This window comes from Triturus cristatus, chromosome 11 (genome assembly GCF_964204655.1).
Source record: "Triturus cristatus chromosome 11, aTriCri1.1, whole genome shotgun sequence".
NCBI classification, from domain to species: Eukaryota; Metazoa; Chordata; class Amphibia; order Caudata; family Salamandridae; genus Triturus; species Triturus cristatus.
In genome coordinates, this window is record NC_140594.1 from 409,599,722 (window position 1) to 410,653,664 (window position 1,053,943).

The 1,053,943-nt window shown below is 47.4% G+C and overlaps 1 protein-coding gene across 2 annotated transcripts; it reads left to right on the forward strand.

The window, feature by feature from the left end:
* Positions 1-67,212: 67,212 nt before the first annotated feature.
* LOC146784326 (poly(ADP-ribose) glycohydrolase-like) lies at positions 67,213-935,723 on the forward strand. 2 transcript variants are annotated; one of them, XM_085636068.1, is made up of 16 exons: positions 67,213-67,317; positions 413,446-414,130; positions 491,502-491,621; positions 500,096-500,179; positions 541,124-541,198; positions 587,156-587,245; positions 603,379-603,539; positions 620,951-621,030; positions 656,977-657,040; positions 694,078-694,153; positions 704,019-704,166; positions 763,040-763,118; positions 763,483-763,591; positions 812,698-812,803; positions 888,989-889,114; positions 932,075-935,723. In XM_085636068.1, exons 2-16 carry the CDS (start codon positions 413,450-413,452, stop codon positions 932,179-932,181), a joined length of 2,106 nt encoding a protein of 701 aa, XP_085492194.1. In that variant the 5' UTR covers positions 67,213-67,317; positions 413,446-413,449; the 3' UTR covers positions 932,182-935,723. The 2 variants fall into 2 exon arrangements, with proteins under 2 accessions (XP_085492194.1, XP_085492193.1); XM_085636067.1 differs by lacking the exon at positions 67,213-67,317 and adding an exon at positions 336,389-336,533.
* Positions 935,724-1,053,943: the final 118,220 nt, after the last annotated feature.

Below are 1,053,943 nucleotides of genomic sequence, written 5' to 3' on the forward strand. Positions count from 1 at the left end.
CTAAGGCACTGCAGCCAATAGTCCTATAGGCTTCTGCAATTATTTTAGCGAACTCCTTAGGTCTGTCGAGTTCGTCCACGCGCTCCAGCTTATTAGCCACTTGGAACTGCATGGCATCGCCTTTGAGGGAGCCCTTTACCATGGAAGCAACCACATCGAACACCCCGACAAGCCGCATTCCTAATTCAACAGCAGCCTCCGCACTGTGATTTTCTTGAACACGATGAATAATGGAGGGAAGTACAGACATAGACGGAGTGCCGAAGCACTTCGAGTAGGTCGCGGCAAAGACCTTGCCCCAGTTGTCGCAATCGGCCATATCTGGGACTAAGTCTTTTGGTAAACTAATGGTGAGAATCCTGTGTTTCTCCACAGGAGTAGTATGTCGAAAAACCGCCTCCAGTTGGTCAAATTTCTCAGCAAGCCAATAAGGTAAATCATCCTTATTTTGGGGCGCTTGCCCATCACCGAATTAACCATAACAGGACTAATAACCACCGCGTGGTGGTCCGCTGGTTGTCCCGCAACAGCAGGTGCCCCCACCTGCACGTTGCGTGACACGTACTGCACTAAAGCCCTATGCACTGTAATCAGGGCTCTGTGTAGTACCCGCAACTCGGCCACCGTGAGACAGCGGGGATGAGGCGTAAATCCGGCCAGCACCGGCCATGTGGCCCCTGCAATTTACAACGGGCCCATTCTAGCCGGTGTAACCGCATGGGGAAGGGCGCCATTAAACCAAATGGTATGCTGCCAGGCAGAAATAGGAATTTCTTGTGTCCACGGCGTATAGATTGCAGGTAGCTGCGTGGGAGTATAGGAATGAAATGTATCATCGTCAGCATTCACCGCCGGAAAAGTCACCCAAGAGTAAAACAACTCATAAGGGAAAGACGCGTCAGCGCTAACCACAAAAATAACAGCCATCCCATCTTCAGGTACCCCATACGTCGTCAAATGATGGAGCAGAGGTGCACGGCTATGTGCAGCAATGTCAACTGCCATAAGGACACGCAAAAGATCAACAACGAGTTGAACAGTAGCACTAGGGTTCAGAAGAAACCTTTTTAATGATCAAGCTTGAAAGAACCTGTTAGTCGAGAAACAGGTAGGATAAATCCGTCACTCCCGTTATCCGGAAACAAGAGTGAGGGAGTCGTGGACTAATATAAGCACTACTAAGGCGTTTCAAATCAATCGACCAAACGTTAGGTGCGCCATGTTGCAGGGATTCTGCTTATGCACAGAACTATGCACAGGAAACCAGGACCTCAGTGAATTGTGGTGTACCAAAAACTCACCTCAGAACCCAGAACCCCTTATCCGACCAGCATCAGTGTCCCATTCGTTATCCGATTTTATCTCGGCGGTCCCAATGTATAGACAACCCAGAACAAGCGACTTAGTGTGTTCTCAGGAATGGTGGGAATCAGAAATACCTGTTCGTAATTATTCTCACATCAGTCCACAACAAGAGTAAACAGAGACACGGTAAAGTTTAAAGAGTTTATTTTATAAACCTCGTGTCCTAAGATGCAGTACTTTGGCTAACATAAGCAGACAAATGATTAAGATCAACACCATCAGCATAGTTACAATACCATAGAAAATGAAAGGAGAAATCATAATAAAATGACAGTGGAGTACAGCCACCTTCCTTTCGCTAGTAAACGAATATTATTATTATTAGACTAATAGAAGGTCTCTAGGCTTGAATGGGGAACCCCATACCGTAAAGATCAGCTTAGTGGAATCACATCACAGGATCAGGTATACTCTGCTCCTGGGAAAGCTCTTCTTCCGAATGTGTATAAAGCATGCAGCCTGTAATATTAAAAGCACTTGACTTTCAGGTATTTGCAGCTGCGTGCTTGTTATGTCTAAATAGTGGGCCGATCAACCTGAACCCAACAACATGCACTGTCTAGCGACCCAGACTGTTTCTTTACACAATGTTCAGACCAAGGTCGCAGCTCACTGTTAGGAATGTGAACAACAGACAGTTCTCATGTGAAGCAAATGCGATCAAGCATTTCTCAAATAATAACATGTAACTGCAGTGTCGTGTGCAAAAGCAGCAAAAGTGGCAAAATGGCTTTCTAACATCTAACGCGGTTGTGCTAACTTAGCAATGTACGTATATAAATAGCAGTCCTCACTACAGTTCTAATTTAAAGAACACTCCGAGTCCGCCTTCCTCAGATTCAAGGAGTGCCTGAAGGACATTTCTAGATGGATGAACAGCAACTGCCTAAAATTGAATGCAGCTAAGACGGGGGTCCTGTTCTTCAGTCAGACTCCTCCCCCCCCTGCAGGTCTGTGGTGGCCAGTGGTGGCCTGTAGAACTGGCTCACGGCCGGCCCCGGGCGAAGACAGAAAGAAATCTAGGAATCAAATGAGGAACGGATTTATCTTTTATAGCTCAAGTACGCCATATCTCTTCAGCTTGCTTTGGGAAGCTAAGCATCATAAAGAAATTCCTTGACTTACTGCCGGAGGATAGCCGCAGGATTATAGTCCATGCGATGGTGACTCCTCATTTGAATTACGCCAATAGCCTATATCTGGGACTGCCAGCCTACCCGATTTATAGACTATAGATGGTCAGAATGCCGCGTCAAGAATAATTCGGCGGGTTCCTTTCCATCTTCATATCTCTCCACAATTGAGGCAGCTACACTGGCTCCCGGTAGCTAAGAGAATAGAATTCAAAATTTTGACCTTGACCTTCCGAGCCATCCGTAACTTGGGCCCATGTTACCTGAAGCTTAGGCTCAGCCCATATCTTCAAGAACGGACATGAGATCAAACTACCTATGTCTGCTCTGTGTCCCTTGTTATGTGAAGTCTAGATTTGGGGGAAGATTCTTCGCGGTCAGGACCACCAGACTTTGGAACTCGCTGCCACCTCATTTGTGCCAGATAAGAGTCAGAACTAGATTTCAGGAAGACCTTAAAAACCTGGCTCTTTAGTCAAGGGTAGCTACAGGTGGTTGGCTAGGCCTCTGCTGCAATCTCTGTGTAGCGCTGGGGACACCTCTATTTGAGGTAGCTGTGCGCTCTACAAATATATATTGATTGACTGAAGGAGAAAGGGATAAAATCAAGGTATAAAATCATAAGCAGGGCTTCACACATCAAAGTCAGGATTCAGAGATCAAGAGGAGGCAGTACTCAACAAGCGGTGGGACAATTAATGACCCCATGGTTCATGGAAAGGTGAACGGGAACTCGAGGATGCACCAAATAGGCTTTGGCACAACTCATACTCTGCTGGGACACGGGGGCTGGACAAGATCTCAGTTCAAGGTTACAATTACAAGAAACTCAGACATAAGTAAGATATAGAGTAAAGAAATCACTGCCAACTCAGTGAAGACTTTGCCAGAAACCAAGAGATGCTAATCAGAATTACAGGATTAAGTCTATAAAAGAAAAACAGGAAACTAGGCAAAAACAGGGTGAGACTGTGAGCTAAGGAGCTCTCAAATGAAATAGAATGCTGTGCAAGGCAAGGCAGACACAGCAAACAAGCTGTCGTGTCCTGAGCCCCACAAACACTCGGGAGGCAGGTAAGGATCTTTATGCCTTATTCTTATGTATTACTCTGTGCTGTGCCCACGCACGTCTGCCCACGCATCCTCTCGTCCTGCAATGCCCCCTCCCACACCCTTGACCGGATGTGGTGTCCGGTTCCCTCAGTGTCCACCTAGTCTCTTGCAGGGTCCTAGTGCCCTGCCCCCAGGTCACTACATCTCCCCTCTTTGTCACAAAGAAATGACGAGAAAAGTGAAACACAGAGATGTGTAGATAGAGATAGATGCAAGTCTGCCCTGGCACAGGTCGGTGTGCCTTCCATAATCACATTTCTTCTATTAGTCTTTTTGGACGTCTGCATGCTCTTCTCGGGCCGGCCTCCGTCTGGTGCTCTTCTGCCAGTCCCTCATCATTGTCTCCTTCCTTCTTGTTATGCTCCTGCTCTTCTTGTTCTGCTATTTCCTTATCCTGGTCTTCCCTTTTCTTCTCTTTTAGTTCTTTGAAATGTGAACTGTTCCGTGTTATCTTCTGATGTTCTGACTCTGCCGTGACCATTGGTCCCTTCACTTTGGTAACTATTAGCGGATCTTTGGAGAACATGCTGTCAGATTTCCTTTGTTGTCGTTGACGCACTATCACCGTGTCTCCTTTCTTTAGATCTGACGAGCTGGCGTGCTGCTTGGCATCTGCATATCTTTTCATTTTTTCTTTCTCCTCTCTGTCTTTTGCTGCAATGCTGCTGTGATCTGGCGCCATTGTTGGAAGCCTCGTTCTGCTTCTTCTTCCCAGTACTAACTCTGCTGGGCACCTTCCAGTGGAGTTGTGGGGGGTGTTTCTGTAGTCATGTAGTACTTGGTACAGAGCTTGGCTGAGTGATATCTGTGCTAGCTTCGCCCTTTGAACTGCCTTTTTGATGTTCCCCATTAACCTCTCCACCATTCCATTCGCTTGAGGCCACGGCGGAGTTATCTTATTGTGGTTTATCCCTAGATAAACCATGAATCTGCGGAATTCCTCTCCTGAGAATGGAGGACCATTGTCTGTTTTTAGTGTTTCTGGTGAACTCCAGGCTGCAAATATGTCATCTAGTATTGGTAATGTCGCTGTTGCCGATGTCGACGGGACCTGTCGTACTATTGGAAATCGTAAATATTCATCTATGACCACCAGCAGGTAGTTGCTAGGGTCAAAATAGGCAAGATGTTCCAAAGTCACCACTGCTTGTCTTATTTCCTCGAATGCCTTGTTGCATTCCTGAGACCAGATGAACTTCTGTCCTTGTTTGGTCAGTTCTCGTAGTGGTGTGCTCACTGTGGCAAAATCCTGTATGTACCGCGCACAGTAGCTGGCTAGTCCCAGAAATGATCTTACTTCTGCAACATCCGTTGGGGGATTTGCGTTCTTGAGTGTTTCAACTTTGCTGGGCTCTGGCCTCAACCTTTGTTTGGAGAAGATGTGTCCAAAGAACACTAGTTCCCTTCTCCTCAGCTCAGTGTCCACCTAGTCTCTTGCAGGGTCATAGTGCACTGCCCCCAGGTCACTACACAAGATTGACGTAAAGACTGTGAGGCAAGGGAGCTCACAGCTAAAGCAGAATTCTGCAAAAGAGAGCGACAGGAACCAAGACAGTGACAATGTGCAAGCAGTTAACAGGAATCAGGATTCTCCAGAATCCCAGGGAGTAGTTCAGTGCGCAGGCAGCAAGAGTTCAATGCAGGAACGCCTTGATAGAGCAAAGACTGTAGAAAGATGTAACTTTGCATATATTTACGTCCAGCCCAGGCCCACACAGACTGGTTGCAACAAAGAAAAGGGGTGAGGCAGCTGAAGCACAGGGCATGTTAGAGGACTTAAAGTCCATCTTCCAGCTCTCGGCTTGAAGGAGGCTGGCATATAGAATCCAGGAATCAACAAGTGTGCCAGACTAAACACCGGAATGGAAATAAAATGATTTGTGTTTCTGTCATTGGTAAGAATGCTTGCAGTAAACACAGAAGCATGCCAGATGATCTAATATAGGGTTCTAAGTATAATCTGAATATTTTAGAAGCTCCTCCTTTTCAGTACCAGAGTTGGCATACAAGTACAAGAATGCAACTGTAGATGGGAACTAAACGCCAGAAGAATCTGGAGTGGGTCTGGTTTCTAATAGGTCCCGGAACGTTTCTGAATCAATGAAGAAGTCTGTCACAGGACCCCAGCACACAGTATAAGAGACTTCCTAAAATTGCAGTTTCTCTAAATGCCGCCTTCATTCTCAGTTGACGTAAACATTTGTATGTACTTTGTTATCTTGATCCCTACCCCAAAACTCTAGTTGCTTGGTATGTTACTGGGCAACACATCTGCATTCCTGACAAATCAGTTTCCTTCACTGTATCCGGAACCCTCCTTCCCCGTTTCGCATTGCACTGGGTGCAGCCTTCTAACGAGGGAAATTTGGCTGAGGACAGGTCTCATTCCCCTTTATAAGTTAGACCCCGACACCCCTATAGCAGCCCAGAGTGCATGTAATAGACATGGAAAAGCCAGGAAACACACTCCTTTGTACCGGCTTACTAGACAAGCGTTTCCTTTTCAAATGAAGTGTACACTTTGGTTGTTTCTGGTTTCCCTCCAGTGCCCCTAAAGTAGGATGATTAAGGGCCCCACTACTCAGAATATTACAATTGTCTTGACTATGAGAAAACGCTCTGCCTTCAGAAACAGAGAGAGTCACATGATTGAGACTGGCAAAAGTGCTAGACTCTGGAATGAGCATGTTACTCTGCCCTGTCTTGGAAAAGGTGAAAGATGAACTACAGAGAAGTTAACAGGAAGACTTAGCAAGACCCAGCTGAATGACCTATATGTGGAGGAAGTCAGTGTGCTGAGTTAACTCAAAATCCCGGAGCCCCCCAAAATGAAATCACACAAATGACCACAAAGGAATATGACTAATACCTCCTGATATTGCTGGACACCTCAGCTGCCTTCAACGGTTGACCATCCCACCCTCGTATGCACCCTGGAGTCTTGAAGGGAATTAAGTGGCACTATCCCTCACTTTTTCTCCTCCTAACTTTCCAGCCATTCCCAGTTTGTTCACATGCCCACCTCCACACCTGCTGAGTGCCCCAGGGGTCCACACTGTCCCCTGCCATCTTCAACCTCTAAGCAGAGCATCTTAGTGTTCAACTCATAAACATCAGTACCTGGGTACCCCTCGGGGTGATTAGCATGCTCTACAAATCTTGATTGCTGGCTACCTCCACAATACCCAGACCTGGATTTCCAGCGTCTACTTGAAGCTCAACTCAACCAAGACAGAATTTTTTTAATTTGTCAAGAACGACAAACAAAAAACAATGCAATCTTTATTCAGTAACATGAACATTGACAGCTATGAACCCCATCTTTCACTAAATGCCAAGTCACTTGGACTCACCCTGGACACCAAACGCTCTCTCAAGGAAACAATGCATAACAATATTCAAAAATTGTCTCATACTAGAGCCCTTTTCTAAAGAAAATGAAACTGTTTCTACATGAAAGCGCCTTCATAACTATTGTTCAAGCCATAATATTCTTGCATCTGGATGGCGGTAACACCATTCTCCAGGCCTCCCGGACTCCACAATGGCTACCTGTGAGAGGTTGGGCCCTGAGATAACATCCAACCACACGGGTCGACTACCAAGGGAGGAACATATCAGGGACATACGCCTACAAAACGCGGCCCGAGGAAAAGACACACCCACCTCTCATGTCTTTTCACAGCAGCGGGGAGGAGTTGACTCCGGAAGCTGTAGTGCGGTCTCCTTGAAAGCGTGGACCGCCCAGGAAGAGTCGTCGTCGTCCAGCGGAAGCGGAACCTGGAGTGAGGAGTTGAATGCAGAAGTGCGAGGCGACCAGGAGAGAAGGGAACGTGAAGACGGCAACCGGAAAGAAGACAAGGAAGACGGCGAGAAGAGAGAAGAAGAGGAAGAAGAAGCAGACGACCACTGGTCTGAAGAGTGATGGTGTCCACTGGAGGAGGCTGAGGAGCGGCCGCAGGCGGGACCGGTGAATGGCGCTAGTTCAGGAGAAATCGGGGAAGGTTTAGGCGAGGGTGGTGGGAGGAGGGAGGCTATCGGGTGAAGGAAAGGGGAGGGCGGGAGCGGTCTCATCCTGGGGTACAGAAGCAAGTAAACCCTGAAAATCCGAGAGTAAACCCTGAAAACCCGCTTACAACACTACATTGTGTTTGTTTTGCACCGCGTTCGACCCCCCCCCTTCACTTAAACCCTTCCATATAATTGTTGTCTCCCTATCATTTCACAAATCCCCTTGAGTACACTGTGAAAGGATCCTAAAGAGCACCGGGTGTTGGTGACTGTAGTAACAAAAGTACAAGCTCGGGCAGAATTCACTGACGGCCACCATTGTTTTTCCTCTTTTACGAGCCTCCGGTTCAAGATACCACCACGGACGAAGCAGAGCACCAGTCTCTGGCCACCGGCCCAACCCGTGAAGCCACCGAGGCGACAACCCCATCATCCCATTCCGAGAACTCTGACTTGGAGGAAGACCTATTACCTACTCCCCTACAGCCCCAAACTGTATCACTTAAAAATAAAAGACCTGCTGTTAGACAGTATATCAAGCCTCCGCGTCTGTATCTCCGACCTGTCCTCCCACACTCCCCTTAAGGATATTCAACAAAACTGCAGCAAGTTTTATCCACAACCAGAAGAAATATGATCAAATCACCCCAGTCCTGTTGAAACTACATTGGCTTCCCTTACCAGCCCGCTCCATCTTTAAAGCCAGCTGCATCACTTTACAAAGCTATCATGACAAACACCCTCACTTATCTTGCCGATATTGGACTAACTGGTGTCCTAACTTATTCCTTCCTTTCTGTGATTGTGCTAAGTGAATACAGCACTTAAGTACAGAATCCCTGGTACTAACTGGAACAGGTTGGGCTAGATTTAGCGGACAGCAGTAAACAGTAAAAAAAGAGTAGCTCAGCACACAACTCAAGTACATATATTGTAGACAAAAAGTATATGTCAAGATCAGTGAACATACAAGTATGTAATATATCCCAAAAGATTCACGATAAACTTCAGTATCTTGATGATGAATTTTTCTTTATTTTGTCGTTCAACTGTTTCTGATTTAAAAGTACAGCATACAATTCATAGCCGACGCGACGCGTTTCGTCCCAACGGGACTTCTTCAAGGCTATAAAAATATATATACAAAACATGCATTTATTATGTACAAATAAAAATACATTAAAAAGACAATTTGTCATTATGGAATCAAAAGTAAATTTTGTAATGTTCCTTATTTGAAATATACATCCAAAACGTGAATCTATACAAGCTTAGGGATATATTCATAATATGTGTTTCGTGCAGAATGAAACTAGGGTTTTTATTAACGATAAGAATAATTGAACTCGAGAACCACCCTTAAATAATTGCTGAACTCTCTGTGTAGTTTTTTCTAGTTCCTATAAATCCATTTATCCTTTGAACGGTGCTGATTGGTGTATACATTTGAAGTCCCAATGATGCATCATGATTTGTATGATAAGTACTTTGCGAGAGAGAACTATAGCTTTTGTTTTAGATATTTTCACATTCGGTTTGATTTGATTCTTTGTGGCCAGATGGTAATTTTCAACTCTTTTTTTTTTTTTAAGTGTCCATATCCCTAGATTTAATTAGATATGGCCTTATACACTGTAGGGCCTTCCCAATTGCCTTATGTCTCTAACCTAACATCTTGTCCATCTTTGAATAACTAGTTTTCATTATCATATATAGAATTTAAATTTATTCTATGTTTATGTTTTTCTGTAGGGCCGAGGCTATCGTACCTTGATTCTTCTACCCCTATATTATACTAATATAGAGGTTGCTTCTTTGTAAATATGGAGGTATGGTTTATGTAGCTAATTCGATTAAGCCATTTTTTGCTTAAACGCTGTTTTAACTCATAAAATTATATGTTTACTATATCTTTAATTCAATTCGTTACAATGATCCAACAATACTGAAAGAATGAGACTTATTGGTATCTTGTTCTGGCACGTGCATTGACACGCATCGCTTTGTGACGATATAAAAATACTCTGTAATTTTCGAAATGTTTGATTCCCATCACAATAATATACTCATATCAATCCATATTCTCCACTATAGATTTCTGAACTCTGAATATTCAATCATAGAAAAGAGAGGAAAGAAAAAAAGAGAGAAAAAATCTATTTTTACATTGAATTGTACACGCACTATTTGTGAGGTATGTGTAACCCCAAGCGATTACTAGATTCTAATACATGCTTGATACTACTTTGCTGAATCATTGCAGATAAACAGTTAAGAACCTTTTTCCTAACAATTGTAAAAAACCTGAATATACATATATAACAATTGTGATAAATATATATATACATAATAATAATTTTTCAAAAAAATTTCAGAAATGACTAAGCAAAATCTTTGTTATATCCTCCTCTATTGTAATGTTGACACTTCTCATTGGTTGCATGAATATATCCCTAAGCTTGTATAGATTCACGTTTTGGATGTATATTTCAAATAAGGAACATTACAAAAGTTACTTTTGATTCCATAATGACAAATTGTCTTTTTAATGTATTTTTATTTGTACATAATAAATGCATGTTATATATATTTTTATAGCCTTGAAGAAGTCCCGTTGGGACGAAACGCGTCGCGTCGGCTATGAATTGTATGCTGTACTTTTAAATCAGAAACACTTGAAAAACAAAATAAAGAAAAATTCATCATCAAGATACTGAAGTTTATCGTGAATCTTTTGGGATATATTACATACTTGTATGTTCATGTCAGGTACTGGGTCAGTAACCTGAATGATATCACAGTCACTAACCTTCGTCGCGGGACTCAGCAGGAACGATGGTAGTCGTGTGATCCCCACCTCCCAAAAGCGCCCCCCCTCACAGTGAGAAAACACCTGACTGCGTGAGGAGGCCCCCAGGGGAAAAGGTGAAAACAGGGGAAAAACAACAAGGGTAGTTTTGGCAGGTGAGGTGTCCCCCTGGGCTGTTCGTGAGGACCGGAGTTCCCGTGTGTGGGTTGCTCTGGAGTGGGAACAAAACAACAAGGATTAAGAGTTCTCCTAACTGTTCGCTCGCTAATGGCTCCAGTGCTTCTTTACCTAGATTGCCCGTCCCACTCACCAGGATCCCCCTGCAACCAGGACACTAGTCCTTGCATCTCGTGTCAAGTGCCTAGGAGGCAGAGGGTCCGCTTTCACCTGTAAGTGTCACGTAAACGAAATAATGATGTCTGCAGTAACCAAGGGTCTATAGTCGCCTGCAGAAAGTCTCGTTACTCAACAAAAAGAAGGCTTCCTAATAAACGGGTAATGGTCCCTTTAAGTATTGCAGCGCAGCGGAAGGAACCACGCTCCGGGAATCTATGAAGTGGTTACTGTCACCGCTTCTTCGTTTCCTTTGAATTGGCCCCGGTAACCGCAAGGGCACAGGAAGGCGTTTGAATTGGCCCCGGTAACCGCAAGGGTACAGGAAGGCGTTTGAATTGGCCCCGGGAACCGCAAGGGTACAGGAAGGCGTATGACGGCATAAAGCGGGTCAAAAGTACTGGACTCGGCGTGAGAACGCTCCTCGTTGCGTTCCGAGTCACGGTTACTACCGAATCCCCAGGGATGCTTGAGACGGCAGGCACGGCTATCGTGGAATTCCCTTCGAGAATGAACCTGAAGGGAGATAGAGAAAAGCAGCGCGCTTTCAGCCCTTCCCGCGAATACCTAAGTCTTCCGCTCCGCTAGGGCTGCTCCGCTGTTCCTCCGACTCGGCTGGGCTTCGACGACTGGAAAGACGCAGTAAATGTTTCTCGCTGGAATCCGGCGGGGAGCACCCTCCGCCATATCCTCTCGGTCATGGATTGTCAAGCACCTTCCTCTGGAGGAGGAGGTGCTTATATACAGGGTGTTCCCAACTTCCTTTGGAGGCGGCCCATGGCATGCTGGGACATGTAGTATCCCGGGCCTTTTTTCCACCGGCTTCCTGGAGGAGGGTTTTGTTGGTATCTACCTAGTGCCTTCCTAGCGGTGGCCCCTCGGGTGATCGCTACAGTACCCCCTCTCAAGGACCGCCGACTCGGCGGGCGTCCTGGTTTACCAGGATGAGCAGCATGAAACTGTTCCAGCAATTCGGGACAATGGAGGTTGTTTACGGGTTCCCATGTTCTGTCCTCCACCCCGAACCCCATCCAATCTACCAAGTATTGCACCCGCCCTCTGACCAATCTGGAGTCCAGGAGCTCTCTCACTTCGTATTCATCCTGCCCATCTATCTCTACAGGGAGTGGCTTATCGGGGAGTCTCATTGTTAGAGGGCATGGTCGAAGCAGGGACACATGAAATACAGGGTGAATGTGCCATGATGTAGGTAAAGACAGTCTCATTGCAACAGGATTGATGATTTCTTCAATGGAATACGGCCCCACGTACTTGGGTTTCAACCTGGTTATTCCTTTCAGATGCAAGTTTTTTGTGGATAACCACACTTTATCCCCCACTTGATACTTGGGTTCAGGCGTTCGTCTTTTGTCTGCGTTACGTTTTTGAGCGGCTTGAGACGCTTTAAGTTGTACTTTGGCCTCAATCAACACCGCCCGCAGATGGGCATGATGTTCCTGAATACTGGGCCGTCTCGAGGTGGTGGGCCATTCAAAAGGGAGCATGTTCGGATGGTAGCCATAACTACAGAAGAAAGGAGAACACCCCAGTGTTGTATGCGTAGCGTTGTTCTAGGCAAATTCGGCCATCCATAACAAGGTGGACCAGTTCAGGGTGTTCTGTAAGGTAAAACAGCGCAGATACTGCTCCAGGGTCTGATTTAGGCGCTCCGTCTTCCCATCCGTCTGAGGGTGGTAACTGGAGGAAAGCCGTGCCTCGATGGTCAACGTTTTGCATAGGGCCTTCTAAAAACGGGACGTGAATTGCGTTCCTCTGTCTGTGATTAATGCGTTGGGAATTCCGTGAGCCCTCACTACATGTTGGAGGAATACTCTGGCTAACTCGGCTGATGTAGGTAGATGAGCCAGTGCTATAAAATGCCCCATCTTCGTCAGGTGATCTACGATGACTAGCACTACGGTGTTCCCCTCACAGGGGGGCATGTCCACTATGAAATCCATTGAGATGGTATGCCAGGGTCGTGGAGGGATAGGGAGGTTTTGTAGCAGACCTGGAGGTTTGGTGTGACTTGCCTTTCCCTGTGCACACGTTGCACATGTACCTACATAGGTTTTAACGTCTTTTCTCAGTGAAGGCCACCAAAAGGATCGTTCCACGCAGGCTATGGTCTTATAGATTCCTGCATGTCCTCCCAGCGTGGAGTCATGCCCCCAGGCTAGTACTCGTTGTTGTAGGTCCGGGAGTACAAGGCATGGTAATGGTACACCAAATCTCCGACGAACCTTAAATGGACAAATGACTGGGAGGACCGTATCTCCCTCTACGCGGATGACGTGCTACTCTATCTCTCCTCCCCGAGACGCTCCATCCTTGTCCTACTCAACATTTGTGATATTTTCGGGAGAGCGTCCGGTTATACTATCAACTGGTCGAAATCGGTGCTCTATGTGCTGCGCGGCCCCACTCCCCGGCTCCCCGTGGACTGCCCGTTGCAGACGGTGACGGAGTCGTTTAAGTATCTGGGTATCCATATCACGGCCAACCCCACGAACTTCTTCCAACTAAATCTGCACCCCCCATTGGACCGCCTCCGGCGTGATGTGCGCCACTGGGGTACGCTACCGCTTGCGTTGCTGGGGAAGGCGGCCCTCTTTAAAATGATGGCCCTTCCCCGGTTCGTCTACGTGCTGGAAAACACACCATATCGCGTCCCGCCAGACTACTTCCGCGCGATAGCAGCGCAGGTGACTACCCTTCTGTGGGGTGGCAGACCGCCGCGCATAGCGCAGTCAAAATTGACTCGCGGCTGGTACGACGGGGGGATAGCGCTTCCCGACATTCAGCTCTATTATTGGGCAGCGCAGCTCAAAGTCATAAACCAGTGGCTTCATGTCCCGCATACGGACCCGGCATTTAGAGCAGATAGGGACATAATGGGGGAACGAGGTGTGTTGGCAACCCTGTATGGTGGTGGGCTGACTCCGGCTTTCATCGGCCCTCTCAGACAAACGGTGGCCATATGGCATGCAGCACAGGCCAGATTAGGGTGGCGCGGGGTGCTGACCAAGCTCACGCCGCTGTGGGACTCCAGGCAGCTTGGGAGGCTCCGGCACAGCAGGGGATTTGATAAGTGGGACGCTATAGGTATCTCTACGATTGGCGACATGTGGCATGGGAATGACGTTATCACATTCGACCGTCTCCAACAGCAATATGAACTGGCGCCCTCCGAATGGTTCCGCTACACGCAAATTAAACACGCCTTGCTGGCACGGCTAACACCGGGTGTGGCGGTACCAGAGGCATCGCCCCTGGAGGACCGGTTATTAACGGATTATATGCCGAAAAGGGCCACACCGTTTACATACCGTAAGCTGATTAACAACCTGCCGGACCCAATGGGCCCTCTCCGCGAGAAATGGTCCCGTGATCTGGGGGAATTCGACGAACCGGAGTGGCGAGAGGCGCTGGCCTCGCCACGAGAGGCGGGTATACCATCGGGGCTCAGGCTGGTGCAGCTTCGCATCTTCCACCGCTCCTATTACACCAGGCACACACTGCACAAGATCGGCAGCGCGACACATCCTTTCTGCCTGCGTGGTTGCGGGGAGGTGGGAGGTTTCTTCCATACCATATGGGAATGCCCCGTGCTTCAGGAGTACTGGCGGGGGGTGATGAACATGCTGTCACAGTCGGGGGGAGTCACGCTGGTGCCGGAGCCCAGACGCTGCCTGCTGAATGTCTGGGAGCCTCACGACCTCTTGCGCCTGGCGCAGGGCTGGGCCACATTAGGATTCATGATAGCTAAACGCAACATAGCTAAAAAATGGGGGACAGGGGAACTGCCGCGCCTCACTGCTTGGGGCACAGACATGGACGAGGCCATGTTTGCAGAGAAGTCGGCCTTTATCAGACGGGGCTGTCCTGGCAAATGGAGTAAAGTATGGGGAGCGTGGAACTCCTATAGGGGTGACATCTGTGACCCGCCCTCAGATCCTGAAGACGATGCCTCAGACACAGACTAGGATGGGGGATCCCGGGGGTGGGGGAGCGAAATGGTGGATGTTGGAGAAATGTACCGCTGTTGAACTGTTTTCTGCCAACTTGTCGCATCCAGGGACTACTGCATTGCTCTACATTGTGGAAAATTATGTATCTGATTACTGTATTGTGCTGCTGCTAATGAATACAATAAAAACAAGTTTAAAAAAAAAAATCTCCGACGAACGATCGGTGTTCGGGTTCCTCATTCACCCAGGCCTGGACGTCCTCCTCGGCTACTGACATGCGCAAATCTTCAAGAAAATCCTGAGAGGTTATGAGTGCAATGGTTTGTTCCGGGAATACTGCTTCCGACAAGATGAAGGGCGGCTCAGCCTCTTCTTCTGTTTGTTGGTTCTCTGGTTCTTCTCTGCGGGACAAGGCATCGGCCTTTCCATTTTGTGGTCCTGGTCTGTATTTTATAACGAAATCATAATCTGAGAAGAACAATGTCCAACGTAGTTGCCGGGGTGTCAGGGCCTTGGCCGTCTTTAGAAACAACAAATTCCGATGGTCGGTGTAAATTTCCACTCTATGAAGCGCACCCAATAGGTAATGTCGCCACTCTTCGCATGCTCTCTTTATGGCTAACAATTCCTTGTCGGTTATTGTGTAGTTGACTTCACAGGGAGTGAGTTTCTTTGAATAGTAGGCGATCGGGTGTACTTGCCCTGTCTCTGGGTGTCGTTGAGACAACACTCCTCCCACGGCATAAGATGACGCGTCTGCTTCCAAGATATATGGGAGCTGTGGGTCTGGATGACGCAGTATCGGAGCCTGAGTGAATTTGTTTTTCAAAAGCTGGAAGGCTTGGGATGCCTCTGGACCCCATAAAAAAGGGGTCTTTTTTCGGAGTAGGCTGGAAATGGGATGAATGATCTTCGAGAAGGAGGGAATGAACCGCCGGTAGTAATTGGCGAAGCCAAGTACGCTCTGTACTGATTTCACATTTTGCGGGGTTTCCCAATTGGTAATCGCTTCGACTTTACTGGCGTCCATTTGAAACCCCTGGGCGTTGATGACATATTCCAGAAAGGTCACTTCTTGAGCATGAAAGAGACATTTCTCCAGCTTGGCGTACAACAAATGATTTTTCAGTCGGTCTAAGACTGCCTTCACATGCTGTTCTGCTTGGGTTTTCGGATCAGATAGAACCCGCTCAGCAGAGCCTTTCTAACCCAGCCAGAACGTTACCCCCTCCCTAGGGCCTATTCACACTAGTAACCACATATATATATACCACCTAAGGACAGGGAATTCCTAATATATATATATATATATATATATATATATATATATATATATATACACAAGTGGCGGCCTCGCGATCCCAAACGGACCCAGGACTTCCTACCCAGACGGCAGCCTCAGCCTCGCGATCCCAGACGGACCCAGGACTTCCTACCCAGACGGCAGCCTCAGCCTCGCGATCCCAAACGGACCCAGGACTTCCTACCCAGACGGCAGCCTCAGCCTCGCGATCCCAGACGGACCCAGGACTTCCTACCCAGACGGCAGCCTCAGCCTCGCGATCCCAGACGGACCCAGGACTTCCTACCCAGACGGCAGCCTCAGCCTCGCGATCCCAGACGGACCCAGGACTTCCTACCCAGACGGCAGCCTCAGCCTCGCGATCCCAGACGGACCCAGGACTTCCTACCCAGACGGCAGCCTCAGCCTCGCGATCCCAGACGGACCCAGGACTTCCTACCCAGACGGCAGCCTCAGCACAAGTTCATCCTATGATTACCATAACATACAACTATTTATCAGATCACACAAGAACCGCCAGTTTGAGCACAACCTGTTCTCTGGTTCGAGGGGCTCCTCTCTCCCTTATTCAGTTACCACTTACCTGATCAGGGTTAACATCTGTTCATGTCAAGTCACAGCTGACTAGAAGAATAGGCTACCCTCTTATACAAGAACACGCAGCACATGTTGATTCACTACAAACTTGGCACTTTATTACTCATTACATACGCAATCACATAACATTACTATGTAACACATAACCTGCAAAGAAAAGTGAAAGATTAGGTTGTACACTCTAATAAGAAAGGGGTCGACATCACCTTAGTCGTGTGTAGCCTGCACTCAATGGTCATCTAGGTTCCCTTCTCGTCTGTGCCTCGGCTCGCCTGGAAGTCACACCTCCGCAGTCACGGATCTGTTCCCTTCTCCCTTCTCCGAGTCACTGGGACCTCTTCCTCATCGGCTACTCTCTCCTCTCTGGCTATTCTGCTAGAAGAGTATCTGTCTCTCGGTTTTTCTCCGCCTTCAAGTTTGTCATCTGTCTTCCCTGGAATAAGTAGTAGCTTTACTGCTAACGGCTAGATGCCGCCTACGGACTGAAGTAAGTGCCAGTATCTGCCTCAGACTTTCACTAATATAGAGGTGCATTTCCTCATGGAAAATTCCGGCCCGTAACCTGCCGCCCACCAAATTCTTGTACCTCCCCGTACCAAGGACACTTTCCCAGCCGGCCGGCCTGATGTAGTGTCTTCGGCATGAAGAAAAATACAATCCTTCGATAAGGGCTGGTCTGAACCGGTTCTCTCCAAGCGAATAACACCTCATAACTAAAACATCCCCCTTAACCTAGAAGCATCTCAAGCTGCCGGAGCAGAAAGAAAGATGGAGTCTCTCCCGTTTGAGGCCTACCAGGCCTGAATTCAGCACGGCTCCATGAAATACCCTCACTACAGGACAGGTTATCCCTAATACTAACGAATCTATCCCCTAGGATATGTGTGCAAGCCCTGATCTATGGGGAAGAACACAGGATCATGTCGAAGTGCCTAGTAAAATAGGCTCCATTCACTACTCTAACCCTTAGGCTTGAATGGTAAGAGACTGAAGTCACCCTAATCACCCGTCAACACAATAGGGCCGGGAAAATGGAGCAGTACACATGCTCCACATGTTCCTGGAACGTTGGTGAATATATTAAAATATCGTCAATGTAGACAATACAAAAGCGGTCCAGGTAGCCCCGCAACACCTCATCCATAAAATATTGGAAGGCAGCAGGGGCGTTGCATAGTCCAAAGGGCATCACCCTGTACTCAAAAAGACCGAACTTTGTCCGGAACGCGGTCTTCCACTCGTCTCCCTTTTTTACTCGCACCAGGTGGTAAGCTCCTCTGAGATCGAGTTTGGTGAAGTACCGAGCCCCTTTCAACTGGTCCAGGAGCACCGGAATGAGTGGCAACGGATATCGATTTTTCACGGTGATTCTGTTCAGAGCACGGTAGTCGATGCATGTACGTAAATCGTCACAGTCTTTCTTCGGAATGATGAAAAGAGGAGACGAGGCAGGGGACGATGAGTGTGTAATGAACCCTGAAGCAAGGTTCTCTTTGAGGTAGTTCTTTAGATAACGTGTTTCTGGCTCCGTCAATGCATATGCCCTACTACAGGGTACGTTGGCTCCTGGTACCAGTTCAATGCAGCAATCATACACCCGATGGGGTGGTAACTGGGTTGCTTTCTGCCTATTAAACAAGGCACGATATTCATTATAAAGCTCCGGTAAGGCGGTGGCCACGCCTTGCAGAGGTTGGATGCAAGCTGACGCCAGGTGTACAGCAGCCGTTTGTTCTTCGTTCTTCCGCGGACTCTCCTTCTGAGTACAATACGACCTGCAATAAGGCGAACTCAAGGCGACTGTGCGTGCTGCCCAACAAACCACCGGATCATGTAGTGTCAGCCACGGCATGCCTAAAATGAGCCGGAGTTGGGGTGCGTCGATGATATCGAATTGAATATACTCATGGTGATCCTGACCGCACGTCATCAAGAGAGGTATGGTGCGGTACTGCACAGGGCCTGAAGACAGGGCGGTGCCATCAACCGCCATCACGTGTTCGGGTGTAGCTTTCTTTTCCCTGTCCACTCCTATCTGGAAAGCAAATTTCTGGTCGATGTAGTTGCCGGTTGCCCCGGAGTCTAGTAAGGCGTCTACTTCCACTGCGTCTCTGGTGGAAACCATGAGGGACACCCTTACATTCATGTGAGCCACAGCCGTTTGTAGGGTGTCAGCCAGTACTGGTGAGATCGCTAGTTTCTGTTTGCCCAACCCACGGATCTCTTTCTGATTCGGGCAAGTTAGTTTTCCGTCGCTTCTTCCTGCTGCAGGAGGGAATGTACTTGCGGGACGGGGTTTCGTCCTGCGAGCGGCGTCCGGGCTCTGCATTCCCGAATAAAATGCCCTCCCTTGCCACAGTATAAGCAGAGCTTCATTCTCCTTCTTTTCTCCTTTTCTTCCACGGTAAGGGGCCCCCGTAGTCCCCCTATCTGCATAGGTTCAGGTTCGTTGGTAGTCTTGGGCCGCTCCTCGGGCGTGCTCCGTGGACAAATGGTGACGAACCGGGAGTCCCCTTTGCTCCTATCCCCTCTGCGTTTCTGGAGGCGGTGGTCAAGCTGGACCGTTAAATCGATCAGTTCCTCTTCTCTGGTGGCCACTCCGTCTCTACTACCAGTCGGTTGAAGGCCGTGATGTAGGACAACAAATCAAGGGATCCTTGTCGCAGCGTGAGCAGCTCTCGGTCTAAGGACATCATGTGTGACTTTCGGTCGAAGAGCTTCCTCATCTCCGTGCAGAAGTCCACGAACCAATGTAAAACGGGATCATTTTGTTCCATGAGTGGGATGGTCCAGCTGGCTGCGTTGCCACCCATATAGGACATCATGAAGGCCGTTTTGGCCGTGTCCTCGTGAAACACAGCTGGTTTACAAAGAAAATGGAGCCAGCACTGGTTCAGGAAGGTTTCGAATTTCTTTGGTTCCCCATAAAATCGTTCTGGGGGTGCCAGGGGAATGCCGCTGTTCTGTATTACATGGACTGTAGGGATGGCGTCCGTTGGTTGTGAAGGGGGTGTGGTAGTGGCAAAGAACCCTCCCCCTTGAGTGCCAAGAGACGGGGAAGGAATGGTACGAACCGGAGGAGGCAGGGTCGCTTCTCTGATATACCCCCCCGGTCCCCTACGGGTGAGGCCTGCAACCTCTCTGCGCAGTGTGCCCATTTCCTTTTGCAGATTCTGGTTCTCTAAGCGAGATGTGTAAACCTCCTGCTGCAGAGCGGTAATGCTCTCCAACAGCGAGGTCAACACCACAATAGTGTCCATCGCCCGGGCTGAGCGACCAACTTGGGCTTGACAATCTGTCAGGTACTGGGTCAGTAACCTGAATGATATCACAGTCACTAACCTTCGTCGCGGGACTCAGCAGGAACGATGGTAGTCGTGTTAACCCCACCTCCCAAAAGCGCCCCCCCTCACAGTGAGAAAACCCTCGACTGCGTGAGGAGGCCCCCAGGGGAAAAGGGGAAAACAGGGGAAAAACAACAAGGGTAGTTTTGGCAGGTGAGGTGTCCCCCTGGGCTGTTCGTGAGGACCGGACTTCCCGTGTGTGGGTTGCTCTGGAGTGGGAATAAAACAACAAGGATTAAGAGTTCTCCTAACTGTTCGCTCGCTAATGGCTCCTGTGCTTCTTTACCTAGATTGCCCGTCCCACTCACCAGGATCCCCCTGCAACCAGGACACTAGTCCTTGCATCTCGTGTCAAGTGCCTAGGAGGCAGAGGGTCTGCTTTCACCTGTAAGTGTCACGTAAACGAAATAATGATGTCTGCAGTAACCAAGGGTCTGTAGACGCCTGCAGAAAGTCTCGTTACTCAACAAAAAGAAGGCTTCCTAATAAACGGTTAATGGTCCCTTTAAGTATTGCAGCGCAGAGGAAGGAACCACGCTCCGGGAATCTATGAAGTGGTTACTGTTACCGCTTCTTCGTTTCCTTTGAATTGGCCCCGGTAACCGCAAGGGCACAGGAAGGCGTTTGAATTGGCCCCGGTAACCGCAACGGTACAGGAAGGCGTTTGAATTGGCCCCGGGAACCGCAAGGGTACAGGAATGCGTATGATGGCATAAAGCGGGTGTTATGGCTGTCTTTTTGCCAGCTCTCTGGAGAAGGAGAATGATGGAGAGTGACTCCAGCCTATCACCCCCATAGCATAGGGATTAGGCCGATAAACAGGGACCTTGTCTTACAGATATAAGGGCATTTTCGTGCCATTTCTCTTAGAGTAAGGCTTATGAATTTAAGTGAGGGGTTAGATATATAAGTATTAGTCATGATTTACTCATTTGCTAACATGCCGATCTGTTTCTCATGGAGCTATGCATATTATGGGCTCCGTAGGCCTTAAGCGAGACAGACTCCATTTTGCTTTCTGCCTGGTAGCTCGAGAAGGCTTTCTAGGTTAAAAGTGATGTTTTAGTTTTAAGCTGTTGTTCGCTTGGAGAGAACCGGTTCAGGCTGACCCTTATCGAAGGAATGTATTTTTCTCCACTCCGAAGACACAACTTCAGGCTGGCCAGCTGGGAAAGTGTCCTTGGTACGGGGAGGTACAAGAATTTGGTGGGCGGCAGGTTACTGGCCGTGAATTTCCATGAAGGAACGGGCTTTTGATATTAGCAAAGGTGTTAGTCTTTCAGTCAGTCAGTCCGTAGGCGGCATCTAGCCGTTAGCATCTCTGCCATTATTCATTTTCATGGTGGACAAGTCGCCATCTTTGAAGTCGGAGAAAGATTTAAGACCGAAACTCTCTGAAGATAGACTGAACGAGAAGTGGCGCGGAGCGCACTAACCCAGAGAGAGAGAGAGACGGTAGCTAATTAACAGCAAGGTTCCGAGGTCCTGAGGGAGAGCAGACGAGTTTGAGCCTATCAGTGCAGACGTGTACTTGTGACGGCTGAGGGTGACTGCAAGGCGAGCCAGGACCCAGAGACGAGACAGGAGCCTAGATGACTGCCGAGTCCCGATTTCCCATTAACCAGGTGAAGTCCGACCGATTCTTATAGTGCGTGCACCCTAATCTTTCTCTTTTATTTCTTGTGCAAATGTAATGCTGCATAGTAATGTGATTTATGTTTATGGTTAATAAATGCCCTAATTCATATAGAATTATCGTGTACCTGGTTCTTGTGTCCAATCTTGGTAAATGATGCTCCTAGTTGAGTACTGTTTAGACGAACGGATGAGAAATCCCGATCAGACGAATAGTTATCAAATAAAGAGGGAGTGAGTGGACCTTTGATGTCGTAAGCACGGAGTACACTATATAATCTGAATCCATATCCAAAGTTATTATTTTAGTTTTATCCTAAGTAGATTGCTAAGATATCATCCTAATAATGTTTCATAGGAATGTGGTCGTCGTTGATATGCGGCGTTAATGAGAGCGCTGGGGAGGATTACCAGCGTGTAGGGCTGCCGGATTGCAGCCCGTGTGTAAATGAGAGCGGCGGGAGGGATACCGCCGTGTAAGTTTCGCAGGATCGCGAACGATTTGGAAAAGGGAGCATTGGGTTCTGCAGGCCCGTGTGTAGACACGCCGGATTGCGTGTCAGATCTGCCCTAGGGTAGAACGGTCTGGGTCAGGGCGACCGCGAGGCCAACTGATGTGAATAAGATATTGTAGAAAATCCATATATGTATATTGTCATTCCCCATTCTTAGGTGCGACCTGTATATTCATCTTTATATCTACCCATTGTAAATACGATCTAAGAAGGGAAGGTGAGTACGTTTTGGCTGGGTCAAAGGGGCCCCTGGGGGCTGATCCCATCTAAACAGAAAATCCAGCCATTACAGCGGGTCAAAAGTACTGGACTCGGCGTGAGAACGCTGCTCGTTGCGTTCCGAGTCACGGTTACTACCGAATCCCCAGGGATGCTTGAGACGGCAGGCACGGCTATCGTGGAATTCCCTTCGAGAACGAACCTGAAGGGAGATAGAGAAAAGCAGCGCGCTTTCAGCCCTTCCCGCGAATACCTAAGTCTTCCGCTCCGCTAGGGCTGCTCCGCTGTTCCTCCAACTCGGCTGGGCTTCAACGACTGGAAAGACGCAGTAAATGCTTCTCGCTGGAATCCGGCGGGGAGCACCATCCGCCATATCCTCTCGGTCATGGATTGTCAAGCACCTTCCTCTGGAGGAGGAGGTGCTTATATATAGGGTGTTCCCAACTACCTTTGGAGGCGGCCCATGGCATGCTGGGACATGTAGTATCCCGGGCCTTTTTTCCACCGGCTTCCTGGAGGAGGGTTTTGTTGGTATCTACCTAGTGCCTTCCTAGCGGTGGCCCCTCGGGTGATCGCTACAGTTCACTGATCTTGACATATACTTTTTGTCTACAATATATGTACTTGAGTTGTGTGCTGAGCTACTCTTTTTCTTTGTATCTTTTGGGTTACACCAAATATTAGGGACGCATGAAGGTCACGTCCCTGGCTCTTTGCACCACATTTTTTTGCTATTTCATATCACAATACTAGTTTGACTGGTGCAGGCTTCTTAGTGCCCTGATCTTCTCTTTGCTTTTTTATAGCAGTAAACAGTAGTTAGCAAGCCCGCCCGCCCTCCTTGGCATTCTGTCATACTACTATGAGTGGCCGGCAGGCAGCCTCCTCAGGGGTCAAGCATGCAGAGGTTCAGCCATTGTCACTGGGTGGCTGCCTAGTATAATTTTGGGTGTTTAGAACCAAGATGTCCTTGAGGGTGTTTTGGAGGACTTTGGTAGTGAAACCAAATAAAATGAGAATATGACATGGTTACTCAGATAATGCTGACCCTGATTTTTCTGGACAAAAAACGCTTTTTGATACCGAATTCAAATGAAGTTTCTGAGACTAATCCATCAATCAACAAGCACTTTCAAGTTCTTTTGTATTTTTTCGGAAGCATGAGGCACCAAAATAGAAAAAAACATTCCATTGCCGAAACAGGAAATATGCTTGAAATAAAACAATCAGATGAAAAAACAATACGCATCTTATATAATTTTACTAACAGGCAGGTTTACGTAGAACAGGCATATGAACTGTTTCAGCTTTAATGCGCATCACATGAAAATATGATACTTAATAGCACAAAGAAACTTTACTATTGATTTTGGATCAATGAGACAAGAAAGCATAGTTCTACTATAAAAGGACTACTAAAAATTTAGAAAAGGAAAGAAAAGAAAAAAGCACTGGCAAAGTAAATTCCTGGTCCATCTGCCCTAGAACTGAAGTGGCTTTGGGTGAGTGCAAATATGATCGGCTAAAATACTATCATTCACAATGCAAGACAACAAATAGCTGAAGAGGGCTGAGCCATTGTCCCATGCTGTAAGCTGTGGTGGGTGGAAGAAAAATGTATGGAGAGATAGACAGACCAATGTGTGAAGAGGGCTGACCCCAAATCTCTCTATGTATGTATATAGCCATGTTTTTAAAAATGATTTTTGATTACACGAGGCTGCAGAGATAGCTACAGCAGTCTGTGGGCCAGACCTAAAAATTAACCATGGAATATTTAGTACACTGTTGGTCAATCATTAAGGGCCTTATTTTGTGTTTGATGTTCCGGATACTCCATCAAAATGTGAGGAATATACCGCCGATTGTTTTAGAATTGTTGTTGGCTAAAATGCACTTATAGTACGAGGATGGGACATTCACCAAGTTTGTGTCGGAGTATCCCATCCGCCAAAATCCAAATATGACCCTTTGTGCTTTAACTAATCACCAGGAAATGTTACCTTCCATGACACGGTGCAATCTATTTTTGGTGTTTCTAAACTGACACTAGCTGCACTATAAGCAGCACCCGTCGTAATGTAAAATATGCATGTTGTGCATTGGCATGAACAACGTGGAAGGCACCGCGCGGTTACCATAGGTTCCCACCAAGTGCAGCACCCCACCCCCCCTGGGGGCGCATAACGGGGCCCCCAAAGCAATTTCCGCCAGCCTTTCTGCCGCCATGGAAAGGCCTTTAAAATTGCACATCCTAAAATGGATGGCAGTGCTTGCATGGCACCGCCACCATATTGAGGGCCTATTCAGCCCGGCCGGGAATCCGACCTGCGGAAAAGCAGCGGACGGTCTTTCTGTCTGCGGCGGTGCCCCTTTGCCATACTAATATGGCGGGGGTGAAACGGGAGCATCTGGCGGGCGGATTGCCACCAGCAGTGGCCACTGCCGTCCTGGCGGTGAGGATCCGCCCAATATGCTAATAGGCCCCTTACATGGGTGGGATGTTTTAAGTGGCTTGTTTATGCTCATCTGTATAGACTTTGCTCCCGTTTGGGGCTGAAGACTACAGAGATAATGAAATAATCTTCCTCTTGCATACCTCTCAATCTTATGCTGAAGCTGCACTGGACTTTGTAAGCTTAGCCAAAAGCAAATCAACTTTCCCCCAAACCAGCTAAATATCATGATGTGGTAGTACTAGAAACACTGAAAGCACAATTCACGGGGGAATCATAGAATGTGCACCATAGAAACACTCCAGCACATGGGTACAGATTTAGGAATTTTACCAGTTCATAAACCTTCCACTGGGAGTCCATCTGTAAAGCTATTCCAGTCACAGCGTTTCAGGGTTGGTCTGGGACCCTTGTATGACTGTTTCAGACATTGCTTTTACCCCAATGTGAACTGTGTGCAGGGTACAGTTCTGCATTGAGGCAAGGCAGCCTCCTGTACATTTTTTCTTTCTGAACAGTAAAAACAATATTTTCTAATGAAAACCCTCTTATAGACACCCACTATATGAAATTTGTCTTTTCTGCGTGGTCACCCCAGATTTTTCACCTTTCGCCAGCTATAGAACTCTGTGCACTTTACCCCTACTGCCCAGTAGTAAAGTGCCTGGGCTCTGACTTTAAAGAGCGTCAAACTAATACATTAACTTGCCTTTCAGTGCCTAGTATATGGTACAAAATGTACACAACGGACTGGAAGTTAAATGCCACTAGTGGTCTGCAGCACCAATTCTGCTATCTACTATAGTGGCAGTGCAAATATGGCTTCAGGCCGGCCACTGTAACAGTGCAAAACATGCAGGCCGAACTGTAAAAACTAAAATAAGCATGGAAAAACCTCTCTTTCAAATATTAATATGTTACAGCTATTTAAGCTTTGTAGCCCACAAGGTAGGCTGCATCTACAAAGTTAATGTTACCATATCCTGATAGTGAGTGACAAGACCAGAAAAGTATTTTCACTGTGGGAGGCTTAACTGCCCTATATAGAAAACCAGAAAACAGATTAAAATACAAATACTATATCTCGGGAATGGGACCAGCTAGAAAAATAATTAAATTACTATTTCTAATAGTTATTAAAATCACAATTCAATTGAGAAGTTGGGTTCTCAATAAATATTACGGAAAAGTAACTTTTAGAAATTAATCCTGACCTGCCTGAACTGTCAGATGGCTAATTAGCATAAGTCTCTGCCAGCTCTCAGCCTGTGCTCACCTATGAATAGGAGTGAAAAAGGTGTGAAATGCCTTCCTGGAGCAACTAATTAGATGACCTGAATGGGTAGAGATTACTCCTCTGAACTCCACAGAATATGCAGGGTGGGGGCTGTGGGCATGTTTTTGACACTGTGGTGTTGAATTGCCCTTGACAGGTCTCATGAGCCACGTGTAACACTTGGGACACCCTTGAATGTGAGAGAACAGAAAGCCAGGGCAATTCTTGTGTATCCACGTTGTATTTGTAGAAGGACCCAGTTTGGTTTTACCACACACCTGTCTCTGGGTTTGTTGTGAGCACAGTGCCTGCCTCCAACTGGATTATAGTGTTAGATGTGGTTGGAAACTAGGATTACTCTAGTAAGCCCCACACACACAAACAAAGCCTTCAGAACCAAAGTTTAGTGTGGCTGAAGAATTTCGCAGTCTTGAAAATGCAGAAGTGGGTAGGGTTATGCATAGGAACTTCTTCCACATTGGTTAGGGCGTGCCCATGAGTAATTCCCACCTACTAGCTAGGGCCAGGCATAAATGTGGCAGCTGCAGGCAACCCCCTCAGAACTTTTTCTTTTTTTTTTATAACCAATTTTTATTGAGAAAATAAAAGAAAGGTACAATGGCATTGTAAGAACAATCTTTGGGTCCACAATAACGATTTATCAAATGCGACACATAGAGTGTGCTGTGCGCACAGCCCACTTCCCCACACCCTCTACGAAATACAAGGTTCGTCACAGTCATGAAGCATCGTACATTTAGGGATAGTGGTATACAGAGTACAGGTCCACCCCACTCGGCCACGTGCACTAGACCAGGCATGTCTGTCCGTTTAGGTCGGGAGAGTGACATCAAAACCAGAGACATCCAATATTTGGCATCTATCACGCTGTAGTTCAACGGTAGGGGATACACAGATGTCACCTCTATATCTATTCCAACTTCCCCACTTGTGGTCCCATCTCTTGGGGCACCCTCTGTGCTTAAACACACCCTTCTCAGCAAGCATTGCCCTGTCCATGTCAATCACCCAGTCGCTCAAGCACGGGCCGTTCCCATTCCCCACCTCTGTGCGATATTCCGTTTTGCAATAGACCACCCCATTGAGGCCCATGTCTGTTCAGCCTGCGTGAGGTCCGTGGCCTCCCACATGTTGAGGAGACACAGCTGGGGAGAGGCTTTTAGAGATTACCACACGTTCTCTCCATCTGCTTCGTAATCTTTTCCATGTATTGTCGCACTTTGGGGCACTCCCACAGTACATGAAAGAAGGAGCCTGGCAGGTTACAGCGCCGAAGGCACAGAGGGTCATGTCTTCTTCCCATTTTAAACAAGGTCCAGGCATTGAAGTAGACACGGTGCAGGATTTTCAGTTGGACCAAGCGCAGTTTCATTGGGATGGCGACCTCTCTGGGAGAAGACAGCGCATCGCGCCAGTCCTCATCCTCCATGGCCCCCAGGTCCGCCTCCCAGGTCTGTCGCAAACGGAGCATGGGGTCAGGACGGTTGTTCAGCAGTTTTTCATAGGTGAGGGATATGGCCCTTGTGGGCATAGGGTCGAGTACCAGCCTATCCTCCAACGGGGTGGATGCAGGCAAAGACCGGCCCTTCGGTAAAGCAGTGGTAATTGTGTAGCTGATCTGCAGGTACCTAAAGGCCTCGGACTGCGCTAGTTGATATTTGGTCTGCATATCGGCAAACGTTGCCAATGCACCCCAAAACCACATATCCCCCACTGTCGAAATCCCTCTCATGTCCCACCTGTCAAATCCAGGGCATTTGCTGAGTTGACCCAGCATGTCGGGCTCCCAGAGTGGCGTGGCCTTAGTTAGTGTGTTGTTCCAGCCCCATTTTTGTTTACTCCATGCCAAGTTTCCACTGTGCGTGCCGTGAGCCCAGAGAGGTAAAGTTTGCGGGGATTTGTGTAAGGTGCCCTATTGTATCCACCCCGTCCCAAGAGCTAGCGGTCTGTGCGAAAGTTCAGGTCATCATGCTCCATGTGCGCCCATTTATTAATTGCAATCAACTGAGAAGCTTGATAATACAGCTTTATATCTGGTAATGCTATACCTCCATCGTACCACCCCATCGTTAGCTTCTTAAATGCTATGAGAGGGGCACGTACCTCCCATAATAGCTCTCGCACTGTGGCCTCTATACTTGCGAAACAGGTGTCACGGATCACTTTGGGGGAGTTCTGCTGTACATAGAGGAAACGCGGCAACGCCAGCATTTAAAAAGTGCAGCCCGTCTCAGAAGAGTGAGAGGAAGAGACTGCTAGTGCTTGGCGTCAGATCGAAGACGTGTTAAGGGCATGAGAAAATTGGACTCATGGAATAAGATCGGGTCCGGGGTGCTGAAGATACCGAGGTATTTGAAGCCCTGTGAAGCCACTGGTATATTGTATCCCCATGGGTTACGCGGCGGGTCCCCCCATAGGACATAAAGCTGGGACTTAGTCCAGTTAATGGTATAGCCTGAGTCGGCCCCAAATATGCGGAAAATATGGAGAACTTGATTGAGGGACTGCGTAGGCGAGGCTAGATAAAGAAGGATGTCGTCCGCATATAAGGAGATGCGGTCCTCATGATCCTCTGTCCATTTCAGGCCTCTGATCACCGGATACCCCTAATCCAGACCGCCAAGGGCTCCAATGCCAGCACGAAGAGAAGGGGACATAGGGGGCACCCCTGCCTGGTGCCTCGCCGCAGTGGGAATGATCCAGATACATGGTTATTAACAATCTCCCATGCGGCGGGCAGTGAGTAAAGTAGCCGGATCCACTTAACGAACTTAGGACCTAACCCCATCCTAACCAAAACTGCAAAAAGAAAGTCCCACTCAATGGTGTGAAATGCCATTGAGGCATCCAGAGACAAGAGGATCGCATCTTCCCTAATAGTGTCTATTCTGCCCAGAACCCTATTCAGACGCCGTAAATTCAAGGCTGTGTTCCTACCTGGCATGAACCCGGATTGGTCCGGATGTACAAGCTCGGTGAGGTAGGGGATAAGCTTATTGGCCAATAGCTTTGCTAGGATTCTTGCTTCAACCATGAGGAGGGAAATAGGACGATATGACTTACAGTCCTCCGCTGGTTTTTCCGGGTTCATGTATCACCACAATTGATGCCATCCTGACTTCAAGTGGTAGAACCCCCGCATCAAAACTCTCAGTATACATTTGCAGTAGATAGGGAGAGAGCTTGGATGCCATGTGCTTAAAAAGTTCGATAGGGAGCCCGTTGGGTCCCATGGCTTTACCGGAGCGCACATCTTGAATAGCTTTCTGAATTTCAGTTTCCACAATGTCGCCTTCTAGGGTGTCCCTGTCGTGTTCAGACAAACACGCGACTTTGATATTCGAAAGAAGTTCCGCAGCCATGGCGGACTGGGATATCTCGGCCAGCGTGTACACCAACGAAAACTAAGAGGCGAACGCATCGGTAATCTTCTGGGGGTCAGTGAGCAATTCCCCATCATCCACGCGGATCGAATGCACCCACCTAGATGCTTTTTCCTTTCTCTTCAACCAGGCCAAAAGGCTGCCCGTCCACTCGCCATGCTCGTATATCTTATGCTGGGTGGCAGTGTATCTAGCCTTTGCTGCTTCAGTCAGAAGCTGGTGATAATCTAAGCGCACCATGTCTATTGAGTGCTGCGCCTCCAAGCCAGGGGCAGTCGCCAGGGCTTGTTCTTTAGCCAAGATTTCCTCCTCTAGCTCAACCACACGCTTTGTGAGTTCTCTCCTATACCCCACCATTAGCGACAGGTCTGTGCCCTTCATAACGGCGCCGAATGCCCCCCACAACACACCTTCTGAAGTGACCGACCCCACATTTTTGGTGAAATAGTGATCGGCGTCCTTGAGCAGTGCCTCTCTAATGTGGGGTACCTTAAGTGCCCAAGGGTGTATTGTGAGAGTAGAGCAGTGCTTAGGTTGCCCAAGGGTGAGTGTCGTAAGAACCGAGAATGATCTGAAATTCCATGCGCAAGATATCTGGAAGCAGAGAAGAAATGAATATCCTGCACGAGTGTGAACATATGGTCAATACGTGATTGGCTATTGTGGGCCCCAGAATAAAAAGTAAATTGTGAGGTATTAGGGTTAAGCCAACGTGTTATATCCACTAAGCCCAGAGCAGATGAGAACGCAGACAGCTGGTATCCCCCTTGAGGGTACCCCGAGGAGGAAGTCGATCTCTGGAGCCGTCCATTGCCAGGTTAAAGTCACCCCCCAACACCAATAAGCCCACTGGAAGGTCGAGTAGGAGCGCTCCGATATCTCGCAACACTGGATGTTGTAGTCCAGGGGGGGCATAAACAGACACCACAGGGATTACCTGCCCCTCCCAAGTGTCCGAGAGCGCGAGATACCTACCCTGGTCATCCAACCAAGTCTTGTTCACAATATACGGACACCCCCTACGTATGAGCACACCAGCTCCACGTGAACCCGTGGTGAACCCTGAGTGACCGACCAGACGACAACCCCATCTATTCAATGCCCCGCATGAGTTACCAATTAGGTGAGTCTCCTGCATTAGGACTATGTCCGGCGCCTGGCGCTTCAGGTACTGCAGAACTACCCCCCGTTTGATCTTGTCACCCAGGCCGTTAACGTTCCATGTGAGGAGTTTTAGCTCTAAGTGTGATCCCATATGGGCAGTGAAAACAGACAGTTTCGTAACCAAGGTCAGGCAACGGGTTCAGGAGAGGGTTGTGGCGGCCGCGGAGCCTGGTGGGCATACAGTGTGGGAAAAGGCTTGCACACCCTTTGCTAGGGGCCACCCGCTAACAAGCGAACCCCATCTTAAAAACCGCATGTGTATCCCATGACGATGTGGACAGAGTCAAACCATGGAGTTGTCGGACCATTGTGAAGGTGTGAGGTTGCGTAAATCTAGTGGACCCAGCAACGTAAAAGAGAACAAGAAGCAATATCGCACAAGTACCAGGAACAAAATACAACAAACCCCCCCATCCCCAACACCCCCCCCCACCCTGCCTCCCTGCATAGCAGGTTCAAAACCACCCGCCACCCCCAACTTGCAGAGTGCCTGTCGCCCACCCTCAACAGTTTAGGGAACATGGTACAACCCCACTCCCTGGGGCATCTATGCGTGAAGATGCAAACAACCCCGGCCATCAGACCCCTTAACGTATAAGTCCAACATCTTAAGAGACCCTGCTGCATTAACATGATAGCAAAGGCAACACCCTCACAGCAAGCCAGTAATCGATAGAAAGCATGCATATACAGAGTACAACATGTCGGGACGTTACAAGGGATAATGCATTCCAAGACAGTCTGTATCTACGTACTGCATGCTCAGGGAGCCCACCAACTCCATAGGTAGTCACTTATACTTGCTGTTTCGTGGGCTTTTTCCCTCGGGGCTCCGAGCCGCCGAGTCGCCACTGGGCGGAGGCCCCAGCCGCCGTCCTTGTCTGCCGGTAGCCCGAGGACCACCCGTGGGTTTGTGGGGACGCTTGCCAACAGTTCTCCAGCCTTCAAGCCAGTCCCATGCGTCCTCCGGCCTAGTAAAGAACCACAGTTTACCATCCGACTCGACCCGCAGCTTGTCCGGAAACAGCATGGCGTACTTGATTACTTGATCTATCAGCGCGTGCTTCACTTCCAGGAAGGTACGCCGCTATTTCTGAACACGCAGAGGGAAATCGGGAAAGAAGGTGACTTTGCTGTTATCAATCACTATTGGTGGGGCCGCCCATGCCGTTTGGAGAATGGCATCTCTATCGCGGAAATTAAACACCCTTGCCAGGAGAGGCTGTGGGGGCGCCCCAGGCATAGGTCTGCCCCCAGGCACACGATGCGCACGTTCAATTGAGAAGCACTTAGAGAGGCTGCTTGGCTTGAAGCTGCTGGAGAATCAATTCCTCAACGAAGAGGTCAGCCGCCTGACACTCCGCCCGTACCGGCACACCTAAGATTTGGACGTTGTTGCGTCTCATGCGGCCTTCATAGTCATCAAGTTGCAGGGACAGTGTCTCCTGTGCAGTTTGAAGGTCAGACATTTGAAGCTTGAGGAGGTGTGTATCGGTTTTCAGTTCTGTTGTGGCGTCCTCGACTGCCCGACGCGGTCCGACATCTTCCTCATATCCGCTCGTATCAAAGATACCTCTGTGGCGACTGTGTCGATATGGGCTTCAAGTGAGGTACGCACTGTCGTAATAGCCGATAGAATGTCCTGCAGCGTATGTTCCAACTGCTCCCCCGTTGGCTTGGGGTTCGATTGCTCCCCCTTATGGCCCTTCTGCCACGCGAATTTCTCCAGCTTAGCCTGGACAACATTACGACCACTGCGGCCGGTCGCCATCCCGCCAACGGTGGGCCCAAGTCACAGCGGATGGGGGGAGGATTTCAATCCCAGCTAGCTTCTCACCGCCACCTGCAGTGGGTGGTAGCCCACACCAGCCTGTCGGTTTCCGCTGGCTGGGTTCTCCCCGCACGATCAAAGGGGTACTAATCAGCACTGCGCATCAGTAGCCTGTGGCCGCCACTCGACAGAGGAATGCACCACCGTCGGGTGAGGATGAAGTTGTGTCCCCGTCCCCTCCACTGGAGACAAGGTGCAAATAAAGCTCCCAAGGTCTTGCCACCGCCCCTAGGCTTCAGGGGGAATACTGGCTCAAGTCGAAGAGTCGAAGTTATGGCGCGAGTCCCACCATGTGCAGAAGGCCCAGTCATTAATAGTCACCGTTTCTTAGGACCAGGCAGGGCTTTTCTGGTCACTGGACTCACCGGCGATGTCGGGTGCTGCTACTGTCCCCGGAGGCGCCTCTTGATAGATGGGCTGGGTGCAGCGCGCCAGAGTGCTGGCTGTGAGGCTCCACAGGCCGTGCCGAAAGTACGTGCCTGCCGCCAGAGCACAGCTCTCACGGGGTGTGGGGGAATTCAGACCGCAAGGTGAGAGGTGCGAGCGGGGACGGCTTCCTCTCCGCCAGAACCGCCAAGCTTGAAACTGCAGTGCGGCCCCCTCCGGCACAACCACAGGCCCGCACACCACGCTGCAGCCGCGATGTCGATTTTCGTGCATGCCCAGGAGGGAACAGGGCGCTCACAGGGCCGTAGGACCCTTCGCTACGCACTGGCAGGCGTCTCCCCGCCTAGTCACCTCCAATGGAGGCCAAACTTAAACCAGCCGTGGGGCGAGATGTCGGAAGCAGCCAGGCTCCACTACAGGCAATTATGTCCGGGGCACGATGAGTTAAGATGGATTATTCGGGAGTGGCGTGACGGAGCTCGGCTACCGTGCGGCCATTTCCTCGGCAGTTGGCCACGCCCCCACAGAACTCTTTCTTGACCTGTGGAAGATCAGAAGAGGACGGGACCTGTTGTCTATGACATGAGAGGAGCACTAAAGGACTGGACCTACTCCCTCTTGTACCCAGAACAAAGAATTGGACTACAGGGGTCAGTGCCGCTACACAGTGACAAGCTGTAAGAGGCCTTTTCCTGGAAGTACACAACTGTGTTCACTAAAGTGGACCTAAATGACATTGTAGCTTATTTGTCGTTCCCTTCTACCCGAGTAACGACCTCCTAGGAACCTCTTGGTCTTTTATAAGTTGCTTTTTCAGTTCTGCCCACAGAGTGTTCTGTGTTGTTTGCTTTTTTGTTCTTAGGAAATATTTTTGAGGCATTAAGAATATTCAGATATTTCACTTTATTCCATCTAATACTTTTTCTATAATCTTGGGTTAAGATCTCAGGGCTACACTCTTCTTCATACTCGTGCCAAGAGTTAATTCGATTGATAACAGTAGTCTTGATTCTTACTAAGAGGGGATCATGGTAACTCTCCACCCTCTAACGACCATATTAACTACATTTCCCCAAAGTTCTAAATTAACCTGCATTTAGTCAAATATGTCCTTTTACCATTACTATAGGTCATCTTTGCTGGGCTATCAGGAGTGGGTCCACACAAAAAATGCAGTCGATGATTTATAAGAAAAGTTGAAAAGTGCTCCCCTTTCTCATATACTTTCCCAAACTGAATAACTGGTTTAGGGACACCTAGCCAATATTACACAGCCAGTACCTCTTTAGTAAGGATCATCAGTTGGCTGAGTGTTAAAATCCCCGCAAATCAGCACCAAACGGGTGCCCGTCTTAGCTCTCCCTATATCCCTTATCCATTCAACTTATTCAACAAACTTCCCCCAAATTGCCTGTACTTTGGGTGACCATCCTGGGGAAAGATACACATTCAAAATATTGACAGTACTAACTTCTTAAGTGGCCATTATGTGCCTCACATTCAATACATTAGGGGTGAGGGATTTCCTACCCAAATACTCTACCTCACAATTTATCCTACATGATACTCAAGTTGCGAGTCCCTTTTTTTGTCTTTTTGTCATTTTGCTGGTACCATGCTCTCCAGGAACCCACTTACACCATTTTCAGACAGAGAGCAAGTTTCCCGAAAACAACATACAGTATAATTGCTGATGAAATTGAGCTACTCTCCATCCTCCAATTTAATAGCCAAGCCTGCCAAATTCCAAGATAGAATATCCAGATAATTATCCCTCGGGCATCGTTGTTCTACCCCCCTGAGTCTTCAGGAAAATGTCCTTTGCACTGTTAGGTATAACACAGTTGCATTTTAAACAATCCGACCGATGATCAATGGTATCGGGTATCATAGCTCTTTACATGAGCACCAGTTTAGTTACGGACGACACATTCATTTTTGTTAGGCACGGGGAGATTAAGTGATTTGCCAAGAATCACAGGATGTTGAATGTCATTGCAGAGACTCAAACCCAGTTCCCCAGACTTGAGGTCAACCGCCCTAGCCGCTAGGCTACATCCTCTCCCCTGCTTTGTTTAGCCTCTGGTGGTTACTTACTCTTGGATTGTTTGGTGGACCACGGTCACTTGGAGGGAGTAAGTTGATAGCTTTCTTCAAAGGTGGATTAAATAACTGTGAGCTGTTCCCTTTCATCATTGGTTGGTGGAGTGGGGTGACATCTGTCTCCATAATATGAAAATCATCTTGATGGTTTAGAACAAGCCTGCTTACACTCAGTGTTGCAAACTCCATTTGAGTAGTTTGGCAGATCCTTGCGCCGCAGGTTTCTGCTTGATTCACTAAAATTACTCTCTTTATGTCCTGGGATGTTACTACCCTCAATTCCAGGACTGGGTAAAGGAGTGCCAGACGCCTGCACCTGTTTCGGGGGACTGCTGGACTAACATCAGAGAATAGATCAGTGAACTCACAATAGCAGGTTGAAACACCCAGTACCCAACTGACTAGTGCTAACTGTACCTGGATTGGACCCTGATGTTGGCCTTTACCTGACACCCACCCTGTGAGTCTCTAAGTACCTTCCCTGGGGTCCGAAGGGGGGGGGTAAAGTGTCTTCCTGGGGAGGACTGGGCTTAAAAAACTGAATCAAAAGGTAAATTCTTTGACCAGAGGAGGAACCAAGTTGGTGTACCAAACCTGTGCTCCATCATGGTCAGTATCAAATTGCACCTAGGTCCTGGTCTCCCATGACCGAAGACTTTCATAGGTGCTTTAAGTTGAACTAGCACCAAGAAACACAGTTTCTTGGTGCTATTTCAACTTAAAACTTTAACAATTCATATATCCCGTTTCCCATATTTGTTTCTTGTCATTTTTAGTGCCATTTTGTTTATTCAATGCAACTCCTTTGTTACATTTGGTTTGGGATTTTATTGTGTTACATTCTGACGTTATTACGGTCCTGGTACTAAATAAATACTTTACACAATCCCAAAGTTAAGCCTGCCTACTCTGTGCCACAACTACCGGGGGTTGAGCTCAGGTTAATTTAGTGACTTTGAGTGTTCACTCTGACAAGGGTTGAGATTATTCCTTGAAGTGAGTAGACACCCGCCCCAAATAATAATCACATTTCTTACACCCACAGATTTTGAGGGGGGATCCTTCCCCAGCTCACCTGGTAATTTACCCTGGGTCTTTCTAGGAGCAAATCTATGACCAATTCTGGGTGGGTGTGAAAGGTCTGATGGTAGTTTGAGACTGTTTAAAAACTGACATGTTTGTGGGCATTCACAAACTCACAATGTAAACCACACACTGTAGTAGCCACTTTACACTCCTTTTGCTGTACTAACATCTGATATATTTTACAGAGCGCTAACGCAGGGCAAGTAACATTGATGAAGGCCTAAAATCAACTAGGTGTTCATACAGGCATGCAGCGGGAGTATTACAAGCATCTAAGCACAAGACACAATGTGACCACAAGAGTGCAGGAGAGGCGGAGCTCGGTACAGGAGTCATAGGATAAGAATGCAGCAGGATGCAGATGGTAGATGTTGTTGGAAAGACTAAAACATTTGTGGACAGGATAGGGTGACCCTGGATCATTTAAAATGTATCTAAAACGTATTTCTTTAGGCTCTATTTAAATAAGGTGACGGAGGGAGCTGTAGGGCCTTATAAATGCTATATTTCATTCTATGTATTCCTAGGGGGTGAAAATCCCAACATTTTCGTAAACTTAGGTTTACCGCCAAAATGGCTTAATGAGTCGAGTCCTGACTGTGTTTTCTCTTGTACCGTAGTGAACCGAATGTTGCTAACTTGAGAGGAGCACTCAAATAATCTTGTGCCCCATTGAAAAAATAGAAAAATGTTACAAAGGACCACTTTCCTACTTTAGTGACGGTACATAAGATCAGATATACGCTATGTTAGCCCTTGCTCTTGCCAGGTGAAATTGTAATTCTTGACAGTATTGTTCTTTGTGTCTACTAGAAACAAATATCAAACTGTTATCTACCTACCATGGCTTTTTCTAAGGACTATCTGACCTTCATGTTTGATATCGATATGAGCTATTATCAGGTCTTTATGGGTTTGCAAAATTATTTGCATCTTGTAAAACCAAAAGACAAAAAGTTATAGAAAAAGTCAGGCTATAATTCTAACAGTGTGGTTTAATCACATTTAGCTATAACTCATTACGAGAGATATATTTCAAATAGATCCATGTAGGCAGAAACCAGGTCGGTGGCGGGACAATTATTAGGGCTATTTCAGTCTCGTGGTCAGAATTTACTCTAATTGTTTCATAACTGATGAGGTGTAATGATATATATTTTTATAAATGTACTTTTATGACTCTTGAGGATACTTTGTATCATAGATTCATTGCATCTTCTATTAGTAAATGAACTTTCCATGAAGATTAAATCCACTTGATTTCCTGTGGGAATTAAATACTGAGCATCATTTGCCAACAATTGATTGCCTTGAGCTTGAATGTACTACAAGTGTCTCCTGAGGGTGGTAATGTAATATTAGAATAAGTATAACTGATTTTTTCTCTTGGAATGTTTACTTTTTGTATTTAGTGACCCTGAGTGTAACATAACAACCCCAGTGTTGACCTAATGAAGGTAATGTTGACACATGTGGGCAGGCCACAAAAATAAATAAAGGAATTTGTCATAACAGAAAGCTAAGCTCAATTAATCTCCTTCGTTGTCAAACAGTGTGTTTTTTTATGTCTTTACGGTATAATGTAACCCTTGTGATATTTTTAATTTGTATTGTATCCACACCTTCTCAATTGCATTGGTACACAATTGTTGTATTACTGTGGACAGCTATAATTACCAAACATATTTATCCCTTAATAAGCCCAGGCATGTAGGTTTTCCCAACAATATTTTTGGAGAAAGCAGTTAAAAAATCAGAACATTGTGTAGGAATAGTGAAATAATGTCTGTAGTTATTTACTGAGTTTACGAAAATCTGCTAACAGATTAACTGAGAAAGAGTTGCAAAATCATTAGTCTTGAAACAACATTCTAGCAGCTTACAGTCTAATTGCCTAGATTCCCGGGGAATACAAGACTGGCCTATAAGTCATGATTGCCATTGGGAACTCCGCACGTAAGGTTTTCTTTGTGTGACTAAAATAGTAGTATTTTTACATAGCTGGATTTTTTTTTCAAATGATTCGCTAGCAGTGCTCTCAGTTAAAGCACCATTTCCCTTAGAGTCTTGTTATCTACAAATTCAGTCTATAATTCCTGAGGCACACAAATAGTTTGTAAACTAATCACTTTCTCAGATAATTCTCTTTTTATAGAATATCCTAGCACAGAGTTTTATTATATCTTTGAATAATTTAAATCCAATGTGTTTTAGACAACAATCCAATGTATTTATGGCCAACAATTCAGTCAATATTTAGCCAAAGTGTGTTTCGTGGTTTGTGTAGTTTCCTCAGCACTTTGTAACTGCAATAAATTCAGTTTAAGCAAGACTATTCATTCTTATTTGATGGTGGTTTCCCACACTCAGTTACACTGACGTCCATGATAGGTTCTTTCTCAGTGTCTTGATCATCTATCCTGTTCAGCTGCTGAGATCTTCCAGGACACTGCTTCATAAAGTCAACTGGTTTAAAAGACAAAGTTATGTTGGTTGATATTTCTCTGACTTGGCCAACCCCGCTGAATTTTTTCGCTTATGATAGATGTGCCACGTCTAATGACAGAAAACTACTGACAATGTTTCTATTTTCCTCATGCTGAATATTAGTTATTTCTCGATCAGATGTCCACTTCCTGGTGCCATGAAACCCTCTAGGCTAAATATGAGCTTTACAAAAAGCTCCCAAAGCATAATAAGCACTGACGACATCATATAACTAGACCATACCGAGGTTTGCTGAGATCACTTAAAACAGACTGAGTTTTGTAGGATATTTGAGGTAGACATGACTGCACACCTCAGTCATTGAATTTATAAAATGTTGATACTTCCACAATGCAATCTTAAGTGGCCACCAAGTCAATGTGATGCAATTACGAGACACAAACTGTTTGTCATATAATCTTTCACTGCCTAGTTAGAGGAAGCGTGTAACAGGATATTAAAGCCTCTTTGGCTATCTAGGTAGCCATTATGTGAAGAGGCAGTTTTTGAATTATTAATGAAAGTGAAATAGAATGAAATTTGCAGAAAGTTAAATGACCTCATAGATAGCCTTGGTAGTTTGATTTTCAATGCGTTGACTCTTGTATGAGATGTAAAACTGTGATACATCGCCTCTATATTACTGTTATTTGTAAATGTTTCCATGCAACATTCTTTTTCATCAAACCAATTTTGCAAACAAACAATTTCCCATTCCCCACACACACAAAGCTCTTCAGAGTTGGACCGTGATTTTAGTCTAAGGTCTACATCAACCAAGCATCATTATCACTATTCTGTTGACCCGTTTTGGTGCTTTTGTATTTGCACAGATGGAGACACCAGCAAAAATCAAGCCCACAGATCATCTACTCCAGGAGGATATCAAAGCATGGAAGAAAGCCCCAAGGTAAGCTTCCTAAGATTTCACTTTGCTCTTCTCTTTGTTCCTGACTGAACATGTAATGGAATTTCCCCTTGCCAATCCCCTTGTACCTGACCGACACATAAGTTGCATTTCCACATATCATACAACCATATCTGACAAAGAAGGAAGAAATATCTGTTTGGATCGTGAATGGTATATTTTGTTTTCTCACAAACCAGGATTTCCCTTGTTTTGCTTAAAGAAGAGTGTTGATCTGAAATATATGGGGCCTCCAGAGGGAGGCATCTGCTTTCCTGGTGGCAAGTAAGGGAGGGGGCACAAAGCACTGAGTATGAGCCACAGTACCATGTGCAATAATCACAAGGAGAAGCACAACTTATAGGTGAGACAGCAAAGAATTACCACTCTTAACAGTCATCTGTCTGTTCAAGGTTCACCTCACAATGCCTGTTCAACGTAGGGCAATCCCAATAAATGCACAAAACGAGCCCACTTCCCTGCATCGCCACCAGCAAAGCCTTCTTTTCTCACTCACAAATTTACAATGCCTTTCCAATACTAACGTCCACCTGAACAGCATGTTAAGGGATTGCTCTTTATTCTTTATCTATATCTCAATGTTATGTGTGTTTCTTAAGCAAGAGTCCACTTCTCTACAGATGGACTGCAACAGACTTTTTGTGCTATGGTCAGCCAATCTGGGCAGGGCGCACCGAGCACTGAAAACAAGCCGTTGCCCAAAGCGCAGTGTGAAAACTCCCTGTGGTTATATTTACAAACTAAAAAAAGAAGGAAAGAAAGAAAAATACACGTGGGGCTGGGGGGGGGGGTGCACTGAGGCGCCATGACCAACCGACGCCCACATCTGGATCCGGTTGGACCCAGGATGCCTCAAGGGGGGATGCCTCAAGGGGAGGTAAGGGGGGCGGAGGGTGGGTGGGGGGATCTTCGGGGGAGAAAAGGGGGGGGAAAAAATCATCATCAGAGGAAGAAAGGAAACAGAAATGGGGGGAGAAAAGAAAAATGATGCGCATAGTCACAATTAATGTATGTGGTTTAAATGATGCAAGAAAAAGAAGGGATTTGAAAGAATATTTCAGAACACTGCAAGCTGATTTAATCTGTGTTCAGGAGACACATATAGAGATTTCGCAGAAATATCTATTGGAACAACTGGGGTATAAAGTTTTGACTTGTACGACTCAGGGCACTAGAACACGCGGGGTTGCAATATTAGCACGTGGAAAAAAGATTATATTAAAAAAACAACAGGCAGATAGACATGGTCGGTGGGTCTTAGCGGAGTGCCAAATTCAAAATTTTAATTTTACTTTATGCTCTATTTATGCACCAACAGTTGATGACCCGGAAACTTTTAACCATATAAATTCTCAATTACCCAATTGGCCTCTCCCTATAATACTATGTGGTGATTTGAATATAAATGGTCTTAACGGGTTGTGGAAAGATGATCCTGCAAGATTTATTGGTAAAAAGAAGAAAACTCATAGAGCGCTGATACAGCTGATGCAGGACAATGGGTTGATCGATATTTGGGAACTGTAACGCCCTGAACGTCTCAGGATCGTTTAACAGACACGACAATGAGGACGCAACCACTTGTGAAGGGTTAGTTCTTTTAATGAAGGCAAATAAAATACAAAGAACAAACAAAAGTTATAGTCACTGGAATCCTCCAGGCTAAGTACGTTACCAGCCCACAGCACAGATGGTCCTAACCGTCCTCTGCATATACGCCGATCCCGGCGTATGCCAACAGAGGGCAGAAATGAAATGGCCGACAATGCCAATCGGTAGGCTGTGAGGGGCACGAAGAGTGTTGGGGAGAATCGAGGAGTCAGGGAAACACCCAGCCGGGGTCTCTACCTGAAGGGAGCAGCCGCTCAACCTCTTCCTCAGACTGCACCGGGACGCGGAGTCACCTCCTGGTGATGCGTCACCGATACCCCACTCAAAATCAAGAAGACTGAACCGAGAGCAGCCGCTCGATCGATCCTGTGGACTTCCGAGTCTGTAACGCGGCAAACACCTCCTGGTGTGCGTTACAGCTGGCAGTCCCTGTGTCTCTGGTCGGGCTGGGAGTTACGACTCCAACCAGCAAAAGCGCCACTGCGCTTGGACTCAGCCGAGTCAAAAAGCGAAGCTCAATGGTTGACCGGTAGAGCTTCCGGGTCCTTCACAGGTGACGATGGGGCAAGACACGGCCCAGGGAGTAACGACTCGACCTACCTCCGTTCTTGCCTTACTGGAGCACCACTCCGGAACACTGCTCTTCACGAAGCAGGTACGTCGGTGTAAACACAATATCCGACAGCCTTGTACCTCCCGGTTCCTCCCTTTATAGGGCGTGTTTTCCTTGAGTTATGTAACAGCTCTCCTGTTTACATAAGGGCGTGTTTCCCTTGAGTTATGTAACAGCTCTCCTGTTTACATAAGGGCGTGTTTCCCTTGAGTTATGTAACAGCTCTCCTGTTTACATAAGGGCGTGTTTCCCTTGAGTTATGTAACAGCTCTCCTGTTTACATAACCTCTCAACCGCTAAGCATCCTGGGAGATGTAGTCCGTTTTCGCTGGTTACCGTTTTCCTCCCCTCGTATGACAGGAATTCTTGACAGGAACATATAAACGGAGGGGGAGGCTGCACATACTACTCTGCCCCCCATAAAACTCTAGCCCGGCTAGATTATTTTTTGATTTCCCCCTCGATGATACCGATGGTGAAAGTTAAAAAAATGCCTAGATTGATGTCAGATCACAACCCGCTCACCATGGAGATCTCTATACTACATTCACAGAATAGTATAAAAAGCTGGACCTTTGAGAGAGCTTTGCTACAGGATGTAAATTATATTAGGCACATGGATATTTGGTTAAAAGAATTTCTGGAAAACAATAGGGGCACAGCGTCACCACAAATAGTGTGGGATGCTATGAAGGCAGGTATTAGGGGGGAAACCTTAAGCTATTCTCTTAGACGGAGTAAGCGGGAAAAAGAAGCTACAGAGAAGAAAATAAATCTAGTAGTAAAGCTAGAGGAAGAACTGGTAAGAAGTATAAGAGAGAAAGAGGATGTGATAAAAGTAATGCAAAAACTAGCTCTGGCTAAAGCAGCAGTGGGTGAAGTATATGCTGAAAAGGCAGCTGGTAAATACTTGGCTAGGAGGGAAGAGCAGCATGAATATAGCCAACAGGTAGGACGAATCCTAGCAATTAGAACCCGGCAGGCGGCCACTCAGGGGCAGATAACAGAAATGACTACGGAGGCAGGGGCAAAAGCAAAAACACCAAAGGAAATTTGTGCTGTATTTCAGAATTTTTATAAGAAATTATACAGCCAGAATAATGAGGATCCAGATGTAGCGGAAATTGAGGAATATCTAGATTCTGCCTCCCTAGATAAGCTTACAGAGGAAGATAAGAACTCCCTTGAGATTAACTTTACCGCAGAAGAAGTACAAAGAGCCTTTAAGGATCTCCCGTCAGGGAAAGCAGTGGGACCCGATTTAATACCGTTAGAATTTTATAAGAAGTTTTTTCTAACCTTAGAAGCAGACATTAATCGACTTATGGGTATAATACAGAACGGTGCTGCCCCTCCGGAGTCTTGGGGAGAAGCTTCAATGGTGGTGTTTCTAAAAAAGAATAAAAGCTCTACGGATCCTGGGTCATATAGACCAATCAGTTTAATGAATAGCGATACTAAGGCCTATTCTAAAATCTTGGCAAACAGACTGAGCTTGGTTATTGGGAAGATAGTTTCACCCTGGCAGCACGGGTTTATACCAAGGAGGGGCACCGCCGATCATATCAGAAGGGTATTCGCGCTGCTGGATGGTACTACTGCCTCACGAGACCCTATGGCCTTAATATTACTGGACGCTGAAAAAGCTTTCGATAGGGTCTCGTGGGGTTTTCTTTGGGCAACAATGTATAAATATAATTTTGGGAAAATAAGCATAGGAGCATTAAAAGCCCTTTATAGAAACCCGACTATTAGACTGAGAGTGGGGGGGGAGTCGAGTGAGATAATAAAAATTGAGCGTGGGACCAGGCAAGGATGCCCCTGCTCCCCTCTACTATTCGCTTGCTATATAGACTCATTTATTAGACACATAGAAAAAAATAAAAACATCTGTCCAATAGTGCTGAATGGATATGAGATCAAAATATTGGGATATGCAGATGACTTAGCAATTACATCATCAATACCAAAATTAGCGATAGGGGAAATCGAGAATGAGGCTAAAAAATATGGATTTCTGTCAGGGTATAAATTAAATCAAGGAAAAACACAAATAGTTATAAATCAATTTACTGCGATTAACGATGAGAAAGTTGTAGAGTCCGCGGTTTATTTGGGAGTTACTATAACATCTGACCTATCTAAGGTAGTGGAGGAAAATCTGACCCCAGTAATCAAAAAGGCAAAATTAGACTTGGATAGGATGGACAATTTACGCTTAACAATCATAGGCCGCTGCAATGTTATAAAGATGTTGTTTTTGCCCAAAATTTTATATTTATTCCGTACAATTCCTTTAGCATTCTCCAATAATTGGTTTAAGGAAATAGAGGGGATTGGTAATCGCTTTATATGGGCTAAGGGCAGAACTCGCAGAGCCATAAAAATGATGGCACTTTCTAAAGACCGGGGGGGCCTTGCAGTACCTGACTTTAAAGCATATTATTTTGCGTCAGTCCTTCAGTATTGTAAAGGACTCCTCGGCGGGAATACGAAAGACATTTGGAGGGGTAGTGCTGGCATTCCGGATATATATGATCTTCTGGTCTTGGACTCTAATAAGGAACTCCTCACATTCAAGGAGTTAAACTACTACAAAAGAACAAAGTTTAAGTTGTTGGGGGCGGCCATCTCAGTTTGGTCAAGAATCCGGAAGAAAATACAATTAGGGAGAATGAATTTCTATACCCCTTTATATATGAATGAACTCCTCCCAGAAGTATTCCATGATCAAGTGATGAGGCGGTGGGATAATCTCGGGGTTGGTACAATTGGAGACATCATGGATCAGTCACGGTTAATATCATTTGAAAGGGCGCAACAGCTATATAATTTGGATCGGAGAGATTTTTTTAAATACTTACAGATAAGATCAGTTTTACAGAGGAAACAGGCAGGTAATTGCAAGTATACTACGGTTGATCTGATGGAAGTTATTCGAGATGATGAGGGATGTTCAATTTCTCAACTTTATAGTGCACTGTGCGTGTATAATGAGGATGATAGAGGAAAGGTATTTGATAAATGGAGAACTAAATTAGATTTAGTTGGGAATGAGGGTGAAAAATCACTTCGGCTTGGAAATTCTATTTTGAAGGTTGCAAACCTGCAAGCACAATACTATAAGACCTTTCATGAACTATATTATACACCACATAGAATAGCTCGCTGGGGTGGTACGATTGGGATCTCCTGCCCAAGATGTCAGAGTTTGGAGGCAGATACGACACATATGTTTGCAGCTTGCCCTAATTTAGATCCCTTTAAACTAGCAATGGAAATTTTTTTTAAAGATGAATTGGAGATTTCAATTAAGTTAACTAATGAGATTATGGTTCTTGGGGTGGTAAAGGAGGGACAGGAGGTACCCCATCAAGAATTTTTGTTTATTGCAATGACGCTGAGCCGGCTTTGTATCGCAACGGTATGGAAAGATTCTAACCCCCCTTCGTTTCAACAATGGCTCTCAAAATTATTAGCTATCTACACCCTAGAGAAATCTCTATATGAAAAAAAGGGAGTGAATGCAAGCCAACTTGGGAAACGGGTATGGGCCCCAGTTGAAAAATGGAAACTTAAATTAGATGGTTAATCTAAAAAGGGATAGGTATATGCTCACTCTGTCAGGACTAAAGTCGGCGGTGCTGAAATTGCTTGACTTTTACTTTTATGTTACTTTACTTTTAATTTATTTATTTAAAAAAAAAAAAAAACAATTCCGTCCCTCCTCTTTCAGATTTTTCAGATCTCTCAATGTTCCCTTTTTTCTGGAATTATAATAATTATATTATGTATTGTATCATGCTGTTTATTTTAAGAGACTAAACTTTATATTTACAAACTACACCCATCTGCTGGGGATCCCTTTGAAAATAAGATTACATCCAACGGCAGTGGAAGACAGCGGTGGCTTTAAACTGCAGCTCCTTCACAGTGAAGGCACCACAGGTGTAAACGTTCGGCTTCTTCCCTGATAAGATGCACCGCTGTGCACCACTGAAGGGGGTGGTGGTGCAGGGATGAAAAATGCTACTGTTCTGCCATATGGCCCTATGACTTGGAAATCGAGAGCTTACCATGGAGACTTAGATTGGACCTTGTTCCAGTCTGGGTAGTAGATTTTTCATTTTTATAGTTGTGGGTGTGTTTATGGGAAACTCAGCCACATGGGCTAAAACCCTCCGAGTCCCCACACCTTGGACTCTGGATTATCAAGAAGCTGGGCAGAACTGTCTGAATTAGAGTTAGGTGGACGATTTATTCCTTTCAAAAACATGAAAGATATCCCATCCACCTTATTGCAAGAGCATTATATCATGTGGCACTTGCAATAAGATAGATAGGATATCTGTCACATTTGTGACAGAGTAACCCGTCCCCCAAAACTCTAAATCAGGACTTTTGTTTTTTATGTCTGGAACTTCTTCCTCCTTGATTGGCTGTAAACAAACAGTAGACAACTCAAGGACTTTAATGGGAGACAAGAACATAATTATTTTCCTTGTCGGGTAAGGCTACACTGGCTGTAGGACCATGTTATAAAAATATAGCACCTAAGTCATAAACGCTTTCAAAGTGTTTGGAATCATATCTCCGCAGCAGAAGATAATATCGGGTTTGCAGGTAGCAACCCCAGTTGCTGTTTTTTGACAGCTAGGAGGTTGGAGATTTCCCCAGTGGAACGGTGACGAACGTATTTGGGTTTATGTTTGTGTTAAAATCTAGGTTTTGGGTGGGGATCTTCTGGATGGATGAGCTTGGTCTTTGGCGGTTTTCTTAAAAGGGATTCTGAAAAAAGGAGATTAACAAACAAGATAAGGGAACCTATATTTAACAGTATGCTTTATGCATACCCTAGTAATGCAGGGTAAGCAGTAGTGTTTTCTTTGTATCGTACCTTGGAATAGAATGTTAACGGTCTAAACTTATTTTCAAGGCTCAGGGAAATATGATAAATTAATCAATTTAAGGCAGAAATCATATGTCTGTAAAAGACTCATAGAGCACACAAGGACTGATGTTTACTGTCCAATTGGACTATCAATAGTAACTACCTCTAAACAGAGCGCGTTAATAGGAGGAGTAACTAAAAAACCTGGCCCTGCTCAAAAATTTAATCTGATAACAGCAGCCACTGTGTTATTGCCCCACTTCACAAATCTGGGTTTAATGTTGGGGTTTGTATGGTATATGGGTCCGATAAAATCGATTCCTACCTTTTTAAAAAAGTTTTGCTGTAGCTCCTAGCATTGAATGCCCCCCAAATATGTGAGATGATATTAATGTTCAGTTGTATCAACATGCCGATTGTTCAAGAAACTCAAATCACACAGGAATGATGAAACTTTGCAAAGTTTTGTTTCAAATTATGGCAACATAGACACTTGGATTACTCTAAAGGGGATCTGGCCTAGATACACTGATCTCACGGTACGCCTTACATTACTCATTAGTCAGGCTAGGGTCACCGTACACTCCAAAGTGCTACTAGATCGTAATCCGGTTTCTAGTGATATATTACAAGAGTGTAGGTACAACTTTGAATTAAGATGTTTAATTCTGGTCATTTGATTTCATGTATAATCTAATTACCTCTTTTTTCAATTAAAGTAACAATTCAAAACTACATTCAAGAAATTAAAGGGATAAGCACATTATCAAATGCTTGGGGCACATTTAAAGCTGTAATTAAAGGGGCTACCATTAGCTACACTATTCACAGCGAGCAGGCCTCTCACTCTGGGATGCATGTTAAACTATTCAACTAGAGATCAAGCATAGCTTTGTGATGGGTGTTCATGCAGTGAAGCTCAGGAAAAGCTCAAGGCAGATGTTGACTACACACCAACATATTCTTGCACATTTTAGGATTGAAGTAATTAGGGATAGTCACAAACATAAGCTCAAGGGTTCTGAGCAGAGCAAATCTACTGGTAAGATTCTTTTTGTTGAGACTCAAAGAGCAAGCGGCTGCAAAATCACTTGATTTGACCTAGAATAACACTGAGATTTTACATCAAGAACCTAGCCCACTTGGAGCTTTATATCAAGAACCTAAGAGTCTAGCCCAATTGGAACCTTTTATATTGAACTATACATGGCCAACCCTACCTCTACAGATTCACAGTATAAAAAATACTGGGAACATGAATTGATCAAAATACGAATAGAGGATGAAACGTCTCACCTGGAACAGGCATCACCATTGAAGAAGCATTGCAAAGTATTAAGAGCTTATCCAAAGAAAAGTTCACTAGTTGAGACCATAGCACTCAACATAAAAATGTACAAAACTGATTCTTCCTCTATTTCTTGTACCAATAAATGGATTCCTAAAGGGTAGTACACCACCACAATCCTGAGTGGACATCAATAGAGTTGTCTTTGCTAAAAAGAATAAATAATTCTACAATTTATGCCAAAACATTGGCAAATTGGGTCTCACCGATAATACTCAATGTAATCTTTCCTTTTCAGCATGGGTTCATATCTGACAAAGACACTGTTGCTCACATTAATATAGCCATATCTCCTTTTGATTGATTTGTAGGAAAGTGCCCTTTTCGTATGGACACCCTCACGCTTTTTTTCTCCAATGCTGATGGTTTTTACTCTGAAAGCACTCTGGAGCCTGCTAACCAGGCCCCAGTGCCAGTGTTCTCCCTAAAGTATGATGCATGTGAAAAGGTAAGCCCAATTGGCAAGGACTTTAACCCCCTTATAAGTCCTTGGTAAGTGGTACCTTTGGTAACAAAAGGTATGGGAGTTAAAGGGACTGCCAGAGCCTAAAGCACTGATTGTGACACTCTAAGAGACCCAAGTAAAAAGCTGACAGCAGTCCTGCCATTGCAGACTATATGAGCTGTACAAACTGCTCCAAGCAGACTTTGCCCTCACCATGAGTCGCAAGTTCACAGCACTATTTTTAATATATGCCAGTCACCCCTAAGGTAGGCCTCCTGAGTCCAGGAGGCAGAGTGTATTATATTTAAGGTTTGGACATATAAGTGCAAGTTTATATGTGCCTAGTAGACTACTTCCATAAGGGGATACTTTAAGTACTCAGGCTGCCATAGATTAACATGGGCTGGCACCTGCGCACTCTCAGGTTTCCGGCTCCATTATAGTCCCAGTGAAAAGTGTCATGTTTGGCATCAAACAACTTGTCCCATCAAACCCAGCCTTTTTGCAAAGTCGGATTTGATGTGGCATGTGCCTAGGTAGATACCTTGTAGGCTGCCCACCTGGTTGCCCCAGCCTTTCCTGTGCCCTGGCTGACAGCCTGCAGCTGCTGCTGCCAAGACAGCAATCCGACCCATACCAGGAGATGTGAACACTACCAGGAGTCACAACCAAAGGTCTGACTGGGAGGAAGATGTCACCACCATCCCCAACAGGATGGCTAGTAAAGTGACATATCAGAGCGGTGAGCTTCAAAGCTCTTATTGCCTCTGATATGCAAGTTGGCTTCCTCCTAATGGAGGAAAAGCTAACATCCTGCCCTAGGCACATTTGCAACCCAGATACGGGGGAAAATGAGGTAGTGTGAAGATGTACAGCACCAGAAGGTTAGCCACACCCCTTGGGTGAGTGACCCGGACTGTACAGCAAATAAAGGTTTCTGCCATTTTTAAAAGTGGCAAAAAAGAGGCTTCTGGGTACAAAAAGTGTGGCGCTCCCCTGGATGTGGTCACCTCAGGGACAGATTAGTCACTAGAGCTGGTAGCCCATTGGCTACTAGCTCCAACACCCATGACACCCCTAAATCTAGGTTTTAAGGGGCTCCCCTGGTACCAGAACCTCACATCTGATCGACTTGCAACAAAAGGACAAAGAAGAGACAGAGTCTGCGACTTCAGGACCTGCACAAAACAAGGCACTAACGGCACCTGTGGCAACCACCTTGCAACTGCACGACTGAGACTCATCCTGGACCAGAGGCCAGTGCCAAAGGAAAGAGGGACCCATCTGCAAGCCAAAGGCAACTCCAGAACACCCTTGTACTAGTCCCCTGTAGTCTACAGGCTCGAACTGCACCCGGATCCAAAGAATCACTGGACATTGGGCCCGCAGAGGGAATCCCAAAAGTAAATAGTCTAGTGTATTTCGTGAAACGTAGTCCTGACATCCAGCAAGTTTTAGACAGCTACTGTTTTCTCCCAGACTTCAGGACGTCGAAGTGACCGAGGGCTGAGCTTGCCACTATCAAGGCTTGTTGGTGGCTGATTAAGCTACCACCACCTTTGTTTGACACTGTGCCTAGAGGGACCCCGCACCATCTTCAACCCGATTCCTCCTTTTTTCTCATTGTTGACAGTTTGCATCCCCTTCCTCACCAGCACTGTTTAAGTGGTGAAAGTAGCAACCGCGGCTCCCCTTCTTCATGGCCAGGGAAAGCCAGGGTAACTTTGCACCGTGCCTTACGAGGCAGGTAAAAACCAACTGACTGCCGAGGCTGGTCCTGGGACCTGCCTCACCTTCACTCCCAGTGGGTTCCACTGAATTCGACCTGCAAGTGACCGACTGTCAATAGTTTATTTCCTCATTGACCGCAACGTTAAAGTTTCACAGGAGTGAAATGCACTGATTAATTTTTCCTTTAAAAATCTATAACTCAGGCTAGACTTATGTGATTTTGTGGTCTAAAATTATATAGAAACCTGATTTATTTTTATAAATTGGTGTTGGGTTTCTTTCGAGTCATGTCAATTACTAACTGCTATTCTGAAATGCTTAACACACATTTATCTAGTAAAGCATGATTGCTCTGTGCCACACAACCAGGACTGAGCTGGGATTTATTAGTGTTAATCCAAGAACCTATTTGGGGTAAAGTGGGGTTTTGTCCAAGTATTTTGGAAAATATTCAATGTATGTATCAAGGAAAATTGTGGTATATGGTGATGACATATCAATTTTTAAATAACTGTCCCTGGAATCTATTCAGCAAATAGAACTAGAAGCTGAACACTTTGGGCATAGCTCTATGTCATTCCTCATTTTAAAGGACAATGGCAGGGATGTCCACTTTCACCTCTTCTTTTTGCCCTATATCTTTCACCATTTCTATATCAGCTCCAGGACAATAAAGTAATAATTCCATTAGGTTTTCATAACGGTGAACAAAAAATTGCAGCATATGCCAATGACATCTCAATTTTTATATAACACCCTCTGAAATGTGTTCAGCATATAGATGAAGAAGCTGAACGGTTTTTGATTTGTATCTGGCTACTTTTTAAATTTTGATAAAACAGTGATAATCTATACTCTGCCTCCTGAAACTAACAATAATAGATTGGGTCACTATGCCTCAGATCTCTGGGTAAATATTACTGCCAAAGTAGATGCTAAATTATGAGGGTTTTCCTTGAGATCCTGTTAAGATGCTGCATGATTGGGTTGGACTCCCTACCATTAATGGGAGGCTGTAATATTATTAAAATGCTAATCTTATAGATATATATATATATATATATATATATATATATATATAAATTCACTGAAAAATCCATAGGTTTCAGGGGTGTTATAGTTAGCTGGACATTTCCCTCGTACAAAACCCTAGAAATTCCCCCGTTATAATTAGCTCAGCTAACTATAACTCGCGCCCCCGCAATGCACTGCTGATGACGTCACATATTACATCACTCATGACATGGTCAGTGACATCACTGATGACATCTCAAATGACATCACTCATGACATCACTGATGACATCATCCAGTGTCTGTGTGTTTCTATAAACTTTAAATATGTTTATTATATATAGGGAAAGGCATATTGAAGAATTAGTGAGTGTATAAGTGTGAGAAAGTGGCTCTGTATATACTGTTCCCAAATAGGTGCAGGGTGTACAGAGTCCACAGTCCCCAGAGGTTTGGCAGAGGCTAAAGTTAGATATAACCTTACTCTCTAAAGTGGTAGCTTGGTCGAGCAGTAAGGCAGTATCAGAGGACAGTATAAAGCATTTGTTGCACAAACTCAGTCAGCAAATGGACTCACACACTCAATAACTGAACTCTAGGCCAATGGTTTATATATACAAAAATATATGCTTGTTTTATTTTCGAACCAACAATAGGTATTAAAATATACTTTCTTTGAATGCGATGCTTTATATAAATACTTTTGCAATATGCAATTGGCTTTTGTAGAAAGTTACAAGTGGTTGCAATAGGCAACACAATTCTAAACACAATAATACATTGAGTTCAATGGAAGTTTCAAGTTATTTGCAATAGATTACTTTTAGGATTACTTTTGTGATTCCAGGACTGGATCCTAGATTCAGTCCTGGGACAGTACTTAGAAACAAGTGATAAAAGTCGACTTAGTTACTGTTATGATTTTTAGACAATATTTTGCTATTTTAGAAGTTGACACTTAGAAAATATTTCATAGAAAACAGTCAATGATTCCCTATGGAAGAAAATTCAAGTTGCAGGTATAGTATGTTCTCATTACTTTTGTAATCCAGTACTGGGTGCCTAGACTCAGTACTGGGACCTTTATTCAAAACAGGTAAGTAATTAAGTTTTCACAATTTAGACGATTTTTAAAGAATATTTAAAGTTTGCAGAAATCGACAATTAGAAGAAATTTCACAGAAAAACAGTCAATGGTTTCCTACGGAAGAAAATTGGGTTACTGGTAAGTACGGTTGTGAATATTTTTCAGAGTTAGTGCTGGGCCCCAAGATCCAGCACTGGGAGCTCACCTAATAGCAGGTGAGTATTTTCATTTTCGTTACTCGGCTGATTTTTGGTGAATATTTTAAGTTTTGAAAAGTCCACACTTAGAAGAAATTTCAGGAAAAACCAGTCAATGTTACCCTATGGAGAAAATTGAGTTATCGGCTTTAAGGTAAGTACTCGACTGGCAGAGTTAAGGTTCTGGGCATAGACTCAGGGGTCTCCCAGGGTCAGGTAGGTACAGTTGTTAAACCCTCAGCGGCACAGGGGCAGCCGGGTGCAGAGAGAGTTAGGCCCAATGTTATCCTATGGGAGGCAGGGGGGCCTTGGTTGGTGGCTGCTGACTAGCAGGCCACGCGGCTGTGGGAGCTGGGCTCCTGGTCACTTGCTCAGGGCAAATGGGGAAGTAGATAGGTGTAGAGGTTACCCTGCCAGGGCCACTCGGGCGGCTGGGTGCAGGGTGCTTTTGAGCCTTCGGGCGCTCAATTGATTTCAATGGGAAAGCTCCGGTTTAGAAAAAGACTGCAAGCTCGGGGACGAAGATTCTTCTGGTGCCACCACCACTTCGAGAGGTAAGTTGGGTAGTTGGAGGATAGGTTGGTACCCCGGAGTTGGGCACAGGGGGCCGCGGGGCGCCGGGTGCAGGGGTGCCTTTTGGTGTCAGGAAATCTTACCCTCTGTTGATCGCGGTTGGGGAAGCAACTGGTTCTGAGGCTGCAGGCGTCGTCAGGAGCGTCAAGGGAAGTCTTTGGGTGCTGGACTCGGGGTCACAGTCGCCGTGGGGTCGTCCTCGTGGTCTTTGTTCACTCCGGCACAGGCCAGCCTTGGCGGGTGCAGAGTGTGAAGGGTTCGTGGTTCCAGGCTGATGCCAGGCATTAGAAACAGATTTTGAGTAGAGCTTCTACTCATGGGAGTCCCAGGTGCTTTTGAGCCAAAAGGTAGCCAGGTCCTCCGGGGTTTGTGAGGTTGCTGGCCACAAGAGATGCCTGGTTTGGAGCAGGAGCAGGTTCGAGGGTCGACAGGCCGGTAGGGCTGGGGTCAAAGCAGTTGGTGTCTTCCTCTTCTTAGCAGCTGCAGGGCAGGTCTTCTTTCTTTTTGCTCTTCTTTGTATTTCGGAATCTGGAATCTGGGGAAGGAAGGTTCAAGGTGCCCCTAAATACTAGATTTAGGGGTGTTACAGGTAGGTGAAGGGCAGGGACCAATGGGTCCCTGTCCTGGGGTGGGTACACCCCCTATCCTGCCTCTCTCCTGTGGGAGGGGGGCAGTAGCCTAGTCCTGATTGGGCAGGGCTTCCCATCTTCAAGATGGCGAGCGCCCGGAGATGTACTTCACCTCGCCTCCCCCACCTGAGGGGTGGGCTTGGCAGGCTGGCACATCCCCTGTCCTTATTTGGGGTTTCCGGCCAGGCTTCCCGCCAGAGTGGGGGCTGCCAGTGGCCTGGGGAAGCTCACAGAGGTGGCATGCCTTTGAAGCTTCCCCCTGCCCATCCTGGGGGAGGAGATTTAGCACCTCGCCCAGGATGCGCATTGTTGCAGGCCCAGGGGCTCTCCTACCCAGGGGTCCAGCAACATGTCTGCTGTGTGGCAGCCTAGGCAGCCTCTCAGACCAGACGTGGATTGTAGGTTAGGTTTCAGGGGGCATCTCTAAGATGCCCTCTGGGGTGCTTGGTACATTAAATCCCACACTGGCATCAGTGCGTGTTTAATTGGCTGAGAAGTTTGATACCAAACTTCTCAGTCTTCAGTGTTGCCATTGTGGTGCTGGGGAGTTCATGTTTGACGAGCTCTCAGCACCATATACTCATAAATGGCAGCACTGCACTTACAGTGCCCATGAATGGACCTGGGTACTGTAGGGACACAGGGCTCATGCTCCTATGCCCACACCACTGGCATAGGGCACCCAGCTAGAGGGGTGGCTGATGTATGCCAGGGCAGTGTAGGTGGTGGGCATGGCACACAGGGATGTGTGCCATGTCGACTCTTTGTTTTGTCTTGTACCCAGACACTCAGTCTGCAAGAGCAGTGTGTGTGAGTACAGGGCCTCTAAGGGTGGCACAATGAGTGCTGCAAACCTTAGAGGCCTTCCCTGGTCACAAGACCCTGGGCACCTAGGGTACCATTTACCAGGGGCTGACATGTGGCCAGGGTTTGCCAATTTGGGTTTTGGCTGTTAGGCAGTTTTTAGGGAAGGGACACAGGCCCTGGGCACCTGATTGGCAGAAGCCCAGGGCACAACAAGGAAAAGTGCATCAGCTATCAGGCAAAAAAAGGGGGGGGGGTTACTGCAACAGAAACCCACTTTCTTACAATAAGTGTGTGAATGGATGATTTTGTAGGTGCGTGACTGATTCTATAAGTGAGTCATTAAATGTATCTTACTGAATGCATGAGTTAATGACTAAACTGTGTGAATGACTGTATGCGTCTGTCTGTTGGTGTGTAAGCGGATGCATGGTTTTGTGAATAGGTACATGAATGTCTATATAAGTTATTGATTGGTTGTCTGAGTGTCTGAGCATCTGTATGGGTACCTGAGTGTTTGTGTGGGTGGGATGTGTGTGACTATGTGCATAGATGTGTCAGTGGGTGGTTCACTGGGTGCATGGTTTCATCACTAGGTCTGTAATGGACTGTATGAGTGGGTGAAGATCTGTGTCAGGAATCCCCTCCCGCACATGGATTCCCTCCCACGATGCCACTTCCGTGAACCTGGTGCGCTTGGAGGAGAGCGGACTACAACTCCCAGAATTCCTTCCGGCAACAATTGCCTTTTGCCACTCAAGAGTTCTGGTTACATAACACCAAGGGAAACGCCTAGTTTTCATGTTATGCAACTCAAGAGTTCTGGTTGCATAACACCAAGGGGAACGCCTAGTTTTCATGTTATGTAACTCAAGAGTTCTGGTTACATAACACCAAGGGTAACGCCTAGTTTTCCTGTTATGCAACTCAAAAGTCATGGTTATACAACGCCGAGAGTACTACTTAAGGAGAAGATCACTGGGACTCGGCGTCGGATATTCTGATCTTTGCCGGAGTACCTGGTTGAGGTACACGGACCCGTTGGTGAGTTGAGCGGCGGAAGGAACATTCTAAGGAGCGGAGGAGAGGTGCTGGCGTGTGCTTCCTGCCCGTGTCCTGTCCCGTTCTGAGAGCCGTATTCAACGTCATTGGGCACAAGTCCCGTTGGTAGAGCCGAAGCTCCCAACAGCCTGACAAATTGGAGAAAACGAGGTTGGTGCGAGCCGAAGCTCCCAACCCTCGTTCCTTGGGTAAACACACGCTTAGAGCTAAGACGCTATCCAGGAGGTGTTTCCGCGTCTTAGCCATCGACACTCGTAGGAGAACTGGGATAGGTAGAGCGGCTGCTCCCATCCATTCTCTGCGCCACCTTGGGTATCATCACTTAAACCCGGATACAAGAGACGCACACCAGGAGGTGTTCCCAGCGTCTTTGTGTTGTGGCAGCACTCTGGGGGATACTGGTAGAGCGGCTGTTCCCAGGTGGTAGAGAGCCCGGCCGGGTGACTCCCACGTGCCCCCCGTAGATTCCACAACCTTGGAACTACCCTTCACAGCGGTCGAGTGGCATTGTCGGCCACTGCTTAGCACTGTGCCCTCCGTTGGAGCATACCGGGTCCGGCGTGCATGCGGAGGACGGTTAGACGAGCTGTGAATGGGTATCGTACTTTAACTGGTGATTCCAGTACCGGTATTCTTTGTTGTCTGTAGTTGTTTATCTGTTTATTAAATCATCCTTAAACCTCCATTTCTCTGGTCCGTCGTCTGTTTGTCCCAACCCCGAGAAAGCCAGGACGTTACATAATATCCGACCTCTTCCATAACTATCTCCTGGTTGGGCGAACGACATGGCCACGATTGAGGATGTGTTGGCCGTCTTAGCCGCGATGCAAATCGAGCTCACCGCTTCCAGACAGGAAACAGCAGACGTTAAGGCTAGAATGGACGCTCGGCAGAACGATCCGCTACAGGCAGGTGCCTCTCACACGGCCACGGCTCCTGCGGTTGTGGTAGAGATGCCCGTAGCCATTCCTTTGGCGACACCAGAGAGGTATAGCGGAGACCCCAACACAGTGCAGGTATTCCTCACTCAAGTAGCACTGCATCTGTCCTGCAAACCAAAGGCCTTTCCTACCAGCCAAGCCAGAGTGGCCTTTCTGATCTCGTATCTTGCTGGGAACGCGGCGCAATGGGCAGTCCCACTGGTGAGCAGGGACGACCCTATCCTATGTGATTGGGGAGCCTTCCGCGAGGAATTCTTGAAGGTGTTTGATCGAAGGGCGGACTCGTATACTGCCGATCGAGAGATGTTGGAGCTGAGGCAAGGCAACAATGATCTGGTGCAGTACCTTAATGCTTTTCGAAGGTTAGTGGCCGAAACCAAGTGGCCCATAGCCAAACAAACCGCGCTGTTTCACCAGGGCTTGTGCGAAGAGCTCAAAGATGTGGTAGCACAAATCGACCCCCAACCCAAGACATGTGAAGGCTTGATCAACGTGGTGCTACGGCTGGACCATAGATTGAACGAAAGAAAGGGCGATCACAAGAGGAAAGGGAAAGCGCTGCCATCGTATGTTTCGATGGGTGGCCCTGAGACCAACTCCTCCACCAGGACGGAACCCATGGACATAGGAGCTATAAGGGCGAGCCTTACAGCCACTGAAAAAGAATCACGCCGCAAGCAAGGCCTTTGCCTTTACTGCGGGAAAAAGGGGCACTATGTACGCGAGTGTCCAGCCAAGCCAAAAACCTCACGATACCGAGCGAACAAAACGGTGACAGCAGTGGTGGAAGCACCGGCGGAAAACTGAGGGACTCCGGGTCTAGGGAAGGGGCATCTTGGAGTCACACCCACATCCCTTCCATGTTGAGCCCGAATCAAAAAGGGCGAAGACATTTGTTTATTACCTTACACGTAGGAGTGCAGGACCAGTGGATACCTGTGGTAGCCATGATTGATTCAGGAGCCACGGGCATGTTCATGGACTACAATGAAGCACGGAGACTGGGTCTCACTCTCCTTCCCAAACAGATACCAGAGGAGGTGTATGCAGTGGATGGGAGAAGTCTGGTGACCGGACCTATCGGACAGCACACAGGAGAAATACCGGTGAGGTTCGGAAAACTGCATAACGAACGTATCGATTTTAGCATAATCAGAGCCCCGCAGTACGGGGTCATATTGGGTCTACCCTGGCTCCAAAAACATAACCCAACGGTGGATTGGCCTACGCATCACATTGAGATGACTTCCCCGTTTTGTGAACAATGGTGCGGCATGCGGCAGGACCCCCACGAAGGTGAGGTAGGCGAAGGTCACACGGTCGCCACGGCAGCAGAAAAGGACGTAAAGCTGCCCAGAGTGTATCACAGTTTCGGGGACGTCTTCGATGAAATCCGAGCGGAGGTGCTCCCTCCACATAGACCGTTCGACTGCCAAATCGACCTGGTTCCGGGGGCTAGCGTTCCCAGCGGCAGACTGTATGCGCTCACAGAACCCGAAAACGTACATCTACGGGGATATTTGGATAAGTTACTAGGGCTGGGGTTCATCAGGCCGTCGAAATCCCCTGCCGCATCGCCTCTCTTTTTCATTCCGAAAGCGAATGGCGAATTGAGGGCCTGCGTGGACTTTAGGGCCTTGAACGCGATAACCATAAAAAACCGGTACACCCTGCCTCTCATAAGCGTTCTCCTGGAACAGGTAAAAAAGGCCCAAATATACACAAAGCTTGATCTCAAGGGGGCATACCATCTTGTGCGCATGAGGGACGGCGACGAATAGAAAACCGCCTTTAAGACCAGGTTCGGGCTCTTTGAGTACCTCGTCATGCCGTTCGGACTATGCAATGCCCCTGCCGCCTTCCAATACTTCCTCAATGAGGTGTTCCGGGAGGTATTGGATATCTACGTGGTCGTTTACATAGACGACATACTCATCTACTCCAACTCAGAGGAAGAACACGTACAGCACGTATCCGCAGTTCTCAAAAAACTGAGGGAAAACATGCTATACTGCAAACTCAGCAAATGTGACTTCCACGTCACATCAGTGGAATTCCTTGGGGTGATGCTGACCCCAACGGACAGGAGATGGCGGAACGCAAGATCAGAGCGGTGGAGGAGTGGCTGGTGCCCCGAGGAGTAAAGGAAGTCCAGAGCTTCATAGGCTTCGCCAACTTTTATAGGCGTTTTATTGAGGGGTTTTCAGGCTTGGTTGCCCCGATCACGCAACTACTAAGGAAGTCTCAGGAGTTCGTGTGGGGACCGGAAGCACAAAAAGCATTTGTGGCCCTCAAGAAGGCCTTCAGCACCGCCCCGGTGCTAGCTCACTCGAATCCGGAATTACCCTATGTGGTAGAAGCGGACGCCTCTGATGTGGCGCTGGGTGCCATTCTATCTCAGAGGAATGAGATGTCGGGTTTGCTCCATCCTGTGGCGTACATGTCTCGTAAATTGAACGACGCGGAACGCAATTACCGTATTGCGGAGAAGGAACTACTCGCAATAAAGGACGCATTTGCTGAGTGGAGGCATTTGTTAATGGGGGCCAGACACGTGGTTACAGTGTATACGGACCACAGAAACCTCCAGTTTCTGACGGCGGCGCGGCATTTGTCTCCTCGTCAAATGAGGTGGATGATCTTTTTCTCCGGTTTCAATTTCCACATCACATACCGACCCGGTACAGAGAACAGGAAAGTGGACGCGCTTTCGAGGCAATCGAATGGCAGGGATCCGCAGCCGGTTGCCGAACATTCCATCATCCCTCCAGGAGTTGTGATAGGGGTGATTCAACCACAGACGTTCCTCAGGGGGGTCCAGAAGGGGACCCATACCTTCATGTGGCGGAGGTGGCTTCGCAGTCACAAGGAGTGGCAGATGAAGGACGGGATTCCGGTGAAAGGACGATGTATGTTGTTACCCACACCTAGGCTTCGAAAACAGGCCTTCACCTGGTGCCACGTGTCTCCCTGTGCCGGCCATCTGGGTGTCGAAAAGACGGTAGCGAGCCTAGGACGGCAGTTCTGGTGGCCTGCCATGAGAACAGACGTCCGGAATTGGTGTTCATCATGTACCGTTTGCGCATCCATGAAATCGGACCACAGAAGATCGCAAGGACTCCTCCAACCCCTTCCTACACCGACCAAACCCTGGGAAAACATATCCTTAGACTTCATTGTCGGGCTACCAAAGGATCAAGGAAAGACGGCCATACTGGTGGTGGTGGACTATCTCACGAAGATGGGGCACTTCCTCGCTTGCAAACAGGTACCTTCGGCAGGAGAGCTGGCGTCGTTGTTATTGAAGAATGTAGTGAGACTACATGGCCTACCCAACGTGATCGTGTCGGACAGGGGGTCTCAGTTCACGTCGCACTTCTGGAAAACTTGGTGTTCGGCGTTACACGTCAAGTCTGCCATGTCCACGAGTTATCACCCGCAGACGGACGGCCAGACGGAGCGCCTGAACCAGTCGCTCAAACAATATCTACGTTGTTTTGTAGAGCAAGGGAAGGATGAGTGGGTGGACCTACTTTGGATCGCGGAAATCGCGTACAACAACGCCACACATTGTTCCACCAAGGCTTCCCCTTTTTATAGTAACTACGGCCATCATCCCCGGTTCTTGCCGTTTCTGCACCCGGTCAGGGAAGACAGATTGCCGACAACAGCCAAGAGGGTGGCCCGCATCAAGGAGGCCTTGATGAGTTCTCGAGTTGCCCTGGAGGGGGCTAAGGCCACATATAAAGCCTTTACTGATAGGAGGAGAAGGCCTGGACCGGTCTACAAACCTGGAGATTACGTCTGGGTCTCTACACGGCACATGAGATTCAAGAAAAGTAGCGTGTTCCATCCCCGCTTCATGGGCCCATATAGGATCCTTCGATGCATCAGCCCGGTGAATGTGAAAGTGTGCCTGCCCCAGTCCCTGCGGATCCATCCCGTGTTCCACGTTTCCCTCTTGAAACCCGCGAACGCGGTGAGGCCTCGTACGCCGGTGTCGGTGACTGTGGATTCGGAGGTGGAGTACGAGGTGGCTGGTATCTTGGATTCCAAGTGGCGCAGGGGCAAACTATGGTATCTGGTGGCATGGAAGGGGTACGGACCCGAGGAGCAGTCATGGGAACCTGCGGCGGGGGTTCACGCTCCTCGTCTGGTATCGTCGTTCCATCGTCGATATCCTTCCTGTGCTGGTCCTGATGGGGGGCGCTGATGGGAGGGGGATGTACTGTCAGAAATCCCCTCCCGCATATGGATTCCCTCCCACGATGCCACTTCTGTGAACCTGGTGCGCTTGGAGGAGAGCGGACTACAACTCCCAGAATTCCCTCCGGCAACAATTGCCTTTTGCCACTCAAGAGTTCTGGTTACATAACACCAAGGGAAACGCCTAGTTTTCATGTTATGCAACTCAAGAGTTCTGGTTGCATAACACCAAGGGGAACGCCTAGTTTTCATGTTATCTAACTCAAGAGTTCTGGTTACATAACACCAAGGGTAACGCCTAGTTTTCCTGTTATGCAACTCAAAAGTCATGGTTATACAACGCCGAGAGTACTACTTAAGGAGAAGATCACTGGGACTCGGCGTCGGATATTCTGATCTTTGCCGGAGTACCTGGTTGAGGTACACGGACCCGTTGGTGAGTTGAGCGGCGGAAGGAACATTCTAAGGAGCGGAGGAGAGGTGCTGGCGTGTGCTTCCTGCCCGTGTCCTGTCCCGTTCTGAGAGCCGTATTCAACGTCATTGGGCACAAGTCCCGTTGGTAGAGCCGAAGCTCCCAACAGCCTGACAAATTGGAGAAAACGAGGTTGGTGCGAGCCGAAGCTCCCAACCCTCGTTCCTTGGGTAAACACACGCTTAGAGCTAAGACGCTATCCAGGAGGTGTTTCCGCGTCTTAGCCATCGACACTCGTAGGAGAACTGGGATAGGTAGAGCGGCTGCTCCCATCCATTCTCTGCGCCACCTTGGGTATCATCACTTAAACCTGGATACAAGAGACGCACACCAGGAGGTGTTCCCAGCGTCTTTGTGTTGTGGCAGCACTCTGGGGGATACTGGTAGAGCGGCTGTTCCCAGGTGGTAGAGAGCCCGGCCGGGTGACTCCCACGTGCCCCCCGTAGATTCCACAACCTTGGAACTACCCTTCACAGCGGTCGAGTGGCATTGTCGGCCACTGCTTAGCACTGTGCCCTCCGTTGGAGCATACCGGGTCCGGCGTGCATGCGGAGGACGGTTAGACGAGCTGTGAATGGGTATCGTACTTTAACTGGTGATTCCAGTACCGGTATTCTTTGTTGTCTGTAGTTGTTTATCTGTTTATTAAATCATCCTTAAACCTCCATTTCTCTGGTCCGTCGTCTGTTTGTCCCAACCCCGAGAAAGCCAGGACGTTACAATCTGTATGGTTGTGTTAGTGTGTGAATATATATTTCATTAGTACATGTGTAATTTACTACATATGGTAACGGCAGTATATATGTATGTTGGAGTACAGAAATGACTATAACTGAGAGTGTGTGATAGTGTGAGTGGCTGTATGGATGAGTGTGTTTTTGTATCATTGATTGTATAAAACCATAAGAATGTGCTAGTATTTGTATGAGTAATTGAGCTTGTGTGTGTATAACTGTATAGGTGAGTAAATGGCAGTGTGATTAATTACTTGCATGACTGAGTATGTGTGTGAGTAACTCTATGGATGAGTAGCGGTGTGGGAGTGTCTATATAGGTGTATGAGTGCATATGATAGTCCTGTACTGAGTGACCATAAGTATGAGTGACTGTACGGGTGAGTGAGCGGATGGGTGTTTAGACTTAAGACTCTGTGATGGGGTATGTACTTATTGGTGTTGGAGTGTCTATGGTTTTGAGAGTGGCAGTATGTAATTTAGAGTGGGTGTATCAAATGTTATATTAGGGTGTGACAAGAAGCATCAAATGATCACATGAATGACGTCATCAGTGATGTCATCAGTGATGTCATTTGAGATGTCATCAGTGATGTCACTAACCATGTCATGAGTGATGTAATATGTGACGTCAACAGCAGTGCATTGAGGGGGCGCGAGTTATAGTTAGCTGAACTAATTATAACGGGGGAATTTCTAGGGTTTTGTACGAGGGAAATGTCCAGCTAACTAGAACGCCCCTAAAACCTATGGTTTTTTCAGTGAATTTCTAAGGTTTTTTAAATGCTAATTCCTAACTATAAGGTGCCTGAAACCTATGTTTTTTTCAGTGAATTTCAAAGGTTTTTTAAATGCTAATTCCTATCTATAACTTATCTTAAAACCTATGATTTTTAATGATGTTCATAGGATTTCTAAATCTTTATTTTTCAATGTATCAATTACTTTTATTTTTATTTTGTATATTGTTTTTCATATTGTATATACCATGTATGATCCTTACAAAGTTTTTTTTCCAACATATTGATTCAGCCAATAATAGCTTTAATTTGGGGCTATAAAAGACAAGGTGCACCCTCTGGCATATTAAACGTCCTTTCAATTGGGGTGAAAAGTTGCTTTAAAGCTTTGAATATGATTACTGGCCTTGCCTTTGGGTCAGGATTTCCTGTATGATAAGTGTGACCAGCCTCCCTGGGAACTTTTCCTTATTAGAACTATAAACAGGTGTTCTCTACTTTTCTCAGAGCTGGCACCACAAGTATGTCAGACATTAACCATTAATAATATATAGCAATGCCTGGCAATTGTCTGACAAAATATTGTGAGCAAAAATATTGAGACACAAATATCATGTCAAAAATAGATTTTATTAAAATAATGTGTTCCCATACTTATAATGGGAATATCAAAAATACTGTGGCAAAAATATTGAGAAAGGGATTATCGCCATAAAAAGTTAAGAAAATTATTTTTGTCAGGAAGCCAAATCAGTGAATGCCTGTTCAAAAACAAATGCCCTACTATGGACATCTTTTATTTGTATAAACCCCTAACATTCACCGAACCTACCTTGACATGAGCTGAAAAGTAGGTACTGTAAACACTTTTTTTTGTCTATGGAGAGAGTTTGCTCCGTATCACACTGTTTGCAGACAGTGAAACTCTCGGAGAAATGCGCAACAGAGTATTAAATACACCTACTAAGAATAGCGTACACTCTATGCAACAGTTGTAAAAAGAAAAAAACTATTTGCTAAAAATAACCACTATCGGAAAGTGCTAAAGAACATATTAGCTGCAGCCTTCACACTGTGGTGAAAACTTTACAGATAGCTCATCTATTCTAGCAAAACTAGCACACATGTATATATTAGTTCTTGGTACAGACAGTTTTCTATGTTAAATATAAATTATCATACTGCCAAGATTCTCTCTAATAACTCAAGGCAACTTACAAAAGTTAGTATCTACTATGTAGAATAGTTCTCCTGTAAGAAACTTTTTCTATGGAAACCAAAAACTTGTCTGCAGCATAATTAATACAAGTCAACTGTCACCTGCACACAGAGTTTGTGTTGAATAAAAACATTCATAATGTGTTCAATACCTCTACATAGCTATGGCGCATTAGGAGCACATATATTTTGTAAACACTTACACGCAATAGCTAAATCCAAGCCATACAAAATTAGGTATAAAAGTAATATGATAGCTACCCGTCATTATGTGAACTTTAACACGAACTAGCACAATCATTGGATGATGTCATCAGTGATGTAATCACGTATGTCATTTGAGATGTCATCAGTGATGTCATCAGTGATGTCATAAACTGTGTCAAAGAATGTCATGAGTGATGTCATATGCAAGGTCATACGCAGTGCAATGTGGGGGCGCAAGTTATAGTTAAAGCTGCTAACTATCACTGATGAATTTCTGTGGTGTTCTTAGTTCAAAATGTTAATGTTCACACTGAGAAAATCTCCTACCTATACCGATACTTTAACCTTTGGTTTCTTAATTGAATATTTATATATATATATTTATATATATTCACACATACAGATACATACATACATACATACACACACACAGGGGTGTGGAATGTAATAAAATATCTACTTGCCCGTGGGGCAGGTTGCTTCATAAATCTACTTGTCCCGTAACAAAATCCACTTTTCCCTTTTGTGCCATGTGATGCGGCTACAAATTATGGCATCAATCTCATTATACAGGAGCTCTGAAATAGCCTCTCTGATTATGCCAGGTCTCCTTCCATAGTAGGGTTTTAATATTAGCAATGACCTTACGTGGTCATGTTTCTGCAGATCTACATACTGGGGCTGAACGTAATGCTAAGCAACATCTCCAGGGTTGAAATGCCCTTTTGAGTTTGTGCGAACCTACTAACTTGCACAAAAGCTGTATACCTGCACTTAATGCAAGGTCATGGGTGCATGTTTGAGATTGTATTTAATAATTGGGCCCCTAATTAGGTCTAGAGTTAACCATGACCTTTTATGTTTATTAAAATTCTGTCTCTCTCTCTCAATCGGCCAGCTTCACTGTGAGTGGCAGCATTCTGTTCTTTCACAAGGAGCATATCGACACACAGTAGTTTTGTTCAGTGCCCAGAACTACTGTGGCAATGTGAGCTTTTTGAGCCCAAAAACCTTTTGCTTTTGCCAATGTTTGTTATAATGGTGAGGACCTGGCAGCTCCCACACCAATAAGGTTTTACAAAAACTATGCCAAAACAAGTCACACATTGATAAAACAAAAAGGCTGACCAACAATTTCAGACCTACTGGCTTTACCAACGCCTGTTTATTTTTATGTTTCCCATAATCCTATTAAAACTGGTTACACTGACTTTCCATATTATATTTTGGGGAAATACTATCATACATCAACACAATGAGCTAAATGATGCTGCAAAGAAATGGTACCAAAAATGTTACAGTAGTTTAGCTAAATGTTTTTGCATTTTTTTGTGAACATTTTATTTTGAAAGCAAACAATCATCAATCTTGCTTTTAAGCTTCTGCAAATAGTTGCATCTAATCAGAGAGCATACTGGGAGCATTATACATAGCCTCATATTGTTAAACATTGAAAACGTGTGTACCCATTTTTATACTGGAACCACTGTCAGTAGTGCAGCCTGAGCTTACAAGATTTACTTAGAGCGCTCATCCTAATAATAAAGTCTTTGTATTAATGAACCACAAATACAAGTATGAACAGCATTAACGCATGGACACAAATATTACCTTAACTGCAGGCAGTGTCTTTCCCTGATCCATAATGTGGTACTGTAAAGTGGCAGCCAAAGTGGTTGGGCCTAATTGTCCCAAAGACAAAATACACATGAAAACGTATTGTCCTTTACCCCAAATAGTATGTCCCGGGCATTGGGCTATAGGAACTCTACATCCCTGCACACACACACACACACACACACACACACACACACACACACACATATATATATATATATATATTTTTTTTTTTCCCCCATAAACACTTTGGCTCCCATTGCATTGTCCTGTGCCCACCACTGGAGGAGACAAGGGGTGAATTTTAATGTCCCAAAAACCAAAGAAAAAAGACGCTTGCTTTGTCAAGCAAAGGTTCAGCACAAAAAAGGATTTATTTTTGTGGATAATCGCTTAAACAAACGAAAAAACGTGTTTCTCCCATAGTAACCTTGACGTGACAGTCCTCAGTAAACAGTAATGTGAAACAGAGTACAACCATAGAAAAATAACTTATATGTATAGGCACATTTCAGCACAAAAAAACCTGAAAATCAACATAATACAAATGTAAAAACATAAAGCATTAATGGTATTTTGAATACTGCATATCATAAAAAGTAATATAAACCCCTACCTGACCCACAATAATCAAATGACATGTACAGTGCTATTAATAATACTATGAAAAGTGTGAAGATAAAAAAAGGTGTAAAAATAGACAAGAGGCTCTTGTACTTGTAGATCGAGGGGGTGCCTTCTTGGAATGAAAATGTAATCACAAGATGTCAGCACTCAAACAAACTGTGTAGTGTGTAGCGCCTACAAGTACCAGAATGCTTAGCCAGGGCCATGGTTGTGTGCTGTCCCATGCTGCAGTGGGAGGTCAGGTGATTGGGAGGTTCTTAAGGGATCCACGAACCTTCACGCACTGCTTGGCTTCTTCGTCGGAACCTGCCCGTTTCAGCTGCTGTGCTTTCCCTTGTCATTTTGATCACCGGAAAGAATTCTCTTTTGCCTTGGAAACGGAACTTCGTTTGGAACTTCCACGGTCCTTGCCCCCGTCATTTTCCGCTACTACGTACTCCCGGAGTGTGGAGGTTCGTATCATCACACCTGTTTTCATTTAGACCGTCAGTGAACGCTCTGCTGTTACACGCCCACAATTATTCCAGCTCAGTGGCGTTATCTCTGTGTGAATCAATGTCTGCCTGACAGCGTTCTACGAATCTTCCACGCCCCGAGTGCCTCCCATGTCGGCTCCTTTTTGTTTGTTTCTCCTGACCCCCCTCTGTGAAACTTTATCAATAGAATCTCGCCCGGAACAGAGAATCGCTCCTGTTTGGTGTGAGGATTACGTCGTACCCTGACAAAGAAGTACCCTGACAAAGAAGGTTTTCCCTGCTACGGAAACTGCTCTTGGAACGTTTATTTCCAGTTCATAGACTTTTGAACCTCCGGAGATAAGTAAGCTTTCCTCCAACCTCCTTTTCAAAACAATGCGACTCAGTATTCTCAACTTCTTCGTTTGTTTTACATTTATTTTGGAACAACACTTCTAAGCACCAGTGTGCAGTCATTCAGGAAGAAACCATTCCACATTTGTGGGTTTTTTTGGCTTTTTGTCTGCGCTGTGGTTCATCAGACATTCATCATTTGACTTTTCATTTGTGAAGAGACCTGTATTTACGCCTGGCTATTCTGACGAAATCCGTGCTGGGTGCCTAAGGTAAGGTATGGGATGGTACACAACCTAGTGTTCAAGTATTACCGCTACTCAGTTATTTCTTGCATCTCAGACCTCCTTATGTGCATAAAGTCCTGTCTTTTCTTTTATCTCTTTATCTAGATATCATCCATTGGAGGGCACTAAGACGACTCGTTTGAGACACAGGATACTATACATCGTGTCCTGCGGGGTCTCTTCACTTTTTGGCGATAGTAGTCTTCCTCTAGTGTAATGTAATATAACATTGAGGAGATTGTATCCTTAAGGAGGGGAGAGGCAAATTATTCACTCCCGGGGAACTGGAGTTTGAGATTGGGCACATCAGTTGCAAGCTCGACACAAGATGACTACAAAATAAATGATGTATGAATAAAACATAATGCAACAATAGTTTTTCACACAGTACATAGCATAGATATTAGCACACCCAATTGCCTGACCTGCATAAGTTAAAGACCTGTGCAGTGTGAAACCATTCTGTTAAATGTTTAAGAGACCAAACGTGGGAATCCATTGGTCCACAAACACAATTTTAAAGGGCCAAGAACCTGGAACACTCCACAGAAATACTCTGTTTCCCCAGGGTATTAATCTATAATAGGATACAGATGGACATTTGACTGAGAGTTCAAGAGAACAGATTGTTCATAATTCATACTGCCGAATTTAACACATAATTATTCAAAATAGAAAGGAAACAGACTGTGAAATCAAAATCACTGATAAACATCAAGCCCAGTAGGCGTATAATACACACACAATGTTGATGACCCTGCAGTGCAGGGTATGTACACAACATACAAACTCTACAGAGATAAGGCCCTAGGGGCGATCAATGGAGCCCAAATGTGTTAACCCCACTGATATAAGAACATATAAATAAAAGATCTTACCTATGGTGCACTGTCAGACACCCAGATGACATTAAGAAAAAGGCAGGGGATCAGCCATCGCCAACAACTCTTCATCCAAGCAAGACCCCTTTCTTTTCTCCTTGAAATGAAACAATTGTACATGTTAATTTTGTTTTTCAAAACAAGGCAACAAAACAATGTGTGGCAGTAAAACAAAGTACATAATCAGTTTTCTTCTAAATTTACCCTAGATTCCTCTTTTCTAGTCCACCCCAAACTGCTTTAGAGTTTCCAAGTCAATAATATATCTGGATTCTTTCTTCAGGAGGACCTGAGTTCTGTTACCCCCACGCACATGTTTGGGAATCTGCTCTAGAATATAATATTAGAGTAAATTCTATGTCAGGACCGGAGGCGAGGATTATGCGATCCTTTCTTCACTTTATTGAACAGCAGCCATTTTAAAGTCAGATAAAAAAACAACATTCCCATGAACCATAGGAAAGAAACAAATATGACAATAGAGTGTCCACAGATAGTGTCCCTTCATCTGCACCAATCAGGGATCCCCATGGTGCTGATAGTCCTCTGGCTCTGTCCATGCTTCCTCTTTCTTCGCTGCTTGCAGCCGAGATAAGTAATGCTTTTCGGTTTTTCCTGTAATATGCTCTGCTTATTGTAGTATTTGCTCTTGTTGTGTATTTGAGCCTCAACGCTTATTTCTACGGTTTAATGTAGTGTTGACACACTTGCTAATCTGTCTTTTGCCTGGTGTCTGTTCAGCCGTTTCCCTCACGGCGCATTGGTAAAGGGCACGCGCGCCATCATTTGTTGAGTGACGCGCGTGGCCCTGAATTGTTTTGGGACCCGTTTACGGGTCTGTAACTGCCTTTTGCCTACAGGTTGCTTTTCAGCTTGCGAGCCACCGCTACTCCGCGACTCGCAACCGGCCATGGGAGCGGCTGAGCTCCCTAACGGCCGTATTCTTGGTGCCGGCTTGCGGTGACTGCGAATCACCGCCAGAGGGCGCCCGTCTGTGCGTTTGACGCGGCGAGCGCGCCTGGGATTCTGCACATTCCAAAGCGCATTGGAACCCAAGCAACATTTCTGTGGAAGCCTGGTCTGTGCGCCTACCCTTACGCCCCTGACCCGGGTCGGTACAGTGCCATTAGGCATTATATCTCTTGATTCTTTAAACACCCCCTGTTTGAACGCCCGTTAACGGGTCTGTAACTGTCATTAGGCAGTGGAAAACAGTTGTTTAAGACTGAGGGGGTCTGTGCATAATTAGGCCAATAACGCTCTGCCTTAACGCAGGGTCAAAAGGGCAGACAGTGTCTGCAGGGACCCGTGTGGGCAGGCTGCCCTACAATTTCTTTGGCACCAGGGCTGTTGGGGGTCCCGGGCTCTGACCTGATCCTCGCGAGCACTGCCCGCCCACATCTTCGGCTGACACCCAGCCCTCTTTAATTTGAGGCACATCACCTCGTGGCTACACTTACCAGTCATCTTACCTGCCTCCTACTTACCTCAGCCATGGAGGCTTATCAAGATAACATCTATCAGGACGATCAATGGGTAGAAGACCCTCTTGCGGCCCTCCCATGGGACGACGACTTTTATGACGCAGTGGATGCGTCTATCCACAAGGCAGTGGAGTAGGCCATGACTCCATTAGAGGAAAGGCTGGTCCGAAAAATTTACCAGGCCGGCAATAAGTTGGTCAGGGCCTCCCAAGCTTCGGCGAATGTCTCTTCTCCCGCCGATCCTGCCGCGGACCAACAACTTCCAGAGACGCGGGGGTGTACCCTGATGCTTTCAGTCCCCTTAAACAGGCTTTCCTTGCTTGTACCACTCCTCCAGTGCTTCCCTCTACCTCCGGCGATGGGGACCAAGGGGGCGCGGACCTAGGGTACGCGGGCAACTCTACCGAACCGTCCCGTACTTGGTGTCCTTCTCATATCTCTGACAAGCAAAACCTTTTTGTTTGATTTTCAAACATGGTTAGGCAATATTGCTACCACGCATGGCAGCTAATGTAGAAAAGCTATCAACATATAAACAACATGGGGTTGATCAACACCCGGGGACAAAAGCAGTATATATCAGATCTCAGTCTTTGTTGTACACCTGGACAGCTGAACGCTCCCATGGAGAAACAGTACCAGTATAGCATTAACTTACGATTGATTAGCACCGGGGGACACAAGCAATACATATCTTATCAGGGGCACTATTATACATCAGAACCGGCAGAATATTCCTGTGTAATACCTAATCTGCTTCAGTGTGTAAGTCAGCTACGGCCTGTTGTTGCAAAACTTGGCGCAGGGACTCCCAAATGTCTCTTGGCTTAGATGAAGTCGGGAGTTCTTCTGCATATAGTTCCATATTTTCTTTACAGTATATCAGATCTTTAAGCCAATGATCAATTCTTGGTGCCTGTACTCCTCCCCATTTAATAGCTACGCGACGTTTGGCCATTAAAAACGCAATACGTATGAATTTCCCCATTACCCCTTTCACATGAGGAACGTAACACAATAGACATACCAGTGGTGTACATTGCAAGTCCGACCAAGACATGTCCCGTATTCGTTGTACCACTTGCCTCCAAAATTGTGCCACCATATCACATTCCTAGGCGAGATGAATAAAGTCAGCCGCTGATTGTCCACATCGCTGACAGTTACCTGACGAGCAAAACCTTTGTGCAGACATGTAGGACCCGGACAATATCCTCCACCCGTGGTCCTCCGACTGGGCCCCTCGGACAAGGTCGCCCAATACATTGGCCAGTCGGATCCGCCGCCCGCTGGAACCTGCGACCCGTAATTGCCTTAGGGCAGAGTGCCCTCGCCCTTCCTTGGAGGGGAAGGTAGCCGCCACTCTATTGACCGTAGAATGGCTACCTTTCTCCAAAAATTTGCTAAAGATCCCAAGAAGGGCATTGATAGGTCCTGGAGGGCCTGTCAAGATAAGATGCTGGACGCCTTGGGCCCCATTACTAAAATCTTAGATGTGGCAGCAGAAGCCAAAGCCACGGGGTCCCGAATATCTCTTCCTGGGCCCAATGTGTAGTGGTGTTTCTTGGAAACGCCAACTGTGGGATCTCCACTGAACGCCGCAGGTCTCTCCTCATTAAGGTTGACCCCAAACTTTGGGACCTGGTGGACTCCGAAGCGTGCCCAGTTGTGCAGGGTGGCCTCTTTAGAAAACCCTTTAACAAAGAACTCGGGAGGTTCGTCAACACCTTCACCTCCCTCGGCAGGGCGCAATCTTCTATCAGGAAGGTGTTTCGCCCTCAGGTTTTCCAAGGGGCCGGACGAGGTAGGGGCCGCTCGTTCGGCTGTCCCTGTCAGAACAGAGGACAAGGCTCCAATCAAGGACAGTATCAGGACCAGGCCCGCTTTGCAAACTTTTACCCCACCCGTGGACGGCGAGGCAAGAACAGAGGTGGCAGAGGAGGAGGAGGCAACTCCAATTCTTCCGGTGAGTGTTCTCCCTTCTTCCCTTCTAAGAGTGGGGGGCCGTCTGGAGCATTTTTTCCAAATGTGGACTTCCATCACGGGGGATGCTTGGGTCCTACAGACTGTAAGGGGTTTTCACATAGAGTTTCTCGGGTCACCTTATCTGATCGCGCCCCACGTCCCCTCTGTCTTTCCGAAGCAGAAGCCGTTTTGATGGATCAGGAGGTCCAATCCCTCCTAGATAAGGGAGCAATTGCAGAAACCCTGCCACATCCCAGAGGCTTCGTCAGCAACCTCTTTCTTGTAGACAAGGCGGACGGGGGTCAGCGACCAGTCATCAACTTACGCAAATTCAAAGAGTGGCTGTTGTACCGCCACTTCAAGATGGAGGGTATCTATCTACTTCGCTACATTCTTCGGCCTGGCGACTGGATGGCTCGCCTTGACCTCAAGGACGCCTATCTGTTGATCCCCATCTTTCCTCCCCACCGTCGGTTTCTTCAGTTTCTTTGGCGGAACAGGACGTACAAATTCCCCACCCTTCTGTTTGGCCTGTCCTCCGCCCCTTGGTGTTTCACCAAGGTTGTTCGTCCAGCGATAGAACGCTTACGGGCATCCGGCATTAGACTTATAGTCTATCTAGATGACATCCTGCTGATGGCGCAAGATCCCAGGACTCTGTCTTGTCACCTGCAGACCACGGTAGATCTCCTTCAGAATCTCGGTTTCGTCATAAACGAAACCAAGTCTACCCTGAATCCATCTCGAAGAGTAGTTTTTCTGGGGTTTTTGATAGACTCAGTGGAGTACATCCTCAGCCTTCCCTCTCGCAAGATGACAAAAATTTGACACGAGATTTGGAGGGCTCTTGCTCAGACTCAGATTTCCCTCCGTCAAGCAGCTCGCATTGTGGGCCTTCTTTCGGCCTCCATTTAGGCTATTTTTCCTGGCCCGCTCCATTACAGAGCAATGCAGCGCCTCAAAGCAGCACGCCTGCGCAGGGGTCGCCCTTATTCTCACAAGGTGTGCCTGTCACCAGAAACCAGGGAAGAGCTACAGTGGGTGCTCTCCAACATGGAGGCATGGAATGGTCGAGCCATCTCGGGATCCGCGCCAGATATCATTATCGAGTCCGATACGAGCAGATCAGGCTGGGGCGCGAGATGTGGCGACTTTACCACAGGGGGTGTGTGGTCTCCTTCGGGGCAACAATTACACATCAACTGTCTGGAGCTTTTAGCAGGATCGTTCGCGATCAAATGCGGGACCAAAGATTCCATCCAATCATGCGTCCTCCTCAAGATGGACAATATATCTGCAGTCCGCTATATCAACCATCTGGGAGGCACACACTCGAGAGCACTATCGGACCTTGCGGCAAACTTTTGGCAATACTGCCTGGACCATCAGATCTCCGTCACAGCGGAGTACCTGCCCGGACAGGACAAGCAGGTGACGGACTGCCACACGCGTCACTTTCACGATCAAAGCCTCTGGCAGTTGCATCCGGGAGTGTTTGCGGACCTCCAGCGCCGCTTGGGTCCTTTTTCAGTGGACCTCTTCGCCTCTCGCCTGGATCACCAGCTTCCCAGATTTTTCAGCTGGAGACCGGATCCCTTGGCGGAACAGACGGACGCATTCCTGCAGAACTGGCAGGGGGAAGCGGGCTATGCCTTTCCCCCGTTCGCAATGATATCTCTGGTCTCGGCCCAGGTTCGGCGCCAGAGAGCGCAGGTAGTGGCCATTTCGCCAATCTGGAGGTCTCAAGTATGGTTTCCGCTACTGGAACATTCTTGGGATTCTCCACTCCCCCCTTTTCCGACTCTTCTCCTCGGTCCGGACGGGTGTCCCCACCCATTGATAGAGCAGGGTTTCCGGATGCTCATGGCATGGCGGATTACAGGGGACGGCGGGCAGTCCCAGGCCTTTCGGGAGTGGCTGAGAAATTCATGTCTAAGGCCTGGGCAGGCAGCACCATCAAACGTTACCGATCCACCTGGAGACGGTGGTGTCGTTGGTGTCTGCGACGGAATATCAATCCTGTGGCAGCGGATGTGACCTCCATCTTAAATTTTTTTGCCTCCCTGGCGGAAGACGGTTTGGCTTATAGAACCATCCATACTTTCCGGTCCGCCAGCTCGGCGGGGCATGCTATGGTCGATGGTTCCCCTGTCAGAGAGCACCCACTAGTTTGTCGCCTCCGTCGGGGTATCCGTCTTTCGCTACCCCCAGAGCCGCGCTACTCCCAGCTATGGGATGTCAATCAGGTTTTGAATTTACTCCTATCGTGGCAACCAAATAGATTCCTCACTAGGAAGGAATTGTCTGCGAAGCTAGCCATGCTGCTTTGTCTAGTATCTCCACAGGAGATGCTCCACATAAGATTTTCAGGGTGGCTGCTAAAGGAATGCAGTAAACTATTCCCTTTTCTAAAAATACTAGTTTTCAATTTGCCATCCCTGGTTTCTACAATCACAACAAAAAAGGGATTCCTCTCCCTGCCTGTGGTGCATGGGAAATCCAGATCGACGATATTGTTCCTCAATTTGCCAACAAATGCTAGGGTTAACTCTTCTGTACCATTCCAAATGATAAGCAGGTCATCAATAAATCTGTGCTATAACACTGCTTGTTCCACTTCTGCAGCAGTGTCAAAAGCAATGGACACCTGTTCCTCCCACCCGCCCAAGAAGAGATTTGCGTAACTGGGGGCTAAATAGGTGTTTATCGCAGTCCCTTAAAGTTGATGGTAGAAAGTGTCATCAAATAAGAAAATATTGTTAGCTTGGCGTTATTTAAGCATATCATTATGTGCAAAATAGTGCATTGGTCTGGTCCTCCAGAAAGTGCTTACATGCTTCAATGCCCTCCTGATGACCTATTGTTGTATATTAACTCGTTCTAGGTCTCTATCCACATAAAGTGATGTTGTGGAGAGATTCCATTTGGAATGTTGGTGAGCGACTCGGTGATCATTGCAGAGCTGGCTGGCAGTTCCCTCCTGGAGTTACCATTGTACTTTATGAAAAATAAAGAACAGAAACTCGCCTATCTCTTTGTTTCACTTCTATTGGTGTATATGAACATAGATCATGAGTCATAATAAAACCATCCTCTCATTCAATGTTCTTTATTTTAGTCAAGAAATATTTTATGTCCTTCATGTATGATGGAAGGATGTACTACACACAATCCCTGAGAAAATGGTCTACATATTTTGAGGTGTGTGCGAAAGTACTCTCTTTGGATGAGACTACTGGTGTACCTGGAGGATCATTCAGATCTTATGTACTTAGGGCAGTAAATTTAAGATAGGCAGTAAAGGATAATTTATTCTTAAATACTCATACTCTTCTGGTTCAAGTAACCTCTGTCTCTCCAGTTTTCCAACATGTCCCAAATCTCACAATAGTCCGATTATATTTCTCTCTGGTGATGTCTATGTACCTATCAGTATCACTTAATTTGCTTTGGCCCTCTCTAACATACATTTCTCTGTCTAGAATCATAACGTTCCCACTCTTATCAGCAGGGCGGATCACAATGTGTTCATCATGAGCATGTGATTCAATAGCTTTCTTTTGTGGTCATGTGAGATTATAAAGCTGATTGTGATCTTTCTGTCTCAATTTCTTCAACTTACAATTAGTCACCTAATGAAATGTGTCATGGGGAATTTGGGGAAGGAATATGGATTTAGGTTTGAACATACACGGTGGAGACTTATCATAAATTATGCCCATATTTTTCAGAATATATTCTATATTAGTATTATTTATATCATTAGATCCCTCATTCTCCAGTTCGTGTCTACGTCTAAAGTTTGAAGACTGGTATTGTCTGCAGGAATTTTGAGTTTGTTAACAGCAACTCTAAATATAAAACACAAAGCATCAATGGTATTTTGCATTGTGCATATCGTGAGGAGTAATAATAACCCCTGCCGGACCCATAAAAATCAGATGACATGTACAGTACAAATAACCATGCAAAAGGTGCAAACATAGACAAGAATCTCTTATGCTTGTAGATCGAGGGCGTGCCATCTTCGAATGAAAACGTCATCATAAGATAACTACAAAATAAATGCTCTACAAATAAAATATAATGTTAGATTTACTGTTTCCACTTCAGTGCAATCAACAGTAGGGAAGGTGTTGAACTGTAGAATAGTTACATTTACTAATCACACTTCAGTCTAGGCCACAGTATGGGAAGGGTTAGACTGCGGAAGGATTAACTTTACTATTCACATTCCAATCTACATAACAGTAGGAAAACTGTCAGCCTCCGGAGGGATTAGATTTACTATTCCCACTCCAGTCTAACCAACTGTATGGAAAGTGTTGAATTGCAGAGGGGTTAGATTTACTACTTCCACGCCAATACAAGCAACAGTAGAGAAAGTGTTGGACTTTGGAGGGGTTAGATTTATTACTCCAACTTCACTCTAAATAACAATGAGGAAAGTGTTTGACTTTGAAGAGGATAAATTTACCATTTCCACGCCAGTCTAAGAAACAGTAGGGAAAGTTCGGAGAGATTGCATATAACATTTCAACTCCAACAAACCATTTAAAAACATATTAAAAGCAGCCTGAGATACTGCACCTGCTTAACTACCGAGAGACACTATCCTTTGTGAAGCCCACGCCCAACCGGAGCTCCAGCATTTGAACTCTGGAGTCCTCATTTTCCCGGACTACACCAAGGCAGTGCAGCAGTGTCACTGTTCCTTTGAGGAGATGAAGCAGAAGCTTTGCGCCCTTAACCTCCACTATATTTTTCTTATCCCAGCGCATCTGAAGCAGATATTTCAGTCTACCACCCTTTTTTTGATACTCCAGAGCAGATCTGTGAGTGGGCTACAGAACAGCGACTATTACAGTGACCTGCACCTGATGTAAACCAAAGCGGAGAACTGGGCGGACGCTCTCGAATATTTCCTTGGAGACGGAGCGGAGGGGGGTAGTTTCTGCTCCAGAAAGTCGAGGGCCAAGCAGTAGGAGGTTGCCACCTCGCCGGGCCCAGCGCCAGCTGAAAACAGGGCCCCTGTGTCACCGGCACAGGACGAAACTGATACCCCATTGATTTTTCGGTCCTTCGGCGATGTTTTGAGCTCCCTCTCACGTCCTTGATCAAAGACACTGGGATCCTTTTGGCATAAAGACCAACCACAGTGCGGTCATCTGCAGTCACACCGAGGGCTCCTGTATGGCTTGATCTTGACCAAGGCTGGCGGCTGGGGTGGACAAATGTCCAGTACTCTATCTTCGGAGCTGTTCTTTGCTGTTTTCTACCTGGGTCTGATATAATTCACGCTGATTTGGCCCAGACATTCATTGCTTTCCCCTTTTTCTTCTGCATGCTGTCAGGAACAATCTCCTGTTTACTAGGCACCTACTTACCACAAATTTCCTCCCCTGTTTTTTACGCTATTGGTATATTTTGTTTAAGGGCGACATGTTTCATGGGAAGAAGTGTAGGGTGGAGGGAGTTGGGGGGGACAAATGTTTTACGGGAAGTGGTGTGGAGGGAGTTGGGGGGGACTTATGTTGGCCCCTAGGGGCTGAGTTTGTAGTTTTAACCATGTCATTACTTTTCAGGGCTTTCTACAGCAAGTGCTTCTAAGCTCCTTAGTGAACTCTTTTGATTATGCTTACCTCATTTTATATAGATGTTTTTGGTCCTTGGCAGGTCCTGCAAACACCTTTCCTATCCCACCATGGTTGACCCTAACCTTACGGTATTCTCTTGGAACACCAATGGCCTACTAGGACGGATCGATTAGTTCGCAGTGCTGCGCTGTCGCACTGGGCAGGAAACACGTGACAATATGGTATGCGGTAAACTCTTAGTTTATTTAGTCTTCGGGGAATGGCTCGCAAAATTACACAAAATAATACGTTGGCCGGTGACGTCGTCTTCAGGGGGATCGGTTCCTTTCCCTCCTTGGCGGCCTTATGGATCTGGTTCCCTCAGGGACTCGGATCAGATACGGGGAAAAGAAGAGAAAGAAATGCACTTCTGTTAGTGCCAGACATTTGCGCAAAATTGGGGGAAGGGAGTGGGGGGGGGGGGGTATTCACCCGGCTATCTGGGATTGGTGCAGGGGGGAGAAAACCGTCACCGAAGGCAAGCAGGTGGGGGCGCACCGGAGGCTCCTTAGGTTGCAGCTTCAGTATGCCGTGGGTCTCGAAAGCCTCCCCAGCCCTTTCTGATGGCGTCTCCACCCTTTTCCCTGTTCCCAAGAAGCGCACTCGTACCTGCTCAAGCCACGTTCCTACGGGAACGTGGAGGGGCGCGGCGTGGGGTCGTTGGCCTCCTGGCTTCTCCACCTACGGTTCGTCCGGGCCGCTCCAGCTTCTCCTTCCCTCTTTCTTCATTCGGTTCCTCAGCTCTGTCTCTGTGGTCTCCCTCTCATCTTCTTCCTCCTTCCGGGTATCACCACACTCTTGATAGGTCCCGGCGGTCTTATCCGGGACTGACGTTGCGTGATCCCACCCCCAAGGGGCCGGGCCAGAGTCTTCCTGCAGTTGGGTGTTAAAGGGCCAGTCCTGCGTCTCATGATACTCATCCTGATCTTTCCAGTTGTAGTCCATGATCGGGGGCTGGAAGGGAAAGAGAGGAGTGGTCCGGTAAGGCGAGGCTAGACACAACTGCTTGGGGAGGAGGGAAGCTGGATCCCGACATGCGCTATATTAAGTGGTACAAGCGGGCAGTCGTCCTTTTACAGGAAACTCATCCCAAGGAGCAGCTATACTGATACACAAATCTCTCTTCTTGATGGTCAAAAAGGTCCACCGGGATCCCCATGGAAGGTAAGTGGGTGTTGGCGGTCGCATGGCAGCCAAGCACTATAACTTTATTTCCAGCTAAGTTTCCCCACCGTTGCTGCAACCCACTCTACGGATGTTGCAATCCTCTATCCTGACCCTCCCTTCGGGGACTACTGTGATAGGCGGGAGCTTCAATGTGATCTCTAACCCCCACCCTCAACCGCCTCATATCCCAGCTGTTAGAACTGGGGGTCTCTGGTTGGCTGAGGTAGGTACCTTAGTGCAAATAGAGACCCTTGCTTCTAAGTCAGGGAAAGGAAGGACACCTTCTCAGCCCCTGCTCACCCCCTCTGTAGCTTGGCACGAGCAGCCAGGCTTATCTCCAAGGCAAATGTGTAAAGTATTTGCAACCACGCTCTCAGTAACCCAATGATGACACCACAAATGAACTCCACACGAGTTTCATAAAAAACAATTATATGTTTATATAAAAAGATATACGATGGGACCACACAATAAAGATCCAACATATGCGTATTTTCACCTTGCCAGTTATTAGGCCAGCCAGCCCTTGTAGGTTCTTGCAGTATTAATGAGCAATTCAAGATGATGCAGTCCTTGTGCAATGCTATGCAGTTCGTAATACAAGAATCAGGCAGTTTGTAATGTAAAAATAATGCAGTTCGTTATGCAACAATCCGGCAGTTCGTAATGCCAAAATAATGCAATTCGTAATGCAACAATCAGACAGTTCATTATGCAAAAATAATGCAATGCGTAATGCAACAATCCGGCAGTTCGTAATGCAAAAATAATGCAATGCGTCATGCAACAATCAGGAAGTTGGTAATGCCAACAGTAATGTACTCCGGCACCGATCACGGTGCTCTGGACGGTCTCTATGCCACTCTTACTGACCCACAGTCAGCTACTGCCAAAATTTGCCCCCCAACACGGGCATGGTGGAAAACAAAGTGCAGCTCCACACTCCGGCCCCAGTACTGCCACTCCTCGGCAAGTACGGGCCGCGATACGAGCTTGAGCGGAGGCTCGCGCGGCGAGGATGGGAAAGGCCGAGAGCGTTTCTCTGGGAGCCTGCACCACGCCCCAGGCGGCAACACACGCACACTCGCTGAGCGTTACCTGGGGGGTGCGACGTCACTCTCCTCGCCTCGCGACTTGGGCCTCTGATGCAACTTTGTTGATTTTGGGCAGTGGAACTCGGGCCCGCCGACAGGGATGGTTCAAGATCCCTCCTTGGCAACGGCAGGCTCGGGCCGGCGGCACAGCTCCTCTGAGGATGCCAGTCTGGGCCGATGGCAATGACGAATGTCTCAGGCTGCAACAGAGCACATGCACACAGCGTCGCTGAGACTCACTTGAGCTCCGGGGGTGCACGGTCACAGGGCAATTCTTACGAGGGTCTCAGGCTGCAAAAAGCATACGCACACAGCGTCTCTAAGACCCACCTGGAAACTTTTGTGTTCCTGAGTTTCCACAACAGGGAGCCAGCACTCCTCTGGCCCTTGGGGATAAGTTACTTCAGGACACAGCACACATCAAAGTCCTTTTAAGCAGGGGGACATCGCACACAGCTAAGTCCCTTTAGCCTCTCCTTGGTTAAATCAGCAAACTGCAGGCCAGCCCCAGAACACACAGCAAGGGTCAGTCCTTTCCTTCAGTCACTTCAGCTGTTTCTTCCTTGGCAGAGGTTCCTCTTGACCACGTAGTAGTTTCAATCCTTTATAGTCCTGAACCGTTCCATTCCGTTCCAATGTTCAGGGGTTTCAGCTCTCATAGTTATACCCCTAAATGTCTTTGAAGTCTTTGTGTTCAGGGGGGCACTGACCCCTGTCCAAACCAGTTCTGGGTGTCTCCCTGCCAGTGACACCTTCTTCCTTTGATAGTGGAGGTCTGGATCCTCAATCACTCAGCAGGAGATAGAACCATTGTTTTATGCAGCAGCCCAGTCCTCTTCACCTCCAGGGGCTACTTCTACCCCTTACACTCCAGATGCAGGTCAGCCTGTTGCTGTCTCAACTCGGCCCCTGGGTCAAGACATTCCCTAGAGCCTATCACATTCAAATCCAGACAGTCAATCCACAACCAGGCATTGACACACAGAAATGTTAGAGAACAAAAACCCAGCCACTTCTAAAAGAGTGGTTTCTAAACACAATGCAAAGACCACCTTCACAAAAAGATGTGTTATTAAATTGTGAGTTCAGGCACACTAAACTTCATCTCTCCATCTTAACCCTATGGGAAGATAGGATGGAAACATATTACACAGCCTCCACATTCTGTCCTATGGGCAAGATAGCCTTGCAACAGTGAAAAACGAAATGGAGAGTATTTCACTGTCATGACATGGTACACACCTCAGTACATGTCCTACCTTTCATATACACTGCACCCTTCCCAGGGAGGTACCTTGGACCTACCATAGGGGTGTCTGATGTGCATAAAAAGGGGCGGGTAAGGCCTGGCAAGTGGGCGCACTTGTCAGGACAACATGGCAGTTCAACAAACTGCATGCAGGCACTGCAGTGTCAAGCCTTAGTTATCTCTTTAGGGCTACTTGTGTGGGTAGCACAATTAGTGCTACAGGCCCACTAGTAGCATTTGCATTACTATCCCTGGCACAGATAGTGCGCTTTACTAGGGACTTTACTAGTAAGGCAAATCATGGACAACCAATTACCATTACACTTTACACAGGGAGCACTTGCACTTTGACACTGATCAGCAGTGGCAAAGTGCCCAAAGCATCCAAGGTGGCAACACTATGTCAGAAAAAACATCTAGGGGGAAGGCAAAACGTTTAGGGAACTTTAGCCAAAAAGGGCAAAGTCCAACACCAGCCGATGCATCAGCTTTACATGTTTGTCCTCCTGGGATGTCTAAATCGGTTTGTGCGTTGAATGGCACTCATGGCATCCTGCAGAGTGGGCCTATACACATCAGTCTGTGGCTCACAGCACAAAGTCGCAGATTGACTTACTGTGGTTGCCAGCTGCAGACCTTCTTTCTATCCAGTGTATTTGAATCCTTCCAAGCGGCATTTTTAATCACACACCTCTATTGATAAAATGGGGCACTCGGCCCCGCTTGGAGATTTAGTGCCTGGTACATTAGGGCTCCTGAATGCATCACATTTGTATAGAAGGAACCGCAGACCTTCTTCCAACTCAATGTGGGCTCTGTGTCATCAGCAATTACACTATGGACATCCATTTGGTTTCAAACCACAAATTTTAGCAACATTTTTCAAAAGATGTGTCAAAAGAACATAGCTTTCTAAATGAACTCCAATTGAGTTTCGAGTCCAGATGCAGGACTGAAACTGTGATGCTTCAATGTTCCGTAACAAAGGCAAATCTTCCTTCTATAAGCTCCTTGATCTATCAGCAGCATCTGTCACCAGGAACCATTTTTTCTTGCTGAAAATAATGTAAGAAAATGGGGATTAATGACACAGTTCTTGGTTGGTTCAACCCTATTTTGATCACTGCAAACAAGGTAAACTCGCATAATCTACAGCCCTCTCCCTCTTCAACCAGGAGTTCCTCAAGGCTCCATCTTCCTTCCGACTCTCTTCAGTTTATAGATGGGATTTTTGTTCCACCTCCTGTAACAGCCAATATGTGTTTCATCATTATACAGACGACACTCTGCTATAATTTAAAATAACCTCAACAGAGGACATAGCATTTTTCTAAGCCGTTCAAAGATCTTCATGCTTGGAAGCAGTTGACTAATCACCTGAAACCGAGCCACCAAAAAAACAGAAATCCTGCTGCTCTCGCTATCACAATACAACACTCATTTTCAAGTGTGGATGAATGAAATTAATCTACTGGCCTGCAAGCCATCTAACATCGAGAGTGAAATATTTGTGAGCTTCGTCCTGGACAAACATCTAAACCTGCATACTTGCAATAATGTCCTACAACTAAGTGTTCATTTTCAAATTCAACTCCTTCATAGTGTCCCTTCACCCAAAATAATGTTCAGTCTCGGATCCTCTTGAGGCCCAGTTGTGGCGACCTCTTACTGTAGGAAAGTGCCCTTTTTGTATGGTCATCCACCCCTAACACACCTTTTGCCCCAGGGCTGATGGTTCTAACTCTAAAAATGCATTGGAGCCTGCTGCCCAGTGTAAATACTCTCTCCCTAAACTGTTATATGTGAACTGGTAACCCCAATTGGCAAGGACTTATAAGTCCCTATTAAATGGTACCAGCGGAGTTAAAGGGGTCACCAAGGACTGAAGCACTGTTTGTGCCACCCTGAGTGACCCAAGTAAACACATAGCAGCAGTCCTGCCATTGCAGACTGCAGGAGCAGTGCAAACTGCTTAAACTCGACTTTGCCCTCACCATGTGTGGCAAGGCCAAAGCACTAATTTTAATATATCCCAGTCACCCCTAGGGTAGACCTCCTGAGCCCAGGAGTCAGGGTGTATTATATTAAAGGTGAGGATATGTAAGTGCAAGCTTATGTCACTATAGTAGCCTTCTCCATTAAAGACTATTATAAGTGATAAGCGGTCCATAGGATAACATGGGCTGGCACCAAGGCACCCCTTAGGTTGCTAGCTCCATTAAGTTACTGCCTAAATATATTGTGTTTGGTATCAAACAACCTGTCTCATTACCCCTGACATGATTCTCATACCATGGTTGACGTGGCATGCACCTAGGTTGCTATCTTACGGGTTGACCACCTGGTGCCCCAGCCTTTCCTGGGCTCTGGCTGGCAGCCTACGGCTGCTACCGCAAAGACATGGATCTGACTCCCTGCTAGGAGGTGAGAACATTCCAATGAGTCAAAAACAAAGGGCTTGACGGGAAGGCCCTTGCTGCGCCACTGCCCTATTGATGTGCATTGGCAGAGCTGTGAATGCGTCCCGGTGCTCGGGGTTCCACGCGCGGCAGCGGCACCACACTCCTGCAAGCAGGGGCAGTGGGCGTCTTCTTCCCCCGACAACCGCAATGGTGATGGAGTGAGTCGCAGGATTCCCGTCTCTCCGTGCCCGCCGAAAGATTTTTACCCCGCCAGCCATCCATCAGCCGCCTCACGGGGTACTAATCGGCAGCGGAGGCTCCCCTGAGGGTCCGGGGCCCTTCATGAGAGTGTGGGCGCAATTGAACCCCCAGAACTCGACAGAGAAGAAAGCGTGTTGAGCGGAGTCGCGCTTGGGGCTCAGCAAGCAGAGGGCTCTGGCGGGCGGGGCCTGGTCTGGCTGGATCCCAACGGATCGAGCGAGGTGCGCACTCCCCCAGTGACTCGGAGCCCTGAGACAGCGGACAGGGGAGATGCCTGGTCGGGGCTGAGCCGAAGCGCCTGGAGCTACTGATGTTCAGCAGCACGCGCAGACTTTGTTGGTTTAAACTTCCACGCCCTGGGCTGCGACAAACTGCCCGTTCGTACAAGTAAATGTGGCGGATTTACTCTAGAGGTGGTCTCCGTTTCTGGAGGGAAATGTTACTGTGAAACTAGACACACGTTCGCAGCTCCTGAGCGGGACACCCACAGCTCGTTTTTGCAGCCCGAAGACCGCCGACGGTGTCTTTAGGGAAGATTCCTGGCAGCGCGGGGAAGGCAGCAAGATGGCGACCGCCACAGAGAAGCAGATCGGAGGATAGAGGTGGGGCTCGCAGTCGGACTGAAGGAGTGAATCAAGTGAGCCCGCGGCTCTCGCTCCAGGAGGCTTCCGCGACCCGTTCCGAGAAGAGCGGAGAGGATGTTTTATGACCGCAACCCGAAGTTGACTCGATAAAGAATCTAAGAAGTAATACAGTTAGGCCCTAGGGGCCACGCAAACCATATACTAAATAAGTGGTATAAGAACCACTGTCACGGAAATAGAGTAGGCCTAGGCCTAGGGAATCGCTGGGGCTACACTACACTAGTGTTAGTTAGGAAGTGGGAGGCCCACGGGATTCGTGTGCAGAGTGGAAACACTCACGCGTAATGCGTAAAAGTCAATAGCAATAGTGCAGTTTAGAAAACGGTAGATTTAGGACACTTCCGGAGTAGCTAGGAAGTTGAGACTTGAAAACTAGACACTAGGGTAGTCACTATCCTGATGAGCACCGGAGTACCCAAGTTACCTAGCCCACAGGCTGCGGGTGCATAGGGGTGAAGATGCGTCGTTTTCGTCGTCGACTCCTATGGATGCCTGAAGAAAGATGCTGACAGGCAGTCAGTGAAGAGTGTCCGGTGGATCCCAAGGCTGGGATCAAGAAGAGAAGAAACCTGCAAGCAGAAGGGACAGAGTCAAGGTCACTAGCCAGTGACCACGTGGAACCAGGAAGGAACCAGGCGATGTCGTGAAGACTTGCAGGTGAAGGTGAAGCTTGTCGCTGCAGCCAGGAGGACCAGGAAGCGTCGAGGACGACCAGGACCAGGAGGCGAGCTGTCCCACGAAGGCTCTTGCTGTCGGCGGCGTCGAAGTTGGACTAGGACTCACCAAGCCTTGGCAAGCGGAACCCACGAAGAACGAAGGACTTGCTTCTGGTGCAGACCAGGAAGGTCTGGGGTGCTTCTTCTTTGCAGAGAAGCGGGAGCCAGTCTGGAGGAGCCAAACCAGCGCAGAAGATTTCAGGGTGCGTCGTCACAAAGGCCACTAGCCAGCGGGCAAGCAACCGGACAGACGCGGCAAGCAGGAAAATGCTGAAGGGCCCCACGCAGGACTCGTGGAGTGTGGGGGGCTGATCTTCGGTGCAGATGGTGCTTGGGGTTGGGGCTTCTCAATCCCCGGTGCACAACTTCGAGGGTACCTCAGAAGCTGCGCTGTAAGTTACTAGCCACTTTTTCCAGGTAGCCGGTCGCTCGTCGCCTCCACGGATCTCAGCTCTGCTGCAGATGTGGATGAGGGTCGGAGAAGTCTGGAAGTCAAGGCTCTGATCGGGCTCTGCAGTCGGTTCCTCGTAGAACGGTCGCAAAGCAAAGGGTAGTCTCTTGATGGTGCCTGTTTGCACAGGGTAGCCACTCCTTGGCTACAAGGGAGATTCTTCAGTCTTCTTCTTTCGTCGAATGTCGAAGGTCCAGAGTTTCTGTTCAGTTTTGCAGGTTCAGGATAATCTAAAGTCTTGAGGCCCAACTCCCACTCTTATACCAATCTGGGGGGCTGGGATACCTGCTAGGTCACGCCTTATGGGTGGGACCTGGGAGGGGGTGGTTACACCCACTTCCCTTTGTCCAGTTTCGCGCCAGAGCTGGGGCTGGAGTGCTCCAGCGCCGGTTTGAACTGGACTATGCAAGGAACACCTTGTGTGCCCCAGGCATGTCTCATTCCTTTCAGCCCACCCTGCCCCAATACACTAAAGGCTGTCTGGGGAGGTGCTAGCACCTCCCCAAGCAGGAAACCTATTGTCCAGGCCTCCCTGGCTGGGATCACTCCCAGCTGCAGGAGGTCAGACTTGTGTCGTGGCAGCAGCATCCATTTTGTGATGCTGAGGCTTTGGTTAGAGTTAAACAGCAAAGTAGGATTTTAACATGTCTCTCCCTCTAGAAGGGAGGAATAATATCCTCATCACCAGAAATGGTATGGGGGTATTATTCCAAAGTGTTAGACACCTTACACGACATGTTTTGATAAAGCCAAACCATAGTTACCATAACCGTTTAAGATTATAAGGCACTTTAAGAGTATATGGTAGGCTATATCATAGAACAGCTATAAGGACATGGTTCCGAAAGCTGCAGACAGGCTCAGCTCATGCTAGAGCACCATCTCACATGTTACCAAGCACTCTGCCTCCAGGATTGTTAAGGCCTGCCATAGGAGTGACTGATAGGTACACATGTGTCTATATATAAGGGTAGATATAGGCATACTATATCTAAGCAAGGGGTGATTACACGACCTTGCCCCAGCTGAGTGATCAGCCAGTTGTGTCTGATTGGAAGGCCAGACCAGGGGTGGCATAATACATGCTGCAGCCCCTGGGAGGCCTAGGGTACACCTATGCCCTGGGTACCTAGGGTACACTGTACAGGGTCCAATAAGGTGATCCTTACCAATTGGTTATGTACCTAGGGTACATGGAGTCCATTTTAAAGAGAGAGCAGACAGCCTGAGACCCTGAATGGCAGGATCTCAGGCCAACTAAGTCGAAAAACCAGCTAGACACTAGGCAAAAAGTTGGGGGTAACCATAGTCAGATATCCACCTTCCTACAGGGGGCATAGGGGACAACAGGACCGGGGCTTCCCAGCGGCACTTGAATGAGTAAGAAAGCCCCCAAGCAGCCTGCCTGACTTCAAAATGGCGGCCGCGGGGACAAATACAAGTATCAATACCTCTGTGAATGCCAGAGATGGCGCGCAAGGTAAATAATGTGCAGTAGGGAAGGAGCAACCACAAGACTGTGGCCCAGAAGGGACAATAAGGGCAGATCAATCCTCTCCCAACGGGTGAACTGACAAAAGTTGTCCTCCTTTAGACTCTTAGGGTGACTGGGGACAGTTCTGTTTGAGTTAAGAGTGAGATGCACTCCTTTGCCCCACTCCTTCCCAGCTGCGCAGTACTTAGTGCCAGCTGCAACGTTTAGGTTTGCGCAAGTACGCACCCAGGACTTTCGCTGTATTCGCAGCAGCCCCGACATTCTGGACACAGGGCATTTGAGCCCCTTTGAGATGGCCAGGGGGACTGGGAGGTTTGTAGGGCGCCAGGCCCTAATGTGTTTATGTGGTGCTAGGAAATGTATTTCATGTAGTATGATTTACGGATCCTGTTCTGGCTACCACTAAATGTGTTTTTTTATGATTATGAGGTTGTCTTGCATACTATGGTTTATGCTAGTGAGATTATGTTCCACCCTGTGCTTTATTCCCCTAATGTTGGTGATACTTAGGAGGTTAGGGTCTAATATTAGACTGTTGAGATTATGGGCGTACAATGCGTTTGGCGCCTAATGTGATGCTGTGAATAATGTGGTTTATGTTACAGGCTGATGCTAAGTACAGTGATTACTAGTGATTACTGGTTGTACGTTTATGTTCTGTTTTACTTTTACTAAGTTCGCTTTGTGATGGCTCTGACAGTGGTCCAGTTGGCCCTGTCATGTGTAAATAATTCCCTTGTAAATATGATCTAGTGCCAGGTGGCACCATGTATATTATGTGATTACCTAGGTGAAGGGCCCATCAAATACCAGCGGAATCATAGAGTCTCCCAAGCAGTAAAGCCTTCTCGATTACTGGAATCTGTGCCCCCATTTTCCTCTTACACCGCTCTATCTTAAGTCCTATCTTGTTGAATCAGTCCTGTTCTGAAGTAACAACCTGTTCCTAATCGCCTCACTTCCCTGACTGCACATTAGTTCAGATCTCTTCACCCAACGTCTGGAATATGTGCCCCCTTCTTGTCCTTATACTTCTCCCCACCACTGTTGTAATAGTAACACCCTTCTCATATCCCCACCACCCTCCTCCTCCTCAGTTTCCCAACATGGCCACCACTTGCGTTAAGTCTGGAATAAATTGCTACAAAATCATTTACCCTTCTCACCAGACTGAAGCTTCAGCAAAACGATTTAAGCATAACACCATTGAATGTTTCCCTGATTCCCTTTTTGTTGATCAATTTTACAATGGTCGTTATGAGAGGCTCAAAAACAATTTCATTTTTTTCACTCACGACATCCCCTCTTGGTCCACCAGCTTTTACAATTCCCTTAACGTCACCTCCTCCTCCTCTATCCCTCATGGGAAACAGCTAAAAATGTCCCCCTCTGCGCGTTTCAACAGTTCCCTCACTATTTCACTCTATAACAATGGCACTGTCATGATCCAAGCCAAAGACCCCTGTCTCTCTCTTTTTTTTTTTTTTTTTCTTTTTTTTTTGAAACCGTTTATTACAATCTCAAATGGTTACAAGTATGGGCCTACAACCGTCTGGCCGGCCGCTAGAGTGGCAGAAGCATATGACATATATACAGAAAAATCTCTTGGCGGTGCAAAAAGGTAAATCAGGAGATATCAATAGTGCAGGCACATAACTCCAAACCCACAATACGGTTTCCTTTTGTCGAAACACAACAACACAAAAAAAAAAAAAAAAAACCACACCCGCAAGGCAACCCGCAATCCCAAGTGACAGCACTCGCTCCTTAAGTGGGGGACCCCAACCAATCGCCAAACTCTGAAGAGGGGAATGAGAACAGATCAGGGACTGGGGAACCACGTGCCCGTGGCTGGGGGAGGGGGTCGGCTAGGGGGACGGAGCTGGTGAGGCAGCCGGCAGCAGTGGCGGCTCGCAAATACCCCCGCGATAGGCGTTCCAGGGGCCCCAGATTTTCACCCACGTCCCAGGCTTACCCCTCGCAACATACACCGCCTTTTCATGAAACATACACCAATCCATGTGTTCTTTCCAGGCCGACACCGCCGGGGGCCTCTGGGATCCCCACAATTGAGCAATGTCACGCTTAGCTATCATGTATCCCAGAGTCACCCACCGCGTCTGCGGAACCGAGTAGTCAGTTGGTTTCCACACATTCAGCAAGCATCTCCTCGCTTCAGGCAACAGCGCGACACGCGTAACCACTCGCAGGACCTCGTGCACACCACGCCAGAATCGCTCCACCTTTGGGCATTCCCACAGAATATGCAAGAAAGTTGCCAAAGCACCACAGCCACGCTTACACAGTCCATCCTCAGCAAAGCCCATACGTAGAAGCCTTGGCCCCGTCATGTAAACCCGGTGGAGGATCTTAAGCTGGACGAAGCGAAGGCGAGCCGGGATGGCCACCTCCTTCGGAGAGGCCACCGTGGAAATCCAGTCCTCGTCGTCCAATTCCAGCCCATCGGCAACCCAGGCCTCACGGAGGCCAGTCAGCAGGCCCGATCGGTCGTTGATCAGTTTTTTATATATAAGGGAGATCGTGCTGTCTGGGACATGGCCATCCAGCACTCTGTCCTCCAGGGGGGAAGACTCCGGAATGGACGCGACATCCGGGAAGACGGAGCCCAGCGCGTGGCGGACTTGTAAGTACCGAAAGTACTCCCTGCCTTGCAACTGAAACTCCGTCTGCAGCGTCTCGAAAGTTTTGAATCCCCCCCTCGTCCAGAGATCTCCCACTGTGCTGATGCCGATCGTGTCCCACTTCTCGAAGCCCTTCGAGGTCCACAGGGAGCCCAACCTCGCAGACGCATATAGCGGTGACGCCCGGGTCAAACGGTCCTTCCACCCCATAGCTGCGTTAGCCGCGTGCCATACCCGCACCATGACACGCGTCGGTCCCGTCAGGCGGGGGTCAGGCGCGCCAGAGTAGAGCGCTCGATTGTAGTCGCCACCGGGCAGGAGCATCTTGTCCATTTCAAATGCCGGGTTCAGGGCGGGCCCGTAAAGGCCATGATTAATCGCAGCTAGCTGGGAGGCCCAGTAATACCGTTTAATATCCGGGAGGGCAACCCCCCCATCGTACCACGGGAGCGTCAGTTTAGCCAAGGCAATACGTGGCCTCCCGTCCCAGAACAGGCGACGCTGCAAACTCTCCACCTCACGGAAGTAGCGCGCCGGGACCAAGTCCATAGTGTTCTGGAGAGCGTACAGAAAGCGCGGCAACGACATCATCTTAAACAAGGCCGCTCGGCCGAGCGGCGAAAGCGGCAGACGCCGCCAACGCACAACGTCCTCCTTCAAGCGCTGGAGGGGGGGGTAGCAAATTCCGCTCGTGGCGGGCCTCCGGGTCCAGAGTAATATATATACCCAGGTACCGAAACCCCTGGGAGGCAATCTGGATCGGACAGTCCCGTGGTAGGACCGGAGCCTCCCCGGCGAGCACATATACACAGGATTTCGCCCAGTTGATGACGAGGCCTGAGTTGCGACCGAATGAGCGCAAAACATCAACTAGGACGATCAGTGATTTACGCGGGGAGGCGAGATATAGAAGGATATCATCAGCGTAGAGGGACACGCGGTCCTCATGCTCGGGGGGTCCAGCGGAGACCACGGATGGAAGGGTGCCACCGCAGCCACTCCGCCAGGGGTTCCAAGGCCAGTGCAAACAGGAGAGGCGACAGGGGGCAACCCTGTCGCGTGCCCCGTCCCAGTGCGAATGGGGCCGAAACTCGTCCATTCACCACCACCTGCGCCAATGGGCCGGAATACAACAACTTGACCCAGCTGATGAAGCCCGGTCCGAAGCCAAACTTCGCCAGCATCGCCCAAATGTATGGCCACTCGAGCGTATCAAACGCCATGGTGGCGTCCAAGGACGCCAAGATGGCCGGTTCCCGCACGAACGGGACACGCGCGAGCACCCCGTGCAAGCGTCGCAGATTAAGGGCCGTGTTGCGATGGGGTATGAAGCCGGACTGGTCTTGGTGGACCAAATCGCCCACCACGCCGACCAGCCGGTTGGCCAGCACCTTGGCGAGGATTTTGGGCTCCGCGTTCAAGAGCGAGATAGGCCTATAGGATGTGACCCGCTCACGGGGTCTCCCCTCCTTGTGGATCACCACGATCGTGGCCAGACGCTGGTCCGGCGGAAGGGAACCCCGCGAGCGGGCCGCCAGGAACATCGCGCGCAGGTGGGGCGCCAGTACATCCGGTCGCAGCTTATACAGCTCGATAGGGATGCCATTGGGGCCCATGGCCTTGCCAGATGCGACCGAGCGGATAGCAAGGGCAATTTCGTCCGAGGTGGGAGGAGCGTCCAGCGAATCCCTGTCCTCCACCGAAAGGGAGGGCAGCGCGATGTCCCGAAGCAGGGCATGGGAATCCTCCGAGCAGGGAGAAACCGGGGAATACACCTCGCGGAAATAATCCGCGAAGCAGGAGACAATGGCGTCCGGCTCGGTGACACACACACCATCCATCCTCTCGATCAACGGAACCACACGACTCGCTCTCTCCTTTTTGTCCAACCACGCAATCAATTTACCAGCCTTATCACCCACATCATACAGTCGCCCCTGTTGCTCTCTACTGAGGCCCCTGGCCGCCTCCGTGACGAGGGCCCTATAGGCCGCCTGCTTGAGGTGTAGAACATGCAATGTGGCATCCGTCACCCCGCTCCCCCAGGTCACCCTCTAGTTCAGTAATTTCGGCCTCCACCCGGGTTACCTGCTCGCGCCTCCGGGCATGGGAGATAAAGGAGAGGGCCTCCCCTCTGAGAACTACCTTAAAAGCCTCCCACAGGGAGATAGCCGAAGGGACAGACCCCACATTCTCCTCAAAATACCGCTGCAAGGATTTGATCAATTCGGCTCGAATAGTGGGGTCGCGCAGGTACCAGGCATTGATTGGGGCTACCCTGCCCTCCCCCCTCGGGAAGACATCAAAGTGCAACAGTAGTGGGGAGTGATCTGAAATACCCCGCGCCAGATGGCGCACCTCTCCCACTCTCCCAGCATAGGCCGCAGGGACAAGGACATAATCAAGCCGCGAGAGGCTACCATGGGCACCCGAGTGGAAGGTGTATTGCAGCTGCGCGGGATGCTTTAGTCGCCAGCAATCCACCAATCCTAGTGTATCTAAAAGGCCGGACAGCCACGCCTGTGCCCGGGGGAGGTCCCTAGGGGGATGACGATCCATAGACCCAGAAGCCACCGCATTGAAGTCCCCCCCCCCCAACTACCAGAAGCCCACCCGGGAGGTCAAGGAGGAGGCGCCCCAGGTCCGCAAACGTGGTAGATTGCAACCCCGGCGGAACGTACACTGATACAAAAACGACCACTCTGCCCTCCATTCTACCCACCAAGACAGTGTAACGTCCCCTCTCATCATGGCGCACCTCATCAATCTCCAATGGGAGCGAGTTCTTAATCATGATGCCCACCCCCCGCGAGCCCGAGGTGAAGCCCGAATGGGCCACCAAGCGATAGCCTCGCCGATTCATGGCATGAAAGGAATTACCTATAAGGTGTGTCTCCTGCAGGAAGACCACATCTGGTGAAATTCGTTTCAGATACTGCAGGACCACACCACGCTTAATCCTATCCCCCAGTCCGTTAACGTTCCATGATAACACAGTCAAATCCCTACCCCCCATCATACATGGAAGCCATCAGTCGTCCCCCAAAGAGCATCTCGAAAACAACAATACAGTAAAGGGTTCGCCTTGCGGTGCAAACAAACAATACTCCACCCCCGCCCACCCATCCCAACAGAACTCCCCCCTCCCTGCACCCCTGCATGAGCCCAGACAGCCCCCCCAAAGTGCAGTGTGCCTGTCGCCCCATAGATGAAAAACTAACTAGTCCCCCAGAGGAGGAGGGAAAGCCCCCAATGGACCCCGTACGACCTCCATAGGAGGGGAACATACACGATCAGTGAATGGTAACAGGAATGTTGTCCAGAGCAAGGCCTACTATTCACCCCTCAGTTCTGATCCGGCGAGCCCTCCCCGCCAACCGCACCCCCCCCACCCCCCCGGCCCCGATCCCCAGGCAGAGTATCCAACCAGTCCCCAGCCGCCTCGGGACGGTCAAAAAAGTGCGTGCGACCATCCACCTCCACCCTCAGCTTAGCTGGAAAAAGCATTGAGTACTTAAGGTTCAGGTCCCGTAGGCGACGTTTAACTCCGAGAAAACTCAGTCTCTGCTTTTGGACCGCCGGAGTAAAGTCAGGGTAGAAATTCACGTCCATATTATCGAGCTTGACCGGTCCCTGTAGCCTAGAAGTCTGCAGGATAGCGTCTCTGTCCCGAAAGTTAAAAATCCGGGCAATGAGAGGCCGCGGCGGGGCTCCGGCCTTAGGTCTTCCTCCGGGGACCCTGTGAGCACGTTCCACCGCAAAGAGTTTACTCAGCCCCCGGGGCTGGAGACGGGTGAGGATCAGGTCTTCCACAAACAAATCTGCCGCCTCCTCCTCTCGTCCCTCCGGCACCCCGACAATGCGAACGTTGTTCCTCCGGGCCCGACCCTCGGAGTCCTCCAATCGACGGTCCATCAGGGCGCTCGCCTGGCCAAGCCGGTGCACCTCCTTTTGGAGGGCCGCCACGTCTGTAGTGAGACTCGAGGTAGTGTGGGCCAGGGAATCGACCCGGTCATTTGTTTTAGACAAGTCGGCTCTCACCAGGCCCACATCCACCAGGGCCGAGTCTATCTTCTGCGCCAGAGTATCAAAGCGCTGGTCCACCGAGGCCTTCATCTCGGCAATGGCGCCCATGACGTCCCGGAGGGTCAGATCCGCGGGCTGAGCAGACGCCTCAGTCGGGCCCGCGGGGGATGTACGCGGTGCCTCTGGAGATCCCTTCTGGAGGGTGTAGCGGTCCATGCTGTTAGACTGATGTGCCGGGCCACGGCGGGTCGATTTCACCTTCGCCCGGTCGCCATCTTGCTTTGTGGACATGTCGCACTCCCAAAGTCGTGCCAATCTCCTCGAAAGGGCCGATAAACCAGTTCACGGGTTCCGGGGGGGGGTTGACCACTGGACCGCAGGACGACTCACAGCCGGCGGGTCAGCCGGGCACCGGGACAAGGCCACACCACCGCACCCCGCTCCGCAACCCTACCTCGCTTGAGGGCAAGGAGGGCGCAAAAGCGAAAGTGAAAGCGCGGGGTACGCGAGTCGCCCAGCCCTGCCCGCCGCTGTTGTTCACTTTGTCCCCGGATCGCCCCACAACTCCAATCCGGGGGGCCGGCGACGAGAAGGCCGCAATCTTCGATCGGTGCTCCCACCGGTGTCCGGGGTCCGATTCGAAAACGGAAAACGGGTGCCGCCTCAGCTCGGGTACACAGACACAGTCCCCTCATCAAAGACAGGATATAATCAGGATTAATTCAGGAGGTCGCGGAGGTCCTCGGGAGCTTCGCACCTACGCGGCCATCTTGGTTGCGCGCTAGGCTCCTCCTCTCTCTTTGACCACCTCTTCCCTTCCCTACTCCCCTCCCCTGCGACCGGGTTATCCCTTGACTCTTCATCTAGCTCCACCAATTACTCCCTTTCTCCTCCCCTGAGCACCCTACTCTCCAATAGGCTGCACCCTCTGGAGGCACAGGTCGACCCTCTTCTCTCCCCCTCCCCTGTGCCCTCCCCTCCCATTCTTCCCCCCCTCCCATTCTTCCCCCCCCCCCTTCATCACTTCAGCCTTACCTCTAGCTAACACGCTTCTCATCCAATCTGCACCGTCCCGGTACTCCAATCTCATCTCCTCCCCCCATCCCTACCTGCCACCCCCTTTTTAGTCCACCTCTCCTCCAACCTTCTCCCCTCGTTAACTTTCCTTTACGTTCCCCTTATTCCCTCCTCTTTTCTACCCCCTCCTCCCCAAGCTATGTACCCAGATTTCTTCACAAACCCATTGCATCTCTCTCCTTCCCCCCCCCCACTCCTCCAGTAATGCTGTGCTACCCCCTTTCCCCCCTTGGTAACCCTTTCCCTCCCTCGGGCCTAGCAGAACCACTTCCTTTCTTAAACTTCCCTATCTCCCAACCTCCCTCACTCTGCCAGATGCCCGTTCCTTCACAGCCACCTCACCTAGCTGACAGGACCTCTCCAACCCCTCCCCTCTTTTCCTCCCAAACCTCCTTCATCCCTATGACTCCACACATTCCTCCCCTCTCCTTCCGCCCCACCGCCTCGCTCCTCTCCTATCTCCCCCTAATTATGTACTTAATTCCTATCCTTCTTGCAACGCCAACAAAGACAACTCTCCTTTCACCTCTGGTGCACCAACGCTTGCTCTCAACCACCACCTTTCCCCACCTCTGAGCCCTGTGCCCCAACTCCCCTCCCGTTCCCCCACCTCTCCCTGCCTTCCACTGCCAAGTGCACCCCCTCCTGTTTCCATCGAGCCACCCAACATGCTGTGCTCTGCCCTACTCTCTCTGGAAAATAAGCTAGGCTCTCTTATCACCTCCATCTCCCAACTTGAAGCTACCATTTCACTTTTAAGCTCCAAAATTTCCACTTTTCCATACACCCTTAATTCCTTTGGCAAACACTCACCTTCCCACGAGATGCACCTCGCCCCCACACTCCATAATAGCCAAGCATAACCTGTCGTCTGCAAACATTTCAAACTCACACAAGCCCTCGAACACCGCCCTTCTTCCACTTTCATCTCCAAGTAACCCTACTATCTACACTATTCCGACCATCTCCTCTGTCAGAACCACTCATCCACCTAAACCCTCCTGAGCACCCTCGTATAAGTATAATATCCCCCATCACCCCTCATAGCCCAAGTGCCCTCGTCACCAAAACAGTCTCGACAGAGCTGCGCTGTCTGCTCCACAACTGCAGATCTGCAATAAAACACAAACTTGAAATCTCCGATACCATCATCCTTCACAATATTGACATGCTTTTCCTCAAAGAGACCTGGTTCAACGATACCTCTCACTCTGATTGATCTCCTATTACCCACAGGCTATTCTATATTTAGAAATGACAGAATTGACAAAGTTGGGGGAGGTGTTGCAGTCATCTTTAGAAATTCCCTTCAACTTAAGGCTTTTCATAACAGCTCCTTCAGCACTTTTGAATGCCTATCTCTTGAGCTTCAATTGCACCACCTCTCACCCCTCAGATTCCATGCCATTTACCGCCCGCCTGGGTTTATGGAGGAACTCACTGACTTCATCAGCGACCAATACTCGCAAAGTGACAATCAGATCTTCGTGGGTGACTTCAATGTCCACTGGGGCTCGCCTCAAGACTCTTCTGCAAATTTGTTGGCCACCTTCCTCTCTGCAAACGATCTTATCCAACACAGCACAGAAACAACACACTCTATGGGCTCAATCCTGGACCTTGTTATTTCTAAAGCAGGCTTGCTGACTATCGCTACCCCTATTCATGTAGACTGGTCTGACCACCTCCTCATCCCAATCTCTTTTCACATATCACACTCTATAACTCTCGGACAACCTAAGAGGGCTACTTCCTGGTTCCGTGACACTAAAAATATTGACCTCGGTACCCTCTGTTATTCAGCTTTGCTATCACTTCCAAGGTTAGACTCGAACCTAGATGTTAACGAACTCACCTCCCAATGCCTCACAGTCCTTGCAGTCGAAATCAATAATGTCGCTCCTCTCCAAAGCAAAAAGAAGAGGCCTACTCTCTCAGCACCTTGGTTCAACAAATCCCTCTATGAAGAAAGGAATTACCTAAGAGTCCTTGAGAAACCATGGAGACAAGCGCCCTCCACCGATAATTTGGCCACGCTTCGTTCAACAAGATCCAAGTACCACAAGCACATCTTCGTTGGAAAAGCGTCGCACTTCAGATCCCTCCTCGACTTCGATCTCATCAAGAACCCAAACTGCTCTCCCCCAACCTCCAAGTTGGAGGATTCTACAGAGAAAGCAGCAGAATTCGCTATATTCTTTGACGAAAAAGTGAAATCACTTGTGGATCAGGTCATTCATCCTACCCCTACAGAGTAGCGCAAATCCTTAACCATTTGGCAGAACTTCGACCCCATCTCTGAAGATGCCCTCCTCAAATGCATCCTCGAAACAAAGCCCTCCAACCATTCTCTTGACCCCATCCCTAGTGTCATTGCCATTGACTTCTATACCCATTCTGTTTCCTATTGGACCACTCTGGTCAACCTCTCCCTCTATCAAGGCTCCCTTCCTGTTTCCTTCAAAACTGGGCAGGTCACCCCTCTGCTTAAAAAACTCACCGCTGATGTGAACGACCTCAACAACTTCCGCCCCATCACTAACCTACCTTTTCTTGCAAAAATCACAGAAAGATGTGTAGCGAAACAACTCTCTCGTCATATCAAGGACAATGATCTTCTTGACAATTTCCAGTCCGGCTTCATTCAAAACTGCAGCACTAAAACAGCTCTGCTGCAAGTGATTGATGACGCGCTGCGGATATTCGATTTGGGGGAGTCTTGTCTTCTAATTCTCCTTGACCTTTCTGCAACCTTTGACACTGTCAATCACAACACTCTCCTTAACACTCTTCAACAGAGAATGGGCATGGAGGGCACTGTGCTTAAATGGTTTGCCTCCTTCCTCTCTGATAGATCCCAAATGATCAAAATAGCAAACAGTCTTTCATCTCCTTTGGCGGTCGGTCAAGGTGTTCCTCAAGGCTCTATACTTGCACCCACATTGTTCAATCTCTATTTAGAACCATTGGAAAATCTCCTCAGTAAATACGGGATCCACTATCATCTCTATGCGGACGACACTCAAATCTACCTTAAGGTGGCCTCCACTCATGATCTCTCCATCCTAAGCTCTACTCTCGACTCCATTCACAACTGGATGTTAACTCATCAACTGATTCTGAATCCCTCCAAAACTGAATTCCTCCTCCTCTCCTCCTCACTTTCTCCTCCCCCGGTTCAATCATGGATGGATCAGATGAATCTACTTAACAATAAACCCATCATTGTCGACAGCGCAAAATCCCTTGGTGTCATACTCGACATAAAACTCAATCTACTCTCCCACATCAATTCCATTGCAAAGTCCGCTCGATACCAACTACGTCTTCTTTGGGGGATTCGTCGCTTCTTCCCGGAGCAAGACCTTAAAACCCAGGTCCAATCGCTGGTTCTCTCCAGATTGGACTACTGCAATTCTCTTCTTACTGGCCTCCCCAAATCCCACCTGTCCCCCCTTAAGTCTGTTCTCCATTCAGCAGCTCGTTTCATATATTGGGCCAAAAGAAGCAACCACATCACACCCATTTTATCCACCCTCCGTTGGCTTCCCATCGAGACAAGACCTATCTACCAGACTGCCTGTATCACCCACAAAGCCTTGCGCTCCTCCTCCCTTCGCTACCTGACAAATAAACTGAAACTCTCTGGAGGCTCTAGACCATCACGTAATGCAGAAAATGTATTGCTTGAACCTCCCACTTTCAAGAAGGAAAGATCGATGGCCCAATCCTTTTCAGGCAACAGGGTGAGAATTTGGAAGTCACTTCCGCCTCCGCTCCGGACCACCACCTCTTCCCAGGCCTTCAAAACTGACCTCAAAGTTCTCCTCCTTCAAAGACACTTCCAAATTTAATTCACGCCCTCTCTATTATCTGAAGGAAGTCCCTCCATTATAGGAAATTCTGTTCTCCGTGCCTATAGAAGTGCCTTCCCAGTGTGTTCTTGTGTTTTGAGTGTCTGCCATTTAGTGTAGTATTATACCTCTACTTGTACCTTGTACTCTTTTGTAACATGCACACATGTCACCTTTCCTGTTGTACAGTATTGTTTACTACCTCTTGTATTTTGTTTGCTTTTGATACATGCACAACTGCCACCATTGCCTCATGTAACGTAACGTTTGTTTTTGTGTTTTGAGTGTCTGCCATTTATTGCAGTATTATACCTCTACTTGTACTTTGTATGCTTTTGTAACATGCACACAGGTCACTTTTTCCTTTTGTAACGTATCGTTTGCTACCTCTTGTATTTTGTTTGCTCTTGATACTTGCACAATTGTCACTATTGCCTCATGTTCGCTTTTGTAACATGCTCACTTGTAATTTTCTCCTCATGTATCAGTACTGTTCCTATTGTGAAGCGCTCTGACACCTTCGTGTAAAGTCCACGCTATATAAAAACGCATTAAATAAATAAATAAAGGAGGAGACACCAACCTCCCTGACAGGATGGCTAGTGAAGTGGCACATCAAAGCAGCGAGTTTCAAAGCAATCCCTGCCTCTGATATGCATACAGGCTGCCTCCCAAAGGAGTGAACAGCCCTCCTCCTGCCCCTAGGCACATTTGCACCCGGGTAGGTAAGAAAATTATGTAGTCGAGAGGTGTACACCCCCAGAAAGCCAGCCATACCTCTAGGGTGTACAAAAAACAATGGTTCTGTCGGACATGAGCACTATTTCTTTTAGAAAGATTAATTCTTTATCTGCTATTTCTTCTATAACCTTCATTAATGTTATCCACAGAATTTAGAAACAATGGAACACATAGCAAAAACACTGATGCAAGTTGATGAGTATACTGATTTTTATATAAATTAAGGCATTTATATATACTTGCAAGTTGTGGACAAGGCTGTCAAGACAAAGTGAAGTCTAAAAGTGATGTGTACTAAGGTGACATTTGTGCTCAGTGGTAGAATACAGTGCCTAAATTAATATACAAATCTGCTTTATTTTTATAAATTGGTGTCGAGTTTCTATTGAGTTGTGTAAATTAGTTATCGTCCATGTTGGTGCTCTGAAATGCTTAAAACATGTTCCTCTAGGAAAGCCTGACTGCTCTTTACCTCTCTACCAGGACTGAGCTAAGGATTTATTACTGTAAAATCAAGGACTATCTATGCGGTATTGTAAGAGCATTACATAGTGAAGCCTACCCAGCATCACTGCATAATACTCCGCTTTCCTACACTTACTGCCTGGCATAACTCCCAAAAGTTAAAATCAGTCTTCAACTTTGCGGTTAGGCTTGTTACAGTTGCAGAAAGATCACACCACATCATCCAAACCCAGTTAATCTAAAATGGCTACCAATTGAAGCCAGGACCTTATTTATAATGGCATGCATAGTGCAGAGAATTTTGCACAGGAAATTACCTGCCTCAGAAACTAACCAATTCAGAAGAGCTCACAGAATCTCCTCCGTGCTAAATCTCTTCAGCTGGAAACATCCTTTTTTAAAAATATAGTTTTTTAAATAAAGAACAATAAAGCAAGGTTTCTCGGGGTACGCTCTCAAGGTTTGGAATTTGTTCCATACAACCATAAGGGCAAAACCCTCTTATGAAAACTTTAAGAAGGAACTTAAAGATCTCCTTTTTCAATAGCACTTTCCATAATCAATGGTGTCAATTGTTGTCTTCAGAATGACAGTCAAAAATTCTGAGACCCTAGAGAGCTTTTCTTTGGATCATATTTGTAAACCACCTGATGTTTTCTACTGTTTACTAAATAAATAAAATAACTAAATTGATGAGAGCTGATGGGGGCCATGATTCAAAGGAGACAAAGGATCATATGTTATTCAACAAACGTAGGGACAGAGGGGTAAGTTTAATGCGGTCCAACGTACATACCCCATCAAGGTTGTGTACAAGAAAGGTACAAAGTTCCTCTAGAGAAAATAAGAAAAAGTACTAGCATGTGTAGGAGGTACCAAGTGGGCCTTGCTATAGAGTAAGCAAGTCGGAAAAAGGGAGGATTCCCTTGTTGGAACTAGGGCTCTCACACACCCAGCAAGCTAGGTGTCATGCTTCATCATTTGAGCCTGCCCCTCATCAGGTCGGTGCTGCAATACCTGACGGGCACCCAAAGAATTGGGGCTCCATAGCGGGGATCTTTTATTCCTGCCGATGGGTACAGTGGGGGTGAGGGCCCTAGTATGTGTAGATGTGAATGTGGGTGAAGTGATATTCAAATAGGTCAGTTCGTCCACGAATATACTTTATTATGGTGGTAAACGGCCTAGTTAAAAAAGTTGGTTGAGGTGGGTATTGAAGCTAGAAATGATGAGTCTAGTTATGTATACCCTACTCTCAATGGGATCTACATGTTTCGTGCCATAGTAGCCATAGCGGTCAGGGCACTTCCTCAGCATCAGTGTTGGAACTATCTACACTAGGTGGATATGTGGAAAAACTACATACCACTACATACCACACAGGCTCTGAACCTGAAACCAGAAATGTGAAGGAGACATCAGAAAGTACGTGTAGGTGCACTCACACGGTACAAATATCATCTTAATTAAATCGGGGAAATATTGCCCAAGAGAGAGATATAATTATAAAAAGTGGTCATCATATACTCCTGATTGTCAGTGAGCGTATTGATACTAAAGTTATCTAATAATAATAAAAGGGGGGGGGGATTGCGGAAATTGATGAAGCCGGGAAATAAAGGACTCACCTGCACTGCTAGCAAGGGGATCTTGCAACAGTTGCCGGCGGGTAAAAAGGACTCCAATTAGGGTCCTAGAGGAGTAAAAACGAAAATGTGGGAGAGTCAAAAGGACGGTTAAAAGGCAGCAAGGCATGGTGAGATGGATGGCTACCACGGGACCGTTCAGGCGAGCAATGGAGAAAGGTCACAGACGTGGTTGTAAAACCGACAAGGGCCTCATTGTGCAGCCACGACCACTTAGTGCACAGGAGCGGGCGGCCAGCAGCACAGCGCAACGGAGGAGTCAGAAAATTCACCAAACCCCCTCCGCGGCGTCGAGTATACAAGCCGGCCGCTGTGGGAAACAGGAGTGATCATAGAATGGAACACCAAGTCAAGCCGGCTCAAACCAGAGAGTCCGGACGATTTCAAAATAAAGTCTCACATCAGAAGCGGTCAGCGTCCCGGGCATGTGGAGAGACCTTATACTCACCAGCGTGTAGTAATGCTGCAGCTCGTAGACCTACCCAGCCGCCAGAACCGGGATGGTAACAGGCACCCGGCGGCTGGTGTGAAGTAGATTGAAAGGGTCATGACGCTAGCGTGATCACGTGACCGCCTATGTGGTGGTGATTGGGTGATAGCAATAGTATGGGAGGCCGGTGAAAGTGGCGGCCATCTTGTAACGGAGCGGAAAACGCCAGAACTATAGGGTCAGGGTGGGAAATAGAGTTAAAAACAAAGCGTATCGATCGTATTGGGATGTCGTGTACAACAAAGGTGAAGTTGCCGTACAATGCAGTGTGCTAAGAGCGGGGAGCATGTAAATTGCTAAAAGATGACGCATAAGGCGCAGAGTGGGAGCAGATCACTGGGCTGTCAGTTCAGGATGGTGAAGTACCATCCCAATCGTGTACATACGCCACAAGGGTGACAACACATGACACGTGTCAAGTAATCAAGGGAACGGAGTTGAGGACCTTGGTACAGCATTAAAATATAGAATACAGGGTACCGTCGTAAATTTGAGGTGGTGGCTGGGTGGCCATATAAGGTGTGATGGCGAATGTAGACCACAGACGGAGGGGACCAAGAAATGAATGATTAAGGAGTGTCCTTATACAGGGATACCTAAGTATTGTGCTGTATGTGATCCAACCAAGATCAGCAAACATGGGTAAGCAGTCAGATTTTGTTTAGACAAAGATTGGAAAGTCCATTTATGTGAGTGCACCCCACGGAATGTCATCATTAAGGCCAGTCAGATGTGTGGACAGTCTGAGGACCCATCTCTGTTCAAGCCTGAACAGCGCGTTTTTTGATATCCGGGGGTGGGCCTCTAAAATCAACCAGCGCAAGGAGTCTGCAGGGTGTTGTGTCTCTCTAAAGTGTGGGTAAAGTTTAGTGGTAACTCTCTGGCAGCGTATATTACTCCTGTGTTCAGTTATCCTGGTCTTAACAGCGCGCATGGTCATCCCTACATAATGCAAGCCGCAAGGGAAAGTGATCATGTAGATGCATTTACTGGTATTGCAGTTCGTGTGGCTGGTCAAAACCCATTTGAAATTTGTCTTGAAAGTTTTTCCGACTTGCTTACTCTATAGCAAGGCCCACTTGGTACCTCCTACACATGCTAGTACATTTTCTTATTTTCTCTAGAGGAACTTTGTACCTTTCTTGTACACAAAGGATCATATGTGTCATGATGCCCCTTCGTTTCCCAACAGCAGTAATAAATAGCATATTACACTGCGCATCTTCATATACGGTTTATACCATGGTGTTTTTTTTTTATACATACTTACTGTAAAAAAAGGTATTTAACCAAAGCCAGAATACAAAGTTTTAATTTGCTGCAGTGCAGAAAAATCACTTTGAAGAGGCCTGGTGGCTATTAGTAGCTGGAGTTTCTTGTGAAAAGTCATTGCACCATGCAATCTGTGAGGCAGTAATTTTAAGGTACTGTAGTTAAAACAAGGAATGTGATCTCTTCATATAGTAATAAATGTGGGAATGTATGTTTACTTGTACAGGTGCTCTAAACAGCATGCTCTAGATGGCATGCTGGTGAGCCACTTTTATTGTTTCCTGGCTGTGTTCTTATTGCTAGTGTAGCTATTAACACATGTCCTCATTGAGACTTTACGATTGGGCGATTTAGACTAAGTGGAGGAACTTAGTAGTACGAACAAGGGGCTACCACCAGTAACTCAGAAGGAGGAATGGGGAGGTAGGGGTAAATTGGTAACTCTTGACCATTTGGCGATACCTTTAGGAGGAGGAGTTTAATAGATTAGCTTTAAGTGTTTCCTCAGGCTCCCCAATGGACCCTCTACCACACAGGATCTGGAAATAACTAGGTGCAGAACTCTTCCCGCTGCTCCGTCAGATTTGTGGACAATCACTGAGCAGCGGGCTAGTATCGGCCTGCTGGAAACAAGATATAATAACACCACTTCTGAAAAAAGCTACTCTTGACCCTGTGTGTCCCAAAAATTACAGACCTATCTCCCTTCTACCCTATCCCGTGAAGATCATAGACCGTTGGTTCAGCAAAACACTTTCGCAGTTTCTGGAAAATAACAACAAGTTAGAGGATGTACAATTTGGATTCCGGCCGAGACGTGGAACTCAGACTGCCTTGGTGGCAGTCCTGGATGAATTGCGAACACGAGCAGACAAGGGGCAATCAGTCATACTGATTCTATTAGACCTATCTACCACATTTGATACGGTAAACCACAATTCTTTTGACAAGGCTTAATGAGGTTGGAGTAAAGGGCACAACCTTAAAATTGTTTCAATCTTACATGTCAAATAGATAACAGGCAGTAGCACTCACCCCATATCAATCAGATTTTACCAACATTCAGCATGGGGTACCTCAGGGATCAGCAATCAGTCAAATACGGTTTAATATCTACATGAGTCCTCTGATCTCTGTCATTAAGTCCCACAATGTCAGCCTGGTAAACTATGCAGATGATACTCAGGTCATCTTGTCACTGGAAGGGGACCAATCACTGTCACTGGAATATTTCCATGCATGTATGCAGGATACTGCATGTTGGCTTAAAAATAACTCTTTGCAATTTAACGGTGATAAGACAGAGATCTTATGTTGTGCAGCCCAGCAAATCCCACGTCCGCTCCAGGCAAATTTCTAGCCAATTCCAGTGGATAAGCCATTGACACCATCTGAGGCTGTACGTAATCTGGGAGTAATAATCGATAATAGGTTGAGTGTAGAAACTCAGGTAAATAAAACGGTAGGGACTCGTTTTTCCCTAATAAGAGTGCTAAGGAAGATCCTCCCAATGTTGCCAATTTCAACTAGGGCACAGATAGTGAGGAGCGTGGTTTTGAGCCAGCTGGATTATTGCAATGCTCATCTGCTGGAGGCTCTAAAAGACCTGATCGAGAGACTTCAGAGAACTCAGAAAATTGCGGCCAAACTAGCCCTTATGAAATCACGGCGATCATTAGCCTCCCTGGCTCTCAGGGAACTTCACTGGCTCCCCGTGCTACAGAGGATCCAGTTTAAATCTCTCTGTATTGTTTTTAAAGCCTTACACGGTCTAGGGCCCAAACCTTTGCAGAGTAAGTTTAAATGGTATGTTCCTACAAGAAGCTTGCGATCATCCTCAGATAAACTAGTAAAAGTACCTACGTTTAAAAGAATAAAACTGGGAGGAAGAGCTTTTATAACATTGATAATTACCTTCATTTTTTTGTTTTGTTAGCGCCACTTTTTATGTTTATATTCATTGTGCCAGTTAATGCATCTCTTTACTTGTACCCTCATTGTGTCCATTTGTGCTGCTATCTATATGGGCCCTTACCCCCCACCACCAATGTTAGGACTGACATCCCTGCGATTTGATTCCTTAAATTAAGCCTGTTATTACTGCAGCTAAATGTATGTACCCCAGTTAGATCAATTATTTAGCGCTGGCTTCAGTCCCTGTGTTTAGTGCAGCTATGAATACCTATTGCCCTCTGTGGTTAGTGCTACTATATGTACCGCCACTATGTCCATTTATGGTGTTATCTTTTATGTATCTACACAATTGGAGAGACAGAGGCACCGGACCTGGTCATGTCCTCCACATCTAAACATAAACATACTGCGAATGGCCAGGGCACTAGAAAATAAAAAGTGTATGGGGATTACACTACCTAAATCAAAAAGAGATTTTTGAGAAATCGCCTAGCCCACAACTTTTCGAGCTGTCAGGAATTCCTGTCATGCGAGGGGAAGAAAACGGTAACCAGCGAAAACGGACTACATCTCCCAGGATGCTTAGCGGTTGAGAGGTTATGTAAACAGGAGAGCTGTTACATAACTCCAGGAAAACACGCCCTTGTGTAAACAGGAGAGCTGTTACATAACTCCAGGAAAACACGCCCTTATGTAAACAGGAGAGCTGTTACATAACTCAAGGAAAACACGCCCTTATGTAAACAGGAGAGCTGTTACATAACTCAAGGAAAGCACGCCCTTATGTAAACAGGAGAGCTGTTACATATCTCAAGGAAAACACGCCCTATAAAGGGAGGAACCGGGAGGTACAACGCTGTCGGATATTGTGTTTACACCGACGTACCTGCTTCGTGAAGAGCAGTGTTCCGGAGTGGTGCTCCAGTAAGGCAAGAACGGAGGTAGGTCGAGTCGTTACTCCCTGGGCCGTGTCTTGCCCCATCGTCACCTGTGAAGGACCCGGAAGCTCTACCGGTCAACCATTGAGCTTCGCTTTTTGACTCGGCTGAGTCAAAGCGCAGTGGCGCTTTTGCTGGTTGGAGTCGTAACTCCCAGCCAGACCAGAGATACAGGGGCTGCCAGCTGTAACGCACACCAGGAGGTGCTTGCCGCGTTACAGACTCGGAAGTCCACAGGATCGATCGAGCGGCTGCTCTCGGTTCAGTCTTCTTGCTATTTGATTGGGGTATTGGTGACGCATCACCAGGAGGTGACTCCGCGTCCCGGTGCAGTCTGAGGAAGAGGTTGAGCGGCTGCTCCCTTCAGGTAGAGACCCTGGCTGGGTGTTTCCCTGACTCCTCGATTCTCCCCAACACTCTTTGTGCCCCTCACAGCCTACCGATTGGCATTGTCGGCCATTTCATTCTGCCCTCTGTTGGCATACGCCGGGATCGGCGTATATGCAGAGGACGGTTAGGACCATCCGTGCGGTGGGCTGGTAACGTACTTAGCCTGGAGGATTCCAGTGACTATAACTTTTGTTTATCTTTGTATTATTTTTGCCTTCATTAAAATAACTAACCCTTCACAAGTGGTTGCGTCCTCATTATCGTGTCTGTTAAACGATCCTGAGGCGTTCAGGGCGTTACACGAGCAATGCTTCATCATAGGCAATTTTCCATGCCATGGTAGGTAAATTCCACCGTGGCGGACTCAGCCATTGCATTGCTGGAGTTCTTAGTTAAATAAGTGATTATTGGGAGATATATATATATATTACCTACTGGCGGTCGCCAGTAGGTAGTTATAGTTAGGACCTATTTTCCATAGGAAATCCGCAACATTCTATTCCAAATAAGTCTGGCGCTGGTTGACGAATCTTCGCGAAATTTTCCAAACTTTTGGCCAGCTCCGGTCCGCTCCTATCCAGAAAGTTTTGTGGTGATTCGTCAAGCGGGGGGTGAGAAAAAAGGGGGGTTCCAAAACGTGTTTCCCCATGCAATTTCCCATAGAACCTGTTGACGCAGCTACAGCCCGAACTGCTGAACGGAATTACACCAAATTTGGCAAAGAGGTAGTCCTAAGTTCAGACTTCTGCCTTTTGCATAAATGGTGTAAATCCATTCAGTAGTTCCTGAGAAAATTAGAGTTAAAAGTATAGATATATCTATGGCCTCGGAGGATCTGCGCACCCTATGCGCACCCTGAGCGCACCCTCTGAGAACCGTGCGCGCACCCTTCCGATCACGCGCTGAATGCTAATTGGCTGTCAAGTGTATGTCTACATTCGAAACCAGGAACTGCTGGCAGCCATTTTGTGCCTCGGTAGAAGCAAGGCTGATTAAGTAAGGGAAATAAGTGTGTGAAAGATGTAAAGGGGGCAGGGAAGAAATACTCTGACCCTCTAGTGTTGCTTAGGGGGTCCCAGAAGGACCCCCCGGGGGCCCCCCCCTTTTTTTTTTAAACTGCAAAATGCGCGCAGGGTGCGCGGATCCGGCCGGAAAAAAAAAAAAAACCCGAAGCGCGGGCTTCCGTACTTCCTTAATAATTAGCCCCTGGGGGGCCAAATCCCGGGGGCAAAATCTGTAAAAATTTAAAATATTTCGTGGGAATCGCGCACCCATCGTGTCAAACACGCACATGGCATTTCACGGAAGCATGCGAGCGTCGCGTAACGTACTTTGTACGTGTCGCGTATGGGCTTGGAGTCGCGTACCGGTCGCATAGCAATCGTGCATGAAAATACGTACCCATCGCATACTGTACACGGATCCTACACTACAATCATAAAATGGCGACTATATACCGCGCAGGGATCGAGAAAGGTGCGCATAGGGTGCACAAACCCCCAAAAAATTGTAAAAAAAAAAAAATAACAAAGTATTAAAAATATAGTTTGAAAAATATAAAAAATTTCACACAAAAAATTCATTACATTTTTTTTTCATTTTTAAAAGAATTAATTGAAAAAAAAACTTTAAAAAATGGTGAAAAACTATTTTAAAAAAACAAAATTAAAGGAATTGACACACCGAAATATATAGATTTAGAAATCCTATGAAAATCATTAAACATCATAGCTTTAGAGATAAGTTATAGATAGGAATTTGCATTTAAAAAACCTTTAAAATTCACTTAAAAAACCATAGGTTTCATGCACGTTATAGTTAGGAATTAGCATTTAAAAAACCTTAGAATTTCACTGAAAAAACCATAGGTTTCAGGGGCGTTATAGTTAGCTGGACATTTCCCTCGTACAAAACCCTAGAAATTCCCCCGTTATAGTTAGTTCAGCTAACTATAACTCGCGCCCCCGCAATGCACGGCTGATGACGTCACATATTACATCACTCATGACATGGTCAGTGACATCACTGATGACATCTCAAATGACATCACTGATGACATCATCCATGTGATAAATTAGTGCATCTTCTCACACCCTAATATAACCTTTGATACACACACTCTAAATTTCAGGCGGCAATTCTCAAAACCATAGCTACTCCAATACCAATAACTACATACCCACTCATTGACTCTTAGGTCTACACACACATCCACTCACTCACCTGTACAGTCACTCATACTTACAGTCACTCAGTACAGGACTATCATATGCATTTATACACCGATATAGACACTCACACACCGCCAATCATCCATAGAGCTACTCACACACCTAGTCAGTCATGCAAATAATTAATCACACTCCCATTTACTCACCTATACAGTTATATACACACAAGTTCACTTACTCATAAAAATACTACCACTTTCTTACGCTCTTATACAATTACTGATACAAGCACACACTCATCCATACAGCCACTCTCGCAATCACACACTCTCACATATAGCCAGTTATATATACTCTTACCCACATATATACTGCCTTTCACATATGTAGTTACTCACACATGTACCACTGAGATATACATTCAATCACTAACACACCCATACATACACTCACCCAACCATACAGTCCATCACAGATGCACTCTTAAAACCATGCACCCATAGAATCACCCACTCACACATCTATGCACAGTCACACACACCCCACCCACTAAACACTCAGGCACCCATGTGTAGACCTAAGAGTCAATGAGTGGGTATGTAGTTATTGGTATTGGAGTATCTATGGTTTTGAGAATGCCCACCTGAAATTTTGAGTGTGTGTGTATCAAAGGTTATATTAGGGTGTGAGAAGATGCACTAATTTATCACATGGATGATGTCATCAGTGATGTCATTTGAGATGTCATCAGTGATGTCACTGACCATGTCATGAGTGATGTAATATGTGACATTTCTAGGGTTTTGTACGAGGGAAATGTCCAGAGAACTATAACGCCCCTGAAACCTATGGTTTTTTCAGTGAAAATATATATATATATATATATATTCACTTAAAAAACCATAGGTTTCACACATGTTATAGTTAGGTGGATATTTCACTCGTAAAAAAAAATGAAATTCCCCCGTTATAGTTAGTTCAGCTAACTATAACTCGCGCGCCCGAAATCCACTGCACATGACGTCACATATTACATCACTCATGACATGGTCAGTGGCATCACTCATGACATCACTGATGACATCATCCTTGTGATAGAGTGGCGGTCGCGCGAGTTATAGTTATCTGAACTAACTATAACGGGGAAATTTCATTGTTTTTTTACGAGTGAAATATCCACCTAACTATAACCTGTGTGAAACCTATGGTTTTTTCAGTGAATTTGTACGGTTTTTTAAATGCTAATTTATTTATGTATTTTTTTTATATATATATTTTACAATAAACTATGTATTAAAAATACATTTTTTTTTTGTTGGTTTTCACCCTGCGATTTTAAAAAAATAAAATATTTTTTTTTTGCCTTCGGGGTCCTTCAGGGACCCCCTGACAAAGGCTAGGGGGTCAGGAACTCTCTACCCTGCCCCCTTTTCACGTTCGCCACCTTCCTTTTTCCCTCTCGCACTGAAAACAAACAAAATGGCGGCCGACACTTCCTGATTTCGACCGATTCGAACGTTGACTAACATGTAACCACCAATCAGAATTACGCTCGCGCACGTTAGGGTGCTCGCACGGTGCTCGCACCCTGCGCGCGTATAGATATATATATGCTTTTAAATGCTATTTTCTCCGGAAATACTGAACAGATTTACACCAGACCTGCAAAAGGCACTTCCTTGACCTTATGGCTACCTCTCTGCCAACTTCCAAGTAATTCTGTTCAGCCGTTCGGGCTGTAGCTGCGACTAAAGGTCCTATGGAAAAATGCATGGGGGAAAACGTGTTTTGGGACCCCCCTTTTTTCTCGGCCCCCGCTTGACGAATCACCCCGAGACTTTCAGGGTAGGAGCTGAACGGAGCGCCCCATTAGTTTTGAAAATTTCGCGAGGATTCGTCAACCGGCGCCAAAGTTATTCAAAATAGAATTTTGAGATTTCCTATGGAAACACGGACCTAACTATAACTATCTACTGGCGACCGCCAGTAGATTATATATATATATATATATATATATATATATACACGACCAGTCCTGTCTTCAACAAAATGACAGACGTAGACTCCGTGAGTAATAAAGCAGGAAATAATTTATTTACAAGGGAACAGCCACGACGCGTTTAGACGGCAAGCCGCCTTTATACATATATACATACATATACACACATATATATAGACACACACATATATATATATATATATATATATATATATATATATATATATATATACAAACATAAGCACATTTTTGAATGCCTAGTTCCAACCGCCGCGGCTCCTGAACGAAGGGCGCGTCATCCGTACGGATAAACCAGGCAAAATCCGTAAATATCTCAAAAGTTCAATTCATCCAAGTGAAAAGATGACGACGCCGTGTCTTGCTGAATAACACAAATTTAATTGTCAGCTGCTGGACGCGTTTCGCCTGACCTGCAGGCTTGTTCACCAACAGTCTACAATAAAGTTCATCACCATTTTGAACACAGAAGGGTCCTGTCACATGATTGAAACTACCACAATAGTGTATTAGAAAACAGACTCGTAGTTTTCACAAATTCAATGCTTAAATGCATCAATATAACCGTTTTCAAAAATACAAAATAATTAACAAATGCATTTTACAGGTTATACGTGTTATTGTCCTCGTTTATATTAAGTAATATAATTTTATAATCATGTGGATGTCACAAGTAAAACGAGAAAATAATTTTGTAAATTGTCAATGACTTCACCCAGTCACAAATGATTAAAGTTATAAACTTTGTTTAGCAAATCGGTAAGTGATGTGTGGTGTAAAGCCCAAGTGGGCTTAATCGTAAAGGTAGTTAATTAAACAATTTATATGACCCTTCTAGTGTGTTCCACCCTGTGTAAAAAAACAATCTGTTTTAAATTAACATAATATTCATGTCATGCTATCGCACACATAACAAAACAAAATGGATAAAAACCGTAAAGGGAAAGACGCTCTCATACTCTTACATAATCTACAAATGTGTGTGGAGATCCTCCTCCATATTTAAACCCGATGGTACTTTGCAGTTTAATTTAATTATATATGAGGATTCCAATTTTCTCAATGTTTTCTCCCAATTACCTCCTCTAATGCTGCATTTCACAGAATCAATTACAAAATACGACAGACCAGTTATATTTTTCTGATGGAATTGCTCGAAGTGTCGAGCTACTGGGTAGGCTTTGTCGCCATTTTTAATGGCTCTCAGATGTTGAAGTATCCGTTTGTGAACAGGTAAGATCGTGCTGCCCACATATCTTAGTCCACAAGGACATTGTAACACATATACAGCATGATCAGTCTTGCATGTATAGTGTCCTCTGATCTTAAACGCCTTGTCAGACAAGCCGGTTGTGTATTTGGCAGTATTGGTGCCATGTACACAAGCTTTACATTTCATGCATTTAACAAAACCTTCTCTTTTTGATAGCCACATGGTAGCTGCCGTTTTAGTAGGGGGAGTTTTTAAAACATTGCTAACAAGCATTTGTTTGAAACTCGTGGCTCGTCTAAAAGTCAGCTGTGGTCTTTTTTGGACAATTTTGCTCAGAACTGGGTCACTACGTACTAGATGCCAATGTTTAGACATGATGCTTCTCACTTTTCTATGTTGGGCATTGTAGGTGGTTATCATTCTGCACTCACTGCTGTTAGAAATTTATTTTTTCTTTTTGGTGTTGCTTTTGTTAAAAAGGATTTCCTCCCTCGATCTCTTTTTTGCTTTCAACATTGCTGCTTTAATGCAATGTTCTGAGTATCCTCTTGCCTTAAAACGAGTCTGTAGTCTTAGAAGTTCTTCATCACAACTTTTTTGGTTACTGCAGTTGCGAATTGTCCTCAGACTCTCACCATAGGGGATACTTCTTATTAAGTTCTCAGGATGAAAGCTTTTGGCATGCAACAACGTGTTTCCTGCTGTTGGTTTGCGGTATAGGGCTGTTTCAAGTTTACCATCTTTGATAAAAATGGTCAAATCTAGAAAGTTAATTGTGGAGTTGCTGATTGTGCTAGTGAATTTTAAATTGAGATTGTTGTTTTGTAATCTCATGATAAATTCATTTAGAGACTCCTCCAAGCCTTTCCATACCACAAATAAATCATCAATGAATCTACTCCATTGCATTACGTTGTTTTGCCATTCATTGGGGTACAGCTTCTGGACCACCTGCTCCTCCCACCAGCCCATATGCAGATTCGCAAAGCTGGGGGCGAAGCAGGTTCCCATCTCTGTACCGCATATTTGGTGAAATAATTCACCATTAAAAAGGAAGTAGTTGTTATTGAGGCAGAAGGATGTCATGTCAATCAACATTTGAGTATGAGCCCAAAACTTGACAGGTCTATTGCCCAAGAAGTGTCTTATTGCATTCAGCCCATCTGAATGTTTGATGCTGGTGTAAAGAGTTGTTACATCAATAGAAGCCATCACAAAATCCTCTTCCCATGGTAGATCATACACCTGTTTCAAAAAATCTCCCGTATCTTGTATATAAGATGGAAGACATTTAGCTAAAGGACACAAGAAGGAGTCAACAAATTTAGATGTATTGGCTAAAGCACTATTAATAGCCGAAATTATTGGTCTCCCTGGAGGATTAACTTGGTCCTTATGAATTTTTGGAATTAGATATAATACAGGAGTGACCGGATTACTGATTTTCAAAAATGCCAATTCCTCATCTTTCAACAGACCTTGCAGATGCCATTCCGCTAGTTTGATATTAAATAATTCATGACTGTGCAGCAATACAGACTCAGATATTTTTACATAGTTCAACCGATTATTCAATTGCTTATAAGCCTCTTGGAGGTATTGCTGTTTACCCCATGAAACTACATTGCCTCCCTTGTCAGCATTACAGACAATACAATCTGAGTTTTTAGACAGTTTACTGACCAAAGCAAAATAATCCCGTTGATTTTGTGGAATTTTTGTATGTGATGATAGTGTGTTCGTACATAACTGCTTAAGGTCATTAATCACTAAATCGTTGTAAATGTCTATATTTTGTATTTTTGAAAACGGTTATATTGATGCATTTAAGCATTGAATTTGTGAAAACTACGAGTCTGTTTTCTAATACACTATTGTGGTAGTTTCAATCATGTGACAGGACCCTTCTGTGTTCAAAATGGTGATGAACTTTATTGTAGACTGTTGGTGAACAAGCCTGCAGGTCAGGCGAAACGCGTCCAGCAGCTGACAATTAAATTTGTGTTATTCAGCAAGACACGGCGTCGTCATCTTTTCACTTGGATGAATTGAACTTTTGAGATATTAACGGATTTTGCCTGGTTTATCCGTACGGACGACGCGCCCTTCGTTCAGGAGCCGCGGCGGTTGGAACTAGGCATTCAAAAATGTGCTTGTGTCGGATAACTGCCGCCCCCCTCAGGGCATGAAAGCGGAAACCTTACAGTGCCGAGAATTTAACGCCCGGAGTCAAGCCTGCAGTGAAGAGTGAGTTACCGGTGTGTCGGAGGACCCGCGGTTTTCTTCTGAAGCTCAGGTGAGCGAGGGCCAGCATTTGCGCTAAGGAGAAGGGAAAGTCATTGTATATTTCGAACCACGCTGTTTATTTTCAACAGAGGCAATGACGGTTCTTGCATGAGTGTGTTTGTCGCACTCATAAGTACATTTCATTTAATTCTAACATATCGGCTGACGAGGTCAAACAAAGGGAAGAAGCAGCACTCTCAATCTTTGATGATAAAGTGACTCGTTCAAAGAGTAGTCATGCTACACCTAATGATCCAGTCCAAACAGATACAATTACCCGCCTGAAAAGACTAGAAAAACTGAAACGAACTGAGTTATCAAAGTGGTGGGAAGCTAAATCCTTGAAAAGATATCTTGAAGTAAAGCGTATTCCGAGAGGACTGAGAATCCTAGTGGCTCCAACATATGAGGACCCTAACCCAAATATGCTACGAGAATGGGCTGAAAATAATCAGGAATCCTCTGAGAGGATGTTGGTGATTCTGGTAAAATATGCAGAAATCGACAGATGCAAAATTATCGAGGAAATTGAACAAATCTCAGCACTCCTTGACAAAGAGACTGACCAGGAATCTATAAGCAAATTCAAACATGATATGCAGAGCAGACTCCACAAATTGGAGGAATCTATCAAGTTGAGAAAAGCACAAAAATTTGTGCGAGATAAGCTGGATTACGAAAGAGGCCAAATTTATACTTTCGCCAAAAAATTCGATACATTGCGGCGGCAAAAAATGAACAAGGAAGGAAGAGATCAAAGCCAGAGCCATTCAGAATTGAGCAGTGTTCCGAGCTCAGAACTCGATACTGACGGTGACGAAAGTCCCAGTGTACGAATTGGCCCTGCACCTACGATACTTGAGGAATTTGGTTTTTTAGAGCAAGAGAGGAGATTCAATCTCCGACCCAGACCACCAACTCAACACGCAAAACAACCAAGAGGAAAAGGCAGAGGCAGAAGAGGAGGAAAAACGCCAAACAACACAGAGGGCGGATCGCTTCCCAAGAACGGGCCGAAATGAATTCAGCAGATAAAACCTCCATCATCAATTTGACAAATATCGTTCTAACCGAGAAAGAACAAAATATTTTGAGACTTGGTCTATCCTTTTGTCCCATAGAGGAGTTTGATTACGTTAAAACGAGAGTTGATACTTTCAAGTTCATCAGATCTTTGAAATTAAAGAAACATTTTGCTAACAAAGAGAACTGCAAACCACCTACCAAGCCAGCCTTAAGATTTGTAGAAAACAATGAGCTAGTGGTAGATGATATGAACCTGATGCTGGACATGTTCCATCTGCAAGAACATTCTGAATCCATCGAATTGGAAATTTCGCAGGAGAACACTAACCAAGCAACTCTCATTGCAGAAGAAGAAGGCATTAACATCATGAGTAATGATCCCACTCCATTCAGGCCCACCTCCAGATTCACACCGATGTCAGGAAAAGATGCTATAGACATTTACAACGATTTAGTGATTAATGACCTTAAGCAGTTATGTCATAACACACTATCATCACATTAAAAAAAAATCCACAAAATCAACGGGATTATTTTGCTTTGGTCAGTAAACTGTCTAAAAACTCAGATTGTATTGTCTGTAATGCTGACAAGGGAGGCAATGTAGTTTTATGGGGTAAACAGCAATACCTCCAAGAGGCTTATAAGCAATTGAATAATCGGTTGAACTATGTAAAAATATCTGAGTCTGTATTGCTGCACAGTCATGAATTATTTAATATCAAACTAGCGGAATGGCATCTGCAAGGTCTGTTGAAAGATGAGGAATTGGCATTTTTGAAAATCAGTAATCCGGTCACTCCTGTATTATATCTAATTCCAAAAATTCATAAGGACCAAGTTAATCCTCCAGGGAGACCAATAATTTCGGCTATTAATAGTGCTTTAGCCAATACATCTAAATTTGTTGACTCCTTCTTGTGTCCTTTCGCTAAATGTCTTCCATCTTATATACAAGATACAGGAGATTTTTTGAAACAGGTGTATGATCTACCATGGGAAGAGGATTTTGTGATGGCTTCTATTGATGTAACAACTCTTTACACCAGCATCAAACATTCAGATGGGCTGAATGCAATAAGACACTTCTTGGGCAATAGACCTGTCAAGTTTTGGGCTCATACTCAAATGTTGATTGACATGACATCCTTCTGCCTCAAGAACAACTACTTCCTTTTTAATGGTGAATTATTTCACCAAATATGCGGTACAGAGATGGGAACCTGCTTCGCCCCCAGCTTTGCGATTCTGCATATGGGCTGGTGGTAGGAGCAGGTGGTCCAGAAGCTGTACCCCAATGAATGGCAAAACAACGTAATGCAATGGAGTAGATTCATTGATGATTTATTTGTGGTATGGAAAGGCTCGGAGGAGTCTCTAAATGAATTTATCATGAGATTACAAAACAACAATCTCAATTTAAAATTCACTAGCACAATCAGCAACTCCACAATTAACTTTCTAGATTTGACCATTTTTATCAAAGATGGTAAACTTGAAACAGCCCTATACCGCAAACCAACAGCAGGAAACACGTTGTTGCATGCCAAAAGCTTTCACCCTGAGAACTTAATAAGAAGTATCCCCTATGGTGAGAGTCTGAGGACAATTCGCAACTGCAGTAACCAAAAAAGTTGTGATGAAGAACTTCTAAGACTACAGACTCGTTTTAAGGCAAGAGGATACTCAGAACATTGCATTAAAGCAGCAATGTTGAAAGCAAAAAAGAGATCGAGGGAGGAAATCCTTTTTAACAAAAGCAACACCAAAAAGAAAAAATAAATTTCTAACAGCAGTGAGTGCAGAATGATAACCACCTACAATGCCCAACATAAAAAAGTGAGAAGCATCATGTCTAAACATTGGCATCTAGTACGTAGTGACCCAGTTCTGAGCAAAATTGTCCAAAAAAGACCACAGCTGACTTTTAGACGAGCCACGAGTTTCAAACAAATGCTTGTTAGCAATGTTTTAAAAACTCCCCCTACTAAAACGGCAGCTACCATGTGGCTATCAAAAAGAGAAGGTTTTGTTAAATGCATGAAATGTAAAGCTTGTGTACATGGCACCAATACTGCCAAATACACAACCGGCTTGTCTGACAAGGCGTTTAAGATCAGAGGACACTATACATGCAAGACTGATCATGCTGTATATGTGTTACAATGTCCTTGTGGACTAAGATATGTGGGCAGCACGATCTTACCTGTTCACAAACGGATACTTCAACATCTGAGAGCCATTAAAAATGGCGACAAAGCCTACCCAGTAGCTCGACACTTCGAGCAATTCCATCAGAAAAATATAACTGGTCTGTCGTATTTTGTAATTGATTCTGTGAAATGCAGCATTAGAGGAGGTAATCTGGAGAAAACATTGAGAAAATTGGAATCCTCATATATAATTAAATTAAACTGCAAAGTACCATCGGGTTTAAATATGGAGGAGGATCTCCACACACATTTGTAGATTATGTAAGAGTATGAGAGCGTCTTTCCCTTTACGGTTTTTATCCATTTTGTTTTGTTATGTGTGCGATAGCATGACATGAATATTATGTTAATTTAAAACAGATTGTTTTTTTACACAGGGTGGAACACACTAGAAGGGTCATATAAATTGTTTAATTAACTACCTTTACGATTAAGCCCACTTGGGCTTTACACCACACATCACTTACCGATTTGCTAAACAAAGTTTATAACTTTAATCATTTGTGACTGGGTGAAGTCATTGACAATTTACAAAATTATTTTCTCGTTTTACTTGTGACATCCACATGATTATAAAATTATATTACTTAATATAAACGAGGACAATAACACGTATAACCTGTAAAATGCATTTGTTAATTATTTTGTATTTTTGAAAACGGTTATATTGATGCATTTAAGCATTGAATTTGTGAAAACTACGAGTCTGTTTTCTAATACACTATTGTGGTAGTTTCAATCATGTGACAGGACCCTTCTGTGTTCAAAATGGTGATGAACTTTATTGTAGACTGTTGGTGAACAAGCCTGCAGGTCAGGCGAAACGCGTCCAGCAGCTGACAATTAAATTTGTGTTATTCAGCAAGACACGGCGTCGTCATCTTTTCACTTGGATGAATTGAACTTTTGAGATATATACAAACATATATATATATTCACTGAAAAAACTATAGGTTTCACACAAGTTATAGTTAGCTGTACATTTCACTCGTAAAAAACCAATGAAATTCCACGTTATAGTTAGTGCAGGCAACTATAACTCAAGCGACCGCAATCCTCTGCTGATGCTAATACTGTATTTAGACACTTATTTGCCCATGTCTTCTTCCATTAAATTTTAGCTATACATATATTACAAATATTTTTTTTTCATAAAGACACATATGTCATTAGCAGAGGATTGCGGTCGCGTGAGTTATAGTTGCCTGCACTAACTATAACGTGGAATTTCATTGGTTTTTTACGAGTGAAATGTACAGCTAACTATAACTTGTGTGAAACCTATGGTTTTTTCTGTGAATTTGCAAGGTTTTTTAAATGCTAATTCCTAACTATAACGTGTGTGAAACCTATGGTTTTTTTCAGTGAATTTGTACGTTTTTTTAAATGCTAAGTTACTTTACGCCATTCGTGCCGTGCGCGCCCACTTCACGCAGTTCGTTCCGTGGACGCACGGTGGGCACGCGGTGCGCTACGCGCACCGCGTGCCCACGTTAGGCTGGATGGGCCATGTACGCACGATGCCCTTCGCGCACCGTCCGCACACGGAGGACATATTATGCGCTTCGTTCTGAAAGGTTTTCTATTACATGTTCACAGATATGTTATATGCCAGGCACAAAAGGTGCCCTGCAGGCACCGTTTGCACATGGGGGGGGGGGGAAATATGGATTTTTTTTTAAATTAATTTTTTACCGTACGCGTACGGTAAGCGTATTTGGCGTTTTTTCAAAAAAATTTTTTTTTATTTTTGGGGCTTGGGTGGCCTTCTGGCACACCATAACCAAGGCTAGGTGGTTAGGAGCTGTCTAGCCTGCCCCCTTTTTATGATATCCAACTTTGTTTTTCCTCCACCCCTCCGAGTGCGAGAGAGAAAATGGCGGCCGACACTTCCTGGTTTCGACCGATTCGAATGTTTACTAAGATCTAACAGCCAATCAGAATCGCGCGCACGGCACCGTACGCGTACGGTAAGCTTACGGTGCGCGCTCGGAGCGCGCTTACAGATATATATATTGATTTAAATGCTATTTTCTTAGGAACTACTGAACAGATTTACACCAGACCTACAAAAGGCACTTCCTTGACCTGAGGACTACCTCTCTGCCAAATTACAAGTAATTCTGTTCAGCCGTTCGGGCTGTAGCTGTGTCTAAAGGTCCTATGGAAAAATGCATGGGGAAAACGCGTTTTGGGACCCCCCTTTTTTTTTCAGCCCCCGCTTGACGAATCCCCCCGAGACTTTCAGGGTAGGAGCGGAGCGTAGCGCCCCATTAGTTTTGAAAATTTCGCGAGGATTCGTCGACCGGCGCCAAAGTTATTCCAAATAGAATGTTGCGGATTACCTATGGAAACAGGGTCCTAACTATAACTACCTACTGGCGACCGCCAGTAGGTAATATATACACACATATACATATATATAGAATGAAGTTTGTGAGAAAATAAACCGAGCACTTTATTTTCCACCAGCATACTTGTGTCCGTGTCTTTTAGTAGCACCGGCTGGTGCTACGGAAGGAGGATTTGACATATACATATATATATACACATATATATATATACACATATACATATACATATATATATATATATATATATATATATATATATATATATATATATATACACACACACACACATATTACCTACTGGCGGTCGCCAGTAGGTAGTTATAGTTAGGACCACGTTTCCATAGGAAATCTGCAACATTCTATTTTGAATAACTTTTGCGCCGGTCGACGAATCCTTGCGAATTTTTTCAAAATAGGTGGGGTGCTACGCTCCGCTCCTACCCTGAAAGACTCGGGGGGGGGGGGGGGGGGGGGATTCGTCAAGCGGGGGCTGAGATAAAAGGGGGGTCCCAAAACGCATTTTTCCCATGCATTTTTCCATAGGACCTTTAGACACAGCTACAGCCCGAACGGCTGAACAGAATTACTTGGCAGAGAGGTAGTCCTCAGGTCAAGGAAGTGCCTTTTGTAGGTTTGGTGTAAATCTGTTCAGTAGATTCTGAGAAAATAGCCTTTAAATCAATATATATATCTGAGCCAGCTTACGGTGCGCTTACGGTGCGCTTACCGTACGCGTACGGTGGCGTGCGCGAGCGCGATTCTGATTGGCCCTTAGATCTTAGTAAACATTCGAATCGGTCGAAACCAGGAAGCGGCGGCCGCCATTTTCTCTCTCGCACTCTGAGGGGGGAGCTGATAAACAAATGCCAAAAACATATAAAGGGGCTGTTTAGACAGCGCCCATGCACATAACCATGTTAGTTGAGTCTTCAAAGATCCCCCAAGGCAAAAAACGGTAACTTTTTATTTTTCGAAAATTTCGCCGATTACGCTTACCGTACGCTTACCGTACGCGTACGGTAAATCATTATTAAAAAAAAAAAAAACCACTCTCTCCACCCCGTGTGCAAATGGTGGCCGAAGGCCACCATTTGTGCATGGCATATAGGAGCACAGCATTTCCCCAAAAAATTTCAACAGATTACCTATCACAAGGAAGCGCATAATATGTCCTCCATGTGCGCACGGTGCGCGAAGCGCATCGTGCGTACATGGCCCATCTAGCGTAACGTGGGCACGCGGTGCGCGTTGCGCACTGCGTGCCCACCGTGCGTGCACGGCACTAACTGCGTAAAGTGGGCGCGCGGTGCGCAAAGCGCACCGCGTTCTCACTGTGCGCGCACGGTGCGCGCACGGAACGAACTGCGTTAAGTGGGCGCGCACGCCACGAATGGCGTAAAGTAACTTAGCATTTAAAAAACCGTACAAATTCACTGAAAAAACCATAGGTTTCACACACGTTATAGTTAGGAATTAGCATTTAAAAAACCTTGCAAATTCACTGAAAAAACCATAGGTTTCACACATGTTATAGTTAGCGGAAATTTTACTGATAAAAAACCAATGAAATTCCCCCGTTATAGTTAGTGCAGGAAACTATAACTCACGCGACCGCAATCTTCTGCTGATGACATATGTGTCTTTATGAAAAAAAAATATTTGTAATATATGTATAGCTAAAAATTTATGGAAGAAGACCTGGGCAAATAAGTGTCTAAATACAGTATTAGCATCAGCAGAGGATTGCGGTCGCGTGAGTTATAGTTTCCTGCACTAACTATAACGGGGGAATTTCATTGGTTTTTTATCAGTAAAATTTCCGTTAACTATAACATGTCTGAAACCTATGGTTTTTTCAGTGAATATACATATATATACCCATATATACATATCTTTAATTTGCTTATTTTGCACACCAATGCTTATTTTGTACAGGTAGGAGAGGATTTGAATTCAAATGTCTTTTTCAATTCTCCTGCTTTTAGCTTATACTTTTAATTTGAAGTAACTACACTTATGCCGTGTTTTTATATTCTTAAAAGGATTTTAAGCTATTTATGATGTGTTGAATTTATGTCCCATTGACCACTAATCTGTGACCATTAACAAACATGTATTTTTACTATGTCCATTACTCTCTTGTCAGGCAACCAATCGTGTGACATTTCTCATTGCACTAAGCACTTTAAATGCGGCATTGTAACTCCCATAGCGTCATGTGATCAAGGCCTCTGGAAGGCTGAAACACGTCATGCAGGCATGCTGAGATTTAAATAAATTACTCACTTGCACTTTCTTCTGGGTCAGTTATCGTCTGTTCCTGTGTTTTTCAGGAAGATAGGTGGATTGCAGGAGCTCTCCAGGCGAATTCCCCGTCATATATACATACATATATATACATACATATATACACATATGTATACATACATATATACATATATATATATATATATATATATTACAACTCGCTGCTTGTTTTTCGCAGCCACAACTCCAGAGCAGAGGGCGCGTCGTCAGAAATGGACCAACCAAGCAAGGTCTGGTTAAAATTGACAAAAACCTCGGACACGAAGGGATGACGACGCCGTGTTCTGACACAAATGAATGGGTTATTTGTCGGCTGCGTCATTCCTTGGTGTCCGAGGTTTTTGTCTAAATAAATAAATATATATATATCTATATATATATATATACGGGAGAGGCACCTGCACCGCTGCACAAGCCGGAGCACGAGAACCCCTAACGGGCAGACATCTGTGGACTCTGAGGGGTAAGAGGACGTCGGCTTCTATATACCGGGTGCAGTGGAACGAGTTAGAAGGCAAACTGTTAACATTGATAAATGTTTAGTGAGGTGGCAACGGACATTTTCAAAAACCGAGCTGGACCAGGGGCTCGCAGCGAAGGGGCAACAGCCAGCACGAGCCAACTTAGCCTGAAGAACAAATACCTGCAATTGGAGAGATTGCACGAGAGGGAAATAAGGAAATGGTGGGAAGCCACAAGCTTGCAAAACTACATTGAGGTGAACAGAGTACCCAGGGGCCTGAGGATTTACTTGGTCCCTGCGTACAAGAACCCAGACCCGGAGTTGCTTAATGAATGGGCAGAATATACCGTGGGTTCCTCACAGGGGATGCTGAAAATATTAGTGAAATTTGAGTGGAGTGACCGCACCAAAGCATTGGATGAAATAGAAAAACTTGAGCAAGGCATCTTAGAGACCGCGGATAGCGCTAGACATGCTGAGGAGAAAGAACTGATAAAGAAACGGCTGACCACTTACGAGAGGAACATCCAGGAAAGAAAGCAACAAAAGTTTGAAAGAGATACCAGGGATTACGAACTTGGAAGGATATTAACCTTCGCCAGGAAATACGAAGCCCCGAGACGTGACCTGAGAGCAAAGAAACTACATGTGGTAGAACACCGAAACACCTCGGAATCAGAGGTAACGAGTGCGGAACAGTCTGAGGAGGAAGGAGGTTCAAATCAGAACACCTCACGACAAAGCCTTTTTCAGGAGGAGTTCAGCCTAATCAGACAGACGTGCCTGAGGGGAGGCAAAGGACGACCACCGGAATCGAAACCCACAGAGTCACAAGGAGAGGCGTCAGGAAACACCAGCACAAATACAACCAATACCAGGAAAAGGAGGGGCAGAAATACCAAGAAATGAGAGACAATCTAACAATTGTCAACCTGACAACGAGAACCTTATTACCGACGGAGAAATCCGTGTTGACATTAGGACTGACATTCTGCCCTACAGAGGAATTTGAATATACACAGACTAGGATAGATCTGTTTAGGTATATTCGGAAACTGTATAAGTTCTTTAAACTAAAAAACCCAGAGCAGGAAAGAACAATGAATACTAACCCGTCGGAAGAAACGGATACCTTAACTGTTAATGATCTCAAAACCATGGCAATCATGGAAGAATTAAGACTTGGAAGTGGCAAGGATAGTACGACAGTGGAGAGCGTCTCTGATGGACCTGAAGCTTTCAGAATCGTCCAGATGGGAGCCCCAAGTTCATTCAGATCCATATCCAGATTTTATCCACAGACATCAGTTGATGCTATCAACATTTTCTCTGACAACGTGAACAAGGATTCATTGGGACTGAGGTTCAGAGAGAGATCGCCGAGCAAATGGAATCTGTCATACAATCAAAGAGAATCGATAAAGGTTTTAAAAAATGAGTGAACGATTATAGTGAAACCATCGGACAAAGGGGGCAATATAGTTTTGCAGACTAGAGAGGACTACTGCAAATAGGCCCTTAAACAACTACAAGACAAGAACAACTATGTCACTGTGACTGAAAATGACTACATATTGAGCATACAATCTTTCGAACACATGATTGACAAGTGGCTTTGCAAGTGCATTTTATCACTGGAGGAATATAGTTTTCTGCAGAATAAATACCCTTGAATCCCCACATTCTACCACCCACCAAAAATCCACAAAAATGCCACTAGCCCACCAGGACGTCCAATAGTCTCCTCTATAGGAGGCTTAATGGAGAATTTATCAAGATACGTAGACCATTTCTTGTTCCCATTTGTACTGCAATTGTCTTCGTATACACGAGACACAAAGGATTTCCTTATGCAAATACAAGGGATTGAATGGGAACCAGATTTTGTGATGGTAACTCTCGATGTGTCAAATCTGTATATCAGTATAAGACACACCGATGAGCTGAAGGCAGTAAGATTCTTTCTAAGGGGACGGCCTTTAAGGTTCATGGAGCACAATATCATGTTGGAGGAATTCATTGCCTTTTGTTGGAATAACAACATTTTTATATTCCAGGACCAAAGATACAGGCAGATTCAGGGCACGGCGATGGCTACCTGTTATGCGAACTTGTTTGTCGGCTGGTGGGAGAAGCAGGTGGCCTGGGCCGATACCATTGATGAGTGGGTGGACAGGATTGTGTGTTGGAGGAGGTACATTGACGACCTCTTCATAATATGGAGAGGGTCAATGGAGTCCGCAAAGCAGTTTATCTCTTGTCTAAACAAAAACAATCTTAATCTGAAGTTTACAGGGGAGCTTAGTACCACACACGTGAATTTTTTAAGATCTGACTGTCTTTGTAAGCTAGAGCAAATTGCACACAGTCTTCTATAGAAAAAAAACAGCAGGCAACTCTGTTTTACATGGGACTAGCAGCCATCCACAGAATCTGATCCAGAGTATCGCCTAAGGGGGAACTCTTTAGGATCAAGAGGAATAGCTCGAGACATGAAAATTACTTCAGAGCAGCTAAGCACTTTAAAGTAAGGGGCTACCCTTACAAGACATTGGAAGCGGCAAAACATAAAGCAGAGAGGAAGAACAGAATTGATCTTATTCAAAGTGTGGGGGAAAAAGAAAGGAAGCACTGATAACTTCGGATTGATCACACCCTTTTCTAACGCAGCCAGTGAAGTTAGAGCTATCATGCGAAAAAATTGTCTGATTGTAAAATCAGATGCAGTCATTGGGAGGGATTTGCCAGAACAACCAGGCATAACCTTTAGAAGATCTAGATCTATAAAAGACCATCTATTTGAGAGCCACCTGACAGCAGTGAAATCGCAACAGGGTTTGTCAGACTTACATGGCTGATTTCCCTGCGGCAAAAGCAGGGCTTGTGCGACGAGCAAGAAGATAACCACATAAATGAGATCCCGGGGTTAAAGACAGCGAGGAGAATAACTAATATGCTAATTTGCCCCCGGGGGCATCATTTAAAAAAAAATTTTTTTTTACACAGCCCCCCTTCTAAAAAAAAAGAAGAAAAAAAACGGGAACTGGCCGGAGGCCACGCCCCCTCCTTACACCACTCTGCAAACGCGCCCCCTGGCGCGTTTGCAGAGGGGGAACTAATTCCCCTTGAATACTGGGGGTCCCTGGGGGCCAACTAGCCCACCAGGAACCTCCAGTGTGCGCCAGGGGGCTGCGTTGTAGAGAGGTGTAACGAGGCCACGCCCCTTTTTACACCTCTCTGCAACGCAGCTCCGTGGCGCTTACTGGAGGTACCTGGTGGCCTAGTTGGCTGCCAGGTGACCTCAGAATTCAAGTGGACTTAATCCCCCAACTTAAAACGCACCACGGTGCGCGTTTGCACAGTGGTGAAGGTAGGGGGCGGGGCTTGAGGTGATACTGTGCAAACACGCCCTGTGGCGCATTTTAAGTTGGGGGAATTCATCCCTCTTCAATCCAGAGGTACCCTAGGGGCCAACTAGCCCACCAGGTACCTCCGGTAAGCGCCACGGAGCTGCGTTGCAGAATGTTGTAAAAAGGGGCGTGGCCTCTGAACACATCTCTGCAACGCAGCTCCCTGACGCATACTGGAGGTACCTGGTGGGCTAGTTGGCCGCCAGGGGACCTCAGGATTCAAGGGGACTCAATCCCCCAACTTAAAACACGCCACGGGGCGCGTTTGCACAGTGGTGAAGGTAGGGGGCGGGGCCTGAGGTGATATGTGCGCAAAAACGCCCTGTGGCGCATTTTAAGTTGGGGAATTAATTCCTCTTCAATCCAGAGGTCCCCTAGGGGCCAACTAGCCCATCAGGTACCTCAAGTAAGTGCCACGGAGCTGCGTTGCAGAGTGTTGTAAAAAGGGGCGTGGCCTCTGAACACCTCTCTGCAACGCAGCTCCCTGGCACACACTGGAGGTACCTGGTGGGCTAATTGGCCCCCAGGGAGCCGCAGGATTGAAGAGGAATTAATTCCCCAACTTAAAACGCGCCACAGGGCGTGTTTGCACACGTCACCTCAGGCCCCGCCCCCTCCCTTCACCATTGTACAAATATTCCTCTCAAATCAGCCGAACTATGAATTCCGATTTACTCACCTCTTATCAGGAGAGAACCCAGTGCTGCATCTTTTAGACCAGCACTGACTCTGAAAAGTAATTCTAAGCGTACTTACCAGTAACTTGTATTTCTTTCCATAGGAATCCATTGTGTGGTTTTCACCAGAAAAGTTTCAAAGTGTCCAATTTTGAAACGTACAAATATTCCTCTAAAATCAGCCGAACTACGAATTCCGATTTACTCACCTGTTATCAGGAGAGAACCCAGTGCTGCATCTTTTAGCCCAGCACTGACCCGGAAAAGTAATTCTAAGCGTACTTACCAGTAACTTGTATTTCCTTCCATAAGAATCCATTGTGTGGTTGGGAGCAGAAAAGTTTTTTTAAGTGTCTATTTTCACAAACTAAAAATATTCCTAAAAAATCGTCTGTATGACTTAAACACATTCTTTCAACTGTTTACAGAAGATTGGCCAGTGCTGGATCCAGGATCCACCACTTAGTAAGAAAAAGTAACGATAACACTACTTACCTGTTAAGTGAATTTTCTGCCATAGGATAACATTGGTGATTCTATGTGAACATTTTGAAAAGTGTCAACTTTTAAAATACAATAATAATCTTTAAAAATCACTACTGTAACCAAAACGCTTTTACTCAACTATTTACAGGAGATGTCCAAGGACTAAATCTAGGATCCAGTCCTGTGGTTAGAAAAGTAATCCATAAAGTAACTAATTGCATTTGACTAGAAATTCACATTGAGCTCAATGTTGCTTTGTGTTTGAAATTGTGTTGCCCATTGCAACAACTGTAACTACTGTACTTAAAAGTATATTGCCTATTTGCAAAGTATTTAAACTAAAGTAATTCATTCTGAGAAAGTATATTTTGTATTGTAATGTATAATGTAATTAAAAAAATAAAATATCTAAAAATAAACAGTTTAAACAATGTAGTAAATCAGTATAAAAAAAAATCAGTATAACCATTAATACATTAAAAATTGTCATTTACAAAACCTTTGAAATTCATTGAAAAAACCATAGGTTTCAGGCCTGATATAGTTAGGAATTAGCATTTAAAAAACCTTTGAAATTCACTGAAAAAACCATAGGTTTCAGGCCTGATATAGTTAGGAATTAGCATTTAAAAAACCTTTGAAATGCAATGAAAAAAACATAGGTTTCTAGCCTGATATAGTTAGGAATTAGCATTTAAAAAACCTTAGAAATTCACTGAAAAAGCAATAGGTTTTAGGGGTGTTATAGGTAGCTGGACATTTCACTCGAACAAAACCATTGAAATTCCTCCGATATAGTTAGTTGTACTAACTACATCTTGCGCGCCCGCAATCCACTGCTGATGATGTCACATATTACATCATTCATGACATGGTCAGTGACATCACTGATGACATCTCAAATGACATCACTGATGACTTCATCCACATGACAATCAGATACACCTCATCATACACTAGTATAACCTTTCATCACTCACTGTAAAATACAGAGTGCCAGATTTAAAACCATTGACACACCAATACAAGTTTCTAAACACCCACTCAGTGATTCCTAGATCTATACACACATCTAATCACTTACCTATAGATTCACTCATACATGCTGTCAATGATCAATAGAACACTATCAAATATACTTATACACCTATAACGACATTACACACCAGCACACATCCTAATCACTTATGAAGTCATCCTACTCACTTATGCAAACAATGGATCATACTTACTTTTACTTAGCTATACACTTATAAAAACACCACTTCATCTATTCATATAGATAATAGCTCATACTTAGTGTGTTATAAAATCACTATTACAACTATACAGTTATCCATACAGTCACTCATACAATCACAGAGTCTTATTTATACTTATTTATATACAACTGACACATACACAGGCTTTTATTTTTCTAGTTTGTTGGACATGTACCATTGAGACATATATTTGCTCATCGCCACGCCCATAAAGATATTCACTCACCCAAACAACTGTTATAACATGTAGTTTTAACTTCACATACCTACTGAATCAACTATTCACACATCTTTGGGCAGTCACACCCCCCCCCCCACCGAACCACACACACATTCACTCTCCCATACAAATACTCAGTTAACTAATCAATAAATAATATAGACTTTCACGTAGCTAGTAACCAACTAGTGCAGCAGTTTACACAACAACTGACAAAGTGATACAGATATTCACACAGTTTAGTCACTATCCAATATATTTAGTGAGACACTATAAATAAGTCAAGTAAACAGTCAATCACACTGCTACTAAATGCTCCATCCAGATATTTATATTTATATATCCACTCATTCTTCAATGCAAATTGATATATATAATACATATTTAAATAACAAACCAAACCACATTCACTGGATGATGTCATCAGTGAAGTCATCAGTGATGTCATTTGAGATGACATCAGTAATGTCACTGACCATGTCATGAATGATGTAATATGTGACATCATCAGCAGTGGAAATCTGGTGCGCGCGAGATGTAGTTAGTACAACTAACTATATCGGAGGAATTTCAATGGTTTTGTTCGAGTGAAATGTCCAGCTAACTATAACACCCCTAAAACCTATTGCTTTTTCAGTGAATTTCTAAGGTTTTTTAAATGCTAATTCCTAAGTATATCAGGCCTGAAACCTATGGTTTTTTCAGTGAATATATATATATATATATATATATACATACACACACACAGATATATATATATATATACATGCACACACATAAATATATACATGCACACACACACACACACACACACATATATATATATATATCCAATTCCATTTGAAAATACCTTGAGGTATCCCCGGGAGTATTTTTTTTTATTGTGGGTATCACAGATATGATTAAAAGCACTTCAGTTTCAGGTATGGGATGAGATATAATGTCTCATCTTCTCTCTGGATTATGCCAAGTAACAAGCCCATTCAGGTCTCCGATTTTCATCACAGCTCTCCTGATCTCTGCCTAACTACTCGGTCATTCCATGCAATCAAATGCTGCCTAATGCGCTCATCTTTCTGGATTTCTTCAACGAGAGATAAACTTGTAAAAAAAGTTTATTGCAACACAGGGAGGCAAAAAATGATAAGATTCTTTTTTCGTAGGGCTAGAAACTCACCCAAGTTGAGTAGATACAGCAATACATTCTGCTTGTTTCATCCAAAATTAGCAGCTGAAAACCCCATTCCAATCTCTATAGCACTAATCTTGGTGAAAAAATGCATCAAATGTATCAACTTTTGAAACGCACACCACTCATGAGCATGGTAAGGAATATACACTCAAACGTACGTGTGCAACATTCACTTATCCTTGCCTAAAGGTGATTCAAGCTATTCTAGGTCAGATCAGGGAGATACTACCCTGTAGTCAAGACACTGCTAAAAGCATGCAAATATAGGAGCGGACAGGGGAAGCAATGAAATAATCTCTTCTGAGATTACAGGTATCATAGCATAAATAGTGCTGGTGACAGTCCTAATAGCTTTTATAATAAAATGACTAATTACTCACTGTGAACAGGTTTTAAAGTTTATTTTGTATTCATGTATGCCGGCCCAACCCCCCAAAACTCTTTTTCATCTTCATAACCGGACTCACAATCAATTAGGGCAAAACTACACCAGAGTACCACAACACACATGACGGTACCTAGGAATCATGTCTGTTATTCCAGTCTTCTATTGGTTGAAAAAAAATGTATTGCCATGTGAGGAGAGTTCAAGCTTTCCCCAAGGGCCTACTTACTTCGTGAAGGAGCTGTGCTTGGGTGTCTACCTATAGCTCTTCATGTCTTCCGGCCGCCAAATGCTAACAGCATTCAAGCTCCTACACCGTGGGACATAAACATCATCATGTGACATTACACAACCACGTAAGAGGCGGTATGTGATCGAATTTGTTTGGAAGTGTCATTCTCAGTTCATATCTATGCCACCTTTTGCCATTACGTGACAACATAAGTGGGCTTATGCGATGGAGGTCATTAGGAAATGTAATTCCCAGTTCTATTATCAGTCGCAAGTGTGTCAGCGTCACGGCCTTCTGTGACATATTTTTTAATAAAAACAAGAGAAAAGGGGGCGTGGCCAAGGTGGCGGCTGAGTAGGACGTGCCTGCTCGTTGCTTCGGTCCACCATCTGGGTCTCACTATTATAGCGGCGGACAGCGGACCCGGGAGATAAGCTGAGATAGCCCATTTTCCCCCCAAAAGAAGACTTCCCGTCCATTGAAGCCCAAGACAGCCCAGAAGCACCGTGTGAAACACGTACAGTAGCGTTTGCTCTCCGGGGGCTGGCCAGGCATCCTGAGACAGTGGCCTATGAGGTGCCTCAAAGCGGAGCAAGGGCTAGTCTGGGCCCGAGGCGGATGGGGGAATGCGACGGAGGCGATAGCAGACGTGAGCCAGAGCTCAGACCTGGAAAGAGAGGTCATGGAGTGCTGGACAGTGCAGTGCAGGGAGGCTGAGACCGAGTAGCTGGAGAGAGACGGGCCTCCTGCAGCGGCGGCCTAACCAGTGCGCGAGGCCGAGGCGGTGGCAGAAGCAGGTCGGATTCCCGCCCTGGGGGAGAGAGGTCTTGGGGAGCTGGATAGGGCAGTGCAGCGGTGCTGTAACCAGGCGCACAGAGAGACACGGGCCCGTCCGGCCTAGCACATAGTGCACAATAGTGCACGAACAGAGACGCTGGGAAACTGGGCCGCTTGCCCGAGTGAAATGTGCAGGCTTTGATGTAAGCACAAAGAATAAATCCAAGGATACAAAAACCAGTAGAATGATTCTTGAAGTTTTATTCCAGTAAACAGATCAACACCACGGGAGTGCGTCCTTCCTCTCTGAAGTATGAACGGTCACTGGCCACAGGACCGAACATAGTTCAGGGAGGAGGTTGAACGCACGAGAATGCCATTACAAGAAATGCACCTTTCAAAGATACACACATTGCATGCGCGTGTGACATCCACACGCGCATGCGACTAAACGAATACACAGAAAGCACGAGCCCAGTGAGGCACCACGAGCTCGTGCACACGTCATGCCGGAAGCTGTCACCTTTAACACCATGTAAACCACAATCAGTATACTACATCACCCTCCTCCTTTCATAAACAACAAAACAAAAGAAATTAAGAAAAATAAAAATCCTTGTATCTTGAGGGAAATGTACAATTGCGAGTAGGTCTACTGCAAACAGGATCTGGAATAACAATATTCTGATGTACATTATGTGAAACAGGGCTTGATGCACACTCAGTAAGGTCTTGTACCGTGAAGTCATTTCTGGAAGAAACCACAGAATTATCAGTGGATAACCCATTGGAGAAGTGCGAAAAATGTAAGTCATCTTGAAAAGCATTTTTCTTTTTAAGCAAGATTTCACTGGCTTGATCTGGAGTTAATTTGATCAACATTCTTTTACTCCACCAACCTTTATGCCCCAAAAACAAGGAACCTTTAGACACTTTAAGGATTTGTACAGGAAGTGAGAATTTCGACAAGCCCTTCTGGACTTTTTTTGGAGATTTAATTAAAACCCAGTCCCCAATATTAAACTCATGAGAATAATTGCAAGCTTTGGTATCAAAATTCTTCTTCTGTACTGACTGTTGAAGTGTCACATTTTTAAGCATGTTTTGCTTATCCTTACAAACCAAGCATGAACCATCATTCCTCCTTAACATTTTAATCCAGGATGGACACAGTGTTCCATTTGGATCTCTCTTCTTGAGGAGTCTAAAGGGTGAAACCCCAGTTGACGAATGAGGAGTAGTGAGATAAGACCAGAGTTTCTTTTTTAAGAAATCATCAACAGGTACATTAATAGCTAAGGCTGATTGAACACCTTCTTTTATGAACCTATTCATCCTTTCTACTAAGCCGTTAGCCGAAGGAGAGTATAAAGCAACCCTTAAATGTTTAATGGCATGAGCAGACAAAAAATTCTCCATTAAACTTGATGTAAAATGAGAACCGTTGTCCGTAACCAACTCCCTTGGAAATCCTTCTGAGAGAAAAATTCTGGAAAGAAAATTGATTACTGATGACGTGTTGGGAGAACAACAAAATTCAAATTCAACCCACTTTGAGTAATAATCCACTAACACTATTATGTACTTTTTATCCGTTGAAAGAATATCAAATGGTCCTGCAAAATCCAGAGCTAATTTTATCCAAGCCTCTTCTGGAATTGGAACATTGTGCAAAGGCGTCTTTATGGTTTTCCAGTGTTTATCAGAAACAAGACATGTATCGCATGAATTTACCCACTTGAAGATATCCAGAACGATGGGTAGAAGACACAATTCTTTGTAGTGTTGTCGAAATAGATAAAAATCGTCGCCAAATGAAATGTGCAGGCTTTGATGTAAGCACAAAGAATAAATCCAAGGATACAAAAACCAGTAGAATGATTCTTGAAGTTTTATTCCAGTAAACAGATCAACACCACGGGAGTGCGTCCTTCCTCTCTGAAGTATGAACGGTCACTGGCCACAGGACCGAACATAGTTCAGGGAGGAGGTTGAACGCACGAGAATGCCATTACAAGAAATGCACCTTTCAAAGATACACACATTGCATGCGCGTGTGACATCCACACGCGCATGCGACTAAACGAATACACAGAAAGCACGAGCCCAGTGAGGCACCACGAGCTCGTGCACACGTCATGCCGGAAGCTGTCACCTTTAACACCATGTAAACCACAATCAGTATACTACACCGAGCTCCGGGAGTCCTCTGAGGACTGCCGCGCGAGAGATGGGAGATCTGAAAGCGCGGTGAGAGGACGCACCGGGCAACACGAGAGGTGAGCAGGCCCCGTATTTCCTCTACTCCCCCCGTGGTGGACTAAAGAGAGTGGTGCTCCAGGAGGCTTGTGTGGGCTGGGGGCCTAACCTAACACTACCAGAGAAGCAGAACACTGGGCCTGCTTGGCGCTGCGGTTGTGCAGGGGGAACAGTCCATCCACTTGTCACTGCATGAACAAGAGGAAGTCTGCTGACATTTCGGCGAGGGGGCTGACACAGTACAGAGCGTAGAGCCCCCTCTCTGCGCACTTCCCCCCCTCCCAGGAGAACAGATGTTGGGGAAGCAGGGTGAAGAGGGCTGCACCTAGGTGGAACCCGCAACAGCAGTTGGAGCCGCGATGCCTAACCCTCCTATTCTTTTTGGGCCACTATGAGCGCCACAGGGCCCGGCACTCATCACCAGTGCAGGAAGACGGTGTAGGATGCGCCTGCTCCCCGTTCTCCAGCAGGGTATCGGAGGCCCAGAACGTGAAGTAGCCCTCTCCCCACAAAGGGGCCAGTAAAGGGGAGGCCGAGGGAACATATCAGTAACTAGAGTCAGCGCCACGGACTGGGCAAGCCGCTGACAAACGTGGACCAGAGACTCCCGAATTGGAGGTCACGGAGTTAAGGAGGACTCCTCAACAAAGCAGAACTCTCACAGAAACTGTAAAAGGGGGTTCACCCGGAAATGGCATCCAACAAAGCAAAGAAAGAACGATCAGTAAAACACCTTCTCCTCAAAACTAGCACCGGTGGTGCCAAGGCGGCCCCGTCCTCGGGTGGGGGACATGCAGAGTCTGAACAGGTGGACACGGAGGGTCCTGTGAAGCGTACGTTCCTCGAAACGCTCTTATCCTCGCTGAAAGGAAAATTCCTCTCCAAGAAGAAAGAGATTACCATGGAACTCTGAGACATGAGAAGAGATATAGATACGGTGGGCAAAAGGGTCGATGCATTAGAGACGCAGACTGCAACGAAAGACAAGGAGATTGTGCAGCTCCAACAGGAGGTACTCCGCCTTCAAGACCAGCAACTGGACCTTCAAGTCCATGCAGAGGACCTCGAAAACCGCTCTCGGCGGAATTATATAAGAATCCGAGCAGTCCCTCAGGTGGCAAAAGGGCAGGACATCGAGGCATATGTGGAAGAGCTCTTCCGCTTTATACTGGGAGCTCCATCGGACTAACGAATCAAACTTGATAGGACCCATCGCGTTGGACCTAAGAGGCCGTCGACAGACCCCCCCCCCCCCCCCACCGGACATTCTTACTTGTGTCCATGATTTTCAATTCAAAGAGCGGATCCTCCGGAAGGCTGGGACAAACAAGCCATAGACTTCCGCTCTGCCAGGCCTCTCCTGTACCAAGACTTAGCAGCATCTACCTTGCAAAAAAGGAGGGAATTCATACCAATAACAACCCACCTGAGTTCCAAAGAAATTCTTTACTCCTGGAGTCACTTCTTCCGGATAATCTTCCAGTGGGAAGGTAAGCTGCTGCAAACCCGCTCCCTGCAGGAAGCTAAAAAGTTGCTTAGCTTGCCCAGGGATGAGGTGGGGAACTCAGCACAAGACGACTCTAAGGGATGACCCTCCGAGACAGAGAGATGGCAAAGAATGGGGAAGTACCCACTGCGCCTTCGACCGGATCCTGAGACTATAGCCAAGGAGAGACAAGTGGTCATTGCGTCGTTGGAAGGAGACTCAGCTGCTGCAGATTGACTCTTGAATAACAAAGCCGTAATGCCGGGGGCAGAGGGGACGCCTTCCGGTTCTTGAAACCTGGGGTCCGGGTGGGGCGGGGGTGGCGTAATGGGTCCTGCTGACATCTCACATCTGTGGTAAATAATTTAATTACCGGGACTTAATTTGATACAGAAACATAATAAAATAGCTCAGTAAATAAGAGGCAGAATCCGTGGTATTAGAGGTTCGGAATGGGCTTTATTCCAGTGGTCGATTATAATCGGTTGCTCCAAGTTCCATCACCACGAAGGTTCAGGAAGTGAAGTACATACATTATTGATAATTATTCACTTTTATACAATAGGCATTACAGTGAGGCCAATGCAAGAGGCGTAACAATTGATAGCAAAGATAACATTTCACATGCGTAGCTGAAGGAGGCGTAATTGGGTGTAACAAGGAAAACGTCATTGGTTATGATGTCACATATGGGTGGACCTATGAAATAATTTCGCAATGTCAGCAGAAATACTTGGCAGAGATGCGCGCGCAGCAGCATGACGTGTGATTGACGTGTAACTAGGGGGTGAAGGGGACTTGACATTTAGCTCTACATGTGGCGACAGAAGTCTGGAGGGTCAAGTCAACCTAATCCCAAATCATATCTAACATCCTATGTTTAAAGAACTATGTTATCCAAAAGAGAGGTCTCTTAGAGCAGAATCTTATTCTATACTGACTATACTGACTGTTAGTGCGTGTACAAGCGTCTAAGTGTCTACACTAGATGCGAGGGCGGAAAACTTCCATAGCAATAGGGCTATGAATTACTTGCATAAAGACAGAGAAGCCGGGCCTTTGCTCGGTAGCTGGAAGAATGTTTACTTAAACTACTAGACAGGAATGCATCGGGCAGGGAACGGAGCAGATAATTTCGAAGGTGAAATACAGTTTTTGGCAGGCAGCAGGCTGATAGACTTCGTGAGCCGCGCAGAGAATGAGACAAAGTTCATGGTCGCAGATGCAGGCTCAGACTGGAGCTTTCAGAGGCAGAAGGCAAGAAGAGTTTGATGACAGAATCAGGGCCTACTTGCCTGGACTGTAAAATGGCATAAGTGAACCATATAAAGCCGGTGGCCTTTCATACTTAGGAATGGAATATCCGGCCTATTCATGGCGGATCTGACAGAGGACATGTTGACGGTGGACGCACATGTGTTTGCGTCTTTATAACTGGAACTGGAGGGAACATACATGTACTTGTGATTCATACATGAAACCGTTGGGGTCCAAGATAGGGGACATAACTGATCAGAAAAATCCATATTTCCACATTCCCTCCTTGTCCCCTACTTGCCCGTTAAGAGATATCAATCTTCATCAATCCATTGATCTGTTCATATAGCATCATTTGTTCTTCTTTCTTCTTCTGTGACGAATGAAATCCTGGCGGTGGAATACACGATGTGGCACACAGACCACAGATCGCTGGTCCACATTGTAGACATAGACAGCAACTGAATAGTATGAGAAGGCCAATACCTAGGAAAGATAGGACCTTCCATCCAAAGGTAGATAATACACTCCAAAACCAACCGGACCAAGTCCAGGTGCCTGGATTCTGGTGTATCTGGCTTACAATCTTATGAAGGCGAGTTATGGCTTTATATACAGATGGCGAATTTTCTGGTATGAAAATGCAACAGCTTGATCCGATGACCCTACAAGCTCCGCCCCTATCGGCCAGGATGACGTCAAGGACAAGACGATTTTGAAGCACAACAATCCGCATAGCAGACTGCTCTTCTGTTAAATTGCCTAAGGCGGAAATAGTTTCGTTCACTACTGCTTCAAGGGTTCTAGTTAATCTACGTATCAGCTTACTATTAGTAACGGTACCTATATAGGGAAAGAGACCTTTATTGAAATCTGTGTATTTTTCCCATGCTGTTTCAGTGTAATCGACTATCGGGAGATCTCTCCTTACTCTATTATATACTAAATGAGTATTTCTGTGATAATCAGGAGGAGCTAGAAAAACAGGTGGCAAAAGGAATCCAATGTAGCAAGTACCATCCCAATCTAGAGGCAAACGTACATATGCCGTCTGACCACAGATGAAATAAGAATGGCGGGAAGCTCTAAATGTAGACTTGCCTTGATCCCTAAATTCTACTACAGTGGGGCATTTACTATGGCCCATGTGTATGGAGCCATTCTTTCTTATACATAATTCCCCTTTTACTGGGAATACGGACATGGCGGGCAAGATTGGTGTAGCTTCAGATTCAACGTTCAGGATCATGAGGTTAAGTGTAAAATTACCTAATCCATATACTTCATTTTCTAGATCAGTTCCTGTTCTCTGGGGAAGTCCCTCCTTGTTAGGGTGGCAGACCTTAAGCAAAACTAAGTTCAAATTTCCCCATACCCAGTTATCTTGATAAACTGCAGAATTCGAATCTAGAGAATTAATTAAACTAAACCATGCTCCACAGGAGCCGTTGTGTGTGAACGGGTATGGAAAGAGAGGTAGAATTCCTTTATAATTCTGATAGGGAGGGAGTCGGCCACATATCCAACAATTTGTAGCATTGCTAACCTGATGGGAATGATGTAACATACTAATAAACGTGTTATTGCGCAGCGCAAATCTATAAGACAACTCAAGCGGAGGTAATTCACTAAAAGAATGTTCAGCAGTAACATTGTAAACATGTCTAGAAATAGGATAATATATGTGCAACAATATACTTGCAGTAATTATTAAAAGACTTAAGAAAAACAAAATTATTAATGTCACTATGCAATGACTACGCAGTGATTTACAGTACGCCTGTCGTTTCAACATTTTTCGGGTGTTTTCTCTATTCAGGTCCAAGGGATACATGTCAGAGACAATTCAACCGCTTCACCTTGGAGAGGACTTAAACAATCAAATTGCTTGACTGATTGGGCCTGAGCTTTAATTTATAATGTTCGGAATTACTTTTTTCCACAAGAGGAAGTTTTGAGTCAATGGGTGAAGACACACGAGGTGTGGTATTCACATCTGCTTGTAGTCCATGAAATTTCTTGATATGACTTGAGTGAATCCAACCTTTTCTGCCCTCGATCTTCACGGCTGTCCTTGTGGTGAGCAACACCAGCTGAGGCAACTTCCACCTAGGTTCCAGCTGAGTCTTTCGATCAAAGTTCCTCACGAGGACCAATTCTCCCGGAACTACGTCATGGGGTTTCACCTCAGTGTTGTCAGGAAAGGCTGCAGCTACCTGTGAACGACAAGATTGTAGTGCAGACATCAAGGAAGCCAAGTAATCTGTCAGCATGTTAGTCAATATCAGTTATTTTGCGTGGTATAGGCGTCCCCCACATATTTGGTGGTCTGCCGAAGATCACTTCATACGGGGATAGCCCTGTTCGAGAGTGTGCTACCATTCTTGTGTAAAAGAGTGCAACTGGTAATGCTACTACCCAGTCGACACCTTTCTCTCTGCATATTTTGGACAATCTAATTTTCAGAGTCTGATTATGTCTTTCTACGAGACCTGCTGCTTCGGGGTGTCGGACACAGTGGAATTTCCACTGATAGCCTAACAAAAGTGAAACGTGTTTCATTAATTCGGATGAGAACGGCTGGCCATTATCTGAGTGCACAACACGTGGTAAACCGTATCGTGGGAAGAATTCTCGAACCAACTGTTTGGCAGTAGTCGGGGCAGTGTAATCTGAAACCGGGTATGCCTCCGTCCAACGGGAAAGAGCACACACAACTACGAGAACATATTTGAATCCTCTACATCGTTCCATCTGGATATAATCCATCTGGAGGACTTCAAAAGGATGATCAGGAGGATGAAATCCACCCTGTTCTACGGGAACGCTTTTTCCTGGGTTGAACTGGCAACAGATCATACAGGTACGAACTTTTTGTTTGGCTGCTGCTCGTAAATGTTTATTGAACCAAATGTGTTGAATGCTATCTAGCATAGCTTTTTCTCCTAAATGTGCTGGACTATGTACAGTGTTAATTATAACTTGAACCATTGAATCAGGAAGGAACCACACAGACTTTTCCTTCATCATCCATCCTTGATCCGTTTGGATCCCTCCTAATTCAGTCCATTTCTTTATTTCGTCTGGTGTAGCATGTGTCTGTATGTCAATTACGTCAAGAGTAGGATCTTTAACCGTCATACAATGTGTTGGCGTCGGGACTATTGTCTTTGTCATGTCGGATGTTTGAGTTTGAGCAGTCTGTTTAGCTTTTCTGTCGGCTAGATCATTACCTTGAGAAATGATATCAGTAACTTTCGTATGAGCTTTACATTTCATAATTGATATTGCAGTGGGTAGATGTATCGCATCTAATAAGGCATGAATGAGGGGTCCGTGCTGAATGTGGGTACCGTGAGAAGTTAAATAACCTCTCTCTCGCCACAGCACGCCGAAGTCATGTACAACTCCGAATGCATAACGTGAATCAGTGTATATGTTGACTTTTTTATTTGTGGCTTGAATACAGGCTTGTGTCAGAGCGATGAGCTCTGCGGCTTGAGCTGACAAGGTATTTATGCAATTTGTTTCAATGATTTCAGTATCTGTTGTGACTGCGTAAGCGGCCACTAACTCTCCTGTACTTGTTCTCATACATGAACCATCTACATACAACGTCAGGTCTGGGTCTGACAACGGGACATCGGTTAAGTCTTGTCTGGGTTTCGTCGTTATTGTAATAACTTCAATACAGTCATGGGCTAGTGGGTCTGTTCCGATTACAGGTAAAAGTGTGGCAGGATTCAATGTGTTGCAGCGTCTTATTTCTATATGTGGCTGAAACAAGGTTAACTCGTACCCTGTAAGTCTTGCTATAGTCAAGTGTTGTGTTTGCGTTCTATTCACAAGAACCTCTACTGCATGTGGTACTTGAACTGTCAATGGATGTCCTAACACTATGGCATCGCTTTGTCTGATTGCTAAAGCTGTCGCTGCCACTGATTTCAGACACGCAGGCAAAGCCTGAGCTACGGGATCTAATGTACTAGAAAAATAAGCACATGGTTTGTGTGCTCCTGCTTGTTCCTGAGTGAGTACTGACAAAGCAGTACCTTCGCGTTCTGTAACAAAAAGTGTAAACTGCTTATGGTAACATGGCGTTGCTAAAACAGGTGCTTGACATAAAGCTTTCTTTAGGCTTTCAAAAGCTTGTGTATGTTCCTGAGTCCAAGGGAGAACAGTCGATGTGGCTGCCTCCTGTGTTGTCAACTGAATGAGTGGTTTTGCTAGAAATGCATACTGAGGGATCCACTGCCTACAATATGAAGTGAGGCCTATGAAAGCCCGTACCTCCTTTTGTGTCTTGGGTATTGGCATGTTAGCTATTAACTGAATGCGGTCGGGTGTAAGCTGCCTTCCCTCCTTGGACAGCGAGTGTCCAAGATAAACAACTCGCTGGACACAGAATTGCAGCTTAGAAGGGGACACCTTGTGCCCCTTTTCGGCTAGAAATTGTAAAACTGTCAGTGATGCTTTCTCACATTCGGGTTCGCTTCTAGCGGTGATCAGCAGATCATCGACATATTGAAGCAGAGCAGTGTTAACTGGCATGCGGATACTGTCGAGTTCTCGTTTTAGTGCTTGGCTATAGATGCTGGGGCTTTCTGTTAATCCTTGAGGTGCGCGGGAGAATTTAAAGCTACGTCCATTTAAACTAAATCCGAACAAATATTGGCTTTCCGGATCTATTGGGACGCTGAAAAAAGCATTCTTGAGATCAATTACAGTAAAGAATGTTGCTTCGGAATCAATAGCTGTCAGTAATGATGAGATATCGGGAACCACAGGGAATTGTGGCACAATGCACTTGTTTAATTCGCGCAGATCAATAACCAATCGATATACTGGCGGGGCCTTCGGATCTGTTCGTTTAAGAATCGGAATTATCGGGGAATTGCATACATTGGAGTCTGTTTCCACAACCACTCCTTGGGCAATGAGTTCGTCAATGATTTGCAGTAAAGCCACTACAGCATCTGGTGGTAACTTGTATTGTCGCATTCGTGGTAGTACCACTCCTGCCTTTAGTGTGACTCGATATGGTGTAATATTCATGCAACCAACATCAGTAGGGCCTTGTGCCCATAGATGTGTAGGTAAAGTCTGCAATCGGGGATCCATGTCTCTAGACACATAATGACCTTTAAAATCACGTAAAAACAATCTTACTCCTTCCGGAGAACAACATATTATAGCTCCTAGAGCTTTCAGTGTTTTTATTCCTAACAGGTTTTCTGGACATGATTTAGTAAGCAATAAATCTGTAGTTCGGGTCAAAGGTCCTATCGTAAGTGGAAGAGGTTGTGACACTTCATTAACAATAGGTTTTCCTGAAAAACCAAGGGAAATATTCTGTGAGCCTGAGAGGGGTGCCCCTGGAACTTCACTACGTTTTATAGTTGTTCGACTTGCCCCTGTATCGAGTAAAAATTTTCTGTCTTGGCCTAATAATTCACTATGTACATAAGGTCCTTCTTGGTCTACAGGGATCTCGATAAGAGGTAAGTCAACTTCCCTCTCTAGGCTTGTTCATGCGTATCGTTGATAATCAGGATAGTCATACTGTGCGGTCTGGTACAGTTGTCTTGTCGTCGTTTGTGTGGCAGCAACAGGCAGCGCTGGTGCAGCAGGCACAAACTGTATAGACTGTGGTGGAGTTGGCATGGACTGCACATGCTGTGGGGCTCCTTGTTCATTCTGATCCTGTCTAGGTGGCCGTGGTCTTTCTTTTGTATTACCTATGGCGATATTATGTTTCAAAACTGGACAATCGTGTACGTAATGACCTGGCTTTTTACAATAGTTGCATATCCCTTTTATAGGTCCTGTTGGATCACCGGAATGTGTCGTACCCTTTTTATGTCCTTCAGCTGGAACTGTCTGGGAGACTAGCATTTTCATTTTCGTGTCTTTCATGCGTCTTTGTTCGTGTTCTTGTTCCTCTCTAATTCTATTGTGATGGTACTGTAACATTTGTAACATTTGTGATGGGGTGTTACCTTGCCAGGTACTCTCGAATTTTAATACTCTGTTCTTTACTTGAGGCAAGGCATTTTCTACTAATTTTGTCACAAACAGATGTGGGTATGATTCGCTACTTGCTTTTATGCCACTATTTATACCAAAACATTTTTCAAATCTGGCATAAAAATCACTAGTGTCTTCATCTTGCTTCTGTTTACAGGCTGAAATTGTACCCCAATCTTCCTTTTTCGTAGTCAATAAACATGGCAGTACCTGTACTAGTAAACCTGGTAGTGCTTTAGTTTTGTCCCCAAGCCCCAAACCTGGACCTCGGGCCTTTTCTTCATTTTCTAATGCTGTCCAATCTATCTTTTGGTCTCCCACCTCCCACTCTTTTTCCTTGAGTTTTTCATAAATGCCAGCAGGCATTAATACCTTTAATATTGTCATAATGTCGGGATAGGTATATTCTCCCATGAGTAACATGTCTTTAATTTCTCGGTGGAAACCCGCTGGGTCTTTGTCATGACTGGGTACCACTTTCTTCATTTCTAACAATTCTATTTTCGATATGGGTGTATATACAAATACGCGTTTAAACTCATTGTCCTCGCCTTTTATTGGGTGCACTTCTCGTAAGGGATTCTGTCTGTCCATGTAATACGTGGTTCTTTCCTTAATGGGCAGTGAGACATGGTCTGGGCATATAAAAAGAATGTACTGTTTTCTTGATTCTAGTATTTCTTTAATTAATTTAGTACCTGAACCTCTCCATCTATTCATGAGTAATTCAGTCAATATGTCAGGTAAGGGACCAGGATCCGAATGCTGACTCTGATATAGTATAAGGAGTTGTTGAATCATATAAATCCCAGCTAAACGCTGTTCATCTGGGGTGAGATTCAAAAATGTGCGTGCTACTGTATCATCACTATACTTCCCAGGACTGTCAACCCAATGGACAGCTGACCTGGCTAATTCTTGTTCATCCATAGAATCGAGAAAATGATAACCCCTTCGTTCTCGGAGTAATTTGTCAGCTGCTTGGAATGAATGCTCGTTAGACCTTATATTTATTATTGGTGTTTGGAAATTCCTGTTATTATCTGGACATATCGGACGTATCGGGTCAATAAGACATCTAGTACTATTACAAGATCTTCCTCTACCTACATAGGCTATAGTTTCTGACTGTCCTGTGGGCAGTCCTAATCCTTCTTCCTCGCTTTGTTCGAACTGGTCTACCGCTAATCTTTCTTCGTGTAGGCGTTCTATTTCTTTACGGATCTTTCGGCACATGGCTATTATACAATTTTGCTTATCATGTCTCCCTTCTGATATATTCTGGCTCCATCTGGTAAGAATTTGCATTGCTTCCGGGTCTACCCCCGGTCGGTCTTGATTTCGGATCACACAATTTATAAGGAAACGTAACAGTTCCCCCTGTATCTCCACTTTCTGGTATTCCATAGCTCTGTTAATACATTCAGAATCTCGCCCTGTTTGGACAAAATGGTATATATTATCTAGATGCGCAGTCATTCCTGGTAACTTCCCTAAATACACCGCGGCTCGTCTGATACGTAATGATGCCATGATCATTTCGTCCTCTTTGCCGGGCACAGGGTCATATCTACAATCTATAAGAAGTTCCTTAAGCGTACGGGCATTTATGAGTTTGGGGGTACGTGAATGTGCTGACTCTTGAAAAGTAAGTTTATTTATTCTAGGTGGCGTAGAAAAGATATTGGTAGCACCTCCGGTAGCCCCGTCTGGGGTATCGGGTGTGAAAGGATTCGTTGAACGTGATACAGCAACTATAGGTGTGGATACAGCTATAGAAGTAGCTGTAGGAACAGATGCAGAAACAGATGTGCTTGCCGGAACTTGTGTCAGAACTTGTTGCTGTAGGGATACGGGTACTGGATCTTGGCGTTGAACCTCCCTGGCAGGCGGTCTATGTGGGGCGGGATTAGCATACTCGGGAGCTGCGTCATCTAAATATGAGGAAAGAAAAACGTCTTCTGCGGTTCTAGGATGCCCCTTAGGATGTACCTTTATTGGAAATAATGGGGTTGGCAAGTCTTTTGGTCTCTCTGGAGTAGCCTTAGGTAATCCTTCGGCCAGAAGGGGATACATACCATTCATAAGGGCATTTCTTTGTCTGTCTACTTGTTCTGATTTCACTCGTGTACCTTCTTCAATTAATAGATTTTCTCGGACTTCATTTGAATTCTCTTTACTCTTCTCTTCCTGTTTACGTGCTTTTTCTGTACGTCTATACGATTCTTTACGCCATAACTCAATGGCGTCCTTCTGTGACTGTCTGACTTTCCTTTTCCATAACTCTTCCTCTACTTTCATGATGCACTCTGCATCCCAGGTTCCCGCTGCGGGCCACCTCTGACTTTCTGGTAATTCCTTGGTGTAGTCTACCCATAAATCAAAAAATAATATAGCGTCTAAGCCATGTTTATGATACATGAAGTACCCTGGAGTGTCCCTAGGAGGAATAGGAACGGCTTCTTCGAGTACCCCTTTTCTTGTTGTGATCTGTCTTAATTTCGAAAAGAGCGGCATATTGAAAACTGATCTGATACTTGATTTTGAACAAACTTAATACATTAAACACAATAATGAACAGTCATTCACACCACAATATGCAGAACGTTATTAAAACATTTAACATTTAACATTTAACTGAGCAACGATGAAAATGACGATCTAAGGAAAACTTAATCACTAAAACATAATACTCGACTTTAACTGGATTATTCTGAATTTATATACTTGATATACTAGATATACTGCTAAACAGTACAGATACACTGCTGAAACAGTGCAGACCGGATTTGTGTACCCAAACCCGTCTTGACCGGCACAACCTATGTGCACGTCAGAACGCCTCCCCAGTAATGGTACTCACCGGGTAGCTCGGAAACGGAAGGCCTCGGAAACTGAACTGAACTTGGACTGGACTCGACTCGAACACTTCGGACACTGGACTCGACTTGGGACTTCGGAAACTGGTGGGCCTCTGTATACCTCGGATCTTGCTCTCTCAGCTAGGCTCTGGTCGGGATACTTCGCACTTCTCACCGCCTCGTCTGGGTGTTGATCGCAGCCTCAGTCGCCCCCGCTTGACCGGAGGGAGATACAGGAAATCCTGCTGGTACGCGTTATTGTCCGTCCAGCTGTGGCAGGAGACCGGGCCTGCAACGCACCGCCGACGCGTGAGATGAGAAAGTGTCCCTGTTCGGGCGCCATTCATGTGGTAAATAATTTAATTACCGGGACTTAATTTGATACAGAAACATAATAAAATAGCTCAGTAAATAAGAGGCAGAATCCGTGGTATTAGAGGTTCGGAATGGGCTTTATTCCAGTGGTCGATTATAATCGGTTGCTCCAAGTTCCATCACCACGAAGGTTCAGGAAGTGAAGTACATACATTATTGATAATTATTCACTTTTATACAATAGGCATTACAGTGAGGCCAATGCAAGAGGCGTAACAATTGATAGCAAAGATAACATTTCACATGCGTAGCTGAAGGAGGCGTAATTGGGTGTAACAAGGAAAACGTCATTGGTTATGATGTCACATATGGGTGGACCTATGAAATAATTTCGCAATGTCAGCAGAAATACTTGGCAGAGATGCGCGCGCAGCAGCATGACGTGTGATTGACGTGTAACTAGGGGGTGAAGGGGACTTGACATTTAGCTCTACATGTGGCGACAGAAGTCTGGAGGGTCAAGTCAACCTAATCCCAAATCAGAAGCAGAATCTTATTCTATACTGACTATACTGACTGTTAGTGCGTGTACAAGCGTCTAAGTGTCTACACTAGATGCGAGGGCGGAAAACTTCCATAGCAATAGGGCTATGAATTACTTGCATAAAGACAGAGAAGCCGGGCCTTTGCTCGGTAGCTGGAAGAATGTTTACTTAAACTACTAGACAGGAATGCATCGGGCAGGGAACGGAGCAGATAATTTCGAAGGTGAAATACAGTTTTTGGCAGGCAGCAGGCTGATGTCAGACTTCGTGAGCCGCGCAGAGAATGAGACAAAGTTCATGGTCGCAGATGCAGGCTCAGACTGGAGCTTTCAGAGGCAGAAGGCAAGAAGAGTTTGATGACAGAATCAGGGCCTACTTGCCTGGACTGTAAAATGGCATAAGTGAACCATATAAAGCCGGTGGCCTTTCATACTTAGGAATGGAATATCCGGCCTATTCATGGCGGATCTGACAGAGGACATGTTGACGGTGGACGCACATGTGTTTGCGTCTTTATAACTGGAACTGGAGGGAACATACATGTACTTGTGATTCATACATGAAACCGTTGGGGTCCAAGATAGGGGACATAACTGATCAGAAAAATCCATATTTCCACACATCTCACCATGGGGGTTTCAACCCAGGACTATCATGTGACTCGTACGTTTTTGTTCAGCATCAGGGAAAACCCAGAAGTGGGGGAACGCTAGATACTCAGGGCCAGTATGTACATGAATGCTGCAGGGTCCAGCTGGGATTCTGCCTTGCAAGAGCTTTTGGAACACTTGGTAATCTCATTATATGGCTGAGCCTCTTAAAATAATCTCACTCAATGTAAAAGGCCTTAATAGCCCAAATAAGAGACGCGCATTCCTGTCGTTCCTAGACAATACCGATGCTCACATATGCCTCCTCCAAGAAACGCACTTATTCAGTAAAGAGACCTACAGACTGCGAGCCAGGGCATTTCCCCATCAATTGTTTTCCTCCCAGTCCTCCAAAACATCAGGGGTGGCCATTCTGGTCTTTGCTAAGTTCCCAGGCAAAATAGGGCTCAAGCAGGCCGAGATTAAAGGAAGACTTTTAGCACACACATTTACATTAGGACAGTACTCCTTCACCATAGCTGCGGTTTACGCCCTGAACTACGGGCAGGAGGGATTTCTTTGCGAGGTGATTCAGGGACTATCGGGGGCTCAGGCGAGGTCACTTCTGGTAGGGGGGATCTCAACCTGGCCTACGACAACGACTTAGATAGATCCAGTCAGCGGCACGGGCAGACCGGGGCACTCACTAAGAAAGGTAGACAGCTACTGACCAAGGCAGGTTTGACAGACATCTGGAGGTCTCACCACTCGACCTCCAGAGAGTACACTTTCTACTCGAACTCCCATAAAACATATGCTAGGATAGATTACATATTGACAAGGACACACTGACTCAGCAGACGCAATCGGTGGAGATACTCCCATGCCCCCTGTCAGATCACTCAGCAGTATGCATATCTTTGTCTCTCTCCTACCAAGGTTCACTGTGCCAGATATGGCGCCTCAGGGAAACGATGTTGTAACGCCCTAGAGTGACACTGCGTATCCATAGAACCATAACTGACTATCTGGCCATCAATGATATACCCGAAACCCCTGTGGCTATCTTGTGGAATGCCCTAAAGGCAGTGGTACGGGGGCAATTCTTAGCAATGTCGGCCTTTGACAAAAAGGTCCGAAGAGAGAAAAGGGAGCAACTCTCGAATGCAGTAACAGAGCTAGATCGCATCCACCAGAGAACTGGGGCACCTAGGGTCTGGAAGCAACTCAAAGCAGCGAGAGCTCAACTGGCTGGCCTAGATACTGATAGGGCTGAGCACACTGATCTCAGGCTCCGGCACGCCTTCCTTGCGGGAGGGGATAAAAGTGTGAAACTCTTGGCTAACAGGCTAAGGACACAGAGGCAGTTTTCCAATATCTCGATGGTTACCAATCAACAAGGGAGGGAGCAAACCACCGATCAGGGCATGGCTTTTATGCGTCTCTGTATGAGGCACAGAAACTACCAGAGGATGCCCCTGCCCAGTAATTTTAAGGCGCGAGAACTGCTCAATTGGTCCCTAGCCAAGCCGAAGACCTCGAATCCCCATTAAGATTGGAGGAAGTCATCTCCGCTATCTCCAAACTAAAACCGCTAAAATCCTCAGGACCGGACGGATTTCCCTCCCTCTTTTATAAAACCTTTTGTACTATGCCAGCTCCACTGCTGGTGAGGGTATACAATTTGATTGGTTCATCTGCTCCCATACCACCCATGATGTTAGAAGCAATATTAACGGTAATACCCAAGCCAGGGAAGGACAAAAGCCAATGTGCATCATCCCGTCCCATATCCCTCCTTAACGTTGACCTCAAAATCTTCACCAGTATCTTAGCTCAGAGGCTCTAGTCCCACCTACCAGGGCTGATAGATCCTGATTAGTCGGGTTTTGTCCCGGGCGGTCAGTGCTCTGACAATACCAAGCGCCTCCTACACCTAATAGACAAGTCCAAACGCTTTAAGGATGAACGCATGATAGACTTGGTAGATGCTGAGAAGGTATTCAATAAGGTGCACTGACCCTATCTCAAGGCAACCCTGAGCCACTTTGGACTGCCACAGCATTTTATTGATTGGGTGCTGGGCAGTTACACTAGCCCCTCCGCCTCAGTACGGGTGAACGGTCTAGTCTCGCAAATATTCTCCATCCAACAGGGAACCAGACAGGGATGTCCACTCTCACCGCTCTTGTTCGCCCTGTACATGGAGCCTATGGCCCAACGAGTGTGCGACGATCCCTCAATATGAGGGGTTACGTTCGGGGGCAACAAACATAAAATAAGCCTTTATGCCGATGACGTCGTTGCCACCCTGGAGAAACCGGGGGAGTCACTGCCGGCCTTTCTGGCAGAGTTGGAACGCCTTGCCCAAGCTTCAGGCTTCAAAGTCAATATACACAAGTCACAGGCCCTCAATTTATCCCTTGGTACCGAACCTTAGAGTCGCTCCAACAGACACACCATCTCCATTGGGCACAAGACACAATCCCATACATCAGTCTACAGCTCACAGCTAATATACAGACAACCAACTCGAAGAACTACACGGTACTTCTGCGACACATCTGCGACTGCCTTCGTAAGTGGAGGCCTTACTCACTGACGTGGTTGGGCCGCATAGCAGCAATAAAGATGACAATACTACCTAAGATTATATACATATTCCAGACCCTTCCGTTGCTCCCCCCAAAGGGGGTATTGCACTCATTACAGCGGGACCTGGAGCGCTTCATATGGCGCGATCAGAGGCCTAGAATACACTGGGAGTTAAGCTATAGAGACCTGGCTGATGGGGGGTTGGGGATCCCTAACCTGCAGGACTACAACTGGGCAGTGCAGCTACGGCCACTGGTGGAGTGGTCACGGCTGGAGTCTGAGAAACATTGGTTGTTCGTGGATAGGACTCTAGATAGACAACCACTCTGGGGTGTTCCCTTTCTCGATAAAGCAGCTAGGCCCCGGAACTTATGGTAACGCATCCCACACTGCTGGCTTAGGACAAGGTGGCCACCTTCCGCGGGCTTACGACTCTTCCTTCTCCAATAACACCAACTGTAAATAATCCAGATTTCACTCCAGGGCTGGACGCGTCAGAGTTTACACAATGTACAAAAGAAGGCTGTCGTTCTATAGAACACCTTTATGACGTGGAAGGTCCGATAGCCTGCACAGATCATCGCAAGACGCACAACCTCCCAGAGACAGAACGCTACCGATATCTGCAGGTTAGACACTGGGCAATGCACCCAGATATACGGGAAAATGCAGAGACCCCTCACTTCATTCAAAAAGTGGCTACTCATGAGACATACAGATGGACGTCTGACAACAGATCTATACAAACTCCTCAAATGTGACCACGGGCCAGGGAAATCCCCCGCACAATTGAGAAGGGAAGGGGAACTGGGCAGACACTTTCGGAAAAGGAATGGATGGATATTTACCATAGATCCTGCCACACAGCGCGCAATGTAGCAAGCATTGAGACGGCTACGAAAATCCCCACATATTGCTACTTCACCCCCCCCCCCCCCCATGACTCCAGAGGTAACCCGACACGTAGTCCCCAATGCTGGAGGCCATGCGGCTCATTGGGAACTCTGACCACCTGCTGTGGGAATGCCCCATCTGACAAACTATTGGGAAAAGATTCTGGACGACATCGACTTTCATTTCAACACCCAAATACCCCGCTTTCCTGCTTTCACTCTCCTTGGCTTCCCTAATCCCCTCACAATTCCACTTAGAACACGGAGAGGTAGGCAAATGGCACTAGCACTGGGAGCGGCCCTGCAAAACATTCTCACCCACTGGGGTACTGCGACTACACCTACTCACTTGGGGTGGCTTCACAGACTGTGGTGGATACTAGGGATGGAGAAAATGTCTCTATCGCTCACTAATCCGGGAGCTTCCTTCCAAGACCTCTGGGAACCCTTCCTGAAAGTGTTGACTTCGGAGTTTACAGAACTTACCTGTCCGAAGTACCTGAGACTACTGCGATTAGCTGACTCACCACAACCTGTAACATCAGATGATAAGTCACAACACAATGCATAAATCCTTCTGGATCAGCCAAATACAAGAAGAGTCTGAAAGAAAGCACTGTACATGATCAAGGCTTGGAGGGGTTCAGAGGGGGGTAATGTTAAAATGTTCCTTGAATCATTGTTCTCTAACCTAACCGATCCACCTGCTGTATCATTAGAGATAAGCACAGAACGTGACTTACTTGTATGTTGTATCCTTGAACTGAAAACTAATAAAATAGATTTAAACATAAAACCAAGAGAATAATGACAATGTGATTATACCCCTAGTGAAAGGTCTTGGGAATTTAATTGCGCTGTCATCAGTTTCTTTTTGTTGCAACAACCATGTTGAACCTGTGGAGCATCGTCATTACAAGGTATGCCAAGTGAATATGCCAGTCTATTTTTATGTAAGGCAAGACAAACAGTGTCATCAATTACCACACCAAAGGAGGGAAAGCCTTCTTTTTAATACCAGATGAGTATATCTACATCTGGATGGAGACTATGCTTATTTTCAAGGATTACGCTTTCTAGTTTTATGGTCTTTTTAGGGTTGTAGCTATGGTGCAGTTGAGTTTACAAGCTCCAGGTGTGTTTACAGTAACTAATACAGAGGTAGCTCCAGACCCAGACCCACCCCCCTTTTTTATTTTCAGAAACACTTCACCCATGCCAGTAAACATCCTTTATCTGTGGCAACATAGTCGTCACTGAAGATGAAGCTTTCCCTTAGCATCATCCAGATCAAATTTCAGAGGACATGTATGTGATATGACAACATGTGCTTACTCCATCTTCATCCATATGATAGCAGTAACCAATGATTAAATCATAGACCAAAATGTCAAAAACTTTTAAATTAAACAAGGAACTATAAGATATTCACAAACGATCCTACGAGTGACAGTATCGAAGAAATATAGGTCTTGATCAAAAGGGCAGCAGAAAACAACTGGATAACTGAGCAAGAAGCAGAATTTATACAGGAAAATAATACAAGGATTCTGTACTTTTACATTCTACCTAAAGTAAACAAAGGAGACCATACCCAACCAGGAAGACCTACATTATCAGGTATTGGATCAATGCTAGAACCTCTGTCACAGTTTACTGACCATTTCTTGAGGCCCCTAGTGTCTAGGGGCATATGTATCAACATCACCATTTGCGATTCTCAAATAGCGATTTTTAAAGAATCGCTATTTGAGAATTGCAAAACGGGATGTATTAAAAAAATTGCAAACTTTTTGCGATTTCTTAAAATTCCTTAATTGCGATTAGCAAATTGCGAAATCGCAATTAAGGAATACCTGCCCATTCATTGCTATGGGCCAGGAGACCCATAGGAATGAATGGGAAGTAATTCTCAAATTGCGAATCGCAATTTGCTAATCGCAATTTGAGAATAATTTCAAAGGTGCAAGGGTGTCATGATGACACCCTGATGCACCCCTGAAATGACCATGTGTGTGCATATGGCGCACATGCATGCCCTAAGGGCATGTATGAGCGCCACGTGGCACTTTGTAAAATTAAAAAAAGTGCTTTTTGAAAGGCAATCGCAAATTACCACCAACTGGAAGTTGGTGGTAATTTGCGATTTCTTAAGGATAATTCGCACAACTTGGGTGCTTTTTACATATCATTTAAGAAATTGCAATTTGCGATTTCTTAAATGCTTACGCAAAATTAAGAAATCGCTAAATTAGCAATTCCTTAATTTTGCCATGGGATTTGGCTCATACATCCCGATTACTGATTTTGTAATCGCAAACACTGTTATTTTGCGAATCGCAGCGTTTGCGATTAAAAAATCGTTTGATACATATGCCCCAAAGATGCCTTCATATGTCAATGACACGCAAGACATACTGAATCGCTCAGAAAGCTTTGCATTTGACCCAACATCAGAATTTTTTGTGACAATGGACATTGCAGCTCTTTATACAAGTATTACTGAAAAAGTATCCCTCATGGTACTAGAAGCCCTATTGAAAGACACCGAGAGGGATTCAATTACCACAGTGGAGTTTGTGTTGAATTGTGCACACACGGCCCAGGCATGGAAACATTTTAAGGTCGGAGACCAGTTCTATCTGCAAATCCATGGCACTTCGATGGGCAGCACATTCACACCAAGTATGGCGTGTTTGTATGTACACAATTTCGAAATTATGCATATTCTGAACAACACAAACCCATATTCTGCTTACATTAGGATTTGGAAACGGAGTGAGTCTGAAGTAGTAGATTTATGTAACTGGATTAACACCATGGATGAATTCCTCAGGTTTACCACAACCATTAGCTAGACGGACATTTTCTTACTAGATCTACGCATACAACAATTTCGAAATGATGCATATTTTGAACAACAGAACTCCATATTCTGCTTACATTAGGATTTGGAAACGTTACAGCAACAACATTTTCATCATTTGGAAAGGGAATGAGTTGGAGGTATTAGATTTCATTAACTGGATTAACACCAAGGGTGAATTCCTGAGGTTCACCACAACCATTAGCAAGACAGACATTTCCTTACTAGATCTATGCATACAGCCATGGAATAATAGCCTGAAATGAGAAGTGCATTACAAACCAACGAACCGTATAATTTACTACGGTATGACAGCTTTTACCCAGAAGCACTGCGCGATAATCTACCTGTAAGACAATTCCTCAGGAAAAGAAGAAATTCATCTTACAAGAATGATTATAAGCTGTATGCGGACTTGCTAACAAAGAAGCTTAAAGAAAAAGAATACTCTAGTAAACTAATAAACAAAGCCATAAAAAGAGCCCATAACCATCCCCGTGAACAATTGCTTCAATCCTTTGAAAAACCTGAAACGGATTGTCTTATTTGTGTCACTAAATACAGTACACACTCCAATCAAACGAAATAGGATAGTGAACAAGCACTGGAAGATCTTTACATCAGGTTCATTCTCTTTTCTAAGACCAATGTTCTCTTTTAGATGGGCTTGTTCATTGAAGGATGTGTTGGTCCACACTAGACCAAGACAATGTCCCAGAAAAATAAATTGAGAACAGCCTGGAATCTTCCCCTAATGGTTGGACACTTCCTATGCAGTCAAGGTACTATTTGTCCCTTCACAAAAAAACTAAGGAGCTTGACCTAGGCTTGAAAACCCCTTGGAGGATGAAACCTCACACTAACTGTGATTCATTAAATGTCATCTACAGGATAGTTAGCCCATACAATCTGAAGTATGTAGGACTGACGACCCGAAAAATCTGAACAAGGATAATTGAGCACCAAAGTACCAAAAGGAGTAAAAGAAACAGTCACTAAACTAATGAGGAATTTTGTTAAAGAGAGAAGTTGGGCGGTGAATAGTTTGAAAGTGGTTTTTACTTATGGTGCTAACCATCACCTGCAACGTGAGAAAAGAAACTGTTTCTCCTGGCTTAATGGTTGGTGAAAGGAAAAGGGGAAAAAGTGATCGAAACAAAAAACGAAAAAACCTTCAAGAAAATTAGGTATATAGAATGAGGGTTAGCCTTTAAGTCATTCCTTAATAAATTCGTTCAGCAAAAGTAGGCGTTCTATTGGAACCTCTGTTGTTTTACCAAAGTAATCTTTCCTTTCTGTTGTCACAACACTTTCCCTGATGCACTTGTATACTCTTGAGGGTAGTTCAGCCTTCCTCCCCCTCCCTAGATTACGGGCTTTGGTGCACACTCCCACCCCAGGATACCGCTGGTTCTACTCAGCAGTCCCTGAGCTCTTCCCCGACCTCGTGCCGTTCACTTACCGCCAAAGCCGCAACTCTCCTGAGCTGCGGCAGCAAGCAGGCGTCTCCCGGGGGCGTCCACCAGTCTTCATTCCAGACCTCCGGGACGTCTTCTTCGGCCGTGATCTCCTCGGATCCCTCACTCGGTTTCCAGCCGTCCTCCGGGTTGTCACACCGCTGCGGTTTCTTTTTGCTTTCTCCTCCCGCGTCTTCCATTATCCTCTTACTTCCGGCTTCTTCCCTGTGACGACTCTCTCTCTGCTCTCACAAGCTCTCCTTTTTCCCGGTCTCCAGGGCTGTTGATTGGTTCCTCTCGGTCTGTGTAGGAGAGGAGACGGAGAAAGGTTTAACCCCTTGGTTACTTTTCTCCCACCTATGTCTAGAGAATACGGGGTCCTGTAGATTGTGTCGGAACTCCTGTTTCGCCTCCTCCTGACATCCCTCTTCCCTAACTTTCTTGCTTGCAAGACAAAAGTCCAAAGAGTATCGGGAGAGGAAGTCAGCATTGGTCTGGTCTTTTCCTTTTTGATGCAGGGTATAGAACCGAAAGGGTTGAAGGGCTAAGAACCACCTCAGGATGTGATCATTGTGTCCCTTATTTCTAGACAGCCATTCCAAAGGGGCATGATCCGTATACAGGAGGAACACCCTTCCCTCAAGATAGTATCTTAATGATTCAACCGCCCACTTAATGGCCAGTGCCTCTTTCTCAATCACCGCGTACTTGCTCTCTCTTGGGTATAACTTGAAACTAATATAGATAATGGGTCTTTCCTGTCCTTGTGTATCTATCTGAGATAACACGGTGCCTAGGCCCTTGTTGGAGGCATCAATTTGCAAAATGAAGGGCCTAGAGTAATCTGGGCTGAGGAGGACTGGTGTGGTGGTAAGGACCTGTTTCAGTCGTGTGAAGGCTTGTGTGACATCCAGGGTTGGTTGTCTGAGATCTTTTTCTGTTTTCTTGTCTTTTTCAGTAGATTAGTTAGGGGGGGTTGCTATGTCTGAAAAAGAGGGGATGAATCGTCCGTAATTGCCCAGGATACCCCAAAATGCTCAGAGGTCTCTTCAAGTCTGTGGGAATGGTGTGTTGTTATGGCTGCTACCTTTTCCTCTTGTGGTTTGATGTAACCCTCGCCCAGGAGGTACCCGAGGTATTTCACAGACCTGGCAGCCAAATGGCTTTTGTTTGGATTTATGGTGAGACCTCCTTCTTTTAGTGCTCTAATGACCTTTTCAAGGTGGGTCATATTTTGGTCCCATGTATCGCTATAGATGACTATGTCATCTATATAGGCAGTGGGAAAGGTTTGATAGGGTCTGAGGATCAGATTAATGAGTCTTTGGAAGGTGTCCGGGGCTCCGTGAAGGCCAAAAGTGAGTACCTCAAAGTGATATAAACCCCCAGGGGTGCAGAAGGCAGTCTTCTCCCTATCTTGTTCCCGTAGAGGCACTTGCCAGTAACCTTTACAGAGATCCTGCGTGCTGATATATTGGGCCTTTCCTAGTTGCTCAATCATCTCGTCCACCCGTGGTAGGGGATAAGCATCCAACTGGGATATCTTATTGACCTCCCTAAAGTCGATACAGAACCGGATGGACCCATCCGGTTTGGGTATGATCACTATAAGGGGAACTCCACTGACTTTTGGACGGTTCTATAATTCCTGTTCTTAACATTTGCCGCACTTCCTTCTCAATAGCTTTCCGTCGAGATTTTGGTATTCTATAGGGCCGTAGTCTTACAATTTTATTGGGTTCTGTATGGATGACGTGTTGGATTAAAGACATTTTCCCGGGGTTTGTGGAAAACTAGTCTTGTAAGGAGGATAAGCAGGTGTTTAGCTCACTGTTGCAGCGATAGGTCAGGGTCTATACTCTGGTTAAATAGGGGATTCGGGTCTCCTTTTATCCCTATCAGGGCTGGTCTCGCACCCTCCCATATTTTCAAGAGATTGAGGAGATATGTTTGGGTAAGACTTGCCTACAGTCAGCTTGCTGTTGGGCAGTGAGGGTGTCTGAATAGACAACTCCATCCACTGACCTATCTTTGGGGCTGCAAGAGAGGACGCCAGGTAGAGGTAGAGGTTCACTCTCTGTCTCCTGATCCTTTTTAGTAACCATCAGCATGGTTAGGTCAGCCCTGTCATGGAAAAGTTTCAGGCTGTTCACATGGATCACCCTTTTGGGTGCCCTGCTTGTGCCCAGGTCAACCAGATAGGTGACCTCACTTTTCTTTTCTAAGATGGGGAAAGGACCACTCCATTTGTCCTGAACGGCCCTTGGTGGCACATGCTCCAAAACCACACCTTTTGCCCTGGTTGGAATTCCACCAGTACAGCTTTTTTGTCATACCACTGCTTCTGGACCTCCTGGCTGTCATCAAGATTTTTGGAAGCTTTTTCCATGTACTATGCCATTCTAGACCTTAGGCCTAGCACATAGTCCACAATATCTTGTTTTGGTTCTTGGAGAGCTTTCTCCCAACCTTCTTTAACAAGACAGTGGTCCCCTAACCGGATGGTCAAACAGACGTTCAAAGGGGGAAAACCCTACGCTCTTCTGACGCACATCTCTGTAGGCAAAAAGCAAGCATGGCAAACGGACATAACATCTCCTTTTGAGTTTTTCAGGGAGTCTCGTGATCATGCCTTTTAATGTCTTGTTGAACCTTTCAACAAGACCATTGGTTTATGGATGATAGGGTGTAGTACACTTGTACTGCACTTCACACTCATTCCACATGTGTTTCAGGTATGCAGACATGAAGTCTTACACCACCTCCTTAGGAACCCCTATCCTGGTGAAAACACCAATGAGGGCCTTGGCTACTGCACGAGCTGTACTAGTCCTAAGGGGAATTGCTTCATGATATCTGGTGGCATGATCCACTATCACCAGTATAAACGTATTCTCTGAGGCTGTGGGAGGTTCAAGTGGACCCACTATGTCCACACCTACCCTTTCAAAGGGAACCACAACCACTGGTACTGGAATTAAGGAGGCCTTTGGGTGTCCACCTGTTTTGCCACCGGCTTTGCAGGTGACACAGGAGCTGACAAACTTATTTACTTTCTGGGACACCTGGGTGAAGTAGAAATGGCTGACAAACTGGTCCCTAGTTTTGGTCTAGCCAAGATGCCCACAAAACTCTCTGTATATCTGAGGCACTACCACTCGACTAGTGACTCCAGGGTTGCGGGTCTCTGGCCTCCGTGTACAGTAGTCTCTTCTCCCAATAGGCCCTGTGGGTTCCACTAACATCTCCCTTTTCCTGTGCAGCAGCTTGCTGTCTCAGGCCATCAAGAGTTGGACAGGTCTGCTGTCCAAGACACAGCTGTTCCCTAGTGGGTCTCCTTGGGCCTAGGAGCTCAACCTGGTAAGGGTCAAGTTGCATGGGCCCAGTTCCTTCTGGAACTGACAAGTCCTCTCCCTGAGGAGAGGGGTCCTGAATTTTTAGCTGTCCAGAAGATGGTTGCTTAGTCTTCTTGCCTTTTCTCTTGGAAGGTTGGGCCATTCTTCCAGGCTCCGACACTTTCACATTGTGCTCGGCTCTGTGCTCTAGTCTTGATACACACAATCTCAGGGATGTCCAGCATTGCTGCATGGGTTTTCAATTCTACCTCAGCCCATGCTGAGGTCTCCAGGTTGTTCCCAAGTAGACAGGCAGCTGGAATTCTTGAAGAGGCCACTACCTGTTTCAGACCAGTAACCCCCCGTCTAATGTTACCATAGCCATGGCATGGTATGTAGTTACACTGTCAGCGTTGGTGACTGGATATTTCTTTCCAATCAGGTGTTGCTTCAGGGAAACCAGTTTGTCTCTCACCATGGTGACACTGGCACCTGTATCCCTCAGGGCTTCTATTCCTGTCCCATTGATCCAGGGGTACTGCAAATACTTTTTCAAGTTAGGAAGCCACACAGCTAAAGAGGCAAACTCAACTTCCTCATCTGTGACTAAAACAGCTTCAGTGTGAATCCTGATTTGCTCTGGGCACACTGTTGATCCCATCTGGAGATTGGCTACACCAATACTAACTGCAGGAGGACTAGGGGGCTTCCTGTTAGGACAAGTAGCATCTCCAGTTAAGTGTCCCAACTTTTTACAGTTAAAACATCAGGCCTTCTGGGGATCGAAGTTCTTCCCTTTGTACCTACCAGTGGTCTGGAAAGAGTAAAGGGACCTACCCCCCAGAACAGGTTTTTGGGGCCTTATAGAAGACTCTTGTTTTTTGTCTTTTGGGTTCTCACCCACTTTCCCCTGGGGAGGTTTGGTAACCCCTTTCATTTGGTCACCACAGTGGCTGTCTTTGTTACCCTAGTCTTGACCTCTGGTCTGCCTTCTTTCCCAATTCTTGGGGAGAAATTAGACCTAGGTCTACCAGATGTTGATGCAACTTTTCATAAGCGCAATTACTCAAAATGTGTTCTTTCATAAAAAGATTGTAAAGAGCATTGAAATCATGCACATTATTTCCAGTTAACCATCCATCTAGTGTCTTAACTGAGCAGTCTACGAAGTCAACCCAGGACTGGCTCTGGGTTTTGTGAGCCCCCCGAATCTTATCCTATATTCCTCAGTTGTGAGCCCAAAGCCCTCAATCAGAATGTTCTTCATGAGGTCATAAGACCCAGCATCTGCCTCAGTAAGGGTCAGGAGTCTGTCCCTTCAGTTAACAATGAACAGTTTCCAAAGGAGAGCCCACCAGTGCAACTTCTTCACTTTTCTCATTTCACAGGCCCTATCAAAGTCTGTGAACCATTTGGTGATGTTATCACCTTACTCACATTTGGAGACAATCCCTTTGGGGATTTTGAGACCATAAGAGTCCTCTCTGTCCCTATTTATTACGTTGCTGCCACCACTGATGGGACCTAGGTCCATCTCTGCTCTTTCTTTTTCTAGAGCCAGGAGTCTGGTCTCTAGGTCTAATCTTTTGGCCGACCTTACTAAAAGGTTGGTCTCTTCACTGAGGCTGTCCTCAATGGTCTCAGAAGTACCTGACCCACCTGTGTGGGATCTAGGTACTGTGAGTAGTATTCTTGGAGTCAGGGGCACATGGGCCCTCTCCTCCCCAGGAAGTGAGGTGGGTTGGAAGTTATCCTCATCCCCCCACTTCCTTCCCCATCTGAAAGGTCCTCACCTTGCTCAGATGGGTAATCCTTAGCATACCCTGCCAAGAGCTCCTGGAGATTTTGCTTACAATGTTTTTCAGTTTGCATAGAGACCTTAACTCTCTCATCTCTAGATGTAGGTAAGGGGTCAGGTCGACTTCCTCAAACACATTCTCTATGTCAATTTGCATTTTTTCACTAATAGTTGGAGGGCCAGATGTACGACCCTATCAATTTGCGAGTTACAAATTGCGTAGTTTTGCGACTCGTAATTTGCGACTCGCAAACAGGAATTTACAACAGTGTCTCAGACACTGTTTGCAATTCCTAATGGGGTCGCAAATTGACAGCCTCAATAATATTCATGATGGAGGTGCAATTTGCTACCCCATTAGGAATGGCTAGTAATCCCAGGGATGGTGGCCTGCTGGGGTCAGCAGACCACCATGTCTGTAACTACTTTTTGAATAAAGCTGTTTTTTGTTTTTTTATGCAGCCTGTTTTCCTTTAAGGAAAACGGGATGCATTTAAAAAAGAAAAATGAAATGTTTCTGTTTCATTTTTTAAGAGTAGGTCCATGGGACCACTGCCTTGTCTTGAAAAATATTATTGTACACACTTACAAAAGGAAAGGGGTCCACTGGGGATGGACCCCTTCCCATTTGCGAGTGGCTTACCACCTACTTGAAGTAGGTGGTAAACTCCGAGTGTTTTGTGACCACAATTGTGGTCGCAAAACAATCATACATTTAAGTGAGACTCGCTGTTAGGAAGAGACGCCCTTGGCACGCCCCTTCCTAATAGCGAGTCACAAACTCTATTTTGCGAGTCGATAATAGGTTACTGACTCGCAAAATAGGGTTGGTACATGGGGCAGACCAATTTTGTGGTCGCAAACGGGACGATTTCCCGTTTTCGACTGCAAAATATGATTGTATATCTGCCTAGGAATCTTTTTAAGAGACCTAAGAAAAATGTCTAAACCCTCTTACCCCTAACTATGATGAGTTTTTATTTTCTAAAAAATACTAAAGCAACTTAACCAAGACGCTAACCAGACTTTTAGACATTTTGAAAAATTGTAAATTAAAAAAATTCCGAAATCTAAAGACAATTTAGGAGTTCTGTCGTGTGAGCAGGTGTTGACCAAGTCAGTCCAACAAATGCAAAGTTGTAGACCCCACCGCTCATCCACCAATGTAGGAAGCTACCTCTGTATATAGTATGCCAAAGTAAGGTATAGTGTGAAGAGTCCAGTGGATCCTCAAAGGCTTACAGAGGTAAACGTAGATAATACCTTACCCTCCATTTGTGGTAGTGTGGGGAAGCAGTAAGGCTTTATCAGAGGGTAGTGCTAAGCATTTATGGTACACACTCAGGTAAGAAATGATGTCACACACTGAACTCAGGCCAATTGAAAATGTCTTTTTGACAGGTTTGTAAAATATTTAAAGACAATAGATATTTGTAATTACTTTGTGATTACTTTTTAGATTACTCTTTAGATTACTTTTTCTACTCAGTGTGGTATGCCTAGGTATCACACTGGGACATTTCCTAGACAAAGGTAAGTAAAACAGTTTTGCATTAAAACACAGTTGCTTAGGTTTCCATACAAACACAACCTTTCTCAGAGGAAAACAGTCAATACAATCCTATGGAGAAAAATAAGGTTATCAGTTTGCAGGTAAGCAATCGGTCTTTGGGGTTGAGTTTCTGGGGTTAGAACAAGGGTTCTTCCAGGGTCAAGGATGCACTCAATCAGCACCCTGAGCGGCCGTAGGGTGGCCCTGTGCAGAGTGCTGAGGCCCAATGTTAGCCTATGAGGCTAGGGGCCGTCGGTTGGTGGCTGCTCTCGGGCACGCCACAGGGTTGAGGGAGCAAAGCTCCTAGGGTTAAGGTTAGGGCAAAGGGGGATCCGAGTTAGCACACAAGGTGCATCCATAGCGGCACAAGGGTGGCCGGGTGCAGGGTGCTGATTTGGCGTTGGGTGCCCTGTTAGTTTCAATGGGAGATCTCGGGTCAGAACAAACACTGCAGATTCGGACAGGGAGGCTTCCTAGAGGCGACCACTGGTTGGAGAGGTAAGTTGGGATGCAGGAGGTTGCCTCAACACCATCGGTTGGGCCACCTAAATCTGTGGGGCATCGGATGCAGGGGTGTCTTTAGGCGTCCGGTTTCCTTGCCAGCTCCGGTCGGGGTCTTCCTCCACATAGAGGCTGCAGGCATCGTTGGGTGGCTTGAGTTAGGTCAGGGATCACCAGATCCCAAGTCAAGTTTGCTGGGGGGACCTCCTTGTGGTGTTGGGCAACTCGGGCCATGGGCGTCGGGTGCAGAGTGGTGCAGACTTGCGGATTTGGCCGGAGGCAGAGTCTGGTTCTTGAGTCCGGTGCTCACTGGAGAAAAAGTCTTTGTAGGGAAGGCAGGGCAGGTCCTACTGGGTTCTGCAGGACACACCGGGAGTCCGCTGGAGCAGGTCGAGGTTGGGACAGGCCTGTAGGGCTGGGGCCAAGGCAGTTGGTGTCCTCCTTTTCTTACTTCAGCACGGCTCTTCGGTCCTTCTTCTTCTAGCTTGTCTGAGGAGGCAAGGTTCGGGTTGCCCCATAATACTAAATTTAGGGGCGTTGCAGGTAGGTACAGGTTGGAACCAATGGGTCCCTTCCTTGGGGTGGGTACACCCGTGTTATGCCACCCTCAAGTGGGTGGGGGGCATAAGTCGCTGTCTGACTGGCTGGGTCCACCATCTTCAAGATGGCGGGGACTGCGAGTTGTGCTTCGCCTAGCCTTGCCTACTCCACCTAAGGAGTGGAGTTGGCAAAGGTGGGCACACCTCTCCTCCTATCTTGGTTTACCTGCCGATTCTGCCTCTCAAAGTGGAGGTTAGAACCAGTGGGGGCCAGTTGCTGGGAGCAGCAAATGGCTGGGTCAGCTCACAAAGGTGCCGAGCCTTTGAAGCTTCACCTTCGTGGACCCTGCCCATCCTGGGAGAGGAGGCTTGGTACCTCTGCCCAGGATGTGCTTTATTTGAGGACCCCGAGAACGGGAGGCTCTCGACCCAGGGGTCCAGAAACATGTCTGGGGATGGCAGCTGGCAAGCAGCTACGACACTAGAGTTAGGTTGTTTTTCAGGGGGCATCTTTAAGATGCCCTCTGAGTGCATTTGGCATTAAATCTCACACTGGTATCGGTGTGGGTTTAATGGGCTGAGAAGTTTGATACCAAACGTCCCACAATTCAGTAAAGCCATTATGGTGATGTGGAGTTTGTAATGACAAACTCCCAGACCATATACTCCTTATGCCTTTTACTGCACTTACTAAGAATGGACTTAGACACTGTAGGGGTACAGGGCTCATGCACCTGTACCATCACCAGTGATATAGTGCACACAGCTAGCGGGTGTCTTACCTATACCACAGGCAGTGGGCTGTAGGCATGGCACAGAGGTATTTGTGAAATCAAACTGTTGGTATAGCCTGCACATCTATACTTTCTGCTGTATATCCAATACTTAAACAACTAAAACTTTTTTTCTATTGTGTGCTACCCTGCCATGTTGACTCTTCACTTTTCTCTGCCCCAAAACACGCAGCCTGAAAGGGCAGTGTGTCCGTTTTAAGGTACAGGGCCTTTAAGGGTGGCACAATATGTGCTTCAGTCTTTAGAGGCCGTCCCTGGTCACAGTGCCCTTGGTACCCATGGTACTTTTCAAAAGGGACTTATATGTGGCCAGAGAGGTGCCTATTGGGGGTGCAAAGGTACAGTTTCAGGGAAAGAACACCGGCCTGGATACCTGGTTAGCAGGAACCCAGGGCACATTAGTCAAAGTGCATCAACAGGCAAAAGGTGGGAGGCAACCATGCAAAAAGGAGCACTTTCCTCCAGCTACTTCCAAGAGCACTCTTTCCGTACTGAAGTGTGGCCTCAAGACTGATTGACTAGGATGTAAAAGCTTATTCTCCTCGAGGATTTGTGACAGTTGTCCATTAACCGATTATTCCAATATTTTGGAAAAGGCAGGAAATAGGGAGATTGGTCTGTAGCTTGCCAGTTGTTTCAGATCAGCCGTAGATTTTGTTTAGCAGAGGTAGCACTTTTGCCCTATTCCAGTGTGCTGGAACATTGCCCGATGATAGCGAGGTGTTTAATATACTGTTAACAGTAGGATTGATGACCTGAACTACCTTACTCAGCATATCAGTAGGACATGGGTCAGAAGGAGAACCCACCTTCAGGCTCTTAATGGCTGAGAAGGACTCCTCCAGGGATATAGGGCAGAAACTGGCCAAGGTGGAGCCTCTCGTAATAGAGGTAGGAACTTCAGTTAGATCAGGAAGGGTAGAGTCAGGTTGCACGTTTTTAAGGTCTGCCTCAATGGTAGTGATTTTTTTATGAAAGAATGATTCCAGCTCCTCGCACCATTCTGCCGACGCTTGGCCATCTCTAGAAATGACATCCGGTCTAAGATTTTAAAGATCTCCTTAGATTTATTACCGTCTTCATCGATCTTCCTCCCAAAGGAAGCCTTTTTGACCAGATGCACCTTTGCGTGATAGTTCTTTCATTCTAATTTATAGGTCGATTTATCCTCTAGATTGTAATTACACCTCCATTTTCTTTCAAAGTGTTTCCATGTTTTTTTTGCTCATTCTGAAGTCTTCATTAAAGCATGGAGCTGTTGGTTTAGTCCAGGGAGAATGGCGGGCTGAGAAAGGGGCCAGTTCATTAATAGTCTCTTGAATACACTATCTAGGTATGCAGAATCCTCTTCAAGAGATCCAGACAGGACTGAGGTGTTTGCTACCAGTGTTTGAGTTAGGTCACTTTGCTGGATTTTGTGAAAGGCCCGAGAAAAGGCCTGTGTATTTTTCTGAAGGGAGGGCTCCTTGGATGCTCGCGGCCACGTGAATGAGTTGAGGTGATGATCAGACCATACCAGGGGGTCGAATACGATACCTCCAGCCTTACGTTGGAGAATATCTGGTCTAGTGTAGAGCATACCTGAGGGCCTGCGATGGTAGGGCGCTGCCTAATGATTTCATACACAAATGATCCTGACCGTTAATGTAGTATTGCTATTTAATGATTAAACAGACTGAAACCATTGTCTAATTCGATTGGTCATGAAGTAGTTTATTTACTTTTTCTGTATGCCATTTTGTAACTCATTCAGGCATTATTGAAACGTTTTTCAAAAAGACAAACCACGTAAACAAAAAACATATATACATATTGTGTTCAACAAAAAATTAGACATACATTATATGCAAAGTACAAAACAAAATTGCTCATCAACCAGTCAATTTTTTAACTCAACAGCCAATAGAGTAACAATTTGTAAACAATTCATCACTAATACTGCAGAGGCAGGGGCGTGGCTTGGTGAGCCAAGATGGTGGACGCACCCTAAGTGTGCTCCCGGGCCCCTCCGCCATCCGCCCATGATCCGTCCGTCCAGTGAGCCATCCGCCCCTTAAACTAGTGGCTGGGTCACTGTCTCACCTCTGGCTGCACCTCTGGCTGCGAGATCCACATCTGTGTGATGCCTTGCGCCGGACTCTGCCTCCCGCCGGGGACCTGCAGTCAAGATGGCGGCTCCACCGCGCTGATCGGCGCGTCCTGTGGCCGTTGGACCTTGCTGGCCGCCCCTCGGTTTGGATCCTCTGCACAATAGGAGGGGCCTCCTCCCCCGTGATCCGGTGGTGAGATGTGAGCTACGGAGCGCGGCCTGCACCTTTCTCCAGTGCTGAAGTGATCGGCGGTGGGGGCCCGGCCTGGCCCGCCGCTCCTGTATCTGCCGCGATTGGCGCGGGGCTGCCCCTTCGGCCCCGGCCCGCTGGAGACTCCCGCGGGCACCCCCTGGTGCTCCCGTGGCACGGCTGGCACATCGACCGCCGTTTCGGGCGGGGGAGACTACAATCGCCTGGCTGCTTGTCGGATGGCCAGGGGATCCGTGCCCGCCCGTGGTGGCCTGCTGCATCCGCCGCTGCACGGCCCTGTGTCCACCCGTACTGCGGAGCCTGGAGGCCCGACTGGGATGCTGTGGTGCTGCCTGTCATCTCTGATCGTCTGGGGCGGTGAGCTGTCGATTAGCGGTGTCGGCCGCTGAAGGGGAGGTCTGCAGGCAGGGAGGCCTGACGCCGCATTCCCTTGGCAGCTGGCGGCGCCTGAGAGGGCAGGAGCAACCCTTTTTCCTCCACAGACCCCTTGGAGAGACACGGGTTGCTGAGGCATGTTGGGGGTCTCCCATTACCTGGCAAGAAACACTTCTCCGTGAGACCCTCAACCACTGATTGGCTTTTGGTGGTGCCATCCGGGGCACTTGCGGCGCTGGTTTCGCTTCGCTCTCCCAGTGTCTTGAATGTAAAGAAAGGCCTGCGCTGGGACGTCGGAGTGCCTGAGGGACATTGCTGGTGACACCGGGCGGTCTGCTGAGGACGGCCCCCCCCTCGCCCCCTGGGCCCGGGCGGCTTCTCAGGGATTGGAGAATCTGTGGAGTCCACGTGGTGAGGCCTGTGCGATTCCTGTTTGCCCTTGCTGAGCCTGAGGTTGGTGCCGCTGCTGAGGGCGCCGCTGGCGGTCGGTGGGAGCTCTGTGGCGGGTGACGTATTCCTGCGCCCTGGACTAGAGGTAAGGAGTGGGGGCGCTGACGCTTCTGAGTTTGGGTGGAGGATTCGGCCGTCGGTCGGGCGGCAGGCAGGGACGTGGGGCCCTGGTTAACACGGCTTCCTTCCCCACACCCGGTCTCCTCCCCCTCTCCCTCACTCCAGGTGCACCTACTGCGTCCTGCAGCTATGGTGAGGGGACCCTGCTGATCCTCTCCGTTCCGGGTCTCGCACGGCCCATTACTGTGCTCCCGTGGTCTCCTGCCACATCAGTCCTGGACCCGCTACTATCTCTGCGGACATTGTATGAAACTGCTCTATGGAACATTCTGTGGCCCTCACGGAGGGATCCCTGTTTAGCCCTGGAGCGGTGCCCCTTCTCCCTTCCTCCTCCTTTACTACGGCTGCGCATTTCGGGCGGTGGCAACCTGGCCCACACCGTAACCTTGCGCTAGCTGCTTGTACCGGCTGACCCACTGCTCACCCGCTCTGGCTTGTTGACTTCTCACTGTGGGGTCTGCTTGTGGGGACGTGAAGAATCCTTCCCTCCCGGGAGCCGTCATGGGCCGTACAGAGAGGTCAGCGAAAACTCGGGCCACCCAGACTAAGATGGATCACTTCACCACCTCGGAGGCGGGGGCTGCCGGGTGTGGGCCTGGACAGGAGGCCCCTCCATCTGCGGATTTGGCCACCATCCTCCAGGCCATCCACGCATCCCAGACCTCGGTGGAAGGCAAAATCGCAGAAGTGCGAGTCGACATGACCCTCATTCGGCAGGATCTCCGTAACGCCACGGCCCGTATTATAGAGACCGAAACCCGCATCTCCATTGTCGAAGGTGATGTTCAGCAACTTAAGGGGCAGGTGGCCCGTCTTCAATCGCACACTCAAGAGTTGCATCGCCGGGCAGAGGATGCTGAAAATAGATCACGGCGCAATAACCTCCGCCTGGTGGGCTTTCCGGAGGGGGTGGAGAGGGGCCGTGCGGCTGACTTCCTGGAGGAGTGGCTGCGGTCGTGGGTCCCCGAGGGCTCTCTCTCCCCATGGTTTGCGATTGAGCGGGCCCACCGATCTTTGGCCCCGAGGCCGGTGCCGGGTGCGCCCCCCCGCCCATTCATCATGCGGATTCTCAACTTCAAGGACCGTGACACTGTGTTGGCTGAGGCCCGCAAACAACAGAGGCTGCGCTATGAAAATTGTGCTATTATGATCTTCCCGGATTACACACGCGAGGTCCAGGGCCAGCGCCGCTCCTTTGGAGGAGGTCAAGCAGAAGCTGAGGGCACTCAACATTCAATACCGGCTCCTCTTCCCGGCTCGCCTGCGTGTGGTGTTCGCAAACAAAACACTGTTCTTTGATGACCCGACGGCGGCCTGGACCTGGGCGACGGAGGAGCGCCCCCTGCGGGCCGGGGTTCGGGTGGAGGGAGGTCCCGACCGCCCGGCTCCTTTTGCTCCTCAACCTCAGCATAATCGCTCCCGCAGGCGCCGTGGGCAGAAAGAGGCCCGTTCGGCCTCCCCGCTGGGACATTCACGGCGGCCGGTGTCTCTCCCCAGGGGGACCTCGACTGGGGGGCGCTCCGGCTCTTCTGGCTGCCTGGATGGGGGGGGGTGCCTCGCCCGGGCCCCCGGTGGTCGACCTTCCGGACTCGGACCTCTCCCGTAGCCCAATGCTCCTGCACGATCCTGCTTGAACTGGTCTCTGCCCGCCGGGCCTAGCTCCGCGGCCGGAGACGGTGCTCCAACCCAGATCATTCTTCCTTTCCCGATGGACTTGTATACACATATCCGGACATGGGGAGGGGTCCTCCACGCTATCCCATTTCCAAGCATTTTAGTTTGGTTGTTACTCATTGGTTGATTGTTAGGGCGACAGATGCTTCCGTTACTGAAGTGTAGGGTGGGGGGGGGAGGGGGTTGAGGGGGTGGGACCGTTGTCCCGGGTTTCAATTGTATTTTTGGTTCTTTTTCTTTCCTTTCCTTCCGCTGCACCAGCTTTCCCACAGCACCTGAATTTGCGCCCCATGAGACATGCAGATCTCCCTTTGGAGGCCCCAATTGACCGGTTCTTATGTTTTGGTTGTTATGGTTTTGCCGCACTAGTATCCACAAAGTTCCTTGACGTACGCCCGATAGGGCAACCGGAATGGGCCTCCCCTTTCAGACCTGTAATCCCACTAACAACCCAAGCGCTATGTCTGACACACCATTGATAAACGCCCCCCTGCGCATTATGTCATGGAATGTTAATTAGCTCTTGGATCGCTTCAAGCGCATTGCAGTCCTCAGGTACGCGCAGCGCTTAGGGGCGGACATCTTACTCCTACAAGAAACCCACCTGCTGGGTAATCGCTGTCCCTTCTTAACGTGGTATGGCTACGACAGAGTGTGGCACTCAGGCTTTACAAGGGGTTCCCGAGGGGTGCGATCCTGGTGAAACGCTCCCTTCCTCTGGTGACTGTCCAGATGACTCTTGACGCCCAGGGCACTTTCGTGGCCCTCAGTGGCACGCTCAACGGCAACCTGCTCAATCTGGTGTCCCTTTAATCTCCCCCCTCGATGCTGACGAAGGTTCTAGCTCAGTCTGTTGACCTCCTGGCATCCCTGCCCGCTGGTCCCATATTTCTCGGGGTGACTTTAATGCGGTCTCATCACCTGACCTTGACACAACGGGCCCTCCATCCCCTGGAAGAATTGCACAGGCCAAACAGCTGAGGTCTTGGTCCGCGTCGCTAGGTCTATGCGATGCCTGGCGTTTATTGCACCCCCACTCTAAACAGTTCACGCACACCTCAGCGGCACCCTGATGGCCTTCCCCAGGAATACTATTCCCAATTCCGAGATGTTCTCATCCCCCACCTGGACGCGTTATTTCGCGAGGCGGTGGAGAGAGGCTCCTTCCCCCAGGAAACGGACATAGCCACCATTGTAGTCCTCCCGAAATCCCAACCCCCTTCACCACAATGCGCAGACTACCGCCCCATTTCCCTCATCAACACTGAGGTCAAACTGTTCGCCACCCTCCTCGCCCAGCGCCTCAAACCTCATCTGTCTAGGTTGGTCCACCCTGACCAATGCGGGTTTATGCCCTCTCGTGACACCCGGCACTGTCTTCGCAGACTGCACTCCGCCTTGGCCCACCGACACCTCCTCACCCCATACCTAGCGCTTCTCCTGGTAGACTTTGAGAAGGCCTTCGACTCGGTGGACTGGGGCTTTCTCCACGATGTTCTTGATATGATGGGACTCGGTCCCCGCTTTCGGGTTCATGGTCAAGGTCCTCTACGCTCTCCCGAGGGCTCGTGTTCTAGTAAACAGAGTCCTGGCGGAGCCCTTCTCGGTCTGTAGAGGGACGAGGCAGGGCTGTCCCCTCTCTCCCCTGCTTTTTGCCTTAGTGATGAACCCCTTGGCGGCCTTGATGCGGTCTTGCGATCAGGTGCTGGGCTGGGAGTGGCCCAACACTGAACCGGATAAAATCGCCCTCTACGCGGACGACGCCCTTATCTACCTAGCGGATCCCGCCCGGTCCGGTCCCCACTGTTTACGTATCTTACAGTCCTTTGCACAGGCCTCAGGCCTCCGATTGAATCCCAATAAATCGGTCCTAGTTCCCCTTCACCTCTCACGAGAATGCTTTGACTGGCAGCTCGAAATACCTCTACGCCGTCAATCATTCAAACACCTCGGGATCTGGGTGGCCTTGCTGCCTGAGCTCAGCTGGGCCCTTAATGTCACTCCGCTGGTGAAGAGGGTCAGGGCAGATCTCCAGTGGTGGCAGTCGCTATCCCTCAACCCCATGGGGAGGGTGGCCCTTTTTAAAATGATGGTGCTTCCCCGCTTTCTTTATATGCTTCAGAACACCCCCACGTGCTTTCCCAGAGCCTGGTTCCGTGAACTTGACGGCTTAGCCAGCAAGTTCTTGTGGGGAAGGGGTAGGTCCAGACTAGCGCTCAGTACTTGCTGGATCCCCTCGTTCGACGGAGGGTTGGGGATGACTCACCTTTACCTATACTACTTACCCACACGACTTCTCTCCATACATGACTGGTTCAATGGGGGTGGTCTGACCCGGCCTATAGGCTTGAACTGGGGGAGATGGGCCTCGCTAGAATCCAATCCTTTCTACATGGGACCCCGATTCCAGCCCGTCTTCCGGAGGTGACGCGCTTGGTGTTACTGGCCTGGCGGGCGGCTCTGCGACACACCAACTGGACACATACACTGACCCAATGTACACCTTTGTGGCACAGGACCTGGCTCAGGGAGGTGGCTGGGCTTCGGGGATTCGAAGCTTGGGACCTCATCGGCATCACGCAGCTTGGGGATGTGTGGGTGGGTGACCATATGCGTTCCTTTGAAGATCTCCGAACCAGGTACTCACTGCATTCCTCACAATTTTTTCGCTACCTCCAGCTGCGACATGCCCTACGCTCACATCTCACAACAGGCACGAGGTTGCCAGATCATAGCCCGCCTGAAGCCCAGATTATGTTTGGGGACTTGGGGAGAGGTGGCATTTCCCGCATTTACCGTACACTTATTAACAATACCCCGACTTCCCTGGACCGACTGCGGACACAATGGGTGGACTGGGTGGGTCCCTTGGAGGAAGAAGACTGACGGGACGCCCTCATGGCCCCCAGAACGGTCACTGCCTCCGCTAGGCTGCGCTTGGTACAGTTCTACTATCTACATGCTGCATATCTTACCCCTGCACGCCTTCATCGCGCAGGGCTTAGTCTGTCTTCAGCCAGTACCAGGTGTGGACATGAGCCTGCTGACTTCCTCCACATGGTTTGGGCTTGTCCCCTCTTGGCGGGATTTTGGCGGTGCATCGAGGATGAACTCTCTGAAGTCTTGGGGTGGGAAGTTCCACACAACCCTAAACACATGCTCCTGGGCATCACTGATGGGTTGGACGGGTCGCGCAACGAAAAACTGTTCTTTACTACAGCTATGGTGGTATCTAAAAGAGACATTGCGGCCTCTTGGAAATGCCCCGAGCCCCCAGGGGTGGGGCGCTGGCGGAATGGAGTGGACTGGTGCGCCACACAGGAGAAAGTCAGGTATGCAGCACGTGGTTGTCTCAAGAAATATCGCAGAATTTTGGGGAAATGGTTGGGAGGGGGGTCTAACTGTGAGGGGTTTGACTGTCTACATCTTATTTCTGCTCTATTAATGTCTGCATGTTGGGGGTTGAGAACTCGTGCTTGTAATCCTCGATCATTGCAATACGGCGCGGATTGGTTGGTGCTTTTCTTTTGTAAAATGAATAAAAAGTTGTTTATCAAAAAAAAATACTGCAGAGGCTGCTACCAACTGGGTACTCAATTAAAACGTATAACGGGCACAAATCAAACATATGTTTCTTGATTTCTTTAATTCCAGAGTTTATCCAGTCACAAGCGCTGAAGAGAACCCCGACAACTGGTTAGGGGCTCGAAACGCGTTGGCGTTTACTCCCACTAGGTTAACATAGTATATAAATAATAATGGTCTGCGTTGAGCACTATGTTTGAAATGATTTGTGCCTGTTAGACGTTTTAATAGAGTACCCAGTTGGTACATATTTCTATAATGCCAGGAGTGATTGCAGTGGCTAAAGTTGGGTTGGCTGACTCTGAGAGCCAGGTTTCGGTAAGGAACAGGGCATCCAGCTTCCATCTTTTAGAAGGTCGAAGACCTGTAATTCATGTTTTCTAAAGTGACCTTACATTTGGTAAAGCTGCCAAAAACTGTGCTAATGGTCCATTAAGCTTGCGGGCAATGGAGGAAACTTTATTGTTAATTTGTTTGTTAGGAGTCCATTGTTTGTTAGGAGTCCATGCGCAGTCAGAGCAGGTAAAGCCTTTTAATATCTTACAGGGGGAGTAATGAGGTGCACCTCTCAGTTTAGGGGCTAGACTGTACAGGACTGCACTATCATAAGAGATAGAGGACCTCCCTCTGATGAAAAATCCACATAGTGGCTGGCGCTGGACGCTTCCAGGACGCTGACCGGCGCAAACGGGCTTGTCTTTGGCATTCCAGCGGTGAGCCCGCTGCAAGCGTCCACTGTGCGTCTACGCCGCGGTTCTATTTAATGGCATGTGGGCTGGAAGGCTAGAGTGCGCACAAACCAAAAATGGCACCTCTAGAACGTCCCAACCCGGAAGAGAGTCTCTGTCAGCCAGCAAGTTATCAACTCCCCCTCCTGTGTACTCGTCACTTGAAGATTCCCCAATTCAGTAAAATTGCTTTTAAAGTGCAGAACAGTTTAGATATAAAAGATTCTCTGCGATTTATAAAATATTTTTTAAATGCAAAGCAGTATCACAGTCAAATCACATAAAATCCAAGCATAGAGTGTTAAGAGGTGCCGAAGTTTCACCACGGCTCTATTTAATGGCATGTGGGCTGGATTACTATAGTGTGCACAAATCAAAATGGTGCCTCTAGAACGTCCCAACCCGGAAGAGAGTCTCGGTCAGCCAGCAAGTTATCAACTCCCCCTCCTGTGTACTGGTCACCTGAAGATTCCCCAATTCAGGAAAATCGCTTTGAAAAGTGCAGTGTCATAGAGAAGAAGATGCAGTTAGCACCTGTTGCCTTATGACGTATATGTCCTCTGAAATTTGATCTGGGTGATGCTAAGGGAAAGTTCCACTTGTAGTGGCAACTATGTTGGCACGTATAAAGGATGTTTAGTAACTTGAGTGAAGTGTTTCTAAAAATAAAAAAGAGAAGAGTCTTGGACCAGCTCTACCTGGGTATTAAACATAGTAAACTCACCTGGAGCTTGTACCCTCCACCGCACCAGATATACAACCCAAAAAAAGACCATAAAACAAGAAGAAGATAAACATAGTCTCTGCCCAGATGCAAGCATAGTCTCTGCCCAGATGCAAGTATACTCATCTGGTATTAAAAAGAAGGCTTTCCCTCTTCTAATGTGGTAATTGACAGCACTGTTTGTCTTGTCTTACATAGAAATAGACTGGCGTACCCACTTGGCATACCTTGCAATGATATGCTCCACGGTTTCAACATGGTTGTTGTAACAAAAAAAGCTGATGACAGCACAATTAAATTCCCAAGATCTGTCACTATGAGTATAATCACACTATTATTAATTTAAAATAAATAATTCTTCTAATAAATATGCTACAGCAGGCCATGACACTGACACCTGTGTTCAAGTACCCCACTCATGACTGATAAAGGAACATTTTCCAACTAACTCCGTCGCATATGGGCGTTTATGTGCTCGCGTAACGTCACGTGATGACGTAGATATGAACTGGGAACTATATTTCCCAACAACTTTGATCACATAAGACCAATTACGTGGTTGCGTAATGTCACGTGATGATGTAATTATGAACTGAGAACTACATTTCCAACAACTTCGATCGCAAACAACTTTGATCGCATACAGTCACTTACGTGGTCGTGTAATGTCATGTGGTGATGTAGATATTCCGCGATGTAGGATCACGATGGGACTTAAGTATCAGTCACTCGAATGCTATATTAATTCGGTGGCCAGCAAACAAGAAAGAACTATAGGTGGAAATGAAGGTACAATCCCTTGGTGAAGTAAGCAGGCTCTGGGGTGGAGGCTTGAACTCTGATTGCTTGACAATAGATATTTTTTTATCCATTCGAGGACTGGGATAACAAATATGATTTCTGGGTACCCTACACCTGCATACATGCTGTTCTCACATGTGCTGTGTGTACTGCTGGTGTATATTTGCCCTAGATGATTGAGAGTCTGGTTAAGTAGATGAAAAATTTTAAAATAACGATGGTCGGGCATAACACAAAAATGAGCTTTAAAGCGTATTCACAGTAAGTGAGAAGACAGTTCGTTATAGACTTTCACTGGCACTATTTATGCCATGATACCTGCTAAATCAGTAGAGATTATTTCATTAATTCTCCTGCCCCGCTCCTATACTGGTGTGTTTTTATCAGTGTGTGACTACAGGGGATGGTCTCGCTGATCTGACCAGGGATAGTGTATTTGTAGTGATCTTGCACTTGATGCACTTTCTCATCAAGATTGGCGCTACAGAGATTGGAATGCGGTTTTAAGCTGTCAATTTTTGAAGAAACCAGAAGAATGTATTGCAGTATCTACACACTTGGGGCGGGTGATCTAGCCGTACAAAAAAAGTCTGTAATGATTTTTTGTCTCTGTGTGTTGCAATTATCTCTTTCACAGGTTCAACTTTTACTAAAGAGATCCAGAAAGGTGAGTGTATTAGGCCTCATGTCACTGCATGGAATGACTGTGTAGTTAGACTGGGGTCAGAGTAGCCCCGACAAAGGCCCGAGACCAGAATGGGCTTGTCACATTGCCAAAACATGTTGGTGTAATTTAAAGGGAAGATGAGACATTATATCTCATCCCATACCAGAAACTGAAGTGCTTTTAATAATATCTGTGGTATCCACAATAAAGGATAGATACACCGGCGTGTGCCGCAAGATATTTTTTACTGGAATTGGATCTCTGCATGTTGGACTTGGCCCTTTTCCCTGAAATTTTTCGCTTTTAAGGGAAATCGCATGTTAAATAAATGCGAAGATTGAAGCTGTGTGATGGTGTACGCAGTCTGAGTTTCCCCATTTTAAACATGTAACTTAAAATGGATGCCATACCTGTGTTGTTGCGCCGTCTGACTGAGCTGGGTTCACAGTCTAGTGGTTATTTCCCAGCAACCCCAGCTTTTGGAGGGAAGCCTGGCACCCAGGGTGCTCTACCCCTCCCCCTAGGCCAGTTAGACCCAGTTTCCCCAGACGCTTCTAGAAGCTTCTGGCACTGTCTGGAAGGTGGGGTGAGGGGCGTATAAAGGGCGGAGCTGGGCTGCCATGTGCTCAGTCAGAGGGTGGACCTGAGAGAGTGGGGACTTGCTGCCAGGGGTTACCGCCACATGGGCCTGTGTGCTGGGCCCTGAGCCTACCTACCCCCCTCTACTGTCCACAGGGCGAGGGAAAGCTATAGTTGGGGCAACGCAGACCTGGAGAAACCTACGCAGGAGTTTTAGGCGGTAGGGCTTAGTCAGGGACCTATGCCGCTGGAAGTGACAGGGCTTAGGTGCTGCCTTTTAAGCTGAGTGAGGGATCCTGAACTAACCCACTGATCTGGCCCGGTGGGAGGAGAACCCAGGGACGACCTGCAGAGACTAATTAGTCCGTCTTCAGCCACCAACTCAACCCCCCCTTAAGACACCCTCAACCAAGGGCGCAGGAACCAGCAAGCGCCTCGTGGGACCCTGACTGCAGTCCCTGCGGAGAGAGAGCGCTATATACAAGCTGCCTGTGGAAGGAGAGCGCTATATCCGGTGGCCGCTACCCTGGAATGGACTGTGCTCTGCTGGTGAGTGTGGTAATCCCAGCTGCCTGCTACCTAGCGCCTGGGAAGCGCTAAATCCACGGCCCCCATAGCGCTGGGAGGAGAGGAGGACTGGTTTATTTGAAAACCCCACGTTATCGCGGTCCTTTTGCTGAATTGAAACAGCGGGAGCCCACCAAGTGTTTTGCCGCCTGGGTACTGTGTCTTGACAGCGGGTGCCTACCCCGCGTAATGGCGGCGCTCTGCATACTCATTTAACTATGCGGGAGCCCACCCCGTGTATTGCCGCCCTTTTGGCCGTTTGAAACCGGCGGGAGCCTACCCCGCGGTTCTTATGGCCACAGCGGGTGCCTTCCCCGCACTTTGTCACCAGCCGGGAGTTAGCGCCGCGCGGGCTTCCCCGTGACGTAGGGGGGAGCTGCACTGGGATTGGCGCTGGAAGGAGTGTCCCGGGGGGGAAGTACCGCCCCGCCGGAGGCAGCCGACCGGAAGAGGAATCCAGGCGGGAGCCTACCCCGCGCTGGACATCGGCCGGAGGACGTCGGCCCTCCCGCAGGGCTCCCATGCCGTGAGGGGAGCCCCGCGTATCCGCCCAGAGAAGTCCCGGGTCCCAGGAGGGGGCCCGGGTGAAGCCCCGCAAGCGCAGCTGCCCAGGAGTGTGGTGAGAGGGGGGGGCCCGAGGCGCACTGTCGGCGCCTGCCCCCTCCGCCTGGGAATTCCGCTGCGTCACGGGAGGAGCCGATGCCCCAGGAGCAGCCCGGGCAGAGCTCCGACCAGCCGGTGAGTGGGGCCGCATGTGGAGACCGACAGGGGCCGCTCGAGGTACGGGGTCGGTACCTGAGGCCCCCGAAGCCGAGCGAGGGCCTGCACCAGCCCCTGCCCTCACAGCTACACCGCGGAAGCGGGCGGCTACAACAAAGGGGCCCTTTTGTTTTTAGAGTCCCGGAAGAGGGGCTCCAACAGGCCAGTATTCGGTTGGGGCAGTGGTGACTGTTGCGGCCCCGGAGTGGGGGGGGCCCCCACCTACGCCCCTTGATGCCAGGGTCCTCTGGCTCAACCCAGTTGCACCGCGAGAGCACGGGCAGCTGCACCGAGGGGGTAACACTGCTTCTGAGTCCCGGAGAGGGGCTCATACCCCGCCAGTAGCCTGTGAGCCTCATTTTTGGCACGCCCACAACGTTGGGGACTGTTATAAGGTGACTCCCGCTTATGTGGCTGTGGCCACTGCCAGTGTGGCTTCTGCCTGGTCTGATTTAGGCAAATGTGACTTATACAAATGTCCGTCCGCATAAGGGGCCTGTGGTTCATGATAAGGTTTCTCCCCTAATGCTCTTATGCCTAGTGAGATGCATATTGTTGTGATGCCACGATGTCTCCCCAATGCTAGTGGTTTGCTATGTGCAGCGCTATGTTTATATGCCATGTTCTGTGCGCTATTGATGGGCTATGTGTAGCCCTAGGCTGTAATGTAATGTTTTCAAGCGCTATTGAATTGCTATGTGCAGCGCTATGTTGAAATGCTCTATTTGAAGCGCTATTGATGTGCTATGTGTAGCCCTAGGCTGTAATGTAATGTTTTCAAGCGCTATTGAATTGCTATGTGCAGCGCTATGTTTATATGCCATATTTAACCCCTTCGATGCGGCGCCGATTCCCGCTCAGCGCTGACCGTTTCTTGCGCGGGCGTGGTCATGACGGAACGGTTCCGTCATGAGCACAGCTCAACCGACGCTCATGACGGAACCGTTCCGTCATGAGCACCGAAGGGGTTAAAGCGCTATTGAATTGCTATGTGCAGCGCTATGTTAAATGCCATGTTTTAACGCGCTATTGAATTGCTATGTGCAGCGCTATGTTAAACTGCCATATTTAAAGCCCTATTGAAGTGCTATGTGCAGCGCTATGTTCAATGCCATGTTTTAAAGCGCTATTGAATTGCTATGTGCAGCGCTATGTTAAACTGCCATATTTGAAGCGCTATGGATTTGCTATGTGCTGCGCTTTGATTCCATGCCCGGTTTCGATGTGTTAATGACCTGCCAAATTTATTTCTAATGCACTGCTTTTGATCCTAAGGTTGATCTAGATAAAACTGTTTTATTCAACCTACTGGTGTGGTGTCAATTATTGCGTGCGTTTCCTGACTCAGTGCATGTGTGTGCTGTATGGTCACTTTACACGTAAGCCTTTGGTTGCCTACCTGCTCGAGTCACGCTACCCCCATAGGGCCTGGTGACCCCCGGTCCTACACTGCATATATCCAATAATCACTTAGTTAAGGCCTCCTAGCAATGGTTGAGTCCCCAATGGTGGTATTTACCTAGCATGGTGTGGAAAATCGCCTATCATGAAGCATGCCACGAGAGGTTGTGGGTGAGGCGGTTTCGCCAAAATCTCTTTTTGATTTTGGTAGTGCACTCCCCATAATCTTTTTACTATATAGTGTCCTGGCAATTTGTAGTGTGTTTATGTTATCTTTTATGTACATTGTTTCCCATTCGTTTAGTGCCTCTAAATATATGATTACATATTATCTATGTAATTTGTGTAACTACCTAGAGGTACCCTCACTGTGCCCATTAATGCTGCTTTCTATATGTACGCTCTTATATTCTTAGTTAGTGTTGCTACCTGGATGTACTCTTATTGTTTCCCCTTTTGTGCTAACTATATGTACCCTCAATGTGTTATGTTATGTTATCTACATTTCTTACGAGCGCAGCTACTCCGAGGAGTGTCCCGTCGCGGCCCAAGGGGAAGACAGACTGTCACTAGAACTTAAGAAAAGAGATGTGTCTTTAGCAGTTTCTTGAAAGTGCCAAGATCATCAACAGTGCGAAGCGACAGGGGGAGCGCATTCCATGTGCGTCCAGCGAACACAATCAAGGAGGCGCCCCCTAGCCTGTGTCGCTGAAATCCAGGAATCTTCATCAGCCTGAGAGATGAGGAGCGTAGGAATCTCCCCGGCACATAAAACAAGAAGCGCTTCTGTAAGTAGCCGGGGCCTTGTCCATGTAAGGCGCGATGGGCTATAGTGAGAGCTTTAAATGTCACACGTGCCTTTACTGGTAACCAATGGAGGAAGCGGCGATAATCGTGCACGCTCTGCCAGGGAGCCAGGCCACCCAACAAGCGGGCCGCCGCATTCTGGATCACCTGAAGCTTATTAAGAGCATAAGCTGGGATCCCAGCATAAAGAGCATTGGCATAGTCAAGTCGAGATAGAATCAATGCCCGAACAACCGATTCCCTAGCCGCTTGAGGAAGAAGCGGCTAGGGAATGTGACAGTATTAACATGTATACATTCAGGTAATTCACACTTTGATACCGGCTCATGGGTGATTATAGCTGCTTCATGTAGCCTCTATTAACATCTACTACTTTGATAACTGTTGTCAAAACCACAAGGGTAACCCAAGTACTTTGGCGAACAATGGTCCCTAGTCAATAAATGTGCATAAGATATTTAAAGAAACATGTTAACTCCCATTATTTATTCCACGGCATTTGCGCAGTTGGTGCAAGTAACTCAATCCTCACTGCCATGTTGGCCTCCCCTTTTCCTGAGGGAGACATCACAAGGTGTTGATAATCTCATTAAGTCATTTCATAGGCAAACAATATGTTGTCATGATGATGATCCCACACTATTAAGGGATCAAAACGTCGTCGACCCACACTTTGACTCTTTTTGACTCTGTATAAACTTTTTGTTCGGGTGCAGAAGTGTTTATCCGTTGAAATAAGTGACCCTGATTTTTTTGTATTTGTACTGGTCAAATTTTTGTTTTCTTGCCTGTATGTTTATTGTTGTGTCTGTTTAAAACTTGTTTTGGTACTACCCCGGCGAGGGTCCACTCCCTACATTGTGTTTTTTTTAATTCTAATTAAAATGTTCTTGTTTATTGTCATTGGAATAAATATTGGGAACTAACATGTTTCTTTAAACATCTTATGCTCATTTATCGACCAGATACTTTTATAACTGGAAACCAGAAAAGGTTCAACCTGGCTTTTATTAAAATTAGCATGCTTTTGACTTCTACCAATCAACATTTTTGTCATTTATGCGCACATTTTTAGCAGTTTCTATTAATAAAATCAATAAAAAGATTTTTTTAACAGTACGTTCTGTGTTTCCCTGGCATCTTTGCATACCCAATTGAGTTTCTGTTATTTCGGCAACTCTTTACTTGCCCATCCTCCTCTCTCTAAGATTAGGGCTGCTATTTATTGGTATTTTATTACCTTTAACATTCTGGAACTCTAGCATTTTCATCCAGGTCCAATGATTTCTAGATGCTAATTACCTTCTTGGTGGATATCTAGTCGGCTTTTAGCTCACTCGAGGTACTGAATCAGTTCTGGTGGTATTCTTCAAAGACTTGTGGGTGCTCTTAGACTGGGGTGATGTCTTGCATTGTCTCTTCTTTATCTGCAGCTGCATTTAACACAGTCTCTTACTTAATCTGCTTACCTGGCTGTAAACTGTTGGTTTACCTGATGTGCTTTGAACTGGTTCAGATCCTTTTTCGTCTTAACGCTCTCAAGCTATTTCTATTTTTTCTTTCTCCTCTTAATCACGTGGGACTTGCTTGTTGGGTTGCCCTGCGTTGTCACGGGCTTTTTTCAATATCTTGAACCTCTTCCTATTCTCATCTAACACCTTGGCTTCCACTTCCATATCTTCTCTGATGAGGGCAATTAAGTCCTCCTTCTGCTGGATGAAGACCAGGGAAACAAATTCCACAATTTTCTGGTGAAAAACTGTAACTGGATGAGCAACAAGTCTCAAACTAAATTCACATGAAACAAAGATATTAATGTTTTTGTTAATGGCCTTTTTATAACTCACAATTATTGATTAGTATACATTTTCAGTACTTTTTGTAATCTGGGGATGATTTACCTGGAAGTTTTGAGGTTACCATCCGAGACCAAATTATGATTAAGTTTGTGAACATGTGCTCTCTTTACGGTAAAGAACTGTTTCTCAGCCGGTTGAAAGCACCGGACTTAGTAACAATACAGACATATGGGCTCTTCATACAGGCCAAAGGAGCTGGGATTTTTCTCCTTCCCAAGTCCTAGTCATGCTGGATTCTGACCTCTCCAAAGGCTCCTACATCTCTGTAGGGAATTTCCCATTGTTTTCCTTGCTGAAGCTGCTACGGAGGATACTTCTGTGTCTTACTTCATCTGGTTGGCTATCTATGATCACTGCTCTTATGGAATCCATGTTAGATTTCTGTGAATCCTCTAAGCTTGGTATCGCCCAGTAGCTTCACTATCTGCACTGATCCAGAATAGAGCTCCACTAAGATTCTGGGATCAGAAGGTTGGTTTCTGTGTCTCCCCTTCGGTTACACTCTTCTCATTGAGTACCAGTTGCATTTCACGCCAGAATCAGGTCTTCTTGTTGTGAATGTGACACGCTTTGGTGCCCCTCACTCATTCCTCCGGGATAACATCCAAGTTCATCTCCCGTTCTGTACTGTTAGGCTTGCTTGTTATCTAACTGTCTGCCTCCCTCTAATTCAAGTAACTACTCTGAGTGATGTTCCTTTTCTATGTTGGCTCCCTGTTGCCGCCATGCCCAATTCCATAAGCTTCTTAGAATATGGCTACTCTCTGCATTGTTTTCAACCTGAACCTAAACAGTGCCCACAATTACTGCTATATTAGTTATCGCCAAGAAACTCTTCTAGGCAGTGGCGGCTTTAGGACAGTGGGACCAGTGCCGACGTACCAGTTACCAAGCTCGGGGGCGTTGCATTTTAAAATATCTTAAAGAGTTAAAGGCACCTGCTACAGAGATCTTTGTGTGCCCACCATTGTTCAGGGGATAATAATAATAGTGTCATGATAACACTGGAGAGTAATGTTCTTGCTGGAGATTTCTGTGTTTGTCTAGTCACAGTTTTGACTCACTATAAAGTAGTGCATTGGATTAATGGGTCTGCGGCAAAACACAGGTAACATGCAGAACTTAGATTTGTATTTTATGTAGATAGGCCAGTGAGCTACTGGTTTTGTCACAAAGACTCTTTTGTTACTTGCAGTTCATAAGTTAAAAGTTATAATCCTTCTAATATAGCACAGGGAGCTATGAACTGACATCAAAAAGCTGCATCCAAACAGCAAGGTACAGATTTAGAACCTTTTTTTTTTTCTAAATCTTTCTAAAGTTGCGAGATTGTTTATTTGGATAGTAATACATGTGTATTAGCATAGACAACCCTTACCACTGTGTTCTGTTGTAAATCCAGAGTTTGTGTTTCTCCAAACAATGCACTCTTAACGTATAATGCCTACCAATATGGCTCCATGTGGCTCCTTAACCTTGTAGTCCTTATTGCCTTATGTAATATTTCCTATACATTGATTTACATACTAGTATGATTCATTGCCTCTGTATACTGGGTGAGATGTGAAGAGCTCTGACAGCCAACACTGAAATGTGTACCACTGTAAAAGAAATTAAATGCAAGCAGGGCTATGGCGAGATGAGGAGCACCTTAGGAGGATGGTTCTGAAGGGGTACATGGAAAAGGAATTCAGTTTCAGTTTCAGTTTATTGTATAAATTGTTAAAATTATTACAAAACCCACATGTATAAATAAATTATATAAAAGATGACTATCGTTAAACATCTAGTCATTGTCTCCAAAGCCCATAAAACTTATTTGATACAGTTATAACATTTGATTCAAGCATGGGACAATTTGTCTCTATAAAATCTAAGTTGTCTATTTCCACAGTTTATTTTCTTTATTGCTTTTTCTTGAGGGTTCCGATGTTACAATCTTCCTGCTCTTGCTGCTTCAAGCGAGTCCTTACTGCCCCCATAAATTTGATTCCCCTGCATGCCAGGATTATGGAGGATCCTCCCAGCCAACTTGTTACTGCTTGTCTGCAAGTGCGAATTTTTAGAACATTAAAAATTTGTTTTAAATACCGTCGTCTCAAATCTAATACAGCTGGGCATACACAAAAGATATGAGCTAGGGATTCGGATTTGTAGCCGCATAAACGGCATTTTTCTGTTTGGTAGCTCTGTTTCCAGGAGGGGAGTAGGTCTTTTGACAGGTGATCACCCATCCGATAGTCCATGTAAAATTTCTTTAGGAACCCGCTGAAATGAGAAGATAGGTATGTTTGTGGTTTTAATGATTTGTAAGAAGCAATAACTGTCCACCCATGCCTACGTTTGGCCAATGAATTTTGATCTTCCAGTAAGGATTTCATTTTTGCTGCCTTGTTGGTTAAGCTACTTATCCCGGCTTTATCCATCCTTAATTCCCATGATGATTCTATGTCGAGTTCTATCAAGCAATTTTGCAAATGCTTTCCCCAGGCACTCAAGATGATGCTTTATTTCTTCCCAGCATAGATGGTCCAAGGATTGCTGATTTGCGGAACGAAATTTATTACAAAGCTTCACAAAGCCGCTCATGCTCCGGAAGATTTGATTTTGCAGGCCAAATTCTAACCGTATCTGTGATGGAGAGGAGGATTTTGGCAGATTAAAAACGGCTTTATAAATCTTGGTCTGCATTGCGTTTAATAAATCAGCCTCCTTGCCTAGCCAAGTGACCAGGCCGTAGGATAAGGTGGGCAAAATTTGCGCGGCCATGACCTTCAATAAATGATTGTGGTTGGGACAGTCCAGTTTGGATTTCAGTAGCCGATATGCAAAGATTAATGACTGAGCTTTTGCTTTTATTACTACTTTTTGCTCTTTATGTTTCAGTCCTTGCTCTATTAAAGTACCCAAATATTTATATGAAGGTTATTTCATCATTTGCCATCCATTTAAAGTTGAGTTTACTTGATTCCACTAGTCGGACAACCTTTGTTTTTCCTTTGTTCAGTTCCAGCTTTTCCTGTTTTAAATATTCCGCTAATTTGTTGATTGCTCTTGTAGACCGATTGGTGATTTGCTCAGTACTACAATGTCATCCGCGTATTGTAAAAAGTTGATTGGATTGTTGGCCAGTCTCGGCGGAGGACATTCTGCTGTGACCAAAACTTTACTAATATCCGAAAGAAAAAGGTTAAAGAGGCTTGGGGCCAACACGCAGCCTTGCTTTAATCCTTGAAACGTCGGAATCTTTGAGGAAATACTGCCACCATTGCCTAGCTTAACCCTTACCCATGTATTATTATACAAGGTGGCTATTGCAGTTAACATGGAATTCGGGAATCCCCAGGTTATCAACTTTGCCCATAGGCGCTCTCTGCATACCCGGTCGAATGCTGACCTTATATCAATGAAGCAGGCATATAGTCTCGAACCCTCAGTTAGTGATTTTTCCATTAAAAGTGACAGACAGGCCAGGTTTGTGATGGTACCCATACCTTGCCTAAACCCTGTTTGAAACTTGGGGATAATATTGGTATCTTCGATCCAGTCTTGTAACTGAGTTAGGATGCAGGAGGCATAGAGCTTGGCTTCCACGTCTATTAGGGATATCAGCCTGTAGTTGGCGGGGTTGCGACGGTCTCCCTGTTTAAAAATGGGGTGAATGATGTTTCCATGCCAAGATGCGGGGACTTTGTTTTGAGAATATATATAGTTGAATAGGGGAGTTAAGGACTCTGACCAGAAATCCGGATCGGTTTTAAAGAGTATATTTGGCAGCCCATTTGGACCTGCAGCTCCTTCTGTCTTCAATCTTTTTATTATTGTGCTCAATTGTTTTTTAGATGTTAAGGGAGTTTCCGCGATCACGTTTGCTTCTTCCTGGTCCTCGTGGTCTTTATTCGATTGAGACTCTTTTTTCCTGTTTTTCCCACTTCCCAACTCACTCCCCCGTTGCGTTTTGGTGCTGCTTGACACTGTATTTCCATACAGTGATTGTACGTGATGGGACCAGCATTCCTCTCCTACCCCTGCTTCCTGATGAAGGCTTGCTCCTTTGTTTAGGTCGTTGATGATTCCCCAAAAATCCCTGCTATTTGGCCGTTTTCCTGCACTCAATAATTTGTTCCAAATGGTTTCCTGGTACGTTCTCTTTCTTGCTTCTTTTAGTTTGCGATTGTTTATACTGGTTCCCATTTTTTTTTCCATTGGCGACTGCTCGGACCTCCCGTGCCACGCTTCTCTTTTTTTCTCTTAGGTCCTGGTTGAACCAAGGCTCCTTCCTTGCCTTAATGCAACCCAAGTTCGCTGATGGTGCTGGGAATTTGTGCAAGAGGACCTGAATTAGTTGCTCCCAGTTCTCTATGCGATCTTCGTCGTGCTGGGAGCTTGAATTGGACATATGTTGTTTTACTGTGACCAATATACTTTCCAGGCCACCCCCACGCCATTTTAACTTCTTTAGGTTGAACTTCTCGGCATGTTGTAGTAAGGACGGCAGAATGTACAAAGCAGTGAGTGGGATATTCATTTTAGTTATTTGAGGGAAGTGGTCACTTTCCAAACGCTTGACTATTTGGAATGATTCTATACTCGAAGATAGAACCTTACTTATTATTGTGTAATCAATTATTGAGTGGACTTTACCGCTCAAGTAAGTAATGCCTGCCGGAATGTCGCCCCTTGTTTTTCCGTTCAGTATTGATAAACCTAAATCTTCCAGGTCGCGTTGCATTTTTTTGATTTTCGCTACCTGATTTTTCCCTAAGAGATTGCTGTTGAAATCTCCAGAAATAAACATCGGGCATTGCGCATGGGATCTCTGTAATACTTTTATCAAGGTTGATAAATTTGCGTATTTCTCCTTCTGGGTTTTCCTCTCCGGGTGGATATAGATGTTACACACCAATAGGTGCCATTTCTTATTTCCGGTAGGTGAATGAACGGTAATTTTGATCACTTGTACCCAAGAGAGACCCACATCCAGCTCCTCTGTTACCCAGTTATATTTTAGTGTTACGTATATAGACAGTCCGCCGCGTGGATGCCCGAAGGATGATAATCTTTCTGCCAAAATATGGTGTTCTTTGAACCCTACGATTGACGAGGGAGAGAGTTTCCATGATTCCTGGATCAGGATTACGTCTTGTTGCTGGAAAAAGGCGAGAGTATCATTTTCAAAGGCCATTTCGTGAAAACCATGAACGTTCCAGGAACAGAATGAAATACTTTGCGGCGTTAATTTCTTTAGAATTTGTTTCTGCCTTGGCAAACGGATTGAGTTATTATGCACGATGTTAGGAATTTTGATTATTCAGGATCCTAGGCAACCATGACCAGTCCAACTGAACTGCTGATTGTTGGCTGATATTTTGATTGCCTTCTAGTGATGTAACATTACGACCTGTTATAATAGTTGTTGGAGTTTGCCCTCTGGCTCCACGTAAGCAAGTAAATTGTCTTTCCTTCTCACATATTCCTTTTTTTGGGTTGTAAGGTTTTTCTAGTAGGGGGTAGGGGTATCTTGGACGCTTGTGCTGCAACAGGATTATACCCCATACACCAAACTGGGTTCTTGCAGAATAAATCTTGTCGGCCAGGTCCTTTGTAGCCCAAGTTGTTACGGTTTCCTCGATGTCCATGTTGTTGGCATTCGGTTGGAATTCCACGGATATTAGATCATGGGTAGTGATCTGTTTGAGATCTACTATTTCCTTGAACAGTTTTAGGAGGTTGCCTCGATTAAGGGTGTCTTGGATCCCCTTTGTTGGAAAATCAGGCACAAATGTCACCTTGGATTCAAACGCCTCTGAGTGGTCAGAAGAGTCATTAGGATGAGGATGTTTTAAAGTGGCAGGTCTTTGGGAGAGGGCGTCATAAGTTGCCAGATTACCACTCCTTGGAGCTGATTGTTGCTCTTGTTCGTCTGTCCTCTCCACAGAATTACCGTTGGTTGTTTGTGTTGATCCTTTCTTTAGTACTCTATTTGGAACGCGGGTGGAAATCCTATGAGATAGTGTGCATTGTCGTTTGTTTCCCCTGATGGTAACACTCAAGGGATTTGGCCCGATGTTGCTTCGTGGGGTTTTATCCTCCTCCTGTATTACGGTTATTTTATTCTCCGGTTGTTTTGGGGCTTGCTGCACAGTACTCGCTTCCTCTCCCTGTCGTGGCTTCTCGCAAATTGCGCTGGCTTTTCCCGTGTTGCCTACCAAATGCGATGAAGGTGTTGATTGGGAGGGACCTGCATGACCAGGCTCCATTTTGTGGTCATGTTTGACTTGTTGTTTACCATGACACTTTTTCTTGGGAGCCGAGGGTGATGAACTCTGTTGGTTTCCATATATAGGGGAAGATTTGGATGTTATGCGTTCTTGTGAGGGCGTGCATACGATTTCTCCAGAACCCTGCCAACCTTCCCTTAATGAGTTTTCTAAAATTCCCTTGGTTGGTGGTGCCTGGGCTTCCTTTGTTTCGTCTGGAAATCTTCGACGTTTTTCCACCTTTGGGGTGACTAGTTTGAATATGGGAAAAAGGATTCCGTCATCTGTTTGTTGTTGCTTTTTGTTCTTTAATCTGGCCTTCCTTGCCTTTTTCCTTTCCTTCTTGGTTGGTTTTCCCGCAATGGGGCTTTTGTTTAAGAGCTGAATTATATCCCTCTCCTTATCTTCGCTTCCTGAAAGTATACCAATTTTTTTAGCCCTGGGGCTTCTGAAAGGTTGCTTTTGGGGTCCCCTAACGTGTCGTTGGTGTCTGGGGTTAACATAACTTGCTTGGCGTAGCTTTCATTACCTGGTTTGCTTGATCGAGTTAGTTTAACCCCCTCTAAGATGTCTTTTAGTGTGTCCGGGAGACTTGCTAGTTTTTCAATGATGCTCCCACAACCGCAACTGACTTGGAGTTTTTCGTTCACAACACGGGACTGTGGTTTCTCCGATTTCTCCCTGTTAATCAAATGGGAAGACAGTGTATCCAATTTCGAATTTATTCCAGAAATGTGGCCTGCTATTAGATTGATGAGGTCTATCTGAACCTCCAATTTGTCCGATTGATAGTTCAGCACCTTTATAGCTTGATCAAGGGTGCCAAGGAGGGTTTGGGCCCATAAACTCGAGGGATTCAACGGCTGATCTTTATACCAATTTTGCATCTCGTCCAGCTCTAGGACTGGGTCCAACGTGCATACTGACGAGATTGTAATTGGAGCTGTTTGGCTGAGATGATTTTGAAGATTTTGTTCTCTTGGCATAATACCACTGTCATCCAGGGATAGCCTTTTTTGCTTTTTGTTGCAGGGAGTCGAGATCACTATTCCTGGGCTTATCTGATTGTCATTATTGCCTGGATCTGAATTTGAAACTGGCTCTTGGCAATCAATATTTTTTGGTAGTATTTCCATCAATTCCTCTAGTTGGCAATCGGAAGTCAAAGCAAGAGAGTTATGCCAGGAGTCGGGCTTTTTGGAAGACAAGGTTTGTAATTTACTGGGCTTTGGACTATCCTCCTTTGAGCTTTTGGATTCCCTTACAGGCGTCATTTCATTACTTTTCACTGCCAGTGATGGTAGTCTGCTCCGGTTTTCTTGATTTGTATTTACTGACAGATCTTCTATACATTCCTTTAATCCTGTGCTCTCTTTTGGTTCCGTCACTTTTGAGGGAGATTTGTTATGATGCACTTGAACTGTCGCTATGGCCTGGTTTGGGTGGTTTGTAAAAGTTAGCTGAGGCTGAGGCTGCAAGTTTTGGGGCCCCGTTGCACCAAATTTGTTGTTAATCCCACTCTTGGTACTGGGCGGTGACACCTTGTGTGGAATAATGGGGGTTGGTAATTTGCTAGCCTCAACTATAGGTGTCGACGAATAAATTGCTGACAGCGGGTCCTTTAGATAGAAAAATTTATAAAGACCGGCCTTCTTCTTTGAGATTGAAAATTGATCTGGGGTTGGTACTGAGACTAGTCTCTTTCTGGGGCACTCATTGGTGCATGGTAAGTCATTCTGCGACAGAGAGTTAGGCTCCATCAGATCCTTTCTGCAGTTTAGCTTTCTTTTTGTTTTTTTATTTTCCGTCATTTGCCGTACTGTTCCTGATCTCATTCCCGGGTTAGGCGGGAGAATCCCCTAGTTGCCTCTGCTGCACCCCGCGACTAGAGTGTAGGATACGGGCTGCCTAATCAGGCCGCAGGTGCTGCCCACGTGGCTCCTGGTGACTCCGAATGTCCTTGAGTACCTGAGAGGGACTATACACAGCTGCCCAAACGCTGTTATCCAACCAGCCCGCTCTGTTTACACTCCCTCCTGACCCCCTGCCAGTTTCCACCTGTGCCACCTGAACTGCCCTGACGTCACCTTGACAGAGTGACAGCACAAGGCACGAAGTACTAGACAAGGTAAGGTAAGGCACTAGGCAGGAGGGATGGGAGTTTCTTTTTAGCGGCGAGCCGGTGGGGAGGTGCGTGAGCCTTTTTGACTCAGGCTCCTCGGTGTTTTTGTTTTTTGTTTAACCCCCTTGCTCAGTACCATAGAACGCCGTAGAACACCAAAGAACGCGAAATCAGCGGCCTTCCTGCGACCGTGACCCCCCCCGCGGCAGCAAAGGCAATGGTGACAAGGAATTCATGCAAGGCATCAACAAAGATTGCTGTATCGGGTTCTACCAACACTAAAGTCGACCTTGCATCAGGGTATATGTAGAACTACACAAACAATGCACCTAACTTACTTAACTTGCAGATTTGTTGTGCTGCTATGCCTACCCTTTTTTGCTTAACTGTGGTTATTGCAACTATGCATATGTATTCTCACATCCCCTTTGTTAGTGCAACAGTGTATTTGCCCTCCCTGCCTCTGCCAGGTTGTATCCTATAATGAGTCACTGGTTAGTGTTGCTATCATATTGATTATGAGGGTGGTGGAATGGAGTGAGGTATTCATTACCTATGGTAAATACTGATTCCACAGGGGGAAGTATTTACTGGGTGCAGTAAATACCGCCTATTCTTAATTTTGGTCCTAAAAAAAGGAATAAAATGAGGATTATGTAATTTTAGCAGCAAGTTTTTACCGGACCTCCTCCCTATTCTCATTAATTTCTAAAAGTTTTATCAAACGAAATCTGGCAAGGGAAACAGCACTATATATAGCAAAAAACTGTAAATTATGAACCCTGAGCAATCTCCAGTTTGGGCGGGCTCTCAATTTAACCCTAGTCATATGTGTACATAGTCATCTGTGCACTTCTATATGCGGCTATATGTGTACCAAGCGTGCTAGTCACTGCTGCTCTGTACATCCACCCTCATGGTCTCTGTTATTAGTGTGTAGCATCCTCACTGCGTTCCTCTTGCTTAGGGTGACCTGATTTTGCAAACCAAAAACCAGGACAGTCCACAAACATAGAAGTAGGACTGCATCAACTATTAGGCACAGAAGGACTTAATTGACAGTGCAGACCAACATAGGCAAGACAGACAATAGGCATTAAAGGGAATTAAATGGAACGTTTGCACACAGTATTATCTGTGCTAACTAGATTGCTGTCTGATAAGGGCTACTAATTATTTCTGCATCAAAACACATAAACTTGCCTCCTTTTGTATTGTCTACCCTCTACAAAAACCAAGACGTGTCTTGAAACTTACAGAGACATTTCGCAATAAAACATGAATGCCGCAGCAAATTCAGGACACCAGGTAACTCTAATGTCTCCACTTTTCTTTTTTTGGCAGTTTTATATAGCGCAAACTCAACCCGAAGGTATTGGAGACCTTTACATTAGCAACAGTTATGTCACACAAGGACACATTCATTTTTGGTGGGCACGGGGAGATAAAGTGATTTGCTCAGAATCACAGGATGTTGAACCGACGCCGAGCCAAAAACCTGGTTCCCCAGCTCCAAAGTCGACAGCTCTAGCCGTCACAACACATAGAAGTACTACACTGGCACATCCCAAAAAGCAGATTTTTCAGTTTTAATGGGTAGAAAATCATGATTTTATTAAAGGCACAGAGGCTAATATTGTGCATATCCCCTCCTTTTTGCTCCCCAAACACAGCAGCAACAAACATTAGAATTTAGAACACACAATGCTCTAGAACGCAGAACATGCATATATTGTCAGAACAGGCTGCCATTTTCCTCTTTAGGTGCTGCTAAAAAAATAACCAATTCCAGAAACATCAAATGTCCATCTTCTTAACTTGAATCTCATATCCTTTGAACGCATCCAAATTTGATCCAGACGATCAAATCTTCTTTAACCTGCGTAACAAAGAGATAATTAATAAACTGGGAGGGAACAGAGGAGGGATAATATTACCCTCCGTGCCTTTAAGAAAATCATGATTTTCTACCCATTAAAACTGTGGAAAATCTGCATTTTATGGCAAGGCCCGGAGGCCAATATTATTCATGTTTAAAGTTCATCAATAATTCTAACCAACACATTTTCCACAGGTTTAAAATAAAATGATGTAAAAGTTGAATCATTAGACCAATCAGCAGCTTTCATAATTCCACTCAAACTAAAACCCCTCATAAAAGCCTTGCTAGCCATTGCTCCTCTATCAGAATGTGCTCCAAAAACACTCACATCCATACCTGTCTTAGACATAACCTCTTTAACCCACCTTGCCAAAGTAGGTGAAGAAACTGCTTTAAAGGGTTTCTTATAAGAAATCAAAAGTTGAGAACAATTACCCTGTTTCAAACCAACGATTCTTCTCTCAAACTCCCTTAGACATTGTACCACACACAAACGATCATACTCCTCCAAATGAGGGTAAAAAGTTGTCCTAGACATAGTCTTGGTCCTTTTCCTTAACTCAAAACACACACCTTCCTGTTGATAAAACCTAGACTCTACTTCAAGTGCCCTAATAACCGAAACCCTTCTAAATAAAACTAAACAGAGAAGCATCGCCAGCTTCCAAGACAATAACTTAAGATCCAAGGAGGTGTTAGAACCCCAACTGTCCTCTTCCTTCAGAACTACAGAGACATCCCAAAGAACTTCATACCTAGCACAAGGAGGCAAGCCCACTCTTACACTTGTAACCAATCTTCTAACCAAGGCATGTTGACCCACTGGCAAACCATCCACCAACACATGCCGAGCTGAAATAGCTGACCTGATCTCTTTGATATCTGGCAGCAATACTGGATCTTCGCACAAAAGACTCATCACATCTGTGTTCTCCAAAAAGGTGTTATCAATACTAACTCTGCTTTCTCCTTTCTGACTTTCGTTAATACTCTTTGGATCATTGAGAATGGAGGAAAAGCATAATTCCTCCCCATTCTCCAATCCTGAAGAAAGGCATCTATACCCTTTGCTTCCGGGTCTGGTCTCCAGCTGTAAAAATCCCATAGCTGACAATTCAGCCTGTCTGCAAACAAATCCACCTTATTGGACCCCACCTCTGCTGTAATCTCTCGAAACTTTCCCTGTCCAAGCTCCAATTGCTCACATCCTTGGGATATCTCGTATTCCAATCCGCTTCTACGTTGCTCAACCCTAGAAAATACTGTGCCTGAACCATAATATCCTTCTCTAAACAGAACCTCCAAAAATCCTTCGCCAAATCTGCTAAGCCCTTCGATCTCGGACCTCCCAGCTTGTTCACATACCTCACTGCTGACAAGTTGTCCATCTTCAAGAGGACACAGCATTTTACCTGATCCTTCATGAAACTCTTTATTGCAAACGACCCTGCCAGGAGCTCCAATTTATGTGCATCGCTCTTTCCTCCTCTGACCACTGTCCCCCTGTCGACACCATGCCACATCGTGCTCCCCATCCGTGTAAACTTGCATCCGATTCTATTTCTATCTCTGGAACCTCTCCAAAAATTGCCTTCCCATTCCAAGCTTCCAAACTCATCAACCACCAATTCAGTTCTTTTACTGTCTCCTGATTCAACCTCACCTTCTGATAGTACTTCGCTCCTTTCTTCAAATAATAAGCTTTCAATCTCTGCAATGCCCTTTAATGAAGGGGAGCTGGAAAAAATCGCCTGAATTGACGCAGATAACAGACCCAGCAACCGATCTAACTGTCTCAATGTAATCCAATCTGCCTTCTTCACTCTTTTCACCTCCTTCCTGATTTTCCTCACCTTTTCAATAGGTAACCTCAACACACATTCCAACGTCTGTATTTGAAAACCTAAAAATTGTATCACTTGCAACGTTTCCACATACGATTTCTCCTTGTTCACCACAAATCCTAGATCCTCCAGAACCCTCACAGCCAACTCCGTTTGCTCCATCGCTAAACTCCTTTCCTCTGCCATTATCAATATATCGTCCGGATAAACTATCAAACGAATTCCCCTGGACCTCAACCAAGCCGCTACTGGTCTCATTACCTTCGTAAAGCACCACGGGGCTGATGTCAATCCAAATGGGAGACTTTTCAATCGCCAGAGCTTTCCTTTCCACCTGAACTGCAAGAAATCCCTTTGCTCTTTGCACATTGGAATCGTCAGGTAAGCATCTTTCAAATCCAACCTGGTCAACCAATCCCCTTTCCTTAACAGATCCCTCAACATGTGAATGAATACCTTCCATCTTGAAGTGATTGTAACACACCCAATCGTTTAACTCCCTTAGATTTATTACTGGCCTCATTCCTTTTTCTTTCTTCTCCACTAAAAACAAATTGCTTAGGAAACAACCCTGTACCATCTGCGCAGCTTCTATCGCCCCTTTCGCCTCCAAAGCCTCTACTTTCTTCGTCAGCATTTCCTCCATTTCTTTTGAAAACCTCAAAATATTTGGAGGCCTCACCTGCACCGGAGTTTGTAAAAAAATCTATTCTGTAACCTGACACAGTTTCCAAAACCCATGGATCTTGTATTATTTCTCTCCATCTCGTAACAAACTGGGCTAGTCTGCCGCCCAATTTTAACTGGATAGTAATAGGGTCTAGAGAACATCTTACCTGAGGCACCCCTTGAACGCCTCTCAGATCGCATGCATCTCGATATGCCCCTCTGTCTTTGTGGGAAAAAACTTCCCTGCTCTGACCTTGTATAGTTATAGCTTGATCCAAAACTGGTTCCATAGGGTCTAAAACCTCTTCTGAAGTTTCTTCTGGACACACCTTGTCCTCGGCCGGGAAACCGACCCCGCATTTGCCCGGCCACACCAAGAACTCTGCAAATATCTTTTTGTGCCTTTTGAAGTGAATTGAACGTACCCACATATTTAGCCATATCTTTGACAAAATCATCACCAAATAATAATCCATCAATAAGTTCACCAAGCTCTTTATTAGCTAGATCTGCCAACTTCGGATCTATCTTGAATAGAATACTTTTTCTTCTCTCTATACAAAGCGCAGAATTTGCATTAACTAGAAGGCAAATTGCCCTCTGAATCCACTACAGCATTTCTGCCACATCTAGGCCTATATTATTAGAATGTGCCTCCTCGCACATATCAAATATTTTAGTAAGTGGTCCCAGCACATTTAAAAGCCTGTCCTGGCAACCTTTTAGACCTTTGTCAAGACCCCTTCTAGGATCCTTGCCAGTCTTGTTGATGAAAGCCATCATCTTCTGATCCAACTCCGGAGTATAAGCTACTTTACTGCCCAGAGTTGGTCTTGGACATTCAGACCTCAGTCTGGTTCTTACATCCTTCGTAATCTCTCTCCGAATCTAGTACCTTATGTACTTCGCCACATGTTCCACAGGAGACCACTGTGGTGAAAGGGGATGTTGTATCAGAAGAGGATCGAACATCTCTTCTCCCTGGGGATCAACAAAATCAACAATTTCTAATTTAATCTCTTTCTCCAGCCCCTTTTTTTTCTTTAGAGGAACCTCCTCTACATCTGAATCATCGATACTTGAACTACAAGTTAACTCAACATCCCCACTCGAAGAACTAGAATCACAAGCCGCCACTGCGTGCTTTCCTTTATGCGCCTTTATTGCGCAGCCTTTCGCCTTTATAGTGCCTTCCTTTTGAACCTTACGTTCATTTCCCTTCTTCATCATTTCCAAATGTTTTCTTTTCTGGGCTTTTTTCTTTCCCTGACCAGACACTCCTGCAAACATCTCTACCTCTTCCGTGGTCCAGAAGTTTTCTTCTTCTGCTGACCTTTGCCTCAAATCCTTTCTTAAAATAGACTTTTCCTCTTGCCCTCGCCTGGCCGGTTTCTGGAGGGAGATTGAAACTGACTTAACTGACGTTCTGGGATGGGAGGTCCCCCATGACCCTCGATTAGCGCTGCTGGGCATAACGGATGGCCTGGATGGCTCCCGTAACGAGCACTATTTCCTAACCACGGCCCTGGTGGTGGCCAAGAGAGATATAGCGGCCGCCTGGAAACAGGTTGACCCACCCAGGGGAGGCAAATGGCGAAGAGGGGTGGATTGGTGCGCTGCACAGGAACGGACACTGTACGCTGCGAGGGGTTGCCCCAAAAAGTTCCGTAAAGTATGGGGGAAATGGCTTGGGGGCCTGGTTTAGGGGGTGGTATGCGTGGGGCGGGAACGGAGGGAGAGGGGTGGGGGAGATTGCTTGGGCTGCTGTTTTTTCATTACTATGTGACGGGTCTGACTACTACCAAATTGCTCAATTTGCTGTATGTCCTTTTTGATCTTGATGCCTATTTGAAAATAAAAATTTGTTTATCAAAAAAAATAGACTTTTCCACACAACTATCAATTTTCTTATTTAAAGAGGCTGTCATCTCTCCAAACATCTTTTCCATGTAACTCTTCTTTCTTTCCTCGAAACCAACTTCTGAACTCTCCATTTTTTCAAATTTAATTAAAATGACTCTCCACTACTCTCTAAACTACCTCACAACACCAACAATATTTTAATCTCCCTAAACAAAATGCTCGATTAAAGAATCACAATCTTAAAATGCCAAATGTATGCTTTATAATACACCTCAAAACAAATAATCTCCTTCCAGCTCCTAAAACGACCTCTCCACGAACTATTGACCAAAGTCTGTCAGAAACTGACTTTCATTCTGACTTCGACTTCGTTTATTCCCAAAACATGTCTGCCATAAATCAATTACAAGACATTCACTTTTGCCCAAACTCATAAAATGGCCGCCGCACGTCACGTAAGTACGGGGCCCTATAAATGCCCAAAAATCAATTCAGATGAAACTGACGCGCTCAAGCGCTGCGTCTCATGCATAATGCTCCTACCCTCTATATGCGTCCTGATGCCTCGCGCTCAAGACTCACACACGCTTAAAATCCACCCGCGGTTTCAAACCAAAGCACCAACGATAAAAACCTTTCTCAATCTATTTTACTACCTTCTCCTCCCATCTTAATATGCGCTACGTCCCCAGAACGAACTAACATTTCGCCAAATTCCATTCTCATAATAATTTTTACTCATAATTTTTTTTTAATTGGCACAAATTAAAATTTCATTTGTCATAACTCCATATCATCAAAAAAAGTATGATATTGATATATTATATGTTAAGTTTAACACTCTCTATTAAAATATCTTACATTTCACTTAAAAATATCTCATTCAAAATCAAAGAATTAAGAATGTACTTATCCTGTGTCTGAGCAGCAACAAAGGAGGAAAATGGCTGCCTGTTCTGACAATATATGCATGTTCTGTGTTCTAGAGCATTGTGTGTCCTAAATTCTAATGTTTGTTGCTGCTGTGTTTCGGGAAAAATAAAGGTGATATGCATAATATTGGCCTCCGGGCCTTGCCATAAAATAGTGCAAACTGTTTGTTGTGTTGCACTTCAATAGATGTTGCCGTTAGCTTGTCCCTCTTAGGCCCCCGTTCCCCTCCTCGCGCGTCCCCTGCCCTCGCACTCACCTTGCTATGACATCAGCTGGCATTCTAGAATGCCAGCTGATATTCTCCCCCTGACAGTTTACATGTGACAGTTGGTGGCTTTCTCACCTTACCGGCTGCAACGCTTACATATAAGGTGAGGAACAGAGAATGGAGTGTGAATGAAGGGAAAACAAGCTTCGCAGAGTGAGGCAGTGAATAGCCACAGAAAGTAATTAAATGAAAAGAAGGTCGGAATTGCGGTGAACATTAAATGAAGTGTGTCAGGGTCGGCAGAGGTGAAATGTGAGGAGATCTTCACTAGAGACTGTGGAGCATTTTACTAGCGTGTTGCGCTGACGTAAGCGCACTGCATGGAAGCCATATTGGGAGAAGTTCAAGTCAAAGGTACAGTCCTCGACGTGATGTGTGCACGTTTACGTGCATCCATTTTGGAATACATTGAAAGCGAGGAAAGCGGCATGTCAATTTCTCTAAAGAGGAAATAAGGAAGGAAGGGCTCAGGTGTTCCAAGGCGAATCTGCCGGACAGTCCCAGAGCACTCCTTGTTATAGGGCGACCCCTCTTTGATGTCCGGAGCCTGTGCAGGCAGGGGTCTTGTCACCTGGGGGTCGCTTGTTGGGGGTTTCCTGCCATTGTCTTTTGATCCGTTCAGGGCCGGGTCGGGAGGAGTCCCAGACACCCAGCAGGCGTGGAGCCAGCCCTCGGGGAGGCCGGCAGGTCGATCGAAACCCACCGTCCCAGGGAAGCGCAGAGGTGTGATAGAAACTGCTCCTCCCTCTCTCATCCCAAGGGGAGCGTGATGTCCTCCAGCCGGAGTGGCGCCTCTAGGCCAGGGTCGCGCTGTGGCCGGGCGGCCATCTTGTTGCATGAAGTGGGCACGCGGGCCCGGTGTGGCCGAAGGGCAGAAGGCCACGGACGGGGAAGTCCGGGTTGGGTGCGTGCGAGTTCTGGTGGGAAGGATCGGCTAGGCCGTGGGTTTGGGGGCTGGTGTGAGGTGCAGGGGTCAGGTCTAGCTATATCACGAGGGCCGGGTCTAACATCTCTCCAACCAGAATCAAATAGAATCTATAGGGGAAAACAGAGATTTCAGCAGCAGTGATTCTGTTGATTCCCCCAGTGCTGAGGGTACCGGACAGTCTGAGGAAGAACAGGATCCCGAGAAAGGTCCAGTGATAGAAGGAAACACTACCAGTAGATGTGGACGCACAGTTGTTATGCCTAGCAAGTTCAAAGACTTTGTATGCGATTAATTAGGCTGTTTGTTTCAACATACTTTATATGCTCTCTACCCACTATTCCTGCTCCTCTTCTTTCCTATAGGGAAGGAGATGTGTTGTGTTGCACTTCAATAGATGTTGCCCTTAGCTTGCCCCTCTTAGGCTCCCGTTCCCCTCCTCGCGCGTCCCCTGCCCTCACGCTCACCTTGCTATGGCATTCTAGAATGCCAGCTGATATTCTCCCCCTGACAGTTTACATGTGACAGTTGGTGGCTTTCTCACCTTACCAGCTGCAACGCTTACATATAAGGTGAGGAACAGAGAATGGAGTGTGAATGAAGGGAAAACAAGCTTCGCAGAGTGAGGCAGTGAATAGCCACAGAAAGTAATTAAATGAAAAGAAGGTCGGAATTGCGGTGAACATTAAATGAAGTGTGTCAGGGTCGGCAGAGGTGAAATGTGAGGAGATCTTCACTAGAGACTGTGGAGCATTTTACTAGCGTGTTGCGCTGACGTAAGCGCACTGCATGGAAGCCATATTGGGAGAAGTTCAGGTCAAAGGTACAGTCTTCGACGTGATGTGTGCACGTTTACGTGCATCCATTTTGGAATACATTGACAGCGAGGAAAGCGGCATGTCAATTTCTCTAAAGTGGAAATAAGGAAGTACGATACCGGGGCATGTGAGAGCGCATTGTTCGGAGGATTCTACTGGCAAGATATTAAAAAGTGAGGAATACAAGTGAGATTTGTGGGGTAAAGGAAAAAATATATACCGTGTGCAAAAGAAAACTTACTGAGAGCTGTTTAATAAGCAAATTTAGGGATTGCGGACAACACCTGAGATACTTAACTGTGCAGTGCAATCTCAATAAATAATGGCTAGTAGTAACAAATACAACTTGTCACCCCCACAAGCGGTTTAGGCAGTTTTCTGGTGAGCTGCTATTGAAATGGGAAGAATGGCGGGAGTATTTCAACAACTACATTTCTACATGAGATGATGAGGATGAACCACTTAAGCCAGAAGAAAAAAAGAAAATATTACTACATTGTTTGGGGGCTGGTGGACTTAAGGTGTACAATAAAATTAATAAGAAGGTGCGGGAAGGCGAACAGGGTGATATGTTTACAAATGCATTGGAAATTTTAGACAGTTATTACAAGTCTACCGTCTGTGTTGCAGTGAACCGATATAAATTTTACCACCGCAAACAAGGGAAAGATGAAAGTATAGAAGACTATGTTTCAATACTTAAACATTTGGCGCTTACATGCCAATTTGGGGAACTGCATGATGACTTAATTAGAGACCAGATCATAATGTGTGCAGCTAACCCATATATTCAGGATGTGCTAAGGGCTAAAGGAGAAAAACCACTTAATGATGTAATAGAAATTGTTAAGCGATCAGAATTGACAGGAAGGTGTGCCAAGGCAGTAATTAATGAAAGTAAAACTAAAGAAGAGGAACCTAAAGTAGTGGCTAAAATAAGTGGTAGCAGGATAAGGCTAAAAGACAAAAGCAGGAGCAAAAGTAGAGAAAGTGCGGTGTATGATCAGAAAGGGGAAGGAAAAGATGGGCCGCAAAGAAAATGTTACCGATGCGGAAGCCACAGACATCTGGCTAATGAATGGAAATGTCCTGCACGTAATGTAAAATGTAGTAAATGCGGCATAGTGAGGCATTTTCAGAAAGTGTGTCACAGAAAAGTGAGTGCAAAAGTCAGATTGGTTGAGGGAAAAGCAGAATATGATGGGGATTCCTCTGACGAGTCAGATTATAATTTGTGCGTATTTAATGTGAATAAGGAATCTGAGAATCAAGAAAAAGAGAAAGATAAGAAGAGGAAACCTATGTGTAAGGTTGCAATTGGTGGAGTGAGCATTGAAATTGTAGCGGATTCAGGCTCACCCTGTAATTTCAGAACGCACTAGGACAAAGAATGGAATCTCCTGATATCACACTTAAAACATTTACAGGAGAACCTATAGAGCTAGTAGGTTATAGAGAATTCAAATTTGAATTCAAGGACAGAGAAACCACCAGTAAATTATACGTGTCAGCTAAGGGATCATAGGTGTTAGGGTGGAAAGACCAAGGAAAATTGGGTATAACACTAAATCCGAACAGTGCGGAACCTGTGTTATTGATGCAGCAGGATAAAATACTTGGTTCAGCTACAGCTAACAAATCCCCAAAAGTCTTCAATGGCACTATTGGTAAGTTGAATGGGTTTCAACACAAAATAAAACTAAAAGAAGATGCTGTGCCAAGCATACATAAGGTGCGACACATACCATTCACTTTAAGAGAGGAGGTCAAGATGCAGCTAGGTGTGCTACTTGAGGCGGGCATCATTGAACCAACGAAATCGTCTGAATGGGTTGCACCCTTGGTGGTAGCCCGCAAGCCCAATGGCAAGTTGAGACTATGCATAGACTTACGCGATCTAAACAAAAGTATTCTAATAGACCAGTACGCTCGACCTAAAATAAATGAAATGCTGTCACCAGGTCCCTTTACATGCAGACAGCAGGTGCCTCACCACTTTCATATCGCCATTCAGGTGTTATAGGTTTAGGAGAGTACCTTTTGGGCTGGCATCAGCGGCAGCATTATTTCAAAGAACCATGCATGAAATTTTTAAAGGTGTCAAAAATGTGCTCATCTTCCAAGATGACATCTTAGTGATGGGAAAAAATCAAATTGACCATGAACAGAAGTTAACACAAGTACTAAATATCCTACAAAGGTGTGGTTTGACCTCAGAGTATGCGAAGTGCAGGTTCGCAGAGAAGAAAGTAACATACCTGGGACACGAAATCACACAAGAGGGCATAAAACCTAAGAAGGAATTAGTTAACGCCATTAAGGATGCACCAGTGCCACAAACAAAAGAGGAACTAAGAGCCTTATTAGGGCTGGTAGAATTCTATTCAAAGTTTGTGAGGAATTTTTCAACAACGACATATGACATTAGACAATTACTGAAATCTAAAAACAAGTTTGAATGGTCATCGTGCTGCAACAAAGCATTCGAGGGTCTTAAACGTGAAATTTGTGAAGCACCACCCCTACAAGGTTTTGACCCAAGCCTCAATAGCGTGGTCACGACGGATTCAAGTGGTAGGTGGTTAGGAGCTGTGCTCATGCAGATCAGTATAACAGGTGAGGAAGTAACAATTGCCTTTGCATCACGGTCACTCACCCTCACCGAGGAAAGATATTCGGTGATTGAGCGCGAGGAATTGGCGTGTGTGTTTGGTTTGGAGTATTTCCGCCAATATATTTGGTGTAAAAGAGTAACATTACGGTGCGACCACAAACCACTCACAAAGGTACTTACAGTTAAGGGGTTGTATAATGCATCTCCGAGGTTGGCACGTTTGTCTGTCAGGCTGTTAGACTACAATTACGATGTGCAGTATCTGCCTGGAGCCAGGAATGTAGTAGCAGACTTTTTCAGCCGTTTACCCCTACCTGGAAGTAGTGATGGGGAATGCAAAGAGGATGAATTTTGTGTGGCAAACATCAGTGAAGAGTTCCCCAGCATACACAGAGATGTATGGTTGAGGGAATATGAACTGGATGAGGTACTACAGGAAGTAAACAAACAAATTGTAAAAGGTTGGCCCAGCAAGAAGCATGTCGAGAAAGAGTTGAGACCATACTGGGAACTCAGAAATGAATTATCATTGGAGGGGGGACTCATTTTGAGACAAGGGAAGGTAATACTCCCAGAAACACTAAGAGGCAGAACCCTGGAAATTTACCATGAGGGGCATATGGGCATCAACAAGACTAAACAAAAAATAACATGTTGGTACTGGTGGCCAGGTTGTGACTTAGAAATTGAGAGAAAGGTCAGGGACTGTCCAATGTGAAAATTCTGACAAATCTCAAGTTACACTGAAACCACCCTTGCAGCCTTTGCCTTGCCCTGATATGCCGTGGGAGAGAGTGGGCATAGACGTAATGGGTCCCTTACGGTACAAGGGGGAAAATGTGTATATTGTGGTTCTGGTGGACCATTTTTCAAAATGGCCGGAGGTCAAAGTATTGCACAAAGTTGAAGCAAATGACATCATCACGTTTCTCGACAGTGTTTTCACAAGAGAAGAGATACCCAAAACGATAGTAAGTGACAAAGGTAGACAATTCACATCTGCAAACTTCAAAAGATTCATAGATAGGAATGGGATAACTCACAAAACCACTTCCGTATATCATCCAGCAGGAAACGGAGCAGTGGAAAGATTTAACAGAGTAATCAAAGGCACTATACAACTAGCCAACAACAATGGGTTATGTTGGAAAATGGAAGTAAAGAAAATGACTTGCGCATACAGGATAACATCCGTGGAGAGCACAAGCCTAAGCCCTTTCGAACTGATGAGAGGTAGGACACCATTATCCAAAGATACCGTGGGTTGGCTTAAGACAACTACAAAAGCTGAGTGGTCTGCGGTCGGTCAGGACAAAAGTACAGAAGGCACAAAATTAATGCAAAAGACGGTTTGACATAAAACATAAATGTAAACCACTTGCTATCAAAGAAGGAGATACAGTAAAGGTAAAAAGAAGTGGACTCACTGAGAAAGGGCAGAACAGATATACACAGCCATTAGTTGTTGAGAAAGTATTTTGTAATTCTGCCTTGAGAGGAAGGACATTAGGGAGAGAGAAAGAGGCGAAGACTTTGGGACAGACACACCAGACAAAGAGGAGGCATGTGTGGTTACGATAAGCAGATGAACTTTGACTGGTTATTTGAAGAAGGGACTGAGAAAGAGGGAGAAGAGAATAGTAGACATGAACTAACCCTAACCGCAGCAGCCAATGTTCTCTTGTTAGAAGGCGACCTCAGAGGGGCCCGGAGGGGGCCCTGACTGCCCTGAGACCCACCCTCGAGGTATCGTAGCCGGGTACTGGCGGGAGACTCCTCAGGGGAGGAACCTCGTATCTAGGATCGCACACTCAGCACCACACGACAGAGAGACACCACACGAGGAGTTCTTACGAGCAAATCTTTATCAGATTGGAGTAGTAGGATCTTTATGATCAGCACAGCAAATATATACAAGCAGAGCGTGGGCTCTCAAAGTCTTGGAGGGGAGTAGGAGGTAGCGGGACAGTCTTTGGGGATGTGGATCAAATGCAGGAGCGTACCCGTCGCACAGCTCACAATCCTCGAGCTGGGGGATACGGTTGTCGTCGTGGGGTCCGGCGGGACCAAGAGAGTCTGTGGGGGCCGCGAGTCACTCAGCAGGGCTCGGTTACAAGTTCGGTGGTCTTACGATCTTCGAGGAGCCGCGAGTCACTCAGCCGGGCTCAAGCACAAGTTCGGAGGTCTTACGATCTTCAGGGAGACGCGAGTCACTCAGCAGGGCTCAAGCACAAGTTCGGAGGTCTTACGATCTTCAGGGAGCCGCGAGTCACTCAGCAGGGCTCAGGTACAAGTTCGGAGGTCTTACGATCTTCAGGGAGCCGCGAGTCACTCAGCAGGGCTCAGGTGTTCCAAGGCGAATCTGCCGGACAGTCCCAGAGCACTCCTTGTTATAGGGCGACCCCTCTTTGATGTCCGGAGCCTGTGCAGGCAGGGGTCTTGTCACCTGGGGGTCGCTTGTTGGGGGTTTCCTGCCATTGTCTTTTGATCCGTTCAGGGCCGGGTCGGGAGGAGTCCCAGACACCCAGCAGGCGTGGAGCCAGCCCTCGGGGAGGCCGGCAGGTCGATCGAAACCCACCGTCCCAGGGAAGCGCAGAGGTGTGATAGAAACTGCTCCTCCCTCTCTCATCCCAAGGGGAGCGTGATGTCCTCCAGCCGGAGTGGCGCCTCTAGGCCAGGGTCGCGCTGGGGCCGGGCGGCCATCTTGTTGCATGAAGTGGGCACGCGGGCCCGGTGTGGCCGAAGGGCAGAAGGCCACGGACGGGGAAGTCCGGGTTGGGTGCGTGCGAGTTCTGGTGGGAAGGATCGGCTAGGCCGTGGGTTTGGGGGCTGGTGTGAGGTGCAGGGGTCAGGTCTAGCTATGTCACGAGGGCCGGGTCTAACATCTCTCCAACCAGAATCAAATAGAATCTATAGGGGAAAACAGAGATTTCAGCAGCAGTGATTCTGTTGATTCCCCCAGTGCTGAGGGTACCGGACAGTCTGAGGAAGAACAGGATCCCGAGAAAGGTCCAGTGATAGAAGGAAACACTACCAGTAGATGTGGACGCACAGTTGTTATGCCTAGCAAGTTCAAAGACTTTGTATGCGATTAATTAGGCTGTTTGTTTCAACATACTTTATATGCTCTCTACCCACTATTCCTGCTCCTCTTCTTTCCTATAGGGAAGGAGATGTGTTGTGTTGCACTTCAATAGATGTTGCCCTTAGCTTGCCCCTCTTAGGCTCCCCTTCCCCCTCCTCGCGCGTCCCCTGCCCTCACGCTCACCTTGCTATGGCATTCTAGAATGCCAGCTGATATTCTCCCCCTGACAGTTTACATGTGACAGTTGGTGGCTTTCTCACCTTACCGGCTTCGACCCTTACGCCCTGCTCCAGCCGGTGTGTTGTATCTTAATTTAAGAATAATCTTCGAAAGTCTTACCTTGCCTGAGAATACTTCGTAACACTGTTATCGTTAAATAACCTCTCTCCATCATTCTCATGTGTTGTGAAGAACCTAACATGAAAGCTCAGGAGCTTGTCAACTGAGGTCTTCTTAGAACCTGCTGTGCTGCTTGAACGAGACTGCAGCACAGCTAAAGAGTCTTAAAAGCGTATGTAAAACAGTTTACATATAATGTGCATGCCTACCCGCCCCTGTCTATTTTAATTAAAACTGTCGGGACGCCGGGACAGTCCACACAAAAAACACGTGTCTGTCTGGGGTAATCAGGGAAGCCTGGTTAGCCTCCTCATTCTACACGTATGTATTTGTAGCTCCGTAATACCTTGGTTAAAACGGGTGTCAGTCTTGTTGCCTGACGTGCTGGAATACACACAGGGTTCCCACCCAGATGGTGTCATGCGTGGTTATAAATAACCTCTCCCGCTCATTCTGCTGAAAAACACTGTTTTTGCGTCATAACGATTTAACCAATCAGAGTGCGCCTCCCTTCAGCCGTAAATGTAAATTATACCCAGACAGTCACCTGCAGTGCGCACCTGCCACACCCGCTGTCATGGAGATGCCCCGCGCGCCCCTGTCATTACTGGTTTCTCCCATGCAGTAATCAACTACAGCTGTAGTCAGCATGGCGCGCCCTCGGCCCTCCGCGTGAGGGCACCGAGAGTAGAGGAGGAAGGCTGAAGAACAGGGCGTAGCGGTTTCTTACCATTCATTGTGCTGCGGCTCCACCTGCCGCCAACAATGAGATACTGCAGCTTGAAATAACAAAGCATACCACCAGATTTACAAGGCCAATTATGTTCATGTCTGGCCACACTTCACGAAGGGCTTGAATGGTCTCCTAGCATTGGCCTTGTAGCCTATTTACTACCCCTGAATGACATGAATACCCTGACAGAGATTCTATAACGTAGCCTCCCTTTAGGTCACTACCGACACTGTCTGCATTCCAGAGCCTTTCACCTACAAATCATAGATTCCTGGTCTTTCAGTCTCAGAACGTTTATTGGCAGGTTCACTGTTATCGTCTGCACCGCTTCTGTTCCAACAGTAGCCGTCAAACTTTTTTTATCCGCCGAGTTCCTCAGGGCTACAATGCTAACATTTTCAGTCATCAACCACGAACATCAAACCTATGGAAATTTAAGTCTGTGATGAATGTCAGTATCCTTTGGTATTATCATTAAGTCAAGGTGTAACAAAACTTAATTTGAATAACGGTGTGACCCAGCTTAAACTGGGTTTAGACTACTAAAAACATCTGGAATACTCACCTATATATATTCACTTAGATTGCCCAGTGCAACCTTCAGATTGTCTGTGAAAGCAATGAAGTGCACCAATAGAGTCATACGCAGCCTCCGATATTGTTTCCCAGGTTCATCAAGTGGTCATTTCCTTTTTATCTGGACTGGAAAGAAAGTTCCTCAAATCGTGTAGTTTGTCAGAATAGTGAATGGTGTCTTTTTTTGTACGTGATTCTCATCCTTGATGGACCAGAGACACCATGTCAGATGTCCACTTGCTCTTCCGCAGCAGGATATTCTTCCCAGAATGTGTTTTTGAGAGCTGGGCACATTACTCCGAATGTGACTTTCGGAATTAAACAGAGTGGGTTGAAATGAGAAGGCATTTTGAGTACAGGAAAGGGTAATACAGCAGTACTTTTAAGTATTCTTACATGCTTTTGTAAATTGTCCTTCCTATTACTGTATGTGGAGCTAACCTCTAAATTGTTATCCTTGTCAATAACTCCTGTCCAGATTTCCCACCCAATACCCTCACTAGTTGTATCACTTCTTTAATGGCATTGTTCAATTTCTCAACCAACCCATTGGTCTCATGGCCATATAACCCACATTGTTGATGCCGTATGCCTCAAATATTCAGAAACATTTACATTTCTCTAGACGTTAATTGAACACCTTTGCCAGGCAATATGGTTTTGAGAAATCCCTCACTGCTGAAAAATTAATTTAGAAACCTGATGACTATTTTAGTTACAACGTTTTTGACAATGGGCACTTCTGGCCCAATCAAGTATATATCTATCAATGTTAACAAGTACTGACAATTCTTTACCCCATGTAATGGTCCTAATATGTCTTCCCATGGTTTGTTCAGCAAACTTCTTTCTTTCAGGTGTTTCTCTTTTGGTTTGTATATTGTGCTATTTAAACTACATTCTATGCACACACCTCCTAATTGTTGGACTTGTTCATGTCACCCAGGCCACCAGAAATCCTGACATAACCTTGCGTTTGCCTCACTGATCCTGTTGTGACCTTTATGTGCTAGTAGTATTCATTTTTCTCTTGGGAGTCCTTGGAGAATTTACTCTTGTGCCTCTGAATACTAACCCCTTCCCCCTCATAGACAGTTCTTCTTTCACCTCGTTGGACCTGGCCCTTTTTGGCGTAAGTTCCCTAAACTTTTTGCCTTCCGCCCTAGACCTTTTTTTGACATGGAGTTGCCAACTTAGATGCTTTGGGCACTTTGCCACTGCTGATCAGTGTCACACTGCAAGAGCTCCCTGTATAAAGTGTTATGGTAATTGGTTGTCCATAATTGGTATGTTTGCCTTACTAATAAAGTCCCTAGTAAAGTGCACTGTGTGTGCCAGGGCTGGTAATGCAAATGCTACTAGTGGGCCTGAAGCACTAATTGTGCCACCCACACAAGTAGCCCTAAAGAGAGAACTCAGACCTGTCACTGCAGTGCCTGCGTGCAGTTTGTTAAACTGCCATGTTGTCTTGACAAGTGCACCCACCTGCCAGGCCATACCCTTCCCTTTCCATCCACATCAGACACCCCTATGGTAGGCCCAAGGTACCCCCCTAGGCAGGGTGCAGTGTCTGTGAAAGGTAGGACATGTACTAAGGTGTGTATCATGTCCTGACAGTGAAATACTCTCCATTTCGTATTCACTGTTGCAAGGCCATCTTGCCCATGGGACAGAAGGGGAAAGTCTGTGTAATATGTTTCCAGCTTATCTTCCCAGAGGCTCAATATGGAGAGGTGAAGTTTAGTGTGCCTGAATTCACAATTTAATAACACATCATTTTTGTGAAGGTGGTTTTTGCATTGTGTGTTTAGAAACCCCACTTTTAGAAGTGGCTGGTTTTCTTGTTCTAACAATTCTGTGTGTCTCTGCCTGGTTGTGGATTGACTGTCTGGATTTGAAAGTGATAGGATCTGGGAAATGTATTGACCCAGGGGAGGAGGTGAGACAGCAACAGGCTGACCTGCATCTGGAGTGTAGGGGGCAAGAGTAGCCCCTGGAGGTGAAGAGGCCTGGGCTGCTGCCATAAAACAATGGCTCCATCTCCTGCTGAGTGATTGAGGATCCAGACCCCCACTATCAAAGGAAGAAGGTCTCACTGGCAGGGAGACACCCAGAACTGGTTTTGACAGGGTTCAGTGCCCCCTGAACACAAAGACTTCAAAGACATTTAGGGCTATAACTATGAGAGATGAAACCCCTGGACTTTCGACTGATCAAGACTGAAAAGTATTGAAACTAATTTGTGGTCAAGAGGAACCTCTGCCAAGGAAGAAACAGCTGAAGAGACTGAAGGAAAGGACTGACCCTTGCTGTGTGTTCTGGGGCTGGCCTGCAGTTTGCTGATTTAACCAAGGAGAGGCTAAGGGACTTTGCTGTGTGCTGTGTCCCCCTGCTTGAAAGGACTTTGCTGTGTGCTGTGTCCTGAAGTGACTTGTCCCCAAGGGCCTGAGGAGAGCTGGCTCCCTGTTGTGGAAACTCAGGAACATAAAAGTTTCCAAGTGTGTCTCAGCGATGCTGTGTGCGTGTGCTTTTTGCAGCCTGAGACCTTCGTAAGAACTGCCCCGTGATCGTGTGCACCCGGAGTCCAAGTGAGTCTCAGCGACGCTGTGTGCGCGTGCTTTTTGCAACCTGAGACCTTTGTGAGGATTGCCCTGTGATCGTGTTCACCCAGAGCTCAAGTGGGTCTCAGTGACGCTGTGTGCGTGTGTTTCGTGCAGCCTGAGACCTTCGTGAGGATTGTCCTGTGATCGTGTGCACCCGGAGTCCAAGTGAGTCTCAGCGACGCTGTGTGCGTGTGCTTCGTGCAGCCTGAGACCTTTGTGAGAAATTGCCCCGTGACTGTGTGTCCCGGAGCAGTCTTGTTCTCTGCTTCGATCGACAGCTTGACCAGAAGTGCTGCGATCGTCATTGCCATCGGCCCGGACTGGCATCCCCAGAGAAGCTGTGAGTTCACTGCCGCCGGCCCGAGCCTGCCTTTGCCAAGGAGAGACCTCGAACCATCACAGTCGGGGGGTCCAAGTTCCACTGCCCAAGATTCACGAAGTCGCATCGGAGGCCCAAGTTGTGAGGAGAGGAGAGTGAGATCGTACCCCCCAGGTAACGCTAAGTGAGCGTGCGTGTGTCGCCTCCTGGGGTGCGGTCTACGAGAAAAACGCTCTCGGCCTTTCTCATCTTTGCAGCTCGAGCCTCTGCTCAAGTCTGTATTCCGGCCCGTACTAGCCGAGGAGTGGCAGTACCGGGGCCGGAGTGTGGAGCGGCACTTTGTTTTCCATCGTGACAGTGTTGGGGCTTTATTTTGCCAGTAGCTGACCACGAGTCAGTAAGAGTGGCATAGAGACCGTCCAGAGCACCGCGATCAGTGCCGGAGTACCTTATTGTTGCATTACCAATTGCATTATTTTTGCATTACGAACTGCCTGATTGTTGCATTACGAATTGCATTATTTCTGCATTACGAACTGCCTGATTGTTGCATTACGAACGGCATTATTTTTACATCACGAAGTGCCTGATTCTTGCATTACGAACTGTATAGCATTGCATTAGGACTGCATGGGATCATCGAGAATTTGTCATTAATACTGCAAGAACCTACAAGGGCTGGCAGGCCTAATAACCGGCAAGGTGAAATATTACAAATACACATATGTTGGATTTTTATTGTGTGGTCTCATCGTATATCTTTTTTATAAACCTATAGATGTTTTTTATGAAACTCATGTGTAGTCCATTTGTGGAATTATCACTGGGTTACTTGGAGTGTGGATGCAAATACTATACACATTTGCGTTGGAGATAAGCCTGGCTGCTCGTGCCAAGCTACCGAGGGGGTGAGCAGAGGCTATCTGATAAGGTGTCCTTCCTTTCTCTGACTTAGAGGCAATGGTCCCTATTTGGACTAAGGTACCTACCTCGGTCAGCTGGAGACCCTCGGTTCTAACACACCCACCAATATTTCTTGCACTCTTTGCTGCATATTTCTTCCAATATTCTTTTATATTCATGCAGTCTTCCTGCTAACAACACATACCATCACTTCTTTCTACTCCTCGCCCTCATCTGCTATTTCTTCCTCTTGATTTTGTTCATCTAGTAATCCAGGCAATCAGCTATTCTGTTTTTCACTCCTGAAATGTAGTCAATCTCAAAATCACACTCTTGTTGAGCTCCCGTCTATTTCCAAAAGCTATTTAATATCAAATCGATCTCTTTCATTGTAAACACTTCTTTTATTGATTTCTGATCTGACAATCGTTTTCAATCCAAAATCTGTTTCCCTACAGGGAATCCTTCAATCACTTTGTAAGCTAATATATTGCTCATTCTTCCCTTTTAACAATGGAATAGTTTACTACTGCTTCTTTTTAAACCTCTAAATCGAAGTGGGATTGCGTAGCCATCTTTCTCTTCCCATTGTAGTATTACAACATTTAAACCTCCAGTATTGGTATCTGTCACTTTCACTCATCAAGTTTTAGGGCTTTGTAAATAATGCAGAATATTTTAAATTTAATCCGGGCCTCAACAGGCAACCAATTAGGCTCTTTCAGAGTGAGACAGATGTTGGATCTCCTCTTGGTGGAGATGAGCAGAACTGGGACATAATTGGGGTGAGATAGAACTGAAGGACACCAGCCACTACAACATTGTCTCTATACAGTTGTGAGATAATGAGTGAATGGGCAGCTATCTTCAGTTGGTCACATGATAGAATATCCTTGATCTTAAGAGAATGGAAAAAATTGTTGTCAGATATTGCAGTCCTTTTAATGAGGAGTGCTAGGCGTAAGATGTTGCTAGCAGTAAAACCCAAAGATTTTACTGTTGAGGTGAGGTAAAAGTCCTCCAAGCTGAGTCGAGCTAGAAGGCAGGGATCACATTAATTTTTGAATTTAGGTGTGGTAAGGGGGGTTTCAGTTTTTTGGAGTAACATGTAAACTATCTACTATATTTCTTTACAAACAAATGTGTAGTAGTGCTGTGTGTCGCACTAGATACAGCATTGGTATTCAGTAATACTTGTATGTGTTTGTGATGTCACTTGGTTCCTAGATGGAATGCAGGAAGAGATTTGACTGAAGAAACAGCAGTTAGAGTTTAGCTGTTGTTGACTCCAGTTACTCCTCCTGTGCAGTCTCTATTACAAGAATAAATCTGTGTTCTTTCAACTTATGTACGACGTAATTAATTCAATTATATTGGCAATGATCAGTGAAAGTCTGCGGCACCCAAGAGCCGTCTAGAGTGACCACTACACTTACTGTGTACACCGCCAGCTGTGAAGTTGGACTTTATCACCCTACCACCAGCTGTGAAGCTGGACATTATCACCCTGAGGCGTTTTCTAGTGGGGAACTCGTCTTCACGAGAACTAGCATACACCTGTATTTGGCTACAAAATGTGAACAGAAACTGGTATGATCAGTGCGCATTCTCAACGCTTTGTTTGTGTTATGTTAAAAAATATTTATAGAGCACACACACACCATACGGTTTCTTGGCGCTTGTGGTAAGACTCTTTTTGTTGAGGTAATACAACACAATGTTGGATGAGAGGTCTGACGTACTGTGACAAGTGGGCTGTATAAGTGAGTTCATGCAAAGTGTGTGGTCTCGTACACACTGCATGGCTGGATTTGTACGTGCCGCTATCGTAAGTGCGTGCGGCCATCTTAGATCTCACTGGATTATATGGTTATCGATATAGAATCTGATGTTAGAAACCTACGTACGTAGAACCATCTTAGATTCTCTTGAACTAAATAGTTATTGGTCTAGAATCTGACATATTTGTCAACGTGCCACCATCATGGGGGCATTATTTTCTTATCGGAACAAGCTCAGATATAAGTGTGCAGCATCGAACAGCTGATATTATGGTGATGCGCACACCATGCTTGATGTATGACATTGTGATGCGCACACTACAACACAATGTTTAAGGTGCTTGTTTATTTAAGTTTTGTAAGAAGCAAACATCACGGTGATGTGCACACCTCTTCATAACTAATTAACGGTTAGTGTGCACTTGAATTTATGATGCAATGGGTTGCTCACAGGGCAGTACATTACATTTCAAGGGCAGTGTATTGGAATGTAATTTCAGTACCTGCACATCAGTGATATGCATACCTTAAAGACACATGTATTATGGTGAATCCATTTTAATGTTGTGATGCAGTGTTGAGGAGGAGTATGGAATGTTGCATGTCAAGGTGCTGAGTTCAGTTTATGACAGATATGTGGCACAGAAAAAAAACTTTTAAGTGCTGGGTGAAGTACCGTTAGGTTCAATTGTAGTATGCAATCTGTTGCGCCTCCACTGCCATTTCTTTTGGTACCTGGAAATCTCCCTATTGCGTGGAAAATCTAGTACGATGCCTTTATCACATATCTGGGGGCAATTGGAGCGTCATATTATAGACCAGAAAGTGAGAAACAAAATATTGCTTTATTCATTGGGATTTGAAGGGAGATCTGTGTTTAAGCATCAGCCACCTTTTGTCGCTAATAATGTAGAAGAAGAGCATGATGAATAGATGGAAGCTGTAAAAGAAATTAAGTTATGTTTTGACATTCAACCTAGTCTTTTACTCATTAGGCACAAATGCATCAAGCAAGAACAAAGGTCAGACAAAGATGTTAATGCTTTTATTTAAGCCCTCAGGAAATTAAGGGCAGATAGTCAATTTGAGGGATTTACTGAACAGATAGATTGTCAAGGATCAGTACATCTGAAAATGCTCTGGTAAGACCATGCAACAGAAGCTTCTTTCTATGCAAAATCCATCGCTCGAGGAAACCATCTGCACGGCGAAGAGTATAGAATTGTCCAAGACATCTGTTAAAGAACTTGAAGAGAATCCACAGAAGCTGTAGGTGCAGTTAAGGTCAAGGAGGTGAAATCTAGCACAATGACACAGGGGGTCTATAGACAATTTTTCAAGCAGACCAACACATGTTTTAGGTGTGGCAATGCTACCCATGCTAGGGGGAACAAAGTGTGTCACATGCAGGATATGTGGTAAGGTTGAAGAACCAGAACCTTATGGGCCTGGCAGCGCAGGGTACGCCTTAATCTCCTGGGTTCTCCTGCTTCAGCTAACAGAGACACAGGGACACTCTGTCGGCGTAAAAGATCAGATTTTATTAGCTGCAGCTAGTACAGTTGTCCTAGAAGTACACACGGTATGTTCTCAGGAGACTGCCACTTCACTCCGTGGCGCACAATCTTTTATAGTACATAGGTGACATATACATTAACGAAGGGCACACCTAAAACATACATGAAGAACCAATAAGAATAGTCTGAAGATAAGTCAGAGCTGTTAGACCTGTCTGCTTCTGAGAGTCCCCTCACACCATGATTTATTTTGTTCCCCCGTGCCTCCTAAAATTTGTCGCTTTTTATTTGTCTACCAGGACCTTTTTGTGTGTTGTCCCATGAGGTTAGATGCTCCTTGACGCTCAGTTGCTCACCAAGTTCCTGGCACCTATGTACAAGGCGCCGGACGGAACCGGTGGCATTACACACTGAGGTTGTCAACCCTAAAATGGTGGACACCATTGTCCCCTATGAGAGTGACTCCCATTGGAGTCCTTCTGACCTCTGACCCTTTGGAGGTTTTGGCGCACTTTGTGTAACCTGCAAACCTGACAGGAATCCCCTCAGAAGTTACAAGTACACAAAATGGCTGCCTTAGGAAGCCCAGTATGGTGGCTCCTAATGACCAAAAAGACACCTTGGAAGGGCCATGTCATTGACACAGCCAGGGAAGGTTCTGGCACGTGCTGGCACCCCAGGGCACTGGCTATAAAAGGCCCAGTCCCTGGCGGCCATGATGAGAAAAAGTGGAGAAGAGAAGAAACATAGAAGAGGACTTGACACCAGATTGACACCTGCCCTGTTCCCCCCCCCCCCCGAGGCAGCTGATAGCGCAGGCAGAAGTACAGCCGAGGTTGTTGGCGTGGACCCTGACTGGCGTTCCAGTCAGAAGCGCGAGCAGTGACCTCTCACCTTCAGCGCCTGGCCAGCGAGTGCCCAATTGCCCCTCAGAGACTTTGGCCATAGTTAGAGCCTCCCCGCCTCCCCCAGTGGTGAGATCGCGACTGCGACCCTTGACAGGGCCCCTTCAACTTAAGTGCCTCCTGGCGGGCGTTCGGATCTCTCCGAACCCACAGCCGTCGAAGCGCTGATCGTGGACAGAAGGTGAGGTGCTGCGCTGGGGCGGGGAAAGGCTGGCCTTCATTTGGGCGAGAGTACCGTCTCTGCCCTGCCCGAGTGACTTGGGGACTGTTGTTGTGGGCGGGAGCCCCCCCCCGTGAGTGAGATCGGAGGGAGGATCGCGGAGCCCCTGGAACCCCCCTTCGCCCTTGGGAGAAGGGCCATACCGACTGGAGCGCTTACCGGCGCAGCTAAAGTGAGGTGGGACCGTCTCTTCCCCTGAAGTTGCCGCATTGTTCCGGGACTGAGGTGCGGCTCCAATTTTGAACTGTGCGCGCAGGTAGTTTGACCCCTCCGGCAGCCCGTTCAACGGTCTGAGGACTCGTGAACTGAAGCCGCCTTCGGAGACCCCGCCTGCGTTGACAGAAGCGCACAGACTCCTCCGGCCGCAGTAGTATTAAACCGGCTGGCCGCGGAGTGTAATTGCCGTAGTCATTGTATGTCTTTATCTTCCAGATACACGCGCAATATGCTTAAGTGCAACTAAAGGATTATCACGAGTATCTTGTGCCCAGAGAGCCCGAACCCGTGAACACTTCAAAAACTGTAAGAGCGCGCATTCCGCATTAAATGGCAATCTAAATGTGTTTACCCTGAAAGTGATTAATTGGTGGCAGCGATACCAGTATGACCCTGAGATATTTATGTGAAACGATCGGTATCTAACTTGCTATGCAACTGTGATGTTTTGCTGATATTTATTCCAGTCATTGCTGATATTTATTCCAAATGTATTGAATCCTGATATTTATCCAGTATATTTATTTATTAGAGTCCAACCATTTATTCCTACGCAACCAGTACACAGCTAATCAAACCCATGTAAGAAAGGTGAATGTGATTAACTAATTGAACTTCTTCCAACCCAGAGAACTTTTACATAAACGAAACATATTTATCTATAACAGTGGTGTGGTGTCCTTCTTTTTATGTGGTGTGCAAGGAGTTATTATTTGGTCATAGCCGGCTTAACACAACAGCCTTCTACCGCCTTGTCACTCGAGCCAAGCTACCCCCCTTTGAGCTGGGCTTGCCCATCCCAGGTCCAACATAAAATTGGTGGCAGCGGTTGGGATTACGAGCCGTGCTGTTGTGAACCTCATAATAATTCAGTGTGCATCACAGGTACACACCCGGAGTATTCTCCCAGCGGCCTTCTAATTCTGTGATTTTGTTTTTTTAAAATTCTTTCCTGGAGGTGGGTGGAGGTGATCCTCAGAGAAAGTTCCTATCTTCATAACCTACTTCGGGGTGGTGGTCCACACTTTCAACTGACAAAAATGGAATTCAAAATGTCAGAGCTGGAGACCTATACTGTGGCACAGCTCAGGGAGTTCTGTCAGGAAAGGGGAGTGTTCGTTAGGCGAGGAGCCAAGAGAGAGGAGCTCCGTACTAGTCTGCGAGCCTGGGTGGAAGCACACACGGAGGGAACGGTAGAGGAGGAGGAATGAGACAGGGAAACTGTCATGGAGATGATTACAGAATGTCCCCTGCGGGTGGGTGCGATGTCTATCAGCCCCAAGGTAGCCTCACGGGAGGGCAGTAGTGTGTCATCAAGAGGGTTATCAGAAACCGAGTTAGCCGACAGGAGAGAGGAAAGACAGTTAAGGTGGGAGTTGGCCAAGCTGGAGATGGAAGGGAGGAGGATGGAACATGAGTTCAAGTTACGAGAACTCGACCTCAAGACCATTAACAATACTCCGGGGGGTGTCGAGTCCAAGGAAATTGCCAGGGAGCCCAGGCCCCATTTACCAAAGGATGTAGTCGCCAGTTATTCCGCTGGGGACGACATAGCCAAGTGGCTGGCAGCCTATGAGGTCTCCTTAAGAGCCCATGGGATCCATGAGAAGCACTGGGGTGGTGGATTATACCGGTACATGCCTCCGACAGGAAGGGATGCCCTATTGGCCCTAGACCGGGAGGAACAGGTAGACTACCCCGCCATGAAGGTGGCGCTCATTAGGAAGTTTGGGTTGACCCCGGAGAAATACCGGCAAAGGTTTAGGGGTAGCCACAAGCTGAGCTCACAAAATTGGGTTGACTTCCTGGATTTTGCCAAGAAAGCCCTGGAAGGGTGGGTCCAAGGTAGTGAGGTGGAGGACTATCAAGGGTTGTATGACTTAATCCTCAAGGAGCATCTACTCGAGAAAAGCTTTCCCGAGCTGAGGCAACACCTGGTAGACAGCAAACGTACTTGCCCCCGTAAGCTTGCTGAGGAGGCGGACATTTGGGCAAGTACCCGAGTGTCCACGAAGGGGACTGGAGGAGATTCTCAGAAGTCCGGACAGGGCGCTCCCCTAAGGAAAGAGGGGGGAGATAACAAGAAACAGGAGTTCTCCAAAGGCCCCCAAAATAACTTTAAGGGGAAAAACACCTTTTCCAACTCTAAGGCTAACCCGCAGAAGAACCCTAACCCTGGCCAGAGTCAGCAGCCAAGGGTTGTCCATTGCTTTGAGTGCGGTGGTATTGGACATTACAAAGGAGACCCGAAATGCCCAAAGAGACCACCCCCTCCCGCTGGAGGAAAGGCCCCGGGAGTCGCTAGTGTAGCGCTCGGGGAGGAGATGCCCTTAAGTGAGGGAAGGGAGTGGGCGGGAGTCACCTTAGTGTCCCTGGGTGATCGGGAGATGGTTCCAAAGATCCAGGTGCCCTCGAATACTACCAAGTATGGGCAGTGGGTCACCATCAATGGCCATAGAGGGGAAGCTCTGAGAGATACAGGAGCCAGTATGATTATGGTAAGGAGTCATCTGGTGTCCTCGGAGCAGGTGGTTCCGGGCGTTCTTCATCCAGCCGCACTGGCTGACGGCAGAATGGGCCACTATCCTGTGGCCGAGGTTCCCTTTGAGTGGGGAGGGGTTGCAGGTCCACTTCGAGTCGCCGTAAGCCCCGCCGTGCCAGTCGATTGTTTGCTGGACAATGATATGGAGCACAATGCTTGGAAGGAGGTGGAATACCGGACTCATTCGGAGATGCTGGGTACACCTGATTGGGCCTGTGTGAGTACCAGGTCGGCGACTGCTCGGGAGGAGAAGTCGCAGGGGTCGGAGTCTGGAACAATGGCCCACCCCGTAGCTGCTGATGAGGGAGCATGCCGAGGACAGGAGGAGCCTGCCTCGACGTCCGTGCCCCGTGAGACGGATAGGCCACCTACGGAGGTGGACCCGGAGTCCACGGAGGAGGACATGGTTCCGTTGGAGAACTTACCTATCCCCGCTGATTGGCGAGTGGAGGGAGGTCCGTCCAGGGAGGAACTGAGCAGGAGACAAAGGGAATGTCCCACCCTCAAGGGTCTGAGGCAACAGGCTGAAGCCCAAGCAGTGGGTAACGAGTCTGGGAACTATTGTATTTACTGGGAGGATGGCCTCCTCTACAGTGAACCCAGGGCGCCAGTGCATGGATTGTCACGGGCCCTGGTAGTCCCACAGTGTTACCGAGCCTTCCTGTTAGAGTTGGCTCATGAGATTCCCTTGGCAGGACACTTGGGTCAGGACAAGACCTTTGCCAGGCTTGTCCCCCACTTTTATTGGCCTCGAATGAGGGTGGCGTCCGACGCATATTGTCGGTCGTGTGTGTCATGCCAAGCCAGTGGGAAAACAGGGACGAAGCTGAAGGCTCCCCTGGAACCACTTCCCGTCGTTGGCACCCCCTTTGAAAGGGTGGGCATCGACATTGCTGGGCCCTTAGATGCACCGACAACATCCGGTCACAGGTTTATCCTGGTACTGGTGGATCATGCCACAAGGTATCCAGAGGCAATTCCTCTGAGAACCATCACTGCACCGGTGGTGGCAAAGGCCCTGATGGGGATCTTTACCCGAGTGGGTTTCCCCAAGGAAGTTGTGTCTGATAGGGGGTCCAACTTCATGTCAGCATACATGCGGGCAATGTGGAAGGAGTGTGGAGTGACCTACCGGTTCACCACTCCTTATCACCCACAGGCCAATGGCCTTGTGGAAAGGTTCAACAAGACATTGAAGGGTATGATCAGAAGTCTACCCGAAAGCCTGCGGAGGAAATGGGACGTCCTCCTACCCTGCTTACTTTTTTCCTACAGGGAAGTGCCACAGAAGGGAGTGGGCTTTAGCCCCTTCGAGCTTCTGTATGGGCACCCTGTACGTGGACCTCTCAGCCTGGTGAAGGACTCATGGAAAAAGTCTCCCCGGAAAGTTCCCCAGGACGTGGTGAGCTATATGCTGGCCTTCCGGAGCCAAATGGCTAAGTTGTGGAAGCAAGCTTCTGACAACTTGGAAGCCAGCCAGGCAGTGATGAAAGCGTGGTATGACCACAACGCTCACCCAGTGGAGCTGGAGCCTGGACAGAAGGTGTGGGTGATGGAACCGGGAGAGCTAAGCGCTCTTCAGGACCGTTGGACAGGCCCATATGAGGTATTGGAAAAGATGGGCAAGTCTACCTACCTGGTGGACGTCAAGACCCCACGGCATCCACGTCGGGTGCTGCATGCCAATCGCCTCAAGCCCCACTATGAGAGGCCCGAAGTCATGTTGATCCTGGTGACTGATGGATCGGAGGAAGAGGACACTGAGCCTCTCCCTGACCTGTTGGCGTCTCAAGAAAAGGATGGGTCATTGGAGGGAGTGAAACTCTCACCATCCCTAACTCCGGAGCAGCAGGAGGAATGCCGCCAGGTCCTGGGGTCATTCTCTCCTCTGTTCTCCCTTGTCCCGGGTAAGACCCATCTGTGTGTTCATGACGTGGACACCGGCGACAGCCCACCTGTGAAGTCTAAGTCTTACCGGCTGTCGGACAAGGTGAAGGCCAGCATCCGAAGTGAAGTAGCTAAGATGCTGGAGCTCGGAGTTATTGAACCTTCAAATAGCCCTTGGTCTAGCCCGGTGGTTTTAGTTCCTGAAGCTGCACCACCTGGCACCACGCCAGAATTGCGATTCTGCGTGGACTATCGAGGACTTAATTCGGTCACGAAGACCGATGCTCATCCGATCCCTCGGGTGGATGAACTAATTGACCGGTTGGGAGCTGCCCAATATCTGAGTACCATTGACCTCACAGCAGGGTACTGGCAGATTCCTATGACTGGTGGAGCGAGGGAAAGGTCAGCCTTCTCCACACCTGATGGACACTACCAGTTCTGTGTGATGCCCTTTGGGCTCAAGAACGCTCCTGCAACCTTCCAGCGGCTGGTGAACATGATCCTCACTGGGAAGGAATCCTTCTCTGCTGCTTACCTTGACGACATTGCTGTCTTCAGTAGCAGTTGGGAGGATCACTTGCAGCACCTGCAAAACGTTCTCCAGGCCCTGGAACAAGCTGGTCTGACGATCAAGGCCAACAAGTGTCAGATTGGGCAGGGGTCGGTGGTGTACTTAGGTCACTTGGTGGGCCGGGGAACGGTGCAACCCCTTCAGGCAAAGATTGAGGCAATCGTGGCCTGGGAACCCCCCAAGACCCAGACTGAGGTCCGAGCCTTCCTGGGCCTCACAGGTTACTACAGACGGTTCGTGAAGGGGTATGGCACTATCGTGGCTCCCCTTACTGAACTCACGGCCAAGAAGCAACCCAGGAGAGTCATCTGGACCGAGGCTTGCCAACGAGCCTTCGACACTCTGAAACAGGCATTGTGCAACGCTCCAGTTTTGAAGTCTCCAGACTTCTCGAAGGAATTCATTGTCCAGACAGACGCATCCGACATTGGCATTGGGGCGGTGCTATCGCAACTCAATGAAGAGGGTCTGGATCAGCCCGTGATCTTCCTGTCACGGAGACTACTTCCCCGGGAACAGAGATGGAGTACAATTGAGCGGGAAGCCTTTGCGGTGGTCTGGGCACTGAAGAAGCTGCGACCATACCTGTTTGGTTCGCACTTCCTGGTTCAGACAGACCACCGACCCCTTCGTTGGCTCATGCAGATGAAGGGGGAAAACCCAAAACTGTTGAGGTGGTCTATCTCCCTACAGGGAATGGACTTTCGGGTGGAACATCGTCCCGGAGCTGACCACGCCAATGCAGATGGTCTCTCCAGGTATTTCCGCCTTAGTGTTGAGGACTCCCAAGGGGTTGGGTAGCTCTCCCCACTTTCAGCTGGGGCGGACGCGTGTTAGACCTGTCTGCTTCTGAGAGTCCCCTCACACCATGATTTATTTTGTTCCCCCGTGCCTCCTAAAATTTGTCGCTTTTTATTTGTCTACCAGGACCTTTTTGTGTGTTGTCCCATGGGGTTAGATGCTCCTTGACGCTCAGTTGCTCACCAAGTTCCTGGCACCTATGTACAAGGCGCCTGACGGAACCGGTGGCATTACACACTGAGGTTGTCAACCCTAAAATGGTGGACACCATTGTCCCCTATGAGAGTGACTCCCATTGGAGTCCTTCTGACCTCTGACCCTTTGGAGGTTTTGGCGCACTTTGTGTAACCTGCAAACCTGACAGGAATCCCCTCAGAAGTTACAAGTACACAAAATGGCTGCCTTAGGAAGCCCAGTATGGTGGCTCCTAATGACCAAAAAGACACCTTGGAAGGGCCATGTCATTGACACAGCCAGGGAAGGTTCTAGAACCTTCTGGCTCGTGCTGGCACCCCAGGGCACTGGCTATAAAAGGCCCAGTCCCTGGCGACCATGATGAGAAAAAGTGGAGAAGAGAAGAAACATAGAAGAGGACTTGACACCAGATTGACACCTGCCCTGTTCCCCCCCCTGAGGCAGCTGATAGCGCAGGCAGAAGTACAGCTGAGGTTGTTGGCGTGGACCCTGACTGGCGTTCCAGTCAGAAGCGCGAGCAGTGACCTCTCGCCTTCAGCGCCTGGCCAGCGAGTGCCCAATTGCCCCTCAGAGACTTTGGCCATAGTTAGAGCCTCCCCGCCTCCCCCAGTGGTGAGATCGCGACTGCGACCCTTGACAGGGCCCCTTCAACTTAAGTGCCCCCTGGCGGGCGGTCGGACGTCTCCGAACCCACCGCCGTCGAAGCGCTGATCGTGGACAGAAGGTGAGGTGCTGCGCTGGGGCGGGGAAAGGCTGGCCTTCATTTGGGCGAGAGTACCGTCTCTGCCCTGCCCGAGTGACTTGGGGACTGTTGTTGTGGGCGGGAGCCCCCCCCCCCCCGTGAGTGAGATCGGAGGGAGGATCGCGGAGCCCCTGGAACCCCCCTTCGCCCTTGGGAGAAGGGCCATACCGACTGGAGCGCTTATCGGCGCAGCTAAAGTGAGGTGGGACCGTCTCTTCCCCTGAAGTTGCCGCATTGTTCCGGGACTGAGGTGCGGCTCCAATTTTGAACTGTGCGCGCAGGTAGTTTGACCCCTCCGGCAGCCCGTTCAACGGTCTGAGGACTCGTGAACTGAAGCCGCCTTCGGAGACCCCGCCTGCGTTGACAGAAGCGCACAGACTCCTCCGGCCGCAGTAGTATTAAACTGGCTGGCCGCGGAGTGTAATTGCCGTAGTCATTGTATGTCTTTATCTTCCAGATACACGCGCAATATGCTTAAGTGCAACTAAAGGATTATCACGAGTATCTTGTGCCCAGAGAGCCCGAACCCGTGAACACTTCAAAAACTGTAAGAGCGCGCATTCCGCATTAAATGGCAATCTAAATGTGTTTACCCTGAAAGTGATTAATTGGTGGCAGCGATACCAGTATGACCCTGAGATATTTATGTGAAACGATCGGTATCTAACTTGCTATGCAACTGTGATGTTTTGCTGATATTTATTCCAGTCATTGCTGATATTTATTCCAAATGTATTGAATCCTGATATTTATCCAGTATATTTATTTATTAGTGTCCAACCATTTATTCCTACGCAACCAGTACACAGCTAATCAAACCCATGTAAGAAAGGTGAATGTGATTAACTAATTGAACTTCTTCCAACCCAGAGAACTTTTACATAAACGAAACGTATATATCTATAACAGTGGTGTGGTGTCCTTCTTTTTATGTGGTGTGCAGGGAGTTATTGTTTGGTCATAGCCGGCTTAACACAACAGCCTTCTACCGCCTTGTCACTCGAGCCAAGCTACCCCCCTTTGTGCTGGGCTTGCCCATCGCAGGTCCAACAAGAGCCAATAGAAAAAGTTGGAAAACAGAGTAACGAGTAACTCGAAGAAGCCTCTCCTCCAACTGTGTTTGCCACCCCTCCCCACAGGTTAAGGTATTAACGTGTCTGTAACTGACTTGCAGGTGGCGAGATACGTTTGTGTGTTTTGGAGGACAGTTGTCAAACGAGAGAATACGAGCAGAGGACAGCGAAGGCCAGAAGATAAGATAAAGTCAGAAGAGAATAGTGTGAACCAACAGATAGTTGAGACAGGGATTAGAAAAACCAGACAGGGATTAGTGTACTCGGTCAGTCTCTAACACCAGCTTTGTAAACAGAGGCAGAAGGCTATTTTGACACGATATTGCAGGAAAAGCAGAAAAGACTTTGTTCGTCGTGCTGCCTGAGTGAGGGCAACACAAGATGGCGGCGGAGCACAAAATGGAGGCTCAATACGATCGTGATCGAAAATCGAATTTCCTCAGACCCTCCTTTTGCCAGAACTCAGGCAAGATACACAGACTCACGTTAATCTGAGTCGATGTCGATGGCCATGAGGTCATCGAGCTGTTGCTGTAACATCATTTTAATATTCTCTGTTCTTTGTGTCTTAGGTTTTGGGATGCACACAGTGGCACAAAGGTCGCAGATGGCGGGACCACAGTGCATACAAAGACAACAAGAGAAAACGATGGCTAAAACCATACCAAGGAATGTTAGCACTTTCCAACCCCATTTGGACAGTAGTCCCCAAAACCATCCCAATAACGACCAATCTCCTTCGTCCTGATGAATCGACTCGGAGATTATATGTAATTTAGAGATGGCCTGGTATACTGTCGGAGCATCATCAGGTATATAAATACAGCAACTTGATTTGATCAATTTACAGACTCCACCACGATCTGCAAGAATAACATCTAAGGCAACTCGGTTCTGTAATGTCATAAGACAATCCGCCTGTAGTTCCGCTGTAATATTACTCAAAGCTCCTACAGTGATGTCTATGGTAGTCTCTACAACACGAACCAGTTGTCTCATATTCCTGCTGTTTGCCATAGGACCCCAAAAAGGAAGAAATCCTTTTAGGAAGTCTCCTCCCTCTTGTCCTGCTGTGTCTTTGGAATCAATAATTCCTCTGCCATATCTGTTTTTATGAAAATTTGAAGAAGCAGTGTATGTAGGGGGAAGAAGAAAAGCTATATAGCAAGTTCCAGAAAAATCAGTCGGCAACCACGTATAGGCTCTATCGTGACAGATAATACGTACCCTGAGATGGCACTAACGGCAGCGAATTCTGAGATGAGTGGATGTACGTATGGGAACAAAAGCTTTTTCTCTGTTCGGTGTCAGTAGTCTGGCCATTTATTTGCAAACAGAAATTGCCTTGATGAGGTACAGTCCAAATTGGTGGAGATTTTCCCTGTTTAACCTTATCACTAAGGCTAGTGATATAATGAGTGACGTTCCAATTAGTATATGCTTTTCTCTCATCAACAGAAATTTTACTATTTTCCATGATTTTAGCCATAGCTCCCATTCCCTTTATCAATGAACTATGACTGAAATCTGGTCCACCAATATAAGAACTGACAGGTCGTTTAAATCGGCTTTGATAGGCGTTAGAGAAAATTACAAAATAAGCCCAAGCAGAACCTTCATAAGAGAACGGAAGGACTAAATATGGCATCCCTTTTTCTGTGGTATTAAGCATTAGTCCGCACACCCAACAATCGGTTGTATTAATTACTAATTGGTGTTGGTGTAATAAGTGGATAAATGAATTATTGTAATATTCGGTTCTTCTAACGAGTTCATGTTGAGGAAGTGTATGAAATAGATGCGGAGAGACAGTAGAATAAGAAGGCACAGTAATAGAAGAAGGGACAACTTTTTGCTGCATAGCATAAACAATCCAACCTATACACGCCAATAAAATACATAGCAATATAAAAACACATAAAGTTATACCACAACGACTATACATTATTTTACAATGATTGTCTTTCATTTTGTTCTTTCTCTCTCTTTCGCCTAATGTAGTCTCCATCTTCTAAATGGATGCTCACGGCAATCTTCCTTAATCACTTGGTCACGATTGTCTGCCGTCCTATGACACTGCAAGTCCTGCAGGCCTATTGCCACTACTCAGGTCACAACCAAGACTCCTACCGTGACCCTGCAACCGGGATAGAAACTACATAGAAGAGAGAATCTCAAGTTTTCTTCTTCAGTCTAGGTCTTAAATCGTAGTGAGCCTTATCAGGTACAGTCTGATCCTGAAACAATGTTCGTGGATTCGTGGTATTCAGACGAAAATGTGGTGGAACAGCTTCTTGGAGAATGTCGTCGTTTTCTTTCTCTGACAGTGTTCCATTCAAGCGTGCATCACTAAAAGGTATAAATCGGGGAACCTTCTCGCTTTCAGAGTCACTTATACCCTTGCGGACCCACCGATCAAAGGGCAAAGGCAAAGGAACCTTCTTACAGTGCACGCCGTGAATCCAGTTTTTCTTTCCTTCAATCTTCACTGCTGTACTGTAACAAGGCGTACTGGACTGACCAGGAAACCAGCCTACGTGCTGACGATATGCACTGTCCCTTTTACCCTCTTTATCTTCAGCAGCCAGAACTGTCACTCCGGAAATCGGACATCGGGACGGAGACAGGCAAGGAAGAGTCCTGTTACTTTAATTGGGACGAATTCAGCACAAGGCACACCCCCGGTGATGACGACGAGGAATGACGGCCTTCTAAATACGGAAGTAGCAGAAGCCAGGTGTGCGCGAACACAGTCGGAGAGGAGAGAGAGACGCGAGCACTCGGAGAGGAGAGAACGGATGACAAGGGACCGGACGAGAGAGCAGCAGCCAGGACGAGGACGGAGGCGGCAGAGCCAGGAGGCCAACGGTTAGGTGACTCGCCCCACCACGTTTCTGGAGAAGCGTGGCACCAGCAGGTACGGGCTCGTATCCTGGGCTGGGCGGGGCGGCATAACGTACAGAAACCCTAGGGAGACTCCTATCCCGGTACCCGTACCCTCACTTCCCTGACACTTATAGTAGGAAACAGGCACGGTGTATCTCCTCACTCCCCCTCCCCTCACTATAGTCTGATAAGCGAACCATATACTGACCCCATCTCCCTTCTCTCTTCCACGCATCACGGGGACGGATTTCTACCGCCGGCAGCCCTAACCCGACATCCTGGACCGGAGAAGCGGCGGAAGGAAACTCCACTACCAACGTGCCGATCCTGAGCCATCTGACGACATCCCCCTTCCCTTCTACAGGCCATATTTGCACAAGAAAAGACTGTACAAAACAATAAAACCCCCTTCAACCGATACCCCAGTCTCTGAGCCTTCTTCCATCCCGCAACATGTACGAGTGGTCAAGAGAACCTGATGGGGTTCTCTCCAGCGAGGCTTCAAATACTTCGTCCTTTGAAAATTCTTCACACAAACCCAGTCACCTGGTTGGATGGAATGACCTGAGTCTGTGGAGGCCTCTGGCAAAGCGCTCTGAACCTGTTGATGGAGAACACGCAATTTAGTTGTGAGGTCGTGCAAATAATCAATCAACATTGGGTATGGCAAGTCTGAATACTTTTTAGGGCGAGGGACTCCCCATATATTAGCTGGGCGTCTGAAAACTATCTCATAAGGGTGAAGTCCCAAACGAGAATGCACAGCCGTTCTGGTGGATAGACGAGCCAAAGGTAGGGCATCGGGCCAACTAAGGCCTGTACTAGCCTGCGCTTTCGCAAGCTTGTTTTAAAGTACCATTGTAACATTCCACTAGACCCGCTGACTGTGGATCGTTTGCCGCATGGAACTTCTGTTTTATACCAAGACCTGCACAAACTTTTTGCATGACTTGGCCCACAAATTCACTCCCATTGTCACTCCAGACAATGCGCGGCAAACCAAACCTAGGGAAAAACTCTTTCAGAAGTACTTTGGCTGTAGACAAAGCAGTATTGTCTTTCAGGGGGTAAGCTTCTATCCATCTGGAAAAGGCACATACCACCACTAGAACATATTTGAGATTGTTGCATCGTTCCATGTGAATGTAATCGATTTGCAACACCTCAAATGGATAGGTCGGAGGAGCAAAATGACCTTCTGGAGTTGGGGTTCCCTTTCCTGGATTGTACATTAAGCAAATAATGCAATGTTTCACTACATTGTCTGCACACTTTGGGATTCCTTCATTTTGCCACACTGGAGCCAGAAGTTTGCATATTCCCTTCGCACTTAGGTGGGCTGGACCATGCGCCATAGTAACTACAGGTAGTACATAAGCATCTGGTAACAGCCAACGTTGGTGCTCGGACAATTCCACCCAACATCCTATCTCATCTAACATTCCTGTACTTTCTTTCCACCAACTCAATTCTTTCTCTGTAGCCTCTTCTTGAATTGATTTCACACTTTCTACTGTGTCCTCATACATTCCTCTTTCTCTGACCCAATTTGCAGGGCCCACAACATACATGCGACTTGTAGAATTTCTGGCTGTCTTTTTCGCTACCTCATCCGCAAATGCATTCCCGCGACCAACATCGTCAGTAATCTTCTTATGCGCACTACACTTCACAATTGCTATCTGGGTAGGCAAAGCAAGTGACTCAAGAAGGTCAGTCACCAACTGACCATGTTGTATCTTAGTGCCGTGGGAAGTAAGGAATCCCCTTTCTTTCCACAAACGTCCAAAATTGAACGCCACACCAAAAGCGTACTGGCTATCGGTATACACGTTTACTCTTTTTCCTTTGGATAACACACACGCTCTGGTTAAGGCTATCAGTTCAGCTGCCTGAGCTGAATTATGTCTGATGCGTGCTGTTTCCACGACTGTATGCAAGGTAGTAACAGCATAGGCTTAAGTTGTCTCTCCATTAGGAAGCTTAAAACAAGAACCATCTACCCATAGCGTTCCGTCCGGATTCACTAATGGCGTATCTGTTAAGTCAATTCTACCTTTTGTCTCTTCCTCAGTACGGAAGAAACAATCATGTTGTTCTTGAACACCTTTCTCTTCTGAAAGAGGCAACAAAGTAGCTGGATTTAAAGTATTACATCGTTTGATATGCACGTGACTAGCCAAGAGCGTCAGCTCATATCCAGACAAACGAGCACTCGTAAGATGCTGTGTTTTTGTTCTGTTTAGCAAAGTATCCACTGCATGTGGTACCATAACAATGAGAGTTATATCTAGCACCACTCCAGCAGATTGTCGAATAGAAATTGCTGCTGTCGCTTTAAGACAACTAGGCAATGCTTTAGCTACTGGGTCTAACGTAGCCGAAAAATAGGCACATGGTCGCTGTTTATCTCCAAATCGCTGTGTTAAGACTGACAACGCACAACCTTCTCTTTCGTGAACATAGAGCGTAAAAGGCTTACTGTAATCAGGAGTACCTAGTACAGGAGCGGAACACAGAGCAGCACGTAAGTCAGTAAAACTCCTCTGACATTCGTCAGTCCATGGAAGGGGCTGAGGCGTATCCTTCAAAGTGAGTGCCAACAAAGGTTTGGCCAACAGAGAGAAGTTAGGGATCCACTGCCTACAATAGGAAGTAATACCCAGAAAGGCACGTACCTCTCTTTTTGTGGCTGGCACAGACATTTGCGCAATTGCTTGGATGCGTTCTGGGGTTTATCGTCTTCCCTCCTTTGATAAGAGATGACCCAAGTAGGTAACCTCTCAGCGAACATTTTGTAGCTTAGAAGGTGAAACCTTATGATTAAGATCGGATAAGTGTCGCAACAATGCAACCGTCACATTCTTACATATATACTCTGAATTAGCAGCGATTAACAAGTCGTCCATGTACTGAATGAGAGCAGCACCAGGCGGCAAAGAAAAAGCATCAAGATAACATTTCAGAGCTTGACTATAAATAGAGGGACTTTCACAATAGCCTTGAGGTGCGCACTTGAACCGGAAGCTTCGGCCTCCAAGAGAGAAGCCAAAAATATCCCTACTCTCTTCGGCAATGGGAATACTAAAGAAAGCATTTTTCAGATCGATAACAGAAAACCAAACCGCTGTAGAGGGTATCATTGTCAACAGCGCAGTGATATCTGGGACAACAGGAAACTGTGGTACAACAATTTTGTTTACCTCCCGAAGATCAATTACAAAGCGATAAACAGGAGGCTGAGAAGGATCAGTGCGTTTAAGAACAGGAAAAATAGGGCTATTACATATGTTACCTCTCGTTTCCTCAACCACATCCTTCTGAATCAAATCATGAATGATTTCCAAAAGCGCTCTTTCACTTTCAGTGGAAATTCTATATTGAGGAACGCGTGGCAATTCAGCATTGGGCTTGAGAGTAACAACATAAGGTGGAATTTCAAGACAACCAACATCATTTGGATTCGTAGCCCAAAGCGTTGTAGGAAGAGAGAGCAATTCAGGTGGGAATTGATCTTTAGACAAATACATTGGAGAAGTCAGTTTCTGTCCTAAAGTAAGATATACACCAGAAGGAGAACAAGATATTGTGGCATATATTCTTTTCAATATATCCAAGCCCAATAGATTCTCGCTGCAACCATTCGTTAAGAGAAGCGGAACTTCTAAATCATAAGGGCCAATTGACATAGGCAAAGGCCAAGAAACCGGATTACGAACTGGGGTGCCAGAAAAACCTACAGATACATTTGTTAAGCCAGACAAAGGTGCCCCAGTGAGTTTTGAATGAATGATAGAACTTCTCATCGCACCAGTATCTAAAAGAAATGGCTCTGAAACACCCATTGTAGTGACATTAACATAGGTCCATTCTGATCTACTGGAATCGACACAACTCCCTTACTTTGTCCATGGCTGTCCTAGTTAGCATGAAGACTTTCATTCTCGCCTTCAACATAACAATCCTCATTGTAATACTGTGTAGACCGAGCGTTTTGCTGATCAAAGTAGTTCACGGAATTAGAAGGGGGAAGGGAACGCTGTTCTTGGGTCAACATACCTCAACCTCTACCTCTGTTTGCTGACTGGAGGCCACCACGACCTCGTGGAGCAAATAGTGTTCCATTGCGCTGCAATAAAACCGGACAACTATTCCTTAAATGGCCTTCCTCTCTACAATAGGCACATTGATTAGGACCTAACAAAGGTCGCGGAATATATGGCTCAGGCTCTTGATACACCCTCTGAAACTGTGGAGGCTGTTGAAACTGGGGCTGAGCATAACGAGGTGGATAAGCCTGTTGCAAGAGAACCTTAGTTTTCAATTCTTTAGTCTTTTTCTCTTGCTTATCTTTTTCTTCTTTATCTCTATTTTCATAATATTGAGCAGTAGCCAATATCTGGGCTGAAGAAGAAACAGCCCATGAACTCTCGGAGTCTTTCAACTTATGCGACAGCTCGGGAAGCAAATTAAATACGAACTTATCTACAAATAATCGCTGACCACCCTCCGTAGTCATGTCCTGACCACTGTGATCAATGAATGTCTCCTCGAAACGAGTGAAGAAATCGGAGATACTCTCATCTTTCTTCTGTTTACACGCGGCTAGTTTATCCCAGTTAACTCTCAAGGCAGGCATCATCGTTTTCATTAATGTAATAATCCTACCAGGTAGTTCAGAAATCAAAGCATCAGGCTTCGCACCACCCACTTGAGCTCTATCTGCGGCAATTATAGCATCCCAGTCTCCACCTAATTCTTGGGCATGATTCTCTTTACGAATCCTAGCCCATAACGTTTGTGGGACTACATTCCCCATCAACATATCAATATCTGCTAAATTCATGATGCAGGCATCAACAGTCTGTGACAATTCCTTATAATAACCTGCAGGGTTCTTACGAGGATCCGGTAGAGACTGTTTAAGAGCCAAAACTTCAGATCTTTTCCAGGGGACGTGTACCCATATTCGCTGGAAGTGAGCAGGAATAGCTTGATTAGGTCCTACTGCTGCAACCTCTTCTCTCCATACTGGAGGAACCTGTCTCATTGGGTAATTTTTCAGTGTCAACCTAACTGAGGGATCGGTGTCAAGAAAAGTCTGTGAGGTAAATAAGGTTCTAAAGGTAACAAGTGTCTTTACAGCGTCCTCAACCTTAGAACCCACAATGAGTCCCTTATCAAAATTAGCCTGAATATCTAACAGACCCTGCGGAACCGAACCCAAGTCCATATCCTCCCATCCTTTAACGAGAGTATCACACATAACATTAAAAACATATCTCAGCGTAGGATCATTCCACTGTGAGAAGGTAGGCATAATGTCAAGTACACTATACTGAGGACCCTTCTCAATCCATTTGCGAGCGAGAGAGTCTAACCTTTCTCGTTCTTCGGAAGCTGGGAACTGACTACGAGACTGTCTTCGAGAAAAAGCCGGAGACACATTTAAAGCCTCAAAGAAAGGAGATAAAAGACCAGAGACCGTATCTGTGAGTCGTTTACGCATAGACGGAGAATTAGACATAAGGATAGGGGACAAGGTATTAGGCGAACTAACTGAAGAGGAATCAGTAATTACTGGGGGAGCAGAGGGCAAAGAAGATGAAGGTAAAGGAGTCGAAGGCAAAGCTGGCAGAGGCGGCAATACTTGAGGGGGCAAATGTGGAAGAGCCGGAGCAAGCGGAGGTGCAACTGGCGGCTGAACAGGCTGTAACAACAGGGGTGCATTAGCACCTTGTACATAGGGCGGAGGCAATCTCAATAAGTGAGACATCAAGGGATCCTCCTCTAAATCCTTTCTTTTATCAGAAGGGGAAGCTGGCAACATCGGATAGCATTTATCTATCGCCATACGATGCTGTCTCTCTGAAATTTCCATCGCATTATCAACTTCATTATCTTTAAGCTGCTGAGCAGCCTGTATAATTGTCATACCCTGTGCTTTCCTATCTCGTTTTTCTTGCTTAATTTTTCTCTGTTTGGCTTCCTTACGCCAAAGGCGGAAAGAGTCAAAAATTGCCGGCCGGGCTTTTCTTTTGAATAAAATAATTTCCAAATTATCTAGTATGTCAGGCTCAAAACTACCATTTTCTGGCCATTTTAAAACACCATCATTCTTCGTGTATCGGATCCATGTCTCGTTAAAGGCAATGGGGCCAACACCATGTTTAGAATAGAGCTCATAAGTGGGAGTTCCAACCGAAGGAATCGGACAAGAGTCCTCCAGCCGGGAATCCCTATTACAACCAAAGCAACAAAGTTTCCTAAACTTAGTCAGACCAGGCATCGTTATTTCACTGGACTGTTCACAAACATCAAGGGGGTTAAATCAATTAACACAGCACAAATGTACTTACCCCTCGGATTCGGTTATTGCAATACCCAAATCAAAAGACCCAAAGAACTAAGAACCAAAGAACCAAATGTGGGAGCGACCCACCAATACTTAACTAAGATGTCTTCTTACACCAACAGAGGCCCGTCTATCGTCTCGCTTTACCATACATCACCAGAAAGAGGGCCAAGGCAGGGCGGCAGTCAGGGCAGCAGTCATCAGTAGCCGTCAGGAAGGAGTAACCACGCTGCAAAAGACCTTCGGACCACTTTCGACATACAGGGGTCGCTTGACGTGGTTCGCGATTCCTCCAGAATTTTCTTGCGGGGTTCCTCACGACCTTCAGGCAGAACCACTACCTCTGAAACCGCCCCACGTTGGGCGCCAGTTGAAGTACCAGAACCTTATGGGCCTGGCAGCGCAGGGTACGCCTTAATCTCCTGGGTTCTCCTGCTTCAGCTAACAGAGACACGGGCGCACTCTGTCGGCGTAAAAGATCAGATTTTATTAGCTGCAGCTAGTACAGTTGTCCTAGAAGTACACACGGTATGTTCTCAGGAGACTGCCACTTCACTCCGTGGCGCACAATCTTTTATAGTACATAGGTGACATATACATTAACGAAGGGCACACCTAAAACATACATGTAGAACCAATAAGAATAGTCTGAAGATAAGTCAGAGCCAATACAAAAAGTTGGAAAACAGAGTATCGAGTAACTCGAAGAAGCCTCTCCTCCAACTGTGTTTGCCACCCCTCCCCACAGGTTAAGGTATTAAAGTGTCTGTAACTGACTTGCAGGTGGCGAGATACGTTTGTGTGTTTTGGAGGACAGTTGTGAAACGAGAGAATACGAGCAGAGGACAGCGAAGGCCAGAAGATAAGATAAAGTCAGAAGAGAATAGTGTGAACCAACAGATAGTTGAGACAGGGATTAGAAAAACCAGACAAGGATTAGTGTACTCGGCCAGTCTCTAACACCAGCTTTGTAAACAGAGGCAGGAGGCTATTTTGACACGATATTGCAGGAAAAGCAGAAAAGACTTCGTTCGTCGTGCTGCCTGAGTGAGGGTAACACAAGATGGCGGCGGAGCACAAAATGGAGGCTCAATACGATCGTGATCGAAAATCGAATTTCCTCAAGGTAGGTCACTTTGCCAAAGTGTGTCAAAGTGGCAAACGATCCTGGGGTAGCCAATGTCTCTGGCGTAGATTATGATGAGTTGCAAAAGATACAAGATGACCTTAGAGATATGGCGATGGTTGTTGCTGATGACTCGGTGGTAATGGGTGATGCCTCTACATGTGTTGATCCCTATGTTGAACCTGGCGTAGGAGATAAAAAAATTAATCTTCGCGTAGATTCTAGTGCCAGAATAACCATGATTAAGCAAGAACTGTTTAAAGAAATATGGATGAATAGACTTTTGGAATGACCTGACAGGCCCCCTGTGTCCTATGTAGGACACAATATTGAGCTTGCAGGGTATCTTGAAGATATTTTATAATTTAGAGGAAGGAAAATTCTAGGTAAAGTTTATGTTGCAATTAAAGGATTATTGATTCTAGGGTGTTTCCACCAAGGGCTATTCCAAATGGTTTTGATGCCAGGCACCAAGGATCAAGTTTCAGTGGTTGAAAACAATGATTTCACAGAAGGAATCATAAGGCATTTTGCATCTGTTATTAATGCCCAGTTAGGCATGATTAAGGGGCTCACTCGCCAAATCAAGTTTAAAGATGGAGCTATACTAGTCAAACACAGATTGAGGAGTGTACCTTTTAGTGTCAGAGAGAGACTGGAACAAGAATTGAGTGAGTTGTGTGAAAAAGGTATAATCAAACCTATCGAATCCTCGTTATGGTTGTCACCTTTGGTCGAAGCAAGAAGAAAATGGAGATTTGCGAATTTGTGTGGATTTGCACAGCCTGAATAAACATATTTGGCTTGATTCACTTCCACTGCCTACAATTTCTGAGCTATTAACCATGGTCAATGGGTCAAAGTGGTTTTCAAAGCTGGATTTAGCAACAGCATACCACCATGTTGTTGTAGAACGCTCTTCTAGACACCTGGATGTTTGTTTCTCCTTTATGGACATATCAGTTTTGCAGGATGCCATTTGGTGTGACATTGGCTGCTCCTGTCTTTCAAAGGATTATGGATCAGATGCTCAAACGGTGATAAAGGTGTAGACGTCTTCCAGGATAATGTATTGATCTATGGGGCAACAAGCGATGAACATGATAACACTTTGACAAAGCTTTTGAGTATTATGCAGGGAAAAGGTGTGGCTTTGAAAATTGAAAAAAGTCAGTTCTTGAAGGACAGAGTTGAGTACTTAGGACATGAAATATCTGAAAAGTGGGTTCAGCCGAGACTTGGCCTTGTTAAGGCTATTATTCATGTGTCTCCACCAGTTGATAAGACTGGTCTCAAGTCCTTCATCAGTCTATGTGAATTCTACGAAAGGGTCATATCTAATTATGCATCTCTGGTCAAGTCATTGTCTAATATGTTGAATAAAAATGTTCCATTTGTGTGGGACAGTGTCAAGAAGTTTTTGAGGGGATTAAATACAAGCTGACAGGATCGAAAATTCGGAAATCTTTTGATCCTGATGAAAAGTGTAACATAACAGTTGATGCCAGTAGTTTTGAACTTGGGGCTGTTCTCACTCAAGCTAAGGAGGTTGTGGAGAACACACCAGGATACGCTTCAAGGGTTTTGAGGGGAGCAGAAATGAATTTCTCGGTAACAGAGAAGGAACTTCTGGCCTGTTGATGGGCGATCTCAAAATTTCATCCGTATATTTGGGAAAATCATTTTGTATTGAGAACAGATCAAAGTCTGTCGGAAGGTGGAATCTGACTACATGGTTGCCCCCACTTTTTTCCTGGTGTTTTGAAGGTTTTTGACTTAGTGTGGCTGGGAACCTGCTATTCAGGCCCCCAGCCTATCTGCTTTCTCTTATAAATTGGTTCCATGTACCTTAGGTACACCAGAGATTGTATTCTTGGGTGCCCTTATAAGTCCCTAGTATATGGTATACTATGTACCAAGGGCATAGGTACCCCCAGAGGCCTACAAGGGGCTGCAGCATATATTATGCCACCCCTGGGAAGCCCTCCAAAATGACACCACAGACTTGCTACTGCAGCCTGAGTGAGGTGGTGCATGCACCCCTTACAGAGATATAGGTTCATTATATCTCACCCTATCACTGCACATAAAAACCTATCAGTCACCCCTATGGCAGGCCTTATCAATCCTGAAGGCAGGGTGCTGGGTTTTGTGTGAGAGGGTGCTCGTGCATGAGCAGAGCCCATCTGTAGCCTTCGGAAACTCTTCTCCGGGGTTGTCTGTGATGCAGCCTGACCATATACTCTTAAGTGCATTATAACCAAACGGTAAATGCTAACTTTGGACTGGCTGCACGGAAACATGTCGTGTTTGGTGTCAAACACCTTGGAATCATACCCCCACACCAGTAACCGGTGTGGGAGTATGATCCCACCCTTCTAGAGGGAGAGACATGACAGCACCTGTATACCCGGTACCAGCTAATAGAGCCCTGGCATCACAAAATGGATGCTGCCAGCCACAGACACGGGTCTGGCCTCCTGCTGCTGACCAAAATTCCGGCAGGGGAGGCCTGGACAATAGGTTTCCTGTCGCAGGGAGGTGTTACCACCTCCCAAACAGCCCTTTAGTGGATTAGGGCTGGGTGGGAGCACTCCAGGAATGCTTTGAAGTCTGCACTGGGGCACATTTGGTGTCCCTGTGCATAGTCCAGCTCCAACCAGTTGCAGGTGCTACCAGCCCCTGCTCTGGCGTGAAACTGGACAAAGGAAATGGGTGTAGCCACCCCTCTTTCCTGACCCTCCCATAGGTGGGTCCCAGAGTATGTCCAACCCCTTCCTTGGGTATAAGAAAGGAACCCCTGGCAACAGGACGGTAGATCACACCTGGACGAAACCCTGCTACAGAAATCCCAGAACTTCGACGATCTACACGACTAGATGACTGAAGAATCTCCCTTAGAGTAAAGGAGTTACTCCCCTGCTTGGCATGTACCTAAGACGCACCTGTCCGGTCTGCATCTCCGAGGCTCCCGCCGGACGCCGAAGACTTTGCAACACAGGAGGGGGGTTTCCAGACTTCCCAGAGGCTGACCCCAGTACCCAGCAGAGCTGAGTCCCGTAGCCCTCGTGGGTACCGGGGAACCGGAACCGCTGGACACCGTGCACATTTGCAAGTGCATCAGCCTCTCGGCGTCCTTTGAGGCTGTGCATTGGGTTTCTTGTAGCCCAGACCCCGAGCACCTTTTGCACTGAAGATTGCTAGCCTACACTCCACGAGTGTTCCGTGAGCCCACCCTTTGTGTCTTCGCTTGAGGTACCTTTGCGATCCCTGGTCCGTTGACTGGTGGGTCCCTGTGAAGGAAACTTTAACTTTAATTGGGCTTCCCTGGTTGCGCCAGATGTGCCCTGACTCTCCATCGCTTGGGGAGTCCCCAGGACCTTGCTGGTCCGCACCGAAGCATTTCTCCTCTTCCTGCGTGGGTTGCTGTTGCCAAAGCTTGTTGTGTCCAATCCGGGAACCGACGCTGCAGCACTCAACATCCTTCGTGGGACAGCTCGAATCCAGCTCCTGGTCATCCTCGACACCTCCTGTTCCTCGTGGCTGAAGAGTCAAGCTTCCCCTCTTTGCACCTGAAGCACCCGACATCAGTGAGCATTCGTCTATCGTGCCCCTGGTCACTGGCAAGTGACCCAGACTCTGTCCCCTCTGCTTTCAGGTTCTTCACATCTTCGATCCAGGCTTGATTCTCTTCGGACACTTCTCCTCCTCACGGCATCAGCACTTTTCAGTCTCCTGCCATTGAAAACAATGACGCAACCCAACACCATTTGACACCTATGCACCCGGCTTCCCTGGGTGAGGTAACACAAGTACTCCGGTGCTCCCATGGGTGTTGGCCCTAGTGTCACTACCGTGGGTGGTTCCTTGGGATTTGTTCCTTGTCCACTCCTAAACTTTAAAACTCTAACCGCAACTTTCCCCATAGAAGGTAACGGGAGCTCGCAGCTGTGTTCTCACACTGCACACATCCCCCGTGGGTCCCCTGTGTCATTACCTTGGGTGGTTCCTTGGGGTCCCAGCGATTCTACAGGCTCTAGGCCTTGTGTCTGGTCAAGTCGCGTTTCTTATACCACTTTCTTAGTATATGGTTTGGTCTGTCCCTAGGCCCTAACGTGTATTGTGCTAATTTACTGTAATATTTGAAGTGTAACTTATGTGCTTTTGCCTTTAGCCTCATAAAGAGACTAGAGGGGTGTGTTTAGTAATAAATACATATATTTTATATATATACCTTGTGTGGTCTCCTTTCATTTAGACACTCAAGAGATTATAGACTGGTAATACAAGCTGCTTTACATTCCTTCAAGACTTAGCCTGAAGGCTGCTCTCCATAGCTACCACTAGGATAGCTTTCAATAAAGGTTGTCTTTAACCCATCATCAATAAGGGGTTGTTTGGACTGGTGCAAGGTGCCCACTATAACTAGTGTACAGCATATACCAAGCCAACTTCTCACACAGTCCTCTTGTCTCCATATTGCCAGGGGATACGTTTAAGGATCATACTCCATGAATTGCTAGGTTGTCCATGAAACTGCTGCAATACGATTTTGAGGACTCATATTTGATTGGCAATAGGAATGGTAGAGGGGACTATTTGTCTAGGTTCCCAGTAAATGAGTGTGAGATGGATATAGTTAAGAAAGAAGAACAGAATTGGTTCATTGCATCAATTGATATTGAAAACAAGTGTGCCATTAGTGAAATAGAATGGAAAAAAGAGTTGGGTATAGATGAATCGCTGTTGCAAGTGATGAAGTTTGTGAAGGACGGATGGCCCAAGGAAAAAAAATGCTCCACATTAGTTTCTAACTTTTGTGAAAATTTCCGATGAGCTTTCTACGGTGGATGGTATACTCATACATGGAGAGAGGTTTATAACTCTTGAAAATGTAAGGAAAAGAATAATGTGTGGTGTGCATGAAAGCCATTTGGGCAAAACTTAACAAAGCGCAAGGTACGTGAGAGTTTCTGATGGTCCGCTATGGATAAGGTCATTAATGAGTATAGGGGTGAATGTGTAATGTGCAGCAATGCTGAGAAAGGGTTTAAAGTAATTAGTCCCCTCATGCAACCGACTGAATTTCCATCTAGGCCTTTGGAAAAAGTTGGTATTGACCTTATAGGTCAATTTAACTCTTTACCATCTGCATCTAGGTTTGCTGTTCTTATTGATTATTATTCAAAATGGCCTGAAGTCCGGTTCATAGATGAGCCTACGTCCAAAAATGTAATTTTCACTTTTTGAAGGATGTTTTTATAAGAGAAGGTTTTCCGTCCTTTATTGTGTCTGACAAGAGGGTGCAATTTGTCAGTCAAGAATTTCAAAATGTTCTCCTACTAGGGGAAATAAAGCATCTTAAAAGCTCTTTATATCACCCCCAAACAAATGGGCTTGTTAAACACACAAAGAAAGTCCTGGGTGACTGTGTTCAGTGGGCTTTGCAAGCAAATGTATAATTCAGAATGCGGTAGATTCCATGTTATGGTTTTACCATACCACTCATCATACTCCTATAAATGTATCCCTATTTGAGTTATTGAGGAATAGGAAACCACCTTTCAAAATTTGTACAGGGTGGATGTCAAAGTGGGTAAAACCCGGATTAATTGGAAAACATAGATAATGTGGCCAGACAAAATGTACATGTAGCCCAGGAAAGTCAAAAGGAATATTTTGATTACAGAAAAATGTGGTTACTCATCATTTAAAAGTTGGTGACGTGATAAAAGTTCCTGTGCATAGGAAAAAAGGAATCATGAAATATACAGAACCAATAGTTGTTGACAAGATATTTGGAAATGCTGTCATGGTAAATAAGAAAAATTGCTGGACTGCAGGGAAGGTAATTAAGATTAAGAACAGTATAGAGTCTAAGAGTGATGTCAGCATGAAAAACAATTCGGATGAAAATTCAATCGTGGTTCATAGGAGTAGTTGTCAGCGAATGGTGACTGTTAGATATTGTTGAAATGCTCCTAGTGACATGATGCTATAGTAGGATATTTCTGTTGCGTATATGATTGAGGGGGCTCAGTTGGTTTTATGCAGGTGTTTAGATTGGTAATTATTATGGGAGACAAAGAGAGACAGACTCTTTTTCTTTCTTTAAATACTTTATTTTGATCGATGACGTTAAAAGCAGCATAAAATAAGAATCACATTGTATTAGCAAACAAATAAATACACTTAATGCTGTTAATTCTAAGGGATAGTGCCACAGTATTAAGTTCTTTTAAAGAATAAATAAAATTTGTATAAAAAAAAACGTTCTCACTTTAAGACGCAATTTTGGAGGCGAAGCTATATAAAATCAGTACTTTACTACAAGTGGGTGCTTTCTTGGCAGGCTATGTTTGGTAGTTCGCCAAGCAGTAGTGTGCAGCTGTAGCTGAGGTGTCATAATTACAGTCGACTTATATGCTCAATGTTTAAGTTCTGGCATCTGCTTGTGTATCCTAATATGGTTAAGCCAGACTGATTCCAAGAATTTGGTTATTTAGAAAGCCACACAAGACCCCGTGTCTGACCTGAAAATATGCAAAGCTTATTTATGGAGCCTTATTCCAAGGTATCTGCACAAGGGAACAATCCAGCATCTTCGCTGTCTGCTGTATGCTGGACAAAAAAAGAGTAGGTGGACATCTGTCTCCTGTGCTGTTCCCCATGCCGAGCAGGCAGAACTACCCTTTGAGTGGGATCTCCATTTGCTTGTGAAGGATGCAAGTGGCAAGGTACCCAACCTAAATTTAATATACAGAGATTTAATAATTGGCGCGTCAATTTATTTCAATAATGTTTCGAACCTTTGCTCTATTTTTGGATAGAGTAAAAAATCAGCACGACTGCCACTGCTGGTGGTTTCCAATACTTTCCTCCATTCATTTGGCCAGAAGGCTTCTTTGATCACCTTTACAGAGGAAACAGAGATGCCCCCTGGGCATTGCCAAAGATCTGGGGCCCCCAGTGCAGTGAATGATTGCTTGATAAAGCTTAGCCACAGCAAAGTATTGACACATGTTGGGATTAAAAGGATATCCTTCAATCCATTTATAAAACATTCCAGCTCAGGAACCAACCATAATCCCAGCCAGTATACGACTGGTTTTAGTCTCACTATGGCATCGATTGGGCGAACATTTAGGTCCCCTCTGCAAAAACCCGGGGTGTGCCCTGTTGGAGTCTAATGATGTTCTCAAAAACTTGTTTTCGGCAATACCCAACAGATCAATATTGCTTTAGCCCCATAGTTCAGAGCCATACGTAGCCGCAGCAACGGCTTGGGCTCTCTACATTTCTAGTAGTGGATACATTGGATGAAAAGATGTGTTCTTATCAAAATTCAGCATGGCAGCTGCCCTATGGTTAAGAAGTAATCCACTCTTGACAACCTGGCTGTTCCATGAGCTGGTGCTGGAAAGACGTATGACCAGATAATCAAAATCTGAGACTCTCTCTAGATCAACTCCCCCTAGTCTAACGATTCCTCAGAATTGTTTATGTGGATGGATAGCCATAAATTTTGTTTTATCAGCATTTATTGCTAGCCCATTGGTGATGCAGAACAAATTGAATCTTTTTAACAATAGTTCCAAACCTTTAGGGTTTTTTGACACCAGAAGGGGTCATCACCGAATAATGCCAGGATCTTAACACCACCCAAGCCCGGGGAGTCATTTATACACCCTATTAGGAATTTGGCACACCTATTGATAAAAAGTAGAAAGAGAATTGGAGCAAGGACACATCCTTGCTGTACACTCTTCTCTACTGAAATACGATCAGATAATTCACCCTCTCGGCCCCATTTCACTTGGACATAATTTCCAGTGTGTGGTCTCACAATAATTTTCAGTAGTGTGGGGGGATTCCCATGTCCCTCAAGGCAGCCCAAAGTTTGCCTCTGGGAACCATGGCAAACACAGCCTTGAGATCCACAAACGCAACGTAAGGGCTTCCTCCATTAAGATGTACCATTTCCCACCTTTGCATCAAGAAGCCAAAAACCTGATCTCTGGAACTTATTTTGGGACGGAAACCTGCCTGGAACGAGGATAGACTATTATTGTCCTCCAGCCATGTGTTGAGGTGGCTCAGGACTTCTTTACAAAAGATCTTCTGGCTATGTCTATAAGGCTTATTGGCCGGGAATTAGCAGGGGCCGATCTCATGCCTTTCTTGTATATGGGGACTATTATGTCTTCTTCCAGGAATCTGGGATGGGTGCACCTGCCGCGATGGAGTTACAAATGCGGTTTAAGTATGGTGCCCATATTTAAGGTACAGATTTGAACAGATCCCCGGGAATTTTATCTGGCCCAGGAGCCTTTCCAGCTTTTAATTCAAGGATAGCCTGTTGCATTTCTCTCAGGGTAAATAACAGAGTAACGTTTGCGAATCCTAGTCAAGGTCCAGATAGGTCTCGGCCCGTTCTATGTTGGTCTTTGGGCAAAGGCTCTTGGGCAGACAAGTCCCGCTCAGTGTATATTGGTTAAGTCTTGCTATAGAGGGATTAAAAGTGGGCCACCCAGTCTAAAGAGAGACAGACTCAAACAATATGGAGAACCAAATTAAGACCAGAGAAATTTACATAATTAGTATGATTAGCAGTGCAACGATGTTGGAAATATATCACATTACAACATATAATGAAGCACAATGGTTATTTTGACATCAACTGTGACATTTTAGAAGAGCAGCTCCATAGGTGACAAAGTCTTTGATGGTTGAAATCTTTAAATAACTGCTTCTTGTTTGCGTATTGGTGGAAGGTGGCACTCTAATCCATTAGAGCTGAGCTGAAAGGTTTGAGCGCTAGACTGAAAGCCACAGGCATCAGAATTGTTCCTTGGTGGAGACCGCACGACATTGGTTAGGAGTTCCAGATATTGTGTACGATCTTCACCAAGTGACGATGATGCAAGAGAAAAGATGAGAATGGTTTTTACTTGATTTCAATGCCAATTCTTTGCTCAGGTATGCTGATTAGTCTGCCGGGGTTGACACTGTTGATACTACTGTGAGTTTAATCAATACTAGTAAATATGGGTTATTCTCAAAAAGTAGATAGTCATCACTGATGTATTTGGTTAATTGTTTGGAGACACGGAGCTCAATGCATTTTTATTACCAGGATAAACTGGATACTATGTGAAATTAGCTAGCACTTTGGAGTTAAGGTTTGGATTTTTCAAATTTGCGTTATATGCCCTCTTTTTAGTCAGCAGGGAAAGACACACTGGGAATGTGAAGGGCTTATTATCAGACACCAGACACTTACAAAGAGGTGAAAATGTTTCTTGGTGATGTTGGCAAGTAGTGAATTTCTAGATGCGAGGGCCGTACCTTCTTCTCTCATGGAAGTTGCCAGAAGGGCGACTTCTTCCTATAGCCACTAAATTGCTTAACACTTCTGAATACCATACTATATTATACTGGAGCACACCACCATAAACAAATCCACCACAAGTAATTACATATGATTAGCCAAAAGTTTAGGAAATATCAAGATTTATTCCATAAATTTGATGCATAGAGAATTTTATCCTCATAAAAAAGTTTGAAAAACAATTATACCATTTAATGACATTGAACAAAATAAGAGAGTTCTATGAACAGGTAAGAATACATGCCCATTTCTCGCGAAGTGCCAAATTACAAAGTGCTGGGCAACATGAGACAATTCAAACAAGAAAATACATAGTAGGCAATAGTATTTCTTATATGACATACGATGGGTAATGCAGCTAACACATGTTTCGTCTAGAAAAGACTTCCTCAGGGCTTCTAATCATAATTTTTATACAACTTAGTAGAACTGGCTGAGTAATAACCAAGGTGCAGTAAAGTTGCACACAATAATATAAGTGTAAGTATAACTTCAGATTATTCAAACACCTTCATCAAAAGAGATAAATAATGAGCCCTTTGTACCTAAAGGCTACTGCATCATCAGCCAGAGGCGCAGTTTGTAGAAGTCGCCAATGCTGTAATCCGCAAACGTTCTTACTGCAATTCGACAGGTAAATACCAGCTGGATGCAAAAGGTGTCTCTAAGTTTCATAACTGGTGGAAAAAGCAAGCAGCATAATGAACTTCACGGCAGACAAAGTAGAGAGCTGTAGAATAGCATAGCACTCAAACTAAGAACAGGAGTAGGTGAGCACTGGATCCAACAGGAGCATAATTCCAGGAGATGGAGCAGAAGAAGAGATCCCTAATCTAGGAAAAATGTCTGGAAAATAAGTCAGGGACAAAAATTTGTACGAAGGGACAAGAATCCCTAGCCAGAAAGTTACTACAGAGTTTGTTACTCATAGTACTGATGGCTCCAGCTCCTTATACAGGGAGAAAAACAAGTGACTAAGAGAAAGAAGAAGTAAGTGCTACATAAGAATTTATGTTGCAAGGATGGACTGGGCTAATAGCACATGTGATACACGGATCGTGGAAGCAATGTTGATTAGGGCAGAACAAATAGGTCACTTACTATTTTGGAAGAAGGAGAAACAAGAGACTGGAAAGGATGCCATCTTGTGCTGGGCCTATTGACACCTAGAGTGAGGAATGGTGTCTGAGTGTGTGGTTTTCCCACTGACCACACAGCACAGCACAACACTGTCAGGCTTCGGGTGTGTTATTATTTGTTTTTATTATTTTGAAAAGGTCTTCTGTGGTTATATTGGTATATACTTTGGGAGCCAGGACCCGTTACTCAGAGCACGGTTGTAACAATTCATTTGGGTCTAGCATGTCCGAGTTGGACTCTTGGGGTTCGTTTCCTTTGTTTTCCTTCCATACAGGCAGGGGATCCCCAGATGGATGCCAGGGTCTACCAGAAACCTCATCCATGTCCAAAGTCTGAGGGGAGTCATCTAGGTCCCCTGGGTTCGGAAAATCAAATGCAAATGGTTCTCCCGAGGTACCTGGATCTTGGAGCCCTGAAGGGGTTGGCTGGGAATCCATAAATGCCTTTTTCAGGCAACCAAAAGCATCTACAGCATCCCCTTTCTCATCTGCGTGCTTGAACTTGGTATCTGGGACTGAGGTGGAAGGCAGCCCTGGAGTTATTGGGGACTGTAGCCCGTTAAGGTCTCCCCTCGCTTCTAGGGGTCCGTGACACTGAGCCTGAGGTTGCTGGATACACTTCTCCAAGGGCAAGTCCTCAATGTATATTGATACCCAAGGAGGAGTGATACAGAGGGCCGCAGAGGGCCTGGGACCAGTACTCTCTTTTAATTATATAGGGAACAGACTACTGCCTGCGCATGTCCCAATATTCAGCATTAAACCAGTCTTACCCATCGAACGGGTGTTCAGCTCCAGGCAGGGACTCTCTTTAAATACACAGAATCAGCACGTTGCTGATTAAATACAAACTGGTCAGCCCCCAATAGCGATCATGGCCGTATGCGCTTCACCAAGCCTGAGGTCAGTGTTAAGAGCTGGGGGTAACACCGTTACGGAGTGTAACTATGGAGGGCCTACACTTGGTTAGGGGGCACATACAATAAAGGAGGTCTGCTCTCAGTCACGGTTCGTGTCGCCAGCCACGAGCGCTGACGTCACCATTTATTCATACCTCCTGGTCCGAGCCCGGCCCAGGAGGGTGAATGCGATACAAACTATTGTAGGGGCCGGGTAGGTCACTACAGTCAAGTGAAGCTGACGTGGCCTCCTTATGTGGGGTAGAGACACGCAGAGCTTCACTAGCGCGGTCCCCATAGCGGATGGATGACCATACCGCACAAAGGGTCGGAGAGAATGTAAGCGGCCACGAAGGAGCAAGAGATGTTCCCGCGGCTGGCCTGAAAGAAAAAACGTTAATCACATATCAAGAACTCAATGCAGTAAGCCGTGCGATTGTGCCACGAGTAATTAAGAACCAGCAAAGCAAACATTTAGTAAACACTCACTCAATATTACAGAGAAGAGAGAGCACTTATCTAAGACTGCTGTGAGCAGTGAAGACAGCGGAGGATAGAACGTCCCCAAGGAATATAAAGAGGATGGGCCATACTTTGATTGGATGAACGGTTTGTTTTGTTCTATTTCCCAAAGACTCATGGGAAATGTAGATTATGTTAAATATAGGCTTTTAATGGCTGCTGTGAATAAACTGAAGGAAGTTATAGCCTAATCCTTGCCTCCGATCCGTACATACAATTTAAAGCCATACAATAAAACCTGTATAACTTAGAAGCATGCCTGACCCCAGTCCTGTCTTTATGATGTCACACTCTTCCAGAGCCGTTATCTCAAACCCTGCTGAACACATTCACATTTCTCATGCTCAGGCTACCCACTGAGCCATGGGGAGCACAGCAAGCCTGTAAAAATAACATCATGAAGTAAGACTTCAAATGGAAATAAGTCTGTGGCTGCTGAATTGTTTTGTATATGATTTGCATTAGACCCCACTGGCAACCCTACTGAACACTTCGAAAGCAGAGAGCAGTACCAAACAGGTTCAATGTCCAGTTTGGGGCAACTAGAGGCACATACTGATAGTAGAGGATCAGGGGCCCACCACAATGTTTTGTAGACCTGATCCACCCACTGGGCATCGCATCCTGGATGTAGAGATTGCCTCTGCACAGCTTCTAAACACAGACGACCCTTGGGCTGGTATCCCTTCTGTCTTCTGTACAGCTTTTCGCCCAGCAGGGATACCTTCTGGCACACCATTCATTATAGCTGGCTTCCTCCCTGAAGTACAGATTTAAGCAACACTTGTAGAAGAGTTCTGGATCCTCAAGAATGGTCCTCATTTGGCCAGAAGGCTCGCAGGCAGACACTTCAGTTCAGATGCTCCAAAGATAACTTAGGTACATTGTGTTGGGCCTATGTTCTAAGTAAAGAGTATCCTGGCACAAACACTTGGGGTTTGTATAGAGTATTAACCCCTGGATAGCTATGCAAATGTGAATTTTAGCACCCTCTGTGTTTTGTGTTGGGTCTGCTTTTTGGGGTTAACAAAACATGCAAATGTGGTGGCTGGGAATATTGGCGCACACAACCCCAGTAAACCACAAATAAGCAAGGTTAGTCAGTCTTGTTCATATATTGTCCACAAGTTTTAAGGTGCTCAGGAGGAGGAAGAGCCACCTAGTTTTCTTCTACTGGAAAGTATTCCAAATTACATTGAAGGGGTTCTCCAAGCACTCAAAAAATACTAGCGTTGAGGTTATGCTATCAACAGTTCTTTATTCGATTTCAATTATTCCAATTTTGCCCTTGTCTTTGAACTTGACAACACATGTTTCTTCTGTTGCTGACAGTCTAAGAGCTGAACTCATCAGGGCTATGAACATATACATGTTTTAAGGAGGAGCACTTGGGATAGTTAAAATCCCGCCACCAGAGTCAATGACCCAAAAGGCACCAGATGTATTTACAGTTGAGTTTGTCTGACGTTGCCATGTTCTTGTAAAATTAAAGTTTCTTAATAGTGATGAAAATATAATGGAGCTGTGTGAGAAAAAGCCTTGAGGTGCAAAGTTAGTAATCATAGTGGGAATGGGGTAGTCTCTAATTCCTGTCTATATGTTAGTAAAGTCATCTATTTTCATGCACATTAGAGTGTCTCTAGGTCTAAAATGATCTATTAATGTCATGCTGGATGTCTAGAAGGTACGGCTCACCTCATTCTATGTATATACGGCGGATCTGTTTTGAGAATTGAATCGAATAAACCAACGATACCAATTCACAGTATTTGGCTGAAACATAATTAGATTGGCCTCTGTAAGTCTGAAACCATATTATTGTGTCTCAAAATGTAACCCAATTGAAGGCGTTAGAGTCTTACTTTACATTTCCCCATTGACTTGTGTGGAGTCTTGGGCCAGTATATGGTAGGGTGTCATAGAATCTGTGGATAAACATATATAAGCACTGTATTAGGTGCATTTCGTATGTATCCATACCACCATCTAAATATATTGCGGTTCGCCTACCTGATCCATGCATAATTAGAGAATAGAGAATTGCCTTTTAAGTATTAGGGCAACAGAAAAGTAGAAGCAGAGTACCAGCATTCTGAGCGTTAGAGCAATGGGAGCCGTAAAGCGGTGTAACCGCTTTAAAAGTCCAATGCGCTATAATCAGGTATGTATCCGTTCTCTCAGTGTCCTAATAAAGTCGTTCCCAGTGCATCGCCAATCTTGTACACTCCATATATCCCTTATCAAATATCCCACTTTTATATCTCCTGACTCTGATCTATACAGGTTATTGACAATACTGATACAGGCATTATGAGTATCAGAGTTCTAACTCGTATCGACTGTGTTCCTTGTCGGATACTGACTATGTGTCGGGTCTGTTAGTACCTATCTGTGTATATAACAAATAACCCCTAGTAAACATATTGAACTTATGTATTAAGCATATCTGTAGGAGAGCGGTCCCTTGGAGTGTCGGGTGTCTTTCTTGGCGTTCAGCATCAGCGCCATTTTGGATGTTGTATTTGAACGCAGGAGAAACTGCAAACAGACTGTTAACTGATCTCCACTTACTAGTGGAGAGACCAGGGCAGCCATATTAGTGTGTTGTGTAGTCTCCGTACTGTATAGTGTGCGTGGTGATAATATTCTTATCCAGGCTGTTACAATATTAGTTAGCCAATGCATCTTATAAATTGAAATGCCTGCGGAAAATTGAATGGTCATGTGCCGGCACCACGATGCTGACATTAGTGTCAGGTCCCCAGAAGGAAGAATTGTAGTTGTGTCAGGTCCTAGTATTCCATCGTTAGCTGACCAATTTCGGTTGTAGAACCTAGAGAGAGCACATTACCAATGCATACTAACTCTAACTATAGTAACGTGGGTATCTGTTTCCAAAAGGAGGTGGGTATGTTGAAAAGGTGGTCACAATATTTCCCAATCGGTATACCGCATTCCCCAAGATCGTGGTTATATATATACTCTAGTGTCATGTGTGTTTGAGATCTCCCAGAACACCAATTCAAATCAAAATTAGAGGTTTCAAGTGACATCCAAGGTAAAAATGAAGTCATGTACAATCAGGATCGACTAAATATGTCAATGAATACTTGTTCTGCATAGGTGGATAAGCTTGTCCCATAATCTGACCTCATGTCTATAATGACTAAGATTGCTATGTCCATGCATCAGTATGTCCAAAACCAAGTACGTGTGTGATACTTCAGGATTGTCTCGATGTGATACATTTTTATTAAATGTGAATCGTAATTTAGAGAAAAAATATATGAAAGCTCACTAACCATCATGGTTTTTGGGGTGTTGGTAACTTTTAGATAGGCTGCCCCAGCCATATTCTTTTGATCTGCGGAATTGGCAAGAAGAGGGATGTGAAACAAAGAGGCAAAAAAGGAACAACATTCCCACCAAGCCACTATTCAAATCTGCACTCACAGTTTTGGCGAAGCGAAAGCAGGAAGATGTTAGCAGTTGCCTTCATTACGGTATTTTATGCAGATTTGTAGAGCACACAATGACCCAGGAGGGTATCCTGGCGCTGAGTCTAAGTCTAGGCACACCTAGGGCCAAGTGGGACTACTCAAAAAGCCAGGTCTTCAGCTTCTTGTGGAATTCAAGAAGTGAGGAGGAGGCTCTTTTGTGCAGTGGCAAGTCTTCCATGCTTTAGGAGCGATGTAGGAGAAGGCTCGAGCACCAGATCTGGCTTTCTGAATGTTGTGCAAGTAGGAGTCCGGACGAGAGGCAGTGTCTGAAAAGTTTGTGAGAGGAGATGCGATTGTTGAGGTATACTGATCCAGTGTTATCTAGTGCCTTGAAAGTGTGAGTGAGGAGTTAGAACTGTGCTAGTTTGTGAATGGGAGGCCAGTGGAGCTTCTTCAGGTGTAGTGTGATGTGAGTGTGGTGTGGGAGGTTGAGAATTATTCTGGGCACCGAGTTCTGAATGGTCTGCAGCCTTCTGGCGAGTTTTTATAGATCCCGGCATAGAGGGTATTCCCATAGTCCAGCTCTCTTGTGACCAGGGCGTGTGTGTCGGTCTTCCTGGTGCTGATTGGGAGCCATTTGAAAATCTTCCTCAGCAACCTCAGGGTATGGAAGCATGAGGCGGTGACGGCATTGACTTGGACGATCATGTTGAGTTTGCTGTTGATGATGATGCAGAGGTTCTTCGCATGGGTGGTGGGTGTGAGTGTCGGTCCTAGCTTTGTTGGTCACCAGGTGGAGTCCCACAATGGTGTGCTCTTCCGAAGATGATTTTAGTTTTGTCTGTGTTCAGCTTTAGACAATTGCTCTTCATCCAGTAGGCAATTTCAGTCATGCAGGCATTGAACTTGATCGGGGTGTCTTGTTAATGAGGGAGAGAATGAGTTGCATGTCATCGACATATGACAGGACATTGATATAGCGAGAGTGAATGATGCTGGATAGAGGGATTGTGAGGAGGAGCCCATCGAGCGGTACGCGCCAGTCAGGCAAGGGTTAATTAACCCGAACTCGTCTTCCCCACAGGAACGCCCACTGAGGGAAGCGATCCAATGGGAAGAGTCCTGGGGACTTAGAAGGGCGGACCCGGCAGCGAAAGGGAAGTCTCCGGAAGACGCCGAGGAGGAGGAAGACGGCGAGCGGAGGACCGACGCGGAAAGACGGGAGAATCAGTGGGCGAGGACATCGGGACCGGGACCAGCCAAGGACCGCGACGACATCGGCCCCATCCTGGTCGACGAAGACGAAGCGTCAGCAGAACCGGAGCACTGGTCGGAGGACTGGTGGACGCCCCCGGAGGACACCTGCATGCCGCCGTAACTCCGGAGAGTTACGGCTTCCGCGGTACGTGTAAAGGGGACTGTGATGATAATAGCGGCTGGGAGGGAGTTGCGGCCCTTCTTTTGTTTGTTGTAATTGTTAGGGGAAGCAGGGGGGGAGTATAGAGAGGGGCACTAATAGACGGAGTCAACCAGCCATTCCCCGGTCCTAAGGCACTCAGGACCGGGGAAATAGCTCACTAAACGGTTCGGACCAGAGAATACTCGCCACCTGAAGCAAGGGGCGAGCTTGTGCTTCTAGATACGTTTCTTTTCTTTTCCCGATACATACTTATACGGCCTAACCTTTCAACCGGGCATATCACAACATCCTTAGCCTGAGCACTGGGTTTGTCAAACCCCTTTTTATTTTATTTTTACCCTTGGTGACGGTAGTTGTTCCCCCCCCTCGACAGTCATACTTACCGCCTGTTGTCTCTTCTCTTTCCATGGTACCCGGGGAACGTCAACACCAATAACCTGGAGAGGACCCCATTGGCAGACGAGACTCAAGCATCACTCACGAATCGCCTACCACGAAGCCCACCTGTGTTTACCCTTTTATTTTCCATCCTGTGTCTCTAATAAATACGCCATCATAGATCCACGCATAAGACCTTCTCGATTCTTTTTCCGCCATCCCTCTCACATCTGGTGTCAGAAGTGGGATCCGGGAAAATGGAGGCTGCCTTTCAGAAAATGGCGGAGGGACAAGAGAAGCTAGGGCGTATAATGGAGAAATTCCTGGCTGTGGCAGAGGAGGATAGGGAGAAACTGCATCAAACACTATCATCACAAAGCCAAGCCCAGGAAAGTGTGATAGGAAAATTGGCGGATACTCTTAGTCAACCGCGAGGACATACCGGACTTCCATCAGTTGTCCTGCAGAAATATGTCGAGGGAGAGGACCCCGAGTTTTTCTTTTCCGATTTCGAGCGAATGGCCAGAGCGGCAGGATGGTCCTTAGAGAAATGGGGACAATACCTGGGTCCTCTCCTCTCAGGCGAATTACAAGCGGCGTATCAGGCCGTTAACCCTCAAGGACTTACCCCATATGAGGAAGTGAAGAGGAATATACCGGAAAGACTGGGGATAGATGACGATACCTATCGTCTAAGATTAAGACAGATCAAGGAGGGGCCGCAAGAAACCCCCAGGGCTTTGGCCTACCGTATCAGGGACATGACAGATAGATGGTTAAAACCTCAGACGGCAACCAAAGAAGAGATTATGGAAAAAATCTATCTAGAGCAGTATTTGGCTTCTTTGTACCCCCATGTACAAAAATGGGTACGCCAGCACTGACTCTGGAATGGGCTATTGATATAGCCAGTGCCTTCAATAGTGCACAAGAACTACAGAAAGGGCGAGACGATCATCATTGGAAACGGACGGGACATACCATGTCCGACCGTCCCGACAGTCCACTGCTAAAACAGAAACAGTCACCCTTTTGCCTAGCCCCCTCCCGGTACCCGTTAAGGCTGCTCCTCAACTGGGACCCCAGTGTTATAACTGTGGGGCCTTCGGCCATATAGCTAGGGTATGCCCCCAGAAAGAAGAACCCATGGAGGTTGGCCTAGCGCGTACCTACTACTGTAGTCCTTCTGGCTCCAGCCCTCCCAATCATAGAGAGGTTCTTATTAATGGCAAAAAAAGACAGGCTTTGATTGATACTGGGTGTCTACAAAGTGTCATACGACCCCAAGCCATACCCGGAGGGGTTACCCACACCACAGGCCACGTCAATATACAATGTGTACACGGGGACACCCAACAGTATCCCGCCACCGAAGTTCGGTTACAACACGAGCCGTCCATAGAGGCCCAATCCCTACGGGTAGGTGTGGTGCCCAGACTACCTGAAACCCTAGTATTAGGAAACGACTACCCTTATATGTCAAAACTAGTAAGAGAGACCTGGACAGAAGGGGAGGAGTGGAGGAGTACAGCCCCCTTTGCACGAGTACCAGAACAGGGTTTTCCTACAGGTAAACCAAAGAAAAGCGGAAAACAGAAAAAGCGAGAAAAGAGGGACTGGACAAGGGTAGCACTAACCCATAAGACCGAAACACCTATTTGGCAATATGATCGTGGTTTTTTTTCTGCCCAAAGAGAAGATCCCACCCTACGAGAGGCCTGGAACAAAGCCCTGGAAGAAGAAGACCTAAACCAAGTAGGTCCCCAATTCTTATTTAAGAAGGGATTACTTTATAGGGTAGGGGGAAGAAATATGCCCCATCAACTGTTGGTTCCCCGCCAATATAGAGAAAAGGTGCTGTTCCTGGCACATAGCCATCTCTTGGGGGGACATTTCGGAGAGGAAAAAACAGAAAAAACCATCTTAGAGAAATTCTATTGGCCAGGTATTTATCAAGAAGTACGTCGATATTGTAAGGAATGTCCCATATGTCAAAAGAATAGTAGGACTCTGCCCACAAAAGTCCCTTTACATCCCTTGCCACTCATCCAAGAACCCTTCTCAAGAGTGGGGATGGACCATATAGGTCCCTTACTTCCCTCCCACAGTGGTTGTAGATTCGTTTTGGTATTGGTGGATTATGCCACCCGCTTCCCCGAGGCTATGGCTTTACGCCAACCAAATGCAGTCCAAATCGCCAAAGCAATGATAAACATATTTTCCAGGGTGGGATTCCCAGGAGAAATCATCACTGACCAAGGGACTCCATTCATTTCACGTCTTATGAGACAGGTGTGTCTATTGTTAAACATGAAACAAATAAGAACAGCAGCCTATCACTCCCAAACAGATGGGCTAGTAGAAAGATATAATGCTACATTGAAAACTACCTTAAAAAAACTCTTGGAACTTGAAACCCGCCGATGGGAGGACATGCTTCCGCTGGCTCTCTTTGCTATTCGGTGCAAACCCCAGAGAAGCACAGGTTACTCCCCTTTTGAATTGTTGTATGGGCGCCAACCTCGCACCCGGTTGGGCATGTTAAAAGAAGTATGGGAAGAAGAGCCAGAGGGAGTGAAACCTCTACCGGAGTATGTCCTCAACCTAAAAACCCATTTGGGACAAATCCGTAGTATTGTCTCTGCCCATATGGAACAAGCCCAAGCTGCACAAACGGCCCAATACGATAAAAAAGCTAAAGACCGTAGTTTGGAGATAAACGATTTTGCTTTGTTAATGATCCCCTCGTCCGACCACAAGTTGTTAGGACAATGGCAGGGTCCATATTGAGTTGTAGAAAGAATCACTCCAGTCACCTACCGACTGGAATTGGATCCTAAAAGAAAAGCTCACACTCAGATATACCACATAAATTTACTGAAAAAATGGGAAGGAGCCATTCCTGTCTTAATAGGGTCGCCTAATAACCCTCCCTATTTGTTTCACCAAAGCATCGACCATGACCTACCAGAAAAACAAAGACAAGAACTTGAGGCCCAACTAATACCCTTAAGTGAAGTGTTTTCCCTAGAACCCGGGAAAACAACCCTAATCGAACATGCCATTACCACCCCCTCCAACAAGAAAGTAAAACTAAGACCATACCGTCTCCCTGAATCACGACGACAGGCCATAGAACAGGAAGTCCAAAACATGCTACGAATGGGTATAATTGAACCCTCTAATAGCGAGTGGAACTCGCCAGTAGTATTGATGCCCAAGCCAGATGGGTCCATCAGGTTCTGCATCGACTTTCGGGAGGTCAATAAGATTTCCCAATTTGATTCTTACCCTCTCCCAAGAGTCGATGAGATGGTAGAACGACTGGGTACGGCTCGCTATATCAGCACCCTGGATCTATGTAAGGGGTATTGGCAGGTGCCACTGAAACCACGGGACCGGGAAAAAACTGCTTTTTCCACCCCTAGTGGGTTATACCAATTCACAGTATTGCCTTTCGGTCTACACTGGGCCCCTGCCACCTTTCAGAGGTTGATGAATCAGGTATTAAGACCATATGCTACTTTTGCAGCAGCTTACCTTGATGACATAGTCATTCATAGTTCCTCCTGGGAAGAACATCTGTCCCACCTCAGTATCGTGATACAAGCCTTGAGAAACAGTGGTCTAACCATAAATCCAGCCAAAAGTAAATTAGCAGCCAGCTTGGTGAAATATTTGGGGTATCTCTTGGGAGAAGGGTATATAAAACCACAGGAAGAAAAGATAGCCGCCATCACGTCAATTCCCTTTCCCCGGACAAAGAAAGAGGTAAGAGCATTCCTTGGAGTACTAGGGTACTACAGACGGTTCATACCCAAATTTTCACAACTGGCTTCACCCCTAACCGATCTCCTAAAAAAGGAGACAAAAACCGAACAAGATTTGAAACAGCCCTCACCTACCCTTACAAAGGCTTTTATGCAGTTGAAACACACCCTCACACCGCGGCCAGTCCTACTCCGCCCTGACTATTCCCGGCCTTTTATTTTACAAACAGACGCTTCGGATACGGGATTAGGTGCTGTGTTATCCCAATTAGACCCCCAGGGGCATGAAAGACCTGTCCTATATATAAGCCGAAAACTGTTTCCACGAGAAAAAAGATATGCTGTTATCGAAAAAGAAGCCCTCGCCATTAAATGGGCTGTGGACTCCCTCAGGCAATATTTGGAGGGTCGTGAATTTACCCTTTTTACAGACCACGCCCCCTTAGAATGGTTGTCCAGGAACAAAGGACACAATGACAGAATATTGAGATGGTTCCTTGCACTCCAACCATACCGTTTTCTGACCCAGCACCGGACAGGAAAAGAGCAAGCAAATGCTGATTATCTATCCCGATATCCACTTGATCCTTTTCTTGCTGGCAAGAAAGTTAGGGAAGGGGGATGTGAGGAGGAGCCCATCGAGCGGTATGCGCCAGTCAGGCAAGGGTTAATTAACCCGAACTCGTATTCCCCGCAGGAACGCCCACTGAGGGAAGCGATCCAATGGGAAGAGTCCTGGGGACTCAGAAGGGCGGACCCGGCAGCGAAAGGGGAGTCTCCGGAAGACGCCGAGGAGGAGGAAGACGGCGAGCGGAGGACCGACGCGGAAAGACGGGAGAATCAGTGGGCGAGGACATCGGGACCTGGACCAGCCAAGGACCGCGACGATATCGGCCCCATCCTGGTCGATGAAGACGAAGCGTCAGCAGAACCGGAGCACTGGTCGGAGGACTGGTGGACGCCCCCGGAGGATACCTGCATGCCGCCGTAACTCCGGAGAGTTACGGCTTCCGCGGTACGTGTAAAGGGGACTGTGATGATAATAGGGGCTGGGAGGGAGTTGCGGCCCTTCTTTTGTTTGTTGTAATTGTTAGGAGAAGCTGGGGGGGGAGTATAGAGAGGGGCACTAATAGACGGAGTCAACCAGCCATTCCTTGTCTCCACCCTCTAAGGCACTCGGGACAGGGGAAATAGCTCACTAAACGGTTCGGACCAGAGAATACTCGCCACCTGAAGCAAGGGGCGAGCTTGTGCTTCTAGATAGGTTTCTTTTCTTTTCCCGATACATACTTATACGGCCTAACCTTTCAACCGGGCATATCGCAACATCCTTAGCCTGAGCACTGGGTGTGTCAAACCCCTTTTTATTTTATTTTTACCCTTGGTGACGGTAATTGTTCCCCCCCCCCCCCCTCGACAGTCATACTTACCGCCTGTTGTCTCTTCTCTTTCCATGGTACCCGGGGAACGTCAACACCAATAACCTGGAGAGGACCCCATTGGCAGACGAGACTCAAGCATTACTCATGAATCGCCTACCACGAAGCCCACCTGTGTTTACCCTTTTATTTTCCATCCAGTGTCTCTAATAAATACGCCATCATAGATCCACGCATAAGACCTCCTTGATTCTTTTTCCGCCCACTCCTCTCACAGGGATCAAGTATGCTTTCAAGAGGGTCGGGCTCAGGGTGATCCTCGCGAAACCCCGCAAATGAGACTGCGGGCGTCCAAGAGGTATAGTGCCAGGCTGACTGACTGGGTCCTGCCAGACAAGAAAGAGCAGATCCATCGGCATGCTTGTCCTTGGATTCCGATGCTGGTAGGCGTTGGATGTAGATGGGGTGGGAAACTGTGTCAAATGGTGTGGACAGGTTCAGGAGCATAAGAGCAGCCGCGTCTCCTCTGTCCAGAGTCATACGGATATCATCTGTGGCGGCTACGAGGGCAGTTTCCGTGTTGTGGTTGGGTCTGAAACCAGACTAAGTGGTGTTCAGTAGTTGGTGGTCATTGATGTATTCAGTGAGGTGTCTGTTGATGACTTTCTTTAAGACATTGGCCAGGAATGGTAGCAGGAAGATTGGTCTGTAGTTGGTGAGATTTGAAGGGTCCACAGAGAGTTTCTTCAGCCATGAGACAACAGTTGCGTGTTTCCAAGCATCTGGGAAGGTTATGGAAGAGGTGGAGGCATTCAGAATGGGTTTGAGCATGATGCTGATATGTTGCTGTCCTCTAGGCGTGGTGGGGGCAGATTTTAAATGGGGCCCCTGAGTTGATGGACTTCATGGTGGCAGGGGATTCTTGTGAAGGGCTGATGAGCCATGTGGTTAGCATTGGTTCTTTGATAAGATCGGGAGACATTTGCGTGGGCTGCCTGGTCCAGATGTGGGCTGAAGTGGCACAAAATGGCAGCGATTTTGTTGCTGCAGAATTGAGAGGTATTTTTGTAGAGTACCTGCGAGGGAGTGACTGAATTGGAGGCAGCCGATAGTGAGGGGAATCTTTCACAATGGCGAAGATTAGTTTGCTTCTGTTGGTGCTGGAATTGATGTGGTCTGCCTGATGGGCCTATTATGGATACTTCCATTTTGTTGGTGTTTAGTTGTAGGCAGCTGTTTTTCATCTATTTGGCGACGGCTTCCATGCCTTCTCGAAAGTTGTGTATGGCGGTGTTGGGTTCGTTGGAGAGGATGAGTAGGGTGTCGTCTGCGTATGACACAATGTTGAGTCCGTAGGTTCTGACGATGGTGGCGAGCGGAGCCATGTTGAAGAGCGTAGGGCTGAAGGAGGAACCCTGGGGGACTCCGCAGGTGGTAAGTGTAGGGTCCGAGAGGAAAGGGGGAGTCTGACCCGCTGCGTTCTGCCGGAGAGGAAGGAGCGGATCCAGTCGAGGGCCTTGTCTTGTATCCCTGCGTCGTGGAGTCTGCATATTTATTTATTTATTTATTTTATTTTTTGCTATTTTTAAAGCGCGCAAATACCCATACAGGTGTCTCGGCGCTAGTGATCACAGAACTTCCTACACTTTGACGAGGTGGTTAGGCAGAGGAGAAAAGCCATGTCTTGAGGTTTTTTCGGAATTTAAGGAGCGTGGGGGCGGTTTTGATGTGCAGTGGGAGGCTGTTCCACAAAATAGCAGTGGCTGTAGTGAAGCACCTGTCTCCCCAAGTGGCCTTTTTTGTCCGAGGGACAGACAGCATGAAAGCTGGGGAGGATCGAAGGGTTCTGCGATGCTCCAATGGGCGTAGAGCTTCTTTTAGGAACTTAGGCCCTGGGTGGTTAAGGGTCTTATAGGCTATGCAAAGGGCCTTAAATTTTATTCGGCTCCTGATTGGGAGCCAGTGGAGCTCTTTGATGTGATGGGAGACAGATGTGAATTTGGAAATAGAGAGTAAGGTTCTGGCAGCCGCGTTTTGCACGGTCTGGAGTTTGTTGAGGACTCCTTCCTGAGCATTAAGAAGCAGAGAGTTGCAGTAATCCGTTTTAGAAAACACTAAAGTACTGATAAGTGTTTTGCCGGCTGACTGTGGTAGATAAGGAAGGAGTTTCTTGATTTTTTTGAGGGTGTAGAATGCAGATGATACAACAGCATTGGTGTGATGGTGGAAAGTCAGTTTGTTGTCAAAGGTGACTCCCAGGTTGCGGACCTTAACCTTAATATTAGGGTTTGGTGAGAGACTGTGTCGAACGCTGCTGAGAGGTCGAGGAGGATGAGGGCTGCTGTTTCTCCTTTGTCCAGTAAGGCGCGGATGTCGTCTGTTGCGGCGAGGAGGGCGGTTTCTGTACTGTGGTTTTTTCTGAAGCCGGATTGGGGTGAGTCAAGGATGTTGTGCTCTTCGATGTATGTGGCGACTTGGCTGTTGATGGCTTTCTCGATGACTTTAGCTGGGAACGGGATCAGGGAGATGGGTCTGTAGTTTTTGAGGTAGGTGGGGTCCGCCGAGGGTTTCTTCAGGAGGGGGTTGATCTCAGCGTGTTTCCAGTCGTCGGGGAACGAGGCAGTTGCCAGGGAGCGGTTGATGGTGTGGCAGAGCATGGGTGCGATGGTGTCGGCTGCTCTGTTGAAAATGTGGTGGGGGCAGGGGTCCGTGGGGGCCCCGGAGTGGAATGACTTCATCGTCTTCAGTGTGTCTTCGGTGGTGAGGGCTGTCCAGTTGTCGATCGCTGGCTTCAGGGTGTCGGAGTTGTTGGTGAGGGTTCAGTGTGTTGGTTGTCTTCGTCAAAGTTGTCGTAGATGCTCTTGATTTTGTGGTGGAAAAAGGTGCTGAGTTTGTCGCAGAGGTCTTGTGAGGGAGATTTGTCGGTGGACTCGCTGGTGGGTTGGGCAAACTCCTTAATGATGTTGAAGAGTTCTTTGCTGTTGTGTGCAAGAGTGGAGATTCTGTCTTCAATCGCTTTTTTCCTCATTTTTCTGATGAGTTGGTGGTGGGCATTGGTGACAGCTCTGAAGTTGTTGTGGGCTTCTATGGATTTGGTGTTACTCCACGCCTTTTCGAGGCGGTGGCAAGTGCGTCTTGTCTCTCGAAGTTCGGTGGTAAACCATCTAGCTTTCTTGCCGTGGGTGTTGTTGTTTTTCTTGACGGGGGCTATGGTGTTGGCGCTGTCGGAGATCCATCTATGCAGGGTTCGGGCTTCGGTGTTGGGGTCGTTGTTTTCCATGATGGTTGGGGTGGAGTTGCTGAGTGATGAGGTTAGCTGGTCGTCAGTGATTCTGGTCCAGTTTCTTCGTGGGAGCAGGTGCTGGCGGCTGTGGATGGTGGGTGTTCTGAAGGTGAAGTGGATGCATCGATGGTCAGTCCATGGGAGTTCGGTGGTGTGGCTGAAGGTGATGGAGTTTCCTGTTGTGAAGAGGGAGTCAAGGGTGTTTCCTGCTGAGTGCGTGGGTTCGGTCACGATCTGGCGGAGTCCAATGTTGTGGGGGTTGTCCAGGTGGGATGTGGTGCTGGGGTCCAGTTGGTTGTCGAGATGGAAGTTGAAGTCCCCCAGTAGGGTGTAGTTGGTAGACACAAAGGCATGCGGGGAGATGATGTCCGTGATGGAGTTGGCGAAAAGTCCGCGGGGTCCAGGGGGTCGGTAGATGAGGGTTTCTCGGAGGGTGGAGGTAGGGCTGGCCAGTATCTTCAAGTGAAGGTGTTCCATCTGGTCTGTGGGCTCGTCGGGGAGTGTGCTCAGGTGGAGGGTGGATTTGTGGACGATGGTGATTCCTCCTCCCGGGCGGGTGAGGCGGTCCTTCCTGGAGATCTTGTATCATTGGGGAATGGCGATGGCGATGTCCGGTCCCGAGGTTGTGTTGGTCCAGGTTTCGGTAAAGAATGCTACGTCCGGGGTGGTGCTGTCGAGGAGGTCCCAGATTTCGGTAGCGTGTTTGTGGAGGGATCAGACGTTGAGGAGGATGCATTTCAGGGTCTTCGGTTCGGTTGTGTTCTTGCGGGCGGGTTGTGCTAGGTCCGTAGTCTTGACGGTGCTGCAGGTGTGCCGGCAGCGGTGACAGCTGAAGGGTCCGTAGGTATCGGCTGGTGATGGTAACTTGCAGTTGTTTTTGCGGCCTGGGTTGAGAGCGTGGAATGCCGCTGGGTCGTAGTGTTGGCAGTGCAGAGATCCAGGGTTCCTGGCGCTAGTCACAATCGGGTCGCGGACGGGCGCAGACGGGCTTGCCTTTGGTGCGCCGGCGGCAGTGGCCGCCATTAAGTAGGGGTCGGGGAGGGCTGGACAGCTGGGAGGAAGGAGTGGAGCTGCATTGGGCAGGTCGCACTGGTCGAGCTGGGGGGCGGGGAAAAACTTGCTGAAAAAGGCAAAAGGAAAAAGGCAAAAAGAGAGAGAAAAGTGCAAATAAGGCAGCAAAAGTGCAAGAAAGAGTGGAGGAAAGACACAGAGGACACAGAAGGAGAGTGAAAGGGGGAGATTGAGAAGAGGGTAAAAATCGAGTGAAAAACAGAGGAAAGACACAGGAGGAGAGTGAAGGGTGGAGCTTGAAATGAGGGGAAAACAGAAAATGGATGTAGCGATCACCCACCTGAGGACAATCAAACAGGCTGTTCACCGCAACACGCATAAGCTAGCTCCCGGGCTTAGATTACGAAAAGGCCCCATGGACTACAGTTCCCTGCAGGCAGTGGGGCGAGTTAAAGGGCAGGCCGTATATAAGCACCTCCTCCGTAGGTGGAAGGTGCTTGACAATCGTTGTGGATGTTAACCATGATGGCGGATGGTGTTCCCCGCCGGATTCCAGCGTGAAGCCTTTTCAGCGTCGTTCCAGCGTCTTCCTGAGGACCGTTTATGCTCCCGTTCACCGTATCCGTGCCTTGGAGTGCCATGTATTGCCCTGGAACCGGTCATTCGGCGGTACCGGTATTACGGGAAGAAAAGCCGGTGCACTTCCTTCCTGTACCGATTCCTCTTGCACTTCAGTTGTTCGGAGTCACGAAAGAAAACACCGGGACGTTTTTCTTTGCTACCCCGACTCTTGTTATAATTTATGTTTCTTTGCCCAGCATTGTCGGAAAACGCCGGAGCGCGTTTCTCTAGCACCGCGACATTTTGACTGTTCTTGGTCGCTGGTGCCACTGTCTACCCTTGGTTTCTGGGTTTGTGGGAACAAGGGCAGGACAAGATTCCTGCACGCATTATCAACTGGAATGCTGTGTGATTTCATGTCGTTTGGCTTTTATTTTTAAGACTGACATCACCACTTTGTTGCACAAGAGTGCAGTGTTTAGCTAAGAATGGTTACTAACACTCATTGCTTTCCTGACTTCCTCCTGTAATGCCGATATAGAATTACAGGAGAAAACACCGTGGACCTACTAGGGATCACGGAGTAGTATCTCTAGACGGTGTGCCTTGTTGGAATTATTTAGGTAGTTTGTATCACCACATTCGTAGTCCACCCCATTGTTTTTGAGGAACACGTTATCTTGCTCCAGGTTCCTATACAGTGGTGATTTAGTGGAGTATCCTAGCTGCTGCACTTCTGGTGGGAAGGTGTAAAGATTAGTAATTATACCTTCGAAAATTAGTGTGAGCTCCCATACATCTGTTGTGCTTTTTTCTTTCTCCTGTCCTGCAGGGTCACATCCATACGGGTATTATACAGTCTCCCAGACCAGACCCTGAAGAAACCAGAGGGCCTGCATCGAATTTGTTATTTTATCCCCTTCCCTTTTTCCCCTGGGCACGATCTCACGCAGCAGGGTTTCCTTCCTCTGCTGGGGGTTACGTTCAAGGGAATTGGGGGAATGATCAACTACCATCGTCTCTGCTGGTCTCAAGTGTAAGGTTAGTGGCGTTGTATATATTCTTGTGCTACTGAGAGCCTGACAGACTGTCAAGCCCAAGTTTTAACGCCCAGCCCGGACGATGGATACCAACGCGGTATTGACCTCGCTGTTGGGGAGCCTGGCTGCTCTACAACAGGAGGTTCAAACCTCTCGCCTAGAAAACCAGAATATACAGAGGGAGATGGGCACATTGCATAGAGAGGTCGCGGGCCTCTCCCGCGAGGGTCATGGGGAGGGTTCTTACATCAGACCAGCTACCTTACCCCCTCCTGTACCTACTACACCCCCCCCTTCCCCTGTCACCCAAGGGATTGGCTTTTTCGCTGCTGCTCCTATTCCCCCCACGACAACAGACACTGTTCCCACAGTTCATGTGCTACAGAACACAGGCATTCCCTTAGCACCCCTGAACGTTTTTATGGGGACCCAAAAAAGTTTGAGACCTTCCTGAATCAATGCCGGCTTCATTTTTTATGCAAACCAGCAGTATTCCAGGATGAAGCAACAAAAACGGCTTTTATGATGTCTTATATGGGGGTTAATGCAGCCAGTTGGACTATCCCACTGATGGAAAGGAACGATCCCGTCCTGCATCATTTTTCGGATTTCTGCTTAGAACTGAGGAAATTATTTGATAGAAAATCACACATGATGACTTTGGACCGAGAACTACTCACCTTACGACAAGGGTCCCAAGATCTGCTGACATACATTACGACGTTTAATCGACTAGTGGTTGAAACGGACTGGCCCTCTGAGAAAAGAATTACCCTGTTTTACCAAGGGATACGAGGAGAACTCAAGGATGTCTTTTCCCAGGTCGTTCAGTTACCACAGACATGCGAAGAGCTAATAGATTTAACTGTCCAATTCGACCATAGACTCCAGGAACGAAAAGAGGATAAGACCAGAGGAGAAGCCTGATTTTCATATACAAGACCAAAAAGTTCAGTGGAAGAACACTCCAAATCCATAGAAGGACCCGAACCGATGCAATTAGGAGGGATTAGAGGTCCCCTTACCCCTGAGGAGAGGGACAAACGTAGGAAGATGAAACTGTGTCTGTACTGTGGCAAAGGAGGTCACTTCATTAGAGAGTGCTGTGCTCGGAATCCTGTCATTGGGAGAACCTCCGTTCCACCTGTACAAGCAACCATGAGACAAGGAGAACCGGCGGAAAACTGAAGAGCCCGAGTCAGGATGAGGTCTCTGATTTGGGTAAACCTCGCACAACGATCTCGTCGGTACTTGCAAACACCCAGCAACCTGCCGTTGCGCACTTGAACGTTGGTGTATCCCTGTGGCTCACATCCAAGGATTTATTGGAGGTGGATGCCCTGTTAGATTCTGGAGCAACAGGAAATTACATCGACCAGGAATTTGCCCTGAAACTAGGGATTCCTTGCGAAAAGAAAGAAACCCCAGAACTCGTGAAAGCAGTGGATGGGACTGCCCTATCTTCAGGTCCTGTGACGTACCGCACCCTTTCCCTTCGGATGAAGTTTGGTCTTGATCACTATGAGTATATCCAATTTGATCTTATCGATGCTCCACAGTTCCGTCTCATCCTAGGAATGCCTTGGTTGACGCTACATGATCCTGTGGTTAGTTGGGCGGCCCGCACAGTTACCTTGGCTTCTGTCTACTGCAAAGAACATTGCAAAAAAGTGGAAAAACATAATATGGACCACGAGGAAACACCTTCTACGTATTTTGCTGAGGCAGTACCAAGGGGGTTGGGAAGTTTTTGGTGAAAGGATCATTTTAGTCAGATTTTATTGCCGAATTCCGCTGAACATGGACCTCAATGATTCGATATAAATGATACCAGGAATATTAAAGCCTTGAAAAAGCCCAAGTCGGATAGACACTGAAGGGCGAAACACGTGTCGGCTGTTCGGTTTCGGGAAAAGAATAAATTGTCAATGTGGATCGTTCCTTTTTCTGCCTATGCAAAAATAAAGGCTCATGTTGAAAAATACTTCTAAGCATTCTGCAATTATTAAGCAAGAACACTACAAAACTTGGAGGAGGAGCATGTCTCACACCTAAGCAACGTATCTTGCAACGGCCTGTGCCCAAGACCGTTATTGCTGTTCCACCATTCTGCCTGACACCTACAGCGAATACCAGCCCCTTTTTGATAAACAAAAGGTGACTCGGTTACCACCCCATCGGGTGTATGATTGTCGTATCGAGTTGATGCCAGGAGCTAACATACCGTGCAGCCAAGTGTATGCCTTGACGGAATCAGAGACGCAATACTTGAAGACATACCTTGAAGAAAATCTTGCATCCGGTTTTACTAGACACTCCTCTTCACCAGCGTCCTCTTCTCTTTTCTTCATTCCGAAGAAAGATTGTGAAGAATTGAGAACATGCATTGACTATCGAGCCATAAACCGAGTGACCATAAAAAAACGATACCCTCTGCCATTAATACCAGTGCTTTTGGACCAATTAAAGGGTGCTAGATATTTCACAAAGCTCGACCTCAGAGGAGCCTATCACTTAGTACGAGTTCAGAAAGGCGATGAGTGGAAAACTGCTTTCAGAACCAGGTTCGGTCTTTTTGAGTATAGGGTGATGCCTTTTGGGCTCTGCAACGCCCCCGCGGCCTTTCAGTTTTTTATGGACGAGGTACTGCAAGGTTACTTGGAAACTTTCTGTGTGATCTATATTGATGACATTTTAATCTATTCACCTACACTCCGGGAACATGTGGCCCATGTAAAGGCAGTTTTGGATAAGCTCCAACAGCATTCGTTATATGCCAAACTCGAGAAATGCCTTTTTCATGTCCAAGAAGTTGCCTTTTTAGGTTACATCATTAATGCCCAGGGGTTTCAGATGCATTTGAGCAAGGTCGAGGCAATCACCCAATGGCAGAACATTAAATCGGTGCAAAGCTTCCTCGGCTTTGCCAATTACTACCGGCGCTTCATCAAGGATTTCTCGAAAGTAATACATCCCATCTCCAGTCTACTATGAAAAAATGTCTCTTTCGTATGGGGAGAAGAGGCAGCTCGGTCTTTTCAGCTGTTGAAAGACAAGTTCACTCAGGCTCCTATCCTGCGCCATCCTGATCCGCAACTCCCTTTTATCCTCGAAACAGACGCCTCGCAACATGCAGTGGGAGGAGTGTTGTCCCAACGACATCCCAAAAACGGACAGCTACACCCTGTAGCATATTACTCTAAGAAACTCACTCCCAGCGAAGTCAATTACACTATCTCGGACAAGAAGTTACTGGCTATAAAAAGGGCTTGTGAAGAATGGCGACACTATCTTTTGGGAGCACTGCATACTGTGGAGATCTACACGGACCATAGAAACCTGCTGTTCCTAAAAACCGCAAAAGCCCTGACACCCCGTCAGTTACGTTGGGCTCTGTACTTTTCCGATTATGACTTTCTAATAAAGTACTGACCAGGACCACAAAATGGGAAAGCAGATGCCCGTTCCCGTATGGTAGAATCAGAAAACGCGGTCTCGATAAACCAGCCAGAACCACCATTTATTCTAACTGAAGCAGACCCTCCCAAGCAAACCATAGCTCTACTCACCTCCCAGGACTTTCTTGAGGATGTACAAGTGTCCCTGGCGAACCTGGATGTACAAGCCTGGATTAAATAAGAACCGGAACACTGCTCAGAAATAGAAGAGTTAGCCTACCATCACCATGCGTTGTATATTCCTCACAAGACACTGCAACAACAAGTACTGACATGGGTTCCTTACTCAGTATTGGGAGGACACATGGGAATATACAAGACTATTGCCTGTGTGGAACGCTCCTTTTGGTGGCCCGGGTTACGAAAAGACGTCCAAGAATACATCAAAAACTGTGCAGTATGCGTACAGGGGAAAGCCTGTCATGCTAAACCTACAGGCCTACTCCAATCCTTGCCTACTCCCCCACGACCTTGGCACACCATATCGATGGACTTCATTGTGGAAATGCCCCCCCTGTGAAGGAAAGACCGTAGTACTGGTGATAGTTGATCATCTAACGAAGATGGGACATTTTATTCCGTTAGTGGGCCTACCCACGTCCTCGGAGCTCGCCTTGGTTTTTCTCCAGCACGTAGTCAGAGCCCATGGGATCCCTTGCGTTCTGATCACTGATAGGGGTCTCAATTCACTTCTCGCTTCTGGAAAGCCCTCTGCAAAACACTGAACATTGAGGCTCGACTCTCCTCTAGCTGCCATCCGCAAACGGATGGTAAAACGGAACGTCTGAATCAGACATTGGAGCAGTACCTCCGTTGTTTCACCATACAAAACACCCTAAACTGGTCTACATTGTTATGGATGGCAGAGTTTGCCTATAACAATGCTACACATACCACATTAGGCTGTTCTCCTTTTTTCTGTGTCTATGGTCATCATCCCAATATGCTCCCGTTTGATTGGCCGGTCCAATCCCCATTGCCCAGCATACACAAACACCATGCTCATCTCAGGGCTGTATTGATTGAGGCCAAACTGAGTCTTGCCACTGCTCAATCCGCACAGAAATACTTTGCAGATAAGAAGAGAACAAAAGAACCCAAGTACCAGGTGGGGGATAAGGTATGGCTATCTACAAAAAACCTGCATCTGAGGGGTATAAATAAACTAAAACCAAAATACGTAGGCCCCTACAGTATCGAGGAGGTTATCAACCCTGTGGCCATGAGGTTATCATTACCTCATTCATGGCAGATCCATCCTGTTTTCCATGTGTCCCTACTCCAACCTTGTCCTTTTAGCATGAGACTACCAGAGAAGCCTCTCCCCATGGACATAGATGGTCAGGAAGAGTATAAGGTACAAGAGATCCTTGATTCCCGGCTGGTACGGGGTCGGATTCAATACCTAGTAGATTGGAAACGATTTGGGGTGGAAGACAGGACATGGGAACCTGAGGATAATCTCCATTGCCCTGAGTTAGTAGAACGATTCCATGCAGTACATCCTGGTAAACCTGGCCGACCGCCGAGTCGTCGGTCCTTGAGAGGGGGTGTGAGTGTCGGTCCTAGCTTTGTTGGTCAACAGGTGGAGTCCCACAGTGGTGTGCTCTTCCGAAGATGATTTCAATTTTGTCTGTGTTCAGCTTTAGATAATTGCTCTTCATCAGTAGGCAATTTCAGTCATGCAGGCATTGAACTTGATCGGGGTGTCTTGTCAATGAGGGAGAGAAAGAGGTGCATGTCATCGTCAAATGAGAGGACATTGATACAGCGAGAGTGAACGATGCTTGATAAAGGGATCAAGTATGCTTTAAAGAGGGTTGCGCTCAGGGTGAACCTCGCGGAACCCCGCAAATGAGATTGCGGGCGTCCAAGGGGTACGGTGTCAGGCTGACTGACTGGGTCCTTCCAGACAAGAAAGAGCAGATCCATCGGCATGCATGTCCTTGGATTCCGATGCTGGTAAGCATTGGATGTAGATGGGGCGGGAGACTGTGTCAAATGGTGTGGAGAAGTTCAGGAGCATAAGAGCAGCCATGTCTCCTCTGTTCAGAGTCAGACGGATATCATCTGTGGCGGCTATGAGGGCAATTTCCGTGTTGTGGTTCGGTCTGAAACCAGAATAAGTGGTGTTCAGTAGTTGAAGGTCATAGATGTATTTGGTGAGGTGTCTGTTGATGATTTTCTCTAAGACCTTGGCCAGGAATGGTAGCAGGAAGATTGGTCTGTAGTTGGTAAGATTTGAAGGGTCCGCAGAGAGTTTCTTCAGCAATGAGACAACAGTAGCGTATTTCCAATCATGTGGGAAGGTTATGGAAGAGGTGGAGGCATTCAGAATGGGTTTGAGCATGATGCCGATATGTTGCCGTCCTCTAGGCGTGGCGGGGGCAGATTTCAAATGGGGCACCTGAGTTGATGGACTTCATGGTGGCAGGGGATTCTTGTGAGGTGCTGATGAGCTATGTGGTTAGCATTAGTTCTTTGATAAGATCGGGAGACATTTGCGGGGGCTGCCTGGTCCAGATGTGGGCTGAAGTGGCACAAAATGGCAGCGATTTTGTTGCTGAAGAATTGTGAGGTATTTTTTCAGAGTACCTGCGAGGGGGTGATTGAATTGGAGGCAGCCGATAGTGAGGTGAAATCTTTCACAATGGCGAAGATTAGTTTGCTTCTGTTGGTGCTGGAATTGATGTGGTCTGCCTGAGCGGTGCGTATGGTGGTCCGGTTTATTTGGTGTAATCATCTGAGGGCAGATATGAGCGCATTGTCCTGGCTCATTTTCTATTTGCTCTTCAGATGTTTGCAGTGGCATGTCATCAGTCTGAGTTCCTCCATTTACCAACTGGCCTGGGATCTAGATCTTTTTGTACTATGTTTTTGAGGAGGGCCAAGGAGTTGGCGCATTAGGGATATCATTGTTGAAATTCTTGATGGCTTTGAGGAGGCTGTTGCTTTGTTCGGGTCCATGGGTAATGAGAGTAGTGTTCCAGTCCTAGTCTGCGATGCTGTTTCTGTTTTGGAGGGTTTGTCTCGCGGTGGTGTGTCCCCGCTGGACCAGGACGGAGATGCTAAATTTGATAAAGGAGTGGTCTGTCCAGGGGACTGGTGTGGGCTTGTCGACTCAGGTGTGGTTAAGGTCAGTGAAAATATGTTCAGGAGGTGCCTGGTGATGTGAGTAGGTTACTTTACTCGTTGGGTATGTAATTACTAGCTTTGAGGGCAAGTGGTGCGACAAAGACAAAGTCAGTGTCAGAGAAGTTGGTGCGTGGTCCTGGTTGTCTATTTATGATTCTGCAGCTTGGGGTGAAGTTGGCTGTGACATGGAGCTTGAACGACAGGTGGTCCATGTTGGAAGATGGTGTGTTTGTGGATGTGGTGCAAGTGATGCTATTCTTGTGGATGAAGGTGATTTCGCCTTCGGACTTGTGAAGTCTATCTTGCTTGGCAATCTTTGCAATTCATAGGAAGGTCGCCCCACTCTCCAGATACTGGGACTGGTCACTTCAAGGGGAAGGCTGTGGAATGTTCCACAGCTTCCCTTCAACCTCCAGTTTCCATTTTGTCAGCCATACAAACATGGGTTCTAAGACAGATTTGAGTCCACATATTGTGAAGGATAAAACACACACTCCATGGTCACTAAACCATATACTTGCAGAGTAAACACCCACTCTTCTGCCATGGCATAAAGGTGGAATGTTGGACCCAACAGAGGGAGACTAAGCAGACATTTTACCAGGTCAGTAGGGTATCTCGTCCTTTTAAGGCGGGGGAAGAATGGCCCTATCCCTTCCATTATCATTAAATGATGCCATCTATGGTGGGCCCTCTCAGTCCAGTGAAAGAACTGTACCTACTCTCGCAAAGTGAAGGTAAATTTGGGTGACCCTCCTAACTTGAAAGCCATGCTCTGGCATATTAAGCAATCATACAAATACAAATATATGAAAGCTCACTAACCATCATGGTTTTTAGGGTGTTGGTAACTTTTAGATAGGCTGCCCCAGCCATATTCTTTTGATCTGCGGAATTGGCAAGAAGAAGGATGTGAAACAAAGAGGCAAAAAAGGAACAACATTCCCACCAAGCCACTACTCAAATCAGCGCTGACACTTTTGGCGAAGAGGAAGCAGGAAGATGTTAGCAGTTGCCTTTGTTATGGTATTTTATGCACATTTGTAGAGCACACAATCACCCAGGAGGGTATCCTGGCACTGAGCAAGTGTAAGTCTAGGCACACCTAGGGCCAAGTGGGACTACTCAAAAAGCCAGGTCTTCAGCTTCTTGTGGAATTCAGGAAGTGAGGAGCAGGCTCTTTTGTGCAGTGGCAAGTCTTCCATGCTTTAGGAGCGATGTAGGAGAAGGCTCGACCACCAGATCTGGCATTCTGAATGTTGTGCAAGTAAGAGTCTGGACGAGTGGCAGTGTCTGAAAGGTTTGTTAGAGGAGATGCGATTGTTGAGTGTGGCGGTGACGGCGTGAACAATGACCTACCGGGTTACGGCGACCAACCCAACAAGGCCACCGCGCTGAACCAACCCGGAACAAAGGAGGAGGCCCAGATGACGCGGTGCATCGGGAGGACGTGCCAGATGAAGAAGAGTGGTGGAGGGCGAGTCGGTCGAGGGAACTGGACAAACGGAGCGGAGGTGAAGCAGAATAATGACGAGACAAGCAGGAGGAGCGGGGGTGAGCGATTACAATCAGGAGGACGGCGTCGGAACTGGGGAACAGGAGAAGACGCCAGACATCGGCAGCTGCGGAGGAGAAGGTGGAGAGCGGAACAGCTCAAGGAGCACTGCCCAGAGACATGGAGGCTGGGTCTTCCCTCACCACGGCCCCGGAGGGTCGTGGAGCCTGGCAAGTGCCTAATACATATTCTCTCTCAGTGAAAGGGCTGTGGGCACGACTAAAGGGGCACAAAGAACTGACCACACATGTCCCCACACTAGCCAGTCACACATGTTAGGGCACTGGTGGCGGAACACTTTCCCCTTCCCCTTACTGCCTATTATCTTAGCAGTAGCCTGAGCCTTTTCTGTTGTCTTTATTTTTTCTGGGTCATTGTGAGAAAGTGGCTCTGTATATACTGTTCCCAAATAGGTACAGTGTGTACAGAGTCCACAGTCCCCAGAGGTTTAGCAGAGGCTAAAGTTAGATATAACCTTACTCTCTAAAGTGGTAGCTTGGTCGAGCAGTAAGGCAGTATCAGAGGATAGTGTAAAGCATTTGTTGTACACACTCAGTCAGCAAATGGTCTCAAACACTCAAGAACTGAACTCTAGGCCAATGGTTTATATAAAAAATATATGTTTGTTTTATCTTAAAACCAACAATAGGTATTAAAATATACTTTCTCAAGATGAGAGGCTTTAGTTGAATACTTTTGCAATATGCAATTGGCTTTTGTAGATAGTTACAGGTTGTTGCAATAGGCAACACAATTTCAAACACAATAATACATTGAGCTCAATGGAAGTTTAAAGTTATTTGCAATAGATTACTTTCAGGATTACTTTTCTAACTCCAGGACTGGATCCTAGATTCAGTCCTGGGATAGTTCTTGGAAACAAGTGAGTAAAGTCCACATAGATACTGTTGTGATTTTTAGGCAATATTTTGCTATTTTAAAAGTTGACACGTAGAAGAAATTTCATAGAGAAACAGTAATGATTCCCTATGGGAGAAAATTCAAGTTACAGGTATGGTATGTTCTCGTTACTTTTGTAATCCAGTACTGGGCTCCTAGTCTCAGTACTGGAACCTCAATCTGAAACAGGTAAGCAATTACGTTTTCAGAGTTGGTACGATTTTTAAAGAATATTTGTAGTTTGCAAAAATCGACACATAAGAAATTTCACAGAAAAACAGTCAATGATTTCCTATGGAAGAAAATTGGGTTAATGGTAAGTACGTTTGTGAGTACTTTCCAGGGTCAGTGCTCAGCACCAAGATCCAGCACTGGGATCTCTCCTAATAGCAGGTGAGTATTTTCGTTTTCGTTACTCGGTTGATTTTAGGTGAATATTTTAAGTTTTAGAAACTCCTCACTTAGAAACAATTTCAGAACAAACCAGTCAATTTTACCCTATGGAGGAAAGCTGGGTTATCGGCTTTTGGGTAAGTACTCGACTGGCAGAGTTAAGGTTCTGGGCACAGACTCAGGGGTCTCCCAGGGTCAGGTAAGTACAGTTGTTACACCCTCAGCGGCACAGGGGCAGCCGGGTGCAGAGTGAGTTAGGCCCAATGTTATCCTATGGGAGGAAGGGGGGCCTTGGTTGGTGGCTGCTGACTAGCAGGCCACGTGGCTGTGGGTGCTGGGCTCCTGGTTACTTGCTCAGGGCAAATGGGGAAGTAGATAGGAGTAGAGGTTACACTGCCAGGGCCACTCGGGCGGCTGGGTGCAGGGTGCTTTTGAGCCTTCGGGTGCTCAATGGATTTCAATGGGAAAGCTCCTGGATGAACAAAGGCTGCAAGCTCGGGGACGAAGATTCTTCAGGTGCCACACCACTTCGAGAGGTAAGTTGGGTAGTTGGAGGATAGGTAGGTACCCAAGAGTTGGGCACAGGGGGCCGCAGGGCGCCGGGTGCAGGGGTGCCTTTTGGTGTCGGGAAATCTTACCCTCTGTTGATCGCGGTTGGGGGGGGTACCTGGTTCTGAGGCTGCAGGCGTCGTCAGGAGCGTCGAGGTGAGTCATTGAGTGCCGGATTCGGGGTCACAGTCGCCGGGGGGGATGTACTCGGGGTCTTTGTTCACTCCGGCACAGGCCAGACTTGGCGGGTGCAGAGTGTGCAGGGTTCGCGTTTCCGGGCTGATGCCAGGCGTTAGAAGCTGGTTTTGAGCAGAGCCACTGCTCATGGGAGTCCCAGGTGCTCAGAGTCAAAAGGTAGCCAGGTCCTCCGGGGTTTGTGAGGTTGCTGGCCACAAGAGGTGCCGGGATGTAGCAGGAGCAGGTTTGCGGGTCGACGGGCCGGTAGGGCTGGGGCTAAAGCAGTTGGTGTCTTCCTCTTCTTAGCAGCTGCACGGCAGGTCTTCTTTCTTCTTTCTCTTCTTTGTTTTTCGGAATCTGGAATCTAAGGAAGGAAGGTTCAGGGTGCCCCTAAATACTAGATTTAGGGGTGTTACAGGTAGGTAAAGGGCAGGGACTAATGGGTCCCTGCCCTGGGGTGGGTACACCCCCTATCCTGCCACTCTCCTGTGGGAGGGGGGCAGTAGCCTAGTCCTGATTGGGCAGGGCCTCCCATCTTCAAGATGGCGAGTGCCCAGAGATGTGCTTCACCTCGCCTCCCCCACCTGAGGAGTGGGGTTGGCAGGCTGGCACATCCCCTGTCCTTATTTGGGGTTTCCGGCCAGTCTTCCTGCCAGAGTGGGGGTTAGAACCAGTGGGGGCCAGTTTGCTGGGTACAGCAAGTGGCCTGGGGAAGCTCACAGAGGCGGCATGCCTTTGAAGCTTCCCCCTGTCCATCCTGGGGGAGGAGACCTAGCACCTCGCCCAGGATGTGCATTGTTGCAGGCCCAGGAGAGCGGGGGCTCTCCTATCCAGGGGTCCAGCAACATGTCTGCTGTGTGGCAGCCTAGGCAGCCTCCCAGACCAGACATGGATTGTAGGTTAGGTTTCAGGGGGCATCTCTAAGATGCCCTCTGTGGTGCTTTGTACATTAAATCCCACACTGGCATCAGTGCGGGTTTAATGTGCTGAGAAGTTTGATACCAAACTTCTCAGTCTTCAGTGTTGCCATTATGGTGCTGTGGAGTTCGTGTTTGACGAGCTCTCAGCACAATGTACTCCTAAATGGCAGCACTGCACTTACAGTGCCCAGGAATGGACCTGGGTACTGTAGGGGCACACGGCTCATGCTCCTGTGCCCACACCACTGTATAGGCACCCAGCTAGAGGGGTGGCTGATGTATGCCAGGGCAGTGTAGGTGGTGGGCATGGCACACAGGGATGTGTGAAAGTAGTGGCCAACAAGAGTGGGTCACTGACAGGTTGCACAGCTGTATGCACTTCGGTACCTTTAAAATAGTACACATCCACCAAAGTAATCAATTCTTTATCCATTTTATTTTCAAGTTTTTTCAACATATTCCTTTGTTTTTCATCACGTCAAAAGATGTAAAATTCATTTATTTGCTTTTAGCGTCTTTATGTTCTAAGTATTGCCCATCCAGGCCTATAAGTGAACACGTTACGAATTAGCCAATCCTCCACTCAGTTCGATATACATCTACTCAATGCATTTCGGTTTAAAATAAACCTTCATCAGGAGTATCTATAAATTAAAAACATGTATATCAGTCACATTATATTAGCTACTTCCGTGATTACAAAAATGTTATTAACTTTGCTACCCAAATTTTTAATATCTCTTCCGGTTTCAACTGAAAATACCTAAAAAACCAAATTCCATTTCCCTTATCTTTCCATGTTAAACTGCAAGCTTAAAAAAACATAACGTGTAAACCTCCATCAAACCCTGAAGATAAACATTACTTCCTGGTTTAAAAAAAACTTTATCCAATGGCTCATAGACTTTGAATTATCCAACCCCCTAACCTTCTAAACTCTTAACCCTATGAGCATCTAGTCCACCCATTCCTACTTGCCTCCCCCCAAGGGTATTCAACCATTATCCGTCACAAGTTTCAACACCATGCCCATTCCCCGTGCGTACCTGATGTAAAATGTCCAGCGCTCTATCTTCCTCACGCGCACTCGTGGTATTTAAATTAACCACAATGTTGACCCTCCAAAACTTTAAGTAGTTGTTGCTCTACCCACCTCTGCGGTCATTGGTGTAAAACATCACGTGTTTTCTCCCCAGTTGATCCTCCCAAAATTTGTAATCGGTTTAGGCGTTAACTACATTCCCCACAATCCATCGCGAATGAGACCTCGCCTCTAAATGCACCCCCTATAGTGTAAATGCAAATATACTAAACTAGGAACATGTATTTGTATATCAAATAAACATAATTGAAAATAAACAGTCCTTGTTACTGACTTTTCATAAACCGAGTAAAGTGAGACCTCAACTCTAAAAGGCACCCGCTATAATATAAATACAAATGTGCTAAAAAAGAAACAAATCTTTACATATCAAATAAACATAATTGAAAGTAAACAGTCCTTGTTAATAACTTTTCGTAAGCCAAGTGAAGTGAATTTCTTTTGACGTGAGATGTGCCATTTGCTGAATGATTCACAGATGATGTCGTGTGAGTCCTTATTCGTGGGGTGCTATCAAGCAATGAAACGGCTTATTATGATGACTAGACAGCAGTATCCTGACGCACACCCTGGTTCTTCTTATGTAATTCATGTTTCTGTTCATTATTATTCCCATTTCGCGTGCAGCACCTGTATAAGTGCGCCGTTTCTCTGCACCTGGGAATTGTACGTGTGAAAGTAGTGGCCAACAAGAGTGGGTCACTGACAGGCTGCACAGCTGTATGCACTTCGGTACCTTTAAAATAGTACACATATGTGAGAAAGTGGCTCTGTATATACTGTTCCTTAATAGGTACAGGGTGTACAGAGTCCACAGTCCCCCAGGGTTTGACCGAGGTTAAAGTTAGGTATAACCTTACTCTCTGAAGTGGTAGCTTGGTCGAGCAGTAAGGCAGTACCAGAGGACAGTGTAAAGCATTTGTTGTACACACTCAGTCAGCAAATGGTTTCACACACTCAATAACTGAACTCTAGGCCAATGGTTTATATATAAAAAATATATGCTTGTTTTATTTTAGAACCAACACTTGGAGTTAAAATATACTTTCTCAACAGTAGATGTTTCATATAAATACTTTTGCAATATGCAATAGATTTTAGTAAACAGTTACAAGAGGTTGCAGTAGGCAACTCTATTTTTAAACACAACAATACATTGAGCTCAATGGTAAATTCAAGTTATTTGCAACAGATTACTTTTTAGATTACTTTTGGAATTCCAGGACTGGATCCTAGATTCAGTCCTGGGTCAGTTCTCAAAATCAAGTGGTGAAAGTCGACTTAAGTACTGTAATGATTTTTAACTAATATTTAGCTATTTTAAAAGTTGACACTTAGAAAATATTTCAGAGAAAACAATCAATGATTCCCTATGGAAGAAAATGCAGGTTACAGGTACAGTATGTTCTCGTTACTTTTGTAATCCAGTACTGGGTGCCTAGACTCAGTACTGGGACCTTTATCCAAAACAGGTAAGCAATTACGTTTTCAGATATTATACGATTTTTGAAGAATATTTAAAGATTGCAGAAATCAACACTTAGAAGAAATTTCACAGAAAAACAGTCAATGGTTTCCTATGGAAGAAAATTGAGTTAAGGGTAAGTACAGTTGTAGAGATTTTTCAGAGTCAGTGCTGGGCATCAAGATGCAGCACTGGGAGTTCACCTAGGAACGGGTGAGTAAATTCGTTTTTGTCACTCGGCTGATTTTTGGTGAATATTTGAAGATTTGAAAAGTCCACACTTAGAAGAAATTTCAGGAAAAAGCCAGCCAATGTTACCCTATGAGGAAAATAGAGTTTGCGGTTTAAGGGTAAGTACTCAACTGCTAGAGTTGAGGTTCTGGGCACAGACTCAGGGGTCTCCCAGGGTCAGGTAGGTACACTTGGTTCACCATCAGCGGCTCTAGGGCGGCCGGGTGCAGAGAGAGTTAGGCCCAATGTTATCCTATGAGGGATGGGGGGGCCTTGTTTGGTGGCTGCTGACTGGCAAGCCACGCGGCTGTGGGAGCTGGGCTCCTGGTCACTTACTCAGGGCAAGTGGGGAAGTAGGAAGGAGTAGAGTTTTAACTGCCAGGGCCACTTGGGCGGCTGGGTGCAGAGTGCTTTTGAGCCTTCAGGCGCTCAATGGATGTCAATGGGAAATCTCCGGTTAGGAAAAAGACTGCAAGCTCGGGGACGAGGACTCTTCAGGTGCCACCACCACTTCGAGAGGTAAGTTGGGTAGTTGGAGGATAGGTAGGTACCCCGGGGTTGGACACAGGGGGCCGTGGGGCGCCGCGTGCAGGGGTGCCTTTAGGTGTCGGGAAATCTTACCCTCAGTTGATCGCGGTTGGGGGGGAACCTGGTTCTGAGGCTGCAGGCTTCTTCAGGAATGTCGAGGGAGGTCCTCGGGTGCCGGACTCGGGGTCACAGTCGCCGTGGGGTCGTCCTCAGGGTCTTTGTTCACTCCGGCACTGGCCAGGCTCAGCTGGCGCAGTGTGCTGGGTTCGCGGTTCCGGGCTGCTGCCAGGGGTTAGAGGTAGGTTTCGAGTAGAGCCTCTACTCATGGGAGTCCCAGGGGCTTAGAGCCAAAAGGTAGCCAGGTCCTCCGGGGTTGGTGAGGTTGCTGGCCATGAGAGATGCCGCGCTGGAGCAGGAGCAGGTTCGAGGGTCGACAGGCCGGTAGGGCTGGGGCCAAAGCAGTTGGTGTCTTCCTCTTTTTAGCAGCTGCAGGGCAGGGCAGGTCTTTGTTCTTCTTGCTCTTCTTGTAGTTTTGAATCTGGAATCTAAGGAAGGAAGGTTCAGGGTGCCCCTAAATACTAGATTTAGGGGCGTTACAGGTAGGTGAAGGGCAGGGACCAATGGGTCCCCGTCCTGGGGTCGGTACACCCCCTATCCTGCCTCTCTCCTGTGGGAGGGGGGCAGTAGCCTAGTCCTGATAGGGTAGGGCTCCCCATCTTCAAGATGGCGAGAGCCCGGAGATGTGCTTCACCTCGCCTCCCCCACCTGAGGGGTGGGGTTGGCAGGCTGGCACATCCCCTGTCCTTATTTGGGGTTTCCGGCCAAAGCTTCCCGCCAGAGTGGGGGGTTGCAGGGGCCTGGGGAAACTCACAGAGGTGGAATGCCTTTGAAGCTTCCCCCTGCCCATCCTGGGGGAGGAGATTTAGCACCTCGCCCAGGATGTGCATTGTTGCAGGACCAGGAGAGATGGGGCTCTCCTACCCAGGGGTCCAGCAACATGCCTGCTGAGTGGCAGCCTAGGCAGCCTCAGAGCAGACGTGGATTTGTAGGTTAGGTTCGAGGGGGCACCTCTAAGATGCCCTCTGGGGTGCTGGGTACATTAAATCCCACACTGGCATCAGTGTGGGTTTAATGTGCTGAGAAGTTTGATACCAAACTTCCCAGTCTTTAGTCTTGCCATTATGGTGCTGTGGAGCTCGTGTTTGACGAGCTCCCATCACCATGTACTCTTTAAATGGCAGCACTGCACTTACAGGGCTCAGGGATGGACCTGGGCACTGTAGGGGCACATGGCTCTTGCTCCTGTGCCCACACCATTGGCATAAGGCACCCAGCTAGAGGGGTGACTGATGTATGCCATGGCAGTGTATGTGATGGGCATGGCACACAGGGATGTGTGCCATGTCGACTTTGTTTTTGTCTTGCACCCAAACACTCAGCCTGCAAAGGCAGTGTGTGTGTGTAAGGGTACAGGGCCTCTAGAGTGGCACAAGGAGTGCTGCAGCTCTTAGAGGCCTTCCTGGGTCACAAAGCCCTGGGTACTTAGGGTACCATTTACCAGGGGCTGACATGTGGCCAAGGTTTGCCAATTTGGGTTTGGTTGGTTTTAGGGAAGGAACATAGGCCCTGGGCACCTGATTGGCAGGAGTCCAGGGCACACTCAGTCAAAGTACATTCAGCAATTCAGCAAACAGTGGGGGCATACCAGGCAAGAAAGATGGCACTTTCTCACAACATCCACCAAAGTAATCAATTCTTTATCCATTTTATTTTCAAGTTTTTTCAACATATTCCTTTGTTTTTCATCACGTCAAAAGATGTAAAATTCATTTATTTGCTTTTAGCGTCTTTATGTTCTAAGTATTGCCCATCCAGGCCTATACGTGAACACGTTACGAATTTGCCAATCCTCCACTCAGTTCGATATACATCTACTCAATGCATTTCGGTTTAAAATAAACCTTCACCAGGAGTATCTATAAATTAAAAACATGTATATCAGTCACATTATATTAGCTACTTCCGTGATTACAAAAATGTTATTAACTTTGCTACCCACATTTTTAATATCTCTTCCGGTTTCAACTGAAAATACCTAAAAAACCAAATTCCATTTCCCTTATCTTTCCATGTTAAACTGCAAGCTTAAAAAAACATAACGTGTAAACCTCCATCAAACCCTGAAGATAAACATTACTTCCTGGTTTAAAAAAAACTTTATCCAATGGCTCATATACTTTGAATTATCCAACCCCCTAACCTTCTAAACTCCTAACCCTATGAGCATCTAGTCCACCCATTCCTACTTGCCTCCCCCCAAGGGTATTCAACCATTATTCGTCACAAGTTTCAACACCATGCCCATTCCCCGTGCGTACCTGATGTAAAATGTCGTGGTATTTAAATTAACCACAATGTTGACCCTCCATAACTTTAAGTAGTTGTTGCTCTTCCCACCCCTGCGGTCATTGGTGTAAAACATCACGTGTTTTCTCCCCAGTTGATCCTTCCAAAATTTGTAATCCGTTTAGGCGTTAACTACATTCCCCACAATCCATCGCGAATGAGACCTCGCCTCTAAATGCACCCCCTATAGTGTAAATGCAAATATACTAAACTAGGAACATGTATTTGTATATCAAATAAACATAATTGAAAATAAACAGTCCTTGTTACTGACTTTTCATAAACTGAGTAAAGTGAGACCTCAACTCTAAAGGCAACCGCTATAATATACATACAAATGTGCTAAAAAACAAACAAATCTTTACATATTAAATAAACATAATTGAAAGTAAACAGTCCTTGTTAATAACTTTTCGTAAGCCAAGTGAAGTGAATTTCTTTTGACGTGAGATGTGCCATTTGCTGAATCATTCACAGATGACGTTGTGTGAGTCTATATTCGTGGGGTGCTATCAGGCAATGAAACGGCTTATTATGACGACTAGACAGCAGTATACTGAAGCACACCCTGGTTCTTCTTATGTAATTCATGTTTCTGTTCATTATTATTCTCATTTTGCGTGCAGCACCTGTATAAGTGCGCCGTTTCTCCGCACCTGGGCATTGTACGTGTGAAAGTAGTGGCCAACAAGAGTGGGTCACTGACAGGTTGCACAGCTGTATGCACTTCGGTACCTTTAAAATAGTACACATCCACCAAAGTAATCAATTCTTTATCCATTTTAATTGTCACGTTTTTTCAACATATTCCTTTGTTTTTCATCACGTCAAAAGATGTAAAATTCATTTATTTGCTTTTAGTCTCTTTATGTTCTAAGTATTGCCCATCCAGACCTATACGTGAACACGTTACGAATTTGCCAATCCTCCACTCAGTTCGATATACATCTACTCAATGCATTTCGGTTTAAAATAAACCTTCATCAGGAGTATCTATAAATTAAAAACATGTATATCAGTCACATTATATTAGCTACTTCCGTGATTACAAAAATGTTATTAACTTCGCTACCCAAATTTTTAATATCTCTTCCGGTTTCAACTGAAAATACCTAAAAAAACAAATTCCATTTCCCTTATCTTTCCATGTTAAACTGCAAGCTTAAAAAAACATAACGTGTAAACCTCCATCAAACCCTGAAGATAAACATTACTTCCTGGTTTAAAAAAAACTTTATCCAATGGCTCATAGACTTTGAATTATCCAACCCCCTAACCTTCTAAACTCTTAACCCTATGAGCATCTAGTCCACCCATTCCTACTTGCCTCCCCCCAAGGGTATTCAACCATTATCCGTCACAAGTTTCAACACCATGCCCATTCCCCGTGCGTACCTGATGTAAAATGTCCAGCGCTCTATCTTCCTCACGCGCACTCGTGGTATTTAAATTAACCACAATGTTGACCCTCCAAAACTTTAAGTAGTTGTTGCTCTACCCACCTCTGCGGTCATTGGTGTAAAACATCACGTGTTTTCTCCCCAGTTGATCCTCCCAAAATTTGTAATCGGTTTAGGCGTTAACTACATTCCCCACAATCCATCGCGAATGAGACCTCGCCTCTAAATGCACCCCCTATAGTGTAAATGCAAATATACTAAACTAGGAACATGTATTTGTATATCAAATAAACATAATTGAAAATAAACAGTCCTTGTTACTGACTTTTCATAAACCGAGTAAAGTGAGACCTCAACTCTAAAGGCAACCGCTATAATATACATACAAATGTGCTAAAAAACAAACAAATCTTTACATATCAAATAAACATAATTGAAAGTAAACAGTCCTTGTTAATAACTTTTCGTAAGCCAAGTGAAGTGAATTTCTTTTGACGTGAGATGTGCCATTTGCTGAATCATTCACAGATGATGTTGTGTGAGTCTATATTCGTGGGGTGCTATTAGGCAATGAAACGGCTTATTATGACGACTAGACAGCAGTATACTGAAGCACACCCTGGTTCTTCTTATGTAATTCATGTTTCTGTTCATTATTATTCTCATTTCGCGTGCAGCACCTGTATAAGTGCGCCGTTTCTCCGCACCTGGGCATTGTATGTGTGAAAGTAGGGGCCAACAAGAGTGGGTCACTGACAGGTTGCACAGCTGTATGCACTTCGGTACCTTTAAAATAGTACACATCCACCAAAGTAATCAATTCTTTATCCATTTTAATTGTCACGTTTTTTCAACATATTCCTTTGTTTTTCATCACGTCAAAAGATGTAAAATTCATTTATTTGCTTTTAGTCTCTTTATGTTCTAAGTATTGCCCATCCAGGCCTATACGTGAACATGTTACGAATTTGCCAATCCTCCACTCAGTTCGATATACATCTACTCAATGCATTTCGGTTTAAAATAAACCTTCATCAGGAGTATCTATAAATTAAAAACATGTATATCAGTCACATTATATTAGCTACTTCTGTGATTACAAAAATGTTATTAACTTCGCTACCCAAATTTTTAATATCTCTTCCGGTTTCAACTGAAAATACCTAAAAAAACAAATTCCATTTCCCTTATCTTTCCATGTTAAACTGCAAGCTTAAAAAAACATAACGTGTAAACCTCCATCAAACCCTGAAGATAAACATTACTTCCTGGTTTAAAAAAAACTTTATCCAATGGCTCATAGACTTTGAATTATCCAACCCCCTAACCTTCTAAACTCTTAACCCTATGAGCATCTAGTCCACCCATTCCTACTTGCCTCCCCCCAAGGGTATTCAACCATTATCCGTCACAAGTTTCAACACCATGCCCATTCCCCGTGCGTACCTGATGTAAAATGTCCAGCGCTCTATCTTCCTCACGCGCACTCGTGGTATTTAAATTAACCACAATGTTGACCCTCCAAAACTTTAAGTAGTTGTTGCTCTACCCACCTCTGCGGTCATTGGTGTAAAACATCACGTGTTTTCTCCCCAGTTGATCCTCCCAAAATTTGTAATCGGTTTAGGCGTTAACTACATTCCCCACAATCCATCGCGAATGAGACCTCGCCTCTAAATGCACCCCCTGTAGTGTAAATGCAAATATACTAAACTAGGAACATGTATTTGTATATCAAATAAACATAATTGAAAATAAACAGTCCTTGTTACTGACTTTTCATAAACCGAGTAAAGTGAGACCAACTCTAAAGGCAACCGCTATAATATACATACAAATGTGCTAAAAAACAAACAAATCTTTACATATCAAATAAACATAATTGAAAGTAAACAGTCCTTGTTAATAACTTTTCGTAAGCCAAGTGAAGTGAATTTCTTTTGACGTGAGATGTGCCATTTGCTGAATCATTCACAGATGATGTCGTGTGAGTCTATATTCGTGGGGTGCTATCAGGCAATGAAACGGCTTATTATGACGACTAGACAGCAGTATACTGAAGCACACCCTGGTTCTTCTTATGTAATTCATGTTTCTGCTCATTATTATTCTCATTTCGCGTGCAGCACCTGTATAAGTGCGCCGTTTCTCCGCACCTGGGCATTGTACGTGTGAAAGTAGTGGCCAACAAGAGTGGGTCACTGACAGGTTGCACAGCTGTATGCACTTCGGTACCTTTAAAATAGTATACATCCACCAAAGTAATCAATTCTTTATCCATTTTAATTGTCACGTTTTTTCAACATATTCCTTTGTTTTTCATCACGTCAAAAGATGTAAAATTCATTTATTTGCTTTTAGTCTCTTTATGTTCTAAGTATTGCCCATCCAGGCCTATACGTGAACACGTTATGAATTTGCCAATCCTCCACTCAGTTCGATATACATCTACTCAATGCATTTCGGTTTAAAATAAACCTTCATCAGGAGTATCTATAAATTAAAAACATGTATATCAGTCACATTATATTAGCTACTTCTGTGATTACAAAAATGTTATTAACTTCGCTACCCAAATTTTTAATATCCCTTCCGGTTTCAACTGAAAATACCTAAAAAAACAAATTCCATTTCCCTTATCTTTCCATGTTAAACTGCAAGCTTAAAAAAACATAACGTGTAAACCTCCATCAAACCCTGAAGATAAACATTACTTCCTGGTTTAAAAAAAACTTTATCCAATGGCTCATAGACTTTGAATTATCCAACCCCCTAACCTTCTAAACTCTTAACCCTATGAGCATCTAGTCCACCCATTCCTACTTGCCTCCCCCCAAGGGTATTCAACCATTATCCGTCACAAGTTTCAACACCATGCCCATTCCCCGTGCGTACCTGATGTAAAATGTCCAGCGCTCTATCTTCCTCACGCGCACTCGTGGTATTTAAATTAACCACAATGTTGACCCTCCAAAACTTTAAGTAGTTGTTGCTCTACCCACCTCTGCGGTCATTGGTGTAAAACATCACGTGTTTTCTCCCCAGTTGATCCTCCCAAAATTTGTAATCGGTTTAGGCGTTAACTACATTCCCCACAATCCATCGCGAATGAGACCTCGCCTCTAAATGCACCCCCTGTAGTGTAAATGCAAATATACTAAACTAGGAACATGTATTTGTATATCAAATAAACATAATTGAAAATAAACAGTCCTTGTTACTGACTTTTCATAAACCGAGTAAAGTGAGACCAACTCTAAAGGCAACCGCTATAATATACATACAAATGTGCTAAAAAACAAACAAATCTTTACATATCAAATAAACATAATTGAAAGTAAACAGTCCTTGTTAATAACTTTTCGTAAGCCAAGTGAAGTGAATTTCTTTTGACGTGAGATGTGCCATTTGCTGAATCATTCACAGATGATGTCGTGTGAGTCTATATTCGTGGGGTGCTATCAGGCAATGAAACGGCTTATTATGACGACTAGACAGCAGTATACTGAAGCACACCCTGGTTCTTCTTATGTAATTCATGTTTCTGCTCATTATTATTCTCATTTCGCGTGCAGCACCTGTATAAGTGCGCCGTTTCTCCGCACCTGGGCATTGTACGTGTGAAAGTAGTGGCCAACAAGAGTGGGTCACTGACAGGTTGCACAGCTGTATGCACTTCGGTACCTTTAAAATAGTATACATCCACCAAAGTAATCAATTCTTTATCCATTTTAATTGTCACGTTTTTTCAACATATTCCTTTGTTTTTCATCACGTCAAAAGATGTAAAATTCATTTATTTGCTTTTAGTCTCTTTATGTTCTAAGTATTGCCCATCCAGGCCTATACGTGAACACGTTATGAATTTGCCAATCCTCCACTCAGTTCGATATACATCTACTCAATGCATTTCGGTTTAAAATAAACCTTCATCAGGAGTATCTATAAATTAAAAACATGTATATCAGTCACATTATATTAGCTACTTCCGTGATTACAAAAATGTTATTAACTTTGCTACCCAAATTTTTAATATCTCTTCCGGTTTCAACTGAAAATACCTAAAAAACCAAATTCCATTTCCCTTATCTTTCCATGTTAAACTGCAAGCTTAAAAAAACATAACGTGTAAACCTCCATCAAACCCTGAAGATAAACATTACTTCCTGGTTTTAAAAAAACTTTATCCAATGGCTCATAGACCTTGAATTATCCAACCCCCTAACTTTCTAAACTCTTAACCCTATGAGCATCTAGTCCACCCATTCCTACTTGCCTCCCCCCAAGGGTATTCAACCATTGTGACGGCTAATGGTTGAATACCCTTGGGGGGAGGCAAGTAGGAATGGGTGGACTAGATGCTCATAGGGTTAAGAGTTTAGAAAGTTAGGGGGTTGGATAATTCAAGGTCTATGAGCCATTGGATAAAGTTTTTTTAAAACCAGGAAGTAATGTTTATCTTCAGGGTTTGATGGAGGTTTACACATTATGTTTTTTTAAGCTTGCAGTTTAACATGGAAAGATAAGGGAAATGGAATTTGGTTTTTTAGGTATTTTCAGTTGAAACCGGAAGAGATATTAAAAATTTGGGTAGCAAAGTTAATAAAATTTTTGTAATCACGGAAGTAGCTAATATAATGTGACTGATATACATGTTTTTAATTTATAGATACTCCTGATGAAGGTTTATTTTAAAACGAAATGCATTGAGTAGATGTATATCGAACTGAGTGGAGGATTGGCAAATTCATAACGTGTTCACGTATAGGCCTGGATGGGCAATACTTAGAACATAAAGAGACTAAAAGCAAATAAATGAATTTTACATCTTTTGACGTGATGAAAAACAAAGGAATATGTTGAAAAAACGTGACAATTAAAATGGATAAAGAATTGATTACTTTGGTGGATGTGTACTATTTTAAAGGTACCGAAGTGCATACAGCTGTGCAACCTGTCAGTGACCCACTCTTGTTGGCCACTACTTTCACACGTACAATGCCCAGGTGCGGAGAAACGGCGCACTTATACAGGTGCTGCACGCGAAATGGGAATAATAATGAACAGAAACATGAATTACATAAGAAGAACCAGAGTGTGCTTCAGGATACTGCTGTCTAGTCGTCATAACACAGGGATGTGTGCCATGTCGACTCTTTGTTTTGTCTTGTACCCAGACACTCAGCCTGCAAGGGCAGTGTGTGTGTGTGTGTATGTGTTTTAGGGTACAGGGCCTCTAGCGGTGGCACAATGAGTGCTGCAGCCCTTAAGAGGCCTTCCCTGGTCACAAGGCCCTGGGTACCTAGGGTACCATTTACCAGGGGCTGCCATGTGGCCAGGGTTTGCCAATTTTGGGTTTGAGGTTTTTAGGGAAGGAACATAGGCCCTGGGCACCTGATTGGCAGGAGTCCAGGGCTCACTCAGTCAAAGTACATTCAGCAAATCAGCAAAAAGTGGGGGCATACCATGCAAAAAAGATGGCACTTTCTCACACAACCCCTCCCCCCCCCCCCCACACGAAAGGTGATGAGACTAACCTTGCCCTATGGAGTCTTCATTATCTAAGTGGAAGAACCTGGAAAGTCCATCTGCATTGGCATGGGCAGTCCCTGGTCTGTGTTCCACTTCAAAGTCCATTCCCTGTAGGGAGATGGACCACCTTAGTAGTTTTGGATTTACCCCTTTCATCTGCATTAGCCATCTGAGAGGTCTGTGGTCAGTTTGAACCAGGAAGTGAGTACCAAACAAGTATGGCCTCAACTTCTTCAGGGACCAAACCACAGCAAAGGCCTCCCTCTCAATGGCACTCCAACACTGCTCTCTGGGGAGTAGCCTCCTGCTTATAAAAGCAACAGGTTAGTATTGGCCTTCATCATTGGTCTGGGATAGGACCGTGGCATAATCTGGAGCTTTTAGAATTAGTGCTGAGCACATTGCTTCTTTGAGGGTGTCAAAAGCCTTTTGGCAACTAACTGTCCAGTTAACCTTCTTGGACATCTTCTTGGAGGTGAGTTCTGTGAGGGGAGTCACAATGGACCCATATCCCTTCACAAACCTCCTGTAGTACCCAGTCAAGCCAAGGAATGCCCTGACTTGGGTCTGGGTTGTTGCAGCTACCCAGTCCAGGATGGCCTGGATCTTGGGTTGTAAGGGTTGTACGTGGCCTCCAACTACAAGTTGGCCCAAGTACACCACAGTGCCCTGCCCTATCTGACATTTGGATGCCTTGATAGTGAGACCTGCATTTTGCAGAGCCTCTAAAGCCTTCCCAAGATGGATCAGGTGATCCTGCCAGGTGTAGCTAAATACAGCAATATCATCAAGATAAGCTGCACTAAAGGACTCCAGCCCAGCCAGGACATGGTTCACCAACCTCTGGAAGGTGACAGGGACATTTTTTAACCCAAAAGGCATCACCGTAAAGTGGTAATGCCCATCAGGTGTGGAGAATGCTGTCTTTTCTTTTGCTCCTGGGGCCATGCCAATCTGCCAGTACCCTGCAGTTAAGTCAAAGTCACTGAGGAATTGAGCTGCCCCTAATTTATCTATCAGCTCATCTGCTCTTGAAATAGGGTGAGTATCTGTCTTGGCGACAGAGTTGAGCCCTCTATAGTCCACACAGAACCTCATCTCTCTCTTTCCACCCTGTTGATGAGGTTTGGGGACCAGAACCACTGGGCTAGCCCAGGGGCTCTCAGAGGGTTCAATGACCCCTAACTCCAGCATGTTGCTGACCTCAGCTTTAATGCTTTCCTTGACTTGGTCTGACTAGTGATAGACCTTGTTCTTGACAGGTGCTCTGTCACCAGTGTCCACATCATGGGTACACCAGTTTGTCAGACCAGGGGTCAGGGAAAAGAGGCTAGCATACTGTTGCAAGACTTGCTTGCAGTCAGTCTGCTGTTGGGCAGAGAGGGTGTCTGAAAAGACCACACCATCTACTGACCCATCTTGTGGGCTGTAGGAGAGGAGGTCAGGGAGAGGTTCACTCTCTGCTTCCTGTTCCTCATCACTCACCATCAGCATGGTGATGTCAGCCCTGTCATTGTAGAGCTTAAGGCGGTTTACATGGATAACCGTTTTGGGTGTCCTGCTAGTGCCCAGGTCAACTAAATAGGTGACCTCACTCTTTCGCTCTAGGATAGGGTAAGGGCCACTACATCTATCTTGGAGTGCCCTTGGTGCCACTGGCTCCAAAACCCACACCTGTTGCCCAGGTTGAAATTCAACCAGTGCAGCTTTTTGGTCATTCCAGTGCTTCTGAAGCTCCTGGCTGGCCTCAAGGTTCTTGGATGCTTTTTCCATGTACTCAGCCGTTCTGGACCTTAGGCCAAGCACATAGTCCGCTATGTCTTGTTTGGGCTCTTGAAGAGGCCTCTCCCAGCCCTCTTTTACAAGACAAAGTGGTCCCCTCACAGGATGACCAAACAGAAGTTCAAAGGGTGAGAAACCTACTCCCTTCTGTGGTACTTCTCTGTAAGCGAAAAGAAGGCATGGTAACAGGACATCCCATCTCCTTTTGAGTTTCTCAGGGAGACCCATGATCATGCCTTTCAATGTCTTGTTGAATCTCTCAACAAGGCCATTGGTTTGTGGATGGTAGGGTGTAGTAAACTTGTACTGCACTCCACACTCCTTCCACATGTGTGTCAGGTAAGCAGATATGAAGTTGGAACCTCTGTCTCTAACCACTTCCTTAGGAAACCCTACCCTGGTGAAGACACCCAGGAGGGCCTTGGCTTCTGCAGGGGCTGTAGTAGTCCTAAGTGGAATTGCTTCAGGGTACCTAGTCGCATGATCCACTACTACTAGAATAAATTTGTTCCCTGAGGCTGTGGGAGGTTCAAGTGGACCCACAATGTCCACTCCTACCCTTTCAAAGGGCACCCCGACCACTGGTAGTGGGATTAGGGGGGGCCTTTGGGTAGCCACCTGTCTTGCCACTGGCTTGACAGGTAACACAGGAGCTGACAAAGTCCTTCACCTTTTGGTGCATCTGGGGCCAGTAAAAGTGACTAACTAGCCTTTCCCAAGTTTTGGATTGCCCCAGATGCCCAGCTAGGGGGATGTCATGAGCCAAAGTTAGGAGGAACTTCCTGTACCTCTGTGGCACTACCACCCTCCTGGTGGTTCCAGGAGTGGGGTTTCATGCCTCAGCATACAGTAATCCCTCTTCCCAATAAGCTCTGTGGGTACCACTGACATCTCCCTTTGCTTCTGAAACAGCTTGCTGCCTCAGGCTTTCAAGAGTGGGACAGTCTTTCTGACCCTGGCACAGCTCTTCCCTAGAGGGTCCCCCTGGGCCCAAGAGTTCAACCTGGTAAGGGTCAAGCTCCATGAGCTCAGTTCCCTCAGGGGTATCCAAATTCTCTCCCTGTGGAGAGGGGTCCTGAATGTTTTGCTGTACAGAAGCTGGTTCCCCAGTCTTGTTACCTTTTCTCTTGGTTGGTTGGGCCATTATTTCAGGCTCCAGACCTACTTTTTCACCCTTCCTCTTGCTCTGTGCTCTGGTTTGCACACACACAAATTCAGGGATGCCCATCATGGATGCATGGGCCTTTAGCTCAACCTCAGCTCAGGCTGAGGTTTCCAGATCATTTCCCAGCTGACATGCAGCTGGCAACTTTGGAGAGACCACTACCTGATACAGGCCAGTAACCCCCCCCCCCCCCAGCCTAATGTCACCATGGCCATGGGATGACTAGTGGTGACACTGTCAGCATTGGTGACTGGGTAAGACTTCCCAATCAAATATTGCTCAGGGGAAACCAGTGTGTCTTTCACCATAGTGACACTGGCACCTGTATCCCTCAGAGCTTCTACCCTAGTTCCATTCGCCCAGGGGTACTGCAAATATTTCTTTAAGTTGGGTGGCCACACAGCTACAGTGGCAAACTCCACTTCCCCCAGTGAGACTAGACTTGCCTCGGTGTGTTCCCAGATTTGTTCAGGGTACACTTCTGATCCAATCTGTATACTTGCTGCCCCAGGTGTAGCTGTACTGGGTGCCTTAGGGGCTTTGTTGTGGGGGCAAGATGTATCTACAGTTAGGTGTCCTGACCTCTTACAGTTATTACACCAGGCCTTTCAGGGATCAAAGTTCTTCCCCCTATAGGGTTGAGGCACATAGGGAGTAGTTTGGGTTCCACCCCCTTGAACAGGTTTTTGGGGTCCTTTGGAAGACTCAGACTTTTTATCTTGGGGATTCTCACCACCTTTCCCCTGGGGAGGTTTTGTGACCACCTTCTTCTGGTCACCCCCAGGAGCTGTCCTTGTCACCCTAGTCTTGACCCAGTGGTCTGCCTCCTTTCCCAATACTTGGGGAGAAATTAGACCTAGGGCTACCAAATGCTGATGCAACTTTTCATTTGTGCAATTACTTAATATATGTTCCTTCATGAACAAATTGTACAATCCAGTAAAATCCTGCACCCCATGTCCAGCTAACTAACCATCCAGTGTCTTTACTGAGAAGTCTACAAAGTCAATCCAGGACTGGGCCTGGGTTTTGTGAGCCCCCCTGAATCTCGTTCTATACTCCTCAGTAGTGAATCCAAATCCCTCAATCAGAGTCTTCCTCTTGAGGTCATAGGATTCTGCCTTCTGGCCCAGAGAGGGTCAGAAGCCTGTCTCTGCTGTTACCAGAGAACAGTTCCCACAGGAGTGCCCCCCAGAGAGGTATCTTTACTCTTCTTATTTCACAAGCCCTCTCAAAGGCTGTGAACCATTTGGTGATGTCATCACCTTCCTCAAATTTAGGGACAATGCCTTTGGGGATTTTAGGATCAGAAGTTTCCTCCCTATCCTTGTTTTTATTATTGCTGCCCCCATTGATGGGTGCTAAACCCATCTCTCTCCTTTCTTTTTCAAGAGCCAGGAGCCTGGACTCCAGCTCCAATCTTTTGGCCAGCCTTGCTAAAAGGCTGTCCTCTTCACTGGTGGGTCCCCCAGTGATCTCTCTGGTACCAGGTTCACCTGTGTGAACTCTAGGTTCCCAGATGCAAATTCTTGGATTCAAGGGTATGGGGGCCCTCTCCTCCCTAGGGAATAGTGTGTGTGTGGGGGGGGGGGGGGGGGGGGGGGGGGTTATTATCCTCCTCCTCTTTTTCCCTTTCCTCATCTGACTGGCCATCACCATGTTCAGATGGGTGGTCCTTAGCATACTCAGCCAAGAGCTCCTGGAGCCCTAGTTTGGTTGGATACAGGCCCATTGGTACATTTTTAAGTTTGCATAGGGATCTCAATTCCTTGAAAGACAAGTGCAAGTAAGTTGTGAGGTCGAGCTCCTCCACCAGGTCCATGTTATAATTTTCACTAATAGCTGGGTTTGTTTGAGTCATTCTAACCTGACAGTTCTAATCCTCTACCCTGACTATAGTGACTTTTATTTTTCTAAAATTCGAACGGGACTTAAGCAAGGCCCTGACCAAACTTTTAGTATTTTGGAAAAGAGCAATCAGAATTCTAAAGGCAATTTTAAGAGTTCTGTCGTGTGATCAGATGGTAACCAAGTAGTCCAACAAATGCAAGTTTGCACCCCACCGCTGATCCACCAATGTGAGAAAGTGGCTCTGTATATACTGTTCCCAAATAGGTACAGTGTGTACAGAGTCCACAGTCCCCAGAGGTTTTGCAGACGCTAAAGTTAGATATAACCTTACTCTCTAAAGTGGTATTTTGGTCGAGCAGTAAGGCAGTATCAGAGGACAGTGTAAAGCATTTGTTGTATACACTCAGTCAGCAAATGGTCTCACACACTCAAGAACTGAACTCTAGGCCAATGGTTTAATTAAAAAAATATATGTTTGTTTTATCTTAGAACCAACAATAGGTATTAAAATATACTTTCTCAAGATGAGAGGCTTTAGTTGAATACTTTTGCAATATGCAATTGGCTTTTGTAGATAGTTACAGGTTGTTGCAATAGGCAACACAATTTCAAACACAATAATACATTGAGCTCAATCGAAGTTTAAAGTTCTTTGCAATAGATTACTTTCAGGATTACTTTTCTAACTCCAGGACTTTATCCTAGATTCAGTCCTGGGACATTTCTTGGAAACAAGTGAGTATAGTCGACTTAGTTACTGTTGTGATTTTTAGGCAATATTTTGCTATTTTAAAAGTTGACACTTAGAAAAACAGTCAATGATTCCCTATGGGAGAAAATTCAAGTTACAGGTATGGTATGTTCTCGTTACTTTTGTAATCCAGGACTGGGCTCCTAGGCTCAGTACTGGGACCTCAATCTAAAACAGGTAAGCAATTACGTTTTCAGAGTTGGTACGATTTTTAAAGAATATTTGTACTTTGCAAAAATCGACACTTAGAAGAAATTTCACAGAAAAACAGTCAATGATTTCCTATGGAAGAAAATTGGGTTAATGGTAAGTACGGTTGTGAGTACTTTTTAGGGTCAGTGCTGGGCACCAAGATGCAGCACTGGGATCTCTCCTAATAGCAGGTGAGAATTTTCGTTTTCGTTACTTGGTTGATTTTAGGTGAATATTTTAAGTTTTAGAAACTCCACACTTACTCCACACTTAAAAGAAATTTCAGAAGAAACCAGTCAATGTTACCCTATGGAGGAAAATTGGTTTACCGGCTTTTGGGTAAGTACTCAACTGGCAGAGTTAAGGTTCTGGGCACAGACTCAGGGGTCTCCCAGGGTCAGGTAAGTACAGTCGTTACACCCTCAGCGGCACAGGGGCAGCCGGGTGCAGAGTGAGTTAGGCCCAATGTTATCCTATGGGAGGCAGGGGGGCCTTGGTTGGTGGCTGCTGACTAGCAGGCCACGCGGCTGTGGGAGCTGGGCTCCTGGTCACTTGCTCAGGGCAAATGGGGAAGTAGATAGGAGTAGAGGTTACACTGCCAGGGCCACTTTGGCGGCCGGGTGCAGGGTGCTTTTGAGCCTTCGGGCGCTCAATGGATTTCAATGGGAAAGCTCCTGGATGAACAAAGGCTGTAAGCTCGGGGACGAAGATTCTTCAGGTGCCCCACCACTTCAAGAGGTAAGTTGGGTAGTTGGAGGATAGGTAGGTACCCAGGAGTTGGGCACAGGGGGCCGCAGGGCGCCGGGTGCAGGGGTGCCTTTTGATGTCGGGAAATCTTACCTTCTGTTGATCGCGGTTGGGGGGGTACCTGGTTCTGAGGCTGCAGGCATCGTCAGGAGCGTCGAGGTGAGTCCTTGGGTGCCGGATTCGGGGTCACAGTCGCCGGGGGGATGTACTCTGGGTCTTTGTTCACTCCGGCACAGGCCAGGCTTGGCGGGTGCAGAGTGTGCAGGTGTCAGGGCTCACCGAGTACGCACGCACTGACTACGGCAGCGGAAGCGAAGGAGACCGGAAAACTACATCTCCCATCGTCCTCCGGTGCCGTCACACGTGCACGATGACGCAGCACGCAATAGACGTGCCGCCAGCTGGACGCTATAACAAAAGATGGCGCCTTCCTGAAGACGCTGATTATTCAGCGGACGCCCGGAGAGTTTGAATTGCGGTCCGGGTAAGGGTGCGACATCGCACCAACTCTTGTGCTATTTTTGTCCTTTGCTCGCTTCCTCCCGTTGGCGAGATCCGCATTTTCCAAGCGGTCTTATGCGGGAGGCCTTGTTGCCTTGCTTGTGTGTAAGAATTAACGCTGTGCCTTGCATGACAATCTTCTAACGTTCCTTCCGTTGGCGAGACACGCACTTTCCAGCGGTCTCATGCGGGAGGCCCTGGTTGCCTTGTTGGTGATTGGGAGTCAGCGCTGTATGTTGGAAGGCGCGTAGTGGTCTCGCTTTGAAGTAAAAGCGAAAATGCACGAGCTCCTTAAAAACTTTTACACTAAGTGCGAGGTTTGGAAAACCACAAAGTACACCATAACTTCGCTGCATACAAATACTCACTTCAAACCTTTGGCTTCTTGTTTTGTGTTCCCATCTTTTAGGGGAGATCAGTTGAGGGGAGGTCCGGTAAAAGCCAGCACGATTCATATGCAAAGGTAGGGATCACAGGGGCTGAATGTGATTGCTATTGCAGAGGGTGTCTTTTTACATGCTGCAGGTGACATGTTACTAACCAGGCTCCTTTCCTCATTAGAATACGAGTGTGCAGTTACTTCGTACTTACCCTCACATCTCGCCCAGCAGTAATTCAGCAGTATTTTTCTTTTACAGGTAGAGAGAGTTCCCATCAGCATACCACTCTTCTGTTACTCACTGGTTGAAACATTGAATTATGTTGTGATCTTGTTCTCTCTCTCTTTGTCTTTTCTTAGGTCTCCCTCACCGCTGTTCCTACCCTTTCCTTCCCTCGCTCGACCATCCCACTAGTCCGAGGGGATTAATTCTATCCGGACTTGGGGCTGTCGAGAGGTGGACCCTTGTTGACTTCAATCCAATCCTGAGGATATCTGGGGACCGTGACAGCAGGGTTTGCAGTTCCGGGCTGATGCCAGGGGTTAGAAGCTGGTTTTGAGCAGAGCCACTGCTCTTGGGAGTCCCAGGTGCTCGGAGTCAAAAGGTAGCCAGGTCCTCCGGGGTTTGTGAGGTTGCTGGCCACAAGAGGTGCCGGGATGTAGCAGGAGCAGGTTTGCGGGTCGACGGGCCGGTAGGGCTGGGGCTAAAGCAGTTGGTGTCTTCCTCTTCTTAGCAGCTGCACGGCAGGTCTTCTTTCTTCTTTCTCTTCTTTGTTTTTCGGAATCTGGAATCTAAGGAAGGAAGGTTCAGGGTGCACCTAAATACTAGATTTAGGGGCGTTACAGGTAGGTAAAGGGCAGGGACCAATGGGTCCCTGCCCTGGGGTGGGTACACCCCCTATCCTGCCACTTTCCTGTGGGAGGGGGGGAGTAGCCTAGCCCTGATTGGGCAGAGCCTCCCATCTTCAAGATGGCGAGTGCCCGGAGATGTGCTTCACCTCGCCTCCCCCACCTGAGGGGTGGGGTTGGTAGGCTGGCACATCCCCTGTCCTTATTTGGGGTTTCCGCCCAGTCGTCCTGCCAGAGTGGGGGTTAGAACTGGTGGGGGCCAGTTTGCTGGGTACAGCAAGTGGCCTGGGGAAGCTCACAGAGGTGGCATGTCTTTGAAGCTTTCCCCTGTCCATCCTGGGGGAGGAGACCTAGCACCTCGCCCAGGATGTGCATTGTTGCAGGCCCAGGAGAGCGGGGGCTCTCCTACCCAGGGGTCCAGCAACATGTCTGCTGTGTGGCAGCCTAGGCAGCCTCCCAGACCAGACGTGGATTGTAGGTTAGGTTTCAGGGGGCATCTCTAATATGCCCTCTGTGGTGCTTTGTACATTAAATCCCACACTGGCATCAGTGCGGGTTTAATGTGCTGAGAAGTTTGATACTAAACTTCTCAGTCTTCAGTGTTGCCATTATGGTGCTGTTGAGTTCGTGTTTGACGAGCTCTCAGCACCATGTACTACTAAATGGCAGCTCTGCACTTACAGTGCCCAGGAATGGACCTGGGTACTGTAGGGGTACAGGGCTCATGCTCCTGTGCCCACACCACTGGCATAGAGCACCCAGCTAGAGGGGTGGCTGATGTATGCCAGGGTAGTGTAGGTGGTGGGCATGGCACACAGGGATGTTTTGTCTTGTACCCAGACACTCAGCCTGCAAGGGCAGTGTTATGTTATGTTATGTTAAAAATGACTTGTATAGCGCTCGTTCACCGGTTGGTTTCTTGGCGCTGATGAGGTAGAGTATCGCAGTCCGGGCAGACTAATTATAGGCGCATGAGAAAAGCCATGTCTTGAGAGACTTTCTGAATTTGATCAGGTTTGTGCTTAATCTGATTTCCAGTGGGATGGAGTTCCATAGTCGAGGAGCAAGGGTCGCGAACCTGCAGCCCCCTTGCCGCTTCAGTTTGAAGGTGGGTACTGCGAGAAGGTGAAGATGGGCTGAGCGGAGATTACGAGAGGGTGTATATCGGGAAATGCGGTCCGCAATAAATTTGAGGCTGTGATTATTTAGGGATTTATACACCATGCAGCCAGTGTAGTTTTTTTAGGAGAGGGGAGGCATGTTGCCATCTGGGTTGTTTGTAGATTAGCCTTGCCACTTGGTTTTGAATTAGTTGTAGTCTTTTTGTAAGTCCAATTGGAAGACCCAGGAAGGTAGCGTTTGCGTAGTCAGCCGGGATAACACCAAGGCTATCACGACCTGGATTAGTGCGGTTTGGGATAAGAGTCTGCTTATTTTCCTTATTTTGCGTAGTTGCAGGAAGCAGGTGGAGATCACGGTGCTTATGTGTGCTTTGAGGGACAGATCGTTGCTTATGGTGACCCCAAGACTCTTTACTGAGTTTGCGGGAGAGGGTGGGGGGCCAAAGTTGTTAGGCCAGTAGTGAGGGCCCCAGTTCTTTTGTGTGGCACCTATCAGTATTAGTTTGGTTTTGCTCGGGTTTAGTTTTAGCTGATTGTGATCCATCCATTGACGAATGAAGGTCATGGTGTCTGAAATCCAGAATAGACTGGGGATAGTTGTCGATGTGGAACAGGAGTTGGAGGTCGTCGGCATAGTTAAAGATGGTGACTTGTCTCTCCTTGAGAGCGCGTATTAGAGGGCGGAGGTAGATATTGAACAGGTGGGGGGATAGGAACGAGCCCTGTGGGACCCCACATGTTGTTGTCAGCTTGGGGGCGGTAAACGAGCCGCAGTGGACTGACTGGGAGTGGTTGCTTGAAAAGCAGAGAGCTGGGCCCCTGATACCTGCCTCTAAAACCCTATCGGCTAAGATTACGTGATCCAGAAAATTAGAAAAACAACTGGCCACATGAGCCTCCAATAGCTTGGCTATATAAGGGAGCAGAGAGATGGGGCGGTAGTTGGCTGGTGAGAGTGGGTCTGCACCTGTTTTTTTGGGGAGGGGAACTACAATGGCTTCCTTAAAGGCATTGGGTAGGCAGCCTTGGACCAGAGAGGGGTTGAGAAGGGCCAGAGCCGGGTCTAGAAGAGCTGTGAATGCTGTTCGCAGTACATGAGGGGGCAGTGGTCCGAGGGGATCCAGATCTAACCTTGGCCAATAGTTGGTAAAGAGTTTCTGTGTCAATGGGGGTGAATGAGTCGGTTGTGTGCGGGTTCCTGAAGGTGGCAGTGTTGTGTGGTGGCGTGGGGGGGATGCTTGCTTTGATGGCGTTAATTTTGTCAGTGGAGTAGGAGTTCAGGGAGTTGCAGAAGGCTTGAGAGGGTTTAGGTTTATTTAATACTCTTTCTGGGTTCGACAGCTCGTCTACAATAGAAAACATTTCTTTAGCCTGATTATTAAAGTTAAGGATACGTGAGGAAAAGTAGGTAGCCTTTGCAGTGGTAATTGCTTTTTTATATTCCTTCATGGCTCTGACGTAATTGTCTTTCCCTTCTGATGAGTAGCTCTGTCTCCATTTTCTCTCGGATTGGCGCAGGGCGCATTTATGAAATTTCAGTTCAGGTGAGAACCATCTTTGAGCATCATGCCGACGGGTGGTTCTGATTTGTTTGGGTGGGGCGTGCGTGTTACTGGCTGCTAAGAGCCAGTTTGAGAAAGATTCCTCGTGGTGATTGATTTCTTGTTTAGGGTGGGGTGCGGGTATGCTTAGTGTGTTAATGAACTCATCACTATTGATGGTGTTCCATTTTCTTGCAATGCTGTTTTTTGGGGGGGTGTTTCCGAAGTTAGGGAGTTTTATGATAAATTGTATTAGATGATGGTCAGACCAAATGCAAGGGTGTACGGACAGGGCTGAGACTGACAGATTGGACACCCATAGTTGGTCAAGAGTGTGACCTTTGATGTGTGTGGGGGAAGAGATCTGTTGGGTGAAGTTCAGGAATCCGAGTGATTCGGTCAATGCACGTGTGTGTGCACCTCCTTGGGGGTCACCAGCCCAATAGTTGAGATCTCCTGAGAGCAGGATTCTCGTGTGTTCGGTCACTAGGGGTGCTAATTGTTCTCTTATGGCTTGGGGGAACAGGGGCATGTGTTGGGGGGGTCTGTAAATAAGTATACAGATAAATGAGGCAGACTTTGATTCAAATTTGAGTACCGTGTTGTCAGTGGCTGGTAGGTTGAGTGGGGTGAGAGCAGAGAAGATCAGTTTTTTATTAATGATGGCTGCGACTCCGCCGCCTGGTTTTCCCGTGGTGCGGTTAGTTTGTATGATGTAGTATTCGCTAGGCAGTGCTGCTATGATGTCGGGTGAGGATTCTGTGGTTAGCCAGGTTTCCGTGAGCAGAAGAATATCTGGTCTGTCGGAATCAAGTAGGTTAAAGATTTCTATTTGGTGTTTTGCTAGTGAGCGAGTATTTAGATAGCAAATTGAAAGTTCCTTGTGTTCCGAATTTACATGTTTCTGTTGCTGATTTACCATGGCATCGGGTGGTCTGACTTCAGGGTATTTGACTAGTTTATGGCAGATCTCGTGTTGTTGCAGGATAGCTAGCGTGGTAGCTATAGGTACGAGTGAGGTAGAGTGCAAAGTTCTCAGTTCCGGAGAGGAGTATTTAAGTAAGTTGGCATAGTGCTTGGGCCCTGGGCCCGGCTGTGCGCGGACGGGCGCAGACGGGCTTGCCTTTGGCGCACCTTTGGCGCGCCCGCTGCGCTCCCGCGCTGCAGCAGGCTAATATGTCTGCCGGTAGCCTAGGCCCCTCCTCGTGGTCACGTGATCTGGACCCGGGAGATGGGCAGAAGTATCTGGGGCGCTCTAGCAGTCAGAGCGAGTCTCAGCTGAAGTGCGCTAAGCGGCGGTGATTTTAAAAATGCAAGGTAATGGTGACAGTTTTTAAAAACAATTTCTTAAGTTTCAACACAGATTAGATCAATTCTGCGCGCGATGTAATTCAGTGGACGGGGCGGCCTCTAGTCTCGATAGTGTGTGTGTTTAAAGGTACCGAAGTGCATACAGCTGTGCAACCTGTCAGTGACCCACTCTTGTTGGCCACTACTTTCACACGTACAATGCCCAGGTGCGGAGAAACGGCGCACTTATACAGGTGCTGCACGTGAAATGGGAATAATAATGAACAGAAACATGAATTACATAAGAAGAACCAGAGTGTGCTTCAGGATACTGCTGTCTAGTCGTCATAACACAGGGATGTGTGCCATGTCGACTCTTTGTTTTGTCTTGTACCCAGACACTCAGCCTGCAAGGGCAGTGTGTGTGTGTGTGTGTGTGTGTGTGTTAGGGTACAGGGCCTCTAAGGATTGCACAATGAGTGCTGCAGCCCTTAGAGGCCTTCCCTGGTCACAAGGCCCTGGGTACCTAGGGTACCATTTACCAGGGGCTGACATGTGGCCAGGGTTTGCCAATTTTGGGTTTGAGGATTTTAGGGAAGGAACATAGGCCCTGGGCACCTGATTGGTAGGAGTCCAGGGCACACTCAGTCAAAGTACATTCAGCAAAAAGTGGGGCATACCATGCAAGAAAGATGGCACTTTCTCACAGTCATCGCTCGCCTGACACTCCGTGGGAGGAAGATCAGGAGCAGAGACTGAGATAAAAGGACCCACTCACCAAACCTACCTCAGAGACATAATTCACTATCCTCGGGAGTATGTGCTGCTAACATACCGTCCCACAATAAAAGAGAGAAAAGAGAGAGAAGAATCCTTGTGGCTATCTTGTGTACGAAGAAGAGTGGGTGGTCCGGGACGGGGTCTCACGGCCACAGTGGTGTCAGAAGTGGGATCGTTGTCTGGATAAGGACAAAACCCCTACCATGGAAGCAATTATCAACCAGCTGGCAGAAGGAAAATCTGCAGCTTGTCTTTGAGGAGCAGACTAAACAAGCACAGAAAGAAAGAGAAACCCTATAGACCGCCCTAAGAGACCAAGAGGCTATCCTAACCGCAAACCAGAAGGTCCAAGACACCGCGATTTTGCGCCTTACAGACGCTAGATCAAGCGCCCGCGTTCATCCCAATGTGACGGGTTTGGTCCTACAGAAATTCCAACCGGGGGATGACCGGACTACATTTTCATGAATTTCGAAAGAGTGGCATCCACAGCCACCTGGCCACCAGAGAGGTGGGGGACAATATATAACCCCGTTACTATCAGGGAAGTTACAGGCTGCCTACCAAGCCGCTACCCGACTGGAGACACCAGTTATGCAGACATAAAAAAGGCTATCCTGGAACGCCTGGGTTGTGACCAGGAGTACTACCGCACCCCTTTACGGAAAGAGAAATGGACTGTGGGGGACAATCCCAGGGCGCTGTACAATAGGATACGGGACGTAGGAAACCGTTGGTTACAACCCACTTCCTCATCTATCGATGAGCTCACTGAAAAGGTGTACTTGGAGCAGTATTTGGAGGCACTGCCCTTTAATACGAAGGCATGGGTTAAACAACACCCCAATCTGACGGTTACGACAGCGGTGGACCTGGCCTGTGCCTACCATCGGTCCCCCGAGTTCAAAGCCCCTTCCCATAGAACCCCAATAGGTCCCCCAAAAACCCTAGGTAAACCACTCACTAACCTCCCAGAACACAATGGTCTGGTCTGCCCACGACCCCCACTCAAACCGCTTACCCCTAGCCCCTCCCCACAGGGTCCTCAGTGTTTCCACTGTGCGGAGTGGGGACATATAACCCACCACTGTCCTTCCCGTCTTCCCTCACAAGAACCCATGGAGGTCGGGTACACCCGCGGGCGAGCAATGGTGACAGGAACACCCCCAGAAAGATATAAGAAAAGAATGTATGCAAGTGGGAAACCGGTGTTGGCGTTTCTAGACACGGGTTGTCATCACACTGTCATAGATAGGACCCTGGTACGCGAGTCCCAGATATTAGAGGGTGAATGCATCCAGGTAACGTGTGTCCATTGGGAGAAGAAGTTGTATCCCCTAGCAGAGGTGCTGCTGGACATTAATGGGGAATCGCTACTGAGAAACGTGGGGGTGGTTCCATCCCTATCCTGAGTCTGTGATGTTAGGGACAGACCTTCCCAGGTTCCATGAATATTTGCAAACACACAACACCTCTTCCCCTTCAGTAGCATGGCTAGATAGCGCCCCTTTTTTGGCGAAGAAATAGAGGAGACAGTACCCAAAACCCCTAAAACACGCAGAGAGAAAAGGAAGGAGTGGGCCATGTATCAGCAGGCGGAGCCCGCCTTATCTACTCGTGTTTTTGCCTCCTCAGAGATGCCACAAACACCAGGCCAGAGTTTCCAAGCAGCCCAAAGAGACGATGCCACCCTACAACACACCTGGGAGTAAGCACAGGAAAACCAACCGTAAAAGGTAGGCCCCTTCTTTTGTGTAAAGAATGGTCTCCTGTATAGGGTAACCCAATAAGGGGGCAATAGGACGGAACAACTGTTGGTTCCCCAAGTCTTCAAGGAACATGTCCTATGTCTATCCCACAAAGAGACAGGGGAGGGCATTACGGCAAAGAGCACACCCTGAAATACCTCCTAAACAAACTCTAATGGCCAGGAGTGTACCAAGAAACAGCCAGGTTTTGTGCCTCCTGCTCCCGGTGTCAGTTAGTGAACACCCCAACCCTACCCAAGGCACCCCTACAACCCCTACCCATCATAGACGTGCCATTTAAAAAAGAGTGGAGATGGACATAGTGGGACCTTTAATTCCCTCTGCCTGAGGACACCAGTACATACTAGTTCTCGTAGACTATGCAACACGGTATCCAGAAGCCATACCCTTATCCTCTACAACCACCACAGCGGTGGCACATGCAATGGTCACCTTCTTTTCCCGTGTTGGATTTCCTCATGAGCTGTTAACAGATCAGGGCACCCCGTTTATGTCAAAACTAATGAGGCAGATATGTGACCTTCTCAAGATCAAACAAATACGTACCTCGGTCTACCATTCCCAAACGGATGGATTAGTTGAGCGGTACAACCTCACAATAAAAACTATCCTCAGGAAAAGTATAGATAAAGCAGGGAGGGACTGGGATAGACAACTACCCCTCGTCCTGTTTGCAATCAGGAAACACGAACAGGCATCTACAGGTTTTTCACCTTTCGAGCTACTATTCGGAAGGAGGCCCCGTACACTCTTAGACATGGCGGTAGAACAGTGGACAGAGGAAGAAGACGAAGGAAAAACCCTTTTGCAATATGTTGTTTCATTGAAAAACGCCTTATCCACTCTGTGGGAAGAAGTACACGCTAACATGGAGAGGGCACAACAGTGAAAATATGTTCCAGGAGGTGTTCGGTGATGTGAGTAGATTCCTTTACTCGTTGGGTGAGGCCCAGGCTTCCAAGGTCTTCACTAAATGCTCATGACTTGGGGTTGGCGTGGTTTGACAGTTGGAAGTTCTGGTTTCTGACTAGGCTGTAATTACTAGCATTGAGGGCAAGTGGTGCGACAAAGTCAGTGATGGTGTCCGAGAAGTTGGTGCGTGGTCCTGGTGGTCTATATATGACATTGCAGTTTGGGGTGAAGTTGGCTGTGACATGGAGCTTGAACTACAGGTGGTCCATGTTGGAAGATGGTGTGTCTGTGGATGTGGTGCAGGTGATGCTATTCTTGTGGATGAAGGTGATTTCGCCTTCGGACTTGTGAAGTCTATCTTGCTTGGCAATCTTTGCAATTCATTGGAAGGTCGCCCCACTCTCCAGGTACTGGGACTGGTCACTTCAAGGGGAAGGCTGTGGAATGTTCCACAGCTTCCCTTAAACCTCCAGTTTCCATTTTGTCAGACATACAAACATGGGTTCTAAAACAGATTTGAGCCCACATATTGTGAAGGATAAAAACACACACTCCATGGTCACTAAACCATATACTTGCAGAGTAAACACCCACTCTTCTTCTTCACAAAGAGGGAATGTTGGACCCAACAGAGGGAGACTAAGAAGCCATTTTACCAGGTCAGTAGGGTATCTCGTCCTTTTAAGGCAGGGAAAAAATTGCCCTATCCCTTCCATTATCATTAAATGCTACCGTCAATGGTGGGCCTTCTCAGCCCAGTGAAAGAACTGTACCTACTCTCGCAAAGTGAAGGTAAATTTGGGTGACACTCCTAACTTGATAGCCATGCTCTGGCATATTAAGCAATCATACAAGGGGGCCATGGTGAACATATATGAATGCTGTGTTCACAAAGTTGAAATAAAAAATCTGCTGAGACGTACTATAACTTTTCTAGCTGTCTAACAGAGCAGGGGCGTACATTCTTCATAGCCATTGAGGGGACATTTCCTTCACAGCACTAACAGGGACTATGGCACTGCTACTACCTCTGTCATATACAATCAGTCAACTAGTAGCACTACTATTTTAGTGTTGTACTGATTTTCTGTGACCATGTTTTCCGTTTGCACACTGTTCATTTCTCATGTGTTTAGTGCCAGTTTTGGCTTTTACTGCTACATGTATAGTTTCAGACCCTTGGGCCAGTTATTGGTATTTGGGTTACTCGCAAATAGTAGCATGGTCAATGGTCCCTTCTAAAAGGTTTTCTATGTAGATACAGGAAATTTGCGCTCAGATTTGCAAAAGAACTTCCAGGAGGATATGTTCGAGTCTTTGTGCTTTTCAAATTTGTATGTGCTCTAGTATCAGCAGGTTCTATCAGCCCTTTGTACTGTATTTATCGTCCTTCGGGATGAGTGCCTGTGCGTACTTCTAGCAGCAGAATGCTTGGTTTAAGCTTATTCTGGTACACTTACATGTTTGCCTCTGACATCATTACCTTTGTTTTAGCTAGTGTGCTGCAGAAACTAGCTTGTCTGTGTTCAAATTTTGCTGTTGGTTGATTTTTGTACGTTTAGTGGAATGTGACAAGGCCCAGAAGGCATTGGTATATTGCACAGTTCAAGCATCCTTACCATTGGGCTTGGTGCCAGGAATGTGCCCTGACTGTTAGTCTTATGTTTTTTTTGTGAGTGACATGATGACGATTTAGTTATGTATGTCTTTTTACAACTTTGATACCTGTTTTGACTATTCAGTAGAATTTCCACAATTTCTGAAATTGCTTATATGAAAGGGAAAGGTTTGTCCTCTAGATGTTCCTGTAGGGTTCAGTTTCCTTGCAGCAGTTAGAGACAGGAGCCTCCTTCCTATATGTTGCAGGATCACTATGCAGTCGAGTATGATCCTGCATTTAACACAGTCAGAAGTATCAAATGTTTTTATCCTGGCTCAGTTTTGGCATTTGCAGTTATTCTGTGGCTTATTTTTCTTCTGCTTTGTCAGCGTTGCAAAGATGTGTTACTTTATGTGACAATTTTCTTACTTTTGTTGTGAATTGGCCTCAGACATTGCCGAATGTCTGATACTGGCAGGCTCTTGACCAGGTAAAATACTGATAGGATGTTGTTTATTGAGGAGTCTTCCCTTCTCATTTGCCAACAGAGTTAAAGCATTGCCATTCCAGGAAGTTGGAAGTCTATATACCTGGTCATCCATCTCTGCAAGTTTGTTTGCGTCTTCTTGTCTTTTTCTGAATCCTAACCTGTTGGTAAGACTCAATCATGCAGGTTGACTATTTTAACATCTTGAAGTATGGGTAACAAAGACATACCCATGATGAACACACACAAGTGAGGGTGGTGGTCCCACGTAATGAAAAAACACATTTTTACTCTGATATATACAGGGATGGGGAATAAAAGGAATACAGCACTGAGGGGAGGGTCAAGAAAACAATTATAGAAAACTGAAAAACTTTAGAAAACATAGTTACATTAAATTTAGGAGCTATTATAGAAAGATGCTGCAAAAAGAGTTGTTGAAAGCTAATTGTCGAGGGGAGGAGCCTAGCGCGCAACCAAGATGGTAGGTGCGAGGCTCCCGAGGACCTCTGCGACCTCCTGCATAAATCCTGACCATATCCTGTCCTAGACGAGGGGACTGTGTTCGTGAGACCGAGCTGAGGTGCCACCCGTTTTCCGTTTCCAAATCGGACCTCGGACACCGGCGGGAGCACCGATTGAGGTTTGCGGCCTTCTCCACGCCGGCCCACCGGATTGGAGTTGTGGGGCGATCCGGAGACAAAGTGAACAACAGCGGCGGGCGAGGCTGGGCGACTCGCGTACCCCGCACTTTCACTTTCGCGCCCTCCTTGCTGCCAAGCGAGGTAGGGTCGCGGGGCGGCGTGCGGTGGTGTGGCTTCGTCGGGGTACCCTGCCGGCCCGCCAGCTGTGATCCGCCCTTCGGAGCTGTGGTCGCCCCCCCCGGAGCACGTGAACTGGTTGGTCAGCCCCTTTCAAGGAGATTGGCACGATTTGGGGACTGGAGCCATGTCCACGAAGCAAGATGGCGACCGGGCAAAGGTGAAATCGACCCGCCGTGGCGCAGCCCATCAATCCAACAGCATGGACCGCTACACCCTCCAGAAGGGATCTCCAGAGGCGCCGCGTAGGTCCCCTGTGGGCCCGACTGATGCTCCTGCTCTGCCCGCGGATCTGACCCTCCGAGACGTCATGGGCGCCATCGCCGAGATGAAGGCCTCGGTGGACCAGCGCTTTGACACTCTGGCGCAGAAGATTGACTCGGTCCTCGTGGATGTGGGCCTGGTGAGGGCCGATCTGTCCAAGACGAATGACCGGGTCGACTCTTTGGCCCACACCACCTCGGGCCTCACAACGGACGTGGCGGCCCTCCAAAAGGAGGTGCGCCGACTTGGCCAGGCGAGCGCCCTGATGGATCGTCGACTGGAGGATTCCGAGGGTCGGGCCCGGAGGAACAATGTCCGCATTGTCGGGGTGCCGGAGGGACGTGAGGAGGAGGCGGCGGATCTGTTTGTGGAGGACCTGATCCTCACCCGTCTCCAGCCCCGGGGGCTGAGTAAACTCTTTGCGGTGGAACGTGCCCACAGGGTCCCCGGAGGAAGGCCTAAGGTCGGAGCCCCTCCGAGGCCTCTCATCGCCCGGATCTTCAACTTTCGGGACAGAGACGCTATCCTGCAGACTTCTAGGCAACAAGGACCGGTCAGACTCGACAATATGGACGTAAACTTTTATCCTGATTTTACTCCGGCGGTCCAGAAGCAGAGACTGAGTTTTCTCGGAGTCAAACGTCGCCTACGGGACATGAACCTCAAGTATGCGATGCTTTTTCCAGCGAAGTTGAGGGTAGAGGTGGATGGCCGCACGCACTTTTTTGATCGTCCCGAGGCGGCCGGGGACTGGTTGGACACTTTGCCCGGGGATCGGGGCCGGGGGGGTGGGGGGGGCGCGGTTGGTGGGGAGGGCTTGCCGGATCAGGACTGAGGGACTAATAGTAGGCCTTGCTCTGGACAACATTATTGTCATCATTGACTGATTGTGTAAGTTCCCCTCCCGTGGAGGTCGTACGGGGTCTCTTGGGGGCTTTCCCTCCTCCTCTGGGGGACTAGTTAGTTTTTTCATCTATGGGGCGACAGGCACACTGCACTTTGGGGGGGCTGTTTGGGCTCATGCAGGGGTGCAGGGAGGGGGGAGTTCTGTTGGGATGGGTGGGTTGGGGTGGGGTGTTGTTTGTTTTTACCGCAAGGCAAACCCTTTACTGTATTGGTGTTTTTGAGGTGCTCTCGGGGGGACGAATGATGGCTTCTGTATGTGATGGGGGGTAGGGACTTGACTTTGTTGTCTTGGAACGTTAATGGACTGGGGGATAGGATTAAGCGAGGTGTGGTCCTGCAGTATCTGAAACGAATTTCGCCAGATGTGGTCTTTCTGCAGGAGACACACCTTATTGGTAATTCCTTTTGTGCCATGAATCGGCGTGGCTATCGTTTGGTGGCCCACTCGGGCTTCACGTCTGGCTCGCGGGGGGTGGGCATCATGGTTAAGAACTCGCTCCCGCTGGAAATAGACGAGGTGCGCCATGATGAGAGGGGACGCTACACTGCCTTGGTGGGGAGAATGGAGAGCAAAGTGGTTGTCTTTGTTTCAGTGTACGTCCCACCGGGGCTACAGTCTACCACTTTTGCGGACCTGGGGCGCCTCCTCCTTGACCTTCCGGGGGGGCTTCTGGTGGTTGGGGGGGATTTCAATGCGGTGGTTTCTGGGACTATGGATCGTCACCCCCCTAGGGACCTCCCCCGGGCGCAGGCGTGGCTGTCGGCCTCTTAGATACATTGGGATTGGTGGACTGCTGGCGCTTAAAACATCCCACGCAGCTGCAATACACCTTCCATTCGGGTGCCCATGGTAGCCTCTCGCGGCTTGATCATATCTTTGTCCCTGCGGCCTATGCTGGGAGGGTGGGAGAGGTGCGCCATCTGGCGCGGGGTATTTCAGACCACTCCCCGCTCCTGTTGCACTTTGGTGTCCTCCCGAGGGGGGAGGGCAGGGTAGCCCCAATCAATGCCTGGTACCTGCGCGACCCCACCATTCGTGCTGACTTGATTAAATCCTTGCAGCGGTATTTTGAGGAGAATGTGGGGTCTGTCCCTTCGGCTATCTCCCTTTGGGAGGCCTTCAAGACAGTTATTAGGGGGGAGGCCCTCTCCTTCATATCCCATGCCCGGAGGCGCGAGCAGGAGGAGGTGTCCCGGGTGGAGGCCGAAATTACTGAATTAGAGGGTGATCTGGGGAGTGGGGTGACGGATGCTGCACTGCATGTTCTACACCTTAAGCAAGCGGCCTATAGGGCCCTCGTCACGGAGGCAGCCAGGGGCCTCAGTAGAGAGCAACAGGGGCGACTGTATGATGTGGGTGATAAGGCTGGTAAATTGATTGCGTGGTTGGATAAAAAGGAGAGAGCGAGTCGTGTGGTCCCGCTGATTGAGAGGATGGATGGTGTACGTGTCACCGAGCCAGAAGACATTGTCTCTTGCTTCGCGGATTATTTCCGCGAGGTGTATTCCCCGGTCTCTCCCTGCTCGGAGGCGGATTCCCATGCCCTGCTTCGAGATATCGCGCTGCCCTCCCTTTCGGTGGAGGACAGGGAGTCGTTGGATGCTGCTCCTACCTCGGACGAAATTGCCCTCGCCATACGCTCGGTCGCATCTGGCAAGGCCATGGGCCCGAACGGCATCCCTATCGAGTTGTATAAGCTGCGACCGGACGTACTGGCACCCCACCTCCGCGCGATGTTCCTGGCGGCCCACTCGCGGGGCTCCCTCCCGCCGGACCAACGTCTAGCTACAATCGTGGTGATCCACAAGGAGGGGAGACCCCGAGACCGGGTTACCTCCTATCGGCCTATCTCGCTCTTGAATGCGGAGCCCAAAATCCTTGCCAAGGTGCTCGCCAACCGGCTGGTCGGCGTGGTAGGCGATTTGGTCCACCAAGACCAGTCTGGCTTTATTCCCCATCGCAACACGGCCCTCAATCTGCGGCGCTTGCACGGGGTGCTCGCGCGTGTTCCGTTTGTGCGGGAGCCGGCCATCTTGGCGTCCTTAGACGCCACCATGGCGTTTGACACGCTCGAATGGCCATACATTTGGGCGATGCTGGCGAAATTTGGATTTGGACCGGGATTCATCAGCTGGGTCAAATTGTTGTACTCGGGCCCATTAGCGCAGGTGGTAGTGAATGGACGAGTCTCGGCCCCATTCGCGCTGGGACGGGGCACGCGACAGGGTTGCCCCTTGTCGCCGCTCCTGTTTGCATTGGCCTTGGAACCCCTGGCGGAGTGGCTGCGGTGGCACCCTTCCATCCGTGGTCTCCGTTGGACCCCCGAGTATGAGGACCGCGTGTCCCTCTACGCTGACGATATCCTTTTGTACCTAGCATCCCCGCGCAAATCACTGATTGTCCTGGTTGATGTCCTGCGCTCCTTTGGCCGTAACTCAGGCCTCGTCATCAACTGGGCTAAATCATGTGTCTATGTGCTTTCCGGGGAGGCTCCTGTCCTCCCGCGGGGCTGTCCGATCCAGATTGCCTCGCAGGGGTTTCGGTACCTGGGTGTCTATATCACGCTGGACCCGGAGGCCCGCTACGAGCGAAATTTGCTTCCCCCCCTCCAGCGCTTGAAGGAGGACGTCGCGCGCTGGCGGCGCCTGCCGCTTTCGCCGCTCGGCCGGGCGGCATTGTTTAAGATGATGTCGTTGCCGCGCTTCCTGTACGCTCTCCAGAACACTATGGACCTAGTCCCGGCGCGCTACTTCCGTGAGGTGGAGAGTCTACAGCGCTGCCTGTTCTGGGACGGGAGGCCGCGTATAGCCCTGGCGAAGTTGACGCTCCCGTGGTATGACGGGGGGATTGCCCTCCCGGACATTAAGCGGTATTACTGGGCCTCCCAGCTAGCTGCAATTAATCACGGCCTCTATGGGCCCGCCTTGAACCCGGCATTTGAAATGGACAAGATGCTCCTGCCCGGTGGCGACTACAATCGAGCGCTCTACTCTGGCGCGCCGGATCCCCGCTTGACGGGGCCCACGCGTGTCATGGTGCGGGTGTGGCACGCGGCCAATGCAGCTATGGGGTGGAAGGACCGTTTGACCCGGGCGTCGCCGTTGTATGCGCCTCAGCGGTTGGGCTCCCTGTGGACCTCGAAGGGCTTCGAGAAGTGGGACACGATTGGCATCAGTAAAGTGGGGGACCTCTGGACGAGAGGGGGATTTAAAACATTCGAGACGCTGCAGACGGAGTTTCAGCTGCAGGGCAGCGAATACTTTCGGTACTTGCAGGTCCGTCACGCGCTGGGCTCCGTCTTCCCAGACGTCGCCTCCATCCCGGAGTCTTCCCCCCTGGAGGATAGAGTGCTGGATGGCCATGTTCCGGACAGCACGATCTCCCTTATTTACAAAAAATTGATTAATGACCGCTCGGGCCTGCTGACCGGCCTCCGTGAGGCTTGGGTTGCCGACGGGCTGGAGTTGGACGACAAAGACTGGATTTCCGCGGTGGCCTCTCCGAAGGAGGTGGCCATACCGGCTCGCCTTCGCTTCGTCCAGCTTAAGATACTCCACCGGGTTTACATGACGGGGCCAAGGCTTCTGCGTATGGGTTATGCTGAGGATGGGTTATGTAAGCGTGGGTGTGGTGCTTTGGCGACTTTTTTGCATATTTTGTGGGAATGCCCGAAGGTGGAGCGATTCTGGCGTGGTGTGCATGAGGTCCTGCGACTGGTTACGCATGTTGCGCTGTTGCCTGAAGCGAGGAGATGCTTGCTGAATGTGTGGGAACCAACTGATTACTCGGTTCCGCAGACGCGATGGGTGACTCTGGGATATATGATAGCTAAGCGTGACATCGCTCAACTGTGGGGATCCCAGCGGCCCCCGGCGGTGTCGGCCTGGAAAGAACACATGGATTGGTGCATGTTCCGAGAAAAGGTGGTGTATGTGGCGAGGGGTAAGCCTGGGGCGTGGGTGAAAGTATGGGGCCCCTGGAACGCCTACCGCGGGGGTATCTGCGAGCCACCACTGCTGCCTGCTGCCTCACCGGCTCCGTCCCCCTAGTTGACCCCCTCCCCCAGGCACAGAGTTCCCCCAGTCCTGGATTTGTTTCCCTTCCCCCTCTTTAGATTCCTGTGGATGGTCGGGGTCCCTCATTTGAGGAGCACGTGCGGTTACTTTCGATTGCGGGTTGCCTTGCGGGTGTGGTTTTTCTGTGTTGTTGTGTTTGTATAAAATGAAACCGTATTGTGGGCTTAGAGTCATGTGGCCCACGTCGTTGATACCTCCTGATTTACTTCTCTGCAACGCCAAGTGCCTTTTTGTACGTTTGTCAGGTGCTCCTGTCACTCTAGCGGCCGGCCGGAAGGTTGTAGGCCCATACTTGTATATACTTGAGATTGCAATAAACGGTTTAAAAAAAAAAAAAAAAAAAAAAAAGCTAATTGTCTAATATTAATAAACACTGAAAAACATTAGTTTTCAAGTATTTAGAGAACAAGAAGTTTCCATGTCTTCTTCTCTGCTTCAGTCCAAAAAAGTTTTTAACTTAGCAGGATCATCATATGTAGTAGCCTTGTTCTTATATTTCACTGAAAAAAAACAGGGATAAAAAGGCTGAATCTTGCATTAAGACAAATAAGAGCAGGTCAGAGGTCCAGGAATTTCTTTGGAAGTTCAGAAATGGCTTTACACTACATCTTAGAAAAATAATAATTTGTTGCATTACCATGACGTTTGTTTTTGGTTCTTGGCTGCTATGATCGATGTATTCTAAAAACAGAAGAATAACACCTCTAGGGTTGGAAGATGATGATGTAGATCTTGATCTGTGAGCTCTACACATGTTTAAAGTTGGGTTAGCCACGTTTAGCACTTTGGGAATGAAAGATTGAAAAAATAGATTTTGGTCATTTACTTCTATATCTTCCAGCAACAATACATTTTAAGGTTATTTCTCCTATTACAAGTTTCAAGATGGTCTACCTGTTGTTTAAGAAGGGAAATTTCTGCTTGCATGGATTCTATTTTTCTTGTGGCATCTTGAAGATCACGTATGCTTTCCTCTGTTACAGCAATCTTTTATCCATTTCAGGCTATATTCCATCAAGCATATTAAGCCTTTTATGTGTTTCTTCAACATATGGTCTAGAAGCTCTAATGTCCTCCAAGAGTAAGTCTATTGAGACTGAGGAACATGTCTTCTCAGGTGAAGGTGGATCTTTTTTCAGTCTCTTAGTAGTAGGATTATCAAAGCTCACAGAAACTTTAACAGGCAATGATGTTTTAGGCAAGACAGAAGATGATGAGGTATTCACGTTTCCATTTTTTCTTGGTCTGGTTCTGAAGCAGAATGAGATGTAATAGAAACTTTGGAAAACTCTAAGATTCACAGTTTTCCCATATATGTGTTAACAGTGGTATAGAATTAAAACGTTTGTAGTGAAATAAGCAAATCTGGTGTATCCTGACCAAGAAAAATATCTAAGTAAAAAATGTTTCATGTTGAAAACAATGGAGGCAGAGAGAAGTACAGATTAAGTAGGAAGTAAATGATAATTAATATTTAAACAAAGTTTGGTGAAAAGGATTTCCACTGAGGTCTCAATCTTTTTAAACAATCAAGGTAGAACTTCAGCCTACGTAGAATATTTTCAAAAAAGTAAAGAAAAACATTTCATGAGGTGAATTAGTATGAAACATCTCACATCAGGCATAAAGTAGTGAACACAGTGAGGAAATGTAGATGTAGTGTTTAAAAGTATGTGTATCAGCGATAGCTAAAATGGTGGGTGTGCTTTGTGGGATATGAGGAAGGATATCATATTGAAAAAAACATCCTCCATTTTAAACGTGTACATGAAGAATGTCAGTTACATGGATTAAGTAGGGAAAGGTGACACCTTCCCTCCCATAAACCACCTTCTTGTACAAGGCCCAGTCGTTGATAAAGAAATGCTAACAAGTGCCACAGAGTTTTAACAGAAGATGTCCATCTTCTAAGGTGCCAAAGCATTCCCCCACAACTCGAAACACCAATTCTCGCCTAGAATATAATCATAATCGGATGCATACAAAAAGCCCATGTGAGGCTTACTGTAGACTTCCAAGATATTTCAGTCTCCGACAGAAAGGAAAGTGTAACATGCCCACCATGTGACTCGTATGTCAGTGATATTTAATAGATGCTGCATGAGGTTCACTCTGTCACTTCTCACATACTCTTTCTTCTTTTTTTTTTTTTAAACATATTTTATTGGATTATCAAGGTACATAATGAGCCAGTACTCGCAATGAACATTTGGAACATCGGATACAGCCAAAGTACCTGCATTGGTGAAAACACTAGAACTCCTGCATAACCTGCAGGCAATACAACATAAACATGACACAGATCATTTTAAACCCCACAAAATTTAGTTAAATAGGGCATGTTTGACCACCAGAACATTTGTATATTTTCTTAGCTGTTCAGGGACTTGCATATCATAAGGGAGCCATTCTATACAGGGTCTATGCTTGGCAGAGGCGGTAACTCTATTCCTCGATAATTGCCCATCTGGACCATATTTTTCTGTGTTTTTGGGGGCACCCCGAGCCTGAAAAAACACTATCGCTGCCCCCATGCAAGAACCTACGGCTTTCTTCCAGCCACCAATTGACGGGGGGACGCAGCCTTCCACTGCTGTGCGAAGTCCCTCTTAGCCAGGGTGAGGGACAGGAAAAGCAGGTGCTGTTTATATTTGTTCCCACCAATACCATCCGTACTATGCAATTAGAATAGTCTCGGGTCAAATAGGAGGTTCCAAGATAGGACATGATCCAGGCAGGACGTCAGCCTACGCAAGAATGGCTGCAGTGCGCTACAACTCCATACTGTGTTCTTACTCACAGCGGAGACACATTGGGGACTGAATAGCCGCCATCCGCCACAGTCGGGATCGAGTGTAGTACATGCGATGTACATATTTGAACTGGATGAGGCGGTAACGCGAGAACACCACCGCGCCACGGGGGCTGGCCAGAGCCTCTGTCCAATCGTCATCTGTCATGTCTGGTAAATCCCTGAGCCATGCCGCCCATGTCTTATGTATAGTGGTTTGGGCGTGAGTAGTCAGCGTCTGGTATATCTTGCCTCTTTTGAGTGCCCCAATGTCCCCTGTGAGCAGTCTCCCTTCGAGCGGGCGAAATTCAGGCACAGTCTCCAACGAGTGTAGTTGGGGGTTAGGTGCATGTCGCAATTGGAGATATTTATAAAACTGTGTCTTGTGTAGTTGAAACTCTGTCTGCAGCTGGGTGAAAGATTTGAGTGTAGTTCCCCGCATGACATCACCCAGAGTAGATATTCCCAGCAGATCCCACTTTCTGAACCCCCCCAGCACCGCAACAGGGCGTAAGTTTGTACCATACCATAGCGGCGTCATACCGGTCAGGCGACGTTGCCAACCCATCCGTCGGACTGCATATCGCCATATCCGAAACACCACTCTACCGGCAGGCGGCATGAAATCCACGTTTGTGTGGCAGTATAGAAGTTCGAGGGGGGTTTATGATCCATAGCTCTATGTTCCAGCTGGTATGCTGGATCTGAGGGTGAATTATGCCAACACTCGTTAATAACAAATACATGGGATGCTGCATAGTAAGAAAACACGTCAGCAGCCGCAATGCCTCTGCAGTATGTGGACTGCGTGCAGGTGCTCAATGCCACCCTGATCGCCCCGCCATCCCATAGGAATTTATTGTGAATGGCGTTTATTTGTGAGAACCATATGTGTGGTATGTCATAAGTAAAGTTCTGTGCTGTGTATAAAATACGTGGGAGGGAGACCATTTTAAAAAATCGCTGACCGTCCATACAGTGACAGCGGAAGGTGAGACTAATTCGCCATCTCGTCCTGCAGACCAGCCATGAGTGGGGTTATATTGTGGGCCCACGAGATTTTCGGGCAGGGTGGGTGAGACATAGATGCCCAGGTATTTGAAGCCTGTAGTCGTATGTGACAGTTGCACCGCCCAGGTGGTACAGCCTTGGTCCCCGCACACCAGAAAAATAACGACTTGGCGGGGTTGGTATGGAGACTGGACGTTTCACCGAATACTCAAAGTAATTGCAGGATACGGGGCCCGAACACCAAGGGTCTGTCATAAAGAACAGCAAATCATCGGCATATAGTGCTATGCGATCCGAGCAGGACTTCCACCATTCAAAGCCCCTGATCACTAGGTCGCTTAGAACCTACACCGCTAGGGGCTCGACAGTTAGGGCAAAAAGTAGCGGTGACAGGGGGCAGCCCTGTCTCTTGCCACGGCTGATCGTAAAGGGGGTCGAGCTATGTTCCGTCAACCGGACGGAGGCAAGTCGTACGTATGTCCAAAAACGTGGGCCAAAGTTAACAGCTTCCAGGAGTTGGAATAAATACGTCCAGCTTAGTGAATCAAATGCTTTTTCAATATCGGCTAGTAAAGTCGCCACGGGGCGACCCAACTCCGGTGCCTTAGCCAAAGCGTTATGGACCTGCCGTATATTATGTCTGGTGGAGCGATGTGGCATGAAGTTGGACTGGTCAGGATGGATCAAGTCCAGGATGCATATACGAAGGCGGTCGGCCAGGACCTTACCCAGAAGTTTGGGCTCGAAATGTATGAGAAAGATGGAGTGGTACGACGATGGGTCTTCGGGTGGACGTCCAGGTTTTAAAAAGAGGACAATTTCAGCATGCCGCCAGTCCAAGGGCAGCACTTGGCCGTCACATGATCCATCTAATGCTGCCAGGAGCTGTGGGCCCAAAACACCCATTTGTGATTTAAGGAATTCAGCGGAGAACCCAATGGGTCTTGGGGCTCGGCCCGAACGAATATTACCAAGAGCTGTGGTAAGTTAATCAACCGCGATGGAGGCATCCAGTTGCTCTCTCATGTGATCTGTAAGTGTGCGAGGGAGAATATCACGAAGGAATTCAGCAATTTGCGCTTCCGATATTTGCTCAGTACTTCTATAAAGCGCAGAGAAATAACGATCAAATTCTTCAGCAACCAATGCGGGGGAGGAGTATATAGTCCCATCCGACCAACGCAGCTTTGGAACGTACAAACGGTAGTTAGTAGCCTGGCACAGTCTGTGTAGCATTTTACTAGATTTATCCCCCCAATGGTATATCCGGTGTTGTGTGACTGACCAGATTTCACTGCACTGTTGCGTAAAGAGTAAATTTCGTTGGTGATGTGGGTTAAAGTCGGATATGAGTTGAGCTTCTAAGCTCCTTTGGCGGTTTTCAAGGTCATCTAGCTCTGCCCGTTCACGTTTTTTCAACGCGCTAAAGCTTATGTCTACGCCCCGAATGGTGGGTTTGCGTTCTGCCCATAAAATAACTTTGGATAGGGCTGAGGTCACATTCAGTGCCAGGTAATCTGACACTGTACTCAATATGGTCTCCCGGTACTCTGGATCTCGGAGGTGCCATTGAGACATGCGCCATCTGAAGGGTTTTTTTTGGGCCCTAGTGCTGAGCTTACATAAGACCGGGGAGTGATCCGAGAGTCCCCACGATACGTGGGAGATGTGAGAGACCCGGTGGACGCATCGACGCGGAGTAAAGATGTGGTTCAGTCTGGACAGGGACCCATGAACTGAAGACATGTAAGTGCATCCTTGTACTTCCGGGTGATAGTCTCGCCAGACGTCTGCCCATCCCAATGTAGTGGCAAGGACGTGTAGTTTGGATCCCCCCCCCCAGGCACCCTCCCCGGGTCTCGTCGCCTGACAATTGGGGTCATCACGTCGTTCCAGTCTCCCCCCAGCAGTGTCATGCCTTCCGGGAGCTCTCCCCAATACTCTGTTCGATATAGGTGTTCCCTAGGGGGAGGGAGGGGCATATATACTGCCAATGGTGATGTGTTCACCCTTTATTCTTTGGTACTCTTATTAGCACTATAAAACCCCTTGCCAGGAACCTCACATACCACATCCGACTCTTACCGCATAGAACATACTACAACTAAACACCCTCCAACTCAAGATTCAGATCTGCTATTATTGCTCCAGACAGACGAGTGCTGCAATAGCAAATTTGTGGCAGCTGTAGGCTACACAATTACCTGATAATATAACATGCCAGAATTTGCCAAGTCTTCCACTGAAAATCGCAGGGCTAGTTTATTGTAATTTTCTGTATTTTTAGTCCTTGGAGTAATTTTGTGGAATGAAAAAGGGCTTAGTTTACCTATCAAAAAACAAAGAAGCTTAGATCACTTGACTAAACTCAAAGTTCAAATAGCATTTTTGCAAGAAACCCATTTAAATGAAAAGGAATTATGGAAAAAGAGTTTGGGTCGGTCATTTTTTTTATTCCTCTGTATGTAAAACATAAAATGGTGTAGTCACTTTATGTGCAAAAGCTTCTTTAGATAGCAAATTCATCTCTCAGGAAAACGCCTAGAGGGGAGATGGGTGGAAGTCAAATTGAAGCCCTCATTTTGTGTTTGTGGGCCCCTCACCGACAGGCTTGAGTGCTTGATTACGATCCAGTGGTCGGAGGCATCTGGGGAAGGGACTGACCGCTGCTGTTCGACGGGCTCAAGGAGCCCATCAAGGTAGTATTGGGACCGTAATCCCTACAATAGGGGCGGTGCCTGCTCAGGCACTACCATAGGGATTATGATGTTCCTTTCCGTCTGCCTTTCTATGACGGTCCGACCACCATAGAAAGGCAGACAGAAAACGATTCTGGCGGCCTCCCGCAGGGCTCCCGTCCTCACTGGGCCTCCGCTATGGGACCCGTGGGCACTCAAATATCCATGCACCGTGTGGCAGTCAGCTTGTGCTGCAGCCCGTTTCTGGACGCTGCACGAGATGCAAAAGAAAAATTGATGTTTCCGACCGCCCATAGGGTAGTTGCATCCTATGTTGGCAGTTAGAACCATCGACTAATAGTCGGGTGGATTCCATTCTGCTACGCCGTCCAACCGTCATTGTAACAGGCCCCTAAGTGTTGATAAATTCTGTCTTACATTGTATAACATACATGGTCCAACCCAGACAGATAAATTCTGGAGTGATATAGTTTGCAAGGTAATGGAATATTTTGATGATTATATGTTTTTTGGAGTGGAGGTGATTGTGACTAGATATTAAGGTCTTTTAGTGACAGAAATTATAAGGTTAAGCATTCCCCTAATACTAGGCAGAAGCGATTTTCAAAGACTTTCTCAAAGATCACATATTAATGCTTGAAGACTCCTCAATCCTGACGAAAGAAAACATACTTTTTTTCCCTCAACGGTCCTCAATTCTCAATCCAGACTGGACTATCTTTTACTCAGCAAAATATATTCTCATTTACTTGTTGCTTATATTGGAGCAATGCTCATTTCAGGCTATGTCATGGTTGTAAATTATCTTGATTTCAAACCTATTTCACCAGGGATTAGAAGATAAGAGTTTTAACAACATTCTTTTGGAAATACTGTAGTGTAATATTTGAGTTTAAACTCCATGTGATGTTTCGTTGCGTATAGTTTGGGATGCTTTTGAAGCACCAGGTAGCAATGTTATAATTACATTTGTTTGAAAAAAGAGAGATGTAGAAAATAAATTGAAAAATATTATTAGTTCTATTAAGACACTAGAACATACTTATTACATTTTTAATTCACAGGATTGTTCAGAAACATTTGATAATGCTAAATTTCAGTTAAACAAACATTCTACAGATAATGACTCATCCTTTTTATTTTCTATTTAAATTTTAATTTGTTTTAATGACAAGATATCACAATAGCATAGATCAAATGAAACAGAAACTAAAGCAGCAGCTCGCCAGTTACAGCTTTAATTTTTCGTAACTGCATGCATAAAGAGTGCACAGTAGCTCCACAGGCCACAGATAAAGTTACATCAAACCATGACAAGAACTACATGTATTTCCAGATTTTCTTCTATTTTTCCAAATCCTTTCCACGTATATACTGCATGCTCTGCAGCTCCATGTCTCTCCGCCATCACAGAGAGAGGTCAGTCGTACGCCGGTGGCATGCATTATCACGCTTGTCAATCATAACACCAAGTCTCACAAGCATTCTCTGCACAATGGAGAAAGACCAATCTTCTGTTATGCCCTGAAAGATAACGTTAGTATCTAGGGTATTAGGTGTGTGAACAGATTTGGCCATGAATAGTGGATCCGTCACCAATGTAATTGGATACGTGGGCACTCCCAGTTCATGTGATAAAATGTAGCCAGTGGGATTTACATCTGGTGCAGGCTGGGCTGCTGGCTCTTCCCATCTTCCACACCCAATTGGGCCATAGTATGGGCCATAGTATGTATTTTGCAGTTAGCAAAGCAGTTTTGCTCTGAGATTTGAGAGGATAGCCAGTGTTTGCACCACTATCCATGACTCCTGCCACTCCTTATCATCCAACTAAAACAGAGCAACCCATACGTCCTTGTGAACTGGGTAATGCTAAGCAGCCAATTGACAGTTGCCCATGCGATCTGGGGAGTTAAAGAGCAGCGACCTATACATCTTGGAAATTCCTTTGCAACCCAGTAGTTCTAACACTAATTTGGCCTCCAGAGGGTAAAGCAGAGGAATTTCTTTCAAATCCTCACTATATGTAGTGGTGCAGTGGAGTAACTGGAGATATCTGAAAAATTGGGATCTGTGCAAGATATAAGCCAGTGTTAGTTGTTCAAACGATTTCATATGCTCCTCTTCCCACACACCACCCAAGTGAGATATCCCGAAGAGATCCCCGGATTTAAAACATACCAGTCTTGTGACCTGAGGCAGTTGAATTCTGTACTACAACAAAGTCAAATTTGATGGTTTGCCCTGAAATGTAATATGTCACAAGGAATCACCCCAGCATAGCAAGGGAAGCCAAGTTATTTAAGGAAGTGAGTTGGGAGGAGGACCTCCTTACAGTCATCGTAAAGTACCATTGTAAGAAATTGGATTATTATTTGGGATGGGTGACCGCCCACCACAAGGGTCAAAAACAATCCTCGCCAGGGTGAACCCTTAAAGTCACTATATTTACCTGAGCGCAACCTCCTGCTAGCTATACCCCAGAGCAGACAGGCTTAACTTAGGGCAACATGTAAAGTATTTATATTGTACCAAAACTGTAATAAAGTCCAGATGCAAAGTGGTTTGGAATGTAAAATCCCAAACCAGGTATAAAAATGGAGTAAAATGGAATAAACTAAATGACACCAAAATACCAACAATCCAATAAGGGGATATGGAGATATGAATTTTAATGTTTTATGCAGGAATAGTGCAAAGGAGCATAAAGTGCCAATGATCACGGCAATTTCACGCCCACTGCAATGCAGCATGGTCCGGATACACTAAACAGGTTCATCCTGGTCAAAGATATCACCTCCTGGCTTTAGTCTTCAAGTCCCAATCCACCACAGGAGTACAATTCTAAAACCACCCCGGACCTCCGTTGAGGCACTTAGAAACTCACTGGGTATCAAGCAGAGGTCAAACAGCAGGGTACAGTCTATGACCAGTAGGCACTGGTCAGAAGGGCAGTTGCATTAAAAGGCATCTTGCAGCTTGTTGCGTTCCTGTAGCTTAATCTGGAGGTCAGCCGAAAGACCCTTAGAGTCCACGTCCTTGTACTGGGCACGAGAGAGAGCAGATGCAGTCCCTCAGGGCTCTTCTTAGGTCGCAGACAGCAGGTTCAGTCATCTTCTGATCGTCCGCAGGTCAAGAAGTATTCTGAAGTGGGTGTCTGAGATGCCACATTTAAGCCTCATATGAGCTAGTGAGTAGGAATAACTCCTGGGCATGCCTTGACCAATGGTGTTTTTTCCCACATATATACCTATGAAATAGGATTGTGGGTTTGTTCAAATTTTATTGATGTGTGTGGAGGAAGATTAGATCAACCTTGGGAATAGAGATTTGTTCTCACTGTCACATACCTGTATTTAGTTTGCACTCCTATACAAACTTTGAAAATAATGATGAAATACGTGAAGTACAGTATCACAAAAGAAAATATATTTTGAATAAAAAGTATTGTGAGAAAACAGATATTTGGGTTATTATAATTGTTGACTCAATATACATGTTACAAATACCATAAATTCAGTGGATGCACTCTAATGCAGAGATATAGTGTCGTAATTCGCAACCCCAGGTCCTGACGCTAAGCAATGAACGAGGACTCAGTAGGAAGTGCTTATTAATAGGCGACTTGGTTTTATTTGCACCAATACACGACTGCACAGAGTGTCGAGTCCCAGCTTGCTTCCTGCTTGTATCCACCCAGGATACACGGTCGTCTCCATGAGGCACCAGAAGTTTAGGATGAAAAATAACAAACAGGAAACAAAACAAAAACACCAAGATCAGTGTTTTGGCCAAGTTGCTTCACCCGAATTTGGGGAGGGTTCAGTAAGGGATCACCACCTTCCGTCACCATGTGCGACCTGGTTAAAACGGTGCCCTCCCTCTAAGTACCTCCCTTACCCACCCAGTGCCCCGAGAACCCCCATATACGGCGCTGTACCTTTTCCAGCCACTCTCCTCCAGGAGGGTGGCGGGGCGGTGCGTGGTCTCATTGGCCTCCCGGCTTTTCTCTGGAATTCCGTACGTCTACTTCAGATGGCTGCGCAGGAACCTCTTGTTGTCTCTCGCCCTCCGCGTCATCCTCCGTCCGTTCTCTGGCCTCACTCGGTTCCTCCTTCCGCTCTACCTTTGACCCGGAATTCACACGCCTACTTTCCGTCACCACCAGCTTCGACAGGTCAGCTCCCGAAGACATCACTGGAGAAAAGTCCTCCCCGCCAATCGCAAAAGAGGCCTTAAAGGTGTAGTCCTCGTCCTGTGTACGAAGCAGCAGAACCACAGATTCCGAACGCAGTGCGGGACAGGTCTCCATATACCCCAGTTCAGCCCCGGATTCCCGGTATATAAATTTGGCGTTTTGTTTGTTTGTGGTGAACGGACCCATCCCGCACTGCACAGACCTATCACCACCAGAGCTGCCCGCTGCAGTTGGAAAAGCATCTCAGAAGAGGAGTGCGCTTCCGCCCTCTCCTAGCACCAGCCCGAGCACACCAGCAACTTGCCAAAAACCATCAAGAACCTCAACAGCTGGATCACCACATTTGTCGACACCCTGGCTTGCCTCAAGCACAACCCAACAGCAACAGCCTGACCACAGGCCAGCTGGTACACAGAGGAACTCAAGCCAGTTAAATGCCATTGCAAGCAACTGGAAAGCAAATGGAGAACAAGTCAAGACACCACATATAAAGACATCTTCAAATCAGCCATAAGAGGCTACCACCAACAGATACGGGACACCAAGGACACAGATCTTGCAGATCATATCAACACCAGCACTAATAGCAGCAAAAAGTCTTTGTCATCATCAAAGATTTCACTGTGCCTCTAACAAAATCACCTCCTTTTACAGCAACTTTGACTGTTAACCGGACCCCCTTGCAATCCAATTTCTATCACGGCCCATTAAATAATGTATTTATTTATAGTGCACACTGCCACTTAACACTAGAAATCTACTGAGAAAGAAAGAGCTGCTATCGAAATGGGTAGAACAAAGAGTGTTGATTACAAGGGAAAAGCCAATTTTATGGCTTTCCTGAAGTGCAATAAGTCAGTGCTAGTCCTTAAGGCAGTAGGTAATTTATTCCCAAGCTGTGCTGCTTGGACCATGAAAGCTCGACCACTGTCTTATTTTCTGGAATTTAGGAATGCATAAAAGATTTGTAGTTGCTGAACGAAGGTTCCTCCTGGGGATATATCTTTTCAATTTTCTTTGCAGTAGTTTAGGGCCTTTACCCTGAAACACTTTAAATACTACAAGGAGTAACTTTAAGGCTATCGTTTTGTTTTATTGGAAGCCTATAAAGTTCCTTTCACATTTCACACTAGATCACATTCTTGGCTTATCAAAGCTAAGCTTGCAGCTGCAGCATGGACGCTATACAGTCTAGTTACCAAATAGTATGGTACTCCTAGCAGCAGAGCACTTCAGTATTCAAGCCTGCTTAGTATAGCACTTCGCACAACCAGTGCTCTGATTTGAGATGGTAACATCATCAGAAGTTTCCTTAAATTCGGAAGAAGTACAAAGCAAGTAGCTGCTATTTTATTAATATGGCTCTCCATAGATAACTTGTTATCAAACGTGATTCCCAGGTTGCGAACTGTTTGGGAGTCTTTCAGCTCATCATCCTTTGCTAATGGCCAGAAATCCACTGGAAGTTTCATAGGGACTTTACTGGTAAACAGCAGAGAAATTCTGTTTTGTACCCATTTAATTTTAAAGAGGTGTTACCTAGCCAATTGACACTGTTTTTAGACAGTTATGAAAGGAGTCCAGAGCATCATGCTTACTGCTTTCTAGAGACAGTATCAATTGCTGGTCATGTGCATAGTGCACATGCCTGATGTTATGGGATTTAATGAACGTAATCAAAGGCCATGTGTAAACATTAAAAATAATTGGACCCCGCGCCGAATGGCTTGACATCACCACCGCCAAATCTTTGCTACCATGAAGACCATCTATTCTGGAGCTCCATCTGACCCTTGCCTCAACTCACCTTCGCCAAAGGACTCCTACCGATCAGCGATGCTATAACACCCACCCTCACCGCCCTCCATCAACTCAGCCACATTCCCAGACACTTGGAAACATGCCACCGTCATCCCAAAACCTGAAGGAACCATCAGCGGATCCAGCCACACTTTCCAAATACAAACTCATCACCGTTGTACCAAACTCAGCAAAGGTAGTAGAGAAACTAATCAACTAACACCTCATCGACCCCCTGAGCATCCACCAGCTCCTCAATACCACGCAGTCCTGAACCACTGTACAGAAGCAGCACTCATCACTGCCACAGATGACTTTTGGATGATCCTTGATAAAAGAGACACACTAGTCCTCATTCTCCTGGACCTCTCTGCAGTATTTGACATGGTCTTACACCCCGTCCTCATCTGGGACCTGCAAGAGATTGCCATCCAAAGACCTGCTCAATGTTAGGGTAATACTTCTGCACCTTCCCAGGAGCAATGAATAAACAAACAATACAGCAGTTTGCTCAGGAACATAAAGAAAAGTATTTGTTGGGACCCATACATACTTATACTTGCTGGCCAGCAAGGAAGAAGTCAGTGCACACAATGGTGCAACCAGCCTGCTTCTTCCCTGCCTGACTAGTTTCTGGGCAATATATACAATTAGTAATGAAACTTCAGCAGAACTGATAAATGGACATGGTGCCAAATATGGTCAGCAGAGAAATGCAAGATTAACACCATGCAAATTATACACAGTCCCAACTATAACATAGACATACAATGTAAGCAGAAATTAATAAACTGATGAGCAAACTAACATGGTAGTCAGGAAAAGCAAAGTGACCTCTAAGTTGGTGCTGAACAGCTGTTGAAGCTTGTACAGGCAAGGTCAAATGTGCATTTTGTGCATATATATATATATATATGCAAACAAACTCCTGACGTGAAGAGCGCCGCAGCTTCTCGGGTTAGGGCCCAACAAGGTTCGTCAGACACCTTAAATATTCCACCAAGAAACACGTACTATTTAGTAACGTGATGCAGGCCACACCGTCAGTGTTTCGAAAAGGTCTTTATTTTCAGGCAAACAGAGGGCATAACGCGTTTCAACTCATGCGAGTCTTTGTCAAATGCTCATAAACGTTGGATAAGTTCATTGGTTCTTTAAATATTCAAAAGTCATAAACATTGAGAACGGACTGATAGCCCACATAAAATTTAATGCAGCAGTGAGTTACATTTATCGAATATTAATTAATTAACTGGGCCATGATGGAAACTATTCTTTGCTTATAGGTTCATTTTATGTAAATATAGTATTATCAATTCAACATCATTTCATGCCTCAAATTTCATAATTTTGCAGTTACCTCGACCACAATTACCACAATGCCTCATTCCTGCTGCTCGTACATCTTAAAATTGTTCTCAATTCTAATATAAGCTTGTTTTCACTTCATGCTTCGTAATTGCATCACGTATTCACGGAATAGTTCCAAATCCAAATGTCAGCAGAAACCGCTCCAACTCAGTTCTTAATAAAATCATACTCGCCTTGAAAATAATATTCCTGGAAGCACTGCGTGCAAATGAATTTCCCAATACCGGCCAATCAAACGTTCACTTTCCAAAATAGAAGCGGGCCTTTTCTCAGTGGCCCTGCCATCAACTTATCCAACGTTTATGAGCATTTGACAAAGACTCGCATGAGTTGAAACGCGTTATGCCCTCTGTTTGCCTGAAAATAAGGGACTTTTCGAAACACTGACGGTGTGGCCTGCATCACGTTACTAAATAGTACGTGTTTCTTGGTGGAATATATATATATATATATATATATATATATATATATATATATTACCTACTGGCGGTCGCCAGTAGGTAGTTATAGTTAGGACCACGTTTCCATAGGAAATCCGCAACATTCTATTTTGAATAACTTTGGCGCCGGTCGACGAATCCTCGTGAATTTTTCAAAATAGGTGGGGCGCTACGCTCCGCTCCTACCCTGAAAGTCTCGGGGGGATTCGTCAAGCGGGGGCTGAGATAAAAGGGGGGTCCCAAAACGCGTTTTTCCCATGCATTTTTCCATAGGACCTTTAGACAGGGCTACAGCCCGAAAGGCTGAACAGAATTACTAGAAATTTGGCAGAGAGGTAGTCCTCAGGTCAAGGAAGTGCCTTTTGTAGGTTTGGTGTAAATCTGTTCAGTAGATTCTGAGAAAATAGCCTTTAAATCAATATATATATCTGAGCCAGCTTACGGTGCGCTTACGGTACGCTTACCGTACGCGTACGGTGGCGTGTGCGAGCGCGATTCTGATTGGCTCTTAGATCTTAGTAAACATTCGAATCGGCCGAAACCAGTAAGCGGCGGCCGCCATTTTCTCTCTCGCACTGAGAGTGATGTTTAAAATATAAAGCACAAAAACATGTAAAGGGGCTGTTTAGACAGCTCCCACACACATAGCAATGTTGAGGGAGTCCCCAAAGATCCCCCAAGGCCAAAAACGGAATTTTTAATTTTTCGCTAATTTCGCCGATTACGCTTACCGTACGCGTACGGTAAAAAATTAAAAAAAAAAAAAAATTATCCACACTCTCCCCACCCCGTGTGAAATTGGTGCCCGAAGAGCACCAATTGTGCATGGCTTATTAATGATGAGTTAAACTAAAATATTAAAAAAAATAATAATAAAAAAAAAAATTATCCACACTCTCTCCACCCCGTGTGCAAATGGTGCCCGAAGCGCACCATTTGTGCATGGCGTATAACATATACGAAAAATTAAAATATTACCTTTCAAAACGAAGTGCATCATATGTCCTCCATGTGCGCACGGTGCGCGAAGCGCATCGTGCGTACATGGCCCATCTAGCGTAACGTGGGCACGCGGTGCGCGTAGCGCACCGCGTGTCCACCGTGCGTGCACGGCACTAACTGCGTAAAGTGGGCGCGCGGTGCGCGAAGCGCACCGCGTGCTCACTGTGCGCGCACGGTGCGCGAAGCGCACCGTGTGCGCACGGAACGAACTGCGTTAAGTGGGCGCGCACGCCACGAATGGCGTAAAGTAACTTAGCATTTAAAAAAACGTACAAAATCACTGAAAAAACCATAGGTTTCACACACGTTATAGTTAGGAATTAGCATTTAAAAAACCTTGCAAATTCACTGAAAAAACCATAGGTTTCACACATGTTATAGTTAGCGGAAATTTTACTGATAAAAAACCAATGAAATTCCCCCGTTATAGTTAGTGCAGGCAACTATAACTCACGCGACCGCAATCTTCTGCTGATGACATGTGTCTTTATGAAAAAAAAATATTTGTAATATATGTATAGCTAAAAATGTATGGAAGAAGACATGGGCAAATAAGTGTCTAAATACAGTATTAGCATCAGCAGAGGATTGCGGTCGCGTGAGTTATAGTTGCCTGCACTAACTATAACGGGGGAATTTCATTGGTTTTTTATCAGTAAAATTTCCGCTAACTATAACATGTGTGAAACCTATGGTTTTTTCAGTGAATATATATATATATATATATATATATATAATATAATATAAAGATATATATATATATTATATATATAAAGTCCTGACCCTCCAATTTCCAAGAGGGAATACACCGCAGGTACAGACCACCACAAGCAGTTCTCCAAAGAATTCAAGATAGCAGGTTTACAGTTCCATATTGTCGATTTATTCACCCAAAATGGTACAGACAAGTGTCCGCCTCAGACGCGTTTCGATCGCCTCTGCGATCTTGCTCATATATATATCCCCTCGACAATCGTTCCTTTCAGGATAGTCAAAGCCTATATTAGTTTAAAAACAAATATATATATATATATATATATATATATATATCAAAACCAAGGTGCCTCTGATCTTAGGAACGCCACTCCACACAGAACAGGTTTCCAAACCTTTTTATTCATGGCATCTGCATTTCAAAAGTCAGTGATTATATCCCCTACGAGTTTCAAAGCAACATGCTTCTTCTTCATGGGATGGGCAGCAATTGACGAAACCGCACCATACGGAGAAATGGATGTTCCTCTGTTCCAGTAACTTGCAGGGAATTTAGATAGCGTAACCGCCGTGCGATAGTGCATCACCTACCACGAGCAGAGTAAGAGCCACTATCAGGCCCACCTGGTTTCATACCTCGAAATCCCCCAGTCTCCCCGCATCCATAGCGCTATTACACGCTTAATGGCTATCCAACTTTGAATACTACGACCTATGATTGTAACGGAGATCCACATTGATTCTCCCGTATGACTGCCTGATACCACCCTCACAAGGGCACCCGGCCGGGTACTCTGTGAGTTTATTTCTTTCACTATTTACACGGTGTCACTGTCTCTACACATCAGGCAGCGCAGACCACCGTTCAGGTGTCCAGACATTTCAAGCTCCTGAAGAGACCCTTTATCCTAAATAGGGTTGAAACGCCGTCGACAGTAAACAACGGCGAATCATTATTCAACACTTACGATGAATAAGTGTTATGAATTGTATTGCTTTATTCCTTATGGTCGCCTTTATGTTTAATAATTGAAACCTTTTAAAAACGGGGCGACACTAGCGCGGCTGCAGCCTGAGATTTCTGAGACCCTGGATTCGCCGATCGAGCTGCAGGAGATTGAAGAGGCGATCGGCCGCCTGGCACCCGGGAAGACCCCGGGACCCGACGGGTTCCCCCAGGAATATTACGCTCACTACCGGGAGACACTGGCCCCGAGGCTTCGGGACCTCTTTGCGGCCGTGGTGGAGACGGGCTCATTCCGGCCCGAAACGGATACAGCAACCATAGTTGCACTCCCCAAGACACAGCCTCCCTCGCGGTTCTGTTCCGACTACCGGCCGATATCCCTTATTAACACAGAACTCAAAATCTATGCCACGGTCCTGGCACAGCGGTTACGCCCATCGCTCGCCTCCCTGGTCCATCCGGACCAATGTGGCTTTATGCCGGAGCGGGGGACCAGACACTGTCTCCGGCGCCTCCACCTCGCGATGGCGCACCGCGGCCGCCTTTCCCCCTATCTGGCCCTCCTCTTGGTCGACTTTGAAAAAGCCTTTGATTCCGTGGGATGGGCGTACTTGGGTGAGGTCCTGGAGCGTATGGGCTTCGGTCCCCGGTTCCGAGCCATGGTAATGGTCCTCTATGCGCACCCGCGGGCCCGTGTGTTGGTCAATGGGGCACTTTCTCGCCCGTTTCCCATAGGCCGGGGGACGCGCCAGGGTTGTCCACTCTCGCCCCTCCTTTTCGCTCTGGCGATGGAACCCCTGGCGGTGCTGATTCGCGCGGATCCCGTTCTTCGAGGATGGGAATGGCCAGATGTAGCCCCCGACAAGATCGCCCTATACGCGGACGACGTCCTCCTCTATCTCTCGGACCCAGCGACCTCGGGACCCCGGGTCCGTCGGATCCTCCATCGATTTGGCCAAGCGTCGGGTCTTCACCTGAACCCCAAAAAATCCGTCCTAGTCCCGCTACACCCGTCGCGGGAATGTTTCGACTGGCAGTCGGACATTCCCCTCCGGAGACTCTCCTTTAAATACCTGGGGATTTGGGTCACCCTCCTTCCGGAACTCTGCTGGGCCCTTAATGTGGCTCCGGTAGTCAACAAAACCAGGTCAGACATGCTCCGGTGGCAGTCCCTCCCATTGAATCCGCTAGGAAGAGTTGCTCTCTACAAGATGATGATCCTCCCCAAATTTCTTTACATACTACAAAATACTCCATGCCCTTTTCCGCGCCCGTGGTTCCGAGACATGGATAAAATGGTGACCAAATTCCTTTGGGGCGGCGGTAGGCCTCGGCTGGCCTTGGATCGATGCAGGGTCCCCTCCTATGATGGCGGCCTGAGCATGACCAATCTATATCTTTACTATCTGGCCACCCAGTTACTGGTGATCCATGACTGGTTCTCGGGAGGCTGGGGCGACCCGGCTTATCGTCTCGAGGTGCAAAGCCTTGGGTTCTCCTCCATCCAAAACATGCTCTATGGCTCAACGGTCCCCCTATCACTCCCCGACGTCGTGCGGGCTCCCTTCCTCGCGTGGCGCGCGGCACTGCGGCACACTAGATGGTCGGGGACGTCCACACAACTCACTCCGCTTTGGCACGGGACCTGGCTGCGGGAGGTGGTGGGATTGGCGGGCTTTCGGCAGTGGGATCTTCTTGGTATCTCCTGTCTGGGCGATTTATGGCGTGGGAGCCGCATGTGTTCCTTCCAAGAGCTTCAGACCCGCTTCTCGCTGCGGCCCTCCCAATTCTACCGCTACCTTCAACTGCGCCACGCGGTCCGGGCTCACGTCCCTCTAGACTCCAGACTGCCTCCCCATAGCCCACCTGAAGCTCAGGTGATGCTGGGATATCTGGGAAAGGGGGGTATATCCCGCATTTACAAATCCCTGATTAACAATTCCCCGGTGGACTGGAGCGGGCTCAAACAGCGATGGGAGGCCTGGGTGGGACCCCTGGATGAGGCGGACTGGAGGGACGCCCTTATGGGCCCTCGGTCGCTTACCACCTCCGCTAGGCTGCGGCTCATCCAAATCTACTACCTCCACACCGCCTATCTGACTCCGGACCGCCTGTGCCGGGCGGGCCTCCGTGTGGACGCCTCCTGCACCCGTTGTGGGGTGGCTCCGGCAGATTTTTTCCACATGGTGTGGTCTTGTTCCCGTCTAGACGATTACTGGGCAGCGATTGAAACTGAGCTAGCGGAGGTCTTGGGCTGGGAGGTTCCCCATGAGCCTAGAATGGCCCTGCTGGGCATCATGGACGGGATCGACGGGTCCCGTCACGAAAAGTACTTCCTCACCACTGCCCTTATGGTGGCTAAGAGGGACATAGCGGCAGTATGGTCACAACCGGACCCGCCCAGAGTGGCTACCTGGAGTAGAGGGGTGGATTGGTGTGCGGCCCAGGAGCGGTCGTTGTGTGCTGCACGGGGCTGCCCCAAAAACTTCCGCAAGACATGGGGGAAATGGCTGGGGGGCATGATTTGAAAGGTGGGGGCGCAGGGGGTGGGGACGGAGGAGGGGGGAGGGTGGGAGGGTCTTTGCAATGGTTTATTGATGCTTGTCCGAATGCAGTTACTGATGCCTTGTTCAATGCACTGCTGTATCTCATTCTTGATACTGTTCTTTATGCCGCAAAACACAATAAAAATTTGTTTATCAAAAAATAATTGAAACCTTTTACATATGTCACATGTTATGTCACTTTTAGTTTAGGTTCAATCACTTTTTCACTGGGACACTTTTTATGATTGTTTGCTAAATCCTCAGATTGTATTTGATTTGATTGTGTATTTAGATACTGTTTATTTGTTGCTTATCAAAAATACAAACAATATTATTATGTATCGACTTTCCGATGTGTATAGCCAATTTTCTTTCTGACTCCGTTTCAAACCCTATATATTGCCATTGTGCTTTTTCTATCATATAGTTGGTTATTATTCCACAGGAGCCATTGTTTCCTCTCCAAAGTTCAATTTCAACAGGCACGAGTTCCATTCCATTGTTTGTAACTCCTTCATTTCGTAGAGTCAAATCTTCAAAGGTTATTAATCTTTCAGTCTGAACTTCCTGATTGGTAGCGAGAGGAGATCAGCGGCTACCCAGGAGCCCACGCGACCTACTATTCAGTTTCCGCCACATAGTGTGGGTTGATCAAATCGATGGAGACAAATATCTTTTCTTTCTTGCCGGAAAGAGGCAGAAGAAGTGCCGTTCTTGTTCCTTCGACAGCCGGACAGGTACAGGCCCAAATTCTTTTTGTCCACAATATTTTCTCTGACCAGGTCCCCAATAATCGGGACCCAGGCAGGTCTTACCGGAACAGCTTTCACTTCCCCAGTGGTGGGCATTTTACTTGGACATTGCTTTGTAATGCCCGGAATTCACTGAGTTCCTGTAAAACAGCCAAACACCCATTTATGTCAAATGTTTTTTCATCCGCCACTGTGCTGCCACAATCGAGGTCGGGTAGCCACATTCTAGTCCTAAACAGGACCACATATGGAATATGGCCTCCTCTGGAACTTCTTGGCATGTTATTAAGTGCCCTCTGGACCACATATTGGTGATTGACCCAACTGCCACCCGAGTCTAATACTCTTGGGGTTGAAGATTACTTTTTCCTCTCAACAATTGGATTTCCCTCTGGGTGATACGGAGAGGAGTACCGCAAGACCACACAAACTTCACATGGCTTCTCTATAAGCCCATGAGCTAAACACAGGGCCACACTCGGAATGTAATGTGCCAATTGTGTATGTCCTTATAAAAACTCGCAAATCCTTTATAACAGTTTGAGGGTCAGCCAAGCGCTGGGGCCAAACCCACAGCAATCTACAGCATGAATCCACTGCCACCAAGATGTACTTGTAAGCCCGTCAGGTTGTAAGGAGCCGCAGGGGTCCAAATAGACACATGCTAGAGGTCTGTCTGATATCAGTAGCGGTGTCTGTGGTGGACGTGCTATATAAGCATAAGCCGAAAACATTGCCTTGCGTCGCGATGAAATATCGCGTGCGGTGGGGACATTCAATGGATAAGCTATCGCTCTGTTCTACTTTCCCCTGCCTAACCATAATCCAGAGGTATGACTAACCATGTAACCCATACGGCTGTATGGACCGCACAGGCGGCAGGGGAGTGATGAGACGCGACAGAGACCTGAGTTGGGCAACAGTTAACATGGTGATCCCCCCGAACCCAGTTCCTCTCCTTTTCCCTCTAAGTGCCACTAATCAGTTGGTAAACGCTCATGCGATAGTCGTTGCGGGCTGTATTGAATACTGTACACCGAAGTGTTAACTGAATTGTTGTCACCTGTGATGTATGCGCCTTTGTGCCTAAGCTGAAATGTTACATGTATCTGTATGGTGTGTTATGTTAAAGAACCAATAAAGAAATTTAAACAAAAAAGAAATGAGGGACCAGGTCACTCTCAATGTCAGGGCTGTATATAAAAGGTTCTTAACACGTCATTATAGAAATCTCCCAGTAACCAAGTCCATTGGTGATGTGTTGGAGAGAGAGAGAGAGAGAGAGAGAGAGACATGACAGGGGGTGCACATAACAAAGAATCCTAACTCAAGTTGAAAGCAGTAAGTGATTTGTAAGAAAAATGCCATTTATCGAAAAATACAAAGGTATTATTTCTGAAGAAAACAGCGATGTCCGCTCTGCCCCTAACTTAATGTGTAATTCTTCATTTACCCACTCTTGTTGGTTGCATCCTGATGGTCCCTGAAGCAAGTTACAATCCAGTGAGATGCTGTGTCCTTCTTATAGTTGTGTTTTTTGACACTGCAAGATGCACCATAAAGGGGGTCAATCATTTTCATTCTCAGACCTAGAACAGACCCGTGGTTTCCAATCTAGTTCCAGAGGGCTGAATGAAGGGCATAATTTCATCATAACCACTCAGTAGATTCTTCCATACTCAAAATGTATTTAAATTACTAATGACGATATCCTGAAACTTTCAACATGTATTTAGCATCAATTTGACCCTATTTTTTCTAGGCACATAAAAAGCCCCAAGATATTATCAGAGCCAAACTATATTTAACATTTGTATACATTAGCACTTTTGAAAGACTATGTTCTTGTCTGTATATTACTTGTAGTATATTAATCCATCATGGAGTATTTAGGAACTCTAAATCAAAGGAATTAAGTTATTGTTAAACTACGCTTTAAAATTACAAGCATTTATTATATACATTTGTTCTCTTGTCCAGAGTGCCTATTTAGAACAAGTTGCACTCCAGTGTGTGTTTGCTTAACTTTTAGGAAACTGTCCTCATTCAGTGCGGTAATAGCTAACACGACACAAGACTCTTTGCACGGGAGTGCCTGCAAGCTTCCAAACACAGAGCATCTGCTGCAGATCAAGATAGAAGCAAAACTGCTGAAAAGAAATATCTTCCCCTCCAAACCAGCTGACCCTATTTATTTTCTTTATTACCCTTCAGCACTAAGTTACTAACCTTTGACGCCAACACACCACAATAAATGGGGACCGTACACTAACAGTTTTAAATACACACATTTTTTAAAAGAGGCTCTGAAAAGTTCTGACCTATTTTTTCTACAAATACTGCTTTTTGATTGCACTAATGAGCTTGTGAGTGTGACTCTCAAATCATTTAGATAAATCAATTTTATCTGTGAACTGCTAACATCTGGTGTAAAATAAGGACTGTCACAGTTGTTAGGTCTTATTTGCAGAACTGTATATAATTAAAAAAATTAATTAAATGACCTGTGACGCTACAAGCAGGGCTAGTGAGTACTAAATACAGAACTCAGCATGTAACACTTAAACCTGCTGTTGTAAATTCACGTTTCCGGTCTCATCTCAGTCTTCAGATGCCGTTAAATGTTTGACCTATTCCAAAGTCCCATGAAAGCTATGTACAGAAAAAAGCGTTACTGAGGACTGATTATGCTCAGAAAAGTAGGATCTAAACTTCGCTGTTTTTGTATTTCTGTGCAGTGCAATCTGTAGTACTCATTAACACCAATAGTTTAGAATGCCAGTATGTGCTTTAACTAAAGGTTGCATTTTAATTTTGTCACTTAGATGCAGGAATATTGGCATTGTTAGGGCTCAAAATTATCTGATTTTGTACAAAACATATTTGCCCATTTAGACACAGAAATCTGAATGTGCACTTTGCGCACGTTAAGAAATAAAACACAGAAAAAGTAGCAATACCGTAAAAGCTATTGTCTTACGTTGTAGTGCATCATGGAAAGAAAGTGGTGCAAACTTCAAAGAGAAGTAGTTACATTGTTGATATTTACAGTCGTGAAATTAGACATTATAAAGATCAGAAAAATGCAACAACTATTTTAGTAAAATGGATTTTAATAATAAATTACATGTATGTATGTTGAGAAATATTTGTGGCAATAGGCCATGTTTAGCCTTCGTTATTATTGAATAATCATTACTGACAATTTTGTTGTTGTTTCTTTATATGAAAAGTTGAATTTCTTTCATTAAGTTTAAGTCTAATGTGGAGGGTATTTCATGCAAAGCTACCAATAGCCTTTAAATGCATGCACTCACAACACTTGAAAAATGTCTTTTGAAACTATGCACAGAAAGAATTGTCACCCCTAAGTAAGGTTGATCATTATTTTCTTTGCCAAATATTATGTCCACGTAGGATGTTGTTTTAAGGTCTTCAAGCCGTAGTTTTACACTGTAATATGTCTTTATTCAGAATTTACATTTTATGTTCATATCCTTGTTGCTGTGAACATTATCCTTTACTAAAACATAGAACTGTTTGTCGTACCCTTTAGAAATAATTATCTACCATCAAAACCACAAATGTGCTCTGAAGTAAAGAAATTGTAAAATAATGTATACGAAGGAAAGAAAATCCTGCCGTTCAACTTGTTTGTATCCAAAACAATAAAACAATATTTCTAAACTTTCAAGACTTGTGGCTTTTTTATACAAGTATGTTCATTTTGCTGGTCTGTGCCATTTCACATTAACTGATGAATGGGTTGACACAACTTTGCAAGAAGGAATGTTAGTCTATTGACAGCCCTGTACATTCTTACGGAGACACCATGTTTGAACCGAAAAACTGCCACAGGGTGTTCCAAGTCACATGGGTGTTTTTAAAGAGCAGTAAAGTGAACGGAACTGTAGTAGCTACCATGTCATAGGTGAATGGAATGCAGTACTCTGTGTTAATTCTTGTTTCTAGATTTGCACCCTTTACTAATTTCCCCTTATGCTAATCTTAGTTGTCCCTGTTTGCTGGATTGGTACACTGCAAACATTGTGTGGCGCACCGTAGCTGTTAAAGCTCTCTTGCTGATGCTGCTCATGAACTCAGTTTGTTCTATTTAAAACCACACACTTACTCCAAGCCAGTCAAAATCTATTGTTTGCGGTGCGATACAAGGAGGGCTCAGAAGCAAATATACACTTTTTTGCTATCTTTCCTATTTTCATTAACACTTTTACATGGTTTATACACAATTGCCATATTTAGTTTACTTGAAAAGTCTTTTTTATATAAAGTAGTATACCATGTGCCCTTCAAACCTGTCTCTGGCCTGCCCTTGCATCCTGTATGTGCATTTTACTGCTACTTAGAATTTGTATGTAAAACTACTTGCCAGGCCTTATACTCCCCTTTTTACTATGTATAATTCGCCCCTATGGTAGGTGCTAGGTAGCTAATAAGGCAGGGTGCTTTGTAAATAAAAGGTTGGGCATGTGCTTTTAAGTTTTATATGTCCTCTACTACAACGTAGGCATGTCTCTGCTCTTGCAGTTCTGTGTGTTTGCAGCATGTCTTCAATATACAACTAGGCTTTGCTACAGCTACACTTTGTGCCTTACCTCTCCCTGTGCATACTAGCATGCAGACTACTTAACATATTTTAAATAATTCATATTCTTACCTTTATCTGCAGGGTTATCTGGTGATGATTTTTAAACTTTTTTCTCCTGCCAGCTTTTTAAACAATTTTCTAGTGGGCTTACCATCGTTTTCCTCAAAGATTAATTCCAGTGAAATTAGATTTTTTACTCACAATGTGTCCTTGCACCCTGACAGATAAACACAGCAAAAGGTCACCTACAAGGAAAAATGTTGAGAGAGAGAGAAAAATCAACAACTGTTGACGCTTTTATGCATTACTCAAAGAAACAGTTATTATGCAAACCTAACAAAACATATCTGCACATCACCATTACAATTCAAATACTGTTATTGATCTATATTGCAAAATAATTTCCCCCTGTTCTGGTGCAACCTGCCAATCAGACGCTCCCCTCACTGTAATCTGGAAGGGTTTCTTCTCCTGAGGGACCCTAAAAAAAATCCCCTTTTGGCACAGGCTCTTGTGCGTGGTTTACAATCCTCCATAAGGATAAGATACTATCAATTTAATTTATTGATAAACTGAAAAATTACAGTTTTCTCTTCAGTCCCCTGTTTAATTGCTAGATATACTTTAAGTGTTGAAAGACCACGTGGCAAGGTATTCAGCTGACTTACCTTTACCTGTGCGACATTTCACACCATTCCATTTCTGACACCATTTTTTCGGGAAATACATTTGCATCCTCCCAGGAGCAATGACAGAAACACACAATACAGCAGTTTGCTCAGAAACAAAATTAAATGTATTTGTTGTGACCCATACATACTTATACTTGCGTCCAGCAAGGGAGAAGTCAGTGCACACAATGGTTCTTCCCTGCATGACAGGTTTCTGGGCCATATATACACTTAGTAATGCAACTTTAGCAGAACGGATAAATGGACAAGGTGCTAAATATGGTCAGCAGAGAAATGCAATATTGGCACCATGCCAATTATACACAGTGCCAATTATAATACAGACATTGAAGGTAATCAGAAATGAACATCGTGATGAGCAAACTAACATGGTAGTCAGGAAAAACAAAGTGATCCCTAAATTGGTGCTAAAGAGCAGTTGTTGAAGCTTGTCCATGCGAGGTTAGATGTGAATTTAGTGCATATATATGTCCCCAAACACTGTCCACTGGATCTGCTCTTTCTTAAAGGATAGAACACAAGCTGTCAGTCTGGCACCTTACTCCTCCTCGAAAGCAGGCAAACTCATTTGAAGAGAGCCTCATGGTTCATAGCTCATCCCCACCCTCTTCAATGCATAGATGATCTCTCTGGCCAATGTGACTCCCACACACAGAAGCAGCCTCACCTACGCCAATGTCACGCAACTTATATTTTCCTACTCTGCCAAGATCCCAACACAAGAAACAAGTTCACTGCCTGCATGACGGAAGTCGCTAACTGTCTCAAGCTCAACACTGACAAGACAGAAATAGTGATCTGTGGCAAGCACACCTTCCCATGGAACTCCAAATCGTGGCTGTTCGACCTCAGACCAACAACCACACTGGATACCAGGAACCTCGGAATAATCACTGACAGCAAACTGGACGTGATGGCACAAGTCAAAGCCAGCACTGCATCCTGCTTCCACACCCTGAAGATCCTGAGTAAGATTTTTAAATGGCTCCCAAGCAAAACTAGAAAAACTGTCACTCACGCCCTAGTGTCCAGCAAGTTGGACTATGAAAACAACTTCTATGCCGGGATCCCCAGCCACAACTTGGCAGCCAGACTCCTCCTCAACCTCCCACACAGAACTCTCATCACACCTCATCTCAGGGAACTCATCTTGCTTGAGATACACAAACGTGCTTAACTCAAACGCTTCACATAAATGTTCACAGCACTGCACGACTCAGGCCTCACCTACCCGAACAGTTGTATCTCCTTCCACCAACAACCAAGACACCTCTGCTCCGCAGGACTCCTGCTCGCCATAATCAATCAAACAGCATTTGTAAAGCACAACACTGTCACCCATAGGGTTTTCTGGGCACTGTGTCTCTGTTGAAGAGAAGACCTGGCTTTTTCTGAACTCTGCCAGTGAGGAGTCTATACGGAGCTGGGGGAGGGTCAGTCAATATCTTGGCAGCGATATAGGAGAAGGAGGGACCACGACGGACACAGGGGTGTGTGTGAGGGTGAGTTAAGAGGAGCGCAGGCGTCTAGCAGGTTGGTGGAAGTTCAGTCGATGGTTGAGGTAGACAGGTCTCAGGTCATGGAGGGCTTTGTAGGAGTGTGTGAGGCTCTTGAACACGCATCTTTTCTGGATGGGGAGCCAGTAGAGGTCTCTCGGGGGGCAGTTCAAGTTCGTTTGGGGGGGTCCAGGATGAGTATGGCTGCTGCGTTCTAAATGGTCTGGAGTCTTGTGAGGAGCTGGTTGGAGATGCCGGCTTAGAGGGTATTGCCGTAGTCGAGGCAGCTAGTGACGAGGGCCTGAGTGACGGTCTTTCTTATGTTAATTGGAATCCATCTGAAGATTCTGTGGAACATGCGAAGTGTGTGAAAGCAGGAGGAAGCAACTGTGTTGACTTGTCGTTTTATGGTCAGTTGGCTGTCGAGGATGATGCCGAGGTTGCCTGCATTGTCGGTTGGTGTACAAAAAGATCACATGATTGACAGAATGTTGAACAATATCAAACATTCACCCCAGTACAGAGATCTGGGCCTAAATCCATTGTTGTTTTGCTTCCCATGCCATTCCAGTTTAGACCCAGCCATACGCAAATCAGTCTTGACCTTGTTCCCCATGGAAACAGTCCAGCCCGAACTGCCAGGCCAGGTCCTCCCTGGACCGGAAACAAGCATCCTGGGACCAGTTTTGTGGTTTCACCCCTCATCAGCCAGGCTAGCTTGACTCCAGTGGCATGAAGGGCAGTGGACCCACGTCTGGGCATACCTGTCCGACTCAGGGTGACAAATGCAAAAATATCAAATGGTGGACAAAAGGTTGAACAATGTCTAACATTCACCCCAGTACAGAGATCTGGGCCTAAATCCATAGTTTTTTTGCTCCCCATGCCATTCCAGTTTAGTCCCAGCCATATGCAAATCAGTCTTGACCCAAGGACGAATGCAAAAAGATCAAATGGTGGGCGTGTGTCCAAGTTCTACACGCCACCAGCTGTGATCCCATGCGGAGATGCTCTTCCCGAAGATTAGTGCTTCAGTTTTACCAGAGTTGAGTTGGAGGCAGTTGTCTCTCGTCCATTTGGCTACTTTGGTCATGGTATTTCAGAAGTTGGTTTTAGCGTTGGAGGCGTCCTCGATGAGCGAGAGGATCCCACCCATACACAGAACCAGATCAGGAAGACGGGCATTCTCCTAAATCACTCCTAACGTTTGGAACTGCCTCCTACTCCACATCAGAGCTTCCTCCTCTCTTCTTGAAGTCCACAAGAAGCTGAAAACCTGGCTTTTCAATTAACCAACCTACCATAGGCAGGACTGGGCACACAAACCTGCTCAGCACCAAGATACCCTCGCGAGTGATAGCGCACTTTACAAATACACATAACTCTCTTGTTACTTCTACTCTGTCACAAATGTGTAAATGTTATAGAAAGCCTTCCATGCAGTGTCTTGCTTGGCATTCTGGAAAGAGTCCTCGGTGACTGTGCCTGCCCCTCACAGCTTGTTTATCTGTGGTATGTCATTCTTGAAATCCTTGTTAAACCCCTAAGCCTTCCAAACACGGTTCCTAAAACATACGCTCTCTAAAACACTTTACCAAACAGGTAATACAAATCAATCGTTTTACCACGTTCTTTGGGAAGGAAAGTCGAACCTGATGCTTGAAAGTATTAAATCCTGCAGCACTAAAGGGTGAGGCTTCCCTTGAGAAGAAACCGCCTGACTGGAAGACCGTTTGTTGGTTTATGCAGTGGAAAGAGATACACGAATCTGATAATAGAATAAGACATGGAGGGGGGGGGTAAAACGGACGGATAAATAACAACAGGGTCTGGAAAACAGAAGGATGCATCGGTAACGAAGGACAAGAGCTTGAGGAGGAACGGGCATTCGGGCAAGCGTGGCGGAAGCACGCACGAGTGAAGCAGACTCTGACGCGCCAATGGGACGAGGGGGAGGGATTTCACCAGAAGTGAAACTGAAAGAGTTTTGACCGAGACAGTTGAAGACGTCCGGAAAAGGAGTCCGAAGATCAACAGAGACAGGCTCGTCTCAGGAGAGAGTAGGTCTTCGAGCAGCGCGGCCGGTGGCGGGGCGTTGTCTTTCTAATAAGGTATGTGATCGCCCCTCTGTAATAACAAGCAGTGCGGGGGTGGGGTCGTGTTTGCTGCAGGTTATGTGGGTAGGGTCAGTTTGGATTGGGGTTTGTACGTGGATCCATATGTGTGGTAGGGGTGTCGGGCTGTCACATTATCGGGTATGCGAGGACACGTGTGTAGTAGGATTTATGCCAGGGTTCGTGCGTGTTCAAGGTAATTTGTGAGGGTCTCGGAGCCAGTGATATATATATATATATTCTGTAGGGTCCACTGTGAGTTGCGAGAGTCTTGTTTCCTAGTTTCTGCATAAATAGACGATGATGTCAGGTTTTTTTTGTCTTCACATGACTCTGGTACTAGCAGTCCTGTTTATCCCGTTACAATATCCAGATTACGAGCTCCAGAAGCAAAATCAAAACTTGGACTACTACTCTCAGGGACTTGGAAATTTGAGAGCGGTGGTCGCAAGGTTTTTGCATTGTGTTCCCATGGTATCTGTAACATATTAGAACATTCCTGGCTTTTAGGTGACTCCTATTTGCATTTTGCGCTTGTAGTTTCACTTTTACTTTTAAAGGTGTATGTTTAAAAAAAACAGTATTGAAAGTGTTGTTGGCTAAAAAAGCCAGGATTGGTTGAAAACAACTTACGTTTCCGATGTCCACACATAATAGTTCGGATAGTTCTTTGCATAGTTCTTTGCATTGTGAGTAATCCTCATTGTATAGTGTGGTGGCCGAAACTACAAGTTCCAGAATGCGCAAGAAAAACTGAGCTACTCACGCTTCAACCTGAGAAACTTGGGGCCTCTGGCTGAATGTATTAAACTTGATGCATGTCTGCTTGGCAGCCATACTTTGTGAGGGTGTCAGTTTTCAGAGCTTTTCATTTGTTTCATCATGTCTTAAGCTAGTAGTTTACCCAGTCCTAGTTTCTTTTGAATGTAGTGTGTTTCTTTTGAATGCCGCTTTGAGCTGGCGAGCTCATGGAGAGGCACCTGCGCGCCTGGAGAGGTACTGTGACCCGAGAATACTCTAGCAGCCTGCTCAGCAACCCCAAATATTTTCATACCTAATCTCTACTGATGACGGATAATAATCCAGAAACACGTGTTTAGAGATGGCCAGCATTGATCTGCACCAACCTGGTGAAACACTCGAAAGAACTTTTGTGCAAGTACACACGCTTGATGAATTGCATCCACCATAATGCTTGTAGGCGAACCTGCTGGGAGGTGAAGCAGTGTGATCCCACATTTGTTTCCTGTGGTAGTTGAAGGTGTTTACCACTGGAGATCATCCTACTTTGACTCTGCAAACATGACCAAGTGCAACCCTTTGCGCCATTAAATCTCAAGGTAGCCAGGGTAAGCAGCAGTTGCAGGCTTCTCAGGGTTGTGGTGTTGGGTAAAAGACCTCCGCGTCAACAGCTAGGCAACAGACACAATAACATAATGCCCAGCAAAGTGCGTATCTTCTTTGTAAAAAGAAAGCACTTTATTCACACAGTAAAACTAAATACTACACAACATGATGAGAACGTGATACAGAGTTGTAATCAATTGCTTCTATCAGTGAAGTGGTGCACCACCCTTGTTCATAGTTATGTTATCTTCCTGACTATTTTTAAAGCGCACGTTCACTGGAAGGTCTCTTGGCGCTAGGTAGCTGATGCGTCATAAATCCATTGTTACTGGTAAGCCTGTCTAAAGAGCCAAGTCTTCAAAAGCTATCTAAATCTGATGTAGTTGGAGGTCTGCCTGATCTCCAACGGCAATGTATTCCATACTCTGGGGTGGGGGGGGGGAGGGGGGAGAGGCAGTAACGGAAAACCTACACCCTCTGGTCCTTTGTTTTTTAAAGGTGGGGATGATCAGGTAGTGGAGGTGGCTGAATCTCAGTTCTCTGGTCGGGGAGTATTTTGCTATCCGAGATTTCAAGAAGGCCGGGCAGCTCAGATATAACGCCTTAAAGGCCGTGCAGCATGCCTTGAACCTAGTTGTTCTCTGCATCACTGGCAGCCACTGGAGGTCCTTGGTCACCCGAGAGATGAGCCCCTCTCTGGGCAGGTGAACTATCAACCGAGCGGCCTGATTTTGAATTAACTGGAGCCTACGCAACAGAAATTTCAGGAGATCCATATAGAGAGAGTTAGCATAGTCAATTCTAGACATAGCTAAGGCTATGATTACTTGGACTAGAGCCCCTCCTCGTATGGAATTTCCTTCTCTTTTTTTTTTTTATACATCGCAGTTGGTAAAAGCAGGCTGAGGTAACTGCACTGACCTGTTGCTTGAGTGAGAGATCCTCATCAGTAATGACCCCCAGGCTTGTTACTGCCTTTTTAGGTCGAGCCTTAGCGCAGCGCGCATGCGTTGCTCTAAGGATACGGCCTCTTGCAGCTGAACTCCATTTTTCACAAGCTCGTGCTTGTGTGGATTTTTCAGCATTATTTTAATTGGCGTTGGCAAGTGTCTTTAAAACATCTTTAAAAAAAGACAGCATGCTATTGGGTAAAGGCGGGCACATGTCCCGCCTTTCCCAGCCAATGTAACCGCCCACGGCCTAAGGCTTGCAGTAACGCGCACGGGCACCATCTGTTTTAAATTATCATGCCCAGACGCGGGCGCGATAATTGAAAACAGATTGCCTGGTGCTCGCTCTCGCGCGCACCACTTGCGGGCTTATTCTTGCTTGCCTGCCGTCAGGACATGGGTTAGTGAATGCCCCCATTTACGGCGGCTGCCTGCGGTGTGTTTTCTTCCCCCTTGAACCAACGCAGAGCTTTGCCACGCAGCTGCCCGCTCTGACATCATCAAAGCACTTCCTTCCTCTCCGTGTGTGAAATCTGGGCGTCATAGACTGCCCAGGGTGGTGACAGATCCCCATGCTGTGTGTGCGGCACACTCTTACCCCCCTTACGCTTGGGAGCCTGCGTCAGACTCTGCACGTGCTCCCAGTTGTGTAAAACAAACACACACACTTATCTCTGCAACTCCGGTCCTGGTGCCTTTGAAGCAGTGAGAGGATTTCACCCTAGCGCGCGTCACCTTAGTGCTTTAAGAGTAAGTGCTGAAAGCAGGGATTTAAGTGGGGTGGGTCTCTCCGGGTCTCAGACCCGGTAGTATTTAAAAACAGACATTGATACGGGTCCCTTTCGGACCTTGGATTCATGTCTTCAACTTTACAGGCAAAAACACTGATAGATGTTATTTAAAGTGCGTGTAAAAAAGGTTAAGGTAATCTATGTCGTTCCTATTTATATTTCACATACTTTCCCTAATATTGCATTTCCTAACATTGTTAGGTATTTACAGGCTGTTGTGCCATCGACACGTTTTTAAAACATCATATCATTCTGGTAAGTGCATGCTTTGAATTGTAACACATCCGGGTGATTCTAGGACAACAGCTGAGTTCAGGCTGAAGGCATTGCGAGTTTCACTCAATGCCTGTAGGTGGGTCAAAAAGGTGTTCAGGAACATGTGCACATCCAATCCTTGGCCTCTCTGCAGTGCGCACAGAACAATGATCCGGTACGCCAGTTGCATTTGTGATGCTCTGCAAATGTGTGGGTATGGTGGCACTCTATGGGAATTTTGGATTAAATGTTTAAGCCGTGCCCTGAAATGGACAGGCCACACCCCTTTTAGGAAACTCTCACTTTTTCCTCCCACTTAAAACCCCGTCTGAAGGTTACGTGTTGCTAACAGCGCCAGAGAATTATAGATGAGAACAGCGCTGGCTTTGGTCTCACTTTCCCTGCGCAATAAAGCATACCACACAAGGGTGAAATATGACCTTTTATGGCTTGTCATTCTATGTAAACAGAGATCTGTAAAGTGCTGCGCAGCTCTTTGGAGTTAACTATAGCATTGATGGGGTCTGTCTTTGTGAACGCCCTTCCCTGTCCAGTGCTGGTAATGTGTGAATGTCAATTGTGCAACATTCATCCGTGGAAATAAAAAATATGGAGAAAAGTCGTTACTTTTGAAAGTCTCTTTATTGAGCTCAGTCCCTGAGATACAAATCCATGGCGGGGTGTTAACCACACTGAACATCTTTATAAAAGAGACTGCAACATTGTGCAGCTTACAAATAGCACCATGACTTCTTCTAAAATGAAGATTCGGCGCTAGTAGTAACTATTTACCTTTTAATTACATGCATTGGCATAGCCAATAGGTCTCGCCTTTGGGAGTCTTATAAGTATTTAGTTATGTAGCACAATATTCTTCGTGCAACAACATCAACTATTGCATGGCTAACCACTTATAAGGTCCCAAAGGCGAGACCTATTGGCTATGGCAATGCTTGTTGGGAGTGGGAGGGGAATCCATCTCACTGGGCCACAGGGTGGGGTTCCAATGAACCACCATGTTCTTAGTAAGGACTATCTCGGTTTTGTCCGAGCTTAGTTTCAAATGATTGCTGTTCATCCAATCCCAGATGAACAGCATAGTATGTTGAAAATGTTGCCTGACTGTAGCGCTATCGTTGACTGTAAACAACAATTGCATATCATCGGCGTAGTTGAAAATGTTTACCTCCATCTTTTTAAGAGAGTTGACCAAAGGTTGTATATAGATATTAAAAAGATGGGGAGAAAGAGAGGAACTCTGTGGCAACCCACAGTTCAATTGGACCTCTGCAGAGGTGAAAGGGGTTAGCCGAACTGTTTGGGATATATTCTTCAGAAATGAAATAATCCAATTCAGTGCTACACCCCGTAGTCCATCTGCCTTGACCCAATCAGCCAAAATAGAGTGGTTGACCGTATCAAAGGCTGCCAACAGGTCTAGTAGCACCAGGACTTGCATGTTACCCTTGTCTACTTCCTTTCCCATGTCATCGACCACTGACGTGACCACTGCTTCGGTAGAGTGAGCGGGCCGAAATCCCGCCTGACTAGGTTAAAAAAACTCAGACTTCACTATAAATGCACAGAGATGATGGGCTACATGTGCCTCCAGGATTTTTGCTAAGTATGGTAGAGAGAGACAGGGCGAACGTTTTTCATGTCTGTGGGGTCAGCCCCCACTTTCTTAAGCAAAGGTACAGTGACAGCTTTTTTTAAAGGATCTGGGTACCAATCCAGAATTAATGGATTGATTGAGAAATTGTAGTATACTGTCCACAAAGGAACTCTTAGGACCTTAGGGGGAAAAATATCATTGGGTGAGCCTGACTTAACTTTCTTCAGTAACTTAGTTAGATTATTTTGGGAAATATTAGGAAAGCACAAGATCGTATGGCTATTCATGTCACCTACTTCTGGATTGATAGAAGAGGAACTATAGGGGATGCTCTTTTTAACAGCCTCAATCTTGTTCACGAAGAAGGCATTTAGAGCGTCACATAAACTCTGTGATGATGTGACCGGAAGGGTCACTCTATCTGTGTTAGAGAGTTCTGTGACATTCTTCAAAATCTCCTTAGATTTATTAGGGGCGTTCAGGATTTTGCTAGCAAAATAACTCACTTTGGTTTGTCTTAAGAGAGATTTGTACGCTTTAATGTAGGAGATAACTAGTTTTACGGTCAGGCAAGTATTCCAACCGCCATTTCCTTTCTGCTTGTTGAAGATTAAGTTTAGCCATTTTCAGGTAACCCGAGAACCATTTATTGGCCTCATGGCCTCTCAATGAGATTGGTGCATGATGATTGCTAGCCTCCCTCAACCAGCTTGATACTTTGTACTCATACCCTTTGATGTCCTCCTCAGGGACGGGTAGAGACTTCCCTAGTTCCCCGCAGAAGGCAGTGAGGTTGACCCAAGCCCAGTTTCTAGCCATAATAGCAGGTCCGATAGGCGGGCCCATCCCCTTAGGCCGAAGCACTGGGAAGGAGATCAGTTGATAGTCTGACCACCCACACGGGGCTATGCTCCGCTTCCACACTGGGAATTTCGAGGTCCACAATTAGTCCAAAATGTGGCCTTTCGTATGGGTCAGGAGGTTTACTAATTGTTCTAGGTTCAGGTCACTTAGGGCGGCTGTGAGGTCCAAGGCTTGCTGCCCCCCCATCCCCTTCATTTGCCCAGTAATTTAAATCTCCTATCAGAAGAACATTGGCATGATCTACAATTGAGGGCGCTAAGGAGTCAGCAAGGGCCTGGGGAAATCCCTGCATGTAATTCGGGGGTCTAGATAGCAGAACACAAATGAGGAATGAAGTTGCAAACTCCAGATGGATGACCACATTTTCCACCGAGGGTAAGTCCAGCGGGGACAGCTTAACAAATCAAATCACTTTTTTGATTATAGCTGCGACGCCCGCCCCCTTCTGCCCTGTTGTCCTATTAGTTAGCAGTATATAATACTGATTGAGAAGGGCCAAGAGTGCTCCTCTTCTTTCCACTAACGACAGGTTTCTGTCTCTGTTTTTCCCACAGCTGTGCGGAGTAGGCAAGGATTAGGCACAGTTGCAAATAACTCAAACCAGTTCACTTGTTACTGGAGCAATTCCCCCTTTTTCCACCCTTGGTTAAAAAGACATAGGCGGCGCTATGGTGTTGCCCTCGTGTGTTAGTCTTTGTCCCCAAATGCAGACTAAGCCTTGTGTTCACCTTACAGTTCAAGCAGTATAGTGCATATGGGATGCACTCCCACCCTTAAGGAGCCAGCCTTTTTATTCCACTGGGGCCGAACTGCAGCCTTGACTGTGTAAGGGTTCATGGAGCGGATTTGCTGAGCGGGTCTGTGTGTTCACCCCAATCTTTAGCAACAGTGACACTCTTGGCTGGCTGCCAACTGGTGATCAGACGTAGCAGCTGCACCACCCAGGTAAGTTACTTTACAATGATACCTTTGTGGTCGTTGCAGATTCCACGCTGATCCTGGTTTACTGCTTCGGCAGCGACATGGCATTCGTTTTCTCTGCCAGCAGTGACAACACCAGTATCTCAAGTCCACGGTGGGCTGCGGGGTGAGACAGGAGTCTTCACTCTGGTGCAGTCGTGATACAGTTCACTCTGGGACTGGAGGGACCCCTTTGAAGGATTGGTCACTCCTAAGTCGCTATGTTTGTCAGATTCCGCTGGGTGCTTCAAATGAGGGGAACAGGCAGGCCTGTCTTCTCGGACAGTCTTTCCTCCTCCAGTTCCAGGCATACTCCTTACCTCTCTCTGCAGGCAGGCAGGATTCTAGTCTCTTTAGGTAGACCTGCTGCTCTTCTAGCAGGAGATGCAGACTTCAGGTTGAGTCCCCTCGCCCTGGGAGACTAGCTTTCAATCAGATATCTACCTTGGTAATACAGTAGCTTTTTGAGTACTCTGCAAATCACTCTCTTCCCTGGTTAAAAATTTTGGATTGGACCAAATGTGGGTGGTTTGGGTCCCACTTCTATACACATTTTGTAGATAAAGTTTCAGAACCGGTTTGTGTTGATTCTCTTTGAAGTGGCCAGTGCGGCTGACTCTGGAATACAGGGCTCACGGTTCGATCCACAGCACCGGCTGCAGCACAGCTCAGCATCATGAGACTCTGGGCATTAGCTCACTTAATCTCCCTGACGCCCCCCCAGCGCCTGGATACCCCTAGGGGTGATAAGTTTGTGCTTTACATATGTGGAATGATTATATGTTGTTTCAAGGCTGCTCTACAAACATAACCTTTTGGTAAAGTGATGTTTCTCTGGGGGACAAAAAACATGGGCATAATAAAGTGTGTGTTCTCTGGCGCTGGTTGTCGTCAGCCTTTCTGAAGCCTTAAACAGTGACAGACAAAAGGGCTGACCTTCCTTAGAAAGCTTCTCACCTTGAACAACAGAAACTACAGTTCTACGCCTGCAATTTATCATCCACCAAACGGCAGTGCTCAGGAATAACTAATCAGCAGCCTCTTGCCAACAAGGAGTTAATGGGATTTTTAAAGGCTGCCCGTCTCAATCAATCTCACTTCAGCGTTTGGGTCTCCACCCTTCAGCCAGGGGAATGCAGTTATTAAACTACCAATGTCTGGGGAAGCTGTCCTCATCCTACATTCGGTGCTATGCTAAAGAAGGGCATCTAAAATGGATCCCAATGGCTTCAGTATTCAGGCTTGCACAGCACAGAAGCTCCTATTACCATACAAGTGCCTCTTTCTCTCTCCCTCTCTCCACACAGGGTTCAAAGGTTCACATAATTGCAGAACTTTTCATGAGAGTGGTCAGTAGGCCACCTGTCACTGACACAGAATCCTGGTCTGGTCACATTGCAAATGCACAAAACACATTTCGCTGGCATCGTGCTTTACTTGAAATGCCCAGGACAGGGAGAGTATTCCACTGTCTGTTGTGAGGGCACACTGGGTGCACCCCGTTCAGGCTGCCAAACAAGTTCTGAACTTTGCATTGTAAAGGATAGGCCTAGGTACGATTAACATGATGCCGAGGCCAAAGTCAGCATACCACTTTGTCATGCAATTAGGTACTCCGAGAAGGAGTACACACTCGTTTTAATTGCAGGGGACATTCCTGTACAATCACCCTACGTGTAGGAAGGCTCTTTTTCACACATGCAGGTAGTCTCGACTGATCGATATTGCTACAGACGTACTACACGTAGCAAGACTAGAGTAACATATCTATGGGTGAGTTCACTAATTATTGTTGATTACATTAATGTAGTTGTATAGTTAATATGGCCCACACTAATGTTTAACCTCTAATGAAGGTCATTCAATCCCTGAACCAATGAGTAACAATTCCTATGCCCCGCACTCTTGCACTGGTCCAACATAATTATAGCTGGGTTACATATAAGTACGGCATGCTCCTCTGTGAACCCTATCACGTGATAATTCCTGTAGCCATGGATTTTCACAATTTTGTGGCTCCCTCCAGGATCACGATTTGAGAGTGTAGCCGCTCTAGCATCTTAAGGTACCTTTTCCTATCCCTTACCTTAGCTATGATCACTTTACCATCCCATTGATCTACTAACAATAGTTTTATTATAGTTCTCCCACATAGGTGTCCCACAAAGTGCCTGTCCTGATGAGACCTCAATACTGCAAACAAGGTCGAAACGTCATTGACAAAATGTTGCACACAAACTTAATGATGGGACATATTTACCAAAACCTAGGTGTATATAAAACCCCTTACCAATGATTAAGATTCAAGTTGTGTTCTCTGTATTAACACACAACTATATTTGACTACACATTCACTTATTTTTTAGGTCTCGTGTGAGGTAAGCAGCGCATGCGCTGCTCTCGTCTTATGAGGCTTCTTGGAATCGATACGATTCCAAGAAGTCTCGTCCCAGCTCCGCCTTCAGTGTTGATTCGTGCGCGTCGTTTGGCGTCACGAATCATGCTGAAGGCAGTGCAATGATTGCATGCAAGGCATGTCAATCGCTGCCTATTGTCACCCTGTCTCCTTTTAGCCACGCCCGCCGGGATTTGATCTTTTACCGGCGGCGTGACATTCTCCCCTTTATTGCTCCTGACGCACTTTTTTGTTTGCATTGGGGCAAACGTATTCGAATTGTGCAATGTGATTTTTGGGTATCTTTTGGTGAAATTTTCACTCAAGGGCATATCTCTGATAAACAAATCATGTGAGATACTGGCAGAGGATTGCTTCTAGAAAAAAATGTATCTCTTTTCTATTCTAACCAGTACCTGCGAGCAAACAATTATGCAGAACTGCATGCCGGGCATTATTTCGCTTGTCCAAGGGCGTGCAGCAGGTGCATTTGCACCGGGCCCTCGGAGTTTGAGCGACACAATTATGCAGAACTGTATACCGGGCATTATTTCGCTTGTCCAAGGCCGTGCAGCTGGTGCATTTGCACCGGGCCCTCGGAGTTTGAGCGACACAATTATGCGGAACTGTATACCGGGCATTATTTTGCTTGTCTAAGGCCGTGCAGCTGGTGCATTTGCACCGGGCCCTCTGAGTGTAAGCGACCCTCTGCACCCCGATAATGACAATTTTTCAAAGTCATACTCGGCGTAGAGGGTCCATTTCTCTTCGTTGCATAATGGCCCATAACTCTTTTGCTAAACCACTATCTGTCTAGTCTCACTCGATCACCATTCCCCAACGCTACTTACTATCTTCCTTTCTTCTGACTACACCATATCATTCCTCTCACTAATGCCGCAAACTCATTATTTTACTGCCCCAAAGCCTCTTTCATTCCCGCTACACTATACATCAATTAGATGGACACCTTTTGCACTAACAGTCCCAGATGCACCACACACAAGACTCTGCAGAGAACACCATACTTTGATTTGCAAAGCTACATATATAACATCTCGTGAACCATTTACCAATGCTGGTCAGCACACCCAGGCGTTCCCACCGATCTATACCTGGCATTCCTCCTGCTCTGCGTCCGTCCATGGCTCCCTGTATCTTCTTTCCCCCCGCTCTTTCTGCCACGATTCGAATCTGTTGATGTACACGCTATTCGCGCAACCAAACTCACTGTTAAAGTTGCATGAGGCGAACGACCGTCTATGCAACCAACAACACGCCGATTTTCGCACTACGACCTCTGCCGAACCAGATTTGAACCAATCAGAGATGTAATAGGGCATGCCGGTTTGGAATGTTTTTTTTTTTTTTTTAAAGCTTGGTTGATAAAACAGGTTGTCACGGAAAAGGCTTCTCTCGTGACCCAATGTATTTGTGCAATGAGCATCCAGAGGTTTTATGATTGACGCTTCACCTGCCGCCTGCGATTGGAGACTGCTGAAGAGGAGGATCGTTGTGCAAGACCTCTTTGCAGTTGTGTTGGTGGGCTGAAGGGAGCGTCTGGCGTTGCCATGAGGATTGCGGTGTTAGCAGTTACAGCCTCAGACATCAAGCATTTGCAATGCAATAGGTCTCGCATTTATGCGAGTTTGAGCTATTGACATTGCAAATAACAATGCCTTTTTATTTTTGTTTTGTTATTCAACCATAAATAAAGAGCATTGTCATTTACAATGCCAATAGCTTAAACTCTCATAAATGCGAGACCTATTGCATTGCAAATGCTTGTTATTTGCATGTTATCACTGGGGACACAGAAGACTTCTTACTTGTCTTTGTATGTTTTTGCACCTAGTATGTGCATAATTATATGTGAATAACTTTTTTCATGTGCATTACATTTTTTTTGTCAGAGTGTTCAAAGATAGGCAGCATTTATTCAGGCACATTGATTCTGTGCAACGATTGACTCTGTTGCCAAATGTTGTTATAATTTCAAATGAGCTCCAAGTGACACACTATTTCTGTATATAAACATACACACAAGCTTCCACTGTTTTATATGGGTTGCTCTTGTATGTTGTAGCACTTTCCTGCAAGACTGCCTGACACCTATGAGGCCAAATTAGAGCAAAACTGGTCTAGGGTTGCTCGTGCTCCCGTCTCGAGCGGACCAGTACAGCAAGTTTGGTTTGGACTGTTTCTATAGAAGTAGGACTGCGGCTGATTTGCAGATGGCTGGTCATGGTCTAGCATGGTGCAGTGGATGAACAACATAGTACTGGATTGCGGAGCTGAGTGGCAGTCTGTGGTTGAGATTAATTCAAGCATTCCTTCTATGACTTTGTTGTTTTTTAGGTCTCGCCTGACCCAGCACATGCGCTGGTCTGGCGAGACATTTAGTAGGTGGGTTTTGAAAGTGCTACCCACATTTTTGAGCTGGCGACAAGCTAGAGTGCACGATGGCGTGCACGCGCACAGCTGCTCCCCGCATTCCCCCCTCCCTTCTCCCCAGCCATCTGCCTTTCCTGCGCCAGCCCTGGACAACGCCATATAATATATTTCCATATCCGTCCCCAACTGCTCCGCCCACTCACCAGGCTTCCGTACACGTCCGGTGGCCGCTAGTAGTACACAGTGCTCAGCGCCTCCTCCAGGTGCACTGGGACTCCGTTTGCTCGGAGGCCAGTGTTTTAAAGAAGAATTAATTAATTCCTACTTTTTAAAGAAAAATGTTTGCAACGTCGATTAATAGTTCAGTGAAACAGGTTTTACTGCTGTTGTCAGCGCTTTGCCGTTGTTGCATACCTATCAAAAATGGCGGCTCAACTGGGAACTCACAGGAGAGCGATCAGGCAGATCACGCGCACAGCTGCTCCCCGCATTCCCCCCTCCCTTCTCGCCCAGCCATACTGCGCCAGCCTTCAGCACCATAACCCCCCCCCCCCCCCCCCCGCTGCTACGCGCGTATCCGTCTTGCGATCACTTTCGCTTTTACAGTGATCGCGATGAGGGATTGTCCGTGTGAGACTTATCTATTCAACTCCAATGAGAACATTGTTACGTAGCAGATTATGCAATATCAAACCAGTAAAGCTGACTTGTTTTACCTCAGCTGTCCCGTTACATGAAATTAGAGGGCAGTTGGCACTTTTAAGAGTGGAAACTTCGACATAATTGCATTTATGATTCCAGGCTACCATGGCATACATTTTTAGGTTTTTTTTGTTATTATAGATATTGCGCCCCACTGTAAGTATTACTGAGTGGCACATGACTGTTGTGTGCTGTTAATACCTCTATTCATAATGACATGTATGCTGTTGCGTGAACGCCTCTTGGAGTCTGTTTTTTTTTTTTTAACCCTTTTTTTTTCTTTTTATTTGTGTTTATTGATTATAATTGTTTTTTTTTTGTGCTTTGAGACCTTTTTCCGTTTGTTCGTAAATCACTTTTTTGGATGGGTTAAATATTGTTTACAACATATAGCCTTTAACTCGATGCCACGCCGCACTTTGACCCCCTTCTACCCTTTTGCATAAGCTGTGTAAATCGTAAATAAGGTTAGGTCTCCCTCCCACCTGCAGTCCCCCCGCGGCGTCCCTGCAGGGCCCTCCCCCGAATGTGCTTCCGGTTAGAACCTTTCCCTGATAATGACATGTTTTCAAGCCCCAGCGTGAGCCTCACGTCAAAGGGAACCTTGTTTGCCGCGAGGTGCCCCCACAATAATTTAATCTTTCATAGAAGGCTTCAAACATGCCCTGCGCGCGAAATCTGTACAAACAGCACCCCGTTCTTAACCAGCGCTGACAAAGCCAATAGGAACATGTCTTTTACATGTGGTTTGCTGAAGATGCGCACTGTATGACGCCCAGCTGGACGGTGTGTGAATAATGACTGTCTATGGAAGCCGTGTGTTTGTTGCTGGTGTGGCTGCTGGCCTATGTGCAACGGGGCCTATATATATCTGCAGTCTAGCAGGCACGTTCTGGCTGCCTGCTGATCTCCTGCCCTCCTTGCAAGGATACTCTATGTGCCCCTCTGTGCCAGTGCCTCCGTCTGTTTGGCATATGAACACAGACGCATGTTTGCTCTCTGGCTTGAGGGGGCAAGGTTCTGTTGGAGTGCTGCCCGATCCGGCCTCCCGCCAAGCTCTCCCTGTCAGCACCTCTCCGAGCACTCACTCGTGGCACTCTTCCCCTGTCACTCTTTCGGGACCTCGCTCCCGTCCGGGAGAGCTGCCTTTATTTACGCTCTCTCTCGTGTATCACTTTGCACTCTGCGTATATGTCACTCTCTCAATACTTCTATCACTCATGACCTCTCTCTATCGTAGCTCTGTCTCTCTATCATGCCGTGTCTCTCTCTAGCACCTTCTGTATTTCTGTCACTCTCTCAGTATCTCTCTCGTGGAGCCACTGGATAGTAAAACCCAACAGCTCTGAATGACCAAGACATCTGCAAATGATCTCTGAAAGTCACTGTATGTACCTTGTCCTCGTGCAAATTCATGGCAGGTTATTTTGAAAGCTGTCTGTATTTTTCGGTGGCTCCTCTCCACGGATTGCTCCGCCTCTTCCAACCCCCTCCCTCTAGTGTCCCTCTCGTTTTCGGTTCTGTGCGCCTCTCACCGGGTGTTTCCCACTCCCTCTGTGTCTCTCACACAGCACCGCACATTCAGTCTCTCTCTCACTGTCTCCCACTCTACCCCACTCACGCTCTCTTTATTGACCTCTCCCTATACCGCTTTCCTTCATGCTGCTGCTTTTTACCTTCTGCTTCTCTCTCATGTTCTGTCTGTCTCTCTGTCCCTCTCACAGCCCGTGTCTGTCTCTCTGTGCATCCTGGCCTCTATCTGCCTCTCTGTCTCTCCACCCGCACCCTTCTCGCCCTCAGTGTGGCTGACGCTGTCACGCTGTACCCCGACCTCTCTCACCACCTCTCTCTCGCATCTTCCCTGTCTGTCAGGCTCAGTTTTTGTCTCTCTCCACAGCCCGTTTACCCCTGTCTCCCTTCCTCCAGCCCTGACCCCCTTGACAGCGTTATCTGTCGTCCTTTGCATTCTCTTTAAAAAACTGTCCCTCATCAGTGCTCTCCATCACTGACATATCTCTTTACCTCTCAAACTGTATTCTTTTCTCCCTCTCACATCTCATGTTTTCCCCCCTCCATCTCTCTCTCAGCTCGGTCGGCTCTCTTCAGTTCGATGCTCTCCAAGCCTTTACTCCTTCCCCCGCCCTAGAATCTCCCTCTTTTTTTACTTTCATCATCATCATCATCATCATCAAAGTAGCTTTATTCTGTTTTAAGAATACAAACCATCACAAGCATTTGCAATGCAATAGGTCTTGCCTTTCGGACCTTATAAGTATTTAGCCATGCAACAGTTGATGTCGGTGCACCAAGGAGATTGTACCGGATAACTAAACACTTATAAGGTCCCAAAGGCGAGACCTATTGGCATAGCCAATAGGTCTCGCCTTTGGGACCTATAAGTATTTAGTTATGCAGCACAATATCCCTGGTGCAACAACATCAACAGTTGCATGGCTAAACAGTTATACGGTCCCAAAGGCGAGACCTATTTGCTATGCAGTAGGTCTCGCATTTGCGAGAGTTTAAGCTATTGGCATTGTAAATGACAATGCCTTTTATTTATCTGTTTTCAAAACCAACACATAGATAAAAGGTTTGTCATTTCCAATGCCAATAGCTCAAACTTTTGCGAATGCGAGACCTATTGCATTGCAAATGCTTGTGTTTCTATGTTTTTAGAGCAACACATGTGTAAGAACCTCTGAACTTACTTGTGATACTGCCTTTATGTCCTATTCCGTTTTGTTCAATGATACTGTCCAAATGTTTGTTAAAAAGCACGATATGACGGCAAATTACAACCAAACTTTCGGGGACAATCCCCAAGCCCCAGTTAACAATGTCTTTAAATCATATCCTGTCTTCGCTACTGCCATTCCCAGTATGTTTGTAAATGGACATGCAAAGTTCTCCAAACATCTCCTGTTGTGGAACTCTGCTTGAGGTTTGTGACCCAGGCACCACAAAACCTCTGATAGACTTAACAAAGAGAGCCTCTTTGTTTAGGAGATGTGCACGTATGAGCATGTGTTTTAAATGTGTGAGTATCCTTGTGTGTGTCAGGGTTTGAGTAATGACCCTTGGGAGTAGTGGGGCATTTTTTAGGCTCTATGTCTGTAGTTGAGTATTAGGGCCATGGAATGTGACAGAATGTGCGTTAGCCTGAATCGAGCAAGGTATATGATGGGCTCACATATAGTAAGTTTATTCATTCAAACTTGCATCAGTATGGACCAAACATAGTTGTTAAGCATTAATATATAAAAAAAGGTTTTTTTAACCCCAAATATTTAACATTTTAATGCGCAGCCAGTAATCATAGTAACCTGATCAGTGAATCACAAATGGCAGTTGTGTTTGTCTCCCACTCTCCCTCTGTATGTAGCTGCGTGAGATGTGTTGCAACATCTTCATGAAACCATATTAACCCAAGTACAACAAATCTGTTCATAGAGGGCAGTTCCCTTACAAATGGATATTCCTGCATCTGCTTTAGAGGCGGAAGGAATGTGGGTTCTGAAGTAGTGATGGGTAAATTACAAAATTATTAGCAAATGCTGAACCAAACTCTGGCTTACGCTTGCATCCGAAGTAGATGCTAAGCCATTAATTGACCCGTCATGTTAGTCGTGTAAGACGTCATATGTACATGTATAACAAGGCTCATTAAAATTCAGATGAAGTTCATTGTTTTTCAACATTCAGTTTAATCCCCTAAATTCTATTAGTGCATTGATTTTTAAAGTGGGAGTATTTTACACACTTCTTTTGGAAATTGGAATGAAAAATATATATTTTTGAATGGTTTTTTTTGATAATCAAGTTTATTGAATTTTTATCAAACCACAAATTAATATTGGCATCAAAATCAAGCATATTATCATAATGTACATCCACATGCGAAGCGACAAAGACCGGCGAATCAATTTGCAGGGTAAAATCATACATAGGGTTATCCTGAAATATAGACGACACGTACCCATTCCTCAAGACAACAGGTTGAACCATTTGATTTTTTAAATTTTTTAACGTGAGTGTTTATATTGTATTCATGTAGTGCATGCAGATGCCATTTTCTTATTACTTAACTTGCTCTTTTTAGGTCTTGTTTGGCAGAACAGCTGTATGTTTGACCTGTTGTTAACAATATACATAAAATGGGGTTTGACTCCACTCGGAGAAGTATTGCTCTCTCATCACACTACCTTGATTCTTTAGTTTATCCTTCTGTCTCACATGGAGTGCTTGTGTCAACTCTCAAACTAAGATGGTCGATGGTTCAGGACTATCTGATTCTTCATAAGACTGAGTTCGAGCCAATCATATAAACTTACACAAGACAAAGTTCAAAGTTAAACCATATAGGTTTACTCAAAATCATTACAGAAGGCAAAAAGTGTTAGTTAATAGCAATCCATATCTTAATAGTAAAATTAAATAATGTGAGACGATCAACATAAGGTCTACAGCCAGAGAACTCAAGCAGCCAGAACGAAGTATAGTTCAGAAAAGAGGACTGACCTAGATCTGTCTCCAAGAGAAGGCCAGAAAACACTAAATATACATCAAATGACAGACTAGCAAAGAGTCCGCACAGCTAGAAAGGCGATGAATGTCTTAGAAAGTCAGTCCCATATCCAAAAGCATCATGTTTTATAGGGCTTTAGACAGAGAAGCCACATACATTCAGTGGTGAGATGCGGTATAATAGGGTTGAACTAGTAATGTATCAATTTAATTACCCAATGAATATTCTAATACTTAAGATACTTTTAATAAGATACATCTAGAAACACCTACTTCCACACCATATTAATGAATGAGGCGTGTAAAGGAAATTATATGGCGTTTATGTAATACAGAAATACAATAGTCTTTTCAACTAATGAATGGTCCCTGGGAATGGCTTGAGCAAAGGACTTTGAACGTTACAAAGACAGGAACATCCTGGACATGGGTTTATCGAGAGGAACACAAAGTAATACAATTTATTAATACAGAGGTCATGGATTAGGTTCCTATTTAGCTGTTTTCTTAAATGGAAAAGCACACAGATATGAACACATACACGTGGAAAAGCCTGTTTGCATGAAATAAATGTGTACATGATTTCTGCAAATATAAATAGATATCAATAAAAGTTGGCTTGCGGCCAAGTCATTCTAGCATAAGTTCATCTGAATTATGCATTATTTTTCTAATAAAAACACTCGGACGCTTGCATTGGCATGCTTGAGGGACCATTTTGCATTTCAATAGTACATTGAATCATCACACATTAAATGCGTTATATCATACATCTATTGTATACAGATAGCAATTTATTTTTTCTCATTGACGAATGCTTTTAAAAAAATTTTTTAATCATGGTTCATAATGCAAGCCAGAACTACTTGCTTTACCAGTGCTTGTTACATCAGGCAACCGATATAGTGCTGCTTATTGAGCAGCACTGATGGTGACACTGATCCATTTTAAGGTCTCGCCTGAGCCAGCGCATGCGCTGGTCTGGCGAGACATTTAGTAAGTGGGCTTTAAAAATCCGACCACACGCTTTTGCTTGTGGCCTAAAGCTTGCGGTTACGCGCAGAGGCGCCATCTGGCTTTCCGTCATGGCTCATTAAGCGCATCGCTCGCGGCACCCTTACAGCGCGATCACTTTCACTACCGCTGTGCGCGCGCACCTCTCGCGTGCTTTTTTTTTAATTGCCGTTTTGCGCGTGCACACAACTCCCGGGCTTGTTTTCATTACAATAGTGTTCATTTTGCATGAGCAAACCATTTCATTTTTCTCGGGAACGCTGTGGGTGCAGCCTGCCCTTCTACCCAGCCTTTAGTAAACACACTTAAATATAATTACTTTACGGTGATCGTATGTGCTGAACAATTGTGAGGGTTTTCAGAAGACCAGACACCTCCCAAATTGAATTACTTGATAAAGGCGCTACGGTCCCCACGAGACTGCCTTGAAGTTCGCAGTCAGACAGAGTGGGGGTTCCAGGGCAGATGAGCATCTCTTCTACACCCATGGAAAATATAAAGGGAAACCTCCCCGCTCATTGAAACAAATAACACCTAAACCCTTCGGGGTCCAGCTACACTCTGGATTACGCTTCGGGACAGCCGTCTAGGGTTTCCAAGGGGTGTTTGGAATTGCTTCTGCGCCTCTGATTTGTGAGAACTCCTCCTGGCGGCCTGATCCCTTCCAGAATTGCAGATTTATGCTACAAAGGAATAGCTACATACTAGTATCACTTAAGAGCCCATGATGACGCATAAATAAGCATTTTGTCCTCACTCCTCTTCCGCTCATTTTGTGAGCCCTCCTTTCACTATTACTCCTACTCCCCTTCCTGTCACCGTTATCCATCTCTTCCGCCTCCATCTCTCTGACTTTGTCTGTGTTTCCCACCAGAACTGTGTTTTCTTGAACTGTTGTTTCCTGCTGAGTAGGCTTTTAAAAAGAAATAGTTTTTCTCCATGCAACCCAACTTGTCATTTTAATGATTAGTAATTTAACAGCTATTACGATTTCCACGGGTCTCTGAACATTTAAGCGCAATAAGTAATCGTTCAAGATCCCCAAAAGATTATTATGATAAAAAAACAAAAAGGCAATTCAAATTGTCAAACGTTTTTGAAACGTAATTGAAGCGTATACATGCTTTCTAAAGTTCATAAGCTAAGTACTAAGCATAGCCAGTAATTGATTGCACATGGGAGCTGCCAAACTGGGAATACATTGTGTAAAGATTTGTATACATGTCACAATTTTCAAGAGGAGATCTCTTAAGCCTCCCGAAAATTGTACTTTAGTTGCCGCGGAGGAAAGGCCCAGAAGCTGGGCCACCTGGAAGCAGGCAGGGAGTTTCAAACTAGCTAGTGGAGATAGCCGAGGGCTGGGCATGCAGATTTGCGTGTTTCTTTAAAACCACCCTCTTAAAGGCAGTGTCCTAAACTAGGACTAATATACGAGTCCCACAGTTATATCATTTTCCGAGGCAGCATGCTTCTTTGTTCCCACTATCACAGTATGCCTTCCAGCTCCATATGCTCAGTTATGCAGATCTTGTACTATTTTATGTTTTGAACATTTGTTGAAGCCATGTAGATTTGGATAGGAATGTTGCTTCTATAACTATTTAAATAAGACGTTAGCCATATGTTATGTGGTATCGTACCATACATAAATTACAAGGAGACGGCGACTCTACCACAGTAATTTTATTGTAAGTACTAATACACGTTTAAAGGCGGTCCTCTGTTTTTTGTTGAATATCCTCTGTACACCTTTGAGCACCACCTTCAACCTAGTATCCTTGACCTTTTTATTTCGGATGAGGTCCGAATATTATGTCCTGTTTAGTTTGTTTCTCTGCAAGGTACCCATGGACTTAGAGATACCCATTACCTAATACTTTTGGCTCGGTTTTTATTTTTACAATCTTTACACTTCTCACAACTAGTTTTTATTCTAGACCACTAGCCCGATAGGAGTTTATAACACTCTAACTTATTGCAGTCTGTGTGCCTTACGCAATAATTTCTACACAATGTGTGCATGGTTGTTATGCCTGCAGAACCAAAAACCACTGTGATTTATCACCAACTGTGGTACAAAGGTCTCCTATTTGACATTGTATCTTTGTCGTGTTACTCATCTTTTTTTTACTATTCACTCACACAAGCACCTTTATCATATCGGTTTCCCTTCTGCATCTTTTTTTTCCAATATATTAATCTTGTGGCCACCCACTTATGACTGGATTGTCTTTCTTTTATTCAATGTATATAACAAAAGTACTCTCTGCGTTTATCAATGTTGTGAAAGTTTACAAAGCTGGCTCCTCATATGAACCAATATGTTGGGGAAAGCAGTCATTTGGACCTTGAAGTGGGGTCAAGCCACACAGAAGCTCTAGCTGCCTCCAGCCAACTTCAGAGCTGGTAACATTGTTCCATCTCCTCCACACATTCAAGATCTTTCAACCATATCTTTATTTAGTTAGGGTCACATAAATAAAGGTAAGAGAGTCTGTATCCAGCAATTTATGTTCGAGCAGAACTTATCAGGTCACCTGCTGACTGTGATGCTTATTTGTTCCTTTTTCATTGACTGTCTATTCTCAGCATTTTTCTTTTCTAACATTTGTTTTAATTTATTTTGTTCTGTTTTAAAATAACATGCATATTTGATTATGTCCCAAAATGGCATTCAGTAATTTCAGTCAGTCCTTCACGAACCAATAGTTATATTATCTTGAAATTCTAATGTGCCGGCTTGGGATAGTGGTGACTTCAGAGCGTGATAGGCATTCGTGACATTAGAGCCAGCTAGATGGATATCTATGCAAGCATATATTGCAGTCTCTGTGAGCAATGTAGTTAACTTTTTAATGTGCCGTCATCAACTAGTGGCATTCCATATCTAACGGAATCAAGGAGTGCAAATATAAAAAGTACTTCAGCTTTGTCTTGTCTTATTATTTGTCATTATTAGATGACAATTAATTATCCAGCACAATATCCTTGGTGCAACAACATCAAGTGTTGCATGGCTAAACACTTATAAGGTCCCAAAGGCGAGACCTATTGGGTATGCCAATGCTTGTTAGTAGAGAGAGCTGCTGTTTCATAGTTGGTAGTAACATGGGTAACCAAGGGACTGTGCTGATTTTGCCTATAGATGGTTAGACTCACTGATGTTCGGTCAGTGCCGGATTGCTGCAGAAGTAGCAAATGTATGCCAGGCTAAAGTGGGTGCAAACACTTATGGACCCGGATGGTGGAACTGCCCCGCCCTTGCCCCATCTGTGAATGCTTTATGGCAAAAAGAATTCCCTATTGTAGGAAATGCCAACATTCTGTCATACTTGTATTGGTGAACAATGAATAGTTTCAATCGGTCAAGACATGCAAAAAAGTGTGGCAAATAGTGATAGGTAAGAAGACCAAGGCTAGCTAGCTTAGTTACACAACAAAGAATTGCTGCAAATAGTTGTGTGCTTTAGGGACCAATTACTACTGGTAGGCGAAGTAATCATTGAGAAGATCAGAGAGGCTGCATCAACAGACATTGTGCTTTCTGTGTTGTATGGTACAAAGTAGGAATAATACACTTGTCTGCTTGTATGATGAAACATGAGCTAATGCACATGCCCGGTTTTATCTTGAGTTGTCGGATTGTGCAGTTGCCATCTTGGTTGTTATTCTAACACACACTATGGGTCTGTTTGTGAATGACCTGTACCTCTGCCCCAAGTGCCCAAGCTGTGGTTATATCTGGATTCTTGGTAACACATTTCTGGTCATGTTCGAACATGGATCAGGCATGTGCACCATGACGGTGGCCTTCCTCACAGATTGTGATCTGGATAGGCTGGGAGCGGCGCACCAAGCGCTACCCTCATCGGGCCTCGAGAATTCTACTCGCCCAATCGCTATGGCGATTCAAATTTTATCAGTGTGAGCTTTATTTAGGGCCTACTTGCTGGTTCTGGGGAGCTGAAACGGAGCAGGTGTTCTATCCGCTTGTAAAGTGAATGAGCAATAACAATGTCTATAAATCTTGTTTATCTTGCCACATTTTGCTCTGCGTTTAGAGACAGAGGTCAATTGTCAGCTTCTGTCTTACAATTTGCAGTCAGAGAAAGAATAGTATAAACAACCTCCAGGATAAAAATAGCAGCAAAGTTAGAGGATTAGGAAGTGAACTATCTGACAATAGTGCTGTAGAAAGAATATAAAATAAAAGCTGTAGGATGTCGGGTCTTTTTTCTAAAACACAACATTTTAAATAGCTTTTAAATGAACAGTACAAACACTTCAAAATATATTTTAGTAGTTATGAAAGCACTGATTTATAATTTAGGTTGACGAAAAAAGTTTTTTATAGGATGAAAACAAATCAGAACACTTTATTTGGTGATCTGCAAGTGATAAACATTTTTGCTGAAACCCATTTTCCACAGATTATTGTTTGTAAGCTATATCAGTAAAACTGCATGTTAGTGAAAAGATTGTGGCCATTTCAATAGAAAATATGTTGTTTGTAAATTGCAGTGTCTGTCCTCGTAGGAAAGTAATGGAGATGAATCCTGAAGTATATCCTCCCATTAAAAGATGAGCACAAACAACTTCTAGAAGATGATAAAGTCACAACTGTTCTATTACAGTTTAAAATTGTACTTTTGATGCAGCCTCTCTAATCTTCGCACAAAATTCAGGTGGTTTATGGGGGTGAACTATGCCCCTTGTCCAATCTGCAGACACATGGATGCCGACTTTGTCCATATGGCTTGGTATTGTCCTAATTTGTGAGCTTATTTGGACACGGTGATTGCTGCCCTCAATTCTACACTTGGACGCTCACTCCCCTGCTCGCTGGAGACCGCTTGAGGGTTGTTCCAGAGACCTGGCACATGTCAGGTGGGCATGGGGTTTGTCAATCTGGGCCTCTTGTTCGCTAAAAGGCGCATAGCAGCGGCTTGGAAATTGGAGATTGGCTCAGGGTTTGGAACCTGGATATCTGATGTGACCCAGTGAGCAAGAGCGAAAGAGAGCGCTCTGTTTAGAGAGAAGCCTAGAGGGGTGCAGAGGTGCCCTATAGCCGACTTATGGACCGAAGTGCTGGTGGCCTGGGAGCACCCGGACTGTGACTTGGAGGGAGACACAGATATCAACTATATTTCACCTGACGAAGGGGAAGCGGATACACTGGGGGACTTTACGGGAGAGATAGAAGAGCGTTGAATCAGGAGGGGTCCTAGCCGCTGTCACACTAACTCTCCGTCCTAATACCGCGGTTGGGTGGGAGCGGATCCTTCCGCCTTTTGTGTGAGACTGTGGATGGGATTCTGGCTGGTGTGGTCCCCCATTAATGTGCCTGGGAGGGGGGGGGGAAATCAGCCTGGGGGATACCCACCCACCCAGTTACCTGTGTTTTTCATTTGCCTGTGCCGATAACTAGTAGTGCTGACCCAGTTGGGTTATTTACTTGTGCTTGTTAGGTTTGTGAATACTTCTCTATGCTTTTCTTCATTTGTTATAATATTGTCCATTTTTATAATCGTTACTTTTCTCCTTTCACTACACTACATACTGACACACCCTTCGTAAAAGCAAGGGGATCACTCCTGTAAGCAACAAACGCGTGGACTTAATGTTCAATCTGGATAATAGTGTCGCTGATTGTTTATTGATGGGGGTTTATTTTTATTGCCAGTTGGACAGTGTACTGATCTACCTAAGGTTGCTGTACTTTGGTAATTGTTTGTACACCTGCGGGTGTATTTTCTAAATGCCAATATCAGAAGTTTACAAACAATTAAATTCATTCAGTTGTTTGAAGAAAGGAAGCTAAAATGAAAGTATAATCCAGTACTCCATCCTATTTTGGCACCACATGCGTAAAGGCCGCTGGCTGGTTGTGTTCACTGTGGCCGTTCAGTGCTTGTAGGATGACCGAATGAAGCGCTTCGATTAGCTTGCTGCCTATGGGATCTCGCAGCAACGGCATTTAGAAAATATACCCGCAGGTGTAAACACAAAGCAGCAGGCGTTTTTGACGCATCATATTTGTAATTGATTGCAATATGCTCAGCAGCCATTATTTTTTGATGCATAAGCTTTATGTTGTAAAATTCCTGGCTGTTCAGCACAAAATCGAAAGCCCTCCTGCTGGTCACAAAATGTAGTTCATGCCCAGCATGGAAGATTGGCTCAATTGCCCAAGTCTCTTGCAGGCAAATCAGGTCAAATAAGTGATAGTGTCATCTTGTGCATTAATTGGGTCATCCTACTATATTCCAAGAGCAGATCTTGATCTGATAGATTTCCAAACATGAAGGCTCGGCTTGAACGTTTAAGTTGTCAAACTTCTGAAAACAACTGAACCAGAAAGTCAATCGTCTTTCGGATGTCAATTGCTGTTGGCCAAAGTACCCGGAAGCCAGGATCAGTCTTGTTGCATTTGTCCCAAGACTTCCCGAGGAAGCAAGCCCTACTTTCCTGTTTTCTGATATTGACTGAAATTTCATCTGCCTCAGGCATTGTGAACCTGATAGGTCTATCGCCCTTCAGTGCCACATATGCTTTGGAACTTTCATACTGACTAGCTGGTGGAACAAGGCAGTGTGTATTAGCTGGCACTATGCTCTCTGCCTGGTTTGATTTAGTAAGCAAATTTGAACGTGATAATTGGTTTGCTTGATGTGACATTGAAACAGAAGGATACTCTGTCGTATTCACTTTGTCAGACTTCATTGCCCCATTCCAGGAAGGTATATTTTTGATCAAGGATAAAGACTGCTTCTGCTGCTTTAGAATTTACTGTTAACTTTGTTGTTTTCATTTAGATCATCTTCCTTCCTTGCCAAAAACACTATTTTACTAATAGTCCATGCGAAGAGCTTTGCGTGAGTCGCCGGTGATTTCAATAGCTTTAAAATATTGTTGCGAATGAGTGTCTTGAGGCCTACAGGATTTGTATAATGGTTTTAGCCAAATATCCAACTCCTGCTGTTTATCCTCTTTTCTCACACGAAGGCTCTACTTTGTTGCCTATTAAGGGCGAAGGTATTGTTTGCACCTCGAATGGCAAGATGGTAAAAGGTGGTTGTTGGAGATACTCCATACTGACGAGTCACCTTGGTTTTTAGATAATTGATTGTTATGATTGGCTTGATACCTTTTCTGATTTGATCTGAAGACGTGGGTTTGAAATTCTGCTGTATCAACAACAGCAATGCTTGGAGAACCTCTGTCAGCAGGCTAAGGCCCTCCGGTATTGATTTTTGGTGATTCTTGCAAAATTTTGGGCTTGCCTAGTTTAACATTTGCATATAGCAGCTTGCCTTCAGCTTCCCTTCCACTGTTATATTAACCCCAGGTAGCATTATTTCTTGGATTTGGTCCTCATAGCGAGCCAGAAAGATGCCTTGAGTCCATCGGTTATCCATTTGTGTAGTTTCCCACAAAATCTGAGGGCATGTACAAGCGTGAATCAAAGATGTATCCCATCTTATTGGTGCATCAGAATTTCCAACTGTGCCATACTGCCCTTCTGTTGTGTTGGCTTACATCTTGTCCTTTGAAACCTAACATGATGTTTTTTTTGTTCTGCCTTCTCCCTGACCTGAGCAGTAGGACCAGTCTACCTTGAAGCAATGCCTGCCTGTTAAGCTATGGCTGTCTCCCTTCAGCTGCTTGTAAGATTCCTACAGATCCTTGCCCAAGATGACTGTGAAGAGTCTCCTGTACCAGAATTGTTGGCAGACTGCTGTAATATATAGAAGCAACCATTGTATGGCTGTGCTAGATTGCTAGTTCTGAACCATGTATACAGCTGATTGGTTGAGAAAGAGCAGCATCTGAAAGCAATGCCCTGCACACACTCCGGCAGCTGTGTCACTCCTACACTCGTTAGAGTTCACAGTAAATCTGAAACAATTGCTTCTTACCCCACAGCAAATAGTACCCTTTTAGGAGCTGTACTAAACCCTGTCACAGGCGACGCCTACCCAAATCAAGAAAGGTGGTTGGCATTTCAACGGCTGCTTCCTCTTTTTCTGACACCATGTCCTCGAACCATGAGAATATAATAAAGTTATTGAGTATGATGGCATCATGCATAGCTATAGTACTGCATGTAAGACTGCCCATGCATCTGCTATAAGAGTGTTTACCAAGGCAATGGTTACAAGCAACTGGTCCGTGGGAATATTTAATATTGCTAGAGTCCAGGATTGAGCATAGTCTCTGATGGTGGAATGGCAAAAAAATGGCACTGGATAGGCTATTTCTGGACCATCGACCTCAGGTGAGCTTTACCACAGATGTCTTACACATCATATGGGGAACACATCAGTCACGTGACTTCAGGGTAGCTGGACACTGGAATGAAGGAAAAGTCATATCAGATTTCTGGAAGTGATAGTAATATTACTGACATGAAGAGTGTTTTTAGATTCGTTTGGTGGAAAACAGTTCTGGTACAACATGACTGCCATGTATTGCATTTCGAAGCATGGGGGACACGCTCACCTCAACTGTCAGCTCTACCATAAACAGTCTGGCACTGGGCCATTTGCAATCACATTCACCTCTTACCAGACTATCGGTGAGGGGTGCACAGCAACTTTGCAGACCTGCTAAGACTAAATGTCATACTTACCAGGCTCTTGGGACCACTGTTTAAGGCAATTACTCTTGTGATATACACAGTCTATCTTGGAAAGCAGCCTTTATTATTGCAATCTATTCACTAGAAGAGTCAGCGAGCTGCAACCGTCAATAGAAAAAGGAATCTTTAATTCAGATTCATTGAGCTGGAGTTATCCTGAGACAAATTCTCTGTGGAACACCTCTCTTTCCCCGTGAACTTCTCTGAAATGGATAGGCTCGCTTACTTGGCTTGCAAATCGATACATGTATTACCCATCACTTTCTGAGGCCACCAACTGCCCTTGGTGGCGATGGGTCAAGAAGACCCTGGTATGCGAGCTCCCCTCAGTCCGCACGTCTGGCCTTTTAGAGGCACAGCCTTGTTGAAGAATGTTATTTGTCGTCTAAGCTGGTTCAATGTAACTGCAGTCAGATTGAAGTAGTTCTGAAGTGGGCAGATGTTGCTGCCTGTGAGTGGAGGATTTCTCGGTTTCTGCCTGAGTCAACACAGATAAGGGAGGAAGGGCATTGTGCTGAGTAATGGAGCTTTCTGTTCTGACTCCCCCACTCTTATGCTTCACAGAAAGCAGCCTTTCTCCCTACGCTTCTGCATACTTTTGAAATAGCAGCAGGAGGAAGGTACAAGTGGGTCGGACTTGTCCCTCCCTCAACTATAGATTAAGCTGGACCCTTCTGAATTTTTCGTGGCAGCGTTTTATTTCCTTCATTTATTCCACTTTCTTTGGTACAGTACAAGCGAAGCACGTCCTAGTTAGCAGAGTCTAGTTTTGTACAATTATATGAAAGATTGGTTGCAGGTTCTTCTGGGCATTGACAGAAGCCGCCCTTGCTACAGCCTGTTCAGGGACAGATGTGGTGTGTGACCTTCAGGCTCATGGGGAAAGTTTGAGGGTGTGGTTGCCATGGAGAGTGAACCTCTGCTGGCCGTCTGTGGGTGACCTCTGAAGGGTGCAGTGATCTATTAAAAGGTGGGTGTTTTTTCTGGAATAAAAGAGATTCTTGGCTGTGCAAATGTCAAGTGGTAGAGAGTTATGTTAGCTGGCAGTGCTGAATAAAAGTCTGTTTTAATGAATTTTGTTTTAGTAGAGTGTTGATACTCAGAGCACCGGTGATCTTTAGGGACGATTGGGTGAGGCATTAACAACGCCTTATTTTGTCTGTAGCATTGAAGGATCTGGGAGTTTCCAGATCTTTGGCCTTCACCATGCCAATTGTGTACTCCGCTTGGAGTGAGTAAGTGATTGAGGAGGAAGGGAGCAGATTAGTGAAGTGCTTTTAATTGACAAACCTTTATCTAGGCGCTGTTCAGATGGAGGCTCAAGGCTGCTTCTGGGAATCAGACGGCCCAGGATGTGCTGTGCATTCCTCACTCACTCTTTAGTCAGTGGTGCTACATGGGACGCAAGAAGTGCCCCTTGATGGGATTGGAAGAGGCTCAATGTAAGAGCGCCAACAAGCCGTTTAGCTCTCTGCAGGGTGCTAAACAGTCTTTCCGTCATCAGTAATATGTGTCCTCCATTCCCTGCACCACATCCCATTACATCATTCTCTCCTCTGACTGCTCGTATGTATGCATTGATGTGGAATTTAACTGAAAGGCAGAGGAGCACCTTCCCAATATACCAACCAACTGCCTGTTTAACCCACTAGGTTCTAGCACCTCCTTTACAGCCAGACTTGTTTTCTTTTTTTTAAAAAAAAAATTTTATTGTGCAGAAAGAAGGTTACAAGCACGGGCCTACAACCACCAGGGCCGGCCGCTAGTAGGTAAAAGATCAAACAGTGCAATCACAATGACTGGCCCACCGGGGCTCCGCACCCTACAGAAGAGCAGACTGCACATAGAGGAAATCAGGATACACCCTTTTAAAATAAATAACAACTTAAAACAAAGGCGAGGCAAGAAAACATAAGATGGGCGTCGGGCCACAGCAGGGGTGCGTCCATATCCGACCACCCGATGGCAGTCAAAAAGCAGGGAAACAAAGAGGTAGGGGGGGGGAAGAGACTGGAATACAAATCTATACTCAGATGTGCCAGATAAGTAAGGAACCATCAAGGATCAGGGGGACAAGGCTACATCAGACGTTTCCACCAGGGGGGGAGCACAAATACTTCCACGATACGCATTCCACTGCCCCCAAATTCTGTTCCAAGCCCCGGGTTTACCACGAGCCACATACACAGTCTTTTCCCTGAACATGCACCAGTCCATGTTCTCCTTCCAGACAGACACGGTGGGGGGCCGCTGCGAACCCCAAAGCTGCGCTATGTCCCTCTTTGCTATCATGTTCCCCAGGGCCGCCCACCGAGTCTGGGCCGCGTGATAGTCATTGGGCTCCCACACATTCAGCACACAACGACGCACCTCCGGCAACAGCGTGACCCCGGTGACTCGCCTCATAACCTCATGCACCTGACGCCAGTATTCCACCACCTCGCGGCACTCCCACAGGATGTGGAGAAAGGTGGCACTGTGCCCACAACCACGCTTGCAGAGCCCGTCCTCAGAAAACCCCATCGAGACCAATCGGGGACCCGTCACGTAAACGCGATGGAGGATCTTAAGCTGGACCAAACGGAGACGGGCCGGGATGGCCACCTCCTTAGGAGATGACAGCGCGGACTGCCAGTCCTCGTCGTCCAACTCAACCCCATTCCCCGTCCATGCCTCCCGTAGACGCACCAAGAGGTCAGCCCGATTATTTATCAATTTTTTATAGATCAAAGAGATAGTACTATCGGGAACGTGACCGTCGAGTATGCGGTCCTCGAGGGGCGAAGAAACAGGGACCGTGGACCCTTCCCCAAAAACCGAGAGCAGGGCATGCCGAACCTGGGCGTAGCGAAAAAACTCCCTCTCACTAAGCTCATACTTGCTCCGGAGCGCCGCGAAGGTCTTGACCGCGCCTTTAACCCACAGATCCCCCACTCTGCTAATACCGATCGTGTCCCAGTGCTCAAAGCCTTTCGTCGTCCAAAGGCTCCCCAGGCGGTCTGAGGCAAACAAGGGAGTAGCACACGTTAAACGCTCACTCCAGCCCATCGCTACATTCGCCGCCTTCCACACCCTTACCGCAATCTTGGTAGGGCCCGTGAGGGTACCACCAGCAGATCGGGAGTAAAGCGCTCTGTTATAATTACCGCCGGGAAGCAGGAATTTATCCATCTCATACGCCGGGTTCAGACCAGGAGCATACGTGGCATGGTTAATTGCCGACAGTTGGGAGGCCCAATAGTACCGTCTAATGTCAGGAAGCGCGATGCCCCCGTCGTACCAGGGGAGAGTAAGCTTTGCCAGAGCGATACGCGCCCGCCCGTCCCAGACCAGTCTCCTCTGCAGGCTCTCCACCTCCCGAAAGTAGGCCACCGGAATGACATCAAATGAGTTCTGTAGTGCGTAAAGAAATCTGGGAAGGGACATCATTTTAAACAGGGCCGCGCGACCAAGCGGAGACAGGGGCAACCTACACCAACGAGCCGTATCCACCCTCAAACGTCGGAGTGGAGACAGGAGGTTCTGCTCATAGCGGACCGCCGGGTCCAACGAAACATACACCCCCAGGTACTTAAAGCCGGATGAGGACGTTTGGATAGGAAGTAGAGGCGGCAAGACGGGGGGGCCACCGGAGAGAGGGTACACGCAAGATTTGGACCAGTTAATTATCAAACCCGAGTTTTTCCCAAAGGAGGTGAGGACATCAAAGAGAACATTAAGTGACTGTCGCGGCGAGGTGAGGTACAGAAGAATATCATCCGCGTACAGCGAGACCCGATCCTCGAAGCCCGGGGCCCACCGGATCCCTCTGATAGAGGGCTCCCAGCGGAGCCAGGCGGCGAGCGGTTCCAAGGCAAGAGCAAAAAGCAGAGGGGACAACGGGCACCCCTGCCTAGTGCCCCTCCCGAGAGCAAAAGGCCGGGAAGCCCGCCCATTGACAACCACCTGAGCCATTGGTCCGGCATAAAGAAGCTTCACCCAGCTAAGAAATCCCTCCCCAAAGCCAAACTTCTCCAAGACCGCCCAGAGGAATGGCCACTCGATGGTATCAAAGGCCATGGTGGCGTCCAATGAAACCAATACGGCTGGTTCAGAAAAGTATTTCGCCCTAGCTAGGACGCCGTGCAGCAGACTTGTTTTCTTAACTTGCATCTCCCTGTACCTCACCTACTAGACTCTCCATGTACCGTTAAAACTCCAGCACCTTGCTTCCTTGACTGTCTGTGCCGCTTTGGTCATCCCGGGGTCATGAGGTACAAGGGTTTACCATCTAATCAAACGGGAGATTTCTTCTTATTAATTTATTGTGTTACACTGCTGGTGTTTTTACCATGTTTAAACTCAATAAAATTGATTATAAAAAAAAAAAAGTATTTAAAATGCAATAGGTCTCGCCTTTCATTAAGTTAAAGCCATTTGCTTTGCTATACAATACCATTAGCAAAGCAATTGGCTTTAACTTAATGAAAGGCGAGACCTATTGCATTTTCAATGCTTGTTTTCTCTTCTCTAGGAAAGACACTTGGAAGAAATCTAACTGCAAACGCAGCGTGGCAGCAATCAATAGCCCTGAGAGTCAAGCTGAATCAGGAATGTTGCTTTTAGATAAAAGCAACATTTTATCTGAAAGAGCTTTTAGCACATCCAGAGATCAGAGCAAAAATGTACGAAGAGGTGTGTGCACCAGGAGCCCACAGCCGTCATGTGGAGCACCACAGCGACAGTCAACCTTGTGAATAACTGTAATGATTGGTGCCAGCAAACATGAACAGCTATTTGGCCATTTGCAAACATAAATGTATTTGACTATTTGCTTCCTGTAGAAGCAGTATTTTATTTATTTATTTATTTATTTTTTTTTTTTTGAAACCGTTTATTACACGATAAAAAAGTTACAGGCATGGGCCTACAACCATCCGGCCGGCCGCTAGAGTAGCAAAAGGCATATAACATACATACAGTGAGAATCTCTTGGCGGGGCAGATTGGCAAATCAGGTGATATCAATAGCGTAGGCCGCATCACTCCTAGCCCACAATGCGGTTTCCTTTTGTCAAACAGAACAACACAAAAAACCACACCCGCAAGGCAACCCGCGATCCAAGTGACAGTACATGCTCCGTAATGGGGGATCCTACCCAGCAGCAAAACTCTGAAGAGGGGAATGGGAGTATAGCAGGGACTGGGGAGCCACGTGCCCACGGCTGAGGGAGGGGGTCGGCTAAGGAGATGGGGCTGGCGAGGCTGCCGGTAGGAGTGGCGGCTCACAAATACCCCCACGGTAGGCGTTCCAGGGGCCCCAGATTTTCACCCACGCCCCAGGCTTACCCCTCGCCACATACACTACTTTTTCACGAAACATACACCAATCCATATGTTCTTTCCAGGCCAACACCGCCGGGGGCCTCTGGGATCCCCACAATTGGGCAATGTCACGCTTCGCTATCATGTATCCCAGAGTCACCCACCGCGTCTGCGGGACCGAATAATCATTTGGTTCCCACACATTCAGCAAGCATCTCCTCGCTTCAGGCAGCAGTGCAACACGCGTAACCACACGCAAAACCTCATGCACACCACGCCAGAATCGCTCCACTTTCGGGCACTCCCACAGTATATGCATGAAAGTTGCCAACGCACCACAGCCGCGCTTACACAATCCGTCACCAGCAAAGCCCATACGTAGAAGCCTCGGCCCCGTGACGTAAACCCGGTGAAGGATCTTAAGCTGGACGAAACGAAGGCGAGCCGGGATGGCCACCTCCTTCGGAGAGGCCACCGCGGAGATCCAATCCTCGTCGTCCAGCTCCAGCCCATCGGCAACCCAGGCCTCGCGGAGGCCAGTCAGCAGGCACGATCTGTCATTAATCAGTTTTTTATATATAAGGGAGATCGTGCTGTCTGGTACATGGCCATCCAGCACCCTGTCCTCCAGGGGGGAAGACTCCGGAATGGACGCAACATCCGGGAAGACGGAGGCCAGCGCGTGGCGGACTTGCAAGTATCGAAAGTACTCACTGCCTTGCAGCTGAAACTCCGTCTGCAGCATCTCAAAAGTCTTGAAACCCCCCCTCGTCCAGAGATCTCCCACTGTGCTGATTCCGATCGTGTCCCACTTCTCGAAGCCCTTCGATGTCCACAGGGAGCCCAACCTCTCAGACGCATATAGCGGTGACGCCCGGGTCAAACGGTCCTTCCACCCCATAGCTGCATTAGCCGCGTGCCATACACGCACCATGACACGCGTCGGTCCCGTCAGACGGGAGTCGGGCGTGCCAGAATAGAGCGCTCGATTATAATCGCCACCGGGCAGGAGCATCCTGTCCATTTCAAATGCCGGGTTCAAGGCGGGCCCGTAAAGGCCATGATTGATTGCAGCTAGCTGGGAGGCCCAGTAATACCGTTTAATGTCCGGGAGGGCGACCCCCCCATCGTACCACGGGAGCGTCAATTTGGCCAGAGCAATACGCGGCCTCCCGTCCCAGAACAGGCGCCGCTGCAGGCCCTCCACCTCGCGGAAGTAGCGCGCTGGTACCAAGTCCATAGTGTTCTGGAGGGCGTACAGAAAGCGCGGCAAGGACATCATCTTAAACAAGGCCGCTCGGCCAAGTGGCGAGAGCGGAAGACGCCGCCAACGCGCGACATCCTCTCGCAAGCGCTGGAGGGGGGGCAACAAGTTCCGCTCATAGCGGGCCTCCGGGTCTAGAGTGATATATATACCCAGGTACCGGAACCCCTGGGAGGCAATCTGGATCGGGCAGTCACGCGGTAGGGCCGGAGCCTCCCCGGAAAGCACATATACGCAGGATTTCGCCCAGTTGATGACAAGGCCTGAGTTACGCCCGAAGGAGCGCAAAACATCAACCAGGACAAAAAGCGATTTGCGCGGGGAGGCAAGATACAAAAGGATATCATCGGCGTAGAGGGACACGCGGTCCTCATACTCAGGGGTCCAGCGGAGACCACGGATAGAAGGGTGCCACCGTAGCCACTCCGCCAAGGGCTCCAAGGCCAGTGCAAACAGGAGCGGCGACAAGGGGCAACCCTGGCGCGTGCCCCGCCCCAGCTCGAATGGGGCCGAGACTCGCCCATTCACCACCACCTGCGCCAGTGGGCCCGAATACAGCAATTTGACCCAGCTAATGAACCCCGGGCCAAATCCGAATTTCGCCAGCATCGCCCAGATGTATGGCCATTCAAGCGTGTCAAACGCCATGGTGGCGTCCAAGGATGCCAAGATGGCCGGCTCCCGCACAAACGGGACACGCGCGAGCACCCCGTGCAAGCGTCGCAGATTAAGAGCCGTGTTACGATGGGGTATAAATCCAGATTGGTCTTGGTGGACCAAGTCGCCCACCACACCAACCAACCGGTTGGCCAACACCTTGGCGAGGATTTTGGGTTCCGCGTTCAAGAGCGAAATTGGCCTGTAGGATGTGACCCGCTCACGGGGTCTCCCCTCCTTGTGTATCACCACAATCGTGGCCAGACGCTGGTCCGGCGGGAGGGAACCCTGCGAGTGGGCCGCCAGGAACATCGCGCGCAGGTGGGGCGCTAATACATCCGGGCGCAGCTTGTAAAGCTCGATGGGGAGACCATTAGGGCCCATGGCCTTGCCGGACGCGACCGAGCGAATAGCCAGGGCAATTTCGTCCGAGGTGGGAGGAGCATCTAGCGAATCCCTGTCCTCCACCGAAAGGGAGGGCAGCGCGATGTCCCGAAGCAGGGAATGGGAATCTTCCTCCGAGCAGGGGGAAACCGGGGAGTACACGGAAGTAATCCGCGAAGCAGGAGACGATGGCTTCCGGCTCGGTGACACGCGTACCATCCATCCTCTCAATCAAAGGCACCACACGACTCGCTCTCTCCCTCTTATCCAACCACGCAATCAATTTACCCGCCTTATCGCCCACATCATACAATCGTCCCTGTTGCTCTCTACTGAGGCCCCTGGCCGCCTCCGTGACGAGGGCCCTATAGGCCGCCTGCTTGAGGTGCAAAACATGCAACTTGGCATCCGTTACCCCGCTCCCCAGGTCACCCTCCAGTTCCACAATCTCGGCCTCCACCCGGGTCACCTCCTCCCGCTCACGCCTCCGGGCATGGGAGATAAAGGAGAGGGCCTCCCCTCTGAGGACTACCTTAAAGGCCTCCCACAGGGAGATGGCCGAAGGGACAGACCCCACATTCTCGTCAAAATAGCGCTGTAAGGATTTAATCAAGTCGGCACGAATAGTGGGGTCTCGTAAGTACCATGCATTGATTGGGGCCACCCTGCCCTCCCCCCTCGGGAAGACATCAAAATGTAACAGTAATGGGGAGTGATCCGAAATACCCCGCGCCAGATGGCACACCTCTCCTACCCTCCCAGCGTGGGCCGCCGGGACCAGGATGTAGTCAAGTCGTGAGAGGCTACCATGGGCGCTCGAGTGGAAAGTGTATTGCAGCTGCGTAGGGTGCTTTAGTCGCCAGCAATCCACCAGGCCCAGTGTGTCTAAAAGGCCGGACAGCCACGCCTGTGCGCGGGGGAGGTCCCTAGGGGGGTGACGATCCATAGACCCAGAAACCACCGCATTGAAGTCCCCCCCGACCACCAGCAGGCCACCCGGGAGGTCCAGGAGGAGGCGCCCCAGGTCCGCAAATGTAGTAGCTTGTAACCCAGGCGGGACGTACACTGACATGAAAACAATCACTCTACCCTCCATTCTACCCACCAGGATAGTGTAACGTCCCCTCTCGTCATGGCGCACCTCATCAATCTCCAGTGGAAGCGAGTTCTTGATCATGATACCCACCCCCCGCGACCCTGAAGTGAAGCCCGAGTGGGCCACCAAACGATAGCCCCGCCGATTCATGGCATGGAAGGAGTTACCTATAAGGTGTGTCTCCTGCAAGAAGACAACATCTGGCGATATACGTTTCAGGAACTGCAGGACCACACCACGCTTAATCCGATCCCCCAGGCCGTTAACATTCCAGGACAACACAGCCAAGTCCCTACCCCCCATCATACGTAGAAGCAATCAGTCGTCCCCCACAGAGCATTTCGAGAACAGCAATACAGTAAAGGGTTTGCCTTGCGGTGCAAACAAACAACACACCCCCCCCCACCCCCCCATCCCAACAGAACTCCCCCCTCCCTGCACCCCTGCATGAGCCCAGTCAGCCCCCCCAAAGTGCAGTGTGCCTGTCGCCCCATAGAGAAAGACTAACTAGTACCCCAGAGGAGGAGGGAAGCCCCCAACAGACCCCGTACGACCTCCATAGGAGGGGAACACACACGATCGAGAAATGGTAAAGAAGTATTGTCCCGAGCAGGGCCTATTATTCACCCCTTAGTTCTGATCCGGCAGGCCCTCTCCACCGCCCGCACCCCCCCCACCCCCCCGGCCCCGATCATCAGGCAGAGTGTCCAACCAGTCCCCAGCCGCCTCGGGGCGATCAAAGAAGTGCGTGCGACCTTCCACCTCCACCCTTAGCTTAGCTGGAAAGAGCATTGAGTACTTTAGGTTCAGGTCCCGCAGGCGACGTTTAACACCGAGAAAACTGAGTCTCTGCTTTTGGACCGCCGGAGTAAAGTCTGGGTAGAAACGCACATCCATGTTGTCAAGCTTGACCGGTCCCTGTTGCCTGGAGGTCTGCAGGATAGCGTCCCTGTCCCGAAAATTAAAAATCCGGGCAATGAGAGGCCGCGGCGGGGCACCGGCCTTCGGCCTGCCCCCAGGGACCCGGTGAGCACGCTCAACCGCAAAAAGCTTACTCAGGCCCCGGGGCTGCAGATGGGTAAGGATTAGATCTTCCACAAAGAGGTCGGCGGCCTCCGCCTCTCGTCCCTCCGGCACCCCCACAATACGAACATTATTCCTCCTGGCCCGACCCTCGGAATCCTCCAGTCGCCGGTCCATCAGGGCGCTCGCCTGGCCAAGCCGGCGCACCTCCTTTTGGAGGGCCGCCACATCTGTCTCGAGGCCCGTTGTGGTGTGGGTCAGGGAATCGACCCGGTCATTCGTCTTAGAGAGGTCGGCCCTCACCAGGCTCACATCTACCAGGACCGAGTCTATTTTTTGCGCTAGGGTGTCGAAGCGCTGGTCCACCGAGGCCTTCATCTCCGCGATGGCGCCCATGACGTCCCGGAGGGTCAGGTCCACCGGCTGGGCAGGCGCCTCCGTCAGGCCCGCCGGGGACGTGCGCGATGTCTCCGGAGATCCCTTCTGGAGAGTGTAGCGGTCCATACTGTTGGATTGGTGCGCCGGGCCACGGCGGGTCGTCTTCACCTTCGCCCGGTCGCCATCTTGTTTGGTGGACATGTTTGCTTTCCCACCGTCGTGCCAATCTCCGCAAAAGGGCCAATAGACCCGTTCACGGGGTCCGGGGGGGGGAGGGCGGCCACCGCACCGCAGGACGATCCACAGCAGGCGGGTCAGCCGGGCACCTGGACAAGACCACACCACCGCACCCCGCTTCGCGTCCCTACCTCGCTGGAGGCGAGGAGGGCGCAAAAGTGAAAGTGAAAGCGCGGGGTACGCGAGTCGCCCAGCCGTGCCCGCCGCTGTTGTTCACTTTGTCCCCGGATCGCCCCACTACTCCAATCCGGGGGGCCGGCACGGGGAAGGCCGCAACCTTCGATCGGCGCTCCCGCCGGTGTTCGGGGTCCGATTCGAACACGGAAAACGGGTGGCGCCTCCGCTCGGGTTCACCGACACAGTCCCCTCAAAAAGGACAGGATATAGCCAGGATTAATGCAGGAGGTCGCGGAGGTCCTCGGGAGCCTCGCACCTACGCGGCCATCTTGGTTGCGCGCTAGGCTCCTCCACCAGAAGCAGTATTTTAAATGCTGCTAACACGGTTTGTCATTTTACCAGACAAAGCCAAGAGCCTTGTGTGTGCTTGCGTCGGGATCTGACTTGGGAGTGCGGAGTGGGGTAGCCTGCCAGCTTCTCCCGGTTACTTAACTCCCGGCGGACAGGAGGCCTCGGCACCGACCTGCCTGAACGTCGAAAGCTGAACTCTTTGAACAGGAGCGTTACTTTGGGCCGCTCTCTCATAGCACAGGGCGTTGAAAGCTCTCGAAAAGAGAACGAATGCCCTCAGGGGGCTTTTGCAATATCGGACAAAAAAACAAAACAAAAAAAAAACTGCCTATGCAGTACACTAAAGGGCTGCTAACATGCGGAGTATATAGATTGCTAAAGGAAAACCTTTCACTGACGGGCATCATGTAGCATACACTGAAGGAGAGATAGTATACATGTCCATCTACTTTGATTGCTTTTATTATGACATTTTGTGTCACGAACACACGAAAACATTGGCAATTGTGGGGTTCATTGCACATTATGTTTGGCGAGTCGCTAATACCGGCCTTCTACAGCAGCACCTCTATAGGCCGTTTTGTTAATACTACGTGCTGTTCGGTGTTAACAGTATTACTTTTGCAATGCAGTGTTAGTAATGCCTCCGTTTTTTAAAGTTACTTTTTGGCAAAGGAAGGATCCAATGGGTTCCTGCGCTGCAGATTTCAACGTTCAGACTCTAAATATTGGCCAGTCGTTGTTGACATTTTATTTACTTCTTTCTGCTCATGATGTCGTCCCGCGAGTTTTGTGCAAACAAGCCTGCGAGTGGTGCGAGCGCGACAAGCCCGTCCCGCGAGTGGTGGGAGGAGGGGCCATCGTACGCTTGCGAGGTGCTCCTACCTCAGGGGAAAAAACATGGCGTCGGCCTGCCCAGATGGGCCGTCCTAAAAGTGGACAGGGAGGTAACCCAAAAGCCCGCTTTCCAATCACACGCCATCGTTTAACATAAACGATGACGCGCGCCAATTGAAACGAGGGGCGGGGCTCCAAGTACACTTCTGGAATCGTATCAATTACAAAAGGCCCTCCTCTCATGGCGAGAGCAGCGCATGCGTGCTGCTAACTCAAGGTGAGACCTAAAAACCCAGCACCTCCATGTGCCTTGCCCCACCAAAATAAGCAGCACTTTGCTTTGTGTGGTCCTTTTACCTTCACCCCCTCTACAGTACCTAAAACATTATTTGCGCTACGCCATTCCCAATGCCCAGCATCTAGTGGTACCCAGAACCACATAGCGTCCCAGCTCCCTGCAGAGTATACAGCACCTCCCTCCATGCAATGTTCTGATATTCTCCTGTATATTTCTACCGCATGCCTGGCACCATCTTCGTCCGTGTTAGATGCCCCACTGCATCCAGCACCCACATGCACCGCATTTCCTTTTGTCAATATCAAGCACATCTCTGTTCCTATCTCAGCAGCTCTCTGTCTTGTATTTTAGTGGAACGTCTTTCAGCAGCTCTAGATAGTCAGTCCCAGCTGCTTTATGTCCTGTGACAAAGCAACTCTATTCTTTGTCTAAGAAGCTCACTGTCCTGTGTCTCATACATGCTCTCTTACATCTTTCCCAGCAGATGCTCTGGGCCTGTATCTCTGGGTCTCTGTTCCTGTGTCTCAGCACATCTATACCCTGCGTCTCAGGAGCTAGAAGCCCGGGATCTCAGCACCAAGATTTCCTGCATCTCAGAGCAGTTCCTTCCCTTCCATCTTTCTCAGTATTTGTCTGCCTTCTAGTGCTTCTCCGGTCTGTATCTTGGGACTCTGTCCTGTAAAATAGCATTTCTCATCTCTTTCACCTGTCTCTCAGCACCCTATGCTGTATCCCAGCACCTATCCTGTAGAACAGCATCTCTTTCACCTGTCTCCCAGCACCCTATCCTGTACAACAGCACCCTATCCTGTACAACAGCATCTCTTTGACCTGTCTCTCTGCATCCTAGTTGTAATCCTGGCACCCTATCATATAGGACAGCATCTCTTTGATCGGTCTCTCCGCACCATAGGCAAAATCTCAGCAGCCTATCCTGTAGAACAGCATCTCTTTGACCTGTCTCTCAGCACCCTATCATATAGAGCAGCATCTCTTTGACCTGTCTCTCAGCACCATAGGCAATATCTTAGCACCCTATCATGTAGAGCGGCATCTCTTTGACCTGTCTCTCAGCACCCATGTTGTATCCCGGCACCCTATCCTGAAGAACAGCATCTCTTTGACCTGTCTCATCACCCATGTTGTATCCTGGCACCCTATCCTGTAGAACAGCATCTCTTTTGCGTATCTCTCAGCACCTTAAGCACAATCTCAGACCCTATCCTGTAAAACAGCATCTCTTTGGCCAGTCTGTCAGCACTTTATGCTGTATCTACCACCCCATCCTGTAGAACACCATCTCTTTCACCTGTCTCTCAGCACCCTAGGCAGATTCTCAGCACCCTATCCTGAAGAACTGCATCTCTCTCAGCACCCTATCCTGTAGAACAGCATCTGATTGACCTGTCTTTCAGCACCCTATGTTGAATCCCAGCACCCGGTCCTAAAGAACAGCATCTCTTTCACCTGTCTCTCAGCACCCTATGTTGTATCCCGGCACCCTATCCTGTCGAACGGCATCTCTTTCACCTGTCTCTCAGCACACTATGATGTATCCCACCACCCCATCCTGTAGAGCAGCATCTTTTTCACCTGTCTCTCAGCACCCTAGTCAGTAGAACAGCATCTCTTTGACCTGTATCTCAGCACCCTATCCTGTAGAGCAGCATCTCTTCGGCCTGTCTCTTAGCACCCTAGGCAGTAGAACATCATCTCTTTGACCTGTATCTCTGCATCTTATCCTGTAGAACAGCATCTCTTTAACCTGTCTCTCAGCACCCTAAGCAGAATCTCAGTACCCTATCCTGTAGAAAAGCATCTCTTTGATCTGTCTCTCAGCACCCTAGGCAGAATCTCAGCACCCTATCCTGTAGAACAACATCTCTTTGACCTGTCTCTCAGCACCCTAGGTTGTATCCCGGCACCCTATCCCGAAGAACAGCATCTCTTTCACCTGTCTCTCAGCACCCATGTTGTATCCCGGCACTCTGTTTTGTAGAACAGCATCTCTGTGGCCTATCTCTCAGCACCCTAAGCAGAATCTCAGGACCCTATCCTATAGAACAGCATCTCCTTGACCTGTCTCTCAGCATCCTATGCAGTATCCCAGTACCCTATCCTGTAAAACCGCATCTCTTTGGCCTGTCTGTCAGCACCCAATGCTGTATCCCACCACCCCATCCTGTATAACAGCATTACTCTCACCTGTCTCTCAGCCCCCTAGGCAGATTCTCAGCACCCGATGCTGTAGAACAATATCTCTTTGACCTGTCTCTCCGCACACTATGTTGTATCCCGGCACCCTATCCTGAAGAACAGCATCTCTTTGGCCTGTCTCTTAGCACCCTAACAGAATCTCAGTACCCTGTCCTGTAGACCATTATCTCTTTGACCTGTCTCTCAGCACCCCATTCTGCATCCCAGCACCCTGTCTTGTAGAACGGCATCTTTTTCACATGTCTCTCACCACCCTATGTTGTATCCTGGCACCCTATCCTGTAGAACAGCATCTTTTGGCCTGTCTGTCAGCACCCTATGCTGTATCCCACCACCCCATTCTGTATAACAGCATCCTTTTCACCTGTCTCTCGGCACCATACTCAGTAAAACAGCATCTCTTCGACCTGCATCTCAGCACCTTATCTTGTAGAACATCATCTCTTTGACCACTATCTCAGCAGCCTGTCCTGTAGAACACATCTCTTTGACCTCTCTCTCAGCACCCTATCCAGTAGAACAGCTCCCTTGACATCATCTCTTTGACCTGTATCCCAGTGCTTCTCTGGCCTGTAGAAATATCACTGTGGAAGACACACATTCCTGACACATATTTTGGGGGACAATTATGCTAATATAACCCATCTGTGGTTTGAGGAAACCCTTCTTTGGTTTGGTGTTTTTGTTTCAAGAGTCCCCTTAACCACAAAGAAAAAACATAGCAGCAAGACAAAACCTTTTTTCTCCTTGTGGATTTTCAGTGTGGGATTAGAATAGAGGTGGCCAATAGGAGCTGTCGCCTGATATTGACAAGGTCCATTACCACCCAAATGTCTGGAATCAAAGGTCTCTTCATACACCCCTGTTAGAATGACTGCTCCTTTTGGAATGTTACTTATGTTTGTTTACATGTATAAGAAGGGGTGGGGTGGAAATGGGAGACACCTCTCAGTAGGACGCTGGCTCTGTATATACTATACGAGAAGTCACTCATGTTTTATAAAAGAACCCTCACTCGCCAACCTAGTTGGTGACATGCTTCATCATAGGGTTCCCACCAGAGAGGCCGAGTGCCCCTCTGGTGTGCTACAACGCCTGGTTACAGGCGAGCTGGTTGTTTTGTGAGTGTGAAAAAGTGAAGGTGCAAAAAATATTTTGTTTAAAATGACCTTTATTTACCCAACAAGAGTTTAATAGTGGATGAATAAGGTAAGGAATAAAAACAGTATGGTGGATGTCGCAGACTGGGTAAATTCACCAGTTACATCCTGTGGTATAACAAAAAACAGTGGTCTACATGTTTCAGCCTCCTTGAGCTACTTGCGAGGACCAACTACCTCGGCGGTATGTGCACGCTAAGGCGCACCCTAACCTGAGGCAGTAACACAAAGGGACCGAATGACTTACGGTTCTTGTTGTACCTTCAAACAATTTATAGAAGGTGGATCAATCTGCAAGACAAACAGAAAGACAGACAAATCTTAAGACAGTTATGTGCAATTGTATAACTACATAAATCGCCAAGTGAGTGACAAAACTCATGCTGATATTAGTGCTTTATTAAGTGAAGCCATACCAAGTCATAGCTCACAGTTAGTAATGACAATGGTGCCTGGATATTGTACACCTGACATAGTTGCCATAATGGATGACCTGGTTAATTCCCAGAGAAGTAATATCAATAATTCGTGACATATTTGCGCTTATAATCCAGCGCGCTGAGTTAGGCATTGCCCATCTATATGGATTTGTATACAAAAAGTGAACTTGACTAATTAAAAACACAAGCGATAGTGAGGTTCGTGAAGTCTAAAATATTGATAGATTACATATGAAATGGAGAAACAACTTACTTTGGGTGTAGGAAAAACCTTACACCATGGATCCAGGTGGGAGACGGTGGCTTATAGTCACACACTAGGGACACAAAGAATAAATAACGTCACGTTATTACCAGAATAGTCGGAGGTAGTTAAGGGAATGTTAAGGTACTCACTCCATCAAAGCCAGACATCCATTTGGTACCTAAAGACTCCCGTGACAAAGACCACGCGGATAGCGAGGTTCTTGACCGGGCAGTTTTTAAACAGAGTATTGGACGCCTTCGACGTGTGCATCCCCATTTTCCTGTCCCAGTAACTGATTGACCCCGCTTACCGCCAAGAAACCGTTGGTGAACGTGTTCTTTAAAAATTGTTTTTAACATAACAGGCAGTGTCCCGGATCCGATGACGTCAGAACGTGCGTACGCACGTCCGCGTCCGTCGGACCCCTGCAACGCTGATCTGTATCGTGTGGATATTGAAAGAGAGTATATCTTTATTGCAGGTGAAATTTGACAAACATTGCGAGTCAACTGGAATGGTTGGCCCAAGTTTCTTCTTATTAAATAATAAACGGGGCAGCACAATCCTAACCTGTACAGATGTCTGTAATCTGTGTGGTGTTGTCATAGTGGATTCTAAATAGAAGGCACAATTTATGATGTAAGAATTACCAAACGGTCCAAGGTAACCAGAATAATTGGTTGTTAAACAGAATGAATCTATCCTAATTTGAGTAACAAACGATCGGGGGTGTAATTGGAACTTAATGGTGTGTGAATGCGCCTGGCACAGTAAGCGCTAGCCGTCCCTAAGATGTGACCATAGTTTCAGGGTGTATTTCACTGGGGGAACTAACTGGTAAATAAGGGGCTGCTCTACCACAAGTTAATGATGTGTGTTAGGATCATACATTGTCACGATCTTGTAGTTACAAAGACAGATAACAAAGGGCGTTTAATGTTTTAGGACAGACCCCCAGGGAATGGTGTCATTGAGTCCCTGTTTGTGTGTCGAAAGGCGATACACCCACCGCTGTTCTTTCTCGAACAGTATTCTTTGTGTGTTGTCTCCTGATTTTATCTGCTCAATAACAGTCCAACGTAGATCATTCGTGGTGTGGTTGGCCTGAAGAAAATGGTCAGTCAACGTGGTTGTGCTTTTTTTGCAACGGATGTTGCTCCGGTGTTCACACAACCGTTGTTTGACTTTGCTTGTGGTCATTCCCAAATACCTTAATCCACATGGACACGTGATTAGATATATCACATTGTTAGAGTTACAATTTGTGTGTGATTTTTGTATCCATGTCTTGCCTTGTTCAAGATTTAAGGTTTTTGTAGGTGTGGTAAAGAGCACAACCAGGATGACTGACCATTTCCTTCAGGCCAGCCACACCACGAATGATCTACGTTGGACTGTTATTGAGCAGATACAATCAGGCGACAACACACAAAGAATACTGTTCGAGAAAGAACAGCGGTGGGTGTATCACCTTTTGACACACAAACAGGGACTCAATGACAACATTCCCTGGGGGTCTGTCTTAAAACATTAAACGACCTTTGTTATCTGTCTGTGCAACCACACGATCTGTCGGATCGGCCTGATCCTCAAACAAACGTTCTCCAGAATTGATATGATGCACAAAGGGGTTCACCCTGTTAGCCCCAACTCTGTGAATTTTCTAACACAGAGCGAAGGGAGAGCAGGCGAGGGAAAGGGTATATGGGGGGAGCAGCAGCAGGGAATTCGACATCTGAAAGAAACAAAGAAATATACGTTAGCATATTGCATAAAGACTACTCATGTAATTCTCGCTATATATGTAGGTATACCTGAAATATCCCAGACAGATCACAACTCCTAGAAATCAGCAGTATGCGTCCTGCTTTCTTACGGTTTCTATTGCTTGCTGATACCTGCAATCATGAAAGTAGAATAAGTCATACAGTCCCTTTCTGCTACTCTTACAAATGATATGCACATTTAGCGCGTCATCATACATACCTCATATTACATAACTAACTGAAGAAATCAAAAGCTCCTCTATATAATCAAATGCACTAGTCCAGTATGAATAGAAGAGAGGGAAAAAATTGAACAACTGTCTTTTGCGCACACAGTCTCGTAAGAGAATACAGCTCTTCACGTGCACTCTGAATGCTAATCCAAAGGCAAGAACAAAAAATGAACACAAAAGGAACAATTCAGTATAGCCCTGGAATGTTTTGCTTCCCACCAGGATGTTGAAGGCACACCCCGGTAAGCTCGGGATCAACGCAAAGGAAAATAACTTCTCCACCCTTGGATTCAAGGTGGACGGAATAGCCTTGAGGATAATCCTGGATATGGAACACCAAGAACAAAAAGCATTTGGTTCTATCCAGAAATGGGCCAAACAAAGCAGCTCCCAAATCCTGTGGACATTCACAGGAAACCAAAAGTACAGACTGTAGTCCCAATCCTCGCAGCCCCAACAGACTGCCTCAGGGAAAATCTAGGAAAAACACCCGTCCGGTTTTTAATGCATGAAATGGAGCGCTGTATCCAACAGCATCTTTCCTTACCTCAGGAATGATAGGAGGCCCGCCGGTGCACAGACGCGCTACCTCCTTATCGCCGCAGAATCTCGGAACGAGACTGGATCCTTCTTCCAACGAGGTATGGGGCAGACGTCTCCCCGCGTGAATCCAGGAAGCGGTAGGAAACCAGAATTATGCACGTAATTCTCGGTGCGATTTCCGTATTTATCCCATGAGTCTCTAGCGGGAGGCTCATGGGAAATGTAGTTTATTAGTGTCTCAGCTTCAATGCTGGGTAGGCGCTGAGAGCTGCGTAGCCTGACAGTATGCCCTCCTCCTCAGCGCCTCTTAGGGCCAGGCTTAAGCGGGTGAGCAAGATGGAACGTCCAAACACCCACAGGGGCATGTATGTTGGCCACCGGCTCCCAGGAATCATCCTCGGCAGCGTGCCCTTTCCACGACACCAAATACCATAAGGAGTCCCTTCGGTTCCTGGAATCCAGAATGCGTCTTACCTCGTACTCCAGGTGAACATCCCTCAGGATTGGCAGAACTGCTGCACGCAGAGCACTTTGAGCAGGTTTCAACAAACTGCAATGGAAGACCGGATGTATCCTCAAATGTAGTGGAAGACGCAATTTGTAAGCAACAGGGTTGATCTGCTTGAACACCATAAAGGGACCGATGTATCTTGGATGGAAAACACTACGGACCCTGAACTGTATGTTCCTGGTGGACAACCAGACCATATCACCAACCTTATACACTGGACCTTCCACACGATGTTTGTCCACCCACTTCTTATATTGCAGTTTGGCATGAGATAGATGGACCTGGATCATCTTATGTACGAAAAGGATCTTTTTGATTCTTGCCTGAACCTCCGGCTGATTAACCACCTCTTCTGTAATAGATACGGGTAGTATGTTTGCATGAAATCCATGATTTGCAAGAAACGGTGACACACCTGTGGAACTGTGCCAGGAATTATTATAGGCGAGTTCAACCAGCCACAGCAAAGAGACCCATGAGTCCTCGGCCGCCTTGCAATAACAACGCAGATATTTCTTGAGTGTTTGATTGAGTCTCTCTCTCTGGCCGTCTGTTTGGGGATGGAAACTAGTGGATATTGCTGAAGAAATGTTTAACACCTTGCACCACATGTGCCAAAAATGAGCCACAAATTGAGGGCCCTTGTCGGAAACAATAACTTTTGGAAGCCCATGTAGTTTCACCACATTCTCCAGTATCAGTTGGGCAGTCTGCTCCGCTGTTGGTAGGTTTATGCATGGTATGAAGTGTCCCATCTTGGTAAGGCTGTCAACTACCACTAGGATGGCGGAATGCCTCTTGTCTTTGGGTAACCCTGTAATGAAATCCATGCTGATGTTTTGCCAGGGTTGGATCGGAGTAGGCATAGGAAGTAGCTTACCCCTAGCTTTTGAATGATCTCCCTTGGCTCTGGCACACACCGCACATTGAACTATCCACATCTTTACATAAGTAGGCAGTGTGGTCCACCAAAAGTATCTCTGTAACCATTGTACGGTCTTGGCACATCCAGGATGGCCAGCGATAGCTGATACATGACACCATTTGAACACCTTGCGTTGTATACTCCTGGAAGGCAAGTACAACCTGTTTTGTACGAAAGGTAATCCTTGTCTCACACTTCCTTGCGGAAGTGTTCCAGACCATTTTGTCCAAGTATCCGATGAGTAGTGGTTCTTTACTTCATCCAGGAAATCTTCGACTCGCAGGACACACAGCTCTTTGGTAGGACTGATGATGGCCTTTACGACTGCTACTTTTGGCTCACTATCGTTTCCTTGTCGTGACAATGTGTCAGCCTTACAGTTCTCCACTCCAGGCCGGAAGGTGATGAGAAAATCATATTCCGCAAAGAATAACATCCACCTCATTCGTATTTGTGTAAGCTGTCTTGCTGTTTTCAAGAACTGAAGATTCCTGTGATCAGTATAGACTGTGACTTGATGTCGTGCCCCCCAAAGATATTGTCTCCATTCTTGGAAAGCCTTCTTGATGGCCAACAACTCTTTTTGGAGATGGTGTAGTTCATTTCAGCTGAGTTTTGTTTTTTCGACATGTATGCCACTGGATGTAATTGTCCTGTTTGTACATCTCTTTGAGACAGGATTGCTCCAGTGGCTACATTCGAGGCGTCTGCCTCCACCGCGAAAGGCAAATCGAGTTGAGGATGCTTGAGAACTGGAGCTGTAGTGAACGCCTTTTTCAAATACGTGAAGGCCTCCATTGCATCGGTAGTCCACAGAAAAGGTTCTTTTTTCCACAACAGTCTGGTGATTGGAGCAGATAGGTGAGAAAAATGCAAAATAAACCTCCGGTAATAGTTGGCAAAACCCATAAAACATTGCACATCTCTCATGCTAGTGGGAACAGGCCAATCTTGTACTGCTCTAACCTTTCGTTCAGCCATACCCAAACCAGGTGGACTCAACATGACTCTTAGGAATTCTACTTCATGTACGTGGAAGTCACATTTACTCAGTTTGCAGGATAACTGATGGTCTCTCAATTTTTGCAATACCAAAGAAACATGACGCACATGGACGTCGCCATTAGCTGAATAGATGAGGATATCATCTATGTATACTACTACAAATACATCCACATATTCTTTCAACACATCATTCAGTAAAAACTGTAAAGCCGCTCGGGCATTACATAACCCAAAGGGCATGACCATGTATTCAAAAAGCCCATACCGCATCTTGAAAGCAGTCTTCCATTCGTCCCCCCTCTCTCATCCTCATCAGGTGATAGGCTCCCGCAAATCCAACTTAGTATAAAGCACTTCCTCCTTGACCTGATCAAGTAGCACTGAGACTAAAAGAAGAGGATACCTATTTCTGATGGTGTTTTTATTTAGCATCCTGTAGTCGATGCAAGTCCTGAGGTCACCGTTCGCTTTGGATATGAAAAAAAGAGAGGATGCAGCAGGGGAACGGGAAGGTCTAATAAAGCCGATATCCAGATAGCGATCCAAATATTCTCGCAGATGTCTGGTTTCAGGTTCGGACAAGGCGTACACCCTACAGGTTGGTATGGTGGCCCCAGCTATCAAATCAATCTGGCAATCGTAGTCTCTGTGTGGTGAGGGAATTTCAGCCTTGACCTCACTGAATACATCTTCGTACTGTCTATATTCAATAGGCAGAACTACCTCCTTTTCTGCTTCAGGGATGTGCTAAAGCTGACGCCTGCGTCTGAAGATCTATCAAACACGTAGTGGCTCAACCTTACGAGTGGAACCTTACTACCTTATGCTTCCAGTCAATAGTAGGGTTATGTTGCCATAACCATGGCATTCCCAAAATAATTTCGTATTGTGGGACCTCAATGATGTTCAAAGAAATGGTTTCTTCATGTCTCTTGCCTTCACTTATGACTGATGGCCCAATAGGTGCAATCCATTCAGTAACTGGACCTGACTTCAATGGTTTGCCATCAACGGCCAATAAGGTATTGGATTGTCTGAGTATGCGGCTCAAACCTAGTTTCTGTACCAACCCATGATCAATAAAATTACCGGTGGGCCCAGAATCAATCATAACAGATACTTCATGGCTATTGTCTTTGCCATGCAACAACATGGGAAGCACTATGTGTGATTCTGTCTCGTGTTTTTCCACCACTGAGAGCGATGGTACCTTCCATTCCTCTTCGACAGAGTCGGCTAAAGGAGTGTGTGTGCTATCCTTTGATTCCAGAACCGCCACCTTTTTATTTCCGTATGGATGCGATGGTTTGGGCCTAGAAGGACACTCTCGGACGTAATACCCTTTTTTACCACAGTACATACACTGCCTGTTCACTCGCCGAGCTTCTCTTTCCTCTTTCGACAGAGGGGATCGAACGTCTCCCACCTCTATTGATTCAACCTGAGTTTCCCGACAAGTGACTCTTCTTTAGTATCCTCTATCGTATTTAACATACAACCTGTAATTCCTATTTTTATCCCGGCCCTTTCAGTTAGTCTATGATCTAACCTCAACATGAGATTCATTAAATCAATGCAGATCGTTGGTTGAGACTTGATCAGAGCCAAAATGTCCTTCATCTCGTCTCTAAGCCCCTGGTAGTACAAGGACATTCTTTTTTCCTCAGGCCATGCAGTTTCCGCTACTAATCTATAGAAGGAAGGTAGGTAAGTAACCAAGTCTTTCTTTCCCTGCCTCAGTTCCAAAAGCTCTTTATCTGCACTAAAGGTGGTTGCTCTCCTATCGAACACCCTTTCGAATTCTTGCTGAAATGCGTTCCAGTCAGATAACACCAGATCGTCATTTTTGACCAGGGGGACTGCCCAATTGGCCGTGTCACCTGCCAAATAAGAGATAGTGAAAGCAACCCGGGAATGATTGTTAGGAAATGAAGCTGGCTTGCAAGAGAAATAGAGCATGACTTGGGTGAGGAAAACCTGGATTTTATGTGGATCTCCAGAATACCTCTCCGGTGTAGCTAGCGGAATGGGGGGTGGAACATGAACCTGTATCTGTGGTGTGACAGCAGTAACATCAAAAGGGTTTTTGGTTTGTCCATCTAGTCTCTCTTTAAGAGCTGCTGTTTCTGCCTTGGATGCTATCAGCTCTTTTTGTACCAAAACCAAGGCTTGCATTACATCGTCTAAGGTAGCCATCTTTGTGCAACACTCTAATCGGGAAGAGTATATATTCTTGGGTGCGTAATTCTGTCTGATCGGCCTGATCCTCAAATAAACGCTCTCCAGAATCGATATGATTCACAAAGGGGTCCACCTCCTGTTAGCCCCAACTCTGAGAATTTTCTAACACAGAGCGAAGGGAGAGCAGGTGAGGGGAAAGGGTATATGGGGTGACGAGCAGCAGGGAATTAGACATCTGAAAGGAACAAAGAAATATATGTTGGCATATTGCATAAAGACTACTCTAATGTAATTCTCGATATATATGTAGGTATACCTAAAATATCCCAGACAGATCACAACTCATAGAAATTAGCAGTATACGTCCTGTTTTCTTACGGTTTCTATTGCCTGCTGATACCTGCAATCATGAAAGTAGAATAAGTAATACCTTCACTTTCTGCCACTCTTACAAATGATATGCACATCTAGCGCCTCATCATACATACCTTATATTACATAACTAACTGAAGAAATTAAAAGCTCCTCTAAATAATCAAATGCACTAGTCCACCATGAATAGAAGAGAGGGAAAAAATTAAAGAACTCCTCTTTTGCGCACAAAGTCTTGTAAGAGAATACAGCTCTTCATGTTCACTCTGAACGCTAATCCAAAGGCAAGAACAAAAAATGAACGCAAAAGGAACAATTCAATATAGCCCTGGAATGTTTTGCTTCCCACCAGGATGTTGAAGGCCCACCCCGGTAAGCCCAGGATCAACTCAAAGGAAAATAACTTCTCCACCCTTGGATTCAAAGTGGACTGAATAGCCTTGAGGGTAATCCTGAATATGGAACACCAAGAACAAAAAACATTTGGTTCTATCCAGCAATGGGCCAAACAAAGCCGCTCCCAAATCCTGTGGACATTCACAGGAAACCAAAAGTGCAGACTGTAGTCCCAATCCTCGCAGCCCTAACAGACTGCCTCAGGGAAAGTCTAGGAGAAACACCGGTCCGGTGTTTAATGCATGAAACGGAGTGCTGTATCCAACAGCATCTTTCCTTACCTCAGGAAAGATAGGAGCCCCGCCGGTGCACAGACGGGCTACCTCCTTATCGCCGCAGAATCTCGGAACGAGACTGGACCCTTCCTCCAACGAGGTCCGGGGCAGACGTCTCCCGGCTAATTCAGGAAGCAGCAGGAAACCAGAATTACGCACGTAATTCTTGGTGCGATTTCTGTATTTATCCCATGAGTCTCCAGCGGGAGACTCATGGGAAATGTAGTTTTATGTGTGTCTCTGCTTCAATGCTGGGTAGGCGCTGAGAGCCGCGTAGCCTGACACGATTGTGACAATGTATGATCCTAACACACATCATTAACTTGTGGTAGTGCTGCCCCTAGTTTACCAGTTAGTTCCCCCAGTGAAATACACCCTGAAACTATGGTCACATTTTAGGGATGGCTAGCGCTTACTGTGCCAGGCGCATTCACACTCCATTAAGTTCCTATTACACCCCCTATCGTCAGTTACTCAAATTAGGATAGGTTCATTCTGTTTAATAACCAATCTTTCTGGTTACCTTGGACTTTTTCTATTACTGTAATTATCCATCACCCTGGACCAATTGCACCAGAGCCCCAACACACTGGTTTCAATCATCCCATCCAACACCTGGTCTACCCTCTAGAATACAGTATAATGTTGCAGTAGCAAACAGGTTTGGGGCCCTTGAAGAGGTGGATTGACCCACAATAACATCTGATTCCACACTTAGCCAGGGGTTAGCGGGGGCTGACAGAGAGCCCACACCGAAAATCACTGGGATACAGCACCAAAGTATTGCTGGTGTAATAGTAGATGCCCCACGTGAGTCCCTTTCTGGATTTCATCAGGGACCTCATGACTACGACGAGCTTACCTTAGAGGTATCGAAAAATCTAGTCCCTCTTACCCCTGAACTCGTAACCTCAAGCAGGGCCAGGAATAGTTCCTTAGTGGAAGCGGGACCACTAGTCCCCGGGACTGGGCCAGCGACTACACAAACCCTGTACCCCTCTGGTCCGAAAGCACACAATGCCTCCTCGAACATAGGTTTTAAACTGAGGGTCTTGACGTGGAATGTCGCTGGTATTAAAAACAAACTCCAAAATCCTGATTGGACACAATTTGTAAAAAATTATGACGTGTGTATGTTTCAGGAGACCTGGGCTAGAGAAGACACCGCCATGAGGGGCTCTGCAACTTTTAATGTGCTAGCAACTTGGGGGGGAGGGAAGAGGCAGACCATCGGGAGGCCTAGCCACGTGGGTCGCTACACATTTGGACTGTACTGTTGAACAGTTGACCACCTCATCAGAAGATTTCCAGCGAACACTCCTTTCTTCCTCTGCTAGGTCTAAAATTGCCTTTATCAACATCTATTCACGCTCGGTAACGTTTGCACAAGAATCCCCGACCACGGACATGCTTACCATATTTATTGAGCCAGTTCCCCCAAACACTAGGTTGGTGATAGGAGGAGATCTTAATTGTCAATTCGAGCCCCTAGCCCTTCCTACTGATTCTTTTCTCACTGACGAGGATTCCCTTTGGTTAATCCCTGAACCGCAAATTCTTCCGGTAAAGGAATGGACTCCTTTGGTACTCCAGATTAGTACACTAACCCATGCACTAAGGGAATGTAATGGTCGTACCAAGTGAGATCAACCAGGGAAGCCTACATTCAACAGATCAGGGCAATCATCCCTATTGGATTACATTCTAGTGGAAGCAAGCATATGGCACTGGGTAGTTGACTTCATTGTCTTGCCAAGACACGACAGTGTCCATAATGCTCTAGTACTCGACCTTAAGCTTCCGGAAATTCATGATCCCCCAACTATTAGCTCTCCCCCTGGTACTAACTTAACACTAGTCGATAATAGGAGGAGAATTAGATGGGAAACCATGAAGCAGTCACTAGGCAAGGCTGCTACCCTGTATACCCTAAATATCTCACCCTTCGTGGCAACGGAGAAGGATGCCCAGACTCTAAATTCTCCCGATACCATCGCCCAACCTATGGCCATCCATGCGGATCTGACCACTAGCCTGACTTAACGTCTTTAATCCCCTGATTCACTCTAAACGCAAGAGGAGCCCTAAACTCACTTGGTAAAATAATACCTGCCGAATGGCAAAGGGTGCCCTCATTGATGCCATAAAATCCAATGACAGATCCTTGATAAAAACTAGTAGGGCTCTGTATAATGATAGTCTAAAGCTAGTTATAAAGGACTGGGAGTGCGAAAGATGGGATGCGATCAAACAGGCTCTAACCAACAGGGATATGAGGGCGTTTTGGGTCCTGGTTCGTACAGTTAGCTCCCTAGAGAACTATCCTATTGAGCCGAACATCGCTGTAGATGCTTAGAAACTTCATTTCCAATCGCTGTACTCCACACAGGACACTATAGAACTCATTGAGGGAACTTTACTAACTGTTCCTGGGAATCCCCTTGAAGATGATGCATGGTTCACCCTGACCGACGTGTTGAGCGCATTTTGGAAGCTCCCCTTTGGAAAGGCCCCTGGGCTAGATAAGATTCTGGGGGATTTATTTCGGGAACAACCTAACATCTGGGGCCCATATCTATGTGTAATATTTAATGCCATATTAAACGGCATGAAAATCCCGGACACTTGGCTAGGGGCAGAAATCTTTCCAGTATTTAAGAAGGGCTCACCCCTCCTGCCCATTAATTACACGCCAATCAGCCTGATTGATGTTACCCAGAAGCTGTTTGCCAGGATTGTTCTGGAGCGTCTCCAGTCCTGGATGGACGAGCGCAAGATTCTGAGTGCGTACCAGGCTGGTTTCCATAAAAATATTTCTACAATCGACCAAATCTTCAAGCTCCAACTTCTATATTGGAAGACGGTGACAATAGAGGGTGGGAGCCTCTATTTGATCTTCGTTGACCTTAAATCAGCCTTTGATTTGGTACCTCGTGACAAACTCTGGGCGGTTCTAGACCAAATGGTCATTCTGCCCTACTTGCTGTCTTTGATTAAGCGCCTGCACACCAGAATTTTTGCTCAGGTGAGAGATGGGAAGTATGGGGAACTAACCCCACATTTCCCAGTGAATAGAGGTGTAAGGCAGGGGTGTGTTTTGGCCCCCACACTGTTCTGCCTTTTTATTAATGCTTTGGTGGACCGACTGAATGAGGTACCCAACACTGATGCCCCCAAGCTGGCCCGTGACAAGGTGCCAGCATTGATGTTTGCGGATGACACCTTGTTACTATCCAAGTCACCCATGGGCATCCAAAGGATCCTTGATAGCTTTTCTCTATTCTGCAAAGACAGGGGACTGGAGATGAATGCATCAAAAACTAAGTATATGATTTTTAATCCCAGTAAAACATCTCGCCCAAACACCTCTCTAGATGGTATTCTGCTAGAGTGGGTAGCTGTCTTTGACTACCTGGGTGTCACGCTGACGGAAACTTTTGGTTGGGGCCCGCAGCAAGAAAAGGCAGGTCTAAGGCTAGCACAGATGGCCGGGGGAATAGTAAAACTATACAGGAACACAACATCTAGAGAACCGGGTCCGCTGACTTAGATTTACAAAGTCCAAATCAGGAGCGCTTTAATGTATGGGGCTGAACTTTGGGGTCATCTTCCAGCAGGTGGACCTGTTAAATCCGAGAATAAGTTTATGAGGCAGCTCTTGGGTCTACCGCTAAGCAGGCCTCATCCCCTTACGTATGGACCTTGGGATTAGACCCATAGAGGAGGAGATTGGACTGCGCCCCCTTACCTTTTCGCGTAGACTATGGGCAACCCCCGACCTCGCAGCTTACCAGTCTGAACTCAAGACGATTTTGGGGCTCCCTGGGGTGTGAAAACTATCCTGGTTTGTATATATAAAAGAACTGTGCTTTAGACTAGGCCAGTCAAATTTATGGACCCATCCTGAAGAAGTGTCCCCCGACAATATCTCGGCTTCAACTAGTCAAAGCTTATAGACTGCTTAGATTGGCCGAGCAGTATTTGTTTGAGGCTTTCCTTGATGTTGTTCATCCTTTTATGGCTAGGAAACTCTACATTCAGTTCAGATTGGGCTGCCTGCCGGTCCATGCATTTACAAACAGATGGTCAAAAGCTTCTCCTATTGGATGTCCTGCTTGTAATAGTCGAGAAGAGTCAGCCATCCATGTTTTCTTCTTTCGTCCTGGCAATAATTCACCCAGGAGGCATTGGCTCCTACCATTATGCAGGAACTTGGGGTACAGGCGGTGCCTGGAGGCCTTTGATTGTTGAGAATCGACACTCACCCTCCGATTGTCTTTGCTGTGTCCCGTTTTCTCAACTCCATGTGGCATAGGCGCCGCAAGTTTTTAAACTACCCCCGCACTTGACAAATGTCCCTATTTTATCTCCTACTTTTTTATTATTGTTAACTTACGAAATTGTTTTTATATTTCTCATATATTGACATCTATTTTTTTTTTTTTTTTTTAACTGCCATGAAATTTGACCAACTCATATGTACATGATTATATTTGGAAATGTTCATTGATGCTTTTATTGCTCTGTGATGTATGTATTTTATCCTCTGCTTTTATGGTCTATAATGGCCGAAATAAAGCTTGCAAATGGAATGGGTAATTCTTCCAATATAAATTGTGCCTTCTATTTAGAATCCACTATGACAACACCACACAGATTACAGACATCTGTACAGGATAGGATTGTGCCGCCCTGTTTATTATTTAGTAAGAAACTTGGGCCAACCATTCCAGTTGACTCGCAATGTTTGTCAAATTTCACCTGCAATAAAGATGTACTTTTTCAATATCCACATGATGCAGGTCAGCGTTGCAGCACTTTGCCCGGGGTCACTCACTTGCCGATTTATGTAGTTATACAATTGCACATAACTGTTTTAAGATTTGTCTGTCATTCTGTTTGTCTTGTCTTGCAGATTGATCCACCTTCTATAAATTGTTTGCAGGTACAATAAGGACCGTAAGTCATTCGGTCCCTTTGTGTTACTGCCTCAGGTTAGGGTGCGCCTTAGCGTGCACATACCGCCGAGGTAGTTGGTCCTGACGAAAGCCTCGCAAGTAGCTCAAGGAGGCTGAAACATGTAGACCACTGTTTTTTGTTATACCACAGGATGTAACTGGTCAATTTACCCAGTCTGCAACATCCACCACACTGTTTTTATTCCTTACCTTATTCATCCACCATTAATCTCTTGTTGGGTGAATAAAGGTAATTTTAAACAAAATATTTTTTGCACCTTCACTTTTTCACACTCACGAAAAAACTAGCTCCGCTGTAATCCGGCATTGTAGCACACCAGAGGGGCACTCTGCCTCTCTGGTGGGAACCCTATGATGAAGCATGTCACAAACTAGATTGGTGAGTGAGGGTTCTTTTATAAAACATGAGTGACTTCTCTTGCCTGCTCGTGAATCTTTGGCCTCACTCTTTTGTTGTTTAGTTACTATTCTCATCGAGGTACCAAGAGTGGCTCCATTTTTCTTTGACCCTCCCTCTCTTTTTGATTATATATATCTGTATATACTATACCAAAGTGAGGTATAGTGTGCACAGAGTCCAGTGGAACCCCAAAGGTAGGCAGAGGTAAAAGTAGATAGCACCTTGCTCTCTATTTGTGGTACTGTCGTCGAACAGTAAGGCATTATTAGAGGATAGTGTTAAGCATTTATTGTACACACTCAGTCAGCAAATGATTTCACACACTCAAAGACTGAACTTCAGACCAATTGTTTTTGTATAAAAATAATCTTTTTTTTTTTTTTTTTTACATCCAACTTTTTATTGTTTGAAAAGGCAACACTACACAGCTGTTCGCCTACAACCACTCTGGCCGGCAGCAAAAGTCCTATCAGCCAAGGACAGTTACGTTAGGACATTGAAAACCTTCTGCACCACACGGCACCAGCCCAGTTGTAAATGCCAATTGCGTAGTTATCCCCCCGCCCACCGGGCGCTGCGCCCTGCATGTTCCATACTGCGAGCACCCGCCGAGGTAAATACAATATTGCCGAGTCAACCAAGGCACAACACAGTTCGCCAGACAGAGCAAGCATGACAGCTACAGATCTATTCAAGTTCCCCTGTGACATAGTTGTAGCCACACTTGTACAAGCTTAAGTATCATACCTTACAATCGCATCTGAAAGTGTATCCTAGCTATCAACATCAGCCCGAACGGATTTGGCCCGAAGGCCTCATCCGCCGTTTCTCTTCCAGAAGCTACCAGGTGAAGGTCTGTTAAGGATGCGTAGGATCTAAGATGTTTGTGCTCTAAGTTCATTCACCAGGTGTCGCGCACACCTCCCAGTGCATGAGGATACACAACAATCGGCAGGCAGTATTTAACATTTCAGTAGTGCTACAGTGGAGTTGCAGTATCTATTCACTATGTTTCATGAGTCAAGGTGTAGTAAGAAAGAAAAAACAACTTTTAGGTAGGGGATAGAGGCAACAGGGGAGATGAGGAAGACTGGGAGGGGGAAAGGGAGCGGGCATGGCGGGGAGGCAGAGTATGTAGGACCCCTCTACCGGGATCTAGCTTCCCTCTATTAATCTAGAAGTGCCACCCCAAGGGGACCCATATGTCTGTGGTGGCGGTGTACAAGGTGCATCAGAAGGTAATGATCTCGGTGTGTTCAACTGAATTTAGCGGCTCTCCAACAGTGGGGGCGGCTGCCCTGCGGACCTCCAGAATCCCCCCCGGGTCAGTAGGGCGTATCACATCTTCAAACAACTTTAAAGCCCGGAGCCGTGGCGGTTGTAACCTAGCATGCTCCATCTTTCCCAGGTGATCCACCAGGGGTTTCCATAATTTCCGGAACTTAGTATCTCTGAATTGTAGGCGGGCCGTGAGCAGCTCCATCGCCACCACATGCCACAAGCGGGTGAACCACACATTTATGGAAGGTGTCTCTGCCTTCTTCCAGTATAATGCTACTGTCTGCTTCGCTGCACCCAGCATGTGGAGGCTTATGTGCCAGTCCTGGCCCGTCATAGCTCGCGCGGTTACTGGCCTGAGACCCAGAATGATCGTGAGCGGGTCCTCTGGTAAGGGATATCCCAGTACCCTTTTGATGTGGCTAAGGACCTCCTTCCAATAGGTAGCCAGGAGGGGACACGCCCACCAAACATGCAGGAAATCTCCCAGTGCTTGATTACAGCGCTAACAGAGAGGAGACACCTTGGGAAACATCTTCTGAAGTCGGGCGGGGGTATAGTACCATTGGGTCATTACCTTGTAGGCTGATTCCTGTTGGGGTATGCTACGAAAGGTTCTGGGGATGTCGCCCCAGAGCTGCTTCCACTGGGACGGGGTAACACCTGAGCCGGAAATATTCTGCCACCGCAGTTGATAAGGATGGGGATCGAGATGCTGTGCATGCTGAGGCACTTTGTATATTCGAGAGATTAAACCCTTATATGTGTCCAATGTGCGTGCCAACCGCTCGAACGGCGTGAAGGGCCGCGTGGCTGCCTGCGCCAGGGAGAAGCCCTGTATCCAGTGCCGAAGTTGTATGTATTGGAATTTGTCCCTCGCCGTTAAGCCAAATTCCTGCTTGCATTGGGGAAAGGTTTTAAAGTCCCCCCCCCCCCCCCCCCTAGAAATAAGTCCCGTATTGTCCTGCAGCCGGATTCAGTCCAGTTCTCAAAATAGGGCGGGCGACACGCTGGCGGGAACTGCGGGTTGCGGGCAATGGGCGTATGGGGGGAGGGGAAAGTAGTGAGGCCTCTACGAATGGCCACCTTGTCCCAGATCTCAAGGACCGTTTTAGTGGGGACAGCCATGTACGCACTGCAGTGGCGCGCCTCCCGGGGCAGCCAAGCATGGTCCCAGAGCGGACGGCATGTAACTGCCCTATCCATGTGAAACCACACTTTTTCTCTCTCCCATGCTCCCCATTCGAGAATGAAGCGGAGATGTGACGCCCAATAATAATCTAGCAGGTTGGGGCAGGCAAGGCCGCCCTTGTCCCGGGGGAGCTTCAAAATTTTATTAGAGAATCGCGGCTTCTTTCCTCCCCATATAAATGTGATCAGTTTGCGCTGCAACCCTTGAATTTGGTGTTCCGGAATGGGGGTCGGCAAGGTTTGAAAGAGGTAGAGGATCTTAGGCAATACGGACATCTTAATTGCGTTAAGGCGGCCAAGCCAGGAAAGTGGCAAGGCTTTCCATGTGCGCAGATCGTCAAGGACTGAGCGCTTACAATCCTGCCAATTGGCCTGTGTCCAGGTAGCCAGGTCCGGAGTCAAATTGAGGCCAAGGTATCTCACCGATCTGCTTGCCCACTGATAAGGAACGCAGGCCCGTAGTGCCGTGATTTCCTCTTCTGGGATTGTGATGTTGAGCGCCCAAGACTTTGTGTGATTAATTTTAAGCCCTGAGGCGCATTCATAGGTTTGGAGCAACAAGTTTACTGCCGGGAGCGAGCGTAGCGGGTCGGACAACGTGAGAAGGAGATCGTCAGCAAAGAGGGCAATCTTGTGCTCTACACCTCTAAGGGAGACACCCCGAATATCCGGCGACTGGCGAATCAGAATGGCTAGGGGCTCCACCACTAGGGCAAACAGCAGGGGCGACAGGGGGCAACACTGTCGGGTGCCCCTGCGGATAGAGAAGGGCTGCGTGAGCTGACCATTCACCCGCACCCGAGCCACCGGCGAGGTATAAGGAGCCATAACACGCGCCACCATTTTAGGTCCTAGTCCTACCTTCTGTAGAACTGCGCGGAGGAACCCCCAGTCCACCCGGTCGAACGCTTTTTCAGCGTCAAGCGACAGGAGTCAGGCAGTTTTCCCCAGTGCTTAGCCTTCCCTACAATATGAGCTATGCGACGTACATTGTCCGCACCCTGACGCTGGTGTATAAACCCCACTTGGTCCGGGTCAATGAGATTGGGTAGATGGGTACTGAGCCGTTTAGCGAGGATTTTGGTGTACAGCTTGAGATCGGTATTCAACAGGGCTATGGGTCGATAGGAGGAGCAGAGGGTGTGGTCCTTCCCGGGCTTCGGGATGAGGGCTATTTCAGCCATCGCCATATCCGAAGAGGGGCCAACAGACTTCGCAAAGGAGTTGAAAAGACGTAAGAGATACGGCTGTAGTTGCGGGAGGAAGGCACGAAAAAACGAGACCGGGAGCCCATCAGGCCCTGGCGTTTTACCCAATGGGAGGTCTTTCAGAGCACCTGCGATCTCCTCTAGCGTGATAGACTCCTCCAAGAGCTCAGAGTGGTGCTTACTCAGCAGCTCCCAGTCGCATGCGCCCAGGGTAGCCGATATCAAATCTGGCGCCGGCGAATCCCCAGTGTAGAGAGACAAGTAGTAGTCATGAAATGCTTGGAGCTTCGCTGATTCCTTGGTAGCCCAAGCTCCATCCGCCCCCTGCAGTTTTGCAATATGGGCCTTGGCCGCCCGGGTACGCAAGCGCCGTGCCAGGACAGTGCCTACCCTGTCACCTCCTTCATAAAAACGCTGTCTGAGTGCAAGTAGTGCGTGTTCAGCCTTATTCGTTCTATGCACTCGGAGCTGGCCCCGAAGGACTGCTAGACGCCGTTTGTGAGCCGCCAGAGGCCGCTCCTGGTCCATCTTTTCCAGCGTCCTGATTTCGCTTGCAAGCTTGGTTTCACAGAGTTGAGCTTCTCGCGCCCTAGTGACGGCTATAGCCGTTAGGGTGCCCCTTATCGCAGCCCTAAAGGCATCCCCCAGGAGAGAGAGGGGAGTCCCCGGTAAATCATTATTTTCGAAATACTCGAATATAGCTGCCTGAATTTCGTTTGTATCCACCAGATCCCGCAGAATATGGTCTGGAAACCGCCAACGACGCGAGCGGGGCAAGCGGGTGAGACGCTCATGGATGAGCAGTTCCACATGGGCATGGTCCGAGACCGAGATGCTCGAGTGAGACGCCGACAGAGTATCCTGAAGCATAGAATGAGACACAAAAAGAATGTCGATGCGGTAGTAGGAGCGATGTGCATGCGAGTAATATGTGTAGTCTCTCAGCCCCGGGGAGTGGTAGCGCCAGACATCCACCAGGTTTAAAGCAGTGAGGGATTTTTTCACTGTTGCAGACATGGCCCCGACCCCGTGGAAGGCTCCCCACAGCGATCGAGATCCGCATCCCACACCAAGTTAAAATCGCCTCCAACAATGAGGTCCGAATTCACCGGCTCAAGGTGTTCCCTTATTACCCTGCGTAGAAAGGCGTCCTGACCCTGATTGGGGGCATATATATTGCAAAGCGTAAGCGCGCGATGTCCCCGTACAATCTCCACCCTCAAAAGCCGACCCTCAGTGTCCCTAAGCACCTTCGTGTCCCCTTGAAGAAAGCCCGCCCTGCAGAAAAAGGCTACCCCCGCTGTGTTAGTGGCTGCTGAAGACCAAAACTGGTGAGGGAAACGTGGGTGAGCCATTCGAGCCACATCAGACTTGAGGAGATGTGTCTCCTGTAGGAAAATTACATCGGGATTCTGTTGCAACAAATATCTCCAGATTTGGTGTCTTTTGCTAGGTGAGTTAAGCCCCTTCACATTAAGGGAGACAATCTTCCAGCAAGGTGGGGTGATCATTGACACTAATCATCTGGGGGGCCTAACCCCGCAAGGCTCCCCCACCCCTCATGTCCCCCCCCCCCGCCAGGGGGTTGGAAGGGGAAAAGGGAAAGACGAAAGAGGGTAAGGACGGGGAGAAAAAATGAAACTCTGAAACGGCCAACATGGCCAACAAAGCCTATTCCAGTCTAGGGAGTGGCCAGGCACATCGGCACAGGCGATCCCGGAGATGTCACTCTCCCAGGAATAGGAGGGGGGGGGGTCCATCATCATCATCACGACAGATCCAGTTCACCGGGCTTCAGCTCCGGGCCACCGCCCCAAAAATGAAGTTGCAGTGTCGAGGTGGGCATCGCGCACCCCCCAGTGTGAGGCATTCAAGGCATGTGGCTAGGACCCAGAACAGTCACTGGGCAGTCGGCGGTGAGCCGTCTCCTCAGCACGGTCCGCAGCAGACACATCGCCTAATCACTAGAAGGTTCATTTGGGAGCGGACTCCTGCGATCCAGCCGGCGACGAGCCACCCTCCAGGGATCTGATATGTTCAATAATGTCCTGTTTGTCCCGCGATGATCTGCTTACAGCCGGAGAGAGGGGGCGCCCAGGTCGGCGCATCGTGGACCATCTAGGCTTAAGAGGGGCTCGAGGTCCGGCAGGGCAACGCGAGGGACTCGCCGGCGGGGAGTCCTGGATCTGTAGCAACTGTGCTGCTTCCCTGTATGATCGCAGCACCCGACGCCTGGATTCCCATTGGAATATGAGGGCAAAGGGGTGGCCCCATTGATAGCGGATGTTGAGGGCCCTCAATTTGTCCGTGATGGGGCAAAAATCCCTCCGGCGCCGGAGAGTCATGGGGGCCAAGTCCTGGAAGAGTTGGATCGGAGTGCTTTTGTACAGGATTTCGGGCTTGTCCCTAGCGGCTTTAAGGATGGCTTCCTTTTCAACAAAGAAATGGACCCGTGTCAGGATATCCGGGACAAGCCCTGGTCTCCCAGGTGGCCCCGAGACTCTATGCCCACGATCCAGGGTTGGCGGTGAGGTGTCGTCCTCTCCCCGTATTTCATGGAGTAAGTCCGCCACGAATGCCATGACATCTGACCCTTCCGCTCCGATTGGAACACCCAGGATGTGGATGTTGTTTCGGCGCCCCCCTATTCTCCAAGTCCTCCTGTCGGATCTGGAGCTCAACATGCTGTTCCTCCAGGGTTGCGATTCGCTGCCAAAGGTGTTCCTGATCCTCCGTGCGGGCGTCGAGGGTCTTCTCGATCTCATCAACGCAGTCCCCTAGCTCTCCCACATCTCTCCGGAGCTCCTTAACACATGCCTGGACCTCAATTTCAGATTTGAGGTCTTGCATGAACAGCGCCATGAAGGACTGCGTCACCGGCTCTGCTGAGCTTCCAGCACTCGACTGCGAGGTGCCTACTGTTGCCGCACCAGGCTTGGTCCATAAAGCCTTAACGGTGGCTTCCTTTGAAGCCGCCGGCGGTTCTTTTCCTGATTTAGTGCGAGTCATGTTTCAGCAGTGGCGGTAGCTAGGCGCTCAAAGTGGTAGAGGAAGGGCGAGCACACCACCCCCACGCTCCGACCCAGGGCGGCACCGTCCCGGCCGAACCGGAGGATAGAGCAAGAGTGACCTCCCTCGTAGGCCGCTGTGAAGGCCCGTCGCAGAGGCCCAGAAAGTCTTCACCAGTGAGGGCGGGGGCGGGAGTATCAAGGTCAACAGTAGCCCGCCGAGACCAGGGCGCCCAGCCCGCCCCGAGCCGTCAGCCCTCTCTCTTCCCAGCCACCGCTTCCAGATATGGTCAGGTGCGTAGGGGCCCCCAGCCAGTCCGATGCATCTGTGCCCAGTCCAGGGTCCATGCACCTCCCCGAGCCAGGGGATCCGAAATCAAGGCCTTCCGCGCTACAGGACCTTTACCGCTGGGCTAGCGGGCAACCAGGCATGAATGGGGCTAAGTACGGGCTGCAGGGCCCTCCAGTCGCCGCCACAGGGCCCCACTCGCTCCGCCACAAACGGTGCTTCAAAGATCCAGAATGTCGGTGGGTCCCCCACCGCCGGACCCCACACAGCTCATGCAACTGGCGCCGTCAACGCAGGGCTCCTGCCCCGTTCCATCCGCGTTGCGCAGCCCTCGTCTAGCGCCACTCCCCCGGCTGGCAGCTGTGCCCCCACGCCTTCAGGGGCCCCCGACTCACCCCACAGTCAGCATCCAGGGAGTCGCACAGTCTGGGCAGCAAGGAGCCGGCGGCAATAGAGGCCCCCCAGGGCGAAGTCCCCTCCAGTCACAGACAGCGTGGGCCCACTCCAGGTCTACATCCCGCCAGGCACCAAGGGGCCAAGCCCCGGCTGTCTAGTCGGCAGGATCCAGGCCCTCTCAGGTCCGCAATTCAGTCCCCCGCCCCTGGCCACCCTCAGTTCGCAGGCAGGGTAGAACTTGCAGTAAGGGGTCGCTCACCAGACTCCTCCAGAGCAGCGGGGCGCCAGATGGAGGCCCCCGAAAGCAGCAACGCCCCTCCGCCCCCCAGCTCACCAGGTCCTCGCAGGGTCGGGGCCCGCAACGGCAGCAGAGCGGCAGCGACGACAGGACTCAGCCCCCCGGCAAGGCTCTCCCCACTCAGCAGCAGCGGCGCGCCCCAGCCCAGGTACCTCCACAGGGCCGACCTTCACTGCGGTGCCGTCAGGTCCGAGATCGGAGGTTCTCAGCGTCTCCGGGTGCCAGGCTCAAAATGGCGGGCGCAATCCTCCCGGTCAGTGAAGCCCAGACTCCATCGCCGTCGAGCCAACCGGGCAGGAAGACCAGGGTGCCGACAGCCTCCGCCGATCCCACTGCTCGCTATTCTGCCCACGGAGCTTCGCCAGCGGCCCCCGTCGCGGTAGCGCAGGGCCCGTCTCCTCCGCGGGGCGCCGGGTCGGAGCGCACAAAATGGCGGGCACGCTCCCCTCAGCCGGAGTCTCCTCCACCGTTTCTCCTCAGCCGCACAAGTTCGGGGCCCCCGAGCCGCCAGGCAGCCGCTCGCTCCTCTCCGCCAGGCTTCCACCCCCAAGCGGGGCGCCCCTTTCGCTTCTGCACCGCTTATAATGGCTGATTTCACCGGCGGCGGCCCGGAGCCCCAGCAACGCGCGTCTCACTCCATTGATAGCGAGACCACGCCCCAATATTCTTTTTTTTATCTTCTAGAAAAAAGCAAGCCTGGCACAGGTAAGTAATACATACTTTACAGTACTAATGCAGTTTGTAAACATTTAGAACTGCAATTGTAAATGTACTTTGATTTGATTACAGTAGTGTTACTGATAAAGCAGTGCTTTTCAGAATACAGTACATATACTTTGTTAAGGATTTTTAGTAGAGTATCATTTAAGTTACTTTTCTTACACAGTGCAGTATACCTAGATACTGCACTGCGACATTCCCTGTAAACAGGTAAGTAAAAGCGTTTTGGTTATTTAGTTACAGTTTAAAAGGATTTCTTAGCTTTTCCAACTCCACACTTAAACTTTTTATAGAAAAACAGTCAATACTATTTTCTTCTATAGGATAACATTATCGGTTAACGGGTAAGTACTTTGTTGTGGGAGTTGGTATTTTGGGGTTACACTCAAGGTCCCCCAGGGTCAAGCATGCACTCTTGTTACACCCTCAGCGGCACTAGGGCGGCCGAGTGCAGAGTGCTGAGGCCCTATGTTATCCAATTGGGGTTAGGGGGCCTCCGGTTGGTGGCTGCTTATGAGCAGGCCACTGGGTTGTAGGAGCTACTCCTGGACTTAAGCTCTGGGCAAATGGGGGTTCAAGCCAGCACAAAAGGTGCACCCTCAGCGTCGCTGGGGCGGTGGGCGCCCTGTAGCTTTCAATGGGGTTCTTCCAGTTTGCAAAAGCACTGTAGGCTCATGGATGAAGGTCTTCTCGGTGCGACCACCACTTAGAGAGGTAAGTTGGAATGCTGGGGGTTGGTTAGGCACCGTCGGTTGGGCCACCTGAGGCAGTGGGGCGTCGGATGCAGCTCCTGGTCGCGGTTAGGGGGACCTTCCGGTTTGAGGCTACAGGCATTGGCTGTAGGCTTGAGGCAGGTCAGGGATCACCCAATCTCAGGTCAGGATCGCCGGGGAGACCTCATCGTGGTGTTGGGCCACTTGAACTCGGGCTGTGGGCGTCTGGTGCAGAATCGTGCGAACTTGCCGATCCTTGCGGAGCTGGAGTCTGTGGGTGCACAAAGGCTTTGTATCTGAAAGAAACACGTTAGTTAGATTCCTCACCTTAGAATATCCCCAGGCGTCAGACTGGATCCGGAAGATTTTTGTAGCAATACCCCTTGCGCGTCGCTAGGCGTCGTCTGCGGCTCCGCGTCCGTCGTTGGCGTCGTGCGCCGGAATGACGTCGTCGGAGTACTTAGACGCCGCCCTCGCGCGCTGACGTCAGTTCTTCTTTTTTCCGAGCCAGTAAGCGCCGATCCGGGAGAGCCACCCCTTTAGTCATTTTTTGACTAACTTTTTTGACTCTTTTTGGTCACTTTCTCGACTCTGGTGCCGGTAGGATGCCTGGTTTCAAGGCCTGCGACGACTGTCACCGACTGATGTCGGTGACCGATCATCACCGCCGGTGCCTGTACTGCTTGGGCCTCGACCACGACGCGGAGTCGTGCTCCGATTGTATGGCCCTGACCTCGAAAGCTAGGCGGAAGCGGTCCCGCAAGCTTCTCGAGCTTCGCCACTCGGCTCCGCGCCCCTCTCGATCCCGGTCCAGGAGAAGGTCCAAGGATCGGTCGCGGAGCCGCACTCGACATCGTCGCTCGTCTGGCTCGAAGTCTTTGGGTAAGTTGAAGCGCTCCAAGAAGTCCAAGAGGCGACACCGCTCTTCGGACTCCCCTCGCCGGTCGCGCGACTCGGCCGAGGGTCAGGGTGGTTCCACCCCCGCGGCTCTGCCGGAGCCGCAGGCGCCGCGCATGTCCCCATACCCGCCGGTCTCTGCGACTGACGCGACGCCGGCGGAGGAGAGTGCCTTCCTCTCGGCCATGAGGAGCCTGGCCCCGCCGTCGACGCCCGCTGGCGCGCCTTCGGGCCCCGCAGACACAACTGGGCGACCTTGCGCGCCGGCGGCTCCGGCCCTGGCGCCGTTGGAGGCTCCGGCCCCGACGCCGCAGGTCCCCGAGGGGCCCGAGCCTGGGCCCCCGTCGACGCCGGTCGACCTCGTCACGCCTCCTCCGCCGGCGTTGACACCGGTGCCACCTCCGACGCCGACTCCGGTTGATGTCTATCCCCGGTTCAGCCCCTGTCTGGTCCTGACGCCGATGCGGCGCCGCCCGACGCCGCATCCGACGCCGCTAGAGACACATTATGTCTATCGACCGGATCCGATCATTCCTCCTGTCTACCAGGAATCGGATGACGGGGGCGACTGGGAGGGGTCCGTGGACCCTTTGGCCCTTCAGGGCCAACTTGCACAGGACTGGGCAGATGAACTGGGGGAGGCCAGTGGTTTGGATACCTCACCGGACACTGGATTCATCTCTCCTCCGACTGTGGCTTCGGAGGAGGGTGCAGCTTTTTCTGTGGTGCTGCGCAAGGCGGCCGCGGCCCTTGGGCTTGAGCTGCCTGCCGTGGCTGTGAGGACTAACCTCCTCACTGAGGTGCTTCAGTCTGCCGCATGCTCCACTGAGCCTCTGCTGCAATTCAATGAGGCCCTCATTGACGTTCTGCAGGGCACCTGGTCCAAGCCCTCCGCAGTCCCTCCTGTGGATAGGAACGTTGCCAGGCGCCACCGCCCTGCTCCGGGCGACCCCAGTTTTCTGTCCCAACACCCCACCCCCGAGAGTCTGGTTATCCAGGCCTCTACCTCCCAATCCTCCTTCCCGTCCGCTCCACCGGACCGGGATTCCAAGTGACTGGAACAGTTCGGTAAAAAGCTGTTCTCCTCGCTCAGTTTGGGCCTGTGGTCTTTGAACACCGCCTGTCTCTTGGACCGTTATTCCCACTCTCTGTGGGGTACGGTGGAGGACGTGCTGCCCCTGTGCCCGGAGGAGGCCCGGGCACGGCTTTCCTCGGCTCTGGCCGATGGGAGAGATGCAGCGCGCCATGCCATCCGATGTGGACTCGACACTACGGACTCGCTGGGTAGGGTGATTTCTACCACGGTGGCGCTTCGACGTCACGCCTGGCTGCGGTCCACGTCCTTTTCAGGGGATGTCCAGAGCACTCTCATGGACATGCCTTTTGATGGCGCTCGCCTTTTTGGTGAGAAAGCGGACAGTGCGCTGGCTCGCATCAAGGACTCCCGGGCTACGGCCAAGTCCTTGGGCCTCTCGGCCTCGCGGCCACAAACTTCCGCTTTTCGCTCCTTTCGTACCTAGTCCGACCCCTCCAGCCATGCCACCACAGCACCACCGTATCTCGGAGGATCATTTGAATCTTCTGCGAGAGGAAGTTTCGGCCCTCTTGGCCAAAGAGGCCGTCGAGCGCGTTCCGAGCCCAGAAGTAGGTCGTGGTTGTTATTCCCACTACTTTCTGGTTCCCAAGAAGGGCAAAGGGGGCCTGCGCCCTATCTTGGACCTCCAGAACGTCAATGCCTTCCTCCGGAAGGAACGGTTCAAAATGTTGACTTTGGCTCAGGTTCTAGCTGCCCTAGACCCTGGAGACTGGATGGTAGCGTTGGACTTGCAGGACGCATATTTCCACATCCCCGTCCTGCCGACCCACCGGCGTTACCTGCGGTTCACGGTGGGTCAGGAGCACTTTCAGTTCACCCTGCTCCCCTTCGGCCTTACCAGTGCCCCTCGGGTGTTCACGAAAGTGATGGCGGTGGTCGCAGCTCATCTGCGCAGATCAGGGGTTCCAGTCTTCCCCTATCTCGACGACTGGTTGTTGAAGGCGGGCTCGCCCCAGGCAGTCGTCTCCCACCTCCAGACTTCGGCGGATCTCCTGCATTTTCAGGGGTTTTCCATCAACGTGCCGAAGTCACACCTGAGCCCCTCTCAGAAGCTCCTCTTCATCGGAGCGGTTCTCGAATCGGCGCAGTTCCGGGTTCATCCGCCGGAACAGCGGGTCCGGGATATACAGGCCCTGATTCCCATCTTTCGGCCTCTATCCTGGGTTTCGTTCAGGCTAGTGTTGCGGCTTCTGGGGCTGATGGCCTCCTGCATCCTACTAGTGCATCACGCCAGGCGGCGCATGCGGGCTCTGCAGTGGGACCTGAAATTTCAGTGGGCCCAGCATCACGGCAACCTGTCCGTCAATGTCTTGATCTCGGAGGGCACTGCACAGCAGTTGCAGTGGTCGCTCACGGACCGCGATTGGGCCACGGGCAAGAGCCTCTCTCTACCCCTACCGGAGCATGTCGTAGTGACGGATGTGTCCCTCCTGGGATGGGGTGGCCATATGGGAGAGGCGGAGATCAGAGGCCTCTGGTCTCCGGCGGAGTCTCGCCTCCACATCAACTTGTTGGAGCTGAGAGCGATCCGACTTGCACTGAAAGCCTTCCTTCCCTCTGTCCGGGGAAGTGTCGTGCAGGTGTTCACGGACAACACCACCGCCATGTGGTATTGCAACAAACAGGGCGGGGTGGGGTCGTGGACCCTTTGTCAGGAGGCTCTGCGCCTCTGGACATGGCTGGAACACCAGGGCATCACCCTGGTGGTTCAACATCTGGCGGGCTCTCTGAACGCCAGAGCAGACGAACTCAGCCGCCGGTGCATGATGGATCACGAATGGCGTCTGAACTCCGAGGTGGCGCAAGGTCTCTTTCAGCAGTGGGGAGAGCCTTGGTTAGATCTATTCCCCACCGACGAGAACGCGCAATGTCAGCAGTTCTGCGCGTTGGAATTTCCAAGGCGGCACTCGCTCGGCGACGCTTTTCGTCGCGAGTGGAGTTGCGGTCTGTTGTACGCCTTTCCGCCTATACCACTTCTGCCCAGAGTGCTGAAGAAGATCAGGCGCGACCGGGCCCAAGTCATCTTGGTGGCTCCGGATTGGGCACGAAGGTACTGGTATCCCGAGCTACTCAGTATGTTGACCGATCCTCCGATACGTCTGCCCCTTCGGGAGGATATTCTGTCGCAGCAGCAGGGGACGGTCCTCCACCCGAACCTGTCCAGCCTCCACCTCCATGCGTGGAGATTGAGCGGCGGCAGTTGATGCCATTTGACTTGCCTCCTGAAGTCTGTGATATCATTCTGTCAGCCAGGCGTCCCTCCACAAAGACGGTATACGCCTGCCGGTGGAACAAATTTGTGGCATGGTGCACAGCAAAGGCTGTGGATCCCCTTTCCGCCCCTCTTTCTGAGGTTCTCCTCTTTCTTCTTTCTTTGGCCCAGCAGGGCTCTGCCCTGGGCACCTTTGAAAGGTTATCTTGCTGCCATCTCTGCCTTCTTACGGCTTCCTGATCAGCCCTCTCTTTTCAAGTCCCCTGTAGTGTCACGCTTTCTTAAAGGCATTACTCACACGTTCCCTCCTGTCCCTTTCGTAATGCCTCAGTGGGACTTGAATCTTGTCCTAACATTTCTGATGTGCGCTCCCTTTGAGCCTCTTCACAATTGTCCTCTTCGTCTTCTGACTCTTAAGACTGCTTTCCTGGTAGCCATCACCTCGGCTAGATGGGTGAGTGAGCTCAAGGCTCTATCGTCCAAGCCTCCTTTTCTATCTGTTCATCCGGACAAGGTTGTCCTTCGGCCTCGTCCTTCCTTTCTACCGAAAGTGGTGACCCCCCTTTCATCTTGGGCAATCTGTCACCTTGCCCACCTTCTTTCCGCCTCCTTCCAAAGAGGAAGAGCGGCTCCACCATCTGGACCCAAAACGTGTGCTCTCCTTTTATTTGGACCGCACAAAACAGTTCCGGGTGGACGACCAGCTTTTCGTTGGCTACGTGGGTGCTAAGAAGGGGAAAGCTGTGCACAAACGGACCATGTCCCGGTGGGTCGTTTTGTGTATAAAAACCTGTTATTTCTTGGCAAAAAAGGACCCTCCTGTTGGGCTGCGAGCCCATTCTACTCGGGCCACAGCGGCTCCTACTGCTTTGGGACGGGGAGTCCCTTTGTAGGACATCTGTCCGGCGGCGACGTGGGCTTCGCTGCACACGTTTGCCAGGCACTATTGCCTAGACAGTCAAGTCCGGAGGTATGGCTTCTTTGGCCGTTCTGTCCTCCAGGACTTTCTGGTGTGATCTTGGTTCGCAGACCCACCACCGGGGTTGGTATTGCTTGGGTATCTATTCTAAGGTGAGGAATCTAACTAACGTGTTTCTTTCAGATGAACAAGTATGAACGATGTATCTGTAAGAAACATTAGTTAGTTAGATTCTTCACCGACCCACCCATCCTCCCCATTCTGCGAACTGACATCTAGGGTTAAGGCTATCCTTTTCAGGGCCCTAGACTTTTTGGCACCAGTGTCGGTCTCTTGCATGGCTCTGCGTTCCTGGCGCGGAAAGCTATGTACAAGAACTGACGTCAGCGCGCGTGGGCGGCGTCTAAGTACTCCGACGACGTCATTCCGGCGCACGACGCCAACGACTGACGCGGAGCCGCAGGCGACGCCTAGCGACGCGCAAGGGGTATTGCTACAAAAATCTTCCGGATCCAGTCTGACGCCTGGGGATATTCTAAGGTGAGGAATCTAACTAACTAATGTTTCTTACAGATACATCGTTACCGAAGGTAAGTAACTTGTTCTTCTGTGCTCGGGGAGCAAAGGCTCCCACCCCAGGGGTCCAGAAACATGTCTCTTGGTGGCAAGCTGGTGTGTACCAGTCAGGGAAACCACTAGAGGCTGGTCGTTTTTCAGGGGGCATCTCTAAGATGCCCTCTGAGTGCATTTTTCGTTAAATCCCACACTGGCATCAGTGTGGGTCTAATATGCTGAGAAGTTTAATACCAAACTCAGTTTTCAGTGCAGCCATTATGGTACTGTGGATTTTGTAATGACAAACTCCCAGCACCATGTACTCCTAATGGGAGCACTGCACTTACAATATCTAATAATTGACTTAGACACTGTAGGGGCACAGGGCTCATGTACCTGTACCCTCACCACTTGTATAGTGCACACAGCTAAAGGGGTGACTGATCCATGCCAGGTCTTTGGGTTGTAGGCATGGCACACAGGGATGTGTGCCATGTCGACTCTTCACTTTGTTCTGCACCAAAACATGCAGCCTGTAAAGGCAGTGTATGAGTGTAAAGGTACAGGACCTCTAAGGGTGGCAAAATAAGTGCTGCAACCCTTAAAGGCCTCCCCTGGCCACATTGCCCTTGGTACCCATGGTAGCTTTCACAAGGGACTGACATGTGGCCAGAGAGGTACCAATTAGGGGCAGTGGCATAACAAAAGTTTAAGGGCCCCCCCTGCAATGTACACAGAGGGGCCGCCACTCCGAATTTTATCCAGAGGCCTCCGGCGGTAGCTCTGCTCTGAGTGGGCCCCCTGCAGTTGGGCCCCCCCCCCCGCACCGCGGGTGATGCGGGGCCCTGTGTTACGCCCCTGATTAGGGGTACAAGGTACATTTTTGGGGAAAGAACACAGGCCGTGGGAACCTGATTGGCAGGGATCCAGGGCACATCTAGTCAAAGGGCATCAATAGTCTGGCAAAAAGTGTGGGGGGTGGGGGGTTACTGCAACAGAAACCCAGCTTCTCACAGACTGCCCTTTGTATGTCACCCGGATGCCTCTTTGGACCGAGTCAGTACAGAAGATGAGTCATGGTGGATCATCGACACTGATCTGTAGGCTATGTTTTGTTAGAAGTATTTACATCCCACTCATTATGCCACTAGTGTGCTATTTCAAGTAAAAAATACAGTTTGGGCCAGAGAGATGGACTGAGAGGCACTATAGTAATTAACAGCTATCACCTTTAGCATTTAAATCATATTTGTGCCATTCTGAAGAACTTCCAAGCCACCTTCCTGAGTGACGAACATGACGTTTTCCTTTCAGCGGGGAAGTGATTCAGCTTATGAGAGACTCATGTGCTAAAATTCATTTAAATCCATGAAACAATGTGAAGCAGAGCCTGCTAGTTTGTCCGTTCACTGGATGAATGTCCTTTCAGTATTTTGCGGGGGAAGGAGCAGAGGAGATACAATCCACTGAAACCTCATAATATCTCTTCCCCATCGAGATTTGGCTTTTTTCAGATGTACACTCAAGTGAGTGTTTTGCTTTTGTTAAATATCCTGCCCCCCTATTCAATTTCCCTCTCCTCACTTGTTGCCACAATTCCCTGTCCGCTCTGCTTTGAGTTGTTCTTCAGTGGCTTCCCATTGAAGCAAGGTCAATCTACAAGACTGCCTGTTTCACCCACAAAGCTTTGCACACTTCCTCCCCTCGATACCTGGTGAATAAACTTAAAAGACCTTCACGTAATGCTGAAAACGTACTGCTGCAATCAATCAATCAATCGGGTTTGTAAAGAGCGCTACTCACCTGTAAGGGTCTCAAGGCCTTGGGGGGGAGGGGCAATAGGCGGCTCTGAATCAGTCGAAGATCCAGGTTTTTTTTTTTTTTTTTTTTTAACAACAGATTTTTATTTGTCATTTGCACAATATACGCAGGGCTCTGTACCCCAGAGGCCACTGCAGCATCAAGTTACACAGTAATAGGACCGCAAAGGACATTTTCGTTTTTTAAGCAAACAAAACAAACCCATTCTTTGAACTTGAATGTCATCTCGGATATCTACCCCCCTCCCCCCAACACTCCGCCCCCCCCCCCCCCCAAGGTTCCGCAATTCCCACTGATGGCCGCTCACCCGCCCACACTCAAGGACCAATGGGAGTAAAGAAAATGATGGCCTACCCGATCTAGTGGAGGACCATCCCACTCTGAGCACACACACACACCCCCGGCAGCCCCACACCCCCCACACATCAGACCCAACCACTCTAGCCCTGCCCTCATCCCACTAGGAGATCTTCCGTCGCCGTTGGAGGCTCCAGCCACAGAGCACGATAGTCCACCCACCGCTTCCATATTTTATAATGCTTACGCGGACAGCCCCGGGCCACAAAGATGGGCTGTTCCAGCCCCATACAGAAGTCTAGGCCATTTTTCCAAGCGGCCACCGAGGGAGCCCGCTCATCCTTCCACATCCTGGCAATGTCGCGTGTCGCCAATGTAAGGCCCAGCTGCATAAGGTGCCGTTTATAGATATTGCCCCCGATGCCATCAATGACATGCTTCAGTGCGAGCTGTGGCGTACGCGGGAGCCACCACCCCACCACCCCAGGATCTCAGACAGACAAGAGAAGACCCCCCTCCAGAAGCAGTTCAGCGACTAACAATGCCAGACTGTATGTAGGAATGTGCCCTCCGCCCCACCACACCTGAGGCATTCTGGGGAGGTAACCCGGCCCGCCCGATAGTCGCACCCGAGTATAGTATACCCGGTGAAGGTACTTGAATTGGATGAGGCGGAGGCGCATCGCAATGGTGGCTCCCCGAGGGGCAGCCAGGGCCTCCCTCCAATCCTCCTCCTCCAGCGTACCTACATCCTCCTCCCACACCCTCCGTAACTTGTCCAGAGGAGGCACACTGTGGATGACCAGGGATTGATATATCCGCGAAATCTTTTTGGTTGCGAGATCACCCATGAAGACTTTCGCCGCCAATGGGCTAAACTCTGGAATGGCGGCGAGACCCTCCAGGCTGGGGGAGAGCGCATGACGGAGCTGGAGGTACCGGTAGAACTGTGTCTGGGGCATGCCAAATTCTTCCTGCAGATCCCGGAACGATTTAAGGGACCCATTCCGCATCATGTCGCCCAGGGTGGAAATGCCGATGTGATCCCATCTGCTAAACCACTGCAGCGCCGCCAGCTCCGGCAGCCGTCCATTGTGCCACAGAGGGGTTTCCCCCGTCAGTGTATTCCACCACCCCATTCTTCTTAGGGACTGCCGCCAGATCTGGAAGACCACCCTGGACACCGGCGGTAGCGCATTCCGCAGCGTGGCCGAGTAGAGGATTGTGTGAAGAGTGCGACGCCCCATTAGGTGCCTCTCCAGCGCATAAGCCGGGTCCCCTCGGTCTCCATACCACCACTCGTTGAGGACCAACAGGTGCGAGGCCTGATAGTACGAAAGCATATCTGAGGTCGCCAGCCCTCCACAGTAGGTGGAGAGAAAGCACGTGAGCAACGCCACCCGCACCGCCCCCTGCCCCCATAGAAACCGGCCCAGCACCGAATTCACCAGTCGGATCCAGCGAGGCGTGATCGGGTACTGGTGATTCTGTTGTTGATAGAGCAAGCGGGGGAGCGCAACCATCTTAAAGATTGCCGAATGATCCAGGTTTTGAGGTCCTTCCTGAACGTGTGCAGGGTAGGTGAGCGTCTAATGTTCACAGGGAACTCGTTCCAGGTCTTAGCTGCGATGTAGGAGAAGGCTCGCCCACCGGTTCTGGTTCTGCGAATATAGGGGATTTCTGCCAGAGCGAGGTCGGCGGAGCGGAGGTTCCTCTTGGGTACGTGGAAGGAAACTCTCTTGTTGAGGTATTTGGGTCCGATGTTGTTGAGGGACTTGTAGGCGTGGATGAGGAGTTTGAACGTTACCTTCATCTCGACGGGGAGCCAGTGAAGGCCTCGCATGTGTTGGGTCATGTGCTTGTGACGAGGTGTCCCGATGACCAGTCTGGCTGCGGCGTTCTGGATGATTTGGAGTTTGTGAAGGAGAGTTCTTTTGATTCCGGCGTAGAGGGCGTTGCCGTAGTCAAGTCTGCTGGTAATGAGTGCGTGGGTGACGGTCCTTCTGCAGTCGGAGGGGATCCATTTGAAGGTCTTACGGTGGATGCGCAGGCAGTTTAAACTAGTGGAGGCGACAGCGTTGATCTGGCGGCACATGGAGAGGGAGGAGTCGAGGATTATGCCGAGGTTCCGAGCGTGGTCTGTCGGGGTGGGTGGGTTCCCGAGGGCGGAGGGCCACCAGGTGCTGTCCCAGGCGGAGGTGCAGGGTCTGAGGATGAGGATCATGGTCTTCTGAGTTGAGCTTCAAGCAGCTGTTTTTCATCCAGGCTGCCACGTTCTTCATCCCTTCCTGGAAGCGGAGTCTGGTGTCATCGGGATTCTTTGTGAGTGAGAGGATGAGCTTGGTGTCGTCGGCGTAGGATACGATGCTAAGCCCATGCTGTCTGACGATGGCGGCGAGGGGGGCCATGTAGAAGTTGAAGAGCGTAGGGGTGAGCGATGATCCTTGAGGGACTCCGCAGTTGATGTCGGTGGGTTCAGAGAGGATGGGAGGGAATCTCATCCTCTGGGTTCTCCCGGAGAGGAAGGATTGGATCCAGTTGAGGGTGGCTCCTTGTATTCCCGCGTTGTGGAGTCTGGATGCTAGAGTGTGATGTGAGACGGTGTCGAAAGCTGCAGAGAGGTCTAGAAGGGTGAGGGCCACAGTGTGTCCCTGGTCTAGTAGCATGCGGATGTTGTCAGTGGCAGCGAGGAGGGTGGTCTCGGTGCTGTGGTTGCTGCGGAAACCAGCCTGGGAGGTGTCTAGGATGCAGTTCTCTTCGATGAAGGCGGTCAGCTGGGCGTTCACGAGTCTCTCGGTGACTTGGGCTGCGAAGGGGAGGAGGGTAGTTTTTCAGGTCCGTTTGAGCCCCCTACCTTCAAAAGAGAAAGATCGATGGCTCAATCCTTCTCAGGCAATGCAGTTAGAATCTTGAACTCGTTTCCTCCATTTCTCCGTTCCACCACCTCTACCGGGACATTCAAAACAGACCTCAAATCTCTTCTCTTCCAAAGACACTTCCAGAATTAATACATCCCTTTTTATGTCTCTTACAGCCGCTTGGCATTCTCCCAATGTTCTAAGTTCTTACAATGCTGTAAATATGTTTTTTATGCCTGTACTCCCCTAATCCCATTGTTTTTTTGTTTTTTTTGCTGTGATCGCCACTTCTTATTTTAGTTAACTTTTTCAACAACCCCGTTTGTCTGTAACGTGTAAGTCTGTAAATCTCCTCATGTAACATACTTGGTTCTATTGTAAAGCGCTCTGACACCTTTGGGTAAAGTCTGCGCTATATAATATTGCATACATAAATAAGTAAATGAGTGGGTACTGAGTACCTGCATTCTTTCATTTGACTGGGAGAGTGCCAGTACTTCTCAGTAACAAGCAGGTACTCTTAAAGAGTGGATACCAGCAATTCTATATTTCCATTTAAAGCACTGCAGGCCGTCTGTATTCAGGAGGGCCATGTTTAGTCCCTTTCTGACCCTTATGTTACTCCTCTTCCCTGTATATTTCCACCCTCTTCAACCTGGCAACAGGGGGGCGACAGCCCGCTAAGCAAGATAGCATATTGTGATTTTTGCAGCACCGTTCTAAATCAGGTTGTTGTGGGAAGGCTCTGTCGCCGGCGACTGCTTGGGAATGGGCTCACAGGCTTGCGTACTTTGCCAATTTTGAAACCAGTTAAGTTGGATTTCATGGAGGCCAAATGAAATGGCGTTGGAGTAGTCGAGTTTACCATTGATGAGAGTTCCAGACATGGGTATATACTGGTTGGGATGATGCAAGAGTTTAAGCCCTCTCCTTACTTGCTTTTGATATTCTTATTTTCGTATTTGTAGAAGGGTCTTACACCCCTTCTGAGGCTTGCGTGCAATATATATTTGTAGGCTATTTCTTACCAAAAGCAGAGTTGTTCTTCCTGATACATTTTTCAGCCTAGCCTAACACTGTTCTTGTTTTTATTTTGCTCCCAGGGCAATGACCGAGAGGAACAACAGTTCAGGAGTGGCGGGCTGTTTGAATCAAGAAGACATAAGTGATCACTCAGGCTGTCCTGTAGACGAAACTGAGCTTTCTAAAAACAAGTTTCCAAAGAGCTTCGAATCGGAAGACCTAATGAACTTCTCAGATTCAGATGGAGAAGAAACCGAGGTTTACAGCAGCGATACGAGACACCATCAAAAGGCTTCTGAAAGTGATGGAGACTCGAAACAAAAGCTGCTGCGATCCCTGAGCAAGTCTGGAGACCAGCACGAAGATTTAAAGGGACCCTTAGGAAGTAAGTCTGAAGAGCGAAACAGGGAGGTACATGAATTTGTGAGCAGCGATAATAGGGTCCTGGACAAGGAGCCGCGGGGAGCTGTTGGCTACCCTGATGTAGACAAGAGGAACAAAGTCAAAGGTCCAGATCCGGACCATCTCAGGGAGGAGGAGGATGGGCAGGTCCCAGATGGTCATCACCGTGAGAAGAGCCCAATGGACATGGGCGCACATCGCTCATGGACTAAAGAAGAAGTGTTGCCCACCAGGAGCCCTGTGGACTCCTTAGATAATGGGGAGCGATACCTAGGAGTGAACATCGCCCTCCTAAAGAAAACTTACCCCGACCGTCCAATGCCACAGTTGAGACCATCATTTGAACATGTTGTGCTGGTAGAGGTGAGTGCTATTGATTGACCAGGGATTTTATGAAAGCAACGCAAAGTTTCAATTAAGTATACCCTAGGCTTACAACGCTAACGGACAGAGACATGCACAACTCTCAGTTCACCATAATGTCAAATATTTATATTTTTATGAACGCATTTTCATAGATTATTGGAAGGATCAGAACACACTTATTGCTTTTTAAATGGTCAGCGGTGAGCCGCAAATGCAATAGCAACCAACACTTGTGATCCTGGTATATTCAGTCCTCCTAAATCCATTGGCTCCTAAACAATGTGTACCCACCTCCTTCCCACCTACCCTGTCTGGCGGAGTATCGAAGAATGATTCTAATGACTATATCCTGTAATTTTCAACATTATTCATATTCCATCTGTACACTCCTGACCAAGCAGCCTCCGAGCCCTAAACCTCGGAGGGCCTGTCAACTCCAGATTTTCCCTTACTCCATATATGTGACCATCAATTTCCATAGATCCAATAACATACTTCCTTTCGGTCACATGAGTTGTACACATTTCTGTGGCCATTGCGTCCCTCAGTTTCTAATATCACTTGTCCATTGTGGGTGCTTACTGTCTTTTCTAGTTCCTGGCGGTGACCAGCATCACTGTAAGGAGTAATCGTCAGAACATCTTTCATCTCATACCAGGAAGAGCTCAGACCTAGGAGAGCCAAGGATGTTTTGCAGTTTGGGACTTTCTGGATTTATATGCTGTGCATTATTCTGCCATCTAATGGTTGGGCCTGGAATATCTCTATTTTTTCAATTCAATATTTATTCTGTCCCCGATTCTGCACTTTACCGGTGTCAATTGGCAGGGGTGTTGTGGTGCGCAGTCTCTTGGCGGTGTGCACAGCTTCATCGGTGCTGCTCCCCTTCCGCGAGCAAGTCCATGAAAGAACTGTCTCTGTTTCCATGTGTATTACCATGTAGTTGTAGTACAGTTGCTTGGTTGCTGTGCAACAAGGGAGGTGTGGGACACTGTTGGTTGTGAACCTCTTCAGGAAGGAATTCTTCTGCGAGTGGTGGCCCTTCCCCTGAATTGCCCCCTGGACTGCAGGGTGTCCATGGATCTTGCTGTGGAGCTGTCCTTTTTCATTCTGTGCAAGGAGTCACACACTGCTGGTCCGAGAAGTGACTTTCCTGTGAAGGGCATGTTTACCAAAGCTGCCTGTACCTCATGCTTGAAACCTGTCACTCCCAACCTTGCATGCCTCATGAGCATGATCCCCTTACACAGCTGTCTGCTTGTTGTATCCGCAGCACTCAAGGACAACATTTGGCAGGTATTACTTACTGTCTTCCTGTCTTGCACCAAAGCCCTTCCCTTCTTCTGCTATTGCTCTAGTGTTCTAGAAGAGTCTTCTTCTCTTCCCACTGTTAGTGGGCATACCTGTTCTGCAGGGTGTTGGAATTTGCAGTCCTCCATTGGACAGCTGCTGAGCGCTCTAGTTTCTTGCCCACTATGTCCCCCTTTTGCTTTGTCTGTCTGTGAGGGGACCTACAGCTGCTGGCGGGTTAGCCATCTTGCAGGGGGGTGGAAACAATGATGGAGTCTGCAGCCACTGGCCCCCTGATGAGGACAGGGGTTGCTGTGGAGTGTGTGTATTTTTTCTCCATGTGTGAAGTAACAACCTTCGACCTGGCTGGCTCTCTAAAGGCTTAACTCCCCCCTGGTCCAACATGCTTGGTTACATCGGGAGGAAGTGGATTCTTCATTGAGAAGGTAGCAGGGTCTCGAGCAAGAAGCATCATTCCTCTTGTTCCTCTTCCAGTTTGACGTCGTAGGTGTTTGCTGTGCTTTTTTTGGCTGTGAGGGTTTTGTGTCTACCCACTATTCCGGTGACTCAGCATGAATGTCCTACCAGTCCTCCAGTGGTTCGTTTTCAAAAATGCCTTTCTAATACTGTCCATCGTTAAATTCCTTGTCCGGTCCTCCTCATTGCCAGTGATAGCAACTCTAGTTTTTCCGGTTCTTTGGCCTTGATCTCGACCTTGAGCGGTGATTACTTAGAGGGTTGGAGAGGGATCCTGTAACTCCTTGTTTCTGAGGTAGGCCTCCATCTCCGCCTCAAGACGTTTTCTCTTCTTCTAGACCTTTATCGCTTTATTTTTTCGCAACAACCGTTTTGGGCCTTTTTTTTTGGTGCCTAGCTTTCCCCTTCTCGGGTTGGCTTCTCCCTCCCACGCTCCCGATCGCCTTTCGGTAATGAAGCTGGTTCTGAGAATATGCCTTCTGCGGTATTTGTGTTAGATCCGAGGGCCTCTTTGGTCTCTTTAAGTTTAAGCCATTGTTTGGCATCTGGGGCCTTCGAAGTCAAGAAAAACTTCTTTAATCTAGAGACCGACCCTTTTGGCTCTGTCCCCGATCTTCCCTGTACCTTGTGTTTTCTGCTTTCGGTGTCATTTGACAATGGTTTCTTTAGCGCATTCCACTTCTTGACATTTACTATCTTGACTTCTGAGTCCTGTTGTTGGGCCATTTTGCCGTTGTTGTTGGTCACCTCAGCCCTGGGGGTATGTTTCTGCATTTGCGTCATATCGTAGTGTGCCCACCTCTACGAATGCCTTACCTTAAGGGTCTTTGGCTAAAACTCAGTGCATATATGGCACCCTTCCAGTGCGTGGCCTTTTGGCAAGCACAATTTGTAGACTTGGTGGCAATCCTTCTTCGCCAACTTGTGGTGACATCTATGGCAGAATCTGAATGGTGTATGCTCCATACCACGATGCATTCTCTGTGCCTCGCAGCTGAGGAGCTTGTGGCCATGTGGGGTTATCCAGCCCCGAGTATTCGACAGTCCTCGTTGATGTTCCTCGCTGTTCACAGGTTTTTGTTGGTGTTAGAGTTTTTTCTTCTCTGTTTTGCAGCTTGCTCATCCAAAAACGTATTTTTCTCCAGTCCATCTCTGAGCTGGATCCACAGCAACCAGACCAAGCAGCAGAAAAAAAATCTGAAGATGGCGACCATGCAAGGGGGCTGCCAGGGGCATTCATCTGATGTTTTAGGGGAGGGAGACTTCACCAAAAGCACGACACCAAATGGTCATTGACGACACCTACAAAAAAAAAGAGACATTCCGAACCCAACCACTAGATGGCAGAATAATGCACTGCATGTGACTCCAGAAAGTCTTTGAGCCCCAAAACTACGCCTACCGGTAAGTAACCCTTTCAATTCTCCGGTATAGGGAAATTCATAATATGTTTAATAGAGACCTGAACATCTTTCACAAACCCTGCTGGCATGGACTCCATATGTGTGGGGTCAACTACTTTCGCACATAACATTTTCCTCCTACCTTGACTTATGTGATTGCTTCAGGTTCAGTCTGTCAGAAGTCCCATACCACCCGGTCATTACTGTGTATGTTGTCTATGTGGGTTGACCTGCATAACAGTTTAAAGTAATGCCTTCCCACAAGCTGATGCAGCCCCCTATTGGGGGTGACCTCTCCTGAGATGTCTTTCACTTTCTTACATTAGGAAGTTGCGTTTTTCAGAAGTATGTTTAAATTGTATATAAAGCTTGTACCAAAGTCTTCGTCCTGCTAAATGTGGCAACCCATATCTCAAAGGACGCCTTCTTCCTGGTTACTGTCATTCTTATCAAACTTATTTAGGGCCCAGTGTTATTATTTATGGTTCCAGAAACGTTCTTTTTTTTTTTTTTGTTGCAGTTTTATGTAACAAGAATTTGACCCAAAGGTATCCGAGTGCTTTACATGAGCACCAGTTGCATTACAGACGAACACATTCATTTTAGGCAAGGAGAGATTTGCCCAGAATCACAAGATGTTTGAGTCTCCTGCCAGACTTAAACCTGGTTCCCCAGCTTCAAAGTCAGCCGCTCTAGCTGTTAAGCCACATCCTCTCTTCCACCAAATGTGCTCTACACCTCAAAAATGTTTTCATCGCCTCAGAAAACTCAACAACCATTCAACAATTCCCTTCTCTCAATGCCACATCGACAGATCATCTTGGATGATTTTCTACAGGCCTGCATATTAACCTCCTTCATTTTCCCCACTTTAAAAGTCAGGTTTATTCTCGGGTCTGATTGAACTACAAACCACTCATAACTAATGCCACCTTGAACCTGGCCTATGTCCTTCATAGGAATGGCAATGGTGATGTGTGCATGTAAGAACCAACCACTAGTCTTCATTAGGCATACATTCTCAGTCACTCCACCCAGTAAATAACCCACTAGCCTCGCTCCACAGCCAGTAACATAACATACCCCATAGAAACATAGCAATGGTATTTTAATCTACCTTTTTCTTTTTTCTCATTCGATAGTGTACTTCTGATCCAATTTTCCAACTTTTCACTTTTCAGTTGCAATGCCTTAACAGTATATTCCCAGGACAAGATTTGCCTTTTGATTTATTGTCCCTCTGCTATAAATTCCTGCAGTTTCTCCTCATTCTTCACATATGTGGCACACATCTGCTTCACATTTTACGTTAGATTATAGATGAGCCGGGCAAAGTCTTTCATAACGCCCTACATCTTGGTCTTTCGGCTATACTTTCCTTACTTTTGTAGATCTTGTAAGCAAGCTTTAAGATCTGCTTTAGTCAAGGAAGCTTTGTTTTGTATGGCTGCCATGGTCACCGTGGATGTCTCAGTTCTAGGTGCAGACCAAGGGGCTTTTGTTGGGTATCTGTCAATGCATTTGGTACTGGATATCTCATCTGTGCAACTCGTTACTATCCTTGTCAATTGAATAGTGTATTCACAGGTGGTCTGTTCTCAAAAAGCTCTCAAATGCTCCGGCTTAAACACTGGGCAGAGTTCATACAACTCTTGTCTGGTCCACCATTCAGCAATCGTGTTCAGCTCATATTAAAATTACACTTGCCATCCCAAAGTACCAGTATGTGTGCATATCTACTAATTGATTCTAGCTATTTCCTGTTTGTTTGACTTCCTACTACATGCTTCCTGTTTGGACGAGGTTGGGCTTGTGGGAAAATTGCCATTAGTCGAGAGTGAGTATGCTTAAAAGGAACCATGTGTGTGAATCGGATGCTTGTATGTATATATGTATATTACAGGCATTTCCATAGAGCGAACCTAGCCAAAAGGAAGTAGAGCAGTTTACATGGTCAAAGGCTCAATGAAAGTCAACGAGCAATAGGAGAGAAAACTGAGTTGTTGACTGTAATGCATTGTGATGTAGTGTTCTTTAAAGAGGTGAATCTTCAACTTTTTCCTAAATTGGAACACCACTGAGGTGGTCCTGATGGATACAGGAATGTTGTACCAGATCCTCAGTGTGTAGCTGGAAAAGACCTGTTGTCCTGTTTGTTCTTTTATGAACTTCTTAGACTGGAGTCACGTGGTGTTCTGTCTGTGGATGTGCCAAGAACCACAGAGAAGGCGAGCTTGTCTCCAAGATAAGCTGGAATGCTGGTTGTGATGGCTTTGTAAATGATGCAACTTGTTTTTAAGACAGTGCGGGTTGCCAAGGGGTGCCAATGGAGGTTCATCAGGATGGTGGGGATCATATTTCTTCAGGCACTGGATGAGACATATCGCGGCGTGTAGGATGCTCATATGGTTTACCAGTGTGGACTCTATTAGGCCATGGAGTAGGAAATTACCACCGGCCACATGCTAAAGTACAAGGGCTTAAACAGCAGTTCTGAAATCTCTTGGTGGAAGAAACAGTTTGACCTTTAGAAAAGAGAGTTGGTGCTAGGCAGTCCTCAAGTGTGTTCATTGAGGGGAAGATTAGTGTCCTAGGTTAATCCAAGGGATTTGGCATTCGGTGAGAGTTGGGGGTTGAAGCCGCAAAGGTTCATGTCATTGAGCCAGGTTTGTACTGTATGTTGTTTGTTGTTCTTGGCAAATAATAGGAATTCTATCTTGGTTGGGTTGAGCTTCAGGTAGGTGCTGGACAACCAGTTTTGGATGATGTGCAAGCATTGTTTGAGGTGTTGGATGTATTAAGCAGAGGAGACTTTGAAGTAGAGTGTAGTATCTTCTGCATAGTGATGAATCTTGATGCTGTTATATATGAGTAGAGTAATAAGCAGCTCTATGTAAAGGTTGAAGATGTCAGGAGACAACAGTGCTTAGGGACTCTACATGTGATCTGGATCTTTTGTGATCTGGTGGTGCTCATGTGAACAAACCTGTGTGGAGTGAAGAGACAAGAGGAAAACCAGTGAAGGACATTGCTGGGGAAACCCATGCACGACTCGAGTAGTTGATGAGGATAAGAGGAGCTACTGGTGGTTTCTGTGAGAGTGGAAAGATCTGGCTGGTCTTGAGAGTTTCTGGGAAGATGCCTTGAGGGAAGGAGAGATCTATAATGGTAGGTATGGGTACAAAAGCATCTCCAGAGACAGCTATTATGAAGGACAAAGGTAAGACATCATCTTCAACAGAAGTAGTTTTAGATGGCAGATGGCAGTGGGCATCCGAGATGGACATCTGTGCAGTAGCAGAACACACAGTTTACAAAGCAAGAGACTTCCTACGAAAATTTAAAAGAATATTACACAGATTGTGCATACAGTACGACTGATGCTGGGGGTGCCAGATTGAGGGGAATCAGAGTGGTATCTGTAGCACACAATAAATGCTCTATTACTCTGTTATGGACCATAAACAATGTGTTTGACCTACATGTGCTGCTTTGATTGTGGTTCATTATAATAACAATAAAAATATTTTATTTAAAAAAAAAAAAGTTGTTTTGAGAAAGTTGCGCAAGTCAACAAGGTCTGGGAGAGCTAGGACTTTAAAGGTTTGCAATTGCAGGAAGGGAAGGAGTGGGTGCTAAAATGGATGTAGGATCGGTGCTATCGATGTGCTGTCAGATCTTCTGTATTTTTCATGGAATAAGAGGTTGATGGCATTTCACTTTTCTGATGAGTGAGGAATAGCTGGGTCCGACGGGGTTCATGCAGTGCTCGATTGTCTTGAACAGTATTCTGCTTCTGTTGGTGTTGGTATAGTGCTTTGTTTTAGCTGAGGCGATGAGGTGTCTATTTGTTGAGCGGATGGACAGACGGAATCAAAAGTTCCTCGGAGGACTTTATTTCTCGAATTTTCTTTTAGTACTCTATTTCTCCCATCGTTTATTGTCATCAAGGTCTTTTGAATATCGGGTTGCTGAAGGCTTTGACTTGCACTTGCTTTTTAGGTCTCGTGCCTAGCGTTGCAGTGCATAGCATTGCTCGCGAGAGACCTCTTGTAGGGGGTTTGAAAACGTACCTAGAAATCGCACATGCTCGTGCGTGTGCTTTTCCTTTTGTGTTACGCGATTGGCCTTTCTGTTCATGTTTTTATTTAAGACATCACGCAATTGGCCAAAGGCGGACACATTGCTCTGCCCGTGGTCTATTGGTGTCTATTACGCACATTGCTGACATGTGGTTTCAATTATCGTGCCAAGACACAGGCGTGATAAGTGAAACCACATGACTCGCTGTGGCGCGCGCACCACTCGCGGGCGTGTTTTTGTTGTTGTTTTTTTTTTTGCAATAGCGATCGCTTTCACTGCCGCTTGCTGTTTATAGTTTAGAATCCCACAATTAAAAGACCAAAGCTGCAATTAGAGAGGCTGGACGCTGTGCGGACAGTTACAGTGGTGCTCCTGGGAGCAGGGCTCTTGCGGTGGGGGAGGCGCTACTCACTCCTGCTCACTCTGTGGCATGTCTGAGCAGACAGCGCAGGCAGGAGCGCTCTCTTCTGCTGGCTGGGCTTCTGGGAGCCGCAAAAGTACAACCGCATGCGCTCCACGGGCGTCTCTGACATGTGGCGGCCTCAATCCACGCACTCTCTGACTGCACTCGCAGAGCTCGGACAGTCTCACCTACAGCTCGGACAGTCACAACCTCTGCTCAGTGTCATTGGGAGATAAGGGGGGGGTGGGGCGAGCCAACACGAGACCAGTTTATTGTGTGTGAAAAAGGCAGCTTTATTGAAACAGGTGCATATCACAGTTTCATCCCTTGGCCACTGCCTTACAAAACTAAACTCCTCACTATACAAGAATTTCCTGACCCCTTGTTCCTCCCCCCACCCCTACGATCCCCACATCAGGTCCCCCATCCCACAAAATACAAGATAACAATCCATAACCATAATATAACCCAATCCTACACAATCTAGCCTTTCCAAATCCTAAAATCCCCTGACCGTAATCCCTACCTGCCTTTGTGCTACTGTAACTAACCAACCTCTAATCTAAACTTATCCTACCTGGTTACTCTTTCCCTGCTCCTGCTCACAAACTACCAACATATAACAACAAACTCCAGCCAATCCCAGCCAACTGTCAACCACCCCGCCACCCAGAAAAAGGCGGGAGTGTAGGCGGATACGCCACCTCCCCCTTTTTCTGTACCCCCCCCCCCCCCCCCCAAACAGTACCCTTTTTGCCTAACGACGGTAAACCCCTAACAACCGGGCTAACACCTCCCGCAACTCCAAAAGATACAGGTCCATGCCGAGACAAGTGTTCCCCATCATCTCTGAAAAAATCTGGCGTGTCTTAACGAATTTCCCTATGAGCAATCCTACAAATCCCTAAGTGCCGACAAAACCTCACCATCTCAGTGTTCAACTTCCGCCTAGCTTTGTCAACTGCCCCAGGATTGACCGCCCCTCTCCAAACTCTCCAGGGGACAAACTCCGTCCATACAATGGAGCACCCTGCCCACTGAGCTTTGATCAACGACAAGTCCCTCTTCATAGCCCGCATCAGCGCCAAACCCTTCTCCCTGACATATCGTTTTCCCCCAGATGTACCACCAACACATCCGGGCACCTACCAGCCACCAAAAGCCCGTTCAGCACCGATAACAACTCCTTCCATCGCATACAGCCCCTACCCCGCCAACCAACCGAAAATAAGTCTTTATTAAACCCCAAACTGTCTCCAAAGTAGCTCAAGCGGGCCTGGACCTGCGCCCGTTTCACAAAAGAATGCCCCACAATCCAGATGGACATCTCCCTGGCGAGGGGACCCATAACCGAACCTGCAAAGAGAAACGAGAATGAGAAACAAGAAAAACACCAGCCAAACAATTATTATTATTTTTTTTAAACTACCACTCTCCCAGCGTCGCTGCGTACATAACGCTGATAGCAATCCGAGGACCACCTGCCCAGCCTCATAATGTCCCCTCGCTCCCAGCCCCTAGAATGGGCCTCCGAAGCTGCCCCAATCTGATAAGAATGTGTGCCAAACCCCCTCCCTTCGATCCCCAGTCGACCCAGCGCTTTTCTCAGCACCGCTAACAGCTGTGAAGCCTTGACGCACCGCCCATCCCCATGAGCAAAGACCAACCCTCCCAAACCCCTTGACAAGGATCTCCACCACAAACCCCACCGAAAAGGACAAACTTGCGACGTGCGCTCCCTTTTTAAAGATACCCATTTCCCTTTGCCTTTCTGATCCGTTTTTGCCTTACTGAGCCAGATATTGACCTCCTCTGTACCGAAGGAAACCTCCCCCCAAAACAAACCCCGCTCCCCTTTGGACCCCAACAACTCTGAAACCCTAAAGGCCCCGAAAAACATCCAGGACATGAGCGTGGAAAAAAGGGTTGCTTCCCCTGCATCAAAACACACCCCCATCACCCCTTCCAACAGTTCCCATGACAAAGGTCTCTGCACACGAGTGGCGCGCCCACATTCCCGCGCCCAACCCTCCAAAATCCGTGCCCCAAGTTCACCTGCGGAGGGGGCATAGCCCCACAACAATTTCCAGACGAACGCAATTCCCGCCAGCTTGCCCACAATCGTGACCTTCGTAAGACCCTTCTCCACCAAGTCCAAAATAAACTGGATCACATCCTCCTGTCTAGCTACCCAAGAAGCCCGCCGCCGTGCACTGGAACGTAAGAAATCCTCCCATGCCGCCCAATATGCTGTCCTCATGGACTGGGCTAATGAGCCTAAAACCAGTTGCAACATCCTGTGTTGCCTACGTACCACAGCTGGTGCGACATTCTGGTCGGGGTCACGTCCACGTCCTTGGCGAACCCACGGAATCTCCCCCACTGTGAACGAGACAAAGCATCCGCAATGTCATTGTCCACACCTAGCACATGCACCGCGCGAAAAGCAATATCATGCTTCAAGCACCCCAACACGAAGACTCTCAACAATTTCAGCACCTGTTCATCTCTAGCAGACTGTCGGTTCACAATATGCATCACTGCCATGTTGTCAATCCTGAAAGTGACCTTCTTGTGAGCCAACAGCGCCCCCCACAGCGTGATGGCCACCACCAGGGGAAAAAATTCCAAAAAGGCAATACGCCTGCCCCCGTCCAACCATTCCGCTGGCCAGGGTTCGGCACACCACCTCCCCTGCCAACAAAGAGCAAAACCAGTACTCCCTGCAGCGTCTGAAAAAATCTGCACGTCCCACACCATGTCCGCCTCCCTCATCAGAGGTATCCCGTTAAACTGGTGCAAGAAAAACTGCCACATCCTCAAGTCTTCCTTCACCCCAGCTGACAGACGTACATGATGATGTGGAGGCCTCTGCCCCGCCAACGCACGACACAGTCGCCTACAGAATGTCCTCCCTACTCTGATCACCCGACACGCGAAATTGAGATGGCCCAGCAGCACCTGTATGTCCTTAACTGTAACCTTTGATTTTGCCAAAATGCCTTCCAGCAGCCCCAACATTTGCTGCTTTTTGTCCGCAGGAAGCCGTGCCTCCATCAACCGTGAATCCAACTCAATTCCTAGAAAGGCAAGAGCCGTACTGGGTCCCATCGTTTTCTCTGGGGCCAACGGCACGCCCAGTTCCCTCATGATCTCATTGAACCTGTCCAGAGCCTTCTGGCAGTCCGTGGAGTCTGAGGTGCCCACAAAAAAGAAGTCATCCAGGTAGTGGGTAACTCCTTGGTGACCCGTCCGTTCCGTAAACAACCATTGTAGGAACGTGCTGAAACATTCAAAAAGTGCGCATGACCTGGAACTGCCCATCGGCAACGCTTTGTCCACGTACCAGTGACCGCCAAATTGGATGCCCAAAAGATCCCAGTCATCCGGGTGAACTGGCAGCAGCCGGAAAGCTGACTTTATGTTGCACTTTGCCATCTGTGCTATTGTGCCCGCGGTCACCACCAGTGACATGGCTACGTCAACAGATGAGTAAGATACAGTGGTCTCCCGTTCGTCAATAAAATCATTGACCGACCCTCCTTCCGGCCACGACAAATGCTGAATGAGGCGAAACGACCCCGCTCTTTTTTAGGCACCACTCCAATGGGTGACACAATCAAATTTGGCAATGGCCATTCCTGAAAGGGGCCCGCCATGCGGCCCTCCCGTACCTCCTTGTCAAGTTTGTCTTGCACTACCTGAGAGTGCTCTCGTGCCGATTTCAGATTGTCTGCCCACCGCCTCACCCTTGGACCCTCGTACCCCAATCTGAACCCCTCAAGAAACCCCAAACGTAACCGCTCCGCAGCCTTCCTCTCTGGATACCCCTGCAAGGCTGCCAGCAAGTTCCCCACCTTAACCGGAGTACGAGCCCTTTGGCCCAGGCCCCTTAGCCCCCCGCACCCCTCCCGACTGCTGCTGCTGACCCCCTGCTCTAAAGGCTCCCGACTGCCACTGCTGTGATCCCTGCGACTGACCCTGGGCCCCCCAACAGTTGACCAGTGCATGTCGTCCCCCGCATCCGGAGCAATTGTGCCGAAAACGGCAGTACTCCTGGGTGCACAGTCCCTTATTATAATCCCAGCAAGCCCCTTTTGCCCCTGCCTGTGCCCTGCCTGCTCCCCCCAACCCCCCGCGGGTGGGGCTTCCTCGAAAGGGCCGCTGGCCGTGAAAATAGTTTTCCCAGACCCCGGTAGTCCCATCGTATGCTGCCACAAAACGGTATCAAGCTTGCCCCACTTCGCCTCCGGGTCCCACGCCATGCGGGCCCGGAACTCCTCATCATACTGGGCCCAGGCATATCCACCCCCGTAATCTGCGCCTTCCATATGACATCCATGTATTTAAACATGGCCACAGACCTCTCTGGGAATTTTTCACAATACAAGCTAGCGTAGATAAGGAACGCCGCTGTCCAGTTTTCAATCGTCAACGACACCTTAGGCCGTTTAGCCAACTCAAATTCCTCCTCCTTCGAACCCTCCTTCGCCCGCACTTCCCTGTGAAGGAGCTTTAGCATTTCCACATATTCCCCTTTCCAAATCCGTTCCTTGGTAGCCAGCATCAAATGTGCGCCTAAGGGTTTAGTTACCCCCATGTTTGACGAGCGTTTTATTTTCACTTCCTTGCTCTCTAATTTTGTCTCGCCCTCTCCCGTCTGTGTCTCAACCGTCCCTTTCGTGTCCGTCAAGCTCTCCACGTCCTTGCCTTTATCTGACCCACCGCCCTTACCAGATTCCTCAGTGCCAACCGCCACATCCACCACATTCGCACCCTTGCGCATCCTTCCCCCAACCCCCCCTTCTCTATCAGACCCACCCACACCCACGGATACCATCACCGGGCGCCCGAGCAAAGACCGTTTACCTGGCGCCAAGGACTCCGTCCGTTGCTCCACCCTGTGTCCTGGCCGTGGTGCCGAGCCGGTCTCCCACCTCGATGTCCGACCCGTGGGCCTCGCCTGGCATCGTGACACCTGTAAGACACTAGACACAGCATTACTCGCCCCCCCCCCCCCCCCCCCCGCCCTGTCCTCCTCCACATCTCTCACCTCTCCCTCTTCCATACTATCTTCCTCATAATCAAGCTCCTCCTGCCTCGCCCCCCCCCCCCCCCAGCGCTCCCTGCTGGTGGAGCTGACTGAACCCTACGCAAGAAATAAACATCCTCTTCAGCGCTGCTCCGTCGTCGTTGTTCCCCGGGGCGCTGCGACCCCGTGGGTGTTGGGGCCGGCGAGCCCATCCCGGGCCTACTTGTGCCAGCCACGCCGGGTTCCCCCGCCGGTACTGGGCACGCCGCCCGAGGCACCACCCTCCCTTCTCCTTGGTGCCTCTGGGCCGCTCCCAGCCCTACCAAGTCTGGCACCCCGCGAAGGTCAGGTTGTCGGTCCACTGCCTGAAACAGAAAGGAATGGTCTGGTGTGCTGGGCCCACCTCTCTTCTGTCTACCATCCCATCCCCGCTTACCTGCTCCTAACGTACTGCCTACCCAAGCCCGACCCACTGCACTCAGATCAACAACCTCCTCCTCGTCGCCTTCCCCTTCTTCCCCATCACTCCACTCCAAGCACCCAACCCGCCCCCCCCCCCCCTGCCGAAAGCTCGGCCCGGCCTCCTCGTCCTCCGCCGCACCCCCCCAGGCCATCCGCGCCCCCGCATTCCCGGAACTCGCCGCGAGGCCTTCCCCCTTTCCCCCAGCTGACCCGGAGCCCCCAACCGTCCCAAACACTTCCCCTGCCTCAGGCGCCCGAGACACCCCTTCCGACCAGGACTCAAAAATGTCCAGGCCTGCCCAATCCCGCTCACTCCCATCTGATTCAATCAATAAGGGAGAATCCCCCCCCAACCACACCACACCCGTCCTGCCCCGAAGGAAGCCCCATACCCCCTTGCACTGCACCGCCCACCGCCCCATCGCAACGTGCCAGCACCCTCCCAAACCCCTTAAACTGCTGGTCCACTACCCCGGGGGCCTCAGGTACCCTCCTCACCCTCTCCCCAAGAACTTGCAGCCCACCTTGAACCCCCCGCTGCCCAGCCACGTCAGCTATTCCACCAGGGGACGCTCTCCTAGCATAGAAGCGGCCCCTCTCAGCCTGAGACCTCGGGGGGGGGGGGGGGGGGGGCACACGACGCGCTCCCCCTCCGAGGCCTCATAAACTTCCCCTTCCCCTCCCGCCTTTCTGCAGTCTTCCGGGCAGCGCTCTCCGTTACCACGCTGCCCGGCTCCAATCCCACTGCTACATGAAAGGGGGCCGCTCCGCATACATCACCGCGGCCCCCACCGTGTAAGGCGATGCCTACCCCTCCCTCCGGGGCCGCTCCTCCGGCATTTGAGCGGCCCCCAAAGGATCGGCTACGCGGGGGGAGACGCCCGACGCGCTCACCCGCCGAGAAACCGTCCCGCGCATCGCCGCCCCGCCCTCGATGCCCCCCTCCGCCATCACGCCCGCTACCTCCCTACTCTCCGGGGCCGCGCTCCTGACATACGCGCGGCCCCGTCCACTCACCTGCGAACCACCAGCCTTCCGGGGGGGCGAGCAAGCCGCGACGGCGGCCGCCACCCTGGCCGACGCGCGCCTCACCGGGCACGCGGCCCTCGTCCCGTCCGGGATCACCAAATCCATCCTGCCAGCCTCACTAAGAAGCCTCCGAGCTTCCAGGACACGATAATCGCCGCCAGACATGTTGAACTACGCACAGAATTCGCCTACCACCAACGCTAAGCAAAAACTAAGCCTGACAAAAAACCTGCCCTACAAAGCGCTCCCAGCCACCAGGTCACCAAACCTAAAATGGTGGCTGGGGAAGCGCGAAAATCCGTTAAATAACCCTTGGGCTATATTCTACGAAATTAGGCTACATTTGGGCTATTCCCAATGTAGCCCAAATCATGCAAAATGATCGCAAGCCGGACACTCCTCCCCCCTCCCCCCCCCCCCCCCCCTCCCGCCCCCCTTCCCAATCTGCCCAGGGGCAGACCTCGCTGTGCTCGGCTGCCCCCCAAGCTCCCATTCTATGCACTCTGTACTCTCGGAGTTCTGACAGCCTTACCGACAGCTCGGACAGTCACACTCTGCAAAGTGCCATTCCGTGCACTCTCTGCACTCGCAGCGCTCAGCCAGTCTCACCCGCAGCTCAAACAGTCACATTAACTGCAGAGCTGCAGAGCAGCATTCTGTGCACACTCTGCACGCACATGGATGGGAGGGGGGCTTAAGCCCGGTGAGCATGCACGCACACATTCAAGGCTCGCTCTTTTTAAAGGGCATAGCAGGGTCACACTGGAGGCTAGTTTAACGATGCCGATAAGCATCGGGATGCCTCACCCCCCCCCCCCCACCCCCCCCAGGGTAACCCCTGCAGTGCAGCGCCCCTGCAGATCTTGGTTTCGGTGTACCTCTGGTGAGCAGCAGAGGGTGTCCTAAGGCTGGAGCTAGCACCCCTCCACCCACACCTTTATATCTCAAGGCCACATGCTCTGTGATCCGGATAGGGACGCAGGTAAGGGAAACAACATGCTTTGATATCAATAGCGTTTAAATGAATAGTATGCTGTTGCTGAGCATTTTCACGCAAAGTTAAGCTGTGTTAATATGAAAAAAATTGATGTGTCAGTCTGTTATGCAACTGGTGTTCATGTAAAGCGCTCTGCTACCTTCGGGTCGAGTTTGCGCTATATAAAACTAATTTATTTTTTACTAGCCTTTAGATAGCACATTGATGGCAATTTTAGGGCTCGAAGCGCCTTGTTATAAAGTTATGGTACCAGAATCCATCTAGTCTGAGTAACAGAGATATAAGAATTATTACACCCTACAGGGCTGAAAGTCTTTCAGCCTATCAATGCATATTCAATTCATATCTTTGCGTTTGATAATAGTTGGGTAAAATCGAGCCGCTTATAGCAGCAGCACTTGACGGTCAAAGCTTGTTTTTTACTAGCGTTTATATAGCACATTGATGGCAATTTTAGGGCTTCAAGCGGCTTGTTATAAAGTTATGGTACCAGAATCCATCTAGTCTGAGTATAACAGAGATCTAAGAATTATTAGACCCCACAGGGCTGACAGTCTTTCATCCTATCAATGCATATTCAATTTATATCTTTGCGTTTGATAATAGTTGGGTAAAACCGAGCCGCTTATAGCAGCAGCACTTGGCGGTCAAAGTCAAAGCTTGTCAGTACATTATAAAAAATATTGCAGTTTTGGGAGCTTATATGCCAGTTAAAGTCACACTGAAGTGTTGGGAGTCAGTGAAATCTTCAAAGCGCGAGGGAGACGGGCTCTCTGTGATGCTGGATTTGAACTGCACCAAAATGGCACGAGGCAACTTCGGACCACTGCAGGAAGTAGAGTTCGGAGTAGCAGGGCTGATGTATTTATTTATAACGAGTATTAAAACGCACATTTTGGGCAACTTTGGAGCTGGGGAACCGGGTTCAAGTGGTGGCGTCGGCTTAACATTCTGTGAATATAGGCAGATCCCTTAATCTCTCTGTGCCTACCAAAACATTAATATATCCTTGTGTAATGTAACTGGTGCTTATGTAAAGCGCTCCAATACCTTCGGTTCGAGTTCGAGCAATGGGGGGCGCAAAGTCTGCAATCACTTAAATGGACACTAGAGGTGGGCGAGCCAAAACATTTACAGGGTGGGCCGAGCCAGATCTGAGCCAAGAGTGTGGCTTGGATCTCAGGGCCAGTGCATGAGATGGCCTGTATATTATGCAACAAACATCGTATAAAAATATGATAAAGTCAATCCAAAACTCAAACAGCTATATTTCTTTAACTTGCGGAAACGTTTCACCTTAGTACATCGGATTATATCAATACATTGACAGGCACTTAATAAAAGTGATAGTTTTCATGTCTCCCCACCCTAACGTCAATGGCACTGGTGCACTAAGAGACAACTCAAATGCCATTTGAACCAGTGGCGGCTGGTGCATAGGCTGGTGCATAGGGGCGAATGGGGCGTTGCCCCACTAGCCTCTGGACGAGGATCGGGGAGGAAGACAAGAAGGACACCACACCAATGCAGCAGCCTCAAAAGAAGTGCTCTCTGCCCCATGTGTCGATCACAATACATAGACAATACATGAATACAATTAAATGAAATTGTCTGACTCAGACTTTTTTTCTTCATGGCACGGGCGACGACGAGGTCACAGCAGGTCAGAGACCTCCTGCGCATGTGCTGGCCAGGGCGAGGAATATTGCTCGCCCTGGAAGCACATACGGAAAGAGTGATGTCATCATGAAGGGAGTGGCCAAAGAAAGCGCAAAATGCCTGGTATCAAATGGGGTGCCTGGGGCGCCACTGAAATCAATGGCAAGGGGCAGGGCAGTGGGTGGCCACAACCGGAACACGCCCCTTTCCTTCGCGCCAGTCCCAGGCCTCCTGATTGGACAATGGGAGGCGGGAGCTTGTGCATTGCTCAGGACGGCACCGGCCACAGTCACAGCACCGCACTGCAGAACACTCTCCCTCCAGCCTCTCACACGCCACAGGCCCTGATGTGGTTCTTGGGCAGAGATCGATGTCACTTGGTAAGTGGATCGTGCAAAATAAACAGTGCAGCGGGTGGCGCTCATGAACATTCATGAACGATGCAGGTTGTGTTGAAAAATAATGAATCGATTCGGCAGCTAGGAAAGCACAAGCAGAGTGACGCCAGGTAGGCACAAAATTAAATAATCCAGTTTCTGTAAAATATTGTCTCAATAAAACCTTTTTGTGCTATTTTTATTATGTTTTTATGAGCAGGAAGGTGATAAAAATTGGTATTACGAACAACAGTTGAAACTTTCTTGGAATTATGGCTTTAAATGTAATCGCCGGTACCTGTTTGGGAGCTGTAACTTACCGCACATTATGCAACAAACGGGTCATAAATGAATTGCCAGCGCAGTCTCTCTCTACCGAATCACAGATAACAGATTGCAGCATACAATCTCCCATGAAGCGCGCTCGTTCCAGGCTTCCCTCCCTGGATTGGCTTCACATTGCAATCAGCGTGCTGCCGCCTCTGGTGCAGGAAACCAGGGTTCGAGCCTCGAGGTCGGGTCCACATCCTGTGATTCTGGGCAAATCACTTTAATCTCTCCGTGCCTGAATGTGTAATGTAAATCCGGTGCTATGTTAAGCGCTCCAATACCTTCGGGTCGAGTTCGCGCTATATAAATATGCAAAAAAAAAAAAAACGTTCTTTTTTTACAGAAAGCCGTGGCCCACTAATGAAGAGACATTTTATTACTATCCTTTCCTGTCAAGGCTGTAATAATATTCTTTACGCCTAAAAAATGCTTACGAGGCGATGGGTTAAATTTGAGCCAAAGAGAATTATAAAATGTTGGGTTCCTCTTGAGGGAACCGTCATAACATTAATGTAGAGGTGCTGTCAACACTCGGAAAAACAGTATTGATGTGGCATAACATTCACAGTTTCAATTATGTTTTAACAGACATGGCATGCCTGCATGGGGGAAATTACAGCCTCAATGCCAAGCATGCCCTCTTCTCTCATTAAATTATGATTTTCACGATTTACTTCCTCTGCGCTATTACATTCTCGCGCTAGCCAGGCTTTAATTATAGTTATGAGAGGAGGTGCGAATGTAAAAGATCGACTGTGGTGGTGACTGCAGTGCAGAAGTCTTAGAGTAGCGCACGTGTACAGTACTTTCAGAAATTCCCGATTGTGGCTTGGGTGGTTTTATTTATAGATTTGTGCGCACGTGGAGTTGAGCTTTGGCTGCCGAAAGGAGGCATCAGGCATTGTTTCTGTTTGGTAGAAGTCAGTTTAACCCTCCCGAGCCCCCCTCCCCCTCCCACCACCGGGCACTCAACTCGGACCTCCACGCCCAACCACCTTCAAATGTCACCAGCTGCCCCTCGTTTGAACCCTATATGTGGGCTAGATTCTATTTGTCCTGCTCCAACACTATAGTGTATTAAATCAAACCCACACAAGAGGTATTTGTAGGCTGCAGAACCCTAACTCACGTATCTGAAGGTGTTCTCTTAAGTGACAATGAAGAACAAGCATTTGCAAAGCAATAGGTCTCGCATTTACGCGAGTTTGAGCTGTTGACATTGCAAATAACAATGCCTTTTATTATTGTTTTCGTTTTTAAAACCTAAATAAAAAGCAGTGTCATTTACAATGCCAATAGCTTAAACTTGTTTTATATCCATACACGTACCCTTTGAAACTTTTTTTTTGTTCCCATATCATTTTATCGCAATGCCACACGAGCGCTTTCCCAAAACACACGTTCTGCTCACTTGCTCCCTCCCTCCCTTTTTTTAACGTCCCTTCTACTTTAATTCCATACCGCTACTATTTGCTTTTAGCCTTGCGCGCTACTAACTCACTGTCTCCATCAAGCCCCTCTTCTTATTCTTTATTATACACCCTCACATTTGCATTATTACATACCCACACACATACCCTTTAATACATTTTTCCTCTTGCATACGCGCATTTTTCCCTTTTCAATATAACGCCCGCCTTACTCTCTTACACACTCACACACATCCCCTTTCACACTTTTTTTATTCTTGCTTATATAGTTATAACCCCAATACCACACAATAACGCTTTACTATACTACACCTACTCTTGCTTGCTCCCTTCCTCCCTGTCTCTAAGGCCCCGCCTGCTTTGCCTACATCACACTATTTGCTTTCCGTCTGGCGGGCTCCTCTCTCCCTCTCATGTGTCCTACCTGCTTCTTCTCTTTTTTTAATTCAATACCGGACCATTTGCATTATAAAATACCCACCCAACTGCCCTTTCGTTTTGTTCCCTCTTCCATACACTTATTTTTACTTTTATAACATGCAATACCGCTTTCCTCCACTTTACTCAACTCAACACCACTCCACGCTAAACTACTCAACTCCACTACACTCTATAATAATTTACTCTACTCTATACTACACCACTTCACTGTACCACACAACACTCTATAGGTCTACATTATCAAAATTCAAGCTATTGGCACTGTAAACGACAATGCCTTTTATTTATGTTTCGGTTTTTAAACCATAAATAAAAGGCATTGTCATTTACAATACTAATAGCTTAAACTCTCGCAAATGCGAGACCTATTGCATTGTAAATGCTTGTTGTAATTGGGCGTGGGCATACACATAGCTTTCCAAAACATTGTTGAAGTAGTTAAGTGTGTTGGTGACGGATGTAGAATAGACTTCACTTCTTGTTCTTGTAAGATTAGCATTTTGTGTTGCTTTGAGGGCAGTGTTGCCTTATAGTCCAGGGCTCTCCTGGCTTTCTCTAAATACAAAATCTAACCTTTGGAACGCTTCCTGTGTTTTATTTGAACTTCCGGGCCATTTCTTGCAAAAGACTTATCAAGGTGACCTTGATTGAATTTGTGGTTTGTTGAGTTTTTTCCGCCTTTTGTGATTTTCAGTTTTTGGAGATTTTTAATCTCTAGAGACTTTATTACACCTGAGAAAGGTACTTGAGTAGGGGAAGTAGCTCAGTGAGTATTATTTTTCTGTATAAATGTTTCAGTTCTTTGAGCGAGGTAATAATAGCCGTAGTGACAGAAGCACTATGGCACTCTGTGTGAGGCAATCTTATTTGAAAAGGGATTTGTAGCTCAGAGTTTAGGACTGGAAGATATTCGGATTTGGAGCTACTAGACTTTCCCTGGTTTTGATATTCAATTACTTGGCAAACAAAAAGAGACTTGTTGAGTTTTGCAGCTATCTTCTTGGAGAAGCAAGGATATAAATAGAATAGAATAGAAGGGGAAGGCTCTCGAGTACAGAGTGTACATATTTTAAGGATTATTGCCCGTACATGCGAAATATATATAATAATATATTTAGTCTGAAAAATTGAAATATCCAAAATACTCATTATACTCCTTTGCAGATTTATAACCATTACTTTCAGCAGAAAAATCACCTGATATTTTCTGTTCCGCTGTTTCAACTCAGAAACAAAAGCTTTTTCTTACCTCCGAACCCCTCCCTATATTTTGAAGGCACACACTGAAGGATGTAAAAACATGGTGTGGGAACCAGCTGAATTAGAAAGGGGATCGATCCTCTGTGTGCTCACAGCGCAGCTCAGAGATTCCCCAATAGGGTCAGTGATTACTTGGAGGAAAAACAATTCTGTGCTCTGAGTCTATGAATCATGACCCCACCATGGTGGTTTCTTGGGTTATGCCTTCTTTCTATTATTGTATCTGTCCATCAACTGTTGTTTTTGCATTTGTCACCCCGAGTGGGAAGGGTATGCCCAGACGTGGGTCCCGTGCTCTCCATGCAACTGGAATCAAGCTATCCTGGCTGAAGAGGGGTAAAACCCCGAAACCGGTCCTAGGATGCTTGTTTCCAGTTCAGGGAGGACCTGGCTTGGCAGTTCGTGCTGGACTGTTCTCATCCATGAGGCACAGGGTCAAGACTGATTTGCATATGGCTGGGTTCAAACTGGAACGGCATGGTGAGCAAAAAAACGATGGATTTAGGCCCAGATCTCTGCTCTGTACTGGGGTGAATGTATGACGTTGTTCTGCATTCTGTCCATCAACTGTTGTTTTTGTATTCTTTCTACTATTAACACAGCAGCACGCCTCTGTGGCCCGGTACTTCCACCTTGGGCAAAACGCCTCACCAGATACTTTCACAGACAAATTGTTTGCCAAAAACAGCCTTCCAGTCAGTGCTCCGTCAAGGCCACTTCCATCACCACTCTTCTTGCCATAAAAATGTTTGTGTGCGCGCCGCCAAAAGCCCCACCTGGAGTCAGTGGGGGCATCATTGCCTCCAGCTGTAATGACACTAGGCTTCCTGTCAGTTCGTATGCCCAATCACAGCTCATAAGCCAACATTGCTTCATTTTAAGATTTTTGATTCTCAGTTGCTAGCCTGCCATGTTAAATATATTTATTTGAAGGCTACTTCTACAGGAGAAAGGGTATTGTTTGTGTCCACGGTTCATGTTTCCTGGGGGTCTTAGCTCCTATTCCTCGTTGATCCCCTGCATGGTCAGTCACAGTATTGATGTTCACCCTCAGGTAGGCTGGTAAGGACACTCAATCGGGGGAAATTTCAATCACTGGAAGATCTTCCACTTCTTAGCTGAGCTCATGTCCTAGGAAGCTGGGCCATGGGCCTAGCATGTTTCAAACTTCTACCTTCTATACCCCTCAACCTCGTGCTCCAGAGGCACAATTTCTACTGCTGTGCACCCAGGGATCATCCACTACTGGCGTCTTCTAGGCTCTCTAGGCTTTCCGGCCCCTGCTGGGACACAAATCAACAACTTTGTGGCTGTACCAAAAAGTGGTGGAAAAGGTTCACAGTATGGATGAGTCCTAGCTTCAAGCTTTAACCATGAACCATGACCATGTTGGGCGTGGCTTGGAGCGTCAAGCTGGCGGAACCTGCATGGGGTGCTGGACCGCGGAAGCCCTGCGGTTTTGATCTCCCGCCGATGTACAGAGGAGCATCCACTGGCCAAGCCTCTTGCGGCTTGGTGAGTGAGGGAACCGCGACTTGTGGGGAGGAATAGGCCTGCCCTGAGCCTATCCATCGGGCCGGGACTAACCGCAGCCGTGGCCCCAATGACCTGCAACCGGTCAGGCCCACAGCGGGGGGCTCTGAGTCGGGGCAGATCAGCTGTCTCTACCAGGCAGCGGCAATCTCTGAAGAGGTCCCCCCCATCGCCTGATTATAGAAGCCCCGACACACCTTAAATTGCTCTTGTGTCCTGCAGCCTAGAGGCCCACTGGCCAGAGGACAACCCTCCCTCTAGTCACTGTGACCCTGAGCCTGGGCCCCCTGCCTGCTTGAACAAGTGTCCTGGAAGTTCCCGCTGTCACTGGGGAGGTCGCTGGCACGGGGGCGAACTGGACCCTGGGCCTCAAACTCCTGGTGGGGTGTGACGTGCCAACCGGATTCCCAGAGCGGTCTGGGCCTGCGGATAACAGGCCTGATGGGCGAGTACGACGGGGCTGAGGGTTCGGCTGCCATTTCGGGCAGCGAGGGGCTCAAATGCTGTGCCCCCCCCTCTGCCTGATCCTGTAGGCATATTGCGGCCCAGTGAGACCTGTCGCCTCGCCATCCTACAAGAAGTGCCCAGTCCCTGGACCTCCTGCGGCCTGGCAGGTGTGAATGGCCACAACGTGCAGGGGTGATTGGCCAACTGGCCCCTCTGAATAACCAGGTGCAGCAACACTTGGCTATCTGGCTACGGAGAGGTCGACTGCGGAATTGCGCAGTGGTGGGGCAAATCACGTGGGCCGTGGGAGTGCTGCCTGTCCTGTCTCACCCACGTTTCACGACCTGAGGCACTTTCTCCTCCTCTGGTGGTACTGGGAACATCTGAAGGCGCTGCTCTTTGAGGGGGCGATCATCTACCCGCTGCTATGGGGAGGGACCGAGGCCCGAAGCCTTCCACAACACAGACCAAAATGGACTAATACACGACCAGAGACCAGAGTGACGGGCGGATCCATAGAAAAGAATGGGCGCACAGTCACAGACCTCGGCACCATCCTTCAAGCAATCGATGCCTCGCAAACCTCGGTAGAGAACAAAATTGGTGAGGTCCAAGTCAACATGGCCCTCCTCCGGCAGGACCTCCGCAAAGCGATGGCCCGGATCTAAGAAACTGAGTCCCGTAGCTCCACAGTAGAAGACGACGTCCACCAGTTAAAAGACCAAGTGGCGCGTCTGCAGACCCACACTAAAGAATTGCATAAGCGAGTAGAGGATGCGGAAAATAGGTCAAGTCGCAATAATCTCCGTCTGTTAGGATTTCCGGAGGGCTTAGAAGAGGGGCAGATGAGCAGCTACATTGAACACTGGGAACACTCATGGATGCCCCAAGACTCCCTCTCTCCGTGGTTTGTGATCGAGCGGGCCCACCGCTCTCTGGCTCCAAAACCTTCGCCAGGAGCACCACATAGACCGATAATTGCTCGGATCCTCAATTTTAAAGACCAAGACTCAATCCTCGCCGAAGCACAAAAGCAAAAATCCCTAACGTACCAGGGACACCCAATAATGATCTTCCCCGACTACACACGGGAGGTCCAAACTCAAAGACGATCATTTGTGGAGTTTAAACAAAAACTCCGTGCTTTGGACCGCCAATATAGGCTTCTTGTTCTAGCCCGCCCCGAGTGGTGTGCCAGAACAAAACCCTCTTCTTTGAGTCCCCCGAGGCGGCCTGGACGTGGCTGATGGAGAAGCGCCCCCTGAGACTGAACGCCCTGAATCAGTTCCCCCAAGGCCTGAACCGAGGACGCCCGGGTAAGGTCACCTAAGCCAAGCAACAGACGCACACACTCACACAAGGGACGAGTAATGCACTGGGCTAGATCGGAATCGCCCTTGGGTCCTGGACAGCATCCAAAAAACATGGGAGCCTTTGAACGCCTCCCATTCCTCGCGGCGAGCTGGTTCAACAGGCCATTCAGATCCTGGGGGCGCCTTGCCTCGAACCTCTCCAGTGGACTTGGTGGACTCGGACCTCTCTCGGAGTCCAGCACTCCTTGAATGCTAACTGTGCAGTGGCGGACTGCCTGAAACATAAGACGTGGCTCATTCCCAATAGCCTTGTCTACCGCAATTCCAGTTCTCCTAATTGCTGTGATAAAATTTCCTTTATGTGAGGAGGGGTCCTCCACGAATCTCCACACCCAAGCTTTTCAGTTTGGTATTTTGCATTGGTTGTTAGGGTCGACAGATGCTTCTGTTCCCGAAGTACAGGGTGGGGGGGTAAGCAAGGGAGGGGGGACCATTGTCCCAGTTAATACACATTGTTTACCACACCAGTACTCTTCTTCAGCAATATGACACTTGTACACACAGCCCAAGTTGCAGGGACGCACTTGTAGCCCAGAACTTGCACGCAAAGCGGTACACCCCGCGCTTCGCTCACCTCCAGTGGGTCCTCATCGGCACTTCCACGCACCATGACAGACACACGTAATGGCAGGGACCTGCTCCGTATAATATCATGGAATGTCAATCGGTTACTAGACAGAGTTAAACGGACAGTGTTCCTGAGGTATGCGCAGTGCTATACAGCTGGCCTACTACTGCTCCAAGAAACTTATCTCCTAGGTAATAACTGCCCCTTTCTGGCACGATACGGCTATGATAGAGTTTGGCATTCAGGGTTAAATCGGGGGTCAAGAGGCGTGGCAAGGCTTATGCGGCGCAATCTCCCTTTTGTACTTACCAAAGTCACTAATGATCCCCTGGGATGCCTTGTAGCCCTGAGAGGGACCATAGGGGGCACTGCCCTCAATTTAATGTCAGTATACTCCCCTCCATCACTGCTTGCTCCTACCCTCAAATGCATTGCAGACCTCATCGCCTCTCTGCCCTCCGAGACGACAGTAATTAGATGTGACTTTAATGCAGTCGGTACTTGATACCGCAAACACCCCATCTGCCACAAGATCCACCCATGCTAAGCTCCTGGCAAACTGGGCAAGCACCTTGGGAGTCTGTGACGCCTGGAGGGTCTGACACTCCCAGAGCAAACAATTCGCACATACATCTGCTGCGCACCATACACATGACTTGATTATATTTTCATGCTCGCACTCGACTGAAAATTTGAGACATTACCATCCTTCCTAGGCGTATATATGACCATTCGACCATGTTTTTGGGAGTGGGAGATCCCCCAGACACGCTGCGTTCGATATCGAGGATGAATGCCTGGTTCCTCTCAGACAACGACTTTAAGAAAACTGTAGGTAAAGAACTCAAGCAATACTTTCTCACTAACCAAGACTGCGTCTCTTCCCCGGGCACTCTGTGAGATGCAGGCAAGGCCACCATTCGCGGCTTTCCCAAAGGCCAGCTTAAGCTCAAGCGGCTAGCACAGAACTCCCAGATCACTCTCCTGGAGGCCCAGACAGCCCTCCTTGAAAACCGAGTGCCAGAGCAGAGATGATTCCCAAGACAGTCGACTGGCATTCCTATGAGATGAGATTAGGCAGACTTCTATGGAGGCCGCTAGGCTACTATGGAGAGCCTCTGTAGCTAGGGTGTATGGGTGGGCGGACAAAAACAGGAAGATTCTACATCGACTGGCCACATACCCCATGGCTAATCGCATAATCCCAGAGATTAGGGACCCAGACGGTATTATCCATTGCTCACCTGCGGCGATGGCCCAGAGTTTCGCTGCCTACTGCTCTAGACTTACTCCAAGCAGCGCCCTAGCCTCCCCCTCCCTGAGTTGCTCCACCAAGAGCGCATCTCTCTCCCTCGCCTCACTGCAGCAGAAAGTGCTGATCTGGACCTCCCCATTACTCGAGAGGAGATCAACTACGCCATATCCCGTACCGCATCAGGCAAAACACCAGGCCCTGATGGGCTCCCACAGGAGTACTACGTGGCTTATCGCGAAACACTTGTTCCCCGCCTTTTGAATGTATACGCCGAAGCGGCAGAGAGTGGCTCATTCTGGCTGGAAATGGACGCCGCCACCATAGTGGTGATCCCTAAATCCCAGCCTCCCTCAGTGCTATGCTCCAACTACCGCCCCATCTCTCTCATTAACGCGGAAGTTAAAATATTTGCATCGGTCCTAGCCAATCGACTTAGGCACTTTCTTGCCAAACAGGTCCTCCCTGACCTATGTGGGTTTATGCCATCCCAAAGCACTAGGCATTGCCTCAGACGCCTCCACCTAGCTCTAGCACACTGCCAGTCACTGACTCCTTACTTAGCACTTCTCCTCATTGACTTTGAGAAGGCTTTTGACTCTGTACACTGGCGGTACCTGGAAGAGGTACTGCTCGAGATGGGCCTGGGGCAACACTTCCGTATTTTAATTAAGATACTATACACCAGACCACAGGCACGTGTCCGTGTTAACGGGGCTTTGTCAGGGCCGTTTCCTATTAGAAGGGGGACAAGGCAGGGATGTCTCCTCTCAGCGCTCCTATTCACATTAGTGATGGAACCCTTAGCATGCCTTATACGATCTGACTACCGATTTTGGGGATGGAAATAGCCAGGTTTAGACGAGGACATAATCGCCCTTTATGTGGACGATGTCCTCCTCTTTCTGGCTGAACTGGCCGTGTCTGGACCCCATTGTCTTCAGGCGTTGCAGCTCTTTGTACAGGCCTCCGGCCTCCATTTAAACCCCATCAAATCCGTCCTGGTTCCTCTCCATGTCTCCAGAGACTGCTTCGATTGGCAGTCTCCAATACCTATTAGGCGGCAATCCTTTAAATACCTCGGAATCTGGGTGGCCCAGCTTCCTGACCTTGCGTGGTCACTTAACGTGACCCCATTAGTGAGGAGAGCCCGAGCTGACTTCCACAGATGGCAGACATTACTGCTGAACCTTCTGGGAAGAGTCGCTCTCTTCAAAATGATGATACTGCCCAGATTTTTATACATCATTCAAAATACACCCTCTTGTTTCCCACAAACTTGGTTTAAGGAACTAGATAGCCTGGCCACCAAATTCCTTTGGAACGGTCGGAGACCTCATTTTGCCCTGTCCCAATGCCGGATCCCATCCTTCGATGGAGGAATGGGCATGACTAACCTATACCTGTATTACTTGGCGATCCGCTTACTTACGATACACGATTGGTTCAATGGAGGCTGGTCGGATCCAGCATACAGTGTGGAACAGAATATCTTGGGCCTACCCAGGATCCAGGAGATGATGTACGGGGGGCCTGTCTCTAGATCTTTGCCCATGGTGACACAGGGGGTTCTCCTGGCCTGGCGCGCCTCTTTGCATCATACCTAATGGTCGAACAAGCTAACCCAATACACACCGCTCTGGCAAGGCTCCTGGCTTCAGGAGGTCAGCAGCCTAGAAGAATTCAGGGCTTGGGACCTTATTGGCATCTCACAACTCGGAAATGTATGGGGAGGTGACCACATGTGCACTTCTCAGGACTTACAAACCCGATACTCCCTACACTCCTCTCAATTTTACAGGTATCTGCAGCTACGCCAAGCCCTCACAGCCACATATCAAATAAAACCTCCCTGCCAGAATATAGTCCACCCGAGGCGCAAACCATGACCGGTAACTTGGGGAAGGGAGGGGTCTCCCGTATCTACCGATCCTTAACAAGCAACACTCCCAACACGTTGGACCAACTTAGGGATCAGTGGAAGGGATGGATCGGGCCTCTGGAGGAAGAAGACTGGAGAGATGCACTGATGGCACTGAAAACTGTAACCACTTCCGTTTGGTCCAGTTATACTACTTACATACCGCATACCTAACACCAAAACGCCTCCACAGCGCAGGGCTAAGACCCAATGCATCATGCTCACACTGCAATCCGGATCAAGCAGATTTCTTTCACATGGTATGGAACTGCCCCGTCCTCACACGATACTGGGACTCCATAGAGAAGGAGCTCACAAAGGTTCTCGGCCTGGAGGTCCCACATGATCAGCTAAACGTGCTCCTGGGAATCACTGACGGGTTGGACAGGTGTAGAGACAACAAATTATTTTCAAACACAGCCATGATGGTGGCCAAGAGGGACATTGCAGCCAACTGGTTGAATCCTGCCTCACCTACGATAACGAAATGGCATAGGGGGTGGACTGGTGTACAGCACAGGAGAGCTATGTACGAGGCGAGAAGGTGTCCGGCGAAGTATCGCAAAGTCTGGGGCAAATGGTTGGGGCCACTAGAATAATAATACCTCATTCGCGGGATTGCGAGCTATGTGCGAGACTTTGTTTTGTCTTTTTCTTTGTAATTATGTACTCCAGGGGCCTTCTCTGTATGGGTAACATGAGGACGCCCTACAATTGCTGCGAAATGCTGTATTTGATTACTGCTGGTTTTTCCCTGTTTTAAAAACCAATAAAGTTGATTATCAAAAAAAAAACATGACCATGTGTCATGCAATGTCCTTTTAGTTCATTTAGTTGTATTATTTTAGTTGTCATTTTTTTTTTAAAATCCCTTGTGTCATCTGCCAACTCCACCATACAAGTTTGTTCTGGCTACGGTTGTGAGGTGCAAAGTGAGGAGGAAAGTAAGAAGTGTTTGAAAAAGTGAGTTTGAGGTTTGACTGACTCTTAATGTAGTGAGAAGATCATGTGGTCCGATGATCTTTTGGTGAGGATATGAACTTTAGGTGGGAAAGACATGTTAGCATCCCTCCCACCACATAGGAAAAGTTGTGTACCTTTCATGATGATTGAGAGAGGCTTCACTCATTAATGCTGGCAGCAGAACCGAATGATTTGGGGTTTGTCGTGCCCTTGAAGCAGAACCTCAGTTTTGTATGCTTTGAGGAAGAGAAGAGACATTTCTAGTGCAACCATTGCTGGATGTGGGGCAGGCACTGGACAAAATGTTCCAGGATTCCCAGATTCTTCCCAACTCCTGATAAGGTGTAACCGTAAAGCAGTGTTGTACAAGGCCAGCTAGGGTCAAGCAGAACCAGATCGATGTTTAGGGGGATCTGGGATACAAGCACCCTTAGCATATGAAAAGTCATGTTGGTGGTCCGGAAGCAGATAATAGATAGTTTGACTTGGTGATACCGGTTGTCTAGCAAACCAGTCTTTGTCGGTACCCTCAGTTTTGTTTATACCTTTCAGATATATTTTATGCTGTTAAAAGCCACAAAGAATTCAAGTAAGATGATGTAGCATGCCCTCCTATGATCTCTGGAAAAGCGGAAAAAAGTCTGGTTCTCATTAGGAAACCTGTTGGTCTCGGGTGTTTATAAAAATATGACTGACCAATGCGTTGAGTGCTTAGATATAGAACCATGCAAAACATATTCAAAGTGTTTGATTAAATGTATATACTAATGCACGATCTTAACATAAAGAAAACAAAGTTGTTTTTATTGTGCACTCTTATCATTCTAAATGGCATGAGCAGACAATACTACAACCAGTTTTGGCAACCTTTGTGAAACCTCAAGATTTCTTGGTATTTTTTAGTGTATAGCTAGGCAGGCAGGTTGTTTCACACTGAAGATCCTTGCACATGGAGCAGCACTCTATTTCCCAGTTGTCTGTATGTATATGACCAGGAGTAGAGAAAGCTGTTCTTGGATTTCGTCAGGACTGTTAAGGATGGAAGAATTTGGAAAGATATTACACCGTGCGGCCACAAAACAACTTGTGAACTAAGCAGCATGTTTTGAACTGTGACCTTTATTTATCAGATAGCCCCAATAAATCCTGTGAAGTTTAAAAGGATTCTTTTTGAAAGTGTTGTGTAGATGGCCTTGTAGCAGTCCATTGTTTGAGCCAATTATGTTTTGTGAGGAAGTTGAGGCAGAGGGAGCTTTCCACAAAGCTACTATAAGTGGTAGAATGCTTACTTAATGACTCATTACTTTGGAGGTTTGAATAAGAGGTCAGTGTCCAACAAGATTTCCAGTTTGTTGGTCTTCTGTGTTAGCATAAGGGGTTGTTCATAAAGGCTGATCAATTAAAAGAATGAGTGAGGGATTCCTGGATGTTCGAGTCAATTACTAGGTGAGGAACCAGAAACATGTAGGAAATCAATATTCTAAAATTCCCAGGCAACTTTTGGAAGCTGAAGGGGGGTTTGGGAGCACAATGCCTCACATCCCAGCATAGTTTGCCCCTATGCATTATGGTAAATGCAGTACACAATTAGTGCATATACTTCCATATTTACTGTACTTTTTCACTAAAGTTGGTGCAGATACTGATGTACATCTTTAGACACGTGTTTCTGGATTTCATCCATATTCAGTAGAGAACAAACAACAATTTCATCTGGGGTTGCTGGAAATACTGCCTAAGTCTTCACAGGTCTCAGTACCACTGATAGGCATCCAGGTGCGTCTCCAAAGCTCGTCAGCTTTCTGGCTCAAGGGAGCCTTTTAAACAGAAGCGGGGTTGGGAGCACACTTCCTCCCATCCCAGCACATTTTGCCCCAAGACTTTGGCAGCATTTACAGCAACCCCTTACACACAACTAGCCTTGGTAGTTGCAAGGGCTCGGGTACCCCGGGTATTGATGCGGGGAGGTCCTGGGAATGCTCAGCTGTAGGAATTTGGCTCTGTATATACTATACCAAAGTGAGGTATAGTGTGCACAGAGTCCAGTGGATCCCCAAAGGTAGGCATAGGTACAGTTAGATAGCACCTCACTGTCTATTTGTGGTACTGTGGTCGAGCAGTAAGGCAGTATCAGAGGACAGTGTTGAGCATTTGTTGTACACACTCAGTCAGCAAATGAATTCACACACTCAAAGACTGAACTTCAGACCATTTGTTTTTGTATACAAATATTCTTTTAGTTATTTGATCTTCTAGAACCAAGCAAGCCTGGCACAGGTAAGCAATAAATACTTTACAGTAGTAATGCAGTTTGAAACAGTTTGATTTGTAATTGCATATGCACTTTGTTTTGACTTACAGTATGGTTGCAGAGAAATGCAATACTTTGTAATCACAGTACATAGAATTGAATGGGCTTTTCAATAAAATACTAGGTAAGTTACTTTTTAGATTACTTTTCTTACTCAGAATAGTATACCTAGATACTACTCTGGGATATTTCCTGTAAACAGGTAAGTAAAATCGTTTTGGTTCAATAGTACAATTTTAAATAATTTCTTTAGGTTTTCAAACTCCACAGTCGAAACTTTACCAAGAAAAACAGTCAATGTTATCCTATGGAGGAAAATAGTGTTTTGAGGTAAGTATTTGGTAGTGGGAGTTGAGGTTCTTGGGGTAGACTTAGGGGTCCCCCAGGGTCAACGATGCACTCTAGTTACAACCTCAGCGGCACTAGGGCGGCCGGGTGCAGAGTGCTGAGGCCCAATGGTATCCAATGGGGGATAGGGGACCTCCGGTTGGCGGCTGCTGACGAGCAGGCGACTTGGTTGTGGGAGCAAAACTCCTGGACTTTAGCTCAGGGCAAATGGGGAAACAAAGTAGCACCAAAGGTGCACCTTCAGTGGCACTAGGGCTGCCGGGTGCAGGGTGCTGTTTAGACGTCAGGGGCGCCCTGTTGTTTGCAATGGGTAACCTCCGGTTTGCAAAGGCACTGCAGGCTTGTGGACGAAGGTCTTCTGGGTGCGACCCCCTCTTCGAGAGGGAAGTTGGGGGTTGGTTAGGCACCGTCGGTTTGGCCACCCAAGGCAGTGGGGCGTCGGGTGCTAGGGTGCCTTTCGGGGTCGGATCTTCTTACCAGCTCCTGGTCGCAGTTGGGGGGACCTTCTGGATTTAGGCTGCAGGCATCAGCTGGAGGATTGCAGCAGGTCAGGGATCTCTGGTCAGGATCGCCGGTGGGACGTCCTTGTGGTGTTTGCCCACTCGAGCTCGGGTCGTGGACGGCGGGTGCAGACTAGAGCGGATTTGCGGTGTCTGGCCGGAGCCAGAGGTTGCAGATGAACAAATCCGGCATTCATGGGAGACAAAGTCTTTGTGGTTGAAGGCAGGCAGGTCCTAAGGGGTTTTCTAGGTTGCTGGTTGCAGGACACACTGGGATTTCGCTGGAGCAGGTTTGAGGTGGAGACGGGCAAGTAGAGCTGGGGCCAAGTCAGTGGGCGTCTTCCGCTTGTTAGCTTTGGCACGGCTGTTTGGTCCTTCTTCTTCTTTTCTTGTTGCAGGTTCTTGTCTGAGGAAGCAAGGTTCAGGGGTGCCCCTAAATACTAGATGTAGGGGCGTTATATGTAGGTAAAAGGTAGGGACCAATGGGTCCCTTCCCTGGGGTGGATACACCCCCTATTATAAGACTGAATTATCCCTGTGCACTCAAATATAATAGGTAGTTCAAACATTCATGTCGGCGCCTCTTGTGTCACACGGAGTCCAACCCATCCTACTAAAGGTTACCCTATAGCTCTCAACCACACCAGTACCTGCGACACGCCCAACTGCATTTATGTCATCAAATGCCCGTGTGGCAAAGTATATGTTGGTCAAACTGAAAGGAAAATCAAAATCCGCATTACAGAACATAAGAGTAACATCAGGCTGAAGAACCGTAAGTCTTCTTTAGCTAACCATTGGATTGAGGCTAAACATCAAATTTCTCTATTACGTTTCACCATACTTGAAACGATCACACAATGCCGAGACCAGGATCCACTCAAACAAAGATTAAGAACGGAGTATTTTTGGATCAAAAAACTGAATTGTACCCATCCCAACGGGATGAATGACCGTATAGAGTATGCATGTTTCCTATAACGTGCTGAATAGACACCGCATTGGCATGAGGAACATTCTGGTCCGAATATTACTTGTAACTTTTTTGTGAATTTGAGTTGTATTATGCATTTTTTACATTTCATGTTTTATATTTCATTTTTATTTTCCGTTTTTCATTTTTCTGGTGTTAAACTTGTACTTTTTCACTTCGTACTTTCTGATATCGCATCACATATGTTGTATATCCGCTGCACGCTGCTCATCACATTACTTTATTGAACTCAACGCGCTAACACCAATGAAGCCGCTGCCTCCCCAATCACGTGCCACTCGCGTGCTTTTGCGATATGATATCATTGGTCTTTCAAACACACGTCACTATTAGCTTTCCCCTCATCACGTGATCATGATTTCATTAAACCATTTTGACCTATTACATTTCACGTTACAACAGTCAGCGCGAAATTCTTCTTCGACCTAGAGCGTCTACGGCAACCGAGACCCGACGGTCCCCAGTAAGTTGCTTTTGAAATACACGCGCAGAAGCGTTTTATGGCTAGTTAACTTTAGGCACTTTTTAATCTTAACCACGACGTTCCTTCCCCAAATTGGTTCGGTCCCGAGAGTAGAATACCGTGTTCACTTAACTGACGGGCGATTTTCATAGGGTCGTCTCTAAACACGCCATCACTTTTGTTTGTCACTATATCACACAGACAGTTTTATGTTGAAGTCACTTGTATTCACATTATCCATCACAGTTTAAACTTTATGAATTGCATTCCCCTATTTTCGATGTGTTAGATGTACTTTTTGCTTTGCATTTATCTCATTTATCTCGTATCTGGTAGACAATTATTTGTGCGCCAATCATTTGATTGTGTTCATGCTTGTAATGTGCAGTGAACTTAATGGTCCTGTTTAATTTTGTTATAGACCCCTGAAGAAGGGTCAGATTTGATTGACCCGAAATGCATTGGGTGGACATATAAAGTTGAATACAAAGAATGCTTTATCAAAAGAGGATTATCGATATTTAAGTGATTCATGAACTAATGAATTGTTGAAACATAACTTATGGAGTAATCCTTGACTTCAATTGATAAATTGAACTATGTGAAGAAACCGCAGTGTTTCATTGTACACAGTGCGCACTTGTCCAGTGGGAAGGTGACACTCCCCACAACATTCTCTACACCCCCTATTATGCCACCCTCCAGTGAGAGGGGGGCATTAGCCAGTCCCTGGTTGGCTGAGTCCCCCCATCTGCAAGATGACGGGGACTGAGAGTTGTGCTTCACCTTGCCTCCCCCACCTGAAGCGTGGTGTTGGCAGAGGTGAATACACCTCTCTTCCTCACTTGTTTTTCCCACCGGTTCCCCCGCCCAAAGTGGGGGTCAAAACCAGTGGGGGCCAGTTACTGAAAGCAGCAAGTGGCCTTGGGAAGCTCACAAAGGGGAAAGCCTTTGAAGCATCCCCTTCGTGAACCATGCCCATCCTGGGGGAGTAGGCTTGGCACCTCGTCCCAGGATGTGCATTGTTTCAGGCCCCACAGAGCAGCAGGCTCTCGACCCAGGGGTCCAGAAACATCTGGTGGTTGCAGCTGAAAGCAGCCACTCAGCCTGGACACTAGTGGTAGGTTAGTTTTCAGGGGGCATCTGTAAGATGCACTCTGTGTGCATTATTCATTAAATCCCACACTAGCATCGGTGTCGGTTCAATGTGCTAGGAAGTTTGATACCAAACTTCTCAGTTTTCAGTGTAGCCATTATGGTCCTGTGGAGTTCGTAATCACAACCTCCCAGCACCATATGCTCTTAACCCCTTGTGTGCCCATGACAAGCTGGACTCGTCATGGAGCACAGTCGCGCTGTGCCCATGACGAGTCCAGCTCGTCATGAGGCATTCCCTGGGGAATCCCTCTGGTGCGGGCACCAGAGGGATTCCCTTTTACTGCAAATAGCCTCGGGAGCTGGGGAAGAGCTTCCCCAGCTCCCGAGCCCCCCCCCCCCCCCCTTTCACTGTAATGACGTCATTACAGTGAAAGTGAAACTGAAATGAGCCAAGAGGCTCATTTCAGGTTTCACTTTGTACGTGCTCAGGGGGCTATCTCAGCCCTCTGAGCACGTAGAAAGACAGGAGAGGTATCGTTGGAAAGGGGAGAATCTCCCCTTTCCAATGGTACCCCTCCCCACAGGAGGGCGATCCCCAAGCAGGGATCCACCCACTAGACACCAGGGAGGGGGGAGCGGCCCCTTGGGCAAGGGCCTTTGCACCCCCCAAATAATTTGGGCATTATTTAGTCTTTTTGCCCCCCTGGGGGCAGATGGGGGCAGTAGCCCCCAATCTGCCCCCCCACGGGGGGGCAAAAAGCCCACTAGACACCAGGGAATTTTCCCAAAAATAAAAATAGGGGTGGGGGCTGCCCAAAACGGGCAGGCCCATGCCCCCACCCCACAATAATCAGTCTTTCTGCCCCCCCCCCCCCCCGGGGGGCAGATGGGGCATTGGCCCCTAATCTGCCCCTTCGGGGGGGGCAGAAAGCCCACTATACACCAGGGATTTATTTTCAGTTTCTTTTAGGGAGGGGGCTGCCCGAAACGGGCACGCAAATGCCCCCACCCTCCCCCCCACAAAACTGACAGTCTTTCTGCCCCCCAGGAGGCAGATGGGAGCTGTAGCCCCCAATCTGGGCCCCCCGGGGGGGCAAAAAGACCACTAGACACCAGGGAATTGTAAAAAAAAAAAAAAAAAAAAAATAATACCCCACCCCCCAATTATTACAGTCTTTCTGCCCCCCCCGGGGGCAGATGGGGCATTGGCCCCTAATCTGCCCCTCCGGGGGGGGCAGAAAGCCCACTAAACACCAGGGATTTTTTTTGCGCAATTGTTTTTAGGGTGTGGGCTGCCCGAAACGGCAGGCCAATGCCCCCACCCTCCCCCTCACAAAAATGACAGTCTTTCTGCCCCCCAGGAGGCAGATGGGAGCTGTAGCCCCCAATCTGCCCCCCCCGGGGGCGCAGAATGCCCACTAGAAACCATGGATTTTTTTGTTTTATTAGTGATGGGGTATGGGCTCCCCAAAATGGGCATGACAATACCCCATCCCACCCCCAGAGAAATTCCAGTCTTTCTGCCCCCCCCGGGAGGGCAGATGGTGGCAGTGGCCCCTGATCTGCCCCCTGGGGGGGCAGAAAGCCCACTAGGCGCCAGCGAGTACGCAGACTTTTTTTATGCGTGGGCGTGGGGGCTGCCCAAAATGGTCATACCAGTGCCCCCACCCCCACAAAAAATAGCCACAGTCTTTCTGCCCCTTTAGGGGCATATCCGGATGAAACCCCCTTCCCCGATTCCCCCCCCAGGGCGGCAGAAAGGCCACTGGGCTCCGGATTTTTTTTAGTAATGTGCATACCTGTGGATTTTGGGCCCTAGCGCAGTTGGCACGTAGGAAAACCTAGCAAACCTGTACATTCTTTAAAACTAGACACCGAGGGGAATCCTGGATGGGGTGACTTCACTGGTTCTCACCAGGTTCTGTTACCCAGAATCCATTGCAAAGCTAAAAATGTTTCCAAAATAACACATTTTCCTCACATTGCTGTGGTGGAAAGTTCTGGAATCTGCGTGGGTCCACAAAATTCCACCCACCCTGCGTTCCCCAAAGTCTTCATAGAAAAATGATACCTCACTTGCGTGGGTAGGCCTAGTGCCCGCGTCAGGCAAGGGCCCAAAACCTATTGAGGAGACATCAAAATTACCTATCACAAAACAACCTGGTTTTGCAAAGGGGGACCTATAAGTTTTTGGCCCCGGGCTTGGCGGCCACCTAGGGAAACCTACCAAACCCACACATTTCTGAAAACTAGACACCCGGGGGATTCCAGGAAGATATGGCTTGCGTGGATCCCCCAACGTTTCCTTACCCAGAATGCCCTGCAAACCTCAAATTTAGCTGAAAAAATCACCTTTTTCACACATTTGTGTGTGGTAAAGTTGTGGCATCACCGGGCTGACACAAATTTCCTACCACCCAGCGTTCCCCCGGGTCTACCGATAAAAACGGTGCCTCACTCTTGTGGGAGGCCCAATTACCCGCAACAGGCAAGGGCCCAAAACGTATTGAGGCGACATGAAAATTGCCTACCTCAAAAAAAACCTGGTTTTGCAAGGGGGGTCACCTGGGTTTTTGGCCCGGTGCTCGGCGGCCACCTAGGGGAACCTACCAAACCCACACATTTCTGAAAACTAGACACCCGGGGGATTCCAGGGAGGTATGGCTTGCGTGGATCCCCCAACGTTTCCTTACCTAGAATGCCCTGCAAACCTTAAATTTAGCTGTAAAAATCACCTTTTTCACACATTTTTGTGTGGGAAAGTTGTGGCATCACCGGGCTGACACAAATTTCCTACCACCCAGAGTTCCCCCGGGTCTCCCGATTAAAAACGGTGCCTCACTCGTGTGGGAGGCCCAAGTATCCGCGCCAGGCAAGGGTCCAAAACATAGTGCACCCCAACAGGCAAGGGTCCTAAACGTAGTGCGCCTCACTACGTTTCCCTCACTATGTATAGGTTTGCTAGGTTTCCCTAGGTGCCGGCAGAGCTATGGTTCAAAAACTACAGCTAGGCACTTTGCCAAAAAAGGGTCATTTTTCACAGCGAAATTGAGGTGTTTTCACGTTGGGTTTTGAGCCATTTCCTGTCGCGGGCACTAGGCCGACCCACACAAGTGAGGCACCATTTTTCTCGGAAGACTTTGGGGAATGCGGGGTGGGTGGAAATTTGTGGATCCACGCAGATTCCAGAACTTTCCACCAGAGAAATGTGGGGAAAATGCGTTTTTTGGGCAATTTGTGAGGTTTGCAAGGGATTCTGGGTAACAGAACCTGGTGGGAGGCAGTCAAGTCACCCCATCCTGAATTCCCCTGGTTGTCTAGTTTTCAAAAATGTATAGGTTTGCTAGGTTTCCCTAGGTGCCGGCAGAGCTATGGTTCAAAAACTACAGCTAGGCACTTTGCCAAAAAAGGGTCATTTTTCACAGCGAAATTGAGGTGTGTCCACGTTGCGTTTTGTGCCGTTTCCTGTCTCGGGCACTAGGCTGACCCACACAAGTGAGGTACCATTTTTCTCGGAAGACTTTGGGGAACGCGGGGTGGGTGGAAATTAGGGATCCATGCAGATTCCAGAACTTTCCACCAGAGAAATGTGGGGGAAAAAAGTGTTTTTTTTGGCAATTCTTTAGGTTTGCAAGGGATTCTGGGTAACAGAACCTGGTGGGAGGCAGTCAAGTCACCCCATCCTGGATTCCCCTGGGTGTCTAGTTTTCAAAAATGTATAGGTTTGCTAGGTTTCCCTAGGTGCTGGCAGAGCTAGGGTTAAAAAACTACAGCTATGCACTTTGCTAAAGAAGGGTAATTTTGCATTGTGAAAATGTGGTAAGTTCACGTTGGGTTTTGAGCCATTTCCTGTCGTGGGCACTATGCCTACCCCTACAAGTGAGGTACCATTTTTATCATGAGACTTAGGGTAATTCAGATTTGTAAAGGAACGGTTATTACCTATTGACTTTCGATGCATTTCTGCCTTCCAAATGAAAGACATTGTGTAAAAAAGAAGTCATTCTAAAAAATGACTGATAATTCTCATGCTAGTATGAGTATTCCCAAATTCGGAAATGTGCAAATATCTACTGTTTCTAAACTCTATATTTTGTTCCCATTTCAGAAATACATAGGTGTCTTTCATACCGATTTTTTCCATGTACACATTTTTGCAGAATAATTACTATATACCCGGTACATAATAAAAAAACATTGCAAGTTGCTGCTCAGTTTTTGGCTCTGGGTTCGTCGGGTTCTTGGTGAACCTACAAGTCCTATATATCCCCACAACCAGTAATGTCCAGCGTATGTAACGGTACATTGCTTTCAAAGAGCTGTCATAATTACAAGAAGTTACAGGTGAAAACGTTGACACAAAAGGCTGTTTTTTTAAACTAATTTTCAATTTATCCTATATTTAACTGTTAGTTTCTATAAAGAAACCTTGATGGATCTACATAAATGACCCCTTGCTGAATTCAGAATTTTGTCTACTTCTCTAAAATGTATAGCTTTCCAGGATCCATTATTGCTTTTGTACCCATTTCTACCATTAACTGGAAGGAGGTCGAAAGCACAAAAAATAGCAAAAATAGGCTATGTCCCAGAAAAATGTCAAAACTGTGTAAAAAATGTTGGGTTTCTGACAAAAGTCTGGTATCCCCTAAAAGCTGGGACAATTGTGATTTCAGCCCCACAAACCCTTTTTTGATAACACTTGCAGGGAAAAACCCAGAAGCTTTCATTTGCAGCCCGTTTTTCCCATTTTCCCCCCAAAAAACTAAATTTTGCTGTATTTTGGCTCATTTCTGTGACCCCTCCAGGGGAATCCACAAACCCTGAGTACCTTCAGAATCCCCATGATGTTGGAAGAAAAGGACGCAAATTTGGCGTGGATACCTTAAGTGGTCAAAAAGTTACAGGGGCCTCAGCGCGCACTACCCCAAATAGCGAAAAAAGGGCGTGGCACAGGAGGGGAAAAGGCCTGGCAGCGAAGGGGTTAATGGCAGCACTGCACGTACAATGTCTAAAAATGGACTTAGACACTGTATGGGTACAGGGCTCGTGCACCTGTACCCTCACCACTGGTATAGTGCACTCAGCTAAAGGGGTGACTGATCTATTCCAGGGCAGTGGGTTGTAGGCATGGCACACAGATGTCTGCCATGTTGACTCTTCACTTTGTTCTGTCCCAAAACACGCAGCCTGCAAAGGCAGTGTGTGAGTGTAATAGTACAGGACCTCTAAGGGTGGCACAATAAGTGCTGCAGCCCTTAGAGGCCTTTTCTGGTCAGAGTGACCTGGGCACTTGTGGTACCATTTACCAGGGGCTGAGCTGTGGCCAGAGATGCCAATTGGGTTTAGGCTTCAATGCAGTTTTAAGGGAAGGAACATAGGCCCTGGGTACCTGATCAGTGTCTCAAGACTAAGTGAAGCGACAGGCGGACCTCTTGGACTCTCGACGACCTCCCCCTTGTGAGTTGCTCTCTCGGTGGACCCTATGTTGCAAAATGGTGAACTAGGCAGATTCCGTCAGTGCCTGCAGATGCAGGAAGATGTTGCTTGGTTGGGAAAGTACTGGACAGACCTCCAAGGGTTTGGGTAGGCTGTTTAGTGGCAGGATGAGTTCGTTTTTGCAATTGTTGGGAGAGTAGCAGGCAGGCAGGGTTTGGCACCAATTTCGGTGCTGGTCCTCAGAGTTGTTGGCTGTTCTTGGCCCTTCTTCTGTTCCCAGGTAGATACATCTGAGTTCCTGATGTCAGGGGAACCCCAAAATAGTGAATTTAGGGCGTTTAAGGTAGTAGTCAATGGGCTAGTTACCCCTGGGGTGACTACACCTCCTATATGACCACTGAGTGGGCATAAACCTGACCCAGATTTCCTAGTTTCACCAAAACAAGATGGTGAAACCCTTCTTTCGCTGTTCACTTCAGGTAGCCTACCCTAGGGGTGTGACTAGCCTGAGGGTGAACACACCTTTTAACTATCTAATGGGCCTCAGGGCAGTGATTGGCATTCCTAGGTCTGGGGGGAAAGCCGTGGTTGCATATCAAAGACGATAGAGGCTGTGAAGCCTCTGGCCTTCATATTCTAAATCACTAGCCATCCTGCTGGTGTAGTTGCAAACACCTTCCTCCAGAGAAGGCATTGTTTCTGACCTCAGAGAGCATTGGCTTTCACCTCCAGGGGGTCAGAAACTCACCTGTGATGGCAAGTTGAAAGATACTAGTCAGCCAGCACACTACAGGACTGGTAGGTTTCAGGGGGCACCTCTGAGGGGTCCTCTGGGTTCATGTCATATTAAATCCAGTACTGGCATCAGTACAGGTTTCTTAAGGCAAGGTGTTTGATACCAAACACCATAGGTTTCAGTGAAGCCATCATATAGCTGGGTAACTCGTAATGAACAGAGCCCAGTACATGTTTTAAGATGGCTTCCTTGATCACCTACAATCTCTAGTATTAGAATTCGATATTACAGGGGCACATCGCCTCATGGAGATATGTCCTTACATGTAGTATAATGCACCCTGCCTTACGGCCATAAGGCCTGCTGTAGGGTTGACTTACATATTGTACATTTATTGTCTTTGGGAATGGCATATTGTGAGTGTGCTAGGTCTTGTTTCCGAAAATGGCTTGCACCATTTCACACAGCCTGCAATGGCAGTCTGCATGTAATTTGTGTGAGGGTTGCTTACGGTGGCATAATGCATGCTACAGCCCTTAAGGACCCTCTTTAGTACCCATTCCCTAGGTACCAGGGGTACCATTTACTAGGGGCTTACAGGGGTGCTAAAGTCCTTGCCATTTGGGTTACAATTACATTTTCTTATCCGTTTGAATGGAAAGAGCAGGTACCCTGTGCACTTTTAAGTCAAAAAGCATCAGTACTAGGGCAAAAGGTGGGGGTGACCAGGTTAAACAAAGGACACTTTCCTACAGGTGAATACAAGAACAAGTCAGTGGTTGGATGAATGAATACATGCGTGTGACAGTGACAGTCTTGACTCACCAGTGACTGAAAAGGCACTTTTAGTTGCAAGCCAGAATCGTAAATAAAATATTACGCTCTCAGAATTTCAGAATATCAATAGGATCATGCATAAAGCAAGAGGCTGAGTCTGTGGTATCAGGTTCAAAAAGGGCTTTATTCCAATAACTCGAGTCATAGGGAGAATAGTACCATCACCACAAGGGATCAGGAAGGGTCTCAAAGTATTCTCAGAATATTCTTCACAGAGTACAGTATATATACATTTCTCAATTGTACGTAAGCAAAAGAGCAAAAGAGAATGAGATAAGAGCATGTGGGCGTGTAAGTAGGTGTGAAGGTGGGCGTCCATGTGGGCGTCCACTTGATGATAATGGGTAATTTGTCATAGGTGGGTGGATACCTGGAGGGGGTTGCGTGATCAGCTGGAACTTTACTGGAACTTTGCCTTACTTGTGCTCAACTCGAGCATGACGTGTAACTGACGTGTGACTGGGGGAAGGCTGCTTGTGCAGTCGGGAAGTCTGGAAGAGAGACCTTCAGTGAGTGAGGCCTTCAGTGTCAGGACGACCAGCACATCTTGTTTTATCTGATATCCGATGTCTGGAGCAGGGACTGATTTGTGACATAGGTTGCTCATCACCAAGAGCCGATGTGGCATCTATTTCTTCATTTACTTCATTTACTGCAGAGGCCTTACATGGGGGCTATGGGCTTTTCACTGACGTGAGCTTTGCAATCTCACAAACAGAGACAGAAAGGCTGTGCTTTCTCCTGTGCTGATGGGCTATGTTGATCCCTCCTTCTCCAGGCAGGAATGCGGCTCTGTAGGAGTAAGCAGATAACCGTGCTCAATACTGTCTCGGCACCTTGTGACAGGGCCCCTTTGGCTGAGGCCCAAGTGTGTAAGGCCAAGGATACGCAGCTGCAGCTTTCTGAACGTCTGAGGCCTGAAACCTCTGTTCGGGTCTAGCTGAGCCACAAACACGGGTTTTTATGTGGTGCAGGAAAACATGATGCAAAACGTGTAGGCCTCAATACAGATTTGTTGTTTCTTTCATGGGGGACTGAATGATGGCAGGCCACGTTATAGCATAAGTCTCATGATAGGAAAGGCCATGGAGGGGAAATGCATAGGTTACATGCATGTGCACATAAGCGTTGGGGGGGGGCACATGGGGACATATAGGCCTCATAGATTTTTATTTTCCTCATTCCCTCCTTGTTCCCTAGTGAACCCCTTATGTAACATCTATGTTCATGAGACAGTCGATCTGTTCTTGCAGCATTATTTTTCCATTTTCAATGCTCTGTAAATGGGGATGGGGAACACATGCAGTAGCACACAGGCCGTAAATGGCCGGGCCACACTGCAGACATAGGCAACAACTGAATATTATTAATAGTATCAACCCACAGACGGTCAACACTTTCCATCCCCATGCCGATATTAATCCCCAGAGCCAACCGGACCAAGTCCACGTGCCTGGGTCTTGATGTATGTTTTGGGCAATCTTGTGGAGCCTTGTTATTGCTTTGTATACAGACGTGCGTTATTAGGAATAAAAGAAATGATATGTAGTACGTCCCACCCCAGTCTAAGGGCAGCTGCACATAGGCTGTCTGGCCACAAATAAAGTAGGTGTGTCGTGATGCTCTGAAATAGGACTTTCCTTTGTCTTTGAATACTATTATAGTATCACACTCACTGTGCCCCAAATGTACTGAGCCTTCTTTTCTGACACACAAGTTCCCTTTTACTGGCAGGACTGTAATTGAGGATGGACCTAAATTGTGTATGGGCTTGACATTCAACACTATAAAGTAGAGGGTCGCATTTCTTTGCAGATACTCTTCATTTTCTAGATCTGTACCTTTTCTTTGGGGAAGACCTTCTTCATCTGGGAAACATGCTTCATTCATGACTTTATTCAAGTTACCCCATACCCAGTCGCCCCTACACATTCTTTGACATTCTTTGGCATCACCGTTGATGGATGTCATTAAGGCAAACCATGCTCCGCAAGAACCATTATGGGAGAACGGAAAAGGGAAAAGAGGCAACACTCCCTTCACCTTCTGATACGGGGGAAGTCGGCCACAGACCCAGCAGTCTGTAGCATTGCTAGTCTGATGTGAATGGTGCAGCATCTGAATAAAGGTATTGTTGCGTAAGGCAAGACGATATGATAGCTCATGGGATGGCAGATCACTAAATGTGTGCTTTATGGTATCATTAGTGGAGAAGTATAAGAGTGAAGCAATAGGAGGAAAAATAGCATATAGTATTAAGCTGATACATATTATCGTGATGCACAGAAGAGATAGAAAAATCACAGTCACTATACATCTACCACGTAATATTTTACAGTATTTGCTTTTTATCTTGCTCTTTTTTTTTTTTTTTTTTTTAATGTTATTGTCCAAGATCTTATGCAAGCCAGAATACATGTTCAACCGCTTCACCACCTAGTGGACTTAATTGATCAAACGGGTTCTGACTTATTAGATCTAAGTTTAACTCCTGCTGGGGAGTCTCCTCTAGAAAAGGGGCTCAAAGTCCAAGCAGTCCGTGTTCTTTTGGAAAGTACAGTTATTCCCAAAGTAACGTTTGCAATGATGTATCCATCCTTTCCGTCCCTCGACTTTAACGGCGGTCCTTGTGGTTAGCAACACCAATTTCGGCGTCTTCCACCTCGGCTCAAGAGGGCTTGATCTATCAAAGTTCCGGATCAGCGATGGAGTGTCCCTTGACCTGGGTGTTGTCAGGGAAGGCGGCAGCAACCTGCGAACGACAAGAGAGTAGTGCAGACATCAAGGAAGCCAGGCAATCTGTCAGCATGTTACTATCAACATCAGTAATCTTTTTAGGCATCGGAGTGCCCCACATATTCGGTGGTCTACCAAAGACCACTTCATAGGGAGATAAGCCTGTTCTAGAATGGGCTATCATTCGCATGTAAAAGAGGGCAACCGGCAGGGCTACCATCCAATCTACACCTTTGTCTGCGCAAATCTTTGCTAGTTTTATTTTTAATGTCTGATTATGTCTTTCTACAATGCCTGCTGCTTCAGGATGTCGTACACAATGGAACTTCCAGGTATACCCTAACAGAAGGGACACCTGCTTCATGAGTACCAGGACATATTTGTAACCTCTACCTCTGTTCATTTGGATATAATCCATTTGGAGCACTTCAAAAGGATGGTCAGGTGGATGGAATCCACCTTGTTCCATCGGAATGCCTTTACCTGGATTGAATTGGCAACAGATCATACATGTTCTAACCTTTTGTTTCGCTGCTGCACGCAGGTGCTTGTTGAACCATATATTCTGTAAGCTGTCTAGCATTGCTTTCTCTCCTAAGTGTGCAGGACTATGTGCGGTATTTATGATCACTTGTACCATCGAATCAGGAAGAAACCATGTTTCTTTGCCCTTAGTCATCCAACCCTGATCAGTTAGTACCCCTCCTTGTTCCGACCATTTCTTTAATTCGTCTAGAGTAGCATGTGTCTGTATGTCTTGTACATCCCTGGAAGGATCCCTAACTGTCATGGCTTTGGTCATTGATGGTATCTGTGACTTTGTCATGTCTAGTGGGGTCTGAGCTGTCTGTTTAGCAGTTCGGTCTGCCAGATCATTGCCTTGAGAAATGGTATCTGTGGCTCTAATATGTGCTTTGCATTTTAGGATAGCTATGGCTGTTGGTAAATGTACCGCTTCCAGAAGTGCTTGAATAATGGGGCCATGCTGTATCTTGGCCCCGTGAGAGGTCAAGAAACCTCTTTCTCTCCACAGAATCGGTGTAAATGTTTACTCTCAGGTGCTTAGCTCTTATGCACGCTTGTGTTAGGGCGATGAGCTCTGCTGCTTGTGCTGACAATATGTCTATTCTTTTAGTCTCTATTATTTCAGTAGCAGTAGTCACTGCATATGCTGCCACTAATTCTCCCGCCCCTGTCCTCATGCATGAGCCGTCAACATATAGTGTTAGGTCAGGGTCTGGAAGTGCAACGTCTGTCAAGTCTTGTCTTGGCTTAGTCACGGTATGTATTACTTCAACACAGTCGTGTGGGGAAAGGCTTTCTGTACTGGAGGGCAATAGAGTAGCGGGATTCAGTATGTTGCATCGTCTGATCTCTATGTGTGGTTGAAATAACGTCAGCTCATAGCCTGTCAGTCTAGCTACAGTCAGGTGTTGGGTTTGTGTCCGGTTCAGGAGAACCTCCACTGCGTGTGGTACTTGTACTGTCAGGGGGTGGCCCAGCACTATTGAGTCACTTTGTCTTATGGCTAAGGCCGTTGCTGCAACAGGTTTTAGGCACGCAGGCAAGGCCTGTGCTACTGGGTCCGATGTACTAGAAAAATAAGCACAGGGCTTTTGTTTTCCTGCATGATCTTGTGTTAGGACAGATAGTGCTGTTCCATCTCGCTCTGTCACAAAAAGCATAAAAGATTTGTTGTAATCCGGGATCGCTAAAACTGGTGCTTGACATAAAGCTCTTTTTAATTCTTCAAATGCCACAGTATGTTCTTGTGTCCAAGGGAGGACATTAGTAGAAGCTATCTCCTGTGTCGTCAACTGTATTAGGGGCTTGGCTATGTAAGCATACTGGGGAATCCACTGCCTGCAATATGAAGTGAGGCCAATGAATGCACGTGCTTCCTTTTGTGTCTTGGGCTGTGAAAGGCCAGAAATCAATTGAATACGTTCTGGTGTCAGTCGCCTAAGCTTAGTAGAACAAAAGAAACTGCTCACAACTAATTCCCCTGAAAGATCACAATAAAACATGAGAAAAGGGAAGAGCAACATACCTATTTGCTCGGCTTAATTTCTAAGGGGGCTAATTTAATTTCCAAGGGGCTTAATTTCTAAGGGGCTAGCGGGAAGCGAACCTCCTCAGGGGCCAGCAGGAAGCCAATATTCTCCTCAGGAAGCCAATATTCTCCACCATCCCCCCTTTTTGACAGGAGGAAATCTGAAACAGATTTCACTGCTGTCAAACACTATCAAACCCTGTGTCTTGTCAACACTATTAATCCCTGTGTGTAGCAACTGGGCGTAAGCAAAATTATAGGAGATACACAGCGTATTTGAAATGGCGAGAAATCCTTCTAGCAAATGTACAAACCTCATTGTGTCAGCTCATAAGCTGGCCAAATGACATCTCATATGCAAATGTCCCTATTATGTGAACCTACACCAACCTGAAGTCAATACGAATGCTAGTAGGCCCTAATAGAAATGCTAATCTTCCTAAATAGATAATAAATAAATAATTGGAAAACCAAGTGTAAGAACATTTATTAATGTTGATAATTAATAATTAATAATTTATCTGCTAAAGAAACCAGTCATTTTGCAATAATTTCCACCTATACAATAACCTGCATCCCTCGCCTTTCATATTCAAACTCCTCCCATCAGAAGCCGAAACCCAATAGCCTAATTTAAAAACAAGTCAACTTTTGGCGCCACCACTTACAAGAATGAGCTTACTAAAGCAAACTTTAAAAAGGAAATCCTGTCAGATACTTTCTCATTACCCTAAATACCGAGCCTCATTTGTCACTCTGGGGTGGCAGTCCTTATCTAAAACAGGCTCTTCAAGAGTTAATATGCGAGTGTACAGATCATAATTGTTCCTTAATGTCCAATCTGGAAACATATGACCGAGGCTGCCTGTCTATAAGAGAAAGGCAGTTATGTGAAACATATTTTAGTCTTGCATAGCCTTTTTCTTTTGTTTTATTCATCTCCAATACCAATTAGACATACACTGATAACGTGTTGTCTGCTATTTTGACAGCATGATAATGGTAATATCATGTCTGTGAAATTTAGTAATTGTGAACAAGTTCCAGCCAAGCGCTGTGCAAAGATTGCCGTCGTCACGACCATCTCTGTACTGCACAGGAGAACTTTGTATTAAACGCTAAACAGACTGGTCAATACAACACAAAAACAAAACACATATAAAATACATATGCCCAGCCATCAGTATACCAAGCACAGAAAGCATAGACAATAACATATATAAATGAGCAGTGATGCGCAATTTCCGTACCTACAGCTCAGAGGCGAACATTCTGGCCTGCTTAATTTGTCAGGCTTATAATCAATAACTGATTTACCTGCCCTATACACCCCCATCTGACAGTAGGTCATCTCAATGATGACCAGCTGTCAGCTGAACTGACTGTGTCAAGTCTGACACACAGGACCAGCAAGAATAATCAAAAATGAAGAACACACGAATTGGCTTTTTAAAAACGTGTTATGCATCTTTGACAACACAATGTACCCTCACTTCCTAATTGAAGGCGCATATCTCATGAGTCTTCCCATACTCGTAACCTTTGAATAATTTGCCAATCCAACTGGTGGCAACTGTTGCGCCACAATTTAAAATTGTCTGAATTTGAAAATCGTTTTTATATAGGCATATAGCCCTTAAAATTTCAAGCAAGAGCATCATTTTACTTTTTGTCTAGAAGCAATGTAACATTTGCTAAAAAATAAAACAACACTTCTCCGTAGACATTTCCTCGGGGCACTGGTTTTGCACAGAATAGAACAATGGAATGTTTCTCGACTTTCATTTCTCAGCTGCCCCGTCTTATCAGAGAAGCTAAAAATAGCCCCCAGCGTGGCTTGAGCCTGGGCTGCCAGCCATCTTTTTTTTTATCTACTCCTGGCCCTCAAGGCTCCCCGGCTGCAGGCATTACACAGATGCTATGTCAGAGAAGCTTCCTAAGCAGTGCCTCTGTTCTGCTCCTTTCACCGGCCCCCACCTGTACTGGCTGCAAGGTCAGAATCCGTCTCCGATTTCTGTCTCACATTCTGCTCTATTCAGCCCCCACCTTCTCCTCACTCTGAAGCTGTCAAAGACAAAAAGTCTTCTCAACTCCATAAAAACTGCAATAATTCGCCCAATTGAAAAATTATTTTTATACACAATTTGCTCTCAGGGGGTCATAATCTTACCGTCTTGACCCAGCACATTGGCTCACTGGACCACCAAGAACACAAACCTGTATTCATGAACAATTTGCAAATTCGAAATACCCACAATATTTTTCTCAAGCTAAACCCTCAATGGATCACTAATTATTTTTCGTTAACACTTTGTACATTAGGGGTGTCATCAAAACACAGGTGGTGCTCTATCTCTAGCTACACCCCTCTCAAATTCCTTTTGACAACGTAATCAAATGTTGGACCATGTAAACACCAGCTATGCGCTGTTCTTTAGGCGGGAGGCTCAAGAACATTTGAGCTACTATATCATTATTATATGTATCATTGTGGGACACCCACAGGGTCGCTGACCGTGCCAATACATTATCGGTCGGGGTGAGGGGCTGGTTGTTACCTATCCATCTACTCCTGGAGCTGGGCCTGTTTGGGGGTGCAGGGAAAGATCCGTCTAGGTATGCCGGATGGGGAGACCTCTAGGTAGGTGGTAACAAACGCTTCGGACGCTCTTGGCCTTATTTGTCGGGGTACTTGCGGTGGCACTCTAACGGGTCTTTCTACTGGGGCCACTCTTGCTAGTTCCTCTGAAAGGACGGGATAAATACCAGCAACGACAGTATTTCTTTCTCTTTCAGCCTGTTCCCTTTTTACCCGCTCCCCTTCCTCCTGTAACATCTTTTCTTTGGCTTTTTCAGACTCCTGTCTACTTCTCTCTGCTCTGTGGAACACTTACTCTGTTCTTCCATGTGACTCCTTGCGCCAAAACTCAATGGCATCCTTCTGAGCAGGTCTACATCTTCTCTTCCATATCTCTTACTCCACCTTCAAAATGCATCCCGCATCCCACGTTCCCGTGATAGGCCATCTATACTTTGTCTCTAAATCCTTCGTGTAATCTACCCATAGGTCTAAAAACAACACGGCATCTAAACCATGCTTACAGTACATGAAACGTCCAGGTGTGTCCCTAGGCGGAATGTTAACTTGTTCCTCTAGTACACCTTTTCTGGTACATATCGTTCGCAGTTTCGAAAATAACGGCATGTTGGAATGTAACCGAAAACAAAAATCACAATAGCGCTATAAAAACAAAAACTATAATAAAACAAACTTACATAAAAACCTGACACATTCAAACCTAACTGAACCTGACTAGGACAATAACATTCATACAGTTATATCGGTGCACCTTGAATACTTTGAGATCTCTATTTCCTATAACTCTAGCTGCATGCACTTGAACATACAGGTCTCACAAGTGAGAACCCGTCTTGATTGCAACCCCCATGAGAAAACTCACCGGGAAGCGGAACTTGAACGTGAACTTGAACTTGAACTTGAAGTCGAAGGCCTCCGAAACTTGACGCTGCGCGGGGAATGGCGTAACCTAGGTGGATCTCCAGAAACCTCGGACACAGCTCTCTCGCAGGTGGGCTCTGGGTAAGACAATCTGCATTCCACACCGCCTCGTATGGATGCCTGGTCGCAGTCCGTCTCCTTCGTTGGCCTGAGGGAGTTGGCGGGAAGACCCGCGACGTGTACACTCGAAGTCTGTCACGGCTGTGGAAGGGGGCAAAACTGGACCTTCATCTCCGGCGTGTGGGGAAAGAGATAGAACTGTTCGGGCGCCATTATGTCGTAAATAAAATATTACGCTCTCAGAATTTCAGAATATCAATAGGATCATGCATAAAGCAAGAGGCTGAGTCTGTGGTATCAGGTTCAAAAAGGGCTTTATTCCAATAACTCGAGTCATAGGGAGAATAGTACCATCACCACAAGGGATCAGGAAGGGTCTCAAAGTATTCTCAGAATATTCTTCACAGAGTACAGTATATATACATTTCTCAATTGTACGTAAGCAAAAGAGCAAAAGAGAATGAGATAAGAGCATGTGGGCGTGTAAGTAGGTGTGAAGGTGGGCGTCCATGTGGGCGTCCACTTGATGATAATGGGTAATTTGTCATAGGTGGGTGGATACCTGGAGGGGGTTGCGTGATCAGCTGGAACTTTACTGGAACTTTGCCTTACTTGTGCTCAACTCGAGCATGACGTGTAACTGACGTGTGACTGGGGGAAGGCTGCTTGTGCAGTCGGGAAGTCTGGAAGAGAGACCTTCAGTGAGTGAGGCCTTCAGTATCAGGACGACCAGCACATCTTGTTTTATCTGATATCCGATGTCTGGAGCAGGGACTGATTTGTGACATAGGTTGCTCATCACCAAGAGCCGATGTGGCATCTATTTCTTCATTTACTTCATTTACTGCAGAGGCCTTACATGGGGGCTATGGGCTTTTCACTGACGTGAGCTTTGCAATCTCACAAACCGAGACAGAAAGGCTGTGCTTTCTCCTGTGCTGATGGGCTATGTTGATCACTCCTTCTCCAGGCAGGAATGCGGCTCTGTAGGAGTAAGCAGATAACCGTGCTCAATACTGTCTCGGCACCTTGTGACAGGGCCCCTTTGGCTGAGGCCCAAGTGTGTAAGGCCAAGGATACGCAGCTGCAGCTTTCTGAACGTCTGAGGCCTGAAACCTCTGTTCGGGTCTAGCTGAGCCACAAACACGGGTTTTTATGTGGTGTAGGAAAACATGATGCAAAACGTGTAGGCCTCAATACAGATTTGTCGTTTCTTTCATGGGGGACTGAATGATGGCAGGCCACGTTATAGCATAAGTCTCATGATAGGAAAGGCCATGGAGGGGAAATGCATAGGTTACATGCATGTGCACATAAGCGTTGGGGGGGGGGGGGGGGCACATGGGGACATATAGGCCTCATAGATTTTTATTTTCCTCAGGCATTGCCAGTGATTATTTAGTATGAAAGAAGAATTTGTGCTCCTTGTTCTCACGGAGTAGAGGTTCTTATTAGAGCTATAAGCAACTTGTGGCATTGCTGTGTTGTGCAGCATGAAATGGTTCACATAAAACACAATGTTCTTAAGCAAATACAGTGTCTCATTTGGGGATTTTGTTGGGAGAAGACTATTACTGTGAGGTGAGGTAGACTCAGAGGGACTCTCCTAATCATAATCTTATTACAATGAGGCAAACGCAACAAAACATTATATAGGAGTCTCAAAAGAATGCTATCCCATTGGTGGGAGACCTGGTCGCTGGTATTTATGTATATGGAAGGACCTCGGATTCACAAAAAATGTAAGGTGTTGGGTTCTTGACATGAGTAGTTAAAGTAGTAATGGGAATTATTGCCCCATGAAGGGAACCCCTGATGGGACACTTGTAGACCCAGTCATCAAGGAGATCTCCCTTTCAGATACCTAGCATGCTGTTCATGTCCTCAGAAAGTCCTATACTTCTTGAGGATAAAGTTAAAAGCTTCATGTTGAGTCCCATGTAAAACCTGAGTATGATGTACTGTAGCCTCAGATACAGTTTTGTTCATACCATGAGACTGGGTGTTGTAGCCTAAAATGGAGTCATGTGTGTTATACAGAAATGTTGTTGTTATTCAGGTGGTTTTCTTAGAATCTCTTTTACAATATGGGGTAGGATGTTGCATTCATATGCATTGTTCCGCATATTCTAAAAATGATAGTCCTGGTGAATTAAATGGGAGGAATTCAAATTGCTTGTGAGGTAGCAGGGAGTATCAACTTTGTGTTTCAGTTGGGAGGCTCCACCTTTTGTATATATGTTTTAGTGGAGGTTTTGTTTGATTTTGAAGGTGTCAGGGGAGTAGTCTGACCTCAGGATTTCACTGATCATTTAATTTGAGACTAAGTCAGCATTGATGATGGATGAGGGAAGACTATCATTGATGTAGTTTGTAGGGTTCATATGACTAGTTGTTGTAATTAGGTCTTTAAATTCTGGAAGGAAGCTTGAATATTGGATTAATTTTTTTGTGAAGCTAAAGGGGTAAGTATGGTGAGGACATGTTTCATTTTGTGCCTAATGGTGTTGATTTTACCTCTGAAGAACTTACCAGCAGTGTCTATTTTCTGAGGTGTCCATGAGATTGTGTTTGGGTGTAGAAGACTGAGACTGCAACTAGTTGAACAAGGTTCTGGTTCAGATTTACCTCATGTAATGTAGGTGGGTAGCATCAGTAGGTTTAGTGTTCTTTCTTTTTTGTGTAGCAGCGCGTTGGTGAAATTTGTTATATTTTCTTAGGTTTCTTCACCATACCCTGATAACATAACATAACATGAGTATTCCTGTAGTGCATATTAATTTGTGAACAATATATTTCTGTTGATGTTTGTTGTTTTAGCCGTTATGTACCTAAGTTGTTGACTACTAGAGGTGTCCAAAACATGAAATTTCACAAAACTATGCTTTTAGAGTGAAATGTGTTTTGCAGGTATTTTGCCTACTTTTTTATGCAAATAGGCACTTAAAATTATTGTGAGAAGCATGCAGGAGACTGGTTCAAGCTGATGTCTCTCTTCCCAAACAAGCCTTCAACATGCAGAAAAGTACATGAAATTACGTAAGAAACGTTTTGTGAATTTCATGTACTGCAGAATTCTGAAATGATGTGAATTTTGCTGGTGCAATTAACACTTCACCAAGACCTGCTGCCTACATCTTGGCTGGCAGCATTGTATACATTGACTAATTTGCTGCTGTTAGACCTGAAAAGTGGGTTGTCCAATGAGGTATGAAGGGAGGTTTGTAGTGCCTTGTTCTACAGGTCTATAAGTGTTGTCCTGCCGATTTTTAGATCTGTTGTGACAGCGCATTTCTTTTGACATTATTTGATCAATAGATCATGAAGAGCTTTAAGAAGCACTGTTCAGAGAGGGGCTGTGGCTCTGTTTAAATCTTGATCTTCCTCCCAACAGGATTTGATTGGGCAGAAGTTGTGTGCTTCAATTGAGCAAGAGGTCTTGCATTGCACAAATTCTGCTCAGTAAAGTAGACCTGAGTTGGTCATGGCAACAAGCCAATGCCTGATTGGTTCATTGAGAAAGTTTTGTCAGATTCCAGGCTGAAGTGTTTATTTTGAAGAATTATGATAAAGGCAGTATTTTTTTTATTATGAAAATCCTATGTTAAAGCCAGCAGGTCTGTATTGGCGGATTGATATTACACTGTGTTAACTTACTTACTTATGCTTGCTACCCCTCCTTGGGTATAGGCCGTCAACCAGGACTATCCAGCCATCTCTATCCTGGACTTTTCTTTTAATCTGACTCCAGGTGCAACCCATCTCCTTGCAGTCAGCCTCTAGGGTTCGGCTCCAGGTGTTTCTTGGCCTCCTCTTTACCTTTTGTCTTGAGGGTTCCAGGTCAGGGCTTTCCTTGTGGTGTTTCATGTAGGCTTGTGAAGGGTGTGACCTACCCAGACCCAGCGTAATTTCATGATTTCTTCATGAGCAGGGAGTTGGGAAGTCTGCTGTCATAAGTAATTGTTGCTGATGGTGTTTGGCCAGCGGATTTGGAGAATTTTCTTCAGATAGGTGTTGATGAAGGTCTGGACCTGGAAAGGGTTTGATACTGGGAACTCCCTGATAAATGAAATAAGAAGCAGTTTAATACAGAGGTTACGTTTTAGGTTTAGCCACAGTAAATGCTTAGTATTATTAATTTGAGAAGAAGACTTAAGGCCTCCTTTAGAATGCGGCAAAAAGGCTAATCCGTTGCAATGATGACTAGTACCCCTTCTGCCATACTGTAGGGCTGCCCACCTCATTTAGAGTCATGCAGACCTTTAGTATGTCGGCAACGGAGACTACTTCGTCTCTGCCAATGACCTACACCTCTGATGGATAAAATCTGCCAAAGGTTTTGCCATTTGTCCACCCGCCCTGTATAGAGTGGACGACAAAATTGCAAATATTTATTTTTGCCTTACCACGAACCATAACGTGGCGGTAAGTGAAAGTAAAAGCATTTCAGTGACCCTCGCGCCATGGGAAAAAAACTCCCTTGAAAATGGGGTCATTGCTTTTTTATTATTATCAAAAAGAAAATCTCGCTTTGGGATTTTCTTTTTCAAAACAAAGTGAAAGTGAGTTGTACAGCTCAGTCATTTTGATGGAGCCATATGGCACACTTTCAATGCTTCGACAGGAACCACCCTGTGCGGTTTCTGCGATAGGACAACAGAGTAAAATACTCCGTCACCCTACAAGAGTAACTGCACTTGAAATCAGGCCCTCAATGTTCTTGTCAATGTATACTTTGAGTCTGCTTAAAATGATTGTTGGGTCACTCTAGGCAGACATTAGTGTGAAACCCCATTCTGGAGTGCCCTACAGGGGGGCAAATGCAGTGGTTAAAGTTGTTTGCCACTGTTTCCATCCTACTGTGGATCAGCAAACTGGGCCAAGCACAACCCTTTACGTACTTTACTCTCAGGGTGGCAAGATCAAGCAGTCAAAGGCTTCTATGAGAAATAGTGTGGGGAATAAGTGCTCAGAACTCTATCGTCAACCAACAGACACTATAAAGTTGTGTCAAGCCTAGTGTTTATCTTTTAGTTAGGACAAAGAACTTTAATCTTATAGCAAAATGAAATATAAGTTCAATAGGAATTGCATTTCAAGGCTGTAATCCTGAAACAATCTTCAATAAGGCGGTACACGCCCCTTCCGGTACTCTCGCCAATCTAGCTGATTTGTAATGGCTCTAGCTCCTGGTACTCTGTGGGGGTAGGCACTTATTAGGCACAATTGCAGATTATGTCATGTTACCCTACTAATTATCTGCAAAACTCAGTTCAATGTCTTTTACACCTTGTGTTCTTTTCGGCAATCATTCTTTAGTCGACGTAGCAGATTATTCGACGTGTTCAAGTCTCTTATTGTAGTCAAAGGCTAAGCCTCTCTTTTACATGCTGCACGGTGTTGCAGTTCTAGCGGTGTGGCGGGTGTGGTTCATGTACCCATACTTGCAGCTGTGGTTTCACTTCTGTTAGGGCCGCAGCAGCAACAACCTCACATAGGAGGAAAGACTGCTAGATGGAGTCAACACAGCAGGCCTGAGCAGCAACACTCACCTTCGGCAGTTGCGACCTCCATGTCCAGGTGCAGACAGGTGCTTTGGTATGGCATATGCAGACTTTGGACATAGTCATGCATTATGGTCTCTTTGGCAGTTGAGGCTGCTCAGGGCTTCTGCGTCGATGTGGCTCTTGTTCCTGGCAGCAGCAGCACTAGTCTCAAGGGTTCAAGGCAACTTGCCGGGTGGCAGAGGGATGCTTGTTTTCACAAAGTCTTGATGCAGTTCTCAGTGAGATGCATGCAGACCGGAGGACCCCTGCATTGCACTAGTAGAACCTGGCTTCAGTTTGTGTTCTGTAATCCACTTTGTCTGGGTGTTCCTGGCACTGGGAATACGCTTGACTCCTCCTGGACAATCACTTTTTATCCGCAGGACTAGGCATTTTCCTTCCCTCTCTCAGAAGGCAGGCAGGTTGATAGGCAAATGCCCAATATATCCAGCAGAAAATTGTCGATTAGGTGATGTCCCTTCACTTCTGGGACACTGGCTGTCAGGCAAACTTACGCTCTTGTCACACAGCAGCTCTTCGAGTACTCCGAAGAGCACTCCTTTCTTTGGTAAGGGTGTAAAATATTTTATTGTGTAGTTAATACAAACAAGTGCAAAGCATGACATTCACATATAATTAGTAGAATTAATTAAACATGTAAAACAGTAGTGTTTAATGTTAAAATGGCGCTAGGATAAATACTCCTTATCACTTTGGTTCAATTTATAAAACTGCTTCAAATGTGCAAATGTAGAAGACTCAATCCCCATCAAACACTTGTTTTGTGGTGCAACCCTAGTGCTATTAATAAGTGCATTATTAGAAGGTACTAATAATTAGGTGTGATGCTGTCTTACTAGGGAATTGTTCAGCCTACCATCTGGGTAACTGATCTGTGGAAAAAGAACAATATAGCGATATTAGGCTATATGCTTCTTTAAAAATTTGCATCTCATGGACAGCGTATATTGACTGTAAAAAATTGACTAGTGACTTTGATACTAATAACCCTTCATGCAAAATGTAAAAACTGCTCATGAACGTAAAGGGATTTATGTGTGCCTAGTTTCTTGGCCTAGTAGAATTTGGAACTGGAACAAAGCGGGGTGGTTTGGATCCACTTTTATACACATTTTCCAGACGGGGGATGTTGATCCACTATCTAAGGATTCAGAACCGGGTTGGGTTGGTCCTTTTTCAAATGTAATGTTCGAGGCATATGAGCTGCAGATTGTACACTTAGCATAGATCGCCATCTGGTGTTGGGCCCGGATGTTTGCAGTTTGTTTTTGTTCTTTGGACAGTCTTTGGAAGTCACGAGTTCGGTGACTCCTCCTTCGGTCCGTACTGCGCATGGGCTTCGGCTCCATCCTCAGATTGTTTTTTTCCGCCATCGGGCTCGGATGTGATACTTCGTGCTCCGGCTTCGAACTTCTACGGTTCCAGCCTCGACGGAAAATCCTCGTTTCTTCGAGTTTTCTTCATCATCTTCATCTCTCGAAGCGGCACTTTTCTCCATCCCGTACATCGGCACCGGCCTTCGGGCCCTCCTCAACTCCGGTCCCGGCAGATGGAAAGGACTCCGTTCAAAAAGTGCCCAAAATGTGGGTCTAAATTTCCCCACACCGACCTCCATCAGGTGTGTAACCTTTGCCTCTCTCCAGAACACGAGGCTAGAGACTGCCCCGCCTGTAAGTCTTTTCGATCAAAGAAGACCATCCGGGATCGAAGAGCTCGACGCACCATGGCGCACTCATCCTCCGCAGCTCCACCGGACATCTTCGGAGACGGCGCCGAAGCTTCGGGGCAACTACACACCGAGCAGGAGGACGACGTCGTCAGCGCTTCCGAGGCCGACGACTCCGACGTGGAGGACATCACACCGGCGCAGCGGGTCATGAGTACTGTACCCCCTCCCACCCCCGCGCCCAAAACCAAAGAGACTCAGGTTACACCCTCGCCTGCAGGCCTGGGTAAAACCAAGCAAAAAGCTTCTATCACCCCACCTTCGGGCCCGGTGTCGAAGCCCCAAAAGTCTCACGGCAGCTCGGGCTCGAGCCAGCCGACGCCTGGTGCCGAAAAACAGCATCCGGCACAGAAGAAAGTAATACCCAGCTCGACTCCGAAGCCACCGGTGCCGAAGCCTGGACTCTCGGTGCCGACCAAACACAAACAAAAATCTGTCGGCACCGACGCTCCGGCGCCGAAAACTCCTTCGACGCCGAAAACACCGGAGGCCCCAAAAAAGGCACAGAAACCATCGAAGCCCTCGGCTCCGAAATCATCGGCGCCAGCGGACGATTCAACGCCACTGGCCCTGTTTACACCAGACCCTTTGCAAAAGACTCTATCTAAAGATCCAAAGACTGGGCTATTAACTTTACTTGTCAAGAAAAGACGCCTTGACACTCCGGCTCCTCCTCCACCACCCAAACGGAAGGACTCTGCTACTTCTCCCCTCAGAGTGCCCTCCCCACTACCTCCTCCTCTGCCTCCTCCACCTCCTCCACCCCCTCCCCCTCCCAGGTCTCCGCCACCTTTACCTCATTACTCCCCGACCCCGTCCCCAGATCCGGATGACGGGGACCCGGGTTATGACCCGGCGGACGCCCCAATGGACCCCACTCCACCAGGGACCCCAGACCCATGGGAAGACTACCACAACCCTGACATACCTGATATGCCTCAGGACGACCTATACCCATCTAGGCCGTCTCCCCCAGAGGACTCCTTAGGGTTCCATCACTTAGTGCAGAGAGCAGCACACTACCATGGGGTGGACATGCACAGCGAACCAGTGGAAGATGACTTCCTACTGGACACATTTGACATTCAGGACAAATCCACGTCTATTTTGCCCATGCTTAAGGGTGTCACCAAGCATGCTGCAGAGGTGTTCAAAGACCCTGTCAGGGCCAGGGTACTGAACCCTAGAATAGAGAAAAAGTACAAGGCGGCACCCACAGACCCTGCATACATTAAGGGCCCTGCTCCCTTAGATTCCCTAGTTGCCTCCACAGCTAGAAAGCGGGCTAACTCCCAGTCCTCAGGAGAAGCCCCACCGCCAGACAAGGAATCGAAACTTTTAGACGCTTCTGGCAAATGCACCGCCTCCCAAGCTGCAAACATGTGGCGCATTGCAAATACACAAGCACTACTTGCGCGCTATGACAGAGCACACTACGACGAACTTGAGGCTCTTATGCAGCACCTTCCAGAAAAACACAAGCGCAAGGCTCATGACCTGATACAGGAGGGTAAACTAATTACAAACACCTCCATTAAGTGTGCCCTCGATGCAGCCGACACCGCTTCTAGAGCCATAAATACCAGTGTCCTGCTTCGTCGCCATGCCTGGCTCAGGATCTCAGGGTTCAAGCCTGAAGTCCAGGCGTCCATACTCAATCACCCCTTTGACCAACAAACTCTCTTTGGGCCAAAGGTGGACGAAGCGTTGGAAAAGATGAAAAAGGACACAGACACAGCAAAGTCTATGGGGGCACTCCAAACGCAAGCCTCTAAACGTTCCTTTCGACGCTCATCCTTTCGTGGCACAGGCAGAGGCTTCTCTACCGATAGCGCCTCTACCTCCTACAAGTCCCCTCCTCAAAATACCTTTTCAAAGGGCAATCAAAGGGGTGGTTACAGAGGCAACAACAATAAGGGCAGGGGCAAAACTAACAACACCCGTTCTGCCACCCCACCCGCACAATGACTTCCCTCCGCTCCCCCCAGACCATCCCACTCCGGTCGGGGGCAGGCTACAAAACTTTATCCACACATGGGAGTCCATAACATCGGACAAATGGGTGACCCAAATCATTCGGTCAGGGTACTGTCTCGAGCTAACATCTACCCCACCCAATATCCCACCAAGGCACCGTCCAATGTCTCAAGAACATTCCACACTGCTCAAACAGGAGGTACTCTCCCTCCTCCAAAAACACGCTATAGAGCAGGTCCCCGTCAATCAACAAAATCTAGGGGTCTACTCCCTATATTTCTTAATACCAAAGAAAGACGGGACCCTCTGGCCCATTCTGGACCTCCGGCCTCTAAATGCCTACATACATTCAGACCATTTCCACATGGTCACCCTACAACAAGTCCTCCCGCTCCTCTGTCAGGGAGACTTTCTCACTACCTTGGATCTGAAAGACGCATACTTTCACATTCCAATACACCCCTCTCACAGGAAGTACCTCAGGTTCGTGGTGGACGGGCAGCATTACCAATTCACGGTTCTCCCCTTTGGGGTCACCACCGCACCACGGGTGTTTACCAAATGCCTAGCGGTAGTAGCAGCACACCTCAGACGTCAACATATTCACGTCTTCCCTTACTTAGACGACTGGCTCATAAAAGCCGCGTCCCACCACCAATGTGTGCAACATACAAACAGCACCATTCAACTGCTCCACCAGCTAGGCTTCACGGTGAACTACTAAAAGTCCCACCTCATACCATCTCACACAAAGCAATATCTCGGGGCCACTATAGACACCTCCAAGGGTATTGCCTATCCAAACTCAGCCAGAATCACAAGCATTCAAGCCTTACGCAAAACATTCCTTCCTCAACACTCTCTTCCAGCAAGAGTGTTTATGAAGCTCATAGGAATGATGGCGTCTTGCATTTTCATAGTGCCCCATGCAAGACTCCACATGCGTCCACTTCAAGAGTGCCTAGCACAACAGTGGAACCAGGCCCAGGGTCAGCTGACGGATCTGGTGTTGGTGGACGGCCGCACACATCACTCTCTGCAGTGGTGGAACACCACAAACCTTTCCAAGGGGCGGCCGTTCCTGGACCCGGTTCCTCAGGTGATTCTAACAGCGGACGCATCGCTCTCCGGCTGGGGAGCGCACCTCCTACACCTCACAATGTAAGGTCTATGGACGCCACAGCAAAAATTGCTCCACATCAACCATCTGGAGCTCTTGGCGATCTTTCTAGCCCTAAAATCTTTCCAAAAACAGATTTCAGGCAAAGCAGTCCTCATTCGCACAGACAACATGACTGCAATGTATTATATCCAAAAACAGGGGGGGACACACTCTCCCCAGCTCTCCCGCTTAGCCCAGAGCATATGGAGATGGGCAATTCCCCAAAACATCTTTCTCCTGGCGCAGCACGTTCCTGGCGTACAAAACACCATGGCAGATCTGCTCAGCAGACAAACGCAGCAGCTACACGAATGGGAACTGCATCCACAAGTTCTTCACCCATTCTACAACAGTGGGGGCATCCTCACATAGACCTCTTCGCCACCCACAAAAACAAAAAATGCCCAAGCTTCGCCGCCAGATACCCACACCCATTGTCCAAGGGCAATGCGATATGGATGAACTGGTCAGGCAGATTTGCATACGCCTTTCCACCTCTCCCACTAATTCCATTAGTGGTAAGGAAGCTACAACAACACTCCCTCACACTCATTCTAGTAGCTCCCAACGTGGGCCAGGCAGCCGTGGTACACCACACTACTACAACTATCAGTGGTACCACATCAAAAACTGCACCTATCCCCATGCCTCCTAACCCAGAACCATGGAGAAATCAGGCACCCGGACCCATCTCAGCTCAACCTTGCGATCTGGCTCCTGAAATCTTAGAATTTGGATATCTTAACCTTCCCCCTGATTGCATGAACATCATCATAGAAGCCAAACGTCCTACCACTAGAGCATGCTATGCCGCAAAGTGGAAAAGATTTGCAATTTACTGCCGTAATAATACAATAAACCCTTTAGATGCATCCATACAGCACATCATATGCTATCTGCTCCATCTTCACAGGTGTAACCTGGCATATTCATCCATACGCCTACACCTAGCAGCGATCGCTGCCTATCTACAAAACAGACAGCATTTATCACTGTTCAGAGTGCCCGCTATTAAAGCCTTTATGGAAGGCCTTAAACGAGTAATTCCTCCCAGGGCACCACCTTCCCCTGTATGGAATCTAAATGTAGTTCTTTCACGGCTAATGGGTCCACCCTTCGAACCAATGCATAAATGCGAGCTACAGTTTCTCACCTGGAAAACAGCTTTCCTCGTAGCTATCACTTCCCTTAGAAGGGTTGGTAAAATACAAGCGTTCACTATACAGGAACCCTACTTACAAATACATCACAGCAAGGTCATACTTCGTACAAATCCGAAGTTTCTGCCCAAGGTCATTTCCCCCTTCCATCTCAATCAATCGGTGGAATTACCTGTCTTTTTCTCGCAACCTCAATCTGTTGCAGAAAGGGCCTTACACACCCTTGATGTTAAGAGGGCTTTACTGTACTACATACAAAGAACGCAACCTTTCAGGAAAATTAAACAATTGTTTGTTTCCTTCTCTCCACCACATAAAGGCAACCCCATCTCTAAGTCAGGGATAGCTAGGTGGATTGTAAAGTGCATACAAATTTGCTATCAAAAGGCAAAAAGAACATTATCTGTTCCACCTAAAGCCCACTCTACTAGAAAGTTAGGGGCTTCTATGGCTTTTCTAGGGAATATACCCTTAGATGACATCTGCAAAGCAGCCACATGGTCGACACCGCACACCTTCACAAAACATTACTGTGTAGACGTGCATTCCAAGCAACAAGCTAGTGTGGGCCAGGCTGTACTAAAGACACTTTTTCAAACCGCTGCAACAAATACCGGTGGTCGCCGCTAAGGTTGGGTACTGCTATATAATCTATGCTAAGTGTACAATCTACAGCTCATATGCCTCGAACGGAATATGCTACTTACCAGTATGCATCTGTTCTTGGCATGTAGAGCTGCAGAGTTGTACACGCCCACCCGCCTCCCCGGCTACCTGTATCCGTTCCAGTCCATCTTATTTAGATACAACACACATGGGTTTCTCACTGTTATTACTACGCTCCATCATTTCCCTGTTGGCGAAAAACAATCTAAGGATGGAGCCGAAGCCCATGCGCAGTACGGACCGAAGGAGGAGTCACCGAACTCGTGACTTCCAAAGACTGTCCAAAGAACAAAAACAAACTGCAAACATCCGGGTCCAACACCAGATGGCGATCTATGCTAAGTGTACAACTCTGCAGCTCTACATGCCAAGAACAGATGCATACTGGTAAGTAGCATATTCCTTTCTGGCTGGTCCTTATATATAGCCTTGGTGCAAGGTGAAGGCGCTCTCAGCAGATATCAAGGGGGCTAAAACAATAGCTGTAGGAAATGTGCGATCTCTGCACCTGACTGTCATCAGCCTTACTGAAGCAACAATTAGGACAGACAAAAGGGCGTGCCCTGCCTAGAAACCTCCTCACCTTGAACAACAGAAACTTCAGTCTCACGGCTCACTGGTACCCACCACCAAACGGCAGTGCGCAGGAAGATTCATTTGTAGCGTTTTCCTAGAAAGGTCTTCACTGAATGTTTCCATCTTCCCTCACTTCAGTGTCTGGGTCTTTACCCTTGAGCAACAACGTTGCAGGGAGTACACTTCCACTGTCTGAAGAAGCTGCCCAAATTCTCCATTTGGTGTCAGGCTAAACAAGCTTTGGCAAAACAAATGGGTTTCGCCTACGCGTGCAATTGGCTTTGTCATTGTTTTTAGCCATGTTGCTCAGAAGCGCTAAGCATCGTGTCATAACTGATTTTTTTCCTCAAAATTGCTGGTAGAAGGGCGGGGTAAGAGGCATCTCAGAGGGAGGGCATGCACCTCAAACTTTGTCATTCTCCATAGTTCACCCTAAGCTATGGGAGTGGGATGAAAACTTCTTGCCAAGAGCCGCACAAAGCATGACAAATGGTATTTTGTTTTTTACTCACACTGTACTGGGTGCTTCTTTCCACTTTGTTTAATTACCAATATCCTTATTTGTGAATTTTAATTAATTCTTAAATCCAAAAACATCTGGAAATATCCTATGCAAACCATCACCTGCCTTAACGCTACCGTGAAAAGAGAACATGTAGATACAGTTTAAGCAAACTTATTGCCAACCGGCTAAAAAAAATCAGGCCGCCTCTGTTTTCTGTAAGGTGAGACAAAATCAAGCTAGTGGGTTTGGAAAAAACACTGCTGAAACTGATTCTTCTGCAGAATGTCAACAGAAAAAGTGTGTATAGGATGGGTTTTTCTTAAGCACTCCTTCGCTTGTCTAAATACCACTTCAGCATTCTTCAGCTGCCTGTTTGTGCGAAAGGGAATGGATGGAAGGGCTTTTATCAAACATGTGAGGCTTAGTGACGCTGCTGTAAGTGTATTTGGACTTATATAGCGCTTACTTCCCCTGATGAGGCGTTCAATCTCTTTGCAGCGAGTAGCATGCTACTCCGGAACCAAAGGTTTATGGTTAATCTGGTGGTAATTGTTGGTTATCGCGATTAGTCTAGTGTCCTCAAACGATTGCGTTCATTTACAACAGTTACTTTGTGATAGATTATATAATATCAGTGAGATGTGAATTAGTGGGGCTAGGTGGAGTCAGGTAAATGGTTGGTGTGAGAGATAGGCTTGGGGACATTAGGTAATGTTAGGTTAAAGGGATAGGGTTTTAAAGAGGGGAGGTTGTGATCTATGAAATGAGGTATCCGCCAATTGCAGAATTACATTAAGGACTGAGGCTGGCGTGAGACTGAGAGGAGGCTTTACTCTGAAATAGATGGCATGCAGAGGATGGAAGGTAGAAGAGGGTCACTGTGAAGAAAGAAAGTATGTCAAGGTAAATTTTTCTTGCAGGGTTTTGGGAGTAAAATCGGGGATGTCTTTCTAAGATAGCATGCAATCGGAGAATGTACGGAACAATGTAGATAGAAACAACATTATACATAGTGCTCCATAACTGGGGCAGACAGCTTAAACATGTGATTCCAAGGGTACAAATCATTTATCAAAATAAATCACCCATGTGCAAGCAAACTAAACAGGAATTATTTAAAGAAAAATAAATAAATAGATAAATAAAAGCGCATTTTGAATCCACTTTTTCACTGTAAAAAAGGGACTATTCTATTGACATAAAAAAAAAAGTGCTCTGGCGAAGACAGTCAAGGTGCCAGCTGAAGGGCCATATTTTGAAGCACAGCACTGCCTTCAACCCCTCGCCCTCCCTTAGCACCAGAACCAGCCTGCTGTAGTGAAGTACTAACAAGGCTGCAAAGGGAGGCCAAGAACTAGAAAAGAACGCTCCTGGGGAGATGAGAAGGACAGATTATGAATGGGTCAAAGTCCCACCCCAGAAAGATATTCCTAGAGTGGCCAGGTAATGGTGGTATGGCCAGAGCTGTCTACCTTGGACTTGACGATCCAGGTCAGAGTGTCCGCGTCGACTCAACATCCTGCGATACTGGACAAAAAACATTTAATCCCTGTGCCTATAACAAGGATTGGCAAACCCAATAGGTCTTGCCTGTGCAAGAGCTATTGGCTTTGCCAATGTGTTTTAGCCATGTTGTCCACCAGCTTGGCTGTGGTTCAGCATGGCTAAAAATTAGTGCTGTTGAGGAGAGTGGCGTGGCGTGTTGTAGATTGGAATGGCGTAGAGTGGAGTGTATATAGTGTCATGTGTTGGAGTGGAATAGTGTGGTCTCATAAAATGTTGCAGAGTAATGTGGCGTAGAGTGCAGCGGGATAGAATTCAGTGGCGTCTAATGTGGCATCATAGAATGCAGTTGCATAGATTACAGTGTTGCATAGTAGAGTGCAGTGGCACAGAGTGCAGTGACGTTTATTGGTGTAGAGTGAAGTGGCGTAGAGTGGAGTGGTGCAGAGTGGAGTAGAGTGCAGTGGCGTAAAGTGTAATGGCATATATTGCAGTAGTGGAGAGTAGAGTTGCGCAGAGTTCAGTGGTGTAGAATGCAGTGTTGCAGAGTAGAGTGCAGTGGTGTACAGTGATGTAAAGTGCAGTGGCGTTGAGTACAGTTCTGCAGAGTAGAGTGCAGTAGCATTGATAGCAGTGGCGTAAAGTGGTTCAGAGCAGAGAGCATTGGTGTGGAGTGGCGTAGATTAGAATTGAGTGGACTGCTGTAGAGTGCATTGGTCTAGAGTTTTGTAGAGCATAGTGACAGAGTGCAGCGGCATTGAATTCAGAAGTGTTTTAGAATGCAGTGGCGTAGATTAGAGTGCTGCATAGTAGGGGGCAGTGGCTTAGAATACAGTTGCATAGAGTGCAGTGGTGGTACAGAGTAGAACGGTGTAGAGTGGCATAGAGTACAGTGGCGTAGAGTAGTGCAGAGTAGAGTGCAGTGGTGTAGAGTAGAGTGCTGCAGAGTGCAGTGTTGCACAGTAGAGTGTTGTAGAGTGCAGTGGTGTAGAGTAGAGTGGGTTAAAGTGCAGTGGTGTAGTGTTGCTTTTTTCAGAGTAGCGAAGTGGCCTAGAGTAGAGTGGTGCAGGGTAGAGTGCAGTGGCGTAGAGTAGAATGGTGTTGAGTAATGGCGCAAAGTGTCATAGAGTGCAGTGGTGCACAGTAGATTAGAGTGGCGTACAGTGTATTGGCATAGAGTGCAGGGGTGTTGAGTGGAGAGGTACAGAGTAGAGTGCATTGGCGTAGAGTGTATTGGCATAGAGAGCAGTGTTTCAGATTGGTGTACAATGGAGTTGTGCAGTGTAGAGTTGAGTGGCCTATACTGGAGTGGTGTGGAGTTCAGAGACTAAGAGTACAGTGATCTTGTAGAGTGGATTAGCGTAGAGGAGTGATGTGGAGTGGTACAGAGTAGAGTGCAGTGGCGTACAGTGGTGCAGAGTAGAGTGGAGTGATGTAAAGTGGAGTTTTCTTGATATGGTAGCACACTGACATTACTGACAACTAATTTTAAATTGAAATGACTATTACATTTGCACAGACCTACAGTTTTACTAATAAAACTTTCTAGCGCACAAATGATAATGTGTGGAAATGGCATCACCTAGTGTATTGATTTGTTTTGATCATATTAAAGTATTTGTTTTCAACACACTTCAGAATTAACAAAAAAATTGCTTCATTTGTTCTTTGCTAATTCTGATATATTCTGAATACTGGCACAGCTCATTTAAATGTTGTCTGCTAGAAAAAACCCTTCCCTATTCTCCCAGTATCCAGTTCAATTGTCACACAAATCCTCTCAATTTGAAGTTCGAGAAAGAAAGATAAACACCAATCTCCCTTGGTAGACAGAGCCTGACAGTTGGCCACTGTCTTTGAATGCACAGCAATTGTGACAAGATAAGGACACGTGTTAACAGAAAGGAGCACTCATAGAAGAATACAAGGAGAGGTAGTGTGAAAAGTTTTTGCTCCTTGGGAGGACAGCCTAAAACAAATAGAAAGCCAGAAAATGTTAGTTCCAAATCATAAAGCCAATGCTCAGCCACTGGCATAATGTATTTGCAGGGTAGCTTACTGAATATCCCCAAGATTTCTCTAGCCACACTTCATCCTAAAAAGGACACAAGGAAAGAGAGTGGGGAAAGCAAGGGATCGCGGGAGGTGGCTGAAATGGGGGTGGGTGAAGCGACGGAGAGCGGTAGGAGCTGTGGGTTAAAAGCATCGGGGAGGGAAGGGGTGGCTTAAAACCAACAGTGGGCAGGCAGGGAAATGGGGCTTTTAAAAACAGCTAATGCATGTTGGAAAAAACAAGGGAGCACCTGCAAGATCCTGTGGCCAGTGGAAGGACACTGGCCACAGTAAGGACCACTTACTGCCAGCTCCAATGCAGGACGAAGATTCAAGCGCAGGTAGAAGCCAGAGGCGAGGAGGCGCTGATCAATAGGAAAGCAAGGAGACGAGAATGACATAGGAGCCCACCAATAGTAAATTGAAGTAATTACTGGGGGCTGTAAGCCCCTTTTAGGTCTCGGCTAGCATGGGCTGCGCACATACGCAGTCTCGCTGGCGAGATTTAACGTTTTGGGTATTTTCTGTAAAGGGCTTTAAGCCCCGCCCCTCTTTTCCATTGGCTGGCGTCACCGTTTATGCTAAACGGTGGCCAGCCATTGGAAAAGAGCTCTTTGTGACGTTTACTTTTGGCTTTTTGAGCCGTCACATTTGGACGGGCTCGTCTGCCTTCCGTGCGCCTTTCCTTTTGTCGCAAAAGGTTTCTTATCTTTATGGGGCCATGTGTTCAAAACACATGGCCCCATAAAGACAAGAGAGTTCAGCAAGCTTTTGCACAAATGTTTCCTTCATCTTTCCCAGCCCTTGCTCCACCTCTTCTCTCGTTTCCTTTCCTCCCTCCAGCTTACCTCTATACTGTATCTGGCTTCTTACGCGCTTTCTCATATTTTTTACCCTCCTCTGTTCTTGTCTTTCCACACCTCTTTTCTTTCTCCTCCTTTCACCTTTTTCTTCTATCATCCTTATACATCCACTCTCTCTTCTTTTTCTCGTTCGTTGTTTTATCGTGATGTTGTAAATCTTCCTCCTCATCATCGCTCTCTGTCCCCAACTCGGTGCTTTTATCTGTGCGTCTCCCACTCCCTCCCCACCCTTTGGCCGAGCCTCTTTCTCAGTCTATGTGAGTGCCATGGTCTCTCTGCTCACCCCCGCCCCTCCCCTCTCGTCCCCCCTTGGCAGCTGGCAGAGAGACGCACATGTGACTGTGGTAAGGCAGTGAGTGTGTAGGTGAGCCGGTCCACGGGAGCCTCCTGCTGCTGTAAGGAGGCGGGAAGCGTGGTCTTGGCAGCTCTGAGGGAGGACGGCAGCAGGAGCCCTGGGGCGGGCACTGCGCCTGCGAGCGACCCCAGCCAACCTGAGTGTGGCTGCCGGAGGGTGAGGGGAGCCCCGGGGAGGGAGACTCCCTGCCTGTCCCGAATGGGGTTGTAGGAACGTGGTAGGGAAACACATCACCCTGAACCCTGGAGAACAGCCATCCCATCCCGCTGCAGGAGGGGAGCGGGGACACCCAGCCTTCTCTCGCAACACCCACTGCCTGTCCTGACTGAGGCTGCAGGGAGGTAAAAGGGAGATAGATAGCACCTCACACAGACCTCACCGCACTTGCCGCCGGCCGTAAGTGGAGCAATGTGCAATGGCTGCAGCAGGCATTAATACTTCCCTTGCCCTTTCCTTTACAAAAAGCATAAATGCAGTGCCCGCTGTCGCTGGCACTCAGACCCCTCCCCCCCCACCAGGATGCGTCAGTGCTGCCAAAGGAGCCGCCTGCCCCGCGGCGCGAGTGAGGCCACGGCTCTGAGGCTGCTGCAGTGCGTGAGACACCGTCTGGAGTGCAGACAACGGGGGCAGAAGGATCTGTGACGAGTGAGAGCTCGGTGTGACCCTCGGCGCATCATGGGCAGGGCGATGGGCCCGTGACTCTTGGTGGAGAGGGGCACAGTCACGTCACATCTGTCCATTAGATTCATCACTAACCACAGGTTGTGGAGCTGCAGCGCTACCGCCTGTAAAGCGTTTCAACACCCTGTCAGTGGTAGTAAGCGCTATAAAACTTAACTATCACAAACTGCCCACGGCTACTTCTGAAGAGAAACTGGGGAGTAGGAATAATTTCAGAACTCCGGTCAGGGACATATGGAGTTTACAGGCAGAAAGTTCACACAGTAGTACTTTTCAGATTGAAAGAAATGCAATAAAGAGGGTGAGCACCAAAAATTGATGGAGACCGCTTACACGGAGTATGTTTTCACGTGTCTCTTTGGGTTGGATAATCCACAGTTGTCACTGACCTGGTAGAAAGAGAGTCATGATTGGGGTGAGAGTCATGATTGGGGTGCGGTGTGCCCTTACGCCTGTGGACTCTGGTGCAGTTGCTTCTGCTGCACGGACAGCGGCTATGCTCCCCTGTTTTGATTTGCCATCACAGGACATGGACACCAAAGGGATCTTTCCCATAAGTTCTGAAAAGTTGAGAACAATATTGTGAGGTTGAATAAAAATAACACATCAGTTTTTGGATAATGAAACTCTTGGTGGAAATACTGCTGCAAAATAATACAAAGGCAGTGATGTTGTAAGTGTGGCATGGACCCTACTGCAAGGGAAGTAGCTGTGCATTGTACCCTGTTTGGATAGAAATAAGACCGACATAGTGGGGGTTCAGTGCGTCCCTGATATCACTACGGAACCCCAGAGCGCTGTTGCATCTGTTGCACTAATGAGCTTATGCCCCTGTGCTGACTACAGACTCGCTCTTCCTGTCACATGTTATTTGGACTCGGGTCCATGGACGTTGTTGATGTATCTAGCCTATTCCTGTGTAGACAACTAGAATAATGGCAAAACGATGGGATTGATGGACAGTGCTTTCTACACAACTGTTTTTGGATATTAAAAGCACATAAGCAAGTGAACAAATATTAAGCCTATCCTCCATATCCGTTCTTATGCACTTGCATGGAACAGGCTCATGTTAGGTTTCATCCTAGCTGCTGGTTCTGTGGTGTCCTCTAGCTCCCGCAAGGATTACTGTTCTTTCCTTCCCTGGGCAGAAGCAGCCTCGGAAGAGTGCTCCAGAGCAACATCACTTTCCGGTGCCAAGTCCGCCACATTTACCAGCGCTAAAGAGCTGGGATTCTTAGAGACCCATTTGTTCTGGCCAGTTTCTGTTCCCCAAGAGCGCTGCTAATTGGCACCCCTCGTTAATAGATATCACAATGAAGTTGCCCTTTATGTTCAACCATTAATCAATGGCGTTTGTAAAAGATTCACCCAACCAGAAACCAAAATCAGGCCTATAAAAAAGATTCAATCTAGCCTCACAAAGCGCACACACTCGCCCACTCACTCACTCTCTGTCTTTCTCCGAAAGATTATTTGCAGATTTTTGACACTGTACGTTTGTAATGTGTAATTGCACTGTGTCCTAAAATAATTTCATGCTTAAGGGTAAGATAGAAGTAAACTTAATTAAATCCTAAACAAGCATTTGCAATGCAATAGGTCTCGCCTTTGCATAAGTTTGAGCTATTGGCATTGTAAATGACAATGCCTTTTATTTATGTGTTTTGAAAACCTGCAAGCGGTGCATAAACACGCACTTTGTAGTTATAGTCGTTGCTTACGAGAAGCAAGGCTGGCAGTAACTGCGCCTCTTTAACTGCCAGCCTTGCTTCTCATAAGCGAAGACTATAAGTGCAAAGTGTGTGTTTACGCACCGCTTACAGGTTTTCAAAACACATAAATGAAAGGCATTGTCATTTACAATGCCAATAGCTCAAACTTATGCAAAGGCGAGACCTATTGCATTGCAAATGCTTGTTGTTTATCTGCAAGAGATTTTGCAAGCGCAGTGCAAGCTCTGTGCAGGCGACCTCTAACAAGGGCATCTATAATGTATCCCAGTGGCCCCAGTATTCAGGTTCATCCCATACCGACAGTCCTACTGCCATGCAGTTTCTACTTATTAACTGCAAACACACATTAACATGCACACAGGATGTCAGCCCAAGGTTCTGGTGTTCACATAAAGCAGAACTTTACACGTGAGGGTCAGAGGACCACACTCTCTCTGACACAGAGAAAAAAGGTCTGCTCACACAAGATTCACAAAACTTGGTACACTGCCAACAAAGCTTAATGTGATTCACAAAGGGCAGGGGCAGTGGTCCAGTGCCAACTATGAAGTCAGGCTTGGTATGCTCCTCCAGGTCACATTACAGATTCTGGGTCTGCAACTCAGTGCACACACTAGGTTAGCATGCTGCTATGACCAAGTAAAAAATCAGGATACCAGATTCACATACAGTCAGGCACTCAAGGCAGGGGTACATGTCTGTCGACCATGCAAGGAACATTTCCATACCTACATCATAAACATGTTTATGTCTATGATAAACCTAATAGACTTATTTTATTGATTTTTAAATGTGGTGGCTGAGGCTGTAATCCTCAATTTACATTGTGAAGGACAGTGAGTTGTGTAGACTCTCAGGCCTTTAAAGATGCAGTGTTATGCTGTGGACTCTCGCAGTTAGTAAGGGCATCTACCTACGAAGCAGGCCATATCCTTGACTGCATTTTTTTCCAATGACTACCATCTCAGGGTTGATAAACCCCTTCCCCGCGTTTGGTCTGATCACTATGCTGTTTCCCTTTCCCTCTCTTTGCCCACCACATATGAGATTGCACCTAAGGAAAGTAATAAGGTTCTCAAAAGGAAGTAGAGAGGCCTTAGTAAGGCAGCCTTTTCCCGAGCTCCGAACAACTGTAATTGAACTGACCACGATGATACAGAATTGGCAGCAATAGTGTTTTCTTCATGGCTCACCTCAGCCATTGATTCTCTGGCCCGGCTAAAGGAATCCTACATCACAGGAAAAAGCTTCCCTCTCCTTGGTTTTCTGAGAGACTTGGAATACATAGACAAGCTTACCGCCGCCAAGAAAATGCCTGGTGAAAAGGCAACAGACCGCACGTATAGGCCAGTTATAAGGCCATCCTGGCAGAATACAAAGCGACAATTAGGCAAGAGAATCTCTCTACGGTAATAATAAGCTTTCATCAGCTAACTCCTCTAGAGATATTTTTTAATTGATTAACCTCCTATCTGCACCCACAGCTTTCCCCAGTACTGAGAGCTCTCAGGCCTTCTGTAAGGCTATTACTTCTGGCTGCTACCCCCAAAATTGGAACAATGTGGTCAAATGTGGTCATTAAGCCTGTCCTTAAAAAAGTACAACCTAGACCCTTCCGGTCTAAAAAAACGATTGCCCTTTTCTCTGCTGCCGGTTCCCACTAATATCTTGGAGAAAAACCTGGACATCCACTGATGACCTGTCTGGAACAACAAAATCTGTTGGATGTGTCTCAGTTTGTATTTAGAAGGAACCATGAGACCAAGACTGTATTGTTATCAGCGGTCAATAACATCCTCTCCATGGTGGATGCAGGAGAGGCTGCGGTACTGATACTTTTGGATCGATCTGCAGCCTTCGATACCATCCCTCCCGACTGGCTTGTTGACCACTTTCAGGAAATTGGGGTCGGAGACCCGGTCCTGAAGCTCCTGTTATTCTTTCTGATGGATAGGTCACAGACAGTGGTTGTGGATCAGTACTATTCAGAGCCCATTGCTACCCCATGTTGGGCTCCTCCCTGAGCCCCACATTGTTCAACTTCTATGTTTCCCCGCTGGCAAAACTGATAAGATAATTGGGGCTACAGGTCTTGTCTAATGCTGACGACACATAAATAATTGTGTCTATTATGAAGGACATAGAGGCATCAGCCACCAACTTCAATAACTGCATGCAGCCAGTTCCATCTGGATTATAAAAGACGACCTCAGACTCAATGGTGATAAAACTGAGGTCATGATCTTCGGTAGCCAACCATCCATATGGACCCAGTCTTGGTGGCTGGAAATGTTGGGTCAATTACCTAACCCTGTTTACTCTGCAAAACATCTTGGAGTTCTGGTGGACAACAACCTGTCCTTCAATCTTCAGGTTAACAGGACAGTCATAACCTGTTTCTGGATGATTAAGACTCTCAGGAAAGTGACATGGCATGATTATGTCCTGGTTGGACCATTGTAATGCTCTTTACCTGGACATCAATAAGACTGGTATATCTACAGGCGGATTACTGGGGATATGCGACAACCCCTGGCTGCCCTGCGCGTCAAGTGGGAAGTGGACCTGGGAGCGCCTATTGCGGACAAAAACTGGGAGGAAATCATGGAGCGCCCTTGGAAGTGTACACGAAACGCACGCTTCCAGCTCATACAGTTTTATGTTTTTCATAGGGCATATCTTACCCCTAGCAAAATAGCGGAGTACTTTGGGGGGCCGGATGCTTGCCCCCGATGTGGTCATGATGGGGCTACTTTTCTTCACATGCTCTGGGACTGTCCACAGGTGACAGGATTTTGGGAGGAAGTGGTGACGTTACTCCTGACGGTGACAGAGAGGGACTTGGAGGTAGGCCCGGGGTCTGTTTGCTACATGGGTTTCCGCATACGGCAAAGACTAAGGTCACCAGTAGGTTTATTGACTTGGGGCAGGTCCTGGCCAAGCGGGAGATTACTTCCCATTGGAAGGCGCGGCAGGGACCTAATTTTTTACGGTGGGCTAGGGAAATGGAGAGATGGGCGGGAAGTGAGGGGACTTACAGATTGTGTCTGGCTCGACATAGTGACAATGAAAGATCGCACGACTGGGCCCGGGCATGGTTGGCACTCCTGGACTTGTTCAAACGCTCGGTTGTGGGAGATGGGGGAGATCCGGTGGGGGATGATGGGACCCCGGTTCCTTGAGCGCCCTGTGACAGGCTTCCCCCTATGCTCCTGAGGCACTCTCTGTTGGGATAGCTGGGAGGCGGATCCGACGAGTGGTGGGTGAGGCTTTGATGTACATGTAATTCTGATGGATACTGGCGACATGCTTGGGTGGGGGGGTTCGTTGGGGGGGTTGCTGGGGGATGGGGCGGGGGGTATATTGGTTTTATCGCACGCCCACTGTGGATTACTCCTGTGGATGAACTACCTCGTAGCACAGATACTGTTGGGGTGACTGTTGTACAGTTGTGATCAGTTTGGTGGGGTGATCACTGCACTACGTCCTGATTTGGTTGGAGGGCGGAGTACTGGGGAAGGGGATTGACTGCATTTTGTTCTGTGCCCTAATAAAATCTGTTTAAAAAAAAAAAAAAAGAAAATCAATAAGACTGGTATAGCCAAACTGCAACTTGTTCAGAATGTGGCGGCAAGCCTGATTCTTGATCTTCCCAAATCCCATTCAGCTTCTGCGGTGCACTGTCTTCCGGTTAGCAAATTAATTACTTTCAAAGCCTTCTGCATTGTTTACTAGGCACTACACAATACTTGTGCCGATGCTATCAAGACTCTGTTCCAATGATACCTTCCATATAGACAGCTGCGATCTGCGCGGAAAAATCTGTTGGTTATTCCAAAATATATTGCACAATTGCCAGGCACATCCAAAATTAGTCCAAATCTGTGAAATAGGCATTGACCACCATAGTAGGTAAGAGGAAGTCCATAAGTCGATCTTTGTTTCCTTCTGTATATCCTTTATTTCATATCAAAAATTCCATTACATAAGAAAGAGAATGCAATCCGAGCTGTCCATGCTACAGGCTTATCAAGGCTTGGTTATGTGGAACTGAGGTAGCGAGAGCGGATACATACCGGTTCCCAGCGCTACAGGTTTTAACTGCCAATGCGGTTGTGATCGTTTTCGAAAATATTGATTCTCGAATTACGACGTGCTCTACTATTCTTTCTAGCCTTGAGAAAGTCCTTTCGGACGAAACACGTGTCAGCTGCCTGTTTCTAGAGCTACTTAGTCAAATCATCAAGCTATTATTATTACAAGTGTTGGCATAATAACTATAAAAGACCAGATTATATTAGGGACCACCATATACATTACCAGCAGTGATTTCCTCAGTTCATCACGTACAGATGGCAGCACTAATGTAAAAAAGGTTTTCCAATGTTGTCAGTGTTGAATGTCTCTACGTGGGTAATCCATAACAGCCATAGCTGCAATGCCCCTGGCACCAAGGTAATATTAACACAATTGTTCTTCCAACATCAGCTTATGAGTTTTAAAATTACACACACTTACGTATCAAATATACGCTTTAAGATTTTGTTATACATATATTAAAGACACCAACCCAAAAATCTACTAATTTAGTTGGCCAGGCTGCAAACAGGAGAGCTACTTATGGAGACCTGGGGAGCTACCAGTAGCTAGCTAGCTATTCGTTGGAGAAGCCTGGACTATATGTACCAGGTTAATTGCCCCTGTAATATTATTTTGTAGCTTGATCTGCAACCTTCAATTCTGCAAGGCGCTTTTGGGAGGAGTTTCCATTTTCAAATAGACTTGAGATATTGTAAATATTTATCATTTTGCTCACAGTAGTTGTGTATTCATTAAAGTACTTTTTCAGTTGTTTATTGAGCCTTTATGTTGCACTTGGTATGTTGTGAGTTTCTCGCCCACAGTACCTCCCTGAATCAGCCTTTGACTGCTCTTCCCAGTTACCCTTAGAAACAAGTTTTAAAAGGGGCACTTTGTATCCAGCTTGAAGGACCAGGGTACAGAGGTTCCATGACAGCAAAGGGGAGAGACCCCCCCATTGACACAATTAGGATCTAGTAAGTACTGACTGTCTGTCAGTGGACAGGGTGTGTAATTGGCCAAAATGATCACCTGGTCAAGAAAAGAGTGCAACCCCAGAAGACATTGGAGGCAAACACATTTATGGGAAAACTGTCTGCTAACATGCAGCGACAAGCACCTATTCATGAGACTGTATGTGAATTATGAATTTCACGTACAAGCATTTCCCATTGGCGTCTCTCACTGTCTAAATTGTAATTTACATTCCGCTTGTCTTCCACACTCCAAGATGACAATCAATCCCCCTGTATGTATTCCACATATACCTAGGGAGGGACCTGGAGATTTCAAAGTGTACAGAGTACATGGAGGAAAGCACCTTCGGAAGAAAACTTTCAGACAGTTGCACATACAAGTACAGCTCATCTCCGCGACATAGGTCAGGCATGTCACAGGTGTGCTGGTAAAAAGGCCTGTGCCCCACTACTAGTAATCCACTGCCACCTGCCTTTTATTGCATAGCCTAGGTTGAGGGACAGTAGGCACCCTCACTCCAAGGAAGTCCACTCTGGTTGTCCCCCACTCACCAGAGGCCGGCTCTGATGTGAAACAGAAAAGTAAAGATGAGGTACCTCTGTTGGGCTTGGATTAATATTGAGGTAAGTGGGGTAAAAACACAGTGACAACCTGAGAAAACAGATAGGGCAGCACAGTGCAATGCCGTACAAAGAACTTTTTACCCAACAGATGCCTCCTTATGTGTGTAGTGTGCCACAGGCCTTTATTTTTATTATTACAGTATTTCATGCTTTTAAGTGGAAACAATAGATTACGTAAACTAAATATGTGAGACCTGTTACTCCATTCCTATTTCCGTTGACCCCTGCAGAGAACCAAGAAGCATCAACCCAGCCTTTCTCACGCATCACATTCGACTTGCGTGACCTGACATTAATCATAGACACCTCCAATGTGATGCACATACAATAAAACAGGCCAGGACAATCCAAGACGGCCTTTTCATGGGATGTCCTTTTATGCTATTCTAGACCACACATTCTACCTGGGTCAATCTTGCATTTCATTTTCTAGCATAGTCACAGGCCTTTTTTTAAATAAAATGAATTCGTTTGGATCCAGTTTTGCTTAGTTTTGTTGGCAGCACCACTCCATAAAGAGTGTGGTTTCTTGTTCTCTGTTATTTCAATCTCTCAATAAAAAGACACTTCAGTTAGGTTTGTCTACAATTGAAGTTTTGCATCCAGTTCAGCTGATTTAATCTGAAGTATGGTGGTGCCATGTTCTGCAGTTCTCATTTGGAGTATTGCATCCATCTTGTGAGGTATCATCTGGAAGACCATCTTTCCTTCTAGAGGCTACAATTGGAGCATTGTTTATATCACTGGCTGACACAGCTAGAATACTGTGTCCATCTGGGGAAGGTACATTTCCATCAGTATAAATGATCCTGGATGACCGTCCAGAGAAGGGCTACCAAACGTATGCTCGCTCAAACAGCAAGCCCTGTGAAGAGAGGCACAATAATGCAAACCAGTGAGGACGAAAGGAAAGGAGGGATATGATGGGACACAATTCAGCAGTGAATTTCCACATGAAAAGATCTCCCCAGGAACAAACGTCTGCTCTTCAACCGACCAAAAAAAAGATTTTGCTGTGGCGGCTAAAGCTTTTGCAGTCCTTTTTGCATTGATTTCAGTTTCTTTTGCCGGAAAAAAGTTCTCATTTATTCCTGATCAAACGAAAACTGTAAAAGTTTGATATTGTCACTGATCTCCTGCTTAAGTCGCTACTCTGTCTTCATCCTGAATGCGTGTACACATATACGAGTTGTAGATTTTGATGGTCTCTTTAATTTCTCTTTCCAGATCAGCGTGGTAAAATGAAGGACCTGCTTCTTAAAATTAAAGCTTGATATTAGTTTGGTGCAATGAGGACTGGCCCGCTCTCTAATGACCATTTCTGTCTCCGCAGGTCAGCACTGTTAGAGCAGGGTCTATACCCACACCTTACAAAGGGAGACCGGCTGACCCCTGGAATCAGGACTTTGTCAAGATGCCTCATTCACAGCACAACCTGTACGAAAGTAACTTAGTAAGTAAATGTTTATTGGTGCTTTGCCAGACAGATCCAGATGTGTGGCCAGATGTAGTAGGTCATTTAAACGTTTTCTGACTTATAAAATGCTTTCCATCCAAATTGCAAATTGAATGGTATGTATGAACGGCTTGTGACCATAATTCTGGTCCCAGACCATTTAATCTGTTGCTGAATCCCTGGATGGGGTTGTTACTGATTCCCAAGTGGGGTGGCAGCTTAAGGCAGAGTAAAAAGATGTTCAGGAAGCGCTACTTGCTGTCATGTCACAAAGTGTTCCTAAACGCATTTCTTTTTTTCAAAGCAGCCCCAGTTCATTCAAGGACCCGGGACTGCTTTAAATAAAAAGATTCTTCCCCTTTTGGAATGCAGTCATAGGGGTGGTAGTTGGCAGTCCCCTCGAGCCATACCTGTCATTGTAGCCAATGCAAGAGGGTGCAAAGTGAGCTTGCCTATTAATACATAGGTCTGTTGGCAAAGTAAAATACTGGGTGCAAAAAGTTGGTACACAATTTGTGACCAGTTTGTACGTTCATCTGCCCCCTGGTTCTCTGTCTTGTGCATTGCAACATTCTGTTATTTTATTTGCTTTGGCACTTTGGGAGAATGGAGAGGGGAGTTGCCAAGTTATTCTTTATGAAAATATTGTGCTTTTATTGATTCAGTAAAATATTTTGGATCCTGTGTAAGTTGTAAATTTACTTGGGGAATACGTTGGCCTGCGGCTTCAGTAACATCAATAACGCCACATGCAGATCTGATCTCCTAATTTTATTCAGAGGTCTCTTTGTATCAGAACATTCGCACTGGCTAATGCATGAGCATTTATAACTGGGAAATCTGAGACAAAACAGGTGCCAAGTCACTGTTACGAGGTTGGCATAAGTCACAGCAGAGTCACTTGCAGGTGCTGTGCTGTGGAAACCTGTGGTTACCAGAAGACTACACACTTCACGATCTGAGCTTTCTTTTAAAAACTAACAACATGGGTGGTCTAGTCTTGATCCCTTTGCATGAATCCAATTAAGTACCAGACTGCAATGGGTGCAAAAGGTTTTTCCAGAATTGGAAACATGGCGTCCCCATGATTTATTTTTTAAACCCATTTTAAGGAGGTTTAATCTAGCACAGTGGTTAAACATTTACACTCATTTATAGTCGATAACCTCCCATAATATATTCATACATATAGCGATATCCCCCCAAGAAGAACCTAACTGTCCCATCAACTCCCTCTGTTGAGTTGCACCCTGGTTCGTAATTTGCTGTAAATCAGGGGGAGAGTCACTCCAAGAGAGCCAATTTTGTAACATAAAAAAGTATATAGGCATCCTTCCTCTGTTGTGTTTTGTTTACATGAGTGTGGACGGGGGGGGGGTGTGCTGTTTCATACAGGTATTCATTCACTCACCATTCCAGGCTGTGGGGATGGTGGGGCCTGGGACCCTTCCGGAGCAGCGGGTGGATCTTGTGATTGGGACTCCAGATTCTTCAAACAGTATATCAGCATCACCCAGGCGTGGGCTGTATCCAGTGTGCCTATGCCCCTTCTACCATCTCTCAGAAGAACCCCCACCCCTCATAGCTAGCCCACCTCTCCAGCTCCCTCCTCCACACGGCCGTCCGATGGCCCCCAGGGACTTCCAGTTCCTGGTAAACTCCCTTTTTACTAGGACAAACGCCAGGTCTTGAAATCTACTTGTGATCTTAGTTTTGGATGTATGGGGGAACCACCCCAAGAGACAGTGACCCGGGGAGCAAGGCACCTCCTTCTCCACCACTTCCACCATGGCAGTTGTTGCCTCCTCCCAGTACTACTGCAGGGTCGGGCATTGCCACAGCATGTGTATGTAATCTGCTACTATCTCTCCACATCTCGGGCAGGCCGCACGGTCTACTCTAAAGTATCTATGTTATGTTATGTTAATTGTCATTTGTAAAGCGCGTTATCACCGTCAGGTCTCTAAGCTCTATGAGAGCCCTGCCCTAGCCCGGGTGGAGATGGTATAAATTAAATTGTGCCCTACGCCTCCAAAAAGAGTACTGTCTTAAGTTTCTTCCTAAAGGGAAGTAGAGTATGCTCCTTGCATACATTCTCTGGCAACTTGTTCCAAATTTGGGGGCAGGAGGTTGAGAAAGCTCTTCCTCCTTTTGGAGGACAAGCAAAAGCGAGGGCAAGCCAAAAGGCTGGCCTCTGCAGACCGTAGAATTCTACTCGGGTTGTATTTGACTAGGCGGTCTTTGATATACCTCGGGGCTTGGCCATGGATGGCTTTATGCGCATTGCAGAGGCCCTTAAACTTTGTTCTCTGCCTGACTGGGAGCCAGTGTAGCTGGTGTAAAACGGGGGTGGCATGAGCTCGTCTAGGCACTCTGAAGATTAGTCTGGCAGCATCATTCATGATAACCTGTAATCTGGCCAGCAGTTTTCCCGGGAGGCCGATATACAGGGAGTTGCCATAATCTAATCTCGACAAAATTAGGGCTAATACATCCAGTCTGAGTGTGGCGAAGGTGAGAAGGGGGGCAAGTTTACGTATCTGTCTCAGCAAGCCGACACATGTGCCCACTACTGCTGACACCTGCTGGGTCACGGATAGCTTGGCATCGACTTTGATTCCCAAGCTTTTTACGGCTACGGCTGGCTCCAGATAGTTGCCTAGCTTTTGTGGCCAGAAGAGATTGTTCCAGGGATTGGCGTCCGTATTGACGGCCAGTACCTCTGTCTTATCTGGGTTGATTTTGAGGGAATTGGCCATCATCCAGTTGACCGTGAATTTTAAGATATTTTGAACTCATGAGTGGGTGGTCGGGGGGTTGTCTATCTGGATGATTATTCGGGTGTCATCGGCATAGTTGTAGATCTGGCACTCCATCTGATTCAGTGTAGCTATCGGGGGCTGGAGGTAGGCGTTGGAAAGGAGGGGCGACAGTGCCGAACCCTGTGGTACCCCACATGGCAGTGAGCCTGCGCTAGACACATGGTCAGTCAGCTGTACTCTCTGGGAGTGGCCCCTCAAAAAGGATGTAAGCCACGCTAGGGCTGTATCCTGGATGCCCAGATCTGAGATCCGCGACAAAAGTTGGTTATGATTGACCGTGTCGAATGCCGCAGATAGGTCCAGCAAAATCAGGGCACATGTTTTTTTTTTTTTATCTGCCCTCAATCTTAGTTCGTCTAGTACCGACAGCATAACCAATTCCGTGCTGTGGTGGGCCCTAAACCCAGCCTGGTTAAATTGTAAGAGATGGTTATCCTCAAGATGGTGTGACAGTGAGTAGAGTACATGCTGTTCCAGTACTTTTGCAAGAAATGGAAGTTGGGAAATTATCCGGAAATTTTTCAAATCTTTGTATCTGCCCCAGATTTTTTTAGGAGCGGATAACGCGTGCCTCCTTGAAATTGTCAGGGACATGCCTTGCTTCCAGGGATTGGTTGAGGAGTGAAAAAACCTCAGCTTTTATCCCGGGAAATGCCATCTTGTAAAACCTTGGTGGGCAAGGGTCAGCAGGCGACCCTGATTTCACTCGCCCTATTAGTAAAGCCAGGGAGTCATGCGTGAGCATTGGGAAGGCGGTGAGAGGTTTATCAAAGATGGGGGGGCGGGAGTGCAGGTACTAACGGGCAGGGGAGCCTAGGGTTAAGATGGATTTCCATCTGAAGATCCTTCACTTTTGATGTAAAGAAGGCCTGGAACTTATTACAATCTTCCCTACAGAATGAAGGCTTCTGTTCCTTCTCTTGTCTTAACTCTTTCAGGATCTGGAAAATCTCTTTCTGTGTGTTGTTAGCAGCCGCAATTTATGCTTCATAGAATTCTGCTTTTCTTGTTAGAATCGCCTTTTTGTAGGCTGCAAACATTGAGTGGTAGTCTAACCGAGCGCCTGGGTCATATGCTTTCCGCCAGACTCTCTCACATTGGTGGAGAGTTTGTTTCATATTTCGTAAAGCATCATTGAACCAGGGCGCCCCTTTCCCTTTATCCCTTGTCCTTTCCCTTCGTGCTGGAGCTAGCAGTCCAGGGTGAGATAGGCCCCATTTAGGACTTAGAAGTTAATCAATTTAAATCTAGCCTTTTATGTGATTTTCGGTACTCTATCTAGTATTTTAGTCCAGCCTTCGTCTGGGATGGGGATTCCAAGGTCACCCTCCCATTTGTTGCACAGCACCTCTAATCGTAAAAGTGAGCCTTCCCGTATTGCCCTATAAAGGGCCGTCACTGCTCTGTAAGGGCCTGTGGATATCACAATGTATTGACAGGGCCTATGGAGTTGTGGTTCTGTTAGCCCTGTGTTCCAAAGTTTACAGAGTGCTGTTGACACCACTCTATGAAGCAGGAAGTGGCCTTGCAGTAGAGTGAATTCCGTCCTAAATTCCTCGAAGGGAAGAAGCTCCCCTTTGCGGTACAGATCTCCTACCTTTTTTGCCCCAGCTGTTGCCCACTTTGTCAGCCCTCCCCACTTTCCATGATGAGGCAATGCGTTGAGCATCATTAGGGGCAGGTCAGGGGAGTACAATGGCGGCCCTGTGATGCAGAGAATCTAGTAATAGTAACACTAGCCACAATATGTAGCCCAAGGTACTTATTTGGGATTGCAGAGGTGTTGCTTTGGAACATGAGGGGTACTAGGTGACAGAAACCAATAACTGTAAATGTTGTCATGAAGGGTATGAGTAGAATGTGGGCATGAGGATTTAAGAGGGGTGCAGTAATCCCTCACAGACCCATTAGAAGCTCCAGGGTACTCTTAGAGGCTGGCTCATGAGGTAGGGCTGTCCAGCCTTCCCATTTTAATAAAAAAAAATATATATATTTTTCAGTGCGTAATTTTAAACTGCTCATTTTAATTGCTTTGTGCCGAACTTACTATTGCACTGAATGCCCTCTGCCTCCTCGGTCCAACACGACTGATTAGCAGTCACTTTCGGAGGGAGAGCGTGTCACGTGGGCTGCCAACTTCCTGGTTGTTCGCCGGTGAGGTTAGCGGGCTAGTCGTTCTCTCAATTTTGAGACTACTTTATACTGCGCATGTATGCATGTACTCGATGCTGACTCCTGAGGTATCTTTGTCTAACCTCCCTATTTTTTAAATATTTTTTATGTCAGTTATTGTGTAATTTTAAACTGCTAATTTGAATTGCTTTGTGCCTCACTTAATATTGCACTGAATGCCCTCTGCCTCCTCGGTCCTCCATGACTGATCAGCAGTCTCTTGTTGCTGAGGGAGAGTGTGTCGCATGGGCTGCCCACTTCCTGGTTAGTTGGTAGCGAGGTTAGTGGGCCAGTCGTTCTCTCAAAATTGAGAGAACTATATATTTTGCACGTGTATATGGACGTGTCACACTTAAGGCAAGCCCGTCTGCACCCCTCCATGTCTGTACTGCACCCCACGTCAGACCCCTGGCCGTTTTTTTAAATTAGAAAGACCCTCCCCCTTGGTTTACTCTAAAGACTTTCTGTTGTGTCTGATCCATAAGGGCAAGCTACCTCCATTCGCACATTCGATTTTAATTACCTGTATCACAATATAAATTGTACTTTCCCTGCTTGTGGCTTTAGGGTCTCTTACCCTTTTTGTTGGGAGGGGACATTAACTAATGATGACAATTCCTTAGTTGAAAGAGCAATCAGTAAGGGGAGTAATACGCGTAAGGACAACCTTAAAGGCTCTCTAATCATTGCTTGGTCTTTGAGTAAGCGTAACACAGAGTTTGCAGAATTTGTGCTAACACATGACCCGGACTTGGTTTTCATCACAGGGAAATGGGTGAATGCCTTGTCGGGTCCTGACTTCACTGGTGCAATTCCTCAAGTTATGCTATCCTCAGACTCGATAGGGTGGATGGACCTGGAGGTGTTCTAGCCATTGTACACCAACTGAAATATCAGTGTCATATGGAATTGCTCAAATGTACTAGCCTGTGTGAGGCTTTTAATTTCTCCATCAAAATTTCTGCCACTGAGTCATTTTCTAGCATCTTGGTATACAGACCTCTGGGTCATAGGTCTTTGTTCTCGACCAATTTCGAAAACCTGATTGAGCCATATCTAGCCCAAAATAAGGTCACTCGTGTCGGCGACTTTAACTTTCACCTAGAGGAGAGCAGGAGCATTGACTCCAGAGCACTGATTGACATCATGGGCTCCCTTGGACTCTTACACTTGGTTAGAACCCCCACACATATAGCGGTATAGACCCTAGATGTTTTTATTTCAAATTAAGCCTGGCTGTCTGTGCAAGAGGTATTACCTATATCTTGGTCAGACCGTCAGGCAGTAGCTTTCACCTTTGAGTCGTCTTCCACCCAGATCAAAGACACCTTGCACACCAATATGACTCTGAAAAGAAACTAGAAGGGGGTTTCGGCATGGCCCTTTTCAAATGCCCTCAGAAGCAATCCTTGTTTTGAGGCTGAAGTTGCGGATTGTGGAGCCGCCAAACTAGCAGCCTGGATAAGCTCTGCATCAAAGGTGGCAGTGCCCCTTGAGAGAGTCAAAACTTGCAGGAAGGGACCCACAGCACCATGGTTCACCGAAAGGTTAAGACTGCTGAGGCAGGTTAGCCATTGGCAGGAACACGGATAGAGGAAACAGTGTTTGAGATCCAAGGCAACATTTTATACAAGAATGCCATTAGAGAGTATTAAAAGGCCATTAGAGAAGAAAAATCTCTCTTCTGGATGAAGAAAATTGAATCTGCAAGCTCCTCTAAGGAGCTATTTAAAGTTATCCACCAGTTTGGGTCTCCTCCAGTGTCCTCAGAAATTGAGGGCTCAACTGAGCTCTGTAACAAGTGAGCAGGATTCTTCCATTCTAAGGTTACTAGTATTTACAAATAATTTAAACCGGCTAATTGAGAGGAGCTTCCAAACTCTTGCCTTACTTCCTCTCGGCAGCAGAGCTACTTAGTCACCTTTGAGGAGGAGGAGTTTCACCCAGTATTCTCTGTCCTAGTTATCCTCTCTGACTACAGATCAAACAGAAACTTACCTCCAGAACCTGAAATCGTGATCTCTGGTAGAACCGTGTCCCTCTAAGATTCTCTAACTAGTAGTGAGCACAATAGTTCCGCCTCCAACTGCTAATATGAATAGAGCAATTAATTCTGGGTGCTATCCCCGGCTGTGGGAAGAGGCAGCGGTCAGGCCTCTTCTCAGGAAACCAAGTCTAGACCCCAATGATCTGAAGAACTATCACCCTATCTCCATGCTACCCATCCTTACTAAGATCTTGAAGAAGCATCTTAACCATCATTTGATGGCGCATGTGCCGCAACAGAGTCTACTGGACATCTCACAGTTTGGTTTTAGAAGCCATCTTATTGCGGAAACTCCCCTTATATCTGCAATAGACAGCATCAGATGTCTTGTTGATGCAGGGCAGCCCTCGACTTTGATCCTTTTGGATCTGTCTGCAGCCTTTGATACCATCTCCCCTACCTTACTTTCTGATCCTTTGCAGACCTTGGGTATAGGCGATATGGCCATGAAATTGCTCACTTCATTCCACACTAGTAGATCCCAGATGATGATCATAAACTAATTCAAATCTGACCCCTTCTCCTTGCCCTGTGGGGTCCCTCGGGGATCCTCCCTAAACCCTACGCTGTTCAACTTACACATCTCTCTTTTCGCCAGACTTATTCGATTCTATGGGCTGCTGGCTGTGTTGTAGGCACCGACAACACACAGATCATCGTGTCCCCTGACATTCGATATTCCAAAATATATGTCAGTCTCACAAGGATTGTGTGAACTTCACTGGCCTCCTATATAGAAGCACGCCACTTTCAAAGCCATGTGTATTATTTATAAAGCACTGCATAGTGCATGTCAAGGGGGAATTAAAACCATGTTCCAGTGTTATTTCTCCAATTGGCAGCTCACAATCTAGTTGTCAACCCAAAAGTTCAGAGGAAAAGATGGGAAGGCAGAGCCTTCTCGGTTGCAGCTTCCAAAATATAGAAATTCCCTCCCCCTTCATTTAACTGGTATGACACTGCATGCTCCTTTTAGGAAGGCCTAAAAAACCTGGCTTTTCTCTTTATAACCTGGCTAGGGCAATGGATAGGGGTACTATCAGGATTGGTTTCCAGTGCCTTTGAGGCCTTTGGTCATGGTTGCGCTTTACACATTTGTCATTCATGTATTCATCCTCTGCAGACAGTTATAAGTGAACAAGCAAGGCAAAGAAAATTGTGTGACTGGTAAAGTGCAAATATGAACTGCTGCAATTCTTGCAGACCGGGATCAGCCAAATGTGGTTTTGCAAAGTGTGGTGGGTTATAGATGGATGGGTGGGTTGAAAGAGGTATAGAAATGTGCCTAGTGTGGTGTTGAAAGGACAATGCTCATACTGGGTTTTAGGTGGGGATCAGATGTGTATTGTTGAATGCATATTCCGGGTGTTTGTAGACTACCATGAAAGCTGATGTTGAGGAAAAAAATTAAAATATATTAATTTTTTCAGTCATTTTCAGGCACGAAATGGCGCTGGAACGTGATTACTAAAGCCCTTGGAAAGAAAAAAATGTCTTCTGCGCATGACATTGAGGTAAGTTCAATTAAAAGGTTTTGGCACAAGAGTGAGTCCCACAAGTGTTAACACTTTCTGTGCGTCAACTGTCATTTGTGCACCTGTGCCTGCTGAATCCATGGCCATCTCTGTCAAATTGAACTGAAAGTTGAAGTGCTGCTTGAACTGCTGTACTTGTTCTATGTATGATGAGACCCTGCAGTGTTCTTTGTGAGACAGAGGTGTGCACTGCTCTTGCATGAGCTATGGCTTTTTTGTGCATTAGCAAAGCTGCCACTGCTGCTACATGTGCTCTCCATTTGGTGATTTTGTGAGACACTTGCACTATTATTGTCTATGCTTTGCCTTTTCTGTTTGCGAGGTCAATGTTGCAATGCCATTCATATGCACCACTTGCTGTTTGTGTGATTGAAGCTTGCACTGATGCAACCCATTCTGCATCTGTTTGGCATGCGAGGAGCAGTTGTTCTGCAACCATTGCTATTCTTAGTCAATTTAGAAGGTAGTGAATACCTGCTTCTGACTGTGCTGTACCTGTTCTTTTGTGAGACTAGCTGTGAGAGCTGGTGCATATTTAGCACCTCGTTTGTGTGTGATGGAAGAATGCGCTGCCATGGTGTAACTGTGTCAGAGGGAGTACTACTGCTGGCTATACCTTCTGGAGTCCGATTAATAAATGCCTTTGCGACTCACCCCCGAACTGTCCATCTCCCTATTACTAAAAGTAGAAGAGGCCACAGTTGTTTCTATTTGTCCTAACTGTATATGACTATTCGTATTCCTCATAGATACGTCTAACCGCAGATTCCTCAACTTTGAACTCCACCAGGATGGATCCAGGACTTATCATGTAGTTGCCTCTGTACAATGATAGATGGTGCTGTCAGACTCTGTGGCAACTTCATATCATCTCCATAAGTGACAGCATGAAGAAGTATTAAGGCGGCACCCCTGCACACTAACGTCGTATTCTTTCAGTGTGCTAGAGAAAATGTCTCCTCTTAAGACCATAGGCTTAAAACAGTGCCAGGACTGTAGGAAACAGGTGCTGGTCACAGAGCCTCAACATTTCTGCTTATGGTGTCTAGGGTCTAATCATATTTCCAAGTCCTGAAGCTCCATCGCTTTATCAAGGCAGTGTAAAAAAATGATCATAGAATAAATTAGAAAAAGAAAAAACAGAAGTGACAGAATAATCCAGTATTGTTTCACATTTTTTTGTAAAGGGCTTTCTCTAATTATAGAATAACTAATAGGTTATGGTAGTTAAAACCTTCCAAAATATTTTCTAAACTATTTTCTTATGGTTATTTAACTGCTAGTATACTATAGAAGAGCTAGTGTTGTGGCATGTTGGATTATGTGAGAACTAGACTTAGTGTTCTGTATTGCACAAAATGTGTGTTTCATGCCTCTTAACATAATGGATGATGATCTATTATAGAATGACCATTCTTAGAATGTCACAATAATTATTTTGCAGCGTGAATCTTTCTGGATTCACTATGCTGTGCATTATTCCGCGGTCTGGTGGTTGGGTCCGGATTCGTAGTCTTTCTTTTGTATTTTTTTTGTAGCCCAGGTGGGCGTCGACGTCCCTCCATTTGGTGCACTTCTCGTGACGTTGTCCTGCTTCCTGCGGAAGTCCCACCTCGGGGCGCCATCTTCAGATTCTTTTTTCTGCCGTTGGGTCTGGATGGTCAACGTGAAGCTCCAGAGTTTTTTGGCGAAGAAAAAGCACGAGTTTCATCGAAGAGGAAGTTGAGGAAGGCTACAGAAAGGAAGAGCAACAAGCTGGGACGACCAAGAAGAGACGGTTGAGCACTAAACCCTCGACAGGGCCCCGAAAAACAGAGTCAGACTCTCGAAAAACAGAGTCAAAGTCCTCGAAAGGAACACCGGCGCCGAAAATGTCGACGACCGCGAGTGGATCCAAGGACGAAAGGACCGGCGGATCCTTCGAGAAGGACTCCCAGGTGCCGAAGACCGCCGAAAGGCAAAGGTCGTCGAAGCAAGGCTAAGAAAGTGGGCGTTCGACTTCGAAAGATAAGTTCGGTCGACACAAGCTCCGTCGAAAAGGCCGGCGCTCGACGCCGAACACGCCGCCGAAATGGAGAAGAAAAAGAGGAGGCTCGAAGCAGAGATGAAGAGCATCCTTCAAAGTAAAAGGGAGTTCGACGAGAAGATGAAAAAATTCACTATCCCAACAAAACCACCGTCGATCATCGTCGAGGTCGAGGAACAAGAGGAGTTTGACGCAGAAGAACTGTCGAAGACTCCCGTAGAGGAAGAAGAAGACTTTTACTATGAGGGAGAAGAATATGAGGAACAACAATCGAACTACGGCTCGGCGCCGTCGACGACGCAGGACCTGGAGTGGCAGGACCTCGACGCCGAAAATCCAGAAGAGCCTGTGGAGACTTACACTTCGAGGCCTTCGCCGCCAGATGACATAGGGGCTTACAACATGGTAGTCAAAAGCGCGGCTGCAGCTTTTAGTGTTAAGCTGGAGGAAGAAAAGCCGAAAGCAGACTTTTTACTGGAGACACTGCTCCCTATCCAAACTAGGAGCGAGTTCCTCCCCATGCTCCAGAGTGTCATGAACCAGGGGAACGAGGCGTTCAAGGACCCAGCAACATGCAGGTCCATCACACCTAGGACGGGGAAAAATTATAAACACTCCTCCCAGGACCCTCCATACATCAAAGGATCCGTCACAGCAGATTCAATCATTGTTTCTACTGCCAGGAAGAGGGCAAATGTCCCAGCAACCTCTGGACCACCTCCAGACAAAGAAAGCAGGAGGATGGACCTGACGGGGAGAAAAATAGAGAGAAACGCAGCAATGCACTGGCGCATGGCGAACTCCAATGCCCTGCTGAACAGGCACCAGTACCAACACTGGGACGAAATGGGGGAACTGATGAAGCACCTCCCCAAGCAATACCAACAAAGAGCGAAGGAAGGAAAGAATATAGCAAACTCTTGCCTTAAAACAGCGTTGGATGGAGCAGAAACATCAAGCAGGCTGATGGCAATTGGAATAACAGAGAGAAGGCAAGCCTGGCTCAGGATTTCAGGCTTCAAGAAAGAAGTTCAGAACAACATCCTGAACACCCCTTTCAACGGAGAGACGCTGTTCGGGGCACCCGTGGATGAAAAACTCACCCAGCTCAAAAAGGAGAACGAAACTGCAAGGTCCATGGGGGCCCTTCAATTCAGAGGAATGAGAAGAGGTACCCCGACACTGAGACCTTACGGAAGAGGAGGAAACCAGCCGGGAACGTCACACCAAACGTTCCAGCAGGCCCATCAAGGCGACAATCACGGGCAGCAGGCCCAGCAGAAACAACACTGGCAGTACCAGCCTCGAGCCAGTCCTTTCGGACCAGGGGGAACGGACGAGGCCAGAGACGCAGAGGGGGAGATCAACCCACCTCAAAGTGACTTCACACGGGAAAGAGTGCTCACCCACAAAAACTCCTGGAGGGTGGAGTACAACAGATCAAAGACGAGAGGGTTACACAGACCAAACGCCAACGAACATGCAACACCAGTAGGCGGCAGACTGAGACGTTTCCTTCAAGAATGGAAAAAGATAACATCAGACAAATGGATACTCAACATCATACAGTTTGGATACTGTATAGAGTTGGAAAGGAAACCACCATACAGAAAAGCAAAGAGGAGGAAGCACTCGGGCAGGAACTAGTGCAACTCGTAGAAGAAGCATAAGAACTACTCCTAAAGGATGCTATAGAGCCAGTACCTTTCAAAGAAAGGAACAAGGGAGTGTACTCAAACTACTTCCTGGTACCAAAGGTGGACGGGACACTAAGACCCATCCTGGATCTACGGTTCCTAAACAAGTACGTAAGGACGCAAAAATTCAAAATGACGTCCCTACAAGAGGTACTCCCGCAAATGAGAGACGGAGACTTCATGTCCACCGTGGATCTCAAAGATGCATACCTGCACATCCCAATGAACAGGCAGCACAAAAGCCTGTTAAGGTTCGCCATTGGCAGGGAACACTGCCAATTCACGACCTTGGCATTCGGGCTAAAGTCCGCACCAAGGGTTTTCACAAAATGCCTGGCGTCAGTGGCAGTGTACCTGCAGAGGGAAGGGATTCATGTATACCCTTATCTCAACGACTGACTAATAAAGGCAAGTTCACGCGAAAAGTGCGAGGAACACGCACAGCGGGTCACGAACACACTAACGAAGCTGGGATTCTCAATACACTGGGGGAAATCCTCTATGGAACCAGAACAAGTGAAGATCTTCCTGGGGCAAAGATCAACACCTTACAGAGAACAGTGATGCCCAGCGACAAGAGAACACTGACCCTGCTGAAGGAGACGCGCCTCTACCAGAAGGGGTGAGCTCTGACAGTGAGAACAGCGAGCAAGATCATGGGGATGATGGCGTCATGCATTCACCTAGTTCCCAATGTATGCCTACACAGGAGGCCTTTGCAGGAATGGCTGCAACAGCAAAGGTCACAGGCAAGCGGAAGTTGGGAGGATCTAGTGGTTGTAACGCACGCGGTGCAAGAAGAGATAGCATAGTGGAACAGGGAGAACATAACTATAGGGAAGCCCTTGACACCACCAAACCCAACGGTGACCATCACCACAGACGCATCTCAGATAGGATGGGGAGCACATATGGACAAGCTCAAAGTGAGGGGTCTGTGGACTCCAGCGGATGCGGACAGACACATCAACTACCTGGAATTGAAGACTGTATTCCTAGCCCTGAAAGCCTTCCAGAAAAAACTGTACAGCCAGAAGGTGTTGATACAAACAGACAATACAACAACGATGTTCTACATCAACAAGCAGGGAGGAACACAGTCATTTCCCCTATCCAACCTGGCGTAGGAGGTTTGGAGATGGGCCATCCCACTCAAGATAGACCTGCTGGCCATTCATCTACCGGGGAAGGACAATGTGGAGGCAGACTGGCGCAGCAGGCAGACTTCGGCATCCCACGAGTGGGAGCTCAATGGACAGGAAGCGCAAAGGCTATTCAGAAGGGGGGGTACACCGACAATAGACCTGTTTGCAACACACCAGAATGCAAAATGCCAAAACTTCGCATCCAGACAACCAGAAAAACAATTTAACGGGAATGCTCTATGGATAAACTGGTCAAAAACATTTGCCTACACTTTTCCACCAATACCACTGATACACAGGGTACTCAACAAGTGCAGGACCAGCAACATGACGCTGATCCTAGTGGCACCACAGTGGGCAAGACAGACCTGGTACTCACAAATAGTGGAGATGGCACAGGGACCACAACACAAGTTCACCAAAAGAAAGGACTTACTCTCCATGCAGAACGGAGAGGTTCTACACCCAGAGCCAGAGAGCCTCGGCCTAGCGGCATGGCTCCTGAAGACATAGAGATCGCACACCTTAAACTACCTCCAAGCACTATGCGAGTGCTCCGGGAGGCAAGGAGACCGACGACACGGAAATGCTATGGGGAAAAATGGAAAAGGTACACACTTTGGTGCAGGAGACATAAACTGCAAAATAAGCTGACAAGGGAATCAACGGTGCTAAGATACCTAACGCACCTACTAAAGGCTAAACTATGTTCATCCTCACTAAGGGTACACCTCGCAGCGATTGTTGCCTACACACGAGGTGAGACGGGTGAAAGTTTCTTCACATCAAGAGTTGTGAAGAGGTTCCTGGAGGGGGCAAAAAGGATAGCGCCACCAAAAAGGATGCCGCCGCCAGCGTGGAACCTCAACCTAGTCCTAACGGAACTTATGAAGGTGCCCTTTGAGCCCATTCACAAGGCCTCCCTTCAAATGCTAACAATGAAGACAGCCTTTCTGGTGGCAATAACCTCGCTGCGCAGAGTAAACGAGCTGCAAGCGCTAACGCTGCAAGAGTCCTACATCCAGATACACAAGGACAGAGTCGTAATGAGAACGGACCCACACTTCATGCCGAAGGTGGTGTCGGCATTCCATATGAACCAGACAATACAAATACCAAGCTTCTTTCAGAATCCTACCACAGGCGCAGAAAGGGCACTGCACACTCTAGACGCTAGAAGGTCGGTGATGCACTACATCGAGAGAACCAAGGAGCACAGGAAAACTAAGCAGTTTTTTGTGTCCTTCGCAACCAGCTTCCTGGGTAGACCAGTAACCAAAGGCACCATCGCACGATGGATCGCACTGACGATACAGTTCTGCCACAAACAGGCAGGACAAGAACTATCTGAAGGGGCACTGGCCCACTCCACAAGGAAGAAAGGAGCAACAATTGCTTTTCTGGCAAACACACCCGTTCAAGACATATGCCTGGCGGCAACATGGGCTTCAGTGCACACGTTCACTAAGCACTACTGCGTGGATATACAAATGAACAAGGAAGCACAAGTAGGACAAAAAGGTGCTTCAACATATATTCAACGACCAACTCTTATCTTCCACCCAGCCGCCACAAAAGTGACAAACCGCTACAAAATCGATGCACAGCATAGTGAATCCAGAAAGATTCACGCTGCAAAACGAATAGTTTCTTACCTGTCGGTGTAGTTTTGCAGCTTGAAGATCTTTCTGGATTCACTAGCGAACCCTCCCACCTCCGCCAGACGGATGAGGATGGAGAGGAGGGGGGAAAGACAGAGAATGAAGAACAAAAGAAGACTTGAAAAGAAATGGGAGAAAGAATATAATTGAGAAGAAATACTGTAAATGGCCTAGGGTTCAAAAACAAACAAACAAAAAAAAAAAGAACCCGAAGATGATGCCCCGAGGTGGGACTTCCGCAGGAAGCAGGACGACGTCCCGAGAAGTGCACCAAATGGTGGGACGTCGACGCCCACCTGGGCTACAAAACATTTTAAAAAAACAAAAGACAAAAGAAAGACTACGAATCCGGACCCAACCACCAGACCGCGGAATAATGCACAACATAGTGAATCCAGAAAGATCTTCAAGCTGCAAAACTACACCGACAGGTAAGAAACTATTCGTTATTTATTTATTGCCATCTGCAAATTGACTTACAATGTAAAAGATCCTGATACAATCAAATTCATTTTCAAATTGCATAGTGCATAGTTTAAAACATAACATTTAAAAATGACATATCATCATAAAATTGCATTACGAAAATCAACACAACCTGACATGGGACTGATACTCATTGCAGTTGCATACAATGCTCTACCAATGCCTTTATCATAAGAAGTTTCTCTAGTGGTCTATGCAATATGCATAACAGCTAATAGGACAGATACGGAACGGTCTCAACCTGTAATGAGTATTAAAACATAAATGCCAGAAAATTCTTACAGGGAGCACCGCACACTTAAATCAATATCATAACGCTGTTTGTTGCTAACGCCGCCATATAATGCACCCATGACATCAATCCTTTAACACCATATACATGCAAATTCATGGCAAATACATATTTGGAAATTTATAACACTATCTGGTACCTACCTTTCAGCCATACTGACCATAAGTAAGAAGGCACTTTACAAATAATCAATTGGTCATCTGCACTTAAACAAAGTGACAGAGGGTTTACTTCGTTCTGGGCGCCATTTTGCGTAAATAAAGGAAGTAGCCAGCATTTACAGGCCTGGGTAAACGCATGACAATGTCTATTCCACCAGCAGAACCATCACAATTATCGTTCCCCTTTGGAAGCCTACCACCCCGGACCAGATATTCCTTTCCTGAAATAGTAAGTCCAAGTACTTCTCGGTCCTAAGGGCCATTTTATGTACAAGGTATTTTGATGCTAAACTGCCATCCGGGGGGACATTGCTAACCTTGCCAAGATGGCAGGCGTGCTTTAGATGCACTCCGGTACTTCCTCCACCATCCTTCCTCATCTGGCCTGCTGAGCACTGCTTCTTTCCAAAAGCCCCCTTAGGAAGACCCAATGAGCACTACTGAGCTGTTGCAGGCTGCAGCCCATGTTCAGGACTGAGATTCTCTCCTCTCGGCCCTAGTGGCCTCGCCAATCATAGCACCCAGCTGAAGAACCGAGACCTTATGGGCCTGGCGGCGCAGGGTACGCCTTAATCTCCTGAGTTCACCTGCTTTGTCGAACAGAGACACGGGACACTCCGTTAGGCGTAGAAGATAAGGTTTATTAGCTGCAGCGAAGTACAGTTGTCCCAGAAGTACACTCGGTATGTTCTTAGGAGACTGCCACTTTACTTCGTGGCGCACAATCTTTTATAACACACATATTCACAAAGAACACTCCCAATGCATACAGGGTTAACCAATGAGAAGAATGTGAAAACAAGATAATAAGTAACTCAAATAAGCCTCTCTTCCAACTGTGTTTGTCACCCTTCCCCACAAGTTAATCAGTGGTAGTGTTTATAAGTCGACTTGCAGGTGGCAGGACATATTTGTATGCCCCGGAGGACAGTTGTGAAATGAGAGAATACGAGTAAAGAATAGCGAAGGCCAGAGGATAAGATTAAGTCAGGAAAGAATGGTGCGAACCAACAGATAGTTGAAACAGGGATCAGTCAAACCAGACGAGGATTAGTGGAGTCGGCCGGACCCTGACACCAGCTTTAAACAGAGGCAGGAGGTTATTTGACACGTTGCAGTAGGAAGAGGGAAAACAACACCTCGTTCACCGTGCTGCCTGCGTGAGCGCAACACAAAATGGTGGAAAGACACAAAATGGTGGCTAAATACGAACGGGATCAGAAACTGAATTACCTCAGACACTCCTTTTGCCATTACTCAGGCAAGACACACAGACGTCGACGTCAATGGCCATGAGGTCATCAAGCTGTTGCTGCAACATCATTTGAATGCTCTCCGTCTTCCGTGGCACAGGCTTTGGGACACGCATAGTGGCACAAAGACCACAGATGGCGGGGCCACACTGCATACAGAGACCACAGGAAAAAATGATGGCCAAAACCACTCCAAGGAATGTTAATACCTTCCATCCCCATTTGGACAGTAATCCCCAAAACCATTCCACTAAAGACCAATCTCCTTCGTCCTGATGAATCGACTCGGAGATCACATATAATTTGGAGATGGCTTGGTATACCGTAGGGGCGTCGTCAGGTATATAAATACAACAGCTAGATCCGATCAATTTACAAACTCCACCACGATCCGCAAGAATAACATCCAGAGCAATCCGGTTCTGCAATGTCATGAGACGATCCGCCTGAAGTTCAGCTGTGAGATTACTCAAGGCTCCCACAGTGACATCTATTGTAGTCTCAACAACACGAACCAATTGTCTCATGTTTCTACTGTTGGCCATTGGGCCCCAAAAAGGGAGAAATCCTTTAAGGAAATCACCTCCCTTTTGTCCTGCCGTGTCTTTAGAATTAATAATCCCTCTGCCATATCTGTTTCTGTGATGTCCCGAAGGAGCAGTGTATGTAGGGGGGAGAAGAAAGGCTATATAGCACGTTCCTGAAAAATCCGTCGGTAGCCACGTGTAGGCTCTATCGTAGCAGACAAAATACGTGCCCTGGGATGGCACTAACGGTGGTGAATTCTGAGATGTGTGAATGTATGTATGGGAACAAAAACTCTTTCCATGTCCAGTGTCAGTAGTCTGGCCATTCATTTGTAAACAAAAGTTACCTCGATGAGGCACAGTCCAAATTGGTGGAGATTTTCCCTGTCTAACTCTATCAGTAAGGCTAGTAGCGTAACGAGTCACATTCCTACCATCGTATGCCCGTTTCTCATCAACAGGAACTCTACTATTCTCCACAATTCTAGCCATAGCCACTATTCCTTTTATCAGAGAACTATGACTAAAATCTTGCCCACTACCATATGAACCAACTGGACGTCTAAATCGATTCTGATATGCCTTTGAAAACATCACAAAATAGGCCCAAGCGGAACCTTCATAAGAAAATGGAAGGGCTAAATATGGCATCCCTTTGTCAGTGGTATGAGGCATAAGTCCACACACCCAACAGTCGGTTGTGTTGACTACCAATTGGTGTTGATGCAACAACTGGACAAATGAATTGTTAAAATATTCTGTTCTCCTGATTAGTTCATGTTGGGGAAGCGTATATAATTGATGTGGGGAGATAGTAGAATGAAGAGGCAAGGAAATAGAAGTAGGGACAGATTTGTGCTGCATAGCATAAACAATCCAACCTGCACAAGCCAATAAGATACTAGAAACACACAATGTTATGCCACATTGACTGTACACTGATTTACAATATTTCTTTCTCATCTCTTCCTTCTTATTATTCTTGACGGGGCAGCGCACTCCTCTTAGTTCGAGCTAGAACATTGATTTTATCACTTATGACTTAGGTGCTGCAGTGGTATGCTCGCTGTCAATCAGGCATAAAGTCTGTAAGAAAAAGAAACTGACCATGCGGTAGTTGCCACTGCGCACAGTGCTAGGGGTAGCTATGACCCTTGGCTTTTTCAAGCTTTCATCCACGAAGTCTCATCAGGAACCTGCCTTTATCCCAGTTCATCAGGATACGTAGAATTTGTTCTGACACCGACAATAATTACTTGAAACCTCCAAACGGTTTTTAGCAAGGGGTTATCCCCAGGAAGTTCTTACAAATTGTTTAACAAAAGCTATGGGCAAACCTCGGCATGATCTCCTCACACAACAACCACGCATTCCCCAACAACGACTGGTATTTGTGGGTAAATTCTCAACCATCTCTACCAACATAAAGAACATCATTAATTCCCGATGGGAACTTCTCCAACAAGAGGAGGATTTCCTTGACCTATTTCAACATAAACCTTTGTTTGCGTACACCAGAGGCAGAAATCTACGTTCTCTCTTGAATTCTCCGGTCGTCACTAAGGAACCAACTGTACACCATGGGACGAGAAGATGTTTATCTTGTATTCATTGTAACAACGTAATCACAGGGAACATTCTAACTCATCCTTCATCTGGCATGAAGATACAGCTCAAACACACCAGTGACTGCAACACAGCTAACGTCATCTATTGTATCAAATGTCCTTGCGGAAAAGCATACGTAGGGAAGACCGAACACAAAATCAAAACCCGCATAACCGAACATAAATCCAGAATCAGACACAAGAACACCACCTCAAGCCTTGCAACTCATTGGACCGAGGCCAAACATACATTTTCACAACTGCGGTTCCAAATTATTGAGACAATAAAAGTTCGACCAGGTGTAGACGTAACCAACACGCTGTTACGTAAAGAAATTTTCTGGATCCAAAAACTCCATACCCTGACCCCATCTGGTCTTAATGATCGTCTGGATATGTCATGCTTCTTGTAATTAGACTACCTATAGTAAACCTCAGGATTCACTTTATACTCCATCCCCTACACTCATACCATTTACATTTCCTTCCAATTACTCACTTGCGCCCGGATGCCTTAACACTGTTTCTTTAGCCACTCTCTTTTTAGCCATCATATCACGTTTTCAGGTTTTCGGTGTTTATTCCCTGTTGTGCTTCTACACTATCCTGGTCGCTCTGTCTCACGTTTTTCTATAGCCTTTTTCATAGTAGAAATGTTTCCCATTAGCTACCCAGCCAGTAGTGTCCCATGCCTTTGCGGGCAGTCAGCTGTCCTACAATGCTTTGTACAGATTGGCCCTACATTGGATCCGTTGCCGATCTTTGTCTCACCGCTTCTCAGTAGTTTTATTATTTTTTTATTTCCATTATGTTCCTCACGTGTCATGCTTATGATTTATTTCCCATTACACATGCACATGCCTTCAGACGGAGTAACTTTTACCATTACATTATGGCGGATGTCCGCCTGTCCCGTTTCTATTTTCATTATTATTCACACCGGACGTCACACTTTGGAGCCGTCCTTTCTCTCTAGTCTGTATTTAGCGGCTCGCTGTAATCTCGCGAGCATCCTGTCCAGGTACCGGTTCTCACCTGTTCTAACGGTTTGCGTTCTACTTGTCTCCCCGACATTCATGTAAGTTTTTATCTTTGTTTTTACCGTTGAGCTTCGTTTTTTGTGTTCATTGTTTTATGTTTGATTGATGGGATTGTCCCATCATTCTCATCTGCATATTTTTCGTTTTTTAGCCTAAAACCACTGTGTTTCTACTCGTGAACAGTTGTTAAGTGGTAAGCCACTTTTTCTCACATTTGACCACTTCGCTTCCCAGCTTCTTGTTTCCAACCCATTGTCGTTGTTTTCCCGGCAGCAGTGCATCGGCTGGTATTTACGCTTTTTTCCGTAATTTCACCCTTATTGAGGTCTTTTTTGGTACATTAGACGAGGTGAGTCCACCTCGCGATGTATACCTCCGTACTTCTTACCTTCTCTACATTTCTAGTAGATTACAGATTACCACCCTTTTAATTATCATCACGGTGCATTACTTTTTCTGGTGGCGTTGTTCTTGCTGCCTCCATTTCAGCACAATATATTGTTGTATGCACACACTCCACAAATAGTGGCTCGTTTCACTACCTATGTAGCGTGACTAATAGCTTGTTGAATCATCAGTAATGGTTTTCATTGAGTACTACCAGTATGTGTTTGATTATCAGTAATGTCTATTATTATTATGTTTTTGTCCTTAGATTGCCCCTGACGAAGGGACGTGCCGGTCCCGAAATGCATTGGGCTCATCTTTCTCTCGTGTACTAAATTGAATGAACCAAAAATGTATTTTATATGTTAACTGACATAAATGTATCAGCATCAGGATGCACTAGAAGTGATGTGTTCTGTCCAAAAAAATGAACCACAAGTATATGTGTACAAATAATTTACATATATGAATCAATATATGTCTTCTGAATCCAATTGATTTGTTTGATTACTTTGTATATGCTAAGGTGACTAAAAATCAAGGGTCATAGCTACCCCTAGCACTGTGCGAAGTGGCAACTACCGCATGGTCAGTTTCTTTTTCTTGACCAGTCTAGGCCTTAAATTATATCGAGTTCTGTTCAGTACAGTTTGGTCCTGAAATAGTGTCTGTGGATCTGTAGTGTTCAATCGGAGATGTGGCGGTACGGCTTCTTGTAAAACGTCGTCATCTTCTTTCTCTGACCGAGCTCCATCTAGGTGTGCACTACTGAAAGGTACAAACCGAGGGACCCTTTCGCCTTCAAAATCACCTACACCCTTACGGACCCACTGGTCAAAAGGCAAGGGCAAGGGCACGGGCACCTTTTTGCAGTGCACGCCATGGATCCAGTTCTTTTTCCCTTCGACTTTCACTGCTGTACGTGTTACGACTACAGGGCTCCACAGGGTCCGGGCGACGTAACAGGGGTCCACCTCCCGATATCCCCGGACTCCAACCAGAAGGTTACAGAGCCCAGAGGCGATCAGGTGAGGGAAAGAAGGAAGGGGGGAAAGGAACAGCAGGGAATAGAACCTGAAAGACAAAACAAGATAACATTCATATAAGAGCAACACTTCTATCTACTCTCATTTCGGTCTCACTAGCACCAGCAATTACCATGTGTAATGGGAGTCCTTTCCCCGTGACCCCTGAGATGCCTCTCTCAGGACCACCAAGTCATGTCTCTCCAGCCCACAGACCTCTCCTGTGGCTTTCTATGTTCAAAACGAAACACCGGCCATGCAACGCAATGGCCTCTCCTCAGTCTTGCCTCAGACTAAGGGATCCTAGTTCCACGCTATCAATAGACAACTCCAAGAACTTCCAAGAGGCTTCCACGGTGTACAACCGCCGCCGGCGTTCTTACAGTGGTAGCGCTCCTTCACAACGTGAGGATCAACACGCCAATAGTCGTGACTCAGTATGTTAACAGACACTCCCTGGTTAACTACACCAGGAGCACCTCCTCGCTGGGAATATGCCTCTCGCGCTCTCCCTGGATACTCAGTTAGGTGTTGGGACACCCGATGTCGAACCGCTCAGCCGAGCTAGAATCATTACCTCCGATATGCCCCCGTCCCATAATGCCCAGTGGCAGGGCCTCCCCTTCATGGGGTGAAGCGGGGGTTTGGACACCCTAGACAGGAATCCAGCATGTGCACCTCCTATGGTGCTAACAGGACAAATACCGCCCCTCTGCGGTTGGGATAGGTCGCCTTACAGCCAACAGAGTACGAGGAGCCAGGGACCTTTCCTACCTGCTCCGTGATCTTCGTTGCAGCCGCCGGCCGTGGGGAACACACCCCCCGGGGGTGTCCGTCCGTCGGAAGTTCGGGACTCAGGTTTTCACCGCCGACAGGCTCCGCAACGCTCCTCCGCTTCGTACGTCGATCTTCCTCCGAGTAAATGAATAACGCACACCTCCGGCTGGGTACGACGCCGTTATAAGGACGTCCACTTCTGGGCCCCGGAGGTTGCTGGGATATGTAGTTCATACACTAGGTAGGCGCGTTTGCCTATGGCGCCTCCGATTCCTGACAGAAGGTCCCCCTCCCAGGCGCCTCCTAGCACCCGGCTTCCCTGGATGTCTGTCACAGAACCTCTTCACCGCGGTCGGCGCCGCATGCACCGCCTCCGCCGGTTCCCATGAATCGTCCTCCGCCGTGTACCCCTTCCAGGCAATCAAGAACCACAACTTGTCCCTGCGGTACTTCGCGTCAAGGATGCTCCGGACCTCGTATTCCAATCCGTGTTCTCCGCAAATAGGCGGCGGTGCCCTCTTCCTGGCGGTTACCGCCGGCTTCAACAGACCGCAATGAAAGACTGGGTGGATCCTGAGAGAGCCTGGCAACCGGAGTCGATACGCCACCGGATTGACTTGCCGCACCACAGTATACGGACCTATGTAGCGTGGGTGGAAAATGCTGCGAAGCTTGAACCTGATGTTCTTGGTGGACAGCCAGACTCTGTCCCCCACCGCATACTGAGGCCCGTCGATCCTTTTCCTGTCCTCCCACCTCTTATAGGACTGTTTGGCGGCCTGTAGCGCCTGTTGCGTTTTCCGATGCAGTCTTTTTAGAGCGCGGACATGTGCTTGAACAGAAGGTTGATCGTTCACCTCTGTAGGTATCTCTACCGGTAGCGTTTTGGCGTTGTACCCGAAGTTTGCCATAAACGGGGACACTCCTGTTGAGCTGTGCCGGGCGTTGTTGTAAGACAGCTCTGCCAACCAAAGCCAGGATACCCAGGAGCCTTGTGCCTCGGTCACATAGCACCGCAGGAACTGTTTTAAAGTCTGGTTTAGGCGCTCCGTCTGTCCGTCGGTCTGCGGATGGAAGCTGGTCGAGGTGGCGGACTCCATGTGCAGCGCCTTACACCACGTTTTCCAAAAACTGGCTATAAATTGAGGGCCTCGATCTGAAACGATTACAGCCGGCAGGCCGTGGAATCTCACCACATGAGTTAACAGCAGCTGGGCGGTCTGTCCTGCCGTAGGGAGATTTTTACAAGGGACAAAGTGACCCATCTTGGTCAAACTATCCACCACCACTAAGATAGCAGAGCACCCCTGATCCATGGGGAGACCAGTTACGAAGTCTAGACTGATGTTCCTCCAGGGTTGTTGGGGCGTAGGTAGAGGGAGCAGTTTCCCCTTCTTTCGGCACCTTTCTCCCTTGGTTCTGGCGCATACTTCGCAGTGCACGACCCACCGATGGATGTCTTGGGACATGGTTTCCCACCAAAAATGTCTTGTCATGGCTTCCAATGTTTTCCTGATCCCCGGATGACCGGCTACTGGCGAAGCGTGACACCATTGAAACGCCTGGCGCTGTAGAGCGCTTGTCGGCAGGAACAGCCTATTTCGATAAAAAGGGAGTCCCTTCTTTAGACCTCGCCCTGTATCCACCTGAGCCCACTTCTTCCATTCCTCCACCGAACGGTTGATCCTCACTTCCTCCATGAATCGGTCTGCCCTTAACACACAGATTACCTTGGACGGATTAATGATAGCCACTGGTGCTGGGGCGAGATGGTCTTCCTCCATGGACTGTCTAGACAGTGCATCGGCCTTCCGGTTTTCTGAGCCAGGCCTGAAGGTGATTAGGAAGTCCTATTCCTCAAAAAAGAGAGTCCATCGCATTTGCCTTGGTGTCAAATGCCTCGCGGTCTTCATGAATTGAAGGTTTCGGTGGTCCGAATAGACCGTCACCGTATGTTGCGCCCCCCACAAGTAGTGACGCCATTCTTGAAAGGCCTTTTTGATCGAAAGCAGTTCTTTCTCTGCGACAGTATAGTTCAATTCGGCCTTATCTAGTTTTTTTGAGAGAAAGGCAATCGGGTGCAGCCTCCCTGTGCTCTTGTCTCGTTGGGACAGAACGGCACCTATGGCCTCTTCCGATGCATTGGCTTCCACTATGAACGGGACGTCCATCTGAGGATGCTGGAGTATGGGAGCCGAGGTGAACGCTGTCTTAAGGTGCTCAAAAGCCGTGGTGGCTTCCGCGGTCCACACAAACGGCACTCCTTTCCGAAGCAGACGAGTCATCGGCACCGCGATCTGGGAGAACTCCTGTATGAAACGGCGATAATAGTTTGCGAATCCCAGAAAACTCTGAACGTCCCGCACATTTCCTGGAATGGGCCATTCGCGGATTGCCTTCACCTTTCTTTCCGACATGTTCAACCCAGTTGGACTCAGAATCACTCCCAGGAACTCCACAGTATTCACCCCAAACTCGCACTTGCTGAGCTTACAATACAGTTTATTGGCCCTTAGTTTCTCCAGAATTAACCCTACGTGTCTAGTGTGTTCAGCCACGGTGTTTGAGTAGATCAAAATGTCATCAGTGTAGATGACTACAAAGATGTCCATATACTCCCTCATGACTTCGTTCAAGAAAAACTGGAATGCCGCCGGGGCATTGCAGAGCCCGAACGGCATTACCAGGTATTCATAGAGCCCAAAACGGGTCTTGAACGCAGTCTTCCCCTCGTCCCCCTGTCTGACCCTTACCAAGTGATAGGCCCCTCGTAGATCTAGCCTGGTGTATATCACTGCCTCCCGCACTTGATCCAACAGGACGCTGATGAGTGGCAACGGATACCTATTCCTGATAGTGTTCTTATTCAGACTCCGGTAGTCGCAACACGCTCTCAACTCTCCGTTGGCCTTAGCTATGAAAAATAGCGGTGATGCTGCCGGGGATCGGGACGGTCTTATAAACCCCAGAGCCAGGTAGTGGTCTAAGTACTCTCTCAAATGGCGTGTTTCCGGCTCTGACAGTGCATACACCCTACACGTGGGGATGACTGCTCCCTCCACCAGGTCAATCCGACAGTCATACGGTCTATGTGGGGGAAGACGTTCTGCCTGCGTTTTATTGAAAACGTCAGCGAAATCGGAATACTCTGCCGGTAATTCCACCTCTTTTTCTGACGCGGTAGCGACATAAAAGGGATACTTCAATGATAAGGCTATCGCTTGATGTTCCCGCAGACATCGCTCTGCACACCCGGGTGACAGAAACCGGACCGTCCGTTCCTTCCAATCCACCGTCGGGTTGTGGCTACAAAACCACGGCATCCCTAGAATGACTTCATATTGAGGGGCCTCTATAATGTTCAGTTCAATTTCTTCAGTATGTTGGTTGGCCCCGTCCCTTAGGGACATCTTAAGACTTTCTGTGTGGAGGGTAATGCAACCTGATTTCAAAGGTTTCCCATCTACGGCCAGTACTTCCTCCGAGGACCCCCGTGGCACGACCCCTATGGCTAAGGTTCTGACCAACCCCTGATCTATAAAGTTGCCAGTGGCCCCCGAGTCCAGCATCACTAGGACCTGATGTACTTGTTGACCTACTTCGAGTCCTGCCTGCAGAACTATATGGGCTTCGGTGTCAGTGGAACAGGTCGTGGTCAGCGACGGTATTCTCCATTCTGTGTCCCCCGCCGTTCCCAACGGGCCTCTCTCCTGGCTGCTTGAGTCTTTACCCAACGCCGAAACAGCCGCCTTTTTTCCCCTATAGGGAATAGGGGTGGCCTTGGGCTTTGCCGGACATTCGCGCACAAAATGTGCCCGCGTTTCCCACAATACATACAAAGGCGCAGGGTGCGGCGGCTTTCCCTTTCAGCTTTGGACAATTTTTTTTTTTTTTTTAAAACCTTTATTGTGCACATTTATATCGTCTTACAACGCACAGTCACCGTCCAGGTGGTAAAGCAGTTAAATAAAGTGTACATCTCCAGATATGAGAACACAGCCATTTAGCCGACAACCCGGAGGTCCGGCGGCATTGTTCAGGATGACATGCGCGCAGAAGGGGGGGTGTGTGCGTTGTGAAGGGAGTAGGCGCGGAATGTTATGCGTGTGCTTTTTAGTTTTAGAGGTGTCTCAGGTGTATGCTATCAGCTGTAGAGGATGGCGCTGTGATCTAGCCCACTCCACGGCTATGCCGGCTGCCATCCAAGCCCCAAGCCAGTGACCCAGCGGACGTCGCCATGTCCCCAGAATGTAGAGGCCTCTGGGTGGTCGAACGCCAGCCGCGCGCTCAGAGTGCGGGCCGAAGCGCGGCAAGGATGACCCAGTATAGCTCACAGCTACACATATGGCAGCGCATAGAGCTGGCGAGCCTGGTATGCAGCATCATAGTCCTTATCCATCCCGTGTGTGCATAGCAAGAATATGTGCTAGGGTTAAGGTCATAAACTCAAACAGGGCTGAGGGGGGAGAGGGGGAGTGAAGGGGGGGGGGGGGGGGGAGATCGGTCTGCGACAGAGCAGGAGGGTCATTGGCTGTCAGGCTGGGCTCGGCAGGGCCGCGCGACGTGCGCGGGGAGTCGCAAGTCAGGAGAGGGGAACAAAAGAGAGACAGAGGGCTTTCAGGGAGGTCGAGACTCCCTAGTGTCCGCGTCCGCACCCGCCCACCAGTTTCCCCAGGGCGTCAGGGGCAAGCAGGGGCAAGGGGGGGGGAGATAAGAGTCGTCCTCTCAGCAGCCCCAGGGCCGGCGCTGTCCCACCAGCGGAGGTGCAACATATCTCAGGGATTCAGGTTATCCCCCTATCCCGGCAGGCCCTCTGGAATGTCCCAAGGAGAGTGTCCCAGAGGTGTGCAATGGGGAACTTCCGGAGTCCTGCCGTTTCCTCGCGAAGGAGCACCGCGCTCTCTGCTTGCGCCCAATTAACAAAGGAGGCTCTCCAGTGGCGTACGTGCGGGGAAGCTGCTGCCTTCCAGTGCTTGGTAATCATGCGTTTGGCCGTGATAAGACCCATGTCCCAAAAGCGTGCCTGCACCTTATTGTCTTTTGTGCGCCTGTAGAGTCCTAGAATGCATGCTTCCCATGTGTGCGGGAGCCGCCCATTCGCGCCGTACGCGAGCAGTGACAGCACCGTGCCCCAGTATGCCTGTATCTCTGGGCAGTGCCATAGCATGTGTAAGAGATCCGCTCCCGGCAAGGAGCAGCGCGGGCAGGTTGCGTCTGTCCTCGCGAAATATCTGTTAATTTTATCAGGGGTGAGGTATGCGCGCTGTAGGATATAGGACTGTATAAGTTTAAAGCGGGGGTTGCGTGGGACGTTCGTTGGGCCGGCCAGTATCATCGCCCATTCCTTGTCCGTCCAGTCTCTTCCCCTGTCCGTCGCCCAGCGCTCCCTCAATGCCATTGTGGATGGCTGCGAGTGCGCCTGTAGTGCCTGCGCCAGCCAGTGTACGACGTGCGCGCCATGGCCCATAACGTGTAAGTATTGCATGAAGGTATGCATCGGAGGCTCATCCGTCATGTCACCCCAGGAAGCCGTGAGTGTGTGTAGAATGGAAGCATGTAAGAGGAACTGCCCCGCCGGGAGGGTCGAGTCTTCAGACAGGTTGGCGAACGTGAGCAGTGCGCCATCAGCGTATAGATCGCTCAGCGTGGCCACTCCCGCTTGGTCCCAGCCAGCTAAGTGAGTCTCCGTGAGCGGCCCCGTCGGGCTGGGCATACCCAGAAGTGGTACGCTAGGGGCATAAGGTTTCGTAGCGCGTGTGAGGCGAAGGCTCCTCAGAAAGCATCTGCGCGCCACTGCCAGGTAGATCTGGGAGGGGCAGGGTGTGCGGGCTATCGGATGGAACAGCGCGTTAATGTGCGTTTGCGTCCATGTAGCTATATGTGTGGCCGTGTCTTCGAGGTGTTTGCCGCTCAGCCATCCCGCCACCCATTGCATCTGCGCCGCAAGGTAGTACAGCTCCAGGTTAGGAACCGCCAGACCCCCCGAGTCCGTGGGCATATATAATTTAGTCAGCGCCACTCGTGGCCTTCCCTTGTTCCAGATGAGTGAACGGAGCAGTGCCTCTAGGTCGCGAAAGAGCCTGACGGGCACATACAGAGGCATGTTCGCGAAGTAGTAGAGGAGGCGAGGTAGCACGATCATTTTGGTTAGCGCCACACGGCTGGGCACGTTCAGGGGTAGGGTATTCCAAAAGCCAATTTGCGCTCGTATAGAAGCGATCGCTCTGCAAATGTTCCCTTCCAAGACATCCGCCGGTGTACGGTAGATTTGGATCCCGAGGTATCGGAAAGTGGTGGGATGCCATTGTAGTCTGTCCCCAGCCAGCCGGATGTCACATTCCTGTACGTCAGGGTTAAAGGGGTACGCCCCCGACTTGGCCCAGTTAACCCTGAGGCCCGATATTCCTTCAAAAGTGCGGAAAACGCCAGCGAGGGAGGCAGGGATGGCGGTTATGTCCCTGACGTACAGTAGCAAATCGTCTGCATACAGTGACACGGCGTGTATTCCATCCGCCAGTGGGATTCCCCATTCCAGCCCGTGTGCTCTGAGGGTCGTGGCCAATGGCTCCATGGCCAGTGAGAACAGCAGTGGCGACAACGGGCAGCCTTGGCGGGTGCCCCTGCAGACCCGGATGGTGTCCGAGATGAGGCGGCCCGTGCGAACCCGGACTGTCGGTCTGCCGTAGAGCAGGCCAATCATAGTCTGGTATCCCCTCCCCAGTCGATATTTCTCTGTAACCGCCCGCAGGTACGGCCACTCCACAGAGTCGAAAGCCTTCTCCAGATCCAATATGAGGCATCCCGCTCGCGGCCACTGCCGTGTAGCGTATTCCTGCACCCGGAAGAGGCGGCGTATGTTAAAGGAAGTGTGGCGCGTGGGGACGAACCCATTCTGGTCACGGTGTACTAAGGTGGGCACATGGGGGGCCAGTCTTCTAGCCAAGGTAGAAGCCAAGATTTTATAATCTGTGTTCAGGAGTGCCAATGGGCGATAAGAGCCCACCTGTGTGCCATCCTTGCCCGGTTTAAGAATAGAGACCAGCGTGGCCTCATTTAATGTGGGGGGCAGAGCGGCCGTCTCCGCTGCCGCGGTGTACATCTTCAGCAGCTCCGGAATGAGAATATCCGAGCCGGCCTTGTACATCTCGGCCGGCAGTCCATCCGGACCCGGCGTTTTACCATTCGACAGGTTAAAGATGGCTTCTCGGAGCTCATCAGGCTCAAGGGGGGCACCCAGTTCGTCTTGCTGCGCAATAGTTAGGTGCGGCATTGGCAGGGGGGAGAGATAGTCAGCGATAGCCATAGGAGGAGCCGCCAAGCGGGAGCGATACAGCCCTGCATAATGAGTCGTGAAGGCTTCGTGGATACCGATCTGTGTGTATACTAAGTCCCCCCCTCCCGTCTGTACAGCCGCCACTGGTGTCGAGCGGGTCTCCTGTGAGTTGAGCCACGCTAAAAGTTTGCCAGGTCTGTCGCCCAAGTGATGCGTCCTCGCCGAGTGCGCGGCATAGTTTATGTTCCGGAGTCGCTCTAGAAGGCGTGCGTGCTCTGCGCGGGCCTCATGTAGCGGACCCCCGTCGCCAGCTACAGCCCCCTCTTCCCGTGGCAGTAAGTCCGACTCCAAGCTGGTCAGGTCCCTTTCCAATTGGAGCCTTATGTGCCCCTGCGCGCGTAGACAATGCCCCCTGAGTACCACCTCAAAGGCGTCCCATTCCGTCTGTGGGGTTGACGCCGTGCCAGCGTTGTCCTCGAAGTATTGCGCAATGCATGTGAGCAAGTCATCTCGGAAAGCCGCGTCTAGCAGCAGCGCAGGCTGCAAGCGCCAAGTGGGGACAGGAGGGTGCGGGTGCGCCCAGGCCAGCGACATGAAGTGTGGGTTGTGGTCCGAGTGCGTGCGGCCCATGTATTGTGTGTCCGTCACGTGGGGTAGGAGGGCAGTGGAAGCCATGAATCTGTCCAGGCGGACATGCAAGTCGTGAGCGCCGGAGTAGTAAGAGTACGTCCGCACCCCCGGGTTGCGCCGCCGCCAGACATCGTGTAGGTCCCACTGCGCAGCCCATTCCAGTAACGCTTTTGTGGCTCCCCGTGTAGAGGCATTAGCAGGGGGTGGGAAGGAGCGGTCCAGCGCCGTATCTAGTGTGCAATTGTAATCGCCCCCTATTATCCACGAGGTTGCGTGCCATGGTGCCATAACCTGTGAGATCCGCGCCAGAAAGCCGCCCTGATCTACATTGGGGGAATAGAGGGACACTAGTGTGAGAGGCTGGCCATCCAATCTGCCCTGCGCAGCCGCATATCTGCCCTCCCCATCTACCGCCACCTCCGTAGTTACCCAGGGGGTCCCAGGGCGGATCCATATCAATGTGCCGCGCGCATAGGAGGAGTACTCCGTGGCGTAAAGCTGCCCCCGCCATCGACGGCGCAGTGCTTGCACCTCAGCTCCGTTCAAGTGGGTCTCTTGGAGTAGTGCTATGTTGATGCGATGGCGCTTTAGGTAAGAGTAGATTTGATAGCGTCTGGTTGGTGTGTGCATTCCCCTGACGTTCCAGGTGCATATTTGTATATTAGTCATGTCAGCTATTCGTGTCTGTGCGCCATCCCTCCTCCCAAAGTGTGGTCCCCCGGTCAGAGGCCCTCCAGCTCCAGTAGCCCGTCTCAGCCGCGCAACTGTCATAGGTGTCACATGCGCAGTACCATGATCTCCAACAGGGTAGTGGGGTAGGGAACAGGGGGAATGCAAAAAGCCTTAACATGGCAACAAAGTCCAAATACCAAAAGGTCGGCCACACAACAGGTCACCGTCCAAACACTCAAGTGAGCTCACGAACTATACAGTCTAAGGGGGTGTTTGTGGTTGCGTTCAAACAGTAAACAAAACAATGCAGTTACGGGTGTGCCCAGTGTCCCTCCCGGGTGCAGCATGCAAGCCCTCACTGGCCAGCGGACGCCCAGTGTCTCCTATTCCATGCTGCGGCAGCTGCAGGTCCAGGTACAAGTCCGGGGTGGGAAAGAGTGTCAGGGGGGGGTGCATGCCCCCTCCTCCCAGGCAGGTCAAGTCGCCGCGGGCCGGCTACGAGCCGCAGCAGAGCACTTCCCCGCGACCGCAGCGGAGGTGCGTGAGCCGCAGGTGAGCAAGCAGGTAAAGTACTTACAGTGGCCAGTGCCGCATGTCGGCTCCCCAGGGCAGCGGCAGCGTGAGCGTTGGCAGGTCCAGGACAGCCCCAGGGCCAAGCGGGGCAGTCAGGCAGAAGCCCTGGTGGGTTCTCATCATGTAGGTGGCAGCAGTCAGGCCCAGCCGCCGTCAGCCAAAGAGATCCACAGTCTGGGGTGTGACCTCCGGGGGTCCCCCAGAGCTCTGCGTGTCCGGCAAGCCATATATCGCCTCGTCATCTGTAGAAGACGCCGCCGGGCTGGCTCCCGGGTGGAGCGACGGCGCCGGGGAGTTGCTGATTTCCGCCACTCTGCGTAAAGCATCTCGTTGCTCCTGTTGGACAAGAGCCACCGGCGGGGAGCGGCGGACTGGCTCCCCGAGCAGCGGTGGCGTGGATGATCGTCTGCGACGTCGCCGCCCCGGGCCCCTGGACTGTTCTATCGTGTTGGCTCCCGGCGCCCTTCGCGGCGCGTCAGGCATACCCCCATCCAGCCAGGCCGCAGCCTCCTCAGGGTTCATAAAGAAGTGTGTCTTGTCACGTAGCACGACTCGTAGTTTGGCCGGGAAAAGTAGCGAGTACTTTAGGTTTGCTTCACGCAGCCTCCGCTTGACAGCCAGGAAGGAGCGTCTCTGTCCCTGAACTTTCGCAGTATAGTCCGGGAAAAACATCACCGCAGCGTTCTCGACAGTGACCTCCCCGAGGTTCCTGGCTTCGCGTAGGATCGCGTCTCGATCCCGGTAGTTGAGTACTCTAAGGAGGAAGGGCCTGGGGTTAGAGCCCGGAGGGAGCGGCCGCATGGGCACTCGGTGGGCTCTCTCCACCACAAAGTGGGGGGAAAGTGTGCCAGCTGGAAGAAGGTCTCGTAGCCAGTCCTCGACCCTACGTGCGGGATCCGCTCCCTCCCATTTCTCTGGGATGCCCACGAGGCGAATGTTGTTTCGTCGTGCCCGTCCTTCCGCATCCTCAGCCCTGCCCTCCAAGAGGTCTATTCTGGTGAGGAGGTCATGTACCTTTTTGTCTGTTTGCGCCACCAATGGTTCAACCGCTGCCACTCCATCTTCCAGTGTCTTAGTGCGGGCCTGCAGCTTCTTGTGGTCGGCGCGGAGATGGGTCAGGTCAATCGCCACGCCATCGATTCTGGTCTCCAGGGAGGCGCGCGTCTGTTGCAGCGACTCTTCCATCCGCTCCATGGCCGCCAAGACGCTGTCCAGCTTCGCCGCCACGTGGTCGGCATCCATCTTGTGCGCCGTTTTTGTTTGTCTCCCCTTTGCCGCCGCAGATCCCGATCCAGTGCGTGTCCGCGCTCCTCCCGGCATGGGGCTGGTGGCGAGCGCAAGTTAATGACCCCCGGTGCTGTGCGTCAGGGGCCCGTTGGCCGCGACAGGTCACCCCGGCGTCTCCGGGATCGCCGTTGGGAGCCACGTCTCACCTGCCGTAGAGTTAACAGCTCCAAGCAGCGCAGGGCAAAGGTCTCGTCCCAGGGGAGCAGGGCACCTGTGCAGCTCCGATCAGGTCCAATCTCTCAGAGGTTCGTCAGCGCAAGTGCGGCCGCAGGCGGCGCGGCATGCCGGTCCACGGGGAGCCCGCGCGAAGGAGGCCAGATTACGGTGTAGCAGCCTTCAGGTCAGAGCGGGGGGGGAGGGGGGGGGAGCTCCGCGCGTCACGCCGCGGGCCCAAGGGTCGCCCTCTTCTCCTCAGGTTCCGGTGTCCGTCCCCTCTCCGGGTCTACCCCGCCAGCCCCCAGGCCCCCGTCCGCCGACTTGCCTGTCCACTGGGCACCGCAGAGAGCATCCACGCAGGTGGCTGAAGCCGCTCCCAGTCCGCCGTCGTCGCCGCCGTCGTCCGGAGTCTGCCCACGGGGGAGGGGGGACCCCAAGGAGCCCCCGGTCGCTGTGTCCGCCTCGCAGGGGGTCACGACAGTAGTTGCAGGGCGTATCCTATGCCGCAGCGTGAGGCCTGCGAGGGCAGCTCAAGCCGCGGACTCGCGTAGGCGCCGTCCCCAGGCGCGGGTTCATCAGTGCGGCGCCAGGCCCGTCGTTGGTGGCAGCGTCGCGCGACGTCTCCAAGGAGCCGCAAGTTTGGCCAGGGCATGTAGCAGGGAGCAAATCAGGGCCAGCTATGGTGTTGGATCGCGGGAGGCCGCCGAGTCCCTCGAGGCCTGGTGTGTCGCCTCAAGCCGCGGACTCGCGCAGGCGTCCTCCCCAGGCGCAGGCTCCCCAGGGCGGCCCCAGCCTCGCCGTCGGCGCCGGCGGTGCGCGGTGCCTCCGATGTGCCCCAAACTCGGCCAGGGCAGGCAGCAGATGCCGAATCAGGTCCGCCGGCAGTTTTGGGCCAGAAAAAGGATGATTTTAGCGGATAAAAGGCCCGGTGTAGGCGAGCTCTGGCAGGAGCTCTACCCGGGCATGTCCGCTCTCGCTGCGTGGTAAGCCACGCCCCCTTCAGCTTTGGACAATGGGGCTCTCACTGCCCCAACCTCCATAGGTTCGTTGTCGGTGGCCAAGGGAGCCTGTTCCCTCCGGGTGTATCTGTGTGTGGAGCCTCCTCCTCTGTATCTATCACCCCCTCTTTCGGCCAGGCGCCCGTCCAGGCGCAAAACTAGATTCATCATGGCGGCGCAAGTGGTAGGCTGGGGGTCTATCTGCGCCACTATGTCTTTGAGATCGTCGCTCAAACCCTGATAGAACAGGGACATCCTCTTCTCTTCGGGCCATGCCGCCTCCGCCACCAACCTGTTAAAGGAGGTGAGGTAGGTAACCAGATCGCTCTTTCCTTATCTCAAGGATAACAACTCTCTGTCTGTGCTGAACGTGGTGGTTCTTCTATCGAACACTGCTTCAAACGCTGTCCTGAACGCGTCCCAATCGGACAGAACGAGATCGTTGTTTCTGACCAACGGGACCGCCCAAGACGCAGCGTCCCCCACTAAATATGAAATGGCAAAAGCTACCCTCGAGTGATTGGTGGGAAAAGACGATGGCTTACATGAGAAATGCAGCATGACCTGCGTCAGGAAGATTTGTATTTTTTGTGGATCTCCGGCGTATCTTTCAGGGCTAGCTAAGGGAATGGGCGGTGGCACCGTCACCTGAATCTGTGGGCCACCCGCTGCGGACGCATCAAAGGGGTTACGTGTCAGCCTATCTACCCTGTCCCTCAAGGCGGCAGTTTCTGTACGCGATGCCACTAGTTCCTGTTGGACTAAGGCTAATGCCTGTACTACGTCTTCCAAGGTGGCCATGTTGCCCACCCCGGACCGGGAGGAGCACGTATCGTGGGTGCGATATTCTGTTACGACTACAGGGCTCCTCAGGGTCCGGCGACGTAACAGGGGTCCACCTCCCGATATCCCCGGACTCCAACCAGAAGGTTACAGAGCCCAGAGGCGATCAGGTGAGGGAAAGAAGGAAGGGGGGAAAGGAACAGCAGGGAATAGAACCTGAAAGACAAAACAAGATAACATTCATATAAGAGCAACACTTATATCTACTCTCATTTCGGTCTCACTAGCGCCAGCAATTACCATGTGTAATGGGAGTCCTTTCCCCGTGACCCCTGAGATGCCTCTCTCAGGACCACCAAATCATGTCTCTCCAGCCCACAGACCTCTCCTGTGGCTTTCTATGTTCAAAACGAAACACCGGCCATGCAACGCAATGGCCTCTCCTCAGTCTTGCCTCAGACTAAGGGATCCTAGTTCCACGCTATCAATAGACGACTCCAAGAACTTCCAAGAGGCTTCCACGGTGTACAACCGCCGCCGGCGTTCTTACAGTGGTAGCGCTCCTTCACAACGTGAGGATCAACACGCCAATAGTCGTGACTCAGTATGTTAACAGACACTCCCTAGTTAACTACACCAGGAGCACCTCCTCGCTGGGAATACGCCTCTCGCGCTCTCCCTGGATACTCAGTTAGGTGTTAGGACACCCGATGTCGAACCGCTCAGCCTTGCTAAAATCATTACCTCCGATATGCCCCCGTCCCATAATGCCCAGTGGCAGGGCCTCCCCTTCACGGGGTGAAGCGGGGGTTAGTAGGGGTTTGGACACCCTAGACAGGAATCCAGCATGTGCACCTCCTATGGTGCTAACAGGACAAATACCGCCCCTCTGCGGTTGGGATAGGTCGCCTTGCAGCCAACAGAGTACGAGGAGCCAGGGACCTTTCCTACCTGCTCCGTGATCTTCGTTGCAGCCGCCGGCCGCGGGGTACACACCCCCGGGGGTGTCCGTCCGTCGGAAGTTCGGGACTCGGGTTTTCACCGCCGACAGGCTCCGCAACGCTCCTCCGCTTCGTACGTCGATCTTCCTCCGAGTAAATGAATAACGCACACCTCCGGCCGGGTACGACGCCGTTATAAGGACGTTCACTTCCGGGCCCCGGAGGTTGCTGGGATATGTAGTTCATACACTAGGTAGGCGCGTTTGCCTATGGCGCCTCCGATTCCTGACAGTACGTGTCACCAGAAGAACTTGTCGAGGCGCCTTCCAACGAGGTTCCAAATTCCTTGTCCTCTGAAAATTTTTCACACAGACCCAGTCTCCCGGTTGGATAGAATGACCTGGGTCTGTGGAGGCCTCTGGTAAAGCGTTTTGAACCTGGTGGTGGAGAACACGTAATTTAGTGGTGAGGTCATGTAAGTAGTCAATCAGCATTGGATACTCTATGTCAGAATACTTTTTAGGGCGAGGGACTCCCCAAACATTAGCCGGGCGCCCAAAAACAACCTCGTATGGGCTGAGTCCCAAACGAGAATGTACAGCTGTTCTAGTGGATAGGAGAGCCAAAGGTGAAGCATCGGGCCAGGCAAGTCCCGTGCTAGCCTGTACCTTTGCAAGCTTAAGTTTGAGAGTGCCGTTATAGCACTCTACCAAACCCGCTGATTGGGGGATGGTTCGCAGCATGGAATTTCTGCCTGATACCAAGACCGGTACACACCTTTTTCATAATTTGGCCCACAAATTCACTTCCATTGTCACTCCAGACAATGCGTGGCAAACAAAACCTAGGGAAGAACTCTTTCAGAAGAACTTTGGCAGTGGACAAAGCAGTGTTGTCTTTCAGGGGGTAGGCCTCTATCCATCTGGAGAAGGCACACACCACCACCAAAACATATTTGAGATTGTTGCATCGTTCCATGTGAATATAATCAATTTGCAACACCTCAAAAGGATATGTTGGGGGAGCAAAATGACTTGCTGGAGTTGGGGTTCCCTTTCCTGGATTATGCATCAAGCAAACGATACAATGCTTCACTAAATTATCTGTACATTTTGGAATCCCTTCGTTCAGCCACACTGGAGCCAGAAGCTTACATATTCCTTTCGCACTGATGTGGGCTGTACCATGTGCCATAGCAACTACAGGCAGTACATAGGCATCTGGTAACAGCCAACGCTGATGTTCTGACAATTCTATCCAACATCCCATCGCGTCTAACATTCCTGTACTCTCTTTCCACTTACTCAACTCTTTCTCTGTAGCCTCACCTTGAATCGATCTCACACTTTCTATTGTATCCTCACACATTCCTTTTTCCTTGACCCAATTTGCAGGGCCCGCAACATACATGCGACTCATAGCATCTCTGGCTGTTTCTTTCGCTACCTCATCCGCAAAAGCATTCCCGCGACCAACATCATCAGTAATCCTCTTATGCGCACTACACTTTATGATTGCTATCTGGGTAGGCAAAGCAAGTGACTCAAGAAGATCAGTTACCAACTGACCATGCTGTATTTTAGTACCGTGGGAGGTAAAGAATCCTCTTTCCTTCCACAAACGACCAAAACTATGTGCCACACCAAACGCATACTGGCTGTTGGTATATACATTCACTCTCTTCCCCTTAGATAGCACACACGCTCTGGTCAAAGCTATCAGTTCAGCCGCCTGAGCTGAATTATGTCTGATGCGTGCTGTCTCCACGATTGTATGCAAGGTGGTAACAGCATAAGCTGAAGTTGTTTCACCATTAGGGAGTTTAAAACAAGAACCATCCACCCATAGGATCCCATCCGGGTCCATTAGTGGTGTATCTTTCAAATCAATCCTACCTTTTGTCTCCTCCTCAGTACGGAGAAAACAATCATGTTGTTCCTGAATACCTTTCTCTTCTGGAAAAGGTAACAATGTGGCTGGATTTAAAGTGTTATATCGTTTGATGTGCACATGACTATCCAAGAGCGTCAGCTCATACCCAGACAAGCGAGCGCTTGTAAGATGCTGTGTTTTTGTCCTATTTAGCAAGGTATCCACTGCATGCGGTACCATAACAATAAGAGTGTTATCCAGCACCACTCCAGCAGACTGACGAATAGAAATTGCTGCTGCTGCTGTAGCTTTAAGACAACTAGGCAATGCCTTGGCTACTGGATCTAATGTAGCCGAAAAGTAGGCACATGGCCGCTGCTTGTCTCCAAATCGTTGTGTTAAGACTGACAACGCACAACCCTCTCTTTCATGGAGATAGAGCGTGAAGGGCTTACTGAAATCCGGAGTACCCAACACAGGAGCAGAGCACAGAGCAGCACGTAAATCAGAAAAACTCTTCTGACATTTGTCAGTCCAGGGAAGGGGTTGGGGTGTGTCTTTCAAAGTGAGTGCCAACAAAGGTTTAGCCAACAAAGAATAATTTGGAATCCACTGTCTACAATAAGAGGTATTGCCCAGAAAGGCACGCACTTCTCTTTGTGTGGATGGCACAGACATTTGTGAAATTGCTTGAATACGTTCTGGGGTCAGTCGCCTTCCCTCCTTCGACAAGAGATGACCTAAATAGGTAACCTCTTGGCGGGCATATTGTAATTTAGAAGGTGAAACCTTATGGTGAAGGTCAGACAAGTGACGCAATAGTGCAATAGTCACGTTCTAGCAAATATCCTCTGAATCAGCAGCAATCAATAATTCATCCACATACTGAATAAGGGTAGCACCTGGCGGCAAAGGAAAAGCATCAAGCTGGCATTTCAGAGCTTGGCTATAGATGGAGGGACTTTCACAATAGCCTTGGGGTGCGCGCTTGAACCTTAAACTTCGGCCTCCTAAAGAGAAGCCAAAAATATCCCTACTCTCTTCAGCAATGGGGATGCTGAAGAAAGCATTTTTCAGATCAATAACAGAAAACCAAGCTGCCGAGGCAGGTATCATAGTTAACAGGGCAGTGATATCTGGAACAACAGGAAACTGTGGTACAACAATTTTATTAACCTCCCGGAGATCAATAACCAAGCGATAAACAGGAGGCTGAGAAGGATCAGTGCGTTTAAGAACCGGGAGAACAGGACTATTGCATACATTTCCCCTCGACCACGCCGTTCTGAACCAAATCATAAATAATAGCAAAAAGTGCTCTTTCACCATCATTGGGAATTTTGTATTGAGGGATGCGTGGCAATTTAGCATTGGGCTTGAGGGTAACAACATAGGGTGGGATCTCAAGACAACCAACATCATTTGGACCCTTAGCCCAAAGTGTTGCAGGGAGAGAGAGCAATTCAGGTGGAAATTGATCTTTAGACAAATACATTGGAGAAGTCAGTTTCTGCCCCAAAACGAGATGCACACCAGAAGGAGGACAATATATTGTTGCATGCAATCTTTTCAATAAATCCAAACCCAACAGATTTTTCCCGCAACCAGTCGTTAAAAGAAGCGGAGCTTCCAAATCGTAAGAACCAATTGAAATAGGCAGAGGTCAAGAGACCGGGCTATGAACTGGGGCGCCAGAAAATCCTACGGATACGTTTGTTAAGCCAGACAAAGGTGCCCCAGGGAGTTTGGAGTGAATAATAGAACTTCTCATCGCACCAGTATCTAAAAGAAATGGCTCTGAAACACCCATTTAGTGACATTAACATGAGGCCCATTCTGATCTACTGGAATCGATACAACTCCCTCACTTTGTCTATGGCTGTCCTAGTTAGCGTGAAGACCGTCATTCTCACCTTCAACATAGTAATCATCATTGTAATACTGTGTAGACTGAGTATTTTGCTGATCAAAGTAGTTCATAGAATGTGGAGGTAGAAGTGAACGCTGTGTCTGGGGCAACATACCTTGACCTCTACCCCTGGGCGCTAACTGGGAACCACCACGACCTCGTGGAGTAGATAGTCCTCCATTACGCTGTAATAAAACCGGGCAGCCATTCTTAAAGTGACCTTCCTCCCTACAATCGGCGCATTGGTTAGGACCTAACAAAGGCCGCAGAATATAGAGCTCAGGCTTTTGAAACACCCTCTGAAATTGGGGAGGCTGTTGAAACTAGCGCTGAGCAGAGCGAGGAGGATAAGCTTGTTGCAGAAAAACCTTCGTTTTTAATTCTTTAGTCTTTTTCTCTTGCTTGTCTTTTTCCTCTTTGTCCCTGTTTTCGTAATATTGAGCAGTAGCCAATATCTGAGCAGAAGAGGAAACAGCCCATGAACTTTCAGAGTCTTTTAACTTATGTGACAACTCGGGGAGCAAATTAAATACGAATTTATCTACAAATAATCGCTGTCCACCCTCCGTAGTCCTATCCTGACCACTGTGATCAATAATCGTCTCCTCAAAACGAGTGAAGAAATCGGAGACACTCCTCTTTCTTCTGTCTACACGCAGCTAATTTATCCCAATTAACTCGTAAGGCGGGCATCATTGTTTTCATTAAAGTAATAATCCTACCAGGGAGTTCTGTGATCAAAACTTCAGGCTTAGCACCACCCACTTGTGCTCTATCCGAGGCAGTTATAGCATTCCATGTACCACCCAATTCTTGAACGTGATCCTCTCTACGAAACGAAAGAGTCAAACATTGCCGGCCTGGCTTGTCTTTTGAACAATATCGCTTCCAAATTGTCTAATATGTCAGGCTCAAAACTACCATTTTGTGGCCACTGTAGAACGCCATCGTTCTTCGTGTATCGGATCCATGCCTTATTAAAGGCAATGGGGCTGACACCATGTTTTGAATAAAGCTCATAGGTGGAAGTTCCAACCGGAGGAATCGGACAAGAGTTCTCCAGCCGGGAATCCCTATTACAACCAAAGCAACAGAGCTTCCTAAACTTACTCAGACCAGGCATCGTTATTTCACTGGACTGTTCACAAACATCAAGGGGTTAAATCAAATAATACAGCACAAACGTACTCACCCCTCGGCTTTGGCTTTTGCAATAGCCGAATCAAAGACCCAAATCAAAACAAAATAGTGGGAGCTACCCACCAATACTTAACTAAGTGTCTTCTTACGCCAACAGAGGCCCGTCTAATGTCTCGCGATACCAAACATCATCAAAGGGACCAAAGCAGCGCGGCAGTCAGGGCAGCAGTCGTCAGCAAGGAGAAACCGCGCTGCAAAAGACCTTCGGACCACTTCGACATACAGGGGTCGCTTGACGTGGTTCCCGATTCCTCCAGAATTTTCTTGCGGGGCTCCTCACGATCCTCGGGCAGAACTGCTACCTCTGAAGCCAGCCCACGTTCGGGCGCCAATTTGAAGAACCAAGACCTTATGGGCCTGGCGGCGCAGGGTACGCCTTAATCTCCTGAGTGCACCTGCTTTGTCGAACAGAGACACGGGACACTCCGTTAGGCGTAGAAGATAAGGTTTATTAGCTGCAGCTAAGTACAGTTGTCCCAGAAGTACACTCTGTATGTTCTTAGGAGACTGCCACTTTACTTCGTGGCGCACAATCTTTTATAACACACACATTCACAAAGAACACTCCCAATGCATACAGGGTTAACCAATGAGAAGAATGTGAAAACAAGATATTAAGTAACTCAAATAAGCCTCTCTTCCAACTGTGTTTGTCACCCTTCCCCACAAGTTAATCAGTGGTAGTGTTTATAAGTCGACTTGCAGGTGGCAGGACAAAATTTGTATGCCCCGAAGGCCAGAGGATAAGATAAAGTCAGGAAAGAATGGTGCGAACCAACAGATAGTTGAAACAGGGATCAGTCAAACCAGACGAGCATTAGTGGAGTCGGCCGGACCCTGACTCCAGCTTTAAACAGAGGCAGGAGGTTATTTGACACGTTGCAGTAGGAAGAGGGAAAACAACACCTCGTTCACCGTGCTGCCTGAGTGAGGGCAACACAAAATGGCGAAAAGACACAAAATGGTGGCTAAATACGAACGGGATTGGAAACTGAATTACCTCACAACCGATCATAGCACCCAGCCGATCAACGGACCCTCGCACTCCCTGAAGAAGCCCGGGATGCTGCAACCACAGAAACCTGTTGCAAAGCTGCTCATCACCATGCAGTGTGACACGAAGGTGAGGCGAGAGGGAGACTGAGACTTACTTGGCAGAGGTCCTCGTACCGGCGTCAGTGCCCAGGGCTGTGCAGAACTGGAGTTGAGGTGCGGAGCAGAACCCTGTGCCTGCTGGGGTAGCTGACGTGAAGTGGGTCCACGTGAGCGTGCCCCAAAGGGCTAAATGTTATCTTGCTGGCAAATGTTCACCAATGTGGCAAGTACCACTTATCCAGACTTTATTCCCCATTATCTGGATCTCAAGGGTTTGGCTGCACATGCTGCCCATTATGGGTTGAAGGGGAAAGCGGAATGGAAAGCACACCGCCCCAATGCCGGGGGCAATAAGAAGTCCATCTTCTCATACTGCACCGCTGGGGGTCCGCACTGCAAAAAGTAAGATAAGACACTGACCTAAAGCACACATGCCCACAGGCGAACTCTACTTTCGGGACCTTGCACCGTGGCAGAGCCTATGCGCTGGTCTTGCCCCAAGACTTGCTACCCCATCACTGTACTCCACTATGTCGCCTCAGCTGCTCGTGCTGGCCCTGTGGGATAAACGGGCTGAGAGGAGGACCGAATTAAAAAACTACCGACCCACATTGAGCTCACCACGACCCCAGGTTTCTGTATTAGGCGACCCCCTTGCAGCACAACATGGAGAAGGAGAAGGGCCCGCCTGTGCATGCCCAAACTAAAATGGATACGTTTACTGTCCTCCCCTCCAATGGTTGCTGCTGGACAGCAAGGAAACAGCCCCTCGACTCAGTCCCCTGCGGAACCCACTGGCCTGAATGCCATACTACATGCCATCTTAATATCCTGCGCTGTCGAAAATAAAATCAGAGAAGTGAGGGCAACAGTGCAGCTATGCAATGGCAATCGTTCATACCCATAAAACAGTTACTCTTTAAATACTTGGGAATGTATATCTCTTGTATGCCAGGACTGATCTGGAGTCTTAATATACCACCCCTCATATCCGCCATGAAGTCAAGTATCCAATGTGCGGAGCATTACCACTCAACATGCTGAGCCGCGTGGCCGTCTTCAAAATGATGATCCTAACATTGTATTTATACACCCTTCAGATTTTCCAATTGTTTGTCCCCAGCTGTTGGGTTCACAATCTCACGTCCACAATCCGACTCTTCTTGTGGGCAAATTGTCCACCCCGTATAGATTGGGGTAAATGCAGACTGTTGGTATATGACAAATATGGGGATGGTCAACCTTAAACTGCATTACAGGGTGACACAATTGCTTGTCATCAATAATTGGATGCCCGGGTATGGAATGACCCTGCGTACTGGGCCAAACTTTCCCTTCTTAGTTTCAACAAGGTAATGGGGCTACTATGTGGGATTCCATCCTGCAAAGACTTCCTGAGACGACCCATGCGATCTTCCTGAATTGCGTGCACTTCTTCATTTCATGGGCTGGCGCTATACACTAACACAGCAGACTCCAATATGGCGATTTTGACTGCTCCATCACACTGCGCGACTCTATGGCTTTCAGAAATAGGATGGAATCGGCATCACAATCCTGGGAAACATTTGGCACTGGGACCACATCAGGTCATTCCAAGACCTTCAGACCCATTACAACCTCTCCAAGACCCAGTTCCATAAATACTTGCTCCTCAAACAAACACTGGTCACATACAAAACCCGTCTTGAGGGTCTCCCTGAGCATGACCCATTGAGGCCACACTACTGATGGGTAAGGTGGAGAGAGGCCGCATCTTTCACATCTACAGCACTCTTATCTACAACCCCTGAAGTTTTCACTCCCCTGAGGCAGAAATGGGAAGACTGGATTGGCCCCCTTGATTGGCCCCTTTGATTACATGAATTGGCCCCTTGCTCGTATATCCTTCCCACTGAGACAATTCAGCTGAATTACCTCACTCCCCAGAAGCTATGGCAAGCCAGGATAATGCACCATCCGTCCTGTTTCTGCTGTCCAATTGTAGTAATAGGTTTTTTCATATGACCTGGCTGTGCCCCTCAATCGCAGACTACTGGCAATGGATATGAAGCTCCCTGATCCACATCTTAAGGTACCCAGTCAGACTGATGCCTAAACAAGGCAAACACAAGGAGATGATGGACGGAGCGCTGAAACATTTCAGACACTCAACCCCAGTTACAGATCTGGGTTGAATCCATCATCGCTCACTCCGCCACCCCAGTTCAGACCCTGGCATATGTAAATCAGTCTTGACCTTGTTCCTCCTGGAAACAGTCTAGCCCGAACTGCCAAGCAAGGTCTTCCGTAGACCGTAAAATAGCATCCTGGGACCGGTTTCATGGTAACACCCCTCATCAACCAGGCTAGCTTGAATCCAGTGGCAAAGTGAGCAAGAGACCCACATCTGGGCATACCCTGCCAACTTAGGGCGAACAAAGGAAACAGAAGGAGATGATGGACGGAGCGCTGAAACTTTTCAGACACAGATCTAAACAAGACCTCTTTGGCATACTTGATGATCTGGGAAACATAGAGTGGAACGATACTTGATAGGCATGGCCACAGTGGTCGCCAGGAGGGACATAGCCAGGAGATAGAAGACAGCGGATCAGTCTACGCTTGCTGAATGGCGGGCAGGGATGGACTGGTGCACGTAGGTGGAGGAGCCAATCTAAATGGTGAGGGGATGTCCCTGTAAACACAAATGGATCTTGGACAAATGGTGGGTATACTATGGTTTTTGACTTTAGTGACCCAGTACACTGATGAAGGACTACTATGGGGCTGCAGAGAGGCGATGCATGGATTTTGGTGATGTCTGTTATACATATTTGCATAAAACCAATAAAATTGTTTATTTAAAACAAAAAACTTTATTTCAGAGCTTTAGAAATATGTCCCCCCGATTTTATGGGACCAGTACTGCTTTTTACCAGGATCAACTTTAATTCAGACTAACTTCATTAGGGTGCTTCCAACACCACTCTAGAAGCAACAATGTTAGAAGGTTTTTAACAAAATTTAACCAATCTCTGCCACCTCTACGTGTATATATATACACATTTCTTGAACAGATTTTAGGTATAATGCAGCACAAGGATTCTTATGCAAGCGGACCCACTACACTAAGGGTTTCAGTGTAGCCTCATCTGCTATTGTGGAAATACCCAGTTCAAGATACTGCAGCGCCAGTGGGATATCAGGGACTAAATACATCGGGGACCTGAGAAAATGATTCTCTTGTACTTGGAGCTTTTTTAAGGTACTATACCCCCATAACTCTGCCTCATACAATGCGGCCGCCACTTCTTTTCTGATGATGAATTCGCGAGATTACACTTCGTCGTATAGGTTCTACTAATCAAGTAAGACTGTGTGGTTGCAATACATATGCACCAAAATATAGGGACTTAATCCATGCACATCATCAAAATATTTTGGCCCAATTCTTGGCTAGCTCACAGTGAACCACCTGGACCCCTAAACCTTACAGGGTATCGGATGGTGCCTGCAGCCTTAGAACATAACCACTCTGATTCCGCTCCCAGGGAAATTGTGGAAACAGATCTTCCTTTTTGTTATTTTCTTAGGCATTCCCAATGGAGATACGTAAATTCGTAAATTCACATTTCAAACATTTATTGAAGCAATTGGATTCTTGTGTAAAAACCACAAGCTGCAATTATAAGCAGAAGGAAATAAAGCATTGTTACCAGCATTACAAGAATGATAAAGAAGATGAATAATTCAACCATTATAACGTTGCAGTGATCATTTGCATATATGAATTTATTTCATATTGAGAACCCTATCTACCCTGACTCTACCCTAGAGAGCGTAATAAGAAGTGCATTCTACCAGATCTCTTGGAGCAGCTTAACTCCCCATTTACCTGTATGAGTGCTGTATCAGGAAGCCAACCTGGTGTGGAACAGGCCTCTGTCCTTTACAGGATGGTGACAGAAGTCTGCAGGGCTGGGAATCTGCCACAGGTGAACGTCCAGGATAATCCATGGAAGTGCTTCTCTAGTGAGGTAAATATCATACATATATATATATATATATATATATATATATATATATATATATATAAATCCGTATACTTGCTGCAATTGTAGCTCCACACCGTCACAGCATAAACAGACACGGACCAAAGATGAGTGCTAAATTATTTTAATCTGTGCCTTTTTGCCGCCATAACGTTTCGGCTCCTCCGAGCCTTGATCACATGACATGATCCAATGAAAAGATGGCTTATAAAGTGACTGTGCATACAACCAAGTGATCATGTGACTGTTTGTAGACGAAATGGATAACAGACTTGACAATTTGAACTGTGCAAAACAACGCGTTTAAAATACATCAGCAAGGTAATTGAATTATAAATAATTTAAAAACCTGTATTATTATTTACATCATATAAATAAATATTGTATATTGAGACCGATGTAAGTGCAAATAGCAATTGAATTCAAAGAGAATAAATAAATAAATATTTTTTCACTTGTGCAAAGTATCGCTGTTGTATATGCAAAGCGCGACCACATATGTACCTCGTCATGATACAGTCAATGAACATATATATGCTTGCCAGTAAACATGTATCTGTTAACCGACAGCTGTATAGTGGAGATAAGGTGCTAAACTAAGGAACACCTATGCAGCCATGAAATGGAATACACAAGTCATCTAGAATATAACGATTCTTTTGACAAAACCTCATGTATAGTGTGCACCTGGCTTGTGATGTAATAATAACATCTCGTGTGTAATCTGAATGTAAACATTCTCATGAAGAAAACACAAAAGCACTCCACGTTCATGATTATGTTCATTATTATCATGGCAAATCGCGGGATAAATCCCCTGTTGTAGGTAACGCTGTTAACAAGTCTGCCTTTACTAAAATATTGTCGTAAGGATAGTCACATGGATGAATTGTGCAAATGTGCAACGTGAAATATGTAAACCAATAAGCCTCACCTGTGAGATAAGAGTAAAAAAGATAATGAATTAAGATATAATTGTAATTGAGATGATTGTCTGATAATCAAACAATGGGGGAAGTACTCTAATCTTGAAGCAAACTAAATCAAGTAAGAGAAAGTCACCAAATAGATGTAATTTCTAAAATAGAAACAGCCAGAGGCATGCTAAAATATCCTATATCATTTGTCCAACTGGTAGATGTGGACAGATCAAGTATACTGACATATCCAGCAGCCCACGATGTAAGAGAAATCATGGGGACTCTATTCAAGGTTAGATGCAGTGTGGTGAGAGCCCTCACCATGACTGATGGTAATGTCATGTATTTCAGCCTGAAAATAAGGTAATTAAAAGGCAGATTATAAATAAAGGGTACTAATGTAACTATTGCAAGAAAAATAGGCCAATATGACACCTGATGTGAGATGGCAGCTAAAATGGGGGTACATGAGGTATGCATACAAAGAAATCATTCTCACTTCACTGAATGACTAACAATCTTTAAAATACATAAATAAATATTAATCTAAAAGGCAGAGAGCCGCCTCAAGGTTCTGCCAACTAGTATAAAAACCTACGATGGAAAGATGGATGCCTACAGAAAACTGAATAGCATTAAGGTAGGCAAGTGTAAAGATCCTCTGTAATATTCAGTCCCCCTGGATGTTTTGAATCTAGCTGCAAAATATACCGGGTTTCAAGTTGGCGGAGTTTATGCTCTCTATCTCCTCCGCGCCTACTTGCCGTTACTGCGTCAATGTCATAGAATTTTAGGCCCTTATTGTCACTGTGGTGATGTTCCTTGAAATGTCTGGCTACTGGGTAGGTATTGTCTTCATTTGTTATAGCCCGAAGATGTTGTAAGATGCGTTTATGAACAGCATGTTTCGTGCTGCCAACATATCTAAGTTGGCAGGGGCATTGTAAAACGTATATAGAGAACTCTGTTTTGCATGTTAAAACCTTGTCAATAAGATGTTCTCTATCACTAAAACCATCTTTAAAAGTTTTCATGTTCAAACCGTGGATACAAGATTTGCAAGTTTTACATTTAAAAAATCCACTATTGGTCTGAAACCATGTGGTTCTTTCAATGGTTTCGGGGCTGGTATTGACCAGACGGTCCTTCATAGAGGGAGCCTTACTGTAGGTGATAGAGGCTCTGTGAGGAAGAGTAGGACCGATGATTGGATCACTGAGGATAATGGGCCAATTACGATTTACGATTTTGTATAGGTCTGAATGTTGCCTATTGTACCCCGTAATGATCCTAAATGGACTGGCTGTTAAGGGTGACATAGCGCCTGTTTTCTTGGGTACCATTGGATCAGAGGTTCTGTAAGTATCAAGGAGTTTCTGTCTGTCAACTTTCATACTTTTCATTATGGCACTATTAATGACCCGTGCACTGTAGCCCCTCTCCAAAAATCGAATTTTGCTTGCTTGCTGAGCAAGCTCAAGATCAAATTGGCTGCTGCATATTCTCCTTAACCTAAGCATCTCCCCGTAGGGAATGCTGTTGATAAGATGTGTAGGATGTGCACTCCATGCATGGAGGATGGTATTGCCTGCAGTGTGTTTTCTGTGTAGTCTAGTTTGGATCGTGTTGTTACAAATGAATACCTCGGTGTCCAAAAATGCAATATTAGACTGACTCATGGTTGCAGTGAATTTGAGGTTGAACTGATTTACATTAATCATAAAGATAAAATTTCTCTGCCTGTTCTTTGCTACCCCTCCAGACCACAAATAAGTCATCAATGTACCTATACCAGGCAATAACATTTGTACTGAAAATTGACTCGTATTGGACCTTGAGGACCAGTTCCTCCCAAGCGCCCATGTGTAAACGTATATATAATAAAAAGTGGCCTCGTTCGCACTGTGTCTGAGGTCCTTAGCTACTCATTGTTTGTATTCCCGACTCAAAGCTGTCTCCAAACGGACAACAATAATACTCTAGGGCAACGTGCTCAGTGTACTTTATCATTGAGCATAATGTACAATGTTGTGATAAAATGCTTACAAAGAAATATGCTTGCAATCAGGACACTTTCTAAGTGTATTATCATGTACATGCAAAGCAGGCAACAAGTAACTTGGCTAGAAAGATAAGATATGAAGTTTAAACGTGAACATGTAAATAGGAAGCTTTCGTGCACGGACCCCGTTAAACCCTGCTACAACTTAAGGACTGACTGCCCACTTTTTACACGAAGGCCAGTATAGCACATGTATTATTTAATAGACTAGTTGTATATAATTGTGGTATGTTCAACAAGAGCGAGCCAAGTTTCAGAAAGACAAATATATTTACCTGAGATATAAAACGGGAGGGAAGCTCTAACTCCGAAAATGAATATATTAAACTTAATATTAGGAGGTCTCACAGATAAGTGAAAAATGTGTCATTTTTTTGTGCCAGATTTTCATTCTTGAATATGCATGCATCCTGATAGGACTCTTTTCATTGCAGAAAGCTATCAAGTCATACAACAAGAAGTATGAAAGGCAATGGAAGTTCGACGCCTTGGATAGTTTCTTTGCTTCGGTGAGAAAAACTACAGATTTTATGTTAGTGTGGCAGAGAAAAATATCCTTTGAAGATAGTTGTATCACCTCTATTCCTATACCACCACCATTTGTGGAAAAAGATCGACTGTACAAGTATATGAAATTCAGTACAGAGGTTTATAACCATCTATAATGTTAATCTGTGAGAATAAACTATGATATATGTGTATGTCATGTCAGTGAAAATAAAAGTGGCCAAATAACCTGTTATTTGGAAATAGTGGAGTAATACACACAGTTTCACATACTTCTATATTACTACAGTATAGTGACTTGAGAAAGCTATGCTTATTGTCTTGAGAGAGAGAGAGAAAGAGAGAGAGCAAGAGGTGCAGAGTGCAGCATGCTATTCATTACCATTGTTGGGAGGGGCATCATGACCCACTCTAGACTTCGCCTCTTGCAAGTTATATCCCATCCCCTCACACATCAATGGTAATTAATAGCATGTTGCACTCGGCACTTCTCGCTCTATCTATCTATGTATCTTTATAGTTTGTGAATATATGTATGTGTATATATAGAGTGCTGGTCGCAAACAACAAACTTGAAACAACCTTATTTAGGAAGCCCACAGCAGGCAACAGCACTCTACATGCCAGTAGCAGCCATCCCAAGCATTTGATAGACAGTATTCCGTTCGGTGAAATGCTGCGGATTAAGCGCATTTGCAGTACGGCGGAACAACTTGATAAGTGCACGAATGATGTAATACAGAGACTAAGGCTAAGAGGGTACAGCGACAAAACCCTGACACGTGCCCTTGTCAAGTCCCAAGTTAGACCAAGAGATACCCTCCTGCACAAGACAGCTAAGGTAGACAGCGAAACTGGTGCTGATACCTGTCCTAGATTGATTACAACATATAGCAGGCAGGAGAGAAAGATCAAATCAATCATAAAGAAAAATTGGCCTATTGTACTTACGGATGGGGTACTGGGACCACGCCTTCCTAATTTTCCTACTATTACTTACAGATAAGCGAAGTCTATGAGGAGCCAGTTAGTCAAAAGTAGTCCAGAGACAGGAATCACTGGCACTTGGCTAAAACCTAGGAAAGGTTTTTTTAAATGTTCCTCGTGTCGGGCGTGCAAGTTTGGTGTTAATACTACTCATTACACCACTCCATTCTCGGATGAGAAATGTGCCATCCAAGGGAATTATAATTGCCGCACTGAGTTTGCTGTGTACGTCCTGACGTTCACCTGTGGCTTGCGTTACGTGGGAAGTACCAAGCTACAGGTGCACGTCAGGATTCTGCAGCACATCCGAGCTATAGTGAACAACGATTCATCTTATCCTGTAGCCAGACATTTTAAACGAGAACATGACAATGACTTGAGCAGCCTCTCGTACTTTGTAATTAATGCGATTTCCCCCCTAAGGAGGGGCGGTAACAAAGAAAAGAAGCTAAGACAACTAGAATCTCGCATTATTCTAGAACTTGATAGTAAAGCACCACATGGGTTGAACACAACAGAGGATATGCATAATTTCCTATAGGAACATGTTGTCGTGACCCTGGTGATATCGAGATATTGTTTCTTACATTATGCACTGATTCCTTTTAGTCACCTCCCTATTTATTTCCTTAATACTCATTCCCTCTTGGATACTTATTTCTTAGGAGTAGACACTGTTCTTGTCTGTACACAATACTCATTATGAAACCTTAGCTGCTTTAGGAGATTTTGCACATTTTTGGCTTTTTAGATTTTGTTAGGGGTTTTACTTACACTAGAATATCCTTTTTCTAATGGTGATTACATTCGAGGAAAGGATAGCGTGAGTAATATTTTGCACATATTTATTGGCACTTTCTCACTCATTTCAGATGACGAATCATGACATGATTTGAAAGCAAATTAGGCCATAACTACATCATAGCAAGCATTTAGGCTGATACTCAATAGCTCACATATATGACTCTCGCTGGCTCATGTCTGGATTTTTGGGCACTATATTGATACTGTTTTATTAGCGATATTTTATATCCTATTTATTGACAATTTTTAACAATGTGTTATATTTTTATCCATTCCAGTGTTGATATGTAAATATAATCATATGTATTTACATTTAGGTCATGTTCATTTTTTATTTTAGAATTTGGACCACCAATATATGTTTTATGTGATGCTTTTAAATGTATTTATACAGCAATATTGTGCACATTATTCTAGTCACAATCAATGTATTTAAATTTATGGCGGCTGCTCAAGAGACTCTACGTAATCTGTCTTTTCGTAAATCTGTTTTCTGTGTCTATGATCATGTGACACAGTAAGCAAACTCACTTAGCATATTTAAATTGTAATGGCGGACTGTTTCCAGTGTTTGATCAAGGGCTCGGCTGTGCCCGAAACGCGTCACTGAGAGAAGGAGCAAAATAAAATCTACCTGCCAGCAATCGGGGTCCGTTTTCCTCTGTTCCCCGCTGCTGCTGCTGCGTGCGCATCACTGCGGAGGTTCGAGGAGTCTGAATAGTTGCATATATATATATATATATATATATATATATGTTCAAGGCATATGTGCTATAGATACACATGCTTTGCATACTTCTGCCATCTAGTGTTGGTTCCGGATGTTTGCAAGTTGTTTTTCTTCGAAGATGTCTTTCCAGTCACGAGGTAATGTGACTCCTCCTTTCCGTGATAGTGCGCGTGGACATCAACTCCATTGTTGGATTGTTTTTTCCCCCATCGGGGGTAAACCATTCTTTGGGTTCCCCTCAGTGCGCAATCCACTGTACCCTCGACGGTATTGTTTTCATATGTGTTTCCTCATTCTTTTTTTTTTAAACAAATGTTATTTGTCTAGTTTCACATATATTGCAGGGCTCTGCACTCCAGAGACATCTGCACACATCAAACATACATTGATAATGACTTTGACTTTTGCAGGTATTAGCGAACCACATTATAACAAATCCCCCCCAACTCGCCTCCCCCCCCCTCCAGATTGCGCCAATGCCACATAAACCTGACCATCACATAACATCACAACCGGGGATACTAGTCCCTCCGAGCCGTCAAAGAAAGTGCATGTGAATTAGTCCGGCAAGCATGCCTCTACTTCCTGTGGCGGGTCCAATATTAGACCCCGGTAGTCTGCCCACCGCTTCCATATCTTAAAGTGTTTGCGCGGACACCCCCTGGCAAGGAAAACGGGTTGTTCTAACTCCATACAAAAATCTAGCCCATTTTTCCATGCAGCCACCGATGGGGCCCTAGGTGCCTTCCAGGCCCTGGCAATATCCCTTTTTGCTAATGTGAGGCCCAGTTGTAAGAGGTGGCGTTTATAAATATTACCCCCCCCCCACTCCCTCCATAACATGTAGAAGGGCCAATTGCGGCGCGCGGGGAAGCTCCCATCCCAATACCTCAGAGAGGCAGGAGTATATCCCTCTCCAAAAGCTATTTAATGATAGGCAGCTCCAGACCGTATCGAAGCAGAGGAAATGGACCCCACATTAACTGTCAGATAGTGATCGATAGCGTCAGTCAGATGCTCCCAGTAGTCCTCTTTATGCAAATGCCACACAGACATGCGCCATCTAAGCGGTTGCCGCCCTTGACCTATCTGAACCGTAAGGGCCACCGGTGAATGATCTGACAAGCCCCTGGGCAGAATATCAGCCGACAACACCCTGTGCACTATCATCCTGGGGATGAAGAGATAGTCGAGTCTCGAGAATGAATCGTGTATTGTGGAGGGATCGGTGTATTCTCGACGAGGTCCATGTATGTACCTCCAGCCATCTACCCAATCAAGTCCCGTCACTAGGGAGTGTAATTTCGTGGGAGGACCATTCTCTACTACGCCCCCACTCCTCCATCTATCCTGACCCCGTTCCATGACGCCATTCCAGTACCCGCCCACAACTGAGAACGTCTCTGGCATGTCCGCCCAGATGTTCATAATCCGCTCCACTAAATTCCATTGCAATGGCGGGGGAGCATAGACGCTACCCAATGTCAGAGTGTCATCCCCAACTTTGCCCCGAATAAAAATGTATCGCCCCTGTGTGTCTGACCAGTGTTTCTCATGTGTAAATGGGACCCTGCGGTGAATCAATATCGCCACTCCCTGCGAACCCCTCATGAAGCCAGAGTGAAAAATGTGTTGGAACCCGTATCTCTGCAGACACAGGGCCTTAGTGCCCATTAAGTGTGTTTCCTGTAGCAGGAGCACATCAGCCCCCGCCAGCTTGGCTTGTTGAAGTATGGCCCCACGTTTGATCTTGTCCAGAGCCCCACGAACGTTCCAGCTAACAATGTGCAGGATACCAGGGGTCACCCGCATCCCGCCCGATGTATCTGACTTCCTGATAAGCATTTATTACCTTGACGGGTATGGGAGCTCCTTGGTGTATGTGCTAACCTGTGAGAACCCATTGTGGACGCGCAATCTAATAACAAAAACAACCCCTCTTCCCGTAACAGCCCTCCACCCCATACCTCAAAAACGCTGAAGTATCTGTCGCGGCCGGATAGGAAACGAATCCCCAACCGGAGGACAGGAACCGTACCGCCCAATGGATCCCCAATTTACAACCCATGCCCCGCGGGCAATTCCCCCGCCAGCAGCTGCCTGGCAGAGATACCAGCCCAAATCCAAGCCTATCTGGCAGTTAATCCACTGTCCGAGGTCCCGCAGCCCCAAACGGACCCAAGGATCAGTCCGCAGAAGCCTGTCTTTCAGAGGCGGAGCCCCCTCCCCGAGAGAGGGCGATACTGGATTGGGAACGACGCCTGGACCTCGACCTCCTGCTTCCCCTCAGCTGGCCACAGGGTCCCCTCCGGGCCCCCTCGCTCGATGACGAAGCCGATTCCCTACCAGGTGGTGTATGGACTCTCACCCGCACTGTCTCATCTGTCCATTTGAAAACCTCCTCCGGGGTATCAAAGAAGTGCGTACAGGAGCGGTACACCACTCTCAGGCGGGCAGGAAATAACAGGGCATACGGGAGCTTGAGGTCTCGGAGGCGCGCCAAAGAAATAAGAATATAAGGATGCGTGCATTGTTATAGATAAGGGGTTCCTTGGCTCGGGCCTGCTTCAAGATAGTGTCACGGTCCAAGTAGTTTAGGAGTTTTGCTATGATTGGTCGTGGCCGAGCCCCTTGCGGGGGCTTCTGCATGAGTGCCCTGTGTGCCCGTTCCACCACAAAGCAGCGGGAGAGTACATCTGGGGGGAGCCAGCCCTCCAGCCACTGTGTCAGGAAACGCTCCACGTTGTCCCCCTTTCAGCCCTCCGGGAATCCAACAAAGCGGAGGTTGTTGCGCTGGGCATGCCCTTCGGCATCCTCCACCCACATTACCAGTCCCTTCTGGATTGTTTCCATGGCAGCAACCTTCTTCTTCTTCAGGGTAGTGACATCATCTTCGACTCCGGAGAGGCGGGTTTCGGCCTCTGTAATGCGCGCTACTGCATTACGCAGATCTTGTTGCAGCAGCATGACATCCGAGCCGACTGCACCAATTTCGGCGTCAAGCATATCCCTGGACTGGGTAATAGCCGCCAGGAGTGTTGCATTATCTGGCGCCAGCCCCTGCTGTCTTGATGTCCCAGCCGCAGCTCCCGCACCAGTGAATTTGTCTATTGGGCCCTGTTTGGTCTGGCCCCCACCACCCTTATCTCGCGTTATGTCTACCAACAGGGCTCTCCACACAGGCACCGAGGGCGTCAGATGCGATGCACACCAGCAGGCAAGTGCGGTCCGAGTTCGCCTCCGCGCAGCTCACCCCCGGAAGGTCTCCCCTCCCCCCCCCCCCCTTTGCGGCCGGACACGACCGCCGAACCCCCAACCTGCACAGCCCCTATCGAGTGCAAAACTGGGGGGGGGGGGGGGGGAGTGAGGGGGCAGCACGTGGAACATATCTAGTCGTACCCCACCTGCGTGTGCTCACTGGCCCCACGTCCACTCCAGGAACCTGCAACTTCCCTAGCACCACTGGGAGTCTCACTCGTATCTGGGACCAGCAGGCTCCCCTCCAACGCCGCAGCAGCTGCCCAAAATGGCGGTCCGTACCACTAGTAATGTTCAAATCCAGCAGCCGCCCGCCGGCCAAAGCCTCACCAGGGGGACGGCACCGGAGCCGAGCTCAGCCCCTGGACAGGCATCAGACACCGCTCTGTCCCTTCCAACAAGCTCCAGGGGCCTTATCCTTATCCAAGCGGTCCCTCCGTTGCTCCTCCACTCTGGGGCACCGCCCATCGCCCCCGCGGCCCGACACAGCCACCGAGTATCGCTGCCTGTATGGTATGCAGGAGATCGGGTGATATGGGGGAGCAGCAGTCACAACAGACCCTACAATTGTCAGCGTGTGGGTCCCAGGCGTCACAACCTCCCCCTCTCACCCTCAGAGGTCCGCGCAGCCGCCCCCAGGCCACACAATATGGCCGCCGGCTCACCGCCGCAACTACTGCCGCAATCTCCTACCTCCATGGCCCGATCCGGCCACCGACGCTCGCTGCAGCCCTCCTCAGTATGCGGAGCTCTCGGCCTTCTCACTCGGGCTCCACTGCGCCAGATAGTTGCGGGGGGCGTTGATGGTCTCGCAGCCAGCCCGCCAGCCGCTCCGCCGCCTGGGCCACGCCTCCGCCCTGTCAAGTCAGGAAACTCCCCAGCTTTGTGCAAGGTGCCTCCCTCACAGGCCGCGGCCGCCCTCTGCGATCTTATCTTCGCCACTGCACCTTCCAATGCGTCGGGACTCGCCCAGGGGGATGTCACAGCTTTCCGGTGGCGTTCGGTCTGTGTTAATACCGACGCGAAGTCGGATAGGCAGGATCAGTATATAGGATGATGCGGGGCTGGATGGAGCGCGATTAAGACACGACCGCCATCTTCGCTGGCCAAGCCACGCCCCCGTGTTTCCTCATTCTTTGCGTATCGAATTGGTCAACAAAATCTCAATCTTAGATCGAAAACCTCGTGGGTGGCTGCGGGCATAGCCACGTCGGGCCAGCTTTCTGCCGATGGAACGGACTCCATTCTGTCCGGGATGCCTCTCCAAGTACCCTTGCACTGACCTACATCAGGTTTGTAACTTGTGCCTCTCTCCGGAGCACAAGGAGGACGACTGCGACGCTTGTAAATCGTTTCGCTTCAAGAAGACTCTACCCGAGAAATGCAATGTCAAAGCATTCAACACACTCCGGATACTTTCGGGGAAGAATCTGAGCAGGAGAAGATCGAAGCCTCCGCTGCAGAAGAAGAAGAGGCCTTCTCCATTTCAGAGTCCGATTCGGAGCTCGAGATCAACCTTGAGTCTGAAGATGTGCCTCCGGGACAAGGTGCCCGTGAGTACCGAAGACCCCTTGCCTCCTAAACCCTCGTCCAAAACACATAAGCCAAGGTCGGCACGAGACAATCTTTCCTACGCCCCGCCTTCTGGCTCGTCACCGAAACAAATCGTCAAGACTTCCTGCTCGGGAACGAGTCGGCCGAAATCATCTTCGGATCTGAAACCATCAGGCTTGAAAGACAAATCTAGTTCAGAGCCGAACACTCTGCTCAGAAACAAAAACATGCATCGGAACCGAAAACTTTCGCTTCAAAACAAAAACATGTTTCAGAGCCGAAGCCTTCCACTTCTCAAGGACAAATCTATTTTGATGCCGAAATCTAAGGACAGCCTCTCTGAGCCTCCAGAACCAATTTTAGACGTTCTTAAGGCCAAATTGGATCCTAAACCAAAAAAGATTTCTTTTAATCCTGGTACTGGACATATTTCTGCTAAAACACCAGCAAAACGCAAACTGCCTTCAGAGGACCCTGCCTATAAGATTCTTCTTCTGAAGAAGGACATGGTTACCAGCCCAGCTTATCCAGTCCCGCAACCCTCTCCTCCTCCACCATCTTCTCCACAGTTAACAATTGAGGTTCCTTTACACATAACACCCCAAGGATCTCCACATACAGATCCATATAGGGATCATATCGATGAAGATACTCATTTACCTGTAGAACCCATGGAGTGATTACACCATTGACCCTCCATTAGATAATGACCTAGACCTTTACCCTGCAAAGCCATCACCACCAGATGATAATATGGCTTATCAACAACTCATTGCTAGAGCAGTAGAGTATCATGGGGTGGCCTTAAACAAAAAGTCCTTAGAAGAAGACTTTTTATTCGAAACACTTGAGTCAACACACCGGTCTAGTCAAACACTCCCTATTCTTAAAAGCATGATGAGGCATGCAGAAGATATCTTCAAAGACCCTGTATGAGCACATATTTTAACTCCAAGAGTAGATGAAAAATATAAACCCTCACCATCAGATCCTGTCTTTAGCAAAGGATAATTATCTCTTGATTCCATACTAGTGTCCAAAGCTCACAAGAGCGCTAATTCACAAACCTCTAGTGATGCGCCTCCCCCAGACAAAGAATCTATGCTTATAGATGCCTCTGGGAAACGAGTGGCTGTTCAGGCCGCTAACCACTGGTGCATCGCGAACACACAGGGCCTACTAGCTAGGTACGACATTGCACACTGGGATGAAATGGAGCAACTGCTCCAATACCTCCCTGAAGAATACAAAGCTATATCACAACAGTTAGTTGAAGAGAGAACTCCTCAATCAGATGTGCTCTAGACGCAGCTGACACTGCAGCTAGGGAGATCAATACCAGCATTGTCCTTAGAAGGCATGCATGGCTTAGGATTTCCAGGTTTAAGCCTGGAGTTCAACATTCTATTTTAAACACCCCCTTTGACAAAGAACGCTTGTTTGGTTCTGTAGTTGACCAGTCCTTAGAAAAAAAATTAAAAAGATGCCGAAGTGGCAAAGTCCATGGGAGCGCTCCAGTCCCCATCAAATAGAGAATCCTTTTGCCGCTCCTTTTACAGAGCAGGGTCTAAAACAACATCCTCAGACATAAATGCTTCCTCTTATAAAGGCAGCAATCAATCCTTTACCTCTAGAGGTTTATATAGAGGAAAGAATTCTAGAGGTAGGGGTAAAGGTGTCACACTGCATAACACCCCTTCCCCTAATAAACTGTGACTTGTCCACACTTCCCCCGATCACTTTACACCTTTAGGGGGAAGAGTTCAACAGTTTCTCCCCATTTGGCAATCCATAACAACCTACAAATGGGTGATTGACATTATCCGACATGGTTATTGCCTGGAGCTTACCACCAATCCTCCAAACATTCCACCTCGCATTCACTAACTGTTGTCAGGCCACGTACAGTTACTCAAACAAGAGGTACAATCTCTCTTAGAGAAAGGAGCCATAGAACCAGTTCCACTACAGTACCAAGGTTCAGGGGTTTACTCTTTTCTAATTCTCAAAAATGACGGCTCCTTAAGACCAATTTTGGATTTCAGAGTGTTAAACTACTATATACTGTCCGAACATTTCCATATGGTAACGCTTCAACAGGTACTTCCGCTTCTACAACAAGGCAATTTTATGTCCACACTAGACTTGAAGGACGCATACTTTCACATGCCGGTCCATCCAGCTCATCACAAATATCTCAGATTTGTGATAGGAGGCAAATACTATCAGTTCAAAGTACTCCCATTTGGAGTAACTACTGCTTCCAGAGTGTTTACCAAATGTCTAGCAGTAGTGGCAGCTCATCTCAGAAGACAACAATTTCATGTCTTCCCGTACCTAGACGACTGGCTCATCAAAGACAGCACACACCAAAGTGCTTAAAACACACTTGACCACGCTACACTTACTCAACCAATTGCGTTTCATAGTCAACATGCAGAAGTCTCACCTACAGTCTTCACAGATACAATCTTATCCAGGAGCCACTTTCAACACTCATCTGGCTCTAGCCTCCCCGAATGCAGCCAGAATTTGCAATATCTAAACTCTGTTGCTGCAGTTCCATTCTGACCAAACCTTGCCAGCCAGGACTTTCATGTGGCTACTAGGAATGATGGCGTCCTGCATTGCAATAGTGCCTCATGCAAGACTACACATGCGTCCACTACAAGAATGCTTAGTACATCAGTGGAATCAGTCAGAGGGTCAATTAACAGATCTAGTGTTGGTAGACAGCCGGACCCATTGCTCTCTGCAGTGGTGGAACCTACAAAATGTATCAAAAGGGTGGCCTTTCATCGACCCTGTACCACAGATTGTGCTAACAGCAGATGCATCTCTCACAGGTTGGAGTGCACATCTTCATCATTACACAATTGAGGGTCTCTGGGACGACAAACACAAACATCTCCACATCAACTATCTAGAGTTTCTTGTAGTATTCTAGCGCTTAAAGCTTTTTAGTCTCATCTCACAGGCAATGTTATCCTAGTCCGCACAGACAACAGGACAGCAATGTACTATGTACAAAAACAGGGAGGGACACACTCTCTCCAACTTTCACGCCTGTCCTAGACAATTTGGAAATAGGCAGTCCATCACAAAATTCACCTTCTGGCAGGACACCTTCCAGGAGTGAACTTGCCGATCTCCTCAGCAAAAGAAGGCAGCAAATACACGAGTGGGAACTTCGCCCCCAAGTTCTCCTTCCATACTTTCAACAATGGGGATACCCGTAAATAGATATGTTCGCCACAGTAGACAACGCACAATGCCCAAACTTCTCCAGGTTCCCACACCCTCTCTCAATGGGCAATGCCCTGTGGATGAATTGGTCAGGGATATTTGCCTATGCTTTTCCGCCTCTCCCACTCCTCCGTTTCTGGTTCGGAAACTCAGGCAAACATCACTTGCACTGATTTTGGTAGCTCCCACATGGGCTCGTCAACCATGGTACACCACCCTGTTAGAGCTGTCAGTATGTTCCACATCAAAAGCTACACCTGACCTCCAGTCTTCTCACTCAGAACCATGGACAAATTAAGCATCCAAATCCCAAGGAGCTCAACTTAGCGATGTGGCTCCTGAGGTCATAGAGTTTGGATATTTAAATTGGCCACCAGACTGTATGACTATTCTGAGAGAAGCAAGAAAACCTACCACCAGAGCTTGCTATGCAGCAAAGTGGAAACAATTTGTTGTCTACTATAACAACAACAAAATGATTCCTCTGGATGCTGCTGTTCAGAACATTATCTGTTTCCTTTTGCACTTACAGCAATGTGGGCAAGCCTACATATCTATCGACTGCACCTGGCAGCAGTAGCTGCATATTTGCAGAACAGACCGCATTTATCTTTATTTAAAGTTCCTGTCATTAAAGCCTTTATAGGTGGCTTAAAAAGAGTTATACCACCAAGAATCCCTCCAGCACCAGTATGGAATAATAACGTTGTACTTACAAGACTTATGGGTCCACCCTTTGAGCCATTATACAATTGTCCTTTACAGTTTTTTTCACGGAAGGATGGCTTACTCATTGCAATCACTTAATTAAGGAGAGTTGGTAAGCTACAGGCATTAACCTTGGAAGGACCCTTCTTTCAACTCCATAAAGATAGGGTAGTTCTCCACACCAATCCCAGATTCCTTCCCAAAGTAGTCTCTGCTTTCTATCTTAACCAATCCATTGAGTTACCTGTGTTCTTCCCTCATCATGATTCTGTAGCAGAACGAGCTCTTCACACACTTGATGTCAGAAGAGCGTTATTGTATTATATGGAAAGGGCAAAAGATTTTCGTAAAGCAAAGCAACTGTTTGTTGCATTTGCACCACCTCAAAATGGCAATCCTATCACTAAAGCATTTCAAGATGGATTGTTAAATGCATTCAAACTTGCTATGCAAAAGCTAAAATAACTGTTCGACGCATATGAGCTGCAGAATACATGCTTGTGCATAGATCGCCATCTGGTGTTGGGCTCAGATGATTGCAGTTTGTTGTTGTCTTGGAAGAAGCCTTTGTAGTCCCTTGGACGATAGTGCGCATGGGCATCGACTCCATCTTTAGATTGTTTTTTTCCACCATCGGGTTCGGATGTAACTTTCGGCGCTCCGGTTCGGTACCGTGTTTACAAACCTTTTCGACACGCGAAACATCACTACTCAACGGTATTGTTTCATTCGCATGACCTTCTACGTGCTAACTAACTTCAAACTCCTCGATTCCGTTCGTCGACGGGGGCCGCTGGGCCTATCGGTGCCATTCGGGCCTATGGCTAATGGAAAGGACTCCATTTAAAAAATGCCCCCAGTGTGGAGCTAAATTTCCACACAGTGACCACCACAAGGTCTGCAACCTTTGTCTCTCGCCAGAGCACAAAGAAAAGGATTGCCAAGCCTGCGCCTCTTTTCGATATATAAAGACTATCCGTGATCGCCGGGCTCGACAACATGTTATGTCTCAACAGGCTTTTTCAGGTGCCACACGACATCTTCGATGAGGGCCCGATGTTCCAGAGGCAGGAGAGTCAGAGGAACTCAACATCGTCTCCGAAGCTGATGACTCCTGCTTCGATGACCACATCACTCCAGGTCAACGAGTGAGTACAAACGCCCCTACCCCGGTCCCCTTAGAAAAAAAGAAGGCTCCGGTCAAAACTTCACCTGAAGGCCTTAGTCGAGACTGAGGGAAAACTTCAGAAGCCCCGCCTCCAGACCCGGCTCGAAGACAAAGGAAAAGCCTTCCGGCAGCTCGGGACCGAGCAAGCCGCATATCAGTACCCAAAAAACACAGTTGGTACCAAAATCGGGAATACACCCTACTCCCGTTACATCCAAAAAGGCCTCGGCATCGAGCTCTTCGGCACCGAAAGACTATAAGGCCTTGAATCTGAACAAACACCTAAAGACTTTGTATCCGAAAAAGATTTCCGACTCGACATTGAAGCCCAAGGAGCACAAGACCCCTCCTTCGTCTCCAGAGCACAAATCGAAACCGCGTTCGGAACCAAACAATTCGGCACCGAAAGGAGACCACACGGAGGAACAACTGTTTCAACCAGATCCTATCGATCCGAAACAAAAGACATTACATGTGGACCCTAAAACAGGCCATATTGTCAGCCTCCCAACTAAGAAGAGGAAATTGCATACCTCACACTCTCCTGAGGTACCTGTGAAGAAAAGAGACTTTGCAACCTCACCCCTAAGACCCTCTTCTCCTGTTCTTCCTACTAAACCTCTGTCTCCTACAAACTCTCCCATACACTCTCCTAGACTCTCCATGCTCACCCTTACCACCACAGGATGAGGATGACCTAGGGGGCGGGGGTGCACACCATAATGATCCTTTAGATGACCCTGATGATAACACAGGATACATGGGCAGGTTATAACAATTATTCAGATCCTCCAGACATTCCTGATCAAGATGCATACCCAACAAGACCATCTCCCCCAGATGACAATATAGGGTTTAGTCAGCTTATAAATAAAGCTGTACAATATCATGACGTTCAACTACATTCAGACCCCATGGAAGAAGACTTTCTACTAGATACTTTTGCCCAGTCACAAAAGACAATACATACATTTCCCATGCTCAAAGGTATCATTAAACATGCACCTGACATATTTAAGGACCCTGTCAGGACCAAGATTCTCAATCCTCGGATTGATTAAAAAGTATAAACCCGCCCCCAATGATCCAACCTACATTAAAGGACAACTCCCCTTAGATTCTCTGGTAGTGTCCAATGCAAGAAAACTTGCAAATTCACAAACCTCTGGAGATTTTCCACCTCCGGACAAAGCGTCGTCCAAACTGCAAGAGGCATCAGGCAAACGGGTTGCCTCTCAAGCAGACAATCACTGGAGGATAGCTAATGTACAGGCACTACTTGTCAAATATGACAGGGCTCACTACGATGAGCTGGAAGACCTAATTTAACATTTACCTGACCAATACAAGGCCAAAGCCAATGATTTGGTCCAGGAGGGCAAGTTAATTACAAATGCATCCATCAAATGTGCCCTCGATGCAGCAGACATCGCATCTAGATCTGTCAATACCAGTTTCTTACTACGCATAAATACATGGTTGCGCATTTCTGGTTTTAAACAAGAAGTGCAAACAACTATCATAAATCAGCCGTTCGATCAAGAACACCTATTTGGCCCAGCGGTAGATACAGCTTTGGAAAAAATGAAAAAAGACACAGATACTGCAAAATCTATTGGAGCATTACAGTCTCAATCAACACGAGGTTCCTTTCGTCGCTCCTTTTATAGAGGCGCATCCAAAAACATTAGTACAGACACTACTTCCTTCTCCTACAAAAGTCCCACACAAACATCGCCCAACAAGGGATATTTTAGAGGTGGGTACAGGGGAAATAATAACAAAGGGAGAGGTCGAGGTAACAACAATCAAACCTCCCCCACTTCCAAACAATGACTTCCCTCCGCTCCCTCCAGACCATTCCACTCCGGTCAGAGGAAGACTCTCACAGTTACTACCTGTCTGGAACTCCATCACTACAGACAAGTGGGTAAGACAAATTATCCAGTATGGTTACTGCCTGGAACTTACCACAACTCCCCCAAACATCCCGCCCAAACAACGTCCAATGTCCACGGAACAACAAAGGCTCCTCAAACTGGAAGTTCTCTCATTGCTTCAAAAGCATGCAATAGAACCAGTTCCCCTCTAGCATCAAGGTACAGAGGTTTACTCCCATTACTTTCTCATCCCAAAAAAGGATGGTACTCTCAGACCAATACTGGACCTCAGACCTCTCAATATTTACATACAGTCAGATCATTTTCACATGATCACTCTTCAACAAGTTCTTCCACTGCTCCAACAGGGCAACTTCCTTGCCACTCTAGATCTCAAGGACGCCTACTTCCATATTCCTATACGCCCTGCTCACAGTAAATATCTACGGTTTACAGTGGACGGTCAACACTATCAATTCAAGGTCCTCCCATTCGGAATAACCACAGCACCCAGAGTCTTCACAAAGTGTCTGGTGGTAGTAGCCGCTCACTTGCGGAGACAACAAATTCATGTGTTTCCATACCTCGACGACTGGCTGATAAAAGCCAAGTCATACAACCAGTGTGTTTATCAAACTCAACAGACAATTTATCTGATCCACAACTTGGGGTACACGATAAACCTCATCAAATCACATCTCCAGCCCTCTCACATACATCAGTATCTAGGGGCCACAATAGATACTTCCAAAGCTCTTGCATACCCCAATCCAGTCAGGATAGCCAGTATGCAAACCCTCATAACAAAATTTCAACCCAAACACTCATTACCAGCTCGAGTGTTTATTCAGCTCATTGGAATGATGACCTCTTGCATTTTCATAGTACCTCATGCTTAGCACATCAGTGGAACCAGGCTCAAGGTCAACTTTTAGATCTGGTATTGGTGGACAGCCGCACACATCGCTCTTTGCAGTGGTGGAACACACAAAACCTTTCCAAAGGGCGGCCGTTCCTAGGCCCAGTTCCAAAGATAGTGCGAACACTGGATGCATTACTCACCGGTTGGGGAGCCCATCTCCTAAACCACACGATTCAAGGCAGGTGGACCCCTCAACAAAAAGTAATCCACATCAACCACCTGGAGTTACTAGCAATCTTTCTCGCATTAAAATCATTCCAACCACATCTCACCGCACAGACAATATGACAGCAATGTATTATATATAAAAACAAGGAGGGACACACTCTTTTTTCTCAACTAGCGCAAAACATATGGAGATGGGCCTTCCCACAAAAGATATACCTTCCAGCAGAACATCTTCCAGGGGTACACAATTACATTGCGGTTCTGCTAAGTCGTCAGACACAGCAGATACAGGAATGGGAACTCCATCCTCAAGTTCTTCATCCGTTTTTTCACATGTGGGGCCATCCAGAAATACATCTGTTCACCGCAAACGCAAAATGCCCAACCTTCGCCGCCAGATATCCACACCCATTGTCCAAAGGCAATGCGATATGGATGAATTGGTCAGGCAGATTTGCATACGCTTTTCCGCCAATCCCACTCATTCCATTAGTAGTACGCAAGCTCAAACAAAAGTCTCTCAAAATGATCCTAGTTGCTCCAACATGGGCCCGGCAACCATGGTTCACAACTCTTCTGGAACTCTCAGTAGTTCCACACCAAAAACTACACCTCTCCCCATAGCTTCTTACACAGAACCATGGAGAGATAAGCCATCCAGATCCTGCTCAACTGAACCTGGCAATCTGGCTCCTGAAGTCCTAGAGTTTGGTTACCTCAACCTCCCACCAGATTGTATGAACATTATTAAACAAGCTAGACGCCCTACTACTAGAGCTTGCTATGCAGCCAAATGGAAAAGATTTGTCATTTACTGCAATAACAACATAATTGACCCACTAGATGCTTCCATTCAAAACATTATTTGCTACTTACTGAATCTACAAAGATGTAATCTAGCATACACGTCCATAAGATTACATCTTGCTGCCCTTGCCGCTTACCTACAAAACAGACATTTGTCATTGTTTAGGGTATATGCTATTAAAGCGTTCATGGAAGACCTTAAAAGGATAATTCCTCCCACAATCCCACCCTCTCCAGTGTGGAATTTAAACATTGTCCTTACTAGGCTCATGGGTCCTCCATTTGAACCTCTACACAAATGCAAACTACAGTTCCTTACATGGAATGTAGCTTTCCTAATCACAATCACCTCTCTCAGAAGTGTAAGTGACATCCAGGCTTTACCCATACAAGAACCATTCTTACAAATGCATCATAACAAGGTGGTTCTTAGAACAAATCCAAAATTTCTTCCCCAAGTAATCTCTGCTGTCCATCTTAACCAATCTGTAGAATTACCTGTTTTCCCCCCAAAACCAGATGCTGTAGCAGAAAGAGCTTTTCACCCACTGGATGTCAAAAGAGCTATACTTTATTACATTAATAGAACTAAACCTTTTAGAAAAACAAACCAACTGTTTGTAGCTTTCTCACCCCCTCATAAAGGAAACCCCTTCTCCAAAGCTGGGATTGCCAGATAGATAGTCAAATGTATTCAAATATGCTAACAGAAAGCAAAACGCACATTAACAATTCCCCCTAGTGCGCATTCAATACACAAAGTAGGGGCTTCCATGGCATTCTTAGGGAACATTCCCTTAGATGACATTTGTAAAGCAGCAACATGGTCTATGCCACATACCTTCACCAAACACTACTGTGTAGACGTGCAGGCAAAACAACATGCGTCTGTAGGCCAGGCTGTTCTTAAAACACTTTTTCAGACCACTGCAACAGATACAGGTGACCACCGCTAGGGGAGAGCACTGCTATACAGTCTATGCACGAGTATGTATTCTGCAGCTCATATGCCTCGAACGGAAAATGCTACGTACCAGTTTGCATCTGTTCTTGGCATGTAGCGCTGCAGAATGACATACGTCCACCCACCTCCCGGGAACCTCTAACTGTTCCAGTGTTATCTTACTTAAATACATTACACATGGACATCTTATCTGTTTTCTTACCAACTCCATCATGGCAAAAAACAAATCTAAAGATGAAGTCGGTGCCCATCTGCACTATCGTCCAAGAGAGGAGTCACCTATCTCGTGACTACAAAGACTTTTTCCAAGACAACAACAAACTGCAATCATCCGAGCCCAACAACAGATGGCGATCTATGCACAAGTATGTCATTCTGCAGCTCTACATGCCATGAACAGATGCATACTGGTAAGTAGCATTTTCCTTATCTATATCCCCTAGAGCACATTCCACTAGCAAAATAGGGGCATCTATGGCCTTTTTAGGTAACATTCCTATAGCTGACATATGTAAAGCAGCAACATGGTCTACACCACACACATTTACCAAACACTATTGTGTGGATGTATTAGCACGTCAACAAGCCAATGTAGGGCAAGCCGTGCTAAGGACACCTTTTCAGACACCTGCAACATCTACTGGTTAGCCACCGCTTTGGAAGAATACTGCTGTATAGTCTATGCAAAGCGTGTACCTACAGCACACATGCCTCGAACGGATTATGTTACTTACCCAGTAAGCATCTGTTCTTGGCATGAAGAGCTGTAGATTCACATGCGCCCACCTGCCTCCCCGGTCACCTGTAATTGTTGCAGTTCTCCTTATTTACATTATATACGCATGGACATATTTTTACTCCACTCACTTACTCCATTCTCACCCTCTTGCGGGAAAACAATCTAACAATGGAGTCTATGCCCATGCACACTATCACCGAAAGGAGGACTCCTTTCGTGACTGGAAAGACTTCCTCGAAGAAAAACAACTTGCAAACATCCAGATCCAACTCTAAATGCCAGGAGCATGCAAAGCATGTAAATCTACAGTTCTACATGCTAAGAACAGATGCTTCCCTATTGTTTATCACTGCTTTCGTGTCAGGTCTGGTTGATGCCGCGTTCAACGCACTTATGTATGTCCTCCTTGATTTTACTGCCTATGTGAAAATAAAAAGTTGTTTATCAAAAAAAGAATATTATAAGAACAGATGCTTCCTGGGTAAGTAACATAATCCATGTGTATATATATATGTGTATGTATACTTATATATATATATAATCTACTGGCGGTCGCCAGTAGATAGTTATATTTAGGACCGAGTTTCCATAGGAAATCTCAAAATTCTATTTTGAATAACTTTGGCGCCGGTTGACTTATCTTCGTGAAATTTTCAAAACTAATGGGGCGCTCCGCTCAGCTCCTACCCTGAAAGTCTCGGGGGGATTCGTCAAGCGGGGGCTGAGAAAAAGGGGGGGTCCCAAAACACGTTTTCCCCATGGATTTTTCCATAGGGACTTTAGTCGCAGCTGCAGCCTGAACGGCTTAACATAATTATGTGAAATTTGGCAGAGAGGTAGCAAAAGGTCCATGAAGTGCCTTTTGCAGGTCTGGTGTAAATCTGTTCAGTATTTCCTGAGAAAAAAGCATTTAAAACAATATATATATCTGTATGCGCGCAGCGTACGCGCTGGGTGCGCGCACTCGGCACTGCGCGAGCGCACTTCTGATTGGTTGTAAGAAGTAAGTAAACATTCTAATCAGTGGAAATCAGGAAGCGGCGGCCGCCATTTTGTCTCTCGCATAAAGAGGGGGTGAGAAACAAAGGGGGAGAACGTGAAAAGGGGGCAGAGTGGGGATATATTGACCCACTAGGCATTGTAAGGGGGTCACAGTAGGACCTTGTAGGGCAAAAAAAAAGATTTATATTTTGAAAAAAAATATCGCCGAGTGCGCGCACCCAGCGCGCACCGGAAAAAAAACTTTTTAAAAAAAAGAATAAAAAATCGCATTTAAGTGTTTAGATATAAGGTGGCTCTAAAAAGAGCCCTTGTGTTTATTGTGTGTTTTTTGGTACCTACAAGTAAGTACCGATGCAGAGTCTAAAGTTCAAGAGGAAGACTCTGTTGCCTTCATCAGTGAAGTGTACACCATCTCCTCTATAAATGTCTTGCATGTTGTAACGCAAGTTGTTGTGGTATATAGAACCCATACCATAGTCTCTGAGGAAAGCAGAAATAGATTTGTTGACGTGCTTCCTTGCTTTGTCAATCTGTGGACAAAATTGGTTGGACCAGTTCCACTTTTGCCAGTTCCACTTTTGCCTTTGGCATATATTAGAATATACAAAGGCAGTTTGTGGAAAAAGCGACATCAATTGCACAAAGGTGTCCTTAATAAGCATTTCCAGACCTACCCCAGTTAAAGTGCCTAGGTCATTACCACCACAGTGCACAATAAAAAGGTTAGGCTGTGGGAGAAGTAGAAAGGTTTTCACCAAAGGCATTAATTGGTGCCACTTTAACCCTCTCTGACCAATCCATTTAATGACCACATTTGGCAAAGCAAGGTCTCTCACCATACCTCTTTTGTCTGCAAACTTTTCACTCCAGAAGACATAGCTGTGACCTACAATCCACACTGTGAACATCTTCCAAGGAGATCTGGATGCACTCAGGAGGTGTCTTTCAGTAGAAAGGCAATATGAAATGAAAGACAGATGTAAAATGGAGGCATACATATTTTTTTAACATAAAAAGAACACATTGGCTGATTCAAATCTTTTAACAGAAAAAAGTAGGCTGTATGTGTATATTTTTAGAAGCATGTTTTGTATTGGTTCAGAAAATTGTGTTCACACAGAAGATTAGATTGGATTTGCTGTTAGGTTGGACAGGTGAACTACTCTTGCTCTTTGGATTTGAAACATTGTGTGCTGAACTTCTGACCTCTCTCCTCACAGCAGTGTTCCATGAGCTGTTGCTATGGTAGCAGGCAGAAGTCAAGTTGGGGGAAGGGTACATTTGGAAAGGGGTTGAAGTTTTCAACCAATAGAAATGTGTGATTTCATTTGAAAAAAAGTGGGAAGCACTGAGATTTGAAATTAACATGTATATGTGTGAAAAAAGAGAGGGAAACATTGCCATTTACTGGTTCTGGAGAGAGGAGAGAGGTGTAGAGCTCTGATATTCTGACTCTGATAGTCTGCTGTTTGAGTGGCACATTTCTTAAACAACTAACTAATTTTAAAGGTGAGTTATGAGTTTGAGAGGGAAAGTATGTTGTGATTTTTGAGATAAATATTAGAATTGTGAATCTTCTTCAAAAGTTATGTTTTACATTTTGAGGTTTGGGAGATATTTAACTGTCTTGAACTTGTAAGATATTATGGAGTATGTTTTCACCATAAGTTAATGTGTACTGGTAACAATGAGGAATACTGTTTTGTGCCTACCATCAAACCCTGAGTCTGTGTGCAGAGAAGAATTGTTGACAGAGATTTAATTTGTGTTGCTGTTGAAAAGTAAGACTTGCAGTTGAAAGAAAAGGACAGCTTCTTTTTAATTGTGATGGTTAGGATTTAGCAGAAATCACTTTGAAAGCAAAGAGAGGAAAATGGCAACACATTTGAAATTAGCATTAGTTCTGTAAGAATTGCAGTCCCAGGAAAGGGGCAACACAGCATGAGTCTCTGTGCATATAGGAATTGTTGTCTGAGATTTAATTTGTGAAGTTGTTGTTCTGTAAGAATTGCAGACCCAGGAAAGGGGCAGTCTGTTTTCAAAACACAAATTAACCCTTAGCACACATGCACTGTTACATACATCCCAGCAGTCTTCATGCAGTTTTGGAAGTCTCTTTGCCCATCTGTCTTGCACCAGACAATACACAGTCTCCAGAAACACACTCTTGGCACACACGCAGCAGCTTCTCCAACACTCCCATGCGTAGTACTCAGCTCTGTGTGCTGTTTCAGATAGCACTGTGTAACGCAAACACATTCAACGTCACCAAGGCTCATTTCCTTTGCTCTAGTGTAGTCACTCACCCAGGTTGCACATGCTCATGGTATGAAAAAGCAGTAAGGACATGTGCTCTTTTCTGCCTCTGTAATCTACAAGGAAAATGTGTCAGGCTGTAACAGTAATTATCACTTGCTCTACCACAGTAGTAAATGTGCTTTGAAATTGCCAATCAAATTCTGTTTTCTGCTTAGAATCACACCATAAGGCTGTGTGCGCACAGGAATTGTGTCCAGAGATGTAATTTGTGTTGCAGTTGTTCTGTAAAACATGCACTTGCAGGAAAGGGACAGCTTGTTTTCTTCAAATGTGGTGGTTAGCACTCAGCAGAAAACACTAAATCGCAAATGAGAGTCAAAAGCTAAAACATTTGAAACCAACAGGGTAGATTTCCCTTTCAAAATAGCAAAGGCACAGGTAGTTGCCATATGTTCAAAACTGAAAATAACCCTTAGCACACATGCACTGTTACATACATCCCAGCAGTCTTCATGCAGTTTTGGAAGTCTCTTTGCTCATCTGTCTTGCACCAGACAATACACAGTCTCCAGAAACACACTCTTGGCACACACGCAGCAGCTTCTCCAACACTCCCATGCGTAGTACTCAGCTCTGTTTCAGATAGCACTGTGTAACGCAAACACATTCAACGTCACCAAGGCTCATTTCCTTTGCTCTAGTGTAGTCACTCACCCAGGTTGCACATGCTCATGGTATGAAGTAGCTGTTAGGACATGTGCTCTTTTCTGCCTCTGTAATCTACTAGGAAAATGTGTCAGGCTGTATCTGAAAGAAACACGTTAGTTAGATTCCTCACCTTAGAATATCCCCAGGCGTCAGACTGGATCCGGAAGATTTTTCGTCAGCAATACCCCTTGCACGTCGCTAGGCGTCGTCTGCGGCTCCGCGTCCGTCGTCGTGCGCCGGAATGACGTCGTCGGAATACTTAGACGCCGCCCTCGCGCGCTGACGTCAGTTCTTCTTTTTTCCGCGCCAGTAAGCGCAGATCCGGGAGAGCTACCCCTTTAGTCACTTTTTGACTAACTTTTTCGATCCTTTTTGATCTTGTCTAACGACTCCGGTGCCGGTAGGATGCCTGGTTTTAAAACCTGTGCTGACTGTAACCGCCTGATGTCGGTTACGGACCATCACCGCCGGTGCCTGTACTGCTTGGGCCTCGACCACGACGCGGAGTCGAGTTCGGACTGCAAGGCCCTGACCTCGAAGGCTAGACGGGAGCGGTCCCGTAAGCTTCTCGAGATTCGCCACTCGGCTCCGCGCGCCTCTCGATCCCGGTCCAGGAGGAGGTCCAAGGATAGGTCGCGGAGCCGCAGCCGACGTCACCATCGGTCTTCGGGATCCAAGTCTTCGGGTAAGTCGAAGCATTCCAAGAAGTCCAAGAGGCGACACCGCTCTTCGGACTCCCCTCGCCGGTCGCGCGACTCGGCCGAGGGTCAGGGTGGTTCCACCCCCGCGGCTCCGGCGGAGCCGCAGGCGCCGCTCAAGTCCCCATACCCGCCGGTCCCTGGGACTAACGCGACGCCGGCGGAGGTCAGTGCCTTCCTCTCGGCCATGAGGAGCCTGGCTCCGCCGTCGACGCCCGCTGGCGCGCCTTCGGGCCCCGCGGACCCGACAGGGCTGCCTTGCCTGCCGGTGGCTCCGGCCCCGGCACCGTCGACGGCTCCGGCCTCGACGCCGCAAGCGCCCGAGGGACCCGTTCCCGAGTCCCCGCCGACGCCGGTCAACCTCGTCACGCCTCCTCCGCCGGCGTCGACACCGGTACCACCCCCGACGCCGACTCCGCTCGACATCGAGCCCCAGTTCAGTCCCGCTCCGGGCCCGGCGCCGCTCCGGCGTCGATGGACGCCGCGTTCGGCGCCGCTAGAGACACATTATGTCTACCGCCCGGCTCTGTACCTTCCTCCTGTATACCAGGAATCGGATGATGGGGACAACTGGGAGGGATCCGAGGATCCTATGGCCCCACAGGCTCAAATGTCACAGGACAGGGCAGATGAACTGGGGGAGGCCAGTGGCCTGGATACCTCTCCGGACACTGGATTCGTCTCTCCTCCGACTGTGGCTTCGGAGGAGGGCGCAGCTTTCTCTGTGGTGATGCGCAAGGCGGCCGCAGCCCTTGGGCTCGAGCTACCTGCCGTGGCTGTGAGGACTAACGTCCTCACTGAGGTGCTTCAGTCTGCAGCAAGCTCCACTGAGCCTCTGCTGCAATTCAATGAGGCCCTCATTGACGTTCTGCAGGGCACCTGGTCCAAGCCCTCCACAGTTCCTCCTGTGGACAGGAACGTCGCCAGGCGCCACCGCCCTGCTCCGGGCGACCCCAGTTTTCTGTCCCAACACCCTACCCCCGAGAGCCTGGTTATCCAGGCCTCTACCTCCCAATCCTCCTTCCCGACCGCTCCGCCGGACCGGGATTCCAAGAGACTGGAACAGTTTGGCAAGAAGCTGTTCTCTTCCCTTAGTTTGGGCCTGCGGTCTTTGAACACCGCCTGTCTCTTGGACCGTTATTCCCACTCTCTGTGGGATGCGGTGGAGGACGTGCTGCCCCTGTGTCCGGAGGAGGTCCAGACACGACTTACCCAGGCTCTGGCCGATGGGAGGGATGCAGCACGGCACGCTATCCGATGTGGGCTTGACACTACGGACTCGCTGGGTAGGGCAATTTCTACCACAGTGGCGCTTAGACGTCACGCCTGGCTGCGGTCCACGTCATTTTCGGGCGATGTTCAGGGCACTCTCATGGACATGCCCTTTGATGGCACTCGCCTTTTTGGCGAGAAAGCGGACAGTGCGCTGAATCGCTTTAAGGACTCCCGGGCTACGGCCAAGTCCTTGGGCCTCTCGGCCCAGCGATCGCAAACTTCCACTTTTCGCCCCTTTCATGGCCAAGGAAGGGGTGCCTCCTCACGTGCGCCTAGCCACCAGCCGCAGAACCAAACTGCGCGCGGTCGCGGACGTGGTTTCCACCGAGGCGGTTCTGGAGGACGACGCGGTCAGCCCACATCCACCCCGGCAGCATCCCCCTCAAAGCCTTCCTAGTCCGAGCTTTCAGGCCCATTTCACGCCAGTGGGCGGCAGAGTTCGCCATCACCTGCTCCACTGGCGGTCCATCACATCGGACAGGTGGGTGCTGCAAATCGTCCGAAGGGGCTACTCCCTCCCCTTCGAGACGAGCCCTCCAGCCATGCCACCGCAGCACCACCGTATCTCGGGGGATCATTTGAATCTTCTCCACGAGGAAGTTTCGGCCCTCTTGGCCAAGGGGGCCGTCGAGCGCGTTCCGAGTCCAGAAGTAGGTCGTGGTTGTTATTCCCACTACTTTCTGGTTCCCAAGAAGGGCAAAGGGGGCCTACGCCCTATCTTGGACCTCAGGAACGTCAATGCCTTCCTCCGGAAGGAACGGTTCAAAATGTTGACTTTGGCTCAGGTTCTGGCTGCCCTCGACCCTGGAGACTGGATGGTAGCGTTGGACTTGCAGGACGCATATTTCCACATCCCCGTCCTGCCGGCCCACCGGCGTTACCTGCGGTTCACGGTGGGCCAAGAGCACTTTCAGTTTACCGTGCTCCCCTTCGGCCTCACCAGTGCCCCTCGGGTGTTCACGAAAGTGATGGCGGTGGTCGCAGCTCATCTGCGCAGATCAGGGGTTCCGGTCTTCCCCTATCTCGACGACTGGTTGTTGAAGGCGGGCTCGCCCCAGACAGTCGTCTCCCACCTCCAGACTACGGCGGATCTCCTGCATTTGCTGGGATTTTCCATCAACGTGCCGAAGTCACACTTGAGTCCCTCTCAGAAGCTCCTCTTCATCGGAGCAGTTCTCGATTCGGCGCAGTTCCGGGTCTATCCACCGGAACAGCGGGTCCGGGATATTCAGGCCCTGATTCCCATCTTTCGGCCTCTATCCTGGGTTTCGGTCAGGCTAGTGTTGCGGCTTCTGGGGCTGATGGCCTCCTGCATCCTACTAGTGCATCACGCCAGGCGGCGCATGCGGGCTCTGCAGTGGGACCTGAAGTTTCAGTGGGCCCAGCATCACGGCAACCTGTCCGACCATGTCTTGATCTCGGAGGGCACTGCACAGCAGTTGCAGTGGTGGCTCACGGACGGCGATTGGGTCATGGGCAGAAGCCTCTCCCTTCCCCAACTGGAGCATGTCGTAGTGACAGATGCGTCCCTCCTGGGATGGGGTGGCCATATGGGAGAGGCGGAGATCAGAGGCCTCTGGTCTCCGGCGGAGTCTCGTCTCCACATCAACCTGTTGGAGTTGAGAGCGATCCGGCTTGCACTGAAAGCCTTCCTTCCCTCTGTCAGGGGCAGTGTCGTGCAGGTGTTCACGGACAACACCACCGCCATGTGGTATTGCAACAAACAGGGCTGGGTGGGGTCGTGGACCCTTTGTCAGGAGGCTCTGCGCCTCTGGACGTGGCTGGAACACCAGGGCGTCACCCTAGTGGTTCAACATCTGGCGGGCTCTCTGAACGCCAGAGCAGACGAACTCAGCCGCCGGTGCATGATGGATCACGAATGGCGTCTGAACTCCGAAGTGGCGCAAGGTCTCTTTCAGCAGTGGGGAGAGCCTTGGTTAGATCTATTCGCCACCTAAGAGAACGCGCAATGTCAGCAGTTCTGCGCGTTGGAATTTCCAAGGCGGCACTCGCTCGGCAACGCTTTTCGTCACGAGTGGAGTTGCGGTCTGTTGTACTCCTTTCCGCCTATACCACTTCTGCCCAGAGTGCTGAAGAAGATCAGGCAGGACCGGGCCCAAGTCATCTTGGTGGCTCTGGATTGGGCACGAAGGTACTGGTATCCCGAGCTACTCAGTATGTTGACCGATCCTCCGATACGTCTGCCCCTTCGGGAGGATCTTCTGTCGCAGCAGCAGGGGACGGTCCTCCACCCGAACCTGTCCAGCCTCCACCTCCATGCGTGGAGATTGAGCGGCGGCAGTTGATGCCATTTGACTTGCCTCCTGAAGTCTGTGATATCATTCTGGCAGCCAGGCGTCCCTCCACAAAGACGGTATACGCCTGCCGGTGGAATAAATTTGTGGCATGGTGCACAGCAAAGGCTGTGGATCCCCTTTCCGCCCCTCTTTCTGAGGTTCTACTGTTTCTTCTTTCTTTGGCCCAGCAGGGCTCTGCCCTGGGCACCCTGAAAGGTTATCTTGCTGCCATCTCTGCCTTCTTGCGGCTTCCTGATCAGCCTTCTCTTTTCAAGTCCCCTGTGGTTACACGCTTTCTAAAAGGCATTACTCACACGTTCCCTCCTGTTCCTTTTTTAATGCCTCAGTGGGACTTGAATCTTGTCTTGACATTCCTGATGTGCGCTCCTTTCGAGCCTCTTCACAATTGTCCTCTTCGTCTTCTGACTCTTAAGACTGCTTTTCTGGTAGCCATCACCTCGGCTAGACGGGTGAGTGAGCTCCAGGCTTTATCTTCAAAGCCTCCTTTTCTGTCTGTTCAGCCGGACAAGGTTGTCCTTCGGCCTCGTCCCTCCTTTCTTCCAAAAGTGGTGACTCCATTTCATCTTGGGCAGTCTGTCACCTTGCCCACCTTCTTTCCGCCTCCGCATCCTTCCAAAGAGGAAGAGAGGCTCCACCGTCTGGACCCAAAACGTGCGCTCTCCTTTTATTTGGACCGCACAAAGCAGTTCCGGGTGGACGACCAACTTTTCTTTGGATACGTGGGTGCTAAGAAGGGGAAAGCTGTGCACAAACGGACCATCTTTTGGTGGGTCGTTTTGTGCATCAAAATGTGTTACTCCTTGGCAAAAAAGGACCCTCCTGTTGGGCTGCGCGCCCATTCTACTCGGGCCACGGCGGCTACTACTGCTTTGGGACGAGGTGTCCCTTTGCAGGACATCTGTCAGGCGGCAACGTGGGCTTCGCTACACACGTTTGCCAGGCATTATTGCCTTGACAGCCAAGTCCGGAGGGATGGCTTCTTTGGCCGTTCTGTCCTCCAGGACTTTCTGGTGTGATCTTGGTTCGCAGACCCACCACTGGGGATGGTATTGCTTGGGTATCTATTCTAAGGTGAGGAATCTAACTAACGTGTTTCTTTCAGATGAACTAGTTACTTACCTTCGGTAACGATGTATCTGTAAGAAACATTAGTTAGTTAGATTCATCACCGACCCACCCATCCTCCCCGTTCTGCGAACTGACATCTAGGGTTAAGGTTATCCTTTTCAGGCCCCTAGATTTTCTTTTTGGCACCAGTGTCGGTCTTTGCATGGCTCTGCGTTCCTGGCGCGGAAAGCTATGTACAAGAACTGACGTCAGCGCGCGAGGGCGGCGTCTAAGTACTCCGACGTCATTCCGGCGCACGACGACGGACGCGGAGCCGCAGACGACGCCTAGCGACGCGCAAGGGGTATTGCTGACGAAAAATCTTCCAGATCCAGTCTGACGCCTGGGGATATTCTAAGGTGAGGAATCTAACTAACTAATGTTTCTTACAGATACATCGTTACCGAAGGTAAGTAACTTGTTCAACAGTAATTATCACTTGCTCTACCACAGTAGTAAATGTGCTTTGAAATTGCCAATCAAATTCTGTTTTCTGCTTAGAATCACACCATGAGGCTGTGTGTGCACAGGAATTGTGGCCAGAGATGTAATTTGTGTTGCAGTTGTTCTGTAAAACATGCACTTGCAGGAAAGGGCCAGCTTTTTTTCTTCAAATGTGGTGGTTAGCACTCAGCAGAAAACACTAAAACGCAAATGAGAGGCAAAAGCTAAAACATTTTAAATTATTGAAAAGCTAAAAAAAAATTTAAATGAATTATAATTACAAAAAGGTATTTTTTTTTACAGTTTCTTGCAGGTATTGCTGAGCAACAGTGAAAAAATAAAAAAATGCCTTTAAGGACAAGAAAGAGGAAAGAAAAGCAACAACAACTATATCTTGTCAAAACTGGGAAAAAAAAATAGGAGGAAAAGCTGGTGATGGCAAAAAGAAAAAGTCTACTGGTAAGCAGAGTAGAGATTTCTTAAAAAAGATCTTCAAAAAACAAAAAAATGGAAAAAATAAATGTAAAACAAACAGTGTTTTAGGTACAAAGCAACCACGGAGTCAACAGCAAAAAACAAAAGCTAATGTACAATCAGAAGTAAGTAAAAGTGATTTAACACGAAAATTAGATTTTAAAAACATTCGTCGAAAAATGTTTCAGAGAAGAGTGATGTTAAATTTGCTAAAGGATGTGAAAAAATATAAGAAAAAAACAAAATTTATTAAGAAAAAAAAATGTATAGAAAATATCGTAAGTAAGGCTTTGGAAATAAAAAGAAAACTTTTTATTTTAATTTTGAATAGGATGCGTAGATTAGATAAATTAGTCAATGCAATGAAGTCACAAAGCAAAAGGAAAAGAGAAGTGAAAAAAAGTAACTTTTGTAAAGTGTTCTTGGGAGAATGGAAGCACAGATCAAGTACTGAACCATTTTTTAATGAAGAGAGTTATCTTCAAAGTAATAGCTTGTTGCATGCAGTTGACACCAATGGTAGAGCATATGAAGTTAGAGATGGTTGTGTGATGGAAAAGGAGAAAATGGTTCCAAGAAATGAGGAAGAAGTGATGGCTGCTGAGGCTATGGGGAGACATCCAAAAGCCCCAGTATACACTTGGAATTGTAGTAGTATTTGTACTGTGCGTCAGGAATCTATTGATAAATTACGTGAGTTTTTAAGAGAATTTAGTAAAAAGAGTGTAAAACAGAAGATTAAGGTGCTTCAAAGACTAGATCCATGCAGAGTGAGAGAGAATACTGGTTTGCAAGGACATTCTCTGGCTTGTCTATCTAGGAAAGTGTGTCAAAGTGTTTTTCACCATTTTAGGATGCTGGCTGTTCATCATACTGAAATGAGAAAGTTTGTGAGAACATTGTATTTTGCTAAAAGTCCAGCAGTAAAGTTAAATGAGTTAAATAATGCTCTGTTCCGTGGATCTGTATCAGATGTAGTGAAGGTTACTGATGAGATTCAGTTTTGTTACTTCGGTACAGAACAAGAAAGTGCAGAAAAGGACACAGTTAATGAGGAAAATGTGGAAGAGAATGTAGAACACACTGTTACTAAAAATTTTGAAGATGAAATGACAAAATTTACTATCATCTCCAATGAAAGGCCAAATATTACTTGTATTTGTTGCCGGAAAAGCCATTACAAAATTCAAACAAGGAATGTTGATCTGTATAAAAAAAGTGAAAATGAAGATAATTAAAAGTGGAAGGATTTTGCAACATATATATTTCTGGAAAATTGTTATGAATTGGGTGAAGATCAGCGTATTTGTAAATACTGTTATAATAAGTTAGAAGAAAATAGAATGCCGACCAGAGCTGTACATAATAATTTAGAATTGGATGCTATTCCTGCCGAACTTTCTGATTTAAATACATATGAGTCTATACTCATTCAATGTGTTCATCCGTTCCAGACCATAGTACGTATGGAGCCCAAAATTGGTAAATTACCTCCTTCAGATTTACTGAGAGGTTTAAAAGGAAGAGTGGTGTATTTGCCATTGGATTTGAAAAAAATATGCAAACTATTGATGTAGATAGTTTGGAAACTGAACCATTAGTTATTCTGGTTAATGGTGTACCTACAAAGAATAAGAAGATTTGGCAGGAGCTGGTAGATGTGCGGAAAGTACAAAGAGCAAATTTATATTTGAAAAGGAATAATAAATGGTATGAATCAATTTATATGGATGAAGATGAAGAAGAAATACTAGAAGACACAGAAACACCAACTGGGCAAATTGAAAAATTGGACAAGTCAAAAGAAGAAGAAATTTATGAACATTTTAGCATACATCCTCTTCATTCTAGAGAAGTTATGGGAGACACTATTGATCTGTTTCAGATGAAGAAAGCAAAAGGAACTCCCGTTAGTGTATGGGAGAAGAGCTTGGAAGCTCGATGTTTTCCCCAGCTGTTTCCTACAGGAAAAGGTGGACGATACGATGATCGCCCAGAACAGATTCCTGCTTCTGAGTATCGGACTACAAGATTATATGCAGAAGATTCAAGATTTCGTCAAAGTATTCCTTATTTGTTTCATCTTTTATTTGAAAGCGACTTGTCTGCACTATCTTATGCAGTAAATCACATTTTAAAAAGTGGAGTACATCTACATAATGTGTCTGCTAAGGATTTTATGGACAAAGTGCAGCACCGAGATGATCATTTGGAAACACAATTGATCAATCTCATGGCTTGTCAGCGTGGGACGAATGAATATTGGTACCGACGCCATGGAGAATTAAAATGCATGTTACGGAATTTAGGAACTCCAACATGGTTTCTTACCCTAAGCTGTGCCGAGTATGCTTGGGATGATTTACTGGATTTTCTACGAGAGGCAAATTCTAACATTAAAAACATCCAATACAAGACAGCAGGACAATTGTGCTCATTGGATCCGGTTAATGTTTGCAGATATTTCAATCACAGATTTGAGGCTATGATGTCCTTCATCTGCAATAAAAAAGATCCACCTCTTGGAGAAGTTATGGATTTCTTTTGGAGAAAAGAGTACCAAGCAAGAGGTGCTCCTCATAGTCGTATGCTGTTGTGGATCAAGGATGCCCCAAAATTTGGAACAGATGCAGATGAAGCAGTTTTAAGTTTTATTGAAGAATATGCAACATGTGCTATACCTAAAAGCACACAAGAGAAAAAGTTAAAAGAGCAAGTTCTACGTTTTCAAAATCATCGGTGTGGAAAATACTGTCGAAGAAAGTACAAGAGCAAAGAAAAATTCTACACAAAATGTCGATTTGGATTTCCAAGACCTGTCCTTTCAAAAGGAAGGGTAAACAGTTTTATGTCAGCTGTGCGACATACTATTACAAGAAAATCGCCAAAAAATACCTATAACCTAAGAAGAAAAGAAGAGTCGAAATACATAAATGACTACAACCCAGTCATTTTATCCATGTGGAATGCTAACATGGATATTCAGTATGTGGCAGACAATTCTATTGCTGTTGCTCGGTATGTCACATCATACATCACTAAATCTGAGAAAACAGAATTGAAGGAAATGTGGGAAGAGATTTCTCATGAGAAGACTGTCAGTAAGAAGCTATACAGTTTCAGTTTAAAGATGTTATCGCATCGAGAAATTGGATCCTACGAATGTTCAGATAGGTTATCATCTGCAAGTCTTTACTCGAAATCCAGAAGAATAATTTGGGCAAGTTTAGGTCTTGCAGGAATGCGAAATCGGGTACTGAAATCTATTCGAGAAATTGAATATTTAGCAGAGTTCGAACCAGAAAGTACAGACATTTTAAGAACAAACATGTTGGACACATATTACCCACAAAGAAGTCATCACCTTGAAAATATGTGTCTCTATGAAGTGCTGCAGAACTTTGTTTAAACGGAATGTCAGAGAAGATATCAACAATGGAAAATATAAAGTCATTGGTGAGGAAGGATGTTTGGTGAAGCAAACAAAAGGAAGTTTGATAAATCACTGGAAGCTGAGTTGCGACACTCCTGATAAAAAGGAATTTTACTACTTGGCACTTTTGCAGCTGTTTAAACCATGGCGTTCAGAGGACGAACTACTTGGAGAATTTCAGAGCTATGAAGATTCCTTCAATGCTAGGAAAGACAGCATCGAATGTAGTACTTTCACAACTTATGTTCAAATGTTAAATGAAGAAATTGAACAAGAAGCAACAATTGCAGCTGAAGTAGCTAGAGACAGTTCTCAAGACAGTCAAAGTTCTGGGACATTCAGTCAAGATCCTCTAGGACAACCGATCATCGAAAATGAAGCAGCAATAGCTATGAACGAAGTGGAAACAGCTATGAATCAAGCTCAAGAAGAATTAGTAGACTTAACATATTTGGAGGAGCAACTGAATGAAGAACAAAAACAAATTTATGAAGAAGTCAGACAAAAAATTGATCACGGATTTCTACATGAAAATAAAGAGTGCTCATGTACATCTTTTGAACCAATGAGAATGTATGTAAGTGGACAAGCAGGAACTGGAAAAAGTTTCTTAATTAACGTAATTAGAAGCTACCTACAGAAGAAAATGGAATCCATTTTGTCTTGTGTTGTTACTGCTCCAACTGGGTTTGCAGCGTATAACATCAAAGGAGTTACCTTACATCGTTTGCTAATGTTACCAGTAGAGCATGAGAACAAAATACAGTACCACAAACTAGCAGGAGAAGCATGCTTGGAAGTTTCAAGAGTATTGAAGAAAATGAAAGTTGTGGGTTTTATTAATTACCAGAAAAAAGTTGGAATTGAATGTTTAAAAATAAAATTTGATCAGATAGAAGAGGTTAAAGACATTTGTCGTTGTTCAGTTCGTTTCTTGCTTGTGAAAGACTTATATGTGCGTAGGAAGCAGTTTCCGTTTTCTCTAGCATATGCTGTAACTATTCACAAATCTCAAGGATTAACTGTTGACAGTGCTTTTGTAAACATTGGATCTACTGTGTTTAAAGAAGGTATGGCATATGTTGCTTTGTCACGCGTGAAAAAATTATCTGGGTTATTCATGATAGACTTTGATGATTCAAAAGTAAGTGCTGATGCAAACTGTGTAAAGGAGTATAATAGATTAAGAAGGAGCTATGCTCCTCATTTAGGTCAGTATCCTGTGTTTGAAAAACGTGTTGTTTGTCGGAAAAGGAGATTTGAGAATATCTGTAATGAGGATGTACAGAAGAGAAAACAAAAAGAGAGTAATGAGACTGCAAGCAAAAAGAAAAAGGACAGTGTGGAAGAGGTTGTTGGTTGTCATTTTGAAAATAGCTCTGGTGTCAACTGCTACGCAAATGTAGTGCTGAATGTTGTATTTTATCTTGATTTTTTGCAAGAGCAGATAATACTAAATCATGAAAAAAGATTCTGTTCTTTGCTGAGTCTCCTCTATGAGAAGCTGAGTAATGATAAAACTAAAATAGAAAGTGCTTCTGATGTTAGAAATCTTTTAGATGTATGTTCAGGAAGTACACAGTTTAGTCAAAATGTCCAGCAAGATGCACAAGAATTCTTAATATATATGCTGATGGTACTTGAAGATGAAGGAGTAGAAGTAGAAAACTTATTTGGTGTCTCTTATAAATGGGAACATTGCTGTGAAAACTGTATGAACACATGCAGTAGTAATGTTGATTCTGAAAGGTTCATATATTTACCATTACCACAAAGTAAATCAGTGACTTTTAGTAAATTAGTTAAAGATGCCAATCATAACATGGAATGTTCTGAATGTAAATCTGACATGTTTTCCACGTTATTTTTACAGAAATACGGTCAGTATGTTATTTTAATGATGCAACGTTGTAGAGCTGATGGTTCTAAATTGGATACTTTAATAAAGAAGTTTATAGGACAACAAGTATCAATTTCTGGCAAAACTTTTGTTACAGTTGCAATCATTTTTCATGAAGGACCTACTGTAACTTCGGGACATTACATAGTTTATCTTAAATGTGAAAAAGGCTGGACATTGTGTAATGATTCCCAATTGATTTTCAAACAACGTTTGCCTTATGATTTACCCAATTCTTACTTAATTTTTCTGAAACCTAAATTTAAAAAAATAAAAATTGCATCTGAAGAAAGCATTTTTTGAAATTTTAAAGGATTATAATTGAAGATATCACTTAAAAAGGATTTTGAAATTACTATTTGGACTAAAGGAAAAGTAATAAAAGGATTTTGAAATTACTATTTGGCCTAAAGGAAAAGTAATAAAAACAATTGTGGACTTCTTTGATAGATATTATTTTGCCATATGTGCTTTTGCAACAAGGTTTAAAGACGGAATATGTAAAAAAATGTATTCATCTAGAAAGGTATTTGTAATATATATGTAATATTTGTAACAATGTATATTTTAGTGTGGATAGTTTTGGGGCTTTTTTAAACAATCTTTCTGATTGTTTTTTTTTTTGCCCGCTGTTAAATGATGAATAAAATTGTTTTCACTATTTTAAGTGAAAATTAAAAAATTCTGAAAACAGCAAAAAAAGGGCAAAAAATTGCTTTGTAAAATATTTAAAAACATGTACTGCTTTATAAAATGTATGATTGAATATTAATATTTTTTTTCTTTTTTTTCAGAACTTGAAAGAAAAATTAAAAAATGAAATTCTGTTTCCTTGCAAATTATTAAAAATGTTTTTTATCAAAATAAGTTTTTTTTAAAATAAGATAACTAACAAATATTTGTATTTCTTAATCCTTCCTTTTCATGATTCCTTATCTTCACCTCTCTTTGTTCATTAAAATTAAAAAAAAAAAATTTACAAAATTTAAAAACCTCCTCGGGTGCGCACAGAGTGCGCGCACCCCAAAAAAAAAATTCAAAAAAAAAATCCCCCAAAAATATTTTTGGGTTTAGTTTTTAGGTGGCTCTGAAAAGAGCCCTTGAGTTAATGTAGGGAAACAGGAAGAGAAAAACGAAAAAAAGAAAAAAAACATCTATGGCCTAGAGCAATGATGCGCATCAAATTTTCGCTGAAGGAGATCAAGACTGGTCTCCCCCACAGAAATAAGAGAACCGCAATCAGTGCACCGTGTAGACAACCTCGCCAAACAAGGTGGACCAACAAGAGGTGTAGAAACAGGTGAAGGCACCATCGCAGCTGAAGTGCTTGCCTGAGCTGCCGAAGATGTGCTCGGCTGAGCTGCTGCAGATGTCGTCGGCTGAGCAGGTGGAGGTTTTGCTCCAGAAGCTCGACGAAAAGTCACTGGATGCATTTTGTCAACATGCCTCAACATAGTGTGAATACTAAAAGAATACTTCTTGTTAGGATTCCCACGTGACAAGACTTTTTGACAAAGTACACAAGTAACTTTCGGTGCATTTACCTTTTTTTGTCCCTCTAGAAAAGTGAAAAACTGCCATATAAAGCTGTCTTTCTGCTTCCTGTTCCTCTGTCTCTCAAGTGTGTTCTCATCACTCTCTGAAGATGGATGCTGCTCAGCCATTTTCTCTCAACAACAGATTAGCTCCTTCTCCAAGGGAATCAGAACTAATGATGAGGAAAGTGGGAGTGGTGTTGGAAGAATCTGGAACTGAAAGTAATTCAAACCAATCAAAATTGATGATTCTTGTTCACATGACTTGCTATGAGGGGATTGGGTGTGGTGTTGAAACAATCTGAAACTGAAAGTAATGAGAACCAATTAAAAGTGTTGTTTTATTCATCACATACCCCGAGGTGCGCACACCGAGCAAGCTCCCAGCGCGCACGGTGCAATTACGCATGCGCAAACGCGTATCGCGCATGCGCTTACGTACTTTTCGCGTACGTAACGCGCATACGCGGCACGCGCGTATACGCGAACGTCAGCGCGGGGACTCTACGCGTATATGGGAAGTGTACCGCGTGGAGCACGTACGACGCACGTACGCATGCGTACGTACGCATGCGTATTGAGTGCGCGCTCCGAGCGCACAACAACGTATGTTTGCGTACGTAAATAACGTACTCCGAAATTCACAAACGTACGCAAACGTACTAGGAGCGCGCTACGAGGGCGCACCCCAAGAATGTATAAAAAAAAAAAAGAGAGAACATAAGTTAATAGAATATATTAACTATGTTGTAGTACTTCATCCTAATTGAAAGTAAAAAAAAAAAAAGCCACACCAAATTAAAGGATACAGAAAATATATAAATGTATACATAGGGACATTTTTGAAAAACAAATATATAAAAAAAAAAATAAAAAAAAAAAAATTAGCATTTAAAAAACCTTGCAAATTCACTGAAAAAACCATAGGTTTCACACACGTTATAGTTAGGAATTAGCATTTAAAAAACCTTGCATATTCACTGAAAAAACCATAGGTTTCACACACGTTATAGTTAGGAATTAGCATTTAAAAAACCTTGCAAATTCACTGAAAAAACCATAGGTTTCACACATGTTATAGTTAGCTGGTCATTTTACTCGTACAAAACCATTGAAATTCCCCCGTTATAGTTAGTTCAGCTAACTATAACTCGCGCGCCCGCAATCCACTGCTGATGACGTCACATATTACATCACTCATGACATGGTCAGTGACATCACTCATGACATCACTGATGACATCTCAAATGACATCACTGATGACAACACTGATGACATCATCCATGTTAAAAATTATCACATCTTCTCACACCCTAATATAACCTTTGATACACCAACTAAAAATTTAAGAGTTCCATTCTCAAAACCATATATACTGCAATACCAATCATTACATACCCACTGATTAACTCTTAGGTCTTCATATACCTCCACAACGTCAACTGTACAGTCACTCATACTTACAGTCACTCGGTACAAAACTATTATATACATTTAAACACTTATATAGACACTCACACACTAACAAGTATCCATAGAGCTACTGTTACACCTACTCAGTCATGCAAATAATCACACTCCCATTTTCTCAGCTATGCAGTAAAACACACTCAAGTTCAATGACTCATAAAAATAGTATCACAATCTTACACTCTTATAGAATCATTGATACCAGCACTCACTCATCCATACAGTCACTTTCACAATCACATACTCTCATATCTACCGACTTATATACTCTTACGCACACATATACTGCCATTCACATATGTAGTTAATCACAAATATACTACTGAGATATATATTCAATCCCTTACACACCCATACAGTCCATCACAGATGCACTCTCAAAACCATGCACCCATAGAATCGCCCACTCACACATCTGTGCATAGAGTGACACACACCCTACCCACACAAACACACAGGCACCCATACAGATACTGAGACAACCAATCAATTACCCATATAGAGACTTGTATAGCTGTTCTCAAAACCATGTAGCCACTTATACACCAACATACACACATACACACATTTACACAGTTTAGTCACTAGTCTGCAGTAAGAAACATTTAATGACTTACTTAAAGAATCATGTTATGCACCACAGAAAATCATCCATTTACACACTTGTACACCCACTCATTCTTAAACAGGCCTTTCCGTATATATATTAAACATATTGAAATTTATGAGTAACACATACTCACTGGATGACGACATCAGTGATGTCATCAGTGATGTCATTTGAGATGTCATCAGTGATGTCATGAGTGATGTCACTGACCATGTCATGAGTGATGTAATATGTGACGTCATCAGCAGTGGATTGCGGGCGCGCGAGTTATAGTTAGCTGAACTAACTATAACGGGGGAATTTCATTGGTTTTTTACGAGTAAAATGACCAGCTAACTATAACATGTGTGAAACCTATGGTTTTTTCAGTGAATATATATATATATATATATAGATAGATAGATATGTTGATGCAGATGTGCATTGTAATATGCTATTTATTACTATTACTACTGTTGTGTGCTGGAGTGGGGCTTGATGCCCTGCCCTCTTCAACAGTGGTAGCATTTAGACTCTGCACATCTGCATATATGGTTAATGCCATGACACATTTTCTTGTTTTTTTGTTCAAAAACATATTTAGACAAAAGTATAATGCAATAAGGTAAAGTCACTTTCAGAGGACAGGACACCTATATTTATTAATTTATTTCAAGTTTTGTATAGCGCGAACATGCCCCATGTGGGTATCAGAGCGCTTTACATAGGTTTAGGAAGTGAGAGAGACAAGTGGGGCAATATACAACAAGAGCAAATCAGATTTAAAAAAACAGTAATTTATAGTCAGTAGGAGCATAGCATCAAGATCAGTGCATTGTTCGTTAGAGGAGTTTGTTCAGTAGTCGAGATTTGACTTCCTTTTTGAAGGTAAGGGTAGAAGGAATCAGTCTTGTTTCCACTGGAAGGGAGTTCCAGATTCTCTGGGCGATGCCAGAGAATGAGCGATTGTAGGTTTTAAGCTTATTAAATTTCTTGGGCTTGAGCAGCAAAGTGCATGAGCTCCTTGTGGACCTGGAGCCACCAGATAGCTCAAGCTTGTTAGTCAGGTAGAGTGGGGTGTTGAAGTGCAGTGCTCTATGGGTCATACATGCAATCTTTAATTGTATCCTAGCTTCAAAGGGAAGCCAGTTGAGCGATTTCAAGTCCGGTGAAATGTGATTGTTCTTCTTAGAGCCCGTGAAGAGTCTAGTGGCAGCATTAAGAGAGGCTCTGATAGGAGCTAGACTGAGTTTCGGCAGACCGCAGAGAGTGGTACTGCTGTATTCTAGCCTGGAGATGACCAGTGCTTGTACCACCGTTTTAAAGTCCTCATGTGGAAGGAATGGTTTGAGTTTTCTTAGGATGCAGAGTTGAAAGTTCGCTCCTTTGGTCGATGATCTGATATGTCCTTGCATGTTTAGGTTTTTGTCAAACACAACTCCCAGATATTTAGTAGAGTCAACAATGTGAGGAATGCAGTTGAGGGCAGTGAGGTTACAAAGCGATTGTAGCACAGTGGGGGATTGTCTAATGGGTGCAATGAGGAGGATTTCCGTCTTGAGGGCGTTTAATTTGAGGTGGTTGGAAGTAAGCCAGTTGAGGGTTTTGCGAAGGGTTCCATTGAGCGAAAAGATGTCATCGGGGGAAGAGATTTTCATGTAAAGTTGGGTGTCGTCAGCAAACATGTGATATCGGATGTTGGAGGTTTTAAGAATTACAGTCAGAGGTTCCAGGAAGAGGTTGAAGAGGGTGGGGGAGAGTGAGGATCCTTGGGGGACATCAAGTGTGCAGGGACTCAGGTTGGAGAGAGATTGGTTAGATTTGACTCTTTGGGTTCTGTTGTCGAGGAAAGATGTGAACCATTTAAGGACTGTGCCAGTAGGAAAAGAAGATTGTCGTGTTTGAAAGTGTCAAAAGCCGATGAGAGATCGAGCAGAATTAAACAGCAAGTTTCATTTTGGTCGAGTAAAGTGAGGGCGTCGTCAACTATGTGAGTGATGGCCGTTTCGGTGCTGTGGCCACTGAGGAAACCCGATTGGAATAGGTCGAGAAGCTGGAATTGCTCAATGTGTTTGCGAAGTTGTTCATGAACACATTTCTCCAGAAGTTTCGCCAGGGTCGGAATGTTTGTGATTGGTCGGTAGTTGTTCAGGTCTTAAGGGTCAGCGAGGGTTTTTTAAGAATAGGGAGCACCAGGCCCGCCTTCAAGCAGTCCGGTATCTTACCATGAAGAAGTGAGGCGTTGATTATTTTGGACCAGAGTGGCGCAAGTGAGCCTATCATTTCTTTAAAGAAGTTGAGGGGGAGAGGGTCATTGTAGTGGTTGGAGGGTTTATGGGTGGAGAGAATGTTGCGAATGGAAATGTCATTGAGGGGAGTGAAATGACTCCATGAGGCATTGTTCTTGAGTGAGAGGACCTGATGTGGAGGTAGGGGAGTGGAGACAGGGTCGTCGGGAGGGGACACGAGAGTTAGCACAGCAGACCTTAGGTCTGATTCGATTTTGTTAGTCTTTTCAAGGAAGAATTCAGCCATCACATCACAATTTGGTTGCGTGCGAGCTGTGAGTTGAGATTGGGTAGCAGTGTTATTGGATTGAGATTTGATGAGCTCAAAAAGTCGTTTCAGGCGATTTTTGACACTGTCCAGTTGGTGTTTGAAGAAGTTGGATTTTGTCGTTCTTATGAGTTTTTTGTATCTACTTCTTTGTGATCTAAGAGATTTTAGAAGATCTGTGGAGGGAGAGGATCTCCACTTGCGTTCAGCTAGTCTAAGACTGTGTCTGTCAGCATTAAGTCTGTCACTGAACCATAGTTTGGAGTCTTTAATGGGAATTCTTTTTAGTTGAAGGGGAGCCGTATCGTTCAAGGCAGAAAGCATGGTGTTGTTATAATGGTCGGTATGGTCGTGCACGTCAATCATGTTGGAGGGCGGGAGAAGGGAGAGATTGCAGCGTTCTATGAGCTCATTAACACTTGTGGTGTGGAGCAGTCTTTTCCACTGTTTAAGTTTGAGTGGTTCACCCGATTTGTGGTTCCAGCTTTCAGTTATCAGGAAGTTGATAAAATGATGGTCAGACCAGTCACAGGGGAGAATGGATTTGAGTTGAATGGAATTGTGGTTGGAGATGATGAGATCAAGTGTCGAGCCTAAGTTGTGGGTGGAGGTGTTGCAGAATTGGGTAAGAGACATGTCAGTAAGGACGTTTTTGAAGGTTGTGACAGCCTGATCGTGTGGGTCATTCCAATGGAGATTGAAGTCACCAAGGAAGATCTGGGGGGAGTGTCTGTCGAGGTTGGAGGAGATGATTTCCATAACCTGTTCGATTAGAGGGAGGTTATCCTCCGGGGGGTGGTAGAAGATGTGAAGGCTGCATAAGGGTTTGAGAGTGCTGGTGATATCTATGCAGAGGTATTCGCAGGAGGAGAGATTGGCAGAAGGGGACTGTTTTGCTGAGAGAGAGTTGCGGAAGATGCAGGCAATGCCACCTCCCAATTTATTAGCTCGGTCGAGTCTACTAATGTTGTGACTAGGAGGGACTAATAGGTCAATGATAGGGCCAGAGGAGTCGTTGAGCCACGTTTCTGTGAGGGTAAGGAGGTCTAGGTCTTGGGCTAGGATGAGATCTGCCAGGTCAGTGGCATGTTTTACCGCTGATCTGCAGTTAATTAGCATGCTTTTCAGATGTGATTTAGGAAGTGTGTGAGTGAGCTTGGGGTGTGTAGTGGGGATCTGCTAGAGGTTATTGGCGTTAATGGTATTGGCGTTGGCTTGGTCGTTCTATGTGGGTTGGGCGAGATGGTTCGGATGGGTTCAGACTTACCGTGTTTAGGGAGTGTAGGGTTATGAACAATTAGAGGGGGTGTTAAGGAGCATAGAGCAGGGCCAGACATGGTCGAAGGAGGGGAGGTGTAATCGAGGAGGAGGGAGAGCATATCATCAACAGAGTATGGAGAGGTGTACTCAAGGAGTAGGGAAAGAATATCTGGTTCTGGATAAGGATTAAAGGATCTGGTAGGTCGAGACGGAGCATTAGGGTAGGGGGTGGTGTTCGAGATTAGGGCTGAGGGTTTCAGGCAGATCAAATGTGGGGACTCGAGTGTAGGCATGTTGGAGGAGAGTTGGGGGATCTCACATGTGGACATTTTGGGAAAGAGATCATGGGCTAGCTCTTCTGTGGCCTTTATGAGTTTAAGGATGGCAGTTTTGAGAGTTAGCAGTTTGTGGTTTATAGTCTTGAGTTTAGAAGCCGGATCGGAGTGAGGAATATGGGTCACGTTGAGGTGAGGCGGGGGATTTGTCAATGGGGAGGGTGAAGGGGAGATAGGGGCAGGTGGACAGGAGGGGTGTGGGAAGTCCACTAGAGGAGAGTTCCATTTCCCAGGTAATGGAGCATGAGGTGAGAGGACGATGTAGGGGAGGTCAGGGGAAGGGAAGTTGGTGGAGTTCGTGTGTGGGCAAGCCTGCAGTCTAGTGATGGAGTTATGTAGGCAGGGGCTAGCGGGAGAGGGGATGGGGGAAATGACAGGAAGGTGGTCGGAGCGGGGGAGAACAGGTGCACTAAGATTATTGGTCGAGGTCAGGTCAGGGAGTGTCATGGTGGGTGAGGTAGGAGAGCCAGGTGTCTGGGAAGCTGTGGTGAAGTGGGGCTTGATCAGGGTGGGAGAAGCAGTCCTTCGGGTGTGGTTTAGTAAAGAGGGCTCATGAACCTCCTGAGTTGGGGAAGGTTCGTAACAGGATTGAGTAGTGGAGACGCTAGGATCAAAGATCTTTTAAAGAGTGCGAACTTATCATCAAAGATGTCCAGACAGCGATCGGAGGCCTGAATAAGGATAGTTCCATTGTTGTGGATAGATATAGTGGCATTTGCTCTGAAAGTGGGAGACTTTGTGACCAAAAGTCGCAGACCGTGCGGGGAATTTTTTAGTTGAAGTGATTCTGAGTAGGTAGTGGAATGTAGCTCTCCACTGACCTTTTCTTTTAGTGTAGATCAGGTCGTTCGTAGTAGTGCCTTTATTTGGGCAGAGGTAAGGGTCAGAGATGAGTTTCAGGGTTGGCCTTGAGGAGCCTGTGTTTCAGAGTTTTAGTCGCATTTTTGAAAAGGTTGTTCGGGTAGTTAATTGTGAAGCTGTTTGAGCCAGACTTTTCCAGTCTGGCGTCCATGCTGCAGTGTGTAGGTGTGATCGTGGCGTGGGGATTTTGGAATACGAGGTTAGGCAGTGAAGTAGTTGTACGCAGGAGCATAGAACACGTGGTTAGGCAATGTAATAGGGAGCCTTGGCAAGATGGCTGCATTAGGGTCGGTTGCCATTAGAGGGTGACTGTTGTAGGAAGGTGGATATCTGACTATGGTTACCCCCAACTTTTTGCCTAGTGTCTAGCTGGTTTTTCGACTTAGTTGGCCTGAGAGCCTGCCATTCAGGGTCTCAGGCTGTCTGCTCTCTCTGTAAAATGGACTCCATGTACCCTAGGTACATAACCAATTGGTAAGGATCACCTTATACCAGTGTACCCTAGGTACCCAGGGCATAGGTGTACCCTAGGCCTCCCAGGGGCTGCAGCATGTATTATGCCACCCCTGGTCTGGCCTTCCAATCAGATATAACTGGCTGATCACTCAGCTGGGGCAAGGTCGTGTAATCACCCCTTGCTTAGATATAGTATATCTATATCTACCTTATATATAGACACATGTGTACCTATGAGCCACTCCTATGGCAGGCCTTAACAATCCTGGAGGCAGAGTGCTTGGTAACATGTGAGATGGTGCTCTAGCATGAGCTGAGCCTGTCTGCAGCTTTCGGAACCATGTCCTTATAGCTGTTCTATGGTATAGCCTACCATATACAATTAAAGTGCCTTATAATCTTAAACGGTTATGGTAACTATGGTTTGGCTTTATCAAAACATGTCGTGTAAGGTGTCTAACACTTTGGAATAATACCCCCATACCATTTCTGGCGATGAGGATATTATTCCTCCCTTCTAGAGGGAGAGACATGTTAAAATCTTACTTCACTGTTAGCCTCTGACCAAAGCCTCAGCATCACAAAATGGATGCTGCTGCCACGACACAAGTCTGACCTCCTGCAGCTGGGAGTGATCCCAGCCAGGGAGGCCTGGACAATAGGTTTCCTGCTTGGGGAGGTGCTAGCACCTCCCCAGACAGCCTTTAGTGTATTGGGGCAGGGTGGGCTGAAAGGAATGAGACATGCCTGGGGCACACAAGGTGTTCCTTGCATAGTCCAGTTCAAACCGGCGCTGGGGCACTCCAGCCCCAGCTCTGGCGCGAAACTGGACAAAGGGAAGTGGGTGTAACCACCCCCTCCCAGGTCCCACCCATAAGGCGTGACCTAGCAGGTATCCCAGCCCCCCAGATTAGTATAAGAGTGGGAGTTGGGCCTCAAGACTTTAGATTATCCTGAACCTGCAACTTGAACAGAAACTCTGGACCTTCGACATTCGACGAAAGAAGAAGACTGAAGAATCTCCCTTGTAGCCAAGGAGTGGCTACCCTGTGCAAACAGGCACCATCAAGAAACTACCCTTTGCTTTGCCCACGTTCTACGAGGAACCGACTGCAGAGCCCGACCAGAGCCTTGACTTCCAGACTTCTCCGACCCTGATCCACATCCACAGCAGAGCTGAAAACCGCGGAGGCGACGAGCGACGTGGGACCGGCTACCTGGGAAAGTGGCTAGTAACTTCAAGCGCAGCTTCTGAGGCACCCTCGAAGTTGTGCACCGGGGATTGAGAAGCCCCAACCCCAAGCACCATCTGCACCGAAGATCAGCCCCCCACACTCCACGAGTCCTGCGTGGGGCCCTTCTGCATTTTCCTGCTTGCCGCGTCTGTCCGGTTGCTTGCCCGCTGGCTAGTGGCCTTTGTGACGACGCACCCTGAAATCTTCTGCGCTGGTTTGGCTCCTCCAGACTGGCTCCCGCTTCTCTGCAAAGAAGAAGCACCCCAGACCTTCCTGGTATGCACCAGAAGCAAGTCCTCCGTTCTTCGTGGGTTCCGCTTGCCAAGGCTTGGTGAGTCCTAGTCCAACTTCGACGCCGCCGACAGCAAGAGCCTTCGTGGGACAGCTCGCCTCCTGGTCCTGGTCGTCCTCGACGCTTCCTGGTCCTCCTGGCTGCAGCGACAAGCTTCACCTTCACCTGCAATCTTCACGACATCGCCTGGTTCCTTCCTGGTTCCACGTGGTCACTGGCTAGTGACCTTGACTCTGTCCCTTCTGCTTGCAGGTCTCCTCTCTTCTTGATCCCAGCCTTGGGATCCACCGGACACTCTTCACTGACTGCCTGTCAGCATCTTTCTTCAGGCATCCATAAGAGTCGACGACGAAAACCGACGCATCTTCACCCCTATGCACCCGCAGCCTGTGGGCTAGGTAACTTGGGTACTCCGGTGCTCATCAGGATAGTGACTATCCTAGTGTCTAGTTTTCCAGTCTCGACTTCCTAGCTACTCCGGAAGTGTCCTAAATCTATCGTTTTCTAAACTGTACTATTGCTAGTGACTTTTACGCATTACGCGTGAGTGTTTCCACTCTGCACACGAATCCCGTGGGCCTCCCACTTCCTAACTAACGCTAGTGTAGTGTAGCCCCAGCGATTCCCTAGGCCTAGGCCTATTCTATTTCCGTGACAGTGGTCCTTATACCACTTACTTAGTATATGGTTTGCGTGGCCCCTAGGGCCTAACTGTATTACTTACCTGTGTGACTTAATGTATGCTTAAATAAGACTGTGTTGTACTTACCTCTAATCTCATAAAGAGTGCTGAGGGTTTGACTAGAATAAATACACTTTATTTTATATATATATCTGTTGTGGTGTCCTTTCATTTGGTATTCAAGGGATTATATATGGTATCACAGCTGGCTTCACATGCCATTCAGAGTTTAGCCTAAGACTGCTCTTGTCCATGCTACCACTAGGATAGCTGGTCTATAAGGTTGACTTTACAACCAATCACCATAAGGGTATTTGGACTGATATAAGGTGTACACTAGAACTAGTGACATCATACATCAGGCCAACTTCTCACAACTGTCAGTTGAGTATGTCGACAACATAAGTTAGATTAGTAATGTTGTCTCCATTTGCGCTTTTGCGTTAGATTAGAGAGTAGGTTCAGGCAATTAGAATGTAAGTGTTTAAGAGAAGGATGATCAGCAGGAAAGATGACCAAGGGGTCGTACTAAAGGTACTCTCCCAGGTCACGTTATGTATCGTGCCTATATCTGGCATGAGGTGTGCGGAGTTTTGTGCAGAGATTTGTCACACAATCGTGCGATCCATATCAGCCAAGATTACCTCTTGCCAGTCGATAGAAACGAGACTGCAGGTCATCAAAGGTCATGCAGCAGGGCAGCAGTAAAGATAAACGCCTATCTGGGTCGAGGTGAGCGTTTTTTGGGGGGTTTTTTGACACACCGCCATGAAAACCATATCAGCCAAGAGCTCACAGTTTCAGGCAAGAGGGACCCGGGTAAAATCAAGCAGCAGGGCATTAGTGAGGTTTAATGTTGAAGGGCACCGGGAGAGCCTTTTGCCTAACGTGGCCAGCCATGGAGGGATGTTTTTCTTTTCAGAGAAAGCACTTCTAGAAGGTTCCTCTGTTTTTCTCTATGGTCCTTTAAACATATTTCTGAAATCTGTGTTATACATTCCTTGTGTTGGTTGATCCCTTCCTTATCTATGGGAAGGGCAAGTAACTTAACCTTTTTAGCTGGCTGGTGTGCTCTCTGTGGTTAGATGTCATCTTCCTGTTCTCCTAACACCTCTTCTTTTATCTCTTTTCACAGCTGAAGGATGCAGAACGGCAGTATTATCTGACATTTGTGATCCCAAAAATGGCAGAGCTGGCTCTGAATCTACCAAATATATGCCCAAAGGTAAAACATAAACCAGTGTGCCAGAAGAACAGGTTTTACCATAGGGACACTGTCTTATAGTGTGGCAAGTACAGAACTTCAACGTTAAAATATCTTATTATGGTGTCCTACATCCAGACAAATACTCATGAGAGCAGCACTGTAGTGTACCCAATCCACAAAATCACCATAAGTGGACTGCAGAGTAGTGTGTCACATCCAAAACAATACAATAGAAATACTTCTGTACAGTATGTCAAATCGGCAGCGTCACCTAATAAGCGTTCTTTGTCCTTAAGTCCGATGTAGTAAATCTCTGGACAGCATGCCTGACTTCAGTGCAGTGTCCTCAAACCTAATGCCCTTCTTCTTTGGCATAATACGTACAGTACTGAGACGGATGCTTTCTGTATGATATTGTAAAGTTGTCCCAGCTTGTGCTTTTACTGACACGCTGCATGGTTTCCCAAAGTGGACTTAACGATCTGTACTCTCTCTTTTAGCCGAAAGGCACAACATCAGAGTTAGCACTGCTAAAAGGAGGTCTACCCCTGATATTGTAGTTACCTATGTGTTGGATGTTAGTCCCCATCCATTTCATTGTATTGAACTGTTTTACCAGTGCACAGTGAAACCACTCTTCGACTTCATGTTTCGCTGGATGTCACCCAAGAATCCAAGCTCAATGCTTATATAAATAAAATGACAATGACCATTCCTCCTTGCTCTCACAGCATACTCTCTTGGGAAAGCCTGCCAAGCTAAGAACAAAGGCTGAGATGCATTTACTCATGATTTCAGGAAGATTTAAATAAAACTACACTTTGGGTTACGCAGTCTTTTCGGCCCTTTAGAACCAATAACTCATAACAAGCATCCTGGGACCGGTTTCAGGGCATCACCCTTCATCAGCCAGGTTAGCTTGAATCCAGTGGTGTAGTGAGCACGGGACCCACGTCTGGGCATACCCTTCCCACTTAGGGCGACATATGGGACGGTATGCCCAGACGTGGGTCCTGTGCTCTCCATGCCACTAGAGTCAAGCTATCCTGCCTTATGAGGGCTGTAACCCAAAACCAGTCCTAGGATGCTTGTTTCCGGTCCAGGGAGGACCTGGCTTGGCAGTTCGGGCTGGGCTGATCCCACAAGGAACAGGATCAAGACTGATTTGCATATGGCTGGGTCCAAACTGGGGTGGTGTGGTGAGCAAAAGAATGATGGATTTAACCCAGATCCTTGTGACTGGGGGTGAATGTTTGCATTGTCCAGCATTCCATCCATCAATTGTTTCTTTTGCATATGTCGACCTAAGTGGGAAGGGTATGCCCAGACGTGGGTCCCGTGCTCACTACACCACTGGATTCAAGCTAGCCTGGCTGATAAAGGGTGATGTCCTGAAACCGGTCCCAGGATGCTTGTTTCCGGTCCAAGGAGGACTTGGCTTGGCAGTTCGGGCTGGACTGTTCCCACAAGGAACAGGGTCAAGACTGATTTGCATATGGCTGGGTCCAAACTGGGGTGGTGTGGTGAGCAAAAGAATGCTGGATTTAACACAGATCCTTGTGACTGGGGTTGAATGTTTGCATTGTCCAGCATTCTGTCCATCAATTGTTTCTTTTGCATATGTCGCCCTAAGTGGGAAGGGTATGCCCAGACGTGGGTCCTGTGCTCACTACACCACTGGATTCAAACTAGCCTGGTTGATGAAGGGTGATGCCCTCAAACCGGTCCCAGGATGCTTGTTTCCGGTCCAGGGAGGACCTGGCTTGGCAGGTTGTGCTGGACTGTTCCCACAAGTAACAGGTTCAAGACTGATTTGCATATGGCTGGGTCCAAACTGGGGTGGTGTGGTGAGCAAAAGAATGATGGATTTAACCCAGATCCTTGTGACTGGGTGTGAATGCTTGCATTGTCCAGCATTCCGTCCATCAGTTGTTTATTTTGAATATCTCACCTACTTGTAGGCATGGGCTAAGCAATGTACTTTGGAAAAATCCTTGTGGTTATCACCAACACAAGAAGGGGAACTGAAATGCCCAGGGTGGAGAGGAGGCACCTCATTGCACAAAGCCCAGTTGAACTAAAATTCCCATTGATGTCACCTCGGTGGGCTACTCTATAGACAATTACTAGATCCAGGAACCTCATCTGGCCAGAGCTACTGTAGCAGCTAACGGGATATGGGGTTGCATGGCACAGAGGTACATTTCTGACCTCTTTTGTGAGCTCAAAACCCTTATGCGTCTGTTACCGTTCTAGTGCTCTAATGTGCCCTGATCCTGGACCAGAGAGAGACGGAGTGTTTTTTCTGTATATCCTATTTTCAACTGCCATCTGTAGGAAAGTGGAGTATTATTGCGCTAAATGGGAAAAATCACTAGTAACAATTGGTCACTTGCAGGTCGAATTGCATGGTGCCCTTGCAGGGTAAAGGTGATGAGGGTCCCAGGACCAAGCCACGACAGTCTGTTCAATTGTACCTGGCCTGTGGAGCCCAGGTGCAGAGTTGTCCTGGCTGTCTCTGGTGCTGAACGGGAGCCGCAGGAGAGCTGGTTTACCGCTGAAACAGTGCTTTGGGGCAAAAGATGCAAAAACACAACAACGGATTGGCTGCTGATGCCGGCCAAAGGTCTGATGGAGTTCCCACTTGATGCAGCGTTGAGTAAAGGGATCAGTTTCCGGACTGACGACCAACAAGCCTTGGCAGCGGTAAGTAGCGATGAAAGTAACTTCGATGTCCACTGGTCGCGGGGAAAACAGTAGCTGCCTTTAACTTCATGGAAGGCAGGACTATAGTTCCCACAATGCACTAACAATCTGGATTTGGGCAACCTCTAGGAGGGTCAGATGGCCAGCTATTCTTCAGATCTGGAGCGTTGTTTAACGTGCAGTTTTCCGGGGATTAGTGCCACTAGTCCAGGGGAGTCTGAGGGTGCTTCAGGCTACCACAGTGGTCCCTCTGTCTTGGGGAACCGAGCAATAGCCTAGGATGAGTCTCGATCAGGTGGTTCAAAGACCGTTGCCACAGATGCAGGATAGCCCTTTTTTGCTTTATGCAAGTCTTGTGGTCGCTGACAGGTGTCTCTTCTTCTGACCACTTTGATACAGGTTGTTCTGAACTGATGTTCTGGTGTCAGGGGTGTCCCTTAAATGCTAGATTTAGGGGAGTTAGGGGTATGGGAGTCAGCAGCCAATGGGCTGCTAGTCCCTTCAGCTAGACCGCCCCTGAAGTGGGGGGGCGGGATGGGTCTGCAAAAAGCCCTGTTTTCTTACACCATATTTTTCGTAAATAAAGTCCTACTTTTCTTAAGTTACAGCACTGACTGGGCATTCAGTTTGTGTGTCATGCTGTAACTGAGTGTTCAACCTCTGTCACCTGCTGAAGTAAACCTCAACTGGTCAACTTTGCTTCACCTGGAGTCAGAAGTGCCTAAAAGTGTTAGAGTGCACTAGTAATGATTGGCAGGCAACTGAACCTGTTCCTGCACAGGATAGTGCCCAGTACCTCCACTGTGCCCCAGGATCCCAAGGAGAGGCATCACAGTAGTGGCAGACTCTCGCTCTCTGGGGTTAATGGACTGGTCATGAGTCATGCAGAGTCACCAACACGACCATTGTAGAAAGCATTTCTAGATCTCATCAACCCCTGCTCACAGTTACTTTCAGGTTGATTGTGGACAGCTTGGTTTGTCGCTGTTGGGTGCACACTCCTTGTGAAACTCTCCATGCAGGCTTTAAGTCTCTGTTACTTTTTCAGGGGCCTTTTCTCTTGGTACAGAGCAGTCCAGCTTCCTCTACTCCTTTGAGGGTTTTGGGCTGATCCTGGGCAGAAGAGGAACAGTCACCCACAAGGGCCTGTCTGGTTCAAACATCTGCTCAAACTCAATGCACCATATCTTCCAAATCTCCGGACAAAACCTAAAATCTCTGGTCCATTATTCTCAAGTGTGGTGATAACGCTGGGTCTCAGCAAAAATTTGAAAAACTCCTCCAGTCAGAACAGAATGCATCTTCAGTCTTTGTCCTTTCCCCAGACTTTCTGGTCAGGCATACTGAGGCATGTCTGGCCAGAACCAACCTTTGTGTCACGGTTTGAGTCAGAAAGCCTCGGTCAAGTTTTCTAAGTTTCTCTGCTATGGCCATCACAAAACAGGAAAGGGGGGGAAGATGCATTTCATTGTAATGGAGGGATCACTGGCTTATAAGGGAATGGGTTTTAATTGTCTAATATCTGAGGAGACAGTATCTTTCTCTCTCTCTCATTTAAGTACAAATTCATACTTTCTGCCTTTTCTCACTTCCTTTGACTTTCCTATCACTTCTCTCTTTCTCTTTTGCCGCTCTGGCATTTCTCTCCCTCTTTTCTCACTTTCTGTAGTTTTTCTGTACCGTTTCCCTTGCTCTTTTTGCCTCTTTGCACCATTTCTCACAGGCCATCTGAGGTTTGCTACCTCTCCACCTTCTGTGCACCCCATGCCTGCCCTCTCTGAGCTCATCTCCCTCCTCGCCCAGTCCTTCGTGCCTCTCTACTTCAGCGACATCGTGATCATCTTCAGCCCCGCCCGCTGCACTCCTCACCTCTCCCAGGACCTATTTAATGGCGACCATAGCGCTGATGCACCAGAGGCAAGCCTGTCTGTGCCCAGCACCAGAAACCCTGGTCAAACACCCACTACTACCGTACTGCAATCCTTTGCGCTTTGAATCCCAGACCTCTCATCACTCTCTGCTGGCATGCTACACCACACAACACCGAAGGAACCTTCACCTGCTCCCTCTGCTGATTCACTTGCACCACCAATCCTTAACAGCAACCAAGAACATACACACCACACTAATCCACTCAAACACCTACCAACAAACACATTTGCCCCCCTCAACCCGCACACCAATAGCATGCATGCTGCTCCATACCTGTTCACTTAGGAAGCATGCCATAGAGATGTTGAACCTGCTGGAAGACGCCACCACAGACCTCCTCTTCCTCATGGAAACATAGCTGACCACAGCTTCAAGGCCAGACATTGTCACTGCCTTCCCTGCCAGATACAAGATTACCAGGAAAGGCCGGCTACACAGGCCCTGAAAAGGAATCACCACAGTCTATAAAGACACCTTCATCTGCAACGCCATCGCCGAAGTCAGAACAATCTACATGGAGCACCTCAACTTCAAATTACAGCAAATTTAACCCTGGGTGAAACCTTAGTCTACCACCCCCAGACTTCAACGCCTTCCTAGTCTTCAACTGTAGTGCATTTAACCTTCTAGGAGATTTAATTTTCCATCTTGAAGACTGGACTGACCCTCCCGACTCAGCCACTCTTCTTGACCACCTCAGAAACCTGGGACTAATCAAACATGTTATGGAGCCCACCAACACCTCGGGACACATCCTAGACCCTATCTTCACATCTTTCAACAACTTTAAGATGAACACAATAAGAATGGTCACCTGGTCAGTCCCCTTCATCGAAGCCCTTCAACCCAGAAAAACAGAGATGGACTGGACAACCGCCCTACACGAGAACAAACCGGAACCCACAGGTATCCTTGCACTCGACATCAAGAACTTCAACAAGTGGATCCCCAACTTCACTGACACTCTGTCCCCCATGAGATGAAGCAACACAGCAAAAACTAGAACACAAGTCAGCTAATACACAGATGACCTCAAAATGACCAAGCAACACTGTAAACAGCTGGAACGAAAATGGAAAACCAGCAAAGGGAAAGTGGAAATAGATGCTTTCAAATACCAGCCTCTCGACATCACATAATCAGTATTCAGACCCAACCACAGCACAGAAACATATAGTAGCATTAGATGACTTTCGGATGATCCTCGACTGCGGGGGAAACTGCAGCCCTCATCCTTCTAGACCGATTGGCAGCATTCAATATCATCTCTCACCCGATTTTAATCTAACAGCACCATAAAGTAGTGATCCAAGGACGAGGCCTCAAATTTGTTTCTTTTCCTTCCTCACTGGAAGAACCCAAACTGTCAACATGCCCCTCTACTCCTCCGTCTGATATCTTATGCGTGGAGTCCTGATTGGCTCCTCGCTCCTCTCAACACTCTTCAACATCCTCATGAACCCACTGGGCCACATCATACAAGCTCACAACATAAACATCCTCACCTATGCCGACTACACTCAACTAATAGTGTCCCTCTTGGAAAAAACACCCAACACCAGGAGCAAGTTCACCACATGTATGACAGAAGGAGCCACCTGGATGAAATGTAACTGCAACAAATGGAACCCGGACAAGACTGTAGTGGTAGTCTTCAAGAAGAACGCCTTGCCATGGGACTCCACATGGTCGCCCGCAGATCTTGGACCCACTCCACCATGCCCTGCTCACAAGCAATAAACGACTGAATCATCATAGACAACAAACTAGACTTGACCAACCCAGTCAATGCAGTGGTCTCATCCTGCTTGAAAACCCCAAGGATGCTGAAGAAAATCTTCATGTGTCTACCAGACAACACCAGAAAAACAATCGCGCACTCTCTCATCGTCGGCAAACTAGACTACACTAACACCCTGTATGTAGGGATAACCAACCAGCTCACAAGAAGAGTACAGTGATCAAAATGCGGATGCCAGACTGGTCCTCAACCTCCCCCGATGAGCCCACATCAAACCCCACTGACTTCCGATACACAAGCGTGCAAACTCTCACCCACACCTACAAAGCACTCCATAACATTGGCCCTGCCTACCTGAACCAGCCGCATTCTCTTCCAGACCTCCCAGACTACTCCGCTCTGCAGGTCTCTCACTAGCAAACACTCCACGCATAAAGAAAAGCAGAGCGGGCCCATTTTCTTGTACCTGGTCCCTAAAGCCTGGAATGACATCCGACAGCACATCAAAGCCTTCTCCTCTTGTCTTGTGTTTTGCACAAAGACCTGGCTTTTCAAGTAAGCTCCCTGGCTTCTCACACCTGCGATAGAGCACTTGGATACCTTCACGGTTGGTTAACATGCTATAAAAACACATAACATTATTTTGGCATTTTTACACGTTAATACTTTCTAGACAAAGGTTTCACTTCTTTAGTACCTCTTTGACATGCAATCACAGAAATAAGCAACCGAATGACGAGTCAACCTTTGCAAAAAGCCCTCCACTGTGCAGCAACACATGTTGGCTGGTTTTTAGTAACTTTTGATCCATTTGAGCTAGAAACACTTTTTTGGGTTCCAATCTGCCAATTAAGCACAAGAGGATGGATTATGTGGCAGATTTGGCAAATCCATAATTATGTGGAAAAACTCATCACCCGCTAATTCACATAATTCCAGTGTCCTTGGTTATTATGAACAATTTCATCTGGCTAAGGCAGCAATATGTTGTATTGTAACCTATCATTTAATGTAAAGCACACAAACTCCTTTTAGGTGCATCAGCACTACATTAAAAAAAAAATAGATAAAAAAATAAATGTTCGAGGCATGTAAGCTGTAGATCACATGCTTTGCATACTCCTGCCATTTAGTGTTGGGTCCGGATGTTTGCAGTTTGGTTTTCTTCGAAGAAGTCTTTTCTAGTCACAAGGTAGGTGACTCCTCCTTTCGGTGATAGCGTGCATGGGCATCAACGCCATTGTTAGATTGTTTTTTTCCGCCATCGGGTTCGACACAGTTCTCCGGGTACCGTCGGTGCGCAAGACACTCGCCCTCGACGGTATTGTTTTCGATATGCTTTTCCATTCTCCAAAACAACCTGATCTGCCAAAATCACCAAAAAAGCACCTTTTCGACGCTCCTCCCGACCAACCGGACCTGAAACAGAAAGTGCTCCACATTAATCCAAAAACTGGACAGATTACCACCAAAGTAGCTTTGAAACGTCAAACTGCACAAGAAGAGGAATACCACATTTCTTAAAAAAGGAGAAGTGTCGGGACTAAGCATTACCTCCTTCTCCTCATTTTCAACCGTTGCCAATTTCACCTGAACACTCACCACACACACCTGACAATCAGGATGATGGGGATAGGAATGGTGATGAGGATGGAGCTGATCAGCCACTACCTACAGACCCCTGGGACGACTACAACACCAATTTGCCCACAGGCAATGATTCTGCACTGTAGGTTAGATTGAACTACTAGGTAGAGCTGCCAACTACCACAGGGTACAGCTGCACAAAGAATCCCTTGAAGAGGATTTCCTTTTTGAAACCCTTAGCAGCACACAAAAGTCATCGCACACACTGCCCATGCTCAAAGGTATGATCAGGCATGTTGATGACATATTAATGACCCAGTCAGGGCTCGTATCCTTACCCCTAGGGTAGATAAAAAGTACAAGCCAGCACCATCTGACCCACTGTATATAAAGGGACAATTATCATTGGACTCCCTAGTGGTGTCCAACGCACGAACAAGGGCCAATTCCCAAACTACAGGTGATGCTCCACCCCCGGATAAAGAATCCAAGCTTATTGACGCTTCTGGGAAAAGGGTGGCAGCAAAACTTCTGGCGCATCTCTAACACGCAAGCTCTGCTTGCTAGATACGACAGGGCGCATTGGGACGAGATGGAGCAGTTGCTCCAATATCTGCCCCATGAACACAAAGCTAAGGCGCAATAATTAGTGCGAGAGGGACAGCTTATTTCAGATAATACTATCAGGTGCCCCCTAGATGCTGCAGACACTGCTGCTAGAGCTGTGAACACCAGCGTCCTTTTGAGAAGGCACGCCTGGCTACGCATTTCAGGTTTTAAACCTGAGGTCCAGACTACTATTCTGAAGTCACCCTTCGACAAAGAATACCTCTTTGGCCCGGTCGTAGATTCCTCACTGGAAAAAATAAAAAAATATACTGAAGTGGCCAAATCCATGGGAGTGTTATCAAATATTGAGATGTGCCCTTTCCAATGTAGGGGACAGGGTGCACTATAGTGAAATCAAGAAATTATCCCCCACAAACACATCTATAAACCTTATTATATATTTTCATACTAATAGTGAAAAACCCACACACTCTTTGATTTCATACCACTAAACCCAAATATATGCAAAAGTGTCAAATATTTATTATATCAATTCAATGTACATGTACACAATAGGTGAATTTAAAAACAATTAAAAAATCCTTCTATTGATGTTACCTATACACGTGGACCTTTATCCTTTTTCTTGTAACTATATTCAAACAGTGTCATAGGAAAATCACAATATGATTTAAAACTATTTTGTTTGAATTTTTACTTTTTACTTACACACAGTGTGCAAATATACAAAATAGAATTAAAAGACATTTTTTATATACAGATATGACAACACTTATTAACTTTCATGCTTCTTGATTAAAATGTGTTCTTCTAATTAGTATTTATTTAATTATCTTCTGATCTCCTGGGTAGGAATTTCATCTGTATAAGATGATACCTTTTGCTTAAAATTCTTTTCCACATGGTTACTTTTTATGGGTAATGGGGATTGCCTCCTCCCAAAACAAATTGTTTGATAGATAGGCACCAATATTCTTATGTTCGGTTTTGGTTGTGGCACCCACTCTCAATTCCGGGCGCTGTAATGACATACCGACCGATCCGGTGTCTGCCTTCAATTCAAGTGAAAGAATTTTAAGCAAAAAGGTATCATCTTATACAGATGAAAGGATACCTACTAACATATTCCAATCCATCCCGCTCATCGCAAATGTCTCAGATTTGTGGTAGCGGGTCAACATTACCAGTTCAAGGTACTCCGTTTGTAGTCACCACAGCCCCCAGAGTCTTCACAAAGTGCCTGGCGGTAGTCGCTGCTCACCTAAGAAGACAACACATCCATGTCTTCCCTTACTCGGACGACTGGCTCATCAAAGCCAGCACATATCCAAAATGTCTCAAGCACACCCACAGAACAATTCTGTTACTACATCAACTGGGGTTCACAGTCAATGTGCTAAAATCAAACCTGCAACTACTCAAAACTATCTAGGAGCCACCCTAAATACGCAAAAGGCTCTGGCTTTTCCCAACGCAGCCAGAATTCACTACATTTAGGCTCTAGTTCTCCAATTTCCATCCTATCACTCGCTTCCAGCTCGGGAGTATGTGCAACTACTAGGAATGATGGCATCTTGCATTATGAAAGATCCCCATGCCAGGCTCCACATGCGTCCCCTTCAAGAATGTTTAGCGACTCAGTGGAACCAATCACAGGGTCTGCTAACCGATCTAGTGTTGGTAAACGGCCGTACTCATCCCTCTCTGCAGTGGTGTAACACATAAAATGTATCAAAAGAACGGCCCTTTATAGACCCCGTTCCACAGACAGTACTAACAGCGGGCATGTCCCTTCACTGACTGGGGAGTTCATCTTCAGCACTACAGAGTGCAAGGCCTATGGAGCCAATGGCAAAGGTTGCTCCACATCAATCATTTAGAGCTGCTTGCAATCTTTCAAGCTCTCAAGGCATGTCAAACACAGCTGGTTGGCAAAGCTGTCTTAGTCCATACCGACAACATGACAGCCATGTACTACATACAAAAACAGTGGGGTATATACTCTTTCCAACTGTCCCACTTAGCCCAGGACTTTTGGAAGTGGGCCATTCACCACAAAATGTATCTCCTATTAGAACACCTCCCAGGAGTGAATAACCAGATTGCAGACCTCATCAGCAGACAGAGGCAGCAAGTATACAAGTGGGAACTTCAACCTCAGGTTCTCCTCCTATACTTTCAAAGTTGAGGAATCCCTCAGATAGATCTCTTTGCCACAAATCAAAACGTAAAATGCCAAAGCTTCGCCTCCAGGTACCCACACCAGTTATCCAAGGGCAATGCACTATGGATGATATTTGCCTACGCTTTTCTGCCTCTCCCACTCATTCCAGCAGTGGTTCGGAAGCTCAGGCAAACATTCCTCACATTGATTCTAGTAGCTCCCACATGGGCCCGTCAACCATGGTTCACAACCCTGTTGGAGCGCTCTCTGGTCCCGCATCAAAAGCTGCACCTAACACCTAGTCTCCTTACACAGAGCCATGGAGAAATCAGACACCTAGATCCCAAACAACTGAACTTTGCGATCTGGCTCCTGAAATCATAGAGTTTGGTTAACTGAAACTATCACTAGACTGTATGAACATCATCAGGTAGGCCAGAAGACCTACCACTAGAGCCTGTTACGCAGCAAAATGGAAGCATTTTGGTATGTATTGCAATAACAATCACATCAACCATCTTGATGCTTCCACACAAAACATTATCTGTTACACTTGCAGCAGTCAGGATTGGCTTACACCTCCATCTGCCTACATCTTGCTGCAATAGCTGCGTACCTACAAAATAGGCAACATCTATCGCTTTTCAGAGTGCCTTTTAGAACTGGGGGTCTCTATTTAGCTGAGGTAGGTACCTTTTCCCAAATGGGGAACCTTTTTTCTAAGTCAGGGAAAGGAAGGACATCTTCTCAGATAGCCCCTGCTCACCCCCTCGGTAGCTTCTCATGAGCAGCCAGGCTTATCTCCTAGGAAACTGTGTATTTGTAACCACGCTCTCAGTAACCCAGTGATGTCACCACAAATGGACTCCACACGAGTTTTATAAAAACAATTATATGTTTATATAGAAAAGATATACGATGAGACCACACAATAAGAATCCAACATATGCGTATTTGTAATATTTCACCTTGCCGGTTATTAGACCAGCAAGCCCTTGTAGGTTCTTGCAGTATTAATGAGCAATTCTCGATGATCCAATGCAGTCCTAATGCAATGCTATGCAGTTGGTAATGCAAGAATCAGGCACTTCGTTATGTATAATTAGGGCTCCCGGTTTTATGGTATTTTTTTTTTTTGCCATTTCCGTCTGTATTTATCCATTTTTATTTTTTGCTGATTTGATCTGTATTTTTCCATATTTATTTTGGGTTTTGTGGTAAAAGTAAGCTGAAATTAGTATATTTCCACATTTATTTAACCAATAAAGATGCACTCATCCTTGAACATATGCCAGGTTTCAGTGCTGTGAACACCCGCAGAAGATAAATCAGTGCACTTATAGAAAAATATGCACATTTCTGTATCAACTTTGTACATATCAACTGCTGTTAAAGCCTCTTTACTAAAATTATTTTCTTTTTTAACCCCCTTATCTATCAATCCACACATCTATTGGCCTGGCAGTCATGGCAGACAAAATTTAGGATTACTCAAAAAGCAACCCAATTTCCGTTTTTATCCATATTTAAACATAAATACAGACAAGAAAATTAATGTTTTCTGTCTGTATTTATCTGTAAAAATCAGTAAAAACGGAAATCAGGGAGCCTTATGTATAATCAAACAGTTCGTAGTGCAAAAACAATGTAATGCACAATGCAACAATCAGGCAGTTTGTTATGCAAAAATAATGCAATGCGTAATGCAACAATCAGGCAGTTCGTAATGCCAAAATAATGTACTTCGACACCGATCGCGGTGCTCTGGACGGTCTCTATGCCACTCTTACTGACTCGCGGTCAGCTACTGCCAAAATATGCCCCCAACACAGGTATGATGAAAAATAAAGTGCAGCTCCACACTCCGGCACCGGTACTGCCACTCCTCGGCAAGTACGGGCCACAACACAGACTTCAGCAGAGGCACACGCTGCAAAGTGGGGAAAGGCCGAGGGCGTTTCTCTCGTAGCCCGCACCCCGTCCCAGGCGGCGACACACGCATGCTCGCTGAGCGTTACCTGGGCGGTACGATCTCACTTTCCTCTCCTCTACTCGTGGCTTGGGCCTCCTATGCGACTTTGTTGATCTTGGGCAGTGGAACCATGACCCCTGGCGGTGATGGTTTGAGGTCTCTCCTTGGCAAAGGCAGGCTCGGGCCGGCGGCATTGAATTCTCACAGCTCCTCTGGGGATGCCGGTCCAGGCCGTTGGCAATGACGATCGCAGCGCTTCTGGTCACGCTGTCGATCGACACAGAGAACAAGACTGCTCCGGGACACACAGTCACGGGGTAATTTCCCACAAAGGTCTCAGGCTGCAACAGGGCACACGCACACAGTGTCGCTGAGACTCACTTGAGCTCCGGGTGCACACGATCACAGGGCAGTCCTCACGAAGGTCTCAAGCTGCATGAAGCACACGCACACAGCGTCGCTGTGACTCACTTGGACTCTGGGTGCACACGATCACGGGACAATCCCCACGAAGGTCCAAGGCTGCACGAAGCACACGCACACAGCGTCGCTGAGACTCACTTGGATTCCGGGTGCACACGATCATGGGGCAGTTTTTACGAAGGTCTCAGGTTGCAAAAAGCACACGCACACAGCGTTGCTGAGACACACTTGGAAACTTTTATGTTCCTGAGTTTCCACAACAGGGACCCAGCTCTCCTCGGGCCCTTGTGGGCAATTTACTTCAGGACACAGCACACAGCAAAGTCCTTTCAAGCAGGGGGACACAGCACACAGCAAAGTCCCTTAGCCTCTCCTTGGTTAAAGCAGTAAACTGCAGGCCAGCCCCAGAACACACAGCAAGGGTCAGTCCTTTCCTTCAGTCTCTTCAGCTGCTTCCTCTTTGGCAGAGATTCCTCTTGACTACTAAGTAGCTTCAATCCTTTTCAGTCTTGATCAGTCCAACGTTCAGGGGTTTCAGCTCTCCTAGTTATACCCCTAAATGTCTTTGAAGTCTTTGTGTTCAGGGGGCACTGACCCCTGTCCAAACCAGTTCTGGGTGTTTCCCTGCCAGTGGCACCGTGTTCCTATGATAGTGTGGGTCTGGATCCTCAATCACTCAGCAGGAGATGGAGCCATTGTTTTATGGCAGTAGCCCAGGCCTCTTCACCTCCAGGGGCTACTCCTCCCTCCTACACTCAAGATGCAGGTCAGCCTGTTGCTGGCTCACCTCCTCCCCTGGGTCAAGACATTCCCCAGATCATATCACTTTCAAATCCAGACAGTCAACCCACAACCAGGCAGAGACACACAGTTGGCCAGCATTCATTTAGAAGCCCTTGGGGGTGCTATATTTTAGTGTCCTGTATCTCAAAGGTCAGTTGCAGTCAAGATTTTCCATGCATGCAGCACCCATAGGACTGATATTACCACTGGACACCAAGGTTTCAGCAGTTCTGCAATCTATACTTTATACAATTTTTTAGCAAGGACAGGAACAAGAGTTAGAAGAGTTCAGAGGAATTGGCAGCAATTTTAAACAGTGATGCCAAATTTCCCCTTCAAATATTGTTCTCCTAGGACAGCATTAAACGTTTTATGAGTTCTCTTTTAGGGCTACTTGTGTGGGTGGCACAATTAGTGCTGCAGGCCCACTAGTAGCATTTGCATTACCAGCCCTGGCACACATAGTGCACTTTACTAGGGATAGGGAACTTTAGCCAAAAAGGGCCAAGTCCAACAGTGCCCGTAATTAAAGCTTTCCTGGAAGGACTTAAAAGAGTTATACCTCCAAGATTCCCATCCTACCTGCCCCAGTGTGGAATCTTAACATAGTCCTCACAAGAATAATGGGACCACCCTTTGAACCCATGCATAGGTGTGAGCCACAGATTCTCTCTCGGAAAACCACTTTCCTCATTGCAATCACTTCGCTAAGGAGAGTGGGTGAACTACAGGCACTAACCATAGAAGAACCATTTTTCCAACTGCATAGGGATAAAGTGGTTCTGCGCACAAACCCTAAATTTCTACTTAAAGTATTGTCTGCATTTCATATAAATCGGTCGGTAGAATTACCAGTATTCTTCCATCAACCTGATTCTGTTGCAGAAAGCGCTCTACACACCTTAGATGTCAGAAGAAGCACTCTTATACTGCATTGAAAGAACACAATCATTTTGGAAGACCAAACAACTTTTTGTTGCTTTTGTACCACCGCATAAGGGCAATCCTAGCTCCAAATCAGGGTTTGCAAGGTGGATTGTTAAATGTATTTAAACCTGTTATGCAAAAGCAAAGAGAACTTTAACTATGCCACGTAGAACTCATTCCACTCCCAAGATAGGGGCTACTATGGCCTTCTTAGGAAACATTGCCATAGTCGACATTTGCAAAGCTGCAACATGGTCTACACCGCACACATTTACAAAACACTACTGTGTAGATGTATCAGCGAGACAACAAGCTAATGTGGGCCTAGCAGTACTTAAAACACTATTTCAGACAACTCCAACAGCTACAAGTTAGCCACCGCTTTGGGAGATTACTGCTATATAGTCTTTGCAAAGAATTTTATCTACAGCTCACATGACTCGATCGGATAACTTTTCTTACCCAGTAAACATCTGTTCTTGGCATGTCCAGCTGTAGATTCACATGCGCCCACCTGCCTCCCCGGGTACCTGTAGCTGCTGCCATGCTCTCTTTAGTATACATACATATGCATGGACATCTCTATTCTACTCTTTCTAACTCCATTCTCACCCTCTTCGGGAAAACAGTCTAACAATGGAGTCGATGCCCATGCGCACTATCACCGAAAGGAGGAGTCAACTACCTTGTGACTTGAAAAGACTTCTTCGAAGAAAAACAAACTGCAAAGATCCAGACCCAACACTAGATGGCAGGAGCATGTGAATCTACAGCTGTACATGCTAAGAACAGACGTTTACTGGTTAAGTAACCTTATCCATCTGGGAGCAACCCTGATCCACCATCAAATATCGCTCATTCAAAAATCATTATGTAGCTTGTGGATTTCCAAATTGTTGCGTTCATTTGGGGACAACAATGGTAGGCTGGAAAATGCTTGAAAATATGCTTGAAAAGTGCAGCGCAACCTTATTGTGCCATGTAAGGACTTATGTTCACGTACCAGCAGAGTTGGGGGCCTTCACACATGTTTCTCTGTAAATCATGCACATTTAATGCTTTAAGCTTTGTCCTACGGCTGCACTACATTTACTACACACAAATGCTTCATAGTACAACAGTCCATTGCTGTAACCTGGGCCATTAGATTTAATGCATGTTTTGCATATGTATGCTGCATTCAGTGAGATTCTTATATTGTGTCTCCTAGTTTACTTCAACTCTCAAATGTGTACACACACACGCTTCCTACTTACTCACTTTAGTGCACAGCATGGTTCACAGAAGCATCCACATTCCCCTGAACTGTGATTGTATCCTATCTAAACATGTGCCGTGTCTTGCAGCCCATCCCCATGCTGAAGAAGGGGCAGCAGCGGGCCATCACCATGTCTCAACAGCAAGTCGCCTGCCTCTTGTGCAATGCCTTTTTCTGCACCTTCCCTCGCCGCAATGCCACTCAGGGCAACTCTGAGTATGCCACATATCCCAGCATCAACTTCAACAGGTGAGTAAAGGCCTCCTCTTGATGCCAGAACATAGATATGGTTGGGGGCCAGCTCAAAGATTTGTTTAATGCCCTATGAAAGGTGATTTCCCTCACCCCTCCCACACACACTTTCTTGGCACTAAGGGCTATATTTGCTGCCTTAAGTGGCAATCAGTCCTCACAACCACACAGGTAGATAGATAAGTAATCCCACAGTTTTGCCTTGCCCTGGAACCCTTGCTACCTCTGACCTTTTGTCCCAACATCACCCGTTTTAATTGCTCTTATTTAAATATTGTGTGCTGAATCTATATGCTTGACCTGGATTCATGTTCAGCACAAACTTCTCTGGATTCAAACCCGTTTGTGTTTTTATTTTAAGTGATGTCCACTAATGACCATGATGTAGTTTTAGGGTGCTTAGAGTCTTGTCTATTCCACTGGGATACTGGGGATCCATTCACCAGTGGTGACCTAGTTGAGAGACTAATTATGGACCCATCTAAGTCTCATTCTTTTAACGAAGGGCTTGTTTTGTAGTTGGCCAGCATTCATCTTTTAACTGAGGGCATGTTTTTTAGTTGGCCAGCATTCATTTAGAAGCCCTTGGGGGTGCTATATTTTAGTGTCCTGTATCTCAAAGGTCAGTTGCAGTCAAGATTTTCCACGCATGCAGCACCCATGGGACTGATACTACCACTGGACACCAAGGTTTCAGCAGTTCTGCAATCTGAACTTTATACAATTTTTGAAAGGAGAGGAACAAGAGTTAGAAGAGTTCAGAGGAATTGGCAGCAATTTTAAACAGTGATGCCAAATGTTCCCTTTAAATATTGTTCTCCTAGGACAGCAATAAACGTTTTATGAAGGACCTTTTTTGATCAGTGCGCAGAACTGAACTATCAGGGAGTCATAAATTCACTACTTCAAATGCGATTAAATGGAAAGAGTGAGCAAAAAGGGGATCCATCAAGATGTTTTAAAAAAAACATTCAGCAGCAATATGTTGCATTTTCTTTGTTTTCTGTAGTAGTTTCTACTCTAGTTGAGACCAGGGGTCTCTTCAAAATGAGTTTACAGTTCATTCCTGCATCCAGAATAGCTGAAGTCTGTGGGCCTAAGCTGATAAATAACAAGCATTTGCAATGCAATAGGTCTCGCATTTACGCAAGTTTAAGCTATTGGCATTGTAAATGACTGCCTATTAATTTTTTTTTCAAAACATAAAAAATGGCATTGTCATTTACAATGCTAATAGCTTAAACTCATGTGAATGCGAGACGTATTGCATTGCAAATGGTTAAGTTTAAAACTGAGCTTGGCACCGCTTCAAGGACACCGCGCTCGGTTTCTTTTATTTTTTTAACTTTAACACTGAGCGCAGTGTCCTTGAAGCGGGCGCCGCGCTCAGTGCTAAAGTTAATAAAAATATAAAATGAAAATAACCAGGCACGGAGTACATGAAGCGTCGCTGCGTGCAGTTTTAAAGTAAAAAAAAAAAAAAAAACCAGAGCGCGGTGTCCCAGAAGTGGACGCCGCGCTCAACATGAATGTTAAAAATAAATAAATAAATAAATAAATAAATGAAGTGAGTGTGGTGTCCCTAAAGCGGGCTCCCCGCTCATTAATGTAAAAAGCATACAAATTGGAGCGCATAGCACCGCAGGCCCCATTGTCCCCTTCAGTGTCCATTATCAAAATGGTGCTTACCCACCATATAAAGCCCACCGTGTAACAAGCCAAGTAAAAGGTACAGTCCTTATGGGCGTTAACAAATGGAGACAAGGCGGGACTAACAAGCGCATTTTCCCTCATAGCAGAAGAATCGGAGAAAAGAAACGTGCTGAACTTTCCTCATGGAACAGAAGTGTGAAATATAAAGAGACTGCATTATTCCCTAAAGAAAAAGAGCAAGAAGGAGTAGAAAGCAGCTGCAGTAATCCCATTGAGAGCAGCAGGAGTGTGCTGTTGCCTCCACCTATACTAACCTGAAATGCATGAAACGCACACTGCATGCATCTCAAATCCCATGACAGTGCTGACACCGGTCCATATAGCCGTTGCATCTATTCATAAGTACCATATTCTCTTTCGACATTTTACACCCTATTCAAAGAATGCTTTAATACATGGGATTCTGTGATCCCTGTATAAACTCTAGTCTCAAATTTCTTTATAGTTACTGGGATTGTGTAATCCCTGTATAAATGCCAGTCTCCAATTTCTTTATGGTCTGCGACTTGTGATGCACACAGTCACCGATTACAAAGACAAGACATCAGAACTCGACTATTATAAGTTATTTCAGGCAAGTTTTGATGTTGCAATGCCTTGTTGCAATGCCTGCTGCCAGCAGCCACTGTAAAAGGTAGGTGAGATTACGGAGCAACGAAAAAGAATATTGCTTTTCTTTCTTCTGCACTATTTTTTAGCTTCCAGCGACAAGCTGAGAGAACATGTTTATTTTTTGCACCCCTTAGATAGTTAGAGAAAAGCTAGAATCTTTCTGTTTCCAGACATTTGAGCTAGTGTGTCCTTTTTTAAAACTTATTTTTCACTAACTTGTATTGCACTGTTTCTAATATATGTTTGTAACATATAAATAACAGGTTTTTGATGTGTTAACTTAGCACTAGAGGTTTTATTTTTATTCTTCATGTTTGCAAACATGCTCACTCTTTCATATGAAAGAGCTACACATCAAGGTTTTAAGTGGTTTGTGGGAAAGGTGATGGTGTGACCATGTATTATATGGGATAAAGTCCAGCTGGTGTACATGATATACATATTGCAAGTCATTTCAGAATTCTTTAACTTTATAAAGGAACTCGGCCTTCGGCCTTGTTCCTCTATATGTCCATGGAACTCCTCAGTGACTTGCAATATCCTTATGATTTATAACCGTGGCTACTTCATCCCTTATATAATCAGCAAATTCTGATGCACTCAGCTGACGATTGTAATTAAAGGACGTCAGAAGTCAGCTGTAATAACTTACAACAGTTGAGTTCTGACGTCGCAACGCCTGCTGCCAGAGCCAGCTGCCAGGTGAAAGGCAGGTCAGGCCACTGAGCAGCTTTTAAAAGCAATGAAAATGAAACCTTGCTTTTCTTCTTCTGCTCTGTTTTTTTTTCTTATAACTCTATAGTGCCAAGCAAAATTCAGATATTTATGGCAACATGTTTATTTTTTGCACGCCTAGGTAAATTATAGAAAAGTTAGAATCTTTTAGCATGTATCTGCTACACAATATTTTTTTTAACTGGCTTCTATTGAACTGCTTCTAATATCGTTTGTCAACAACTAGTTAACAACTTTCTTTGATATTTTTAATTTTGTGCTAGTGATATTTTTATTATTTATGTTTGCAAATATGGTTTCACTTCCTTATGAAAGAGCTACACAACATGGATTTAAGTGGTTTGTGGCAAAGGTGATGGTGTGACCATGTATTATAAGGGATAAAGTGTAAACAGCCTTTACAACGTGGCTTTAAGCATGTGTGCCGGTTCCATTCTTGCCGAATAATGCTTACCTTACCAACGCATATGCCTTAACCACGCATATGCGGTTAAGGCAGTCGGCGGTCTAGCGGGCGGGGAGAGGAACCAGAAGGATCGCTGCAGGAAGGACCGGGATGCAGCGAGGTAGCTTGGGCAGGGGCTTGGGTCAGGGGTGTGGGGGAGGAGGGGGTAGGTTTTAGGGGAAGGGGACGGTTTTAGGGCTAATGGTGGGGTAGGTTTTAGGGAAGTGGGCCAATTTTTGGGTTCAGGGCAGGGGGGGAAGGTGCAGTTTTCAGGGCAGGGGGCAGTTTTTAGGGTTCAGGGCTGGGGCTTGGGTTTGGATTGTTTTTCTAATGAGGGATTAGGGTTTTAGGCTTCGGGCAGTTGTAGGGGTAGTTTTAAGGACAGTGCGGGGTAAGGCTCAGGGCAGGGGGTCTGGGTCATTTTGTGTAGAGGGCAGGGTTTTAGGTGTCAGGAGGAGGGGAAGGGGTGGTTTTAAAGGCAGGGCGGGGTAGGTTTTAGGCCTTAGGGAAGGCGGGCGAGGTAAGGGGATAGGATCTTAGGGCGGGTAGGGGGATTGGGGAAGTGGGAATCCTTACTACGCATATCTCTTTACCAATCATGCCTTTACCACGTAATTGCGTGGTAAAGAAATGTGTGGTGTAAACACATTCGTGGTTAGGATGTCGTTGTAGAGGCACATGTGGTTCAGCCATGCGTGCCTCTGTCATACAACATGGATAGAGTACCCTCCCCCATACATGATACACCTCTGAGCTCCATAACCTTATAAAGGAACTGAGCCTCGTTCCTCTATATACCCATGGAACTCCTCAGTGACTTGCAATATCCTTATAATGTACGGCAGGAGGTTCCTTATCCTATATATAATATAGTGTAAGAGGTCTGGCCTCTGAGCAAACATAATATTTGGGTTTGGAAGGGCTTAGTAGTGACCATAGGTAAAGGCCTTACGACAAGAGAAGAAAGCTTAAGTGGTTTTGCGTGGTCAGCCTTGCAAAGTGCAGCCCCAGTAAGGTAAAGTGTGAATAAAAGTGACAGGAACCTTACTGTGGTAAGTGAGGAGCTGCTTCAGGTGAATATTGAGCATGTGAGAATCTACTCTTCTTTACTCTATAGGAGGGAAAAGGTCTCATCCCGTTTCTCTGATGTCAAGGGTCACCTTCTATGTACCTCCAGGCTAGTGAACAGTATTTTTCTTTATATACTGTAGGAGTTGGGGGACTCCATGGGATTTCACTTCAATAGGTCTCTCTTATATTACCCTCAGAGAGCTAGGGTACCTGTATATGTTATAGTTTGTGGCGTGCGGGGTCTATTTCTTGTCATACTTTGGAAGATGAGGAATCGGTCTATGAATGTACTGCAGGAGGTGAGTGGACTCTAACTGATAGTTGTGAGTTCACAAGCATTTCACCATTGCATTATAGGAAATGAGAGGTGTGTTGTGGAGACAGGCCCTGGATTTACTATGACGGCAACGGCCTGCCCCTTATTATAATCTGTGGAGTCTGTCCATGATTATACATTTCTGTTGATGAGTGGTTGGTCAGTGATTAAACCTTGGTCTGACACTTTTTATACTGTGGGAAATCAGAGGACCCTCCCTAACAATACTGTAACTGCAAGGTTTTCACTCTATTAAATTGTGAGATTTTAGAAGTATATGTTCGAGGCATGTGTGGCTGTTGATACGCATGCTTAGCATAATCCTGCCATATAGTGTTGGGTTTGGAAGTGTGCAAGTTTTTTTTCTTCGAAGAAAGTGTTCGAGGCATATGAGCTGCAGATTATACACTGTGCATAGATCGCCATCTGGTGTTGGGCCCGGATGTTTGCAGTTTGTTTTTCTTCTTGGACAATGTTTGGAAGTCACGAGTTCGGTGACTCCTCCTTCGGTCCGTACTGCGCATGGGCTTCGGCTCCATCCTCAGATTGTTTTTTTCCGCCATCGGGCTCGGATGTAATACTTCGTGCTCCAGCTTTGAACCTTTCCAGTTCGACCTTCGACGAAAAATCCTCGTCCATCGAGATTCTTCAGACAAAATCATCTTCTTTATCTCTCTCTTCGGCACTTCTTCGATTCCAGGCATCGGCGGCGGCCTTCGGGCTCGGATGTAATACTTCGTGCTCCGGCTTTGAACCTTTCCAGTTCGACCTTCGACGAAAAATCCTCGTCCATCGAGATTCTTCAGACAAAATCATCTTCTTTATCTCTCTTTTCGGCACTTCTTCGATTCCAGGCATCGGCGGCGGCCTTCGGGCCTATCTCGACTCCGGTCTCGGGCGATGGAAAGGACTACCTTTCAGAAGTGCCCGAAATGTGGGTCTAAATTTCCCCACACCTATTTACATCAGGTGTGCAACCTTTGCCTCTCTCCCGAACACGAGGCCCGAGACTGCCCCACCTGCAAGTCTTTTCGATCGAAAAAGACTATTCGGGATCGAAGAGCTCGACGCACCATGGCGCACTCCTCGACCTATGCTCCACCTGACATCTTCGGAGAATACATCGGAGCTTCTGGACAGCAGCACACCGAACAGGAAGACGACCTCGTCAGGGCTTCCGAGGCCGACGACTCCGACGTGGAGGAGATCACACCGGCGCAGAGGGTCGTGAGTACTCTACCCCCTCCCACTCCCGCGCCCACACCGAAAGAGACTCCGGTTACACCTTCGCCTCCGGGCCTAGGCAAAACCAAACATACCGCTTCCATCACCCCACCTTCGGGCCCGGTGAAGAAGCATCATAAGTCTCCCGGCGGCTCGGGCTCGAGCCAGCCTACTAGTGGTGCCGAAAAACGCCCTTCGGCACCGAAGAAAACCACACCAAGCTCCGTTCCAAAGCCATCGGTGTCGAAACCTGGCCTCTCGGTGCCGACCAAACATAAAACCCTCGGCGCTGAAACTCCCGTGCCGAAACCTGCCTCGGCACCGAACAAAAAATCGGAGGCCCCGAAAAAGCATGGCACAGATAAACCAAAGAAGCCGTCGGCCCCGAAAACACGGGCGCCAACAGATCAATCGGTGCCGGAGGAACTATTCACGCCAGATCCTCGACAAAAGACTTTAACAAAGGATCCAAAGACTGGACATTTGACTTTGTCTTCAAAGAAAAGACATTTAGACAAACCAGCTCCTCCTCCACCGCCAAAACGGAAGGACTCTGCCACATCCCCTTTCAGAGTACCCTCCCCACCACCTCCACCTCCTCCACCTCCCTCTCCCCCATCTCCGCCCCCTCCACCTTCTCCACCCTTGCCTCATCGCTCTCCGACCCCGTCTCCAGACCCTGATGACCAAGGGGATCCATACTATGATCCCACAGATGCCCCACAAGACCCCACCCCTCCGGGAGCGCCAGACCCATGGGAGGATTATCATAATCCAGATGTCCCAGATGTACCTCAGGATGATCTTTATCCATCCAGGCCATCTCCACCAGAGGACTCCTTGGGGTTCCAGCACTTGTTACAACGGGCGGCACATTATCATGGGGTGGAGTTACACACTGATCCAGTTGAGGAAGACTTCCTACTTGATACCTTTGACATCGCAGATAAATATACTGCCAAACTACCCATGCTTAAAGGGGTGACCAAACATGCGGCAGAGGTTTTCAAAGACCCAGTCAGGGCTAGGGTCTTAAACCCCAGAATAGAGAAAAAATATAAGGCCGCCTGCCTAAATTAAAGGACCTGAACCCTTAGACTCATTAGTGGTATCCACCGCTAGGAAGCGGTCCAATTCTCAGTCATCGGGTGAGGCTCCACCACCCGATAAGGAGTCCAAGCTCCTAGACGCGTCAGGCAAACGCACTGCCTCGCAAGCTGCCAATATGTGGCATATCGCCAACACGCAAGCGCTGTTGGCAAGATACAACAGAGCGCACTATGATGAGCTGGAGACTATCATGCAACATCTTCCAGACAAATATAAAAATAGGGCTCATGAACTTATACAAGAGGGAAAGACCATTATCAACACCTCTATTAAATGTGCACTTGACGCAGCAGACACAGCTTCCAGGGCTATAAACACCAGTGTTCTGCTTCGCCGCCACGCCTGGCTCAGAATCTCAGGCTTTAAGCCAGAGGTCCAAGCATCTATACTAAACCACCCTTTTGACCAGCAACACTTATTTGGCCCAAAAGTAGACGAAGCCCTGGAAAAAATGAAAAAAGATACAGATACGGCGAAGTCTATGGGAGCATTACAGTCCCACCCTCCTAGACGCTCTTTTCGCCGCTCCTCCTTTCGAGGCACTAGCAGGGGCTACTCTGCCAATAACGCCTCCACATCCTAAAAGTCCCCTCCTCAGACTACCTTCACAAAGGGCTATCAAAGAGGTGGATATAGAGGAAACAATAATAAAGGCAGGGGCAAAACCAACACCGCCCGTTCTGCCACACCGCCCACACACTGACTTTCCCCCGCTCCCCCCAGACCATTCCACTCCAGTCGGGGGCAGACTACAAAACTTATTTCAAACCTGGGAGACCATAACATCAGACAAATGGGTGACCCAAATTATTCGGTCAGGGTACTGTCTCGAACTAACATCCACCCCCCCCAAATATTCCACCCAGGCACCGTACAATGTCGCAAGAACATACCACATTGCTCAAACAAGAGGTAATCTCCCTCCTGCAAAAACAGGCTATAGAGCAGGTCCCCATCAATCAACAACATTTAGGGGTCTACTCTCTGTACTTTCTGATACCAAAAAGAGACGAGACTCTACGACCCATTCTAGACCTCCGGCATCTAAATGCATACATACACTCAGACCATTTTCACATGGTAACTCTCCAACAAGTTCTCCCACTCCTCTGCCAGAACGATCTTCTCACCACACTGGACTTGAAAGACGCATACTTTCATATTCCAATACACCCTTCTCACAGAAAGTACCTCAGATTTGTAGTGGACGGCCAACATTACCAGCTCAAGGTTCTCCCCTTCGGGGTCACAACCGCACCAAGAGTGTTCACCAAATGCCTCGCAGTAGTGGCGGCACACCTCAGAAGACAACACATTCACGTCTTCCCTTACTTGGACGACTGGCTAATAAAAGCCACGTCCTACAACCAATGTGTGCAACATACAAACACTACCATCCAACTACTACACCAGCTAGCATCTTCATAGTGCCTCATGCAAGACTCCACATGCGTCCACTCCAAGAGTGCCTAGCCCGCCAGTGGAACCAGGCCCAGGGGCAACTGACGGATCTGGTGTTGGTGGACGGTCGCACCCATCGCTCTCTGCAGTGGTGGAACACCACAAATCTTTCCAAAGGGCGACCGTTCCTGGACCCGGTTCCTCAGGTAATTCTAACAACGGACGCATCGCTCTCCGTTTGGGGAGCGCATCTATTACACCTCACAGTGCAAGGTATATGGACGCCACAACAAAAGTTACTCCACATAAACCATCTGGAGTTATTGGCGATCTTTCTAGCCCTTAAATCATTTCAGAAACAAGTCTCAGCCAAAGCAGTCCTCATTCGCACAGACAATATGACTGCAATGTACTACATTCAAAAACAGGGGGGGACACACTCTCCACAGCTCTCTCGGTTAGCCCAGAGCATATGGAGATGGGCAATCCCGCGAAAAGTCTTTCTCCTGACACAACACGTCCCAGGGATACAAAACACCATGGCAGATCTGCTCAGCAGACAAACGCAACAAATGCACAAATGGGAACTGCATCCACAAGTTCTTCACCCATTCTTTCACAAGTGGGGGCATCCTCAGATAGACCTCTTCGCCACCCACGAAAACAAAAAATGCCCAAGCTTCGCCGCCAGATACCCACACCCATTGTCCAAAGGCAATGCGATATGGATGAACTGGTCAGGCAAATTTGCATACGCCTTTCCGCCTCTCCCGCTAATTCCATTAGTGGTAAGGAAGCTACAACAGCACTCCCTCACACTCATTCTGGTAGCTCCAACATGGGCCAGGCAGCCGTGGTACACCACACTACTACAGCTCTCAGTGGTACCACACCAAAAATTACACCTGTCCCCATGCCTCCTAACCGAGAACCATGGAGAGATCAGGCACCCGGACCCAGCTCAGCTCAACCTTGCGATCTGGCTCCTGAAATCTTAGAATTTGGATACCTTAACCTTCCCCCTGATTGCAATGCCGCAAAGTGGAAAAGATTTGTTATTTACTGCCGTAACAATACAATCAACCATTTAGATGTATCCATACAGCACATCATATGTTACCTGCTCCATCTACAGAGGTGTAACCTGGCATACACATCCATCCGTTTACACCTAGCAGCAATTGCTGCTTACCTGCAAAACAGACAGCATTTATCACTTTTCAGAGTGCCTGCTATTAAAGCTTTCATGGAAGGCCTTAAAAGAGTAATTCCACCCAGAGCACCACCCTCACCTGTGTGGAATCTAAACGTAGCTCTTACAAGGCTGATGGGACCGCCTTTCGAACCAATGCATAAATGTGAGCTACAGTTCCTTACTTGGAAAACAGCTTTTCTCGTAGCTATCACTTCCCTTAGAAGGGTTAGTGAAATACAAGCGTTCACTATACAAGAACCTTTTCTACAGATACATCACAATAAGGTGATACTTCGCACAAATCCAAAGTTTCTGCCCAAGGTCATTTCCCCCTTCCATCTCAATCAATCGGTGGAATTACCGTTTTTTTTCTCGCAACCTCAATCTGTTGCAGAAAGGGCTCTACATACACTTGATGTTAAAAGGGCTTTACTTTACTATATACAAAGAACGCAATCTTTTAGAAAGACTAAACAGCTGTTTGTCTCGTTCTCTCCACCACATAAAGGCAAACCCATCTCAAAATCAGGGATAGCTAGGTGGATTGTAAAATGCATACAAATTTGCTATCACAAAGCAAAAAGGACATTATCTGTTCCACCTAAAGCCCACTCTACAAGAAAGATAGGGGCTTCTATGGCGTTTCTAGGGAACATACCCTTAGATGACATCTGCAAAGCAGCCACATGGTCAACACCGCACACCTTCACAAAACATTACTGTGTAAATGTGCAAACCAAGCAACAAGCTAGTGTGGGCCAGGCTGTATTAAAGACACTGTTTCAAACCACTGCAACGGATACCGGTGGTCGCCGCTAGGGTTGGGTACTGCTATATAATCTATGCACAGTGTATAATCTGCAGCTCATATGCCTCGAACGGAATATGCTACTTACCAGTATGCATCTGTTCTTGGCATGTAGAGCTGCAGATCTATACACGCCCACCCGCCTCCCCGGCTACCTGTATCCGTTCCAGTCCATCTTATTTAGATGCAACACACATGGGTTTCTTTACGATTATCACTACGCTCCATCTTTTCCCTGCTGGCGAAAAACAATCTGAGGATGGAGCCGAAGCCCATGCGCAGTATGGACCGAAGGAGGAGTCACCGAACTCGTGACTTCCAAACATTGTCCAAGAAGAAAAACAAACTGCAAACATCCGGGCCCAACACCAGATGGCGATCTATGCACAGTGTATAGATCTGCAGCTCTACATGCCAAGAACAGATGCATACTGGTAAGTAGGATATTCCTTTTTGAGGCACAAGGTAGAGTAACTCCTCCTCTAGATGGTAATGCACATGGCCATAGACTCCAATTCTAAAATGTTTTCTTCCGCAGTTTGGTTCAGACGTGTGTTCCTCTGCTCCCGTTTGACACTGCCATGGTTTTCTCTTTTCCATACCATCTTTTTTACCATCTATATTGTTTTCGATCACGGCTTTCTTCCATCTCCCTCGTCCGTTCATTGACATCGACTTCACCGGCGCGACTCAAGTCGGCTGCTGCCCTCGTGGGCCTTTGCCCTTTGTGATGCGATTCATTTCTTCGACGTTCCCTCCACGCCATGTCCAATGGGTGATGGAATGGACGCCGTTCCAATTCTGTCATTGCCACGCCAAGATTCCATGCACTGATCTCCACCAGATGGGTAACTTGTGCCTCTCACCTGAACACGAGGGAGTTACCTGCGAGGCCTGCAAATCCTTTTGATCGAAGAAGACGCTATGTGACCGTCAACTTGACGCTTAGAGATTTCCCACCATAGTGTTGAAGTTACACTAGACCTTTTTAGACCCGAGAACCCTCAAGAGGAGGCACAGGCCCAGGTGCAACTGCTGATGAGGACCTTCTTCCACGTGGATGGATACCGACTGTAGTCTCAGGATTTCACACCAGGTCAATCCGTGAGTACTGTGCCCCCTCCACCCCGAACACAGCAGTCCATCACAAAGTGTTACCCACCTATCCCACAACGACCAAAGACTTTTGTTGGGCTACCACTGCTTTCGGGCCATGGTTGGCACAGACCAGTTGAATCGGACCCAGCTTCAGCTCTGCGCAAAAAAAGCAACATAGCCTCACGCTCTGGACCAGACTCCTCGTTCATTGGAGTCGACCCAACTTTCAGAGCCAAGACTCTTGGCAATAAAACATTGCTCCACCTTGGCACCAAAAATTCCACCTTCGGCACTGAAAATTCCAGCACTGAAAAGTTTGACATCGGAGCAAAGATCCCATGCCTTTGGCAAACATACAGAGCCTGTAGAACCAGTGCTCCAAAGATTGCAGTAGGAGATAGACTCCAGACAAAGACACATTATGATATACATGGACACTGGCTGTATCGTTACCAGACCTCCTCAATCTGGTGCACGCACAACCAACTAAGAGACAATTATCATTTGAGGAAGCTTTGAAAGTTCTACTTCCACCAAAGCAAAGAATGAAGGCGGACAGGGCCACAATCCCAGTGCACATAAGCCCACCACCAATGCCTGCTGAACTCCACACTCAGTTGCCACCGCCTTCACCTATCGAACCTGCGCCATACTCTCCAGAGGGTTCCATACACTCTTTCACAGGAGAGGGAGACACCTTAGAGGTGTTCTTCATCCCACCACAGAAGGGCCCATGGGACTCTTATGATGCAGAACCACTTGCTGATACAGACCCGGATCTGTATCCTGCTAACCCTGTCCTCCAGAGGACACTACTACCTACCACAACCTAATGCAAAGCTGCTGCCTTCCTCAAAGTCCAACTTCATATCTTATTTGAAACTCTCACCTCCAGCCAACGGTCAGCACAATATCTACCAGTGCTGAAAGGCATGCTGCACCACACACCAGACATATTCAATGACCCTGTTAGGTAGCGGGTCATCACACCCAGAGTCAATAAAAAACTAAATAAGTTGTCACTCCGCAACCCAATATATATATAAAGGGACAACTCCCACCCAAATCCTTGGTAGTGGCCATGGCACACTAAAGTGCTAACTCTCAAACATCTGGCGAGTCACACCCACCAGATAAAGAGAGCAAAAAGATCAATGCCTCTGGTAAGAGGGTATCTGCCCAGTTCACCAACCACTGGAGGATCGCTAACTCAACTCTATTGGCCTCCTATCACATTACCACAGGGCTCACTGGGATGAGATGGAGGAACTCCTCCAACAACTCCCAGAGGAGCACCAGAAGCGGGCATACGAGAATGCCTCAGAAAGCATTTCCAACACTACAGTTCACTGACACGTCAGCCAGAGGCGTAAATTCTAGTTTCCTCCTTCAGAGACATACCTGGCTTAGGGTGTCGGGTTTTAAACCAGAGGTACAAAAAATCTCTTGGCTCTCCCCTCGAATGAGGAACACCTATGTGGTCCCCAAGTCGACATCCTGCTACAAAAGGTTAAAAAAAGATAATGGGACGGCTAAAGCCATTGGACCATTGCAGACCACATCGAAGTGTGGCTTCTTTTTGCGCCCCTCTTATCATGGAGGATCTAAGACTAACTCTCCTTAGACCTCCACCTTGTCAGGAACTCACTTCCACACCCCCACACATTGCACATCGCAAACCCAAACTCTCATCACATCAACAGTTGCACAAGAAAGACGTTCAGGCACTCCTAAAAAGAAAAAAAAATGCCTTAGTACCAGTGCAAATACACCAGCAAGGTACAGGAGTCTATTCACTCGACTTCCTTATTCCCAAATAGGACCGGTCCCACAGACCGATCTTGGACCTCAAACTTCAAAACCAATACATTTTCAAATGGTTACTCTTCAAGATGTCATTCTTTTATTGCAACAAGGTGACTTCATGGCTGCACTCAACCGAAAGGACGCCTATTTTCCCATTCAATCAATCAATCAGAGAATTGTGAAGCGCCCTCGACTCCCGTGAGGGTCTCAAGGCGGGGGATGTGCTTCGGGGGGGGGGGGGGAGCGGTTTTAGCAGCTCCATTTAGTCGAAGAGCCAGGTTTTGAGTGTCTTCCTAAAGATGTTCAGGGAGGGGTGAGTTGGATGTCGATCGGAAACGTGTTCCAGGTCTTGGCCGCTATGTGGGAGAATGCTCTTCCACCTGTCCTGGCTTTGCGGATGCGCGGGGTTTCAGCGAGGGCGAGGTTGGCGGATCGGAGGTTTCTCTCAGCTCATTGCCGATACCTCAGGTTTGTAATAGATGGGCAGCATTTCTAATTCAAGGTGCTTCCCTTCAAGGTGACAACCACTCCCAGGGTCTTCATAAAATGTCTTGCAGCAGTAGCTGCTCACCTGTGCAGGCAAAACATATATCTCTTTCCATATCTAGAAGACTGACTAATCAAAAGCGCAACCCCTCAAAAGTGCGTCAAACACACTCAGGCCAGCGTAAACCTACTTAATCCACTAGACTTTACCATCAACACAGTCAAATCCCACCTCCAACCCCTTCAAATGCAACCCTAACTGGGAGCTGTGCTCCACTCACAGTGGGGGATAGCTTAACCCAGTGGCACCAGGATTCAGGCATTTAAGGCGCTCATAACCCTTATCCAGCCTTCTCAGTAGGTTACAGTCAGGACGGTGATGCGTCACCTGGGTATGATGGCTTCATGTGTAGCCATAATACCTCAAGCCAGACTGAACATGTGTCCATTGCAAGAGTGCTTAGCGCACCAATGGACTCATGTGGAGGGCCAATTAGAAGATCTAGTGTTAGTTGGCTGTCAACTTGCCACGATTTGCAGTGGTGGAATACCATCAATCTTTTAATAGGACAACCTTTTGTGGATTCAATTCCGCAGAGGACCATAACAACAGATGCCTCCCTCATGGGATGGGGAGCGCATTCGCAAGACTTAACTGTCCAGGAACACTGGACTTCCAGTCAGAGACTTCTGCATATGAGCCAAGCCCCTCAACTAGTACATCCTCTCAGAACACTTCCGTATAATCCCTCTTCTACAGCAAGGTGACTTTATGACCGTGCTTGATCTAAAGGATGCCTACTTTTATATACCCATCCACCCTGCCCATCTCCGCTAACTACGATATGTAGTAAGGGGTCAGCATTATCAATTCAAAGTGTCACTGTTCAGGGTCACCACTGCCCACTGAGTGTTCACAAAATGCCTTGTTGTTGTGGCTGCACACCTCTGATGGGACGGCATCCATGTATTTCCCTACTTAGATGATTGGCAGATCAAGAGTGCAACCAAGCAGCACTGACTTGTACATTCCCACCTAACTATTTCCCTCCTTCACAAACTGTGCTTCACAATAAACACTGTCAAGTCCCACCTGCAGCCTTTGGAGATTCTGCCCTTTCTAGGAGCTGTACTAAACAGAGTTACAGGCTAGGCTTACCCTAGTCAAGGTAAGTGCAAGCCTTCCAGCAGCTTCTCTCTCTTTTTCAGCCAAATTGACAAGTGACGGTCAGAACAGTTATGTGCCTTCTAGGTATGATTACCTCAGGCATAGCTGTTGTTCCCCATTCCAGCCTTCACATGCACGCTGCTTCTCAACACAATAGTCACAAGCGTAGATTCACTGGAAGAATCAAGTGTTGATACAGGCTAGCACCCATCGCTCTCTGCAGTGGTGGAACAGTAGCAACCTGTTGCAGAACCGACCTTTCATGGACCCTATTCCGCTGGGGACCATCACCTACAGACAAATTGCTCTCTGGGCATGGAGGACATCTTCACCATCTGACAGTCCAGTGCATATGGTCGCCACAGCAGTGGGTCCTCCACATCAACTACTTCGAGTTAGTAGCCATCCAGCTAGCGCTCCAGGCATTCCTCCAGCAAATCCAGCACATGACCGCCATGTATTGCCTCCAAAAACAAGGTGGCACTCACTTACCACAACTGTCAGTGCTAGCATTTAGCAATGGGCTATTCACCATCAAATACACCTCTAGGCATAGTACCTTCCTCTGCAGGATTTGGCAACACGTCCACGAGTGGAAACTCCACCCACAAGTCCTACTCCCACTGATGTGGGAGTACCTGAGATCAACATATCGCTACTGCCCAAAATGCAAAACGCCAAAGCTTCGCCTCCAGGTTTCCACATCCCATCAACAATGCACTGGGGAAGAACTTGTTGGGAGATATTTGGTCACGCTGAACTTTTACATTCATGCCCCTTACAGTTGCTGTCCTGGAAGGTGGCGGTTCCTATTTCTATCACATCCTTACAATGTATTAGTGAGTTGCTGACCCTCACTCGGAACAAGCCTTTTTTTTCAGGTTCACAAAGACAGGATTGTCTTTAGAACCAATCCCAAATTCCTTCCGAATGTGATATTTCCGTTCCATCTCAATCAAACCTTTGACCTTCCAGTGTTCGTCCCACAACCAGACTCTGTAGCAGAGAGGAACCGTCACACTTTGGATGTTAAGCATGCCCTTATATACTGCATCAATAGAATAAAGCCCTTTCGTGAAACTCAGCTGCTAACTGTTGCATTTGATAAACTACACAACGGTTCTGCCCTTTCAAAGGCGGGCATAGCTCGGTGGCTTGTCCAATGCATACAGACTTCTATAATAAACCTAAAAGAAATCTCCTGTCCCTCCCAGGCCTCAGTCCACTCACAAGAAAGAAGCCTCTATGGCGTTCTTAGGTAACATACCCATAGCTTACATCTATAGGGCAGCTACCTGGTGCTTCCACACACTTTCACTAAACACTACTGTGTGGATGTCTAAGCACGCGACCAAGCAAAAGTTGGTCAGGCTGTCTTAAGAGCTCTTTTACAGTCTTCTGCAACCTTCTCCAGCTAACCACTGCTTGTGGGAGAACTGCTTTAAGCTGAAGGCTGAGCATGTGTATCTACAGCCACCCATCCTACAAACAGAATATGCTACCTACCTTGTTAGCCTCTGTTTGTGGCATGAGGTACTTTAGATTCACATGGGCCCACCCACCTCCCCCGAAGCCCCTGGTTGTTGCAGATGCACTCTCTATTATCTCACTTCGAAATTTCTTACCTTTTGCATGGTCACTATACCTTTCTATCTTAGGCTTCATCTTTACTCTCACCCACTGTGGGGAAAACAATGTAATAGAGCCGGTGCTCAAAAACACTATATGGCAGGAGTGTGCAGAGCATGTAAATCTACATCACCACATGCACAAACTGATGGTTACATGGTACGTAACATATTACATATATACATTTGTATATGTAAGCTTTGTGTCAGGTACATAAAAGTTGAATAAAGTATAGTATGCTTGTGCTTACCTACTTATACTTGCCTTCACAATACTCTTGTAGTCGATATTCTGTTCGTATTTACTTGTCATTATTTGAGCTTGATATTCCTGTAATAGACCAAAGTCAGGTGACTTTACAATAGATCTTAGTCTTCATGCTTGGCTGTCCATAAGAAAAAGTGATATGGGTGTCTGCAACCAACACCGGCCCCATCACTCCACATTTGAGGTGGATGAATGTCTCTGGGCCAAGAGATAGATTAGTTTGTTGCTTACTCTTGTTCTCTCTCTCTGGAGAGGTTGTGATCACATAATTTGCTGGAATTCTTTGTGGTCCTGTTTGTCATTAATTCTCTGTTTCACCTGCAGGTTGTTTGATGAAGAAAATTCCAGCAAGCGAGAGAAGCTGAGGGCCATTTTCTGCTATTTTGATCAAGTTTTAAATGACAGTAAGTCTTGCAGAACTTATTCCCTCTCACCCACTTTATAGGTGATCAAGAAGACAAAAAGGCCGCTTATTGCCCCTAAGGGAGGAGGTTGTCAATCATTGTAAATTCCATACCTCGATTTGGAATGAAGTAATTTAATTCTGTTCACTCTATAATGAGCCACATCTTATTTATTTATTTATTTATTTTGGCGATTTTTAGAGCGCGCAAATACCCTTGGGTGTCTCGGCGCTGTAGATGCAGAACTCTCATGTGGGGGGGGTAGGAAGGTTTAGGCAGGGAACAACCAGGTTTTTAGTTTCTTTCTGAAATTCAGAAGGGTCGGGGCACACTTGATGTGTAGAGGGAGTGTGTTCCACAAAATGGCTGTGGCCACTGAGAAGCGTTTGTCGCCCCAGTTGGCCCTTCTTGTACGGGGGACCATGAGTAAATGTGCTGAGGATGACCGCAAGGTTCTTGTGTGTTCAAGCGGTCGGAAGGCTCTTCTTAAGAATAGGGGTCCGTGATCATGGATAGCCTTGTATGCTATGCATAATGCTTTAAATTTGATCCGGCTCCTCACCGGTAGCCAGTGCAGCTGTCGGATGTAGGGGGAGACCGATGCAAACTTAGGGATAGATAGCAGTATCCTGGCGGCTGCATTCTGCACTGTTTGCAGTTTATTGAGGACCTTTTGTTGTGCATTGAGGAACAGTGCGTTGCAGTAGTCAGTTTTGGAGAATACCAAAGTACTGACCAGGGTTTTGCCTGCATGAGGAGGAAGATATGGGATTAATTTTTTTATCCTTTTTAGAGTATGGAAGGAAGAAGAAACCACTGCATTAGCATGTTGCTGAAATGACAGCTTGTTATCGAAGATAACGCCCAGGTTGCGTACCTTCGTTGCAGGTTCTGGGGGTTGTCCCATCTGGTGGGGCCACCATTGTGGGGACCAGGTAGGTTGGAGCCTCCCGAATGTCATCACTTCTGTCTTATCAGAATTGAGTTTAAGACAGTTGGATGACATCCAGGAGCTTATTGCCATCATTCCCATTTGGAAGTTGGCTGCCACCGAGATTCCATCGTTGTGTATTGACAGCACCAATTGGGTGTCGTCGGCATAAGTAGTCAGGGAGATTCCGCAGGATTTTATGACCCTCGCCAGGTCCGACACATAGATGTTGAATAGTGTCGGACTTAGCGAGGATCCCTGCGGTACTCCACATGGCAGGGAGAAGGTCTGGGATGTAAAATTGCCTAGCTTTACAGTTTGCGGACGGTTTGCCAGAAATGAGGCCAAGAGGTTTTTGGCTTTGTCTGTGATTCCTATGGCCTCGACATCTTCCCTCTTCCCAAGTACGCAAGGGTATTCTAAGAGCTCTCTAAGATTATAGACCAAAGATGAGATGGCCGACGAATCAGACATGGAATTCACCCATAATTGAAAGTTTCTAATTTAAATCTTTTTTGCCATGAGACCATTATACACTGGCTCTTATGTTCAAACTGGGACGGCCCAGGTATCTCAAGACTGGTGCGGGAGAGCTATTATTACAACTAATATAAACAACTATACAGTCTCAAACAAAAGCACAAATTCTGGTAGCACACACAAAAGTAAATTCCAATTGGCCAGAACACCTTCAACAGCCCTATCGACACCCAAAGCAAGGTAGTGTGTTCCATGGTGGCTTTCCAAAACGAATATCCACATAAGTGCTGAAATGAAAATCCTCGGAGATTTAAACATCTGGATGGAATATGTTGATACTGCTCCTCCCCAGCAATGTACTAATAAGAAGCACCGTTTTCAGCTGAACAAGTTGGTCTGGTGAACCACTGATACGGTTGTACACTTTAAATCTGATTTGTTGCTATCCTGAGAGGGGGCATTACTATTTCCTCCCCTATACCAACCTTCTTTGCTTTGTTCTTCCAAAAGTAACCACAAGATAATCATAAAGGCTGGTTCACCTAATGTCATTTGAAAAACCTAGTCCTGACCATCGGCCTGCTTTGTCTAACATAGAGTAAATTAGCGTCAGCCACAGTCTTCCTGAAACTAGAATGAGGTCTAACTGGATTTCTTCAGGGCTGGAGTAACAGAACATGGTAATGTAAAATATCACAGATGAGGAAGATAACTTGTATCAGGATGTGTCTGAAATTCCCTTAAAAGTGCCAAAGGTGCATAATTGCAAAAGGAAATAAAGCTTCATAGACAATTGAACTTGCCTCTTCACATTAGTTTTCTACATTGGACATACACATACAAAATTCTTCAGGCTTGCAAGTCATTTGCAAGGAGGAGGAACTGAAGGTCTATGATTCAATGCTGAAACAATGATATCAAAATGGGGCCAGTCAGTGCCTTACCATGATTCCCACAGTACTAAAACCAACATAAGAGCTCCCATTTATAGAACCGAAGCATAAGGCTGCAAAACTGAATATAGTCTTTGTTGCTTCGGCCAGGATAGGAGCATTGAAACTAGTGTTCACTTCAGGACCACCACCACACACGAAAGAAGAGGTTTGATGTAGTGAAAAAAAGGGATTAAAAATGCAGCATTCAGTTCATGGAGGATTGGTAACTAAAACCTTTACGACAGACAACAGTGGGAAGACATTGACAGTTCCACAAAATTTATTACTGGAGCAACTCCAATGCTATTCAGACACCATTGCACAGGTGGGCAAAGTGATCTCTAGCACCAGTATTAACACTTCACTGGCGGCCACAGATTTAGCATGTAGACACCTAACCACAGCAACAGAACTTAGATGGCACTCTTACCAGTATCAGCATTAATACTAAAGGTAAAAGTTTCAGTTTTAAAATAAGGAAAGTGACTCTAGGATGTCTCTAGTTTAGATTGACAGCATTCAAAATTAACACACTACTAATTGACATTTAACTCTTATTTGAGTAGTCAAATTATATGGTTTCTGAATGGCTCTTGAGCTATTCATTGTTAATAGTCTCTGTTCTATCAAGCAAGACCTCAAATTGAGCAACTCTGTACATAACGTTTGCTGTTGTTTAAGTAAGAGGAGTGAGCCAGTCCCCTGCTGTAGGTAAACAAAGTCCTCACTAGCTTCCTTGTCATTAGTCACAGACCAAAGAAAGACTCTTTTCAGAGCAATATTGCATCCAGAGGAAAACATATGTTCGAGGCATATGAGCTGCAGATTGTACACTTAGCATAGATCGCCATCTGCTGTTGGGCCCGGATGTTTGCAGTTTGTTTTTGTTCTTTGGACAGTCTTTGGAAGTCACGAGTTGGGTGACTCCTCCTTCGGTCCGTACTGCGCATGGGCTTCGGCTCCATCCTCAGATTGTTTTTTTCCGCCATCGGGCTCGGATGTGATACTTCGTGCTCCGGCTTCGAACTTCTACGGTTCCAGCCTCGACAGAAAATCCTCGTTCGAGTTTCTTCATCTATCTTCATCTCTCGAAGCGGCACTTTTTTCCATTCCACACATCGGCACCGGCCTTCGGGCCCTCCTCGACTCCGGTCCCGGCCGATGGAAAGGACTCCGTTCAAAAAGTGCCCAAAATGTGGGTCTAAATTTCCCCACACCGACCTCCATCAGGTGTGTAACCTTTGCCTCTCTCCAGAACACGAGGCTAGAGACTGCCCCGCCTGTAAGTCTTTTCGATCAAAAAAGACCATCCGGGATTGAAGAGCTCGACGCACCATGGCGCACTCATCGACCGCGGCTCCACCGGACATCTTCGGAGACGACACCGGAGCTTCGGGGCAACAACACACCGAGCAGGAGGAAGACGTCGTCGGCGCTTCCGAGGCCGACGACTCCGACGTGGAGGACATCACACCGGCGCAGAGGGTCGTGAGTACTGTACCCCCTCTTGCCCCCGCGCCCAAAACCAAAGAGACTCAGATTACACCCTCGCCTGTAGGCCTGGGTAAAACCAAACACGCAGCTTCTATCACCCCACCTTCGGGCCCGGTGTCGAAGCCTCACAAGTCTCACGGCAGCTTGAGCTCGAGCCAGCCGACGCCTGGTGCCGATAAACACCGTTCGGCACCGAAGAAAGTGACGCCCAGCTCGACTCCGAAGCCACCGGTGCCGAAGCCTGGACTCTTGGTGCCGACAAAACACAAGCACAAATCCCGACGCTCCGGCGCCGAAGCCTACCTCGACGCCGAAAAAATCGGAGGTTCCAAAAAGGCATGGCGCAGAGACACCACCCAAATCCTCGGCTCCGAAAATATCGGCGCCAGCGGACGATTCGGCACCACTGGACCTTTTTCCACCAGATCCTTATCAAAAGACCTTATCTAAGGATCCAAAGACTGGGCTATTGACTTTAACTGTCAAGAAAAGACGTCTTGACACACCAGCTCCTCCTCCACCGCCCAAGCAGAAGGACTCTGCCACATCTCCTCTCAGAGTGCCCTCCCCACCACCTCCTACACCTCCTCCTCCTCCTCCTCCTCCTCCTCCTCCTCCACCTCTTCCACCTCCTCCCCTTCCCAGGTCTCCGCCACCCTTGCCTCATCATTCCCCGACCCCGTCCCCAGATCCGGATTACGGGGATCCAGATTATGACCCGGCGGACGCCCCAATGGACCCCACTCCACCGGGGACCCCAGACCCATGGGAAGATTACCAAAACCCTGACATACCGGATGTGCCTCAGGATGACCTCTACCCATCCAGGCCATCTCCCCCAGAGGACTCACTAGGGTTTCACCACTTAGTGCAGAGAGCAGCACACTACCATGGGGTGGAAATGCATAGTGAACCAGTGGAAGACGACTTCTTACTGGATACATTTGATATTCAGGATAAGTCCACAGCCATCTTGCCCATGCTTAAGGGTGTCACCAAGCATGCTGCAGAGGTGTTCAAAGACCCTGTCAGGGCCAGGGTCTTAAACCCTAGAATAGAAAAAAAGTACAAGGCGGCACCCACAGACCCTACATACATTAAGGGCCCTGCTCCCTTAGATTCCCTAGTTGTGTCCACAGCTAGAAAGCGGTCTAACTCCCAGTCCTCAGGTGAGGCCCCACCGCCAGATAAGGAATCGAAACTTCTAGATGCGTCTGGTAAACGCACCGCCTCGCAAGCCGCGAACATCTGGCGCATTGCGAATACACAAGCGCTGCTTGCGCGTTATGACAGAGCACACTACGATGAGCTTGAGGCTCTTATGCAGCACCGCCCGGAAAAACACAAACGTAAAGCTCATGACCTGATACAGGAGGGAAAACTAATTACTAACACCTCCATTAAATGTGCCCTCGATGCAGCGGACACTGCTTCTAGAGCCATAAATACTAGTGTCCTGCTTCGTCGTCATGCCTGGCTCAGGGTCTCAGGGTTCAAGCCAGAAGTCCAGGCATCCATACTAAATCACCCCTTTGACCAACAAAATCTCTTCGGGCCAAAGGTAGACGAAGCATTAGAAAAAATGAAAAAGGACACGGACACAGCAAAGTCTATGGGGGCATTACAATCACAGACCCCTAAACGCTCCTTTCGGCGCTCATCCTTTCGTAGCACAGGCAGAGGCTACTCCACCGATAGCGCCTCTACCTCCTACAAGTCCCCTCCTCAAAATACCTTCTCAAAGGGCTACCAAAGGGGTGGATACAGAGGCAACAACAATAATGGCAGGGGCAAAACTAACACCACCCGTTCTGCCACCCCGCCCGCACAATGACTTCCCTCCGCTCCCCCCAGACCATCCCACTCCGGTCGGGGGCAGACTACAACACTTTATCCACGCCTGGGAATCCATAACATCGGACAAATGGGTGACCCAAATTATTCGGTCAGGGTACTGTCTCGAGCTAACATCTACCCCACCCAATATCCCACCAAGGCACCGTCCAATGTCTCAAGAACATTCCACACTGCTCAAACAGGAGGTGCTCTCCCTCCTCCAAAAACACGCTATAGAGCAGGTCCCCGTCAATCAGCAAAATCTAGGGGTCTACTCTCTGTATTTCCTGATACCAAAGAAAGACGGGACCCTGAGGCCCATTCTGGACCTCCGGCCTCTAAATGCATACATACATTCAGACCATTTCCACATGGTCACCCTACAACAAGTCCTCCCGCTCCTCTCTCAAGGAGACTTTCTCACTACCTTGGATCTGAAAGACGCATACTTTCACATTCCAATACACCCTTCTCACAGGAAGTACCTCAGGTTTGTGGTGGACGGTCAACATTACCAGTTCACAGTTCTCCCCTTCGGGGTCACCACCGCACCACGGGTGTTTACCAAATGCCTAGCAGTAGTAGCAGCACACCTCAGACGTCAACATATTCACGTCTTCCCTTACTTAGACGACTGGCTGATAAAAGCCGTGTCCTACAACCAATGTGTGCAACATACAAACAGCACCATCCAACTGCTCCACCAGCTAGGCTTCACGGTGAACTACCAAAAGTCCCACCTCGTACCATCTCACACAAAGCAATATCTCGGGGCCACTATAGACACCTCCAAAGGTATTGCCTATCCAAACTCAGCCAGAATCGCAAGCATACAAGCCTTGCGCCAAACGTTCCTTCCTCAGCACTCTCTTCCAGCAAGAGTGTTTATGAAGCTCATAGGGATGATGGCATCTTGCATCTTCATAGTGCCCCATGCAAGACTCCACATGCGTCCACTCCAAGAGTGCCTAGCACAACAGTGGAACCAGGCCCAAGGACAGCTGACGGATCTGGTGTTGGTGGACGGCCGCACCCATCACTCTCTGCAGTGGTGGAACACCACAAACCTTTCCAAAGGGCGGCCGTTCCTGGACCCGGTTCCTCAGGTTATTCTAACAGCGGACGCATCGCTCTCCGGCTGGGGAGCGCACCTCCTACACCTCACAATGCAAGGTCTATGGACGCCACAGCAAAAGTCGCTCCACATCAACCATCTGGAGCTCTTGGCGATCTTTCTAGCCCTAAAATCCTTTCAAAAACAGATTTCAGCCAAAGCAGTCCTCATGCGCACAGACAATATGACTGCAATGTATTATATTCAAAAACAGGGGGGGACACACTCTCCTCAGCTCTCCCGCTTAGCCCAGAGCATATGGAGATGGGCAATTCCTCAAAACATCTTTCTCCTGGCACAGCACGTTCCAGGCGTACAAAACACCATGGCAGATCTGCTCAGCAGACAAACGCAACGACTACACGAATGGGAACTGCATCCACAAGTTCTTCGCCCATTCTTCCACAAGTGGGGGCATCCTCAGATAGACCTCTTCGCCACCCACGAAAACAAAAAATGCCCAAGCTTCGCCGCCAGATACCCACACCCGTTGTCCAAAGGCAATGCGATATGGATGAACTGGTCAGGCAAATTTGCATACGCCTTTCCACCTCTCCCGCTAATTCCATTAGTGGTCAGGAAGCTACAACAGCACTCCCTCACACTCATTCTGGTAGCCCCAACATGGGCCAGGCAGCCGTGGTACACCACACTATTACAGCTATCGGTGGTACCACATCAAAAACTGCACCTGTCCCCATGCCTCCTAACTCAGAACCATGGAGAGATCAGGCACCCGGACCCAGCTCAGCTCAACCTTGCGATCTGGCTCCTGAAATCTTAGAATTTGGGTACCTTAACCTTCCCCCTGATTGCATGAACATTATCAAGGAAGCCAGACGTCCTACCACTCGAGCATGCTATGCCGCAAAGTGGAAGAGATTTGTTGTTTACTGCCGTAACAATACAATCAACCCTTTAGATGCATCCATACAGCACATCATATGCTATCTACTCCATCTTCAAAGGTGTACCCTGGCATATTCATCCATACGCCTACACCTAGCAGCGATTGCTGCTTACCTACAAAACAGACAGCATTTATCACTGTTCAGAGTGCCCGCTATTAAAGCCTTTATGGAAGGCCTTAAACGAGTAATTCCTCCCAGGGCACCACCTTCCCCTGTATGGAATCTAAATGTAGTTCTTACAAGGCTAATGGGTCCGCCCTTCGAACCAATGCATAAATGTGAGCTACAGTTCCTCACCTGGAAAACAGCTTTCCTCGTAGCTATCACTTCCCTTAGGAGGGTTAGTGAAATACAAGCGTTCACTATACAGGAACCCTACTTACAAATACATCACAGCAAGGTCATACTTCGTACAAATCCGAAGTTTCTGCCCAAGGTCATTTCCCCCTTCCATCTCAATCAATCGGTGGAATTACCTGTTTTTTTCTCGCAACCTCAATCTGTTGCGGAAAGGGCTCTACATACACTTGATGTTAAGAGGGCTTTACTGTACTACATACAGAGAACACAACCTTTCAGGAAAATTAAACAATTGTTTGTTTCCTTCTCTCCACCACATAAAGGCAACCCCATCTCTAAATCAGGGATAGCTAGGTGGATTGTAAAGTGCATACAAATTTGCTATCAAAAGGCAAAAAGAACATTATCTGTTCCACCTAAAGCCCACTCTACTAGAAAGTTAGGGGCTTCTATGGCTTTTCTAGGGAACATACCCGTAGATGACATCTGCAAAGCAGCCACATGGTTAACACCGCACACCTTCACAAAACATTACTGTGTAGACGTGCATTCCAAACAACAAGCTAGTGTGGGCCAGGCTGTACTAAAGACACTTTTTCAAACTGCTGCAACGGATACCGGTGGTCGCCGCTAAGGTTGGGTACTGCTATATAATCTATGCTAAGTGTACAATCTGCAGCTCATATGCCTCGAACGGAATATGCTACTTACCAGTATGCATCTGTTCTTGGCATGTAGAGCTGCAGAGTTGTACACGCCCACCCGCCTCCCCGGCTACCTGTATCCGTTCCAGTCCATCTTATTTAGATACAACACACATGGGTTTCTCACTGTTATTACTACGCTCCATCATTTCCCTGTTGGCGAAAAACAATCTGAGGATGGAGCCGAAGCCCATGCGCAGTACGGACCGAAGGAGGAGTCAGCCAACTCGTGACTTCCAAAGACTGTCCAAAGAACAAAAACAAACTGCAAACATCCGGGCCCAACACCAGATGGCGATCTATGCTAAGTGTACAACTCTGCAGCTCTACATGCCAAGAACAGATGCATACTGGTAAGTAGCATATTCCTTCCATAGGACGGGATTCCAAACCAAAGAAAGCAAGATCCTATAGCTTTCCTTGACCTCTGTACTCCAGTCCAGGAAAGATTGTGGTATTGTCCACACCAGGGGTGTACAATATCCTTATACCAGCATGATGCTGTTTGGTTTCTCCGTTTTGGAAGAGTGGTCTTCCTGGGTCTCGATTTTGATAGCACTAGGTTGCACTTGTAATGGATGAGTGGCTGGCTTACTGGGCAGTATTACTTGTTACTATTGATTTGGCCTTCAATCCTTTAATACCCATTGCCACTTGCTAGAGTTCTGTGGGCTTTCCCCAACTGATTTACCTATAACAAAGAAGTCCACAAGTCATCCTTCCACTGCAAGTGAGTAACCTCAAAGCAGTCACATACTGTTCCTTAATCTTGACCACACCTTCCTCTTTGAACACTAGTGGCTCCAATCATGAAGCATTAATTGCAGAGACCCAATACTCAGGGCCAATTGATATCTGCTAATCCGGACCTGCTGGTGTTATTCATGACATGAGAGAGCCTGTCCAGTTCCATCTGTCATGGTGCACCAACCCTCATCTTTGCTGTCCTGATAAGAAAGACCTGGTAAATTATTGTATGATTTATTCAATGATTTGCGGCAAACAAAAAAACCCTGTGTTCTATTCACCTTTAACTGCACAACTTACAGTTCTTGCAATGCATCGTGGAGTAACACAACAACCTACAGAACACTTCTGATAGAATACATAACACACATCCAATTTAGCACAAATAAACTTTGTAAATGACTTGTGTTCTAAACTCCAACAAGACTCCGTCCAGGACACAGTGGACAGAACACTGCTCAAGCATCTAACACAGTGCATACATGCCTGTAATAGGGAATCAAGATGCTGCTATAATGTTCAAATCCTATATTGTACAGATATACCATATAGGTGGAAGTGTTCAAATCCTACATTGTACAGATATACCATATAGGTGGAAGTATGGCATGCACTGCCTACCCGATACTTAATTTTTTTTTTTTAATGAAGTTCTATAAAGCGCAAACAAGATCCCGAAGGATATCCGAGAGCTTTACAGAAGGATGGAAGGAAGGTAATAAATGCAATATCGACATCAAAGGTGAGAATAAAAAACAAGAATAATCACATAATTAGAAGACAGATGGGTCAAAGGAGAGTAATACAATAAACAGGTACTTAGCAGGCTACGAGGGGGGCCCACTATGAGGTAAAGAAGAGCAGCATCCATTGCTGGTCGAATGGTTGTAGGATCAATGACTTTGAGCAGATGAACCTAGCCCAATTAAGGCAAGAATTTGTTCATTAGGAATCTTTTGGCTTCCAGTTTGAAAGCAATCATTTAGGAGATTCTGCGTACTTCCGGTGGAAGAGAGTGCCATATCTTTGGGGCAGCGCCGGAGAAGGCTCGGTGGCAAGTTCTCTTTTTGCTAAAGATGTATGGTTTCAAGAGGAAAGTGTTCGCGCTTCTTGAGGCTCTACCGCCACAGGATAGTTCAAGCTTTTGCGCTAAGTACCTGGGCGTTTTTAAATGGAGTGCTTTGTGCGCCACAACGGCAATCTTTAACTGAATTCGAGCTTCGTAGAGCAACCATTTAAGAGATTTTAGGACTGGGGATATATGCGCATTTCGTTTGGTACCTGTAACCAGTCTAGCCGCCGCGTTCAGTGACACCTTTAGTGGAGCCAGGGTGTATTTGGGAAGGCCACAGAGCCTAGTGCTGCCATAGTCAAGTCTCGGTAAAACAAGCGCTTGGACCACCTGCTTAAAATCAGTTTGTGGAAGGAATGGTTTGATATTTCTAAGTATCCTCATCAAGTGATTTGTTCCCTTGCACACGTTGCTGATATGATTCTTCATGTTGAGGTGCTTGTCCAGGGTGATTCGGAGAGATTTGTCTGAGTCTATAATGAGGAAGGTGCAGTTGAAAGCAGTGAGGTGATTCAATCAAAGGTCTAGATTGGGGATGTGGTTCGGAGGACGGATGAGTAGGAATTCAGATTTGGAGGTGTTGAGCAGGAGATTGTTCTCAGTTAACCAATTTTGCGTAGACGTTAGGGTAGTGTTGAGTGAGATGATGTTATCCGGGGAGGAGATTTTCAAATAAAGTTGCGTATCGTCCGCATACATATGGAAGAGAATGTTTGTGGAATTTAGTGAATTAGGTAATGGTTCCAAGAAAAGGTTGAAGAGTATAGGAGATAGGGCGGACCCTTCGGTGACCCCAATGAGTACTGGAGAGGGCTGGGATAGAGAGTAGTTTGCCTTGACTCTTTGTGATCTGCGGTGGAGGAAGGTTGAGAACCATTGTAACACCGATACTTCACACATCACTCAGTCAACAGGACAAGTTGCACCCAATAAACCCTGTCCTGACAGGCCAGTATAGGGATAGCATGGCTCCCTTATGCCACCTCTCAAAATGAATAGGCCCACGTAAGCTGAAAATGTGCTTGTTGTCTGCATAGGTTTCACAGACACGATCTTTGGTAAATTCATTTTAAAGAGACTGAGTCTTGTAGAGTAACCAAGTGTCCAGTTTGATCAGTAAGGGGGCAAATGGTCTTTGAGTATCTGTAAATCGAAATAGCCACCCCTTTTTCATTAGATATTTGTCTCTTTACTTAGTACCGGTTTGCTTCAACTTGTTCAGTTCATTGTAATCTTTATAGGAGGTTATCCTGCAAACATAAAATATGAGATCTAGCCCAAGTCACAAAAGGACAAACTAAATGGAGCTTTTGTGCATTTTGTAGCCAATTACATTTCAATTTTTTTTGTATTTCCATTTTTGTAGTATAGTTAATTTAAAGAGGAAAAGAAGAGTCATAATTTGTGAATCCATTATCATTGGTTCCACTGGAAGACTTGTTCATACTATCAGGAAATCTTGAAGAGTCTTAAGCACCCTCACTTCACACCATGCCCCTTTCCACCTCTTTCCCACTTAACTACTCCTTCATATCAATCCTGCATATTTACTTACGTTTGGGTCCCTGGTACTGGCTCCCTGGTACTAGCTAGTCCTTACTGCTTCTGCTCATATTGGTCTATTGCTTATGTGTCCTTCAGTATTTATTTCAGTTTTGTAGTGTGAACCTATCCTGTGGTAATAAGAACACTTTACACTTTTTTAAATTTATTTTCCTATTACTATTTTGCTTTTTTTAGGCATAGGGAGATTAAGTGATTTGAACAGAATCACAGATTGTTGAGCTAAGTTCAGGATTTGAATCTCGTTCCACGGGTCCAAAGTAAGCAGCCCTAGCCATTAGGCCACCTTGCAAAAAAGACAAAAATAGGCCCTAAGACTACCACCACTAGGTCCTCTCCCTTTATTTCTACCAAAGAGGAATAGGAATCAAAACATCTGATGTCTAAACTTCTTATTAGCGTCAGCTGCTTACCTGGCAGTGTTCAACCTGTTTTTCCTTTGTAGTGTAAATAACACCCGGTATGTGAAGTATCATTGCATCCCAAATTAGAAAGATACACATCAGTAAACAGTAAACCTGCAACTGGAAAGAATGGACTCAGTCATTCAAATTGCAGTTCTCCTAAGTCTTCCTGCATAGGTTACAATTGATACCCCTTCCAACCCGCAGCAACAGTGCATTCTTATCTGAAGCATCCTATCCTTCACTCCTCTTCCCTCACACCCCAAAGCGCAGTGCCATAGGACATAAAAGCACAGCACTGTTTGTCTCACACAATACCAAAGGCTTGTCTCATAAGCCAATCTAGAAACCCATGTTTCCAACAAAGCACTTTGGCCCTCATTAGGGTTAAGAAGCACTGTATACACGCAACTTCAGTTCAGATGGTTACATTTGATGTTGATACATTTTTAGATTATTTCTTTTGTTACCAAAGGCTGTTCAGGCACAAATTATACTGGAGTTTAGTTAATTAAAACAAACTGTGGCCCTTGATAGAAACAAGTTTGTTTTAAGCTCAAGAATGCTGAATCTCAATCTTTGAGAGCACTCTTGAGGATTGGACGGGGGTATTGAGTGTGATTCCCATGTAAAATCCTTGGTCAGTATATCTCACAGAAACACTCCAGTCTCTGAATCTATGGCAGGAATGAATGAACAGGTTGTCATAGCTAATATGGCCTCTGTCAAGGGGAAGTCTAAATCAAATGAATAGGACTTTTTGGATTTTGCAAGTAAAGAAAAGCCTGGGTAGTTCTCTATTCCTACTTAGTTGGGCAGCCATAGTTTCATGTGCACAGACCTATCCCCAGCTTCATAAAATGTAAATGTACATGGATTATGTATAATCCCTTTGTGTGAAGTCAGAACAGGTTGAAAAACTGAATTGATCACGAGGGAATGCTGTTATTATGAGAGTCTTTAACACCTGTGCTATACATTTGCCTACTGTTAGATTGGGAACGTGGGATATGGCAAACAAATAATTTTTTAAATGCTAGGTATGTGCTCAGATATGGTACTGTCTTGTACTGTTTGATGGGGCAAATGCCCACCATTGTGAAGTTCATGGATATATTATTAAATACTTATGCCTTGTATTGTTTGAGTCAGCATATAACCACATCATGTGCTCCCCCAAGGGACCTGGCTTAGAACTAACTTATGGTGCCATAGAAGTGGATTGGTTCTATAAAATATGGATAATAGAATTCTGGCTGTTGCTCTCTTTAATATGAAACATAGTGCTTATCCTCTGACTTGTGATTTTTAAGATTATTTTAGAGGGCCAGGACTTGCACCAATGTGTATGTGGTAAACTTGGTATTCATATTTGTAGTGGTTTTAATTCACCATACAAAAGTATTTTTTAACTTAAAACTACAATGCAATACAAGCCTCAATGCTGGGTAATCACCATTGTGACAGCTCCTTCCTGGATGGAGAGCACAACTGGGTAATCTGTGTCTTGGAGGGAAGAAATACAGTAGAAGGAAAAGTGCACTTGAAACATTTAGAAGTGAAACAGTTAAAAACCAGTTATGAATGGGATTTTTTCTTTAACGTACTTTATTCACTTTTTCACAGTACAGGTACATCATTCACTAATACATTAACTTTGCTCTGCATCCGATCTAATATTGTGCAATATGATCGAACTCCGATTATGCCGCAGGACCATGCCATTATAAAATGCGTTAGCACTTGAGTGGCTGTTGTCAAGTAGGGTCTTGTGGTCCCGCACGGGTGGAGAAATCATGGCACCATACCACCCTGTGAAAGAGAACATACCAAAACAGAAAAGCGATAAACCAGTCCTAAGAGAGAAAGGGTGAGACAATTAGGACAATATTAAGTGTAACATTAGGTTAACCATTGTGGTAGGGTCCATACGCGTTTTCTATTTTGAGTCTGCGGAGTTGTGTCCATATCAATCTCAGCCATGCTGTCATGAACATTATAGATCATTATAAAATGCACCTTTGCAATATTCCTCAGGTGTAAGAAAGTGGGTTTCTGTTGCAGTAACCCCCCCTTTTTTGCCTAATAGTTGATGCACTTTTCCTTGTTGTGCCCTGGGCTCCTGCCAATCAGGTGCCCAGGGCCTGTGTTCCTTCCCTAAAACTGCCTAACAGCCAAAACCCAAGTTGGCAAACCCTGACCACATGTCAGCCCCTGGTAAATGGTACCCTAGGTACCCAGGGCCTTGTGACCAGGGAAGGCCTCTAAGGGCTGCAGCACTCATTGTGCCACCCTTAGAGGCCCTGTACCCTAACACACACACACTGCTCTTGCAGGCTGAGTGTCTGGATACGAGACAAAACAGAGAGTCGACATGGCACACATCCCTGTGTGCCATGCCCACAGCCTACACTGCCCTGGCATACATCAGCCACCCCTCTAGATGGGTGCCCTTTGCCAGTGGTGTGGGCACAGAGGCAGGAGCCCTGTGCCCCTACAGTACCCAGGTCCATTCCTGGGTCCTGTAAGTGCAGTGCTGCCAGCTAAGAGTATATGGTGCTGGGAGCTTGTCAAACACAAACTCCACAGCACCATAATGACAGCACTGAAGACTGAGAAGTTTGGTATCAAACTGCTCAGCACATTAAATCCACACTGATGCCAGTGTGTGATGTAATGTACAAAGCACCACAGAGGGCCTCTTAGAGAGGCCCCCTGAAACCTAAACCTATAATCCACGTCTGTTCTGAGGCTGCCTAGGCTGCCACACAGCAGACATGTTGCTGGACCCCTGGGTAGGAGAGCCCCTGCTCTCCTGGGTCTGCAACAATGCACATCCTGGGCGAGGTGCTAAATCTCCTCCCCCAGGATGGGCAGGGGGAAGCTTCAAAGGCATGCCGCCTCTGTGAGCTTCCCCAGGCCACTGCAACCCCACACTCTGGCGGGAAGCTTGGCCGGAAACCCCAAATAAGGACCGGGGATGTGCCAGCCTGCCAACCCCACACCTCAGGTAGGGGAGGCGAGGTGAAGCACATCTCCGGGCTCTCACCATCTTGAAGATGGGAAGCCCTGCCCAATCAGGACTAGGCTCCTGCCCCCCTCCCACAGGAGCGAGGCAGGATAGGGGGTGTACCCACCCCAGGACAGGGACCCATTGGCCCCTGCCCTTCACCTACCTGTAACGCCCCTAAATCTAGTATTTAGGGGCGCCCTGAACCTTCCTTCCCCAGATTCCAGATTCTAAATTACAAAGAAGAGCAAGAAGAAAGAAGACCTGCCCTGCAGCTGCTAAAAAGAGGAAGACACCAACTGCCTTGGCCCCAGCCCTACCGGCCTGTCGACTGTCGGGCCTGGAATGTAGATCCGGAGAATAACCAGGTCCACAGGAGCGAGGATAGGTTCTCCACTCTCCCGTAAGGTGAGTCCAATGGTCGGTACTAGTAAAGCCCACGACCAGAGAAAAATACCTCTAGGGAGGGAGGAGACGACAACAGGACCACGTGACCAGAATGACAACCGGGGGGTTGTTGAAATAAAGCTGTAGCATACAAAACAACAAACAAGAGAGAAAAAGAAAAGACTGATTAGTTACAAGAAAGGGTAACTGGGCTTTGTAGAGGTTCCCTACTTATGTACTGACAGTTGTGCACCCTCTCATACTCACATAGCGATTTTCAATATCCAAAGTTTAAACAAGGTTCCCATAAACAGCCTCTCAGGAGTGAGGGTGTTTTCATCTTTGAAGGTGTCAAGGAGCTTTGGAAGAATCTTCCGAAGAGTAAACAAATCCAGAGCAGGAAGACGTGAAAATTCCTTCCTTATCAAAAACGGGATTAATGCGTTCTTCTAGCGGAAGGTTTAACGGAAATAAAGTTCCTCTGAATCAGGAGTTGGAAATCACTCGAGATTATGGAATGGCAGCGACTTAACACAGTCTCTACAGTTCCGTTGCAAAGGGTGAACACAGAAGAGTTTGTGGTTGCTTATTAGGCACGCTCCGTCACCCAGCAATACATGAATTTAAAGCCACGTTCAATGTTTCCCCAACATAAACAAGGTGCTCAAACTTAAATGTCCCGGATTCTTATACGCGGCAGATCCGGAACAACAGGGCAGTGTTGTCGTCAGGGGTTCGAGAGAGAGTCGAACCAGGGTGAGCGCGTATTCTCTCTGGTACAGCAGCAGGTTAGGAAAGGCAACAAAAAGGACTCGGTGCTCCCGTAGGAGTTCGTGAGGCTTCGGGAGATCAGGAGAGAGAGTAGAGGATCCAGCAGGTCAGGAAAGGCAAAAGGACTCGGTGCTCCCGCAAGTGTTCAATAGGTTTCACCAAAACAGTCTTTTCCGGCAAGTTCGCAGAAAGGAAAGCAACAGGAACACACGCATTCCCCCAAGGTCAGAAATGCGAGCGAAGCTGCAGAGTAACGAATCCAGGGCGTGGTCCAGCACAGCTGTAGAAAGCCAAGCGCCGTACAGCGGGAAAGCACCCTGTTTAAACTAACCGTGCAAGGCAGCATGGGAAGGCGCACAACTCCACCCCCGGAATCAGGGCATTATGGGTCATGTAGTGCAGGGTGGGAAAACAGAAAGAAGACAGGAAGCTCGACGGGTAACATCGACCCTCGAACCTGCTCCTGCTCCAACCCAGCATCTCTTGTGGCCAGCAACCTCACAAACCTCGGAGGACCTGGCTACCTTTGGCTCTAAGCCCCTGGGACTCCCATGAGTAGAGGCTCTACTCAAAACCTACCTCTAATCCCTGGCAGCAGCCCGGAACCGCGAACCCAGCACACTCTGCACCAGCCAAGCCTGGCCAGTGCCGGAGTGAACAAAGAACCCGAGGACGACCCCACGGCGACTGTGACCCCGAGTCCGGCACCCTCGACACTCCTGAAGAAGCCTACAGCCTCAGAACAAGGTGCCCCCCCCTACCGCGATCAACAGAGGGTAAGATTTCCCGACATCAAAAGGCACCCCTGCATGCGGCGCCCCGCGGCCCCCTGTGCCCAATCCCGGCGTACCTACCTATCCTCCAACTACCCAACTTACCTCTCGAAGTGGTGGTGGCACCTGAAGAGTCCTCGTCCCCGAGCTTGCAGTCTTTTTCTAAACCGCAGATTTCCCATTGATTCAATTGAGCGCCCGAAGGTTTAAAAGCACTCTGCACCCAGCCGCCCGGGTGGCCCTGGCAGTGAAAACTCTAACCTACCTACTTCCCCACTTGCCCTGAATAAGTGACCAGGAGCCCAGCTCCCACAGCCGCGTGGCTTGCCAGTCAGCAGCCACCAACCAAGGCCCCCCCTATCCCTCATAGGTTAACATTGGGCCCAACTCTCTCTGCACCCGGCCGCCCTAGAGCCGCTGAGGGTGAACCAACTGTACTTACCTGACTCTGGGGGACCCCTGAGTCTATGCCCAGAACCTCAACTCTGCCAGTCGAGTACTTACCCTTAAACCGCTAACTCTATTTTCCTCATAGGGTAACATTGACTGGCTTTTTCCTGAAATTTCTTCTGTGTGGACTTTTCAAATCTTCAAATATTCACCAAAAATCAGCCGAGTAACGAAAACTAAATTACTCACCTGCTCTTAGGTGAGCTCCCAGTGCTGGATCTTGGTGCCCAGCACTGACACTGAAAAATACTTACAACTGTACTTACCCTTAACCCAATTTTCTTCCATAGGAAACCATTGACTGTTTTTCTGTGAAATTTCTTCTAAGTGTCAATTTCTGCAATCTTTAAATATTCTTCAAAAATCGTATAGTATCTGAAAACGTAATTACTTACCTGTTTTGGATAAAGGTCCCAGTACTGAGTCTAGGCACCCAGTAGTGGATTGCAAAAGTAACGAGAACATACTGTACCTGCAACTTGAATTTTCTTCCATAGGGAATCATTGACTGTTTTCTTTGAAATATTTTCTAAGTGTCAACTTTTAAAATAGCTAAATATTGTTTAAAAATCATTACAGTGATTAAGTCGACTTTCATCACTTGATTCTTAGTATTGACCCAGGACTGAATCTAGGATCCAGTTCTGGAATTCCAAAAGTAATCCTAAGAGTAATCTGTGGCAAATAACATGAAACTTCCATTGAACTAAATGCATTATTGTGTTTAAAATAGTGTTGCCTATTGCAACCACTTGTAACTGTTTACAAAAGTCAATTACATATTGCAAAAGTATTTATATAAAGCATCTCATTCTGAGAAAGTATATTTTAATTCCAATTGTTGGTTCTAAAATAAAACAAGCATATATTTTTTATATATAAACCATTGGCCTAGAGTTCAGTTATTTTTTGAGGAGTCTGGGTGGGAACAGGGGGCGCAGAGGGAGGTCGCTGCGGGCCCCCTTTTTTCTTTTTCATGAGCACAATAATAGGGTTTTCCCGTTTGGGATGCCTCAGTTTCTAGGGCCCGACTGGCAGAGGTTGATGAGGGGTTGCTGCGGGCACACTGACTGGGGGGGTGGGGGTAGAGAGGGTGGTGGGTGGGGAATATACGGCGGGGACCTAGCAGAGTGGACTTCTCCTACTGTTTATTTTGATGGTTGGATCATATTATGATGTTATTGTGTGTAGTGCTAGTCCTCGGGATTCTGGTGGTGGAAAACTCAATAAAAATCTTTAAAAAAAAAAAAAATAGAGTTCAGTTATTGAGTGTGTGAGACCATTTGCTGACTGTGTACAACAAATGCTTTACACTGTCCTCTGATACTGTCTTACTGCTCGACCAAGCTACCACTTTAGAGAGTAAGGTTATATCTAACTTTAGCCTCTGTCAAACCCTTGGGGACTGTGGACTCTGCACACCCTGTACCTATTTGGGAACAGTATATACAGAGCCACTTTCTCACATCAGGGCCATCTCATTTCCTCATCTGTCTGGCGCACTATTGGATCATTCTCCCCTAGGTGAGGTAAACCATCATGTATTTGCATCCAAGCCTCTGCCCAACTCCCAGGTCGCAATCCCCTGGCAGCCTCACTTTTCAGTGTCGTACCCCCGCAGGTTGCCCCTTTATGAAGTTCAGCTAGCCAGTGTCCAATTTTAGGACCCCCTGGGTCTTTCCATCTCATTGTTAGCTGTTGTCTAGCAAGGATTTGCGGGTAACTATAAATCTGTTTGTTATGGCTTGTGCTTTGGGGTGGGAAAACCATCTCAACAGGCAAACTTCGTGTGTCGTAGGTACTTGTCGGTCAGTCATTACCTCTATCACCTTCTTCACCTTGTCCCAATAAGGGGTGAGGATCAGACACACCCAAACCATATGGAGGAAATCCACGTTGATCTGCCCACATCTGGGACACCCCTATTTGCACTTTGAGACATAAGGTTGATTATTTGGGGTGTGAGGTACGCCTTGTGAAGGAGGTAATACAGTATGAGTTTAAATTGTGCATTATGTGACACGTGGGGGTATGTGTTAATATTTTGGTCCAGTCTGTATCACTAATAGGTGTCCCCAGGTCCAATGCCCAACTTCCTTGGAGCAACCGAAAGGTGGTCTGTGCCTGTCCCAGGAACGCCCTATATAACAGTGAAGTGCATGTCTCCACCCAAAAATCACACATATGCACTGCAACCCCGTGTGGATTGTGGGTTCAGATGAACCAGTGCGCCATCTTCAACGCATTGCTCCAGTGAGAGCGCTGTGTAGTAGGAAGTGTCTCTCTGGGATCTCATATTGCAGTTACGAATAGGATTGTGTTTATCCTGACCAACCCCACCACAGGGTTGTACTCCATCATAAAGAGGAGTTATGCACTCTTGGAAGCTGTATGGAGTACACCAGGAATATACTGATGGACACTTTAGAGAATGGTATTGCTGCAGTCAGAGTCCCTATCATGAAAAGAAAATCAAGCTTGCTTATGACCTGGGTTGAAACCTCAAAGAATGCCACAAATGGGGATAACCAATTTTTTATAGAAGGGGAAAATCCTTTTGTAGCTCTGGTTGGATCAAATGAAATCAGTTTATGCCAAAACTGTATGTCCAGGTGTTCATAAACAATATGTCTAGGACATTTTCTGTTTATTGACAAGTGAAAAGATTGTGTACCCCCCCTCGCCAGCCGCAGGGGCTGGCGAGGGGCCGGAGCATGTCCCCAGGCCCCCCTCATCTCTCCCCACAGGCAGCTGCCTCGTCGGAGGTCGAGTCAGTGCCTTTTCGGCGCCGTTCTTTGGCCGCCCTGTTCTCCCGCTGCGCTAGTCGTAGCAGAGGATGTCTCAGCGTCCCCTTCGGCGCTGGTCGACATTGAACTGACGCCGGTGGCGGACTCCACGGCGTCGGGTCGTTGATTCCTCTTCGGATGCCCCCTCTTCTCCAGAGGTTCGGCAACTGTTCGTGTCTTCTTCTCCGGAGACGGGACGACGCGTCGTAGCTTTTTCCCCGGCGTCTTCCGAAGACAGCTCTTTGCCTTCCCCGCAGTCTTCCCCGGAGGCGCCTCAGGTTCCCCACTCGTCGGTCAACCTTCCCTCCCGTTGCGAGCTTGGCCTTTCCTTCCTCTGGTTGGGCTGGGAGACGGCCGCCTTAGCCTACAGCCATCGCCCACGGAGGAATTGCTCTCCCCACCGCGTTGCCCTACGGAGGAGAGTGCTAACCTTCGTCCGGGCTGTCTCCACGGCTGCGGGGATTTTGCGCATGGGCGACCCGACTGCCCATTTCCCCGCAGATCATTTGCTGGAGGTTCTCCATCAGGGCTCTGGTGGACGGGAGCTGCTTCTTCCCTTCGAGGCTTAACTCCATAATTCTCTCTTGGGGGCCTGGGGGCATCCTGCCACGGGGGACCCGGTGCCCCAGCCGCTTCTGCACCGCCACCGTCCTGCTCCGCATGATCCTGTCTGCCTTTCCTTCCACCCTTCTACCAGGGGCCCTCTTTTGCAGACTGCCTTTCCCTCCTTGCCATCGGTGTTCTCTCCCCCGTCACGGGAGACCAGATGATTAGATTCCTGGGGGCGTAATATCTTCGCCTCCTCCAGTGCTGACTTGCGGGTGCTTAACACGCTTTGTGTGTTGGTCAGAGGCTCTTCTTGCTTGTGGGATTCGGCGGATTCCCTTCTGTCTACTGCTTCTAAGGAGGGTGCCTGTGCTGATCTGTGGCACCATGTGTTGGATGGCCGGGAGCTGGCAGCGTTTATTCTTCGCTCGGCTCTGGACGTTTCTGAGGTGCTTGGTCGCACCATGGCTTCTTCAGTGCCCTCCGTTGCCATGCTTGGCTTGGGGATAGTGTTTTCCCTGAGAACGTTAGGGAGCGGCTGGTTGACCTTCCCTTCGATGGCGCTCTTTTGTTTCACGCCCCTGCGGATTCTGCCATTCAGAGGTTCCTTGCGGGGCTTCGTTCTCGTCCTCCTCCTCCGTGACCCTGGATGTTGGTCTGTGTTCTGGGAGGTGTTCTCCCGTTGTTTTCTGGGGCCGAGTAATGAGTAGCCCTGGTTGTGTGTTCTGTGTGGTTGGCGTGTCCTCAGGGTCCTTCCGTTGGCCCTTTGGTGCTGTTGGCTGCTGGTCCGGCACTTTTTTGACTTGTGATTTTGGCTGTGGGTAAGCCCGTGTAGGTCCTGAGATTAGGCCTTCTGTGTCTTCTTTATTGGCTGATTGGCAAGCCGTCTGCAGTTTCTCCGGAGATCTTTCGGTTTGTCCTCTGCTGCGGAAATGTTTTCCTAAGAGGTTCTCCTATGTTTCTTGGGACATAACATATCCTATGTGGGGTACTTGTAGCTATTACATAGCTCTGGCATGTGCTGGAGAGGTGTGGTCGCCCATTTTGGGCTCCTTGCTCTCCGTGGCATCACGGTACGTCGCAGGTGCGATTTTCTTGCCGATTGTCTTGAAGCAGCTTGCGTTGCGCCCAGGTCCGTCCTTCTCCTTGTTCGCTACGTCGCTTGACCAGTCTGGCCTGCTGTCTGCGGCATCGTGTTGTGGCGGTTCCGCACTTCTGTCCGGTGTTTGGCTTGGTCCTCTGTCTGGTGTTCCGGAGTGGACTGGCTTTCCTTGGCTTCTGTGTTCTGGTGGACGGCTTGATCCATCCTCCGTCTCTCTCTCTTTCGCTCTCTCTTTCTTTTCTGCCTGGTTCCACTTCTTTCGTGGGTCAGTGTGTGTGGTTATGGACCGGCCCTCCTTTGGGGTGTGTCCTGGCCCTCCCTGGCCTCTGCCATCGGCTGGCGTCTGGCTTGTTCTGGGTGCGCCGTTCCGTGGTGTTGCCTGCTGCTGGCTGCGCATGCCCGTGCAGGCCTGCCTGTTCTAATCCACCGTTGTAGCCTTTGATGTATTCCTTGTGCCCCTGCCTCTGGTTCCACTGGGGCTTTGCGCAACTGTGCCTTTCTTCTTCCGTCTGCGCTTTTGGCGGTGGGGCCGTTCCTGCCTTGTCCGCCGCTTGCAGCTGAGGTGTGTTCAGCTATTTTCTGTCACCGTGTATGCGTTTCTTACGGTGGGCCCTGCCTCCGGTTCTACCTCTTCTCCCTAGGGTTTGAGGTGTTCCTTGTGTTCCTTGAGGCTTTTCGGGCGCTATCTGCCCCTGCGGGGTGTTGGGCGGTTCTCCCTTGGTTGGGCTTTTGATATCCTGGCCTTTCCCTTCTTGTCCCTGTGACATGTCCCCTGCTGGGGCCCTGTGTCTCTCCTGGTGGGGAGGCTCTCTTGCAGGCCCTCCTCCGTTCTGAGTATGGCTAGGGTATCTATTCTACGTTAGGGAATCTGCAGCTAGTAGTCTCTATCAGATGTACAAGTTCTCATCCAGGGGATACTCATCAATAGTCATAATCTATGAATAATCCCCGCCCACGTGCGGGATCCCGGAGCATATAGAAAATACATATATATACATATATATGCATATGTGAAAACATATATACATGCAGCCTAAAATGTTTCAAACATGGCAAAAATGCTGAAATTACATAGGTTTGCATTGTAGTACCCCTAACCCATAAGGAAAAAAGGAAGCACTAAACCAATTGTCACACAACAATGCTTTACTGCCATAAAGCAAACTTGTAATTGCAGGCATTTGCCTGTAGGCTGCAGTAGAGTATCAAGAAAACAAAGAAAACTGACACCTTGCCTTTAAGGCATTAGAGTAGGGGGACAGTGCCTTTAAGACCTGCAGGAGACCCCTTGCTCCCATGATGCACCACAGGTGACAGTTAGGTCAGTTCTTTTTTACGGCTCCTTCTATGAGGATCCTGGAGCTTGAGCTCTTCAGTTTTTTGACTGAAAGTTTTTCTATTCAGATTTTTTCAGAAAATTCGACGTTTTCTGGCTCTTGAAAGCTTATTCTGCTGGTTTCCTTAGTATATTCTTATTTTTTCCAGTCAGAATGCCTGCTTTATTCAGGAAATGCCCTTCCTGTGGCAATAAGATGGCACTGGCAGATCCACACTCTGTGTGTATTGTGTGTCTTCCAACTTCACACAATCCTGACCGGTGCCCCCACTGCCAGAAGTTTTCCAGGCGCACTCTGCGCGATAGAGAGTGCATAAAGCTACATGCCCAGCTGGAGAAGGAAAGAAGCCGTCGTGAAGGCGACCATTCATCCTTAAAGCCATCCTCTTCAACTAGACGACTTCAGAAACGGCGACATACCACCTCTCCTGATCCCAAGAAGACCAAGGTTCCAGGAGATTCGCCGTCGAAGTCACCGTCTAAAAGACCCAGGACTGCTTCTGCGTCAAGAGATCCATCTCGACGTCGAGATTCTCCGCCGCATACAAGTAAGTCGGCGTCGAGGCACAGCACTTCGGGCTCGAAGGCTGTTAATCCGATGAGATCCGGACAGTCTCCGTCGAGGCTTCCGTCGACGTCGAGACACTCTCCGCCGACCTCGAGGGGGTCAGCGGCGAGAGCTGCGACGACGTATATCACGCCGCAAGTGGGTCGATCGACGTCAAGGAGATCAGCCTCATCTCGACGTCATGGAAGATCGACGTCGAAAACACCGGACCGCCGGCGAAGGTCGACGTCAAAGTCGCCAACTCGACGGCGAAGGTCGACGTCGTAGTCACCAGCTCGACGACGAAGGTCGACGTCTAAGTCTCCGCATCGCCGTAGGCGATCGGCGTCGAGACCACTGTCGAGAGCGGAGCGGCATTCCCAGCAATCGGCACCAATGGTGACGCAAACATCATCGACGTCAAGACGTTCGACCTCGAGGGATCGAACTGCAGCGGCCACGGAGGAGATTAGATCTAGATCTTCATCAGGGGATCGATCATCATCTCCAGGTCAACATACCGTACAGATTTCTCCGAATAAATCCCAAAAAAGGCTACAGAGAGGTTTGGACTTTCATCTCGCTGGTTGGAGAATGTGGGTACAGGTGACTGCAGAAGTCCGGGCTCGGGCTATTCTCGCACGTACTCGCCCTCCAGGATTTCTCCGCGTAGAAGCAAGACTCCTCCTGGTAGGCCAAGGTCACCTTCTCCACGCCGGTCACGATCCAGGGATCGTCCTTCTCCTCACAGAAGGCCCAGATCTCCTTCTAAACGCAGATCACGGTCCATGGCTCATCACAGTGACCGTCTCCACAAGAGGCGACGCACCAGATCGCCCACCTGGTCTTCCTCCACAAGGTCCTCGGTCCGGGACTATTCTCTGACCTTTTCCTCCACTCCTCCATCACGAGTGTCTCCTTTTGATTACATCACTACTTTCTCTGAGGTCCTGGGTAGAGGTGCGCAGAAATTGAACATCACATTGCACACCCCTCTGGCTCCCACATCAATTATATTTGATACTTTAGATCACCGTTCAGCGCCCAGACCTTTGCTACCGTTGGTGCCAGGGCTGTTGGAGCCAGCTATGGCCACATTTCTCACTCCTGCTATGGGCTCTGTGCCTTCAAGGATCGCCAAGAAGTATAAGGCTACTGTCGAGGATCCCTTATTCCTAAGAGCAGACCCGCCAGCGGACTCAGTTATTGTGGCGGCTGCCATGAAGTTCCACTCGGCGTCTGTTTCTTTTTCTGTCCCCCCGGAGAAAGACAGTAAGCAAATGGATTCCTATGACAGGAAGATGTGCAACACTTCTGCTTCATACATGAAAGTGGCGAGTGCTTCAGCCCTTCTGGGGCGTTATGATCGTTCACTTTGGGATTCACTCTCCAGATTGGCTGAAAAACTTCCAAGGGAAGACAGACAGGATTTTAACGAGATTCTCCTTGAAGGTGGGCTTGTAGCCAATCAGATCATAAGTGCCGCTGCGGATGCTTCGGACCTCGCCGCACATGGATATTCCCATGGCGTATGCTCTCGACGTTCAGCCTGGCTGAGGCTAACGGGCCTCAAGCCAGATGCTCAAAAGAAAATTCTCAATTTGCCTTTTAACGGTTCGTCCTTATTTGGTGCTCACGCTGATGACCAAATGAACAAAATGAAAGCAGAGATGGACACCGTTAAGGCTGTTGGACTGGAGAAGCGCAAGGAATATCGGAAGCGCTTTCGTCAGGGCGACAAGCGCTCCTTTCATCAGCGTGTTCAATCACCTCAATGGTCCTCTCAGAACCAACAGAGGCCCCAATTCCAACAAAGGGGTCGTGGCAGAGGAAGAGGGAATGCCAAACAGCAACAGTCCTCCACCAAGCAGCCTTCCAAACAGTGAGGTCTTACTTCATCCGCGCCCGTTCGCCACTCCGGTAGGAGGAAGTATCAGTTTTCACCTGGAAGAGTGGGAAGCCATTACAAGAGACAAATGGGTACTGAAAATTGTACAGCATGGCTACTTGCTGAGGTTCAAGTCTCCCCCTCCGCAAGTACCCCCACGGAAGCAGCACCTTCCTCAAATTCAAAATCAGCTTTTACTGGACGAAGTAGATACTCTCCGCTACAAGAACGCCATAGAGTAAGTACCACCCGGGCAAAGAAATCAAGGAGTATACTCCCGCTATTTTCTAGTTAAAAAACGAGGAGTAGTCAAAGAGTACAGACCCATCCTCGACCTGCGTCTGCTCAACGGATTTGTCAAGAAGGAAAAGTTCAGAATGCTAGCCCTGCATCAAATCTTCCCGCACCTTCACCAGGGAGACTGGATGTGTGCCATCGACCTGCAGGACGCCTATTTTCATATTCCGGTCTCAGTGAAACATCGAAAATTCCTCAGGTTTCAGATCTCTCGTCAACACTACCAGTACAGAGTTCTGCCGTTTGGCCTCAAATCCGCTCCACGGACATTCTCCAAGTGTATATCGGTGGTAGCTGCCTTCTTCCACAAGTGGAAGATCTTCGTCTATCCCTATCTAGACGACTGGCTCCTGAAGAGTTCCACTCCTGTTCTACTCCAGAGCCATCTCTCGTTCTGCCTCAATCTACTACAGTCATTGGGATTACAAGTCAACTACAAAAAGTCGGTCCTCAATCCCACCCAGCGGATTCCCTACCTGGGCGCCTCTCTGGACTCCGCAAAGGCAAGCGTGTGTCCTTCGGAGGAAAGGTTATTCTCCATGCTTCAGAAATGCCACACGCTTCTCGACACTGCATTCCCCACAGCCAGGCAAGTGTCGTCACTTCTGGGGTCGATGGCTTCATGCATTTACATTGTGCCGAATGCACGCCTTCACATGCGTCCTCTACAACAAGCGCTAGAGGATCAGTGGTCACAGAGGTCAGGTCGCTGGGAAGATCTGGTCTCTCTTCAACAAGCCGCCAGAGACTCCATCAGATGGTGGATGAAACGCTCCCATCTGCTTCAAGGCATCCCCTTCCATCAGACGCCTCCGACACAGACAGTGGTCACAGATGCCTCTATGCAGGGCTGGGGTGCTCATATGGACCAGCTTCAGATACAAGGTCTCTGGTCCACTACCGAAAGAACTTATCACATAAATTTTTTTGAGCTACAAGGAGTACCGGACATCGATCTTTTCGCAGACGCGGCAAACAAAAAATGCCCCGTCTTCGCCTCCAGGTTTCCCCAACAGGGATCACAGGGGAACGCACTTTTGATCAGCTGGTCGCAGACATTGCTGTACGCTTTTCCTCCTCTCCCTCTCATCCCAGCGGCCATACAGAAATTCTACAGGACCAGAGCAAGGATGATCCTAATAGCTCCGGAGTGGCCCCGCCAGTGGTGGTATCCAGATCTCCTCCAGCTGTCAGAGGTGCCACACCGGAGATTGCCTTGCCTGCCGAATTTACTGACCAAGAACCAGGGGAGAGTGTTCCATCCCAACCTCCCCTCGCTTCGCTTGACGGCATGGCTCCTGAAGTCATCCAGTAGGGACATTTAGATCATCCAGCGGACTGTATGAACATTCTTCGAGAAGCAAAAAGGCTCTCCACTAGGAAGTCTTATGCCTTCAAGTGGAAGAGGTTCTACATTTGGTGTAGAGATAACGCCCTTGATCCAATCCAGGGTCAAGAACAGGTTATTCTCCCCTACTTATTGCACTTGGCAAAGTCTGGTTTAAAGTATACTGCTATCAGAGTCCACTTAGCTGCTATCACAGCTTATAGAAAATCTCCTACCCAGGCCTCATTCTTCCAGATGCCGGTAGTCAAAGATTTCCTAGAAGGGCTTAAAAAAGTATTTCCACCAGTGAGGTCTCCTTCCCCTCCCTGGGAACTCAACATCGTTCTCTCTAAGTTGATGGGAGCTCCTTTCGAACCTATTCATAAGGCATCCTTGCAGCATCTGACCTGGAAGGCTGCCTTCTTAGTAGCCATCACTTCTGCCCGCAGGGTAAGTGAGATTCAGGCCCTGTGCTGCAAGGAACCTTACACGGTTTTCCATGCCAATAGAGTGGTACTACGTACTCATCCGAGCTTCCTGCCCAAGGTGGTCTCGGAGATCCACATTAATCAGGTTATCACGCTGCCCACTTTCTTTCCTCAGCCAACCACTCCCCCGGAGAGAGCTTTACATTCTCTAGACCTCCGGAGGGTATTGAAATTTTAACTTGCTAAAACCCTTTTGCTTAGAAAGTCTGACAGGCTCTTTGTCAACTACGGTCCAACAAATACCGGGCTGGCTGCTTCCAAAAGGTCTATTTCTAGATGGGTTGTGTAGGAGAGTAGGGTCTGCTTTCTATGTTCACCCCACTTTTTGCTTTTGCTTCACTGGTTTTCGACTTAGATGTGGCTGTGGGCCTGCTAATCAGACCCACAGCCCAGCTGTTCTCTCTCTAAATTCTTACTATGTACTTTAGGTACATAACCCAATTGGTAAGGATCACCTTCTAGGGCCCTGTACAGTGTACCTTAGGTACCCAGGGCATAGGTGTACACTAGGCCTACCAGGGGCTGCAGCATGTATTATGCCACCCCTGGCTGGCCTTCCATTATGACACAACTGGCTGATCACTCAGCTGGGGCAAGGTCGTGTAATCACCCCTTGCTTAGGTGTAGTATTCCTATACCTACCTTATATATAGACACATGGGTAACCTATCAGTCACTCCTATGGCAGGCCTTAACAATCCTGAAGGCAGAGTGCTTGGTAACATGTGAGATGGTGCTCTAGCATGAGCTGAGCCTGTCTGCAGCTTTCGGAACCATGTCCTTATAGCTGTTCTATGATATCGCCTACCATATACTCTTAAAGTGCCTTATAATCCTCGCGGTTATGGTAACTATGGTTTGGCTTTATCAAAACATGTCGTGTAAGGTGTCTAACACTTTGGAATACTACCCCCACACCATTTCTGGCGATGAGGATAGTATTTCTCCCTTCTAGAGGGAGAAGACATGTTGAAGACCTACTACCCGGTTAAAGTTAACCAGAGCCCCAGCATCACAAAATGGATGCTGCTGCCACAGACACGAGTCTGACCTCCTGCTGCCGGGAGTCCTTCCAGCGAGGGAGGCTTGGACAATAGGTTTCCTGCCTTGGGAGGTGCTAGCACCACCCTAGACAGGCCTTAGTGTATTGGGGCAGGGAGGGATGAATGAAATGAGACACTGCCTGGGGCACACAAGGTGTCCCATGCATAGTCCGGTTCAAACCGGTGTTGGGGCACTCCAGCCCCAGTCCTGGCGCAAAACTGGACAAAGGGAAGGGGGTGTAACCACCCCCCTCCCTGGTCCCACCCATAGGAGGGACCTAGCAGGTAACCCAGCCCCCCAGATTAGTATAAGAATGGGAGCTGAGTCCCTAGGACTTTGGATTATCCTGATAACTGAAACTTGAACAGAAACTCTGGACCTTCGACATTCGACTACGGAAGAAGACTGAAGAATCTCCCATGTGGCCAAGGAGTGGCCACCCTGTGCAAACAGGCACCATCAAGCGACCTGCCGTTTGCTTTGCTCAACGTTCTACGACCAGCGCCTTGACTTCCAGACTTCTCCGACCCTGATCCACATCCACAGCAAAGCTGAGATCCGTAGAGGCGACGAGAGACGTGGGACCGGCTACCTGGGAAAATTGGCTACTTGCTTCCAGCGCAGCTTCTGAGGCATCCTCGAAGTTGTGCTCTGGGGATTGAGAAGCCCCAACCACGAACACCATCTGCACCGAAGATCAGCCCTCCACACTCCACGAGTTCTGCGTGGGGCCCTTCTGCATTTTCTTGCTTGACGCGTCTGTCCGGTTGCTTGCCCGTTGGCTAGTACCCTCTGTGAAGACGAACCTTTGACTTTCCACCACTGGTTTGGCTCCTCCAGACTGGCCCTTGCTTCCCTGTAAAAGAGAAGCACCTCAGGCCTTCCTGGTCTGCAACAGAAGCGAATCCTTCATTCTGCGTGGGTTGCGCTTGCCAAGGCTTGTTGTGTCCAAACTCGACATCGACGCCACCGACAGCAAGAGCCCTCGTGGGACAGCTCGCCTCCTGGTTCTGGTCGTCCTCGACGTCTCCTGGTACCCGTGGCTGCTGCGACAAGCTTCACCTCTTCACCTGCATCTTCACGACATCGCCTGTTTCCTTCCTGGGTCCTTCCCGGCTCCTGGCTGGTGACCTAGACTCTGTTCCCTCTGCTTGCAGGTATCCTCCTTCTTGATTCCATCCTTGGAATCCACCGGACACTCTTCACTGACGGCCTGTCAGCATCTTTTCTTCAGGAGTCGATGACGAAACCCGACGCAAGTTCACACCTATGCATCCGCAGCCCGTGGGCTAGGTAACTTGAGAACTCTGGTGCTCACAAGGGTATTGACTATCCAAGTGTCTAGTTTCCAAGTCTCTAACTCCTAGTATCTTCCGAAGTGTCTTAAAACTCTTAATTTCTAAACATTACTATTTCTATCGACTTTAACGTATTACGCGTGAGTGTTTCCACTGTGCACCTGAATCCCGTGGGCCTCCCACTGCCAAGCAACTGATAGGATAGTGTAGCCCCAGCGATTCCCTAGGCCTAACCTGTGTTTGTGACAGTGGTTCTTATACCACTTACTTAGTATATAGTTTGCGTGGCCCCTAGGGCCTAACTGTATTACTTACCTGTGTGACTTATGTATGCTTAAATAAGACTGTGTTGTACTTACCTCGAATCTCATAAAGAGTGCTGAGGGTATTTTGACTAGAATAAATACATTCCATTTTTATAATATATCTGTTGTGGTGTCCTTTCGTTTAATATTCAAGGGGTTGCAAATGGTATAACAGCTGGCTTCACATGCCATACAGAGTTTAGCCTAAGACTGCTCCAGTCCATGCTACCACTAGGATAGCTGGTCTATAAGGTTGACTTTACAACCAATCACCATAAGGGTTGTTTGGACTGATACAAGGTGTACACTAGAACTAGTGACATCATATATCAGGCCAACTTCTCACAGATTGTTTCCTGCATAGCCTTGTCTTATCATCTATCTCACAAGGTTATGCAGGTTAGACCAAGAGCACACTCTACTAGAGGGAAAGCTTCTACTGTAGCTCTCCTTCTCAACGTTCCCATTTCTGAAACTTGCAAAGCGGCTACATGGTGCTCTATACATACCTTTACACGCCATTATTGCCTAGATTCAGGCCGACGCCCAGATGGGGCAGGCCTCTTTGAGGAATTTGTTTGCATAACTGCTATGCGAATGTGATGTTAATGCATGTTCTAGATGCTTTATTGCTCGTCCGCGAGATTTTGGGTATGGGCTTGCTACTCTATTCATAGATTATGACTATTGATGAGTATCACCTGGATGAGAAGGATTAGTTACTTACTTGTAATCCTAGTTCTCATCCAGGGGTATACTCATCAAAGTCATAAGCGACCCACCCACCTCCCCGGACGAGCATAATCCTCAAGTTATTGTTTATTGATTGCAGATCTACTCAGGTGCGTGTACACCATCAAAAAGATCTGACCAAACTGTCACCTGTGCTACATCATGGGAGCAAGGGGTCTCCTGCAGGTCTTGAAGGCACGGTCCCCCTACTCTAATGCCTTAAAGGCAAGGTGTCAGTTTTCTTTGTTTTCTTGATACTCTACTGTAACCTACAGGCAAATGCCTGCAATTACAAGTTTGCTTTATGGCAATAAAGCATTGTTGTGTGACAATTTGTTTAGTGCTTCCTTTTTTCCTTATGGGTTAGGGGTACCACAATGCAAACCTATGTAATTTCAGCATTTTTGCCATGTTTGAAACATTTTAGGCTGCATGTATATGTTTTCACATATGCATATATATGTATATATATGTATTCTCTATATGCTCCGGGATCCCGCACGTGGGCAGGGATTATTCATAGATTATGACTTTGATGAGTATACCCCTGGATGAGAACTAGGATTACAGGTAAGTAACTAATCCTTACTTACCTTCAGTAACGATGTATCTGGTAGAGACGATTCTAGCCGCAGATTCCTTCAAGACCCGCCCTTCCTCCCCGTTCTGCGAGGACCCTCTGCTTGGGTTTCTACAGTCGCCTCCCTCTGGGTGGCTTGTCTTCTGTGGGTGTCCTGTTCATCTTCTTCCAGTCAGGCATCCCTCCAGCTAGTTTCTCTCCAGTGTAAGGGCCTACTTTTGCTCTTTTCCCTCTGTTGTTAGAGTTTCGGATCCCTTGCGGTCTTCTTCATTGGGGATTCTTTTGCCTGTCCTTTGGCCTCCTACTCCTTTCAGGGGTTATGGCCATCCTTGGCAGTGTAGTCTGGGGATGGATTGCTGTTGCTCCTCTGCTCTGGGCTTGTGGCCCTTCACTCTGTGGTTGTGGTTGCAAACCCTCTCTCTTTCTGTCACGGCGCTTTCACATGCTTGTGCCTCCAGGATGGCTCTCACCTTGGCTTGCACACTGGTTCCACGGAGTGGTGCTTTGCGCTTTTCTTGCTATGGCTTCGCTGCTCTGGCCTTATGGTGCTTTAGTGCCAACTGGTGCTATCACCTTGGCTTGCACAGTTGTTCCTCAGAGTGGTGCTCTGCTCTTTTCCTGCTCTGGCTTGCTGTTATAGACGTCTGGTGCCTTGATGCCAACTGGTGCTGTTCCCCACCTTTTGTTTCTCTGGTTTGTTTCGCACACTGTTCCCGCGCTCTCCTCAGTTTTGTCGCGATGGCTCTGCGTTGTGGCGCGGAAAAGTTATCCGAAGCAAACTGACGTCATCACGCCGGGGTGGGGCTTATGTGACCTCGCTGATGTTGGGGCGGAGTCGCGTGGTTACCCCCCGCTCCCCCCCCCCCGCCTTCCCCCTGACGCGCAGAGATGCTGGGCAAGAAAGTTTTCCGGTTCCAGTCTCACGCCTGGGGATAATTCTATGTTAAGGAATCTGCGGCTAGAATCGTCTCTACAAGATACATCGTTACCAAAGGTAAGTAACTTGTACGTTGAGGCAATGGGTTCAGACAATGTTGGCTAGGGGTGTCGTGTAGGTGTTAAAAAGGGTGGGGCTGAGGGATGAATCTTGAGGGATGCTGCAGATGGTGCTGTTGGGTTCCGAAGTGAAGGTGCATTCTCTGGGTTTGTCCTGTAAAGAAGAGTGCGATCCATTCGAGGGTGTCTCCCTGGATCTCGATGTGGTGGAGTCTCTTGATGAGTGTGTAGTGGGATATGGTATCAAACGCTGCTGAAGGGTCAAGGAGGATCAGGGCCACTGTTTCCCCCCGGTCCAGGAGGGTTTTGATGTTGTTGGTGGCAGCTTTCAGGGTGGTCTCGGTGCTGTGGTTGGGGTAGAAACCAGATTGGGAGGTCTTCAGCAGGTTGTCCCACTCCAGGTGTTCGGTGAGTTGGCGGTTGATTGCCTTCTCAAGGTCTTTCTTGGGGAAGGCGAGCTGAGAGATGGCTGGTACTTCTTTAGTTCACTGGAGTCGGTGGAGGGTTTCTTGAGGAGGGGCCTCACCTCTGCGTGTTTCCATTCCTCTGGGAAGGTTGCCGTGGTGATGGATGTGTTGAGAATGGAGGTTAGCTCACTGCTGATTTCCTTGCTCCCGAGGTTGAAGAAGTGGCGGTGGCACGGGTCCATGGGTACTCCAAGGCTGAATGGAGTTCATGATGGCTATGGTGCTTTGAGTGGTGAGCTGTTCCCATGCGGTGAGTGGATGGTTGTGAGTGGCATCAGTTGGTGTGAGGAGGTTGTAGATTTCGGTGGGTTGGGGTTCGAAGTTACTTTAGATGGTGGATATCTTATTGTGGAAGTAGTCTGCTAGGGTGTCGCAGAGTTCCTGGAAAGGGGGGATTGTGTTCTCTGTGGCTTACGGGCAGGAGAAGTCTCTGATGATGCTGAAGAGTTCCTTGCTGTGGTTAGAGCTTGCTTTTAATGCGGTCTGCCAGGGCGCCTCTTTCAGTGTCTTTTAGAGGTTGGTGGTATTTTCTGAGGGCTGACTTAAAGGGGACTCGATCTGTGGGATGTCTGCTTGTGCGCCTTCTTCTTTCCAGCCATTTGCAGTTGCTTTTCGATGTCCTGAGTTCTAGTGTATACCAGCTGGCTTGTTTAGTGGATCTGCTGGTTTTGGCTGGCTTTATGGGGGTGATTCTGTTGGCGCAGTTGGTGATCCAGGTGGAAAAAGTCTGGACTGCCTTTTCATGGTTCGTTGCAGTCTGGCTGGGTGGAGTGGAGGGTTTCTGTCGATTGGGTCTTTGTTACTTGGGTCCAGCTGCAGTGGCAAGATGTGGAAGGTCTGGTGGTGGTGCATGGGGATCCTGCGATGGTGACATGGACGATGGCATGGTCGCTCCTAGTGAGTTTACTGACATGACTATACTTGGTTCTGTCGCTGGCAAAGACGATCGGTTCAAGCCTGTGTCCTGCTCTGTGTGTGGGGTTGGTGACCAGTTGAGTGAGGCCGATGTTGCTCATGCTTTCCAGGAGGTTGGCGGAGTTTGTGTCTTTGGAGTCGTCGAGGTGGAAGTTGAGGTCACAGAGAAAGATGTAGTGCTTGGAGTCAATGGCGAGTGGGGCAATACATTTTGGGATGTTGCTGCAGAAACCAGGGCGTTTTCCTCGGGATTTGTAGGCGAGGGTGCCCCTGATGTGGTTTTATTATCGGTTTGCAGTTGGAAGTTGAGGTGTTCCATGATTGGTGTGGTGTAATCTTCGGTGGTGCAACAGATGGTTTGTTTGTGGATTATGGCAATGCCTCCTCTGTGTTTGTTGGTGTGGTCTTGTTGTATCATCTTGTAGCCGTTGGGCATCGCTGTTGTGACGTCAGGGGTGGAGGAGGGCTTGAGCCATGTTTCTGTGATGAAGATAACTTTGGGGGTGGGGTTGGTGATGGAGGCAGTGGAGTAGTTCCGGGGAGGTCATTGTCGGTGAGGTGGGTGTGGCGAGGGTTTCAGTGAGGGCGGGTGGTCCTGAGTTGAAGGCAAAGAGGCACTGGCAGTAGCTAAAACGTCCTACCGTTGATTGAGGAGATGCATTGCTGCAGTTTTTGTTGCAGCGTCTGGGGTCCAGGGCTCAGAGCTCTGTGGCGCAGTATTTGTGGGTGACAGGAGGGCCAGGGTGTCTGGTGCTGGGCACGGTCAAGGCACCTACGGGTGCAGACAGGCTTTTCTTTAGTGCTGTGACCACCATTAAGTAGGTCCTTGGAGATGGGAGGGTTGCTGGGAGGCAGTGGGTGGGGCCGGCGGGAGGGAGACTGCGGGAAGCAAGTGTGTGGCTTTGGAACACAAATAGCAGCAAATAAACCAAAAAGTGTTAAACAAAGTCACAGTACAGGCATACCATTACTACAAAATGCAATAAGGAAACACAAGCAAAAGACAAAAAAACAGAAAAGGAAAACATTTACTGGCAAAACACTCGAGGCAGCAAGGGGAGCAGACACAAGGACCTGCTCTGGGGTTCCTGGTTGAGTCACAGACATACTTTTGTACACGCCAGTATAGCCTTTTAACCCGCAAAGGTTTTAAACAGATACATCAGCAATATAACACAAATATGGCATATAACAAAACAATAAAATACAATGTATTGCAAAATCAGTGGTACAAGTAAGTAATTTGGTAATATTGTGACCCTTGCAGCACCATGTTTTGAGTGCGTACATTCCATTTCCCTGTGTAAACACATAAAAAAAAAAAATTGTATACATTAAAAGTATTCATTTATAACTAAAAAAAAAATGTCTTCCCTGTCTCCTGATTGGTCTGATATATTTTGGTTTTAGTGCGCACAGGGCTGGTGACATTCGAGAGACGGAAGCTGCCTTATGAACCCAAAAAATGGAGCAAGTAAGTGAGAGGTCTTTCACAGCTCTTTCACAGCATAACATGTTCACCACCTCTTTCACTATGCTTGTGTTTCCTCCATTTACTTCTACTATGCATCATTAACATTGGTAGTCCTCTTGTACCTCTTGCTTCTATCACCGCTCCTATGATTCCTCCTGTGTCTCTTCCAGTTTTAGTATCTCCATTTCATTTAATACAGTCTGTCTTTCAGTGCTCCTGCTGTGTCCGGTGTCGCTCAGTCCTATTTTACCAACCTGTTGCGCTATCTGCTTTCCAAACTCTGTCCCCTGTTATTGTTCCCTACCCCATCTCCAACCCATTTTATTTTAACCATAAATGTCTGCTGCCCTGCCTGTTCTAGTACTCTCTCCACCTCATATTTGGGTACTTTTAGCATTTACATGTCCCATTCAGGAGCAATTAAGTATGTCCTCTTCAACACTCTCCATCCATTCTTCCATTTGTCTTTACTGGAATACCCCAAGTTACGCCATGCTACATCACATCACACCACAACACACATAACCTGGCACATCTCCCTAGGCAGACAGCCACAAATACACACACACACACACTCTCCTAGACAGTTGCATAAACACACATGACCTAGAACATTCTGTCATCGGCAAACATGCAAGACCAAAGATAACTTCCTTCACTTGAATGACCTATCAAATACCACACACTGCTCTTAACGCAAATTAGTTTTCTGCCCCTACCCCACTTATGGATCTTAACTTTATTTTGGGCAGATGTTCATTGATTTGAATGGACAAGCTGTGCCTTCTTGCTCTGTTAGTGTGTCTGGTTAGGCATGTTTTTTTCCTCCTGTGAGCTTAATGATGTAGAAGGTAACTAGGGGTGCTTTGCAAATTGTGTGGTTCTTCATCGGAGCAAAGCTCCAATAAGGAGTATCGCACAGAAGTGAGGGAGGGCGGTTTCAGTTCCCTCATCCTAGGCAATCAGATTGTTGCATTGTGGCATGTTTATTTCCGAAAATAATCATCAGGAAACGAACAAATCTGAAAGAACATGTTAGTTATAGATTCCTTGCCTTAGAATTACCCCCAGGCATCAGACTGGATCCGGATAGTTTTTCGTCAGCAGTACTTCTGCGCGTTGGAAGGTGGCGTTGGTCGGCTCCGCGTATGTCTTTGGCATTGTGTCGCCGGGATGACATCGCGATAGCTACTTAGACGCTGCCCCCGCGCACTGACGTCAGTTCTTTCTTTTTCCGCGCCAGCCAGCGCAGATCCGGGAAGAGCAGTACCTTCAGTCAATTTTTTTTACTGAACTTTTTGAGCAACTTTTTGTCAACGTCTTTTGAGTCTGACTCCTGGTGCACGTAGGGATGCCCGGCTTCAAGGCTTGCAGATCCTGTTCCCGACTTATGTCGGTTACAGATCCGCAGCACTTGCACCTCTTTTGCCTGGAGCGCGACCACGACCCCAAGTCGTGCTCCGACTGCTGGTCCATGGCGCCGAAGGTTTTGCAGGAGCGGTCCCGAAATCTTCTTGAGCGTCGGCAGTCGGCTCCGTGTGGTTCGAGGTCCCGGTCGAGAGGGAGGTCGAGGAAGTGGTCGCGGGCCATCACCATTTGTCCAAGTCATTGAAGTCTTCGCACTCGGGGTCAGGTAAGCCGAAACATAAGAAGTCGAAGAAGCATCGTAGCTCTTCGACTTCTTATCGTCGTTCGTCTGACCCGACGAGGGATTTCTTTCAGCAAGATTCAAACCATACACTACTGCAATAACTCGAAGATCTAGTGCTGCAAGCTTGCTCAAAGTGCCTGGCTTCAAATTAACAACTAGAGGTGGGAAATCAGCCACGGTTTTGGGAGCAAAGGCCTGGAATTGCATGCCAAAGGAACTCAGAGTAATTGAAGAGGAGGGGCAGTTTAGAAAGGCTTTAAAGACATGGATCTTTGGAACACCTGATGCCTGCTGCCTGGACCTAATTTAGGTCCCAATCTACACAACTGATCCTTGTCATTTACAGCGCCAGGAGACTCCGTTAGGAGTGACAGACGCGCTATATAAGCTTCACTTTTCATCTCATTTCATGCGGCAGTGCCCCTCCCGGGGCTCCATGTGCGGAGCCTGACGATCCGACTCAGAGTTTCCTTCCCTTCCCAGGACCCGGAGCGACTCCCACCCAGCTTCGTACGCTCTACGAGGCGATGCATGCCATCTTTGGACAGCCCGAACCCGCCGGCGCGCCTTCGGGCCTGGTGGACTCGGTTGGGGGGGCTAGGCCTTCTCCGCCGACGGCTCCGGCCCCGGAGCCGCAATATCCCCTTGAATCCAGGCCTGTATCCGGATCGGCGCCGGTTGACCTTATTACACCTCCACCGGTGCCCCTTCCTCCGGCACCACTACCACATTCGACGCTTATTCTTTTTATTATAAAACAAAAGAACAACTCAACAAAAACTTACAAGAAGCAATCGTCAGGAAGGATACAGTACGGAAAATAAAAGTCGCAGTGACGTGATCAAAAATAAATAAAGGAAACAATAGCAGTGACATATAGGCAGATCGCAGTCCGCGCCTTCTAAAGGGATTCTCCATCTGCATTATAGGGAGCACCACCTGCAAAGGGGTTACATAGAAATCCTCTGTACTCATTCCATGGGCCCCACACTCTTGTCCATCTGCCCGGGCAGCCCCTCCCCTCATACACCACCCTCTCAGCCTGCATGCACCAGTCCATATCCGCTGCCCATTCCGTTCTACGGGGCACGGCAGCCCCCTTCCACGTCCTCGCAATGTTCCACTTTGCTACCATACAACCCAAAGAGACCCACACTTGCTCGGTGCGAGTCAGATGTGTGGCATCCCAGATATTTAAGAGACATACCCTTGGGGTGGAGTCTATTGGTTTCTGGCATATTTGGGACATAAGGGACACAATCTCAATCCAATAGTGCTGGTGGACCCGGCAGTCCCACCATTGATGCATAAAAGTACCCACCCCACCACAGTCACGGGGACAAACTGGGGAGGGCAAAAATACCATCTTGACCAGTGCTGTGGAAGTATAAGCTCTGTGTAGCAATTTTAGTTGGATAAGTTTAAACCGAGACCTAATAGCCACCTCCTTGGGCGAAGCCAGGGCCTTTCTCCAGTCCTCATCCGGAATGTCCCCCAGGTCAGCCACCCATTTCATACGGATTTTATCCAACGGTTCCGTAAGATTATTAATTATCTTGCGATACGTTAAAGAAATCGCCTTATCTGTCAGGTAATCGTCTAGGATCCTATCTTCTAAAGGGGATGAGGCCGGGAGATCCGAGCCCTTAGGAATGGCCTTGGTGAGTGCACTGCGTACTTTTAGATCACAAAAGGTTTACCCCTCGTGGAGCTGGTATGTGGCCTGTAGCTCTGCGAATGGGACCACTGCGCCCTCTCCCCATACATCTCTGACTTCAGAAAGGCCAATCAGATCCCATTTATCAAACCCGGCGCGAGTGGACAACACCCCAAAGTGGCAGGATTCTAGCAGTGGGGTTACTCGTGTCATTTTACCTTTCCATCCCAATGCGGTTGTGGCTGCTTGCCAGATAGAAACAGTAGTAGAGGTGGGTGTAAACGATGGTGCATGCCCTGGCCCGCCATAAAGTGCCCTCAGATAGTTACCCCCTGTCATGTTAAATCGGTCCATTCTATAAGCTGGGTCCGTAATGAGGTGGTGCGCCCAGTGATTAAGGACCATCAATTGAGAGGCCCAGTAATAAATTTTAAGCGCGGGAAGCGCGATACCTTCATCATACCAACTACGTTGGAGTTTGTCTAATTCGATCCGGGGAGTGCCGCCATTCCATAACAGGGAACGGACCTCAGAGTCAATTGTGGAGAAGTATTGTGGCGGGTCTGGGTTGGGTGTGTTTTGTAAGGCATACAAAAAGCGGGGGAGTGCCATCATTTTAAAAAGGGCAGCCCGTCCTAGTTAGGTGAGAGGCAATCCCTTCCAGTGCTGCACATCCGCACGAAGGCGATGTAGTGGCGGGAGGAGATTCTTCATGTAAAAGGAATCCTGATCTTTTGTAACGTAGACACCCAAATATCGGAAGCCCTCCGTGACCACACCGGCCGTACAATCTCGTGGGAGCCGTGGAGGAGCCCCACTAAGGACGTATATCAAGGACTTGTCGGGGGGCGCTAGAGGGCGCACGGCAAGATGGCCGCACTGCTGTGAGGCTCTGCCCGACCGAGCCACTATCCGCCTAATATCTGCTGCATTCTTTTATCCTCTCACCTGCTGGCGGACGAGGGAACACCCTCTTGCTTGCTGAGCCTGCCCATGTAACTTGTGGTCCTGCGGGTTCTCCCTGGCTGGCTGCAGAGTCGGAGCGCGCTTCACCCCTGAGGAGACACTCTTCCTGCCGTTGCCGGAGACCGAGACACCACGACGACCGCCGAGTACGTGGATGTGTGGCCTGCCCTGGTCGCGTCCCTGGGAGCTATCTGGTGGTGGAGTGCGGGCCCGGCGGAGTGCGGTGGCGGGCGGCGGTGCCGGGAGGATGACCTGGCGGCGGACTCTGGTGGCTGTGGTGCCCCCCTGGTGACATCCCGGTGCTCCCGTTGGCGCTAGTGGCGGTGAGTGGGGTTGGGGCTCGGCGGCGGCCTGGGCGGCCGAGGTGGGGCCGGGCCTCGCGCTGGGTCGCGCCCTGCGAGCCGCGGCTGGCGCTGGCCTTGCTGTGTAGTGCGGGCCAGGGTGTGTTGTCCATCGGGGGGGGGCCGCCCGGGGTCTGCTGCCACCGGATCACTGCGGCCTGTGAGGAGCACCTGTGGGAGCCGCGCTCGCACTGAGGCCTCGCTCTTGGCAGGGCGCGCTGCGGGGTTGTAGGCCGTGAATCCCCAGCCTGGATTTGGTGGCTGCCGCCTTGGGACATGTGTGGAGCACCTGTGGGGGCCGCGTGTGCACTGTGGCCTCACTCTTTGCAGGGTGCGCTGCTGGTTCGTAGGCCGTGCATCCCCGGCCTGGATTTGGCGGACACTGGGTTGTAATTGGGAGTTGCTGGCTGCGGGGCCTATCGGTGGCCATCCCTTCCTGCATTGTCGGCTTTGTGTTTGAACTGACTGTTTTGGCTGGCACGCATCTGGGACTTTGTGGCCGTAACGGGAGGGTGCCATCCTATACTGCCTGCGACCTGATATTTATTCGCCCTGTGCTCTTCCTGTTCTCCTGGTCCTAATAGCCCTGCGCCGTAGTGTGACTGCTGCCTCTGACTGTATCCCACGCAGGCACTAGGCTGTACTTCGCTATACACTAGTTGAGGTGGTTTACACGCATAATGGGGTGCAATGACAAATCTCAGCAGCGCCTTACGTTTGAGCCGGGTAAGGCCCCCAAAACCCCACAAAAAGACGTTTCTGACTCTGAGGCTGAGGCTCAGGCATAGGGCCCTCCCACGCTCCAATCCACGCTGCTGGCTATGCAGCGCACTTTGCAGTCTATTGAGGGCACGATGGCAGCGGTGAACCATCGTTTAGACCACATGTCCTCTCAACTTGAGACGCAGAGTGCACGCGTGGGGGAGGTAGAGTTTCAGCGACGGAAGACGGCCTGGGTACTGTCACTGACAAAACGTAAAATATGGAGAAAGTTTTGGCTCTTATTCAAGCAAAGAATGAGGACTTGGAGGCGCGGTCCCGGCGCAATAACCTCCGCATTACGGGACTGCCGGAGTCGACCAACGTGGGTAAGATGGAGACTTATGTAGAGCGCCTCATCTCGGACATTTTTGGTACGGAGCACTTGTCTAGCTTGTTCATAGTGGAGCGTGCTCATCGCTCCTTGGCAGCTCGGCCGGTACCGGGGGCACCTCCTCGCCCTGTCATAGCTCGAGTTTTACAGGGACCGGGACACTATATTGCGACTGGCCAGGGAGAAAGGTTCTATTGTGCATCAAGGTAACACATTGGCCTTTTTTCCGGATTTTACAGTTGCCGTTCAAGCAGCTAGGCGTGAGTTTGCCACTGTGAAACAGCTTTTGCGCAATGAAGGGGTCCCGTACGCCATGTTATATCCGGCCCGGCTCCGTATCGGCGCTGCTGCTGACGGCAAGATTTTTTCCTCTCCGAAGGCTGCAATGGACCACGTAAAGCGCCTGCAACGGAGGAAGCGAGATTCCGCGGCGGCCCTGGAGGGTGATGAGTAGAGTAGGCGCTATGGTCCAGGATGGGAGTTCTGTGGTACTCTGGATTTTTTGCCCAGTGTCTAGCACTGCTATGATTTTCTTGTCAATTTGATTAGATGACTATTATCTTCCTGCATGTATGTTCTTTTTGGTGCACTGTTTTCCTCATCAGGATTGCCCATACCTGTTTAGCTCCGCAGCTTCATCAACCCTTGATGGCTTTGCAACACTAGTACGGGTTGTTAGCAGTGCGAGCCCATTCTATTGATTCTACCCCTATTGGACTGCCTTCTAAGCTCCCTTAAATCGCTGTGCCTACTCTTCCTGGCCTTACATGGGTCACTCCAACTGCAGCCCTGGCATGGTGTTTGACTATTATATATTGTCTGCATTGTTCTATGTTATTTGAACTCGGTTGACTGCTACTTTGTAGGGGGTTTGTGTCTCAGTGCTCCCCACATATGGGTGTGCCCCAACTCTGTTTTATTGTTCCGGGGTGGTTGGGGAAGTTGGGTCGGGTATTGGGATGGCTTTGGCATGATTGGGTTGTTTAAGTGGGTGGGGGGTTGGGTGTATTTGGGGTGGGGGAGGCAGGATGTTTTTGGTGCTTCTTTGGACATACAGCATGTAAACTTGTTATCCTTCACTGCATGGTCTTATTCAGATTCAATCTTTCATTTAGGTCCCTAGTTAATCTGCCCTTTAGCAATGAGTCATGATCTTAAATTCTTAACTTGGAATGTTCGAGGACTCAACTCGCCCAAAAAGATTAGGATGCTGTTTGCATACCTGGATAGAGTAGGGGTGCATGTTGCCCTCCTGCAGGAAACCCATTTGACCAAAGAATCGGCTGCTAGACTCGGTATGCGCTGGGCGAGTGTGAAGGTGTCGTCCTCTTATTCATCCTATGCCAGGGGGGTGTTACTCCTAGCGAAGAAGGGGTGCCCTTTACAGTACTCGGTACCGACGCGGATGATAGTGGCCGGATTGTGATTATTCATGGCTGTCTGTGCGGCGAGAGTGTGTTGCTGGTGAATACCTACGGGCCTAATGTAGATGACCCCTCGTTTTATTCTGATGTATGGCGCCGCGTGTCCCTGTTTTCACACTCGGCAATCATATGGGGAGGGGATTTCAATCTGTGTTTAGACGTCACTATGGATAGGCATGGCAGTAATGAGACCCAGTCCAAGCGTGCTGCGGACATGTTATTGGGATTGATAGATGCGGGCCACTTACACGATATATGGCGCCAACGTCATCCCCCGAATCGGGAGAGCACCTTTGCTTCTGCGGTGCATGGCTCTTGGTCCCGTATAGATTTCTGGCTCGTCTCGGAAGTGGTCTGTACTTGGACGGTGCGGGTGTCGCATGAGGCTCGCACCTTATCTGATCACTCCCTGGTGCTCCTTGTGCTACAACTACCGGCGTACCGGTCGTTACCTTTTGCGTGGCGGCTTCAGCCCTCTGAGCTGAAGGACCCGATATTCAAACAAACTATAGCAGATGCGATTAGGAATTATTTTAAGGAAAATGAAGGAACGGTGGATAGTGCGGGAGTGCTTTGGGAAGCATTTAAAGTCACAGTAAGGGGTGCTTGCATTGGGGCACAGTCTGGGGTTCTGAGGGATATCCGGCGTAGAATTAAGAAATTGGCATCTGACATCTCCCAATTGGAACGGGATTTCGAGCTGACTCCTAGCACTGCTAAATTAGCCGCACTGCGAGAACTGGTTGCGGAGCATAATGCGACTGTAGACACTGAGTTGCTGCATTGCTCCCGGCGTAGAATTGCTAGATACTATGGCGAGGGCGGTCGCCCTAGCCGCTCTCTTGCTCAAAACCTTGCTGCGCCACGGAGTCAGGATACTATCACCGAACTGCTTGATAGTTGTGGCGAACCACATTATTCGACCAAGGAACTCTGTGAAATAGTGCTACAGTTTTACACAGACTTATATGCTGCTAGGGAATCTCCATCTACTGAGGAGATGCATGACTATTTAGACGATATTGCTCTGGGGTGGCTTTCGGACACTCATCGGGAGTATCTGGTGCAGCCGTTCGACTAGGAGGATGTTAAGGAGGCTATTATGTCTCTGCCAACTTGCAAGGCGGCGGGTCCAGATGGTCTGCCGTGCGAATTTTATAAAGCATATGCGTCGGATCTGGCTCCTTGGCTCCTGGAGGTGTTTGCTGAGGCCTATGAAACAGGGACTCTCCCGCCTTCGCTTCGGGAGGCCCTACTTGTTACGTTACTAAAAACAGATAAACCTCCTAATCAGTGTGAGTCGTACCGTCCACTCTCAATGATTAACATCGATACGAAGATCCTAGCGAAAATGATTGCCACTCGGCTGCAGCCCTTGATACCTCTATTGGTGCTGCCGGACCAATCGGGGTTTGTCGCGGAGCGTTCTACGACGCATAATTTACGAACGCTGTTCGCCATACTGCATTATTTTGAGCCTGATTTTCAGGCTGTTGCTGTGCTACTAGACGCAGCAAAAGCCTTCGACTCCTTGTACTGGTCTTATTTGTTTACGGTACTTAGTAGGATGGATTTTCCCCCTTTTTTTGTGCAGTGGCTTAAAGTTCTCTACAGTGCGCCGGTCGCTCGTGTTCGAGTCAACGGCTGGGTGTCGTCCTTGTTCCCCATCGAGAGAGGCACGCGACAGGGCTGCCCTCTATCGCCCATGCTCTTTTCACTGGCCCAGGAGCCATTGGCATGTAAGTTACGCCAGAGGCACTCGGATGCGGCCTTGCGATTCCGGCAGCGACCACTGATTGTCTCCCTATATGCGGATGACATGCTACTATATGTCCGGGAGCCCTCTGTGCATCTATCTCCGCTACTCCCGGAGTATGTCCGATTTGAGAGGTTTTCGGGTCTTGGGATCAACTGGTCCAAATCGTTGGTCTTCCCTCTCACGGAGCTGACTTCAGAAGTGCCGCTTGACTTTCCATTGTCCTGGACATCAGACCCAGTGAAATACCTGGGTGTGTGGATCCACAGAGATCCTGCAGTCGTGATTGCTGAGAATTATGGTCGCACGGTCATGCGCATCTCGGAACAAGCTGCGCGATGGTCGCACTTACCCCTCTCATTGGCAGACAGGATAGCGGTTATAAAAATGGTCTTTTTGCCCAAACTGCTATATCTCTTCGTCGACATACCCATTAAATTAAATGTCGAGCTGTTCCGCACTCTCCAGTCTGCCTTGCTGACCTTTGTGTGGGGAGGAAAGCAGCCCCGGTGCAGGTGGGATCTACTTGTGCAACCTTTTGATCGCGGGGGTTTTGAGGCACCGGATTTGCGACTCTATTATTTGTGCGCACAAGCGCACTTTGCACATTACTGGCATTTCCCATCACCTTTTCAACCCCACGTAGCTATTGAAGCGGATGCAGTTCTTCCTGTTTCCTTACAGGCGGTGGCTCTCTCGAAGGGTTCGGGGGGCCCGCGATCTGAGATAAACCCTCCACAGTGCACTTCGTGGGCATGGCGTTTGCTGGCGTTGAGGGCCCGGCTGCTGTATCTATATGCCCCACTGTTGCTCCTAGCCTCTCATCCCGATAGATCTGTGGCGCGGGAGACCCCTGCTCTGAACGAGTTGGCAATTGCGGGTATCACTAAACTGGGTGACTTGTATAAGGAGGGTCGCTTTAAAACTCTGTGTGAGGCACAGAACGGTGCGGACCGCAGTTTTATGTTTAACTTCATGTATGTCCAGGTTCGACAGGCCATCCGTGCGGTCTACCCTGACTATCCCGCGGAACCCACCACGCTCCGTGCGCTGCAGGTGTTGCTAGCGGGGAGGAGTCGCAGGGGGCTTATCACTAAACTCTATAACGCCTCTCTGCGGGAGCGAGATCGAGAGGAGGACCCCTCTCGCTCGCGCTGGCAGGCGGCGTTGGGTCATCCAGTTGCGATGGAGGTCTGGAAGGCATGTTGTCAACTCACGGGCTGTCTCACTGCCAATTGTAATCTCAGAATCATTCACTTTAAATATCTCCATCAGATATATTATTCCCCCCTCCAGTTATATAAGTATGGCCTAAGGGAGACTGCGGACTGTGTGAGATGCGGTGCTGCGAATGCAGATTTTCTTCATGTTGCCTGGCAGTGTGGAAATGTGTTAGCTTTCTGGGCGGCAGTGGTTGCTATCTTGACGGACATTGTGCAGGAGCCGGTGGAATGCACTCCTGAATTGGGTTTATTGGGATATGTTAAGCGCCTGAAGCCATCCGGCAGACGTCTTGTCGCAGTCTCCACCCTTTTTTGCCAAAAGGGCGGTGGCGCAGCGCTGGGGTGCGAAGGCCGCCCCGACTATTAAACAATGGCTCTGCGCTCTGGTTTACTGTAGGGACCAACTGCAGGTCTATGGGGAAGAGCTGCCGGAGCCCTCCCGTCCTAAAGATTTTTGGGCCCTTCTTTCAGCTTATTTGATGTCTCACCCCGATATTTTGTAAATGCTTTACCCGCTATGTCTATGTTGTTTCTTTGCCTGCGGACGCCATGCATATTATTTACATCGGTGCCTTAGCTATACTAATTGTATGTTGGGCTTACTGTCTTTGTTTGCACACTTGACGTTCCTATAAGACATGCAGGTTGTTGAGCTGTGTTGTCCAAGGGGAGGCGTTTATATGTTCTTGCTGTTCTGCCTATGAGGGAGGGTGGGGGGTGGGTGGGGAAGAGGGTAACCGGGGTACATATGCCCCGCTTGTTTTATTCTTCTTTATTGTGATTCTGACTATATGTTTTGCTTGAAAATCACTAAATAAAGTTTAAAAAAAAAAAAAGGACGTGTCCCAGTTGATAACATTGCCCGAGTACTTCCGAAAGAGGGCCAGGATATGAAGCACTGACTGCAACGAGGACCATGGTTTACCTAAATACAGAAGAATGTCGTCAGCATAGAGGGATTCCTGGGGTCCCTTTTTGACCAGATTGGCACCCAGAAGAAGAGGACTGGGAGGGGTCAGGTGACCCTCTGACTCGCCAGTTAGATATTAAGCAGGACTGGAGAGAGGAACTGGGGCATTCCAGTGGTCTGGACACCTCCCCTGACCATGGCATGTTGTCTCCTCCTACCGTGGCTACCGAGGAGGGAGCGTCGTACGCAGTGGTGTTGCGTAGGGCGGCTGAGGTTCTCGACCTCGAACTTCCTACAGTGGCAGTCAGGACAGAGGTGCTTCAGCCAGCTGTGAGCTCGTCGGAGCCTCTGCTTCTGTTTAATGAGGCCCTTACCAATGTCCTTTTGGGCACCTGGTCCAGACCCAACACGGGGGCTCCCCACTTTCCTCTCCCAACACCCCACCCCTGATAGATTGGTGGTCCAAGTCTCTACTTCCAAGAGCGCATTCCCTACCGCTCCACCGGAAAGGGAATCCAAGAAGCTGGATAATCTTGGAAAGAAGATTATTTCTTTCGCCAGCTTGGGACTGCGGTCGGTAAACACCTCATGTCTATTGGCTCGTTATTCCCACTCTGTGTGGGACTCAGTTGCGCAAGTGCTGCCTCAGTATCCGGAGGAGGCCCGGACTGTGCTCTCCCAGGCTAGTTTACCATCCTTTGTGGGCTGAATACCGTAGACTCTCTGGGTAGGACGATTTTCACGTCGGTAGCTCTTCGACGCTACGCTTGGATGGGATCGACTGGCTTTTCTGGGGATGTCCAGAATACCCTCATGGACATGCCCTTTGATGGCCGTCACCTTTTCGGCGACAAAGCGGACAACGCTTTAGAGAGTTTCAAAGACTCAAGGGCTACGGCCAAGTCCTTGGGCCCCTCCAGGCTACGGAAGGGGCGTCCCACTACGTCCCTCCCAGAGCCACTGGCAGCAGTAAGTTGCCCAACCTTCGCGCGGCCGGGGACGAAGAACCAACCCCCTCCCCCCCCCCCCCCCCCACCCCCCTGTCTGCAGCAGCCTCCAAACCTTCCTAGTCCGACATTTCAGGCCCATCAAACACCAGTGGGTGGCAGGATTTGCCATCACCTCCCCCGCTGGCGCACCATCATGTCGGACAGGTGGGTTTTGCAGATAGGCCGAAGGGGCTACTTCCTCCCCTTCGAGGCTACCCCTCCAGTCATGCCACCTCAATACCACTGTATGTCGGAGGATCATCTGGGCCTTCTCCAACAGGAAGTCACGGCTCTCTTGGGCAAGGGAGCCATCGAGCGGGTTCCTGTCCCAGAAGTAGGTTGTGGTTGTTACTCCCACTACTTTCTGGTGCAAAGAAGGACAAGGGCCTGCACCCTGTCTTGGATCTCAGGAACGTCAACCGGTTCCTCCAGAGGGAGAAGCTCAAGAAGGTCTTGTCTGTCCTTGACCCGTGAGACTGGTTGGTAGCGTTGGACTTTCACATCCCCGTTCTGCCGGCCCACCGGCCTTGCCTACGGTTCACTGTAGGCTACGAGCACTTTCAGTTTACCATGCTCCCCTTTGGCCTTACCAGCACCCCTTGGGTGTTCACGAAAGTGATGGCGGTGGTCGCAGCTCATCTGCGCAGATCAGGGGTTCCAGTCTTGCCCTGTCTCGACGACAGGCTGTTAAAGGCGGGCTCGCCCTAGACTGTTGTCTCCCACCTCCAAACTACGGCCGACCTCCTTCGATCACTGGGGTTCTCCATTAATGTGCCGAAGTCACACCTGATTCCCTCTCCGAAGCTCCTCTTTATCGGAGCGGTTCTGGACATGACGCAGTTTCGGGTCTATCCTCTCGAACAGCGAGTCCGGGATATTCGGGCTATGATTCCGATCTTTCAGCCTCTATCCCGATGACCCTGAGGCTGCTGGGCCTCATTGCCTGCTGCATCCTGCTGGTTGATCATGCCAGATGGCATATGCAGGCTCTGCAGTGGGACATGAAGTTCCAGTGGGCGCAGCATCAGTGGAACCTGTCCGATTGCGTCCAGATCTCGGAGGGCACTGCATGACAACTGCAGTGGTGGCTTACGAACCAGGATTGGGTCAACGGCAGATCCCTCTCCCTTCCCCAGCCAGAGCACACAGTGGTGGCGGACGCATCCCTTCTAGGATGGGGCGGCCACATGGGAGAGGCGGAGATCAGAGGTCTCTGGTCTCCGGTGGAGTTCGGGCTCCACATCAACCTTCTGGAGCTACGGGCGATTCGTCTTGCACTGAAGGCATTCCTTCCCTCTGTCCGGGGAAGAGTAGTGCAGGTGCTCACGGACAACATCACCGCCATGTGGTACTGCAACAAACAGGGCGGGGTGGGGTCGTGGACCCCATGTCAGGGGGCCCTGCGCCTCTGGACATGGCTGGAACATCAGGGCATATTCCTGGTGGTTCAACACCTGGCAGGTTCATTGAACGCCAAGGCGGACAAACTCAGCCACAGGTGCCTGATGGATCACGAATGGCGTCTTCACTCGGAGGTGGTGCAAGGTCTTTTTCAGAAGTGGAGAGAGCCTTGGTTAGATCTGTTCGCCACCGAAGAGAACGCGCAATGTCAGCAATTCTGCGTGTTGGAGTTTTCAAGGTGGCACTCGGTAGGCAACGCTTTTCGTCTCGAGTGGAGTTGCGGACTGTTGTACGCCTTTCCGCCTATACCACTTCTGCCCAGAGTGCTGAAGAAGATCAGATGCAACCGGGCCCAAGTCATTCTTATGGCTCCGGATTGGGCACGAAGAGTCTGGTATCCCGAGCTGCTCAACATGGCCATTGATCCTCCGATCCGACTGCCTCTTCGGTGAGGATCTTCTGTCCCAGCAGCAGGGGACAGTCCTCCATCCGAACCTGTCCAGCCTCCACCTCCTTGCCTAGAGATTGAGTGGTGGGAGTTGACGTCATTTGACGTGCCTCCCAAATTTGAGATGTTATCTTGGCAGCCAGGCGTCCCTCCACTAAGACGGTATACATCTGCCGGTGGAACAAATTTGTGGCCTGGTGCACAGCAAAGGCTGTGGATCCCCTCTCTGCCCCTCTTCGTGAGGTTCTCTTGTTCCTTCTTTCTTTGGCCCAGCAGGGCTCTGCTCTGGGCACTATCTAGGGCTATCTCTCGGCCATCTCTGCCTTCTTTCGGCTTCCAGATCAGCCTTCTCTTTTCAAGTCCCCGGTTGTAAATAGTTTCTTAAAAGTCATAACTCATCTCTTTCCTCCTATTCTTTTCCTTGTGCCTCAGTGGGACTTGAATCTAGTCTCTACTTATTTAATGTGTGCTTCCTTTGAGCCACTTCACAACTGTCCTTTGAGACTTCTGACACTTAAAACTGCATTCCTGGTTGCTATCACATCTGCCAGAAGAGTGAGTGAGCTCCAGGCTCGTTCACCTCCTTTCCTGTCTGTCCATCCGGACAAGATAGTTCTCAGGTCTCGTCCATCCTTCTTGCCCAAGGTTGTCACTGCCTTTCACATCGTGCAGACCATCACTTTGCTCACCTTCGTTCTGCCTCAGCATCCTGCGAAAGCGGAAGAGAGGCTCCACCGTCTGGACCCAAAACGTGTGCTTTCCTTTTATCTGGATCGCACCAAACCGTTTCGGGTGGATGACCAGCTCTTTATTGGGTACGCGGGCGCCAAAGGTCGGGCCGTACACAAGCAGACTCTCTCCCGATGGGTCGTTTTGTGTATCAACGCCTGCTATTCTCTGGCGAAGAAGAAGCCTCCAGTGGGGCTGTGTGCCCATTCCACCAGGGTGACGGCAGCAACCACTGCTCTGGGACGAGGCGTTCCTCTGAGTGACATCTGTCAGGCAGCTATGTGGGCTTCTTTGCACACTTTTACGAAACACTACTGTCTTGACAGTCCAGTCCGGATAGATGGCTTCTTTGGCCAGTCTGTTCTCCAGGACTTTCTGGTGTGATCTTGGTTCGCAGACCCACCTCCGGGGTTGGTATTTCTGGGGTATCTTTTCTAAGGTAAGGAATCTATAACTAACGTGTTTCTTTCAGATGAACAAGTTACTTACCTTCAGTAACGATATATCTGCAAGAAACATTAGTTAGTTATAGATTCTTTACCGCCCCACCCATCCTCCCCGTTCTGCGAACTGATTTCTAGGGTTGAAGATATCCTTTCAGGACCCTAGTTTTGTGCACCAGTGGTCAGTGTCTTGCATGACTCTGCGTTTCTGCCGCAGAGAGTCGTGCACAGAACTGACGTCAGCGCGCGAGGATGGTGTCTTAGTAGCTACCGCGACGTCATCCTGCGAAACGACAAACGCGGAGAAAACCGATGCCACCTTCCGACACGCAGAGGTACTGCTGACGAAAAACTTTCTGGATCCAGTCTGATGCCTGGGGGTAATTCTAAGGTAAGGGATCTATAACTAACTAATGGTCCCTACAGATATATCATTACCGAAGGTAAGTAACTTGTTCTTTAAGCAGAATAATTCATGAATAATGTGTGATCAAAAATACTGGGAGGAGGACAGGAAAGTGTGAAGGGTAAGGGCTCAGTTGAAGGCAGGCTAAAAAAAGACGTTGACAATACCAGCACATTTGGATTGTCTGTAATATTTACAGCAGGCACATGGTGGTACCATTATTCCAGGTATCTGAAATTGGGAGCAGAAACTGTAGCCACTTTAACTACAACATATTGGGACCAGTTACTCGCTGTGATATGCTGTGCGTCGTTAGCACGGATCTCATTAGCCTGCCAGCAGTCAGCTAAGGCTATCTGTAGCCAGACATGGAAAAAGCAAAGTCTGAAGTACTTTTTTTCAAAAAGGAATACAGGAAATAATGATGCATCACTGCCATCCTGAGGACAAAAAATGTTCTACCCTTAGGATTTAACAATATCATGAATCCAATTTTAATGAAAAATAACAATTATAATAGGATTTCAACATTAATTACTTCTGGTATTAATCTGCAAGATGGAACCAGTGGTGGTTATGGCAGTGCTTATAGTTTCAGAGACATACGCATTTTATTTACGGCACCCCTTGTGCTGGGAAACCTGCGTACCTGTTCTCCCTGGGGGAAAGTCTCTCCAGTCTTCTATACATGTAGCACCTTACCTAGCCCAATGAGGGAGACCTGACCTGTATGAAGTAGCATATGTGGATGGTGTTTGTAACTAGCTACGGGTGAATAAAAGGTCTCAAAGTAGAGCACCATTTGCATGGGTGCACAAGATGATGGGATGTCTCAACTGTTTGGTGACGGGCCTTGCTATCCCTTCATTTTATTCAGAATATTTCTTTTTCCTGTGGTACATTCGCCTAGCATGGTTGTCTTCTGCTGGGGTCTGTTTGGCTCCAGTGTACATTTTCACTTTGACCAGTCTTTCATCTGGTACTCCTTGCAACAAAAGCCGTCAAAAACTGCAAATAAAAATGTAGGAGGTACCTTTTCCTCATTTGTAGGAAGCTGGCTCTGTATATACTATGCCAAAGTAAGGTGTAGTGTGCACAGAGTCCAGTGGATCTCCAGAGGTATAACAGAGGCTAAAGTAAATAATACCTTACTCTCTTGTTATCGTGTGGTTGAGCACTCAGTCTATCAGAGGATAGTGTTGAGCATTTGTTGTACACACTCAGGCAAGAAATTATGTCACACACTCAAAGACTGGATCCAGACCAATTGTTTGTATAACAAGCATTTGCAATGCAATAGGTCTCGCAGTTGTGAGAGTTTGAGCTATTGTCATTGTAAATGGCAATGGCTTTTATTTACGTGTTGGTTTTTAAAACATAAATAAAAGGCATTGTCATTTACAATGCCAATAGCTTAATCTCTCGTAAATGCGAGACCTATTGCATTGCAAATGCTTTTTTTTTACACCTGTTGCACAGTTGCACAGCAGCGCTTGTTGCTGTGCAACATGCCTTAAAGTATAAGAAAAAAGAGTTGTGATGCAACCAGCATTGGCCACCTCATACGCTATTATTTTCTTTACTGTAAGCCATGTTGTCCTGAAGCCCGCGTGTGGTAGGGTGGAAATAAGAGATGAACAATTGTCGCTGGGGAAATAGGAACGTTAATTTCCATTCCATACAACCCACCACGGAGGAGCAGAGGAAAGGAAGCTCTGGTCATCTCAGCAGCTAGGACAAGACTACTGTCCCCGTGACCAGAGAATCCATTTTACATTCTACTTCCAGGATGCAATGATGCCATACATGCAAAACTGTACACAGTGAATAATACAGTAACATAGCTGTACACATAAGTATACCATAATAAATAACATAAACTATATACATAACTTTACCATACTACACCGCGCAGCTGTACAACATGCCTAAAAACATTGACAAAGTCAATCGATCTCGCATAGGCAAAACCTATTTATTGCCTTTGCCATTGCTTGTTCAAATGGTAGTCAATACTGTAAAACCGTGTTAGACATCGCTTGGTTCAAAACACATGAAACTGCCTCTCCAGTCCCAGAATGCAATTGGTTGCTAAAGAAAATAACTGGCCTGGAAGAGGCTCGTGTCTCAAGACTTAAAAGCATCAGTCATCCTTCCAGGGTACTAGAAACAACCAGAACTCAAATGCCAGGAATCGAAAACAGGATGTAACCCCTGCACCCCCCTCAATTCTAAACACCCAAACTTTCTTCCCTGCCCTTATGGCCCTTGCCCCGTGTACTCACAGAAAGCAGGCTGCTGGGTCCAGCGGGAAAAGCAGCACAACTCCCCACTAGGGTGCCCGTTTCACCAAAAGAAAGGCAAGTACGCCGCTAGCCGGACATCCCCCGAAGCCGCTCTGAGGAGAGGCTGCAAGCGGCTGACACAGCCAGCCCCGCACCGCTCACTGCTGCAACTTCCTGGTCACTGGTGACCGTTACGAGATACTGCGTGAGAGCGAGCCGAAAAATAATATGGAATGGTCTGAGCTTCAAAACTTAATCTCAAGTTAAAACAAGAAAGAACCGAGATGAGGCAGAGGCGCTGTTTTAATGTTGTACGGCGCGCTGAAAGGGATTAGGGTTTAAAGCATTCCGCCAAACAAACGACAATATTGTTGTTCAGTGCGGCTGTCGTCATGCAATCTGAAGAAAAAGCACGGAATCTAAACCAGTAGTGCGCGCGCACCACAAAGGAGTGGGGGCGAGGGAGCGCGGCAGCAGAGCGAACGCGCTAATTAGAAACACATGTTTAGTATTGGGTCTCAGATGCCGCTGCTGTGCATAACAGACACCACTGGGAAATGGGCGGTTACATTTCTAAAGAAGATGGGACATGCACACGCCTTTCACCAATGGCGTGCTGCCTTTTTTACAAAGACGCATGCAAAAGCCAATAGCAGCTGACGAAAACAAAAGCACACGCACGAGCGTGTGGTCAGCTTTCAGAACCCCCTACATGAGGTCTCCCGCTGCGCAAGCAGTGTTGCGCACTGCAACGTTAGGTGCGTGACCTAAAAAGCTGTTATTTTGTTGTTTTATTTCTAGAACCAAGACTTACAATGTAGCAGGTAAGTTAAACTCTTCATACAATGTTGCGTTTCAAAAGACAGTGAATACTGGTTTGGTAGGAACATTTAGATTACTTTAGCAAGTGAAAAAACTATTGATAAACTGTTCAAAAACACTTGAAATTACTTTGATTACTTTGAGATTACTATTTTAGTTTGGCATGAAATACACTCCTAATCCTCTCCCCCTAACCCCCTTAACCCTTACTCCTCGGACCCCTCCGGGAATAACGGTAGCCCCAAACTCCTGTCACCTACTTATCATTCCCCTCCCATGACCCGCCCTCCCCCTGTCACCCAAACCTCCCTCCCCCTGACCCAACCACTCAAGTACTCCACCGTCTCTTCCCCTTAATCACCTATCACAACTCCTCACCCCCCTACTCCTACCCATCCCGTACACCCTCTGCTCCTCCCCATCCTCTCTAACCTCCCCCCCTCAGGCTCTACCTACCCAACCCCCCAACCCCTCACCCCAACAAACACCCATCCCCCTTACACCCCCTCACCCCAACCCCCAATAATTACACATCCCCATCACTCTAATATATTCGTTTCTCACTCGCTTCATGCCCTTTTATCCTCTCTGACCACATCACCTGAAGATTTATGCCCCCTGTATAACCTAACCCCTCCACTCACACTTATCAGCTCCGCCACCCATCACTCCATCCCTACTACCCTATCTTCCCCCCTCACACAGCAGGCCTCCATCCAAAACTAATCACGACCACTCCCTATCCCCAGACCATTCTCCTCCCACCTCCTACGCCCCTTCATTCCTTCCCTGTACCCGGAATACCCCGAGCCTACACAACAGCGTACTCAACCTACCTACTTTGACTACCGAACCCCTCACTCCTCCCAGCCCCGTCGCCCCTCACCCCACACCATCTACCACATCTCCCCACTTACACATTAGTCCACCCTCTGCAAATAACACAGACCACGCACTCCAGATACCTCCCCTCTCCTCAATTGCCCAGATCCTACACAACATTGAATGTGACCTATCTAATTTAACTACGGAATTTGCCCAACTCAGAAAAGATTTCTTCTTCCACAGCACCAGAACCCTCCCTCACCATAAAACCACCATCCTCCCTCCCTCAAACATCCCCAATAAAAAACACAACCTTTCAAGATCGCTCCCTCTCCGATGCCGTATGCATAGACCTCTCCGCACCTCGAACCATCTCTCCCCGTCCAACCTCGCCGACCTATGTAACTCCTACCTTCCTAATCTGCCAACCACCAACCCTCCACTCCCCTATACCCCCATCCCTGTTATCACAGGGACAAATAGAACCCCCTCCTCCCCCGCTTCCCCCAGACCACCACCCCAACGTACGCTGATCCACTCTTGCCCACCTTCCATACCCAACCCCACACCACTGAAGTGCATGCTCGTTAACTGTCGCTCCGCGGTCCTACATGCCACGGAAATCACGGAAACCATCCTGAGTGAATCCATTGATATTGCATTCCTCACTGAAACCTGGCTAAATGACCACTCAACGAGCATACTTGACCTACTCTTCCCCCCATCCCGGGATACTCTATTCTCAGAAAAGACAGACCTAACAGAGTTGGGGGAGGGCTAGCAATTATCTTCAAAAAGGAACTTCAGATTTCCCTAGTCACTAACCCAGGCTACTCCTCCTGCGCATACCTTGAAGCAGAACTGTTTACTCAAAACTCCCTCCCAATTCGTCTACACAACATCTATCGCCCCTCGGGACCACCACAGCCCTTCATTGAGGACTTATCGGATCTACTGGCGCAATCAGCATTATCCAACTCAAAAAATCTCTTTCTTGGGGATCTTAACCTCCATTGGAATGATACCAATGACCCCACCATCTCCCTCCTCACTACACTTCTTGAAATCAACGAACTCAAACAACTATGCCAATCTCCAACTCACACTAAAGGATCCATACTTGATGTCATTCTGTCCAACGAAGATCTGACCTCCGTTACCAATATCATCCCCATTAACTGGTCCGACCATCACCTTATACTGTTCACCATTGCTACCTCAGCAAACCTCCCCGCCCTTAAAACTACCAGACCTAAGAAATTGACCAGAAACCTAGAAGGCATCCCCCCAGGTGTTCTAAAATCGAAACTCCAAGCTCAACTTCTTCTCATTCCCCCCTCACAAAATGCAAATGAGCTCACTGAACTATTTAACAATACTGTTACAGATATTCTTGACAAACTGGCCCCGCCTAAACTCAAAATCAAAGAAACACCCCCTCAAACTCTTGGTTTAATACAGAGATAAATAATGAAAGACGGGCACTGTCGGAAAGAACCTGGAGACACCATCCCTCACCCTCCCATCTTGCACTTCTCAGACGTGCTAGATCCACGTACAAAATAACACATCCTAAAGAAAAAGGCATCCTTCTTCCGCACTCAACTTGATCGTGCCAAAAGCAGACTCGGGGAACTCTTCAAAATCATCCGAAACCAAACTTCCCCCGCACCTTCAAATATGACAGCCTCATCAGACAGATGTGAAGAAATTGCCCACTTCTTCTCGGAAAAAATTGCCAAAATTGATCAATCCTTCCTTCCCACACAACTATCCTCCAACTCCCAATCCAATCTTGTCCTCCCCTCTAATGCCTACTCCACATCCCCCCCTTCCAGACGACACTTTCTATCCTACCGCTCCCCAGCGAGCCCTCTCACCCACCCATCTCCATACCCCCCCACCACTCCACAGGCCTCTCACCTTCCACATCTCCAGTAACCAACTCCCCTAAATCTCAACTTAAGAACAATGCTTCCTTGCTCAACTTTCTCCCCGTCACTGAGCTTGAAGTCCTCAATATAATTGGCAATCTTAATCCGTCCTCCCACACAAAAGACCCAATACCCTCCAACCTTGTCCCTGCCCTTAAGCACATCATCACCCCATTCTGGACCAAAATCATCATCAACACCTCTCTCTCCACGGGCTGTGTCCCCACCTCCCTTCAGCTTGGACAAATCTCGCCCATAATCAAAAACCCCAATGCTGACCCCAATGACCTAAATAATCTCCACCCCATCACTAACCTCCCCCTTCTCTCAAAGCTACTTGAAAAATGTGTACTACTACAACTAGACAAACGCATAGAAAGTTTCAACCTTCTCGACCCCTTTCAATCTGGCTTCAGAAAAGGCTGCAGCACCGAAACGGCAATGCTCAATGTCATAGATGACATCCATCAATCACTTGACAGTGGCGACACCTGCCTTCTTATCCTTCTTGATCTCTCTGCAGCATTCGATACAGTCAACCATTCAGCCCTACTTAATGTGCTTAGGACCCGTTTCGGCCTTAATGGCACCGTCTACAAATTGTTCATCTCTTATTTACAACACCGAACTCAGCAAATCAAAATTCAAAACTGTCTCTCTACCCCCACTCCTGTCTCCCTTGGAGTCCCCCAAGGATCTATTCTCTCTCCCTCCCTCTTTGACATCTTTATGGAACCCCTCACCCTCATTCTTAACCAAGCAGGCATAAATTACCACCTCTACGCCGATGACAACCAAATCTATTACAAGATTAAAACTCATGCTGACATTTTACACCTGAACAACACCCTTACCAAGATCCAAACCCATCGTTTGGGCTACTGATGGTAAATCTTTGAAACTTTTGTTGTTTAATTTTAATCCACTCCCTTCATGGGAATTTTCTACTTTTAAGATTTTCTTTTCAATCTATCTCCAGGTAAATCGCCCCCTTCCCTCCTCCCTATACTCCTGTCCTGAGGAAGACCCCAACGTAAGGGTTATACTCACCTACTACTCTCCAGGGGTCGAAACGTCGACATCTACCACACTAGCCAGTTTGATCAACAGCGATTCATCACTGTGTCTTTATCTACAACTATGGCTACCTAAAATGTCTGGATCTAATATGTTTAACCTGGCTCATGTATGAGTCCCTCCCTGAGGAATAACTGATTTTGTGAATCGTATCTTGTTCCACTCACTTCCTTATCCTCACTTCATTCACTACACCCTCACCCTTCCTTCCTGGGGCACTGCTTTAAAACTTGTGTTAACAAATGTTATAATAATACAGGCTGTTCAGTGTGAACAAACAACACTGTTCATTAAGAATACTACGATTTTGTGTCTAACTGTATATAATATATTGGTTCTTTAATGCACACTAATTTGTATACTGGGACCATCCTTCGTATATACTGCTCTATATCCAGGTCCCAGTGACGTCCTTTGGGTTTACCCTTTTAGGTAACTGTGTTGGTGGGCATGACACGCAGGGATGTGTGCCATGTTGATTCTTCAGTTTGGTCAGCACCAAAACACAGCCTGAAATGGCAGGGTGGGGGTGTTTTGGTGAGAGGTCTCTGAGGCTGGCACAATACATGCTGCAGCCCTCAGAGAACCTCTCTGGTCACAAGGCCCTTGGTACACGCGGTACCTTTTACAAGAGATATATAGGTGGCCTAGAGGCGTGCCAATTGTGGGTACAAAGGTACAGTTTTGGAAAAGAACACAGGTGCTGGGGCCTGGTTAGCAGGATCCCAGCACACACTCAGTCAAGTTGGCATCAGGTATCGGTACAAAAGGGGGTGGTGATGGACGGAGCATCAGAACCAATCAAACACTCACACCCAGTCAACAGATCTGGGTTTGATCCATCACCGTTCTTTATCCCACTCTGCCACCCCAGTTCAGACATGGCCATATGCGAATCAGTCTGACCCTGTGCCTCATGGGAACAGTCCAGCCCGAACTGCCAAGCCATGCCTTCCCTGGACCGGAAACAAGTTTCCTAGGGCCGGTTTCTGGCATTTCAGCCGTCTTCAGCCAGGCTTGCTTGAATCCAGTGGCAAAGTGAGCAAGGGACTCACGTCTGAGCATACCCTGCCAACTTATGGCGAACAAAGCGGTACAAAAGGGGGTGGTGATGGAGTGAGAATCAGAACCAATCAAACACTCACACCCAGTCAACAGATCTGGGTTTGATCCATCACCGTTCTTTAGCCCACTCTGCCACCCCAGTTCAGACATGGCCATATGCAAATCAGTCTGACCCTGTGCCTGATGGGAACAGTCCAGCCCGAACTGTCAAGCCATGCCTTCCCTGGACCGGAAACAAGCTTCCTAGGACCGGTTTCTGGCATTTCAGCCGTCTTCAGCCAGGCTTGCTTGAATCCAGTGGCAAAGTGAGCAAGGAACTCACGTCTGAGCATACCCTGCCAACTTATGGCGAACAAAGCGGTACAAAAGGGGGTGGTGATGGACGGAGCATCAGAACCAATCAAACACTCACACCCAGTCATCAGGTATCTGGCAAAAAGAAAGGGGATAATCATGCAAAAATGGGTGTTTTCCTACATCATTTGAACAAGAACTTGTCAATTGGAATTTGAATAGAGCAGAACTTTGGGTACCTCAAGCTTACCATTATCACCACCACATTTGGAGAAATACTGCCCAGAGCCAGAAACTTGCACCTAATATTGGCATTCAAAAGACTCTTAGCATCAGGGTTGGCAGACACATTGTCAGGGACAGAAAGCATATTTATTGGTGGCTATCTTCTCTCAGGCTGAGGCCAGTCCTTGTTCTTATGACCTGTGGGTGAGCAGGAGCTTGACTGCCCTGCAAGATAAGAAGTTGACCCTGAGCAGCCGAACTGCGGCACATGACCCAGCTGTGGTAAATAATTTAATTACCGGAACTTAATTTGATGCGGAAAATCTATAACAATAGCTCAGTAAAATAAGAGGCAGAATCCGTGGTATTAGAGGTTCGGAACGGGCTTTATTCCATAATCAATTTAAATCGATGAGCTCCAGATTCCATCACCACGAAGGTTCAGGAAGTGAAGACCGTACTTTATTGATAGGTAATCATTTTTATACAATAGGCATTACAGTGAAACAAATGGAGGAGGCGTAACAATTGATAGTAAAGATAAAACATACATGCGTAGCAAAAGTGGGTGTAACTGGGCGTAACTTAAAGAACGTCATCAGGTATGATGTCATAATAGGGTGGTTCCATGAAAGAATTTCGCAATGTCAGCAGAAATACTTGGCAGAAATGCGCGCGCAGCAGCGTGACGTGTGATTGACGTGCAACTAGGGGGTGAAGGGGACTTGACATTTTAGCTCTACATGTGGCGACAGAAGTCTGGAGGGTCAAGTCAACCTAATCCCAAATCATATCTAACATCCTATGTTTAAAGAACTATGTTATCCAAAAGAGAGGCCTTCTTGGAGTAGAATCTTATTCTATACTGACTATACTGACTGTGAGTGCGTGTACAAGCGTCTAAGTGTCTACACTAGATGCGAGGGCAGGAATCTTCCATAGTAACAGGGCTATGAATTACTGGCATAATGACAGAGAAGCCGGGCCTTTTGCTCGGTAGCTGGAAGAATGTTTACTTAAACTACTAGTCAGGAATGCATTGGGTAGGGAGCGGAGCAGATAATTTCGAAGGTGAAATACAGTTTTTGGCAGGCAACAGGCTGATGTCAGGCACCGTTAGCTGCGCAGAGAATGAGGACAAAGTTCATGGATACAGATGCGAGCTCAGACTGGAGCTTTCAGAGGCAGAAGGCAGGAAAAGCTTGATGGCAGAATCAGGGCCTACTTGCCTGGACTGTAAAATGGCATAAGTGAACCATATAAAGCCGGTGGCCTTTCATACTTAGGAATGGAATATCCGGCCCATTCATGGCGGATCTGAAAGAGGACATGTTGGCGGTGGACGCACATGTGTTTGCGTCTTCATAACTGGAACTGGAGGGATCATACATGTACTTGTGATTTATACATGAAACCGTTGGGGTCCAAGATAGGGGACATAACTGACCAGAAAAATCCATATTTCCACATTCCCTCCTTGTCCCCTACTTGCCCGTCAAGAGATATCAATCTTCATTAATCCATCGATCTGTTCATATAGCATCATTTGTTCTTCTTTCTTCTTCCGTGATGAATAAAATCTTGGTGGTGGAATACACGATGTGGCACACAGACCACAGATCGCTGGTCCACATTGTAGACATAGACAGCAACTGAATAATATGAGGAAGCCAATACCTAGGAAGGATAGGACCTTCCATCCAAAGGTAGATAATACACTCCAAAACCAACCGGACCAAGTCCAGGTGCCTGGATTCTGGTGTATCTGGCTTACAATCTTATGAAGGCGAGTTATGGCTTTATATACAGATGGCGAATTTTCTGGTATGAAAATGCAACAACTTGATCCGATGACCCTACAAGCTCCGCCCCTATCGGCCAGGATGACGTCAAGGACAAGACGATTTTGAAGCACAACAATCCGCATAGCAGACTGCTCTTCTGTTAAATTGCCTAAGGCGGAAATAGTTTCGTTCACTACTGCTTCAAGGGTTCTGGTTAATCTACGTATCAGCTTACTATTGGTAACTGTACCTATATAGGGAAAGAGACCTTTATTGAAATCTGTGTATTTTTCCCATGCTGTCTCAGTGTAATCGACTATTGGGAGATCTCTCCTTTCTCTATTGTGTACTAAATGAGTATTTCTGTGATAATCAGGAGGAGCTAGGAAAACAGGTGGCAAAAGGAATCCGATGTAGCAGGTACCATCCCAATCTAGTGGCAAACGTATGTATGCTGTCTGACCACATATGAAGTAGGAATGGCGGGAAGCTCTAAATGTAGACTTGCCTTGATCACTAAATTCTATTACAGTGGTGCATCTACTATGGCCCATATGTATGGAACCATTCTTTCTTACACATAATTTACCTTTTACTGGAAATACTGACATGGCGGGCAAAATTGGAGTAGCTTCGGATTCGACATTCAGGATCATGAGATTAAGCGTAAAATTACCTAATCCATACACTTCATTTTCTAGATCAGTTCCTGTTCTTTTGGGAAGTCCCTCCTTGTTGGGGTGGCAGACTTTGAGTAAAACTAAGTTCAGATTTCCCCATACCCAGTTGTTCTGGTAAACTGCAGAATTCGAATCTAGGTAATTAATTAAACTAAACCATGCTCCACAGGAGCCGTTGTGTGTGAACGGGTATGGAAAGAGAGGTAGAATTCCTTTATAGTTCTGATAGGGAGGGAGTCGGCCACATATCCAACAATTTGTAGCATTGCTAACCTGATGGGAATGATGTAACATACTAATAAAAGTGTTATTGCGCAGCGCAAATCTATAAGATAACTCATGCGGAGGTAATTCACTAAAAGAATGTTCAGCAGTAACATTATAAACATGTCTAGAAATAGGATAATATGTGTGCAACAATATACTTGCAGTAATTACTAAAAGACTTAAGAAAAACAGAATTAATAACGTCACTGTGCAATGACTACGCAGTGATTTACAGTACGCATATCGTTTCAATTTTATCCTTCTATTTCTTTCTCTATACAGGTCTAAGGGATACATGTCAGAGACAAATTCGACCGCTTCACCTTGGAGAGGACTTAAACAATCAAATTGCCTGACTGGTTAGACCTAAGTTTTAGTTTATATAGTTCATGGCTATTCAATTCAACCAAAGGAAGTTTTGAGTCAATCGGGGAAGACACGCAAGGTGTGTCGTTTACGTCTGACGGCAGTCCATGAAATTTCTTGATATGACTTGAATGTATCCAGCCTTTTCGACCTTCGATCTTTACGGCTGTCCTCGTCGTTAGCAAGACAAGTTGAGGCGATCTCCACCTAGGATCCAGCTGGGACTTCCGGTCAAAGTTCCTCACTAACACCAGATCCCCTGGAATTACGTCATGGGGTTTCACCTCGGTGTTGTCGGGAAAGGCTGCAGCTACCTGTGAACGACAAGATTGTAGTGCAGACATCAAGGAAGCCAAGTAATCTGTCAGCATATTACAGTCAATATCAGTTATTTTTCGTGGTATAGGCGTCCCCCACATATTTGGTGGTCTACCGAAGATCACCTCATAAGGGGATAGCCCTGTTCGAGAGTGTGCTACCATTCTCATGTAAAAGAGTGCAACGGGTAAGGCTACTACCCAGTCGACACCTTTCTCTCTGCATATTTTGGACAATCTAATTTTCAGAGTTTGATTATGTCGTTCCACGAGACCTGCTGCCTCGGGGTGTCGGACACAGTGGAATCTCCACTGATAGCCTAACAAAAGTGAAACGTGTTTCATTAGTTCGGATGAGAACGGCTGGCCGTTATCTGAGTAGACAACACGTGGTAAACCGTACCGTGGGAAGAATTCTCGTACTAACTGTTTGGCAGTAGTCGGGGCAGTGTAATCTGAAACCGGGTATGCCTCTGTCCAACGGGAAAGAGCACAGACAACTACGAGAACATATTTGAATCCTCGACATCGTTCCATCTGGATATAATCCATCTGGAGGACTTCAAAAGGGTGATCAGGAGGCTGAAATCCACCCTGTTCTACGGGAATGCTTTTACCTGGGTTAAACTGACAACAGATCATACAGGTACGGACTTTTTGTTTAGCTGCTGCTCGTAAATGTTTGTTGAACCAAATGTGTTGAATGCTGTCTAGCATAGCTTTTTCTCCTAGATGTGCTGGACTATGTACAGTGTTAATAACGACTTGGACCATTGAATCAGGAAGGAACCACACAGATTTTTCCTTCGTCATCCATCCTTGATCCGTTTGGATCCCTCCTAATTCAGTCCATTTCTTTATTTCGTCTGGAGTAGCATGTGTCTGTATGTCAATTACGTCAAGAGCGGGATCCTTAACCATCATGCAATGTGTTGGTGTCGGAACTATTGTCTTTGTCATGTCGGATGTTTGAGTTTGAGCAGTCTGTTTAGCTGTTCTGTCAGCTAGATCATTGCCTTGAGAAATGATATCAGTAACTTTCGTATGAGCTTTACATTTCATAATTGATATTGCAGTGGGTAGATGTATTGCATCTAATAAGGCATGAATAAGGGGTCCGTGCTGAATGTGGGCACCGTGAGAAGTTAAATAACCTCTCTCTCGCCACAGCACGCCGAAGTCATGTACAACTCCGAATGCATAACGTGAATCAGTGTATATGTTGACTTTTTTATTTGTGGCTTGAATACAGGCTTGTGTCAGAGCGATGAGCTCTGCTGCTTGAGCGGACAAGGTATTTATGCAATTTGTTTCAATGATTTCAGTGTCTGTTGTGACTGCGTAAGCGGCCACTAGCTCTCCTGTACTTGTTCTCATACATGAACCATCTACATACAACGTCAGGTCTGGGTCTGACAAGGGGACATCTGTCAAATCTTGTCTGGGTTTCGTCGTGATAGTGATAACTTCGATACAATCATGTGCAAGTGGGTCTGTTCCATTTATAGGTAACAGTGTGGCAGGATTCAATGTACTACAACGTCTGATTTCTATATGTGGCTGAAACAATGTTAATTCGTAACCAGTAAGTCGTGCTATAGTCAAGTGTTGTGTTTGTGTGCGGTTCAAGAGAACCTCTACTGCATGTGGTACTTGTACTGTCAATGGATGTCCTAATACTATGGCATCGCTTTGTCTGATTGCTAAAGCTGTTGCTGCCACTGATTTCAGGCACGCAGGCAAAGCCTGAGCTACGGGATCTAATGTACTAGAAAAATAAGCACATGGTTTGTGTGATCCTGCTTGTTCCTGTGTGAGTACTGACAAGGCAGTACCTTCGCGTTCTGTAACGAAGAGTGTAAACTGTTTATTGTAACATGGTGTTGCTAAAACAGGTGCTTGGCATAAGGCTTTCTTTAGGCTTTCAAAAGCTTGTGTATGTTCCTGAGTCCAAGGGAGAACAGTCGATGTGGCTGCCTCCTGTGTTGTCAATTGAATGAGTGGTTTTGCTAGAAATGCATACTGAGGGATCCACTGCCTACAATATGAAGTGAGGCCTATGAAAGCCCGCACCTCCTTTTGTGTCTTGGGTATCGGCATATTAGCAATTAGCTGGATGCGATCTGGTGTAAGCTGCCTTCCCTCCTTGGACAGCGAGTGACCAAGGTAAACAACTCGCTGGAAACAGAATTGCAGCTTAGAAGGGGACACCTTGTGCCCCTTTTCGGCCAAAAATTGTAATACCGTCAGTGAGGCTTTCTCACATTCAGGTTCGCTTCTAGCGGTGATCAGCAGATCATCGACATATTGAAGCAGGGCAGTGTTGACTGGCATGTGGATACTGTCGAGTTCTCGTTTCAGTGCTTGGCTATAAATGCTGGGGCTTTCTGTAAATCCTTGAGGTGCGCGTGTGAATTTAAAACTTCGTCCATTTAAACTAAATCCGAACAAGTATTGGCTTTCCGGATCTATTGGGACGCTGAAAAAGGCATTCTTGAGATCAATTACAGTAAAGAATGTTGCTTCGGAATCAATGGCTGTCAGTAATGAAGAAATGTCTGGGACTACGGGGTATTGTGGTACTATGCATTTATTTAATTCGTGCAGATCAATAACCAATCGATATACTGGCGGGGCTGTTGGATCGGTTCGTTTAAGAATCGGAATTATCGGTGAATTACATACATTGGAGTCAGTTTCCACAACCACTCCTTGGGTAATAAGCTCGTCAATGATTTGTAGTAAAGCCACTACAGCATCTGGGGGTAACTTGTATTGTCGCATTCGTGGAAGTACCACTCCTGCTTTTAGTGTGACTCGATATGGTGTAATGTTCATGCAACCAACATCTGTAGGGCCTTGTGCCCATAAATGTGTCGGTAAAGTCTGTAGTCGGTGATCCATGTCTCGGGACACGTAGTGCCCTTTGAAATCACGTAAAAATAATCTTACTCCTTCCGGAGAACAACATATAATAGCTCCTAGAGCTTTCAAAGTTTTTATGCCTAACAAGTTTTCTGGACATGATTTAGTAAGTAACAAATCTGTAGTTCGTGTCAAGGGACCAATCGTAAGTGGAAGAGGCTGTGTTACTTCGTTAATGATAGGTTTTCCTGAAAAGCCAAGGGAAATATTCTGTGTGCCTGAGAGGGGTGCCCCTGGAACTTCACTACGTTTTATTGTTGTTCGACTTGCCCCTGTATCAAGTAAGAATTTTCTATCTTGACCTAACAGTTCACTGTGTACATAAGGTCCTTCTTGATCTACTGGGACCTCAATAAGGGGTAAGCCAACTTCCCTCTCTAGGCTGTTTCATGAGTATCGTTGATAATCAGGATAGTCATACTGTGCGGTCTGATACATCTGTCGTGTCGTTGTTTGTGTGGCTGCAATAGGCTGCGGTGGTGGAGCTGGCATAGACTGTTGCGGAGCTGGCATGGACTGTGCATGCTGCGGAGCTCCTTGTTGGTTCTGATCCTGTCTAAGTGGTCGTGGTCTTTCTTTTGCGTTACCTATGGCAATATTATGTTTTAAAACTGGACAATCGTGTACATAATGACCTGGCTGTTTACAATAGTTGCACGTCCCTTTAACAGGACCTGTTGAAACACTGGACTGTGTTATACCCTTCTTATGACCGTCAACTGGCACTGTCTGGGAAACTAGCATTTTCATTTTCGTGTCTTTCATGTGTCTATGTTCATGTTCTTGTTCTTCTCTAATTCTATTGTGATGGTACTGTAGCATTTGTAACATTTGTGACGGAGTGTTACCTTGCCAGGTACTCTCGAACTTCAATACTCTATTCTTAACTTGGGGCAAGGCATTTTCAACTAACTTTGTCACAAACAGATGTGGATAAGATTCGCTACTTGCTTTTATTCCACTATTTATACCAAAACATTTCTCAAATCGGGAATAGAAATCACTAGTGTCTTCATCTGATTTTTGTTTACAGGCTGATATTGCACCCCAGTCTTCCTTTTTCGTAGTTAATAAACGTGGCAGTACCTGTACTAGTAAACCTGGTAACGCTTTGATCTTGTCCCCGAGCCCTGAACCTGGACCTCGAGCTTTTTCTTCGTTTTCTAATGCTGTCCAATCTATCTTCTGGTCTCCCACCTCCCAATCCTTTTCCTTGAGTTTTTCGTAAATGCCCGCAGGCATTAATACCTTCAATATTGTCATAATGTCGGGGTAGGTATATTCTCCCATGAGTAACATATCTTTAATTTCACGATGGAAACCTGCTGGGTCTTTATCATGACTGGGTACCACTTTCTTCATTTCTAATAGTTCTATTTTAGATATGGGTGTGTATACAAACACACGTTTAAACTCATTGTCATCACCCTTTATCGGGTGCACTTCGCGTAAGGGATTCTGTCTATCCATGTAATACGTCGTTCTTTCCTTGATGGGCAGTGAGACATGTTCAGGACATACAAAAAGAATGTACTGCCTTCTGGATTCTAGTATTTCTCTAATTAACTTAGTACCGGAACCTCTCCATTTATTCGTGAGTAATTCAGTCAATATATCAGGTAAGGGGCCAGGATCGGAGTGTTGGCTTTTATATAATATAAGGAGTTGTTGAATCATGTAGATACCAGCTAAACGCTGTTCATCTGGGGCGAGGTTCAAAAACGTATGTGCCAGTGTATCATCACCATATTTTCCAGGACTATCAACCCAGTGAACGGCTGACCTGGCTAATTCTTGTTCGTCCATAGAATCGAGCATATGATAACCCCTTCGTTCTCGGAGTAATTTGTCAGCGGCTTGGAATGAATGTTCGGGGGACCTTATATTTATTATAGGAGTTTGGAATTTTCTGTTATTATCTGGACGTATCGGACATATCGGATCAGTAAAGCATCTAGTATTATTGCAAGATCTTCCTCTACCTACATATGCCATTGTTTCTAACTGTCCTGTGGGCAGTTCTAATTCTTCCTCGTCCTTGATTTGTTCTGGTTCGTCTACTGCTAATCTTTCCTCGTGTATTCGTTCTATTTCTTTGCGGATCTTTCGGCTCATAGCTACTATGCATGATCGTTTATCGTGTCTCCCCTCTGATATATTCTTACCCCATGTGGTAAGAATCTGCATTTCTTCCGGATTTACCCCTGGTTGATCTTGATTTCTGATCACACAGTTTATGAGGAAACGTAACAGTTCCCCCTGTATTTCCACCTTTTGATACTCCATGGCTCTGTTAATACTCTCAGGGTCTCGCCCTGATTGAACAAAATGATATATATTTTCTAAATGTGCAGTCATTCCTGGTAGCTTCCCTAAATATATTGCAGCTCGTCGGATACGTAATGATGCCAGCATCATTTCGTCCCCTTTTCCGGGCACAGGGTCATATCTACAATCTATTAGAAGTTCCTTGAGCGTGCTGGGAGTTACCAGTTTGGGCGTACGTTGGTGGGCTAATTCTTGAAAGGACAGTTTATTTGTTCTGGGTGGCGTAGAAAAAATGCTTGATGTACCTCCGGTAGCACCACCTGGGGTGCTGGATGTGAAAGGATTTGTTGAACGAGATATAGCAACCATAGGTGTGGATGCGGATGTAGAAACAGATGTGCTTGCCGGAACTTGTGTCGGGGTTTGCTGTTGCAGAGGTACAGACGAAGGAGGGTCTCGGCGTTGAACCCCCTCGGCAGGCGGTCTATGTGGCGCAGCATTAGCATACTCGGGAGCTGCGTCGTCTAAATAAGAGGAAAGAAAAACATCTTCTGCGGTTCTGGGATGCCCTTTGGGATGTGCTTTTATCGGAAACAATGGGGGTGGCAAGTCTCTTGGTATCTCCGGGGTAGCCTTAGGTAGTCCTTCGGCCAGAAGAGGATACATACCATTCACAAGGGCATTTCTTTGTCTGTCTGTTTGTTCTGATTTTACTCGAGTACCTTCTTCAATTAATACACTTTCTCGAACTTTATTTGAATTCTCCTTACTCTTCTCTTCCTGTCTACGTGCTTTTTCTGTACGTCTATACGATTCTTTACGCCACAATTCAATGGCATCTTTCTGTGACTGTCTAGCTTTCCTTTTCCATAATTCTTCCTCTACTTTCACAATGCAATCTGCATCCCAGGTCCCAGCTGCGGGCCACCTCTGACTTTCTGGTAATTCCTTGGTGTAGTCTACCCATAAATCAAGAAATAATATGGCGTCTAGGCCATGTTTATGATACATGAAGTACCCTGGAGTGTCCCTAGGAGGAATGGGAACAGCTTCTTCGAGTACCCCTTTTCTAGTTGTGATCTGTCTTAATTTCGAAAAGAGCGGCATATTGAGAACTGATCTGATCTGATACCTAATTTTGAACACGTTTAATACCATAAAACACAATAATGAACAGTCATTCACACCACAATATACAGAACGTATTTAAAACATTTTAACATTTAACATTTAAACAAAATAGACAATGATGGCCAATTAGGGAACTAGTCCCTAAGCATAATACTCGATACTAACTAGGTAAATCTGAATTATATACTAGACATACTTGATATACTGCTAAACAGTACAGATACACTGCTGAAACAGTGCAGACCGGATTTGTGTACCCAAACCCGTCTTGACCGGCACAACCTATGTGCACGTCAGAACGCCTCCCCGATAATGGTACTCACCGGGTAGCTCGGAACGGAAGGCCTCGAAACGGAACTGAACTTGAACCGGACTGGACTCGACTCGAAACTTCGGAAACTTCGGAAACTGGTGGGCCTCTGTATACCTCGGATCTTGCTCTCTCAGCTAGGCTCTGGTCGGGATACTTCGCACTTCTCACCGCCTCGTCTGGGTGTTGATCGCAGCCTCAGTTACCCCCGCTCGGCAGGAGGGAGATACAGGAAATCCTGTGGGTACGCGTTGTTGTCCGTCCAGCTGTGACAGGAGACCGGGCCTGCAACGCACCGCCGGCGCGTGAGATGAGAAAGTGTCCCTGTTCGGGCGCCATTTATGTGGTAAATAATTTAATTACCGGAACTTAATTTGATGCGGAAAATCTATAACAATAGCTCAGTAAAATAAGAGGCAGAATCCGTGGTATTAGAGGTTCGGAACGGGCTTTATTCCATAATCAATTTAAATCGATGAGCTCCAGATTCCATCACCACGAAGGTTCAGGAAGTGAAGACCGTACTTTATTGATAGGTAATCATTTTTATACAATAGGCATTACAGTGAAACAAATGGAGGAGGCGTAACAATTGATAGTAAAGATAAAACATACATGCGTAGCAAAAGTGGGTGTAACTGGGCGTAACTTAAAGAACGTCATCAGGTATGATGTCATAATAGGGTGGTTCCATGAAAGAATTTCGCAATGTCAGCAGAAATACTTGGCAGAAATGCGCGCGCAGCAGCGTGACGTGTGATTGACGTGCAACTAGGGGGTGAAGGGGACTTGACATTTTAGCTCTACATGTGGCGACAGAAGTCTGGAGGGTCAAGTCAACCTAATCCCAAATCATATCTAACATCCTATGTTTAAAGAACTATGTTATCCAAAAGAGAGGCCTTCTTGGAGTAGAATCTTATTCTATACTGACTATACTGACTGTGAGTGCGTGTACAAGCGTCTAAGTGTCTACACTAGATGCGAGGGCAGGAATCTTCCATAGTAACAGGGCTATGAATTACTGGCATAATGACAGAGAAGCCGGGCCTTTTGCTCGGTAGCTGGAAGAATGTTTACTTAAACTACTAGTCAGGAATGCATTGGGTAGGGAGCGGAGCAGATAATTTCGAAGGTGAAATACAGTTTTTGGCAGGCAACAGGCTGATGTCAGGCACCGTTAGCTGCGCAGAGAATGAGGACAAAGTTCATGGATACAGATGCGAGCTCAGACTGGAGCTTTCAGAGGCAGAAGGCAGGAAAAGCTTGATGGCAGAATCAGGGCCTACTTGCCTGGACTGTAAAATGGCATAAGTGAACCATATAAAGCCGGTGGCCTTTCATACTTAGGAATGGAATATCCGGCCCATTCATGGCGGATCTGAAAGAGGACATGTTGGCGGTGGACGCACATGTGTTTGCGTCTTCATAACTGGAACTGGAGGGATCATACATGTACTTGTGATTTATACATGAAACCGTTGGGGTCCAAGATAGGGGACATAACTGACCAGAAAAATCCATATTTCCACACAGCTGACAAACGTTCTGCATAGACCATGCCTCAGGGAACCAGTATTGTCCAGAATGCACAAGTTCTCTGTAGTCAAGCTGGCTTTAAACTACTATAAAGACCACAGATACAGACTGGTGCATGGTGCTGCGTAGACACTTGTCTACATCGTTACTGCAGCTGGAGAGCCTGTAGTATTCCTGACACAATCATACTTGTAGGGTGTGTGTATCTGCTACCACCCAGACTTAGGGAGATATGGATGTTTTGCAACTTCACACCCATGGTGTGTGGTCAAGTCCGCTCACCTGTCATTATTGTAGTTTGAGGTCATAGCTGGTCCTTAATCCTGCAGTGCAGTTCCCAGTTGGAACTGGAGAAGTGTTATGGTCCCAAGGTGAACACGTTCTGGTGAAGGTCCCACCACTGTCAAATCTTGAATTAGACAGACGTTGACCCATGTCTGCATCTTCCACCCCACATTAAAAATATTGAGACTAGTTGGGTCAATGACTTGCCTCTGTATTGAACGTTGTTGCAGATTCCTGTTAGCCTCTGTAACTTGATTTGTCACCTTAAACTTCCTCCATTCATTTAACTTTGGTGGGACCCTTCTACTTTGGGTACTGGCATTTTGGCTGAAGAGAGTTTACTACTTTTGCCACTGGAAACTCAGCAGATGGGGCTCAGGCACTGAATTGTCGGGTGGTTCTCACAGAGGCCATTCAGACAGAAGGCCATACCTATCATAGCAATCTTTTTATATGGGAATTTTATTTCTGAAACCTCTATTTCATTGCTTGAGACTTTGTTACCCAGCAAGATAGTAAACCCAAAAATGCCTATGTTCTCCTAGTTTCCCTGAGCACAGCCAAAAGTGTCACATTGTGCATAGGATGAAAGTAATAAAAAATAAAACATAGGATGAAAGTAATAAAAAATAAACCTAGAGCCTTTGTATTGTTTTACTACATGTGGGACTAGCTATTCTAATGTGTATTTCCAAAAACAGTGTTTAAAGCACACACATTTTACAGAGATTAATATAACCCTAGCACACTTACGGTCTCCACACTTCATGCATGGAAAAGTCACCATTATTTGTAGTTTGGGCCACACCTAGAGGGATAGGCCGGTACTCCATAATGTGTGGTTGGAAACATCATCAAGGGGCACCTGGGGTCACAATGGTCTCATCCGTTTGGTGGTTTGAACAGAGGGGCATGGGAGAGGTGGGGGGAGAGTGTGTGTTTGTGTGTCTCTCTCTCAGTCAGAAGGTATGTGCAGAAACAGAGACTGTAGTAGATAGATGATGTTAGGAGTTAAGCCATGAGGGTGTTAGTCGGGCCACAGTGATGCTCTCTGTATGGGCACACTATGTTTGGGTGTAGGTTAGTAGTGAGCCACTTGTGAAGGGTAGTAGTGAGGCTGTGTCTGCTCCATTTCATATTGCAGTGCTGTCTTCATGCTAAACTGAGGTTTACTGTGTCTAAATGACTCATTGTGTTCCAGGTCTCGGGCCATGTTCACCAAATTTCATGTATCCAGCGAAGGAACCATAGAGGAAAATGGTGAAAGGATGCTGCAGGTACAACAATTTCTTATCCAGCTTCCAGTACCATCACATGAGCAATGGTAGCATTCAATTACTGAACTAAAATAAGGGATGTTTTCCCACTGTGCATCACACCTTTATGGTTCACACCTTTTTTTGGGCCCTGTGAGCAATCCCGACCATAGACTCCAACCTAAGTTCTCAATCAAAAAGATTTTCTGCAAACCCAACATTCAGACCCCATCTACTACTCATTCAGTTTCCTTGGCACAAGGTATATTTCACCCAGAATCGTAGTCCCAATTCATATGCCGCTACTCACCCAGAAGCTGTTTATAAGCCTCACCCACAGGCCTGCTTGTTCCCCAAGCTCCAGGACAATATGCAGTTGCAACCAAAGGCCATCCTGCTTCCCAAGCCACAACCATTGCTGCACCTCAAGGCAGCCCCACCCACCACTAGCGGGTGCTGTTATCCCAGTTCAGTTACTAGTGGGTGGCTATCTACACCAAATATTACTATTGCAGTTGTGTACGATTAAAACTGTAATCAGAATACCAGTTTAGTTTAATGTTCAAGGGATTTCTGTTACTGTCTGTTCTGTGGTCCCTCCATATCAGGGATAAGAAGTACATGAGCATACTGATGCTTCTCCTGCCTGGCTGTCCCTTGCCGGGCACGAAAAGCGTTCCCTTGCATGTGGGGGTCTATGTATGTGATTAGCGATGTCACAGACTTGCAATCTACGTAATGGTGGTAAGGTTAGAACCTTATATTGTGGGGCTTTTCTCCTGAATTCATGTTGGCAATAGAATGTAATATCTAATGTTAAATGCTCAACTAGGCATTTGAAAATATAAAACGTTCTGAACTCAAACATCAGCCTTTTGACGGATGCTTCTAACTACAGATTCCTCATCTCTTGATTCCTCAGCTTGTCACTCTCCTCAGATGGCAGACTTGATTCAGAAACTCTTGGAATAGTCCCTGCTTGCCAACAGGAGACACCATCCTCCTCCTTCACAACCCTATCCCACCTTCAGATAAGGCAACATGAAGCTACATAAAGGTGCACCCCTGCAGCCTCACACCTGTAGAGGTGTATCCTGTGCTCCGCTCCTATTGATTTTGTTTTTTTACTCCAAATTCTCAAGGTTTACAGTAGGCAGACATGTCCTCCCCCCCCCCCCCCCCCCCAACCCCCCCAAAAGATGAATGCATTAAAACAATGTCATGTGTAACACAAGAAGCAATGCTGGTCCTAGTTAGCCACATCAGGTAAGGAGAAGGTCAAGTCAACATAGAAACACTAGAAGTGTAGGTGAAGTTATTTTACGTCCAGATGCTTCCACTTCAGAAGAGATAGCACTGCTGTTGGTTTAGAAAACCTGGATACATCGTGGATGTTAATCATAATCCGAGTTCTCTGGACCATCTTGGACTCCACAGCAAATTGAGACCTTCAATTAGGTCATATTACAGATCTTCAACATGGGTCCGGGCCCCATGGACCACCAGAACCCTCAGTTCGCTTTCACTGGTGGGCCCTTCCTGTCACCAACTCACCATGGACAAAGTCAGCTTGATTCGTTGCGGGGCTACACCTCAAGTCTCATGCCGCAGGCCCTGCCTGTTGTTCCTTTATTGGCATTGCTTCTGGCTTTAGTGCTGCCAGTTCCATATCTATCCCTGGCTCCAGCCTTGAACATGGAAACTTCTTTGTCGCGCCGGGCAGGTAACACGTGACAATACTGGGTAGGGTACAACTCTTTTTTTATTGGACTGAGCAGATACAAAAACAAAGCACTATAGATGGGGACATCTTCGTCAGGGGGATAGATTCTTCTCCTCCTTGGCGTCGCCGTAGATGATGCTTCATCAAGGCCCAGCCGGGATATGGGAGGCAGGAGAAAACAAAGAAATGCACTTCCGTTAGTGCCAGACGCCTTTTATTGCAAATAGGGGGGAAGGAGTGAGGGATTTGTTCACCCGGTTGGATTCTCTTAGACGGTGTAGGGGAGGGGGAACAGTCACCAAAAGGAGCAGGGGGGCGCGCTGAAATAGGTAACGCTTGCGGCTTCACTATGGGGCACTTTTCAGAAGCCTCCCCCAGCCTCCCGAGGATGCCGTGTCCACCCTTCTGCCAGCTCCCCGGAATCGTGCCCGTACCTGCTCTAGCCACGTCCCTCCGGGAACGTGGCTGGGCGCTGCGTAAGGTAGGTGGCCTCCTGGCTTCTCCTCGAGTGGTTCGTCAGGGGTATTGGAAAATTCCCGGTCCTTATGTCTGCTTCAGATTCCTCGCTCTGCCTCCGCACTCTGACGTCCGTCTTCTTTCTCCTTCCGGTCATCGATGACTTGATCATAGGCTCTGGCAGTCTTATCCTTGGCTGACGTGTTGTACTCCCACCGCCTGGGGGGCGAGCCAGAGTCGTCCTCCTCTCTGAATTTAAAGGGCCAGCCTTGTGAGGCATAGTACTCGTCCCAAGCACTAAGGCTGATGTCAACAACTGGGGGCTGCAAAGGAAAGAGAGGGACGGTCTCGTGAAGCGATGCCTGATAAAGTGAATCAGGGTCTATGGGAGCCGGACCCCGACATTCTTCTGGAGGAGCTATTCCAGTGTCTGGATTTACCATTACTAAAGGAAAACCTCAAACTGATGAGGACTCTCCACTAGTTCCTGTGCCTCAACCACAGTATTTAAGTATGGGTGAGGCTGTTTCTGGATCAGATTAAGACGCTACACAAGGCATTCACCATGTTCCACACAACCTAAATAACGATAAAGATGTAAATAATTTGCCCCAACCTCATTATTCAGATAATTACCTTTATCTCAACTTGCGAAATGCCAGTGACTTAGATAACTCTGCTGAGTCCACCATGGATTTACCATTGGGACTCCCTGCAGAAGAACATGCCTCTTTTGCTGCAGTGGTTGAGAGGGTTGTGGAAGTCCTAGTATTACCACTCCTAATGGATGAGGTTAAGTCTAACCTGCTGACTGAAATCTTGCAGCCTGTGCCTGCTGACACAGAGCCCTTGTTACCATTCAACGAAGCCCTGACTGACCTGATCCTGGCAGCTTGGACTTAGCCTCACTTGGCCTCAGCAGTGAGTCACTCCATAGCCAGAAGTCACAGATCAGCACTAAGTGATTATGAATGTTTGACACAACATCCAACTCCAGAGAGCTGTATAGTACCGGCATCCTCAAGTAAGGTCAATCTAAACTCTTTCCTGGTTAATCTGCCCAACATGGAATCCATGAGACTTGATGCTAAGGGCAAAAAAAAAATTCTGTCAGTTTAGATTTGTGTTGCTTGAATGCATTTTACCTCCTTGGTGGTTATATGCATGCCCTATAGAATATGGCACGTTAGGGTTTACCTGCATTGTCTGAAGATCTGCCCAACACATTTTCCCAGACATTACAAGACTGATATGATCCTGCAAAATACGTCCTGTGTTCTGGGCTGGATACCACTGTTTCTGTTGCTCCTGCAATGGCCACTACCTTCATTGTATGACTACTTCCCTGGATACACTGAACTGGCTTCTCTGGGACAGTCCAACCTTTGCTGATGGATATTCCCTATGATTGGGCCAGAGTTTTGGGTTAAGCAAAACTGATGCAGCCTTCGAGCACTTCAAGAGCTGTATCGTTATGTGGGGGGTTACTTCCCCCTGCTCGTCAGTTTTCCAGCAGTAATACAGAAAATTCTAAGGATATTCAAAGTATGAACCAAAGAAAAAATCTGTTACAGCACACCCATTATTACGTATGATGATCCAAATACAGTATTGGATAGGTAATGAACAAGGTCTGATTTCAAATGTAATCCTTAACAGGAGTTCACAAGAACAATCTGATGAGACAACAGGTGTACAGAACATGCAAGCAGTCCAAAGACGTCATCTGTTGTTTTTCATTTACTCTTTATTGTTTTTTCAAAAATTCCCAGCACACGATTTTGCCGCCACGTGTTTAGTCTATTCTTACACTTTTTTAAGGCTGGAAAAAGTAAACATCATATATTCAGTAATCTAATCCCTGATAAGTTTGTGACCTGTCAAAAAGTGTTTGTGTGTGGAGACTTTTTTCAGGAAGGGTAAGTTTTTTTGCGAGTTACTTTATGTTGCGGGGATATCAGGAACAACATATCACATCCCTGTGTGCCATGCCCACAACCTACACTGCCCTGGCATACATCAGCCACTCCTCTAGCTGGGTGCCCTATGCCAGTGGTGTGGGCACAGGAGCATGAGCCCTGTGCCCCTACAGTACCCAGGTCCATTTCTGGGCACTGTAAGTGCAGTGCTGCCATTTAAGAGTACATGGTGCTGAGAGCTCGTCAAACACGAACTCCACAGCACCATAATGGCACCACTGAAGACTGAAGTTTGGTATCAAACTTCTCAGCACATTAAACCCGCACTGATGCCAGTGTGGGATTTAATGTACAAAGCACTACAGAGGGCATCTTAGAGATGCCCCCTGAAACCTAACCTACAATTCACGTCTGGTCTGAGAGGCTGCCACACATCAGACATGTTGCTGGACCCCTGGGTGGAGAGCCCCCGCTCTCCTGGGCCTGCAACAATGCACATCCTGGGCGAGGTGCTAGGTCTCCTCCCCCAGGATGGACAGGGGGAAGCTTCAAAGGCATGCAGCCTCTGTGAGCTTCTCCAGGCCACTTGCTGTACCCAGCAAACTGGCCCCCACCAGTTCTAACCCCCACTCCGGCGGGAAGACTGGCCGGAAACCCCAAATAAGGACAGGGGATGTGCCAGCCCCACCCCTCAGGTGGGGGAGGCGAGGTGAAGCACATCTCCGGGCGCTCGCCATCTTGAAGATGGGAGGCCCTGCCCAATCAGGACAAGGCTACTGCCCCCCTCCCACAGGAGAGTGGCAGGATATGGGGGGTACCCACCCCAGGGCAGGGACCCTTTGGTCCCTGCCCTTTACCTACCTGTAACACCCCTAAATCTAGTATTTAGAGCCACCCTGAACCTTCCTTTTCCAGATTCCGAAAAAGCAAAGGAGAGCAAGAAGGAAGAAGACCCGCCGTGCAGCTGCTTAGAAGAGGAAGACACCAACTGCTTTGGCCCCAGCCCTACTGGCCTGTCGACCCTCGAACCTGCTCCTGTTAAATCCTGGCGCCTCTTGTGGCCAGCATCCTCACAAACCCCGGAGGACCTGGCTACCTTGTGACTCTGAGCATCTGGGACTCCCATGAGCAGTGGCTCTGCACAAAGCAAGTTTCTAACCCCTGGCATCAGCCCGAAACCGCAAACCCTGCACACTCTGCACCCGGCAAGCCTGGCCTGTGCCGGAGTGGACAAAGACCCCGAGGACGTCCCCCCGGCGACTGTGACCCCGAATCTGACACCCAAGGACTCACCTCGACCCTCCTGACGACGCCTGCAGCCTCAGAACCAGGGACCCCCCCCAAACCGCGATCAACAGAGGGTAAGATTTCCCGACAACAAAAGGCACCCCGGCGCCCTGTGGCCCCCTGGGCCCGACTCCTGGGTACCTACCTATCCTCCAACTACCGAACTTACTTCTCAAAGTGGTGGTGGCACCTGAAGCCTCTTCGTCCCCGAGCTTGCAGCCTTTGTTCATCCTGGAGCTTTCCCATTGAAATCCATTGAGCGCCCGAAGGCTCAAAAGCACCCTGCACCCAGCCGCCCGAGTGGCCCTGGCAGTGTAACTTCTACTCCTACCTACTTCCCCATTTGCCCTGAGCAAGTGACCAGGAGCCCAGCTCCCACAGCCGCGTGGCCTGCTAGTCAGCAGCCACCAACCAAGGCCCCCCTGCCTCCCATAGGATAACTTGGGCCTCACTCACTCTGCACCCGGCCGCCCCAGTGCCGCTGAGGGTGTAACAACTGTAACAACCTGACCCTGGGAGACCCCCGAGTCTATGCCCAGGACCTTAACTCTGCCAGTCGAGTACTTACCCAAAAGCTGATAACCCAATTTTCTTCCATAGGGTAACATTGACTGGTTTCTTCTGAAATTTCTTCTAAGTGTGGAGTTTCTAAAACTTAAAATATTCACCTAAAATCACCCGAGTAACGAAAACGGAAATACTCACCTGCTATTAGGAGAGATCCCAGTGCTGGATCTTGGTGCCCAGCACTAACCCTGAAAAGTACTCACAACCGTACTTACCAATAACCCAATTTTCTTCCATAGGAAATCATTGACTGTTTTTCTGTGAAATTTCTTCTAAGTGTCGATTTTTGCAAACTACAAATATTCTTTAAAAATCATACAAACTGTGAAAACTTAATTACTTACCTGTTTTTGATAGAGGTCCCAGTACTGAGCCTAGGAGCCCCAGCCCTATATTACAATAGTTGCGAGAACATACTTTACCTGTAACTTGAATTTTCTCCCACAGGGAATCATTGACTGTTTTTCTATGAAATTTCCTCTGTCAACTTTTAAAATAGCAAAATATTGCCTAAAAATCACAACAGTAACTAAAACGAATTTACTCACTTGTTTCCAAGACCTGTCCCAGGACTGAATCTAGGATCCAGTCCTGGAATTAGAAAAGTAATCCTGAAAGTAATATATTGCAAATAACTTAAAATTCACATTGAGTTCAATGTAATATTGTGTTTGAAATTGTGTTGGCTATTGCAACAACCTGTAACTAAAAGTATTTAACTAAAGACTCTCATTCTGAGAAAGTATATTTTGATACCTATTGTTGGTTCTAAAATAAAACAACCATATATTTTTTATACAAACCATTGGCCTAGAGTTCAGTTCTTGAGTGTGTGAGACCATTTGCTGACTGGGTGTGTACAACAAATGCTTTACACTGTCCTTTCATCCTGCCTTACTGCTCGACCAAGCTACCACTTTAGAGAGTATGGTTATATCTAACTTTAACCTCTGCCAAACCTCTGGGGACTGTGGACTCTGAACACATTGTACCTATTTTGGAACAGTATATACAGAGCCACTTTCGCACACCCTCCTACTACGAAGTCAGTTTGTTGAAACTGTTGGTCCAAATTTGTTGTCTGGTGAGGGAGCAAACCGGTTGACCGGTTACAGGCAAGAATGTCTGCTGCCCTTTTGTTCGAATTATCTTTGACCATGCATGGCATTGCTGGGGGCACTGTTAAGGGTTATTTACCAGCCCATTGTCCTTTCTCTTTTTTACTGATAAAATACCCATTATTAAAATCACCCATTGTAAAGGCTTTCATATGTTTCAACCCACTCCCTACATTATGCCACAGTGGGACCTCAATTTGGTCTTAAAACATTTTGATTTATTCTTTCTTTAAGCGTCTTCATAGTTGTACTCTGAGACTTTTGCCCTTAAAAACCGAGTTTCTCAGTGCGGTCACTTCTGCACTTCATGTCAGTGAGCTGCAGGCTGTGTAACTTTAGCTGCTGCATATTACCTTCATCCCTGACAAGCTGGTCATTATGACTTGTGCATCCTTTCTTCTGAAAGGGGTGCAACTTTTCCATGGGAGGTAGACCATCATGCTCCCTGCCTTTTAACCACCACATCCCAGGAGGATCAGCTATACCGATTTTACCATGTTGTGCTTCTGGTTATCACGTTGATAGGACTAAGGGGTGCAATGTGGATGATCAGCGGTTTGCTGAGTCCACTAGTGTGAAGAAAGAAAAGAATATCCAGAAATTGACCTTATCTCAATAGATTGTTCTTTGCACTTAGCTGTGTCATGCCTTGAGCAAAAAGGACCCTCTTGTGGGCCATAGAACATCTTCTAGCAGGGTGAATGCCATAACCAGTTTACCAGGCAGCCTCACAGTCACCTGTCCATACTTTCACCCTCCAATACTGCATTGATTTACAAGTCTGCAGAGAGGACTATTTTGCCCGCTCTATACTTCAGGACTTCCTGGTGTAAAAGTCCACTTCTCAGCCCACTGCCTCGGTGTGGGGTATTACTTAGGTACTGATTGAACAAGATGATCCATCTGTGGTTAGAAGTATACATCAGAACAGTAACTTAAAGTACATTTGGAAACTGTCTTTCTGATTGATACCCTACAGAACTGTAAATTGCTCACTGTCTGCCCTCATCTCTGTTCTGTGAGGTAAAGTTTTGGGAATTAAGGAAATCCCAAGTTAGTCACCAACCACTAATTGAAACCAAGTCTGTCAGCTATGCTCCCTGACTGAGGTACGAAAAGAAATACAAAAATTACTGAGATCAGTGCAAATTGCTGGTGTCTGTGTCATGTGTCATGCACTCTATCATCATATCTGGATAGGTAAAGCCATCAGGATGGCACCACCAGTTAGTGCACAGCAACTATTGCGAGAGTTTTTGGATACAGTGTGGCACCTGCAAAGTTGTGGTTAGAAAGTGTTTCTGAAGATAAGTAGCTTGTTCATTAAACCTAGAATTTTGAAAAGTATATGGACTGGGCATGAGTGCAAATAAAAACCTACTGGTTCAAGGCATATGAGCTGTAGATCATATGCTTTAGCATAGATCGCTATCTGGTGTTGGGTCCGGATGTTTGCACTTTGTTTTTGTTCGAAGAAGTCTTGTAGTCATGAGGTAGGTGATAGTGTGCATGGGCATCAACTCCATCCTTAGATTGTTTTTTTCCGTGATTGGGTTCAGATGTGTAGGGCTGCGCTTCGGTTCGGTACTGTTTTCGGACCCCTTTGACACGCAATCCACTATCCTCGATGGTATTCTTATCGATTGCGGATCCTCATTCGACACACATCGTCTTACTCGAGGCAGGCTGTTGTACCTACCCGTGCCGACTGCGCTAGCAGTCGATGGAAAGGACTCCATTCAAGCTATGGCACGGGTGTCGTGCTAAATTTTCATGCAGGGACTTGCACGAAGTGTGCAACCTCTGCTTATCCTAGGAACACGACGCGAAGGACTGCGACACGTGACGATCATTCCGATCGAAAAAGGCACTTCGTGATCGTCGGGCTCGACGCCACGAGATGCAACATCAGAGCGACTTTGTTACGGAAATCTTCTGAGAAGATTCCAATATCCAACACCAGCTCAAAGGCCAGAGGAAGAAGAGCAGATCTCCGTGTCCTAGGCCGACTCTGACATGGAAGAAGACGAAGGCATCACTGTGGGTCAGCGTACCCTGAGTACAGATCCTCCTGTGCACATTCACCATGAGACAAAGGCTCCGGTCCCTCCTTCGCCCTCGGGTTCAGGTCGGCACTGACAAAAGGTTTGGCAGCTCTATATGCCAAGAACAGATGCATACTAGGTAAGTAGCATTTTCCTTTTGTATGAAATGTCCTATAAAATAAAACCACACTTCGTCAAGAAACTCATAGTAGAAACTACTGTAAACCACAAAGTTAATTTACTGCGAGTGGCTGCAGCCCAACTTCCCAAACAGCCCTTGTTGTGCTAGCAGGGAATCCATCATACATGGGCTGATAGATCACCAAATAATATTTGAATTCAGCGTCCCCACTTACAGGAGTCTGCTCATCCTTTTTAGGAAGATAATAAAATTCCTAATGCTTCTTGCATCCTCTGCCACAGAAGCTCTCCTAGAGATCCGAAAACCTTGGTGGATGGGGATTTGCAGTTTGCTTCTTTGTAACTTGTTTTTCATTAAAGTGCGATTGCTTCAAGGCATCCTTCGACATTGAAACCTGACTTTTGAAAAATCTGTTTATCTCTAGCTACTATTGTCTTCGACCCTCTGTTTTACACTCCCTATAGTTTGTTATGTTTCTTTTGTGTGTTCCATAATGGCCAGGCATATCCGGGGATTTGCTTCCTTGTGCACTCTTTAGAAAAACAAACAAAAAAGAAATAAACACTCCTGTCAATACTTCATGTCTTACACAAGTGTATTTTCATGCATCTTTGCATTCCTGTGTGTAGGTGGATTTTGCCAGCCCAATAGTCGGAGGGGGTGTGCTGGGCTCTGGTTTGGTCCAGGAGGAAATCCGTTTTCTTATCAACACTGAGCTGATCGTGAGCCGTCTTTTCACTGAAAAATTAGACAACGACGAGTGTCTCCTAATCACAGGTACTAAGGCAGTGTAAATTCTGGAGCTATCTGTACTTGCTTGCAAATTCTTCTCTGGAACCCAATACCATTGTTTATGCTTCCACCTCGGTGAATAGCACAGGCTCTTATGTGCCTGGTCAATTATCAGTTAGCTTAGCTCATCTACTCCTATCCCAAGTGTTGTCTTCTTATCGATCAAGTTTCAACTGAGGTGCAAAAATGTCAGTGACCTGTAACTATTGTTTTGAAGCATGAATTGGCTATAGGTTTGCATTCCTGCTATCCAGTGCTTTATCCAGACAACTTCACAATTGAAAAATCTCCCCTTCGATTTCAATTCACAGGCATATCTACATGCAGGCTATATGTGTAGGCCTTTGTTTAAACACTGGTGAACTACAATCCTGCCCCTCCACCCATGTGTACACCTGCTATGAGTGGACCTGGTTGGAGATACCTTGCACTGGAGCAGGCATAGTTCCTTGTCTGTGTGTTTTACAGCGTGAATCCATTTCTGGATTCACATGCTGTGCATCATTCCGCAATCTAATTGTTTTTTAGTTTTTTTTCTGTTTTGGTCGCAGTCGACCACTATTTGGTGCCAGGTACGTCCCCTTAGTGACGTCAGATGGTATCCTGGAGGTCGACGTGCGTGGTGGCCATCTTCAGATTATTTTTTCTGTCGTTGGGTCTGGAAGCAAGACGGGAAGCTCCAAAGAAAGTGTTGAATTTTGCCCAAAAACTTCAAAAAGGAAGAAGACTACCAAAGAAATATCATCGATCATCGATGTCTTAGCCGTAGGCAGGACTAGAGGACCACTCCGGTCCACAAATGGCGAGGTAGGGGCCATGGAGAATACCCCCTTCAGGTTCTGCCCCAAGTGCCACTACAAGTACGCTCAACGCCACCCGCACGACGTCTGCAACCTCTGCCTGCCCGAAGACCACCAGGACAAGGACTGTGAGGCCTGCGCTGTGTTCCTGCCAAAGACGCGAAGGACACGCCAAAATCAAAGATAGGCCCACTACGCCACAATGTTGCAGACAATGAAGAAAACCTCCCTGAGACCCCTGGGTTTCTCTAACGATGAGGAAGAACATGGAGCACCAGCAGAGTCGACGCACAAGGGGTCGGATGTCGAGGTCCTAGAGGAGTCTGATGTCGAGGTCCTAGAGGGGGACTCCAAAAAAATCCATGCCATGAAGAAGGCGAAGGTTCCGAAAAAGAAGACTGAGAAGGTAAGACACCATAATGATCCGTCGGAACCTAAGGGCCACGAACATAAGGCACACAAGGCAGCCCCAACGCCGAGCAAAAAGGCGATCAAAGGTCAGCAGCGATTGAAAGAACCCACAGAGCCCAACCAAAGGTTACTGAGGAGGGAAAATCTCAGAAGACGCTGAAACGACATCGAACCCGCAAAAAAGGGCCCTACACCACCGAAGACTAATGGCAACGTCGGGAAGAAGAGACAATCTCTGGCCACCGACGCCGAGAGGGCCCCCGAGGTCGAAAAGAAAAGGAGAAGACTAGAGGAGGAAATGGCAGCGCTCCTACAAAAGAAGAAAGACTTCGATGCCTCACTGAAGGATTTTCGAATCCCAAAGACACCGGCTGCCGAACCAGAGAACGTTGATGCCGAAGAGGCAGAAATCGTCGAAGGAGAGGAAGAAGGTATCTTCGACTCCCCTCCAACACCAGAACCTCGAGGCGAAGATCCCAAGGAATACGAAGACATACCTGAAAAGGAGGAAAACTACAAAAATTTAGAGGATGAATGGAACGACCTCGACACCAAGAGCCCAGAACAAGAGATTTGCAGTTACCCTTCGTAAGCTTCACCTCCAGATGACATTGCTTTCTATAATAACATTATTAAAAGGGCAGCCAATCAATTTGGTGTACCCTTAGAGGAAGAAAAAGGGGACACATGCTTCTTGTTAGAAACCCTGGCACCAGCAACAAAAGGAACGCAATACCTTCCAATGCTGCCCAGTATTCTGGATCAAGGCAAAGAAGCCTTCAAGGAACCAGCCTCAAGCAAAGGGGTAACCCCCAGAGTGGAGAAAAAATATAAACCATCCTCTAAGGACCCTAAATATATTCAGGGAAGTACAATACCTGACTCAATTATTGTCACTACAGCCAGGAGGAGAGCAAATGCAGTCTCCAACACCAGGCCTCCACCAGAAAAAGAAAGTGAGAGAATGGATATGGTGGGAAGAAGGATAGAAAAGGAGGCAGGAACACAATGGCGTATTGCCAACTAAAATTTCCTACTGAATAGATATGGCCACCAACAGTGGGATGACATAGAGGAGTTGTTGAACAAACTCCCTCAGGAGGACGGAAAGAGGGCAAAATCGATTGTTCAGGAAGGGAAAAATGTGGCAAACACTTGTCTAAAGTCAGCTCTAGATGCAGCAGACACTGCTAGTAGGCAGATGTGCACAGGAACCATCCTAAGAAGACATGCGTGGCTCAGAATTTCATGCTTTAAACAGACCATTCAATGGAGAAGCTCTGGCAAAGTGGTTGATGAATCCCTTCAACAAATAAAAAAGGATAACAAAACAGCAAGGGCAATGGGGGCCCTGCAGCAAAGAGGTTCTTTTAAAAGAGGGGAATTCAATAATAGAAAACCCACAGGCTGGGGCTCCTTTGGCCAAGTACAACAGATGGCACTACAAACTCAAGGGTAGAACCCAGGTCAACAAATGGGTCAGCAGTCAAGCTACCAAAGTTGGCAACAACAACCGAAGCAGCCCATTCGAGGAAGAGGCAAGGGCAGAGGAAGAGGCCAATCCTTTAGAGGAAGAGGAAATGGCTCTAACTGACTCCAACACAAAAAGGGACCCACACAAAACACCAGTGGGGGGAAGGATATCCTTATTCCACAGACGATGGGAAAGGATAACAACAGACAATTGGATTTTAAATTTGGCAAAATGTGGGTATTGCATAGAACTAAAAAATACCACCTGCTAACCCGCCAAAAGAAAGAAAATTAATGCGATCAGAACAAACACTGCTAAACTCAGAGATCAAGGAACTATGCCTAAAACGGGCAATAGAAAAAGTACCAAAACACGAATGGTTCACAGGAAACTACTCCCGATATTTCCTAATACCCAAACAGGATCACTTAAGATTCATCAACAACTAACACAACGTTTCAAAATGTGTACCCTCCAAGAAATAATCCCACAGATTCAAAAGGTCGATTACTTGGCAACAATAGACCTCAAGGACGCCTACTTACATATCCCCCATGAACAAAATACACAGGAAGTACCTAAGATTCTGTAGTAGGGGATCTCTGTGATAGTCATAATCTAGTGAATAGTCCCGCCCATGTGCGCGGACCCCGGAGCAATAAAAATAATCTCTTAAGGTGTCAAATCATGCAGACCTGCATCCACCTTTAAGAGAGAATTTAATTTAAAGACAGATAATGCAGCCTATACCCACAGGCTACACTGTCCAGTACTTCAACTAGAATTCCACCAACATCCACAAACAGCACTGCCTGTCCAGCTTTTCTCCACACAGGAAAAAACCCTGCCTCTACCAGCAAAAGCCTCTGGAATGATAGAGAGGAAGGAATGGACAGACAAGCCCCATAGGCTGCCATTATGTGGCTGAGAACAGGATACTGTGCCTTTAAGAAAACTTTCCAGATTTCCAGAACTTTCCCAGTATCCCAGAATGCACAGCAGGTCCCTTCTACCTTCAGTTCTTTTTTCCGGCTCCTGCTAGCAGGACCCTGGAGCATTAGCTCTTCCTTTTTTGAGCTTTTATTCATTTTTAGTGATTTTTTTTCTGGATTTTGAAGTTTCACTCGACGTCTTTGGCCTTTTTCTACATTCTGCTGTGGTTTTTTAGCAGAATTTCTGCAGTTTTCTTGTCTCTATACAATCTGGCAAGGGCTTTGACTGCGGTAGGAAATAAAGGCCACAGCTGAAGCTCACAGAGTTTGTCTTCTGTGCTTGCCTGTGTCTTATGTCTTTGATACCTGTCTAGGCATCTTCTTCAGCCTCTGGGTAAGGAGAGGGTATCTCCTCTACCACGTCCCATGCTGTGGCCACGGGGGCTTTCCCCAGTAGGAACGCGACTGTAAAACTACGCGATTCCGGTCAGCATCGAGGACGGTGACGTCGAGAGCAGGTATGACACCGAATGCTCTCCGTCGCCCCAAGAAAAAGCCCACGTCAAGGAGTGACGTCGAGGGCTTGACGTCGATGCTTGACGTCGATGCTTGACGTCGAGGCGTGACGTCGAGGCGTGACGTCGAGGCGTGACGTCGACGCATGACGTCGATGCTTTGACGTCGACGTCGATGCATGACGTCGACGCATGACGTCGACGCTTGACGTCGATGCTATGACGTCGACGTCGATGCGACGCTTGACGACGTCGATGCTTGACGTCGACGGCGATGCTTGACGTCGACGCTTGACGTCGACGGCGATGCTTGACGTCGATGGCGACGGCGATGCTTGACGTCGACGGCGATGCTTGACGTCGATGCGACGCTTGACGTCGATGCGATGCTTGGCGTCGACTGTGATGCGATGCTTGGCGTCGACGCGATGCTTGACGTCGAGGCGCAGTGATGCTTGACGTCGAGGCGCAGTGATGCTTGACGTCGAGGCAATGCTCGGCGTCGAGGCGCAGTGATGCTCGGCGTCGAGGCGCCGTGAAGTGAGGGTCGACACCGCTGTGGTGGTGACGTCGCAGTGATGGTGATGTCATGGGGAGGTCCCGTTCTGGACCTCGCTCCGTAGTGAGCCTATCATCATAGGCGGGGACTTCGTTTTCCCGGCAACGTCGACTCTCGACGCTGAGCTGGGGTTGGACGCCGAGGAACCCTTCGGAGTCGGGGGCTACTTACACGTGGTCCGCTCAGAAGCGAGGGACTTTGGTCCCTTCGCTTAGTTGGGAGTGTCTGCGTACCGGCTCACCATCTAGGTCGCCTCCTGCTCCGCCCCCACGGGTGATACCACGGGGATGCCGCAGAATTCTCTCCGGTTCATCTCCCATTCTCCGAGGGGCCTGTGGCTCCTCAGCCGGCATCGGTCCCATGGACTCCGCTGTCTTCCATAAGGTCCCGTCGTCACCGTTATGGAAGGTCTCGGGTCAGGCATGCCAGGGATGCATCTTACGTGAGTAGGGAGAGGGGCTCTCCTGCTCTTACGAATTTCTCCCTTAGCGGGTTGTTCACGGGTGTGTGGTACTTGACTTCCAGTAAAGGAAGTTTCGTATGCTGTCACCGGCCAGTAGATTCTGGCTTCGGAGCGGCCTGTATAGTTGACATAAGTGATGCGTAAGACTCTACAGATGAAACCTCTTGCTGGGCCGTTGTGATAAATCCCTGTGTGAGGTCCTTCCCCAAAGGGTGGATCTCCCGCCCAGAGACAGGGATAGTCTAGAGGGCATGATGGTTGCGGATATCTTCTTCGGCTCTGCAGCAGATATTTCGCTTCAGGCGAAACCTGGGCATCGCCATGGTTTTGTTCTACGGCGACATACTTGTCTTCGTCTGACATCTCTGAAGCCTGCGGCACAGCAGGGTGTTTCTAATCTCCCGTTCTCTGCCGCAACTCTTGTGCTCCCATGCGGATAGCGAGGTGGCCCGCATGAAGGCCGAGGCAGAGGCTTTGAAGGCTGTAGGTTGGGAGGGGCATGGAGAACGGCTTAAGGCCGCCTGCCCTCTCCAGCGGCGTTATGCCCCCCAGATTTTGTTTCTGCGGTCTCGGGCCGCCATTGAATCATTCAGGTGCTGAATGTCGTGCGACTCTTCCAGTTCTCCTCCAGCCCCTCCAACTCAATCGCGCTAGATGCGCGAGTTGTAGAAGGAGGCCACCACCCTCTTCCAGTAAAGGAAGATAGGATCGGCTCCTCGGGGACAGAATGGAATGGGATGGTACTCGCTGTTCCTTCTAGTGTGCAAGGGAGACATGACCGAGTTTGGACCCGTGTTCGGCGTGCGACAAGCCGACTCGTGGGGTCAAAGAGTAATAAATTCCGGTGGAGGTCCCTGCATTAGATTTCCCCTCAGCTTCATCAGGGAGACGTACTATGCGCATTAGATCTGGAGGCCACAGATTCTCACGTACCCCTGGCGGGGAAATTTTCGCGAGTTCCTGCTTTTCGCAGTGGGCAACGACCATTATCATTGCGTTGTGCCTCCTTTCGGCCTGAAGCCAACACCTCGGAATGTTCCATACGCAAGGACGTAGTGGCTGCGCATATGAGAGTAACAGTGTCTTTGTCTATCCGTTTCTGGACGACTGGTTGATCGAGGCAGCTACTTTCAGGTAGCGCGCCTGCATTTCACTCGGACTTTCTCTCTCTTACTTCGTTTGGGCCTCCGCACCAACCTCACGAGGTCTGTCTTGGCTCAACGACTGTGTGTCCTTCGGAGGGGAGACACTCTTCGATCCTTCGGAAGGCTCGAGTTCTCATAATCATGCCCTCCCCAACGGTGGGGCCGGTCTCTCTTCTGACGATTGGTTGATCAAGGCAAACTCCTTCTCGGAAGCACAAGCGCACTTCCAGAAGACGTGCGTTCTCTTGAACAAGCTGGGGTTGCACGTCGACGTGTCCAAGTCTGTCCCGACGCCGGTCCAGTGCATACGGTACGTGGGGGCCTCCTTCTCTACGCTGTCAGTAAGCGTGTCTCCTTCGGAGGAGGGACGATTGTCACTCCTTCGGAAGACTCAGGCCCTTATGACCGCTCCATCGACAACAGTGAGGAAGGTGTCTTCGCTGCTGGGATCGATGGCATCATGTATCTTCCTCACACACGGCTACACATGAGGCCACTGCTGGAGGGCTTGGAGGATCAGTGGGATCAGAGGACAGGTTCTTGGGACGACAAGATACGGCTGTCGCTACATGCTCTTCAGTCTCTGAAGTGGTGGTGTTCGGCGGAAAACCTCCTCAGGGGGTTCCCTGCCACAAGGTCATTCCCACGAAAAGTGTTGTGACGGATGCGTCTCTCCAAGGCTTGGGAGCGCATTCCGGGGACTTGCAGATTCAGGGAACGTGGTCCCCGTTGGAGTCGACGTACCACATCAATTTCCTGGAACTCAGAGCTGTCTTCCTGGCACTGAAGGCCTTCCTGCCGTCTTTCCAGACCAACTCGCTGCTGATACAGACGGGCAATACAACCACTATGTATTACCTCAACAAGCAGGGGGGGTCGAGATCGCGTACTCTGTCGCAGGAGGCGCAGGCGATCTGGCACTGGCTTCTGGCCCGAGGGCTGACAATTACGGCCACGCATCTGCCAGGGGTGCAGAATGCTCAGGCGGAAGCACTGAGCAGGCTGCTTCAGGAAAACCACGAATGGGTCATAAACGACGAAGTACTAGGAGAAGTCTTCGCAAGGTGGGGGACTCCAGACGTAGATCTGTTCGCCACCGCCGAAAACAGCAAATGCCGAGACTTCGCATCCAGGTACTACCAGCGGGGGACGCTGGGGAATGCGCTATGGATCGATTGGTCGAACAGCTTTCTGTACGCTTTTCCACCCATTCCCCTGATTCCGGCAGTGCTCATCAAGCTGTTCCAGTCCAGGGCGCGGATGATCCGGATCACCCCGGAATGGCCCAGACAGTGGTGGTTCACGGACCTACTTCACCGGTCTCTCCTTCCTCGCATACGGTTGCCGTGCAGGCCGGACCTTCTCACGAAGTTCGGGGGGCGGATGGTGCACCCCAACCTCTCGTCTTTGAGTTTGGCGGCATGGCTCCTGAAATAGTGCAATATGGCCATCTGAATCTGCCAGAAGATTGTATGGACATACTGAAGGAGTCTAAACGGCCTTCCACTAGGACGTCTTATGCCTATCAGTGGAAGAGGTTCTGTATCTGGTGTAAGTCCAAGAACTTTGATCCTACGACATGTAAGGAAGATGTCATCCTTCCGTACCTTTTGCATTTGGCGCAGTCTGGCCTTAATTTCCATTCCATTAAGGTTTATCTGGCTGCTTTGACTGCTTACAGGCAATGCCCTTCACAGACTTCCTTCTTTCAGATCCCTGTGGTCAAGGATTTTTTGGAAGGCTTGAAGAAAGTGTTTCCTCCTGTCAGACTTCCCTCGCCTTCCTGGGACTTGAATGTGGTGCTGTCCAGACTGATGAAGGAGCCTTTTGAACCCGTTCACAAGGCTTCATTGCAGCGCCTATCCTGGAAGGCGGCGTTCCTAGTGGCCGTTATATCGGCCCGCAGGGTGAGTGAACTTCAGGCATTATGTTGTCAAGAACCTTATACTGTATTTCATGCTGCTAAGGTTGTGATGCGTACTCACCCTGAAATTTCTTCCTAAGTTTATCTCTGATTTTCATGTCAACCAGACCATAACTTTGCCTACGTTCTTTCAGAATCCCTCTTCGCCAGCGGAAAGGTCTCTCCATTCCCTGGATGTTCGGAGGGTGTTGAAATTTTATCTGGATAAGACCAAGGATATTCGTAGGTCAAACCAATTGTTTGTTAATTATGGATCAGTCAGGACCGGTCTCGCGACCTCTAAGCAGTCCATTTCTCGGTGGATTGTGTCCTGCATACAATTGTGTTATCAAAAGGCTAATAAGACCTTAGGGGGTAAACCTAAGGCTCATTCCACCAGGGGCAAAGCGGCCACGACTGCTTTGCTGCGTAATGTTCCGATTGCAGAAATATGCAAGGCGGCCACTTGGAAGTCGGTCCATACCTTTGCTGCACATTACTGTCTGGACGTGGATGCCAGGGCAGATGCTCAGGTTGGGCAGGCTTCGCTGCGAAATCTGTTCGCACAGTAGTGGTATTGTCTTGTTTCTTCTCCACCGCCGTTGTTGTATGGGGATGGGCTTGCCATTCTATTCACTAGATTATGACTATACACAGAGATCCCCTACTACAGAAGGAGTAATTTCTTTTCTGTAACTCCAGTTCTGTAGTAGGGGTATCTCTGTGATAGTCATAAGCGCCCGCCCTCCTCCCCGGTGGAGAGATAATTCTTCATGTGAGGAATGCTACAGGTCTGGCGTGCTACGCCTTCAAAAAGAACTGAAGGTAGAAGGGACCTGCTGTGCATTCTGGGATAGTGGGAAAGTTCTGGAAATCTGGAAAGTTTTCTTAAAGGCACAGTATCCTGTTCTCAGCCACATAATGGCAGCCTATGGGGCTTGTCTGTCCATTCCTTCCTCTCTATCATTCCAGAGGCTTTTGCTGGTAGAGGCAGGGTTTTTTCCTGTGTGGAGAAAAGCTGGACAGGCAGTGCTGTTTGTGGTTGTTGGTGGAATTCTAGTTGAGGTACTGGACAGTGTAGCCTGTGGATATAGGCTGCATTATCTGTCTTTAAATTAAATTCTCTCTTAAAGGTGGATTCACGTCTGCATGATTTGACACCTTAAGAGATTTATTTTATTGCTCCGGGGTCCGCGCACATGGGCGGGACTATTCACTAGATTATGATTATCACAGAGATACCCCTACTACAGAACTGGAGTTACAGAAAAGAAACTACTCCTTCCTGCACAACGGAACTCACTACCAAGTCAAAGTACTTCCGTTCAGAATAAAATCAGCTCCACAGGTGTAAACAAAATGTCTAGCTGCAGTGGCAGCACACCTGAGATGAAAAAAAACCCACATCTACCCCTACCTATTCGACTGTCTCATAAGGGGGCATTCAAAACAAACATGTCACCATCATGTTTAAAACACAATCAAGATGCTACTAACACTGGGTTTCTCAATAAACCACAAAAAATCTTGCGACAACACCAGAAAGAGAAAAATCCTTCCTGGGAGAACGATTAAATACAGCGAAAGTGAAGACATACCCAACAGAAGCCAGAATACAAGCAATCCATCAAGAAACAGCCCTCTACCAGAAGGGTCAGTCTCAGACAGTGAGCAAGGTCATGAAACTAATGGGCATAATGGCATCATGCATCCCTCTTATCCCTCACGCTCGCCTACACATGTGCCCATTTCAAGAATGGCTAACCAACAGCTGGTCCCAGGCCACAGGAAGTTTGGAGGATCTAGTGGTTGTTACGCAAAGGGTGCAATCAGAAATACAATGGTGGGCATCCAACAACATAGCACAGGGGAGATCTTTTATGGTCCCAACTCCATCTGTGACAGTCACCACGGATGCATCCCACAACGGTTGGGGAGGGCATTGCAACCAGCTGAAAGTTCATGGTCAATGGAATGAACGAAATTCCACAAAGCACATTGTGGCAGTGTGAGAAACAACAGGATGCTTGGGTTTGCTTTGAATGTTTTTATTTCTGGGTATTAAGTCAGTTCACGTTTTGTTTCTGGGGTTTCAGTTGGTTCACTTGACTTGCTCCAGACATGAGACCTTCTGTACAGGCTCCTTCTTCTTCTTGGGACCTCTCTTGGTCCTCGATGAGGGTGGGGGAAGGAAAATACAAAACAAGAAAGGGTGAGGAGGGTCTCTGCGCCTCAGTTTATTTAGGGAGAATGGAGTGAGGGGGTCAGCTAGCCATCAGTTCCACCACCAGTGTTTCCATGCGTTATACGGGCGCCCCGCTCTAGGGTAGTCCGAACCTCTGGGCTTCTCTCCGCTTATCAGGAGCTAATGACCGCCCCCGCCCTTACTCTCGGAGGACCTTTCCATCCCTCTGGGATCCCTTAAAAGATAGCCTTGTAACCGTGCACGTACCTCTGACAACCACGTTCCTCCTTGAACATTGCGGCCTATGTCGTGATACCGTATCGGGTCCGGTTTCCTCTCTGCTGTCACTCTCGGGGAATGGGCTCTCACACGCCGGGGTTTGCTCAGGGATGTCTCCCGTTTCTCCCTTCTTTCAGCGTCTTCTTCTTGCTGACTCAGCGAGTCGAGCGCGCCGTTCGTCTCCGGCATCCAGTTACTTCCTCCTTCGTCAGCAGCAGCGCGGTCTATCAAGGCAGTCGGGTGAGATTGCTCGCTATTGATTGGCCCACGTGACAGGATTATGTTTTGGTCGTTGTAACCCCAGAAGTCAGTGTAGGCAACCGAGATGGCGTGGTTACGTCTACTGGGATCATGTATGGGGGAGAGATACATGAGAGGGGAGACCTAAGGGGGGAATGAGTCTTCACCCTCGCGCCTCAGACAGTGGACCAACTAAGCAGACAAAACAACTGCTCCCACGAATGGGAGTTGAAACAGAAAACAGTACAATACCTGTTGAACATCTGAGGAACACCAGTGATAGACCTGTTTGCAACAGTGCAGAACAAAAAAAGCCAGCCCTTTGCCTCGAGGTTTCCACCCCACCGATCAAAGGGAAATGTACTTTCAATCAATTGATCACAGACATTTGCTTACGCCTTTCCACCAATACCCCTGATGCAAAGAGTGTCATAAAAAGCAAAAGTCCCGCGAACAAATATGATTCTCATTGCCCTTCAATGGTCAAGGCAAACATGGTACTCAACCCTCCTAAACTAGCCAGAGGAGAAATTATCAAGATCAAAGCAGAAAAGGACCTGCTGACAATGCAACAGGGCCAGATATTTCACCTAGAGCCAGTGATGCTACACCTAGCAGCTTGGGGCCTGAATACATAGAATTTGGGCACCTCAATCTGACTCTGTGAACCATGGAAATTCTAAAAGAGGCAAGGAAACAGTCAACAAGAAAATGCTATACAGCAAAATGGAAGCGATATACCACATGGTGCACCGCTAATATGACAAGCAGTTCAATCAACACACAAGAAACCGTTATTACATACCTTACTGTGACGGAGTGCCAGTTGTTGACCGGTTGGGAGACGAGGATCCGATACATTCCCACGTTACCTTTCCCCCTCCTTTTTTTGCAGTCATCTTCTACTTCGAAGGTGCTGTGGGTCTTTAAGGATCTGAGCGTTCGAGACTCTAGCCACGCCCATCAACCAGGAAGTTGGAGTTCCATTGGAGGAATCGGCCCGACCTCCAACGTCATAACGGGGGCCAGTGGAAATCCTCAGGGAAGAACCCGACCGGACGAGGGAAAAGCTGGAACAGCTGACGACTCCTCCGCCTGCTGTGACACCGGACGCCAGAATTCTAGGACGAGAAGCAGACGAGGGGCACACGAGAGAGACAGAGCTCTCCACAGCAAAAGGGGCGCCGGACCCGAATCGGCACTGCGATACAGCCAGCCACGCTCCTGGAGGAGCATGGCTACACCAGATACGTGCTCGTCTCCGGGCCGTGTTCTCCAAAGGTGCCGAGGGCGGGAGGCCGACTCTCGGGGAGGAGGGAGGCACGCAAACATCCCACTAAAACAATTGAGGCTGACAAAGTGTTTGTTCCTTCTCCTCTATCAACCACGGGTGACTGATTGTGGTGTACTCGCTTTTGTTCTCCCCTCACTACCCCTCCTACTTCTCCTGGGACATTAGATAGATGTACTGATGGAGATATTCTTTCCCTTTTTTTTTTTCTCCTGATTTGCCTTCCCGATTCCTCTACGGCAATACCGAGTGATACGAAGATCCAGAACCGGAACACCCACTCATAAAAACAACACTGACGGAAGTGGCTACCATATTTGTTGATTCTCCTTTTTGCCCACATCTTTCGTTGTGCATTATACAGTCTCAATAAAGATCCCCTGGAGTACATAACCTGCCGTATCTGTTCCTTGTCTGGTCCACATTTGGTGGAGAATGCAGGCAATCTAGCTCCATTGTCAGTATGGAGAACCTATTGCAACAATTAATCACGGGGCAACAAAAACTAGAATGGGCCATTGAGAAACAGATGACGGCAGCCCAAGCCGACCATGAACTCTTTAAAGACTCAATGAATCAGAAGGTCGAATGTATCCATAAAGTCGCCCTCAACCAATTTCAACTCGCTGCCCAGGTCCAAAACCGCGCCGGGGGACAACCCAACAACCCCCATGTCGACTTACAGAAATACCTTCCAGGAGAGGACCCCGACGTCTTCCTGACCAACTTTGAGCGAGCTGCAAGGGCCTGTGGGTGGCCTGTAGACAAATGGCCTTTCTTCCTGGCCCCCTTACTTAGCGGAGAAGCACAGGCCGCCTACCAAGTGGCCAACCCCACGGGAACACCCCACATGCTGAAATAAAAAACATAATTCTGGATCACCTAGGTGTAGATCCCGAGGCCTATCTTATTCGTTTCCGAAAAGAGAAGGGAGCACCGGGAGATAATCCCAAGACCCTGATTTTTTTAACTCAAGGCGGCTGCCGATAAATGGCTCAAACCCCAGGAACGGAGTAAAGAGGAAATCATGGAACTGATTTACCTGGAGCAGTTCTTAGAGTCCCTCCCATGTCCCACACAACGATGGCTGAAACAACATTCCTATCTAACAGCCTCCCAAACCGTGGATATGGCCACCACGTTCGCCTGAGCACAACCTTGTTCCTTACCATTAGACAGTAACAAGCAACGCCTCTACACCCCCTCTCAAAGAATCGAGAAAAAGGGCCCAAGACCTGTACCAGAAACACCTTGTCCCCGCTTCCGGCCCTAGACCCCAACATCAAAGGGGCCACAATGCTTTGACTGTGGGGAGTGGGGACATATCGCCCGGTTCTACCCTCTTAAAAAACCGATAGTGGAACTTATGGATGTTAGCTGTATCCCACGCGCTGTCCTGTATACGGAGGAGATTGGACCCTGTTTTTATGTGAGTGTGCAGGTGAACAGAAAGCCAGTAAAAGCCTTACTTGACTCGGGGTGCTGACAGTCGGTTGTCAGGGAATCCCTGGTGTCCTCTTTGCTTCCAAGTACCCTCAAACCTGTACCCATAAGGTGGGTTCATGGGGATGTCCGACCTTATCCTGTTATAGATCTCCCCATCCTGGTTCCAGGGGAAAAAAAACTCCAGGCTAGACTGGGGGTGCTACCATATCTCCCAGAGGACTTGATATTAGGGCTAGACAACCCGCTATTCATACAATTACTTAGGAAAAAACTGCAAGACCCCAACCCAATGCCCCAAGAGCAGGTTACCCTCTTCACGCAAGCACCTTGGCTCTCTGATCGAAGTTTCTGCTATTCTCAGGAGCATGACCCCACCCTGCAACACGCCTGGGCCCAAGCCAAACAAGCTCATACCGGCCAGACCATAGCTTACCCTCTATTTCATGTTACAAATGGTGTCCTCTACAGAAAAGAAAATGGCAAGGCATCCCCACAGTTACTGGTTCCCCAGGCCTTTCGAGACCAGTTGCTATTTTTTGCACACACCCACCGGACATAGGGGTACAGAAAAGACAAAACAGATGATCCTCCGAAATTTTTATTGGCCTGGCGTATATTCCCAGGTCTCCAAATATTGTCAAGAATGCGAGGTCTGTCAACGGAAAAACTCCTACCGACCTCCTCCTGTTCCCCTTCAGCCCCTCCCTATTGTAGGGAACCTATTCGAACGTGTTGGGATGGACCTGATAGGTTCCCTCCCGCGTACAAAAAAAGGCAACCTATATGCATTCGTCATCGTAGATTATGCCACACGCTATCCCGTGGCTTTTCCCCTGAGTGCACCCACGACCACTAATATCAGCGACCGCCTTGTTGAACTATTCTCGCGTGTCGGTTTTCCCAAAGAGATACTTACCGACTCCCTTTGTCTCCCGGTTAATGTCCCAAGTATGTCAATCTCTCGATATCTCCCACATAAAGACCTCTGTGTATCACCCTCAAACCGATGGTGTTTGTGAGAGGTACAATGCCACCTTAAAATTATCCCTGAAGAAAATGTTAACTTCTGAAGGTAGAGGCTGGGACATGCTCCTCCCCTTATCTCTTTTTGTGATCTGCAGCCAACCCCAAAGCAGCTTGGGCTGTTCGCCTTTTGAGCTTCTTTTTGGGAGACGTCCACGTGATCTATTGGACATCACCAGGGAAGCCTGGGAGCAGGAGAAACAGAAAGAAACCCGTTCTTTTCTCGACTACACCTCCGCATTATGCACTCGTTTACACAAGCTACGCGATTTTGCGGACGCCAACCTTGAAAGGGCTCAAACAAAACAACTTTTTTATGACAAAGGGAAAAGGTGGAGACATCTGAAGGTAAATGATTGGGTCCTTGTACAGTTGCCTTCTGGTTTATCTAAAGTACGCTCAGAATGGAAGGGTCCCTTTTGTATCATAAAGAAAATAGGTCTCACCTCCTATGTGGTACAATTGTCCCCTAAGAAAACCCAAATGTACCACATAAATCTTCTCAAGAAGTGGCTTGGTCCAATACCTCAGAATGTATATATTGCCCACTCCCCAAAGGAACACGAGAGTACTCTAGAATAATTAGACGTAAATGAGAGCCTGTCGGACTCCCCCAAAAAAGTCTACGGGATACCCTTCTACCTTTCTCGTCCCTTTTCTCTGATTACCCAGGAAAAACGACTTTGATAGAACATTCCATACCTACTCCACCAGGCAAATCCATCAGGCAAAGACCCTATCGCTTACCTGCTGCCAGACGGAAGGCCGTCAACACAGAGAAATGAAACATGCTGGAAATGGGAGTGATACAACCCTCTCAAAGCGAGTGGTCGTCCCCCATTGTGCTCGTGCCAAAACCTGATGGCTCCGTGCGTTTTTGCATAGATTTTAGGGCGGTCAATGCCATTTCTAAGTTCGATGCACACCAACTGCCAAGAGTCGACAAACTTATCGAACGGCTTGGGGATGCAGAATAGATAACAACCTTGGACCTTACTAAGGGCTACTGGCAGGTGCCCCTCAATCCTCGAGACCAGGAGAAAACGGCTTTCTGGGCCCCTTCGGGTCACTTCGAGTTTACAATCCTTCCCTTCGGTCTCCACGGGGCACCTGCTACTTTCCAAAGACTCATGAATAAGGTGCTCTCAGACCATCAGGGGTACTCAGCCGCCTATCTTTTTTTTTTTAAAACAATTTTTATTGATCAGGATAAAGTGCATTGGTTCCAAAATAAACAGACATAGTAAGCGTTCAGCATGAAGAAAACACAACATGTGCATCAAATTAATACATACTGCAATCAAGGTACCATGCCCGAAGGCCACTTCCAAGGGAAGCTTAAGTGTAGCCACCACCCTTTGCAGGCTAGAGTCGTAGGGAACGTGGTGGAATGTATTTTGAGCTCATGACATTAATCCCTTTGTCCTAGTGCCGGAGCCGGGGGGTCCATCGTCTATCATGAGGCGGGCCATCATTGCTTGCCTATCCCGCCGCATTTCCACTGTAGGGGAGATACATAGGTCACCCTGGTACTTGTTCCACCGTCCCCATTTTTTATCCCATTTCCTGGGGCATCCCCTACCCTTAAAAACCGTTTTCTCGGCTAGCATTGCACAGTCCATGTCCTTTGCCCAGTCCGATACCAATGGTTTTGAATCTTGCCCCCATTTCTGTGCGATATTACGTTTCGCTAACATCCACCCCATTGCGGACCATTCCTGCTCCATCTGGGAGAGGTCGGTAGCCTCCCATATGTTGAGGAGGCAGAGTCTGGGAGAGGGACGTAGGGGTTTGTCACCCGCTCTGGTGAGTTGGCGTGTCACCGCCTCCCAATAGTGTTGTATATATGGGCATTCCCACAGTATGTGTAGGAAGGTGCCAGTTTGGTTGCAGTGTCGGAGGAAGAGCGAGTCTGGTTGTCTCCCCAGTCGGAATAGTAGCTTAGCATCAAAATATACCCGTGGAGTACTTTTAGTTGAACAAGGCGGAGATGTATGGGGATGGCCACCTCCCTCGGAGAGGCAAGGGCGTCACGGCAATCTTCGTCTTCCATAGCTCCTAAATCAGATTCCCAATGCGTACGTAATTTAATCATAGGGTCAGTCCAATTATTTACCAATTTTTTTATAAGTGAGGGAGATGGCCTTGTGCTCCATTGGATCTAATAATAGCTGATCCTCCAAAGGGGAAGAGTCAGGGAGTGGGGTTCGCGTAGGTAGGGCTGCAGCGATGGCATGTCGAATTTGGAGATATCTAAACGTCTCTGAGGGCTCCAGGCGGTATTTGACCTGAAGATCGGCGGCGAACGTGGCCAGTTTCCCCTTCACCCACATATCCCCCACCGTAGAGATTCCTATGGTGTCCCACTTATCAAATCCGGGGCATTGACTGAGGCGGCCCAGAATACTTGGCTCCCATAATGGAGTAGCTTTCGTTGGGCGATTATGCCAGCCCAGTTTTCACGTAAGTGCGTGCCACATTTCAACTGTGCGCGCTGTGGGGCCTGTCAGGTTGAGCCTGCGGGGGTTGGTATACAGTGCCCTGTTATATCCCCCATGACCCATGAGCCAGAGATCTGTTCGGAAATTGGGATCCCCGTGCGGACCGAATGCCCAGCTATTGATTGCTGTCAATTGGGATGCCTGGTAATATAGCCGCTGTGAGAAGTTGGCCTGATGTATGATGTCACTAGTTCTAGTGTACACCTTATATCAGTCCAAATACCCTTATGGTGATTGGTTGTAAAGTCAACCTTATAGACCAGCTATCCTAGTGGTAGCATGGACAAGAGCAGTCTTAGGCTAAACTCTGAATGGCATGTGAAGCCAGCTGTGATACCATATATAATCCCTTGAATACCAAATGAAAGGACACCACAACAGATATATATAAAATAAAGTGTATTTATTCTAGTCAAACCCTCAGCACTCTTTATGAGATTAGAGGTAAGTACAACACAGTCTTATTTAAGCATACATTAAGTCACACAGGTAAGTAATACAGTTAGGCCCTAGGGGCCACGCAAACCATATACTAAGTAAGTGGTATAAGAACCACTGTCACGGAAATAGAATAGGCCTAGGCCTAGGGAATCGCTGGGGCTACACTACACTAGCGTTAGTTAGGAAGTGGGAGGCCCACGGGATTCGTGTGCAGAGTGGAAACACTCACGCGTAATGCGTAAAAGTCAATATCAATAGTACAGTTTAGAAAACGGTAGATTTAGGACACTTCCGGAGTAGCTAGGAAGTTGAGACTTGAAAACTAGACACTAGGATAGTCACTATCCTGATGAGCACCGGAGTACCCAAGTTACCTAGCCCACAGGCTGCGGGTGCATAGGGGTGAAGATGCGTCGTTTTCGTCGTCGACTCCTATGGATGCCTGAAGAAAGATGCTGACAGGCAGTCAGTGAAGAGTGTCCGGTGGATCCCAAGGCTGGGATCAAGAAGAAAGGAAACCTGCAAGCAGAAGGGACAGAGTCAAGGTCACTAGCCAGTGACCACGTGGAACCAGGAAGGAACCAGGCGATGTCGTGAAGATTGCAGGTGAAGGTGAAGCTTGTCGCTGCAGCCAGGAGGACCAGGAAGCGTCGAGGACGACCAGGACCAGGAGGCGAGCTGTCCCACGAAGGCTCTTGCTGTCGGCGGCGTCGAAGTTGGACTAGGACTCACCAAGCCTTGGCAAGCGGAACCCACGAAGAACGAAGGACTTGCTTCTGGTGCAGACCAGGAAGGTCTGGGGTGCTTCTTCTTTGCAGAGAAGCGGGAGCCAGTCTGGAGGAGCCAAACCAGCGCAGAAGATTTCAGGGTGCGTCGTCACAAAGGCCACTAGCCAGCGGGCAAGCAACCGGACAGACGCGGCAAGCAGGAAAATGCAGAAGGGCCCCACGCAGGACTCGTGGAGTGTGGGGGGCTGGTCTTCGGTGCAGATGGTGCTTGGGGTTGGGGCTTCTCAATCCCCGGTGCACAACTTCGAGGGTGCCTCAGAAGCTGCGCTTTAAGTTACTAGCCACTTTTTCCAGGTAGCCGGTCCCACGTCGCTCGTCGCCTCCACGGATCTCAGCTCTGCTGTAGATGTGGATCAGGGTCGGAGAAGTCTGGAAGTCAAGGCTCTGGTCGGGCTCTGCAGTCGGTTCCTCGTAGAACGTGGGCAAAGCAAAGGGTAGTCTCTTGATGGTGCCTGTTTGCACAGGGTAGCCACTCCTTGGCTACAAGGGAGATTCTTCAGTCTTCTTCTTTCGTCAAATGTCGAAGGTCCCGAGTTTCTGTTCAGTTTTGCAGGTTCAGGATAATCTAAAGTCTTGAGGCCCAACTCCCACTCTTATACTAATCTGGGGGGCTGGGATACCTGCTAGGTCACGCCTTATGGGTGGGACCTGGGAGGGGGTGGTTACACCCACTTCCCTTTGTCCAGTTTCGCGCCAGAGCTGGGGCTGGAGTGCCCCAGCGCCGGTTTGAACTGGACTATGCAAGGAACACCTTGTGTGCCCCAGGCATGTCTCATTCCTTTCAGCCCACCCTGCTCCAATACACTAAAGGCTGTCTGGGGAGGTGCTAGCACCTCCCCAAGCAGGAAACCTATTGTCCAGGCCTCCCTGGCTGGGATCACTCCCAGCTGCAGGAGGTCAGACTTGTGTCGTGGCAGCAGCATCCATTTTGTGATGCTGAGGCTTTGGTCAGAGGCTAACAGTTGAAGTATGATTTTAACATGTCTTTCCCTCTAGAAGGGGGGAATAATATTCTCATGTCCAGAAATGGCATGGGGGTATTATTCCACAGTGTTAGACACCTTACACGACATGTTTCGATAAAGCCAAACCATAGTTACCATAACCGTCTAAGATTATAAGGCACTTTAAGAGTATATGGTAGGCTATATCATAGAACAGCTATAAGGACAAGGTTCCGAAAGCTGCAGACAGGCTCAGCTCATGCTAGAGCACCATCTCACATGTTACCAAGCACTCTGCCTCCAGGATTGTAAAGGCCTGCCATAGGAGTGACTGATAGGTACACATGTGTCTATATGCAAGTTAGGTATAGGAATACTACACCTAAGCAAGGGGTGATTACACGACCTTGCCCCAGCTGAGTGATCAGCCAGTTGTGTCAAAATGGAAGGCCAGGCCAGGGGTGGCATAATACATGCTGCAGCCCCTGGTAGGCCTAGGGTACACCTATGCCCTGGGTACCTAGGGTACACTGTACAGGGGCCAATAAGGTGATCCTATCCAAATGGGTTATGCACCTAAAGTACATAGTATTAATTTAGAGAGAGAACAGCAGGGCTGTGGGTCTGATTAGCAGGCCCACAGCCACATCTAAGTCGAAAACCAGTAAAGCAAAAGCAAAAAGTGGGGGTGAACATAGAAAGCAGACCCTACTCTCCTACACAACCCCCCCCCCCCAAACTTAGGGACATTAAACTAACCTTGACCAGTTGAGTCTTCATGTTCTAAGTGGAAATATCTGGAGAGTCCATCTGCATTGGCATGGTCAGTCCCAGGTCTATGTTCCACTGTGAAGTCCATCCCCTGTAGGGAAATGGACCACCTAAGAAGTTTGGGATTTTCACCCTTCATCTGATTTAGCCACAAGAGGGGCTTATGGTCTGTCTGAATCTTGAAGTGAGTGCCAAACAAGTATGGCCTCAGCTTCTTCAGGGCCCAAACCACAGCAAAGGCCTCCCTCTCAATAGCTGACCAACGTTTCTCTCTAGGGGTCAGCCTTCTACTTATAAAAGCAATGGGCTGGTCTTGACCATCTACATTCAGTTGTGAAAGAACAGCTCCCACACCTAACTCAGAAGCATCTGTCTGGACAATGAACTCTTTGGAGTAGTCTGGACTTTTCAGAATAGGTGCACTGCACATGGCCTGCTTCAGGTCATCAAATGCTTTTTGACAGCTTACTGTCCACTGAACTTTCTTTGGCATCTTCTTGGAGGTCAAGTCATTAAGTGGTGTCACTATGGACCCATAGTTCTTAACAAACTTTCTGTAGTACCCAGTCAGGCCCAAGAAAGCTCTGACCTGAGTCTGGGTAGTTGGAGGAGCCCAGTCCTTTATGGTCTGGATCTTGCTCTCCAGTGGTTGAACCTGACCCCCACCAACTAGGTGGCCCAGGTATACAACCTTGCTCTGCCCTATCTGGCACTTAGTGGCCTTGATAGTGAGGCCTGCCTTTTGCAGGGCCTCTAAAACATTTCTCAGGTGGACCAGGTGATCCTCCCAGGTGGAGCTAAAGACAGCAATATCATCAAGATAAGCTGCACAATAATCATCCAACCCAGTAAGGACTTGATTCACCAACCTTTGGAAAGTGGCAGGTGCATTCTTCAAACCAAAGGGCATTACCACAAATTGATAATGTCCTCCTGGGGTCGAGAAAGCAGTTTTGGCCTTTGCACTCTCAGCTAGTCTGATTTGCCAGTAGCCTGCTGTTAGGTCAAATGTGCTCAAAAACTTAGCAGCTGCCAGTCTGTCAATGAGCTCATCTGCCCTAGGTATTGGGTGGGCATCTGTCCTAGTGACAGCATTGAGACCTCTGTAATCCACGCAAAACCTCATCTCTCTCTTACCATCTTGGGTGTGAGGTTTTGGCACAAGAACTACAGGACTAGCCCAAGGGCTCTCTGAAGGTTCAATGACTCCCAGCTCCAACATCTTTTGTACCTCAACTTTTATGCAGTCCCTGACATGGTCAGGTTGCCTGTAGATTTTACTCTTCACAGGCAGACTGTCACCAGTGTCCACCTCATGGGTGCACCAGTTTGTCTGACTTGGGGTCAGAGAGAACATATGTCTGTAGGATTGCAGAACTTGTCTGCAGTCCTGTTGCTGATGGACAGTGAGGCTGTCAGAAAAGACCACAACATCAACTGAGCCATCATCAGGGTTCTGAGTCAACAGGTCTGGGAGAGGGTCACTCTCTTCCTCCTGCCCCTCATCTGTAGCCATGAGTAGCCCCATGTCTGCCCTGTCAACATATGCCTTCAATCTGTTGACATGAAGCACCCTGTGGGGGCTTCTGGGACTCCCAAGGTCCACCAAGTAGGTGACTTCTCCCTTTTTCTCAACAATAGTGTGGGGTCCAGACCATTTGTCTTGGAGTGCTGCTGGGGCCACTGGCTCCAACACCCACACTTTCTGTCCTGGCTGGTAAACAGTCAGTACAGCCTTTTGGTCATGCCAAGCTTTTTGGAGTTCTTGGCTTGCCTCAAGGTTTTTAGAAGCCTTCTTCATATACTCTGCCATCCTGGAGCGGAGACCAAGTACATAATCCACTATGTCTAGTTTGGGTTGTCTGAGAGGTCTCTCCCATCCTTCCTTCACCAAACACAGGGGTCCTCTTACAGGATGCCCAAACAAAAGCTCAAAAGGGCTGTAGCCAACCCCCTTTTGTGGGACCTCTCTGTAAGCAAACAGAAGGCAGGGTAAAAGGATGTCCCATCTTCGCCTAAGCTTGTCTGGTAATCCTTTTATCATTCCCTTTAGGGTCTTGTTGAATCTCTCAACAAGCCCATTGCACTGTGGGTGATAGGGTGTGGTGAACTTATAGTTAACACCACACTCCTTCCACATTGCAGTCAAGTATCCTGACATGAAGTTGGTACCTCTGTCAGAAATGACCTCCTTTGGAAAGCCCACTCTGGAGAATACTCCAAGCAGGGCCCTTGCCACAACAGGAGCTGTTGTGGTCCTCAGGGGAATTGCTTCTGGGTACCTGGTGGCATGGTCCACTATCACCAGTATGAATCTGTGCCCAGATGCTGTTTGTGGGTCCATTGGTCCTACAATATCTATGCCCACTCTTTCAAAGGGGACCCCCACCACAGGTAGTGGTATGAGGGGGGCCTTTGTGGTGCCACCTGATTTGCCACTGGCTTGGCAGGTGACACAGGAGCGACAAAACTCCTTAGTATCTTCTGACATATGGGGCCAGTGAAAGTGAGGGACAAGCCTGTCCCAAGTCTTGTTCTGGCCTAGATGTCCTGCAAGGGGAATATCATGGGCCAAGGTTAGAAGGAAGCCTCTGAACTTCAGTGGTATGACCAACCTCCTGGATGCACCAGGCTTGGGGTCTCTAGCCTCTGAATACAGTAGCCCTTCATCCCAATACACTCTATGGGTACCTTGAGCATTCCCTGCAGCCTCAGCAGCAGCCAGCTGTCTGAGGGGTTCAAGAGAGGGGCAGTCTAATTGAGCCTGCCTCAGATCTGCCCTTGAAGGTCCCCCTGTCCCAAGAAACTCAACCTGATCAGGTTCAAGTTCTTCTAGGACAGTTCCTTCAGGGCTCTCAGAATCATCCTCCTGGGAGGGCTGATCCACCACCTGAGGCAGGGGGGAAGGCACAGCCTTAACCCTACTGCTCTTTCTCTTGGGTTGTGACTGGTCCATAGTTTCAGGATCCAGCACTTGTTCAGTGGTGCACTTTTTGGCCTGTGACCTGGTCACAGCAAGGACATGTGCATCTATCCCCAGCATTTCTGCATGGGTCCTATACTCCACTTCAGACCAAACTGAAGTTTCAAGATCATTGCCCAGTAAACACTCTACAGGAAGGTCTGAACTAACAACAACTTTCTTGAGGCCAGTTACCCCTCCCCAGGAGAAGTTAACAATAGCCACACTATGGGAGGTAGTGGCATTGCTAGCGTTGGTCACTAGGTAATTCTCACCTAGTATGATCTGTCCAGGGTCCACAAAAGCAGGTGTCACCATTGTGACACTAGCTCCAGTGTCCCTGTAGGCCTGAGCCATTCTTTGGTTGATAAAAGGTGTCTGTCTGTACTTGCCCAGGTTACTGGGGCCTACAGTAGAGGACAAAGCTAAGTCCCCATCACAGATCAGAACAGCCTGAGTAGGTACTCTGACTAGGCTGGAATCCTCCTCAGTTCCCAGGGATAACCCTACTACACCCTTTTGCTGGGAACCACCACTTACAGCTGAACTAGGGGGTACAGTTGCCTTAGGGGCAATGGTGGCTGGGGGCTTATCCTTTTTGGTGCACTCACTAAACCAATGTGAGTTGGACTTACAATAGTTGCACCATGGTTTCTTTTGGCCATCTTTCTTTTTATCCTTTTTGGGACCACCCTCCCCCTGAGCCTTTTGGGGGCCTGGTGAAGACTTCTGGTCTTTTTGTTTCTGCTCATTACCCTTCTGGTCTGCCTTTTTCTGATCCCTGCCCTGGTTCTGGTTTTTCTGCTTAACTCTAGTCCTGACCCATCTATCTGCCTTCTTTCCCAATTCTTGGGGAGAAGTCAGATCAGAATCAATCAGGTGTTGATGCAATAGCTGTTTTTGACAGTTGTTAAGTATTTGCTCTCTCATGATCAAATTATACAATCCTGTATAGTCCTTAACCTTACTTCCCATTAGCCAGCCTTCCAGAGCCTTAGTGGCACAATCTACAAAGTCAGTCCAGTCCTGAGTCTGTGTCTTCTGGGTATCCCTGAACAACAACCTGTATTGTTCAGTGGTTAGGCCAAACCCATCAATCAGAGCACTCTTCAGGACAGTGTAATTATCTGCATCCTCATCACTAACTGTGAGGAGCTTGTCTCTGCCTTTCTCAGAGAAGGAGAGCCACAAGATAGCTGCCCACTGACTTTGGGGTACCTGCTGTACTTTGCAAGCTCTCTCCAAAGCAGTTATCCATTTGTGGATGTCATCCCCACACTTGTAGGGAGGGACAATCTTGCTCAGGTTTCTATTATCATAGTGCCTGTCTCCATCCTTAGGGATATTGCTGCCACCAGTGGGTTCTGACCCACTCAACTTTTGTTCTCTAGCCAGAGCAAGCTTCTCTTTGGCAAGGGCAAGTTCTTCCCTCTGAATCCTCAGATTAGCTTCCCTCATTCTGGCTTCATGCTCCTTTCTCTCAGGGGAAGTCATTCCCCTGTGAGAGGAAGCATTAGAGATGTTAGAGACATGGGAGTGGATGGATTCCCTTGAAGGGGATCTGTCCCTCCTGCTTCTCTGTGTAAGCCTACTTGGGGGTCTGTAAGGGGGGACCCCATGCAAACTCCCATGTAAGCTTAGGTTAGCCTGGCTAAGTCTTCCTACTTGGCCCTGGCTGTCTACCTCTTCATCTGAAGTCTCCTCTGACTCCTCTGTGGTGGGTAGACCCTCCTCTGTACCTAGGGTACCTGCCTGAGATGCCCTAATAATGTCATACTCCTCTAGGAGTTGTCTTAACTGAAGGAGGGTAGGGTTTGCACCCTGTTTTATTCCTCTGGAGGTACACAAGTGTCTCATCTCCTGGAATGTTAAGGTATCATATCTAGAGGGGGTCTTTTGCAGACCTGATCCTCCTGAGGGAGCATCTACTTGATCTCCTCTCAGAGACATGATCTAGTGAGGGTGTGGTGTGTGCACCTACCTACACTAGTTGTATCTACTAAACCTCTCTAGTAGTTGTAGTCAGAGTGTGTTACTCCCTTCAACCTACAACTACAAAGTCCAGTAGGACTTAAGTATTATAATCTATGTTATATGTACCTAGACAATATCTGTGTGATCTTTCAATTTAGTATCTCAAGATTACAATGGTATTACAACAGCAAGCTCAGATCCCAACCGCTGCTCACCAATGTGAGAAGTTGGCCTGATGTATGATGTCACTAGTTCTAGTGTACACCTTATATCAGTCCAAATACCCTTATGGTGATTGGTTGTAAAGTCAACCTTATAGACCAGCTATCCTAGTGGTAGCATGGACAAGAGCAGTCTTAGGCTAAACTCTGAATGGCATGTGAAGCCAGCTGTGATACCATATATAATCCCTTGAATACCAAATGAAAGGACACCACAACAGATATATATATAAAATAAAGTGTATTTATTCTAGTCAAACCCTCAGCACTCTTTATGAGATTAGAGGTAAGTACAACACAGTCTTATTTAAGCATACATTAAGTCACACAGGTAAGTAATACAGTTAGGCCCTAGGGGCCACGCAAACCATATACTAAGTAAGTGGTATAAGAACCACTGTCACGGAAATAGAATAGGCCTAGGCCTAGGGAATCGCTGGGGCTACACTACACTAGCGTTAGTTAGGAAGTGGGAGGCCCACGGGATTCGTGTGCAGAGTGGAAACACTCACGCGTAATGCGTAAAAGTCAATAGCAATAGTACAGTTTAGAAAACGGTAGATTTAGGACACTTCCGGAGTAGCTAGGAAGTTGAGACTTGAAAACTAGACACTAGGATAGTCACTATCCTGATGAGCACCGGAGTACCCAAGTTACCTAGCCCACAGGCTGTGGGTGCATAGGGGTGAAGATGCGTCGTTTTCGTCGTCGACTCCTATGGATGCCTGAAGAAAGATGCTGACAGGCAGTCAGTGAAGAGTGTCCGGTGGATCCCAAGGCTGGGATCAAGAAGAAAGGAAACCTGCAAGCAGAAGGGACAGAGTCAAGGTCACTAGCCAGTGACCACGTGGAACCAGGAAGGAACCAGGCGATGTCGTGAAGATTGCAGGTGAAGGTGAAGCTTGTCGCTGCAGCCAGGAGGACCAGGAAGCGTCGAGGACGACCAGGACCAGGAGGCGAGCTGTCCCACGAAGGCTCTTGCTGTCGGCGGCGTCGAAGTTGGACTAGGACTCACCAAGCCTTGGCAAGCGGAACCCACGAAGAACGAAGGACTTGCTTCTGGTGCAGACCAGGAAGGTCTGGGGTGCTTCTTCTTTGCAGAGAAGCGGGAGCCAGTCTGGAGGAGCCAAACCAGCGCAGAAGATTTCAGGGTGCGTCGTCACAAAGGCCACTAGCCAGCGGGCAAGCAACCGGACAGACGCGGCAAGCAGGAAAATGCAGAAGGGCCCCATGCAGGACTCGTGGAGTGTGGGGGGCTGGTCTTCGGTGCAGATGGTGCTTGGGGTTGGGGCTTCTCAATCCCCGGTGCACAACTTCGAGGGTGCCTCAGAAGCTGCGCTTTAAGTTACTAGCCACTTTTTCCAGGTAGCCGGTCCCACGTCGCTCGTCGCCTCCACGGATCTCAGCTCTGCTGTAGATGTGGATCAGGGTCGGAGAAGTCTGGAAGTCAAGGCTCTGGTCGGGCTCTGCAGTCGGTTCCTCGTAGAACGTGGGCAAAGCAAAGGGTAGTCTCTTGATGGTGCCTGTTTGCACAGGGTAGCCACTCCTTGGCTACAAGGGAGATTCTTCAGTCTTCTTCTTTCGTCGAATGTCGAAGGTCCAGAGTTTCTGTTCAGTTTTGCAGGTTCAGGATAATCTAAAGTCTTGAGGCCCAACTCCCACTCTTATACTAATCTGGGGGGCTGGGATACCTGCTAGGTCACGCCTTATGGGTGGGACCTGGGAGGGGGTGGTTACACCCACTTCCCTTTGTCCAGTTTCGCGCCAGAGCTGGGGCTGGAGTGCCCCAGCGCCGGTTTGAACTGGACTATGCAAGGAACACCTTGTGTGCCCCAGGCATGTCTCATTCCTTTCAGCCCACCCTGCCCCAATACACTAAAGGCTGTCTGGGGAGGTGCTAGCACCTCCCCAAGCAGGAAACCTATTGTCCAGGCCTCCCTGGCTGGGATCACTCCCAGCTGCAGGAGGTCAGACTTGTGTCGTGGCAGCAGCATCCATTTTGTGATGCTGAGGCTTTGGTCAGAGGCTAACAGTTGAAGTATGATTTTAACATGTCTTTCCCTCTAGAAGGGGGGAATAATATTCTCATGTCCAGAAATGGCATGGGGGTATTATTCCACAGTGTTAGACACCTTACACGACATGTTTCGATAAAGCCAAACCATAGTTACCATAACCGTCTAAGATTATAAGGCACTTTAAGAGTATATGGTAGGCTATATCATAGAACAGCTATAAGGACAAGGTTCCGAAAGCTGCAGACAGGCTCAGCTCATGCTAGAGCACCATCTCACATGTTACCAAGCACTCTGCCTCCAGGATTGTCAAGGCCTGCCATAGGAGTGACTGATGGGTACACATGTGTCTATATGCAAGTTAGGTATAGGAATACTACACCTAAGCAAGGGGTGATTACACGACCTTGCCCCAGCTGAGTGATCAGCCAGTTGTGTCAAAATGGAAGGCCAGGCCAGGGGTGGCATAATACATGCTGCAGCCCCTGGTAGGCCTAGGGTACACCTATGCCCTGGGTACCTAGGGTACACTGTACAGGGGCCAATAAGGTGATCCTATCCAAATGGGTTATGCACCTAAAGTACATAGTATTAATTTAGAGAGAGAACAGCAGGGCTGTGGGTCTGATTAGCAGGCCCACAGCCACATCTAAGTCGAAAACCAGTAAAGCAAAAGCAAAAAGTGGGGGTGAACATAGAAAGCAGACCCTACTCTCCTACAGCCGCATATCCGGCAAACCTATTCCTCCGTCGTACCACCCCATGGTGAGTTTGTTCATGGCAATCCGAAGCGGCCAGCCCTCCCAAAGCAAACCGCGCACCGCACCGTCGATCTGGGCAAAGTAGGAGTATGGAGCATTTTGGAGTATATAGAGAAAGCCCGGGAGCGCGAGCATCTTAAACAGGGATGCTCGGCCCAAGAGAGTGAGAGGGAGAGAGCACCAATGTTGGACGTCTGATTTTAGGCGTTGAAGCGGCACCATGAGATTGCGCTCGTAAAAGGTTTTTGTGTCTGCGGTGACAAATATGCCCAGATATTGGAAGCCATAAGTTGCCACCGGTATCTCGTACCCCCTAGGACTGGACGGTGGCCACCCCATAGTACATAAATCTGGGATTTGGACCAGTTTATCTGGTATCCAGAGTGCGCTCCGAAAATATGGAATGTTCGAGGCATGTGGGCTGCTGAATTCATATCTGTGCATAGATCGCCGCCTAGTGTTGGGTCCGGATGTTTGCACGTTGTTGTCCTGGAAGAGTCTTCGACGTATCCTGGGATAGGTGACTCCTCCCCTGGACTACAGTGCGCATGGGCATCCTCTCCATCCTCAGATTGTTTTTTTCCGCCATTGGGTTCGGATGTGCTTATCTTGACTCAAGTTAGGAAAAACTTCTTACAGGCCAAAAGGCCTTTAGTTCGCGTCGGTACTGTTCCCGATCGGTATCGATAGTTATTTGTTAGTTTACTAACTTCAAGAACAACTTTTTCGCATCTTACCCGACCATCGACCCGACATCGACGATGGAATCGAGGACACCATTCAAGCGGTGTCCTGTATGCAATGCGAAATATCCCCATGTCGACGTCCACCCGGTGTGCAACAAATGCCTTTCACCGGATCATGACGAGTCCACATGTATGGCCTGTGTCCGATTCCGATCCAAGAAGACTCTCCGGAATCGACGAGCAGCGAGACTTGAAGCGCAGCAAGCGGCACCGGCCCCGACCGACATCTTCAGCGCCGAGGACGAAGAGGTCGAAGAAGTGGAGAACCTACCCTCCAGCCCCGCTTCCGAACACGACTCCGGATCGGAAGACATCGAAGAACGACTCTTTCACAGAGACGAAGCCGACACCGAGGTAGGAGACTACAATGAGGCCTTAGGGGCCGAAGAGAGTAGCTCCGGTGACGAGCAAGGCCTACCCGTACAGACTGAGGATATCCCAGTGCATCAGTCTATGGCTCCGGTCGAGGGAACGCCTTCGGGCCTTACCCAAGACCTATCCCGCAGTTCTTCGGCCCCGCCCTCTGGCCCGGCCTCGGACATTCAGCGGCAGCCATTACTACCCAAAACGACTGGTTTCCCTTCATCGAAACCAAAAGCCGTATTGGTTCATCAGAAACCGAAACTGAAAGTGACACTGGTCGGATCGAAGCCCACCACACCTTCGACGCCAGCCAAACCCGTCGGCTCCGACCGCACCAAACGGGACTTCGGTGCCGAGCTTGCAGCAGCCGACGTCGGCGCCGACACACGGAAAAAGACCATCGGTACCGCCAAACCGCCTCGGCTCCCGGCACCGAAACAATCGGCTCCGGCCACAAAGGTCAAAATGGCTGCTGCGTCTCACACCGCTTCGAAAGCAGCACCAAAGGCACAATCATCGACGCCGTCGACAGCTACTACCTCTCCTCGACTCGATGACCCAGTGGCGCCGAAAAAGTCCACGCCCGCCTCTACAGAACCGGTCGGCGCCAAAGAACCGTCGGCGCTCCAGGTGCGGCAAGTTGCAGCGTCCTTGCAATGCATCAAAGACAAGGCAGCCCTCCAGGACACGTCCGGCTCCGAGCCGAAAAAAGCTCAAAAAGCTTCTCCGGCACCGGCCAACATCACTTTTGGCCTGCCACCATCCACGGCCCCAACACTGTTCGAAATCAGAACACGTGTCACCCACACCAGGATCACACCTGCCGAACGCTCTCCTGCGGAGACGTCACCATCGCACATCATCGATGCCGACACCGGCAGAATGATGCTCCACAAGAGGAGAATAACTTCCGAGCCAGCTTTGGACTCCTACCGGATCCCGCTAAAGAAAAAGCTGCCAGTGGATTCGGAACCAGTTCTTTATGAACCTCTCCATACCTCTTACCAACATCCACAGTCCTTCTCTCCAACACACTCCGAAACAGACGTTCTGGAGGACTACATGGGTGACCACGTCCCCTACCCCGGAGAGATGGACCCTGCAGGCCAACAGGACCCTGACCAGGCTTGGGATGAACCTGTAGACCCGGGTGCACCTATGGATACACAGGACACGCAGCTATATGGCGCAAAAACGTCTCCCACAGAGGACACTGCCGCATTCAACGCCCTCATTGAACGGGCTGCGGCCAATCATGGTGTGCAACTCCACTCTGACACCATCGAGGACGATTTTCTCATGGATACTTTCGCATCCTCAGAAAGGAATATCAAAACTCTACCCATGTTGAAAGGTGTCCTCAAACCAGCAAAGGACATTTTCAAAGAACCCACCAGGGCAAGAGTAATAAACCCCAGGATCGACAAAAAATACAGGTCGGCGCCTGGGGACCCTACCTACATTAGAGGCCAGTTGCCTCTGGATTCCATAGTAGTCGCGAATGCTCGCAAACGGGCGCACTCGCAGACGACAGGGGATGCTCCTCCCCCGGACAAAGATTCCAAGGTGCTAGAGACCTCCGGCAAACGGGTTGCAGCCCAGGCAGCTAACATATGGCGTATTGCCAATACTCAGGCGCTCCTAGCTTGCTACAATCGCGCACATTATGACACGTTAGAAACATTACTCCAACATCTCCCTGACCAATACAAAGAGGGAGCAGAGATCCTCATCAGGGAGGGACAACTCCTCACGAACGCATCCATTAAGTGTGCACTGGATGCCGCAGATACAGCTGCCAGAGCCATAAACACTAGCGTCATGTTACGACGACACGCCTGGTTACGAATCTCCGGATTCAAACCTGGAGGTACAAAATAACATCCTCAACCAGCCGGTCAACCCCGACTACTTATTCGGGCCAGAGGTTGACACCACCCTAGAAAAAATAAAAAAGGACACAGACACTGCAAAGTCCATGGGGGCTCTCCAAACGCAGACCTTTCGGTGCGGCTCCTTTCGTCGCCCCGGAAATAGAGGAGCAGGTAGAGGACAGGGGTCACAGCAAACCTACAACAAAGGAAACACACAAAGTTCCTACGATAAAAACACCCGGGTGGATATCGTGGCTCAAGCACAAAGAGCAGAGGACGCGGATATGGCAACACCAGGTCCTCCCCCAAGAACAAACAGTGACGCCCTCTCCCTTCCTCCCGACCACATAACACCTGTCGGGGGAAGGCTACAAAGGTTCCTGTCCACGTGGAACTCCATCACCACGGACAGGTGGGTCAAAGATATTATCAAACACGGTTACTGCCTAGAATTAACCTCAACTCCACCCACAATACCGCCAAAACACCGTCCTATGTCCTCAGAGCACTTAACGCTATTACAGCAGGAAGTGCTAAGTATGCTACAAAAAGGCGCAATAGAGGTCGTACCCGTCCACGAGCAAGGTACGGGGGTGTACTCCCTGTACTTTTTAATACCGAAAGAGGACGGGTCACTCAGACCTATACTAGACCTGAGACCCCTCAACCGCTACATTCTCTCGGAGCATTTCCACATGCTCACCCTGCAACAAGTCCTACCACTGCTCAAACAGGGAGACTTCCTAGCCACGCTAGACCTCAAAGATGCGTATTTCCACATACCCATTCACCCATCACACAGGAAATATCTCAGGTTCACTATTCAAGGGCAGCACTACCAATTCAAGGTTCTTCCCTTCGGCGTGACAACAGCGCCCAGAGTTTTCACAAAGTGCCTGGCTACTGTGGCCGCACATTTACGAAGCAACACATTCATGTCTACCCCTACCTGGACGACTGGCTTGTTCAAGCAAAGTCAGCCCAGCAATGTGCCAGCCACATGTCCCGCACCATTCACCTTCTTCACAGTCTGGGGTTCTCACTAAATTACCCAAAATCCCATCTCCAACCCGCACACGTACAACAGTACCTAGGTGCGACCATAGACACTCTGGCGGCCACAGCTCAGCCGAATTTAGTGAGAATCAACAGCATGCAAATGCTGATTTCCAAGTTCAAACCCCAACACTCCCTTCCCGCGCGAGTGTTCATGCAGTTGATAGGCATGATGGCCTCCTGCATTTTCATAGTCCCACACGCGAGACTACATATGCGCCCGCTTCAGGAGTGCTTAGCACGTCAATGGAATCAGGCTCAAGGGCAACTAAAAGACCTAGTGTTGGTGAGCGGTCGGGCATACAACTCTCTGCATTGGTGGAATCCACAAAACCTTTGCAAGGGCCGAACGTTCCAAGAGCCTGTTCCACAAATAATACTGACAGCGGACGCGTCTCTCCAGGGATGGGGAGCTCATGTACTCAATTACACAGTGCAGGGACTATGGACTACACAACAAAAGAGGATGCACATCAACCTTCTAGAACTGATGGCAATCTTCCTGGCTATGAAAGCATTCAAAGTACACTTGTACAACAAAGTCGTGTTGATCCGGACGGACAACATGACCGCCATGTACTACATACAGACGCAGGGAGGAACACACTCTCCACAGTTGTCTCATCTGGCTCAGAGCATGTGGAAGTGGGCCATTCAGAGGAACATGTTCCTCATGGCGGAACACCTCCCCGGCAAGGACAACCAGATGGCGGATCTGCTCAGCAGACACAGCCACCAGATGAACGAGTGGGAGTTACACCCATCAGTACTCCAGCCGTACTTCCAGCAGTGGGGTCATCCAGACATAGACCTATTCGCCACAAGCGAAAACGCAAAATGCCAAAGCTTTGCCGCCAGGTTCCCACATCCGCAGTCGCAGGGCAATGCGATATGGATGAACTGGTCCGGCAGATTTGCGTACGCTTTTCCCCCAGCACCACTGATACCGCTGGTGGCACGCAAACTGCGTCAACACTCACTGACGCTCGTCCTGGTTGCTCCAACGTGGGCACGCCAGCCATGGTACACCACCTTTCTTGAACTTTCCGTGGTGCCGCATCAAAGACTGCGGATCAAACCCGCGCATTTGACGCAGAACCATGGAGTGATTCAGCACCCAGATCCGCAACAGCTGAACCTGGCAATCTGGCTCCTGAAGTCCTAGAGTTTGGCTACCTAAACCTGCCACCTGACTGTATGGACATCATTAAGGAGGCCAGGAGACCCACTACCAGAGCTTGCTATGCAGCCAAATGGAAAAGATTCGTCATTTACTGCAATAATAATGACATTAACCCGCTAGACGCATCCATCCAAAACATAATTTGTTACCTCTTACACCTATACCGATGCAATCTGGCATACACCTCAATACGTGTCCATTTGACCGCAATATCAGCCTATCTCCAGAACAGGCAGCACCTCTCTTTATTCAGAGTGCCAGCCATCAAAGCATTCTTGGAAGGACTCAAACGAGTAATTCCTCCAAGCCACCCACCAGCTCCAATGTGGAACCTCAACTTGGTCCTCACACGCCTGATGGGTCCACCCTTCGAACCTCTACACTCATGCGAGATTCAATTCCTCACCTGGAAAGTAGGTTTCCTAGTAGCAATCACTTCTTTGAGGAGAGTTAGTGAACTCCAGGCACTAACCGTTCAAGAGCCATTTATACAGGTTCACGCCAACAGGGTCGTACTACGTACCAACCCCAAATTCATGCCCAAGGTGATATCGCAGTTCCACATGAATCAAACTATTGAACTGCCTGTTTTCTTTCAAAACCCACAAACTGTCGCAGAAAGAGCACTCCATACACTAGATGTAAAGAGAGCCCTCATGTACTATATCGACAGGACTAAGGTCTTTAGGAAGACTAAACAACTTTTCGTTGCCTTTGCCCCACACCACAAAGGTAACGCTATCTCCAAAGCAGGTATAGCCAGATGGATCGTTAAATGTATTCAAATTTGCTACCAAAAGGCTAAACGCAGATTAACGATTCCCCCACGAGCCCACTCAACACGTAAGTTAGGGGCCTCCATGGCTTTCCTGGGAAACATTCCTTTGCATGATATATGTAGAGCAGCCACCTGGTCCACTACACACACATTTACCAAACACTGTTGTGTTGATGTGCAATCAAAACAGCAGGCAGCTGTAGGACAGGCTGTTCTCAAAACTCTTTTCCAGACCGCTGCAGCTGGCACTGGTAGCCGCTGCTAATAGGAGGTACTGCTATGTATTCTATGCACAGATATGAATTCAGCAGCCCACATGCCTCGAACTGAATATGCTACTTACCAGTATGCATCTGTTCTTGGCATGTAGGGCTGCTGACATTCATATCGCCCTCCCTCCTCCCCGGCGCCTGTAGCAGCTGCAGCTCTCAGAATTACTGTAAGCATGGTCATCACTTTCTGTATCTACTCCATCACTGCCACAATGGCGAAAAACAATCTGAGGATGGAGAGGATGCCCATGCGCACTGTAGTCCAGGGGAGGAGTCACCTATCCCAGGATACTTCGAAGACTCTTCCAGGACAACAACGTGCAAACATCCGGACTCAACACTAGGCGGCGATCTATGCACAGATATGAATGTCAGCAGCCCTACATGCCAAGAACAGATGCATACTGGTAAGTAGCATATTCAATATGCAGTACTCTCCGCAACGAACGCGCAGGAGAAGCGAGATAGAGGAGGATGTCGTCCGCATATAGGGAAATGCGATCTTCATGGTCTTGAATCCCCGAACCTCGGGGTCACCTCTGATCCAGACTGCCAGTGGCTCCAGCGTCAGGGCAAAGAGAAGTGAGGAAAGTGGGCACCCCTGCCTCGTTCCCCGATGGAGGACGAATGTGTCTGAGCAGTGATTGTTAACTGTGACTTATGCGGTGGGTTGTGAATAGAGCAGCCTAATCCAGCCAATCAACTGTGGACCAAATCCTACCCGAGTCAGCACGGCGAAGAGGAAGTCCCTTTCGACGGTATCAAATGCCATTGTGGCATCAAGGGACAACAGGATTGCGTCCTCTTCTATGGTACTTATTCTCCCCAGGGCTCCATGTACTCGCCGGAGGTTCCTGGCTGTATTTCTACCGGGCATGAAGCCAGACTGATCTGGGTGAATGAGCTCGGTGATGTGAGGGGGGGGGGGTGGGGGGGGGGGGAGTCGATTGGCCAGAATTTTGGCCAGGATTTTGGCCAGGAATTTGGTTTCTGCTGTAAGCAGGGATATTGGGCGGTACGATTTGCATTCTTCTGCAGGTTTGTTGGGTTTGTGTATGACCACTATGGCCGCAGTGCGAATCTCCTCAGGGAGGAGCCCTGAGTGGTAGCTCTCATTATATAGGCCTAGGAGATGGGGTGCTAATGTGGCAGACATGGGCTTGAAGAGTTCGATGGGAAGGCCGTTGGGGCCCTATTGCCTTACCGGAGCATACCCCCAGTATGGCTTTTTGTATCTCTGTCACTGTGATATCTGCCTCTAGGGCTTCCCTATCCTCCGGGGTGAGCCCTGTCATTTTAATTGTGGCCAGTAGCTCCGCTGACAACGGAGCCTGGGGATATCGGGTACTCTATACACATCCTCAAAGTAAGAGGCAAACTCGTTTGCGATGTCCTGGGGATCAATAAGGAGCTCTATATCGGGGCCCCTGATCGCTCGGACCCACCGTGTCGCTTGCTCTTTGCGTTCCAGCCAAGCGGGAGCTTGCCAGTGCACTCGCCCTGTTTATAGATTAGATGCCTGGTGGCCAGGGAACGCATCGTGGCCTCCTCCAATAGTAGCTGTCTATAGTCCAGTTTTTTGACTTGGAGAGAGTGCTGCGTGTCAGGATCAGGGGCCCGCAAGAGGACCTCTTCCAAGGCCAGTATGTCGGTTTCTATCTCAACCACCCTTCGGGAGCTCTCTGTTCAGTGGCCTAACATCAAGGACAATGCTCTGCCCTTAATCACTGCTCTATACTCCCCTACAGCGTCACTGCCGTGGTTACAGACCCCACGTTCTCTGCAAAGTAGTAATCTGTGTCCTGCCGAAGGGCCTCCCTGATGTGAGGTATTTTAAGCGCCCAAAGCTGTATCCTAATAGTGCCCGGCCGCCTGGGCCGTGACATGACAATGTGGGTTGTCAGGGGTGAGTGGTCAGATATACCTTGTGCTAGACAATGGGCATCATAGAAGTAATGCAAATCTTGAGCGTGTGTGAACATATAATGAATGCGGGATTGACTTCCATGTTTAGCCGCCTATCTTGACGATATCGGCATTTACAGCCCTAGTTTGGAAGAACACTTACGGCACTGTCAGGCGGTTCTACAGGCCCTTCAAAAGTCTGGTCTACATGTGAACGCAAAAAAATCCCATGTGGGCTATCAAAGGGTCAAGTATCTGGGGTACGTCTTGGGAAACGGGGTAACAGACGCCTCCAATGTGGATATTGGGGCTGTCCTCTCCCTGACCTCCCCAGAAGGGGCGGACCATCCAATATTGTTTATCAGCCGTAAGCTGTTTCCCCGGGAGCAGAGGTATTCCATCATAGAGAAGGAGTGTTTGGCGATTAAGTGGGCCGTGTACAAGCTCCCTTATTACCTGGAGGGCTCCCATTTCCTTCTGTTCACGGACTATGCCCTGTTGCTCTAGATGAGCCGCAACAAGGGGCAAAACCCTCGGATCCTCCGGTGGTTCCTTTCCTTGCAACCCTTTTGGTTTGAAGTATGCCACCGTAGGGGCCGGGAAAACGGTAACGCTGACTTTCCCTCCCGGGTTCCCATGTTCCCCGAACGGGAACATTCTGGGGTGGGGATGTGTGATGGAGTGCTAGCTGTCGACCGGTCGGGAGACGAGGATCCCAGTACATTCCCACGTTACCTTCCCCCCTCCTTTCTTTGCAGTCATCTTCTGCTTCGGAGGTGCTGTGGACCTTTAAGGATCTCAGCGTTCGAGACTCTAGCCCCGCCCATAGACCTCGGGCGCTCAGCCTTTGGAGCCCAAAAAACCCTTGGAACAGAGCAAACAACCGGTTCCGAAGAACACTCTCGCTCAACCTACAGATCCGAAAAAACCATCGGGACCGAACAAACAACCGGTGCTGAAGACCCCACCGGAACCCAGGAAAACTCCCGATTCCAGACCTAAGGAGCATAAAACAACTCCAAAACTTCTGCCACGCAAACAATCGGACCCGAAAAAATCAGCCCGAAACAACAGCTTTTTCGACCTGATCCAACCCAAAAAACTCTTCAAAAAGACCCCAAGACCGGTCAACTTATACTTAGTCCTTCCAAGAAAAGGAAAATGGACAAACCTGTACCAGCTCCACCTCCTTTAAAGAAGAGACATCGCAACTTCTCCTTTAAGGATTCCTTCTCCACCTCCTCCTCCACACCACTCTCCTATCCCATCTCCAGTGCCCTCACCATCTCCTCCACCTCAGGATGATGATGACACCTCTGAGGACAAAGGGGATGATCAACCCTTAGGGGAACCTAGTCCTCCTGGTACCCCAAAAGACCAATGGGACGATTATGGCACACCAGATGTCCCCGACACAGCACATGATGACATCTACTCATCTAGACCATCCCCTCCAGAGGATATAATAGGGTTCACTCAACTCAAACACAGAGCAGCAGAATACCACGGGGTGAACTTACACACAGACCCTGTAGAGGAAGATTTCCTCATGGACACTTTTGGACCATCTCAAAGGTCCACTTCCATTCTCCCAATGTTAAAAGGGGTAATCAAACACGCTCCTGATGTGTTTAATGATCCTGTAAGGTCCAGAGTCATTAACCCCAGGGTAGAAAAGAAGTACAAGTCTGCCCCAGCTCACCCTGTTTATATTAAAGGGCAGGTACCCTTGGTTTCCTTAGTGGTCTCCAACGCCAGGGAAAGGGCTAACTCCCAAACCACAGGAGATGCTCCTCCTGATAAGGAGTCAAAATTGCTGGACGCATCTGGTAAAAGAACAGCGTCCCAAGCAGGCAACATTTGGAGGATTGCCAACACACAGGCTTTGCTGGCTAGGTATAATAGGGCACACTACGACGAGCTAGAGACCCTACTACAACACCTTCCAGGCCAATATAAAACACGAGCCAATGATCTCATCCAGGAATGCAAGCTCATAACTAATACCTCCATTTGTTGTGCTCTGGATGCTGCAAACACAGCATCCCGAGCTATTAATACCAGTGTCCTTTTACGCAGACATGTGTGGCTACGTATTTCGGGCTTCAAACCTGAGGTTCAAACTACCATATTAAATCTACCGTTTGACCAGAAACACTTATTTGGGCCCACTGTAGATTCATCTTTGGAGAAGATGAAGAAGGATACGGACACTGCCAAATCAATGGGAGCTTTGCAATCGCAAGCTCCCAGAAGTTCCTTTCATCGCTCCTCTTATAGGGGCGCCGCTAGAGGTTTTACCAATGATAACCCCTCCGCTTCCTACAAGAGTCCACCCAGACCTTATCTAACAGAGGCTATTACAGAGGAGGCTACAGGGGCAATAACAACAAGGGTAGAGGCAAAACTACCAATACTCGCACCGCCTCCACCCCTAAACATTGACTTCCTTTCACTCCCCCCCAGACCACTCTACTCCGGTCGGGGAAAGATTGCTACAGTTCCTACCTGTCTGGAACAACATTACCACAGACAGGTGGATGAGACAAATCATCCAATCAGGTTATTGCCTAGAGCTAACTTCAACTCCCCCAAACATACCACCCAAACAGCGTCCAATGTCAGCAGAGCACGTAACGCTTCTAAAACAAGAGGGGCTTTCCCTCCTAGAAAAACATGCAATTAAACCTCTACATACAATCAGACCATTTCCATATGATCACTCTTCAACAGGTCCTCCCTCTACTAAAACAGGGCGACTTCCTTGCCACATTAGATCTCAAGGACGCCTACTTCCACATTCCCATTCACCCTGCTCACTGGAAATATCTTCGGTTTGTGGTGGACGGTCAGCATTACCAGTTCAAGGTTCTCCCATTCTGAGTCACCACAGCACCCAGAGTCTTCACAAAATGCGTGGTAGCAGCCCACTTAAGAAGACAACAAATTCACGTCTTCCCATATTTGGACGACTGGCTCATAAAAGCCAAGTCACATATCCAGTGTGTAAATCACACACACGCCACAATACAACTACTTCACGGCTTGGGGTTTACCATAAATCTCGCAAAGTCTCACCTCCAACCACCCCACAGCCAACAATATCTGGGTGCCAAAATAAACGCCTCAAAAAGCCTTGCATATCCCAGTCCAGCCAGGATAGCAAGCATGCAAGCCCTTATAACAAGATTCCAGCTGCAACACTAACTTCCAGCTCGAGTGTTCATGCAACTCATAGGGATGATGGCCTCTTGCATATTCATAGTACCTCATGCAAGACTCCAGATGCGCCCCTTACAGGAATGCTTAGCACGTCGGTGGAACCAAGCTCAAGGTCAGCTAACAGATCTGGTGTTGGTGGAGGGCCGCACACATCGCCCTTTGGAAAGGTTTTGGGTGTTCCACCACTGCAAAGGGAGATGGAGGAGGAGTCACTATCCCTTGTGTGACTCGAAAGACTTTCCTCAAAGTAAAACAACTTGCACACATCTGAGCCCAACACCAGATGGTAGGATTACGCTAAGCATATGAATCTTCAGCACTGCATACCACTGCTTACTGGGTAAATAACATTCTCCTTTTTTTATTGGATTTTATTGGTATAGTTCAAATAACAACTGTTACAAAGTTGCATCATTTATAACAACATAGCAATTCTGTGTCCTTGTGTACCGGAGTCCAACCCGCATACTCCCGCTCCCGTTCCCAAACACCACTATACAACTAATGATAGCAGACATTAAGGGCCCTATTACGAGTTTGGCCGTGTGGCACCGGGTCTGCCCCGTCACCGCACCACCAAGCCATTAGTGAGGCCACCTACCAGATTACGAGTGTAACTCGTGCTTTAGGGGACTTTTTTGGCGTTCCCACGGCGGTGCCTTCAAAAACACACAACGCAATGGAAACGCCAAAAACAGTTCTTGCATGGCATGGACTGAAAAATCCATGCCGTGCAGGAACTGGTGTGCATGCACACAGGGGGCACATGTTGTGCCCTTCTGTGTGCATCCACAGGGCTCAGGGGCACTGGGGGCCCTGTAGATGTGGAGAGGGCTCCAGATATCTCTAGGTCCGGAAGGGATGGGCAGAAGATTTGCATACAACCTTAATTTCGTATTACAGTATTTTAAATCTGTGATCCAGTCCTTGACCTTAGGTGCCCATCCTCTTCCCCAACGACAGACGATCCTTCTTTTAGCAAGTAGTAATACCAATGCAACATATCACCTATATGAGATGGATTCGTCTTTGACATAGCCTAGGAGAGCCATTAATGGAGTCTGTAGCAGCACCTCTCCTACAATGATGGAAAGTGCGGCTTGCACTTCGAGCCAATGAAGGTGCACCGGTCCACAAGCCCTTGCTACATGTAAAACATCTGCGCCGCGCTTCCTACATCTGGCACATTGATTATCAGTTTGGAGGCCAAACCTGTGGAGCTTGTTAGGAGTATAATACGCTCTCTGAAGGCTAATTTTAAGTCTGCTACTTGAAGATATCTGACCTGTCTGTGCACAGCAGTAATGCCATTGTTTATCCGAGAGGGCACACCCTAGATCTACTTCCCAGTTCTGATGAGCCGTGCCCCAGGGGCCAGAAGATTCGGCCTAAGCGGAGTAGTAAATAGAGGAAACCAGGTGTTTGGTACTCCTGGCCTGGAGCATGATGTGCAGTGTGGTGAAGGTAGGAGGTTTAGTCGGAAAATCTATGACAGCTGCTTTGGAGTTACATTTCAACCTGATGTATGTGAAAATCTCCAGAGGAGAGGCATGTACATTTGCCTATATAATCTATTTGGGTAAGAAATAGGTTGTCACGGTACAAATCCCCCAAATGAAGTAGTCCTCAGTATTTAAAGTGGAGCCTTCCCGGGGAATCATGCGTAACAGCTAGCAGGGGTAATATTCCAGAGGTAGCAGAGGGGAGTATATAATGCGCTTTCCCACTTTGTGGCAGAGTCTCTGCCATACTGTGTAGAGTAACCGTAGAAGAATTGGCAGAAGGGCTGGCTAAAGGAATGCCAGTAAATGAGGCAGGAGCAACTAGCGCAGTCGCTAAATGGAGGAGAAAAGGAATGGGACGGTACCAGTGGCCCTGTACCTTTACACCCACACACACACTGCCATTGCAGGCTGCCTGTTTTGGTGCAGAACAAAGGGAAGAGTCGACATGGCACTCAAGCTTGTGTGCCATGCCTACAACCTACTGCCATGGCATAGGTCAGCCACCCCTCTAGCTGGGTGCACAATACCAGTGGTGAGGGTACATGTGCATTAACCCTGTACCCTTACAGTGTCTAAGCCAAGTATTAGACATTGTAAGTGTAGTAATGCCATTAAAAATACATGATGCTGGGAGTTTGTCATTACGAACCCCACAGCATCATAATGGCTTTACTGAAAACTGGGAAGTTTGGTATCAAACTTCTCAGTACATTAAACCCACACTGATGCCAGTGTGGGATTTTATGAAAAATGCACTCAGGGGGCATCTTAGAGATGCCCCCTGAAAAACGACCTAACACTAGTGTCTAGGCTGAGTGTCTGCTAGCCAGCTGCCACCACCAGACATGTTTCTGGACCCCTGGGTCAAGAGCCTGCTGCTCTTGGGGGTCTGAAACAATGCACATCCTGGGACGAGGTGCCAAGCCTCCTCCCCCAGGATGGGCAGGGTCTACGAAGGGAAAGCTTTTGTGAGCTACCTCAGGCATTTGCTGCTTCCAGCAACTGGCCCGCACCGGTTCGTACCCCTACTTTGGGCAGGAGAATCAGCAGGGAAACCAAGTGAGGAAGGGAGGTGTGCCCACATTTGCCAACCCCACCCCTCAGGTGGGGGAGGCGAGGTGAAGCACAACTCTCAGTCCCTGCACATGGGTGTAACAAAGGCCCACACAGCCCCCGTGCTCCAGGGTCCCCCTAAGCACACAGTACACCTACACTCACAGACAGGGTCCGTCTGAACTCTGGGACCTAGTTTTAAAGTTAAACTCATCACTTACTGCTCATAAAATTACAAGGTGCATGTTGCTTGATGCGCACTGTGCAGCTGTGTGGTCTTCAGCTTCGGGGTGGGGCATCTTGTGGGCAGGACGGGGCTGACCGAATTGTCATGCACAGTCAGTGTAAACTGTACGTGCGGAAGCGGTGGGCCTGAGTCAGACATTGTGACCGAAATTTAATTGCCCACCTGTTCCTGCCACTGAAGCTGCAAGTCTCAGGTGAGTCAGTGAGAAAGTGAGACGACAAGACAACTGGTTGTAGTACTATTAGTCCAGTCACTCATGTTGAGTTGAGTGGTCGAAGTGGGTGGTATCCACATTAAACAATGCATCCCACGATGCCGCCATAAATAGCCAAGGCCTATATATGAGGCTTGGTGTTCATGGCCGTTGTGGATGGGTGGGATGAGCAGAGAAGGAAAACTGACTCTTTTTTTCTTTCCTTCTTGCCCAGAGAAGACAAGGGCAGTGTCCACTTCTCTTGCTCTGCCGCTGTTAGCTACCCCCCCTCCCTTTCTTCCTCTTCTTCCCTCTCTTTCTGTCTCTGTCTCGCTCCTCCTTACTTGCTGAAAATCATGAATTCAACAAACGGCTTTTACCCTCTCTTTTCTCTCCTTTCTTTTATTTGTTCCCCTGTGAAATTGATCCAAAAAAGAAAAACACTTGCTGGAAACGGCGTCTCTCTGACATTTTTCTATTCCAAAGTGCAGCCCCGGGATGGAGTGAAAAAAAAGGTTAAGAATACAACAAATAAATAACTAAATAAAGCAAAACATATTGGTCGCAAAATGGCCAGATTGGTTTTATTCACACTCACACACGTTTTTCTTTGAACAGCATTGTTTTCCTTAGTTGGGGAAGTGCAATCCCTAGTTAATGTGTAGAGTGATTTCTAATCAATGAGTGTAAAAGCGTTCAGGTAACCATGTTGTTCCTGCTTACATTTACATCTCACATGCTTTACTTATTCCCTATGAGTGTTTGCTTTTTCCAGGATGTTGTTACTTTTTTTTTTTAGGCAGCATAATACTCTTGTCTAGTGCATTATTTGAATTGAGTCGCATCCAGGTGTTTATAGCATGGCACAATTTGGGTGTAGCTGAAGGCAGTGCGAGTTTCTCTCAGTGGAGGAGTCTGGTGTTCAGTGGGGGAGAGGATGTGGCACTATGGCCAGAGCTGCCACATTTGAAACTGGGGAACTAGATTCAGCCTTCACGACCAGTTCACCAGACCACTCTCCTGAGGGAGTGCATTCTCATGCTAGACCTAAGAAGGCACCGCAAGACCTTAGAAGCCTGGTGTCATAGCACCAGCATGTCAACCCTAGTGCTGACAAGTGTGCGTTAACTTTGAAGGCCTGTCCACCATAATCCATACTGAAGTTCACCTTCAGTCTTGCGGGCAGGTCTACGAAGCAGCATTCTCTAGAGAAACAGTGACTCCATCACTGAGGTCACAGGACCCTTGAAGCCAGTCCGCCTCACCCTTTGGTACCTCCATTGGCCTTGTTTCAGCAGTAGTAGCTGCAACTCACCAGTGATCAGAAATGCAGGATTTGCTGGTACACCAAACTAAGTTTGCAAACTTCTCGGTCTATCTGCTTCATGCACAAGCACTTTTAACATGTGCTGCCTGCTTTGTGGCCACTGGAATTATACAGCAATGGAGGACAACATTATGCTGCAGTGTTGACTAAATTATGCAGCAAAAAATCGGCTACAGCGTAATGTAGTATATTTTCTGATACTTTATTATTTTGACTTTTTACAGATACTAACAGTGTTTGCAAAGATTTTGCCTCATTAGTACCAGTGTAACATACAAATGAAGCTGTGAGAAAGGTGACCAGTCAGCCTTTGCAAAGGGCCCGCCACTTCGCAGCAACACAAGTCACATTGTTTAGTAACTTTTGATCTGTTTGAGCTACAAACAATTTATTAGTTATAATCATCAAATTATGCAGCAGATGATGTATCATGTGGCAAATATGGCAGACCCATGATTATGTGGAATACATTTGCAAACTAGGATATTTCGCCATTCAGGTTTGAATTGCTCTTGTGAAAAAGAAGTTCTGATTATAGAAACTGCATGGCTCGGAGACAGATAGCTTGTGATTCCACTTATGAGCGTATGTGCGACATACTGTGATTGGCAATGTATCCCACTTTGTGAATGTATTTTTAATGTCAATAACTCATATTAAACCTTTAATAAACATATGCATCCATTGATTGGATTAAATAATGTAATAAACTGTAACTGGTCAGTGAAATGCTAAACAAATACTAGAAATTGGGATGGCCTTCTCTTTCTGGGTACACCTCTGACTCCGTCCACTGGCCCAATCCTCGGGTTATTCCTGCCCTCTGATTCTCTTCCCACAGTTCCCCTACTTTTTTTCCCCCACTTTGACCTCTGGTTATGTTCTCTCTTCAGTTCTCTGCAGTGGGTGCTGCTTTTATTCAGGGCCCTGGGCCCCGGGTTTGCTTCCAATCCTTTTGCGAGACTCCAGCCACCACGAGCCGTGCACCCATCATAAAATAAGGATTACTTTCGCTGATTTATTAATGCTTCTTTATTGGAGGGTCCGGTGTCTCCGGATGGGGTGCGACACATAAAAAACTTGACAAATGGCTTCTGCAACAGTCATTCTCCATTGCAGCCTGCTGGGAACTATGAAAGTGGACAAATGGCAAGACTCAAATGTCTTCAATCCCATGCTTCCTCTGGAGGAGCGGTGTTCTGTTAATATGGCAATGTTAATTTTTCATTTTGTTGAAAATACCCAATTGTGCTTCGCATCCACACATTCAGAGTAAATTGTGCATGCCCCTATTTCTTTTTTCTGTAACGTTTGTATGTATACTAGGCAATACTGATTATTGAATTCAGCAGTGAAGTAGCATAAGCCCCCGCAGTGCGGGAGTGCAGAGCTCCAGGGGGCCCCCTCAGCAAAAGTGGTAGGTGTTGGGGAGGGGGCCCCCTCCATGTACTTTGCAGGGGTCCCCCTCTAGTTTCGTTACACCACTGTCCCCTCCATCTTGTAGATGGGGGACCTAGCCAACCAGAGTGAGGCATATGTCCCCCTCCCACTGGAGGGTGGCATAATAGGGGGTGTACCCATCCCAAGGAAGGGACCCATTGGTCCCAACCTTTACCTACCTGCAACACTCCTAAATCTAGTATTACAGGGCAACCCTTAACCTTGCCTCCTTAGACGAGAATCGACAAGAAGAAGGACCAAGGAAACTATGCTGAACTAAGAAGAGTAGGACACTCACTGACTTGGCCCCAGCCCTACCAGCCTGTCCCCACCTCAAACGTGCTCCAGCGATATCCCAGGTGTACTGTAGCCAGCAGCCTGGAGGACCTGCCCTGCCTTCCCAGCCAAAGTCTGTCTCCCGTGAGCACCTGATTTGCTTACCCACTGACTCAGGCTCCGGCCAAATCCGTGAGTGCCCACGGCCCGAGTTCGAGTGGCCCAACACCATGAGGCGGTCTCCCCAGCAATCCTGACCCAAGATCTGGTGATCTCTGACCTGCCTCAACTCTTCAAACAACGCCTGCAGTCTCTTTCTGGAGAATCCCCCTGACCGCGACCTGGAACTGGTAAGAAAACCCTACGCCTAAAGACACCCCTGCACCTGACGTCCCTGGCCATGGGTGGGCCAACCTACAGTGTCCTGGCATCCCAACTTACCTCTCCAACCGGTGGTCCCCTCCAGAAGATCTTCGTCCCCGAGCCTACAGTCTTTGTCTTTGTTGCAACGGAGAATCCCTATTGAAAACAACAGGGCACCCGATGCCAAACCAGCACCCTGCACCCAGCCGCCCCTGCACCCAGCCGCCACGGCACCGCTGCGTGTGTACTTTGGGTGCTAACTCGGATCTCCCTTTGCCCTGAGCCTAACACCAAGAGCTTTGCTCCCACAACCTTGTGGCCTGCTCATGAGCAGCCACCAACCGGAGGCCCCCTATCCCCCATTGGATAAAATTGGGCCTCAGCACTCTGCACCCTAGTTCCGCTGAGGGTGTTCTGAGACTGCATCTTCGACCCTGGGGGAACCCTGGTTCAAACCGCAGAATACCAACTTCCACAAACTTGTACTTACCTGCAAACCGTTAACTTCATTTTTCTCCTTAGGAATACATTGACTGTTTTTCCTTCAAAATTGTTTTAAGTGTGGAGTTGGTTTGTATGGAACATTCAAAAACTGTCTATGTACTAAAAGTGAATTCCTTACCTTTTATCTAGGAGATGTCTCAGTGTGATATCTAGGAATATCACACTGATTACCAAATATAATCCAAAAAGTAACGTACATAGTAATCTGAAAAGTAATTTCGAAACTTTAATTTACCTGTAATTCGATCAACTGCATTTGAACCTGCATTTAATTGTAAAACATTGCATGAGAACTTGCAAAGCATTTATTTAACTTACCTGCACTAGGCTTGGCTTGTTTCTAGAAATAAATTAACTTAATAATATTTTTGATACAAATAAAATTGGTCTGAGTTCAGTCTTTGAGTGTGTCACATAATTTTCTGCCTGAGTGTGTACAACAAATGCTTAACACTACACTAAAGACTTACTGCTCGCCCACACTACCACAAATAGAGTGTAAGGTGCTATCTACTTTTACCTCTGCCACCTCTGCCTACCTTTAGGGCTCATTTTGGTATAATATATACAGAAAACAATAAACATATATACAAGACTGGGTCTAAGAAGGTATATATAACACATCAACTGCGGTTTAAATCCCTATATCTTTGGGTATTTTATACTCCCCTCTTTTTTCTTAAGTTGAGGTAGTCACCGACTTAAGAAAAAAGAGGGGAGTATAAAATACCCAAAGATATAGGGATTTAAACCGCTGTTGATGTGTTATATATACCTTCTTAGACCTAGTCTTGTATATATGTTTATTGCTTGAGAGGAGGGCGACTTGGGTTTATTTCCCTCTATAGCTCCTTATTGTGTGCATAATATATACAGAGCCAGCTTCCTACAAGTGGCCATAACCTCAATCGGGCATGTGAGCTTCAAGCTCTTACCATCCAGGAACCTTTCTTTCAGGTCCACAATAATAGGGTCGTCTTTAGGACAAATCCCAAATTTCTGCCTAAGGTGGAATCTACTTTCCTCTAAAACTCCTGGTGTTCTTAACACACCCGTACTCCATGGCAGAAAGGGCCATTCACACACTAGACGTCATGTGAGCTGTCATGTATTACATTGAAAAAACAAAGCCCTTTCGGTAAATTCTGTCTCGTTCACAAAACCATGCAAAGGGCATGCTCTATCCAAAGCGGGCATAGCCCGGTGGGTTGTCAAATGGATTTAAACCTTTTACGCTAAAGCCAAGAAGCAGTTGCCTGCCAAACCTAGACCCCGTTACATCTGCAAAAAGATGTAATCCATGGATTTCCTAAGTAACGTTGCTATGACTGCCATTTGTAAAGCAGTTCACTGGTCCACCCCACACATGTTCACCAAGCATTACTGTGTAGATATGTTTCATTTATTTATTAATTTAACATTTCTAAAGCGCATGGTTACGCCTCCAGCGTGTCCCCGCGCTGAAGCAGACTCGCTAATTGGAGACAACTTTAGACACCTCACAACAAATTTACCAACGAATACAGTCCTGTGTCTCTCCTTTACTTTAGTACGCAGAGGAAAATAGCCATGTTTTTAGCTTCTTCCTAAATTTACCTTCGCATAATTCCATTCTTATAGTTTCCTGGAGCCCGTTCCAATATTTTGCCGCAAGATAAACTGAAGGACCTTGCCCCCATTCTTGCACTCCGAGCTCTAGGAACCTTCACTAGCGACCTTCCTTTTGATCGCAGATTGCGGCCTGGGATATATTGAGAGATTAGAGGCTGCAGGTAGCGTGGTCCTTTTTTTTGCAAGTATTTTATGGCAGTAGCACATTGACTTAAAAAGGACCCTTTCCTCCACCGGCAACCAATGCAAATCTTTCAGGGCTTTCCTTGTAGAAGCTCTTCTAGGGAGACTCAAAGTAAGCCGTGCAGCCACATTTTGCACCACCTGTAATTTGGCTAGCCCCCTTTTAGGTGCTCCCAAATACAGTACATTTCCATAGTCCAGTTGTGCTGTCACCAGGGCATGCACTATGGTTTTCCTTGTGTTAAGTGGTAGCAGGTCCAAAATTTTCCTCAGGATTTTTAGGATTACAAAACATTTACCCACTACTTACCGTATTTGGGCCTCCAAAGACAATTTAGAATCGATCCAAACTCCCAAATCTTTAACTTCCATTTTTGGAGTAGGAACTTGTCCCAATGTTTCCGGCCACCATGCAGAGGACCATATGTTCGGAGCATTGCCCACTATCATTACCACTGTTTTACTGCTGTTCAATTTCAGACAATGATCAGACATCCATCCTGCTACCTCTTCTAAGCACCTGGTGAAATTGAGCGCTTTCTGTTCATTATTTCCTGATAATGTCACAATTAGCTGAGTATCATCAGCGTACGATACAATGGTAACATGATGTTTTTCCACTAACTCTGCCAGTGGTCCCACATACAGATTAAATAGCGTGGGATTCAAAATTGATCCTTGTGGGACTCCCTGGGACAACATGATACTCTTAGAAAGTTGTGTGTGCTGTAAAACTTGGAAACTGCGTAACGATAGGAAGGATGTCATCCAGCATAAAACAGTACCATCTATACCACATTCCTCTAGTCTATGCAGAAGCAGCCCGTGTGAGACGATATCGAACGCCGCACTCAGGTCCAGCCAGATCATTGCCGTTGTCTGCCCCTCATCCGCACACCGTCTCATTGTGTCCGTGGCCAGGAGCAGCGCTGATTCTGTTGAGTGGGCTGCTCTGAAGCCAGACTGGGAGGGGTGTAGAATATCATTTTCCTGGATAAAATTAGTAAGCTGTTTATTGGCTACTTTTTCTGCAATCTTTGCAACGAATGGAAGCAACGAAATTGGGCGCGGATTTTCTAAGACTGCTTGGTCTACTGACGATTTATTTTTCAGTGGACGTACTATTGCTCGTTTCCAGCTAGTGGGGACTTCTTCCTTCTGGAAGGAGGTAGTAATGAGCTCATAAACATGTTCACCAAGCATTACTGTGTAGATGTGTTGGCTCCCCAACAAGCTAACATTGTCCACACTGTCCTGCATACACTTTACCTGGCCTCTGCAACATCCCCTCGCTAGCCCCTGCTCAGGGTAGGACAGCTTTACAGTCAATGCAGAGCATTTCTGCCTACAGCTTCACATGCCACAAATGTAAAATGTTATTTACCCTGGAAACATCTGTTCGTGGCATGTAGTGCTGTAGATACACATGCTCCTTTTCTTCCTCCCAGAAGTCTCAGGTTGTTGCAGATGCATTGTCTTACTTGCTCTGGGTATGGACATCTTTTTCTATTTCTTGTTGCTCCAATTTATCCTCACCCTTTGTGCGGGAAAACAATCTAAGAATAGAGCTGATGTCCATGTACATTACGAGTAATAGGCAGACTCACTATACCTTGTGACTCAAAAAACTTACTTGAAGAGAAACAAGTTGCACATGTCCTAGACCAAAACTAGATGGCAGCAGTATGCAGAGCATGTGACTCTACAGCACTACATGCCTCAAGCAGATGGTTACAGGGTAGGTAACATTTCCCTAACTGTCATATTTCAACAACATGGAAATAAAGTTCAACCTGCATTCAAGTTATCACCTTTATTGGATTTTTGGAACTTAGTATTGTGTCATGTCATATCTCTGTCTCTCACCCTTCCTAGAGTTAGCATTGACAGCTTGAACTTGCAGCCTCTGGGGTGCCAAATGCTCAAAATCAGTAACTTGATTATTCAGTTGAAGTACACCGATACTGGCTAGCAGCTGACGGATTCAATAGACCCGGGAACCTAATGCGACTGAACACAGACATTTCGGAAAACAGACAAGTGTCTTTACAGTAATTCAAGAGTTTTATGTTAGCACACCACCTTGACTATAAGGATGGGAACAGACAAATAGAGAGAATACCCTTAATTTGTGAACGCCTTGAAAAAGCCCCGGCTTGCGGTCCAAAGGTCGAAACATGTGTTTGCTGATCTGTTGTGTAAAGTAGTTTTTCTGTGATCACAGCTTGAATTAAAAATGTTTGAAAAAACATAAAATAACGTTTGAAAGTATATGATACAGATTGGAAGACTTCACACATTGGAATTGAATCCTCCCATTTATTTTTATTCCCTGTTCCTCAGGAACTTTTCTCACAATACTGGTGAACACTTGTGCTAGACTACAGTACCAACCACAGAATGTTTCCATTAAAGAAGGGCTTTTGGATAACCAGCTGAGTCAAATGTAGGGACCAGGGAATGAAACTTTAAAGGATGGGGAATGTAAGACAGCTGCCAGTGGTCCAGGGCAGATAAGGAGGTACGCATTGCACCAAGAATGTCCTCAGAACATAAAGCTATTTCAGAGCAACAAGAACTAAATACTAGATCTATTTGATCCACTGGGAAAGCTTGATTCCCTACCACTCTGGTTGTCTGCAGTGGCCTCAGCTTTTGTAGGTGACACTGTGCTGGAACTTTTGAAAAGTGAGCGAAATGCTTGGGCCACACTTTGGGCTACTAATTATCTGAGGGTGCTAGCGTACTTGGACACTCCCTACCTTTGTACCCAGTAAATGGTGACTGCAAGATACTGACAGCCTGCAAGGCTAGCATCTACGAATTACCCCAAACTCTATCTGGTGAGCGCTCCCACAGTGAGGAGAGACAGGGGTAACCTGCAAACCCAATTTCTAGCTTTTCCTTAATAGTTTATCATGAGGTCACTAGGGCTTGAAGCGAGTGAAGGGTATGCTTGCCTCCACATTTGAGATTATACGTTGGCATGAAATTAGTTTTTTCTAGGACTTTTTTAAGGATTTAATGAATATTGATTCTATACAGTGGATTTTTATTTTTTTTAACATTCTTTTTATTGGCATTTATGAAGATAAGCATACATACACCACATTCCGTGGAAATGAGTATATTACATGAGGAACAAATTAAATCATTTAGCAATGTAGAAAGCACGTATGTGTCTTGTTCTGTGTAGATGCGGTCTGTACTGTAGCAGTTCCTTGCCCGTAAAGAAAACTGGGGAGGAGAGCCAAACTGGGAAGTGCCATGAAGTTCTGCATGATGGGACCAAGGCTATGTCCTGAGTCCGCCCTTGACCATTCTACAGTATTGCTGCCACCCACCGAGGGGGGGATGAGTGTGTGCGCAAGCCGGTGTAAGGAGCCGTTGGGTGCGTCAGGGGAGCAGGGAGGGACCCATCTGGCTCAAGGGTGGTGTGGGGGGACAATGGGGGATATCCTCCACCGTGGGGACCTGCGTCGTATGAGGCGACACAGCGTCGGGGGTATGCTTGTCGGTGACAGGGGCGTCCGGGGCCTGAGACTGTCTGAATTGATGTAGTAGGAGCACCCATTCTAGAGAGATTGGGGTTTTACGGGTACCTTTGGCCTCCTCCTCCCGTATTGCTTCCTCCTCGGCTGCAGCCCATTTAAGAACCGCCCCTACCCAAGCCGCGAACGAGGGACCAGTAGGGGACCGCCAGTGCATGGCTATACAGCGTTTGGCCAGTAGGTGGGCTAGGAAGACGAAGCGCATCGGCACCTTGTGTCGTTTCCTCCGCCCCAGTATACCCAGCGCGCATCCCTCCCAGGTAGTCAAGTGGGTCAGCCCAGTAAGATCTCTGAGTGTCGAGTGGATAGATGACCAATAGTTCTGTATGTCCGGGCAGGTCCAGAACATGTGGAAAAAGGCAGCATCCCCCGCCTGACAACGAGGGCAAAGGAAGGTAGTATCGGGATAAAAGCGTTGAAGGCGCGCTGGTGTCAGGTAGGCCCTATGTAGGATGTGAAACTGGATATTCTTAAAGCGGGCATTCCTGGAAACTTTTTTGGGGAATTCTAACGCCCTGTCCCATTCGCTGTCATGAAAGGGTCTTCCTGTTTCCTCCTCCCATAGGGCTCGAAGAGGCGCCAGTAGTGGGGGTGTTAGGTCCCTGATTGATTTGTACAGCCATGTAATGAGGTGTCGACCCTGTCCCATTCGTAAAATTGTGTGGAGGACTGGGTGTGTGGGAGGCTCCCCCCGTGTAAGATCAGCGTATGGTCGAAAATGGCCGAGGAGTTGATGGTGAAGCAGGAACTGGCCTGGGGGCAAATCGTAGACTTCCATGAGCTGCCAGTACGGCCGGAGCTGTCCCTCGTCAAACAACAATTCTGCTTCGACAATGTCCCTAGACGTCCACTCCCGAAGCATGGTGGAATGTGAAGAACCCGTCATTTCGGGGCCAACCGACTAGCGGTAATGATGGCGTGTATGGGGGGCAGCGCGGTGCCATGCGGTGTATGCGTTGAATACATTTCCGGGCGATGTCTACCTGCAGGTTCGTGTGGGGCGGGAGCCCGGTAGAAGCAGGCGACGCAATTCGGGTGTGGGCATACTTCCTGTGGCCGTGCATGTCTCGAGTGTGTATCGCTCCGCCGTCCAGTATGAGAGCCACTGGAGCTGCGACACCAGGAAGTAGGCCTCGAATGAGGGCGCCCCGAGCCCCCCCTGCGTCGTGGGCAGTTTTAGCTTGGCTAGTGCGATTCTGTGCCGCCCCTGCCCCCATATCAGTGAGCTGAGAAGTGTGTCTAAGTCTTTGAAGAAGGAGCGGGGTGGGATCACTGGGAGATTGGTAAAGTAATACAAGAGCCGCAGGACCAGTATCATCTTCGCCAGGGCTACCCGGCCGATCGGGGCCAACGGCATGCTCCGCCAGAACCCAATGGAGGATCGTATCCCTGCCAGTGCCCTACGATGGTTACCCTCGAACATGTCGACTGGGGAATGATATAATCGAATCCCGAGGTATCGGGGACCCTCAGTCGCCCAATGCAGTTTCCGGTCACCAATCCAAACCTCCCGGGGAGGGGCATCCGGGTGGAGGGGGTAGATCATTGACTTGTCCCAATTCACTCTCAGTCCCGAGGCCTCCGCGAACTCCGCCAGGGCGGTCTCAAGCATGGTGAGATCCGCTGTCACATCTCGTATATATATGAGATCGTCCGCATACATGGATACGCAGTGTGTAACATCCGCTAGTGGGATACCCCAGGTTTGCCCATCCCTACGAAGCCGAATGGCCAGGGGTTCAACCGCCAGCGCGAATAATAGGGGTGAAAGGGGGCACCCTTGTCGTGTGCCTCTGTGTATTGCGAATTCCGGGGAGATATAGTGACCGAGGCGGACCCGGGACGTAAGGTTAGTGTAGAGCAGGCGAGTGTAGGCTAGGAGTGTGGGGCCGAGGCCAGCCCGCCTCAGGACGGCGAAGAGGAATTGCCACGTCAGAGTGTCGAACGCCTTTTCAAGGTCCAGGATCAGACCTGCTGCGTGAGGAAATCGGTCACCAATCTGATCCTGGATATGAAAGAGGCGCCTGATATTATGAGAGGTATTTCTTCCCGGAACGAAACCGCATTGGTCCGGGTGTACTAACGGGCGTATTATTTGTGAGTATCTGTCCGCCAAAATTTTCCCCAGGATTTTGCAGTCGGCTGTAAGTAGTGTGATGGGACGATAGGATGCTAGGAGTTGAGGGTCCCGGTCGGGTTTCGGGAATGTCACAATCACCGACACTCTCATAGAGTCTGGTAATTCGCCGAGTCTTAGCGCCGAGTCTAATACTGCTGCTAGACGAGGGGTCAATAGTGGAGCGAAAGTGGCGTAGTATTCAAGTGGGAGCCCGTCAAGGCCAGGGGCCTTGCCGCGGGCCAGTGAACGTACCGCGCTTGTAATCTCAGTTGTTTTTATCTTTGCGTCCAATCCCTTCCAGTCTTCGGCGGAGATTCGGGGAAGGGGGAGAGGGTCTAGGAAATGGTCGACGGCTCCGGGATCGAGAGACGAGGGAACAGTGTAGACCGCCGAGTAATGTTGATAGAACGCCTGAAGGATCTCGTCCTGGGATTGTACCAGGGTACCCTGAGGATCTATAATTGCGGTAATAGGCCGGACTTCAGTATCCTGCTTAGCGAGCCATGCCAGGAGTGTACCCGACTTGTCACGGTCCTTGTGCATTCGGGTTGCATATGCCCGAAAATTGTGTCGACGGAGGTCCGCGCACGCCGCTTGATACTATGATTTGGCGTGGGCGACCTGAGTTACCGTCGCTACTGATTGGTCTGCGGCCTTAGTGGCCGTCGCCAGCCGCTGCTCCGCCGTCTCTAGGGCTCGCTCCAAGATGTGTCTCACTCCGGTTCTGTACCGAATGCATTCTCCACGGGCCACTACCTTGAAGCTATCCCACTCGACCAGGGCGGACGACGCGGTCCCCGTGTTATGTGTAAAGTAGTTTTGGATGTTACGTCGGTGGTCGTGTGTGAAGGTCTGGTCCGTGAGACAGTCCCGCGACAGTCGCCACGTGGGGACAGGGGGATGCGGGGGCCGCCATCGGAGGCCGATAATGTGTGCATCATGGTCGGAAACAACTCTACCCAGATAGTCCGAGTGGCATATTTGCGGGAGAAGCGCTGCAGTGCATAAGAATCGATCAAGCCGGACTCGTAGGTTATGAGGAATGGAGTGGAAAGAGTAAATACGGGCCTGGGGGTGGTGGAGCCTCCATGCATCCGCGAGGGACCAGTGTGCGACCCATGCTTTAAATCGGTCTATTTGTCTGTATGTGGGGGAATGTGGGAGTGGGGGGTGTGAGCAGTCCAGCCCCGGGTCCAGGATACAGTTGTAGTCCCCGCCTAGTAGCCAGGGTATATCCGTGAATTGGGCCAGAGAGATTGTAAGTCGATCCCAGAATTTATCCTGATCAACATTTGGGGCGTATATGCTTCCTAAGAGGATAGCCCTCCTATCTAGGAGACCCTCTAGTAGAACGTATCTGCCTTCGTCGTCCACTACCCGTCTAAGTTCCCGAAAAGGGGTTCCCGGGCGGATCCATATCAGTGCTCCCCGGGCAAACGAGGAATAGGTCGTGGCGCAGATGAGTCCGCGCCATTTTACTCGTAGTTTGCCGACTTCGGTGGAATTAAGGTGGGTTTCTTGTAAGCAGAGGATAGCTGCCTTCTGTCGTTTCGCATAGGCGTATACCGCATAGCGCTTACGTGGGGTGTGTAGACCACGTGTATTAAGTGTGAGTATATTAATGTCTGCGTTGGTCATCAGTCGTGTCATAGACGGTCGATTCCATGTGGGGGCTGGGTGAGGAGCCCATTAGGGAAGTCGTGTTGTGGACCCTCAGAGGTGCGCTGCATGTGAGGGGGGCCGGCGGACCGGAAGCCTGGAAAAACGCATGTGCTGTGGTGTGAAACTCCATGGCAGGGTGGGACATTTGTGAACCGGGGATTAAACAACGTGTGGGGGTGCGGGAAACCGTCCCAATACATGGGACTCATCGTGTGGGAAACGATGTGTCCAAACTGCCTCCCGTAACACAAGGGGGGGGGAGAACTGCTTTATATGATAGGGGGTGACGATATGCTAGTGCGAGGTTGCACGCTGAGTGGGCATGTAGTAGGATCAGTATGTGTCCGGAGCAGGGTGACAGTCCCTGTGAGTGAGATATTATGGGTGCTAGGTATGCGTTACAGATGAGGATACCAAGTAATAATCCGTGTGCCTGAGTTGCCTCAGGGCAAGGTAGGAGAGGGCAGTCCGTCCAATAGTCCATCTGCGGTTTGCAGAGTGGCGAGGGGGGGGCGCCGCCTGATCTGCCCCCGAAGCGGTGCTGTCGCTGTCGTTTTCACCTTCTGAGGAGAACAGGTGCGGAGGTCGATCTATAGAGTCTGAGGGCTGTGTGGTGCGTAGATCAATCACTGCTTGTAAAGCTTCCCGTCTTTCTCGCATAATCTGTTCGAGATCCGGCGAGTCGTGCGAGCCGTGCGTTGGTCTGGATTCGATATTACGGAGCTTCTTGGGCCGCTTCCGGGCACTGAAAGTCTTAAGGGGGGAGCCCCTTTGGGGATGAGAGGCGGATGACCGCGGGAAATGTTGATCTGTCCAGTCTTGCGCGGCCTCCGCGGAAGTGAAGAAGAGGGAGGACCCGTTATAGAGGATCTTGAGGCGGGCCGGGAAGAGTAATGCATATTGGATCTTATTGTCCCGTAGTCTCCGATTTACGTCCAGGAAGGAAGATCTCTGCTGTTGTACCGCTCGGGCATAGTCCGGGAAGATCATGATGTGGTTGTTTTCCACTCGTAACGGCGCAGCCAGTCGCGCCGCCCGAAGCACCGCATCCCGATCTCGGAAGTGTAGGAACTTGGCGAGGAATGGTCGAGGAGCCGCACCAGGCGGGGGCCTTCGGACTGGCACTCGGTGAGCCCGCTCTATGGAAAAGAATGGTGTGCGGTCAGATGACGGGGTAAAGGACTTCAGCCACGTGTCCATGTATGCTATGGGGTCGGCACCTTCGACTCCCTCCGGCAGCCCCAGCACTCGGATGTTACAGCGTCTTGAGCGGCCCTCCAAATCCTGTGCGCGTTCCTCCACCACGGCTAGACGAGTAAGGACACCCTGGAGCGTCTGCTGTTGCTCTTTTAGCACGGGCTGTATTTCCTCAAGCGTCCGTTCCTCCGTACGCACCCGGTCCGCCAGCTTACGGTGGTCATCGCGGAGGAGATTGACGTCTGTCGCCAGGGTACCCAGGCGTTCTTCCATAGACAGACGGGACAATTCAATGGCGGCGAGGACCTTGTCCAGTTTGTCCGAGATTGAAAGATCTGTGGAGGGCATCGCGTTGGGGGACCAAGTCGAGGTCCGAGGCATGTTCTCCGGGGCCGTCTCCGGGATCGCTTGATGCTGCGCGGGTCTCGGTTTCCCCATCGTGACTCCCCGTGGTTTGGAGGGGACGGTATCGTCGGCTGGGTCGCCGGAGCCCCCAGTGATGCCAGGGAGGGCGGAAGGCACAGCCGCGTCGTCCCTCGAGCGGAACCGTGCAGGTGAGTAGCAGTCCAAGCCAGCCCACTGAAGCTCCCTCCGCGGCTCAGGCACAGGAATCGGCCACACCAGCCACCAAACACCGCCAGCAGGACGCTCCCAACTCCAGGCTGCCCCCACGGAGACTCCACTGGTGGTCGACGCGATGGAAGAGGCCCTGCGGTGGCCCCTAGGCCAAGCGGGGGGACTCAAGGGCCGTTCTTGTGGCTTTCGTGCAGGCCCGCCTCTCTCTCAGGGTCCACAGCCGAGGCGAGGTCATCGAAATCCCTCGGCACCTCTATTTCCGTGTCCCGACGCGGGCGGCGGGGGGGCCCGGGCCACAGCGCCCCCCCCCCAGAGCGGTCGTCACCCGCGTGCTCCGACGGCCCAGGTAGGCCCCGTCAGGTCTCGAGACCCCCCCCCAAGCACCAGGGGGAGTCCCAGGCGGCTCGTGGTGGGAATGCAGCCAATCCGTCTGTCAGAGGCACAGCAGCTCCTTCGGACGTCTCCAGAAAGGCCGTCGCCTCGGTGACACGGGGATCAAGGCCTCGCCGGCTGCACCAGGAACGATCCGATGTCCCTTAGGCGGCCATGTTAGGGTCAGGCGGGCTCCGGTCGGGCTGGCCGGAGGGCCTCCAGGTCCCACCGCCCCCAGCAAAGCCTGGCTCCCCCCAGCCCTCTCCAGAGTCAGTCACTGTGAGCACCCGGGGTGGACCAGGGCGATGTCGGGGCTCACCTCCGGGTCACGGCGGGCTCAGCGCGTCCGAGATGGCCGGTGCGCCCGGGCCGGCGCAGCTCCTCCGTCCTCCGGGGTCCCGCGCCTCTCTTCGTGGGTCCGTTCCTCGGTCACACCCCCTGGGTGCCGATGCTGACTGGGCGGAATGTGCCGCCCGCTTCACCGCCTCCCTTTACTTCGTCTCCCGCTCCGGGCAGAAGAGCTCCGGCGCCATCTTGAAAATTAGGTTGCGGCGCTGGCGGCAGCAGTCAAAGTCCCGCTCCGAGGGGTAGGAATGAGCCCCGGCAGCCACCGGCATCCCACTGCGATGCAGTCACCTTCCGACGCCCCCTGCACCGATTAGCGCTCACTGGGACGCTCCATAAAGCTTCCGAGAGGCGCCCAGCCGCGGAGCCTCAGCAAAGCAGGATCGCCATCGTGGCTTGCTTAGCCTATTGATTCTATCCAGTGGATAGCCATAGAATAAAGTCATTAGTAATTGAGCAGAAGTTGATAAGTGTTATTGTGTGATGTGTTGGTTTATTCGTTCCTGAAACAAAATGAACAAAATGTTTTCCTCCCTATTTTCATGTGTTGGAGGCAGGGCAGCATGCATCCTCCTCACACCGCTATGTAGATAACCACTTCAGGCACTGACATGGCCCCTACTTTCACACTGTAGGCTGTGCACCTCCTGCTCTTCCCTAGACTGGATATCTACAGCCTAGCCACCAATGATAGGATTTGTGATACTTAGGAACCAGAGGGGTACCAAGGGCTCCACTAGGGTTTCAGTTTGGGGTGGTGTGATAGTCCGAGTATATGGAGATGTACTCACCACACAGAGGTGGGGGGATAAGCAGTTCTAACCGTGTTACTACAACCAGGAATTAGAAGCGAGATACATAAAGGCGAATCACACATCTAATCTTTTACAGGAGCAGAGCAGTACAGCCGGTATGCTGGATACAGCAGAAATTTTGAATGGAAAGAAGCCATGAAAGACTCAACTCAACGGTAAGACTCAAATCTTTAAAAATGAATGTCCCTTGCATGACTGCACAATAATGACTGGTGGTTTGAGGTGTAGGGCATGGGTAGAGAGTGCTGTGCCATGAATACAGTGCTGGAGGAGGTAGCGGTAGACATGTCGAAACTGAGTAGCATCAGTACCAATGCTAGAAAAGAAGGAAATGCTTCAGATCAGGTTTGCCCCTCCTTGGTAGAGATGTATGTGGTCCCATGTATTGAAAGCATGGGATGCTGTAGTCTGGGTTGAGATGATTTGGTTGAACCAATGGTGGTAATGAGTAAAGGGATAGTCCAGTTCTAATTCCTTAAAAGATTTAACATTGTCTCTCCCTATTTTTAAAATGTGCAGGGACGCCTGGCAAAGACGCTGCATTGAAATTGTTGCCATCGATGCTATCCGATTTCGTGACACACGAGAGCAGTTTACAGGAGCAAGCATTGAAAGGGACCTAAACAAGGTGGGTGCTTCAGTGTGAACGTCTGGAAAATTGTGGTGAGGACCTTTGAGCTAAGCCGGATGGGCCAGAATCTCAGACCTAGTAGGTTGTGGTAGAGGCTTGCTCCTAACAAGCTCAGCTGCGAGGCATGAATGGATTTCCATGTATTTCAATATGGTAATGGAAGAAAACAATAAAGAACCACTTGGTAAAAAAAAAAATTAAAACACAGGCCACCTGGTAAAAAAATAGAAGACAGGGAATGCTGAGAACGTTAGACCTATCCAGGTAGGGCAAATGTTCTAGACAGATAAGGTGTATTAACAGTCCTAGGCGGATTCTGGACCCTCATTGTTGGGCAAGGATCCTGGACCTCTGAAGAGTGGGTGAAGATGCTAGACATACTATTCTGTGGAAAAGTCTAATGCAGGAAAATGTAAAGCAGGACTAGTGTGTTTTTGAGAACCATTCAGATGACTTCCGTCCTAAAAAAATCTGTCTGTCTCCAGTACTTAGTGGTGAGACTTTTGTCTGTTGAATATTGGTTTTCGTGATTGCAGAGGCACCATATGTCATTCAGGACTTGCAGTCTTTCATTAACCTTGCGTGACTGTGCTTTGACATTTGCTTACAGTGTGTGCGTCTTACTGTATTTAATGTAAAGACTGTATGTTGCTTGCTTACTGTATTATGTTCAACATAGTTTCTTGGGTTTCCCTTGGTGTGCAATGCACTTACCCTCAACGGTATTGTTATTCAATTGCGTTTCCCATTCTCCGTGTATCGTATCGTTTCAAGAAAAATCTCTTTCGATCGGAAACTTCATGGAAAGCCATCGGGCCTAGCCGTGTTGAGCGCTTTTACAGTCGATGGAAAGGACTCCATTTACTTTTTTGTCCCCGGTGCCATGCCAAGTACCCGTGCACGACTGTCACAAAGTCTGCAACTTGTGCCTCTCCCTGGAGCACGACGAACAACACTGCGACGCGTGCAAATCTATCTGATACAAGAAGACTCTCCGTGACCCTCTGGCTCGACGTCACAATATGCAACAACACAGCAGCTTGGTTCTGGATCTCTTCGGAGAAGATTCTGAACAAGATGTCTTCGAAGCGCAAGGAGCCGAGGAAGAAGAAGAACACATTTCCATGTCAGAGGCCGACTCCGACATGGACAAAGACATTACGCAGGGTCCGCGTACTGTGAGTACCGATCCTCCCCTGCCCCAAACTTTACCTCTGCCCAAGAAATAGGCTCCGGTCCCTCCTCTGCCTTTGGGCCAAGGTTGGCACCAAGAACAAGTTTCGAACGCCCCTCCTTCGGGCCCAGCACCGAAACACACATCAAAGCTTTCTGGCTCGGGATCAAGTCGGCCCCATTCGGTCACCGAGCCGAAACAATCGGCACTGAGACCAAACCATATTGTGGTGACAATCCCTTCGTTTCTGAAACTGAAATCAATTTTTGAGCTGAACACTTCGGTGCCTAAAACATCGGCTCCAAAAATATTGGCGCTGAAAGACGAAACAGCTCCTACTCCATCAAAGGAGCATCGTTTCAACATCCCACCTTCAAACCCGGACCCGAAACAGAAAGAACTTGTCATCAATTCCAAAACTGGACATATCCTTGCATTAAAACGCAAACCAGAAGCGGAAGACACTTACCACACATCCTTCTTAAGAGGAAACATGTTGGTACTAACCCCTCTCCTCCTCCTCTATTGCCTCTTTTCCCATTTAACCCACATTTGTTGATAACACCCACAAATTCACCACAATCACCTGACAACCAGGATGACGGGGATGGGGTTGACGATAATAGTCCTGATCCATGGAACGATTATAATACGGATCCAAATGCAGATAACAATCCAGACATACCCTTCAAATCTCTCTCCACCTGATGATAATGTAGGGTACATAGATTTAATAAATAAGGCTGCTGAGTATCATGGAGTTCAGCTGCATAAAGAATCACTTGAGGAGGATTTTCTCTTTGAAACATTCAGCTATTCCCAGGGATCCACTCATACACTGCCTATGATGAAGGGTATGCTAAAACATGCGTACGATATTTTCAAAGATCAAGGGTTAACCACCATTAAATTTCCTAGTTGTTTCTAATGCCCGTAAATGGGCAAACTCGCAAACCTCGGGGGATGCCCCTCCTCCAGACAAGGAATCGAAACTAATAGATGCCTTGGGAAAAAGAGTTGCTGCGCAGGCAGCCAATCACTGGTGTATTGCCAATACCCAGGCTCTCTTAGCCAGATACAACAGAGCGCACTGTGATGAATTGTAACAGTTGCTACAATTTCTACCTGATGAGCATAAAGCTAAGGCACACGACCTAGTTCAGGCAGGGAAACCAATTTCAAACACTTCAATTAGATGTGCTTTGAATGCAGCAGACCCGCTTGGGCAATCAACACTAGTGTCTTGTCAAGAAGGCACTCCTGGCTTCAAATTTCAGGTTTTAAGCTCAAAGTCCAGGCTTCTAATTTAAATCTCCCTTTTGATAAAGAACATCTCTTTGGTCCTGTGGTAGGCACTTAGAGAAGATGAAAAAGGACACAGATTTTGCAAAGTCCATGGGAGCCCTACAGTCCTCATCCAATCGGAGTTCTTTTCATCGCTCCTTCTACAGGGGGGCTCTAAGAACGTATCCACAGACAACACCTCAACATTATATTGAGGCAACAGTCAGTCGCCATCTTCAAGAGGTTACTTTCGAGGCGGATTTAGAGGTAACAATAGCAAGTAAAGAGGTAAAGGTTCCACGCCCCGCACCTCCCCCACAACAAACAAACAGTGACTTGCCTCCTCTTCCCCTGATCATTCCACACCTCTCGGGGGACATGTCTCTCAATTCCTCCCCGTATGACATACAATAACTTCAGACAGATGGGTCCTAGGAATGATCCAATCTGGTTATTGCCTTGAGCTTACCAACAATCCCCCAAACATTCAGCCACGTTGACACAGCATCTACACCTCCTCAAACAAGAGGTTTACTCTCTCCTGCAAGAGGGAGCCCCTACCATTGCAATATCAGGGATCCGGCATGTACTCCTTATATTTTCTCATACCCAAAAAGGACGTCTCTCTCAGGCCTATACTGGACTTCAGAGAGCTAAATCAATATATTCACTCAGATCACTTTCACATGGTGACACTTCAACAAGTGCTCCCACTCCTACAGCAAGGTGACTTCATGTCTACCCTAAACTTAAAGCTCACATACTTCAATATTCCAATACATCCCGCTCATCGCAAATATCTAAGGTTTGTGGTAGTGGAACAACACTAACAGTTCAAAGTGCTTTCATTCGGAGTCGCCACTGCTCCCCGAGTATTCACCATATGCCTGGCAGTAGTCGCTGCCCACCTGCGAAGACAACCTACTCATGTCTTTCCATACTTAGACGATTGCCTCATAAAATCCAGTTCTTACCCACAGTGTCTCCACCACACTCAGATAACAGTACAATTACTGCACGATCTGGGGTTCACAATAAACGTGTTGAAGTCCCATCTCCAACCCTCCAATACGCAAACATACTCGGGAGCCACTCTCAATACTCAAAAAGCTCTAGCCTATCTCAATGCAGCCAGGATCTGCAATATTCAGGCTCTAGTTTCACGGTTTCAGCCCAACCATTCATTACCAGCTCAAGTATATATGCAGTTACTAGGAATGATGGCGTCTTGCATCATAATAGTTCCTAATGCAAGACTTCAAATGCGTCCCCTTCTGGAATGCTTAGCAGGTCAGCGGAATTAATCTCAGGGTCAATTGTCGGATCTGGTGTTGGTAGATGGCCGCACCCATCGCTCTCTGCAGTGGTGGAATCCACAAAACCTATCCAAAGGGCAGCTCTTCATCGACCCAGTGAGTTAAAAGTAAAAACATCTTCACATAAATCAGCCAGAGCTGCTAGCTGTATTTCCAGTGCTCAAAGCCTTCCAGACTCACCTTGCAAGCAAAACTGTCCCTGATATGCACCAACAACATGACAGCTATGTATTACATACAGAAACAGGGGGGGACACACTCTCTCCAGCTGTAAAGCCTTGCACAAGCCAGTTGGAGGTGGGGCATACATCACAAAATGTATCTCCTTGCAGAACACCTCCCAGGAGTAAACGATCAGATCGCAGATCTTCTCAGCAAGCAGGGACAACAAATTCACAAGTGGACTTTTCACACTCGAGTTCTCCTCCCATTCTTTCAAATGTGGGGTTTTCCACAGATATATCTATTTGCCACACACCAAAACGCAAAATGCCAAACTTCACCTCCAGGTATCCACACCCATTTTCCAAGGGTAATGCACTATGGATTAACTGGTCAGGTATATTTGCCTACGCTTTTCCGCCTCTCCCACTCATTCCACTTAGTGGTTCAGAAGCTCAGACAAACATCCCTCACACTGATCCTAGTAGCTCCCACATGGGCCCGTATGCCTTTGTTCACTACTCTGTTTCAGCTCTCAATAGTTCATCATCAAAAACTATATCTCACATCCAGTCTCTTCACACAGAGCCATGAAGAAATAAGACATCCAGATCCCAAACATCTCAACCTAGCAATCTGGCTCCTGAAATCATTGAGTTTCGCGATCTGAACCTTCCACCGTACTGTATGAATATCATTAAAGAGGCCAGAAGCCCTACCTCAAGAGCTTGCTTTGCAGCTAAATGGAAGGGGTTTATATTTATTATAAAAACAGCCATATCAACCCGCTAGATGCTTCAGTTCAAAATATAATTTGTTATTACTACACTTACAGCAGTCCGGGTTAGCTTACACATCTATACGCTCACATCTAGCTGCAATAGCTGCATACCTTCAAAATAGACAGCATCTGTCCCTTTTCAGAGTACGCGTTATCCAGGCTTTTATGGAAGGACTCAAAAGAGTTATTCCACCAAGACTTCCACCTGCCCCCGTGTGGAATCTTACCATTCTGCTTACCAGACTAATGGGTCCACCCTTCGAGCCATTGCATAAATGTGAACTGCAATTTCTCACTTGAAAAGTTGCTTTCCTCATTGCTATTACATCACTGAGGAGAGTGGGTGAGCTTCAGGCACTAACCATAGAAGAACCATGTTGCAAATCCACCAAAACAAAGTGGTTCCTCGCACTAACCCCAAATTCCTACCCAAAGTGGTTCCTGCCTTTCACATCAATCAATCGGTTGAGTTGCCTGTGTTTTTTCCTCAACCAGATTCAGTGGCAGAACGAGCTCTACACACTTTAGATGTTAAATAAGCATTATTATATTACATAGAACGGATAAAACCATTTCGTAAAACTAAACAGCTCTTTGTGGCTTTTGCTCCTCCACACAAAGGCAATCCTATTTCTAAATCCCGTATTGTTTGGTGGATAGTTAAATGTATTCAAACATACAATGCAAAAGCAAAGAGGAATTTACCAATACCCCCTATATCACATTCCACCCGCAAACTAGGGGCTACTATGGCTTTCCTAGGAAACATTCCCATAGCTGACATTTGTAAAGCTGCAACATGGTCTACACCGCACACATTTACCAAACACGATTGTGTGGATGTGTTAGCGAGACAACAAGCTAATATAGACCAGGCAGTTCTTAGAACACTTTTTCAAACGACTGCAACAGCTACAGGCTAGCCACCGCTTTGGGAGAATACTGCTGTATAGTCTATGCAAAGCATGCGATCTACAGCTCACATACCTCGAAAGGAAAATGCTACTTACCCAGTAAGCATCTATTCTTGGCATGTACAGCTGTAGATTCACTTGCTCCCGCCCGCCTCCCAGGGTACCTATATTTGTTGCAGTTCTCTCTAACTCTATATACATACATGGACATCTCTATTCTACTCTTACTAACTCCATTCTCACCCTATGCGGTAAAACAATCTAACAATGGAGTCGATGCCCATGCGCACTATAACCGAAAGGAGGAGTCACCTACATCGTGATTGGGAAGACTTCTTCAAAGAAAAACAAAGTGCACACATCCGGACCCAACACTAGATAGTAGGAGTATGCAAAGCATGTGAATCTACAGCTCTACATGCCTAGAACAGATGCTTACTAGGTAAGTAGCATTTTCCATTACTTACACGTTTTGTATGGATCCATCCTCAGTTCCCAAGCGCTAATGGTTGGACAGATGTTCCACAGAAACTTTAGAACTGATTAGAGACAAACACAGAACACCTGGTGGTTCAGTAGAAAAATACTCTAGGGTTCTTGTGTAGTCACTGGTTTTGGTAGGGCAAAAGGCTGGGAGCCAGAGCCAAGCGTTCAAAACTCATTCACCTACTTTGTGTCACGATTAGATATGTTTTAACTGTAAACAGTGCTTAGAAACTTGTTTACAATGTAGGACAAAGTAGTGTGCTAGCTTAGTCTACATATGGCCAGCACAGCGTGTTGAGCGGTTGAGCAGCTCGCTCTGTTACCTCATGGATTTCAGGAGGGAATATCATGGTGCTTGTAAGCTTTGTCATTGTACTTTTTAGGTTTCATTTGCACAGCGCTTGTGAAATCTCTTGTATTTAATATATCTTAAAAGGGGGCTCTTATCAGTTCCCATTGCTGAATTACTGTGTTCATTCGCTTTTGTATAGAACTTTTCTTTGTTACCTTTCTCTGTCTGCACGCATTTACGATACTTCTAAAGCTGTTTACACTGTTAAAGCCCCAGTCACTGTCAAGATAAGATCTCTTCCCAAGGAAAAGGCAGACAGCTTCTAACAGTATTCTGGAATACTTGCTTATTATTACTTAGTTGTATAAAGCAGATGCTTTAGCCTTAGAATATTTGTGACATTTCCTATTCATGCCTCAGTAGCTTTCTTTGCACTTTGTAGGCATTATCGGATTGATTTTTTTCAACTTAATATATTTGGTCATTATGATCAAATTCTAAATGTCATAATAACCATTGTGCGTTAAAAATACCGTTAATATACAGGAGCTATGCAATATTTTACTACTAAACCGGCAGTCACAAGCGCAGTTACCTTCCAGACAATAAGGTCATGATTTGAATGGTGTAGCAGGTGCAGTAACACCGAGCCCACAAGTTGTCAGGACTCCTCTAAACACACAATATTGCTATGTTTGACTACTAAACAGGCAGTCACAATTGCAGTTAACTTGCAGTCAAAGGGGACTTGATTTGAATGGTGCAGCAGTTGCAGTGACACAAGGACCAAAAGCTCTAGGGACCCCACTAAACGCAGATCAATACTAAAATTTAAAACTAAACTGGCAGTCACAAGTGCAGTTACCTTGCAGACAACAGGATCATGGTTTCAATGGTGCAGCAGGTGCAGTGACACAAGGACCAAAAGCTCTAGGGGCCCCCTCTAAAAACACCTAAAATTGCTATATTTTGCTACTAAGCACTAGGAGTTGATGGACGAAGCGCTGAAACTTTTCCGACACACCCCCCCCAGTCTCAGATCTGGGTTGAATCCATTATCTTTCTTTAGCTCACTTCACCACCCCAGTTCAGACTCAGCTATATGCAAATCAGTCTTGACCCTGTGCCTCATGGGAACAATCCAGCCCGAACTGCCAAGCCATGTCTTCCCTGGACTGGAAACAAGCATCCAGGGACAGGTTTCGGGCTAACCGCCCTCATCAGCCAGGCTAGCGTGAATCCAGTGGCAAAGTGAGCAAGGGACCCACGTCTGGGAATACCCTGCCAACTAAGGGCGAACAAAGCAAACACAAGGAGATGATGGACGGAGCGCTGAATCTTTTCCGACACCCCCCCCCCCCCCCCCCCAGTCACAGATCTGGGTTGAATCCATCATCGTTCTTTAGCTCACTTCGCCACCCCAGTTCAGACACAGCTAAATGCAAATCAGTCTTGACCCTGTGCCTCATGGGAACAGTCCAGCCCGAACTGCAAAGCCATGTCTTCCCTGGACCGGAAACAAGCATCCGTGAGTAAGTGAGCTAAAGAATGATGATGGATTCAACCCAGATATGTGACTGGGGGTGAGTGTCTGAAAAGTTTCAGCGCTCCGTCCATCATCTCCTTGTGTTTTCTTTGTTCGCCCCAAGTTGGCAGGGTATGCCCTGATGTTGTTCCCTTGCTCACTTTGCCACTGGATTCAAGCTAGCCTGGCTGATGAAGGGTGTTACCCAGAAACCGGTCCTAGGATGCTTGTTTCCTGTTCAGGGAAGACCTGGCTTGGCAGTTCGGGCTGGACTGTTCCCATGAGGCACAGGGTCAAGACTGATTTGCATATAGCTGGGTCCTAACTGAGGTGGCAAAGTGAGCTAAAGAATGATGATGGATTCAACCCAGATATGTGACGGGGGTGAGTGTCTGTAAGGTTTCAGCGCTCCGTCCATCATCTCTTTGTGTATATTTTACTACTAAACAGGCAGTCACAAGTGCAGTTTTGCTGCGTGAATTCTTTTCTGGATTCACATGCTGTGTATTATTCTGCCATCTAGTGGTTGGGTCTGGAATTGTCTTTTTTTTCTTTTCTTGTTTTGGTCGCTGTCGCCCATCATTTGGTGCCACGTACCTCCCCTGTGTGACGTCAGACGGTATCCTGGAGGTCATCGTGCGTGTTAGCCATCTTTAGATTCTTTTTTCCACTATTGGGTCTGGAAGCAAGACGGGAAGCGCAGGAAAAAAAATCAAATTTTCCCCAAATCTTCTCTAAATAAGAAGATTGTCGAAGAAATATCATCGAACATTGACATCGGACAGGAAGAGGACCACGTCGGTCCACAAATGGCGAGGTAGGGCTCCTGGAGAATACCCCCTTCAAATCCTGCCCAAAGTGCCACCACAAATATGCACAACGCGACCCGCACAACGTCTGCAACCTCTGCCTGCCCGAAAATCACCAGGACAAGGACTGTGAGGCCTGCACAGCGTTCCTGCCCAAGACGCTATGAACACCCCAGAAACAAAGACAGGCCCACTTCGCCACAATGGCGCAAACATCGAACAAAACTTCCATGAGAGACCTAAGTTTCTCAAGCGACGAGGAAGTACATGGAGCACCAGTGGAGTCGACGCACGAGGGATCGGATGTCAAGGGCCTAGAAAAAGACTCGATAAGAAGAAGGCGAAAGACCCGAAAAAGAGGACGGAAAAGATAAGACACCTTAAAAATCCATCAGGAACCGAAGGGCCACGAACATACGGCTCACAAGGCAGCCCCGACGCCGACCAAAAAGGCGATCGAGGGTCAGCTGTAGTTAAAAGAACCCCAAGGGACCCAACTAAAGGTCACCAATGAGAGAAAAGCGCAAAAGATGCCGAAGCCACGGGTCGACACCGAACCCGCGAAAAAGGGCACAACTCCGTCGAAGACAATCGTTGACGTTGGGAAGAAAAGAAAATTCCCAACCTCAGACGCCGAGAGGGCCCTCGAGGTCGAAAGGAAAAGGGAGAGGTCCGAGGAGGAGATGGCGGCAATCCTGCAAAAGAAAAAGGATTTCGACGCCTCACTAAGGGATTTTCGAATCCCAAAGGCACCGGTAAACGAACCGGACAACTTCGACGCCGAAGAGGCAGAGGACGCTGAGGGAGAGGAAGAGGGTAATTTCGACTCCTCCAACACCGGAACCTCGAGGCAAAGAACCAGAGGAATATGAAGACATACCCATGGACGAGGAAGTCTCCGAAAAGTTTGAGGATACATGGAACGACCTCGACACCGAGAGCCCGGAAGAAGAGATTTGCAGCTACCCTTCGAAAGCTTCACCTCCAGATGACATAGCTTTCTACAATGACATTGTCAAAAGGGCAGCAAATCAATTTGATGTACCCTTAGAGAAGGAAAAAGGGGACAGATATTTCTTGCTAGAAACACTGGCACCAGCTACAAGAGGAACACAATACCTGCTTATGCTGCCCAGTATCCTAGAACAAGGCAAAGAATCATTCAAAGAACCAGCTTCAAACAAGGGGGTAACCCCCAGAGTAGAGAAAAAGTACAAACCCTCCTCAAAGGACCCGAAATATATTCAGGGAAGTACAGTACCTGACTCTATTATTGTCACCACAGCCAGGAGGAGAGCCAATGCAGTCTCCAAAACAGAGCCACCACCTGAAAATGAAAGTAAGAGGATGGACAGGGTGGGGAGGAGAATGGAGAAAGAGGCATCAACACAATGGTGTATTGCTAACTCAGATGCCCTGCTAAATAGATATGGCCACCAACAGTGGGATGAGATAGAGGAAATATTGAACAAACTTCCTGAAGAAGACAAAAAGAAAGCAAAAGCTATTGTACGGGAGGGAAAAAACATGGCTAACACCTGTTTAAAATCAGCTTTGGATGCAGCAGGCACTGCTGGTAGGCAGATATGCACAGGAACCATACTGAGAAGACATGCCTGGCTCAGGATCTCAGGATTCAAGCAGGAAGTCAAACCTCTATCATTAATAGGCCATTCAATGGAGAAGCACTATTTGGCAAGGAAGTGGATGGATCCCTTCAACAAATAAACAAGCATTGGCATAGCCAATAAGTCTCGCCTTTGGGACCTTATAAGTATTTAGTTATGCAACTGTTGCATAGTTAAACACTTATAAGGTCCCAAAAGCGAGACCTATTGGCTATGCCAATGCTTGTTACCATTACCAGGGTGATCAGATAGTTCCTTGTCAGAGAACACCACGTTTGCATTCCTGGGCATTTTACAGGTCATTGTATTCTGGGAGTTGTAGTCTGGGTTCATTTCAATTAGACCAACACAGCTGATGACAATATTATGTAAGGGAAAGTCCAGCAATGGAAAAGTGGTGTCACACTAGCGTTATACCACCTGGTCACAAGTCACCGTAACCGTAAAGCATAAGGTAACTCGATCTAAAAGCATGCACATGCTGTTGATTTCAAATCCAGGACTGGCAAGAGGTGTCTCACATGATATGGATCCAATTAGAAGCAGCGTGAGAAGACACTTCGGGGGTGGTGGCAGGAATAATGACCATATGTCAAGCATACCTAAGGTTTACCGGATGGCTGCAGTTTACAGACTAGTCCATGTTCTAGTTTTTTTTCTGTTTTGCGGTTTTACATAGCGTGCACTCACCCTGAAGGTATTGAAGCGCTTTTACTTGAGCGCCACTTACGTTACACACGGACACATTAATTTTGGGAGGCACGGGGAGATTAATCGATTTGTCCAGAAAACCAGGATTTTGAGCCGACGTCGGGGCTCGAACCTGGTTCCCCATCTCCGATGTCAGCAGCTCTGGCCGTTAGGCCATATCCTCTCCAATTGGGGTCTTGGGCTTAAATTGTATAACCAAATGCATTCTGGTGAAAACAATTCGATAAATAGATCACCCCTTTAGAAGAAAATTCTGGGGCAGGATCAATGACCCCTTGGCATCATGCAGTCTACATGAACTGCGGGGAACAGAGGTTACATTCCCAGTTAGATAGCTGAATGGGTGTCGGAGATCTTGGGCTGATGTGCCAGTGTCAGATTCCCGTGCTAACCCACCTGCTCTGTATATGTATGATCCGCAGTTAGGATGCTCGGGCGGTTAGCACGGTTGCTGCGGAGTTCGTCTTCAGGAATTCATCTGCTTGCCTTGGGTAAGTGTAAAGCCCAAAGTCTAGGTGAGTCAATGAAGCTGCAGCTTCCAGCCCAGCGCGACCCCCTCCCCTGCTTGTCCCAGACGTGGATTGGTGGGGTTGCACTACGGCAGCCCCCCGGCGGCTTCCATATCGGCACAGCAGGGTGGACATGAGGTGGGCTGTTTTTTCATTCAGCGCTCCTGCGCCGAATGGGATGATGGGTGATGAGGGCTCACCTCTGTAATTGATGCTCTGTAGTGAGTAATGACATCCCTTTGCGAGGTGGGTGAGGGGGGTAAATGATAGCCAGGCTGGTGCTGGGGGGGGGGGGGTTAAAGGTCACGGGGCCTGGGATTCTTCGTAGGGGGGGTTCTTTCTCTTGACTGCACATCCACAGAGGGGTTAGAGAAAAGGGGGCACAGAGATAATCTCGTGCACCTCCGAGGGATAAATGTGTGTGGGAGAGGGGTGATGCAAGCTGGTAGAAATCAGAGTTTTTTTTTTAGCAGAGTGTGGGAGCGATCTCAGACGTGGTCAATCACACTGGCAGGTCAAATCAGACGAACAGGCAGGCACGTTGAAAGCGAAAAGCTCCATGGACCACAATATATTTATTTATTGCAAATTTATATAGCGCGAACTCTGTATTGGAGCGCTTTACATGAGCACCCCCGTGTAATGCCAGCTGCTGCAACAGGGGGAGGGACGGAGTCTGAGGAGAGAGAGCAGAGGAGGAAAGAGCAACAGAGAACCAGTCTGCCAAGTAGGTGCGAACGTTAGATTGTAAGGATGAAAGGGTTGGTTAGGTGTGGCCCAAAGAAGAATTAGAGGGTATGTTTCACTTGTGCGGCCGCTAAAGTGAAAGTAATCATTTCGCGGGCGCTTTGATGTTCGCAGTGGCCGCGTGGCTCACTGAGAACATCAAAGCGCCCGCGAAATGTACACGCAGGCTGCCAAATGGTGCGCGCGCCCGGTGCACATGCACTGTAGTTGGGGGCCTAAAAAGCACTCGTTTGCACTTCCAAATCCCCGTTTTCTATAGCTCTCGCCAGAGCAGCGCTAAAGCGCTGGCTCAGGCGAGACCTAAAAAGGATAATGAAACGGCAAGGGCAATGGGTGCCTTGCAACAAAGAAGCTTCTTTAAAACAGGGGGATTTGATAGCAGAAGGCCCACAGGTAGAGGCACATTTGCACAAGGACAACAAATGACTGCAAACTCGCGTGCAAAACCCAAGTCAGCAAATGGGTCAGCAATCAGGATGCCAAGGCTGGCAACAACAACAAAAACAGCCCTTTCGAGGAAGAGGCAATGGAAAAGGAAGAGACCAATCCTCTAGAGGAAGAGGAAATGGATCAAACTGAATTACCCTCAGACAAAGACCCACACAAAAGACCTGTGGGGGGTAGAATAGCCTTCTTCCAAAGAGAACGGGAAAGGATAACAACAGACAATTGGATATTAAATTTGATAAAGTATGGGTATACATAGAACTCACTCACGTATCACCTGCATACCCACCAAAGACAAGAAAATTATTGAAGCCACAACAAAAATTGTTAAACGAAGAGATCAGGGAACTATGCCTAAAACAGGCAATAGAAAAAGTACAGAGACAGGAGTGGTTCACAGGAAACTATTCACCATATTTCCTAATACCCAAGCAAGATTTAACTCTAAGACCAATCATGGACTTAAGGTTCATAAACAAGTTCATACTGACACATCTTCAAAATGTGCACGCTCCAAGAACTAATCCCACAGATTCAAAAAGAGGATTAAATGGCAACAATAGACCTCAAAGACGCCTACCTTCATATCCCAATGTACAAAAAACACAGGAAATACCTAAGATTTCTGCACAACGGAACACACTACCAATTCAAGGTACTTCCGTTCTGAATAAAATCAGCTCCGCGTGTGTTCAGAATTTGTCTGGCCCAAGTGGCGGCACACCTGAGAAAAGAAGGAATCCACATCTGCCCCTATCAAGACGACTAGCTCATAAGGGGAAAATCGAAACAAACCTGTCACAATCACGTGCAAAAAGCAATTCAAACGCTACAAACACTTGGTTTCTCCATAAACCACAAGAAATCTTCAACAACAGCAGAAAGAGAAAAAACTTTCTTGGAGCAAAGTTAAATACAACAAAACAGAGGGCATACCCCACACAAGCCAGGATACAAGCGATCCATCAGGAAACAAGACTTTACCAGAGGGGTCAGTCTCTGACAGTGAGGAGGGTCATGAACCTAATGGGCATGATGGCATCATGTATCCGACTGATCCCTCATGCCAGACTACACATGCGACCATTCCAAGAATGGCTTACCAACAGCTGGTCTCAAGCCACAGGAAGTTGGGAGGATCTAGTGGTTGTTACACAAAAGGTGCAAGTGGAGATACAATGGTGGGCATCCAGCAAAATAGCACTGGGGAGACCTTTCAGGAACCCAACTCCAACTGTGACAGTCACCACGGACGCATCCCTCAACGGTTGGGGAGCGAATTTCAACCAGCTGAAAGTACATGGGCAATGGAAAAAGCACGATTCCACAAAGCACATCAACTTTTTGGAAATGAAAACAGTATGTTCGAGGCATATGACCTGTAGATCATATGCATTAGCATGAATCGCCATCTGGTGTTGGGTCCAGGTATTTGCACTTTGTTTTCTTCGGAGAAGTCTTTGTAGTCACGAGGTAGGTGACTCCTCCCTTTAGTGATAGTGTGCATGGGCATCGACTCCATCCCCAGATTGTTTTTTTCCGCCATCGGGTTCGGATGTGTATTGCTGCGCTCCGGTTCGTTATCGTTCTCTAACCCCTTCTACGCGCAATCCTCTACCCTCGACGGTATTGTCTTCGATCGCGCTTTCCCATTCGTTAGTCATCCAAACTGTGAAACCTTCGATTGAGAACTTCAAGGCGGGCCGTCGGACCTACCCGTGCTGACCACGCCAGCAGTCGATGGAACGGACTCCGTTCAAACTATGTCCCGGGTGTCATGCTAAATTTCCACGCACCGACCTGCACGAGGTCTGCAACCTGTGCCTATCCCCGGAACACGAAAAAACATCCTGTGAAGCGTGTTGATCATTTAGATCCAAAAAGACCATCCATGATCGTGAGGCTTAACGCCATGAGATGCAACCCGGCAGCGGCTCCGTACCGGACATCTTTGGCGACGAACCAGAACACAGTCCTGCCGCAGAAGCCGAAGTAGAACTGGTCTCTGTGTCCGAAGCCGACTCCGACATGAAGAAGACCTGACTGTCACTCCGGCTCAACGTACCGTGAGTACAGACCCCCATGTGCCCACGCAGGCTAAGGAAAAGGCTCCGGTATCGCCCTCGGGCTCCGGTCGACACCGTGAAAATGTTTCAGATGCCCCACCCTCCGGCCCAGCTATGAAACACAAACGTAAGCCTTCCGGCTCGGGCTCGAGCCGAATCCCAGTCCGGTGCCGAACCAACACCTTCGGCACCGAAACATAAGGACAAACATGGGACTTCTCCCACGTCGTCGGTACCGAGGACATCTTCGACACCGAAGGCCTCAAAGCCGAAACCCCCAAGCCAAAAGAACCAGAACAGAAGTCGTCCAAACCGAAACCCTCTGAACCAAAACGCTCCATACCTAAAAGCTTGGAGCAGACAACCTCCGCGCCGAAAAGTTTGGAGCCGTACCAAACCACTCCAAAGGCTACATAGCCTAAAACGGCTAAAACGAAAGAACTAGATTCCAAACACTCGGCACCCAAAGACTCTAAACAAAAATCATCGATGCCAAAATGCAGTCCAAAAGGAACAGAGACTCCTTCCAAAGAACTTCCATCTGAAGAACCACCTCTGGATCCAAAACAGAAAAAACTCCGTATTAATCCCAAGACTGGACACCTTATGGCTACTCTTCCCAAGAAATGGAAGTTAGACCTCCAACAAGAGGCCCCTATACCTATTAAGCACAAATGAGACATGGGTACCAACCCTTCTCCCCTTATATGCCTCCATCTCCTCCTCCTATTCCAAACATCATACCATAAAATTCACCTCCTCCAAGGTCACCTGACTCACAGGATGATGATTTCGATGATGGGGATGGGAGTGGGGATGATGATAATGATCATCATATCCTGCAAGACCCAGCCATACCACAGAATACTGACCCATGGGATGATTATGATAAGGATCCAGATGTACCAAATGACCCAGATCTATATCCCTCTAGGCCATGGGTACTCACAAACTTTCTCTCTGGGGCCAAATTTAGAGTGTGGTTTGTGGCCGAGGGTCTCAGGGGTGGGGGTGGGGTCAGTGGGGCAGGGCTAGTGCAAAAAAAAAAACCTGTGACCATGAGGTTGAACACAGGCCCCTGCAGCGGGCGCATTCGTCCACTAAGCCACTAGACCCGGCATACACACATTTCTTTCTCTTTCTCTCTCTCTCTCTCTCTCTCTCTCTCTCTCTCTCTCTCTCTCTCTCTCTCTCTCTCTCTCTCTCTCTCTCTCTCTCTCTCTCTCTCTCTCTCTCTCTCTCTCTCTCTCTCTCTCTCTCTCTCTCTCTCTCTCTCTCTCTCTCTCTCTCTCTCTCTCTGTCTCTGTCTCTGTCTCTCCCTCTGTCTCTCTCTCCCTCTGTCTCTCTCTCCCTCTGTCTCTCTCTCCCTCTGTCTCTCTCTCCCTCTGTCTCTCTCTCCCTCTGTCTCTCGCTCCCTCCCTCTGTCTCGCTCCCCCTGTCTCCCTCCCCCTGTCTCCCTCCCCCTGTCTCCCTCCCCCTGTCTCCCTCCCTCTGTCTCCCTCCCTCTGTCTCCCTCCCTCTGTCTCCCTCCCTCTGTCTCCCTCCCTCTGTCTCCCTCCCTCTGTCTCCCTCCCTCTGTCTCCCTCCCTCTGTCTCCCTCCCTCTGTCTCCCTCCCTCTGCCTCCCTCCCTCTGCCTTCCTGTCTCCCTCTCTGTCTCCCTCTGTCTCCTTCTGTCTCCCTCTCTCCCTCTGTCTCTCTCCCTCTGTCTCTCTCCCTCTGTCTCCCTCTCTCTCTCTCCCTCTCTCTCTCTCTCCCTCTCCCTCTCTCTGTCTCCCTCTCTCTCTGTCTCCATCTGTCTCCCTCCCTCTGTCTCCCTCCCTCTGTCTCTCTCTCTGTCTCCCTCTCTCTCTCTGTCTCCCTCTCTCTCTCTGTCTCCATCTGTCTCCATCTGTCTCTCTCTATCTCTCTCTATCTCTATCTCTCTCTCTGTCTCTCCCTCTGTCTCCCTCTCTCCCTCTGTCTCCCTCTCTCCCTCTGTCTCCCTCTCTCCGCCTCCCTCCCTCCGCCTCCCTCCCTCTGTCTGCCTCCCTCTGTCTCCCTCTCTATCTGTCTCCCTCTGTCTCCCTCTCTCCCTCTGTCTCTCTGTCTCTCTGCCTCTCTCTCTCTCTGTCTCCCTCTCTCTCCCTCTGTCTCCCTCTCTCTCTCGGTCTCCCTCTCTCTCTGTCTCCACCTGTCTCTCTCTCCCTCTGCCTCCCTCCCTCTGCCTCCCTCCCTCTGCCTCCCTTTGTCTGCCTTCCTGTCTCCCTCTCTGTCTCCCTCTCTGTCTCCCTCTGTCTCCTTCTGTCTCCCTCTCTCCCTCTGTCTCTCTCCCTCTGTCTCCCTCTCTCTCTGTCTCCCTCTCTCTCTGTCTCCCTCTCTCTCTCTGTCTCCCTCTCTCTCTCTGTCTCCCTCTCTCTCTCTGTCTCCCTCTCTCTCTCTCTCTGTCTCCCTCTCCCTCTCTCTGTCTCCCTCTCTCTCTGTCTCCCTCTCTCTCTGTCTCCATCTGTCTCCCTCTCTCCCTCTGTCTCCCTCTCTCCCTCTGTCTCCCTCTCTCCCTCTCTCCCTCTGCCTCCCTCCCTCCGCCTCCCTCCCTCTGTCTGTCTCCCTCTCTTTCTTTCTGTCTCCCTCTCTCTCTCTCTCCCTCTCTCCCTCTCTCTCTGTCTCCACCTGTCTCTCTCTCTCTCTCTCTCTCTCCCTCTCTCCCTCTGTCTCCCTCTTTCTGTCTCCGTCTCCCTCTCTCTTTCTCCGTCTCCCCCCCTCTGTCTGTCTCCCCCCCTCTGTCTGTCTCCCTCCCTCTGTCTCCCTCCCTCTGTCTCCCTCCCTCTGTCTCCCTCCCTCTGTCTCCCTCCCTCTGTCTCCCTCCCTCTGTCTCCCTCCCTCTGTCTCCCTCTGTGTTTTCATCTGTCTCCCTCTCTCTCTCTCTCTCTCTCTCTGTCTCCCTCCTTCTCTCTCACCCTCTCTCTCTGTCTCATCACTCTTTCTGTCTCCCTCCCTCTCTCTCTGTCTCTCTCTCTCTCTGTCTTCCTCTCTCTCTGTCTCCCTCTCTCTGTCTCTCTCTGTCTCCCTCTCTCTCTGTCTTCATCTGTCTCTCTCTCTCTCTCTCTCTCCCTCTCTCTGTCTCTCTCCCTCTCTCTGTCTCCGTCTCCCTCTCTCTTTGTCTCCCTCTGTCTTCCCCTCTGTCTCCCTCCCTCTGTCTCTGTCTCCCTCTGTGTCTTCATCTCTGTCTCCCTCTCTCTCTTGTCTCCCTCTCTCTGTCTTCCTCCCTCTCTCTCTGTCTCCCTCCCTCTCTCTCTCTCTCCCTCCCTCTCTCTGTCTCCCTCCCTCTCTCTCTCTGTCGCCCTCTCTCTCTTTGTCTCTCTTTCTCCCTCCCTCGCTCTCTCTATCTCCCTCCCCCATCTGTCTCCCTCATCTGTCTCCCTTATCTGTCTCCCTCCGTTTGTCTCCCTCCGTCTGTCTCCCTCCCTCCGTTTGTCTCCCTCCGTCTGTCTCCCTCCCTCCCTCCGTCTGTCTCCCTCCCTCCGTCTGTCTGTCTCCCTCCCTCCCTGTCTCCCTCTCTCCCTCTGTCTCCCTCTCTCCCTCTGTCTCCCTCTCTCCCTCTGTCTCCCTCTCTCCCTCTGTCTCCCTCTCTCCCTCTCTCCCTCTGTCTCCCTCTCTCTCTCTCTCTCTCTCTCTCTCTCTCTCTCTCTCTCTCTCTCTCTCTCTCTCTCTCTCTCTCTCTCTCTCCATCCCTCTCTCTCTCTCTCTCCCTCCCTCTCTCTTTCTCCCTCCCTCTCTCTTTCTCCCTCCCTGTCTACATTGCTCTCTCTCGTTCTCCATCCATCCCTCTCTCTCTGTCTCCCTCCCTCCCTCTCTCTGTCTCCCTCCCTCTCTCTGTCTCCCTCCCTCTCTCTGTCTCCCTCCCTCTCTCTCTGTCTCCCTCCCTCCCTCTCTGTCTCCCTCCCTCTTTTCTGTCTCCCTCCCTCTCTCTCTCTGTCTCCCTCCCTCTCTCTGTCTCCCTCTCTGTCTCTCCCCTCCCCCTCTCTCTCTTTCTCTCTCTGTCTCCCTCCCTCCCGCTGTCTCCCTCCCGCTGTCTCCCTCCCGCTGTCTCCCTCCCGCTGTCTCCCTCCCGCTGTCTCCCTCCCGCTGTCTTCCTCCCTCTGTCTCCCTCCGTCTATCCCCCTCCCTCCCTCCGTCTGTCTCCCTCCGTCTGTCTCCCTCCGTCTGTCTCCCTCCGTCTGTCTCCCTCCGTCTGTCTCCCTGCCGCTGTCTCCCTCCCTCCGTCTATCTCCCTCCCTCCGTCTGTCTCCCTCCCTCCGTCTGTCTCCCTCCCTCCGGCTGTCTCCCTCCCTCCGTCTGTCTCCCTCCCTCCGTCTGTCTCCCTCCCTCCGTCTGTCTCCCTCTGTCTCCCTCCCTCCATCTGTCTCCCTCCCTCCATCTGTCTCCCTCCCTCCGTCTGTCTCCCTCCCTCCGTCTGTCTCCCTCCCTCCGTCTGTCTCCCTCCCTCCGTCTGTCTCCCTCCCTCCGTCTGTCTCCCTCCCTCCCTCCGTCTGTCTCCCTCCCTCCCTCCCTCCGTCTCCCTCCGTCTGTCTCCCTCCCTCCGTCTGTCTCCCTCCCTCCCTCCCTCCGTCTCCCTCCGTCTGTCTCCCTCCGTCTGTCTCCCTCCGTCTGTCTCCCTCTGTCTGTCTCCCTCTGTCTGTCTCCCTCTGTCTGTCTCCCTCTGTCTGTCTCCCTCTGTCTGTCTCCCTCTGTCTGTCTCCCTCTGTCTGTCTCCGTCTGTCTCCCTCCCTCTGTCTCCCTCCCTCTGTCTGTCTCCCTCCCTCTGACTGTCTCCCTCCCTCTGTCTCCCTCCCTCTGTCTCCCTCCCTCTGTCTCCCTCCCTCTGTCTCCCTCCCTCTGTCTCCCTCCGCCTCCCTCTGTCTCGCTCTCTGTCTCCCTCCCTCTGTCTCCCTCCGCCTCCCTCTGTCTCGCTCTCTGTCTCCCTCCCTCTGTCTCGCTCTCTGTCTCCCTCCTTCCCTCTCTCTCCCTCCCTCTCTCCCTCCGTCTCTGTCTGTCTTCCTCTCCCTATCTGTCTCACTGTCTGTCTCTCTGTCTGTCTCTGCCTCTATCTGTCTCTGCCTGTCTGCCCCTGTCTCTATCTCTATCTATCTTTGGCTCTGTCTCTATCTGTCCGTCTCGGTCTGTCTCTGTCTCTGTCTCCATCTGTCTCTGCCCCTCTCTCTGTCTCTTTCTATCTGTGTCTCAGCCTCTCTGTCTCTGCCTCTCCCTGTTTCTACTTCTATCTGTCTCTGTCTGTCTGTCCCTGTCTCTATCTCTGTCTCTGTCCTTTTCTCTGCCTCTATCTGTCGCCTCCATCTGTCTCTGTCCAAACCAGAAGCTTCCCAAAAGGCCCTTATAAAAGTCAGCTGTGAAAGCGCTTACAGCGACTTTTAAAGGGCCTTTTGGGAAGCATTCCGAAGGTGCCCAGACGTCACAGAGGCCGGCAGTAAACACAGAAGATGGCCATAGGATCATACGTAGTGAATACCTATTTAATACTTGTAAGAAAGTGGGTTTCTGTTGCAGTAACCCCCCCCCTTTTTTGCCTGATAGCTGATGCACTTTTCTTTGTTGTGCCCTGGGCTCCTGCCAGTCAGGTGCCCAGGGCCTGTGTTCCTTCCCTAAAAACTGCCTAACAGCCAAAACCCAAATTGGCAAACCCTGGCCACATGCCAGCCCCTGGTAAATGGTACCCTAGGTACCCAGGGCCTTGTGACCAGGAAAGGCCTCTAAGGGCTGCAGCACTCATTGTGCCACCATTAGAGGCCCTGTACCACCCTAATACACACACACACACACACACACACGCACGCACGCACGCACACACACACACACACACACACACACACACACACACACACACAAACACTGCTCTTGCAGGCGGAGTGTCTGGCTACAAGACAAAACAAAGAGTCGGCATGGCACACATCCCTGTGTGCCATGCCCACCCCCTACACTGCCCTGGCATACATCAGCCACCCCTCTAGCTGGGTGCCCTATGCCAGTGGTGTGGGCACAGGAGCATGAGCCCTGTGCCCCTACAGTACCCAGGTCCATTCCTGGGCACTGTAAGTGCAGTGCTGCCATTTAAAAGTTCATGGTGCTGAGAGCTCGTCAAACACAAACTCCCCAGCACCATAATGGCAACACTGAAGACTGAGAAGTTTGGTATCAAACTTCTCAGCACATTAAACCCGCACTGATGCCAGTGTGGGATTTAATGCACCAAGCACCCCAGAGGGCGTCTTAGAGATGCCCCCTGAAACCTAACCTACAATCCACGTCTGGTCTGGGAGGCTGCCTAGGCTGCCACACAGCAGACATGTTGCTGGACCTGTGGGTAGGAGAGCCCCTGCTCTCCTGGGCCTGCAACAATGCACATCCTGGGCGAGGTGCTAAATCTCCTCCCCCAGGATGGGCAGGGGGAAGCTTCAAAGGCATGCCGCCTCTGTGACCTTCCCCAGGCCACTGGCAGCCCCCACTCTGGCGGGAAGCCTGGCCGGAAACCCCAAATAAGGACAGGGGATGTGCCAGCCTGCCAACCCCACCCCTCAGGTGGGGGAGGCGAGGTGAAGCACATCTCCGGGCGCTCGCCATCTTGAAGATGGGGGGCCCTACCCAATCAGGACCAGGCTACTGCCCCCCTCCCACAGGAGAGAGGCAGAATAGGGGGTGTACCCACCCCAACACAGGGAGCCATTGGTCCCTGCCCTTCACCTACCTGTAACGCCCCTAAATCTAGTATTTAGGGGCACCCTGAACCTTCCTTCCCCAGATTCCAGATTCCAAAATACAAAGAAGAGCAAGAAGAAAGAAGACCTGTTCTGCAGCTACTAAGAAGAGGAAGACACCAACTGCTTTGGCCCAGCCTTACCGGCCTGTCGACCCTCGAACCTGCTCCTGCTCCAACCCGGCATCTCTTGTGGCCAGCAACCTCACAAACCCCGGAGGACCTGGCTACCTGTTGGCTCTAAGCACCTGGGACTCCCATGAGTAGAGGCGCTACTCAAAATCAGCTTCTAATCCCTGGCATCAGCCCGGAACCGCGAACCCTACACACTCTGCTCCCGCTAAGCCTGGCCTGTGCCGGAGTGAACAAAGACCACGAGGACGACCCCACGGCGACTGTGACCCCGAGTCCAGCACCCAAGGACTTCCCTCGACGCTCCTGACGACGCCTGCAGCCTCAGAACCAGGTACCCCCCCAACCGCGATCAACAGAGGGTAAGATTTCCCGACCCCAAAAGGCACCTCTGCAACCGGCGCCCCGCGGCACCCTGTGCCCAACTCCTGGGTACCTACCTATCCTCCAACTACCCAACTTACCTCTCAAAGTGGTGGTGGCACCTGAAGAATCTTCGTCCCCGAGCTTGCAGTCTTTTTCTAAACCGGAGCTTTCCCATTGAAATCAATTGAGCGCCCGAAGGCTCAAAAGCACCCTGCATCCAGCCGCCCGAGTGGCCCTGGCAGTGTAACCTTTGCAGAAAAAAATAACAAAGGGAGGGAGTTAAGAGGAAATTAGGTAGAATCTTCCTCCTTTCAAGCTTTTTATAAACAATGTGATTCTACCCTGTAACAGTGAGACTTATTTTTTAATTTCGAATTTGTAGTTTTTTAGTGAAAAAAGTGCTCCATGAGATGTCATGGGAAGGCACTAAGTGTTTTTAAAATACCCGTCACACACTATGAATCCCATGGTGTCATGCTTCATCATAGGGGTCTTCCCGTGGTAGGGTTAGTGAATAGTTACAAAAAATTAAAAATTCTCTGGCTAGTGGAAAAAACTAATTTATTCAATTCCCTGGCTGAGAACATTAAAAAGGAGATATGTAGGGGCTGTACCTCATCTGATACTCCCTACTGGGTCAACATGTTTCGTAAGCAGTCCCCACTGCTTTACTCATCAGGACCTAATATGATCCCTACTACACTCAAAAATACTTGGTTTATATCAATTGTATGCCTATTTCTCAAAACCAAACTTCAAAAAATAGTGCAAGTCTGGAGAAAGTTTGTAAGGGTACAATGACCTTTATCGTTTGAAATAACACAAATTGGTATCTGTTGTGATAAAAAAACACAAAGTAAACAACCTGGTGGTTGTTCATTAAAACACATCACCATACTGTGGAGTCGCCTTCTTAGAAGAAAAGGTGATATATTTTTCTTAGTTATTAGCAGAAAAGGTTGTTATTCTCAACATTCAATAAGAAACAGCCTGCAATTTGCGGAACATTATTGCTGATTTTTCACACCTGGTTTTGGCATAAAAACACACACACACGTTCGTCACATTCATCTATTGTTGTTGTATCAAGAGTGGTGAATCGTTCAGTAATGTCAACAAAACTTGCTTATGCCCGACATTTGCGGAACATAATAACCGGTTTTTCGCACTTGGTTGGGGCATAGAAACACACTTACACGTTTGTCACACTCATATCTTATTGTTAGGTATTATATCAAGAGTGGTGCATCATTCATTTATGTCGACAAACATGCTTATGGTAGCGGACTCAACCCAATACATTGTACATGTACGTAATGATGTTTGGGTACATACATTGTTAGGAATAATTATCCTGCTTCATGAGCTTGCACCGGAGGGAAGGATGCCTTGTAATAGTCACTGTAGACAATGTTGAAAAGCATAAATGCGTTAGCGTTTATCGATCGCGCCGTCTCATCACGGTGCTGATCGCAAAGACTTCTGAAAAGTGTAAAAGCATAAATGCGTTAGCGTTTATCGATCGCGCCGTCTCATCACGGTGCTGATCGCAAAGACTTCTGAGCATACCGTGAAAATGCCTAATTTTTAAAGACTTTGGCCTCAGTCTTACTTACATGTCGAATGTCTCTCCTCACCTCTGTCTGCCTCTGTGCTGCTCCATGTGGTGCGGTGCAGACACTGGCAAATGGATATTTAATCTGGTTCGTAATGGGATGTTACCTGAAGAGGCGCCCGTCTTGAAAGACTAGCGCATCGCATACCTTAAAAATGGCTGCTCATTTACGTCCCGAGCAGGGAGTCTAGAAAAACTTACTTTCTGGTTTAGCGGGAGACCGGGATTGTCCCCGTTTTTTTCCCCAAAAAACAAATAAAGCATGATGTTTGTTAATGTAATAACAAAAAATGTTCTCTTAATTTGGCATTATGATTTGAATCATTCTGTGAAGAGAAATAAGTAATCACGAGACGACTATTAATTGTGGATAATGACAGATAGCTAGATCTCTCGATATCAAGATTATTGTTGTTCTAAATGTTATTTTTGAGAACCGGACTAGGTCTATGTCCAGATCTTAACCCCTTCAGTGCCCGCCCCTTTCCCCGCCCAGTGCCGGCCGTTGCATTAGCGGGCGGGGTCTATGACGAGCTGGACTCGTCATGGGCACAGCGCCACCGCGGCCCATGACGAGTCCAGCTCGTCATGGGCACTGAAGGGGTTAAACGCTGTTTAAGAAAGGTGCGCATTTAGAATTTGCAACAGCAGTGTCATTTCTGTGAATATGCTTACATGTGGTCTTGACCATAGTTGCTAGGGTCTGGCAGGAACCTCAGTGTTGTTGATGAAGGCGGCACATGTTTATCAATGTCATCTTTTAGTGAACCTTCATAGTGAGGGTATTCTTTCTTTGTTACAGAGCAAAACCCCTCAATGACGCTCCCCCTTGTATTGCTGTTATGTGTGAAAGGCTCCACGTATTGATTGAAAGTTGTAGAGGTCTTCAGACGTGGATGACATGGTTAGAATGGATTATAAGCTATTCATTACAATTGGCCCCATGGAATTTCATTGTTCAATCCTCTGATATTTGTTTTGAGTCGAAACACCCATCTCTGTTGCTTTTCAAGAAGATATTTCTCATTTGGTACTTGTTCAATCACTGTCCAGGTTATGTCTTCTGGTTTGTGACCTAGTTCCAGGAAATGTGATGCCATTTTTGTGGTGCCTTTTCTTCACTTGACGTTACTTTTGTGTTCACCTATCCTTGTTTTCACCGGTCTTGTCGTCATACCTATATATTCAAGCAGACATGGACAGGTGATAAGGTACACTACGTTGTTACTGTTACATGAGGTACATTTTCTCTGTTCCCACTTCGTACCATTTAGGAAGGTAATTTCTTTGCTTTTTTTTAGTAAGTGGGCAGACTTTGCATTTCCCTCATGGATGATGTCCATGTATGTTGGCCATTGCTGTTGATTGGCATGTAGGTTCATTTTTGGGGGTCTTGTGTGTACAATCATTTCGCAAATACTTTTCCCTCTTCTGTGGGAGAGAACAGGTTTAGGGAGATTCCACTGTTAAGGATACGCCAATGTTTGTTGAAGATCTTGGTGACCTGGTTTGAATTAGTGTTGTATGTTGTAATGCAAAATGGTCGGTTCGAGGCATATGAACTGCAGATTTACACACTTGTGCATAGATCGCCATCTGGTGTTGGGCCCGGATGTTTGCAGTTTGTTTTTCTTCTTGGAAAGTCTTTGGAAGTCACGAGGTCGGTGACTCCTCCTTTGGAATGTATTGCGCATGGGCTTCGGCTCCATCCTCAGATTGTTTTTTTCTGCCATCGGGCTCGGATGTGATCTTCGCGCTCCGGTTCCGAACAGCTTCCAGTTCGACGGTCGACGCGCAATCCTCACCTTAAACCGCGGTATTGTTTCGTTGCGATCTCCCCCTCTCAACGCGCCTTCTCATCGGCACGGACCTTCAGTTCCAGTCGTCGACGGCGGCCTTCGGGCCTCTCCAAGCTTCGGTCCTGGCTAATGGAAAGGACTCCATTTAAAAAGTGCCCTCGATGTGGGTCCAAATTCCCCCACACCGATCTCCACGAGGTATGCAATCTCTGCCTCTCCCCTGAACACGAGGCTCGAGACTGTCCGGCGTGTAAGTCCTTCCGGTCCAAAAAGACTATTCGGGACCGAAGAGCCAGAAGAACTATGGCGCACTCCTCGATGACGATTCCGGACGACATCTTCGGAGAAGGCATCGACTCTCCAGAGCAGTACACCGAAGAGGGCCTCGTCGGCGCTTCCGAGGCCGACGACTCAGATGTGGAGGACATCACCCCGGCGCAGAGGGTCGTGAGTACTGATCCTCCCCACACCCCTGCCGGTACCGAAAAAGGCACCGGTCACGCCTTCGCCTCCGGGCCTAGGCAAGACCAAGGACACTACTTCCAACATCCCACCTTCGGGCCCGGTGAAGAAGCCAAGCAAGCCTTCCGGCGGCTCAGGCTCGAGCCAGCCTACTCCCGGTACCGATAAACACGCTTCGGCGCCGAAAAAGAAGCTGATCCCCATATCGACACCGAGCTCTGCACCAAAGCACTCTGGGTCGAAACCCAGCTCTTCGGCACCGACAACACCTTCGGTGCCGACCAAAGCACACAAGGCCACCGGCACCGACACTTCGAAGCCGAAATCCATCTCGGCGCCGAGCAAGCGTCCGGAGGTTCCCAAACCAGGTTCCAAACAAAGAACCGGCATGGAAAAGCCTAAAAAGCCAACGGCCCCGATTCCTTCGGCGCCGACAGACAGACCAGCCTCACCGGACTTATTTACACCGGATCCCTTGCAGAAAACACTCACCAAGGATCATAAAACGGGACATTTGACACTTTCTTCCAAAAAGAGACATTTGGAGAAGCCTGCTCCATCTCCGCCTCCAAAAAGGAAGGACTCTGCTACCTCCCCGTTCAGAATACCTTCCCCACCTCCTCCACCTCCACCCCCCGCCTTCTCCACCCCAACCTCATCGTTCTCCCACCCCTTCTCCACAAGATGATGATCACGGGGACCCATATGATGACAAAGATGATGTCCCCCAGGACCTACCCGCAGGAGACCCCACTCCTACAGGATCCCCAGACCCATGGTACGACTACAATATACCTGATATCCCCAACATCCCACAAGATGACCTTTACCCCTCCAGGCCATCTCCACCAGAGGAGTCATTGAGGTTCCACCACCTACTACAAAGGGCGGCACACTATCACGGGGTAGACTTACATACCGACCCCATGGAGGAAGATTTCCTCCTCGACACGTTCAACACCACACATAGGTCTACCTCCATATTACCTATGCTTAAAGGAGTGGTAAAGCATGCGCCAGAGGTTTTTAAGGACCCAGTTAGAGCCAGGGTAATTAACCCGCGCATCGAGAAAAAATACAAAGCTGCCCCTACAGATCCCTCATACATCGGAGGGCCAGCGCCACTAGACTCTCTAGTTGTATCCACTGCACGTAAAAGGGCAAATTCCCAGGCGTCAGGCGTAGCACCACCACCTGACAAAGAGTCAAAGCTACTGGATGCATCAGGGAAACGCACTGCGTCACAAGCAGCCAATATGTGGCGTATCGCCAATACTCAAGCCCTATTGGCCAGATATGACAGGGCACATTATGACAAGTTAGAGAGCATAATGCACCACCTCCCTGAGAAATATAAAGCTAGGGCCAACGAACTAATTCAAGAGGGTAAGACTATCACAAACACCTCTATACGCTGTGCCTTAGATGCAGCAGACACAGCTTCCAGGGCCATCAATACAAGCGTCCTCCTCCGTCGCCATGCTTGGCTGAGAATATCAGGGTTTAAACCGGAGGTACAAGCCTCCATCCTTAACCATCCCTTTAACCAGGAACATCTATTTGGCCCAAAGGTAGATTTGGCCCAAAGGTAGATGAGGCCCTAGAAAAAATGAAGAAAGATACGGATACGGCGAAGTCCATGGAAGCCTTACAGTCACACCCTCCTAGACGCTCCTTTCGCCGCTCTTCCTTTCGCAGTACATCTAGAGGCTACACCTCAGCTACCGCGTCCACTTCGTACAAATCCCCCACTCAGTCCACCTTCACGAGGGATTATCAAAGAGGCGGCTATAGCGGTAACAATAATAAAGGCAGAGGCAAAACAAACAACGCCCGCTCTGCAACAACGCCTACCCAATGACTTCCCCCCACTCCCCCCAGACCATTCCACTCCGGTCGGGGGCAGACTCCAACACTTCCTTCCCGTCTGGGCTACCATCACCTCAGACAAATGGGTGACCCAAATATTTCAATCAGGCTACTGCCTAGAACTAATATCTACCCGCCAAACATTCCACCCAGGCAGCGCCCAATGTCACAAGAACATTTAACACTCCTAAAGCAGGAGGTAGTCTCCCTCCTACAAAAACAGGCAATAGAACCCGTTCCTACTAACCAACAAAACATGGGAGTCTACTACCTATATTTTCTCATACCAAAAAGGGACAAGACTCTGCGGCCCATCCTAGATCTCCGGCCCCTAAACACGTACATACACTCAGACCATTTTCACATGGTAACGCTTCAGCAGGTACTTCCGCTTCTCTCCCAAAACGACTTTTTGACCACCCTAGATCTAAAAGACGCGTATTTTCACATTCCGGTGCACAAAGCTCACCGCATGTACCTCAGATTTGTAGTGGACGGACAATACTTCCAATTCAAGGTGCTCCCGTTCGGAGTCACAACAGCACCAAGGGTATTCACCAAGTGCCTAGCAGTGGTAGCAGCACATTTACGAAGACAACACATCCACGTCTTCCCATACTTAGACGACTGGCTAATAAAAGCCGGGTCGTACAATCAGTGTGTTCAACACACATCTACCACCATTCAATTACTCCATCAGCTGGGATTCACAGTAAACCACCAGAAGTCCCATCTCCAACCATCCCACATAAAACAATACCTCGGTGCCACCATAGACACCTCAAGAGCACTAGCCTACCCCAATCCGGCCAGGATCGCAAGCATTCAAGCTCTACGCGCAAAATTTGCACTACAACACTCCCTTCCAGCTCGAGTGTTTATGCAACTAATGGGGATGATGGCCTCTTGCATTTTCATAGTGCCTCACGCAAGACTCCAGATGCGTCCTCTCCAAGAGTGCTTAGCGCGCCAATGGAACCAGGCCCAGGGTCAATTAACAGATCTGGTGTTGGTAGACGGTCGCACCCATTGCTCTCTGCAGTGGTGGAACACCACAAACCTTTCCAAAGGTCGACTGTTCCTGGACCCGGTTCCTCAAATAGTACTGACAACGGACGCATCGCTCTCCGGCTGGGGAGCTCATCTATTACATCTCACCACACAGGGCAAGTGGACACCTCAACAAAAGTTACTCCATATCAACCATCTGGAGTTACTAGCAATCTTCTTAGCCCTAAAATCGTTCCAAACGCAAATTTCAGGCAAGGCAGTCCTTATCCGAACAGACAACATGACAGCCATGTATTATATCCAAAAACAAGGTGGCACACACTCTCCACAGCTCTCTCACCTAGCACAGAGCATATGGAGATGGGCGATACCCCAGAAAATCTTTCTTCTAGCTCAGCATGTCCCAGGAGTCCAAAACACAGTGGCAGATCTGCTCAGCAGACAGACACAACAGATCCACGAGTGGGAGCTTCACCCGCAAGTTCTTCACCCATACTTTCAAATCTGGGGGCATCCATAGATAGACCTCTTCGCCACCCACGAAAACGCCAAATGCCCAAGCTTCGCCGTCAGATACCCACACCCATTGTCCAAAGGAAATGCGATATGGATGAACTGGTCAGGCAAATTTGCGTACGCTTTTCCGCCTCTCCCACTCATTCCACTAGTGGTGCGCTAACTACAACAACACTCCCTCACACTAATCCTAGTAGCTCCAACATGGGCCAGACAACCGTGGTATACCACACTGCTGGAACTATCTGTAGTGCCACACCAAAAACTACACCTCTCTCCACACCTCTTAACCCAGAACCATGGAGAGATCAAACACCCGGACCCTGCGCAGCTCAACCTTTGCGATCTGGCTCCTGAAATCTTAGAATTCGGGTACCTAAATCTTCCCCCTGACTGTATGAACGTCATCAGAGAAGCTAGAAGACCTACCACTAGAGCGTGCTACGCCGCCAAGTGGAAACGTGTTGTTGTTTATTGCCATAACAACACCATCAATCCACTGGACGTGTCCATTAAACACATAATAGGCTACTTACTCCACCTACAAAGGTGCAATCTAGCCTATACGTCCATTAGACTACACCTCGCAGCTATTGCAGCTTACCTACAAAACAGGCAACATCTCTCACTCTTCAGAGTACCTGCCATTAAAGCCTTCATGGAAGGCTTTAAAAGAATAATTTCCCCCAGAGTGCCACCCTCACCTGTGTGGAACTTAAATATCGTTCTCACAAGGCTAATGGGGCCTCCCTTCGAACCTCTCCATAAATGCGATCTACAGTTCCTAACATGGAAAAACGCTTTTCTTGTAGCCATCACTTCCCTTAGAAGGGTCAGTGAGATTCAAGCACTTACCATCCAAGAACCCTTTCTCCAAATGCACCATAACAAAGTTGTTCTCTGTCCCAACCCAAAATTCCTCCCTAAAGTCATTTCTCCTTTTCACCTAAACCAAACAGTAGAACTACCAGTATTTTTCTCGCAACCACAGACAGTTGCAGAAAGGGCTCTTCACACACTGGATGTGAAACGAGCCTTACTCTACTACATTCAGAGAACACAATCTTTCCGTAAGACCAAACAACTGTTTGTTTCTTTCTCTCCACCACACAAAGGTAACCCCATCTCAAAATCGGGGATAGCTAGGTGGATTGTAAAATGCATTCAAATCTGCTACCATAAAGCAAAGTGAACGCTATCCATTCCCCCGAAAGCCCATTCTACACGAAAAATAGGGGCTTCCATGGCATTCTTAGGGAACATCCCATTAGATGATATCTGCAAAGCAGCTACATGGTCAACACCGCACACTTTTCACCAAACACTATTGTGTAGATGTGCAAACTAAGCAACAAGCTAGTGTGGGCCAGGCTGTACTAAAGACACTATTTCAAACCACTGCAACAGATGCGGGTGGTCGCCGCTAACGGTGGGTACTGCTATATAATCTATGCACAAGTGTGTAATCTGCAGCTCATATGCCTCGAACGGAATATGCTACTTACCAGTATGCATCTGTTCTTGGCATGTAGAGCTGCAGATCTACACACGCCCCCCCAGCTACCTTTATCTCATTTAGATAACACACACATGGGCATCTTCACTGTTACTACTGCACTTCATCTTTCCCTGCTGGCGAAAAACAATCTAAGGATGGAGCCAAAGCCCATGCGCAATACGATCCAAATGAGGAGTCACCGACCTCGTGACTTCCAAAGACTTTCCAAGAGGAAAAACAAACTGCAAACATCCGGGCCCAACACCAGATGCGATCTATGCACAAGTGTGTAGATCTGCAGCTCTACATGCCAAGAACAGATGCATACTGGTAAGTAGCATATTCCTTTTTCATCAGGTTTTGGGTTGGTAGGTTCCAGAAGGCTCGCCCTACAGTTATTGCGTGCCCTTTTGTAGGCTTTTTCTATGACTTGTTTGGGGTATTGTCTTTTCTCAAGTTTCATTTTCAGGTCTTTAGATTGAGTTTTGAAGTCATTGACTTCTGTGCAATTTCGTCTAAGACGTAGAAATTGTCCATAGGGGAGGTTGTCACGCAGATGTTTAGGGTGAAAACTCTGGTACATTAGAAGACAGTTTTTTGATGCGGTTTTGAAATGTGTTGTAGTCATGAGTCTCCCATCTTTTGGTGATATATTTAGGTCAAGGAAGACCAATTCTTTGTTGGAAATGGTACTGGGGAATTTTAAGAATTCGTCTTGGTAATTGAGGCAAGTGATGAAACGGTTTGCGGTGCTTTAATCATCATCCCAGATTATCAATATATCATCTATATATTGTTTCCAGGTGTTGATCTGCTTATGGAAGGGATTACTTGGATGTAGAATTTTTGTGGTCTCAAGATGGTATACATAGAGACCAGCTATGCTAGGTGCAAATGTGCTCCCCATGCTGGTCCCGTGCTTCTGGAGATATAAGGTTTGGTTGTATTAAAAAAAATTCTCTCTAAGTGCTAAGTTACAGCATTCCATAATGACATTTGTCGGGGTTTGGTAATTCCCATTCCATATCAAATAGGACTTCTTCAATGATGTTAAGCGTCTCAGTGTGGGGGGGACTGGTATAATGGCTCTCAACATCACAGCTAATTAGAAGTTGCTGTTGGGGGTCAAAGAAGAGGTCTTCTAGTAGTACCAGGACATTTTTGGTGTCCCTCAGGTAGGTAGATGTTTTTTGCACCATTGGTCTTAAATATGTGTCTGCAAATTTTGAGATCCTATCCCTGACACAATGGGATGACCTGGGTTTTTTCTAGTCTTTTGTGTATCTTTGGGATGGTGTACAGGTAAGGTGTTATGGGGGAATTTTGAATTAAAAAATCTCCCTCTTTGTTTGTCATCCATCCATGGGTAAGGGCTTCTTCTACCATGCTCATTATCTTCATCTTTATCCTTTCCGTTGGATCCTGATTTAGAACCTCATAGTTTCTTTGATCTTGGAGGAGGCGTCTGTATTCCCTGTCATATTGATCCATCGATTGTATGACAATGGCCCCTCCACACTTACTGCCTTCCCATGACAACTCATGGAGCACTTTTTTCAGTAAAAAAACGACAAATTAGAAATTAAAAAATAAGTCTCACTGTTACAGGGTAGAATCACAGTGTATCCTTTGCACCTATCTACTTCCCCGTTTGCCCTGAGCAAGTGACCAGGAGCCCAGCTCCCACTGCTGCGTGGCCTGCTAGTCAGCAGCCACCAACCAAGGCCCCCCTGCCTCCCATAGGATAGCAGTGGGCCTAACTCACTCTGCACCCTGCTGCCCCTGTGGGTGTAACAACTGTACCTACCTGACCCTGGGAGACCCCGAGTCTGTGCCCAGAACTTTAACTTTGCCAGTCGAGTACTTACCTGAAAGCCGATAACTCAATATTCTCTATAGGGTAACATTGACTGGTTTTGCCTGAAATTTCTTCAAGTGTGGACTTTTCAAAACTTTAAATATTCACCAAAAATCAGCCGAGTAACGAAAACAAAAATACTTACCTGCTATTAGATGAGCTCTCGGTGCTGGATCTTGGTGCCCAGCAGTGACCCTGAAAAATATTCACAACCGTACTTACCAGTAACCCAATTTTCTTCCATAGGAAACCATTGACTGTTTTTCTGTGAAATTTCTTCGAAGTGTCGATTTCTGCAAACTTTAAATATTCTTTATAAATCGTATAAATTGTGAAAACGTAATTACTTACCTGTTTTGGATAAAGGTCCCAGTACTGAGTCTAGGCACCCAGTACTGGATTACAAAAGTAACAAGAGCATACTATACCTGCAACTTGAATTTTCTTCCATAGGGAATCATTGTCTGTTTTCTATGAAATATTTTCTAAGTGTCAACTTTTAAAATAGCAAAATATTGTCTAAAAATCACAACCGTAACTAAGTCGACTTTTATTACTTGTTTCTAAGTACTGACCCAGGACTGAATCTAGGATCCAGTTCTGGAATCCCAAAAGTAATCCTAAAAGTAATCTATTGCAAATAACTTGAAACTTCCATTGAACTCAATGCATTATTGTGTTTAAATTGTGTTGCCTATTGCAACCACTTGTAACTTTCTACAAAAGCCAATTGCATACTGCAAAAGTATTTATATAAAGCATCTCATTCTGAGAAAGTATATTTTAATACCTATTGTTGGTTCCAAAATAAAACAAGCATATATTTTTTATATATAAACCATTGGCCTAGAGTTCAGTTATTGAGTGTGTGAGACCATTTGCTGACTGAGTGTGTGCAACAAATGCTTTACACTGTCCTCTGATACTGCCTTACTGCTCGACCAAGCTACCACTTTAGAGAGTAAGTTTATATCTAACTTTAACCTCTGCCAAACCTCTGGGGACTGTGGACTCTGTACACCCTGTACCTATTTGGGAACAATATATGCAGAGCCACTTTCTCACAATACGTATTCACTACGTATGCTCCTGCCGTCATCTTCTGTGTTTACTGCCGGCCGTGGAAACTGCAAGGCAAGGTCCGCGGGCCACCAATGAAGGCCTGCCGGGCTGCTGGCGACCCGCGGGCCGTACTATTAGTACCACGGCTCTAGGCCTTCCCCACCTGATGACAACATTGGCTTTGCGCAACTCATCAACAGGGCTGCCCAATATCACGGTGTGCAACTACATAGTGGCCCTCTAGAAGAGGATTTCCTTGTAGAAAAGTTCACACATTGACAAATGTCTACTAACATTCTACCCATGCTAAAAGGCTTGTTAAAACATAGTAATGAGGTATTCAAGGACCCAGTTAGAGCCCGAAAACTAACACCTCGGGTAGATAAAAAAATACACCCTGTATATATAAAAGGTCAGTTACCACTAGACTCCCTTGTTGTGTCTAATGCCCGCAAGAGAGCTAACTCTCAAACAGGCAACGTTCCTCCTCCTGATAAGGAGTCAAAACTTATCGATGCCTCGGGCAAATGGGTAGCTTCCCTGGCCGCCAACTCTTGGCGTATTGCCAATGCTCAAGCTCTATTGTCACGTTACATCAGGGCACATTATGACGAATTAGAAAAACTTCTACAACATTTGCCAGAAGAACATAAAGCCAAAGCTAACAACTTCATTCAGGAATGGAAGATCATCACAAACATTTCCATAAAATGCGCCCTAGCTGCTGCAGACACAGTTTCACGTGCTATTAACCCTAGCATACTCCTGCGGAGACACGCTTGGCTTCGAATCTCCGGATTCAAGCAGGCTGTACAATCCTCCATACTTAATCATCCCTTCGATAAAGAACATTTCGAGCCAACAGTCGATACTTCATTAGAAAAAATGAACAAAGATACTGACACTGCAAAATCCATGGGAGCCCTACATTTACCTTCTAGCAGGGGTTCCTTTTGTAGCTCCTTCTACAGGGGTGACTCAAAAATAATGTCGTCAGAAAATCCCTCATCCTTTTACAAGGGGAACAACCAATCTAGCCCATCCAGAGGCTATTTTCGAGGAGGTTACAGAGGAAACAATATCAAGGGCAGAGGAAGAGGCAACTCCACCCGCACTTGCCCTGCCAACAAACAGTGACTTCCCCTCACTACCCCCGACCATTCCACTCCCGCCGGGGCACGTCTCTCACAGTTCCTGCCTGTCTGGAATTCAATCACCTCAGACAAGTGGGTAATACTAATTATCCAAAATGGTTATTGCCTGGAACGTACCAGCACTCCACCTACAATTCTTCCAAGAGAGCGGTCAATGTAACCAGAACATCTCACCCTGTTAAAACAAGAGGTCCTCTCTCTGTTACATGCAATAAAACCAGTTCCCTTACACCACCAAGGGACAGGAGTGTACTCCCTATACTTTTTAATTCCCAGAAAGGACGGCTCTCTCAGGCCCATATTGGACCTCAGACAGCTATACCTCTACATTCAATCGGACCACTTCCACATGGTCACCCTACAACAAGTTCTCCCATTGCTTCAGCACGGCGACTTTCTTGCCTCTCGAGATTTAAAGGACGCCTATTTTCATATCCCCATTCACCTGGCTCACAGGAAAGATATCCGGTTCGTGGTGGACGGACAACACTACCGATTCAAAGTCCTCCCATTCGGGGTCACTACAGCACCAAGAGTATTCACCAAGTGCCTAGCAGTAGTAGCTGCTCATTTAAGAAGACAACACATTCATGTCTTCCCTTACTTAGACGGCTGGCTAATAAAAGCCAAGTTGCAACACAGCTACCTACACCACACTCACAAAACAGTTCAACTAGTTCATGACTTGGGTTTCACTGTGAACCTCACCAAGTCTCATCTGTATCCCTCCAACATGCAGGCGTATCTAGGAGCTACAATAGACACCCGCAAAGCTCTAGCGTACCCCAACCCAGTCAAAATACGCAACATGCAAACACTGATATCACAATTTCAACCGCAACACTCACTACCAGCCTGAGTGTCTATGCAGTTATTTGGAATGATGGCGTCTTGCATTCTAGTTGTTCCTTACGCAAGACTTCAAATGGGTCCCCTACAGGAATACTTAGCACGTCAGTGGAACCAGGCTCAAGGTTAGGGGGTGGTACCTGGTTAACTGATCTGGTGTTGGTGGACGGCTGCACTCATCGCTCTCTGCAGTGGTGGAACACACAAAACTTTTCCAAAGGGCGGCCATTCCTCGACCCGGTTCCCCAGATAGTACTCATCCCTCACTGGTTGGGGAGCTCATCTTCAACAATATACCATTCAAGGCATATGGACTCTACAACAAAAGCAACTCCACATAAACCATCTGGAACTGCTAGCAATTTTTCTGGCATTGAAAGCTTTTCAACTACACATAGTAGGCAAGGCTGTCCTTATCCGTACAGACAATATAACAGCAATGTACTACATACAAAAACAGGGGGGGGGCACACTCTATACAGCTGCCACACGTAGCTCAAAACATATGGAGATGGGCCATACCTCAAAAGATATGTCTCTTTCAGAACATCTCCCAGGAGTAAACAATCAGATTGTAGATCTGCTCGGTCAAAGACAGCAGATCCACGAATGGGAACTACATCCTCAAGTACGCCTCCCATTCTTGCAAATGTGGGGCTATCCAGAAATAGATCTGTTCGCCACACACCTCAACGTAAAATGCCCAAACTTTGCGTCCAGGTATCCACACTCATCGTCCAAAGGCAATGCGCTGTGGATGAATTGGTCAGGGAAATTTGCTTATGCTTTTCCACCTCTCTCGCTAATTCCATTAGTGGTTCGGAAGCTCAAGCAACTTTCCCTCACAATGATCCTAGTTGCTCCCACATGGGCTCCGACAACCATGGTACACAACCCTGTTAAAACTATCAGTAGTTCTCATCAAAAGTTACACCTCTAACCCAAGCTTCTCACTCAGAATCATGGAGAGATAAGACAACCAGATCCCAGTCAACTCAACCTTGCAATCTGACACATGAAATCATAGAGTTTGGCTACCTTAATCTACCGAGAAACTGCATGGACGTCATTAAAGAGGCAAGACGTCCTACCACAAGAGCATGCTATGCAGCAAAATGGAAACGATTTGTAATTTATTGTACTAACAAAATCTATCCTTTAGATGCTTCTACTCAAAACATACTTTGCTATCAGTTACATTTACAACGTGCTAACTTAGCATATACATATATACGATTATATCTTGCCGCAATAGCGGCTTACCTACAAAACAGACAACACTTGTCTTTGTTTTGGGTACCGGCTACCAAAGCCTTAATGGAAGGACTCAAAAGTATCATTCCTCCTAGACTTCAACCTTCTCCCGTGTGGAATCTTAACATAGTCCTTACAAGACTCATGGGCCCGCCATTTAACCCTTTGCATAAATGCGAACTACAGTTTCTGGCTTGGAAGGTCACCTTCCTTATAGCCATCACATCTCTTAGAAGAGTTGGTGAGCTCCAGGCACTAACCATGCAAGAACCATTTTTACAAATTCACCACAATAAAGTGGTTCTTAGGACTAACCCAACATTTGTACCCAAAGTCGTTTCTGCCTTTCACCTCAACCAGTCTGTTGAGTTACCTGTGTTTTTTCCTCAACCAGACTCAGTAGCAGAACGTGCTTTTCACACGTTAGATGTGAAAAGAGCGATACTTTATTATATTGAGAGAACCAAATCTTTAGGGAAAACTAAACAACTCTTTGTTGCTTTTTCCCCACCACATAAAGGCAATCCCATTTCAAAAGCAGGTATTGCACGGTGGATAGTTAAGTGCATCCAAATAGCTACCTCAAGGCTAAACGCACCTTAACAATTCCCCCTAGAGCGCACTCTACACGCAAACTAGGGGCTTCTATGGAAGTTTTAGTGAACATACCCTTAAATGACATCTGCAAGGCTGCAATATGGTCTACACTACACACATTCACAAAGCACTATTGTGTAGATGTGTTAGCAAACCAACAAGCTAGTGTGGGCCAGGCAGTTTTAAGAAAACTATTTCAAACCACTGCAACAGATACAGGTTAGCCACCGCTGGGAAGATAACTGCTATATAGTCTATGCTAACGCATATGATCTACAGCTCGTATGCCTCAATCGGAAAATGCTACTTACCCAGTATACATCTGTTCTTGGCATATAAAGTCGTAGATTCATACGCACCCACCCACCCGCCTCCCCGGGTACTTTTATCTGTTGCAGTATTATCTTACTTAGATACACTCTACATGGACTTCCCTTTCTACTCTTACTAACTCTATCATCACCCTCACCGCAAAACAGTCTGGGGATGGAGTTGATGCCCATGCGTGGTCGATGACAATACCATCAAGGGTAGTGGATTGCGCTTCGAAGGAGTTCGAAAACAATACCGAACCGGAGTGCAGCAATACGCATCCAAATCCGATGGCAGAAAAAAACAATCTAAGGATGGAGTCGATGCCCATGCGCACTATCACCAAAGGAAGGAGTCACCTACCTTGTGACTACAAAGACTTCAAAGAAAACAAAGTGCAAACATTCGGGCCCAACACCAGATGGAGATCTATGCTAACACATATGAATCTACTGCTTTATATGCCAAGAACAGATGCATACTGGGTAAGTAGCATTTTCCTTCTAGCTCTAAAAGCATTCCAGAAACACATTTAGTGGAAAACCATCCTGATCCAAACAGACAATACAACTACAATGTTTTATCTGAACAAGCAAGGAGTGACAAAATCCTTTCCCCTGAGCAAACTTGCACAGGAAATCTGGCAATGGGCAATAATTCACAAATTCAACTTACAAACTGTACATCTACCAGGAGTAGACAACATTACAGTGGACCAGCTGAGGAGACAGAAAAACTGCTTCCACGAATGGGAATTGAAGAACAGTATCTGTTCAAAATATGGGGAACACCAGTAATAGACCTGTTTGCAACAGTGCAGAACAAAAAATGCCAGTCCTTTGCCTTGAGGTTTCCACACCACCTATCAAAGAAAAATGCACTATCACTCAACTGGTTACAGATATTTGCTTACGCCTTTCCACCGATACCCCTGCTGCAAAGAGTGTTACAAAAAGCTAAAGATCCAGGAACAAATATAATTCTCATTGCTCCACTATGGCCAAGGCAGACATAGTATTTAACTCTCCTAGGACAATCCAAAGGAGAGATGGCCAGGATCAGTGCAGAAAAGGACCTGCTAACAATGCACCAGGGTCAGATCTTTCACCCAGAGCCAGCAACACTACACCTAGCGGCTTGGTGCCTGAAAACATAGACTTTGTACCCCTCAATCTGCCTCTATGAACCAGGGAAATTCTAAAGGAGACAAGAAAAAAGTCTACAAGAAAATGCTATACGGCAAAATGGAAGCGAGATACCACATGGTGCGCCGCTAACAAGAAACAGAATTCAATCAACACACAAGAAACCGTTATTTCTTACCTGACTTACCTCTTAGACAGTAACATCAACTACTCAAGCATAAAGGTGCACATTGCTGCCACAGTAGCATACATAAGGGGGAAAACATGTAAAAGTTTATTTATAAGACCAGTAATTAAAAGATTTATGGACGGAGAAAAAAGAATTGCACCACCAAGAGCAGCTCCTGTACCCACATGGAGTTTAAATACAGTACTTTCGCAACCAATGGGAAAGCCCTTCGAGCCCTTCCATACAGCGGACCTCAAGCACATTACTATGAAAACAGCATTTCTAACTTCTATAACATCTCTACGAAGAGTAACTCCACCATGCACCACATTGACATGACATCTGACGTTCCGGATAACCAGACATTGCCTGCCCGGACATCATATCTTCCCTTTAAGGTGATGTCCTGTAATGTAAATGGTCTGGGAGACAAAATAAAATGAGGACTGGTTCTCCAATACCTCAAACGTAAAGGTCCCGCCGTCGTGTTGATTCAGGAATCGCACCAGATGGGTTCAGCTTGTAGAGCGCTAGACAGATGGGGCTTTAGAATGGTAGCACACTCGGCCTTCACGTCAGGTTCTCGGGGTGGGAATTTTAGTTAATAAACGCTTCCCACTGATAGTAACTGGGTCCTGGACAGATGAGCTAGGGAGATTTGCTGCAATAGCATGCCAATGGGAAGGGCGGTCTCATACCCTAGTGACAGTCTACATCCCTCCAACACTGCACCAAGCAACTTTTCCTGCTCTAGAAATGTTTCTACTCTCACTCCCGCATGGTGACTTAATAATGGTGGGCGATTTTAACGCTACAATGGACCCATCCATCGATAGAAAACCACCTAGGGATCCCAATAGTGCACACCTCAGATTGGTAGAATTTATCGAGGCGCTCGGCCTAGTGGATGCATGGTGGACCAGGTATCCGATGGACCAGCAGTTTACGTTCCATTCAGGAGTTCATAATAGTCTCTCAAGGCTGGACTACATATTTACACTAGCTGACTGATTAGAACGAGTCTCGGCGATCTCACACTTACCCAGGGGCCTCTCAGACCATTCCCCGGTGCTCGTCACATATACGTCCACCTCTCCGGTTAGGCACCAGCTATTCCCGATTTATCCTGGCTACCTCAAAAATCAGAAGACTGGTAAGGGCCTCCTAAAGGCGACAGAATACTACTTTGCTGAGAACCAACACTCAGTCTCATCCCCTACAACGCTGTGGGAAGCGTATAAAACGGTGCTACACGGACAGGCTGTCTCCCTGATCACAGGTCACAAGCATGCTCAGCGACAACAAATTGACAGCTTCGAGCAGGGGGTGTCCCAGGCAGAGGCCAATCATGCCACAGACAGGGGTGAGGATTCGCAGCATAAGGTACACATAGCGCAGCAGGAATATAAGGCCTATACATGGGAGGAGGCTAAAACCAGACTTACAAAAACGCAACACACTATTTATGAACTGGGTGAAAAGGCAGGCAAACTTTTAGCATAGCTAGATAAGCGGGAAAGGGCTAGCAGATGGGTAGCACAGATCCAATTAGAAGATGGCACTATCATGACAGAACATCACCAAATAGCTTAGGCATTTGCAGCCCATTACGGAAAAATATACACAGCCATGGCCACCACCACAGTACTAGAAAATCTTGATTTTCTCAAAGACATAAGGATGCCTGCGTTGTCCCCGGTAGCGACTGAAGCTGTTGAAGACGACTTGCCTCCGAGGAACTTGCCCTAGCAATTGATGCACTACACACAGGCAAGGCTTTACGGCCTAATTGGATTCCGGTGGAATTTTTTAAGAAAGCTTCATCTCAACTTGTCCCGCATTTACTTAATATGTACACTGATAGCTTAGAGAAGGGGATCCTGCCCAGAGATCAACGCCTCACAACGATAGTGACAATTCATAAGCCATGCAAACCACCACAGGACTGCATGTCCTTTAGGCCGATTTCCCTCATAAATGCAGAATCCAAAATATTTGCGAAAGTACTGGCCATGAGGCTGCAACTGTATCTCACCACATTGATTCACCCGGATCAATCAGGCTTCATGCCTAATCGTAATACCGCCCTCAATTTAAGAAGGCCACATAGTGTAATTGTGCGTAAGCCCACAGTTGCGGAAGACACAGTTATTCTATCACTGGACGCACGTATGGCGTTCGACCTTGTCGAATGGCCCTTCCTTTTTGCGGTCCTCCAGCATCTGGGTTTCGGTCCCAAGTTCTGTGATTGGGTACAGTTGTTATATACGCAGCCATTTATTTGCACATGTTGTTGTGAACGGCCATATCGCGACTGACTTCCCGCTGGGCAGAGGGACACGGCAGGGATGCCCCCTATCCCCACTCCTCTTTGTGCTAGTGCTGGAGCCCCTGGCGGCGTGGATACGCCAGGACCCGGTTATTCGTGGCATGAAATGTGCTCCTGGCTGGGAAGACCGCATTTCCCTATATGCGGATGATGTATTGCTGTAGCTGACATCCCCGGCACGATCCATTAATTGTCTACTGGATATCTTTGCCTCATATGGGCGGGTCTCCGGGTGCACTATAAATTAGGGGAAATCTCTCCTATATATACTACGCGGTCCCCCACCACGACTCCCAAGAGGTTGCGAAATTCAGATTACAAACAGTGGCTTCAAATAATTGGGAATATACGTAACACATGACAATACACAGTTCACTGCTGAAAACCTCACACAGCCCCTACTGAGATTTCGGCGTGATGTTATACATTGGCGCTCCCTACCACTCACACTCGTGGGAAAGGGTGGCCCTTTTTAAAATGATGGCACTCCCTAGATTTTTGTATGCTCTTCAGAATACACCATTTCCAGTCCCTTCAACCTATTTCACTGCAATAAACACTGAAGTGACCACCTTGTTATGGGACGGAAAGGCGACCCGTATCGCCACGAATAAACTAGTAAAGAGTTGGTACGATGGTGGTATTGCCCTCCCCAATATAAAAATCTATTACTGGGCTTCGCAGCTAACTGTCATTAATCAGTGGCTTCACGCACCTCAGGAAGACCCTGCATACCTTATGGACAGACATCTACTGGAACCTGGTGGGATTATGGGAGCACTCTATAATAAGGTCCAACAGACCGATCTCTCGGGCCCAACGGCACACACCATACAGGTGTGGTTTGAGGCGCAGCGCACACTGGGTTGGGAGGGGGTCATAACGCAAGCCACACCACTATGGGACACAAAGAGGCTGAGTAGGTTACGGAACACTAAAGGCTTTCAGCAATGGGATTTGATAGGCATCTCGAAGGTGGGAGATATGTGGAAGAAAGGTGAAATAGTCACATATGCCCAACTACAGCAAACTTACGGTCTTGCACAAAAGGAAATGTTCCGTTATATACAGATAAGGCATGCACTCACTGAGAAGATCGCACCAGGCACACAACTTGCAGAGGCGTCGCCGTTGGAGGATAGACTCCTGACGGACCATCTGACAAAAAAGGCCATTTCCCTCACCTATCGAAAAATAATAAACAATCAACCTGACACTACAACTGCCCTAAAGGCCAGGTGGGAATCGAAGCTAGGCGATTTGGATGACACAGACTGGCAGGAGGCGCTTGCATCCCCCAAAGAGGTGGCAATATCTTCTAAATTTAAGCTAATACAATTAAAAATTCTGCATCGTACATACTATACACGCACGCTCTTGCATAAAATAGGTAGGTCGGAAACACCACCTGCCTCCGTCAATGTGGCGAACCAGGCACATTCCTGCATACGATCTGGCAATGTCTGAAGATCGCAAGGTACTGGGGGGCAGTTATGCACACAACCTCGCAAGTTAAGGAAGTTACACTTCTACCAGAACCAAAGAGATGCATTCTGAACATTTGGAAGCCCACAGATCTCAATCACATGACTCAGGAATGGGTGACACTCGGTATAACACTGGCGAAGTGAAACATATCTCAATGTCGGGGGTCCCGACAGGCCCCTACCCTTCCCCAATGGTGTCGCAATATGGACAATATAATGATGGTTGAAAAGTCGGTCTATATTCACAAGGGGATGCCCCAAAAAATGGACTCGGATATGGGGTGGGTGGAACACTTACCGTGGGCATATTTGTGAACTCCCACGTGTGGACTTATCGTTGGATGTCATTGATTGATGAAACTACCACAAAATGTTATGTATTGCACCACTGACCTCTGTTGTCTACCAGTGGAGGGCACTGTGGAACTTATCTGGGGTAAAATATATGTCATGCAATTGATACGTACAGCAAAGAAACAACATGTATGCACCACTGTATTTCATTGATAGTACCATGTTTTGTTATTTACAAAATGCTAATAAAAATATGCACAAAAAAAAAAAAACAAGAACCATACTTACAAATCCACAAGGATAAGGTGATTTTAAAAACGAACCCACATTTCATTCCAAAGGTGGTATCTAAGTATTACTTAAATCAGAACATTCTCCTACCGGTTTTCTTCAAAAACCCAAAAACTAAAGGAGAAAGAAGCCTCCATACCCTGGATGTAAGGAGGGCATTATTGTATTATTTACAAAAAACTGAGAAAATCAGAAAAACAAAACAATTGTTCGTCGCATACGCACATACCAACACAGGATCACCTGTCACAAAAGCAGCTATTGCAAGATGGATAGTCCAAACCACCCAATTATGTTATGCCAATGCCAAAAAAGAACTAACAATTCAACCAACAGCTCACTCCACTAGAAAGAAAGGAGCAACGCTAGCCTTTATGGCCAATGTACCCATTGACTCCATTTGTGCAGCAGCAACATGGGTGTCACCACACACCTTTACAAAACATTATTGTGTGAATATACAAATGAATAAGGAAGCTCAAATTGGACAAAAGGTGCTTCAACACCTGTTTGCAAGGCCTTCCTTTCACCACAGCCTCCCAAGTACGGGAGAAACCGCTACATAATCTAATGCACAGCATGTGAATCCAGAAAAGGATTCATGCTGCAAAATTAAATGGTTACTTACCAGTAGGAGTAGTTTTGCAGCTTGAAGAATTTTCTGGATTCACATGCGACCCACCTGGCCTCCCCTATAAGGAAAACAAACAGGTGGGAAGCACAGGCGTTCATCAGTTATTATATAACCAACTCAAGGATTACACACAAGAATAAAAACAGGAAAAAAGTATCCGAAGATGGCTACCACACACGTACACCTCCAGGATACCGTCTGACGTCACACAGGGGACGTACCTGGCACCAAATGGTGGTCGATAGCGACCAAAACATGAAAAAAAAACGAAGACAATTCCGACCCAACAACTAGATGGCGGAATAATGCACAGCATGTGAATCCAAAAAATTCTTCAAGCTGCAAAGCTACTCCTACTGGTGAGTAACCATTTTGTTACCTTGCAGACAACAGGGTCATGATTTGAATGATGTAGCAGAGGGAGTGGCACCGGACTCAAAAATCGTCAAAACTCCTCTAAACAACAATATTGCTATATTTTACTACTTTACAGGCAGTAACAATTGCAGTTCTGTAGCAAGTGCTGGGCTGTTGATTTCAATAGTTCAGCAGGTGCAGTTGCACCGGGACCAAAAGCTCCGGGCACCCCACTAAACACCAATTATTACTATATGTTACAACTAAACAGGTAGTCAGAAGTGCAGTTATCTTTCACAAGGCCATAAAGTTGTCACAACTCCAGTAAACACCAAATATTGCTATATTTTACTGCTAAACAGGCAGTCACAAGTGCAGTTGTCTTGCAGGCAGCAGGGTCATTATTTGAAAGGTGCAGTGGCACCTGGCCCAAAAGTTGTCCGAACTCCTCTAAACACCCAATATTGCTATATTTTACAACAAACAGGCAGTCATAAGTGCAGTTATCTAGCAAGTACAAGGGTCATGATTTCAAATAGTGCAGAAGGTGTAATGGCACCGGGACCAGCTCTAGGCACCCCACTAAACACCTAATATTGTTATATTTTATTCCTAAATAGGCTACCACAAGTACAGTTACTTTGGGTACAACAGGGACATGATTTGAATGGTTCAGTAGCACCGGGCCCGTAAGTTGTCAGAACTCCTCTAAACGCATAATATTGCTATAGTTGACTACTAAACAGGCAGTCACAATTGCAGTTACCTTGCAGTTAAAAGGGATTTAATTTGAATGGTGCAGCAGGTACAGTGGAACCAGTGCCAGAAGATCTAGGGACCCCACTAAACACAGAATATTGCTAAATTTTACTACTAAACAGGTAGTCAGAAGTGCAGTTTTCTGGCAGGCAGTAGGGCATGATTTCAAAGGTGGCGCAGGAGCCAATATTTGTCAGAACTTCGCTAAACACCAAATATCGCTGTATTTAGCTGCTAAATAAGCAGGCACAACTGCAGTTACCTTACAGGCAATAGGGTCATGATTTGAATGGTACAGCAGCTTCAGTGGCACCGGGGCCAAAAGTTGTCATAACTCCTCTAAACACCAAATATTGCTATATTTTGCTACTAAACAGGCAGTCACAAATGCAGTTATCTTGCTAGCACTAGGGCCATGGTTTGAATGATACAGCAGGGGAAGTTGTTAGAACTCCTCTAAACACATAATGTTGCTATTACATCAATTAATTCTATTCTTTCCATTTTCATTTTTCAAACTTTTGCTATTTCTTACCCACACTAGACTGCTAGTAACATGACAATATATTGCCTTTTTGTACATAAACAAGTCATAACATGTTAACAGACTTTCTGGTAACTTGTACAACACCTCAGCAAGCTACTGTGAGAAAGTGCCCTCTTTCTGCGTGGTTGTCCCCACTTTTTGCTGAACTGCTGATGTACTTTGACTGAGTGTGCCCTGGGCTCCTGCCAATCAGGTACCCACGGCCTATGTTCTTTCCCCAAAACTGCATTAAAGACCAACCCCAATTGGCACTCTCTGGCCACAGGTCAGTCCATGGTAAATGGTACCACAGGTACCCAGAGCACTGTGACTAGGGAAGGCCTCTAAGGGCTGCAGCACTTATTGTGCCACCCTTAGAGGCCCTGTACCTTTACCCTCACACACTGCCTTTGCAAGCTGCATGTTTTGGTGCAGAACAAAGTGAAGAGTCGACGTGGCACTCAACCCTGTGTGCCATGCCTACAACCCACTGCCCTGGCATAGATCAGCCACCCCTCTAGCTGGGTGCACTATACCAGTGGTGAGGGTACAGGTGCATGAGCCCCGTACCCCTACAGTGTCTAAACCAATTCTTAGACATTGTAAGTGCAGTGATGCCATCAAAAGTATATGGTGCTGGGAGTTTGTCATTACGAACTACACAGTACCATAATGGCTTTACAGAAAACTGGGTAGTTTGGTATCCAACTTCTCAGCCCATTAAACCCACACTGATGCCAGTGTGAAATTTAATGAAAAATGCACACAGAGGGCATCTTATAGATGCCCCCTGAAAAATGACCTAACACTAGTGTCCAGGCTGAGTGGCTAATCCCCTGCTGCCACCACCAGACATGTTTCTGGACTCCTGGCTTGAGAGCCTGCTGCTCTCGGGAGCCTGAAGCAATGCACATCCTGGGACGTGGTGCCAAGGCCCCTCCCCCAGAATGCGCAGGGTCCACGAAGGGGAAACTTCTAAGGCTTGCTACCTTTGTGAGCTTCCCCAAGCCTTTTGCCGCTTCCAGCAGCTGGTCCCCACTGGTTCTAACCCCCACTTTGGGCAGGGGAACCGGCGGTAAAACCAAGTGAGAAAGGGAGGTGTCCCCACCTTTGCCAACCCCACCCCTTAGGTGGGGGAAGCGAGGTGAAGTACAACTCTCAGTCCCCGCCATCTTGCAGATGCGGGGACCCAGCCAACCAGAGTGAGGCATATGCCCCCCTCCCACGGAAGGGTGGCATAATAGGGGGTGTACCCACCCCAAGGAAGGGACCCATTGGTCCCAACCTGTTACTCACCTTATAACGCTCTTAAATCTAGTATTTAGGGGCACCCCGAACCTTGCCTCCTCAGACAATCAACGACCAAGAAGAAGAGAAGAAGGACCGAACAGCCGTGCCGAAGCTAAGAAGAGGAGGACGCCCACTGACTTGGCCCCAGCCCTACCGGCCTGTCCCCACTTCGAACCTGCAGAAGCAAAACTCCGGTGTGTACGGCAACTAGCAACCTCAAGAATCCCAAAGACCTGCCCAGCCTTGCAAATAAAAGACTTTGTCTACCGTGAACTACAGATTTGTTCACTCACAGACTCTGGCTCCGGCCAAATCCGCAAGTCTGCACCATTATTCACCCGCCGCCCGGGGGAAGATCTCGAGATAAATAGTGATTTCACGCTTGTGACCAGACTGTCGGGGCTTTCAGTATGGACATGCAATGTGCATTGCTCCCCACTATTACAGTCAGGGTTGTACCTACATGGATATTCTCATGTTTGTCAAAGATAATTGTGCATTATCCTGTTCTGTGATATGATGTATGTCATCTAAACTTCAATAAACAGATTTCTAAATAAATTATTCACCCACCGCCCGAGTTCGAGGGGTCCAACACCACAAGAAGGTAACTCCGGCTATTCTGACTCGAGATCTGATGATCTCTGACCTGCCTCGAATCTCCCAGCGAAGCCTGCATCCTCTTACTGGAGGATCCCCCCGACCACGACCGGAGCTGGTAAGAGAAACCAGACGCCTAAAGACACCCCTGCACCCGGAGCCTCATGGCCTTGGGTGGCCCAACCAACTGTGTCCCAGCATCCCCAGGCATCCCAACTTACCTCTCCAACCAGTGGTTACCTCCAGAAGATCTCCGTCCCCGAGCCTGAAGTCTTTGAAACTGGAGAATCCCCATTGAAACCAACAGGGCACCCAACGCCAAAACAGCACTCTGCACCCTGCCGCCTGCGCCGCTGCAGGTGCACTTTTTGTTCTAAACAGGTTCCCCCTTTACCCTGAGCCTAACACCAGGAGCTCTGCTCCCACAACCCAGTGGCCTGCTCTTAAGCAGCCACCAACCGGAGGCCCACTTTCCCTATTGGATAACATTGGGCCTCCGCACTCTGTACCCGACGTCCCTAGTGCCATGAGGGTGTAAAAAGAGTGCATCCTTGACCCTGGGGGAACCCTTGTTCTAACCCCAGAAGCTCAACCCCTAAGACCGATTACTTACCTGGTAACCGTTAACTTCATTTCTCTCCATAGGAACCTATTGACTGTTTTTCTCTGAAAAATGTTATAAGTGTGGAGCTGATTTGTATGGAAACCTGAAAAATTACAATTGTGCTAAACTGATTTTACTTACCTTTTCTCTAGGAAATGTCCCAGTGTGATATCTAGGCATAGCACACTGAGTAGAAAAAGTAATCTATACAGTAATTTCAATACCCTGACTTACCTGTATTTCAAACAATTGCATTTGAACTTGCATTCACTTGTAAACACTGCATAATATATTGCAAAGCATTTACTTAACTTACCTGTGCCAGGCTTGGCTTGGTTCTAGAAATATAATTACGAAACAATATTTTTATACAAACAAAATTGGTCTGAGTTCAGTCTTTAAGTTTGTGAAATCATTTGCTGATTGAGTGTGTACAACAAATGTTTAACACTAACCTCTGATACAGCCTTACTGCTCGCCAACATTACCACAAATAGAGAGTAAGGTGCTATCTACTTTTACCTCTGCCTACCTTTGGGTTCCACTGGTCTCTGTGCACACTATACCTCATTTGGGTATAGTATATACAGAGCCAGCTTCTTACAACTACAACTTACAAAAAAACCAGCTCATTATTAATCACATAGGCGAAACCGAATGCATTTACCAATGCTTGCTGTAATTCTAGGCTTACTGCGGGTTCCTGGTCAATTCAACTTTTTCACAACAGAATGCGGCTGTTGCTACAGGCAACTGGGGATGTGGAGCCTTTAATGGAGACCCGAAAATGAAAGGTATGTCTTGGAATTTATTTATTCTGGATTACTCTGTTTTTATTTACATCCCACGGTTTGCATACAAACTTGAAAATAGATCCGTCTTGCCACTCTTTCCGATAAATCATAAAGCACACCCAAGCTGAAGCTTCCCTCTCAAAGCTCCCAAGTGCTAATAATACTCCCTAAAACACACACAATGAGCTGAAAATGTGACCTAAAGCACAGGGCTTAAGATGATCCTCTCCCTAAAGCTCAGACCTGAGACCAACCCTGCTTCCTAGGGGCCCCTGCCCCTGAAAGCGCAAAGGGCACTCCCTAAAGGCTTTCCAAGCCGAAGTGGATCCTTAAAATCGACAGTTGCTAACACTACTATAAGTACTGATGCTACATTTTAGAGCAGCCCCACCGAGCTGGCACAATGGCCTAAATCACACACAAGGAGCTAAAACTGCTCTCCAAAGATGATCCTCACCTTAATTGACAGACCCGAGAGGGATTCTGCTTCTTAATGGTCAGTCCTCAAGCTGACTCTTGCTTCCTTAAGTAGACTGGCTGAAGATGGTCCCTAAAGCACTCCTAATCTACTGCAGGTTCTCTAAAGCCAATCCAAGCTGATGCTACTCCTTAAAGCACCCCACAAACTAAAGCGCAGGTCCCAGCCACACGCAACACTTTTAAAGAGACCGCCTGGGCTGGTGCTACAACTAAACACATAGATCCTGGGCTAAGCCTAGAGCTGAGATCTACTCTGTTGTCTAAAACGTAGGCCCTCTAGATGGATGCTGCTTCATAAAGTAGAGTATGCTGTTTGACTTTGCTACCTAAATTGCAGACATCAGGCTGTCACTGCTGAGCAAACCTAGATCTCTGACTCTTGCTAACCCTAAAGCAAAGACTGTGCAATGCCACTGTTCCCTAAGGCACAGGCCCCTAGCTGATGCTACTCCCTAAAGTATTGACCTGGACAAATGCTGAGGTATGGAGAATGTGCATGAAGCTCAGACCCTGGCTGGCGTTGCCCCTACAGCAAAGACCACAGACCAACTTTGCACCTTAAAGCACAGTCTCTAACATATTGGATTTGCATGGTAGGACATTCACATCTCTTTGTAAAATACAGTCCCCAAATTGATTCAGTTCCCTAGTGCTTCTCAAACTTTTTAGTTTTTAGAAGTACAAACTTTCTCAACCCACATAGCTTTAATCAACATGAGTTGGGTGATTTTTAATGTAGCTAAAGCATTGTGTGGTAGCGCAAGTTCATTTACAGACAGCACATTTTCCATTTAATGGCCACTTAATTTGCACAGACATACAGTTTTACCTATTAAAATCTTTGTTCCCATCGAACTTTGGAATTACACAAAAATGTGCTTCATTTTTGCTTTCCTAATTTTTTAATTTGTACAGTTAATTTACAGGTATTTACATTTTGTTCAGTGTTACAAACAAATTACATCCTACAGACTTTCCTTTCATTCTCCCTGTACTGCAGTAAGATTGTCACATATTTCACTTTACTTTTCTTTCTCTGACTGCAAAATTAGGGGAGTTTGTAAACAGCAATCTCCATGTTAAAAAACTTGAGCAGCAATTTGTCAGAAGATATAGCCTGACATTTGGCCTCTGTTTGAAGCGCATCAAACATGACAAGATAAATATAGAATTTAAAAGCCTCTTTATTTATTGCTTAGAGTTTCGTGACCCACTGAAAATCAGCTTACGACCCACAGTTCGGGGAAAACTGCCATAAAGTGTATACTCTGACTTCCTGTGCTTCCTTTACCACATGTGAATGCATATCTAGCAACCTTGAGAAGTGGAGAAAATGTACAGGTGCCTCATGAGTCATGCCTCACATCTTGCCTGATGAACACATAATGGGTAGGTAAAATCAGGTTCGAGGCATATGTGCTGTAGATACACATGCTTTGCATACTCCTGCCATCTAGGTTTGGGTCCGGATGTTTGCAAGTTGTTTTTTTCCGAAGAAGTCTTTTCCAGTCACGAGGTAAGGTGACTCCTCCTTTCAGTGGTATTGCGCATGGGTGTCTACTCCATTATTAGATTTTTTTCTTGCCACCATCGGGTTCGGTCGTGATTTGTGGTGCCAGATACTGGTTTTGGCAAGTTCCCCTTGGCCTACACTCCAGATTAGTGAAATTTGGAAACATTAATTGGAGTACTAAATGCTTTAATGATATACTGACATAGCACTAAAGAAAGCACATTAGGAAAATCATGAAGACATTGGCTACAGTTTTGAATATAACCATGTGTACTTTATAAAGAAGGTGAACATTATGTTATTCTGTGTAAATTTCTCCCTATGTAGCCTAGGGGGAATTAAAAGTAGCTAAAATATCTGGCATGAGATGAGATGCAAAATATATGTACCTAAAATCAAGGCAGTCCACTACTGTATGAGGCTGTGTCTGGGACCAGGGTCAGAATTCCTTGGAGCTGGGTCTCTCTGCTCAATTAGTCCTCTCTTCCTGAATATATAGCATGATGCTCTATTTATAGCTATTCACACTGACACTTGAGTGACAAAATGTGTAAATGTGAAAGACAGTAGTGGGAACTTAAGGGAGTGGTTGAGATCACTAGCATATGGTTATGGTAGAGGTACTTATAGAGCGGATGTTCACCCATAGGCATCATGGTGCCAGTACTCCGGATACTAAAAACAGTCACCAGCAGAGATTATGTATCAGAGGCAAAAGCTTTCCGGAAAAACCAAGATTTCAGTGTGCGTTTACACATTTCCAATGATGGCAATGATCGAATGTGCATCGGAAGAGAATTCCATGTCTTTTGGGCTAGAACTGAGAACCTAAGCCTGTCCATCCTAACCTTTTGAAATCTTGGTATCACTAACAAATTGGCCATATAGGAGCGCAGAGTTCTTATTGGAATATATCTAGTGGGGAAACATCCATTACCACGCGGACATTGCATCGCACTGCCTTTACATCGCGGGTAATACAACGCAAGTAGTTACAACGACTTGCGCTGGATGGTGCTCTAACCTTAGGAATAGTATGATTTACTATTCCAACACCTTCCCTACTGTACCTAGACTGGTGTTGGAATAGTAAATCATACTATTCCTAAGTCCAGCGACTTGCATTGTAAAAACTGCGATGTAAAGTTCCGCGATCATTTTGATCGCGTTGTAACGTCACATATTCATCTAATGATGTGTCCTGCAGGAAAGTCCGTTGCAAATTCATGAATAGCCTCAAACATTAAACAGCACACTGACTTGAATGCACTGTGTTAATGGGAGCCAATGAACTTGTTTTAGCACAAGTCGGTTGTGTGTCCATCAGGGAGCTTTGCATATCAGCCTAGCAGCTGCATTTTGAAGTAGCTGGAGTATTTTCAAATCACATTCTGGTAGACCCAAGTAGATGCTGTTAGCATAATCTAAGCAGCCATTAATAAATACCATCATAATCGTTTCATGGTTCCCGAGGAAAGGCAGGAATTACGTGTTCGAGGCATGTGAGCTGTAGATCACATGCTTTGCATACTCCTGCCATGTAGTGTTGGGTCCGGATGTTTGCAAGTTGTTTTTCTTCGAAGAAGTCTTTCCAGTAACAAGGTAGGTGACTCCTCCTTTTGGTGATAGTGCGCATGGGCATCGACTCTATTGTTAGATCGTTTTTTCCGCCATCGGGTTAGGACGTGAATTGCAGCGCTCCGGTTCAACACAGTTTCTCGGGTTCCCCTCGGTGTGCAATCTACTTACCCATGACTGAATTGTTTTCGATTGCATATTTCCATTCACCACGTATCGTATTTAATACAAAATTTCTCTTTCGATTGAGTAGCTCATGGAAGGCCAGTGTCCGCTGTGTAGTCGATCGAAAGGACTCCATTCAAATTCTGCCCTTGGTGCCACGCAAAGTTCCCGCGCACCGACTCACACGATGTGTACAACTTGTACTTATCTCCGAATCACACCGAACAGTACAGCGACGCGTGTAAATCTTTCGGATTGAAGAAAACTCTCCGCGACCCTCGGGCTTGACGTCACGAAATGCAGAGCCAACACACCGGTTCCACTCCGGACCTCTGTGCAGAAGAACAAGAGACCGGCAAGGCACTAGGGGCGGAGGAAGAACAGGAGGATCCGATATCTGTCTCCGAATCCGGCTCTGATGCGGACGAATACATTCTGCAAGGTCAGCTTATCGGGAGTACCGATCCTCCCTTGCCCCAAAGTCCAACTCAGCCCAAGGTAAAGGCTCGGGTCCCACTCCTGCCTTCGGGCCACAGTCGGCACCGTGAACATGTTTCCAACACCCCGCCTTCTGGCTTGGCACCAAAACACACATCAAAGCCTTCCGGCTCCGAATCGAGCCGTCCACATTCAGGCACCAAGCCGAAACCTTTGGGGTTGAAGCCGAAACTGGGCTCAGCCTCACCTCCTTCAATGCAGAAAACGTCTTCGCAACAGAAATCCTCGGCATCCAGGACACCGGCACCGAAACCTTCGACGCTGAAAGACACAGATGCTCCGATGCCATCAAAGGAGCAGCGTTTCGATGTCCCGCCTTCTAAACTGGGCCCGAAACAAAAGGAACTGTGCATCAATCCAAAGACTGGACATATTGCGACCAAATTGCCACATAAACGCAAACCTGATCCTGAAGAAGCTTACCACATTCCTTTAAAAAGGAAGCATGTGGGTACTAACCCTTCTCCTCCTTCTCCATCACCTCCTTCCCCTGAGACACAACCATTGTTAATTTCACCTACTAATTCACAACCACCATATACACCTGATGATCAGGATGACGGAGATGGGGATGAGGCTGGGGACAATGATCCTGCACCTCCAGACCCTTGGAGAGATTACCACACTAATTCTCCTACAGGTAACGATCCTGATCTTTACCCTACTAAACCTTCTTTACCAGATGACAACGTAGGCTATATAGAACTATTAATCAGAGCTGCTAATTATCATGGGGTTCAATTACACAAGGAATCCCTAGAGGAAGATTTGCTTTTCGAAACACTTAGTAGTTCCCAAAGATCCACTCACACACTACCTATGCTCAAGGGTATGCTAAGACATGTGGATGACATATTTAATGATCCTGTTGGGGCACGTATTCACACCCCCAGAATAGACATAAAATATAAATCTGCACCATCAGATCTAGTTTATATCAGGGGCCAGCGTTCTGTTGAGAAGACATACCTGGTTAAGATTTCAGGGTTTAAACCAGAAGTTCAAGCTTCTATTCTTAATAAGCCATTTGACAACCAACACCTCTTTGGCCCTGTAGTAGACGTCCTTAGAAAATATGAAAAAGGACACAGAAGTGGCAAAATCTTTGGGAGCCCTAAAGTCCCCTTCTGGCCGTGGTTCCTTTTGGCGCTCCTTCTATCGTGGAGGGTCCAAGAATCCCTCCTCAGACACTGCCTCTACATCGTGCAAAGGCAACAATCAGCCCTCTGCTTCCAAGGGTCTCTTCAGAGGGGGTTACAGAGGCAACAATGGCAAAGTTAGAGGTAGAGATTCCAACTCACGTGCCTCCCCCTCCAATACCAAACAGTGACTTGCCTACATCCCCCACCCCACCCCTGACCATTTAACACCTGTAGGGGGCGTCTTTCACAATTCCTACCCGTCTGGCAATCAATAACTACAGACAAATGGGTGCTAGGAATTAACGGTTCTGGTTATTGCCTGGAGTCTACCAAAAATTCTCCAAACATTCCTCAATGTTCACACAAAATGTCACCAGACCACTTACACCTCCTCAAACAAGAGGTTCAGTCTCTCCTCTTAAAGGGAGCTATAGAGTCCGTACCACTACAATACAAGGGTTCCGGCGTATACTCCCTTTACTTTCTCATTCCCAAAAAGGACGGTTCTCTCGGACCTATCTTGGACGTAAGAGAATTGAATCGTTACATATAATCAGATCATTTTCACATGGTGACATTTCAACAAGTGCTCCCACTTCTATAACAGGGCTGCTTTATGTCTACTCTAGACTTAAAGGACGCGTACATTCACATTCCAATACATCCCGCTCATCTCAAATTTCCAGATTTGTGGTATCGGAGCACCATTACCAGTTCAAAGTACTCCCGTTCGGAGTCACCACTGCTCCCAGAGCCTTTACAAAGTGTCTGGCAGTAGTTGCTGCTCACATACAAAAGCAACCCATTCATGTCTTCCCCTACTTGGACGGCTGGCTCATCAAAGCCAGTACTTATCTAGAGTGTCTCCAACACACTCACAGAACACTGCAGTTACTGCACCAACTGAGGTTTACAGTCTGTAAGAAAGTGGGTTTCTGTTGCAGTAACCCCCCCCCCCCCCCCTTTTTGCCTAATAGCTGATGCACTTATCCTTGTTGTGCCCTGGGCTCCTGCCAATCAGGTGCTCAGGGCCTGTGTTCCTTCCCTAAAAACTGCCTAACAGCCAAAACCCAAATTGGCAAACCCTGGCCACATGTCAGCCCCTGGTAAATGGTACCCTAGGTACCCAGGGCCTTGTGACCAGGGAAGGCCTCTAAGGGCTGCAGCACTCATTGTGCCACCCGTAGAGGCCCTGTACCCTAACACACACACACTGCTCTTGCAGGCTGAGTGTCTGGATACAAGACAAAACAGAGAGTCAACATGGCACACATCCCTGTGTGCCCTGCCCACAACCTACACTGCCCTGGCATACATCAGCCACCCCTCTAGCTGGGTGCCCTATGCCAGTGGTGTGGGCACAGAGGCAGGAGCCCTGTGCCCCTACAGTACCCAGGTCCATTCCTGGGTCCTGTAAGTGCAGTGCTGCCATCTAAGAGTATATGGTGCTGGGAGCTTGTCAAACACAAACTCCACAGCACCATAATGGCAGCACTGAAGACTGAATAGTTTGGTATCAAACTGCTCAGCACATTAAATCCACACTGATGCCAGTGTGGGATTTAATGTACCAAGCACCACAGAGGGCATCTTAGAGAAGCCCCCTGAAACCTAAACCTACAATCCACGTCTGTTCTGAGGCTGCCTAGGCTGCCACACAGCAGACATGTTGCTGGACTCCTGGGTACGAGAGCCCCTGCTCTCCTGGGTCTGCAACAATGCACATCCTGGGCGAGGTGCTAAATCTCCTCCCCCAGGATGGGCAGGGGGAAGCCTCAAAGGCATGCTGCCTTTGTGAGCTTCCCCAGGCCACTGCAACCCCCCACTCTGGCGGGAAGCTTGGCCGGAAACCCCAAATAAGGACAGGGGATGTGCCAGCCTGCCAACCCCACCCCTCAAGTGGGTGAGGCAAGGTGAAGCACATCTCCGGGCTCTTGCCATCTTGAAGATGGGAAGCCCTACCCAATCAGGACTAGGCTCCTGCCCCCCTCTCACAGGAGAGAGGCAGGATAGGGGGTGTACCCACCCCAGGACAGGGACCCATTGGCCCCTGCCCTTCACCTACCTGTAATGCCCCTAAATCTAGTATTTAGGGGCACCCTGAACCTTCCTTCCCCAGATTCCAGATTCCAAAATACAAAGAAGAGCAAGAAGAAAGAAGACCTGCCCTGCAGCTGCTAAGAAGATGAAGACACCAACTGCTTTGGCCCCAGCCCTACCGGCCTCGAACCTGCTCCTGCTCCAACCCGGCAATCTCTTGTGGCCAGCAACCTCACAAACCCCGGAGGTCCTGGCTACCTTTTGGCTCTAAGCCCCTGGGACTCCCATGAGTAGAGGCTCTACTCAAAACCTACTTCTAATCCCTGACAGCAGCCCGGAACCGCGTACCCAGCACACTCTGCACCAGCCAAGCCTGGCCAGTGCCAGAGTGAACAAAGACCACGAGGACGACCCCACGGCGACTGTGACTCCGAGTCCGGCACCCAAGGACCTCCCTCGACACTCCTGAAGAAGCCTGCAGCCTCAGAACAAGGCCCCCCCCCCCTACCACGATCAACAGAGGGTAAGATTTCCCGACACCAAAAGGCACCCCTGCACGCGGCGCCCCGCGGCCCCCTGTGCCCAATCCCGGGGTACCTACCTATCCTCCAACTACCCAACTTACCTCTCGAAGTGGTGGTGGCACCTGAAGAATCCTCGTCCCCGAGCTTGCAGTCTTTTTCTAAAGCGGAGATTTCCCATTGAAACCAATTGAGCGCCCGAAGGCTCAAAAGCACCCTGCACCCAGCCGCCCGAGTGGCCCTGGCAGTGCAACCTCTACACCTACCTACTTCCCCACTTGCCCTGAGTAAGTGACCAGGAGCCCAGCTCCCACAGCCGCGTGGCTTGCTAGTCAGCAGCCACCAACCAAGGCCCCCCTATCCCTCGTAGGATAGCATTGGACCTAACTCTCTCTGCACCCAGCCGCCCTAGAGTCGTTGAGGGTGAACCAACTGTACCTACCTGACCCTGGGGGACCCCTGAGTCTATGCCCAGAACCTCAACTCTGCCAGTCGAGTACTTACCTCTAAACCGATAACTCTATTTTCTTCATAGGGTAACATTGACTGGCTTTTTCCTGAAATTTCTTCAAAGTGTGGACTTTTCAAATCTTAAAATATTCACCAAAAATCAGCCGAGTAACGAAAACGAAAATACTCACCTGCTCTTAGGTGAGCTCCCAGTGCTGGATCTTGGTGCCCAGCACTGACTATGAAAAATACTTACAACTGTACTTACCAGTAACCCAATTTTCTCCCATAGGAAATCATTGACTGTTTTTCTGTGAAATTTCTTTTAAGTGTCAATTTCTGCAATCTTTAAATATTCTTTATAAATCGTGTAATATCTGAAAACGTAATTACTTACCTGTTTCGGATAAAGGTCCCAGTACTGAGTCTAGGTACCCAGTACTGGATTACAAAAGTAACGATAACATACTATACCTGTAACTTGAATTTTCTGCCATAGGGAATCATTGACTGTTTTCTATGAAATATTGTCGAAGTGTCAACTTTTAAAATAGCAAAATATTGTCTAAAAATCATCACAGTAATTAAGTCGACTTTTATCACTTCATTCCAAGTACTGACCCAGGACTGAATCTAGGATCCAGTCCTGGAATTCCAAAAGTAATCCTAAAAGTAATCTGTGGCAAATAACATGAAAGTTCCATTGAACTCAATGCATTATTTTTTTTTTTTTGTCCTCATCTCTATCATGGCTGCAATAGCCAGACTATACAAACAAGGCTACAAGGGCTTATTGGGTAAAGGCGTGCTGTCTCAGTAGTGAGCTGGTGTGGGTTGCCGGCTGAACGAGGAAGACCCAACCCTACAGCAACAGCCAGTATCATACACAGCCCGATGCCCAGTTATTGAGTCGGCAGCTGCTGACCATGTGCCAATGACACCAATACTGACCACTAGCCAAATAAGAGCTACGTGGAGAATGTATCAAGGCTAGATAATCATCGAACGGGGGGGGGGGACCCCCAAGCTGCTAAGCAATCCAATCTAGCAACAGCCAAAAAGCTCTCCTCTTTGGGTTTCCAATCCTGGCTAGGTCCAACTTCGAAATTTGAGAGATTGATAAACACCAATCGAGTAGGGTTGGGGGATCAGGTTCTTTCCAACGTTTACAGATTTCCCTGCGAGCTGCCAGCATACAATAAAAAAGGAGATTATTTACTGGGCTCCGAATCAAATTGAGGATTCCGAAGACTACCAGCCTAAGATCGATGACAACAGAAAAACCCAGGGAGGATGTAAGATTCTTGCCGATGGCGTCCCAGTAGGATGACAAGTAAGGGCATTCAAAAAACATATGAGCGTCGGAAGCGGATATCGAACCACACCGAGGACAAGCCACCTGGTCGGCTATAGAAAACTTGGACAGCCTCTGTGGAGAGTAATATGCCCTGTGTATAGTAAATAGGTGATTTTTTCGGAGCCAAGCTGGCTTAGCTATGTCCCACATAACTGTGCAGGATTTTGTCCAAAGATCATGCACATTACAGCTGGATATCAAGGGGCCCCAAAGTTGCTCAGGTAGATTAAATTCCCCGTCAATCTCTTCAAGTATTAGATTATACCACAGGGAAGTTTCTTTTGAGACAGGTGGTTTGTCCAATAAGAGAGATACCAGTTGGCTACTGCCCCCCACTGGAGGGTTCTTACGATGTGGATTTTGACTGTGAAGAGACTGTGCCCAACTTGACATTTGGAGGAATTTAAATCTAGAAAAATTGGGACCTATTTTATTGCTTAAGAGTTCCCAAGGGAGCATCACCCCTTCAGCAAATAGGTCCCCCCAAACTGATATACCCGCCTCCTTCAATGGAGCTGATAATGTATCCCTTGTCCAGACCGGGGGTACCGGTAGATCCCAAATGGGTGCCCTGTACAAATAGTATCCCAGTTTAATCGATGATCTGATATTGGACCAAGTTTTGGCCAAACTCTGTAATACTTTGAGTTTAACCTTCTTAAAGTACTTGGGATCGCCGAACTTAAATAAAAAGCCAGACTGTCCAAATCCTTCACCCTCCAACATGGCCGAAAACATCGTCCCTACCCCCTGATCAAATGGCATTTTTAGCAGCATGCGGGCGTGAGATAATTGGAATGCCCAAGCATAAATCTGTAAATCAGGCCCTGCCAGTCCCCCTTCTCACGACGCCGCCTAATTTTTTTCCATGCAATCCTGGCATTCTTTTTTTTCCAAATAAACGAACTAATATCGGCTTGTAATTTAGTCAAAGAAAATTTATCAAAATAAAGTGGAATTGTATTAAATAAAAACGAGAATTTTGGCAAGATAGACATTTTAACCAGATTTGTACGTCCCAGAACCGACAAGGGGAGGTGTCCCCAAGTATCCATTAATTTCCGACACTCTTTAGCTACTGCAGATAGATTGGTAGATGCGATTAGATTAATATCCTTAACAATTCTTAGCCCCAAATATCTCAGGCTTGTGCGGAGTGGTTCAATAAATCCTGTTAGATCAGTGTTCCAAACCATTATTTCGGTTTTTGAGGCATTCACCTCATATCCCGAAACATTTCCAAATTCGAGGGCTAGATTGATGGCAGTGGGAAAGGCAGTACTAATCTCTGATGTTAAAATCATAACATCGTCCGCATACAGGGCCACCTTCTTCTCCCATGCCTTATACTTAAAGGGCTTGATGATATTATTATCCCGTAATGTCTGAGCAAAAGGAATGTAAAGATCAAAAAGCAATGGAGATAGAGGGCAGCCCTGCCGTGTTCCTCTTGTGATGTTAAAGGACTCGGATAGGCCCCCATTAACCAGAACGGATGCTGATGGACTGTGATATAAAAGTCGCACAGCTCTACGGAAGCCCTCACCCACGTTGAACTTAGCTAAGGCACCCGACAGGTACAACCAATTGACTGTTGAATGCCTTGGTGGCGTCCAACGTGAGGATAGCAAATGTCAAAAAAGTTAGTGGAGGCCATATCTATAGCTCCCACCAGATCATAGGTTAATTCAAAGAGCTGGCGACCCCTTACAAAACCCTTCTGGTTAGCATGTAAAATGTCCGGAGCAACCTTACCCAATCTCGTAGCCAAAAGCGATGCAAAAATGTTATAGTCGGCATTGAGAATGAAAATAGGACGATATGACCCACAATTTGTGGGAGCCTTGCCAGGCTTAAGTATCAATGTGATAGACGCGTTGTTCCAGGAGCTAGGGGGAAGTGCCCCTTCCTGCAGTATTTGATTAAAAAGCAGAACAAGAAAAGGAGAGATCTCTTCCACCAACTTCTTGTATATTTCAGCTGGTAGGCCATCGGGCCCTGCCGCCTTACCACTTTTACTTCCACATATTGCGGCCACCACTTCTTCCTCCGTAACTGCCATATCTAAAAAAGCTCTTTGATCCGACGAGAGCGAAGGTAGAGATATATTATTTAGCCACTCTCTAATGCATTCTGGGGAGATGTCTTTGTCCTCTTGATAGATCTCCTGAAAGAAATCTTTAAATGCCGTTTTAATTTCTACATCAGACGTTGAAGTCCCAGAGCTGGAAGTGATTGAATTAATTGTATTACGGACCTGGTCAGTTCTGGATTTCCAAGCGAGCAATTTGCCAGCCCCTTCGCCAAATTCAAAGTGGGCTAGTTTGCTAACTTCCCATCTACGGAGCAGGCGTTGACTTAGAACCGAAGTCAATTGCATTTTAAGCTCAAGCAGTTTCTCTTGTTTAGCTGATACAAGGCTGGGAGTACTGCTACTACAGGAGTCTAATTCCGCCTGTACTAATAAAAGATTGGCTTCAATAGACGCTACTTCCTGAGTATACTGCCTCCTGCGAAATGTGACCTTATTTTTAATAGCTCCACGCAGGAAGCATTTGAACGATACAGTGTTGGTACCTGCTGTGGCTATATTAAGTTGCATAAATTCACGTGCCTCCAGTTTGAGGTAAGCAACATCATCCGGTGACGAAAGAAAAATACGATCAAAAGACCATGATCTATTAGGGAGCTGCACAATGCCTGCGAGATATAACATTACTGCAGAGTGGTCCGACAGATGAGAAGGCAAATAACTAACATTATTTGTGAAGCCCTGCAAATTGCGACTAATCAAAAAGAAATCAATCCTAGACTGGTGGCGATATTTAAAAATTCGAAAGGAAAATCCAGATTGCTGACCTGCCCTTATCCGCCAGATGTCAATATACCCATATTGCTGCATACAATTAAGTAGAAACGCTCTAGACTTAGAAAGAACTTGTAGTCGACTCGATGGCGTTTTATCTAGAGCGTAGTCAAGCACGATGTTAAAATCCCCTGCGATAATAGTGGGTTCAGGAAAGTGCAAAAGCTGTGAAAATAGAGATTCTAGTGCTGAGGGGTCATCTCTGTTGGGCCCATAATACCCTACCAATGTTATTTGAAAACCTCCCATCTCTACCGTGGCAATTGCCCATCTCCCAGCCGAGTCTACCACCTGACTAACTAATCTGGTAGTGATAGTTTTCTTAAGAAAAATAGATACACCTCTCACATTAAGCGACTGAGAGGTAGAAACTGATAAGTCTATCCACCTATTATTTTTAACCAATTCAGATACCTCGCTCTCCACCAAGTGAGTCTCCTGGAGAATAATGACCTGCGCATCAGAATCACGCAGATATTGTAGGATTCTATTTGCCCTTGGCTTGGTGCGCAGGCCATTAACATTCCAGGAGAGAATCTTAAGGTTACTCATGGCAATAAAGTCTATAAAAAAAACGTACAATTCTTGACTAAATTATCCAACACTAGAAAAACAGAATATGCCTGCAGCCAAAAAAAAGGTGAGGAACAATTTTGCTTATATTCCCTCCCTCCCCCGCTCACACCCATACCTCCCCCCCACCCATGAGGAACCCTGGTACTACCTAACCGGATCAAGCCCGGTTTGTGGTACTCCCTACCCTTTGCCGAGCCCGCACAGGGCATCACTAGCTAAGTGCAATAAAGGAATTACAAAAAAGCAATCTTCTCCAATTCCATTGTGAAATCCCCCTTATTTTTTTACTTGTTTGTCAATTTCTTTATATATATATATATATATATATATATATATATATATATATATATGTATATATATGTATATATATTTAATTTTTATTTGCTTAATATATATTTTTTCTTCTAATCTATCTAACTTAAACTTGTCTGTAAACACATAGGAACCTGCTAACAAGATACAGGAGGGGTGAGTGAATACTATTTAAAGACAAAAGAATAGGAGGAAACAGTAGGGGAAACAGCTTTAGAATTCCAAGAGAGGTCAGGATCCAAAGATAGTAACACAAGACTCTCAACCAGAGCCAGAACCTCCCTTAGAACCCCCTAAGGACATCAGAAGATCATCCGCCGCCTGTACTGAACGAATATTATGCATTTTATTATTGATCATTATTTTCAAAGCGGCTGGAAACCCCATCTGAACTGATGCACCAAGTTTCCTAAAAGCCTCCATTCTGCTTCCTAGCTCCCATTGTTTTTCAAGGGTAACCCTCGACAGGTCAGATCGAATTTGAAACGTGAAACCCACCCCTGCCAGGGATTTTTGCTTAAGTACAAGATTGAGGATATGTTCTTTCAGCGAGTAGGTATGGAAGTTCAACAGAATCTTCCTTGGCTTTGTCCGTTGTGGATTCCGCCTAAATGGCTCTCTATGTACTTGCTGTATCTCAGATGTTAATTCCTCCTCAGATTGATCCAGTTTTAGAGAGTGTCTCAAAAGGGTGATAATATAGCGCTTAATGTCAGATCCTTCACCGCCCTCAGGCACATTCAAGATACGGATGTTGCTCCGTCTGGCATTGTTTTCAAGGGTTTCCATTCTTTCAGCCATAGTGGTGTCGGGTCTCTTAAGCCTCTCAATTTCCTCCTTAGCTTTGTCAAGATGTATCGACATGCTGGCCACTGTCTCTTCTAAGACTCCTGTTCTTGTGCAGAGTCCATCAATCTTTGTGTCTAAGGATTCGCAATAGCTTCTTATCTCCCGCTGATTTAATGCAGACTCCTCAAAACCCCTTTTAATATCAGCCGACAGAGTAGAAAACATAAGCTGTAATGCAGAGACTGGGAGATCCAAAGCAGGAGAGTCTGAGATTAAGCCACCGTTAGAGTCAATAGTATTACCTAAGTTAAGGTTCAAGTGTACCGCATCAGTGGCAGGCGGGAGCTCTTTCTGAACAGGACTCCTCGAGCTTACGAGTTCAAAATCCGAACCCTGCCCAAGACCCTCTCCAGTAAGTACACCCTCAGCCCTGAGACTGTCAAAATCGCTTGGGACCTTGCTACTACTGTCTAGGGGGTCATGGTGCACTGTCTTACCCCCGGTTTCACTATCAGGAAATGCCCGTACCTGAGTCGCTTTAAGTTTAGGACCAGTAGCATCAGATAGAGACATTGAAAGCTCTGACGGAAGTGAGGGAATTGGAAGAGTTAAGCCTAGATTGATTTGCTTAGAGCATTCCCCAGATTCCTTAGATTCCTTAGATGGATCATTCTCATCCACCGGGACTAGGGTTGGTAGTAAAACTCTAGAAGGAAAGCATGCCGGTGACTTCGCAGGTGAAGCAACAGGCCCTGAAGCTACAGATTGAGGAGACAATTCAGGAAGGCCCCCTGCGACCGAAGGTGCCAACATGTCGGAAATTGTTAACGAGGAGATGGAGACAGAAGGGGTCTGAAGCTGGGATTGAGCCAGATCAAGTACTTGAGGAACGACCTTAAAATACGATCGTAATGAAGGTGTAATTCTTGAGGTAGAGTCTAAAAGCGGTTTGCTTAACTTAGTAGATTTATTAGACCTAGCTAATTTACCAGACCTCTTCGTATGTTTGGCCTTATCTTCAACATGCAAATAGGAAGAAGTTTTTGAGGAGATCTGGAGTTCAGAAGATTTTAATTTATAGGGGAGCTCAACCGACTCCCACCCCCCTTCTGTGCCACCCTGGGGAGCGCTCCCGCAATCCAGCCTTGTAGCAGACTTAGTACCAACCCCAGCCGCAACCTCAGCTGAAAACTTCCTACTCACTTTGCTTTTGTGTGAGCGGCTTCTTCCTGTGTTATGTTTAACTTTTTCACCCAAGATTTTGTTTGTAAGGGACTCCTTAGTACTAGGAATCGAGGGTATTACTGGCTCTTGAGTGTGAACTACGCGCGTGTTGGCTCTCGATATGACTCTCGTTGTGACCCTCGTAGGGTTGCTGATCCCCGCCACCCAAGCTGTGGAAGAAATATCACCCGACACTTGTAAGGGGGATTTCTCTAACTTCCCCGCAAAATGAAAAATCTCCTCTCGATCAGAAAAAAACCCCTTTTCAAAAGTCTTGCCCGTCACCTGATCAGCTGCTTTGAGTGCACCAGCTGTATGCTCCGCGCTGCTTTCTCCTTGTAGCTTGAAGCTATCGCCGCCCTGACGAACGCTGACATCAACCTGGTGATCGCGCCGACAGCTCCACTGTCTCCTCCTCCGACGGAGCTCTAGGGCGGCCCGGAACCAGGGCCACAGGCTGTGCTGATTTCCAGACGACGGCGCAACTAGGGCCGAGGCCTCAGGGAACGGCTGTATCACCCCCGACCTCAGGCACATGGAGATAGAAAGAAGACCGCTAACACGGTAACTTTTACATCCGTATGGGCAAGCAGCAAGAAAGAAACGCTTAACTGGGAAAAAACAAAGGCAGGTTAGTTAGTTCTTGTACGTAAAGTCGCTGATTACATGCCTGCGCTGATAATATTCAGCATTTTCGAGAAAAGGGAAAAAAAAGCTGTATCTATAGCGACGCCCTGCAGGGAGCTCAGAGCAGAGTACCGCGGCAACTAGCCTGCTGCCGCCATGTTACTCCTAACTCAATGCATTATTGTGTTTAAAATAGTGTTGCTTATTGCAACCACTTGTAACTGTTTACAAAAGTTAATTGCATATTGCAAAAGTATTTATATAAAGCATCTCATTCTGAGAAAGTATATTTTAATTCCAATTGTTGGTTCTAAAATAAAACAAGCATATATTTTTTATATATAAACCATTGGCCTAGAGTTCAGTTATTGAGTGTGTGAGACAATTTGCTGACTGAGTGTGTACAACAAATGCTTTAAACTTTCCTCTGATACTGCCTTACTGCTCGACCAAGCTACCACTTTAGAGAGTAAGGTTATATCTAACTTTAGCCTCTGCCAAGCCTCTGGGGACTGTGGACTCTGTACACCCTGTACCTATTTGGGAACAGTATATACAGAGCCACTTTCTCACATTGGTGGATCAGCGGTGGGATACAAACTTGCATTTGTTGGACTACTTGGTTACCATCTGATCACACGACAGAACTCTTAAAATTGCCTTTACAATTCTGATTGGTCTTTTCCAAAATTACTAAAAGTCTTGCTAGTGCCTTGCTTAAGTCCCATTAGAATTTTAGAAAAATAAAAGTCACTATAGTCAGGGTAGAGGATTAGAACTGTCAGGTTAGAATGACTCAAACAAACCCAGCTATTAGTGAAAATAATAACATAGACCTGGTGGAGGAGCTCGACCTCACACCTTACTTACACTTGTCTTTCAAGGAATTGAGGTCCCTATGCAAGCTCAAAAATATACCAATGGGCCTGCATCCAACCAAACTAGGGCTCCAGGAGCTCTTGGCCGAGTATGCTAAGGACCACCCATCTGAACATGGTGATGGCCAGTCAAATGAGGAAGGGGAAGAAGAGGAGGTGGATAATAACCCCCTCCCCACACTATTCCCTAGGGAGGAGAGGGCACCCATACCCTTCAATCCAAGAATTAGCATCTGGGGACCTAGAGATCACACAGGTGACTCTGGTACCAGAGAGATCACTGGGGGGGAACCACCAGTGAAGAGGACAGCCTTTTAGCAAGGCTGTCCAAAAGAGTAGAGCTAGAGTCCAGGTTCATGGCTCTAGAAAAAGAAAGGAGAGAGATGGGTTTAGCACCCATCAATGGTGGCAGCAATAATAAAAACAAGGATAGGGAGGAAACTTCTGAACCTAAAATCCCCAAAGGGATTGTCCCCAAATTTGAGGAAGGTGATGACATCACCAAATGGTTCACAGCCTTTGAGAGGGCTTGTGAAATAAGAAGAGTAAAGAAACCTCTCTGGGGGGGCACTCCTGTGGGAACTGTTCTCTGGTAACTGCAGAGACAGGCTTCTGACCCTCTCTGGGCCAGAGGCAGGATCCTATGACCTCATGAGGAAGGCTCTGATTGTGGGAGTTGGATTCACTACTGAGGAGTATAGAATTAGATTCAGGGGGCTCACAAAACCCAGACCCAGTCCTGGATTGACTTTGTAGACTTCTCAGTAAAGACACTGGATGATTGGTTAGCTGGACATGGTGTGCAGGATTTTACTGGATTGTACAATTTATTCATCATCATCATAAACTTTATTCGACAATTGAGTCATCAAAGTACATCTAAAAAAAAAAAAACCTCAATCATTCATAAATACATCAAATTCCATAACCAGTTAAGAAAAGTATTAAATTCAGTAAGACAACTCATGAGGAATAGGTTTATAACACAATAACTAAAAACTTTGTTTTGTAAATACAATAAACACAATTTCATCATGTCTAAAACATACCAATAGCTAATACATAATTAATGGGTGGAAGGTGTCAATTCTTCACAGGAGGGTACAGAGGGCTTTGCAATTAAGCTCTGGGCAAGGAAAGTAATTTAAAACGAATTGACCAGGCCCAATGCAAAGATTTCGCCATAGCAGTTGCAAATATGGGTTTCGGGTCTGACCTTAAAATTCTCAGAGCGTCAGCATATCTCCGAGTACTCATGAGTTTACAGATAGGTTTAATCCACGTCCGGCGTGGTACAACATATTGGGGGCATCCAAACAAAATATGACCAACTGTCTCTTGTTGGCCCGGGCACCAGGGGCATCTATCACTTTGGGTCCCATCCCATTTCCTCGTAAACTGTCTAGTTGGTAATGTACCAATCCTAAATTGGAAGTATAATTTACGGTCATAGGGACTTTCAATTGCGTCCCAATATTCTTCGAAATCAGGTGCATTTTTAAATTCGAGAAACCGACCCGTGAGATTTACAGAAAACTTTTCCTTCTTGGATGCGTAATGCACCATTTCCCAATATCTTACTTTCATAATTTTTTGAGATGGGAAACTTGCATTTTGGGGATTGTTCCACAATTCTGACATGCCCATGTTCCCTAAAAGTGCTCTGATCTCCTTCAACCACTTTATTTTGTGGAAGGGGTCATTGTTGATGATATCCATAAGGCCCGAGCATAATGCATCAGTTCCTCCGTAGTCCATAATCTACGCCAATATAGCAATGGGTGCAGTTTTACTAAGACTTTGACCCCTTTTTTCCCTAGATCCCATAATAAAGGAATTAAGGGGGTACTTTGGGGGACACCTGTCAACTTGCGTAGAAACTCGTTTTCCATCTTAACCAACCGAGTTGTGTTCTCAAAGCCCCAGAGTTCGGATCCATATAAGGCCGAACTCAATACCTTCAGCCTTGTGAAATAAGAAGAGTAAAGAAACCTCTCTGGGGGGCACTCCTGTGGGAACTGTTCTCTGGTAACTGCAGAGACAGGCTTCTGACCCTCTCTGGGCCAGAGGCAGGATCCTATGACCTCATGAGGAAGGCTCTGATTGAGGGATTTGGATTCACTACGGAGGAGTATAGAATTAGATTCAGGGGAGCTCACAAAACCCAGACCCAGTCCTGGATTGACTTTGTAGACTTCTCAGTAAAGACACTGGATGGTTGGTTAGCTGGACATGGTGTTCAGGAGTTTACTGTATTGTACAATTTATTCATGAAGGAACATATATTAAGTAACTGCACAAATGAAAAGTTGCATCAGCATTTGGTAGACCTAGGTCTAATTTCTCCCCAAAAATTGGGAAAAAAGGCAGACCATTGGGTCAAGACTAGGGTGACTAGGACGTCCACTGGGAGTGACCAAAACAAAGGGGTCCCAAAGCCTCCCCAGAAGAAAGAGAGTGAACCCCTTGTGGATAAAAGTAAGGAGTCCCTGGTAGCCCCCCAAAAACCTGACCAGGAGGGTGGGCCCAAAGACACCTCACAAACTAAACCAGGGTACCAAGGTAAGAGTTGGGATCCCAACAGAATATGGTGTTTCAACTGTCAGAAGTCTGGACACCACACCCAGGACTCTAGCTGTCCTAAAAACAAGATCCCTAGTACAGCTCCAGGGGTGACTAGTGTAGCCCCAGGGGTTGCCAGTACTGCAATTTCTCTCGTAAAAAATTGTTTTCCTCATTGCAATTACTTCACAGAATCTTTTTTCCAGGTTCACAGAGACAAAGTGGTTCTTCGTACTAACACTAAGTTTCTACCTAAGATAGTTTCTGCCTTTGACATCAATCAATCTGTTGTGTTACCTGTATTCTTTCCTCAACTGGATTCAGTGGCAGAATGAACTCTACACACCTTAGATTTTCGAAGAGTTTTTTTATATTACATAGAAAGAACAAACTCATTTCGTAAAACTAAACAACTTTTTGTTACTTTTGCTCCACCTCACAGAGGCAATCCTAAATCCAAGTCCAGTATTGCCAGATGGATTGTTAAATGTGTTCAAACCTGTTATGCAAAGAGAACTCTAACAATACCCCCTACAGCACATTCCACTCTCAAAATAGTAGCTACTATGGCTTTCTTAGGAAACATCCCCATAGTTGACATTTGTAAGGCTGCAACATGGTCTGCACCACACACATTCACCAAGTACTATTGCGTAGATGTGTTATCTAGGCAACAAGCTAATGTGGGCCAGGCAGTACTTAAAACACTCTTTTAGACAACTGCAACAGCTACAGGTTAGTCACCGCTTTGGAAGAATACTGCTATATAGTCTATGCAAAGCATGTGATCTACAGCTCACATGCCTCGAACGAATAATGTTACTTACCCAGTAAGCATCTGTTCTTGGCATGTAGAGCTGTAGATTCACATGCGCCCACCTGCCTCTCCGGGTACCTATACCTGTTGCAGTTCTCTCTTACTCTATATAAATACGCATGGACACCTCTATTCTATCCTTACTAACTCCATCCTCACCCTCTGCATGAAAACAATCTAACAATGGAGTCAATGCCCATTCGCACTATCACCGAAAGGAGGAGTCACCTTGAAAACATCTGGACACAACACTAGATGGGAGGAGTATGCAAAGCATGTCAGTCTACAGCTCTACATGCCAAGAACAGATGCTTACTGGGTAAGTAAAATTATCCTTCTTCACAGTTGGGAGGATAAAAACCCCAATGGGAGACCACACTATTAATTTGTGGTCTGAGACAACTGCTGGTCCACTAAAATTCCCAGACTTTTTACTGCGACTTAGGTGTAGGAAGTGGACGTAGTTCACAGAGCCAGTAATGGTTAGTCCAGGCCTCTAGAATCACAGTTAAAGACAACAATTTCAGTCTTTTCGGCATTTAGCTTTAAAGAATTGGCCTTCATCCGGCCATAGAGGAAGTGCAAAAAATCTTCAAACAGTCATCGAGGCACACTCTGGACTTCCAAGCAGAGTAAAATATGAGAGTTGTCAGCATAGTTGAATGCGACAGCCTCTTCTTACCAACTCCTTAATCAAAGGATGCAAATAGATGTAAAACAAGTGGGATGAGAGGGCGGGCCCTTTAACTCCACATTACATTTTTTCTTCAGCAGCTTTCAAGGGCGATAAATATACTGCTTGAGTTCTATTGCAGAGATAGGAACTTATCTATTTCTGTGCTGTTGCTAGTGTAACCTCTGCTTTCACATGCTGGAGAAGGATCCCATGATCAACCGTTGTTGAACACTGCAGAAAGTTCTCGCAAGACCAAAGCCATAGTTTGACCTGTATCCAGATCCTTCATCAGGTCATAAACTACCAACACTAAAACAGTTTCAATATTGTGCTTTGGTTGATACCCTGCTTGTTGAGCGCCCAGGAATTTTCCAGACTGTAAATGATTATATATCTCCTGGGCTACAAGGGCTTCAAAAATTTTAGAAACAATAAGACCGCAATGAAATGGGCCTATAATTCTTCAACCGTTCCGGGTCATCATGCACCTTTTTCGACAGGGGAGCAACTACTGCTTTTTAAAAAGCATTCAGGGCCACTCTTGTCTGCAAGGAAATATTAAGCAAATTACTGAGTACATATGAAATATATGTATGCAGCATCTAGATGAAACATAGGTGAAATATTATGTCCTGCTAATGATAAAAACACATGCACATAAATAATAATTAAACTACAATAAAACGATAACAGAACAACGTAATAAAACACATTATGAACACACCTGTAGTATTATGCACAGTAAAAGTTATATGTCAGAGGTCTGGCCATAGGTCACACAAAATGAAAGTGATCATGTGCACAAAAAGGGCTGATGAATCTACCTAAACACCAGGCCAAAGGTTGCCATTATGTTTTTTAAGGACCGATCCCATATTCAGGTACTGGTAATATGCTGCTCCCGAAAGCAAGGACCTAGGTTTACCCTGCTTCCAAAGCACAGATCCCAGTAAGGCGCAGATATGCTATTTATCTACCTAATATGCTGAAGGAATGTATCACTTTACAACGCATTCCGTTGTAGCGCATGCCTTTACCACGCATGCGTTACAACGCGAATGCCATCACCACGCATATCCTTTACCACGAAAATGCCTTTAACACGCATATTTTTTTAACGATTTTCGTTGTTAAATTATGCATGTTAATGGCATTTTCGTGTTAAAGGATATCGCACTAAAAATCTTTCCTTTTAAATTTACCCCTGCGCGACATCACCCCCTCATTCCCCCTTACCTCTCCTCTCCTCTATCTTCCTTGGTGACGTTCCACGTCGTTAAGAGGAAGCGGAAGTGTCCTTCCGTTTCCTCTAACGACGTGGATTGCCTCCACATCCCTCTTTAAATGATGGAATCAGGTGCGTTTTTTTTTAAATATTTCATTTTGTCTTTTGCCCCCAAGCCCTCTTTTTAATCCCACGCTTGTTTTTGTTGGGGGGGGGGGGGAGATCCCCCCAACCCCCCCTTTTTCCATTTAACTTTAGCACACATGCCTTTACTACATATTTCGTAGTAAAGGTATGCGTGGTAAAGGCTTTTCGTTGTAACCACGCATGCATTGTAATGCATGCGTGGTTATGGTTAGGCGTGGAAACTGCTGCGTTGTAGTGGCCGTTTCCCATGCTGAAGCTGCTTTATACAACTAAAACCCTCAGGCAAAAACGTGGCTGACACGGTTTCACAGCTGCATGGTTTTTAGTCCGGCTATACTCTTACATCCTTACTGCTTCATGTAACGTGAAATACACTTGTAGTGGATTCTCATGAAAGGGTACAGATTTAAAAGAAATATGACAAATTTTACTTATGTATGCATGAATTTTTAGCCCTGCTTCACGTGATTTTGATTTTGAAAACATGTTCTTGTAGATTATTTCCCTTTGTAAGCCTTTCATTGTTTGTACTACAGTGATCATTTTGTAGTTCTGACTTTGTGTTTGTACAATCATCTCATCTCTCTATGCACTCTAGATGAACCATGCAATGGTCGATTAGTAATCATACAGATTCTGTAATAAGGTTCTCACAATGGTGCACTGAAAAAACAAAATCAAATATAGTAACTTTAGTGAATCTATTCAAGGAGCGATTCCCAGAAAGTACTGTAGTTTTCAGTGTAATTTTTCTCGTCCAGTGTTTGCACAATCACACATTACCATTCAGTCTCCAGGTCACTGCCCACAGGCACAGAACAACCACAAAAGCAATCAGGATAGAAATGCATTGGACTTGGCAAACACAACAGATTTTTGACTTAAGCCAAAAGCCACATTACTTGCAAGACTCTGACCTGCATTTGCACGGGCACCTCTACTCACACTGGTAGCTGCTGATCCACAGAAGCCTTGACACTCACCAGCAGCAGTGAAGCATCTGTTACTCCTGCTTGAGGCCTCATCATCTGCGACTGACAATTGTACAGTAACAACTACTCCTGATGACAAACTTGTTCTGCCACTCACCTGGTGTGAGGAAATGGGGTGTATTATATGTTGTGGTTGTGTGATCTCATTGTGTAATACCCTTACCAAACCTTTTAGGAGCGTTAGATGTCGTTTGCCAAACCCTCAGCCCAACCCTGGGTAGAAGCAAGAGCTTTGAGTATCAAGGCTTACACAAAGGAGCACGTGTAAAGCATTTAAACTGTACCAAAACAGGTATCGACAAGACAGCAAAGAAAACTGACACCAGTTTATAAAAAATAGACTGTATTTTAATTTATTTTTTAGACACCACAATGAAAAGATTCCACCAGAGTGTTCAGGAGATATAGAATTTACAAGGTATAGTAAATCAAGATATTTCACTCAACCGTGAACAAGCATTGGCAAATTCAACGAATTTGACACAAACCTTTTCACAAAAAAAGTTAGGGCTAGGTGTAATGCGGTCCTTGAAGTCACTTTAGGCGACCGACTCCAGTGGGGAGCCAGTCAGGGATGCCGGCAAGGTCCTCACAAACAGTTACCTCAGTGGGTGAAGTAGTCTTCAGTCTGTTCCAGGCACTTTTATCCTTTGAAGGGCTTTCCTATGGAAGTGGTCCTGATGCAAGTGATGAAGGATGCTGAAGATTCTGAAAGGATGCATGCAGTGTGGTCTACGGGGGTCTTGCTGCGACTACTCCTCGGTCCAGGAAGGGGGGAGGGAGGTGAACCTAATCAGAGTCGGCGTCCCACGAAGTCACCTCGGTGGTGGCAGAAGTCCAGTCACCACTGGACTGCCATTCGCCCAGTATCGTGTAATCCTTCTTGGGTCGATAACCGATTCTATGGAGGTCACAGCTGCACTCAGAAGACACTTAAGAGCTGAAATCTTTGGGATACCAACTTGCTCCAGCAGGCTTCTCACCTATTGTGTCCATGTGCTGTGAACAAGAAGCCAGCTCACTGACCCTTGGAGTCTCTTGGCTTTGGCTGGGCTCTGAAAACAACTTTTCAAGCAGAACACAGCAGGCACAGTGTAGGACTTGGCCCTTTTTCCCTCAGTTGTTTTCATTTTTCATATTGATGCAGATTCAGGGAGCCATTTTAATTACCCCTGAAAACTTCTGCCTGAGGGCCTGAAGCACAAAATGGTGGCCACCTGTGACATCACCAGCATCCACTGGAACCTACCAGCACCTTCCAGAAGATTCCAGAACTCTGTGACAGTTGGAGGCGGTTTAGAATGTTGGGAGGTTAAGACAGAGTGTTGGCAGTTGGAGCTGGCAGTTGGCACCTGACTGGTGAAGAGAGAGGAGCACAACAGTGAAGGAGGAAGGAGTGAAGCAGCAGGGGTGGAAACTTGTGCCTGGAGTGGGGTCCATAAACCCACCCTTGATACTTGTCCCTACTGATGGATCCCAGCCTATAGCCCTGTGTGGGGAGAAGACAGAAAAACTCACCCTAAGGACCTGGACAGCAGGAACAGGCCTTAGAAGCAGAAAACAGCAAGATTCTGACCTGAGAACTGGTTTCCCTGGAGTCGGGCGTTGAGTAGCCTGAAGACCTGGAGCCCGAGGTGGAGAAGCGGCGCTGACTGAAGTAGCAGACGTCGTACCCGGAGCCGCCTGAGGTCGTGAGAGGGCGCCGACGGAGGTCGTGAGGAATACCAGAGGTCGAGGAGGAAGTGAACCGAGGTCGAGCGAGCGGCGTCATCGGAGGAGTGAAGTCCGCCCTCCGGAGTCGTCGGAGACCGAGGTAGAGGAGCACCGGAGGTCGGGAGTGAGGATCGCACTCCGGAGTCGCCCGGAACCTGTGTGGAGGAGCACCGGAGGTCGGGGGTGAGGATCGCACCCCGGAGTCGCCGGAAGTCGACATCGAGGCCAGGCCGGCTGACGTCATCGGAGCCGAGAGCGCCATCGGACCGGAGCCGCCCGAAGTCGACATCGTGAAGAGACTGCCCGACGCCGTCGAATCGGAGGTCGAGATCGAACCGAGGCCACCGACATCGGACCGGAACCGCCTACCGGCGTGGTCAAAGAACTGACATTGTGCCGAGGCCGCCGAGACCGAACCGGAACCGCCTCACGGCGTCGACACGACTCCAGCGGCGTCGGAACATCAGAAAAAGGGCAGTAAGTGGAGTAGAGGGCGCCTAAGGCCCTGTGGAGACCTGAGAGACTGCTCTAAGGGGCTAGGGAGGTGCTGAAACCAACCTGACTGTGCCAGGGGTGAACTGGGACTAACCTAGAGAGGTTGTGTGGAGAGAGAAAGCCAGGGCACTGGTATTCCCCCCCTTTGATCTACCTCAGCTTAGGCCTCAGCCTTGTCCCAGCCAGGGAGTAGCCCCCCTCAAGCCTTCCACAACCCTACAAGCTGTGCCTGGGCCAAATCAGCCCTTAAGAATTGAAGTGTCATCTGATTACATGAGTGTTGCTGTATACTTTTAATTATTTATTGGGGGTACTGTATTTATTGAATTTTTACCTATTTATTGCTGCACTATATTTATAGGTCCACGGGACTTGATGGTGTACAATATTTATTGGTACAGTATTTATTGCCTCAAAGTATTTAATTGTCTGTATATATTGCACTTGTATTTATGCCCTGTTATTTATGATCACCCCTATTTATTTCATCAAACAGCCAATATTTATTTGACCTGCACTAATTGAAACTTGTATATTGTGATTGACCTATTTATTTTTCCAATCAGCAACTAAGAGAAAAAGATAAAGAAAGAATATTTTCATAATTTTTACGGTGTAGAGTCGTTTTTGGAACGGATGCACGCATGGTTATTGTATGGGTATATTGTATGCTTAGCACTGCGCCTGTTTCCTGACCACTCGAGCCAAGCTACCCCAGTGTGTTCGGGGAGTCCACCACCACCCTGCGGAGTGGGAGTGGGCTGTTTCCAACACACAGTCTGTCTCCTTTGCTAGCCTCCAGGTTCAGCTGGTGCAGTCCACGCCAGTGCAGACTCTCTTTGCTGGATTCATGGTGCAGTAGGGTAGTCCTTTGGTCCTTCTTCCAGTCCAGTCAAGATCTTAGTCCTGGGTGCCAGGGGTGCTCTAATTATGTTCAGAAAGTGTCTCCAGTAGAATGCAGTTGGCAGCCAATGGGCTACCAGGTTCTCTCCCGATGAGCACGTCCTGGGAATTGTGGCATCTGGCTTTCCCAGGATGCACTTTTTTGCTCGCTCCCAATATGGCAAAACCTCTCTATTGTCGTCTAGAGCTCCCTAGTCCAAACCAGAGATGTGGCTTCCAAGGGGGCATCAAATCCGTGGAAAACTAGTTTGACAACTGCTTTCCCCTTCCAGTTCCATTGTGCCAGCCTGTCTGCCTAAACAATAGAGCAGCCCCTCTTTCAAGTGTTCTCCATTTGCCCATCAAAGGTGACTTCACCTTTGAAGCTCGCCTTTTGAGCTAACACCCAAGTAGCTTCATGTATGGGGGAGCTAGCACCTCCTCAAGTGGCAGGTTTCGATTGTTTCCTTTATTGGGAGTCATTAGCACGTCTCCCCAGGAAGGCAGAAAAATGTCTGCAGGACAGACCCTGAGTAGAACAGTTGGCAAAAATAACCAATTCCAATGTCCTTGATGGCATGCAAACACACTTTTATGATTTTATCATTGATGGTGTAGGCGCCTTTAAAAAAACAAATCCTAAAGTGCAGCCTGGGCTCTGTGGACATAGTGGCTTGATCAATGGCCACAGGACTCCCCCCTATGTCACTACACTTGGATTAGTTCCATTGGCTTCACACGTGATATCCTAACAGCCCTCATGGACCTGCCCTTTCACAACAAATGGCAATTTGTAGGGAAGGCCAAACCCTCCCTTATGCTTCAAAAACAGCCAAGCCGTACTCACTGGGCTTGTCCTGCAAACAAAGCAATTTCTCCGGTGGTACCAAATGTTTTCGGGATACTCCAAGGCACATAAGTCCAGTTAGTGACTGTCGTCACTGCTGATCCAAACACTCCAGCAAATGTATTGCTTCTTTTGGGTGGAGGGTTGATCTAATGAATGAATGAGTAATACTGATAAAGAGCTCTGCTAACCCTGTAGACCTCATGACACTAAGATTTGATTAAAGCTGCCGATCTAACCAAACAAATCAGATTAAAAAGGATGAACATTAAGAGCTAGATGAGCGGAAGAAGCTAGTTCTTGAATGTAGAATGATTCTGCTGCTGAAGGATGGAGAGTGGAACAGAATTTCAATATTTAGCGGCAAGACAGGAAGAGGCCCTGTTGCGGGTCCAAGCTTGATTGGAGTTGGTGTTGTTGCCAGAAAGCTGAAGAGCCTAGCAATCTCTTGGGCATCTTAAAATGATTTGTTGTAAAAAGAAAAAAAAATGGTCATAATTTGGTAAGTGTTCTATGACCTATGCAGAGAGCCTTAAAGTTGGTATGTTTCTACACAAGTAGCCAATGCAGCAAAAAAAAGTTAGTCAGATTTAGATCTAGAAGCCGGGACTCCTAGAAGGAGTCGCAGCAGAGTTTTGGATCTTTTGCATCTGCTGTATAAGATGTTTACGGAGTCCAAAGTATAAAGAAATGCAGTACCCAGTTCTAGATAAAATAAAAGCATTAGTGACTCTTTCTTTCTGCAGGCTGGGGGGAGGGTGGAAATACCTTTGTGAAGCAGTTTGTAGAGCCACTAATCAGAGGTCCACAGAACAAGGAGCCCACCAAGAATAATAACCTGTGTTGTATCCATTAAGTGTTCGAGAGTTACGTTGCGTCAAAGATGCAGCAGCCTTTCTGCAGCCATAAACATTTTTTTTTAAAGGATCTCAATTTAAAGGAGACCATGGAGGAGTGTGGCCAAGATGGCGAATGACTCAGATGCTCTGTCCACTCGCCACAACAAAAGCTTCTACAGCGGATCCCGGGGGGGGGGGGGTCTACAGAGGTATCGCAGGTCTCTAGTGACTACCCCCAAAGCAAAGTGACAACGTTAGGGCAGGGGAGAACCCTGCAGATCCCCCTGATGGACAGATCCTGTGGAGCCTGGCCATACTGCACAGCCAGGGTGATGGTGGAGGGGAGGGCTGAATTGCAAGCAGAGATTTTGGGTGCGTTCCCACTGCCTGCCCGTAGCCCAGAGGGCCAAGACAGCATACGCGACCCATACGTGACAGGAGTCAGTGCGACCCATGATTGGCTACTGCAGTCCACCCCGTGGGAGTTTCTACAGCCAAGAAATAGCAAGCCGAGGTGAGGCACTCTAGGAGATGGAGGTGGGGGCCCGGCTGCCCAACTGAGTTAGGGGGCAGGGACCCCTGCTTGAGGATTTTGGCCTACAACTGGGCTCGGGTGCTCTGCATGAGAGATGGCGCCAGGTGAAGAGAGGAACACTAAGACCTGAGCAAGAGAGTCAGCACCGGGCTGAGCTGCCACTTTGAACCCCTCCCCAACCCCCATCTAGCAACCATTCGAGCAGCCCTTCGATCTTCCTGGGCCCAGGTGGTAATGAAGCTGTCACCAACCATAGTGTGGCTTTGAACTCCCACCCGGCACTACCCATCAAACTAGAACACACCCCCCTAAGCACAGTGGGGAGGGGGGCCCTAAGGCGGCCAGCGGGGACGATTCCAGGCTCCAGGTGTCAGCGCTTCTAGGATCCCACAGGACCCACACCGGTGAGTCAACCAACAGTGCCTAACACAGCGCACACTATTAAGGACATGGGCTCCTGCTTACCCCTGCGCAGCACCAGCTGGGGAACGGCTTCTGTAGGAATAACATTTGCATACCAGGGACGCATGTGGGGCGAAGGGGTCAGACATTGTAAACTACATGTAGGCAATCTTTTGCCAAATTCTTGACACGAATGAGGAGACGTCCATACAGCTGGATCACACATATTCAGGACTGGATGGGCGGGCCGGGACAGAGTACCTCACCCCTACCCCCCGGACATCCTAACATGCATTAATGACTTCCAGCTCAAAGAAACGTTAATGTGTGCGGGAATGCTCACCTGCTGCATTATGTGGCCAGAAGCTAGCCTTCTATCAGGACCTCTCTGCATTGATGCTTCAGAAACCCAGAGGATTCCTTCTTATCACAGAATTCCTTAGGAATAAGAGGGGAGAGTACAGCTGGAGCCCCATTTTCCCAGAAGCCTGCCCCGGATCGCCGCCACTTTGGACACTATTGTGCCGATGAAAGTGTCTGAGAAGAGAAGGGCCAACCTTCCCTTCTTATCTGGGCCTGATGAGGAATATTGATGGGGAACATGTTGTGTTCCTGTGTCAATCTCGGACAGCCAAGTGGGTTTCCTGGAAGAGACAAATCTCCCCCCACATCTTCTAACATAGAGAGTAATACCCTTCTCTTTTTGGGTTTATTGCTGCCTCGTACATTTAAGGTTCATGTGTACTTAAGGGTGAAGAAACATGATCCCATAACCCTCCCTGGGGGTGAAAAATGTGGAGCTCAGATTGGCCTGCCTAAGTGAAGATGCGAGCAAGGCATAGGCCTGAATGGATTATTGCTTGGGGTGAGTTTGATCCTTCCCCTCCCAATCCCCAACTGATGAACATGAACACAAACAAGAAGTCCAAACGTTGGTAAGTAGTTGAAGTATCAGAGCAATAAGACCGGTGGCAGGGGTGAAGCCTTCGGCATTCCAGAGGGTGGCTAGGAGTTCATCCCTACCCTTCTACCCGACGCTGTCCCTATAGATTCAGGGGCAGTAGCACAGGTACCAGGAGCCACCCATTCTTTATATTGGCCCACCCAGTCATTCTGCTTCAGTGCGACTGGTGTCTTCCTGAGCTTGCAGGATCTGGGTTTCCTCCACGTTGTGAGCCCCTTTGCTTGACGCCACCTATGAACGCGACCACTTGGTGACTCCTTGGGAGTGTCATCGGGGATATCTAGGATGTGGCGAGCATCGTCTTTCGTCCAGCTCACAAACAAAGGGCCCTGAATGCAAGTTTAGGGTGCGGAACAGGGAGGAAACTCAATAATGAAACAAGAAAAAAAGCCACCCGCAATGCAATTGCAGAAAGCTCATTAGTCTATTTACATAAATATGAAAAGCATTCAGTGCAGAGCCATTCGTCTATTTCAAGTAAAAATGTACATTGATTAATTCATATATGCATTTAATAATTAATCCATTAATTTATATACATTTCATCATTCATAACCAAATCTGAATGTATATCTAACTGACCCCTAAACCCTCGCTGAGAGATAAAAATTCATCCATTCCTCATTCTCTTTCATATCACACACTCACATCCTACTCACTTGTTTTTAAAATAAAGATCTCATATTCTATAGAACTAGCAAACCAGAAAAATAACCTAATCAAACTTCTTTTGACAGTTCATTATATATAATTTGTTACCACTGTATTTTATATGGCATATGCTTGTCTTATACTGTCATCAGGTATCATTCACATAGTTCCATCTCCTTTAACTTACGTATTGTAAGTTTGCCAGGTTGCCCACACTGTGTCAGAATATCATAGATGTGTCCGATTTGACACGCTGCACAGAAGTGCCTTTCGGTGTAAAACGACTCTAAGGTCAAACACCATTCTCAAGGCACCAGGCAATGTCCAACAAATAAAATTCCACCAGAATAAACATCAAAGAGAGCAGGAAGCAGCCTAGAAAATGGAAAAAATTGAAACAATATAAAAATCAACAAGAGGGGGTTCGAATGCAAAACTATATACAGACAGATAATATGAATAAATAATCCTAGTACCGTTTTAGGTCTCGCCTACGCAGCGCTCATGCGCTGCATAGGAGGGCATGCGTGCTGCGTAGGCGGGCCTTTAGCCGTCGCTCTGGTCATTTTCAAGCACACACTCGTGCTTGTGGCGGCATCCACCTTACGGGAGCGCGCAGTGGCGCGCCACAAGCACGAGTGCAGTGCTTGAAAATGAGCAGACTGCGCGCGCGCACACGCACCACTCCCGGGCTTGTTTTGGCTGCTACCAGTCCTCAGCCTGGCACTGCAGGGTTCCGTTTACACTCAATCACAAGTTACTTAATTAGTTTGAAGTAACAACTTTACCTGCATAGTGGTCAAACACTATAGGGACGTACTCCTCTGGGAACTCGTAATTCGCAGAGCTCATCAGCAGACATGTTTTGCCAACCACGCCATCCCCTACCACCACACACTTGAGCATCTTCACAGTCCTGTTGCCGGCATCTTCCTCTCTCGTGCCCTTTTCACCGACTGGCAAACTCCATAAGCAGACAAGCAGCAGAGAGCTCCGTTAGCTCACTGACCGGCAAACTCCACAGGCAGACAAGCAGCAGACAGCTCCGTTAGCTGTTTTTAGGTCGAGGGACTGTCCGGTCTGCCGAAGGCAGAACCGGAAGTCCGGAGATTTAATGTTTCTTAGAGTGGCTATTTAGCCCGCCTCTCTTTTTGCTTCTCCTCCATTGGCTGGCTTCCTAAACGGAGGCCAGCCATTGGAGGAGAGAGCCGTCCCTCCAAATAGGCTCCGTCTTTTTCAGATTCGGGGGCGTGTTCCGTGCTGTTCTTTCCACTTGTTATCCACGCCCCCGAATCTGAAACCGCCGCTTCCGTTTCTCCGAGGCATTTCTGCTTCGCCTCGGAGAAAGGCGGTGGTGTTCAGGGCGATTCCCTCAATGACGATTCCCTCTTGATCCATCTGTTTTCACTTTCCTTATTCGTCCTGTGCTGGAAATCACTGATGTAAATGCCATATCTTCATAGAGTGGCTTCAGAGAATTATGTTCCTGGGTGGAAGGCAGGCTCCCACAGGGCTTATTATGATATCCGTCTATCAAGCTCTGTCTTTCAGTCTCACTAATCGTGTTTTTAATACTATAAACATAATTACTTTACATATATTACCAGTGATATCCTTTGTCTCGCGCTACGTAGCCCTGCTGTTATGTGGAATGTGCTTTATACCTGTGTTATGCGGTATATCACAGCTGTATGGCCATGCAGCATAGCAGTATGTGGGGCTCCACCAATCAAGAGGGCGATAACATGCCCCCACCCATTTCAGAGCAACGCACAGCGGATTGGTGGAATTTAAGGTTTTAACACAATAACACATTTTTAGGCGACCTGGCTGTCTTCTACGCCCAAATATTTGGTACAACCTTCAACTGTGAATATTTATTTGCATTTTAGCCCGAATATAACAGGGCCACTTGCGAATATATGCTGATGCGATTTGTGAAAGTTCACGAGAGCATTCTCTTTGAGCCCCAAAACATACAGCTTAATTTCCCAGCCTAGCTTTCTGAAATGTTTCCTTTCCTATGTCCTTTTGTTTTCACTGCTTAAGGGTTTGGAAATATGCTCTGTTCCGGAACTCTGAAAGAAGCGTGCAACAAATGACACATCAAATATGTATACCTCCTGTTGTAATTTCCGTGAACCGCTTTGTAGAAAGATGCTTAATTTCTAAAGTAAACGCAGACGCTGCTGTTAGAGCCCCCTCATTCTGGTGGTAGCGGCTGCCAGTCTAAAGGACAGTCCTGGCTGGGGGTTGTCAGTGTGTGAGTGTAAGTGCACGTTTACACGCCCAACAGCCCACCTCCTCATTACACGCCTGTTACCTGTAATCACAGGGATCTACCCTGACGCCAGTCTGTCATCACCAGGCCCCGAAGGGACAGCTGCAGAAGAGTCTGTCTCCAGCTCGGCTGTTCTTTCAGGGCCGGACATATAAGTGTCTCAGGTGAGGCTGGAAGGAGTGCACTGACTGGAGCTCACCTTTAGAACGGCACCGACCTCTGAGCTCCCAGGACGGCGGGCCTGTAGGTACGGTAATCACTTTACCCCGTAGGCTTTGGACTTGTTCCTCCAAACACTAAACGTTTTCTATCAGAATGGCTTTTATGGTTCAAAAAAACAGTCTGAAACCAAGAAAGCCATTTCCTTTTTAATTGAAAAGTGCATACGCTTATCGGGCGTCTTCTTTCCTCTCTTATAAAGTGAAATGTTTTCACCCATTGGAGGATGGCTCCAATAGTAGTCCTTTCTGTCTTTGGCACGAATTCCCTTCATTAGGGCCACCCATGAACTTTCAATAAAAAAAATGTTCTTCACTTTTTGTGGGAGGAGATGCTTAATTTAAAGTTCCCCTTTCATCCATACCATGTTGAAGGATGTGTGGTGGTTTAGGTGAAATGGGGCGTGGCATGGGCACCAAAGTGAGTTTTTTCCAATTCCAGCTCATAATGTTTGATCTCTGTGGATTGACTGACAGGTTAATTGCAGGAGGTTCAAACCCCAGCAAAGGGGCATTTGAAGATCGGGAGTATTTATTTCCTTGCTAATGCCCGCCATTTGCATAGCTCACCTCTTCATCTGCAGACAAAGGTAGACGCCCCCTCTAAGCCACCGTGTCCCCCTCTCCCACCTACTTACCCAGTGCTGTTTGGGACTCTTGTTTAACATGTCAATCCGGCCAAAACGTCCAACTCCTCCGAACAGGCTGACGGGGCTGCCTCCTTCCCCTCCTGGGACGTTTAGCTAGCTATAATTTCTACAGATCCAGATTTTTTTTTATTTCTTGCAGTTTTCTATAGCAAGAACTTGACCCGAAAGCATAGGGAGCGCTTAACATGAGCACCAGTTACACTACACAAGGAGACACTCATTTTTGATAAGCAAGGAGAGATTAGTGATTTGCCTACAATCACAGGGTGTGTATGTGCTTTCCAGTATGGAGCAGCTTTGCTCATTCATTTGCTGGTCGCTGAAGTAAAACGCCTGAAGGCGTATTCTCTCGCTCGTGACTTCTTCAGAGCGCTGCCGTGACAGAGTGTTATCTATTTCTGTCTCACTCTGGTGCATGTACCTTTCTCTCTATCTCACTACATCACAACATCACTCTATGCTTATAGATCACTACCTCACAACATCCCTCTCCCTCACTACCTCACTCTCTATATACCTCACTCTCTATCTCACTACCTCACTCTCTCTCACTACCTCACTCTCTATTTCAATACCTCACTCTCTCTCTCTATCTCACTACCTCACTCTCTCTCTGCTAATGCAATAGGTATCACATATGCAAAAAAAAAGCTAATGCCAATAGAAATGACAATGCCATTTATTTAGGGATACAAAAATGATAGAAAAATTAGGAATACCAATAGCTCTACCTATAATATTGCCGAGACCATTGCATTGTAAATGCTTGTTTTTTCTTTCTTGAAAGCTCAAGAAATCACGCCAATGCCCCCATGCTGTTGCAGTATCCTCTAACAATCACCACATTTTGCAAAAAAAGGGGTAATTGGCCGTTTTGTCCACGTATTTCTCAAATACATATCCCCTTACTGGTTTGAGTCCGGAAGCTTACCTCATTCTGGCAGAGATATCTTGGTATGTGTTGCAACACAGAAATACAGTTAAAAACAGTGTGAGCCTTTTTTGACTTTCCCACTTTCCTCCAGCCTAGCTACTGAAACCGAAGACTCTTGCTGCTAATCCCACCCAATTAGCCTCAGAGGTTCGGGGTCTCGCGTGGCATGGAGCATTAGTCGGCAATAGGGAATTTTCTCTTTCTCCGGCATGTTGCGTGTGTCAGGAAATCATGAGTTTCCTGCTGAATTCCATATTTGGATCAGTGGGTGGACACATCAGGGCGCGCTCAGGTGAAAGAGTTCTCTACTGTCCCGTTCACACTTTTTGAGTGAACAAAACTGTGTCACCCAGGTGTCTGGTGAAAAAAAGCAGCTGTAGTGCAGCTTGGTGCACTACAGCTGCTTGTTCAACTACCTCTCGACCTCTCTCTCTACCTCTCTACCTCTCTCTCTACCTCGCTGCCTCTCTCTCTACCTCTTTTCCTCTCTCTACCTCTCTCTCTCTACCTCTACCTCTCTCTCTCTACCTCTACCTCTCTCTCTCTCTACTTCTCTCTACCTCTCTCTCTCTCTCTACCTCTCTATCTCTCTCTACCTCTCTATCTCTCTCTACCTCTCTACCTCTCTCTACCTCTCTACCCCTCTCTACCCCTCTCTACCCCTCTCTACCTCTCTCTCTCCCTCCCTCTACCTCTCTCTCTACCTCTCTCTCTACCTCTCTCTCTCTACCTCTCTAGCTTTCTCTCTACCTCTCTCTCTCTACCTCTCTAGCTCTCTCTCTACCTCTCTCTACCTCTCTGTACCTCTCTGTACCTCTCTGCACCTCTTTGCATCTCTCTGCATCTCTCTGCACCTCTCTACACCTCTCTCTACCTCTTTTCCTCGGCAGTAGGGATTTTTCTCTTTCTCCGGCATATTGTGCGTGTCAGGAAATCATGAGTTTCCTGCTGAATTCCATATTCGGATCAGTGGGTGGACACATCAGGGCGTGCTCAGGGGAAAGAGTTCTCTACTGTCCCGTTCACACTTTTTGAGTGAACAAAACTGTCACACCCAGCTGTCTGGTGAAAAAAAGAAGCTGTAGTGAAGCTTGGTGCACTACAGCTGCTTGTTCAACTACCTCTCTCTCTCTACGTCTCTCTACCTCTCTCTACCTCTCTCTACCTCTCTCTCTACCTCCCTACCTCTCGCTCTACCTCTCTTCCTCTCTCTCTATCTCTCTCTCTCTACCTCTCTCTACCTCTACCTCTCTCTCACTCTCTACCTCTCTATCGCTCTGTACCTCTCTATCTATCTCTCTCTCTCTCTACACCTCTCTCTCTACCTCTCTACCTCTATCTACACCTCTCTCTACCTCTCCCTCTCTACCTCTACTTCTCTCTACCTCTCTACCTCTCTCTCTCTACCTCTCTCTCTCTACCTCTCTCTACCTCTAACTCTCTACCTCTACCTCTCTACCTCTCTCTCTCTACCTCTCTCTCTTCCTCTATCTCTCTCTCTACCTCTACCTCTCGCTACCTCTATAGCTCTTTCTACCTCTCTCTCTACCTCTCTCTCTATACCTCTCTAGCTCTCAACCTCTCACCACATCTCTACCTCACTACACCTCTCTACCTCTACCTCTCTACACCTCTCTACCTCTACCTCTCTACACCTCTCTACCTCTACCTCTCTCTACCTCTCTACCTCTCTCTACCTCTCTACCCCTCTCTACCTCTCTCTCTCTACCTCTCTCTCTCTCTACCTCTCTCTCTACCTCTCTCTCTCTCTCCCTCTCTCTCTCTCTCTACCTCTACCTCTCGCTACCTCTATAGCTCTTTCTACCTCTCTCTCTACCTCTCTCTCTATACCTCTCTAGCTCTCTCTCTACCTCTCTCTCTCTACACCTCTCTACCGCTCTCTACCTCTCTACCTCTCTCTACATCTCTACCTCACTACACCTCTCCACACCTCTCTACCTCTACCTCACTACCTCTCTACACCTCTCTACCTCTACCTCACTACCTCTCTACACCTCTACACCTCTCTACCTCTCTCTACCACTACCTCTCTACACCTCTCTACACCTCTCTAGACCTCTCTACCTCTCTACCTCTCTACACCTCTCTATCTCTCTCTACCTCTCTACACCCCTCTCTCCCTCTCTACCTCTCTCCCTCTCTACCTCTCTCTCTCTCTCTACCTCTCTAAAAGATGGCTGCAGCGTCTACGTGTGATGCGGTGGACTAAGTGGCAGCCGGAGCCTGTTAGCACTGCTTGTCCTTTAAAAAAAAAAAAAGCATTGGCATAGCCAATAGGTCTCCCCTTTGGGACATCATAAGTGTTTAGTTATCCAGTACAATATCCTTGGTGCAACAACATCAAGTGTTGCATGGCTAAACACTCATAAGGTCCCAAAGGCGAGACCTATTGGCTATGCCAATGCTTGTTTCATATTTGTTCTTAACACAAAAACATATCCGCCAAGTGGGGAAATCCCATACTCCTTAGGTGCCAACATGCATTAGCTACCATCACCTTCTCTACTACCAGTGTAGTACGCTGGTGCTTATAATCCATACATACTCTACAGGGTGTGAACCAACCTCCCCAATTATTATTCTGTAATTCCTTTTCAATATCCGTACCTGTAGATTTCAAAGTGAGGGCATCAAGGATAAAAGGAAGGTACCCCAGGATATAGTTGTCCAGCCCAGAGTCTACATTGAAATCTAAAATAAAAACCCTATTAGAATTACCAGGCCATGTTAACCCATGGCAGGACTGGCCAAAGACTATTGATATTGATGCCTACCTCTCTTAACCAAAAATGACTATTCCGGAGCCGATAGATACCATTGAATATACAACTTTTATTACACAACATGGAATCCACGTCTACGGAATACAGCTAAACTTTCAAACTTTCACATTCTTGATAGGCGGCCAGTCACTAGTCAGAGTGAATGGAACTCTCAGAGCGATCAGCTAAAAGAGTAAAGAGACCAAAAATATCAATATACTGGCTCTAGAAAATTGTATAACACTGTCTTGGCTATTTTCTAACCAATCAGTAACATTATCTCAAATATGTTGAGTTATACTATACCAGATATATCAATATTCCCTAAGGTGGAATAATTATAGAAAATTTGGCCACTAACCAAGCATCATGTGAATATATACGACTATGTATGCCCCAATGATAACCGAAAACGGTTCCTAAAACAAGCTGTCCTTGATGTACTAGAAACTCCCGACCACCCTATACTAATAGGTGGTGATCTCAATTTGGTAATTAACAACAACTTAGATAGATCTGGGCAGCGCAATGGTCAGGTGGGTGCTCTCTCCAGAGAAAGTCAGGAATGGTTGCAGGAGGTGGGACTGGGTGACTTGTGGCGGGCAGCACAACCAGACACTGCAGATTACACATACTATTCCTCTGCTCATAAAACCTACGGCCGCATCAATCACTTCCTGGGTTCCAAAGCAATACAACCTTGAGTCCAGAACATCTTCATAGAACCATGGGCACTCTCCGCCCACACCACCCCACACTGATCCTTACCCTCCACTTGGGGACCATGAAACGGCCACAGGCCCCTGGAGACTCTTGGAAACCCCCTACACTGACCTGACGTAGTCCAAAAAATCACACACTCACTGACAGACTTCGTGGTAAACAACAACATTGGAGACTTACCCATAGCTACCCTCTGGGAGACACTGAAGGTAGTGATGAGGGGGAGGTCATTGCCACCTCCGCTGCCAGCCATAAACTCCACAGAAAAACGGGCAGAACTTGAGGGTTGTTTCAAGGAATTAGAAATGATTCATAAAGCAGGGGGAACCCAGGATCTGGCGACAGCTAGAGGCGGTGCATTCGCAACTACGGCAACTCAATATGGATAGGGCAGAATATGCCCTCATCCACCTCCAGCACAAATTCTACATCAGGCGGTGATAGATGTGGTAGACTGTTGGCACACAGATTGCAAGCCAAGCACCAGACCGAGAGGGTTAGGGCCCTTCACAGGCCAGACGGCTTCACTGTGACAAATGACACTGGCATAGCAGCCTTCTTTGTGGACTGCTACAAATCCCTCTAGAAGTCTCAGGATCCTAAGGAGGCGGATGGCCTATGAGGTGTGCAGACTGCAAGACTAACCAAAAACAAGGCTGAGACATTGTATAAACCTATAAATGTTGAAGAGGTTATCTTGGCCATTGCTCGCCTTTAAATCCCCAAGCCCAGATGGCTTTAGCTCCTTATTTCATAAGGCCTTCTGTCAGGTTCTGGCTCCAGTACTTACCAGGCTGTTTAATTGTTTTGCAGACCAGGGGACGATGCCACGATCCATGCTTTAGGCGCCCATAACAGTCCGTCTGAAACTGGGAAAGGATGGACAACTATGAAGCTTGTACCGCCCACATCTCTTTGATAAACGTGGATGCTAAACTTTTCACAGATATTTTAGCGGCTCGCCTTAACTCCCTCATGCCGTCCTTAGTGGATTTAGGCAATATAGGGATAATACTAAGTGGGCAGTTCACCTGCTCGACAAGACCAAACGATCCAGGCGAGAGGTAATACTCCTGGCGGTCGATGTGAAGACCATATTCAAAAGAGTGCACTGGCCTTACCCCCTTGCTACCCTACAACACTATGGCTTTGGGAGTAGATTCTGTAGCTGGATACATAGTGGCTACAGTGTACCACAGGTGTCCTGAGGGTTGATGGAGTCTAGTGAGACGTCTTCCTTATTTGCAATGGGACGCGGCAAGGATGCCAGTTGTCCCCACACATGTATGCATAATACATGGAGCCCATAGCACAGAGCCTGGGAGTACCCATAGATCACGGGGTGCATTTCAGAGGACTCACGCACACTATTATTTTATATGGGGACAATGTCTTGGTCGCCCTGGACAACCCTTCACACTCTCTGCCGAACTTCTTGGAAGAACTGAAGTTCTTTGGGAGAGCGTTTTGGGTTTAAAATGAATCTGCAGATGTCTCAAGCCCTCAACCTCTCAGTCCCACTAGCCCTTCAGGCGCAACTACCTGAGCTATTCCCCCTGACATGGTTCCAATTCTCAATCTCTTATTTAAGCATGCAACTAGCCATCACACTTGCTTACACGGTCACGCTTAACTATGGCACACTACTCTGTCAGGTCACAATGGATCTCACCTAATGGAAACCTTATCGCATTTTGTGGCTGGGCCGTATTGCGTCCTTAAAGATGACTGTGCTCCCCAGGGCCCTATACCTGGTTCAAGCACTCCCGCTCACAGCTCCACATGGCATACCCATAACACTACAGGCAGAGCTTCCGCACTTCCTATGGAATGACAAGCGCCCTTGCATGCACAGGTCCTTAGCTTATCGCCCCACAGCCGAGTGGGGTCTGTGAGTCCCAAACCTGATCCAATACCACTAAGCCGCCCATCTCTGTTATATTGTAGAATGCCACAGGAGTGAATCAAAGAAACACTGGTGCATCATGGACCCTGCTATAGTTAGGATGCATTTGTGGAAGCCCTTGGTTGTCCTGCAAACACAGGGTATTGATGCTCTAATCCTCCCCTGTCATGAGGACAACACTCGCAACATGGGACTCAATAGCAATGCACCCCCATACTGGACAACTCAGACTTCACTTCTGGCATACACCCTACCGCATTTGCTGCCTGCCAGCAATTCAGGTGCAAATCAATAGGACATCTCTTTGACAAAAACAAAATAATCCCTATTCGATGGCATAAAGGCAGCTTATGGTCTCCGGAGGCTGAATGGCTTTATTACCTGCAGGTCTGACACTGAGTTATGCAACCCTCAGTGAGGAGTGGCGCACAGAGAACACTTAATCATTTTGAGAACTGGCTGATACTGGAATAGGACAAAAAATTCTAATAACAGTTATACAGCATCCTCTTGCGAACCCCCACAAAGGAAAAGTCCTTAGTTTAGCTATGCTAAAATCACAAAATCTGACATCCCTTCACCACAGCGCGCGTAACGTTGTGAACATCGAAATGGATACTAAGAAAATCATGTATTGGTACCTCATTCCCACTAGGCTGCACAAAATGAACCCTACACTTGGTGAGACCTGTTGAAGGGGCTGCTGCTCCCCGGGCATGCTTATACATCACCTGTGGTCCAGCCCCAAATTCACTCGGTACTGGAAAGACATATTAGCAGATATAGATGCGCATGTGGATGCGCAATTGCCCCGCCTTCCGACATACACAATACTGGGCCTATCTAATCCTCTGACATACCAGCTGAGATCTAGAAGGTGGCTCCAAATAGGGCTAGCACTTAGAGCTGCACTGCAGGTCATTCTCATGCACTGGGGCTCTTCCACAATCCCCACAAATACTGCATGGTTATATTGGATGTGGTGGATTTTAAGCATGGAGAAACTCACTGTAGCTGCAGGACACCACCCACATACATTCCAGGTATTATGGAACCCCTTTATCCCATTGCTTTCCGAAGAGTTCAGTGAACTAACCTGCCCTAAATATCTAAGGATCCTACGACTGACTTTTGATTTTCAGACCCCTACTCCGGGACAAACGCACTCAGAGATATGAGGACTGCTGAAAGGGAAAATACTACTCTAGTTAGCTCTAGCAATCTGGTTCTCAGCAGTATAGCCACCCTTTATGATACTTATGTGAATGTGGGGGTAGGGTTGGGGTAATTCGCCGTTTCCGGTCACTTTTCTCTGTTTTATGCCAATGGAAATGCTGTGTAACTATGACCGGGATCCATCTGTCTTTATAAAACTTTGGGGCGGTCACGGGGGCCATGAGACGACACTGGGGAACAGGGACGACGGAACCGCTGCGACACGCCACCTGCGAATACATAAGCTCAGCAGGGGGGGCACTATCAAGGCCGTAGCGTGCCTCTACAGAGCTATAGGGCGAGACTGCATACAACCGCTGAACAGACTAAGACATGAATGGGAAGACAACATTGACAGGCCACTAGACGACAAAGACTGGGACAATATTTTAGAACGGACCACCAAAGTATCCCGAAACGCCCAGTTTAGCCTGATAAGTTTCTATTCCCTTCACCAAGCATATCTAACCCCAGAACGTATCAACCGCTATTTTGCTGGCGCAGACGCTAGATGCCCATGGTGTGGTGCGCAGAGGGCGACTTTTACCATATGATGTGAAGCTGCCCCTCCTTAACGCAATACTGGCAGGAAGTAACACAGGAGGCAACAAGGGTAACGGAGAGGGTGGTCCCCTGCACACCTGCCCACATATTGCTCAACCTGTTCCCACACACTGCCAAAACCAAGACCACAGATAGGTTTCAGGACCTAGCATTCATCCTCGCGAAACGAGAAATAACTAGTAGCTGGAAGAAACCGGAGGGCCCCAACGTGCGCAGATGGAAACAAGAGCTGGTGAAATGGGCTGGATGCGAGGGCAGGGTGCTGCTTAGGAATGCAAGACGAGGAGTGGGTAAGCCTGAATGATCTCAGGCGTGGGAGGTGCTGATGGCGGACTTAATGAGAGAAGACGGGGCTTCGGATGCTTCCACCCCAGAGAGACCCCCACACATAGAGAACCCCCAGGGACCAGGTTAGGACGGAACAACACTGTAGATCCTGAGGGCTGGGAACATTGCACTGATACACACAGGAGTGGATGGAGATGCGATGAAGGGCCCCGGCGAAGCACCATTACACACATCTCAAGCGTAGGTGAGACTACTAACTGCGCCCAATAGCGGTAATAGGGAGACAGCAGTGTGGGGTGGGAGGGGGAGGCCTAGTTAGTTGTTGGGGAGGGGAGGGGAGGAGGGAATGTTCTCGTATAAATGTCGGACCGATGTCAGATCGCATGTGTGACCGATTGTCGAAACGTGGGATGATTGGACAAGGTAGGGGCCGCAAAATGATGCATTCACCTGATCGTGCTTTGTGTACATTGACACCGCAGAAAGCGGTTATGCTGTATGACATGTAAAAGGCAATAAAATGTGTTTACAAAAAAAATCAGTCCTTATAAAACTTTTACGTTTGGCACATTGTTCCACAAAGGTACATGCAATATAAACAATAAAACAAATTTGAACCATAAAGGAGACCATGATTTGGGTGTCATTCTCCTTGGTCATTAGAAAGAAGCCATATTTGTGAATCAAGAAGTGCAGAGGGGACACATAAAAAATAAAAAGGGATTGAGGAAGAGCAGACCCTTGTGGAAGAACACAAATAAGCTTTTTGAGTTCGAGTGAAAGAGCTGTAGAAAGACGGCTTGAACCCTTTTAGAGATAAAGGACACAATTCAGTTGAAGGCAGACCTCACAGAAGTACAGGACAGTTTGCTAACTAATGTGTTATGCAATACCATGTGAAAGGTGGCACTGAGGTCTTGCAGAATCAGGGCTGCTCAGCTCCCTTGGTTGACAAATTTATCAATGATGCTAAAAGGGGCACTTTCGGTGCTATTAGCTGGTGGGAGTCCTTTTGGGTGGGGCCAGACGAGAATAGGCCTTAACAAATAATGTAATTTGTTGTTTTTCTTCTTTTTCATATTAAGAACAGGGTCAATGACAGAATTGGCTTTACTCATCATGGTTTGAGCTGAGAACCAGACTTAAAAGACAGAAAACGTAAAGGAGGGGTGTTGAAGGAGAAAGACTCTAAATCATTGAGATAGGAATGTAACTCCAGGATATGAGGGGCACTCTCCAGAGGAGACTGAAGTGAAGATCCAAATGACTGGTAGATATTAACAGTTTTGCCATCAAAACAATCAGAGTCACACTGATTTTGTGAGGTGACAATAGGGAGAGAGCAGGGAGAGAAACCCGGTCTTTAATAGTCTCAAAGAGTGCCCTGATTAAGTTGAATGTTAAGAGGATGTCATATGTGTAAACAGGCCTTGCTGACCTAATTTGTTTATCAGACGTTTTGAGGATGTTGCATTATTTATTTTGTTCAGAATCACTACATGAGGCTCTCCAAAAGTGTGCAAGAGCTGGTGTAAAACAAGGGCCACAAGCTGCTGAGTGAGCAGGGCTGCAAAATGGTTAGACCGGATCACAGGACTGTGGCGTCTTCAATGAGAGAAGGGCCTGAGGTGAAAGCAGGGTCTAGCATATGACTTGCGTTATGAGCAGCTGAGTAAATAATCTGGGTAAGGCCAATGGTGGTGAGAGGATTGACAACTAAGGCTGAAGTTTGGACCATCACTGTGTCTAACTACACATGGAGGTCTCCTAACAATGAAGACATAGGCTGATTGAAGACCAGTAGAAGCAATGTTCTCTGTAAAACTAGCACAGAAATTCTTAGTAGGGCCTGAAGGTGAGTAGAGAAAAGTCCTGTGAATGAGCTTGTATGTGAAAGAAAAAATGAAGGAGCAGAGATTCTGCAAGAATTACTATAGTAGACAAGAGAGAAATTGAGAAAGAGTCACAAAATATAATTGGTAGACCACCACTATGATTGTTTTTTCGGTCAACCCTAATGACTATGAAATGTGCCAGAATTGCTGTTGTAAGTTCCAGGCCTGAATTTTATTTAAGCCACGTTTCAGTAAGGAAGGGAATGTCCAGATTGAAAATTGTCATTATATCATGGATTTCTATGCTATGATGTGGCTGGGAGCTCATACTCAAGATAATGCAGTGGATATTAGAGGAAGAAGCATGTTTAGAGTAGATGCAGTGCAGACCTCATATAGGAGAGATGATATGGGCAAGAAGTGATGAGAAAGCAGGAATGGGGAGGGTAAATCACTAAGCAAGGAAGGGCAAAAACTGAGTAACTTTTCACAGTGTAAGTACTTTTACCTGGCAGGCAAGGGGCGGGGTTTCTGGCATTGGTCATGCTCTGGTCATGGACCAGCACAGGTGGCCTTGCCTTTGATGTGCTGGTTGGTCATATCTTCTGCACAGATGACTGACGTAAATGCATTTAAATGCTGCTGGAGCCCCAGTGAGTTGGGGGGGGGGGGGGTATGGTTATGTAACCATGGAGACAAGGGCTAGTGGAAAGAAGGGGCGCTATCATCATCCCCAGCAGCAGCAACTCCAGTACCACCATCTTCTGTTGCCTCAAAACCTATTTGACTTACCCCCTCTACACTGCAGGCTTACAGAGGGGAGGAATCTCCAATTTTTCCACCATTTGGGAGATTATCACGATAGATCACTGGGTGAGCCAGCTCATTTGCAATAGAAACTCCATCCCCATCCACTTTCACCCTCCTGATCCCACTCCTTCTGCCAGAACATGCTATCCTGCATTCACCTTGATCTTGAAGTGGACATTTTTTCTCTGTTGATCCATGGGTAAGTCATGGAGGAAAGCGGCACAAGGTTCTACTCCCTTTACTTCTTGATTCCAAGAAGATCAGAAGTCAGACACCCTTCAAAGACCTTCGCTGCTATAGTTTGTTTACTCGTTGTACAAGTTCAAATTGCTATCCTTGAGCTATTTCTTGTTGGCCATCAACATGGGGATTGGCTGGTGACCCTGGGTTTCCAGGTGGCTTACTTTCATCTTCCTACTTACAGATGTTACCTGAGTGTCACTGTGCGTTCTCTTCCAGGGGATCCTCATCAAAGTCATAAGCATTAGAATATTCCCGCCCATGCGCGGGACCCCGGAAACACTATAATATATGTGCTCCACATATATATCCATATATATATATATATATATATATATATATATATATGTATATATATATATAAAAACAAGCAACTGCAGCCTACTAAACACCAGAGCTGAATCATGCCATAAGGATTCTCTACCATACACGAAAAACATGCATTAGAAACAGGAGAAAACAATAGCAAAACTTGTTTTAGAAACGGTTTTAATGCTCAGCACACAGTAGAAATCCTCATAAATCACTGAAAGCATAGGAAGCTCCCAGGCTGCATTGCAAACACCCAGTCTAAAAAGACTGAAAAGCTAACTTATAGCTGCATAGCAATAAACTGACACCGTGCCTTTAAGGCACACCTGACCCCCAACTTCCCATCATGCCTCAGGGGTGACAGTTAGGTCAGTTGTTCTTTCGGCTCCTTCAGGAAGGATCCTGGCAGCACAGCTCCACTCTTTTCTGATTTTTGTCAGAAAATATTTTCACTTTTCACAACTTTTATTCCTTACTTCGACGTTTTACATCAGTTAAAGTAAGAGGCTGTCCTTTTTGACAGGTTTGGGCATTTTTTAATATCTTAAAATGCCATCTCTTTTTGACCCTTGCCCTTCTTGTGGCAAAAAGAAGGCCAAGACTGATTAGGGTCTGTATCCTTTGTCTACCGGAGGACCATGATCCTACGACCTGCCCTCACTGCCAGAACCTGTCCAGAAGAACTTTGAAGGACAGGGAAAGGATTCGCCTGTATGGCCGGGCAGGTAAACCATCTAGAGGAAGATCTCCGGTGAAGAAGGGCTCCAAGAGGTCTAGAACGCCTTCTAGAAGCAAGTCCTCGCGTCCTTCTGCTTCAGTGTCGGGCTCTGCGCTGACAAAAGATCTTCAGGTGGGTCATATTTCCAAGAAAAGACCTTCGACAGCGGGCTCGCCGTCGAGAAAAGGTACGTCGTCGACGTCGAAGACTCGTCCGCCGTCGTCAACCCGGCGACGATCGGCGTCGAGAGACAAAACCCTTCCGCCGTCGTCAACCCAGCGACGATCGGCGTCGAGAGACAAGACTCCTCCGTCGTCGTCAACCCGGCGACGATCGGCGTCGAGGAGCAGAGACCCTCCGCCGTCGTCAACCCGGCGACGATCGGCGTCGAGGAGCAGAGACCCTCCGCCGATGGCGACTCGACGTCAATCGGCGTCGAGGAGTGTCAACCCTCCGTCGTCGAGGGCAGGCTCACTTCCGTCATCGCAGTTCCACCAGCGATCGACGTCGAGAGCGAAGACTCCTCCGCCATCGTCAACCAGGCGACGATCGACGTCGAGGATAAGGTCTCCGTCGTCGTCTCGACGGCGTTCGGCTTCGAGGGCGAGAAATACCCCTCAGCCGTCGTCGAGCAGACCGTCGACTTTGAGATTGGACGCAGCTCCGCCGTCGTCTAGACGACGTTCGGCGTCGAGTGAGAGAGTCCCTCCGTCGTCGGCTTCACTTCGCCGTTCGACGTCGAGGCATCATTCTTCCCGGCACAGGTCGCCATCGATACGGCGTTCGACGTCGAGCACACGGGAGGCCCGCCAAGCACGAAGGCAGGAGCCCAGATCGACGTCCAGAGCAAGCTTGACGTCGAAACAGGCCTCGGTGAGGTCTGGGGATGGATCGGTGGTCCTAGTGACGGAGTCAGCTTCGCGCCATTCGTCCTCTCACTCATCCAGGGCTTCTCCAAGGTCAGCTACCCCGCAAGGTCTCTCACAGAGGGAAGTGGCTAGCCATGTCCGCAGGTCTCCTTCAAGACAACGCGAGACCACTTCTACGGTTCCACTGTCGCCCAGATGGCTTCTGCCCGTACGTCACTGGCAGGACTCAGGGGCTACAAGGAGGATGCAAGAGTATGCCAGTCTGGCGCATAGATCCCCGCTTCAAAGATTGGTGGATGAAGTGGACAGAGTGAGCCCTCCCAGGCAAGCGCGCGAGAAGTCACCTGAGATACAGCGCCATAGATCGCGCTCCCCCAGGCAAGAAGATCGTGCAGTTGGATCACGGGCCCGTGATCATCGACGAGGTAGAAGAACACCATCCACTTCCTCGACTTCCTCAAAGAGAGATTACTCCCCCACGCTATCAGACAGCCCAGTGTCTAGGGTCTCTCCCATAGACGATATCAACACCTACCATGAGGTTCTGCTGAGGGGGGCTCAGAAGCTCAACATTGAGATGTCAGTCCCGCAAGGCACGACGACGGTGATTTTCGAGACTTTGCATCAGAAGACTGCATCTCGGCCGCTGCTTCCATTGGTTCCTGGGATCCTGGAACCTGTCATGGACACCTTCTTAACTCCAGCAACCATCAAGGCGGTGCCGGCTCGCATCCTTAAGAACCATAAGCCGGCTACCTCTGATCCGGTCCTTGTTAAGATGGACCCTCCTGCAGACTCGGTAATAGTAGCAGCGGCAAGGAAGACTCACGCTGTATCGTCATTTTCTTCGGTCCCACCAGATAAAGAGAGCAGAGCTCAGGACTCGTGGGGTCGCAAAGCCTGCATGTCGGCGGCTGCCTCCCTTAAGGTCTCCAGCGCAGCTGCGCTGCTCGGCCGTTATGACAGAGATCTCTGGGACTCTTTGGAGCGGTTCAGATCCAAGCTCCGAAAGGAAGACCAGAAGGATTTCGAGGAGATAGTCACTGAGGGATCCCTGGTGGTGAATCAGACGATTAGCACGGCGGCGGATGGAGCGGTGCTAGCAGCGCATTCTTACGCGCATGGAGTATGCGCCAGGAGATCGTCCTGGTTGAGGCTAACAGGGCTGAAACCTGATGTGCAGCAGAGAATCTTGAACCTTCCTTTCTCTGGCTCTTCACTCTTCGGCACGCATGCGGACGAAGAGATGGGTCGCATGAAGACCGAGTTGGACACCCTCAAGGCGGTTGGGTTGGAGAAAAAGAAAGAGTTAAGACGCCGCTACAGACCCAACCAGCGCAAGGGCCTCAACAGAGGGTTCAAACCCCTCAGTGGTCCCAGAATAAGGCCCAAGGAAAGTCACAATAACGGGGAGGAAAGTCCAACAGAGGTAGAGGGGGACACCAACAGCAGTCCTCTACCATGGCAAGAGGAGGGAAGTCATGAGCAGTGGCTTCCTCCGCCGCCGTTGCCCACTCCAGTGGGAGGAAGTGCTACACAACATCTGGCAGAGTAGGACAGCATCACAAAAGATCGCTGGGTGCTGAATATACTGCGCAATGGATATGCGCTTAGTTTCCGGGCGCTTCCAAAGGACATACCACCAAAACAGTCCCGTCCTTACCAGTTGCAGCTGCTTCGGAAGGAGGTGGGGCCCTTCTTCAAAAGCAGGCTATCGAAAAGGTTCCACCTTCTCAAATTGGAAAGGGAGTGTACTCGCGGTACTTTCTGGTCCCCAAAAAAGATCAGGAGCACAAATTTCGGCCGATCCTGGACCTTCGTCTTCTAAACAAGGTCATAGTCAAGGAGGAGTTTCGCATGTTGGCACTTCATCAAATATGTCCACATCTACAAGTAGGGGATTGGATGTGTTCGGTGGACCTCCAAGATGCGTACTTCCACATTTCCATTGCAAAGCATCATCGCAAGTACCTGCGGTTTGTGGTGGGCCACAAGCATTACCAATACAAGGTCCTGCCCTTTGGACTCAAATCGGCTCTGCGAGTCTTCACCAAATGCATGGCAGTGGTGGCAGCCTGTCTTCACAGAAAAGGTCTCTTCGTCTACCCATACTTAGATGACTGGCTGCTGAAGACTATCATCTCTGGGATACAAACAATGGAAAAGAAAAAAAGCTATATTAGATACAATCTGGCTAAGCAAGAGAAAGATGCATTGTTTGCTCTCAAAAATGACAGATCAGTGGTAGTAAAACAAGCGGACAAAGGTGGTGCAGTGGTGATTTGGGACCTAAATAAATACAAAAAAGAGGCGTTGCGCCAGCTAGAAGATGCCGGCTGCTATCGAAAAATTTCGAAGGACCCAACTAAGGAACTTCAAAATCAACTCTTTCAAATTATTGAGGAAGGGTTCACACAAGGTTTCGTCGGCCCAAAGGAACGGATTTTTCTACAAAACAAGAACCCTAGGACACCGGTCTTTTATGTCCTACCTAAACTTCATAAGAGTGAGATTGACCCCCCTGGCAGACCTATCGTTTCAGGGTGCGAGTCGCTTATTGAACCAGTCGCTCAATATATAGACTTCTTTTTTAAAACCTTTCATTAGCGACATCCCGGCCCACCTGAAAGACACCACAGCTTTCTTGAATAGAATAACGTCGGTCAAGTTTGATAATAAAAATCAACTGATGGTGACACTAGACGTGGTGTCGCTTTACACCCAGATACCCCAAGATCAAGCGTTGGAGACATTAATGTGGTTCCTTGAGAAAAGAGAACGACCAGTCCAGGTTCCATCGGATTTCATTTTGGAACTCGCCAAATTTGCACTATCAAAAAACTATTTTTCTTTTGAATCACAGTTCTTCTTTCAAATAAGAGGCGTGGCGATGGGGTGTCCTTTCGCCCCAGAGCTAGCGGTGCTATTTATGGGACTCTACGAAAGAAATTTCATCTATGAGAACAACCCGTACTCGGCAAATATTTCCAACTACATGAGATACATAGATGATATCTTTTTAATTTGGACTGGGTCTCAACAACAACTAGATGAGTTCGTAGGATGGCTCAACGAACGATCAAGAGACATTAAATTCAGCTGTTCGGCATCCAACCAGTCAATAACATTCTTGGACGTCAAAGTTGAAAATCTTTCGGGTCAACTAGAAACCACACTTTTTAGGAAGTTAACTGATCGTAATAAGGCACTGCATTACAGCAGCAACCATCCTCGAAGCTTGAAACAGAATTTACCCTACGGGCAGTTCCTACGGATCCGTAGGAATTGTTCACAAAAAGATGAATACTTTTTCCATGCCAATAAACTCAAAAACCGGCTACTGGAGAGGGGATACCCAAAAAAACTACTTAAACACTCCCTTAAAAGAGCTTGGTGGACCCCAAGGGAAACCTTGCTGGTGAGCAAAGAGAAGAAGACGGCTAACAGGCCAGTTTGCGTGACAACTTTTTGCCCTAATTCACACCAACTCCGCAAACTAGTCCTTTCAAATTGGCACCTGATCAAAGATCTGCATAACGATTTCTCTACACCACCCCTCTTCGCGTACAAAAAAGAAAAAAGCATAGCGAATTTCATCGTAAGAGCAGCTTTGCCTAAACAGCAACCTCCTACCCTGAGAGGTTTACTAGCCCTACCCCCAATTGTAGGGCACCACAGATGCGGGTCTTGCGTTTGCTGTGAACAAACCCTTGAAGGTGATACATTCACCTTCGACAGCATTTTTTGGAAACATGATAGTTTTACTAATTGTAGGACTAAGAATGTCGTGTACGCAGTCACATGCCCATGCCCCAAACTGTATATAGGTAAGACCACTCAGGAAGTACGACAGCGCATTACCCAACACTAGTCGAGGATTCGACGTAAAATAGAAAACGCTCCGCTAGTAAGCCATTGGAGCTTGCTGAAACATCGTGAAGAAGACTTCAAGTGGACAGTATTGTCCAAAATTGAGAAAGATCCACGTGGCGGTGACCTGGAGGGACTCTTGAGCCAACGAGAGGCATTCCTCATCATGAAATTCAATACAACGAATAACGGTCTCAACGAAATAGCTGAGATATATAGACCAATCATGACTTAAATATGATCTGATGATCGCCCCAATTGCAATGGACATAATAGCGCATGTACTAATTGCGCGACTTCGTATTATTTGCTTCATTAAGTTCACCGTTTTTTCAATCAAAATATCTTTCAATAAAGTTTACGTCGGCACCATTCCGACAGAAAACTACATTTCCCACCCTTCAGGAAAAAGAACTACAACTCCCATGAGTCTAATTCATGACTTCGATTCGTCTTTATTCATCGCATTCACTTCCTGGTTACACAAGCAGTCCCTGATGCGGTTGCACGGGCTCGCGGAACGCTGGGAATAGATAAGCAACCAGGTAAGCGACGATGCAACAACTCCCCCTAACGAGGCGGTTAAAACTTTTTAAGCATAGACGTTGGCAGCAGCTAACTAGCACTGGTAATGACACCGTCCTTCATTTTACTTTCAGTCCCTGTCGAAAGCAAATGACTAAAGGTACGACTAACTACAAGCCAACAGAACGCTCGTACGTGTGTTACACCAACTCCCTGGTACGAAGCAGACTACAAATCGTAGGGTGAGCGAGAACTAGAGCACCGGTTGCTTTGTCCATGTCCGTTTGTCTTGTTTCAGCGAGAATGATTTTAAGAGTGGGTACATTGTTATATTTGGTTGTTTACAGCTCCGGCTCTAGCTGATTGAATCGTTCTCAGACGAAAAGCTGGTCATGGTTACATGCTGACGCTTATTTACAAGGTGGGTGTGCCAGGCCGGAAGTGGTGGTCGGCTTAAGTTCTTAAACTGTCCATTGGGCTTTGGATTTATCTTTATATTGATTTTATTTGTATTACAGAATGTATTGGTCCTGAAGAGAACCTCACAAAGATAGAGGTTCGAAACGCGTCGACCAGTCGGTCCTCCACACACTCCATATAAAAGCTTTGCCCTCAATGTCCATGTGGGTTTTGAAGTGTTTATTAAGGAAGTAAATGTCTTAATACTCATGAAATACGGACAACAAATTGTGCCCAAAAGGGAGTAGTGGTCAAAGGACCGTTTAGTTTAGTATGTGTCAGTTTCTGGTATGAATGTATTGGCCAAGAATGTGTGATGATTGAATGTTTAAATCTGTTAGGGTGCTGTTTAGTATATTGTCACTTTTGTTGTATATATATATGTTTCAATTCTGTACAGTTGTTCTGTCTTTTTGTTAAATAACTTTGCTAAATCACACAAAAAATAAGGTTGTGAAATAAACCAAAAGTATTTTGAAAAACAGGCAATTTGTAAAGCCATCTTTTCGCGTTTCACCTCACGAGAGTGTTTGTAAATAACCTGCTGTTTAACTGATTTCAGTTAGGACAAGGTGTTTTGTTTCCTAGTTTATTCGGCTCAGTCCTGCTGGTTATTTGAGCCAAAGCCCAGTTTTGGTTTATAGAAAGGTCCATCCCAGCAGCAGGCGAGACAAGACTTCCAGATCTGTCTGCAACAGTTGCACGATCTTGGCCTTCATATCAACATGGAGAAGTCAGTGCAGCAGCCCACCCAAACCATCCACTACCTTGGCTCCGTTCTGGACACAAACGTGGGAAGAGCGTATCCTTCGGAGGAGAGACTGTCCTCAATGAAACGGAAGTGCAGACTCCTGCTCCAGGTACAGAACCCGTCAGTCCGACAGGTGGCATCCCTGCTGGGATCCATGGCGTCCTGCATCTTTCTTATCCCCAACGCACGGCTGAGGATGCGGCCTTTGCAACAAACTCTGGAGGACCAGTGGGATCAGTCAACAGGTCGCTGGGACGATCAGATATGTCTCTCCCAGACGGCGAGATCCTCCCTCACGTGGTGGACTCAGCAGCGGAATCTTATGGTGGGAGTAGCTTTTCACCAGCCACTTCCAGTGCAATCGGTGGTGACAGACGCGTCTCTGCAAGGCTGGGGGGCACACATGGGGTGCCTTCAGATTCAAGGGTGGTGGTCGGCGAAGGAACAGACCTACCACATCAATACGCTGGAGCTCTGAGCAGTCCACCTTGCTCTGAAAGCTTTCCTACCGGCAATCGAGTCCGATTCGGTCCTGGTCCAGACCGACAACACGACGACCATGTTCTACCTGAACAAACAGGGCGGAGCTCGGTCACGTCCTCTCTCCCTGGAGTCTCGGGCGATCTGGCACTGGCTTCTCGCCCGGAACCTCTCGGTAGTGGCAGTGCACCTTCCAGGAGAGCTCAATATCAAGGCAGACGCACTCCGCAGGCACTTCGAAGATCAGCCAGACTGGGTGCTGCACGACGAGGTGGTGGCGGACCTTTTCCATCGTTGGGGTCGTCCGGAGATAGATCTCTTCGCAGACGACGAAAACACAAAATGCCACGCCTTCGCATCCAGATTCCACCGTCCAGGGACAAGGGGGAATGCGCTTTTGATGGACTGGTCAGGGACATATGCTTACGCCTTTCCTCCTCTGCCCCTGATCCCCAAGGTGGTGTCCAAGCTTCTCAGATCCAGCATGACGATGCTTCTGATTGCTCCAAACTGGCCACGGCAGTTGTGGTACCCGGACCTTCTTCATCTGTCGGTTCTTCCACACAGGAGACTGCCTTGCAGGCCGGACCTGCTGACCAAGATGGGCGGGAGGATTCTGCATCCCAACCTTCCCTCACTGAACTTGGCAGCATGGCTCCTGAGGTCCTGCAGTACGGACATTTGAATCTGCCTCCTGATTGTATGCATATTTTGAAGGAAGCGAAAAGACCCTCCACAAGAGCGTCGTATGCGTTCAAGTGGAAGAGGTTTTTTCTTTGGTGTAGAGAGCATCACCTTGATCCTACGAAGGGGCAGGAGGATGTCATTCTCCCTTACCTTCTGTACTTAGCAAGAGCAGGTTTAAAGTATGCTTCTATCAGGGTCCATTTATCTGCCATTACAGCGTACAGAAGATCTCCTAGTCAGCCCTCCTTTTTCCAAATGCAGGTGGTCAAGGACTTCTTACAGGGGTTGAAGGTGTATCCCCCCTGTTCGAAACCCTTCTCCTCCGTGGGAGTTGAACCTGGTGTTATGGGCCCGCCCTTTGAGCCGATCCATAGAGCTTCCTTGCAACATTTGTCTTGGAAGGCCGCTTTTCTGGTAACCATTACATCGGCACGCAGAGTAAGCGAGATCCAGGCTCTCTGTGCCAAGGAGCCTTACACTGTTTTTCACCATAACAAAGTGGTCTTAAGGGCGTATCCATCTTTTCTCCCTAAGGTAGTGTCTGATTTTCATATTAATCAGTCCATTTCCCTTCCTTCTTTTTTTCCGAATCCAGCGACCCCGGCTGAGCGGTCGCTTCATTCCTTGGACCTCAAGAGGGTACTTAAGTTCTACTTAGAAAGTACCGAGGGCATCAGGAAGACAGATCAGTTATTTGTCAATTATAGCGCCATGAGAACAGGCTTCCCAGCCGCTAAGAGATCCATCTCCAGATGGATTGTGTCCTGCATTACCTTAGCTTACCAACTGGCGAAAAGGCCATTACCGTTGCCTCCTAAGGCACATTCCACTAGAGGGAAAGCGGCCACTGTTGTCTTCTTGCATGACGTCCCGATGTCAGAGATCTGCAAGGCGGCAACCTGGAAATCGGTTCATACCTTTACGAGGCACTACTGCCTAGAATCTGATTCCAGGGCTGATGCTCAAGTAGGCCAAGCCTCCTTGAGGAATCTATTTGGGTAGCTTAGTTTTTTCTTTCTAAGCCTACTGATCAGGTTTCTGTCTTTTTCCCTTTGCCCGCAGGGAGATGAGGTGAGGCTTGCTATTCTATTCTAATGCTTATGACTATTGAGGAGGATCCCCTGAAAGAGAAGGATTAGTTACTTACCTGTAATCCTAGTTCTCTTCCAGGGGTATCCTCATCAAAGTCATAAGCAACCCTCCCGCCTCCCCGGGCAAAGGATAGTTATCTTTTGAAGATGTTGTTAACTCTTTGTGCCATGGCTTTTTCAGTCTCCGCAAAGAACAACTGACCTGTCACCCCTGAGGCATGATGGGAAGTTGGGGGTCAGGTGTGCCTTAAAGGCACGGTGTCAGTTTATTGCTATGCAGCTACAAGTTAGCTTTTCAGTCTTTTTAGACTGGGTGTTTGCAATGCAGCCTGGGAGCTTCCTATGCTTTCAGTGGTTTATGAGGATTTCTACTGTGTGCTGAGCATTAAAACAGTTTCTAAAACAAGTTTTGCTATTGTTTTCTCCTGTTTCTAATGCATGTTTTTCATGTATGGTAGAGAATCCTTATGGCATGATTCAGCTCTGGTGTTTAGTAGGCTGCAGTTGCTTGTTTTTATATATATATATAGATATATATATATGGATATATATGTGGAGCACATATAATATAGTGTTTCCGGGGTACAGCGCATGGGTGGGAATATTCTAATGCTTATGACTTTGATGAGGATACCCCTGAAAGAGAACTAGGATTACAGGTAAGTAACTAATCCATCTCAGCATTATCAGTTTGCAATTCTGCTATTTAGTCTGATGACTGCACAGTGGGTTTTCACCAAGGTGCTGTTCGTGGCATTTTTATTATGAAAGTCAGGTGTCAATGTGTGCCTTTAGTTGGATGACTGGCTGGTGAAGGCCAGTTCCCCTCTGCTGGTCTTGAAATATCCTCAGGGCAGCATGACCGTCCTGCATGATTTATGTGCATCCTGGACATAGTGTGGGACTGGACTGCTAGGAATCAAGACAGACATGGAGATAATGAAATATTGCTTGGAAAAGCAAATTCAAGAAAAACATACTGAAAAGAGAATTCAGAGCAGGAGATAAGAAAAGAAGAATTAACAATAGGAATGAACAAGGGAGGGAAGGAAATAAAAGCAAAAATTCTTATAAGCACTGGAAAAACTCCAATTTTCAAAAACATGGGAAAATACTAAAAAAAAATACACCCGAATTCACAAAACAGATGGAAACTTTAACCAGCTTTGAAAATGCAATAGGTCTCGCCTTTTATTAAGTTACAGCCATTTGCTTTGCTAATGGTATTGTATAGCAAAGCAAATGGCTTTAACTTAATTAAAGGCGAGACCGATTGCATTTTTAATGCTTGTTTTTAAAATGCTCAGAGATCCCAATGGTCGGCAGAATTATTCAGTGGTTAAGACTAGGAACTGGGATCACCTAAAGGAGAACAATCCTAACACTAATCTACAAAATTAGACTCCAGTACCGAAAATAACTGAAAACTACTTTAAACACGACCTTTTCACTTTATAGTGTTTTTATAACCCCACTACTGTTCTCCCTAACCCATACTCCCTCATCATTTCATCCCCCATTGTTCCCACCTACAGGTGGCCCATTGAACCAAGCAAGTTTCAGTACTTCCATTCAAGTGTACTCACCTTTGTGGCCACCTGCAGATGCCCATGTGATCATCCCTGCTTGGTGTGTTTGGTTAGTTTGTAAAACTGCTGTCTGTGATACACCTGCTCTGTCTGTTGTCGGGAAGCCTGAACTGTTGCTGCCCACATGGTGTCCATTGTCAGTGAGAGAAGCTTGTGCATGATTAGACGCCACTGATGCTGCTCTGTCTCATGCCCTAGTGTGTAAAGAAAGATTAGGCTGATGGTGTTGGAAGAACTGTTATACCTGCTCATATCCTGGGATCCACCATCACTTTGCAGCCTGGGATACCCACGATTTAGTGCAAATGATTTGCAGCTCTTTTGCAGCTCTCTAACTCACACACAAAAGTACTATATAAGATTTCATGCGGGTGAAAAATGTGCTTCTCTACTGCAATTCACATGCAACCTCTTAAGGAAGAGTGAGCATCCTTTCAATATACAAAAAGATAGATATTTCCAAAGCTTGTTTACAAGGTGATCATGAGTAAATGGATTTCTAAATCTAAATTTTGTATCCAATTCAGCGGCATTGGGTACTGAAAGAGACCTGCAGTGTGTAGATATTAGAGCAAGATTTTAATGCTTCCACTAGTGGGTCAACTTTACTATCCTAATTTACCAACCAATCACCAGGGTGTTATAAGATCTGGAAAACGTGCTGTGTATTGCAAGGACCATTCAGCAATTTAGAAGCTCTTTAGAACACTATACTGCACTTGCAATTCAATTGTGCTTTGCCCAGAAGCTTCATTATGTGCTATATTCTTATCAGTGACAGGGTAGCTCAGCTCGTCACGTCAATTGTTTGCATTCTATGATTGTAACCCAGGAGTAATCATTCAAAATCAAAGCTACAAGCAATGGAGGAATAAGCCAGGAGGTTGGCTCATTGAGCTGAACACTCGATACTTCCGAGGTTGGTGCATGGAGTACGTTTGGGTAACAGCTGCCTGCAGGGCGTAGAACCAATAGAAGTGCAATATTAAGAGTTATATGAACCAAGGTTATCCTTATTAAAGATAAACACTGGACTTGGTGAGCTTGAGAATTGGTGCACTATGTTACAAAGTGAAAAACGGAAAGCCACAAAAAGTAAACATTTCATCATATGTTTACATGCACGGTGCTGCTCCTTTCGTAAAATAATAAAGGTCTAAGTCGAATAACATCTTTTTGGAAATGCAGTTTGCTATGTGGTTGCTGTAGGGGGTGAGGGGCAGAGAGGGGGGTTGTATAAATCAAGTCGCTCTGTCTCGCGTTACAGTCACTCCCTATCACCGGGACGCTGAATGTTCAGTCTGGACTTTCATCAAGCAAAACACTGCTTCCTGGGACTTGAAGTCTTGTTTTGAAAACAACTGGGCTAATGTACCGGTAAATAATGATTTGCAAGAAGAAAGCACAGGACGAAAAAAGTTGTCATTTAGTTATCTGTTAACTCCACAGGTATCTGAACAGAAGGTTTGTCCTACTTTAACAGATAACAATTGCACATCAAAACAAAAAATACAGTAGCTAGCTACCCCCTTCTTTGCCTAGTTCAGTATATTTACACTTAATAAAATGCATTTTCGCTGTGGTCATTTCTGAACCAACACTCACACGTGGGGATTCAGAGCGAGTGTACCTGGAGCAAGGCGGTCTCTCGCGTCTCTTCGGGTAGGCGACAGCTGCTCGTCGGGCTGCTGGGGATGCCTTGCGCTTCCTGGAATCCCTCAGAGGCCGAGTAACGTGTCGGCACTGGGGCCAATCCCAGCGCGGCTCCTCCTGGACGCTCCCCTTGGTTGCCGGGGGACACTTCAGCACTTGTGCCAATCCCTGCGCGGCCCTGCGGTGACTCCGGGCCGCAGCAGTGATTGCGGTAGCGATGATTTTGTTTTTATTTTGGCAAAAGGGATCGTGCAGACCCCCGGGCCGCAGCAGTGAAGTCCGCAAGCAGTATTGACGGCTCCCGGGCTGCAGTGGTGTAACTGCCAGAAGGTATTCATGGCTCCCGGGCCGCAGTGGTGCTACTGGCAGCAAGTATTCACGGCTCCAGGGCCACAGCGGTGAAACTGGCACAAAGCATTCACGGCCCCCAGGCCGCAGAGGTGAACCTAGCAGAAGGTATTCGAAAGAAACGAAAGAGGATCGCGCCGAGCTTGTCTTTATGGGGCCATGTGTTTGAAACAGATGGCCCCATAAAGATAAGAAACATTTTGCGACGGGAGGAAGTCGGACGAGCCAGTCCAAGTGGGACGACTCTAAAAGAGAAAAGTGTACGTCACTGGAAGCTCTTTTCCAATGGCTGGCCACCGTTTAGCATAAACGGTGACGCCAGCCAATGGAAAAGAGGGGCGGGGCTTAAAGCCCTTTACAGAAGTTACTCTAAATCATTAAATCTCGCTAGCGAGACTGCGCATGTCTGCGTAGCCTACACCAGGCGAGACCTAAAAAGGAAAGCCTAGTTATAACATTGACTGCGCATTTTAGGCGAGAGTAGATAACCGGCTCTTTGCGGTCTTTGCTGGCGTGAAGAAGGGCAAGTTGATAAGCAAGTGGACGATTCAGTGTTGGGTTAAGCTCTGCATAAAGATCTGCTATGCCTTGGCCATGAAGTATCCTCCAGCTGGCATACATACCCACTCAAAACTGCTTTGATTGCTCTCATCAGAGGTGGTCCGATGGCTGCCACTTGCTTGGCAGCCGTTGGTCATCCTTGCATTTCGCTGTAAAATATTGTTGCCTCATATCCTCAACATGCAGTGACAAATACATTGCCTGGGCTGTGATTCATCAAATGTTTGGTTAGCCTGTACTTTACAGTCCCACCTCTCAGAGGGGTATTGCTTTGGGATTAATTCACAATGTACTTAATGTGCAGGAAAACAACAAGTTCGAGGCATGTGAGCTGTAGATCACATGCTTTGCATAAGTCTGCCATCTAATGTTGGGTCCGGATGTTTGCACTTTGTTTTTGTTCGAAGAAGTCTTTTCCAGTCACGAGGGAGGTAACTCCTCCTTTCAGTGATAGTGCGCAAGGGCATTGGCTCCATTGTTAGATTGTTTTCTCCACCATCGGGTTCAGACATGAATCGGTGCGCTCCGGTTCGACACCGTTCTCGGGTTCCTCTCGGTGTGCAATCCACTACCCTCAACGGTATTGTGTCTCGCTCGTGTATTCCTGCCTTCGCGTATCGTATCCATTTCTAAAACTTCGATCGGAAAGTCTTGTGCAAGGTGTAAGAAAGTGGCTCTGTATATACTGTTGCCAAATAGGTACAGTGTGCACAGAGTCCACAGTCCCCAGAGGTTTGGCAGAGGCTAAAGTTAGATATAACCTTACTCTCTAAAGTGGTAGCTTGGTCGAGCAGTAAGGCAGTATCAGAGGACAGTGTAAAGCAGTTGTTGTACACACTCAGTCAGCAAATGGTCTCACACACTCAAGAACTGAACTCTAGGCCAATGGTTTTAGTATAAAAATATATAGTTGTTTTATTTTAGTACCAACAATAGGTTTCAAAATATACTTTCTCAGAATGAGATGCTTTAGATAAATACTTTTCAATAGGCAATAGACTTTTGAATATAACAGTTACAGTGGTTGCAATAGGCAACACAATTTCAAACACAATAATACATTGAGCTCAATGGGAATTTCTAGTTAAATGCAATTAGTTACTTTAAGGATTAATTTTCTAGCCACAGGACTGGATCCTGGATTCAGTTCTGGGACAGTTCCTGTAAACAATTGAGTAAAAGCGTTTTGGTTATAGTTGTGATTTTTAAGCAATATTTTTGTATTTGAAAAGTTGACACACACTTTTTTCACATAGAATCACCAATGTTATCCTATGGGAGGAAATTCACTTAGCAGGTAAGTGGGGTTATGGTTACTTTTTATAACTCAGTGTTGGATCCTGGATCCAGCACTGGTGCATCACCTGTAAACAGTTGAAAGAATGTGTTTTGGTTATACAGGCGGATTTTTAACAAATATTTGTAAGTTTGCAAAAGCGACACTTAGAAACATTTTCAGCAAAAAACAGGCAATGTTATCCTATGGAGGAAAATTCAAGTTGCAGGTAAAGTATGTTCTCGTTAGTTTTTGTAATCCAGTGCTGGACTCCTAGGTTCAGCACTGGGACATCTATCTAAAACAGGTAAGTAATTAAGTTTTCACAGTTGGTGCGATTTTTAAAGAATATTTGTAGTTTGCAAAAATCGACAAGAAATTTCACAGAAAAACAGTCAATGGTTTCCCGTGGAAGAAAATTGGGTTAGCGGTAAGTATGGTTGTAATTACTTTTCAGGGTCAGTGCTGGGCACCAAGATCCAGCACTGGGATCTCTCCTGATAGCAAGTGAGTATTTTCGTTTTCATTACTCGGTTGATTTTAGGTGAATATTTTAAAGTTTAGAAACTCCACACTTAAAAGAATTTCCAAGTGAAACCAGTCAATGTTACCCTATGGAAGAAAAGAGAGTTATCGACTTTTGGGTAAGTACTTGACTGGCAGAGTTGAGGTTATGGGCATAGACTCAGGTGTCTCCCAGGGTCAGGTAAGTACAGTTGTGACACCCTCAGCGGCACAGGGGCAACCGGGTGCAGAGTGAGTTAGGCCCAATGTTATCCTATGGGAGGCAGGGGGCCCTTGGTTGGTGGCTGCTGGCTAGCAGGCCACGCGGCTGTGGGAGCTGGGCTCCTGATCACGTGCTCAGGGCAAATGGGGAAGTAGAGTAGAGTAGAGTAGAGATTGCACTGCCAGGGGCACTCGGGCGGCTGGGTGCAGGGTGCTTTTGAGCCGTCGGGCGCTCAATGAATTGCAATGGAGAAGCTCAAAAACGAATAAAGGCTGCAAGCTCGGGAACGAAGATTCTTCAGGTGCGACCACCACTTCGAGAGGTAAGTTGGTTAGTTGGAGGATAGGTAGGTACCCAGGAGTTGGGAACAGGGGGCCGTAGGGCGCCGGGTGCAGGGGTGCCTTTTGGTGTCGGGAAATCTTACCCTCTGCTGGTCGCGGTTGGAGGGGTCCCTGGTTCTGAGGCTGCAGGCGTCGTCAGGAGCGTCGAGGTGGGTCTTTGGGTGCTGGATTTAGGGTCAGTCGCCGTGGGGACGTCCTCGTGGTCTTTGTCCACTCCAGCACAGGCCAGGCGTGGCGGGTGCAGAATGTGCAGGGTTCGCGGTTCCTGGCTCGTGGGAGTCCCAGTTGCTTATAGTCACAAGGTAGCCAGGTCCTCCGGGGTTTGTGAGGTTGCTGGCCACTGGAGATGCCGGGGTTTAGAAGGAGCAGGTTCAAGGGTCGACAGGCCAGTAGGGCTGGGGCAAAAACAGTTGGTGTCTTCCTCTTGTTAGCAGCTGCACGGTAGGTCTTCTTGTTTCTTGATCTTCTTTGCTGTTTCAGAATCTGAGGAAGGAAGGTTCAGGGTGCCCCTAAATACAAAATTTAGGGGCGTTACAGGTTGGTAAAGGGCAGGGACCTGTGGGTCCCCTCCCTGGGGTGGGTACACCCCCTATTGCCACTCTCCTGTGGGAGGGGGGCAGTAGCCTAGTCCTGATTGGGCAGGGTTTCCCATCTTCAAGATGGCGAGAGCCCGGAGATGTGCTTCACCTCGCCTCCCCCACCTGAGGGGTGTGGTTGGCAGAGGCTGGCACACCTCCTTTCCTTCCTTGAGGTTTCCGGCCAGTCTTCCCGCCAAAGTGGGGGACAGAACCGGTAGGGGCCAGTTGCTAAGTAGCAAGTGGCCTGGAGACGCTCACAAAAGACGGCATGCCTTTGAAGCTTCCCCTTGCCCGTCCTGGGGGAGGAGACCTAGCACCTCGCCCAGGATGTGCATTGTTGCAGGCCCAGGAGAGTGGATGGCTCTCTACCCAGGGGTCCAGCAACATGTCTGCTGTATGGCAGCCTAGGCAGCCCCTCAGACCAGACGTGGATTGTAGGTTAGGTTCAGGGGGCATCTCTAAGATGTCCTCTGTCGTGCATTGTACATTAAATCCTGCACTGGCATCAGTGCGGGTTTAATGTGCTGAGGAGTTTGATACCAAACTCCGCAGTCTTCAGTGAAGCCATCATGGTGCTGTGGAGTTCGTGTTGACTATCTCCCAGCACCATATACTCTTAAATGGCAGCACTGCACTTACAGTGCCCAGGAATGGACCTGGGTACTCTAGCGGCACAGGGCTCATGCTCCTGTGCCCATACCACTGGCATAGGGCACCCAGCTAGAGGGGTGGCTGATGTATGCCAGGGCAGTGTATGTTGTGGGCATGGCACACAGGGATGTGTGCCATGTCGTCTCTCTGTTTTGTCTTGTACCCAGACACTCAGCCTGCAAGAGCGGTGTGTTTGTGTTAGGGTACAGGGCCTCTAAGGGTGGCACAATAAGTGCTGCAGCCCTTAGAGGCCTTCCCTGGTCACAAGGCCCTGGGTACCTAGGGTACCATTTACCAGGGGCTGGCATGTGGCCAGGGTTTGCCAATTTGAGTTTTAGGTTCTTAGAGAAGGAACATAGGCCCTGGGCACCTGATTGGCAGTAGTACAGGGCACACGCAGTCAAAGTACATTCAGCAATTCAGCAAAAAGTGGGGGCATACCATGCAAGAAAGATGGCACTTTTTCACACTGGCCACTGGAGATGCCGGGGTTTAGCAGGAGCAGGTTTGAGGGTCGACAGGCAGGTAGGGCTGGGGCCAAAGCAGTTGGTGTCTTCCTCTTGTTAGCAGCTGCACGGCAGGTCTTCTTGTTTCTTGATCTTCTTTGCTGTTTCGGAATCTGGATCTGAGGAAGGAAGGTTCAGGGTGCACCTAAATACTAAACTTAGGGGCGTGACAGGTAGGTAAAGGGCAGGGACCAGTGGGTCCCCTCCCTGGGGTGGGTACACCCCCTATCCTGCCATTTTCCTGTGGGAGGGGGGCAGTAACCTTGTCCTGATTGGGCAGGGCCCACATCTTCAAGATGGCAAGAGCCCGGAGATGTGCTTCACCTCGCCTCCCCCACCTGCGGGGTGGGATTGGCAGAGGCTGGCACACCCCCTTTCCTTCCTTGGGGTTTCCGGCCAGTCTTCCCGCCAGAGTGGGGGTCAGAACCAGTAGGGGCCAGTTGCTGAGAACAGCAAGTGGCCTGGAGAAGCTCACAAAAGGCGGCATGCCTTTGAAGCTTCCCCAGCCCTTCCTGGTGGAGGAGACCTAGCTCACTTGTCCCACAGATTGGACAAGTTCCAGCGAGATTGTATCTGCTAAAGCATTAACTGGTTTGGTCTTTTTTTCGAACTTTATTTGCACGTGTGTAACACTTTCTAGCAGCAGCTTTGTTTTTTGGTCCTGATGAAAGCCACACATACTTTTGAGATGGTCATTGGCTGAAACATGTTGACCCTTGTCATCTAGCAGTTTTCAATAGTAACTGCTTTGCACTGTTTTTTATCTCTGGCAGGGCTAATGAGTCAATAAAAATCATTTTTTCAATAGCGCTAGCCAGTTTTAGCTCACACTTCACTTTTGAATTTCTTTGCGCTGCGCCCTCTTCTCACATTAGTGCTCATCTTTGGGATCTGAGTATCCTAAAATCTTAAACAAAAACATCCCTGAGCTCCCACTTCTCAGTGCGGTGGTTGTAGCCCTCAGTGGGACTAGGTTTTCCCACTGAGAGGAGAAAGCCTAAATGATGAAGCATGTCACCTTCGGGTGAGTGAGGGCATTCATCCTTAAAGGGATTCCTTTCCTTTCTGATTTGTTCACTGTCATTTTAGACACAGCTTGACTATAGTATCTCTCCTTTCATGCTCTAGTTCTAAAGTTGCTCAGACCCGAGAGTTTATGTTTGTGTGTTGCGGAGGAGACCTAGCACCTCGCCCAGGATGTGCATTGTTGCAGGCCCAGGAGAGCGGATGGCTCTCTACCCAGGGCTCCAGCAACATGTCTGCTGTGTGGCAGCCTAGGCAGCCCCTCAGACAGGACGTGGATTGTAGGTTAGGTTCAGGGGGCATCTCTAAGATGCCCTCTGTCGTGCATTGTACATTAAATCTCACACTGGCATCAGTGCGGGTTTAATGTGCTGAGACGTTTGATACCAAACATCTCAGTCTTCAGTGTTGCCATCATGGTGCTGTGGAGTTTGTGTTGACGATCTCCCAGCACCATATACTCTTAGATGGCAGCACTGCACTTACAGTGCCCAGGAATGGACCTGGGTACTGTAGGGGCACAGGGCTCATGCACCTATACCCACACCACTGGCATAGGGCACCCAGCTGTGTTGTGGACATGGCACACAAGGATGTGTGCCATGTTGACTCTGTTTTGCACTGCACCCAGACACTCAGCCTGCAAGGGCAGTGTGTATGTGTGTCAGTGTACAGGGCCTTTAAGGGTGGCACAATAAGTGCTGCAGCCCTTAGGGGCCTTCTCTGGTCACAAGGCGCTGGGTACCTAGTGTACCGTTTACCAGGGGCTGACATGTGGCCAGAGATGCCAACTGGGTTTAGGTTTCAACACAGTTTTAGGGAAGGAACATAGGCCCTGGGTACCTGATTGGCAGGAGCCCAGGGCACACTCAGTCAAAGTACATCAGCAATTCAGAAAAAAGTGGGGGCATACCATGCAAGAAAGATGGCACTTTTTCACACAAGGCCCTTGGGCCTAGCCACGTCGACCGAGTTCGCAGTAGATGGAACGGACTCTATTCCAATTCTGCTCCGGGTGCCACTCGAAGTGCCCCCACACCGATCTACAAGACGTGTGCAAGTTGTGTTTATCACCCAAACACGACGAAGAAATCTGCGAAGCCTGCCGATCGTTCCGATCGAAGAAGACGCTCCGTGACAGTTGGGCTCGACTTCACGAAATGTATCAGCAACACAGAGACTCCACTCCAGATCTCTACAGAGAAAATGTCGACCAAGAGATCTTCGAAGCACAGGGAGACGAGGCAGAGGAGGAAGAACACATCTCCATGTCTGAGGAAGACTCCGACATCGAGTAAGCCATCACGCCTGGTCAGTGTACCGTGAGTAAAGATACTCCTCTGCCCCAAAAGGTACCCTCTAAAAAGGCTCCGGTCCCTCCTCTGCCCTCGGTCCAAGGCCCGGCACCGAAACACGCATCAAAGCCTTCTGGCTCGGCACCAAGTCGACCTCCTTCGGGGTCTGAACCCAAAACTTCTGCACCGAAAAACAAACCAAGTGATCCCTCAAACACTTCGGCACTGAAACAAACTTCGGATCCGAAATCCTCGGCTCTGAAATCATCAGCACCAAAATCTTCCACACCGATAATTCTGGCCCCAAGAGAAAAAATTGCTCCTCCACCATCTAATGAGCCTTGTTTGGATGTTCCGCTTGCCAACACGGACCCCGACCAAAAGGAACTGGTTATTAACCCTAGAACGGGACGCTTTTATGCAAAGTTGCCAGCAAAAACAAAGCCAGAATTCGAGGACACTTATCAAATCCCTCTTAAGAGAAAGATTATGGGTACTAACACTTCTCCACCACCTCTTTCACCTTCTCCACCTATTGATCCTAATTTAGTCATAACACCCACAAATTCCCCTCAGCCACAATCTCCAGATTATCAAGATGATGGGGATTGGAATCAAGATGGGGACACACATGGAGATGTGCCACAAGACAATGTTCCAGACCCATGGGTAGACTATAACACTGATCCCAATAATAATGATCCAGACCTATACCCATCTAAGCCGTCTCCTCCAGATGATAATGTGGGGTTCATTGAGCTGCACAGTACCATGGATTACAGCTCCTTAAGGAACCTCTTAAGGAAATGTTTTTATTTGAGACACTAAATTCATCGCAAAAGACTACACATATACTTCTTATGCTCAAAGATATGTTAAAACATGTAGATGAGGTATTCAAAGATCCAGTGCGAGCTAGAGTCCTCACACCTAGAGTTGACAAAAAATATAAAGCTGCACCTACAGACCCAATTTACATCAGGGATTAGGTTTCATTAGATTCTTTTGTGGTATCAAATGCTCGTAAACGAGCTAATTCTCAAACAGGAGACGCCTTACCTCCTGATAAAGAATCTAAATTAATGGATGCCTCAGGCAAAAGAGTAGCAGCGCAAGCAGCCAATCATTGGCGAATAGCTAATACACAAGCACTCTTAGCAAGGTGTGACAGAGCTCATTATGATGAGCTAGAGCAGCTGATCCAATATCTGCCTGATGAGCATAAAGCTAAAACTCATGACCTCATCCACGAAGGGAAGCTTATTTCCAGCACTTCAATTAGGTGGGCTCTGCACGAAGCAGACACTGCTTCACGTGCTTTTAAAACCAGCGTTCTACTTAGACGTCACGCATGGCTAAGGGTATCAGGATTTAAACCGGAGGTTCAAGCAATTATTTAAAATTTACCATTTAACAAGGAACATTTATTTGGCCCTGCAGTGGACACTTCATTAGAAAAAATGAATAAAGACACTGAGGTAGCCAAATCAATGAGAGCACTGCAGACACCATCCAACCGAGGTTCCTTTTGCCACCCCTTTTACAGGGGAGGCTCAAAGACCATGCTTCTGACGGGTCCTCTACCTCATATAGAGGCAATAGTCAATCACCCTCTACGAGAGGTTATTTTCGAGGTGGATTTCGGGGAAACAATGGCAAAGGAAGAGGGAAAGGTAATACACCCCAACTTCCCCAGCCACAAATAAACAGTGACTTGTCTCCCCTTCCCCTGATCATTCAACCCTCCAAACATTCCACCACAAAAACACAAACTATCTCCATAACATATACACGTAATCAAACAAGAGGTCCAATCTGTTCTGGAAAAGGGAGCTATAGAACCCGTCCCATTACAATATCAAGAAACAGGTGTATACTCTCTTTACTTTCTAATTTCCAAAAAGGATGGTCTCTCAGACCTATATGAGACCTCAGAGAATTAAACCTATACATTCATTCAGATCACTTCCATATGGACACTCTCCAACAGGTGCTTCCTCTGTTACAACAAGGCGACTTTATGTCCACTCTGGACTTAAAGGATGCATACTTCCATATCCCAATACATCCCGCTCATCGCCTATACCTCAGGTTTGTGGTAGCAGGACAACATTACCAATTCAAAGTGCTCCCATTCGGAGTCACCACTGCTCCCAGAGTGTTCACCAAATGCCTGGCAGTAGTCGCTGCACATGTTCACGTCTTCCCATATCTAGACAACTGGCTCATCAAAGCCAGCACTCTTACAAAGTGCCTACAGCACACTCAAAGACACTCCAGGGCTCAGCCCACCCTCATGCGACACTCTGGCTGCTTTCTTTTCTGAGAAATCAAGCCTCATCAATATTTAACTGGATTCTAAGAAGGCTTCTTTGCTATCCTATGGGTTTGCGCACCCTCCAGCCCTCGTAGAAAAGTTCGAACCAACTAGTCTGAGCCCCAAGAACAATGCCTCATGGGGTACCTTTACTCCCTTCAGCGAAAGAGACATTAACAAGATTCTTCAGAGTATCAACCCATCCAATCATTTTAGCGACCCGTTACCACCCTCAGTCTTCAAAGAAATCAAGGAAGTCATCATCCCCTTATGTCAAAGATTATCAATGCTTCACTGACTTAAGGTACGATCCCTGATTGCCTAAAAGCAGCTCAGGTTTCACATATACTAAAAAAAAACCTAATGCGGATAGTGCCGACCTTAACAACTTCCGCCCTATCTCCAGCATCACTACTCTGGCCAAACTCCTTGAAAAATGCGTCCAATCACAACTTTGCGCTCACATTGAGAATTTCCAACTCCTAGACCAACACCAATCTGGCTTTCGGACAAAGCTCTGAATATGCTCTCATTCACGTTATGGATGACATTTTAAAAATGCTCGACCAAAATTAATCTTGCCTCCTCATCCTCCTTGAACTTTCCTCTGTGTTTGACCCTGTAAATCACTACAACCTCTTATCTATTTTGGGGCACAGAATGGGCGTCTCTGGCCTGGTGTTGCAATGGTTCTCGTCCTTCCTCCATCACAGATCCCAAATAATAAAGGTGGACCACTCTCTATCCCAGCCCACGCCAGTATCCATGGGGGTATCACAAGGGTCCGCCTTATCTCCCATACTCTTTAACTTATTTTTGGAACGACTAGCTAATGCACTAAATTCAACAAACATGCTCTTCCATATATCTGCGGATGACACGCAACTCTACCTGAAAATCTCCTCCGCGGAAAGTCTTATTTCACTCAACACCACCCTCATGAAAACTCAAAACTGGCTAACTGAGAACCACCTACTACTTAACACTTCCAAAACTGAATTCCCTTTCATTTCTTCTCCGAATCATACCCCCAAGTTAGACCTCTAAATGAACCATCTCAATGCCTTCAACTGCTCCCCCCACATTATTGACTCAGCCAAATCTCTCGGAATCACCCTGGACAAACATTTAAATATGAAGAATCATATTAGCAAGGTGTGCAAGGGAGCAAATCACCTGATGAGGTTACTCAGGAATCTCAAACCTTTCCTTCCACAAGCTGACTTCAAGCAAGTGGTCCAAGTGCTGGTTTTTCTGTGGCAGTGCTACGCTCTGTGGCCTCCCTAAATATACCGTGGCCCCTCTTAGGGCCTCATTGAATGCTGCGGCCAGAAATGCGCACATGTCCCCAGTCTTAAAATCTCTAAATTGGCTGCTTTTTGAAGCAAGAATACAGCTAAAGATTGCCTGCCTGTCACACAAAGCCCTCCATTTCAAAACCCCTAGTTATCTAATCCAAAAGCTAGAATTATCTAGATTGGTAAACCCTCAAGAAGTACTAACGCCTTCCTCCTGAAACCACAGATCTTTTGCAAAAAGAGAACTTGTCAAAGAGCTTTCTCTGGCTCTGCCCGAGGATCTGGAACTCTCACCTGAAGTACGCAGAATCACCTCCACGGTTGCTTTCAAATTGGAAGTAAAAAGATTCCTTATGAACAAGTTCTTACCTTAAATGGGTTTGGATCATCTGCTTTAAGATACTGGATTTACACCTTTAAGTCTTGAATTGATTTGCTATATTTCCTTAATTTTTCTGTTCGAGGCATATGAGCTGCAGATTACACACATAGATCTCCATCTGGTGTTGGGCCCGGATGTTTGCAGTTTGTTTTTCCTCTTGGAAAGTCTTTGGAAGTCACGAGGTCGGTGACTCCTCCCTTGGTTCGTATTGCGCATGGGCTTCGGCTCCATCCTCAGATTGTTTTTTTCCGCCATCGGGCTCGGATGTAATACTTCGCGCTCCGGTTCCGAACATTCCAGTTCGACAATCGAAGCGGAATCCTCGCTCTCCGCGGTATTGTTTAGATACTGATCTCCTCAATCACCTTCTTCTTCGGCGCACCTTCGATTCCAGTCATCGACGGCGGCCTTCGGGCCTATCCAGGCTCCGGTCCCGGCTGATGGAAAGAACTCCATTCAAGAAGTGCCCTCAATGTGGGTCCAAATTCCCCCACACAGACCTTCATGAGGTGTGCAACCTCTGCCTCTCCCCTGAACACGAGGCTCGAGACTGTCCCGCTTGCAAGTCTTTTAGATCCAAAAAGACTATTTGAGATCGAAGGGCCAGACGAAAAATGGCGCACTCCTCGACCTCTGTTCCGGTCGACCTCTTCGGGGACGACGTCGAAGCTCCGGGACACCAGCACACCGAAGAGTACCTCGTCAGTGCTTCCGAAGCTGACGACTCGGATGTGGAGGACATCACCCCGGCGCAGAGGGTCGTGAGTAAAATACCCCCTCCCACACCCGCGCCGACACCCAAAAAGGGCTTCGGTCACGCCTTCGCCTTCGGGCCTAGGCAAGACCAAAGACACTGCTTCGAACACCCCACCTTCGGGCCCGGTGACGAAGCCAAGTAAGCCTTCCGGCGGCTCGGGCTCGAGCCAGCCTGCCAGCGGTGCCGAAAAACACCCTTCGGCACCGAAGAAAAGATCGGCCTCTACCTCGACACCGAGCTCCACACCAAAGCCCTCGGTGTCGAAATCCAGCCTCTCGGTGCCGACCAAACATCATAAGGCCCTCGGCACCGACACTCCCGCGCCGAAGCTGGTCTCGGCACCGAACAAAAAATCGGAGGTTCCTAAAAAGCACGGCACAGACAAGCCTAAGAAGCCGTCGGCCCCGGAAACGTCGGCGCCGACCGAACAACCAGTGTCGCAAGAACTTTTTACACCGGATCCTTTGCAAAAGACACTTACCAAGGATCCAAAAACTGGACATTTGGCACTGTCTTCTAAAAAAAGACATTTGGACAAACCAGCTCCACCTCCACCTCCAAAGAGGAAGGACTGTGCTACCTCCCCTTTCAGAGTGCCTTCCCCGCCTCCTCCACCTCCTCCACCCTCTCCACCTCCACCCCCTCCACCTTCTCCACCCATGCCTCATCGCTCTCCGACCCCGTCTCCAGACCATGATGATCAGGGGGACCCATACTACGACCCAGCAGATGTGCCACAAGACCCCACCCCTACAGGATCCCCAGACCCCTGGGATGATTATAATAATCCAGACATTCCAGATGTCCCACAAGATGACCTCTATCCATCCAGGCCATCGCCACCAGAAGACTCACTAGGTTTTCACCACCTACTTCAGAGGGCGGCACATTATCACGGGGTAGAGCTACACTCTGACCCAGTAGAGGAAGATTTCCTCCTAGACACCTTTGATACTGCACATAGGTCTACTGCTATACTACCTATGCTCAAAGGGGTAATAAAACATGCGCCAGAGGTTTTTAAAGACCCAGTCAGGGCTAGGGTCCTAAACCCACGCATAGAAAAAAAGTATAAAGCTGCCCCTACAGATCCTGCCTACATCAAAGGGCCAGCGCCACTGGATTCCCTAGTGGTATCCACCGCAAGAAAAAGATCAAATTCCCAGGCGTCAGGCGAAGCACCACCACATGACAAAGAATCAAAGCTCCTGGACGCGTCAGGAAAATGCACTGCGTCACAGGCAGCTAATGTATGGCGTATCACCAACACTCAAGCGCTATTGGCCAGATACGACAGAGCACATTATGATGAACTAGAAACCATCATGCACCATCTCCCAGAAAAATTTAAAATAGGGCCAATGAATTAATCCAAGAGGGTAAGACCATAACTAATACCTCTATACGCTGTGCCTTAGATGCAGCAGACACAGCTTCCAGGGCCATTAACACCAGTGTCCTACTCCGTCGACACGCTTGGCTGAGAGTGTCAGGCTTTAAACCAGAGGTACAAGCCTCCATATTAAACCATCCGTTCGATCAGGAACATTTATTCGGTCCAAAGATAGATGAGGCCCTCGAGAAGATGAAAAAAGATACAGATACGGCGAAATCTATGGGAGCCCTACAGTCACACCCTCCTAGACGCTCCTTTTGCCACTCTTCCTTTCGGGGCACGGGCAGAGGCTACTCCTCAGATAGCGCGTCCACGTCCTACAAATCCCCTCCTCAGTACACCTTCACAAAAGGTTATCAAAGAGGCGGCAATAAAGGCAAAACAAATACCGCCCGCTCTGCCACACCGCCTACCCAATTACTTTCCCCTGCTCCCCCCAGACCATCCCACTCCGGTCGGGGGCAGACTACAAAATTTCCTTCACGTCTGGGAGTCCATCACATCAGACAAGTGGGTGACCCAAATTATTCGTTCAGGGTACTGCCTGGAACTCACATCTACCCCCCCCCCCCCAACATTCCACCCAGGCAACGCCCAATGTCACAAGAACATTCCACGTTACTAAAACAGGAGGTGATCTCCCTACTACAAAAACACAATAGAACAGGTACCCCACGATCAGCAAGATGTAGGGGTCTGCTCCCTATATTTTCTGATACCAAAAACAGACGAGACTCTACGACCTATCTTAGATCTCCGGCCTCTAAACACATACATACATTCGGACCATTTTCACATGGTAACACTTCAGCAGGTACTTCCGCTCCTCTCCCAGAACGACTTTCTCACCACACTGGACTTGAAAGACGCGTACTTTCACATTCCGGTACACCATGCCCACAGAAAGTACCTCAGATTCGTAGTGGACGGGCAACACTACCAGTTCAAGGTGCTCCCATTCGGGGTCACAACAGCACCACGGGTATTTACCAAGTTCCTAGCGGTAGTGGCGGCACACCTCAGAAGACAGCACATTCACGTCTTCCCGTATCTGGACAACTGGCTGATAAAAGCCGCGTCCTACAACCAATGTGTACACCACACCGCCACTACAATCCAGCTACTTCACCAACTAGGCTTCACGGTGAACCACCAAAAGTCCCAGCTAACACCATCCCACATAAAGCAATACCTCGGTGCCACCATAGACACCTCAAAAGCCATTGCCTACCCCAATCCGGCAAGGATCACAAGCATTCAGGCTTTGCGTCAAAAATTCATACTTCAACACTCCCTCCCAGCAAGAGTGTTTATGCAACTGATAGGGATGATGGCCTCTTGCATTTTCATAGTGCCTCATGCAAGACTCCAGATGCGTCCACTCCAAGAGTGCTTAGCGCGCCAATGGAACCAGGCCCAGGGGCAACTGACAGATCTGGTGTTGGTAGACGGTTGTACCCATCGTTCTCTGCAGTGGTGGAACACCACAAATCTTTCCAGAGGTCGACCGTTCCTGGACCCGGTTCCACAAATAATCCTGACAACAGACGCATCGCTCTCTGGCTGGGGAGCTCATCTACTACACCTCACAGTGCAGGGCACATGGACGCCGCAACAAAAGTTACTCCACATCAATCATCTGGAGTTACTGGCAATCTTTCTAGCCCTAAAATCCTTTCACACACAGATTTTAGGCAAGGCAGTCCTTATCCGCACAGACAACATGACCACCATGTACTACATCCAAAAACAAGGCGGCACACACTCTCCACAGCTCTCTCAATTAGCACAGAGCATATGGAGATGGACAATTCCACACAAAATCTTTCTCCTAGCCCAGCATGTCCCAGGAGTCCAGAACACCATGGCAGATCTGCTCAGCAGACAGACGCAGCAGATCCACGAGTGGTAACTTCACCCGTTCTTTCAGATGTGGGGGCATCCACAGATAGACCTATTCGCCACCCACGAAAACAAAAAATGCCCAAGCTTCGCCGCCAGATACCCACACCCATTGTCCAAAGGCAATGCGATATGGATGAACTGGTCACGCAAATTTGCATACGCCTTTCCACCTCTCCCACTAATTCCATTAGTGGTGCGAAAGCTACAACAGCACTCCCTCACACTCATTCTACTAGCTCCAACATGGGCCAGACAACCGTGGTACACCATGCTGCTGGAACTCTCGGTAGTGCCACACCAAAAGTTGCACCTCTCACCATGCCTCCTAACCCAGAACCATGGAGAGATCAGACACCCGGACCCAGCTCAGCTCAACCTTGCGATCTGGCTCCTGAGATACTAGAATTCGGATACCTTAACCTTCCCCCAGACTGTATGAATGTTATCAGTGAAGCTAGACGTCCTACCACTAGAGCCTGCTACGCTGCCAAATGGAAAAAATTTGTTGTTTATTGCCATAACAACACAATCAACCCTCTAGACGCATCCATACAGCACATCATATGCTACTTACTACACCTACAAAGATGTAACCTAGCATATACATCCATTCGGCTACACCTCGCAGCAATTGCCGCTTACTTACAAAACAGACAGCACCTACCACTTTTCAGGGTGCCTGCCATTAAAGCCTTCATGGAAGGCCTAAAACGAATAATTCCCCCCAGAGTGCCACCCTCACCTGTGTGGAACTTAAATATAGTGCTCACAAGGCTAATGGGACCGCCTTTTGAACCCTTGCATAAATGCGAACTGCAATTCCTCACATGGAAAACAGCTTTCCCTGTAGCCATCACCTCCCTTAGAAGGGTCAGTGAGATACAAGCACTTACTATACAAGAACCTTTTCTCCAAATGCACCCGAACAAGGTTGTCCTACGTACCAATCCAAAATTCCTACCCAAAGTCATCTCACCCTTTCATTCTCGCAACCTCAAACTGTTGCAGAAAGGGCTCTACACACACTGGATGTTAAAAGGGCCTTGCTTTACTATATCCAGAGAACACAACCTTTCAGAAAGACAAACCAACTGTTTGTCTCCTTCTCTCCACCACATAAAGGCAACCCCATCTCTAAATCAGGGATAGCTAGGTGGATTGTAAAATGCATACACATTTGCTACCACAAAGCAAAACGCACGCTATCTGTTCCCCCTAAAGCCCACACTACAAGAAAGATAGGGGCTTCTATGGCTTTTCTAGGGAACATCCCATTAGATTATATCTGCAAAGCAGCTACATGGTCAACACCGCACACTTTCACTAAACATTACTGTGTAGATGTGCAAACCAAGCAACAAGCTAGTGTGGGCAAGGCTGTACTAAAAACACTATTTCAAACCACTGCAACAGATACCGATGGTCGCCGCTAGGGTTGGGCACTGCTATATAGTCTATGCAAAAGTGTGTAATCTGCAGCTCATATGCCTCGAACGGAATATGCTACTTACCAGTATGCATCTGTTCTTGGCATGTAGAGCTGCAGATCTACACACGCCCACTCGCCTCCCCGGCTACCTGCATCTGTTCCAGTCTATCTTATTTAGATACAACACACATGGGCTTCTTCACTGTTATTACTACGCTCCATCTTTCCCTGCTGGCGAAAAACAATCTGAGGATGGAGCCGAAGCCCATGCGCAATACGAACCAAGGGAGGAGTCACCGACCTCGTGACTTCCAAAGACTTTCCAAGAGGAAAAACAAACTGCAAACATCCGGGCCCAACACCAGATGGCGATCTATGCAAAAGTGTGTAGATCTGCAGCTCTACATGCCAAGAACAGATGCATACTGGTAAGTAGCATATTCCTTTCTTCCCCTCCCAGTTTCGCTATTTTTTAGCTATTGTGATGTTCTTTGATGCTCCCTTTGTGACTGTAACGTTTGATATATTTATTTGACGCATGTACATCCATGATTATCTTCCCTCCCTTAATTGTGAAGCGCTCTGATATCCCGCGGGATCATGTTCGCGCTATATATAAAAGTTTATAAAGAAAAGTACACTACATTTACTGCACGACCTCGGATTTACAGTAAATCCGTTGAAGTCCCATCTTCAACCCTCCAAGATGCAAACGTACTTGGGGGCCACTCTAGATACACAAAAAGCTCTAGCCTGTCCCAATCCAGCCACAATCCACAATATTCAGGTTCTCATTTCCAAATTTCAACCCAACCACTCATTACCAGCTCCAGTATTCATGCAGCTACTAGGAATGATGGCATCTTGCATCAGGATAGTTCTGTATGCAAGACTTCAAATGCGTCCCCTTCAGGAATGTTTAGCACGTCAGTGGAATCAGTACTGACACCAGTGCTCCAGTTGGAGTCTTATATATATTCAAATCTCTCCACAATCTGGATGGTCGGAGCCACATAGTGCTCTCTGGTATTGTTGGTGAAAAACTCTGGCACTTGAAGGAAGTAATTTTGTCTTCTTTCTCACCAACTAACACTGAACTGTTGTTAAAGTCCCTTACAATGTTTGTACTTCACTGCATAAAGATTAAGATGCCATGTTTTGTTGGTCTCCTGCATCCACAGGACTTCTGCAACTTATGGCAGCTGCAGAGGCAGGAAGGGATGTGGCATACTTCACTTTTGGTGACCGTAAGACGATGAAGGAGCTGCATGAGATGCATCTGTTCCTGGAGGACGGTTTCACAGTCGGTAAGTTCAAATGATCATACAGCTCTCAACTGCATGAGACTGCTGCTTCATTATTTAAGTTGCTGGAAAGACTAGGTCGTACATTTGATCTCAACACTGAAGCATCGTTTCTCCCCTGTTTGGGATATGTTTACGTCCAGGAGAGAAAAGATCACCAGTTGTATCTCTGGCTTTATGCAGGTAAGGTGCAGAATTATCAATGGCACTGAAGTTAGGCTGATTCCGCTTGTCCTAATGATCTATCACCGACATTATGAGTTTCTCTTGCTTAAGGTTGCATCAGGCTTTAAAGTCACCTCTATGGAACAGGAATTCCTTCTTAAATCTCATGCAATAGAAAGCTGATAAACCAGCTGTGTGTATGCACCTCGTGCGGCAGCCCACTTATTCACTTTCCCATTCATAATATCATCATCCACTTCTATTCCAGTATGTTGTTCAGCCCGTATCCGGCCCATTAGTCACTGCCAAGTTGCAAAAAATATAGTTAATTGGATTAAGCCTATAGACTAACTGTTACTTGAAGGTCATATATTTGGGTCGTTAGCTGGTCCTTAACAGATCGTGGACTACTGGACCCCTGGTATCTGAAGCAGGACACCAAGAGCCATGAACCATTTCTAAATAGGGCTAACCATAGCAAAGTTGTGATAATATATTTTGTTTGTGTGGCACCTGTGCCCCATTAACTGAAACTTTGTTTGGAAATACTGTTGTAAACCTAATGAAGTCTTTTGAGTTCAGGCAGCAGTATCTCTATAAGTTAACTTTTTCCAAACAGCCAATACTAAAGAAAATCTAGCACTCAGGATGCAAATGATATAACAATGTTTGAGGTTATGTCTGCGTGCCAGTAGACCCTCGTACCACCTCATATTTCATGTATATGTTTATTGGTGTTATAATAGGTTAAGCCCACCTACATCCAAAAGGCCAGGGGGCTAATGCGTTGATGTTAAAAGGGAAAAGCAAATTAACTATTACTTAGTTGAATATCAACCTAGTGTGAGAAAGTGCCCTCTTTCTTGCATGGTTGCCCCCACTGTTTGCTGAATTGCTGATGTGCTTTGACTGAGTGTACCCTGGGCTCCTGCTAATCAGGTACCCAGGGTCTATGTTCTTTCCCTAAAACTGCATTGAAGCCTAAACCCAATTGGCAAATCTGGCCACGGGTCAGCCCCTGGTAAATGGTACCACAGGTACCTAGGGCACTGTGACCAGAGAAGGCCTCTGAGGGCTGCAGCACTTATTGTTCCGGCCTCTGAGGGCTGCAGCACTTATTGTGCCACCCTCAGAGGTCCTGTACCCTGACACTCACACACTACCTTTGCAGGCTGCGTGTCTTGGTGTAGAACAAAATGATCCCCCTCATTTTGAAATTTGAATCGCCCCAATTCCCCTTTATCTGTGCTCTCGTTTACCGACCTCCCCACCACATGCCCCCTTTTCCCCAACTGCTAGGTGAAATGATTTCCCAACTAGTCATCAACCATGCCAGGATCATTCTTATCGGAGACTTCAATTACTGGCCCACTGACGCACAGGAGAGCACATGCTCCGTAGAATTCACGGATCTCCTATCGGGTATGAACTGCACCCAACATGTGTACGCTGCCACCCATATCAAGGGAAATATCCTGGACCAAGTCTGGACCTCCAACTTGGAAATCACACAACCATTAATCTCCCCTTGTACATGGTCAGACCACTCCCTTATCACATTCACTATGGCCTGTATCCCCCTCATGAAACCTTCCCTGATGGGCAACCATCTGACCAGAAACTGGAATCGGGCCAATATTAGCGACTTTTGTACATTACGAAAAGCCACATCATCTATCGAACAAGATTCAATCTGCAATCAGGTAACTAGCATCAAGCAATGGCTTGAATCAGCCAGCGACAGTGTCACCCCCTTTAAGAGAACCAAACTCAAACGCCCTCATTATGCCCAACGCTGGTTCTCTGACGACCTGAAAATAAAAAAACTAGCACTCAGGCAAGCCGAGCGTAGTTGGAGACGAGAGTATGCCCCAGACAAAAAAGCTACCTATGTATCCCTGTTAAAAGACTATAAAAACTCTATCCTCCAGACCAAGGCAACCTACTTCTCTTCGAAACTCATGAAATCAGCCACTAAGACCAAGGACATCTTCTCTATAGTCGACGAGCTTTCACAACCCGATAGAGTGATAGCAAAACTTGTCCCCTCACAATCCCTATGTGATTTCCTGAACTCGTACACCATTGAGAAAATTGCCACCATTAAAAGCAGCATCCCTACTTCCACACTCTCAACTGCCACCCCCATCACATGCAAAAATCCCCATGTGTTGGATCATATACCCCTGATCTCCAGGGAAGAGTTTTTTGTCTTGCTAAAAATAGTCGGATCAGGCTCTCCTACCGACTGCTGCCCCCCTCACATCTTACAAGAGGCTTTCTTTACCTGCCCAGACCCGCCCCTTTCGCTCCTCAACAACTCTCTTGAACAAGGCACTGTCTCAGACACCTTTAAACATGCCGAAATTGTCCCAATCCTAAAAAAAAAACCAACGCAGACCCCTTGGTCCTGAGCAACTTTCGCCCTATTTCTCTACTCCCTTACCTTAGTAAGATCTTAGAGGCCCACGTAGCAAACTGTCTTAGCTCATTCATTGAGCAATCTCAGTTCCTCGACCCCCAGCAGGCAGGATTCAGACCAGCACACTCCACGGAATCAGTCATCCTAGCAGTCATGGACGAGCTTAGGAAGGGGGCCGCTAAAAACATCACCCAGGCCCTGGTACTCTTGGATCTGTCAGCCGCATTTGACACGGTCGATCATGATCTCCTGATCGATCGTGTCTGTAATGCTGGCATCCAGGGCCTGACTCTGAGGTAGGTCTCCTCCTTCCTACACAACCGATTCTAGGCTGTCCGTCTCGCCAACTTTTCAGCCGAGAAAGTTAGATTGACCTGCGGGGTACCCCAGGGGTCCTCTCTCTCGCCCCTTCTGTTCAATCTATACATGCTAACTTTGATCTGGTCCTTACGCAAAAGTAGAGTCGTAACTTTTAACTATGCTGACGACCTCCAGTTGGTGTTCGAAATTGACTCTTCCAACACCTCAGTCTCCAACTTTCAATCCACCATGAGCTCTATCAGCAAATGGATGTACACCAACCAACTAAAACTCAACCCCGACAAAACTGAGCTGATTCTGACTGGAGGCACCTCCAACCCTTGGAATTCTAATTTCTGGCCCCCTCTGCTAGGCTGTCCCCCTCGCCCAGCAGAATCCGTAAAAAGCCTAGGGGTCATAATCAGCAACGATCTGTCGATGAAATCTCAGATTAGCGCGGTGGTATCTACCTGCTTCTTCCACCTACAGAGAATCCGAAAGATCTGTAGATTCCTGACCACTGAGGCCTTGACCGTAGTTCTTTTGGCCTTGGTCATCTCTCGTATTGACTATGCCAACTCGCTCTATGTTGGCATTCAGGTCTACCGACTCCACCGTCTGCAACCGGTTTAAAACCAAGCAGCCAGGCTCATTTTCCATCAAACCAGACACCAACATGTCCGCCCCGTGTTGAAGAGCCTCCACTGGCTTCCGGTGGCCAAACGCGGTGCATTCAAACTGGGCTGTACCATCTTTAAAGACCTTGCCGGTCACGGTCCAGCATTAATCTCGTCTAGGATCCATCGCTATGCTCCCTCTCGCGAACTTCGATCCTCCCATCTGAACCTGCTTACAACCCCACCTTTAAAGAGAAAAAACACGGTGGTCTCAGATTCTCTTTCCTGGCCCCTCAGTTCTGGAACTCTTCCTTTTGAACTGAGGTCAGTAACCTCTTGCACCCAATTCAGAACACTCCTTAAGACCCTTCTGTTCTCTCAGGCATATGAGTAAAGCTCCTGTCATCATACCACTGTCGTCTTCCTGTCCTCAGCGCCATGAAACCATTTGGTGTAAGTGCGCTCTACAAATATTTTTAACATAACAGTCGACATGGCACACATCCCTGTGTGCCATGCCTACAACCCACTACCCTGGCATAGGTCAGTTACTCCTCTAGCTGGGTGCACTATCCCAGTGGTGAGGGTACAGGTGCATGAGCCCCGTACCCCTACAGTGTATTACTCCATTCTTAGATATTGTAAGTGCAGTGCTGCTATTAAGAGTATATGGTGCTGGGAGTTTGTCATTACAAACTCGACAGCACCATAATGGCTACTCGGAAAACTGAGAGGTTTGGAATCAAACTTCTCAGCACATTAAACCCACATGATGCCAGTGTGGGATTTAATGAAAAATGCATACAGAGTGCATCTTAGAGATACCCCCTGAAAACTAACCTACCACTAGTGTCCTGCCTGAGTGGCTGCTTTCAGCTGCCACCACCATACATGTTTCTGGACTCCTGGGTCGAGATCCTGCTGCTCTCTGGGGCCTGAAACAATGCACATCCTGGGACGAGGTGCCAAGCCTCCTCCCCCAGGATGGGCAGGGTTCATGAAGGGGAAGCTTCAAAGGCTTGCCACCTTTGTGATCTTCCCCGGGCCACTTGCTGCTCTCAATAACCGGTCCCCACTGGTCCTGACCCCCACTTTGGGCGGGAGAACCGGCGGGAAAAACAAGCGAGGAAGAGAGGTGTACCCACCTCTGCCAACTCTGGTGGGGCACGCGAGGTGAAGCACAACTCTCAGTCCACGCCATCTTGAAGATGGGGGGGACTCAGCCAACCTGGGACAGGCTCATTCCCCCCCTCCCACTGGAGGGTGGCATAATAGGGGGTGTACTCACCCCAGGGAAGGGACCCATTGGTCCCTGCCTTTTACCTACCTATAACGCACCTAAATCTAGTATTTAGGGGCACCCCTGAACCCTGCTTCCTCAGACAAGAATCTGCAACAAGAAAAGAAGAAGAAAGACCGAACAGCAGTACCGAAGCTAACAAGAAGACGCCGCCCACTGACTTGGCCCCAGCCCTCCCAGCCTGTCTCCACCTCGAACCTGCTCCTGCGATATCCCAGTGTCCTGCAGCCAGCAACCTCGAAAACCCCGTAGGACCTGCCTGCCTTCAAGCACAAAGACTTTGTCTCCCGTGAACACCGGATTTGTTCACCTGCAACCTCTGCCTCTGGCCGGACACCGCGAATCCGCCCCACCACGGTCCGAGCTCGAGTGGGAAAACACCACGAGGAGGTCACCCCGGCGATCCTGACCCGAGATCCGGCGGCCCTAGACCTGCCTCAAGCCTCCAGCAGATGCCTGCACCGTAAATCCAGAAAGCCCCCCTAGCAGCGACCAGGAGCTGGTAAGAAGATCCGACCCCAAAAGGCACACCTGCACCCGACGCCCCACGGCCTTGTGTGCCCAAACCAATGGTACCTAACCAACCCCTAACTTCCCAACGTACCTCTCGAAGTGGTGGTTGCACCCAGAAGACCTTCGTCCCCGAGCCTGCAGTGCCTTTGCAAACCGGAGGTTCCCAATTGAAACCAACATGGCGCCCGATGTCGAAACAGCACCCTGCACCCGACCACCCTAGTGCCGCTGCACCTTTGGTGCTATTTTGTTTCCCCATTTGCCCTGAGCTAACGTCCAGGAGCTTTGCTCCCACAACCCAGTGGCCTGCTTGCCAGCAGCCACCAACCGGAGGCCCCCTATCCCCCATTGGATAACATTGGGCCTCAGAACTCTGCACCAGGCCGCCCTAGTGCCGCGGACGGTGTAACAAGAGTGCATCTTTGACCATGGAGGAACCCTTGTTTTAACCCCAGAAGCTCAACTCCAAAGACCGATTACTTACCTGGTAACCGTTAACTTCATTTCTCTCCATAGGAATCCATTGACGGTTTTTCTCTGGAAAATGTTCTAAGTGTGGAGTTGATTTGTATGGAAACCAGAAAAATAACAATTGTGCAAAACTGATTTTACTTACCTTTTCTCTTGGAAAAGTCCCAGTGTGATATCTAGGCATATCACAGTGAGTAGAAAAAGTAATTTAAAAAGTAATCTCAAAAGTAACGTAAAAGTAATTTACCTGCAATTTTATTTGCAAAGTCGATACAAAGTATATGTACAGCATTTCCCAGTATTGAATTACCAGTAATTCAAACTGTAACCATTTCCAAGTACATTTACCATTGCATTTCAAACTGTATATTTACTGCAAAGTATTTATCAACTTACCTGTGCCAGGCTTGCTTGGTTCTAGAAAATAAAATAACTAAAAGAATATTTTTATACAAAACCAATTGGTCTGAAGTTCACTCTTTGAATGTGTGAAATAATTTGCTGATTGAGTGGGTACAACAAATGCTTAAGACTGTCCTCTGATACTGCCTTACTGCTCGACCACACTACCACAAATAGAGAGTAAGGTTTTATCTAACTTTACCTCTGCCTACCTTTGGGGTTCCACTGGACTCTGTGCACACTATACCTCACTTTGGCATACAGAGCCAGCTTCCTACATTGGTGGATCAGCGTTGGGATATACAGCTTTGCATTTGTTGGACTACTTGGTTACCACCTGATCAAACAACAGAACTCTTAAGTTGTCTTTAGAATTCAGATTTTTTCAAATTGGCATTTTTGGAAAAATTACTAAAAGTCTCGTTAGGGCCCTGGTTAAATCCCTTTAGAATTTTAGAAAACTAAAAGTCACTGTAGCTAGGGTTTAGAAGTTTTTTTAACAATGTCTCAAAACAAGAACCCAGCTGTTAGTGAAAATAACCACAATGACAGAGAACTTGGTTGAGGAGCTCGACCTCACCCCTTACCTTCACTTGTCTTCCAAGGAGATAAGGTCCCTACGTAAACTTAAAACCATAGCCATGGGTCCCCATCCCACCAAACAAAAGCTCCAGGAGCTGTTGGCTGGGTATGCTAAGGACCACCCACCTGAAAAGGGTGATGACCAGTCAGATGGAGAAGGAGTGGAAGAGGATGACCAGGTAGATCAACCCCCTCTACTGCTTAGGGAGCAAAGGGCCCCAGTGGCCCTGACTCCAAGAATCAACCTCTCAGTACCTAGATCCCACACAGGTGGGTCAGGCATTAATGAGGACATTGAGGACCGCCTCAATGAGGAGGACAGCCTTTTAGTAAGGTTGACCAAAAGACTGGCTCTAGAGACCAGGTTGCTGGCTCTAGAAAGAGAGAGAGCAGAGATGGGCCTAGCACCCATCAATGCTGGCAGCAATGTACTTAATAAGGATAAAGAGCAATCTTATGATCCTAAAATCCCCAAAGGGATGGTCCCCAAATATGAAGAGAGTGATGATATCACAAAATGGTTCACAGCCTTTGAGAGGGCTTGTGAAATGAGAAAAGTGAAGAAGTCACACTGGGGGGCACTCCTTTGGGAACTGTTCCCTGGTAACTGCAGAGACCGACTCCTGACCCTTACAGGGGCAGATGCTGGGTCTTATGACCTCATGAAGAGAACTCTGAGGGATTAGTACTCACAACTGAGGAATACAGAATTAGATTCAGGAGGGCTCATAAAACCCAAAACCAATCCTGTATTGACTTTGTGGACTACTCCGTTAAAACACTAGAGGGTTGGTTAACTGAACACGATGTGCATGATTTCAATGAACTTTACCATCTGTATATAAAAGAACATACGTTCGAGGCATATGAGCTGTAGATCATATGCTTTAGCTTAGATCGCCATCTAGTGTTGGGTCTGGATGTTTGTACTTTGTTTTTCTTCGAAGAAGTCTTTCTAGTCACGAGGTAGGTGACTCCTCCTTTCGGTAATAGTGCACATGGGCATCGACTCCATCCTTAGATTTTTTTTCTGCAATCTGGTTCGGATGTGTATTGCTGCGCTCCGGTTCGTTATTGTTTTCGAACTCCTTCGAAGCACAATCCACTACCCTTGATGGTATTGTCATTGGCCGAGGTTCCCCATTCGACGCGCATCGTTTCAACTGAGAAAGCCTTCGATCGAGAAACTCGAGGCGGGCCGTTGGACCTACCTGTGCCGTCCGCGCTAGCAGTCGATGGAACGGACTCCATTTAAACTATGTCCCCGGTGTCGTGCTAAGTTTCAACGCACCGATTTGCACGAGGTCTGCAACCTATGCTTATGCCCGGAACACAACGAAAAGGACTGTAATGCGTGTTGATCGTTCCGATGGAAAAAGACAATTCCTGATCGTCGAGCTCGACGCCGCGAGATGCAACATCACAGCAGCTCCATACCGGACATCTTCGGCAAAGATTCCGATATCCAACATCCAGCTGAAAGAGCCGAGAAAGAAGAACAGGTCTCTGTGTCCGAAGAAGACTCCGACATGGAAGAACAACAGCACACCGTGAGTACTGATTCCCCTGTGCCCAGTCAACATAAAACAAAGGCTCCGGTACCCCCTTCCTTCGCCTTCTTGCTCAGCTCAGCACCAACAGAAAGTTTCAGATGCTCCGCCCTCCAGCCAGCTAAGAAACATAAGGAGAAGCCTTCTGACTTGGGCTCCAGCCGGCCCCATTCTGGTGCCGAACCAACACCGAAACATAAGTTGAAGCATCTGCCGGTCACCACACCACCGGGACTGAAGATTGCACCTTCGACACCGAAGACCTTGTAGCCGAAAGGCTCCACACCTAAAAGCTCAGAGCCAAAACCTCCTGCACCGAAAAAATCGGAATCAAAATCTTCGGCACAGAAAGGCTCGGAGCGGAAACCTACCAAGCACAAAGACTCGGAGCCGAAACTTATGACACCCAAAGGGTCGGAGCAGAAACCTTCGACACTTAAAATTGGCATATAAAGATAAGGACACTCCATCCAAAAAGCCTCGGTGTGACGAACTACCTTTGGATCCAAAACAGAAAAAAACTCATCAGTTCGAGGCATATGAGCTGCAGATTATACACTTTTGCATAGATCGCCATCTGGTGTTGGGCCCGGATGTTTGCAGTTTGTTTTTCTACTTGGACAGTTGGTGACTCCTCCTTCGGTCCGTACTGCGCATGGGCTTCGGCTCCATCCTCAGATTGTTTTTTTCCGCCATCGGGCTCGGATGTAATACTTCGTGCTCCGGCTTCAAACCTTTCCAGTTCGACCTTCGACGAAAAATCCTCGTCCATCGAGATTCTTTAGACGGAATCGACTTCATCATCTCTCTCTTCGGCACTTCTTCGATTCCAGACATCGGCAGCGGCCTTCGGGCCTATCTCGACTCCGGTCTCGGCCGATGGAAAGGACTCCCTTCAAGAAGTGCCCAAAATGTGGGTCTAAATTTCCCCACACCGACCTCCATCAGGTGTGCAACCTCTGCCTTTCTCCCGAACACGAGGCCCGAGACTGCCCCGCCTGCAAGTCTTTTCGATCGAAAAAGACTATTCGGGATCGACGAGCTCGACGCACCATGGCGCACTCATCGACCTCGGCTCCACCTGACATCTTCGGAGAAGACACCGGAGCTTCGGGACAGCAGCACACCGAGCGGGAGGAAGATGTCGTCAGCGCTTCCGAGGCCGACGACTCCGATTGGAGGAGATCACACCGGCGCAGAGGGTCGTGAGTACTCTACCCCCTCCCCCGCCCATACCGAAAGAGACTCCGTTTACCCCTTCGCCTCCGGGCCTAGGGAAAACCAAGCATACTGCTTCCATCACCCCACCTTCGGGCCCGGTGAAAAAGCATCACAAGTCTCCTGGCGGCTCGGGCTTGGGCTCGAGCCAGCCTCCTAGCGGCGCCGACAAACATTCTTCGGCGCCGAAGAAAACAAGTTCCGTTCCGAAGCCATCGGTGTCGAAACCTGGCCTCTCGGTGCCGACCAAACACAAATCCCTCGGCACCGACGCTTCCGTGTCGAAGCCTGCCTCGGCGCCGACCAAAAAATCGGACACCCCGAGAAAGCACGGCGCAGATAAACCGACGAAGCCTTCGGTTCCGAAAACATCGGCACCGATGGAAGAATCGGTGCCGGAGGAGCTTTTCACACCGGATCCTCTTCAAAAGACTTTAACTAAGGATCCCAGGACTGGACATTTAATTTTGTCTTCCAAGAAAAGACTTTTGGACAAGCCAGCTCCTCCTCCACCACCAAAACGGAAGGACTCTGCCACATCCCCGTTCAGAGTACCCTCCCCACCACCTCCACCTCCTCCCCCTCCTCCACCCCCTCCATCTCCGCCCCCACCTTCTCCACCCTTGCCTCATTGGTCTCCATCCCCGTCTCCAGACCCTGATGAGCACGGAGATCCATTCTATGATCCCACAGATGCCCCGCAGGACCCCACTCCTCTGGGAACACCTGATCCATGGGAGGATTATCACAATCCCGATGTCCCTGATGTGCCTCAGGATGATCTCTATCCATCCAGGCCGTCTCCACCAGAGGACTCCCTGGGGTTCCACCACCTCTTACAACGGGCGGCACATTACCATGGGGTGGAATTACACAGTGATCCAGTTGAGGAAGACTTCCTTCTTGACACATTTGACATAGCAGATAAATCCACCGCTATATTACCCATGCTTAAAGGGGTGACCAAGCATGCCACAGAGGTTTTCAAAGACCCCGTTAGAGCTAGGGTCTTAAACCCCAGAATAGAAAAGAAGTACAAGGCAGCCCCCACGGATCCTGTATATATTAAAGGACCTGCGCCCCTAGACTCACTAGTGGTTTCCACAGCTAGGAAGCGCTCCAACTCTCAGTCGTCTGGTGAGGCTCCACCACCTGATAAGGAGTCCAAGCTTTTAGATGCGTCAGGCAAACGCACTGCCTCGCAAGCTGCCAATATGTGGCGCATCGCCAACACGCAGGCGCTGCTAGCAAGGTACGATAGAGCGCACTATGATGACCTGGAGGCTCTCATGCAGCATCTCCCAGACAAATATAAGAATAAAGATCATGAGCTAATACAAGAGGGAAAGATTATTACCAACACCTCTATTAAATGTGCACTTGACGCAGCAGACACGTCGTCCAGGGCTATAAACACCAGTGTCCTCCTTTGCCGTCACGCCTGGCTCAGAATTTCAGGCTTTAAACCAGAGGTCCAAGCATCTATATTAAACCACCCTTTTGACCAACAATACTTATTTGGCCCAAAAGTAGACGAAGCCCTGGAAAAGATGAAGAAGGATACAGATACGGCGAAGTCTATGGGAGCCCTGCAATCACAAACCCCCTAGACGCTCCTTTCGCCGTTCCTCCTTTCGCCTCCACTTCCTACAAGTCCCCTCCTCAAAATACCTTCTCAAAGGGCTACCAAAGAGGTGGATATCGTGGAAACAATAATAAAGGCAGGGGCAAAACCAACACCGCCCGTTCTGCCACACCGCCCACACAATGACTTTCCCCCGCTCCCCCCCAGACCATTCCACTCCGGTCGGGGGCAGACTACAACACTTCCTTCAAAACTGGCAGGCCATAACATCAGACAAATGGGTAACCCAAATTATTCGGTCAGGATACTGTCTCGAACTAACCTCTACCCCCCCAAATATTCCACCCAGACACCGTGCGATGTCACAAGAACATACCACACTTCTGAAACAAGAGGTACTCTCCCTCCTGCAAAAACACGCGATAGAGCAGGTACCCGTCGATCAGCAAAATCTAAGGGTCTACCCTCTGTACTTTCTCATACCGAAGAAAGACGAGACCCTACGGCCCATTCTAGACCTCCGGCCTCTAAATGCATACATCCATTCAGACCATTTTCATATGGTAACTCTTCAGCAAGTCCTCCCACTCCTCCGTCAGGGCGACTTTCTCACTACACTGGACCTGAAAGACGCATACTTTCATATCCCAATACACCCTGCTCACAGAAAGTACCTCCGATTTGTGGTGGACGGCAAACATTATCAGTTCAAGGTTCTTCCCTTCGGGTCACAACCGCACCACGGGTGTTTACCAAATGCCTGGCAGTAGTGGCAGCACACCTCCGAAGACAAAACATTCACGTCTTCCCCTACCTGGACGACTGGCTCATAAAAGCCGCGTCCTACCACCAGTGTGTACAAAATACAAACACTACCATACAACTACTTCACCAGCTAGGCTTTACGGTGAATCACCAAAAGTCCCACTTGATACCATCTCACACAAAGCAATACCTCGGTGCCACTATAGACACCTCAAAAGCTATAGCCTATCCCAACTCAGCCAGGATCGCAAGCATGCAAGCCCTGCGCCAAAAGTTCCTTCTTCAGCACTCTCTCCCAGCAAGAGTGTTCATGAAACTAATAGGGATGATGGCGTCTTGCATTTTCATAGTGCCACATGCAAGACTTCACATGCGTCCACTCCAAGAGTGCCTAGCACGCCAGTGGAACCAGGCCCAGGGTCAGCTGACGGATCTGGTGTTGGTGGACGGCCGCACTCATCGATCTCTGCAGTGGTGGAACACCACAAACCGTTCCTGGACCCGGTTCCTCAGGTGATTCTAACAACGGACGCATCGCTCTCCGGCTAGGGAGCGCATCTATTACACCTCACAGTGCAAGGTCTATGGACGCCACAACAGAGGTTACTCCACATCAACCATCTGGAATTATTGGCGATCTTTCTAGCCCTGAAATCGTTTCAGAAACAAATTTCAGCCAAAGCAGTCCTAATTCGCACAGACAATATGACTGCAATGTATTAAATTCAAAAACAGGGGGGGACACACTCTCCCCAGCTCTCCCGCTTAGCCCAGAGCATATGGAGATGGGCAATTCCACAAAAAATCTTTCTCCTGGCACAACACGTCCCAGGCATACAAAACACCATGGCAGATCTGCTCAGCAGGCAAACGCAGCAAATGCACGAATGGGAACTGCATCCACAAGTTCTTCACCCATTCTTCCACAAGTGGGGGCATCCTCAGATAGACCTCTTCGCCACCCACGAAAACAAAAAATGCCAAAGCTTCGCCGCCAGATACCCACACCCATTGTCCAAAGGCAATGCGATATGGATGAACTGGTCAGGCAAATTTGCATACGCCTTTCCACCTCTCCCGCTAATTCCATTAGTGGTAAGGAAGCTACAACAGCACTCCCTCACACTCATTCTGGTAGCTCCAACATGGGCCAGGCAGCCGTGGTACACCACACTACTACAGCTCTCAGTGGTACCACACCAAAAGCTGCACCTGTCCCCATGCCTCCTAACCCAGAACCATGGAGAAATCAGGCACCCGGACCCAGCTCAGCTCAACCTAGCGATCTGGCTCCTGAAATCTTAGAATTTGGATACCTTAACCTTCCCCCCTGATTGCATGAACATTATCAGGGAAGCCAGACGTCCTACCACTCGAGCATGCTATGCCGCAAAGTGGAAGAGATTTGTCGTCTACTGCCGTAACAATACAATTGACCCCTTAGATGCATCCATACAGCACATCATATGCTATCTGCTCCATCTTCAAAGGTGTAACCTGACATATTCATCTATACGTTTACACCTAGCAGCAATTGCTGCTTATCTGCAAAACAGACAGCATTTATCACTGTTCAGAGTGCCTGCTATTAAAGCCTTTATGGAAGGTCTTAAAAGAGTAATTCCACCCAGGGCTCCACCTTCCCCTATATGAAATCTAAACGTAGTTCTTACAAGGCTAATGGGTCCGCCTTTCGAACCAATGCATAAATGTGAGCTACAGTTCCTCACTTGGAAAACAGCTTTCCTCGTAGCTATCACTTCCCTTAGAAGGGTTAGTGAGATACAAGCGTTCACTATACAGGAACCCTTTTTACAGATACATCACCGCAAGGTGATACTTCGCACAAATCCAAAATTTCTGCCCAAGGTCATTTCCCCCTTCCATCTTAATCAATCGGTGGAATTACCGGTTTTTTTCTCGCAACCTCAATCTGTTGCGGAAAGGGCTCTACATACACTCGATGTTAAAAGGGCTTTACTGTACTACATACAAAGAACGCAACCTTTCAGAAGGACTAAACAGTTGTTTGTCTCGTTCTCTCCACCGCATAAAGGCAACCCCATCTCAAAATCAGGGATGGCTAGGTGGATTGTAAAGTGTATACAAATTTGCTATCAAAAAGCAAAAAGAACATTATCTGTTCCACCTAAAGCCCACTCTACAAGAAAGATAGGGGCTTCCATGGCTTTTCTAGGGAACATACCCTTAGATGACATCTGCAAAGCAGCCACATGGTCAACACCGCACACCTTCACAAAACATTACTGTGTAGACGTGCAAACCAAGCAACAAGCTAGTGTGGGCCAGGCTGTACTAAAGACACTATTTCAAACCACTGCAACGGATACCGGTGGTTGGGTACTGCTATATAATCTATGCAAAAGTGTATAATCTGCAGCTCATATGCCTCGAACGGAATGTGCTACTTACCAGTATGCATCTGTTCTTGGCATGTAGAGCTGCAGATCTATACACGCCCACCCGCCTCCCCGGCTACCTGTATCCGTTCCAGGCTATCTTATTTAGATACAACACACATGGGTTTCTTCACTATTATCACTACGCTCCATCTTTTCCCTGCTGGCGAAAAACAATCTGAGGATGGAGCCGAAGCCCATGCGCAGTACGGACCGAAGGAGGAGTCACCGAACTCGTGACTTCCAAAGACTGTCCAAGAAGAAAAACAAACTGCAAACATCCGGGCCCAACACCAGATGGCGATCTATGCAAAAGTGTATAGATCTGCAGCTCTACATGCCAAGAACAGATGCATACTGGTAAGTAGCATATTCCTTAACCCTCAAACAGGTCCCATTCATGCCACTCTTTTCAAGAAAGGGAAGATTGATCTCTCAGAGGACTCTCCTATATCTTTTATGAAAAAGGACATGGGTACTAACGCTTCTCCTCCTTACATTTAACCCCTCTCTCCTCCTCCTAATTCTAATTTGCTTATCACACCATCAAATTCACCACAACCTCCACTTTCACCTAACACACAGTATGAAGAGTATGGGGATGGGGATGGGAATACGGACAAAGAGCAGGATATACTACAAGATCAGGATATAGCACAATATAGTGTCCCTTGGGAAAATTATGATAAGGAACCGGATAGACAATTACCCTTACCTCTATCCCTCTAGACCCTCCCCACCTGATGATAACATTGGATACGTTTGGCTCATTAACAGAGCTGCTCAATACCATGGGGTGGAGCTCCATAAAGATCCTTTAGAGGAAGATTTCCTCTTTGAGACACTCACGTATTCCCAAAGATCTACTGACACTATACCAATGCTAAAAGGCATTTTAAAGCACACAGATAAGATATTTAAAGACCCGGTTAGGGCAAGAATACTCACACCCAGAATAGACAAGAAATATAAACCCGCTCCTACCGATTCTGCTTACATCAAAGGTCAGTTGCCTTTAGACTCGCTTGTAGTCTCTAACACTCGCAAGAGAGCTAACTCTCAAACCACAGGTGAGGCCCCACCTCCTGACAAGGAGTCCAAGCTCATCGATGCCTCAGGTAAGAGAGTGGCTTCACATGCTGCAAATCTTTGGCGTATTGCAAACGCTCAGGCTCTGCTAGCACGCTATAATAGGGCTCATTATGATGAGTTAGAAAAACTCATGCAACATTTACCCGATCAGTACAAGGCAAAGGCTAATGACCTTAACCAGGAAGGCAAACTCATCACTAATTCTTCCATTAATTGTGCACTAGATGCAGCAGACACATTAGCTTGTGCAATAAATACTAGTGTGCTATTGCGCAGACACGCTTGGCTTAGGATTTCTGGGTTTAAACAGGAGGTATAATCCTCCATACTTACCCAGCCGTTTAATAAAGAACATCTTTTCGGACCTGCTGTCAATACTTTGCTGGAGAAAATGAAGAAGTACACTGAGGTCGCAAAGTCTATGGGGACTTTACAATTACCAACTACTAGGGGTTCCTTTCTCCGCTCCTTTTACAGGGGTGGTTCAAAAACGGTGTCCACCTGAAGAAATGGAGGAGGGTGTGGGGCCCATGGTGCAGATTCCGAACCTTCAGAGGCGGTGGGGGGCAGCGGTAGCGGGACCTTTGGGTAACTCTCCCGATCCTCAACTCTGTAATGTACCACTGTTGGTTTATGTGCCTTTTGCTCACTGCTTTGTCATGCATATGATCTTGAGCTATGTTAATAAAAAAAGATGTTTAAAAAAAAAAAACGGTGTCCACCGAAAATCCCTCCTCCTCTTACAAGGGTAACAACCAATCCCCCTCTTCCAGAGGTTATTTTTGAGTAGTTTGTAGAGGAAACAATAAGAAGGGAAGAGGCAGAGGTAACTCCACACCCCTGCCAACAAACAGTGACTTGCTTCCACTACCCCCGATCATTCCATTCCTTTCGGGAGACATCTCTCACAATTCCTACCTGTCTGGAACTCAATCACCTCAGACAAGTGGGTACTGCAAATTATCCAGTATGGTTACTGCCTGGAGCTTACCAGCACTCCCCCAAATATTCTTCCAAGAACACATACAATGTCACCAGAACATTTCACCATCTTAAAACAAGAGGCTCTCTCTCTCTTGGAAAAACAGGCGATAGAACCAGTCCCATTACATCATCAAGGGACCGGAGTATACTCCCTGTATTTCTTAATTCCCAAAACGGACGGCTCTTTCAGGCCTATATTACACCTCAGACAGCTAAACCTCTACATTCAGTCAGACCACTTCCAAATGGTCACACTTCAACAAGTCCTCCCACTGCTTCAGCAAGGCGACTTTCTATCCACTTTGGACTTGAATCACGCCTATTTTCATATCCCCTTTACACGGCTCACAAAAAATATCTTAGGTTCATGGTGGACGAACAACATTATCAATTCAAAATTCTCCCATTCGGGGTAACTACAGCACCCAGAGTCTTCACCAAGTGTCTTGCAGTAGTCGCAGCTCATTTAAGAAGACAACACATTCACATCTTCCCTTACCTAGAGGACTGGCTAATAAAAGCAAGATCGCCACACAGCTGCCTACACCACACTCAGAAAACAGTTCAACTACTTCACGACTTAGGATTCACTGTAAACATCACCAAGTCTCACCTCCAGCCATCCCAAACACAAGCGTATCTAGGCGCTACAATAGATACTGGCAAAGCTCTAGCATACCCCAACCCAGTCAGGATACGCAACATGCAAAATCTAATATCACAATTTCAGCCTCAGCACTCATAACCAGCCCGAGTGTTTATGCAATTGATTGGAATGATGGCTTCTTCCATTCTAATCGTTCCTTATACAACACTTCAAATGCGTCCCCTACAGGAATGCTTAGCACGACAGTGGTACCAGGCTCAAGGTCAGCTGACAAATCTAGTGTTGGTGGACGGCCGCACCCATCGCTCTCTGCAGTGGTGGAACATACAAAACCTTTCCAAGGGGCGGCCATTCGTCGACCCGGTTCCGCAAATAGTGCTAACAGCAGACGCATTGCTCACTGGTTAGGTAGTGCATCTTCAAAAACATACCATTCAGGGCATATGGACTGCACAACAAAAACAACTACATAAACCATCTAGAGCTACTAGCAATTGTTCTAGCGTTGAAAGCCTTTCAACTGCATCTAGTAGGCAAAGATGTCTTAGTTCGTACAGACAACATGACAGCAATGTATTACATACAAAAACAGGGGAGACACGCTCTTTAGAGCTTTCACAGGTAGCTCAAAGATTCTGGAGATGGGCCATACCTTAATAAATATGTTCGAGGCATGTGGGCTGCTGAATTCATATCTGTGCATAGATCGCCGCCTAGTGTTGGGTCCGGATGTTTGCACGTTGTTGTCCTGGAAGAGTCTTCGAAGTATCCTGGGATAGGTGACTCCTCCCCTGGACTACAGTGCGCATGGGCATCCTCTCCATCCTCAGATTGTTTTTTTCCGCCATTGGGTTCGGATGTGTTATCTTGACTCAAGTTAGGAAAACCTGTTTTCAGGCCAAAAGGCCTTTAGCTCGCGTCGGTACTGTTATCGATCGGTATCGATAGTATCTCTGTTAGTTTACTAACTTCTAGAACAAACTTTCGCATCTTACCCGACCGTCGATTCGACATCAGCGATGGAATCGAGAACACCATTCAAGAGGTGTCCGGTATGCAATGCGAAATACACCCACGTCGACGTCCATCCGGTGTGCAACAAATGCCTCTCACCGGATCACGACGAATCTACATGCATGGCCTGTGCCAGATTTCGATCCAAGAAGACTCTACGGAATCGACGAGCGGCGAGACTCGAGGCGCAGCAAGCGGCACCGGCCCCGGCCGACATCTTCAACGCCGAGACCGAAGATGTCGAAGAAGTGGAGAACCTACCCTCCAGTCCCGTTTCCGAACATGACTCCGGATCGGGGGATGTCGACGAAACACTCTTTCGCAGAGATGAAGACGACACCGAGGTAGGAGACTACGATGAGGCCTTAGGGGCCGAAGAGAGTAGCTCCGGTGACGAGCAAGGCCTACCCGTTCAGACTGAAGAAAGCCCAGTGCAACAGTCTATGGCTCCGGTCGAGGGATCGCCTTCGGGCCTTACCCAAGACTTATCCCGCAGTTCTTCGGCCCCGCCCTCGGGCCCGGCCTCGGACATTCAGCGGCAGCCATTAATGCCCAAAACGGCTGGTTTCCCTTCTTCAAAACCGAAACCGAAAGCTGTATTGGTTCAATTGAAACCGAAACCGAAAGTGGCGCTGGTCGGATCGAGGCCCTCCACACCTTCGACGCCAGCAAAACACATCGGCACCGAGCGCACCAAACGAGACTTCGGTGCCGAACTCGAAGCGGCCGACGTCGGAGTCGACATAAGGAAGAAGGCCGTCGGTACCACCAAACCTGCTCGGCTCCCGGCACCGACGCAATCGACTCCGACCCCAAAGGTCAAACAGCCTGCTGCGTCTCACGCCGCTTCCACGGCGACATCTAAGCCACAATCATCGAAGAGGTCGACGGCCACTCCCGCCCCTCGACTCGATGACCCACCGGCGCCGAAAAAATCCACGACCGCCTCAACTGAACCGGTCGGTGCGAAAGACTCGAGGGCGCTCCAGACTCGACCCATTGCTGCGCAAAGCACCAAAAAGAAAATGGTCCTCCAGGACACGTCGGGCTCCGAGCCAGTTAAAGCTCCAGCAGCCTCTTCGACACCGGCCAACATTACTTTTGGCCTGCCACCATCCACGGCCCCGAAAATGTTCCAAATCAGGACACGGGTGACCCATACCACAATCACGCCTGCCGAACACTCTGCGGAGACGTCTCCATCGCATATAATCGACGCCGACACCGGCAGGATGATTATCCACAAACGGAAAATAACTTCGGAGCCGGCTTTGGACTCCTTCAGGATTCCACTAAAAAGAAAGCTGCCTGTGGCTTCAGAACCAGTTCTTTACGAACCTTTCCACTCACCCTACCAGGATCCACAATCCTTCTCTCCCACACACTCTGACACGGATGCGTTGGGGGACTACATGGGTGACCAGGTCCCCTACCCCGGAGACATGGACCCTGACGGCCAGCAAGACCCTGATCAAACTTGGGATGACCCTGTGGACCCAGGTGCACCTATGGATGCACAAGACCCGCAACTCTATGGAGCAAAAACATCTCCCACAGAGGACACGGCAGCATTCAACGCTCTAATTGAACGTGCTGCGGCCAATCATGGGGTGCAACTTCACTCGGACACCGTCGAGGACGACTGACTTTCTTATGGATACTTTTGCTTCCTCAGAAAGAAATATAAAAACTCTACCCATGTTGAAGGGTGTCCTCAAACCAGCAAAGGACATCTTCAAGGAACCCACCAGGGCAAGAGTGATAAACCCCAGGATCGACAAAAAATACAGATCAGCGCCTGGGGACCCTACTTACATCAGAGGCCAATTACCTCTGGATTCCATTGTTGTTGCGAATGCTCGCAAGAGGGCACACTCACAAACAACAGGTGACGCTCCTCCCCCGGACAAAGAGTCCAAGGTGTTAGAGACCTCTGGCAAACGGATTGCCGCCCAGGCAGCCAACATATGGCGCATTGCCAATACTCAAGCACTCCTCGCTCGCTACGATAGAGCGCACTATGACACATTAGAGCAACTAATCCAACATCTCCCTGACCAATTCAGAGAAGGTGCAGAGATCCTCATCAGGGAGGGACAGCTCCTCACAAACGCATCCATCAAGTGCGCGCTGGATGCCGCAGACACAGCTGCCAGGGCCATAAACACTAGCGTCATGCTGCGACGACATGCGTGGTTACGAATCTCCGGATTCAAACCTGAGGTGCAAAACAACATACTCAACCAGCCTGTCAACCCCGACTATTTATTCGGCCCGGAGGTTGACACCACCCTAGAGAAAATAAAGAAGGACACGGACACTGCAAAGTCCATGGGGGCTCTCCAAACTCAGTCCTTTCGGAGCGGCTCCTTTCGTCGCCCCGGAAATAGAGGAGCAGGTAGAGGACAGGGGTCACAGCAAACATACAACAAGAGCAATACACAAACCACCTACGATAAAAACACCCGGGGTGGATATCGTGGCTCCAGTACTAAGGGCAGAGGACGCGGCTACGGCAACACCAGGTCCTCCCCCAAGAACAAGCAGTGACGCCCTCTCCCTTCCTCCCGACCACATAACACCTGTCGGGGGAAGGCTACAAAGGTTCCTGTCCACGTGGAACTCCATCACCACGGACAGGTGGGTCAAAGATATTGTCAAATACGGTTACTGTCTAGAACTAACCTCCACTCCACCCACAATACCTCCAAAAAACCGTCCTATGTCTTTAGAGCACTTAACGCTCTTACAGCAGGAGGTGCAAAGTATGCTTCTAAAAGGCGCAATAGAGGTCGTACCCGTCCACGAGCAAGGTACGGGGGTGTACTCCCTGTACTTTTTAATACCGAAGAAGGACGGGTCACTCAGACCTATATTAGACCTGAGACCCCTAAACAGATACATTCTTTCCGAGCATTTTCACATGCTCACTCTCCAGCAAGTCCTCCCGCTGCTCAAGCAGGGAGACTTTCTAGCCACACTGGACCTCAAGGATGCGTATTTCCACATACCCATTCACCCATCACACAAAAAATACCTCAGGTTCACTGTTCAAGGACAGCACTACCAATTCAGAGTCCTTCCCTTCGGCGTCACAACGGCACCAAGGGTGTTTACAAAGTGCCTAGCTACTGTGGCGGCACATCTACGGAGGCAGCACATACACGTCTACCCTTACCTGGACGACTGGCTCGTTCAAGCGAAGTCAGCCCAGCAATGTGCCAGCCACATGTCCCGCACCATTCACCTCCTTCACAGTCTAGGGTTCTCACTGAATTACCCAAAATCCCATCTCCAGCCCGCACACGTACAACAGTACCTTGGTGCAACTATAGACACTCTGGCAGCCACAGCTCATCCAAATTTAGTGAGAATCAACAGCATACAAATGCTAATTTCCAAGTTCAAACCACAACACTCCCTGCCCGCGCGAGTGTTCATGCAGTTGATAGGCATGATGGCCTCCTGCATCTTCATAGTCCCACACGCGAGACTACATATGCGCCCGCTTCAGGAGTGCTTAGCAAGTCAGTGGAATCAGGCTCAAGGACAGTTGAAAGACCTAGTGTTGGTGAGCGGTCGGGCATACAACTCTCTGCATTGGTGGAATCCACAAAACCTTTGCAAGGGCCGACCGTTCCAAGAGCCTGTCCCACAGATAATACTGACGGCGGACGCGTCTCTCCAGGGATGGGGAGCTCATGTACTCCATTACACAGTGCAGGGACTATGGACAACACAACAAAAGAAGATGCACATCAACCTTCTGGAACTGATGGCAATCTTCCTAGCCATGAAGGCATTCAAAGTACACTTGTGCAACAAAGTCGTGTTGATCCGGACGGACAACATGACTGCCATGTACTACATACAGAAGCAGGGAGGAACACACTCTCCACAGTTGTCTCATCTGGCTCAGAGCATGTGGAAGTGGGCCATTCAGAGGAACATGTTCCTCATGGCAGAACACCTCCCCGGCAAAGACAACCAGATGGCGGATCTGCTCAGCAGACACAGCCACCAGATGCACGAGTGGGAGTTACACCCATCAGTACTCCAACCGTACTTCCAGCAGTGGGGTCATCCAGAGATAGACCTATTCGCGACAAGCGAAAACGCAAAATGCCAAAGCTTTGCCGCCAGGTTCCCACATCCGCAGTCGCAGGGCAATGCGATATGGATGAACTGGTCCGGCAGATTTGCGTACGCTTTTCCCCCAGCACCACTGATACCGCTGGTGGCACGCAAACTGCGTCAACACTCACTGACGCTCGTCCTGGTTGCTCCAACGTGGGCACGCCAACCGTGGTACACCACCTTTCTCGAACTTTCCGTGGTGCCGCATCAAAGGCTACGGATCAAACCCGAGCATTTGACGCAGAACCATGGAGAGATTCAGCACCCAGATCCGCAACAGCTGAACCTGGCAATCTGGCTCCTGAAGTCCTAGAGTTTGGCTACCTCAACCTGCCACCTGACTGTATGGACATCATTAAGGAGGCCAGGCGACCCACTACCAGAGCTTGCTATGCAGCCAAATGGAAGAGGTTCGGCATTTATTGCAATAATAATGACATTTACCCGCTAGACGCATCCATCCAAAACATTATTTGTTACCTATTACACCTATACCGATGCAATCTGGCGTACACCTCTATACGTGTCCATTTGACCGCAATATCAGCCTATCTGCAGACCAGGCAGCACCTCTCTCTATTCAGAGTGCCTGCCATCAAAGCATTCTTGGAAGGACTCAAACGAGTCATTCCTCCAAGCCACCCACCGGCTCCGATGTGGAACCTCAATTTGGTCCTCACACGCCTGATGGGTCCACCCTTTGAACCTCTAAACTCATGCGAGATTCAATTCCTTACCTGGAAAGTAGCTTTCCTAGTAGCGATCACTTCTTTGAGGAGAGTTAGTGAACTCCAGGCACTAACCGTTCAAGAGCCATTTATACAGGTCCACGCCAACAGGGTCGTACTACGTACCAACCCCAAATTCATGCCAAAGGTGGTATCGCAGTTCCACATGAATCAAACCATTGAACTGCCCGTTTTCTTCCAAAACCCAAAAACTGTCGCAGAAAGGGCACTCCACACACTAGATGTCAAAAGAGCCCTCATGTATTATATCGACAGGACCAAACCCTTTAGGAAAACACAACAACTTTTCGTTGCCTTTGCCCCACACCACAAAGGTAACGCTATCTCCAAAGCAGGAATAGCCAGATGGATCGTTAAATGTATCCAAATTTGCTATCAAAAGGCTAAACGTACTTTAACGATTCCCCCACGAGCCCACTCAACACGTAAGTTAGGGGCCTCAATGGCTTTCCTAGGAAACATTCCTTTGCATGACATATGTAGAGCAGCCACATGGTCCACTACACTACATTTACCAAACACTATTGTGTAGATGTGCAATCAAAACAGCAGGCAGCTGTAGGACAGGCTGTTCTCAAAACTCTTTTTCAGACCGCTGCAGCTGGCACTGGTAGCCGCCGCTAATAAGAGGGCACTGCTATATATTCTATGCACAGATATGAATTCAGCAGCCCACATGCCTCGAACTGAATATGCTACTTACCAGTATGCATCTGTTCTTGGCATGTAGGGCTGCTGACATTCATATCGCCCTCCCTCCTCCCCGGCGCCTGTAGCAGCTGCAGCTCTCAGAATTACTGTAAGCATGGTCATCACTTTCTATATCTACTCCATCACTGCCACAATGGCGAAAAACAATCTGAGGATGGAGAGGATGCCCATGCGCACTGTAGTCCAGGGGAGGAGTCACCTATCCCAGGATACTTCGAAGACTCTTCCAGGACAACAACGTGCAAACATCCGGACCCAACACTAGGCGGCGATCTATGCACAGATATGAATGTCAGCAGCCCTACATGCCAAGAACAGATGCATACTGGTAAGTAGCATATTCAATCTCCTTGCAGAACACATCCCAGGAGTAAACTACCAGATTGCAGATCTGCTCAGTTGTCAGCGACAGCAGATCCACAAATGGGAACTACATCCTCAAGTCCTCCTCCCATTCTTCCAAATGTGGGGCTACCCAGAAATAGATCTGTTTTCCACACACCTCAACGCAAAATGTCCAAGCTTTGCGTCCAGGTACCCACACACATTGTCCCAAGGCAATGCGCTATGGATGAATTGGTCTGGAAGATCTGCTTACGCTTTTCCACCTCTCCCACTAATTCCGTTAGGGGTTCGGAAACTCAAACAGCATTCCCTGGCACTGATCCTAGTTGCTCCCACATGGGCCCGACAACCCTGGTTCACAACCCTGTTGGAACTATCAGTAGTTCCTCACCAAAAACTACACCTTTCACCCCAGGTTTCTCACTCAGAACCATGGAGAGATAAGACATCCAGATCCCATTCATCTCAACCTTGCGATCTGGCACCTGAAATCAGAGTTTGGCTGCCTTAATTGTTCTTTTTGCATTTGCCTTAATCTTCCGCCAGACTGTATGAATGTCATCAGAGGCTAGACGCCCTACTACAAGAGAGTGCAATGCAACAAAGTGGAAGCGGTTTGCAGTTTACTGTAACAATCAGATCAATCCACTAGATGCTTCAATACAAAACATAATTTGTTATCTGTTACACCTACAGCGTTCTAATTTAGCATATACATCTATGCGCTTACATCTTGCTGCAATAGCTGCATACCTGCAAAACAGACAGCACTTGCCTCTGTTTAGAGTGCCTGCTATTAAAGCTTTTATGGAAGGACTTAAAAGAATCATTCTTCCTAGACTTCCAACTTCTCCTATGTGGAACCTCAACATAGTTCTTACAAGACTCATGGGTCCACCCTTTGAGCCATTGCACAAATGTGAACTGCAATTTTTCACCTGGTGGGTAGCTTTTCTTATCGCCATCACATCTCTAAGAAAAGTGGGTGAGCTTCAGGCAGTAACTATACAAGAACCATTTTTGCAAATACACCAAAACAAAGTGGTTCTTAGGACTAATCCTACATTTTTACCCAAAGTCGTCTCTGCCTTTCACATCAACCAGTCTGTTGAGTTGCCTGTATTCTTCCCTCAACCAGATTTAGTGGCAGAGCGTGCTTTTCACACATTAGATGTTAAAAGCCCATTACTATACTACATAGAACAGACAAAACCCTTTAGGAAAACCAAACAACTTCTTTTTGCTTTTCGCCACCACATAAAGGCAATCCCATATCAAAAGCGAGTATTGCACAGTGGATAGTTAAATGTATTCAAATATGCTACATTAAAGCTAAGCGCACATTAACAATTCCCCCTAGAGCTCACTCTACACGCAAACTAGGGGCTTCTATGACATTCTTACGGAATATACCCCTAGATGACATTTGCAGGGCTGCAACATGGTCTACACTACACACATTCACAAAACACTATTGTGTAGAAGTGTTAGCAAGACAGCAACCTAGTGTGGGCCAGGCAGTTTTACTGACACTATTTCAAACCACTGCAACAGCTACAGGTTAGCCACTGCTTTGGGAGATAACTGCTGTATAGTCTATGCTAAAGCATATGATCCACAGCTCATATGCCTCGAACGGAAAAGGCTACTTACCCAGTATGCATCTGTTCTCGGCATATAGAACTGTAGAATCATACGCGCCCACCCGCCTCCCCGGGTACCTTTACCTGTTGCAGTACCATCTTACTTAGATATATTATACATGGACATCTCTTTTACTACTCTTACTAACTCCATCATCACCCTTTACGGCAAAACAATCTGAGGATGGAGCCGAAGCCCATGCGCAGTACGGACCGAAGGAGGAGTCACCGAACTCGTGACTTCCAAAGACTGTCCAAGAAGAAAAACAAACTGCAAACATCCGGGCCCAACACCAGATGGCGATCTATGCAAAAGTGTATAGATCTGCAGCTCTACATGCCAAGAACAGATGCATACTGGTAAGTAGCATATTCCTTAACCCTCAAACAGGCCCCATTCACGCCACTCTTTTCAAGAAAGGGAAGATTGATCTCTCAGAGGACTCTCCTATAGCTTTTATGAAAAAGGACATGGGTACTAACGCTTCTCCTCCTTACATTTAACCCCTCTCTCCTCCTCCTAATTCTAATTTGCTTATCACACCATCAAATTCACCACAACCTCCACTTTCACCTAACACACAGTATGAAGAGTATGGGGATGGGAATACGGACAAAGAGCAGGATATACTACAAGATCAGGATATAGCACAATATAGTGTCCCTTGGGAAAATTATGATAAGGAACCGGATAGACAATTACCCTTACCTCTATCCCTCTAGACCCTCCCCACCTGATGATAACATTGGATACGTTTGGCTCATTAACAGAGCTGCTCAATACCATGGGGTGGAGCTCCATAAAGAGCCTTTAGAGGAAGATTTCCTCTTTGAGACACTCACGTATTCCCAAAGATCTACTGACACTATACCAATGCTAAAAGGCATTTTAAAGCACACAGATAAGATATTTAAAGACCCGGTTAGGGCAAGAATACTCACACCCAGAATAGACAAGAAATATAAACCCGCTCCTACCGATTCTGCTTACATCAAAGGTCAGTTGCCTTTAGACTCGCTTGTAGTCTCTAACACTCGCAAGAGAGCTAACTCTCAAACCACAGGTGAGGCCCCACCTCCTGACAAGGAGTCCAAGCTCATAGATGCCTCAGGTAAGAGAGTGGCTTCACATGCTGCAAATCTTTGGCGTATTGCAAACGCTCAGGCTCTGCTAGCACGCTATAATAGGGCTCATTATGATGAGTTAGAAAAACTCATGCAACATTTACCCGATCAGTACAAGGCAAAGGCTAATGACCTTAACCAGGAAGGCAAACTCATCACTAACTCTTCCATTAATTGTGCACTAGATGCAGCAGACACAGTAGCTTGTGCAATAAATACTAGTGTGCTATTGCGCAGACACGCTTGGCTTAGGATTTCTGGGTTTAAACAGGAGGTATAATCCTCCATACTTACCCAGCCGTTTAATAAAGAACATCTTTTCGGACCTGCTGTCAATACTTTGCTGGAGAAAATGAAGAAGTACACTGAGGTCGCAAAGTCTATGGGGACTTTACAATTACCAACTACTAGGGGTTCCTTTCTCCGCTCCTTTTACAGGGGTGGTTCAAAAACAGTGTCCACCGAAAATCCCTCCTCCTCTTACAAGGGTAACAACCAATCCCCCTCTTCCAGAGGTTATTTTTGAGTAGTTTGTAGAGGAAACAATAAGAAGGGAAGAGACAGAGGTAACTCCACACCCCTGCCAACAAACAGTGACTTGCTTCCACTACCCCCGATCATTCCATTCCTTTCGGGAGACATCTCTCACAATTCCTACCTGTCTGGAACTCAATCACCTCAGACAAGTGGGTACTGCAAATTATCCAGTATGGTTACTGCCTGGAGCTTACCAGCACTCCCCCAAATATTCTTCCAAGAACACATACAATGTCACCAGAACATTTCACCATCTTAAAACAAGAGGCTCTCTCTCTCTTGGAAAAACAGGCGATAGAACCAGTCCCATTACATCATCAAGGGACCGGAGTATACTCCCTGTATTTCTTAATTCCCAAAACGGACGGCTCTTTCAGGCCTATATTACACCTCAGACAGCTAAACCTCTACATTGTCAGACCACTTCCGAATGGTCACACTTCAACAAGTCCTCCCACTGCTTCAGCAAGGCGACTTTCTTTCCACTTTGGACTTGAATCACGCCTATTTTCATATCCCCTTTACACGGCTCACAAAAAATATCTTAGGTTCGTGGTGGACGAACAACATTATCAATTCAAAATTCTCCCATTCGGGGTAACTACAGCACCCAGAGTCTTCACCAAGTGTCTTGCAGTAGTCGCAGCTCATTTAAGAAGACAACACATTCACATCTTCCCTTACCTAGAGGACTGGCTAATAAAAGCCAGATCGCCACACAGCTGCCTACACCACACTCAGAAAACAGTTCAACTACTTCACGACTTAGGATTCACTGTAAACATCACCAAGTCTCACCTCCAGCCATCCCAAACACAAGCGTATCTAGGCGCTACAATAGATACTGGCAAAGCTCTAGCATACCCCAACCCAGTCAGGATACGCAACATGCAAAATCTAATATCACAATTTCAGCCTCAGCACTCGTAACCAGCCCAAGTGTTTATGCAATTGATTGGAATGATGGCTTCTTCCATTCTAATCGTTCCTTATACAACACTTCAAATGCGTCCCCTACAGGAATGCTTAGCACGACAGTGGTACCAGGCTCAAGGTCAGCTGACAGATCTAGTGTTGGTGGACGGCCGCACCCATCGCTCTCTGCAGTGGTGGAACATACAAAACCTTTCCAAGGGGCGGCCATTCGTCGACCCGGTTCCGCAAATAGTGCTAACAGCAGACGCATTGCTCACTGGTTAGGTAGTGCATCTTCAAAAACATACCATTCAGGGCATATGGACTGCACAACAAAAACAACTACATAAACCATCTAGAGCTACTAGCAATTGTTCTAGCGTTGAAAGCCTTTCAACTGCATCTAGTAGGCAAAGATGTCTTAGTTCGTACAGACAACATGACAGCAATGTATTACATACAAAAACAGGGGAGACACGCTCTTTAGAGCTTTCACAGGTAGCTCAAAGATTCTGGAGATGGGCCATACCTTAATAAATATATCTCCTTGCAGAACACATCCCAGGAGTAAACTACCAGATTGCAGATCTGCTCAGTTGTCAGCGACAGCAGATCCACAAATGGGAACTACATCCTCAAGTCCTCCTCCCATTCTTCCAAATGTGGGGCTACCCAGAAATAGATCTGTTTTCCACACACCTCAACGCAAAATGTCCAAGCTTTGCGTCCAGGTACCCACACACATTGTCCCAAGGCAATGCGCTATGGATGAATTGGTCTGGAAGATCTGCTTACGCTTTTCCACCTCTCCCACTAATTCCGTTAGGGGTTCGGAAACTCAAACAGCATTCCCTGGCACTGATCCTAGTTGCTCCAACATGGGCCCGACAACCCTGGTTCACAACCCTGTTGGAACTATCAGTAGTTCCTCACCAAAAACTACACCTTTCCCCCCAGGTTTCTCACTCAGAACCATGGAGAGATAAGACATCCAGATCCCATTCATCTCAACCTTGCGATCTGGCACCTGAAATCAGAGTTTGGCTGCCTTAATTGTTCTTTTTGCATTTGCCTTAATCTTCCGCCAGACTGTATGAATGTCATCAGAGGCTAGACGCCCTACTACAAGAGAGTGCAATGCAACAAAGTGGAAGCGGTTTGCAGTTTACTGTAACAACAATCAGATCAATCCACTAGATGCTTCAATACAAAACATAATTTGTTATCTGTTACACCTACAGCGTTCTAATTTAGCATATACATCTATGCGCTTACATCTTGCTGCAATAGCTGCATACCTGCAAAACAGACAGCACTTGCCTCTGTTTAGAGTGCCTGCTATTAAAGCTTTTATGGAAGGACTTAAAAGAATCATTCTTCCTAGACTTCCAACTTCTCCTATGTGGAACCTCAACATAGTTCTTACAAGACTCATGGGTCCACCCTTTGAGCCATTGCACAAATGTGAACTGCAATTTTTCACCTGGTGGGTAGCTTTTCTTATCGCCATCACATCTCTAAGAAAAGTGGGTGAGCTTCAGGCAGTAACTATACAAGAACCATTTTTGCAAATACACCAAAACAAAGTAGTTCTTAGGACTAATCCTACATTTTTACCCAAAGTCGTCTCTGCCTTTCACATCAACCAGTCTGTTGAGTTGCCTGTATTCTTCCCTCAACCAGATTTAGTGGCAGAGCGTGCTTTTCACACATTAGATGTTAAAAGCGCATTACTATACTACATAGAACAGACAAAACCCTTTAGGAAAACCAAACAACTTCTTGTTGCTTTTCGCCACTACATAAAGGCAATCCCATATCAAAAGCGAGTATTGCACAGTGGATAGTTAAATGTATTCAAATATGCTACATTAAAGCTAAGCGTACATTAACAATTCCCCCTAGAGCTCACTACACGCAAACTAGAGGCTTCTATGACATTCTTACGGAATATACCCCTAGATGACATTTGCAGGGCTGCAACATGGTCTACACTACACACATTCACAAAACACTATTGTGTAGAAGTGTTAGCAAGACAGCAACCTAGTGTGGGCCAGGCAGTTTTACTGACACTATTTCAAACCACTGCAACAGCTACAGGTTAGCCACTGCTTTGGGGGATAACTGCTGTATAGTCTATGCTAAAGCATATGATCCACAGCTCATATGCCTCGAACGGAAAAGGCTACTTACCCAGTATGCATCTGTTCTCGGCATATAGAGCTGTAGAATCATACGCGCCCACCCGCCTCCCCGGGTACCTTTACCTGTTGCAGTACCATCTTACTTAGATATATTATACATGGACATCTCTTTTACTACTCTTACTAACTCCATCATCACCCTTTACGGCAAAACAATCTAAGGATGGAGTTGATGCCCATGCACACTATCACCAAAAGGAGGAGTCACCTAGCTCGTGACTGGAAAGACTTCTTTCAAGAAAAACAAAGTGCAAACATCTGGACCCAACACTAGATGGCGATTTGTGCTGAAGCATATGATTCTTCAGCTCTATATGCCAAGAACATATGTATACTGGGTAAGTAGCATTTTCCTTTAAGTAATTGCACTAATGAAAAGTTACATCAGCATTTGGTAGACCTAGGTCTAATTACTCCTCAATAATTGGGAAAGAAGGCAGATCACTGGGTCAAGACAAGGGTGACAAAAACAACCACTGGCGATGACCAAAAGAAAGAGGTTACAAAACCTACTCATGGGAAAGGGGGTGAGAATCCCCAAGATAAAAAGCCTCAGGCTTCTAAAGGGCCTCAAAAACTTGCACGGGGGGGTGGGTCCCAAAACTCTTCCCAGTCCATTAATAGGTACATGGGAAAGAACTTGGATCCTTTAAAGGCCTGGTGTAACAACTAAGAAGTTGGGACACTTAACTGGAGATGCTGTTTGCCCAAACAAGAAGGCCCCTACTACAGCTACTCCTGGGGTAGCAAGTCTCCAGATGGGATCAACAGTGTGCCAAGAGTAAATCGGGTTGCACACTGAAGCAGTTCTAGTTTCAGAAGGGGAAGTTGAGTTTGCCACTGTAGCTGTGTGGCCACCCAACTTAAAAAAGTACGTACAATACCCTTGAATTCATGGAACTAGGATAGAAGCTCTGAGTGATACAGGTGCACATGATTTTACTGGACTTGACAATTTTTTTTATGAAGGAACATATACTAAGTAATTGCACAAATGAAAAGTTGCATCAGAATTTGGTAGACCTAGGTCTAATTTCTCCCCAAGAATTGGGACAGAAGGCAGACCACTGGGTCAAGACTAGGGTGACAAGGACAGCCACTGGGGGTGACCAGAAGAAGGTGGTTACAAAACCTCCCCAGGGGAAAGGTGATGAGAATCCCCAGATAAAAAGTCTGAGTCTTCCAAAGGGCCCCAAAACCTGTTCAGGGGGGTGGGTCCCAAACTACTCCCTATGTGCCTCAACCTTATAGGGGGGAGAACTTTGATCCCACAAAGGCCTGGTGTAACAACTGTGAGAAGTCGGGACACCTTATCTGTAGATAAATCTTGCCTATTCCAATCATGGAGTCCCACTCTGCAACTCTGGGCAATAGCTTGCTTAATCTCCACAACGGCCCCCACAACGCTAAGGATGCCTGGCCTCCACTTTGGAGGTGTCCAGGAGTGGACTCCTCACAGGGAAAGCCAGGATGGGTTCCACAGCGGTATTCGTACAAGCGCCTTGAGACCCTTGCGGGTGAGTAGTGCGCTATACAAGTATCAAATTTAAAATTTATTTAGGGAAGATCTGTGCCTTGGACAGCAGGTCTGTCCAACTCTTGAAAGCCTGAGGCATCAAACTGCTGCACAGGAAAAGGGAGATGTCAGTGGTACCCACAGAGTGTATTGGGAAGAGGGACTACTGTACACTGAGGTCAGAGACCCCAACCCTGGAGCCACTAGAAGAGTGGTAGTGCCTTAGAAGTACAGGGAGTTTCTCCTAACTTTAGCTTATGACATCCCCCTAGCTGGACATCTGGGCCAAACCAAGACTTGGGAAAGGCTAGTTAGCCACTTTTCTTGTTCCCAGATGCACCAAAAAGTAAAGGAGTTTGTCAGCTCCTGTGTCACCTGTCAGGTCAGTGATGAGACAGGTGGCCCCTCAAAGGCCCCCCTGATACCACTACCTGTGGGGGGGGGGGTCCCTTTGAAAGGGTAGCTGTGGACATAGTGGGTCCACTTGAACCTCCCACAGCATTAGGGAACAAATTCATTCATAGTGGTAGTGGATCATGCCACTAGGTACCCTGAGGCAATTCCCCTTAGGACTACTACAGCTCCTGCAGTAGCCAAGGCCCTCATTAGTGTTTTCACCAGGGTAGGGTTTCCTAAGGAGGTGGTTTAAGACCGAGGTTCCAACTTCATGTTTGCTTACCGAAAACACATGCGGAAAGAGTGTGGAGTGCAGTACAAGTTTACTACACCCTATCACCCACAAATCAATGGCCTTGTTGAGAGATTCAACAAGACATTGAAAGTCATGATTATGGCGCTCCCTGAAAAACTCAAAAGGAGATGAGATGTCCTCTTACCCTGCCTGCTTTTCGCTTACAGAGAAGTGCCACAGAAGGGAGTAGGGTTTTTCCCCTTTGAACGTCTGTTTGGCCATCCTGTGAGGGGACCACTCTGTCTTGTGAAAGAGGGTTGGGAGAAGCCTCTCCAAGAACCAAAACAAGATATTGTGGACTCTGTGCTTGGCCTAAGGGCCAGAATGGCTGAGTACATTGAAAAGGCATCCGAAAATCTTGAGGCCAGCCAGGAGCTTCAGAAGCACTGGTATGACCAAAAAGCTGCGCTGGTTGAATTTCAACCTGAGCAAAAGGTATGGGTTTTGGAGCCAGTGGCACCAGGGGCTCTCCTGGACAGATGGAGTGATCCTCACCTTATACTAGAAAAAAAGAGTGGGGTCACCTACTTGTTTGACCTGGGCCCAACCAGGACACCCAAAAGGGTTTTCCATGTGAACCCCCTGAAGCTCTACCATGACAGGGCTGACATCACCGTGCTGATGGTGACTGATGAGGATCAGGAGACAGGGTGAACCCTCCCTGACCTCCTCTCATACAGCCCAAAATATGGGTCAGTCGATGGAGGTGTCTTTTCAGACACCCTCTCTGCCCAACAGCAGCCTGATTGCAAGCAAGTCTATTTCAGCAGTATGCTAAGCTCTTTTCTGTGATCCCTGGTCAGACAAACTGGTGTACCCATGATGTGGACACTGGTGACCGTTCACCTGTCAAAAACAAAATCTATCGACCGTCGGACCAAGTCAAAGAACGCATCAGAGCTGAAGTCTGCAAGATGCTAACGTCCCTCTGAGAGCCCCTGCGCCAGCCCAGTGGTTCTAGTCCCCAAACCTCATCCACAGGGTGGAAAGAGAAATGAGGTTCTGTGTGGACTATAGAGGGCTCAACTCTGTCACCAAGAAAGATGCTCACTCTATACCAAGAGCAGATGAGTTGATAGACAAATTGGGTGCAGCCAAATCTCTAAGTACCTTTGACTAAACTGCAGGTTACTGGCAAATTGGCATGGCCCCAGGAGCAAAAGAAAAGACAGCATTCTCCACACTTGATGGGCATTATCAGTTCACTGTTATGCCCTTTGGTTTAAAGAATGCCCCTGCCACCGTCCAGAGGTTGGTGAACCAAGTCCTTGCTGGATTGGAGTCCTTTAGTGCAGCTTATCTAGATGGTATTGCTGTCTTTAGCTCCACCTGGCAGGATCACCTGATCCACCTTGGGAAGGTTTCAAATGCCCTGCAAACTGCAGGCCTAACTATCAAGGCATCCAAATGCCAGATAGGACAGGGAACTGTGGTGTACTTGGGCCGCCTTGTTGGTGGAGGCCAGGTACAACCCTTATAGCCCAAGATCCAGGCCATCCTGCACTGGGAAGCTCCAACAACTTAAACCCAAGTCAGGGCATTTCTTGGCTTGACTGGGTATTACAGGAGGTTTTTGAAGGGATATGGGTCCATTGTGGCTCCCCTCACAGAACTCAGCTCCAAGAAGATGTCCAAAAACGTAAACTGGACAGTTAGTTGTCAAAAAGCTTTTGACACCCTGAAAGAGGCTATGTGCTCAGCGCCAATTCTCAAAGCTCCTGCCTATGCCAAGCAGTTCATTGTGCAGACTGATGCCTCTGAGCTAGGGATAAGAGTGGTCCTATCCCAGACGAATGATGAAGGCCTTGACCAACCTGTTGCTTTTATAAGCAGAAAGCTTCTCCCCAGGGAGCAACGTTGGAGTGCCATTGAGAGGGAAGCCTGTGCTGTGGTTTGGTCCCTGAAGAAGCTGAGACCATACTTGTTTGGTACTCACTTCCTAGTTCAAACTGATCACAGACCTCTCAGATGGCTAATGCAAATGAAAGGTGAAAATCCTAAACTGTTGAGGTGGTCATCTACCTACAAGGAATGGACTTTGTAATGGAACACAGACCTGGGACTGCCCATGCCAATGCAGATGGACTTTCCAGGTTCTTCCACTTAGAAAATGAAGACTCTCTAGGGAAAGGTTAGTCTCATCCTCTTTCATTTGGGGCGGGAAGGGAAGGGTTGTGTGAGAAAGTGCCCACTTTTTGCTGAATTGCTGATGTGCTTTGACTGAGTGTGCCCTGGGCTCCTGCAAATCAGGTACGCAGGGCCTATGTTCTTTCCCAAAAAATGCATTGAAGCCTAAACCCAATTGGCTTCTCTGCCATGGCTCATCCCCTGGTAAATGGTACCACAGGGTCCCAGAGCACTGTGACCAGAGAAGGCCTCTAAGGGCTGCAGCACTTATTGTGCCACCCTTTGAGGTCCTGTACCCTGACACTCACACACTGCCTTTGCCGGCTGGGTGTCTTCATGCAGAACAAAGTGAAGAGTTGATATGGCACACATCCCTGTGTGCCATGCCTTCAACCCACTGCCCTGGCATAGATCAGTCACCCCTCTAGCTGGGTGCACTATACCAGTGGTGAGGGTACAGATCCATGAGCCCTGTACCCCTACAGTGTCTAAGTCCATTGTTAGACATTGTAAGCGCAGTGCTGCCATTAAGAGTATATGGTGCTGGGAATTTGTCATTACGAACTACACAGCACCATAATTGCTACACTGAAAACTGAGAAGTTTGGTATCAACCACTAGTGTCCAGACTGAGTGGCTGCTTTCAGCTGCCACCACCAGACATGTTTCTAGACTGCTATGTCGAGAGCCTGCTGCTCTCTGGGGCCTGAAACAATGCACATCCTGGGACAAGGTGCCAAGCCTACTCCCCCAGGATGGGCAGGGTTCATGAAGGGGAGGCTTCAAAGGCTTGCCGCCTTTGTGAGCTTCCCTAGGCCACTTGCTGCTCTCAGCAACTGATCCCCACTGGTTCTGACCCCTACTTTGGGCGGGAGAACCGGGGAGAAAAACAAGTGAGGAAGAGAGGTGTGCCCACCTCTGCCAATTCCACCCCTCAGGTGAGGGAGGGGAGGAGAAACACAACTCTCAGTCCACGCCATCTTGAAGATGGGGGGACTCAGCCAACCAGGGACAGGCTCATACCCCCCTCCCACTGGAGGGTGGCATAATAGGGGGTATACCCACCCCAGGGAAGGGACCCATTGGTCCCTGCTTTTTACCTACCTGTAACGCCCCTAAATCTAGTATTCAGTGGCACCCCTGAACCTTGCTTCCTCAGACAACAACCTGCAACAAGAAAAGAAGAAGGACCGAACAGCTGTGTTGAAGCTAACAAGAGGAAGACACCCACTGACTTGGCCATAGCCCTACCGGCCTGTCTCCACCTCAAACCCGCTCCTGCGAAATCCCTGTGTGTCCTGTAGCCAGCAACCTCTAAAACCCCGTAGGACCTGCCTGCCTTGAAGCACAAAGAATTTGTCTCCTGTGAACACCGAATTTGTTCACCTGCAACCTCTGGCTCCGGCCGGAAACCCGAAAATCCGCCCCACTCTGCACCCGCCTTCCACGGCCTGAGTTTGAGAGCGCAAACACCACGAGGAGGTCACCCCTGTGATTCTGACCCGACATCCGGCGACCCCTGACCTGCCTCTAGCCGACGTTTGCAGCGTAAATCCAGAAGGCCCCCCAACTGCGACCAGGAGCTGGTAAGAAGATCCGACCCCAGAAGGCACCCCTGCACCCAACGCCACATGGCCTTGTGTGCCCAAACCAACGGTGCCTAACCAACCCCTAACTTACCAACTTACCTCTCGTGGTGTTCGCACGCAGAAGACCTTCGTCCCCGAGCCTGGAGTGCTATTGCAAACCGGAGGTTCCCCATTGAAACCAACAGAGCACCCAACGTCGAAATAGCACCCTACACCCGACCGCCCTAGTGCCGCTGAGTGTGCACCTTTGGTGCTAATGTGCTTCCCTGTTTGTCCTGAGCTAACATCCAGGAGCTTTGCTCCCACAACCCAGTGGCATGCTTGCCAGCAGCCACCAACCGGAGGGCCCCCTATCCCCCATTGCATAACATTAGGCCTCAGCACTCTGCACCCGGCTGCCCTAGTGCCGGTGAGGGCGTAACGAGAGTGCATCCTTGACCCTTGGGGAACCCTTGTTCTAACCCCAGAAGCTCAACCCCAAAGACGGATTACTTACCTGGTAACCGTTAACTTCATTTCGCTCTTAGGAATCCATTGACTGTTTTTCTCTGGAAAAGTAACTTACTTGTAATTTTCATTACAAAGTCGATACAAAGTATACGTACAGCTTTTCACAGTATTGGATTACCAGTAATTTAAACTGTAGCCATTTCAAAGTACATTTACAAGTGCATTTCAAACTGTATATTTACTGAAAAGTATTTATCAACTTACCTGTGCCAGGCTTGCTTGGTTCTAGAAAATGAAATACCTAAAAGAATATTTTTATACAAAACCAATTGGTCTGAAGTTCAGTCTTTGAGTGTTTGAAATCATTTGCTGATTGAGTGGGTACAACAAATACTTAACACTGTCCTTTGATACTGCCTTATTGCTCAACCACACTACCTCAAATAGAGTGAGGTGCTATCTAACTTTACCTCTGCCTACCTTTGGGCTTCCACTGGGCTCGGTGCACACTATACCTCACTTTGGTATGGTATATACAGAGCCAGCTTCCTACACCTACTAAAACCAAACCCATGCCATACTTCCCTAACCCTCGGCTTGGGGTCGATCGTAGATTCACAAGCAATCATATTCTAGCTTGATGTGTTTGCTCCTTGGGAATGAGTTTGAACTCTACGGTCCTGGTAATTTGCTCTTATGACATCACTTGCAAGTGATCTGGGTTTATAATTTGGACTACTCGAACTAATATATGTCATTTAAGCTCCCTAAATTCAGAGGACTGGTACTCCAAAAAAGAAGTCTAATTTGTCTGTCCTATCTTCTAAAGCCCTTGTTATTTTCTGAATTACTAACAAGTCCCATACTCTATATAGCCACTCCCTTTGGTCTGGAGGTCTAGTCTTATTCCAGAGAGCTGTGATTGCTTGTGAGTCTGCACATGATGCTAAGGAAATGTGTTTAGCCCTATGAGATTGTAGTGGGAATGTTTGCTCATTCAGTTATCCAAACAGTGTATAGACAGGGAACCTAGGTATAGCTGTGCCAAACATTTTGTCTGATGGATACTTCTACCTGCAAATTCCTCACCTCTTGAATTCAGCCAGGCCCCAGACTGGATCTAGAAACACAGCTCTTCTGTGCTCTTAAATGATAGTATAATTAACAAGGGGACCCGATCAGGTAGCTTTGGACCTCGGGTGATTACTTATTTTAAAGAACAAAGGTCCTTAGCTTAAAGATAGATAATGAAAACATTTCAACATAGACTTCAATAAGAACTATGGATAGTCTTCCAATGTCCAGCCGGACAGAGGAACATTTATTTAGAGCAGATGCAAAAGGAATTAAACAAAGTGAAAGCAACAAAGAGGGTGAAACACGGGCACAGTCCTGTACCGAGCTTACAAGGAGAAAAAATGAAAAATGAGAAGAAAACAAAGTAGCTGGCAAAAACTTTGGAGCAAGTGGTAGCTTACAATACAGTACAATCTTAAGTAAGCTCTAACCAGCAGTTACCACAATACAATTTACACAGTGGATAAATTGCGGTACTGTTTGAAAAGTCGACGTTTCGATCCCTAGCTCCTCATGCAATGGGATCATCCTCAGGACTAAACAATAAATATGAAGAAGGACACTGATACGTCAAAATCTATGGGAGCCCTGCAGTCACACCCTCCTAGGCGCTCCTTTCGCCGCTCTTCCTTTCGGGGTACGGCTAGAGGCTACTCCTCAGATAGCGCGTCCACTTCCTACAAATCCCCTGCTCAGTCCACCTTCACAAGTGGTTATCAAAGAGGCGGCTATAGGGGCCATAACACTAAAGGCAGAGGCAAAACAAATACCGCCCGCTCTGACACACCGCCTACCCAATGACTTCCCCCCGCTCCCTCCAGACCATACCACTCCGGTCGGGGGCAGACTCCAAAATTTCCTTCATGTCTGGGAGACCATCACCTCAGACAAATGGGTGACCCAAATTATTCGCTCAGGGTACTGCCTAGAATTGGCATCTACCCCCCAAACATTCCACCCAGGCAACGCCCAATGTCACAAGAACATTCCACATTACTAAAACAGGAGGTAATCTCCCTCCTACAAAAACAGGCAATAGAACAAGTTCTCGCCAATCAGCAAAATTTAGGGGTCTACTTCCTATATTTTCTAATACCAAAAAGAGACGAGACTCTACGACCTATTCTAGATCTCCGGCCCCTAAACACATACATACATTCAGACCATTTTCACATGGTAACGCTTCAGCAGGTACTTCCGCTCCTCTCCCAGAACGACTTTCTCACCACACTGGACTTGAAAGACGCATACTTTCACATTCCGGTACACCATGCTCACAGAAAGTACCTCAGATTTGTAGAGGACAGGGAACACTACCAGTTCGGGGTCACAACAGCACCAAGGGTATTCACTAAGTGCCTAGCGGTAGTGGCGGCACACCTCAGAAGACAGCACATTCACGTCTTCCCATATTTGGACGACTGGCTGATAAAAGCCACGTCCTACAACCAATGTGTACACCACACCGCCACTAAAATCCAACTACTTCACCAGCTAGGCTTCACGGTGAACCACCAAAAGTCCCAGCTAACACCATCCCACATAAAGCAATACCTCGGTGCCACCATAGACACCTCAAAAGCCATAGCCTACCCCAATCCGGCCAGGATTGCAAGCATTCAGGCTTTGCGTCAAAGATTCATACCTCAACACTCCCTTCCAGCAAGAGTGTTTATGCAACTGATAGGGATGATGGCCTCTTGCATTTTCATAGTGCCTCACACAAGACTCCAGATGCGTCCACTCCAAGGGTGCTTAGCGTGCCAATGGAACCAGGCCCAGGGGCAACTGACAGATCTGGTGTTGGTAGACGGTCGCACCCATCGCTCTCTGCAGTGGTGGAACACCACAAATCTTTCCAGAGGTCGACCGTTCCTCGACCCGGTTCCACAAATAATACTAACAACAGACTCATCGCTCTCCGGCTGGGGAGCTCATCTATTACACCTCACAGTGCAGGGCACATGGACGCCGCAACAAACGTTACTCCATATCAACCATCTGGAGTTACTGGCAATCTTTCTAGCCCTAAAATCCTTTCAAACACAGATTTTAGGCAAGGCAGTCCTCATTCGCACAGACAACATGACGGCCATGTACTACATTCAGAAACAAGGCGGCAAACACTCTCCACAGCTCTCTCAACTAGCACAGAGCATATGGAGATGGGCAATTCCACACAAAATCTTTCTCCTGGCCCAGCATGTACCAGGAGTCCAAAACACCATGGCAGATCTGCTCAGCAGACAGACGCAGCAGATCCACGAGTGGGAACTTCACCCACAGGTTCTTCACCCGTTCTTTCAGATGTGGGGGCATCCGCAGATAGACCTCTTCGCCACCCACGAAAACAAAAAATGCCCAAGCTTCGTCGCCAGATACCCACACCCATTGTCCAAAGGCAATGCGATATGGATGAACTGGTCAGGCAAATTTGCGTACGCCTTTCCACCTCTCCCACTAATTCCATTAGTGGTGCGAAAGCTACAACAGCATTCCCTCACACTGATCCTAGTAGCTCCAACATGGGCCAGACAACCGTGGTACACCACACTGCTGGAACTCTCGGTAGTACCACACCAAAAGCTACACCTCTCGCCATGCCTCCTAACCCAGAACCATGGAGAAATCAGACACCCGGACCCAGCTCAGCTCAAACTTGCGATCTGGCTCCTGAGATCCTAGAATTCGGATACCTTAACCTTCCCCCTGACTGTATGAATGTCATCAGAGATGCTAGACGCCCTACCACTAGAGCCTGCTACGCTGCCAAGTGGAAAAGATTTGCTGTTTATTGCCATAACACACAATCAATCCTCTGGACGTGTCTATACAACACATCATATGCGATTTACTCCATCTACAAAGGTGTAACCTAGCATATACATCCATTCGGCTACACCTCACAGCAATTGCTGCTTACCTACAAAACAGACAACACCTATCACTTTTCAGAGTGCCTGCCATTAAAGCCTACATGGAAGGCCTAAAACGAATAATTCCCCCCAGAGTACCACCCTCACCTGTGTGGAACTTAAATATAGTTCTCACAAGGCTAATGGGACCGCCCTTCGAACCTTTGCATAAATGCAAACTGCAATTTCTCACATGGAAAACAGCTTTTCTTGTAGCCATCACTTCCCTTAGAAGGGTCAGTGAGATACAAGCACTTACCATACAAGAACCTTTTCTCCAAATGCACCAGAACAAGGTTGTTCTCCGTACCAACCCACAATTCCTATCTAAAGTCATTTCCCCTTTTCATTTAAACCAATCGGTAGAATTACCGGTATTTTTCTCGCAACCTCAAACTGTTGCAGAAAGGGCTCTACACACGCTAGATGTCAAACGAGCCTTACTTTACTATATCCAAAGAACACAACCTTTCAGAAAGACCAAACAACTTTTTGTCTCTTTCTCTCCACCACACAAAGGCAACCCCATCTCAAAATCAGGGATAGCTAGGTGGATTGTAAAATGCATTCAGGTTTGCTACCACAAAGCAAAACGAACGCTATCTGTTCCCCCTAAACCCCACTCTACACGAAAGATAGGGGCTTCTATGGCTTTTCTAGGGAATATCCCATTAGATGATATCTGCAAGGCAGCTACATGGTCAACACCGCACACTTTCACTAAACATTACTGTGTAGATGTGCAAACCAAGCAACAAGCTAGTGTGGGCCAGGCTGTACTAAAGACACTATTTCAAACCACTGCAACAGATACCGGTGGTCGCCGCTAAGGTTGGGAACTGCTATATAGTCTATGCAAAAGTGTGTAATCTGCAGCTCATATGCCTCGAACGCAATATGCTACTTACCAGTATGCATCTGTTCTTGGCATGTAGAGCTCCGTCTACACACGCCCACCCGCCTCCCCGGCTACCTGTATCTGTTCCAGTCTATCTTATTTAGATACAACACACATGGGTTTCTTCACTGTTATTACTACGCTCCATCTTTCCCTGTTGGCGAAAAACAATCTGAGGATGGAGAAGAAGCCCATGCGCAATACGATCCAAGGGAGGAGTCACCGACCTCGTGACTTCCAAAGACTTTCCAAGAGGAAAAACAAACTGCAAACATCCGGGCCCAACACCAGATGGCGATCTATGCAAAAGAGTGTAGATCTGCAGCTCTACATGCCAAGAACAGATGCATACTGGTAAGTAGCATATTCCTTTCCTTCTATTTTGTTTGGGATGTAATTTGCAGTTCACACGAATGGACACACATCACATGAGCAATCAGTATTTTCCTTGGAACCACTACAATGACTATACATTGATGCACCCATCAAGCTGTAATAAATATAACCTGGCTAGCTAACTAGATTGCTCTGGTTTCTTTCATCCCAGAGTGTTTTGGTCTCTTGTTTTCAGGGTGCTTTAGGCTGTGTTTCGATAATTACTCTTCATTTAATATAGCAATACAAATACTTTTCTTTTTTCAGCTTGAAATATGTTTTTGTATTGCCAGAGTTCAAGTGAAGCTGAAACGCTCTAAAAAGTGGGCAGCAAAATAGTGTTTTCATTTTCTTGATGTATTCTAATGTTCAGCTGTCCTCTGGTGGACCTTACCTCTGGCGGAAGTCTTAGCACTATCAAGGGGAGAGAGGATGTGGCGATACTGCCAAAGCTGCTGACTTTGGAACTGGTGAACCAAATTTGTGTCTCAGAAACGCTCAACATCCTGTGATTCTAGGCAAATGACTAAATCTCTCGGTACCTAAAAGCAAGATAAATCCGCTACCATGTGTAATGTAACTGGTGCTAATGTAAAGCACTCCAATACCTCAGGGTCGACTTTGCAATATATAACACTGCAAAAAAAAAAAAGAACAACATTGAGCAGGAACAGAGGGTGGTAAAGCTAAGTCAACAAAGAACGAATGAGGAATTTAAATGTCATGCCAAACCATGGAGTAAGATCAGACGGTGGGTTGGTTAAGTCACTTCAATAAGCAAATTACTGTTCAGAAACTCACTACCCAGAAAGTGTCTACCTTTGTCTTGGTTTTGAACGTCACTGTTCTTACTGCTCAAGCTGTCTTTCGTAAAGTGTTTTTCGGTTGGAAGAGAGTGAAGTCCTAATGCAGAACCATGATTTAACAGATGTCTTTTTATACCCTGCAGGGCAGCTGTATACCTGTTTGAAGAAATGCTGCAAGGCAAAGGAGTGGAAAACGATGTCCTCATTTTACACTGAGTTGAAGTCAAAGTTAACGATATCGAAAATGTAGAGCATCCAGTAACTGCGCTTTAACTCTTCGAGAACAGCCAAGCAGTTGGGGAGGAAATCCATCACCAGTCCAGAAACCACATGCAACGGTTTCTGCTGAAGCTTGGTGACTTGCATTGGAGGCAAAATGTGCAACAACAATGAAGAACTGTGAAATACTCCATTGATTGGTCTATAGCCCTGAAGTCATGGTTATTACCCTGAGGTTTGTCGGAGCAAAGAGAGATCGAAGGTGCTTGTAGAATCGAAATGTAATTAACAAAAAGTAATGCTGTTCGCAAAAGCACTCGCTTATTTTTAGGCAGCGTCCTTTTGAGATATATGCACAAAACATGCCACCCCTGCTCATTTAGCATTTTACCACCTTGAAATATTTACATTTTGCAGCACTTTGCACATATTCAGCTACTAAAAAGGATATATCAACTGATGATTAATTTCTGCCTGCCTGATTAGATATTCAACAGAGTTACACAGACAGAATTCTGTTTGCGGTCAGCGGGAAAATCTCAGAAAAACTGAGTTATTTGGTTTAGGATGTTCATATAAAACAAATTCAAAAAAGAAACCCTGCAACACCCCTTTCCTTGCAGCCCTATTTTAGTTCTCATTGTTATTGTACCATAAATTTGATCATCACAGATTTGTATCAGATGAGTTTGCGCCTTACTATACAAGTCTGGAATCTTACCCTATTTTTACCCTTGCGAAGTTACCCATACCCATAATGTTGAATTTTCTTTCATTCAACAATACTTACTCAGTTGGCCATTTTACAATTTATTTTTTAACGTATTGTTTTGCGGAAAACATACAATTTGTAAAATGCAGTTGTGGTGGTCCAACATATTGACTTTTACAGAACGTTCATATACCAATTTTGTAGGTTGTGAAAAATGACAGTGCAAGACTGAAAGAGTGCAACTACCCGTTCCTACAGCGAGCAGTTCTAGCAGTGCTGAAGCACAGATGGAAAAAGAATATTGGGAGTGCTGCCTCTTGGCTAAGAGATGCTCCCGCTTCCAAATGCTTATAGTTAGAATGTGGCTGTTTCATCAGGGTTTCTAAATAGCGATGCCCAACCCCCTCCTTCCAGCACTACAACCCGTGCTTTGCCAAAAAGACAAGCCATCCAGTCTTGTGGCTGCATGACCTAGTCCGGCAGTATATATAGTTTTTTGGGGGCAATTTTGCTTCTGAGGCTTTTCCCCACTGTTAGGCCAAATAATGACTTCTGAAAATCATATTCCCTAATGCCCAGCCCCTCTTCCAACTCTTGATCCTGGCAGAGAACAAGGTACTTTTCGAGCTCTAAATTGATCAAAGGATGACTGAATAACTTCCCCACAGGAGAGTGCCCTTCTACAAACCTAAACTCCTCAGAGATAATGTCCTCCCTCATAGACTTCTCAGGTTGAAGGTAAAGAATTCCTAGAAGGTATAAGTTGCCTTATAAAATACATAATCATGGGAATAAAGCCCTAATTCCCCTCTCCTTCATTGACTTATGCTGTAGTTCTGTTGGAACCTACTGAAAGGCATGTTTGAAATTTTTCACCTGATTTTGAAATGGTGGAAAATAGCTTTCTTTGCTTCACGAAAATCAGGTTTTGCTTAGAATTGGCTACAGAAATAAGGAAAATCTGAATTGGCACTTATCCAAAAATCCATATTTCAGATGTACACCTTCAGGTGCTATAATAATTTCTGCCACGAGCTGAAAACTAATAATAAATGTTGTTAGCATAAAAAGTCGTTTCAATTCGGAAGTTAAAAAACAGTCCTCTGCCTAACAAATTTGATTGGGGAAAAAACTCAAGCTCCATTTTAAGGAAACAAGCAATCTAGGTGTTTGCTGAGATTCTCAAATAATAAGATTTTTCCACAGATGTTTCCTTTGTAAGAAATGTAAAGCTACAGCCATCTCCTACCTGACCCTCTTCCCTGCAATTAGTCATTCTAGCAATGGCTGCCCAAACATTAGAGAGATCCCAATGCAGATCCTGGCTTTTCTAGACTAGAGCCCCACCAATGACTGTGTTTTGTGGCCAGAGCACGTCATAGGCAAGTCCATTCTTAAATTTACTCTGTTGATCATACAGAAAGGAGTCTGGTTACTTGAAATGCTTTCTGCATCATCGACTGGGAAAAGAGGAACTCAAATAGCAAGAGAGTAATTGAAATACAAAGTTATTTCAGCAACAGTCAGTACTTAATTGGACCACAGGCGATACTATGAACGCTAGTGCATCCTTAGAGGTTGAAGAACAGCAGGAGGTAGCTGCTTTACAATCTAGCTGTTTGGAAGAGACATTTAATGGTGGAGTCCTATCATGGAAAAAATTGTCTGCTAAGTAACATCTACACCGGCATCCCAGAATCTTTGAGGAATAGCAAGTGGACATCTTCAAGAAAGGATCATGTGAACTGTGTTCAATTCCAAGGGCTAAGTCTTTGAGACAATAGTATGCATACAAATTATTTTTAAAAAGCTACAAGAATTGCTAGAAGATAACAAAAAAAACATACCTGTCCTTGAAAAACACTTCAGACTATTGATCCGGTTTACATTTCACAGAGCCTAGTACAAGACCCTTGCACCATGGAAAGGAGTTTTTAGTATTTCTCCACTTCTCCTGTTCTATCAGGCACGATTTTAGGAAAAGTTAACAAAGATGAGCGTGAATACCCAACCAGATTCACTATTATAATGAAGTGTATGCCACACCCATGGCTCAAGTCTGCTTTAGCCCGAGTGACCGGTTCACAAATGCTTTCAACAAACACTGGAGTGACGCAATACCACCTGTTGGCTTGCCTGCTTTCTACCCATCTGCCAAGACATCCCAAAGCTGGGAAAGACCGATTTAGCACTCCTAATGTATACAGACAACTCAAATTCTGTCCAGGATAGTGAGTGTATTCCAATATTTTGTGGATAGGAGAGAAATCAACGTTATCAGTAAAGAACAACAAAATGTGCCAGAAGCATGCTAAAAGAAAACAAATCTTTTTACTTTGAATTGATATCTCTGTAATAAAAAAAAACTCAGGCTTTATACTATATAGGTATTATTGTATCACAACTGTAATTGAAATCCAATTTGATTCACAAAATAGGTGACTGCACATGTATAATCGAGGTAATTAGCTGCAGGTTTTCACTTGCACGTCTGTCGCTGCTGGAGAACTGAGTAAACTTCTACGCCGGTGTCAGTGTTAACAGCAAGTCAACAGCTAACCAGCAGAACATGAGACAACTTGGACAGAGTTCCGGTGGAGAACATTGAAGGCATGAGCCCAAGAAACTGTAAATAAATGATCCAGTTTTTTTATGTGGCAAATTTCCCACAATGATAAATGCTTTTGTAAGATACTTTCTTAAACAATTGCTCAAGACGCACAGGAAATTTCCCAAAAATAATTTGAGCTGGGAAAAAAGATACTGAGAGAACAGGATGGTTCCTGACAAACACATGATCTTGGGAGATTGAGTGATACAAGTAACAATGAAATTAAAAAATGCCTTGATGTATTCAGAAACCGACGTGTTCCCTTTTCCCACTCATTTTCTTTTAAATTTACTCCTGCTCCCCTCCTTATTTCTGCTTGCTTTTTGTCCTTCTGTAATGATGAAATCTGTCTGCTAAGGTAAAGGATTGCACTGGTTAAAATTTAAATGCCCTATATCCTATATATTTTGTGCACAAAAGGTTGAATTTCTTTTAAATCTAAAAATGCTTTCCTGTGGGCTGTGCCTTAAAGCACAATGCCTATCTTGCACAACTGCATTGGCTTCTTGTGACGTTCTGATCCGAAATGGAGTTGGCCATGATCGCCCTCTAAGCTTTGCAAGATTTGGAGTTTTGGGTTCAGTGTATGTTGGTGTGGCTGAGACATGGTCCTCAGAGCCTTATATTCTCAGAGGCTGAAAATCTGACCAGACTGATGGTTTAAACTTCAGTGCTGAACCTGAAGATGCTCAGACTCAAGTGCGCCTCTCATGGGTGTAAAATTTGCTCTCCGTTACCTCATATGCTGATTTGTTTTAAACTAACTGTATTTCTTGTATTTTGCTATTCCCTCATGATTGTTTTTAATCATTATTGGTTTTTAACCATTATTGTGTAAATTCTGCTCATGCCTCCATGAGTACGTGTTGAAGCTCAAGTCCTTGACAAGAAAGGAAGCTTGCATTTAACTAATTTTCTATATCAGCCAGGGGCATATGTACAAAGTTTTTTTGCAGTCATAAAATCGGCCAGTTTTCAACTGCAGAAAAGCAATTTATAATGTACCTATACCAAATTGCGATTTGGTAACATGTTACCAAATCGCAGTTTGGCTTAGCGAGTCATTATTTGGAAGGTGTATGTTTGGGGCGTCCCTTCCAAATACAGAATTGCAGTGGTATGTATAAATGTTTTGCGACAGATTTATGGTCGCGGGCATATTTTACCAACACCTCAAAGGAGGTGGTATCCATTCACAAATGGTAAGGGGTCCCAGAGGGACCCCTTCCCCTTTGTGAATGTTGAAACAAATATTTTTTAACAGCAGGGAGTGGTCCCACAGACCACCGCCTACTCATATAAAATGAAAATGATACATTTCATTTTATTTTTTGAAACTCCTCCCATTTTCCCTTCAAGGAAGAAAGGCAGCATTTAAAAAATACTTTTGAAAAAATAGCTTTTTTTAAAAACCAATCACAGACATGCTGGTCTACTGGCCTCAGAAGGCCACCATCCCTTTGATGGCTGCAATTCCTAATGGGTCGCAAGCTGTGACCTACCTCATTAATATTCATGAGGTAGGTTGATTTATAATCGCTATTTATGAGGTACACATTTTTGTAAATTAGGAATTGCGATTTCATAATTGCAAATAGGTAAGAATCGCAATTTGGAAATGGCTATCTCTAAATTTTGTACATATGGCCCCTAGACCAGTTAACTTATAAATGCTCCTAAAGCTTTCATCTTCTTCAAACTAACACTAAAGGTAGCAAAGCCATACTGTGAACTGCGGCTAAATGTCACTTTACCTAGCACTGCAAAATCTATTGAACAGCTGCCAGCTAGTTCCTAAGCAGTCCCAAAATTAACAGAAGATGGAGTGAAGCATAGGTTTAGCAGATGAGAGGGGTGAAGAGCAGTAAAAAAAAAAACGTGTCCAGCACCAATCAGTTTGACGAACTGGGGAAATGAGAACTAAATTTAATGCGGAGGTGTCCTGGCTTCTCAGCCAACAACATAGCTACTATACAATTTCTCTTTCCTATACACAAACTTCCAAGAAGTGGCACTTTGAGCCCAGGCCCAAGCAAGAGTTAATGTACATGGTTCTCTAAATCTGGCTTCACGTGCTACAGGCCGAACGGGACTGGGACAATCTTCCCCCACCCTCCTCCACACCCTGTTGAGAGCCAGAAAGAACCGGAATGGGACAGTTCAGGAAGGTAGAACCCTCCTGGCTCTGTACTATTGCCAGGTGCCACCTGAAAGATTTTGTAAGATATGAAGTAGGTGGATTACTATCATGTCTAAATGCTGCAGGGGAGATATATGGCTGCAACAGAAAGCTATCTGTGACACTTATCACAGGGTTACAATTATAATTTTAAACAAATTGTGCTCAAAGCATTGTTTAAAAGTGCCAACTTTTGTACATTTACCAAGCCTACCACCTTTTGCCTTAAAGTCTTGTCACTTTCACTTAAAAGAAACCTCCAATTTACTTTACGTAAACTTACTTTTAAACGTTTGTACAGATTTCAGTGTGTGATAATGTCTAGTTTATTTGTTTTTTTGCTTTAGCGCTCCCAGAATAACGCGACCACTAAAACGCAGACCATGATCACAAACTTCTCAGAACTCTGTGTGAAAAACTCCACTCTTGCCACTTGGTAAACTTCCCTTAATGTATCACAAATACATACATTTAACAAGACGCATCATCACTGATGGCAAATTGATGAACTCCAAATCTAACTAATCAATTATTTTTTAGGGCTTTTTCCTTGCTTTCGGGGTTCGAGGGAACCCAGTTTGGGTCTTTGGTGTTAATTGGTCAGTGTGATGCAGAATATATGAATGGGTGGCTTATGCGTAGTTCAGTGGTCTGTTGAGGGGCTCATTTCCCAATGGGCCACTAATAATTTGGTGAACCGTTGTCCCATACTTTCATAAAGTGACAATCTCTCAATTGTTTCAGAAGAAATTTGTAGAGACATATTTTTGCAGCATGTCTCTTATTATAATGATGCACTTAACCCATCTCTTTGGAGCAGTTGGAAAATACTTTTTTTTGCTTCTGAAGTCCAATGTTTGAGATCAGCCCTGTGTGTGTTTCATACTATACCCCTCACCACAAGCATACACAACTCCTGTTGTTGCGCCTGTCTTTCGATGAATTCTGTTTTCTCCATCTGAAAGTAGTCACTGACTTCTGGGTTACACTTTTATTTTATTTTTCTAAATAAAGGATCGAAAAGAAGCAAGAAAAACCCTGATATTTCTAAGTCTTTCTGATCACTAGCGTAGGTGGGATCCAGGAATCTTTTGGAGGAGAGGACCTCCAGTGTGTCTGAAAATATTATCGACTTGGGTGGCATTGCACTGTTATTTGATCTAAATACCATCACCAAGATTGTTTGGTTGTTTCCCATATACTCAGTGTTAGTAACCTTTGTCTTCAACGTTTTCATTGCAATCTTGGGAGAATCTGGCCACTATGGGTCGCTAATCAAAGCACTATTGATTGACGCATTGTCGTGAGATCTAAGGGGACCTGTGAGAGTCTTCTGTGGAGTCTGAGGCATACGAAACTGTATTGACGCTGATGAATTTCCGCCATTCTATTTTCCAGATTCAAGGGGATTGCGCTTGATTTCTATGAGGATATAAATGAAATGTCGGACCTAGTGCCTAGCCTCATTTCATTCTGCATAGAAAGCAACTTTATGCAGCTTGTACCACCGAGGAAGAACCCTGTGACGCTACTACTGTCGCATTTTGTGCTTCAAGATTAGTTTTGTAAAGAGCAGTGTTCGCTGGGGAGTTCTTGGACAATTAAACATGGTTTTAGCTGCTGGGGATAAAGCCGGGTCTGTACTATCACACATTTCAGACAATCTAGTTGTGGACCTCTCTGTGGTGAAATATGTCCTATTGCATCACCTAGACCCACACAGTAACAGATGCCTTAACGTGACACTGCCTGGCCAATGTCATCTCTGCCTGGTTCCTGCTGGTGGCAGAATCCCTCATGTGTCATTGTAGTAAATAGTCTCTTACGGCACTGCTTTGCCCCTGTCATTGGTAGAACACGTCCTTTGGAAATTCCTCGACTCCTGACAAGCATTTTGGAAAAAGATGAGCTTTTGTGTTGTGGGAAGGCGGTTTAGTTTGCTTGCTAAAAATAAAACTGGTATTTGAGGGGAGCTATATTTTTAGAATATAGCATAGTGGGATGTGGGGACAAAATGTAAGCACTTCCACTATAAAATTCAGTTGGGTTATTGAGTATTTATTTTTCCCTGATTTAGAGATACTTGTTTCCATTGCTTGTGTGAGGCCTACTTTGCAGTGGTGCCAGAGGGTACTCGTTTCCGTGATTGATAGATTTTTGTGACATGAACATTAACTATAATTCTCCTGCACAGCCCTATATACTTTAAGATTTGAAATACCTCAGAGATAGTCTGCCGTTTAATACCTGGGATTATGAGCTCTGTGCTACCTTTCATTTTTCCATTGTCGCTCTTAAGTAGATTATCAGATACATTACTTATAATGTATTTAGAAGAAGAGTGAAAAATGGGAAAGTAAGGGTAAGTGAGTGGAGATGCTATTTACATTTAGGCATAATAGACGAGACTGTTAATATGCTATTTTAGCCATTTCCTTTGAAAATTCGTCAATAAAAGTCACCATTTGATCCCATTTTTTTTTAGATTTTTTGGGGGCTCTCTGCTGGTGCAGGGAGGTTTACTTGCTTGGTATAATTTGGCCCAGCTATTTACGCCCCATCACGTTAAAAGTGGTTACAACTAACAGATAATTCCAAAGCCTGGCTTCCTGAGTTGAGGAGATGCTACCACCCAGTAAAAATTGTCTCACTTATTTTATTTTTATTCCAAAAGTTTCCGAAGACCTAAAAAATTGACCAGGTAGATGCAGCTCGAATTAATGAGCTAAAATGGACAGGGGCAGAAAGTCAAAGAAAGTCAGAATTCTTTTCAGAGTAGGATTTACAAAAAATATCGTCTTATATGAGGACTTGGTGATTGTTGGGACGGAAAAGTCCTCTGCTTGGTACAGATGTGCACCAGTGGCCTGAGGGGCCAACTGTACTGTTGTCTGGATCCCTAATTTTGACTTTTGCCATAGGTAATCGCAGATCATGCATGTGCGCCATGACATAGGCCTCTGTCATGGATTAAGGTCTTGTTGGACCAGGAAGGGTGCCCAAAGCGCTATCCTCATAGTGGTGGAAGGCTATCACCTTCACCAGGAGTAAAGCAGCACAAGCGCTGTGGTGGCAGCAGACAGTGTAGTGATCAGTAGCAGTGAACAGACCCTTTTTACCCTGTGTCACTGGAGTGAGGCCTCCAGGCTCACTCACCTTTTCAAAAGGTTCAGCTGCTGTGTGCTTAACTCATCCTTGGCCTAAAGGTATAAGTGCCGGACAGAAAGGTCTATGAATGTATACTGAGTAAGTATGGCTGCAATGATATATTGTATGGAGGGCCCGGAGTCCCATTTTGGGAAGCCTAAGCCTGCCTGGTGAAGACATGGGGAGCGAGGAATAACCTCTTCGAGCAGGACACAGCAGGCACAATCCCTCTCTTCGCTAGCCACCAGATGCAGTCATCCATGCTGCAGCAGGGCAGTCCTCCTTTGGTACTCCTTTCAATTGGGTCAAGATCTGGGGGCCTCTTTATGCTTAGAAAGTGCCCTCAGGCAGGATGTGGTTGGTAGTCAGTGGGCTACCAGGTTCCCTACCACCGGGTGACCACTTCCTGTGGAGTGTGGCATCTGCCTTTCCTAGGTTGCACCATTATGCCCACTCCTAAGATGCCAAGACCCCTCTCTTGGTGGTCAGACCTCACTAGCCCACCCCCAAAGTGTAGCTATCCCTGGGGATTTGGCAACTGGTTTCCCCTCTCTGATCCCCGTGCAAACCTACCTACCTAAACAAGGGGGCAACCCTCCTCCCTAGTGTGATACATCTGCCCTTCAAAGTTGTCTTCCTTTGAAGTCTGCCTTTTGGGGCTTACTTTCCTTCTGCAGGAAGCCACTTAGATGTAACACCTGCAATCGCTCATTGTTCTCCTTCATGAGAGTCATTGGTACGTGTCTCCAAGAGGGCAGAACAATATTTCCCGTGTAACAGGCTTCATGTGTGCTCAGCAAGACACGGGAGATTTTTAAAGGTAATAAAGTGGCAGCTTTGCTAAAGCTGCACACGCAACAAGTTACATTAATTTCAACTTGAGATACACGTAGGGCTTAATGTGATGTGTTGTTTGATATCTTGGAGTGCCTACTTTGGTCAGGAGGTAGCACAGCTGATGGGTCAGCATGTAAACCTGTACTCTCCAATTGGGCGACCAAGTCTTTTCACAGTAGAAATTGTAGTTTTGCATGTTTCACTGTCAGGACATGCAAAGTATATGCTTTGCCTGTATCATAAGGTGCACCCTGCCTTTAGGACTCTGTAGGCCTGCCACAGAGGTGACTTACACAGATGTACTGGAAGAGTGGTGGCTTTGCCATTACTTTCAATGGCAAAATCGAACTAGTGGTGCTGAACTACTCTACCAGTCTGCAGTGGAGGACTGAGGGACTTGTTTTACTTGAGGGACCTCCAGAGTGGCCCAACCAGTGCTGGAAGCCCCAGGGTACCCCTGGTTAGCATATACTAGGGACTTATAGGTAAGTTAGCAATTTCCAATTGGGTACAGCCAATTCAACATACACTTTAGGGTCCGGGCACTGAGGTCTGATTAGCAGGCCTCAGTGCACTCTCAGAGTCAGAAAACCAGCAGCATCAGTTGGAAAACTTGGGGGTGACCATACAAAAAGAGGCAGTTATTTACAATACGCTTCAAAGTCATGCCTGTTGTTACAGACATCTCTCATGAGGAAAGAAGAAAGAGAGAAGCGTCCACTTCAAAAGTAGCAGAACCCCAACATAAAAGACTCAGAACCTAAATTACATTTGGTGTCTGGAAAAGGGCTATAAGAAGGGGAGGTCAAATCCCCAAAACCTGCCCATCTGCCAAGCAGCCAGACAGGCTGTGTGAGGTGTGGAAGCTCTGCAAGATCTTTGACTGTGACCAGGACTGGATGCAAAGACCTACTAGTCTCCCTGCTGGGTGAGGAGACATCACCTAGGATACCTAGATGACCTGCCCTGAGTCCTGGACCACCATTGCCTGCCTGCTTGCCAAGACCAATTTGCCCTGTAACAGAGAGAAGAGCATTGGAGGGAGCGAGGTCCAGTGGAGGGTCCTGCCCGAGGATTCCCTGTGCCAGGTATGAGGCTGTGCACTAATCGGGCTGTTGTCCATGAGAAGTATTGACTCTGCAGCCCTTGTATACCAGGAGAGGGCTCCCTTGTTGTGATCCCCATTGGAGGCCTTGGACGGGAAGCACCAGGCTGCACCACGGTGACCCCCACATGCCAGAGGTGGTCACTGATAAACTGATTTAGTGCCAGGAGCGTGAGACTTCATGTATACATTTTTTTTAATTAGATTTTATCACAATCATGAACATTAATTTACAGTTGTATCACCAGAAAGACAAAAAAGGCCAGAACAAATCACCCCATAAGAGCCTCCCTTTCTACTATGCTTCACCTGAACAATAGCTTGGACAGAATGCCCTACATCAGTAACATCTTCCAAATCTTGGGAATGGGAGAACGCACACACTTTACAGACAAAACTTGTGGATTCCCAGTCACCCCCCTCCACTCAATCATGCAACCCCCATCCCACCTGACCACTGCCAGAGTAGTCCCGTATGTATGTACTAGTACTATTTCGAAATGAGTGCTGGACTTGTGACGGCTGAAATTGGTGACCCCATATTCCAGGAGGGGCCCCCGTAGTAAGGCTGATAGCATCGGGAGAGCTTGCCCAAGGATCAAGATTACAGCAGCAACCTCGCATGCCAGGAGGAGCTGCCGGTATCACTTTCGCCTAATGTTCGTGTCATTGCCCTTACAGGAGGAAGGCTGCTGTGACCAGCAGTTCGAACCCGCCCACTGTCGAAAGTGGCATAACCTCGGTGTTCCAGTCAGGAGTCAGAGGATCACACAATAATACCCCCTTCCCCGCAAGGGGATAGAGACACTTACCTTTTGTGTCTGCCGAGTGAGAGCAGCTCCAATCACTGGAACAGAACGACAGCTCTGCTCGACAGCCAGCGTAGCCGGGTGCTACCGCGTCCCTCGCAATCAGCCTGACTTCGCTGTACAGGATCTGAGCTAGTGAATGCCTGAGGAGAGGGTACTTTCTGAAAACCACCATACCTTTGGAGCAGGTAAGACTGGAACAACGCCTTTGGGGTCCAGGAGGCTTACTGCTAACAGTGTTGTGGCACCATAGACATTTTTGATTCATTTCTAAAGAGTGAAAGGGAGAACTTTTGAGTATGTTCTAGTAGTTTGAATTCCCTCGATGTGGCAACCAGTGAATGGGGAATAACCCTAAACATGTTACACAAAGGAGAGTGACAGGGATTTGCTGTATAACTACTAGAGCTCCATTCTCAATGGGGATTGTGTTATTGCTTTTGAATGTCGTGTAACTTTGCATGTGTAAAGTTAGACATAAAAATGCGTATTTTCTTTCTATAAAAGCGAGTATTGGACTCTACATTGACTTTTTGCTTGAATTATTTGAATTCAAGGTATAAGTTGTGCTCAATTACCTGTATCTACATCCACCCCTACCTTCCCCAAGGCAGGCATGACTTCTTGACCACAGCTACCACTGAGAGTCAAGTGCAGAAGGTGTACTTGGCCCACTTGCTCAGGATCCATAGTAGGCGGGCCCCAGGACATCAGGAGTAATTGTGCCCAGCAGCCTCTGCGTGCTCTGTGGCCCTCTAAAAGGGATTCCGACAGTGATTGTTTGGAATCAACTGTGATCTTGAAGACTGTGAGGAAGAGCTCTGTGGCAACATGGCCATGAATTGCAGAACCACAATAGAAGGTATCTCTAAAAATGGCAAACAGTTCTGTATTTTACTCCGATTCACTAAGGGGCCGATTCCGATTCCGGCCGCAAAACGAAACGACCGACACGGACCAGGACCGAATACCGACCGACACGGACCAGCGCCGTACGACCCGTGCAGTACGATGCAACGCGAGTGAATTACAACCGACACGTACGGAATACAAGCCGTACGACCGAGCCGGAGGGAAAATAGTGATCCGGACGGAAAACCGACGCGATATTCACCGACCGACACGAACCCGGAATCAACCCGACCGACCCGTACCCGCGATGTACGATTAGCGCAGTACGATGCAATGCGTGTAAAACCAGACCGACTCGCACGGAGACCAAGCCGCACGACCGACACACAGACAACCCGGCACACAAGCAATAGAGACCGCCGCGAACGACGCCTACCAAACACAGAAGACAGGCAGCGTGAACGAGGCGGAGAAGCCCGCACGAGACAACCGCAGCGTCCGTTTCCATCACATGAACGTCTCCTACATGCCTACAAAACACAAAGGAAAAAACACAAAAAAAGGACCAAACTAGCAATGACTAAGCCAATAAATACCCAACACAAATTAATTGGACAAAGAAACACCCACAACTACAACTATATAAAGGACTACAATCACTACCATCATCCCTTGCAAACAGGAGACATAGCCAGCAGCAAACCACAGACACACACTCACAACTCACCCATCACACAACTCAAACACCATCAGCACCTCATACAAAAGCATACACACACACACATCAAAACCAACACCAAACCAACATCACGTGCACCCTCACACACACATCCCTCACCACCACCACCACCCATCACCATGCCCCCAAAGAAGAATCCAAAGTTCACAGATAGTGAGTTAGAAGTGCTGGTAGACGAGATCATCAGAACAGAGCCACATTTGTTTGGTACATTGGTTCAAAGGACCCCCATCTCACAGAAAACAAAGATGTGGGCGAGGATTGTGGACAAGGTGAACGCACAAGCACCAACGTTGCGCACAAAGGACGATATCCAGAACAGGTGGTATGACGTGCGCAGGAGGGTCAAGAAAATCATCGAGAAAGATCACACCTTGAGTCAGCGCACCGGCGGTGGCCCTCCTGCCAAACCAGTCTACTTCAGGACCTGGGAGGAGAAGGTGCGGGACATCCTACCACCAGAGAGCATCCATGGCCTAACAGACATCCCAGAGACTGCTGAGTACACAAACAACAAACCCAAGATTGTTTGGCAAAGGGACAGTGCAACCATGCACCCCAAGCAAACCTACACTAACCAATAGATAATCAACCCAAGATGTGTATGCCAGTCACACAAACACAATACCTGCCATCTCATAGTGACTGGGGACTTTGTCATGACATGCACCAACCTACAAACAAATAGAGCAAGTCACTGGCACTAAGCCAAATACATCCAGCAAGACAGTTTGCCACCACAAACACACCACCTCACAGTGCAGCTGACTGTCAGGAAGGAATAGTGGGGATGCAGGTGAAGTGAGTGTAGCCAAAAGCATGATGGGGCCTGTAGTCACAGATAACGCTCCCCCTCCTCATTGGCCCATCAAGACCTCTCTGAAACATGCCCACATCACAGGGAGTGGAAAATGACTGACAAGATGGCTGACACTGGCTCCTGCTAGGGGTTGTGTGCAAATCAGAAGCGGGACACCACTGACTGACATCCTGAAAGACAACTTGCACGCCCTATTATGGAAGCACGTGTCATGATGGGAAGGAGGACTGACAGCCCTGACCATACTAATCAGCATGGGGAGACACCCCCCTCCCCAACACAAACCCCACACAACTCACCGGGTACAATGCTTTGACACACACCTCATTGAAATATCAGCAAAACATCCCCCGTACTGGCTGCTGCTGTGTGAAGCACAGGGGCTCACTTGGGACTTGTAGCCAAACAAACACCAGGATTTCACAGTCAGCCATCTTGCCATTGCTGTCACACCCCCTCACAGGGAAGCATTGTCAAGAGGGAGGAAGCATGGGCATGCTGGGTTAGGGGTGTAGACAAGAGTATGATGGGACTCGCAGTCACACCCAACCTACACCCACCCACATGGCCCAGCAAGATCAACCTGAACAATACTCGCCTCACAGGGAGTGGGAAGGGACCGACAAGATGTCTGACACTGGGCTCTGTTGTGGGGAGCACAAGGCCATGCTGGCAAATGGCCAACAACAGGATCAAACTCTGTCCGTGACAAGCTGGGACAAAGCAGTGTACAGGCAAGCATCTGTTATAAAAGTAGAAAATTTCATGTTTGTGAACCAACGATGCATGTAGAAACATAAATCGCATTGTGTGTCTCTTCCAAACAGGTCGTGCTGGGCACCCACTGACAAATGACGAGGATACCCAGTCCCAGACTCTGGTGGACACTGAGCTCTCTGGTCTGACTCGCTCACTATTCTCTTCGGATGACGACGACCAACCTGGCCCCTCCGGTGTGATCCATCATGCAGCAGCAGCAGCATCTGCCCCCCCTGTACCCACGCCTCCACCATCTGGACACCGATAGGACACCCCCGCCAACACGGACAGACCAAGGACAATCACATTGGCATGCACAGACACAACACCAAGCACAGTCAGTGGTAACAAGTCCACAGGTGAGGTAAGCAGATGTCACTCAGATGTGGGAAGACAGACAACGCACATAACAAAGCGTAGCACAGGTTCATTACACACCAGAAACACGTTTATTCCACAATAGTTGCACGGTAATTCTACGTAACAGTGGACACACACTCACAATGTTTTGGAGAATGGAAGTCCAGGGATGTGTGGTGCATCAGTTGATGAGAATTCTCAACTTCCACACTGGTGTTGGCTTCTGGGTGTTGGGGGTCAGTGTTGACCACACAACAGGCAAAGGACCCTGGGAAGGACCGACAAGATACAGTCAAAAGCACAGACGAACAGGAGAGAAATGCAATACACATGCACAAAACATGTTGCAAAACACCTACACAAACACTAGTTAGCAGTACTACCCTATTGTGAAGTACACACCACCTGAATGGACACATCACAGCACGCATCCAGTCAAGTGGCACACAGACACACTCAAGACAGCAACAGAGCTGGCTCAACACATTCCTGGAAACTCACTTTCAGGTGACGACGTTGGTCGTCGTCATCCTCATCCAGGATGAGAGGCACCGCCTTCCGCACCGCCATGTTGTGTAGCATGCAGCAGACCAGTATTATTTTGCACACCTTTGCAGGCTCATATGGGAGGGCCCCTCCGGTCTTGTCCAGGCAGCGAAAGCGGCTTTTCAGGAGGACGAATGTCCGCTCAATCACCCTCCTGCTCCGACCATGTGCCTCATTGTAGCGCAGCTCGGCTGGTGTCACAGGGTTCCTGAGGGGTGTCAGCAACCACGGCATGTTGGGGTATCCGGAGTCACCTACACACACAAAAATGAACAAAAGTTTGGTAGGAGTGTGGAATACAACAATGACAAACACACACAATGAGAAACAGTCCGTACACACCGACAAGCCAGGCACGCTGAGCTGGCATCTGTGACATCAGCGTTGCAATGTGACTACTCCTCATTATGTAGGCATCGTGCACCGAACCAGGGAACCGTGCACACACATGTGTGATCAACATGTCAGCAAGACAGACCACCAGAGCATTGATCGAATGGTAGTGCTTCCCGTTACGGTATGCCTGCTCATGTGCCTGTGGTGGTATCAGGGCAACATGTGTCCCGTCAGTGGATCCAATGACGTTTGGCATCCTCCCCAGTGTATAAAAGGCATCCTTAAGTTCAGGGAGTTCATCTTGGCTCGGGAACTTGATATACAGGTCTAGGAATTGCAACATCCCCTCCAAGACATCGTGTAGCACCCGACTAAACATCGTTTCTGACATACCACCAGCAGTAGCCACAGTGTACTGGAAGGTACCAATAGCAAAGAAGTGCAGTGCTGCCATCACCTTCACCTCTGGGGTCAGTGCTGTAGGCCAGGTAGCAGATGTGGCACCAACTGCTCCGCCAACTCCTCAATCAGTGGTCTGGTGAAGCGGTACCGTCTAATGCTGTCGCATTCCTGCATGGTTGCAAGGTCTGGGAATGGACGATGCACAGCTGGTGCCCTGCAGTACAGAGATGCACAAAGGAAGATTGTCAGTACATCCCCCCATGTGGTCATGACCACGATCACTCTCACATGCTAGTTCATGACATTACACAATGTACTGAGGTGTGTGCTGTTGGTCATGGACACATATGTCACCTACAAGACCACCACCTCACATCTCAATTCCACATGTCCACATGAGTCCCATGTAGTGCAATGGGCTAATCATCTGGCTGTGTCACCCAACCTATGTGCTGCTGCAACGTTCAAAAAACCCACCCCAGTGACTAATGAGGACTCATGTCTCCCAGGCATCAAAGATCTTTGCCATGCAGAAACCCAGGGTCCCTGTATTGCCACATCAACACAGCAGTGGACATGGCGTAGCACGTACACACCATAAGGCAAGCGTAAGTCCCACAGGTAGTGGCCACTGTTGTCCATGCCGGCTCTACATGTACGTCTCTTAGACACACACCCCATCAAGGTTGATGCATATACCACATGGATGTGGAGACTGTCACCCATTGGTAACATGTGATCAGACACATCTGAGACACAACATGCACACAGACTGTGGGTGCACATCAGTATTGGAGCTACAGGTCTCACTGTGACGTACATGCCATCACCCCCAGGACCCAGGGTGTATGTGACATGCCCCAAACATATCCATCCTGACACTGTGTCCTTCACTCATGCCAATTACTGTCCAATTGCACATCACAGTGCAAATGTGCACAACACACAAAGGACTCTCCCCCCATGTACATGATAACAGCCTGGGAGTGGCTGCACAAAGGGCCAGACAAAAAAACTGCTGTGGCCCCCTCAAACACCCAGGGAATGAAGCCTCGCATGCCATGGGACACTGTGTGGCCAATGCTATAGTGTGGCAGGTGTCCATGGCCAGTATATATGTGTTGCATCCATCTAATAGTCACTCTAATGCGGTCCGACGCGGGTGACAATGCGTACGCATTGCACGGGCCATGTCCGAGCCGTGCGTACGCCTTGTCATTGAATGCAATGAGGTCCGACGCGGGTGACAATGCATACGCATTGCACGGGTCATGTTCGAGCCGTGCGTACGCATTGTCATTGAATGCAATGCGGTCCGACGCGGGTGACAATGCGTATGCATTGCACGGGTCATGTCCGAGCCGTGCGTACGCATTGTCATTGAATGCAATGAGGTCCGACGTGGGTGACAATGCGTACGCATTGCACGGGTCATGTCCGAGCCGTGCGTATGCCTTGGCCATTGAATCGTATGGAGACGGGTGCATGTGTACATTCAAAATACGCGTTGTACAATCAGTTGAACAAGCCAGGCGCACCCATTGGCTCAGGACTGTCATGGAGACGGATGCGGATTCAAAACTTGTACGAGTTGTGCCCTGGAAATTCAGTTGGATGCCTACAACAATGTTGCAATTTCAAGTGTATGAAAGTAGGTGGCCTAGTGCTAAAATTACTAGGACTGCAATCTGCACTGCTCTTGAATTCTTTCAATCATTTAATTCAATTTCCAACGTTATTTGCAAAAATCATATACATTCTTTCAATGTGCATTTCCAATTTTATACAGAAATATAATCAACAAATATGTATTCAGTTATACATGAATGTTATTCAAAGATTGGTCTCGGTGGTTAAATGAATCGCTCTTACAGATTCAGTTAACCACCGAGACACGAACACGAAGCAATACATACACAGACCAGGTACGAAGAGTGGCTTTAAATGCATTCTGATAGAACAGAGCATAACATGAGGGATTAGTTTTTTCATCTTACTTTAATGTTGTTTCCTCAGTGATTGAACTTGTGAACCTCAGTAACCAGCATCAATCTACTAAGGTATCGTATACCTCAGATTGGTCACTTTGATGAGGGGAGCACATTATCACCATGAGCTCAATTGAGACTTATTGATCTTGCAAAACGCAGATTCTGAAATTTTTCCTTTTTTCCACAGCTTACCCCTGACGAAGGGACTAAAACAGTCCCGAAATGCATTGGGTGTTTAAAGATGCTATTTTGTTTACCAATCTTTGAATAACATTCATGTATAACTGAATACATATTTGTGGATTATATTTCTGTATAAAATTGGAAATGCACATTGAAAGAATGTATATGATTTTTGCAAATAACGTTGGAAATTGAATTAAATGATTGAAAGAATTCAAGAGCTGTGCAGATTGCAGTCCTAGTAATTTTAGCACTAGGCCACCTACTTTCATACACTTTTCATGACCCGCAAGCATATTGCAATGCTGCACGCATACCGATAACATTTATTTAGATTTAAAACGAGTGCGCTCACCACCCATTCTTGCAATTTCAAGTGTTCCATGAAGGTGAAGATTTGAACGATGCGGAAGGCGTGTACTAGTCGTACTTTTAAATGGATTGGCCAGATTCATAGAATGCAACCGTGTTGGACCTATCACTTTAGACACATGGCACAGAGTCTGCCTCTGCAGCACAGATATAAGGCTGGCTGGACCCCAGGGAGCTCACTTGCCTGCACTACATGCTACTGGACCACATCGCTGCTACCACTGCTGCTGTCTCTGCATCCTCTGGCTCCTGCTAGGGCACGTACACTGGAGAGGGCCCCAGCCTTCACTGAGGAGGAGAACCAGGCCCTGCTGGACGGGCTCCTTCCAGAGTACAGAAAGCTCTGTGGGACACCAAGGGAGCAGGTGAGTGTGCTGTCCACTGCCTTCCTAATTAAGCATGTTGTCTGACTAGCAGTACTAGCAGTGTGTACAGCAGTGGCAAGCATTATCACTGATTACTTTCATCCCCCAAAGTGTGTAGGGACATGAACTGAATATTTGTCCTGCTGTTAAAGTGCATTTTTGCCAGCTTAGACTATCCATGCATTGTTAACATGTCATACATGTATGTGAGTTTTCATTCCCCATGGTTGCACTATCTGTGTAATTATTTTCCCTTTGTGATGATGAAGTTGAAAAGCGGTTGCACTCACGAGTAGAAAAAATGTAGTTTCTGGTAATCCTTGTAAAAAATCTCTGGTGCTGGTGAGTACCACCTCCTAATCGTTGAGGTGTGGTCGATAAATGTCAAGTTGCGTCTCAGTGAAAGACGTCCTCACTATAGCACTCGCAATGCGGGAGACCCGCTTTTGAAGAAGGTACAGGCGGTGTAATTTGATTGTAACTTGTTTAATTCATATAACTTTTCGTACGTATGATACTGCTCATACTTTCAAAAATGGTTCAAACGAAAGGTTCACAAATGTGTGTTCATTCTTTAGGCCAAGATTTTTTCAGATGTCCCCGATGCATTTCGGGACTCGCCCTTCGTCAGGGGAATTCTATCGGTATTTTTCATAGAAACGATACTCACCACGCGTTAACCATAACCTACACTAGCCATTATAGCCAGGCATCCTGGACCTTTGCCTATTGTCCTCCTTTATTTCTTTTGTAGAATTCCCCTGACGAAGGGCGAGTCCCGAAACGCATCGGGGACATCGGAAAAAATCTTGGCCTAATGTAACGCCCTGAACGTCTCAGGATCGTTTAACAGACACGGCAATGAGGACGCAACCACTAGTGAAGGGTTAGTTGTTTTAATGAAGGCAAATATAATACAAAGAATAAACAAGTTATAGTCACTGGAATCCTCCAGGCTAAGTACGTTACCAGCCCACAGCACGGATGGTCCTAACCGTCCTCTGCATATACGCCGGTCCCGGCGTATGCCAACAGAGGGCAGAAATGAAATGGCCGACAATGCCAATCGATAGGCTGTGAGGGGCACGAAGAGTGTTGGGGAGAATCGAGGAGTCAGGGAAACACCCAGCCGGGGTCTCTACCTGAAGGGAGCAGCCGCTCAACCTCTTCCTCAGACTGCACCGGGACGCGGAGTCACCTCCTGGTGATGCGTCACCGATACCCCAATCACAAGCAAGAAGACTGAACCGAGAGCAGCCGCTCGATCGATCCTGTGGACTTCCGAGTCTGTAACGCGGCAAACACCTCCTGGCAGTCCCTGTGTCTCTGGTCGGGCTGGGAGTTACGACTCCAACCAGCAAAAGCGCCACTGCGCTTGGACTCAGCCGAGTCAAAAAGCGAAGCTCAATGGTTGACCGGTAGAGCTTCCGGGTCCTTCACAGGTGACGATGGGGCAAGACACGGCCCAGGGAGTAACGACTCGACCTACCTCCGTTCTTGCCTTACTGGAGCACCACTCCGGAACACTGCTCTTCACGAAGCAGGTACGTCGGTGTGAACACAATATCCGACAGCGTTGTACCTCCCGGTTCCTCCCTTTATAGGGCGTGTTTTCCTTGAGTTATGTAACAGCTCTCCTGTTTACATAAGGGCGTGTTTCCTTGAGTTATGTAACAGCTCTCCTGTTTACATAAGGGCGTGTTTCCCTTGAGTTATGTAACAGCTCTCCTGTTTACATAAGGGCGTGTTTCCCTTGAGTTATGTAACAGCTCTCCTGTTTACATAAGGGCGTGTTTTCCTTGAGTTATGTAACAGCTCTCCTGTTTACATAAGGGCGTGTTTCCCTTGTATGACAGGAATTCTTGACAGTACATCCTCCCTCTCAGCGGCTCCCCACGGGTCCAGCGCTGGCAGGAAAACGCCGATGGAACAAGGAGACCAAGCGCGGAGCATGAACCCCTTCAGCCGGTTCCCATGAATGCTCCTCCGGGCCATAGCCTTTCCACGCAACCAGGTACCACAGCTTCCCCCTGCGCCATTTGGACGCCCGTATGCCCGACACTTCATACTCCACCTCCGACTCCACGCATACCGGCCGAGGTGTCCCAGACGGCTTGGAGGGTGCTGGTTTGAGCAATGATACATGAAAGACAGGGTGTATCCGCAATGACTGGGGCAAGCACACCTTCACGTTCACGGGACCCATACACTTGGTAATTCGATAGGGGCCCATGTACTTGGGATGGAACACACTGTTCTTTCGAAACCTCATGTTTCTTGTGGATATCCAGACGTAGTCTCCAGTGCGGTACAGTGGCCCGGGCCTCCTCTTCCTATCTGCCGCAGCCTTGTATCTTCTCTTGGCCTCTATTAGGACAGCCCTTGAGCGCATCAACGTGTCTTTTATGTGTGCCACCCTGTCCGCTGTGGCGGGAATCCTGTCCTCTCTGAACGGATGTAGAAATGGCAAGAACCTGGGATGTTGGCCATAGTTGCTATAGAACGGAGATGACTGTGTGGAGCTGTGAGTGGCGTTGTTATAGGCTATCTCTGCAACCCATAGCAAGTCGACCCATTCTTCCCTGCCCTGGTCCACAAAACATCGCAGATACTGTTTGAGCGTTTGGTTCAGGCGCTCGGTTTGGCCGTCCGTTTGAGGGTGGTAGCTGGTGGACAGGGCGGTCTTAACATGCAGCGCAGTGCACCAAGTCTTCCAGAATTGCGCAGTAAACTGCGACCCCCGGTCCGACACGATCACCCCAGGTAATCCATGCAGTCGTACCACATTCTTTAGGAGTAGTGACGCCAATTCCCCGGCCGTAGGGACTCTCTTGCAGGGGATGAAGTGCCCCATTTTCGTCAAGTAATCCACCACCACCAGTATTGCCGTCATCCCCTGGTCTACCGGTAGGCCCACCACGAAGTCCAGTGATATGCTATCCCATGGTCTATCCGGGGTTGGAAGTGGATGTAAGAGCCCTTGGGTTCGGCCATGGTCGGCCTTCATGGTAGCACACGTAGGACACTCCTGTCCCCACCTCCTGACATCCACTCTCATGGTTGGCCACCAGAAATGCCGTCCCATGCTAGCCACCGTTTTTTCAAAGCCCAAATGACCTGCGCATGGAGAGTCATGGCACCAGATGAATGCTTGTTTCCTTAGCCTAGGAGTGGGTATCAATAGGCACCTGCCCTTCAGGGGTATCCCGTCCTTCAGCTGCCATTCTCTGTGACTGAGGAGCCACCTCCGCCATGCGAATGACCTGATCCCTCTCTTTATTCCCCTCAGGAAAGTATCCGGTTGGATAACCCCCAATACCATCCTCGGGGAAATGATGGAACGCTCGGTCGCAGGCAATGGTTCCTTAACTGCAGATTGACGGGACAGGGCGTCCGCCTTTCGGTTTTCCGTCCCCGGCCGATATGTGATGCGGAAGTTGAACCCCGCAAAGAAGATCATCCACCGCAGCTGCCTGGGAGAAAGGTGTCTAGTGGCCGTCATGAACTGTAGGTTCCGATGGTCCGTGTACACCGATACCACATGTCTTGCCCCCATCAACCAATGCCTCCATTCGGTGAAGGCGTCCTTGATTGCGAGAAGCTCCTTCTCCGCAATATGGTAGTTGCGTTCGGCGTCGTTGAGTTTGCGGGACATGTACGCAACGGGATGAAGCACCCCTGTGTCGTGGTTGCGTTGGGACAAGATAGCCCCCAGCGCCACATCCGACGCGTCCGCTTCCACCACGTAGGGGAGATCCGGATCGGGGTGAGCCAACACCGGCGCCTTACCAAAGGCGCTTTTCAGGGCCTCAAAGGCTTTGTTCGCTTCAGGGGACCAGACAAACTCCTTGGACTTCCTCAGTAGCTGTGTGATTGGGGCCACCACTCCTGAAAATCCATCTATGAACCGCCTGTAAAAGTTGGCGAAGCCAATGAAACTTTGGACGTCCTTCACGCTTTGGGGCACCGGCCATTCTTTCACCGCCTTGATCTTTCGTTCTGCCATCTCCTGTCCCTCTGGACTCAGCATCACTCCGAGGAATTCCACGGATGTGACGTGGAAGTCACACTTGCTGAGTTTACAAAACAGCATGTTTTCCCTCAGCTTTTGGAGCACAGCTTTGACGTGGTGTACGTGCTCCTCCACACTGGACGAATAGATGAGGATGTCGTCGATATATACGACCACGTAGATATCCAACTCCTCTCTGAATACCTCATTCAAAAAGTACTGAAAGGCTGCCGGGGCGTTGCACAGACCGAACGGCATGACGAGGTACTCAAAAAGGCCGAACCTGGTCTTAAAGGCGGTCTTCCACTCGTCTCCGTCCCTCATGCGCACCAGATGGTATGCCCCTTTCAAATCCAACTTGGTGTAGATACGAGCTTTCTTGACCTGTTCCAGAAGTACACTGATGAGAGGCAAGGGGTACCGATTTTTTATGGTTATCGCATTCAATGCCCTAAAGTCCACACAGGCTCTCAGCTCCCCATTAGCCTTCGGGATGAAGAAGAGTGGCGAGGCGGCCGGAGACTTGGACGGGCGGATGAATCCTAGCTTGAGGAGTTTATCCAGGTACCCCCGGAGATGCACGTTTTCAGGCTCCGTCAGGGCATACAGCCTGCCGCTGGGAACGCTGGCCCCTGGCACCAGGTCGATCTGGCAGTCAAACTGTCTATGTGGTGGTAGCACTTCCGCCTTCACCTCATCAAATACATCCTCAAAACTGTGATAAGCCTGGGGGAGAGCCACATCTTTTTCTGCCGCTGTAGCCACCGTCTGACTCCCGCTCTCATCTGCGTCAAGGGATTCCGTTCTTATTCCACAATGCAGGATGCAATACGGTGACGTCATTTCGATGCGATGTGTTGGCCAATCCACAAAGGGGTTGTGTTTCTGTAGCCACGGCAATCCCAATATGACGCCATATTGGGGCGCTCGGATGATGTTAAAATCGATTTGTTCCAAATGGTTCCACCCATATCTCATCGGAAGGACCCCCGTGTGCTGCCCGATGGGCCCCGTCACCAATCGCCTTCCGTCTACAGCATAGACGTCTTCGGGTACAGCTTTGGGAAGAAGCACTAGCCCTAGCCTGCATGCCTCGTTGTGGTCCATAAACATGCCAGTGGCCCCTGAATCCACCATGGCCACAACGGGTATCCACTGGTCATGCACTCCCACGTGCACCGTGATAAACAGGTGTCGTTGTCCCTTAGTGACCGAGTTGGAAAGTGAAGGGATGGATGAGTGACTCCGAGATGCCCCTTCTCTGGTCTTGGAGTCCTCTAGTTTTCCGCCGGTATGTCCACCACGGCTGTTACCGACCGGTTGGCCCGATAACGTGACGTCTTCGGTTTGGCAGGGCATTCACGTACGTAGTGGCCTTTTTTGCCACAATATAGGCACAATCCTTGTTTACGGCGTGACTCTTTCTCCGTGGCTGTGAGGCTCGCTCTTATTGCGCCGATGTCCATGGGTTCTCCCTTGGATGCGGTGGAAGTTTCAGGACTTCCCACCGTCACAAAGGATGGAAGGGATTTTCCTTTTCTCCCATGATCCCCCTTTCTTTCACTTAGCCTATGTTCCAGCCGTAATACCAGGTTGATAAGGCCCTCACATGTCTTGGGTTGAGGGTCAATATGAGCCACGGCGTCCTTGAGCTCATCGCACAGCCCTTGATGGAAGAGCGCCGTCTGTTTAGCAACAGGCCACTTGGTTTCCGCAACCAGCCTTCGGAACGCGTTGAGATACTGCACCAGGTCGTTGGATCCCTGTCTCAACTCAAGCATTTCACGGTCCGCCGTGTACGAGTCAGCCCTTCTGTCGAATACCTTCAGGAATTCCTCGCGAAAAGCACCCCAATCACATAAGAGGGGGTCGTCCCTGCTCACCAGAGGTACGGCCCATTGTGCCGCGTTTCCAGCCAAATAGGATATAAGGAAAGCCACACGAGCCTGACTCGTGGGGAACGCCTTTGGTTTGCACGATAAATGTAGCGCCACTTGTGTGAGGAATACCTGCACTGTGTTACAATCCCCACTGTACCTCTCTGGTGTCGCCAAGGGGATGGCTACCGGCATTTCCACTACTACCGCAGGGGTCTGATTCGTGAGGGAGGTGCTGGGCGTGAGCGGGTCCAATTGGATAGCATCCAGTCTGGCTTTTACATCGGCTGTTTCTTGCCTAGAGGCAGCCACTTCAACTTGCATGGCCGCTAAAGCAGCCAGCACATCATCAAGTGTTGCCATGTCTGTTATCGACCGGGAGACAGTTAGTGTTATTAAGGTCGGATATTTTGTAACGCCCTGAACGTCTCAGGATCGTTTAACAGACACGACAATGAGGACGCAACCACTAGTGAAGGGTTAGTTGTTTTAATGAAGGCAAATATAATACAAAGAATAAACAAGTTATAGTCACTGGAATCCTCCAGGCTAAGTACGTTACCAGCCCACAGCACGGATGGTCCTAACCGTCCTCTGCATATACGCCGGTCCCGGCGTATGCCAACAGAGGGCAGAAATGAAATGGCCGACAATGCCAATCGGTAGGCTGTGAGGGGCACGAAGAGTGTTGGGGAGAATCGAGGAGTCAGGGAAACACCCAGCCGGGGTCTCTACCTGAAGGGAGCAGCCGCTCAACCTCTTCCTCAGACTGCACCGGGACGCGGAGTCACCTCCTGGTGATGCGTCACCGATACCCCAATCACAAGCAAGAAGACTGAACCGAGAGCAGCCGCTCGATCGATCCTGTGGACTTCCGAGTCTGTAACGCGGCAAACACCTCCTGGTGTGCGTTACAGCTGGCAGTCCCTGTGTCTCTGGTCGGGCTGGGAGTTACGACTCCAACCAGCAAAAGCGCCACTGCGCTTGGACTCAGCCGAGTAAAAAAGCGAAGCTCAATGGTTGACCGGTAGAGCTTCCGGGTCCTTCACAGGTGACGATGGGGCAAGACACGGCCCAGGGAGTAACGACTCGACCTACCTCCGTTCTTGCCTTACTGGAGCACCACTCCGGAACACTGCTCTTCACGAAGCAGGTACGTCGGTGTGAACACAATATCCGACAGCGTTGTACCTCCCGGTTCCTCCCTTTATAGGGCGTGTTTTCCTTGAGTTATGTAACAGCTCTCCTGTTTACATAAGGGCGTGTTTCCTTGAGTTATGTAACAGCTCTCCTGTTTACATAAGGGCGTGTTTCCCTTGAGTTATGTAACAGCTCTCCTGTTTACATAAGGGCGTGTTTCCCTTGAGTTATGTAACAGCTCTCCTGTTTACATAAGGGCGTGTTTTCCTTGAGTTATGTAACAGCTCTCCTGTTTACATAAGGGCGTGTTTCCCTTGTATGACAGGAATTCTTGACACCTAAAGAATGAACACGCATTTGTGAACCATTCGTTTGAACCATTTTTGAAAGTATGAACAGTATCATACGTACGAAAAGTTATATGAATTAAACAAGTTACAATCAAATTACACCGCCTGTACCTTCTTCAAAAGCGGGTCTCCCGCATTGTGAGTGCAATAGTGAAGACGTCTTTCACTGAGACGCAACTTGACCCTTTGTGATGATGACATGTATATCTAATTGTGTGCTGCACAAATCTGGGGCATATGTGTTAATGTACTTTTCACTTTGTCCTCCTCACAGGTTGATGCCCACCAGAAGCAGGAGATCTGGCTGACCATCGCCCGGGCTGTTTGTTCTGTGGGGGTCTACAAGCGCCGGATCCGCAACTGCCAGAAGAGGTGGCAGGACCTTCGTGGCTGGACCCGGAGGATAGCTAGAGTCCACCTGAAGCTGTCACCTCCACGCAGGAGGGGCGGACACCGGACCCCGACTCCCCACATGCTCTGGATACTGGCAGTGGTCTTCCCGGACCTGGATAGGCAGCTAAGGCCAGACAGCAGCAGGAAGGGGGTAAGTCCATGCCTGATCTGTGTACTATGTCTGACATGCACCTAGCAGTCCTTTGTCCGGGTCACACTTCCACATAACGTAGGTCTTGTAGTCCCCAAATCAGGTCCCTCATCTGTGTGATGCACCCTCCTCATCTGTTCCACAGGTGTGGCCCCTACAGTCTTTGGATTGTGTCACTAGGGCACTGTGTCCCTGCAGTCAGCTATGTATCAGGTACCAGTCAGCATCAGTTCCCGTGACTCTGTTGTGTGTGTCATGGGTGGATCAATTGTTTACACAATGCCTGAGATCTGACATGCGAACTGTGTGTGCCCTTGAGATGTGTACCAATTGCTGGTCTGACTCGCAACATGTTTCTGGGGTATTCAATACAAAACCATGCAGCAGGGTACTCCAATTTTTGGGCATCAGGAGTAGATATGGCAAGTATGCCACAATTGCTTAGCCACCTGACTACTGTCCGGGGCAAAACACTGTTTCACTTAGTCCTGCCCCCTCAAGGGCATTCAGAAACACTCTGTAATCCCACTCCTGTGTGTGAAATTGCAGGTTGTGCTTCGTGACATGTGCCCTCAGGTGTGTGCCTCTGTGTCATTAGGGTGTGGCTTGTTGCTACGTACAACTGGGGTGTCCATGATTCCGAGGGTCAGCATGACATCTGCAATGTGACTGTGGGAGACAAGACCTGTGTGACCTATAGGTGTGTGAGCATCTGACAGCGCACAATGGTGTATGCAACTCTGTCCCTCATGCAGCTGGGTTATATGCATGGCAGACTGTGATGTGTTAATGTACTTGGAGTCGTGTTTGCTGAGACTCATATGTCTGATTTTCATGATGTGGGGTCTTCTGGGTCCTGGATATGTTGTTTGCATGGGATGGGCAAGTGCGCCGGTCATCTGCAGAGTCAGATTTGCCCCTGAGCTAGGATTGTGAGTCAGTCCATATTGTTGTTGTCTGGATGCCCTGCCCCTGAGACAGGAGACAGTGTTGACTGACTTACAGGCCATCCCAGTGCCATGGCATTGAACTTGCTATGAGTGAGCCCGAGTTGTGTTCAAGTGTGCACCATGCACCCCATTGTGGCCTTGCCCATCAGGACATGAGTACATCATAGTGTGTGTTACTGGCATGCATCCCAAGCATGTGAAATGAGTCTCTGCCCAACCCTTCATGCGGACACCTGTGCTGAGTCAGTCGCAAGAGATGTGCTGTGGGTCTAGTGACATACTCCTACATGTTAACTTGCATGTACAACTAATGTGTGGGTGGTGTATGTTGGCACATTGGGGTATTAGCATCCAACATGCAACAGACATATGTGTGCAAATCAAGGAGGGATATGTGTGATGGTTGATGTTGGAAATGACAATTGTCTTATTCTATACAGTGTTGGCACTTTGAGCTGTGTTCAGCTGATGATGCAAGGGCTTGCTCTGTGATGTGATGTGATGTGATGTACTCACTGTGGTGTGTGCAGTCGGTGCAGGTGACTGATGTTGTTCTGTTACTTCCTATTCCTATCCAGATACATCCACGGCCACAGGAGGGGACAGCTCCACGGAACAGGAGGAGCCACAGAGCCTTACAGGGACAGAAGGAGAGGAGTCAGGTGGACCCAGTGGCACGGAGGGCGATTTCAGCCACACAGAGGAGTCGTCAGCCCCATTCCCCCCCCAGCTGAAGGCCACAGCAGCTCTGAGGATGACTTCCCTGTGGAGGGGGGTGTCAGCAGCCACCAAACCCCAGCTAGTGAGGCAGTCTCCGCCGCCACCGCCACCACCACCCCCATTCCATCGGCTCACAGGGAGGTCCCTGTGGGCTCCCGTGTTCGTGAGCATGTCTCCTTTGTGCCAGGCACCGCACCCCCTGCCCCTGTGTCCCCTGCTGCCCTGAGTGAGGAGTCTGTGGACTTACTTAGACAGATGCATGTGGGGCAGACGTCGATGCTGAAGGTCCTCCATGCACACACAGGTCTGTTGACACAACTGGTGTCATTCATGGAGGGAATTTCCTCTGGCATGTCTGCCCTACAGAGGACCAACCAGTCCGTGGCCTCCTCCCTTACGGCAGCAGTGTCCCTCCTCCAACAGTCCCACACCCCTCCTACCCCTGCAGCACCCACAATTCCTAGCACACTATCTGTCCAAAGCCATGAAACCCCCAAACCAAGGTAAATGTAAATTTGATACTTGTATAGCGCACTGCTCACCCACAAGGGTCTCAAGGCGCTTGTACGAATACCGCTGTGGAACCCATCCTGGCTTTCCCTGTGAGGCGTCCACTCCTGGGCACCCCCAAGGTGGAGGCCAGGCATCCTTAGCGTTGTGGGGGCCGTTGTGCACACAAGCAAGCACAGGGGACTGATTCCACACTCACAGGGGCTGGTTTGCTGACACACATACAGTCATCCACAACCACTCCACAGTCCTCCGAGACCTCTCCCTCCCAGCCCCCTTCCGTTGCCTCACCTGCAACCCCATCCCCCCTGAAGCTCTTCCTCTGTGACCTTGGCCTCTTCCCCACCGACCCAGCTGATCCTGATTACAAGGGGAAGAGGAAGTCCCCACACACAGAAGGGAGTGCCCCTCACACCCGCACCCTCTCCCCCAGGCGCACTCAGACCAAGACGCCCACCAGCAAGTCCCCCCGGCACAAGAAGAGCAAAACCCCATGCCAGCATGCAGCTCCAAGGCAAAGTCTCCGTCCTCCATCCCTCAGGCTACCACTCCAGAGATTCCCCCGCCACTCCCTGCCCCGGGTTCCCCCACACACAGATACACCATCCCCAAAATGCTAAGGCCATCCCCCCCTAGCACTTCCTCCTCCACACCTGGTCAGACAGTTGCTACCACTGATGTGGGGACCGTGTCACCACCCCTTGCCCTGCAGACCTCACCTGTCCCCCATTGCGCTCCCATGGATGTAGGCACTGCTTTGGAGTCCACGCCCACCCCATCTGACTTGTGCTCCACAGTTGTGACAGCACCCACCACTTCAGTCATCTCCACTGCAGTTGCAAGTGTCTCGCCTGCATCCCCCACCTCTTCACTGCCTCCTTCTGCTGCGCCCTGATCCTGTCCCTGCGGTGCCTGGCCTGCCCCCATGTATGCCCCTCCGAGGGTATGACCCCGGTCCTTAGCAGTGCAGGCAAGCAAGGTGTGACAGTTGTCACTTTAGTTCACTCCTTGGCAATTTGACATGGACTGGCCATTGGCCTTTTGGTTGCACGGACGTTTCGAATTTCATATACTGTGTTTGTGACTCTAGTTCACTCCTTGCCCTTTGGACATGGACTGGCCATTGGTCTTTTGTTGGAACAGACGTTTCACTTTTCATATGCTGAATAAAGCTTTTTACTTTGTCCCTGTGAACTTGATTTAGCTGTACATCTTGTTGAGGTTGTTTTAGATGCCCTTGCACCTGTAATGCTTGGTTTACAATGTTGCATATTGATGTGTTGATGGGAGGTACTCCCTGTGGTCCATGAGATATGTATCCTATTCTGGTGGGTATCCAGGTCATCCTTTGCAGCTACCTGGGTGTGTCTGGATCAACCATTTGTGTACATCTCTCTGTGAGCATTTAATTGCCATGGTCACATCTGTGGCTTGCACCCCTGCACATATGATGTGCTTCCCATTGTCCAAATTGTCACTTCCACATACTTCGTGCTCATCACTACTGGCCCTACAGGTGTGGGCATCATTGTTATAGGAGCAACTGGGTCCTCTGTGCAACTTGCTGTACATATGTATTGAGTATGTGCAGATGACTTAAGGGAGACTCACGTACCCAGGCTGTTGTGACCAGAGCCTTCATTGTGCGGTAACTGATGGCTGACTGACCAAGTGTTCTGCAGACATGAGTGGGACTTGCGGTGAATATGTTTGGCACAGCTGGGCTCCCACAGGAGTTGTGTCCCCTCAAGTTAGTGTGTTGTCCAGTGACATGGCCTGGGCCCATGATGTGTATTGTATGTGCATGTGTGTGTCCACATCCCTGTTCATACACAGACAGTGTTCCCTTGATATGTTCGTGTTGTTGATGCTTGCTGAGTGGTACTGGTTTAATCCCACTACTTTTCCAATGGGCTACCAGATGTGTGGGTGCATGTTAATTGGTGTATCATCATTGGGATTTGTCAGTTCTGAGTGTTGATGATGTTGTCAGACACAGATGGGACACAGCGAGGGTTTCTCAAGGCACTTTTTTGTTCGCAATATCATGTAGTTGTCCCTAGGTGGTAGTTTTCAGTGATTGAGACATTTGTATGTGTGTGTGACTGCTCCCACTTGTCGGGTTCACGGCAGCGATGCTGGCAGGTGTCAGCATGGGTGCCTTGTGTTTCTCCTTGGCATCTGCATAGTCCTGGGACAGTGGCAGGGATTGTGAAGGTCACATGAGCTTTGAGGTCATGGCCATGTACCGCATACTGTGCAGTGTGTCTGTCATTCCCCAGGGTTGTAAACAGTCCTTGTGTGATGTGTGTGTGCACCTTAGTTCCTGCCAACATTCCTGTGTTTGTCATGTGGGCATGTGCAATGTCACCTGTCCATGTGGGCTTAACAGATACACATTGTTGCAGTTCAGGTGTGTGGTGTTGATGGTGGACTGATGTGAAAGTTTGCATGGATGGTCCCTTAGCTCCCGTTTGTCCATGGATGAGGGGCCATGCTGAGTGATTTGTGTATGTGTGATGTACGTTTGTGGCACAGGACACATGTCTGGGTTTCCCAGTTTGAACGACATCTGCCTTTGTCATCACAGTGGAGGTGTCATGCATGCTTGTGTCACACCAATGTCTTGTCCCTGGGGATTGTGCTGTTGTGTGTCAGTCTCTTGCTGTGTTAGTTGATGTTCATTCCAGCTAGTGTCACATGTGTCTGTTGTGCTCCCTCTCATCTCCCAACGCCTGATTGCCCCCTGAGGATGTCCCAATGATGGTTTACTTTTGTATGGCACTGTGTCCACATCTGTGTCACTGTGGTTCAGCCCCTCTCATGTGTTGTGTAGTTGCCTGTGGATACTGTGACACACACACATTGTGTCCGATGTGCAGTGTGAGTTTGCCTGTTTGTGCATCTGCACCAGTGCATTGGTATTGCTGTTGTGGGCCTTTGTCTGGATGCTGTTTGTGATTTTGCATGCTGTCCCTGTGAGTCATTTCACATCATTCTGCACATTCATCCTGGTCGTTGGGTGCCATTGCTGGCATGGAATGTGAGTTTGTGAGCTGACACCTACAGTCTACACATATTGTTTTGGTTGGTGTGTCTATTTTCGAGATGTGTGCATGCTTTGTGATGGTCACTTCTGCTGTTGTGTCATTGTACGCTGTGTGCATTGTCAGCCCCCATGTGTGGTGCTTGTCTGCACATGGCCGAGAGTGTTATGTATTCACAGCACTGTTTGCCTCAACACATCTCTGTGTGTATGGGACACAACCACTATTTTCCCCCACAAGTGTTTGATGTGTTGGGAGCAGGGATCATACATGCTGTTAGTTATTTGCAGCTTTGACCATGATGACACTTACCTTGAGGGGGGGTTTGGTCCCCATCACCACAATGCTCCACATCTGCTGCATTTTGTGAGCCCCCACTTGACTTCTGTAATACACAGTGAGGGGGTGTTCTTTTTACATTGCCACAGTGCTATGGTGATGCTTGCCTTGTGTATGTCACACTCATGTGTTGGTCACACATGTGCTGTTACTTACATTGTATGCTCGTAGCCATATTCACTGTTGTGGGCATTTGTCACAAACGACACACTTGTCATGATGTCGTGGGGGGATGTATTTTGCGGACATACGTGATGTTTGCGTATGCTGAATGTGTTGCGCATCACCCATCCTATGGCTGGGGGTGGCAGGGGTGATGGGCAACATAAGCCCTGTGAGTGGGGGTGGCAGGGGTGATGGGCAACAGGTCCCCTATGGCTGGGGGTGGCAGGGGTGATGGGCAACAGGTCCCCTATGAGTGAGGGTGGCAGGGGTGATGGGCAACATACGCCCTGTGAGTTGGGGTGGCAGGGGTGATGGGCAACAGGTCCCCTGTGAGTGGGGGTGGCAGGGGTGCTGGGAAACATAAGCCCTGTGAGTGGGGGTGGCAGGAGTGATGGGAAACAAGCTCTGTGAGTGGGGGTGGCAGGGGTGATGGGCAACAGGTCCCCTATGGCTGGGGGTGGCAGGGGTGATGGGCAACAGGTCCCCTATATGTGAGGGCGGCAGGGTTGATGGGCAACATAAGCCCTGTGAGTGGGGGTGGCAGGGGTGATGGGCAACAGGTCCCCTATGGCTGGGGGTAGCAGGGGTGATGGGCAACAGGTCCCCTGTGAGTGGGGGTGTCAGGGGTGATGGGAAACATAAGCCCTGTGAGTGGGGGTGGCAGGGGTGATGGGCAACATAAGCCCTGTGAGTGGGTGTGGCAGGGGTGATGGGCAACATAAACCCTGTGAGTGGGGGTGGCAGGGGTGGTGGGCAACAGGTCCCCTATGGCTGGGGGTGGCAGGGGTGATAGGCAACATAAGCCCTGTGAGCAGGGGTGATGGGAAACATAAGCCCTGTGAGTGGGGGTGGCAAGGGTGATGGGAAACATAAGCCCTGTGAGTGGGGGTGGCAGGGGTGATGGGCAACATAAGCCCTGTGAGTGGGGGTGGCATTGTCAGCCCCCATGTGTGGTGCTTGTCTGCACATGGCCGAGAGTGTTATGTTTTCACAGCACTGTTTGCCTCAACACATCTCTGTGTGTATGGGACACAACCACTATTTTCCCCCACAAGTGTTTGATGTGTTGGGAGCAGGGATCATACATGCTGTTAGTTATTTGCAGCTTTGACCATGATGACACTTACCTTGAGGGGGGTTTGGTCCCCATCACCACAATGCTCCACATCTGCTGCATTTTGTGAGCCCCAACTTGACTTCTGTTCTACACAGTGAGGGGGTGTTCTTTTTACATTGCCACAGTGCTATGGTGATGCTTGCCTTGTGTATGTCACACTCATGTGTTGGTCACACATGTGCGGTTACTTACATTGTATGCTCGTAGCCATATTCACTGTTGTGGGCATTTGTCACAAACTACACACTTGTCATGATGTCGTGGGGGATGTATTTTGCGGACATACGTGATGTTTGCGTATGCTGAATGTGTTGCGCATCACCCATCCTATGGCTGGGGGTGGCAGGGGTGATGGGCAACATAAGCCCTGTGAGTGGGGGTGGCAGGGGTGATGGGCAACAGGTCCCCTATGAGTGAGGGTGGCAGGGGTGATGGGCAACATATGCCCTGTGAGTGGGGGTGGCAGGGGTGATGGGCAACAGGTCCCCTGTGAGTGGGGGTGGCAGGGGTGCTGGGAAACATAAGCCCTGTGAGTGGGGGTGGCAGGAGTGATGGGAAACAAGCTCTGTGAGTGGGGGTGGCAGGGGTGATGGGCAACAGGTCCCTTATGGCTGGGGGTGGCAGGGGTGATGGGCAACAGGTCCCCTATTTGTGAGGGCGGCAGGGTTGATGGGCAACATAAGCCCTGTGAGTGGGGGTGGCAGGGGTGATGGGCAACAGGTCCCCTATGGCTGGGGGTAGCAGGGGTGATGGGCAACAGGTCCCCTGTGAGTGGGGGTGTCAGGGGTGATGGGAAACATACGCCCTGTGAGTGGGGGTGGCAGGGGTGATGGGCAACATAAGCCCTGTGAGTGGGGGTGGCAGGGGTGATGGGCAACAGGTCCCCTATGGCTGGGGGTGATAGGCAACATAAGCCCTGTGAGTGGGGGTGGCAGGGGTGATGGGAAACATAAGCCCTGTGAGTGGGTGTGGCAGGGGTGATGGGCAACAGGTCCCCTATGGCTGGGGGTGGCAAGGGTGATGGGCAACAGGTCCCCTGTGAGTGGTGGTGGCAGGGGTGATGGGCAACATAAGCCCTGTGAGTGGGGGTGGCAGGGGTGATGGGAAACATGAGCCCTGTGAGTGGGGGTGGCAGGTGTGATGGGCAACAAGGCCCCTATGGCTGGGGGTGGCAGGGGTGATGGACAACATGTCCCCTATGAGTGAGGGTGGCAGGGGTGATGGGAAACATAAGGCCTGTGAGTGGGGGTGGCAGGGGTGATGGGCAACATAAGCCCTGTGAGTTGGGGTGGCAGGGGTGATGGGCGGGCAACAGGTCCCCTATGGCTGGGGGTGGCAGGGGTGATGGGCAACAGGCCCCTATGAGTGGGGGTGGCAGGGGTGATGGGAAACATAAGCCCTGTGAGTGGGGGTGGCAAGGGTGATGGGCAACAGGTCCCCTATGAGTGAGGGTGGCAGGGGTGATGGGCAACATAAGCCCTGTGAGTGGGGGTGGCAGGGGTGATGGGAAACATACGCCCTGTGAGTGGGGGTGGCAGGGGTGATGGGAAACATAAGCCCTGTGAGTGGGGGTGGCAGAGGTGATGGGCAACAGGTCCCCTATGGCTGGGGTGGCAGGGGTGATGGGCAACAGGTCCCCTATGAATGAGGGTGGCAGGGGTGATGGTCAACATAAGCCCTGTGAGTGGGGGTGGCAGGGGTGATGGGCAACAGGTCCCCTATGAGTGAGGGTGGCAGGGGTGATGGGCAACATAAGCCCTGTGAGTGGGGGTGACAGGGGTGATGGGCAACATAAGCCCTGTGAGTGGGGGTGGCAGGGGTGATGGGCAACATAAGCCCTGTGAGTGGGGGTGGCAGGGGTGATGGGCAACATAAGCCCTGTGAGTGGGGGTGGCAGGGGTGATGGGAAACATAAGCCCTGTGAGTGGGTGTGGCAGGGGTGATGGGAAACATAAGCCCTGTGAGTGGGGGTGGCAGGGGTGATGGACAACAGGTCCCCTATGAGTGGGGGGTGACAGGGGTGATGGGCAACATAAGCCCTGTGAGTTGGGGTTGCAGGGGCAATGGGAAACATAAGCCCTGTGAGTGGGTGTTGTAGGGGTGATGGGAAACATAAGCCCTGTGAGTGGGAGTGGCAGGGGTGATGGGCAACAGGTCCCCTATGAATGAGGGTGGCAGGGGTGATGGGCAACATAAGCCCTGTGAGTGGGTGTGGCAGGGGTGATGGGAAACATAAGCCCTGTGAGTGGGGGTGGCAGGGGTGATGGGCAACATAAGCCCTGTGAGTGGGGGTGGCAGGGGTGATGGAAAACATATGCCCTGTGAGTGGGTGTGGCAGGGGTGATGGGAAACATAAGCCCTGTGAGTGGGGGTGGCAGGGGTGATGGGCAACATAAGCCCTGTGAGTGGGGGTGGCAGGGGTGATGGGAAACATAAGCCCTGTGAGTGGGTGTGGCAGGGGTGATGGGCAACAGGTCCCCTTTGGCTGGTGATGCTAGGGGCGATGGGCAACAGTTCCCCTATGAGTGAGGGTGGCAGGGGTGATGGGAAACATAAGCCCTGGGAGTGGGGATGGCAGGGGTGATGGACAACAGGTCCCCTATGGTTGGGGGTGGCAAGGGTGATGGGCAACAGGTCCCCTGTGAGTGGGGGTGGCAGGGCTGATGGGCAACATAAGCCCTGTGAGTGGGGTTGGCAGGGGTGATGGGAAACATAAGCCCTGTGAGTGGGGGTGGCAGGGGTGATGGGCAACATAAGCCCTGTGAGTGGGGGTGGCAGGGGTGATGGGCGGGCAACAGGTCCCCTATGGCTGGGGGTGGCAGGGGTGATGGGCAACAGGCCCCTATGAGTGGGGGTGGCAGGGGTGATGGGAAACATAAGCCCTGTGAGTGGGGGTGGCAAGGGTGATGGGCAACAGGTCCCCTATGAGTGAGGGTGGCAGGGGTGATGGGCAACATAAGCCCTGTGAGTGGGGGTGGCAGGGGTGATGGGCAACAGGACCCCTATGAGTGAGGGTGGCAGGGGTGATGGGCAACATAAGCCCTGTGAGTGGGGGTGGCAGGGATGATGGGAAACATAAGCCCTATGAGTGGGGGTGGCAGGGGTGATGGGAAACATAAGCCCTGTGAGTGGGGGTGGCAAGGGTGATGGGCAACAGGTCCCCTATGAGCGAGGGTGGCAGGGGTGATGAGCAACATAAGCCCTGTGAGTGGGGTGGCAGGGGTGATGGGAAACATAAGCCCTGTGAGTGGGTGTGGCAGGGGTGATGGGAAACCTAAGCCCTGTGAGTGGGGGTGGCAGGGGTGATGGGAAACATAAGCCCTGTGAGTGGGGGTGGCAGGGGTGATGGACAACAGGTCCCCTATGAGTGGGGGGTGGCAGGGGTGATGGGAAACATAAGCCCTGTGAGTGGGTGTTGTAGGGGTGATGGGAAACATAAGCCCTGTGAGTGGGAGTGGCAGGGGTGATGGGCAACAGGTCCCCTATGAATGAGGGTGGCAGGGGTGATGGGCAACATAAGCCCTGTGAGTGGGTGTGGCAGGGGTGATGGGAAACATAAGCCCTGTGAGTGGGGGTGGCAGGGGTGATGGGCAACATAAGCCCTGTGAGTGGGGGTGGCAGGGGTGATGGAAAACATATGCCCTGTGAGTGGGTGTGGCAGGGGTGATGGGAAACATAAGCCCTGTGAGTGGGGGTGGCAGGGGTGATGGGAAACATAAGCCCTGTGAGTGGGTGTGGCAGGGGTGATGGGCAACAGGTCCCCTATGAGTGAGGGTGGCAGGGGTGATGGGAAACATAAGCCCTGGGAGTGGGGATGGCAGGGGTGATGGACAACAGGTCCCCTATGGTTGGGGGTGGCAAGGGTGATGGGCAACAGGTCCCCTGTGAGTGGGGGTGGCAGGGGTGATGGGCAACATAAGCCCTGTGAGTGGGGTTGGCAGGGGTGATGGGAAACATAAGCCCTGTGAGTAGGGGTGGCAGGGGTGATGGGCAACATAAGCCCTGTGAGTGGGGGTGGCAGGGGTGATGGGCGGGCAACAGGTCCCCTATGGCTGGGGGTGGCAGGGGTGATGGGCAACAGGCCCCTATGAGTGGGGGTGGCAGGGGTGATGGGAAACATAAGCCCTGTGAGTGGGGGTGGCAAGGGTGATGGGCAACAGGTCCCCTATGAGCGAGGGTGGCATGGGTGATGAGCAACATAAGCCCTGTGAGTGGGGTGGCAGGGGTGATGGGAAACATAATCAGAATTGATTCTTCTTCTTTTTTCTGCAGCAATGCAGTTACACATGGGTCTTGATGAGGATCTCTACATGAAAGGGGATCTGAAACGCGTCGACCTTTAGTCTGAGGCCAATCCTCGAGTTAAACTAAAATAGAGTTTTCTGTGATTGTTATTGACGTAGTATTGATGGCCTTTACAATGTATTTTGTAATATTGTAATTTGTACAGATATGAGTGGTATGAATGGGTATGACTGACGTATTTAATGTTTTTTGTACAAAAAGTTTTTTGTTGCGTCTTCTCTAAAAAAAAAAGTGAATTTTGTATACAAAAAATTATGTATATCACTTTAAGTTGAGTCTTTTGGTTGGGGTACAATGTAGTGTTATGTGTTTTTTATAATTCAAATCATTGAAGATTAAATCTGACAGAAAAAGAAGTCATCAGTGTGATTTTTCAATGATCACACTTTGAATGAGAGTATGAGATAAATAATGGGCAGCATTGGCAGCTCTTTTTGTTTTGTTGATATTATTAGGCTAAGCCTTGCTGCTGACTAGCCAAGACCCTTGATTGTTTTTTAACCAGGTCATGGCACAGTGATCTCAGACTCATTGGCCTCCGGAATCTCTGGTTCAAAACATGGGTCCCTTGGGAACAAACTGTCTGCTTTCTTTGTCATTAAGAGAGGCCACCACTCCCTGGCGACGAGACCCCCGACTGGAGCTCCCCCTCGGCCTGTGATCATGCAACTTCTTAACTTTAAAGATTGGGATGCCATCCTGCAGGAGGCCCGCTCTCAAATCAGACCTGCAATTCTCCAATTCTAGGGTGCTTATCTTCCTCGACTACACTAGGGCAGTGCAGCAACGCCGACAATCTATTGTCGCAGTGAAACAATAGCCCGGGCACTCAACCTACGTTACATGCTGCTCTTCCCTGCTTGCCTTAAGGTCATCTTTCAATCTAGTGCCCTGTTTTTTTGACACCCCGGATCAAGCTTTCAAATGGCCCAATGAGCAGTTGCTGCTACCGCGGCCTTCTCCTGGGGGGCTCCGCTCTGGTGACCCAGTGCTCCAGCACAGTCTCATCGGCAGCGGAGGGGAAATTGTTCCCTTTCTCAGAGGTCCCGGGCTGGGCGGGAGGCGACTGAGGACGGTACCAGCTCGGGCCCGGGGGAGGTTGTCTCACCCCTGCCCTCACAGCAATTGAATGGCAACTTATCGGACACTCTCATGGTTTTCCATTCTACTGAAAGCGACCCATATGCCTCCTCCCAGCTTTCCATACCACCTTGACTGGTTGGCACTGCATTCCTCGAAATCGCTTCGGCCTGCTCTCAGATGGTGACTGAATGTAACTGAGTATGGTGGAGGAAGACGTGGTTTTTCTCTGCCTGAAGCCGGGGTGGGCCAACCACCTGGTGACGCATGACATGATCTGCCTGAGTGCTTCCTAGTAACTGTTTTTTCTTTTATCTACATTGCTTTAAGTTGTCAGGCACTGCATCCTTCTCTATGGGCGCCTTTTGGCTACAGAAGTTTCCCCTGAGTTAACTTGTTGTCGGTAGTTATTCAATGGCGACAGATGCTTCCTGGGGTGGGGGTGTTGAGGGGTGGGTGATTCAAAATGTTTCAATTGTTTTTCCATTTTAGCTTCCTAATGGTAGACACACCCATCCCCACTCTTAAACCAGCACAACTTCACACAGTATGTCCTCAGGGGACCCCATTCCCTGGCGTAGGTCACCTCTTAATTCCCACGAATGTCATGACCCACCCTAAGTTAACGGTTCTCTCCTGGAACGTGAACGGCCTCCTGGACCAAATTAAGCTCTCAGCGGTACTATGGTCTGTCCGGCGCCAGGCGTAGTTTCCTGCTGGAGACTCACCTGTTTGGCACACGCTTCACCTTCCTGGGCCATTTTGGCTACGACAGGGTTTACCACTCTGGTTTTGTTTGCGGCTCCAGAGGGGTCGCTATACAGCTACATAAGTTCATCTTACTGGCAGTTACCAGACAGCACACAGACCCGCAGGGGTGCTATGCAGGCATTCAGGGCCGCTTGGAGTCCAAGCACTATAACTTTGTATCCTGCTATGTCACCCTACCTCTGCTGCTGCCTTCCCTCCAAATGCTGCGATCCTTCCTCCCGATTCTCCCTCACGGGTTTACTGTGGTTGGAGGCAACTTTAATGCAGTCTCAGATCCGGATGTTAATGCAGCCACAGCCTCATACCCTAGTAAACCCACCTGATCAGCCTGTCTCTCCACCTGGGCTGACTCAGTCGGTATCTGCGACACCTGGTGCTCTTGGAACCAAGCCTTCAAGCTTACATCTACCATTCGGCGGTTCAAGCTGCAGACTCCCTTATAGACTTGCTGTAGTTGCTACCGGCGGATCTGATCTCGACCCAGTCAATGCCCATTCTTCCGCACAGTATCTCTGATAATGCTCCACTTCTGTTGTCCTGGGGGCTACAGGCTTATGGTCTACGCCGTGCTTGGCATTTACAAAGTGCTGAGTGCACTACCTTTGTTGCAGTAGAGTTAGAGGCATTCTTTAAGCTTAATGTAGGATCGGTTTCGTCAGCGGCAACACTGTGGACCTCCAATAGGACCTCCTTGAGGGGCCATCTTAAGGGGTATGTGTGGTGAACCGAGGCAGACCGCCTGTCACACGTGGCCGATTTTGAAAGCCAAATATTGCGCTCGGAGGCTTCATTGAGTTATCACAATACTGAAGATACTTGCCAGCTCCTGGACTGGTCTCGCACGGGTCTGCATCAGACCTCTCTTGAGGAGGCCAATGTTGGATGCCTCCACACAGAATTTGCATGCGTCGGACGACAAATAGAGCAAGCTCTAGTACTGCTGGCGACTTACTGTGTTTCGGACAGGGTGGTTCCAGCAATCAATGACTCCGGACACCGGAGTTGACGACCATCCCCCAAACCTTCAATGTGTTTTTTACCAGAAACTGCACTCATGGCACCCCCCAACCACGTGTAAACACTGTTTATGGTATCAGTTCCTAGAAGGGAAAGAGGAGAGCGTTCAGCAACCTGGTCGGTTGTGAGTAACGTTAGGTGTCTCCTAAATTCGATGTGAGTGTGCAAAGAAAGGAAGAGATACTCCTTTGTGAGTTGTTGTGCCCTCACACACCCTTGCGAGTGTACAGCATCATCATTGGGCACTGCTCCTCATGGGGGTGGCCCTGCAGTCCCTCACAGGTCTTACTAGAGGGCTCTTTGATGGAGATCTTTTAGGAGTTGCCGCATTTGTGGGTGTGTGGGCCAAGTGGTAGTAGTGAGTGAAGACAAAATAACACAGTAGGTACCCTAGTAGGTTTATTAAGGGGTCCTCTGGATTAAGCTAAAAATGTCACGCAAACGCAGATTATGCAGAATGAGAGGGGAAAGAAGCAAATAAATCCCGCTGCTATCAACCCGTGTAGTAGTGTCGCTAAAAAGTGTTAGAAGTGGGAAAAGGTCGGCATGTTTCGCGCTGTGAGTAGGTCCCTCATGGATCCCTAAGCGCTTCATCAGGACCAGTGATCTAGTAAAGAAGAAAGAGGTGGGAATCAGGGAAAGAAACACCCTATATTCCAACCATGCCTTTGTTGATGTTAGGTCAACAGGTACTGTTTTGAGACAAGTTTTTTACCCAACCACCTGCAGAACCCTCTTCTGAACGGCATACCACTGCTGTCCATACCATTGGTAGTAACTAAGAACCTAGACCAAGATCTACATCTTGAAGAAGTTCACTCTTTGGTGATGGAGTTGCAATCCAGGAAGGCGGCTGGTCCAGACAATATCCTATTGAATATTAGAAGCATTTGCACAATATCCTCTGTCCTCCACTTCTGAATTTTTACAATGCTGCTATACAACAGGGGTCTTTTCTACCTGACCTGGACTGTGCCACCGTTGTGTCCTACCCAAGAGGGCCTCCCCAGAGACCAATGTTCTGCCTATTGTCCGAACTCCTTCATAAAATACAGACATCAAGATCTAAGCCAAAATCCTGTGGACTCGGCTAACGTGGGCCTTGCCATATCTGATTAACTCAGATCAATGTGGGTTCATACCGGGCCTCAGCACACGCCACTGTATCAGGACGGTCCACGGAGCACTATCTCGGGCGCAGGTACAGGTGATACAGGGGATCTTGCAACATTTTCTTGTACAGATTGCCCTGCAAACTTCAAAGTTTTCCTCAAAACACACATTTTCCTCAAATGTCTGAGGGAAAAATCTGGAACATGCAGGCAACCCTAACTTTCCTACCACCCAGTGTTCTATCAAGTCTCCCAATAAAAATGGTACCTCACTTGTGTGGGTGAACCTACTGCCCGTGAAAGACAAGGGCCCAAAACATAACATGGATAGGTCAAATTTTTCCTCTCCTAACCGACCATTTTTTTTGCAACGACTATCTATGGATTTTCGGCTCTAGCTTAGTTGGCACACAGGGAAAGCTAACAAACCCACACATTTTTTACAACTAGACACCCAGGGGAGTCCAGGGAGGTGTGCCTTGTGTGTATCCTATCACGTTTTCTTACCCACAAAAACCTTTTCCTTACTCATCCACATGGCACTGTAGGTATTAAAACTTAGTGGGATCTACGCAAGGCACACCACCCTGGAAATCCCTGGGTGTCCAATTTTCAAAAATGTCTGTGGTTGGTAGGTTTGCATTTGTGGCGGCTGATCTCGGCCTCAAATACCGTAACTACCCTTATCATTGATCTCTCCACATAGAGCTTTACATCCTTTTCTGTTTCTGTATTTTGGCTCACACATATGGGTGAGGTATAGTTGTTATCAGGAGACATGTGGGAACGCGGAGTGGTTGGAGAGTTGTGGATCCCTGCAGATTCAGAAACACTCCTTCACAAAAATGTGAGGAACATGTGAGCACCTGGCCAAAGTTTGAGGTTTGCCAGGACTTCTAGGTATGAAACCCTTGTGAGATCCAATCAAGTCACATCAGCTGCACTGTCTAGTTTTCAGACTTGTTTGGGTTTGGTAGGTTTTCCTGGGTAATGACTTCACTGGCTCAAAATCCACATTACAAAAACGAATTTGTTTTGAATGGGATACATTGTTTGTCCATGTTGCGTTTTGTGCCCTTTACTATTGCAGGCACTATGACCTGCCACACACAAATTGAGTTCCATTTTTATGTGTAGGCATGTGGGAATGCCCAGATACCCTTCAACAGTTCATAGATTTCTCTAAGAATTCATATACCAGCCAAAAATGCAATGCAGCTGACCTGGACTAAAATCTCCTAGCATACCACCCTCCGCTTTAACATCCTAAGCTCATATATTTAATAGAAGCTCGTATAATTCAAAACGAAGTGGTCACGTCTATCAAATCTATGCCTCAAAACAAAGCTCCAGGACCGGTTGGATTCACAATGTCATTTTTTTTTTTAAGCATTCCAAAGCATTTTTTCTGAACCATTGGCTAGGCTGTTTAATCACACAGGAGAGATTCAACGGGCAACGGATACTCCGCTCAATGCCACCCTCACTGTCTTGAAAGTAGATAAAGATCCGCTTAGCTGTGGAGCTTGTCGCTCCATAGCAGTCCTTAATAATGATGTAAAAATTCTCCAGTATTGAATCTTTCATAGATTCACATGCTTGTATCTTCCCCGTCGTCATGGTGGGAGTCTCACGGTAACAGAATGACCACAGCAGTATAAGAAAAACTGCATAGCAAAATTCCATAGGGAATCATCTTATTTGGTAACCAGTTTCAAAGCTTTATTCGACAGCATGTCATAAAAGCAATTAAACATCCTAACAAATGCCATAAATACTATATTAAAATACAATATTTAAAAATACATTAAATCCTGATGCCGACGAATAATTTTAAAGAAAAACAACATCACTAATTAAGATCAGTTTAACAGAATAAAATCTTAATATTTAAAATTGATCAAAACATCATTTGGTGTCAGAAATTCATTGACCAGCTTCTAAAAATTTTAGGGTGCGAGAACGTATTATCCATGCCCACCCTAAGAATTTTGCAACGGCAATAGCCAAACAGGCAGTGCAATCAGATTCGAGTATTCTTAGGGCATCCTTATACCTACGAGTTCCCAGATTTGAACATACTGGTTTTATCCAGCTATGACGTGGAGCTATGTACAATGGACACACAAACAGCAAATGTCCAGTGTCCTCAATCAGATCTAAACAATAAGGACATTTATTGTCCTGGGCAGATGACCATCTGTGGGTAAACGCTTTTACAGGAAGGGACCCAATTCTAAACTGAAAATACAGTTTTCTATCGGTGGGCCTTTCTATAATGTCCCAATATGCCTCGCAAGATGGTATGGTTTTAATGTCAAAAAAACGACCCGTTAGGCTGGAATTTTGACCAAAGCTGATGGCAGTAGTCAGGGTCATGTCCCAGTACAATTTTTTAAGGGATGACTTAGACGGAAAACTTGAACCAGTTGGGTCATTCCATAAATGCCCTAATTCCAATTTTATTAGGAGATCTCTAATTCCTTTGAGCCATAAAATGGAGTGGAACCGGTCCGCCCTGATAATGTCCTTCAAGGCGTTGGCATAATGGGCTAGTTCAGGAGTTACCATAATCCGTCGCCAATAAAGGAGTGGGCGTAAACGTGCCAAATCCTCAACCTTTTTCCTGCCTAGGTCATATGTAAGCGGAATCATTGGGGTGCTTTGGGGAACTCCTGTTAGACAGCGTAAAAACTTATTTTCCGCCAGTCTTAATTGATTCAAATTAGCAAAGCCCCATAGTTCCGAGCCGTATAAAGAGGCACTGATAACTTTCATATTATAAATTTCCAGGGCAGGAGTAATGGGTTTGGTAAGAGAAGATTTGTATTTGGAAACTATTGCACCTGCTAGCTGGTGGAATTTTAGAGCAGCCATATCAATGTGGTTTGTCCATTTCATGTTGTTCTGAAGGGATATCCCAAGGTATGTGAATGCGTCAACCTGTTCTAGCGGGATGCCATTAAACTTGATAACTCCTCTAAAGTTTTGGAGGTATTTATCTCAAGGCCACGTTCTCGACAAAAATCACCGAATACATTTAATGCCTTCTGTAGCCCACTTGGTGTCCGCGAAACTATCAACGTGTCGTCCGCAAACATGAGGACAGGCACACGAGACCCTGCCAATACAGGGGCATCCGTGGGGAAGCATCTAAGATGGTCAACTATGCCATTAATGTATAGGGAGAACAGCGTAGGCGCCAATACACATCCCTGCCGAACGCCCCGCTCGACAGGAAATGGGTCAGTCACCTCCCCCTGAGATCCCCACCTAATTCGTGCATAATTGTTCTCATGCAGGCGGACGAGTAACGTTAGTAGTTCTGGGGCCATCCCTGCTTCATCGAGAACCCTCCACAATTTAGAGCGGGGCACTAGGTCGAAAGCTGATTTCAAATCTATGAAAACCGCATAAAGGGTCCCTTTAATCAGCTTCACATTCCTCCAATAGAGTGCTAAAAAATAAAAAACCTGGTCAACAGAGCTGGTGCAGGGTCTAAACCCGGCTTGGTACGGAGATAAAATATTCTTTTCTTCAATCCAAGTTTGTAATTTATTTTGCACTAATCGACCTATAAGTTTTTGGGCTGAGTCTATAAGACTAATAGATCTATAGTTACTTGGAAGTGATTTATCCCCTTTTTTAAAAAACGGAATTATTTCCGCCCCTTTCCATGAAGGAGGAATAGGTGCACCCGTAGCTATAGAATTAGCTAGCCATTGAAAATATTGACACCAAGATGGTCTGTCAGTTAAAAATACATCCGCAGGTATCCCATCCATTCCAGGAGCTCTGCCCCTGGTTATACAATCTAGAGCAGAATTAACATCTTTAATCGAAAATACCTGCGTTTGAAAGTAGATGGCAGGGGGGAGTAAATGCTCTCCTTCAGATAAAACAGAAGCATATTGCGGTTTGAAGAAGTCAACCCACTGGTTGTTTGACACATTATTTTGAGGTGCTGGTGCAATCCCACCTCTATCCCACTTTACTATGGCCCAAAACTGTTTTTGGTCTTTAGCCAAACAGGCAAGTTTCAAATCTTGCCAATGCTCCTCATCCCACTCTTTCTTAGCCACCAGCTGTGCTTGTCTATATGACTTTCTAGCAGATCTCACATCTTCAATGTTTCTTGATCTGAGGGCTATACTCAAGTTCTGGCGAGCTATTTAACAAGTTTTGTTGAACCATCCTACCTAGGGAGGTTTTCTCTTGCTAACTTTTCCAATCTTGGAGGGTTTCATAAAAAACCCTTGGAGTTTTGAAAAGAAAATTGAGTGAGCCTCAAGCATGATTAAAGGGAAATTTTTATTGGGCGATTGAATATTTAGATTAGCCAATTCATCAATGACCGTTTTCTTAAGGTCCTCTAGATTCTCCAACTTCTCTATAAATCTATCCCATTTGACATGCCGCATATTATTTGATACAACAATGTCCAGGGTAGTATTCTCCCCTCCGATTATGGATTCTCGAAGCCCTTTAGGAGCTTGTAGTTCCATACACAAGGGGTTATGATCACTTTCATCCCATGGAATTATAATCATGTCATTCAATCTATGCCAAGCTCTAATATCCACCAGGAAGTAATCTATACGACTGAGGGACCTGCCATTGTCGAATATGCTTGCACCCTGGCGATCTGACCGGGTGCGCCCATTGGCGGCTCTGAGCCCTCTCTCTAAGCAGAGAGCTTTAAGTTGGATGGCTGCGGCTGACCATCTCTTAACTGGGGGGAGGTCCAACTGAGGGACACCCCACCTACTATCCTCCTCTGCGTCGAGGAACTGGTCCTCTAGGCCAAGGGGCTCAAATGTTGTGTTAAAATCTCCTCCTACAATTGTAAACATCTCGGAAGGGAGAACTGAGAGATGATGGTCAAGGGCAGACATCACGTCAGATAAAGTACCACCAACCATTCCTCTAGCATAAATGTTGAATATAGCCATTCCCTGACCATTTGGCCAATTGATATTTAATGACAAAATGTCATTAGATGGAAGGCTCAGCTGGTTAATTTTACAACATAATGATTGGCGGATCCAGATTATTAAGCCACCTGATGGGCGGCCTTTAGGTTTCTTCTACGCTCCCACGCGTCACCTCCGATCAGCCAACCACGCCCTCGCCGCCGTCCCCCGCATCCGAAGAGCGACTACAGGAGGAAGGTCCTTCTCCTACCTGGCCGCCAAGACCTGGAACTCCCTCCCGACCGACCTGCGCCTGACCCAAGACCACCTCTCCTTCAGGAAGAAGCTGAAGACCTGGCTATTCGAGCAGTAGCGGCACCCCCCCCCCCCCCCAGCGCCTTGAGACCCTACGGGTATGTAGCGCGCTTTATAAGTGTCACTGATTGATTGATTGATTAGTGGCAGGTATATAAAAGTTGAGGAATCCCAAACGAAAAACCGGAACCAGGGACCATGATTCCTGGAATAAGATTATGTCGAACTGGTCAACAAAGCTGCACCATTCATTAGAATGTAGCTTGTTGCCAATTCCTGCAAGATTCCAGGAAAGAAAGGACAAACGTGACTCGTTTACAGAAAAACAGGAAGGCTCTTCTGTTGTTAATGGGCCATGGATCCCATCAGCTATCCTAATCATGTGTTCAGCATTAATGCATGAGATACCTAATGGTTCATTTGCTAATGCCTTGGAACCTAAACTTTCACATTCCAAATGGCTAGGAAGTATAGACATATTTGGTTCGATTTGCTCTGCCTGAGTTTCTCTAAAATTACATGCTATCCTGTTTTCATGACAGCTAACGAAAGCTGTAGGGGAAATCAAACTGTCATATAGTACTATGTTGTTGTTCACTGGTCTAGCTTCTCTGTCGAGTCAATCGCAATCATTTAGATCTGACAGGACCCCAAACCTATTTTCTAGGTTAATATTCCACTTACTGATAGGGACTCTCCTACTCCCCATGCTAGGGGCCGGAATCCACCCTGACCTCAATGCCACTTGATTAGCTTCCCGACTGCTCTTACAATAAAAGTACTTTAATGTTAATGGGATAATAGCACCGTGCCTTCGTTGAGGGGGAAATAAATTACTCAGGACATTGGGGAGGACATCTGGATTTGGAAAGTTGAGAACCACACAGTCTCCCTCAAATTGTTTGGGGTTATGCCCTAGCCATGAGACTCTTCTTGCCATGATAATTTCCCCTGCAAGTTGTTGTTCACCCCATGGGGACATCCTCATGTTATTTGTCAGCCAGTACAGAGATTTGCTAATCAAAGAAGATGTAGATTCTACCGTGTCAAACGACAAGGTAGGAACGTTAGCAAGAACCAATGTAAGGGGATAAGCCTCAAAAATACATTGGAATTGATCGCTCTCTGAATGCAGAGCAATGTGGCTAGGAGGGGGACCGACTTTAGGTGTCTTCTGAGGGTTCTTATCTATTGTGGGTTGCAAGGGTGGGGAATTCACTTTCTCTTTTTCTACAGCCCTTTCTCCCCCCCTAGAGGACACCACATTTGGGGTAGATCCACTTGGTGCCGGGGTCATTGCTCTAGCCACTTCTTCCACTGGCTTATTTATTAGAGCACCCAATCTAGCTACCTCTGCCATAAGCTGATCGATTTTAGCTACCAAAGGTATAATAATGCTATCTATTTTATTATCAATCATGCTTGCGATTTTTACAGGAAGCTCGTTCTCAGGATCTTTGATAACATGTAACCCTGACGCATCTTCCTTATTCGAGTTTTTAGTTACAATGGTAGCCTTTTTCCTTCCTGGACGATTCCCGTTGTTTTTAATCTGGGATTTCCTGCATGCTCTCACTACCCTATTTCTAGGAGGGAGGACAGGGGACTGAGGATCTACTACTACCACATCCGTGACTAGATCTAGATCGGGGTTAGATGGTGGATTAAGGACTGGGGGCACACTTTGTTCAGGGATGTCATTATCTAAGACCTCTATGTCAATAGGAGTACTACTGTTAACCTGTGAGGGAGAAACCAGCAATGAATCAGACAGAGGGATCGATAGTGGGAGGCTGGAAGAACAATTTAACCCCAATGATGCCCTCCTATCGTTGTTAATTTTGCTGACAATCTGCACTAGATAGTTGTCCATAGTGTTCGACATCAAGGAGTGTTTTTGTCTGGACATACTACAACGATACTATACCAAAACCAGGTAGTACGTCAGATAGTGATGGTGCAAACAGTAGTTGTACTCAAGCAGCGACGATACCTGATCGGGCTTAATATTGATGGTAAGGGCACAGTATTACGGATGTACAAATTGTGGCCCATCCCGTCCTCGCTCGCCCTCGAACGGCCTCAAACGGCCCGCTCTTTGCCCGGTTTTCGTCCCGGCCTGCGACCCTTGCGCGTGTAGGCGGGGGGCTTATGATATTGAAATCCTGAAAGGAGGCGGGGTCGGGAAGAGCAACAGGTGTGCTGGATTGAATGCTGGATTGAATGCTGCAGAGAGCACCCTGGTCCTCGAAGTCCCGGAGATTGAGACCCACACAGCGTCCCTTCAAACACAGCGCTAACGTCCCCAAAGGTCTGGCAAGACAGGCAAGATAAGCTCCCAGCTCCTGCGGTCAAATGTCAGCATCCACGAGCGGCTCCCGCGAAGCGGGGGCCGCGAGGCAAGGTGTAGCAGAGGGAGGCGGGGTCGGGAAGAGCAACAGGTGTGCTGGATTGAATGCTGCAGAGAGCACCCTGGTCCTCGAAGTCCCGGAGATTGAGACCCACACAGCGTCCCTTCAAACACAGCGCTAACGTCCCCAAAGGTCTGGCAAGACAGGCAAGATAAGCTCCCAGATCCTGCGGTCAAATGTCAGCGTCCACGTGCGGCTCCCGCGAAGCGGGGGCCACGAGGCAAGGTGTAGCAGAGGGAGGCGGGGTCGGGAAGAGCAACAGGTGTGCTGGATTGAATGCTGCAGAGAGCACCCTGGTCCTCGAAGTCCCGGAGATTGAGACCCACACAGCGTCCCTTCAAACACAGCGCTAACGTCCCCAAAGGTCTGGCAAGACAGGCAAGATAAGCTCCCAGCTCCTGCGGTCAAATGTCAGCGTCCACGAGCGGCACCTTCGCTGTGGCGCTTGTCGCCCCATAGCAGTCCTTAATAATGATGTAAAAATTCTCCAGTATTGAATCTTTCATAGATTCACATGCTTGTATCTTCCCCGTCGTCATGGTGGGAGTCTCACGGTAACAGAATGACCACAGCAGTATAAGAAAAACTGCATAGCAAAATCCCATAGGGAATCATCTTATTTGGTAACCAAATCTCATCATTATGTGGTCCAAGACTCAGCCAATCGGCTGCTAGCCCTGCCCTCACACTCCCCAGCACAGCCTTCCTGCCTCAGATTTCCAACCGCCTTCGTGTGAGGAGGAGTCTCCCTGAGCCTTGCTCAGTTTTGTTCCTGTGTGAACTTTTGACCTCTGGTTCAGCTAAAATTTACTTCTCTTTGCTGGTTTAAGGTACTGTGCTTCATTTTTTCTTGTTCAGTATGGCTGAAAGCTCTAAGAAGAGGCTCTTCAGGCCCTGCAGATCCTGTGGAAAGCCTAGATTGTTTTCTGAGGACCCACATAAGGACTGCTTATATTGCTTGCACCCAAAACATGTGCCTAAAGACTGTAAACATTGCAGAACCTTTTCTGCGAAAACCCTACGTGACAGGGAGGCACGTCTTCTGCTGTGGCTTCAGAAAAAGAAGGTCACTTCAGAATCTGACTCTGAGGAGGAATCCAAGTCTTCAAAGAAGAGAAAATCTTCAACTTCGGAAGATATTTCAGAGCTGAAGAAGCAGAAGACAAAAGACAAAGGGGCCCCTGTGTCTTCATTACCTCATACTCCTCTTAAAAAATCTAAAGAGTCAAGAGAAGTTTCCTCAGCCCCGTCGACAGTGGCATCGACGGCGACTAAAACCTCGTCGTCGAAGAAAAGCCCGTTGACTATCCCGTCGACGGCCGCATTACCTTCGCCGACGAAGACTTCGTCGTCGACGACTACGGTGTCGACGATAATACAGCTGTCCCCGTCGACGAGATCTCCGCCGACGGAAGCCCCGTCGACGGGAACCTTTAAATCTCCTAAAGTCAAGAAAATAACATTGAAGTCTATGGCGTCGTCTACGGGCTCGGCGACGAAGCACACTAAGTCTACAGATTTTACATCATGGACAAAAATTTCTCCGCTTCCGCCTTCAAATCTACTAGACTTGCAGTCCGATGAGGAGTCTTCAGGAGTGGCTTATAGTCCCTCCCAACTTCGCATTAAGAGTCAGGAAACGGATGAGGAAGAGTTTCATGAGGTTCAAGAAGTCTTCTCATTTCAGGATCGCCCTCCGAGAGATTCACGGAGATATGAATCTTTTCAGCAGTCTTATGACTACGAGGAAGAAGAAGAGCCTCCACATACTTCTAGAGAGGACTCTATTTCCATGCCGGTCTCCTTGGTGACTGACTTGCGGCTGATGATAAACGACTACTATCGGCGTTTCCCGGACGCTAACTTTCAAGCGCCACAGCCGGTGGAGAAGCCGACACAGGTACGACCACCTCATTCTTCTCCCAAAACTTCCACTCAGAAGATACGATCTCCACCGATTATGACAATCAGAGATGACTTGGAAGACAGTGACGCCGATCAACTGGAAGAAGGAGAACTCCTTCAAGATAAGCAGGTTGTCGATGAATGGGACCAATATATTCTCCCAACTACACCGTCGACATCTCCAACACCCGTGCATTCTCCGCGGCAAGATATAGGAGGGTTCCATGATATCATGGAGAAAGCATCAAAGCGCTTTGACCTTCCGCTTCCAGTTCAGGAAGCCAAATGTTTTCTATATGACTTTAAAGAGGAGTCACGCAAGTCTATGCGATCTATCCCGATAATCACCCATATTTGGGAGGAAGGCTTGAAGATAATGAGGAACCCGGCTTCAGTTGCTGCTTCAGTTCCTCGAATAGACAAGAAATATAGAGCTCCAGAATCGTCTCCGGCCTGTTTGATTGGTCATCCTCGACCAGACTCTGTGGTGACGCAGGCCGCCCAAAGAAACTCAAAAAATCCGGTTTCAACAACAATGGTTCCACCGGACAAAGACGGAAGACGAATGGATGGCGCAGGGAAGCGCTTTGCGGTGATGGCAGCGTCTTCCATAAAGGCTTCTAATGCATTAGCCCTTATCAGCAGATTCAACAGGCAGATGTGGAGCGATATAGCACCCTTGCTCTCCCATCTTCCAGAGGATAAAAAAGAAGAAGCGGCTGCTATTCTTCAGGATGGAGCTAGGGCTGCATCGGAATCCATAGACATCGCTATGGATTTGTCCTCAGTGGCTTTTCGACAAATGGCAGGTGCAGTAGCTCTGTGAAGACAAGGATTGTTGAAGGCCACCTCGTTCAGACCAAAGGTACAGGCCAAAATAGTGGACATGCCATTTGATGGAGAGAACGTGTTCGGGAAGCATGTTGATGAGGCCCTCCAAAGCATCAAGACAGACACAGATACAGCGCGGGCGCTGGGATCTCTTCAACAGGGCAGGTTTTAGTCCTTTCGGAGGAGAGGATCCCGAGGACAATTTACACAAAGATCCTCGTTCCAATCGAACAGATATCAGCCATACCAGCAGCAGGGATATCGTCAATACTCGAACAATCAACAGTTTCGATCCTCAAATAACTATCAGCAACAGTCCAGGGGAAGATCATCTGCGAGAGGAAAGTCGCAGCAATCCAATCGTCGACAATGACTTCTTCAACACATCCGCCACTTGTCCGAGAAGCAGCACGCATTACCTGACTTCATTTTACCCAGCTTGGCTGTCAATAACAACGGACAGATGGGTTTTAGATGTAATACAACATGGCCATACACTGGAGTTCGTAGAAAAGCCTCCAATTCAGCCTCCTATACCCAGGAGACAAGAACATCTATCAGCCCTCAAAGCAGAAGTGATAGCGTTATTACAAAAGGAGGCGATAGAAGAAGTTCCGCGGCTTCAACGCGGGAAAGGCTATTACTCGCATTTCTTTCTCATAAAAAAGAAAGACACATCAAAATGGAGGCAGGTAATGGACCTGAGAGGTCTAAACAAATTCATTCAAAAGAAATCATTTCGAATGTTATCCCTGCAGGAAATTCTTCTCCTGATTGGCAGAGGAGATTATTTGGCATCCCTGGACCTCTTAGATGCTTATTTTCACGTCCCAATCCACGTAAAACACAGAAAATTTCTACGCTTCATGGTGGCGGGCGTCATTACCAATTCAAAGTCTTACCTTACGGACTAAAGTCCGCACCGAGAATCTTTACAAAGTGTATGGCTCCAATTGCAGCCCACCTAAGACTAGAAGGTCACCAGATTTTTCCTTATCTGGACGATTGGCTTATCAAAGGAAGTTCGTTCAGAGACACCCATCGCTCCCTTCACGTTTGCATGGAGCTTTTCGATCAGCTAGGTCTCAGAGTCAACCTAGAGAAGTCCCATCTCAGACCAGCGCAGTCCATTCAATTTCTGGGTGCTCTAATCTGCACGGAGGAGGCCAAGGCTTACCCGTCAGAGGAGCGTATTCGAAAGATCATACAGTTGTCAACACAATTGCAAACAAAAAAGTCCGTTTCAGTAAGGATCTACAAGTCATTGTTGGGAATGATGTCCTCTTGTATCCCCCCTACTCCCAAATTGCAGGTTCCGCATGAGGACTATACAAGAACTGCTAGACGAGCAATGGCTTCAGTCGCAGGGATCCTTCGAGGATCGAATAGTAATCACTCCTCAGATCAGAGACGCCCTGTCATGGTGGAAGATCAGGGATCATTTAGCGGAAGGACTGACTTTCGAATCACAGGTCTACAATTTTGTGATGATGACGGATGCTTCTCTTCAAAGTTGGGGAGCGCATCTCCAGGAGCTCGAAATTCAGGGCTACTGGTCAAAGTCCGAAACGCAGCTCCACATCAACTTGCTAGAGCTGAGGGCTGTGTTCTTGGGACTCAAGGCTTTTCTACCCAGAATTCGCGGATCTACGGTTCTGGTGAAAATGGACAGCTCCACGTCTATGTTTTACCTGCTAAAACAAGGGGGCACAAGGTCGAAACTTCTGTCAAAGGAAGCACAAGACGTTTGGAAATGGCTTCTAGCTCACAACATCTCGCTTCAGGTGCAACATGTTGCAGGAGTGGACAACATAAGAGCGGATATTCTGAGCAGATCTCACGAAATCTCACGAGTGGGAACTACATCAGAAGCACCTTTCCAGAGTTTTCAAGGTATGGGGCACGCCAAGGCTAGACTTATTCACGGACCGCCACAATTCAAAATGCAAAAACTTTGCAAGCAGGTTTCCGCAGAAGGGATCGTGGGGCAATGCGCTACAGATGTGCTGGACAGGAATGTTTGCGTATGCCTTTCCCCCCTTTCCTCTAATACTGAAAGTCTTAAGGAAAATGAAATCAGAGCCGTGCCATCTGATTCTGATTGCACCAGCGTGGCCGAGACAAGCGTGGTTCTCCGAACTGATCAGCCTCTCAATGACACCCAGGATACAGTTCCCATTAGTGCAGGATCTGATAACGATGAACAACGGACAGATACTGTATCCAAATTTGAAATCGCTCAGCTTGTCAGCATGGAACCTCACGAGCATGAATTCCACCTGTTAAAGATCCCTCAGGACTGCAGAGACATTCTATCACGATCCCGGGCAGTCTCCACAAACAAAACATATGCGGCGAAATGGAAAAGATTCTGTCAGTGCAGTGGTGTGTATCTAACGACTTGCATCCATTTCGGGTCTCTTCTGATCAGATTCTACCATATCTACTGACATTGGCAAAATCTGGACTCTCTCATATGTCCATAAAAGTACACCTAGCCGCGATTTCAAGGTACACAAGAGTGCCTGATCAGCCCTCTCTTTGGTCCCAAAGAGTTATTAAGGAATTCCTCAGAGGGCTCTTCAGAATGTTCCCTCCTGTTCAAAGACCAGTTGTTCCTTGGCAGCTGAATACAGTTCTTACACAGTTAATGAAACCGCCCTTTGAGCCAATCCATAAGGCGGAATTACAATTTGTCTCATGGAAGACAGCGTTATTGTTAGCGCTCACATCGACAAGATGGGTCAGCGAGATTCAAGCGTTCTCGATTGCAGAACCATTCCTACAATTCAGGCAGGACAGAGTGATTCTCAGGACGAATCCCAAATGTATTCCTAAAGTCCCTTCCAGTTTTCATCTGAATGAACCAGTAGTTTTGCCTACATTTTTTAAAGACACGTCAACAGCGGCAGAAAGAGCATTGCACTCTTTAGACATTAAACGATGTCTCAAATTCTATATCGACAAGACCCAATCATTCAGAAAGACAAATCAGCTTTTCGTAGCCTTTGCTGGCCCCAAGAAAGGGGTGGCACTTTCTAGATCTAGTATCTCAAGGTGAATATCGTCAGCAATATCCTTATGTCATGTCAAAGCTGGAAAACCTTTGCAAACCAAAGTACGTGCGCACTCCACGAGGAAGATGGCAACTTCTACGGCCCTATTTGCAGGGGTGCCATTGCCAGACATTTGTAGAGCTGCGACATGGAAGAATGCGCACACCTTTACTAGACATTATTGTCTGGACGCAGCGTGGAGAAAGGATGCAGCAGTGGGACAAGCAGTTCTACGGCACCTATTTCATTAAGGTATTTATCATGGATTATGACGATGTATGTATGTACAGATATATGTATATTTACACAAATTTTTCAAATGCTGCAATGTATGTTAACATTCTATCCAAAAGAGCAGAGCCCACGGTTATTGGGGGTTCTAGCCTGGAAATGCAGTTTGGGATAAGTACTGCTTGCTATTCTGATACAAGCATGTGAATCTATGAAAGATTCAATACTGGAGAAAAAACTAGTTACTTACCTGTACACTATGGTTCTCCAGTATTATCTTTCATAGATTCACATGCGGCCCGCCCACCTCCCCATTTCTCAGGCAGAACCTCATTGTCTCTAGGTGTATTTTAGTCTCGCACTCGGGGCTGGAAATCTGAGGCAGGAAGGCTCTGCTGGGGAGTGTGAGGGCAGGGCTAGCAGCTGATTGGCTGAGTCTTGGACCACATAATGATGAGATTTGGTTACCAAATAAGAGGATTCCCTATGGGATTTTGCTATGCAGTTTTTCTTATACTGCTGTGGTCATTCTGTTACCGTGAGACTCCCACCATGACGACGGGGAAGATACAAGCATGTGAATCTATGAAAGATAATACTGGAGAACCATAGTGTACAGGTAAGTAACTAGTTTTTTAAAGTTACCCATTACAAGACTGAATATGGTATGGCCTACTCTAATCTCCCCATTTTAGTCAGGATTTGGCCAGAGAAGTCATGGCCACTCCCATACATGGTTTGCCGTGTCCCCTCAGACATAGCTATGAAACAAAAATAAAACCTCCCATGGTCCGTCTCTCGCTTGAAGTGGAGAAAGCCTTTATTGGGTAGAATGGGGTTACATACAAAATGTTCTGGCAAAAACCTCTCTAGGTCTTCGGATGACCTCATGGATTATGGCTAATTATGCTTGATCAAAAGCCCACATCAAAATTGAGGTGACACAATAGCAACAAATTAATCTGACGAGAGGGACACCACAGGGATGCCCCTTGTCCTTTCTAATATTTGCCTTGGCTATGTAACCCATTGTCTACAGAACTGTGAACAACCCATGCATCCAAGGCATTAGGGTGAAAGACAAGTGCTATAAACGAATACTCTTTGCCAACAACATCCTCTGTTTTCTCCCTAATCTGGTTAAAACTATTGACATACTGAACAAGCATTGGCATAGCCAATAGGTCTCGCCTTTGGGACCTTATAAGTGTTTAGCCATGCAACAGTTGCATAACTAAATACTTATAAGGTCCCAAAAGCGAGACTTATTGGCTATGCCAAGCGGCCGTATGGCTGCGAAAGTGATCGCGATCAAACATCAAAGCGGCCGCGAAAGTGAAAGTAATCGCGGTAAAGCGCGGCACGCGCGCCCACGCACATGCACTGTAGCTCTAGGCTGGCCTGGAACCCTCTCAATAAGTCTCGCCAGACCAGCGCATACGCTGGGTCAGGCGAGACCTAAAAAGACACAGATTTTTTTTTAACAATTTCAGGTTTTCCATTAATTATAATAAATCAGCACAAATTATGGTAGGTGATCCAAACAAAACATGGGGCTAAACAAACTCTCCAAGTGGCGGGCGTTACACACAAGACAGGTCCATTGCGTTATCTGGGAATATGGTTGCCATCGCAATGTACATCCTTATACAACTGCAACTCCTATCCACTTTTATTATATGTACTCTACAAGGACTTTTATAGATGGGGGGACTGGAGCTCTCCTGGATGCACTGAATCAATAGTATTGAAATTAACTTTCTTCGCAGCGAGCTGCGGAGTGGAACCCAGCGTGGGACGGACGAGGACACATCCCGCACTGGACGGCCCGAGGCTCCAATGTGGCCCAAGAGATGAGCCCCTAGGCAGACAGGACGGCTGCGGTGGGCTTGGTCCGTGCCAGTTGGGGTGGTAGGGAGCAGCTAAGCCTGGTGGTCCTGGATCTGGGCCGAGGCGGTCGAAGAAGCAGTAGCAGCGACCTGCTGGGGGTGAACGTCCAGACCAGGGCCCCCTATAGTTAAGTGGGGCACCCACTAAGGGGGGGCTGAGGGGGTGGCGCTCATGGAAGCGGTCGGACCAGGTCCCAGTGCGGGTGTAGACCGCCCCCCCCCCCCCGCTCAGAGACACTGATCCTGCGGCCTGCTTCCTCTTATCTTCCCGCTGCTGCGCCCACACATCAGGAGGCCCTCCGTCAGCTATCCGGGATGCCATACTACAGCATGGTAGAATCCAACTCGGGCCTGGGGCCCCATCGCCTACAATCGTCCAGCAGCTGAATTACCAGGCCCCAAATCTAACCTACAATGACACTCGATAAACCATTAGGGACTACCTCTAAACAGAGCACGATGGACCGGTTCACAGGAGTGGGGGCCCAGGTGGCAGACCCAGGAGGCCCGACTAGTGCTATGCCAGATAATGCAGCATTGACGGCAGCCATTACATAATCTAGAGACATGCTTGATGCCAAACCAGGCGCTGTAGGCTCTGACGTCATGCTTATACGCCAAGATCTACGCAATGCAGTCAATAGAATCATGGAAACCAAAGCGAGGATCTTAGGTGTTGAGGATACAGTTACTACTCTCCAGAAGAAAATTAACACTCTAGAGACCCTCACAAGTGGCCTCGCTCATAGGATCAATCTTCTGTTTTTGGGCTTTCCCGAGTACAGAGAGGGAGAGGATGTGGAGAAATTCTTCACTACATGGCTAACTGATTGGCTCCCAAGTGATTCCCTGTCCCAATACTTCATTATAGAGTAGAGTAGGCACGTCGAGCTCTAATGAAAAAATCTCCTCCCAGCGCCAGGCCGATGCCCATCATTGTCAAGATCCTACATTTTCATGATAGAGACACCATTCTAAGGCAGGGCAGATTGAAAGACTTTCTCATTTGCCTCTACGAATACTGATATTTCCAGATTATACCAAATTAGTCCAGCAACGCAGACAAACTTTCATGGAGGCAAAGGCCCTTCTACGCAACCTCAAGATTTCCTACGCCTTGTTCCCTGCTTGACTGAGGGTGACATACCAATCATGTTCACTTTTTTTTAATACCGCTAAAGAAGTGTTTACATGGACAAATGAAGCGATTCCGGTGAAAGCACATAATCCGGAACGTCTAGATTCGGACTCCTCATCCAGCGATATTGCTCGTAAACAGTCTAAACCCAAAGGGAAACGAGGCCACTGGTCGGTCTCATCGCGACGATCCAGAGCCCGCAGCGAAACCCATTTGGAAGCATCAGAGATCCAACAAGATTAGGCAGTCTCATAGACATATGAAATTGTGGCAACCCTCTAGAATTGACTTGCTGCTGAACACGGCAGCACGATTGATGGGCTAACCCCCTTGAGAGACAATCTTCAAACTAGTGGAGAGCACACGTTCATAGGTATTTGATGGGGATCCATTGGAGGGGTTCAGTTTCCGGCTCCTGTTGTGGTCTGGACTACACCCGATCTACAACAGATACTTTTACTGTTCTGTGGAATTGGGGAGGCTGCGAAGTTACTAGTTGTGTGTGCTATGTCTCTTATTTACAATCATGGTGCTCCTCAGGGTGGGGTTTCACCCAGGTCCAGTCCCGCATATACAAATCGCTCAATTACATAACAAACAGTACTATTAGCATCCCACAGAGTAAGCGCCAGATAGTTTCCTGGAATGTACGGGGCATCTTAGACAAGATCAAAAGGGTAGCAGTGCTCCGACAAGCTAAAAACTACAAGGCGGATATCCTACTATTACAAGAAACTCACCTTTTAGGCACAAAGGCACCATGTCTATCCCGATTTGGATATATCCAGGTCTTCCATTCTGGGTTCACTGGAGGTTCGCAGAGAGTGGTAGTCCTGATCCATCGTAGAATCCCCGTCTAGCATTCTAGATCTTGATTTATACCCGAAGGAGATACGTTATTGTTAGGGGTACAGTATATGGCGAACAAGTAGTCCTGGGTAGCATATATGCCCCTAACCCAGACCCTTGTAGAACACCTAGTGACTATGTGGGCAGAGATCCCGGAGGGGATGACGGTAATGGGAGGAGACTGAAATGACTTAATACACCCAACCCTGGACAGGTGGCGAGCTGCAGGAAGACCGATAGAGGCACAGAACTTGCGGCTGTGGTCCTATGTGAACGGTATGGGGTGGGTAGACACTTGAAGGAGGCTTTATCCGACTGAACAAGGCTGTACATACTACTCAAGTGCCCATGACGCATTTCCTCATCTTGACTATAGGTTCGTACCTTCTAGCTACCTCCACAGAGTCTTTGCTGTGGAAATATTACCCAGAGGCTTGTCAAACCCCTCTCCGTTGGTACTTGAGCTTTGGGCAGGCCGTGACCGCCCCCCTTTTCGCTGGAGTCTCTCTACCTGCATTTACATGACCAACAGTATAGGACACATATGCAGCGAGGGGTGGCAGAGTACCTCACCCATAATTCTGAGACGGTGGCATCAGCAGAGAAATTGTGAGAGGCCATGAAGCCGACCCTGAGGGGCGTTGACATCTTCTGTGCAGTAAAGGGTAAACAACGCTGTTCGGAACGGACTGAGATCGAAGCCCAACTTATAGACCTAGAGTGACAGGGCTGGGGAGAAGATGGAAGACGGGCACGTCGTCAGCTACTTCTTACGCAACAGCTCTACAATGGTGAACTATTTGAGGAGGCCCGATTGCCATGGATGTCCTCCCGTAGCAGGATATACCAATGGGGGATAAATCTAGCACATTATTACGTTGTTTATGTCAACATACGTTACAACCGGTTCATATCCCAAGTATCCGTGACCTCGAGGACAAGGTTCTTACTGACCCGCCAAAGATTGCGACCAGCTTTGTAGACTATTACAATAAATTGTATGTCACACAAGACTGCAAGAAGCCCTTCTTGGATGACTTTACCCCCCCGAGAGCTCTGTCAGATGAGACTAGAACATTATTAGACACTCCTCTTACAAGTGAAGAATTGGGCGCTGCTCTTGCAGATTTACGCTCGGGCAAAGCACCAGCCCTAATGGCTTACCCTGCGAGGTTTTAAAAATATACCAACCACAACTTTGAGCCCATTATCTTGGGGTTGTCCATGCTGCTCTAGAGGGGGGGTGACTCCCACCAGACTGGAGACTTGCCGAAGTGGTAGTCTTCCTCAAACCGGGCCAACCCCCTGAATGCCACTTATCATACCATCCAATCTCTTTATTGAATATTGAAGTCAAACTACTGATCCAGTTCATACTGACAAAGCAGGCTTCAAGCCCCGATGTGCCACATGCCACACTCATAACCTCATAGCAGCAATAGAGCGCCCGGATTGCCCCACTTCTCTATTACTGGCTGACAAAGATAAAGCCTTTGATTTGGGCAGCTGGACCCATCTCTGTGCGCTCCTGTGACTACTACATTTAGGGCCCAGATTTCTATTGTACAGACAATTACTATATACAGATCTTACGGCGTCAGTGCAAGTGGCAGGCTCTGTCTCTCCCAGGTTTCTTATTCAGCGAGGTACTCGTCAGGGATGTCCTGAGGAAATATGAATTTTATGATCAATTGTGTCCCCTATCTTAGACCCCAACGGCTCCATGTACATGCTACAAGTACATGTATGTTTCCTCCACTTCCAGCTATGAAGACGCAAATACATATGCGTCCAACGTTAACATGTCCTCTTTCAGATCCGCCATGAATGGGTCGGATATTCCGTTCCTAAGTATGTCTTGCCACCGTCTTTATATGGTGTACCTTTCACGTTTTTCAGCTCTGGCAAGTTAGGCCCTGAATTCTGCCATTGAGCTTTTCCTGCTTTCTGCCTCTGAATGCTCCAGCCTGGACCTGCATCTGTATCCATGACCTTTGTCTTACTTCCTGCGCGGCTAACGGTGCCTGGCCCGGCCTGTTGCCTGCCAAGACTGTATTCAGCCTTCAAGTTATCTGCTCCGCTCCTCGAGAAATGCATTCCTGTCTAGTAGTTTAGGTAAACATCCTTCCAGCTACAGAGCAAAGGGCCCGGCCTTACTGTCTCCGTGCAAGTAACTCATAGCCCCTGTTGCCATGGTAGGCCCATGCCCCCTCGCATCTCATGTAGACACGTAGACGCTTATACACGCACTAGAAGTCAGTATAGGATAGCCTCTGCCTGAGAGACCTTCCCTTCCAGATAATACAGTTCCTTAAACACAAGATATTAGATACGATTTGGGATTAGGTTGTTCTGACATCCCAGACTTCTGTCTCCTCATGTAGGGCTAAATGTCAAGTCCCCTTCACCCTCCAGTTACACGTCAATCACACGTCATGCTGCCGTGCGCGCACCTCTGCCATGTATTTCTGCTGACTTTGCAGGATTCTCTTATGGATCCACCCACCTGTGACATCCTCAGAATGACGTTTCTAGTACACGCCCTTATGCACGCCTATTGTAACGCTTTTTTTTATTACGTATGTGTATTCTTATCTCTCTTCTCAATTGTTACGCCTCCTGCATATGTCTTTACTGTAATGCATTGACTATATATATGACAACCTGTCAATAAAGTATTGCTCTATCCCTTCCCGAACCTTCGTGGTGACGGAATCTGATTGCCTGGTTCGAACCAATTCCTTTGTAAGGAATAAATCCCCTTTTAAAACCTCAAATACCACGGATTCTGCCTCTTATTTTTACTGAGTTATTCTTATTGAATTTTACCGCATAAATTAAGTCTAGGTAATTAAAATTTACCACAGTCCCCTGTCCCCATACCTGCTCGCTTTAACCATGGAGCTGCTGGCGGCGTTGGTCAGTATAGATGCATTAGTCCAGGAATTCAAATGGTCATGTGAAGTCTCAGATCGCATAGCACTATATCCTGATGGTGTCCTATTTTTTCTTACAGACCCCAATAAGACAGGCCCTATACTTCTCCGAATCATGCAAATATTTGGGGAGACGTCTGGCTTATATATGGCAGTCCGCAAGTCGATCTTGTGGCCGCTTCGGGGAGCAAGCGCTCTGGGCGTGGGGTCTTTAGACTTGACTATTGCCAAAGACAGGCTAAAATATCTAGACATGCTTTTGTCGGCCTCTCAGCCCACATCGTGGGAACGAAATCTCGCCCCGCTATCAGTACAAGTAAAAGAAGAAGTGAGTTCCTGGTCATGTCTGCCCCTGTCTTTATTCAGAAGGTCTACCATCTTCAAAGATGGCATCCCTCCCATGCCTCCTCTACCAGCTACAGAACCATCCATACCCAATAGTATCCACATGGTTACGGCATTTAAACACAGCGTTACGTTAATTTCTGTGGGGTAGAGGCTCCGCCCTGGTGGGTCTGAGAAAACGTTTCAATCTACATACTGTGGGGGAATAGCAACCGCCGACTTTCAATCATACCACGCTGCGTCCCATCTCCTAGTACTGAGCGAGTGTTGGTATGAGGATAGACGTGACCCAGCATACCCAGTGGAACGCTGGTTGATGGGTGCACGACTCTCCATACCTATCTACATACTGGGTCAGTGCTACGGACCCTGCTGCCGTGAGCGGTGTTCGGAGTTTGGAGACAGTCAGTGCGACGAATGGGATGGTGGGGCCGTCTAACAAGAGAAACTCCTTTGTGGTACAATGGTCCATTGCCTCAGTTGACCGCGCTGCCTGGATTCAGAGGGTGCAATGATATCAGCATATCTACATGGGGGTGGGTTAAGCATGGTCAGGCCCTCAAATCTTTTCAAGAGCTCCAAAAAGAATATTATATGCCACATACTTAGTTCTATAGGCATCTCCAATTTCGACACGTTCTATCCCCATACGTTGCAAACCTTGAAACCCTTCCAGAATTCAACCCTATAGAGGCCAAAGTATTTATCGGAAAAGTGGGAGACCATAAATTCACCAAGATCTATCAATCTCCTGTCACTACTAGCTCCACCAAACTAGACACCATCCGGGAGACCTGGCAAAAAGACCTGGGCCCGCTAGAGAAGGATGACTGGGCTGAGGCTCTGGAATCCCCACGCGGCGCAGCCATCAGTTCGCGACTGCGTCTCATCCAATTCAAATACCTGCATTGGGTACACTTCACCAGACATAAGTACTTGAGGGCTGGCCTAATAGCATCCCCTACATGTTTATGCTGTGGTAATAGCGACTTCACTTTTCTACATTCAGTCTGACTTTGTGCTGCACTCACTAGGCTTTGGAAAGGGTCATGACTTGCCTTTCCAAGGTTTCGGGCTGGGATCTCCTTATGGTACCGACACTGGCCCTACTACACATCACAAATGAGATTGGGGGCAATAGGCACAAGCACCACCTGCTGTTCTTGGGCCTCACACTGGCAAAATGAGAGATCGCCAGACTATGGAAAGCTACTTCCCCATCTCTGTTGGGGGTTTGGAAAAAGGGTGTAGATTTTTGCATGGAAGTACCTATATTCAAAGCCGGGGGATGCCCACAGAAACACCCCCAAATTTGGCAGAGATGGGCAAACTACAGAGACCTGTATTTGCAGCCTCCCACTCCAAACACAATAGTTATAGAGAATGGGGGACAATAGAGAGGATGGTGAATATACTACCATATGATTTAACAGCATTTGGGACGCTGAGGTGCGGGGGGGGCAAACACTGAGGAACATAGCGAGGACATAGCACACTATGTTATATTTTGTAAAATTGTCTTTTTTTTTCTTTTTTTGTTTTCGAAAACAGACGTTGGTATTAAGGCTATATTGGTATACCATGCTATATGTACTTGAGATTTTGGACGAATAGGCAGTATATGGATGTTGTAGCAAATAAAATTTGTTTTGAGGAAAACATTTTTACTTTCTTCCACGTTTTCTGTATGTTGCACAAACGCTTCCACCGATGATCCCTAAACAAGCTTTTAAAGAGATGCACAATAAACTACCAAAATTCATATAGGAAATAAAAACCCTCTACGGTGGCTCGAACTGCCTTGTATAAAAGCCAAAAAGAGGAAGGGTTTTGACTATCCGAAATACCTTGTTACATTTGGGCAGTGTAAGAAACTGGCTCTATATATACTACACCAAAATGAGCTATAGTGTGTATAGAGTCCAAGTGACCCCAGAGGTAGGCAGAGGTTAAAGTTAAATAGAACCTTACTCTTTATTTGTGGTAGAGTGATCGAGCAGTAAGGCAATATCAGAGGACAGTGTTAAGCATTTGATGTACACACTCAGTCAGCAAATGAATTCACACACTCAACAACTGAACTCTAGGACAATTGTTTTTGTATAAAAAATATACTGTTTTATTTTAGAACCAAGCAAGCCTGGTACAGGTATACTTTGTAGCAATAAGTTGCTGATTGTAGAACAGTTTGAAAATGCAATAGAAATTGTACTTGTTTTGATTTACAGGGAATACAGTAGGTTGCAACACTTAGCAAATACAGTACATTGAAATGAATGTGTTTTTTCAGTAAGTTATTTTATGTTACTTTTCTAACTCAGTGCTGGATACCTGGATTCATCACTGGGACATTTCCTGCAAACAGGTAAGTAAATACATTTTGGTTATTTGTGCGATTTGTAAAGAATATTTTTAGATTTCAAAACTCCACACTTAGAAACTTTATGGAAGAAAATTGTCAATGTTATCCTATGGAGGAAAAACAGGTTATCGGTTCACAGGTAAGTAATCGACTGTGGGAGTTAAGGTTCTGGGGTTAGACTCAGGGATCCCCCAGGGTCAATGATGCACTGTTGTTGCACCCAGCCACCCTAGTGCCGCTGAGGGTGCAGAGTGTTGAGGCCCAGTGTTATCCTATGGAGGATAGGGGGTCTCTGGTTGGTGGCTGCTGGCAAGCAGGCCACGGGGTTGTGGGAGCAAAGCTCCTAGAGTTTAGGTCAGGGCAAATAGGGAACCAAATTAGCACCAAAGGTGCAACCTCAGCAGCACTAGGGCGGCTGGGTGCAGGGTGCTGTTTTCAGGTCGGGTGCACGGTTGTTTTCAATGGAGAACCACTGGTTAGAAGAAACTCTGCAGGCTCGGGGAGGAGGGTCTTCTGGGTGCAACCACCACTTTGAGGGGTACGTTGGGATGTCTTGGGTTGGTTAGGCACCGTTGGTTTGGGCACACAAGGCCGTGGGGCGTCGGGTGCAGGGGTGCCTTGGGACATTGGAAAGTATTACCCACTCTGGTCGCGGTAGAGGGGATCCTCTGGATTGAGGCTGCAGGCTTCGTCCGGAGGCTTGAGGCAGGTCAGGTTTTGCCGGATCTTGGGTCAGGATCGTCGGAGTGACCTCCTCGTGGTGTTTTTCCACTCGAGCTCGGGCTGGGTTCTGCGGGTGCAGAGTGGGCTGGATTCGCGGTATCTGGCCTAAGCCAGAAGCTGCAGTTTGAAAAAGTCCGGTATTCACAGGAGAAGCAAGCTTGGAAGTGAAGGCAGGCAGGTCCTCCGGAGTTATTGAGGTTGCTGGCTGCAGGACATACCGGGATTTCGCGGGAGCAGGTTCGAGGTGGGACAGGCCTGTAGGGCTGGGGCCAAGTCAGTGGGCGTCGTCCTCTTGTTAGCTCTGCAGGGCTCTTCGTCCTTCTTTTCTTCTTGTTGTCAGGCTGGATTTGAGGAAGCAAGGTTCAGGGTGCCCCCTGAATATAAAATTTAGGGGGGTTACAGGTAGGTAAAGGGCAGGGACCAATGGGTCCCTTCCCTGGGGTGGGTACACCCCCTATTCTGCCACTCACAGGAGCCTGTCCCTGGTTGGCTGGGTACCCTCATCCTCAAGATGGCGGGGACCTTGCCTCCCCCACCTGAGGGGTGGAGTTGGCAGAGGTGGGCACACCTCTTTCCCTCACTTGTTTTTCCGCCGGTTCTTCTGCCCAAAGTGGGGGGTAGAACCAGTGGTTACCAGTTGCTGAAAGCAGCAAATGGTGTGGGGAAGCTCACATAGGCGGCATGCCTTTGAAGCTTCCCCTTTCGTGAACCCTGCCCAAACAGTGCCCATCCTGGGAGAGCAGGCTTGGCACCTCGTCCCAGGATGTGCATTGTTTCAGGCCCCCGAGAGCAGCAGGCTCTCGACCCAGGGGTCCAGAAACATGTCTGTTGGTGGCAGCCTAAGCAGCCACTCAGTCAGGTCAGTAGAAGTTGGTCGAGTTTCAGGGGGTCTCTCTAAGATGCCCTATGTTGTGCATTTTACATTAAATCCCACACTGGCATCATTGTGGGTTTAATGTGCTGAGAAGTTTGATACCAACCTTCCCAGTTTCAGTGTAGCCATTATTGTGTTGTGGAGTTCGTAATGACAAACACCCAGCACCATATACTTTTAATGGCTGCACTACACTTACAATGCTCAAAAATGGACTTGGGCACTGTAGGGGTACAGTGCTCATGCACCTGTACCCTCACCACTGGTATAGTGCACCCTGCCAGAGGGGTGACTGATCTATGCCAGGGCAGTAGTTTGTGGACGTGTGCCATGTCGACTCTTCACTTTGTTCTGCACCAAGAAATTCAGCCTGCAAAGGCAGTGTGTGTGTCAGGGTACAGGACCTCTAAGGGTGGCACAATAAGTGCTTCTGCCCATAGAGGCCTTCTCTGGTCACAGTGCCCTGGGTACCTGTGGTGCCATTTACCAGAGGCTGACATGTGGCCAGAGATGTCAATTGGGTTTAGGGTCCAATGCAATTTTAGGGAAGGAACATATGCCCTAGGTACCCGATTAGCAGGAGCCCAGGGCATACTCAGTCCAAGAACTTCAGCAATTCAGCAAAATGTGGGGCCATACCATGCAAGAAAGAGCCAGAAGCGCAACGTCTGCGATCCCAGTAGAATCTTGAGCTGGAAAGGCTCCAATCTGGTTATCTTTCAATGTATCTCTCTGATGTATTCAGCTCTAGGTATCAGTCATTTATCCTTAAAGTAACCGGATAGGGTCCACAATCTAGACCACTCGCGGTAATCTCTACTGGGATCGCAGACGTTGCGCTTCTGGCTCTTTGACTCGTATGACACGCTAATTGACACTAATAAGAATTGCCCTGATGAAGTCCATGACTTATTAATGTCAGGACGAAACACGTGTTGGCTTGCAGTGGGCTTGCAGCGAAGAAGTATATCACGGAATAAAGACAAGATATGAACATTTGGCATTTAATCAAAGAACTTCATTTTTGATGTGTACTTGAACCATTATATGAACTTTACTTTTGAACCCATTTGCTCGGTCTTCAAAGTTTGTTAATGTATGAGGTGAACCTAGTTTGCCTAAATTACGACGCTGGTGGTCGTCGTATTGTTTACTTTGTAGCAAGGGCTCTAGTTTTTTTTCAGTACTAATATTTTCACTTCCCTGCGCAAATTGTCCCTACCACTGTGGTTCTTGTCATGCAAGAAAGAGGGCACTTTCTCACAGGCAGCCCAGCAATTGCAACCATAGAAACCTACTCCCTGGGTCCAACTTGAAAGGGCACTATCACCTATCCCTCTACAAAACCTTCTTTGGCTCCACCCACGACACAGACCACCTACTAATACATTCTATTACACAGTGCAAACACTACTGCCCCATTGGAGCTGATAAGTTTGATCGGAGAAGATTGTCACCTACCTCTCCTCACTCTGTCTCAGAACTCTGACTTTCCACCTGGACAAATAGAGGGATCCTTCTCTGCACCTCACGATTTGCCCTCACTCAGACTGAAGGATTTTTTCAACAATCGCCATCTAGTAACACTAGAGGAATGTGACATTTCCCTCACTTCGCAGCGGTAGAATAGCTGTAAACTGCAACAAGCATTACACTGGTCAGGCATTGGGAAGAAACAAGGTACTTACATGTACACTATGGTTCTCCAGTATTGATATCTTTCATAGATTCACATGCTTGTATCTTCCCCATCGTCATGGTGGGAGTCTCACGGTAAAGGAAATAAATAGCAGTAAAAAGAAAAAACTGCCTAGATACCATTGATAAGCATAGACTTTGGTAGCCCCGTACCATCATTATGTGGTCCAAATGCCAGCCAATGAGACGCCAGCCCTGAGATCACACTCCCCAGCAGAGCCACCATACCTCAGATTTCCAGCCACGAGTGAGAGCCAAGGAAGTAATCGGAGATAAAAAGTGGTCCACCTGAGAAACGGGGAGGCGGGCGGGTCGCATGTGAATCTATGAAAAATATCAATACTGGAGAACCATAGTGTACAGGTAAGTAACTTGTTTTTTCTCCAGTATTGAATCTTTCATAGATTCACATGCTTGTATCAGAATAGAAAGCAGTACTCTTAAAAGTAGGAGTTCCAGGAAAGCACCCTTTTTTCTCAGGCTCTGCTTCCTGTTTGTGAAGCTAATGAATATCCTCTAGAAGATAGAACAGAATGTATGCTTCGACATGTATCATAACGCCATATATTACTAAAATTTTAATGACATAGTAAAAAACTATTCAATGTAGCATTTCATGAAAAGACATTCACATGAAAAAAGCCATTTTTTAGAGAAAATATTGTCAGGTAAATACCTTAATGAAACAGATGACGTAGCAGGGCTTGTCCCACTGCTGAATCTGCTTTCCAAGCTGTGTCCAGACAGTAGTGCTTGGTAAACGTGTGAACATTCTTCCACGTTGCCGCTCTGCAAATATCCGGAAGAGATACTCCCGCAAACAATGCAGCCGAAGTCGCCATTTTTCTGATTGAGTGAGCTCGAACCGTCGAGCGTAAAGAACATCCGGCTTTCTTGTGACACACAGTAATGGCTGAGGTTATCCATCTGGATATGCTAGACCTTGATAAAGCCAAACCTTTCCTGGGACCAGCAAACGATATTAACAACTGACTTGTCTTTCGAAAAGACTGTCTTATCAATATAAAATTTTAAACACCTCTTGACATCTAATATGTGCCAAGATTTTTCTGCTGCAGACGATGGGTTTTTAAAATATGTGGGAAGAACAATAAGTTCATTGAGGTAAAAATCCGAAGGGACTTTCGGAATGAATTTAGGGTTCATTTGGAAGATCACTTTGTCTGTCTTGAAATAAAGGAAAGGCTCTGTGATGGAAAAAGCCTGAATTTCACTGACCTTTCTAGCTCACGTCAGAGCCAGGAGTAGGGCTACTTTCCAAGATACAAACTGCAGCTCAGCTTTGTGAATCGGTTCGAAAGGTGGTTTCATGAGTTGTGCCAAGACTGTGTTCAACTACCATGGTACTGACGGATGTCTAATTGGAGGGAAAACTCTGAATAATCCTTTTAAGAACTCCTTTATCACTCTGTGACCAAAGAGACGGGTGATTTGGTTTCCTGCAATACCTTGAAATAGCAGCCAGATGCACTTTGACTGATGCATGAGAAAGGCCTGCCTTGGCCAGATGCAACAGGTAAGGGAGAACCTACTCCGGAGAAGAGTGTAAGGGGTGAAGAGATTGTATCAAACACCATTGGCAAAACCTTTTCCACTTCGCTACATAGGTTTTATTTGTGGAAATTGCACGAGATTGGTAGAGGATATCTCGGCATTCTTCATTAATCTTCATGGACTGAAATTTATGCTTGTGAGGTTCCATGCAGACAAGTTCAGCGAGGCCAACTGGGGATGAAGAACTTGCCCCCTGTTCATGGAGATCAAATCCTGGATTAGAGGACACTGCACTCTGGGAGCTGCTGATAAGTGGAGAAGCTCCGAAAACCAGAATTGTCTTGCCCATGCCGGGGCTATCAGAATTAAGTGACACAGTCCCCATCTTAGCTTTCTGAGCACCTTTGGGTTCAGCGGGAATGGGGGAAAAGCATATGCGAACATCCCAGTTCAACGGGCTGAAGCACATTCCCCCAAGATCCTGGCTGAGGGAATCTGCTTGCAAACTGTTCGCACTTTCTATTGCTTCGATTGGCAAACAAGTCCAGAGCTGGAGTGCCCCATAATCAAAAAATTCGAATGAGCTGATCCTGATTCAGTTACCATTCGTGACAAACACTTGCTGACCTGCTTAGCGAATCTGCTCTTATCCAATTCCAGATTTCTTGAGCTTGTGTTGAAAGGGGCTTTGATCTTGTTCCCCCCGTTTTATTATATAAAACGTTGTTGTACTGTCTGTCCTGACTAGAACTGTAGACTTGTGAATCCTGGGGATAAAGGCTTGGAGACCCAAGAATACCGCTTTTAGCTCCAAAAGGTTGATGTGTAATTGAACCTCTTGTTTGCTCCAATGTCCTTGGATCTCTAGGTCTTGAAGATGCGCTCCCCATCCCTGCAATGACACATCTGTTGTCATTATATAACTGGCAGATTTTGGTTAGAAGATTAGCCCTTCTGATAAGTCCGGTCTTATTCGCCACCATGACAGTGCCTCCTTTATTCGAGGATTGATGAGGATCCGATCCTCGAAGGACCCTTGATGTTGCACCCATTGAAGGTCTAGAAGTTCTTGTAGAGGCCGCATGCGAAGCCGACAATTTGGAACTAAGGGGATGCAGGATGACATCATCCCCAACAAGGATTTGAATATCCTTACGGAACTGGACTTTTTCTTAAGTTGTGAGGTAAGCTTCAGAATCTTTTGGATGCGTTACTCTGAAGGGGACGCTTTTGCTTATCTGGTTCATAATAACGCTCCTAGAAATTGAAGAGACTGGGACGAAGTTAGATAGGATTTTTCCATGTTTATCCGTAAACCCAGAAACTGGAAGCGATTTATGCAACATTCCAAGGATTGCAGAGTGTCTCTGTACAATGTGCCCTTTATCAACCAATCGTCCAGATATGGGCATATCTGATTACCTTGTTGCCTCAGATACGCTGCCACCGGCGCCATGCATTTCGTGAACACTCTTGGCGCGGATCGAAGACTGAAGGTTAGCACTGTGAATTGGTACAGGCGCCCCACCACCGCGAATCTGAAGTACCGTCTGTGTCGTACATGGATTGGAATATGGAAGTATGCATCTAATAGATCTAATGATGTCATATATTCCCCTCGTCTCAACATCATCATAATTTCTTGAAGAGATAGCATGCGGAAGGATTGCTTCCTGATGAACTTGTTTAAGCCTCCGAGTTCCATTACCTGTCTCCATTTGTTTGATTGCTTTTTTCCATATGAGGAAGTGCTATGGCTCCTGCCATTTGTCTGAACGCCACCGCTGATATATCCATGGCTATGTCTATGGATTCCGTAGCTGCTCTAGCTCCATCTTGTAAAATTAGTGTGGCTTCTTCCTTCTTGTCCTCCGGCAGATGTGATAAAAGAGGAGCTATGTTCGACCACATTTGCCTGTTTAAACGACTAATTATGCGGAGCGCATTCGATGCTTTGATTGAAGCTGCCGCCATGACTGCATAGCGTTTGCCTGTACCATCAAGTTTCCTTCCTTCTTTGTCAGGAGGAGCTGAATATGTATCCGATGGATTCTTTGATCGTCTTTGTGCAGCTTGCATCATCACAGACTCTGGTCTGGGATGTCCAATAAGACATGCCGGGAAGGATTCTGGAGCCTGGTATTTCTTCTCTATTCTGGGAACCGAGGCTGCGACAGAAGCTGGGTTCTTCCTAATTTTCAACGCTTCCTCCCATATATGTTTTACCATGGGGATTGTCCTGAATGACTTCCTAGAAGACTCTTTGAAATCATATAGAAAACATTCCGTTTCTTTACCTGGTAGAGGGAGATCAAACCTCTTAGAAGCCTTTTCCATGAGTTCATGGAATCCCAGGATGTCCTCCGGAGATTATGCAAAAGTTCGTCGCACACTGCTCGTCACACCAGCAAGTTGCCCCAAAGGACTGTGGTAAATGTAGTGGCGACGGCGGGTACGCCTATGCCACGATGTGTAAAAAGAACAGTATGTGTTGCGTTAGCCATCCCTGGACACATGTTTCGAGGTAGTTGCCTCTCGTCAGCAGGGAGCAGGTCAGTGTAAAGGGGTGCCGTGTGGACTGCCAAAATGTAATTAAAACAGGTCAAGTACCTCTCATGGCGCGCAGGTGCAGATCCAAGGCTCGTCAGCCCGTTGGCTCAAGGGAGCCGTAATAAATTATGCAAAAGTTCGTCGCACACTGCTCGTCACACCAGCAAGTTGCCCCAAAGGACTGTGGTAAATGTAGTGGCGACGGCGGGTACGCCTATGCCCCGGAGATGTCGCCGGGGAGGGAGACTGCGATGGAGAAGAAGGGATAATGTATTGGTCCCATTCATCCCCCACAGGATCTTCTTGGCTCAGTTCTCCTTCCTCAGGTTGGTCTTCAACCTCGCTGTCAGCTAAGTCATCTCTGATGGTAATGACTCTTGAGTGAGCACCTTCTGCACCGGAGGCTGCTTAACCGGAGCTTGCACGACAGGTTGCTGCTTACTTGCAACATCCAAAGAAGAGATATTGGTTTCAGGGACGCGACGATAGTAATCGTTGATCATGCTCCTGAGATCCGATACCAGTGATAGAGGCATGGACACAGACTCCTGTCTGACACTAGGTGCGTTATCCTCCTTCTCGTCCTCATAATCGTAGGATTGTTGAAAAGACTCATATCTTTTTGAACCAGTTAGAGGTCTATCTTTAAAAGAAATCCTCCTGCACTTCTTGTTATTCCTCCTCATCAGTGTCCTGACTTTTGATTTTCAGTCGAGAAGGGCTGTTGGCGACTTCGTCTGGACCTTCCTCTCCAGACTCCTGCATCTCAAGAAGGTTTGACGGAGGCAGCAGAGACATTTTTGTCCAAGAGGTAAATTCTACATTGCCTGATCTCTCCGTTGACGAGCCCGTCGACGGTGGTGACCTTCTAATGGAAATCGTCATCAGCGATCTATTCATTGGAGATTTAAAAGCGGTCGTCAATGGGGCGATCGTCGACGAGATCGATGGCGGTGTCAAAAAAGTGTCGTCTTCATAATTGCCATCAACGAGGTAATCGTTGTAATGGTTGTTGTCGACGTGGTCGTCGACGTCATGGTCGTAGAAACGTTTTTCTTCGGCGACAGATCCGGCGACAGAGCCCTCGTCTCTGAGGACTTTTTAACAGGAGTATAAGGCAGAGAGGAAGAAGATGACTCCTTTTCCTTTGATTAACTGATTTTCTGCTTTTTTTTTAATCAGAGTTCACTTCAGATGCTCCTCCTTTGCGTTTCGAAGAGGAGTGAGCCTTAGGAATCATCCTCAGAGTCAGAATCTGAAGTGGCCTTTTTCTTTTGGAGCCACAATAACAAACGTGTTTGCACTCCTTAGGGACGTGCTTTGGATAGAGGTAGTATAAACAATCCTTGTGGCGGTCCTCAGAGAACAACCTGGCCTTCCCACAAGACCTAAAGGGTCCGAACAGCCTTTTTGTAGAGCTTTCAGACATTTTGAAGAAAGCTTGAAGAAAAAACAATACCTCAGTTCCAGAGGAAATGCTGTAAATGCAGGTCAAAAGTTCAATCAAGGGAACAAACTGAGCAAAGCTCAGGGAGACTCCTCACACGACGGCGGTTGAAAATCTGAGGTACGGTGGCTCTGCTGGGAATTTGGACCACGTAATGATGGCACTGGGCTACCAAAGTCTTTGCTCATCTATGGTATCTAGGCAGTTTTTTCTTTTTACTGCTATTTATTTCCTTTACCGTGAGACTCCCACCATGACGACGGGGAAGATACAAGCATGTGAATCTATGAAAGATTAAATACTGGAAATTCACGCGTTGGGGGGGAAGACAGGGACTTACTCCACTTGAGACCCTATTCGATTAGCCCTCGACTAGGAAAGTCATTACACATCTAGATTCTAGACCCAAAGCAGAACTGCTTTGCTATGCCTACATGTAGCAATGGAAGGAGGAACTAACAATAGGCAGCGAGGATGAGACATGGGGAGCAATATGTTCTAGAGTAGCCACGAATTGCTATGTGCTAAGTATAAAAAGATACATTCATAATCACCACCAGATGGTATTTAATTCCCACGAGACATGCCATGTTTGGGTCCTCAAATATCTGCTGGAGGGGATGTCAACAGCGTGGATCAATACTGCATGTCTAGTGATCTTGCCCTACAGCTCAGTTCAGCCCAGCGAAGAGGCCTGGCCCATTGCCCCATGCTGCGTTCGGTAGTAGAAGAATGTGAATGAGACGGGGGCAGTCTCATTCACGGTGCATCTTGCGGTGCATGGCAAGAACAAAACAATGATTGGTTAATCCAAACCTTTCCAAAATGAAACAGCAGCCGTCTTGATTACAGTCTGCATTATATGTGTTCTGTAATAACCTATGAAATACTCCTTATTACTTATGCTGTACAGTACAGCAACAAATAAGGCACTCTAACACACTGTGTAGTTGTAGGACAAATTTGTTTTGTCGAGTACCACGGTACTACTGCTGTAGTATCTAGAAAGTGCTGCGGTACCAGAAAAAAATAATTTCAGAATATCAAAATATATATAATATCGAGTGCCTCTTAGAAGAGCCTTTGGGTTTTTGGGGAAAAGTGCAGGTCTTCAGATGTATTGGGGAAACCAACATTTTAGGTTTGAAAGTAATAAATGGTTTTCATAGTTAGTGATATGTACTCCATATGCATGATATAGTGCTGCTTCTGAAAATGTAATGTGTAAATGAAAAATAAATAATATTCTGTGATCGCGCAGGAATGCAGACACTGTCTTGTTCACATGTGTGCAGTTTTGTTTCAAATTTACCTGCATTTACTGAAGACCTCTTCCACTTCTGTCTGTCAAATTTTGGAGAACACAAAATGTTTGTTGGGAAACAGACATTAATTTAAAAAACATGCCCCCCAATTCTATTCCGAGTCCCATTCATGTAAGATGCCTGAAGTCATTTCATCACAATGGATAATCAAAGGCTGGATGTTGACATCCCGTAAGAGGAAACAAGAGGGAGTAACTTCTTTTCTCAATCCTAGTAAAATCTACTCCTGTCAAACCTAAATTACCTTCACTATAGACTTTCTTTGCATGCTCTCTAGCCCTAACAAAAAAATGGCGTGCAACCCAGTCTTGCAATTTTACTCGTATACAAGGAGACCTAGTCAACAATAGAAACTAAAATATGCTGCTTACCATCATTGGCCAATGATGAACAACATTATTATCACATCTTGTGAAAGCCTGCTGTTGATTGGATTACGTTTGCAGCATAATACTATCAAATTGGATGTTCCTTTAGCTGCTTAAACTAGACTGCTGCTATAAAGTTATATATGTATTACAAAGTCCAAAACACATACTAATGAAAACATGATAACTAATACACCACTTAATTACAAATAAAATTAATAAACCAGGGACGATGAAAAGCAACATAGCTCCCTCAGCCACTCTCTGTGAAGATCTTCGGCCTTCTTTCAGGAGAAAATCCAAGCCATCTATTTTTCATTCTCCTTGATTGAGGCACCAGCCTCACCTCTGCCTACCTCCTGCCACCTAAGTATATGGTTGGAATTCCGCCCTTTTAGCCCTGAAACATTCATCATTCAGTTGGAAAAAACAAAATCCGGTTCTCCAATTGATCCCTGTCCGGCTAGGTTTTTCAAACTACTGGCCACACTACTTAATCCCTATCTAAACCTGCTTTGGAACTCATCCCTGAAATCGGGCATCTATCCTATTTGGAAAACGGCACTTGTCCAACCAATCCTCAAGAAAGAGGATGCAGAACCGGCATATATGCTGATGATACCCAGCTTGTGTTCTCTTTCTGGGATCACTCTGAGGCAGCATTTACCAACTTCAAACAGTGTCTGGTTGACATATCATCCTGGATGACTGACAACTTCCTGAGGCTGAACACTGATAAAACAGAGGTTCTGTTTTTTAATCAGCCACCCCCTCCACAATCCGACCTCTGGTGGCCGTCTGAACTTAATCCTCCCACTCCTCCTGTGCTAGGAACCTGGGGTTTGAATTTGACTCCACCCTCTCATGCAAGACCCAGATAAGCCATGTCTCCTCCTCTAATTTCTGGAAAATTAAGTCCTTACAGAGATTTCTTCATTTCATACCCATGGGCTGCAGGAAAAACAGTGGTCCATGCTCTGATCACGTCTCAGCTGGACTACGCTAACAGCCTGTATTTGGATCTGCCAGCCTTCCTGATCAGGAAACTACAAACTATATAGAAGGCAGCTGCCAGGCTCATCAGAAATGTACCACTCCGACACCACATATCCCCCCACCTACGCAGCCGGCACTGGCTGCCTGTTAAAAGGAGGATAGAATTCAAGGCACTAACTCTCACCTACAGAGCAGTCATGTATCTGAGCAGTCAATATCTGATGGGTCCTGAGGTCCAATCATCAGGAACTCCTAGTCACTCCCTGCTTTGCAAAAGCCAGGCTAGGTGGCCGGTCGTTCACCGTTAGAACTGCCTCTCTTTGGAACTCCATGCCTGAGCATATTCGGAAGGCCAAGTCAGAATCTGAATTCAGGAAGATCCTAAAGACCTGGCTCTTTGGCCTCCCTTAGCACTTGGTAACCTGCCCCAACCTCTCTGCATCTGCTGCTAGCGCCGGGACACCTCCGTTGGAGGTAGCCGTGAACTCTACAAGCTATAATAATAATACATGAAGCAATAAAGGATTGCCTTCTTACATACACACCTATAAAAGCAGGCTACTTCCAATACAAACCTACTTCAGATCACATGACTATGAATATCAATAGAAAACTTGATAACATCTCATTGGGTGAAATTTGTAACTTGGCTATAAACACAGCCCAATAATACCACATTATAGGAAGAACCATTGCTATTGTGCCAAAGGTAGACAACTGGCCTAATTCCTGATACATAGTACAGGGATCTGGGATTGCAATCTTCATTTACATAAAAAGTTTGATACATAGCATAGGTAGGTGCCTTAGTTTTATATTGTTTTCCCAATACATTACTAAAGTAGCAGAAATAACATTCACTACTGTTTTGCTACTATTAGTAACAAAATCCATTTCTCCCATATGTTTTTCGTGGCAAAAATGCTCACCTTCAACAAAATTCCTACAAAATATCTAAAAGAAAAAATGGACCTTGTACAATAGATAGAGAAAATTAAAAACATCCTAAAGGTAGCAGGACACCTACTCAAACAATACTAATGGTAAGAATAATGATGTATTATCTACTATTTCTACAAATACTGTTGTAAATAATTGCCATATAAATATATATCCACAGTTAAGGATTTTAAACAGTCCTCTTTTACAAGAAGAGAAAAGATAGAGAATATAACATTGAAGCACTACAGAACTTGTGTCCTCAACAATCTCCTTCAAACACTTCCATTTACAAGGAAAAAGGAGAATTAAAATACAAAGTTTATATTCAACATATTGTGGATGAAGCCTTTGTTGTGAAAATAATTTTTTTATAATTAAGAATCATATGAACAGTCTAGACCATTTAATTGCAACATATAAAATACATAAATTACATAGAACTGAACTTCTGCAACATTTTCTAAGGCAGATGGAGGCACACGTCAAGCACTGAACCATACGCTTATGGGGAAAGTTACCATCAGATAAATTGTGTCCTTTCTGTCACAAATAAAGGGTGATGTTATTATCTTCTACATGGAAATGTAGTAGGAACAGAAGAAAAAAAAATATCATACAATGAAGATCTGGCTGAGGAAAAACCCGTATACGAATGGAAATAGACTACTATTTGCAATATACAAGAAACCTCCATTGAGAAGTCAAGGATATTTCGGATGACATTTAGAAAATAAAAACTACTTAAAATTGTTTTTAAATACTACAGAACATGGACATGTGTCCATTTAGAGCCATTACTAACTTAAAGGACATTCCTGATCTCGTCTGAAAAATGAGGTGTGACACCACACTTCAACACATTAAGATGCTTTCTACACATCTTTTAACCATTAGGAGACTAGTGCACACATTATACTTTGTAAAAACACCATCACTTCAGTTAGAACAAATAAATTGTGCGTTATTATACTCTAATGCAGGACAAGTCAACTCCATAATGACTACATAAAGGCTAAATACTTAGGTGACGTTTCTGAAAATAATGTATGCCCACATTTTTTCACTCAGAAAGAACCACAAAAACATTTAATGGACTTCACCAATTACCAAACGGATATTGCAGAGTGGCAGGAAAAAATATCAACAATACCAAATAAGATTGGCATTGGTCGCCAAATGACAAATAACAAGCAAGTTCAAACGGTTGATCTTGTTGAGGAAACGAAGAATGAGGAGAAAATTCAATGGAGAAATTTCAACCTCTTTATGGAAGAAAACTATGATTTTTATGAATATCAGATTTTTGTGTAATTACTGTGTAAGGAAAATTAGACCATAACTGAATGCCTTTGGGATTCACAACAATTTGGAAATCTATCCAATTCCATCTGAACCAAGCCAACTTAATTTATATGAAAACATTTTAATTCAAACTGCACATCCTTCCCAAACTATTCTTAGACTACAACCAACTTCACGAATATTTGAGCCATATGAATTAGTATGTGCGCTCAAAAATAAAGCAGGCCCGGAGGTGACCTAAAACAAAGAATAAACAAGACAAGCCACAAAAAGATGCCACGTTGGACCAATCGGATCATGAAGGCTCAAAGGACTCGGAAGATCCTCACCCACTGCTGGATGCCATAACTGAGAACCCTCCAGAATACAGATCACAATATCCCAGACAAAGTGTTAGAATAGACCGTGATGCCAGGACGCTGTTATGGCATGGTGGCCATCCAAGAGTGGCACTGCAGGGACACTGCAGAGGAATCAATACAACGGGGGCATTTCACTCCCTAATATCCGAGCATACTATTGGGCATCACACCTAATAGTGATTAACAATTGGGGATATATACCTGGAGACAATCCAACATATACGTACGAGAGGACCCAGTTACAAACCTGTTCTTACCTTCATTACTTATTTGGGGGGTCAAGATCTGATAATCTACTGACAGTGACCCAGTTGTTTGACGCGTGGAAGGGGGTGGAGAAGATGATGAAATGGGACAAAAGACTGACACGAGATGCCCCTCTGGGTAGGGGCCTGTTAGAAGGAATTTAACAAGATAACAGGTTTTGGCCAATGGGACAGGATTGGGATTTCTAAACTAAGGGACCTCATAGAGAAGGGTACACTGATCACCTTTAATTTCCTACAACAACAATATCAACTGCATAACACCCAATCCTTTCCATACTTGCAGATACAGCTTACCTGCCAGACAGAGAAGATAGAGGTAGATGACCTCCCAGAATATGAACCTCTAGAGGGACGGCTCATCCAGGGAGAGATAGCTGGGACGAGGTCTCCTGGACATAGAAGACTATCATTAACAATGTGCCGGGCACCTTGAGGAAGCTCGGGGGGAAAGTTGGAGGGTGAAGTAGGAAAACTAGACAACACGGACTGGAGGCAACATTGATGCACCATAGGGAAGTGGCGATTAAGTCTAGCCTACGCCTAATCTAATATAAGGTCCTCAACAGAGTTTATTACGACAGGGCCCACCTACATAAATTTGGTAGGTCTGAGTCACCTACCTGCATACAATGTGGAGAGAGGAATGGGGCATTGCTAGGTACACTGTGGTCCTGCTCTGTGATAAATGTATGCTGGTCAAAGGTGATTAAGGAACCCAGCAAAATCCGAGACGTCAGCCTACCCATTGATCCTAAAGTTATTCTGCTAGGGATACCCAGGGATGTAGATGTACCCAGAAGAAAGCTCCTTTTTAGTAACCTGGGGCTTGTAGTAGCAAAACGCGGTGCAGCTAGACATTGGGGAGTCCCTGAGTCACCCACTCTATAAGATTGGAAAAGAAGAATGGACCTCTACATGGTGGCTGAAAGGTTGACGTATAAGGCTATAGGTTGCCCCAAGAAATTCGACAAAATCTGGGACCCCTGGCTAAGGTATTACAATGTGGGATGGAGGGACAGAGATGAGCAGTCCCCAATTATGATATCTCCGATACTGTGTGTACGCGCGACATGGGCACCCCCGCTACACTTAACCTCCTCAATGGGGGATACACAGTTTCTGTACTGCAGCATTGTGCCAATACAAAACTGTACATTGAATCCCAAATTGGCACTTTTTTTTATATAATATTTTTATTAACATTTTCAATTTCAACAATATCTGCAATACCATATGATTTCATCATTACATATATAACATCTTCAAAATTTCAGCCATTTTTCGTACATCAAGGACCTGTTCACAATTATGTCATAACATTTCGCAACCATCTCTTTGCCCACATCAACATACAAATGATTACTATCTCCTGTATACACCCTGGCTAGTCGGAGTCGTCTAATAGCGTTTCCTCCTGTGGGGGATCGCAAATGTTACCCCGATACTCGTTCCATTTACCCCATATCCGAGTCCACTTTTTGGGGCATCTCCTATGGACGTATACTGATTTTTCCGTTACCATTAATTTGTCCATACCATTACACCATTTTCGTAGTGAAGGAACTTGCCTAGCTCACCACAGCTGCGCAAGATCCCTTTTCGCTAATGCCATACCAAGCGTTACCCACGTTTGCGCTGCCTGATTGAGGTCTGTGGGCTCCCAGATGTTTAGTACGCATCGCTTTGGTTCAGGCGCCACCGTTATACCAGTGACCTGCGAGATTGTGCGCATGATTGCTTTCCAATAGTTATTAATTTCTACGCATTGCCATAGTATGTGCCAGAATGTGCCTGGTTCCCCACATTGTCTGATGCAAAGCGGTGCATCTGCTCTGTGCAATTTATATAGTAGTGTCCTGGTGTAGTATGTGCGATGCAGCATCTTCAGTTGTACTAATTTTAATCTAGCTGGAATCGCTACCTCCCTTGGGGAAGCCACCGCTGCCTGCCAGTCCGCCTCATCTAGCTCGCTCAAGTCCGTCTCCCATCTAGTTTTCAGGGATTCTGTTGGGTCCGGTTGGTTATTTATAATTTTTTTTGTAGGTTAGTGAGATGGCTTTTCCCATCATATGATCGGTAAGTAGTCTGTCCTCGAGGGGTGAAGATTCTGGCAACTGCGTGCCTTGCGGGATTAGTGCCGTCAGTGCATGTCTTATTTTCAGGTATCTGTACGTCTCTGTGTCTGCTAAGCCATAGTTTTGTTGCAATTGTGTGAATGGGATAATCTTCCCCTTTTTCCACAAGTCCCCCACCTTCGAGATGCCTATCAGGTCCCATTGTCTGAACCCCTTTGTGTTTCTTAGCCTACCTAGTTTTTTTGTGTCCCATAGTGGCGTTGCCTGCGTTACGACTCCCTCCCATCCCATGTCCCTCTGCACTTCGTGCCAGATCTCAATTGTATGCGCTGTAGGTCCTGTAAGAGTTTTAGTTTTATTCCTGTTGTAGAGCTCTCCCATGATACTGTCTGTTCCCAGGAGATATCTATCCATGCAATACGCCTGGTCTTCCTGGTCAGCGTGAAGCCATTGATCACCATTCCCAAATAAGGCTGCAGCCGTGTTGCAAGCACCTTGGCTAATATCTTAGCTTCTGCATTAATCAGGGATATGGGCCTGTACGACATGCAACTGTGTGGTGGTTTGCCCGGCTTGTGGATCGCTACTATCGTTGCCAGGCGTTGGTCTCTAGGAAGTTCCCCCTTCTCTAAGCTATCTGTATACATGTTAAGCAGGTGGGGTGTCAGAACAGCAGTCATATGTCTAAAGAGCTCCACTGGAATTCCGTTAGGTTGCAGGGCTTTACCTGTGTGGAGTGCTAGTATTGCCTGAGTCATTTCATCTTGCGTGAGGTCCGCTTCTAATGCGTGCACTGCTGTTTGGGTCAGCGTTGGCATTTTTATGTCTTTCAAAAAGGCTCTATTTTCATCGATTGTGGCCGTGGCTGTCGGAGTATATATGTGTTCATAATGGGTCGCCAGTGCATCTACTATGGCTTGGGGATCTGTGGTTGTGATTCCACTTTGTGTGTCCAGTTGCGCTATCCATCTACTTGCTTTGTCCTTTTTGTCTAACCTGACCAGAAGTTTGCCTGCCTTGTCTCCCTGCTCGTATACTGTGTGCTTTGTCGTCTTGAGTCTAGATTTTGCCTCTTCCCATACAAATGTCATACTCTTGTTGTGCCAGCTGGAGCCCGTGCGTAGTTACTTCAGTGATGTCTGAGGCATAGTCGGCCTCTGCCCTCTCCAGATGCTCTTCTAGCGCTTGGAGTTGTTGGTGTTGTTGTTGTTGTTTCTTGTGGTGTGACACTAATGATATTGCCTGGCCACGTAGGACCGTTTTATATGCTTCCCATAGTGTCGTTGGTGACTCCGTGTGTGCATTGTCTGTAAAATATCGTTTTGTGGTGGCAATTAGTTGTTTCTTAATTTCCTTGATCGTTAAATAGTGTGGGTACAGTGGGAAAACTCTGCATCTACCTGGGATGCCTGATGCATAGGTCATCAATACTGGTGAATGGTCCGATATTCCCCTGGGCAGGTGTGTTACTTCTATTATCCTTTCCATCCCTAGCGCCAGAGTAAATATATAATCTATTCTTGACACACTGTTATGTACTCCTGAGTGGAAGGTATATTGACCGTCATGTGGGTATCTGGGCCTCCATGCATCTGTTAGGCCAATTGCATTAATAAAATCCTTCAGCTTGGGACTGGAACTGCTGGGTCCTCTAGGGGGTCGCCTGTCTATGGATGCATCAATAACTGCGTTGAAGTCTCCCCCTATAATCATTGCTCCTTGCGGGAGCGAAAGCAGGAATTTGCCTAGGTCTAGGAGTGCGGAACTATGTAAAGCAGGCGGGATATATCCCGAAACTAAGTTATATCGCCTCCCCTCCCATTGGCATGTAACTGCTGCAAACCTGACTTGGTTGTCTGTCCAGGTCTTTTGTACTATCAGTGGGCATCGTTTCTGGATCAAGACTCCCACTCCCCTCGATCCAGAGGTGAAGTCTGAATGTACTGCCATTTTATATCCCCACCTGTCCAACGCTTTACAAGTGGAGCCTACCAAGTGTGATTCCTGTATCAGCTGGTCCCTTCCTTTTAATGTATTGTAGTACTAGCCCCCTCTTTATCTTGTCCCCCAACCCATTTACATTCCACGACATCACCGTAAGGTGCTTAGAATTACTGGTATCGTCTGTTTTGTGCGGGTTGTCGGTTGCCATTGATAACTTCTAAATGCTTGGCCCTTGTTGTCTTACTATCTTGCATGTAGGCTTTGCGGAGAATGTATTGAGTGGGGTCGATGTAAATGATTGCTCGTCGTTTGGTATGCATTTGAACCATTTGAAACAACAACCCCTGTGAATACCCCTTGCCCCCCACCCACCTCCCTGCGTCCCTGCCCGGCGGTTTCCAAACTACCCACCACCCCAACTGAGCAGAGTGCTTAGTCCCCATAACTTTGTACTTGCGTGCCGGGGGGGGTGGGGGGGAGGGGGGCCAGCCATTTGCGACCAGTCCCGGTCTCCCCCTCAGAAGTGCAATATTTCCACGGCTGTAAAAACGTCTCTTTCTTCTATCTCGTAAGCCTCATTTTACAGCTTCCATCAGTACGACACCACCTCCCGACACGAGGAGCCATTATCTCAGTTCAGCTGCAAAGTAGGCGGCCCGAATCCACACCTCAGGGCCACTCCCTCGGGACAAGTTCTGGCATGCCTATTCCATTTATGCTTCATTTGCATCTTCCTGTACGTTGTGGTTTCGTGTACCACCGGTTGCCCCCTTTCCTGATGAGTCCGATTCCGCTGCTTTTTCCATGGATTGTCCATGTCTTTGTGCCGATCCTCGGTTTCCTTTAGTCTTGCGCCATCCCTCCTGCTATTCCGTCGCCTCCTCCGGCGACGTGAAGAACCATGTCTTTCCCTCCGCCTCTACCCTCAGTTTTGCGGGGAAAAGCATTGCGTATTTAAGTTCTCTCTTTCTGAGCTCTTTCTTTACCTCCAAGAAGTCACGTCGTTGCTTTGTTACTAGCGCTGTGTAGTCCGGGTATATCTCTACTATTCTCGACTTGTAGTGGGGGAGCTACGCGCGCTGTCTGCAGGACGGCGTCTCGGTCGCGGAAGTTAAAGATTAGCGCTAATATAGGCCATGGCGGGGCTCCCGGCTTGGGCATCCCACCCGGCACTCTGTGTGCACGTTCCACCGAGAAGAAACTCTATAATCCTCGAGGTTGGAGTTTTTTTTTTAACGAGGTCTTCCACAAACAAGTCTAGCGCCGGACCGCGTATGGTCTCTGGCACTCCCACTAGGCGTATATTATTGCGTCGTGAGCGCCCTTCCTGGTCATCAAGTTTCTCCTCTAATTGTTTCTGAACTCTTTCCAGAGATCTTACTCTTTTTTGCAGGGTCGCTGTCTCCGTGGACAATGTTGTCGTCGTTTCCTCCACCTCTTTCAGCCTGCCACTGATTTTAGACACGTCTGCCCGCAGCAGTGTGATGTCCGTGGATATCGTTCCTATCGATGTTTGCATTTGCGTCAGCGTGCGCATTACATCGTGCAAAGTTATTTCTTTAGGTTGGTCCGAGTGCGCTTCATCCTCACTTCTCCTGTGAGTCTCCGGGGTCTGCGGTCTATCTCCACGGTAGGCATATTTTTCTAATTTTGTTGCTTGTGTCCCGTGTTGGCCTCTCCCTCCCATGGTGACCGGTCCTGCCGGTCGGCGTAGTTGTTAGGCGGTAGGGAGTTCGGTAATCGCCGCTGCCAGACTGTGCGGGGAGTTTCAGCGCTCGGCCTTTCGGTTTTCCCTCCTCCCTCCGCCGCCTCCTGTGCAGGGTGTCTTATCCTAGATATGCCCTCCACAGAGCCAGCGTCCGTTACCATATTGATTAGCACCTTGGCAGCCTGGTTCAGCGACAGTGTGGCTATATGGTCTGTTTCCCTTTATATATGGGAAGGTCTATGAGGGGAGCTCAGCGTGTAAACAAGCCGCTTCTACTTTCACTCTACCTCCTTTTGCTGTTAGTCACCCTCTCCAAGCCACCCTGAGCCTCTACGCCATTCTTCTTATGCTTTAAGTGGCAGGCTGCTACAGGGCAGTACCAAGCCACTGCCGATGTCACAGTCTGTGCCGGACCGGCCCGAGCTCAAGGCCATGCAGCGAACACGGGGGCCGGCATCAAGGTCCGCATGCTAGGTCTCCTTCTCTCTTTCAGGCTCACTTTCTCCTCAGTCCCAGAGGAATTCGAGCTCCTGTGTTCATTCCTCTTCGAATTGCCTCTGCAGCCCGATGCGTTCGATCAGCCTCTCCCTCCTTCTCTCCCAGAGTTTACCGCGTCCCGCTGCCTGGTGCCTTCTTGGGAGGTCACATCATGTCGGAGCACAGATCAGAGTCCCTGACTTCTTCGGCGGTGCCGGGTGGGGGCCGCGCGCCTCACGTCCCAGGGCCAAAGCCCCGCCGTCTTTGTCTTATTCGCCACGGCCGCTGTGGTGTTCCCCCCTTCCGGCCTCTTCTTCTCGCGCCGCTCTACTATACTTGAGTCCCCGGTCGCGGCCCTCGGAAGTAGGCAGGGCCCGCGGCCCCGTCAATGCGGTCCTTTCAGCGGTTGCGATGGCCCCCAAACGGCTATCGATTGCTTCGGAGACCTTCCGACGGTCGGTTCTGTATTCTACATGTGCCGTGGTAGCGGATTCGTGCCAGGATTTATGGGGAGAGACGCTGGTTAACGGGGAGCTCTCCTAGGCTGCGGCCATTGCTGTCGGCTGCAAGCCACGCCCCCCAAATTGGCACTTTTGATAAATGTGATACTTTGTCATGTGTTTCACAAAAATGTTTATAAAAATTCTTTTAAAAAAATGTATCGGGAAGAAGCAGACCAAATATATGAATATTATGATATACGCCCATTGCACTCTAGAGAAATGATTGGTGATGCTTTTGAACTTTATCACATGAGAGAAGCTACAGAAGAGCCTATTAGTGTCTGGGGAAAAGTTTTAGAAGCAAGATGCTATCCCCATTTATTCCCCACTCGGAAAGTGGGCAATATGATGATCGCCCCTGTCAAAATGTCTGCATCAGTACCAAGCACCCAGATTATATTCGGAGAATCCACGTTTTCATCAAGACATTCCTTATATTTTAACACTCCTGTATGAAAGTGAACTTTGTCACTTTTGCTGCTGCACATGCTATGTGCACTGAAACTGGGTTTAACAATATAAAAGATCAGGATTTCATTTGAAAGGTGACCAACAAAGATAAGAAACTGGAGCATACCTCCCTCAACATTATGGCATGTCAGCGAGGAACTAGTGAATTTTGGTTTAGAAGACATGGAGAACTAAAATGTATGCTAAGAAACTTAGATCCACCAACATGGTTTATTACTTTGAGCTGTGCTGAATATGCACGGGACGACCTGTATCAATTTCTACTTGAGGCAAATAGTAATAATTCGAGATATTGGAAAAAAAAATCCTGCTGAATTATGTTCCTTGGATCCTGCTAATGTTTAAAATATTTCAACCACAAATTTCACAATGCTTTGATACTTGCCCAACAAAAATAAAAATCCCCTTGGGGAGTTACTTGATTTCTTTTGGAGAAAAGAGTATCAAGCAAGAGGAGCACCTCCTATTTATAGGCTTGTATGGATCAAAGATGCACCCATCTTTGGTTATGACTCAGACGACTCAGTTTTACATTTTATTGAATGGTATGTCACTTGAGAGATACCAAGCAAAGAGCAGAATGAGAAACTCTTTGATCAAGTGCTACGCTATCAATTTCATAAGTGTGGTATTTAATGTCTAGGGAAATATCGAAACAAATCAAAACATTGCTCAAATGTCTGTTTGGATTTCCAAGACCAATTCTACAAAAAGGAAGCGTGAGCAATTTCATGTCAACTGTAAGACATGTGATCACTGGGAAATCGCCAAAAAATACCTACAATCTTAGGAGATCACAACCGATTAATGACTACAACTCTTTAATTCTGCATATGTTGGATGCGAACATGGATATAAAAATTGATGCAGATAGCTCTACAGCTGTTGCACGTTATGTTACTTCTTATATCACAAAAGGTGAAAAGACAGATCTGAAGGAAGTATGAAAGGAAATATTCTGCAGACCAATGTTTAAATAAGCGATTATACCATGTGATTATACCAATTTAGCCTTAAAATGTTATCCCACCGAGAGGTCAGTAGCTATAAGGCATGTCATCGTTTGTGTGCTTCGAGCTTATATCATAAGTCCCAGGCAATTCTGTGGCTTATTTTAGGACTGTAAACAGGATGTTGAAGAGTTCTCAAAAGCCTACCTGAAACGGAGAACCTTGCATATTTTGATCCAACTAAAGCAGTACACTGTAGGAACGTGGTTTTCTGTTGCAGTAACCCCCCCCCCCCCCACACTCTTTGCCAGACTACTAGACTAGAGACTGATTATTTCACTTTATGTCCCCTGGGTGGTCCCTGCCAATCAGGTTCCCAGGGCCTGTGTTCTTACCCCCACAACTAACCCAATTGGCATCTCTGGCCACAGGTCAGCCCCTTAGTGGGGCAGATGCTGGGTCTTATGACCTTATGAAGAGAACTCTGATTGAGGCATTTGGACTCAACTGAGGAGTATTGAATTAGATTCAGGGGAGCTCAGAAAACCCAGATTCATCCCTGGGTGGAATTTTTAGACTACGCAGTTAAGACACTAGATGACTGGTTGACTGGAAGCAAAGTGCATGATTATGATGGTCTTTATAATTTGTTTATGAAAGAACACATTGAGTAATTGCATTGATGAAAAGTTGTATCAGTATCCGGTAGGCCTAGGTCCAATTTCTCCCCTCAAGAATTGGGAAAGAAGGCGGACCATTGGGTCAAGACAAGGGTAACTAGGATGTCCACTGGGGGTCACCAAAAGAAAGGGGTTACAAAACCTCCCCAGAGGAAAGACAGCGAGCCGATAAAAGTAAGAAGTACCAGGTAGCCCCCTAAAAACCTGACCAGGAGGGAGGGCCCAAAGACACTTCACAAACTAAAACTGGGTACCAAGGTAAGAATTGGGATCCCAACTGGGTATGGTGTCACAATTGCCAAAAGGCAGGACACCACACCAAGGACCCTAGCTGTCCTAAAAATATTACAGCCCCTAGTGTAGCTCCAGGGGTTGCCAGTGTAGCTTTAGAGGGCGATTCCTCAGACGAGGAAGCCCTCATACCCTTCAACTGGAAAATGTGCCCAAAAGGTGAGTTGGAGATTCCAGAGGGGAGTAGAGACTTCTACCACCAACTGGTCAATAGAATCCCAGCCCTTGCCCTGAGATACCTGTGCCAGTCACACTGTGGTGCATGACAGGTTGGTTCTCTCAAACCAGTATGTCCCTGGGGAGACTAGAAGAGTAAGGACTGTCCCAGGGGGTCTGTGGCTGTAGTATTCCTAGAAATAGCTGGGTCCCTTAGATGGAGCAAGGTGGTAGTCAGTAAAGACCTCCCCCTTGATTGTGTCCTTGGGAATGACCACCCAGAGGTTGGTTTGAGCCAAAGAGAGGTACTGGTCCAATGCTAGACCTCACCCAAGAAACCTGGGGGGTGGGGGGGGGGGGGGCTCAACCTGCAGTTAGGGCAGCGAAGCCCTAAAAGAAAAATAAGAAACAGTCTAGGAAATGAAGGGCAACTGTTAGCCACTGTTCCAGTGGGCCAGGGAGATTCTATCCCAGTAAGGGAGAACTCCAAAATTGGCACTAGTGAAGTCCCTCCTAGCCAACTGTCCAGCCTGAATTGGTGGCTCTTCAGCTGGTGGCAGAACAGAGGGTGGAAGAAGGGTGTTCACTATTACGTGTAGTGACCCCCCTCCCTAAAACAGCAGACAGGCCCCCCCCAAACCCATAGAAGCCTGTAAGTTAGCTACTTCACCTACCGCTAAAGGTGTGGTTCTGGGTACTGACAGCTGTCAGTAGCCTCTGCTGTGTGTTAGCCTTCACGGCAGCACTGTCCTTGGCATGGTAGCCTAGCCCCCTGTCAAATAGCAGGTTAGGCCCCCTGACCCTATTTGTCATAGTGAGGTTGGTCATGGGGTGAAGACACTAAAGAGCTAGGAAGGAAGCCTTGGAAATTAGGTCCTGAAACTGTTGAGGTAGGCCAGCTCCCCAAAAGGACTGACCTGGACTGAAGGATGTAAGGCAGAGTAGGCCCTGCAACGTTTAAGCCACTTCCTCTACTGTTCCTTGCCTGAAAGACTAGGAAGACTCTTCCAGCTTTGGCTGAGTCTCCTGGCCTTTGCGCTGGGGGGAGAGGGGGTTGTGTAGGAAAGTGGTTTTCTGTTGCAGTAACCACCCCACTTTTTGCCAGACTACTGATGCACTTTCACTTGATGTGTCCTGGGTCCCTGCCAATCAGGTTCCCATGGCCTGTCTTCTTATCCCAAAACTAACCCAATTGGCATCTCTGGCCACAGGTCAGCCTCTGGTAAATGGTACCACAGGTACCCAGGACACTGATCAGAGAAGGCCTCTAAGGGCTGCAGCACGTATTGTGCCACCCTTAGAGGTCCTGTACCCTTACACACACCACACTGCCTTTGCAGGCTGCGTATCTTGGTGCAGAACAAAGTGAAGAGTCGACATGGCACACATCCCTGTCTGCCATGCCTACAACCCACTGCCCTGGCATAGATCAGTCACCCCTCTAGCTAGGTGCACTATACCAGTGGTGAGGGTATAGGTGCATGAGCCCTGTACCCCTACAGTGTCGAAGTCCATTCTTAGACATTGTAAGTGCAGTGCTGCCATTAAGAGTATATGGTGCTGGGAGGTAGTCATTACAAACTCCACAACACCAGAATGGCTACACTGAAAACTGAGAAGTTTGGTATCAAACCTCTCAGCACATTAAACCCACACTGATGCCAGTGTGGGATACAATGAAAAATGCACACAGAGGGCATCTTAGAGATGCCCCCTGAAAGCTAACCTACAACTAGTGTCCAGACTGAGTAGCTGCTTTCAGCTGCCACCACCAGACAGGTTTGTGGACCGCTGGGTCAAGAGCGTGCTGCTCTCTGGGGCCTGAAACAATGCACATCCTGGGACGAGGTGCCAAGCCTCCTCCCCCAGGATGGGCAGGGAAGCTTTAAAGGCTTGCCGCCTTTGTGAGCTTCCCCAGGCCACTTGCTGCTCTCAGCAACTGGTCCCCACTGGTTCTGACCCCCACTTTGGGCGGGAGAACCATCAGGAAAAACAAGTGAGGAAGAGAGGTGTGCCCACCTTAGCCAACCCCACCTCTCAGGTGGGGGAGGCGAGGTGAAGCACAACTCCGTCCACGCCATCTTGAAGATGGGGGACTCAGCCAACCGGAGATAGGCTCATGCCCCCCTCCCACGGGAAGGTGGAATTAATAGGGAGGATACCCACCCCAGAGAAGGGACACATTGGTCTCTGCCTTTTACCTACCTGTAATGCCCCTAAATCTAGTATTTAGGGGGCACTCCTGTACCTTGCTTCCTCAGACAAGAACCTGCAAGAAGAAGGACCGAACAGCCGTGCAGCAGCTTACAAGAGGAAGACGCCCACTGACTTGTCCCCAGCCCTACCGGCCGGTCTCCCCCTCGAACCTGCTCCTGCGAAATCCCGGTGTTTCCTGCAGCCAGCAACCTCGAAAACCCCGGAAGACCTGCCTGCCTTCAACTACAAAGACTCTCTCTCCCGTGAACACCGGATTTGTTCATCTGCAACCTCTGGCTCTGGCCGGACAACGTGTATCCGCCCCACTCTGCACCCTCCGTCCACTGCCCATGCTGGAGTGGGCAAACACCATGAGGAGGTCACCCCAGTGATCCTGACCAGAGATCCGGTGACCCCCAACCTGCCTCAAGCCTCCAGCTGATGCCTGCAGTCTAAAACCAGTAGGTCCCCCCCCAACCGCGACCAGGAGCTGGTAAGAAGATCCAACCCCAAAAGGCACCCCTGCACCAGACACCCCACAGCCTTGTGTGCTCAAACCGACGGTGCCTAACCAACCCCTAACTTCCCGACTTACCTCTCGAAGTTGTGGTCGCACCCAGAAGACCTTCGTCCCAGAGCCTGCAGTGCCTTTGCAAACCGTAGGTTCCCCATTGAAACCAACAGGGCGCCCGACGTCAAAACAGCACCCTGCACCCAGCTGCCCTAGAGACGCTGAGGGTGCACTTTTGATGCTACTTTGTTTCCCCATTTGCCCTGAGCTAAAGTCCAGGAGCTTTGCTCCCACAACCCAGTGGCCTGCTTGCCAGCAGCCACCAACCAGAGGCCCCCTATCCCCTATTGGATAACATTGAGCCTCAGCACTCTGCACCCGGCAGCCCTAGTCCCACTGAGGGTGTAACAAGAGTGCATCCTTGACCCTGGGGGAACCCTTGTTCTAACCCCAGAAGCTCAACTTCAAAGACTGATTACTTACCTGGTAACCGTTAACTTAATTTCTCTTCATAGGAACCTATTGACTGTTTTTCTCAGAAAAATGTTTAAGTGTGGAGTTCATTTGTATGGAAACCTGAAAAATAATTGTGCAAAACTGACTTTACTTACCTTTACTCTAGGAAATGTCCCAGTGTGATATCTAGGCATATCACACTGAGTAGAAAAAGTAATCTCAAAAGTAACGTTAAAGTAACTTACCTGTAATTCTTATTGCAAATTCTATACACAGTATATGTATAGCATTCCACAGTATTGCATTACCAGTAATTCAAACTGTAGCCATTTCAAAGTACATTTACAATTGCATTTCAAACTGAATATTTACTGCAAAGTATTCATCAATTTACCTGCGCCAGGCTTGCTTGGTCCTAGGAAATAAAATAACTAAAAGAATATTTTTATACAAAAACAATTGGTCTGATGTTCAGTCTTTGAGTGTGTGAATTCATTTGCTGACTGAGTGTGTACAACAAATGCTTAACACTGTCCTCTAATACTGCCTTACTGCTCGACCACACTACCACAAATAGAGAGTGAGGTGCTATCTAACTTTACCTCTGCCTACCTTTGGAGATCCACTGGACTCTGTGCACACTATACCTCACTTTGGTATAGTATATACAGACCTAGCTTCCTACATACACATCAAAATAATGCAGTTGAAGATATCAATGCTGGCGAATTTCGAGTTCAAGGGACTAATGGATGTTTAATCCATCATAGTGTGTGGATCCTGATCCCCCAATTATTGGTGACCAGGGAGCACCAGAAAAGTCTCGTTTACAAATGACAGCCACATTTTCCTTTCCCTGCTGGGACCGATCTCGCTTCCATGTGGGCCCAATAAGCCCTCCTGTGAAAGGGAAAACAACCAAATGAACAAGTTACTTACCTTCGGTAACGATCTATCTGTAAGAAACATTAGTTAGTTAGATTCCTCACCTTAGAGAATCCCCAGGCGTTAGGCTGGATCCGGAAAGATTTTTCGTCAGCAATACACTTGCGCGTCACTAGGCGTCGTCTGCGGCTCCGCGTCCGTCATCGGCGTCGTGATCGCCGGGATGACATTGGAGTACTTAGACGCCGCCCTCGTGCGCCGACGTCAGTTCTTGTACATAGCTTTCCGCGCCAGGAACGCAGAGCCATGCAAGAGACCGACACTGGTGCCAAAAACGTCTAGGGCCCTGAAAGGGATGACCTCAACCCTAGATATCGGTTCGCAGAAGGGGGAGGATGGGTGGGTCGGTGAGGAATCTAACTAACTAATGTTTCTTACAGATATATCGTTACCGAAGGTAAGTAACTTGTTCATCTGAAAGAAACACGTTAGTTAGATTCCTCACCTTAGAATAGATACCCCAGCAATACCAACTCCGGTGGTGGGTCTGCGAACCAAGATCATACCAGAAAGTCCTGGAGAACAGAACAGCCAAAGAAGCCGTCTCTCCGGACTTGGCTGTCCAGGCAATAGTGTTTGGCAAACGTGTGCAGCGAGGCCCACGTTGCAGCCGACAGATGTCCTGCAAGGGGACTCCCCGGCATAGGGCAGTGGTCGCCGCTTTGGCCAGAGTGGAATGGGCCCTCAGCCCAACAGGAGGTTCCTTTTTAGCTAAGGAATAAGAGGCCTTGATACACAAAACGACCCACCGACAGATGGTTCGCTTGTGCACCGCCCGCCCCTTCTTAGTGCCCACGTAGCCAACAAAAAGTTGGTCGTCCACCCGAACTGTTTGGTGCGGTCCAGATAGAAGGACAGCGCCCGTTATGGGTCCAGACGGTGGAGCCTCTCTTCCTCTTTCGAGGGATGCGGAGGCGGAAAGATGGTGGGCAGTGTAACAGACTGGCCGATGTGAAAGGCAGTTACCACCTTAGGGAGAAAGGAAGGACGAGTCCTGAGAACAACTTTGTCCAGATGGACAGAAAGGAAAGGAGGCTTAGAAGAGAGCCTGGAGCTCACTCACCCATCTAGCAGAGGTGATGGCAACCAGTAAAGCAGTCTTAAGAGTGAGAAAACGAAGGGGACAATTATGAAGTGGCTCAAAGGGAGCGCACATCAGAAAGGTCAAAACAATGTTCAAATCCCACTGAGGCATTACGAAAGGGACAGGAGGAAACATGTGAGTAATGCCCTTAAAGAATCGAGAAACAGGGGATTTGAAAAGAGAAGGCTGATCAGTAAGCCGTAAGAAAGCAGAAATAGCTGAAAGGTATCCCTTGAGGGTGCCAAGAGCAGAGCCCTGCTGGGCCAGGGAAAGAAGAAAGAGGAGAACCTCAGAAAGAGGGGCGGAGAGGGGAGCCACAGCCTTTGTTGTGCACCATGCCACAAATTTGTTCCACCTGCAGGCGTATACCGATTTTGTGGAGGGATGCCTGGCTGCCAGAATAACATTACAGACTTCAGGAGGCAAGTCAAATGGCATCAACTGCTGCCACTCAATCTCCACGCATGGAGGTGGAGGCTGGACAGGTTCGGGTGGAAGACCGTCCCCTGCTGCTGCGACAGTAGGTCCTCCTGAAGAGACAGTCGTATTGGGGGATCGATCGACAGACTGAGTAGCTCCAGATACCAGTACCTTCATGCCCAATCCAGAGCCACCAAGATGACTTGGGCCCGGTCGCGCCTGATCTTCTTCAGCACTCTGGGCAGAAGTGGTATAGGCGGAAAGGCGTACAACAGACCGCAACTCCACTCGCGACGAAAGGCGTCCCTGAGCGAGCGCTGCCTTGGAAACTCCAACACACAGAACTGCTGACATTGCACTTTCTCTTCGGTGGCGAATAGATCTAACCAAGTCTCTCCCCACTGCCAAAAGAGGCCTTCTGCCACGTTCACGTTTAGACGCCATTCGTGATCCATCATGCACCGGTGGCCGAGTTAGTCTGCTTTGGCGTTCAGACAGCCCGCCAGATGTTGAACCAGCAGGGTGATGCCCTGATGTTCCAGCCATGTCCAGAGGCGCAGAGCCTCCTGACAAAGGATCCACGACCCCACCCCGCCTTGTTTGTTGCAATACCACATGGCGGTGGTGTTGTCCGTGAACATCTGCACTACACTTCCCTGGATAGAGGGAAGGAATGCCTTCAGTGCAAGTCAGATCGCCCTCAGCTCCAGAAGGTTTATATGGAGCCGGGCCTCCGCCGGAGACCAGAGGCCACTGATCTCTGCCTCTCCCATGTGGCCCCCCCATCCCAGGAGGGACGCATCCGTCACCACTACCTGCTCCGGTTGGGGTAGGCAGAGGGATCTGCTACTGACCCAATCGCGGTCCGTGAGCCACCACTGCAACTGTCTCGCAGTGCCCTCTGAGATCAGGACGTGGTCGGACAGGCTTCCCGATGCTGGGCCCACTGAAACTTCAGGTCCCACTGCAGAGCCTGCATTCGCCATCTGGCGTGAGGCACCAACAGGATGCAGGAGGCCATCAGACCCAGAAGCCGCAGGACCAACCTGACCGAAACCCGGGATAGAGGCCGAAAGATGGGAATCAGAGCCTGAATATCCCGGACCCGTTGTTCCGGAGGATAGGCCCGGAACTGCGCCGAGTCCAGAACCGCTCCGATGAAGAGGAGCTGCTGGGAGGGACTCAGATGCGACTTCGGCACATTGATGGAGAACCCCAGCAAATGCAAGAGGTCGGCCGTAGTCTGGAGGTGGGAGACAACCGCCTGGGGCGAGTCGCCTTCAACAACCAGTCGTCTAGATATGGAAAGACTGGAACCCCTAATCTGCGCAGATGAGCTGCGACCACCGCCATCACTTTCGTGAACACCCGAGGGGCACTGGTGAGGCCGAAGGGGAGCACGGTAAACTGAAAATGCTCCTGGCCCACCATGAACCGCAGGTAACGCCGGCGGGACGGGGATGTGAAAATAAGCGTCCTGCAAGTCCAACGCTACCATCCAGTCTCCAGGGTCTAGGGCAGCCAGAACCTGAGCAACAGTGAGCATCTTGAACTTCTCCTTCCGGAGGAAGATGTTGACGCTCCTGAGGTCCAAGGTAGGGCGTAGGCCCCCTTTGCCCTTCTTGGGAACCAGAAAGTAGTGGGAATAACAACCACGACCTACTTCTGGACCAGGAACGCGCTCGATGGCCCCCGTGGCCAAGAGGGCCGTAACTTCCTCCTGCAGAAGTTGCAAGTGATCCCCCGAAATTCGGTGGCACTGCGGTGGCATGGCTGTAGGGGTCGCCTCGAAGGGGAGGGAGTAGCCCCTTCGGACGAGTTGAGCCACCCACCTGTCCGATGTGATGGTGCGCCAGTGGAGCAGGTGATGGCGAACTCTGCCTCCCTCTGGCGTGGAATGGGCCTGAAAGCTCGGACTAGGAGGGCTTTGAGGCGGATGCTGCTGGGGTAGATGTGGACGGACCGGCACGTTGTCCCCTGTACCGCCTCGGCGGAATCCACGTCCGCGACCGCGTGGAGGTTGATTCTGCGGCCTGTGGCTAGATGGACGTGAGGGGGCGCCCCTTCCTTGGCCACGAAAGGGACGAAAAGCGGAAGTTTGCAGGCGCAGGCCGAAAGGCCCAAGGACTTGGCTGTAGCCCTGGAGTCCTTAAAGCGCTCCAGCGCACTATCCGCTTTGTCGCCAAAAAGGTGACTGCCATCGAAGGGCATGTCCATGAGGGTCCTCTGGACATCCCCGGAAAAACTCGTGGACCGCTGCCAGGCGTGGCGACGAAGCGCCACCGTGGTCGACATTGCCCTACCTAGCGAGTCCGTTGTGTCCAGTCCACATCGGATTGCATGCCGTGCCACATCCCGCCCCTCGGCAAGAGCCTGGGTGAGTCGTGTTCGGGCCGCCTACGGACACTGGGGCTGCACGTCCTCCACCGTATCCCACAGGGAGTGGGAGTAACGGTCCAAAAGACACGCAGTGTTGATAGACCACAACCCCAAAATAAGAGAGGAGAACAGCTTCTTCCCAAACTGTTCTAGTCTTTTGGATTCCTGATCCGGGGGAGCGGACGGGAAGGAGGTCTGGGAGGTAGAGGCCTGGATAACCAGTCTCTCGGGCGTGGGGTGTTGGGTGTTGGGAAAACTGGGGTCGCCCGGGGCAGGGCAGTGGCGCCGGGCCACGTTCCGGTCCACAGGAGGAACTGTGGAGGGCTTCGACCAGGTGCCCTTCAGAACGTCAATGAGTGCTTCGTTGAACTGCAGCAGAGGCTCCAAGGAGCTTGCTGATGGTTGAAGCACTTCGGTAAGGAGGTTCGTTCTCACGGCCACAGCAGGCAGTTCTAGCCCAAGGGCTTCGGCCGCCTTGCGCAGTACCACAGAAAATGCAGCACCTTCCTCCGAAGCCACGGTCGGAGGAGAGATGAAGCTAGTGTCAGGGGAGGTGTCAAGACCACTGGCATCCCCCAGCTCATCTGCCCAGTCCTGAGATAACTGGCCCTGCCGGGCCAGAGGATCCTCAGACCCCTCTCCCAGTCGTCACCGTCATCCGATTCCTGGTATACAGGTGGAATTATCGGAGCCGGGCGGAAGATGAAATTGCCACCCATCGGCGTCGGGTGCAGTGCCGGACGGCGCCGCTCCGATGCCGGGTCTGGACTAAACTGGGGAACGGTGTCGTCCGGGGATGGCGCCGGGGGTGGCACCGGAGAAGTCGGCACCGGCGGAGGGGTCGTGAGGTCGACCGCCGCCTACTGGGATCCAGGCCTGGATCCCCCGGGGACCTGCGGCGTTGGGACCGGAGTCGACGACGGCGCCGGGGCCAGAGCCGCCGGCTCACTAGGCCTCCCAGTCAAGCCTGCGGGGCCCGAAGGTGCACCGGCAGGAGTCGACGGCGCAGCCAGGTTCCTCATGGCCATGAGGAAGGCACTGAGCTCCGCCGGAGTCGCGTCAGTCCCAGGGACCGGAGGGTATGGGGACGGACGGGACCCCTGCGGCTCCAGAGCCGCGCGGGTGGTGCCACCCAAACCCTCAGCCAAGTCGCGAGACCGGCTAGGGGAGTCAGAAGAGCGATGTCGCTTCTTCGACTTCTTGCTGTGCTTCGACTTACTGGATTTCGAAGACTTGGACCCAGACGAGCGGTGGGGGCTGCGGCTCCAGGACCGCTCCCGCCTAGCTTTCGAAGTCAAGGCCCGGCAATCGAGGCATGACTCGGCGTCGTGGTCGGTTCCAAGGCAATAGAGGCACCGGCGGAGGTGGTCCGTGACCGACATTAGTCGGTGACAGGAGTCACAAGCCTTAAAGCCAGGTATCCCTACCGGCACCAGAGTCGATGTCGACAAGAATAGAACCAAAAGAGTTGAAATAAGTTTAGTCAAAAAGTGACTAAAAGGGTATGTTCTTCCTGGATCGGCGCTTACTGGTGCGGAAAAAAGAAGATCTGACGTCAGCGCGCGAGGGCGGCGTCTAAGTACTCAGACGACGTCATCCCGGCGATCACGACGCGGACGACGCCTAGCGACGCGCAAGGGTATTGCTGACGAAAAATCTTTCCAGATCAAGCCTGACGCCTGGGGATATTCTAAGGTGAGGAATCTAATTAACGTGTTTCTTTCAGATATAATATATTGACAGGTGTGGCCTAACACCAATGGAGTTGGATGCGTAGCTCCAACGGCCCTGTGGAAACAGTCCTGCTGCTTCCTAGAGTCCACTATCAGAATCAGACGGATGCTGAGGGACGGCCCAATGACTGTAAGAGGGGGTGACAGCACTTTCAAGCTGAGGAAGGCAGAGAAGGCCCCGGTGATGGAGTGGAGGCTTCCGACCATGTGGTCCCGCAAGATGGTGGCAGCTGTTGGAAGCGACAAACCATGCCAGAGCAGCTCTAGCCTTGCCAGCAGCAGACAAAACCGAGTGGAAGCCCAGCAATCCGGTGTGGAGAGCCATCTGACAACCCGTACATATGTGGAGCGGTGTCTGCACCCCCATCAGAGTGCAGGCATTAGTCAGCGAAAGACCCAGAGGCGGTTTCTTCATGAAGGCTCGGGGGCTGCGCCCCTCTGAAATTTCTACACATTTACATGAATAAATATTAAATAGATTGATTTATTTAAAGATATGATTGTATCTCTAAATAAATTGATGTATTTAAGTCTGGGCTGTCTGTTTCAGGCTTCCTGCCCTGCCTCGCTCTAAAGCAGGAGACGGAAGCCAGGCAGTAAATCAACTTTCTTAACGTATGCATGACGCAGGGCTTTCAGTTTAGAAGCCCTTCTTTGCCATTGTGTTCTAGGGTTGTATGCACACTGTAGACCTGTGACGCAATAAGTGTCATGGTTTCGGGCGTCCGAAACTTCATCCCTGCGTGATTTCAGACATCTGTCATTCAAAGATGTATATCCCACCCTTTCGTCATACGTGAGTGGATGCAAGCACGTCTGTTCCGGTGCCTTGTTCTCAGTAATTGTAAGTGTTTGCAAGCTAATGCCGTGTAATGCATATTGTGCTGAGACCCCTCATCATGCTAACCTTCCCCAAAGCGACACCCAAGGCCCTAGCTCCTTTAGAAGTGGAGCTGCGGCATTTGCTCCCTTGTGAAATGGATCCAAATAAGGAGCAGGATCCGCTCTTGTTCCCTAGCGAAGTTGATCCAAATTTCTGATGCAAGCCCAAAGTGACATATCTGCTTACTGTGGAACATGTGCTTACAGTGGCCAGTTCTCTGATGTATGACATTAAAACTGGCCCTGTCTTCACACCCCTAAATTAACCCTGATGCCAAAAACATGGATTGACTTGCAAACAATGAATGTTAAAAACATCAACGGAATGTATTTCAGCAATTTAGTTCCTCTCTTATTTAACATGCTTTACTTAATCTTGCATTCTCCAAGAGTTAGCTATTTCATAATGTTGTTGTTTATCTGTATTTATGTGCTTACTTTGAGACTTGAGCCATGTCAGGTGTTTATGAGGGGATTTGATTGAGTGCTAAGGCTTCAGCCAAACATAGTGCCTGTCAGTGGGTTGGCCTCTCTGCAGAGCATACGGAACAATGTTTGTGTATTCCATTTGCAACTGAAATTCTGTGGATGTGTGTGTCAAGGGGGTACACAGATGTCAAAATATTTGCAAGGCAAAAGTAATAGAAAATAAAGTGCTTACATTTGAGTGAGTGCAGTGCATGTTGGGGGCGGTGAAGTGACAGATGCGAGGAAGTGCATTCGGGGAATAGTGAAAAGAAGATGTGCAGATGGACAATATATGCAGAGAAAAAGAAGATACATATGTAACATAAAGCACACATAATTGAAGGCCAAAACTCCTTCCACAGGCCTCAATGCTATTTAATTCACAGACACACTATTTCCCACGTTAATTATTTATAAGAATTCATGGTTGTTACGAATTTATCTTAAACAGCTAACACCCAGTGACAAAGCCAATCATACTGAGAGACCTTAGGTGTGTCAGTTGTGCCATTTATCGGGATAAAATTACATCTCGGAGAGAAACCAAAATACTGGTCAATTGGCACATTATGGGAATCACAGAAATGTATTTGACATGCTCCTTTGTAGAGAGCACCCACTTTTTTAATCTCACTTACAGACCTGTCTGCGCATATTTCTATATGACTGGTTACAGCCAGCCTCTGTGGGTGCTTCTCGAAGTCTGGTAAGAGCATATTTTTCCAAAGTTAATGCTGCATCTAGTGCAAGACACTGGGCAAGCATACATTTTAAAGGGCTAAAGTTGTTATGCTGAACAATTTACACATTACAATAAATGTTGAACAAATTCTGCAGGAAGATATGCAGCAGTTTTTTAATGTGTTTACTATTTCAAGACTATACGTTCCCACTGCTTAATAAGCCTTGCTTTATGGCTACATTAATTTGCTTTAAAATGCACGATTTGCCAACTTTTTTCATGTCTATCGGGACAGGGACTCACCCTGGATCCCAGGTTTGTTTGTTGAAATTGTTCATATCGCTCGCTATATAAAAGTCATGCCCAATGTTTACGCCCTACCACTTTCAAATGTCACCAGCCGCCACTGGAAAGACCACCAGAAGCTAGCAAACTGAGCTGGCTATGGGCCGGAGCATGGCAGCCCAGGCCCTGAGGCACAAGGGGGAGAATCCAGGGGCAACCTCCCCCCTTCCCCCCCGGCCTCAGAGGGGGGGGGGGGACGACTCCAGAAATATAAGCACAGCGAGCCCCAGCGCAGATATAGGGATATTGCTCTGCAAGGGCCCAATTACAGGAATCAACGATTGCTACACAAAGAATAACTAGGTGTGAGTGGAAGGAGAGGTGCAGTGCACAATCGTGTCGTGCCCCTTAATGCCTACACCACCTTGGGCTTGATGGAGGGGGTCCCCCAAGATGCTCTCAACTTGGTGACTAAGAGGCTCAACAACACGGATCCCGAGGATTAAAGCCCCAACCACTCTGGATGTCAAAGGTGAACTGGGGTGTTTGTGTACGATGGGGCTGTTGCAGTCTGATTAGGGCTGGCACCTAGTCTTGCTCGGGTTGGGCTTACAAGGGCTGGGTAGCCGGTTCTCTTGGGTAAAGGGCCTTAGTGGGGTGGGGTGTGTGTGGCTATGGTCAGCGTGCCCCTGCATAGGGTAGCCCAGTTGAGGCAAACGCTCGGTGTATGTCTCAGGAAGCCTGTGAACCCAGCGAGCACAGATGCACCCCAGAGAAGCTGCAAGCAGGCCCAGAAACAGCCAAGCTGAGTGGAAAAGACACGCCAAATCCAAGGATGGATGGTGTGGCCTAGGACACTGAAGATGGGGCTGGCATAGACTCTCCCCTTCGAAGGGATGAGTCACGCAGTCAGGACAAGCAGACGCAGATAAAGGACTATAGGTCCACACAGCAACGATCCTGGCAAAATGGCACTGGAAACGTAAATTGATGCAGTGGCCCTAGACCTGGGACTCCTAGAGGCCGATCAAACAAAACCTTCAGCTAGAGTGGGGGAACCAAACATGTACAGCAACAATAAAATTAATTCTATGCAGAAAAACAATGAACAATTACTTTAAAATACTGAAGATTCCAAAGGCTGATCTCAGTGAAACAACGTGCGGATGGTGGGAGCTCTAGAAAAATCACAGGGCATGAGCATGGAACGGTTTTTGGAGGGCTGTCTCCTATCAGCAGTGCCAGGGGGCAAGGTCTCCACTATATTTAGAGTTGAGAGGGCACATAGGGTGCCTGGCAGACTGCCAGTGCCGTGGGCACCACCTAGGCCAACAGTGGCCAGGTTCCTGCAATTTCAAGATGAGGATGACATCCTGCAGGTGGCGGGCCTACCCACAGCCAATGGCAGCTAGGTGGGGGAACAGAGAGCATACACCTGGACTACACCAAAGATGTCCAAGTCAGAGAAACTTTCATAGCCATGTATCACCATCTATGGAAGCTGAAACTAAAATATGCCCCGTTTATTCCTGCAAAACCTAGGATTATCAACGAGAAAGGGTCACACTTTGTGTGCGCTCCAGAGGCATAGTACTGGCTCGGGGTCATCTACTCCCCAAGATGCTGGTCCCGGAAGTAGCAGCGACAGTAGTCAAAACATAAGCTGGTGTAGACGATAGAGGGCAGCCTCAACCGAAGGTCAGGTGGAGACTAAGAGCCAGTCACTACTAAAATACGATATCACTACTCCCTGAACACTAGCAACAAGTGATTAACACCGGCGAAGGACTTAGAAGACACTACCGGTGAATGAGAGGACTCCCACAAGGAACTGGAGGAAGAGACACTCCCGGTCGCACTTTGATGACACCACACAATATAGTTTAATGTATTTGGAATCTGACCAGAGACCCTTAAACACAGTGCACTGTGGGCCCACTCAGGGAAGAACTCAGCGGGGTGTGCCACTGCCAGAGATTTATTATTGTTCCACAGGGCCAAGCCCCCTTCTCCAAAGCGTGTTAACTATTGGGTGTTGACAATGATGTTTCAGTTAAATATGTTGGGGCCATAGAGACTTCAGGCACTGGGGTAGTTTTAAATCTGCAACACAGATGTAGGGCAGGGAGTTGTGGGGGGAGAGTTAGAGGCATACTTGATCATAGAGCACACACAGATCTGCAAAGGGATAAACGCCCATGTCAGAGCACATACATCACCATACTCCCTCGGGACTGACCCGTAAGGTACTCTCCTAGAATGTAAATGGGCTGGGTTGCAAATTGAAGAGGGGGTAATGTGGAAATACCTGTCTAGGAAAGACCTGCACATAATCCTACTACAAGAAATTCACCTTGGGGGCAACAACTGCACAGTGTTAAACCATGGTAGGTATAGATTACTGGTACACGCAAGATTCTTGGCAAGATTCAGAGCAGTGGGAATTCTTGTCTGCAAATCCCTCCCACTGCAAGTCACTAAGCCTGGGCCAACACACTTGGATGCCAAGCAGCGAGAGTGAACATTGGAATGGGGAAACTGGATACTCATATCCTGGTATTTCACCCAGTGATGCGGACCGAGGGTCTGAATAAGCTAGAGAGGTGGATAGTGGAGACGCCAGAGGCCTTACTCCTTATTGGAGGGGATATCAACTTAACCCGACAAGCTTCCATTAAGGGCCTTTCCCTGATGAAAGGGAGCGTCTGAGAAGGAGTCGGGTGTGACTTTGGCACATTTATAGTGAACCCCAGAGAATGCAGAAGGTTTGCCGTAGTCTGGAGATGGGAGATGATTGTCTGGGGGCAGCAGCCTTCAAGAGCCAGTCATCGAAGTAGGGGAAGACTGAAACCCCTAACCTGCGCAGATGAGCAGCGACCACCATCACCTTGGTAAACACCCGAGGAGCGCTGGTAAGGCCAAAGGGTAGCATGATGAACTGAAAGTGCTCGGGGCTTACCTTGACCCACAGGTAACACCTGTGGGCAGGCAGGATGGGGATGTGAAAATACACATCCTGCAAATCCAACACTACAAGCCACTCTCCTTTGTCTAGGGCAGACAAAACTTGAGTCAGAGTGAGCATCTTGAATTTCTCCTTCTAGAGGTAGAGATCGAATGTTCGGAAGTCTAGAATAGGTTTAAAACCCATGTTCTTTTTGGGCATCCGAAAGTAGCGGGAACAACAACCGCCTACTTCTGATAATCGCCCCCCTCCTGGCCAGGAGAGCTGTTAACTACCTCTCGTAGGAAGATTAGATGATCCTCTGCCGGCTGTTCTTGAAATAGCGGTAAAGGAGGAGGGAAAAACTGCAAGGTAAGAGAGTAACCATTCAAAATGATCTGCAAGACCCATTTGTCCGATGTTATAGACTGGCAGTGAAGAGGAGGATGTTGGACTCTCCCTCCAACTGGGCACCCATGGTTTTGTAGAATCAAATTAGGAGGGCTTAGAGGCTGCAGCTGGCGGGGGGTGGATGATGGACGACTTCTGGCTACCATTCCCATGGGGTAGGAATGTACCGCATCCACGTCCTGGCACAACTTGGGAAGTTTGCGCAGGTTGGTGGCCAGGATATGTATGACGAGGTGGCACACCCCTTCCATAGCCACGAAAGGGGTGAAAGGCAGACTGGGGCCAAGGTGTCACTAAGAGGCCCAAGGACTTGGCTGTAGCCTGGGAGTCTTTGAAAAGCTCCAGTGCAGAGTCTGCCTTCTCTCAGAAGAGACGAGTCCCATTGAAGGGCATGTCCATGAGGTTGGCCTGAACAATGCCCGAAAAGCGAACTGTTCTCAGCTGGGCGTGGCACCGTAAGGCCATAGTCGACGAAACCGCTCTGCCCAGCGAGTCTGTTATATCCAGATCACACCGAATGGTGAACCTTGCTGCATCTCTCCTGCCCTTCACTGCTTGGGAGAGGAGGGCCCTGCGGAACACTTGCACAACTGTTTCCCATAGGGTATGGAAGTAATGGCCCAAAAGGTATGTAGTATTCACAGACTACAATGCCAGGCTGCTGGAAGAAAACCTCTTCCTAATTGTGTCCAGCCTCTTGGATTCCGTCTCGGGAAGCGGCAGGGAACGTGCCATGAGAAGTCGAGGCCTGGACTAGCAAGCTCTCAGGGGCTTAGGAAACTAGGGTCACACGGGCCAGGCAATGGCGGCGGGCAATTGTCGGGTTCACAGGAGCCCCTGTGCCGGGCTTGGACCAAGTTCCTAGAAGGACATCAGTCAGTGCTTCATTAACTGGCAATAGGGGTTCAGGTGAGGAAGCCTGGTGTAGGAGACTGGCTTAGTATATGGTGCACACTCATTAAAGTGATGCTCCCTGCACTAATCCAGGCAACCCTTATGGTGATTTTAGTGGTCTTTGATAACCATAGAAAGCTCTGAAAGCGGTAGCTGTGGAGAGTAGCCTTCAGGCTTATCTTGAAGGACTGTTAAGCAGCTTGTTTTGCCAGTTTAATCAATAGTGTAAGTTAAATGAAAAAGAACCACACAGTGTTTATATAAAAATACTTCTATTTGTTACACTACACTCACTAACACATTGGTTTATCTCCTACCCGGAAATATCTACACAATACACCAAATTACTCCAAATGCATTAAGGTAAGTAGCACACAATACAGTGGTCTCTGGGGTAGACTAAACCATATACTAAGAAAGTAGAATGCGCACTGCAAAGGAGGACGAGACTTGTACCAGAAGACCCAGAGGAGCCGGGGACACAAGGAACCACCCATGGTAAGTACCCTGGAACCCCACGGAGGTTGTGTGCAGATTAGAAACACAGCCGTGTGACCAATGGATGTGAATGGAGTAGTCGCGTTGCAGTTTTGGAGAAGGACCCTTCCTAGAGGACCTAGAAGAATTCCCTTGGAGGACAGAAGGTTGGAGAGCCACTCCACTCATGCCCCAGAAACCAGGTTACCTACACCAGGGAAGCCAGGTGCATAGGGGTGGAAACCTCTGTAGATGACAATGGAAGACTTAGAAGAAAATGCCTCTGGAGAAGTCTAGGAAGGAATCCAAGGGTGGATTCTGGAAGTGAAGAGCCTGCAAGCAGAGGGGACACAGTCTATGTTACTCAGATGTGACCAGGAGGCACGAAGACAAATGCCCACCGAGGTTGGGAGGTTCAGAAGTCTCAACAGTGACTTGGTCTCTGCAGCTGTGAGGACCAGGTGATGCTGAGGAAGACCAGGAGTCATGCACAAGCTGACCACTTAGAACTTCAGTGACTAGGTGGTCGGTGTCCGGCAGGAGCACAAACAAGCCTTGGTAGCCGCAACGGGTGCAGAGAAAGAAGGAGCCGCAACATTAGGACCAAGAAACACTAGAGACACTCCCTAGTGGCCTGTCTATTACACTAAGGACTCAATCACTACTGGGCTCAATAATACATTAAATCACAACAGTGACAATTAACATTTGAAATTTAATTCTCATTTCTTATATTATTTCATTTCTTTATATACTTTATAAAATTTCATTTTTTACCTTTTTTCATTCTTTTAAAAAAAAAACCTTTTTCTGAAAGTGTATACATCACAGAAAGTAAAATCAATCCTACGATTACATTAAATACACATAAAACATTTTCATATATAAATTTACCTAACAAAAAAGAGACCCCTGGAGAGATCATATAAATATATCAATTCACAAAAAATATTCAAACTCGGGTGTCCTTGATGCCCATAGTTCTGTTGAAGAACCTAGAAGAAGCACAGACTGACTAGGAAGACTTGCAGAACAGCTAGACCAAGAGCAGCAGGAAGCTTCCTTGGTGCAGTCTCAGTTCAAGGCGAAGTCCAAGTGTCTAGACGGTCGAAGAGTGACGTAGTTTGTCTTGCGTCTTGTCCCACGACAAATCTAAGGAACCACCCACAGGTAAGTCCTTAAGTACCCTAGGGAAAGGGTTGGAACAACTCAAAGGTCCCTCCCAGAGGGGGAGCTGGGCAGAGGGGAGGATACTTCCATGCCCTTTGTCCAGTTTCAAGCCAGAGTGAGACCCAAGGGCTCCCTGAGCTGGCTCAAACTGGAGTATGCAAGGGGGGCACCAAATGTGCCCTTCAAAGCAGTCTGGTGGTGCTGGCAAGTGACCCCACCCCAGTCCAATACACTAAGTCCTGTCTGGGAGGTGGTCACACCTCCCGGTGAAAGGAAACCTATTATTTTACATTCCCCTGCTCAAGCTTGGCTCAGCAGCAGGAGGGTAGAATCGGGTCTGTGGTTGGCAGCAGCACCAGCCTGCTGTCAGACCTTGAAAGACTGGTACCGGTAGAACAGGGGGGTACCCTAGGGGAGTCCTCCAGTACATGGGATCATACTTCCAACACTGGGATCGGTTTTGGGGTATAATTCCAACAGGTTTGATATCAAACATGACTACGTTACGGTGCAGCCACTATATAGTTAGACATCTCGTAATGACTGATGTCCACTATATGTATTAAAATGGCTGACCGCACTTGTAAAGCCTGGAGACTCGACTCTGAGGTTTGTAGGGGTGTCCTGCTCATACAGTGGCACCCTCATACCCATAACCAAGCACCCTGCTCTCAGGATTGAAAAGCATGCCATAGGGGTGACTTATAGGTGTAAAGTGCAGTGACCTCATATATAAGGAAACATATCTGATGTGAGAGGTGCAAGCACCAATTCACACAGGCTGCAATGACAGGTCTGTAATCACAGTTTAAGTGGACTCCCAAGGGTGGCACAATATATGCTGCAGCTAATTGTGATCCCTGGTGTTCCTATGCCCTGGGTACCTTAGTACCATATACTAGGGACTTACAAGGGTACACCAGTAGCCCATTGTGGATGTACAAAAGTACTTACAATGGTCAACTTAGGGAGAAAGCACAGTGACTGAGGTCCTGGTTAGCAGGATCCCAGTCAGGCTTCGTCAAAAACATACTGACATCAAGCAAAAAGTAGGGGTAACCATGAAAGCAGATCCTACTTTTCTACACCCAGGCTGAAGCACTTCAGTCAAGGTTAGTCAAGGACCTCTGCTGCCCTCTTCAACATCATTGCATAAGAAGCTCCCTCCTCCGTAGCCACGGTAGGTGGAAAGAGCATACCAGTATCCACTGGCCTCTCCTAGTTCCTCATATCTGTCCAAAGTCTCACCATGGGTGTACAACTGGTGTTCAAAAGTGTCCAGTGATCACTCCCACTCTTCCCCCATGCCTGTATCTGCCACAAAACGCTCAGGCAACCTATAACTACTGGGCTCTGTCGGCACCTGATTCGGCTTCGCCAGACGCAGTCATTGGGAGGATGAGAATGGGGCTGGTGGGCACCAGGAGCTTCGACGTCAGGACCGGTGCTGGAGAAGATCACGTTGGCATGACAGGTGCCGATCCGGAATCGGATCCATGAGACCGCACCAAAGCCGTTGGAGCAGAACCTGATGGGGCCTCCCCTGACGCCGCCGGGCTCAAGGTGCTACAAAGGGGTTGGCCCGCTCAAATACTCAGCGCATGGCCTCCGAAAAACCTTTATTTGGGTGGGTGTCACTCCGGCTCCTGGAAACAGGGGGAGACATGGAGTTGGACCTGGCAACGGCTCTGCAGGACCGCGTCTGGAACATCTATGTTCCCCACTTGTCTTTTTAAATCACCATGGACGAGGAAAAGTCTAAGTAGGTTTAGACGTCTTCTACTTCTGCCTCCTCCCATAGTGTCCAGAGGAACTAGAGTACGACAAAGTGGACTTGGGGCTCCTGGAGCGGTCCTGCGACCATCTCGATCTGGATTGAGACCACCTGAAAGTGGCGCTAGGTGAGATTGACAGCTTTAGGGACCGCTCCCTCAAAGCTTTTGGCATTATGACCCGGAAGTCCGAGCAAGACTGAGTTGTGGTCACGCTCGAGACACCATAAGCACACAAGGTGAGGATTGGTAACAGACATGGCACAGTGACAGGAACCACATGGCTTAAACCCTACCTTTCTAGATGAATTTGACACAGAAGAAAAAATATTCGCCATACTGCAGAAAAAAAAACGGTAAAAAAAAAAAAGACAGGGGTAGCTCTTCTCTAGATCAGCGGTAACTGACATTGAAAAAAAAGAATGGGCGTCCGCACGCATATTATAGGTGACTACGATGTCACTTCCAGTGCCAACAACACAGACGCGATGTAGCGAACAAAGCCACCTGACGACGTGCAGGGGTGCTGCTCACACAAAGGTTTACGGATCCAGTCTGGAGCCTGGGAAATTCAAAGGTAAGTAATGTGCAGATAAAAATCTGAATCAGATAGGGGAAGACTGGCAGCCCTGCACTCTCTGCAGATGAGCTGCAACCATTATCACCTTGGTGTACAACCAAGGGGGCACTGGTAAGAGCAAAGGGGAGCACAATGAACTGAAAGGTAACATCTATGGGCAGGCATGTTCGCAGTATACATCCTGAAAGTCCAATGCTGCCATCCAGTCTACGCATTCTAGTTTTAAGTCTGCCTTGTCTCCGAAGAGACGGGAGCCTAAGAGCATATCCATGAGTGAGGCCTGGACATCCCCTGAAAAGCCAGTGGTTCTCAACCAAACATGGCACCTAAGACCCACTGATGAAGAAACCGCTCTGCCCAGTGAGTCATCAATATCCAGTCCACAGCGTATGGCGAACTGAGCGGAGTCCCTCCTGTTAGCGATTGCTTGGGGAAGGCATCAGCGACGTCAGCAGTGAGGCCAGGGAAGGACCAGATGGCGACAGTCTGCATCTGCAGGTGGAAAACCAGTAAGAGCCCCTCTCAACTCCACCAGCGAGGACGGGCTGCTAAAAAATGAGGTGCATGGCCTCATAAAACTCAGGGTTGGGCGGGGTTGCACCAGCTCAAGGAAACTTTGGGAGGCACCAAGACCAGGGAGCCAGGACTTTAATGCAGACGTTCCCTTGTCTCGTCTGATAACTTCGACAGACAGGGCAAAGTCAAAGCCCTCTTCAACGTCTTGTTTTTCTTCTTTCTGTGGGACTTACCCAAACACCCCGCCGACTTGGACTATAATTGATGGGTCTGCGATCGATCCACGCGGGACATCCCGCTCGACCAGGATCAAGACTGTTACGTTACTGCACACTGAGTGGCAAGGAGCTTGAGGGACCTCTCCCTCAAGGTCCAGGGGAGCATGGCACAACAATTGACCCACCACGACGTGGTCACTCAAAAATCTTCAACAAAAGGTCGAAAATGGTCAGTCAAAAAGTGACTGGGGTAGCTCGTCTGTATCTGAGCTGACTGGCACAGAAAGAAAAGAACTGACATTAGCGCTTGGATGGCACTGCGCACATCACATCTGGCATGGACGAACACCACCTACCAACTCGCAGGGGTACTGCTCACAAAATAATTTCAGGATCCAGTCTAACTCCTAGGGAGTCTAAGGTAAGGATTCTGTGGCCAAGAGTCGACTCCCTGCAGTTTTCTGGGGCAGATTTTAACATCTCTTTCCACATGGGGCAGAAATGGACCGGCCTCTCCGATTTGGAGAGTCTCTCAACGAGGACATCTTCCTCCTCCTGCACTATCATGTGGTGGCTGGCTGCCACTAAATAATCTTGTGGTAGGTATAGGAAAGTACCCCTTTTGGCATGGTTACCCCTCAATGTTTTGCCCGACTGATGCTTCTTTGACTGAGTGTGCACTGGGTTCCTGTTAAACAGGTTCCCAGTGCTTGTGTTCTTTCTAAAAACTGTACCTTTGTTTCCACAATTGGCACATCTCTGGCTCGCATATAAGCTCCTTGTAAAAAGTACCAGTGGTACCAAGGGCATTGTGACCAGAGTGAGTCTGTAAGGGCTGCAGCATGCATTATGCCACCCTAAGAGACCCCATACCAAACACATGCACACTTCCACTGCAGCATGCATGTTTTGGTGCAGATAAAAGTGAAGAGTCGACCTGGTACACATCTCTGGGTGCCAGGCCTACTAGTACTGCAAGAGGCATAGTTAAGTCACCCCTACAGAAGGCCTTACAGCCCTAAGGCAGGCTGACCGATGCCTGATGTGAAGGCATAACCGCATGAGCAGATATGCCCCTATACTGTCCAAGTCCATTCTTATACATAAGTGCTAAGTGAAGCCATACCAAGTACATGGGCTGGTAGCTTGTCAATACAGTTCCACAGCTCCATGATGGCTTCCTTGAATACCGAGATGTTTGGTACCAAACATCTCAGCAGAATAAACCCACACGGACGTCAGTGTTGGATTTATTAAAAAATGCATTCAGAGGCCACCTCAGATGTGCCTCCTGAAATCCAGCCAACTTGCTAGTGTGTGCCTGCCTGGTCCTTGCCAGCCTGCTACCTCTAGACATGTTTGACCCCTGAGAGGGGAGCCTTTTGCAATCGTGGGTCAGAAACCAAGCCTGCTCTGGGTGAAGGTGCTTCACATCTATTCCCAAGCAGAAACAGCATAGAAAAGTGGTGAGCCTCATAGGCTTCCTGCCCTTTATTATACTGACCAGGGCCTCAAGCTAGTGGAGGTGCCCGTCCCCCTGAAAAAGCCCAACTAGTAAGCGAGAGAGGTGTCTCCTCTCAGCCAGGACCACCACTAAGGTGTACTGTGCTGAAATGAACCACTCCTTTGACAATCCTTCATATTGTTTTGGAATACTCTAGCGAATACCGTTGGGGATATGACCCCTCCCTAGAGTGAGCGGACATACAAAGGGTGTAGGCACCCTACTGGTAAGCAGCCTATTGACTAGCACCTTCTGAACCTTTTTAGTGCCCCTCAAATTAGTATTTATGGGCACTCCTGATCCTCAATCATCCGATTATCGATTACCTAGGAAGAAGAGGACAAAGAAGAGCTGTGCAACATCAAAGACTGAAGACACCAACTGACTTGGCCCCAGCCCTATTGGCCTGTCTGCAGCACTCAGACTCTGCTGAAGAAGAGACTTGTCCTGCAGCTCAGCGACCTCCAGAACCATGGGAGGACTGTCTGCCTTCTAAAAAGACTCCTAATCTCTTGTGGACAGCGGACCTGTCCAGAAGAAAACCAACCTTAAAGACAAAGTGCTCTGCCTGCGGAACCGTGAAGCCGACTACCTCTGCACCAAACGCCCCTGGCCCGTGTTCCAGTGTCCCACCAGTCCAGCAAAGGTTCCCCAGCAATTTAGAGCAAGAGTCCACCTTGTAGTGACCCCTGCCAGACTCTAGGTTGACACCTGCAGCCTCTGTATGATGACCCCAACAACCGCGACCTGCACCGGTAAGCTGACATCAGACGGCAGTGGACACCCCTGCACCCTGAGCATTGGGGTGATCTACAGACTGTGCTGTAGGAAACTGGCTCTATATATACTACACCAAAATGAGGTATAGTGTGTATAGAGTCCAGGTGACCCCAGAGGTAGGCAGAGGTTAAAGTTAGATAGAACCTTACTCTTTATTTGTGGTAGAGTGGTCGAGCAGTAAGGCAGTATCAGAGGACAGTGTTAAGCATTTGATGTACACACTCAGTCAGCAAATTAATTCACACACTCAAGAACTGAACTCTAGGCCAATTGTTTTTGCATAAAAAATATAGTGTTTATTTTTAGAACCAAGCAAGCCTGGCACAGGTAAGCATAAAATACTTTTCAGTAATAAGTTGCTGAATATAGAACAGTTTGAAAATGCAATCAAACTTGTACTTAAGTTTGATTTACAGGGGGATGCAGCAGGTTGCAACACTTTGAAAATACAGTACATTGGAATGAAGAGGCTTTTTCAGTAAATTACAGGTAAGTTACTTAGTACGTTACTTTTCTTACTTAGTGCTGGATACCTAGATTCAGCACTGGGACAGTTCCTGTAAACAGGTGAGTAAATACATTTTGGTTATTTGTTGATTTTTAAAGAATATTTTTAAGATTTCAAAACTACACACTTCGAAACTTTTTGGAATAAAATTGTCAATGTTATCCTACGGAGGAACAGGTAATCGGTTCACAGGTAAGTAATCAACTGTGGGGGTTAAGGTTCTGGGGTTAGACTCTGGGGCCAGTGAGGCACTCTTGTTACAACCTCAGCAGCACTAGGGCGGCCAGGTGCAGAGTGTTGAGGCCCAATGTTATCCAAAGGGGGATAGGAGGCCTCCTGTTGGTGGCTGCTGGCAAGCAGGCCACTGGGCTGTGGGAGCAAAGCTCCTAGGGTTAAGGTCCGGGCAAATGGGGAAACAAAGTAGCACAAAAGGTGCACCCTCAGCGGCACTGGGGTGGCCAGGTGCAGAGTGCTGTTTCGACGTTGGGTGCCCTGGTTTTTTTTTTCAATGGAGAACATCCGGTTTGCACAAGTACTGCAGGCATGGAGACGAAGGACTTCTGGGTGCGACCACCACTTGGAAACGTAAGTTGGCAAGTTAAGTGTTGGTTAGGCACTGTCGGTTTGGGCACACATGGCCATGGGGCGTCGGGTGCAGGGGTGCCTTTTGGGGTCGGATCTTCTTACCAGCTCCTGGTCGCGGTTAGGGGGGCCTTATGGATTTAGATTGCAGGCGTCGGCTGGAGGCTTGAGGCAGGTCAGGGGTCGCCGGTTCTCGAGTCAAGATCGCCGGGGTGACCTTGTGGTGTTTTCCCACTCGAGCTCGGGCTGGGTTCGGCAGGTGCAGAGTGGGCTGGATTCATGGTCTCTGGCTGCTGCCAGAGGTTGCAGTTGAACAAATCCGGTGGTCACGGGAGAAGCAGTCTTTGGAAGTGAAAGCAGGCAGGTCCTCTGGGGTTTTCAAGGTTGCTGGCTGCAGGACACACCAGGATTTCGTAGAAGCAGGTTCGAAGGGAGACAGGCCAGTAGGGCTGGGGCCAAGCCAGTGGCCATCTTCCTCTTGTTAGCTGGCTGCACGGCTGTTCGGTCCTTTTCGTCTTGTTGTCAGGCTGGATCGGAGGAAGCAAGATTCAGGGTGCCTCCTAAATACTAGATTTAGGGGCGTTACAGGTAGGTAATGGGCAGGGACCAATGGGTCCCTTCCCTGGGGTGGGTACACCCCCTATCGTGCCACCCTCCAGTGGGAAGAGAACAGGAGCCTGTCCCTAGTTGGTTGGGTCCCCTCATTTTCAAGGTGGCAGGGACTTGAGGTTGTGCTTCACCTCGCCTCCCCTACCTGAGGGGTGGAGTTGGCAGAGGTGGGCACACCTCTTTACCTCACTTGTTTTTCCCGCTGGCTCTCCCGCTCAAAGTGAGGGGGTAGAACCAGTGAGGACCAGTTGCAGAAAGCAGCAAATGGTCTGGGGAGGCTCACAAAGGCGGCATGCCTTTGAAGCTTTCCCTTCATGAACCCTGCCCATCCTGGGGGAGGAGACTTGGCACCTCGTCCCAGGATGTGCATGGTTTCAGGCCCCAGAGAACAGCAGGCTCTCGACCCAGGGATCCAGAAACATGTCTGGTGGTGGCAGCTGAAAGCAGCCACTCAGCCTGGACACTAGTGTTGGGTTAGTTTTCAGGGGGCATCTGAGATGCCCTCTGTGTGCATTCTTCATTAAATCCCACACTGGCATCAGTGTTGGTTTAATGTGCTTAGAAGTTTGATACCAAAATTCTCAGTTTTCAGTGTAGCCATTATGGTGCTGTGGAGTTCGTAATGACAAGCTCCCAGCACCATATACTCTTAATGGCAGCAGTGCACTTAAAATGTCTAAGAATGGACTTAGACACTGTAGGGGTACAGGGCTCATGCACCTGTACCCTCACCACTGGCATAGGGCACCCAGCTAGAGGGGTGACTGATCTAAGCCAGGGCAGTGGGTTGCAGGCATGGCACAGGGATGTGTGCCATGTCGACTCTTTACTTTGTTCTGCACCAAAACACGCAGCCTGCAAAGGCAGTGTGTGTGTGTGTGTGTAAAGGTACAGGGCCTCTAAGGGTAGCACAATAAGTGCTGCAGCCCTTAGAGGTCTTCCCTGGTCACAGTGCCCTGGGTACCTGTGGTACAATTTACTAGGGGCTGACCTGTGGTCAAGAGATGCCAATTGGGTTACTTTTGGGGAAAGAACACAGGCCCTGGGACTCTGATTGGCAGGGACCCAGGGCACACCAAGAAAAAGTGCATCAGTAGTCTGACAAAAAGGGGGGGGGGGTTACTGAAACAGACACCTACTTTCCTAGTGTCCTGGTGCTCGAGCACACCCCTACTTACCTGTGCAGCTGTAGGTTACTTTCGTACAGCCACCCGGCCTGAGCCTGCAGCCTTTTTCCTATTTCAATATTCTACATTTGTTTGCGTTGGGCGCCCCATGCTGTGTTGACACTCTGCACCTGGCTGCCCATGTGCTGCTGTAAGTGTAAGTTTGGTGCTGCCTTGTAGCACCCCCCCCCCCCTGTGCTTACCTTAACCTCTGGAGACTGGGTTCCAAAACCATGCTACTCAACTACAAGTAGTCCTACTTTGATAGCCCCCTTTCTCCATTGGATAGCATTGGCACCAGGTCCAGAGTTTGATCTCTACACCCAGCCGCCCCATGCCACTGGTGGTGGTGTTTTGTTAGTAACATAAACCTTATCTGGTACGGATTACTCATCCAAAAGCTCAATGTCGTACATTGTTCACTTACCTGCATATTGCCGATTGTTTCCTACCACAGAATAACATTTTATTGATTGAAATGTTTTGAGGTGATTGATGTGTGAAACGCTGCTTGAAACGAGAGCGCGAGACATTTCTGCTGCTGCTATTGCACTTTTTAAGTAATTCTGCTTTTAAAAAAATAGTATCGTGTTGGATTGTTTATTAAAATTTGCTGAACTGCTCTAAAACTAAAAAAATTATCTGTGTGCTTACCGGCATTTTGACCGCGCGGTGCCCGCCAGTCAGAGCGGACCCGCCCACGTTAAGGTCACCGGTCTAGTTGTTGGCCCCACACCCATAAATACAGCACGCTGGCGTGGCCGCGTGCTTAAAGCAAGCCCGTCTGCGCCTGTCCGCGCATTCACCGCGCACAGCGCCAGCTATGCTGCTTATATTAGTAGAAATGGAGCTGATGGCAGAAGGTACGTCTATGCAAGAGAACAGCTGCTGGAGCTGATGGTAGTAGGAGGCAGGAGAAGCAGGGTTAGACTAGAAGAGAGATTTCATAAAAAAAGATGGCCTGAGGTGTGGATTGCTTAATGTTAGGTCGCTACCAAAGCACCATCTGGAGACTCAATTGCTGGTGGAAATGCACGAACTGGATGTGCTGTTTATGACTGAAACATGGACACATCTTAGCTCAGACCTGGAGCTGGGTATGGCTTGTCCATTTGGATATAAAGACCTCCATAAACCTCGCTTGGGTGGTCGAGGAGGTGGTGTTGGGATTATCTTTAAAGATAACTGGGACTTTCTACCTCTTGTTATTGAGGAACCGGAGGGGATAGAACTTTTGGGCTTCTCAATAAAAGAGCCCAAGGGACAACTACTAACTGGTTTAGTCAGTTATAGGCCCCCTGGAACAGCTAGTCCCGCCTTTCAACAAGGACTTATTGAAGTTCTGAGTAATCTGGCAGTGCCTCACTCTAGACTGCTCGTCGTAGGGGATGTTAACCTATGGCCAAATGGGATATTAGACCCAGGATATTACAATAATATTCAATTTTGCGAAATTCTCAACCTACAACAGTGGGTTATGGGACCTACCCACAGGGGGGACATACTCTGGACCGAGTGTTCTCTAATGAACAGTTAATGGGACCAATTGAGGCCCTACCAGTGTGCTGGTCAGACCATCACCTGATTATTTTCCAGCTGTATAATCTGGGACTAAATAATTCAAACTATAAGATTGACTGAAAATTTCAAAGTAGAGACTGGAAGGGCCTTCTAAAAAAAAGCAAAAGTTCTCCCGGTGTTTGTATCCACTGAGAAGTACGACATTGATAAGACAGTGGAGAATTATGCAATCTACTGCAATAATATTAGCACCAGGCTAGATCAAATCGCCCCATTAAAAGATCATAAAAAACTTGCCAGACCGTCAGCCCCATGGTTTACTGAAAAACTCAGAACCTTGAAACTTGGATGTAAGCAAGCAGAAAGGAAATGGCGCAGAGCCTACACTGAGAAGGATAAAATCTCCTGGAGGATAGCCATAGTGGAGTATAGGAAAGAAATTGTGATAGCTAAAACCGTTTTTTGCTAATTCTATCCTGAAGGCACAAAACAGTACTAACGAAGTATTTAAGATCGTAGACACTCTGATAAATCCGGAGTGTGTAAAGAATGAGATTGTGCCCAGTCAGGCACTGTGCGATAGATAGGCAATCTTCTTCGAGGAGAAGCTAAGCAATATTGTTAATGGCCTAAACTCAGGATATATGCCCAAGGAATCGCACTCACTGAGTCAAGTCGAGAGGGGGAAACTATACTCCCTGGATCATTTTGACATACTTTCTTTAGGGGAGTTTTAAAAAATGGCCATGGGGGTATCCTCTGGGTCTCCTTTGGATCCATTGCCACATAAAATCTGGAAGGGACTGGCTTTGGAATTATTTCCGGCACTATGGCAAATTTGTAATCAATCCTTGATGAATGGCACTGTGCCGGCCTGCTGGGAGCAAGCGTCAGTGACGCCCTTGCTGAAAAAGGCGACACTTGACCCAGCGTGTCTGAAGAACTATAGACCGATCTCCCTCTTACCTTATCCAATAAAAATTCTGGAGCGAGTGTCAGTAAAACACTCTCCCAGTTTTCAGAAAGAAACATTCTGGATAGGGTGCAATTTGGTTTTCGCACTGGCCATGGGACAGAGACGGCTCTGGTGACCGTTATGGACGATCTGCAAATGTGAGCAGACCGGGGACAGTCGGCCATTTTGGTTCTTCTCGACCTGTCTGCCGCATTCGATACGGTGAACCATGGGATTCTTCTGTCCAGGCTTGAAGAGGTGGGAGTGACAGGCACTGCCCTTAAGTGGTTTAATTCTTACTTATCCAATAGACCACAAGCAATAGCCCTTCCTCCTTTTCGTTCTAAGTTTTCTAATATACTGCATGGCGTCCCACAGGGATCGGCAATAGGCCCTATCCTTTTTAATGTTTATATGAGTCCCCTACCTGCAATTATAAGATCTCATAATGTCAACTTCGTTAATTATACAGATGACACTCCGCTTATCCTGTCCTTAGAAGGTGAGCAATCAGTTTCTTTAATAGATTTTCATGCTTGTCTGCAGGATATAGCGACCTGGCTCAGGGAGAACTCCCTTCAATTTAACTGCGAGAAGACAGAGATCCTATATTGCGCAGCAGGAAGAATTCCCCCCATATTTCCATCTAACTTTTGGCCAACTGCTGCTAGCGCCTCATTGGCTCCCAGTAACGCTGTGCGCAATCTGGGGGTCATGTTTGATAACAAGTTGACATTGGAGAAACAGGTCAACAAGACAGTTGGGAGTTGTTTCAGTCTGATTAGGGCCTTTCGAAAAAAAATTCAGATGTTTTCATTAGAGGCTAGGACATTGATAGTCCGGAGTACTATCCTCGGCAGATTGGACTACTGCAATGCTCTGCTTCTGGATTCCCCACGGTATCTGATTAAGAGATTGCAGAGAATACAGACCATGGCCGCAAAGACAGCACTGGCACGATCACGTCGTTCCTCTGCCTCTTGGCACGCTCTGACTTACATTGGCTGCCAGTCTTGCAGAGAATACAATTCAAGGCTTTGTGCATTTTAAGGCCCTACATGGACATGGACCTAAATCCCTGCAGGAAACATTTAGATGGTATGCCCCCCCTCGGACGCTCCGTTCCTCTTCAGCAAACCTGGTGAGGGTGCATAGAGTCAGGAAAGTTAAATCAGGAGGTCGGGCTTTTTGCACGGCAGCTCCCAGTCTCTGGAATACACTTCCATTGGACATTCGACAGATAGATAATCTGCTGCAGTTCAGAAAAAGGATAAAAACCTGGCTCTTTCCCTAGGCCTGCCCTCTAGTCCCCTGCTAATTCTTCCTGGCAGGGGCCTAGTCTTTTTTTTAAACTTAGTTAACATCTTAACACAGTGCCAGGTTACCCATAGGGTGTCAGCTGCGCTTTATAAGCAACTGTAATAATAATAAAAATGTTTTGTGTCCACTTTTTACATTGAAAAACCGTGATCTTCCACAACGATTTTACTGCAACAATGTATCTTTGGTTCTATAAAGTAAATATACTAAAAGTAATATTTTACAAACCACTGGTCTTAGATTTAGTCATTGAGTGTGTGTAATCATTTCTTGCCTGTGTGTGTACAACAAATGCTTAGCACTGCCCTCTGATAAGCCTAACTGCTTGCTGTAAGAAAGTGGCTCTATATATACTGCATCAAAGTGAGGTACAGTGTGGAGTCCAAGGGTCTCCAGAGGTAGGCAGAGATTAAAGTTAGATAGAACCTTTCTCTCTAAAGTGGTAGCTTGGTTGAGCAGTAAGGCAGCATCAGAGGACAGTATTAAGCACTTGATGTACCCCCTCAGTCAGCAAATGAATTTACACACTCAAGAACTGAACTCTAGGCCAATTGTTTTTGTATAAAAAATATACTGTTTATTTTTTAGAACCAAGCAAGCCTGAAACAGGTAAGCATTAAATACTTTTCAGTAATAAGTTACTGGATATAGAACTGTTTGAAAATGCAATAGGAATGGTACTTTGTTTGATTTACAGGGGAGCAGTAGTATGCAACACTTCGCAAATACAGTACATTGGAATGAATAGGCTTTTTCAATAAATTGCAGGTAAGTTACCTTTCGGATTACTTTTTCTAACAGTGCTGGATCCTAGATTCAGCACTGGGATATTTCCTGAAAACAGTTGAGAAAATGCGTATGTTAGATGTACGATTTTTAAAGAATATTCTTGTATTTAAAAAGTTGACACTTAGAAACTTTTTCATAGAGAACCACCAATGTTATCCTATGGAAGGAAATTCAATTTATAGGCAAGTTACTTTTACGTTACTTTTCCTTCTCAGTGCTGGATACCTAGATTCAGCACTGGGACATTTCCTGAAAACAGTTGAGAAAATGCGTTTTGGTTATTTGTGCGATTTTTAAAGAATATTCTTAGTTTTCAAAAGTCGACACTTAAAAACTTTTTGGGAGGAAAGTGTCAATGTTATCCTTTGAGGAAAAAACGGTAATCGGTTTTGAGGTAAGTACTCGGTCTCTGGAGTTGGGGTTCTGCTGTTGTACCCTCAGCGGCACTAGGGCGGCCGCGTGCAGAGTGTTGAGGCCCAATGTCATCCTATGGAGGATAGGGGGGCTCTGGTTGGTGGCAAGCAGGTCACGGGGTTGTGGGAGCAAAGCTCCAAGGGTTTAGCGTAGGGCAAGTTGGGGATTAAAGTAGCACCAAAGGTGCACCCTCAGCGGCACTAGGGCGGCCGAGTGCAGGGTGCGGTTTTGAGGTCGGTGCGCTGTTGATTTCAATGGAGATTCTCCGGGACAAAGAAACACTACAGGCTCGGGGAGGAGGATCTTCCAGGAGCGACCACCACACGGGGTAAGTTGGGATGTTGAGGGTTGGTTAGGCACCGTTGGTTTGGGCACACACGTCCGTGGGGTGTCGGGTGCAGGGGTGTCTTGGGACGTCAGATTTTCTTACTCACTCTGGTCGCGGTAGGGGGGGTCCTCTGGATTGAGGCTGCAGGTGTCGTCAGGAGGCTTGAGGAAGGTCAGGGGTCGCCAGATCTTGGGCCAGGATTGCCGGGGGACCTCCTCGTGGTGTTTTTCCACTTAAGCTCGGGCCGGGTTCGGCAGGTGCAGAGTGGGCTGGATTCGCGGTTCCTGGCTGGCACCAGAAGCTGCAGTTTAAACACGTCCGGTGTTCATGAGAGAAACGGTCTGGAAAGTGAAGGCAGGCAGGTCCTCTGGGGTTTGTGAGGTTGCTGGACATGCCGGGATTTTGCAGGAGTAGGTTCGAGGGGAGACAGGCCTGTAGGGCTGGGGCCAAGTCAGTGGGCGTCATCCTCTTCCTAGCTCTGCACGGCTCTTTGTCCTTTTCTTTTCTTGTTGTTGCTGTATCTGCCTTCTTGGTTCACGGCTGCCCCCTAAATACTGTATTTAGGGGGCATTTTAGGGGTCTTGAGGTCAGTAGCCAATGGGCTACTGACCTTAGGGTGACTACACCCTTGGTGTGCTCACCCCAAGTGGGGGAGTAAGAACAATCCCTAGTCCTGATTGGGGAGTGCCTGCCATTTGCAAGATGGCGAGCACTGGAAAGTGGGCTTCACCTCGCCTCCCCCACCTGAGGGGTGGAGTTGGCAGAGGTGTGCACACCTCCTGGTCTGGCTAGTTTTCCCACCCATCTTCCCGCCGGGGGGTGGGGGGGAAGGTAGGAAGGAAGGGGTCCTGCTCCTGATAGCAGGAGAGGCTGGGGGTCGCATTACAAAGGCTGCCACCCTGTTTCTGGGCTCAGGCCCTGTTTCCCTAGGGTGGGAGCGTAGGCTCCCACCCTAGGGGTCCAGAAAAATGTCTTGTGGTGGCAGGCTGGTGTGTACCAGTCAGGGAACCCACCAGAGGCTGGTCCTTTTTCAGGGGGCATCTCTAAGATGCCCTCTGTGTGCATTTTTCATTAAATCCCACACTGGCATCAGTGTGGGTTTAATGGGCTGAGAAGTTTGATACCAAACTTCTCAGTTTTCAGTGTAGCCATTATGGTGCTGTGGAGTTCGTAATGACAAGCTCCCAGCACCATATAGTCTTAATGGCAGCACTGCACTTACAATGCCTAAGAACAGGCTTAGACACTGCAGGGGTACAGGGCTCATGCACCTGTACCCTCACCACTGGCATAGAGCACTCCGCTA

Excerpts from the sequence above, each read along its gene's own strand:
- LOC146784326 (XM_085636068.1), top strand. The coding sequence starts at position 413,450 with ATGACCGAGAGGAACAACAGTTCAGGAGTGGCGGGCTGTTTGAATCAA. Across the intron at positions 414,131-491,501 it reads AACATGTTGTGCTGGTAGAG|GTCAGCACTGTTAGAGCAGG; the intron begins GTGAGTGCTATT and ends CTGTCTCCGCAG. Across the intron at positions 500,180-541,123 it reads CTTCTGCGCATGACATTGAG|AAAGCTATCAAGTCATACAA; the intron begins GTAAGTTCAATT and ends TTTTCATTGCAG.